At 41.9% G+C, this 1,038,154-nt stretch overlaps 7 protein-coding genes across 23 annotated transcripts; all 7 read right to left on the reverse strand.

Moving 5' to 3' along the window:
- Positions 1-45,972: 45,972 nt before the first annotated feature.
- On the reverse strand, positions 45,973-92,820 carry C3H6orf118 (chromosome 3 C6orf118 homolog). Its single transcript, XM_048844051.2, has 10 exons — positions 92,539-92,820; positions 87,356-88,064; positions 83,354-83,476; positions 77,809-77,868; positions 75,206-75,330; positions 73,333-73,391; positions 70,261-70,457; positions 67,129-67,182; positions 65,461-65,522; positions 45,973-50,063 (listed from the first exon to the last, which is right to left on the reverse strand). Exons 2-10 carry the CDS (start codon positions 88,055-88,057, stop codon positions 49,979-49,981), a joined length of 1,467 nt encoding a protein of 488 aa, XP_048700008.1. The 5' UTR covers positions 88,058-88,064; positions 92,539-92,820; the 3' UTR covers positions 45,973-49,978.
- A 9,246-nt stretch (positions 92,821-102,066) lies between these two features.
- Positions 102,067-670,664, reverse strand: PDE10A (phosphodiesterase 10A). 3 transcript variants are annotated; one of them, XM_048844032.2, is made up of 22 exons: positions 670,419-670,664; positions 268,101-268,229; positions 221,663-221,691; positions 193,856-193,976; positions 191,535-191,584; positions 176,550-176,690; positions 174,105-174,260; positions 168,613-168,663; positions 167,096-167,154; positions 152,015-152,066; positions 147,248-147,390; positions 143,756-143,848; positions 142,987-143,173; positions 141,096-141,238; positions 139,425-139,508; positions 136,028-136,178; positions 128,824-128,979; positions 123,447-123,619; positions 120,433-120,544; positions 116,288-116,368; positions 113,562-113,650; positions 102,067-107,932 (listed from the first exon to the last, which is right to left on the reverse strand). In XM_048844032.2, exons 1-22 carry the CDS (start codon positions 670,507-670,509, stop codon positions 107,815-107,817), a joined length of 2,409 nt encoding a protein of 802 aa, XP_048699989.1. In that variant the 5' UTR covers positions 670,510-670,664; the 3' UTR covers positions 102,067-107,814. The 3 variants fall into 3 exon arrangements, with proteins under 3 accessions (XP_048699989.1, XP_048699988.2, XP_074982952.1); XM_048844031.2 differs by lacking the exon at positions 670,419-670,664 and adding an exon at positions 390,163-391,025; XM_075126851.1 differs by lacking the exons at positions 102,067-107,932; positions 113,562-113,650; positions 116,288-116,368; positions 670,419-670,664 and adding exons at positions 118,342-119,396; positions 390,163-391,027.
- An 89,587-nt stretch (positions 670,665-760,251) lies between these two features.
- On the reverse strand, positions 760,252-769,803 carry TBXT (T-box transcription factor T). The gene is made up of 8 exons (XM_075126200.1): positions 769,510-769,803; positions 768,461-768,725; positions 767,279-767,413; positions 766,399-766,460; positions 766,222-766,283; positions 764,616-764,792; positions 762,753-762,885; positions 760,252-760,936 (listed from the first exon to the last, which is right to left on the reverse strand). The coding sequence occupies exons 1-8, from the start codon at positions 769,713-769,715 to the stop codon at positions 760,669-760,671; spliced, it is 1,308 nt and encodes a 435-aa protein (XP_074982301.1). The 5' UTR covers positions 769,716-769,803; the 3' UTR covers positions 760,252-760,668.
- Positions 769,804-801,045: 31,242 nt separating this feature from the next.
- LOC125633970 (uncharacterized) lies at positions 801,046-928,501 on the reverse strand. 13 transcript variants are annotated; one of them, XR_007355741.2, is made up of 14 exons: positions 902,149-902,534; positions 899,127-899,235; positions 886,358-886,474; positions 880,740-880,898; positions 855,679-855,765; positions 852,798-852,936; positions 848,599-848,699; positions 827,326-827,427; positions 814,339-814,404; positions 811,429-811,535; positions 809,089-809,149; positions 805,030-805,235; positions 804,017-804,322; positions 801,046-801,773 (listed from the first exon to the last, which is right to left on the reverse strand). XR_007355741.2 is itself a non-coding variant. In XM_048844037.2 (14 exons), the coding sequence occupies exons 2-14, from the start codon at positions 899,208-899,210 to the stop codon at positions 801,766-801,768; spliced, it is 1,377 nt and encodes a 458-aa protein (XP_048699994.1). In that variant the 5' UTR covers positions 899,211-899,235; positions 902,149-902,532; the 3' UTR covers positions 801,046-801,765. The 13 variants fall into 13 exon arrangements, 11 of the variants coding, with proteins under 11 accessions (XP_048699994.1, XP_074982953.1, XP_074982954.1 ...); XM_048844037.2 differs by having other exon boundaries at positions 804,183-804,322; positions 902,149-902,532; XM_075126852.1 differs by having other exon boundaries at positions 804,219-804,322; positions 902,149-902,531.
- Positions 923,256-926,683, reverse strand: PRR18 (proline rich 18). Its single transcript, XM_048844050.2, has one exon. The coding sequence runs from the start codon at positions 926,279-926,281 to the stop codon at positions 925,580-925,582; it is 702 nt and encodes a 233-aa protein (XP_048700007.2). The 5' UTR covers positions 926,282-926,683; the 3' UTR covers positions 923,256-925,579.
- Positions 928,502-932,299: 3,798 nt separating the features above from the next.
- Positions 932,300-975,708, reverse strand: SFT2D1 (SFT2 domain containing 1). Of its 2 annotated transcripts, none has more exons than XM_048844029.2 (8): positions 975,601-975,708; positions 959,737-959,823; positions 953,913-953,995; positions 945,610-945,691; positions 938,723-938,758; positions 937,724-937,782; positions 935,419-935,448; positions 932,300-933,008 (listed from the first exon to the last, which is right to left on the reverse strand). In XM_048844029.2, exons 1-8 carry the CDS (start codon positions 975,661-975,663, stop codon positions 932,969-932,971), a joined length of 480 nt encoding a protein of 159 aa, XP_048699986.1. In that variant the 5' UTR covers positions 975,664-975,708; the 3' UTR covers positions 932,300-932,968. The 2 variants fall into 2 exon arrangements, with proteins under 2 accessions (XP_048699986.1, XP_074982955.1); XM_075126854.1 differs by lacking the exon at positions 975,601-975,708 and adding an exon at positions 965,087-965,199.
- Positions 975,709-1,005,990: 30,282 nt separating this feature from the next.
- Positions 1,005,991-1,024,851, reverse strand: MPC1 (mitochondrial pyruvate carrier 1). Of its 2 annotated transcripts, XM_075126856.1 has the most exons (5): positions 1,024,592-1,024,851; positions 1,020,815-1,020,818; positions 1,013,648-1,013,744; positions 1,007,814-1,007,946; positions 1,005,991-1,007,305 (listed from the first exon to the last, which is right to left on the reverse strand). In XM_075126856.1, the coding sequence occupies exons 1-5, from the start codon at positions 1,024,660-1,024,662 to the stop codon at positions 1,007,287-1,007,289; spliced, it is 324 nt and encodes a 107-aa protein (XP_074982957.1). In that variant the 5' UTR covers positions 1,024,663-1,024,851; the 3' UTR covers positions 1,005,991-1,007,286. The 2 variants fall into 2 exon arrangements, with proteins under 2 accessions (XP_074982957.1, XP_048699987.2); XM_048844030.2 differs by lacking the exons at positions 1,020,815-1,020,818; positions 1,024,592-1,024,851 and adding an exon at positions 1,017,372-1,019,177.
- Positions 1,024,852-1,038,154: the final 13,303 nt, after the last annotated feature.

The raw sequence follows: 1,038,154 nt of genomic DNA on the forward strand, positions 1-1,038,154 counted from the left end.
CTCATAAGCTGCACACTGGCAGGAGAAAGACTGTTCATCGTCATCTGGTGGATTACTGGAATGCGACAAAGCTTTTTTGTTCTTGTTCAGAAGCCAGGAGGATTGGCTGATGTCTCAGGAGCTGGCTTTGGTTGGTGCTATAAAGTACTGGAAATAGCTTAGTTGTATATGCATCCATGTCCTCTACGGGATGGAATGTCAGCCCTGATCATGTGTTTATTATGCTACCCATCACTGGCTGGCCTACGAAAAGGTTAGTAAGCTGATTGACACAACATGGACTGAGTGCGTCTCAAATGCCAGAGACCTGTATCCTTGGAGCTTACTATCCTGAGCCATATTTTGGCCCCCGTTCATCTTGGTTGCACTGCCCTGGCAACACATACCAACTGGAAAGCCACCAGATCCAAACCCCAACGGATATCTGCAGTGGGGCAGAGGTGGGAGAAGGGAGGGAGAATCCTCAAATGACATAGCATGGGGTGAGGTTGGGGCATTTCCTTATCTTGACTACCAGAATAGCCATTTGGACCCATGGTCAGCAGGGTGTAAATTACAACAGCCCAGAGACTACTCCAACTTATACTGGGAATGACCACGTCCTTGGCTGGCCGCATGGGCATTGGGATGAGGGGCGTAAAAGTAGCTTAATGTACCACCACACACCCCTCCAGAGCTGCACCGAGATGAGAGCCCCTGAGTGCAAGGTGATGGAGAATCAGGCCCCTAGAGCCCCCTGCTTAATTGCTGTTGCTATGCTGGCTGCCCCAGCCCACCTGATCCCTACAGTGGCTGTCACCTTTGTGTTTGCTCATCACAGACACCATTTTGATAGGGGTCTCACTAGGTAGGCTTATTATTGTTTAATTTTGGTAAGCTAGGCATACAAGGCCTGTAAAGATTTCTGCATGCAACAGAAAAAGACTCTTGGGTAAAAGACTGAGTTTGCTTGTAAAAGCTGCTTTCTGTCTGTTGTCAGATGTTGGCTCCTTGTGTGTGTTTTTGTAATACCAGCCCTGTTCTTGTCCATTTCTGTGAGCCTGCCCACGGGCAGAACCTGACTTCTGCTCAGAGCCAGTCTCTTGCTATCTTGACATTATATTAGCAAGGCTTGACCACTCCTTTAGTTCAGGCCTCAGGTCTCACACTGGGCCTCCGATACAAGGCCTTATGTCACAGGCTCCCTTTCTACTACACTGCCACATAAAGAAACAAGCATTTCCTGGCCATTTTTACATTTGTGTGGTAATGACTAAAAGACAATGCTCCAAATTGATAACATATATGTGGGGCTAACAGCTATCCAGCAGGGAGAAAATAATGTTCAAATTGTATAAGCTGTCTGCTTCCATGGGCTAAGAAGGGTGGGAAGGGGTAACTGAAAATTTGGTCTGGTGGCATTGGAATTAAAAACAATTAATTCTAGGGGATCCCTAATTGAATAAAAAAGTATGAAGGGGTTGTGCAAAATTACCAACGATAAGAGAAAATCCTTGCTAATGTCACCAGAATGCCGAGATATACAGGACAGTGTTATTACCATTGGGCTCTTACGACATTTTTTAATAATATAGTAGAGTAAGGCATATGGAAATTTGAAAAAAAAATCTGTATATTATAAAGTGGGAGAAAATAATTGATGAGTTCTTGCTGCTTTCCATCAGCCTTTTCTACCCACTCCTCCTTCCTTTATCCTCCCCACTTCCATAGGTGTAATTTTCTCTAAGACATCTTAATCAGGGGCTTAAAACACTCCATATATTTGATTTTTAAAGGGATTGAGTTTTGCCACTGAAGCCAAGGATATAAGCCCTGCTGGAACCTATGACCAGTCTACTGTTTTGATATTAAAACCATATTTTAAAGTCTTCTATGTGGCTACACCAAAGCCTTGTAATACATGGAGCTTGTGCCATGTTCAAGAAGGAAATGGAGTTTGAGTGACATGTCATTAGAGGCCATTTTTCAACTGAAAAATATGCTTGAAATAAGGCACCATACATACACCTGAAGGGCACCAGGAAGGTGACCCCCACCTCACCCCTCTATTGGCTCCACCACAGCTTCATCAACTCTCAGCTGGACCACAGCCATGTGCAACACCTGGGCATGAAGCCACGGGTGGGGGGTGAACCCCACTTTGGGGAGGCTAGCCAGCCTGCCCTGCTCCTTCCACCCAAGGCCCATCCCCGCCCCCGCATGCTGGAGTCCCAAACCCCCCTGCAGCTGGAGGAGCCCGAGGCTGCCCCCTCCCCATAACCAGAGAAGCCCCAGCCTGCCCACCCCGGCCACGCATACCCCCCAAGCGCCGGGGTGACCCCAGCACTGGGCTGAGCCACCAGCGCTCCCAAGCACCAGGCCAGGTCACTGGCCCGATGCCCCTCCGTCTCAGGCCAGCCCAAGTGCCAACCCTGGCAGTCCTGAGGTCCAGGCCTCCAGCTGTAGCTGAGCCCTCACAGGCTTCATGTTAGCCAGGGAGGGAAGGCGGGGCCTCCCAGGGGAACATGGGCAGGACCATGGTGTGGGTCAGGGGAGGTTTAGCCCATGCGTGAAGCCTTCAGCCCTTAGGAAACTCCAACTAGTACAGAATGCTGCGGTGCATCTCCTCCACAACATGGGCTACTGCGATCACATCAGATATGTCCTCCACTCTCTAACACTGGCTTCCCATAGACTGTCTAATCAAATTCAAAGACTCAGTCCTTATCTTCCAGGCACTCAGTGACCTGTGCCCAGGATATCTAAAAGATCATCTAGAGTTCCGAGATGGAGACCCTGATTGACAACTTCCCTCCTCAGCACAGTGACACTTTCTATTGTAAGGATAAAGTTCATCTGTGTAGGAGACCATGCTTTCTCAGGAGCTGTCTGAGACTGGAAGGAACTCTCCCAGGAACTAAGACCATCACAAACCTCAACATTTTCCATCCCAAGTGCAAAGTGCACTTCTTTGACCTTGCCCTTTCTAATATAAACACATCGCATCATATACGTTTAAAAGAAAATCCTAGAACAAGACACTCCACACACGATCCTCCCGCTTGGAAGTGGATGAGAGGAAAAAGCAAACCTCAAGTGTCAGATGTTAATCATGTTGATTAATGCACTCAGATAATACAGTGATGGGAGTGGCATAAGAACCTATATAGAATGGAATATAAATACAGGGACAGAGCCTCTCCTGAATATCTATCCCAAAGCATGGATATCTCTGAACTTTGAACTACTTGTGTCCTCAGAACTCACAAGGAATTTGACCATATCAACTTCTCATTTAATCATTAATCTGCTATTGTATTAATTGTACCATTGATTGGGACCACACACAAAGCACTAGTCACTATGAATAAGATTAAGGGCCAGATCCTGCCAATCATTGGACATTTAACTAGAGCTGAACAAAATTCAGATTTTTTGCCCCATAGGAAATGCTGACATTTCAAATTTGTTTTTCTCAGATATCAGGACAAAATGATGGAATTTCAGAGTTTCCTACAGTATGGAAATTCTGAAGAGTTTTGCTTTGGAAATGTTGACGTGTTTTGTTTCAACATTTTCAGTCCAAACAAAATGTTCTAACATTTACAAAATTGAAATGTTGTTTGGTTTGTTGAAATGACCCGAAACACTTGGTTTCAATATTATGCTGCATTTTCCCATTGTGGCGCTTTGCATTATGGGAGTTGTAATTCAGGATTCTCATGCTCCACATTCTCCCCTTTGTGCCAGGCTCTCTGGCTGGACTACAACTTCTATATTGTAACCAGAATCAGGTAATTCCACTGATGCATCACACAGCTGGGTCAGAAGGAAATCAGTACCTTATAAGAGATGTAATCCTTCAGGGGATATATATGAGTGAATGGGGGCCAGAACTACAACTCCGGTAAGGCAATGTGCTGAGAGGAAAATGCTGTTTAATGTTTTGTTGAACTGATTCAAAACTAAATGTTTCAGTTAAGTTCAAAAACGTAAATATTCTGATTTGGTTCAAACTGACACAAAAATGAAATATTTAATTTTGATGTTCCTAAGAAAAAATTTAAATGTTCATTAAAATTATTTTTTTCCATGGAAAATTTCAATTTTGTGAAAACTACATTTCCTTTTGGAAAATCAATCCCAGACAGTGTTTAAATAAACTATAGTAACTTCAAGAAGCTTCTTGTAAATATAATCTTAATACACATTTCTGCCTCTGGCCTCAGATTTTGATCTCAAAATAAGGGAAGTACTTGTAAACAGAAAGCACATTCAAATGATCATATTCTAAGTCTTCTCATTTTCATTATAGTGTAATATTGCAGAAAGTCCAAAACCAAGAAGTACAAAGCAAACAAGTTGGGAGGGAAGAAGCCAACTTCTGGCACGGAGGTGTTGCAGAGCCTGGGGGGTAGGTTGTGTATTTTGTATTTTATAACCTAATCTGGAAACTAGTAGATGCCTACCTTTTGACCATTATTCCCCACCACCACCCCCGAGTATCATTGCCATTGGTGATTGTACTAAATTCACAGCAGTGACACACTATTATGTCAGACAACGCTCACTGACTGACAATGGTGATGTCACCTTTGAAGGTGGTGCCTCTGGAGATTATGCGCAAAAATATTATTCACCATAAGTTTTGACCAGTCTCCAAACTGGGCCTAATTAGTGCCCTTTTCCCCCATCATTCCAAACTTCTAGTCAAAATATATGTTCAAGAAATTGCATGAAACTGTTCTGTCCTTGTGGAAGCTGCTACAGATGCTCTGCAGCTGATTTAACTGCTATTTTTATCTAGATGCTATAACAAAGCTCCTTCCCCCAAAAGACAGACAGTAACTTTTTCAAGGTAGCTAATGAGATTAAGGAGTGGTAAAGCTGAAAAGGTTACTGTTCCTGACCTTTCATACAGGCCTAACTGTCTTAATGAATTCACAGGCTAAGACAAGTCGGCTTCAGACATTGGATTCCAGATTCACTTCCTCTCACATGGGAAAAAAAATCTCAAATTTATTGAAGAACTGAGGAGTGGTGCATTAAAGAAAAAAAGAAAAGGCAAATCACTCAATACAGAAGTAACCCAACTAACTAAAAGATAGGCAGAGGTCTGTGTGACTGCATGGTAAGCAGCTATAAAAGAATGTGCGCAGAATATCAGTGGTCTTCAGAGAGGTCTTCATTTGTGCCAGATAAAAAATAAATTGAGACAAACTGAAAAAGTTTGTTTTCCAAAAACACCTGGGAACACAACCTATTGAATCTCCATATGGACTCACTGGGCCTAGTTCTATGCTCAGTAACGTGTACAATCTCACTGGCTGCACTGGAGAGCATGTGTATAAGTAAGGGCAGAATTTGCCCCACCATTTTTAAAAACATAAATAAATGGAGATTAACCTTAACACTCTCAGGGCTTGTCTACATGGTGCCTTAATCCACACCAGCAGGGGTGTAAATTCTAACATGCACCAGCGTGTCATGCACTAACTGGCCCCTGCAGACACTTCTGGTGCACGCTAAAAGTTCCCTCATGTGTTAACATAGCACTTTTTGAAATGTACTACATTTACCGTTTGAAACCATTTCAAAAAGTACTATGTTAAGGCACCCTAAGGAACTTTTAGTGTGCATCAGCAGTATCGGTGCAGGCCAGTTAGTGTGTGACACACTGGTGCGTATTAGAATTTACACCCCTGCTAGTGTGGATTAAGGCACTGTGTGGACAAGCTCTTATATATGAATTGGAGTTCTGGCTCCTTTCCCCTACCTCCATAACAGACACACCAAAAGAAAAAAGGTCTTCCTGGCCAACAACAATCTCCCCCTCTCCTCACCACCCCTTCTGGACACATGGTCTTTGTGATGCTCTGTACCTCAAAGTAGCACCCTGGAACCCCCACATTCACCACTGTCACATGATTATGATATGTTTTGTACAAAATATGCTTTGTGGGGTATCAATTAAGAAGTTTTGATTTGCTGAACATTAATATCCTGTTGGATTGTATGTACTATCATTGTATGTGAAGTTATGCAGTGCTGCTACCTGTATTAGTGAAGTATGTTGTGAGGTTGGGAGACTCCTACAGCTGGCCTTTCAGTTGCAACAAAGGAGCAGCTATCACTGACCAGACAGGTGTTAATGGCCCATCAAGAAGAATCCACCCTCCCAGAGGCTCCTGAGAAAGGGCACACATGCTATGGGGACTGCCTAAGCAATAGGAACTGCCTGACTCCCCACGTCAGGGCAAGGCTCTTTCTAGCGGATGCAAGAAAGTATAAAAGAGGGACAGTAACATCATCACTTGGCCTCTCCTGACCTCCCCCTTCCCCCATCTCAATACCTGGAAGATCATCTTGAAGACAAAACACTTGGAAATAGGGAGATTGGGCCCAGGCTGGAAGGGAGTTCAGTCTGAGTATTGAGAACTCCCAGCTGCCTGTAACATCTATTAGGGTGAGAGACTGTTTGGTTCAGATCTTGCTTAGTCTATTAAAGTTAGAATTTAGACTGCATTTAAATTTTTATTTCTTTGGTAACCAACTTTGATCTCTATGCCTGCTACTTATAGTCACTTAAAATCTATCTTTCGGTCATTGTTAAATCCAATTGTGTGCTGACCATTGCAATAAAGGGTGCACTGTACACCATTTCCAAACACCTACAATATAGCTTTGCTAAGAAAGGCAGAATTTGACGCTAAGATTCATCATACCATGATTGCATTTAAGTGAAAAGCAATATCTAGCTACCAGTCAGTTAAATAGTTCAGATGAGATTTGTAGCCCACAGAGCTCTTATACTTGTGTGTTACAAACTAAGATGCTGACTCAGGAAAGCACTGAAGTGCATGCTTAACTTAAAGCATGTCCTTAAATCACAATAATTTCAATTAAACCTAAGCAGATGCTTAAATACCCCTCCTGAATAGGGGTGTTTTCATCAATCAGTGCCTACGTATTTAGGCACTAGCTGCCGTGCACTTGAGTACAAGGTGTAAGGCCATTCTTTGTAGTATCTTGTGGAAGTAAATGCAGGCACGTACACAGGTAAAAAGCTAACGCTCTTTTTAGCAGAACTCTATATTCGTCTCCCCACTCCAAAGGCTTGTTTACTATGTAACCCGGGCAGCACTGGGTTTCGTTGATTACAGTATGGAGGCCTTAAAGGGACATGTAATTACAGGGTGGAGATGGTGCAAACATGAGTACTTTCCTCCCCAATGGCAGTAAAAGCAGCTCTGCTCTTTCGGTACCTTGTGCTCCTGATGATTGGCACCCTTAGTTAACTGTACAATAAATGTCATAACTAGCCTGTAAACATACTACTTTGCTCTAAGTACATTTTTTCTTATTCAGATATAATGTTAGGGGTTGAAACTTTTTTAAAAAGGGCAACAGGTTGAAAAGACCACAAAAAGCAGCATTTTTTTAAACCAATCAAATAGAGCCATCCAAAATGGTACGTTGGGGCAGAAAAAAAGGGCATCTCCTGTCCTTACAATAGCGAAGGCCAGGCAGTATCTTTTCCGCTTGTTCACTATAAGCAGAAATACAAAATACAATCAAAATACTTTGTCCCTCTGCAGTTGTTGGGAGGTATCAGGAAAGAATCTTCAATTACAGTGATTTGGACAGGAGATATTATAACACTGATAAAAGCAAAGAAGTTTGAATGCCAGAATGTTACTCTCAAAAATAGGAAAGAGAAAATGCTGCATATACAAAGCATTCAACAACCAATCATTAAACCAGGAAGTGGTGTTTTGAGCAAATGATGCCTGCAGATTATTTGATTGTGTAGTGCTATTCAGTAAAGAGTCCTAATGTAACAAACCTGGAAGAATGAAATGTGATTTCTGCTGAATACCCCCTTTCTCCTCCTCTTAATGGGAGTGTCAGTATCTCTTCCTCTCACCACCCTGTGGTTTCTCTCAACATTTAAACAGATGTAGTACTCTCTACCTCCATACAGAGCATCCAATTTTATTCTAAGTGCTGGAATTTTAAAGAGTCTGTGAGCTTGATGGGATTTTGAAAGAACAGACAAGTGTCTTTATCTTATGCTGCCAGGTTATGCTATCAAATCAGTAATGACATATCAAAATGGCTTGTTCCAGCTGTAGAACTATCAAAGCAGCACATGAACAAACGACAAAGCTCTCCTCACAGGTGAGTTACAAATGAATTTAGGACTAGTCCCCCGCTTTAGCAACGGGGGCCTGAGTGCCTCTGAGTACATTGTACACACAACCAAAAAGCTCACGCTTTGCATTTTTTCTTGCAATGGCTCATGATGTCCCCCCCGCCATAACAAATGGTCCCGTTTTTCTGCAACATACTTGCTCACAGCATCTGTTGATACTCTGACTTCCCCAGCATGTCACTCCCACACAAAGCTCGCCTGTTTGGAGTGAATGGGGAAGTAAATCAGTGTTTTTATTACATTGTACATTTCTTTTCAGTTTCTATTATTGTTGTATACACTTCCCAAGATAGACACAAAGGAACAAACAAGCAGGAGGCAGCAGAAACACATTTAGTAAATGAGGTTAGAAGCTAAGGGCTCAATTGTGCCTTGGAGGCACAGTCTTTCGTCAACACCTCATTCGGGAGCTGCCCCACCTCAGGGGGAGGCAGAATGGCTTCCGGTGCTCCTGGGGGTACTGCACAGTACTGAACCCCTCTATGGAGTGTGCCTGGGTCAGAGGTGTGGTCTTGCTCCCTTCCCACCCGTTTTGGCCACCTTGCTCCTACAGGGGAGTAGAGAAAGGAGAATTCCCCATACTTTCCAATTCTACCTGACCCTTATGTGTACTCTGAGAACGCAGAATCTGGCCCTTAATTCTTTATGATTATTGACTGCTTGCTAAGTTAATTAATAAACCTTGAATGTCATTGTGCAGAAAAAACTCCGTTCCCACTACTTCAAAGCACCTTAGAGAATTCCAAATTATAAGCCAGGTCCTGAGGCTATGTCCTATCATATGGATCATGGAAGCCCCTTATCACCAACATCTATACCAGGTGTGCAACAGGCATAAAAAGCCTGAAGGCCATCTGACACAGTGCTCAAAAAGGGTAGAGGGAACCTGCTTCTGCTTTGGAGTAGGTGGTACAAAGCTAGACACGCTACTTCAATTTATGGCCAGAAGAGTTTCTACTATGAGGCTACAGCAATTCCCATGGAACTTCTGCAGGTGTGTGGATAAGGTCTGGGTTGGATAGGGCGAGGAGGACACTCTCACAAGCTCCACCCATAAACCAGGCCCCACCTACTTAAGAAGCCAAAATGAGAGGCCAGTTGAACGAATTTCAAATGGGAGTAGTGTAGCTAAACCCTCTAGTTGGCTTGGTAACCTCAACCTTTTGTCTCTACCTTGCACAGACTAGCGTCTGGAGCCATTGAACTCAATGCTGGAAACAAGTTAAAAAGTTGTTGTTCATCTAAGTTTGCACAGAAACATAACAATGGTCTGAATCTGAGTCTGGAGTGAATTCATAGCAAGCAATCTTTCTCTTTGAAGTCGATTCAAGACAATGTTGATTATTATACCAACGTTTTAGTGTGCTATACTGGATATTCCTCTTCATTGGGATACTTTTAATTGGTGAGCTGCTACGAAGCTCTGCCTTTTAATACAGAATTCAGGTTTAAAGATAAAATACAGGTAATGCCACCTTTATTCAGTATTGTCATTCAAAACCTTTCAAACTGATTTTTGTTTAAATAATCTCTTGTCTTAGTCAGAACAGCCATTGGCTTGGGATGGTTGCTATCCACTTAACTGGAACATTAGTCTACTTTATCCAATTACAAGATTCTATTGTATTTTCGTAGAAGAAAAACAACTGAGGACAGAAGAAGGGAGACATGAATGGACTTAAACAGTTAGTTCTTTTGAAGGGAGAACCTCAAAAAGTTCAAGGGGATAAATTGTCACAATTTAAGTCAGTGTAAATCTGGAGTAACTCCAGTGAGGTCTGCATTCACATCAATGTGACTGAGAGCAGAGTATGGTTCTACAGGTCCAACAAAACTACTTGTGTCTGCAGGACTGGACTAGAAATTTCATGAAAACATCCTGACCTAGATCAAGGCCCTCACTATGGACACTTCATGCCAGAAATGCTGCCTTCACCTTGGGGGCGGTTTCCTGCTAGCACAAGTTAAAGCCATCCTTGACAGCTGGTTTCACAATTGGCCCCAGTATCAGGAGGCATATATGTGCTGCAAAGTCACCTTTGAGTCTCGCTGCTATGTCCTGTGCCAAGTGATGCTTAGCCAAACCAGAAGTTATGGGTCCTTTCTGCTTTCACTTATGATCAGAACCAGAAAGTGCAGAGGTAGGTGAAAGTGACCAAAAAAGGTCTTAACCCACTTTTCCCCCAGATTCAGCTTAGGTTAGTTCACAGGACTGGAGAAGTTTTCAAGTCCATTTTACTTTATCTGCACCAGCTCAGTTTCCCAAGGGCCAAATTATTTTATCCACTGCAAAGGTGTAAATCCAGAGGGACTCCTAACATGTGAACAGCTGGGCAACAGGGTGTGATTCCCTGGAGAATTTGGCATGGTAGCCTAACAGCAAGGAATGTTCAAAGCAGGAACGTGCAGACAAGTGTGCTGTTAATTACTGGAAGCCTTGGTAGCTGAGAAATATCACAAGCAGCAGAGAATGCATCAGTTTGTCTCCAAAAGACACAGAGGGGGCAACATTGACAGAAATCACAACTTGGGAGCTTCTAAGAAGGGATGGATTTAGATCCTGCCTGGTTTAATGAAAAGTATCCTGAGTGCAGCATGGGCTGCCAGGAGAGAGTGCCCATTACCAATTTATTGTCCATGCTTTTAGTAAATGAAAGAATAATTTTATAATAATTTCATATCTGAATATCCATTTTCATGAGAGCACTGCGCTCTACTCATAGAACGACACCGAACCGAGCCGCAGAACTATTAATGTCATAAACTGCTCCAAACAGATTAACACAGTATAGTGAAATAGCTTCTATGGATCCACTCTGAAGCATCCCCTCAAAAGCTCTATTTATGCAAATCTGCAAATGGTGGATTGACAAGATACTTTGTCTGCAAGATCCGCTTATTACTGTCTCCATACAACTGACTGACATTGCACGTTGTAAGAAATCCATCGTCAGGTCTCAGGCTTCTCTATATAAGACATTTTGCAGCTTTATGAAGCTCCATGTGTTGGTAAGTAATGAATGATGTGAAGCAAGCTCAGGGGAGCCAGGAACACACTGACACAGATCTATGAGCCAGCTGCAAAATGGTGGATTACATGTCATTACATGTCTGCTAGCCCTGCCATTTCCAGGACTTTCAAATTGAATGTCATTGAGACACATGCAGTGCAGAGTGTGCTGAAATAACACCAACAATCTTGGAGCAACCCCAGCACCACTATGACATCAACATGTGCTGTAAGGATTGTGACCTGCTTCATTGTGTGGTTTACACTCATTTCCCAGCCCAGGATCTGTCATCTCAGAGAATGGCACCAAGAGGAATGACTGTTTTAAAAAACTAGAACACTTATAAATCTGATTCGTGTTTGCTTCTGAATACAAGTTAGTGATCTTTTTCTCTCTCTCTACCTCTCTAATAGAGCATTCATCTAAGGTATTCCTATGGTATCTATCCCCTTTTAAGCGTGCATCCACGTGTGGACTCTGAATCAAATGTTGGGAGAACCCCTAACGCCTCCATGTGCTCCAGATAACAAAAAAGCTTTAGTGCGCCAAGTTTCCATAACATTTGTGTTATGATACAACTCATCACTCATGTTCACAAAGGTTTGGGTTCATTTGGACAGGGTAGAACACAACTTGTTCAAATTTCCACCTGAACTACTTGCCCAGCCCTAACTCACATATAATGCAAAAAATAAGAAATACTTGCTGTTGTGTTATACTTGACGTGAGATGGGTGTGACTGTGACAATTGAGTCCCATTTTGTGGGTGGGACCCACAGAAGGTGATAAGAAAATGAAAATAAGATGTTAGATACTGAGGAGATGGATAGTACGAAAGGGAGATACACACAGTGGTCAATTTCTCCATCTACAGGATATGAGCCATTCGCCTTGACTCCAACGGGAGTTATTCATATCTTAATGTGTTGGTTTGGGGTTGCAGAATCAAGCCCCAAAAGAGAAGCTGGTGTAAATCAGCAGAGCTCCACATCAGTCAATAGAGATATGCTGCTTTACACCAGTTGAAGATCAAGCCTTTGATTCTCCCTACATTCAGCATTTAGAAGCAATATTTATGTTTATTCATATATAGACTGAAATAGAGGAAGAAAGCAGGCAGATAATTTGCTAGATCTCCTAGCACTGAGCTATTAGGTACATTTTTCATTGCTTCTTGTGCCAGGGCAGAGGCAGAAGCACACAATATGTACACACAAAGTACACTTTTTAATTTCCTGGGGGGCAACATTTCTTATGTCAACTCGTAATGTTGTGCTTCACTGCTAGACAGGTCTAAATCTCCATCACCTGCACCTACTATGACAGTGACCATATTATGTACAATGGTAGGTCTTCCTTGACAGATTAGGGGGATACTGAGAACTACACTGTGGGGGGTAGTAGAGAGGGAATGGATCAGTCAATTTGTATGCAGATTTCAACTTCCTAACTATATCTCCTGTAGCCAGGAGGGCCCCTCAAACTGTTCTTTTAATCTGAGTCAATCTAAAATTTTCAGGTGCTTCCAAATCTAAAGGATATTGAAATGTATTCTGGATTTCAACTTCCATGAATAATTATTCAACCACTGATCAAAGTAGATGCTAAATTTAATACTTTTAGATTTAAATAAATAACAGTTAAAATGCCCATATGAAAAAGATCTCGGCACCCTAACAATTAGACTTTCAACCACAAATGATGACCACCCAAGCAGCAAAATAAATCATATTCAAACAACAAATTAACTCAGCCTGCCACTAAATCAAAGCAGCAAATTAACCCCTTTAACTGTTCCTCAAGAGCCCTCAAGCTTTCACCAAAACTCGGTCAAATACAGTAATGGTTTTTGCAGCACACAGAGATGGTCCTCCAGTTTGGGCTATTTAGGACCAAGCTGTTGGATATAAATTGCTATATCATCCTCTTTGGTAATATAATTACTGGATTTTTTTTTCTACTCAGCTTTTGCAAAGATTCCTCTCTCTGTCTTTTTTTCTTTTTCATCTCAGTGCCTCCATTCCTTTCAGTTCTCTATCTTCTTCATGTGGGCAGGGGAAGAGGTCTAAAAGCTCTGTAAAACTGTCATACATCCAAAACAAACCAAGGGCTGCTGGAAAGAAAAGCGAAGACTTAGGAAGAGAAAGAACACAAGAGAGAAAAATAATGTTGGTTATTCAGACAAGATTATAAACCAAGGCTCTGACCGCTGAGCTATTGAAAGAAAAAACTGTCTTCATTCTGCTCTGCCATCGGAAAGTTCACAAGAGAACAACCACCTCCCAACATCCATAAACTGAGACAAGTATTTTAAAAAAAAATTAAGGATCAGGCCCTGCAAGATACAAGATGTCTCCGGTAAGGTGCCAAGAGCCTTTTGCTACCCCAGTGTTCAATGGGAACAGAGCGTGCTCAGCATTTTGTCGCAGTAAGCCTCGTACTTTTAATCTCAATTGACATGTCTGAGTTTTTGGCTGGAAGCAGCCATCTTCCAAGGTGTGACATTTATGTTAACAGGAGTATGGAAATCTAATGCTGGAGAATGTAAATCCATTTTCCCTCTTGCTTTAATACTGGGCTTAACCCTCATAAGTAGAACTTTAATCTTTAAAATTAAACATTTGATTTAAATGTTAAATATTAAGGTCCATCCATTCGCTAAAACATAGAAGTAGATTTTGAAAGCCAGTCTGTGCTGGAGCAAATGCGGAGTTCCTCTAATTTACATCACTAATGTAGCATCCTTATTGCAGTGATGGAACTTAATGGACCCTATATCTGTGGAGGATAGATGTTGCAGGGCACAGCTCCACATGCCCCCTCTCCATCTCTGCTCTCCCTTACACATCCCCTACACTGCGGGTGGAGCTGGGGCAGAGGGAGGAGCTGGAGCTGCCTCTGACATCTTTACACCAGAGGGGAGTTCTTCAGCACCAGAGAAATTCCCTGCTGGCCATGAGTAGCCAGAATCCAGTCATTTTGCGCTACCTGAGTAGAGGAAAGGATGAGGATCTTAGCTCAGAGTCTGGCCTTTTATCTTCACAAGGTTTCATAATGTATTCAGCGCATGAATGCCAGTCATCCTGGTGAACTTTTAGACTGCTAAGTTGAGCAAATGAGGTTGCCTTTTCTTAAAGGTCTCTTGATAATTTTCACAAGGGTAAGAATTTTAGCCCCAGCCTCCTGGCAAATTCCGTTTTAAGAAATTATATTCTGCAGACCTAAATTTCGTTTTTAGTTTCAAATAGTTAAATCCTTCTTCACATCTGTTCCTAAAGCCACTGTTGCACAGTTTTGCTGGGGCAGAATGGCCACCATGTTTCCACCTGCAAGGTGGCTCTGTAGCACTTTGGGAGTTTTTGTCATAGAAAAATGCAAAGTATTTTTAATTGCCCTTTAGCTCTCTGTTTACATTAACTGTGACAAGCATTCTTCCAAAGCAGACTATTCTTTTTGGCCTCTGTTTCAGAGTACAGCTCTCTTGAAATAACCAAATGATGAAGTTTTCAGCTCAGCTCAGTTCATGCCATTCTGAAAACTTAACTCATACAGACACCTCGTTTGTCAGGACTGGACACTATGCAGGGAGAAATCAAGACCGATCACAGCAAACAGAAGCTAGTTATCCTGATGAAAGATCTCAGGGAATCACAGCTGTAGTAAACTGCGACCCTTAACATCTCCTTTGCACTGTTCAGAAAATAAAGGACACATTGTACACAGATTCTTCTTTGATCTGAAAGCTGCGCACCCTGCTGATATTTTTATTATTTTAAAAACATTTCCTAGTAATGGCCTCTTTGATTTGTGGAGACAATATTGTGACTAATTGTAAGCAGAACTCTGCATTCAAGTGAAGGTCACAATTTGATTTTGGAAATCAGAATCCAGCAGTTCTCTGCGCATTTGCATCTGACCCTATAATCTTTGCCATACCACATTACTTGTATAAGAATTCATCCAGGTTTGTGATTTCAAGGAGAATAGAATCAGTACACTGTGAGGAGAGTGAGAATGGGGCTATCATGAGGAATTAAATACATCTTGAAGGCTTGTCAAGAAACAAAAGCGGAGTTAGCTGGGCTGTTTTTCAGATGGTGAGCAAACAGAACAGTGTTAAAAGGTGATGTGGCTACCCACAGGTCATTCTGCTGACAAAAGAGCAAAGTTCAAGGGGGACTGCATGGCTCAGGGGATCTGTAGCAGGTTACAGAGCCTTTCACCTTTGGATCAGTTCTTGGAATCTGGCTAGGGCATTTCTCATAGGAAGTTACAATCAGCTGGCTGTCCTTTGTGAAATGGAGGGGTGGCCTTAGGCAAATATCTGTAGTGGACAGGAGCCTGTCGCAGAAACAACCATTACAAGTGGCATTAATTGGCATGTTGGAGTGGAAAGGAGTCCCTGTACTATACACAAAGCTATGGAGCAGCCCGTAGGAAGCGGCTATAAATTAAAACAAATGGACGCTGGGTGCTGCACTGGCCCCAGGAACACCCCAGAATCCCTGGAGAGCAAAGGTGCTTTAGTTTCTTTCACTCACACCCTGCCCTTGCTCCTAGGGGCTGTATTTCTGTGCTGCACCTCCTAGAGATGCAGCAAGAATTCTAGCCCAGTTATTATGATAACAACTAGAAAAAGAGAGCCAGTTTCAAGACAGGCATTAGGATCTTCATCTTCAGTCAAAAGAGACAGGAAGAACAACAGGAGAGATGTGATTCTCTTTGTGAAAATGAGGTGTCACATAGGAGGGCTAGTAAAAGACTGGACTTCATTTCCTAGCCCCAGGGGGCAGGGATACAAGACCTTAAAGCCATGTCAGCCAGCAGGTGTCAGAATCCACGGATTCTAATTGACTTGATTCTAAGTTCCCGTGCCCCAGTTATACAAAGATATAACTCCACTGTCTTCAGAGAAGGTCCTTTACACCAGCGCGGCAGCAGAATTAGATCCTCAGTCCACAGGGAGAATGGTATCAACAGCACCTCCTCGTTGTTCTAGATACAGTCAGCAAACACAAATCTCCTAGTCGCAAGCGAAGAGCGAAACTCCAGGAATAAAATGGCAGCACAAATTAGATGCATGGTTGAAAGTCCTACAGCTCCACTCAGGTCAGCTTAATAGTCAGATAATCAGGGAGGAGAGAAGAACCCTCAACAGACACACATGGTCGAGGACTGGATAATTAGCTAGGCTTGCCTTGCGATTCCTGGGGCCCTTTGCTGTACAAAGAATATATCAAGTTTATTGATTCTATCTGTAAATACTTGGGAGGCATTCAGACTGCAGTGATAGAATGATATTGATAGACAGGCTGAAAGAGAAGATGGATGGACAGAGCCCAGTTGTGATCTCATTTACAATGGTTTTACTCTGGTGTAATTCAACTGACTACAGTGGAATAACTCCTGATCTATAACAATGAGAGATGAGAATCAGGTGTAGAGATGCCAAATCATTTCTTGAAATACAATACTGAACCCGTTTCCAGTATTTGTTATTTGGTTAAGTTCAAGCACAATAGCTTTTAGCTACAGTTGTATACATCTGAATAGTGTTACCAAAAAGTGGATAATATCCTCTCTCCCAGCCAATATTTGACGTAACTGCATACAACTTACCTTTGAAGTTCTCTCTTTCGCAAAAGCCAAACTTGTCTTTTTAGGATTGCTCTTAGAGGGCAGGTATCTTTATTGAAATGTAAAGTGCCCTGAAATGCCCATCATCAGGTAAGAGTGAGTAGTGGAAGGGAACTATGTTGGGTTCCAACACTTTAGTTATCAGAAGCATAAAACAAGCAAGATTCAGATCAGGTCAGGTCGCATTTGAGGCATTAAAAGGCTCATTAGTTCAGTATGTTTATCAGGATTCACATTATTGGAAAATATCTGTTTCTATATATAGAGAATTTTTAAGATGTTCATCAAATGCACAATCAGTATCAAGTTCAGTGTCCCAGGGCGTTAATTATTCATCAGCGGAGAAGGGTTTTCCAATCAAGTCCCATTGTCCAGCTCTTCTCAATAATGAGCAGAATGGGCTGCTTTTCCTTCCAGCCCATCCCCACTTCCTCCAAACCTCTGTCTGTATCTATACTGTGGAGAGTGCTTTGTCACCCTGGAGAAGTAGACATCTGGGAAAACCTGAAAAGGGATGGGGAGGGGAATATTTAACTACAACAGCTGCATCCCATTCAGCTGGCTTGTCAAAGTACATCCTGATTGGAATAAATTACATTGAAGCCTTCTGAATACTGGAAGGGAAACAAGGTGTTTACAGTATACCACCTTGTTGGATCAGATCCAAACCATGACTCATGTCACACAAAGTTGCCCTGGTAGAATTAAACACGGATTCCTATCCAAAAATTGAATGCAGTGCATTAGCATTAAAATTTGGATCATCATATTGTATGACAGCATCATCACAGGAAGGTCACAATTCTCCAATCCGTTACACTGGCAGAAAATTGGTGTAACTCCAGATTTATAGAGTTACACCTGGTAAAGCTGATGTAACAAAGTGGAGGATTGTCCCCTAAAACTAAATAACTATATTACTGGAAACCAAATTTTTAAATGTACAATGCAGTTCTACTCTGAAAAGAGATTTTTTTCCCCAATATGGCATTGTATGGCTGCTGTTTATAGCCACTCAAAAAGAAAAGGAGTACTTGTGGCACCTTAGAGACTAACCAATTTATTTGAGCATGAGCTTTTGTGAGCTACAGCTCACTTCATCGGATGCATACCGTGGAAACTGCAGCAGACTTTATATACACACAGAGAATATGAAACAATACCTCCTCCCACCCCACTGTCCTGCTGGTAATAGCTTATCTAAAGTGATCATCAGGTGGGCCATTTCCAGCACAAATCCAGGTTTTCTCACCCTCCACCCCCCCACACAAATTCACTCTCCTACTGGTGATAGCCCATCCAAAGTGACAACTCTTTACATAATCAAGTCGGGCTATTTCCTGCACAAATCCAGGTTTTCTCACATCCCCCCCACCCCCATACACACACAAACTCACTCTCCTGCTGGTAATAGCTCATCCAAACCACTCTCCAAGTTTAAATCCAAGTTAAACCAGAACATCTGGGGGGGGGGGTAGGAAAAAACAAGAGGAAACAGGCTACCTTGCATAATGACTTAGCCACTCCCAGTCTCTATTTAAGCCTAAGTTAATAGTATCCAATTTGCAAATGAATTCCAATTCAGCAGTTTCTCGCTGGAGTCTGGATTTGAAGTTTTTTTTGTTTTAAGATAGCGACCTTCATGTCTGTGATTGCGTGACCAGAGAGATTGAAGTGTTCTCCGACTGGTTTATGAATGTTATAATTCTTGACCCATGGAAAAGAAGCCCTTGAGGAATTCCACCATGATTTCAACAATTTCCATCCCACCACCAACCTCAGCCTGGTCCAGTCCACACAAGAGATCCACTTCCTGGACACTACAGTGCTAATAAACAATGGTCACATAAACACCACCCTATACCGGAAACCTACTGACCGCTATTCCTACCTGCATGCCTCCAGCTTTCACCCTGACCACACCACACGATCCATCGTCTACAGCCAAGCTCTGCGATACAACCGCATTTGCTCCAACCCCTCAGACAGAGACAAACACCTACAAGATCTCTGTCAAGCTTTCTTACAACTACAATACCCACCTGCAGAAGTAAAGAAACAGATTGATAGAGCCAGAAGAGTTCCCAGAAGTTACCTAGTACAGGACAGGCCTAACAAAGAAAATAACAGAACACCACTAGCGGTCACCTTCAGCCCCCAACTAAAACCCCTCCAACGCATTATTAAGGATCTACAACCTATCCTAAAGGATGACCCAACACTCTCACAAGTCTTGGGAGACAGGCCAGTCCTTGCCTACAGACAGCCCCGCAACCTGAAGCAAATACTCACCAACAACCACATACCACACAACAGAACCACTAACCCAGGAACTTATCCTTGCAACAAAGCCCATTGCCAATTGTGCCCACATATCTATTCAGGGGACACCATCACAGGGCCTAATAACATCAGCCACACTATCAGAGGCTCGTTCACCTGCACATCCACCAATGTGATATATGCCATCATGTGCCAGCAATGCCCCTCTGCCATGTACATTGGTCAAACTGGACAGTCTCTACGTAAAAGAATAAATGGACACAAATCAGATGTCAAGAATTATAACATTCATAAACCAGTCGGAGAACACTTCAATCTCTCTGGTCACGCAATCACAGACATGAAGGTCGCTATCTTAAAACAAAAAAAACTTCAAATCCAGACTCCAGCGAGAAACTGCTGAATTGGAATTCATTTGCAAATTGGATACTATTAATTTAGGCTTAAATAGAGACTGGGAGTGGCTAAGTCATTATGCAAGGTAGCCTGTTTCCTCTTGTTTTTTCCTACCCCCCCCCCCCCAGATGTTCTGGTTTAACTTGGATTTAAACTTGGAGAGTGGTTTGGATGAGCTATTACCAGCAGGAGAGTGAGTTTGTGTGTGTATGGGGGTGGGGAGGATGTGAGAAAACCTGGATTTGTGCAGGAAATAGCCCGACTTGATTATGTAAAGAGTTGTCACTTTGGATGGGCTATCACCAGTAGGAGAGTGAATTTGTGGGGGGCGGGTGGAGGGTGAGAAAACCTGGATTTGTGCTGGAAATGGCCCACCTGATGATCACTTTAGATAAGCTATTACCAGCAGGACAGTGGGGTGGGAGGAGGTATTGTTTCATATTCTCTGTGTGTATATAAAGTCTGCTGCAGTTTCATAGAATCATAGAATCATAGAATATAAGGGTTGGAAGGGACCCCAGAAGGTCATCTAGTCCAACCCCCTGCTCGAAGTAGGACCAAATCCCAGTTAAATCATCCCAGCCAGGGCTTTGTCAAGCCTGACCTTAAAAACCTCTAAGGAAGGAGATTCTACCACCTCCCTAGGTAACGCATTCCAGTGTTTCACCACCTTCTTAGTGAAAAAGTTTTTCCTAATATCCAATCTAAACCTCCCCCACTGCAACTTGAGACCATTACTCCTCGTTCTGTCATCTGCTACCATTGAGAACAGTCTAGAGCCATCCTCTTTGGAACCCCCTTTCAGGTAGTTGAAAGCAGCTATCAAATCCCCCCTCATTCTTCTCTTCTGCAGGCTATACAATCCCAGCTCCCTCAGCCTCTCCTCATAACTCATGTGTTCCAGACCCCTAATCATTTTTGTTGCCCTTCGCTGGACTCTCTCCAATTTATCCACATCCTTCTTGAAGTGTGGGGCCCAAAACTGGACACAGTACTCCAGATGAGGCCTCACCAATGTCGAATAGAGGGGAACGATCACGTCCCTCGATCTGCTCGCTATGCCCCTACTTATACATCCCAAAATGCCATTGGCCTTCTTGGCAACAAGGGCACACTGCTGACTCATATCCAGCTTCTCGTCCACTGTCACCCCTAGGTCCTTTTCCGCAGAACTGCTGCCTAGCCATTCGGTCCCTAGTCTGTAGCGGTGCATGGGATTCTTCCGTCCTAAGTGCAGGACCCTGCACTTATCCTTATTGAACCTCATCAGATTTCTTTTGGCCCAATCCTCCAATTTGTCTAGGTCCTTCTGTATCCTATCCCTCCCCTCCAGCGTATCTACCACTCCTCCCAGTTTAGTATCATCCGCAAATTTGCTGAGAGTGCAATCCACACCATCCTCCAGATCATTTATGAAGATATTGAACAAAACCGGCCCCAGGACCGACCCTTAGGGCACTCCACTTGATACCGGCTGCCAACTAGACATGGAACCATTGATAACTACCCGTTGAGCCCGACAATCTAGCCAGCTTTCTACCCACCTTATAGTGCATTCTTCCAGCCCATACTTCCTTAACTTGCTGACAAGAAGTCAGCACGTATCACTTCCACGGTATGCATCCGATGAAGTGAGCTGTAGCTCACGAAAGCTCATGCTCAAATAAATTGGTTAGTCTCTAAGGTGCCACAAGTACTCCTTTACTTTTTGCGAATACAGACTAACACGGCTGTTACTCTGAAACCTGTCATATAGCCACTCAGTGATGCCAGATCAAATTTGCTCAGTTTACAAGTAAAAGATGACATTAAAAGAAAACTAATCACTAGCTCTATAATGTCAGGGCAGAAAGTGAATTTCAAACTTTGTTGGAGTTATTTTGCACTTATCACTACTATTAAAAATTCTGCAAATTGAACTTGGTTATCAATTATGATGATGTGTGAGCCAGCACAGAACCCAATTCTCTCTGCCAAGAGTAAAAATTTAATCATCAGAATCAAAAAATATAAACATACCTCTACAGGGAGCTGATCCATTGCTTAATCGGGTGTCATTTCCATGTGGTCCCTTTTCTGACTACGTAAGCACATTTCTACTCAGCACGTGTTTCACTTAATGAAATTTGACTGAAAAAGTCAGAAACTGAATGTCCGCAATTTTTCTTGGCCCTTGTGAGGGAATTAAGAAGAGATCAACAAACTTGTGACTGTAGCCAGGATTTGAACTTGTGTATGCAGTGAGCACACAAAGTTGGTGATTCAAGTAGCCCTACAGCACCAAGAGTTTTAAAGGAAGGGGTCTTTAATCTTTGCTGATGCATGGTATTACCTATGTAATGAAATAGTCTCTCCTCCGATTGCTCTCCATCTCAGGAGGAGATTTCATCCTCCATTCAGAGCCTATCCTCTTACTACCAGGAACATCACAAAACAGACATGACAGATGTTAATCGCGTCAATTACTGCACTGGAAGGCACTCAGCTATTACTGCGATGAGGGTAGTATAAGCACCTGTACAGACTAGATTAGAAAAACGATACTTCACAGTGCCATCAAGTAGTCAAGTCTACTCAATACACCTAACGTGTTTTGTAATTTCTTATTCCTATCCCCTCTGATACACAGCCATCATACCATGGACGTTTCTGTGTTTGCCCTTTAAATCCATAAGCCATTTACTTTGTATACTTGAATCCAAACCAGTATAAATGATTTGTGAAGATTAAAACAATGATGGGTATTTTTGTGCTTACTCAAAAGTCCAGAAAGCTGCTAACTAGGCAACAGTTTGTCACCAGTCCTTTCAGCCTGAAGCTCAATTACTGTAGAAAAGCGAGCATTCTCAGCGTTTCACCATGTCAAATAGAAGATTAATGGCAATTATCCGGCTGTCTCTTCCCTGCTCACTCAGACCAGTGTAATATTCAGGCTCGCCCACTACCCTTTTCTACACCCAGGATGTCGTCAAAAGTTCAAATGCCCCCCGTCTTCCCACCCCCTCAACCAAACTCTTTTGCTTCAGCTCCATCAAAGGGTTGCTTGCTTCATTTACAGATAGGCAGCTGAACAACTGTACTGAGCTGTTTGCATTTAAGCAGAAAATGACACTGATTGTCACTAAATATAATGAGTGCCGTATGTACGTTTCATTGGAAATGCAAGCTCAAATTAGCCTGTCAGAATTTCACTGTACCCTGATGCCAGCTTGTCAAATGACACAATTAGCTCAAAAGAATAAAGAAAAGGCTTGTCAAAGGCATCAAGGCTTTCCTCTTGCTCAAGTCCCATCCCTTTGCTCACTACCTTTATTAAATCCAAATGCATTTCATACTTGCAGTTAGGTAACTGCTGTCTATGTCTCCCCTGCATCCCCCCCACTCACCTCCCTCCCCGCACCCATCAGCCCCCCGTCATACTTTAAAAAACCATCAACTCTGTGAAGAGGGAAGGGAAATAACTTCCTTACAGGCCTCAAAGTTTGGTTTTCTAAAGGTGAAGGGGATTTTTAACAGTAGATGAAAACTTATCAAAGGCTGAACCCTAGTGCCGTGCAAGGAAAACAAACAACAACAAAAATACCAGATTTAGAGCCGAACTGGAGAGCACAGAGTTGAAGTACAATAAATGATGATAATCGTTTTATTTAGGAGTATCTTCTCCCCCACCAAAGCACACAGAACACAATATTTCTTTTGTCATAGCTGCAGAATTCTCAGACAATAAGGAATCGAGCTCAGAATTGGTATCTGCTGCCTCAAAGGGATAGCAGGGTCCAGCACAAAAAGCAAACTCGCTAAACCCAGTCGCATCGGAAACTAGCTGGGAGGTTGGTGATCCTGGAGTAAGTCTAAATGCCTTCCCAGCATCAGCACCTTCTTCCTCTCCCAAGGAATCTTTTCAACTCCTCCCCAGTGCTCTTCACACTCAGAAGTCCCCTCACAATCACCACATTCTCTTTGGGTCCCTGAACACTGACCCTGGGTTAATGTACTTCCCGATATTGTTGCTTGCTCAACTGCAAATGTGGGCAATATTTCAATTTTGGGAATTATTTATTCCTGTGGTCAATATTTTTGTGTTTTTCCCCTCTGAGCCAGCATAGAGTTGTAGTGAATAATCAGTTCTATGTCTCCTTTTCCTAAGCCTAAACTACAAAGACTCATTACAGTACTAGTGTTTAAACCCAGATCTGGACTCTGTTCTGATAAACAATGTTCATGGAGCCCATGCCTTAGGTGAGACTCTCGTCTCAGGCAGAGTCAGTGGAAAGACACACTCAAGGAAGCACAGGGAGTGCTGAGCAAATGGACTGGAGCCTCTGGGATCCCTTCCTGTCCCTCTAAACAGTCAAGAGAGGTGGAGCAGAGAAGAAAAGTGTCTTACCTTCTCTCCCATTTGCCACTGGCAAAGAGAGGGGAAATATTGTGTCAAAGTTGCAGAAAGGCACAAAAACAGTGGCTTCAATGTCTTGATGCTGAATTGTGATGTTCACATTATAGTGTTGCATCAACACAGAAGATCACTGTTTAGCGATGGCAAAATGTCATGGAACAAGCACTGGAATGTCAGCATGCCATCCCAGGTCTGTCTGACTCCTGGAGATAGCTGTTGAAGTGGCTCTCCAGCTCTCTCAGCAGACACTATTTCACGCAAACCTCCACCCAATTCAAACATTAAAGGTTTACACTCTAAAAACCTGCTCAGCCAAGGTGTACAGTAAGGGCTTGTCTTGACTAGCATCTAAAGCTATGACATTGCATTGTGTTATCTGGCTAATCTAACCAGAGCCTTTGTACTTTAGCACATGCTACACTGAGCAGATTAAAGTCTAGGAACCCCCTTAGGCTTTAACTTGACCAGTTTATCAGGAACTCAAGTACAATTTGCCTTGTCTTGATTAGAGTGTAGGAAGGCGTTAATTAGATAAAGCTAGATAACGTGAGCTAACACACTTTTAAATCCTAGTCCTGGTGAAGCCTAACAGTCTACACTGCATCTGTAGTTGTGCTTGAAAACTGAGATTGGGGGTTATAATTTGCCTTAGTCCAGTTACCATCCACCCCCTCAAGCACTTTTTCTGGAGACACCCATGTACATAGGGCTAGCATCTAATGAAAGACAGTCACACACCTTGTATCTGCTATTGGTGTATGCACTACTGTACAGCAGTATCCTGTTACAAGAGTATCATCCAAGGGTGGCTAAACAAAAACTTCAGCAGCACAGAGTAAGAAACAGAAGAACATAACTAATGCTCTAACACTTAAATATTAATTAGACGGAATGGAACATGGAAATGTTTAAAATAAATGCTCTTGGTGGTATTATTAAATGTTAACTTTTATGCATACTAAATCATTTTGTAGCCTGTTAAAATAGCTTTGCTGTGGTCTAGGAAATGCATAATTAATATTATTTTTTTCTAGCCATTGATGTTTAATAATTAAATAGATTGACTAACATTTAGATGCTAAAAGAATAAAAAGTCATTTGAAAAAGCCTAACATTTCATAAAGAACATTACCGAGATAAGTCATTTTTTTAAATAATTTATTTTAAAATAGCAAGCACCAGTCTCTTTAGGCCTTTCTGAAGTCCAGTGGGGATGGGAAAGAGGGTTTTTCCGGTCAACTCCTGAATTCCAAAATAATTCCTTTTTGAATGGACAAGCTAACTACATGGAATAGGTGAATCAATATAGAAAAACTCCCTTACAGAGTAACTAGATAAATCTGATTGGAGATTTTTTGCCATTACACTTATATTTAGCATCGAGCAAGAATAAGACTTTTCTTAATAATAATACTTATTTAGAACTTTTCACCATAGATCTCAGAACAGTTTGAAAAGTGAGTATGCATAATTATTTCTGTTTTATAAAGAGAAACTGACACTTGGATAGGTCAAGTGACTTGCTCAAGGGCACACAGCTTGTCAGTGGCAGAGATGGGAAGAGAACCGAAGTTCTCTGCTTGTTATTTTTATGGAAGGTATGAGAGGATTCTGGAACCTTTGGAGATGAAGGATGAAGAAATCTATTCTTCCTTTCAAAGGTAAATACCGAAAGTGTAGCTGACTACTGCTACTCTTTGAATCACACAGCCAAATACTCCCATCTCTCCAATTGATCAACACCTTCCCCTCCCTCCCTTCACCTCACAATCATCTGTTTTGTGGCATGCAGGAGGCTCTGGGGGTGGGGTGGGGGGGAACAAGGGCATGGTAGGCTCAAGGGAAGGGGTGGGGAAGGGGGCAGGGCCTGTGGCAGAGCCAGGCGTTGAGCAGTGAGCACCCCCCGGCACATTGGAAAGTTGGCTCCTGTAGCTCCAGCCCCGGAGTCTGTGCCTATACAAGGAGCCTCATATTAATTTCTGAAGAGCCGCATGTGGCTCCGGAACCACAGGTTGGCCACCCCTTATTGGAAAGAATTTAAAACAGGAAAGGAAGAGCACTTGAGGAAGAAAACCGAGTAGCTCTTTCTTGCACAAGGCATGATATGAAAGAAGATACCTGTCAAGGTTCCTTCCGCACTCTGAACTCTAGGATACAGATGTGGGGACCTGCATGAAAGACCTCCTAAGCTTCTTCTTACCAGCTTAGGTTAAAAACTTCCTCAAGGTACAAACTTTGCCTTGTCCTTGAACCCCATGCTACCACCACCAAGCGTGTTAAACAAAGAACAGGGAAAGAGCCCACTTGGAGATGTCTTTCCCCCCCCCAAAAAAATATCGCACCAAGCCCTACACCCCCTTTCCTGAGGAAGGCTTGATAAAAATCCTCACCAATTTGCATAGGTGAACACAGACCCAAACCCTTGGATCTTAAGAACAATGAAAAATCAATCAGGTTCTTAAAAGAAGAATTTTAATTAAAGAAAAAGTAAAAGAATCACCTCTGTAAAATCAGGATAGTAAATACCTTACAGGGTAATCAGATTCAAAACATAGAGAATCCCTCTAGGCAAAACCTTAAGTTACAAAAAGACACAAAAACAGGAATATACATTCCATTAAGCAAAGCTATTTTACCAGCTATTAAACAAAAGAAAATCTAATGCATTTTCTAGCTAGATTACTTACTAACTTAACAGGAGTTGGAAGGCTGCACTCCTGATCTGTTCCCGGCAAAAGCATCACACAGACAGACAGACAGACCCTTTGTCCTGTCCCCCCCCCCCCCACCCCTCCAGCTTTGAAAGTATCTTGTCTCCTCATTGGTCATTTTGGTCAGGTGCCAGCGAGGTTATCCTAGCTTCTTAACCCTTTACAGGTAAAAGGGTTTTGCCTCTGGCCAGGAGGGATTTTATAGTTCTGTATACAGAAAGGTGGTTACCCTTCCCTTTATATTTATGACAGTACCAAAGAGACGACTCAGAACCCGTTGAAGTCAAGCTCCTATTGACTTCAATGGTGCAAGTTTAGGTAGAGAGGGAATGGAAAGCAGAGACAAAGGAATGACATGCGGATCTTAGTTCAAGAAGATATTTTTCCATTTGCTTATTTTACGAAGTATGAGAGCATCACCAATTCATGGAAACCCAGAAAGAAACAATCTGAACTCCAACAAGTGTAGTGATGTGGTTATTTATGCAGGTACGCGGCTGCTTTATAATAAGCCTTTTTCATCAGAAGCAGCAGCTAAGCTGATAACTGACTAATGCAATTAATGGTGAGTCATTTCCTCAAAGTTTGGTAAATAAGCATAAAGTATATGTTACTGGGCAACATTCCTTCTGAGTAACGATGTTCTCTGTACAGAAGAAGCCTGGAAGTGTGTGTCAATGAAAATTTCATCTAGACTACATTGTTCTCAAAAGCTTACAGAAAACATTCTGCAGACACAGGGGGTTTAAAACAACAACAATTTTTGCCTATTGCAAGGTTCAAACAAACAGTATTTTGTAACCCATGTACAGAATAAATATGAAGTTGCTAACAAAAAACTTCAGCTCTAGTTCAGCAAAGCCACTTAAGCGTGTGAGTAGTCCCACTGAAATCAGTGCACGTGCTTAGTGGATTGGGGCATTAGAGAATGAAGTGTCTTTCCTCGTAATAGATAACTGTGGTTAAAAAGAATTGACAAACAATTTTACTTCAGTCCCTAAACTATCCCCCTGTGATCCTGATATATTCTACTCCTGTCCACTGCTTGACAATAATCTCTCTGGAGAGGACATTTCTGACACACTGCTGTTCAACTTTCTTCAGAAATTTCAACTGTCACGTTTCAATCAACCAAAACTGCAGCTTGTTTGAACTGCCGTCTGGAACCTAGCATTTTCTCCACGGCTAAGATTTGGGCTGTACTGCCATCTAATGGACGTTTTGAAATAAACTTTTGGAAAGTGAGGCTTGCAGGAGGTGTTGTACCATTCAAAGAGGGTGAAATGGATTTGATCTGCATTGTTATATATGCTGCATCACAGACTGGCCTCTGAAATAGGTGTTGCTGTACCATAATAATTAGTGAAGTAAAAAGTGCAACATACTTAGATAAAAATGAACAGGATGTTAACCAATTAATGTTTAACATCCATTTAGTATGAGTTAATAAAATCATTTTCCACAAAATTGTATTTGATACACTAATTTCTCAGAAATCTGTGAACATGTATCCAGTTTGCGAACACTATTTGACCACTGAAGATTGCATAATCTTCAAACTTCCCGACAGGTATTAAAGGCATATCCCACAACAGGTAGTCATTAAAACAATTCATTCATTCTTCTATAGTATATTCAAATATTGCAAAGTGTAGCAGAGTCAAAATAAATAGACAAAAATCCAAGGTTTCATTATGTAGCACTTTTCACAAATGAAACTTCCCAAAAATGCTGCATAGAAGATAAAGTTTAAAAAACTGGAAAGGATTTCAAGAAAATTGTCTGGGCAATTGCAATCTGGGATATGCAATTTTGGGGCAAAATTCTTCTGACATCAGAGGAAATTCTGCATATGGATCAAATACTGAAAACCCAGGAGATATTTTTAGTGCAGATGGAAGAAGAGAATTTTCCCCTCAATCTCCGTGTAGACTCCTAACAGAAGGTAGGGAGATGGTGACTAAGCCCAGAGGTAAGTGGGGAAGTGGGATACCTGGAGAAAACACAAGGAGGAGGATGCAACAGGGGAGGCCTCCTGATTCATACTGAGAAAGTTGGCAATCAGCTAGTTAACGCAAGAAGCCTGGGAAAGAAGCAGGAAGAATTGGAAGTCCTGGCACAGTCAAGGAACTATGATGTGATGGAATAACAGAGACTTGGTGGGGTAACTCACATGACTGGAGCACTGTCATGAATGGGTATAAACTGTTCAGGAAGGACAGGCTGGGGAGCACTGTATGTAAGAGAGCAGTATGATTGCTCAGAGCTCCAGTATGAAACTGGAGAAAAGCCTGTTGAGAGTCTTTGGGTTAAGTTTAGAGGCGAGAGCAACAAGGGCGATGTCGTGGTGGGCATCTGCTATAGACCTCCAGACCGGGAGGATGAGGTAGACAGGGCTTTCTTCGGACAACTAACAGAAGTTGCCAGATCGCAGGCCCTGGTTCTCCTGGGGGGACTTCAATCACCCTGACATCTGCTGGGAGAGCAATACAACAGTGCACAAAAAATCCAGGAAGTTTTTGAAGAGTGTTGGGGACAACTTCCTAGTACAAGTGCTGGAGGAACCAACTAGGGACCATGCTGCTCACAAACAGAGAATAACAGGTAGGAGAAGAAGAAGTGGGTGGCAACCTGGGCAGTAGTGACCATGAGATGGTTGAGTTCAGGATCCTGACACAAGGAAGAAAGGAAAGCAGCAGAAAACGGACCCTGGACTTCAGAAAAGCAGACTTTGACTCCCTCAGGGAATTGATGGGCAGGATCCCCTTGGAGGCTAATATGTCGGGATAGAAGTCCAGGAGAGCTGGCTGTATTTTATAGAAGCCTTATTGAGGGTGCAGGAACAAACCATCCTAATATGCAGAAAGAATAGCAAATATGGCAGGCGACCAGCTTGGCTTAACAGAGAAATTTTTGGTGAGCTTAAAGACAAAAAAGCTAACAAGAAGTGGAAACTTGGACAGATGACTAGAGAGGAGTATAAAGATATTGCTCGAGCATGCAGGGGTGTAATCAGGAAGGCCAAAGCAAACTTGGAGTTGCAGCTAGTAAGGGATGTGAAGGGTAACAAGAAGGGTTTCTACAGGTATGTTAGCAACAAGAAGTAGTTCAGAGAAAGTGTGGGACCCTTACTGAATGGGGGAGGCAACCTAGTGACAGATGATATGGATAAAGCTGAAGTACTCAATGGTTTTTTTGCCTATGTCTTCACAAACAAGGTCAGCTCCCAGACTACTGCACTGGGCAGCACAGTATGGGGTGGAGGTGAGCAGCCCTCAGTGGTGAAAGAACAGGTTAAGGACTATTTAGAAAAGCTGGACATGCACAAGTCCATGGGTCTGGATCTAATGCATCCGAGGGTGCTGAGGGAGTTGGCTGATGTGATTGCAGAGCCATTGGCCATTATCTTTGAAAACTCATGGCGATCAGCAGAGGTTGCGGACAATTGGAAAAAGGAAAATATAGTGCCCATCTTTAAAAAAGGGAAGAAGGAGAATCTGGGGAACTACAGACTGGTCAGCCTCACTTCAGTCCCTGGAAAAATCATGGAGCAGGACCACAAGGAATCCATTTTGAAGCACTTGGAGGAGAGAAAGGTGATCAGGAACAGTCAACATGGATTCACCAAGGCAAAGTCATGCCTCACCAACCTGATTGCCTTCTATGATGAGATAACTGGCTCTGTGAATATGAGGAAAGCGGTGAATGCGATATATCTGTATCAAAAGCTTTGCTAAAGTCAAATCTCCCACAGTATTCTTGACAGCAAGTTAAAAAAATACGGAGAGGATGAATGGACTATAAGGTGGTAGAAAGCTGGCTAGATCATCAGGTTCAACGGGTAGTGATAAATGGCTCGATGTCTAGTTGGCAGCCGGTATCAAGCAGAGTGCCCCAGGGGTTGGTCCTGGGCTGGTTTTGTTCAACATCTTCATTAATGATCTGGATGATGGGATGGATTGCACCCTCAGCAAGTTTGTGGATGACACTAAGCTGGGGGGAGAGGTAGATAAGCTGGAGGGTAGGGATAGGGTCCAGAGTGACCTAGACAAATTGGAGGATTGGGCCAAAAGAAATCTGATGAGGTTCAACAAGGAAAAGCGCAGAGTCCTGCATTTAGGACAGAAGAATCGCATGCACAGCTACAGGCTGGGGACCGATTGGCTAAGCGACAGTTTTGCAGAAAAGGACTTGGGGATTACAGTGGATGAGAAGCTGAATATGAGTCAACAGTGTGCCCTTTTTGCCAAGAAAGCTATGGCATATTGGGCTGCATTAGTAGGAGCATTGCCAGCAGATCGATGGAAGTGATTATTCCCCTCTATTCGGCACTGGTGAGGCTACATCTGGAGTATTGCGTCCAGTTTTGGGCCCCCCGCTACAGAAAGGATGTGGACAAATTGGAGAGAGTCCAGTGGAGGGCAACGAAAATGATTAGGGGGCTGGGGCACATGATTTATGAGGAGAGGCTGAGGGAACTGGGCTTGTTTAGTCTGCAGAAGAGAAGAGTGAGTGGGGAATTTGATAGCAGCCTTCAACTATCTGAAGGGGGGATCCTAGGAGGATGGTGAAGCACTGGAATCTAGGGAGGTGATGGAATCTCTATCCTTGGAGGTTTTTAAGGTCCAGCTTGACAAAGCCCTTGCTGGGATGATTTAGTTGGGGTTGGTCCTGCTTTGAGCAGGGGGTTGGATTAGATGACCTCCTGAGATCTCTTCCAACCCTAATCTTCTATGATTCTGTGGTGTAAAAAAAAAGAGAGAGAGAAAAAAGTGGAAAAAAATATTTTAGGTAACATGAGAAACAACTGAAAATGAAAATGTTCACACAGAGGAATATACCATAAACCAGACTCTGACAGACACCTTTATTCATCTTGGATAAATTGTTATTCTCCAGGTAGCCACAATGAAATCAATGAGAGAAGTAAAAGAAAGAAAATAAATTCACAAGTAAAACTCTAGGCTTTGTTTGTTTGGTTTTTTACTTTATTTTATTTTTCAAAACACCCATCAGTCAGTACGACAGCTAGTGAACTGCCCTTACAAAGGGACATCTGTAACTATAGTTTTAAAATTGAAGTTTGATTCTCAGAAATCCAGAGCTCAGCTCTGAGAAACTGAAGTATTTCACACTTTCCGAGGGTCGCACCATGCGATAACTGTACCTGTAAGCATAGGTACAATCAAATTATTAGTATGAGAGATTCTACAAATGAGATCATGGGATTGATTTTGTTGATGCTCGAGGTAAGCTTTAGAACATGCCCAGTGTGAAATAGAGGTTTTCAGTAGTCTGAGCAGTCTCAGACTGCTCTGAGTGCCGATGCCATTAATACAAACACTGAATCTTCTCTCCAGACAAACCTGATTCCTGAGTTCCTTAGTAAACATTCCAATCTGAGGTTTCTCTTCCTGAGCCTGGCCTCAGCACAGAACTGCCATTGACTTCAAAACACAAAGCAGTTGCTGGACCTTATTCAGCCTCAGAACACCCATTCTTTTTCTACAGAGTCAAAGGAAAGAAAGAAAACTGATTATAGCAAAGGGGAAAGTCATTATTATAACTACTGCCTAGAGGGAACAAGGATTACAGGGGATTTTCTTTTCTCCAAAGGTTATAATGAGGGCTGTATGAAATTCAGATGCTTTGGGAATTCAAACCACAGTATTCTTCACAGGCCCTCCAACTGCTGGACTTCTGCTTTGAGCTTCAGATTTGAATGAACACCTAATACTCCATTCAGCGACTTTGATGAGAGACAGTGCGAGCAGCCCTTACCTTATTGAGAGAGGTGTTTCAAGATCCAGATCTGAACTCTGCACACCAAGCACAGATCTAGTTCAGATTCCAAAACCATAAATTGGTGCAGCATCACTCTAAACCAGGCCCAGGTTCACTCAAAAGGCTTGTGAACTTTAACAGGGACGTTTCTAGGAACCTGAACTGAGTTTTCGGTTTGCAATAAAACCCTAGAAGAGGCAAGTCTCACATGGATTCAGGTTGCACTGTGAACAGCTTGCACAGCTCTCTTATATATGATACATGATTTCTACAAACCTTGAGGGCAAGTCTAGGTCAAGACAAAGCATGAAAACTTCACACACCCTTCCCCCCAGAATCAATCTGTCTTGCTCCTTGGGCCTCTCTTTTTCCCCGTATTATCCCTTCCTTCCCATAGAACTCCTTGACCTCTCCCAGTTGTCTCAAAGATTCTTCAGCCCAAATTCTCCAAGGTATTTAGACGTCTTATTCCCACTGTTTTCCATGGAAGTTAGAACCTAAATACCTTTGAGGATCTGGGCTTTAATTTCTTAATGATTCCTTGCTGTGACTGGGCCCCTCAAAGCCAGCTCTCTGTAGCCCGACTTAACCCTAAAGCAGAGGTACATTGTCTCTTTAACTGAACAAGGACTAATTAACGTATAAAAGTAAAACATAGTAACCTGTAAATGGCCTAAGACATTGCAACCAAACTTGCTGGGAGATGGATAGCCTCCTTAACACAACACATGGCAAGATCTAAGGTGAGGGGTACTACTCTGAATCCTTCCATCCAAAACTCCAAGTATCAAACACATTTTCTTTCTATTCTAACGTATTAGTTGACAATTTCCTTCAAACCAATAAAAAGGAGGCTATTGCACACCAAGATATAGAGGAAGAAACCAAAAATCAAACTTTTTTCCCAAAGCCCAAAAGGTGGTAAACTACAACAGAAAAGAAAGCATGATTTGATGAAGAGTTCAACCCTCAAAGAGTCTTCATTTGAGACATGAAAAGCAGAATTAAAAGGTTATAGTATTCTTTGTATAAAAGAAAACTCTCTAACCCAGCACAGCAAACTGGCTGATTATATTCAGATCAGGTGCTTTAACCAGATGTTACATATAAGCTCATCAGCATAATGCATGGTTATTGTGATAATCATGTAGACATCAGATTCTGGAAGAACCAATATCTGTGAGTAAAATAGGTGCAGTGGGTGTCATTACAATTCTGACATTTACTATTTGCAGTAAGCATACTTATGTTATTTGTGGAATTTCATTCTAAGTACATGGGGATTCTGCAGACCGTGTGGTATTGGTAAGTACTGAAATACTGTGGTACAGTCAGCTCCAATGGCTTGAATTTTTTACCTGAGGGTACACTTTTACCACTCTGGCAGCGTAAAGGGATCTTAAAGTGACTCTAAACCACATCTCAAGTGAGCGTAAGGATCCTCTACACTGCCAGAGTGGTGTCAAGAGCCCTTCGTTTAAACGCAAATCAGGCCTTGAGTTTTTAAAGACATCCTCTGCAACAATATAACAAAGTATAGACTCACCCCAGCAGTCAATAGTCTGCTTGATAAACATCTGAGGACAACTCAGTGAAGGAAAAGGGTGACCAGTCCGCACAAGCTACTGTGGCATACGCAATAATGGCTGCAGTTGGAAAGGGTCAAGTAGAATTAGTTTCTAGTTAAATTTCTCCTCTGACATAGGAATAGTTTTGCATGGTTTCATTTTCTGTATTTTCCTCATACTAGATTAAAATCAAAGCAACAGTAACATACATTTGTACAGTCTCTATTTTAATCTAATTCCACAGGAAAGCTGCTGCTTGACACGAGGCCCCAACTCTATTAAAGTGCTACTTAAAAACCAAGAACAAAATATTAGTAATTGTGTAAAGATAACCAAATTTCATAGATGGTGCGAACATGTCCAGACTCCAGGGCTTCTAAACATTTACTGTGGCAAACAAAGAAGGGGTTGAAACCCCATGATTTCTTTAGGTACTATGGAGTCATCCGTAAATATTTAAAGCATGTTGGAAAAAAGCAGAGGCGTCTCTGTGCGCTATGAAGCAACAGATCTTATGTGCTATGCTGGTCGTGGTGCTGGAACTAGGAGTGCTGCAGCAACACCCCTTGGCTTGAAGTGGTTTCCATCATATACAGGGTTTACAGTTTTGTTCAATGGCTTTCAGCACCCCCCACTATAAAACCTGTTCCAACACCACTGATGCTGGTTCATTTCTTTTGGCAGATCTGCATGGGCATATGTTTCTGAGTGGAGCTTCCACTTCTAGCCTTTTCATAAGGACAAAGCCTAATCCTGTGAATCTCACTCATGAATAATTCTTATAAACTCAGTGGCACTCCTTGCGTGTGGAAAGACTATTGTGTGAATTAGGTTTACAGTATCAGCCCTGGCACAGTGTTTATATTTTTGATTAGACATAGGTTGTTCATATTCATTTATGTAAATGGCATTGCCCCTGGTTGTCCAATCCAAAATGTGCTTCCATAGTCATATGTTTATTAATAGACATAACAGAGCAGAGTAATAACTTTGCATGTGAAACAACATACTGATTATTCCCCTTTGTGACATTGGATCTGAGAGAACTGAACTTCTTTTGATGGTTAAACTAAATGTTACCATCCTGGAACAGCCTGTGCTTTCTGTTTAATTCAAGTTTTCTGATGCTACAAAAAATGTTGATAGAACTGAAAAAGGATCCTACTGTAATTTCTGTCAAATACTTTAAAGTCTTCAAGAATCATAGAATATCAGGGTTGGAAGGGACCTCAGGAGGTCATCTAGTCCAACCCCCTGCTCAAAGCAGGACCAATCCCCAACTAAATCATCCCAGCCAGGGCTTTGTCAAGCCTAATCTTAAAAACCTCTAAGGAAGGAGATTCCACCACCTCCCTAGGTAACCCATTTCAGTGCTTCACCACCCTCCTAGTGAAAAAGTTTTTTTGAATATCCAACCTAGACCTCCCCCACTGCAACTTGAGAATATTACTCCTCATTCTGTCATCTGGTACCACTGAGAACAGTCTAGCTCCATCCTCTTTGGAACCGCCCTTCAGGGGGTTGAAAGCAGCTATCAAATCCTCCGTCATTCTTCTCTTCTTGCCCAATCTGGATTTATTTCATGCTCCTAAAATACGTTGGGCCAGACTCACCACTGGCTTAAGTGGACTTGCATCCTTTTCCATCACTGGTGAATTTGGTTCACTCAAGAAGCAGATACATTTCCTGTCTCTTCTCTTCACTTTGGGCCTTCTGAACAAACTGGAATATGTTGCTTTGAAGTTTTTGTGCTCTGCTTTCCAAGTAATCATATTTTTTGCCCCCTTTATTGACCTCAGCTTCTCTCTCTCTTGATCATAACCATATGGACATGATTTATAGTGCATATGAACACTGGATTTTCGGACCCCTGGAATAAAGCAAACTATTATCAGGCTATGCTGCCTGAAATTGAGTCAATTTTAAATCATTACTGCTACTTAAATTAGTCTTTCTTTTCATTCTGGGCTTAATTTTCAGCCAACATAATCATCCTCCCCAGGCTTTCGAACATTAACTTTTCTGACTTGTCTTTTCTATGTAAAAAACCTTCATCAAGGTTAAAGATGAGCATGAAGAAGAACTGAAAATGTTTTAATCGTATTCTGCTCCTAGGTTAATATCAAGGACCGCTAAGGGCAGGTGTACTAGGAGAGAAGAAATACAGTGGTCAGGGACTTTTTGCATGACCCCTTAGACAAGCAATCCATTATACAGTAAGTGAAATACTATGCAGTAATTGCTCTGCCTGTGGTGCTGCTTTTTTTTTTTTTTCAGTACCATAATACCATTAAAATAGCAACTCAGTGAACATTATACAGAATTGCTACTCAGGGCACTAGACAATTCCACTATATGCTACTGAGCTGAATGACACAGAAAGACTTATGCTGTTCCCCCACAGGGCACCGAAGGATATATGTATACATAAAGAGGCCACCCCTACAATTCGGACACTTTTGGCTTGTGGTAAATTTGGTGGGAACACTGTGATATTAATTTAAATGGAAACCACTCTGTGTGTGTGCACACACTCTAGAGCTGGTCAGGAAATGGCCTTTTTCCATAGAAAATTTTGACTTTTTGATAAAAATTTAAAACCAAAATATTTCAATTCAGAAATGCAGCTACAGGGCCTCATGCGGGGTGGAGGTGGCGGGGGAGAGGGGTTGAAATTCTAGTGCCTCATGTTCCCAGTCTCCTCTATAGGTTGGGCTCCCTGGTCAGACTACACCTGCTATGATGAGAGGTTTTATCATGGGAGACCCTTGCCATGGTGTACAGCAATCAAGGTAAAATTTAACAAAAAACTTATTTGAAGTTTTACATTGCACAAGTATAGGGATGGCTTTAAAAAAGCCAGAAAGGTGCTTGTGACAGGAGATGAAGGCAACAAGTTTTACATTGAAACAGTATGTATGAAAAGATACAGGTCTCTTCAAAATACTATATGCTTTTCAGTGCAAGAAGGAACACTTAAAGCTTAAAAAAACAACAAATAAAACATGGTAACTGGGCGTCTGCAGAATTCTGTCCAGTCATGACATAACAATCCTATGTACTATTAGTATTATGCTTTATACATAAGCTTAAATTTACTTTAAAAGCTTGTTTAAAAGACTGGATTGCATAGAAAGAAAGGCATTGTTTTGCCACTCATGCTAAGCATTTATTACAGTTTAGTTTAACAACTGGTCTACCAATGACCTCTCAGAAATTGCAAGCTGCACAGCAGGCTGAAGTAGGGATATAGGAGTGACCTCACAGCGGCTTATGTCTTGTAGCAGCCCAGACATGCTAGAGAGGCCATTGGCACTATCTCACCATGGCCTATGGCTGGTCAGCAGCCTAGTAGACCAGAATGGAATGTGCAGAGGCTTTGAGGCAATGCAGCAGCCCAGAAAGCTAAAGGTAAGAAACCCTGAAGTCTAAATTGAGTGAAGCAAGCACCTCACAGAAACCTTTATAAAGGGTGCTTACCCTCCCCCCCCACCCCTCTTGAAATTCAACGAGTCCAAAAAGCAAGGTGTTCTCTGTCCAGTCAGGGAGTTTTTCCTCTGAGAAAAAGAAGCTACAGGACAAATAAGTTTTTAAAAAATGGCAGTAGGAGATGTGGGAACAAAGCCAGGAGACACCTTAATTACAAAATCCCAAACCAAAGCTGAAACTCAACCCAGTTTAGTCAAGAGTTTTGTGGACACTTGTGAGCAAACCAGGATCCAGCTTCAAGCAAAACTGGGCCAATTTATGGTGGTGTAAAAGTACACAAATCATAACCAAAAGGAAAAAGGTTCATATGAACCCTGCCATCCAAAAGGATAAAGTTAGAAAAAAGATTTCCTGTGGGCAGTCTACTACCTCTCCAGGAGGAGGAAAGGTTTTTGGTTTTGTTCTACAACTGCTCTGCCGATCAAGAGAGCTGCTGCTGCCCTCCATTCTGTTATCCAGCACATAGACACTTGGCTTTAACTGTGTGATGTATCTTTGACATGTTTTCTCCCCCAGTTGCCTTTATGACATCTTTGACCAAATGCTGGGCAATTCCTTAGCACATGTGCTCGGCCACCTCTGGCTCCCAAGGATTTTTGCCAGTCAAGAACATTTTTGGTTCCTATTTTCAATGTTAATTTGCCTTTCCCGCCCCATTTTTAGCTAAGAGAATAGGAAGGAAAATACAAGCATATGCACATATATGCATGTATTTTTTTTTAAAACAGAACCACATACAAGTATACATCTTCTAAATAAAAGCCTGTTTTTTCTTAAAAGAAGTTACTTAAATCCCCAAATTCACATGACTGAACTCTAAGCCTGCCACATAAATACCAGCTAGAACATTTTGCCCTTCATTACAGACACACATTTCTCTAATATGTAACACTTCTCCTGGGCTTACTGCACCTCTTATAGTTATCCACAAGCTGGGCCAAATCCCCTTTAATTTCTTCCTTCCTCATAAAAAAACATTGTATCTGCCACTCCACTGGGCTTGTCCCAAGTAGAAATGTTGACTGAACTTCACATGCACTGAAGAGTTAGTGATGGCTTGCCTCAGCCCCTCATTAAAGTTACCAGATTTCTCTTGGTTTGACACACCTGCCCCTGCTCTCAGGAGAACTCTCTTATTGCAGCCCCTCCCAGTGTGTCTTCAGTCTCTGCAACTAACCTGCCAGTTGCACTGCTCCAACAATAAGGAGAGGCAGAGCCACGTTGCTGCTACAATGAGCATTGATTGAGACTGTTAAAGCCTACTCACCTAAGCCATGTTGGAACTGGGAGCACCCCCACCACTCAGCTGTAGGTCAGACTCCACCAGGCCTCAAAGGACCTGACCCCTCCTCTCAGCCAACTCACCTTCCCCTTATCCTCAGGCCACGGGGGAGCCCATACTCTCAGGCTAAAGAGGAAGACTCCTCACACTTGAGAGATTCATCTCTTCCCCACCCATTATGGCTCCCCTTCACAAAAATCTTAAGGGAGTGTGAACAGTCTCTCCCCAAGGCACCAAGGGACAAAAGTCATAGGGGACTCACTTCCCACAAAGTTTCAGGAAATGAAACCTTATCTCTCCCAGAGATATCAGACACACTTTCTTCAAAACTTCTTCCTCTTTGAAGTCTCAGGGGACAAAACCTTCCCTACCCCAGGGGTCAAAGAACATCTTCCTCAACCGATCCCCTCACCCCAAGCCACAGGGGACCCAACTTACTCCATCCCTTTAGCAGCAGAGGAAACACTCCCCACATGAACTTTCCTCCCCAGTTCATCAGAAGATATGTGCCCAACATGATCCCCCATACAAGGCTTCCTGAACCCACCTCCCCAGAGACATGAAATGTGCTCTAATCTCAACCCTTTCCTCCTCTTCTACAAGTGAATCTCAAAGGACCTGACATCTTTACCCCAAGCCACCTGCTCCCTCCACTCTGTTCACAGGAAATCCACTATCATCTGACACCCCCCATCCTCCATGCACAACAGAACCCATCCCCTCCCCCACAAGCCACAGGGGATTGGTCTCACTCAAACTTCCCATCCCAGATCAGAGGGAACTAAATCTGTACCTGACCCCAGATCTACCCCTGTCATACCCCCACCTTCTTCAGTTGAGAAAGACCTTTTCCCTCTTCCCCACAAGCTAGTCAACTGGAGTACAAACCCACCTAAACCCCATGGATATGTATTTGGGGCTGCTTGCCTCTGCTGCCACAGCCCATGCTATCACGGCTACTGTACTATTTGACGTGCTAGCTCAGATGAGAGCTAAGGCAAGTATGTCTACTCAAGCTGAGAATCATACCCCTATAGACTTAGCCACAGACTCTGGCCTAAAGAGCTTCCAGTCTAAAAACAAGCAAAAAACAAAGGGGTGGAGACAGTGGGAGGGGGATAGAGTCAATAACCTACATTTTTATATCCAGTATCATTCTATTTAAATAAAAATATTGCAACCATTCCTTCAGCCTTTACCTTATAAGCTGGTTGATATGTTGTAGACATCAGAGAAGAAATAGTTCTTGAGGAGGGAATTGAAATGGGAAATAGAAGTGGCCTTACAGATCACTTGGGGAAGGGGATCCCAGGAATAGGGGGTGGGGTGGAAAAAGGCATGAAGATAGTTGTGGGAGAAAAGTAGACAAAAAGTCATCCAAGGTTATATGGCTGGCAAAGTAGAGGGGACAGGAAGCACTGCTGCAAGAAACAAGTGGATATGTTGGGAGAGCCAGACCTGTGAAGGGCCTTTATGCCCATGTTTAGTTAGCTCATAGGAAGCAGGTTCACTGGAGGGAAGGCACAGGATTTAACAGCACAAGCAGCCCAGTCAGCCTGAAGTTCACAAGTAGAGTTACATTTTCAGAAGTGCCTACATGACTCAGGACCAGATTTTTTTAAATTAATCGAAGTTAGGTGCCTAAATACCTTCTTAAAATATCTGGCCCTTAAACCCCCCTGAAAGTCTATGAGACTTACGAACTTCTGAAAATTTACCCATAATGCACATGATCAAAGGCTTAAAAGAGATATTAACAGAATTACACCCATATTACCATATACATAAGCTCATCTGTATCGTCACGCCCATGATGATAATTCAATATCTAGTCTTTCTCTGCATGCACAGAGTGGTTTTATATGTTGTTTTTAATTTACTTTGTTAACAGTGTCCCTTCATCATATGTTTATCTTTTCCCTAAGGAGACTGGTTGTTAATTACAGTATCTTACTATTATCCACTTCATGCTCTCAGTTTATTGGAAAAAAATAAAAAAGATTGAATACACCAAATGTTCTAGGTTAAATAATTTAATCACTTTGGATAATGGCTTAATTAACTAGAAAAACAACACTGGAGAAATGTGTGCCACATTTTGATTCTCTGTCATGTGTCCAGATTTGTAATGACTTGAGATAAGTGTCCTGCTTCCCGAGAGCTAATAATGGAGAATTACTTGTCTTCTAATTCAACTTCTCTGAAGAGGATAGTCATGCCAGATTCTCACACTTCTGTCTCAGCCCCCTGGCATGAGAAAGACTGAGCTCCCCTAAATCTAGAGGACTTTTTGTTCCTAATGGTAGTGGATAGGAATGTGAGCCTCTCTGTCCACCACTGATGGTCACATTCCGTCCTGGAACCGTAACCCTTGGAAGCTTCCATACAATTCCAGATATGAATGGGAAACCAAAGTTTCCCAAGGAAAAATAAGCCAAGGACAAAAAATAAATGAACTGACAATTGTAAAACATGAACAACAAAGTGCACAACCCCACCTCCAAAGGCTCCCTCCACATTGTGTGGGTCAGTAAGTGAGAATCCTGCAGAATGAATCTTCAGGGAGGAGGATCACCAGGGAAGTAATGTCCCCTTTCTGAAGACACATCCAGGATTAAATTTGGACTGAGCAAGCCCTGCATGGTGGGTAAGTCAGGCTGTATCCATTCCTTAGTGGATTCCCTGTGGGGTTGGCCAGAGACAATGTACACCATCTCAGCCACACACCAAACATTTCCATCCACACCTCTGAATTTCAAGTTCCTCTAGTGGGCTCTCATTTCAGGGGGTGGGAGGAGATCTGTGCACAGAGGGCCTTTCCATGATTGAGACCCTGTGGGATGACTTGGCCTTAAATTAGAAATTCAGGGTCTGATCCTGTAGGATTAGAAGCTCTTCACTTTCCTGTGAGCAGTTTGCTGATATAATGCATGATCAGATAACCAAAAGTTTCCCCATATCATCTCCAGTGCTGCAAGTATGAAATATACAGGATACTAACCCTCAGGAGTGAAATCCTGGCCCTCAGTGAAGTCAATAGGAATTCTGCCATTGACTCCAACAGGTCAGAATTTCACTGCAGAGGTGTTTGCCAGAGATGTTTAAACTGAAGAAATGGGGTGTCCAAGTCTGCAAGCTCATCATCATTCACCCTCGTTTACAAAACTGCCATAACTCTTGAAAATATATATTTCACGTCTGCCTTGCTTACAAAAAATCCTTCATAGACTGCTAGGACACTGAAACATGACCAAAAGTAAGAGGCAGTGCAGCTGTTGAAGGTGAAGAATATGTTGTCAGCAAAAGAACTGCATCAGAATCTGCTTCTGAAAATAAGGCTTTGTTCTGTGATCACTGGTCTTCCAATCTGAATGGTTCCATTACGCAAGCTGCAGTGGATGACATCCTGAGGCTCTTCTCTCTCTGATCCTTCAGCCAGATGGGGACATCAAAGCTAGTCAGCAAGTTTCCTCAGTCCCACCAGTCCTGCTGACAAACTGGGCTGGCCTATGATTTGCCAGATGAGCATGGGGCTATAGGACTGCCAATATAACGGTCACCAAAGCTCTCACTTGTGTTGCTTGTATTTAAGGCTAGCTCACTGTGTCTTTGTGTATAACACTGAGCATCCAAGAGGCTTGGGGTAGGAAGAGAATGACTATATACAAAAGTTGAATCAGAAAAATAACTAATGTTATAGTTATATGTTATAATGTGAATGGCATTTATGCAGTGTGGAGGCACAGACCCTGTGGAGAGTTTGATGTGGTCAGAGTGTGGCAGATGGGAGGGAAGGGAAGGCGTGCATAGATATGACATAGTGTTGCCAAGATGGCACTGTGAAAACCACGTTAGTAGTACCAAAGGTTGTTTTCTCGCTCTTTTTAGTTTTTCAATTAATTTTTATGAGTAAACGGATCAGGAATAAAATAATATTTAAACTTTGTTTATAATTGAAAATCAGTGTGCTGGAAAGCAACACATCTAAGAAGGAAATGGCAATTTTACTGTTAAACAGAATTCTATCAGTTTAACAAAAACAAAAACAGTACCTCTTCCAAATCTAATTAAGAGGCCTGCTCTCCTTGAACATAATGAGTAACATTCTATTTTAAGGACTCAGTGGAAAGTTCTAAAGAGACCTTGAGAGTTTGCTAGTAGAAAACATTAATCATACAGTTGAAGGAAGACCTAATAAAAGGCATGCTGTATGGGAGTTACAAACACATGTGAAATCAAATCTCAAGCCTTCATTTTGCGATAAGACAATTTGTATTCTAAAAATAACATGTACTTCACTAGCTAGTATCATTTACGCCATAGGCATGTTAGGAAAGGAGGATCTCATATCCAAGACCACTGAAATTAATACATGGACTCAGAATTAAGGTAAAGAATAAGTTGTGGCTGTCTATATAGAACTTACTAAACACTTCTAAAATGTCCTGTTCTAGCATATTCAGGGGTTTGTTTATGACCTGCAAGGGACTCTTCGGAGATGGTATCTACTCTGATTGTCTGAAAGTTTGGGTCTGGGACACAGATGGGAACTTTTATCTAACTCCTCTATCATCCTTTACTCTTGGTTTCATGCCTATGCTGCCCTTTATGCCTGGAGCATACATATTGTCCCCATCCACCAAACTCCCCAGTCTTTCTTACTCTTCTAAATCTTCCTTAAAATCCACCTTTTCACATCATTGTTCTTCCATTCTACTCATTATCATACTCTCACTCTCCTTCTGCTGAGCTGTTGTCCTGGGTCTTACATTTTCTTTGTCCTATTTAGACTGTTTTTTTTTCAGGAGATGGAATGCAATTTATCTAGATTTGCAAAATACCCTGTAAATTAAATGTTACACAAATGTTTTTAATAATAATAATGTGGATTTTACACAGAGAACGATCACAGTCTAGTCTGTTGCTTATCCATCTTCGTGCCAGAGTGAGGGAACTAGGGGTTGTTTTAAGCCTTTTGGGGTTTCTTCTGAAGGAAATAAAGTCCACTAGAACTTTAAATCACCAGTGTATTTCCACCTTCCAAACCTCCTATCATAAATATAAAGGGAAGGGTAACAACCTTCCCATATACAGTACTATAAAATCCCTCCTGGCCAGAGGCACAAAATCCTTTTACCTGTAAAGGGTTAAAAAGTTCAGGTAACCTGGCTGGCACCTGACCAAAAGGACCAATAAGGGGACGAGATACTTTCAAATCTGGGGGGTGGGGGTGGGGATAGGTTTTTGTCTGTTCAGTGTGCTTGCCAGACACAGATCAAGAAAGCAAGCAGTCCAACTCCATTAGAATTAGTAAGTACTAGCAAGGGAATGTGTTAGCTTATTTTTGTTTTGGCTTGTGATTTTCTCTGTGCTGAGAGGAAGGTGTATTCCTGGTTTTCTTTTTGTAACTTTAAAGTTTGGCCCAGAGGTAAATCCTCTGTGTTTTTGAATCTGATTGCCCTGTAGATTATCTTCCATTCTAATTTTACAGAGGTGCTTCTTTTACCTTTTTTCTTCCTAATAAAGTTCTGTTTCTTTTAGAATCTGATTGGGTTTTTTTTTTTTTAGTGTCCAAAAAAAACCCCAAGGTTGTTCTGTGCTCATCTTGTTTATTCTTAAGCCTCCCCAGGAAAGAGGTTTTGGGGAGTTGGGGGGATATTAAGGGGGGAGTAGGAACTCCAAGTGGTCCTTTCCCTGATTCTTTGTTAAATCACTTGGTGGTGGCAGCATACCCTCCAAGGGCAAAGAATTTGTGCCTTGGGGAAGTTTTAACTTAAGCTGGTAGAAATAAGCTTAGGGGGGTCTTTCATGCCAGTCCCCACATCTGTACCCTAAAGTTCAGAGTGGGGAGGGAACCCTGACACCTCCTTTGTCTGCTCACTGCCAAAAACAGACCCCCTCCTTTTTGAAAGGAAAAATATTTTCTAGTGTCAAACTCTATCTTCTCGAATAGTGGTGTGCCTTCTAGCTTGACATGCAGCATCAGATGAGGGAGGAGTTAGATTCCCCTAGAACAGCCATAACTGCCAAATAAAATACAATTTCCTAGGCCTACTGCATCTGAGAAATGGAAGGAGAGTATTATATGAGCCACAAGCCTTCCTCTTCCTTCTACAAGCAGATTTACCACTGCCTGGGCAGAAGGATGGTAACAATATATAAAAAGGTTATACAAAATATTTCTGAAATTAGTTGGTTACCAGTCCAGTTCTTAGTGAATACATATCCACAACAGAAAAACCACCACAACCACCACATTTGACACTCCTTGTTGGCGATCTTAGCAGAAAGGCACTGCACTACCATACGTATGTTGGAAAAACTAGGCAGTGGTCCCTAACCTTTCTGTGGGAACAGCATATTCCTATTCCCAGAAGACTGTGGCGGGTGCCAGACACCCCGCCGCCGAAATACCGCCAAGAAGTGGCAGCGGCAAGAAGCGTTGCCGCTGAAATGCCGGCGAGAAACGGCAACGCTTCTTGGCAGCATTTCAGCAGGCGGTGTCCTGCGGGCACACACAACTGCCCCAGCAGGCACCATTGCGCCCGCAGGCACTGCATTGGGGACCCCTGAACTAGAGGATATATTCTAAGAAGAAAAATAAAATGACTGAGGGACTGGGAGGATTGATTCATAAGAAGAGATTAAAGGCCTCATCCAGAGTCCATGGACATCAATGGAAGCATCCCCAATAAGGACCACGAAAGAATGAGGACATTCCTTGGTAGCATCTTGTGCTGACTATGTATACAAATGTTAACAAAAAGTGAAGGTAAAGATTAAATGTGTCCATAAATACCAGGTTAAGTGACAGCTTCTCTTATAAATGAGATGCTGTCTAGCATTTTGATTATTAAAAACAAAAGAAAAGAAAACAACTACTTTGTTCACTAGACTAGAATTCCATGCCCATTTTGCCCCTGACTTGCTAGGTAACCTTGGAAAAGTCATTATTTAGTTTCCGTTTGTCCCAGTTTATCCATCTATAACATGGAAGTGTTGTGAAACTTAATTAATGTTTGTAAACTGCTTGGAGAGTCTCCGTTGAAAGGTGAGCACAAAACATTATTATACTTTCAACACCTTAGGAGCACCCATATTTTTTCATAAATGCATAAAAAGTAAATAGGGAATTACAAGAAGAAAATTATTAATCTGCTGTAAGAGTTAGCAAGTTCAAAACGCATATTCTAGTTCATAGAATACCTAGGTACACAGATACAAGAATGCACATCAGAGTTTATGTACTGATTGTTTTACTTTACTAACAAAAATGAGATGAAGAACATTTTCCCTACATTCAGCTTTAAATTTCTGCAGGAGGAGAGCTCCTATTACCTTTTTTCAAGTTATTTTATAGTGATAGATGCATGCAAAAATACAGAAAGAATGAAGTATGGAAGAAAGGTGGTCTTGTAGTCAAGGCACTAGACTGGGCCTCAGAAGATCTGTGTTTAATTCCTTGCTCTGCCAGCACACACACTTCCTGTGTGACCTTGGGCAAATCAACTAATCTCTCCCAGTTCCCCATCTGTAAAATGGAACATAGGAATTGCCACATTGGATCAGCCTCATGATTCAGCTGGTCCAGTATCCTGTCTCCAACTGCAGCTGGTACCAGACGTTTCAGAGAAAGGTGAAATTAACCCCACAGTAAGCAGCTGTGAGATAGTTTACCCAATATTTAGTTCCGATTCTAATCCCTAAGAGTTAAAAACTGGTTTAAACCCTGAAGCGTGAGGTTTTGTATCCCTTCCAAAACTGATTTTTTTTTTTTAGCATTCACAGTTATAAAAACTGGATATTCTTGTAATCCATATAAACATTCAATATCTCTGAATCTTGCTCACTTCTTGGCCTCAGTGACATCCGGTGACAATGAGTTCCAGGGTCTAAATGTTGAATGGAAAAATATTAAATGGGGATAACAATACTTCTTTTTTCCCTCCTTTGCTCTTCTTGTCTATGTTAATTGCAAACTTTTCAAGGTAGGAAATATCTTTTACCATGTGTATATACAGTGTACAGCACAAAGTCTTGATCAAGGTGATACAAATATATAAAAGTTTTGATACTTCTAATTGTAAGGACAAAGACCCAAGATCCCCCTCAGACTTTGAAGAAAATAACTGTAATGCTCTAGTCTCCGTTACATCAGTGACTCAACAAAATAATTATTAATATACTGGAACGATATGCTACAACTGAACAGGCGAAGCCGAAGAACAGAAAATGCTTGTTTCATATGTAGTCATATTGTTGCAGCACTAACTATTTCAACAAGAAGATTAGTCATCAGAAAATATCAGCCAGCCAGGCAGGCAGCAATTCAGAGCCTGCCACATTTTTCTAAAAATGGAAAACAATTAAAATCATAACAATTTTGCTTTACTAGAAATATTGGGGCCTTCCTAAACTTGGCACTACACTAGGGTATAATGTCCCTTTGACCGTTTCTCCTCAAACCTATCAACACTGGTGGTTTTCAACCTGTGGTCCGCAAACCAACTGGGGTCTGCAAAAGGTTGTCATTACATAGAGCAGTGGTTTTCAACCTGTGGTCTGCGGACCCCTGAAGGGCTATGTCTAAGATTTCCAAAGGGGTCTGCACCTTCATTCAAAAATTTTTAGGGGTCTGTAAATGATTTTTTTTAAAAAAAACATTGCTCTACACAGTTAAGTGTACATGTGTAGTCACTAAAGCTGCCAAGTGAGCTCCATGGAAAATGTTACATTAAATGTGAAATATTGCAGTGCCATGCCTGGCCCACCTTTATCACATTTTACTAATGCAGTGATTTAGTGAAATAAAGTTTAAAAACAAATCACTGATGAAAAATAATTTAAATCGCCTTTCATTCCTGCCAAGTTAGAGATAGGCTTGAACTAAACCCCATGATCCAAATATCCTTGAATTATGGTAGAGTGCAGTTATCTATCTAAACTTTGTTCTTGGGCCTGAGTCAAAGATTGACCTGTAAAAAAAGAAGGTAGATGTGCTCTTCCAAGCTCTACTCATTGCAGATGCCGAAAGGAGAGGCTGCACTCAGCAGATTGTGCATATTGTGTCAGGGTCAGGCCAGATGGCTACAAGAGAGTGGTTGAAGGTAGATACATTAGTTCCAGGTTAAGCAGGTCCCTTTTCCCTGGGTAAGGTAACAGGGACTGTTCCAGAACACTCAGGAACTTTCTAGAACTAATTAAGGCAGGCAGGCCAATTAGGACACCTGTAGCCAATTGGGAAGCTGCTAGAATTAATTAAGGATACTCAGGACACCTGGTTTAAAAAGGCTCTCACTCCAGTTAGTGAGGGGTGCGTAAGGAGCTGGGAGTGAGAGGATGTGCTGCTGGAGGACTGAGGAGTACAGGCGTTAACAGACATCAGGAGGAAGGTCCTGTGGTGAGGACAAAGAAGGTGTTGGGAGGAGGCCATGGGGAAGTAGCCCAGGGAGTTGTAGCTGTTGCACAGCTGTTCCAGAAGGCACTCTGCACAGCTGCAGTCCACAGGGCCCTGGGCTGGAACCCAGGATAGAGGGTGGGCCCGGGTTGCCCCCAAATCTCCCAACTCCTGATCCAACACAGAAGGTTCCACTGGAGGGGAAGTTCTCTAGGCTGTTCCCCGACCCACACGGTGGATCAGCAGAGACTGTGGGGATTGTTCTTACTCTTTTTTCCCCATTCTGGCCAGTGATGAGGTTATCTGAGTGAACGGCAGATTTGAGCCATGAAAGTGGCCAAACTGAAGGCTACTGTGAATCTCTGAGGTGAGCAAAATCCACCAATAAGCGCAGGACCCACCAAGTTAGAGGAGGAACTTTATCACAATATGTTCCAAGTTTGATTGTACATGGTCTCTGAGCCTCTTGAGTTTAGCTTCACCTTACTGGGGGATTCAAATACACCCAGAGAATCTGCTAGCCTCCCTGGCTTGGTTTTCTCTCAGGGTACTTCTGCACTGCACAAAGGTTTTAGCCTGAACCTACCATCCATATTAAAAAAAAAACCTGTGACCTAGCTTTAATTTCAGGTTATCTTACCCAGCTGGGTGTGCAGGTTAGACGTCAGTGGCTAAAATCACTCAAGTTCTGACAGTCCTCCAGTATATTTCCCAGACTGGACAATTGACAACTAACTGGGAAAGAATTTTAGAGCACCTCAGCAGAAAGAACTATGGGATATGCCCATAGACACACATTGGCAGACACAGTGGGGACACTCATGTCCAGGCTAAGCTTACCTGGCTGCTCAGACCCAGGGGCCAGTCAGGGGTTATTTAGCTGTGCAATGTAGACATAGCCTGGGTGGAGTATGAATGTCCCCCTACTCTCCCTGGATTTTGGCTCCTTTTTGATTGGGGAAAATAATTAGTAGGGGTATTCTCCCCCTTGTTGCATGGCAAAAAAGGAGCTGCTACTTGCAGTAGTCTGTGCAAATCTTCATAATATCAGTCTTCCTTCCTTCCTCTATTTTTTCTTACATACTCTGATGAGCCATGAAATAATAAACAATGTTGACATTTAAAATATCATTACTGGCATCTGAATTAACACCTCTTTGAGATGAATGGGGCAATACACACTTTGGAGCTAGCTTTACAGGCACTCTGCAAATTCAGGCAGACACTGCTGCTTCACATATACTTGGTTTGTGTTTTCAAGGGTTTTATTGCAATTGTAACAGCTAGACATTTACTTTTCTAAGATGGAAGCTGAGATTCTGAAGAACAAGAAGGCTTCCGGGAGAGGTGCCAGTATGCCATACCACTGTATACCAGTCCAAATCAAGTCCTGTATGCAGTACTTGCAAGAAAGTGTTTGCACACAGTGATATAAATAGATCTTATTTGGAAGCTGCAGCTTCCATTTACTTGAATAGCTGTTAGTTGTGAGTTCCATCCTGGGATTTTAATTAATAACCTCTGCCACTTGCATAATAAAGGTTCCATCACGAAGCGAGGGCGGCTTCTATTGAAAGCTGCATGGAAAAGGCATAGTTACTTAAACAATTGCTATTACTAATTCAGGGCATTTTCTAGATAGTATATAGTAATCTCTTTCTATATATACAGAATACCAAACCATGATAATTTGTGTAAAAAATGGCATGCATTTCTCTTTCTGAAGTTGCATTATTATACTTAATTCTGAGACTCAGCATCAGTTTTTCATATTTGGATTTCATTTGCATGGTTTCAAGGTGTCAAGTATACCATCAAGGCATCTACAATTTATCTTCCTACATGTTCTTCTGAATTGTCTGACGATTCATTATCTTCAAGTGACAAGAATTTCTTCAGCAACTCCCACAACTTTCTAAAAACAAAAAGCACACAATCAATACACTAACTGCATAGAAAGCACAGGGTAAAAGTGTCACAGCAAACATCTGGGACAGAATAGCAACCCCTCCATGAACTCTTCCACTGTCAGCAATATAAAAGGAAAGAAAGGTTACTTACCTGTGCAGTAACTGGAGTTCTTTGAGATGTGTGGTCCTATCTGTATTCCACTTAAGGTGTGCATGTGCTCCATGCGCTGAGATGGAAGATTTTTGCTAGCAGTGTCCGTTGGTCTGTGCTTGCACCCCTCTACTCCTCATGCTTTGAACTGAGCGAATAAGTGGCAGTGTGACCTCTCCAGTTACTTTTCTACTGTGAATGGCTGTAGGATAAGGCTCCACAGGAGAGGAGCAGGAGGCTGGGTAGTGGAATACAAATAGGGACCACACATGTTGAAGAACTCCAATTACTGTAGAGATAAGGAGAGGTCACTTACTTTGTGCAGTAACTGGAGTTCTTCGAGATGTGTGGTCCCTATGGGTGCTCCACTTCAGGACATGCATGCGCCCATGCACTCTTGATCAGAGATTTTTATCAGTGGTGTCTGTGAATCTGCGCCTATGCCCTGTATATCCTTGTGCTGCTCTGCAAGGATTTTCATGGGGAAGTGGTCCTGCTGCCACTCCAGTTCCTTCTCAACCACAAAGTCCAGAGAGAAAGAGATTCTGAGGCAGAAGTGAAAGAAGGTGGGGAGTGGAGCACTCATAGGGACAAAACTTCTTCAAGAACTCCAATTACTGTACAAGATATGTAACCTCTCCTCCTTCTTTGAGTTATTGTCCCTCTGGGTGCTCCATTTGATTCCCATGAAGTACCTCAATACTGAGGAGGCAGATTCCCTACAGACTGTAGAACAGCATCACCGAAAGTTGTGTTGGCTCTGAAAGCAAGTGTGAGAGAGTAGTGCTGGAAAAAGGTGCGCACTGAAGATCAGATAGCAAATAACTGAGATGGCTGTTTTTAGTAGGGTCAGAGAGGTTGACTGGATCCTAGCAGAATAAGAAATCATCCTGGGAGGGGGATGCACCCCCAAGACATTGTAACAGGTTAAGATGAACCCCAAAACCCATTTAGACAGTCTTTGAGTGGAGATCAGATCAGATTTGTTCTGTGATCGAGATGAAAAGTCTAGGGCAAGCCCTAAAGTGCTTAGTCCTGTCAAGGTAAAAAGCAAGAGCTCTTCTTACACCTAGTGTACGAAGGGTTGCTGCTTCTCTCACAGAGTGAGTCTTGGGATAACACATGATGTATGTCCTGATGAATGGGGAATTCTGAAGAAATTTTAGGTATGAAATGAAGACAGGGATGTAATGTCACATTGTCACAATAGAATGCCATGCATGGTGGGTCATCCATAAGAGCTCCCAGCTCCCCAACCCTCCTGGCTGAGGTGATGGCTGTGAGGAATGAGGTCCTGAGGGACAGACAAAGGTGGGAACAACTGCCCAGATGCTCAAACAGTGGTTTACTCAGCTTATTAAGAATGAAATTGAGGTTCCATGGTGGAGTAGGTTCTTTGACAGGAGAAAAAAGGTTGAACAGGCCATTAGCAAACCTCATGGTGGTCAGGTGAGCAAAGACTGAAAAACCTTCAATAAGGAGGTGAAAGGCTGTAAAAGCAGCCAGATGAACTTGGATTCAGCTCAGTGACAATCCTGTGGTTTTTAAATTCAGTAGGTAATTGAGAATATGTGATGCACAAGACTCAAGAGGAGGTGCAGACTGATGGCTGCACCAAACTTGAAAATGTTTCCACTTCTGTAGGAAGGTTTTCCTCATAGTGGATTTCCTGCTCTAGAGCAGTACTCTTTATACTTCTGCTGAGCAAGCCAGTTCTATGCCAGTGAACCACCTTTGAGGTAAAGCACTGAGAAGCTGGGCTGGGTGGTGAATCTCAACTGCTGGGTAAGGAGATCCAATGTTAGAGGAAGGTGGAGAGGTGGCTGCAGAGCCATGCAAATCAGCTCTGGGAACCATGACTGTCTTGGCACAACAGCGCTATGAGGCTGGTTACTAATTTCTCCTGTTTCAGCTTGTTCAGAATCTTGCGTAGTGATGGCGTTGGAAATAAGCATATAGCAATATATGATGCCTAGGAGTGGCTAGGATATCTCCCATTGAGTTGCAGCCATGCTCCCCCCAGACAGAAATGCCTGCTCAGGGAATCGACTACTGTGTTCTGCAACCTTGGTAGACAAACCACGAGATCAGGATGCAGTGAGATACGCACCAGTTCCATAGTCTTATGGACTCTGTGCATAGGACTGGGGTCTTGCTCCTCCTCATTGGTTGATATAATATATTGCTGCTCTGTTGTCCACCATTATTCTGATTGGGTGTCTCTTGATATGGGAAGTGATGGCAGTGAAACTGACTACTCTGAGCTCTAATATGTTGATGTAGGGGTTGCCTCCTGGAGGGCCTATTTGCCGTGAAGTCCTGAAAGCGTGCACCCCAGCCTGAGTCCAGTGCTGATGCCGATGCTGTTTCAGGCGGACTGCTCTGCTGAAGGATGTCTACTACAGAAGTTTGTATCATGACATAATGTTTTACAAAACTGTGCATGGAGCCTCATGCTGCAGCCCCCTGCGGATCCCCAGAAGAGGGGCGTCTCAAATTACGCTACAGATGCAGCCTAGCTTCTAGTCAAGTGGGGCCTCAAACCTTGTAGGGGAAGAGTCACTATTAGCTCATAACAAAGCAAAATGTAGCCCAAACGCCATTTGAAAAGTCTTTGTGTGGAGATTATTTCCCCTGTCATACACTCAGCAAAGGAGGCAAAACGTTCAAGAGATTTCCTGAAGGGTTTTGTCCTTTGCAGGTATAATGTCAGGGCTCAACAGTGTAGTTTCCTGCCCTCTCTGGTAACATGTGGCTTTGAATAGAAAATTGGTGAGTGTATGACCTCGTTTTAAAGAAATTCTGAGATTATTTTTGAATGAATTTGGGGTGTAATCTCATGGAAACTTTCTCCTTGTGGAATTCCATATTTAGGTCCACTATAAGGGCCCCCAGCTTACTTACTATTCTGGCTGAGGTGACTGCAACCAGAAAGGCAAACTTTATAGATAGATGAGCAAAGGCACATGATGCTAACGGTTTGAATGGAGAGTTCATTAAACCCAATAGGACAAGATTGAGGTCCCATATTGTGCTAAACATCAGCAGTGGAGGAAAGATTCTGACAAGTCCCTTCAGAAACTAGTAGTAGGATGGGCAAAGACCACATGGCTATCCACTGGAGAGTGAAAGGCACTAACAGCTGCCAAGTGCACCCGCAAGGAACTGAGAGACAATCCCAACATTTTTAGAAGGAGGAGGTAGTCTATAATAGTAGGGATCTCAGCATCCTCTGGGGGTATCCCACAATGCTGGCACCAGGTAGAAAATCTTTTCCATGCTGTGTAAGTATATTTGAATGAATTGAGCAGAGGGTTGAATCTGTTTATGTGAATTTGCAGTTATAGTTTCTTAAGCAGTTGCTTATGTTGAATCTGTTGTTATATAGCGGTTACTATGTTTTTCTTCTCTCTCTGCAGTACAAGATGTAGTCAGCCATCATGGTTCAAACCATGTGTACATGAATGTGTTTCTAAATCAGGGACTCATGCTATATCTGCCACACAGAGCAACTGGCAATGAGGATTTCAAGAACATTCTATGCATCAAAGGAGCAAAACAATGTCTGACATTGCTTGCAGCCCTGCGTGGGGAGAGGAGTCTCCTATAACTGTGACTACTCCGAAGTACTAAACTAACAGCAGTGAGGTCAAATAGAAGGCTGTACTGGAAATATGAAGGCCTTCAACACTGCCATTGAGGACTGGCTCACATATAGAGAGAGGCTGGAGCTGTAGTCTGAAGTAAATGCACTTCCACCAGAAAAACATGTAGCAGCATTATTGTGTGTGATAAGAGGAAAAACGTAACAGTTTAATAGGCAGTCTGATTGCCCCAGAGAAACCAGCAAGCAAAACCTTTAAAGAGATAATGCAAACCGTTCAAGAGCACTTGGCACCCAAGCCCCTGATTATAGCACAAAGATTCAGGTTTCATAAGAGAAATCAACTTGAAAGTGAATCTATTTCTGCCATTGTGACAGAGTTTAAAAGGTTATCACAACATAGTGCTTTTAAGGATGGGCTTAACAAAGCCCTAAGTGGCAGATTTGTGTGCGGACTGCTTAATGAAAGCATACAGAAGAGGCTCTTGAGGAAAATCTTATCTTTAAACATGCAGTAGAAATTGGAGTAAGGCTGAAAACTGCAGCAAGGGATGCAACAGAATTGCATACCGCAGCTAAAACGGAAGTGGGAATGAATAAACTATCTGCAACCCAAGGCAAGATCTGGTCCACTCAGCAGACAGACACGTTATTAGTGCAGAAAAGGGTTTCACACTCCTGATTGCTGATTCAAAGATGCATATTGCAGAAGCTGTAATAAAAAAGATCCTATCCAAGCTGTTTGTCACACTAAGATTAATATGGAGGAGACCAAAGATGCGAATTGAAATGGACTATTAGTGTATAGTCTGTAGACAGAGGAAATAGTGACACAGAGCATGAGAGTGGAGTAGCCAGCCTGGATATATATAGTCTGATTAAAAATGACAAGTCAGCAATCTAGTTGACATCCTGGGTGGTGGGAAAAGTGCTCAAACAGGTGCCGCAGTGTCTGTTATCTCACGTCTGGAATATGGAAACTTTTAAAAATACCAAACTGAAGGGGACATTAATGTTGCTGAAAAAAGAGTGCCAATTGGAGTGATGCAAGTGAGTGTGGAGTACAACAATAAGCACTGTTTATCAGACTTATGTCATTGAGAAGTGGGGACTGGCTCTGTGAGGCCATGAATGGTTATACAATCATTACTCTGGATGGGAAATCTATAAAGATGCTGCAGTCACTTTCAGAAGACCTCATGAAAACAGTTGAACAACAGCTGGAAGGGATACTATGTCAGGCACTGGGAACCTGCAAGAAGGACATAGGAACTCTAAAACACATAAAGGCTAAAATAATCCTAGCTGAGAAGTGCAGCCCAAATTTCACAGAGGTTGACCTGTCCCTTTCAGCAATGGAACACCTTTTTTCATTTGTGGACCCCTAAAAAGTTTCAGATGGAGGTCAGAACCCCTTTGGAAATCTTAGACATAGTCTGCGGACCCCCAGGGGTCCATGGACCACAGATTGAAAACCACTGTTCTATGGTAACGGCAACTTTTCACAGAACCCTGAGACAGTCTGCAGACCCCCAGGGGGTCACGGACCACCGGTTGAAAACCACTGCCTTACAGTATTCTACTCCTATCATCCCAAATGTTAAACTTGATGCAGTAAGGATATGTGGAGATTTTAAGGTCACCGTAAACCCTGTACTGACTTGAAAAATGCCCCCTTCCTTGAATTGAGGACATTTTTGCTACACTGGGAGGGGCAATGATTCAGCAAAATGGGTTTGTCACAGGCCTACCTACGAATGGAATTGAAGGAGAGTCTAAGGCAAACCTCACAATCAAAAGGGTATGTATCAGTACCACAGACTAGTGTTTGGTATTGCTTCAGCTCCTGCTATGTGGCAATGGACCAGGTTTTGCAAGGTATTCTCAGAACAGAGTGTTATTTGGATGACATTATTGTGACTGGTGGAAGTGAAGAACATCATCTGGAAACCCTGAAAAGCATATTAAAACATCTTGAAGAATATGGCTTATGAGCCAATCACATAAAATGTGAATATTTCAAGGACTCTATAGCTTACTGTGAGCACATTATTGATGCATAAGGCCTACATAAATCTCAGGAGACGATTAAAGCAGTTCTGAAAGCTCCACTGCCAAAGGATGTGTCACAACTTAGATCATTTCTCGGATTTATCAATGACTATAGCCAATCTGTACCAAGTACAGTACTGTATTGCATCCGCTTAATTGTTTACTGCGGACTGGTCAAAAGTGGGTATGGTCATGTGAGTGTCAAAAAGCTTTCCCGGAAGCAAAGCAGTAGGTCCTTGAGAAAGTGTGCTTACACACCTTAACCCATCCTTGCCTATCAAGTTACCATGTGAAGCTTCATCCCATGGAATTGGGGTGGTTATATTGCACTCCATGCCAGGTGGCAGTGAGAGAGCCATAGCATTTGCCTTAAATCTCTCACAGCAGCAGAACATAACTATGCACAAATAGACAAGGAGGATTTAAATTTGGAATGGGGTGTGAAGAAATTCAACCAGTATCTATATGGGAGGAAATTCACCCTTGTCACCAACCACTGACCATTAATAGCCATGCTTCATCCAAGGAATGGAGTTTCTGTAATAACAGCAGCATGAATGCAATGCTGGGCTCTCTTCTGGTTACATCTATGACATCAAATTCAAAAGAAAAGACGTGCACACAAATACAGATGGGCTCCCCCGCCTGCCTGTGCTAGTTGAAGGGCGGCCTGTAATAGAGACAGGATCTATCAAATCTGTCAATGTGTTTCAGATCAAGTGCTCCTGAGTGAATCGTAGTTTGATTGAGCAAGAAACCAAGAGGGATCCCACACTAGCTCAGGTTTATGAAGCCAGCTTTGAAGAGCTGGAAATATACTGACTGCCCTAAGCTGGCACCTTTTTACACATGCAAAGGTGAGCTTACCATACATCAAGGGTATGTCACGTGGGGAATTTGTGTTATTTTACCTAGTAAACTGGGCACAAGAGTATTAGATGAGATTCATTTAGGTCTCTTAGGGGTAGCAAAAATGATGGCACTTGCCAGTTTTGTATGGTGGCCAGGCATTGACCAAGAAATAGAGCAGCTTGCTAAAGAATGTTTAGGATGCCAACAGGTACAGCGCATGCCTAAACCAGCACCATTACACTCTTGGGAATGGCCATCAACTTCCTGGTAATGTCTGCATTTTGATTTTGCCAGACCATTTTTGGGTATGATGTATCTAGTAGTTGTAGCTGCCCATTCCAAATGGCTGGAAGTTTTTTGCATGAAAACCACCACAGCTGCACAGACAGTATAGAACGTCAACGTTTGTTTGCCAGAACTGGACCACCAGAATAAGTTGAGAGTGAAAGGGGTCCTCTGTTTCGTTCAGAAGATTTTCAGCAGTTCATAAAGAAAAATGTTATTAGATATATTACCTCTGCACCTTACCATCCAGCCATAAATGGCTTTGTTTAAAGGTTTATATAATTCTTTTAAGCAAGCCCTGCAATTCTTGGCAGATGAGAAGGGGTCACTACAGCAAAAGCTGGTACATTTTTTGCTAGCATATCAAAATGCAACACATGCCAATGCTGTTTGTGAGCCAAAATCTCAGGTCACACTTGGGCTTATTAAAGTCAGATATAAGCCAGAAATAATAAGTCAAGTGAAGGTGAGAGGGACCAGGGCACCTCATCAGCTACAAGTGGGTCAAACAGTACTGGTGCATGATTACTGGGGACCCAGTACACGGCTTTCATCAATTGTTAGTGCACAAATGAGTCCTTTGTCCTATACAGTACAAGTGGCACCAAATATGTTTTGCAAACGGCACACTGACCAATTGCGAGATTTGTTGGTGACTCCATGTCTGACAAAAAAAGCAACAGTTAGGGAGACGCTATTTGTGCCCCAGCTTGATGCAACAACCAATAACATTATACAGAAAGCAGCTGTGCTGAACAACTGGCATCATCTGAGGGAACACATGAGTCAGACATTGCTGCAGACACCCCACTTCCTCAGGGGAGTGTTCAAAATGTTGGCAGACACTATCCAGAAAGAAAACACTAGCCACCTGAAAGATCTGATTTGTAATTGGACCTTGGATTGTTCTGCCACAAGTATGTCTGACAGCGTTGTGCCCATTATATTTCTGGGGAGAAGACAGATGTGATATATTTGAATGTATCAAGCAGATTTTGAATCTGTTTATGTGAATTTTGCAGTTATAGTTTCTTAAGCAGTTGCTTATGTTGACTCTGTTGTTAGATAGTGGTTACGATGTTTTTCTTCTCTCTCTGCAATACAAAAGTCAGCCAGCCATCATGGCTTCAGCCATGTGTACATTTCTGTGTTTCTAATCAGGGATTTGTGCTACATCCACCATACCCAACACTGTTAGATGGAGGGATGCAGGGTTGGGGTATTTGCTTCTGTCTGAATCAACAGGTCTGGGAAAAGCCAAATATGGATGCACAAGGACATCTTGAGAATGCTTGGACACCAGAACTATCGGGGCCATTGGGGAGCAATCACGATTGCTGACATTTCATCTTCTTTGATCTTCTTCAGAACTTGAGGTAAGAGAAGGATCAGAGGAAACATGTACATCCTCTGTCCTGACCATCAAACTAGATGTGTGTGCCCTCTGGAGTTGTGGCCTGCAGCACGAGGTCAGGCATTTCTTGTTCTGTTGAGATGCAAACAGATCCCAAGATGGGAATGCCCACCGCATTCTCCTCACCACTAAGTCAGATAGTTCCCACTTCTGGTCCTTAGAGAAACATCTGCTAAGGATCTCTGCTATAATGTGTTGTGCACCCGTGGAAGGTGCACTGCTGAACAAGTGATTGGGTAGCAAATGCACCAGTTTGAGATTGCACAGAAGCAGTAAAAGAGGGATGGACCTTGTTCCCCCTTGTTTCTTGCCGTGGTCTTCATTATTGATGACTTCTTCTCACTCTGTGTTGCTACTGACAGCGTAGAAGATGTCTTCTGCCTTTTTCCCTTTGCCAGTGTTGTGGATGGTCCTACTTTTTCAGTTAGAAAGCTGTTTTCAGGGTGCTGTTGCCCTTTGGTGCCAGGAAACCAGTACCATGTTCCTTGCGAGGTCCTGAAGCTCTCATACTGGGGTGCAGTGTCTCACCTGACTTAGCGGATGTCAGAGATGAGGATCTCTTCTTGGATGTGGACATCCACAGGCTGCAGGAGGAGCTGAAAAGGGGAGCAGAGAGTAGCTCGCCTGCAGCAGCCAGTGAAGGTGAGCAGACCTGCACTCTGAAGCTCTGCAAAAGGAGAATTTTGGGAGACCCAGCTGCCAGGGCCCCTGACACATCTTTCCCTGCTAAGAGAAAAGGACTCTGGACATTTGCAAGGTCAGAGACATCTTCTTTGGCTTATTTTCTTTACCGGTTTTCTCTTGGAGACTGTTAGGAAGTGATCCAGGGAGACAGTTGCATAGCACTCCAGAGTGCAGGACTCAGCTGCCTGCCTCTGGGCCCTGAATTAGAACCTCATACAGAGGGTGGGACCAAGTTCCCGTACCCATACACCCTGCTCCTGATAGGGCTGGAGGAAAAAAGCCTATGTCTGACACCAGAGACTTATTAGGAAGACCTCCATATCCCAGAGAGTCCTGACTCAGGGACTTTGGCCAGGTGAAGCCTGATGCCCCCAGCTGGGCTGCATAACTATACTTTGTGGCACTCTTCACATACCCCGGAAGGGGTGGATGCAACTTGTGGCCCACTCAGAGGGCCAGTCACAGAACAGTGCCTGTCATCCTCCTCTGAGCACTAGGTGGTGCCCTGTGGGGCGCAGACCGCTTCACAAGGGGGTTCTAATGAATCAGGCAATAGAGGCATGAGTTGTGATCGTCGCTGATTGGAAAAGCCCAGGGGAGCAAGCCATGCACTTTTTAAATCCAGGGATCCTGGACATACTAGACAGCCCATACAAGGGGCTGTTCAGGTTGGGAGGGATCCCAAGCTCCCATGACTCCTAAACTGCACTATCTAAAAACAGGTTTACAACTATTGGCAACTAACTACAGTTTAAAAGAAGCAGCTACCTAACGGTGCAGGTACCAAAGAGGTTCTGTCTCAGACCACTGTGGTGGAAAGGAACTGGAGAGGCAGTCAGTCCGCACTGCCACTTACACCCTCGGTTTGGAGCACGAGGAAGAGAAAGCACAGGCGCAAAACCAATGTGCATTGCTAGCAAAAATCTACCAGTCTCAGGTGAATGGAGCACATGCGCTTCTGAAGTGGAATAGACATAGGGACCATCACTCGAAGAACTAAGGCCTGGTCTACGCTGGGGGTGTGGTGGGGAGATCGATCTAAGTTACGCAACTTCAGCTACATGAATAACATAACTGAAGTTGACGTACTTAGATCTACTTACTGCGGTGTCTTCACTGCGGTAGGTTGACTGCTGGCACTCCCCCATTGACTTCGCCCGCACTTCTCACTCCCACGGAGTAACTGGAGTCGACGGGAGAGCGCTCAGTGGTTGATTTATCGCATCTTCACTAGACACGATAAATCGACCCCCGCTGGATCAATCACTCCGGAGGTAAGTGTAGACATGCCCTAAGAGTTGGAGTCACCATTAGTTGTTATTGTTCGATTGCATAGTACTCCACCTCTCTCTCTCTCTCCCCCAACCCCCGCCACCCCGCTGGAGGCAACCGATTTGGAAAGTTAAGCTTGGGCTGTTCCCTGTAAGTCTCGTACTGGGAGCACAGACCAAAGAGTGTAATTTATACAGCATGTATCTTTGGAGAATAATAAATCTGTGACAACAGATAATGGTTTACATTAATTGTCACAGATCTGTACATCCTTTATAATGTTAAATGCAGGCATCTTCACATCCTGCGTTTAGTTCTCTCACTGCAGCTACATGCTGCTTTCCTATGGAAAGAGGAGTAAACCATGGATCAGGTGTTAATGATGCAAGGAGCAGCATTAATTTATACCATTAACTGCCCTATGTCGTACCAGGGATGACTTTGCGGGCAGAACAATGAATGCAATTTTTTTTGTAAATATTCATATGTTTAAACACATTCACTTCAACCATCTTTGTGACACATTTGTGGTCATTTTCTGCAAATATTTGAGGGATCTAGAACTGTAAGAATAACTGGTTTTTCAGGTTGGTGTCCCAACTGAAAAAGTGTTTAAGAAAGAAAGTCAGATAGATTGTTTCAGGTCAAGTGACACAAGGGGGAGGTGGGAGGGCATTGAATTTTTAAGGGGGTTCTTTACCATTTTTAAATAAAAGTGAAGTACAATTAAAAACAAAATGTCATTTTGAATTGAAAAATAAAAAGGTTTTGATTTTTTTGCTAGTTTGTTGGGGGGGGGGGGTTAATTGCCCCCAAACAATTCAGTGAATTTGACACAAATTTGCAAAATGTTTCAATCTTCCTGAATCTGCATTTTTTTGGCAAAAGAAAGTTTCATCTGAAAAACTTCATCTAACTTCAGAGAAATCCAGTTTACTAGCATAAATAATTTCAGAAAGCTAATTCTGAAGGGAATTTTTACTCCTTGTGCTGCAAATCCATGCTGCAAATCCACACTCATCCAGCCAGGGAAACAAACAATACAATGTGACTTAATCTGTCCAATTACAACTAAACAACAGAATTTGAGTTTAGAATATTTGCAACTAATCAACCGAGGAAAGATACTGTAAAGCCATTTGTCAAATGGAAAATAAATCTGAGGAAATCACAGCTATCTTCCAGAAAGCTGAATAAATGTCTGCAAAAGATTTTCTCAGCTCTCATCACAGGCTGCATGTTTCACCCCTAATTCACTGAACAATCCCACAGCACCTTGGGGAAGCTGCTGCTGTAGAGATTAAATAATTAAATTGTTAATCTATGCCTTGCCTGTAATTAAATTCCATATTAATAAAGTTATGTGCTTTAAGGGCAAAGGATGATAAAGTTCTGACATCAGACAATTAGGTGTTCTCCTTCAATTGTGCCTCCAGACAGGCTTTGATTCAGAAATCTCATGCTATTGCTAATGTTTTAGTTTTCCTGATCTATCCTGGATAGGAGGAGTAATGTCAGCTCCAGAATTGAGAATTATAATACTAGGAGGGCAGAATTTGGAGGTATCTCATTTATAATATGCCTTATTATGCAAATATCCTGAGGCACTGTACATTTTTAAAGGGTTTATACTTGAGCTCTGCTGGAAGCAAAACTTAAGTCTTTATGTTACATTAAAAAACATTTAGTGAGGGCCCTTTCTTAAGTACCTCAGGGCTAATTACTTTTAATAATTAACACCATAGAAATGAAACTAATTAACTTTGTATTCAAGTATATCTACTACTAATTTCCTTGATATTTTATTTCTAATAACCTCTTGGCTAAGCAAGCGCTGCATTTGAATGATTTTAAAACAATGCTACCGAATTTTTATTTTTTACAAAATAGTTCTCATTATTCTTTCAGATGCAGTGACATTCCATTTTCTTCCAAGTTTTCTTTGTCATATGCCATTGACTTTGGGTTGGGAGGTTCCACTCCTGCTCTCTGGGACATGCAGTTCTAATCTAAAATGTTGTTTTACCTCACAGAACCAAAGGAATATCAGAAACTAAAATCACATGCAGCACTGTAATTCTGACCCTCCCTCTAACCAGATCTGAGTTGTCACAGTGCCTAGGCTAACCCACACCTCTGACTTCTCCAGATGTTCCCACTTTGTATCAATCAGTGGGTCAGAGATTGACTCTATAGCCTGTTAGTCAGAGCACTCACCTGGCATATGGGAGACCCAATTCTGAGCTCCAGATCAGGCACAGCAGGGATTTGAAAACAGGTCTCCTATTCCCCCCCCCCCCCCCCCCCGATGAGTGCCCTAACAACCAGGCTCTTGGCTGTAATGACATGGGAGCTCTTTTTCTCCCATAACCCCCACACACACACACACACACACACACACTTTTTCCCATGAGAAAGTACTGAGCTGGTTTAGGTGCCTAATTCCAGGAGAGGGTGCACAGGTGTGAATCCCAAGCAGAAATAGGCACCTCCTCCTAGCCCAGCATTAGGGCAAGAGCCGAGTTCAGGCCCCACCTCTCTCCTTTGCATTTTCTATTGGCCACCTCACTTAGCTTCCCCACTCACATGCTCTCTTCTATGAATCCCATTCTTAGGCACCGACTTTCTCCCCATGTATTGTATAGGGAGTCTGAAAGCCTAAATTGTGTTTGTTAATTCCACTGGGCAACAACTAATTCCCTTTGTGGATTTAGGCCTTTGTAACTTCTTATAGCCTTTTGATCTGTTAGTTCCCAGCTCTGGCAAAGCAGTCTTGCAGATCTGGGCTTGAAAGTAGGTCGTTGTCTGAGGTAATTATTTGTTGGGAGATTGCTTATCCAGATCCATTGTGTTGCTTTTCTGCCTGTTTTTCCAACAGTCTCCTATCAAGCTAGTTTAATACATTCAGACAGGAAAGTCTAATAACCCAAAACACAGCAACTTCATTTTGCTGACCTGGTCACATAAGTATTTATAGCATTACTACAGATCAGTATTCTTAGATAATTACATAGCAGCTCTGTGTCTCCCCTATGAATTGTGAGCCATTTTGCAATGTGGCACTGGACCTCCAAAAATAAAAACCACTGTGATACCACGGACTGACAATCCACAACTAAGTAAAAGAGCATGAAGCAGATTCTGAAATCTTCTCTTAAGTTTAACACTGAACTGAAAAGCTTTTTACATGTCAAGATTTGAGATCACAGTTCTCTATTTGCCACAAGACTCCATTAAAATACCTAAAAGAGTGATGTGACTTTTCTACATTCCAATTGTTGATTTAAAAGTTAGTGATTCTGTCAATGGCAGCAAATAAAGCACAGACCCCATTTAAACTCAGCCCTTGGCAGGTAAGAAGAGAAGGAAATAGTGTTCCACTAATTGCATTATTATGCCATTTTAATCCTAGTCTACACATATAGATTCAGATTTGTACCATTAGTCACGTAACTGCATGTGTACATTTGGGAATTTTGCAGACCATGGCCCTGTATCTACAGACACCATTGTTGTCTGTGGGTACTGAATGTGAGACTTTCACCACCAAAAACATACACACCTCCCATCTGGGCTCAGGGAATAACGTCTGTAGCTATGGTTAAATAGCATAGCGTTAAAATACTATGGGGACAGATACTATAAGGAGATAGGCACTTAATGTCTCAGATCATTAAGTCAATGAGAAGCTTTTCTTTCAGTGTGCACTGGATCAGACCCCATACCAGTATATCACATGTGTCTAACTGGTATGTGAAAAAAAAAATCTGGCCCCAAAATTATCACTGAAATGGACTCTTAAAACTTTTTATGTAACTTTCAGTCTACTGTTAACCTCTTTCTGCTACAGAAGTTTGCAAGTTAGGTTTTCATAAAACTATATTGCAGACCTATAATACATACCCAAACCTGATGTTATACTACACTAATTTGAATATAGACAATTAACAGAGAGAGCAGTATGAGGTTAGCTGAAAACATCATCTGTAGACCTAATAAATGAAGTCTTGGGCTAAATCTTTGCACCTAATTGAAACCATAATAATAAATACTTTCCTTACTTACCTCTGAAATAAGCATAGATGTCAAAAGTGTAGTCTTTATAATGCAGACTTAGCTGCGTGCTGTCTCTTTTTTCTTTCAGCCCATCTTGATACTAACAAGATGTAATGTAGGAAGGTGGGGAGGATGCCTGAGGGGAGTGGTAATGGAATGTACAGTCTTCTGCCCCTGGCAACCAATTCAGTTCCAGCCCCGCTCTGCAGTGACCACTGTTCCCTCTAAGCTGAGCACGCGTGCACAGATCCTAAACCCCGCACACACGGCAAAACACCACACGCACAAAAATTTGCACAGAAGCACAATAATTTGCACAGAAGAAATTTTTTGCGCACACGGCCTGTCAAAAATTAGAGTGAACATTGGTAGTGACTAAAACTTTCTAACTCATTCCTTTGCAAAGCACTCTGAAATACCTTGAATGCAAACAGCACTACTTAACCCAGAGAGCCACAGACAATAAAGAAGCTGTGTGTGAAATAAGATCTCAGTTCAGTTCCTATGGACATGAGTCCACATAATAAAAAACACTACCACACCTAGCACTGGACCGCAGCCTCAGAACAGAGGCCAAGGACTGGATGGGCATGGAGACTGTACTACTATCTCATGCCCAGAGGTCACTTCTCTGGGGCAAGTCAGAAGCATATCAGCAGGGCCGTGTGGGGAAGCTTAAACAGCCTCTAAAATATATCTGCTCGATAGTTGAATAGACAAGTGCAGCAAGTGGGGGTGTCAATCAAACATCATGCAGAAGCACTCAGATTCACATTATTTTTTTCTTACCTTATTCTAGACTACAGGGCCTTATTTAAACTGAGTCCCTATCTTAATCCCTAAAGTGCTACTGTGTATGTTGTACTAAGTAATACTTAAACCTAGCAGCTATAAATAACTGATCTTTCTTACTCTATTCTGGGACATTTTTATGACGGGGTTTCAATCATCATTCTGTAACATGTAACATTTATAATATAGACCTAAAACAATATAGTACATCTCAAATACGTACTAACATTCAAAACTCACCGCTGAATTTCCTGGGTGACCTTCTGTCTATTTAAGATGCCTGTGATGTTGTATTGAACTTCCTAAAAAAACACCAACAACAAAAAACTCATCTATGTATAAATGCAGAGAAATATTTTTCAGTGGTTAAGAAAAAAATGGTTTGTGATGCAGTATCTGTGATAAGTAATTGGTGGTGCTGAAGTCTTTTTTAACTTCTTAACCTTAATTTATGGGAAAGGGATACGATGGTTCCTGTGCTATAAAAGGTTAAACTTCAGCAGGAAGTTTAAAGTTGCCAGGCATCTTTGGACATTATGTAATGCTACACTTCCTGTTGATTCTCACAGGCTCTCACAAAGACTGACAGGAAACAATTGCAGAGATTAAGACAACTAGGCTAGATTACAGCACCGCTGACCGGGCCGTTAAAAGCTGCAGGGCTAAGGCAGGCTAGTCCCTACCTGTCCTGGCCCCGCGTTACCCCCCAGAAGCAGCCAGCAGGTCCGGCTCCTAGGTGTGGGGGCCACAGGGCTCCCTGCACTGCCCCCGCCTCGAGCACTGGCTCTGCACTCCCATTGGCCAGGAACCGGGACCAAAGGGAGCTAGGGGGGGCAGTGCCTGTGGGCGAGAGCAGCACACGGAGCCTCCTGGCCCCCCTGCCTAGGAACCAGATCTGCTGGCTGCTTCCTGGGCACAGCATGGAGCCAGGACAGGCAGGGACGCTGCCTTAGACCCGCTGCGCCACTAACTGGGAGCCGCCCGAGGTAAGCCTGCGCCCCCTCCAGCACCTGAAACCCGTCATCCCGGCCTCACCCTAGAGCCTGCACCCCGAACTCAGAGTCCATAACCCCTCCTGCACCCCAACCCCCTGCCTCAACCCGCAGCCCCCTCCCACATTCCAAATCCCTCACCCCCACCAAACCCAGAGCCCCCTCCTGCACCCTAACCCCCTCATCCCCAGCCCCATCCCAGAGCCTGCACCCCCATCCAGAGTCCTCACCCCCTCCTGAACCCCAACTCCCTGCCCCATCCCGGAGCCCTCTCCTGCACCTTGAACCCCTCATTTCTGGCCCTACTCCAGAGTTTGCACCCCCAGTTAGAGCCCTCCCTCTTTCCCACGCCCCAGCCCAGTGAAAGTGAGTGAGGGTAGGGAAGAGCGAGCCACTGAGGGAAGGGGAATGTAGTGAGCGGGAGGGGTGGGGCCTTGGGGAAGGGGCAGGGCTAGGGTGTTTGGTTTTGTGCGATTAGAAAGTTGGCAACCATACTCTTTTGTGAGTTATGCATTTTGTGGGTATGTTAAACCCACCTAGCATAGGAACCCGTCCTTCATGCTAGTTCCCTAATTATACTAGCCGCTTTAGCATCATTGATTGAGTTATGAATTATGAAGCTTTGACAAGTTCTTGTAAAAAATAATGCAAATGGTGATCAGGAGAAATTTGCTTCTGATCAAAGTACCCTAATAGCTCTCCTAAACGGTGAAAAATAGAGTAAAGGGACAACCAACACCTTTCTACTCTCTAGCAGGTGGTTCACCTTGTGCCTCACGCAGAGCCCACAATAGTAAATGGGAGTCTTTCCAATGACTTCAGTGCGCTCTGGATTAGACCTAGTGAAGGCAACTGGAGCAAAGAGGTTTAATAATGGGGCTTTGGACCATATCACAGTTCTAAAGAAGAAACTTACTTTGATTTGTTTCTGAAGGAAGCTGTTGTCTGAGCTGAGTTTGACAGCTTCGGCCTGTAAAAGCAATAACACAGCTTTGCTAAACTGGAGCGCAACATTTCCAAAAACGCAAGTCATTGAACTTAAAAGTTCATACATGTGCACAGTACAGGTTCCTGCCATCTTGGCATTATGACATCATAGTGTTAGGAGAACTACAAAGATGGGCTGGTTCAATTAGCTTGCTCTTCTTAAATGATAGCATACTTGCCCTTTGTCTAAATATCCAGTGGGTGCAAGGTTTAGATTATAGCTTTATTATTATGAATAATAATTTGAAATCATATACACCTTATACATTCAGACCCAGATTAACTAACCACCCATTTGTTTGGGGAACTAATGTCTCAGACTTTGTAGAGCAGTGGTTCTCAACCAGGGGTACATGTACTCCTGGGAATATGCAGAGGTCTTCCAGGGGGGACATCAGCTCATCTCGACATTTGCCTAGTTTTACAACAGGCTACATAAAAAGCACTAACAAAGTCAGTACAAACTAAAATAGGGTAAAGACAATCACTGGTTTAGACTGCTCTATACTCTGTACACTGAAATGTAAGTACAATATTTTTATTCCAAAGTATTTATTTTATAATTATATGGTAAAAATTAGAAAGTCAGCAATTTTTTAGTCATAATGTGCTGTGACACTTTTGTATTTTCATGTCTGATTTTGTAAGCAAATCGTTTTTAAGTCAGGGTACGCAACTTGGGGGTATGCCAGACAGATGAGACTCCTGAAAGAGGTACAGTAGCCTGGAAAGGTTGAGAGCCACTGGTGTAGAGGGTCCATTCACTCCCAGGGTTCATATACTTGCTGAGAGTGCCTGGAGTGGCTACACATGAAGCATCCAGCCGGTCTGCCTCAGGCAGCAGCTGCGTCTCTCAGGCTGAGAACGCTGTGCAACAGTGCCCTCTGCTGGCTGCTCTTCCTCATTCCAGCTCAGGTAAAGTTAGTAAAAAAATTCATAGATTCATAGATATTTAGGTCAGAAGGGACCATTATAATCATCTAGTCTGACCTCCTGCACAACGCCGGCCACAGAATTTCACCCACCACTCCTACAAAAAAAAACCTCACACCTATATCTGTTTTATTGAAGTCCTCAAATTGTAGTTTAAATTAAACAAATAAAAATAACATGAACAGAAAGTTAAACCCATATAAGGAACTTCTGGTTACTCGTGTCCCCTTAATCGGTATCTCTGGAGCAGAGAAAGGATTTATTCCCTTAAGGTGCTTCACATTTCGCCCAGAAATTAATTGTTTATTTAGCTGTGAGGGGCATAACTCACACATTGTTGATCAGTTTGCAAAAGAACATTTTCAGAAAATATCTTGGGCTTATACCCTTTCTTTGCCAGTACAAACATGGAAAACTGTGGTGGCTTATTGTTGTTATTCTCTGATCTAATACATTAACACTATATAAATTCATCTGAGTCCAGACTTTCTCTCCAAATGAATGTTTGTCATTTGTGGGTGACAGGTTTTTTTTTTTTTAAGTGAACTAGTTTTCTGTCTTGTACGGTTTGATAAGAAGACAAGATTGAAAAAATTGGCAGACAAGACAAAGAATTGGAATGTATTCTGTCAGTTTAAAGGCACCCAAGTGAAACCCAGCAAACACCATGATGGTCTGTGCACTTGATCTGGAAAAGACAAGAAGTGTGGAGTGTGCATGAATTTTGGTCTGTGTGTTTGTTTTCATATTTTTTCCTGGATGCTACACAATTGCATGACTGCTCTGTTTTACTACCAGTACAACTAACTGAATGGATCTGGTGTCCTGAAGGAAGGCTAAATTCAGCCTCAGAGGACAAAAGGCTTGGGGAAACATTTGAATGTTAGATGTGTATTTAAATCATGTCTACCCATCAATAACTGTGCCACATTTCACTTTCTGCATGAGCAGGGAATATTCAGCTTTTATTTAATTTCAGGAAATTATTTCACTGAACACTGATTCCTATCCACCTGATCAGGGACAGGGAAAGCATGGCTCTGTTGAGAGCTTGTGGTATTTCTAGTGGCATAATTTCCAAAGGAAGGAGAATGCTGTTTTTAATGTGTTTGGCACCAATCCTGCAGGCATTTACACACATTTGACTTGTCATACTGTCAGTGATCCCAAGACTTCAATGGGACCACTCACAGAGCTAAAGTTAGGCCCTTAAAGTCTCTGCGAGATCAGAGCCTTAGACTGTACACTCCAGAGCAGGGACTGTCTCTTATCCTCAGCACAGTGAGGCTCCAATCCTGACTGGGACCGCTGAATGCTACTGGAATACAAACAGATGATAATTTTTGTAACAAATATTATTAACATATATTTGTAGTTTTATTCCTCTGCTTGGTTTTATTAAATAATGATTTTATTATATATTGACAGTATATTATAGGCCTTATATTTTCAGTCTGGAATCATCCAGGCCTTCCTTTCTGTGCCTGAAATGTGGTGCTCACAGCTAAGTTCATTTAGACATCCAAGAAATTGATTTGTAGGCACATTCATATATTTAGATGTCTACGGGTAGGATTTTTTAAAAGTGCTCAGTGCTGGTCCAGCCTTGCTCCCTTTAAGCCAATGGGAGTTTACCATTGTCTTCAATAGGAGAAGAGTTAGGCCAACCGAGTGCTTTTGAAAATCCCACCTGTTATGACCTTACCAGTGCACACAGTTATTACCACACACCAAGTGCAGGAGCAAAAGGAGAGAACATCAGTTTAAAAAAAAAAATCAGACCCTCCACCTGTATCACTTATATATTTTAACGTATGTACTTTACAATACATATGGCTCTAAAGCCTCAATCCTGCAATGTGGTGCATGCAGACAGACCCCTGTGTCTCCAGAGCTCCATTTACTTTAACGCGGGGGTCCACCCATATGCATCACATTGCAGGATCAAAGCCTAAACACCATGGTGGGTTGCGGCCATATAAGTACAAGGAGTAGAGATGTATGTTCTCAGAGGAGAAAATACAGGCAACTGAGTCACTGTCTGTCTCGTTCTAAAGAGCCCATCACCAAAGTAGCTAGCTAGGCACCAATAAACTTGATAGGAACTGTTTAGAAATAATTGTCATGCCTCTATGTCTTTAACCATCTTCTCTATAGTATTTGCCATCCCAGCATAAGTCATGGTTTCTCGAATCTCTTTCTCTAGCGCTTGCATTTCCTCCCACTTAGCGAGAACTTGGCACCTCATAGATTCAATCTGTTCAGCAAGGGTGAGAGGTTTCTCTTCAGGCAGTTTCATAGTATGATCCCTGGAGGTCTCTGGAACTATAAAAAGGCAGGCATGGTTAATAGGATAGTGTTGCCAGAGAATTATTTGGCTATTCTGTGCTAAACTGTTGCAATCTCAGTTTGAGGACCCAGTGAAAATGGCAAAATGTCTACAGAGAGACCAGTGAGACATTAGATTGCATGCTCTTTTCTCAGAAATTGCCAGATGATGAATCAGCTTGCAGGCACGCATGGTACCTGGGAATTACATCTTGTCCGGCAGCACAGTGAGTATGATAGTGTCTGGTTCATTCCTAGTAGATAATAAAGTTGATTGAGTGTTTTAAAAAAAGAATGAAAAATCTGCCCAGTTAGTGAGTAAAGTATCTCTGCTAAATATCTGCTAAAATATTTAGAAATAACCGTTCATAAATTATACAGTGTTTTGTTATGGTGATGCTCTAATGTTTTTTTCAAACCAAAGATCCTTCTCTATTCAGATGACCCTCCCCAACTGCACACTTGTTTGCCATCCCTTGCAGCTACCTATGTTTCTAACTTAGGCTATGTCTACACCCCGCACCTTTTCGCGACAGAGCCGTGCCGCAACAGGTGCGCAGCGTAGCCGCTCTTTGTCGCAGGAGAGCTCACCCGCCGACAAAGCGCTGTTCACACCGGCGCTTTTCATCAGTAAAACTTTTGTCATTCGGGGGGAGATGTGTGTGTTTTTTTCACACCCCTGAACGATAAACCTTTACTGACAACAGTCCAGTGTACACAAAGCCTTCATTTCCTGTTCCATGCAGTGAGCATCATCTTCTTCCACACATCCCCCACCAGGAAACAGGCAGCATCACATTTCTGCCTTTGTCCTTCCAGTGATCATACTTGGTATAATAAACAGCAGTCACTGCATACCCCCGTCTATTGTAGGTAGGCCTCACAGCAGAGGTGAATTTTAAGGAGGGATTTGCTAAAAACAATGCGGTAATTTGTAATGTTTGTAAAGGTTTTGAAGGCACAAACTGCTAAAGATTATCATTGTGGTTAAGGTTCTATGCTCAGGAGACCTGAATTCAGTTCTTGCTTATGCCACAGACTTCGTGTATGACCTTTGCCAAATATCTTAATCTCTCTGTGCTTCAGTTCTCCATCTATAAAATGGGAATAATAGTAGTATTTCCTTTTCTGTCTTGTCTCGACTATAAGTGTACAGAACAAGGACTGTCTCTTACTATGTGTTTGTATAGTGACTAGCACATTTGGGCCTCAATCTCATATTGGGTTTTTAAGCATAGTATTCAGCCCCTTCTAATTTTGTTCTTTGTAATTCCTTTTTATCTGAAGCTTTCCCCATACAGTTGTCTAATATATTGAAAATGTTAGGGAGGGGAGCTTGGAATGAATTGGACCAGCACTTCTGAGATGCAAGACTTTAAAAAAGGAAGCGTTTTCACATAGTTCTTAAGTCTTCTAACTTGTTTCATGCACAGCCATCTCTAAGAAATGTCTTGGCCTAGAAACTTCAAATTCATTAGTTCTGTCAGAGATCTAGAGCCAATTATCATTTCTGAGAGGGACAGCTGTAAACCTTTGGAATTCAAAGCCTGTGCCAAGTTGTAGAATCAGACATAGCAAAGCAAATGCAACCCCAGCTAAGTCCACTAAAGTGCATGGAGTTACATCAGGGAGGAATTTGGGCCAGCACATTTCCTGAGTGATGGAAGAGCAGAAGTTGGTTTGATTATACGGCACTTTTCATATGCAACATGCGTTCATAATAATAAGTAAGATACTGATAGTAGCACCTAAAATAAGGCACTAATAACAGATCACATGCAGCCTTGGGTATGATGCTGTATTTAATTGACAAGGAGAGTATGGGCCAAAACAGAGTTACGTCCTCCATTTCAGAAGCTGCCATTTTGTATTTAACATATGTGTGGAGCAGCTATCAGAGACAGCCAGAAAGCATCTCACCTTAACAACTCATGTGGCCATTTATTTATTCTCTCTATTTACAGTGTAGAAGCTTACCATTTTATATGGTCACATGCTATGTAAAGAAGCCATGTTTTGCATCTGCCATAACTACAGAAGTTTAACAAATGCATGAAATATAGATGTACTATGCAGTCTGACTTGGCATACTGTATTCTACCCTGATGACATTTTACAGAACTTCAGAAATGGCCCAGTTCATCAGAAAATGAAGTCTCTTTCCTTTTTGCCCTTTCATGAGCTTCCAGATTCACATACTCTTTTCTTTATTGAATCAGCTGAAAGACCCTGATCCAATGCTCATTGATGGCAAATTCAAAACTGATCAAAGGAGAGAATTATTCATGCAGCACAGAATTAGACTGTGGAACTCATTGCCACAGGATGTTGTTGAGGCTGAGAATTTAGCAAGTGTCGAAGAGGGATCAAACATTTATATAAATAACAAGATTATCCAGAGTTATAGTCGCTGATGCTTAAAAGAGTTTATGAAAGGACTACGAAAGCTCATGCTGCACAACTTAACCTGCCCTCTGACTATTAGAGATCAGGACAAGACCTTTATGAAGTATCAGATTATCTCACGTCTGAGGCATCTCCTGCTGGCTATAAGATACTTAACTAGATGGACCACGGGTCTTATTTGGTGTGACACATGCCCCGTGTTCTTTAATAAATGCAAATTCTCCTGTTGATTTCAGTGGGATTTAGATCAGGCCAAGAATGAAAGGCAAGGAAAATGTTATGTTGCATTATCCCACAAGATGCTCAGCACCACTGAGATCTATTTCTTTGCTTTTCGTGAGAAGCTGTTTAGCTTTAGTGTGTTTTGATACCCTGAGTCACAATATATGCGCGTGCATGCGCGTGTGTGTGTATTTGTTTCTTGCAAAACATCAATTCTGTAAATCCACACTGTGTTGTTACTTACCAATTTTACTCTCAGGAGACTGGCTCACCCACAATTGAATTTCTAATTCATTTCTGAGTCTAGCGTGGAACAAAAGAGAACACTGTGTTAATGTGATCACTGCCATGTTTTGAGTATCACGCTGCAGATTAGACATGAGCCAAGGCAATTCAGGTAATCCTGCAGCTCTTATACATGTGAGGATTCCCACTGACATCCATAGGCCAAATTCTGAGCTCAGGTATACTTGTGTAAATGCAGAGTAATGGTTAATTCAGTGAACTGACTGGAGTTACTCTGGATTCGAGTGATGTAAATCAGAGAAGAATTTGGTCCATGATCCCTGCTCTGAGAAACTTGCAGACTCGAGGCATCATCATACTAAGCCCTTGTTTCCTGAAGGAAGTAATATTAAAATGGCAACAGAGAGAAAACAGCTTGTTTGCTAAATGTAACTACTGAAACAACTACACATTATTTAAACACATGGTAGGATACACACATAACCCAGAAACACATGTGGAGTGCTGTCCATGTAATCCACTGCAGACCCATGTAATGATCAGCTGATCACATACTTGGCCCCCCTCACCTGCTCTCTGCTGATTAATCCATCTCCCCTGGACTTGTTTTAAAATTGCAAGCAGCTTCAAACAAATGCCATTTTAAAAAGATATCAACCAAGAAACATTTCCTTCTTCTGCCCCTCCTCCACCAACAATTACATGAGCCCAAGCAAAATTCAGACCTACACCAGTAACACCTTTGGTCTACTTAAAAATGTTACAGCTTTAAATTCAGATTACTAGTGGCAGAAATGAAGATACCATTGGGACAGGGAAATCCCATTTCTCTTGTAACACAGACTCCCCTCTAGACCTGGAAGATCTTGTGATAATGGACTTCTACCCTCTGAGCCCAACACAGTTGGATCATGGTAAGAAAGGCAGCTGGGTTTGCTATTAGAAGAATACAGAAAATAGTAAAAATGCATTTTTCTTAAAATCTAAACATTTGTATGATATGGTGCATATACAGAATGCATGAAGTTGTGAGATGTTATAAAGGTTTTACAACACACTCCAAACACAACACACAAAACCATTCTCTGAAGTGTCCCTAGCCACTGTTTGCCAGAAGCTGGGAATGGGGGACAGGGGACAGATCACTTGATGATTACCTCTTCTGTTCATTCCCTCTGGAGCACCTGGAATTGGCCACTGTCAGGAGACAGGATACTAGGCTAGACGGACCATTGGTCTGAACCAGTATGACTGTTCTTATGAGCCATCCCAAACTGATATCAATAAAACCCTTCTCCCATACCAATCTGTCGCACAATCTGTCTCTGTAGACACCTACATGTTTAATTGTTTGGGCACTGTTTATTAGCAACATGTTTTTGCTACAGTTTCGTTTGGTGTAAACAAGGCTCTGTCACACTTCAATATCTTAATGATCATAGAATTATGGAAAATAAATTTGGAAAGCACAGTGTTAATGCTGTTATGTACACAATTTTGATCAAATAAAAATAACTACAAAATAAATTAAACAGACCTATTCAGTCATCTAATCTAGGTAGCTCATGCAAATGAGAATAAGGAAAAAAGATGAAAGGGAGCAAAAGTCAACTAGGTTAGATTGTGACTCGTTAGTTCTTGACTTTGATGGAAGGAGTGTTGGAGGCAGGAGCATGTGATTGAATTGTCTCCAATTCATGTAAATGGGTCACCAGCAAGATTTCAACAGTCCAGTATGGACTCAACAACTTGAGCGAGGAATAACTCCATTTCTTTTGCAGTAGTAATAGACTCTCATCCTCTATGAGTACTAGGCACTAGAATGGGATAACACATACGGTTTGCACGTCCCTTACACTTACGGCACTTACTCTTCATTTCTCTCCCAGACACTTTTGGCTTTTTTCACAAGGGTCTGTACTTCTCGCCTGAGCTCTTCTATTTCTCGCGTCTTCAGAGTTCTTTTCTCCATACCTTTTACCTGAGCCATCAGGGTCTGTGAGATTAAATAAACAGGAGTGAAATATGAGAACGTGCACAACTATGTTTAGTGGGCTAGCTCAAGTGGAGCTAGTATGGGTCTGTCTACCCACTCTGGGAAGCATGTTCCCAGCTACTATGGGCATATGGAAGAAATATGCAAGAACTTGTACAATTTTTCTCCATTGGGCCGATCACAATTTTTTTTTTTTTGAGGTGAAAAATCAATTCTGAGGGAAACTTCTGAATGAGGATAAGTGCTAATGCTAACACTTCCACTGATGAACCAGAAAAACTACCGCATGTTTTACAACCATCTCTATAAATGGACAATTCATTCTAATTCCACCGAGATATTGGAAAGCTAGAGTAAAGGTGGTTACCAACAGAAAGAGGACTGACAATGCTGTGTGTCTTCCCCAGCCAATTATCTCTCCATTCCTATCCATCTGAAGGCTTTGCTGCTTGTGGGATAATCACTTTCGTTGCTTCTCTCCTGTGTAATGGGCTAGTTATGCTAGAGAAAGCATACTTCCACTAAATGTCAGCGGTTTCAGGTTCATCATTTCTGTGATTTCAACAGATCATCATAGTAACACAGCAGCACCAGGGCCCCAGCACAGAGTGCCATTAAGAAAGGGAGGTGGTACCGAGGGTGAAATCCTCACCCCATTGAAGTAAATGGTAAACTCCCATAGGGCCAGGATTTTCACCTTGAGCCTACAACAAAAGCCTGTACTTGTGGTTGGCAGGAGACCATTGACTGAAACAATTACTTTTATATTTCACAGTAAAAGCAAAACAAAAGTATAAAATGTCACACAGTATCCTTGTGTTACAAGCTTCCTGACAGCAATATATAACAACAGCAGAAAACACTATCAATCAGAGAGAATAAAACAATTACAAAAGAGAATAAGGTGTGTCAACACAGCGACTGGGAGCGTGCTTCCCAGTGCGGGTTGACAGATGTGCCCTAGTTCTCCTTGAGTGAGAGTCCTAAAAATAGCAGTGTGGCCACCACAGCATGTGTGGCGGTTCGGGCTAGCCCTCCTGAGAACAAACGCACCAGATTACCTGACTCCCTGGGTCTGCAGGGTCAGCAAGGCCACACTGCCTCTATGGCCACACAACTATGTTTAGTGGGCTAGCTCAAGTGGAGCTAGTATGGGTCTGTCTACCCACTCTGGGAAGCATGTTCCCAGCTACTATGGATCCCTACCCTTAGAGAGCCAGTTTCTGCTACCTGATTCAAAGCTACCCAGTCCCTGGCCCAAATGACTACATGCTGGTGGAGAATCAGGTGAATCACGGCACCCCCCCTCCCTGTCCTGCCTGTATTGCACCCCAGAACACTCCCAACGTTCCTTTTTCTTCCCGTTATGCTAAGGGGGAGCGGGGGAAGGCAGCTGATGTAGAAGGCACAGGAAGCTAACTTTACCAGCTTCATTCCAGTGGTGAGTTCCTCTGCACAGGAGGAATTCTCCTCCTGCTTTAAGGGAACAATACACCACAAAATTGCCTTAGGCAGGAGTTTCTGGCTTGAAATGTTTACACAGCTCTGTGTAATTTTCAGTACAAATACCAAAGTTTAAATTCAGATTTTGTGCTCCGCACAAAATCACTGTGCAGAACATTTCTCGGAGGAACCCTCCCCACTCTCTTAGCTTTAAACATCTGGCTGTGTGAACATATATGTATGTAACATGTCGACACATAGCTGGACATTGCAGCTTGGCACTTATTCAGAATGCTTTCTTTTCCATTGGTGAGGGTGGTATTTTGTGACGCAGATATAAGCCCACTAGGAATTGGAGTGAAACCACTAGCTCACTCGACGGAGACCAACAAAACAGATGTCAGTGGTAGGGACTAAAAGTCACTATCATTCTGCGCTTGCTTCAGCCAGCGACCCAGAGATAAATAATACTGAATTTAAATTACGAATCCCCGAGCCATTCCTTCTACTTAAATTCCCCCTTCTGACCACAGAAGAAAATGGAACATATCTTAATACAGAGTGAACAGTGTGCAGATGCAGTATTCATCAATGAAGTCAAAGCCCCCAACAATACATATACACAGACGTCATGGTTGGGTGCTTCAGCATATTCAATTCATGCTGTTTCTGCCAACTCTGTTTTTATGCCTGAAATCTGCAGCCTCCTTAGCCTTTTGCTGTTGGTGCTCCTGCAGAAGTCCTCATAAGCAATGAAATAACAGGCAGGCTTTAGATCTTTGTATCAAAGATAAGTGTACATCACTTTCAGCGGTCCCAAAAGTGTCTAAATCACAGGACAAAACAATCAAGGGCTGTTCAGTTTCATGTAACTTGTGTCTGTGTGCGCTCATGTGTGCATGTATCCGTTTGCATGTGTCCAAAGGAAGTTTTAACTCATCCATGTGGCTCCACCCGCTGTTTTCTAAGCTCTGAATGCAAGTAACATTGACCTTGTGACCTCATTCTGAGCTGCCATTGGCAAATGACTATTACCTTGTATTGTGTTGTAGGCAGAGAATCCAGAAGTATCACCATGTAGAGCTCATATTCATTCTAAACAAACAAAGAGGAACAAGGAACATTACAGAACAATTATCAACAATGTTCAGAGATTATACAAACTGGATTCACTTCAACACCAGCAACCACGTACTGTACGTGCTCTACAAGAACCTTTTCTGATAGGGCTAGGAATGAGTGTGGTCTTGATCTCACTGAAGTCATTTGAAAGAGTTGGATCATGTCATTTGTTAGTAAATATACCGATTCGTAGTGCATTCTTGCCACCCCCTCAAGCTTCCTTTAACATAGACTGTCTTTTTTCTCCTGGAGGCATGTAGGTAGGAATAGCAGTCAGTAGGTTTCCGGTATAGGGTGGTGTTTATGTGACCATCATTTATTAGCACTGTAGTGTCACAAATCAGATGTCAAGAATTATAACATTCATAAACCAGTCGGAGAACACTTCAATCTCTCTGGTCACGCGATTACAGACATGAAAGTTGCTATATTACAACAAAAAAACTTCAAATCCAGACTCCAGCGAGAAACTGTTGAATTGGAATTCATTTGCAAATTGGATACAATTAACTTAGGCTTGAATAGAGACTGGGAGTGGCTAAGTCATTATGCAAGGTAACCTATTTCCCCTTGTTTTTTTCCTACCCCCCTCCCCCCCAGACGTTCTTGTTAAACCCTGGATTTGTGCTGGAAATGGCCCACCTTGATTATCATACACATTGTAAGGAGAGTGGTCACTTTAGATAAGCTATTACCAGCAGGAGAGTGGGTTTGTGTGTGGGGAGGGGGGGTGAGAAAACCTGGATTTGTGCTGGAAATGGCCCAACTTGATTATCATACACATTGTAAGGAGAGTGATCACTTTAGATAAGCTATTAGCAGCAGGAGAGTGGGGTGGGAGGAGGTATTTTTTCACGCTTTGTGTGTATATAAAAAGATCTTCTACACTTTCCACAGTATGCATCCGATGAAGTGAGCTGTAGCTCACGAAAGCTTATGCTCAAATAAATTGGTTAGTCTCTAAGGTGCCACAAGTACTCCTTTTCTTTTAACAAAGCTACTGCCGCTTATTGGGGGTGGAAGTGTTTTGTCGGCAAAGAGGGGCTACACTGTGCACCTTTTAGTGGCATGGCTGTAGCTGAACAGCCATGTCACTATAAGGTGTATAGTGTAGACAAAGAACTGAAGACTTAGAAAGAAGACTTAGTGTAGACTTAGAAGACTTAGTGTAGACTTAGAAACTGGAGAACAGCAGCCGAAATGAAGATGAAAGGCAAGTATTGAAAATATAAGAAAACATAGAGTCTGTGGCATTAATAAAGTCACAGTTAAAGACCTTGTGAAACTCCGGATTCAGTACCTTTTAATGGCATGTGCTCTATGCCTATTACGGTTGAAGATTTTGCCAAGTTATGTTAAGAGACCTAGTTAATTGCTATAAACCTTCAAGTGTAACCTTTGATTTATATATTTCCAATTCGCAGTTTAAAAATGAGGGATAAAAACCAAACTGAATTTTTTAAGGCTTGAGCCTGCAGGGTAGTTATAGATAATTGAATTTAGTGGAGATTTGTGAATAGCACATTAAGTGATAAAATTAAAAACTTTATTTAATATAAAATACTTAAGAAAACAGGCATTACAATATAACCATACACTGCATTTATACTTACATTTTAAGGTGGAATGAGGCATTTTTAAAGGTGATTAGTCCCTAAATGAAGAAAGTGTGTATAATCCTTTTTCTATCAGTTCCTTGATGATGGATGGGCATACCTAAGCTAAAAGTAGCAGGCTACCCTTTCTATAATCAATTATAACACCCCTTAAATAATTAAAATTAAATTTACCTTTTACCATTCCTATATTTCCGCTACCATGATTAAATATATTTTTACTTTTTCATTGGCTATTTAACATTAATTATTATTTTAATTAGCATTTGTGTAAATACCATACCACTAACTATTAATATAGAGAACATTTTCCAAAACATTAACCATTTATTTAAAACACTTGTAAAAACCGGTTAAGATCAAACCATGTTTACAATGACCGACCTGCAGCTTAAGTGGGGAGGTAAGGTGACCATTTTAGCTGGGACAGTACCTTTTTTAAGCCCTGTCCTCACTGTCCTGACTTTTTTTTGGCAAAAGTGGGCTTTTGTCCCATTTGCTCTTGCAGACTTGATCAGTTGGCAAGAGCAAACGGGACTGTCAAGGTTCCTCCCCCACTCTGAACTCTAGGGTACAGATGTGGGGACCTGCATGAAAAACCTCCTAAGCTTATCTTTACCAGCTTAGGTCAAAACTTCCCCAAGGTACAAAATATTCCACCCGTTGTCCTTGGATTGGCCGCTACCACCACCAAACTAATACTGGTTACTGGGGAAGAGCTGTTTGGACGCGTCTTTCCCCCCAAAATACTTCCCAAAACCTTGCACCCCACTTCCTGGACAAGGTTTGGTAAAAAGCCTCACCAATTTGCCTAGGTGACTACAGACCCAGACCCTTGGATCTTAAGAACAATGAACAATCCTCCCAACACTTGCACCCCCCCTTTCCTGGGAAATGTTGGATAAAAAGCCTCACCAATTTGCATAGGTGACCACAGACCCAAACCCTTGGATCTGAGAACAATGAAGTAAATTGTTTAATAAAAATAGAAGTAAATAGAAATAAAGAAATCCCCCCTGTAAAATCAGGATGGTAGATATCTTACAGGGTAATTAGATTCAAAAACATAGAGAACCCCTCTAGGCAAAACCTTAAGTTACAAAAAAGATACACGGACAGAAATAGTTATTCTATTCAGCACAGTTCTTTTCTCAGCCATTTAAAGAAATCATAATCTAACACGTACCTAGCTAGATTACTTACTAAAAGTTCTAAGACTCCATTCCTGGTCTATCCCCTGCAGAAACCAGCATATAGACAGACACACAGACCCTTTGTTTCTCTCCCTCCTCCCAGCTTTTGAAAGTATCTTGTCTCCTCATTGGTCATTTTGGTCAGGTGCCAGCGAGGTTACCTTTAGCTTCTTAACCCTTTACAGGTGAGAGGAGCTTTCCCCTGGCCAGGAGGGATTTCAAAGGGGTTTAGCCTTCCCTTTATATTTATGACAGGGACTAATGCCCACTTTTGTCAAAAAAGCGGTGTGCGGAGGAATGTGCGGGGTGGGGGAGCAGCAGTGGTAGCCCATGCAGGGGGGAGGCAGGGCTCGGGTGAGAGACTCAGGCCAGCCCTGCGGGGGAGGGGGTGGCTCAGACTAGCCCCACACGATGTCCCGTTTTCCCTTTGGGAAATATGGTCACCCTTGCGGGGGAGGGTATTGTCTGGCTTGCCGGGGGAGGGGGAATAGAGTTTTACAGGCAGGAAATGAGAGAGGGGCTCAGAAGCTGCCGCAAAAGTGGGCGTGGGAAGGGTTTTGGGACTGTGTGATGTATACTGGCAGGGGCAAGAAGCGATGATACATTTCTGAAGGTCAATGACTTATCGGGGAGGCTGGGGTGAATCTGTTATTCAGGTGGTGAGCCTGAGGTCTGCCCCATGGAGGCTTTGAGGGCATACGACTGGAGAGGGATGGGCCTCTCTTTATGCATGGTGACGGGAGTCCCCTCACAACGTACCAGTTCGTTACAGTGTTGAGACAGGGACTGACAAGGCTGGCGCTGCCAGCCCAGGAATTTGATTCCCACTCGTTCAGGATTGAGGTGGCACCAGCAGCAGCACAGCTAGGTATGGGGGCAGAGGCAATCGAGGCAATCGGACATTGGCATTCAGAAGCCTACAGGATGTATGTGAGACCCCAGGGGGTGAGTCAGTGTTAATTTATTGTATTTTCATTCCAGAGGAATGGATGACCAGCCATGCAGATGGTGGTGTGGCTCTAAGGGCACAGTATTGAGGTTTTTTTGAGCGCATAGGTGGGCGGCCAAGTTGCCTGAGAATTCGCAGCTGTGAGGGCTTGTCAGCGGTCACCAGATATAATTGTGGTGCACCAGGGGGGAAAACAATTTGGGAATGTGTGAAGGGAACTTTTTCCAGGAGTAAAAATTGGGTGGTTAGACTTGCTTCAATGCAGAATCTGGCAGGGAGCTGTGAAGCCCCCCAAGGTGGACAAGGTAAGGAGGTATGGGAACAGGGAGTTGGCCAAATTCCTTGGAGCCATAGAAGGGTCGGTAATTTTGCATTCTGGCCTAGCATATGGGGAACCAGAGTTATTTCAGGAGGATGAGGTTTACCTGTCAGACTTGGGCACAGACACATTTTTGGCTGATATAACAGGGGCATTAAGGGATGTCTGGGAACCTGACTGGATGGTAATTACTGGCACCTCCTTGTGGCGGATGTCCAGTGCAGGGGAGGGATACAGTGATCAGATAAATGGCTTGGTAAAGGTCTTAAAAAGGAGGTGGTTGTTAAAGCAGCAGAAGTGGGGGAGGGGATTCTGGGCTCCTATGACTGGCATGGCAGGAAGCCGACCCCTCTTTCTTATCGTCCACCTTCACCCTTGTTCAAGGGGTGGGGGAATGGTAAGGTCCCAGCAATGAGTTGGCTGGGGGATCTGGATGGAAAAAAGGGTGGGAGGGGCGCTGGCAGAAGCTCCTGGGTAGATACTGAATGATCATGGAGGTTCCTGCACTGTACACTTTTATCTGCCAGGTAGTCCCAGACATCCAATAATAAAGTTTCAGCCTGATTAAAACCATATCAAGTGTCTCCTGTCCTTCTTTCGGTATAGCCAGATAACATGACCTGGGGTTATGCCCTAACTTGTTTCCAGCTTGCTTCTGAATTGTTGTACTTAACTTTCCTTATATTTCACCAGGCCTCACTTGGCTATTGTCAAACCTTGTTGAGCATACTTACATTTCAACATATTTTTATATCAATATAAGCAAACATTATCTTTATAGGCTACGCAAGCCCCCACACCTCCCACTGTGTGCATGTTCACAGCCCAGGAACTGCTGCCATCTCCTTCATGGATCTGTGGAAGACCCTCTCGCTATTAGCACAGCGATACCTGGAGATGGTAGGGAAGCAGAGAAAGCTTTTTGTCACCTCAGATTGCTGGGCAGGCAGACTGACTTTTTCTCCAGTTGCTCTCTCTCTCAGCACTTCTCTGCTCTTGTATGTTTAGCAAAATAGAGCAAAGGAGCCAGGAGAGAGCACAAACTAAGAAAGAATCATCCAACCTTCGTGGGGGCATAACAATTACATACAAATTAGGAGATTCTTTGAGCATATCAGGAGCACAGGAAGGCTTCACAGGTGTGTCTGATTTTAATGTGTGGCCAAGAGATCAGGGAGGAATAAAAGGAAAGTAAAAATGTCACTTCATTTACAGTAGCTAGGAAGGGATGGACATCTTGGTTCCATAGAGTAGTGTTAGCTGATTCCATGACATTTTGTGAACAGTCCCTAGAGTTCATAGGGCACAACACTGGTAATACAAAACAGGAGATAGAGAACCTTTAGATCACAATGTGCTAAGCCTGACTGGTATCTCTTACCTTAACTTCCTTCAGAATATCACCAAATATTAAAGAGCTGTTGCAAATATCTTCAAACACATCCCCAAAGACCTGCAGCCGTTTGAAATGGGGACGGTTACAATCACAGATCCTCTGGAGCTCCTGGAGTAAAAATCAGAATTAACAGCTGCATGCAGGTGTGTGTCGGATGCATCATCCCCACTCGGCTCTAGAGGGTACAGACAGCACAGACTCAGGGATATGCTTTAAACCAGTGATTCTCAAACAGCAGTCCTTCAACCGTCTGTGGATCTGTGGAGCCCTTCCTGATGGTGTACAAAATTAAATATTATGACAACCAAGCAATGGAAGATTAAAGAATTAGGAGGAGATCACTCAAGGAAAGATTTTCTCTCACTCATAACACAGTTCACAGGATGAAAAATACATTTGGAGAACCCTGCTCAGCAGTAAGAAGAAAGGCTCAGATTGGAAATGAAAAGTAAGTGTTGTTTATAATAGCCAAGAGAAAAGAAAGAGAAGCCCTAGGAAGAGTGTTATAGGCAGCAATTAGTATATTAGACCTGAATATATTGTTAAGTATCATTGCTTAGACGTTTAAGGCCAATTCCTCAGCCGTTATTAATCAGTATAATGCCACAGGCTTCCACGGATCTATGCCTGTTTACAACAGATGAGAATGTTGCCCTTAGAATCCATCATCTCATTCCTTAAAGAAAACTGTTATGAAATCTTGGACAAGGTATGCAACATTTATAACCTCATGGTTAGGGCTCTACCAAATTCACGGCCATGAAAAATGCATCACGGACCATGAAATCTGGTCTCCCCACCCATGAAATCTGGTCTTGTGTGCGCTTTTACCCTATACTATACAGATTTCACGAGAAAGATTTCAAATTGGGGGTCCTGACCCAAAAGGGATTTGCAGGGGGGTCACAAGGTTATTTTAGGGGGGTTGCCATAAGGCCACCCTTACTTCTGCGCTGCCTTCAGAGCTGGCTGGGTTGGAGAGCGGCAGCTGCTGGCCGGGAGCCCAGCTCTGAAGGCAGAGTCACCTCCAGCAGCAGCACAGAAGTAAGGCTGGCCTGGTATGGTGTTGCCACCCTAACTTCTGCACTGCTGCCTGCAGAGCTGGGCGGCCGGAGAGTGGCAGCTGCTGACTGAGGGCCCAGCTCTGCAGGCAGCAGTGCAGAAGTTAGGGTGGCAACACCATACCAGGCCAGCCTTACTTCTGCGCTGCTGCCGGTGGCGGCTCTGCATTTAAGGCTGGGATTTAAGGCCAGCAGCTGCTGCTCTCCAGGCACCCAGCTCTGACGGCAGTGCGGCCACAGCAGTAGCGCAGTAGCGAGGGTAGCAGTACCCCATCCCCTCTACAATAACTTTGCACCCCCCTGACACACACACACGCACACACACAAACACACACACACACACACACCTCCTTTTTTGCTCAGGACCCCCTACAATTACAATACTGTGAAATTTCAGATTTAAATAGCTGAAATCATGAAATTTACAATTTTTAAAATCCTATGACCATTAAATTGACCGAAATGGACTGTGAATTTGGTAGGGCCCTACTCATGGTGTTGTGACTGTTCATATAGACATCTCTTCTGACTACAAAATCTTAGGCATTAGAGACAGAAGAGATATGTTAAGTCATCGGCTCCATCCCCATCCACTGCAACATTTGCTCTATAGTGCTTCTAGTCTAGTCTTCTAGTGCTCTGTTCATCTCCAATATCATACTTGTTTCAGGGAGATGTCCTTATTCAGGTGATGAGCCATGGCACAGTTTCACTTTGTGAACATTCCTATCTCCCAACAGAGGCAGAAAGGGAAATGTGCAGATCCAATCAAAGGCCAAAGTTTGCCATTGCTGCTGGCTAACAGCTTTCACTGTAGTAGACTTTCACAAAGTCACAAAAAAACGTGATGGACTCAAACTTGTCTTGGGGAAAATGTTCTCTGTATTTTTGTAGAGAAATGTCAATGTTTTTGCAGCAAATCAGTTGTGGGTTTTTTTTTTATTAAGGCTAAACTGCTCTTTTATTCGAATAGCAAGATGCCATTTTCCTGCTTCTGATAATGAACAGCACACAATCCCTTCATTTCAAATTGTGGCAAACCTCGCTCCTCTGATTCTAATTCACATCGATGTACCTTCTCTAGCTCATTCTACTGACAGCGTGATCATCTTTTCTTCCCAGTGAAGAAAAGTCTCTCTTGATTCATTATTGCCTTATAACTGTGTCCCTCGGATGAAGAATTAGTAAGTGCAAGGTTGGCCTATAAATTCTTGGTTTTCCTGGGAATTTTTAATGCAATGGCAACTCTACAAAGAGGCAGTTCCTGGGAGGTCTCTCTCAGGCATGTGTTTATTCCTTTGCCTACTCTTCTCCTGTTCTCTTTGATGCACCCTGGGACCAAGTGGAGAGATATTCCTCTAGGGATACCTATTGCAGGTGGAAGTTACCAACTTCTTATCCAGTTCTCTCAGCATGGCAGCTTGTATCTAAGAGGAGCCAAAGGTCTGGTGGTGGTTATCCTTCCTCAAGCATTCAGGCCTCTTACCAGAGATGTACACTTTGTCCTAGTGCAGCTGCTGCAGTAGGTTGGAGGCATCCAGGAAGTGGGAGCACACCTTTCCTTAGCTGTTCGTCACCCATTTCATTGCCAACATCTGGTTTGTCCAGTGCTCTCACTGAGGGGGGCTGCTGCCTCTTTCAAGCCTGGACTATCAGTCTCCCTCTCTGGCGAGCAGCCATCACTACTCACTGGCCTGTTAAGCTCAACTCCCTGTCTGCAAATACCACTGATCACCAACCCGCTGCACTCTTATAAAATAGCTAGTGTGTAAATTGGGTGGGGGGAGCTTTGCCTCTTGCACAGCCACAGGATAACATTTCAAAAATCTTGTATGCTGCAGTCAGACAGATTTCTATTTCTGCCATCAGTACTCTTAGCTCTCTAGTTATCTCCCTGCCTACTGCATCATTCCCAAGGCTTCTGAATACCACGGTGACATAGGCAGACAAAGCTGACAGAGAGGACAATGAGGAGCCAATGTATCAATGGCCAGGGACAACTAAGCTATCTAAAGTCACCCTGGCCCACCAGTAGAGTGGTCCATCAGCAAAATGGCATCCTTCCTTCGAGACCTCTGAAACCTGGTGGGTTCCAAAAATACAGAACAATTAGTGTTGGTGACTTGAATGCTGCAGTGCAAGCAGGGATTCTATGGTGCACCAGAGAACGTCTGCTAGTACCTTCTTCATCTCATTCTGACATTCACATCCAAGCAGTACACCCTTAATCAAGGCCAGTTTTAGAGTGGGAAACCACTTACACTGAAGGGTGGTTGCGAAAAGCTTGGCTATATCACCTCCTAAACTCTCTCTTGATTCAAGCTGAATAGAGTGCCCAGCTGCAGTCATCCAGTATGCAAAGCCCAAAGCCTCATCCCAAATCAAACCATGGTTAGTGATCACAGGTAGCCTGTATTCTTAAACTTAACAGCAGGAACTGAAGAGCAAGATCAGGATCAGCCAATACCCTGTGCTTCTGAGAAAGACCCCATGCTGTGCATGTCGGTGGGACCAATACTGACAAACTGTCAGCCTGTGCTATGACTCTTCCTTGGCCTAGAACAAATTTGTACCCACCCTCACACCCCTGCCCACCATGGAAAGGGTCAAGGGACACAAGGCCTTGTAAAAATGATTCTCTCACATGCCCAGACTGAAATACATTTCCCTGCTCACAGCAATGTTAATCAGCTGTTCGGTGACCCAGCAACTGCAGTTGGGTGCCCAAATGAGAACCTAACAAATCTTTTCTGTCTCTAACTACTACTAAATGAATCTCTTACTGTAACTCCTTGGCTACGAGTGGGGCTCTCTCATAGCAATGATCAGATTTATCATTTCTTACCCTGTCCAGTTTAGAAGGTTTGTAGGATCTGGGGGGAGGATGTGTTGTGTTTGTAAAAATTATTGATGTGCTTTTCCTTACCTGAGCCAACTTCCTTTCATGCCGCTCTGATGCTTTGCTCCCAGTGGTGTCATTCTCTAGCAGATCACGCTTGACAATAAAATCCCTCTGAAAATGTAAAAACTTGTTAAACTGATCAGTTTTAGTCACTCCAGCCAAATATGAAGGCATAAACTGGTACTCATCCTTAGCAACTTCAGCAGCAGCACGTCGGCTGTTCTTAGCTGGCTTGTACTTCAACACCTTCATCTCTGGCACATCTAATTCTTCTCTTTTAAGTGGCTTATTGAGTCTGTCAGTTTCTTCCTCTATTTTTTTTTTAAGCTCTTTCAACTGCCTTTCCAAAGGAGTAGAAGTTAATGGGCCATTCACTGGGCGATCAACACTGGCCATGAGTGCCTGAGAGTGTTTGTAGATAGGAGATGCAGATTTGGCACGTACTGGAACCAGTGTGGTGCTGGGGGTGAAATCAGCCAAAGTATTTTTCATCTTCTTGGCTGTCTCATCGCATATATTTTGAGCTGGGAATTGCTTTCTTTCTGTCATGAAACGTGTTGGTTTCTTGGCGCTGTCCCAGTATCCCGGTTTTATAGTCTCTTGCGGCTTATAAAGCTTGTTATGGTTTAAGTGTCCTGAGGTGTAAAGTTGAACATCAGCTCTGTGGGCCTTTTCCAAGCCATCTAAAAGATGAGTCAAGCTCCTCTCTTGCTTGCTTTCTGCCATGGTAAAACTGATGATTATATCACAGAAAACAACAACAAAAAGTAGGAAAGTTTTAGTTGAAAAAAACATTGAACATATGCCTCACCTCTTCTAGCTTCATAATAGAATATTTTAAGTGAAATTAGTGGTTGGATTCTCAGCCCTGGATAGCCAAGCCCATGAAGTATCAAACCAAACAGCATAGGAAGCAGTCATGTCAAATTCAACATGCCTTCCCCAAAATGTGCCCCATTCAGCATGGCCCAACCTTGAGCTGGGAGTACCACCTGTAGGGCTAAAAGTCTGCATCCATCCTCCAGGCCCAGTATATTGCTGATCTCATCTCTACAACCATACCCGTAGGTGCCAGTTGTGAAGGGAATTTTTGTAGGACCCATGAATGACATTAGACTCTACAATGAGATAGACTGCAAACAGGGTGATCTGTGGAAAATTATAAGAAAGAATTCCAAGAGTTGCCAAAAATATTAGTGACATGGAAAATTATGAGGGGAATTTCCTGATTTTTTGCAGGGAGGAATTGAGGTTTTTTAAAAAATAAGTTTGTAACACATCTGATTGTCACTCACATTCTGTTTCAAAGTTATGTCTTAAATCAGATCACTGTGGTGTTGTGGTCTCTTTGAAATCACTCAGGAAAATGCCATTTCTGCAAAGCATCTGACAGAGGATGTCTGTGTAGTTTCATCAGGACGCAATGTGGGAGAGCTGTGCATAAAGCCGTCATCCTACACCTATTTATGCCTTTGCTTAACTTTAAACACAAGAGTAGTCCCACTGATTTCAATGAGATTACTCATGTGCTTAAAGTTAACCATGTGTATGTATAAAAGCTTGCAGGATCAGGACCTTAGTACTAGACCTAGTGTGTGATTCAATTTACAGTAGCTCAACAACCAAGTATAACTAAGGTGCTTAAGTTTAAACTCAGTTGTGGCAAAAAGAAGTTTGTCTAATACAGTTTGGGCAGCCAACTTAGACGTGTTAGAAGGGAAGTATTTTGCACATACAACATGGTTTTTGAGTATAGCTCTAACCTAGTTTGACTCCATGCACACCCGCCAGTTATCACAGCTTTTGCGTCACTACATGTAGGTTGGTATTTACCCAACAAATCTGTTGGACAAACTAGGCTTTGCAGAAGTATGTGCTGAGCCTCCAAGAGTCAGGGGTTCTGTTGCAGCTCCTCAGCAACTCACTCCCACTGGCACATGTGCAGTGGCTTGTAGTGAGGAGCTAAAAAATAATTTAAAAAAAATCTACATGCAGGTCCTTCCCCGCCCTTGCTATGTAAGAACGGTGGCTGAGAAACTGCAAAAAACAAACCCTAATCAACCAGCTTAGTTTGATAGAAAATCACACTTTGGCCCCCATCTTTACTGGCCGTAGGACAAAATCATATTTAAACATGGTTCAATCACTGCTCCATCTAACATAATGCAACATGACAGATCGGTATTGTCTGTGGCCACCCCATGTTTGGGGCTGTGTCAAACCAAAGGTCCATCTAGCCCAGGATCCTGTCGTCTGACAGTGGCCAGTGCCAGGTGTCCCAGAGGGAATGAACAGAAGAGGTGATCATCAAGTGATCCATCCCGTCGCTCATTCCCAGCTTCAGGCAAACAGAGGAGCCTGGTCTGACTCTCTCTCTTGGCCACCCAGAAGCTGGGGCTATGTGCTGGCCTGGGGGTGTAAGGAAAGAAAAGGGGTTGTTACGGCAGCCCAGGGGCCTCTCTCCATTCCCCTACCCGCAGTGCGGCTACCGCTCTGGCAACTCCCAGGTATTCCTAGTGCAGGGAAGGCTGCCGTTGTGGGAGTGACAAGGCTGGGCTCTTCAGAATATTTAGTGGTTTGAGCCAAAACGTTCCCAAGGAGAGACATGAGAGAACTGGTGATTTTTAACACTCGGAGCTTGTCTACAAGAACAATTATTGCAGTTGTTCATGGCAAGCAGGGGCGTGAGTGTGCGCTACACTAGCCTGCTGGGGTCTGACTGTCCCTCAGCATCCTGCTGCTGGGTGTTAGCAGCTTGGCAGAGCGCTCTGAGATCGTCCTTTTTGAAATGGGTCTAGCTCAAAGCGCATCATCAAAAAATGGTGGCTGCCCATCAGCAGAGTGCTGAGGGACAGTCAGACCCCAGCAGGCTAGTGCAGAGTAGATTGACACCCCAGCTTGCCACAAACTCATTGTTCCTGTGGACAAGCCCTTAGCTAAATCTCAATAGACGAGCACCAGACACAGAAAAGGCACTTTTGTAGCATGAGGGGATCTCCCTGTCCTGAATGTCAAACAATGGAGGTGCTAATGCTTCTTAGAGAAAAGGTCCCAAAAATCCATTATAATGGAAAGTGTTAGGAAACATAAATGTACGGGCTTGCAACGACCTCACCCTATCATTAAAGAAGAACAAGCAAGAGTGTAAATGAATGTGTTTTATAATATTCTGCAGTATTTGTTCAACGTATTACATTTTACAACAGTACATTCTAATACAATACTACATTATAGCTATAGACGGCAGAGCTTGGGGGCTTTCCTGTGTAAAACTCGAAGTGAGCTGTAGCTCACGAAAGCTTATGCTCAAATAAATTGGTTAGTCTCTAAGGTGCCACAAGTACTCCTTTTCTTTTTGCGAATACATACTAACACGGCTGTTACTCTGAAACCTTCCTTGACAAGGTTACTTATGCCTGTTCCCAGCCTGCTCTTGAGAGCTGCTGAGTGCTCTCAACCCCCACGTGCTGCTCAGAGCCTTGTTGGATCATGCTCTGATACGGTAAGCTAGAGAACTTGAGTTCAATTCTGGCCCTATTTATGCCGGTGTAAACAGAATTATTGGAGTCTTTGGAGTTATTCCGTATTTATCTCAGTGTAGCTAGGAGCAGATTGGGACCCTGCATCTGCCGTTATGCTTTACGTAGCACTGACCACACGCTTGGTACTGAATAATGAATGGTAGTAGTCCTGCTCTGCTTCTTGGGCTTGAGTCAACTGAAAGCACAGTTCATTTTCAGACACGCCAAACCCGCAAAGAAAACGCAGACATTGGGCTTGTTTTTGGCTTAATTGGCTTGTGAGTTGCTTGTTGGCTAGTTTTTGGCCTGTAGCTTGTTGCTTGTGTTTTTTTATCGGCCTCCCGCAAGCAGGGGCAAGAGGGTGCACAGCAGGGGCAAGAGTCAGGGGTGCACAGCAGGCCCACCACAGTCCCAGACTGCATGCCGGGGGCAGGGCCGGATTAATGCAGGGGCTTTAGGGGTTGCAGCCCAGGGTCTTGGGCCAAGGGGAGGCCTGCGGGATGGATGGGGCCTGTTGCTTCTTTTCATCCAGCCCGTGGCAAGTTTCCACGCTGAGGGCCGGTCACGGGTCCCCGAGCCTCGCACACTCAGCCCCGGCCCCACCCCCACCCCCACGGGGCTGGAGCCGCGAGTGCTGGCATGCCCCTCTTGCCTAGAGGCCGCAGGAGTTCAGGGGCAAGGGCAGGGGAGGGGACGCACACACACACTCAGCACTGCTGCCACGCACAGTGACGCACACACATGCTATAGCTGGACTGGAGCCAAAATCACCCAATTCAAGCTTTCATTCTGATTGGCCGGGAGCCAATCAAAAAACAAGAAACTACAAGCTACTGTAAAAGCCCTGAAAGCCAAAGAGCTAGCCAACACGCAACGCACGAGCCAATTCAGCCTAAAACAAGCCCAATTTCTGCTTAGTTTCCATGGATTTGACAACTCTTGGGGATCCTGCCTTAGCCCCGCTGTGCCACTGACCAGGAGCTGCCCAAGATAAGCGCCTTCTGGCTGGAGCCTGCACCCCCTCCTGCACCCCAACCCCCTGCCCCAGCCCAGAGCCCCATCCTACACCCAAACTCCCTCCCAGACCCCGCACCTCCACCCGCACCCCAACCCCCGTCCCAACCCTGAGCCCCTTCCTGCACCCAAACTCCCACCCAGAGCCCACACCCCGAACCTCCTGCTGCAACCCAACCCCATCCCATCCCTGGCCCCACCCCAGAGCCCACCACCCAGCTGGAACTGCACCCCCTCCCAGACCCCTGCCCCAGCCCTGAGCCCACTCCCACACTTCAAACCCTCAGGGGCCCCATAAAATCGGATAGCCCTGGGCCCACAGGAGAGTTAATCTGGCTCTGGCCAGTGTGATCTAGTCACATAGAGTATTGGGGTTCTCAGGGGTTGGCTTGTTTTGAAATGGGATTAGCTTGATTTTTGGCTTATTGTGAAAGTCGGGGTGCTTATTGACCACGTGAAAGTTGGCAACTGTGTTCATTTTCTGTAGCGCCCTTTCACTGCACCTTCTAGTAGTAACTCGCTCGCTCCGCACAGCCCGGCCCACAGCCTCCAGGGCCCACCCATGCAGTGCGTTGCTTTCTAAAAACGACAGACTCTAAACCACTGTCCCACAGAACCCAGCCCCGGGGGAAGCATTGCAGCAGAGGCCCGAATGGCGGAACGGTAACTTACGTCAAGGCTCCGCTTTCTGCTCTCACCGGCTCCACTGTGTCTCCAGCATAACGGCTCCCCTTCGGCCGGGGTGCTGTTACCGGGAAACCAGAGAAACATTCTGCATTCTCGCTCCTGCTGCTGCTGAGCGACCGTGCACGCTGCTGCGAAGGGAACCTCAGAAGGCCAGGGTATTTCCCAGTGGAGTCGAGCAAGCTTGTGGGATCAAAACCGCCTCCCTGGTGGGAATTCTTTTTCTCCTCAAGGTTGACGACTGGTATTTTAAATTCCAACCTGATTGTTTTGTTTTTGTTTGGAATACTGATCTGTTAAAACACACTGGACAGTTGGACACACTCCCAGGAGCTATTCTGCATCCCAAGGAGCGACAGCCTGTCCTTCTTTGTATATTGAATGCACATAACACCTTGTGCAAAGTTGACAGCCTATTTCTCCCTGCTGTCAGAGTTCAATATTTGCAAACAGATAACACCCCGGAAAATTACACTCTCAATAATTTAAACTCTTCGGATCAAAGACTGTCTTTGTTTTTGAACCTGATACGGCACCTAGCAGATCATAAATAATCATTAAATAATAACTTAGTGCTCATGTAATTGTGGGCTATTAGGCCTGGCTTGAGCCAGGCACTGTGTGGGCAGATGCATTGCAAGCTCTTATGTAATATGACTCAATGACAGCACAGTGCAAGTTAATTTTTAGCACAGTGATACACTGTGTCAGAGATACACTGGTAATATAACAGGGGGTTATATTTACAGAGGCGTGAAGCAGAGCAAGGGCCCTGGTCCCATGGTATACTTCCTTGATAGATATAATGGCATCACAATGGTTAAACTTAACACCCACCTTCAGCATACTCTATGCGCATGATACCACATAACAGAGGCTAATATCTGCTGATTTGTGAAGGCGTGCTTCCATGGTGGGATCATTCCAAGCACATTTCTAAACACTTTATTAATATATAATTATTAAGCTTTCCATCTAAGACACTCCAATACTATAGTGCTGGAGGCCATGAATTCTAAATAGATCAATAAATAACTAGACTAGTAGTATTTAACTGCTATAAAAGTATCACTTATTACTAAACAATAAGGAGTACGGTGGCACCTTAAAGACTAACAGTTTTATTTGAGCATAAGCTTTCGTGGGTAAAAACCTCACTTCTTCAGTGGGGTTTTTACCCACGAAAGCTTATGCTCAAATAAATCTGTTAGTCTTTAAGGTGCCACCAGTCTCCTTGTTGTTTTTGTGGATACAGACTAACACGGCTACCCCCGATACTTGTCACTTATTACTGATCATCTTACTACTACAATACAAAAGGCATCATGATTATAAAGTATTTATTTTACAGAATACTTCTGGAAGGCACAACAATGAATTATGAACACAGGGAGCACCACCACACAGAATTTAAAGAGATACAGGCCGCCAACAAATATTACAATATAAGAATATGAACAGGGAAGAACTGAGAATGGGCCCAGTGCTGTGAAGATGAATGCGCAGAACCCTTGCAGAATCAGGCATAGTTTTTGGGGAAGGAGCTGAGGCGAAGGGTGAAATCTTAGTCCCATTGATTTCAATGGCAAAACTCTGCTTGACCTCAATTGGCCAGGATTTCACCCTAAACGTTTTAGAAGTCATTTGAAAGTACATGTACAGAAATAATATATTACACACCAGAAAAGAATCTATAGAGAGAGTTTGTTACACCAAAAAAGAGGCAAAAAATAGAAAATGGATGGAATCAGGAAGAGGCAACACACAAAAAGAACTGAATGGAAAAGAAGTGTGCAGTGGCTAGCAAACAAAATGTTTGGATTTAGGTATGAAGTTTGGAAAACATGGAAACAAGACGGGCCAAGCAAAATTGTGGAATCAAAATTGTGAACTCCATGTAAATTTGACTCAGTAGTCAGGTAAGCTGATGCAGCAGTGAGAGAACAGGTGAAACAGGATGGGCTGTGGAATCCATTCCACGTAAGGTAAGAGTGACCACCTCTAGGACACCCATCTGTTTAACCTCAGGTTTCCCATATCAGTTATAGTTGCTTGAACATCTGTGTGTGCTCCTGGCAAGGGTGATGTCGAAATAATGTTAATACCTGTGTATTAATCCTCAGAGGGTGCTCAGAAGCCTGAGCAAAGTCCCAGTCTGATCCAAGCGCTCATGCTGTTAACATAAGCATTGTGCTGCCTTCTCCTGACAAACCAGGTGACTGAAAGCTCACTGAACACTGCACCCAGCACTGATTTTTTCTCTCTACCTCAGAGAACAGGCATATGGTGGTTCTCATGGCCAATACCGTTTCTACAATTTGGCACACAGCAGTCCAGATGCCCTTCCAAGGCATTGTAGTATTTACACACATGGGATCCGTGAGGCAATTGGATCTGCTAATAGTTTGGAATAAACCTGAAACTGTCCGTCTGTGCCCAGAATTGATGTCTCCCAGCTGGCAATGCTGTACATGGCCACAGAGCCAGCTAAAGCAACATCATTTTTTAAATCATGCTCAACTTAGGCACCGACCAACTTCAAAACCTCCAATATCCTTCGGCTGATTCCCTATTCCTCAAACTATGTTTGTTTAAAGAGTAAAGCAGCTGAAGCAGTCTTTTCAGAATGACTGTTAGTGCCACAAGGCTTTTGTTTGCGGCAAACACCACATTGGGCTGCCAGGAAACCAGACCCACTGTTACATATTTTATAGATATTATCATTCCAAAACATGTTCACGATGCACGTTTCTAATGTTGAACGTCTTATTTAAAACAGAGACATTCACATTGCTAGTCCCACTTGCTTTAGTTTCACACTGTTGTTGAATAATATGTATTCATAATAAGGTAAATTCACAGAGGGCCCATACTAGGCTACACACACACCGCACAAGCCCTGAAGGCATAATTCAGGGATTCAGAGCTCAATCCAAGTATCAACGTAGATGGAAGGAGCGAATCTTCCCTCTAGACTATAGAGCTGTTCCATGGAGGCTGCTTTAGCCCAATGGCACAAGACTCCATGGCCCCAGTGTCTCCACATCCTGGACTGGAGGATGTGCATGCAAGTGGAGCCTCTGGCCCCTCCCCTTTCCACAGCCCCACTGCTCCCCTGCCCAGCCAAATTCAGCCCCAAGAGGCTGCTAAGGCAATGTTCCATGGCTGAAATGTGAGGACTGCTGTCTGACTGTCTTACCCAGATTATTATTAGCCATCACTGTGGTATCTGACCACCATGGATGTATGCTTTCCTTTGGGGCTGAAGTAGGACTTCAGCAGAAGCTATGCCTTTTTAAAATCAGGTGCAATTTGGCCCTGATTGCCTTTTATTGAGTCGGACAAAATGGAATGAGATTCCATATTTACACAGTTCTGCCTGTAAGTCTATGAAAAGAAATAAGAATACAATTCTTAGGTCATTAATATACTTCTGATCGTCTAAAACTGCCAGAGGACCCTCTCAGGGATCTTTTCTAGTACAGCAACTAAGAACCTCCTTCAGCAGGGGCTTACTGTCAGGGGTAGCTATGTTATCTATGTTATGTTGTGCAAAGACATGGGGGAGAGCTGAAACCCCCTCCTTGTGTGGCCCACAGAAAAGTCAGGCACAAACGCAGTCCTTAGGCTCAGGGAAGGATGGAGCACTTTGCAGGGCTAGGCTCTAGGATCAGACCTGTGAAGGAAAGCTCAACCTGGCTGTTTATAGTGCAAGTATCTGCAGTTCTCCTCATTGTTTTAATGGACCTTAAGCTATGGAAGCCTCAGCCAGGGCAGGAGTGGAGGAGGGGCTGTATTAGGTGCAAAGTGCCTACTTGTTGCAACAGCAGTGGGGCGGAGCTACTTGCCTGAGACCTGGGAAAATCTTGCTGATTGCAGAAGTCCTCCTGGGACAATTTCATGACTTTGGACAACATTTCTACATGGAGTGGGATCAGAAGGGGCTGCAGGAGTATGCGGCATTCTGTAAAGGTGAAGTATCAAGTGGTAACATAAGTTCTCCGTTGGTTCTGAGTTTTAGCGTGCAAACTATGCTTGTAAATTTGTGTATGAAAATTGCAAAAAAGTCACGGTCTTTGGATTATATAGAGTAGATGGGGCTCAAATATGTTCCATATTTTCTTAGAAATTGTAAAGTCACCATTTAAATTGTAAGAAGCACTCTGGTTTTTTTCATGGTTTGTTACACACTACACTGGCAAGTTTACCTTGACTGTGGCCCTGAAGGGTGGGATTTTAGTAATATCACTAGCAGTAGAGTTAGGCCAATGGTGAGTGCCTTCAAAAATTCTATCCTAAATTCTTTTTTGTGTGTGTTAATAACTAGGGTAGTTGGGTCTGTTGCCTGTTATTCTGGTGATTGGGGTTATTTGCTGTTTTTTTAAGAGGACTGTTTGAGATATGAAATGGCTTATGAACATCATCCTGCCAAGTGCTGAGCACCTCTTGCAAATAATACTGAGTGCTTCCTTCTGGTTCCACTGAAGTCAGTGAGACTGATGTGCTGATCACGTTGCAAGACTGAGCCATATACATTCATAGCCTTTAAGGCCAGAAAGGACCACTGTGATCATTGCATCCGAGCACTACATCCGAGGGTGCTAAAGGAGTTGGCGGATGTGATTGCAGAGTCATTGGCCATTATCTTTGAAAACTCATGGCGATAGGGCAAGGTCCTGGATGACTGGAAAAAGGCTAAGGTAGTGTCCATCTTTAAAAAAGGGAAGGAGGAGGATCCGGGGAACTATAGGCCAGTCAGCCTCACCTCAGTCCCTCGAAAAATCATGGAGCAGGTCCTCAAGGAATCAATTCTCAAGCACTTAGAGGAGAGGAAAGTGATCAGGAACAGTCAGCATGGATTCACCAAGGGCAAGTCATGCCTGACTAACCTAATTGCCTTCTATGATGAGATAACGGGCTCTGTCGATGAGGGGAAAGCGGTGGACGTGTTATTCCTTGACTTTAGCAAAGCTTTTGACACGGTCTCCCACAGTATTCTTGCCAGCAAGTTAAAGAAGTATGGGCTGGATGAATGCACTATAAGGTGGACAGAAAGCTGGCTAGATCGTTAGGCTTAACAGGTAGTGATCAATGGCTCCATGTCTAATTGGCAGCCGGTATCAAGCGGAGTGCCCCAAGGGTCGGTCCTGGGGCCAGTTTTGTTCAGTATCTTCATTAATCGTCTGGAGGATGGCATGGATTGCACCCTCAGCAAGTTTGCAGATGACATTAAACTAGGAGGAGAGGTAGATACATTGGATGGTAGGGATAGAATACAGAGGGACCTAAACAAATTAGAGGATTGGGCCAAAAGAAATCTGATGAGGTTCAAAAAGGACAAGTGCAGAGTCCTGCACTTAGGAAGGAAGAATCCCATGTACTGCTACAGACTAGGGACCGAGTGGATAGGCAGCAGTTCTGCAGAAAAGGACCTAGGGTTCCGGTGGATGAGAAGCTGGATATGAGTCAGCAGTGTGCCCTTGTTGCCAAGAAGGCTAACGGCATTTTGGGCTGTATAAGTAGGAGCATTGCCAGCAGATTGAGGGATGTGATCATTCCCCTCTATTCGGCATTGGTGATGGTGAGGCCTCATCTGGAGTACTGTGTCCATCCACACTACAAGAAGGATGTGGAAAAATTGGAAAGAGTCCAGAGGAGGGCAACAAAAATGATTAGGGGGCTGAAGCACATGACTTATGAGGAGAGGCTGAGGGAACTGGGATTGTCTAGTCTGTGGAAGAGAAGAATGAGGGGGGGATTTGATAGCTGCTTTAACTACCTGAAGGGGGGGTTCCAAAGAGGATGGATCTAGACTGTTCTCAGTGGTACCAGATGACAGAACAAGGAGTAATAGTCACAAGTTGCAATGGGGGAGGTTTAGGTTGGATGCTAGGAAAAACTTTTTCACTAGGAGGGTGGGGAAGCACTGGAATGGGTTACCTAGGGAGGTGGTGGAATCTCCTTTCTTAGAGGTTTTTAAGGTCAGGCTTGACAAAGCCCTGGCTGGGATGATTTAGTTGGGGATTAGGTCCTGCTTTGAGCAGGGGTTTGGACTAGATGACTTCCTGAGGTCCCTTCCAACCCTGATATTCTACGATTCTATGATCACCTAGTATGACCTGTTGTATAACATAGACCATAGAACTACCCCCAAAATAATTCCTAGACTGTATCTGTTAGAAAAAACATGTAATCTTGATTTAAAAATTATCAGTCTTGAAGACTCCACCATGAACCTTGGTACATTGTGCCAATGATTAATTACTCTCACCATTAAAAAACTATACCTTATTTCCAGTCAGGGGTAGCCTTGTTATCTAAGTGTTACAGGGGTAAACTGTTTTGAAGTTCTGTAGTGTTCAAACTTACATGTCATCTCTTTCTGATATTTCAGTTGGTGATCCTTCACTTCCTATCCTACACTATTGTGCAATATATCTAGTCCTGTTAAAAAACTACCATGGTCAACCCCACAGACAGCTTTATGTCATCACGGGTCAAGTGATCCCTGTATATAATCTCTAAAAACGTCACATGGTCTCTCTGTATGAGCAAAGACACTGTATATAAAAAAGCGGGAATTCTCCGGGTGAGATTCCGTGCTGTACCTCTAAGGGGTGCAACACAGAATTCACAGCTCAGCACTGAAGCACTTTTGAAAATCCCACAAGCTGCTTAAGCACCTAACTCCCATTAATTTCAATGAGAGTTAGGGACCCTGCCACTTTTGAAAATCCCACTACGCACCTATCTGCATCTTTAGGTGCCTGAATATCTTTAAAAATCTGACCCTCGGTGACTTGTCCAAGGTCACACAGGAACTCTGTATGGAACAGAGACTTAAACCCAGATCTCCCAAGCACTTAACTCAAATCGAAATGGAGACATCAAGCAGGATTCTTCACAAAATCCCATACATTTTATGTCAACTATCTTGTGCCCACAATTTGTCACCTATTCCTTTCCCAAGCCAATCCATACTGCTAACAATAATTGTCAAGTGAGGTGATTATTTACTGTTTAGTCACTTTTACAACAGGCACCAATACAGGACTTTACCTGCCCTTAAAAGTGGGCATTGAGGGAAGGGTGGAATCTCCTTGGAAACTAGGCAAATCACGTTCAAGTTCCACTTTACTTTCATTAAGATTGATCTGATGATCTGTGGTATTCCTGGTCTGCCTATTCCCCACAGTATTTGGACTCTGATGGTAATATTTTCAAAAGTGCCTAGCAGATGCTTGAAGTCCCTCTGGTACGAGTGAAAATTTTACCCCGAGACTTGGAAACTAGGGCTCTTTTCTGGACCCATAGTTTTGATTTATTGGTGCAAGATGCTGTTAGTGTAAAAACAGTGTAATTAGAGGTAGTTCTCTGTGAATAATGTACTGAATCAACAGCCATTTTCGCTGTATTCTCTCACGGGTGTTTAGGTGCTGTGACTGCAAAGATTACCTAGACCTTCCAGTAATCTTAGAACATAAAGGAAAATTACTTACCTGCTGTAATTCAGCTTTTCCAAAGGTGTCATTTGACTGGATTCCTATTGTTGGGTTTCAAGTTTCCAGTGTGAGACAAGAGGGCACTCTTGTTGTTCTCAACAGACTTTTGACTTTCAAGCACCAAGTGGTGTTCTGTGTACATACCAGACACCAGGACCTTCTAACATGTATCCCTTGGGTTTCTTCATGAGCAGAAAGCCAAGAGCTCCCTCATCTCCAAACAGTATTTATGCCTGATATAAACTTTCCTAAGACAAAATGAGCAGAAAGTTACTGAAATTCAGCTTCCCAACTCTGAGGGGAATGAAGGTGTGGGTGAGCAGTCAAGTAATATTTTCAGAGAAGCTCTCTGAAGATACCTGGGGAACTCCTGGCTCTGTTGAAGACACTGGTAGTTTTGTCAGACTTAAATGGCACCAAGATTTCATCCCCCATATTGACTTGGGATCAGGTTCCAATATAGGTATCCAAGTTCATGAAATGATCCCCCCCAGTAGCTTCAATGGGTTTTGCATCAGGGCCTTGGAAACTAAAATGTTCAAAGGAAGTATCCACAAAGCAGTACATTCTCTAACTTATAAGGGGGTAAGAAAAATTCAGAGGCATTTTTGTAAGTCTCAAGAAACCCCTTTCATCAAACAGGAGGTAAAAGAGTTGGAGAAAATATTACTGGGTGGGTAGCAAACAGTCACTGGCATGCAATGTTCTCTGCAATGTAAGAGCAACTACATTGCCTGTACTTCAAGAAGGAAAACATGAAAAGAGCAAAGGACGTGCTCTATTGCCACCAATTTGAGAAGCTGGATCAAATAGTAACCAATTGGTCCAGAATACTAGTTCTTACCAACAATAAAAAAATTGGTGGAAAGGACCAGGTTAATAAAGAATTTGCAGAAACATTGTCCTTGTGCAAACGTGTTGGGATAGGGGAAAATGTCAAACTAGGATGAGAAAACCTTTGTCCTACACAGGTCAAATCTCAGCACAGTTAATGTATTAGAACATTGGTCTTGAGGTTGAAACAATCCACAGTTAGATAAAAGGAGCTGAGTCTAGAAGGAAAAGGGAAGGGGTTTGTTTCCCTAAGGAATTCGGAAACAAACTTCAAAACACCCTAAGTGAAGGTGGAAAAAGACAAGCTACAATATGTCCAAAATAGCCTCTGAAATATCTCTGAAGGAGGCACTCAACTCCAGCACAGCATCAAAACTAACTGCATGAGTGAGAAAGACAATGCTCCTCCCCTCAGAAGAGCTGAGGCTGTTGATGTGCTCAGGACTGAGGAGTCCCACATGCCATATCAACACACCATAGCTGACAGAGAACTGAAATTCCCTTATCAACCCCGATTTCAAAGTCCTAGCTGGTTATGAAGTTGAAGGGCTAAGAAAGAAATCGGTTCTCCAAGCAATCTACTGGGAACAGGGCACTGAAAAAAGGATACAGAGCACTGTCCAAGTGGAACTGAGGTCTGCAGAACTGGACCTGGCCTCTATGGCAGCAGTTCCAGCAAGGAGCTCCTTTGACAAACTCAATAAAAAAAAAAAGGAACTGGAGGGGAACATTACACAGTTGGGATTTTCATGCTTTTTAAGTGTGTGGACCCAAATCATAATAGACATTGTTTCATGGATCATCTCCCTTTGATTCAGGACATCATGGATCTCCCTTCCCCCTCCACATACTATCAATCACATAAAATTCTTGTACCAACTATAGCAATTGCTTACATGGAAAAATAACATAAAGAGATAATGTATGTATTTGTATTAGTCATCTAATGCAAGGCAAGAGCTGAAAACAGAGGGAGCCAACAGCATCTGACCAGCCAGTTCTCCACTGATCACTAGTGAGTGCCCTGTGTTCAGTGGGTGGTCTTTTGAAAACTGTTTAGGAGGGCACTGAGGCACCTACTCTAATGTCTTGAAGGGTCAAAAACCATTGAGAGAGATGAGAGTTCCTGCCACTCATGCTGGAACTTTGCTACTTAAAAGTAAGAGTCCAGTCACCATGGTATCTTTAGATGTATTTTTATTATAGTGATCACCATTAAAAAGTCAATGTTTCCCCATAGCTACCCACCATTCTATACCCGAAATAACACATTTCCCTGCACATACAACAAGAAATATCAGTTACTATGGGCGAATGTTGATTTTTAATGGCAGCTACAGATGAATCTCATTTTGACAGAAGCCTATATAAAATCACCTGTTGTATTGAAATTAACTCATCCATGTTATTTTCTACAATTGTCAATACTACCTCACATGATCACATGCTAACCCAATAGAAGGCTCTTTGGAGCAAGGATTTGTTTGTATAGCATCAAGCAGAATCTCCGTCTGGAACGTCTGAGTACTACTGTTATATAAATAGTAATAAAAGGAGGAGTGGCAGAATTATAGGTACTGTAATAAGGTGCATTCATATTGTCTTTTTTTAAATCTGTAATTTTGTCTAGCCATTTCTACCGTGAGGTTTGTCTTAGCACACCTAGCTCTTCCTGGGAACAAACCTTTTCTCTCAAAGTTAGATGTACCTGTGTGGCTCATGAAAAACAGGGTTTGGAGCATAAGAGTTCTGAAGGAAACCCATGTAAAGAAACTATTCTAACAATACTAATTTTTGCCCCCTTTCCTCCTCATCACTGTGCCTAGACAAAAAGGGCCACAAATCTTTTCAAGCAACATATATGTAGTTCCAAGGTGCTGGAAATAGATGGATTGTAAATGTACTCAATTAAATTTAATTGTGAACTAAAAAGGATAGCCCAGATCCTCAGCATGGAAATCAATGTAGCTCTGGCAATTTACACCAGCTGAGGATCTGATTGTAATTTTAATATTTAACATACAGCAAGACATATTTTGTTATAGAAAATAGCTGCAACAGCAGACGTTTGGAAAAATGCACCTTAACTGATAAGTTGTCACATGTACAGAAAATCAAATGTTGATCTTTTTCATGGATTCCATTGCCTTTTGTTCTTATTTCTCCTTGTATTTTACTTGTAGTGGATCAACAAACATACACACAGATCCACAAGAAGTCCCTCTCCCTCTCCCCCACTCACAACAACACCAAAAAATGAACATAGAAAATATTAAAAAACTCTGTATTCAGTAATATTCACACCAAAGTGTATGGATATGTATATATCCATTAAAATTATGAACATTTCTAAATATATTTTATGTATCATACATATATTTATATGTATAATTACATATCCACAGAAGTTATCTTGCTGTGCTAAAGCCAGCAATTAAAGCAGAAACAGGTTTCACAACAGGACACCCATATATGCATATGTACTGGCTGTTTGGTTTGTTAATTTATTTACAGCTTAACTATATCATAATAAATGATTACTGCTCTATTGTACAAACATAATAGTAAAGGCTGTTTGTTTTTTAAATACAAAGACTGCAAATGAATACATGAAAAAATACACACCATGTACAGTATTTATAATTTATAAATGCAAAGGTAAGACCTCTTTAAATTATTGCACTTGCATTTTTTTTACAAAGAAGATAGTTTATATGTGTCATATATATAAAATCAATTTTTCAGCTCACTAGATGTCATAAAGTTGAATGTTGTTATCTTGAAGTTTTTTCTTCTTCACAGAACTGCCCCCCCACCCCTCGAATTTTGAATATACATGGATCTACTCTACAAACCAGTTTGATCTACCCTGCAAACCGGTTGATTACTAACTTTTTCAGTTTTTGACAGAGCATACACCCAAATTACAATCGAGCACAGTTTTTGGTCAGCAAGCAGACAAAAAATAGTTGTGATGTGCCTTTGCTAGATTGGGATACATAACCTAAAATTTGAATATGAGTATCCTTATAGGAGACTATAGAAAGTCACTTACTCTCCTTAGAATGAACAATTTACTGCACCATTTCACAGAATGGCAACTATATCACAGTGTTTTAGGCAAATGCATTTCTTCAAGAAGGTTGCAACTGTCTGAACAGGTAAGGGACTTGAGTATTTCTTTTAGATAAATAACGCTCTATGTTGCCCTTACAATTTTAACACTAAGTGGCCTGAACACAGTAACAGCAAGAGACTGATTAGCTAGTACAAATATTTCTACTTCGAAATTTGCAATCCATACAGATTATTTAAAACACACCTAAGTACTGTGTACTGCGTGCCATATGAAAATGTAAGTGCCACACTGCATGCCTCCGAGAATCTAATTAACATATTTGAGAATGTGCTCCCATTTAAAAAAAAAGCAGTACATTATTCTAATGTAATGCTTCTACCATGCTACAATGTATAACAGTGTAGCTGCAATGTGCTGACCCATTACAGTAGAATATTGCACTATCTGACAAAAATTCTTAATGTGATTACTGCAGTAATGGAGTTTCCAGCAAAGCTTTTATAGAATATACAGTATATTAAGTGAAAGCTAAAATGGCTAATACCATCCTGTGCCAACCACTTTTCACAGGTTGGCTATGTTTTCCGTATTCATTATGTTCCAGGTATTGTTTCAAGATGCACCAGCAGGAGCTATGGCTGAATACGCATCCTTCTCAAATTCAGCTTCTTACACCTACTCAAAAGAATGCTCAAATATGGCTTGAAATAGTCCCTTTTTTCTATTGTTTTGTTTAGAAGGGAAAAGATCATTAAAACTTTAATAAAAACAGTGCTCTTTTGGGAATAAAAACTATACATTTTACAAGACTTCTAGGAAAAATGTCTGTGCCAATTTTTTAAAAGTTCTTATTCATTTTGTGTGACTACATTTTTAAAGAGACAAAACTCAGCTGACATTTGACCACAAAAATGGTTGTGTCAGATGTTTAGTTGTTCTATTTGCCAGCGCAAGTATAAATTTTTGGACAACCAAATATTCAACATGGACCTGAGTCATGACATTCAAATGCAGACTCAAACTTCTTCTTAGATTAGGGTTTTCAGTTCTGGGATACTGATTTGGGTTTACTTCTGTCAAACACCTGGATGCCTAAAATTGCCCTCACTAAATTAGTCTACAGGACAAATAGATGCAACTTAGAAAATTTTGCCCATTAAGACTATTATTTTTGTTGTTGCCTAAAATATAGGTAGGCTTTGTCCGTATGGTTTTACTCTTTTCCCCTGTTTTACTCCGTAGGAGAAGAAAGGGGGTGGGGGGACTGTATTAACTCTAATGGAACTTTAACAAACTATTTTAAGGGGTTCAGGTTACTCAAAATGTCAAGTACCAATATGGTTGTCTCATCACATTAATAGAACTATTTATTGCAACTTTGCTTAATTCGTTAGGGAAATATTTAAAGCACCTATATGATACTGCCAAGCATTTTCAGTGACGACTCATGATTTAGTTAATTTAGATTTTACAGTCACTGACTGGAAATCAGACAAACTTTCTGTGAAATGAATATAGCATGTGACAAGGAATATTTTGCAACACTGACAAGACCAGCAAATAGAGGGAGAAGGGGACAGTAATAACAGACATGCTTGAGCCATGAAAGAGATTTTCAATATGAGTTGTTTTGGGTATCTCACAGATATACAGACAGACTGTATTTGAGGCCACCACTGTGAAGTTTCTACATAAATCAGTAACTCTGTGTCCCAAGTTCTTTGCTTGCAGTCACGCAGGCTGCGTATGAATTGCGTTATTTAAACCAGAACTGATAAGGAATAAAGTAGAGGACATACTTATGTCGATCTTGTTTGTTTAGTTTGATAAAATTGCATCCTTATAATTTTTTTTCATTCCCAAAAAATTCACTGGTGACTATGCAGAGAATAACAGCATTTAGTATTGGCAAAGCAAATTGAGCGTTGCATGGATGCTGCTAGACATCCTTGGTCCCCTGTATGATTCAGATCTGAACTTCAAATAAAAAGATTTGATCAAGATACCCCAAATCTAACCCTACATGGTATTTTATGTACTGCAAAGGCTTATGTATACGTTATGTGATTACAGATCACAAACATATACTGGTTTGTGCTCAACCAGAACAGAAGGCAAAGCTCTTCAGGGACCCAGACATTTTAATAAAAACAAATAAGAAGATGCATGCTTATTAGATCAATACAGTTCAGTAAACAAGAGATACTACCTATTGCCTTTAACTGCTGACCGTACTACTTCTTTGTATTTATACTACACGGTAGTGCTGTCACTGAACCACTTCAAGACTTGCCTATCTGCAAGCAGGTAAGAAGAGTTGATTAATAGAACGTAGGCGCGGTGGCGCAGATTACACAAATGCAGGGTTGCTACCGACCGGGGTATAGACAAAATGTACTATATACTGAAAGTTTATTTTATTTTTAAAAAGAAAGATTCAGGGTCAAATTCTGTATATTGAAAGTACACCCTTTGCAACCACATTAAAATCAAAAGGGTTGCATAGAGCATAAGGCCCAAAACTGCAAACTGTTATACATGTGCTTAATGTTAAGCACATGCATAATTGTTTGCAGGATCAGAGCCCTATATCAGCACAGAATTTCTTCCACAGAGTTTCAGTTTTCTGAATCAGTTATTTTCCTGCTTATTTAGGTAGCTCTAAACTTGGAAATGTTTGCTGAACTAGAAAAAAAAAGCAAACATAAAAAAGGTAAATGGCTTCCCTTTTTTTTTTTTTTTTTTGGTAGTAGAAAACATACAGTACTGGTGAGCAACATAAAAGCTAGTCAAAGAAAAATACTTTCCTTTTATTGTGATGGTACCGCAGTAATGCCTAGTATACCTGACTTTTCTGACAAGGCTCCTACTTCCAGCAGAAAGTATTGTATGTTAAACATGTCTCTCTAATATTTTCTAAAATATGACTCACCACGAAAAATATTAGCATGACCACTTGACATATAGCTAGCTAGGCAGGCAGATCTCTGCTATTACATTCAAACTTTAGCCCGTCATTTTAGTCAATGTTGATAAAAAGGTCCAGCCTGAAATTATATAAGCCTGCATCTTTCCTTACTGGAGATAAATATCCAGTACTTCCAGTGTATGAATGGATGAGCTCTCTAGCTTTTCACATAATTACAAAAAACCGAAACACAGCCAGTGCTTTCAACATTTAACTTGAGAAATAAAACAGTTGCTCTGTGATACCTAATAGAATTTTTGGAGCCTTGAACCTAGAAGTTGATTTTCCTTCTGTCTGCAGCAAGATAATTCAAGTACTGTAACTTCAGTAAAAGTTACAGCTCCAGAGGTTTTCTGCTAAATTTCAAACTGATTACCAGTAGATCACACATAAACATTCACAATAGCAATGTGTAAAATGTTCTATTTATAGCCAAGAACTCCCAAGTGACACTGGTGTTAAATCCAGCCACAGTACAATATAATAAAAGTACCATTGAAACCCTTACTAGAAAGATACAATTTTAAAAGTACCCCCTAATATTTTTCCCTTCAGTTTTGAATTAAGGCCTCAGCAATGTAGCCCATGAGAAAAGGCCAGTCTTTTATATTCACATGTCATAAGTTTGCTTTGACAGCTGATTCTGAAGCAACTGAGTTGTCAGTCTCTCTCTGGTTATGTTGTGTCACTGATGTTAGACAGGAGACTGGTGGACAGTCAACTAGCTGAGGTAACTCTGTAGGTATTACCTCCACAGGCAGATCTGCTTCTCAGCATCTGTAGCTTTTTTTTTCCTTTCCAAAAAAGAAAAAAAAACCAAACCAAACAAAAAATGAACAAAGGAGAGATGCCTTAGAGTTAAAGCAATTTGTCACGGCTGTTTAGTCATCAATCTTCACAGGAAGTGAATCTGAGGTCTGGGGATCATGTGATTGGGACGGAATCCATAATGAAGTTTCCTCTCCTTGTGTCAATTTCTCCCATTGTTTGAGATTTTCCCTGGAGATGCAAAAAGAGCAAAGCCTGTATATAAATTTAACAGTTCTTTCCTAATAAGTTCTGCTACATTATACCAACAGAAGTAGCTTTATGGAGTACATAACACTGGTCTATAATAAAGTTTTTCTTACTACTGTATTTATTTCATCTTATTTCTTTCTGTCAACACCACATTTTTAATCTTGATGCCTATTTTAGGGAAGTATATGCTGGCTATTGCCAGGATCCTGTGTGTTCTGCAATTCAACAGCTGCCAATTTGCCACAGAATTCACCCCTTGCTAAAGAATTGTGCTAAGGAACCTGCTTCCATTTCTTATAAAAATTGAATTTCTAATCCTCATCATTGCAGAGATGTCTTTGAAAGCATGACGTAATGCCGTGATGCCTGCTCAAGGCTGCAGAGAAACTGAAACAATAGCTTTTGAGAGATGTGACCTGTCCCATACCTCACTCAGGGAATCATGGACTTTGTGGCAGCCTAATTTGTTGTTTTTCCAGGATGCCACAGAGTTCAGCATTCTTGCCATGCCATTTGCCTCTATGGAAGCCATGGAAGCCCACAATTCTTCATGAAGTCCTCTCTCCATTTAGAGCAGTAAGACAATACAATTCTGCTGGCCAAAGTAGCTAATGATATTTTAGATATTAGGATTATTGTATTAGTCAGTCTTCTCCAAAGCAAAGGGCCTTCGAATAAGGGGGGGGTGTTCTTGTCTGATATTCTCCTTCCTAGAGGAAGAGAGTGCTCATTACCTTAGAGCCTGGCCTACCCTATCTTTCAAGTCTCCAAACTTTGGTTTTACAAATCATAAAAGTGTCAAATAACAAAGTTGTACAGGGAGATTTTGGAAAATCAGTAAAGTACCTGAAACCACTATTGCTTATTGCTAAAAGCAGCCAAGTTAGCAGGCCGTAAATTGGCCGTGCAGCAACCTCAGCTTAACCAAGGCAGGAGGGGAGGGGGTTTTGGGTGCCACAGAAAGGGCAGCTTGACCCCACGTCCTTCCTGATAAAAACTGTGTTGAAGTTGCGGATACATGCATTTTAGAAGAGCAGGATGTGCCACAGGAATGTCCATTAGGGCTTCAAGGCTGCAAACTCTGGGAAAATACCCACACCTGGTTAATCAATAATCAGAAAGAAACCTCTTGCTTGACCGTTGAAACTACTTGGTTAACAAGTTTTCTTTAAGTGACATGTCATTGTATTATTAATGTATAAATAAGGGGGAAAAGTTTGAGGTAATGGGACTGCATTCCTCCTCTGAATGCGTCTTGTGTTCCCCACTGGCAGACAGGCTGCTGCTGTGCCACTCGAGAGTCACACTCAGCTTTGGTAATTATCGAGGGTTGGGGGTGTTTTACTAACCTGTGGCGGACGTGTGTAAGTGCTTGAGACTAAGTAAAGTTTAGCTTTAAGTGAAAGCACTCCTGTGTTGTCCTGTTTGTGCCAGCCATCTATCGGTCGGACAGCCGTGACTCCCCTGATTTATTTCCTGACACCACCCCGCACAGAGCAAAAGTTACCAAGAGCTTTGGGTTGAAAGAACCCCAGGTAACACAGCTGCTTACAGCTTAAGTATCTGAATGGAATATGGAGCCAGAGTTTCACGTGGTGTAAACTTGTATCACTCCAAGGACTTAAATTGGATTATGTCAATTTATATCGCTGTGGATCTAGTGAGTCCATGATATTTACATATGGTCAAAATCGACCATTCAGTTTTCAAATGCAGAGTAAAGGACAGCCATACTATCTGAGCTTTAACAAATTCACTCCATTCTGTCCTACCAAGTGTCTAGTTATGTAGACAGACTCTCAGACAGATGTCTGCAGTGAAGGAATAGGAATACAGTAACTCCTCACTTAAAGTCTTCCCAGTTAACAGTGTTTTACTGTTAGGTTGCTGATCAATTAGGGAACACGCTTGTTTAAAGTTGCGCAATGCTCCCTTATAACGTTGTTTGGCAGCTGCCTGCTTTGTTCACTGCTTGCAGAAAGAGCAGCGTTGGAGCTCGTGGTGGGGGGCTTGGAACCAGGGTGGACCGGCAGCCCCCCATCAGCTCCCCACTCCCCTAAGTTCTCTGTGTCTGGACAGTTCAGCTGTCCCTCCCTCACTGCCTTGTGCTGCTCCTGCCCTCTTCCTTGGACCTGCCCCTGGGAGCCTCCTGCTTGCTGTGCAAGGGCAGGGCGGGGGGGGGGGGGCAAAGAGGGGTGTTAATATCAGGGTGTCCCTCTTGCCCCCCCCCCACTTTATCCATCTTTATAGAGCAGGGCGGTGACACGACAGGACTTAGGAGGGAGGGAGCTTGATGGCAGCAGCTGCTGTCTCAACTTGCTGATCTACTTAAAAGGGCAATGTACTTAGAGTGGGGTCAGCCTACTTAAAGGGGCAATGCGCATCTCTCTCTCACGCGCACGTGTGTGTCTCTCTCTCTCTGCCATGATGTTTTTGATAAGCCTAAAATTTTGAAAAGTTTTGGGACAACCCAAAAAAGTTTTTTTTTTGGAACTTCTGACAATTATATGCTGTGCAACCTTATGCATCTTATTTACCCTCCCTAATCCTTAATTTCCATATCTCTAAAATGATGATAATAATGCTCAACTACTTCACACAAGTATTGTGAGGCTATGTACATATTTGTAAAATAAGTGCAAAACATAATTAAGGCCAGTCACGTGACTGAGGAGTTCCTGGCTTCCAGTCCTGAGGTTAATCCATCAATCATGTGGCCTCTAAGAAGACTTCTTTCCCACCTACTTCATAATGAAAATATTTAAGAACATATTTTTGAGCAAAAGTGGATTTCTGATTTCAAAGACATCCAGCTAATGGGAAATATTTCATGAAGAAATTCATCTGGAGTTTTCATAAATGTAAAACATTTTGAGGAAGTTGAATACGTTTTTTTTTTAATTAAAAAAACAAACAAACAAAAAAAAAACCAAGACAGCATAATTGAGAAAAATTGTGATGGGAACCAGCTCTGCTACAGAATATGCAATTTGTCTTTAGGCCACAGTGGACCAGCCAGCCAACATCTAGCTTTCAGCCGTTGATATTACTGGATGACTATTTAGTAATCTACCCCACGCAGGAAGTACAAATCTAGCAATTAGCAAGGTTGCAAGATCGCACAAGCTACCTCTACAAGACAGCTGACTGATTCACAGTCAATTAAGACTGTTTACAAGTAGTTTTATAGGGAACTTTAAGTGAACTATTTTTTTTTTTTTAAATTCTCAGGATTTAGCTTTGGTCTTTTGTTTCTAGCATTAGGAAGGGAGTCTGGAGCCTCCAACACCGAAGGGAATGAGACATAAGGTTCCACTGAGGGAAACTCAGTGTAATAACAAAAACTATGTTAAAGCAGATAGGAACATCTGGAATAGGCAGAAGTAGGTCTTGCTGCCACAGTTACATTTAGGCAATTGGTGGGCTTACATCTGATATGTAGAAAAGGAGAGAATGCAGATGACATGGCAGGTCGAAGCTGGGTGGGTGAGCAGGAGGGTCTGTGATGAGGAACTGATTGGTGGTTGGTGTTAAGCACCAGTCTTCCTGCCACAGGGATTCTGCTGTCATGTCCTGGCGTAGCAGCCTCGACCATGGTGAGTGTCATAATGAAAGACATGTAGCTAGTGGGCTAAAAAGGGCGTTGAACAAGGGCAAGTTTGGATTGGCACGTCCCTTCTCAAGCAGTTTGCCAGCTGCAATCTCCCTCCTGACGTAAGGGGGATCAATGTGGCTCAGAATTGGAAGCTATGGAAGATGAGTCAGTCAGACGGTTCCTGTGATAATGTGTATTGTTGAGCTGATTTGCATGTCAACAAGTTTGGTGTTCCCTGACCGACTCCATACTGGCACACAGTATTCTGCTATTGAGTATGAGATGGCAAGGGCTGAGGTCCTTAGGGTTTGAGCATCTGCTCCGCATGAAGAACCTGCCAATTTGCTGAGAAGGTTGTTGTGTGTCTTGACCTTGTTGTATCTTGCTCAGGTGGCTTTTGTAGGTCAGTGTTCGGTCAAGGGTCATGCCTAAATAAATTGGGTAAGCTTCATGCTTCAGCCTCTGGACATTTATTATGATGTTTAGTTCCCTCTTAGTGTTTGCATGGTGGAAGTGGTATGTGCTAGAGACTGTCCTGCTGGTGCCATGTCTTGAAGTAGTTAGCCAGCTTTGCAATGTTATCACTTCTTCAACTCAGAGAAAGTCGGAGCCTACAGCCCACAGCAAATGCTGTCTACAAAGATGAACTTCTGTGACTGGATTGGTGGCAAGTCACTGATGTATAGGTTGAACAAGGTTAGGCTAGAACAGACCCCTGGGGTAACCTGGCTAAAACAGACCCCTGGGTGGCAATGGATCAGCATTCTCATTGCACCACCTGTCAGTACCCAGTACAGTCCAGGGAAGCTAATGATCCTCCTAGCAAACCAAATTCCGCAAGTTCATACTTGAAGAATCCCAGTATCGCCACTTCCCGTAACCCTAAGAAATGGTAGTGTCACAATGTAAACAGTGTGTGTTTGTACCCACACCACGTCTCACACACACACACACACGCATGTAGCTAAAAGCCTGTGCTTCACCTACGTGTGGCAGTTGGGCCAAGTAAGCCACCATCTGAGTATTCTTGTCATATAACCAATGGAACTGTTGTATGCAAATGCTGTAGAGCAAGGGTGGTGATTTGTTGACTTACCTCTGAAATCACGTTAGTTCTAGGTCTGTTGGCATGGCATAGATACTTACCTTGCTGTCACACGGATATAATCTGCAAAGTCAAAGTGGCTGAGAACTTAAAAACTGGATGATAACAGACTGTGTATCCCAGTGATGACTGAACCTGGTGATATTCTGAATTTAAAGAGCTTTCAGGCAAGCTTGTAGCTGTTTCCATCACTTCACGCTGACTCAGACATTGTAGGCTTCAGAGTGACAGTTCTGGAATCTTATTTTATTTATACTACGTATACACAAACACACACACTTCTGGACCTCAAATGTATATTTTAGATGGAGGAGTGGATGGACAGAGAGAGAGAGAGAGGATTTCCTTCTATTTACTTTACACTGCCACTGTACCCAGAAAAGAAAATGCTAGTGGTTTAAAGATCTGAAGAACGAAGAGAGTACTCTGATCTGCCACATAGGAGAGAGAGACATGTCTGTTAAACTAGAATACAGGAACACAACCAGAAGAAAAGGAATAGGAGAGAGATGAGGAGACAGTAAAAGCACAGAAGAAAAAGGCATTTTAATTCCCAGTAGTTATGCAAGTAAAATGGAGGCATGAAGCAGACAGTGGGAAGTTGAGTTGTACTAGGCTAGATGGAGGCAGTTAACTGGGGACACATTACGGATGGACCTGTTTGTCTACAGGTAGTTTTGACATTAAATAGATTTTAATAGCTGCATCGATGGACCTGTGTTGGCTGAACCTACCCAATAATCCCTGCCTCCAGGTGTTGGATGCACTTGCTAGAGAAGAACATTTATGTTTGTCTACATGCAATATTTGGAATTTAGAGGCATATATTTCTAGACAGATATATGTAGTGGGACACACTCTCACTCAGCCAAGATATATGCTGTGCAAAAACTTGCACTGCTACTCACCTGCATGCCCGGAGTAGTGGCCCAGCAGGAGGGAAGATCTGTGTGAGTGTGGTGTAACATGGGATGGCTACAGCATTGTAGAATCCAATCTGTGAAAAACAGTGGAAAAAATATTGACGGGAGCCAAATTATGACACAGTTAACTGCAAAAGAGCCCCAAACTAATCTATTTACTTACTTATTTTACAATTTACTGACTTACAACCTATCTTACTGTTCTGTACTGCTGCCCATCTCCACAGCATCTGAGCACTATCAAAGTGAACTCAGTAGCAGTCAGCTCTCCCTTTTGGGGGTAAAACATACTGCTTGAGGTAGGTTTTCTCTTTGAACTTTGTTGGCTGGTTGATTTGTTCATTTTGGGGGTTGGAGGCATGTGGGAGGATGGGACTGTCCATGTTCGGAGTGTCATTCTTATGGTGGAAAGGCTTTTCAAAGCGGAAAATATTGCAGTGTTCCACAAAGATGGGTCAGATTCTGGATATGACTTATGTCCTCTGGAATTTTAATTCACACTTGGATTCTCTGGATGTTCTAAGGATATGGTATACTGGGGAAATTTTCTAAAAATGTCTCTTGTTTCTAAATACTGGTTTAGCTCTACCTGTGGGGCCCCTCAGTAGATGGCTCAACTGACATTTTTAATGCTGTGTCTCATAACGCTGCTTAGAGCAGGTCTAGTCAACACAGTGTTAAAGGTGCCACTAGCCCATCTAGGGTAGGGCTCCTAACGTTGCTACCTTTGGTGTACCTGAATTGGTGTTAATGGCAGGACATTTTCTGAAAACGGCCCTTGTACAGGCAGGGCTAAGGGGCCAAATTCAGCCCTGCTGTAACTTCACTGATTTAAATGTAGTGTTTGCTTACACTATACATTTAAATTTGTCCCCCTCCTATTGCCTCTCACTTTAAAAAAAAAAAAAAATCCCCACAGCTTTAGTAGAGGACCACACGCTAGCCAGTCTAGTGCAAGAATATCCACAGTGTGGGCTACCAGTCTTTTTTTCTGATATATAGTTTTAAATGTATTTTAGTGAAATAGCATACTGTACCATGTAAACCCCTTTTTATCTACTGACATATTAGACCTTATCCACATCTTAAAAAGCAAATCCTACCTCTGCCTCCACAGATGCAGAGGTTCCCTCTGCAATGGAAGTGGAGTGTAAATAGGTGTGTTTGGTGCTCTACAACAGATAGGAGATACAGTCCCTGTCCTCAGATTCTTACAGTCTAGGCTACAGAACATATGACATGACTGACAGAGAGGCTGCAGTTGGTAAGGGGGCAGGGCTGCAGCAAGAGGAGGGAGGGTTAAACATCACAAGGGAGCTCACTATTTTAAACTGTATGTTTTATATGCACTCCATGGGTTTTTTTAAAGATGTTTGTAATTAATTTTTATTTTATTTTAATAACTGACAGACTGCTACAGACCTGTCACAAATTCTAAAGGAGATATCTGCTTACCCTATCAGTATTAATACCATGGCAAAAAAGTGAGAGGTTTTGCCAAAATTAAACACATCTGGGATTTACATCATAGAATCCTATCACTGAAACCACAGTACTTAAAAATAAAATATTATGGTTTGAGCCGTATTAATTAGACCATTTTCATTTAAAAAATACACAACAAACTGGACAAACTCTGAGAGGGTCAAAAAGAGGTAGGGTGGAAAAATGAATAAAACCAGTTAATCCATGACAATTCCTTGAGATAGTTTCCACTTCTGACCAGGAGCTTTAAATTTTAGATTTTTTTATTTTAAAAAGGGCATGGATTCCCCAAACTAACATTCCAGTTCTCATCCTTCTCAACCATACGTCTGCATTTTAAGGGCAGATTGTGGCTAGATTAAAGAATTTCATATAGAATTTCCTCTTTAATTCTGTTTTATAAGTACATGAATATGTAAAAGATTGCAGAAAAACTTTCAAAAGCACCAAGGTGACTTGGGCGCTTAAGTCTCATTGACCTTCAGTGACACACAGGCTCCTCAGTGCCTAAGTCCCTTTTTAAAATGAAATTTAGGCATTTTTGAAAAAGTTACCCAATGTTTTTCCATTTATTAATAACCAACATGTTAAAACCATCACTCGCTTTCATAAACAAGGCTTTTAACTTTCAGAGAATAAAATTTAAAACAACTCTATTTCAGTTTTGCTGCATAAGAAAAAATTTATTTTATTTTCCTACCTGAAAATCCTATTTCTGAGAAAAGCTGTCTTTAATCTGAAGTGTGCGTGCAGCTCTTTCTTCCCTCCCTTCATTACTACGGCTGCATTAGTCTGCTTATCAACAGGGCTTGCTGCTCAATGCATAATTGTGGCAATCACGCATCTGTTCAATGGACCTCAAAAATCTTACTCTTCCAGGTGGGAGTGGAATTCTTCTGAGTGAGAGCTTTGAATCTGCCCTCTCCATGCAGCTGATTAAAAAGAGCTAAGGTCTAAAGGAAGTAGAGCTGCAACACACTATATTTCAGGACAGCATGAAATAGCATGCTCTTGTTCCAACAATGTCTCTGAGGAGGATGTTTTCAGTTGCCATTTTTAAAATCAGCTATGGGTTTGTATGTAAAGTGTGGAATTTGGCATGACAACTCACAGGTCAAAAAATTATCACATGCCTTGCTAGAGGCTAATATCATATCCCCTTATCAGGTTTTACTTGTGTGTATCTTACAGCAACTATAAAACATTTAATTTTAGATAGCCCATACTTGGCCTTGAGGGACCTCATCCTTCTTGTCTCTGTCCATCATAGGTATAGGTTGAATACCTATCTTCCTCATTTCATCACCCTGAAAAGAGAAAGAAAAAAGGGTAATGTACTCCCCAAATAACTAAGGACATTCAGAAGGAAAATCAAGATTTCTTAAATCAAAAAGTGTTTCAAAAGGTGTTTCTGGTTTATATTATTTTTAATCTGAGTATTTAGAATTCAACATACCATACGGGAACAACTGAAGATACAATCTCAGAAAACTGTACAAGGACTCCTTTCATAGCATGATACACTCAAATGGTAATGCAAGCAATAACTCCTAGAAACTAAACACAACTGTGATATATTTTTGTGTATTTAATTTTGTTTTAGATGGGCCTATCCAAGGTTGAAGCACTTGTACAGAGTAAAAATAACAGATCAATATAAAGATTTACCTGTCCTCCCCACAATCAACCTCATTTCTCTCAAAATGTGTCACCAATGCCTTCTAAAATAATGATCTGCTTTGACAAGTTATCCCACATCCCTCAACTCACTCATTCAGGAAAAGCCCAAGAGATGAATCTTGCAGCATGCCCTGAAGGTCAGCTGATCTAGGCAATTTTGGACCAAAGGTAAGGAGTACGTTTCTCAGTATAGGGCACCTCGCAGAAAGTATCTTGCCAATCAGACACCTCTTTTAAAAACAGATGGTGCTAGCCACGTGCTTGTGCTCATCACAAGTGCTGCAGTATTACATGGTGAAAGAGGCAGACTTTCAGGTATATGGGAGCCACACCTTTTATAGGGCAAAACCATCACCTTAAATTCTACCTGGGAACTAAAGAGAACCCAGTGCACCCTGCTGATCACCAGAATAATGTAGTAAAGTTGCCCAATGGTCTTAAAACATAACAGCATGTTTAGAACACTGCAAAAGTGTGATCTAAGAAACATATAGATGCAATAAGATTAGTTTTGGCCACAGCTATTACTTGAACATCCAGGAATAGTAGAGAACCTAATGTGACCTTCATACTGAAAAACTGAGTCATAAAGGTTCTAGAAACTACCTCATTAAGTTGCTGATATAATCTGTGCTTGTTTCAGACCTCTACTGTATTAATAAAAGGCAAATAATTTGAAAAGCAGGTACTGTTCTGCACACTGTAAGAGAAACACACCTTACAGTACATACTGCTCTCTAATGGCAGATGTAAGCGCAAATCTGGTTACGAGTGAGGTTTCCATATGTACACTTCTGGCAACTATGGTCAGTGTTTAACTCAGATATACAAATATATGGATCTTTGTTTACACGTTTTTGTCTGTTTGTATATCTTGTTCGGGCAGTCCAGTCCAGTCTTCCTAGCCATTTCTACAAACCAGAACAGTAATTGAAATTAGCATGAGGTGAGATGAACAAGTTGAACCAGCAGAGTCCAAATAACTTTAGATAATATATGCAGGTATGAAGGAGGTGGAGAGAATTATTGATCTGCAGGGTTCCTAGAAATCTGTTTGCCATGGAAAAATGCAGAATTTGTGTTTTTACAGAGAATCTTTAGTTTTTACATTTTGTGGGGGAAAAAACCAAAAAACAAATAACTAAATTTTACTGAAAGTATCAGTGTCACTTATTCAACGAGTACAACCTCCCGCTCTTGTGGCTGATTTTTTAATTTGCTGACCACCCCAGCCGCTATCAGCCCTGGGCAGCTGGTGGTTTGATTAATATAGAAAGCCAGATAATGGAGGCTTGGATAAACAGGGTTCTATTGTACATTGCTAAACATACTCCAATAAACTACTTCTGGAGTATAGAGGCTACTCAACGGCATATCAGGATTCATGTTTTAATGCATCTCAAATTTCACTTTAGTCTCCAGGACTAATTCAGAAAGTGAGTAATGTTAATATAAAAGCAATTTTTATTTTATTTTTTGTGCTTTTCAAAAAAAAATCTGAAAATATAGAATACAGACATAGAAGTATTTGGTATATGTAAGAAATACAAATTGCAATTCTATTATTTTTATATTATAATGATTGATGGCACTGGTAGGCTTTGAACTTGCTTAAAAATTGTAAATATATCAATAAAACATTATGTTCAACTGATACCTATATATAGATGTATGTTCCTATTTAACACTTACACAAAGTGAATAACATTTTAAACATACTAGTATTATTAATACTTGTATTCAATATATTGAAAGTAGCTATTAATCTCATATGCAGTTTGTAAGCAAATGGCTTTTCCACTCATCTCTGAGAACTGTACAGACAACAGCTAGATCTTGTCCAAACTTACCCTATTACCCCAGTTTAGCATTATTGCTAACTTAAGTAACAACAAAACATATGGTGGAATGCAGTCTACATTTTCTACTGAGTTTGGCTGTTCTTATGTCCTTTTCTTTTTGCTGTTCTTATGGTTTCCCCTGCAGGATACATCTGTACCTGCCCCTAGTTTCCTCTGCTTCAGAGGAACCTTCAGACCCTTTTATGTTCCTGAGGTAGCACTTGCCTGTACTGCCTGCTAGGACAGGGTGAGGCACCAGAATAAATGCATCTCCTACCACCTGCCACCCCCTCAGATGATCCTTTTCTGAAAAGTGATCCAGTAAAATATTATTGCAGGGCTCTGTGTTTATTGTCAATAGTTTCCAAAGAAAATTTCCTTCATTTACAAGTAAAGAGATGTTTCTCTCAGACACATCCTGGTATTAGGGAGTCGAGTTAAAGTTTTTCCTTCTGGCACATCCTCACCAGTCAAACACTCTGCAGGGCAAATTTTGTCCTTAATCCCACCTTTATTACTGATTAGAAAAAAAACCCCCAACTTGACTCTCCCCTTCCATGTTGGGTTTACAGCTCTGGCAGTTACAATTGAGGTCTTTATACTTGTAAGCAAAGCAAATTTGCTACAGAATCACTGAGATACAATAAAACAATAACCAAATCATTCACATTTTGAATTCCAGAAGAAACATGCAGTAGACAAGAAACAAACAAAATCCATGAAAAATCCATGCAACATCAACTCTGTGAGCCTGATTCTCGCCTCACACCATTGTAGATCACGAGTAACTCCACTGAAGTTAACAGACACACACCTAGTATATAAGAGAAAGGAATCAGGCCCTACAACTTACACATGCAACATCAGTTCAAAATATACAACAGATCTTCTGAAACTGAAACTGGAGAATTGTAGGATAGTTCTTGTTTTAGTTTTTTAGCCCATATTCTCATCTTTGTTCATCTAAACCATTGTCCATTAAATGGAAAATTATCAATCTGTTTAGGCTCTAAAAATATTTTCTTCAAAAGGTTTCAGAGTAGCAGCAGTGTTAGTCTGTATTCGCAAAAAGAAAAGGAGTACTAGTGGCACCTTAGAGACGAACCAATTTATTTGAGTATAAGCTTTCGTGAGCTACAGCTCACTTCATTGGATCCGATGAAGTGAGCTGTAGCTCACGAAAGCTTATGCTGAAATAAATTGGTTCGTCTCTAAGGTGCCACTAGTACTCCTTTTCTTTCTTCAAAAGGAAGCTAAATCCAGTGCAACATTCTTTGAATAATACCTTACATTCACTTTATCAGTCATCCTCCCCCCTCTTGTTTTTTTGAACTATTGTAACAGTATTTGGGTTCTCATTTATCTAAGCACAGGACATAATTGTACAAGTACAGCTATGTTCCATGTATAGATTCTCATTACATCGTCTTTGTAAAGGGAGCTTTGTGGCTTATTACAAGGCTACCATCACAAACAGCTAGGTCTACTTTAGAGAATTCCCACTAGTGACCTGAAAATCATACAGATTTTCTTCTCTTTCGTCTTGTTAGCCATTAAATCACTTTCTATTTTGATGAGATAGATGCCTTCTAAATATAAATCTTTTATTTTGGGAAAACAATATACTTCTTGCTTGCAAGTTGATGTCAAATCCCCATACTAATTTAGATGCTCAAATGCTTTCCAGGGAGCTTACAATACCTCTGCATGCATACATGAATATATTTCAAGACATATGTGGTAAGTAATCTATTGAAAACTGTTCTAGATCAACCTACTGTTGTGTTCCTTTCTCCCATTTATCTGAATATTTTCCATATGTAGAACAAATGTAAGAGACATATACATACCTCAGCCCAGAACTCTGCATATATATCATTAGCTGTCAATCTGGTAACTGGCCACAACTTTGTTACAGAACATAGATCACAAGCTGTCATCATCAGACCAATCATACGATCCCTAGAATACAAGAATATGAAATTTGTTATTTAGATAAAGCTTTATGTTATTGTGTTTTGAAGCTTTTTGTGTGTCCTGTCATATATATGTCCAACAACAAACAAAAAGTACAGATTCTACAAAATACCTCCCACATAACTCCACCATCCCCCTTTGATATTAGCTCATTGATATTTCATCACATGAATCATATTAGTAACATATCACTCTTATTCAGTTCAGTAGCTTATACTATTGAAAAATGGTTCAATTCAAGAGCAGCCAAGTGAAAACTTTGATGGCTGACCCAAGCAAGTGTAAATAAATGTAGTGTTTCAAGGAAGATCATGCCATAATTGATTTATAGCATACATTATCCACTTTTGAGAAAAATTATGTCCCGTGATTTATACCTGTTGTATTTGTGAAGTTTTTAAGCAATTATTATATCTGACTTGGTACTATACTAAAACGTCCCTTTGTATTTTAATTATTATATGATCCTAGTCTGTTTTGAACATGTGTTAGTAGTAAATTAGAATTTTGTTTGTGTTAATAGCCTGTCTTTTTATTATAAGGTAGATTAATTTAGGGCCATACATATAACGTGTAGGAAATATGAGCAAAATGAAGATCTTTCATAATTATGCAGAGATATAAAAATTAAGTAGTCCAAGGATATCAGTGGTCAGATATTTTCATTTTTAAACAGTAATATATGTGCCCACTCTCGTATGAGTAAGTTTAGCCCAGAGCTCATTTTCTATTGTTAATTTACATAATGGCATGTCTACTCTTGGAAATTTATCAAAATATCTGTTTTGTAATAATTATTTCAGAATTGCTATTTTGGTAAATTTCCAAGCCCTAAGAAGGACTTTTCAGTTCTTGGGACATTCTCAGGGTTGCCATCAGGAGGGTAAATCCACTTTTGTTGCTTTCAAAGTGGGCTTGGGAAGCAATGGGGATAGAGGAACTTGTTGCTTTCCCTGAGTTTCAAGATACTACAATGATGGGTGCTATAAGAAACAGCCAAGGTGGAAATATTTTTATTCTTTACATGGTCAGGACGCTTGTTCCAGAGTGTTTTCCATTCAAGTACCAGTTTTGCCCCAGTGTAAGACATACAGAGGGACTGAAAACTGGTCAAACTGGGATTTTCAACAGGAAACTCACTCTCTCGCTCAATCATTTTGAAAAGTTTTGTCATACTGTGCTACTTTGGTTTGGAGGGGTGGAATGTGTCTGTGTGGTGCTTTGGGTTTGTTTGTTTTTAATAGGTATTTGGGCCTTTGTAATTTACAGGTATTTGTAATTAAGGACATATGTTGGAATTGCACATCTGAATTGAGAATTTATGGCAAATATATATCATAAATGTTTAATGTAATTATTGCTAATGACAATTAAAAAGTTATAAAGCACAAAAACATGAATAATTTGAAACACCCTGTATTACCCAAAACCAATTCAGAGAGTTAACTGATTAGAATCTGAGATACTAGGAGAAAGTAGGGGCTAAAATATTTAAATACCTTTTTACATGTCACAAAAATGCTGCACACTCATATTGTGATAAGTAATGTTCATTCTGTTGTATCCTCTCATACATGATTAAAAATACTTAATTAAAAAACTGCATCTATCCTATTTTGTTTTATCCATAAATTTTAAATTTCAAACGTTAATGCAAAAATGCTTTGAGTATATATTTCTGAGTTTAGTTATGTTGAAAGGTACTTGTGATCTTTTGTGCTTTCAGCTGACCAAATTCTGAAGTACTTGGCTCAAGAGTCCATTCTCCCCATACCAAATATTTTAATATGGTGTAGCGGTAGTGCTCCGATTTTTATTTTGGCAGGGATGAAAAAACATCCCATACAATCTCTGTGTTTTGCATGCCCAAAAGTAATACATACATAGATTTAATCCAACTCACTCTGTCAAGCAAAACCTTAATGGTGACCTCAGCAATCTTAAAGCAGAGTAAATGGACTGTGTGGCAGTCAGATGTGTCAATCTGTTGATTCAAGAGAGTATGAGATCACTATCAAGATTTGGCATGACAGACCAAGCTGGGTGAAGCTGGGGTATGTACTGCTTTTCAGTATGTGCTGGAGGTAGAATAAATGCCTTATAGAATGTGATGCAAATTATGTGAAAGTGGCAAAAGACATTGGAGACTTTTCCCTTAATTCTTATTTTCATGCTTTCAAGGATTTAGGTAGGTGAGGTGAATCCTGGTGCAACTTAGGTTTTGTTTAGGCATCCAAGTGTGAATGTATATTCTAAAACCAGATGTTTCTGTGGTCTAAATCTCAAGGATAAGGGGGCTGATTCTCCTCTCACTAACCCCGGGTTTCCAACCAGTATAACTCTACTGATGTCAGTGCAGCTATTCATTATTTACACTGGCATGGGCGGAGAATCAGGCCTTAGGGCTAAAAGTATTTTTATATTAACTGTGTGAATAGGTAATCCCCGTTAAAAGGATTAATTGATTTTAACTAGAGTCGGCTCAGGCACTTAGGCCCTGATCCTGCAAACACTTATGTATGTGCATAATTTCACAAATATGCATAATCTCCTTGAAGTCAATGAGACAGGTGTAAAGTTAAGCATGTGTGTAAGAATTTGCAGAACTGGGGCCTGAGTTACTAATGAACTCCTCAATAGGAACAGTTTGAAAGCAATGAAATGTCAGTGTGATAGATTTAAACATAAAGTATCTGAACACTGTAAATTGTCCTTTTATAGCTGGAATACTATATTTGTGCATCTATATTTGCTCGTAGAGCTTACTCTGTGTAAAGAACAAGATATTGTGTGCATGGTAAAAGTTCTCATCTTAATTCTTCTTTGTTGTCATTTGCAGAAACAAGGTTCTTTCTTCAAGTTATGAATGTTTGCTTGTTTGCTTTACCTATGTGCTTGGTTTTTAAGGTTTAAGGCTCCTGTCTGATGCAGTTCTTCCAGCTGTTTTCTGTTTCCAAAGTACAGGGCAAGATCTGTGGCAATGATGGCTTTGCGGATGATCTCCAGGACCTGCTCGTACTCGCTGGAGCTCAGTTTGGAGAAGATATTGTGACCTTCCAGCTACAAAAAAATAAAAAATAAAACCAATAAAAAGCACAAGCTCTAATTTTGAGATGATTCATGGAGGACAGGTCCATCAAGGCTATTAGCCAGGATGGGCAGGAATGGTGTCCCAACCTCTGTTTGCCAGAAGCTGGGAATGAACGACAGAGGATGGATCACTTGATGATTACCTGTTCTGTTCATTCCCTCTGGGGCACCTGTCACTGGCCTCTGTTGGACGACAGGATACTGGGCTAGATGGACCCTTGGTCTGACCCAGTAGGGCCATTCTTATGTTCTTCTTATTCCTATATTTATCAGTTTATAACAGTTTTACAGCCCACTAAGGATTTTTGTATTTTGTAAATGAAACCATGAACAGTATGAAACATGCTTTGATATTTTCTTTTTAAAAGGTTAACATGGAGCTGTTGCTATGATTGAAATGCTGCTCTGTGTTTAGGACTCAAAGACATGCCGTCTCTCACAATACTCAGATCATAGATCCCTATTTTTTGCCGTAGTACAGCCTACCGTGATTAGCCCAATCCATTGTCATAAACAAACATATTATCTCTATTATGAATCTTAAATTTGCACTCCATTTATTTCTGAACTCTTCATTTCCCCTAAGTTTGCAAATGAATTTACATTGTGGGCCAAAATTTAAAAATTAGGAAAAAATATCTGCATGTGTCTAACATGTACACAAATAACAAATGTGCAAGTTCAAACCAGAGGTTTGGTCTCTTACATTGTCAGATGTGTGAATAACTGGGCATTTGCCCACTTTAGTACCTGAATTGCACACAAATTAGGCACTTGAAATATTTACATGCATCTAACTTTGAAGATCTAGCCCTGTGACCTTCCCTAAAGATATGTCCTGATGCTGGAAGGTGCTGGGTACCTACTGCAAAGTACTGAGTGCCCCACCAGCCCAGGAGCTGATGGTTCTCAGCACTTCTCAAGCCCAATGTTTGCTTTTTTTTTTTTTTTTAAACACTCCTCTCTCCTTCTAAATGGAGAAAGCTCTCTAAAAGTAGAAGAAATTACTAGGCAGAAATACATTTTAACAAAACGTTTCCCAGCAGTTCTACAAAGCACTCCCACTTACAGCTGGCTTGGGAGCCTGGGATTCCCAACCTGATCCAGAGTGCTGAGCTGCCACTAGCCTGGCAAACTGGCTTGGGATTTCTTCCTGAAGATAACAGGAGTGTTTTAATAGTGCTCAGTGTATGCACAATATTTAATATGGATAAAGAAATATCTAGTTACTGTAATAAGGTTATTGCAATTTGATTAAAGTGCCCTAAATGAAATGTAATTAATATTCATTAGAGATGCAATTTCCTCTTTCAAAACCAAGTCAGGTACAGTATTTTCATGTGTGTATATTTAGGAAAAGGCAGCTTTGTTTAAGAATGAGCTGACTTATGAACTTAGAAGAGAGAATAATGTCTTACACCAGGGAGACTGTGGAAACATGCCATGCTTCATGCCCTTTCCATTTTTGCTATTAATAAACCATATGTAATGAACAATATCGATATATGGTAATCGCTGGTGAAAGCTACACCATATAGTTAGAAAACTCTGCACTATCCAATGTTTTTCTCCTTTTGGAAACAATTAATTAAAGGTCTTGCTAAAGCCCAGAGGGGGCAAGAAGAAAAAAGGATGAACCAGCTAAATCAAGGTGCACACATTCACAAACAGAAAACATAAAAAATATATTAAACTTGGATGTGCTTCAACATTTCACTGCCACTTGTACAGAACATAACCAAAAGCCTCCCTGCCTTTTGTCAAGATTTTCCATAAGGATAAGTTGTTCGAAAACAATTTCTTATTGGTGCAAATAAAATAGGATTGTTTTTGCCCATCACCGGGAATGTGAGCTTTATTTTCTAACATTTTGCTTGGACAAATAGATTTATTGTGAATAATGAAGAGAAAATACAATCCATTTGTGTCTCAATGTTCCCTTGACAATGTCCCAAGTCATGGTACAGGATGTTTCAAGAAACTTATTTTAATCCATCGTCAGCACTCTGGTGCCAGACAATGTTTAGCAGTAGTTCTCCTAGTCTGGATTTTTGGCATTGATTTTTTTCCTACTCTTGCTGCATGATCACTATTAATATACTCCAAGTTCTATTACTAAGGTTATACCGTGGCACAACACCACAGGGTATACAGTAGACACCTCTTAGGACCTCAGAAGTTACAGTATCAGGAACATTAACATGACCAGATGGTTATGACTGTTTCTACACAGAGTATTTACCTACAAAAACTGGTTGGTTTCTTATCTACTAATGGAAGTTGCCATTTTGGATATGCCATTTATGTTTCTGAACACTATGTGAATGCATGCCTGCTGATAAGGTTTGTTTCTTTCCAGGATCAGCTAAAACTGGTAACTGGAATACTCTATATTTATACAAAATAAGTAGGGCTGTCAATTAATCATAGTTAACTCAAGCAATTAATGCAAAACAAATTACCTAGATTTAAAAAAAGTCACAATTAACTGTATTTTTAATCACACTGTTAAACAATAATAGAATACCAATTTAAATTTATTATAAATATTTTGGATGCTTTTCTGTAATTTCTGTAATTTTCTGTAATTTCAAATATATTGATTTCAATTACAATACAGGATACCAAGTGTACAGTACTCACTTATATTATTTTATTACAAATATTTGCACTGTTAAAAGATAAACAAAAGATATAATATTTTTCAATTCATCTCATACAAGAACTGTAGTGTAATCCCTTTATCGGGAAAGTGCAACTTACAAATGTAGAATTATTTTTTTACATAACTGCACTCAAAAATAAAACAATGTAAAACGTTAGAGCCTTCAAGTCCACTCAGTCCTACTTCTTGTTCAGCCAATTGCTGAGACAAACAAGTTTGTTTACATTTATGGAAGACAATGCTGCCCGTTTCTAATTTGTAATAAATAATAATATATGTGAGCACTCTACACTTGGTATTCTGTGTTGTAATTGAAATCAACATATCTGAAAATGTAGAAAAACATCTAAAAATATTTATAATAAATTTAAATTGGTATTCTATTATTGTTTAACAGTGCAATTAAAACTGTGATTAATCACAACTTTTTTAAAATCGCATGACTGTGATTATTTTTTTAATCATTTGACAGCCCTAAAAATAAGTATGGCATAAACCTATGTTTATGATGGTTGAAACAAATAACTATAAAGTTCTAATTAATGTAATGTTTTTACTATTTATTCTGCTGACACACAAGGCCAGATCCCCTAGCTCTGGTTGGTGCTAGTCTAAGAAGGTTCCCCGATCCTGGGGCCATCCAGTCCCTAGTGCAAAACGGAGCAACCTAAAGGCTGCTTTATATGACACTCGCCACCAGTGACCCCAAGTGACCATTCTGGCTGCCAGTATTTTAGCCTACACAGTAGCATCCTTGCCATGTCCCATTTCCCAAAACACCACCCCATGCCCAACTGCCAGGGCTAGGATGTGGCATAGGAGCAGCTATGGTGGATCTATGCAACTCAGGGATTCCACAACACAGGGGAAACCCCAAATAGGCCATTAAAGTACTGATTTAAGTTTGCTTTGCACTGCCAGAGTGGTACAAAGAAGTCTTAATAGGCCTGAGTTTTTTGCTCACTGTATATAAACTCATTTGAAAAACAAATACTAAAAATCTAATGCCATACTAACACTGATGGACTCATTTACACCCTCCTAAATGAAGGAACATTAAGAGTTAAGGCTTACATTCTGTGAAGGCCTCCATGTATATGATTCCTAAAAATATGAATCACATGATGTGCTTATGAATGTGATACAGAACATGTGTTTTTATGAATAGCTGATAAGATATTTAAGAAAATAAATATGTCCCCCTTGAAAGACCAGGAAGAGAAAAAAGTTAGCAAGGGATGAAAGACACAGTACCATGTAGAGGGTGTGTATAGGGAATGTGTACACCAAAACGAAAAACAGTGAGCACAGAAATCATAATGGACTAGGAGCTATTTTTGTAGCTATGAGGTCTCTCTCTCTTTCCAATTCAACATCAGTTTATTTTTAATGAATAACAAAATATCTGTGTGTTATCACTAAGTTTAACTTTCATGAAATTGGTTAGCACGCTCTGTGGTAACTTTGTATTAACTCAACAGACAAAGGCACTACTTCATATTATGGACCCACCGGCATGCAAAATTTAATATTTAAAACAGTTATTTTTAAATCAAGAAGAACAAGAAAGCATATGAAAACAATCAAACTATTATGTACATTTTTCCATGCATGCCAAATATTATGTTTGCTCCTAGGTAAAAGATGCATACGCATTTAAAGCCATGCATTTAATTCTCTCAGGAATTTATCACAGCAGATTGCTATAACTCTGCAATAGACTGAAATAAAAGACTAATAAGCACTGTTGCCAATTCTTGTGGCTTTATTGTAAGTCTCAAATGTGGTCATTTTAGGTATGTCTACACTGTAATCCAACATGTGTTTACCTATGCCAGAATGGCTGAAAACAGCAGTGCAGGTGCAGTGATGCAGACTTTAGTGCAGGCTGGACAAGCACCCCATGGACCCTGGGTACCTACTAGCATTGCTAGCCCATGCTGAAGCCCGTGCTGTGGCATCCACCTGCCATTTTAGCCATGCTAGTGTGGGTAAAGTCAGCGTAAGTCTACCTGAGTTGCAACCACATCTCAGGCTGCAGTGTAGACCTACTCTTTCTTGAAGCATCAGCTGCTAGAATCATCTAACAATATGGGAATCTCAGGGAATTTTTCATTTAAAAAACAAGTACGTTTCTAGGTCTTCACTGCTAGAGAAAAAAGCATCAAAACATGACCCAGGTGCGTTCTAAAGCCTCAGAAACCAGACAGCAAATAAAAAGAACTCAATTCTTTATATTTTTAAAAATCTATGGGGTTTTATGGAAATCTCAAGATTTTGGGGGATGGAGGGGTTGACTCCTGATTTTTAACGCTTAGGGTTTGGTAATAGTGCAATACAGGCTTACTGTAATAAACTGTGGCAACATCCCTTGCAAATATTTTTATTTTCTAGACTAGCACTACAAATCTAGTAATAAAATTAAACATGCTTAAAAATAGCTATTAAGAAATGCTGAGTCTACTACATTCACTGCTATGATTCTAAGATGAGCATTCAGTAATCCTACCTGCAGAATGGCCACTGTCTGGGAGAAGTGGTGTTGCTCCATAGTCGAGGTGGAATAAAGAGCTGCCAGAGGGTGATCAAATTTCTGAAGGTAGCTGTTGCTGTAACCCCTGTGATCCAGGTCATGACACAAGCATGCAACTAGGAGACCTTTTCGCTAAAGAAATGTGTGAGGCAAACAAAAGGAAAATATAAGAAGTGAAGAGATGCATTTCCCTGTCTCTAGGTTTCACTTCAATCTCTTTAAATATTGTACAGTCACACTACAATATATAAATTAAAAAGAAACCAAATGGCAGTTTTTCACTCTATGCAATGAATTTTTGATGCTCTCAATTTTCCATTTTATTAGTACGACTGTTTCAGGTTTCCTGTTTAAAGTATGTTTTCTTGGTATTCTAAACTCTTTGTAGTTGTCCACCAGATGCACAGACTATAGCATGTTTCTGAGAAGATCTGTTTTATCACAGAAGTTACACAGGGTGTAAACATATTTGGCCAAATTGTTCTCATTAGATCCATGAACTGAGCTTGACCTTCTCACTTGTGTGTGTATATCAACTACCTGCCCCCAGATCCACTGAGGAGTCTCCAGGGGTCCAGGAGTCTGTGTGGGAGGAGGATGAAGGAGTCAGGGAACATACATCATTCCACCCAGTACCCATCTATCAATTTACTAAACAATTAAATACTGGCTGTGGCTGTATTAATCGGATAGTGGAAAACCTTCTGTGCTGGAGAAGAACTACGTGGGAAAAGTTCCCACAAGCTGGGGAAGTTCAGGAGAGAAGCAGGAGGCCCAAAAGCCAGTGCAGATAGTTACTGAGAGTCAACCTACTGTTTCTTCAGTAGTAGGCAAACCCTGTTCCAAATGGAAAAATATGGAAGAAACTCCAGGAGGGGGACTTTGCAGAATTACAGAATACACTTACATACTCCAGAGGAGGGGCAACTGGGCCCATTTTTGTTAGGTGTTTATGTGTGTGTATGTATATGTATGTATGTCTGTGTGTGATGGTCCAAAGAGAGGGTGGAGAAAAGCAACACATTTATACTTCATCTGAAGACAAAGTGCTACATTCTACACCCAGCCTGAGCTCTGCTCAGACACAGAAAAGGGGGAGGCATGAGGAGCTGGTTATTTCTAGGAGCGGCTCTAATTTACACCAGTAGTGTAAGGTCCACCTTATTCCAGTAGAGAACTGGGAGTAGAGAGGAGCAAAGTGGATTTAGCAGACCAGAGAGAATCCAGCCCAAAGATTCTATGGCTTGGAAGGGATCATTGTTTATTTAACGGGATTTAACAGCAAACTAACAATTTAATAACAAGCTAACCTTGTTTTGTTTTTTTATCATCACATTTAAAAAAAAAATTGGTCTGTCTGTTCTTAAATTACAGGAAGGCAAAACAAGGAAGCTAATTAGTTTCAGATTATTTTTCTCATACAAGTTGGGCAATGATAGTACATAGAATTACATTTTTATATTGCAGGCTCTCTCTCTACCATATAGACAAATTGCATTTGATGGGTTTTATTTAAAAATTCTTATTTGAACTAGAATACTAGTGTCACCTTCTGAGGTGCAATCCAGACTGGTGAAGAGTTGTGTCACCTTCTACCCTGTGACCCTGAGTACCTCAGAATGCCTTGCTGCTGTAGCTCTCTGCCTAGGACACCCACAATTAGCAACAACCATGAGCGCTATGTCTATGCATTGGGCAGCCCTGATCCAAAGCTTTGGATCCTGGAGCTTGCCTGCAATACTACAGACTTCCACGGCTCTCCACCAGCCTTGGTTAACAACTGGTAAGGTGATGCCATGCTCCAACCCCAGCCCTAAATTTTCCCAAAACATGTGATCTGAACTGTCCTGGAACAATCAGAGGAATCAGAGTAGCAGCCGTGTTCATCTGTATCCGCAAAAAGAAAAGGAGTACTTGTGGCACCTTAGAGACCAACAAATTTATCTGAGCATAAGCTTTCGTGAGCGACAGCTCACTTCATCGGATGCATGCAGTGGAAAATACAGTGGGGAGATTTTATATACACAGAGAATATGAAACCATGGGTGTTGCCATACATACTACTCTACTTGTGCTACATTGATGAAATCTTCATCATCTGGACCTATGGAAAAGAAGCCCTTGAGGAATTCCACCATGATTTCAACAATTTCCATCCCACCATCAACCTCAGCCTGGACCAATCCACACAAGAGATCCACTTCCTGGACACTACGGTGCTAATAACCGTTGGTCACATAATCAGTATCCTATACCGGAAACCTACTGACTGCTATGCTTACCTACATGCCTCCAGCTTTCATCCAGACCACATCACATGATCCATTGTCTATAGCCAAGCTCTACGATACAACCAAATTTGCTCCAACCCCTCAGACAAACACCTACAAGATCTCTATCAAGTGTTATTACAACTACAATACCCACCTGCTGAAGTGAAGAAACAGATTGACAGAGCCAGAAGAGTACCCAGAAGTTACCTACTACAGGACAGGCCCAACAAAGAAAATAACAGAACACCACAAGCCATTACCTTCAGCCCCCAACTAAAACTTCTCCAACGCATCATCAAGGATCTACAACCTATCCTGAAGGACGACCCATCACTCTCACAGATCTTGGGAGACAGGCCAGTCCTTGCTTACAGACAGCCCCCCAACCTGAAGCAAATATTCACCAGCAACCACACACCACACAACAAAAACATTAACCCAGGAACCTATCCTTGCAACAAAGCCCGTTGCCAACTGTGTCCACATACCTATTCAGGAGACACCATCATAGGGCCTAATCACATCAATCTCACTATTAGAGGCTCATTCACCTGCACATCTACCAACGTGATATATGCCATCAAGTGCCAGCAATGTCCCTCTGCCATGTACATTGGTCAAACTGGACAGTCTCTATGTAAAAGAATAAATGGACACAAATCAGACATCAAGAATTATAACATTCAAAAACCAGTCGGAGAACACTTCGATCTGTTTGGTCACTCGATTACAGACCTAAAAATGGCAATTCTTCAACAAAGAAAACTTCAAAAACAGACTCCAACGAGAGACTGCTGGATTGGAATTAATTTGCAAACAGGATACAATTAACTTAGGCTTGAGTAAAGACTGGGAGTGGATGTGTCATTACACAAAGTAAAACTATTTCCCCATGTTTATTTCCTCTCCCCACCCCCACTGTTCCTCACACATTCTTGTCAACTGCTGGAAATGGCCCACCTTGATTATCACTACGAAAGGTTCCGCCCCCTCCCCCGCTCTCCTGCTGGTAATAGCTCACCTTACCTGATCACTCTTGTTACAGTGTGTATGGTAACCCATTGTTTCATGTTCTCTGTGTATATAAAATCTCCCCACTGTATTTTCCACTGCATGCAGCCGATGAAGCGAGCTGTAGCTCACGAAAGCTTATGCTCAAATAAATTTGTGTCTCTAAGGTGCCACAAGTACTCCTTTAATCAGAGGAATGTTAAGGTTCATTGCTCCTTTAAAGGGTCACTATCCAACAGCTGTTACTTTAACTGGAGCTACCAAACAGTTCAGTTCAAACGCAGCATTGGATTGGTTCACATGGAAAATAAAGCAAGCTTACTTCATTCCAAAGAGATAGATTTTAAGTGTGTACAAGTATAGGGATTAAAGCCAGAAATGGTAACAAGAGAAATAAAGATCAAAACGATTTCTAGTAATTAAAACTTAACAAGTTAGACTTGGTTCAAGGTAAAATCCTCACCACACCTTTCCATCAAGATGGCTGACCAAACCCCAAGGTCAGGACCTATCCCCCAAAGCCAAATGGCTGGTACCTTTGTCTTCTGAGTAACTACCTTCTATCAAAAACTGCAACATGAAAGGAGACAAGGGCAGATGTAGACGGGGAGGGGCAGAGTTGAGAAGGGTCTTGAAGGATAACAATTTTTATTATTACATGTGCTAGGTTCTTTCCAAACACAGAGGATGAGAGAATCTGTGCACTGAATAGAATATACTCTCACTACTGAGGCTATTCTGAACCCTTTGTTTCCTATGCTACCAGGAAATTAAAACAAATATTAAAAGACGCTTTTGCTATATAAATAAAAAGAGAACAAGAAAATAACTGGAGCCACTTTGCAGCGAGGAAGGGTAGAGACTAAGGATTATTTAGTTATGACCCAAAAGCTAGAGGAATACTTTGCCTCCATTTTCAGTAAGGACGCTAATGTGGAATATGGGGGCAAAGGCCGGTTGGCAAATGGGTGTGAGTAAACAGAAATGCAAATGGTCTTATTTAAACTCAAACAACTTCATATGTTCATGTTGTGGTGACTGGCTAAACTCCATCCCAGAATACTGAAAGAATTGGCACATAACATTTTAAGTCTGGTAGCAAGGATTTTTAATAAATCTGTCAAGTTGGGGGTGGTACCATATGACTGGAGAACAGTGAAAGTAGTACCTATATTTAAGAAAGGGAAAAAAGGTGATCTGGACAACTACAAATATGTTAGTCTGAAAGCACTAGTATGCAAGCCTTGAGAACAAATTTTGAGGGGGAAAATCATTAAAGATGTGGAGGTAAATGAAAAATGGGATACAATGCAATGTGGGTTTACCAAAGGTAGGTTGTGCCAAACTAACCTGATATCTTTCTTTAACTGATATCTTGCAATTCAATAAAGCATTTGACATGGTATCACATGGGAAATTATTAGTTAAACTGAAGAAAATGGGGATTATTACAAGAACTGTAAGGTGGGTAAGGAACTGGCTAATGGGGAGATAACAGATTCACCTAAAGGGGAACTATGAGCTGGACAGAGGTTACTGGTGGAGTTTCTCAAGGATTGGTGTTGGGACAAAACTTATTTAACATTTTCATTAATGACCTTGGCACAAAAAGGAGGAAGTACTAATAAAATTTGCTGATGACACAAAGTTGGGAGGCATTGTAAATCCAGAGGAGGATCAGAATGCGATACCAGAAGAATTGGATGACTTTGAAGACTGCAGTAACAGAAATCGGATAAAAATTAATAGTACAAAGTTCAAAGTCATGCAATTAGGAGCTAACAGCAAGAATTTATGTTCTAAACTGGGGAATCATCAGTTGAAAACAACAGATGAGGAGAAAGACCTGTGTGGATTAGTCAACTCCTTGATGACTATGAGCCATCAATGTGATCAGGCAATGAAAAAGGTAAAGGCAATCCTAGAATGTAAGAGGCAAGGTATTTCTAGTAGAGAGAATTAAAATATGTTTCTTCATGTCTAAATATTAGTGACATTGTAGCAGAATTTTTGGAAGCCTTCTTGATCCATTGCTAGCTTCAAGCACTCAGCCACTGACCTCCCAGGGATCTGCTGCACACCATCTACCCACCTCCTTGCTGGTTGTCCCCTACTGCAATGACCTGCCACCATTCCTTCCATAATAATGTTCTCAAGTTTATTTCCATCTCTACGCCTGATGTGATCAAAATACATAGGTTTGTACCTGCTGATATCTGACAGCAGTGTCCGCTTCTCTCCAATAAAGAAATGTAATAAAAAGGTGGAAGAGTTGAATCATGCAGGGAAGGAAACTGGAATCCACTCTCTGTACTTTCTCCCACAAGAAGTATCCAGCAGAGATAGGGAAGTATTAATGCCATTTTACAAGACACTGGTAAGACCTCATCTGGAATACTGTGTACAATTCTGATTGCCCATGGTGAAGAAAGATTAACTTAAACTGGAACAGGTGCAGAGAAGGACCAATAGGAGGATTAGGGGAACTGTGAATCCATCTTACGAGAGCAGACTGAAAGAGTTTGGCTTGTTTAGTTTAGCAAAATGAAGGCTGAGAGCGGATATGACAACTCTCTGTAAATACATCTGGGGGTAGGCACTAGGGAAGGAGAAGAGCTATTTAAACTAAAGGACAATGTTGGCCCAAGAACAAATGGTTATACATTGGCCATGAATAAATTTAAGCTGGAAATTAGAAGACTGTGTCTAACCATCAGAGGAGTGAGATTCCGAAACAGCCTCCCAAGAGCAGAAGTGGGAACAAGTTGCCTACGATAGCAAGGGACTGCACCCAATTACCCAGGGGGTCCCTTCCAGGCTTATGATCCTCTGAAGCAGGGGAAGACACAATTCTCTGTGAAAAACCACTGCATTTTATAGTGAAATTTGTGCAACAAAAGTATTATGCTTTGCACTGACTTCAAATGGGAATTTTGCATGCATAGAGAACAACAGGCCCATAATTTGGATGTCGTTTTTCTTTTTTAAGTTGTTAACTGAAATACCACCCAAATGAAATGCTGTATTTTGGGCAAAGAATCTCTCTCTGAGTAAGACCAAATTATTTTTGTCAAAGTTCTGAGAGGTTGAAAATATATAAATAAACCCAACCGTCCCCCTCCCCCAAGAAATCCCCACATCAACCAATACACACTTGTAAATCTGAACCCTAGAACTGTTGTCTTGAGGATGGAAGAACTCCCAATCTAAGAACTACATTTTGTAATTTTATATGGCATGGATTCCATCTAAATCAACTGCTGAAGTAAAAAACATTTTGTTCTTTCAGATCTAGAAATTATTTCTTGCACAGTATTAAAATTCTGAACAACCATCATCATGCTGTGTAAGAATTCTAATTTTAGTTGGCTTAAAGATCATTCTTCATGACTTTAAGCATTATTATGGTAATTTTATCCATCCTGATCTGCATCTGAATTATACAGAAAGCAAGCTTTAACTTAGAGAAAGAACACCTTTGCTTTAAAAGAATATATAGGGGCTTTTTTCTTTTACAGAGTTTGCCATTAGAAAGTCAACATTTACACACAATTACCAAACAGTGATACCAGATATCACATTATTTCCTGTATTTAGAACAGCTGCAGCGTTGCTCATAACACTGTGTGGTAAATATGGATAAATGCTGACTTTTTAATGGTAATCACTGTATGGGAGAGTGCCATCTTGAGGACACCGCTGTGAGTATATAAAGGCCAAATTTTATGGAAAAGCCCACAGAGAATAAGTTTACAGAAAAACTCAAAGCAAAACAATAACAGACGAAAGATACTGTACATATTTCCAGGACATTTGACACCTTCCTTCCTAGCTCAGAATGACATTGCTGTCTGAGTTATGAGATTTTATGAGAGTACTATAGTCCCCGTGCTTACCTCCAGGTCTGTGAAAAGCCCTTGGTTGTTCTGAAGTATGGCATACATGCAATGTGCAACTGTAATTGCATGCTTCCAGTTGTGATAGGGCACACGGCGATAGTTCTTCTTTACAGACATAGTAAAACGACATAGCTTTTCAAGTTCAAAGCTTCAAAGAAAAAATTGGTGAGAGAGAAGAAACAAAATGGAAAAAATGAGAATAATTCTATTTCATCCCAAAATAACCAACTCTTTATAACAAAAAATATATGATTTGGTTTCCTTTCTAAGATCTGTTAGAATTATGAAACTTTTAGATTCCAATAGTCATTGAGTACAAATCCAGGATGGTGGTCTGATTTTGGTCTGCCATCTTCTGATGCAGACCATCTTCCCAAGTAACTCTCAGGGTTCATTTGAACAAAACCCTCAGAATCCCTGACTGTTGCTTTCTTAAACAGGTATCTACTGCTAATAATCTCAAGAGAAATAATGAGTTTAAAGTGGACTATGTTTGTCAAGAAAACGTAACAATTTTTCCTTTTTTCTTCTTCTTTGATACATTTTTGTCTAGAACTCCATTCAAATTGTTGGAGCATGTAGTGGCTCCAGAAATAGTCTCATTGGCTTTTTTACTGAGTTATTGTCACTCAAACATAATTGACGTCCTCTGACCATAATCCATGTCTCAATCTATATAGTTTGAGGGGCTATTTTATTTAAGGAAACTTATCTCTAAGCCTGCTTACCTACTATGAATACTTAAAATAGACTGGTGGTCAAAAGAAATTGGGGAGTAATAGTAAAAAGGACTGCTAAATCAGCATTATGTGATTAAGCATAAGCACGCAGCATTAAGAATATCTACCAGCATCGCTGTTTCTGACTGTCAGCATATTTATATGGCCCTTGTCACAAAAGTGTATGAGTGTCTCACAATCGTTAATGGATTTTGTCCACATAACACTCCTGCAAGCTGGCAGGAAGCAGTATCCCTATTGTTACACAATGGAAATTTAGGCCTAGAATAGTTTAAAGGTAAAATTTTCAAAAGCCCCTGCATGACCTGTCAAAGGTCACAGAGGAAATCTGTTGAACCCAAGTTTTTGAATTAAACCCAAGTCTCCTGATTTCCAGTTCTGTGCTCTTTCAAACTGCCCACTCTTCCAACCTATTTTAGCAGTTTCTTTGAAACTGAGGTGTTGTTCTATAGCAGAATTTCTTGTACATTACATTAGCTAGTTACTATACTGATAGTGTGTCTAAAAATGGAGGTTACTTCCTTCCTTCAAGATAGGTGGTCCCTATCTGTATTCCACATGGGCATGCGTACCTACGAAAGGAATACACATGGAAACCAGCACTCAAAGAAGAAATGGCAGTTACTGTAACTAGAGGTTCTTCGAGATGTGTGGTCCCTATCTGTATTCCACTCGGAGGTATGCATGTGCGTGTGGAATACACAAAGGGTCCAGCACTCAAAGAAGTAAAACTTTGATTATATATAATTATTATTAATAATAATATTAATATACATTTCATACACCATCCTTCACTCAAGTTTAAATGCCTGGGTATTGCAATGTATGTTATATGCATGATTACCAACCACATGGTGAGTCCTTCAATATTATGGTTGAACATGCAAAGTTAAGGATGAAGTGGACACATTAATCATAAACCCCTTCCTTTTGGTTAGTGTGGATTGACTGTCTGACCTCATCTGGGAGAGTTCTCTTTGGTTTTGTTACTCTTTTATATAGTGGCAGTATTAATGTCCTGCTTTTACAGTATACATGGGCTGAAAAAACAGCTAAATGGTTCTGACCTATCATGTAAAAATGTAAACACATTTACTATAGGAAGCTATTTAGACAGAAAAATATAGTACTTCATGCTTATTGTTTAGTATTATAACATTTACAGAGCTTTAGCCTTGCATCAGAAAAAAAACTGGAGGCATATTGTCTTTCACAAAATCTTTAGTATTTTTTCTTCTCTTTTTTAAATTCTAGAGGTTTCAGTCAAACATTTTCAAACATTTGTTAAAAATATTCTTTGAAATAGGATATTCCTCAGAATATATATATTACAATGATCACTTCCTTCTGTACAAATACCTGTCCATGCCTATTTACTTTCAGAAACTACTAAAGGACAGGACAATCACCACCAAAAGCAAAATCACCACAGAGAGAATACCTCAGCCTAGAATAGAACTATTCCCTCTACTGCTGTGCTCTCATTAGAGGGCAGCACTACATCACTTCTTATTGGGAGCAAGCAAGGAATTGTCACTGGGAGTTGCAGCTCTTTCTCTACACTCCCTCTCTGTGGACAGCTTAACAGCTACACTCTACCCTTTACACAGGACTGTGCTCAATGGTGTAATTCTAGTCCTCAATAAGCTCAGCATCTAAATGCAATGTTAAGACAGTTGCAGACTTTGTTTTGGAGAGATAAGAAGCTTTTTTTCTCTCTATATATATATTTTTAAAAATATAAGAAACTTCAAAATAATAAATATGTTTGGATGGCTTGAAGGATTCCAGGCCTTCCAATCTTGACAGTATTCCTTTGAAAATATTTTTTTCTCACATTTATTTATTTTTTAAAAATATCTGTGGGCTAAGACTCACTAAGCAAAGTTTCAACTTGGTGCAATTTTTTCCACACCAAACTGAAACCCCCTGGAAAACAAAGTTTAGAATAGAAGCAATTTAGGAGTAAATTTAGCTCCCATCTCTGGAACCAAAGACTTCTGACACTGGAAACAAGGTGATTTTTCTGTGAAGCAGGGTGCTGTATTTAAGAGGGGCTACTGCTCATCCACGTTGCAGCATGGAGGCAGAAGGGAGCAGAATGCGTCAGGAATGGGGCCAGAAGGGCCATTCATGTCTTCTATTCCTGTCCACAGTTGTTGAATGCTAGATAAGGTTCTAATCAATAACATCTTTTTAGACACTATTTAAATAATATTTTAAACTAATTCAGCAGCTATATTTTGAAATCCTGTGTAGATGAGCCTTAGGTCTCCTTTACTATTGAGAGGTCCTGTTATGTTGCCATCATCCTTCTCACTGAGGAGCAGCTGATGCATCTCCACTCAGAACCAAGCAATGCTGCTGTTTACTCAAAGGGCCATTGTCCAATGGAAAGAGTTCCCTCACTCGGAACTGAGCTCACTGACCCCACAACATCCCCAGCCCTACCAGCTGAGGAACAAAAACTGGGCCTGGAAATCCAATTTGCTTAATAGATTCCTGTGTAGACAAGGTATATACTATGTTGCTAAAAAAAAAATATCCAAGCATGAGGAGTCTGATTACAACATTCAGTAAAAGAAAAATAAAATAATAATAATAATAATCACAGAACCAAAATAATAGTGATGAAAAATACTTGTAATTCATACCAGGTTGCACCACAGGACTGGTGGACCATGTAGACAAAAATGGCCGGCCAGACATCCTCGTAGGGACCGATATCAAAGTGGTATCTGACATAAAGAATATTTAAGTTCAGCAGCAGGAAATATCCTTTAATTCTTATTATACTTAGGCTAAAAACTGCTAGATGACATGCTCACCTGACAGCAGAGTCTTGTTTCTGACCATACATACTATATTGACTTTGTCAACCAGATCCTCAGCTGGTGCAAGTTGGTGTAGTTCCACTGACTTCAATGGAGCTAGGAAGATTTACATCAGCTCAGGACCTGGCCCTATTGCTTAATAGAAACATCCTCCCCTTTCCCTTTTTAAGGGAACTATATCGTTTAAAGAACGAGTCAGAGAGCTCATCAGAATCTTCTTTGTTGAATTAGGATAATGAGGGGAGTTATAATGTCATTCAAAAGTATTCAAACTCAAATTAACCCTTCGCCACACAAAGCTGTAAGGGTGGCTCATATTTAATGAGAAATTCACTGGTGTTTTCAGGGCTGGTTGAAATCAATTACTTATTTCAAGAACTGGATGCAACTTCCACCAGGTTTCATTTTTGTAGGGAAAAACATTAGCTTTTACTATTTAATAGAAACTAAATAAAAATGTCAAAATTTAAGGATTTAATACTGTACTTTTATGCTTCATTAGTTGATGTTCTCCCCTGCCCACCCATATCAACATTCACAGCCTCATGTTGGGGGCTAGCATAGCAGAGCTGCTTGTCCTTCCAATATTAATTACCCTCTTTCATTGCACCTGATGTGCTGAAATGTTCTATTTATGTCCCACTGAATCTAACCAAATGTTAGAGTGTCTGTGATACACTGAACAGCACAGCAGGTGTCAGATCTGAAAGTAGCTGAATTGTTTGGAAAACGATTACTTGTGTTCAGATTCTAAAACAATGGGGGTTTGTATTTCCAAAAAGAAAGCCTGCCATATTTAAAAGTAAAAATCATTTTGTTGAGGAGGTGCGTTATATAATATCATTCAACAAAACATTAAAAATTATACTGCAAAGAACTATCCTACATTATGCTTAATCCTGAAAACTGCTGAGCACTCCAACAATCAAAGCACTTAAGCACATATTTAACTTTAATCATGAGTAGTCCCAGTTAAACTTAAGCACATGCATGCATGCCTTGCTGGATTGGAGCCAGAGTGCTCAATGCTTTGAATCACTGAGCTTTTGTATTTTCATTTTTTTGTGGTTTATTTTTTATATGATCAGAAAGTCGGGTCTCCCTTACTTGGTTTCTCCTGGAAGCCTCATTCACTACAGGAGAACTGGTAGGATTAGGATAGCAGAGATCCCATGCAAACAAAGCCTAATTAATAGAACTTTTTTCTCTACATTCCTTTGGCTTGATTTACTGTTGCTGTGCAAAATATATAATTATTTACACATGTGCAAAGTGGATGCAAAATGCTTCTACTCTGATTAGGTAACATTTTACATCTGTGTTACACTTTGTACAGATATAATGAGGTGCAAGGTAATTCAAAATGAATCCCAATAGCTTTAGGATGTTTCTTTAATAACAACTTCCACAAACCCTCTGCTGTACATGGAAAATTTAACTTCATGAGCAAAATACAGGTTATAGCTGCTGTTGAAATGACAAAAGACTCACAGTTCAATTTCTTTGCAGATGTGGGTAGGGAGTGTGCAGTTCATGAGATTTTGCCATTCTTCTGCTGTACAAATACTGTGATAGGACAGCTTCTCCATCGTTACACGATAAATACACTCTGAATGGCGAATTCTGTGGTACATCTGAAAGAACAATCGTTATTCATTAACACTGGACTTCGGTTACAAAGATAATGCCTGTTTCCTTCAAGATCAAACATTTATTCTTAAGAATAAAGGCTTACATTTTCAAAACTGACTAGTTATTTTGGATGCCTGACCTGACACATTTTATAAGAGCCAGATGTTACGAAGGTGAAAACTTAGCACTTCTGAAAATCAGGTCCTTTCCCTTTAAGGCAAGGGTGGGCAAACTTTTTGGCCGAAGGGCCACACTGGCGTTGCAAAACTTTATGGAGTGCTGGGTAGGGAAGGCTGTGCCTACCCAAACAGCCTGGCCTCCGCCCCCTATCCGCCCCCTCCCACTTCCTGCCCCCTGTCTGCCCCCGTCAGAACCCCCAACCCATCCAACGCTCCTTGTCCCCTGACCGCCCCCTCCCGGAACCCACAGGCTATCCAACCCCCCCTGCTCCTTGTCCCCTGACTGCCCTGCCCTGAGGGACACTCAAAAAAGGAAGCACCTCTGCGAAGCCTATTTCAATGCCCTTGCTACTACCTGTGATGTGGGTAGAAGGTGCAGAACTGAGAAACGAGCACATTGCATCCTTTTGACCACTGCGCTAGCCAAGCCACAATTTGGCCCAAAAGAGCTAATTTAGATAACATATTTTCTATACATTTTCAATCTCCCACTGAGTTTTTCAAGTAATGTATTGTCACTGTTGCTTCAGGGACAGCGTTTTTCACAACAGAGAGTGGAGAAATTACCACTCAGCGCCAGGGAAAAACAAGTTCAATGATATAGTAAAAGATTGAAATTCAACTATATTAGGCCTGGTGTGGATTGTAAATGAGTAAAGAGAATTATGCTTCATTTGTAGAAAGTCCCCAGGAGCAACATGCTTTGAGGGTTCATCCTCTAACATGGTAGATCCATGTCCAATAGATGGACTTGACTGGACCTGATCCTGATTTACACTAAGGCCACTTTATACCACTCTAAAGAGGCCTTAAAGTGGGCGTAAATATAATTTACTTCCCCTTTTACAGCCAGAGTGCTGTAAAAGGGATCTTATGAGACTCTGGCCTGACTATGTCATTGTACAATATCTCTCTTCAATAAAATGTGCTGAGTTCCTCTTTGTAATGGTCAATATTGCATTTTTATACCTATATGGTAATGATTATAAATATTTTTATACTTTCTAAATGAACAGTTATCTTTCTTTAAAAGAAAAAGAAGGCTGACTTTCACAGTTAATAGCATCAACACTCATCTAGACGCATGGGTAGTTATGTGAGAAAAGTCCAGGATGTTAAAATAAATATTCAAATGTATTTGATATACTCTTTCCACACTACGTATTTGAGTACACTCCCTCCACCATGCAGTAAACTGTGTAAAATACATACTCTGAACCTGAATAAATGACTCAGGCCCATTCACCTTATCTGAACAAAGTTAAGTGGTGCTCTACATACTTTGACTGGAGTACATTGTTTTACGTTAGCTGTACATAACAGATATATCAATTGCACAATTATTTCAGAAGAAATCAACCGAATCCTTATTGTGAAAGAATCAACATATTACTGATGCCCCATTAGCTCAACAAAACAGAATTATTAATCAATTTTAATGATTTGGAAGATGAAGCAGAATTGATAAAATCCCAAACTGATCCTAACTCAATATGTTACAAGCAATAGCTGACAGAACTGAAACTATTTTCTTCACAATTCATATTAGGCTTTTGGGGGGTAAAACTTACATTAGCACAGTGTAAGGCTAAAGCACAAAAGACTGCAAACATTTTAAAGTTGTTCTCATCGGTTTTAGAGAAGGCACTTCCACTTATTTTGTTCACCATCTGCACAACGCCTATTACACTCCCTCGACTCACAATCGGCATGCACAGAATGTTCCTGGTTGTGTAGCCTGTGTAGAGGTCAACTTCTCTGGAGAGTTGGGGAAGAGAAAGAGAAGGACAACAGTTAATGGTCATCCCTTCTTCCCTAGAAATGTCATTTAAATATACACAGGGTTCACTAATCTAACACTTAAATGCATGCATCAATTATTATAATACCCATTTAAAAGTTAAAGAAATAAACTTCAGCCAATTAAGTCAGCTCATTCATAAAAATACTGAAAATGTTTTAAAAACTCTATTTTTATGACTTAGCTGGTCATCAGGTGACTGAAACACACCTATTTTCTAAACCAATCAGACTTAATTAAGGTTATTAATGTACAGCAATAGTCCATCCAGCTGTGCAAACTTCTATATAGAACAAAATAACTAATGCTTCCTCAATTATTTGGTAAAACAGAATCAAAATCATTTTAATAGACTACCGTCACAAGATCAGGGTGCATGCTATGAAAATAAATATTTCAAGTTTGTCTCTTCATCATACCCCTTAATTCCATGAAAACGTACTAATCAATTGATAATGTCTTTAAAATTTGAGTAGAACATTAAGTAAAAAGCAAGCTTTTTTTTTTCCTGTCTTAGTTGTAATTAAAGAATGTCTTACCTGTTAAAGCGTGGATCTGCATAGGCATCAGGAATGTTAAGGACTTCACCTGTTCTTGCTACCTGACCCGCTATTCCTTTCTCAATAGAAAATCTGCACATATTAAAGAAACATGTTGATCAGCATACGAACAGTTTGAATAAACATTTTTTCATTGTAGACTACCCTGAACATACAAATGTACATTCAATCCAAACCAGCTTAATTTTGTTGTTTGTAAGGATAAAATTCTTGAAAGACAAGAAGGAATTGTAATGAATAATACAGATCTACTGAAAATATTTATATGGATATAGAGCAGGGGTGTGCAAACTTTTTGGCCTGAGGGCCACATCTGGGAATAGAAATTGTATGGTGGGCCATGAATACTCACAAAATTGGGGTTGAGGTGCAGGAGGGGGTGAGGGCTCTGAGGTGGGGCCAGAAATAAGGCATTCAGGGTGCAGGAGGGGGCTCCAGGCTGGGGTGGAGTGCAGGGGGAGGGGGAGAGGTGAGGGTTCTGATTGGGGGTGCAGGCTCTGGAGTGGGGATGGGGATGATGGGTTTGGGGTGCAGGAGGATGCTCTGGACTAGGATCGAGGGGTTTGGAGGGCGGGAGGGGGATCAGGGCTGGGGTAGGGGCGCGAGGGGAGGCTCAGGGATGCAGGCTCTGGGCAGCGCTTACCTCAAGCATCTCCGGAAAGCAACGGCATGTCCCTTCTCTGGCTCCTACATGGAGGCACAGCCAGGCAGCTCTGCTCACTGCCCCATCCACAGGCACTGTCCCTGCTGCTCCCACTGGCCATGGTTCCTGACCAATGGGAGCTGAGGGGGCGGCGCCTGTGACGGGGGCAGTGTGCAGAGAGGAGCCCCTGGCTGCCCCTAAGTGTAGGAGCCGGAGGGGGGCCATGCTGCTGCTTCTGGGAGCCACACGGAGTGGCCCCAAACCTTGCTCCCTGGCTGGAGCAGGGCAAGCCTCAGACCCTACTTCCCAGCGGGAGCTCGAGGGCTGGATTAAAATGGATGGTGGGCTGGATCCGACCCACGGGCCGTAGTTTGCCCACTCCGATATAGAGCTAAAAAAGGTCCCATACTATAATCATTTTGGTTCAGTATGGATTGCTGCCCATAATAAGATTAGAGGTTATTTTTAATTCATGTTCATTACATTCAATTACATTTGCGCAGTCTGATGACTTGTGTTTAAGTCATCAGTTTATTTTACAATTTATCAACTGAATCTCTTACATTCATGCTATTTTATGAATGAATCTCATGTAATATGCTTCTTTGGTGCAAAAAAAAAAAGTTTGGAATAAGTCAATGGAAAATGTCAAGTATGCAGTTCATGTGCACTTGGGTCACACAGACCTTAAAATGGATGGATAAATTTCATTTTACAGCAAGCTAAAATGCACTAGTACTGACAGAATCTTGTAGACCTTCCACAATGAAATCAAATACATGAAGCATACTATAGTTGAATCATACAAATCCTGCAGTCAATATTATTACAAGAAAATAATTTGGATCATTCTTCAACATAAAACACTTCTGGCTTTTATAATTCAAAGGAGGCATGGGTGAAATAAGCAGAGATGCTCAAAGGTGGGCCACACACAGATGTTAGTCTAAGTGGGTAAATCCTGGCTCCACTGAAATCAGTTGCAAAACTCCCTTTGACTTCATTAGGGCCAGGATTTTACGCAGTACAGCAGGAAAGCAGAGTTGCGAACTGAACGGTCAACCACACACCTCATTTGAAAGCAAATACAGTACAGTACTGTGTTAAATGTAAACTACTAAAAATATAAAGTGAAAGTTTATAAAAAGATTTGACCAAGTAAGGAAACTGTGCTTGTTTCATTTTTCTTCTGTATAGCAAAGTTTCAAAACTGTATTAAGTCAACGTTCCGTTGTAAAGTTTTGAAAGAACCACCGTAACATTTTGTTCAGTTATGAACATTTCAGAGTTACAAACAACCTCCATTCCCCAGGTGTTCGTAACTCTTACGTTCTACTGTATGTCTAGAAGAAGTTTAAGTTGGTGTATTCTATACCTTCTTCTGCCTATCCCCACAACATGTACACCAATTACAACATTATACCAATTCAGACTACTTCAGACAGACTCTTACCCTCTTGCAAATGTATATGTTACAGTCCTTTCCCCTTATCCATCACACCTGAATTTGCCTCATAGATTCCCTTACATTCAAAGTCAAAATTTGTGTAATTCTCACACTGAGGGGACAGACGAGAGGACTGTAAACAAGAAAATCAATTATCAGGAGGGTATAAGAAAGTGTAAGTAGGCCACCTCCTTCTTTAATTTACACCATCTTCTTGCTCCTTAATATGTAAACTGCACCAGTGTAGACTCTCTTATGCTCATGTACACAATGTAGTAAGAAAGAATAAACATCAGCCTACGTGAGTCCCATTGAGAGTATGGGAATCTGACTTACATTCTTGTATGAACCATATCTGATACTATAACTTTAAAGATACAAAGAAACAATTGAATAAACCATTTTAGAATGTCACTGCTGAGTGAAGAGCGGAATGTATTTTATGTTTGAAAGATTTGAAGTAATGCATGGGATTTAGTCACACATTTTTCACTAAACTATAAAACAATGTGGACCCAAATCCCCTACCCTGCTTTGAAAAATCTCAACCTATATCCATTAGGGATTTTCCTGAACGAAAGGCACTATATAAATTATCATTTGCTCCTAAAACTGAAATATTTAAAAGTTACCTTGTTATTCTGGCTGTTTTTTCCACTAAGGAGGTGTGTATGTGTAAAATGTACACATTAATGAGGCAATTTGTACCATGTAGATGATGCACAAGTTTTAAAAATACTCCTAGAATCTTGTGTAACCTTCCATGCCTGTGCAAAGCTTAAAATTGACCAGTTCCTGTGCACTTTAAAATCACAATTATTTAAATCAGAACAAAGTCCAGACTCATCATATCAGATGAGGCAAGGAGACACTAAACTAAGAGTAAATGGATTGCCCACCTTAAAAGAACTGATTAGATCTGACCAGTTACCGGCAATGCCTGATTCGCCAACCAGAATTACCCACAATAATTTCCCTACTTTGGGTGTGTGTGAGAGAACATGTCACATTTAGATTGATCTTGGGAAAGCCAATAAAAGTCTTGTACTTTCAGAACTGTAGATAAGGGGGTTTAATTTAACACCTGCTCCTTTACCTACCTTGGAGCACCTGTGTTTTTTTCCAACATGATTTCCAAAAGGACCGCCTCCGGAAGACGGCATTTCCAGGAGTGACGTTATAGCTTCAGAGACGTTGTTTCGATGGCACTGCAATGTCATTCCCAGAAGTACTACCTTCTGGAGGCGGGTCCTGGTGGGAATGATATCACAGTATGACAAGTATTGTCAGGGTAGGCACCTGCAAGTAGGCACAGACACTGGGTAACAAAATACCTGCCATCGCTAGTTAGAATTAAATTGCATTCTTCTGCTGTTCCTACCTTATTTCTTTGGTCTTCTTGAAGACAGGTTTCCCCTCCTTCTCCTCTCCAATATCAAAAAGGTCTGAATACAGCTCCTTGTTTTTGTGATCAACCTGGAAGAGTGCACAGCGGTCTGCATTCACCAGGTTTTTTGCATATATCTATAGACAAAGAACAAAACTAAGATTAACCATCATGAGATTCAGGTGAACTTTAGTCCCTAATCTGTTCATGAAGGTAGACCCTTCGAATATGAAAGTTCTGACAGCTTTTCTAATAGAGAAAGCATTTTCCAGAAGTTTCCTCAACTATAACAATTTAGGCCATAACTTCACACAAAAATATTTTTTTTGTTTTATACAATAATTTCTTTAAATCAAGCTGTCATTTACAGTTTTAACATTTAAATTTAAAAAGTCAGGGATTTTTTTTAGATGCTTCAGTGGGTGATGTACAAGGAGAAAAATGGGTCTCCCATTGAAGAGGGGTATTTTGTGGGTAGAAAGTCCTTGCTTTTGGACTGACAACCTTTTCCCTACTTTTTAAAATGATTTACTTTCCAGTACTTTAATAGATTTGAAGACACAACAATATCAAAGAACATTTTATGGGCATTATGATTTCTAAAACTCTGAATAAATAGTGTTCCTAATGGAAACGCAGACTGACCAGTCACTATATCATTACAGCTAGATGCACCTATCAAAATGTGCTTTGAGGCCAAAGAGAGAAGCATCACTGCATCCTACTTTAAAATTGGAGCTTGATGAGATTTTTCTGACATTTCTTTTCCCATTTTTTTTAATAAAATAAGCAAGAAAAGTCTTTGCTTTCTTACATCCTTTAGTTTATTTATCATTTATCATTAATAGCATTTATTGTACTGTGGTAGCATTTAGATGCCGCAGCCAGGTTGGGACCCCTCTGTGTTAGGCATTGCACAGACATATAATAAATGACAGTCCTTGGCCCCAAAGACATAGAGACTTCAAACCCCTTGGGGTTCAGAGTGTTTTCTCAAGATTAAAATACTCCACATTTTAAATGATAAGCCAGATAAATATTTATTGTTTGAAAATTATAATACGCTTAACTCCTAAAGTGCTTACCTGGGTTACTTCTGAACTATACAAGAGCAAGAAAATTCTGGGATTAAGAGCTAACCCCTGAGTACACGAAACGCAATCCCTCTTGCGTATATGATATTGCAGCTCATAAGGGCACAGTTTAGCTCAAAATACACCAAACTTTCCATCTGCAGAAGCCTTGAAAAATAACTTTTTGCATAAAGTCCAAAAGTACTTTTGGTTGACTCAAGTACACAATGCATATCCTTTCCTAAGAGTTCTGAAATATCCAGGCCCAACAGTGTGACCTAAGGACACAGCAAAAATCTCATCTCTGAATTCCTCCTCTCACTTCAAATTAGAACAGGTTAACACTTCCCACACACTACTCTGTGGGATCACTTTTCAGAAAATTAGTTTGCAGCAACTAAAAAAAGAAGAGAGAGAGAGCAATGGACAGAGACTATCCAAATGTATGAGTTCAGCTGAAGTAAAAGAAGATTTTATATAATATTTTTCAAATGTATTGTGTAGCATAGTAGCCATTTTATTATCACGTCACAGGATTTAATGCTACTGTATATATTACATAAATTATATTCTGACATCTAAAAATATAGATCACAAAAGCATGTGTATAGCGGGTGTGCTCTCTCCTTATACTACTAATATAGGGGTTTGCATACACACAGTTTCAAGCTTTTCCAGGACACACATAGACATGTGAAATCCATCAGTAACAATCCCAACCAGATTTTTAAAAGGATGCAAAAGGTAAAATCAAAACTGGACTTTAGAGCATTCAATTTTGGGAATGTCCCCTAATCATGATGATTTCAGCTGGACAAAACACAAACGCACGCACACCTGATTCTTTTTTTTCTCATTTGCTTTGCCATTGTGAAGAATACCCCGAGATATGTTCATTTACAGCAGACAAAAGGGCCAGACCTTAATCTCAGATTTTAAGAACTCTACATTTGTGTGCATGAATTTTGTTAAAATATCCTTTGTGCGTGTGTGTTAAACATACACTCAAGAATGCTAGGATTCTGAAGTTAGCATACATTTCTAAAGAAGTAAAAGTGCCAGTTTTGTCATGGATAGTAGTGAGATATAAAAATATTGTGCCAGATTCTCATCTGTACCAATGTGCGCTGGACTCAGCCTGAGTTGCAAAAAATCTGTGTGTGGCTCCCTGATTCTGGGGCGAATGCTATGCCAACTACCTTTGGCACACAAGGTACCGACTGCCAGCCAGGGACTGCTGGACCACAGCAGTCCTGTCGTACTTTCTATATCCTATCCCTTATGCTGCGACCTGTGTAGAACCCAGCTACACCAGCTGAAGGCTCCCCTCATGCTGGAAAAATCCCCATCTGGAGAGATCCAGAAGTGTTCTGGCTCCTTGGTGCCACCAGGCTAGTACAAGAGGGGAAGATGGCAGGCTGAGTGTCAGGCCCAAGGTATCTTTTCTCCATGTGGGAGTTCATTAAAAAGTCTAGCCATTCCCATTATTCCTTTATTCAGTCAAACCAGAGGAACTAATTTAAACCACTTTGGCAATCCCTGGGATTACAGTAAGGGAGGTTTCCCTATGTACCTTCTGAAACCATGTCAGGTGCTTCGTAAAGCAGCAGTACTTTAAAACAGACCACAAGGCATTGTATTTTAATACATTCAACTCCTGAAGGATGATGTCATTTATCTTATGTCACAACCTATTTTTGTCAGACTTGCCTGCTTAAAATACTACTGTTTGTGGAGCAGATGCCTAACGGGTTTGGCAAAGCCTTTCTCCATGGGTCATTGGCTCAAATCCAACCCACCTAGACAGTGACTGGCAGGTGATATAATCACAAAAGGTACCCTTGTAACTAGAGTAATAAGGAGGCCAAGGACGGAAGGGGACCAACCTATCATCTCTCCCCTCAGGGCAGAGCCTTCAGAATAGTTCTGAAACACATTAGTGAGGCAGTGTGTGGGGAAACTTACACTCCTGTTCCCTACACTGCACCACTTCTGTGGATGAAGAAAGACCTTTATTTTCAGGTGCTCCCAATCAGGCACCTTTGACTGCACTAAATTCACTAAGGAGTTTGAATAAGAAAGAAACAAAGATATAAAGACAAACTTAAAGCAGAGAAATGCTACTATTATTAGTGTAAGAACCATCAAAAGCTTGCACTGTAATCTCCAGGAGGTGGACTGGGGAGAGGAGATTGATTCTTGCTGTTCTCTCACTCTAGGAGATAGGGTGAGTCACAGAAATGATCCAACTGGTCTCCAGTAGAATTGCAGTGGATGCACAAACTAGCAGATCCATCCTTCTCTTTCTGCTAGACCCAGAAGAAGCCAATTGGCACAAACTTCAAAGGAAGTTGAATGTGAAGCATCAAAGCAGGTTGTACAGCAGAATGCTGAGAGAGCAGGTGTTTGGAAGAAAGATGAAAGAATAAGCATATTGCATTGCCATGCGTGTGTTCTACTTGGTGACTGTTCACAGAGAAGAATATCATTATCTGTCATTAAGTTCTGTGTATTATGTTACCACAGTGCTTTTAAATGTTAAACAATGTTGTGAAGCAATTTGTGTAAATAAGAATAGACAAAGCTGCTGAAACTGAGGAATGTTTCTTGTGCATTGAAGAGAGCAATTCTTGTCTGTGTAGTAACTAGATTCAGCTAAGACTGCAAAATATCTCTCCTGAATATTGATTTGAATTTACGAACAAATTTGCTTTGACATGGTTTGCACTGTTGGTGTGCTTACTTTCTGTGAAGATTCTAGCTAAAAAGTTCACTGATAAGGTTAGGGCAAACACTGGAGAGTATTGTTGGATAGCGATTTTTAAATTGGTAAAAATGCAAGCACTCATCAGAAAACTGACTCTTATTTACACTCATTCAATCAGGGAAGAGAACCATATTATTCAACATGTTTGTCCAAAACTAAACACATTCAAACACTCCGCAAACAATCTACAGGCAAACTGATTTGCAGATAATGTTCAATGAACAATTCTGAATAATGAATAAATTCAAGAAAATTGTGATCGGTTTATGAACTCAAAAAAGTGAAATCCATTGACTAAATAATCTGTTAGTTATTACTATGCAACCAGCTTTAATTGCTGCCATAATGTTCTGTGACTGACTGTGCCACTCTGTAACTGCGGAATCTAAATCGGTTTATGTCCTAATTGGTAGGAAACAACTCTCTTTTGTACCTATCACATGTCATTGGATAAACTATCTATGGGTAATACTGGCCATTTTCACATGGCTTCACACAGACAATGCTCTTCAATCAGAAGGGCTATTTTTGTGGGGTTTTTTGAGGAGTGTATTGTAATGTGCAGTGATTTGAAAGTAGAAAGAACCAGTCAGAGGAACAAGTTGAAATGCTAAGAAAAAGTGGTACCTTTCCATATACAAATATTCCATTTATCTAGCAAATCTGAGATCAACATTTAGTTCACAGAGACCCAATAACTCAGTACTTATGAAACTGTGAAATGAAGTTTTTGCAATAAATAAAACCAAGAGGACCCTTATCACTATTTCCTTATAGACCATCCTCAGAATTACCGATCATATGAACTCATTATAAACAGCTTCTATGGTTCAACAATGCCACACTTTACTTCAATGAAAGAGAGACTGGAAGACTAACAGATGTGATGTATGAATTTAAAGATGAAAAAAGATAGCTTACCATTATATGTTCAAGTAGAGAATCTATTGCGACTATATTATCAAAATAGGTTCTGTAAAGAAGAAGAGATACAAAATTAGTAAGTAATGTTATTTAGATTGGTGCAGAACAAGGATTTGAGCAGGTTCCAAGTTGTAGTCCCTTTTAGATAAGCACGCAACTCTGTTAAAAATAAATCAACAAAATAAATGAATGAATAAATAGAGAGCATACCATATGCTGCTTCAGGCCCCTATTTAGCAAAACTGTTCAGCATACGTTTCAGTGCTTTGCTGCCCTTCAGGGCAAGTGTTCCTTACTCTCTCTCTCTCTCTCTCTCATTAAATGCTTTAACATATGCATTATTTAATTCCTTCCAAATATACTTCATTAGGTTTATGTATTAGGTTATTTGTCAAAATTAATGTCATACCAAACCACTTTTCCTAATGGAGGCAAACACCTAGAAAACATTTAAATGAACGTTCTTTATTAACCCAGGTAAAGTCTGCTTGGGTGGGTGGAGGCACAACAGTGCAAGACACCTGCACCAATGGGAGCATTAGGGAATGCCAGTGCAGAAAAGCGTGGTGCTGGTGAGGGTGGGGCTTGGGTGACAGGAAATGCACTTTGAGTCCTGGCAGAAATTAAATTCTGGGGAAAGCAGCAGTGTAAACACCACCTGCCCTCCCCATTTATGGCAAAGTTCCCCATCAAGCACAGAAGCCCCCAACACTAGAGAAGCTGACCCACACCGCTGTATTCTCATAGTAAGTCAAAAGGCCAGACATTTTTTTTAAACCGTAAGTATAACAAGGCATCTGGGAAAATAAAACAGTCTTGGATGCTCTCTGTCATCATCACAAAGACAATGGAAAGACTTCATCCACACAGCCCTTGAATTTACTATGTTATTCTAGACAAGGCCTCAACCCATTGTGCTGCATATGGGGTTTCTTCAGATTAAGGAGATGTTACTTATCTGCACAATAACTGGAGTTTTTTGAGATGTGTGGTCCCTAGCTGTATTCCACTTGAGTTGTGCATGTGCTACATGTACTTGATATAAGAAAATTTTTGCTAGCTGTATTCATTGGTCCATGCCTGTGCCCTTCTCCTCCTCATACTCCACATCAAGGCCACATGGGGCAGTGAGGACTGCCTGCCTCTCTAGTAACCTTTCTACTGCCAATAGGCCTGGGATAAGGCTCTGCAGCAGAGGGGAAAGACGGCAGGTAGTGGAATACAGACCACAGATCTCAAAGAACTCCAATTAATGTACAGGTAAGTAATCTTTTCTTCTTCTTCGTCAAGTGGTTGTCACTATGTGTATTCTACCTGAGGTGACTTATAAGCAGTATTCATTGAGGAGGATAGTGCAAGAAATGCTGCTGTACCACATATTGAAGGACTGCTAAACCAAGAGGCTTCTGCTATAGAAGCCTGTACCAGGGCAAAATGTCTAACAAAGGTACAGATGGAGCCCCACATTGCCACTTGGCAGATATCTAGAAGGATGTCTCAAAGTGAGGCTACTGAGGTAACCTGGGTTCTTGTTGAATGGCTCTCACCACCTGAGGGGGAGTAGTCACTGATAGTTTGTAATGTATCAGGATTCAGACCAAAATCTCTATAAAGGAGACAGCTTCTCTTCTCATGTATTTGGCAAAGGACACAAACAGTTTGGGAAATTTTCTAAGGGGCTTTGTCCCTGTACGTAAAAAAGACCAGTGCTTGGCAAACATCCAGAGAGTGGAGTATTCTGACCTTTCTAGTGACATGGACATTCAGATAGAAGACAGGTAGGTATACGACTTGGTTCAGATGGAATTCCAAGATTACTTTGGGAGACTACATCCTAAATTCAGGAAATCTTTATCCTCATGGAAGACCATACATGGATGGTCAGCCATAAGAGCATCCAGCTTACTGACTCTTCTGCCCGAGGTGATTGCCATGAGAAAGGCCACCTTCACTGAGAGATGTGTGAATGAGGCTGAAACTAATGGTTCAAATGGGGTCTTCATCAGTGCTGATAAGACAAGATTGGAGGTCCCATGTCGGTGTGGGTCTCAGCACTGGAGGAAAGGTTCTGATGAGCCCTTTTAAATCCTTCCTGTGGTAGAATGGGTGAAGACTGGAGGGCTTCCCACTAGAGGCTGAAAACTGCTAATAGCCACCACATGAACATGCAAGGAGCTAAGAGATAGTCCTCATGTCTTTTGAGAGAGGAGCTAGTCTAAAATAGTAGGGATCTCAAAAGTTTCTGAAGGTATTCACCAATGCTGGCCTCAGGTAGAGAATTATTTTCCATTTTGTGGCATAGTGTTTTCTTGTGGAATCTTTCCTACTATTGTTAAGGATTGTACTGCCACTGAATGTGCCTTTTCTATGTCCGTCATCCAGACAAATAACATGTTGTTAGATGGAGGACTACTCGATTGGAGTATTTGATTCTGCCCTCATTTTAACTCAGTAGGTCTGGGAAGAGGTGAATATGGACACATGGGCCTGAGGCCACCTGGAGAATGCTCATAAACCAGAACTGTCTAGGCCACCAGGGAGTAATCAGGATAATCAGCTCTCTCTCTTGTTTGATCTTCCTCAGAACTTCAGGTTCCCCTGAGATGCAAAGAGCTCCCACAATGGTAATGTCCATTGCTGAAAGACACTCCATACCACTGAGTCGTGCAGTTATCACTCGTGGTCCTTGGAGAAATGTCTGCTGAGGTTGTCTCGCGTGACCAAAAGGTGCACTGCTCTAAGAGGGTGAGCTGATGGAGAATACACTATTTCCACTATTCACTGCTTCTATGCAAAGAGGGGTGGACCTTGTTTCCCCTTCTCACTTGATATAGTAACTATTTGAGAGACAAGGTGGATGAGGTAATATCTTTTATTGGACCAACATCCATTGATGAAAGAGACAACCTTTTGAACTTACACAGAGCTCTTCTTCATGTCTGGGAAAGGTACTCAGACTGTCAGAGTTAAAGACAAGGTGGAACAGTCTGTTAAGCAAGGGGAGTTAACACATATTGCAAGGGACGTCATCCACTTTCTCTCTCAAATGCCCTGGGACTAACACGGCTACAACAACACTGCAAATATAAACTATTCTTATGTTGTCTGACATGACCTGGATGTGCAAGGTCTAAATAAAGAGTAGGATTTGTTCGTAGGCATCATGTACAGCAAGCAACTTCAGAAGGTTTATATACAACTGGGATTCTTGGTTTGTCCAGGTACCCTGCATTACATGTTCATATAGGTGAGCTCCCCTCTCTAGGAGGAAGGCATTTGTGATCAGTATTTTTGTCGATGGGGTACAGATTTCAATTCCAAGCAATTATATGCAAGGGTTATATTCAATTCTTTGAGGGAACGTAATGATTCATCTGTCTTTCCTCTCAATAGATCATTTCCCTCAAAAGGCAGATCTTCCATGGTGGATTGGACTTCTTTGGGAAATATGGAGGACTGGAGCCACAAATATCATCTCAGGACTATGGAAGTTGCCATCAAGTGGGAGATTGTATCTCCTGCATTCACTGAGGCCAGGAGAGCCAATCTACCCAGCAAGTTACCTTTGTTGATAATTGCTTGAATTTGAAGTCTATCTTCTTGAGGGAGTTTGTTAGTGAAGTCTGATAACTTATTATAATTAATAAAATCATATTTTCACATTAAAGCTTGGTGGTTCACTATGAAGAACTGTAAACTCACCGAAGTGAAGTTCTTTCTCCTGGAAGGGTCTAGATGTTTGGACTCCTTATCAAAGGGCGTAGATCTGGAGCAATGTTGCCTGTTCATTTTGTGGAAGCTTGTGTTGATTCCTGGTGTGATCTTATGGATTTGGGATGTTGCACATAGAATCCCAGAGACCCCAATAAAGCCAGTGTGAAGGGGCTGTAAGGAAAAGGGGGTGGTCCCTGTGACTGTATCTAACCCCTGGCCCAAGACAATGGACTAGGCTTCTTTCTTTTGGTCACGCCAGAGTTAGAATCATAGAATATCAGGGTTGGAAGGGACCCCTGAAGGTCATCTAGTCCAATCCCCTGCTCGAAGCAGGACCAATTCCCAGTTAAATCATCCTAGCCAGGGCTTTGTCAAGCCTGACCTTAAAAACCTCTAAGGAAGGAGATTCTACCACCTCCCTAGGTAACGCATTCCAGTGTTTCACCACCCTCTTAGTGAAAAAGTTTTTCCTAATATCCAATCTAAACCTCCCCCACTGCAACTTGAGACCATTACTCCTCGTTCTGTCATCTGCTACCATTGAGAACAGTCTAGAGCCATCCTCTTTGGAACCCCCTTTCAGGTAGTTGAAAGCAGCTATCAAATCCCCCCTCATTCTTCTCTTCTGCAGGCTAAACAATCCCAGCTCCCTCAGCCTCTCCTCATAAGTCATGTGTTCCAGACCCCTAATCATTTTTGTTGCCCTTCGCTGGACTCTCTCCAATTTATCCACATCTTCTTGTAGTGTGGGGCCCAGAACTGGACACAGTACTCCAGATGAGGCCTCACCAATGTCGAATAGAGGGGAACAATCACATCCCTCGATCTGCTCGCTATGCCCCTACTTATACATCCCAAAATGCCACTGGCCTTCTTGGCAACAAGGGCACACTGCTGACTCATATCCAGCTTCTCGTCCACTGTCACCCCTAGGTCCTTTTCCGCAGAACTGCTGCCTAGCCATTCGGTCCCTAGTCTGTAGTGGTGCATTGGGTTCTTCCGTCCTAAGTGCAGGACCCTGCACTTATCCTTATTGAACCTCATCAGATTTCTTTTGGCCCAATCCTCCAATTTGTCTAGGTCCCTCTGTATCCTATCCCTCCCCTCCAGCGTATCTACCACTCCTCCCAGTTTAGTATCATCCGCAAATTTGCTGAGAGTGCAATCCACACCATCCTCCAGATCATTTATGAAGATATTGAACAAAACCGGCCCCAGGACCGACCCTTGGGGCACTCCACTTGACACCGGCTGCCAACTAGACGTGGAGCCATTGATCACTACCCGTTGAGCCCGACAATCTAGCCAGCTTTCTACCCACCTTATAGTGCATTCATCCAGCCCATACTTCCTTAACTTGCTGACAAGAATACTGTGGGAGACTGTGTCAAAAGCTTTGCTAAAGTCAAGAAACAATACATCCACTGCTTTCCCTTCATCCACAGAACCAGTAATCTCATCATAAAAAGTGATTAGATTGTTGTTGGTCTTGTCATGGTCTACAGTACTGACTCCTTCGTAGGCCGTGTTGGTATCATTGGGGTAGGAGGCATCTGCTGCCTTCTTTCCCTCTCTGGTACTGAGGATGCTCCCACTATCATTGAGCAGGTCTGGTTTTGGGGCACACTTGCCCTTTGGTGCCACAAAACTGGTACCATGCTCCTTGTGAGTGCCTGACAATTCTATAGCGAGGTGCAGAGTCTGACCTGGCTTATAGGATATCAGAAAGGAAGTCCACTTGGATTAGGACTTGGAGGGGGTTTCTCACTTTTTTTGTGAGACTGTTTGGTTTTTTCCTCCTACTTGGAGGAGTCGTTTGCCCTACTCCAGAACTAGAGACCAACGTGCTCAGAAGGGCACTTCTTGATGCCTCTGCCCAATGTACACAGGGATCTCATGGGCCAGGATCAGACTGGGGCCTCATAGCGCTATCCACTAAGGATTCTCTGAAGCCTATACTCAGAGGCTTGACAGGTTCTACTTGAAAAGGACCAGCAGATACTGCACTTAGAGTAGAAAGGAACTGTAGAGGTGGTCAGTCTGCACTGCTGCTCCTTATGCCCTTATTTCAGAGCATGAGGAGGAGAAGGGCATAGGTGTGGACCAACAGCCATTGCTAGCAAAACTCTTCCAGTCTCAGGCATATGGAGTACATATACACCTTAAGTGGAATGCACATAGGTACTATTACTTGAAGAAGAAGTAACAGTTTGATATAACAGTGTCCAGCAGTGCAGTGTGGATTGCAATCATCATCGGTGGCAGCAGCAGTTTCATATGGCTATGATGTAGTTGTGGGGGCACACAGAATGGACTTCCATCTTGAATGGGGTCCTTTGCAACTCTTCGTCCTTTAGGAAGATTCAGTATGGGAGGATTCAGGCTTATTAAATCCTTCAAAATTGCATCTTTCAATCTCATTCATGGTCAGCCTTCTGCTCTCCTTCCTTCGACCTCAGCTCCATAAACATACTTTCTTTTGTGCGGTGGACATAACCCCACCACTGCAGTCAATCTTGTTCTCAACTGGTGCAAGAATGCAACTTGCTGCAATCATCTAAGTATCTCCTCCATTGTGACAAAAATCAAACCAATGGATGTTAAGAATATAACTTTTGACGCTGAAAACTGTTTCGACTACTTCCTCTCCTCAGCTCTTTTTAATGGCCATGTTTCATCTCCATATAACAGAGTTGTCATCACCAAACACATTGAACACTTGTATCTTAGTTGTCACACAAACATCTCACTGCCCAAACAGAGGTCTTTGATATTGCTGAAATGCCAGTGATGTAAGACCAACCCAATGAGTGATGTCTTTGGATATAGAATCTCTTGCTGTCAACTGACTACCCATTCAATGTCTGTCAAGGTTCCTCCCCCACTCTGAACTCTAGGGTACAGATGTGGGGACCTGCATGAAAAACCTCCTAAGCTTATCTTTACCAGCTTAGGTCAAAACTTCCCCAAGGTACAAAATATTCCACCCGTTGTCCTTGGATTGGCCGCTACCACCACCAAACTAATACTGGTTACTGGGGAAGAGTTGTTTGGAAACGTCTTTCCCCCCAAAATACTTCCCAAAACCTTGCACCCCACTTCCTGGACAAGGTTTGGTAAAAAGCCTCACCAATTTGCCTAGGTGACTACAGACCCAGACCCTTGGATCTTAAGAACAATGAACAATCCTCCCAACACTTGCACCCCCCCCCCTTTCCTGGGAAATGCTGGATAAAAAGCCTCACCAATTTGCATAGGTGACCACAGACCCAAACTCTTGGATCTGAGAACAATGAAAAAGCATTCAGTTTTCTTACAAGAAGACTTTTAATAGAAGTAAATAGAAGTAAAGAAATCCCCTCTGTAAAATCAGGATAGTAGATACCTTACAGGGTACCTTATTAGATTCAAAACATAGAGAATTCCTCTAGGCAAAAACTTAAGTTGCAAAAAAGATACACAGACAGAAATAGTTATTCTATTCAGCACAATTCTTTTCTCAGCCATTTAAAGAAATCATAATCTAACACATACCTAGCTAGATTACTTACTAAAAGTTCTAAGACTCCATTCCTGGTCTATCCCTGGCAGAAACAGCATATAGACAGACACACAGACCCTTTGTTTCTCTCCCTCCTCCCAGCTTTTGAAAGTATCTTGTCTCCTCATTGGTCATTTTGGTCAGGTGCCAGCGAGGTTACCTTTAGCTTCTTAACCCTTTACAGGTGAGAGGAGTTTTCCCCTGGCCAAGAGGGATTTCAAAGGGGTTTACCCTTCCCTTTATATTTATGACAATGTCATTGCCAACTACATGCAGTATTAGCAGGTCATTCATTTCCATTTTATAGGAGGCATGCATAAATTTGGTTTTATATCACCATTGATCTTAAATCCTATAGGTTCTGCAGTTTTTCACAGCTCTTCCAGCATTAGCTGTAGTTGGTCAGTAGTCTGTCCAAATAAGGCAATATCATCAGCCTACCCAAGATTTCACACCTTCTCTTTTAACCTCTATCAGCTTTGTCATCAGATAGTCTATTAGAACATTATTTAATGTAGGTAAGAAGGATCCCTGGTGTATCCTTGATTCTACAGAAAACCAGTCTGTAATACAACCACTGACCCTCACACAGTTAAATGTACCATAATACAGTTCCTCCACGAGGCACACTAAGTCCTCAGGCACCCCATAGCCACAGTGTTGATCCGTGCACTGAATCAAAAGATGAATTAAAAGAATTAAAAGAATATTTAAAAAGACACCACACACTTGTATAACACTTTGAAAATGTAAATGGGATCCTCCAGCAAAGGCAGTAAAGACTAGTCTTACATTCCTGACGTATTAAGGTTAACAAAAACCCAAAGCACAGATTAAAAAAAAAAGTTTTAAACAATCTTTTTCAACCCTTCTAATACTCATCATAAGCTAAAAGAGATACAAATACCATTTTCTATTTTTCTGTAGCAAGACATCTTTAACACTGGAGACAGGAGAAAAACATGGAGACAAGGAAAAACAAAGAGAAAAAAAACCTCAAATAGAGAGCAGCAGCAAATACAACACCTTACTCTTGTTTTAATGAGATGCGAATTTCAGAGCCTGACACCATTTAAAAGCTATTATTAAGTAGAGTTATTTTCTCCTCCTTTCCTCATTTAAACAAGGTAACTAAATGGAAAAATATTGACCTGATGTTAATCCAATGATCCCTTTACAGCCCCTTGATAAAGGGTTGGGGCTAAGTCAGAAAGAAGGTTTAAAAGCCAGCTCCTAAGCAACCAGAGGAGCTAGTGAACTGGTGCAGCAAACAGGGCAGTTTGGTGAGGGAGTTCTCCATGAGAAGGAGGAGAGACTACATGACCCTTGCACTTGGGGTGAATTTGTCTGTTACCTTGTTGTCTGCTCGTTTGTTTATCTGCTTGCTTGCTGTGTGTTTGCTTGATTAAAGAGTGTAGCACGGTCTGCTGTAGGGCTGTGTGCTGAGCCAAGCGACCTGCTAGGCTAGGCTGAGAACTTCCTAACAAGGCTCTAGCCTGCCATCTTTTGGTCCCTTACCCCTTTACAATCCCTTGATGGGGAGAAAGGGAGGTGGGTTAGCTCAGGGAGAACAGGAGTTTTAAAAGTCATTTCCTAAGCCACCAGAGGAGCTAGCAGACAGGGGAGTTTTGCAAGGGAGGGTGAGAGGCAGACACACCTAACAAACATACTCTAAACTTAGGCCAATAACCCCCCAAAAAACAACCAACCAAAACAAAAATCCCTGCTAGAGTAGAAATAGTGCAGGTAGAAGTCTAGCAGCAGAGTAGGGGCGATCCACTTTATTGCACTGAATGCAGCATGTACGATATTTGCCTTGTATGCAGGTGCCGTATCAAGCAGTCAGCAAAAGCAACTCATGGCCCTCAGAGACCAAAGCCGCTGAACTTGACGAGCTAAGGGAAACAGAGAGGTACACAGAGAAGACTTTCAGAAACACAGTAGAGCAGTCCCACACCTAGTGTGACAGCCTCTGTGCTACTAAGGAGGATAAAAGTCTCAGGGAAGGAGCGGAGGGAAACAATCCCATATTTGGGACCCTCCTTCGAGATGATGTCATATCTTCCTGCACTCAGGATATCTCTTCAGGGATAGGATCCTAGTTATGAGGAAGAAACAGGTAATAATAATGGGGGGATTTGATATCAGAAATACAGATAGCTGGGTTTGTGGTGACCAGGAGAACCACATGGTGAACTGCCTGCCAGGTGTGAAGGTTGCAGACTTGGAGACATCTAGATAGATGTATGTGCAGTGCTGGGGAGCAGCTGGTGGTCATGGTACCTGTAGATACCAATGACATAGGGAAAGGTAGGAGAGAAATCCTGGAGGCCAAATTTTGGTTGCTAGGTAAGAGAGTGAAGTCCAGGACGTCTACAGTAGTATTCTGTGAAATGCTTCCTGTTCCATGTTCAGGGCCAGCTAGACAGACAGAACTGTAGGGTTTCAATACATGGATGAGATGATGGTGGTGGGAGAAAGCGTTTTGGTTTATTGATAACTTGGAATCTTTGATGAAAGGAGCATTTTATACAGGAAGGATGGGTTCCACCTAAACCAAAATGGAACCACACAGCTGGCATGTAAATTTTAAAAGGCCGCAGAGGACTTTTTAAACTAAGGGCTAAGGGAAAGTTGACAGGTGCAGAGGAGCATATGATTTGGAGAGAGACATCCCTTAGGGGAGGGTTTATTTAAAAAGATAATCTATATACTAGTAAACATGAGAGGATAAAAGTTGATAAAGTACAATTAGGAGCCAAAGAGAAACAGTCAAATGAAAAAGAGTCCCATTCAGTTACAACACATGAAGGCAGACAACTAAATATTGACAAATTTTATAAGTGCTTGTATATGAATTCAAGAAATATAAATACTAAGATGGGTGAACTTGAGTGCCTGGTATGAAATGAGGATATCAATATAATAGGCATCACAGAAACTTGGTGGAATGATGATAATCAATGGGACGTGGTAATATCAGGGTACAAAATATATAGGAATAACAGAGTAGATCACGCTGGTGGAAGAGGGACACTATATGTAAAAGAAAGCATAGAGTCAAATATAGTAATAATCTTAAATGAATCAAACTGTATCACAGAATCTCTATGGACAGAAATTCCATACTTGAAAAATAAGTGTACAGAAGTAGGAATACACTACTGACTACCTGACCAGGATGATGACAGTAAGTGTGAAATGCTCAGGGAGATCAGACATGCTACAAAAACAGAAAACCCAATAAAATAGGGGATTTCAACTAACCCCAAATTTGCTAGACACATGTCATCCCAGAATGGAATGCAGAGATAAAATTTATAGACAACATATGACTGTTGCTTGGAGCAGCTAGCCCTGGAACTGACCAGGGGAGATCAGTTCTTCATTTAGTGCTAAGTGGAGCACAAGATCTGGGCCAAGAGGTGAACATAGATGAACTACACGGTAACAGCAACCATAATGTAATTAAATTTAACATTCTGGGGGGGGGGGGGGAAATATCAAAGAAACCCAGCACAGTAGTTTTTAACTTCAAAAGGGGGAACTACACAAAAATGAGGAAGCTAGTTAAATGGAAATTAAAAGGAACAGTCAAAGGAGTGAAATGCCTGGAAGCTGCATGGAAACTATTTAAATACACCATAATAGAGGATCAAATTAAAAGGATACTCCAAATAAAAAGAACTGTAACAGGACCAAAAAAAAGCCACCAAGGCTAAAAAGCAGAGTAAAAGAGATGGTTAGAGGCAAAAAGGCATCCTTTAAAAACTGGAAGTCAAATCCTACTGAGGAAAATAGAAAGAAGCATAAACTCTGTCAAGTGAAATATAAAAGTATAATTAAACAGTCCAAAAAAGAATCTGAAGAGCAACTAGCAAAAGACACAAAAACTAAGAGCAATTTTTTTAAAATACATCAGAAGAAAGAAACCTGCCAAACAATCAGCGGGATCTCTGGATGATCGAGGTGCTAACGGAGCACTCAAAGAAGACAAGGCTGTTGTGGAGAAGCTAAATGAATTCTTTGCATCCGTCTTCACTGCAGAGGATGTGAAGGAGATTTGTCACCTAAAAAGAATGGCTCAGGAGTGCCAATCTGAGGAACTGTCTCAGATTAAGGTGTCAGTAGAGGAGGTTTTAGAACAAACTGATACATTTAACATTATAAAGTCACCGGGAACAGGTTGTATTCACCAAGAGTTCTGAAGGAACTCAAATATGACATTGCAGAACTCTCTCCCTCATTCAGTAAGGGTGTGGGACCCTTTCTAAATGGGGGAGGCAACCTAGTGACAGATGATGTGGAAAAAGTTGAAGTACTCAATGCTTTTTTTGCCTTGGTTTTCACAGACAAGGTCAGCTCCCAGACTGCTGCACTGGGCAACACAGCATGGGGAGGAGGTAAGCAGCCATCAGTGGTGAAAGAACAGGTTAAGGACTATTTAGCAAAGCTAGACATGCACAAGACCATGGGTCCAGATCTAATGCATCCAAGGGTGCTGAGGGAGTTGGCTGATGGCCATTGGCTATTATTTTTGAAAATTCGTGGTGATCAGGGGGAGATCCCGGACGATTGGAAAAAGGCAAATATATTGCCCATATTTTAAAAAGGGAAGAAAGAGAACCTGGGGAACTACAGACTGGTCAGCCTGACTTCAGTCCCTGGCAAAATCATGGAGCAGGTCCTCATGGAATCCAATTTGGAGCACGTGGAGGAGAGTAAGGTGATCAGGAACAGTCAACATGGATTCATCAAGGGCAAGTCATGCCTGACCAACCTGACTGACTTCTATGATGAGATAACTGTCTCTGTGGATATGGGAAAAAGTGGTGGATGAGATATATCTTGACATTAGCAAAGCTTTTGACACGGTCTCCCACAGTATTCTTGCCAGCAAGTTAAAGAAGTATGGATTGGATGAATGGACTCGAAGGTGGACAGAAAACTGGCTAGATCGCTGGGCTCAACAGGTAGTGATCAATGGCTCGATGTCTAGTTAGCAGCCGGTATCAAGCGGAGTGCCCCAGGGGTCAGTCCTGGGGCTGGTTCTGTTCAACATCTTCATTAATGATCTGGATGATGGGATGAATTGCATCCTCAGCAAGTTTGCAGATGACACTAAGCTGTGGGGAAGATGTAGATACACTGGAGGATAGGAAGGACAGGGGCCGGAGGGACCTAGACAAATTTGGAGATTGGGCCAAAAGGAATCTGATGCCGTTCAAGAAGGACAAGTGCAGAGTCCTGCACTTAGGACAGAAGAATCCCATGCACCGCTACAGGCTGGGGACCAACTGGCTAAGCAGCAGTTCTGCAGAAAAGGACCTTAGGATTAAAGTGGACGAGAAGCTGGATATGAGTCAGCAGTGTGCCCTTGTGGCCAAGAAGACCAACGGCATATTGGGCTGTATTAGTAGGAGCATTGCCAGCAGACTGAGGGAAGTGATTATTCCCCTCAATTTGGCACTGGTGAAGTCACACCTGGAGTAGTGTGTCCAGTTTTGGTCCCCCCACTACAGAAGGGATGTGGACAAACTGGAGAGAGTCCAGCAGAGGGCAACAAAAATTATTAGGGGTGCTGGGGAACATGACTTACAAGGAGAGGCTGAGGGAACTGGGGTTATTTAGTCTGCAGAAGAGAAGAGTGAGGGGGGATTTGATAGCAGCCTTCAACTACCTGAAGGGGGGCTCCAAAGAGGATGGAGCTAGGCTGTTCTAAGTGGTGGCAGATGACAGAACAAGAAGCAGTGGTCTCAAGTTGCAGTGGGGAAGGTCTAAGTTAGATATTAGGAAACCCAATTTCACTAGGAGGGTGGTGAAGCACTGGAAGGGGTTACCTAAGGAGGTGGTAGAATCTCCTTCTTTAGAGGTTTTTAAGGCCCTGACAAAGCCCTGGCTGGGATGACTGAGTTGGTATTGGTCCTGCTTTGAGCAGGGGATTGGACTAGATGACCTCCTGAGGTCTCTTCCAACACTAATATTCTATGATCCTTAACTATGGTATGTAACCTATCACTTAAATCAGCCTCTGTACCAGATGACTGGCAGATAGCCAATGTAACACCAATTTTTAAAAAAAGGCACCAGAGGTGATCTGGCAATAAAAGGCTGGTAAGCCTGACTTCAGTACCAGGCAAATTGGTTGAAACTATAGTAAAGAACAGAATTATCAGACACATTGATAAACACGATATGTTGGGGAAGAGTCAAGATGACTTTTGTAAAGGAAAATCATGCCTCATGAATCTATTAGAATTCTTTGAATGTGTCAAACATGTGGACAAGGGTGATCCAGCTGATAGAGTGGACTTTCAGAAAACATCTGACAAAATCCCACATCAAAGGCTCTGAAGCATGGGATAAGAGAGACTGTCCTCTCATGGATCAGTAATTGGTTAAAAGATAGACAACAAATGGTAGGAATAAATGGTCAGTTTTCACAATGTAAAGTGGTAAATAGCAGTGTCCCCCAAGGATCTGCACTGGGATTTGTGCTGTTCAACATATTCATAAATGATCTGTAAAAAGGGGTAAACAGTGAGATACAAAGCTGGCAGATGAAACAAAACTACTCAAGATAGTTAAGTCCAAAGCTGACTATGAAGAGTTACAAAGGGATCTCACAAAACTGGATGACTGGGCAACAAAATGGCAGATGAAATTCAATGTTGATAAATGCAAAGTAATGCACATTGGAAAACATAATCCCAACTATATATACTAAATGATGGGGTCTAAATTAGCTGTTACTGCTCAATAAAAAGATCTTTGAGTCATCATGGATCATCCGCTCAATGTGCAGTGGCAATCAAAAAAGCTAACAGAATGTTACAAACCATTAGGAAAGTGATAGATAGTAAGACAGAAAATATCATAATGCCACTGTATAAATTGATGGTACACCAACACCTTGAATACTGCATGCAGTTCTGGTTACCCCATCTCAAAAAAAGATATATTAGAACTGGAAAAGGTACAGAAAGACAACAAAAAATAATTAGGGGTATGGAACAGATTCCGTATGAAGAGAGATTAAAAAGTCTGAGACTGTTCATCTTAGAGAAGAGACAACTTAAGGGGGGAATATGACAGAGGTCTGTAGAATCATGAATGGTGTGGAGAAAGTGAATAAGGAAGCATTATTTACACCTTCATAAGAACCATGGATCACCAAATGAAATTACTAGACAGCAGATTTAAAACAAATATAAGGAAGTACTTCTTCACACCCCACCCAGCCAGCCTGTGGAACACAGTAAATGCCAACTATGATTTTAACAGCCACATTAACATGTTACTTGTGTTTATTATTTCTTTTCCTATTTTCCCAATTAAATGCATAGCTGAATTATAGGGAAGCAATGGACTCCAAATGCAAAAATTCTATTAATGATGTAAAAGAATGCCTATGGGCATTTGCCAACTCCAGTTACATCCTAAACATTAGCAACTTCACGTATTTCTACAAAACAGTAGAAATGTGGTAAAATGTCTTATATTTGAAGTGTAATGATCAGAAGTCACACTAAAACACAGTAAGTGACCTTGAAGCAAAAATACAAATATTTATCACATGAATAATGAATAAAATTGGGACTTTACAAGACTTGTATTGTACAAGAGAAAGCCTTAAGCAGCATTGAAAAAAGGGCAAATGCAGAGAGAGGAAACCCATAAACAAACAGGGAAAATGGAAGGGAAGCACAAACATACAAATTGCCAAGGAAAAATATGAATTAGTAACTTTCACTTATCAAAAAAGGAGCCTGTCACAGAAGCAATCATTCAGCTGAAACTGGCTTGTTGCAAATCACACTTACTTTGATACGTCAAGCAGGAAGTCATTCAGTTCAGTCTGTTTGGCAAGACCCCTGCACACCTGAGGGAAACACATTATACATTGTTGCTTATTCCAGGAGAACACTGGACTCATAATGAAACTGTAGGACAAACATTTTATTGGTCTAATCTGTATATAAACAAACAGGTATATATAACAACACGTGTAAAATGTACCAAAAAGCTAATACAGGTTTGTATGTCGGGCTTCAAGTTTAAATATCTTTTTGCAGAGCTGTGGATATGTTAACATGGATGAGCAATACATTTCTCCATCTCTGCTAAAAAAAATACTGCCTACTGTTCAGTACTGTAAAATTTGAGGTGCCATTAACTGGCATCTTTGGGTCCTGCTATGAAATCAACTTAACTACTGCACTTCCATAACAAATGCTACACCCTTGCTGGGAATGCTAATAGCATTTGTTTCCTTTATCCCTTATCCTGTTCCTTCATCACTTCTCTCAGCTTGCCAAAAGTAGCCCATAAAGGCACCTAATGAGTGAAGTGAAGCAGAATTGCTAGATTCCCCTTCCCCATGCTCTTTCTTTGGGGAAGTCAACAGGATTACAGAGACCGAATACAATTAACAGCGCAGGGAAAGGAAAATATTGCTGGATGAAGTGAGGACTTTGAACCCCATTGCTACTTCACCAGATTTCATATTCATTTCATATTAGTTGACAAAAGAATTTTACTCCTATAATGTGCATGGAGCTTTGCAGAAAGAATAAAGAAAACGGGCCTTTACCGCTCTGCACCTTTTATATCATAAAATACCATTCAAATCTGATAATGCTTTATACATGTGCAAAGTGGATGTAAATAACTACATAAAATGTGAAGAATCAGACCCACAGTTTCAACTTAGATTTACTCTATGGTTCCTTAAAAGTGCCATGAAACAATTAACAATTAGGCTAAGGGATGACTTGATCACAATCTCTGGAGAACAAAATTTGATAATCGGTTTTTGAGTATAGCAGACAAAGGTATAACATGATCCAATGGATGAAGTTGAAAAAAAAAATTCAGACTGGAATAAGGCACACATTTTTAACAGTGAGGACAATTAGCCATTGGAACAATTTACCAGTGGTACCGGTGGAATCTCCATCACTGCCAACTTTTAAAACAAGATTAGATATTTTTCCAAGTTATGGGCTCAAACTTTTAAAGGAATTTAGGCGTTGCTGCACTTGCAATGCCTAACTGACTTAAGAGCCTACGTCTCATTTTCAAAATGGATTTAGGCACTTAATCCAGGGGACAATGTGATTTAAGCTCCTAAATGCCTTAATCCCTTTTGAATATAAGTTTTAGGCTCCTAAATCAGGTGTTGCAAAGCTCAGCGCAGCAACACCTAAATACCTTTAAAATCTGGCTCTGCTCTAGTTCAAACAGGAATTAATTCAGGGCTATCCTATGGCCTGAATTATGCACGAGATCAGATTAGATGATCACAATGGTCCCTATGAGTCAATGAATTCAGACCCACCTGTACTTGATGTATTGCTACCGAGGCCCATGCAAGATTTGCTGTTGCAACCTGAAACAAAATATAAGAAACCAACTTTGAGGAAGTCCAGTAAATTTCAAACCAGCTCTATAATACTTTGTTTTTTGATCCAGCTGCTAAATGTCTTTGAATATCCTAATACTTCACCTGCTGAGATGTTTTAGATCATAGACAGGGAACTATATTTTGCAGGGGAGAGAGGACAGACAATGAATTTATGAAAGGTGTAACAGGACTACCAGTGGTTCATTGTTCTAAAAGAGTATTCAGGTCACACACAGCAAGTGTTTAATACTTCTCATTTGTTTTGTGCCATTGGGAGGCTCACAGAGCTGTGCTCTCCAGAGGCAGCATGACAGATTCACCCCAGCAAACACAAGACAGAAGCAGCCCTTCCAAGAACTCAAGAGGGGCTTTAAAAACTACATTTCATACATTGTTAAAATGTGTCTGCCACACAATGAAAGATCCTTGTGAGAACAAAATATTCTTTATGAGGACCAATCCATTAAACCACCAATATTTCTAAGGGAAAATCTCTGTTTGTGGACAGGCACTGCTTTCTTCATTGCCATTTGTGTTTCAGAAGAATCAGATATGATCACTAAAACAAGACTTCTGTTTAAAATATGTCAGTTTCTGTACAACATTTCAAACAAATGTCATGTAATCTGTAGTTAGCTAAATTTAAATAAGATGTGCTACCAGGCATAATCTCCTGTCCTTAAAGCACACAGGTTTTGTTGGGAACAAACAGAACTGTAAAAAGTCTACTGTTATATACTCTATTACAGCGTTTCTCAAACTGGGGTGTGCAGACCACTGGGGTTCCCCCAAGCGTACCCCAGGGGGTTCGCGGGCCCTGCTGATCAACTCCTCTCCAGCCCTCCCAGCGCCTCCTGCACCCAAACTCTCCCCCAGAGCTCACACCCTGCATCAATTCCTGCACCCCAAACCCCTGCCCCGGCCTAGTGAAAGTGAGCGAAAGTGGGGAAGAGCGAGCGACAGAGGGAGGGGGGATGGAGTGAGCAGGGGGCAGGGCTTCAGGGAAGTGGCGGAGCAGGGGCGTGGCCTCAACAGAGTGGGAGGGGTAAGGGCTGAGCTGGGGGTTCCTGAAAAATTTTACATCAAAATGGGGGTCCTTGGGTTCCTAAAATTTGAGAACCGCTGTTCTATTAATATACATATTTCCTATAGAAGATACTGTAGCTTTTTTTAACTGCATAACTGTGGCATAAGATGTTTTGTGAGATAAAATTAAAAAGATTAAAAGGATACAAGTTACCTTAAAAATTCTCAGATTAGAACGAAAACATTTTATGCAGCATTATTTATTTTTTAAACAAAAAGCTACTGAATTATTGGAAATGTAGCAATTAGTTTAAAGTAGGTCCCAAATGTAAACAAATTGTCCAATACATACACAGCTTTGTACAGAACAAAATATGTGTAAGACCTACAAGAAGTGTGGTTTTATTAACTGCTGAAGTTATTCTAGGGAAGGTGAGGTTACTCACCCTATGTAGTAACTGTAGTTCCATAGCATTTTTGCTTCAGCACAAAGAGAAGGGGATCTTGCCAACCATTGTTGGTTGATGTAAAACATGCAAGCTATGCTGTCTGTCATGTTTTAACAGATTTGTCTCTGATTCCTGACTGCCCTCAGCTCCAGAAGGTAGAGATGTAAACGACCTTCTTGGGCAGACCATCGGCCCTGAATAGCATTGTCAAGGTTCCTCCCCCACTCTGAACTCTAGGGTACAGATGTGGGGACCTGCATGAAAAACCTCCTAAACTTACCTTTACCAGCTTAGGTCAAAACTTCCCCAAGGTACAAAATATTCCACCCGTTGTCCTTGGATTGGCCGCTACCACCACCAAACTAATACTGGTTACTGGGGAAGAGTTGTTTGGAAACGTCTTTCCCCCCAAAATACTTCCCAAAACCTTGCACCCCACTTCCTGGACAAGGTTTGGTAAAAAGCCTCACCAATTTGCCTAGGTGACTACAGACCCAGACCCTTGGATCTTAAGAACAATGAACAATCCTCCCAACACTTGCACCCCCCCCCTTTCCTGGGAAATGCTGGATAAAAAGCCTCACCAATTTGCATAGGTGACCACAGACCCAAACTCTTGGATCTGAGAACAATGAAAAAGCATTCAGTTTTCTTACAAGAAGACTTTTAATAAAAATAGAAGTAAATAGAAATAAAGAAATTCCCCCTGTAAAATCAGGATGGTATATATCTTACAGGGTAATTAGATTCAAAAACATAGAGAACCCCTCTAGGCAAAACCTTAAGTTACAAAAAAGATACACAGACAGAAATAGTTATTCTATTCAGCACAATTCTTTTCTCAGCCATTTAAAGAAATCATAATCTAACACATGCCTAGCTAGATTACTTACTAAAAGTTCTAAGACTCCATTCCTGGTCTATCCCCGGCAAAAAACAGTATATAGACAGACACACAGACCCTTTTGTTTCTCTCCCTCCTCCCAGCTTTTGAAAGTATCTTGTCTCCTCATTGGTCATTTTGGTCAGGTGCCAGCGAGGTTACCTTTAGCTTCTTAACCCTTTACAGGTGAGAGGAGCTTTCCCCTGGCCAGGAGGGATTTCAAAGGGGTTTACCCTTCCCTTTATATTTATGACAAGCATATGTCCCTAGATGAGCCTCCAATCCAACAACAAAGTTAAATTTGTCTTTATGGTGATGGTTGTAGCTGGCTGGATAAAGGGTACTCTGGCACAGTCATTGTGAAGTTTCTTCAGACTGTTTGGTCAGCATATAAACTGGAAGCAGAAAAGGCATCACCTTGTATGACATGTTATGGCAGCTTGTACTTTTGTATGTCCCAGAAGCTGAAGACAATTTCTTGTCAAAGTCTGGGGGCTTATTTGAATCTTTGCAATGTGGTTTGAATGAGTCGAAATGGGTCCATGAGGAGGGAAGCTCTGGCTGCTACTGTGTCTAAGGAGTCGCCTATGAATTCTACCCTTTGTATAGAGGTCTAAGTGGACTTTTCTACATTGACCCGGAGATCTTGTCTGAGGAACAGGGACAAAGCTATCTTCATGGTGGAAAGAACCTCACAGAAAGACCAACCAGTTGTTGAGGTATGCAAAAACTATCATCACCTTCCGACACAGACAGGTGGCAACCATTGCCTATACCTTTGAGAATACTCTTGGAGCAGAGAAAAGGCCAAATGGAAGTACCCAACATTGGAAGTGGTCTCAGCTGACCAGAACCCGAAGGAATCTCTTTGTGAGATGGGTGAATCATGATATGAAAATATCCATCCCGAAGGTTGAGGACCAAAAACCTAGATCCAACGATGGACTTTTTAGCTGCAAGGGTCCCCATCCTGAATTTCTGTACTTTCACTAAGATGCTATTAAGTCTTAGATCTAGAATAGGTCTCCACTCTTCTATGGGACCAGAGAATACTTGGAGTAAAATCCCTTCTCCCTGTGCTGAGCAGGAACTGGTTCTATGGCTCCGAAGCATAGAAGGAAAGTGATTTCCTGTCTCAAGTATTTGTGAGAGGGATCCTTTAAAATGGAGAGGGAAAAGGGGTGGGGTTGGAGATGCAGGTCAAATGAATGCAGTAACCTGATCTTATAAGCTCCAAGTTCAAGTGGAGAGTCACGTGGTCCCATGGAGACATGTAATTCCAGTGACTGTGTCAAACCTGGTACCAATAAATGTTCAGTACTCATCAGGGGAGGGGAGACTCTGGATCATCTGAAACTAACAGGTAGCTAGAATACCTAAACTCCTGCAAGACTGTGTGGGTTAATGGTACCGAGAGAGGAGTCTACCCAGAAGAGTCTGTTGGAGTGGAAGTCATCAGTACCAACAATGTTCATTGCCTCAAAGAGCGTGTGGTCTGAGGTGGCTTCTTAGACTGAAGGAGTCATGGTGCTAGGTACCAGAGGTTGTGGAGGAAGGTCCATCGGTACCATCTTGCTAGAAACAAGCTGCTTCTCTCTGCTGCCCTGCTTGCATTTTGATGGTACCCAAAATAGTTTAAGTACCAATGCACATTTAGAATCATGGCTCTTAGAGGAACTCAAGAGTCTTTAAAGCACTATTGGTTGGTACAGGAGGAGCATGGAACCTCAGATGGTATCCAGCCCAGAACCTGAGGGCTTGGACATGGTCAACTTGTGAGAAAACCAAAATCTTTTTGAAACAGGCTCTTTGTGAGGAAAGGTAGAACTCCTTTTCTGAAAGTCACTCCCAGAATGCGGTGTCAAGGTAGAAAGGGCACTCTGCTCACTTGGAGACTGATGAACGGGCAGAGGGTCTCTCATAACTCTCTGGTGAGGGTGAAGAGAGCTCTCTCTGATGAAGAATTGAAGTCTAATCTCTGTTTTCTTAGCCCTGCTCTTAAGTCAAAGTTCCCCTGAGCCAATGGCTCACTGGACTGATGTGGTTAAGGCATGTCAATTTTATAGCCAACAGTACACAAAGGAGTAACATGGCCAGCACCACATCCAACTGCCTTTGGCTGCCCTAACCCGATGGATCAAATACTCATTTTCCCCCTGGGTGTACTGGAGGTGGCTTTTCAGTGTGAGACTAAGCAAGATTCAAACCTCTGACCTTCAGGATTGTAGTCAAGCACCTTAATCACTCAGCCACCACACTTCTAACGGCACTGCACCTCAGCTCTTAAGGGCTGAGCAGAAATTGCATTTGTGAGGGATGTGCATGCCCCCAGATAAGGAATGCACCAGGAATGCCTGCTGATGACTGGGATAGACTATTGGTAGGTGAGGCAACACATGAATCTTGGTGATCCTGGTATACTGCCTTCACCTGGAGTGAAAGCCTCCCAAAAGGAGGGTGGGGGAACACCCTGAACAGGCACTGCTACCAAACATCTCTGATCAAAGGTGCATGAAACACATGCACACTTGAAGGGGAGCACCGTACTCGAAGAATAAATGCTTTGAAAAAGTTGACCAGTGTAGAAACACTACCTACCCATATTGCAAAATATAGCTTTACCGAAAGGTTTAAATTGAGCTCTGTGTAACTTGGTAATGTCCTTTTAAACAGTAGCAATTTCATTCTGTAACACTAGTTCATGTACTTGTAATTGCCTGAGCTTTCATTGACCCACCCTTCCATTAAGGTGCTGACATCTATTATTTTAAAATTCATAATCAATAAACAATTGATAACAACATGCTTTCAATTATTCCCACAAGATGGAACAAAACAATTAGAAAATGCTGTGTGTATGAAATGAATCTTTACCACTTCCCACTCAGAATACCAATGAGAATCAACCGGCCTTATAAGGCCCACTCTCCAAGTACATAACTCAATTACAAAAAATATCAAAACAAAATGAGGAAAAAAAAGGAGGAAGTCTGGGGTCAAAAGTAGCTGGCACCATCTTGAAGGGGGAAACTTAAAAAGAAAACCAGCTGCAAAATTTTAGGCCTTACCTCCTGGTGACTGAGATGGAAGGCTTCTTTGCCCCAATGCCGATAAAGCTCCAGGATACCAATCAAATCACCAATTGCAGTGACAATCGGTAAACAAAGAACAGATTGGATACGAGTCCCTGATTCCAGTCCAGTACCTTTGGGAAATCGTTCATCCTAAAAAGTGCAAACAATGTTTCATCAAATGTAAATATTATAACATTAATATAAAAAATAAATCAACATTTCTCTCTCGGCTGGCTGAACCACTTAGCACAAACAGCTACACCCTTCACGTTCAAGAACTCAATCAAAAATGTCTCTCCATGGTTATTCTACAAATATAAATGACCTTATCCAAAGTTAGAGTCAGTTATGGTATCAGATGCAAGCTTTGTATTTATTTTTAAAGTACATCTCTTTTAACCTCACGCTCAGCAGAAATAGTACCTTATTGCTGAGGCTAGTCTGTACAATGGCAGAAAGAAAACTAAATACACTGGCAACTGTGCTGTGTCTACACTACTGTGGTAAGTCAACCTAAGTTACTCTACTTCAGCTATGTGAATAATGTAGCTGGAGTTGACGTAGCTTAGGTAGACTTACTGCAGTGTCTACGCCGTACTGGGTCAACAGGCGAGCACTCTTCACTAGACCCGCTAAATGGACCCCATGTGCATCGACTGCAGCAGTGTCGATCCCGCAGTAGTGTAGACGTTGCCTCTGAATTGAATTGCAGCAACTCAAACCACAGGGTTACCAAGCAGGCAATAGCCTCTGCGGGAGTAAGTAATCAAAGCCTGAGGCACTCACCGGTGCCAAAGGCCCCATGGAGACACAAATCTGCACTAATAATTCCCAAACTATCCCAATACTGAGGACAAAAGTTACATCTATACAAGACAGAAAGGCTCTTCCCCATATCCTATTGTGCTTTACCACCCATCCTTAGTATACCTGTTCTCAAACTTGGGCAAAAATTACAGGAAAGAATGTCATGACGATGAAATGCTACCACAAAGAGGTCCAGTCTATCAAGTTGTGCCATTAATAAGATATGCCCCAGGCTTTACAGATCAAATGCCCCAGGAAAGGGAACTTATCATGAATAGGAAAATTGCCCATATGCTATTTTTTACTGGGGTTGTAACTAATCTCGAGGTGTAACTGTGGGCCCACACTCTTGAGCACTAACTCTTTAATCCTCTACTCTCAACAGATGATCCCTGCAGTGTGCTCCAGGGAAAGGAGAACACCCCTCCTAGCTTGGCCAATCTGCTGTAGTGGAAAAAAATGCCTTCCTCACCCCAAATAAGGTGATCATTTTCCCTTTTAGCATGACAGTGAGGGTCAATCTGAATGTAACCCATAGCCTGAAAGCAATCGTCGCTCAAACCAATGGTAAATAGTCCCTCCCTCAGGCAACCCCAAAGGAAGGAGAATGTGAAGAACTTCAGACTGTCAGGAAGCAACATAACAGGAGGATCCTACTTCCACTAGCAGACTCTTTTAGTGCCTGCTTGCATGGAGAGGGATCTAGCAAGTCAGTGTACAAGGGCCTGCTGCTTCCCCTTGTTGAAACACTCCAAAGCCTCTGGAACCCATTCATCCTGGTCAATAACCTCCTTGTAGAAAAGCAAACAAGAATAAGGGGTCTGGGAGGAAAGGAAAACAGGCCAGGTGGAAGCAGCCCTTGCATTTTTCCCAAATCCAACCCACAGGCCATTGTAACACTGCTCACTCTCTGCTGAGATGGAGAGCCTGAATTCTAGAAGAACATAGACTACGCAGAAAAGATTTCTTCTGAGACGAAGGTGAATGACTCGGCACATATGGATATGCACAATCTTTGCAAATAAAGATCTATTTGAGAAGAGAAAAGCTGCCATGCTATACTGGTGCTCTGGTGAGAGTGTAAACCGGAAGACATTATTCATATATTTTCCCCCACAAAAACTCTAGAATTTGATTATGAATATGAAAGATACATATATAAAACATTAAGGTATTCACTGAAAACTACTGAGAAAATTTTCAAGTAATGCAGTCAAGTAGTGTCATGTATTAAATCAAAATTTGGTTGACTGTGCAAGTTAATAGAGTGTCAGTCACTTTAGCATTTGGGCTTGGCATACTGCCTGTTGTGAGGGCTAGGAAGGGAATTTTGGCTGATCATGCTTTTTTCTCCCAGGGATTTTTAGTGCACAGTAGTGTTATTTCCCTTTTCTGGCAGAAAAAAAGTTAGTTTTAAAAAAATGTATAAGATTTGTAAAAGTTAAAAAAATTATACAGGGATGAGTTTTTATTAAACCAATCCAGACACAGAGAATTCATGCTTCTGGTCAGACACTACAAGTAGCAATGTAAATTATTTACTCTATGAATAATCCAGTTTACATTTCAACAATAATACATTTTTGGGGAAAAAAAATCCATGTATCTCTTTAAAAAGAGAAAGTAATTTACCCCCAGAATATCTTCTACTAACAAAGTTTTTCTATATTTGGCTACATATGCAGATATTGTGGTGCCAAGTGCAATGGGCCCTGCAGGAATGAGCTGTGGTTGTCCTTCCTTAGCTCCCGGAGGTGTGAACACACAGAGGCTCTAATCAGAAGAAGAAAGAAAATGCCATTAGAAAGTTGGACTGTATTTGCACTGTAATTTGTGTTATTATGTACTGTACAATAAATAATAAGAAGAATTAAAGGATAAATTAAAATAATTTAGGTAGATCCATTTTGAGCTGATGCAATGAAACTGAGGTGGACTGATGGACTCAGCTTCATTCTGTCAACAACTGCATCAAGAGATTATAGCAAATTCATCCTTGGCTTAAGTGGATACACCTATTGTAGTCAATATCCACTGTGCTCACTTACATCAGAGATAGATTCTGCCCTTTTGAATACATTATGTATCGTATATAGAACTCCAGAGCAGTAAGTGACAAGATAACAGAAAACTACTCTTTTGTCAAGGATACATTTACTTCCAACTTTTCAAAGAAAAGTTTTAACAAACATGGATAACTCCAAGTTCTTGTTTCTCTTTTCTGTTACTTCACCACCTCTATCTCCATGGTCAGGTGGCTTTGGCCCTGAACCTGCAATTGTATCCAGGCAGATAGACATTTGAACCCATGTGAAGCACAACTGACGACAGAGGGCCTCTGAGCAAGTGTGAAAGTGTCCCGCTGCGTGCATTCTGTTTTGCTGCCTTTGCACCCAAGATCAATCCGAGCTGATTATGTTGCTGAAGACTCAGAAGTAGTTATGACAACTTTCACTTTATGAAAGCCTTCCTCAAAACAATGACTTTTTTTTTAATAAAGCTGAAGTATAAACCAAGGTAGCATTAGTAAAGTAAATAAGGCCAGCACAGAAAAAAGCTGCTGGCTAAATGGATCCAACTGCAGCATCAAGGCCTAAGAGAGACTAAACTAGAGCATCTATTTTTTCCTCTTATTAAAATCAAACATTAAATTACAAATAATAAATAGATTGAACACAACCACTAGCATACATAGGGGCTAACCTGCCAGCCCTCCGGGTGCCCATCTCCCACTGGGAGTCTAGGAGAGTTGTGTTCACAAGGATTTTAGGATCAACTATATACTGCAAGGAACAATCCCATGCTGGAAGGAAAATGGAATAGACGATCACCATCTTCCATTTCATGAGTCTATAGAAGTAGTTATGGCTTTCTGTAAGGTATTTATTGCTAGATGAATGGAACAAGTAACCCAGCCTGCCATGAATCAAAGTAGCGCCATTAACTTCAATGAGGAACTAGTCCATAGTTTCAGTACTATTTCCCTGTTTGTTACTGCAATGACAGTGCTGTTTGAGTTACTGTTTTTTGCTGGGTTTCAGAGTAGCAGCCGTGTTAGTCTGTATTCGCAAAAAGAAAAGGAGTATTTGTGGCACCTTAGAGACTAACCAATTTATTTGAGCATGAGCTTTCGTGAGCTACAGCTCACTTCATCGGATGCATGGTAACACCCACTGTTTCATGTTCTCTATGTATATAAATCTCCCCACTGTATTTTCTACTGAATGCATCCGATGAAGTGAGCTGTAGCTCACGAAAGCTTATGCTCAAATAAATTTGTTAGTCTCTAAGGTGCCACAAGTACTCCTTTTCTTTTTGTTTTTTGCTGGTTACTGCTTCAGATCTATTTGGCTTTCTTCTCTAGCCAGCTGACACTGTACTAGTTGTAAGATTTGAAGGATCACTCAGTCACTCAAAAGCATCTGACAGGCTGCCACTGGTGGCTGAAATACTGTGAGACATCATGCATATCAGCAAGAAAATTAGCTAAAATGTTGATTAATGGGTTAAATAATTATTTAAGTTGTATTTCTAGAAAGCAGGACTGTTCTACTTAATTTACTCTTTGCTTGTTAGTAAAAATAAATCCACTAAGATACTGTTCTCTACTGTCAGAATGTTCTCTTCTCTTCCCTGCTCCTAACCAGTTCCCCTTTAAAATGATTTCGTTTTACTTCTCAAATAATCAGACATCCAAAGTTGAATGGCAAAACAATAAAGCAACATGTTAGTGACTGTCAGTATAACAGTCACATAAGATTATTAAATGCACAGGAAGCAGAATGATATTTCAAACCTTAATTGGAATCCTGGCTCTATTGAAATTAATAGCAAAACATCCATTGACTTCAAGGGGCCAGGAATTCCTGCCCTTATTTTTATCTACTTTCGGTAATTATGTGGCCCCAGGTACCATAGTATCTGAGTGCCTCACAATTTTTATCTTCACAACCACCCCCAGTGAGGTAGGGCAGTACTATCATACTCATTCTACAAATGGGGAACAGAGATACAGAGTGGCTCAGTGACTTGCCCAGTCACACAAAAAGACTGTGGCAGAGCACGGAATCAAATTCTGGGTTCCCAAGTCTGAAGCCTAGTGCTCTAGCCACTGCATCATCCTTTTTTAAAAAAATTCTTTACATTAATAAAACCCAAAGCACTTTTTGAAGAGACTCTTTTTAAATAGGCAAGGGGTGGCTTGTTACTAGTTTGGTGCTGAAATCTTTAGCCCAAATGGTTTGATTTGTTTCAATAGCAAAATTAAATAAAACTGAACCAATAATAATATGCAGAATTTCCATACAGTAAGTAACAATAATGATAAATAGTATTATGACTTTTGGTACGAAATAAACAGGAGATACACTAAGGATGAAAGCTCTTTATTCATGCAAATGTCCCTACTAATAAAAATTATGGAAACAGAAATCAGAAAATATATAATATTTAGGGAACAATTTCTCCAAACCGAATGTACTGCAAGCTTTTTCATTAGGTATCAGAAAGTCTTAATTGTCCAGACACATATCCAGTCATATGATTGCACTGATTAATTTTACCATCAGATGCTGTGTTCATTAAGTCTATTATAGGGATTAAATTCCCCAAGCTTCAAATACTATCACAGACATTATTTTTAAGGATAATTAATATTAATGAATTTTGTTTGTATCTTAGGTATATCAAACCTAAAGCTTCCTTTGCCAACAGTGGAAAGCGATACTGCATGTACTCTTCTGCTATGAGAGAATCAAACTGTTCAGAACAGAGCACCACCTTGAAAGCCAGAACAAAAACACCACCTTCTTTCTGAGGCCCTTTTATTTCCTAAAATGGTTTCAGTTTGGGTATAAGGTTGAATCAGGGGACTGGCAGTAATTTTGTTATTTGAATATTACAGTGCCCTAAATATGAATGACCCTTTGTAGACAAAGCAGCAGCAAATCCCAGTAGATTTTATAATCTCAGGGCCTGATCCTGGAAACACTACCAGACACAGGGCTTACCACCATGAGTAGTCCCATCCAACTGATTCCTCATTTGGTAGCTTCTTGTGTTATATCTGATTGTTGTTTGTTTCACAGCACCCAAACTGTGCTAAGTGTGTTATTAAAACACCAAAAAGACAGCTCCCTATCCTGAAGAGTTCAGAATCTAAGTAGGGTACAAAACACAGAGACAAGGAGCAGCAAGGGCCAGGAGGATAACGGGTACAAATACAGAATCATGAGCTGACTTTGGTGGTCTTAATGCATCTTGTGGATTTTTTCATGTATTAAATGTTTTGTCAGGTGAGGGTTTCGACTATGCAAAGGGGGACAAAGAAATGGTTGGGAAGGTGAGAAGAATGGTCAAGCCAGAGGAGCAGAAAGACATGCAGAACTCATCTAGAGGAGGAGGAAGGAATGAAAACTGAGAAGGGGATTGGATCAGAGGATACAGAAACTTTCACCTGTCTCTGGGTGGGCGTGATAAAAGTAAATGCCATCTGCTTGCAGTGGCCTACACTGAATTAGATGGTAGTCCTGTGTCCAGATCACATAAATACCACTAGAACAATTGTTGACCGTGTCAGAAGAGAGGTTAAGGGCTTGTCACTGCAGAGACTTTGTACAGGGCAAGCCAGGCTATGAATCTACATTGCACTAGCCTGCCATGCACTAAAAGTTCCATAGTGCGCTTTGACCTACTGTTTCTAACTTTTAGCTCTCATGACAGTTACAGTATCAGAGTGACATCAAAAGTTACTGAAATCCTGCATCCTGTTATGAATAGTGGTATGTCCAATCACATTATGGAACTTTTAATTCACGGTAGCAGGGTCCTCATGGCCACATAGTACATGGCAGCCTTGTAGGCTGTAGATACATATCCCAACTTGCCGTTCACTAGATCTCTGAATAGATATGCCCTTAGTACAGAATGGGCCTGGATGCTGTGCTCCCTCTAGATCAAGATTGAGGTATCTTGATGGAGGTAGTGAGGAGAAACTGTATCTCTTTTGTAGATACAGATCTTCAGTAACTTGTGATATCAATCTGATATTGTCACACCGATGGGAACCAAATTATCTTAAATTTTTTTTTTTAAAAAAAGAATAAATAAATAAATAAATAAATAGTCCTTTAGCTCTGATAGATTCCACCATGGTGTATTCCATACTACTTACGTGATCTGAAGAAACAACACTTCTTTGGACAGGAAAGTGCTAGTGACCATGCACAAGACAACCATTTTCTTCTGCTGCACCTAGTAGAGGCAGGTGCAATACTGAGGTTTGGTGCTCATTCACTTAAGTCTAATCTGAGACATTATGCTCTGAATCCATACAAATTCACAACTTCTTTTTAAGTTTGGCCTTTTGAAGGGACAAGGGAACTGTTCAAGTCAGATTCTTTGCTATACAAGTGTAGTTTCTTATATGTAGTGAGAAAGAAAATTTAAGAATCCAGCAGAAATCTACCTTTCAATATAATGGATAAACCCATAAAAGTCTGCAAAAGACGGCCAGAATAGAAAAGCATTTTTATTCTGCTTTCAATTACATTTTATAATCTAATGGAATGCATATACATTATTATATTCAACTGGGAATTTTACGTTTACATGGCTACTTGCCTTTCATGAGACTTAAAACTTAATCCGAGTTTGACGTTATTAAGCTTATTTCAATAAAAGCAAGAAGAATATATTATGCAACAGACACAAAGTAGGGGTCTTGGGATCTGAATAGAAATGAACCATCTTAATAAAACTCAAGAAACCACCACGCACAGAAAATGCAGTTACCCCCTCCCCCGATTTGTTTTTAAAAAATCAAATAAGCTAATAAACCTACATGCACATTTCTTTCTTTCTAAATTTTGTTTTTGTTAATTTGTACACTTCTAGGGGAAAGAAGGGCTGAAGATTTAGAAAAACATAAGACTATGATTTTGGTATGTGTATTAATAGTATTATTTGTTTAGCACTGAGAGTGTGCTTGACAGTGTACAGTATCCAAAAATGCAGATGTTCCATGAAACACACAAAGATGGGAGTAAGAATGATATAATATGACATGTGGGAATATGAATGAAAATTACATTAAATTAACAGGACACTGACAAGCCAAGATGACCTCTTGCAGACTTAAAAGCTAACAGTTCGTTTCAAAACAATCTCCTGAACCCCACCCTTAAAAATGTATCTGGTCCCCCAAGATGACAGCAGAACATATGTGAAACTCAATTCAGCAAAGCAATGGTATCGCTATTTTTTTAAGTTATTAGTTAGATGTATTAAAGGGGCTCTTCCACATAAGTCCAGGAGCATGTCCAACTCCGAATATAAAAACCATACACACAAATCTGTCTCTTCTCAGAGGCAACCCCACCCTCCTTTCCTCCCCCCGAAAACCCAACAAAGCAAAGCAAAACAAACAAAAATCTCATAACAAAGGATGTTCCATCCCATTCATGGGCCTTCCACTGTGTCCTCAAGGCCAGTAAACTGAGATATCTCTATTTATGGGTAAACATCAAAAGGATGGGAGAATCAGTTTGATTTTGAAACGCTGGAAACTTGCTTGAAATTCCAATCCTGTAGAAGCTAGCACTGTCCTAGAGAGCAAGAGCTCCCTCCATCCCACTCAACAGGCCTCTGCTCTTCCCTATCTTGATCTGTTATTCTCTCTTCCAGAGGCAGCAACAAAATCTCTTCACTCAGGTAGGAACAGTGGCAAAGACTGACAGACCATTATCCCCCCTTCTTTCAGCAAGGTCTGTTTGGTGACAGACTTCTTCCTCCATTAACTGTGGCTAGTTAGTGGGACCCAAGACTCTCACTGTTGACCCTAGTGCAGAGGCCCCCAGAATGTACTGGAAACTCCCTTCCTCCCTTCTCTGTCAGAACTAAAAAATTAGGAGATTTGCAACCAAAGAGGCGCAGTATTTTTCTACAAAGTTCCCTCTTGTGTCAGTTTTTTAGACTTACGTTAGAGTTTACTGTCCATTAACAAAAACAAAAAAATCTCATGAATCTTGGTTGAAAGGTGTTATTGTGCATAAATAGTGATCACTTTTCAAACTCAAATAGCTCAGTCATTCTCATTTATGAATTCTGAAGTATTTCAGTGTACCAGGATTCATATTAAGCATTAAAGGCCTGTACAAATTTAGTTGATAAAGAAATACATTTTTAGTTACAGGACTGTAAAAAAGAATCTACAGCCACACTACCCCCTACCTTTGCTGCTGCTGTTATTGTTTGGTTTGGTTGGTTGTATTTTTTGCTGTGCGGTGATGGTTTTTTTATTTTGTTTTGCTGCCTATAAATTAACATTGACCAAACCAATTTAAACCAAGTTTATCACTATAATAATTTTTTAAAACAGTATGCTAAATTTTGACCTCAAATCTCCACTGGTCAAATTCTGAGTCTCACAAAATAAGAGTTGCTAAAAAGAAACCCTAACAACTTTCACTGGAGGTTAAAAAAAATAACACAACTGCCACTCAACTTCCTATGTACTCTACATATACACAACCTCTACTATATCATCATCACCATGACACTAATATATTAACAAATTTTATGGTTTACCATAATGAGGAGTGATGCATGTTATAATGAATTTTGGAAGAATTTCATCAACTATACAATATTCTCAGGTACTTGTTACTTTAGCAAAGCTGAACATTTGTTGGATATTTTAAGTGTGATTTTAGTGTTTGATCAAAGTGCTAGATTGGGAACCCCTGAGACCAAAGCCCTCTGTTTATCAACAGAAATGATACAGCATGAGCAGCAGTAGTCTAAGTTTCCCCACACCGTGCTACCAATGTTCCTCAACCATCTTCTGCAAGATCCACTTCTAAGGCTAAGGGATTCGCCGGGCTCAGTCAGTCATTGGCCTTTCAGATGAGGCTGATAACAAAGGAGCCAATTCATGCCAGCTCTTATTGTGGCTGCTGTGCTGTAGCCATTGGGAACCTGGTAAATCACCAAATACATTTTACATAAGCAGTCATCAGATGACAAAAAGTTTCCTTGGGCTGCATTTGAACTGGAGACCTGTTTCATTAACAACTAGTGAGCCATTCAGTTGCTCTTTTTCTTTTTTAAAAAATACTCCTGCTCAGTTAAGCAATACCAGTAACAATCAGATTTTTAAAACACTTCAGATTTTTATTTCACAAAGACAGAAGACAGATTTTGCAGTTAGAATGAGTTTAGGGTTAAAGTAAGTACACACGTTATAAAGCATTCCACCATTAACAATTTGTTTGGTTTTTTTTATTACAGGGGATGTGATCTTGCCCCTACTTCATTCAGAGAGAGTTTTGCAGCTCATTTCACTGGAAGAAAGAATGGGCCCAGAAAATGCTGAATGGAAAATTATTTAACATTCAATTAACATTAAATGGACATATCAGTGCTAAATTATTGTTGTATACTTTGGTGCCTAGAAAAGACATTTCCATTCAAGAGAATTCTATATTAAGCAAGTTGATATTAAGTGAGCTTAAGTATATCTGCATCTCACATTCTCTTCCATTTGGTAGCAGAGGCAGGGTGGTTTGTTTTGTTTGTTTTTTGTTAAAGGACATGGCAGCCCAACATATAAGAGCATATCCAAACTCTTGTACAATAAAAATTCTTGGCAAATATATATCAAGGACTGTGCCTTAAAATCATATTCTTAAATGAACAAAACTAAGCCCAGTAGAAATGACGACCAATACAACAAACCAAATCAATAGAAAAGTATCCCCAGCAGAAAAGGTTGGAACTGTAAAATGCCCAAGTTGAAGAACCAGCCAGATGCTATAGCTCTAAAATCTTCCACAGTTAAAGCCAACTGTATCCTGTGTTTGAACACAATTGCCAGCAATCCCACTGCTACGAGAAGTTGGCCAGGGGGAAAAGAACAAACAATAACTTCTTGCATTTTTACAGAAACATTGATAACTCATGATTTATCTGAAGAGCTCTGCATTTTTCTATTATACAGTATTAAGTATGCTGGGAAAACAGATATAAATGTTAGAAAACTAAAGCAAAGACAACATATTTGTACACTGTAAAACAATTTGTAACGTAGCTGATAATTTTGGGGGCCTGTGATAAACTAATCACTTAAGGATTGTGAAGCTGCATGATGGGATTGCTAAATTATCATAATTAAAAGTCGTGCTAAAATTCCAAACTAGTTGGTATATTTTCTGAGTGAATTTGTTTGTTTTTAAGATGGGGGCTGCCATTTCTAAATGCATTTAATTGCTGAAGACTTTGCTATTGGGCAGTGCATTCTACACTGACAAATATGAAAGAAGCAAAGATTTTTCTCTATATATATACACAAAGGATGCATAATGGCAGAAGTAATTTTAGTAATTTTGGGAGCTATCAACTTGAGACACCTTAAAGTGATTGATTTTCAGAGAATGGGTGCTCTGTTCTTTCACAAAAATCAGTGGCCTTTAAGCTGTCTCCATTTGGCCATCCAAAAACAGAGACAACTATAATCACTAGTCATTACTCCAGGGTTCTTAATATCTACAATCTTCCCTTCTACATAAAATCACTAGATGGCGCTGCATATCTAGCTAGAACAATAATTTCTACATACTGTAGGAATTCTAGAATAATAGCTCTATTACATTCACCCTGAAGCACAGAGTATGTGCACATATTTGTGGCCTCTGACAAGTCTCTTTACAATAAAGCTGTTGTGAATCACCATCTGAAGGGAGGATGATTGATTTGGCATAGCAATTTACAGCATCAGGAAATAGACAATGCTCACAATATAAGATAGAAACTAATGTAAGCGTCTTGCTATTACATTTCAAAAACTAAATGGGTCCAAACCTGCATATCCTTACTCACATGAGTATAGTATTATAACTAACCAATGAGGAATTACTCACAGGAATAAAAACTACATGAGTGAGAAAGCATTTGCAGGAACTGCTCGTATATTAATACATAAATATTGTAGTTGTGACACAAAACAAAAAGTTTTGGGAACATTCACATACATAGGCCACAAACTAGAAGCATGTACTTAAGTCCATCCCTATTTAACATAGTACTTAGGAACATGTGTAAATCCCACTGCAGTCAACAGGACTTAATTAAGTCATTCAAGTTAAGCACATGATTAAATGCTATGCTCAATTAAGAGCATAACTGCTAAAGTTTTGAACTGTATGTAATTCCCTGTTTTGGGTAATAAAACGGAGGGAACAAAATAGGATAAACGTCTTTTCTCTGAGAGTTGACAAACATTACTGTTTGCTTACAAGGCTGTTCCAGTCTCCAAGGTAAACACAATTAGTCGGTATTTTCAAATATGTGTTAGTGCCCTTAAGACCAAAGTGTCTTATTTGTAATTGTACCAGCCTATCAGACAAACTTTTAAGTAGACCATTGCACAGGCTAGATAGGACAGGGGCCCAGGGTATGTGTGCGCAGGAGGGGGGTAAACAGGACACAAGAAGCCCTTTACACTCTTTCAGGCAACAGTGTAGGAGGCAGCAGAATCTTGGTGCTTGCACTTCCTGAGCACATCGTGAAGGGAGCATTAGCACTGCCAGCAGTTCTAGACAATCCAATGCCCATGTCCCCTTTGGCATCTGCTAGGGGCTGCTGGTTTGTGTGAAAAAGCACAGTGGACACTTTAAACAGATGTAGCAGCTGCCACCTCAGAGATCCTACTCCAGGGATATTGGGGGCAATCTTTGCCTCTTTTCTCAGCAGGAAACTGCTGCAGGTACATTGCATTACCACACAACTCCTACATACCTTTATAGAAAAGTCCTGTAGAATTTAATAGGGATAAAACCAACAAGGTTATAGAGAAATTACTCTGAAAACCTATGGAATTTTATTAGGAGTGAAAACTACTTAACATATATTTTAACAATCTTATGAAATTCAAGAGCAAGGATATAATTTCCTATTCAACTCCGTCAGATGGTTAAAACACTTACAGAAAGATATCTTGTTCTGTTAAATTATATAGGACTTTTCTCCATTAGTGAGATACCTCTTTAGAAGCCAGTGTAACACCTGTATTATGCACAAAGCAGAATACAGCAGACAGACTAATTCAGAGCTTTCTTTTGAATTAATCAAATGTGCATTAATTTTTTTTTAAAAAAGCACATTCATTTCACCATATTCAAATCCAATTTTCAAATACAGAAAGGGCTATCCATACTAAAACCAAGAGAGTGGAAAGCATTTATGACTAATTCATTAAAGCCAATTTTAAAACTGCAATGACAAGGCTGTTTCCCTGTTCCTTCAATGAAATTTTAAAAAAAGCACAAACATCTTCCATGATATGAAGTAATCACTTGTTGGGTCTCACTTTGTAAACCTAGATTCTGAAGTATCTGAAATGAGGAAACTTTCTTCTGTGTTATGTATAAATTAATGCATTAGAGAAATGGTCGGAAGTAAATAGGATGAAATTCAATGAGGACAAATTAAAAGTACTCCATTTAGGAAGGAACAATCAGTTGCACACATACAAAATGGAAAATGACTGCCTAGGAAGGAGTACTGCATAAAGGGATTTGGGGGTCACAGTGGACCACAAGCTCAGTATGATTCAACAGTGTAAAGCCATTGCAAAAAAAAGTGAACATCCTTCTGAGATGTGTTAGCAGGAGTGTTGTAAGCAAGACATGAGAAGTAATTCTTCTGCTCTACTCTACTCTGATTAGGCCTCAACTGGAGTATTGTGTCCAGTTCTGGGTGCCACATTTCAGGATGGATATGGACAAACTGGAGAGAATCCAGAGAAGAGCAACAAAAATGATTAAAGGTCTAGAAAACATGACCTGTGTGGGAAGACTGAAAAAATTGGGTTTGCTTAATCTGGAAAAGAGAAGACAGAGGGAACATGATAAAAGTTTTCAAGTGTGTAAAAGGTTGTTACAAGGGGGAGGAAAAAAAATTGTTTTTCTTAACCTCTGAGGCTAGGACAAGAAGCAATGGGTTTAAATTTCAGCAAGAGAGGTTTAGGTTGGACATTAGGAAAAACTTGCTAACTGACAGAGTGGTTAAGCTCTGGAATAAATTGCCTAGGGAGGTTGTGGAATCTCCATCATTGGAGATTTTTAAGAGCAGGTTAGACAATCATCTGTCAGGAATGGTCTAGATAACATAGTTCTGCCTTGAGTGCAAGGGACTGGACTAGATGACCTCTTGAGGTCCCTTCCAGTTCTATGATTCTGTGATTACACAACTAGTTGCGAGACAACAGTGGAACACTGGGCATCAAGATTCCTACTTTCTTATACAATATCATCCCTCCTTTCCCCATGTACATACATATATACAGGCCCACACACAATGATGTCACTAGTCTCAGGCACCAAAACTTCTCAAATATTCCTTCAAAAAGCATGATGTTATGAGGCTCAAACAAAGATTGGCTTAACACTGAAGTAGTCATCCTGACTGTTGAGATTACTTACTGGATGGAATCAAGAAGCTTTTCAAATATTTCCAAAGTTAGCTAAAAAAGCCTAAGACCAATATTTCAAAATTGTCCACTATTTTTGGTTGCCAAATTTGATACAGTATAGGTATCCATACCTCAAACTGGATACCCGAAACACTGAGCCACCAAAAATTAGAGGCCACTTTTGAAAATATGGGTGTAAATATTTAACTGTTTCATTCATCTAAATTTAGGAACTTGTATCATTTTGCATTTATATATGCTACACAGAACAGCAGAGCAAAACACGGGAAGTTTTATCTGTGCAACAGAAGTAACTGTAACTAAACCACCAAGAGGGATACTTTCAAACACACAACTGGCAATGAGAGATACCTACCTCGCACTGAAAGTCAATGGTAGTTAGATACCTCACTGTCATTTGTGCCTTTGAAAATGTAACCTCCTTAAAACTACAAAACTTAGGGTAGGACAAAAATGTTATAAGTCCAGTACACAGGAACAAGGATCCCCAAATTAACTGTTAGTTACAATTTTTTAAAAAAGAAGTCTACTGCATTACTATTAAGTGACAGGAGTACAATATGGGCCTAACCTCAAGCCACTGAAGTGGCAATGGGCTTAAATTGGAGCAAGGGAGGTATAGGTTGGACATTAGGAAAAACTTGCTAACTGACAGAGTGGTTAAGCTCTGGAATAAATTGCCTAGGGAGGTTGTGGAATCTCCATCATTGGAGATTTTTAAGAGCGGGTTAGACAAACACCTGTCAGGAACGGTCTAGACAATATAGTCCTGCCATGAGTGCAGGAGTATGGACTAGATGACCTATTGAGATCCCTTCCAGTCCTATGATTCTACGGTAAGTGAACAGAAAATCTCACATGGGTTTTGATGGGCTTTGGATCAGGCCCTATATGACCAGATGAACACCATGCCATTGTGGGGCAACTGTAATCACATTTCAGTGACAAATATAATCAATGTGTATTTTTTATGCAGCTGGTATTTATTTTTTTCAGTGGTAGAGTTCATTATAATGGAGCACATTATCTTGCTTGTCTAAAAAGCTATAAAGACAGCAAACATACAGCCCCCATGTCAGGTGCTCAAGAGGTCAGGAAGCTGTAAGGTACCCCTCCTCATCTTGTTCCCCCCATGCAGAAGATGAGCATAATGTGAAATCTTGAGCTGCAAGGTTAATGCTACTAGTAGTTTCTGCAAAGAGGAAGTGGAGGAGGTAGGGCTGTTGTTCAGTTCTCTCAGAGTACAGCCACCAGCAGAGCTAGCCATCCATCCACATGCTACACCCTCATAAGTGAAGGCTAAACTTCCTGCGAGCTCAGTGGAGGTTTGCATCACCCCCAAAGTGGAACAATGATTAAATGCCAGAATTGGGCAGAAAAAACTGAAGATGGTATTGACAGTAGGTGGGCAATGTGTGGAAAAGCATACGCCCACGGAAGAAAAGTGATGTCTTTTGCAAGAAATACCTATGTTACAAAACTCTCTCAGAACAGGACTGATTTCTGAATCATAAAATGGGTTATCTTTATTATACCAAATATTTATTGAAGGAGTGAACTAGAACCCGAAAGTTAGATTCATTTCTTACTTTGAAAGAGCTATTGTACGACATTTAATTCATACCTTTGAATGGGACACTGTCGACTAGTCTGTTTTTAAAAAATGAGTTAAAAGTATTTCCAGGTAGTACTCCGGCCCCCTGTCAGTTAGTGCACCTTTACAATCATGCTTTCCTGTTGTTTTGTAAGTAGTTTTCTCTTCTCTTTTGCTGCATGAAAGACCCACACAAACAGCAGCAGGGAAAACTGAATAATGGACTATGCAGGAATAAACCATGAAAGCTGACTAAAGTGAAAGATTAAACTAAAACAATGGAGAAAAATGTTTTGCCTCTCTAAACAGTTGCATTTTTAAGAGTCGGAGGTGTTTCTTGTACCAACAGTAGGCACACATTTTTCAGACAAAAATGTGATTTTTAACTCAATGGTGTCCCTTTAAAGTGTAACTACATTTTCCTGCCTGCAATTTTGTCACGTAACTAAATCTTATATGAGGGCATCTGGATAAACTGCCAAGATAAACATTTCTGCTTAACTTAATGCATTCTAAAAACCACAGCAAAATAGTGATTATACAACAAACAACACTGGACTAAACTCATTCCTGTTATAATTGTTGTAGCCAATTAATTTATACCACAAATTAATTTGGCTCCTCATTTTAAATGTATGTGATCTATTTCTTCATGTTAATCAATGCAGGAGTTTGAAATTTAGGTCACTTCATTTTCAGCCTACAATTGACAACAAAGAAACTGATGAAGTTTAGAAACCAGAAACTTAACAGGATAAAAAGAGTAAGTCCCATTTAGAGGAAATCAAAGTTACATTTTCTCTCTTTAAAGAGAACATCTTTGGATAAACTGTACAAGAATGCAGTCTTGCAGCTTCATAGTAACATAAGAATGGCAATACTGGGTCAGACCAACATCCACCTAGCCCGGTACCCTGTCTTACGACAGTGGCCAATGCCGGATGCTTCAGAGGGTAATGAACAGAACAGGGCAATTATTGAGAGACCCATCTCCTGTCGTCCACTCCCAGTTTCTGGCAGTCAGAGGTTTAGGGACAACAAGAGCATGGAGTAGTGTCCCTGACCATCTTGACTAATAGCCATTGATGGGCCTATCCTCCATCAACTCATCTAATTCTTTTTTTGGACCCAGTTACACTTTTGGACTTCACAACATCCCCAAGCATCGAGTTCTACACATTGACTGTGCATTGTGTGAAATGTACCGTCATTTGTTTGTTTTCAACCTGCTGCCTTTTATTAATGAAGTTGCTAGACTTTAGAGAAAGAATAGCATTATATCTGTAAAGCTAAAAAAATACTGATTAAAAAGCAAGGCCCTTGGAAGCTCAGTGCAAAAAATACTTTTGCTCATCACTAAATTCAGCAATATTGCATCTACAGAAACAAAAATAATGTAAAATTAATATTCAGAACTTAACTAGCATTTCCTGCTAAATGATGTACAAATAAGATTACAGTATATTTGGGGAAGTGAAAAATGCACTTTTAGTTAACTGTACAGAAAAGCAGCATCTAAATCCAGAATACTTACATTATTGCATTCTCCCAGGAAATATAGTGCAAATCCATCAGCTTTTGTAGCTGCCAAAGCAATAATAAAAGAAGTAATTGTACTCAGAGGGAGAATCAAACTTTTGCATGTTCTCCAAGGTGAAACCATAGACTCATTCCACTTAGGACAATCAGCTAAACTTCTGAACGTGAAACACCATTGATGTATCTCCTAAAACTGCAAAGTTAGTGGCATATGATAATACTTTGCAGAAACCCTGCAAAGTTAGTGGCATATGATAATACTATCTGTTTCCCCACCAAATTTAATATATTTGAGACATAATTGGAAGCTGCAACCTGATAAACTTACCTAGTCTTTACTTCATGTCTAGTGAATGTTACATTGCATGAATACATATTACAGCATAAGAATTAAGTAAAAATACACATCCACAATGTAATCATACAGAACATAGATAGCACATTTTCCATCAACAGAAGAAAAGTTGTTTCCCATGTATAGAGCGTAAATATCTCTGTCCTTGCCTTAAGATACATAAGCATGGCAAAACAACAAATAAGCCTCAAATGCTGCCACTAAGTGTGTATGACAGGATTGTTTCTAGTTTCTATGACATGTGGAGGCCTATGTTTTCCATAGCTGTTCTGTATTAAATTCATTAAGACACTCCAGGGAGTAAATATTTGCTGGCAATTACTGCAAGACTCAGGTGGTGTTGTGAGGCATAAGGCCAAAGGCTAAGTGTTTAAACATGAAAAAGTGCAATAATCCCTTAGAAATAAACCATCAGAGGTATCTTATTGCTAAAACAAAAAAGAACTCTCGGAAACAGAAGAACACATCAAGCCTGTGCTTTTACACTCAGCATTACAAAATAGGCTTAACACTTTGGGCACAAATAGACCTCTCTGCCTGTCAGTAATGCTATCTCCTGTAAATGCACAGGTCTGAATGATTTCCTCATTTTTATGAACAAATAAAACACTCCAGTCAGTGCAGTTCAGGGAAATGATTATATTTTGAGGGCGGTTAAAGTCAGTTGGCCTTCTACACTTGTTTGACAGAACCAAAACTCCACTGTCTGATTGCTTAATTATTGACATGGATATGAATCACATCATTGCCAGTCAGTGAGAAGCTCATTTGTATTTGAGTTCAAAAGTCATTTCTAGAGAAAATATTATATGTCTATTGGACATTACAGGAAAGAAGAGCATTGTAAGTTAAGGAAAGAAAACCTACTCTCTAGTCTACTAGGAGTATGGAAGGATGTGCTGCCTTTGTCTCTCCTCCAGCCCTCATTTGCTCTCTAACATAAACCACTACTGACCAGCTAGGATGAAGTTGAATCAGAACCCTCAGGGGTTCTCAAACTTCATTGCACCACGACCCCCTTCTGGCAACCAAAATTACTACATGACCCCTGGAGAGGGGGCCAAAGCCTAAGCCTGCCCATGCCCCTCTGCCAGGAAGTGGTGCTCAGGATTAGGCTTTGGCTCCAGACCCCAGGAAGTCTAACGCCAGCCCTGGCAACCCCATTAAAATGGGGTCCTGACCCACTTTGGGGTCCTCACCCACAGTTTGAGAACCACTGCATTAAAGTGACGGTAAACAAATACAGTCTATTTGAAATACAATACACATAAAAGAGAAGAACCAGCTTCATGTTACAAAGTGTCAAGAGTGGTAGGGGTATGGGGGAAAGGTTGTAAAACAACTATTTGCAAAGTATGTGAGGCAAACAAGCCTGAAGAGATGCTTTCAATGCAAATCTGTCTGTTCTCACGTTGGTTAAAATTTGGGGCAAGGGGAGGTGATGGAAGCTTTACATTTTTACCGGAAACGTGTTTCACTTTTATTCTTGGACAATATTCTGTTTCACAAAGAGGCACCTGTATCACATCAAAAAGTGCTATAACTCTATAGAGTTTTAATTTATCTTCTAGGAAAACACACATCCAAATCACCTCACTTTTGTTAAAGGAGCAGTCAAGATTTGCAATAATATTGCTGATAGCTAATTCCACAACTTTCCAAAGCAATCTGTCAGGCAGCACCAAAACCAGAATAATCTACCAAGTGGTTTGCTTTGCAGCGGGCCCTGATCCTGCAACTGGACTCACAGCTGGGTGGACCCTTGCCCCAAGCTGTAGTTCCACTGACATCAGTGGGGCTCCATACCAAGGCAAGGGCTACTTGGCGTGGATGTAGTTGCAGGATGGTGTACCAAGCACGTACAGTTATTCTGTAATAACAATATTTATTTAATAGCTTAAGTAATGCACAGAGTACCAAGACAAGGCTTCAAATAAAGGGCATCAAATCCTCTTCCTTACCTATTTTAATGATGCTGCTCAGTTCATATAAGAGAAGTTGGTTGTCTCCGCCTGTATCCAACCGTTGTTCTATGTAGCTGTTCAGTTCGTACACCACTCCTTGCATATTTGTATCCTGGTACTATTGACCCAAAGAGGAAAAACCCAGTTTAGAACAAACATATTCTACAACTTGAAAAAAGCGTTCTCAACATACGTATAGAAAAATACACAGTGGAGGTAATGTATCTAATCAATCCTCAATTGTCCCCCTAACCCAATTGCCTGAATATTCACGCCATGGCCATGTGATATGAATTAGCATTCCATGCTGTAGCCAGCTAGTCAATTGTTCAAAACTCAACTATCTTTAGTAATTTTGTATCATCTGGCTTCAGAGGGGTAGCCGTGTTAGTCTGGATCTGTAAAAGCGGCAAAGAGTCCTGTGGCACCTTATAGACCAACAGATGTATCGGAGCATGAGCTTTCGTGGGTGAATACATCTGACGAAGTGGGTGTTCACCCACGAAAGCTCATGCTCCAATACGTCTGTTAGTCTACAAGGTGCCACAGGACTCTTTGCCGCTTGCATCATCTGCAAATTTTGCCACCTCACTGTTTACCCCTTTTTCCAGATCATTTATGAATAAGTTGAATAGGACTGGTCCCAGAATAGATCCCTGGGGGATACCACTATTTACCTCTCTCCATTCTGAAAACTGACCATTTATTTGTTTTCTATCTTTTACCCAGTTACCAATCCATGAGAGCACCTTCCCTCTTATCCCGTGGCAGCTTACTTTGCATAAGAGCCTTTGGTGAGGGACCTTGTCAAAGGCTTTCTGAAAATCTAAGTACACTATACCCACTGGATCCCCTTGGTGTACATGCTTGTTGACCCCTCAGAGAATTCTAATAGATTGGTGAGACATAATTTCCCTTTACTAAAACCATGTTGACTCTTCCTCAACAAATTATGTTCATCTGGTTCTTTTGGGTGTGTAGGCACATTTGACCAACCATACTTATTGATGGATTCAACACACAGCTTACCCCAGGCATCCCAGACTATGGTGTGCTGTTGTTTCTGCTATTGCTTTCTTGCATAGATTTCTATTTGTATAATTCCCTCCACACTTTCTGCCACAAATACAGAACATATGACCCTATACATCTGAGAGTCATTTGGTTTCCTCATTTCAAAACAAGTAAATGCTTGCTGAGTGAATAGCATTAATTCCCAACAGCCTTATTTAAACTGAACTTTTGTCATCAACGGAACTGAATACTGACCAAAAATGCTGATGGGAGAACAACTCATTGTTTGACCCATAACCTCTTCTTAACGACCTTAATACTGTGTCCACCTATTGTTCCAATAGACATGTACAACTGCATGATACCTGGCAGCTCAGATATCCTCCTTGAGGTTAAGGTTGTTTTTAAATTACATAATTTTTTAAATTATTTTTATTACAAACATTCCTGAAACAATATTAGGTGACAGTGGATGTGTGTGTTTACATTTTGGAAGAGAGCGTGGTGCTTACCAAAAAGAACATCTACTAACATTTTTTTAGAGGAGCACACAGTGCAAGTAAGGTGCTTGGCAAGCTGCGTCCACATACTGAACCTGGTTCTCCACTGCCTTGCCCCTTGTGTAGTCATTTACAAGGGAGTACAATCAGAATGGTGGTATTCTACATATAACTTAGCACTCACTTTGCACAGGCACAAGTAACTACACAAAGAGCAAGGCAATGAAGAATGAGGTCTGGTGTTGCCAGCATACATGAGCCCAGATCTGCAAACTCATGTTGCCACAGTCTGGGTTTCTCTAAAACCAGGACTGTAAATCATGAAAAATTGCACATTGGATTTGTTATGTAGAAAAATGTCCTCAAAGGACTTGGGGGTGACCAAACTCATTTTCACCTGTGACCTACAGTAATCAGGATTTGAAGCTAAATCTTCAAAGGTTAAGGCTTATATTTTAACCCGCTCCATCATCTACATCAATCTATCAGCATAGGATCATAACCCTTTACTCAACTTTCACATAACTCAGAACTATGTATACATTCTAATTATGCAATTAACTATGTGAATAAACGATGTCACCTTTGTAACGTGTTAGCAAACATTTAATAAATCTAAGGAGACTGAAGTTCCTGCACACATTTGTGCAACTGTGAAAATGCTAGCTGCATAACAAGAGTATTAATTTGTAACATGGCAGATTTCCATCCTGAGATTATCTGGATTTGACAACCGGCAAGATGAGCAGAATTTGTTTAGAATCATAATCAAGTCATTTTATAAGAGGCTGATGAGGTCTAAGACAAGTGGAAAATAAAAAGCTAAATCAATCACTATGACTTTGGACCTGTACTGGTTTCATTTTATAACACAGACTAGCACATATTTTGTACAGGTTTGGCAAAATAAAATCTAAACTGATCCCAGCTGATGAAAGAAATTCCTCAAACAATTCAACCTTCAGCAGGAAAAAAAAAGGCATGCAAATATGGTTATTTGCCATCACATAACTATGAAAATATTTAAACTGTAACAGGAGTCCTGAAGGTTAAAAATTACCAACAATACTCAAAACTAACTAACCCCTTCCTCTGCCTACTCAACACTTTGTGTATCAAACTGATGACCCTACCAATATTTTGGGGCTTTTAATTGGGAAATCTAAATTTCAATGTCACTAAACTAAGGCAGCATTAATCTATTTTAATTAACTCTATCAGTGCCAGTGATAAAACTGCATCCTACTGACATGTTAATTGTACTGATCACCTAAATCATAGTACCATAAAATGGGATAATAATTTGAAGGACAAATCACTTTGTAAACATCCATGATTAAAGAACTTTTTGCAGAGCTTTTTCAGAAATACTTCTAGCACCTGTTTATCTTTAGAACATACCAGTAAAGCGCAACAGCTGACAAGAAATCAACAATGAAAAATAATTGGAAGAATACTGCTAGATTTTCTATCTAAACAAAAGGACGCACACTTTTTTTAGAAAGCTGCACAAAAATTACAATGATCGCTGAGTCCATGCAGAGATATTGTGACTTCAGAAAGAGTCAGATGGATGTGAGTCATTCAATATGAAGAATTAAGTAATCAAAAGGTAAAGTGTATGTAACATTAAATGAAACATGAATAAGTATGAAGAACTAAAGTGACAGATTAATCTGCATGCCTTGCTGCTTATAAGGTAACTGTGCCAGGAACATTATTCCTCTTGCTATTGGGGGCGGGGGGGGGAGGGGAGAGGGAACTCAACAAAAAAACGACTGATATAATCTGCTGTAACAGAAAGGCTATGGTAATAGGAATCAATGTCAGTAAATACAAAGTTAAAAATCAGGTTTCAGAGTAAGAGAGTAATGCATCCCATGAAGTGAGCTGTAGCTCACGAAAGCTTATGCTCAAATAAATTGGTTAGTCTCTAAGGTGCCACAAGTACTCCGAAAGTTAAAAATCAGTAGCAGACATGTGCCTATCTTAGTGTTTTCTATAGTTTCTTACAGTGTTTGCAGAGTTCCTGTGGCAAAATATTAACAACAAAATTGATATTATAGTAATTATTATTATTATTTTCTCCCCCCAAATCAGTGATTCCCAGCCTGTGAGGTACAGCCCTGTCCTTTTATGTGATCTCAGTTATTCAGCAGAATTCACTTTGCAGTGCATGAAATTACTTACAGGATTTTAAAAACTAGGACTGTAGCTTCCCTTTGATGTGCGAGAAGGGAGTGCCAGACGCATTTTGGGACTATAGAAGGATTGGAACTCAGAAACCTCTCTGGATAAGGTGAAGAGAGGTGAGGAAGCCACAAAACATGATGGAGGAAGGAGAGGCAGTAAGAAAGATCACAAGCTTTAAAACAACATTGCTTGAGACATTTAAGAAATGAACTGGCCAGAGCACTAGAAAATATTTATGATGGATTTGGAGCTACTCTGTAATAACCTTAGGGTGACCAGACAGCAAGTATGAAAATCGGGAAGGAGTGGAGGATAATAGGCATTTATATAAGACACAGCCCCGAATAATAGGACTCTCCCTATAAGAGTGGGACATCGGGCCATCCTAAATAATGTACGAATATCATATATTCTAACCATTTGACTGTTGTAAGGGGGGAGGCTGTTTACTGTATGAATACAAAGGGTTAATTCAGGTAGGGGCCAGCTGCAAATATGCAGAATAAAGGACAACAGATTCAAATAGCAACCCATTTACTCACAATTCAGGGAGAATATTTGACCTATTCACTTTAATGTCCTATATCCAACCCGCTATGGAGATCAAGGGACCAGTTTGTCATGGGGTGATCTCAGTTTGTAAACATAAGAAAACCAAAAAGCCTGGGAGTCTAAGACAAAGGGCTCCTGGGGGGATAAAAGTGCCATTCTTGAGGGAGCGGGGAGTGGGTGTTGGGAGTTGCTGATGAGAAGCAGGTTCTCATTGGGTACGTCTACACTGGAAAACAAACAAACCTGCAGCACCATGCCCCACAGCCTGGGTCTGCAGACTCAGGCTTGCACTACACCACTAAAAATAGTGGTTTAGTTGTTCCCACCGGGCTGGAGCTTCGGTTCTGAGACACGACCCCCATCACCAGGTTTCAGAGCCGGAGCAGGAACCTCCACATTACTGTTTTTAGCACTGTAGCATGAGCTGGTCTATGGACCCAGGCTCTCTGGCTCACTGCTGTGGGTTTTTTGTTTGGTACTATTTTTTTTTACAGTATAGACTGTGAAGGGGCAAGGCCAGATGGCTATAGAAAAGTAGTGGGAGATAGATATATTACCTCCAGGCTAAACAAATGCCTGGTACCAGGATAAGTGAAATGGCAGCTGCTCCAGGTTAATTAAGACACCTGGGGCCAATTAAGAACTTTCCAGAAGGCAGGGAGAATGCTAGGTTGATTGGGACACCTGAAGCCAATCAGGGCTGGCTGAAACTAGTTAAAAGCCTCTCAGCCAGTCAGGTGGGTAGGCATGTCAGGAGCTGTGGGAGGAAGTTGCGCTGTTGGAGAGACTGAGTAGTACACACCATATCAGGCACAAGGAAGGAGGCCGTGAGGTAAGGTGAAGTGGAGCTTGAGGAAGTGAGGGCTGCTGTGTGAGAAGTAGCCCAGGGAATTGTACATGTCATGTTTCTAAAAGGTCAGCTACCATAGTCAGCGGGGGAGCCGCCCACCCGAACCCCAGGGCTCCATGTGGGCTGGCAGCCTGAGCCCCAGGGAGAACGGCGCTGGGCAGTTGGGGCTGGCAGCCTGAGCCCCAGCAGTCAGCGGGACCTGCAGCCCAAGCTCAGTGGAGCTCAGTTGACCAGGGCAGTGAATGGGGTCCAGCAACAGGAGCCTCACAGAGTGCGGAGGAAATTTAAACTTAAAACCCTGGAAATATTCATTTTTAGGAGGGGGTTCACGAGATTTCACAATTTAGCGAAGGGTTCACAGGCTGTTAAAGTTTGGGAACCACTGCTCTAGGTCCTCATATCCAGGCTATTTCCAAGTCTTGTAAATTCTTTTTGCATAACATTGACACATTCTACATAACATCCATTCTTTCTGCCTTTCCTATCCATCCACGAGAACTGTAGTCCAAACTGTCATAAATATCATGCCTCAATTATTGTAATATCCCTTTTGCTGGCCTGAAGATATGCAGTCTTGCCCTATTGATATCCATTTGGTATACTGATGCAAAGATCATTTTCCAAGTGTGTTGCTTTGCCTTACCATACTGACTATATTGTTTCCTTATAGTACCAAGTCAGTCTGTCTGTATACATCTGTTGTCTCTTGGCTTAACCTTAGAGAATAAGCTCTTTGGGATCAAGGCTGTCTTTTTGTTCTGTTTTTGTACAGCACCTAGCACAATGGTGTCCTGATCCATGACCAGAGCTTCTAGGTAATACAATAATACAAATAATTAATATAATAATAATAATAGATGGATGTGTTGTGGAGAAGAGGTAGTCTCAGCCTCTTAAGCCCTGTAAAGGTTTTCCATGGCTAACTTGTTGGCTGAGGAATAATAATGATAAAAATCAGTTTGAAGACAAAGCAAATTACCACCTCAAATGCACTTTCCATAGGTGACAGAGGATGAAGCAACATAGATCACTTGTGGGAAAGAGGAAAGACATTTCCATGCAACCAGTCCAGTCAGCATTATGTGAAGAGAGAAAAAGAAGCAGAGAGGAGTAGAAAATACCCATTTATAGAAATTTATACACTTATTTGAGTGAGAAGGATTTAGTTCTCATTTGACACACAAAGTGATTACCTATATATGAAAAAATAATGTACTTTATTCCATAAATGATAAAAGATGGCACTAGGTTCCTTACAGATAGAATTTATACATTTAGATTACACAAACCAAAGTAAAATATGCTGACGGCATCTAAGAGCCAATTTTCCCATCAATTTCTTTTCCCAATCATCCCTGTGATGGGGTGGGGATCCCCATCCAGTGCGGGGTGAGTACACCACACCACTCGAGCGCCTGTTTCTTCAGAGTAGGACGCCTGATGGACCTACACTGATAAGATCAGCAATAAGGCCTAATATTCAGAGTCAGTGGAGAATCTCTGGTTCGCAGGGTCAAGGCTTAGCGGTCTGAGTTTATAGGGGGTCTCTGATTCACAGGGTCTCGAGGCCTAGTGGCTGGAGTCAATAGTGGTTCCCTGGTTCACAGGGTAGGCAGACCTAGTGGCCAGAGTTCATCAGGAGTCCCTGGGCTGCTGGGTTGGTAGGCCTAGCGGCCAGAGTCCATGAGGAGTCCCTGGATGGCAGAGTAGGCAGGCCTAATGGCCAGAGCCAATGAGGGGTCCCTGATTCACAGGGTAGTGGGCCACTCCCAGGGGGAGGGTGGCAGCCTAGGGTAGGCGGACCTGGGTCCTCCCTACTCCACCGGGTCCCAGCCCAGCGCCCTCGTAGTGGCAGAGGGTTCCACCAAGGAGGTCAGCAGGGATCCAACTGCAACACGCTGCTTATGTCTAGGACTATGGCTAGTCCCCCCCAGGCTACTTCCTACTGTGGTTCTGGTGGCAGTAGTTGGGGCATCTTCAGGTTGCTCGGCAGGGGCTGTTCCTGGCGTCTCCAACCCCTCTTGAGTATCAGTGGGTGCCTGGGCGTCAGCCAGGGCCTCAGCGTTTTGGGCTTCTGCGGGGTGGATTGGTAGCTGCTCCCCAGCGAGGCCCTGTATGCTATATCCTTCCCCTCTGGTGGTCAGCCCCAACTGAACTGGGCTGTCTGCCTTTATACTGCCACTGCACCTGGAGCATGCCCAGTAGGACCATGGGGGCATGGCTTCCTCAGCCACCAAGGAAGAGTTAACCCCTGTCCAGTGTCGGGTGAGTACACCCTGTCACAATCCCACAGAAAATGATGACCAAAGTTCCTTTAAAGACTATGCATAGTGTAATTATGTGATGTTTGTTCATATACAAATGCATTACAAAATGTCATGTCAATGTTTTTCCTACTAGCAGCAGCCAGCACAAGCTTTCATTACTTTAACAACAAGATCCTTAGCACTGAAACAGAGAACCATCAATGGAAAAACTAAGCCATCATTTTAAAGGTGAACTGAAAAATAAATCAATACAGGTTATTTGTTACAGTCTGGAGAGCTAGAATAATATTTTGTCTGGATGCAAATAAAAACAATATGATCCTCAGTGTAGTCAGGATTGAGGAATGCTGATGGTGTTACATAGGGAAGTTTGCAATGCCACTGCTGTGCTATATCTGTTTTGTAGATAATTATAAGATTTCAGCTCCCACAGCTACAATCCTGCACCTTTCACTATTGCTATATTATTCAATAATTTTTAAAAAATTAAAGATAATAAAATGATTTGATGTATTGTGTTAAAATACATTAGCTGCCTTTCTTTTGAAGTAGCATTTGGTCTTATGAAAAAAGAAAGACAATTAGGAGGTGAAGGTGTACTGCATGAATTTATTGGGCTCTCTCTACATAAGATTCACTGTCTACACCATCATCTTTCTTCATGGCAGAATATTACAGGCTGTTGATCTATTGTATCATAAAAAAATCAAGATATATAGTTTAAAGAATCATATGACCATTGGCTTATTTGTCCACATAACTACCTTTCTCCTAATTTGCTTCTAATACAAAAATGCATTCTCTTCTCCAATCTTCCTTTGTGGCCTACTTTTAAAAAATACTAGAAAAGAAACACTGGTGTAAAATAATTTTCTCAACCTCAGCCTAACGGGTACTTTCAAAGAGCTGCCAGGTTTTGCAGTGCTTGGCTGCACTAATAGCTAGATCCTTCATATATGCAAATTGATATTCCCATTTCCAATCATGAGTTACAGTGACATATCTTAGCTATCGTGCAATGATACTGCGAAAACAGTTAAACCACACCTGTGAAGAACTGAAATATGGGACACAGTTTCATGCCCCCCAAAATTATGGAAGGTCATGAAATTCCATTAAGACAAAAGTTTGATTTTTGAGGGCAGAAGCACTGAGCGGTGGGATATCATATACTTGGCTTCAAAAATAAAAGTATAGAGAAACACAACAATAGGCTTAAAGTATCCACCTGGCTTTCAAAGCAGTAGAGATGTTGAAGACAGGAAACAAAGAAATCTCCTTGATCCAAAAATCAAGGGTTGGCTTGTGTGAGCAGTTTTGTTTAAGCGTGGACACTGGAAAGCATGATGCTATAAAAAGCTGGCTCTGCTGTGATTAATTGTAATGCTTGTATATAGCCTGAGAGCAAACTGCTGCTACATGTATTTGTCTGACGTCTATTCTTCTTGTTTTGACTGAAGAGGACATGGGTTATAACTTGTTCAGTAAATAAAGCTTAACTTTGCAGCACCATGCTATGCACAGGTATTTATGAATTGTTTGTTCACACATCAAATGCTGCTCATGACAAAATCAAAGGAGGGAAAAATGTGAAATAACAGCTGGCAGGACATGCCCTATTATTAAGTTGAAGGACGCAAAACAGCTCTAGTACTACACAGAGAGCGCTCACAGTTTTTGAAGGCATACATTTTCCAGCTTGTTTATACAGTTGATTTTCAGGCCTGATCTTAGAGAGAGAGAGAGAACACTGCCTTCTGAACATCAACTTCTTGCCGCATAGTCACTGATCGCTGGCATCCAATCCCAGAGACTTTCCTCCAACTTTTCATCCACTGGTACATGTCAATATTGAGACAGATTCCCTCAATGCAAACATTAAATTAAACATAATTTATAATGGAGTGAAGGAGGCATTGACTGGACTATAAAGACAGAACACTTTGATTATGCAGAACAGAAAAGACAGACCCATTTTATAAAATCTGATATTCACTGCAAGTGTTACGAAGACCATACTACCTTAGTTATACCACTTATCCAGACAACAGCATTGTGAAAAACATTTAATGAAGTCCATTAACCTTTATATTTTAATTTGGCAGGTCTGGATATTGCAATTTATTTAAATTTGCCTTGATAAATTGCACATTCCCTGTTAATATAGCTATGCTGATGCCTCACCTGTAAAACACTCCAAAAGACATTCCAAAAGAAATCATGAAAAAATTAAAAATATGGTCCAACCTTTTTCCATCTCCATTCTGCTTATCTGCCCCTTTCCCTAGTCTCTTACTACTACCAACAGTATCCATAAGCCTCTTTCTCCATTCCAACGTCATAAAATGCAACCATCTTCCTCTGATAACACTGAATGTTGTACTATCTTCTGAAGGATATATATACTGCTCCTGGGGGAATTCTATGCCACTGCGCATGCGCAGAGTTCATGTCCCTTACAGATTTCTTTGTTTCCCTGCAGAAAAATGACTTTCTGACAGGGAAGCAAAGGAAGCCACAAGAGCGGTCATGTGACTCTCCCCAGGAGTATATTTTGGGTGCCAAGGGCAGCCGGCAGAGAGATAAATCACTGTGGGGAAGGGGGCAGGACTGTGGAAGACCCAGCTGGTGGCTTCTACCCTGCGCTGGGCTAAGTTCCTAGTCCCAGCTGGGCTGGGGAGGACAGGACTTCCTCTTTCCCTGCACAGCATCTAGGGCCAAGTCAGACATCCCCAGATTTCTCCCCATGCTGCAGGAAGCTTTGCAAGCTCACTACTCCCTGGCTTCTTGCCTCCATCACTCCTCAGCTGCAGGGGGAGGGATCACTGTACGGGAAGCTGCTCCCTCTTTCGACCAACCCTCATACTCAGATCCTCATGCCCCCACACCTAGAATCCCTCCCCCACACACGGACCATGCTGACAAGTCATATGCACCCGGATCCCCATCCCACTGAGCCCCAACCAGGTGCACCTGGATCCCCACCCCACTGAGCCCCCACTCCCCCCAGCATTTGGATCCACCACACCCAGACCCCCCTGCCAAGCTCTATCCCCACCCCCGCCAAACCTACCCCCGCTGAGTTCCAACCACTTTAACCTGGGCCCCCCTACAGCATCCCATTACTGATGCACCCAGAACCCCACAACAAACCCTTGTGCATCCAGATCCCCCCTGCCCCCAGGTCCCCCACTTAGCTGCCTGCACCCAGATTGCCCCCCCACATAACCCTCTCAACCCACACCAGGATCCCCCCACACGAAGTTCCTCCACACTTAGATCCTGCTGGGCTGAGCCTGCCTGGCCATACCTGGTGCACCTGGCACAGAGGGGGCAGGGCCCTGGGGTATTTCTGGGGCAAGCCCGGTCCCTGCCCTATGTCAGGGTTGAGTCCAGCCTTACTGCTGAGTCCATTTCCCAGGGGGAGCTGCAGAGTGATCTCCCACCTCTGTGCAGCCAGTGGCCTGTGCTCCCCAATGCCATGCTGGAGCCTCCACATTTAGTACACAAATAAAATTTGCAGAATTTTAAAATATTGTGCACAGAATTTTTTTTTTTGGTGGTAGAATGCCCTCAAGAGTAATACATATATATCTGATGTCCTAACCCTTTTCTTTTAACTTTTCATTACACCATTCATTTTTGGTTGTGAAAAAGTTTAAATCCTATGATCAATAAAAAAACGGTGTGAAGAATGAATAATCAACTTGCTGTGGCAGGGAAATATGGAAGGGATTTAAATGGGACAGAGAAGTCATGCAATTATTACAATTATTTACTGAAAAGATACTGATTCTGTAACTTTCAGTGGCATATTATGCGAGGGTGTTACCTGGTGCCAAGGCAGCTGCCAAAAGCTCTAAGTCCAAAAACGGGAAAGGAGAGGATTAAGTGTTATTGCCATTTCCAAGAATAAAGTACTGTAAATCAGTTAGTCATTTGCTAGGTAATAATTTCATGGTGTTTATACTGTAAACTACAGCAAAGTGAATTGCTGCTGGGATCACTACAGTTTACAAAGCAAACAGGCTTGCCAAAATGCAGCTTCACCATGGGTACTGTACAAGCCAAAGTGGAATGCAAAAGAAGCCATTATTTGAAATGAACAAGGGCTAATTTCACTGTGATTATATCAGGCACACTGAGCATTTTTGTTTAAGTTTAAGGTTCTGAGGTACAACATGGCACACAGCCACCATGGGAGAAGGAAGCAGCATACAGGACAAAATCCTCGCCATGACTTAAGCAGCAGTATTGGATATGTTAACCCCTAGCCTGCACACACATGCCAGTTCTGCACCAGACCCATCCACAACATACGTGATATCCTGTACCCTCCCCTCCCTGCACAGCTGTCTGTGATCCCAGTCTTTTTCTACCCATGGACTGGGAAAGCAGACACACAGAACCTTTCACGTAGTTGCCATAGGGGAAAGAAAGTGGTGGGAACCAGATGCATTCAGGGTGGTCAGACTGTCTGGGGTTGCTTGGAAGGCCATGTCCTTCACTTTCCAAATCACCAGAAGTTTCTCCATCCCAAGAAGTTCTGCACCCCTATGGAAGATCTCTTAACTGGTCTGTGTGTTCTATATAGTCTCACCAGTCAGTCCATTCCCCCGCGGTCTTGGATGGACACTGTACATGCTTAATGTCTCTCTAATGTTATTTCTAATGTCTAGATGAGGCAGAATTATGGACTTTACCCGTTTTGGCAGCCATAGAAGACTGACCCCTCTCCAATTCACAAATAGTGTTTTACTAATATTGTGAATGGAATGAGTCCTTACCTCAGTCTAGCACAGAACACACATATGCAAGACTAGTGCCCAAACTCACCCTTCTTCCTGTAGTAGTTCCTTTCTTAGGAGGTAAAAGAGCGATAGCACAATATGAAGCTTAACCTAAGCTATTTCCACTAGGCTGATTCTAGGTTTTCCATCCAGAACCTCTGTCCCAAGACCCTCTACCCTGATAGCCACACCCACCTCTAGTATACCTAGGAAAAGAAAAAATAAGAATAAAAGAAAAAATGACATGAAACAGAACTCCTGGACATCATTTTATAATGTGTTCAGTGACAAAAAGGTTAAAAAAGAGTGGCGTGGGGGGAACAGAAACTCAAAAACTTGAAATTTTCAGAAAAATAAATCATTGTTTCACTTTGAACCCTGCAAAATAGAAACAACTAAGCAAAACTGTCTTTCCATTTTTCAACCATTTCTGCTCAGACCTAGGGTGCAGGTAACAAGATGACATCTGCACCATAAATGAACAGGAATCAATCAGCATTTCCATACAGGTTCCCCAACATTTGTTCACAGGATGGGTCAAAAGAAGGTGCCTGCCACCCATTACAGGTACTGAAAGATATTTCACAAATGTTACAAAGTTAAAGTGATAACATGTAGAAAAAAAGTTCCTAGGTTCAAAGTTTCGTCACAGATGTTTATGAAATATTCTGGTTCTTGCATTTTTGATGGTGATAACAACTCTCTGTGATCAGAAAATCCTTGGTAGAATGATTTCCATTTTTGTGGGGGACAATATTTATATCAAGACAATCTAACATCTTTACTTGAGATTTCTGAACCCAAGTTGGTTGAAAAATTGAAAGAATTTTACTTTATTGTTTCTATTTTGCCAGGTTCTAAGTGAAACATTTTTTTTTTAATTTTAAGTTTTTGAGATTCAGTTCCCTTCACTTCCATCCTTTTAAAAACCTTTTTGCCAATGAATACAATAGAAAATAATGATGTCCAGGAGTTTTGTTTCACGTTTCATTTTTTCTTTTGCTATTTTGTGACTTTTCAAACCTTCTCCAACTTTTCAAAGATGAAAAAAGGAAAAATGAAACTAACTCTGGGACTCTAATTTTTCAATACTTTGCCACTCTGTAACTTTTGAAAAGTTGGAAGAGTTACAAAGCTTCATTTTTCCATTTTCCATTCTCACTTTTTCAAAAGTTGAGCAAATGCTGAAAAGTTACAGAATGGAAAAAAGAAAAAAAAAAGGAAAAAATGCTACACAGCACTCCATCTATTGAATTTAGTGATAGAAAGGAATTTAAAAAAAAAAAGAAAGAAAAAACTGGAAGGGGGGAACAAAAGAACACAATTCACATTTTTCAATTGCAAAAACCCCTCTCCCCAAAAATAAAAAACTATTCCTATATGAAAGTTTTTCATAACATTTTTTACTTTTGAAAGGCCATTTTTAATTGTGCAAGAGAGTACTGAAGCAAGTTCACAGCAGAACATAGGAGTCTGATGTTTCATTTTAAAGTTAGTTTTTCATGACACGTGGTGTAAAGAAAAATGATTTAGCTAGGAAAAAACAAGTAAATTTCAATTTTAGAACTTTGAATAATTTAAGGTTTTTCCATCTATGCACTCATTTTACTCTGCAATAAAATAGCTTTCATTGAGCTCTTTGCTTATATTGTAAATTGTCTGTGATCCAGACAAAAGTACTTTTTACAACATTTCCAGAAATGAAAATGTACCATTTATTGCCTTTAAAACTCCCACACAGACTTAAAACTACTTCAAAAATTGTATTTTTGCTGGGTATGGAGAACTCTACAATTATTCAAGTTTATTATTTTCAGAATTCAGTTCTTGAGCAGAGAGATATTTACAATCCAATTACATTTGAACCTGTTTTGGGTTGTTACTGAAGGTAAGCAGTGCACTACCACAGTCTAGATTATTATATACTGTTTCTTAGAGAATACAATATATGCTAACAAAGATGTCTACAACTTTATATACACACACATCCATTTGTAGTGCTGTGTATTAACCTCTGCGTGCCAGACGGAGTCCATTAAAATTATGCAGTGAACCATACTTATTTAATATACAACATATTACATACAAAGTGACTAATATTAAACGTTTGAGGAATAGGGATACCCACATTTACACCCCAAAATTCTGCACTGCACATTTGTATGCAGATAAGTTAGCTTTGTACTCAATTGGCTCCAAGATCTATACTGAAGCCTCACTGGTCTCTGACTGGAGTTTAAGGTGTTTCTTATGATTTGTACACCTATAAAAGAGTTGGGACTGGCCTATCTGAGGGATTGCCTCTCTCCCACTTCCAGCTGCAGTCATGGGAGATACCCAAGCTGGATCCCCTCACAATAAAAGAGAGGGAGAGCTGGCACAGCATTCTCTGTCAGAAATTCATGACTCTGGAAACTGTTCCCCTGCTTAGTCCTAAATAACCTGAATCTGGAGGCTTTTTGAGCATGCTGCAAAAGAAATGTGTTTGATAGGATTTTTGGAGAGGAATGAGGAAATGATTCCCAGAACAATTAAGGGGTGGAAAGGAGTTTCAGTATGTGGCTGGCTGGCTGGCTGAGTTCCTGTTGAAATGATTAATGCTGCTGGGGTTTTACTGCATTGTTAATGATGTGTTAGGGCATCTAGAGCTTTGGCATCATTTTAATTATTTTAAATCTGAACAAAATAAAGTAAATTATTAAATATCCCCTCAATTATACAATTAACAGTAGGATGAGTACACAGATAAATTAGTTTTATAGATAACCACACTATCCCCCTAATTTCAAAAGCCCTCCAGATATCTCTACCATGTAAAAGGATATGGAGGACTGACCGCAGCATAAATTTACTCAGAAATCTTTCAGTTTCTCATAAATAGCCTGCATTAGGGATTAAGGCTCAGTTACCTAACACGTCAGTCCTTTGCCTTCAGGGTTACTAATCCAAGAAACTTGGTATCAGGCTTCTCCTATACCTTCACAATTCCTTTCTTCATAGCTGTTGTGCAAAAAAGATTCACAGTGCAACCATGACACTTCAGCCTGGGTCTGTGGTCCCTTGGACAATCTTGTTTTTAATCCTCTAGTGGAGACCTCACTATATTGGTTTCAGTCTCCTTTCTTTAGCAATTACTTCTGTTAGAGTAAGTGATTTGAGATGTCTGTTGTTTGGAGAACTCTATCTTTAATTTTTTCTTCTGACTTTGCACACAAACAGAAACCAGAGTTCTATTTTTCTCTTTAATGTTTATACTCTGGACGTGAAATCAGCTTTAAAATGTCCATCTACATTGGATTAAAACAGAGAACATCAGAGACCTTATTCTTCAGGGAAAGCAAAAAAAAGCTCAAAGGCCTCCAGTACTCAGTTGCTTGATGGATCATATAAAACATATGTGTAACTTGCAAAGCATTCCATAAGAGACCTCCTAAGGGTAGCAAAATACATTCTACAAATTGTTTCCCAAAGCTTTAACCTGATATGCAATATCACCCTTTCAGGTTTAAAATTCTTTCACTGAGCACTACAAGGCTGATATTCCATCCTTGACTGATGCAGCCTATGATTCTTCCAGCTTCCCTTCATTCAAACTAAGTGAGCAAATAAAATGAAAAATTACAAAAAGTAAACAAAGAAATGTTTTAGTTCTATTTCTTTGTTCAATAATAATGCAGAAAAGGCAGAGGTAGTCAATAAATATTTCTGTTCTGTATTTGGGGAAAAAGCAGATTATATAGTCTCATCACATGCGGATAACAATACTGTTTCCATTCCACTAGTATCTCAGGAGGACGTTAAACAGAAACTACTAAAATGAGACATTTTAAAATTAGCAGGTCCATATACTTTGCATTGAATAGTTTTAAAAGAGTTTGTTGAGGAGCTTGCTGGACCATTAATATGGATTTTCAATAAGTTTTAGAGCACTGGGGAAGATCCAGAAGACTGGAATAAAGTGAACATTGTCCCAGTGTTTAAAAGTTTAAATGGGATGAACCGGGTAATTATAGGCTTGTCAGTCTGAGACTGATCTCAGACAAGATAATGGAGCAGCTTAGCTGATAATAAGGACTCTATTACTAAAGAATTAAAGAAGGGCAAAGTAATCAATGCCAATCGACATGGATTTATGAAAAGCAGATCCTTTCAAACTAACTTGATATCTTTTTTTTGGATGAGATTACAGGTTTGGTTGGTAAAGATAATAGTGCTGATGTAATATATTTAGACTTCTGTAAGGTGTTTGACTTGATACTGCACAACATTTTGATAAAAAACTAGAATATAAAATTAACATTGCACACATTAAATGAAATTAAAAAACCGGCTAAATGATAGGTCTCAAAATGTGATTGTAAATGAGCAATCATCATTGAGCAGGTGTGTTTCTAGAGGGGTCCCATGGGGATCTGTTCTTAGCCCTTCACTCTAACATTTTTATCAATGACCTGGAAGAAAACAAATTTATCACTGACAAAGATTGCAGATCACAAGCAAATAGGCTGACCAGATAACGAGTGTCAAAAATCGGGACAGGAGTTGGGGGATAATTGGTGCCTATGTGAGAAAAAGAAATCGGGACTGTCCCTATAAAATTTGGATATCTGGTCACCCTACAAGCAAACAACGTGCATTTTAATACAGCTAAATGTAGATGTACACATCTAGAAAGAGAGAAGGTAGGCCATACTTACAGGATGGCAGACTCTATCCTGGGAAGCAGTGATTCTAAAAAAGATTTGGGGGTCATGGTGGATAATCAGCTGAACATGAGCCCCAATACAACACTATGGCCAAAAGGGCTAATGTGATCCTTGGAGGTATAATGGGTTTCTTGAGTAGGAGTAGAGAGGCTACCTTTATATTTGGCACTGGTGTGACTGATGCTGGAATACTGTGTCCAGCTCTGATGTAAAAAATTCAAGAAGAAAGCTGATAAATTGAAGAGGCTTCAGAGAAGAGCCATGAGAATGTATAAAGGATTAGAAAATATGCCTTATAGTGATAGACTCGAAGAGCTCCACCTTATTTATCTTATCAAAGAGAAAGCTAAGCTGTGACTTGATTACAGTCTGTAAGTATCTACATAGGAAACAAAGATTTAATAATAGGCTCTTCAATCTATCTGAGAGAGGTATAACATGATCCAATGGCTGGAAATTGAATTTAGGACAAATTAACACTGGAATTAAGGCACAATTTTTTAGCAGTGAGAATAATAAACTATTGGAACACTTTATCAAGTGTCATGATGGATTCTCCCTCATTGCTAATTTTTAAATCAACACTGGATGTTTTTCTAAAACATATGCTCTAGGAATTATTTTGGGGAAGTTCTACTGTCTATGTTATACAGGACGTCAGACTAGATTATCACAATGGTCCCTTCTGGCCTTGGATCTTTTCCCCACCTTTTTGAAATTATATTTTTGGACTTCAGGCTGAAAAGCTTGGACACCACTGTTTTAGAGGGGAAAATATTGCCCTATATTGATGTTTCTTCCTTTCCCAGAAGGAGCAGTTAGCCACGAGTAGCTAATGGGGCTAACTTGCACCAGTAATGTCACAGCTGTGTAGTGTTACTGATGTATTGCAGGGTGCAGTAGCACCTGATGCTACTGGCAGGACTCTTGGCATACATGCTGAAACTACAGGTACTGGGGGTGCTGCCGCACCTCCTGGGTGGAAGTGACTTCCATTATATACAGGGTTTACAGTTTGGTTCAATGGCTCTCAGAACCCCAACTATAAAAACTGTTCCAGACCCCCTGCCTCTTGGGGGAGCAGAAGCTGTTCCAGCCCCTAGAAGCTACAATATATATGACTGCCACCAGGGGACTTTTGGCCCTCAGCACACAGACTGCAAGCCTCAGAGGAAGGCAGTATAAAATAGGGAATACAGGCTTCGCTGACTCTAACCCCACAGGTGCAGAATCTAGCACTCTTTGTACATTCTCTCTCAAACTCCTGAAGTTCATGCACCATATGGAGAAGACATAGAACAGGCTATTCCAGATCCCACGCTCCCTACAGCCTCCTCTACTGCTTTTCCAGACCCAGCAACAAGTCATGGGGAATTTCTGAGCAGGGCGGACTGGAGCTTCTGATCCCGTGCTGGTGATGAGTGTCAGGTTGTAGGGAGAAGAATTCTGACACTGAGTTTCTGTAACAGGATCCACGACCCGCCCCTCTTCCTGGGGCCCGCCTGATGCCCCAGTAAGGCTCAGAGAGGCTTCAGGTTGTGCAAAACCTGTGTCTTTGTTCACTTAAGGTTTGCTCAAGACCGGGCTATGTTGCGGGAACTGGTAAACCAGGTAAAGGCCCTTACAGAGCTGAACTGCAGCCATGATGGGACGCAGATCATGCTGGCCAGCAATTGGCTGCAGAAAATGATGCGGGAGGATGATGTAGAGGCATACCTCCTGGCCTTTGAGAGGACAGCCTTGTGGGAGGTTTGGCCCCGAGAACAATGGTCTGGCATCCTCGCTCCATTCCTGTGTGGGGAGGCCCAGAAGGCCTATTATGATTTGCCTGAAGAGGCTGCGGCAGACTACCCCCAGCTGAAAGCAGAGATCCTGGCCAGATCTGGGGTAATGACTGCAGTGCGGGCCCAGTGATATCATGAGTGGAGGTACCAGGAAAACAAAACCTCACGGTCCCAATTATATGACCTCATCCATCTCGCACAAAAGTGGTTACGAACTGAGTCCCGGTGTCCGGAGGAGATACTAGAGGTTCTGGTCATCGACCGGTACATGAGAGGACTACCACCACACCTTCGCCGCCTGGGTAAGCCAAAACGAACCCTCCACCTACGACGAGGTTGTCGCGCTGGTAGAAAGGCAAAGGACGGCAAGGGAGCTGACCCAACCAGTTAAGGAAGAATCACCCCAGGTAAAACTAGCAGCACCAAGCCCTAGAGCTCGGGGGACTGGGCCACCAGGAGAACCCAGGTGGAAAAAGAGAGGGGCTGAAGGCCCACCAGAAGCCACAAAGAGTCAGAGCACTGAGGGGGAAGAGGATCGTGATGTTAGACTACCCAAACCAAGAGACAGGGGAATGTCGAGGGCTCCATACAGATGTTACGCCTGCGGGGAGTGGGGACACATAGCTGCACAGTGTCCCAATGCCGAGAAGCCTATGCAGTGTAACCTGGGGAACTGGGCAGACCCATGCTCCCTAATCCACCTTGTGGGGGTCTCACTAATCCCACATATGTACACTAGACCAGTGAAGCTAAATGGGGTAGAGACCACAGCACTGGTTGATTCGGGGAGTGCTAACACACTTGTCTCGGGGAAGCTTGTGAAACGTAGTCAGCTGCTGTGGGCTAAGCATATGGGGATAACATGTGTCCATGGGTCAGTTGGTTATTACCCCACCATCCCAGTAAAAATCGAGATTCAGGGGAACATTACTGAGGTAGCAGCAGATGTAGTCCCTAAACTCCCCTACCCAGTGCTCATAGGGAGGGACTTCCCAGGGTTTGAAGACTTACTCCCGGTAGGAGAATTGGAGAAAGGGGGAAGCCCTGAAAGTAGTGAGGCATACACAGTAGACTATCAACCCCCAACCTTCTCTGAAATATCCCCAGATTTGTTCTCCACTCCCAGACAGCATAGAAAGATGAAAAGGGAAAGAAGGGCAGCTAAGGCCTTGGGAACCCGAATACTGGCCCAAAGCCAGAGGGTCGCTCTCATAGGTATGTGGACCCGAGCAGCTGAAAAGGAGGTCACCCAGGAGGGAGAAGCACCCGAGTCTGTCCCACACCCTAACGCCTCTGAACCAGTAGAGGCAACAGAGACTGGCCTCCTAGATCTCGGGCAGATTAGCCCCGGGAGAGGAAATTTTGGACGGGACCAGGCTGAAGACCCAAGGTACGACAACATTAGGAAGGAGGTGACCGAAATAGATGGGGTCCCCATGGAAGGGAAAACCCAGGAATCAGGACCCTACTTCATAATGAAGAAGAATCTCTTATACTGGGTTGCACCACTACAGGGGCAAAAGGTACAGCAGATCCTAGTACCTCAAAGACACCAGAATGCTGTATTAATTCTGGCCCATAGTCATCTTTTGGGGGGACAACTGGGGGTAGAGAAGACCCTGGCATGGGTCCTGAGACGATTCTTCTGGCCCGGAGTACATGAAGAAGTGTGGAGGTACTGTGCGTCCTGCCCGGATTGTCAGCTGCACAGTCCCCGTCCCCACTTGAGGGCACCTTTAGTACCCCTTCCCATCATAGAGGTCCCCTTGGAGCGAATAGCCATGGATCTAGTGGGACCCCTGGAGAAGACAGCCCGGGGCCACCAATATATACTTGTCGTTCCAGATTATGCTACTCGCTACCCAGAAACCGTCCCCTTGCGGAACACGGCCTCTAAAACGATAGCTAAAGAGTTGGTGGGAATCTTTGCCTGAGTGGGGCTACCAAAGGAGATATTAACAGACCAAGGTACCCCATTTATGTCGAAGCTAATGAAGGACCTCTGTACGCTGCTCCATATACATACCCTGAGAACTTCAGTTTATTATCCGCAGACCAATGGGCTGTGTGACAAAGCTCTGTCCTTGCCTCCGTGGGTCCCACGTTTCCTGACGGATTTCACTAGCCTCAGAGGCTCACTGTGACCCTCCATGTAACCCTTCTCTCTCTAGAGACAAGGGTCACAGTCTACTGAGCCATTTTCATCATAAGCCAGCAAGGGAGGTGAGAAGTTATCCTTCCTTGCACAGTCTCTGTTGTCTCCCAGTCTCAGTGATTAATCAGGGGGCAAAGGTGGGGGGGAGCCCGGGCCCACCCTCTACTCCGGACTCCAGCCCAGGGACCCTAATAGTATCAGCTATGGTAGCTGACCTTTTAAACATGACGTACAATTCCCTGGGCTACTTCCCGCACAGCAGCCCTCAGTTCCTCAACCTCCAGTTCACCCTTACCTCAGGGCCTCCTTCCTTGTGCCTGATATGGTGTGTACTACTCAGTCTCTCCAACAGCGCAACTTCCTCCCACAGTTCCTGACATGCAACCCCACCTGACTAACTGGGAGGCTTTTAACAAGTTTAGTTAACTAACTAGGGATTTGTTTAGCCTGGAGCTAATATATCTATCTCCCACTACTTTTCCATAGCCATCTGGCCTTGCCCCATCACAGCTAGTAGAAAGGTTTAACCGAACCCTCAAGGCAATGATAAGGAAAGTGGTAAGTCGAGACGGGAAGGATTGGGACACCCTACTACCCTACCTTATGTTTGCAATCCGGGAGGTACCTCAGGCCTCAACTGGGTTTTCCCCCTTTGAATTATTGTATGGACGCCACTCCCGTGGCATACTAGATATTGCAAAAGAAATCTGGGAAGAGGAACCCAATAAGGGAAGAAATATAATTGTCCATATGTTGCAGATGCGAGAATGGATAGCCCAGGTCACCCCTATTGTACGGGAACATTTGGAAAAGGCGCAGGAGGCCCAGCAAACCCATTACAATCGCCAGGCAAAAGTCCAACAGTTCCAACCAGGGGATCGGGTGATGGTGTTGGTACCCACGGCAGAAAGCAAGCTTTTGGCCCAATGGCAGGGGCCCTATGAGGTGGTTGAACCCGCGGGGGAACTAACCTACACCGTGTGGCAACCAGGACGCCGGAAACAAGAACAAATTTAATCACATTAACCTCTTAAAGCTTTGGCACCAACGAGAGGTGTGTGTAGTGGCCCAAGAGACCCCCATCCAGGGAAATAATATGGCAGGAGCAGATCAGGATATCCACTGATCTGACACCAAACCAGAAGGAGGTAACTGAGATGATCAACCGATACCAGGACGTGTTTTCAACCAAACCCGGTCGGACCACCAAAGCATATCACCACATTATCACAGACCCTGGGGCAAAGGTAACTTTAAGGCCCTATCGGGTCCCAGCAGCAAAAAGGGAGGAGATCAAGGCAGAGGTAAAAAGGATGTTGGAGCTGGGAGTCATCGAAGAGTCCCACAGTCAGTGGTCAAGCCCGACTGTGTTGGTGCCCAAACCTGATGGCACCTCTAGGTTTTGTAATGACTTTCACCAGCTGAATGAGATACCCAAATTCGATGCATACCCCATACCCCGTATCGATTTGTTAGCTGACCACCTGGGCAATGCCCGATTTTTGACCACCCTTGATTTAACAAAGGGATACTGGCAGATTCCCTTTGCCAAAGATGAGAAAAAAAAGACGGCATTCTCTACACCAGAGGGTCTGTTTCAATATACTGTTCTTCCTTTTGGACTGCATGGGGCACCTGCCACCTTCCAACGTCTTATGGACAAGCTCCTACGGCCCCATACCAGTTATGCAGCGGCATACCTGGATGATGTGGTTATTCACACCCCCGACTGGGAAACCCACTTAGGAAAGGTGGAAGCAGTTCTGGACACGCTAAGACGGGCTGGCCTCACAGCCAACCCAGCCAAGTGTGCTATAGGGCTAGCCGAGGCTAAATACCTTGGCTACATTGTAGGAAGGGGCATGGTCAAGCCCCAACTAAACAAACTAGAGGCTATCCAAAATTGGCCCTGGCTGAATCGGAAAAAGCAAGACTGGGCATTCCTGGGTGTGGTGGGGTACTACCGATGATTTATTCCCCATTTTGCTACCAGAGCGAGTCCCCTGACAGACCTGATAAAAGCCCAGGGTCCAGACATGGTGAAGTGGACAGATGCTGCAGAGAAAACATTCATGGATCTACAGACAGTCCTCTGCAGTAACCCCATGCTTATAGCCCCAGACTTCAACAAAGAATTCATTTTACAAACAGATGCATCTGAAGTAGGATTGGGAGCTGTCCTATCGCAGATGGTCGGAAATGAAGAACACCCAATCCTCTACCTCAGCAGGAAACTCCTCTCGAGAGAGCAGAAGTATGCCGTGGTTGAAAGAGAGTGCCTAGCTGTGAAATGGGCCATGGAAACCCTATGTTATTACCTTCTGGGATGACGGTTTACCCTTGTGACCGACCATGCATCCTTCCAGTGGATGCAGCAAAATAAAGAGAAGAACGCAAGGGTGAACAGATGGTTCCTGTCCCTACAACCTTTCCAATTCACCAGATAACACTGGGCTGGAAGCCACCATGGCAATGCAGATGGCTTGTCACAAGTACACTGCCTGACGTCCCAAGTTGCCCAACCCCATAGTGTTGAGCGGGGGCGGGGGGGGTGTATATGTGACAGGGTCGGGCCAGATGGCTATAGGAGAGTAATAGAAGGCAGGTATATTAGCCCCAGATTAAGTAGGTCCCTTTTCCCTGGGTAAGATAACAGGGAAGATTCCAGAACAAACAGGAATCTTCTGGAGACAATTAAGACAGGCTGATTAGAACACCTGCAGCCAATCAAGAAGCTGCTAGAATCAATTAAGGCAGGCTAATCAGGGCACCTGGGTTTTAAAAAGGAGCTCACTTCAGTTTGTGGTGTGCGTGTGAGGAGCTGGGAGCAAGAGGCACTAGGAGCTGAGAGTGAGAATGCGGACTGTTGGAGGACTGAGGTGTACAAGCATTTTCAGACACCAGGAGGAAGGCCCTATGGTGAGGCTAAAGAAGGTGTTGGGAGGAGGCCATGGGGAAGTAGCCCAGGGAGTTGTAGCTGTCGCACAGCTGTTCCAGGAGGCACTCGACAGCTGCATTCCACAGGGCCCTGGGCTGGAACCCGGAGTAGAGGGCAGTCCCGGGTTCCCCCCAAATCCCCCAACTCCTGGTCAGACACAGGAGGAGTTGACCTGGACTGTGAATTCAGAAAAACGGCCAAGCTGAGGGCTGCCGTGAAGCTCCAAGGGGAGCAAATCCGCCAATAAGTGCAAGACCCATCAGGGTGGAGCAGGAACTTTGTCACACTATAGAAATGTTAAGTAGGAAGAGGAGAGTGAGTATGTGGAGGGCTATTTCTTGAGCTGGTGAGGATTTGGGAGGTTGTGAGCTGGAAAAGTATGTGTCAGGTTGGCAGGGGAGTCAACTGATGAATGAGATTGTGTGTGAATTGAGCAGGAGATGGTAGGATCAGACCTAGATTGGAGGAGCAGAAATTGCTTTACGAGAGAATACTTAAGGAGTAACAGGGTAAAACTATTGTTTTCTCCCACACTTCCCTTTTCTGTAAAGTGCCCCAGTTTTTCACTTCAAAAATACAATCAACCTCGGGGGAGCGGGAACTGGTGGGAGGTGCAGATTGCTATTTGCAGCCCTTCCACTTATTTTGGGAACCAGCTGTCACTCTAAGAATCAGCCTACTTCTTATTACTTCCCGTAAGCAATGTCCAGATACATGACTATCCACGACTGAGAAAGAGACAATTAGTTTCCTTACTTGTAAATTTTATTTCCCATAACAGAAAGCATCTGGCTTGGATAAACTCTTCCTATATATCAAAATGTTTTTGATAAAACAGACTGTAGATGTTATAGTCTTTATTCTATTAAATTTACAATTTACAGTGGTATTACCTCTCTCTTCTAACTAGTTTACATAGTTTCAGCTTCAGAAGATTTCACCTGTAATAAGAGTATGGTCCTGCAGCAGACTCACAAAAGGAGTCTGAACTCAAAGCCGGGAGGAAGGAAAGCGTGGTCGGGGGGAAGTGCTTAAGATGCCTGTATTGCTGTGAAATTAGTAAGGCTTACCTAATGAGTAATGATAATACCAGTTGATTCCCTCCATTGTGAGAAATAAAACTACAGGTAAGGAAACTAAACATCTCCATTCTCAGGAACTTTTATTTATTCAGAAATAGATTTTGATTTTACAGAAACTAGAAAAACTAAAAAGGCACAAATTTCTCCCACCGTACAGGATGTTTTGGAGGAAACTAAGGGGAAAATTCAATACTCAGAATTACATACACACACGCACATGATACCTTTGGCTTCGCCGCTCAAGTTTATGCTTTTATATGGTAAATATGACAAATTACAATTAGGTTCAGACTGTTCTGAGATGAGTGAGGTAGCGTTTCTTCTTTTCTATGATTTTGGTTAAGAAAACAGCAGTTACACACTAGTTACCGTCTCATTAGTTACCCCTCCCACACCATGATCATTTTAATGAATCTAGGTTTGATGCATGCACAGCTCAACCAAGTGACTGTTTGCAGAACTCTCCATATTGGCAGCTAGTTAGGGAGGTGGTAGGGGTAGAAGGTTCTAGACTCCATGCCCAGGTAGCTCTAACAAGCCTTAAACTGATGACTTGGGCAAATGTGTGCATTGTGCTGGGAGATATGTGTTGATTTGTGTGGGTGGCAAATGAGAGGTGCATGTTACAGTGAGGGGCTGTGTGTGTCTGGGGTCAGTGTGTGTGCTGATTGTATTGCTTTGTGGGTGGTTTGACTGATTTTTGTCTGGGGACTGTGCTGGGGGTTTGTGTGTTGATTTGCGTGTGGTTTATGCTGGAAAATTTTGTGTTCCTTTGTGTGGATTGTGATAGGTTGTTAGTGCTGAGTTGTATGAGTGGCAAATCAACCCCTAAAGAACTGTGGCAATTGGGCCAAGCAACCCACTATCCGTTCAGTCTAGGACTCTTGCCATAGAAACATCTTTCTGATAGCAACTAACAGTTTTGTAAGTGCATGCCTGGAAAAGATGAATTGTACAATGCTTATTTCTTTCGTAAAACAAGATACGGTTTTCAAGATTACAGTACACAATTAGCACTCAGTAGTTGGGTTCAAAAAACCATGCATGTAATCCCCGGAATTTCAACAGATTTCACATATCTTGGATAAACAGTCTCTACTAGACTTATCCCCTTAATAACTCAGACCACAGTGAAGATGAAAACTGCAGATGTACAATACAATTCTGGGTGTGAAACTGAAACCTGAAAGGCTAGTCCTGATTCAGATACTGATGCTACTGTATTTGTTTGAGAGTAATTATTTTACACATGTATAATTATTTATATTAATAACTTAAATACCAGGATAGTGTCAGAAAAGTAACTAATGCTACACAATGCTTTTTTATTTCCTCTTCCTTGTCTAACTTTTATTTTATGCTGTGTCATTGTTATAAGGATTATAATCATGTCAAGACGTGATCTTAGTAATGTTTAAAAAATTTGGAAAGATTGACTTTATAGTAGGTCCTTAATCTTTAAATTTCCACCCATTTAAAAGATTCTAACCTATTTCTGGGCAGAAGGTTTTCTTAAAAGGTTATTTTATTATCACTTCTCCCTCACAGACAGATATACTAAAAGGTTTGGATGACAAATGTGTTGAAAATATGCTTAAATAATAAACTGATTACTGTTGGTTTTACCTTAGTGCAGTATATACTTAAATTCCTTTAAAAGTAATAGTATTGTTACTCTAGATTTGTTTTTCTATGTTGTAGTCTTCTGTGGTGACTTTTGATACTGTTAAAAATTAAAGTTGCTACATGAAAAATGTATCAACAAAATCAAATAACATTTGTAAATCTTGAGGAAAAAATGTAAACAAATATTCTGATTGAAAGAGATACTGAACTTGATTGTCTATAAAACTTTCTACCTTTAGCTTATTCAAAGTTATCATAAGATTGATGGTTATTGGGCTAATGTTCCTTTTTTTTTTTCCCCGCTGTGAGGGCAGCATTAATAGGTGTGAAAGAAAAAAGGCACTGAAAAAGACCATCGTTTGGCTAGGGCTGATGCATCAAGCAAATCCACCATTCATAAGCGAAGTGTAGAAAAGGCTGTTGATGTCCCTTAATTACATGATTATATCTATGACTGGCTCATGAGATGACAGACATGGTAATGTCACTGGTGGAAGAGAGTCCACAGTGAAAAAGGGAAAAGCAGAGAAGTGTGTTTAGAAGGAATAAAAAAGGTGGCAACCATTTGTTTGTGTGGCAGATGGAAGGTTAAGAATGCAAATAGAGCAGAATTATTTACCAAAATATCAAGGTACAACATGGGAGCAGAAAGACATCACCACCTAGTTACCACAAGATACTACATGGTAGACTATGGTAACTCTTTCAACATGAAGTATTTGTTCATTGTATATATCACCCAGATAAATAGGGCACTGAGACAGAAAGAAATACATAATTCTCAAACACTGAAGTTGTGTCATATTAGTTTTCATTCAATAGATTGCAAAATATTTTACATCAATGAATTTAGTTCTTCGGTACCCTACCATATCTCAAAGGGCAGAATTATATAGGACATAATCCTTGCCTTGTTTCCTCTTCAATAGTATCATGCATGCCATCTCTCATGGTAGTAATACTGATTAAATAGTGGGTAGTCATATTAACAACTAGTCAGAACATTCAAAGTTGCTATGAATTTCCTGTTTTTGTTTAAGCAGCCTTGTTCACATGGGATCATACCAGTAGCTCCTGTATAAGCTCCCTTATTTTGCTAATGAAAAGACGTGACCTTCACTCATTTACAACTAATCAAATGTTTTGAATAATAGGATTTTGTATTTTAATTGCTCTGCAAGTTGTCAGCTAGATATACTTCTCTGGAGATCTGATTCATTCAGGGAATAGAGCATAGCCTTGATCAGAGACTGAAAGAAAGTTACCTCAGGTGACCAGTGGGCCAGAGAGACCTCTTTTTTTTTTTCCTAGTGTGGGATGGAGAGATATCTGTAAAGCAGTACTTACCCTGCTGACTTCCTTAGGAGGTGACTCATCTGTGAGGAAACAAAGCAAACAATTAGGTTCTAGAATGAATGTAGAACAAGATATTGCCCTTCAAGAAACTTTGTACTGTTGTACAAGACTTTCTCTGACTTAAGTTCATTATTTTGGTTGAAATGTCTGTTTTTACTGATATATATTCAACTGGCTTGCCAATAGTCAAGGAGTATAAAATTCCACACCTAGAACCACAGCAACAGTCTGATTAAACAGGTGAGCTTTGCTGTTACTCTTAAATTAGGACACTATTAGACAAGCTGGGGAAGTGAGTTGCCACCAGATCCCACATGTGCAAGGCTAGAAACTGAGGGCTCAATTCTGCTCTATTTGACGCCAATGACAATACCCACATTTACTTCTTTGGGTGCAGGCGCAAGCCTTAATGACCAAGAGCACATTGATGATGTTGCCTGGCGTAACATCAAAAAAAGAAGCATAAATTATAGAAATATATCTCATCATGTCTTCCATTTTTAGAATACATACAGGCTATACTGTGCATTTTTTGAAGTTTACATTTCAAGTTATAAAGACAGATATAGCAACGTGGCATATCTTTAAAGGATTATGCAACACTTCAGCAAGTGAACAAAGGGAAAGTGATCATACAATAAGAGACCCTCTATGACATGAAGGTTATTATGAACTTACAGTCTCATGTGTCTTCTGCTGCATAATTATTTCTAATAAGAAAACAGGGAACAATCTGTATCTTTCTATTTTTGATCCCACAAGCTAAATTATTACGTTTTGGACATGTTGCACACCCACTATCAAAGAAACATTTTTTTAAAAAAAAAAGCATTGGTGACAAAGTTCTGGACAAAATTTACAAGGAAAGTCTGATATCACTAATCGTGTTCATCTCCTCAAATTTGTTTGAAGGATGCTAAGTAAAATAACAGATTTCATGGTGATGAACCATTATGCCTGACCTTAGTTCCGAAAAATAAATCTTACATTGAAAATTCTATGCACAAAGAGTACAGAGATATGCCCAGCTGAGCCATTCTAATTAGTCCTGTTAAAAACTTATCAATGGACCTCTTGCACTTTGCAGTATGACATACTTATTGTATACGGAAGTGTACATCAAAGACAATAGATCACCATCCCTGGCTGGATCAGTCCAATGTGATTGTCCTTGCAATCATACGGCTTTCATAGCATTTCAAGATGTGATTCTCACTACAACTCCAACGCCAGAATATGAATAAACCAAATGCCACAAACCTAAAATCAGCAAAGAGTCTATCATGTTATATGCAGCCTGATTAGATCTTCATTTAAGATAAAAAGAAAAGGAGTACTTGTGGCACCTTAGAGACTAATAAATTTATCTGAGCATAAGCTTTCGTGAGCTACAGCTCACTTCATCGGATGCATTCAGTGGTTGAAGTGAGCTGTAGCTCACGAAAGCTTATGCTCAAATAAATTGGTTAGTCTCTAAGGTGCCACAAGTACTCCTTTTCTTTTTGCGAATACAGACCAACACAGCTGCTACTCTGAAACCTGTCATTTAAGATAGTAATTCCAACATCATAAACACCAATCCATGGCTATATATTGTTCCGCACCTTCACCATGACATTGTGATTTCAGACTCCTCTCTGAGCTAAATAATTTTAGCTGTATAATCTGCTTAATGTGAAACAGCATTTCATTCTTCCTGTAAATATTTTATGCAAGGCTTTGGTATATAGGTTACCAGACATTTAGAGGTCTTGCAGTTCACAATTAATGCCTTTATTATTATTTATATTTTCTAGTAAGGAAGCATCTAGAGGCCCTAATCAAGGTTTGGATCTTATTAGTGCTAGGCATAGGACATGCCACATGAAAAGACAGTCTCTTGTACCAAAGAATTTACAATCTAGGAGTATCAATAAGTGAATATAACAAACAAATGGGGAGGAGGGGATGACACACACAAGGTATCAATGAGACAATTATGATTAGAATAATAAACAGCAGTCACAACACACTAGCCTCCTAGCCACTGTCTTTTTCTTTGGGGGTGGAGGGGACACACATCACACTGGTGGGTTTTAAGGAGGAATTTCAAGGACAATATAATGGTGTTGCAGATTTTTCCACTATGCTTCTCCCAGTGGCAGCATTGGGAAAAGCACAATGGTATCTGAGGGAAAGCAGAGGTCAAAGGCTAGATGCTAACCAAGAGGTGACAGGACAGGGCTTCAGCATCAAGGGTCTTAAAAGCAAAGACAAGTTATTCATTCAATATTCATAAATGGCCTGTTCCAAAGTCCACTGAAGTCAATATAGTCTTTCCACAGTCTCCAATGGACTTTGGAGCAGGCCCAAAGTCAACAAGCTTTCATGACAGACATGTCCCAAATGGAACTTGAACCACAGTGTTTAATATGTTGAGTTTCAATTCTTCCAAACTGAACTACATGAGAACTGAACATACTGGTCCATTAAAATTCCAACTCTCAGTCTCCATAGGGAAAGCATGTTACTCAAGATAGAGTAACAGTAATTGAGGCAAAACAGTCCCCAACCCACATAACAACGAGTTCTGTAATAAACTGGGGCTCAATTCTCCTCCCCTAAATTCCTACAGCTCCCATTGGCGAGGAATGGCGAACCACGGCTACTGGGAGCTGCGGGGGACTGTGCCTGCAGATGGTGAACGTAAACAAAATGTTTCACAGCCCACCAGTGGATTACCCTGATGGGCTGCATGCCGAAGGTTGTAACCCTGAGTTACAGCATCCTTGGGGTTGGTTCTTCTAATGAGCACTTGAACGTATCCAGTTTACACCAAAAACAGGAACAATTACTTTCCATAGGATGAGTTGGTGAAGCCCTTCCAGCTTTAAAAAAACCCTGCGGGCTCTTTTTACAGCAGTAAAACAAGCACTGTGACCTGGAGGACCTGATGTATACTGAATTTATTCTTTTGGAATACAGGGAAATGTAATGCCCAGGGACATTCAGTGTTGAAGGAAGCACGTGGAATATCTGTCAATCTCAGTTTGATGTTTGTACTTGCACTATTCTACAAATCTACACTATAATGTGAAGCAGCCCTTCTTTGTGGATCATTTCCATGCAATGAATACAACAGACATCACTGGTGGAATGGCCTCTTTTCATTAATGATTTTATTCAACAGCAGATTGCTAACAGAATCAGTTAATACATCAAAAGAATGGAGAAAGTGGATATAAAAGGGAATGCCCTGGATCTGTACACCTGTGTTTATTTAAAAGACAGCACATAAACACACCGAGTCCTTTTTTGTAACTCAAGCTCTGCAACTTTAAGAGTTATGAGACATTCAAATAAATTGATTAGTAATTAAACTATACAAAGGTGCATTTATCTTAACACGTAGTATGTGAATCCTGCCTAGCAAGTTAAAAGCTTAGGGCAAAATTCAGTCCCATTCTATGTAGATGGTTCTCATTTAGTCAATGGGGATAGGCGGAATTGACAGAATTTGGCCCTTAGTGGAAAGTGGAATACCAAACACATGTAGTACACAATTTTCAATACAATTTTTTCATTAAGTTTTGTCCAAACAATCCATGGTATCCATCTTTATTGACAAGCAAGTCCACGGCAAGTTTAAATTTTGGGAGTCATGAGAATGCAAAAAAGAGTGTGCTGGGAAAGTCTTCTATTACCATGATCTGTTAATTCAAAATTACTGAACAAAATGTTAAATTTAAAAAAAAAAATCATCTTTGGACTGACGGGGAAAAAATATCAGCCATTCCCCCACTTTCCCAGAAAGTTATAAACATTTTTAAAAACAGGGTTTAAAATGAAATTTCTTCCCTCGTAATGACAGCTGTATCTTGTCAGTAATATGACACTTAAAAAATAAAACAATGGTCCATAAAATCAGTCCTTCCTTCACTAACCGGAGTGCAGGGTTTCAAGCAAGGACACACTAGAATGGCTCACACTGGCTTAGCAAGACTGCACTTTTATTTTATTTTTTGAAGAGGCTATCATAGAATCATAGAACTGGAAGGGACCTCGAGAGGTCATCTAGTCCAGTCCCCGGCACTCAAGGCAGGACTAAGTATTATCTAGACCATCCCTGACAGGTGCTTGTCCAACCTGCTCTTAAAAATCCCCAATGATGGAGATTCCACAACCTCCCTAAGCAATTTATTCCAGTGCTTAACCACTCCGACAGTTAGGAAGTTTTCCCTAATGTACAACCTAAACCTCCCTTGCTACAATTTAAGCCTATTGCTTCTTGTCTTATCCTCAGAGGTTAAGAATGATAATTTTCTCCCTCCTCCTTGTAACAACCTTTTATGTACTTGAAAACTGTTACCAGGTCCCCTCTCAGTCTTCTCTTCTCCAGACTAAACAAACCCAATTTTTTCAATCTTCCCTCATATGTCATGTTTTCTAAACCTTTAATCATTTTTGTTGCTCTTCTCTGGACTTTCTCCAATTTGTCGACATCTTTCCTGAAATGTGGCACCCAGAACTGGACATGATACTCCAGTTGAGGCCTAATCAGTGCAGAGGAGAGCGGAAGAATTACTTCTCGTGCCTTGCTTACAATACTCCTGCTAATACATCCCAGAATGATGTTTGCTTTTTTTGCAACAGCATTACACTTTTAACTCATATTTAGCTTGTGATCCACTATGACCCCCAGATCCATTTCTGCAGTACCCTTTCCTAAGCAGTCATTTCCCATTTTGTATGTGTTCAACTGATTGGTCCTTCCTAAATGGAGTACTTTGCATTTGTCCTTATTGAATTTCATCCTATTTACTTCAGACCATTTCTCCAGTTTGTCCAGATCATTTTGAATTTTAATCCTATCCTCCAAAGCACTTGCAACCCCTCCCAGCTTGGTACCGTCCACAAACTTTATAAGTGTACTCTCTATGCCATTATCTAAATCACTGATGAAGATATTGAACAGAACTGGACCCAGAACTGATCCCTGCGGGAACCCACTCATTATGCCCTTCCAGCATGACTGTGAACCACTGATAACTACTCTCTGGGAACGGTTTTCCAACCAGTTATGCACCCACCTTTTTGTAACTCCATCTAGGTTGTATTTCCCTAGTTTGTTTATGAGAAGGTCACAAGAGACAGTATCAAAAGCCTTACTAAAGTAAAGATAGACCACATCTACCACTTGTTACCCTGTCAAAGAAAGCTATCAGGTTGGTTTGACAAGATTTGTTCTTGACAAATTCATGCTGACTGTTATTTATCACCTTATTATCTTCTAGGTGTTTGCAAATTGATAGCTTAATTATTTGCTCCATTATCTTTCCAGGTACAGAAGTTAAGATGACTGGTCTGTAATTCCCCGGGTTGTCCTTATTTCCCTTTTTATAGATGGGCATTATATTTGCCCTTTTCCAGTCTTCTAGAATGTCTCCTGTCTTCCATGACTTTTCACAGATAAGTGCTAATGGCTCAGATATCTCCTCAGTCAGCTTCTTGAGTATTCTAGGATGCATTTCATGAGGCCATGGTGATTTGAAGACATCTATCTTGTCTAAGTAATTATTTACTTATTCTTTCCCTATTTTAGACTCTGATCCTACCTCACCTTGTGCTCCAAACCCTAAACTTTCAATTAACATCAATTCTCTAGCTCTTATGGTTGAAAAATTTTCAAATGTGAACCAAGTCTAACACAGTGGAGTGATATCTCCCTGATTCCACAGACATCCTGAAACAATGATTCAGAGAAACATGAATTGCCCCATTTGTTTCAGTGGCTGTTAACTTTGAAGCATAACAATGACCATAATTTAATTGACAAAATTGTTAACTGTTGTTAAAATGGCAGATCATGCAGGAAAACCTGCACATTCTACAGTAAGTGGTTTCTTATTTTGGCATACCAAGCAGATTGATCTTTCTTTGTGAGCAGAGCCTGGGAGAGTGCATCTACTTTATTTCCAGCTCAGTCTCTACCATCAGGGTGTAACTTAAGATATTCTGTAATAATCTCTGGAATCATTAGCACTGTGTAAAGAAATGATCTAGGGAATTTAGTTCCTGCATTGTATGAGTTGGTAATGTCATCAACTGTTGCAAGAGCAATATATGTATGTCCTGTTTTTTCAGATATTAGAATCCTTTGGGATATTACTACAGTCTGGTTGGCTGTGGACAGAAACTATGCTGATAATCATTCCTGCTACAGTTCAATACGTGTACAGATTGTAATTCCCAAAATATGCCATGTTCCTGGAAACTCTTATAATTAACTAGGCCACATTGCTCATAGTTGTGTACTTTAATACACTGTCTGTTACAATTGTGGTTTGTGAGGCACCTTCAATTAGTTAGCAAAGCTGCTTCCATCACACCTCTGAAGAATGTGCAATTGAAACAAGAAGTGAGTTTGCCATTCTAAAAAAATGCAATTGGGCATGTGTCAGTTTTCGAGCAGAGTTCCTTCATTTAGGTTGTGCTTAGGATCTAAAGACTGATAAGTTTCTTTGTTGTTAATCCAAGTACAATCAATTCTTGATTAGACCAGAGAAGAACAAACTGTCAGGTGACCTGGAGAGAATGCGGGAGCTGCAAGCACTATGAGACGACTCGGTACAACTACTTCTACATACTATTAATAATAATTCCTGTCTCTACTATATCACTTCCCAGCAGTAGATCTCAAAAATTTTAATGTATTTACCCTCATAATACCTCTGTGAGGTGGGGAAGTGCTATTACCCCCGTTTTACAGATGGGGAACTGAAACACAGAGAGTTTAAGTGACTTGCCCAAGGTCACATAGGAAGTCTGTGGTGGAGCAGGGAATTAAGGTTGACATCCTGCAAGGAGGGAAAGGAAATAGTTCAACTACAAAATGGGGGGAATATAACCAAGTAGCTATCCAGCTCATTAAAGCAGTTATTTTTAAAATCTTTTCTCCTTAATACTTTGCAAATGTTCTTTAAAAAAGCCACAACACCATCATACCCAGGCATTAATGACGCCACAAAGAATGTGTGGGGTAGTGAGGGGAAGTGCCACAAGAGAATCTCAGTTTTAAGTGGTTCACAATCTGACAACTTTGAATGATTCAGCCTTAGCATGTGTAATTATGACTAACCTCTCTACATATAGCACCACAGGTGTGCATAGCACTTAACATGGTAACAAAAGACAACCCCTGACCAAAAGAACTTCCAGTCTAAACTAAAGGTGGGAAGACAGAAGAGGAACAGAGAAAAAGATTAGAAGGATGAAGGGAAAGAGTACATAGAAGGTGGTTATGGGGATACAGTAGAACTTCAGAGTGACTAACACCAGACTTACGAACTGACTGCACCTCATTTGAAACTGGAAGTATGCAATCAGACAGCAGCAGAGACATATACACAAAAAAGCAAATACAGTACAGTACTTGTTAAATGTAAACTACTAAAAAATAAAGGGAAAGCAGAATTTCTTATGCATAGTAAAGTTTCAAAACTGTATTAAGCCAATGTTCAGTTGTAAACTTTTGAAAGAACAACCTTGACGTTTTGTTCAGAGTTATGAACATTTCAGAGTTATGAACAACTTCTATTCCCGGGGTGTTTGTAAATCTGAGGTTCTGCTGTCTTCTCCTTCTTTCATGCAGGGCCAGCTTTTGGTTTTTTGCCCCCCCTCCCCCCCCCAAAAAGATGGCCAGAATGCCGTCCCTGCAATTGTGCCGTCCCAAGCATGTGCTTGCTTTGCTGGTGCCTAAAGCCGGTCCTGCTTTCATGTAGCTTGGGTAGGTAGCAACAACTACAAATTTATATCTAAGTTTGACAGCCAGCACATTACCACAGAAGTGAGCTGCTGAATATCCTTCAGGGCCCCAGAAAAAGAACAAACGGAACACTCAGATACGATGCACTCTCTTGTTTGTGCCTGGTGATCACAGTTACATACAGGTATTTGCCTCATTTTCCATTTAAAGGGGGTTTGTCCACATCTCCCATGAGCTGTCCAGATGCTATTCAATCTGCACCAGCCTTTCCTACACAAATCAAAACCCGGTGGTTCCTCAACAGGATCAATGACAAGCAGTTTGTTTTGAGTAAAATGTTTCATACAAGTCTCCATTGAGCCTCAGCACCGAAATTCGGTGTAAGGGTCTTAATACAGTTGCACAGAGGGTTGAAGGATTTTAATCTCATCTTTGGTGGATTCTGCAGGTCATGGTGTAGTGGGATCCTTGCATTTGCATTAACATGGTTAAGAAAATGAGAAGTCTGAGCAGCTCTTCTAATCTGTGGAGGCTGGATGTGCGATAGGACCGGAAGGCAGTCAACTATAATTGGGAGGTAAAGTACAATTCAAGCTACTTGCTAAGTTTGTTTTGGTTTTATAATATTTTGTGTTAAATGGGAACCTTAATTTTGGAATTTTGTGCTTTCAAAGTTTCATCCTTCAGATATGCATATTTTATAATAGAAGATGTAAACTTCTATTTTACAGAGGGGGATGATTCTCTCACAGCTGCACACTGATAGACTAGAGTTGTACTGAAAAAACCATGATGCCAAGCAGTCTTTCAGCATCTCAACCACAATTTATCTGATGGGTGTATTGAGGAGACACCTAGTAATATGACCAGTCATTTGTAGTCAAAAACTTATTAGTAACAACAGTACTGTAGTTTCCCTTTGGTGTTGAACTGCTTTCTGTTCTGTGCAGAAAAATAATGTGGTACTGTATGTGAATATGTTTCAGATGCACAGATTAAGGGCTGATGTTTATGGTCAACAGGAGCGTTAGTGGGGGGAAACTGCAATATGAAGTCAGGTCAAATATCACCCAGATTTACACCTCATAGAACTCCATGGAAATCAAAGGGACTTCTGGGATATCAGTCAGGAGAGATTTTTTTTTCCAGACATGGGGAGAGAGGGGGATAGAAAGTAGTAGTAGTCTAAGCTTCACCCACAAACTCCACACACTTGAGATGCCAAAATGACACTGCTCAAGGTAGATTGGTCATCAATTAAAAATATGATCATGCATTCTCTCTGTGCTCTCCTGGGCCCCTTGAGTTTAGTTTGCTCATGTTTAGCCATGGATGATACAATAGTCTTATGACTTATGAGCAGGCCTCTAGAAGTTGTGACTGGACAGAGTCAAGTGAGGCCATAACATGATTCTTCACTGGGTCTGAGCACATGGGAACCACAGTGGTTGTGGCTTCCTGATCCCAAGCAACTAGTTCTGACACCAGTTAGAACCTCAAAGGAGGACTGGACATATTATTTGTATCACAGTAGTGCTTAGAAGCTCCAACTAAGATTGGAGACCAGTTGTGCTTGGTGCTGTACAAACATTAGGTGGGGGGAGGAGGTGCTAGCACCACCTGTCATTAAGGTTGCTTGACACATCCATTTATAGGGCCCTGTTTTATGTTGCTTATAACTTTGTCAAACTAGCTGTTTGGACTGAAATTTTCCAGGCCAGATGCCTGACTCAGGCTGATTTCTTTCTTTCTTTCCTTTTTTTTTTTTTTTTTTAAACTTTCAGCCAAAACAGTTGAGCTGGTTCAGAGAACAAAGCTAGTGGAAAATTCACTGTTTTGCTCATGTTAAAAAAAAAATCTGGTGATCTTTTATTTGAACAGCTCTAGCTCCCCCATGCTAGGAAGTTACATACAAACTATGTATGGTAAAAGTTTATTAATGTTATAAAGTCCAGCACTCAAAAGTTAAGAAATATCAGAATTAAAGTTTGCCTATGCACCCTTAATTTGGCCCTCTTGTGCTTACGCATGTTGATCAACCTGCTTTGCAAATACATCAGGGTTGCATAGTGAAGGAGACTGTTGCCTGTAGGACACTAGCCTCAGTAGTTGTGGCAGCTGGCAAGTGTGTAGAGAAGGAGGCAGGGGATTGCAGAAAGAGAAAAGGGAGTCTCGTGGTTAAGGCAGTTGAATGCTGCCCTGGAGAGCTGTATTCTGTCCCTGACTCAGCCACAGAGTTGCTGGGTGATGTTAGGCAAGTTACTTAAACCAATTTTTCACAGGTGGCCACTAATTGTGAGTTCTTGGTTTTCCGGGTGTTAAAAACCCAAGACCCTAGAGTCTGCATTGCAGAAGTGCTGAGCACTCAGAGATGCAACTGAAGTCAATGGGAGCTATGTTCTGAGCACATAAATTACTGTATAAAGCTAAATACTCTGAAAAATCAGGTCCTAGGAATCTCAAATTGGGCATGCCAAATTAGTGGATACTTTAAACATAACTCTCTGTGCCTCAGTTCCCCATTGTAAACGGGGAATAATACCCAGTCATCTCATAGGGGTGTGGTGAAAAACACATTCATTAATATTTGTAAAGCACTCAGATATTATAGTGATGGGCACTATAGAAAATCTCACGAGAAAATCAATGGTCTTCAGAGCAGGATTTGAGAAATGTGTACTAAATGAGGTTTTGAACTATGAGGATAAAACAAAACATTCAGGAACTTCTCATTAAATGTGCATCATATATCCTATACACTGAAAAAGGCAGGGGTCCTGTGGAAAAAATAGTCCGGGATCATACAATTAAGGTCTATATCATAATACATACATACACACATACAGGGGTATTGAATTAAGTTTGCACAGGCAACCTTAATTCTGGCATTTCTGCAACCTTAATAATGTGTATTTAATGTAGCATGGGCATTTGTAATATGGCAAGAGATAGATTATAAGCTGCTTCAGGCAGACACTAACAGACAAGACAGACAAATGGTACAGAAATAACATACAAGCAGATTTATCATTATGAGCTTGTCTTCATATTGCATTAGTCCGCATGAGAGGGGTCTAAGCTCTAGTTGTGCATGGAAGCAATGTTTCAAGTAACAACATCCTTGATGCCCTTAGCCTATCTATCCAATTTTGGCAACTACTCCCAGCTCCTAAGAGCCTGAACCCAAGGAGAGAAGTACAAACACAGGGATGGAAAAAAGAGTAATAGTAAGTGGGTCTGTGTATCAGAGAACTTCAAATGTCTTTATGTCTGTATTGTGTCAGAAACCAGGACTAGCTAAAATTACAATAACTAGTCCCGACTGCTTCCCCACTGTGTTCCTGAACAAATGGTGAAGTACATATTGGTTGATACTGGCTGATTATATAACACACACTGTCAAATAAAAGGTGTGTGCACACCGAGACTTTGCACTGTTGGATTAGGATTCTTTTTTCAAGGGATATATGTTAGCACATGCTGGGAGACATATTCAGAAGATATTTATAGGTCGGCCATGCAATTTAGTGTTCAAAAATGTAGAAGTGAAATTGTTTGTCTAATTTTTGCACTCAGTTATCATGACCACATGCACAAATTGGGTATTTATGTGCATGAATGACCTGATAATTCTCTTACTCAGAGAGTCCAGATCCTCACATAGGAATGGAAAGGACAGGCACTGCTTTCTCCTCCATCAAGCTCTGAGTGACCCCCCTCAGCCATATATGGCGGGGGTAGAATCCAGACTACGTATAGAGGAGAGGGCAGGCCAGGGTGGCTGGGACAATGCCATGGGAAGTTCTCACCTCTGGCCAGAAGCACTGTTTCAGGGACTCAGAACCCAGCTGGGCCATGCGCATTGGCTGAACTCTGTGCTTCTGATGCAGCAAAAAAAGGATCTGGCACTGTAATAGGAATATGATGTGATGGTCCTTGTTTCACTGTATTGTAGAAGCCCTGGAAACATTTCAAGTTGTATGCAAATATCTTTACTTCAGTTCTGCATTTTTCCCTTTGTTGCCTGTTATATTGCTCTCATTACTACCCATTTTATTTATTTGCCATATTTTCACCTGTAACTTTTTTTTTTTAAGGAAATGAACAAAAAATATTCCTGTGGCAAAAGAGAAGTAATGAAGTTATTATACCCCTGTGAAGTTGCTCCAAACTCCCAGCTTCCACTTCTCATCAGCCACAGAATCTGAAATAGACTGAGGAGCTTTGCTTACTGGCTTACTTTCTGCTGCCTATGTCTCTGAATACATTGAAAACAAACAGATTTGTGCTGAACTTTGCAGTGGAACTCTCAACATCTGCAGAGAAGTCAAGACTGAGCAGTTCTCTCTTCTCTTAGACCAGCTGACAAGGGAAACAAAAGGAAATGTCCTGGGGGAATAGTCTGCTAACGTCAACAAGGGTAAGAAGATCATTAGCAGCTGAGATGATAGGTTACCACATGGGAGTACCATAGTGAGCCATTGTGGAGCATACTTACGTCAAGGGAATCATTTCATTCCCTCTGAAGGAACCCTGCTGTAACTACAACATACGTACATCTGTATTAGAGACGTATGCTATTTATTTTGCCCAAGGGATTGAAAACAAGAAACTAAAATGTGTTCTGTGTCATTTAAATAAACACTGTAATAGAATAAAAATGACAGAATAAATGCTTGTATGCAGTCATTTTAGGATATTTCCACTGACCTGTTTGTAATCCCAGTCCAGTGTTGACTGGATGTGTGTTGTATATTACAGAATAATGATATGCAGACAGTTCAAGATTTTAGAGTCTTTGGAAAATGGCAAATTAAACTAACATGATAAAGTAATAGCAGCTCACAATAAATCTAAATGATTTAGCACTCATCACCCTTCTTAGCAATATCACTACTGGGAGTGAAGCATTTTTCTCTGCTATAAAGAAATTACTTATCTGGAACTGCTGTTGTCTGAAGCTGTATGTTGTAACAGATTCCCACCCTCACATCCATTCTCCGAGTAAGTGACTGGTGGGAACTACCAAAGCTTCACAATTTGGGAGGCAGACTCCTCACCTCCACACTAGAACAGTGTAGGAGTCCCTAGAGTTAGTTCCCTTTTTAAAGACACTAGAAAACATTAAAAAATATCCAAATGTACCACCAAGTCTGGGGGGAGAGTCAATCCATGAATACCGACAGGGAGAACCCAATCCTCAGTGCATTGGTGACTTCTCCATCCCTGGGCACATCAGTGTTTAAGGCAATGGTTTTCAAACATTTTGTATTGGTGACCTCTTTCACATAGCAAGCCTCAGAGTGCAACCCCCCCTTATAAATTAAAAATGGAGTTTTTAAATTTTAATTTAACAGCCGTTTGGGGATGACAGCCCCCACACATGGCTGGGCTTGTGACCCCCCACATAACCACTTTGTGACCCCCTGAAGGGTCATCACCCCCAGTTTGAGAACCCCTGGCTTAAGGGAATCCCCTTTTCATCTCTCTGGCACCATGACTCTCCATTAGCACTTAAGCACTGGAGGGAGACAATGATGGGTACCATTGATGTTTGGAGAATCTGTGGTACCTTGGTGCACCAGTGCTTATCTAGCTATTAACACTCACTGAAACTCCAAATATGGCTGCAAATTGATCACCTGTGGTTGATGAATCCTATGTTTGTCAATTACAATTTCATTTTTACAAACTTACCATTCTGGCTGTTCGTCTCTACCAACAACCTTTCTAATGTAACCAAGTGCCACATTTATAGCTTGAATAGGAATTTTGAAAAATAAGTTTGAGTATGTGACTGATTCTATAGAAATCTTCTGCATATACTGCATCTGCCTGTAATGAGGAACTCAAAGAGTTTATTATATTGTTTGCAACCACAGTTCAGTTTGTTTCTAACTTTCCATAGCCAAGCAGAGTAGCATGAAATCTCTCGTATGCCTCAGCTTAAATTTTAGAGTATTGTGAGAGTGAATTAATATTTTAACAGAGAATAACTTAATTTTTTTGCAAAAAGAAAAGGAGTACTTGTGGCACCTTAGAGACTAACAAATTTATTTGAGCATAAGCTTTCGTGAGCTACACCTCACTTCATCGGATGCATTTTTTTGTAGCAGGGTGAGGGAGGAGTGACCTGCCCAACCCCATTACCTCCCCTCCCGGAATGATGTGGGGAGGCAGTTTTCTTTAACAGGAGTCCAAGAAACTTTAACAAAAGTTTGTCTCATCAACACATAGCTTGTTCAGGCTCCTTTCTGGGGGTAGGTGGTCCCCAAAGAAACTTAAAAGGGAAACAGAGTCCCAAAAATATGTCCCAGGGCATGGCTCTTACCTCAGAGCCTGAGTGCATGAAAAGGATTCCTTCACAGAGTCTCTCTTCTGGGCTTGCAGATGCCCTGCCCAAGCTGACTCCCTTGTGGCTTCTCAGTCAGCCCTGCCCCCCAAAACTGCTTCAACTTTCTAACAAAGGAATCGGCTGTTTAAGGTTCCTTTCCTGAGCCAGGTGTCTCCGATTGGCTTATTTAGTAACCCTGCTCCAGGCTTCAAGTCTCCTGCAGAGCAGCTTCCTCACTCCCTCTCATATCCTTACATATCCTTTATCTACACACACGTCAACAGTTCAACATAAAAGATGGACTTTTTTTGAACACACAAAACTAATAAGAAAGACACGAGAACTGTCAATTGTTTAAAAGTGCTAAATGGAGAGTACGAAAAAGGTTATACTACCCTTTTACTGAGGTTGGCTGTATACATGCAATGTCTAATATCTGATTTAGGATTGTGACATAATATTTCATGTCAACTTTTGATAAAAAATGAAACCATATTTACATACAAAATGGAAAAATAATAAAAACTAAATATTCAAACTTTACCTTCCTGCTAATTTACCACAGAAGAGAATAAAATCCCTCCCAGTCTTCCACACACACAAATAGAGGTGTATACCACTGATAATCCTTGCAGCAGTTACTTAGTCCTTACTCTTTCCTAACAGGTCTTTTTCAAAGTCTCCTCCTTAGAGCTCTTAGAGATACCCAAACAGTCTCTTCTCTGTCTAAAGATTTCCTCCTCAGAGCTGAAAGTCCATATCCAATTTATCAGAAAGCAAATCCAACCTTCCCCCGTTGCAGTCTGACATACAATCCCCTCACAAACATGTTATTTCAGTACCTTCCAAATCCTCTTTCTAGAACTCTGGGCAAAAGATTAAGGAATTTACATTGTGAAGTTACTATGGTAACTGCTGTGTGTCACATTTAGAATGTCTTGAGGCTCTGTAGATTCCAGCTTTACAGTTCACATTTCCATCCCATGTAGCTAAGATGATTTTTTGGGGGTCCAATTTAAGAGGAATCTGCAGTCAGAAGTGATGAGAAAAGAGTGCTCAACATCCATGAGCACTGAATCTTCTGGGAGCTCTTGGGCACTTTACCACTTTTGAAAATTAGGCCACTTATACAGAGGCCTAAATATGGGAGTGGGGTCAAGTAGAGAAATGAAACTTCAGAACAGAGCAGAACCACCAATGCATAACAAAAAGGCAAACACTTGAAAAAATAAGTAACAACTAAGAAAAGGAAATGGAAAGTCAAAGAAGAGGGCTTCAGACAGAGTTGCTACTTGCTGAACCACTCTGCACAGGGGGAGGAAGAATAGAGATTCTGGGAATATTAAGAATCTTAGAGAAAATTCTCTATTGCAATTGGCTGTGACCTGCTTCACTGACTTGTGTAGGAATTACCTCACCTGCTTCCCTGGTAGAAAGAGGAGCACATTCTGCCATGCTTACCCAGAGGCAATAGAACAGTGTCCTACTCCACAAGTAATCCGAGTGAAATCAATGGGTCTATTTAAGGAGTAAAACAGTACTCACCATAACTATAGGAGGCAGAATCTGAGCCAAAATGAAAACAGAATTGTGAAAAGAAGTAAACTGTGAACAAAAAAGCAAAAACTGGGAACTTAACCCTCAACGTTTTAAAACAGTCAAGTCAGGCATTGCAGTGTACTAGATTGATTTCCATAAAGTGAACAGATGGCATAATTAAAATGTTAGAAGAATCAAGTACGTGTAAGTTCCTTAGAAAACTTTCATTATATGAAAAAACTGAGATAGATAAAATTAAGCTACAGGATTCTAAATGACATGAAAACACAAGCAACTCTTCAACATTTATAAGACCCAAATTTTTGAATTCGTTTTAAAAATATTAACTACTGCATTATGGAACAAGAACTACTCAGGAAATACATTGAAGGGACTATAAACCCATGATTCAGTTTCAAAGACCATTTCCAAGTTATATAATATTTTCTGAACCCGAATTGCTGTTAATTTCATTTGAAGGACGGAAGATGGAAACTAAGCAGTCTATAAAAGAACAGAGGGAGGAAAATAGTTCTGCACCTTTGTTGGTCTCTTTGCATCTTTCTCTCTCAAAGCCACTTCATTAATTTCAGGGATACAATACACTTAGTGTGAAAAACCGCCTTTACATGTATATTCTCAGACTCATAGATATTAAGGTCACAAGGGACCATTATGATCATCTAGTCTGACCTCCTGCACAATGCAGGCCACAGAATCTCACCCACCCACTCCTGCTATAAACCTCTCACCTATGTCTGAGCTATTGAAGTCCTCAAATCATGGTTTAAAGACTTCAAGGTGCAGAGAATCGTTCAGCAAGTGACCCGTGCCCCATACTACAGAGGAAGGCGAAAAAAACCAGGGTCTCTTCTAATCCTCCCTGGAGGAAAATTCCTTCCTGACCCCATATATCGCGATCAACTGAACCCTGAGCGTGCGGGCAAGATTCACCAGCCAGATACCCAGGAAAGAATTCTCTGTAGTAACTCAGATCCCACCCCCCTAACATCCCATCACAGGCCATTGGGCCTATTTACCATGAATAGTTAAAGATCAATTAATTGCCAAAAACATGTCATCCCATCATACCATCTCCTCCATAAACTTATCGAGTTTAATCTTGAAGCCAAATAGGTCTTTTGCCCCCACTGCTTTCCTTGGAAGGCTATTCCAGAACTTCACTCCTCTGATGGTTAGAAAACTTCATCTAATCTCAAGTCTAAACTTCCCGATGGCCAGTTTATATCCATTTGTTCTTGTATCCACATTGGTACTGAGCTTAAATAATTCCTCTCCCTTTCTGGTATTTATCCCTCTGATATATTTATAGAGAGCAATCATATCTCCCCTCAACCTTCTTTTGGTTAGGCTAAACAAGCCAAGCTCCTTGAGTCTCCTTTCATAAGACAGGTTTTCCATTCCTCAGATCATCCTAGTAGCCCTTCTCCGTACCTGTTCCAGTTTGAATTCATCCTTCTTAAACATGGGAGACCAGAACTGCACACAGTATTCCAGATGAGGTCTCACCACTGCCTTGTATAACGGTACTAACACCTCCTTATTTCTACTGGAAATACCTCGCCTGATGCATCCCAAGACCGCATTAGCTTTTTTCATGGCCATATCACATTGGCGGCTCATAGTCATCCTGTGGTCAACCAATACTCCAAGGTCCTTCTCCTCCTCCGTTACTTCTAATTGATGCGTCCCCAGCTTATAACTAAAATTCTTGTTATTAATCCCTAAATGCATGACCATACACTTCTCACTATTAAATTTCATCCTATTACTATTACTCCAGTTTACAAGGTCATCCAGATCCTCCTGTATGATATCCCGGTCCTTCTCTAAATTGGCAATACCTCCCAGCTTTGTATCATCTGCAAACTTTATTATTATTACACTCCCACTTTTTGTGCCAAGGTCAGTAATAAAAAGATTAAATAAGATTGGTCCCAAAACTGATCCCTGAGGAACTCCACTGGCAACCTCCCTCCGGTCTGATAGTTCACCTTTCAATATGACCCGCTATAGTCTCCCTTTTAACCAATTCCTTATCCACCTTTCAATTTTCATATTGATCCCCATCTTTTCCAATTTAACTAATAATTTCCCACGTGGCACTATATCAAACGCCTTACTGAAATCTAGGTAAATTAGATCCACTGTGTTTCCTTTGTCTAAAAAAATCTGTTACTTTCTCAAAGAAGGAGATCAGGTTGGTTTGGCATGATCTACCTTTTGTAAAACCATGTTGTATTTTGTCCCATTTACCATTGACCTCAATGTCCTTAACTACTTTCTCCTTCAAAATTTTTTCCAAGACCTTGCATACTACAGATGTCAAATTAACAGGCCTGTAGTTACCCGGATCACTTATTTTTCCTTTTTTAAAAATAGGAACTATTTTAGCAATTCTCCAGTCATAACAGTACAACCCCTGAGTTTACAGATTCATTAAAAATTCTTGGTAATGGGCTTGCAATTTCATGTGCCAATTCCTTTAATATTCTTGGATGAAGATTATCTGGGCCCCCCGATTTAGTCCCATTAAGCTGTTCGAGTTTCGCTTCCACCTCAGTTATGGTAATATCTACCTCCATATCCTCATTCCCATTTGTCATGCTAAATAAACAGAAACAAAATTACACTTTAAGCATAATCTATGCAGAAATACAAACCTTATTATCTAGGCTGAAGGTTCTCATAAGGTAAACAAAAGGTCATTCAAATGTCTAAAATACATGCGTCAATGCTTTTTAATGTAATGTTAGATCTGCTTATTTGACACCCAAACTGTTGTACTTTGCTGTCCATTTCACCAACTTGAATTATTATACTGGATGGGATTCAACTAGGCACCGTATGATTTCAAACCGCTTGTCTTACTTCCTATTGTCTTGATTCTAGCATCTGCAATGGCTTGATTCAGTAAGATGATGTCTGCTGATATTTTAATTTACATAAAGAGATGAAGACTCCTTGTCACCTCCAAAATGTGAGAAACTCAGTATATTATGAACAGGTGACAGACTAAAAACACTGCGAAAATTCAACTTTCCCCCACAAGCTAATATGCAAAGTTTGCATGTAGGTTGTCTTACTAAGATAGACATTTCTTTCACCTCAGGTTTCATTAGCATAATCTGGAGTGTAGTGAAATTTGCCTCTTTTAAGCCCTTCACCCCCTCATTCTAGAAAAACAGTCAACAAAATAAAACAATTACATGATAACTGAATTATATTCTCAAATTCTCATTTTTCAGAGGACAGTGTCAATTATGGGTGTTCAACAGAAATGTGTACATTAAAAAAAACAACAGTAAGCACTTTCCCAACAGTCAAGGTCAATGCAGGGACTAAGCCAATTAAAGATGCTAAAGGGCGAAACTAAGACAGCATTGCCCAGCCAAAAAAGTGTCCTTTTGAAGCTTCCTCAGGTCCAAATTTGTAACTAGAACTCTGAGGAAGAGGAAAACGTGCATGTAGAGTTACACTGTGGAGAGGTTGTCTCAAATAATTTTGGTTACAGGTAAGTAACCTTCACTTCAAGTAGCCTCTGCACAACCCCACACTTAGAAGTTTGAAGCACTGCTCCTCTCTCCAGATGCAGAGTCCTAGTTTAATAGGGATTGCAATATTGCTTTTGTGATCTAAGAAATAATGTTCTGAGAAGTATGAATCAAGATCCAACTGGCAGTTCTAGAGAGTTCTAATATTGGAATATGTCTAAAGGAGGACATAAAAGTGGCCTGTGCTCTAGCTGACTGAGATCTAAGCCCTTCTAGAAGGGAAACAAAAATGTATTTCTAACACTCTTCAGTATAGACTCTAACCTCTTAGAAAGGTATTGGGATGTTACTGCTTGACCCCTCTACTTTTATGAGAAGAGACAGTCTAAGTCATTTTCTGTATCCCTTAGATCTATTCAAACAGTAGGCAAAATCCACACACTTTGCTGGGTCAATAGGTTTAGATTTGCAGGATACAGTCACAATAGATCCTAGAACCATTTTTGTGTCACTCAGGCTGTTGCTATCAGAATAACCTTCAGTCTCATTTGATTTTGTTAAGAACTCCCTCAGTTAGATGAGGGAAGGCATGAAGGAGACCTAATCCCACAAATCACCCCAAATTTAGAGGAAATGCATTTGAGATGGACTGGTTGTCTTCTCCTGGTTTGGAGCAAAATTTTGACATTTGGAGTTGTGTGTAAGTGCCTTACACTTCTTTCCTGTATGTTTCACTATTGAAGATAATGTATACAGTGTTGCATGGGGGGTCCCGATCCAAAGGGTCCAAATGAGCGTGTTCTAGAGGCACATGATTAACCAGAGCCACCGTGGTAACTGTGGATCCAGCAGGAATAGATGGATTCAAAAAATCATCAGGTGCCTTTTAAGGCTTACACTGAGGTTTCAGTCATGGAACTGATGGCCTCGGATGGGGGCGGGTTGTGGAGTAAGGTGTTCCTCTATTTTGCAAGATGCATGAAGAAGGAATGAGAAAAACTGCTCCCGTACCACAACCAGTAAGATGCATTTGTCTGAGATTTTTGTTTTTAATTGGTGGGGGAAGAATGAAGAAAAACAAAGTCAGATGTCCCCTAACTACAGACTTTTTATCTGGGAGACAAAAATGATTGTCAAGCATTTGATCTGGCATTTGTTCCTGAGGAATCTGTGGAATCCTGCTTGGTTTGCCTCTTTCATTGCTCCTATTTCAAAATTTGGCTCTGCTATAATTGGAATCTTTCTTGATTAATTTGTTTGTTATACAGGCCAAATGAATGCTTCTTCCTCACAATAATTTCATCCCATCTTTAAAGTTCTGAGGAAGGTTTTTAATGTTTAGCTTTTTCAGATGACCCCAGGACCGGTTTTTTTAGAATCTTGCCAAATAGTCCACCCTTTCTTAATTTAGCAAATGAAAAGGTTTAGCAAATAAAAATTATTATAAACTTGCCAACCATTTAAACAGAGGAGTCTTTTCCACTATGTCCACTAGAGACAACTTCAAAGTAATCTATAGCAACATCTGCTATGAAAAATGTGACTAAGGTGAACTTCTTCAAAGTAGGTTTGAAATTATTTTCTTTAGCATCTAACCAGTATCACTGCACCAGGAGAAACAGCACTTAAACTGAGCTGTCTGTGAGGAAACATACAACTTCCACATTTATCTTTATAGTTCTTGAGTGTTTTGACCTAATAGATTTCTCTTCAAGGAGTATTCCGATGGAATGACCATATCTGTGACAAACAATATTACTGCAGTATTATGTCTGGGATAGACACAATGTGGGATTTGGAATGTTGCAATTTATAGCGTGGTTGACAGATTTACCTTCAGGATTCTCACTCTGAATGGCAGTCTCCCCAAAAGAAAAATAGCTAAATAATACCTTATTTTTATTTGTGGTACATTGAATTGTCATTCTAGATCAGGCCAACAGTCCATTTAACAGTTCAGCCTCTGAAAGTGGCCAGTAAAAGAAACTTCAAAGAAAAGTGTAAAAAAGGTTGACAGTAACAGTATTTCTGAGAAGATCTATTATACTTTTATTAACTCTCCATTATCCCTTTGTGTTGACTACTTTGAATCAAGGTTTCAAACATTTTGCAGGGAATAATTTAGCCTACTGGTCCTGGTCAAACTGTATTGATTGATAACTTGACAAATCCCATTCCACAGTTGAACTAAGAACTTTTGATAGAAAAAAACAGAACTTGATACCAGATTTCTTAGTTTTTTCTATATTTCATTTTTAAAGACCTTTTCCTGTCAATTTCCATGCTGCCATCTTCACTGTATTTTACAATATGTATAATGACTGCTAATATAACCACCTTGGACATTAAAATGTCCCAGAAATTTATTCACAATGGACACTGATACAGCTGTCATGGGTGAATGCTCACAAGCTAAGCTTTCTGAGGAAATGTGGTAACAAGGACATTGCTGGAAAACACTTAAGTCATTGTAGTATAAATCTTTTATCTGACTGGAGGACACATAAGAGTTTCCTACAAAGACATGCCTATGACAACTTACTAATGTTTGTCCAGCTATAAGTTTAACAAGAGGAATAGGCAACAGGGAAAAAACACAGACGGTTCCTAATGTGTATGTATTTAACACATACATGATGACCAAAAAGGAAGTGAAACCACAACATCACTTCCTAGCTTATTTAAAGAAAAAGAATAGGGAGAAAATTAGATATTAATTACAAATGTTAAATGAAGTAATCCTCTTCTTCCCGAAATAGGAATTTATTTTAGTGGTCATAATTACTCTGACTCAATATATAAGGGACATTTTATAGTTATTAGGAGTTATATAAACTGTGTTTTAATAAATGTCTACAAATGTTCCATAATGTGCTTAAAGATGGATGTGCCTAAAAGTCCCTTGGAATAAACTTATCTCGTAGACTAGTCAAGGAATACATATGACTGTGTGCACTCAAGTGTAGATATGTTAAAATGTTCATAATGAACGTTGAATCCACTTGAACTGAGTGTGTGTACGAGGATTACTATAACAGTATATTGTGAACCTCCTCACCTCAACCAATAAAACCCAAGGCCCCCTGCTGCTAATTACTACTGGTGTCTTTAAGAGTAAAAAATCCCCGACTTTAATAGAACCATCAAGGTGTGCACATACACTGACAGAGTAACAATCGGATCTCATTAATGTAACCCTTGTCCTTCCTCATCCCTTCTCCCATCATTTCTTCCTCTCTCGCTGTCAATTCAAATTAGACTGTAAACAGATCAGGAAAGGACCATGTCTTTGTTCTATAAAACACTTAGCACACTTCTGGCAGCTGAGCAAACAAATAATTAAAATCTAGCTTCATATTAAAGATCCAAAAGTTATTTTATTGCTCAACATTGTTCAGGAATTTCAAATGGCAATAGATAACATGCACTCTCCTTGAAAAATGGTACCCTACAGATTCAATGCACGGATGCTCTTACAAGTCACAGTGGGATCACACACAAGATGTCACTTAGATATGGTTCCAAGATCATTACCCAACACAGTTGGGAAGGTGAGAATGAAATGACTCCACTCAGCATTGGAGCCATCAACATGAAGTACGTAAAAAGTGTTATTACTACAGAGCTTGTGAGATGCCCTAGTGTTACAACTCGGCCCCAAGTACACCTTCAGCATAACTGACAAGGTCCATGAACAAAATTCCATAATAGACAAAGTTTTCATAGAAAGTAAATTTCAATGCATTATCAGATTCAGTTTGATCTACAATTATGGTGGCATTGGCTGCTGCTAGGGATCCCATCTCTAGGCCAGTAATTCTCAACCTCAGGTATACGTACCCCTGGGGGTATGCAGAGGTCTTCCATCAACTTATTTAGATATTTGCCTAGTTTTACAACAGATTACATAAAAAGCATGAGCAAAGTCAGTACAGACTAAAATTTCATATTGACTTGTTTATACCACTCTATATGTCATACACTGAAATGTAAGTACAATATTTATATTCCAATGGATTTATTTTATAATTATGTGGCAAAAATGAGAAAGTAAGCAATTTTTCAGTAATAGTGTGCTGTGACACTTTCTATTTTTATGTTTGATTTTGTAAGCAAGTAGACTCCTGAAAGGGGTACAGTGGTCTGGAAAGGTTGACAGCCACTGGCCTAGGCAACAAAAGCTTGCACACTGCACTCATAAAGATACTGCTCTGCTGTGAAATTGCAAAGTCTATGCCCAAATAATGGCATCTGGCCTTACAGCTGGCATTAGCGCCAACCATACATCTACACTGGATAGCAGTGGAATTCACCAACAACAAATATATAAGCAACAGTAAATGGAGCTCACAACAAATGTGCATTTAGGAGCTAAACAGACTAACAGAAGCACCTGTTCATGATTATTGATTATTTGATTGTTGATTATTTGAAGCAATGAGTTGGGTGGTGGATGGAATGAAAGAGCTGGGAATGAGATGGCATATTCATGTCTTTTACTAGAGAGCTGCAAATTAAGATGCATTCATAAAACATGCTACTGTAGGTAACAAAGTAGTTTAATGCAGTCTAATTTGCATTTAATTGTCAGCATTTATTTCAATTTTTACAGTATAAAGAAGCGCACAGGATAATTTGACGTTTATGTAATTTTACCTCTTCAAAGCATTAGAACTACTTATGGTCAGTAGAATCATAGAATATCAGGGTTGGAAGGGACCTCAGGAGGTCATCTAGTCCAACCCCCTGCTCAAAGCAGGACCAATCCCCAACTAAATCATCCCAGTAGGATAATAAGGTGAATTTCAATTACTCACAAGATACAAAGGCTCTGAAATATTTTTTCAACAGCAGATGAACAGAGACTGGGCAGACAGACTAAATCTAGCCAAGCACACAGTATAGAATAATTAAATTCTTATAATCATCTATCTGACAACACTGCTAGAAATGATAGCTATAAAACTGATAGCCCTGATTCATCTAATACTAATTCCTCTGTTACAAACTATTTTAAAATTGATACACTTTGTATGTGCTTCATAATCCTCTGTCTTAGACAACCTGAATGTTTATGAAAAGCCTGAGTATAAAAGATAATTTACCTTAGTTGGCACTCTTTATTAAACGTCAGTCAGAGATGGAGAGAGATGTGGATACTTGCCTCTTCCCATAGAGAGACAAACACATCAATTTGTGGAGCATAATATATATATTACCATTAGCATATCTCCATGGAAAGAAACGAGTTTACGTTCAACTTCAGGTGTTCTATGTTTCCGGGGAGATAAGTAAATGGCAATATTTACTGCATGACTCACCAACATATTTTTAATACCATATATGCAATATATAGAACACATGATCTGGATCTTTGTGCATTTATTTTTCAATATTTGTAGCCAATATGTAAATGACAAAATAAATGCAGTGTTAATTCATAGAGTAATGAAGTATAAGGCCAGAATAGACCACTGTGATCCTCTAGTTCAATATTCAACTTTTTTCCATTTGTGGATCCCAAAAATTTTTTGAATGGAGGTTGGGACGCTTTTGGAAATCTTAGACACAGTCTGCGGACCCCGAGGAGTCACAGAAAACAGGTTGAAAGCCACTGTTCTATGGTAACAACAACATTTCACAAACCTCTTAGACCAGAGGTTTTCAAACTGCGGGGCAAGTCCCTCTGGGGGGGCATGGAGGAATTTTCAGGGAGGGGGTCTGGAGATGCCAGGCAGTTTGGGCCAGCAATGCCGGGGGGGGGGAGGCGCGCTCAGGGAGGAAGCCCCACCTCCAACCCGATTCACCTCAGCAGGACACCCCATGTGTGGATTAGTGTCAACATTGCTACACTGATTTCTGCTGCCAGCAGCCTCTGCCCCAAGAAACTGTCGCACACGCCTTCCCCCATCCTGAAAACCTGAGCGGGGAGGGGCAGGTATTGTGTCTATTTTTGTCTAGGCAGGGAGGCACAAGCAAAAATTGTAACTCAAAGAGGGGGCTCAGCTCAAAAAGTTTGAAAACTGCTGCCATAGACATAGCCTGCAGACCCCGAGGGGACTGAGGACCACAGGTTGAAAACCACTGATCCAGACTGACATCTTGCATAAAACAGGTCACAGGACTTCCCTGAACTAAGTTCCTGTTAGATTTAAAGCATATCTTTTTTAAAAAAATCTGATCTTGATTTTAAAATTGCCAGTGATGAAAATCCACCACAATCCTTGATATGTTGTTTTAATGGTTAACTACCCTCACTGCTAAAAATTTCCAACTTATTTCCAGTCTGAATTTCTCTAGCTTCAACTTCCAGGCTTTGGATCCTGTTACATCTTTGTCTGTTAGATTGAAACCCTTCTATTATCAAATTTCCATTCCCTGTGTAAGTATTCATCAGGGGGGATAAAAATCAATGATTTAAAAAAAAATCTGATTTTGTTTAATTTAAATTGGATTTTTTTGATAAAATGCTTTTTGAGGAAAAAACCTATCTAAAGTTAGTTTTAATTAAGATACATTATAGCTCAAAGATATCTCATCATGGAATAGGGATTATAAATCCTAATTCTATAGTATGAGACAATACACCAGATCGTCTACATAACGTGAATTCGGATATAACGCAGTCACGGCCATGGATCTCAAACTTAAGTACTGTACAGTACAATTTTTTTTGAGTATAGACGTGATAAATCGACCGCTGAGTGCTCTCCTGTCACCTCTAGCATTCCACCAGAACGAGGAGCACAAGCGCAGTCGACGGAAGAATGTCAGCTATTCATGTAGCTGAAGTTGCGTATCTTAGATCAACCCAGCGTGGTAGTGTAGACAAGCCCTAAGACGATTTCTGTAGGTCTAGAACGCCATACAAATGTAATGTAATAAAAATGTACAAGTACAGTATTTATCTTTAGAAAGATGTCAAAAATGTCAGGCAAAAGGAAGGCTTAATCGGTGCAGGAGAAATTGGATGCTATCGAACGACTTAGGAATGGCGAAACCCAGACAATGATTAGCTGCAATATTGGCATTAACGAGTCCACCATTCGTGGATGGCTAAAGAATGCTGACAAGCTCAGAACTTACATTCATAACCTGGATGAAGAGCATGGCCTTCAAAGAAAATGAGTCTGTTTAGCGAATGATGCCGATCTTGATTTTGCGGTTTACACATGGTTTGTGCAAGAACAGCTGAAAGGCATTCCGATTTCTGGTCCACTTGTAGCCATGCAAGCGGAAAAATTCGACTGGGAACTTAATGGCGAATTCAGCAATTTCAAGGCGAGTTCGGGTTGGCTATAGCGATTTCAGAAAAGACACAGAATCTCTCAGATTGCAGTTTCGGGAGAAAAACGCTCTGCTGATGCCGACGCCACGCAATCATACCCTGCGAAGCTGAGGGAAATTTTACAGGCAAAGGGTTACTTAGAGGAACAGGTTTACAATGCAGACGAAACAGGAATTTATTATAAAATGTTGCCTGATAAAACCCTGGCTGTCAGAACAGATGAACATAAGAAAGAAGGACATAAACAGGCAAAAGATCGCCTTACTTTATCGTTTTGTGTGCGTGCAACAGGCAAGAATAAATTAAAACCATTGTGCATTGGAAAGTCTCGCATGCCTCGGTGCTTTCATCACGTAAATGTGAATTGCCGGCTGTTTTCATATTCCAAACTCCAAAAATTCCTGGATGATAAGAGAGATTTTTGAACAATGATTCTTCACTGAATTTGTCCCTTCTGTGCGAAAGCATTTGAGGGCAAAACACTTAGAAGAAAAGGCCGCTCTTTTGCGAGACAACTGTCCAGCGCATCCTCCGGCCGAAAGACTCAGAACCCATGATGGCATAATACGGGTTGAATAATTACCTAAAAACACGACTTCCAAAATCCAGCCACTTGATCAAGGTGTTATCACCATTTTTAAGCAGCACTATCAACAGAACTTGGTATGACAAATGATAGAAAGCGAATTGTCTGTCACCGATTTCTAAATAAGTTGATTATAAAAGACTTCTTTTACATTGGCGGCGATTCCTGGAATTCATTACACGCTGAAACGATAAACCGCTGTTGGATGGTGGGACTGAGAGAGTCGTTTGGCCACCCGCTCCTGAAAGAAAATGAAGAAAGTAGATCACAATCTGACGAGGAATTTGACTTCGAGGGATTTACAGAGGAGGAAGTTGGAAGTGGATGCAGGAGCTGTGCCAGCAACTGTCCAGGCTCGGGGTAACTGTTCTGCCACAAAATATCGAGTCCTGGATAAGAGGTAATGATGAAGCAGAAGAATTTTGTCCCGTTGCTGAAAGTCTAATGGATGACCAAATTCTTCAGGCAGTACGACCAAACAACATTCCAGAAGCTGAAGAATTGGCCTTCACCGTGGAAGAAGAGGAGGAAGATGAAGTGGACGTCGTTCCAACATCAACTGCGACCGTAGCTGGCTTAGAGACTGCTTTGAGATGGTTTGAGTCGCAAGACGTTGAGCCTATAAAAATTATGCAGCTACGTAGTCTTTTGCAGTTTGCTAAGCGGAAGCAGACAGCAGCAAGAAACAAAAGCAACTCACCGACTTTTTAAAGAAAAACTAGACTAGTTTATTGTAATGTCTACTTTAAATCTCTAATAAAGCAACACTTTTTCTCGTTTATTGTTTCCTTCAAGTAGGAGTTTATTTTCTAGGGTTTTCTATACTTTATGGATGTGACATTTACTGTACACAGTAATTTCATTTTAACGTGGTCCCCGCTATAACACGGTACTTGGCATGGATCCCAAATCTCACGTTCTAGCGAGGGTCCAGTGTATATTCATGTAATGTTTAAGAAAAGTTTTGTAAATGATTTCCAATAGTTCATGGATTAGGGACCTTATCTTATGGGGTTCCAAGGGCTTCTGAATAGATTATTTAGGTTAATCTTTCTATCTACCCAATAGGACTCAGTGCTCGGTCTAGAAGATACCATCAGAGATGCTTAGTTTTGCAATTCTCAAATTGTGGATTTGTATCTCCAGAGATAACATGCTTATGAACAGCAAAAATGTTTAAAATAAATAATATATTGAGGTGAAAAATAACTGACCTCAACCCTATTGACACTCTGCAAATCTGTGTACACAGAGTCAATCCCTTATCTCTCTCTAAAAGTGCAAAGTTTCAAAAAGTTCAATGAATAGAAGATTGCTGGGGACAGAATAGATCCAGACAAGGAGAAGAACTCTGGAGATAAATGTGAGAAGGCAGGGACAGGCAGTAGAAACAAAAGTGAAACTGTTTTAGCAGCATATTCCCGAAGTCTTGAAGTCTTTCTGAGTGTAGCCTTCATTGATTTGAGATCTACCATACTATTCTCTCACTAGAAAAGGAAAACCTATAATGGCAGCAGGCCGTAAAAGAGACCCACTTTGGGAATAAGAACCATTCAAGAAATATATGTTTGCTGCTGCTGTTTTAAAGAAAGTCACACCAGCGAACTGGTGGAAGCCACTTAAGCACTTGGATTCAGAGACTGTTGAAGTGATAATCTCACTTTTAACAGCAGTAGCTTCTTCTCCCGGTGTAGAAAGAATATTTTCTTCCTTTGGACTAATTCATTCCAAATTGAGAAATCGTTTGGGACCTGAAAAAGCAGGAAAGCTTGTTTTTCTTTACCAGATTATGAACAAATTGGAAAATGAAGGTGAAGATGACTGAGTTAGCTGCAGAAGCCAATGTTCTAAGTATTTCATGTTGACCTGGCTGACATAGTCGTTTTAATTTTTGTGGGTTTTTTTAATTTCATTTAACTATTTTAGTTAAAAACTATTATAACAAAAACAAACCTGATTTTAAAAAACTTGAATGTTTAACTAAATTCAAAAATTCATATCCTTGTTTTGTTAAAATATTATGTGTTTGCTGTTGAAGAAAAAAAATCCAGAATACCTAACGTTGTTGTTTTAGTTTAATAAAATAGTTTAAATGTCTGTCTGGAGATGTTCTCCTCCTAATACAGCATGGCAAGAAAATCCTCCAAATAATAATTAACCTGTTGAATTGGAGATAGTTCACCTCCCAATGACTTCATAAATATCTGCTTCAATTACCTTTGGTAAATGAAATAATCAAACAATCATGCATTTTCTGATATAGCTGTGATACTAGTCTGAAAAGTTTTCAAAATAAATCACTTTAAAAATGTATAGTGAGTACCTTCTAAAAATGAAACCTCCATCTATCTCTGAGTTGTGAAGAATATGTATTAAAGTTATAACAACCAACAAGAATGCACTTTTATGTAGAAATCCATGATTAAATCAAGTCTTCCTGACTAGTGATTTAAATCAATTTGATTTAAACGAAATCCACCCTGGTTTCACGGACTGTGACCACGTCATCTCTTAACCTTCTTTTTGATAAACTAAACAGATTGAGTTCCTTTCATTACAAGGCATGTTTTCAAATCCTTTAAACATTCTTGAGGTCTCTTCCAGTTTATAAACATCCTTCCTCAATTGGGGGCACTAGAAATGGACACAGTATTCCAATAGTGGCTGCTGTAGTGTGAATAGAAAGTACAGTACAAAGGTACAGTACAAAGGTAATATAACCAATTGTACTCCTGCTCCATATTCCCTTGTTTATACATCACAGGACCACCTTGCCCTTTTGGCCACAGCATTTCACTGGGAGCTCATGTTCAGCTGATTATCTACCATAAGCCTAAGTCTTTTTCAGAGTCATTTCTCCCTAGAAAAGAGTCCTCCATCCTTTACGTATGGCCTACATTCTTTGTTCCTAGATCTATAACTACACTGGTCATACCGAAACACATACTGTTTGCTGGCATCCAGTTCATCAAGCAGTCGAGACTGTTCTGTCCTTTTCATTTTTTACCACTCCCACAATCTTTGTGTCATTTGCAAACTTTATCATTAATGATTTTATGTTTTCTTCCAGGTCACTAATTAAAACATCAAATAGTATAGAGCCAGGAACCAATGCCTGTGGGACTCCATTAGAAGCACACTTGCTTGATGATGATTCTCCATTTACAATTACAATTTAAGACCTGTGTTGTTTGCACTGATGTTGTAGCTATGTTGGTCCCAGGATATGAGAGACACAAGGTGGGTGAGAGAACCTTTTATTGGACCAACTTCTGTTGGTGAGAGAGAGAAGCTTTCGAGTTTCACAGCTCTTTTTCAGGTCAAGAAGAGCTCTGTGAAGGTCAAAAGCTTGTCTCTTTCACCAACAGAATTTGGTCTATTAAACTATTTTACCTCATCAATCTTGCCTCTCTCAGTTTAAGACCTATCAGTTAGCCAGTTTTTAATGAATTTACTGGGTGCCATGTTGAATGTGCCATATCTTTCCAGTTTCTTAGTCAAAATATTATTCAGGACCAAGTCAAATGCCTTACAGAAGTTTATTATGTGAACACTTTTACCTTTATCAAGCAAACTTGTAATCTCATCAAAAAAGATATCATGTTAGTCTGACAGAATCTATTTTTCATAAACCCATGTTGGTTGGCATTAATTATATCACCCTCCATTAATTCTTTATTAATCAAGTCCTATATCAGCTGTCACATTATTTTGCCCAGAATCGATGCCAGGTTGACAGGCCTATAATTACCACCACCCTAGGCTTGTGATTATGCATTATCATACAGTCTTCAGTTACATGATCACATACTATTTTTTCTCATGACATCTGCCTCATTCAGTGCATTGGACGCACAGTGATCATTGTATGGGTAAAAAGAAAAGGAGTACTTGTGGCACCTTAGAGACTAACCAATTTATTTGAGCATGAGCTTTCGTGAGCTACAGCTCACTTCATCGGATGCATACCATGGAAACTGCAGCAGACTTTCCACGGTATGCATCCGATGAAGTGAGCTGTAGCTCACGAAAGCTCATGCTCAAATAAATTGGTTAGTCTCTAAGGTGCCACAAGTACTCCTTTTCTTTTTGCGAATACAGACTAACACGGCCGTTACTCTGAAACCTGTCATTGTATGGGTAGCTATTCAATATATTGTTTTACCCTCATCATTTAATATGTGGTCCTAGGCTTTATTTACTGGACACCATCCAAATCCTGCATTGCATACAGAATTATTAATTTCTTTGTGGACTCTTCTGCAGTGTTCCTCACCACAGCATCCAAGATCGTCAAAAATATTAACAAATTTATCTTCAAAACATACCTCCAAAGTGTGGAAATGATATTATTATCCCATTTTACACATGGGGAGCTAAGGCATAGAGGAATGAAAGCTAAATTTGTCAAGTATCCAGTAGTCTGGAGTGCCCAGTGTGCAATCCCTATGGCCTGATCTTTCAGAGTATTTAGTATTGTATAGCACCTTTATATGTTCAGAGCAGTGGTCCCAAGTTGCAGCTGAGTGAGTCCTCAGCACTTCTGCAACTCGGACTCCAAAAGTTTCAAATTGCACAACCAGAAAATGAGAAACACAATTAGTGGCCACTTGTGAAAAGTTTGGCTTGGGAAATGCAGGGACAGAATCCAACTCCCCAGGGCAACATTCAACTCCCATGAGACCATCTTTTCTCTTCCTGCAGTCCCCTGCCTTAGTCACTACACAATTTCCAACTGCTGCAACAAATGAAGCAGTGGTGCTATAGATCAGTGGTTCTCAAAGCCGGTCCGCCGCTTGTTCAGGGAAAGCCTCTGGCGGGCCGGACTAGTTTGTTTACCTGCCGCATCTGCAGGTTCAGCCAATCACGGCTCCCACTGGCTGCGGGAAGTGGTGTAGGACAAGGGACATGATGGCCACCCTTTATAGTTAACAGTTCCTCCACTATGCAACCCTGATTCATCCCCTGATAGAAGCATACAAAGGCATAAGAGGATTCAGTGATTGATAGCTGAAGTTAGATAAAGTCAGACTAATTTTTAACAGCAATAGTCATTTACCATAGGAATAATTTACCGAGTGATATTGTGAAGTCTCCATCATTAAAAGTCTCTAAATAAAGAGCAAGCGTCTTCATATAAGATATGTTCTAGCTCAGGGGTTCCCAAACTGTGGTACATGTACTACTGGTGAGATCTGAACTTCATGTTCCATCCATTTACTTCATAACATTTTTTTAAGGTGATACATGAACCAGTGAAGTTTGGAAGCCTCTCCTCTAGCTCAACCAGAAGTTAAGGGCTTGATGCAGGAAACACTTTGTACGGTTTTATGGCGTCAGTTATGCAAGAGGTCAAACTAGATGGTCTTAAAAGGAACCATCTTCCTCACCTTAATACTTATAATGGGGAAGGGAAGGAATGGAGATACATAAGGAAATAAGGAAGAGGATTAAGGGAAGGAGAGGAATGAAGGAGGAATTATGAATTATTATTATTATGAAAAATGAATTATTTCTCTCTCATAATGTCACGTTGGCATGTGTGACACTGCTTGGGGGCATCTGAAATGCTATTGAGTCAGTTACATAGTTACATAGTTACATAGTTCAGTATCCTCACCAGCCAACTTTATTATTTCCAACTAGAAGGAAGCCATTTTATAAAGCAGGGGTATGCTCACAACTTTCTTTCTAATCCTACCAATCTTCATGGTACCTTACATTTAAGAGAAGACTCCCCAGATACTTCTGAAAATTATAAATGGTAGTAGGCTTGAGTGATAAACTGTAAAGCTCACAGTTACTATCCCAGTGCCAGTATTGTAAGTGGAACACTGCCCAAACAATTCACATATTCACTGTTCATTTTTGGCAAGTATTCCTGCTTGTTGGTATATCCTGGGAACGTAAGCACAGCAAGGCTGCATCAGGATGAAACGGCATGCTTACAGCATCAGTGAAGCATGAATACAGCCTAAATATAAAACATGGAGGTTATTAACATGCTGCCATGTCATTTCCTTTTGCACAGTCTGATGAGGTATCAGAATTGCAGTGAGTTATGAAATGTTGCTACTAGAGTAATACTCCCACTTTTTGAATATATTTACTGCTCTTTCATATACACGGTTTGGAAGTACTTCATTAACCTGCTGAACAAACTAGTATTAGCAACTGGATGGTTTGAAGCTGTAGAGCTCCCAAAATAGGCAAAACCTCCATAGGCTCCTTCCTCCTATTTTTACAGGCTGATAGCAAACTGCCAGATTTTTAGCACCACACATACACTGATACAAGAACATTCCTGCTAAGCAGAAACATTTGGCAGTTAGCTACCTTTCACACGTTAAAAGTCTGTGGACAAATTGCAAATGACACATCTCTATATTGCACCATTTAGTAAAAAGTTCTTCCAAATAAAACCTTTAAAAACATAGGCTGTACAAAAACCCAGAAAGTAAATGAAGGGAAAACAAAATCATACCTTACTTACTCTAAAACCATACACGTTTGTTGTACCCTTTTTATTAACATGCCCACAACACAGCAGAAAAACAATTCCCTTTTCATACCATACCCACAAATACTGAGAAATTACCTACTTCCTATTGGTAACAACCCATCAATTACTCTCAAAGACTCGCTTGCGTAGGAAGGGAGATTGGGGTGAAAGGAAGAGATTAATGTAATAGAAGTCAGTGTAGTGTACTCTAAAGTTGAACATTATAATGTGAGGTATTGCAAAAGAAACAATTCCCATTCTATTTTGGACCATGGAAGAATTGTTTTTCATGATTCAGCACTGGACAGATTTGCTTTTAATATAAGCCTAAAGGACTAGTGGACAAATTGTCTCTTTTGTGCAGAAGACAACCTCAGGGTTTGGGAACGATTGAGTCTTTTGGTGCAGGTTCCAAAGTTTTATAACAATTAAAACACAAAAACTGTCAACATCACATGTCAAAATATTCAAAGTAAATATCCTTCAATAGACCTATGAGTCTATGACTCTAAATCAAACTCCAAGTTCTCAAGCAACATTCTTCTTTCTTTGCCTATCTGTAAATTTCTATTATCACTGAAGGAAATATTTTTCTGTCAGTTTGTATGTGTATGGACAAATTGATGTTTACTGACATTTACCATTAAAAATCTAATCCTTTCAAGTCTAGGTGTAATGTAGCTGAGTCTGGATGGCATAGTTGCCCCTCCTTCTGGGAGATTACCTCTGGAAGAAGAGGTACATATATATTGGCAGATGAATGGACAGATTCACTGGGGCTGAATATCAGAACTGATTATCATGGCTGAATACTGTCTGAGCTTCCAGATGTCCCTTGGTATCAGCGGGATAGGTAGGTTGATGAATATTATTCCTGGAGCCCAGGGGATCAGAAAGGCATTTGACAGAGATCTTGGGATCTGGCACCCTCTGGAGCGGAACATGTGGCATTTTGTGTTCTCATTCTTTGCAAATAGGTTTATAATTAGGTGATCTCACTTGTCATATGTCCTGCATGACGGTGTCTTTGACCATTCATGGTCATTTGCAAAATGTTTGCTGCGGTGGTCTTCCAGGATATTCTGCAGCCTGGCTGCAGAAACAGAATTAAAGGCACAACTGTAAAATATGCGAAGAAAAGATAGTACAAATAGTAAGAGGCCATTATGGCTCTTTCAGGAGCTCCTTAATTACCTCAAAATCAAAAAGGAATCCTACAGAAAGTGGAAATATGGACAAATTGATAAGGAAGACTACAAAAGAACAGCACAAGCACATAGGGACAAAATCAGAAAGGCGAAGGCACAAAATGAGTTACACCTAGCAAGGAACATAAAAGGCAATAATAGATTATTTAAACGCAGAAGGAGCAAGAGAAAGATGAAGGAAAGCATAGGTCCTCTATTTAGCAGTGAAGGAGAGCTAGTACCTGATGATATCAAGAAGGCGGAGGTGTTTAATGCCTATGTTGCTTCAGTCTTCATTAAAAAGCTTATTGGTGACCAGATACTCAACACAATTAATATTTACCAAAATGGGGAAGGAACACAAGCCAGAATAGGGAAAGAGTAGGTTAAAGAATATTTAGATAAGTTAGATGTATTAAAGTAGGCAGGACCTGATGAAAGTCATCCTAGGGCAGCATTTCTCAAATGCGGCCACCATGGCCGCATGCAGCCAGCCAACAGGGGCTTTTCTTGCAGCAACAGGCTTCTGGGTGGTGACTGGGGCGGGGGAAAGAAGTGGCTCCTCCCCTGGGGCTGCCAGGAGAGGTTGGGCCCTGCCCACCTCTGGAGCCACAAATGCCAGAGGAGCAGGAAGCCGGTATGAATTCCCCACCTTCCTGGGGGCAGTAGCGGGCGGACTTCCGGCTTCAGCCCTGGGGTGGCAGGCTCTGGGCATGTGGTAGTGGGTTCAGGTGCCGACCCCAGGCTCACAACCCCAAACATTGCCCCGGCCCGTGCTGCCTTCCCCAGTCCCCCGTCAATTCCCCCATTGCCCCTGCTGCCTCCCTATCCATCTCCCCATTTGGACTTAATTGTACTCTGGTTTGCTGGGGATGAGTAAGTCTGCTGTGAAAAGTGATATTCGTATATTTGTTAATATCACTTTTCAGTACCTCTCAGCTAGCTAGCAGACTTCTAGCTAGCAAGTCTAAAAAATAAAGAAACCAAAAAAGCAAAAGAAACAACAACAAAGACAAGAACATGCAAAGCACCTTATATGTGTTTCTATTCCGTTTAGGTTCAGTAACGAATAGAGACAACCATACATTATTTTTATTATTGAGTCTGCAAACAAAACCCTACATAAATAAATTACAATGATTTGGACATGTACATGTGCATATTTATTTTTTTCCCTAAAATTAATTAAGTATTTTAGGAAATATTGTCAGAGTTGGTGGCTGCACTCTGAGGCCCCAAAGAATTTGTTGTGAGAATCCCTATCCTAGGGTTCTTAAGGTAATAGCTGAAGCAATCTTAGAACCATTAACAATTATCTTCAAGAACTAATGGGGTATAAACTCATGGGTATAAGTAAAGAGCCAGAGGACTGGAGAAGGGCAAACAAAGTTCCTATCTTTAAAAAGGGAAACTAAGAGGACCTGGAGAATTACAGGCCAGTCAGCCTAACTTTGATGCCCAGAAAGGTACTGGAACAAATTATTAAACAATTATTTTGTAAGCCCCAGAGGATAATACAATTATAAGAAATAGCCAATGATGAATTTTTCAAGAATAAATCATGCCAAACCAACCTAATTTCATGCTTTGACAGGGTTACTGGCTTAGTGGATAGGTGGGAAGAAGTAGATGTGAGACATCTTGATTTTTGTATCTTTGACACAGCCCCATACGATATTCTCATAAGCAAACTAGGGAAATGGGGTCAAGGTGAAATTACTAGAAGATGAGTATGCAACTGGTTGAAAGGCCATACTCAAAAGAATAGTTATCAGTGGTTTGCTGTCAAACTGGCAGTGGATATCTAGTGGGATCCCATAGAGATCAGTCCTGGGGCTGATACTATTCAATGTTTTCATTAATGACTTCGAAAATGGAGTGAAGAGTTTGCTTATGAAATCTGAAGATAACACCAAGATGGGAGGGGTTGCAAACACTTTAGAGCACAGGATTAGAATTCAAAATGACTTTGAAAAATTAGAAAATTGGTCTGTTAATAATAGGGCTGTGGCTTTCTCCTCTAAGCAGGTGCTTAGACATCTAAAGATCTCAATGTTGCTCAAGAATATTTAAATGAGCACAGAGCCTCATCGATCTTAATATTAAATAAAGTGACAGCCTTCAAATAGAACACCTTCTATTGTTGTCTGTACCTCCGTAAGCATGCCAGAAAACTGTAACCTTCAGGATCTCCTGTTAAGAGATGGCCATGGAAACTCAGAGACAAGAGACTTAAATTCTTCCCTGCTGTGATGATATTTGTCTATGAATTTAGAAGCATTGTCCCAATTCAAATAATCCTATTTTGAAGTCGCTTCTAACCCTATCTGTGACACTCTGTACCTCAAAGCAGCACCCTGGAACCCTCATATTCCCCACTGTGATATGATTATGACAGGTTTTGTACAAAGTGTGCCTTGTGAGGGATCATTTGAGACATCATGATCTGCTGAACATTACCATCCAGTTGAATTATGTGTGTTAGCATTGTATCTGAAGTTATGAAGTTTTGCTATGTGTGTGTTACTGAAATATGTTGAAACGAGGAGAAGTGGGTTTTAGCCCACAAAAGCTTATCCCCAAATGAATTTGTTAGTCTCTAAGGTGCCACAAGGACTCCTCGTTGTTTTTGCTGATACAGACTAATACAGCCACCACCCTGAAACCTGAAATATGTTGAGAGTCTGAGAGATAGCCACAGCTGGCCTTTCAGTGGCACAAAGGAGAAACTAACACCCTCAAGAAAGATTTACATTCGGCAATGTGTTGCTGGCCCATTAAGGAGAATCCGCTCACTCAGTAAGCCGCTCCTAAAGCACTTAGACAATGGGAATTGCTTAACTCAGAAGGAGACATAGAACATGTGATCCCTAACTCCATGTTTAAGACAGTATCTTTCCATGCTCATGGATTGGGGAGCGGAGGGTAATAAATTGGAGTCTGTGATATCAGCCCAGGGCCTCTCTCCTCCCCCTCCTGCTCTGAAAGCAACAAGAACATTCAGTAGAAAAGACTTTGCACTGAAGAGACAAGTCCCAGCTGAGCACAGAATTAAGCCTGTGTATTAAGAACTGTGAATTGCTTACAACACCTAGTAGGGTGAGAAACTGCTTGATTCAAATCTTGCTTAATCTGAAAAAATGTAGAATTTAGACTGCAATTTTATTTTTATTTCGTATGTAACCAACTTTGGCCTCTATGCCTACAACTTATAACTAAGGCTAAGATTTTGTCACAGTTATTTTTACTAAAAGTCATGGACAAGTCATGGGCAATAACTAAATATTCACGGAAGCCCGTGACCTGTCCCTGACTTTTATTTAAAAAACTATGACAAAATGGGGAGGGAGGAGGTTCCAGCACCCACTGCTTCTGGGCTCTAGAGTTCCCCCCACCCACGGTGGCTGAGAGTGCAGGGTTTCCCCTGCTGCTGGCAGCAGCTTAGAGTTGTGGGGTCTGCCCGTGGGAGCTGGGAGCTGCAGGGACCGCCCCCCAACCCGTGCTGGCTGGGGGCTGCAAGGTTAATTATGGACACCTGAGTGCAAATAAGCAAAATCTATGACTTTTAAAAACCTCTTCAGAGGAGGGCTGAGAAGCAGGCAGCAGAAGGGTTGTGTGCAGAAAAGGGGAAAGGTTCTCCTAGATAAACAGGTGTTTTTTTCTATAAGGGAAACCTTGTGTTTATTTCTGTTTGGGGATGAGGCCTTGGTTCCCAGAATGGGTTAGTAAGGGTGGCTGACAATTGGTAGCCAGCATAAGAAGAGGCAGTACTCCAGTGGGAGTTAGGACGGGGGGAGGAGGAGTGGTTACAAAACAAAACAAAAAACCTCTTGGGCTAACCCTAGGGCCTACCCTGTAAATGCTGAAAATAAACCAATGCTAAGAATTAAACCTCCAGAGTCAGACTGATTTACTCCAGACAGACCAGCCACCCACCAATGCCAGAAGGAGAAATGCTGAGCCCTGATGTGTTGAAAGAGGTGCACTGTCACAGCACCCAATAGGACTAAGGCTGGGGGGAGCTGTCAGGGGTAGGGAACCAAGGCGAATGCTCATGTTTGGAACCACTAGGTCTAGGGAAATAATACTTTGTCCTAGATTCCCCATCACAGCTATAGGGATCAAATAACTGGGACCTTTGAGAGCAGATTGGTGATGTTTCCCTGATGTGCTCAAAGGCTGAAGAGGAGAATGAGTATTCTTTTTCGAGATGTGAAGCTACCTTCACTGGGTCCCAGGCAAAATTATAGTGTCAGATCTGGCCTGCTCCAAGGAAGCACTCAATCCCATAATGGTAGAGGTGCCCAGTCCCAGGAGTGATACTCTCACAACACAGGAGAGTAGTGGTGATTTAAGTAGAGATGACACACTAAGGCGAACCAGCACCATAAAGGCTTTCAGAACTAGGAATAGCAGTACCGAGGGCAGGTGAAGAGAGGCTGTCGGTACTGGAGCAGTGGGCACTGAGAGTTTCTGTGCTGACAAATCAACATTGGATAAGACATGAAACTCATTCTGAGGCATTAACAAGCCGTGGTGCCTGACGGGGTACAAGAGGAACCCATCTTGGGTCTTGAGCTACCCTTTAAAGAGGCAACATGAGGAGATTTCTGCCTTTTCTTGCCAGGATCTGGTGATGGTCACCTAGATCTATGCCCCTTGCAGGAGTAGTGCTTCTTCTTTCCTCTGACCTCAGCTGTTTTACCAGTAATGGAAGACATCTTCCTAGAGACATAAGCCCTAGAACTATGAACCAAGCCTGACCTCTCCGAAGCACTTCATGAAGAGGGTTGGCCAGGTGTGAAGAAGAATGTAGAGGAAGAATGTATAGCCCTCTCTAACAAAAAGAGATTCTTGTGAGCCTCTCTTGCCTTCTGCCTTCTCTTAGAGAACAATCTACAGAAGGCACATTTATCAGGAGTGTGTCCCTCTCCAAGGCACAATGGGGCACCCTGTATGCCCATAATTCAGCAGCAGCATCACATCAGAAGATGGGTAGCTTTTAAATCCAGGAGACTTCTGCTCAACAAGAAGAGCAGGAGCTGGTACTGGGAAAGTCTCATAAGAAGAAGTATGAAAGAGCAAGAGCGAGAGATTTTGTGCATGTGTGTGTTTTGTTTTTTTACCAGAGAAGACTGCAAACTACTACTTACATAATTAACCCTAACAGCTATTTAAAAACTATTTACAAGACAAAAGTTAGCCACACAGTGAGTGAGAGAGATGGACACCGCTAGGATTCTGACTCACAGCCACTGGTGGTAAAAAGGAAATAAGGGGCAGATGAGGTAGCCCCATACTTTATATCCTCACTTTAGGGTCATTAGGACTCCTAAGGTGCAAGATGCCACTGCTGGTCAAATGAATCTGAACTCAAGTGCATGGGATGTACATGCACGCAGAATGGAAAGCACATCTCAAAGAAGAGAAAGAATTAAAAGATGAAAAATTAAAGCTCCTATTTTGCAGAGCACAGACCAAACTGTGGAGACTCTCTGAAATAACAGTATCCATAATTATGTTTCTAATTTATTATTAGTCTGATTATTGAAATTCTCTGGTGTGTGTTTCAATGAAACTGATATTGTCCTTAATGTAAACACACACAACAGTAGCTTCTGTACCTGCAAGGTCCCTGACGAAGCCAGGTTTGGAGAACATGCATTCTGCTGTGTCAAAGGGAAGTGTGTTTTAGTATGCTCTGTTAAAGTTCTTAGCAGATGCTCACGGAGCATAGTTATAGATTATTTTTAAAAAATCAATTACTTTATTCACAGTCTTTGAAGCTTCAAGAAGACGAGTAACATCTTAGATAATTTCTGAGCTACTAGTCTGGGGCAAAAGAAAAGCACGGCAATAATTTTCTTTAAAAATAATCCCCCTGCCCCCTTTTATCTTGCCATTGTAACTCAAACAACTATAAGGATGTTGCTTACCCTTCACCCTGCCCCTCCCAAAAAAACAACTTTGGCCAGAGACCATGCATGGAGTGTGTCTGCCCAAAAGTTCAATTTTTTCAGAAAATTAAGAGCATGTAAACCAAAGAGTTATTCACTCAAATTATTTGCAAGCTTAACGATAGCACTTACTGTCAAGTGAATGCTATAATATACAAAAATTTAATTGCAAGCTGAATTTGTGTGGAATGGATCTGTTATTTTAATTGCCTTCTTATGTAGATTATTATTGAATACACCAGTTACATCACGGAATGCCACCATCTGTCCACACACTGACTTTACAGCTCTTCATGCTTACTTTGAGAGAGACTAGTTAACTTTTCTGCCTAATTTTCTTGGAATTATATATATAAGCACATACCAGAATGTTGCAAAATTTCAATTTTAGAGACAATTCCAGGTTTAGGAAAGAAGAGATAAAACTCAGCCATGTCTAGAAGGCACCACTGGATGTCCTTCACATGCACTTAAAAATGAAATGGAACTGCAGATTATGTTACAAATCATATTTATAAGTATGTGACTCACAGATGTGAAAGATCCTAATGTAACCAAAGCAGGAAGAGTCAATGCTTCAATTTTTCTACTTTGTGATATATTACAGTGGTTCTTAACCTTTCTGTACAGCTAGCCTGCACATTCCTAAAATTGTTCCTCAACAATAAATGTTAGCGTGTCTTCTTTCTGTTTGTCTTAGTTCTAGGATAATTTGTTCTCTTCATATTACTCTTATTTTGTGTTCCTCTCATTTGTTTGCATGCCTCAGAATTGTCTGTCATTTTGTTGTGTCTCTGTTCAATATTTTGTTCTGAGTCGTTACTAGATAGATCATTTGCTATGATAAGTGAAATTCTAAGGTCTTTCTTCTCTTTTCCTGAATCATTGTATTCAGTCTTTTGTGTATGTGTTTTTCATATGCATTTTTCCATTCTCTTTTGGTGTCTTCTGTTTTCTTCTTTTTAGTGCCAAGGGTAGAAAGGGAAATGTTAGAATGTTGTGAAGGCCTAAACCATAATGGGGTTCAAGAAAGAATTAGGTAAGTTCATGGGGAATAGGTCCATCAATGGCTATTAGACAAGATGGTCAGGGATACAACCCAATGCTCTGGGTGTCCCCAGCCTCTGACTGCCAGAAGCTAGGTGTGGGTGACAAAGGCTGGATCACTCAATGATTGCCTGTTCTGTTCTTTGTTCTGAAGCATCTGACACTGTCAGAAGATAGGATACTGGTCTAGATGGATCATTGGTCTGACCCAGTATGGCCATTCTTATGAGAAGGAAAAACAGCTGGCATGCATTACAATGGTGCAAGTCATATTTTGCACATGTGACTACAGGCTTCCAAGAACAACCTTAATTTCAAAGAACTGAGCTATTTGGAGTAGTTTTAAAATATGAATATCTGCCTGTACAACTCTGCAGAGCCAAGAATATGTACAACCATACCTCCCCAGCATAGAAAAGAGAATTTTCAAAGCCCAATAGTGAGCATTCTTTCAACTCTGAGCTTCATATTACTTACATATGGAAGGCAATCACTTATTTCTGAACTCCTTTTCCATTGTGCTCAACAGCATTTGCTTACTATAGGTATTTGGTAAACTTACATAATAGTAAATATGAAACAATCAACACATGTTTGAAAAGGCAATCTAGATGTTCAAGTAATCCTCTAAATTTGCATAATTATATTTTTATATAGCTATTGGGCAGAGATGTAAGTATATACAAAATCTGACATGTCCAATTATATCTTCATTTTATTGTTGTCAAGATACACTAAGATTTCACTCATTCCAAAATTTCATACTTATCAAGCTCTATGCAACTCATTCAGAGTTTACATTTGCAGCTGAACATCAGAAGAAAAACATACAGTAGTGACTACTTCTCATTATAATAGCATCCATAGGATGTATTCAATATGTTAGTTTCTTAAAAGATTATGACTTTTTGCCATTACAGCTAATATATAGCATATGTGGCTTTCTTTCAGAAATAAAGATTTCTTTTGGCTTATGTTTATCTAAAACATTTTCCTTTGCAAAGTCCAAAATGGAATAGCTGAAATATTTTTGTACGTACAATGGTCCATTTACGGCAATTGCTTCCAAAGCTTTGTCAGGATCCTACTCATAATAAAATATCCTGAAGATTAAATTAACAAATATGTATAATTAATAACATTTCTCCCATTATTTATTAATTGTGGTTTCCTCATCTGTAGACTGGGGAGTGCAATACTTTCCTATCTTCCAAGAAGGTTGTGATCATTAATGAATGTTTGTATAAAGTTTTGAAAATATAAAAAGTGTTATATAAATGCAAATTAATAATAATTTGAAGGAAATGATTTCTCTTCTCCTTGGTTACAGTTGTTCAGATGTCACCTGACCAGAACGAAGGTTGCTGAGAGGCACATTTATTTGCCTGATTTTGTAAATAGCTTCAGCATTTTTCCATCTAATTTTTGCGAAGTCCTGAAATGGCAATATAATGCCACCCAAGCAAATCTGCACCCCTCCCCACAAACAGTTTGAAAATACACTCATGAATATACCTAAAATCTGGATTTGGACATTCAATAAATATGCAAAAACATGCTTCCTTATTGGGTCAATGGAAATCACAATTATTGTTTCTGAAACTTTTAACTTTATCTCCTTCAAAATGTTACTTATAAAATTTTTTGTTAGATTCAAGAAAAACTTGGCTCAAAATCAGAGACTTCTAGCTATCGCTCACAAAAATATAAAGAAAATCTGTAACAATCTATACACTGACTTCACGTTTCAAGGAAAACCAAGGTTTATTGACCCTAGAGTTGTCAACTGTCTAATCACACAAAACCAAACAGCCTTGCCCCGCCTCGCCCCTTCCCCAAGGCCTTGGCCCTGCCCTGCCCCTTCTCACTCCATCCTCCTTCCCTCCGTTGTTGCTTGCTCTTCCCTGCCCCGGCAGGGCATTGGGTTTTGGGAGGGGGTGGGGCTGGGGGTGGGCCCAGGGTTTCAGAGTGTGGGAGGGGACTTGGGCTGAGCCTGGGACAAGAGGTTAGGGTGCAAGAGGGGGTGCGGGCTCTGGGAGGGAGTTTGGGTACATAAAGGGGCTCAGGGCTGGGACAAGGGCTTGGAGTGCAGGAGGAGATGAGGGGTAAGGGCTGTGGGAGGGAGTTTGGGTGTAGGTGGGGGCTCAGGGCTGAGGCCGGAAGTTGGGGTGCAGGAGGTGATGCAGGGTGTGGGCTCCAGCTGGGAGGTGCTTACCTCAGGCAACTCCCGGAAGCTACCGGCATGTCCCTGCAGCTCCTAGGCCAGGCGGCTCCGCGCACTACCAATGCCTGCAGACACTGCCCATGTAGCTCCCACTGGCCATGGTTCCCGGCCACTGGGAGTTGTGGAGCCAGTGCTCAGGGCGGGGCAGTGTGTGGAGCCTCCCTGATTGCCTCTGTGCCTCGGGGCCGCAAGGACATGCCAGCCGCTTCCGGGAACCGCACGGAGGCAGCCCTCCCTGCTGTGCCACCGACCGGATTTTTGGCCTATTAAAATCTCCCAGATTGCTTTCAATAGCAACTGGGAGACTGAGGCTGATTCCAGGAGACTCCTGGCCAATCTGGGAGGGTTGGCAACCCTAATTGACCCTCAAGGTCAATATTTACCTTGTCTTTGTTAACTGGTTGGCTCAATACAACTTGAAGCTTACTTCCACAGAAGTCACCATTATTAGAACGTTTTAATGTCACACCCAAGTGTGTGAACAAGCACCATAAGATAATGGCAGCAGAGAAATTCTAAGCAAACCAAAATAACTTCTACTTAAAACTGTCATGTTCTCTGAACTGAAACACTATCTGAAACTTTCTGCCACATTTAAGCACTCATATTCTTAACTCACACCATAACCTACATTTCACACGGAATATCACTCCCTGTACATATCCTGGCCTGTTGTAGAAAATCACCCTTTGCACAGGGTGGAAAGACACTATTGTAATCTAAAATAAGGATTTTCCTAGTAGCACCAAAGTATTTACTAATTTGTAAGAAGTCTGACTCAAATGAGTCCATTAGTGGTTACTAGGCTATTCTGCACCCCACCCCACAAAGCTCTCCGTACAGACATAGTATACACTTATGGTTCTATTGGGTATCACAGTTCCCATGAGTAACAGTCAAAATAAAAAAAACCCAAACTTTTAGCTCCATACTTGACACACAAACTTGATACAGAAAAATGCTGTTGTGTATGTGTAGATAAATTATAAATATAAACACTCTGTTGTGTATCCATTAAAGCTGCACTATACCTATACCTAAAACAAAACCACAAAAGTAAATGAAAGAACAACTAAGGAACCTAATAGTACGTACCCACCACTCCTTTTCCTAAACACAGGCATCTCACCATTAGAACAATCATCATACACCAAAGAAAATACACTGCATCTTAACTCTGCACACATAATAAGGCCATCCATGCAGTACTACCTTTCACAAACTCCTTAGCACCATTACCACAAACAAACCAGATTCATCCACCACTATCCTTTCTGCATTGTTATAGAAAATCATATTCACTCGTATTTGGGAAAGTGGCAATATTCCATATATTTAAAATGGGGAATATCATTCAAACTAGTATTTTAAAAAAACAAAAACACAACAAAAACTATTTATTGCTGCATATACGGAGCAAAATCAGGCTTTTTTCCCCAACCTACTATACTGCAACCTCATGTACAATTTGCTACTGTGATCCAGAACTTTACTAGAATTCATTCTTTCCAAGTGTCTCCTTTGCATTGACTCTCTGACGTCTGGATGATGTTTTTCCCCCGATGAATTTATTCACATTTTTCCAGAAAAAATATAATTGTTATTGCCTGTCAATATTTTTTCCTGGTAATTTTTATTTCTCTTCATTCCTCAGTGTTTGCAATAATTTTATTTAATTTCCTCTGCAGACCTAGGTTCCAGTGTTGCAAACTACTGAACAAGCAAGGACCTTTCATCTCACAGCTCCACTAAATTCAAAAGGGTTCCAAGTATCCATTCAGGTACAACAGCTTGTAGGACTGAGGCATTAGTTAACAAGTTGGTTATCAACAAGTCCAGATCATTAAAAGGAGAAGAGCTCTATGTAGCTGTAAGTCTGTCTCTTTCACAATAGAAATTGATCCAAGAAAAGATATTACCTCACTCACCTTGTCTCTCTGTTAAGTATAAATTAAGCCTAATACTGATCCTGCAGCAGCGCAAGAACCTCCCCATAATTCAATACATTGCTTTTTATAATTACCCTTTGCTTACAATCCATGTGTCACTGCTCATATCCAAACCCATTTTAATTCATGTTGCATGTAGGAATTTGCGAGGTAACGTACCAACTATTTTACTGAAGGCTACATATTATGTGTTGCAGAACCTCCTTTCAGTATTTTAGCAATTTTAGAGGTAAGAAACAAAATTATGTTTTCAATAAACTTGCACCGATGTAATGTTTGTAATGATTAATGGTTGGCCCAAATGTTCATATTTATTCATTTTCAGTTACAATTATTGGACTAAACTTCTACAAAGAAATACCAGTACATTCAACCAGAAATAGCTAACAGCTAGAAACATAAGGAATTCCTAGCCTTTTTTTTTTTACTTTATTAAAAATTTTGCAACCTTGACATGTAAGCTACAAAATACAAGTTTTAAAAAATGAAGCCGGTTTATAAAACCAATCTCCAACCTGTTTAACATTAATGTTTAATCACAATTAATAAGATTTTACCTTCCTGTCTGTTGTTTTTTCTCTTCAGCCATTTTTCCACTGTCTCAGCACTTACACTTTCTGACACAAATTCATCCAGTACCTGGGGGTGAAGAGAAAGATAGGCCTTCACTTTTTCATCTGTCAAACCTGCAAAAGAGAATATTAACTGATTACATTTTTATCACATTATTCCTTATAGAAATGCTTAGAGACCCCAATCTGGATCAGGGCTCCCAATTGTGCTAAGGGCTGTAAAAATACACATGTACACATGGTTCCTGACCTGAAGCTAAGGTTGCCAACTTTCTACTCACACAAAACCGAACACCTTTGCCCTGCCCCTCCTCCGAGGCCCCACCCATATCCTGCCCCTTCTCTGAGGCCACACCCCCTGCTCACTCCATCCCCCTTCCCTCTGTCGCTCGCTCTCTCCACCCTCACTGACTCGCTCATTTTCACTTGGAGGGTATCAGGAGCGCAGGCTCTGGGTAGCACTTACCTCAAGCAGCTCTGGAAGCAGCCAGCACGTCCCCCTCCAGCTCCTATGCAGAGCAGTGGAGGTGCAGCCAGGCAGCTCTGTGCGCTGCCCCATCAGCAGGCACCGTCCCCACAGTTCCTGGCCAATGGGAGCTGTGGGGGCGGTGCTTGGGGCGGGGGCAGCATGCGGAGCCCCCTTACTATTCCTACACACAGGAGCCAGAGGGGGGACATGCCAGTTGCTTCCCCAGAGCCACATGGCATGGAGGCTAGCAGGGAGCCTGCCAGCCCCGCTGCACAGAGTCACCTACCGGACAGTCAACAGCCCGGTCAGCGGTACTGACCAGAGTCTCCAGGATCCTTTTTTGACCGAGTATTCCAGGCGAAAACCAGACATTTGGTCACCCTACCTGAAGCGTTTACAATCTAAGACAGGAAATGACATGCAAAGAGTGGGAAAAGGGGATATGGATCCATTCATGGAATATATTTCCACTATAAGGAGATGCACGGAAGAACACACAAAGGCTGTTACGGGGTTGTGGGAGAAAAGTATAGGCAGGAAATCAAGGCTGGAATCGCCGGTGCAGTGATAGGAGACATGTAGGCAGGTTTGAATGAAAATGGGGAGACAGTGGAGCAATTTCAGGGGCAGCACGATCTAAGAATGAGGATTTTAGCAGATGCATTTTGTTAGATTGGAGAGAGGGGATGTGAGAGGAGGAAACTGCAGTAGGTGGGGTGTAAAGGCCTAAATGGGGATTTTTTGAAGCAAGGACAGAGATTTTAGAGACGTTACAGAGGAACAACCAGCAACCTTTGGACACAGCCAGAGGGGGTAGGGTGAAGAAGAGTGAGGAGTCAAAGATCACCATTGGGTTACAAGCCTGAATGACACGATGGCTGGTGACAGTGTCATCAGTAACACAGAAAGCGAAAATAGGGGTGGTTTTGAATGACAAATCAAGAGTTCAGTTTTGGCCAGGCTGAACGTAAGCTAACAGTGAGACATTCAGGACGATATAATTGGAGAGACAGGCTGAGATGTGGGGTTGGATGCAGGAAGGTGGTCGGGGTAAACATGTCTCATATACAGTGCTGTCATAAATATAAAGGGAAAGGTAAACCCCTTTGAAATCCCTCCTGGCCAGGGGAAAGCTCCTCTCACCTGTAAAGGGTTAAGAAGCTAAAGGTAACCTCGCTGGCACCTGACCAAAATGACCAATGAGGAGACAAGATACTTTCAAAAGCTGGGAGGAGGGAGAGAAACAAAGGGTCTGTGTCTGTCTGTATGCTGCTTCTTGCCAGGGACAGAACAGGAATGGAGTCTTAGAACTTTTAGTAAGTAATCTAGCTAGGTATGTGTTAGATTATGATTTCTTTAAATGGCTGAGAAAAGAATTGTGCTGCATAGAATAACTATTTCTGTCTGTGTATCTTTTTTGTAACTTAAGGTTTTGCCTAGAGGGGTTCTCTATGTTTTTTAATCTAATTACCCTGTAAGATATCTACCATCCTGATTTTACAGGGGGGATTTCTTTATTTCTATTTACTTCTATTTTTTATTAAAAGTCTTCTTGTAAAAAACTGAATGCTTTTTCATTGTTCTCAGATCCAAGGGCTTGGGTCTGTGGTCACCTATGCAAATTGGTGAGGCTTTTTATCCAACGTTTCCCAGGAAAGGGGGGGTGCAAGTGTTGGGAGGATTGTTCATTGTTCTTAAGATCCAAGGGTCTGGGTCTGTAGTCATCTAGGCAAATTGGTGAGGCTTTTTACCAAACCTTGTCCAGGAAGTGGGGTGCAGGGTTTTGGGAAGTATTTTGGGGGGAAAGACGCGTCCAAACAGCTCTTCCCCAGTAACCAGTATTAGTTTGGTGGTGGTAGCGGCCAGTCCAAGGACAACGGGGGGAATATTTTGTACCTTGGGGAAGTTTTGACCTAAGCTGGTAAAGATAAGCTTAGGAGGTTTTTTCATGCAGGTCCCCACATCTGTACCCTAGAGTTCAGAGTGGGGGAGGAACCTTGACAAGTGCCAAACTCAGTTTCATCACTTAAACAGCAACAAGAGCAATAACTACAATAACATGTAACATCAAAATTAGGTGGGAACTTAAAAAGGAAAAAAGTTGCAGATATAGCTTCAGAAGCAGAAGCAATATTCAAATCAACAAGCAACCATTATTTTAGAAATTCCGTTATCATGCTAAGATTACACTTAAGGGTATATTTCTTTACAATATCTAACAACAGGAAACCAGTGATACGTATTTTAGAAAATGCAGGACAACCAAAAGGCCAAATCAGAAATTCTATGATATGGGAAATTCCTGATATCACAAACCTACTGTACCATTCAAAAGTCCACTTAATGTAACTACTCACTTCAGGGGTGTGCAAGTGAAATGAAGCTAAAATTTTTCAAGGGAGAATAGGAAACAACTCTAACTGCCTTGAGAGAGATACATGTTTTCGCAAACAGAAGGTATACTGAATGCAGAAGTGTTAATTAGTTCTGCTGGGGACTGAAGTAACAATTGCGGTAACTCCTTAACTACCTCTTCTCCTCCAGAGTTGTGTGTACATAAACATATTGTCAGTGAAGCTGTGAATTAACGACAGAGTTAGCACAAGTAATGAAAAAGCAGATCAGCATCAGACAAACCTGAAACTCTCCCCAAACCGTGTTAAGTTTGTTTTGAGAATTCCGACACAATACCGAAACATTGATGCTTCTTTTCATATTTCTTGCTTAGTACAGTGTTAGAATACACTGAAAAACCCCTTCAGCCACTGAGATTATAAATTGTAATAATATTCTATAGTAATTTTAAAAATATTATAGCTAGTGTCTTTCAGAATGAAAATATTTGACAAGTAATATCAAAATACAAAAACAAACACAGCACTGACATAATTTTGTACTATCCAGATTCATTAACACTGAATGTTGGAGCTGCAACACTAGATCAGCCACACCAGACCACTAGTACCAAACTGACCACAGATCATACCATTAGTATCAAATTAGTGAAGAATCTCAGTCCACCTAATCCGGGTACACTGCCTCCAGCAGCAATCAGTACTTGATGCAGCAGATAATAGTTTCAAAATACCAACTGACCATGCTTGCACAATTTGAGTTAGACCACATAGCAGGGTGCTTGATTTTCGTTTGGGGGAGCAGTTGGAACTCTCATTTAAGTCAATGAGAGCAGCAGCTGCACAGCTACTCTGAAATTCAGGTTACTTCTTTGGATGCCTAACCTCAGGCAACCATATTTTAAATGTGTACCATAATGCATCTACCACAATCCAGACGTGCATGCTCTGTATGGATTAAAAACTCTCAGCCGATGTAGATCATCATCTACATCCTGAAGAATTAGATTTGGTTACCTATATATAATTTTTGTAACCGGCTGCACAAAGAAATACACAATAATATTTTGGTATCTAAAATACTGGTATTCTTATGGGACAATATGTTTTAATAGGATAATATGTTTACAGTAATGATGTATAACAAACATTTTGGAGATTCAGTTCAGTTAAGCATCAGAAAGTTGTTTAACTTAGCCAAAGCTCTCCGGTCTAAAAATATGGCTGATAACTCATTAGTACAGAAATGCCTGCTATGTTCCAGGTTCTATGCAGATTGCAAGGACAGAAAAAATAGCATTTTGTAGCACTCCTGCTTCTGGCCAAAACTAGGAATCGGGAGGCATGTAAAACATAAAAAAAAATTAACTCCTATAAGGTTTGGTTTGAATTTTAAATGAAAGTTCATGTCTCCTCTCATTTATCTGAACTAGTCAGCTAATTCTTAAATTTACATTGAAACATAATGTTAAAAAATTATGAACTATGGCCCAATCTTGTAAATCATTACTTAACTTGAGATACTGCGGAAATTGCAGATTCCCCAATATTCAGTTTCCACCACAGGTCTGATAGTGGGAGCCTCCGCTCTCAGCCCCACGCGGCTGACAGCAGAAAATCGCAGAAAAGGAATAATGGACTTTAGTACCGCAAATAATAAGGACCATTATTACTGGTCTGCAATTTTCCATGGCTTGCCCGCAACCCAGCCACACTTTTTTTTGACAATCACCCTGCAATTCAAGTAGGACCTTACTTGTGAGCATAGTCCTTATTCCTTGCCTTCCAAGGAAAGGAACGTGTGCTTTAAACTTTTATAGGATCAAGTCCCATATTAACACTTGCCATCATTCAGTAAAATGTCCACAGGAACTAAGAGCTTACATCTACACTCCATACATTTAACTATAACTTCAAAAATAATTTTGTCCCAAATGTCTTGCAACTTCAGCTACCCTGCGCAGAGGCTTCTGTTTTAACCTCATGGGGACATGTGAGTCTTTCGGTCAATAGGAGAATTCCAGCAGTAATCCAAGAGGAGCACACTTGCATTTGGCTAAGATGTATGTGTCCACACTTGGCTTTGTGTGTGTGTGTCAGACAATTAGAATAGAATAAATAGGTTCTAAATTCTATTCTATAATTGCAGAGGTGAAAAGAAATGGCAAGATTAATTACAAAATAATAATTTGAACTAATTTTCTTTGCAACATAAAGCAGGTATTTTACCTAGGTTCTAATCTTTAGCCTTCTCTATAGAAAAAGAAATGTTATAGCCACATTAAGAAACCATGTTTTAACCTTACAGATTTTAAACACTGTTCACTTAATGTGGCTATAAAATTTATTTTTCTTCTGTACACGAAGACAATAAAAGTGTTATAATACAGTTTGGTCACAAAAAAGTTTACTGCATTTAAACAGAGCTATTCTGTGGTATATATGGGGCTTTCCATGTCACAGGAATTTATAGGTATTAAATTAGCTACACCACTCTCTTGTTGATCCCTCAGTGCAAGGGAATCATATTGCAGAATTAAAAAGACAATAGTCAATTAATAAAAATTTAACATAAAGGACTATAAAGTTCATACTAAGATGCATGTGCCAGAAATTTTTCATACAAATCTGACATTTTTTACAGAGCATTTAATTTATTCAATAAAAAAACAGAATGAGAAGGAAGAAAAGGATAAGACAATGTTTGCAATAAACCTCTCTTTAAATGTGTCAAAGCCTTAATTATCAGTGCTCTTAAAATATCCTTTTCTGTAAAATTAAAAATATGTATTTTTACATTAAAAATATTTTTTTCTATTTCTCTCCACCTCCACCCAAACCTACAGCATATGTAAATTAAATGAACTTAATTCACCTATATGAATTAGAATTTACACTTGCAGATCTTTTGGAAGATACCATGAATGAAATCTTAGATCTCACTGACTTCAGTGGAGCCAGGATTTCACCCATGTTGTTAGCAATTCTGGCGCCGAACATTTTAAAACTATGTAAACAGCATTTTACAGAAGTCATATCTCCAGAACTTTATTTCTATTTGATGAGCTCACAAAGTTTCACAGACCAGTTTCCTCCAAGGACCTACATTGGTTCTTCTGGCAGAAAATAATGAGCATTCTCATTTCCTGAAAACAATTCTATCCTCCGACAGTGCAGGGATAGTATCAAGAGGGACTATCACTCAGGAGACCTGAACTTGGGCCACTAGCTTACTATACACAAAGCCAGAGCACACAGAAAGGTTTGGAACAATTGATTCTTCTGAGAATTAAAAGGAAAACTTGCATCTCAGTTGACCAGTCAATGGTTCCCTTTATGCATTAGACTTTGCCTTGCTGATTCATACATATCCTGTTCAATGAATTAAAAAAAAAAAAACCACCACAATGCATCTTCCAACTCTCATTTTTCCTCTTTTTTAGGTGATAACCCTATATTTTGGTGTTGACATCCCTTGCTGCAACCTGCTAATCCCCTGTTACGTACATGTTAACTATTTGTTCTGGTTTTGTGATTAAACAACGATTATAATGAAACTAAAACACAAAAAGGACCCGCGTATCAGATAAGCACTTCCCTTCTTCATTTCCCTCAGAACAAACTGTAAGCAGAGAAAGTGTGCAGGGTCTACCCTCTGCTTCTGCTAGGTCAGCAGCTACTAACTTCCTGACCAGCACATTTGTTTAGGTTCTCTTTGTGGAGCTCACTTAGAAATGTTCCCTTAGGCCAAGCATCCAGTTCATAAAGTTAATTCATATGCGGGACTAACCAGAAGGACTTTTTTTTTCCCCTGGCTATTGCTGTCCTGATAGTCACTGAACACACATCGCTACATCACTGTTGTATAAATGACAACTTTCGCGTGAGTTTTACACACTGTTGTGCTCTTTGTGTCATTCAGGCTAGCTTGCTTATTCTATGGTCAGGAAGAGACTAACATTTTTGGAACCCTGTAAAACGAAGAAGGGAGAGAGGAAACAGCATAGTTTTTACAAAGACAATGCCCTGATCCACAACACTGGTATTTATCACTGACGAGGGATAACCTATGTTGGAACTGGTTTATCCAGTAGCATTCAGGCAATATCCATCAGGCAAGAGGGAAAGAAAAGGGATACAAAGATGATTTTTCCTAATATTTTTCCATTTTGATTTGACTTGGTTAGGGTGTTAGCTGTGGCCTATTCATACAGTGACTATAAACATTTGGATACTGTGTCCAGTGCATTCAAGTGTACAGTCGAGGTATGATCTGTTCCCTAATCTGGCACCAACGCCTACGCAGTCTATAAGGACTGATTTTTTTTGAATGGAGCAGGCAAAGGGGCAACATTTTTATTCTTGGCATAAGGCAACATAAACCACTAAATTTAACATTACATTTGTCTTTATACCAAGGCAGAATTAGGGATGGAGTCTTTCCTCTTCTTCTTCCTGTCTACTTTTTTAACTAATTATAGAAAATCTGAACGTACATGTTTTTCTAATATTACTATGTAATGACATAGTTTAGTTTTCTAAGCACTAAAGTTGGAGCCAAGAATCTGAGTGCTAAGTCTGGCTCTGCAATTTTTTTTTCTTTGGCCTTAGGTCTGTCACTTAAAGTGCAGAACTTCAGTTTCCTCATCTGAGAAACAGAGAGAAATCTTAAAAAGTTATTGTGGTGATTAATTCACTAACTTTTCTAAAGCACTTTAAAGATGAATAGCACTGAAAGTACATACTATAACAGCTAAGCATTAATATTATCCATTATTTCTGATTCCATCATTCTAGTGGAACTAGAACACTGGGGCCAACGGCATAACTAGAACTTGGATTCTGTTGCTAGTAGATGTACTACTCTCTCCTTTTTTAAAAAAAGAAAGCATGGTATGAATTGTAGTATTGGTGAAAGGTTTGGTTTGCAAAAGACTGACAGTTCTAGAGTCTGACAACCTTCACTTGTCCACATGAAATCTCGAACATTTTATTTGCTCCCACTTTTCATTTGCAGTGACTACAAAGCGAACACCAAAATGGATTTTTGAACTCACCGCTCAAAACCGGATTCTGCTTCTTCTAGTATCCAGTGTTAGTAAATAATCAAGAGCTTCACTAAATCAAACAGCAAATCCATAACAGAGTACATGCTATTGGCTTTGATGAGAAAGATAATAAAGCCTGTACAAGAAAAACAAAGTGGACTTCTTGTAGCAACTGGGAGTACTACACAAGTGGAATATATACACAGAATCAGTTTCACTGCAACTCAAATAAGTCTCCTGTTCACTATAACCCTTTTCAAAACGGCAGTCCCTCACAGAGTTTAAATAATTAATAAAATTTGATACGACTGTGAGCAAATGCTTCAGTCACAGTGAGCTCAGCAATAGTTCACTCACAAGCTAGGAAACTCTTACTGAGAGAGGAATGTTGGCCATAACACTGGAGCTATCTTTATACTTTTTTTAAAAAATGCAACATGAACTTCTAAGTTCCACCTCAAAAATCACACAGTCACAGAAAGGATCTTGAGTTAACATTTCATATGCAATAATGAACCTGTAAATACAACCAAGACCAATATTTCACTGTTAGAAGTAGACGGTATCAGTGCAAAGAGTTTTTGAGATGCCTGAAGTCAGAACAAAATGTTTCAAATGAAATGCACATATTTCCACTTCAATCCAGTGACCAGAAAATAAAAAATAAAGCAAAGCCAGAACACAAAGCTTACAGAATAGGAAGACTAATGCAACAAATATATGGGCACTCTCCCAGTTGATAAACACAATACTCGTAATTTCTATGGTAGGATTTAGGAGAGACAGGATCTCTAAATACTGTCATAGTCTTATATACAGCAGTCCCTTCAAGATGCCTGCAAAATAGTCCTTGGAAAATTAGTCTGTATGAACATTTTAGTTTGTCCAGTGCAAAATACTATCACTAACTTAAAAGACCGTTATGTATTCAGCAAGTATGATAAGGTATATCCTTTAGAAAGTCGATGCCTTAAAAACTTGAAAAACGCAGTGGCAACTGAGTATGAAAAGAGATTTCGTTCAAATAGGAGTGGAGGGGAGTTCGGATTTACAAAGAGAATGAAATCTTTCATTCCTGCACCCCCCCAAAAATAAAAATCCCTCCTTCATTTGGAATTTACAATGAAACAAAAAATACCAAAATTATGTTTCTCATATTAAAGGTATATGTTTTGTAAGCCATATAAAAAAATATAAGTTCTTTAGACATTTTGTTTTCATTAACAGCCCAATTCTGGGACTCTTACACATGCTGTGTATCACTTTGTTCTGGGAGTAGCCTCATTGAACTCAGTGTAAAGCAGTGCTACTTGAAGTGGTGGTCCGCGGACCGGTGCCAGTCCGCAAGCCATCGGCTGCCAGTCTGCGCGCACATTGGAAAAAAAAATTTCCGGTCCCCCACATCAGATAGCTTGCGAAGTACTGGTGTAAAGTACTACTCACTTCCACGATGAATAGGTGGAAGAATTGGGCCCTGTAGCTACACTTTAAAAATCCGTTGTGTTTGGCACCAAGAGTAAGTCACAACCTTGCCGGCTCTTACAGTTTTATCACAAATCTTGCTTACTTGGTGTTGTACAAAAGGTGCCAACTAACGCAGCCATTCATGTGACTATGTGAGAATCTCATTTTTCATTTAAAAAAAAGTTTCTAGCCCCCTGGCTGTTGAGAAAAATTTGAAAACATGAAACCTAAAGGTTCAAACACCAGCAAATCAATAAAAACAACCCAAATTCTATTTTTAAAATCTTGTGATTTTTAAGACAGTCTTGTCATGGGGTGGGGCGGGGGCTGGACCTGTCTCACAATTTTTCTACAAACCTGTTTGGACATACTCCAGTCACTGCTATCCCTCAAAGTTCTTCTGCAACGCCCTCAGTGGAATATCTTGTTGGTCTAGACATGGCCAATCACTTTAATAACCATTGCAAGAAAGACCACTAAGAAATTAAGACAGGTTTCAGAGTAGCAGCCACGTTAGTCTGTATTCGCAAAAAGAAAAGGAGTACTTGTGGCACCTTTTCTTTTTAAGAAATTAAGCAGATTTTAAAGTATAGACCAACAATGATGGGGAAAAAGAGCTTCAAATATTACAACTTCTTTGGTAACGGAAGTTTAAAAAAAAAGCTGGTTTTGCTCTAACTCTGATGGACCACTGCAAAATATTTGACAAGGGCAAATTCATCACTTCTCCACACAATTAAGACAGATATTTTGTACCAAGCATAAGCTTTAGCAAAAACACATTATGATAGACTACAGATTAGAAAACAACCTTACCTCCAATAAAGGTAAAAATTTTGTAATGTTAAAATAAATCCTTTCATTTGGACCCGAAAAATGATGAACAGAGATGTGTAACAGCACTTCCTATAAATAAGCATTTGAACTGGAGTGTCATAGTCGGCACAGTGAGATCTTTGACATGAAAAATTCTCAAATTAATCCAGCAAGGAAATGTCAATGCATTTTTGCACCTATCTTCCTTCCTGAATAATTTAAATAGTCCTGTCCCATGCCCACCCAACACAAAAATCACCTCAGAGTGTCTCACTACAGAACCTTATAACTGTTATTTGTACTCATTCTTGAAGGCATTTGGGGCATGTGTGTACACTGCTTCACTTGGATTAAACACTAATCCCATTAAATCAATCCCTTCTTTGTTCAAAACATCAGGATTCAAAACCACAGACATAGTCAGTTTTGGAATATTCTTTTAAAGTCAGACTTTTTATCTTAATCCATTTAAGTATACAGGAATGTAATGCAACCAAGTGCCCAAACTGCACAATACCTAAGATTACACTGGTTTGGCAAAAAGTGTAGTTGTCAATTGCTAGCAATCAGAATGGTTGGATCTCTTCTTTAGTTTAACTAGCATTCAGGCTACCTCTTTTCCTTCTTCCTATCCAACCCTCCACTATTACCCCAAGCCTTAATTGATAGGAAAAGAGAAATCATAAATTATTCCTTTGTACACTGACCAGCAAACCAAGTCATTTCTGTATTAAAAACAATTACAAGTATTATAGTAGCTTTAGATAAAGATATTATAGTGCACATAAAAAATACAACAGTGAAAAAGTATCTAAAGATAAAAAGGTAAAATCTAAAATTGTCTTTAGAGTTCAAAAAAAGTAGGTGTTTTACACACCTGATATGGTTTACAAATATATTTGTATATCTGTTGCACATTTTAAAATATTTAATCTAGTTGCGGAGACGGGACTATGTTAAATTGAAATTGTATGATAAATGTTAAGTGAAGTTTTGTGAAGGGAAATATTGTTGGACAGAAATCAACAAAACATATGCTGCTGGGAGATACAGAGGCTTAGACACCTGGACAGAAGCTCCGCCCATCCTGCTTGTTCGGAAGTTTCGGGGGGTTGAACTGGAAGAGTTGCTGGTTGTCTCCAGAGGGAGGGAGCGAGTGAGCAGGATCAGGGAAAGGGGAGAGCTAGACTATGGTCAGGAAAGGAAGCACTGCTGGATTAGGCTTTCCCTTTGGGAATAAGAAATAGAAGGGATATTGAATGCTATTGTTATGTTTATTCTGGTTAACCAAAAGTTTAGTGGTTTTTGAAACCCAAAAGTTGGAGGCATCATTAATCAGTAGTTTTTGAAGAGATCTTCAGGGCCTTCAAAATAGACTTAGAAACAGCAGCCAGAATGGCCCATTATTCACAGGCAAGTGTCGTCAGGGGAAGCTTTGGAGGGGTGAAAGGGTTGTACTAGGTGACCCAGAGACACACCATTGTTGAACAGGGTCAGGTCAATATGGTATTGTAAACTGTGTACATATAGGGAATGCTTCATTTCGTCCACCACCAAAATGCCATCTCAGAAGTGGAATATGGTAATTAATATAAGGATTCCAGCAGCACTACACAACAGTTTGAGAGAGAGAAAATGAAGAATACCTCATCCAATTAAAACAACAAAGAAATTTAGGCAGGTAGAGCACTCGTAATCATACTGGAATTTAGCCAAGATACAGAGGTGAAAGTAAGCCAGTACGCCCCGGTACGGCGTACCGGCAAGAGCCAGTGCGCTGTACCGGGGTGGACTGGCTTCCTCAGGTGCAATTTAAAGGGCCTGCGGCTCCCAGCAGTGGCTGGTGCCTCTGGCCCTTTAAATTGCTGCCAGAGCCCTGGGGGAGCGGCAGCGGGGTGGCGATTTAAAGGGCTCAGGGTGTTAGTGGTGGCTGGAGCCCCATCCCCGGAGCCCTGCTCCCAGAGCCCTGGAGAACTGGTGGCGGGGTTCCGGGGATGATTTAAAGGACCCAGGGCTCTGGCTGCCGCTACCGCCCGGGGCCCTTTAAACCGCTGCCAGAGGCCCCGGCTGCTGCTGTTACCCCAGGGAGGGGGAAGGAAGCACTTGCCGGTACAGGGTGGGCCGGGGCTGGCTCGGCCCTTCCCCAGCCCCGCCCCTTCCCCCCGAGGCCCCGCCCCTTCCGGGGGCCAGAGCTGGCCCCAGCCTAGCCCCAGTAAGTCCCTAGATTTACTTTCACCCCTGCCAGGATACCATGGTTCAAGCCCCTTACTCTTGTGAAAAGTGCCTCAAGAAACTTTAATGACTACGGGGGGCCTTGATCCCACAGTCTGAGCAACAACGTGAGGTGCTGAGCACCCTCAACTCCTATTGACTTCAACAAAAATAAAGTGCACTGAACACCTCCAGTAACTGCTCAGTTTCTTACAGAATCTAATCCTAGAATTGGTTATGCCCTCTGTCTGATATGTCATCCAAAATATTATACTCTAATGCTCCAATAACTCCAGGGCAGAGCCCTGATTCAGTACTACCTAGTATATGGAAGAACACCATCTACTGAATCCTTATCAAATTTAGTTTTTATTAACTAGGGTAACAAAGATCTGTTCTCTTAGCTTAAGACTTGCACACTTGTTGAATGGGTGAATAACCCCCCATGATTTTAGCATTCAGTTTTCAATAAAAACATAAATATTAATACTGAATTGAAAATCTATATATTATGCAACACTGCAGTACATGTATACTGTTATTATACAACATTATCCATCAGTTAATGTACAGGTATTTGACAAAATTGTGACCATTACTGTTATGCCCTGAGAACAGGTCCACTACATTTCTAACTAGAACTCTGGAATAACTTTAAAGAATGCATAATAAGTTTTAGTCTCCACCCAAGTGCATGCTGGGACAGAAGACTGGGTATTTAGTATGCAAGAAGCTCATGGAATGAATGCAGACACACTAACAGCTTCAGATTTTAATCAAAGTAATCTCAAAAATTTGCCTGAAGAATAAACTAAATATTCACTCAGAATTCATGCTAAAGGTGATTACCAACATTTGTAATGAAGTTTCAACATTTCTACAAGTAGCAGAATTAATAACAAATATATAATGAATATTTCACTACAGTTTAAAATCATTTGCCCTTTTTTCCTTCTCTTGTGTAGATTCATGAAAATATTTCCTATTGCCCAGGTTTTCACCCAACGTGCTCTGTGCTAACAGTCTAAATTAATATCAACAGGTGCTGAAGCCGTATCTGATTATACATTATGTAACTCATCCAAAATCCAAAACTAAGTAAATTTCATAAAATAAACAAACACATAAATCAGGTTGCAAAATTAATTACTCAAATGTCAAGAAATGCCAAAGATAAGGATGCAACCTTAACCCTGCCTTTGGGTGTCTACAGTAATACAATTTAGTATACAAACAACATTTTCTACAATACAGGACCTGATCCTATAACATTTATATATTTGAATAATCTCACTGGTCTCAATATTAGTCTCATTATCTATAATCAAGTACTACACTAATTTTTATATTCATGATTAGAATTCTAGTTACATTAGCCAGAAGCTAAAAGTTTGCCTGATGAACAAGCTGGATACAGAGGTATTTACTTATGAAAGGAGCAAACAAATCAGCCAAACAGTTGCATGCTCAGACAGTTTACCTGGAGCACACAGAAAATCATAATCATGATAGAATCCTCTGATGTAATGATTAACACAGAACATTGATGCAAAATAATCTATTGCATAGCAATGAGACTGTGCACCTGTGTTTTCTCCACTTTGGTGGTATCGGGTGCCCATTTACAGCAGCATACCATAACTCTACATTTCATTGTAATTGTTTCCAACTTTCAGTGTACATTTTCAGAGAAAAATAAAGGAAAAGTGCACTAAGAAAAGAGAAGATATAAAAACACGGAAACCTGTCATTAGGAAGTTCCATTAGTAAGAAACCTAACATGACTTCCTCATGTTTGATCTGGTACGTGAAAACGTAGCTCTTCTAATACAAACTATACTGCTCTAATTACATGTCATTTTTTTTGTAATTGAGGCTAAACTAAAAATCATAGCTTTTCGTTAGCTCTTTATGAGATATAAAGTAATATATTCCTAAATATCTTGAGCTGTGACTTTCTCAGATCTTTTAAGATTGGCAGGAACAATCCTGTTTAGTACTTGAATGGGAGATCTCAAAGGAAAACCCCAGGTCCCAACAGGAACGTGTACTGATGCTTTCGGAGGTGGCACTCTTCCATCTGAGTTTGACCTGAACGAACACCCAGGCCTGGTATTGATAAATTCATAGCTTTTAAAGCCAAAAGGTAGGCATAATTGTGATTATTTTGTCTGATAAAAACATAAGAACAGCCATACGGGTCAGACCTAAGGTCCATCTAGCCCTATACTGTGTCTTCTGACAGTGGCCAATACCAGGAGCTTCTGAGGGAATTAACAGAACAGGTAATCATCAAGCAATCCATCCCCCGTTGCCCATCCCAGCTTCTGGCAAACAGAGGCTAGAGACACCATCCCTGCCCCTCTTGGCTAATAGCCATTGATGGACACTGTCCTCCATGAATTTATCTAATTCTTTTTTGAACCCTGTTATAGTCTTGGCCTTCACAACATCGTCTGGCAAAGAGTTCTAAAGGTAGTCTCTGCGTTGACTGACCTGCCTAACACAGGCCACAGAACTTTATCCGGTAATTTGTGCATTGAGCCCAGTAAATTGTGTTTGACCCAGCGTATATCTTTTGAAAGACATCCAATCTTGAATTCAAGACTTATAAAGGTACCTATAGCCTGTACACAAATAACCTCTTGACATGCTCTTCAAGAGACTAAATAGATTGAATTCCTTAAACTGAATTTACTTAATTTAAAGGGGTGCTTTATTACTTGTGATGGCATAATTCAGATGAGATTTATAAAACACAAGGCCTGATCACTCACATTTATTATCACATAGTAGATTCTGACGAGTTTGGTCTTGCAGTTCAGACTAAGGGGGTGTGAACAGCAGTGCGGACCAGAGTACTGACTGCACTGTAACTTCTCCATGTGCACATTGAAGGCTTAAACTTAAAGGTCCCAATTTTGCACTCCTGTAGTTCTCTTCAAAGCTGTTCAAGAGGACTACACTAGCTGAAACTTGGGATCTTTAAGTTTATGCCTGCAGTGTCCACACAGAGGTGTTACAGCATAGCACTTTGGGGCGGTCACACCCTCGTAGTCCCACACAATATAAGTTCTCAAAAATTGACTTGTATATCATGGACCCTAGATGTACTGCATTTTTTGCTACATCTGACTCCTAAACATTAAAGTTGCTCATGTCAGAGAAGTTAATAGCACATTCACTGCTATGAAAACTACTCTCGCTATCTTGTCTCAATACTGCTGTAAAATATAGATACTGTATGTCACTCTCTTCAGATCTAATGCAGTTCTTGACTGACATTAAAAATAAAATTTACCAGTCAAATTCTTGGGGGGAGGGGCGAAATTCCCACTTTCACACTAATTAAGTGTTGAAAGTTAAGTGCTGACTCCATCAAAGTGTCAGAAAAAAGTTAGAAATTCCAATTTATTTAAAACAAGATAAATGAAAAGCAGTGTTTTTTTTCTCAACATCTCAGTCTTCAGATGTGCAAGTGAATAGAGTGAGAGAGGACACTTTAAAGATACTAATACTGCTCAATTCTGTGGTGATGGATGTAATGATATCTCCATCTAAAATATGGCCTAAAAAGAGCAGCATAATTTAAGAGATTTCAATAAACACTCTGCTAAAGTGAATGGTGATTTAAAGTGACAATTAAATACTGTGTTAAGCTTACTTTTACATTACAAATAAGACTAAGTTGCACAACCCGTGCTGCGAGCACTTACTCAACTCGAGTATTCCCATTGACGTCAGTATATTTGTGTGGGTAAACAGTCACCAACATGATCAAGGGTTGTGCAACAAAGCCCCAACCATGTTTCATTCCACACATTGGTTCAGACTTTATTTCTTTGCCAAAAGTTGCTGCTTACTAGTATGTACAATATTACTTCATTAAATCATGACAATACAAAAAACTCTTTGCATGCACAAAATATGGTTACAGAATTGTTCAACAGCAAGTTACAAATTATGGACCCAATCTGGCTCCAACTGAAATCAATGAAAAATCTTCCACTGATTTGGATGGGAGCAAAATGGGATCATAAACATAAATGCATTTCAAAAGATACATGGTAATTTGGGAGGATTTGCTATTTGCTCTTAAGATAAAATAGTGGAAGATAAAAGGAAATGTAGAACAAGCAAACTATGGATATATGCTGAACTATCAGTGTGCAAATTCAAAAGATACCCATGGGCTGCAGCTATTAGAATATGAATATCGTGTTTAAGTTTGAAATATGAAAATTGTTGATAATCTTAATACTTAATAGCTCGTTAGTGCCCTTCATCACAAAGGATCCTAAGGCACCATATGAACTATGGAAATCATCCTGCCATCTTTAATCTTCATAAAATTCCCATAGATTCAATGTGCTATTATTTTCACAGGCCCTGAAATATTAATACAGAATTTTGCAGCACTATTACTCCTATATTTGATGCTATGCAATATTAATAAATTCAGATCAAATTACAAGATATACAATTCAAAAAGTTTTCATTAAGAATGTATACAGTTTCCTTTTCAATATTAAATACATTATATGCAGTGAATGCAATTAACCAATGTTGCCATGAGCATATTAACAAATTACACATTCCAGCATTTGTAATTCTTTTTTGACAAAAAACAGAATGAAAGGTTCTAAGTTATGGTAACATCAAATCAAGAACTGGATGGTTTGCATGTTACACGAATGAAAACTTGAGAACGTCTGGACTAGGTTTTACAAACTAAATGTTTACACCACTACAAAGCACTACAAGCTGACAATACCTAGACGTATAATGTCCCAAGACCTTTGCTTATTGCACAGTAATTTGCTCACTTACTCTTCCCTCATCACCCTCATTTATGCCTTGGTCACCTCCTGCCAGGACTACAGCAATGCAGCATAGCTAGGCATGATGCCTTCACCACTTACAAAAAAACAAATAATACAGAACGCTGCAGCACCTCTCAGCAACATGGGTTACGATGACCACATCAGACATGTCCTCCACTCTCTGCACTGGCTTTGTCCTATGACTGCAGAGATTTTAATTATCCACTTCATTGTGAATGGCTTCTTGTATTATGCATTAACTCCTTATACTTAACAATCTGTTCCGCCTTGATACTCTGATTACCTTCCCCAAACCTGAAGAAGAGCTCTGTGGTGCTTGAAAGCTTGTCTCTGTCACTAACAGAAGTTGCTTAACAAAAGGTTAAAAAGTTGTATTTTACAGAATAGTGCAGATAAGTGAAAAGGTTTTGAATTTGTGTGACGCAGTTTATGGGAGATGGTGGGTTTTCCATTAAGTTGCATAGATGTTTGAAAGCCAGTATGTCTCTTCTGCCATCCTTTTCAGTGAGTGGTACTATGGCGTGACAGATTTTTTAATTACTTTGTTCACCTACACAACCGTGGGCAGGAAAAAGAATGGAAGGCAAGACAAGACTGGTGGACCAATCGTGGATTCAGAGACTAGCAACAGTAGTATGAGTGGAAGGGACAAAGTTCTGGATGTAACAGAAACACAGTGTCCCAGTAAGGTAGGGCAGCCACTGAGAAGAAGTGCTATTTACTTTTTTCCCCCAAAGAAGAATAATTTTAAAATTCAGAATATGATTTCTCTTCATCTGCAGCTCCAATTTTATTTATCAAAAAAATTCTAAATTCTAACATACATTTTAAGAATCAAAATTGACAAAACCACCTAAGATTTTAGCTTTAATAATAAATACTATAATAACAACTATTGATAATAACATTATGACACCATACATTGCCATGTATATGAGAACCTCAAAGCACTTTCTAAAGGTGGATAAATACCAACGCCCCCATTCCGTAGATAGGGAAAACAAGCATTGGAAGGTAAAGTGACTTGCCAAAGGTAACACAATGAATCAGCGGCAATGTCAGGAATAGAACCCTGGTCTCCTGCCTCCCAGGTATCTGTTCTAACCATAAAAAAAAAATCAGAATGCTGCCTATAATATCTAATATTGGAAGTGGTTTGCAGAAAGAGCAAGGTAAGTACAAAGGTGACTGGCACTCTGGAAAGGAACAAATTTTGAATGGCTGCTTTTCCAAAACTTTCTATTGGTGTGACAATCTTCCACTAATAGCAGATTACTTGGCAAGTGATGTTCTAATCTTTAGACATGTAGTCTAGTGCTAGTTTCAGTTCTAGAGGTTTCCCCTCCCTGCACGCAATCTAAAAAAAGAGTCACAGGATTTCAGTCAGGCCTCCTAGTTTACCACAATGCTTAAGCAAATGCCACAGAATTCAAGGCTGGCCTCAGAAATTAAAAGTGAGCAGCTGTTTCTCTTCTCTCTCCTCCTCCCCCTCATCACTTCCCCACCCTTTTTCGTTTGTTTTGGAGACAGTGCAGCTCACCACCATGTGTTAATGTCTGAAAAGCATCTTCAAAGGAAAAAAGAGTTGGAAGAGAAATGGAAAAGTAGTGGTAGATGGAAAAGGAGAGATTTCCCCCGGGTTTGTTCGGGACTCAGAAAACACCTAAAAGAATTAAATTGCAGCCCCCACCTTTGCACTCACAATGTGTCTTTGTTGTAATGACATATACAGCATTAGTCAGTCAGTAAGCATTGTGCATGCTCTGATTCTAGACTGTTAAGCACCTAAAGCCCAGGACTCTGTTTTGCATCTGGTGCACTGACCAAATGCAAAGATGCACACATTACAGTGCAATATAAATGTCAAAATAATAATAGCGAAAAGAAACGTGGAAATCATGAAGCGGGCACTTATAAACAGACTGACCAGTTCTCAAAATGAATTAGTTAGAAATTGCAACATTAGAAAACCTCCTGTAGCAGAGGTACACTGTGAAATGATCACTTAATGCTTAACTATTAAAATCAGTGAAAAAACACAGAGGCTTAATAAAATGTAGCTTTTCAAAACCTCAAAATTAAAACCTTTTTTGTTGACTTCAGAGAGGGCCTCCACATTAGCTGTAAAATTGCTGCACTTGTAGGCAAGACCGCGTTAATTTAAAGGCAGCTCAAATTAATTGACAGTGACAAGAAAAGTCTGGAGAAAGAATCATTAGGCAGAATAATTGAGATACTAAAAGTATTGCATCTGTAGGATGCAGCACAGGAAAAATGGACTCCAGAGGTCTCTCCGGCGTATGGTACAACACATTACTGCGTCTCCTCTTGCTCTTTAGATTTCCCCAGTTTCGAACCTTCAGTGACAATTTTTGGGACTTCATCCTGCTGACATGCTATTCATGTTATTCCATGTGTTAACACTTAGGAAGGCATATCTTACACTTAACTTTTAGTTAATCCTCTTGGAAGGAACAACTTTTTCCATTGAACAATGAGTCCCAAAAAGATACAATATGCTCAAACTACCGTGACTCAAAGATAAGATCTCAAGTGTGAGACACACTTTATGCAATTATTTAACTCAGTAAATATTATACTATTCAAGATATACGAAACGTTTTCTTCTAAAGTGCGTTTTTGGTTTATTTTTGTTTTGCTTTCCTGGTTTTCCTGTAAAAATGACAAAAGCAAGGTTCCATACTTATACTCTCTTAATTGCTCCATATCAAGTGACTTGACAAAGTGCACCCAACATAAGAGCAAGTTGCAGACTTCTTAATCTGTCTGTATTTTTAACTTTGAGGGGGCAAGCAGAGAGGAGGAGTGCACAGAATGAAAGGGGAAAGAGGGCAGACAAAAGGGGATAATGAGAGCCACGCTGACTCACAATTCTGATGAATAGCTGCCTCCCACTGTAATTGGCAGGTCACACAAAGCCTGCTGGGTGCATCGGCAGCAGGGAACCATCACGGGAGCTCTGGGGACATCAGCTATTATAGAGGGAGAGGAAGACAGAGCACAGCTGGAAGACAGCACAGATGGGAGAAAGATATGAGCTCCAGAATGTGTGCAGATAAACAGGGAGCCAGAAAGAATGAGGAGGGGATTTAGGAAACAAGTGAATGAAATTTCAGTGTAGGTGGTGGTATCATGATCAGCGGAAATGGAGTCACAGGGCCCATATTCCCTAGAGGGATTGTTGTTGGTGGGACATCAGTAGAACAGGAGAAGCAGGGAGTTAGGTGAGAAACAGCTTGGTCACATGGACAGAGCAGTGCACAAACTTAATAAAGTTTCATTTGTTCAGCCTAATTTGCATTCGGTTTAACATTTTGCAAATGAAACAGGTGGGTGAGGCAATTCTATGGAAGGGTGGAAACAAGAGAAAAACAAAAGAGAAAGGACAATTCAATTGACTGTGGACATGACTTCTTGGAAAGCAGGGAAAATGTTTTGCAAGAATGATAGGATGTATACTATCTTATCATGAAAAATAAGGTCTTAAGGGAAGCACAGATAAATCCTATGACTGCAGCATGGCTCTTTCCTCTCTTCCCTCCCTCCCCCCCAAACCTGAAGAAGGAAAAAGTGAGGCATAAAACCACACCAAGATAAAACACCTCGTGGAAAGCAATCTCAAAGACAAAGGGGAGTGGACATGACATTGGAGGTGGGAGGGATCAGGGGAGGATGAAGCGGTGAAGGTATCGGAGGCAATACTTTCAATGTAATCTCAGGATTTTATTTTTATTTGTTTCATTTTCTGCCCCCTTTTGGGGCCAATAGTACTGTATAGTAATATCGGGTCTGCTGTGCTAAAAGTAATTCACATCAGTAAAGTAGAAACATACATAACTAATAAACATAGGGAGCAACATGTTGCTACATGTTATAAAGCCACATTTTAACCTGCAAGTATATAATGTATAGAAAAGTTCAGTTACACACGTTAATCGTACATGTACACACAACCATTTAATAGTTCAACAGGATTTTTTCACTTGTGAGATAAAACACATATGCCCCACTGTGATAGGATCCCTGGGGTACAACCTGGAACTGTGGGACCACTGCACCTCCTTAACTCTCCAGCCTGGGCTGTCTCCCACAATGCTTTGCTCGTGACAAGCAGCAAACCCCACCAGGTCCTGTTATCATTCAGACACCAGCATACAGAGACACACCCAGCTAAACTGCATGAATGCTCTCTAACCACTCATGAACTATACACAGGGAGACATCAGCAAATCCCCCCAGCCTTACACCCTAGTGTGTCTTACGCTGCTCAAGACCTTCTCTTCAGCAATGCAAGCTCATTGATTAATTCACCACTTTGTCAAAGGATAGTGAAATGCACCAGCCTGTGTAATCTGATCAGATTCCCCTAGCACTTAGGACAAACTCACTGGTAAGGATAAAACATTAAAGTAAGTTTATTGACTACAGAAGGATGGATTTTAAGTGATTATAAGATGTAGGCATAAAAGTTGGCGACAATTACCTACGAAAATAAAAATTAAACACCCATTCTAAAGTCTGAACTTTCAGACTAAGGAAAATTTGAATCAATCAGCTTTTCTCACCCCGTTGGATGTTGCAGGTAGGTTACAGTTCTTAATACACAGGCTGAATTTCCTTCTCAGTCGGGGACCAATCTCCTCAATTTAAAGTCGGTCTTTCCAGAGTTCTTGTTGTCTTCCGCACAGGTAGGAGAGGAGAGAGGTATTCTCCTGGTGCCACTATCCCTTATTTTATACTCTTAATTCATGGCCCAGGCATGTCCTGGTGGGCCTTGCTGAGCCACAGAGTTGAGCAATTCTCATTGTGTGCGGCTTGTACAACTGTCTTACAGAATTGTAAATCCCTTATTTACAATTCCTCTGCTGATCTATAGCTCATGATGGTCAGTTAACGCCCATTTGGGTGTGGGTCACCACCTTTGTCACCACTGAAGAGCTAGCAGTGTGTGACTCCCAAATTCACAACATATTTCAATAAAAACCATATAGCAAAATCTCATAACTTCATACACACTAACGATATACCTATTTTGCCAGAACAATGAGTTTCAGCAGATCATCACTTTTCATATGATATCTTACATGGCATGCTTTGTATGAAATATCAGAACCACAGATAAATGACAAATATGGGATGCTACTTTGAGGCCCAACGCATCACACCCATCAAAACTGTTCTCAGTGAATATGCATTCACTTTATGGGAGCATAAAGAACATGTCAGAATTTTTAGGGGAAAATATCTTCTGCACAAAACCTTGAGCTGCTTAGCCTTCTTGGAATACAATAATGCACCTATTGTACAGTATTGTATTTCTTATGGCAAACTCTTTCAATGTCTTCAACTATGTCATCAAGCCATTTTATTCCAAAGATGTAAAACTTCTTTAAGCTCTGTTTCTTGTGACAGAGATGTTTGCTCACATTAAGAGGCTTATCTAAAGGGATCATATATGAATAACTTGCCTTTTTAATATTTAAAGCCAGTGTAACAGCCTTGGAGATTAAGTACCACTAGACAGCTACAGAACAGATGATGCAAGCTTCCTCACAACTCCCTGCTCCAAAAGGGCCACCTCTAGCAATGAGAGCAAGATTTGCCAGTGGAGAATGGGAAGACTGTGAGGTGAGCATGGGAATCTAAGTCATCAGTTTTGGCATAATTTAAGCTTTCATTTTAAAAAAAAAAAGTTTTTAGCCCTTATGGTGGCATGCGAAGTTTTCATTCTGTTCACTTTTTGAAGGTTAACTGATGAAACCACCAGAGTCTGCAGAGATAACTGCAGTGGCTCTGTTGTTCATAGCTTTATCAAGCAGCCTCAGAGTGAAATAACAGGTCTCTGTTCAATTTCACTGTTATTATTCAGAACCCTGAGGGTTATCAGGAAACTTTTAAGAATGATGTCAGTTTCATGTTGCTACTTCTTGGGGAAAGCTATCAGCAGAGGCAGGGAGTAAAGTTATTCACAGGAAAGGAAAACCCCTTCAACCCTCCCCCCTCCCCCCCGCAAAAAAACAACAACCCATTGTCACACACCAAAGGCTGTTTGAAGAGTAGAGCCATGGAGAGGAGCAGTGGAGATACCTTTCCATTTTCATTGCAGTGGGCAAGATACTCTTTGGGAATGCAAGGGGGAGGGGGGAGAAGAGACAAAGTTCTTTCTCCCTTCCAGCAGCTAGTCAAAGAGAATGGGGATAGATTTCAAATTTACAAGACTCCTACTAGATAGCAACTGATAAGAAAGATGGAGTCCCCCACCAAAAGGGTTCAGGATATCATCCTAGTAGACATCACTCTTTTCCACCAACTTGAGGCAGGAAGGAAGCTTGGCTTCTCAATATGCATTTACTTCTGAACCTCATTAGTGGCGCTCCCTACCCTCATTTATTTTATCTATTTCTGACTATAATCCTCTAGCTATTAGATGTCTAGTAAATTTTTGATTCCTCTAGGGAAGCGTCTAGCTTATCCAAACCTTGTCCTCTATGCTAAGAAAGTTACCAGTTGGTGCCAATATGATATATGAGTGAGTCCAGTCTGCAAATACCAAGGAGGATAAAAATCAACAATTTTTGTTAAATAAAAAAAATCTGATATTTTTATTTAAATTCAATTTTTTTATTTAAAATTGGATTTTAAAATTAAATTTGAAATTAACAACCTACATTAAGGCTTATACTTTTTATAATCGATTTAAATAATTTAAATTAAATACCAAAAATAATATTAGGCACTATGTGTTTGCTGTCAAGTTTTAAAGAAAGCCAGACCACTGAACTGGTGGAAGTCACTGGCTAAGCACCTGGAACCAGAGTTTGTGGAAGAGCTGAACCAGCTTCTGACAACAGTAGCCTCTTCTGTAGGCGCAGAGAGAATATTTTCATTTCAGTTTATTCAACTAGTTCAGTACAATGACTGGTTCAGTCAAAATTAAGAAACTAACAGGGAGTTGAAAAAGGAGAAAAAGAGAAGATTACTCAGTAACTGAGATTCTTTGAGATGTGTCCCGCTGTGGGTGCTCCACTGAAGATGCAGCAGCCTGCACCTGGGATCAGAGATCTTTGGGAGTAGTGCCTGTCACACCACACATGCGCTGCTTCCCATCTCGTACCATGAACAGCATCTATATATAGCACTGCACAGTCCAACTGCCCCCCAGCTCCTCCTTTTCCACAGAGCTTATATGTCAGCTCAGAAGCAACGGGGAGGAGGGCGGGTAGTAGAGCACCCACAGGGGGACACATCTCGAAGAACCTCGGTTACTGCACAGAGTGAGTAACCTTCTCTTCTTCTTCAAGTGATGTCCCTATGGGTACTCCACTGAAGTTGACTATAAAATAGTGCCCCTAGTTGGAAGGCTGGGGCTTCAGAGTGGTGTTTAATGCCGAGGATAGAACAGTGCATCCTAGTAGGGCATCTGAAGCTCCCTCATAAGTAATTGCGTAGTGATGGCTAAAAGTGTCCGCAGATGCCCATGTGGCTGCTTTGCAAATGTCAGCAATTGGGACACTGTTGAGAAAGGTTTCAGAGTGGTAGCCGTGTTAGTCCGTATCAGCAAAAACAATGAGGAGTCCTTGTGGCACCTTAGAGTCTCTAAAGTGCCACAAGGACTCCTCGTTGTTTTTACTGTTGAGAAAGGCAATCAAGGTGGAGAGAGAACAGATGGAATGTGCTCGAGTTCCAGGAGGAGGCTGTTGAATGTTTAGTTTGGTAGGATAGGTGTATACACTGCAGGATCCACTTGGAAAGGCGCTGCTTAGAAATGGCCGTGCCTTTCGATCTTTCACCAGTGGGTTGGAATAAGCTTGGTGATTGTCTGAAAGGTTTAGTTCTGTCCAGGTAAAAGGCTAATGCTCGTCTGATGTCTAAGATGTATAATGCCGCCTTCTGCTGGTTGTTGTGTGGTTTTGGAAAGAAGCAGGGGAGATTAATAGGTTGCTTTAGATGAAAGGAGGATGGTACTTTGGGTAAGAATTTCAAATGTGGATGTAACATAATTTTATCTTTATGAAAAATCGTGTACAGGGGTATGCCATGAGCCCACCAATTTCACCTATTCCTCGGGCAGAGGTGATAGTAACAAGAAATGCTGTTTTCATGGATAAATGAATATAAGAACACATTGCCATAGGTTCAAATGCTGGTCTAGTAAGAGAGTGTAGAATCAGGCCAGGGTCCCAAACTGGAGTGAGATCCTGTATGTGAGGGTAAAGGTTTTGGAAGCTTTTCAGGAATCTTTTCATGAATGAGCGAGTGAAAACGGAGTGGCCGTCTATATCGTGGTGAAAGGTCATGATGGCAGCTAAATGTACATGAATGGAGCTTGTGGATAACCCTGATCTTTTAAGAAGTAAAATATAGTCTAGGATGAGCAGTAATGGAGTGCTCTTTGCCTCGACATGATTGGTGGTGCACCAGGATCGGAATCTTGTCCATTGTTGCAGTTCAGTGTGTCAAGTTGCGTCACATATGCTATTGAAGAGTACTTCTTTTACTGCCTCTGAACAGGTCATCTCTGAATCCCAAAACCATGGAGAAACCACACCTTCAGAGGGGGTAGCTATGGACTGGCATGGAGGATTCGACCCGAATCCTGTGAGAGGAGTTGTGGACTCGATCACAGAGTGATAGGAGGACATACCACCATGCAAATAAGGTAAGTTTACCAGATCTGTCATGGCTATGTTGGAGCTATAAGGGCTCAGTCCCCTAGGATCTTGTGGAGTATTCTGAACAAAAGGGAAAGAGAGGAAAGGCAAAGAGTAGCTAGGCATTTTAAGTGAGGAGGAACACGTCTCCCAAGGGATCCGTGGCCTAGGCCTGCCCTCAAGCAGAATGGAGAACATTGGGCATTCTCGAGTGTGGTGAAGAGATCTATGGTGGGGAATCCCCAGTGGCTGAATACGTGGTGTAGGGCTTTGTAACCAGCTCCCACTCATGGTCTTGGGAGAATCTCTTGCTCAATGAGTCCTCTGTGGTGTTCTGGTGTCAAGGGAGATATGTGGCTGTTGTGTTGGATACACCAGTTCCATAATTTCAGTGCTTACAAGCACAGAGAGTGGGACCTCATTCCACCGTGCCAGTTAATGCAGAACATGCAGGAAATATTGTCCGTCATAACTCATACTGCACTGTCTGATCAATGGCAGAAAAGGTCAGCAGGCATTGTGGACCGCTCATAGCTCTAGGGGGTTGATATGCACGGTGGGACCATCCGCCCTGCACTGTATGGGTCTGAAGGCAGGTAAGGAGGCATGAGTTGCTAGCATCATGGACGGTGCTTGCTGAAGGAAAGGGACCCTGTGCAGACGTTTTTGGGTTGGGTCCACCAGAGTAGCGAGTTCTTGACCTTGATAAGCATGGATAGGATTTTGTGAAGGCTGTGTCTGTGAAGTACATTAACTGTATGTAGCCATGCACGGAGACAGTGCTTGTGCAACCCTGCATACTCTCCCACAAAGTGGTTGCTGCCAAGGGGCTGAATAGTTGAAGTGATTTCCTGGCTGATATCTGGGGACAGTTTCTCACCATGGATACGAGATCGACTATTGCTGAAAATCTTTGAGGTGGGAGGAAAGCTCTGGCTTGTATGGCATCCAGTTGTGCCCCTATGAACTCCAGGTGTTGCACTGGTGAAAGTGTAGATTTTTCTAGGTTTATGCAAAGGCTGAGGCTTGAAAAAAGGTCCATTGTCAGTCATATGGCGTGAAGGGCGTTGGCCTTGAATGGGGCTTGAGGAGACAGTCGTCTAAGTATGGAAATATGACTATGCCATGTTTGCATAAGTAGGCAGCACTACCATGAGGACTTTGAAGAATACTCAGGGGGCTGTAGAAAGTCCAAAAGGTAGTACTCTGTATTGATAGTTATTGGTCCCCATGATGAATTGGAGGAACTGTCTGCAGGCAGGGTGTATTGTGTTGAGGGCCAAGAACCAGTCCAGCAGGGAGAGAACTTGACCAGGGCTGTGACAGATGTGCAAACAGAGTATCTAACTCAACAAGAAGAATTAAAGTACTCCTTTTGAAGGTGGGCAACATTTGCTTTTATCAATTCAGAGAGATTGGAGAGATCCTTGGGAAAGCAGCCAAACAATTTTGTTCCTGAAATTTTTTAGAAGTCAGCAATAGTTTTCAGTGGTTGTCAGCCTTCCATAGTACTATATTAATATTTTTTGCTTACAAGCCGACAGTGGCTCTTTCCCAACACAGTACTTTCTCAACATAGTCCCAGTCATAAATAACTAACAATATAAGGGCCTGATCATTCAGAGCACTGCACCTCAATAAAGCTGAGCACTGCTACCTAACTCAGAGACACAGAACAGTTCAGACACAAACACAATGGATGACCAGGGGATGGTCAGATCTCAAAGCACTGTACATTGGGAGAGTGACTTCAGCCAATAGTGGCAGAAAAATGTTAACTCCCCTTCACTGATTCAAGCAATAAAAGGAAAGAAGGAACAGAAGATAGAAAATCTTTTCTTGGCTAGATGCCAAATTGCTAGTGGAGAAGTCAACCCTGGATTTTATTTAAAGGGGTGAAAGCATTTGTGCAAACTTGTCATATTTAATATATGTCTACAGTCCTCTGTTGCATAAGCTGAGCTGAAGGTCCTCAGCTCACTCAGACATCATGAAGCAATGCACTTTTTTGCAAAACACACAAATTACAATTTCATGGTTTTAAAATCTAGACTTAACCCCTTCACTCCTGGAGAAGCAGTATAGCATTGTGCACTAGAAAACATATATGCACTAGAAAGCACCAATATTCTTGAGATTTCAGAACAAGATATTTAAATATTATTGTTGCATACAGCCTAGGGTAAAGCTTCCAGAAAATGTTAAACATTACGCAAATGCTAAAGATTATTAATAAAACAGAATCAATCTGTATTTTGTACCATGTACATTGCTGGTATCTTGAAATTCTACCTGTCCTGAAGGAAGGAAAGCTTTTGTTTTGTTCTTAAACAGGAACCCATTAACATTTAATGGTCTTTGCCCTACAGGAAAAGAAATCTCCTGCAGGATAGGTTGAATTTTATCCTTCAGAAGATTTCTTTTTATATATATATATATATATATATATATACACACATAGAGAGAGAGAGAGAGAAAGAGAAATAAAAATCCTTAAGAGTTAGTACACAGAAATGTACATCAGAATAAACCACTATTAAATACTATTAAGTATCTTTGTTCTTTTGACTAATTAGAGAAAAATACAGTAACAGAACAGTGATCCATCTGTGACACACATTTGACACAGTGCTAAAAATTGAGTTTTTATTCAATATTTGGGATAATTGAGTATTTCAATTCTACAGTCTGGGATATCCACAGGCAGGTCTCCTGACAGCCTATGGAATCTCTGCATATCAGCAGAGCAGCACAAAGCATTCTAAATACTTCCCAGTAGACCTAGCTATTGAAGAGTAGTTAACACATACAGTTTTTAAGCACATAGGCAAGCTACTGTTTGAACTCTACCCACCAAGTTTAGTTATTAAAGAAACAAGGTGTGTGAAGTACTATCTTTTATTGGACCAACTTCTGTTGGTCAGAGACATATACTTTCGAGCTGACACAGAGCTCTTCTTCAGGTCTGGGAAAGGTACTCAGAGTGTACTGCTAAATACAAGGTGGAACAGACAGTTTGGCATAAGTAATTAACACCTGATAATATCTCTCCAATCACAGGAGGGAAAGGAAAGCAGCGGGAGGGGGGGGGAGGAGGAGGAGAATGCCACAGGGGAAAAGGGTGTTGTTAGTGGGTTATAGATTGTTGTGATAAGGCATAAATCCAATTTCTCTAGTCCATGATTTTTAGTGTCTAACAAAGTTATGAATTTAAGCTCCCAGGTTCATCTTTTGAAAGCATTGTGGAGGTTTCCTTTGAGGATGAGGAGGCCTGAGAGATCAAATACAGCGTGATTACTTTATGAAAACTGTTCACCCACAGGTGATATGGTGTTTTTGTCTATCAGTTTCCTGTGTGCATTCATTCAAGAGCGTAGTGATTGTCTGGTTTCACCCACATAGTTGTTATTGTGACATTTAGTGCACTGAACAAGGTACGCCACATGCTGTCATACACATGTGTAGGCCACATGGATCTTGAAAGGTGTGTTGTGGGCAGTGTTGATCATTGCAGCAGTGGAGATATGTTTGCAGGTTTTGCATCTGTTGTTCTGGCAGGATCTGCTGCCGCTTTGATTGGTGTGTCTGTGGGGAGCTTCCTTCTGATAATGACCTTGGAAAGGTTGGGAGGGTGTTTGAAGACCAGAAGAGGGGATTCAGGAAAGATTTCTTTCAGGATAGGGTCCCCATCAACTATGGGTTGTAGTTATTTGATAATATGGGTTCCAGTGTGGGGTGGCAAGTGTTAATTAGGGTTGTGTGGTCAAAGGGGAGCTAATTTCTGTACTGAAGCAGGTTTTCTCAGGGTATTTGGTGGGCCCCTTTCCATGATGCAATCTATTTCTCTGGTGGAGTGTCTTTGGAAGACAGTTTGGAGTATGTTAAGATGTAGATCTTGGGCTTTCTTCCCGGAGCATATTCTGTGGTTTCTGAGTGCTTGGCTCTAGATAACATTTATTGATGTGTTTGAGGTAGTTACCTGATCTATGAAGATAGGTGTGGGGCCTGGTAGGTTTCTTGTACATAGTTGTCTGTAGTGCTCCACTGTTGCAGCTGATCAAGGTGTCCAGGAAGTCATGCTAGTTAGTGTCCAGCAAGGTGTCCAGGAAGTCACAGCTAGCCAAAAACTCAAAAGGTAATAACAAAATGTTTTTTAAGTACATCAGAAGCACGAAGCCTGCTAAACAACTGTGGTTTGAAACCTGTCCTTTAAATCAGCTTCTGTACCCAATGACTGGAAGACAGCTAACGTAATGGCAATTTTTAAGAAGGGCTCTAGAGGTGATCCTGGCAATTACAGACTGGTAAGTCTAACATCAGTACCAGGCAAATTAGTTGAAACAACAGTAAAGAATAGAATTGTCAGACACATAGAAGAACATAAATTGTTGCGCAAAAGTCAACATGGTTTCTGTAAAGGGAGATCATGCCTTACTAATCTATTAGAGTTCTTTGAGGGGGTCAACAAACATGTGGGCAAGGGGGATCCAGTGGACATAGTGTACTTAGATTTCCAGAAAGCCTTTGACAAGGTCCCTCACCAAAGGCCCTTATGTAAATTAAGTTGTCATGGGATAAGAGGGAAGATCCTTTCATGGATTGAGAACTGGTTAAAAGACAGGGAGCAAAAGGTAGGAATAAATGGTACATTTTCAGAATGGAAAGGGGTAACTTGTGGTGTTCCCCAAGGGTCAGTCCTAGGACCAATCCTATTCAACCTATTCATAAATGATCTGAAGAAAGGGATAAAGAGCAAGGTGGCAAAGTCTTCAGATGATACTAAATGGCTCAAGATAGTTAAGATCAAAGCAGATTGTGAAGAACTTCAAAAAGATCTCACAAAACTAAGTGATTGGACAACAAAATGGCAAATGAAATTTAATCTGGATAAATGTAAAGTAATGCACACTGGAAAAAATAACCCCAACTATACATACAATATGATAGGGGCTAATTTAGCTACAACTAATCCGGAGAAAGATCTTGGAATCGTCATGGATAGTTCTCTGAAGACATCCACGCACCATGAACGTGCAGCATGTGCAGCAGCAGTCAAAGAAGCAAACGGGATGTTAGGAATCATTTAAAAAGGGATAGAGAATAAGACGAAGAATATCTTATTGCCCTTCTATAAATCCATGGTACGCCCACATCTTGAATACTGCGTACAGATGTGGTCCCTCATCTCAAAAAAGATATCCTGGTATTAGAAAAGCTTCAGAAAAGGGCAACTAAAATGATTAGGGGTTTGGTCTGTCCCATATGAGGAGAGATTAAAAAGGCTTGGACTTTTCAACTTGGAAAACAGGAGGCTCAGGGGGGATGTGATAGAGGTATATAAAATCATGAGTGGTGTGGAGAAAGTGAATAAAAGTTATTTACTTGTTCCCATAATATAAGAACCAGGGGCCACCAAATGAAATTAATGGGCAGCTGGTTTAAAACAAATAAAAGGAAGTTCTTCTTCACATAGCGCACAGTCAACCTGTGGAACTCCTTGCCTGAGGAGGTTGTGAAGGCTAGGGCTATAACAGGGTTTAAAAGAAAACTGGATAAATTCATGGAGGTTAAGTCCATTAATGGCTATTAGCCAGGATGGGTAAGGAATGGTGTCCCTAGCCTCTATTTGTCAGAGGGTGGAGATGGATGGCAGGAGAGAGATCACTAGATCATTACCTGTTAGGTTCACTCCCTCTGGGGCACCTGGCATTGGCCACTGTCAGTAGACAGGATGCTGGGCTAGATGTACCTTTGGTCTGACCCAGTATTGCTATTCTTATGTTCTTATGGGAGTGTTCCAGAGAGAGTTTAATGGATGGGGTGGTGGCTGTTGAAGTTGTGGTGGAAATCCGTGAGGGATTTTAAATCATCTGTCCAGACAATGAAAAGATCATTGATATATCTCAGGTTTATCATTGGTTTCATGGTGCATTTGTCCAGAAATTCTTCTTTAAGGTTGCCAACCTCTTCATGGGCCACCTTGATGATCTTGATTAGGAAAGGTGTACATTGGATGTAGGGCAGTGGTTAGCATCTAGGGTTGGCTTCTTCAGAAACAGTTTGATTATTGCCTTCTTCATGGTAATTGGCAGACTTTGATGACATTGGATACTAGTGGGTACAGATGTTCTTAACTGCTTTTCATCAGCCAGAAGGGGCAGATGTCTATTTCACATATGGTGATCTGGACCTACTTCATAGCCTAGAGAGCTTCCTATTTTTTATGGTCAGAATGAATTCCCTGAAGTACGGATTCTCTGATTTAAAGAGGGTTGTTGGTTCAATGTATCTTGTTCTAGTTGTCAAACAGAAGCAGACTAACTTTTTTCAAATCTGAGTATCATTCTAGTTGCAGAATACAATTGTATGAAACATTATATTTGTGTTTCTTCTGAAAGACCAGGATCATATTGGACAAACATACATAAAGTTCTAAACCAGATAACCTCAATAACTGTTTTCTAAAATTGATGGATACCAAAAAGTCAAAGGTTGCATAACTCTTGTGTTGGACGCTCAATCAAAGCATGTTTGTGGTCATCAAAAGATTAGGCTCCAAAAGAAAGCACTTAGGGTCACAGCATTTGTTGGCATATTGCATGCATGTCACAGCTAAAAATCAGATGTGTGATACTCTTCACTTTACTGATATGCAGACCATAAAACCCCTTCACACATTGGATAAACAACTTCTATTGCTGCAGTCTCATAAATGTTCAAACACAAAAGTACACTTTTTGTTCAGTCAATAAGTGTGAAGTTTCATCTGTTGCCAAGTTAATATTTATACTATAAATATTTCTGAGTTTGTTTGGGCTGTATAGCAATGGCTATTCTTGTTCAAAAATGTACATGCAACCTGAGTTAGCTCCTGCACATGTGCTCAGTTCTCTAAAGTGGTTGCCATGAATTCAATCCAATTTTCCTGCTTTTCCTTGGAGACTTATCCTGGAATGTGCTCATGGGCACTACACAAAGCTGGGCACTCTGACACAGCTGCCCAAGAATATGTGAAAACCCTTCTATTACCAGAACATTAATACTGGTGGACAGCATACAGAGTTAAAAGAAAGATACATTTAGTTTAGGTTGCCCCAAGATGCCAAAAGGAAAGTTTTGGAAGTATAATCGTCCCAGAACATCTCAAATCCACAAAAGGGTCATGAGTGCAAAAGTCGGAGTTGGACTCTTTACATTAATATATAAGAACAAAGGGTTAAACTGAAATATAAATTAAAAACAGAAATTAAAAAGGTACAGTGCCAAAAGTGAAATCCCTGCAAGCAGCATGGAAACCTTTTAAAGACACCATAATAGAGGTTGAACTTAAAGGTATACCCAAATTAAAAAACATAGTAAGAGAACCAAAAAAAGTGCCACCGTGCCTAAACAACAAAGTAAAGAAGCAGTGAGAGACAAAAAGGCATCCTTTAAAAAGTGGAAGTTAAATCCTAGCGAGGAAAATAGAAAGGAGCATAAACTCTGGCAAACAAAGTATAAACATATCATTGGGAAGGCCAAAAAAGAATTTGAAGAACAGCTAGCCAAAGATTCAAAAAGTAATAGCAAATGTACTTTTTTTAAGTCTATCAGAAGCAGGAAACCTGCTAAACAACCAGTGGGGCCACTGGACAATCGAGATGCTAAAGGAGCACTCAAGGATTGTAAGGCCATTGCGGAGAAACTAAATGAATTATTTGCATCCATCTTCACAACTGAGGATGTAAGGAAAATTCCCAAACCTGAGCCCTTCTTTTTAGGTGACAAACTATGTAGACTCCCTCCTCAGGCCCTACACTACCAGCACTCCCAGCTACCTTTGAGACACCACTGACTTCCTGAGGAAACTACAATCCATCGGTGATCTTCCTGAAAACACCATCCTGGCCACTATGGATGTAGAAGCCCTCTACACCAACATTCCACACAAAGATGGACTACAAGCCATCAAGAACACTATCCCCGATAATGTCACTGCTAACCTGGTGGCTGAACTTTGTGACTTTGTCCTCACCCATAACTATTTTACATTTGGAGACAAAGTATACCTTCAGATCAGCGGCACTGCTATGGGTACCCGCATGGCCCCACAGTATGCCAACATTTTTATGGCTGACTTAGAACAACGCCTCCTCAGCTCTCGTCCCCTAATGCCCCTACTCTACTTGCGCTATATTGATGACATCTTCATCATCTGGACCCATGGAAAAGAAGCCCTTGAGGAATTCCACCATGATTTCAACGATTTCCATCCCACCATCAACCTCAGCCTGGACCAGTCCACACAAGAGATTCACTTCCTGGACACTACGGTGCTAATAAGCGATGGTCACATAAACACCACCCTATACTGGAAACCTACCGACCGTTATTCCTACCTACATGCCTACAGCTTTCACCCAGACCACACCACACGATCCATCGTCTACAGCCAAGCTCTGCGATACAACCGCATTTGCTCCAACCCCTCAGACAGAGACAAACACCTACAAGAGCTCTATCAAGCATTCTTACAACTACAATACCCACCTGCTGAAGTGAAGAAACAGACTGACAGAGCCAGAAGAGTACCCAGAAATCACCTACTACAGGACAGGCCCAACAAAGAAAATAACAGAACGCCACTAGCCGTCACCTTCAGCCCCCAACTAAAACCTCTCCAACGCATTATCAAGGATCTACAACCTATCCTGAACGATGACCCAATATTCTCACAAATCTTGGGAGACAGGCCACTCCTTGCCTACAGACAGCCCCCCAACCTGAAGCAAATACTCACCAGCAACCACACACCACACAACAGAACCACTAACCCAGGAACCTATCCTTGCAACAAAGCCTGTTGCCAACTGTGTCCACATATCTATTCAGGGGACACCATCATAGGGCCTAATCACCTGCACATCTACCAATGTGATATATGCCATCATGTGCCAGCAATGCCCCTCTGCCATGTACATTGGTCAAACTGGACAGTCTCTACGTAAAAGAATAAATGGACACAAATCAGATATCAAGAATTATAACATTCATAAACCAGTCGGAGAACACTTCAATCTCTCTGGTCACTCGATTTCTGACCTAAAAGTGACTATTCTTCAACAAAAAAACTTCAAAATCAGACTCCAATGAGAGACTGCTGAATTGGAATTAATTTACAAATTGGATACAATTAACTTAGGCTTGAATAGAGACTGGGAGTGGTTGAGTCATTATACAAAGTAAAACTATTTCCCCTTGTTTATTCCTCCCTGCCCACTGTTCCTCAGACGTTCTTGTTAACTCCTGGAAATGTGCTGGAAATGGCCCACCTTGATTATCACTTCAAAAGGTTTTCTTTCCCCCCACCCCACTCTCCTGCTGGTAATAGCTCATCTTAAGTGATCACTCTCCTTACAATGTGTATGATAAACACCCATTTTTTCATGGTCTGTGTGTATATAAATCTCCTCACTGTATTTTCCACTTTATGCATCCGACGAAGTGAGCTGTAGCTCACAAAAGCTTATGCTCAAATAAATTGGTTAGTCTCTAAGGTGCCACAAATACTCCTTTTCTTTAAACTGAGGAACTGTGGCAGATTGAGGTGTCATTAGAGGAGGTTTTGGAACAACTTGATAAACTAAACAGTAATAAGTCACCATGTCCAGATAGTATTCACCCAAGAGTTCTGAAGGAACTCAAATGTGAAATTGCAGAACTACTAACTGGTAGTTTGTAACCTATCATTTAAATCAGCATCTGTACCAAATGACTGGAGGATAGCTAATGTGACACCAATTTTTAAAAAGGGGCTCCAGGGTGATCCAGGCAATTACAGGCCGGTAAGCCTGACTTCAGTACCAGACAAACTGGTTGAAACTATATGGTAAAGAACAAAATTGTCAGACAAATAGATGAACAAAATGTGTTGGGGAAGAGTCAACATGGTGTTTGTAGAAATCGATGCAAGAAAGCAAAGCAGAAACAACAGCACACCGTATTCTGGGATGTCCAGGGTAAGCTGAATCCATCAATAAGTGTGGTTAGTCAAATGTGCCTACACACCCAAAAGAAGCAGATGAACATAATTTGTTAAGGAAGATTCAACATGGTTTTAGTAAAGGGAAATCATGCCTCACCAATCTACTAGAATTCTTTAAGGGGGTCAACAAGCATGTGGAAAAGGAGGATCCAGGGCATATAATGTACTTAGATTTTCAGAAAACCTTTGACAAGGTCCCTCACCAAAGACTCTTAAGCAAAGTAAGCTGTCATGGTATAAGAGGAAAGGTCCTCTCAAGGACTGGTAATTGGTTAAAAGATAGGAATAAATGGTCAGTTTTCAGAATGGAGAGAGGTAAATAGCTGTGTTCCCCAAGGGTCTGTACTGGGACCAGTTCTATTCAACATATTCATAAATGATCTGGAAAAAGGGATAAACAGTGAGGCGGCAAAATTTGCAGATGATACAAAACTACTCAAGATAGTTAAGTCCCAGGCAAACTGCGAAGAACTACAAAAGGATCTCACAAAACTGTGTGACTGGGAAACAACATGGCCGATGAAATTCAGTGTTGATAAATGCAAAGTAATGCACATTAGAAAACATAATCCCAACTATACGTATAAAATGATGGGGTCTAAATTAGCTGTTACCACTCAAGAAAGAGATTTTGGAGTCATTGTGGATAGTTCTCTGAAAACATCCACTCAATGTGCAGCGGCAGTCAAAAAAGCAAACAGAATGTTGGGAATCATTCAGAAAGGGATGGATAATAAGACAGAAAATATCATATTGTCTCTATATAAATCCATGATACACCCACATCTTGAATACTGCAAGCAGATGTGGTCGCCCTATTTCAAAAAAGATATATTGGAATTGAAAAAGGTTCAGAAAAGGGCAACAAAAGTGATTAGGGGTATGGAACAGTTTTCATATCAGGAGAGATTAATAAGACTGGGACTTTTTAGCTTGGAAAAGAGATGACTAAGGGAGGATATGATAGAGGTTTATACAATCATGACTGGTGTGGAGAAAGTAAATAAGGAAGTGTTATTTACTCCTTCTCATAACACAAGAACTAGGGATCACCAAATGAAATTAATAGGCAACAGGTTTAAAATAAATAAAAAGAAGTATTTTTTCACACAACGCACAGTGAACCTGTGGAACTCCTTGTCAGAGTATGTTGTGAAGCCCAAGACTATGACCGGGTTCAAGAAAGAACTAGATAAGTCCATGGAGGATAGGTCCATCAATGGCTATTAGCCAGGATAGGCAGGGATGGTGTCCCTAACCTCTGTTTGCCTGAAGCTGGGAATGAGAGACAGGGGGTGGATCACTTGATGATTACCTCTTCTGTTCATTCCCTCTTGGGCACCTGGCATTGGCCACTGTTGGAAGACAGAATACTGGGCTAGATGGACCTTTAGTGTGACCCAGCATGGCCGTTCTTATGTTCTTAAGCTAAGATTTCTACCAGAAATGTTCTATATACTCTGCAAAGAAAAGAAAACCCTTAGAGACAGTGATGCCAGCCTGAGCTAAAGAGCTGCACAGTTTTAATTAAAATAGGCACCATAACTCCATAGTTAAGAATACTCTTATAATAACTCTCTTCTCTGGTCCTAATTCACAAAAGGAAATAAAAGAATATGGAAGTTCAACCCAGTACATTTCTCTATGTGAAGCCACATTGCTAACTAATTGCTGTAAATATGCCCACTGTGCAAACGGTGTACATACAAGGCCAAATTTATCCCTGGTGCAGCTCTACTGAAATCAACAGAACTACAAGGATGAACTTGCCCCACTTCTTGTCAATACGACTAGTTCCAAGCATATTCATTTATGCTCTCAGGGTTAATGAAGTAAATATGTTTTTAATATCTTTATAGATGTATAGATATATAGATATCTTATTTTTCATTATAACGATGCACAGAACTATTACTCAATAACAGTATAATGGAAGTGTTTATCAAACATTATTAATTATCAAATATAACACAACAGACGTGCATGGCACTAGACAGCCATGTCCTTGTCCATAAGGATTTACAATTTAAAATACAATGTATAACCAGGACAGACAAAGGAGTGGAAGAGTGATGAGTAAACAGTGAATAGAAAGGATATAATGAGAATTATATTACTGTAGCATTTAGGGATATGTCTACACTGCAAATGGGAGCATGCTTCCCAACCCCAGTGGAAAGACATGTGCGAGCTTTGTTAGAGCTGCTGTGCTAAAAATAACAGTGTGGACATTGTAGCACAGGACACAGCTCAGGCTAGTCACACAACTATGTCCTCCACACAAAGTTACAGCCTTTCTAAAATGCTACCAGTAGCTATGCTGCTTTGAACATTGGCTCACTGTAATGTTATGAATAAGGCCCTACCAAATTCACGCCATGAAAAACGTGTTACGGACTATGAAATCTGGTCTCCCGCCATGAAATCTGGTCTTTTGTGTGCTTTTACCCTATACTATACAGATTTCATGGGGGAGACCAGCGTTTCTCAAATTGGGGGTCCTGACCCAAAAGAGAGTTGCAAGGGGGTCACAAGATTATTTTAGGGGACTCACGGTATTGATACCCTTACTTCTGCGCTGCTTTCAGAGCTCGGCAGCTAGAGAGCGGCAGCTGTTGGCTGGGCACCCCAGCTCTGAAGGCAGCGCCCCGCCAGCAGCAGTGCAGAAGTAAGGGTGGCAATACCATACCATGTCACCCTTGCTTCTGTGTTCCTGCCTTCAGAGCTGGGTGGCTGGAGAGTCGCAGCTGCTGACTGAGGCCCCCGCTCTGCAGGCAGCAGCGTAGAAGTAAGGGTGGCAATACCATGCCATGCCATCCTTATTTCTACATTGCTGCTGGGATCCAGCCAGCAGGTGCCACTCTCCAACTACCCAGCTTTGAAGGCAGCGCCACCACCATCAGCAGGGCAGAAGTAAGGGTAGCAGTACCGCAACCCACCCCCGCCCATTGCCTGGCAACCTTCACATAACTCCTTTTTGGGTCAGGACCCTACAATTACAACACTGTGAAATTTCAGATTTAAATAGCTGAAATCATGAAAGGATTTTTTAAATGCTCTGGCCATGAAATTGACCAAAATGAACAGTGAATTTGGTAGGGCCCTAGTTATGAACTGGGTAAAATCTTGTTATGGGTTAAAACCTCATTGAGATTAATAGGTGTGAACCTTCAATTAACATAATGTGACAAAGCTCTGTCCTTGCCTCCATGGGTCCAGTGTTTCCTGGCGGATTTCGCTAGCCTCAGAGGCTCACTGTGACCCTCCATGTAACCCTTCTCTCTCTAGAGACAAGGATCACAGTCTACTGAGCCACTTTCATCATAAGCCAGCGAGGGAGGTGAGGAGAAGTTATCCTTCCTTGCACAGTCTCTGTTGCCTTCCAGTCTCAGTGATTAATCAGGGGGCTAAGGGGAAGGGGGGGGAGGAGCCAGGTCCACCCTCTACTCCGGGCTCCAGCCCAGGGACCCTAATAGTATCAGCTATGGTAGCTGACCTTTTAGAAACAGGACATGTACAATTCCCTGGGCTACTTCCCACACAGCAGCCCCCACTTCCTCAAGCTCCACTTCACCCTTACCCAGGGCCTCCTTCCTTGTGCCTGATATGGTGTGTACTGCTCAGTCTCTCCAACAGCACAACTTCCTCCCACAGCTCCTGGCATCCGCACCCACCTGACTAACTGGGAGGCTTTTAACTAGTTTCAGCCAGCCCCTGATTGGCTTCAGGTGTCCTAATCAACCTAGCATTCTCCCTGCCTTCTGGAAAGTTCTTAATTGGCCCTAGGTGTCTTAATTGACCTGGAGCAGCTGCCATTTCACTTATCCTGGTACCAGGGATTTGTTTAGCCTGGAGCTAATATATCTATCTCCCACTACTTTTCCATAACCATCTGGCCTTGCCCCATCACAATAACTAAGGATACATTAATTACAACCCTCCCACCTCCCACTTAGAACAAATAGGGTTATGTGAACCTAGCCAGGAGTTTTCGGATTGTGTAGACAGAGGAGCTTTTGCTGAGTAAGCACAGTGTGGCTTTGGAAAAAGCTAGAGAGAGTGCACTTTTGGGTCTGGGTGGCTGGCTGAAGAGTAAATTAAACTGCTCATTTTCTCTTTGGTTCCTCCTGCATTAGCAGAAGCAGGATGTTGTTTGCCTTACAAATAAACAAGATTGCACCAAAGAAAATACCAGACTCCATCATCAATTTCTACTCCCAGTGGAACATCTCCAGCGCCTCAAACTTAGACTAGCTGCTTGGTTCAGAAAAGGTGCAACAATCACTTCAGAAGCAGTAGAATCTTCAAAATGTGCTTAATGTACCCCAATAATAAGAAAATAAATCTGAATCTCCTCTTTAAAAAGAAAAAAAGAAAAAAAAAGTTAGTGCATGAAATTTGGAAAGCCCTGACATTGATGTCACAATAGTCTATATTTATACTTCTGTTGTGTCATTATTTTTAAACAATAATATAAATTGTTTGTTCTCAGCAATTACCTTTTCTAAGACTTTCTGTGTATTCTGTTCCTAAACCAAACAACACACATGAAAATCATGTTAGTGTCCACTGCCTTTATATTGTAATTTCAATATCAAAACATGGACTTCCCATATTTTATCAGAGACACTCCACAATACTCTATCGTTTTTTGGCTAGCAAATACTACTTTGCACTTAAACAGAACTTTGAAGCATTTAAAACACATTAAATTAATTAAGCCCATGAGGTAGGCAAGAATTATGAACTCATTATAGATATGTTATAGATGTAAAAACTGATATGGAAAGGCTAATTGATTTCTCCAAATTTATATTGCAAGAGCTGAGAGCAGAATCCAGGAGTCCTGATTTCCACTTCTTTGATTTAACTACTGAACAACTCTCTATCATCTTGAGGGAGCTAACAATGCTCCCAAACTACTGACAATTGTTTATGTTAAGACCCCTGCCAAAGCATCTTAAAACAAAAACAAAAAGGCTTTTAGTTTAAAAGGTTTTGACATCACTGACACAGAGGGACAAAACTTTCATGAGAATTTTAGCTTTAAATGCTAAAGCTGTATTCTCATACAAGTCCAAAACTATTACATCATTAGCATCTAACTCTCTGGAAGGCGTATACAATATTTACAACTTCTAAGAATATGCCTGTATGTAAATGTATGTATTGAAGCCCATGTAGCAGCCTTATATATCTCAGACATTGGTACAGTCTTCAGTAATGCTGTAGACGTTGCCTAAGATCTTCTAACATCCAGGGTATGGAAATAGGATTCCTGCTGAAAACTATCAGATTTCAGAAAAAAATACTAGTGGATGGATTGATTGAGGTGGAAATCCGATAGAACTTTTGGTAAGAACTTAGGATGTGGGTGCAAGAACACTGTAAAGGAGGGATCGCCATTAAGGCCCTGATTTCCCCAACCCCACAGGCCATGTGATGGCAACTAATAAGGTAGTCTTCATAGATAAATGGAGCTGGGAGCAATTTGCCATTGGTTTGAATGGAGGTCTCACAAAGTGATTGAGAACCAGGTTGAGGTCCCAGGTAAGGGCAAGCTATGTAAACGTTGGGGTAGAGATTTCCTAACTCATTAATGAATCTAGATGATGCTGGATAAGTAAACACAGAGAATCTTACTTCACTGGGGGATGAAAGGCTGATATAGTGGCCAAATGTACTTTAATCAGGATAATCCCAATTTCTTCAGATCCAACAGATAATCCAGGATGAGTGGAAGTGTAACTGAATCAGTCCAGAAGGAGCAACGATCGCATCAATGAGAGAATCTCTTCCACTTTTGTAGGTAAGCAGTATGAGTTGAGGTCTTTCTAATATTTAATAGTACTTGTAGTACTTCCACAGAACAGGAAGCCTCTAACCCCAAGAACTATCAAGGAATTACACCTGAGCATAGAACCACTAGACTGCGTTGAAGCACATGACCCACATCCTGAGATTGAAGGTGAGGAATGGTTGGAAGTTTGAACAGCAGTTGAACAGATAGGTGAAGCAGGTACAGGAAACCAAGGTTGTCTTGGACAGTTTCGCACTATAAAGATACTTCTGGCTCTGTCCTATCTGATCTTGATCATGACCCGGACAATTAAGGGTGTAGGGGGAACCACATAAAGAAGGCCCTTCTTCCAAGATAGAAGGAAGGCATCTCCCAAGGAGTGGTGACCCAGACCCCCTCTTCAGCAGAAAAGAGGGCACTTCTTGTTTTTGGAGGTGGCAAAAAGGTCGACCTGGGACAGTTCCCATTTTTGCAATATGCTGAGGAGAATCTGAGCATCCTGTGAGAAGCATCTGCTGAGGGCATCGGCTGTGGTGTTCTGAATGCCTAGGAGATAGACCACTGAAATATGGAACTGATGGGTTATGCAATTCCATAGCTTCAGTGCACAAGGAAAGAGCCCTTGCTCCCGCTGCTTGTTGATGCAGAACATGCCGGGCATGTTGTCCGTCATGACCCTGACTTCTTTGCCCTTTATGAGGGGCAGAAAAGGACAGCAAACATTCCTGACAGCTCTGAGCTGCAACGGACTGATGTGTAGACTGCTTTCCTGGGCTGTCCATCTGCCGTGAATCATGAGGGTATTGAGATGTGCTCCCCATCCTAACATGCATCAGTTGTTAAAGCCACTGATAGGGCTGGGCAACAGAAAAGGACACCAGCACAGACGTTGATTTGCTCCTTCCAACAGTTTAGGGAGTTTTTTTACTTGCAGAGGAACCATCATCTGTCCATCTAGGGTGTCCCTGACTGGGGAGTAGGTTGATCTGAGCCAACCTTGGAAGCTTCAAAGACACAGCCTTGCATGATCGATCACAAATGTGCAAGCAACCATGTGTCTCAAGAGCCGAAGAAAGTTCCTTATTGTGGTTTAAGGGCTTCCCTGAATTGCCCCTACCAGACTTGACAAAGTTAGCAATCCATCCAAAGGAAGGTAGGCTCTGGCTATCAATGAGTCCAAATACACCCTTCTCCTGGCTGCTTTTCCCAGGCACAAAGCCCCTTTCTGCCACTCATTTGAATGCCTTGCCACTCTCTTTCTCTTTATGACCCAGCGTGCTCCACCTTCTTGGCTTGGCCCTCCAGCCAGATCACTGTGTGCTTTCCCCTCCCCTTTCAGGGGATCAAAATCCCACTGCACACCTGTCCTAGGGAGTCTTCTGCTCCACTGCTTGGCCTGTACCACTTCCTCGGTGTCTGGTAGGGGAATCCAGGCCTGCCCACTACTCCAGGTTCCAGCCCAGGGACCCTACAACCAGCAGCCAAGGTCTGCACAGTCCTGAACCTTGCTATTGTTTCCCTGGGGTGATCCTATTTTGCCTTTTTCTCCACCCTCGTCTGGGTACATCCTTCCCTCAAGGCCGGGATCCCAGGACTTCTATTCTCCCCCTTTTTTTTCCCTTTCCTTCTCTACGTCTAGAGTGACTGCAGGCCTCCACACTGCAGCCCCTTTCTGCTGCCAATTTCCTGGCTTTATCATAGCTTCCCCTGTTCCTTCTCAGATCAGCTCTATGCCCAATCACGGGCTGCTTATCCCACCTAATTCCCCTCAGATGTGGCCTATCCAGTTATTTGTTAGCCTCATTAACCCTTTCAAGGCTGGTGTAGGGGTGAACACCCAATCACACCCCCTATAAACTGTACCCTTTGTACGAGCGTCAATATGGATTTCTTTTCATTCAGCTGCCAGCCCAACTCCTGGAACAGGGTGAGGGGAATGTGAGTTGATGATAACACTGATTCATAGGAGCAACCCTGGAGCAGCCAGTCATTGAGGTATGGAAAGTCTAGGATCACTTCCTGCTGAAGGTTAGCCACCCTTGCTGCTAAAACCTTTTTGAGAATACATTTGGAGCTGATGAGAGACCGAAGGAAAGCACCCAGTATTGGAAGTTATTCTGGCCTATGGTGAAGCATAGGTATTTCCTCTGCAATGGGTGTATTGCTATATGAAAATAAGCATCTTGTAGGTCAAGGGCTGAAAACCAATCCTCTCCCTCCAGTAAGGGAATTATAATTGCCAGAGTTACCATCCTGAACTTCTGAGGCTTCATGTGCTTGTTTCATGTATATCTATACATACAACACTGCTGTGGTGCAGTTGTACTGATACAGAGATGCACTTAGAGTGGCCATCGCTTACAGGAATAGCCTCTCAGGAGGAGAGGCAGTGTTTAAAGCCTGACAAGCCAAGCATGCCCTGTGAGGTAAACAAGTCTCCCGGAGGAAAAAGGGAGAGGAGAACAAAACAATCCCCTCACTACCTAAACAAACTATCTATACCTATACTAACAACTGCAAACTAAGTATATTAACACTAAGGAGAAAGAAAACAGAAAGCCCATGGCACGCTCAAAGCAGACACGCTAAAGCTCCATCTCAGGCCAAGGTGGTTGAGAAGGAACTGAGAGCACTTTGCCCGTGCACCCCAAGTAGCCTCAGTTTCTGGCACAAGGAAGCTTAGGGTGCATGCTTGGAAGTATTATGGATACTGCTAGCTGGTTGTGGGTCCCCTTATCAAATAAGTTGCCTGTCTTTTTATTGGCAGAAACCAAGAAGCATCTAATTCAGCATTTTCAAAAAGAATTCCCATCACCTTACCATGAAAAAAGGTGATAAGAATGAAGCATGTTTCTCTAAAGGGGACTCCAACACTTGCTTAACAGAGTAGTTGGTACCCACAGATGTCTTCAGGCAAACACAGCTTACTACCACATTAACACACTTAGGTTGGGGCTTGAAGATAAAATTTTTGAAGACTATGGGCCAGATTTACAAAGGTATTTATTTAGGCATGTAAAGAAATGGGTAGGTGCTCAAATGTGTCACTTTGAAACCTAAGACCCACCTATTTCAATGGGAGTTAGGCACCTAATCTATTTAGGTGCTTTTGAAAATCCCATTAGGCAACTATCTGCATCTTTGGGCACCCAAATCCTTTGTAAAGCTGGCACTCTGACTCTCTCTACTCTGTTGTTTGAAACAATTCATTTATGTTTGGATAATTAATATCAAGTGATGGTAATGTATTGTAATAACATTGTGCCTTTCATAAAAGGACGACTGTCAGTTTAAATTAGTTTACAAACAAGGGTGCCAAAACATTTTTGCTGCCTGGCCAGATCACCACCACCACAAAGAGGCTCTGAGCAATAACTGTCTCATGGCTGCTTCTTTCCAGCCCACCCACTGTACTCCTTCAGGTCACTGACTGGGCTTGCCTGCCTGTTGTAACTATAACCCCCCCCCCCTTTTTTTCTGAAGTCAAACCTTCCATCATTTCTTATTTGTCCTAGTCCTGTCTCCTCCTCTATCACTATATTAAGTTTTGCCAACTACTGAAAGAAATAACAGCAGCCAGCTGTACAATCAGCTGCTGCACTTTGGTCTAGATATTGTGTAGATGACTGAACATGTACAAATTTCAACTGCCATGCTGACTACGATGGGCTGCATTACAAGTGCTGAAGGCTTATCCAATGTGTCAGTTCAGTTTGACACAAGAAAATCTTTGTTTTCTCTTAAATTGGTTATTTCACTCTTAAAGTTCATAATACGTATCAGTAAGGTTACCTGCTTTACATACACCATTGTGTATGGCATAGTATTTACAGAAGCAAAAAAATGCTACTGACATACGCTATTCTCTAGACTTAGCCTCACTGATATCTCTATTCATGCCTAAATCACTTCCTTCTGGACTTCTGCAACTCCCTCTCAGAAGAGCTTAAATCCACACACCAAATTTCAGGAAGTCAAGAATACTGTGGCTGCATTCTGAAGTCATGCCAGGAAGTGAGTTTATCTCATCTCTGCCCTCCATTGCCTTTACTTGCTTCCTAGAGCCACCTCCATCTCCAATTCTAAACTGACCTCTTGGTTTTCAAAACTTTCCCTGGACTCACTCTCCACTCTCTCTCTCTGATCCATTCTTCACCTAATCTCTTGCCTATTCATCCTGCTCCTCCAATCTTGGCTTTCTCTCTGCCCTCACCTGGCAATTTTTCATAGTTCGGAGTGGGGTGCGGGTGTCACTCTTTTGTCTTGAGCCATAATTCTGGAATTCTCTCCCCCTTCTCTGAACAACTGAGTCACTGCCTCTTTAAATCTTGCCTAAAAAAACCTTTCATTTTCTCCTTAGATTATGATTGTGTAACTTCTTTGTGCAGCATTTTCTGATACTTGCTATGAAAGAAGCCGTATAAAAAATACAGTGTAAAAGTGAATGAAGTTGCTCAATCACATTCATTTAACTATAGTTTAATGATGACATGCAAACTACTGTACATCTGTTTTGCTGTTCTGGAGGGAGTAGGAAAGCTGTGAAAGGAGGTCAGTCTGTTGTTTTTTTGGAGGAGAACAGGAGGGATTTTCCGAAATGCATAACACAGAAATTATGAATTTTAAGAAGTATGCTGCCAAAAGATTCAGGCCAGAGGCCAACATGTAGGTTGGTCTCTAATTTTCTCACATGAATTACTGGGGAAAAGGCAGAGCTGAACATACTTTTGTATCATTAAAAAAATGTTTTAAACTTATAGCGTTAATTCTTTATTTTTATGGAACCAACAAGATTACCCTATTAAAGTTATCAAACAAAGCAACTGTAAATATAGAATTAGCTGACCTTTCTGTACTAACCTTTCTGTAACTATTGTTCTTCAAGATGTGTTGTTCATGTCCATTCCATGTTAGGTGTGTGCACACTGCATTAACCATCACCAGAGATTTTTTCCTCAGTTGTATCCGTTGGGCTGTCACTAGCACCCGCTGGTGCAACATGCCTATGTGCTGGTATAAGGGGCACTGCTGACCCCGCATCCTCTCAGTTCCTTCTTGCCAGAGAACTCCGACAGACGGGCAGGAGCATGGGTCGTGGAATGGGCATGAGGAACACATCTCAAAGAACAACAGTTACAGAAAGATTAGTAACTGGGGTTTTTTCGTTGAGTGCTTGCTCATGTCCATTACATCTTAGGTGACTCACAAGTGGAGGTGGGTTCAAAGTCCTGGGAGGTGGGTTCAAAGTTCATGGACGTGCGGATTGCAACACTGCTCTCCTGAACCTGGTGTCATCTCAAGCCTGCTGGGTGATGGCATAGTGGGAGGAGAAGGTATGCACTGACAACCAGGTTGTAGCCCTGCAGATGCCTTGGACTGGGACCTGGGCCAGGAACACCACTGATGAGGCCTGAGCTCTCGTCAAATGAGCGGTGAAGGTAGCAGGAGGTGGGATGCCTGCCTACCCATAGCATGCCTGAATACAGGAAGTTATTCAGAATGAGATTCTCTGGGCTGAGACTGGCAGGCCTTTCATCCTCTCTGCTATTGCTACAAGATGGCAGAGTGAGCAAAACTGCTGACATTTTCTGTTCTGCCTGGTTGTGAAGAGGTCTACCTGGGGAGACCTCCACATCTGGATGATGTATCTGGTCACTTCTGGGTGAACGGACCACTCGTGGTAAGAAAAGAAAGGTCTGCTAAGGTGATCTGTGAAGGCATTCTGGGCTCCCGGAATATGGGAGGCCTCAAGGTGAATGGAGTACTTTACACAAAAGTACCACAGACAGAAGGCCTCCTGGCACAGGGTAGAGGAGCACACTCCTCCCTGTCTGTTGATGTAAAACATGGCTGCCATGTTGTCCATAAGCACTCAAACTACTTTTCCTGTGATCTGGGGAACAAACACTTGGCAAGCTAAGCGGACCATTATGAGCTCCCTGACATTTATGTATGTAAAGGGATAGCTCTTCCTGGGACCACAGGTCCTGCATCCTGAGGTGTTCAAGGTGGGCTCCCCAACCTGCATTGGATGTGCCCAAAATTAGGGATCCTGAAGGGTGATGGGTGGCAAAGGGAACGCCTGCAGCTACCGACTGGGGGCCCTCCACCAGTCAAGGGAGGCAAGTCCCTGGGCAGGAACCATAAGCACTGAGTCCAAGTGGTGTCTGTTTGGTGAGTACAATGAGGCCAGCTACATCTGCAAGGGTCTGAAGCACAGCCTTGCATGTCATACCATGTAAGCAGACACAGGCATGTTCCCCAAAAGTATGAGCTGTTGCGACAGGGTGGGCCTTGACCCTGGATATCAGATCCAATATCGTCTGGAAACAGGCCTATGGAAGGAAGACTCTGGCCTGGGTCGAGTCTAGCACTGCCCTGATAAACCTCTGTTCTCTCTACTGGAACGAGAGTCTACTTTTATTAGTTTATCAACAGGCCCAGTATTTGGAAGGTGGCTTGGACCAGGCTGATGCTGTTCCTTACTTAAGTCTCTGAGCGACCTTTGATCAGCCAGTTGTCGAGGTATGTGTAGACTTGATTGCCTTGCCAAGGGGCCGCCGACAGGCCAAAGGGGACGATGATGAATTGGTAACGGGCTTGGGTTACAATAAACCTGAGGAACCTTCTATGGCCTCAGAATATGGAAACAGGCATCTTCAAGTCAAGGGCGGTGTACCAGTCCCCCAGATCCAGGGAGTGAATGATGGAGGCCAGGGAGACCATACCGAACCTCAGTTTCTTGAGATATCTGTTGAGGCAGTGCAAGTCCAGGATTGGTCGAAGACCTGGTGCTGGTGGGGGGAACTGCACCGGGGTTCAGTGGGATGTAAGAACGGCAGTGGTGGCAGCTCTTAGACTGGGCGTATGGTTCAGACTCCGAAGAAAAGTCCTCCTGAAGAGACCATGGGGGAGCGGTAACCCTTACTTCCATCGGTCGGTGCCGAAGGTCTGGTGACTGGTGGCAGATCAGGGAAGATCTCAAAGATAATAGCAGGGCCGGTTTGCCTTTGGTCAGTACCAACAGCCAAGGTGCCAGGTAAGAGCTCGGAGCCCCATGCTCCCTTCTGCTTGTCGAGCTCATTGAAGTTGGTGGTTGTCCCATCGGGTTCAATGATACCACGAGTGATAGTAAGTCCTTGCCCACTGCAAAGGTCTCTGAGGTAGAAGGCACCGCGATCCCGCTGTTACTGCAATGACTTCCTGGCATTGGTGGGAGGTCCTGCACCAGACTCAATGGCACCTGTGAGCGGGGTGCAGTCGACAGTGCTGCTAGGGGACCAGGAGCGGAAGAGTAGCCTGACATGGGTCGCACTCCACTGCTTTCCTCATTTGTTCTTTCTTGGTCCCGGAAGGTGTCCCATCTCAGACCACTGCTTATGTTCTTCCTTGGCACCAGAGATGGAGAATGGTGCCAAGAAATGTGCAGTGCTGGAGAGTCACTTTGCACTGAAGCAGAGGTGCTTTGTGCCAAATCTGATCAGTGTGGCTCCAGTGCCGATCTAAGTGTGGCTTCCATCAGGATAGCTCTCAGTCTAGCCTCCCTGTCTTTCTTTGTACAAGGCTTGAAGTCCTGACAAATTTGACAGCACTCTCATACGTAGCCTTTCCCAGACGCTTCAGACAACTGGAGCGTAGGTCGCTCACTGGCACAGGCTTGCAGCAGGAGGCACAAGGTTTGAAGCCCGGGACTAGTGCATGCCATCCCCAATGACAAAGGGAGCCCCTCTATGCTATGAGAGGGGGACTAACTATCTACACTATACTATTTACACTACTACTAACTAAGACTAATAAAACTAAGTTGAAGAGAAAACCACTGAATAATGCCTTGCCGAAGAAATAGGTGTTGTTCCAGCTCACGAGCAGTAAGAAGGAACTGAGAGAGCACAGAACTGGCAGTGCCCCTTTTACCGACGCACAGGCATATGGCACCAGAGGGCGCTAGAGCTAGTCCGACAGATACTACTGCGGGGAAAATCTCTGGCAATGATGCACCTGGCACGGGCACACCTAATGTGGAATGGACACGAGCAAGCACTCGAAGAAGAATGACAAGCTGTCCTTAATTAATGCCAACTTGTACAGAAATATATTAACACTCAAAACACTTAAAATATGGTGCACAAATGACAAAAGAGTTAATTAATATTTAAGGCCTATCTGCTATCTTTAACTGTAAAGTGGCTTTGACAGATGTATTTCAACTGTTATTCAAAAATCAATGTAAGTGATTATAAACATACTGTAGTTTTTGGTGTTTTAAAGGAAAAGAGTACGGTAATATAAAGAACATCAGAATCATTAGATCTAGTTACAAAGAAGGGGGCATGATGATGCTTCCCTCACAGAAGTCAACAGACCATCTCCACTGACTTCAGTGAAAGCAGATTAAATCCCTTGTTACAAAATGTAAACAATAGAACTATTTACATTCAAATAGGAAGCTGTCCTCTTGTCAGTCTGATATTATAAAGAAGAATACTGCATGTCTGAGATAGAAGGTGATTTTCAAAGTTATATGGTAATTATATTTATTTTCTAAACTTTTTTTAATCAAACATTTTTGATGGATAAACAGAACTTACAGTTTTAAAAGTCATCAATTCAAATGGGAACTGAATGACCTGTTCTCCCACATCAAATTTCAGAAACTCCTATTGATTTCAATTGGGAATATTCATACCCTACTGCAAGAGAATAGGGACTCAAGTCCTAAGGTGAAATCCTGACCCCACTCAATTTATTAGGAATTTTGCCACTGTCTTCAATGAGGCCAGGATCTTACCCCTAATTTACAACATCAGGTTCTATCTCCTGTTGGGGAGTAAAATTAAATAGCAGATCCCACAAAGAGACATGATTTACAGTTATGGAGATGACGAAACAGAGGTTGGTATTTCTAAGCTCTTATGACAATTCATTTTTTATTATGTATTATTTTTGTACTAAATATTTAAACTGATCATTGATCAGTTTTTCTTTGAAATAAAAGTTCATGCAAAAGTTCTAAAATATTTGGTTATCTATCAGACCAAACTGCTCCAAAAGCGTCAGGTAAATTATATTTGAATAATTTATTCTTTTAAATGTACGCTGCATATTCTGTTCTTTATATAAGTAAATACGCACATAGTCAAATAGGTTTGACCAAAAGTCATCCCCTCCCACCCCCGAAAATACCAATACGGATAACGTGATTAGCTTTTACACAATGAGTTACCTCATGCCAAATTTCATTTCAATATTATTCAAATGAGCTATCCAGATGAGCTCCTTACTTCAACAGTCCCTTATCTGACTGTTCAGTTGGGAATTAACACAATATTTTTCACAAAGAGATAAAAACAGTGTTCTGTCCAATATTCCCACTCTGAATAAAATCTGAATGTATGAGACAGTGTATAAACTGCTATCAGTACAGTCATTCCTACATTACCTCTTACTCGATCATTGTGAGCCCAATCCTGCAAGCTCTCCGTGGCTGGAACTTTGACTTTAATAGGAGTTCCCCATGCAGAGAGAGCCATTGTAGGATCAGGTTTCAGAGGAACAGCCGTGTTAGTCTGTATTCGCAAAAAGAAAAGGAGTACTTGTGGCACCTTAGAGACTAACCAATTTATTTGAGCATGAGCTTTCGTGAGAGCTGTAGCTCACGAAAGCTCATGCTCAAATAAATTGGTTAGTCTCTAAGGTGCCACAAGTACTCCTTTTCTTATTGTAGGATCAGGCTCTTGATTGCCATATAGTAAAGCTGCATTTTGAGTTACCCAGAATATGAAATAAGCAATATAGAACTAAATTCTATTATACTGGTTTTGAGAAATATGCATAAGGGGTTTTTCCAAACTATTATGTGTTTACAGGCAGTTGTGGATTGCATAGGTAAGGTTGAACTGAGTTTTGTACTTAGAGGAGCAATTCAACCATGTTGTTAAGCATGAAAAACACATCATATACCTGTCCAAGTTACAGTACTTATTCTTTGAGTACAGAATGAGTTTTCTGAGAACTTACAAGTAAACTGATTTGCATTAAAATTAATTTAACAGTGGTGCTTAAAAAATACAGCATATTATGTTAAACTTTTTTGTCCCAAATTAGCTTAATAACAGAATACTGCAGACTTTTCAAACTTCCCATCCATCAATTAAAACTCACTAAAATCTCAATACACTCCGTTATATTTAAAACAAATGTTTTTTTAGGATTAATGGTCATTTTTCCCATTATTCTTCATAATTGAAAGTTTCCTCTTCAGCAGGATCTGACAAACACTGCTGTGCTGCAGAGAATTCCATGACAAAACGGCTGACATACTCTATTGTTTTCAATGGGAATGAGGCTAGAAGTTCCTTTATCAAAGACGCCCCAATGGGCACTGCCACCCATTGTTTCCATTCAGAGTAAAGAAAAGCTGCCCTTGGAAAAGAAAGTAATCCACTATACCGTCCTTAACTATGGAGTTAACTACCAGGGTCTCCATTATATGTACACAGACCATGTCACATATGTGAAACTGATATCTATCTCCACTAGAACATATACTTAAATATATAACTCTTCTTCATCTAAGGGTATAGCTACACTTCAAGCTGGGGTGTGATTCCCAGCACAAGGAGACATACACCCATGCTAGCTCGAACAGACTGTACCTGTCCAAGATGCCAGATATATACTCAGGCAGCTAGCCTCTCCTGCTGCTCACACTGCTGTGGCTACACTTCTTATTTTTAGCTCAATAGCTTGATCTTTGAGCTGGGAATCACTCTCCGCTCAAAATGTAGACATATCCTAGATGTGGTGCCCACTAAAAAAATGTTTCCTTCTTTCTCCTAAATGGAGAATTCCACTGTCCTCTGTCCCCCAAAAATTTACACTGGCACAAAACAGGCTGTATTTGGTCTTGGATTAGTTACTCATTTAAAAGACCAGTAAGACCAAACCTGCAATGTTAGAATTGGGAGCCAGGATTAACTTCTAGCCTCAAAAGTCCCAAGATATCAGATTCCAAAGCTGTGATATTTTACTAGATATAAAAGTAATTTAGGGGATTTTTAGAGGTTTTTAAGATTTACAGTGAGGCCTGTACAGATGGACTCAAGACAACCAAATTATTTGGCTTTATAGGCAAAAGGATGCAGAAAGTAGCCCCAATAAAATTTTTACAAACTCTCTGAAATATTTCAAAAGTAGTTTTTTTTCTGAAATGTGTGTGACACATACACAGAATACTATGATGGTATAATATAAAGCTTTTACCACCACTCAGACTGACCTCCACAACTCACTCATGGCTTCACAATTTATCATTAATATGGCCATCCCAGACACATTCTTAAAACCTTTTTACACTACATCACCACGTATTCCCTACAGATTACGCCAACTGGCTCAAAAATGGTCAAACAAAATTAAAATACACACACAACTAAAATAAAAATATATATGCCAAGTTATAGGTGGGGTGAACTTTTATAGGCAATCTGCATACCCATGAAAATAGGACCTTTAAACAAAAGGCTTACACAACAATTACTTATATAAATCCATCATATGAAGGGACCAAACACAGCTCATAAGCTCCAGCATTAATTCAAAAGAGTTTCAATGATTCATAGACGACTGCCTGAAAATGGCAGCTAACTGTCCCCATTTTTTCCTGTATACATCTTAACATTGAGCAATATTTGACAAAGAGGACACTACAGGTTTTTGTTGATATACAAGACATTACCAAGAGAGAGAACACCAAGGAGTACATTATCAAAGTATGTTTGCACTTCTTTAATGATCGCTTAGGCTACGTATACATGAGAGACCTTACAGTGGCATAGCTCTACCAATGCAGCTGCACCGCTGTAAGATCTCCCGTGTAGCTGCTCTATGCCGACAGGAGAGAGTTCTGCTATTGACATAATTAAACCATCACAAACAAGCAGCGGTAGCTATGTCAGTGGGGGAGCGTCTCCCGCCAACATAGCACTGTCCATGCCAATGCTTCTGTCATTGTAACTTATGCCACTCAGGGGGGTGGGGGTTTCACACCCCTTAGCAACATAAATTATACCAACAAAAATGCTAGTGCAGACATAACCTTAGAAGTATCACAACTGGAAATGCATTACAAAATGTTACAGAGTAAGAAGAACCATAAAGAGAGAAGATAAGGAACAACAGTAAACAAGTAAGAATACTGTGTCAGTTCTCATACTCCATACAGAGTACTATCAAATTCTATTAATACTATTACATTTCAATATATTACTTAAATAGTGTATTATTTTGAGACAACACATGCTTTATCTAAAATTATTCTTGATTTCATGACATTTCTTTCTGGCCCTCAGCAAGAAATTGGGTTCTTGCAAAGCGTACTTCACATAGCTTTTAAACAGCACTCTGTAATACACAAAAAAGTGGGTTCAGACATCCCATTTTAAAAACAATACATGCTGTATTCTGCATCTGATGTGACAAGCATAATGAAGTACACATTATGCATGATGAATTAAACACTTTTTTCTAGTGAACATTTATTCTTGCCAAACAATTTAGAAATAATACTAAATAGTTTAAACAGACAGGACTCTGGCTTTAATTCAAGAAAAGCAATAAGATGTTAAAAAAATACCTCAACAAAGCTGCCTTTTTCAGACAAAGAGCCTATTTTCCCCCTCTGGCACAGAAGTTTGGGAACAGAGCCAAGATGCTACTTATCAGCTGTTTGACATCAGGGGAGAACTGCTTGCGTCAGTAGGCCCAGTAGAGACCCCTAGCTTATGGCAATGGACCATGTGGTTCTTATCTTATCAGTTTGCGGGGTCTGGCACTTCAACCCATTGCAGTGTGAATAGAAAAAAAAATAAAAGCAGGAAGGTGTGTATAACTGGGAGGGAGGAGGTGAAAGATGACTAGCGAACCAGGTTATGGTGTGTTACAGCTGGCAGCCCGATTCTGTTTGAGTCTTAGTTTGTCGTACAGTGTTGGGGGGAGGGCATAAGTAGCTTTCCCCACAGTACCCCCCATTTAAGGTTCAGGCAGAACTGCAACCCGTGTTCTGTATGCCACAGGGATTGCTCCTTCTCTGTTTGCCTGGGAGCAGACACAGCAATGTCTGTGTCCCCTCATATACACCAAATCAGTAGAACTGGCTACTCGGGTAAGGGGGAAATAAGCTGCACCCCACAAAGGGGTATTATAACAAACACACTGCCTCCTGGTGTCCAAAAACTTTCTGCGGCAGTACAGCACCACATGACCCTTTACTATGGACTGCGTCTAAATTGCACAGCATAGTCCTTAGCACAGCTTCAGTAGGACTTGTTACTAAAGAATACTACTTTTGGAGCGATACTGTACCACGAGGTACATAACTCACCATGCCTAAGACCCAATTGCACACAATGACCATTTATTTTTAATAATTAGAAAAACATTCACCTAGAAAGGCAACCATAAAGTAAAACATTTCCTTTTCAACAGTGCTATGCCAACTGAAAAATTAGTAACTTACATACACCACTCAGAAAAATATAAATCTCCCCACTTGTCTCTCCCTCTTTCTCTCTCTCTCTCACACACAATGTATGTGCGAGTTGGTGAAACAGAAAGCTGTCTCCTTTGGATAATTTTTTTTTTTTTAAGTAATACACAGCTCTGCTGAGAATGAGAGGGCAGTTACCCCATATGTTCTAAAGCTGCATCATAAGGCACATATTATACAAGGTTCATTGAGAAGCTGGTTAAAATATCTGTGGAAACTAGCTGTTTTATGTCCTTGACTAACTATAATTCTGTTCAGATTTTTTCCTTCCAAAGATGTGTTACTTTATACTGCAGTAAACCAGAATAACAGCAGTACACAATATGGTGGGACTGCATAACAATTTAGCAGCCACACAGAAACCTTATTTGTTAAAGATTCGAGGCAGTTTTCTAGAACTTTTATCCCTTCTTGCCAAAGTCAGAATTAGCATGGGCAGCTTATGGTGGACCTCCGATGACTTTAATGAAGGTTACTTGCTTTGTTATTCCAAATACATTTTATATAAATAATGTAACTAGGAATAAATCTTTTGCTGCATATAACCACCATTTACTCAAAATATTTCTTAAGTTTTCTCCATCATGTTACGGCAGCTCTGTCAACCATAATAACCTCAGGCAGTTTGTGGCCCAGTGTTGAGCTTTAAGTATTATTAATCTGAAGAAGTAATATACTTTGTTATGGTATAAATATACTACAGTAAATGATCAATTAAACAAAACCATACTTTAAGCCTTGACACTAGAAAAATTAAAGCAATACTATGAGCTAAGTGTATTTTGCTGAATTTTCCAGTACACGTAATACACTTTCCTCACCCCAGCTTTATAAGAAAGCTCTCTGTATTTATTAGGTAAGACTAACAATGTGCTTGGAGAGATACAGGCACAAAATAAAGGCAGTCCCTTCCTCAAAAAGGCACATGAGGTTCTACATGAGGTAGACATGGGCACTGCATGCCCATACGGCTACAAAGAGTACAGTTTCCTTATAAATGCCCTCTAATATTCATTCTTCCATACTGGTAACAGCAAACCTTTCAGGCAACCATTGCAGAACCCAAGCTTTTTTTCATTGTACTTTCAACATGTCTGCAGGGGAGATAAAGCAAAATCTAAGTCTGAGAAATTGCTCAATTTTTTTTTTTTTGGAGATTGAGGAATAACTGCACAGTCATCTCCCCAGCTATAGCTCGCAGTTCCCTTCCACTCAATGCAATACTTCGGGGGGGGGGGAACCATATCGGGGAATAACTTCACAGTGTGCCTTTCTTTGTCTTTTTGAAGAAGGCTATTCTGTGCCTTCTAGCTACCCACTTCAGTGTAATGTCATCCAGAGTCAAGACACCCTAACGGGAGTTTAGGGAGAATTACTATCAAGCTCTTCCCCCAGATGCCCTCCGCTAACCCCTCCAACACCATACAGACACTTCCTGGCACAGCAAAACTACAAAGCCAGACCAGGAACCTAATTCCCAACCCCATCTCGTGACCAGGAACATGATTCCCAATCCCACTCCACCCCCAGCCTCCAAGGCACAATGTCAAAGCCACACCACATACACTGCACAGCCAAAAATCCCAATTCACACACTACTGACTACCTCCCAGGTTCCCTCATGACAGGGAAGAATCCCAGGGAGATAAAACCAGACATACATGTTTAAAAAAATGCTATCACAGCCTCCCTAGAATATGAACAATAAGTGTTTATCTTTTCTTTAAAAATATCTCCACAACTATGGTAACAACACCGGCCTGACCTTCAAGGACAAGGGCCTTATCAATGCCTGAACAGCTGGAAAACCTAAGGGGGAGAAAACAGAAAACTCACGTAGAAGTGTTTGTGGACATCATTACAGAGCCTCTCAGAAAACCAGCAAAATGCAGAGAGGTAGAGGCAATGTGTGAGGGAAGAGAAGAATATGATAAGGAGCTTTCCAGGGAGATCATTGTGGTGACCAGTGACAGCACAGCAATTTCCAGGGAAAGCCTTGCCCTGGCCACTATGGAAAAAGACAGGAAGATGCAGAGACAATTCCTGGAGGCAATACAAAGAGCAAATGCCCTGTTGCAGCACATGTTACTATTAGGGCAGCAGGCAATACAATTCTGTAAACCAGCACCCAGCCATGTTATACAGCCATTAGTCAATACAGGCTACCGGGAAGAATAGAAACTCCACCCTTCTGTACCTCTACAGCACTGCTCCCAGAGGCCATTCCCCTCCTAGACCCCAGCTTAGGGCACCAAGAACAGTGGTACCTGGGACCCCCAGCTCTTTTGAGCCCTCTATCACCGATGGTACTTTTGAGCCTCAGAACTCCAGGCCAGAAGAGGCAGAGCCAATACATATACTCGCCTGTGACTTTAAGCCCCTGCACTGTGCCCTACACTGCACTGTTGCACTTTATTGTTTTGTTTAGCTGCCGGTTTAATAAAAGGGTTCTTTGAGTTAGATCATAGATTGGTTTTTAATATATTGTTTCATAATTATAAGTTGGTTTTTCATTTAAGCTGAAGGTTCATTTCTGTTTGTTCCATGATATATTGTTTAATAATAAACAAACTTTAAAATTTCATTCATACTGAGTCTACAGTTCACTCTGCATAGAAAATAATTAAGTGTGCACTAATACATAAGGTTTTTGCAAACACAGATAGGCAAAAATACAAGATACAATAAAGAATTGCCACAAAGTTGCACTTCTACTGCCAAAAAGCAACACTGAACTGCACAAAAATCTTCCACTCCACACGTAAACCGCTGGAGGTACAGCTGCACCGTTTCAGGCCTGAGATTCAAAATAGGAGCAACAGGCACCCCTGACAACTTTCCTCTGCCTATTTCCATTTTGTATTGGACACCTTGCTGCTTGCTGAAACCACTGAGAAAGTCTCTTCACTTCAGCCTCCCACTTATCGCTAAGTCTTTCTCCCTTCCTCTCACAAATATTGTGCAAAATACAACATGACGTGATAAATTTGAGGATTTTTTTTCGCTGCTTGAAACCTATTCCACTAAAAGTGCCACCTTCCTTTCAAACAGCCCAATGCACACTCCAATACCAAACTGCAACTACTGAGGCAATAGTTAAACAGTCCCTTCCTTCTGTCCAAGCAGCTTGTGAATGGTTCATTAACCAGAAAAGCAGACAGTAAGCCGAGGTATCCAGGATAACCAGAGCAACGTCCATACAATTAATATCCATAGTGCTCCCAGGTGCAAACATGCCTTTCTCCATTAATCTAAACAGAGCTGAATTCTGCAAGATCCTAGTATCATGGACCCTTCCAGATCGCCTAGCATCTACGTCTGTAAACATGCCACAGAGGTCAACCAGCCCTTGGATAACCGTGAACAAATATACTTCCTGTTAACGAATTCTGAGCCCAGGCGGCAGAAGGGACAACAAATGATAGGTACACGGGTTCCATCAACTGCCCTAATATGGTTTGGAAATCCCATGGCTGCAAAGACATCAATAAAATCCTGAGTATTGCCAAGCTTTATAACCTAGTGCAACAGTACGTATTCCATGGCATCACACACCTGCATGACAAGGGCCCCCAACATCTCTCCCCAACCTAAGCTGGTTTGCTACAGACCCATTACATTCAGGGGGTGACCAGCTTCCAGATGGCAATGGCAACATACTTGTGCATGGATATGGGGCACCAGGTGTTGGCAGGCTGCCACTTTGGGGTTAGTTCAGCACATATCTCCAGAAAGGTTGCCTTCCCCACCCTAAAATTCTCTTGTCACTGCTGGTGATCTCAGGACGGTAAAAAAGTCCTTTCCCACCAGCACGAGCCCAGAAACAGCGCTGCACCCTGTGAAGCTGCTCCAGGAACCAATCACTATCAGCTCAGTGTCTTCCTCTTCCTCCTCAAACAAGTCAGAGTTCCACTGCTATTGAAGACCCTCCTGCTGATAGACAAGCTACTGTCACTGCCAATTCATCTGTTCTGTGGTGTGGCAAGCAAAGTCCCAAACCAAATTCATCCAGTTTTGAGTGCTAAAATACAGCCCAAGCAGCCTCCCATCGCTGAGGGTGCCAGCATAGTAGTACAGAGCCTTGTTGGGTCCATGCTGGCCAAAAGCAATTAGAAAATAGCACTAGGCCGCCATAAAGGAAATACAGGGCAGAGACAGATGAATCATGGATTTTTTTAAAATATGAACTAGCCTGGCTTCCGTTACGCATCCCACAATGCAAAGCAAGAAAAAAACATCAGAGGCACACTGCTCAGCAACCAAGAAAAGGACCATCCAAGAAAACCATGCCCCCAAACCACGAGGCAAACTGCCATCACACACTGACAGAGGGAATGCCAAACTGTGTACACGTTATTACTGCAGCTTGGGTAATGCAAGATTGCAGGTTAACCCCCGCCATTACTCTGATCCAAACTGTTAGTCTGATCTAGTTTACAGCTCTAAAGTAACACTGGGGTGAAGAGCGCCTTTGATGTGTGATAGCATTTGTAGGCTTACAGAAAAGGGGAGTCTTTTAGACCATTTGGTTTTCCTTGCTGTCAGTAACAATGTTTTTATACTTCACTGGAAAATACCTGAGTAGCAAAATGACAAAACTGATTAGAAAAACAAACTATAGATTTATGATAGCCAGATATGTAAAGATTAGATGTGATGACTTCAATAGCCAAGAAAAAAAGACACACATGAATTCCAAATGTACACTGTCCCCTTTGAAGACTAAGGATCTGCCATACTAACCGACTGCATCATCTAAGAATAAACAAATATATACATAAATAGTAAAAAAAAAAATCTTGTACACTATGTGTTTCACTTTACTTTAATCGGAGACTGATAACAGAAAAGATTCCTATGCAAGCGTACGATGCCAATGCACTATTTTTTAAATCTGTTTTCCTCTATAAAAGTATACTAAATTAAAAAAGAGTCAGATACACAATTATGCAGTCATATATCTTTCTACTATTTATGTAAAACACAACAATTATTCTTTTATCAGAACATTTAAGAATGTCAGAGATTCCACACCATGAAGTAAATGATATGCATTATTAAAGTGTGGTTTTATTCTGAAATGCAACAGTAAAAAAAGCACAAAATGGGAGCCCAAAACAAGTTTTGGTACTTTTTGCTCTTGTGACACAGCAGAGCCAACAGAGTTCTGTTCCTTTTTGAGCAGTAGCCACAGTATTGTTACTAAATCCCAATTAGTTATATTTTGACATATCTACTGAAGACAATGGGTTTTGCAGTGGTGTTGCTGTAGACTTACTTTTACCAACAGAATATTTATTACAGATGATGACATAGAAGAAAGAAGGAATCCAACTCGATTTTCAGGTCTTGGGTTGAAAATGTATATTCTTACCTGACAACTGAGCACACCAGACATGAAAAAAAAATCAGAAAATTAAACAAAGAATCCCACAATGCTATTATTAGAGTCATCTTTCAAAGCAGAACTGTGCTTTAAGGGAAGTCAGTTTTGTAGTAAAACTGAAACACCGAAAAAAGTTTAGGGGCATCAGTGTGTGTCCATTATTGTAATGCTAATTTTAAAAGTGAGGATAGTAGTACTAGTTAGTTTTACTCATAGTATACTGGTAACACACTTCAGTCTTGACTTGTACTATATTTGCTAGTCTAAAAGCTACATCTACACTACAGACACCACAGTGTCATAGCTAAGGCTCTGCAGCTGTAGCGCCATAGTGTAGACACTTGCTACAGTGACAGAAGGGGTTTTTCCATTGCTGTAGTTAATCCACGCCTCCAAGAGGCAGTAGCTAAATCGGCTGAAGAATTCTTCTAATGAACTAGCAGTATCTATATTGGGGCTTAGGCCAGCTTAACTACGTCTCTCAAGGGCGTGAATTTTCTCACCCTGACCAACATAGCTAGGTTGACCTAAGTTTTAGGTGTAGACAATGCCTACAATTTGTCCTTTACAGAGCACAGAATACCAGTCATATTGAATACGATGTCTAATTGTGTGATGTTCTTGTGGTGTGAGTAAACATCCACTAGGGAGTAGACTCAAATAACCTGATTGTCACTTGTAACACTTTCATTTAAATGAACAAAGTTCCTTCCTACACAACTGAAGTAATATCTGTATGGTATACTGCACTTATTAGGAGAATTTGACTTGGGATTGGAACTCTGGATCAGATATCAGAATCTACCTTTGAGACAAAACATTCCTTTAGAAGAAGGAAGGGTCAGATGTTTCTTACTGTAGCTAGATTTCTTGTCAACAGAAGAAACACACTGCTGCCAGCTATAATCCTACCCTAGAGGAAGAAATCCTGATGACACATTGGCCAAAACACCGGAAAGAATAAAAAAAAGAGAGAGAGAGAGAGAGTCTGGCCCTCTGGTATAGTATATGATCTGCCAGAACCACACTTTATGAGATTAGTGAAGATATAGCTACAATGTAACTAACAAGTCTGTTCAAACTTGGTCTGGCATTCAGAAAAACCAGTAGTAGCTGCTGTCCTGAAGTAGGATAACCCAACACAACAGAGATGAATTAAAACCAGTGATTTTAAAATTCAACTCACTTTCAGTATTAATACTTATCGGACAGTAAACTATTAAGAGATGTTTTGCTAGTGGTTTTTTTTTTTGGTTTTGGTTTGCTTGTTCATTTTTTGACGGGAGTAAAAATAAATGTTTGAATAATCACCTCAGTTCCTCATCACTTCCATTTTTAATACAGTATGGTACAAGATGTTAAATATTAATTTGCCTGAGGTTAAAAGAATATTGAAAATGAACAATAATCTTCATTTACTATTTCATCTTTTTGATTTCCCCCCGTCAGTAAATGGTAGCAAATGAAAACTGACAATGAGAAGTCTATTTTTCTTAAAAATCAAGAGTAACAAGGAGCTCCATGAAACAAGTGCTAGACATCACAGATAAAACAGTATCTTGTCGAACCACCTCATCAGATAAATGATTGGCTTGCTGTGCTATCCAATGTTCTAGGCAAAAAGTTCAACAAAACTACACAGAACAAGTTTTGATTGCTTAAAAGGAAGACTTGTCTTGTGAACTGAGAGTCACGAAGATCTGAGTTAAATTTTCAGCTCTGTCTCAGACTTAGTTGTGTGACCTTGCAAATCACTTAATTTCTCTGTGACTAATTTCCATATCTGTATAATGGGGAAAAGACTTCTTTTCTCCCACACTTTTCCTCTTCTACTTGGGCTAACACTCAGACACTTAACTTGACTCTTGTAAGTAGTCTAATTGAACTCCATGGAACTACTCATGTGCTTAAAGGTAACAACCTAAGGAGCCCTGAATTGTAAACTCTTCAATGCAGGAACTATATCTCACAAGGTATGTGTACAGCACTTTGAACAATAGGACCTCAATCTTGATTGTGGCCTCTAGGCACAACTGTAATGCAATAAATAATCTTGTTATTAAATAGCTTCTTAGAAATAATCAAAGCAATAATATTTTACACATTCACAGCAGGCTTCTCCTGAGGATTCCAAACTGCTATACAAACTAACTAATTTAAGAGACAACACCCTTGTGAGACAGATAAGGGATATATACAGATCACTTCACTCACCAGTGAAATGGCACATCATCTGGGGTGGAACCCTGCTCTTTTTAATACCATACCACAACACTAATAAACAGAGATAAGCAAAGAAGAGCACAGTATCTTACTGAAACTGAAAGAGGAATTTAAGTAGGAAAAATAAAATTACACGAGTTAAAATTTAATCAGGTCAATTGGGTTAACATCCCCATCCAAAGAGTGCCACAAGAAAGTCAAATGACCTCAGGTGGTGGGGACTATTGTTTTACCCAGAAGTTCACACCTCCGATAACAAACTTCCCCTAAACACTATGCTGGAACAATGATTCAGTAGTGACTCAAAGGGAGAAATGTACTTACTGAGTCACCAACATGATTTACATCACCACCCTCATGTTTCTTGGAGATCCCCCACTCAGGTACTAACCCTGCATAGCCCTGCTTGGTTTGTGACATCTAAAAAGATCACAGCTCAGTTTTTACAGTTGCAGGCAAACGGTCTCAAATACAAACTAAAACATGCACATCGCATATTCTAAAAACACAACAGAAAAGTTATAGACAACTGTGCTCTTTACAACCCTAAAATGTTTATTTTTCATAAGTGTATATTTTAGCCACAATGTTACATGACCTACATCAACTTTGACAAGGGAAAGAGTTGAGGAGAGATGAATCATAGACCACAGAACATTTGCTACAGAAAGGTGTTCTGAGCCCATTATAATGGGGCTTATGTTTTTTTAATATGAGTTATGCAAAATCACCTAAAATGTGACTTTATCAGATATTCTGCTATGTCTTACTTTCCCCTTATGGAGAATACTATAGAATTTAATAGACAATAACCACCTTTTTATTGACTTTTTAAACCACTCTACTTAATAATGACATATCTGCTACAGAATTCTATAGAATGGATACAAATATACATAAGAGATATAGATTTTTGAGTAATTTCTATAGAATCCTATTATTTTTAATGAACCTGGTAATGTTTTTCTATAAGGGTATTAGTACAAGAAATTAATATTCTATTACATAAAGCATGCAGAATTGGATACTTTTACTGTGTGCCATTTATGAGAATTGTGTACTTATTTCCTCCCTAAAAACAATGAAAATGCATATCCCAAAGCTTTTACAGAAATAGGCAATCTGGACATGTAACTTTCAAAAATAAATGAAATCCATTATTTATATGTTGGCAGTTACAACCATCCTTTTAATCTTCAATAGTACAAGGTGGTGTGTTGCCTTTTTTAACTCGTTTTTATTTTCTCATATGGAATATGTTTGTAAATTTTAAAATCACAAAACAAGAGGTTGTATGTCAAGGTGATTTTGAAAGGACTGCAACCAATGGCGAAGGAACCAGGGAAGGGTCAGGGGGCCACTTTTAAAAGTGGGAGAGTTCGGGGGGGGGGGGAGGGCAGGGGATGACATTGTCCCCCTGAACTACAAGCCGCGGGCATGCATGGAGCAGCGCTGCCAGGGACTGCAGTGGGGGAAGCTGATAATTGTGATCAGCTCCCACACCATGAAGCGCAGCCCCTGCCAGCACCGCTATACACCTGCCCAAGGCTTGCAGTGCCATCCCTTACCCCCAAACTACACCCATGTTAAAAAGTGGGGGCATGGCTTCCTCCCACCCTCTCCAGTTCCATAACCGGTGCCCTCCCCACCCCTTCTACAAATGTTTCAGCACACCTGACTGCAATAGCATTCATATCAAGAAAGTTTGCAGTAAATGATACAGGAAATTATTATTTTCCCCACAATAACAATACCTTTGCTAATACAAACAATTCTGTCTTTACCACTAATGTTGCCATGTAGCAGATGTGGTTTCTGGCCTACACATTGCATTACCTGACCTTTCTGCAAATTTATGTTGTGTCCCCAATACATACCTTTTTTGCAAATTTAAGCCTCAGAAAGTTTTACCAGCATAAGTTCTGCCAATGCTCTAGTTATTTCAGCAGACTGCATTCATATTTGTCTGTCTTTGCCAGTGCAGTATATATCTTCAGCACATCAGGCGGTACAGACAAAAGATGTGTGGCACTGTCAGTAGGCATCCCAGTGTCCTCTGCTCCACCGTCTGGTGCACTACCTTGTGGGAAATGTTTGCAGTTTATTGTGGGCTGCTGACATGCATTGTGGGATATCATCCCTCCTCCCAGGGAGCTTTTCATTCTATCATCCAGTCTTTTTCGTGCCATTTTTCCATTTTGCACCCAAAATACATGGATGTGATACAGATCAACAGAGCTCTCTTAACCATTTTAAAGACAAGACAAATGACTGTTGTGTATTTGTGGAACCACAGCTAGCACACAACACATTAAAACAGAATTTCTTTGTCCCGTACGTGACCAGCTACCATTTTGAGAGAAATGTTTCGGGGGCCTCAGAGAAAATAAACAAAATGGCCTGTATTAGAGGAGCAGTCTTACTAAATTGCATGTACCCGAGCCCCCTTCCTCAGTGACTGACTGAGTCTTTGGGGCTGTCTGGTTCTCTAAGAGTTTCTGGCTGTTAGACTGGCCCAAACATAGTCCATGTCCCTGTTTTCAGTGCTCTCTTCTTTGGTCACCAGTTGTGGGGTGCCCTACACTGCAGCTCACGAGGTGTCCACTGTTTCTCTCAAGGGAGAATCCCAACTCAGCAGGACTATTATAGGGCCAGGTCTTGGGGAGAACACCAGACTTGAGGTTGTGCTCCTTTGTCTTCTGGTAAGCCTCCACAGCTCCCCGCAACTTTGCCAGCATTGGCCCTTGTCCATCCTGCACCCCAGGTTCTTCATGGCTCTTACAATGTCTGCATACCTTTATTCCTGTGGGAATGCTGCAGCTGTGTCTGCAAAATGTTCCTCCCCACAATCTGTGGCCTCACTCCTGGACTAGAAAGCAGCATGAGGGCAAGCTGTAGCCATGCTTGTACAGGTGTACTTATAGAGGGGCAGGGAAAGAGGTATCTCCAAAACACAGTGGGAATTTTAACTGGGAGGTGGGCTTCTGGTCATTGTGAACCCTGGGAAGTAGCATTCAAAAATTTGACCAGAGTGGTCACCGCCGCAGGGACAGCTGCACTGAAAGCTTGCTGCTGCAGGACTGCTTTAGTCTCTAAGGTGCCACAAGTACTCCTTTTCTTTTTGCGAATACAGACTAACACGGCTGTTCCTCTGAAACCTGTATAGCGTTACTTCTGTGTCCGCATGGGCATGGTGCCAGTCAAAGGGCTTGTTTCATTCAGGGATTTTGTGAAATTTTGCTGGCAAAAGTTGAGGGTGTTGACAGCAAACTCAAACAGAACATGAATGCAGGCAAGCTGTGCTGACATAAGGAAAGTTTGGCCGGTAAAACTTATGCACCAAACCTGCAAATATGTATGCATGAAAGATCCCACTGAATTCAAAGACACTGACGATGTGCTTAAAGTTACTCACATGCAAAGGTAATTTGCTGGATTGAAGTCTGATGCTGTATGTGCAACGGTGCTAAATTTGTTAAAAAGATACTTTTTCATTAGGGCTGTCAAAATCTTTCAAGACTCCTCATTTACAGTACACTTTGCACAGTAATTTTTTCTTCAGGTAAAACTGATAAAAATAGGGAAATTTATATGTGCTTACCTGAAAATGTCCTTTCTTCAACTAGTGAAATCCAGAGATCCTAACAGGCTTTCAACCTGCTTGCAGCACTGTGCCTAAAATGGAGGGGGTTTGGGGTTTGTTTTTTGTATTTTTAAGATGTACATCTTCATGGAGACACACCCAGGGTCAGAACCAGGCTTGGTTTTGATCCTACAGTTTTTGCACTTCCTTATGAATCAGATACAGTAGGTATATCTGAGGAACGGCCAAAGAATTTCCGTAGAACGCCAAAATCTCCCCAGATGATTGTAGCTTTAGTTTGCCCTACGGGGCTAATCAAATCTTTGTTCTCCTTATCTAGGCAATAAGGCTTCATCTAGATTTGAATTTGGAAGGGGTTTGTTATTACCTGTTATTCTAAGCAAGGCCTTAAGACTTTCTTAATCATTATTTTAATTGACCGACAATTAACTCAGGTTGTTTGCACTGTTGTAGCAATGTTGGTCCCAGGATATTAGAGTGACCGGAGGAAGAGCTCTGTGTGGCTGAAAAGCTTGTCTCTCTCACCAACAGAAGCTGGTCCAACAAAAGATATTATCTCACCCACCTTATCTGGCTAATTAACTCAGGGTAACTGACGTATTTGTAAAGACTAAATCTGGACATTCCCCAAACATTTATTCCAGGCTACAAATATTTGAGGAGTGTCCAGACAAGCCTTTATAAAGTGTTGACAACCTTGAGATAACTGGCAGTCAATTAACTCAAGATAAATGTATAGTCTAGTCAAAGCCTTAGAGGTAAGTTCTGGAAAGGGGACACTGATATGTGTTTGGGCTTCTCTATGGGAATTTTTGCTCAGGATAGAAAGTCCTAGGGAACCCTCAAGGTTCATTTAAACCAAGGGCTTGTCTTCAAGTACAGTACTGTCAAGTACAGTCTTCAAGTACAAGAAGGATGTGGATAAATTGGAGAGAGTCCAGCGAAGAGCAACAAAAATGATTAGGGGTCTGGAACACATGACTTATGAGGAGAGGCTGAGGGAACTGGGATTGTTTAGTCTACGGAAGAGAAGAATGAGGGGGGATTTGATAGCTGCTTTCAACTACCTGAAAGGGGGTTCCAAATAGGATGGCTCTAGACTGTTCTCAGTGGTAGGAGATGACAGGACAAGGAGTAATGGTCTCAAGTTGCAGTGGGGGAGATTTAGGTTGGATAGTAGGAAAAACTTTTTCACTAGGAGGGTGGTGAAGCACTGGAATGGGTTACCTAGGGAGGTGGTAGAATCTCCTTCCTTAGAAGTTTTTAAGGTCAGGCTTGACAAAGCCCTGGCTGGGATGATTTAGTTGGGGATTGGTCCTGCTTTGAGCAGGGGGTTGGACTAGATGACCTCCTGAGGTCCCTTCCAACCCTATGATTCTATGATACTGCAGTGGCACAGATACACTAGTACAGCTGTAGCGCTTTAGAGAAGATGCTACTGCACCAACCGGAGAACTTCTCCCATCGACAGAGTTAATTCACCTCCCCGAGAGGCAGTAATATCTTGGCGGCAGAAGCCCTCCCATTGACATCATGCTATATACATGCAGGGTTAGGATGGCATAACTAGGTGGATTTTTCACACTCCTGAGTGACACCATTATAGTAATATAGATCTGTACTGTAGACCTGGCCTAAGACTTTTGCATGTGTGCTTCTGATCATAGCAACACCTACTGATTCCACTAGCTAAACAGTTACATCACAAACTGCTGCCACAAAAAGGACAATGAGATTTTAAATAGAACACATTATGGGCTAAGAAAATTGCAGATTCAAGTACATGAAAAAGGGAGAAACTGTTTTATGAGTCATGGGAAACAAGAAAAAATAGTCTTATTCTTATTAATTATGTAGCAAAGGCAAGTACTGAACTTCAGAAGATGGACAGTTAAGTCAAACATTGTTGACAAATGTGATTGAAAGCAGTCTGTCTGCACCATTATTCAGCTACAGGAACAAAGCTTTTTACTGAACTGAAGATTATAACATACCATTAAAAGTCATGACTTTGAGCTATTAAAATTGTCACAAAATGTCATCACAACAAAAATGTAATTCTAGAATTTAACATAACAGTTCTTTACATTTTAGCTACTAGTACTTCCATCTGAATGGCAAGAGAAGTGGGGGGAAAGAAAGGAAAATCGGGTGGATTAAGCCAAGGCCTTCCATCAATTTGCACCCAGAAATCCCACTCAAGTCAATTGTTATCTTTCTTTACACACACACACAACCTATCTACAACCTCAAGTGCCAGGGATTACACATGGAGGCAAGCTATAAATCTCTAGGGCACCTCCTTTTTAATATTTAGTTAAGAATATCATGCTGAGAATTTAACACAAAGAATAAAAAGGGTGCTCCTGGAATAAAGCTATTTTGGGTTTACATTTGATCCAAAACAGGATTGTGCTTGGCAATGTCTTTGCCCAAGGAAACTGAATAAAGCTGCAATAATAAATACTATAATGGCTAGTGGCCTTGAAAAAAATAATTAAAAAGCCTATTAAATATCTGACAAATCTTTGTATGGTTGGTTGGAACTTTAATCTTCAAAGGACTGCAGTCATAACGTATGCCATACTTTTCTTAGGAGTTTATGCCCGATTGCTTACTTCCTACCCTTAATTCCTACTTTTTTCTCCCTGCTCCATTTCTTTTTCCCCAGTCTAGCTGCATTTTTTAAAACACAAATCCACTATTTTTAATCTCTATGATTTGTAATAAAATGTATTTTCTATACCATTTTAAAACAGTCTCATCATGAGGGCTTGAGAATACTGCAAGGTTAAAGAGCACTGTGGCCCTGATCCTGCAAAGCACTGAAACGTGTTTAACTATAAGCACGTGAATAGTTCCACTGAAGCTCTGCTGGAACGGGGTAGAGTACAAAGCACGTTGCATGATCAAGCTCTGAATTTATAATGGAGCAGAAGCCAACATGGGCCTACTGTTTACTTTTACTACTTCTTTTTTTTATTTATCATCCTTATCACACACGGATGCCAATTCTCACTCTGGGCTTGGCCGCTATACACCACTGGAGCAGTATACAGGACCAACCCAGGAATTGTACATGGTGGCCCAGAAGAATTCCCCCGATGCAGGAGCAAATAGAGGACCAAGAATTTTGGGGAGCAAAGGTGATGTAAAGCCACCTTTCTTCCCCAAGCTTCACACTGAATGCTTCCCTCAGGAAGAAAAGCACAGGATCTAGTCCAATACATAACCATAGATGAGATGCTGTACACCACTCAAAATGATTCATTTCAACCCTAAGTAATAAAAATATAGCAAATTGGTAATATTCAGTTTCAAGACCAGGCTGGCCCCAGCCTGGGGCAAGGAAGGAAAAGCACATGTTAAATTAGTGGCTTAATACCTCATTGCTACATATATGTTCTGAGGCAAATGCATAGTTAATTACACTCAGACATTTCTTGAGTTCCCTTTAATCAACCTTCATCTTCATGGCTCTTCCCCAAATGTCTGCACTCATTTACAAAAAATGCAAACTGCAGCCATTAATAGGCAAATTTCTACTAAACAAAAATGTGTGTTGACTTCTCTTCATCTCTACAAGCAACATCAGTGATGTTTAACAGGACTGATAAGTACACAGACTTGAAAATGCTAATGTATTACCACATGGCAGGGGTGTAAACAACTGTTTTATTTGGGGGTCGGGAGCAGCTAGATTTAAAAAAATAATAATAAAATAAGAGTTGCTGAACATCGCTTCAGTGAGCAGTTCTGTACCATGAATAAATCCATCCAGTTTTAATAAAGTGAGATAAATGATCTAATACAGTGTTTTCTTTACTAATGCAAACCCTAAATTTCTAAAGCCTCACTAAGTCCTCAATTGCTTATCCACATACAGAGGAGAACTGAATAAGTGTCAACTGTAGTAGACGTCAAATCCCTTCCACTTCCACCAACAGAGTGGACTCAAATAGGGTGGATGGCATATAGAAAATGGGGGAAATGCTATTTCAATGTTGTGCTTTCCCCAATCCCTAAAATACCCTTCTACAGGTGTAATATGGTGTCTTCATGACTCCAGAGATGTGCCAGTGACAGGAGGAGAAAAGATGATGGTCACTATGTGGCATCACCCTTCCTTATACTCCTCAGGGATTCCAAACGTAAAATAATGATAACTATCAGAATTATCTTAAGTGAAGGGCTGTTCCACGCACTGAAGGGAGTTACAGGTATAGCAAAAGCAAGGAGGCACTGGCAACATGGTTCCTGAGTAAACTGGGAGGCCATCAGTGACGGGGAATGATGAAGAGGTGAGGGTCTCTGAAGTATGGGGCATCCATGGTTTCAGTGGTAGCAAAACCCCTGTCCCAGCTCCCTCTTCTTCATGACAGCAAAAGAAACAGTTTGAAAGAAAGTCTATGAGTTAAAATTTGAAGTTTCCTTCCCTTTATATAGCTTTATTTTCTCATGTAGGATTTGGCCTTTACCCATTGAAAACGAATCTTCTTAATCTGTTTAGAACTAAAATGTTACCTACTTTTTACATTTTCTGGTGAAATGGTCTTCCAGGCCCTAAACATTAAAATCCACAAAGCTATTTCTTGGCAAATTAAAGTCATGTTAAATTTTCAAACAAGCACCTTCATGCTTCAAGCACCTCACAAACATCCACAAAGCTACCTCATTATCCTCAAAACTCTGCTTTGCCATGACGCCTACAAAAATAAATTGACACTGGTTAGGCTGCTGGTGTACAGAGATCACTGCTTATCATGCTGACCAATGTTGTCTAATTGTTTCCTTGAACTTCCCCTTCTGTCTGTATCCATCTGTTGTCTGCCTTATACTTGGATTATAAGATCCTTGGGACAGCGTTCCTACAGCATCTAGCACAATGGGATCCTGGTCCATGACTAGGGCTCTTAGGTGCTACAACAATACAAATTATTATTTTGACTTGAAACACTAAAAAGCAACATGCTCCCGGCACGCAAATACAATTTTGTGAACCTGTATTTTGGGAGATCCTGGACAAGATATATGGTGTGGTACCAATGCTGCAGACGCCACAATTTTAATATGCTCATGTTTTTTTGTACTCCTGTCATTTCTTTATCTGGAATAATTACTGTGGTTCTTAACTTTCTTCAAGCTTAAAAATCAAGGTAGATGCAAAATTAAACCACCAAAATCCAGCAAACTCAGCCTATTCAAGATTAAAGGCTGAATAATGTGACCCCAGAGAAATAAACAAAATGAACATCTGTGAGATTTCCCACAAAAAATGATTTATAGCAAAATTCCTTTCTTTTTGATGAATTATAGTGTCATCTATCTTTATTTTTCTTTGAAAACTGCACACTGTAATATGAAAATTTAAGATTTATAGTAGAACTGATGCAATCATTTCTAAATAACCGACTTTAACCAGGACAATGTGTGGTATGTATTGTATTTCACCATGGAGTAAGAAAATAGTGAGTGCTAAAAACATTTCTTGTATAAAACATGGACATGCAATTTGGCTGCCTGCAACAGAGACTATATTAATAACTTTTACACAGATTTATAGGCTCTTACACATATTTAAAAACTAATGATTGTAGACAGAATTTTGAAAACTGAGGAGATCATATCTCAAATATATTTGCTGCATTGACACACTGGTATAACGTACAGTAGTAGTTGCAGTTAGACACAAATCCTCCCATGCATCACACAGACTGATACTTTGCTGAGGAGGAAGGCCAACTGGGAAGGAATCCTCCCCGGAGGCCATGGGCTACTCTGCAGCCACTACTGCAGCTCAAGATGCCAGTAGCCTCACAATCCTGCAAGCAGGTTGCCACCTTAGAGCTGAATTCTGTATAATACCAGCGCCCAATTTAGCCCCCTAGACAGAACTGCACCATTTCTACTGATAAGAGACTCTCTTCATTCAGAGGAGAAGGAAGCAGATTTTACTTACTAAACAAGAACTAACTTCATCTTCACAGAATGTAAAGGAAACCTCACTAAAGCTGTATGAAGTTTAAATTGATTAGCAAGTTATGATCTTTAATACAGTCTAAGACAGGGTTTTCAAACTTCCTCCACATTTTAACACAGAGATGTCTTGGACTACCCCCTTTCAATGGACCGACTACTCCCCCTCCCATTCACATGACCCAGCACAGCACCTCTGTGGCATCTACAGAAACTGCCAACATAGAAAAGTCATAACAGGAAATTATTTAATATATTTTATGTCCATCACCTTGTGACCAGCCAGCTGCCTCCACAGACCACAATTTTGTCACTCTAAAATTCAGCCCCTGATCCCAATACACACACACACTTCATGGCAAAATGGCAGAACTAGCATAAGGAGGTAGAGTAATCTGGATAGTCCCCAAATTATTAGTTTTTATTTAAAATGGGTCTGAATCAAAACCAAAGATTTAATCTTCATCTCTGTATAATGGGCCACATCACAAATGACTACATCTAAATATGGAGGTTCAAAATCTGTATCCAAACTTAAATGCCACTTAACAAAATATATTGGCGCATAGATTCCATAATCATACATGGCCCAATAGAGGCACAAGTCTGAGCTACAAATTCAGACCTGGACCGAGATCTATGGCTTAGACTAAGCACTAATCTTAATATAAAACCAAATCTAGGGTCCAAAGATATTGGCAATCCCTTTGGTACAACAGTACATCTCTTTCTCTTTGCCTCTGTTTTGTTTTCATAGTTATTTGTTTTGTTTTCTTTCCATCCATTCTCAATTATTTAGAGGACTCACCCTGTCCTCTTTCCTCTGCAATACCTTTATCTATTCTTGACCACATACCACATTTTCCCTTTGCGCTATAATAGATGGGTCCAAATCTTCATGTCAGAATGAAAAGATGAACAGAAGTGCTTTCTAAATAAATAATTTATAGCTTAAAAGCTCAAATTATGACTATAAATGTGTAAACTTAATTATTACAAACAAGTCCATTTAAAAACAAGATGAAAATAATTTCTGCTGTCAAGTAACTGACAATATTTTTATTCAGACCTTTTGGGTTCTGTGTTCCCTCTGTTTGATTGGTAGCTCTACTAATGTTTAAAGCAGTGAAAGAAATGCAACTCCCCCAGTTTAGGTGTAAGTGATGTCTCCAACTGTTATGAGAGAAATACATAACTCTCAGGGACTGAACTCTGTTCCTGGCAGGAAAATCCCTTTCAATTGACCTTTACATTTAAACTGCAGCATTACTTACTTTAAATCATAAGGTGAAAAGTAAAATTACTTTTTAGCTACACAATATGCCATAGCATTTAACTGGTTTGCATTAAGTTTCTGTTGTTAAAACTAGTAAAGCAGGGATGGGTTAATATACAGCATGGGTGCATCTTATCATCCCCACCTGTTTTCAGGAAAGTTTTTTACTTCTAGGAAGAGAGTAAATCAATGTGTGAAAGATATGGCAATTACCTATAATATCCTTGAATACCTTATGGTTTTAAGTTTATGTATTATTGTGGGCCAGGACTGAATGTAACTTCTCAAGGAGAGAGATGAGACACATATTGCAATGCAGTATCTTTGGGGTCCATTGTGTTAAATGAAAGTTTTATAACTGTGTTATACTCAATGGGGAGGGATATCACAGCTCCCCTCTGGGAACTAAGCATTGTATGTGGTGATAATGGCAAATCAACCAGGTTGTAACCCCCCACAAAAGGTATCACATATACTAGTTCAAACTGAATTCTCCAGAGGCCAACAGACAAAGAAAGGACTTTGAGATAAATAGCCTGCATTTGAACTGACTTGGTACCTTCTTTCGGATCCAGCCAACGGACAGAACCTCCAGCTCAAAGGGGGTCCCAGCGCTTGTGGAAGGGTCGGAAAGACTTTGGCCTCCTAAGCCCTCATAAGGTTAATGGGTGACCTCTGGTAAGCTGTTAGCATGGGTTTAGGAATGCTTATGTTTTTTATATCTTATCTGTAATGCTTTTTACCTGAAGAATAAATGCACTTGCTTAAAAGGAGCTGTGTTGTAACTTTTCACTGTGGTCAATACACAGGTTTTAGCAAAGCACAGATGCTGGCCTGTTTAGGCAGTCTGGCTTGTTGGGGATATCACAGTGTAAACCCAGGGAACTGTGCAGCCTTAAACCTCTCTGTCAGCAGAGACTGAGATGCAGGTCTCTGCCCAAGAGAGGTAATGGCTGGGAGCTAGAAACCTTTAAGAGGGTGCCCTTTCTGGACCACAGAGGGGGAAATCAGGTGCAGTTGGATTAAAATTGTGACATAATATACCAGATTTTCTATCCATCTTATATCTCCAACTACAGAAAGACAAGAATGTCCCTTTGAATTTACTTTTATTATAGCTGGAGCACGTACCTACAACTCTAGTTAAAGGGACACTGTCAATTTAAAACTTACTTCTGACTGATTTTATTTTTAACTACTATTGTTTCAAACAACACCTAAAGTTTCTGTACACTAAGAAAAGGAGTACTTGTGGCACCTTAGAGATTAACCAATTTATTTGAGCATGAGCTTTCGTGAGCTACAGCTCACTTCATCGGATGCACACTAAGAGTATGTCTACACTGCAGCTGGGAGCATGGCTCCCTACACCAGTAGACAGTGCATTAAAAATAGCACTGTGGACTTCGTGGCACAGGCAGTAACAAAGGCCAGCCACCCAAGTACGAGCGTGCCACCATGTTCACGGTGCTATTTTTAGCATGCTAGCTCAAGTAGAGGTAGCGCATGTCTGTCTACCCTGGCTCACAGACACACTCTCAGCTACAGTGTACACATTAGACAAACAAATATTTTCTCTATTTTTCAGTTTATTTCCTTTGTCAATCTGACAGCATTCTTTGTATAACCAGTTTAACATTTTTCCCTGTTCAGTCACTATCCCATTTATATACATCTTTCCCACAGCAATAAGAGAGAGAAAAACACTTTAAAATACAACTTGATAGCAAAAAATACAAAAATTCATTTTTCACTGCCTAGATACAAGTATTTTAATTGTTAAAACACAAGTTTAGCATTTAGTCCAGAAAAAAAATCACAATTATCTGATATTTAACCCAGTTTTTGTAAATAAGAGTGTTGTCTCTTCCTGTTAACTAAATGCAGTAACTAATGCATTCAATAGGATATTACTAGGATTTTATAGAGGTTTTTATTTATTGTTACTGTCTAGTTGATAATTTTCCCTCTTAAACTCTATCAGATGCTTTTCTTTGGTCTGGTTGTTTTTCTGTCCACTGGCTGACGGAGACCGGATTTGTCTAATGTGACATTGCCTGTTATAAACTTTTGAGAATTCCATATACAACTCTGAGCTTCACATCAGCTGGTTTTGTATTCAGTTTAAGTTCCTTTGGCTTAAACAAGTTCCTACAACAACATCAATTCTTCCATATTGCAAATGTGTAGGATTTTCTATTTCTACTTTATTGATTAATGTAAATCTCAACAGACTACATTACAGTTTGTGTTGTTAAATGAATACCATAAAATATACAAAGTATTCAACATGTCCAAGTTAATGTTGCAAACTTTAACAACCTTTAACAGTGGAGAAACATTTTTCCTCCCCTCATGTAACATTTATATTAGAGGGAAATCTGAAAAGGTGGAGAACATTGTCATGCTATAGTCTGAGGTCCCAATCTTACAATGCAATCTATGTAGGCAGACCTAGGAGCTCATGCAGTTCTGAAGTCCATGGGAATGAACAATATCTTACGAAAAATAAAAAACATAATACACAACAAATCACATAAGCACTACTACGCAACTGTCAATCACTATTCAAAAACATCATACAATCAGAGCAGCCTAGGTGTTTTAAGACATTTTTGAAGTACAGTGACAGAGCTGTGTTGGGAAGCTTGCACGAGACCTGTTTGCTAGCCAAAGCATGCGGCTCTAGCTAGTCGTCTAGTCCCTCACTTTTGTGAGTACTAAATACACTCAAATTTGAAAACAAAAGCACAATATACAATAACACCAATTAAGCCCTATAAAAGAAATTCTCTGAAGTGATTCGAGTAAAATTCTCGCCAAAAAGATCATGGGGAAAAAATTAGTAACTCAGAAAAAATTAACCTAAAAGAAAGAACAACGAAGTTGAGGGCAAGTTTCTGTGTGCATGTATAACAAATACAGCATCTTTGGAATAGACATCTTTGGAACAGGCTAACTATTAATGTTTGCTGCTGATAGTCACTTGCTGCAGTAGTGGATCCCACAGCACTAAATCTGTTCCATGTAAAACTTCAGCTTCAGAAAAATCACATATTAGTATTGTTATAATTGAAATTTAGGAAAACATGTTGTTTGGGTGGGCAAAAAATGTTTTCCTCCCTGTTCCATACATATCATATTTTAGGGATAATAATTAAGAGGTTACATTCATCAGGCATGTTGTTCAAGCATCATACTACATATCTGGCGGTGTGGGGGGAGAGAGCCTCCAACCAGTACCTGCAATTCAGGTTGACTGAAGATTGACAGTCAAACTAGTGGCATGCTAGGGTGTGCATGAGTTGATGTACAGTCTGCGCAGTATTTATGTCTTTGTCATAATACTGCCAGAGAAACTGGCCGGAGAATAGTGAAGGACAACTCTTGTTATAATTCAAAAGATGTAGACCATGCTCCTCCTAGTGTTGCTTGACTGATGCATGATGGGCAGAGCAACAGCTCTATATGCACACACTATTACCTTGCCCAGATACACCCTTTTTGGTGCCAATGACAGCCAACAGTAGTACAACCCTTACACTCCCCACAGCCATCAGCCAACTTCTGGCTTCCCCTGCTCAGATGTGTAAGGAGCAGGAGAGAGAGGGCTTCTCATGCCTTCTTTCCTTTCTAGGGCACCATGCTAGAGCAGCTGTACTCTGAGACAAAGCCTAAGAGTTAATATGAGAAATAGCAGACCAAAATCCAAATATCCTGAGAAGAACTGATGGTAATACATGTGACTGAGTTACCTGATAATTTTTAATAAATCCAGCAAAGTAGTGGTAGTCTAATTAACTGAACCTGGTAAGGAATACAAGCCATCTGAAGACTGTGACACAACTTCAACTAATTAATGCTACAATTTAAATTTAAAGGTGAATTGAACAGCTTTAACCTTGCCAAGACCAGAATTCAGGACTTAGAAGGTTGAGGGGAGATATGATTGCTCTCTATAAATATATCAGAGGGATAAATACCAGAGAGGGAGAGGAATTATTTAAGCTCAGTACCAATGTGGACACAAGAACAAATGGATATAAACTGGTCATTGCGAAGTTTAGACTTGAAATTAGACGAAGGTTTCTAACCATCAGAGGAGTGAAGTTCTGGAATAGCCTTCCAAGGGAAGCAGTGGGGGGCAAAAGATCTATCTGGCTTTAAGATTAAACTCAATAAGTTTATGGAGGAGATGGTATGATGGGATAACATGATTTTAGTAATTAATTGATCTTTAAATATTCATGGTAAATAGGCCTAATGGCCTGTGATGGGATGTTAGATGGGGTGGGATCTGAGTTACTATAGAAAATTCTTTCCTGGGTATCTGGCTGGTGAATCTTGCCCATATGCTCAGGGTTTAGCTGATCGCCATATTTGGGGTCAGGAAGGAATTTTCCTGCAGGGCAGATTGGAAGAGGCCCTGGAGGTTTTTCGCCTTCCTCTGTAGCATGGGGCACGGGTCACTTGCTAGAGGATTCTCTGCTCCTTGAAGTCTTTAAACCACAATTTGAGGACTTCAATAGCTCAGACATAGGTGAGAGGTTTTTTGCAGAAGTGGGTGGGTGAGATTCTGTGGCCTGCGTTGTGTAGGAGGTTGGACTAGATGATCATAATGGTCCCTTCTGACCTTAGTATCTATGAATCTATGAATTATTTTCCTGCAATAGTCAATGACATCACTAATGCCAACAATTATACCACTTTAGGTGTTAGTGATGCTGCCAAGTGCAGCAGTGGAGACATGGAATCAGAAAAGACAAATAATACGAACACACATGTCAAGGTTCCTCCCCCACTCTGAACTCTAGGGTACAGATGTGGGGACCTGCACGAAAACCTCCTAAGCTTACTTTTACCAGCTTAAGTTAAAACTTCCCCAAGGTACAAATTAATTTTATCCTTTGTCCTTGGAATAACCACTGCCACCACCAAACGCTAACTGGGTTTACTGGGAAACGTAGTTTGGACACGTCTTTCCCCCCAAAATCCTCCCAACCCTTGCACCCCACTTTCTGGGAAAGGTTTGGTAAAAATCCTCACCAATTTGCATAGGTGACCACAGACCCAAACCCTTGGATCTGAGAACAATGAAAAAGCATTCAGTTTTCTTACAAGAAGACTTTTAATAGAAGTAAATAGGAGTAAAGGAATCACCCCTGTAAAATCAGGATGGTAGGTACCTTACAGGGTAATTAGATTCAAAACACAGAGAATCCCTCTAGGCAAAACCTTAAGTTACAAAAAAGACACACAGACAGAAATAGTCATTCTATTCAGCACAATTCTTTTCTCAGCCATTTAAAGAAATCATAATCTAACGTATACCTAGCTAGATTACTTACTAAAAGTTCTAAGACTCCATTCCTGTTCTATCCCCGGCAAAGCAGCATACCAACAGACACAGACCCTTTGTTTCTCTCCCTCCTCCCAGCTTTTGAAAATATCTTGTCTCTTCATTGGTCATTTTGGTCAGGTGCCAGCGAGGTTACCTTTAGCTTCCTAACCCTTTACAGGTGAGAGGATTTTTCCTCTGGCCAGGAGGGATTTTAAAGAGGTTTACCCTTCCCTTTACATTTATGACAACACACTATAAATGAGACACTGTCAAGGACAAAAGGCTTAAAATGTGATGTGTATGTCACACCATCCTTCTGCGTTGCTCTTCGGCTCCATTCTTAGGAGCAGGGGAAGTGTGGATATATACAAGTGTCCTGCTTTCCAAGGGGAGCTATGTACAAGCCGCCTCCCAGTAACAAGCTGGAATTTTATCTGCATTATTGACAGGAGGGACTGATAATATTTTCTCAATCAAGGGCCATGAGTGTATTTCAAAATTTTGGATTGTGATGACCTGAACAAATTCATTTTAAGGCTTTTTTTTAAACAAGCTCTCTATTCTACCCTTGAGTGTGTGTACTTCAGCAACTGAAAATATTCGGAAACCTCAGATATAACATCCTGGTGAAAGCGTTAACATTTACTTTTCATTTGGCCTGGCAAAGTACACCTTTTTTATACAATCTCCTCCAATTTTGTCATTTGGCTGTTTTATATTTCACACTGTTGGTGGAAATGTATTAAAATACAGCACCTCAAGGTAAAACAGGGTGGGGTTTTGTTTGTTTGAAGTCTAGACATTTATATCAATAAATAAAATCTCAGCGAAAGGGAAAAATTTTGTTACAAGATCCCCTCAATTTTCAGATGTATTGAATCAAGACAATTAAAATAATGATCCAGAGTTTCACAGGTTTCATTTGATTGTGTTTGTCTTTTATTAGTCATTTGCCTTCAAAGTGCAGCCCAGCAATGGAAGAGGTATTTTTATGAAGCAGGAAGTGCACGTTTGGGAGGGAGGCGATTTAAAAGGAACTATGCACAATACTCTTGGATAAGACAGTTGTGTCAAAAAGGGAATTATGCTGCTACCTTCCTGTACAGCCAACACAAAGGTGCTTTTCTTTTACAGCCCACAAAGAAGGGTGAACATGTTTAGAGAATTTTATTACTGCCAAGTTTTTCCAGTCTTTTTCTCTTTTTTTGGTGGAAGCAGAAGGAGAAAGGAGTAACGTCTAACACAGTGGCTCTCAACCTTTCCAGACTACTGTACCCCATTCAGGAGTCTGATTGATCTTGCATATCCCCAAGTTTCACCTCACTTAAAAACTATTTGCTTACAAAATCTGACATTAAAATACAAAAGTGCCATAGCACATTATTACTGAAAAATAATTTACTTCCTCATTTTTAACATATTACAAAATAATCAATTGGAATATAAATATTGTACATTTACATTTCAGTGTATAATATATAGAGTAGTAGAAGTCATTGTCTGTATAAAATGTTAGTTTGCACTGACTTCACTAGTGCTTTACATGTAGCCTGTTGTAAAACTAGGCAAATATCTAGAGGAGTTGATGTACTCCCTGGAAGACTTCTGCATATCCTCAGCGGTATGTATACCCCTGATTGAGAACCACTGGCGCAAAAAACTTTGTAGTAGATGCTAAAGCTGTTCCCACTGTATTGATGGTAGTATGTTGTTTTATTGTAACTGATCTGCCAAATTCCAGCCGTTTCCTATTTATTGCAAAATGTGGGTTTTAAATGAGAGGCAACACAGCTGCTTAAAATGGTTCACCAGAGATTTGAACCACCACAAACATTACTCATCTGGTCCTGCCCTGATCAGTTTTTTTGTCCAAAAGTCAGGGTCAGGCATGCCTGAGACTTGGGACATACAAACTAAAACTTTAAAATAGTACTTTTCTGAATATGAAAACTATTCTCATGTATCCTCTGAAAAGTTACATATAGTTCTGACCTAGGTTACAAATATAATCCACCTACGGTCGTTTTTTATGGTCCTCTACACTAAATAGTTATGGGGTAAAGGACTATAACTTATAACATGAAACATATCCACAAAACTACATCCATCCACCCAAGATGGTTATCAAAGGGGACAACACTAACCGTTTTATTTATTCCTAAGTAGTTCACTTTAAACAAAAACAATCTGTAAATGTTTCTCTATACACGCTTGCCAACTTCATCTAACAGGTGCACACAATTGTAAAAAGCCATTAAAAAGCTTTGCATTCTGATTGACTAACAGACAAGGCATTGTGTGGTATAAACACAATAGCACAGGTTCAAAATTAGTTTTGTTTGCTGAACTGCATCACAAATACTATCAACAGAGCCATAGAAGTTATGGGTACTGACATTTAATGTTGCATTTTCTAGTGGCATTGCTCATATTTTAATTGTATTTTTATCAATAAAAGCTTTGCACATGACAAAACCAAAACCTTCCTTTCTTCTATCCATTTATTCCTTGTTTTTGGTTTACTAGCCTATATTTAAAAATTCATGTCTTAAATTTTCCCCTAATCTTTCATCACGTTTCTCTGGAAGACCATGACTCACTCTCCTGCTGGCTTCTTCTGCTTCCTGGTCTCTGATTCTCTACATCTCTTTGCCTCTCTTACCGTCTCTCTTCCACATTTTGTACTCTCCTGTTTCCTGGATAGATTATTGTAGCTTTATATTTGAGAATATTTACCCCTCCCCCCCCCCCACACACACACACATTTGAATAGCACTTTTTCATTTTGAAGGATTCTAAAATGCTCTAAAGACTAACGTGATTTTTTCTGTTATTGGGCAACCTCCTTGCTTTAGAGGCAAATAGTCTCCCTAAACTTACTGAATACAAGATTGTTCCACCTACCCAGCCAGCAGTTTCTGTCAAATACATAATTTTTCCAGTCCCTGGCAGATGTTTGTGTACTGTATATATTGTGGACTGAATTAGAGAAGATAAATCACTCCCTCACTACTGAAATGCAGCTTTTCTGAGTACAACATGGCGGACATTCTGCACCAGTACCATGCACACCAGCCTTTATGAGAGAAGTGGACAATATCTTCTCCCATAAAAAGAATTTTAGGTAAGCAGCATGGGTAATCAAGTAATCAAACAGGTATTTAGTGAAGTGACAATAGCTAACACCACTACACCTAAACAAAGTAGCACGGGACATTTAACAACAAATGGACAGGATCTTGGCTTTTAAAGCTCATCCAAAGCCACAGTCAACAGCATTGTGTCCTCTAGCATTACATGCTGGAATTACTTCATTATTGACACAGAAGAAAGAATGCCACGCACCGAATCACCAAACTATTTCCAACACCCTGGGTTTGGAGGCCTCTTCTCCTAAATGCTGACCAAGCTTATTCACCCTGCTCTGGAGATGATATACGACTGCAGGCGTTGATACAGTATTCTTCACCAAAATAACTTCTCAGCTCTCCTGCAAGGTTTTCTAAACTTTTGCATTTAAAAGTAAAATAGCTAAATCATTAATGACTCCAGAATAAAATCTAAAAACCTCTCAGGCAAGAGCAGATGCTATGTTAGTGGATGAAGCAATGAGACAGGAAAGAAGACTGTACAGGACGCCAGTTTCTTCCAGAGACAAAAGAAACAGAAAAACCAAGAGGAGCAAGTTTTTAGATTTTAAAGGTCTTTTCTTTTAAAAATGTATTTATATATTCCATCTTTCAGTGGAGAAGGTTGAATCAGTAATTTGCGGCAAGCGTTAAACAGCAAATTGAAGATTTTTCCTTTTTTGAAGCTTTTACAAGCTCAACTGGCAAATTTATAAAGGCAAGAATAGTTGAACTAACTTCTGCAAACAATAGGAACTGACCCACTTGCAGTAGCGACAGGGACGTTTCAGTCAGAGTGACGCATGCATAATATTATTTTGCCTAAAGCTTTCTGGGACTGAAGCCAGAACACCTACCCCTTAGAAAAGCAGCTAGTTTCATTTGACCCAGCTGACCCTCTCTGCCTAGCTCTTCCTTCTCCCTCTGGAAGGAGCCAGCCAGCCCACTCCATTCACTCTCCTGGTCGGGTTAGCCAACTTCTGTCCCATTGAGAAATTGACATCCCATCCTTCCAATGGGGGCTAGCCAGCTGCATCACTCTCCTCCCTAATGAGGCTTGCCTCCTCACCCTCTAGCAGCGTCCAGGTGGCTCTGCTCCCCTCCTTTCACTTAATGTGTCTAACCTTTCATTGCTTGTTTCTGATAAGGCTGGCAGGCACCAACCTGCTCTGCCTTGCTTCTCCCAGACTCCTCCTCCCAGGTCCCGCTTTCCCTCTCCAATAACTCTCTTGCACACCTTCTAAGCTCCTGCAAAACCTTCTTGATAGCGTCCCTTGTCACCCTCCCATTTTCTGTCGGTCAGCGTTCTTCAGCAGTAATTACAGGGTGGGATGCATCTGCAAACCCTGCTAGCAAGGGCCTAGTTACCAATAAAAGGAAATTAGACTTTGGCTCTGTCAACACTACAAAATAAAGTCTCTTAGGAAACCATTTTTCAAAAAAGTGACTTAAAACATCTGAAAACTATCAACAGGGGCATCTGAGGAGATAAATAAGGACACAGAAATACACTGTATTTGGGGAGCTTTTGAGAGACAGAACATGGAAAAATGGTATGTATCTGGCTTGAACAACAGGTCTGTCCCTCCAACCTAGCAGTTTAGCCAACATGGGTTTTGCCACTTACATGAACAGAATACAAATGTGTTAATTAAAAAACAAAAAACACCACACACACACGTGCGAAACTAGTTTCAATTATGCCCTGCTCCTACGGGCAACAAAACCATGTGAGGCTGAAATGTTAAAATTTGATTTGTGAAGCTCTGTTTCTTTGTTGTACCATGTATTATTTTCCACCATTTCAATAAATGTGCCCCCTCACCACCACCATGTGCTATCACCTATCTGCGCCCACTCAAAAGTTTGGGACACAAATGCTTCTCCTCACCGAAGTTTTTTCCTGCCATCCAATACATGCTCTGGTTTTTGGTTTTCTGGTCCCTCTTACAGGCTGCAGGTGGTTCTGGTGTTTTGAGCACGCCAAGTTTGGCTGTCTTGCCCCTCTTCTCACTGGTGTCGTCCATGCACTCGTGCTGAGCGCCTGGCACAGCGCTGCTTCTGACGCGGCCTGGGAAGCGCAGGGTAGCATCAGATAATGGGCCCACTCAACAGAGCACCGCAAGACAGGTTGGGACAGCAGACGCCCCGGCCCTCGCTGAGTGACGGACACACAGACAGGGCTCCGCCCAACAGACGGTCTGCCTCTAACTGACCAACTGACTCTTCCTAGAACTTTCTTTCCGGGCTACTGTGACATCAGCATCTCCTCCCTTTCTCACCCACTGGATTCTAAGCGGCTCTCAGCACCAGGTGACTGTCAAAATGTTAAAAAGGGGCACTGCAAGGCTAAACGTCAGATACTTACAAAAACTTTTATTGTGCTAATAGCACCGTCTGAGATGACTAAATCTGAAAGTATCTTAAAAATCTAATTCAATTTACTTTTCACTAGTCATGCCATTGGTTTATGCGTCACACTTCCCTCAGCTTGGGCAATGTACGTCACATTAGTCTCTGTTATGTGATTATGTATTGAAAGACCTTCCTGTATGTGTATATACAAGGGGGAAGAGGTCAGACTGTTGTAGGAAACAACATGTAATGAGACTGAAATCACAACTTTAAAGATGCATCAACTTTTTTGTGCATGTTATTATATTTAATAGCACCAACCACATGTCAGTTCAGTGGTTTTCAAATTTTTTCCTAGTGGGACTCCCTTTTCCATATCAGAACTTCTTTTCCTATGCCTCCTCAATCTAGCTGGACCTAGCCGACAGCACTCACCCATATAATCGTTTGGAAAGGGCAGGGTTAGCAGGACCCCTAGACAACAGTGTGCAACATGCCTTCACAGTGTGACCTCCATTCTGAGAACTCCTACATGAGGCACTTCACAGAGGTGGCAGGAGTGAAAACAAAACCGCAGAAAAATCCTGCAGGAGACAAAACTGCAGCAGAAGTCTAATGTAGAAAAGATACACATTTCACAAAGTTCTTCCTTTTTTATAAATTGGCATTCTCCTATCCATGAACTAGCCGCACTTAACTTTGCCTAGCTGAGACCTGACATAGCTGACCTGACTAGTACCAGCTAGTTCAATAATAAAACAGAACAATCATTAAATCCTGGGGAGTAGATAAGAACAGCAAGCATCAAACCCAAATATTACAAATAACTACTGCTAGGCCACAAGGCAAAAGCTCAAATATATAAAATCTCTCCAATTAATACCTCAGAAAAATTACAGACAATGCCTACAGTTAAGGTTGCCTAACACTTTCCATTATAATCCCTCTTTACAGCTGTTCATAACTACAACAAATTTTAACTATTTAGGAGGAAATTTTCCATGCATGGTCTCTACTTCAGGTTACATTTTTTTTAAAAAATAAAGTTGAGCAAAAATGGCTTGACTGTTTCAGAGAATAAGGTGGTGAAAAATATATAGGCTTACCAATACTAAAAAAAAATCAGTTCATTTATATATTTATTTTCTTAGCTCTAATGTCTCAGGAATTTAGGAGTAGGAATTTGACATTTGGCAGTGGGTACATCTGAGGTCAGAAACGAGCCTTTCACTGTCTATGTGAAGATTTGACCAAATATGGCGAAGTTATAACCAACCGAAAATCATCCACTGAACATGGACAGAACTTGTTCTACACTTGTCCTTTAACTTTCTAAATGTTCTGACTGAACTTCACATGCTCCCAGAATCTGCTGAGCCTCCTGCAATACACACAGCTTCAGACAGGTCACAGAAAAAACTTATGCTTCTGCTCTTCATCAAAATACCCGTGAGCCTTGTGGAAGATGCACTGTGTTGGGAGCCAGGAAACCACATATTCTACTCTTCACTCTTCCACTGACTTCTGATAATATTACTTGCACTTCACAATCCTCCTTATTAAGCAAGGCCTCATACCGCTAACTCAGGAGGCTGGCAAGTAGTCTGCCATTTCTCCTCATTTACAAACTAAGTAACATGATCTCTTACAGTTGCGCAGAATGGAATTTCTTTGATTTTTCAGGTTTCTGTTTTAAGAAACCTAGGTAATGTCTTTTTTTTTTTTTAAATCTACATTGTGCGACCTGATTTGTGCTCTGTGTTTTGTAAATCAAGCTATTTGATAGTGAATACTGTACCTCTGTTCTTTTACTGAGAAAAAAAAACTGGGAAGGCTGAACTATACTTAAGTAAATAAAGAGCACCTGTGTACTGTGGGTAACATTAGCTAGAAGAATGAGAATGATCAAAGCATGTCAGGTGCTGTTAGCATAGACAGCTTTTCTACAGAGCAGTTGGCCTCTACATGAACTATAATGGTAATATTATCACTCAACAAAGTTTAGCAAGTTAATCTTTGACCTCAACAAGCTAAACTGTCTGTGACCACTACAGATTTGCCTGCATGACAATATAAACTTAGCCTGTACCACAAAACTCTGGAGCAGAGTTTTATTCATCTCCCATAAGGACTACTGGATTCACAAAATCCTGACCCCAAGTCCAAAACTAAGGAACTATTATTGTCGCCGCAGAGGTATTACCAATCTTTAACAAATTTTACTGATCTCTGATAACACCACTATAGATAACCTGACTTTAATAAAATTATTCATTGTTACATAAAATTGCTGAATGCCGAATTACTACTGAATTACAAGTACATCTTTCCCTCTGGAAAAATGCTACTACACTGAAACGTAATACAGCCTCTCAACAAATATCACTTGTGCCAGGGATGATTATACTGCTCATAGTGAAACACCCAACATTGAGAGACTGGAATAACCATTTTTGATCAGAGCTGACATGCCCCTGCAAATCACAGCAGCTAGGGTTACCTGTTACTTCACAAATAGGAGAATGGCTTGTATCTCCTGAAGCTAACTCCATTAATGAACAAAGAAGGGGGAAAGTGCAACTGCATTATTTAGGAGTAGAATTAAATTAATTACAAAACATGCCCAGGGTTACTGATATGCCTTCTAAGGCATTCCTTTTCATCAAAACTGCTAAGAAAGCTTCTATTTATACATTAAAAAATAAATCCCAACAGGATAGACCAGGTTCCACCCATTTCTCATTTACTAGGTAATTTAAAGAGGTAGCCTTCATGGGCCTCCTCCTGTCCCCTTACAGTCAAGGTAAGTTTCATTGCTGACTTCCGTGGAAGCAAGATCAGGCCTGTGTTTGTTACCGTATTTTGCATGATGTTTTTAAAATATATATTTTCTGGAAAGCAAAGTAAGTAAAATTAGAACTCAAATTAAACTGAGTCATGACACCACATATCAGACTGCAGCAATTTTTAAAATCAACTCTGCTTGCTTTGTACAACAGCTAGCATGCTTGGTTATACATACTAACCTGCCAACCTGAAATCATTATTTAAGATGGGTCTTTCAGTTCTATGCACTAAGCCTATTATGCAATTTTACCAAATAGCTTATAAATATTATAGTAGTATAGTCATTACTTTTTAAACATAAAAATTAGAATTGTGTTCCAAATGCTATCTCGATTATCTTTCCAAACACAAAGATGCTGCTGACTCATTTGCTGAATCTGAATCCAACTTTGCACTCTGTCCAAACTCATTCACATTCCCTACAAGGACAGCTTACTGTAGAACAGGCATTCACAAAACCCACAAGTGCATAGAACAATATCAACATTTTACTATGTACTGTAAATACAAAGGCAGACTAAACATAATCAGCATATTTTGTGAATACAATCACAACTACAGAATGAAAAGGAACACACCACTTATTGAATAAATTAAAAGAACTGCATAATTAAACATGAGAACCTTTTAAAAAACACACATGGATAAGATTTTAAATAAATTATTAGACTTAATACTTATCTAACATTAGACATTTTTCATTTTAAGTGTGAATTTCCTAAGCAGGTTCTGTACAACCCACGTCACTAAAACTGTTTATTTTAATATTGTTGGGATGACAGACAGTTGTGATTTCATTCATGAGTGACACACAAAGGAAGATTATGAGTCTGTAATGAAAGCAAGTGGATATTATCATTGGGTAAAAGAGACAAGAAGATAAAATTTGAACACCAATAACGGTAGTGATGTCACTCAATAAGTTACAATATTAGGCCTGGATTCCACAAAGAGATCCACCAGTGTGCACCCTAATCTCTATACTCACCTGGAATACTTTAGTAGGACTCCATGAGGGTGTCCAGTAGTGGTTCCTTTTGCAGGATCAGAAATTGCTACAGAAAGTTGAGGGGGAAATGTCTACACATTTTGAAGATAACAGCAAAATAGTCAAAACAACATTGACATAAAACACTTTTAAAAAAGCTTATCACTCTAGGCAACCAAAACTGACACAAATTAATTTAGCTTTTAAAAATTCCCTCATTTATGTTGTTTATTCTTTGCATTTCATTTATCCCAGACAATGACACTAGCTTGGTCCCTTCCACTTTCTGGTTCTCAGGCATTAATCGTGAAAGCCTACAAGGAATGGTTACATTAAAAACAAAAGAAAAGATTAAATTCACTGAAATTTTATTTTAAAAAATTAGAAATTAGGTTTCGTGAGCACACTGCTTTTTATTTTTATCGGAACCTATATTTTGGGCCTAAATTAAGCACCATATGACAGTGTCCTTGTAATTCATGGTTGATGATGAGAAAGAATAATAGAATCATAGAATATCAGGGTTGGAAGGGACCTCAGGAGGTCATCTAGTCCAACCCCCTGCTCAAAGCAGGACCAATCCCCAATTAAATCATCCCAGCCAGGGCTTTGTCAAGCCTGACCTTAAAAACTTCTAAGGAAGGAGATTCTACCACCTCCCTAGGTAACGCATTCCAGTGTTTCACCACCCTCTAGTGAAAAAGTTTTTCCTAATATCCAACCTAAACCTCCCCCACTGCAACTTGAGACCATTACTCCTTGTCCTGTCCTCTTCTACCACTGAGAATAGTCTAGAACCATCCTCTCTGGAACCACCTCTCAGGTAGTTGAAAGCAGCTATCAAATCCCCCCTCATTCTTCTCTTCTGCAGGCTAAACAATCCCAGCTCCCTCAGCCTCTCCTCATAAATCATGTGTTCCAGACCCCTAATCATTTTTGTTGCCCTTCGCTGGACTCTCTCCAATTTATCCACATCCTTCTTGTAGTGTGGGGCCCAAAACTGGACACAGTACTCCAGATGAGGCCTCACCAATGTCGAATAGAGGGGGACTATCACATCCCTCGATCTGCTCGCTATGCCCCTACTTATACATCCCAAAATGCCATTGGCCTTCTTGGCAACAAGGGCACACTGTTGACTCATATCCAGCTTCTCGTCCACTGTCACCCCTACGTCCTTTTCCGCAGAACTGCTGCCTAGCCATTCGGTCCCTAGTCTGCAGCTGTGCATTGGGTTCTTCCGTCTTAAGTGCAGGACCCTGCACTTATCCTTATTGAACCTCATCAGATTTCTTTTGGCCCAATCCTCCAATTTGTCTAGGTCCCTCTGTAGCCTATCCCTGCCCTCCTCCCAGTTTAGTATCTACCACTCCTCCCAGTTTAGTATCATCCGCAAATTTGCTGAGAGTGCAATCCACACCATCCTCCAGATCATTTATGAAGATATTGAACAAAACCGGCCCCAGGACCAACCACTGGGGCACTCCACTTGACACCGGCTGCCAACTAGACATGGAGCCATTGATCACTACCCGTTGAGCCCGACAATCTAGCCAACTTTCTACCCACCTTATAGTGCATTCATCCAGCCCATACTTCTTTAACTTGCTGACAAGAATACTGTGGGAGACCATGTCAAAAGCTTTGCTAAAGTCAAGAAACAATACATCCACTGCTTTCCCTTCATCCACACAACCAGTAATCTCATCATAGAAGGCAATTAGATTAGTCAGGCATGACCTTCCCTTGGTGAATCCATGCTGACTGTTCCTGACCATTTTCCTCTCATGTAAGTGCTTCAGGATTGATTCTTTGAGGACCTGCTCCATGATTTTTCCAGGGACTGAGGTGAGGCTGACTGGCCTGTAGTTCCCAGGATCCTCCTTCTTCCCTTTTTTAAAGATTGGCACTACATTTGCCTTTTTCCAGTCATCCGGGACTTCCCCCGTTCGCCACGAGTTTTCAAAGATAATGGCCAATGGCTCTGCAATCACAGCCGCCAATTCCTTTAGCACTCTTGGATGCAACTCGTCCGGCCCCATGGACTTGTGCACGTCCAGCTTTTCTAAATAGTCCCTAACCACCTCTTTCTCCACAGAGGGCTGGCCATCTATTCCCCATGTTGTGATGCCCAGCGCAGCAGTCTGGGAGCTGACCTTTTTCATGAAGACAGAGGCAAAAAAAGCATTGAGTACATTAGCTTTTTCCACATCCTCTGTCACAAGGTTGCCTCCCTCATTCATTAAGGGGCCCACACTTTCCTTGGCTTTCTTCTTGTTGCCAACATACCTGAAGAAACCCTTCTTGTTACTCTTGACATCTCTCGCTAGCTGCAGCTCCAGGTGCGATTTGGCCCTCCTGATTTCATTCCTACATGCCCGAGCAATATTTTTATACTCTTCCCTGGTCATATGTCCAACCTTCCACTTCTTGTAAGCTTCTTTTTTATGTTTAAGATCCGCTAGGATTTCACTGTTAAGCCAAGCCAAGGCAAGTTTTCAAACTCCTGAAGTTATTTCAACTTAAGTTTTCTTTCTGCATTGCTTTCCATTTCCTCTCTACATTACTTACCAAGTGCACAGAAGTCTAACAGTTCAGTACTTTGACTATTTGTTATTTTAGAACAGATGCACTAACTACTTATCATTGAGTTTACACAAAGAAATAAAAACAGCTCTTCCAGAATTGCTTGTTTTACTGGACCTGGTTATAAATACAGAAAAACCTGCCTTACAGATCGCCTCTGAAGACAGGAAAATCAACCCTGGAACATCACTATTCTCTGGTGTGCAAACCTTTGAAGAGAGAGCACTTTTGCTAAATCCCAGATCTGGTCGCTCTTGGCAGGTTTTACTGTAAGTATATAATCATACAGGAAAAATCAATTTCCACCTGACATCCAGTGCAACACTGACTACCAGGAAGTTACAAGGAATCTTGCTTGAGCAAACAGAGCACCAGACTGGGAGTCAGGAGCCCGGAGCTCTATTCCCAGTTTGGCCACAGATGCGATGTTCAGCTGGGGCAAGTCACTTCACCTCTCTGTTCCTCTCCCTCCTTTTGGGTGTCTCTCATGTTTTTATCATGTAAGCTCTTCCTCAGGGCAAAGATCATCTCTTATTATATGTGTTTGTACAGTGCCCAAATACATTATTTGTAATCCAAACTAATAATAGTAACATCAAGAAATTATGGGCCAGACTGTGCATGCTCGATTCACTTACAAATCTCACCCCTCCCAGGCAGAAAGGGAATAGGACACAAATAATCACCTCTGCAGTTCCCTTCCTAAAACCATGAGAAAGACACTGCATAGGTGGTATTCACAAGGGGAAGGAGACTGGGATCCAGCAGCCTTATATTGGGCAAGGACATGGTCAGGCCAGGGTGGGGCAGAATGTACATTATCCCTCTGATCTTTAACTAATCACATTCTAATACCAGAGGAGATTCTCAAGTGATGGTGTCCATGCTTAATGGGAGAAAGATTCATTTTACTAATGTCTTTAGCTGCTATTCAGATTAAACTAGAATAACCCCTAGCAGAAATATGTGCTGTTAAATTTAAAAAAAAAATACAGATGTTCCAATGCCCTGATGGTGGCACTATGCACTGCCAAGTGAGAAACCAAAGTTTGGATCTCTGAAATAGCCTTTTGCTTCTTAGACCAGTAGCTTTAAATTGATGCAAGAAACTCCTTAGGGCAAGGGAGCCTCATGTTGCTTTAACAGCAGTTTACTCCCTTAAATGGCTACTCGATGAGCAGCTCATGCTTGGAACGGTGATCCCGGTCTAGTTACATGGCCAGAAAAAAGATTATGGGAAAACAAAGCAAATCTATTCGTACAGGAGGATAGTTTTGAAGGTTCGGAGAGAAGGACAAATTCAGATCTCTGTTTCTCCAGTTTAAATCTCTAGTAACTTCGCTGCAATTACTCTGGATATATATCAGTATAACCGAGATCAGACTCTAGATCAGAATGCTCAAAAAAGAGGATGTGTGCTCTTCAGACCTTCCAACCTAGGCCCTAGGCTCTGACCCTGTTTCTGATTAGTCTAAGTATCCCAAAAAGAGGGGAGAAAGGTGGTGTGTTCGTCAGCCACTCTGAGCTTGAGGAGACACCTGTTAGATGCAGCCTAGGTGTTTAATAAAGGAAATTAAAAGATTCAAAGAACGTTGTCATTAAGACTAACCACATCTAGCATTATGGTTTAAAGGGTCCTCTTCATTGTTCAGGAAACTCCATGGGGCTATAAAGCAATTATAGTAGTTCAGTCCACAAAACAAGTTATAAACCAGCCGGGACATCACAACTGTCACATCAATCTTTATGTAGGTGGAGAAGATGATAATCTTCTCTTGTCATTTGTAGTTTCAAAGTAAATTGAATTTTTATTTCCAATTTCAGAGTCAGACAATTTCATAAACATATTTTTCTAACTTTTGACAACCCCCTCAGACAAAGAGCGCAATCTCGTACCCAGTTATGTAAATGGAAGTTTTGTGAATGGATTTGATGGCAGCAGGATCAAACCCAAGTGAACAAATCACCTAAAAATCAAGATAGCATCTCAAAACAATTTAATACGTAAAACTTAGCTCTACTTTATAAACACACAAAACACTAACAGATTAAACTGGCCCATGGCAAGATACTCTCTCATCTGAACTAAATCCCTGCAGTTTGATTCCTTCTCAATGGTTGCTACATATTTTTAATGCAGTATTTCACCATTTTCTTTCCTGAGAGTGGAGAAAACACAAGCTGATAAGAATTAGCTACCTCTCACATAACCTATAAGAATTGGTGTAGCACAGAATCAAGCCAAGGTTTCTACAGCACTGCTGACTTAACCACATTGTCCATATAGAGTATTTTCTATTCCTGTTTCTGGGGCAAATGTGTAATTTATATTCAAAATATACAAATGTAAAGATTCCAACAAGACTTTGAAGTTTACATCTCATTAAGATGAACAGGTTAATGGACAGCAGTGTTTCCATCTTTGATGATGATTCTGTTTGCCAGGAGACAATTTTCTGCAAAACTGAGTTAAATATGGCCACATCATATAGGTTTATATCAAAAGAAAAATAGAAACTTCTGTTCAAAATAAGAGTCTAAAAATTGCAGAACATCACAGAAAGCAGCAGAAACTTCAGGAGCACCTTAAATTGCCGGATCTCTGCCTTTTTTTTATATTTTTTGAGACCATGGTTTCTTCCTCTCTTTGATGTTGAGGCAGGTTTGGTTGGATTTGTTTTTTTGAGGATTTAATTGTGGGTCTTTCAGCAAGATATTTACATCAGCCTTGCATAAACTGTCTCAGCAGCAGTTATGGACAATGAGAATGTGGCTGGGCAAAGAGAATGTGGCATTCAGAGACAAATTACGTGATGTCTCAAAGGAGATGGGTTTCAGCAGGCTTTGACAAAAATCTGAGATAATCTCCAAGCATGTTCTGCAATGACGTTTCCATCACTTAGATGTTACCCAAGTGTCATGCTACATGTGTGATGCACCTGCAGGCCACCTACCACCATCATCACCCCACACTTCTGCAGGATTCTCTTACACATGGGCTGCAGGGTGGCAGTAGTGATTCCCCTGTAATTTATTCTACAGATTGCCAGGGCTGCTGTGGAGCTGAGATCAAGGGTAGCAAGGTTTCCTCTTTCTCACTCCTCATAATGCTACTCCTGGAGGCCATCCAGCATGGAACAGCCAGAAATAAGGAGGAGTCAGCAATGGCAGGCCTAGTGCAAGTGGGAGAACTGAACACTGGGGTCAAATGGGGGAAGCTGCCTCTGGTTCTCCATGAACCTGGTCAACAACCCCCTTAGGCTGCCCCAGATCCCCTGCCACTTCCACACACACAACCCCCTAGTCAGTTCCACAGCCAAACTACACCTCTTGGTGGCCTAAGGCTCTCCACCTTCCTCTCCCAATAACTGCCCTGCCCCAAAATATGCCCCGCTGATTTTGCTCCAACACCTCCCTCTTGTCAGGCTTTTTACCTGAAATTCAGGCTTTTATAGGATTTCTCAGGCCTGCCTCCAAAATCTCATAACATGTGGTGCTGCAAGTAGGTCAATGACACTGAATACCACAGATGAGGAAGAGGGCAGGGAGTTCTCTCCTGGTAGTCTGCAAAGAAGGTAGTTCTCAAGCAATTTGGGCAACAGAGGATCTTGAGTCACAAAGTCAAGGAACATATTATTGTTTGATCAATGAGAAACTTTGGAGGGAGAGAATACAGGGAGTGGTTGCCAAGACGAAATAGGGAACCAGACAGCTGTGGAGAGCAAAGAGGCACAGAGACGGAACAAAACTTGAAAGAGGCTCAGAGAGCTGAGGGGACAAGAAACAGAGCAGAAATAAGTTACAGACTTATATGAGACATGTCCAGAGAAAGCAGGGAGGAGCTCAGCCCTTCAGGGAATGAGGAGAGCATCTTCTCAGGTTGCCGCAGGGTGGCAGACCATCTGCCCTTGAAGATGTGGAAATTAGCGGACGGAAATGCTTGGTTTCATTTTCTCAAAGAGAATGACTATTAAAATATACACAAATTAGCAATTACCTCAAGACACATATAAAGGGTTTATCTAGATTAGAAAAAAAGTCTTCAAGCTTAGGTCAGACTTAGCTAGCTTGTATTAGCTGAGCCTCACCTAAACTCCAACTTTCTCCTAGTGAAGACAAGGCCAAATATTGGCTCTCAGCCTAAGACCAGGCAGGGAAAGAGTCAGTCTCAAAAGGATTTTCTTTTTAAAAGCATGTGTATAAGACCTGAGAAGGTGGAGGCAAAAACCAAACTAACAAAAAAATCCTCCACTCTAAAAAGGCCTCCTAACCAAGCCCACTGGTCAACTTTCTAGATCTTTTACGGTTCTAGGTGTCAGGCAGGCTTTCTTCTTTCCCTTAGACATCAGGTTGGGGGAAGAGCAAATTAACAAAGTTCATAACCCCCTTACCTCAGAGCCTTGAGTCAGTGCAACCAAATTTACAGTCAGCAAAACAAGAGTCTCTAGGGTGTCCTTGTGTCTAAGGGGACCTAAAATCCATGGCAGCCAGCAGGACTTCTGCCTCCCCAGATCAGCATCCTTTTCCTGTTTAAACAGCCCAGCCTCGAGCCTCGGGCAGGCTGCTCCTTGATTGCACCCAGGCTGTCTCAGCTATAAGCACCAGACTGTCCCTTAAAGGGGCAGTACACCTCACTTAAGAACTTCTGAAAACAGGAGGTTGTAACGGAAACCATTTTGCTGCCCTAACTGTATCTTTTGCTTCTAGCAAAAGTTAGAATAGCAAAAAGGAAACCACCAATGATTTTAAGTTAGCTTAATATAGAGAGGAAGATAAAACAAAGCAGTGATCATTTTCACAGTTCAAGGTCTACCAATTAATCTAATGGGATACGTGTAAATTAAAACATTGATGACCAGGGAATACAAACATGCTCATTCCAGATAACAAAAATGCTCACTGACAGCTTTAAGGGAAAAAAGGAAATAGGATATAAGCAAAAATTAAACACAACCCTTATTTTTTTATTATTATTACTACAAAAGCTCACAACCATAAGACAGAAGGTCTGTTGCTTAGAATCTACTCATGAAATAGACGGACAGAAACAAAAATGTTTTCCCCATGGGGAAAAAAAAATCTAGGGTAAAATATGTAGGCCAAAGTTCAGAAGTTCAAACCACATCTATCTAATGTTGACTGAAGAATCTGAAGTTTATAGAACCCCACACATTTATAGACAGACTACTGGAAACTGCATTATTTGATCTTCTTCCCAGTGAATGCAGTCAATCTAGGCACTGGTCCTTTACAACATTTGACCACACCGATCTCAAAGCCAGAAAAAGATCTCCCCCACCTCTTCAAATTTAATTCTGTTTGGTACCAAAAAGCATCTGAGGCTACCCAGTCAATCTTTTTTTAATTTAACATTTAAAAACAAATCACTTTAAAGGGATTATATCAATTTAGGCAAAACCCCTGCAATTATCAAAAAAAGAGGCCATTACATTTCAAACTATTGCCATGCCTCCCCAATCTGCAGTACAATATTTTATTATTTTGTAAGGAATATATTCTGGGATTGTCAATGGTGCCTAAAAGAGCATAGCTGCTCAAATCCCATCGGCTTCCCCACTGCCTTTAAAAAATCCCACCCATCATCTTAATATTCCTTTTTCCTTAAAAGCACAATATTTAGAAAAAAATAAACCTTGGGTGATTTCATAAAATATCATATGCTTAAAGAGTGCCAAATTGGGTTAGTTCTAGGGAAACCTTCAGAGAAAATCCAATTGCTGTAGGAAGTGGTTTGGTGAGTCGGTAGATTGCACATTTTCCTTTGACCATGCTTAAACAATGCCCTACAACAGTACTTGTGGGCACTATGCTAAAGGTGCAAATCTTTTGGATAAGACCTACAAATGAGGTCCTGGCCATCTGCAGCCATTAAACATCCCAAAGCATTTAAAACAAAAAAAAATGGGAGCAGAGATGTTAAACATAGCACACAGGCCAAATTCTACTTTGGCTGATTATATTCTGTCTACTATAAACATACCAATTTAGTTTCAATTGGCTACAGTATTCTTCACTTCCTGTCCTAACTGTAACATGATGTTTCTGTGTTCTTAGACACAGCAGCTGTGTCTTGCTCTAGAGATAGCTGCATTTCATCAGTGGCTAAAAGAATTCCTAAACATACCTTATAAATCAGCTTGTAGCATTTTGGGATCTTTCTGAATGAAAACTATGCATCTCCTAGCAGCTTCACACTCCCTTTGTACATACAGGGGAAAACTGGGGTAAAACTCTACAGAACCCCACATGACAGCCTTCTGGGTGACTGAAAAATAACACCACACTCTGGGATCAATCTTAAACAGTGCCTACATGAGGATCAAGATTTCCCAGGTGGCTCCTGAATCTCCCATATGGTAATGCTTAATATTGTCATCCAGGCCATCAACTCACACCAATGGAGGCCTTTCTGAAAGAGATAACTGCAGTAAAGAGCTGGACATAACCTAAGACAGACATACTGAAGTAGATATGATTTTAGTTTTGTACTTTCAACTTCACGGTAAAGCAGCCTAATAAAGATTTGTTGGAAATACACAGGTCCCATCTGCACCAGCGGCAATGTTGATTTTCCTCAAAATAAAAACCTGCCAAATAAGTAGGGTGAGAGTAAACATATTTATGCTAGCCATTTACAGCAGTGATTCTTCTCCAAAACAGTCTCATGCTACAAACTTCAGTCCACACTGTTTTGACATCTAGTAGCCCATTATTTTAAGTTGGACCTCGGCTTACACTTTTTAAAATCCTGTAACATTCTATGCTCTTCTGAAAGATTACTGCTTCTACTCAGCTAGGCAGAAGATTTGTCCATATATGGACAACTGAGAAGACAACAAATGGCTCTTTTCCCAGTCTATCAAGCCAGGAAATTAGAGGGCTTGAGGTAGTCTGGCTGACTTATTTTGTTCAGAGCCTTGACGGAAACCTTTATGAATTAGTTAGTTCCATGAAGAGATAGATACTCTATGATGTTGGCTGCAGTCAGCACTGTCAATTTCATAAAAGAGCAGAAGACGTGGCACTCATATAGATACAGAGAAGAACTGATGGTGATTGCTGCCATACTCCCAAAAGGAGTATCTCCTGATAAAATGCACATCAATAAATCCAACAACACTTACAGGAAAAATTGGCACCAAGGAGAAAGTCAATCCGTTATTTGCTGCTTAAAGCCCCTCAGAACTTTCCTCTTGATTCCTAAAATTTTGCTTAGTTCTTTATAAACGTAAAATTTGCAGACTTTGATCAGTATGCAACATTTTGTCCTCTGACACTGGATTATCTGTAAAACAGTTTAACTTTCTTCAGTGAATTCTAGTTGAAATTGTTTTCTTCTGATATCAAAAAATGCAATGGATGAATCAAACAAATTATGGGACTTTGAACCATTCTCAAAACATAGATTTAAGATCTAAAACAGAACAAAATTTCACAGGTAAGCTTTCTCACACTGGGACCCTGGAAAGAAATTCCCTTCCAAACAGTCAGCTCAGCTACCTGGAAACTTAACAGTATGCCATGCCTTGCGTTTTTAAGCTGCAACAGAGGAAATGATTAAGGAAGCATTAAAATCTAAATGCACCATAAAAGGCATCTGCCGGAAAACTAGCTGCTATTTGCAGTAAGGAAAGTATGTTATTCACACAACATAAAGAAACAGCAACATTGTCCTCTAAACGTTTCTAACCAAACACATGAACCATGAACCAAGGTTGGCATTTCAGAGTCTCTAACTGGCAGAGTTTATTTCAGGAACTTGAATAAGTGGGACAGTATCTCTCCAGTGACAAAAAAACATGAATCAAAGTTCTAAGAAGCTTCATGCCCCAATTTTATTTTGTTCAGGTTTTTTTACCCTTTACCTTATGCCAGAAAATCCTTATCACCCCTTCAGTTTCCTGATGCCTGAATTGATTTTTTGGTAGTACTTATTTTCTTACTGGCAAGAAAGCACTGAAATTCTCTGCTGTGTTTCTTTTTGTGTTTTCTGTCTTCCCTTCTGTTTTCCTACTAATACCCCATCCTGCCAGTCACCCTACCCTTAACCTTTCAGGACAGATCTAATGGTACAAGTTAGCAGCCATTCTAGTATCTTAGCCAGCCAGCATTTAACACTGCCAGTAATAGGCATAACATACTGATACAATTGCTATCTATTATTGGCATAGAATTCATTACTCAAGAAAAATTCTTGCAAACTTTTCTTAAAGCTCTCCTGTTGTAAGAAAAAATTAAAATGGGCCAGGGAAATAGCAGTCAACCAAAAGCATTTGAGTATTCCAGTGTAAATTGGATTTGATTTGATCAAATTGATGACATTTGCACTCTGCATAAGTGCAGTATATTTTGCATGGGATTTTCTTGTTCAGCTCATAAAAGTGAGAAAGGAAGGCCAATATGCACACAATGTGTGTGCTGAAAAACACAGTGCAACTGAATAGTTAATGAAGGAGGGCTGTGCAAAACTGATGTGTAGTAATCTTTGCTTCAAGAGTTGACAGCCTCACCAAGTGAGGTCAGATAAGGCGAGCCCAGGAGCTGCTAGAAAGAAGTCTCTGTTCTGCACAGTACTGGTTTAATAATAAAAGCGTTTACAGATTAATATATTCATATTAAAATCGTGCTACTATTAACAAGAGAGACTGAAAAATCCACTTACAAAATACAAGACCAAGTATGGGGATCTAAGCCATTAATGATGGCAGCATCGAAGCTTTCATCTTTTTTAAAAAAAATATGCATTAGCCTTTATGCACCCTCCACATGGGAGCTTACTGTAAACAAGTTTAGTGCCATCTTCCTGAGTCTGCAGACAGAGAGCTAGCTAGATCCAGGCCCTCTACTACTGCTCATCACAGAGTGAAACTAACAAGATTTTGGGAAGTTTCAGTGCTACTATTCAAAAGATTGTGGGTAACCATCAAACTGCCAGTTTTTAATCAATTGTATGCTGCTTCTGCTTGGGAAAGCTGTGATAGAAAGCTTGGGAGAGCAGGAGAGGCAGAAAGTAGAGCTGCTGAAGGGTAAGGCCTCCCACACCCAAAAAATGGAAGTTGGGGCGGAAAAGAAAAATGAAAACTTCCCCCTTCTTCCCCAAACACTGCTCACAGCAGCCAGGAGGCTGTGGGAAGATTAAATTAACACTAATATACACAGCTGGCAGGAGTTCTGGAAGGAAGAGAAGAGACAAAAAGTTCTCTTTCCTTTCCAGCAGCTAGAAGGCAACTTAATAATTCACCTATCTGCCTCAAGAGGATATGAAAGGTGGAGCCATGAAGCAGGGTTCAGGAACAACATATATTGGTAGAAATCCCAGCACCCCATTTTCCCAGCAGCTAAAGGTGACATGAATAGGACTAGGCTGCATGCAAGGGCTACTCCTCTTTCTCATCTTCTGACAGTTGTCGAGCTAGTGTGTCAAAAATGAAAGATTTGGGTAACAGTACACAAACTACTAGTTAAAAAAACAAAACACAGCAGGTACTAAACATATACCACAATCCCATGCCAATGCTATGTATATTTCTCATTTAGTAAATAAATATTCGAGAGGGGAGGGTGAATAAAGAGAATTGCAATGCAACAACTCTAGTGGTTAATAATTTAACAAAATATTTATTTTTTAAAACAAACTTTTTCTTTCGATTGTTGAACCAGTATAAATCTCTTGAAGGCTGTGTCACACACCTGCTGTGGTACTTAAATTGGAAATGCCAACACATCAAAAGGAAGCAGCTGCAGTCCACATGCAGCCACAGTAGTAACAAATGATAGAAAGTAAAGCTAGTTTGCAGGCTTACACGCCACTCCCACATTCCAACTGTAACCAGCAGCATTGCTTTTTCAGCACGATGGCAACCTTTTGACATAGGCTCAGAATTAAATGCCAACTACAATTTTGTTTAAAAAAAAAAAGGAATTACTTATTTCAGTTCTATTCATGGGGAGAATAGAATATATTACTTTTAATATATTCAGACTGTGATGCTTAAGTAAAATGAATTCAATTTTCCTGTAAGCAGGACTGTAATTGACTACCTAACATTAGATTGTAAAATCATCAGGGCAGGGATTGTGTCTGCCTCTGCTTGTACAACAGCTAGCAGAAAAGGCTCATTGTTGGAGAAGGGACACTGCATCCTATTGTAAAATAGATATTAAATATTTAATAATCTACACAATATTAATAAGGATTTTTACCATGGCAGTTGTGAAGTCCATGACTGATTGCTTGATACTGAAGTTAGGCTGACTGTCTTATAATTGCCAGGATTGTCTCTGCAGCCTTTTTTAAAAATTGGCGTCACTTATCTCCAGGCTTCTGGTACAGAGGCTGATCTAAGCAATAGGTTATATTCCACAGTTAGTAGTTCTGCAATTTCATATTTGACTTCCTTCAGAACATTTGGGTGAATACTATCTGATCCTGGTGACTTATTACTGTTTAATTTATCAATTTGTTCCAAAACCTCCTCTACTGACACCTCAATCTGGGACAGTTCCTCAGATCGGTCAGCTAAAAAGAATGGTTCAGCTGTGGGATTCTCCCTCACATCCTCTGCAGTGAAGACTGATGCAAAAAATCCATTTAGCTTCTCCACTATGAAAAAGGTATGCACAAATTGCTATGAACTGAAATCAGTATGTTTTGCCTAGCTGCATGTGTCACACATGCTCTAATGGACAATGATACATACACAAAGAGCACATCCATGTGAAAGTCAGTAAGAAAAATCCCTACTTTTCTAGGTGAAAGGTCTGTCAGAGTTAAAGAAACACCTTTGGAGGAGTATCAGAAGTGAGAGACAATATTTTGATATGCAATTTATGCAGAAATAGTGGCCAAGAAAATGCCAGAACCTTTTCCTCCCAGCAGGAGTTCATATTATCAAGAGACATGCTCAGCTCCTATTAAGTGGTTTTAAATACTATTCAGTGGAATCTTTTTACAGGGAAGAAATATTTTTTACCACAACAAATACAGATTTACTTATCATAACAGCAATTTGAACATTGCCACGAACTGAAACAGTCCAAAGTTTTCAACCTGCTGCACTCAAGATGAAGTTTTACCATATTAGGCTTAAGTGGGCTCCAACAGTACTTAAAAATAATTGATAACTAATGTTCCTTAGTAAGTTTTATGCAGTGACTTCTTGGAGAGGAAGAGCAAGTTTAATAATTCTGAAATGATCGAACAGCTAGGCAAATACAATTGTTCCACAGTGGAAAATCAAGGTGTGACCTAGAGCAAGACTCCTGCACAGGCCAATCCAAGGTCTATGCACCACTCAAGTCCTTCTTAAACCATATATTTAATGTTGAGTGGTGCACAGACCTTGGGCTGGGCTCTGCAGAGGGGTGCATTGTCATCCTACAGGGTGAATAGCTTTCTGAAAAATATACTTACTTTGTTTAAAAAGCATCTTGGGCCATTTTGACAAGGTATCTTAGAAAAGCTTTGTGCAAAGATGACCATTTGGGAAACCTCACATTCAAGAAGTGTGTCAATCTAGCCCTTCTACCTTAAGGCGTTAGCTGAAGCCACAGAAAGAGCAGTCTCTCCCTTTTCTTCTTTCCACTGTAAACTGGGAACAACACTTACCTTCCTCCCTCACATGGTTGTGGTGAGACTCAATCAGTGTTTGCAAACCTCTCTGAGATCCATGGATGGAAGATACTATACAACAGTGGAACAAATTCTCTTTATTTGCAATTTGTGTCCACTTCAAGTTTTTTTTCCGTTCTGTTGATATGTGAAGTCATTTTTGCTATTAAAACAGCATCTCTAATTGTTCAGATAAACTTTAGAGAAATGTCTAAAGTGAGTATGTTCATAACTAAAGCCACTAAATGGATTTTGCTGAATCCTGCAAGCATCCAAAAAGTGCTTAATGCAAATAGGCTGATTCCGAGTTTAAAATTATTTCTTCAAGGATAATCTAACCTCTTTCATAATATACATACATTATTTTATACACACACTTTAGAATTTTCACATACATTCCCTCTTCCCCTATCCCCCTCTCTTATCACACGCAAAAATGTATTTACAAAATTACCACGGGCCAAACTGTGCCCTCAGTTATACCCATGAAAATCCCACTGAAGTTAACATGTATAGCTGAAGGCAGAATTTTGCCTTACGAGTACTGTTAAAACCCTTCTGGGTATGCCTTCTTTACACAATTATTCACCACATAAATTAGGGAAGTTTGTGGTATAGAAAAACACATTTGGACTTCCCAGCAATTCAGAGTGACTGCTGGTACATCAAGTAGTTCATGTGTGCAGACTGTCAGCTTTCCTTATTCTGTCTGAAGTGACTAAAGAAGAGGCCATGCCAGACAGTTCGTAAGAAAGTCACTAGCTTTGGGATGTCAAAACCCAAATTCAAAACAAGTTATTTCATTTTAAATCTTTAAAAATATATAGTAATTCCTTGAGTGATGGAGTGCAGTGTGTTCATACTTCAAATTAAATGAATTATTGTAATATATTTGGACTAAATAGCTAAAATAATACATAATATAGCAAACTGATTTGGTTTAAACACACATTCATGCAGTGGATAAGATCCAGGTGATACTGTCTCTACCTAATGCACTTTTATCTTCCAAGAATGCAGAGTTTAGATCAAGAAAGGCCAGGAGGGATCAATATGTCTTCATCAAAAAGCATTTAGTCATTAAGGTCAGTCATTTTCCATGAAAGTACTGTGCATTAGACAGCTGTATTCTTTCAACACATTAAATGTTTATTCTATTTATCAGATTCATGAGGTTTTATGCATTTAGCAATTCTTATTGTGGAATCAATTACCAAGGATTCCCTGGTTCAGCATAATGCAAAACTAAACAGAGGTTTCATTAAACTCAGAAAATTTCCTTGCACTAAGTTTAAAAATAAAGCTTTTTCACTAGTTCTGTAGACAGCTGTAAGTGAACAAAACAAAAAACCTGCCATTTTGCAATGATTTGCAATGAGGGATCAACCTCAAGAAACTTGTTTCCTAGACCAGTGGACAAACAACAAGGTCAAACACTTGGGGTGAAATTCTGGCCCCACTGAAGTTGATAGCAAATCTCCACTCACTTCAATGGAGTCAAGATTTTGCCCTTACTTCGAAAGGGCTATGAATGAATTAATCAATAGAGAGGCATTAATGGTATAATTGTAACTGCAGAGACAAATCCCATAATGACAGCTATTTAGGTGAAGATACACTGGTAAAGAACATTGGGAAGGTATGGAGCCCCTCAATGGTCATGGGAACTTTGACCACATTCTGAAGCCTCGTATGCAAGAACAGAGAACTCTTCGATCCTAAAAGGCAAGAGAGTCATCATCAGAGAATCATGGCTGCATTAGAAATGAGTATGGGCATACCTTTAAACAAATCCTTTCTGGAAATTCATTTGGACATTTTTCTAAAGGATTTATTTTTTTTATTTGCTTAAATGCTTTGTCGTGATTGCACATTTGCAATTCACCAAGATCTCGGCAGAAAAAACATGCAAGTCAAGAGCCTGGAAAAACATAGACTGATCCTGTGAAAGGAGACAGTGATTTGGGAATACTCAAACAAGTTATCACACTTCTACTAAAAAGGGGAGTAGGTGCCAGTAAAACTAAATATAAGTCAACATTTTGTGCTTTACCCACAGATACTCACATTACCTATGTAACAGAATATATGAATAGTGTAGCTTTTTCAGAGAAGTACTGTTACCAAACAAGTGTGGGATAAGAAATCATTAAAAATATCTAAAAGTGAATCTAAAAAAGGCAAATTAACACAAGCCTTTATTTGACAGAAGGTGGTACTAATTACCAAACAATTAATCCCCTGCTCAGATACAACACTGCACAGCCAATCAATAAAAACCAAACACCAATAAGCAGAGGTCTGTAGACAAGTATTACTTCTGCATTTTATCATATATAAATGCCAGCAAATCATCTGGAAAGCAGTCTAGGAAAGAATTGGCAACCAGCACTGTGGAGCCTGAGAGCACATTCCAGCTTCTCTGTGATTGCACTGCACGATGTTAAACATGAATGTCCAGCCCTCTTTCCTTTCTCCTCCCTGTCCTCTGGTATTTATGAATGCATGATGGTTTCAGTGCAAGAAGATCTCTTACACTTTCTAAAACATCTTCACAAAAGTTTCTGAACACAAGCAAAGGAATATGGACAGAATCTTGAGAATGACCATAATAAGAGTCATCTCACATAATCTCTAGTTTTGCCACCCTTAGACTAAGCAGTAGTTTACTCTGCAAGTTATGCCACTGAAATCAATAGAACTACTTGTGGACAAAGGTTCTAGTCAACATAAAGAAGGAAGAATTGGGCCCTTAGTCTGAAAGCATAAGGCAAGTACCAGTGCTGCAGTTGGAGACTGATGGGGGAAAAGAAGAACCACGGGGAAGAAGCAAAATTTGCTATAAATTATGAGGCCCGAATAGAAGTATGGCAGAAGAGACCAACTGTCCAGAAATCTTCTGAGCCACACACAGAGTCTGGCAGCATTTTAATATTATCCTTCCCTGTTTTCACCTCTTTTGTCTTATTTATTTTCTTATTCCCTTTTTTTTTTTTTAATTACTATTGCCCAGGTAAGATGGGCTCCATTATTATTTCTGTCATTTCTCAACAAATGTATCATTAGTTCCTGAAATGGTGATTGCTCCCTGTGAATGAGGACTTGTCTAACTTAGAAAAGTTGCACCACTGTAATTAAATTGATCTAATTACACCATTTCAGCACTCTTAAACCGGTTTAAATATGCCTGTATGAATCAGTGTTTCCAAAACGGTGAGTCTCGACCCACAAGTGGGTCATAGGAAGGGTCTAGCAAGGTTGCTCGCCATTGCCGTCCTCCCTCCACATCATTCCGCACCCTGTGTATACCCCAGAAGCAGTCCCCCACAGCAGGGCCAGCCAGGGCAGCGGGAAAAGGGGCAGTTTACCTCAAAGCCCAATTTGACAGAGTTCCCAAATTAAGTGATGTTGCAATCTGGTGCACAGGGTCACAGTGCTACTCAGTTTTGGCCTGACCACCCTTCTGTCATGATGGAGGGGGAGACCATGCCAAACCTGAGTGGCACTGAGACCCCATGCCCGAAGTGGGGAGCCGGGCCCAGCTGGGTTGGGGCAGGCTCACTCTTCAAACCACCACCAGGAATTCTCCAGCCAGGCTGAGGAAGGGAGGAGAAGGGGGGCAGGAGGCTGGGCAGTGGTACTAGCAGTGTAGAAAGCACATAATTGTGTGTTTTTCTTTCATGTTTGAATTTTAAAAAGTTAAAATATAGTAAATAGTCGTTACCACACTTACTTACATACTCTCTCTCTCTCCCCGTGTATAATATATGCAATTGTCAGTCACCTTAATAAACAGTCTGGGAACCACTGGTTTAAATAGCTCTTGAGCCATTTTGTGTTCCTCATTTTCTGGCTGCTCAACCTGAGACATCTGAAGCCTGATATGCAGAAGTTCTGAGCCCCCACAACTGTAACTGAAGTCACTAGAAGCTGTAGATACTCAGCACCTGTGCCAAGGCAAAGTGATTCAGAGAACTGAGCACCAGGTAGGGAGCAAGGAGAGCCTGAGTTCTAATTCTGGCTCTCCACTTATTCACTGTGTAGCCTTAAGCAAGTCACACTGTCATTGTGTGTGCTTTCTGGTCTGTAAAACAGGGATGACGATGATGCCTACCAACTTACCTTCCAGGTGTGCTCTGATTAGCCAATGCCTGTACAGTGCTTTGCACAAATAAAATACTCAGAAATACCAGTCCCTAAGTATCTCAAATTGGGGAGCAATCACTGAGGTGCCCAAAGTTAATAAAGACTTTTGCATAGTGGCCTCAATCTCCCTGTTTCGCAGCTCCTCATCTGTACAATGGAAATTACATTACTACCTCATAAAGTGGTTGAGTAGATAAATTCATCAATGCTTGTGAACAGGGCTTAGTACCATAGAAAAGCACATGGGAAACTCATCACTCCATGCAGGGTTTGGATGGTGTGCACAAAACATTGCATAATGAGGAAAAAATAAATATTACATAATAATAATACCTCTCTCTTATATAGCGCTTTTCATCGGTAGATCTCAAAGCGCTTCACAATCTGCTTTATTCCCAAAGCACTATCTACCCTGTGCACTGAATGAGGCAGGGGTCCTGTGGAAGAAACAGTATGCAATCATGTAATTAAAGAGTGTTTCATAATGCACATGCACAAGGTGGCAAAGGCAGTACAGGCACCCTCAAATCAGGCATTTCTTAACTTTCAAATGAGGTAGATTTTGCAACCTCAATAACTTTTTTTAATTAGGGTTTTTTAAATTGAGAGAGTAGGGGAAAGAGAGAAAGAATGATTTTTTTGTGTGTGTGAAAAACTGATCTTTATTTTCCAGAAATATACAAACTTATTCTCTCATTTCTCCATCTTCATCTTCTACTCCTCTGATGTACAGAACTTATCAAAACTTCACCAAGGTGTCCTGACAATGCACCATCTATGTATTCTTCTGTGTTTGCAAGCTGCATGTTCATGTAGCTATCGCCAGACACCAGGTAGCCCTTGTACTCCATGATTGCAGGCAGAAAGAGCATGCTGGTAGAACTTAAAAACTTTTCTAAAGCTAATTAACATTAGGTAAAGGTGCAGAATATATTTTCTTGTTAATTTAAAGTAAATGCTACGACTTTGGCTCTGTATGTAGCAACAGTAATCTTCCCCCAGACTGAACCTCCTCTTTTTTTCCTATCCTTTAAAAGGCATCTATGATCAGCCTTTTTTCCCTCCCGGGGTACTCAGCACCTTGCAGGATTAGGCATTTAGTGCCCCTTCTGTTCCATTGAAATCAATGGGGAAAAACAGTCAATAGAGCTCTTCGGAATCCATCTGGATGAGACACTCTACAGAAATGCAAGATCCTTATCAGAAAGACAAGTAACCAGCACTTTGAACTTTGGCAATTTAAACAAATGCACACTGATTACAAGACACTTGAGCACACAATTTACTGTAAGAAGTATGTAGAAAAGAATAGCTCCTCACAGTTTATATATCTAGCTTCAAGCATAAAGGAGAAAATAAGTTCCCAAGAGTAATTTTTTTTAATAAATAGATTACAATGGATATAAGCAAGACTCTAAAACCCTTGGCCAAATACAAACTTGCACCAGTTCAGTTAAAGTGATTCAAAGCCAATGCAAAATTCTATGTAGAGACTCATTTCAGTTTGAAAATGGCTAATTTCAGTTTAGTTTAAATCTGTTTCTAATCAATGTAAACCAACCAAAATAATCATGGTTTAAATTAATATACGAGTCCCATCCACACAGACTTCTGTACCAGTTTAATAAAATCAGTTTAAAATCACACCTTGAGTTAAACTAGTATAACTCTGTATGTAAAGAAGCCTCCCCATGACTTTATGCCTTTGATCTTAACAACATGCGGATTTCTTCCCAGTACTGACCATTTTAAGTGGGTGACCAGCTTTGTTATAATCTTTTTTCTTATGCATAATTTATGGAGAAGAATTCAGCTTTCCTAAAGCCCCTTTATACTACATAAGCATCAAACAGAAAAAATGTTTTCAAATAGAAAAAAACCCTCCTTTTGTAGGTGATTGGAAAAAAATTGCTTCTTGGCTCTCCAGAATGGCCAGTTGCTTTGATTCAGGCTCAGTCAGCCTCAAAGACGTTAAAAAAAGATGTTGCAGAGAGTCAGCAAAGTGGTTCATCACCTTAAGGTACACATAGCTGAATGCACCAAAACAAATAAAAGTTCAGTTCTTACAGCCATGTTGGAAGTGAACACAAATGTAACATCATATTCGTGATCTTGACAGTAAATATTGACACTTGTCTTGGAGCCAGAGTACTTTACATACTGCCCACGCAATTGTCATCAATACTAGTCTCTATTTTGGTGGTCTATGATGATATCACAGCCACACACAGGTCCTTTAGAGCAGTGGTTCTCAACCAGGGGGTACATCAACTCACCTAGATACTTGCTTAGTTTTACAACAGGCTACATAAAAAGCACTAGCGAAGTCAGTACAAACTAAAATTTCATATGACTTGTTTATACTGCTCTGTATACTACATACTGAAATGCAAGGACAATATTTATATTCCAAAGAATTTATTTTATAATTATATGGTAAAAATGAGAAAGTCAGAAATTTTTCATTAATAGTGTGCTGTGAGACTTTGTATTTCTGTGTCTGATTTCTGTAAGTAAGTGATTTTAAGTGAGGTGTAATTTGGGGGTACGCAAGACAAATCAGACTCCTGAAAGGAATACAGTTGTCTGGAAAGGTTGAGACACACCCTTTTAGAGACTAATCAGATTAACAAATCAAAAATGGGCAAGCAGTATGTATGTAACCATATTTGTATTATTCATGCAGGGAGGGAGAGGAACAATGTGCACAAATCATTGTGTTACAAATAAAGGATACAACGAAATGTACTGAAGAAAGTACATAAAAGTCCTAGAGTGACTTAGCAGAAAAATGGTAAAAGACTGGGCCAGTTTACATATACAAAGGTTTGTTACAAAGAAATGAATCAGATAAGAATAATAATGTTCAAACTGCAAAAAGTGCAGAATACACATTTTAGGCACTCACTGCAAATGTATAAATAAATTCAGAAACAATATACCAGTATGGATGCTTGGTGACTTTTATCGATATTAAATAAAGGAAAGAAAAACATTTTTGTTGAAAGGAGGAGATGATGATAGTTAAAGAAAGGGCTGGAGCCACATACAGGAAAAAACCTCATCTTACTTCAATGAAAGAATATCTACAAAATCATATCAACAACTTGCTGACAGACATCATTTACAAAGTAATGGAAAAATTGTTTCATCTACCCGAAAGACATAAGATTAGAGTTTAAATATAGCCTTCTCTAAAGGGATGCACCTTTTCTTCCAATGTAATCACATTCTTTTGAGCACTGAAAATGTTGCATTCTCCTTCTTTCCTATAATGTTTTTCACTTTGATTTCTTTGTAATGCCACCACTTTAACTAGATATGTTGCTGTCATTTTCCCCTAATATCTGCAGTCAAAATTATTAGCATATTCTAGCCTCTTGTCATCAATAGATAAACTTTTCCCCCACCTTATAAATATACTTAGCACTTATATAGCAGTTTTCATCCAAAGCTTTCAGAGGGTTTTACAAGGTATTGTCAGACAGGGCAACAGGCACAGATGGGTCAAATGATTTGCTCACGGTCACACAACAAATCAAAGTCCACCACTCTGGTGCCATATCCAATGGACCCCTCTGTTTCACTTACCAGTTTGTATGACATATGGTTCTGCTTTAAAGGTGAAATACTGGCCTATGATTTTGTGGAAGTAAGGGCTGCATTAGCCCATTCAACAGCATATGCTAGCTCTGCACTGGCTCAAACAATCCAAGGAAATTGAGGTCAGGTATAAGAGGCGCAGACAAACTCCACAATCAGAATTTGTGCAACTGCTCAGCTGGCAGGAGGCCTCTGTGGATCACAGACCATTTTCTTCCCACACAGTCTATGCAGGTTTCTCTCACTACACAGAGTAGATACATGAGGAGAAACAAAGGCTGAAGCAAGGTCCCATTCCCCCTAGTGATTATCCTTGACCGATACAGTTTTCACTGAAGAGAGTTTTGCAGGGATGGCTGGGGAACCAGTAATCTCCATTCCTTCCCCAACCAAGACAGATGTTTCTGCAGGCCTGTACACATTCCCAGGCTACCTAACTCTTCCCAGACTCTGCATTACATCTGGAATTTGGCCTTCAATTCTTAGAATAGGACATAACTTTATTTAGTCATGACCCTGAGTCACCTAGAGTTTCTTGCCTCCTAGATGCAGTGGCTGGAAAGAAGCCAGTAGTCCTGAAAGCCATGCTGAAGCTGATTATACTCATAATCATAGACTGACGGATCTGAAAACTAAATTCCACAAATTAGGATCTATGCTAAAGATCAGCTTCTCAAGGGAAGCTGACTCAAAAACATTATTTGTGAAAAGTAAAGACTGAACCTCCTTCCCCATAAAAGTAGTTTCCCTACAGGTTTGTAGTCAGGCACATCAGAAGGCTGGTGTGAAGAAACTTGCGCATGCTGGCTAAGGCAGCGCCAGTTATGAGACTAGATTACTTCAGTTTTCTGTTACATCAAACTGCACCTTTTAAGAGAGCTAGAGTACTGTGGCACCTTAGAGACTAACAAATTTATTTGAGCATAAGCTTTCGTGAGCTACAGCTCACTAGAGCTGTTTGCTTTAAGAAAAAAATACTAGTGATATCACACTTAGGGCAAGGCAGACAGTGCCAGATTAGGAAATTCAGTGAATCACAGGAAACATGCAACACATAGGAAGGTTTCTGAGATTGCTGTGTGTGATTTGGAATTCTTGGTGGGGGTGGGTGAAGAACAGGACATATAGGTAAAATGAACTTGAACTGAAGTAAGACCAGTGCACTGGCTCAGAGGAAAACAGCTGTTGGGGGTATGCTGTGGGGAACTAAAACCTGTAGATAGGACAGGGTAAAGAGTCAGGCATATGGGGGGAGGGGAAGGAATCTCTACAGAATCCAGCAATCAGGAAGGAAACAGCAGCTAAAATAAGCTGATGGGTGGATGAGGAGGAAATAATATTAAGCAGAGAAACAGATAAGGCCTAAACAGCGGGAGAGGGGAATGATCGTGAAGACAAAAATACCGGAAACAGGGCGAAACTCCAAGAAAACAATAAAGAGTTCACTCAGAGGAAGTTTCCAAGACATCTGTATATAAATGAAAGAAGCATATCAAAAATAAATAAAATAGACACTATAGGCAAACAGGTGATATATCACAAGCTTGACATGAGAAAAGTCAGTGAAGGATAAATATTGAGGTGTATAACTTTGCTTTTAGGAAATCTCAGAGTAGAAGAGAGACTAGTAGCTTTAGACATACAGGAAAGTTTGGAAGTAAATGCAATAAGACATCATGGAAGGAACTACTATTGAGGTACAAAGATTAGATAGTGAAGGGAACTATAGAGAAATAAGGAGGACAGATACCTAGTTATCACACTAAAGATAGGAGAGCCCAAGTTTAGCCTCTTGTTCTCTGAATCAACAGAATTTTTGAGAGTTGCAGAAATGTTGCTGAAATACTCAGGACAAGGAAAAGGTTGTATTTTCTGCCAATATGATGTTACCCTACAGGCTGAAGCAAATTAAAGCTGCACTCCTAAGGGGTACATATACTAGTTTATGGCTTTAGCTGGAAAGCATTAATTCCTAAAAGATCAGGTGGTCCCAAGCAGGAAGAGGAATTAGATGATCTAGATCCTGACCATCTACAACTTCTGAAGTTCCCTCCATCATGCAAGATCAGGATTATTCTTCTTCTTGTTATAGGATTTTTTAAGAGATATTTTATTTTTGAAAAGCCACTTTAAAACAAAACAAACCACTAAAGTAGTTTGGGCTGCAATTAACATCCCAAAGTCATTTATTTTGTGACTTTTTAGGGCTAGGTTAGCATGCTAAACCCCACCGGGAATCAGGGATTCTCCCTCCCAGTGGCATAGAGCTCCCATTTCTAGCCTTTTGGGACTGTGACATATCACTTTTGAAGATGTGACCATTTAATGAACTGAAAAGCTGTTACTTGCCCAGGATTAAATCTTACCTATCCTGGGATACAGACAGGTGTACTACGGGGGAGGTCAACATTTTAGAGAACAAAACATTTCTATGTCAGCTTTTTTTTTTTTTTTTTTTAAATTGTACCTGTTTGAAGCATGAGTTCTGGGCACTGGGGTTGAGGGGTATATAAATGACTTCATCCTCCATCTACATAGTACATTGATTTACAATGATCCAAGCTTTTCCCAATAAATCAATTAGCAAAATCCATCTCTGATTAACAATTACCCTAAAATGAATGATATTGCTCATTAGCATTAAAAGAATGATTCATTCTTTTTCTTCAGGATAAAATACAGCATGTTGATCTCTAATTTAAATTGGGGTGTTTTTTTTAAATAGTGTATTTGATATGCATAAGGTAGGAGAGAAAACAATGAGTCTCACTTGCAGCCTTTGTTAATTCTTGGCAAGAATATACTGTAATACGTACACGAATGAATGTTCGGAAATAGCCATCATCTAAGTACATACATATACACAATACTGTTTTCCTCCACACCATTCCCACAACAGGAGCTGCCATGTTTCATTGATGTTCTTCAGTACTGCCAACACCAAAAATTCAAAAAATCATGAATCAGACCCTTTAAAAAATCATGAGATTTGAAAAGATTAAATCGTGGGATTTGGTCTGTCTGTGATTTGAACCCCCAACTACTCCCAATATGTCTGCGATAATGAACAGTTAAAACTAATTCTGTCGTGCACATTGATTCCAGCTCACTCTGCTTCTCCAAAATCCATAACTGCCGACATCTTCTGTCAAAATAAGCAGCAGATCTTTAATTTGCATAAAATTAGAGAAAAGTGTATAAAGTGCTTCTGATAGTGTTGAAGCTTTCCAACTTCTCCCAAAACTCAAAAATGTCATCTAAATAATTCTGTATCCCTTCTAACCCCTCCCCACTACTAGGCCAGCCTTTTGTCTGGTTTTAAGCTTGACAGTCCTGTTTTATCAAGGTTTGTCTGCTGTCTGGTACCAGTATAAAACTGGACATGGTTTTGCCCGGCATTGGGCATGGAGGACGCCATTTTGAAGAGCAAGCCATGCTGCTTCCGCTGGCATCCTCCAGGGGCAGAGTAACGCAGGCAGCGTGGGCCCATGACATTCCTGGATGTACCAGAATGTCCAGTATTTTGGGGGTCATGAGTGGCCACCTTACTATCCATTAATTATCCATTCCTACAGCAATCGATTCTGCACCTCCAGCCCTGTAATGCATGTCTGCCCTCAGCTCCAAATCAATCATTTTTTGCCCCCCAAGCCCACATCAATTCTGCCCACCCGGTCACACAACTGTCCCTGGCCTCCTGCCACTGCAGATGTTGTACACCCAGTGGTTATTAACCTGTGGTCTGTGGACCCCTGGGGGTCCACAGACTAAGATTTCCAAAGGGGTCCGCACCTCTATTAGAAATTTTGTTTAGGGGTCCACACATTAAAAAAGGGTTGAGAACCACTGTTCTCTACCCCCTACCAGGACGGAGAGCATCCAGGGATTTTTCCACTCCCCTCCCAGTCCTGGGACCGTTCCAACAGCAGTCATCTTCTGCCCCTTCCCAGCATGAGGCTGAAGGAGAAAGAGGAGGAAAGGAGCATAGATGAGCTGACAAACTTATTACAAGAGAAGAGGGAACAGAGTCATCCTGAGCTGCTAGTCTCTGATTTCTCCCCCCCTCCCCCCCAGCACCTTATGAAAGTGATATCAGCTGCTTTTTGCTCCCAGAACAATTCTGCCAGCCCTTGACAGGACAGAGAGCACTGCCTGCAGCAGCTGTGATTGCCTGTCCATCCCCAGGCGGCAGGTAGTGGGGAAGGCAGACAATCAGAGGAAGTTTTCCCTGGGCAGGCCTGAAAATCACATGAAGACTTGAGTTTCTTCACATCATGGTGTGACTGCTCATAGCATATGCCAAAATCACCTGTGAGAGTGAGCAACGCCAATTCATTCTGAATGTTATTCTTTGAGTAACAGATCACTACAGATCAAGGGACCAGCCTAAATAACTCCTGCTGTTCTACACCTTAGGACAAAAAAGTAATGAAGAAATAAACAAAATAAACCACGGAATTACACCATTTTATTACATTTAAATGACTACTGTAACAATGAATAGCTACATTAAAAAGAAATCTTCCAGAATCAAAACTTTGTTTCCTTGCTTTGTCTGAATTAGATAGTAAAAACCTGCCACTGGATAGAATAGGCCAGCAGAGCTGAGGCTTGATTCTGCTTAAATGCCACATGCAACCACACAAATCTGTGCGGAGTGCCAGTCAGATCTCACAAGTTAAGCAGAGTCAGGCTATGTGAGCATCTGAATGGAAGAAGAAACACCAAGGTGCTGCAGGAAGGGATGTTTGTGATTCAGTCTGTGTCAGAATTAAACCAGAACACCAGCACAGATGAGGTATAAAACAGTGGCCTTAACCATTTGGTAGTAACTAAAGATCTTGGAGGCATGGTCCAAATTCCATGCCTACCTAAATTCCCCTTGCAGTTTCAGCTAAATAGTGGCATTTACTTCCAGCTCTGAAATGTTGCTATACACTCTTAAAATTGCCTTATTCCCCTCCAGAAGTTGCTGCATTTCAGTGGTACATGAAGCAATCCCTGGCTTAGTCTGTAAAATGCTCAAGGATGGAAGGTGCTATATAAGTGTAATACAATTATTGTACACTGGTGCACAAATCAAGTTTCCTATAAAACTAGCTATTGCATTTATACAAGAAACACATGAACACATGCCTATACAACTAAATATAAGATTGAGCACTGGTTGTGGTGATCTTACAAAATAAAAAAAAGTTCATGGCCCTTTCTCCAGTTTTTAAATCCCATACTATGACAGAATATTGTTTGGTGTATAATACACCCATCTGAGACTTTCCAGTGTAGTGTGATGTTTATTTACCTTGGTGTTTATTTACTGATAAAGGAGATCCTCACAGGAGTCAAAGGATATCAACTTTTCTAAAGTTAAAATCAATGCAAAGTAAAACAAAAATGAGAAGACCCTTCTTAGAAATTTGCACATATTTTCTTTTTCCACCAATTTTTTTTCATTTACCAACTGTAAGTTCTTCTGAATTTCTTCTGATGATTGAAATGAACACAGATTTCTGCAATTCTGAATACCAATGTTTCTGAAAGCATTGGTAATATCAGCACAGATTTAATACCAGGGTTTGAAATAGTTATTTACAATTCAAACAGCCAGCAGAGGGAGTAGAAAAGCCCAAAATATACTGAGTCAAAGAAAATAAAGGCAGTTAAGTTTAAACAACAATAAAAAAAAAAAAACATTGTGTGCAGTGTTGTTGTAGCTGTGTTGGTCCCAGGATATCAGATAGACAAGGAGAGTGAGGTAGTATCTTTTACTGGACCAACTTCTGTTGGTGAGAGAGACAAGCTTTTTGAGCTTACACAGAGCTCTTCTTCAGCTCTGGGAAAGGTACTCAGAGTATCACTGCTAAATACAAGGTGGAACAGATTGTTTAGCATAAGTAGCTAACACATATTTCAGGTTTCAGAGTAGCAGCCGTGTTAGTCTGTATCTGCAAAAAGAAAAGGAGTACTTGTGGTACTAATAAATTTGTTAGTCTCTAAGGTGCCACAAGTACTCCTTTTCTTTTTACATATTTCAGGGACCATTTAAAGTGAAGTGGCAACTCCTCTCAAGTCATATGGGGGAAAGGGGTGGGGGAAATGCTGGGGGAGGGGTAAGTGGGTTATAGATTGTTGTAATAAGACATAAATCCAGCGTCTCCATTCAGTCCACGAGTTTTAGTATCAAAGTTATGAATTTAAGCTCCCAGGTTCGTCATTTGATGGTGTTGTGCAGCTCTCCTTTGAGGATAAGGACTCAGAGGTCGAATATAGAGGGATAGTTTTATTAAAAGCATTCACCTACAGGTGATAATGGGTTGGTTTTTGGTTTTGTTTTATTGTCCTTTAACATTTTCCTGTGTGAGCTGGAGAACGTAGTGATAAAAAAACATTAACATCCTAAAAGTATAAAAGGTATAAATTCTGTGCTAAGGAAAACATGCCATTTTGTATTTTTAGAAAATAATAAATAGCAAAGGAACAGAGACTATTCTTTAAACGGTGTTATTCATTTAAATCTCATTGACCAAACTACTATTAAACTGAAACCCTGTATAATTTTGGATATATTCAAGCCTGACACTAAACTGTGCTCTGTTTTTAAACTATGAACATACATTCAGAGAATATCTGATGGGCGTGTTTTATAAAGCAAAAAGTAAATTAAAACAATTTCAAAAATTTACTGGAAGCTGCTACGTACACTCTATTGGTATTAGAATAATGAAGGAGAACAATTTTAAAGCTGAATAAAGGGAGGTTTTGGTCTGTACAACAGATTAAAAAGTTGGTAAGAACAAGTATTTACTGAGTTTTAGCAGAGATAAGTGACTCAGTGGCTTGGGTGTGAAAGTTATATAAACACATACATATGTACCCATCCTAACACTCTAATTTCCACCAGATCAGATTAAATGACAGGAGGGAGGTCAGTGTGGGTGTCAGGACACTCCATTACAGTTATAAAGCTTTAATCCAACAAAACACAAAAAACCTGTCCTTTTCTGAAAAGTGGCATCTCACTCAAGTGGTGTGGTCCCAGTGTCCATTTGTTTGCTTCTCCCACAAAGATTCTTCTGCTTTCTTTCACACTGCCCCTTCCACAAGGAATGCACTCCCTAACTGATATGTGAGATCACTACCTCTGCAACTTAAGACCTAATTCTGCCATGATGCCTACAAGAAATCAAAAAGAAAAGGAGTACTCGTGGCACCTTAGAGACTAACCAATTTATTTGAGCATGAGCTTTCGTGAGCTACAGCTCACTTCATCAGATGTAGCTCACGAAAGCTCATGCTCAAATAAATTGGTTAGTCTCTAAGGTGCCACGAGTACTCCTTTTCTTTTTGCGAATACAGACTAACACGGCTGTTACTCTGAAACCTACAAGAAATCAGTCAGTCAATGACGCTGGGGAACATCTGATTTATTTATAAAATAAATCACAAGATTTAGAGCCATGAAGTTGTTCAATAGCTAACCTATGTAACTGCATGAGACTTTTATCATTACCCTGCTCGTCACTGCTCCCATTCCCTCCTACTCCCTGATATATACAATTTTTTTCAAAAGAAACAAGTGAATGCTCTTCATAGCAAGGCCCCTGGTGTTCCTACATGTTTGCACAGAGCAACAGAACAATCCTGATATGGCCTTTCAGTGACACCCCAAATCACATAAATAATTGTTTATATTACTTCAGTGACATTTCTACTCCCATAAACAATGCAGAACCAGCACATTTATAAGAGTGAGAGCCAAAGCCTATGCTGGCTACTGCATCATCAACTAAGTTCTAAAGTAAGATTCAATTGCAAAACCTACTTCTGCTCAGTCACACATCTGAATCACTGCTGAAGACAAACATTTGTCCTACAAAATCTTGATGACAAGTGATGATACATAAGCCAGAGATAAAATAGCTTGATCCCAGGTAGAATTTCCTATTAGCCAGGCTAACAGGGGCATTCAAGATACTACTTTAGCTAAAATCTCATCCTTCCCCACACTTCCACGTCTCACTACATCCACCCTTTTTGGATGATTACTTCATACTGATGCTTTAAGTTTGCACATTTAAATGCAGACAAACTCGTGGCATCACAACAAAGCATTATTGAGACATGAGATTGCAAACATGAGGCCCAAAGTATTAGTGTCACAATAGTGTTTCTACCAGCAAGGTCTCCAATCTGCAAACACTTATGCATACGAGTAATTTTCTGTATGCGAGTAGTCCCCTGGGACACGCACATGGAAAGTTATATGTGTGTTTGCAGAAGTGGCCTCTTGGAAATTAAGACCATTCCACAAAAAACCGGAATGGGTGGCAACTTACAATATCACAGCTACTGTGGAATTCCACTGGAGGATGGACCCAAAATCAAGTCTTATGGATTAGATTATATTATATGTTTCCCAAAGTTTATTTTATATCCCAAATTATCTTAAATATATAGTTTTTAAAACTTTGAAAAACACAATATAATAATAAAGGACATTTACCTGACCCACTGCAGGCCAGTGCAATGCTCTAGTTGTGACAAAACCAGTATGTGGCATGTTTGGGCATCACAGCAGAGCAAGAACCAGCCAGATGTGGCATGAACTGATACTGCAGGACCTGAAATAAAAAATATAATCAGCTTTTAGCTAATATTTTGAATGCCACTATTAGCCTGGTTTGCGTGGACGTGTCGAAGAGCAGTGAGGAAATAAATTCCTAGCAACTTCATCTGAATCACAATGCTGAGAACTTCAATTAGGTCACCTCAACGTCTCTTTTCAAGAAACCCATCCCAATTTCCATAACCTTTCCTTATGTAAATTTCATTTAGTCATTATATTGTGCAGTTTTTCAAAGATTTTATTTACACACGCACAGTGTTTGGGATAGAAAACAAACTTTGAGATATGCATAGTATAATCCATCAGACTCATTATCTTCATTACCCTGAACTACCTCACCTTCTTCATAACAGTAATATCGTTCTTACGATACTGTAAGCAGTAATGCAAGCAGTATTCCAAATGTGGACTGACAAGTGCATTTTCCAAAAGATATTCTGCCTTTTGCAATAGCCCCGCTAAAGCTGTCTAGACTCTAGTATTCTGTTTGACTTTCTTCCCTTATTTATTTATTTAAGAGCTTCTCTGTGAACTGGACTCATGTTTTCAAAATATTTTACATAATAATCCTTCAAATCCTTTTCCTGATGAAGTGTGCCAGAGAACTGCCCAACTGGCAGAAATTCACTGGTTTAGTCTCTTGTTCTCAGACTATTTATTTTAAAATATCTGACTTGTGCCATAAGTATGAGTAGCGTTCTACCATCTCTCTCAAAGTGGGAACAGGAATAAAGACAGCAAGAAACCCCATGGCTTAAGCTTTTTCTTTTAATTTCTATTTCTACAAACACTTCTGGAATTAGCTATACATGTTTGTAGTGTGATAACACTGTGTATGTGAACATGCATAAACAGCTATATAAAAATTTGATTGTATGGCAGGGTGACATGCTGATCAACATGGAAAGAAGTGCCAAAGCATGTGTGAGGGAGTCCTTTCCCATGCCAATCAGATCACAAAGCAACAAATATTCACTATGCTAATTACACTAAAATCACTGATGAGTTATCAAGCAATGTGGTGCGATTTTAGGTAGCATCCCTGCAATTTTTACTTTACTTCCAAAATGCCTATATTTGTGTATGTAAAATAGCTTTTACATGCACCCAAAAAAGTCAGCTAATCAAACTGAACCTGTGACATTAAAAATAATTACGATTCAACAGCCTTCTAGTTAACAGACCCCTATGGCAATAACCAACTCCAAAAACTACCTGTGATTTTTTTTTAAATGAAGTAACTGGATGTCAAAATTGGCCCCAAAACATTTTCACACTAATACAGTTACAATACCCTAGGGAGGAAAAACGCAACTCAGGTTCCAAGTAAAGCAGAGAAAGCTTAATTCAGTTCCATAAATATTTGCACTTGGGTGAAATGAATTTCTCCTAAAACAGAACCAGGGGTGCTGGAACAATTTGTATAGCAGCGGCACCGAGAGCCACTGAACCAATCTGTAAACCCTGTATATGATGGAAACCACTTCAAGTCAGGGGGTGCTGCAGCACCCCCAGGTCCAGCGCCCAGCACAGAAAGGACCAATCCAGGCGCGTGGTCATAGATTGGCTAGTTCATGCGGCTCATTAAGCAGAACAGCGAGAATTCCCAGAAAAAAAAGCCCGTTTGTCCTTCCTTCTCCATTGTGCAAACCTCTCCCCCAGCCTCCTTTCACAGCCAGAGCCTGGCAACTGCCCCCCGGGTCCAGAGCTTCCAGAGCGCGACTCCCATCGCCAGTCCCAGCAGCGAAGGGCGGTGGAGAGACGCGAATGCGAAGCGCAGCACGGCCCTGGGGGCGGGGCTGACACTCAGGCGCGGAGGGAGAGCCCGGCGCTGGGTTATGAATGGAGCGGTCCTGCAATGCGAAGCCTCGCTCCCCTTTCACCACCTCGTGGATTTGGCAGCTCTTCGCTGGCTCCCCGCTCCCCCGCGCCATGTGCTCCGCTCCCGGGCACCCGCCCTCCTCTCAAAGCTGCCCCCCGTCCACGCTACCCCCTCCTTCTCCGCCGACAACCTTCCTCCCCCCGGCCGCCTGCCCTCCAAGCCACCCCGCCACGTGTCCCCCCCAACTGCTGCCGCCACCTCGTCCCTCCCATGGAGCACCAAGGAAACCCCCCCACACAGCCCGCTGTTGCGACCGGACAACTGCGAGCCTGCCCCCAGACCCCGACTGAGCAGTGCAGGGAGGAGGGACGTTGGGTATATTGGTCTCATTGCCACCTCTTGGTACTTTTGTAACTGGGCCCACCGACACCTGCTTATGTGTAGACCGGGGGGGGGGGGGCGGTCTGACCGCTTCTTGTGGGGGTGGTAGCTATTAGTCGTACGGAAGTCCCTTGTAACTGTCCAGACCCATTGATTTCCGCCTCCTGCCACTCGGGCACCAGCCACCCCAGCGGTATCCCGCAGCTGCACAGAGCACGTGTTTCTGCCGTGGCTGTTGTTATCCCGGCGGCACGAAAAGCCACAGCCAGGAGGAGAGGGCATTGGCTGCTGAAGAGCGACCAACCACACACCCATCTCCTTGTGTCGGATCTGACCGGAGCGTGGGGTTTTGGTTGGTCTTCTTCAAAGCATCCCACCCTTTCTCGTCCCGATTCCATATTCTCTGCTGCTGCTTTCCCGCCCCCACCTGGAGATAGCAGGAGCTTGCTGATTTTACGACTTTAGGCAAGTCCTGAGCCTGGAAAGGGGGAAAGTCTCCGATCCTCCCCCGTGGTACCCACGGCATGAATGGCCACACAAGCATGCACCAACTCAAACACTGATTCCCCCCGCGCTGCAACTGATTCTAAAACAACGCTCGAGAGATAAATTCCGAACACATCATAGCCTCCCCCAAAATAAAACTCAGTCCACCCACCACCCCCTTCCGCCATGCACCCCATCCTCCATGCATCTCCACGCACCCCGCTCTGTGCATCCTGAGCCACCCCATCCTCCCCACGCGGAGAATAAAAGGCCTTCCCCTTCGTGTAGCTCCCCCAAAACACCCCCGTCCTTGCACCCAGCCCTCCCTCCATCCTCTCCCCCCCCCCCCGCAGGCAAGCAGCCAGTCCCTGCCCTGAGTGTTCGGTCACCTACTTGTGCCCAGGAAACAGTCTGTAAACCTCCTAAAGCAGCTTGTAGAAGAAGATCCATCTTCCATGTCTGGCCTTAGCAGCAGGGGAGACGAGAAGGAGAGGAAGGAGCCTCTATGCCGCTGCCTAGGGGTCCTGCTCCTGCCGGGGCCGTCTCCTCTGATCCCGTCGCCGCGGGCGGCTGCTCCTGCAGCACCCAGGAAATTGTAGGACCACAGACGAGAGGCAGCTGGGGCCAGGAGGAGCCGCGGCTGGTGCTGCCGGGGTCCGGCGGCTGGAGAGGGGAGCAGCAAGCCCTGGATGGAGGAAGAGAAGAACAGCCTGCTCCTGCTGCTGCTCCTGCTGCTGGGATGGACGATCAAGGGAGCTGCTGCTTCGGCTCCTCCAACATCTCCTCCTCCTGCCGCCTCTCCTCCTCCCCCCTTTCCTTGGAGACTTGCGAGCGCAGAGGCAGGGGAGGGGGGGAGGAGAGGAGGAGGCGGCGGCAAGAAGCGAAGGGAAGAGGGAGCAGGGGCGGGGAAGAAGGGGGCTGGAGGAGCCCGGCGAGGAGCGGCGGCGACTCTGGGGACGATGCTGGAGGAGGCGGCGGCGGCTGCGGCCGTCCCCGCGGCGCGGCGGCTGTTTGGGAGCAGGGCAGAGGAGGAGCTGCAGGCAGCCGAGCCGCTTCTCGGAGGAGGAGGAGCCCGGGCGCTGCCTCCGCTGCTCTGCCCACAGGAGGGGACCGTGCCGGAGCCGGGCTTTTCCCCGGCGGCAGCCAGGGGGGCCTGGGGGCGGGCTGAGAGCAGCCTCTCGGGGTTGGACATCTGCCCGCCCGGAGGCAGGACGTTGGCCGGCGACACGCGAGCGGAGGGGAGAGGCGCGGCGGGCGAGGCGCTCTCCCTGCCCCCCAGCAGATTCCCCCCGGGAAACAGCTTCACCCCCCCTCCCCCCGCTTTAGGGCGGAGGGACCACGGCGCTGCTGCGGCTGGTCGCGAAGCGGCTCCGCCCCGGGTCTCCCCCCCTCCCCCGGGGGCCCCCGCGCCGGCACGCGCTCGCCTCGCGATTTCAAGACAGCTGGAGCGTCTTCCCCGCCATGCAAATATTTCCGTGCGTGTGTCTGCGAGGGAGGCGGAGAACCTGGCCGCCGCCGCGCGCCCTGCAGCTCCGGCCCCCGCCGCCAGAAACCGCCCACTGGCGGAGCTCTCGCTGCCCCGGCTGCCTCCGCGCCTCTCACGGCCCGCCCGGCCGCCGGAGCCACAGCACGCGCGCTACCCCCGGGAAACGCTCGGGCTTTGGGCTTTTCTCTCTTACGAAGAGCGGGAGGGGGAAAAAATCCTTCCTAGGGGGTCCCGTGACCGAGACAGCTCCAGCTGCGGAGCTCAAAGAGGCTGGGTGTGAGCAGATGCGATGCAGCAGCGGCGATGGGAGCGTGAGGTAGAGGACTGCTGGGAGCATAGTCCACTCTCCGCTAAACACCACCGCCCCCTTCTCTCGCTTTATATAGAGAGACATAATGATGTGCATAACCACACTCCCCCCCCCCCCTTCATTTATTATTTTATCTGAGTCTCCAAGTTTCTATTACGCTCATGAAGCCAGAAAAATAGTTCACACGTTTGAACCCCCCCCCCATAAACCTCATTCTGCCCCGCCCCACCCAGAGCTATACCCTGATCTCCCACGCCGGGTGGTGCAAATCTGATGTAAATGCATTAAATTCGCTAGAATTACTCCAGATTTACACGGAGCGTAACTGGCAACGGGATGGGGGTGGGGGAAGAGGAGGCGTGCATGCAAGAGTGGCACATTAAAGTTTGTGGTTGAATTTAGGGCATATACACTCAGTGGTCAAATGAAGTAAAAGATAGCTTTAAGAAGGCTACGCAAACAAAACAACACAGCCACCACAAACAAAGAAACCCAACCTTGGCTCTGCTTGAGCTGATGCCTCACTAATGGGAGACCCCTGGACAAACCCCATGGTGGCTTTCCAGGCTCTCTCATTTAGCAGCACATGGACCTATCGACACCGCACAGTTTAGGACCCACAAAGAAATGACAAATAGCAAAGCGGGGTGTTTGGAAAATAAACCTCAGTTGATCAGAGTGTCAGACAAAACAATACCTAATAATGGGGAGGTCTGTGCCGGGCAGCAGTGACCCAAGCACATCCTCTGGAGAGGTTTGACACGGGGCGGGTTGAGGAGCTCCACAAGAAGGCTACACAATCCAGATTTCGTTCTCACTTCAAATCTTTTTAAGCACCACATAGAAAAGGAAAAGATAGGGGAGTTTTAAATATGCCCTTCCTGCCCTTCACCCTCAAAAGGGAGGGGGGGGGGCTTACTGCAGTTACAATACGATATGGATAAGTATAAACAGCCAAACAAAACAGTACCACGCGCAGAGTTACAACAGGATGTAAGGAGAACTGCTCCCTGTAGTAATAATGTCCTTCGCACATTTTAATACCCTAATGCTGTCCCCCCTCCCCCACCGTAGAAAAGTTTTACTCTCTCTAAGGTGCATGGTTAAAAACAAACTGTTACAAAGTTCAGGGGTTTGATATTGTCTTCAGTAGAAATCAACTGCCTGCCTGCCTTTAGTTAAGCTAGCCATTCGTGAAATATTCCCCCATTATTTTATCATTTTTGTTTCTAAATCGTAGTGAAAATTCGTTAGCTAACGGAAATTAGTCTCATCAGGAATTATATCAACATTAGAAATTCCCAGGGAAAAGAAAATACAGCCACCGACTTGCTTATTAAAGAGAGCTGCGTTTACATTGGGATGGCCGTTCTTTCATGGAGAAAAAAACTTGTTCTCGCAAGGAAACTATTTTCCCCAGACATCCAGCAGTGTAAAATCCACAAACAAGCTCGTCTACTGTTCCTTTCTTATTCTGACAGTTGAGTCCCCGGTGCTGGGGGCATTTCCTTGCATTTGCTGTTGTTGGGGGGGGGGGGGGAGGAGTGGAGGATTTGCAGCAATATCCTGAAAAGAGGTCCGATCCTATATTAGGTTCAAAAGGTATTAGCTAAGAAATTTAGTATTAATAGTAGTCGCATCCAAAGAGCCGTTTTCCAAACCCTTAGCTCTTCCTCCAAAAAAGAAAAAAGTCCTATTACAACTCTATCAAATTCAGACCATAACAAATATATTTTTCCTTGGGGAGCACACACATTTTTGCTATACTATCCCAAATTTAAATGAGGTCTTCATTAGTCTAATATAAGCATTTAATATAAACTTCCCTCCTTTACTAGATTCAGTCTCATCTTCAGTTATTATTTACTCCCCCTCCCTATTTGCCAGTTTTAGTATATAGAGCAAGCTACCTACAGTTCTCTACGCTTTTGCAAAACTGATAAGAAAGGTCTCTTTTTTAAAAAATCCTCATTATAGCAATGCCTTGTTAAATGCTTTTAGAGCTATTACTGGGAGAACAAACCAAACTCTTTAATTAAAGATGATTCAAATTTACATTCCTGCATATAATAAGCCACCATAAACTGAGTTAACATAAAAAGTCAAGGTCTAATTTGAACTCACAAAAGCAAAGAAATTATTCTTTACTTACCCTTTTGTGCTCACACATTGGAACGGGGATAGTATTTCTGTGGACTAATTTCCTTTGTTTTGATTTTTCTATAATAATGTAAAATAAGGGGAATTTGTTTAATTATATGTATATGGACCTATTGAGGCTCTTTCAGAGACCTGTTGAGTTTTGCGCATTATTCTTATACTTAAACACAGTATACTGTAAAATCAGATCAGCATTAGTATGTGCATAATGGATCAGAATTACAGAACATTTCTGCATTTTGCATGCTCTTTTTGAATTGGTATCATAACACTAGCTCACATTTGCATATTATGGATTTAGAATATTAATCCATAGAAAAAGCATGAATTTCAGAAGTATTTGTATGAGTATTAGCACTTATCTGTATTACATGTATATAGTATTATACATATATAATCTATTGCATATCTATCATACGTTCATATTGATAAGTTGTGTTACATGCATACTTTATATATGTGACTGCACGTATTAAAAGGGTCTTGGTCTACATGATACAATAACTAATTTTAAAATATATTTTTGTCAGACACAAAAAAAACCAGCTGTAACTAGTAATAGTCTGTTTTCCTCTAGGTCCACCTTTACCTCTCCATGGACCTAAATATTTAATTGCCAGGTTTCATTCCTGAGTTAATTGTTATGGCTAATTTATTTATAAACCCCCTGAACACAGGGGTTTATATTAAGAATCCTGAAAAAGTTGACAATTGCAATTGAGAAAGAGAACTACTTATAATCTTTCCATTTTAACCCTTCTCCCCGAAGTAGCTACTTATTTTCCACTCAAAAATACTAACACAAAAGTAAGATTTTGTCCTTTATTGTAATAATACAATTATTTTTACTTATTACTTCAGGTACAGTTTTTAAAAGGCTAGGAGGACTACTATTTCAGTTTAAGGATCAAAGCCCTGATGTATCATCACCATTAACCCTGAAAATTATCAAATGAGATGGTATTTCTCTCAAGATCATACAACCCTCCGAGTGAAATACTTTTGTCAGTTATTTGAATGCTTGTAACTGTGGAAAACAATCCACACAGTTTGCAAAATTTTTGTTCAAGAGATCAAAACAGATTAGAGAACTCATTTTAAAAAAACAGAAACAGAGGCTGGCAGGTTTTGGTGAAGTTGCTATCCTACATATATAACCTATTTTTGCCTAAAAATGCTGAATTGAAATACAGAAAAACAAAAACAGTGATTTGCTTTCATGACTCACACTTTCCATTTCATACTGTTTGACTTTTTGTCAAAACAGCTTAATAACTGTAATTTCACATATATATTGAAGTTGGACAGAAAGTAAATACTTTTGTTTGCTTGAATGTGAATATGTTATTTCTTGTGAATCAATCAGAATTCCTAGAGATTTATAGAATAATACAATTCCTTTACAAAAGATTTAGTTAGTTTACAGAAAGAAGAGATTAGTGAATGGTGTTTTATTGTTGCAACCTATTTTTAAACGCATATATTTTGCTGACATAAATTTGTAACCTCTTCAGGGCAAGGACCTTGTCTTTATTTCTGTCTGTAAACCACCTAGTAGAACCAAATACATTAATGAGCTGTCAATTGCTAAGCAAATATCTGTAGTTACTGTTACAAAATATTTAATAATAAAATATCTTACAAAGAAGAAGAGACTGTCAAATTAGAGTAAAACTCTCAACAAGGAAAATCATCACCAAAAATTAAAGATACCAAGCCATCCAAAATCCACCTTTATTGTGTTTAGGTATTGCAGTCAGTATGGGATTCAATTAATTAAATTAGTTACTGAATCTCTACATTTTCAGTGCATGTTTTCAGAAACCCTACTAGACTCTGAAAATCTGTGTTAAGTCCCTGTATTGTTGCTTATCCAAAAGTATAGCTGATTGAACAGTATTAATCAAACCAAACATTGCCATAGTTTGGCTTTTTATATTATGTTATACACAAACACTCTTCCCCCCCCCACACACACACACAAATCATTCATACTCCATTGAGGATGTATTCTATATTTGTAAGAAATCACCAGATTCTCCAGACAAATAGTTTTCAGGCCAAGAGTTGTTTGCAAACTGTTCACTTCATTTATGTATTATTCATTAATTATTTGTTATTCATGGATGATTGGTCCCATAATATTGTTTCTGCTTTCTGACTAAATGACTGCAGCATTATTAGAACAACAAATAGTGAATAATGAAAATAAAATTTTATAAGATCTACATTTGAGAACTTTTCTTGATTTGAGAACATTTTCATGAATGCCTGGTGATTATCTGAATAATCAGGAATAAATCAACAGAAAATTCACAAACAGATTTGTGAATAAACAAATTTTTCATTATTTGACCAGCTCTATTCAAAACCCAGTATAACACAACTGCCAGTGCCACTGTGGAATGATGGGGCTGTTACAACAATAGTGTACAATCCTACATGCTTTGTATCTCATAGAAACTCCCATGGACTTCAACACCACTTTTGGGTGTGTAAAGAACGCAGAATCAGCCCTGAATCTAAGAAATCAAACAAACTTTTCTTGTACAAAAATAAATAAAAAAGTTAAAATGATCCTCCCTACCCACCTGATTCAGATGTGTGCATCCCTCCGAGAACAAATGATACCAATACAATATGGTCAAAATGTATTCTAGATGGCATTTGCAGTTACAAATGTTGATTCTGATCCTGTAAGAGCTCCCCATACAGAACTCCCATTGAAGTCATCATGAATTCTGTATTCAGTGCACTTACATCATTAGAAATATTATGAAAAGCAGTTTGTGTGCCTATCCAGGAGCTACTTTACAACAACAACAGTTTGGGGGTTTTTTTTGTTTGATTGTTTTTAAACATAGTTAACCAACAAACACCCCAAATTTGCCTAATTCCACTTGTAAACTGTGACTTTTCAGGAAAGACAGCAAAGTAGGCTGTCTGATGTCTGGCCCCCATTGTCTGTTCCTCTGCCTGGTAAATACTCCTGTCTCTGAGCTGCCTCCATCCTGGAGCCCACTCTGTGCAAACCTGGTCTACTCCCTTGAAAGAATAAAGAAAAACAGCCAGAGAAAGGGAAAGGCAAATTTAGCAAAATCTAAGACTGAAGTCATCCAGAATTCAAGATTCAGCAGATGAGAGAGATGGTTTCTGCGTGGGTTAGAGAGGGGCCGCAGCTGTGAAATGTAACCTGCTGGAAAAGTGGAGCTGTAACCAGAAAGTGGAGGGGTGGGGGGTGCAGGGAGGAGGAAGAGGCAGAAAGATAAAGACAGATAAGACTCTCTCCTAGCACTGAGTAAATACCACCTTTAAAGAAATCCCTTATGTAAAAATCCTTTGTAATTCAATAACAGTGACAGCCTTTTTATAGTTTTTTTCTGCTAAATTATCTTACAAAATGTAATGATTATATCTCAGCTACCAAATTCCATAGAGTGATAAAAAAGCCCCACTATATAAAGGACATTCTTCTTTATTAAATTCTATAATATTTTTGAATAATCTATACAGAATACTTTTGGTTTAATCCCTATTACATTCTGTAGCACACTCTCATGTGGGATTACTCAAAGATTTATAAATCAAAAGCATGAATTCAATACAAGGGTATACACCAGCCATTTTATTTAATTTCCACATTCAAACGAGCTAATTCTTGTTCCAAGGTCATTGACTAAAAGAGAAAGTGTTTAGAATACTCACACAAGTATGTATTTACAGAACTATTCATGCTGCTTGCCATTTTGAAGGCTCTTTATGAGTTTGGGAGGCATCTAATCCAAGAGAAGAAACAATACAGTTTGATTTATGGTGACCAGAATCACTCACAAGGTGCAAATAAGGAAGTACAAATACCCAAAGCAATACTTGCAGCAAATAATTTGTAAGCATCTCATAGGCTGCAATATGTTCAAATAAAACTGTTAATTGAATAATTCAAAATAATGAACACATTCTTAAAAATCACAGATCACTGGCAAATAGGAAAAAAGGGGGGGGGGGGCTAAAGTATGAATATATTGCTCATTCTGGGTAGTTCCCCCAGCTCTGCTCATCTCACTCTGCAATATGGCAGCTGACAGAATATGTATTCATAGGTACCAATAGATACAAAATATTTAAAACTTTCACAGGAGTCTGTTCAGTAACAGTTATTCTTTAATGTTAATGATATATTCATTTTCATAGATTTTTTTATAGTTGGTTGGAAAATATATTACCCCCCCCCTTACAGAAAATTTTAATTTGGGGGTGAGGGGGAACTGAAAAAAATAAAAAGCGTTCAATTTTTAACTTTTTTTTTAAACAAAAATTCATAATTCCCCATGGAAAGCAGGTAACTTGTGGGAAAAAAAATCCCCACCCACCATTTGGTCAAAAAACCCAATCTTCCATCAAAAAACATTTTGACAGAAAAGTTTTGATTTAATATTGCAGACTCTGTTTAAAAAAAAAACCAAACCAAACCAAATGTTATCGTTAAAAACAGGAAAAGGTTGGTACCAATGCACAAATTGAATTCTGAGTCTGACTTTCTTTTTAGTCATGTGCTTGGATTTGTTCACTCTAAAAAGATCATGTAAACCTAAGCAGCCAAAGAAAATATAAATTTTGTGGCTTCTTCCACCTTGTCTGTCACCATGAAATACACAGGTCAGATATTGCATAGTTTTTAGGTGGTTTGTTTGTTTGTTTCGGGGCCGGGGGGGAGACTGGGCAGGGGAGAAGAGAGAAAATTTTTTTTTTTTAATTTCAATGGTCAAAATAAAGGACATAAAAATCACTAGCAAAGGACTGACACCTTCTGTCTAACAAATGGAACCGTAATAAATAATAATAATAATATCTAGCTCACACAGAGTTTTCTGGCAGCAAAAGGTTTTACAAGGAAGGTCAGTACTATTTCCCCCACCACCACTTTACAGATGGGGAAACTGAGGCACAGATTTCAGGGTAACAGCCATGTTAGTCTGTATTCGCAAAAAGAAAAGGAGTACTTGTGGCACCTTAGAGACTAACCAATTTATTTGAGCATAAGCTTTCATGAGCTACAGCTCACTTCATTGGATGCAGCTTATGCTCAAATTAACCATTTATTTGAGCATAAGCTGCATCCAATGAAGTGAGCTGTAGCTCATGAAAGCTTAAGCTCAAATAAATTGGTTAGTCTCTAAGGTGCCACAAGTCCTCCTTTTCTTTTTGAGGCACAGAGGTGAATTGTTACACCTTACACAAGTTCCCCCAGCAGGCCAGTGGCAGATCTCCTCAGTCCTAGTCTAGTGCTCTGTTCACTAGGCCAGCCATCAGCTTTAACAGTAACATTTAGAACATACCTTGTTATTTGTATAACAAAAGTTCCACAAACAAAGTAAGCTCTTTGAGGCAGGGCCATCTTTTTTGTTTGTTTGTAGAACCTATAGCACAATAGGACCCTTGATGAGAACTCATAGGTGCTCTTGCAATACAAATTATAAACAGCAGCAGCAGGCAGCAATGTGGAAAGCAGAATCAGGAAACTGATGCTATTAAAACAGCCATTTTTGTTATGCAAATAAAAATAAAACCAGGCTACCAGTATTTTTGTAATCCTATTTTTCAACTGTAATATGCAAATAATTTATAAAAATCCAATGATTACAATTATGTATCTGCTAAGTGACAAGTAATATTGATGTGTTATTTCAATTCAGTAATTAATCAGCACACCTACACTAGGTTGAGAGAGAGTTAGGATCCCTCTATACAGAACATACCTAAGAAAACCAAAAAAGCAAGGAAATGAAAAGGTAAGGCATCTAACATGACGTATCTTTTACTCCTCCACCCAGTGACACACATCTGACTACTACACAACTACTGTATCCCACAGACAACCCACCACAACCTCAACCCTGCTCCAATTGGCATACCAACCTTCCAGTGCCCTTTCCTAAACTCACCACCCACTATGAACATCCAGACTTTCCCTGTTCTGCACAGTTTTGGAAAATTGCACTTGTGGTTAGGTTTCAGAGTAACAGCCGTGATAGTCTGTAACCGCAAAAAGAACAGGAGTACTTGTAGCACCTTAGAAACTAAGAAATTTATTTGAGCATAAGCTTTTGTGGGCTACAGCCCACTTAATCAGATGCATAGAATGGAGCATATAGTAGTAGGATATATATACATACAGAGAATATGAAAAGGTGGAAGTTGCCAGACCAACTCTAAGAGGCAAATTAATTAAGATGAGCTATTATCAGCAGGAGAAAAAAATTAATTAAGATGGCCATCAGATGACACCACTGTTGTCTAGAATACATATTAAATGTTATTAAATATATATAAACAGGCACACAGGATTGACACCTTATGGTCCCCTAGGCACAGCATCTTCAGTGCCCCTTCCCCACCCACAGAACCTCCCCCTGCCCCCACTCCACTGCCCAGCACCTCCCACAAACTCTTAATATACTGTAAAAAATGGCAGGAAAGTTTGGAGAGATTAGATGGAAATATTGAGATCCTGCAGTTGTTTGTAGTATACCACTAGGTTAATAAATAAAATAATAAAATAATAATAATAATAAAGTACTTATTTTGAAGCAATTTCTCTTGAGCCTTCACAGTAAGATACAGAAAAGAAAGACTGCACAGTTCAGCATAGTCCACTAGACTCAATCTCTAAAGTGTCCTCAGTGAAAACTGATTTTGCTAGAGAGACTATGCAGGAATGAAATCCTGCAACTAAACAACTGTGGGTTTCATATGTATATGATCAGATGAGTGCCATTGTCATAAATATAAAGGGAAGGGTAACCATCTTTCTGTATACAGAACTATAAAATCCCTCCTGGCCAGAGGCAAAACCCTTTCACCTGTAAAGGGTTAAGAAGCTAAGATAACCTCGCTGGCACCTGACCAAAATGACCAATGAGGAGACAAGTTACTTTCAAAGCTGGGAGTGGGGGGAACAAAGGGTCTGTCTGTCTGTGTGATGCTTTTGCTGGGACCAGGTCAGGAATACTCTTCAGAACTTCTGTTAGTAAGTAATCTAGCTAGAAATGCATTAGATTCCTTTTGTTTAAATGGCTGGTAAATAAGCTGTGCTGAATGGAATGTATATTCCTGTTTTTGTGTCTTTTTGTAACTTAAGGTTTTGCCTAGAGGGATTCTCTATGTTTTGAATCTGATTACCCTGTAAGGTATTTAGCATCCTGATTTTACAGAGGTGATTCTTTTACTTTTTCTTTAATTAAAATTCTTCTTTTAAGAACCTGATTGATTTTTCATTGTTCTTAAGATCCAAGGGTTTGGGTCTGTGTTCACCTATGCAAATTGGTGAGGATTTTTATTAAGCCTTCCCCACGAAAGGGGGTGTAGGGCTTGGGGCGATATTTTTTTTTTGGGGGGCGGGGGGGGAGACATCTCCAGGTGGGCTTTTTCCCTGTTCTTTGTTTAACATGCTTGGTGATGGCAGCATGAGGTTCAAGGACAAGGCAAAGTTTGTACCTTGGGGAAGTTTTTAACCTAAGCTGGTAAGAAGAAGCTTAGGGGGTCTTTCATGCAGGTCCCCACATCTGTACTCTAGGGTTCAGAGTGGGGAAGGAACCTTGACATCCATACTGCTTCTAGCCATAGAAAATAGTCAAATCCACAAACTGACATATGGTGCTTGACAACCCCTTGAATTTCTGATTTCCAGGGAGCAGTAAAACTATAGCAACGCAACAGTTCCAATACCCCGGTCACATCAGATGATCCCTATATCTGATCTGACTAGTGCACACAAAAGTGTCATTGTCTATCATTACCTTTTTTTTTGTAAGGACAGATTGACATTCAGACTAAACAGATTAGGGCAGGAGCAGCTTTGGGTTTTTATTTGTGGAAAAAGGATTAGTTTGTGAGACCACAAAACCTTATAGTGAACCGAAAGCTGTTTGTGGGAGTTTTTCACAAGTTATTCTAACCTAACTCATGGCTTAACTGGATGTGACTTCACTACAGAAAATCTAGGGGTGTTTATTAGAAAAGCCAGATACCTGCTGCCAGTAGCTTTTGCAACCTGTCGGTCTCCTGTCCTTCAGCATCATGGCCTAACGCAATATGGATGCAGTGTTCGAAGACCATCTCTCACCTACAAAAATGACAAAGAGTTGATTCTCTACCTTCAGAGGGGGTTTACATCTGTTGCTGTTTAGATTCTCTAGAACTCCAGAGAAAGAGTGACAGATTACCACTTTAATCCATCTCTCAGACAAGACTTTAAAAAAAGGGGAGCCATGAAAACATTTAAATGGGACAAAAATAAGCACATATTTGAAAATGAAGCAGATTAGGTAGATGGAAAGTTGAGGTGAGTAAAACCTTTAGGAACAGACCATTTGTCGTACCACGTAAGACCACTGGTACATTATATCTGCAGTCCCGTCTCTGGCAGCTTTTAATGGCAGATAAAAGCCATAATGCAGTTTCAGTTTCTTGCACTTTTATTTATTTATAGGTATTTCTAAGACACTCATGATTGTAGTACCTCAGTGCTTCACAAATATTCATGAATTTGACCTCTTAACACCCCTGCAAAGTACATATTAATTACATGTAAAGAAAAACAGGGAGGTTAAAATGACTTTCCCAAGGTCGTGCAGGAAGTCTGTGGCAGAGTCAGGGGAAAAAACTGGCACCCTGGTTCCCAGCTCAGTATTTTACTTACAAAGCCACCTTAATACCCTTCTTCTCTCTCCTTCAGTGGAGAAGAATTAGTAATTCCTTCCTGATTCCTGTGGTGATCAGCTTACAGCCAAAAGCATAGTGTGTGTTATCCTTATGTTAACATGCTTAACTGCAGATAGCGTTATTCGTCATAGAACTATCCAGTTCTTTTAAAAATTCAGCTACAGTGTCTGATTATGGCCTCCCACAGGAGCAAACTGTAGAGACTTTCATGGCACAGTGTACACAGGGATAGAAAACTGAAGCACATGGAGCCCAACACCCTTTCAGTTTTAGGGAACCTTGAGTAATCCCATTAAGGAACACTTTTAAGAAAGGGAATTTAATACTAAAGTGTTGACCTCTGTTTGACCTTTCCATACAGACTTTCTTGCTACTTATTAGGGCTGACATGTAATCACAGTAAACTCATGTGATTAACTCAAAAAAAATAATCACTGTTAATCATAGTTTTAATCACACTGTTAAACAATAGAAATGTATTCTATATTTTGGATGTTTTTTTACATTTTCATATATTGTATTTTGTGTTGTAATTGAAATCAAAGTATATATTTTTATTACAAATATTTGCACTGTAAAACTGATAAACAAAAGAAACAGTATTTTTCAATTCACCTCATACAAGTACTGTAGTGCAATCTCTTTGTTGTGAAAGCGCAGTTTAGAAATAGATTTCTTGTGTTACATATCTGCACTCAAAAACAAAACAATGTAAAACTTCAGAGCCTACAGTCCTCTCAGTCCTACTTCTTGTTCAGCCAATCGCTAAGACAAACAAGTTTGTTTACGTATCAGAGGGGTAGCCATGTTAGTCTGGATCTGTAAAAGCGGCAAAGAGTCCTGTGGCACCTTCTAGGCTAACAGACGTATTGGAGCATAAGCTTTCATCGGTGAATACCCACTTCGTCAGATGCATGTAGTGGAAATTTCCACTACATGTAGTTTGTTTACATTTACTGAGATAATGCTGCCCTCTTTATTTACAGTGTCACCAGAAAGGGAGAACAGGCATTTGCATGGCACTTCTGTAGCCGGCATTGCCAGATATGCTAAATATTCATATGCCCCTTTATGCTTCTGCCACCATTCCAGAGGATGTGCTTCCATGCTGATGACGCTCGTTAAAAAAAACTAATGCATTAATTAAATGTGACTGAACTCCTTGAGGGAGAATTGGATGTCCCATGCTCTGTTTTACCTGCATTCTGCCATATATCTCACATTATAGCAGTCTCAGATAATGATCCAGCACATGTTCATTTTAAGAACACTTTCACTGCAGATTTGACAAAACGCAAAGAAGGTACCAATGTGAGATTTCTAAAGACGGCTACAGTATTCAACCCAAGGTTTAAGAATCTGAAGTGCCTTCCAAAAATCTGAGAGGGATGAGGTGTGGAGCATGCTTTCAGAAGTCTTAAAAAAGCAACACTCCGATGCGGAAACGACAGGACCCAAACCAACAAAAAGAAAATCAACCTTCTGCTGGTGGCATCTGAATATGCGTCAGTCCGCACTGCTTTGGATTGTTATCCAGCAGAACCAGTCATCAGCATGGACGCATGTCCCCTGGAATGGTGGTTGAAGCATGAAGGGACATATGAATATTTATCATATCTGGCACGTAAATAGAATGCCTATTCTCACTTTCAGGTGACATTGTAAACAAGAAACAGGCAGCATTATCTCCTGAAAATGTAAACAAACTTGTTTGTCTAAGTGATTGGCTGAACAAGAAGCAAGACTGAGTCAACTCGCAGGCTCTAAAATTTTACATTGTTTTGTTTAATATAATTCTACAGTTGCAAGTTCAACTTTCATGATAAAGAGATTGCACTACAGTACTAGTATCAGGTGAATTGTCAAATACTATCTTTTTACAGTACAAATATTTCTAATAAAAATAAATATAAAAGTGAGCACTGTACACCTTGTATTCTGTGTTGTAATGGAAATAAATATATTTGAAAATGTAGAAAACATCCAAAAATATTTAAATACATGGTATTCTATTATTGTTTCACAGTGTGATTAATCGCTTGACAGCCCTACTAGTTATACATCACACCTGGTAGCCTTTTAACCAAACATCTGATCCAACAGAAGTGTGATTTTTCAAAACCACCCTTAATGCTGGGACTCAACTCAGCTTCCTCCACTGTGGACTACCAGCACATCTTCCCAAGACCCCTCTACAGAATGTTAAATACATCATGTGTGTTAGTTTCTTAATTTCATTTTACATGAAATTTTAAAACTCCTAGCAACAGTAACTTCACTATAATCTCAGAAGGAGCTCTTGTTTTATTTGTACGATCATTGTGTGATTTAAAGCAGTCAGGGTTCAGCAGATACATTTGCTTAAATGACAGCTTGTTCTTTGGGTTTTCTGGCATGTCACACACAAAATGTGAAGAGGAAAAATAATTTACTGCCAGATTGTCACCCAAGAATTAGTAATATTTATTAACAATAACTAATTGATTTCATAAGATAACATAGTAATCTTATACTTTCCTCACAGATAGAAGAATTAGCCTTATACATTTAAATATAACAAAATATTTAAAGCATGTGGTAAGGGCAGAGTCTTGAAACACTGCATTGCTTTTAGTGCAATTTCATACACTTCTGACATGTTTCTTGGACCTTGTATATTCTTTCAGCCACTGGTGTAGCTGCATTGGTAGAAAACGCCGTTGTGGACATGAGTCTCACAGGAGGGACATAATTTGCATTAGTGCAAATTGTATTCACTTCAGGGGGTTGCCCCAGTGCAGTTACTCCACTGGTTGAAATCCTAGTGCAGGCAAGGCCTTGTTAGTATGCAGAATAAGTTTCAATAAAGATCAAGACAGAGGGGATGGTGAATTCTGTAACACTGCAACTTGCTCCAAGACACCTGTTTCAAAAGACATGTTGAAATGGTTACTGTTCTGGGCCACAGTGCAGCCACCTCTGGGGTGCCCCCCATGGCCTCACAGGGGCCCTGAAAGAAGCCCCTTGCCCCTGTTGCTGGGGAGCATTCTCCTCCCTGTTTCTCTCCCAGGTATGGTTTATGCACTTGCCTGGAGACATCAGCAGGCTTATCTCTCCATCACAGTGCATACTTCATCTTCAGCTCTCTTCATCTTCCTCTGCTGCTCTCAGCCTTCAGCTTCCTCCAGCACTCTTGGGTCTGGAAAAAATGTAGGGGACCCTGAACTGCCTTCTTTCCTTCTGTTTTCACCAGCCTGCTCTGTCTCTACTGCTCTCTCGGGAACTCTCAATCCATGCTCCTTCAAGCACATTCGCTCCCTGAAGCTCTCAACCCCTGCTCTTCTTCTGAAATCTGGCTTCTGAACCCTCCCTTGCTTTTGGGGCTCTCACTTATAGCTCCCAGGGGCAGCCCTGCCTCTTCAGTACACCAAACTAGGGGGCACCAGGACAGGAACAGGAGAGCTGGGTCCAATTTCACTTAAGGGGCCAGCTACCCTGTTACATTGTGATTAGCAGAAATATTAATTTGCACTGTTACTCCTTGGTGAGAATAAGCTTCCGTGAAACCTATACAAAATATTTCTCCTGTATATGGATTGTGTGTTTCTGCTGAAACCTAGCCCCACAACTAGTCAGTGAATGTGACTTGAATGAGAAAAACCCAGCAAATGGTCTCAACATTTGCAAACATTAAAACATACGACAGAGAAAAAAATTGAGCTTTATTATCTGACAGCAACTTCAAATAGGAAAGAGAAAGGAATGTGGGGGAAGGTAATGAACCATAAGCCACATATTAGGGCTTTGGGAGAACCCCCTGGTTTAGGATAAGTGGTCTTTGAACACTCCATCTCCCTTTCTTTCTTTTTCTCTCTTTAAAAAGCCAAATACATTAGTTAATGGTTTAGCCAAGGTTTGTTTCTTTTTTAATTAATACAAAAAGTGAAGGCCTCTGATATCTAAAGCCAAGCAATCAGATATAGGGTGATGAGCTCGTCCTTCAGCCAGCATTATTGTGCTACCCAATCGGACAATCTTCCTGAATGAGGAGGAATCAGAGGTGACCAAATATGATTCACAAATTCAGCTGGAAGGAAGACTACCATAGGAGGTGCACACAGTCCAGATCACCCAGGCTGACCTTGAACGAGGCCATAAAATGCAGGAAATCTTTAGATAAGGATAAATTACTCAGGAGCAATTTAATCACTGTGTAATAGACACAAAGCCTCTCTCTGCTACAACTGAAAGATTAGGCTTGCTTCTCCTCTCATTTATGCCAGTGTAACTCTACTGACTTCAATGGCATCACTTATTTACATATGTGGAAAAGAAAGGAGAATCAAGCCACATACCTTAGCCACTTTCTTCCAGTCAGTCACTGTCCTGCATTTCTGTCTCATTCTCCCTAATGAATTCAAGCATCACTTGTTGCCTTCGCTATAGATCAGCAGCAGGTCTCAGATTATAGCCTGTGGAAAGCCGGCTGATCACAAGGTGCTGGTTTCCCCTCCTTGGTTCCACCAGCTAAAGAGCATTAAAAAGATACATAAAAAATGCATTGCTTTCCTACTATTACTTTTCCAGATAACCACTTACTGTAGTTGCCCCATGGACATTACGCGATCAAGAATGGAAGAGGAAGCATCTATAAAACAATTTCTTGATAAGCTGTAGTCCACACTATAAAAAAAGGGTTTGAGAACCCCTGTTATGCATATGTGGGTTACACATAAGAACGATATGAGGCTAACAGTAATGCCCAGTATAAGTGGCATTGCTCCAGCAGGATGAACCCACCAGTCAAAAAACTTGCTTCATGCTAGAGATCTTGCCACATTCAGCATGTGGCTTCCAAGGAAGTTTGAGTTAAAAAACAAACACAAATCTTTAGAAAACTAGGAAATGCAGAGCTAAGACTGCACTTCTCACACAAAACACCCAAACAAAACTGCCCTGGTTAGTAACCTCAGTCCTCTCAGGCTACCTAGATATCGGGGACATTTTTCATGCACTGAGTAATTCTTAGATTAATGGGATTTCCTAGAACTGACTACAATAAAGCATCTTTTAAAAAGAAATACAGATGGGACAAAACACGCATGATAAAAAAGCCCATTTGTGCTTAATACACAGAAGAAATTGTTTAAAAAACTTTCATTTCTATAACATTGCCATGGTCGGTGTCCGATTAGGTAACTGGTCAAAGCCAGTCACCCCAGAGGCAATTTTGACTTGCACAATAAAGATTTTCAAAGGCATTCTATGTTCTGCTTTTAGGAATAGGCTGCCTTGTTTGGAAGAAAGGAAGCCTCTCTTTTTCTCTGCCTCCACCTCAGCTTATACATCCCCCTACTGTTCACTGGGCTGAATAAATATTTAAGATCATTTTGGACTTTATGCAAATATCCACATGGGATAGTGCTGGTTTTAGAGTTTTGCATGTTCCATACACAAGACACTGGCCTTCTATGGGTTGCAAGTGATTAGAGAAGAGAGTTCTCAGTGTTTAACCCCTTGAACACTTTACCCCTGTGCACTCAAGGTCTGTAGGGATACCATGGAAATAAAATTATGAGTATAGGAATCACTGTGCAAATAAAACTGGTTCTATCTCAGTATGGGGATGACTGTGCTAATACCTGTGGGCATACCCAATGTGAGCTGGATGTTTTCAGAAATCTGAGCAGACTCAGACTGAGCTAAACATTTGTAAAGTGTTGTGCGTTCTTCTGAAAGATGACACATGCCCAGCTGAGAACAGAGAGACAAGGTGGGTGAGGTAATATCTTTTTTTGGACCAACTTCAGTTTGGTGAGAGAGACAAGCTTTTAAACTTACACACAGCTCCTCTTCAGGTCACTAATATCAGCTCTCGTTCTTCAGCTCTCTACTATCCTGGGACTGACACGGCTACACCACCACTGCATACAACCAATAAGAAATGTTTAAAATACACAATGCATAATTAACTCATTGTCACTCAATTTCATTGATCTCCAAAGCATAGGAAGATTTAAAAAATGATTAGACATTTATAGGGATAATAAAAACATTCACATTTATATTAGGATAAAAATTAGCAGAGATGCAAACCTTCATGCTATAAGCCAACCATTAACTGAAATGAGAAAAATCATCTTGCACCTTCTTCTGAAGCCTCTCGTTCTGGCCTCTTTCAGAGACAAGGCACACTGCACTAGACATTGTCACCTGGCGTGGATGTCCTTATGTTCCTGACAAACCAGACTCCTGCATGCTTTCTAAATGTTACTGGGGGATAGGGAGACCCATGACTTAATCAGAGCAGCGAAACAAAGTCAACGGGAGTTTTGCCAGTGTAAAAAGTGAATAAGAACTTTAGGATACAGCCCTTGAAACAGATTGTACTGCAAATGGTACCTGCAAGAACAGTTGTTTTAATGTATTTTGTGTGACATAATGGTACCTCAGAATAGAAGTGATTGTCTAAACAGACTAGTGTTCATATAACATTAGTAATAATATTTCCACAGCCCAGTAAAAGATTGTCAGAAAGAAGATAAGACGACATGCAGGATACCCTTCATGATTGCAGCCTCACATTTTTAGACCTCCAAAAGGTGCATCTTTCGTTAGCAAAGATCTTCTGGATAGCAATTCCCCCCTTCCCCCCAATCAATTTTCTCCTCCAGTTCTGGGAATCACTAAAAAACTCCCCATTATAATCTAAAAGGCAATTACTGACCTTATTGAAGCCCATGTACAAACAAAGCCCTGCACTCAAGTTGTGACTGCAGATGGCACATGCATGGTTCTGGCACATAAGGAGTTAGAAGTAATAGTCGTGCATCTTTATCCATATATGCCAGTTGTTCTCACTCAGGGACAATATGCCACATTTTAGGAAATTTATCTATTTCCCCCCCTCAATGTCTACCCAAAAGTGAATGGATTTACCAAAAAGAACCACCCCCCCACCCACACCCCTCTTTTAGCCATATTGGCTAAAGGATCATGCTTACTATGACAAACTGAAATATCCTGGACAAACATTTGGAATTAAGTTAAATCTTATTGAATTAGGATTAAAACCTTTGGGGGCCATTGAATTAAAAATGCTATTTGGTATGTGTTATTGTGGAGCTGTAACTCCTGTAGGAGAAGGGGGATGGTAATATAATTCCTCCAGTTATCAGTCTTTTGAAGCCACTCCCTGGAGAAGTTCACATATACTAATTTAAATGGGATTCTCCAGGGACCACCAGACAAAGAAAGAACTTAGGTATAAATAGCCTGATTTTAAATAGGCTTGTGGCCTTCTTCCTGATTCAGCAAATGGACAGGACCTCTGGTCCACAGAGGGCCTCAATCCTTCAGGAAGGATTGGGCCTACTGAGGCCCCTTAAGACTGGGTGCTTGTTCTGAGCTGAAGCTGTGATGAACTTGAAAGCACAAGGAAACCCTTGGATGGGGTGCTGAAGAACTGCTCCTGCCAGACTCCAGGTTAGGGCTGGGGTGATCTCTGGTAAGTTTATTCACAAGTATGTAGGCTCTTTTATTGTTTTTAATAGGTTTCTCTGTAATGCTTTTACCTTAAAAATAAAATAGGCTTCCACAGGAAGTATTGTGTGGTACCTTATAGTTATGGGCAATTACTCCGTTTTTCATCTCTGAAGAGAAAGTAAGCAGCCCTGCTTAGGTAGAATCACTTGCAGGGGTATCACAGTGTAGTCAAGGGAGTATGCAGACTGGAAATATCCCAGCTCAGAAGGGAGCGAGGTGTGCTTCCCCCCTGATGGCCAGGGGAGCCCGAAGCTCTTGCTGGACCATAGAGGGGGAATACGGGTGCAGATACCCTGAACTGTGAAACTTACTCTTTTCTCTCCACACCCACACAGAGACCCTGTTAGTATCTTCCAAATTGTGGCAAATTTTGTTTTCATGACTGTACCAAAGTATCTTAACCCTGTTAACACGGCAGACTGGCTTGAGCCTCATCTGTCAGGCCTCTGTGTTAGGGCACCATTCTTCTTTTACATGTCCCACGACTGCCTCTAAAGTCAGCAGGCTATTATAAACTGTCTGCTGTACGCAGCCCTAGATAATGGAAATTATTCTTCCTTGACAGATACTCATTTAAGTTCCTCTCTCCATATTTATCAAAAATTAAAAACCTTTGAAGTATGTTTGCTTTTATTTATGAATACCATTGACCTCATATCTATTATCTTTCTCCTCACCCCCCCAACCCTACTTCTACATACATCTTTTCCTCCAGGGGATCCGCTTGGACTACTATTGTTTATTTGGATTTCTAGAGGCTGGCATTTCATTTTAACATTTTTATGTATGTGTTTGAGTTATGGCTCCTATGTGGTAAGCACAATAAGAGCCTCCAGAGGGAATGTTGTAAATCCTGCGGGTTTCATCTCAAATCCAGCCACTCCTCTCAATCCGCACTGCTAATACCCTTGATTCTCTTGTGCATTGACTGCTGCAGTTTCCTCCTCTCTGGTCTCCCTGACACTCACCTTACTCCCTCTCCAAACCCATCCAAAGCTAGGCAGGAAGGATCATCTATCTTAACCTATAACACATTCAGCGCCTCTTAAATTCCCTTCACTTGTCTTCCCATTGCCCACACCCCAAATCAAATACAAACTCTGTGTTTTCACCTCCAGGGCCCTCTACAGTCTAATTCCTCCCATCCTCTCAGTCTCCTCTTACTACTCTCCTCTGCTCAGCACAAGCCACTCACCTGGGTGCCCCCTACCCCCCCATCCTCTTTGCATTCTTTTTACATGCCTGCTTCTAAGTCATCTTTCATGCTGCCACTACGCCTGGATTTCCCTTCCTAAGCCCCATCTGCCATTTATTCTCTCCCTCTCCTACCTTAAATCCCTGCTCAAAACCCACTTCAAGATGACTTACAACAATGGCATCTTATACATTTCAAAATGAATTGACTTTTTTTAGGACACCTCATTACTTCCAGCCCATGATGTGCATTAGTTTCACAAGCAGCCACATAATTATACTGGTCTTTTCTTCATCCTCTCCTCCCCCCGTCCCCCATGTTACTGCCCTCTGCTGTTTGCTCTCGACTTAAATCAAGTTGTGAGCTCTTTGGGCATTTTTGTCTTGACTGCAAGTGCCACGCATATCTGTGGCACTATGGAATAGATAAGTAACTGAACCGATTGGAGTCAAGATGACTCAAATCTTGCTGAAGATGCTGCGTCAAAGCCTTCTCAGTTGCCTTCTCCAAAAGGAGCAGATTTGAGACACGTGATCAAGAGTTTGTCTGTGTTAAGAGATGATTGCTTGAGCTCATATCTAACAACCACTTCTTTCACAGAAGATGGCATCTTGCCCACCATACGGAAGGCAGTAAATCCACTCCAGAATTTCCTTGCCGTGTTTCACCAGCCAGGAATGGCATAAATACAACTCACAGGACTTACATAAAGCTCCCCCAGCTTCTCTAGAACTTCAGTGAATGACACTGGCTGGCTCTCAGGATGATAGGACTCTATGTTCCCCTCCTAACACCATCCCAGACATGGCTCTGCTACTGTAGAGACTGACAGTTGGGTTTGTCATATCACAATAAAAGTTCCATTGCAACAATCTTAGTTTTGCCACTGGTTGCCTGTGTGAAGTCACTTCATCTCTCGGCCTCAGTTTTCCAGTCTGTAAACTGGGAATAATACCTATCTACCCAATATGAATGTTGTGAGAACTAATTCATTCTTGCCCTAGGCACCTGAGCAAGGAAGTAAGGAGCCAGAAGGTACATCCTTATTTATTAGTATTGCAGTAGCACTTCGGAGCACCAATCATGGACCAGGACCCCACCGTGATAGGCACTGTATAACACAGAACAAAAAGATGGCCCATGCCCTAAATAACATATAATCTTAATCCCCTGTGCAAACTACCTGCATCATAGGTCACAACAGTGGGGAGAGCAGCCTCTGTGGGGGTTACCATTCCCCCTCCCATGCAGGTGGGCAGGCAATGAGAGGAGCATTGGCTTGATCAGCCCCCACCTAAAGACAGCTGAGTCACCACAAAGAGAGATGTCATCTGCTATAGTACTCCTAGCCTGGATCAAGGGAGGAGGTAGGGAGAGGACTGTCCATGTAGCATTTGTCATAGGCTATAAATCCTATTATCAATCTCAAATTCCGAGAGAAACCATATTTTTCAATGTATCAAATACATTTCTTCTTGATCTTCCACCTCTCCCTCTACTGCCTGAACACAGCTCAGAATTTAACAATAAAACCTAGTCTCTTCACCACAGCCAGTGAAATACTAAGGGCCAAATTTTTTCAAAAAAGAGTGCAAGGCCAGATTTTAAAGTGTTCATCCTCTAAAACTGGTGTCCAATTTTTGGAAAAATTCAGTTCCCTTTTAGGTATATAAATCAGGGCTAGATTTTCAAAATTGCTTAGCACCCAAAGTACTGAGCTTTTATGAAAACGTAAAGACTTGTTACACAGCCTAAATGAAAGTGAAGCTCTTTTGAAGATCAGTTCCTACCTGCTTGTTTCTAATATCAGAAACAGATATTCAGCATTTCCCCAAATAAGGAAATACAGTGGCTGATTGTTCCAGAATTCATATAAGTATACACAGTTGCACACACTAATGCAACACTGGAATTCGTTAGCAATATTCTTATTGATTATCATTGATACATTCAAGAGCAGCAACCAAGGAGATTTAATTAGCCTGATTATGATCTCAATCTGTGGCCTGATTTACACCAGACTGAGACCAATATCAGGCCCAGTAGCCCTGATATGCCACAGAGAAAGTGAAAGGACAGAAAAGGATACAGAATCTCTTGGAATCTACATTTTAAAGTGATACTTAGACACACAAAATTAATTTATGTCATGCTATCCTTAAACAATGTAAAGAAAACAACCAGTCCAACAAGGAGAAGAATGATGAAGGAAATAAAGAGAGAATAAGGAAAAAAACAGATATCTGAGCTCTTCCCTATTTGTAGTTAGGAACACAAACCATCTCCTACATTTGAATTTGTTTACAGTGTCCAGGCAGTATTCCCATATATCCTGAAAGTTTGAAAAATTATCGTTACATCAAAACGTTAGAAATTAGTCCATGATTATGTAGATTCAGTTGTGGATTTCTCTTCTTTTTGCTAAACCAAATCACTAAATCACTGATCCTACAATGCACTCTGGGCATATGTAGGGGGTCCACACATACAGAGCTCCTTGTGGGATTGGAGCCTTACTGGTTAGCTGTAACACACTGCTCAGATCTTTAACACAATATAACATTAATAAAATGCCAAGACTAACTATTGTTCTTGCCATCACTTGGTCAATTTTGTCTGACTACACTCATTTACTGAACCCATGCTTTTAAGATTATATTTATCTGTGTCCTAATATTTATCAGTGCCAAATAACCAAACCAAAAGTGGACTTTATACTGTCAGGCAAATATAGAACAAGAAACAAACTGAATTAAATGAAACTTATTTCATTCAAATAAAATTTAGAAAATAACCTGTCTCCCCTACTACATTTGCACTTTATCATGCTGATAGTTCATGTATATTTTATTTCTGTTGCATCATTTATTCCTGTGGGGCTGGACTGTAACCTTACAATTAGAGCCGGCCAAAACTCCGGGTTTCTGGTTTGCAAGAAATTTCATCATTTCAAAATTTGGTTTTGTTCTGAATTGGATCAAAACCAATATTTTTAAAATTTCTCACAAACTGGAAATCCCCCAAAAATTAATTTTGGAAACATATGGTGTTTCTGAAACAAAATATGCTCCTCAGGACTACCTGCTGCTGACTGAAACTAACAGGAATGTGAATTTCAGTCAGCAGCTTCTGGGGCTCCAATGGCCTGTGGCTCTAAGGCAGCCCCACAGCTTCCAGACTTCTGGAAAAGCTGGCTCCATAGGCTGCCGGCCAGCACAAGGAGCCAGCTGGCCCGGAAGTCACAAAGTCCTGAAGCTCCCAACACAGGCCAGTCCTCATGACAGGACTGCCCCAGAGCTGCAGACTTTAGAAACCCAACTCAGGAGGACTTCTAGGTTCCCAACTCTATGGCTGGAACCCTGGAAGCCCTGGTATGGCCAGGCTGCCCCAGAGGCAGGGATCCTGGAAGCATGGGGTCCCAGGGCTTGGGGCAGACAGCATGGTGCCAGGGACCCTGGAAGCCTGGGCTCTCCAGCATCCTGACAGGCAAGCTGGCAGGGAACCAGGCAGGTTTCCAACACAACACTGCTTGTGATTAGGTGAAAGTTTGTTGAACCCAGCACACTTTTATGACATTTCAGGTTCAACAATCAGCATTTTCGAGCTAATTTTCTACTTACAATCCCACCCACGTAAGGAGCAGTGCTGCCTCAGAAGCACAGCAGGAACCAGGCCGCAGTGTTACCCACTGTCCAGATATTTGGTGATGTTCTTAAAATCCAAGATAACAGCTGGACTGCAGTGAGGTCAAGACTCACCAGTGCAGTGCCTCCTGCTCTCCGCCCTGGGAATTAGCTCTACTCCAGCTGCAGAGCGCTCTCAGCTGGTCCCGTGTCTTGGCTGCCTCAGGCCCTGTGTCCCTCCTGGACCTGCTACCCCTTTACCTCGGGGTTCTGCCCCAGCAGTATCCCCATACGCTGGGTCTCCCCTCCCAGGGGAACTCCTAATCCTCTACACACACCTTGCCTCAGTGGCTACTGCCAGTCATCAGCTAGTCCTGGCTCCCAGGCAGCCAGGTCCTTCTCTCTCCACAGCTAGAGAGAGGCTGACCCAATTCCTCCCTAAGCCCTTATAACAGGGCCAGGGGTGACCTGATTGGGGCGTGGCCCCAGCTGTGGCTGCCTCCCCAGTCAGCCGAGCCTTCCTCCACCAGAGCAGGGTAACTGCCCCACTACATGGACAACCCACATCAGTGACTGGATCCCCAGAGATCACAAGCAACCTCTGGGCAGACTGAAAATGCATTGGGCCAATCTCATGACAAAACTCTTTGGCCAGATATAGAAAGAATGTGTTCACAACAAAACGGAATGGTGTGGCATCAACTTGCGTTCGTGGGAGGAAGGACGAGGACAAGCCAGACAAAGGTAATAAAATTTCAGCTCCTGGAGTCAAAAGAGTATGAGGAATATCTCATCTTTCAGTTAAAGGAAATAAAAATAAAAAGATTTTAGCCCTCACGGTGGTGGCGAAAAGCTTGAAAATGTGACCCAAGTGCGCCCATAGTGGTTTACAAACTAGGAAGTAAATATGAAACCCCACAAAATATGGGGGTTTTTTTAAATCTTTTTTTTTTAAAGCCAATCTCATGATTTTGGGGCCTGACCCATGATTTTTGAATGCTTGGAGTTGTCAGTACTGAGACAGCGATTTCAGTCACAATCTTATCCCTACTTTCTTCTCGCTCTAACAGAGAAGTCATCTGTTCTAGCCCTTTTGCTGCTACAGTTTATTTCCCCTTCTGAAACTAGCTCAATATTGCTGACCAGTAAGCCGGAATGGCAGAGCCAAGAATCTACCCAGTCTCCACTCCTGACGAACCACAAGTAGAAACTTGGCAGCAGCAGCTCTTCCAACAAGCAGGCTGGGGTGTTTGTGGGTTGCCCACAAAAACAGAGTTGCAGGGCTCCTTACACACACTTCCTTCTGCACAGATGGGCTCACAACTGATCCCACGTTAAACTTCTCTATTAAAATGTATTTTATTTTTAAATGTGTAAAATAAACCTAATGTTACACACCCAGAAAGAACATAACACATACATACCTACTACAAACTAAAACAAAAGTCAGATAGGCACTTATTTTTGAAAATTTTTGCCTAACATGCCCAAGTGTATATTTAGGTGCCTAAGTATGGGCATTTCAAAAGCACTTAAGTGACTTGTGAGCCCAAGGGCTGAGATTTTCAACAAAGATAGGTCCTCAAATCCTGTTGATTTTCAATGGGAGCTGGGCACATGATAACTTCCGTTCTTCCCTTTGAAGGTCCCAGCCTGAGTCCCATTTTCAAAGGCAATTTACGGTTTTAGGAGCCTAAGTTTCACTGAAAGTCCTTGAGATAGTAACTAAGATCCCTTTTTTCAAAAGTTAGACTTAAAAACAAAACAATCAAACAAAACCAACCACCACTAATTTTTAACACAAACTGGAATTTTTCAAGGCAGAGGACAAATGACAAGGATCTAATTAATCCAATAACATACCTGACTTCAGAAACGGGTCACACAGCCTGAATGTCAATTTTCAGGGACTTGTAAAGCCTACTATATCTTTATAAAAGTATTACAGAATTCTACAGTAATGCCCCAAAACAATGGAGGTAAATTTGAATCTCGGTTACACCACTGCAATCCCAGTGTATTCTGTGGAGTTTTACCAGTGTTAGCAAGAGTAGAATTTTACCCAGCAGTAGTGCTGAACGTTAGTATTTTCCTTTTTTTTTAAAAAAAAAAATGTTATTGAATGCTACTGTATTCTTGTTTAAGGAGATGCTTGAATAGCGGAGACAGTTTTGCTGAGTTCAGCCCTATGTTTTCTTTATATTTTACACAGAAATTATTTATTGTGTAGCTTGTAAGCTCTTTGGAGCAGGGACTCTACTACATTGAGTTTGTACAGTGCCTAGCATAATGAACCTCTGATCTTGGTTGGTTTCACAGCAATACCATAATAAATAATAATAATGATTTAATGCTGGTAATGGTGTATAAGCAACATCACTTTTGTCTAGTCTTTTTTTAAAAAACAAACACCTTTTTACATTCTTGGCTGGAGCTCAGGAGAAATCTGCATAATTGGAGTTAATAAAATGGCAATGTGGCCTACTCATTGTGCTCAGACTGCCATATTTATGGGGCCACATACAGGCCTCTCCTGTTTTGGGCTGTAGGAGAAAGCATTCAGCCTACATGTGAGCATGGGGCGTGTGAATGTTTGGGGGCAGAAGAGATTACTGAAAAACTGATTTAAAATACCGCTGAATTCCATAATAGCAGTTCAAAACATTGTAGCCATAACACAAGTTTAACTATGCGTTTTTAGCCATTGCTGTAAAATATTGTAAGTTTATTTCGGTGCTTTTTAATAAGAGGTAAGGAAATGCCTTGCATTGCTCAGGGATCTGAAAGGAACATGAAAGATACCCAGAGGGAGTAAAGGCCAGGAATCAAGTTAAATCAGGGGAAGTAGCAATAGCTGTAAAAAGCTCTTGCTATTTTTTGTGTTCAGGTTTATAAAGCCTCCTGCAAATGAGTAAGTCGTATGAAAACGTTAAAAGGTTACAGTTAGACATGGAGTAAACTCAGCTGTGTGTGTGTCACAAACAGCAATATGCTGCATTCCTAACTTGGAGATTCCAGATACATTTTGGAAGAGACCCAAGCTGTCAGGCTCTGAGCCAGCAGAATCTGTGGGTAGGTGCCAGTTGCACTCCTAGAACAACACCCATTGTCAGCTAACCTGTGGCGCAATAATGGCATCAGTTTTGGAGGGAGATATTGATCTGCCTTCCAAGCAGGAGATGAAGAGTTAGCATGGTGGCAGAGGACAGCACGGTGGAAGGAATTCTAAAAAATGGCTTCGCCTCAATTTTAGGTAAACCCCACTCCCAAAATTATTTTCTGATGTCATGATGAATATTGTTAAACAGCACACTAAGGAGAGACTTGATGAGAGATCTTTGAGAGGATCAAAGACAAGGTAAAATCATATATTAAACATTTCTTAATCAGTATTTCTAACAATACTCAAATGTATAGGAAGGAACAGAAAGAATGCAAAGAGGCTATTCAAAGAGCAAAAAAGAGGAAGTGAAATATATTAGATAAACATAATGGGAGGCTGAAAAATAAGAGAGCAAATGGGGCCATTAATAGGGCAACAAAATAGAGAATTTTAGGTTACTGAATAAGAAAATGAAGAAATAAGTAGTTTGATCAAATCTGTGTTTGTTAAAAAGAGAGATCCCTGGAGAACGTTTTTCTGAGAACAGATACTGACAAATCAGAGAATACCAGTTACTAAAAGAGTGATAAGCAAGTATTTGGATTGGATATAGGTTGCTAAAGGATCACATCGGAATAAGTTACATCTTTGGATTACTGAATAATATACTCCACTCATTTGGAAATACATTATTAAGAAAGGAGCCCTGATTCTGTGGTCTGGATGCTGACAGAACTCCTCCTGATAATTCCCAATGGTAGTTCTGTCTAGCTAAAGAATGTAAACTAGTAGGTGGAAAAGAGAAGGCTGGAATTAGTCATGTATTCTTCCTGGAAGTTCGTGAGAAGTGGAATTTTTCAGGGCTCTATTCTAGGACCAATGCTTTTATACTGTTTTGATACAATAAATAAAGTAATAATAATGTGTACTTCTGTAGTGCTTTTTATGCAAGGCTTTCAAAGCATTTACAAAGGTCTGCACTACTATCCCCATTTTACAGATGGAAAAACAGGGGCAAAGAAAAATCATAGGACTTGTGTAAAGGTACAAAGCAAGGGCTCTGCACCACTGAAATCAATGGTTGTTTTGCCACCGAGTTCAATGGCAGCAGCATCGGGGTCCAAATCAGTCCAGAATCAGGAGTAGAGCACTTCATCTTTCCTGTTTCAAGTCTGTCCAAAATGCTGAAGCTATTAATGTCATCATCACCTCCTCTTTGAACCCGTTAGCTTCCTCTCTCTCTTGCTGAGTAAAATGCACATGCCTTGTGCTCACCTAAAACAGCTATTCTATCTACATGTTCTCCTGTACTCCCTACTGCTCTCTAGACTTCCCCGTTCTCTCAGCTTACTCTGCTTTTCATTTCCTCATTCTATTCTCAGATTTACATTTTATATTATCTCACCCCCTCCGGTAGGAGCACACTACCTGCCAAGTGCCTTCTTGCTTTTCCTTTAAATCACTTCTTAAAACCCATCTCTTCCAGAAATCCCCCCTTTCCTAGGTCTTGTTGCGCATTTGTCTTGACTCTTAACTCTCTACAGAGAAGGCAACGTGTCTGTCTATGTTATGTAAAGTAGTTATGTTAAACTAATTATGTTAAACTACCTAAAGTAGTTATCTTATGTAAAATAGATCTCCTAACTCCCAATTCCCTAATCCAACCACTAGACCACGTTATAACATTGTGTTTTGGGTGGCAATTGTTGAATTCCCTGTTAAGTAGACATGGAAGTAGTTAAGATTTAGAGACACACAGCTGTTTTAGTGATAATTGTAATAGATTAGGTGAATGGACTCAGAAATACACTATGAAATAAAATGTTTAATTGCAAAGTAATGCACTTGAGTAGAATACTTATGCTAAATAAAGTTTAAATGGCACTGGATTCATTATTACAGTAGAGAAAAAGATCTGGGTATTTTGGGATATCCAACATTCATATACTAAGTTCAGAGAGGAGCACCAATAAAGATGAAGAACAAGATGTTTGTTTGCACCCAGGGAAGCAATCCAGTGACTAATTAGATTAAATCTGAACTGTAGTGTCCAGTGTGCGTCATCTTATTTAAATAATATACTTAAGAGAACACAACATAAGGCAATTAACATGCTGAAAGACTGACAAGCTTGATATTTAGTTTTGAAAAAAGACTGTTAAAGGGGAGGTATTTGAAGTATGTAAACTAGCTAGGGACTAGTTTAAGTTATTAATGTAACATAAAGAGGCCACAATCACATTTCTGTTGGAAATTTTTGTACCTAATATAATCACAGCTAATATCTAATGATGTCTAAAACTGAAACAAGTTGGAAAAAAATTCTCTAGATGTTCAATTTGTACATTTGATGGCACTTTGTATATAGTAACTTCCAATGTCTGCAAAGACCTTATTCACCATAAAAAGTGAGCAGAAAAACCCTTCTAAATATCTTTAAAGGATTTTTTAAAAATTAGGTTATACTATTTAAGAAGCACTCTCACAAAATAGCTACTTGTAATTAGTCAGTTTTTAAAAAATTCAAGCTGACAGTCTCTCTTTAAACTTGATCTAAATGAGGTTGTCAGAGCAGAACTAAGGAACATAGGTATATGAATTAAATGGAAAGACATGTCAGAACAATTGAAAAGGTATTATATGTTAGAGTGGTGAGTAGTTAAAATAAACTTCTGGAGCCAAATGGTTTAACGTTTTTATGCAAAAACTGGATGACTATATGGAATGGAATGAGACAAAGTATTTGTTTTCTCCTTGGATGCAGTCACTCTCCCTGCTGGGGTTTATCATACTTTCCCTTTGTCTCCCCCACCCCCCACCCCCAACTGGCTTTGTGGTATTTTGAATGGCAGTGTTTCTGGGAGCCCTCTGCCAAAAATGTTATAATGGAGAATGATACTAGAGTTGTAAATTTCACTTTCTGTTTAGGGTTCATTTCACTCCCCAGCTCTGATGCACTAGCACAAAATTCTTTTGTTTGGATTCGCATTACAGGGGATCTCAAATATATTTTTTAAAAACCCTCCCCCCCCCCAAAAAAAAATAATTATGAAAACAACTGTTTTCATACCAATTTTGTAAACCAAGCCTTTCAGCTAAGCCCACAAACTAAATTTTAGGCCTCAACTAAATTGATACTGTCTTTTTAATCCTCTATAATAACCACTCTCAAAAGGATGGGAAAGTTACAACTAACTTTCTCAGATTAGTGCGTAGGCGCTTAACTAGGTTCCACTCCCCCACAACACTATTCAATCAGCTCTCCACATAGAATCTCCAAGGAATTTGCATGTGAAAACATCACAAGATACTGAAAATCTTTGAAAACTGGAATGTCTTAAGTAATTGGTTTTAATATATAATTTAGAATACTGGTTTTAATAAAGAGCTGTTTGGAGGTTGTCTCCTGTGCCCTTGAGTTTCTGCTTATGAATATTTATGTTGCGCTGGGAAACAAGGAAAAAGGCTTCTGTGCAAGTTCAGCCTGTGACAAACAGATGAGTCCCTTGGCTCTATCTCAGATAAGACAGCCATAAAACAGGTAGCTGATACACAGTCACCATGTTCTGCGTTCCTGGGCCACAACGTAATTACAGTCTCCTAAATTTAGCCCACTTGCCCCTCCCCCCCATAGTAACCAGGTCCAATCACATGCCTGGAGGCTCTTATCCTCCTGGAGGTTCAGACATGGCATAGGCTTGTTAGGAGCAGTACACACAGTGTTTGCTTCACCTGACTGCCAGCTCCAGACTCAGCCTGCCTAACCTCTGGCTTGCAGCTTCTCTTTCCAGTCACCACAAACCTTACAAGGTATTTCATAGGTTCAGATAAGAATTTCACAGGTAAAATGACCTTCTCTAGCTGCCTTAGGGCCCCATAGGCAGGCACTCCACAGCGGGAGGACGGCACAAGGCTCCGAAGGGTGACAGGAGAAAGAGCCCCTCCAACAAGTTATTGGTTCAGAATAGGGGTAACTGGGTGAAATTTATGGCCTGTGTTATACAGGCAGTCAGACTAGATGAGCACTGTGATCCCTCCTGGCCTTAAAACCTATGAACACACTTTACAGATTGCACAGCACAGAGTGTTCCAGTGGTGTCTTGTCAAATAGTTCAGGACTGGCTATAATCGGATTATTTTAAAACAAAACAACTTCTGAGAAACGTCATGCAAAAAATGAATGAAAAGAATGTTAAGACTACACAGTCAAACTTTCAAAAAACAGGAACGGACTAAGTTAAGATTGTACATGCAACCTAAACTCTACCCCTTTGTGCATATGCATTATAATAGTCTGCTAATTACACAGGATACATATAATTGCTCAAATAATGCAATGTACATTTTTTCTACTAACTTAGATACACATGTGAAGCATCTTGTATTACTGCATACAATTCTGTGTATGCCAGAAAGAGTCCATAACAGTCCGTTATTTTAAAAGTATATATTAAATCATTTACTCAGCATATACAATAGTAATAACATATATAGGATACCTAATTTTTCATATAAATTAGCTTTGATCTTAACTGCCTCATCCCATAAATTGCATCTAAAAAAGCTATTAAGTTCTGGTATCTCCTGACGGGCTGGAGTATGAAAAACACTGTATTACTGTGGAAAAAGAAGGGTTTCAGGATCCACAGTGGGGTGGACAAAAATATCATTTTGAGTCTTAAAGATGCTTGGGACCCTGGATTTTAAACCCCTCCCTAACAGAGAAGTGAATGTTGCTCACCCTGTAATTCTGGGGGAAACTCCACATTAAGTGAGGAAAAACATTTGGGGAAGAGGGGGCTTGTCTTTTCTTGTTTGTTTTCATAGATTCTTAGTGTTTAAGGCCAAAAGGGACAATGAGATCATGTAGTCTTATCTATTGTATATCACAGGCCATTACATTTCATACACTTGAAACGTGGGTTTGACAAAGCATAAAACTTTGTTTGATCTAAGTATACCTTCCAGAAAGGTGTTCAGTCTTGATTTGAAGACGTCAAAAGATAAAAAATCCACCTCTCCCTTTGGTAGTTTCAATGATTAATTACCCTTGCTGTTAAACAAACAAATGAACAAAAAAAACCCACCTTCCCTATTTCCAGTTGGAACTTGTCCGGCTTCAGCTTCCAGTCATTGGTTCTTGTTATGTCATTCTCGGCTAGATTAAAGAGCCCTTTAGTACATGCTATTTTCTCCCCATGAAGGAACTTCTGCCTGGTGATCATGTCACCTCTTAGTCTTCTTTTCAATAACTTTAACAGATCCGGCTCTTTACATCTCTCACTGAAAGGCATTTTTGTCTAGTCTTGAAATAATTTTTGTGGCTCTTTTCCACACCCTCTCCATTTTTTCAGCATCCTTGTTAAAATGTGGATGCTAGAACTGGACCCCGTATTTCAGTGTTCGTTTCACCAGTGCTGTATACAAAAGGTATCACCTCCCTACTCCTACTCACCACTCCCCTGTTTACACATCGAAAGATCATGCATTAGCCCTTTTTGGCACAGTATCACACTGGGAGATCTTTCTGTTGCTTGTCCACTGTGATCCCTAAATCCTTTGAGTCACTGCTTTCCAGGATTCAGTCCCTCATTCTGTAGGTAGGGCCTGCATTCCTTGTCCCTAGACGTACAACTTTGCATTTGGCTGGATTAAGACATTTGTTTGAATGTGCCCAGCTTACTGAACAATACAGCTCACTCAATACGACTGCCCTGTCCTCCTCACTATTTACCATCCCATCAAACAGAGTCATCCATAAATTTTATCAGCAGTTATTTTAAATTACTTCCAGATCAATGATAAAAGTGTTGAATAGCTTGAAACTTAGAAGCAATCCCTGTGGAACTCAACTAGAAACATCCCCATTTGATGTCAGTTAGCCAATGAAATCAATTGAATGTGATTCTCCATTGATACTGGATAGTACTGCACAACATTCGGATGAATAAGTACTAAGTCAAACGCTTACAAAAGTTTATGTTACATCTATGCTTTATCAACCAAATTAGCAGTCGCCTTAAAGAATGAAATCAGATTTGTTTGACGAGATCTCGTTCCATAAAACCATGTTCATTGGCATTAATTATATTTTATCTTTTCGTTATCAGTTGAATTCTGTATCAGCTTTTCCATTATTTTACACAGTATTTATGCCAGGCTAACCCGTCTATTGTGACTTAGGTCACCCTTCCTGCCCTCTTCGAATACTTGCACAACAATAGCACTCTTCTAGTCTTCTGGAACTCTCCCCCCCCCCCCCCCCCGTACGCCAAGGCTTACTAAAAATTAATATCAGCAGCCCAGAGGTCTCCTTAGTCTGCTCTTTTAGAACTGCTGAGTACAAGTTATCCAGATGATTTATCCTGATGATTTAAAATGTTTATCCCTGGTAGATGTTGTTTAACATCCTCCTGAGTTATTAATGGACTAGAAAGTACATCAACCTCATATGATACAAACATATCAGCTTGCCTCTTTTCCAATAGAAATATGTGTTAAACATTTCTGCCTTTTCTGAATCATCAGCAATTTTTCCATCTCCATCTAGTAATATGCCTATATCATGTAAGTGCTGTTTGAAGCTTCTCAGAAGTTTGGAATGTAAAAAGTAGTCCAGGTGGAGATGTTTTAGTGGGAGAATGCTGGTGAAGTTGGGGATGAAAGATGGTCTTGTGCTTAAGGCACTGGGAGAACTGGATTCAATTCCTGGCTCTGCCACAGACTTCCTTGTAACCATGGACAAGTTACTTCATCTTTCTGTGTCATAGCTTACCCATGTATCAAATGAGCTTCCTTCCCTCAACAAGGGTTCTATAAAGTTAAACTCATCAGGTTTGAGTAGAACAGGTACTATGGTGATGGGGATTATATAAATACTTAGATAGCAAGCTAAAGGTGCATTTATCGCAAATGAGGTATTAAAAAAAGAACTGATTCCTATGTCTTCAAGTCTACATCAATGGCGACTTAGTCCACACTATCATCCATCCAATATACAAAGGATAAGTTGGTTTCACTCAGTTTAATGGTAATAAAAATATTATCTTTAGACACCAGAAGTATATACAGCATCAGGAACAGAAAAGCAACAAAAACAAAAAACAAACAACAATCCAAACACCCCAGAACTTTGAGAAAGCTTGAATCTTTAAGGCTAGTCCCTATTTGTATAATGGATTAAGCCAAAACACATGATCCAACACTGAAGTGCACTGAAACAGTTTAAAAAATTATCATTCCACTTCACCTTAAGATCCTGAGTTACCTCAAGCCACAACTGTTACTGCATGTCCCTCTACAGCAGTGGTTCCCAAACTGGGGTTCATGAAAAGTTACAGGGGGTTCTCGGGAAAAAATTCTCTAATGGCAGACAGAGCTGTCCCTAGGAACCCCGGGCAGCACGGGGCCAGCAGCCAGGAGCTCCTGGACTTCCAAGCGCTAAGCAGATCAAAGCAAGCATATCTATCCCACTGAGGAGATTTACATGTTAAGACTCCTTATAAGAAATGGAAAAGGAGGGGGATAATTTTTGCTGTTTTTAAAATTAAATAGACAGCTAGTGTTGTTTTTAAAATTATTATGAAGAACAAGTTTAAGCTTTGTTGTAACGTGCGTCGTTTGCCTGGACTGCTGAAGACCTGAATGCTTGTGTAGGAGGAACTCTGAGTTGGCTTCTTACATCCCTTCATGCTGTTTCACATCTGATACTCCTTGATGAAACACAGGAGCCTTGTCTTATAACAGGCTTATTCAAAGTGATACAAGCTATGAAAGTGAGATCTTGGAAGAGCGTTGCCGTTTTCATAATGCATTAAAATACTGTCATAAATAATAATTAAAAATAAATAGTGTGTAATAAGCATGTCATAAAACAAATTTTATATTTCCAAGACCACTGCTTTTCTAATTTATACTCAAGTAAAGGAGAAAATCCCTGGAAATATTCATTTTTAGGAGGGGGTTCGCGAGGCTTGACATTTTATTGAAAGGGGTTCACAGGTTGTTAAAGTTTGGGAACCACTACCCTAAAGCAACTGAGAATAGTTACATTGCCTGTGTTCTCTGTCCCATGGTGCCATCTTGACAAGGCTAAGAACAGAGGTTTCCCAGTTCAAAGCCCTTGCTCATGGAACTCCATCTCCAAGGATATCCACCAGAATCATTCTGTAGCTCTTGTCAAAGGCAGGTTGAATGCCCTTTCTATCATTTTTACTATGTTAGCCTCCTCTTGTGGGTTATTTTTCCCATGTGCTGATCATCTGGTTTGTTAAGAGTGGCCAGCTTTACTGGGACATAAATATTTCAGGTAATATATTGGAAACTTTTTCCAGATAAAAAATAGGAATATCTATTTAGGCGAGTCATGATCTGCTATTTTGTACCATTTTGCACAGAAAAAAAAATGTTTTTAGCAAAGATGACATCATTGAACTTTAAAAGGGTTTCATCGGACAGACTTCCTGTAAAAAGAATGAATAAAGTTAATTAATGGCTGATTCAAAGCTCTTATTTAACTTTTAGAGATTGAATATGCACATTCTAAGCCTTCTATCTAAGCAGAAGCATTAACGACTCTCTTGGTCATTTACTTCAATTCTGTTTCCAAACTAAAAAAAACCAAAAACCTGGTTGTAGTGGCATTCGTGGAAAAATATATAAAATTACTAAGTTTGTGCCTTTCGGATCCAAACACATGGTTACAAAACGGACAACTCAGTTCATAAAGCAAGAACTTCTGGACCATAAAACTTCACGTTTGTAATACACAAGCAAAAAATAAAGCAGGTTTCAGGAAGTGATAGGATCAGGGTTTTTGCTACTCCCTCTGTTTGAAAAAAATCCAAAGGAGTCTTATCCTCATGAGATTTGGGTACTGTGTTAGTATTTTTACATCTGAACATCATGAGAAAGGAAATAAACTCCATACTGGTGAGTTTTCCACAGCTTGACACAATCAATAAGGTATCTTCAAGGTGTCTCGATCAAAGGACAAGAGGGATACTGTGAGGCTATTTTCAGAGGAAACGGTAAAAGTGATCCCAAATTTCTCTCTCTCTCTTTTAAAATAAACACAAATACTCACACTTTATTCTATGATGCAGAAGCAATTCAAGTTTATGGGGGTCAACAGGGGCAGGGTTATTGGATTTATTGTTTGAGGTGGAGAAAGGGGCTGGTTAACTCAATTCTCTCTCTACTTTTGGCTGTTCAGGCTAACTTGCATGCCAGCCACTAGCAATCAGGAGGGAGCACATGACACTGGCTTCTAATAGATGTGGTGTATGGACTAAGGAAAGGGTCTGCCAGGAAAAAGAATTCCCATTCTGCTAACGTCATGTCTACCACAGAGTTTATAAGGACACTATTACTAAGCATTTATATAACACTCTGTCTTATATTTAAAGTGCTAAACAAATATTAACTAATAGTCATAAATATTCCTCGAAGGTGAGCTGAGAAGCATTATCCTTGTTTTCAGGTGGGTAGGCAAATATATTCTCCGATAACGTTGCTACGCCCACTCTGCCTATCATTTCTTGTTCACTACTGAGATGTTGACTCCCACCTCTGATCAGCCCATGATCCCACCCTCCATTGCCCACTGGTTTAAATTTTCAAATGAACATCTTCTTGTTTTCTCCTATGTTGCCCCTCACACTGGGGAGGTGCTCCCCATAAACATCCATAAAGCTACCTCATTATCCTCCTTCAAAACATTCCTCTGCCATGAAGACTACCAAAAACCTGACAACAGTTGGACCACTGGTGCACTAAAACCATTGCCTCATCATGCTGACCAATACGGTCTCCTTGTTTCCTTGTACTCCCCATCTGACTTTATCCATCTCTTGTCTTTTACTTAGATTGTAAGCTACTGGGGGCAGGGACTGCCTATTTGTTCTGTGTTTGTACAGCACCTAGCACAGTGGGGTTTTGGTCCTTGATTAGGGCTTGGAGATAGGGTTGGGTGGACGAGTCTAGAAGATTCTCTCCACCACTTGCAGTTCAGTTAATTTATTGAACGCACTGTTTCATTCGCAAAGTGGGAGGCCGAATGCAGGTTAACAAGGTTGAATGCAGGTTGAACAAGTAAAACCTCATTAAACCCTGTGCACTCTCTATATGGCTGAGTTGCTTCCAGCCTTACTCTCCACATTCCCTGTTCCACTCATGTGCTCTCAATAACAGTTCCTCCAGGAAACATGGGCCCTCTGACTCCAGTTCCACTGATCACAGTACAGTCACTTGTTATTCTTCTAATCTGCCTTCAGACTTCTAATTACTGTTGCTCCAAAAGACACTGCCACAGCTTTGATGGAATGAGATCAAACCATTATAGGTACAGGAACTTCTGCTAATATGTCACATTGAACAATTCATTGTTTAATCCATCTAGAAACAGTGTGGGAAGACACAGTATAACCCGTGTGATTCTTAGCATAAGACACAAATAATCCTAGATGATTTTCAAAACTTTTTTTCTTCTGTTGAAACAATACATAAGAGCTCTTCTTGCATCCAAAGTATATAAAAGAGTTTCCCCCTTATTAATATGGAGCTCTGGAAAAAATACCAGCAAATTCATTGTCTGATTGATGTGAAATTCAGAAACCACTCCAAAAACCTGGGATCACTTGAAGAAAAAAGGTTACTTTAATATAGCAAGAGGACAAAATGTCACTCACAAAAAATTAAGTCATTAAAACAAAATTTAAAGGGATTCTGAAGCATGGAATGAAATTCAGCCATCTTGAGTCTTCACTCACTGGCATAAATCAAAACTACTTATTTGCTACATACTGTGAGGCTTATTATCCATTGGTAGGCTAGACAATAAAGGAGTTAGAGTACAACAATAATGGTAACGTGCTAATCAGTTTTATTTCTCATAAGCCAGAGTGCTTTTCTTGTGAAACTGATTAGTAAAATGAAACAAAGAAACACACACCACTTTTTACACTAAATAAACAACCTCCAATCCTATTAAAATTCAGACCAGAAACTTATAAAAAAAACATTTTGCAGGAAATGGATATGTGATTTATAAAGACAGTTAAACATACTATTCCTTTTTCAGTGAAAGGGCAAAATAAATATCAGTCTTGCAATCACTGGACTGTCACACGAGTCAACAGCATTTGCTAACAGAGACTGCATTAGTATCATACAGGAGGAGAGGACTCAGTCTTTTAAATTCACTAGAAACAAGGTGCATTCTAACCTGCAAGAGAGATTTATGCTTAGTGCCTTAACCTGTGGTCCAGACAGGGTAAGGCCTGGGGCAACAGTAAACAAACCTCAATATCTAACAGTCAAAAGAGTGAGAAAAGGAACTAATAGATTTCTTATCCATGACATTTTTCACTTTTTAATTTTACTCACAGTCATGTGTTTTGTTATGGCCCACTGGTTGCTCTCTGATCATTTGTCCAATGCATTTTTGCAGATACTTGAAGTTGTGCCTGTTTGCTGAATTCAGTTCCAGTAGCCTAGGCAAGATACAGAGGTATGGGGAGAAAGAGAGAGTTTTACTTCCTGCCCTTCAGAGGAGCAGGCTGGGAGGCAGTGTTTTGTTTTGTTTTTTTGTTTTTGTTTTATCCCAAGGCAACAGAAAGGGTTAATCCATCACTGCCCAGGAACTGCAGTCTTTTATCATAAGGAAACATACAGATATCCTGACTCAAGTATCTGCAATTGTCTCCAGGCTTATGTACACCACAAACAGTGCCATGTTGTTTGGTCCTGCCTCTGTAGACAGGACTGAAATGTTTTAACTATGTTGCAGATTTTTGCTGGAGCCTTGGACTTTACAAGGCTCTATTGTGATTTAGTAATGTGGTGCAATATCATCTTTAGGTGGTCAGACCAGCCAATCACAGAGGTCCCTGCTGGCCTTAAAAGATCTATGATTCTTCTATATAGGCAAGACCAAACCATGTTCTGGCCATTTTGTGGCACTACTTTCATGTACTCCAATACTGTACTTTGTGCAGTAAATGGGACCCGATGCTCCATTTCAGAAAAGTACTTAAGCATGTGAGTAGACCTAAAACAGGAATACGAATGTCCTGGGACTACTCATGTGCTTGAAGTTGGGCATGTTCTTAAGTACCATGCTTAACTGGGACCTGAACCTATAACACTGTAACAAGCTTTTAAAATGTTCAGTTTCCGCCCCTTACAAAATTGTAAAGATGACATCTCTTTCAACACATCCCCACAGCACACACATTAAATTTAGACAGCATGTCAGACTGCTGAATTTTGTTTATTAATATTTAGAAGGTTCCTCTCCAACACGTGTTTATGACAGCCTCCTTTTAACCTGATCACCATTTAAGGCATTGAAAGATCCCAAAGGGAGGGCTCCAGGCAACTGTGCACTCCAAGGTAGTACTTATATTATGGAGAAGGCTGGTAGTGACTCCATAGTTCTAAAACTATGTTGTGTGTTCTAAAATGGATTTAAAATAGGGTATAAAATCCTGTCTCTCTAAAAGTAGTTGGCTTATTCAGTGTGAAGTGTCACGCAGGGATAGTTTTTATACCCTTTCAATTTTCTGTATAGTTTGTTTGGTTTCTATTCATTTTTTTAAAGTAGTCTTTGAACTTGGACTCTATCTTAATTTTTCCCTTGACAATCCTACTGTTGACCAAGCTCTCTTCAAAAATCTTTGTCTATACAGAAATTGACAGAAAGGTGGACTCTGGTGCAAAAGGTAGTTTTTTTTAAAAAAAGTTACGTTTAGATTAATTTTTAGTCATGATTCATGCTGTAGGTGTAGGCGCTGTGCATGCAAGCCCGATTGGCTGATGGGGGCTGGCCAGATGCATGCCTTATTTGTTGATATAGGCACTTTTCTGCCTGACTGTCCTACAGCAGAGGAGGATTCATGTGCAGCTGCATTCCCTATCAGCAGCTGTACTTCTACCCACACTCCTAACTCACTCTCACAGCCAGTAAACCATTAACAAAATAGAAAAGTAATGTGTGTTGTGAAGCAGTTAGGGTTGCTTACATATAGAATTCCTGACAAAAAAAGGAAATGAAAAGATAAGCCACCTAAAAGCACATCCCATTTACTCCTCCACCTACAATTACACACTTTGCTATTAACACAACCATCATGCCTCATGCAGACCATGCAATGTACCCTTAACTCTGCATCCCTAAGGAAGTCAGCCTTCCATCACCCCCTTTCGCTGCCCACCTGCACATAACTCGTTAGTGAAGTATCCTCTCCCAATGCAACCTACTACCGCACCCAACAGCCACAGCTAATAATAGCATGGGGGTGGGGGATTATCTAATAAAGGAGTACATGTGGAGAAAGGCAACATTAAGGTTGAGTTGCATACCCTATAGAAGGTACAATAGTCATGGTAATGGTAAGATGCGAGCTTGCAGAGGGAGGAAGAAGCAGCAGATACGTACTATTAGGAGGCTTAACGGTTCATTCCTTGATTTTGTGGCTTTGTACCACACAAGCTTGCTATGCACACAGTGTAACTGCTTCACAATAAAGATTTCTGTGTATTAATACCGCTAGCACTCTGACAGCAGGGGTTGTACGTACAGGCAAACAAACACCATTTCCAACAGCAAACAGATATGAGGAAACCTTACCCAGCAGAATCTTAAGCCATAAAAGGATAGGAACATGAGGAGAAAGTGAATATTGGATACCATATCTTACCAAGAGAGTTATTAGACAGATCAATAGGCTGATTACATACACTAGACAAAATTCATCCCTGATGAAACTCCATAACCTTCAGTGGTGTGACAGGGATGAATGCGGCCTGTTTTGATGAAAATCGCTGTGCATTTACAGCTCACTTCATCCGATGAAGTGAGCTGTAGCTCATGAAAGCTTATGCTCAAATAAATTGGTTAGTCTCTAAGGTGCCACAAGTCCTCCTTTTCTTTTTGCGGATACAGACCAACACGGCTGCTTCTCTGAAACCTGTGCATTTACAGTGTATTCTCACACATGTGGGTGTTATTTTAAAACTATAATGAAAATGAAGCCAAAAATTAGACGATTTTAGCACTTTCGTGGACTCCAGCAACTGCAGATCATATGCTCTATATTGCTGTTTATTTCCTCAAAACGAGGTCATTAGAACTTGGAAAATTCAGTTTCAATAACGCAGAAGTTTTGGGTAAGCTTTTGAAAACATGAACTTTTATCCAAATAATCCAGATTTCTTTAGTTTGGCAAATTTGAATGAGAAATTACAATGAATGAACTTTCCTGGAATGTCAGCTCTTCAGCTTATGGTCCTTGAGAAATCTGGGACAATCAGAGCAATGTGAATAAAAAAAATTAGTGAGTGCGCTTGCACGGGGGAGGGTCATGTACTTAAACATACGTCCGACCCCCAAACACCTTTATGCAAAAAGGGTTCACAATCTGGATTCAAGGTCATACTTGTTTTAGCCAAATTTGGTGACCTCTTCCTAGTCCTAACAAATCAGTTTGCAGACTACTTACTTCATGGGATATTAACATGGACGAAGAGGCAATTTAAGGTACATCACCACAAATATTTGGATGTTGTAATATGGCTCACTTAACAATAGAAAGACCATAACATCCTTAAGAGCTCAGGTTAGCCAGTCCAAGGTTTGACTCTCTATTGCATATGGATGGCACTGCAAGGCCGTGTCATGGTAAGTAGTTCCAGATTCCATCAAGCAGTCCACAATCAATTAAAAAGCAATGCAATCCAGATGCTTTCTCTAGTAAACACTTCCTTTCTCAGCAAGGTGAACTAAATGCAAAGGATATTGCAATATAGTTTTTTTTCCTAGAACATTTATTTTACAGAAGCTAAAGTCAAGTGTAAATACCATAAATGTCTTTTCTTTCAACACAGTAGAGCCTTCTGACTTACTTCTTTGTGCTATCCATGTTGTAAGCCAAATTCTTGAGGACATAAATCATTCATGCAAGCAAGATATATTTGCCTATAGATATTTGTAAGCCTACTCTTACTAGGACTGACATGTCAAATTTGGCCCCCAAAACCTTGCAACACAAATATTGGTGTTTTACTTTTGTACCTAGAAATAGGAACTGAAATTGACTATAAATAAAAATGAAACTGACTAGCATAATTATTGTCCAAGCTGAGAGAGATACAAAAAGTATCAAATACAATTCATTAATTAAAAGCATAAAAACTACAAAGTAAATAAATTATTTTAAAATCTTTTCATTTTTGATCATCCTTGTACCAGAGATAAGGATTTTTTAAATATAATTTTTAATCTGATAGAGTCACTTTCAATGGAGGCAAATTTTCTCAAAGTATGAAACTTTAATTGAAATGTGTTTCTGAATTTAGGTTTGGGGTTTTTGTTTGTATTTGCTTCATAAAATTTTTGGCTGCTGAAATTAACAAAACAAAACTTTTCAAGGGAGACAGAATGTGTTTGTTAAAGCTGGGTCTGTCTGAACAAACGTGCAAATAATTTAGAGCTCCATACTCAAAATCTCAAAGGAAATGACTAAAACCTCTCAAGATCAAGCCCTTAGGATATCATTTAGGTACATTCTTCCTTTTAGAATCCAAGGACCAGATTCCTCAGCTGGTGCACCTGGGAGCTTGTGCGGAGCCCCATTGACCTCAGTGGGGATTTGTGTGGTTGAAGGGTGGGTCTAGCAACAAGTCTAGGACCTAGTGGAGGCTTCTGTAATCCTGTCCGGAGAAAACTGAAGGCCAAATCCTGCCCTGGGGATGACACTATAAGGGGGTTGGGGAGCAGGATAGCTGTCATATGGTGGGGAGAATTTGCTGTGGTTCTGAAAAGGAGTATATCGTATCCCCTAGGGCCACAGCATATCAGCCACCATGTTCAGTGTCTCTGCCTTTCTAGGGTTCTCATGACCAGTAAAGATCTTAAGCATCCGTTTCTACATACACCCTCTTCCCAACCCAGTGCATCAGATGGAAAGATCTAGCCCTGAGCATCAACAACAGATTTCATTCACTCAATAAAAAGGGTGTCAGCTTACTTCATGTAATTCCTCTTCTATGTATGGTCTGCCACAGATCCCTCTACCTGAGCAGGCAGCTCCTATGGTGCGGCTCTGTGGAGGGAAATATCCTGAAGGAGAACACATTTTAAAATACAAATCTTGATGCAGCAGCCTCCCTAGTGCTGTACAGGGGATCGACTGCTTCAGCCAATGCCTTGATAAATTAAACTATGCTACATCTGCTCATCCTCCAAACACAGCACGTGGTTTTGTAGCTTGAATGAAAGCTACAGACCATCATAGTTCTTGATTTAGGATTTTAGCTAAAATAAATAATAATTTCTCTTGTAATAGGTTTTTAAACCTAACCTTGTCATCTTGAAAAATGATGCAAGATTCAAGTATAAAGAAACTGACAAGCTCAAGGGTCATTTTTATATGCATACATCCCATACAATACCTACTGTATCTGCAACCATCTAGAAGATTCAAAATCCCATCACAGCTTTTACTTTGGAGCAATTACATTAAAAAGCAATAAATGAACATTAAAAACCATCTTATCCAATATAGAAAAACATCAAAAAATAAGTGAAAATGAGGTATTCCTTGGTGAAAACTAGCTTATATAAATGAAACAGTGATCATAACCATTGCTCCATACATCACAGCATTAAAGGAGATCTGAAAATCTTTTTGCCTGCCAGAATCTGACTTCATTGCTTTGAGTTTCTTTTGCTCAGGCTGATATTGCTAGCACCAAGAGCAGACATTTTCCTATATTTCTGCAGTTTTTAGTTGCATGAAGGCAGATTCTGTTCTTACTGACCACAACATGAATCCAGAGTTCCTCCACTGAAATCAACGAAGATAGTCTAGATGTGTACCACGGAAATTATTGTGTGCAGTGTTGATGTAGCTGTGTTAGTCCCAGGATATGAGACACACAAAGTGGGTGAGGTAATACCTTTTATTGGACCAACTTCTGGTGGTGAAAAACAAGCAAGCTTTTGAGCTCAAGAGAGCTCTTCTTCATGTCCTGAAGAAATCAAACTCCAATTGTGACATTTATAGTAAATAAGTGAAGAAATGATTTTTAATTTTTTTATTTTAAATGTTGGATATTTGTAGGTTTGAAAGTATATTTTCAGAACTCTGATACAGTTTTGAAAACCGGTCCCGTTAAGTTAACACACACACTATATATATTCTGTCAGAGTAATCTGGGAAGCTTTTAAAAAAAGAATTATTGAAAAGAAAAGGGAACAAAAAACCTTTAAAAGTGGTTTGGGTAGAAGGAATGCAAATTTCTCTAAACAAGACCACACCACAAAGGTTTATTTGATGAGAAGAAGTGTCTTGATTTAGTCCTTTCCTTTCCCCGGCAGTCTGGTCTGTGAAGTGTAGGCAAATGATGCAATCCCTCTGGGGGATGGGGAGAGGACAGCAAGCAAGCAAGCGCCTATTTCACAGCGCAGTGTATTGCTGGCATGTCTGAAGTTATGTAAGCTGTTCCTGAAGCTAATGCAGGAACTCTCAAGTTCACTGCACTGCAGGGAAAGCTGATAAACAGGGTGCTCAAATCCCCATTCTGGCTGTAGATGTGCCAGTCACCCATCTCAATTAAGTACCTGAGATTTGGGCTGAATTAGGAAAAGCATCAGAAGTAGCCAGATCATCTAAATTAAAAAAATTGTAATTTTAACGTTTTTGTTTCTAAAAAACAGCCAATCCAGAATCAGAACACTGATGATGTTTCTGAACTGAAGATTAGCTTTTGTTCTGGTGTTTGAACTTGCCAAATGTGTTTACCCTTAAAAAAAGCAGGCAGGAATTATAAGGCTCTTCTAAATTTCTATACGATCCCTTACAATTCTTATATAACATGTTTGCAAGAGTAAATCACAAGTCACATGCATCCTCTCTATTTACAAGTGAGTGACTAGTTAAATGGAGTTTATTTACACTACAAATTACACAGAATGAAACTCAGGTTAAGCATTAGATGATTCTCCAAGGTAACAGGGTAACTTTTCAGCATCAGGAACGTTTTGAAGCTTATTTGTATGTCTACCTATGGTCCTGAATCAATTCCCATCAAAGTCAATGGGAGTCTTTAATGGATTTCAGTGGGGTTTTGGATCAGGCCATATCTGCCTATCTCCAGTGTTGCTAAGTTTCATGATTTTATCACGACTAATTTTTTTTCCTAAAATCCCAGGTGCTAAATTCAAGAGATGGCACGATAGTTTCAGCATTCATTTCTATCTATGACATAGCCCTCCTGGTGGTGGAAAAAGCTTGAAAGTGTAAAGTGAATGAACACTAAAGAACATTCCCCCACAGACCACCAACACTGCTTTAACCTCAGGATTTCTGAGGGCTTGATTCATGATATTTGAAAACGCACCAGGAAATATGGTACCTATGTGTGTTGAGGGGTGGGGATAAATGGCACAACAGTCAAAGGACTTTAAATGGAATTCACTATTTGGTGCTAAATGAATCCGGTTTCAGTCCATTCAAATCTTTTCTACTCCAAGGAGTTTCATTCATTTTAAAACTCGTCTCCCTCTAGATTTAGCTCACACTACTTGTCACTGCCTAGCAGTCAAAAGGGATCATCCACAAGGATGGCTGTCATAGTGTTGCTGAATTGCAAAAGGGAAGCAGTATGGTCTAACAGAGCACAGGACTGGGATTCAGGAGACCTGGCTTCTATTCCTGGCTCTGCCGCTAACCTGCCATATGACCTTGGGCAACTCACTTCAACTCTGTGCCTCAATTTTCCCCATCTATAAAATGAGGAGAATGATACTGACCACCTTTGTAAAGCACTTTGAGATCTACTGGTGAAAAAAAAGTGCTGTCCTGGAGCTAGATATTAATAATAATACAATTTAGTCTAAAATGAAGTGCCAGCTACAAAGTATATTAATAAAATAATATGTTACATATAGCGTGGGATTCCTCCCAGAAAGACCCCAACATACTTTATAATTGTACTTTATGGAAACACTACTGGGTGGAAAGGTGGGAATTATTTAACAGTGGATTTAAACACTACAACAATAATTTAGAACAGAGAGTGAGGAACACCTTATCCAACAGAAACTGCAGAGGTAAATGAGGTAGAGAGAAAGTAATTACTCGGCAACATTCTTGTCAATGGAACCATATGCCAAAAAAAAACCCCCAAACAAAAACCACAATCAAGCCCTTAAGTGTATCGTAGAGCATCTGAAAACAGAATGTAACATCAGACAAGGAAAAATGCATTTATGAACGTATATTTTCAGACAAAAGTGTCAGCCTAGCTCTTTTAAAAGTCAAAGCAATCAAGATGACGATAACACAGCAGTGTTGCAGACGTCTAACCATTCGCATGCCAGTTCCTGCTTGTGTCTCCTCTTATATTTTCCAACTTTGACTGCTTCATTTAAATGACTTCTAAAACAAGACAAGGTGCTTGCATGGATGATTGGAGGCATTTGAAGGCATAACATCTAATCTTGCTGAACAGATAGCATTGCTGGACTTTAGCACTACTTTTTACACCAAACTTGTGGCTAATGTACGTGCATTCTGATTTGCAGCTAGGATGACTCAAGTAAATCCTGCTGGATCATCATCATGTTGTAGCCCTTTCAATCGGAAACCAGTCAGATGACAAAAATAAATAAAGATTTGTAGACAGCAAGATTTGGCTGGGGGGTGGGGTGGTGAATGCTTTTACCCATCCTTGTATTCTGCTCTATTCATCATAATTATTGATCACCAGACACTGGTAAACCCTTCTGGAAATACTAATGCCAAAGCAATCAGCCAGGACTGAATGATGAGACCTATGACTCTAAGCATATACTTTTGAAATACTTCACAGATCTGGAAAGACCAGGCCTGCTGACTCCGTCATCAGACACTGCATAAACACTATAAATCCCCCTCCACCAACTGCTGAAAGAACATCAATCATATTGTCATTGACGCAATTCCAGAAATCTTGGACTATGAAGGAAACTGCAGTCACATCATGAACTGACCCTGCTCTGACCTCCATTAGACAATGAAGACAAAATGAATAGTGGTTGGTAGAATATCTTACTTTAAAAGAAGATGAGGATTTTGTTCCTCCCTGAAACAGAAGAGAACATACCACACATAAGGATTCTACTCTTTAAAAGAAAAGGAATCTGGCAGTACCTGCAACTCCCAGGAAGATGATCACTGAAGTTGTGTATTTTTAGCCTATGCGACACACACATTGGAGGATGATTTAGACCCCTCCACTGCATTTAAACTACTCAAATCACAGAAAAAATTATTTTGCTGAAGATAGCAAAACATCTCTGGGACTAGCCATACCAGGTGACTCAAGATAAAATATTGCTATAAGGCTGATAATTTCACATTCTCCCAATGACACTGTGCGATGCTATTTGAGAGTTTTGCATAATAATATTCTACATTATAGCTGACAAACTGAAAAGGCTAGTGTAACAGCCATATAGTTTCCCCAGATAAGAAGAGCAGTCGTTAATCAATCCCCACCTTGTGCAGGTATTTTGTTTTCCTGCTACATGAAATAAAAGAAAAAGTACTTGCAGCACCTTAGAGACTAATAAATTTATTAGAGCATAAGCTTTCATGCACTACAGCTCACTTTAGCTCACGAAAGCTCATGCTCAAATAAATTTGTTAGTCTCTAAGGTGCCACAAGTACTCCTTTTCTTTTTGCGGATACAGACTAACATGGCTGCTACTCTGAAACATGAAATAAAAGATGACTCTTGTATAATTGTCCCAGAATATCGGCTTGAGCCCAAATAATCTCCAGATGGTAACTTCAGACTAACATGCTTCATTCTTGGGGCCAGATTTGGATGCCTTTACTCAAACCAAGTAATATTTTATCTGTTAATAGGCTCCTCAAGGAGTAAAGGTATACTCAACATGACTAAAGGTATTAGAATTGGGCTCTGTTAGGTGGACTGCTTTTAGTAAATTTAACGAACAAATCAACATGGTACACACAAAGACAAAAACTGCCAAGAAACTGAAATACATATGGAGCGCCTGTTATTTGGCAGCGTTTTGTACCCAGTTCACACTAGTGTAAATAATTACACAAAGTGCAGAGACAGAGAATCTGGCCCAAATTTTAACTCTCCTGCCCCATTTCTCCCATTCCGATACATCTGTCTAACCCAGTGATATGCAGACTGAAGCTCATGAGCCACAAATGCTGTTATTGCTGTTAATATATTTATTTCCAAGGTACTCAAACCTGAACATTTCTGCACAGCTAAGAAAACCCAACAACTAAACTCAAGAATTCCAAAAACACAATAGATTTGAATAGCAAAACCAATACTTGAGACAGTATAAATACCCACCCCCTCTCCCCCGCACACACACACACAAACTATCACCTACCCTAGACAATAAAAACAAAGGAAATAAAGAAAAAAACCAACTAAATTCAACATGCAAACTGCAATCTTAAATGGAGATGTCAACTGGCTTTCGGTCATTGCCAAGTGCTGTACTACTATGTTTACCTCTGCACAATGTAAGCACTATAGCTGCAGATCTGGTTATGATCACTAATGTAGAATTAAACTTGTTGAATAGGCCACACAATGTCTAACAACAATAAATCAGTTTGCACGTGATTTGAACAGCAGCAAACAATGTCTGCTTCAAAAGTTCAAGGGTGAAATCTCAGCCACACTGAAGTTAATGGCAAAACTCCCATTTCAGTGAGATTGGGATTTCAGTGAGATTGGGATTTCACGTCAAGGATATGCAAGTTTATGCCTCCTGTAAAGTTGAAACAATTGATTTCAGATAAGCCAGGCAAAACCTTGGAAGGCCAGGCAAAACACAAATAAACTCACTAAAAACACAATACACTCTTTTCCACTTGGAAAGGCTTGTCCTTCTGAAAACATTTCATTTTAAAATGTCTCTCATAAGTCCAAAACAATAATGCGCTCCAGTCCAAAAACTACCATTGATTCTGAGCAAGTCACTTTGATCTTCTGCACCTCATATCCCACATCTGTGAAATGGGGATGATAATCAAATTTATAAAGCACTTTGAGTTCTATGAATGAAAAATGGCAGACAATTGCTACAGTATTACCATTAATAAAGTTTACAATGATCAGCCAATCCCTTCCCATCTCAGTATAGTTGCCTTTTCTTTTCTGTCGTTTCACACAGTCTGCCTCAATAGTGGCATGGTAGTCCAGGTCTGGTTAGTATCTCGCACCACACACAATAGACAACAAATAGAGGAGCCAGCATTTGGGATTAAACATGCCAAAATTAAACATGCCAAAATTCATTTTTACAAAGTTGATGAGTCACTTAATTCTCTTCCCTGCAGCAGGAGCAAGCAAGCCTAAAATATTCAGGACTCCATCTTATGCTATATTCTGTCCTCCACCCAAAATTTACCTTGATGTTTGTCTTTTGAATAAATTTTCCTGGACTAACACAGTGGGCTTAAAAAAATGAAGCTGAAGATATTTTAAGAGAGTCCAATATAAAAACATGCACAGCACATTGTATATATAGAGAAAATATGGGATCCAGTTCTTCCTTATAACAGAAAATCATGCTATTATTGTATATGATGGTCCAATAGGACCATTCAACACTACTGTCCAGTTACATGGTAGCAAAACTGGAGTAGAAATATCCAGTAATGGACACAAGTAGACAATGAGGACAGCCAATACATAGGCATCGGATTATAAACAGACACTTGACAAGAAAGATGGACTGACATCCATAGACAGAACTTGTCAAATGCTTATAGTAACAAGACTATCATGAAACCTATGGATAGTCACTGAGGAAGGTAATATAAAGGGATACCTATAACATATATTTCAGGTTCTTGCAACACGGGCAATATTGTCTACTGAAGCCTGGTGTGTTCCAGTCTATTTATTACAGATCAGTAATTATTTAATATTTATTAAATACAGACAAGATGCTCAATGCTGTATAAGATGCAAACAACCCAGAATCCACAGGTGAGGTTTCTGTTTCTGCAGCAGTATACTTACAATGCTATGCAGGAATTACATTTTAATGTCAGGCAAAACATCAGGGTAGTTTAAGCCCAAAATTCAAGTTTCATGTACAAAAAAAACAAAAAAACCCCAAACGACTGATATGATTAGAAATGCATTCATGAATGGCTTTAACATGTCTACTTGAGCCTCATATTTTCCTCTCTAGGCTACCACAGAAGGTGTTTGAGAACAACCACTTAGTCTTAAAACGGGACACCCCAGATCCTTTCTACAGCTTTACAATGAACAACACAGTGCTGAAGCTATATTCACAATTGTCCAGTGTACCCACTGAATGAGGATCAAAGACTTAATATCACCTCTCTCACTAACAGGACATAACACAGAAACTAAAAGGAGTTGTAAGTCAAAACACATATTAAGAACAAAAAAATCTAATATTTAAAGGAATATTTAATATTCTTTCCCATGTGGACAAAAATCAGATTGGCTTTTGGACTGATTCTCCTATAAAAGGTAGCTGTCCAAATTGTGCATCAAATAAAAGGTTGAAGAAAGAATTCAGCAAATCAAAAGAGAAGGCAAAATCTAAACGTTCTACCCTCTATTATAAAATGGGGCCAACAACAATCAAAGAAGAGATTGATAGTGCCAGAATAAACGCAGTGTAATTTTCTCCTGCATCATTATTCATCATGACATTTCAGAAATAGACGCCCAGATACATTTTAACTATACAGTTATCAAACTTAGGTGTTTCTATTATGCCCATGAGTATCTAGACTACTAACAAAAGGAAATGGCACACATAGAGGGAGTAAGATAAAATCAGGGCTGGCCTTACCATGAGGTGAACTGAGGCGGCCGCCCCAGGTGCCAGACTGTGCAGGGGTGCCACTAGGATCCAGCATTTCAAAGTTCTGGCCCAAGCAAGGGGGCATGGGGCATCATTTGAGCTCCCCGCCTCAGGTGCCAAAATGTTGTGGGCCGGCCCTGGGTAAAATGGGGGAGTAGAGTAAAAAGAAAGAGTTCTAAAGACACAGGTACCCAAAACATCCTTACAGGATAGTCACAAGGAAATAGGGATGGCCCTAGAGGTGAAAGTAAGCTGGTACACCGTGCCAGACTGGCTTCCCCGGGCAGGCGATTTAAAGGGCCCAGGGCTCCCTGCAACAGCCGGAGCTCCAGGCCCTTTAAAGTGCAGCCTGAGCACCACTGCCTGAGCCCCAGGGTAGCGGCGGCAGGGCTCTGGCGGTGATTTAAAGGCCCAGGGCTCCGGCTGCTGCTGGGAGCCCCGGGCCCTTTAAATCACCGCCGTAGCCCTGCCGCCGCTACCCTGAGGCTCAGGTAGCGGGACTCAGGCAGAGATTTAAAGGGCCCGGAGCTCCGCTGTGGTAGCGGTGGCTGGAGCCCGGGGCCCTTTAAATTGCCCCTGAGCCCCGGGGCTCCAAACCACCTCTGCAGCTGGGAGCTTCGGGGGTGATTTAAATGCTGCAGCTGGGAGCCCCAGGGTCTTTAAATCTTCTGGTTGAGGCCACGCCCCCACTCAGGACTCCAGCATACCAGTAAGTCCTTTAAGTTACTTTCATCCCGGGAAACCCAGAGGCAAAACTAGCATCTGTCCATGCTTTCTTTGGTCTCCTCCCTGTCAACAGTACAGAGAACCTGATTCACCTCTTATTTCCATCAGTGTAAACCTGAGGTAAGTGAAAGGAGAACCAGGATTCTATATGGCTCTCAATTATACAGCTCTCAATTATATGGATCTAGCTTACATCAAGAGGAGGAGAGGATCTTATCTGAACTGAGATTTGTGGGGTGAAATCCTGGCTCCATTTAACCAATGGCAAAACTCCCAGGGAGGCAGGATTTCACCCCAGAGCTGCACAGCTGTGTACCAAGTGAGGCAGAAAGAGAGCTGAAGTGCTGCGCCAGAGATGCTGACCCAATGAATACATTGAAATGACCACGTAATATGCTTTTCTCCTTCCAAGAGCTTCCGAAATCAACTGTAAAGCATTTCTCTCTATTTTCCTCTTACCTGTAAAACTATTTGCCATAGATAGTTTAAAGGTAAAGACATTTCATTTCACTGTACTCTTCCACAGGAGCTCCCTCATTGCTTATGAGCACTAGAGAGCCAGCCATTTATGTAAAGGGAGTGCTTTGCTCTGAACCACACCCTCCCTTCTTTATACCACCATCCTGATGAAGGGAGGAAAGTTCAGCTGTATTACACTGAGCTAGATAAAACCCCAGTGCCTCCCATTAAGGGCCCCACATATTTTAGCTAACTAAGGATGTGACTTTTACCTCGCAATACTATGAGGTTGTTTTTACACAAGGGAGAATACAGGTAGCAACTGAAATTTCAGTAGCCTTCTAACTGCCTATAACTTACTTTATGCCAAGTAAAAGCCCTCATAGGGAAAAAAAAGTCACCCATGTTTTGGTTCCAAAGTATCAGTTTAGTACTTTCCCCACATTCCTGCTGTTCCATCCTGTGTGAACGTCTTCCCTTCTTGAAGGGGAAGCAGGTGGCAAAGAGAGAAAGTGATGGGGAAGGCTAGGAGATGGAGAAGAGCAGGTAGGCGTTTCCTGAAAGGAAGTTACAAAAAATTTGTCTGTATTTTGTGGTGACTCCTGTCATTTTTGCCACTGCTGCTGGTGATTCCGACCCTCAAAGCAGCTGTGGTCAGCAAAATGAAAAGAATCCTGTCAGAACTTCGTCTCAAGCAGAAAATTAATAGCAGCCTGATGTTTAAAAATATCTATCCTTGCACTAGAGAGCATGAAATTTGTTCCCTTCTCTGATATAAGTGACTGAATAAGGTTACAGAATAGCAGCCATGTTAGTCTGTATTCACAAAAAGAAAAGGAGTACTTGTGGCACCTTGGAGACTAACAAATTTATTTGAGCATAATCTGTAGCTCACGAAAGCTTATGCTCAAATAAATTTGTTAGTCTCTAAGGTGCCACAAGTACTCCTTTTCTTTTTGTGAATAAGGTTAGTGATTATAATGAATTCTGATTATTTAAGGGCCAACATTGGAATACAATAATAATACAATGGAATAATAATGCACCTCAGATATTAATGAATTCAAACTGACAACACCTTACTGAAGGAGCCCATTTTGCATATATGGAATTGAAGCACAGGAGGGATTAAATGACTTGCCCAAAGGTCATCAAAAAAAAATCCATAGTTGAGCTGGGAAAAGAACTTAGATTTTCTGACTCCTAGTTTTGTGCTCTAGCCACAAAACCGTCCTTCCCGACAATAACCTTTTACCAAAGTGTGTGTTATCAGAGAGCTTTATACTAAGGGCTCGTCTACATGGGAAAGTGATACTATTATAAGCTAGGGTATGAATTTAAAATTAAACGCATGTATAACTCCCCACATGGATACCCCTATCCTGGAATGATTTTTTTTTTTTTTGGCTTACCCCTGTGTCACTTTGGAAGGGATGAAGCTAAATCAAAGTCACTCTTATTCTAGAATGAGAATGGCCACATGAGGCGTTATAGATGCATAACTGGTAAAAGTTTCCTGTGTAGACAAGCCCTTAGACTCTTGGGTGATAATCAACAATCTATACTTGGTTTAAACGTGGTTTCAACAGAACTGATTTCTAGCAGTGTAGCCTTCTTTACACCGAGCTGTTTTTGTTTTTTAAGTTTCCCATCAATGCAGAGCCATCCAATGGGAGCTCATGTACAAAAGGTTCTGGTTGCCACTAGCGATCTGAGCACCATGTCATCTAGACTAGCTCTGAGCAGGGTTAGGAAACACATTGGTTAAAATGCCGGTTGTCACTGATATCTTCTTTACACTAGAGCTCCCACTGCTGCTGTCTCCAGTGAAGCTGACTCGTCACTAATGTCATCATGAGAAAGGACCAGGACAAAACAGAACTTAAAAAAAAATCATATTATGGCTTAGATACCCAGGTTTTTTAAATAGTTAGGTCACATCCACAAGGCCTAACTATGCCAGAAATCAGTTTTCCCTGAAGATGTGTAACACCACATTTATATAACTCAACCCACTTGGAAGCCTGTTACAGATGGGACCTATTGGTAAAGAGAGGGTGATCAAGCATTCGGATTGTCTATGACTAATGTCACCAAATTAATTACCATGACAAGTCAGATTAAAAGAAAGAAAGAAAAATGTTCTGATGTATTTTGAATTTCCCACTGAAATTAAAGTCTTATGCATCAACAGCAGGATAAGCCAAACATAGGTTGAGTGCAATTGTCTGGGCTAATCCCTAAACCACCATGAATGTAGAGTTTGAATACGTGGTTTCAATATATTTTTCTCTCTAGACCAAAACCAACACAAACCCTCCCTCTGTGTGAAAACATTCTGGAAGAGACAAAAAGCAGTTTAAATATCCACTCTCCTTTGCCGATAACTGGAGAGCAGCACCATTTTAATCACACCAAATGGTGAGAAAAGATTTTTAAGAAATCTGAAGCCTTGTTTAACCGTGCCACTTAAAACATCCTTAGTTGGGTGTGACATCAGACAATGCTGCATATCCCATTAAGTCCATAACTTTTTTGGTATACTGCAGTTTATAGTGAACAAATTCCTTTTTAACCAGCGGTAAAAGCTGACTGACATAGATGGGTAGAATAAAAGTTGTGGTGGTGTATTGTTGTGGGTTTGGTTTTGTAATGTAGTAGTTTAGAGTCTGTAGTTAGTTGTTTTATCTACATTATATGCAACTGCTGCAGAATAGTACTGACGAGTTCTGTGAACCCAGCCATAAGGTTCACCTGCAACTTAGACTGTAGGCTCGATTCTCCTCTCATCGTTTATAATGATTTTAAGCTTGAACTACTCCTATTAATTTGGAGGTGCTCCTGATTTAAGCAATGACAGATGAAACTAGAAATCAGGCCCCATGATTTTATACAGAAAAAAATGAACTGGAGGCATTGAAATGGTAACCAAGGTGGCTAAGTTAGCTCATTAGCTTTCAAACTTGGACATATGGGTTCAAAACGTGCTTTCAGTCACAGATGAAAATAAGGTTAGTGTCCCATCCTAAACTGCAGGACAACACTGGTTCACAAACCACAATTCAATAATGATACTTCACACTTAAAAAGCACTTTTCAATGTCAAAGTCTTTTGCAAACTTTAACTAATTTGCCAACGTGGGGCAGCGTGGATGGAACAAAGGCACCACAAGTCTCCCTTAAATTTTTCCGCTTACTTGGTTAGATCAAGAGTGGACATGATTGGTTTTATTGGCGTTTGAGTGGGAGTTCTGTTGGAGGAGAAGAGGCTTGTAGGGGCAGTGTGCTGCGAGAGAAGCTGAGCTCTGATTAGGGGGCGGGGCTTCTCTGACTCGGGGTCCTATAAAGGTAGCCAGCCAGTCAGGCAGCAGCACAGACAACTGCAGCGGCACAGGAGCCAGCAAATAGAGGAGCTTGAAAGAGGAGTTTGGGAGGAAGACTAAGAGAGCCAGGCAGAGGAACAGACAGGCCAGTGAAGTGAGTGTGTGGTGTTGTGGAAGTGTTTTCATGCTCGTTGGGGGTTTGTTTTGCTCTGGGTGGGTGTTTTGGTTCGGTTTCTGTTTCCCAGACTAACAGGACTTAGGTGGGAAGGCTATGACAGACACAGAGGCAGCAGCGTTAGTGACCCACATAGTGGAAGACACTATGAAGATGACTGGATGGAGAAGCTGTGGCATGTACATGACCCTGGAGGGGGTACCTTTAAAGAATTTCGTCTGCATGAAGTGCCGCCTGATAGAGCTGATGGAAGAGAAGATCCTAGGATTGGAGATGCAGGTGGAGACTCTGGTTGAGTTTAGAAGGGCGTTCGAGCGGATGATGGAGCAAAGACATGAGGAGGTTGAAAGGAAAAGCTCAGACTTGCAGATAGAAGCAGGACCGAAGAACTCTGAGGGAATACTACTGGGTGAGGAAAGTGGACAGTGGAAGCATGTGACTAGGAGAACGAGGCAGAGGAAAAGATGGGGCAGTGAAGGAGAAATAGAGCTCAGAAACAGGTTTGCAGAGCTGGAAAATGAAGAAGGGGCACAGCAGGTGGTCACTGAAGGTGAGAGGACAAGGAAAAAGAGAAGAGCAGATAGTCCTATTGGAAGAGGGCAAGAGTCAATGGAGATAACACACTAACCCAGGAACCTATCCTTGCAACAAAGCCCGTTGCCAACTGTGTCCACATATCTATTCAGGGGACACCGTCGTAGGGCCTAATCACATCAGCCACACTATCAGAGGCTCGTTCACCTGCATATCTACCAATGTGATATATGCCATCATGTGCCAGCAATGCCCCTCTGCCGTGTACCTTGGCCAAACTGGACAGTCTCTACGTAAAAGAATAAATGGACACAAATCAGACGTCAAGAATTATAACATTCAAAAACCAGTCGGAGAACACTTCAATCTCTTTGGTCACTCGATTACAGGCCTAAAAGTGGCAATTCTTCAACAAAAAAACCTTCAGAAACAGACTCCAACGAGAGACTGCTGAATTGGAATTAATTTGCAAACTGGATACAATTAACTTAGGCTTGAATAGAGACTGGGAGAGGATGTGTCATTACACAAAGTAAAACTATTTCCCCATGTTTATTTCCCCCCCTACTGTTCCTCACACGTTCTTGTCAACTGCTGGAAATGGCCCACTTTGATTATCACTACAAAAGGTTTTTTCCCCCCCTGCTCTCCTGCTGGTAATAGCTCATCTTACCTGAGTACTCTTGTTACAGTGTGAATGGGTGTTACCATAGTTTCATGTTCTCTGTGTATATAAATCTCCCCACTGTATTTTCCACTGCATGCATCTGATGAAGTGAACTGTAGTTCATGAAAGCTTATGCTCAAATAAATTTGTTAGTCTCTAAGGTGCCACAAGTCCTCCTATTCTAATCTCTGTACTAGTAACTCCAGTGCTTTCGATTTTATACCTGTGTAACTAGAATCAGAATCTGAGCTCAAAGGACCCATTTCTGGCACCTTATACTGTGGGTACATTCAGACCTTCAGCGTAGCTGCTGCGGTGCAAGCAGCAGGGCGGGCTAGCCACCTGAGGTACAGGCCTTGGGTCTCGGAAGGGTATGTGCTTGGGGTGGGTGCATTTCCTTGAGCTGGGAATTGTGTAGACAAAGTGTAGTGTAGACATACCTGCAGAAAAGTACTTCAATCTGAGAACACACCTAGTGGTTTCAATAAGATTATCCACAGAGCAAGGTATTTCTTGCTGTTTGTAGCAGTGAAATAATCAGGCTCAGAAAGAGCAGGGAATAGTACTGAGAATTTCCTAGCCTCCAGTCTTAGTTTAGACTCCGAGACCAGGCTTCTATCACAGCAGGCTTTTTTTGCTCAAGAAAAGCCTGGAATTAGAGGAGTGTTGCATGTCAGGACCGAGACCATGTCTACACTAGCGAGCTTACAGCACTACAGCTGTACCAATACAGCTGTGCCGCCAAAAGCTCGCTCATGTAGCTGCTCTATGCTGATGGGAGAGAGCTCTCTTGTTGGCATAAAACCACCTCAACAAGCGGTGGTACCTATGACAGCGCTGTGCACTCTAGGGCTTATGCCAGTGAAATTTATGTTACTCAGGGATGTGTTTTTTCACACCCCTAAGCGACATTAGTTTTACCAACATAAGTGGTAGTGCAGACATGGCCTGAGGTGCATTGACAAACCAGAAAAGAGCCCCAGGACTGTTGACCCCTGCCCTCTACCAACACAAACAACCCCATCATACAATCACACTCTAATTTGTCCATCTCTTTCAAAACTAATTAAGTTGTTTGCCCCACAACTCCTATTGGGAGGCTGTTCCAGAACCTCACTCCTTTGAGGGTCATAAATCTTCTAATTTCCAACCTGAATCTTTTCATGGCCAGTTTATACCCTTTCATTCTTGTGCTAACATTGGCCTTTAGCTTAAATAGCTCTTTACCCTTCTGGGTGTTTACCCCTGTGACGGGGTTCACTCCCCCACACTATTGCCTCCTGCTGGCTGTCCCAGGGGTTAGTTCCTCTCACCAGTGTGCCTTCTTCTGGTGTGTCTCACGCTCACCACTTCTGCTCCTGGACCTGTGTTGTTCCAAGAATAATTTTCAGGACACAGCCCTCCGCTGTGCCACACCCTGTGTTCCCCAGTTCCAGGGGACCTGCAGTCCACTGTCCAGCAACTCTCTCAGTGGCAACTGCAGCCCATTGTCTGACCACTTTCTCGGTGGCAAAGGTGGGAGTGGGAGGGACCCGGGCTCACTCACTACTCTGGATCCCAGCCAGGGACCTTGTAGAAGGCCGCTGCTTGTGGCACCCTCTCTGACTCCTCAGTAGATTTCCCTAAGCTACAGCCCCAGCACCCTCCTTTCTCTTGCCTGAGAGCCTCAGCCTGCAGATCCCTGCAGTGCACCAGGAGCTGCTGTTAGCTCCCCAGGTCTCTGCCTGCACCACTGCTCTGTCCAGGGTACTTGCTGCCATCAGCCTGCAAGGCAGCCAGTCCTCAAGCTCCAGGGAGTGATGAACCTGCTCTGCCCTGCAGCTTTTCTTATGTAGGCCTACCTAGCCCTTCTCTGATTGGCTGCCTCCTGCGCAGCCTCCCAAGGGCTCTATGAACTGCTTAGAGCCCAGTGTGGGGCAGGCACCCCATCACAACTCCCTAATATATTTAGAGAGAGCAATCATATCCCCTCTCATCCTTCTTTTTCGAGAGACTAAACAAGCCTGGCTCTTCCAGTCTCTTCTCATAAGATAGGATGATCAGGGAATGGAGGGCCTAATAGCCCTTCTCTGCATCTGTTTCAGTTTAAAATTCATTGGCGACCAGAATTATACACAGTATTCCACAGGGGGTCTAAACAGTGCGTTGTACAATGGCATTAATACTTCTCTCTCTCTCTACCAGAAATGTCTTGCCTGATACATCCTCAGATTGCCTTTACCCCTTTCACAGCTGCATCACACTGGGGCCTCAGTCATCCTGTGACTGACCCCACCCCCGTCACACACATACAGGTCTCTCTCCTCGTCAGTCACTTCCAATTGATAAACTCCCACATTGTAGCAAGATTTCTCATTAAACTAAGTGTATGACTTTGTACTTCTTACTATTGAATTTCATCCTATTTCTCTCTCTCCAGGCTTCAAGGTGATCCAGATCTTCCTGTATAGTATCCTGATCCTGCTCTCTGTTCACCATGCTGCCCAGCTTTGTATCAGCAGCAAATTTCATTAGCATGTTCCTAATTTGGGTGCCAAGATCAATAAAATTATTCAACAAAATTGGTCCCAAGACTGATCCTTGAGGAACCTCAGAAGTAACCTCTCTCCAGCACAATAGTTCCCCTTTTGGCACAATCTATTGCCTTCTCCTGATTTATCCAGTTCCTTATTCTAGTCACCTTACAATTCTTGTACTAATCCTCATCTTTTCTAATGTAACTAATGATTTCCCATGTGGTATGGTTTCAAATGCTTTACTGGAGTCCAAGTGTATGAGATCTACTGCATTCCCCTTATCTAAAAAAAATAGTCATTTTCTCAAAGAAGGACATCAGGTTAGTTTGGCAATATCTATCTTTGGTAAATCCTTGTTGCATTACATCCCCTTTACCTCCATGAATTTAATTGTTCTTTTCTTCACAACTTATTCTACAGCCTTGAATAGTACTAAGTTCAGACTAACAGATTTGTAATTGCCTTTCTTAAATATAGATATGACATTAGCTATTTTCCAGTCATATGATGCCACCCTCAAACAGATAGTTGCTACTAGATTAGCAATCTCATATGCCATTCTTTTAGTAGTAGTATGTGTGGCATGCGCAAAAGAGTCAGAATTTACAGAAGGAAAGCTAAGTCAAAGAAACAATTTTTTGATTTAGTTCTGTATATGGTAAAGTCAGCAGCCATTGTTCTCTCTTCCGGAACAGAGGTCTGTAAGCCATATCTATTTCCTGTGACAGTCCTGTCCCATGAGCTGACAATCCTCAACAGTTTCCTTGGGCCAGTCAAACCTGTTGGGGGGGGGGGGGGATATAATTTTAAGGTTGCCGAGAAAGAAGCCAGGGCCAATCCCATTGATGAGGTTGAATATCAGGACAAGTTCTTGAACTGGATTCTGTATGCAATGGGGGTATCAGTGAAGAGTCAGAGCACTAAGCTGATGTGTTCATAGTGAACTGCATTGTTTAGAAAACAGGCACCTGCATTTTGTATCAACTAGACTCTTTCTGGTTGCGTGGCTTCATTTCTAGAGATGAACTGCAGTGATCAGTTCTGGAGGTCACATATCATGGTGTCTGGGCCTGTATCTGACAGACTGGGAAACAATCTTGGGGCCTTTTGCAGATGGAAGTGGATATTTGTGACCCAGGAATCTCTTAATGGCAGTTAGCAACAGGGTGCAGAGGGGTTACAGAAATCTCCTGAGTCTGGTATGTACATTCTAGTTAATCAAAACAAGTCATGTGAGGTCTCAAATAAAAGCCGGGGTCACAGTGAGAAGAAAAGGAGGACTTGTGGCACCTTAGAGACTAACCAATTTATTTGAGCATAAGCTTTCGTGAGCTACAACTCACTTCATTGGATGCATACTGTGGAAACTGCAGAAGACATTATATACACAGACACCATGAAACAATACCTCCTCCCACCCCACTCTCCTGCTGGTAATAGCTTATCTAAAGTGATCACTCTCCTTACAATGTGTATGATAATCAAGTTGGGCCATTTCCAGCACAAATCCAGGTTTTCTCACCCTCTGCCCCACCCCCACACACAAACTCACTCTCCTGCTGGTAATAGCTTATCTAAAGTGATCACTCTCCTTACAATGTGCACGATAATCAAGGTGGGCCATTTCCAGCACAAATCCAGGTCTTCTCACCCACCCCCCCCACACACACAAACTCACTCTACTGCTGGTAATAGCTCATCCAAAGTGACCACTCTCCTTACAATGTGTATGATAATCAAGGTGGGCCATTTCCAGCATAAATCCAAGTTTAACCAGAACGTCTGGGGGGGGGGGAGGTAGGAAAAAACAAGGGGAAATAGGCTACCTTGCATAATGACTTAGCCACTCCCAGTCTCTATTTAAGCCTAAATTAATAGTATCCAATTTGCAAATGAATTCCAATTCAGCAGTTTCTCGCTGGAGTCTGGATTTGAAGTTTTTTTGTTGTAAGATAGTGACCTTCATGTCTGTAATTGCGTGACCAGAGAGATTGAAGTGTTCTCTGACTGGTTTATGAATGTTCTAATTCTTGACGTCTGATTTGTGTCCATTTATTCTTTTACGTAGAGACTGTCCAGTTTGACCAATGTACATGGCAGAGGGGCATTGCTGGCACATGATGGCATATATCACATTGGTGGATGTGCAGGTGAACGAGCCTCTGATAGTGTGGCTGATGTCATTAGGCCCTGTGATGGTGTCCCCTGAATAGATATGTGGGCACAGTTGGCAACGGGCTCTGTTGCAAGGATAGGTTCCTGGTTAGTGGTTCTGTTGTGTGGTATGTGGTCGTTGGTGAGTATTTGCTTCAGGTTGGGGGGCTGTCTGTAGGCAAGGAGTGGCCTGTCTCCCAAGATTTGTGAGAGTGTTGGGTCATCCTTCAGGATAGGTTGTAGATCCTTAATAATGCGTTGGAGGGGTTTTAGTTGGGGGCTGAAGGTGACGGCAAGTGGAGTTCTGTTATTTTCTTTGTTAGGCCTGTCCTGTAGTAGGTGACTTCTGGGAACTCTTCTGGCTCTATCAATCTGTTTCTTCTCTTCCACAGGTGGGTATTGTAGTTGTAAGAACGCTTGATAGAGATCTTGTAGGTGTTTGTCTCTGTCTGAGGGGTTGGAGCAAATGCGGTTGTATCGCAGAGCTTGGCTGTAGACGATGGATCATGTGGTGTGGTCAGGGTGAAAGCTGTAGGCATGTAGGTAGGAATAGCAGTCAGTAGGTTTCCGGTATAGGGTGGTGTTTATATGACCATTGTTTATTAGCACTGTAGTGTCCAGGAAGTGGATCTCTTGTGTGGACTGGTCCAGGCTAAGGTTGATGGTAGGATGGAAATTGTTGAAATCATGGTGGAATTCCTCAAGGGCTTCTTTTCCATGGGTCCAGATGATGAAGATGTCATCAATATAGCGCAAGTAGAGTAGGGGCATTAGGGGACGAGAGCTGAGGAAGCGTTGTTCTAAATCAGCCATAAAAATGTTGGCATACTGTGGGGCCATGCGGGTACCCATAGCAGTGCCGCTGATCTGAAGGTATACTTTGTCTCCAAATGTAAAATAGTTATGGGTGAGGACAAAGTCACAAAGTTCAGCCACCAGGTTAGCAGTGACATTATCGGGGATAGTGTTCTTGACGGCTTGTAGTCCATCTTTGTGTGGAATGTTGGTGTAGAGGGCTTCTACATCCATAGTGGCCAGGATGGTGTTATCAGGAAGATCACCGATGGATTGTAGTTTCCTCAGGAAGTCAGTGGTGTCTCGAAGGTAGCTGGGAGTGCTGGTAGCGTAGGGCCTGAGGAGGGAGTCTACATAGCCAGACAATCCTGCTGTCAGGGTGCCAATGCCTGAGATGATGGGGCGCCCAGGATTTCCAGGTTTATGGATCTTGGGTAGTAGATAGAATATCCCAGGTCGGGGTTCCAGGGGTGTGTCTGTGCGGATTTGATCTTGTGCTTTTTCAGGAAGTTTCTTGAGCAAATGCTGTAGTTGCTTTTGGTAACTCTCAGTGGGATCATAGGGTAATGGCTTGTAGAAAGTGGTGTTGGAGAGCTGCCGAGCAGCCTCTTGTTCATATTCCGACCTATTCATGATGATAACAGCACCTCCTTTGTCAGCCTTTTTGATTATGATGTCAGAGTTGTTCCTGAGGCTGTGCATGGCATTGTGTTCTGCATGGCTGAGGTTAGGGGGCAAGTTAGGCTGCTTTTCCACAATTTCAGCCTGTGCACGTAGGCAGAAGCACTCTATGTAGAAGTCCAGTCTGCTGTGGGGAGAGTGGTCGCTTTGGATGGGCTGTTACCAGCAGGAGAGTGAGTTTGTGTGTGTGTGTTTTGGGGAGGGGGGTGAGAAAACCTGGATTTGTGCTGGAAATGGCCCACCTTGATTATCATGCACATTGTAGGGAGAGTGGTCACTTTAGATAAGCTATTACCAGCAGGAGAGTGGGGTGGGAGGAGGTATTGTTTCATGGTCTCTGTGTATATAATGTCTTCTGCAGTTTCCACAGTATGCATCCAATGAAGTGAGCTGTAGCTCACGAAACCTTATGCTCAAATAAATTGGTTAGTCTCTAAGGTGCCACAAGTCCTCCTTTTCTTTTTGCGGATACAGACTAACACAGCTGCTACTCTGAAACCAGCTATTTAACAGTGGCTCTTGGACCATAGGACAGAAGTATCTTCTTATTTCCAGATCTGAGACTATGTATACACAAGGAACAGGGTTGTCTTAGAAGCAGGCCTCCTAATAGGAATCAGAGACATTGTTGCTATATTCTGGTTAAAATGCAGATCCATCTCATAATGGAAAACTATACTTATTTTGGCAAAGCAACCCCAGTCAGCTAGTGATCCCAAACTGGAATGAATGCAAGTACAGATTTCAGGCCCTGCAAGCTAAACCCATTACTCTAACAAAGTTATTAGACTCTTCTGAAATTTATGAATCTGTGTATGGTTATTCATATTTATGAATATATTAATTAACAAAATTGGGATGTTTAATGTGAGTTGGTTTATTCCTCTGCGTGGGAATTATAAAACAATTAGAAGAGAAACAAGAGCTGCATATTAGGGGACAGTATTTTCACCCAAAAGTTCAAACTTGTCCTAACAAATGCTAAATCCATGATGAAAATCCCAGCCATCTGGAAAATTGTAACTGTATCAGTGAACTTCTAAAACTGTGTTTGTTCAAATCTGAGCCGGTCGCTGGGAACAGGCCAAAGATGTAAAAGCTATAATGTGTCAAATTCTGGGGCCACACAGGATGCAAATGAGAAATGAACTTGTTCCAAAGTGCTTTCTTACTATAACCCCTCTGAATAAGCAGCAACAGCGAGGCCATGATGTCCGATCACAATCCTAATATTGCATGGATATCCTGAAATCTTACATCAAAGATTGTTTATTAAGTGGATTATTTTTATTACCCCATTGTACTCCTGCTCTTCCCAATTTCCTTCCTGTATTGTCCACTGTAATCCTCAATTGTTGGCTTTGTCATATTATGAAACACACACAAAATCAAAAATCACTTGATACGTCAGTACTCAAGGAAGAACGAGTGTGTGATCTCACTGCTTGTTCAAGACGTCCTCTTTTTTTTTTCCCGTCCAGATTTGAGGCATACGTTCCTCTGATTCCAACAATGTGATCTTATCACAGGTATTTGGCTTGCGTTCTACACTTTCATTTTTATTGTGTGGGGTCTGAGCCTCTGATGCAAACAGTCTGCCAAACATCCTCCCTCAACTGCACATGATTTCCCTCCCCCTCTTCAAACTGCTCCATGCAGTGCACTCTAGAGTCACCCTGGCTCCAGCCAGCTCCCATTGTTTTCATGTCAAGGGCGTGAGAAGGATCTTTTTGCCAGAGCAGCAGTTTAAAGAGTAGGCCTTGAAAACATACTCGCTGTTTGCAGAACAGCAGCTATCCGGCTCTTCCCAAGGCCAGAGATGAGGAACAGTTCTTTGTGGTTTAAAAAAAGAGATGGGCAAATGGAATTAAATGATAGGGCCAATGTTATAAACACACACACACACACCAATTACAGAACTACGTGGAGACACCAAAACCAAAGTCTTTTCTGGAATGGCACAAAAAGAGGTATTGCCATAGCAGATTAGACTACAGCTCCAAGTTGGCTGGTGTGCTGACTCCAGTAGAGGTCAATACGTGATGCTTCAGAGAAATTGAGTGTTTGGGGGTGACAGAGGTAGATAATAAATTTAACCAATTGTGCAGTGTCGAACACAGAGTATGAGAAGTTTCTCCCTGACCCATGCAGGTGAGCTTTAGTATTAATCTCTTAGCTTGCTTAGGCAGAAATGTTACTTCAGGTCCTAACATTGTCCAATCCTTTAAAAATAAATCCATCCACAGGATTTCTCATTTGTCTAAATCTTCTGAGACAGCAAATTCCAGAATTTGATTGTGTGTTCGGAAAGGAAGTATATCCTTTGATTTGCTCTAAATTTACTACACTAGCTTCATTGAACACATCCTTGTTTTTTGCATTATACTACAGAAAAAAACACCAGGAAATGATAATTTTTCACTCTCTCCATATTTTTTTTTTGTTACTACTCTCCTTCATAGTTTTAAATGCCCCAATCCCATCTCCTTTAGCTCTTCTCCTTTTCTTTCTCTCATTATGTGTAAATCCTACCATCCTTCTATAACAAGTCCTATCAGCTCTTTAACTTTTCCAATCACTACTAATTTTTTCTTAAGAGGTGACCAAAACAGGACACAATATTCCAGGCTATCATGAGTCTATACAATGTCACTTTATATTTTCTAGCTTAATTTTTATCCCCCTTTTAATGCAAGCATCTCAGTAGCATTGTTAACGGCTGCTATGCCCCTCACAAACATCTTCCTTGAGATATCCACGGTGATCCCAAGATCTTTTCCTTCATGCAGTCTTGGAGCCTGTCAAGTGTCCATGGGAAGTCCAGACTATTTTGCCAATATGAATTATCTTGCCCTGTTCTAAGTTAAGTTGAATCTCCATTGTGTTACTCACTCCAAAAAGACGTCTACATCCGAGTTCTCACAATTCTGCACACATATTACTGACCAAAACACTTTTGTGTTACTAACTCACTTCACTAAGGGCTCCATCCAAAGCTCACTGAGATCAATGGGATTCTTTCCACTGACTTCATGGGTTTTGGATCAGATCTCAACCCACATTCTGCTCCCTCCTCTAAACCAGCAGCTCTCAACCTTTCCAGACTACTGTACCCACAAGTTACACCTCATTTAAAACTACTTGCTTACAAAATCAGACATAAAAATACAAAAAAGTTCACAGCACACTATGACTGAAAACTGCTTGCTTTCTCATTTTTACCATATAATTATAAAATAAATCAATTGGAATATAAATATTGTACTTGCATTTCAGTAGATAGTATATAGAATAGTATAAACAAGTCATTGTATGACATTTTAGTTTTCACTGACAGCATAAGTGCTTTTTATGTAGCCTGTTGTAAAACTAGGCAAATATCTAGATGAGTTGAGGTACCCCTGGAAGACCTCTACGTACCCCTGGTTGAAAACCATTGCTCCAAATCATTAGCAAACGTATTACACACTTATTCTGTCACCAATGACTCACTGCCAATCCACTGTTACAACTACCAACACACTACAAACTTCACTCTACTTTGAGGAGCTGCCATTAATGATTTATTGTATTGTTTTGTAGAATACCCAGTGGCATAGGAAATACCTATGGTTCTGAATCTACCTCTTAGCCAAGATGTAATCCATGCCAAGACTTGACCCCTTACCCTGTGATTATTTATTTTCCTTGAAGTTTCTTATAAGGGACGTCACCAAAGTTTCTGAAAGTCTAAATATATCATGTCTGCCAAGACATCACTATCTATTGCACTGACTTTTTCAAAGCATTCTAACAGGGTAGAAAGACACAGTGGATCTTCCCTTACAAAAGCCACACTAACTTGGCCTTATTTGGGTATACATGGCCAAATGTTGCACTTTCCTCTCCTTAATTACAAGCACAATAGTCTCAAAGAGAAGCATAAAGCAGTAGTGGGCAACCTGTGGCCCGCAGGCTGCACACAACCCATCAGAGTAATCTGCCGGCGGGCCACAAGACAGTTTGTTTACATTGACCATCTGCAGGCACAGCTGCCCGCAGCTCCCAGTAGCCGTGGTTCACCGTTCCCGGCCAATGGAAGCTGCAGGAAGCAGTGGCAGACAGTCCATATAAACAAACTGTCTTGCGGCCCACCAGCAGATTACTCTGATGGGCTGCGTGCGGCCCGTGGGCCGCAGATTGCCCACCACTGGTATAGAGTCACCAATCTGAAATAGGCTCCCTCTGATTAGTTTTTGGCAGTTTGGAAAGTCACTAATGTGGTGCCTATTTTCAGAAACTCTTGCTGTTTTTACAGCTATTTCATATATATTACACTTGGGGCCTGATCCAGAACCCAGTGTAAAAAACAAATCAATGGGCATCTTTCAGCCAACTTCACTAGGCTTTGGATTGGCCCATTTGGAGTATATTAGTATTTTTTCTGTTGCACAATTTATTTCAGAATTCTTAAATGAATACTGGTACCTGAAAGACCTGGCAATTTACTGAGCTTCAGTTTCTCAAGTGGCTCTATAGCTTCCCCCTCAGACACATCCATCTCTGTTAAAGAGACAGACTGGTTAAAAATTGTATTTTTAAATGTCAACATGTCCTTTAGAGAGACAAAGTGAGTGAGGGAATACCTGGTTTTGGACCCACTGCTCTTGGTGAGAGAGACAAGTGAGCACTCTACATCTGACCTATCAGTCCTCATCCTCCAATGAAACCCGAGCAACACTTTTGTCATAAATATAAAGGGAAGGGTAAACCCCTTTGAAATCCCTCCTGGCCAGGGGAAAGCTCCTCTCACCTGTAAGGGGTTAAGAAGCTAAAGGTAACCTCGCTGGCACCTGACCAAAATGACCAATGAGGAGACAAGATACTTTCAAAAGCTGGGAGGAGGGAGAGAAACAAAGGGTCTGTGTGTCTGTCTATATGCTGGTTTCTGCAGGGGATAGACCAGGAATGGAGTCTTAGAACTTTTAGTAAGTAATCTAGCTAGGTATGTGTTAGATTATGATTTCTTTAAATGGCTGAGAAAAGAATTGTGCTGAATAGAATAACTATTTCTGTCTGTGTATCTTTTTTGTAACTTAAGGTTTTGCCTAGAGGGGTTCTCTATGTTTTTGAATCTAATTACCCTGTAAGATATCTACCATCCTGATTTTACAGGGGGGATTTCTTTATTTCTATTTACTTCTATTTTTATTAAAAGTCTTCTTGTAAGAAAACTGAATGCTTTTTCATTGTTCTCAGATCCAAGGGTTTGGGTCTGTAGTCACCTAGGCAAATTGGTGAGGCTTTTTACCAAACCTTGTCCAGGAAGTGGGGTGCAAGGTTTTGGGAAGTATTTTGGGGGGAAAGACGCGTCCAAACAGCTCTTCCCCAGTAACCAGTATTAGTTTGGTGGTGGTAGCGGCCAATCCAAGGACAACGGGTCGAATATTTTGTACCTTGGGGAAGTTTTGACCTAAGCTGGTAAAGATAAGCTTAGGAGGTTTTTCATGCAGGTCCCCACATCTGTACCCTAGAGTTCAGAGTGGGGGAGGAACCTTGACAACTTTCAAAAGACAACCTTGGAAGCTTAAATTCATGACTTGGCTGGGTGCTAACCCACCCACCCCCCGGACTCAACAGAGGCACTGGTTTTATGGCTTAGTCCAACAATCTGTAACCTGAGCTCTTAAAAAAGCAGGCCAGGACTGGACACGGGCAAGTAGGAGGGAAAGATGGCTGCAGAATTTGCTCTCAGTGCCACAGCAGCATAGCGCCACCTGATCTGCTCTTCCCACAGCACTTCTGGCGTGGCTCGTGGGAAAGGGCATGGAGTTAGCATCCCCTGTGCACTGGCGGCAGCAGCTGCCGCACTCAGGGCAGAGAGAGCATGCCTGTTGCCTCAGTCCCAGCCCTAGAGAGGGCTAAACATGTTAATAAGAAGAGCCATTTGTGGATGGGCAGGCAAACAATTTTATGTCACCTCACCCCAAGCATACCTGATTCATAGTTACCAGCCTTCCAGCACCTGTGCATGGGACATTTCTCAAATGGAAGGTGGTCATGGATTCCTCTTCCCTACAGTACCCCGAGCAACAGGAACAGGGTGAGATTTAGGAGCCTATTCACCCTGTCCACCATTCACAAGATCACATAAGGATTTGGGGGAGCATCAGTGATAGGAATACACATTTATTTTTTAAATAAAATCCCCAATAGAATGTTTTTTTAAATCATGCACATATTTCTGTACAGTTTTACAGAAATTATGAAGAAACTTACATTGGGGATTAAAATTTAACTTGACTATGTTCCAATGGCTGCTAATTTTCTGGAAAAGTCCTCTTAGAAGAGGATTTTCTTCATAGTCCTCCCCAATAAAATCCAATATGCATAGTAACTATAGAGCTTGATCATGTGAGAGCCCTATGCTCAGAGTGGCTACGTGATCCAATCACAATTAACTCTTTTCCTATCTCACATAATTCCAAGTTATACTTCCTCTCTGTAAAGAGGAACAGGATGGCGGAAGGTGGGTTTGCACTTCTTTGTATTCTAAACCCACTTCCTGGCATGGGTTAGAGCAGCCTCAAGGCTGTTCTAACTTATGCTCAGCAGGAACACAAATTTCACAGCTGAGAGTAACTGGAGCACAGCAATGCTCTAGCCATGACTCTCGCATGTGTCCTAAGCCAAAGGCTGTGATTGGGCAGCACAGAAATAGTTTGCCAGCTGTACCTGAGCCAGACAACCCCATTTCACACAGTTTGTTGCCCAGGGGCTTGTTCTGCCAGATTTACAGTCTCTTTCGGCCACTGGAATTGCATGAAAGGGCTAGTATACAAGATAGAGGGTAAAGCCTGTGCGCCTGATTGGCTCTCTCTCCTGATATAGAAAACATACCTAGCTGCCGTGCTTTAGCTGCATCTTACCCAATACTGTTGCCATGCTACTTTCATTGCTCAGAGAGGATTTAGCCTCTGAAAGAGATGCTTTTTAGCCCTAATAAGCTTGTGTACTTCTCTGCTTAATCATGCTCATTTTACTTTTTCTTCTTTGGCTCAGAGGCACACCAGCTTCCTGGGCCTCTAGTACAGTGTTCTGAAAAGCCTGCATGTTGGTTAGGTTCTTATGGCCTTTACTTCACCCTACTGCTAACCATTTGCCTCAGTTTTAAAATCTGCCCCTTGAAAAATCTATTGATGTTGTTTCAGAGTAACAGCCATGTTAAGTCTGTATTCGCAAAAAGAAAAGGAGTACTTGTGGCACCTTAGAGACTAATTTAGATTGGTTCGTCTCTAAGGTGCCACAAGTACTCCTTTTCTTATTGATGTTGTGTTACTCCCCTTAGAAAAGTCAGCCTATCACGATACTCATCTCTATCATCATTATTATTTAGTGACACGTTTCAGAGTAGCAGCCATGTTAGTTTGTATTTGCAAAAAGAAAAGGAGTACTTGTGGCACCTTAGAGGCTAACCAATTTATTTGAGCATAAGTTTTCGTGAGCTACAGCTCACTCCATCAGATGCATTCAGTGGAAAATACAGTGGGGAGATTTATATACACGCAGAACATGAAAAAATGGGTGTTATCATACACACTGTAAGAAGAGTGATCACTTAAGATGAGCTATTACCAGCAGGAGAGCTGGGGGTGGGGGGGAGGAAAAAAACCTTTTGTAGTGATAATCAAGGTGGGCCATTTCCAGCAGTTAACAAGAACATCTGAGGAACAGTGTGTGTGTGGGGGGGAATAAACATGGGGAAATAGTTTTACTTTGTGTAATGACCCATTCACTCCCAGTCTCTATTCAAGCCTAAGTTAATTGTATCCAGTTTGCAAATTAATTCCAATTCAGCAGTCTCTCATTGGAGTCTGTTTCTGAAGTCTTTTTGTTGTAATATTTCGAATTTTAGGTCTGTAATCGAGTGACTAGAGAGATTGAAGTGTTCTCCCACTGGTTTATGAATGTTCTAATTCTTGACGTCTGATTTGTGTCCATTTATTCTTTTACGTAGAGACTGTCCAGTTTGACCAATGTACATGACAGAGGGGCATTGCTGGCACATGATGGCATATATCACATGGGTAGATATGCAGGTGAATGAGCCTCTGATAGTGTGGCTGATGTGATTAGGCCCTATGATGGTATCCCCTGAATAGATATGTGGACACAGTTGGCATCGGGCTTTGTTGCAAGGATAGGTTCCTGGGTTAGTGGTTCTGTTGTGAAGTGTGTGGTTGCTGGTGAGTATTTGCTTCAGGTTGAGGGGCTGTCTGTAGGCAAGGAGTGGCCTGTCTCCCAAGATCTGTGAGAGTGTTGGGTCGTCCTTCAGGATAGGTTGTAGATCCTTGATGATGCGTTGGAGAGGTTTTAGTTGGGGGCTGAAGGTGATGGCTAGTGGCGTTCTATTATTTTCTTTGGGCCTGTCCTGTCGTAGGTAACTTCTGGGTACTCTTCTGGCTCTTTCAATCTGTTTCTTCACTTCAGCAGGTGGGTATTGTAGTTGTAAGAATGCTTGATAGAGATCTTGTAGGTGTTTGTCTCTGTCTGAGGGGTTGGAGCAAATGCGGTTGTATCGTAGAGCTTGGCTGTAGACAATGGATCGTTTGGTGTGGTCTGGGTGAAAGCTGTAGGCATGTAGGTAGGAATAGCAGTCAGTAGGTTTCCGGTATAGGAGGGTGTTTATGTGACCATCGCTTATTAGCACCGTAGTGTCCAGGAAGTGGATCTCTTGTGTGGACTGGTCCAGGCTAAGGTTGATGGTGGGATGGAAATTGTTGAAATCATGGTGGAATTCCTCAAGGGCTTCTTTTCCATAGGTCCAGATGATGAAGATGTCATCAATATAGCGCAAGTAGAGTAGGGGCATTAGGGGACGAGAGCTGAGGAAGCGTTGTTCTAAATCAGCCATAAAAATGTTGGCATACTGTGGGGCCATGCGGGTACCCATAGCAGTGCCGCTGATTTGGAGGTATACATTGTCCCCAAATGTGAAATAGTTATGGGTGAGGACAAAGTCACAAAGTTCAGCCACCAGGTTTGCCGTGACATTATCCGGTATACTGTTCCTGACGGCTTGTAGTCCATCCTTGTGTGGAATGTTGGTGTAGAGGGCTTCTACATCCATAGTGGCCAGGATGGTGTTATCAGGAAGATCACCGATGGATTGTAGTTTCCTCAGGAAGTCAGTGGTGTCTCGAAGGTAGCTGGGAGTGCTGGTAGCGTAGGGCCTGAGGAGGGAGTCTACATAGCCAGACAATCCTGCTGTCAGGGTTCCAATGCCTGAGATGATGGGGAGTCCAGGATTTCCAGGTTTATGGATCTTGGGTAGCAGATAGAATATCCCAGGGTCGGGGTTTCAGGGGTGTGGCTGTGCGATCACAGGCGTTCCATGGAGTTCCTATGTTTACCTCTTGTATGTACTCTGACAACAGCGAGTGAGGCTACTCCCTCAATAAAGTTAAAGCTAGCTCCCCCCATTATATACCTAGTATCAACTCTTCCCAAACTTGTATTGATCTTGGCGCAGTCTCATGCTCTCTCTTTCTATCCCCTGGATATCACATTCATCACATCATACTAAGTGAGGTTTGGGTCATTCCTCCCCATCTTTTTCACTTTCCTCCTATGTGCACAGGAAGGAGCAGTTGGTGCAGAGTTTGACTTTTGTTGTTTGCCTCTGGATCTTGTCAATTACAAGTTATCTAGCCTTCGGCACAGAGGACTGCTTCAGAGATGGTCCCAACTCTGAATGATTACATTCAGATGCAGCAGATACTCGGACAGCCTTCTCTAACAAGAGAAGGCTAAGCTTCAATTCTCAATGGCCATAGGTGCAGGAAACAAAGAACATTCAGGTCAAGTACAGACTTGAGCAATCCCCTTTCTTCCAGGCACTACAGGCAACAAGAATGGTGGTCAGTGATGGACATCTCGTCTTGGCAACATGCAGACCATTTGAACCGAGACTTCTCGCAGAGACTGGTTTTGTTGATAGCACCAAAGAATAGAGCTGGTCAGCCCATGCCACATGCGGTACAGAATAGAAATTGATCCCAAAAAATCCATTTACCTACACTAATTACAGAACTAATAATATACTGATTACCACTGTCTTCACAAGTGTTGGTTTGCTGAAATGTTAATGGTGAACACCTGTTAAAGTGAAAGAAGAGAAAAACTAGGGGATCCACCTGTAGCTGATGCACTAGGAGCGGCTGAAGTTACACTCCTATATATACCCTCAAGTCTGAATATATAGTGCTGTCAGCAAGCAAAAGTGCAGCTTCAGCCATCATTCCCTTCTAAAGAGTGTTCTTACCTGATGCTCTTGGGCACATGCACATTATAAGAGTGGAGATCCCCACTGCCAATACTCAAAGGGCAATATAGTATACAATGCTTAGGAACCCATTGTGATAGGTTCGGTCACAGAGACCCCCTTGGGACTGTCACCCGGTGTGCCGAGACAACCTCTGAGCCCATTTTCTCTGCCAGTTTGGGCCTCCAGAACCCTGCCTTGTTGAGCCAGACATGCCAGTCTGCTCCAACGCAGACCCAGGGTCTGAACCACGTGCTCCAAAGCTGCAGACTTAACTGAAAACAGCTTAAGAGGTGCTCCTGTCTCCAGCACCCAGACACTCAGCTCCCCATGGGATCCAAAACCCAAATGAATCTGTTTTACTCTGTATAAAGCTTATACAGGGTAAACTCAAATTGTACACCCTCTATAACACTGAGAAAGAGAGATGCACAGCTGTTTGCTCCTCCGGGTATTACTTACTTACTCTGGGTTAATTAATAAGCAAAAGTGATTTTATTAAGTATAAAAAGTACGATTTAAGTGGTTCCAAGTAATAACAGACAGAACAAAGTAAGTTACCAAGCAAATAAAACAAAACACGCAATTCTAAGCCTAATACATTAAGAAATTGATTACAGATAAAATCTCACCCTCAGAGATGTTCCAGTAAGCTTCTTTCACAGACTGGACTCCTTCCTAGTCTGGGGCCAATTCTTTCTCCTGGTACAGTTCTTGTTAGCTCCAGCTCAGGTGGTAACTAGGGGATTTCTCATGACTGGAACCCCCTTTGTTCTGTTCCACCCCCTCTAATACCTTTGGCACAAGGTGGGAATCTTTTGTTTCTCTCTGGGTCCCCACCCATCCTTCCAAATGGAAAAGCACCAGGTTTAAGATGGATTCCAGTACCAGGTGACATGGTTACATGTTCTGTGAGACACCAAACCTTCATTCTTCCTGGCCTGACTCACAGGAAGTCTTGCAAGTAAACAGAGCCATTTACAACCAATTATCCCAGTTGATGGGAGCCATCAAGATTCCAAACCACCATTAATGGCCCACACTTTGCAATAGAACCTTAGAGTTATATTTCATATTTCTAGTTTCAGATACAAGAATTATACATTTATACAAATAGGATGACCCCACTCAGTAGATTATAAGCTTTGTAAGGATACCTTACAAGAGACCTTTTTCATGAAGCATATTCCAGTTACATTATATTCACACTCATTAGCATATTTTCATAAAATCATATGGAGTGCAACATCACACCCACACATTAAAACCAAAGAGTTCTGCCTTTAAAAGACAGGATTTTGCATGACATGAAATAAATTGTTGCAAAAAAGATCTTTTTTCCAAAACGCTAAGCTTTGCTGTTCCTATTTTAGAGCAGTGTACAAACACCATCCAAAACCATTAACTTCTTTTTTCCTAAACAACCTTTTTTCCTAAACTTCCTCTTGTGCAGAGACCTTGCATGCCAAGTTTCATTTATTCCCAAAACAAGCAGTTTGCTCGCTCACAGCCTCCTGAAATCAGCCAATATCTGGGCTGCTCCAGAATCATTCCTTTTGCTGTTTTGTAATGTTACTGACAGCAGTGAGAAAAAATGGCTTGAGTGGGCACATGCAGCAAAAAAAAAAAAAAAATCTTTGGGCTAAACGTGCAACTTAATAGTAACATTTGTCATTTATTTGTATTATTGTAGCATCTCTGAGCCCCAATCTTGACCAGGACCCCATTGTGCTGGGCACTGTATAACCAGAACAAAACAGACAGCCAGGCTACAAAACGGGCTCCATTGGGAAACAGACAGCCATGTCTACATTGGGATGTTAGCCGCTGGTGCAGCTATGCACACACAAACCCCTTGGTGAAGACAGCGTTTACTGCAGTGTGGCATTAGTTTGTATTGAGGTCAGATACACAGGTTTAAATAGCGTCTCCTCGGTTTTGCACCCCAAAAGCTGCGCCAGTGACTAAAATCCCAGTCCAGACATCTTAAGAAGAAACCAATATTGGTCTAATTTTTGTGAGCACATTTTTAATAGGCCCCACTAATACCCTAGGTTCTGGCTTAGTGATTAACCATAGCTGACCATATTATGAAATTCTTTCAAAACAAAAAGTGAAAGTTTTTCATTAAATCTTTTCCATTTTCTATGAGTAACACTAACTGCACTGGCCAAATTACTCAAAAGATTCCATAATAGAAACAAGACCTTGTTCAGTATATCATTTTATAACCCGGTATACAACTGTTCTGCACAGCTATTCCATGGAAATTTATACTGCAAAATTAAATCACACACACACAGATGTGGATCAGACTAGTTTAATTAGGATCTGGAATGATACTGAGTATCTCCTACTGCTAAATCACACTCCGTTACTGTTAAAAAAGAGATCATGCAGCAAGGCTATTAATTTTAACTACACTGACACCATAACCCTTAAAACATATCATTGACTGCATGAGACTGTAGAGAGAAAGGCCAGCAGCAGAGGGAAAACACTGGAGGGTGGGGCAGAGTCGTCAGAAGAGGGCTGGGGTCTTGTTGGTCAGAGGAAGGGACCTGGAGAAGGGAAGGAGATGGGGATACCTTTGGGGTGTGGGGAACACATCCAATATCTACATAACATTTGGGATTCACCTACTAAGCAATAACACCATGGTCCTCTCTCTTTTACAAATACAATAATCCAATTCCTGAAGGGATAAGATACAAGAATGAAGGCCAAGTAGTGTAGTCACAACACGGGAATCCAATTATTCTTGAGGAAACAAGAGGGGCAAGGATATCATTGCTATCATCATACAAATTAATGCAACAGTGAGGCTAAGAAATTAAGGACATAAAGTCAGGGTTCCATTTAAGAAACATATCAGGGGTGAAAGTAACTTAAAAGGACTTACCAGTACTCTGGAGTCCTGAGCAGGGGGCATGACCTCGACCAGAAGAGGCATGGCCTCAACCGGAAGAGGCGGGGCGGGGCGGGCCCTTTAAATCAAGATTTAAAGGCCACAGGGCTCCGGCTGTAGCTGGGAGCCCCAGGGCCTTTAAATCTCCCCCAGAGCTACCAGCTGCTGAGGCAGCTGGGAGCCCTGGGGCTCAGGGGCGATTTAAAGAGCCCCGGGCTCTGGGCACCGCTACCGCAGTGGAGCTCTGGGCCCTTTAAATCACCGCCGGAGTCCTGCTGCCGCTACCCCAGGGGCTCTGACAGCGGGGCTCGGGGGGGTGCTTTAATCCTTCTACGTATTATTTACTAGCTACTTTTGCTATGTTTGATCACCTGAACATTTTCTAAATTTCCCTATTTTATTTGGATGGTGGGGTTTGTTTGTGGTTTTACAGGTCCCATCCCCAAGCATTATCACTTATGAAAACATGGAGTGCATAAAAGCTGAAATCAATTAAACAAAACCCTCCTGATCTTCAATGGTCCAGTTAAAAATGGAATCCATTCTGATCCAACCCCAATCTTGGCTTTGCAAAATAACCCAAGCAGGAAGGTTTTACAAAACAAAAGCCATCACTTCTGTTTTGCCCATCTACAAGGTTACACAAAAATCTTTATATTGTACAAGATAGATTTGCTTTTTCCAAATATAAATATACACTAATTATGTAGCCCTGAGCTATATTTGTTACAAGCATTGATAGACTGTCCATCATTGTAGTGTCTGGGCACACTTGTGTCTGTGTCTTATACCAATTTTACTGCAAGGCAATCTGAAGATGAGTGACTTGTCCCAGGTCACACGAAAAATTCATGTGGAATGGAACCCAAATGTCCTGATTTGTCAGTCCCCTTTTTTAGGGCCTAATACTGTAGACACCTTATTCATGGGAATAGAAACAAGAAAATCATTGAGACTACTTAGGTGTGTGGCTGTACTACAGGGCCTACAGACAGTAGACCACATCTACTGACATCTGACATTTTGCCATTCTGAGATGTTTTTAATGAAAACAATGTACCAAAAGTTACATATTTCCTGAAATTGTAGACTTTTTCAGACTTATTTATACAAGCTTTTAGGGGTGGGGGGTTTTGGTAGTTTTTTTTTTTTTTTTTTTTTGAGGGGGGTGCATGTGTGGAGGGAAACTAACTATTTTGTCTTGTCCTTTCTTGTGCTGAATTCTTTTTACCAGTTCAATTATATAGGTCACTTTCACGAGACAGGAAAGAGGCATAAATGACAGGTTGCTTCAGCTGATCCTTGTGTCTGCTCTCTAATGCGTCTACTCATCCAGTCACATTTACTATGTATATATGTGACTGGATAAGTAGAAGAGTTAGAGGGCAGACACAAGGATCTGCTGAAATGACGGGTTGCTTATGCCACTTTCTGGTCTACCAAAAGTGAGCTAAATAAGAGAACACCGACCCAATTAATTTAATCTGCATTAAGCGTCTCTTGCACCACCGAAGTCCAGGGAGATTTGTTCTTGCTCGCCATAAGAGCAGGAGCAGGCCCTAATTTATCTGTGCATTTGGTTTCTTGAAAGGACAGGCATGGTGTTCAGCCTCACAGCATGAAGGAGAACTGCATTATACACATTCACCAATAATTTAATAAACTGAAATGATTTTTAATCCAGACAGAATTAGCATGGACAAAAATAGAATCAGATTAATTAGGTCTGACTGGTTTATAATAGTTTCCCCAGTAGTAGCCCAAGACAGAATCAGAAAGGGACCTGTCTGCATTCACGCAGTGCCATCCGATGGCCACGTCTCCTACCCAAGCTTCAAGGAAACACTGCAGTGATTAATCATAATTTGAGAGTTAAAATAAATATTCAGAGCCAGATTGTGTCTAACCCATATACAGAGATCAAGCATGTCAGGAGGGGAAGGACTGCTTAAGAGGCATTACCTCCTTTGTCTTCCCAAGGCACTGACTCAGATGTAGTACCTATATACTGCTCCCTGCAGCTGCCCCTTGGTGTGCCAGCCACTCTAAATAGGGCTTTTAAAATAGCAGAACCTGAATTTAAAAAAAAATTGAGAAGCATCTGAGACCAATTCAGTGTCTGCAGAGCTCTGAACAGTTTATGTGGTAGATGTAGAGATTCAAATATTTTATATATTACTTGGCAGTTTTCCGACAAGCAATCTCTCTGACGGAAATATCACTGTGGTATATAGCTGCCAGAATACGCTGACCTCACCCTGCAAGACTCTCTCATGTGATTAATCCTTCTAACTTCACTGGATGAGTAAAGGCTGCGGAGTTGGGGCTGGAGTTTGAAGAACATACTTTATACATTCACTCATCACAATAAACTTTCTGCTTCTCCCCACCCGCATCCTTAAATTTTAGTTAGAGCCTTTCAAGTTCCAGCACTATTACCTGGGATTTCTTATGTATTTCTAGGAATAGCTAGTGAACTACTTGCAGGAAAGTCATTGACTAAGCAGGCTGACATCACCACACCAACAGTTTCCAAGAACAGCTGTCAGAACACCACCACCCACCCACCCACACAGAGGTATAGAAGTATTTGTTGATTTATTTCAAATCCATTGGAGCAAACCCTGGCCCTTGCTGCAGCAACTCTGAGCCAGTCTGCGAGTACAAAACAACCACAAAGCCACTTTATCTGGCTGTACAAGGATTCTCCCAGCATAAAGGGGAATCCCTAGCTGATGTAGGGCTGATATAGCTGGCTCTCCATCACTCTCTCATGGCTTCTCCACCATAGAGACTATAGTGGGGAGTAAGGGGACAAGGCTAAAAAAACCCTTGTATTCCAGCATTCTGCCAATGACCAGAACAACCCACTGGGGGATACTCCAGCTGGGCACAAATTAGAGAAGCCCAAAAGCTGCTCTAACTTTAACTGAGGGCTAAATCAGCTTCCAGTCAGGATCAGGAAGACATATGCTCAGGTCCTGAGCCAAGTGATGCTCAGATAGGCCTGAGGATCTAGCCCCTTGTTTCCAGGTTCATAGATTCATGTTCGTATGATCACTATTTTGCACATAGCCTCTAACAGCAAGGTTCAGACACTTAAAGCGGAACAAACGGAGCTAAATATATTATTTAATGGGGTTATTACCACCATCTGCCAGTAATCAATCTTCCCTCCATTACATTCCCCCGCCCTCTACCCACACGCAGCATTTATTTATTTATTTAGGTCTTGCTGTTTTACTGGAATTAGTGTGCACACTAATTTTCCATTCATTGCTTTACAGTCATCCTTTCCAACTGCTTATGATTATCACCTTTTTACTCTAATCTTCCTTCCCAAGGACACTCTTATAAAGAAGATGCAATTTACAGCTGCAGGTTTTTTTCTGAAATTTTAAACCTAGCTGTCTTTTTTTTTTTTATTTTAATTGAAAAAGGTAAAAAATTAGGCACAGGGAGCAGAAAGAACAAAAGCTCAGAGGGCTCTAGTGCATTAAAAAAATCAATAGCAGCAGTCGAACAGCGCTAAAGGTTGATTCATGTAAAAGATGATGGATCAAATACATATAATTTCTGCAGTTACCTCAAGGGCTCAATCTACACGTGTGCTCCCTTGCACAGTCAAAGCCTGGAATGCAACGCAAGGTTGAGTCAGACCATTAAAGGGCTGTTCCGTTCTCTATATGTAAAACAAAATAAATCCAAGTTAAGAACATGCCCTTTTAAAACTTTGGCAAAAAACTGGGTACAATAAGGTCTTGTCTACACTACAGAATTTTGTCAACAAAAGTCAGCTTTCATTGGAGGTGTACATGCTACAATGCTCCTCCTGCCGACAAAACTCTCCTGCTTTGCTGAAAAAATAAAATCACCTCAGTGAGAGGAGTGGAGGTTTTTGCAGTAAAGTTATAATCGACAAAGTGTCAGGGTAGACACTGCGTTTGGTTATGTTACTGTAAATGGCCTCCAGGAGATGTCCCATAATTCCCATCCTGACCGCTCTGGTCAGCGGTTTGAACTTGCTGCCCTCCACCCAGGTACACAAACATCCACCCCTTCCGCTTTAAAGGCCCAGGGATTTTTGGAATTCTACTTCCTATTTGCTCAGCATAGAGAGCTCATATTGCATCTTCTGAGCTGACCATCGTTTGCTGCATGGAGCCACCCTCTCCCGCTTGGAGCACACCTGAGTTATTGGCTCTGTGGGGAAAGCAGGCTGTGCAGTCTTCGCTCCGCTCCAGCCATAGGAACTTTGACATGCAAGGTCAGATTTCTCGTGGCATGCTGGAGACGGGTTATGAATGGGACATGCATCAGTGCCCTGCAAAGACCAAATAGCTGAGGCAGGAGAACCAGAAGGCAATGAATTCAAACCGTCACTCTGGTGCTGCACCGAAGACCTGCCACTTCTAGAAAGAGCTGGATGCCATCCTTGGCAGCAATCCCACTTCCACTGCCGAGAGCCTTGCGGATACTGCAGCAGAGCTGGAGCCAGTGGAATCACCCCAGAGGATGAAGTTGTGGATGAGGAGTTCGAGTTGGAGGACAAGCAATAGGATCATCCGGTACCATGCGGAGCCAGGACCACTTCTCAACTCCGGAGGGTTCTAGCCAGTACTGTCGCTGGCATGCATGACGCAAGAGAGGGGAGCTCTGGTAAGTCATCTTTTTGAGTTGATGCTGCTCAGTTATGAGGTAGAGCTGTCCTTTGCTTTGTTATATTCTAGAAGTGGGTGAAGAGATAGAAATGTATATTATTAGCTGTTGTGTGCTTCACATTCCCTTGTGAAGCTAAGCAGTGTGGCAGAGATTTTGCAGGAATCCTCCATAGAAATCTCTAGGAAACTTTCCTGGAGGTACTCGCCAATCCTCGGCTGAAGGTTCCTTAGCAGAGCAGCTTTGATCTTTCCCCCATTGTAGGAAACTTTCCCACATCAATCAGAAATCGCTTGTGCAGCGATCAAAGCGGCACATAAGCGAGCAGCACAGTGACCCGATCTGAAGCTGCACACATGCAGGAGATGCGCCTATGCATCCTTGTTTGCCCTCAGGAGGAAGATATCAACTACAATGACTCCTGCCTGTGGAAAATGGTGGCTGAATTTACAAGTTTGTCCTAGTCACCTGCAGTGATCTCCTTAAAAAGCCATGTAGATCCTTTGCCCCATCTTGAGCCCCCTCTGCCTTCCATGGGCCGAACGCACAATATTTAGGGCATTTGCCAAGCTGTGCGCTTGCTCAGGGACAGTGAGAAACTGATTCGTATTTAAAAAGAGGTGTATTTTACTATAATGATTCAATGCTGTAAGTGCACTAACAATCATGCTTCTATTTATTGTTTGCTTCTGCAGATGTGGCTTTCAGGAGAGCCCCCTACACACAGAGGTGAAAGTAAGCCGGTACGCCCAGGTATGGCGTACCGGTAAGAGCCAGTGCACGTACCAGGACCGGCTTTCCCAGAGGGCAATTTAAAGCCCTGGGGTAGCGGCGGGGGGCTGCGGCAGGGATTTAAAGGGCCCCGGAGCTCCAGCCGCTGCTACCTCCACCCCGGACCCTTTAAATCCCGGCCTGAGCCCTGCTGCCCGAGCCCTAGGGTAGCGGCGGCGGGGCTCTGGTGGAGATTTAAAGGGCACCTGAGCTCCAGCCGCTCCTACTGCCCCAGGGCCCTTTAAATCCCAGCCTGAGCCCTGCTGCCTGAGCCCCAGGGTAGCAGAGGCGGGGCTCTGGCGGGGATTTAAAGGGTCTCGGAGCTCCAGCCATCGCTACTGCCCCGGGGCCCTTTAAATCCCAGCCTGAGCCCTGCTGCCCGAGCCCCGGGGTAGCGGAGGCGGGACTCTGGTGGGGATTTAAAGGGCACCGGAGCTCCAGCCGCTCCTACTGCCCCAGGGCCCTTTAAATCCCGGCCTGAGCCCTGCTGTCTGAGCCCTGGGGTAGCGGCAGGGGTGGGGCTCTGGTGGGGATTTAAAGGACCCCAGAGCTCCAGCCCCCACTACCCTCCTGGGGCCCTTTAAATCCCTGCCTGAGCCCTGCTGCCAAAGCCCTGAGGTAGCGGCGGTGGGGCTCTGAGGGGATGTAAAGGACCGGGGCAGTAGCGGCGGCTGGAGCCCCAAGCCCTTGAAATCCCCGCCTGAGCCCTGCTGCCTGAGCCCTGGGGTAGCGGCAGTGCCACAAAACCATCCACTATTTCGTGCACGTTGCCAAGAGTCACAGTCCTTCATAGCAGAATGCAATTAATGGCCCTACACTCTTCTGTTACTGCAGCCCCCAACAGTGGACTTCTTGACTTCAAACTGATCTGCAACTGACTGGTAGCAGTCTGGAATTTACACAGCAATCGCCATGCATGTCTCCACCAGCTCTCATTTTGGTGTTTTTCCACCGCAATGCTGGTGTGAGCTCTGCACACGTTTCCAGGAAGGTGGAATCCTGCAGCCCCTGTTCATCATCCAGGCCTGCATAATGACACGATATCACCATTCAGCACTTGTTTCCCAAGACCTTAAAGCAACAGTCCACCATGTGCAGCTGCTCTGTGAATGCCAAAAGCAACCTGGTGTTGTTTCTTTCCAGGGCACACAGCACATCAGGCATGACCATCCACAAAGCGGTAGACGTGCTATATCTTGACTTTAGTAAAGCTTTTGATACTGTCTCACATACCCTTCTCATCAGCAAACTAGGGAAACACAACGTAGATGGAGCTACTATAAGGTGGATGCAAAACTGGTTGGAAAACTATTCCCATACAGTAGTGATCAGTGATTCACAGTCATGCTGGCAGAACATGACAGGTGGGGTCCCGCAGGGATCGGTTCTGGATCCGGTTCTGTTCAATATCTTCATCAATGATTTAGATAATGGCATAGAGAGTACACTTATAAAGTTTGTGGATGACACCAAGCTGGTAGGGGTTGCAAGTGCTTTGGAGGATAGGATTAAAATTCAAAATGATCTGGACAAACTGGAGAAATGGTCTGAAGTAAATAGGATGAAATTCAATAAGGACAAATGCAAAGTACTCCATTTAGGAAGGAACAATCAGTTGCACACATACAAAATGGGAAATGACTGCCTAGGAAGGAGTGCTGCAGAAACGGATCTGGGGGTCATGGTGGACCACAAGCTAAATATGAGTCAACAGTGTAACACTGTTGCAAAAAAAATGCCAACATCATTCTGGAATGTATTAGCAGGAGTGTTGTAAGCAAGACATGAGAAGTAATTCTTCCACTCTACTCTGCGCTGATTAGGCCTCAGCTGGAGTATTGTGTCCAGTTCAGGAAAGATGTGGACAAATTGGAGAGAATCCAGAGAAGAGTGACAAAAATGATTAAAGGTCTAGAAAACATAGGATGACCAGATGTTCCAATTTTATAGGGACAGTCCCGATATTTGGGGCTTTGTCTTATGTAGGCACCTATTAGTCCCCCACACCCATCCTGATTTTTCACACTTGCTGTCTGATCACCCTAAGAAAACATGACCTATGAGGGAAGACTGAAAAAATTAGGTTTGTTTAGTCTGGAAAATAGAAGACAGAGCGGGGAAATGATAACAGTTTTCAAGTATGTAAAAAGTTGTTACAAGGAGGAGGGAGAAAAATTGTTCTTCTTAACCTCTGAGGATAAGACAAGAAGCAACGGGCTTAAATTGTAGCAAGGGAGGTTTAGGTTGGACATTAGGGAAAACTTCCTAACTGTCAGGATGGTTAAGCGCTGGAATAAATTGCCTAGGGAGGTTGTGAAATCTCCATCATGGGAGATTTTTAAGAGTAGGTTAGACAAACACCTGTCAGGAATAGTCTAGAAAATACTTAGTCTTGCCATGAGTGCAGGGGACTGGACTAGATGACCTCTCAAGGTCCCTTCCAGTCCTACGAGTCTATAATAGCAACCTCAACAGTGGAGAGCAGTGCAGGATCCATGCTTTTGGGCAGAGATGGTGGGTGCACAGTAAACATGGACCATTGAAAATGCCACAAAATGCAGTTGGAAGCCCACTGAATGATGGGGTCAGAAAAAAATGCATCATGGGACGTTGAGCCAGCACCCATGATGCACTGCAATCCACTCTGCCTTCCCACAACTCCTAGCTGTAGAAGGTGGTGAGTTGCACAGTGGGAGAGCTACCCACAGTGCACTGCTCTTACAGATGATGCTAGAGCACCAACTGTGGACACTCTCCACCAACAGAAGGAGCATTGTGTGAACATGCACAAGCGAGATAATTATAACACTTTTGATAGTCAGTGTAACTCACTTCAACAAAACTCTGTAGTGTAGACAAGGCCTAATGTTCTCAACAGGAATTTTGATGACATGAGTTCCTCAGAGGCAGTGTTTCCGCTCATAACTTTCTTGTACATGATGTAAATGGTTGCTTCTCAAACAGAGACGCATTGGGTGCATTTATGTTATAAGGCCAAGGTTTTCAAAAGTGACTAGTAATTTTGAGTTCCTCACTTGAGAAACCTTTGAGATGCCTGATTTTCAGAGTGGCACTTTCCAAACATCAGGCCTCAGTAAGGTGTCAAGTTGGGCACTCAAAGTCACTTGTGAAAATCATGGCCTCGTTTTCCAATTCAGATGCGGGAAGTTAGACACCTAAATCCAGAATTTAGTACATAAATACCTGCTTTTAAGTACTTACTGTAAGTCCTGATAGGTCAAAATTTTCAAAGTCAGGTCCATAAAGTTAATTCCATAGTTTGGCACCTAAAACAAAAGTAGTCCAGTCTTCAAAGACATACTTGCAGCTTCCATTATACTTGTATATGCTCAGCACCTCTGGGGTGGGGGTAAACCACCTATTTCAGGTGACCAAATGCAAAATTACGTACCTAACTTTCATGACCACATTTGAAACATTTCATACTAGCACTTCATCAGAGCTCAAAGTGCTTTCCAAATGTGATAAATATAATTATCCCATTTTACATACAGAAAAACTTAAGTGTGAAAGGCAGATTACTCCAATAGAGTCAAACTAGTACTGACTCCTGCCCTATACTTAAGCCCCTTTGTTTTCCATTTAAACCAATTTTTATTGAAGAATTCCTAGGTTTTACAAAAAGTATTATTCATTTTTTTCTGATTTTCACCCTACTTTTGTATCATTCAAATATATAAAAAAATTGTATTTTCCTAAAAAACCAGCACATTGCATGAAATATGTGTACAGTATTACAACAATACATTAGTCTGTGCGTATATGCAAAACTGCCTGTTGAAGTAAGGCTATGCATTAGTCCAGAAGATACATCAAACAGACACATATGCAGGCTCTGAAGTGCATGCACATCTGAACGTACTGATGAATCTCACGCCCACCTCATACACATTTCAAGCTGTTAGCAGATAACGGTTTAAAGATTTGACACACTAAATGGGAAGAAAATGAAAATCTGTATCAGAATACATTTCAGAACACAAGGAAGTATTCAAAAGTTTAAAAAAAAAAAAACAGGAGAAAAGTATGAAGTTGAGTTTATGCACTGCAAATGGTGTGGCCCAATTATTAAATGTAAATATTTAGAGACTAATAGTTCTAAGTCTGCAACAGCAAACTCTTCAGTCAAATGAAAAGTTATTTGGGGATCAGAGATATATTGTTTTCTTAAACTCAGAGGTGGCACTGTGTTCTGAGTTCTGTTTTAGTTCTGCAGCAAACCACACTGAATTCCATTTCTCTAAGCATTAATCTACTGAATACTTCCCCCCATCTTTCCATCCACCAAAATAAACCCTGATATTTACCCAGAAAATTAATAGTTTTTTGCACTGATTTTCGTCTTTTTTGTTCTTGTGGTAATAAAAACAGATAAATTCCCAAGAAAAATTAAATAAAATAAAAACTGAAAGTGAAGGGCCCTACCTATACTGGATACAACAAACACTTCAGCATTACTAAATTTTGTCAACCTATGGAAAAGGATTACCTGCTGGAGATCTGCTACCTGTCAATGGCATGTGTTGGGGAAATATGCAACTGAAGCTAGGTAAAGCAGTAGTCAGATACTTCACACATGCAAAGCATCCTTTTGACACATGATTTTGGCTGGCAGGCAAAGGATTAAAGTTACTATTGTATGTACGCACTAGAGATTCAATCCCTAGAGTTTAAAAGGTGAACAACAAAGGTTAAATAGTGTGACCAAACAAACATACGTGGCAGGGATTTTGACACAATAAAACTTTGTTAACCACTGGCGTGCGGCTTTAGGGACTGGCTTGGGGAATCTTAATCTTCTCATGTTTAATGCCCAATCTTGTAAGGTGCTGAATCCCAGCAGCTCCTATTGACTTCAGGGGGAATTGAAATCACTCAGTGACCCTTCAGCATCAGGCTTCAAAAGCATGTAGATATTCAAGCATGGTTCTGGTCCACTAGAGGTGGATAATCTGCTTCATCCAACAGGCACACACAATAAAGTCATGGCTTTATAAAGTAATTTTCCATTATTGCATTTAAAATTAGTAGCTAATACAATATTCATTTTTGCTTTTGGATATATCCACACAGAGCCAGCTAAATACCGATTTGTTTATAGTGTTACTGGTTTGTTTTCTGCTTTTACAGTTAAGTTACATGGAGCAGGGGATTGTCACACAGTAACTTGGCAGATGTACTTTACTAGTGTCTATTGCATTCCATTTTCTGCATAAATCTGATGCTGGCATCCAATCATAACAGTTGCCTCTTCCCTTATCCTCAAATTTCAGATCATTGCTGTGCTTATGAATGTTAATGAAAGAAGTTTTTAATAAATTTAAAATTGCAATTTATTTTTCTTAACAGGAATCTGGCACCCTGACACTTTAAAAATATTTTTGACCCAGAAGTAGTTTGGGGTGCATTAGCCAAGACTGCAAGAGATTTTCCAACAGTGTTGTGACATTCTGCAGTTTTTGGTTGGTTTCAAAACAATGTGTTAGTTCATTTGAAAGTAGTCAATTTCACCTTGTTGTCTGAAATTTTCTGCTTCTCCTCATCCTTCTTTTTGTGGTTATGAAAATAATCAGTTGGGAAAGTGCTGTATTTACAGGGTGAAGGAGGAAATCATAGGGCAAGTGACAGCACGCAAGATGGGGAACATTTTGCCAGGATCCTGTTTTGAATGTGATAGCTTTATACAGTGGAATATTAAGTGTTCTTCTGACTCCTACTCATATAAATCTTGCTCCTGAAATTGACTCACTGTTGCGGGACCCTACTGACTTCAGTGGCATTCTACACAGTGCAGGAGTGTGTTCACACGGAGGAAACTGTAGGATGGGGCCATGTTACTATGTCCATATACACACACACAGAGCCAAATTAAGTTCTTCATTACACTGGCTTGATCTAAAACAAATCTGAAGTTACTCCAGCTTTACACCATTGTTTGTGAAAGTATTGGGTCTTTGGCCCCCGTTTCCTTTAGATTGATGTATAATTTATTAGAGAACAAACCAGTCATGATGCCTTGTAGCACACTGGATGCTTCAGAGTTTATAAACCCCAATGTGTTATTTATTGGGACCCCCCTCCACCACTTCACTAGTACAGCTTTGGGCAGGAAGACATAATCTTAAGTAAAGTCCCTCTTTAGCCCACTCTGTATCCTGATCCTGTATCCCCTGGTCCATGTCAGCCTCCCAACTTACACTTCCTTCCTCTCCTTTAACTGTTCCTAGATGACAGGTTGATTGCTCTCATTAGCTTGCCAGCCTCTGGCCTAATCAAGTCATTGTGCACCCATCCCCTAAATTAAATCCACTCTTGGAGGGAGAGGGAAGAAACAGCTAGTAACTTAGTTACCAGAGGGCTGGGTCAGTGCTAGGTTCTTAGTACTTGTCACCTGCCTCAATAAGTATTTTCCCCCCCATACAGGCTGCCTCTGTATTAATAAAGCTCAGCTCAAAGGTCCAGCTGAATGTTTCTGCACAGGAAACCAGGTAGGCAAGTTGGCTGGGAATCCAACTGTGGCATTTAACGGGCTTTATAAATTAACGTCAATGCTTCATGCAATTGTTTTTTCAACCTGGTCAGGTTTCTCTGAACTCTGTAATTGTTCTATAGCAATGTGGTAAACACTTCCTGCAGACAATTTGTTAGGAAGTTTGGATTTTATATAACCCAGGAAATGAAGTCATCAGACCTGTAGGCTGACTGTAATGATTCAGTCCCTGGTTCCTGAAAGAAGCAGACCTTTTGGATCCATAAAAAAACAATCCACAGGCAGTGAAAGTAATTGAAGAAAAATTGTGGATAACAGTTTCTTAACTAACTCCATTTGAAGAGTTGTAGGGAACTCCTAGATGCTTCTGAGCTTTTTATTTCACTCTAGGGCTGCAAGCTTTATATACACTATGTGTCATTTCAGCTCAAATCAATACTGAATGTTTTTTTCCATGATACAGAAAGGGTGGAAAGAAAAGCAGAGTTTCTGTCCCTCTCCTTTTTCATTTGGCAAATGTGGATTTTCTACTCTCTATTTCTGCTTGATCTGAAAGGAAGATGGCATTTTTTATGTATTTTCCTGCTTGTGCATCACCACCACCACTGACCATTTAATCACAGCTCCGGGAAAAATGTTCTCGAAACTACTACCTGGTACAGAACAGCAGGGGGAGTGTCACCAAATTATTTTTGAGTGTTCCACCAAACTTCTTCTAAGGGTGCTTTCTTGGCAATGGAGGTAGAGTTTTATTAAGATTTAAAAAAATAAAGATATTTAGAATTTGGAGGACTTTCCAACTAGTATGTAACGCCGTACTACCTCTCGCTCCTGGACACAATGCCACAGCTTTGAAAAGTCCATGTACGCTAGATCCCTCTCGGTGTAACAGAAGGGGCTGCTGCCCAGTGTTCTCTGGAATAGCTCACTGGTTCAAAATAGCTCCAGCTCTGGTTCAAAATAGCCTGGATTGTCAATAATGGAGCATGCTGCAGCTCTCATTTGTTTCACCAGGCCTCAGAGGAGAATCAGGGGAGGCTTAGATGCTGTCTGATGTACGGGGTTATTAGTATTTTATATTAAGAAATGTGTCTTTGTAGGACTGAGGCCAGTTCAAAATGCACAACTCATTTTGGAGGTTTAAATAACTCTGAGGGTGTACAGAGCCTGTGTGGGGGTGCTTTTTAGTGCTGCAAATCAAAATAAATTCAACGTAATTGCCAAAATACAGTCACATATTGGATACATATTTTGACAGTGTACCTATCAAGGTGATCTGAATCAAATAAATACCAGTTCTACCCTACACTGCTCATATATGATAAGGCACTCAGTTTCTTTATTTCCTACTAAAAAGTAAAGTTTCTGCTTGTTTTGTACATTAGGAACATGAGGTCCTGAGTGCTCTTTTTTCCCGGAAGACAATTGCAAACTCCGATGCACCTGTTTTCCTGGAAACTAAAATTTCCCCCCTCTTATTTTAGACCCATTGAACCATGCAATGCCCCCCTTTTGAAGTTCTAATGCATATTGTTCCTTCCATCCAGCCCTGGATCTGCACATAAATGTGGAACATGACCTCAATCTGGCCATTCCCCAAGGTACTGTAAGTGTGTTATACTGGAAGCAAAACACTTATAAGCAGAGCAACATTCCTCCCAGTAGCCTCGAGGAAAAAAAAACCACAATAGGTATAAAAAGATGGAAGGAATTTCATGTTACAAACAAAGGACAGTCCTCTCTTGCCTAATATCCTGGAAAAACAGTGCACAAGCAATTCATCTATGGGAAAATTATACAGTACTCCACATTTTTAATCAGGAAAACTGCTTAATTGCACATCTCCCAGTAGACAGACCAAAGCTGACTGCTACTTAGTGTGTCTGCCACTGAAGCAGAAAGCTTTTGGTGTACTTACTGGCATTCAGACATTTTACTGTGTCTCAGCTTAATACTGTTTTTGCCAGTCTGCTTTTCAAACAACAGTTTTTAGTTCCTGTTTAGCCATTTTATGTACTGGAGGTGATTTAAGTGCTTCACCACTGCATCCTCCTGACTGGCACCTTGCTCCTTCCACATCACTGGTAGCTGTACAAGACATTTTGAAGCAGCTCAAATGCCAAAGTTGGGCAGAAAGCTCAATCTTCACCCAACTGCATATCTAGGGCCTCCGATATCCAAGCAATATGCACTCATGTGACTGGATCACTGCAGCTTAAAGGAAGCCATGTTACTGTTGAAATGCCACCTCAGACTGGAATTCCACACACACTAGAATTACTGATCTTCCCCTGAATTGTCTTGCTTAAGAGGATTCTACTCTACCCGTGTACTACTGCACACCTCAAGTTCTAGTGTTATGCTGTGTTAGCACCGGTCTCACAAGCTAACACTGCCTGAGGGCACTCTTCACTTAGGGCCTGTCAAGGTTCCTTTCCCACTCTGAACTCTAGGGTATAGATGTGGGGACCTGCATGAAAACCTCCTAAGCTTACTTTTACCAGCTTAGGTTAAAACTTCCCCAAGGAACAAACTATTTTACCCTTTGCCCTTGGACTTCCACTGCCACCACCAAACGTTTATCTGGGTTTATTTTTATTAGGAAAGCGTTGTTTGGAAACATCTTTCCCCCCAAAATCCTCCCAACCCTTGCACCCCACTTCCTGCTGAAGGTTTGGTAAAAATCCTCACCAATTTGCATAGGTGACAACAGACCCAAACCCTTGGATCTTAAGAACAATGAAAAAAAGCATTCAGTTCTTGAAAAGAAGAATTTTAATAGAAATAACAGTAAAAAAGAAGTAACAATAAAAAGAATCACCTCTGTAAAATCAGGATGGTAAATACCTTACAGGGTAATTGGATTCAAAACATAGAGAATCCCTCTAGGCAAAACCTTAAGTTACAAAAAGACACACAGACAGGAATATCCATTCTATTCAGCACAGCTTAATTTCTCAGCCATTTAAAGAAATCATAATCCAACGCATATCTAGCTAGATTACTTACTAAATTCTAAGACTCCATTCCTGTTCTGTCCCCAGCAAAAGCATCACACAGACAGACACTTTGTTTTTCCCTCCCCCAGCTTTTGAAAGTATCTTGTCTCCTCATTGGTCATTTTGGTCAGGTGTCAGTGAGGTTATCCTAGCTTCTTAACCCTTTTACAGGTGAGAGGATTTTTCCTCTGGCCAGGAGGGATTTTAAAGGGGTTTACCCTTCCCTTTATATTTATGACAGGGCCCAACCCAACCGCCACTGAATTTAATGAAAAAAATCCCATGCCAGGTATATGACAGGACAGTGAAAGGTAAGTTTCCTTTCTGAGATGTGGCATAATTTGAATGGGAAAATACCATGGCTTCAACCTTGTAATTCAATTTAGGCAAACAAACAATCAGAGTTGCAGAAGGCACATATAGACAACCACAGATGAGCTCCCGTGTGGTAATTCATTCCACTGAGCACACACGTATCAAGGATCTGTGAATCTGTCCCTTTTAAATGTGATTATCCAGGCGTAAGCAGGCACCATCCCCATTCCAACACATGTATTTGCACAAGGAGAGGTTGCTTACCTTTCACTTGCATTCTTCAAAATGTTTTGTCCCTACAGGTGCCCACTGTAGGAAGTGTGTGCACCCCTGTTCTCTCGGAGATTTGTATTAGCAGCATCCATGGGGCTATGCCTGCACACCATGAAGCCTCATGCTCCAAAACAAGGGCATCTAGGGAGAAGCAGACCCGCTACCACTCCAGTTCCTTCTCAACTACAGAGCAAGAGACTCCGCAGCAGAGGATGACAGGAGGTGGAGCACCCATAGGGACAAAACATCTTGAAAAATTGAAGTTCTCGCTCCTCCTCCAACTGTATGTCCCTATGGATGCTCCTCTACAGGAGACTCCCAAGCAGTAACTCAACATGGAGGTGGATCCAAGAAGGTGCGGAGGACAGCATCAAAGGTCATGTATGTCCTGGGTGCCAACAGAATAGCATAATCTTTAGAAAATGTCTGAACAGAGGACCAAGTTGTGGCTCTGCAAATTTCCACAATGGGTATGTCCTTGAGGAGGGCAACAGAAATGGACTGAGCTATCACCCAAGGATGAGGCTGTACACCTTGGACCTGATAGCAGGCTATGAATGAAACCTGAACCCCACTTTGGTTTGTTTGTTCATATCCTTTTCTGAAAGAAAAAGAAAGAAGGAAAGAAAGAACTATCTAGGAGAAATCCTAAAGGTTCTAGTCCTGTCCAGAAAAAAGGAAAACACTCTCCAAATGTCTAAAGTATGAGGATAGCCTCATCTCTCGAACAGTGAGGTTTGGGAAATAATGCTGGCTGACCAATATCCTGACTGATACAAAAGTCTGAGGAGACCTTCAGGAGGAACAGAGGATGGGGGTGTAGCATGACCTTGTGATGGTAGAAGGTAGCGTAAGGAAGGTCACTCATGAGGGCCTCAAGTTCTTCCCCCCTACTAGCTGAAGTGATGACCAGTGGGGATGAGACTTTAAAGGAAAGATGGCAGAATGAACAGGTAGCCATAAGTTTGAAAAGGTGGCTCCTTAAGGCACTGAGGACCAAATGTCTGATGGAGGTGAGGGATTCCAGATATAAGGAAACGATCAGATGGCTGTGGTCGGGTAGGCAAAAAATGAGAGAACTTCGACAGGCAAATGAAAGGCCATAATAACCTCCCGGTATACTTTAACCAAACTCATAGATAATCCCCTTGTTTTTATTCCAGCAGGTAAAAGGATTCTTGAGAGTTGCTTCTGAAGTGGATAAACAGTTACGTGAACATCAGGAAAGAAAGCATTTCCACTCCTGCAGTTTTATGTGTGGAGGGCTTTCTACTATTGAGAAGTACAGACTGGACCTCTGCCAAGCAGTCCAGCTCTAAAAAGTGAAGCGCCATTGAGGAGCCAGGCCTTGAGGTTCAGGGATGGAAGATTGGGGTGGTTCATGGTCCCTGAGTTCTGTATAACAAGCTCTCTCTAGTGAAAGGTAACAACCCCAAATACCACATTTGTCTGGGCTTCGACAACACTATCAGGATGACCCTCACCTGCTCCTGCTGTAATTTGATCAGTGTCTTGAGAATTAACGGTGCTAGAGGGAGGCATAAAGATGAATACAAGACCAGGAGACATGGAAGATATCCCCTAAGGAGTTGTGGCAAGTCCCCCCTCTGAGCAGAAGATTTGGCATTTTCTTTGTCCAAAGTTGCAAATAAATCCACTGTGGGGATGCCCCATTCATTGCAAATGTAGCAAGAGATCAGATTGTTAAGCTCCCACTCATAGTCCTAATGAAGTGTCTACTTAGGCCATCTGCTACCACATTCTGGAGGCCTGGTAGGTAAACTACAGAAAGCTCTATGTGACGGGCAATGCACTAGTTTCAGGGATTCTGTGCATAAGGACTAGGATCTTGCTTCCCTTAGTCAATATATATAGTATATTGCCACCTTGTTGTCTATCATTACTCTGATATGATGCCCTTGAATATTGTGGAAAGAGTGTTGGCATGCATAATGAATTCTCCATAGCTCTAGAATGTTGATGCCTAAAGAAATGTTGCTTTACAACCATTCGACCTTCACTATGGAATTCTAAGTTGGCTCCCCAGCCTAGGATGAAGGTGTTCATTGTGATGATTCATGCTGGTGAATCACCCAAGATAACCCAGCACCTATGAGGGGATGGAAAGTCATTTGGTAAGGCTGTGCTTGTTTGGTGTGTATATCGATTTGAGACAGGCCTGAAGATGTGCATGGAAGATGTAAGTCCTGCATATGGGGTTATAAACATTAAAGCAGACATGTGGCCTGAAGCCAGGTCCTTGCTGTTGTCTGGGGACTCAGCTGTAGGGTAATAACTAGATTAGATATGGCGGAGAATCTGTCCTCTGGTAAATTGGATCCGGCTGTTCGGGCATCCAGGGTAGCCCCAATGAAATCTATCTTCTGGCAACATGTTGTCATAAATATAAAGGGAAGGGTAAACCCCTTTGAAATCCCTCCTGGCCAGGGGAAAGCTCCTCTCACCTGTAAAGGGTTAAGAAGCTAAAGGTAACCTCGCTGGCACCTGACCAAAATGACCAATGAGGAGACAAGATACTTTCAAAAGCTGGGAGGAGGGAGAGAAACAAAGGGTCTGTGTGTCTGTCTTATACTGGTTTCTGCCGGGGATAGACCAGGAATGGAGTCTTAGAACTTTTAGTAAGTAATCTAGCTAGGTATGTGTTAGATTATGATTTCTTTAAATGGCTGAGAAAAGAATTGTGCTGCATAGAATAACTATTTCTGTCTGTGTATCTTTTTTGTAACTTAAGGTTTTGCCTAGAGGGGTTCTCTATGTTTTTGAATCTAATTACCCTGTAAGATATCTACCATCCTGATTTTACAGGGGGGATTTCTTTATTTCTATTTACTTCTATTTTTATTAAAAGTCTTCTTGAAAGAAAACGGAATGCTTTTTCATTGTTCTCAGATCCAAGGGTTTGGGTCTGTGGTCACCTATGCAAATTGGTGAGGCTTTTTATCCAACATTTCCCAGGAAAGGGGGGGTGCAAGTGTTGGGAGGATTGTTCAGGTTCTTAAGATCCAAGGGTCTGGGTCTGTAGTCACCTAGGCAAATTGGTGAGGCTTTTTACCAAACCTTGTCCAGGAAGTGGGGTGCAAGGTTTTGGGAAGTATTTTGGGGGGAAAGACGCGTCCAAACAGCTCTTCCCCAGTAACCAGTATTAGTTTGGTGGTGGTAGCGGCCAATCCAAGGACAACGGGTGGAATATTTTGTACCTTGGGGAAGTTTTGACCTAAGCTGGTAAAGATAAGCTTAGGAGGTTTTTCATGCAGGTCCCCACATCTGTACCCTAGAGTTCAGAGTGGGGGAGGAACCTTGACACATGTCAATGTGGATTTTTTTAAGTTGGTAAGACGACCCAGAGACCAAAACAAGGTGAAGGCCTTATTGGTTGCTGATTGGACCTCTGAAGCAGAGTTCACCTTGAGGAGCCACAACATTGCCATCTTGATTTAAGTGAACAGTGACTATTGAGAGGACCATCATAAAATGTGTTGGGCTGGGGAAAGTTCGAAGGGGAGGAGATGGTATTGATAATGTTCTGAGCCAACAATGAAGTACAGAAAATGTTTCTGGGAGGGGTTTTTTCATGTTGCTATGCACCCATTTTGAAGCTCAAGGGCGGCAAACCAATCCCCCTCGTTCAGGAATAGGATTATAATAAGGAGAGTCACCATGCTGAAATGCTGTGAAAGGATATATGTGGTCAGGCTCCTGAGGTCTAGAATTAGCCTGCAACTGCCCTTTCTTTTCGGAACCAGGAAATATTTGGAGTAAAATCCTCTCACAACAAATTTTAAAGGAATTGGCTCTATTACCCTCAGATTGAGGAGGAACTGAACCTCCTGTTTCAAGAAATTGTTGTAAGAGGGGTCCCTGAACAGGGAAGGGAAGGGAAGGGAGGGTGGGCCATAGATTGGAAATGGACAGAGTAACCCATAGCTATTACTTCTCAAATCAACTTGTCCATGGTGATAAGTTCCCACATGTGCACGAAATGCGAGAGACTGTTCCCAGAGCAATGACAGAAGGCAGGGGAGTGAAGCATACCCAGAGAAGGGGAATGATTGTGACCCTCAACAAGACTGTCAAGATGGTTTTTTGGAGGGAGACCCACAAAGGGAGGTGGTTGTCAGGATTGTCCCTTTCTCCTGTGAGGCCTGGGTCTTCTTCGGGGAGGTTCTGTAGGTCTGGAATAGGCCTGGGATGCTTGATACGGAATGGCTGGGATTGTTGTACTATCTGAAATTTACTCGAACATCTTTGTACCAGGTACAAAGATTCTGAGTGACCTCATGGTTGCCCTTGAATCTTCGAGTGAATATAGTGAGGTGTCATTATTGTCATGGAACAGCTTCAGTCCTATGAAGGGGAGATCTCCCATTGTGTTTTGTACGTCTCTGAGGAGGACAGACAATTGAAGCCAGGATGCTTACCTCATCACAATAGAAGTGGCTAGAGAACATGAAGCTGTATCAGCAGTGTTAGGGCACTCTGTAAAGAAGTCTTGGCTTGGAGCTGACCCTCAGAAATGAAGGCTTGGAACTGCTACCTCTTGTCCTGTGACAAATAATTAATATGAATAACTTTGCATAGTTACTAAAGTCATATTTTGTCATCAGACTTGGTAGTTTGCTACCCAAAACTGAAGGGCAGAGGAGAAATAACTTCCTGCAAGGAGGTCTAGGCATTTGGTCCATGGCCCAAGCCAGAGATTTGGCAGAGGGATAGCTTAGTGGTTTGAGCATTGGCCTGCTAACCCCAGGGTTGTGAGTTCAATCCTTGAGGGGGCCATTTATGGATCTGGGGCAAAAATTGGGGATTGGTCCTGCTTTGAGCAGGGGGTTGGACTAGAACTCCTGAGGTCCCTTCCAACCCTCATATTCTATGATTCTATGAAGGACAAGGTATCCAGGAGGATGCTGAGGTGACAGACTGGTATTTCTCTGGTTCGAGTGCATATGGCCGGAGGATGGTACTGGAGAGTCAACTAATACCAGAGCTTCGGGTTTCCTCAGGTCCTTTGGTTCAGACAAACCTTGATGCCTAGACAGTGCCAGAGAAGATGGCTTTCTACTGTGCTTGCTAGCAGGCTTGTCTCAAGTTGCCTGCTTGAGCTGTACCAGGGCCCCGGGGCAGTGTCAATGGGGGCCTTGGAGGTACTCATTTTGGGACACGAGCTGACTTACCTCTTTTTCTGGAGGCTTTGTCCAGAAGGAGAGCTCTCTCTTTTTAGAGTGCTTCACCTCTGAAGGAGTCTCAGTAGCCACTGAGGTACTGGGAGGAGTGGGAAGATCAGACCCCACAGCTCTTAGGGAGAGCTCCATGAGGAAAGGTTTCAACTTCACCTCCCTTTCCCTGCAAGTCCTGCTCTTAAACATTGTGCAAAATTTGTATTTCACCATGTTTAAGAATCTCCAACACACCAGAGACAGCTGGAGTGCCCATTGCTCTGAGGGGGGGAAATGTATTGCATAACTGGCAGGCTTTGATGCCTGGAGCTTTTGGCATGCCCCATCGTACGGCCAGTGGGAAGATCAAAGAATTTGTCCCCCAAAAGCAGGAAAGACTGGGGCAGAGGAGGGTCTCTAAACACACAATCTGTGCAGGGGTGGGGGGTGAGGGTGGATAAAAGCTAAATACAAGGAAAAATACAAAAGAATAAAATAAAAGTGAAGGAAATAAGTAAGAAATTAGTATAGCTACTGGAAGCAGAGGCCATGCAGTTGCTCCATCTCAAACAGCAGATGGCTGAGAAAGAAGTAGAGTGGCAGTGGGTCCTATAGGCCCTCATTCTGGAGCGTGACACTGCTAATTCAAATCTCCAACCAAGAGCGTGCAGGCCTATGCACATCTTATGGTGGAGCACCCATAGGGACATACACTGGAAGAAGAAATCAGAGTCCTTCATATTCTGCTTCAGCATTTCTTAAGAAAACAGGATCAGCCCTACAGACAATACCAGCTTGAAGGGTTTTACTGCATTATATCAAAGTAAAAATGCATGCTGTTCCCAGTCTGCAGTCACTCATACCACCAGTGATCACTGAAAGGTAGGGAATTAACTGAAGATCTGAAAAAACTGACTAGAATAGCATCCTGGGGGCTAGACAGTGTATTATGAGAGCCTGGACTGAAGATGTTGAATCAATGGTATCAGCAGGGATACTGAGGGAAAATTCTCACCCTTCATTAGAGGCATGGTCATGTAAATCAGTGTAGGGTAACCACATCTAAGTGTGTATAGAATATTTACAGTTAGTACATTTAGTATTTATATTTGCTACCTATACTTCAAGATTTACTTACTTCCTGCACTTATCAAGTTTTGTTTTCATTGGAGTTTGGGTTTGTCATTTTTGTAGGCCACCTGATCTTGGAGCCAATGAAGTTAATGGCAAAACTCATCTTCAAAGGGAGCACAACTTGGGCAAAAGATAGGTTTCATTTAAAAAACTGGGGAAATGGGGGGGAGAAGCAAACAAAAAAACATTCTGGGGAAAAATCTTACTGTCTGTACCCACATAAATAGCCCCATTGACTTTGACGGGACAACTCCTGGAAATAAAGCTCCTTTATTATCTTGCATGATGAAATGTGTTAGTTTCGAAGCACAGCATCAATTTTGTTGTATGTTTTTAGCTATTATAAACACAAACACACACACTCTCCCCACTCCTAAGTTCTTCCCACCTGGAAAACAGATTCAGAGCTTCAGATGAGTAAAAGAGGCAACAGTCATAAGTAAATCCCAAGAGAGAAATAAAAGGACTTAATAGCAGGCTATTATTAAACTCTATTTGACATATTAAAAAAATCACAAGCATGCCTGTCAAAAAAAATTACCATGCTCAAATAAATTGCAAGGCAAAGCTGTCAGTCACATCATGTGAACAGGTGAGGCAGAGACATGATGGAAAATAAAGAGTCGCAATGCCAGTGAAAAGTCAGCATTGTAACACTGAACAAGTTGATGTCCTGGTGCAGCTTCTTTGTCCCCAACTAATCCTAGTCACCTGCCACCTTCATAGGTTGGCCTTCTCTAGTTGTTGGCCTGGTGAAACTTAAAAGCAGTACATAACCCGTGTTCTGGTGCAGAACCCCCTCTAAATAAAACCCATTCTTCTGCTCTATGCTAGTTACTGTCTACACAGTCATTGTACTAACTTATAAGTAACTGCTTTGCAAACTGCTTTTGGGATTATTTTGGTGGTTTATAAAACCGACTGTTCCACATCATTGAAGCACCTATCTTACAGATAGTGCCAGACACTGGCAGAGACTTTCGTTTAAAAGTGAAGCTTTTTAAAATAAAAAGAAGCCTTTTGATGTTTGTCCCCAACACACTCCATGCAAAGGTGCAGCACAATGTATCTAATGCAAAACAAACAACAAAAACAAAATCCACACCCCACAACATACACAACATCATGGTTGCAAAGTTAAGCACTCAAAAGTCCAGAAATGGGAAAGTCAAGGGTGAACATATAATGAAGGCACACAAAGAACAGAGATGAGGTTACAATACTGTCTAGGATCACATACTATTGCCCAAATTATACAACACAAGGCAACTTCTTCTACATCCTCCAATACACATTCATATCACAGAGAGTGGCATAGATTTAAAGACCATATCATAAGGTACATGTGGAAGAGGGCAGAGTTAATGTTAAATGTTCAGCTTCACTTTTTAAACTTAATATTTCCCCCCATTTCATTTGCTGGACATATTTTTAAAGAAAGGTGGGAGAATTCCCAGTTTTATAACAAGGACATTCAGCCAACTTGTGCCTATCAACATAGTTGGCAAACAGAGCACTTGAAGATTTAACAGGCATGAATCAATAGAAGATTGACTAGTGTCTGTTAGCACAGCAGGCTAGGTGTGCATTTCCACACATATTTGTGTCTATATCTTTATAAGTATTCAATTTAAGAAATAATTAAAGGTACATAATACTCCTCCTGTATCCTGTCCAGTCTTCTAGGACATTGGTACTCTCCCCGCACCCCCAAGCAACATTGTGAGTGGGAAATTTTTCCAGTTTAAAATTTTCCCAAGTCTTAATAGGTGGGTTAAAGCTGCTTATTTGTCTTAACCCACCTACCATGGGGGCTGGCCCTCTGAAGGGTCAAGCACCCAGCCTCCCTATGCAGGATCGGCTCTAGGCCCCAGCAAAGCAAGCACATGCTTGGGGCGGCACATGTCCAGGGGCGGCATTCCGGCCATCCCAAGCATGTGCTTGCTTTGCTAGTGCCTAGAGCCCGTCCCATCTCCTCCCCCGCGAGCATGCCCAGGGGCTTGGCCCTGCCCTCCGGAGCTGGGCGTTGCAGCCCAGTGCCAGCAGGAGCAAGCAGCGGGCATTGGGGGGGGTAGGGGGCCTGCTCGGTCCCTCCAGCCAGGGCACAATCACCTCCGCTCCCCTGATGCCAATCCAGAAGTGAGTAGCTCACTCCCCAGGAGCTTCAAGAGAGCTGGATTACTCCCAGTGGTGTCTCCTTGGAGAGCAGAGGCTCCCAGAGAGAGGAACAGCCCCCAGAATACAAACAGAGAATGCTTTAGAGGAGACTATGAAGCTGTCCAGGAAAAGAGGGCCCGAGAGAGTACCCCTGCTAACTCTGGGTGACTGCAGAACTCCAGGCTATGGAGAAGCCTGGAGACATGCAGCAAAAGGTGGTTTATATACGTACCACGTCTGGCAGTTGATTAAATAAATCAGACCCCTGAAGTGATGCTGTTCACTGTACACAGTCACTGAATTTACTGAAAGCTCAATAGGGGAAACTGAGGCAGAGATATAACTGCCATTCCCGGGGGGCACTCTAGGGGTGAGTGCCTGCCACTACACCATCTGAAAGCCAAAGCTAGCTTGCTTAAGACAGAAGACATAATGAAAGCAGCAAAAGTATGGACATAAAGAGAACAAGCATGACTTGGCCAAAGGTGGGTTTAAACCCCATACTTCACTTTAAGGCTTTAGAGTAATAGTTGAAACTGCAGAAAGTAAATAACAGATCACCATAGAGAGGGAAGACAACAGGACTGCTGCAACTTAACCAGTCTTAGAAAGTGAGCACTTCCTCAGCTACACACCTGCATTAGGTGCATCTACCAAGGAAAACGCCACCATTCTATTTAACATGTTCAGTAGTTTTCAAACACTCCTAAACATTTTCTTTCAAACCAAGCGAAAGCACTAGTCTAGAAAGCAGAGCAGCTAGTGCATACTCAGATATCCCAGCTGCATGCATGCTCCTATAGGAAACCCCGTGGCAGACAGAAGTTGTAGGTACAGCATTGCAAGGGAAAGGCTGGGAAGGCTCCCACTGCCAGCGACCCTGTAGTTACATCCCCCCCATTTAAAAAGGACATGACAACTAACCTTTAGAATCCAGTCAAGCTGGAGCCCTCCATAGCCGTGCAAGAGGTAGCCCAAAAGACATGGCATGTACTTCTACCAGCATATCCCTGATCTTTGGCAGAGAAAGAACATGCCGGATATTTGAATCTAGGGCCAGGTCTACCACATGCTGTACCTAGGTCATAATCCAGCAAAGCACTTAAGCACGTACTTAACTTTAAGCATGTGAATAGTTGAAATCTGTGTCTAAATGCTTTGCTGAAGCAGAGCCAAACTGTTACAAAGGTTTAGCTCTTAACCCATACCACATATAAGTAGATGAGGTGGCTTTTGTGCCTCATGCTTTAACAAAACAGGGATTGAAGAGCAATTCTTTGCAGAGCGGGCTTTCTGCTCTACAGCATACCTGTGTGCAGGCTGCAGACCCATCTGGTAAAAAACTCCTGGGTTTCCTTTTTACATTTGCAGTGACAAATTCATTCTCATACTGTCATTTATCCTTGTTTGTAGTATATAAGCCTCAATATAGCTACTGTGACTTCTCAGAGAACTAGCTCGCTGCATTCTGCTGATGGGCTTGACGTGGTGTTGCTAGGATAGTCTGGTGTGGGTTACTTTTTCCTCTGGTCCCTACTAGGGCAGCCTCTCCTGAGACCCAAGTAAAATGCCCTGTGTTACACAGGAGGTCAGAATGGATTATAATGGTACCTTCTGGCCTTAAAAATAAAATCTATCAATCCACGTAAGTGCGCTACTCCAGGTCAAGGGTTACAATATTTCATTGGCTGTACTTGTACTCACTGCTGCACTATCCTTGAACCAACTACTGAACATGGGGTAGCAGCTGGAGAGACTGTCTGGTCTCCCTACATTCTCCGTTTGCCCTCCCCACTTTGCTTCCCGGCTATGCTCTGTCATGCTTAGGGCAGTATGAGAGGATGTGCAACCTAGTTAATTATTCCAAAAGAAAAAAAAAACATTAGAATGGATTAGGTTAAAGTTAATTCAAAATCTAATTAAAATTAGGTTACTGACACATACTCCCAACTGTAAGGGTAAAAAAACATTACAGGGTGGTTGTAAGTATCCCAAAACCAACCCTAATACACCCAAGAAACCCAGACATAAGGTTAAAAGAAATCCAAACATGTTAAGGCCAGAAATGCACAGTTAGAGCACCCAAACAACTTTAAATCTGTCCTATAGTGACACCAGGCAATAATCATATGATTAAGACTTTAGTTTTTGTGGTCCCAGAATAAATTAAACTAATTTTCACAGACCCCTTCATTTCTCCCCCTTCACAGCATCACTACAGGGTAGAGTTAATGTAGAATTTCCCTGGTCTTTCAAAATTAATAATTTAATACACAAGAAACACAAAGAGAATGCTATGATGCCTTCAAATCATTAGAAATATCTAGTATCAACCTTAAATCACTTTTAAAATATTTTAACTTTTGAGAGCAGAGTCACAGATACACCAGATGGCTACAGTGCACTGGACAGGTAAGCTGTGGTTAGAACTGCTTTCATAGATGTTAAAGCCAGAAGGGACTACTGTGATAATCTAGTCTAACTTAGTGCATAACACCGGCCATAGGATTTCCTTGAATTAATTCCTACTTCAAGTCCAATACCTGTGGTTTAGCTAGATCATACCTTTTAGAAAATCATCCACTCTTGGTTTTAAACTTTCCAGTGATGGAGAATCCACCATTACCCTGTCAAAAATTTGCAGATGCCACTCAATATAAAGTCCCTCGTGATAACATAGTTTTCATTCATTCACGTTATAGATATGTGCTTCAGGAGCCAGTCATCCTGTTCCCTAGTGTGACTTTGTGGTCTGTAGCACACCAACTAGTGCCCCATCTTGTGCACTTCATCTGTTAGATTACTGATCCATAAGCATTCAAGAATATTCTCTTCTGAGTTATCAGTGACTTGGAAACAGGTAATGCATTTTCTGACTGAGTGTCACTCCCCTTTTGCCCAGTCAATCCTTTCTAAATAGGTTATAACCATTTATTTTAATGTTCCAATCATGCGACTCCTCTCACTAGAGTTCAGTAATACCAGACAGGTTGAATTTATGCTCTTAAATGAATAATTTCAATTCCTCTTGTTTACCACGCAGAACTCTTAGCATTGGTGTATTCTTCTCTTCATAGCCCTTGGTGTCTTGATTAATTTGGTTCTCTACATCTTGATTTTGTGCTAAATGAACACTCACTCATTTGTTTCCCCCGTTCACCCTCCCTTTTTGTTGTTCATTTAACACCCTCCTGACTAGTCTAGGCATATTGTCTCTTAGAAGACTGGTTCTCCTTCTACTGAGATGGCCCATCTCCCCACAGAAGGTGGGCCAACGTTCCACAAAACTAGAACCCTTCCACCCTACACCACAGACCTTGGCAGTGATTCACCTCTAGAATCTTCAGCGTGCCATCTTCCTTCATTCATGGGACAGGACGGATCTCAGAGAAGATCATTTGACCATTCCTCTTCTTCAGCACACTCCTGAGTTCCCTGAAGTCATCATATCTGTGAGGTATCCTGAGCAGCAGAGCCTCTGATGGTGCATATCTGCACTATCACCAGTGAATCCTTGCCTGCCTCAGAAGCCTATCAAATCTTGGTCACATCTCATGTTTTGGCTTCAGGAAGAGAGCATGTTACTCTGTTGTCCACCTGTCCCTTTCAGAATGTTCTTTCCAGTACAGAATCCCCACCAAGGATTACCTGTCTTTGCTGGATGGCTGGAGATATCTTTGTGGGCACAACTGATTGTCTTGTGGATTGGGCTGAGAAGCTATGGGGGCATACCACTATGAATTGGGCATTCTCAGCTATGTCCCATACAGCTCTCCATTCTGTTCAACCAGCTGGTTCTTCAGACATTTTTTCTGGAGGTTTCCACACTGAGCACGACAGTGATTGAATACTTCTAGCTCTGTTGAATTCCTCCTGGTCCACTTCTCTCCAGTAGTCTCAGCCTGCCCATTCTTGTTTGCCTCCAGCTGTGCAGAATGTGGTCTAGTCCTTTTGCCTCTGATTACAAATTTCCAAGACTCTTCTCTGGTATCCACTCTCTCGCTGGTTCCTCCTGACCAATTCCTTTTTTCCTTGAATCTGGGGTAATGACATTTGCTGAACCTGGCTGTCCAAGAGCTCCTCTCAAACTCTTTAATAAGCGGTCATGTCTGTACTTGCCCTTTCACATCATGAATCTTTTCTTCCAGCAGAGCCACCAGCTTATACTTAATGCACAGGAAGTCCCTGCTGGCTTCAGGCAGCACACAAAATACATTGCAGGTTGTGACTACTGTTCTATTGCTGGTTGTCACCGGATTGAGCGTAGAACTCTGCTTTCAACGAAAACCTCACATACTCCCTCCTGTAAACTCCTTCAGAAACTCCACTGATTGCCATTCCTGTTCACCTGCTCAGGAATTTGAGATGAAGAGGGATGAAGTGGGGAAGGGAAGAGGGGAACAGGGAAGGGAGGAGAGGAGAAGATGATGATGACGAGCAGAAACTACCTCTGAAATCACAATCTTAGCAACTCAGTGTTTCATGGGTACCAGATAGTTCTTACTGACTGACTGTTCTCTTCACCTTTTTGAGAACCAGAGATGGATGAAAGTTTTGTATTGAAGGCCAATGATTACCTTTCAACTTTATTTCTTAAATTTAATCTCTGAACGGGCCTGAATTCATGCTGACTATGCTCTATTCCATAGAGTCTCCTAAAAAGTCACTGTGCTTTTATTTATTCTTTCAAATATCTGAAAGCTATTTTTCAACAGTGGCTATTCAGTTTCTGCTTGAGGGGATCTCGGTTTATCACAAGCTACAAGGTCAGCATGAGATAGAACAATGACTTGTTGCAGATCATCCTGTGATGCAAGAAATAGACTAAAGGCTAGATTATAGCAAACACTAATGCAGCCATGCAGGGAAATGAGCCCCACACCTCTTTGAATAGATGAAAAAGGCCTACTCAGATCTTGGGACCAGGCCATGGGTATAGCACACGCACTACAAGGCCAATGCTCCCAACTATGAGCAAGTAAGCGGGAAGAGGATGGGGAGAGAAAAAGTGGGAGGAGCGTTTATTCTACTCCTCTCTCCCCACAACGCCAACCAGCACATCTGGCTGGGCACACATAGTGGAGGGAACAGGGGAATATAATGCACTCTTTCAAGGGCTAGAGTAAATTATTCACCCCTCCTCTGAGTCATAATTCCTTCTAGGCAATGCAGCTTGTGAACCACCCCTTTTGGGGCTGTGCATATAGGCAAAATCTAACCGGTAGCAAGTTGGTGTAAGATCCTGTAAGATAGTCCATCTGCAGGCAACGTATTGACAAAAAAAATCCCAAAGGAAAGTTTAAAAATCTCAGATGTAGAACAACAACAAATCTGCAAAAATTTACAAAGCCATAACTCCCACAAGGGGCAGAGGGCGGTGATGAGAGACAAAGAAAGCAAAGCTTGAGTGGTTGGCAATATCAAAAATACCATGCTGGAAATGGAATTAAAGTTTGCAGTTTTTCATTTATATTGCTCCAAAACCTTCCAGAATATCTTCCACAAACCTGAAAAACAGTTTCTGTTCTCTCTCCTCCTTTACATCCTCCGCTTCAAAACCCACTCTTTTCCACAACCTCACCAGCAATGACTCACATCAGCCTAATAAGACAATTTTGAAATTCCTGAAGTAAAAAACTAGCAACACAGGCCTGGCTTATGCAAGCAACCTTATGACCCTACTTTGTGCAAAGCTCCCCTCTTTAGGTCTCCTCCCCATGAGCCATATTATATTACATCTAACCTAGACTGAATGCTTCTCAGGGCTGGCACTAAGTGCCACAAATACCTTTGGTACTATACATAACTAATATCAAAACTTCGTTTGTTCTCAAGGTTGGCAGATTGCCAGTTCACGAGTCTGAAGCTCTCTGCAAAGTAAAGGTACAATACAGGCAATGGCAATACAGGCTGCCCTGCCAGCGAGCCTCAACCCTGACTCAGAAGGACCAATTCAGTGGGGTGAATCACTTCGCTTATCCAATCCTTGGCTCCTTTAATGAGACTGCCAGTGGAAGCCTGCTGTGTTCATGCTTTTGTGATATTGACCATAGTGCACTGGGAACTGGACTAAAGTCACCAAAATGATTTCAGAGCAACTTGATATCAATGGTTTTCATTAGATGCTAACCTAGGATGGAGCTGGTCTATAGGGGAAAGAATTCTGACTCCTTACCTTATTATGAAACCTTGGTGCCAGCCAGTGCCCCATAGTACTTGAAGAGCAGATATGGAAATATTTAAATTATGATGTAACTGTTCATTTTGATTGTAAAATAACCTTAGACACTGACAAGCTGTACTATAATTGATTTGTGAAACACTAATGTAATCTACTGTAATGGCTCAACACACTATGGCCCTATTCCCCAGCTGCAGCCAAGGAGCACACAGCACAACTCAGGAGGGGCACGTGTACCCAAAGATGGTTCAGGCATCTCTAGGTTACAACAGTGTACTGCTTCTCTTAATCCTGATTCAGGCAGTGCACCGGCATAAGCTAGAGATGTCTGAAGGCTGCTGTAAATTAGATCAACTGCTACAGCTTCACTGGGCTTAAAGGGCATAGTAGCCATTATACTAACTCTACAACACTGGAGTACCCCCATATGTTGAGTGAATCTCTGAAGCAGTCCCAATGCAGCCGAGGATCCATAGATGACAGCTCTTCTGTTGCAAGAGGTGTTATCTTATGTGATTACCATAAAATACAGCCTTTAAAAAAAAACATAATTCAGTGTTCATACAAATATTGTGATAATTCTATGTCCTCTGCCATGCTGCACATTTATAGTTGAATTTGTCTTTATATATTTCTAGCATACAGAGTGAAGCAATTTTCCCACAAATATTTAATCACATTAATCAAAAACAAGGTCAATGGAGGAAACGAGATTAGACATTTCAGAGACCTGATCTGTTGCCGTAACAAAAAAGCACTAGATAAAAATCAACATTGTTAAGCCAAATCGTGGTTAGGCTGAAGCAACCTCTCCAAAGTAATTGTCCCCAAAAATTCTCCTTTCTACTCTAGTATTGGCCATTGCAATCAGAATTACATAACAGTAGTAACCAAGGCTTCCTTAGCAACCAGCTTAGCGATATGCCCTCATCGTCCATTATTATGGCAACAGGCTGATTTTTTTTTCTATTTATCAACTTTTTATAAAGTCATCAGAAGAAAAACAAAAAATTAAATGTTTTTCTTGGACTTTTTCCCAGGCACACAACACCCAGTAAGCTACCAGAAACACAATGTGTGCTGCTAGACGAATAAAAACAAAGTTTCCATTTAAAAAACTGCCTTTACTATACAGAACAGTTGAGGAGAAGGATAGAGTTATTACCGCTCTTTCTTTGTTATGGATAGAAAGGGTTCAATTCTTGCAGACATCTATATGCATCAGGCAGACGTCCCTTAAAATGACGGGCGTTCGCATCAGGTGAAAGAGGATGGCAGATTGAGGGTTGGTCTATACCCAAAACTTAGGGCTGTGAAAAATTTTACACCCTGTGCAATATACTTCAGTTGACCTAACCCTGGGGTGGACACTGCTAGGTTGATAGAAGAATTTTTCTGTCAGCATAGCTATAGGATCACCAATTTTCAAATTTCTCCAAACTGGACACTACACACAGCTATGGTCAACATTTTTGATGTTGAAGGGGACTGTGTCTCTCCTGCTCCATCCAGCAGCAGCTCTGAGACAAAGAGTTTGCAGGGAGCGATGAGGGCAGGAAGTGGGGCGGGGGAGCTTCCTGAAGCTGAGGGAGGTTCCCAGAGGTGCTATCCCTCCCCTGCCTGTCTGGGACAAGCAACTGGGGCACCACCAGCTCTGACCCTCCCCATCTCTGGGGCCAGCGCTCAGCGGTTAAAAGGGACCTGGGACTGGCATGACAATGGGGTCACAATAACTGGACTTTTGGTGTCTGGTCAATACTTCTGACCGGAGACTGCACTGGTCTCCTTAAAACTGGACTTTCCAGTCAAAAACCAGACACCTGGCAACCCTACATAGCTACCACCTCTCAAAGGGATGGATTTACTCCAGTGACTGCCACCACGGTAGCAAATCTCTACACTACAGCAGTGCAGCTGCAATGCTTGGAATGTAGACTACCTTCAGGAAATCTGGGGTCTGCCACAGCGTGACTCTGGGAGCTGGGACAAGTCCCATGGGGGAGTTAGATGCCTCACTATCACTTGTGCCTGTGCAATCTCCCCCTTGTGTCTCTCTGTACCTCAGTTCCCCCATGTGGAAAAGGAGGATGATTATACTTCCCTTCTTCCACATGACCTTGTCTACTGAAGTTGTAAGCTCATTAGGGCAGACTGTGTGTCTCTATGTGTACAATGCCTAGCACAACAGGACCCCAGTCTCAACCTGGATGATTCGGTGCTACTAGAATACAAAGTTAATTAACACCGTTGGTTGAGAAATCAGTTAAAATGTTGTATGAAGTATTTGCAAATTTTACTGATTTTTCAAAATTAGAAGAAAAAAATGCATCAAGCTCTGTAGTTGGTTGAGAAATGAACATTCTTTTTTTTTGGTAAAAAAAAAAAAGATTTCATACACACACCCCAAATTGAATTTAACAAACTTTTGAAACACTCAGAATTCAGAAAATTTTGACCAGCTTCATAAACTTGTTTTCTGGTAAAATATTAATCATCAAACTTATTTCCAGAACCTCTCTTTTATGTTCTTTAAAAATAGTCTATTTACTCTTGGCATACTCAGAGAAATAAAAAAGGGCACTAAAGGACTCATCCTGAAGCATGCTAAGCATTTCTCCAAGGCACGGAGGACCCACTTATGCCAGTGAGGAGTTGTGGGTGCTCAGCAGCACATAGAAATACTCAGGGCCCTGCAGGATTAAGCCCTAAATGTGCTACCTTCTCAAAAGGAATTGTTTCACATTGCTGTGGTATTCCATTTCACAGCAGAGAATTTCATCAGTTGTTGGATTTATACTGTATGGTGCATTTGTAAAATACCAGAGGAGGGTAGCAAATAAAACTTTGGGCATTTATTTACCTGAGCACATGATCATGGAGGGTTCTTCTGTTTAACTTCTCCCCACAAATTGAATGTAGTGCATGGGAAAGTTGCCCGATATGGAGGCTGTTAACCCAGGATTCCACTATGGTCTATATGTTAGAGATAGATATTCAGTTTTTAGTTTGGGTCTGAGTTTAACTACCCCAAAGTAACCCCGCCCAGCCTTCCATTTAGGGCCCATGTTAGAGAGCTGGCCTGAAACAAAGACATTTGGATCCAAAGTTCTAGGGCAGGGATAGGCAACCTCTGGCACATGGCCCGTCAGGGAAATCCGCTGGCTGGGCGGAATGCTTTGTTTACCTGCAGCGTCTGCAGGTTCGGCCGATTGCAGCTCCCACTGGCCGCAGTTCACCGTTTCAGGCCAATGGGGGCTGTGGGAAGCGGCGTGGGCCACGGGATGTGCTGGCTGTCGCTTCCCGCAGCACCCATTGGTATGGAACGGTGAACCACGGCCAGTGGGAGCTGCGATCGGCTGAACCTGCGGATGCTGCAAGTAAACAAACCGTCTCATCCCGCCAGCGGATTTCCCTGATGGGCCATATGCCAAAGGTTGCCGATCCCTGTTCTAGGGGGTTGCATCTGGTATCCCAGTTTGGGACCATCTCTACTTAATATCCCAGAGGAGAGCGAGAATACTACTCAGCTAACTAAGCTCTGAAGTCACACCCACAGTGATTAGTAACATCGCAGGAAACACGACTGCAAAGTTTGAGTGGTTTACAATGTCAGAGAATGGTGGACATCATGATGGCTGATTTCTGTTCACAGCTTTGTCTTCACAATTGGTTAGCATATCCTCAGATAGTTACCAGGCTCATTGCACAGCTAAAAAGAAACAGTGTGATATTTTAAACCCAGGACATTAGATGAGGCATAGTGTAACTAAAATATTTTAAGATAAAAGGTGCAGAGTATTTCATTTGCTCTATATGAGCTACCCCTGGATAGTTCATGTAATACGTTGCTGCATCTTGAACAGTCAGAAGAGAGTTGGAAATTATTTAAAATATCTGCTAGTTTTATACTATTAGATATGGGTAAGCCAACTAATACATTTCCCAACCAGCATAAGTATTAGCCTTATTCAACAAACCATCTATTCCCAAATATGGATTGGAAAATATTCAACTGCCAGATATTTGAAAGTACAAGCACCAAAACAGAATCAGATGTTTGAAACAGATTTCTAAATCTCAGGAAAGCACTTCCTCCAATTAGTGACTGGATTGAGTTTCAGTCTTCTATTTTGCAGTGTCCTTCACTTGTTTGGGTGTGGACTGGAAGCACAGTTGCTCTCAGTTCCTGAAAACTCAGTGTTGTGAAATCTCCACACCTACAAGGAATGTAAAATTAGGAAAAGGAAAACAAAGAATTTTATCCTATCTGCCTGCCATTGTGCTGCTGCCATTCCCCATATCTTTGCTGCTACTGGTGGTGGTGATAAACTTTTGCTGCCAAATCCAGTGTTGCTCATCTTCTAAACTTTTCCACTTCCTACTTGTGCACCCTGCTTTGAAGGAGCTGTTTATTTCAGGGTTCTGTGCTGATGTTGTAAGCCATTTGGGGGCAAGGACCATCTTTGTGTTAGGTGTGTGCACAGTGAGGCCCCAATTGGGGTCTTTAGGTGCTTCTCCAATAGAATCAGCAGCAGCATCATGCTGGACCAAATTCATACCTGGTGTAAGAGGATGAAATTTCCATTGAAGTCCATAGGAATTGCCCATTACTATGAAGCTTATTAGAAAGACCACCAAGAACAACAAGCCCTCTTCTAAAAAGGTGAACATTTTCTCCAAATGACTGGGATTACCATATAGATGCTTCCAAAAAGCATATCCAGCAAACTATTAGTACTTCACCATTTATTAATGAATTAGTTCAAGTTCTCCTTTTAAAAATAATTTTAGAGTGGAGATGTCTTCACCTTTGGGTTGCAGAAAACTCAAATTGACAGTATTGTTTAACACAAAAACTCTCATCTGTTCATTCTAACAAGATCTTCTTTTAATCTCTTATTGCTTCAGATAAGCTTAAAGGAGGGATGTGAACAATAAGCGATTAAAGTTGCACTACTTAGAATCATAGAATATCAGGGTTGGAAGGGACCTCAGGAGGTCATCTAGTCCAACCCCCTACTCAAAGCAGGACCAATCCCCAATTTTTGCCCTAGATCCCAAATGGCCCCCTCAAGGATTGAACTCACAACCCTGGGTTTAGCAGGCCAATGCTCAAACCACTGAGCTATCCCTCCCCCCCCATTGTATTATATTGTAAACAAGTGAGATTATGTATAATGGTTTCGATCACTTTGCAGTAACATATTGCATATTAGCAAGATTATACGACTTGGTTAAAAACAGATAATGTTTCAATGGACAACTCAGCACAAAATCCTCTCTTAAATTCACTTGACAATATTTCCATACTCTGAACTGTACAGTTATACATATTAAACAAGATTATGTATACTAAAAACAGTCAAGGTTAAGATTTTATCAGGGTAGTCTTAGTAAAAGTCATGGACAAGTTGCAGGCAATAAACAAAAATTCATGAAGCCCACGACCTGTCCTTGACTTTTACTAAAAATAACTGGGGGGTGGGACTGACTGCCGGGGGACTGAAGCCTGAGCCCTGCGAGGTAAGGATGGGAGAAAGGCCTTACAGCTCCCGCCACAGCCACTGGGGCTGAAGCAGTCATGGACGTTCATTAAAAAGTCACAGAATCAATGACCTCCTCATATCATATCCTTAAATGTAATGTGTGTGATTTGTAAAAGTTAGACCATGCTTCACAATTCATCTTTCCCCATCAACCTCCCATTGTCCGTCATCTCCTCCTACTCAGCTTATACTGACAACAAACTCTTCACAGTAGGAACTTTGTCTTTACGTGTTTTGAACTGTTTTACTTATAAGGCACTATGCACATCTATGTCTCTGTATAAACAATACACAGTGCTGATCCTAGGCTTGTTTACCAGACATGCATTCGATGTCTGTTAACCACAACTCCTTAATGGACATCCGAATTTACATCATAGTCATGCATCAGACCATGACCTTAAGTTGTGGTTCATGCAGCTGATCTGGGCGGGGTACAAACAGAAATGGGAGGCTGGTGAAAAGGAGTCTATCATAGGAGAAGGCTGCGTTCTCTCCCCATATAGCTAGCTGGTGCTGGAAAGGTGCCAGTGTTATTACCCAATAGTTTAAGTTGATTTGTTTGTCTAAGAGAGTTTGTGTTTTTGGAGATAATGCAAGCCCTGAGGAAAGAGCTATGAAGAGTCCTGTAGTTGGGATTTTTTCCCCCATCCTTGGCAGCTGGGTATGCACCCTGGCTCACACGGTATTACTGGGTGCGCTAGTCTGAAATATACTAGAAAATACAAACTCAATCATATATAGACTATTTTACTGCTGTTATACTGAAAGAGTGTTCATGCAACATTAGAGCTCTGAGAACACTGGAAATTTCAAAATTAAGGTTGACCCAGCAATGGTGACTTGGTCATGCAGTATATCCTATGTATTTCAAGCACTAAAATGGGAAACATGGTTTTATTTTACAGCAAACTCTGTCTATATGTTAGTTAAGTAAACCAAAAAACTAACACTTGGGACTTCAGATATTATTGTAATACTTTACAGCAGTTTGTTTTTAAATGCACTTTTCCAGTACTAGTAAATAATACACATTTAAAAATATATTTTATGTTTTCATCCTTTCCAAATACTAAGTAGCTAAAGGATTTTGCTCAAAATTTTCTAAGAGAAAACAAATCTTCCTAGGAAGAGATCAGCTTTCAAGGTTTTCATGCCAAGCAGTGAAAGTTTCAGAAGGTGAAGACAAGAGGATGTAATTTAAACTGTTTTGCAACCTTAGCTATGGTATCATGGATGCTACCAGCTGACTGCCACAATGCAGTACAACTGCAAAGTTACATGTCAATTAAGAGTCCTTCAGACATTAAGGGCCTGATCCAAAGGTTGCTGAAGTCAATAGATAGATTCCAATCAACTTCAATAGCTTTTGAAATCAGGTCCTAACAGTACTGGTCATCTAAAGTTTTGCATATCTACTTTGAAAAAGAAACAAAAGAATTTTTAAGTGTAGAAATTTTATGACAGTAAATTTCATTAGTGAAGTTACTGTAAAACACAAAAAGGATTAAATCATTAGATGAATCACTGACATGTTAATCAGCCTCTGGGAGTCTGTCATTCTCATCAGGAGTCAAATGCTTTCACGAAGTTGCTTTACTCAGTTTATGAGTACACTTTACAGAACATGCACCTACTGATTCGGTCACAGTCACAGTCTCACACTTAAGCCTACCATATATGTAGCTCAGAATCTCTGGGCTAAATTCACCCCAGTGTAGATGCAGGTCCTGGAAGAGGGGCTGTGTAACAGTGTAGCCTTCCCCTTTATGGGCTGGTGACCAGGAGCTAGCCTGTCCTGCCTGCCACACCTGGGATGAGGTATGGGGTTTAATTAGAACCAGCTAGGTATGGACTAGATTTCCCCTATAAAGCAGGAAGCTGCAAAGCCGGTGGGGGGTGGGGAAGGAGCTCAGGATGCTGCAGAGATACTGCAGAGAGTGGGAGACAGGAGACCTGCTCCAGCTATGAAGGTCTGGGACAGGCCTACTAAAGCAGGAAGGACCCTGCCCAGACCAGACCCTGCCCAGTTGAAGGCTGCAGGGAAGTCTTTCCTGTTTATTTTTGAATTTTAAGTTAATGAACCAGACCCAAAGGAGAGCTGGTGTGATTGGACTTGTAAATACTTTTAATTCACTGAGGAACCAAGAGGGTAAACTGAGATGATGGGGCACTCACAGGGCCCAAGGCCATGAAATGGTGCGTGTGATCAAGCCACTTGTTGACAGGCTGCAACCTGTCAACAATTGAGACAAGCCCACCGACGGGGGGGCCAGGGGCAAAGGGGGGCAATTGCCCAGGGCCCTGGGTGATTTAAAAGGGGCCAGGGGCCCCTGGCCACTGCCAGGGGCACAGCAGGGCTAAGGCAGTCTTCCTGCCCACCCTCACTCTGCACCACTCTCGAAAGCAGCTGGCGTGTCCCTGCGGCCCCTAGGGAGGGGGTCTCCGCAAGCTGCCCCCACCCTGAATGCCAACACCGCAACTCTCTTTGGCCAGGAACTGCGGCCAATGGAAGCTGCAGGGGTGGTGCCTGCAGGCAGCAGCACACAGAGACGCCCTGGGCTCCCCGCTTAGGAGCCGCTGCCAGAGGGGAGTGCCGGTCGCTTTCAGGAGCCATCCGTGGTAAGCACTGATCCCCTCCTGCACCCCAACCCCCTGCCCCAGCCTAGAGCCCACATCCAAACTCTCTCCCAGAGTCTGACCCCGCATCCCCTCCCACACCCAAACTCCCTCCCAGAGCCTGCATCCCACACCAACCCCTGCCCCAGCAGGGTGAAAGTGAGCGATGGAGGGAGGGGGATAGAGTGAGCAGGGGGCAGGGCCTTGGAGAAGGGGTGGGAGAGGGGCATGGTCTCAGGGAAGGGGCAGGGCAAGGGTCTTTGGGTTTGCGCAATTAGACAGTTGGCTACCCTATCAGGCGGGTATGTGGAAGCCCTGGCCATGCCGGCAGCTCACTGGCCACCAGCCAGTGCACCGCCCAAATGTCAGGCGGACAATGGCCATGGCTTGTGTGTGCGTGGGGGCCTACTGTTCTGCCCTGGGATCCAGAATTGCTGTCAGTGGGCCTGAACTGAGAGGACTCAGGGGTTCGGTCACTATCACCCAAAAAATAGAGTGACTCTCTCTGGAAAACGTGTGTGGCCAGCATGTGCACTCATTTGGCACATCCCTTCAGCAGAGTCTGGTGATGGGTTTCCTATAAACCCAACAGCAAATTAAACTGCCTTTCCCCATGGAAAGCCCCCAAAAAAACCCCCGCACGCCCCCATGCTGAGGGGGGGGGAGGGAGTGAGTGTGAGTGAGTGTTTAAAGAACCTTGCTGATGCAAGGATACACAATTTGCTTCTCCTGTGCTAGATTTAATCTAGTCCTATATAACTATGATTTTTTTGGACAGAAATTTGAGACAGTTACCACACTTAAGACCTCGTCTTCACTAGGAAAAGTTTCTTTTAAAAATAATCCAGTTAGCTAACTGGATTTGAAATTCCACTTGGCACCTAGAAGGGACACAGTTTAACACTTAAAGTTAGTGAGTGATGGGGTGTCCTGCCAGATAACCTGGGGTACCCCATGATCTACCACCATGAATTTAAGTTCTCAGATCCTGAGACCTCTGAGCAACAGGCTTCCTTGTGTCCCTGACAGTCTGAGCGACATCACAACTGCTATAAATATAGATTCTCCTCTTCAAAACTTCTAATTTTAATTTATTTATATTATGTGCTGTGCCACTCAGTCAAGTAACCCATTGCTTAAATTTCTAGGTGTCTTTGGGCAAGAATTTTGCTAAAATACACTTCATTGCTACACTAAACAGCCAGTCCTGGTATTTCTTTTAATATCTTTCAAACAAGTTTTCCAATTCACCTTTTAAATAAAAAAATGTAAACTTTTGAGAGGAAGTTGGATTTTTTTTGCAATCCACCATTGGCCGCATTCTGAAAAATCCTCCACATTTATTCTATTTTAAAATAAAGTTTGACTCACATAGAGATGGCTTGAGCCGTGTTCGCTACCCCATACTTTGAGTAGTTGGTACAATACTTTGACAGGCTGTGGTTAGTTTGTAATTGACATTTCTACATAAATAAGATTAATAGACTTGCCATGCAGCACCTTGTTTTCTGTCCCTTGACTTTTACTGACATCCAGTGGAGATATAGTAGGACCTCTTTAACGCACTAATATCAGCAGTGCATTTTAAAGATGCTGTAATTAATTTGCTAATGAGCTGGACAAGTCTGTCCTTGTAAAAGCTAGGACTTTTCTCACATTTTATCTATATTTAGCGTGTTTAGGAAACCAACTCACAGAGAATCAAACCTTAAAATCATTTCATTAATTTAAATAATTACATTTCACAGTTCAGTCACAACCATCCTCTTGGGTTAGATTTCAACACACTGGAATTCACATTCTCCTTCCCCCTCCCCAACCTCTGATCACAGAAAGATTAAAAACAACACGTGATGTGTTATTCTTGCACATGTAAACTCAGTCTGTTAACTGGAAGAGGATTGCAATCGTAAATGAAAGCACATCGGCATACACACCGGACTTGGAATCCAAAGAGAGAGCATCTGGAATATTACAACTAGAATATTCTATTTATGAATGAAATTAAATGATCTGATCTAAACCCTCCTCGGTTCTCGTTAACCATAGCTGGGTTATGGCCCCCAGCATCCATTATTTACGTTGCAGTTTCCCACCTTTTTGTACAAATACAACCCCCCACATATCTAAATAAACTCAGTGTTCTCCCACAGTATTTGGATAAACTGAGCCCCCTTATAATAAAAACTTAAAACACAAAACTTGCTCTTCAAGATCCCATATGCTACAGTATATTCCAGTCACAAAGCAAGATGAATCTGGTATAAGGATCTTTCAGTTTTTTTCTGGTTTTGTACAGCGTATTATAAAACTTTTAAGAGAAAGGGACATTTACATAAATTTCCCTATATATTGGAATCTCTGAACAGTGCACTCCAGCACAATGAAACTGTCTAGTGATGAGAAACAATTTAGAATTTGTTTCAAGGAACAGCAATGGGCAAACTAATTCCGGTTACAGTGAAATTGCTCTTCCCCCTCCCCCTCCACAAAAAAAAAAAAAAAAAAAAAGAAATGTAAAGGGTTCATCGGCATTTCACTTTTTATTGTCTTTGACCTGAACTGGATCCCCAACCCAATTGCCTTGAATTCACACAAGATTAATTTACAGATCTGTCTCTGAGCTTTAGCCATCTGTCTCAAAAATAGTTCTATTACACTCTTATAGGTCCAGCGCTTATTGTGGGCAAAAGCTTGTGTGAAAAGAACAAGTGTATTGTAGAAATTTGGGGACTCATTTACCACTCCATTACTCCTGTTTTGTTGCTGAAGTCATAGCAGCATAAAAATGATTTAATGGAGCGGAAAACGAAGCCCTTTGTTCCACAACCCTTCATTTACCAACTTCAACTTTTCATATTCTGAGGACAAATTTGGAAAAACAGATACCTTCTGGATCTGCCACAAAAACACAGTTGTAAAACCAGCAAATGTTCTGAGATATATTTCGTCCCTGCCATATAACCACTAAGACAATCTTCTCTCTTCCCACTGACCTCAATATTAATGTCCTAATTTCTAAACTGTGGTATAATAAATTATGCTATAATCACCAAACCACAGGGCCTCTTTCAAAAAGAGGTACTACTTTCTCCACAAAACACAACTTCTTACTTGTTTATACATATGTCCTCATACAGGTAAGCTTCTTCTGGTGACTTGCCCAGCTCAAATCCTGGTCCAACTGAAATAAATGAAAATTTTGCTATTGACTTCAAGTAGATTAGGATGTAGCCTCAAGTCCTGTTTCAGAGCTTTCTCAGAAGCAATATTTAACACATACAGCTTCTCACCCTTTTTCCAAAGTGTTGCACAAACAAACTCAGTAATGCTCACCTCGCCCCTTCAAACTTCCATCAGTTAAGACATGCCAGTGTTTCCATTCTTAGTTCCAGGTGTTCATTTCATTTCTACTTCCACTCAGCCTTTGCCCAGGGAAAAAAAATCTCAGTTACCCCCACTTCATCACCATCAACTCCTCTCTCCTCTCCTCCCCTTATTCAGTCAAATATTTTACCTCCAAAGTTTTAGTTCTTAAACAAAAACAGTTGATATATGTTCTTATATGATTTGGGTTTCAAGTATATAAGAATGTTTGTTCTAAAATAGACCTAAAAGTTAAAACTATGGCCCAGATCATCCCATATCTAGGAGTAAAATCCATGGAAACGGGCTCTGGTGGAAGTTTCCCCGATGATCTGCTCACAACATTCCTATCTTATCATTCCATCTGTGGAGCAGAGGTTGCCTTCTATTCCTGGGAAAAGGAAACTGGGTCCACCACCAAACCTGGTAAAATCTCCATACTCAGGTACAAGGACAAGCACTTCCCTGGCACAGTCCTGAGTACCCTCAATTTCTGTTAGAGCATCTGGCAGGGACTGGCCTCTAATTCATACAGCTTTGAAAGAAGCAATATACCTCAAAATGCTATATGTTATTGCAATATGGCGGAAAAAAAACTCACCCACACACCTTGGTCTTACTCTTCTAACATTATGGCAAGAAAATATGTGGTAATGGTTAACAGGCAACTTTCAGAATCTGCTAGATTAATGTCCTCAGTGAATGAAAATATCTTCTGGTAATGGAAATTTTGACTTTGGGTTTCTTCAGACATGTTCTTACTTGATGTCCTGCTGAGATGCGTTCAGGGGTGGAGTTCCGTGGAATAGCCAAAGAGGCTTCTCCCATCCACACACAGCTCCGAAAGAAGTTAGTTTTCTAATCCACCTCAACACTGTTAGGATCAAATCCTGTAAAGTGCAAGTATGAGAGACTTCCTTTGATTTCAGAGACAAAGAGCAGTGGCTCAACTCTTCTCAGGATTTGGCCCTGTATTGCTAATGCTCAAACAACAACAAAAACCCACACAAAAAACCCCACCCTCCTTTCTGCTATTTTATTTTAAACTTTTAGATCTATCCAAAAGGTGCCTACTTGCTATTTCAGATATTCATTTCATCTGGCTGTAGCAGGTGTTATTCAGTTTAGTATGATTGTTCATGTAAGCAAGCATGCATGCTATCCAAAATATGGAATCACTGTGTCCTGACATGTCTAGTATTATCTGGATGATCCCCTGTCCTGTACCTTGGATAGGAACATTTTTTGTTGTTGATTTTCTCTGGCAGGAATTTCTCTCGCTTACTTCAGCTCCACATCAAGTTTCCTGGTTTTAGAGACCTTTTCCTCAACTAACAGAGTGCTGTCTGGCAAGCTCAGATGTGAGAGCAAGATTTCTCCACAGGGATCTAGTAGTATTTTGTGTAGTATCAGGTACATTACATCTGTGCCAGGGTCTTTCCTGGTCAGGGAGAGCTCTTCTCGAGAATACCTTTATCATATACAAGTGTAACACTGACAGACCCCAGTGGTTGGTAGGCGGAACCGAACCTGGGACCTCAGTGCATGAGCTAAAGGCCAGCTAGCTCTTAGAGAGACACCCACCCACCCGCTCCCTGACTATACATTGAACTGTGTTAATGACCAGTTAATAATTGACCTCTAAAGGACAAACACCAAAACAAAGAAGCAACTTTTATTGAAAATAATTAGGGATGGACGGACACTACAAAATTCTGATTCAGATTTCAAACAACAAAGTTCAGGGCTGTTCGGATCTGGAGCACTTGTTCAGGGCTCCTCATTATACAAAACAAATGTGAAGCATCAACTCATTTAGACCCTCATTATAGATATCTCATTGAGACCCTTAAAACTGCTAAAGCAGATATAGAAAGGATATTCATATTTTTCTTTTTGAAAGTAAAGTAGTTTCATTTTAGAGGCAAATAGCACATTTTACAGGCAGAGAAAAGGTGTGTCACTCTGGTATGTTCCCATGGGTACAAACTACACTGTGCTGAAAAAGAAGGGCATTTAGTCATTTCTTGCTTATATCTCGCAATAAGGGGAAAAGGGCAGGGAGGAGAGAACATGGTTCCAAAAAAATATATATATATTAATACGCCTACAAAAGATATATTACAGGTTATATAAATATAAATCTATTTCATTATAATCATTTATTTAGAAATACATACTGCATTCATGTAAATACTCTGGCCAGACTGGCCTGGTTTGCACCATAGTTTATACCACTTTAACTGACCCGAAATGCCCCCTCTAAGCATTATGTTAAATGGGCTGTCAAGCTGTCTAGTTTCATTTTACATGCAGTTCTTTATCTTCTGCTAAATACCCTTTTTAAGAACAATTTTTACAAGGTCCTCAGTGAATTACTTCAGATATGCCCACGCCTGCTGCAGCAGCTTTTATGTAACGCAGCCTATATCTGTGGTGCTATACAAGTGACTGATTGGTAACAGTCTGCAGTGCTAAGGGCAACAGCTTAATGAGTGTCCACTAGTAAGTTGTTTGAGGCAGGGACTGTCCTTTATTCTATGTTTGTATCGCACTTAACACAATGAGCCTCAACCTGCTTGTGGCCTTTATATAGGACCATGAGGTAAACGATACATTTTAATCACTCTTTTGAATGCCTCAGGATTGGGGCATTCTAAGAGACACCAATGGCCTAGTTATTAGAAGCATTAAATTTTGAAAATGCAGGTTCTCAGCAACTCTGACAATTAGGCCCCATGCATCTTAACTTGAGTAGGGATGCCACCTGGCCAATATTTGACCGACCTGACCAGGATTTTTATGGATTTGCCAGTTGCTAGAAAAAAAAATGAAATCTGCTGGCTTGTTTTTTTTTTTTTAAGTGATCTAAAGATTTGTATTATCACCACAATACAGTGAGATATCGAATGTTAAAAGTTTCTGTGTCCAGCTAAAGATGCTGTAGTGTTCCCACTGCTGCCATTTAAGAAAGAAAATGATGTTCTCTCTTTTGATACTATAAGTGGCTGCTGAAGTGGGGGAGGTGTGGAACTGCCGTGTGGTTGGGGTTGCGGTGGGCACCCTCTTTTTGCATTTCAAAGGTGGTAACCCTACACCTGAGGCATCCCAAGTAAGTGGACGCACTTTGAAGTTTGGGCTGAAGCAATTTGGACAAGGTCACACACTGAGTTAGTGGCCACCTGGACACTAGACCTGAGGAGTTTTAATTCCCAGTTCCCTGCTTTAACCAACAAACCACATTCCCCTCCCCCCGCAACCAAAGTCATGATGCTGTATTAGTGATCCCTGATGGGACAACATACCGCGTTTCCATGTTAGAAGAGGGGGGTTGTTTATGTTGGACATGGTCTCACAGCTGATGTGAATTATGAATGCACAGACAGCATCAGAAGACTTAAGAGGTATTTGATAAGATAAATCAGGAAACCTATGAACCAGGTTAAATTCCATTTTCTATATATTATTCATAATCTGCATTATTATTGTACCAAGATAATTATGGCCTCAATTCTCCAGTAAGTCCAAGCTACACTTGGACATGGTTCCTTGTGGCTCCACCCTGCACTAATTGTGGTACCCTAACCTTGGTAGTTTGACCCTACTGGGAGGGTCTCCTGCCATTCTAACTTCTGCCACTCTTGGAAACTGAGTTTATATTAGCTAGGGATCAAGCATTGTGGAGCACAGCTCTACTATGTACCCCCCCCCCAGTCCTGTTTACACCATAGGTGGGGAGACTGCAGAGGAAAAGTTGGCACAGGAGGCAGCTACACTGCTTCTGTCGGTTTTGCACCTGCAGAGATTCCTCCTACTGAATTTCTTCTGTGGAGGGGAAATCTCTGGCCAGTTTAGTACGCTTTGTGCTGCATAAGCCTAAGAGGCACAAAGTGAAATTTGCCGACTGAGAATCCAGCCTTGTGCTGTTTAAACTATTCTCTTTTAAAAAGAGCAATTACTTACATGATACATATTTTCCAGATGTAACTTTTAAAGACTATATGGTGATTCATAAGACTTTAAAAACTTTTGACGTGGGTACAGAACAACGTTAAACAGTGTACCTAATTGTCAGTTTTTCTTAAATCGACAAGAGTTATCACATCTATAGTAACAGAAGTATAATAATATCTTAAATATAAAAGTGAACTGTCATGATGATTTAATTCAAGCTTATATTTTAATTTGTACAGTATATTATGAACTGTAGAGTACCATTATATATTAGCAGAAAAGATATAAACTTAATTTTATAGATGACAGTAGATTAATATACTGAGAAGTCAGATAAGAAAATTCACATAAGTTCAGTTTTTAATGAATCTATGATATGGCAATTTGCAAGTCTTGAAAAAACTCGTGAGAAAGGCAGGCAAACAAATCAAATTTTAATTAAAAAACACAATCTGATGGGAAGAAACAAAGTGGTACAGAAAATTCTTTCCCAATGCCTAAAATTAGAAAATACTCCTAGGAGTTCAAAGAAACTGCACAGTACAAATATATAGTTTTCAATCTTTGCAATATATAAATGAAAACAAATAAAGAATGAGCACTCATGATTCAGCATGTCCATCAATCACAGAATGTTAGTGTATAATTATGGCCTAGTTAAGTACATGCTGTATTTATTTTCTAACAGACACATGGAATATTATTCACACATATTTGGGTCAAATTTATACTAAGTATATATAAAAAAAATTAAGTGAAATTCTCATGCACACTAAAACTGGAAAAACTATTTCCTTTAGTAGTCGTAATAGAAGTAATGCAAATGTTTCTTTTAATTATCTCAAATTAGACAGAAGTCTATTGAAGTATTTTTCCTGTAATAAAACCCTTTAAAAGCTAGGTTTTGGCTGGCCCCTGCACAGGCATGAAGGAGACAGGTGATGGAGAAACAGTACAAGAAGCTTTTCCACTATCCTATTGCAAGGACCAAACAACTGCAGGCCACGGAATCAGGGGACAGCAGGAATTTCCCTCTCCTAGAGCACCCATAGAAAGAAACCATCCCAAAGGGAACTGAGTGGAGGTAGGGCTACAGCCTTGTCTTCCTGTCTCCACCACCATGCACGCACAGAAAGCTGGCTTACACCAGACGGGTAGTGCAGCTGGCTCCCATCTAAGGAACTGAAAACGCCAAGAGATTGAGCTTCAGGAGGTACAATCTCATCAACAGCTCCCTCTCAGGAGGAGCATTCTGTACTGTCCTAAATAGGAGTCTGTGACTGTAAGCCACATCTGGTCCTAAACTGGGGTGGCCAGGTGCCTGGTTTTTGACTGGAAAGTCCGGTCGAAACAGTGTCTGGCCAGATCTACTGACTGGAGACACAAAGTTCAGTAACTACAGGAGGGGGAGGTGCCAGGTCATCACCCGCACCAGCCCATCCTCAGCCAAGGCCGCCGCCTACATGCATTGGGCATCTGCAGCTCACAGCCCCGGAGGGAAGGAAGGAGGGAGAGGAAAAGCAGTGAGCGATGCCGGAAGGGAGGGAAGAGGAGTGGACAGGGATGAGGCCTTGGGAAAGAGGCGGGGCAGGGGAGGTTCCGGCACTCCTGCTGGAGTGTTCAGTTTTTAAATATTACCAAATTGGCAACCTAGTAACAGTGTATAACAGTAACAAGCTGTATAAATAAGTGAAATCAGAAAATGGCACATGACACTGAATGCGTGGTATTTGTATAGGGTAGTCAGTCCATTCCCATGAGAGCCATTGTCAAAGTGCCTTTGTGGTTTTTACATGATGAAAGATTAGATCAAAAATAATTTGTGGAGGTGGAGGGCAAGGAAGAATAGGCGTTAACTCTGCAAACACATGGAAAACAAAAATATGCCTGCCGTCTTTGCCACTGGTGGAACCGCATTTCCAACTTGTACACTTTTAGTGAGAGTCTCGCAATATCTGGTGCACTTCTTGAGGTCTCAACGTCTGGAGTCATGTAATTATATGAGCAGAGCAGCTTTTGTTTAAAAACAACAGTTTCTAATCCTGCTGGTTGCAGAATAAAACCTGGAAACATGACCAGAGTGTACCCTAAAGGCTCAGAGAGCCAAAGGCAAATAAGAATCATCTCAAAGTAACTAATTTTGTTTAAAGCTCATGATTCTTGGGGCCTGTCTTGTGATTTTGAATGCTTGGGTTTGACAGTTCTGGTACATGCCCTTCATTTAGGGCTGATGTGATAATCTTGCAAAGATTTCCACATGTGTTTAACTAAATTCCACGCTAGTCCCACTGAAATTAATTGGATTACCTATGTATTTAAGATTAAGCACATGAGTAGGTCTTTGCAGAATCACTGTCTTGGACTGTAAGCTATTTGCAGATAGGGAATTAACTTCACAGCTGTCTGTAAAGCACTATGTGAATAAATATATAAATAATGAAGTAAACATCAATGACGCATGTGAAATAATATTACAAGTCTATTAATATTATTTTTCTGGTCTACTTTTAAGATACATATATAAAACTAAAACTTAGCGCTTGGCAAGTTAGTGTGCTGTATATTCACACCCTCCCTTGCTTCACACTATGTCCCTGTGTGAACCAGCAAAGCCAAACACCAGAAAGAGGATAGGGTTGACCTTAAGCAAGGTATGTAGACTTCACTTGGCATTCCTATCCTGCCCCACCTGCTCAATACAATATTTTCAATCTGCAGTTACATACCAATATTCCGTTGGCTAGCGATTCCAAGGGAATATAAAGGTAAGATTGTTTACTTCAGCATTCTGCAAATACTATAACAGGATTTGATCCTACACCACTGCAGTCAACAGATATGCTGTCATTTCTTTCAAGGGAAGCCAGGACCAGGCTCCCAAAGCACAATAATTTATAACCTACTCTATCTTAATGAAGCCTTCTGTCTGAATTTCTCCCCCTTCTTTTCCTATCAGACATTTTAAACAACAAAATGAAATGAACGATAGCCTTCTTGACCGTATGGCAACAAATTATAAAGAACAGAACATATTCTACATAGTCTATATCAAAAAGTAGACCAGTTAGGAAAAGATCTGTCTCTGCAGATGTGAGTTAAAACAGAAAATGTTGATGATCCACAACAGCTGTGTAACATATTACAAATATTTCATGTAAATTGTTCAATATCTGTATCACATCCACAAAAATAGTTCACACTTTTGTTTAAGGACTTTCAAAACCATGTATTAAAAACAGTTCAAAATAATTTTAGTGGTCAAATGCAAACCGGAAACCAGCAGATGGTAAATCTTGTAATATTTGTACATTACAAATATACTGGTGTGTTTTATCTTGATTATAGAACAATGTAGTGTCAATTGCAAATGTGAATGGAAATCAAACATTTCATGCCTCCAGAGAAAACTGACTGCCATTCAAAAGCCCACATACATCCCCTTGTAGGCTTGGGTTCATTTTCTATTACCTAATTAATGAAATATACTAACTGTATAGACCTATATTTTCAGCTGGTGTGACCTGGCATAGTTCTTTTGACTTTGGTACAAGTACGTCAGTTTATACCAGTTTATAATCTGGGCCTCAGTGTTTAAATTAACGAGCCATTCTAAATGGATGATCATTTTACAAAAGCTAAAAAAAAAAACCAACCACCCCACTCTTACTTAGATTTTTTTCAGAATACACCCTAACTGTAGCACAGAAAATAAGTTCTCAGTACTTGGAATTTTTATTTGAAAGTATACAGAAATGTTTTCCTGCTTCAGTCAATCAGACATAGTCTATGGATGTAAATAAGAATTGCAAAATGATTTACTTGGTGGCCACAGACATTTTTATTTTAGAGATTTTGTATTCCCAGCCAGCCATTGTGTGATGGAAGTCCAGAATCCCAAAAATGTGAACAATTCAGATAAGCAGGATTCATATGCTATACACTTTGAATTGTATTATGATCCAAAAGTGTAGGCAAAGGGAATATAAAACCAATATAAATATGACCATACATTGTATCAGAAGATGAAATATTGAAGGCATTGTAAAATAGTTTCATCTTTCAAATTATATATTGATATTGTTAATATGGGGCAGTTTAAACCAATTTCAAAAACAGCAGTAAACTGAAGGAATGCTGGAAACCTATGGAATGGAACCTAGGCATCTCTTAGACAAAGTAGAATGGACATTACCAAAAGACAAGGTCCCAGAGGTACCATCCAATGGAGAAGAAAGTAAGCTGCAAAGATTGACTGCTTGCCTACGTCAAAGAGAAAGAGATTACATGAAAGGATTTACAAAAGATGTGGCCACTCAAACACCACTAAAGCCCTTGAACAAATTTGGGTACTTAAATGCCAAGTGTTATGGAAACTGGCCATTACCAGGATACATGGGTGTATACCATACAAAGCATAACTTCTATGTTCCTTTTTCAATTACCTATTCTTGGACAAGATGAAACAAGTAGGGAATACTCTCACAATTCTGAATATAAAACCAATCCAGCGCCAATACCTTCAACACTTTGTTAACCCAAAGGAGTGCTATTACACCTTCAGAAGCCTTTCTGATGGCTGGTAATCAGACCCCTAAGTCCACACCCCTGTTCTGCCTCTTTCCTCCCCCCTACCCCCCACGCCAAGTCTCTGCCTCTCCCCTATGTCCAGATTTTTTAAAAAGGGCTTGTCAAATGGCACCTGGATACACAAGCCAAAACCCGGACTGTCTGGGTGGAAAAATGGACAGGTGGCAACCCTACTTCTAATACTTTGGTTATCTGGCTTCTTACTGTAGGGGATAAGTGTGACAACTGCAGTTTTAATTTAATCTTAATTTTTCCCCTCATCCGCCTGCTGCCCATTCTTCCAAGAACTCTATAATAATTATGTCATTCAACAGTTACTATAAACAGACATTTTACTTGGCTTGTCATTAGACTGGTATACAACACTGCTGCCTAGATTTTCTTAGGCAAGATTTTTTCCAAGTCTGGTTTTTTTCCCATGGTGTCCCTTAACATTATAGGATTTTTCATGCCAATTCAGTGTCACTTTGTTGATCTGCTGTTTCACATGTATCACATTCGCTGTTTGACAGTCTTAATTCCCATGCCCAGTTAATAAGCTCCCACGTCTCTCAGAAAGTAGTTTCTTTGTATTGACTAGATGTGTCATTTCCGACATCATAAAACTCACTGTCTGCTATAAAAAGCTGAGTGGGTCAATTTTAATAGCAGGGGTGTAATCCATAGAGGGTACATGTCCCAACATGCTCGGCTCTATCTTGATCAGAGCAGACCTGGCTGCTAGCAAATTAGCTGCAATAGCTTTTACATGTCTCTTATGTTTATGACTTGCAAACAGGGAAATTCTTCTATTCTATCTGAAAAACAAAGTTTCACTATAACCACCAGTGCCCACCATTTTAGAGACTCAGCTCTTTGATCACTTTACAGCTATGAGTAGGAAAGGACTCTCCTCTCCTGCCCATCCTTCTCCAAATCTTCAAGAGGCAGCGTGGGTTAGTGGGACAGGACATTTGATTGGGAGTCAGGAGCCCCAGGTTCTATTTCTGGCTAAGTCACTGATCAGCTGTACGACTCTGAGCAAATCACTTCACCTCTCTGCACTTTTGTTTTCCCTCCCACCCTGTCTGCCTGCCTTGCCTATTAAGTTCTTGAGGACAGGGGCCATGCATCAGTATGAATTTGTACAATGCTAAGCACCCTTGAGTTTGGGTCTCAGTTAGGTCTTTTCAGCACTATCATGCTTCAAACACACACAACAACAAATATAGCTAGGTTTATTATACAGGCCCCCTAATGAAGGGACTGGTTCCATCTGCACCATGCAATTGCAGAAACTTTCTAAGTGGCAGGGGAAAAGTCACGCGACTTAGAAAGCTCAACGGTCAAAAATAATGAAGTTAGTAAGCCTATTGGGGCAGAGAGCAACTTAACATTAGGCATATGTACAACATCCAACACAACAGAGCGTAAGTCAGGGATCTGGGGCCTAAGTGCCACCACTGTACAAATCAACAAAACAAGTGTGATCAGAGCAGCTGCTGACATCACTGCAATTCAATCACTTCACAGTGCGAAGGGTGTCTGAGCCAATCAGACCACATTGTCTAAAATTTTAAATGCAGCCAGGAGTGGCTCTCTCCCAGGGCTGGGTGCCGGCACAGCACAAGCAGCACCATTTCTCTCTCTCAAACCCAGCTGTCAGGCTATGGGGAACCCACCACACTATTAAGCTCTGGAGAGAAACTAAAACTTTTACAACTTGACTTGGAGATGGCAACACACTTGTTCCAAAATCCTTCCCCCAAACAACAGGAGACCCTTTCTGATGCATTGATAACCTCTTTTTAGGAAAAAGTTATTTTTCATTCTTCAAGCTGTATATACAAACAAAATAACCCAATAAAAAGTACATCCATTTGTAGCAAAGCCAGAAGGAGCAGAAAGTGATCTTCTCCTTGCAGCAGCAAACTTCCCAGGAGATTTCCCATTCATAATGCTTTGAAAATTAGGGTCATCTGTTCTGGTTGTTACTTGAACTCAAGAGAGCTAGTCTGGGTCTTAGCCTCCCACTCACTGAGCCAATGTGTTTCCCTTCATTTAGGCTTTAAAGACCATCAAGATTGGTATTAATTCAATGTAATCACCACATTTAAAGAGTTATTTAACTGAACACATCACCCTCGGAGAAAAAAAGAAAGTGTTTCTTCCACCAAACGTTCTATAAAAAAGGGTTGGGTTACAATCTATTTTGAGTTTTAATGAGACTGTATCTGCACATTTTGGAAAAGCTTCCTATGGAATCTGAAACAAAGGAAAAACTAATTTAAAAGGAACTCTTTATATTCAAATAGCTGACTAAATAGAACCTAGTAAGAGCTCTTATTAGATAGGACAGTGATGAGCACCACATAAATGCCTCTGAATAAATAGATTGCAGGACTACCAATAGCGCATGGAAGACAAAAGGTCATTAAGGGGGTAGCAACTCAAATTACTTTCTACATACATTTGCACTGTGTGTGTGTGTGGGGGGGGGGAGTTAACCTGTAATATGAAACTATGCCTGAAAGAGGACTGTGCAAGTTTTCCCATAATTTGATTATATCATCACAAGAAAAGCACATAAAAAAAGAAATGTGCTTATTCCCCAAAATAAACATATTTAAGTAGCAATCCATCCATTATATGAGAACTACATACGCTCATCATCACAGATGGGCTAACAGCTTTAGGCAAAGTAAAAATTATGCAACAAGACTCAAAGTTTTGCAGAGCACAGAAATGGCTCTAGCTATTATAGAAAGTCATATCTAGGAGTGAGAAAACACACTCTGAGAAAGCTCCAACTGGTGCAAGAGGTGACAAGCCCGCCTGCTTAGCAAGCCAGGTAACCGTGAAAACATCCCCTTGATGCTCTGCTCTCTGTGCTGGATCCCCATTCAGCACAGTGTCCACTTCAATGTTGATAGCTAAAGCCCCTTGGAAACTTTCATAGGAACTGGGCCTAGATTACCCAACTCACTCCCAGAAGATGGACAAACCACCACAGATTTAGTCATATCCCAATTAAATACAAGACTCTCCTCCCTCATCTTCTCCTCAGTAAGGTGTACACTCACAAATGAATCAAGTCATTCCCTTTTATTGGTTAGGAAGGAGAATATGGGGGATTGCCTCTCAAATATTTAAAGTTAGAAATGAGAAGAACACAGATACAATGGTGACTGGGGCCAGGCATCGACAGCAATTGATTAACTAGTTAGACAAGAACGGAAGAGAGGGCTAGAACAGTCCCAGCAAGAATGATCAACTGCACATGCTTGCACTAGAAAGTGTCCATCGCTCAGTCTCTTTGCACGATCAATCCCCACACACAACATTTGAGTATAAGAGAGTACATTCTCCGAGAACAGTGACAACAACAGGTCAAACATGAGGAGCTTTGCACTAGAAAACTCTGATGAACAGGCCCCCATACATATGTGCGCACACACACACTTCCGTTCTATTTTAAACATGGACAAAGGAGGCCAACCCTATTTACCAAACAAATGAGATGATGCAAGTGCAGTTCTAACTTGACACACCACTATATAAAAGTAGCACGTTATTACAGTACTCAACTTCTGTTTGCATACTGAGACTTGAGAGAAATAGTTTTTGTTGCTCTATTATTCCTGTTAGTCCTGCAAAAACAACACAGCTAAGGAAGAACAAGGAAGATTTCATTCCCTGTGGTACCTGAACAGATTGTTCCAGTTGGTGGGATCTGGGTATATCCATTCCCTTCAATGGGTTTGCACAGGTGTTGCTAAGAGTTTAAATGGGCCTGCAGAACCTTAATAACTGATGATGATGACGACAAGTGAATTGGTCTCAGGCTGAATTTGCAGGGCTAGGAGTTGTGGGGAGGGGGACTTAATTGTAAACTAAACTTAAATAGTCTTGATCTGGAAATCAGTGAAATGCAATAAACATGAAAACTCACAATTCCATTTTTATAATTATTTTTCAGAACAGAATTCCAATTTAGAGACCCAAATTCTGCTAGCGTTTGTTCTTCAGAAAGAAGTCAGATATAATACAGGTATTGCAGTTTCTAGCATTGTTTTGTCTTTCAAAGGCCAAAATCACCACGTCCATCCCTAATAAAAAAAAAAAAAAAAACCTTTAATAGATACACACACCACACACTGAATGATGGCAAGGACAGTTATAGCCAGTCACATAGTAACAGACATATTGCTATAGTTTAGACGGGGTCTCATGACAGAGACAAAAATTGAAGTAGTAGACTATTGCTTAGTTACCTAACAAAATTGCTCATGAAGTCATTGATTTGGGGATAGATCTTTATCCCCATTGCAGAGATAGGGAGAACTGAAATGCAAGGAGTTTATGTAACTTGCCTACGGTCATACAGCAAGGCTTTGTCTACACCAGCTTTTCCTTGCCATTCCACTAACATTGCTGCAGCTGTAGCAATGATGGAAAGCCTCACGCAGACTTGGCACAGATCTTTCCAATTACTGTGAACTAGATTTTTAAAAAGGTATTTAGGTGCCTAGTGGGATTTTCAAAAGCATCGACATGCTTAACATCCAGTAAAAATCAATTAATGATGCTCAAGGCAGTGGTAAGCACACATGCAACTGATCCATGCTAGCTGCTAGCACAGAGAGAGTCACACTAATGCCAAGCCAATAGCGAGTAAAGGGCTGAAAATCCCCAGCAGAGACATGCCCCAGGAGTGGCAGAGTAGACTCAGACCAGTGCTCTAAGCCCTAGTACTTATTGATGGGCAAAGGGGCAGATCTTCTGAGAGTTTAAATGTTCATTATTTTAAATTTGCTCTAGGTGAGGACCTGACCCCAAGCAGTCTTTAAAGAAAATATTCACTGAGTTCTGGATCACAGTAATGAAGTGTCCTCAAAAGGTGCTTTGTTAAATTAACTAGTGCCATTAGATTGAAAACAGGGATAACAAAATATTTTAAAATTTACCTCAAATCAATTGGGGAGTAGTCAAACATCACACAGAGTGTGTGATTGTGAATTCTGTAGACATTAGGCATAATGGAAACAATAAAATTTTAGTTTCAAGTATTTTGAACAAGGAGGATATGGAAAAAGTGAAGAGACACATTTAAGGATAGTTTGAGGAATAGTGATCTCATTTTAATAAGGTTCCAAATACATTGGAAAGAGCTCAGTTTCCAATATGATCAACCTTGTAAAAGGAGAAATAAAGTGAAATAGATGGGCATAGTTCATAGAAGTGCCATAGATAAAAACTAGCTACAGTTTAAAGAAGTGATGGAGTTAGCTCAAAGGGAGTGTATACTATTATGCAAAATTAAGCACAGAATTTCAAAACCAAGGAGTCTGAGTGACAACTTGCTTAAGTTAATTGCAAGTAAAAATGGAGCTCTAAAAAAATTACAGGGAGCATAAGACTACAGCATTGTTAGTTTTAAAAGGAAAATCAAAAGGAATGGAAAGATGGTATTTCAAGCGCACAAAGGAATAATGAAGCACAAATAGCTAGGAGTATTAAGACTAACAATAAGATTCTTTAAATATATTAGAGAACTGAAAAATGAGAAAGAACAAGTGGTTCCATAAATAAAGTGACAAAGTAAGGAAATATTTGTTGTTGAAAAAAGAATTAGTAGAAGAACTAAATACTTTTCCGCATTTGTATTTGAAGACATTATTAACTACAAATTCACTGTGAATGTATTTGTGGTTACAAAGGAGGACAGAAACTGAGAAGACTAAGATTAATATTAAACAAGTATATTTGGTTAGTGAACTGCTGAGACCCCATTTGCAGTAAAATGTTTAATTGTGTTCACATTTAGGTAACCTAATGCTTTTCCATTATACAAAAAAGTTGGCTTTAAAAAAAAAATTAAAATACTAACATGGCTTGCAGCAGGAACTTGAATTTTGGCAGGGAAATAGTCTCACTGCACAAACTGTTACTCTCCTAAGGAAAATTCACTCAAACTGGACCATGTTATACGATGTTAAAAAAAAAAATCACCCTTTGCAGTCCTCATTTTGTTCAACAGAACTTGCTAGAGTTAGCTACTCAATTCTATAAGTTTGCAGATGACACTAAACGGGGAGGAGAGGTAGATATGCTGGGCGGGTAGGAATAGGATACAGAAGGACCAAGACAAATTAGAGGATTGGGCCAAAAGAAATCTGATGAGATTCAGCAAGGACAAGTGCAGAGTCCTGCACTTAGGAAGGAAGAATCCCATGCACTGCTACAGACTAGGGACCGAATGGCTAGGCAGCAGTTCTGCAGAAGAGGACCTAGGGATTACAGTGGACGAGAAGCTGGATATGAGTCAACAGTGTGCCCTTGTTGCCAAGAAGGCTAATGGCATTTTGGGCTAGATAAGTAGGGCACTGCCAGCAGATCGAGGGACGTGATCTTTCCCCTCTAATCAATATTGGTGAGGCCTCATTTGGAGTACTGTGTCCATCCACACTACAAGAAGGATGTGGAAAAATTGGAAAGAGTCCAGTGGAGGGCAACAAAAATGATTAGGGGACTGGAACACATGACTTATGAGGAGAGGCTGAGGGAACTGGGGATGTTTAGTCTTCAGAAGAGAAGAATGAGGGGGGATTTGATAGCTGCTTTCAACTACCTGAAAGGGGGTTCCAAAGAGGATGGATCTAGACTGTTCTCAGTGGTACCAGGTGACAGAACAAGGAGTAATAGTCTCAAGTTGCAGTGGGGGAGGTTTAGGTTGGATGTTAGGAAAAACTTATTCACTAGAACAGTGGTGAAGAACTGGAATGGGTTATGTAAGGTGGTGGTGGAATCTCCTTCCTTAAAGGTTTTCAAAGTCAGGCTTGACAAAGCCCTGGCTGGGATGATTTAGTTGGGGAATGGTCCTGCTTTGAGCAGGGGATTGGACTAGATGACCTCCTGAGGTCCCTTCCAACCTTGATATTCTATGATTCTATACAAACATCCCCTCTGGACTCAGCATGTACCATCCCTACTGAGCCTCCTCACAGACCCCTTCATGCTAAGCATGCTCACCAACATCAAACCTGAAGCAGCCACAAGGAACCATAAGGGCAATGGGAGAAAAGAATGTGTCCTCCTATAACAGAGTCCACTGCCCAGTATACCTCCCTCATGACCCGGTGTGACATAGCAACCCCCAGGTAAGCTAGCATCCCCTATTGACAGTCACTCTGGCACCATGGTGGTTTCTCTGTCAGATAACTCAGCCCTCTAGGCAGCGTGCAGTCTTTTATTCACCCTTCCAGGTCACAGTCAGCCAAGCTAAACTTCAAAATTATTTTTAACAGAAACAAAAAGTTTCCACCCTTGTCTAGGGCTCTTCTTCAGTCAGTATCTTCCCTGGTTATTCAAGGTCTACTCCCAGACCTCCCTGCTCGAAAAGCTTGCCTCCCCACTCATTCACTCACAGTCCTGAAGGAGCTTCTTGCAATCTCTTCCAAGCAGCCTTTTCCCAGGTGGACCCTCTCAGGGCTTAAACCTGGCCCCTTTTAATACAGGAATCATCTGATTCCTTTCAGGTGGGGTCCATTCTGTAATCAGGACTGGCTTAGCCTCAGGCTCTCCAGTCCACAGGGCAAGCCACCCTGTTATGCCTCCACATAGTGATTTCCATTCCAACTTTGCTTTGCCAAACTGTAAAAAGAAAAGGCTCCTTCTTCCCCTTTCTCTCACATGCCCGCCTGTTGTTGCTAGTCTCCCTTTAACACCTCCTGGACCAAGCCATTAGCTTACCTCCTGTTGGTGCCACCTAGCTTCTGGATTGTTGGAGCCAGCAGATCCTGAAGGGAGAGAAAGAAGCTCCTCCTCCTCCTAAGGGGATGCAGGGAAAAGCGTGTGCTGTGGGGACAGGGAATGTGCTGGGGAAAGGGAGGTGGGGTCAGAACATGTTGGGGGAGGGACACAGAGGGGAAAAGAGCATTTGATTACTATATGAAGATCATCATAATACATACAGATGGGGGCAGAACTGAAGTTGCATGGGAAGCCTTAAATCCAATATTTCTTAGCTTCCTCATGCTTGATTTTGTAACCCATGTAACTTGGCACTTTAACCCACTAACCCCCTTTTGGGGGGGGGGGGGGCGCTAAGATTGCAACAGTATTAACAAGCCACTCTACCATGAATGGTCCCTTAGAATATGTGCTAACTACTTATGCTAAACAATCTTCCAATGTGCATTTAGCTGTGATGCTAACAGTACCTTTCCCAGGCTTGTACACACTGCCACTTGTGTCACTCAGGGCCATGAATAGCCACCCCTCTGAGCGACGTAAGTTAGACCGACTTAAGCACGAGTATTCACAGTGCTAGGCCAGCGGGAGACCTTTTCCCGCCGACATAGTTACCAGTGCTCATGAAGGTGGTTTTATTATGCCGATGGGAGAGCTCCCATGCAGCTAGTGCTTCTAGTGTAGACGACCCTGCAGACTTGAAGAAGAGCTCTGTGTGGCTCGAAAGCTTGTCTCTCTCACCAATAGAAGCTGGTCCAATAAAAGATAGTACCTCACATACCTTGTCTCTCTAATATTCTGGGACTGAGACAGCTACAACAGAACTGCTTTTTAAAATGTAATTTATAAGAAATGCATAACTAAAAGGGAGATAGTATAGCATAGGGAAATATTGATTATAGGAGGGACAGAGGGGATTACACAGCAATATGGGGGGAGACTGACAAAAGAAATTGCTTACTCTCAAGAAAAGACAAATGAAAGGTGACTTGATTAAGTATGGAAACTAGGCTAAGCATTGTTCTAAAAATTAAGCTTCATGATTTACTCAAGGTCACTGGACAAACCAGGACTAGAGGTGTCAGAAAAACTCAAGGAGATATTATTTTAGAGAGCGAGTGTACTGGGTAACTGGAGGGGACTTCCAGTTGAGTACAGGGTGTCAAGTAGTATAAATGTGTTTCAGTCAGAACTGGTTGATTATATGGAATGTAGTACATCTAGAGAAAGGTGTATTAGCTTGGTACCTGGGAGTTGCTAACTAGAGCTGATTGAGAAGTTTTCAAGTAAATATTTTTTCATTGGGAAATGCCTATTTGTCAAAACCAAACTTTTCACAGAAACGTATCTGTTTAGACAAAACTTTAGCTGGGAAGATTTCTCACGTCCAAGAAGAGATTGTGTGCAAGCGTGCACCTACAATAGCTAATAACCCAGTGCATAGGGCACTCACCTACAATGTAGAAGACCCACACTCAAGTCTGTACACTGAATCCAGCTGAGCAGGGATTTGAACCTAGGTCTCCCTCATCCCAGGTAAGTGCACTAACCACTGGCCTATTGATGACTCTGTAATGGGTGGGTGTGCGTCTCATGTTTTTTTTGTGAAAAAACTGAGCAGTCTCATTTTTGGACTGATGCAGAAAACAAAACAAAAAATTGTGGACAGGAATTCTGGTCAGCTCTCTTGCTAACCCATCTTTTGAGGGTAGGTCACAAGAAAATTTCCCCCACTGATTTTGTTATTCCCCTCCTCCCTGAGGCTGGCTATTGTGTTTTCTTTATTCGGAATGTTTTACTTTTGCTCTGGTACAAAAAGATTTTTTAAAAAAAATTTTAAATGTAAGAATGTAAAAAATTGAAAAACAGAGGAGGAAAAAGAAGCAGACTGTTATCAGTTGTTCATGAGATGAAAGCCTCTTGGCTTGCTTCTCTTTCCAGCTACGCAACTATAGATCGGATGTGGTAGCATAGCATGCTGCTGTCCGAGTCACTGGGTCAGCCAAAACAAACTCAGAGGCAGCAAAAATTGAGGAAAAGGGGACACCGAGCCATAAACATTCTGATCTTTAGACAGCAAATCAATCAAGGAGTTCCATGCTGTTAATCAGAGGACTGATTCTCTCCACTTTCTAAGATATTGAAAAGAAAGTGACAGTTCAGAAATCCATACAATATGGTCTATATTCCTCTCCTACAGATTACAATAACCTTTTATTTGGGAGTATATCATCAGAGCCTGTACCTAAAAGAAATCAGTTCAATGACTAAACCACTTACTCCTTTTTTGCTTTCTTTTAGCTCAGCTAGAATTAACACTGCTTCAGAAAAACACAATGTACTGCCTAGTCCTTCAGCTTTTACAGCCTGGTTATCTGTCCTGCAGCAGAATGGATAAACAGTTTTCTTGCCAAGTAGAAGTGGATTAGCTAGAGCAGTGGTGACGATAGCACAGCGTGTGGATGGACAAGAGTTATAATAGATATTCCCAGAGATGTAACATGAGATGGGATAGGAGGAGATGAAATGGCATCATTCAGGCAAACATCTACATGCTGTGGAAAGGACGACCGGGATTTGGATAGAACAGAAGGGCGAGTTTGACGTCACATATCTCATCAAAGTGCACTGGATAAAAGTCATCGGTGCTGAACTTTAACTCCAGGCAGTCCCACTTCAGCTTTAGTTCTGAAGATATAAATGCAGGTTACGCTGCTATGATAAATTCCGTGCAGCAGGTCACCATTAAAGTATTCAGGATTCCAACAGTGTTAACAGATCAAGACTTTGACATTTTCTGTTGTCAGCACTTTGATGGCTGAGGAGTGGAGAATTCTGTCTCTATATTTCTTTACTCAGGGCATGGCTATACTTGCAGATGCAGAGCGCTTTGAGTTAAACCAGCTTTCATAGAGCGCAGTAGGGAAAGCGCTGCAGTCTGTCCACACTGACAGCTTCAAGTGCACTGGCGTGGCCACATTTACGGTACTTGCAGCAGCATTGGGCACGGTGCATTATGGGCAGCTATCCCAGCGTGCAAGTGACTGCAACGTGCTTTTCAAATGGGGGATGGGGTGGAGTGTGACAGGGAGTGTGTTGTGTGTATATGGGGGGAGAGAGAGTGGGTTTTGGGGGCTCTGAAAGCATGTCAGCTCAGTCTTGTAAGTTCAGACAGCAGCAGACCCCCCTCACCCCCGGCCTCTCCCTCTCATACACACAGCATTCCACACTAATGGTTGCTTTGTCTCAGAGCAGATAAGCATGCCAGCTGGCAGAAACTGAGCTTTCAAAGGGCATATCCGCATTCCTACAGTGATTCAAAAACAATGACAAGAGTGGCCACTTGACTTAAGGGGATTATGGGATGTTTCCGGAGGCTAATTAGAGCGCAGTAATGCAACACCTTGTCCACACTGGCGCTGTGTCGCTCCAGAGGGGGCGCAGCAAATGTTATTCCACTCGCCGAGGTGGAGTACCAGCAGCCCTGTAGCCGTGGAGTCAGAGCGCTCTATGTGCCTTGCCAGTGTGGACGGGTAGTGAGCTAGTGCTCCTGGGGCTCCTTTATTGCACTGTAACTCGCAAAGGTAGCCAAGCCCTCAGGGTCTGATCCTGAGAGATGCTAAGCAATCTCAATTCCCAATCATTTCAAAGAGCTGCCAGTCCTCAGAACCTACCAGGATCAGGCTTGTAAATTGATTCTAACCGGCCAAGAACAAGTTGTCCAAGATTACAAGGGGTCTGGAAAAATTGGAGGGAAAAACCCCATGCAAACATTGAGTTACTTACTATATGAGTATTAACTATCAGAGGGGTAGCCGTGTTAGTCTGGATCTGTAAAAGCAGCAAAGAGTCCTATGGCACCTTCTAGACTAACAGACGTATTGGAGCATAAGCTTTTGTGGGTGAATACCCACTTCGTCGGATGCATGTAGTGGAAATTTCCAGAGGCAGGTATAAACATACAAGCAAGAATCAGGCTAGGGATAATGAGGTTAGTTCAATCAGGGAGGATGAGGCCCTCTTCTAGCAGTTGAGGTGTGAACACCTAGGGAGGAGAAACTGCTTTTGTAGTTGGCTAGCCATTCATAGTCTTTGTTTAATCCTGAGCTGATGGTGTCAAATTTGTAAATGAACTGAAGCTCAGCAGTTTCTCTTTTATGTCTGGTCCTGAAGTTTTTTTGCTGCAGGGTGGCTACCTTTAAATCTGCTATTGTGTATCCAGGGAGACTGAAGTGTTCTCCTACAGGTTTTTGTACATTGCCATTCCTAATATCTGATTTGTGTCCATTTATCCTTTTATGTAGGGACTGTCCAGTTTGGCAGATGTACATAGCAGAGGGGCACTGCTGGCACATGATGGCATATATTACATTGGTGGACGTGCAGGTGAATGAACCGGTGATGGTGTGGCTGATCTGGTTAGGTCCTGTGATGGTGTCACTGATGTAGATATGTGGGCAGAGTTGGCATCAAGGTTTGTTGCATGGATTGGTTCCTGAGTTAGAGTAACTATGGAGTGGTGTGTAGTTGCTGGTGAAAGTTACATGAGTATTGTACCACAGCAGTGTTTTTCCAGTTATATATTGGTGTTCCTAGACTTGCCCAATTTAATGCAGTACTTGACATACCAAACATCACAAACAAAACATTTTATGGATTGGTATGTGGTACTTCCTTCAGTGTCTTCTGAATGAAGTAAAGCTCATGTACCCCTGAGAGGTACAGAGGCATTAGCACCATTTTACATATAGGAAGAATGAAGCACAGAGCTGTTAAGAGGAAGGTTGGTCCAGTGGTTAGGGCACTAGCCTGGACACAGTTGCAATTCCCTGCCCTGCCAGAATCTACCTGTGTGACTTTAGAGAAGTCACTTAGCTTCTTGATGCCTCACTTCCTCCATCTTTAAAATGACGATAACAGCACTTCCTTTGCACCCCCCACATAGGTTTTGTGAGAATAAATATATTTAAAGACTGTGAGGAGCTCAGATACTATGGTAATGGGGTCGTATAAGTGCCACAGGCCTTTTCCAAGGTCACAGAGACACTCTGTGGAAGATGTGAGAACAGACCCCAAACCTACAAGCTCCCACTCTTATACTTTGCCTACAAGACCATCCATCTCCTTCCTCAAAGTATCTGATTTATGTTATGACTGGTGATGCCATATCCTGCCAATTTCCTATTGCTTCACTTTCCACATTGGTTCTCTCCTTTTTAGTGTGGGTTCTGAACCTAGCTCAGGTTCTTTCACTGTTTTGCTCTCATTAACAAAAGCATTCAGCCAGCATTTTTCTCTGCTCATGTTGGAGAATTTGTTCCAGGTCATTGCTGAGCTGAAGATAATGTCCTTGAACGCGTAACCTGTAAAGAAATGAATGATTCCCTTATCAGTTGCCAACTGTTCATCCAGGACATTTCTTTTTCCAGACATTTCATCTGATTGTTGGACTGGCTCCCCATTCCACTCACTGAATGTGTCATGGCAGGGTAAAAGAAAAAAAAGGGGGAAGATGGAAAAATTAGAGCTATTTCTCCTTCCCCAGTTCACATCCTATGGGATCCTATGGAAGGGATCCTATGGATGACCTGGGTAACAGTCATGGTTTGGGCTTTGCAAACTGTTGTGTAAGTCACTATTTACCCATATTTGGGCAGAATTTGAAGTTTTCATGCAGTGCCTACAGACCACTCATATTAACATGCTTAAAGAACTTAGATTTATATATAGCAGTCAATTATACATAAGTAGCATCCCAAGCAGCATCTACCACATAGCAGAAGTGGAGACTATGATTACGGAAGTTGCACCCTAATCCCTTTGAGTTAGTTGACCCAGGCAACATCCCAGTGACCAGCTATTGGTCATCCCCTCCAAAAGCAAAGCTGCCCATCCCCTTCCCCATCCCAAATCAACTCACCGTCATGGCCACAGAAGGACATAATTTATTTACAAGTGCTAATTTGTGTGTTTTTACAACAACGTTTCAACATGAAATGTAAAAAAGTTTGCTCCTTTTTTGCTGGGCAATGCTGCTTGTGCCATTCACAGCCAGTCTTCAATGTGCTGCCTACAGAAACCCAGCAGAAGCTGCTAGAGCCTGAAGGACTCAGGCAATAAGCATCTATTCCTTTTGTTTGAGAGACTTTCATTGGGAGGGGAGAGGATAAGGAGCACCCCCAACTCTTTCTGCCTTTTCTGGCTATATTGTCTTAGCCATTAGACTAATCGGTTCCCCCTTTCCCCCTCACTCCACCCCAGAGCCTTTAAATGTATGTAAGGGACATATGAAACAGATATGCCATGAATGATTAATACCTACGGATTCCTTCTGGCCCTCATAACATTAGAAAAGCTGTCCACCTGTGCTTATCCAAAATAGATTTCACCTAAGTTGTAGAGACAATAAGGTGGTTCACATCATGAGAGACGCTTTGTCAAAGAACCCACAGATCAGCCCAAGATCGGGAGTTTCTGTCCCCAAACACAGAATCTGAACATGGCTAAATGAAAGTATTGTTAATCACCTAGGCAAGAATCCCTCATAATCTACATATGAAAAAAACACTCTCCCTCCCACAACCTAGCAGAAAAAAATCAGTTACCAAGCAAGGGTCATACCCTGCTTTCCTATGCAAAGTGTTTGCACCCCAAAGTAGTAAACTATACAGCGTGTTCTTTGTAAAATCAAACTTACCGTGGAAATCTCTCACCCCAAATTAGATGACCCAGGCGTACATCCTTCTATATGTGAAAAAATGTCTCATTGTTATAAGTCCTAAATAAGGTGAAGTGCTTATGTACAATCAAAGAATGTATGGAGTATATGTCCTTCAAATTTAGAAGATTATAATAAGTATTTTGTTGTTTTTCATTGTAAATAACTGTTGCACTCTAGAAATAATAGGAATTGTGTGGCACAAGAAAGGGAAAAAAATATTAAAAGATATAAATCAGGATATAACTTTGGGATATTAAGACCAATTGCTTAAGAGGAGGGATCCCAGTTGATAGTAGGGGCAAATAATGAAATACAATCCTTAAAATGAATCAAACTTAAAGCCTCCATTAACAAAAGGACTAAAGAAATTGGTTATACACCAAAGCCATCTACTGGATACCAATGGAAGCAGCAAAGAAACCTAAGCACTCACTTGGAAGGTATCGAAAGGGATTAAGAGGGTGGGCCCCCTCCTACGAGCTCTGAAATGAGGGTATATAAAGTGACATCACCATGCGCTGAAGAGAATTGACCAGGGATGCTGGAACAATTTTACAGTGGGGGTGCTGAGAGCCATTGAACCAAACTATAAATACTGTATGTAATGGAAACCACTTCAAACCAGGGAGGTGCAGCAGGACCCCTAGTTCCAGCACCTATGGAGTTCACTGAACCCAACAAAAAGGTGAAGAATCCTAAGTGCAACCAATACTTGGACTAGTTGTGTGGAAAGGATTCTCACCCATCCTACCGTTAAGAGGATAAGAAATGGTGAACATGGGACATCACCATCTTCATTGGGGGCTGGAGGACCTGGGGCTCCATGCAAGACCCTACCTCAGCCACCTTCAGCAAGAGGCAGAGTTCAGCATTCCAGCAAACTGCTGCTCAGTCCCTGGGTCCCAAACCCAGGTGACCATGCTGGCTGCTGCTTCTCTTCAGATGTCCCAGGTTGTAGCTCCCCAGGTGCCCCAGGCTCATTAAAATAGCACGCTAATGCCTCTGGACACAGTACAAATGGAGTATCCTACTGGATTCCAATATATATACACAAATCTAGTTCATTAGATTTCAGTTTTAAAATCTAACTGGCACCCTGGCAAATTGATAAATTGACCCCATTTCATGCTTATATGTGATGTTATGAACACAAGAAAGAGGATCAAATCAAGACTGCAGTAATTACATCCTATTTAAACTTGACCATTAGGATGGTTAAACTTTTTTTTAACATGTCTGTTTTTATAGCAATAACATCTTTATATGGCTGAACAACTTTAATTTGGCTTTCCTTTTTTTAAGGACATGCATGTGAAAAATGTTGACACCAACAATATGATAGATGGATTTACAAGAGAGGCCTTTTCATGGACTGACCATGAACAAATAGCCCAGACAAGAAAGATGGGTTTCACTAATTAATTTGCTCATTTCTGGCTTTTTAATACAACTACATTTTGATGGTTCAAAGTCTACCAGCTACATGGGTCTCCCAAAAGAAAGAGGGAGGTGGAGAAACAGCAGTGAACGTACTGCAGCTCTTTCTTTGCAGAATTTTCTCCCCCTCCAAAAGCATTTAAGTTAATTTTGACTAGGTTTGACAAGAGTAGGCTTCAGCCTCTGTGCTGAAAACATTTTCAATGTGACAGCTCTGTCGGGGGGGGGGGGGGAAGAGATCTGTGATATCTTAAAGTTACACAATAAAAGTTACTTTTAAAATGTCTTCTTTGTTTGCATGCAGCTTTTCACCAATGTCCTGAATAAGCCCATTCTGTCAAGGAAGGACAGAAACAAGGTGGTTAACATAAGCCAGCTGAAGACGCCTGCTGCTTTTCCTGTAAATAAAGCTGACCTTTTGGAGCACTGACAGAAACTGCTGTAAAGCAACAAAATAAATTCTTTGTTTCTTTGCAAAGATACATTCATGAGTGCATGTATTTAGGTACACCTCATGTTGTTAGCCAAACAACCAGCTTTCATGCACAGAGTTGCAGTACAGTGCTCAGTTCAGCAGTCAGTTTGCTGTGGAGACAAAGCTCTGTGGCAAAAAGTGTGACTGTTTACAGCATACTGCAATGAGCCCAGAAACTGCAGGCACTCAGAAACCCAATGACAATTCAACTACACAATCACTACTGTAGCAGAGGAGTATTTTTGCCCACTGCCCTTTTTTCATGCAGTGCACTGCTATTTATTCAGAGCTGGAGGGAGAGAGAAAGAGTGTGGGCAGATAATAGTTTCAAGAACTGTCTACTAAGAAGACTGAAAAGATCACAGAGCTACACCAGCACTTTCCAACTTTCTCCAGTTAAAGTAAGTAAATTCCTTGGAGACTATCATCAGTTTTTCTCTTTCTCTCAGGTTTGAGAAATAACTGAGCACTTTGAAAGATAATAGGAATATCTGTCCCTGTACTGATATGGGCCTCATCACTGCGTTAACTGAGTACCTCACATTTATTAGTAGATTTTATCCACACAACATCCCTGTGAGGTAGAAAGCATTATCCACCTTTTACAGATGGGGAACTGAGACCGAGAAGATTAAGTGATTTGCCCATGGTCATACAGGAAGCCTGTAGCAGAGGTGGGTACTGAACCCAGGTATTGAGTCACACTTCAGTGTCCTCTCCAATAGGCCATTTCTTCTCCCCTAGGAATGTCTACCTAGTACATCTGAAATATTTACAAGGTGACACTCTCCCCCAAGAGCCATACCAATCTTCTGTATAGAGCCCCTCTCCTACTTCCTCCCGCACACTCCAGCCTGAGAGAGGTGAACTGGACTAGTTTCCCCCTAGTGATAGAAACATCAAACTAGCAATAATAGTTTCTCCTGATCAGCAGGAACGCCACAGATCCACACAGGGATTGCTGCTGACTAGCAACTAAACCAGAAATTAGTGTGTGTATATAAACTCCTCCGACCCCAAATCCCATCCCCACAACTTTTGCACATTTCCTCTTCCATTCTAAGATTCTGCTCTGTCCCAGAGACTTGATGCCATGTACTCTGACAGTTTCAGGTTTGGCTTTCTATGCTCTCTGGGATAGAGAAATTAGGAGATCAGAGGAATGCAGGCAAAAAAAGGAAGATTTAATGGCACTCTGGGAAGTAGAAAAAGAGCTCAGCTGGCTACACTGCTTGCTAGTGCTATCTGCTGGCAAAAGCATGGGAACCACAATGGTGTTACCCACAGACTGTGTTGCATTTGAAGCCATCAAGAGAAGGAGCAGAAGGCTAAAGTTTATGGGGGAAATGGAGGGTCCCCAGGAATGAATCAGAGGCAGCTTGCTCTTTGGGATCCTGCTTGGACCAACTTTTGGAATGGAGGCAGGCCTAACAAGGAGGATTCTTGTGTGGGGCTTTAAATAAAGCAGAAATGTCACTTGGAGGAAGACAGTTTGTACAACAGGAGGTCTGTCCTTCCAACTAGGAATTAGTTTTACCAGCCCCTTTTCCTTTAATTTTTGAGAGAAAAAGGAATAGACCTAAAACCTTATATCTGAAGACCCCAACGATGAGTGTAGTACAAGCCTCCCTCTGTATTGTGGTAGCACATAGGAGCTCCAATCAGGGTTTGGGGCACCCTTGTGGTAGGCTCTGTGTAAACACATAGCACAAAGATTGTCCATAATAGACAATTTAGGTAAGGCTCCACCATCACTAGAGGAAACATCCAAACGCATGATTGCACTCATACACATGAGCATTGACCAGCCAGATGAGTAGTCCTGTTCATGGACCATTGAAATCAATTATCCTTATGTGAATGAACCCTTAATATATTCACTAGTTTGCAGACACCACTGCAATGCAATATAGTGGTTATATATTTTTAATTAGAAAAGTAAATATTCTAGAAATTGGAGTCCCCCTCCAAATGAACTTCCATTCATTTGTTCCTCTCTATGATACTTGAACAATCCTCAAAGGTAGAGTTGGTTACAGCATGCCTCCGCCAGGTTTAGTTCTGTTCCACCAACATTACCTTGCTCTCAAGAGAATTTATTGTTATGTGCACTGAAGAATTTCAGAAGAATGTCAGGATGGAGGGGCCATTAGATTAGATGAAGAAAACATCCAGATAATTAGATTGGCAAAATGATCCAATTGTTTACACACATTAGCAAGTTACCCCTTCATACAGTATCCCTTCTTGGAAGTCTCAATTAACCTCTTTCAACAAATATGTGCTTCAGAAAGAGACATGAGCACCTAATATGGACGGTGTCATCAAATTAAAAAGAGAGCTTATCATCCAGTTTCACATTATGCCACTGGGCAGCCACTCTGAAAGTAGTATGTTTGCACTCAGCTCCATGCCATTGGGCAGATCTGGACAGTAGTTTTTTAAGGAGACACTGAAGAGGTTTAAACCAAAAATGAGATTTTTGACAGAAAGCAAAAGAAAAGGGGTTTTACAGGAAAGTATTAATAAAAACCATCAGTGAAACCAATGAATTAAACAATCCCCTGTAATCAGACATCCAAAACACATGTGCTAATGCATGAGAAGAAATTGAAATGGACTGTTGGATTCTCAGAGTCAAAGCTGAGAGAAAAACAAAGTAAACAGTATAAATAGGGAAAAGTACACTTGATTTTTCAAGGGTTTTTTCATTTTAATCATGAGGTATTATTAGAAAAAGACAGGGATTTATGATTTTTTAGATTAAATTTACAGGTAAAACTGTTCAAGTGTCATCAGTGCAATTATTAGTTACAGAAATATTAGCATCCAAACCACAAGCTCATCTGCTTCCTGTGGGGGTCTACAGCTGAGGACAAGTAATTCTGGGCTTCATTCACAGCACTTGTGCATATTTGAATAAACTCCCTGTACAAAAATATTCACACTCGGGGTAACTCATGAGCCATCTTCTCCTCAGTTTCCAGCTCATCCATTTCACCTCCTGCAACTCATGATTAAAATCACATAGCATCCTTCAAGCTCCAGAGACTACCAAAATACAAGTCAAAGTCCAGAGGCCCCTCCAATAGCTACCAATGAAAAGACTGACATCCTGTTTGGAAGAGGAGACCAAAGAGGCCATGGTACCAGTGAGGAGACTACTAAAAATCAACAGCACTCATGAAATGGTTAGGCTGGGATTAAATACATTCGAGCCCACTCTGATGTGGATATGGAATAGTCAGCACTGGTACTGGTTGGGTGATGGTCAAATTCTGCAACAGGAGTTTCTGCATTTATAAAAGAAGATAGTCTATTGCCACATGATCCATTTAATTTTTTTTAAAATGGCAATAATTCCTAAACGATGCTTAACATACGGCAGTGTAAGAACAGACTGAAGCAGAGCCTCCCTAGAGGGTCAAAGCACTCCATTCCAAAACAGTAAAATAGAGGCACTAAGCAACAGCACACTTTAAAATAAAATGTACACTTTCCTCAACGACCAATGAAATGTCTATGTATTCCTAAATCTAGCATCCTTAGAGAAACAATTTCAAAGGAAGAGCCTAGCTACCTCAGGTCCTATCAGTGAGATCTCAGAAAAGCTATATTATTAACAGAAGACTGAAAACAACCACCAATATCATGCATTAGGCTGCACGAGAGAAGCTGCAATAAGGCCATGAAGAGCTTTGAATGTAAGCAACATAATCAACTACTTTTACTGGAAGACCGTAGTGGTGATAAAACATGTCCACTAGAAGGACACTTGGATCTTTTCTTTTGGAATTACAGTTTAATATTAATAATGCCAGTATGGTTACTGCTAGGTGAAAAAGAAAAGATGATGAAACCGTTTGGGAGATAGCTGAAGTTGGAATGACTAATTCAGATGTAAGAATTAGAAACTGGAGAAGAGAGGATTTTGATTCTCTAGATCCCAAAAGCTGGCATGAGGTGGAAATGGAGAAATCAAACTAGTAAGTATATCTGGCTTTTTCCTGCAGAAAGTCCTTGGGATTGAAAGGATGTGTTAGGGGGCTTATTCCTTCACCCACTTAGCCCTGGTCTACACTAGGAGTTGAGGTCGAATTTAGCAGCATTAAATCGATTTAACCCTGCACCCTGCTCCATTGTGACTGCTCTGGACAACACTCTCAACTCAGATGCACTGGCCAGGTAGACAGGAAAAGGCCCACGAACTTTTGAATTTCAATTTCCTGTTTGGCCAGCATGGCAAGCTGCAGGTGAGTGCAGAGTTCATCAGCAGAGGTGACCATGATGGAGTCCCAGAATTGCAAAAGAGCTCCAGCATGGACCGAACGGGAGGTACGGGATCTGATCGCTGTATGTGGAGAGGAATCCGTGCTATCAGAACTCCGTTCCAGTTTTTGAAATGCCAAAACATTTGTCAAAACCTCCCAGGGCATGAAGGACAGAGGCCATAACAGGGACCCGAAGCAGTGCCGCGTGAAACTTAAGATGCTGAGGCAAGCCTACAAGAAAACCAGAGAGGCGAACGGCTGCTCCGGGTCAGAGCCCAAAACATGCCACTTCTATGATGAGCTGCATGCCATTTTAAGGGGTTCAGCCACCACTACCCCAGCTGTGTTGTTTGACTCCTTCAGTGGAGATGGAGGCAACACGGAAGCAGGTTTTGGGGATGAGGAAGACGATGATGATGAGATTGTAGATAGCTCACGGCACGCAAGCAGAGAAACCGGTTTTCCCAACAGCCAGGAACTGTTTCTCACCCTGGACCTGGAGCCAGTACCCCCCGAACCCACCCAAGGCTGTCTCCTGGACCCGCCTGGCGGAGAAGGGACCTCTGGTGAGTGTACCTTTTAAAATACTATACATACAAAAGCAAGCATGTTTAATGATTAATTTGCCCTGGCATTCGCGGCTCTCCTGGAGCAAACCTTGCAAAAGGTTTCTGAGGAGGGCAGCCTTATTCTGTCCACCATGGGAGAACACTTTACCACTCCAGGCCAGTAGCACGTACTCCGGAATCATTGTAGAACAAAGCATTGCAGTGTATGTTTGCTGGTGTTCAAACAACGTCTGTTCTTTATCTCTCTGTGTTATCCTCAGGAGAGTGCTATCATTCATGGTTACCTGGTTGAAATAGGGGGCTTTTCTTAAGGGGACATTCAGAGGTGGTTGTTCCTGCTGGGCTGTTTGCCTGTGGCTGAACAGAAATGTTCCCCGATGTTAGCCACGAGGAGGGGGGAGGGGCTAGCCACGTGGTGGGGGGAGGCAAAATACAACCTTGGAATGAAAGCACATGTGCTATGTATGTAATGTTAACAGCAAGGTTTACCGTGAAAGAGTGTACCCATTGTTTTATAAAATGTGTCTTTTTAAATACCACTGTCCCTTTTTTTTCCCTCCACCAGCTTCATGTGTTTCAAGGATCACAGGATCTTCTCCTTCCCAGAGGCTAACGAAGATAAGAAGGCGAAAAAAACGCACTCTCGATTAAATGTTCTCTGAGCTCATGCTGTCCTCCCACACTGACAGAGCACAGACGAATGCATGGAGGTAGACAATGTCAGAGTGCAGGAAAGCACAAAATGACGAGGAGGAGAGGTGGCAGGCTGAAGAGAGGGCTGAAGCTGAAAGGTGGCGGCAGCATGATGAGAGGAGGCAGGATTCAATGCTGAGGCTGCTGGAGGATCAAACTAACATGCTCCAGCGTATGGTTGAGCTGCAGGAAAGGCAGCAGGAGCACAGACCGCCGCTACAGCGCCTGTGTAACCAACCGCCCTCCTCCCCAGGTTCCATAGCCTCCTCACTCAGACGCCCAAGAACGCAGTGGGGGGCCTCTGGCCACTCAGCCACTCCACCCAAGGACTGCCCAAGCAACAGAAGGCTGGCATTCAATAAGTTTTAAAGTTTTAAACTTTTAAAGTGCTGTGTGGCCTTGTCCTTCCCTCCTCCACCACCCCTCCTGGTGCTTCTCTCCTCCACCACCCCTCCTGAGCTACCTTGGTAGTTATCCCCCTATTTGTGTGATGAATTAATAAAGAATGCATGAATGTGAAGCAACAATGACTTTATTGCCTCTGCAAGCGGTGATTGAAGGGAGGAGGGGCGGGTGGTTAGCTTACAAGGAAGTAGAATGAACCAAGGGACGGGAAGTTTCATCAAGGAGAAACAACCAGAACTTTCACACCATAGCCTGGCCAGTCATGAAACTGGTTTTCAAAGCTTCTCTGATGCGCATCGCGCCCTCCTGTGCTCTTCTAACCGCTCTGGTTTCTGGCTGTGCGTAACCAGCAGCCAGGCAATCTGCCTCAACCTCCCACCCCGCCATAAATGTCTCCCCCTTACTCTCACAGATATTATGGAGTGCACAGTAAGCCGTAATAACAGTGGGAATATTGGTTTTGCTGAGGTCTAACCAAGTCAGTAAACTGCACCAGCGCGCTTTTAAACATCCAAATGCACATTCTACCACCATTCTGCACTTGCTCAGCCTGTAGCTGAACAGCTCCTGACTACTGTCCAGACTGCCTGTGTATGGCTTCATGAGCCATGGCATTAAGGTGTAGGCTGGGTCCCCAAGGATACATATAGGCATTTCAACATCCCCAACAGTTATTTTCTGGTCTGGGAATAAAGTCCCTTCCTGCAGCTTTTGAAACAGACCAGAGTTCCTGAAGATGCGAGCGTCATGTACCTTTCCCGGCCATCCCACGTTGATGTTGGTGAAACGCCCCTTGTGATCCACCAGTGCTTGCAGCACTATTGAAAAGTACCCCTTGCGGTTTATGTACTTGCCGGCTTGGTGCTCCGGTGCCAAGATAGGGATATGGGTTCCGTCTATGGCCCCACCACAGTTAGGGAATCCCATTGCAACAAAGCCATCCACTATGACCTGCACATTTCCCAGGGTCACTACCCTTGATATCAGCAGATCTTTGATTGCATTGGCTACTTGCATCACAGCAGCCCCCACAGTAGATTTGCCCACTCCAAATTGATTCCTGACTGACCGGTAGCTGTCTGGCGTTGCAAGGTTCCACAGAGCTATTGCCACTCGCTTCTCAACTGTGAGGGCTGCTCTCATCTTGGTATTATTGCACCTCAGGGCAGGGGAAAGCAAGTCACAAAGTTCCATGAAAGTGCCCTTACGCATGCGAAAGTTTCGCAGCCACTGGGAATCGTCCCAGACCTGCAACACTATGCGGTCCCACCAGTCTGTGCTTGTTTCCCAAGCCCAGAATCGGCGTTCCACCACATGAATCTGCCCCATTAGCATCATGATGCCCATATTGCCAGGGCCCATGCTTTGAGAGAAGTCTGTGTCCATGTCCTCATCACTCTCATCACCGCGCTGACGTTGCCTACTTGCCAAGTTTCGCTTTGCCAGGTTCTGGTGCTGCATATACTGCTCGATAATGCATGTGGTAACGCATACCCTTACTTCCCTGGTGTTTAATGTGCTCCTAATTGCCAAAGTGATCTGAGCGAGCTCCATGCTTGCCGTGGTGTGGTGTCTGCACAGAAAAAAGGCATGGAACGATTGTCTGCCATTGCCCTGACGGAGGGAGGGGCGACTGATGACATGGCTTACAGGGTTGGCTTACAGGGAATTAAAATCAACAAAGGGGGTGGTTTTGCGAGAAACTGAATGGCCCCCTCAAGGATAGAACTCAAAACCTCAAGGATAGAACTCAAAACTGGGTTTAGCAGGCCGCTGAGTTCACGGAGGGAGGGAGGGAGGAGAAAATGAATACAAAACAAATCTGGTCTATTTCTTGTTTTGAGCCACTTCATCTATCTTTATACATCTTGCTGGCAGCAGACTGTGCAGTACGACCGCTAGCCATCGTCATCTCCTGGGTGCTCGGCAGAAGACGGTGCAGTATGACTGCTGGCCATCATCTTCTCCTGGCTGCTGATTAAAAGACAGTGCACTGCCGGTAGAACTCAATCGCCATGAGACGAAACTTAAAAGGGAAATGACCTGGCTGAGTCACTCCCATGTTTGCCCAGGCGCCCCGACCTCATCGAGATCGGTTAAAAGAGCACCCAGGGCCATGCCAATGACGGCTACCAGTCATACTGCACTGTCTGCTGCCAAAAGGCAATAAACTGCTGCTGTGTAGCAATGCATTACCACGTCTGCCAGCACCCAGGAGACATACAGTGACAGTTAGCTGAGCGGGCTCCATGCTTGTCATGGTGTGGCGTCTGCACAGGTAACTCAAGAAAAAAGGCGCAAAATGATTATCTACCCTTGCTTTCACGGAAGGAGGGAGGGAAGGGGGGTCTGACGATATGTACCCAGAACCACCCGCGACTATGTTTTAGCCCCATCAGGCACTGGGATTTCTACCCAGAATTCAAATGGGCGGCAGAGACTGCGGGAACTGTGGGACAGCTACCCACAGTGCAATGCTCCGGAAGTCGATGGTTGCCTCAGTACTGTGAGTACACTCCACCGACTACATGCACTTAGAGCATTTGTGTGGGGACACAATCAACTGTATAAAACTGCTTTCTAGAAAACAGACTTCTATAAATTCGACCTAATTTCATAGTGTAGACATACCCTTACTTCCCTGGTCCTACTCGCATGAATAGAGAGCAACAATACCCGAAGTCCAAAGGTGCAAACAATTCAATGTTTATTGGGGTGAACTTCCAGCAAGTATGATTCCAGTTTCCTTCCTTAGTGTCCCCTTTCCCAGCTCTGACACCACAGAGCCTTACCTGTGTCCCTGTTCCCATTTCCCCCCTTAGCAAAACATGATTCCAATTTCCCCACCCCCATTCCCTGTTCCCATTTCCCCCACCCACACACTTCCTGATTGGTTAAGGTATAGCTAAGCAGAACTCAAGTTTTACTATGTAGTCTGCAGTCAATCATTTTACTGAAATGTAACTAACCAATCCTAACATATTGTAACATGATTATTTAACTAACTATATCCCACCATCTTAACTAGTTTACACCCAGCAAAATTAATTATACAGCGTACAGAAACAATCACAGAACCAGACAGAGATTATACAGACGAACAATAGGGAAATGGGGGCTACAGTGATGGAACAACAAAGAAATGAGGATTTCACATCCTAGCTATTGATAAGTGAGCTCTTGACAGACAGGATGCTATCAAACTAAGTTTCCTTTTACATCTTCTAGGCACTTCCCTTTCTCTGGAGGCAATAGGCATTATCAGGACAGGACTGTATTCCTAACAGCCCAATAGCACCTTATTTCAATGTGACTAATTTGGAATGTGAGGATCTGACCATTCACTTCCCAGCTTATGGCTGCCTCTGCTGCTTAGCCAAAGGCCTTAGCCTAAGCACAGGGCCTCAGACTGTCACAGTAAGAGAAGGACCTTACACCGGCAGACAGTGATATTGATTCTTTCTTTTATACCTCTATAACTAGCTAAGTGGTAAGAATACACCTAAATTCTTAGAGTATAGGCCTTTACAGACAGGCCTGAATACCTATATCCTAACAGGATGTATGAATCACGATCACACATTTAAAGTGGATTCTCATGCAGTATGTGGTCTTGAACAGGAAGAAAGTGTTCACATCTATTACACTTAGCTTACATTTGTTGAAAATTCAGAAAACCTAATTTAAGGCATTTACACTTCGCCACTGAAAGCAGCATTTTTGAAGCTCCATGCATCAGACTACTTCAAATGGCATACATTACCTTTACTAACTTCTGTCAACCCAACCACTTGATCACACAGATTCAAACTAGTTCTTTGTAGCTTTTACAGTTAAGTTACGGTCCAAAAGGTGGCTATGTAAAAATATTAAATGTACCATACTAGCTCCCTGTGTATATTCATATTCAAAGTCATACCTCATTGTTGTGTTGACAAGCAAGTTTTACTATTGTTAGCAAATTTATTCTTCAGGCAGCAACAAAATTGTCAGATAATTACAAAATCTCATTATAGGCAAATATGTAAGATGCAGAAACTACACAAGCCTGGTTTTCAGATGCAGGGGGATGGGGAATGAAGCATCTTTTGCTAATACTAAGCCTCTGACTGAGTTCAAATATATTCAAGTCTGTGAGAATTCACAAATGTGCAAAGCTTTAGAGGTGTTCTAGATTAACTTGCTTGAATACATGTATTTGATGTCTCGTACATAGATTTGCCCCACCTCTTGTCTTTATATATACTTGCTGTGTGTCACATACCAGTGTGGGAGTAGAGGAGCTAGAGAGGGAGCCTGTGACTCTTGAATGTTACTGTATTGAGTGTTCACTGTTCTCTCTCTCAGAGGGAGAGCGTGAGTGTCGCTCTTAGCAACAGTGCAGGAAAGTAAGGGGGTAAGGGGATAGAAAAATTACAGGGACCAATACAAAATATCAACACGGTCTATTTCACTCATGATCTCAAGGCTACTCTTCTTTTATTTATTTATTTATTTGCTTGCAACAGTCATCAAGTATTTTGAAAGCCAAGTATATCTGCAGATACCAGAAGTAGTTCACAAATTATTTGTAAAGACATCAATCCAAAATTGGCCCAATTTTGTATTGAGTGAGTACTATTCAAACAGATCCCATTGGAAAGCATGTTTTCAGAATATAATTACATTTAAAAATGATTAGCAAGCTTTCATGGAGGAACACGGTTTACAAATGCTCGGAGACTGCATTCTGACAGTTTAGTATGAAGGTGGCTACCTACCATGGTTTAGAATTGAAATTCAAAAGTATTTTGGCATGTTATTACATATTAACGGTTTACACATTAATGAACTTTGGGTATTAAATGGTTATATACTGTACCAGTTAATTGCAGCACATTATGTTGCATCGGGCATTTCTGTACCACAAATGTACTTTTTGTTTTTGTTCCTATAAAGATAACAAACAAACAGTTACCTAATTAGGGGTTACATTGTCACCAGCCAGTTTTCCCCAGATGGGGTCAGGAAACTCTCCTTTTGACTTACAGCATTTTCTCCTACTTATTCCATTGGGGAGGATGGAGAAGTTTGTTGTTCACCTCCAAATCATGGACATCCGAAGATCCACAAAGACCACAGGACAACTGTAGAGATCCTGTCCCTCTGCACTGCTTCCTGTATAGGATTCCAATCACTTTCTGCTGGTTGCTGCTCGTAATCCCCAAGAGGTTTATTCAATGGATGGGGAATGGATAAAAGATAAGGCTGTCCAGGTCCACGTTAGCTTACACAGGGAGTAAACTGTCTTGAATAGTGGTCAGGGCCAGATTAAGACCTTTAGAGGTCTTAAGCACTGAAAAGATTATGGTCTCCCCCGATATGTAATTCAAAATAAAAACAATACTATACCGTAAAATAAAATTTTATTTTTCGAAATGACACAAAAAACTTACTTGTATGCTGAAATTAAAATAGCTTCTTTCTAGATTTTCTGATTGCAAAATTCTGGATAAGTTCATCGAAGCTGACTAGACAAAGTATGTCCGCTTCCATACACAATAGGGAAAGTGAATCAAGTCTGTCCTGACACACTGTTGTTCTCGGAGGGTTTTTTATTCTTTTCAGCGGAGAAACAGCGCATTCTGAAGAGCAGTTAGTAATCATCAATGTTAGAAAAATACATAGTGCAATCTCTACATTTGGAAATGCACATTGTATTCCATCTTTCAATATTGTGTCATGAAGATCAATGTGACTGAATTTCATTTTTCCTGTTCCATTAAACTTTGCACGCATATAACAGTGGAACTGCCGTACTTCTCCACAGAGATTCGTGTTCAAGTCAACAGGGTATGAGTCAACTTGCTTTTGGGAACCTTGTGAATATTGTTCGTCAGATAAGTCCATATCATTTAGAAAAGAAAATCTACTTGATACTTCTTTGTACACTTCACCTCTCCTCTTCATATGAGCTTCAAGTGTATCAATTATAGCGTAGTAAGTAGATATGCAAAATTTATCTCTAGGATTTAATACTGTTTCTGTTGCACTGCTATCATTTGCTTGTTTTTTCCTGATTTGCTTGCGGGACTGGGCTTCTTTGTAGTTAGTATCAGGCACGATATCTTTTGATACGTCTTCAAATCTTTCAAAATCATTCCTCAAAGTGTGTAAGTGATCTGCTAATGATTGACAGAGGTCTGCACATGTTTTCAAATCCAATTCTTTTTCTTGGAGAGCTTGACTTGTGCGGTAAAAGTGTTGTAAAATTTCAATCCACATGGTCAACATGAACACAAACCCTAGCTCTTGCATCTTGTTTGCAATGTTTTCTGCCTCTTGTATAGTTTCTCCCTTTTGTGATTGGTCTTCAGCTGTACTTTCTAATGCATCCACAATCTTTGAGTAGGACTCCAGAATTGCACTTGTTGCTAGTGATGTGCGAGTATTAGAAAGAGATTTCAACACACGATCATTGCCCAAATATGTTTTAAGAACTGCCCATCGGTGTGTTGAGGCAGAGAAAAATGTATGAAGTAACTGGACTGTTGAGAAAAAACTCACTGCCACTGGACAACAATCAACAGCTCTGCGGCCAAGACGACTGGGAGAGTGCGCAGCACATGGTATGAATATGGCTTATTTGTTCTGTTCTAAAAGCTTCTTCTGCACGGTCCTTGATAACGCCCTGACATGCTGGCAGCATTGTCATAAGATTGACCCCTGCACTTTGAGAAATCTATTTTGCAAACTTGGCACAGATAATGCAGTACTTGATTTGCCATTTCTTCACCAGTGTGGCTTTTCAGATTGAGGAATGTTATAAATCGTTCATCTGGTTTTCCGTCACTGGGAGACACACATCTTAGTACAATACTCAACTGATCAATATGTGAAAGATCAGGTGTAGAGTCGACAGATAAACTGAAGTAGCCAGCAGTACTTATTTCATCCATAATAGCTGAACGAACTTTGTCACTCAGACCAATGAATTCATCACATATTGTATTGGATAAGTATGATGGGTTACCTTTGCCAGCATTCCCATATTTTGAGATATGGCCTGCTAAAAATGGGTCAAACTGAGCCACAAGCTCCAACAGTCCCAAGAAATTTCCATTGTGCAATGATCCAAATGTGTCATTTGAAAGGCAGACCACGTTCAGGTAATGTTTGAACAACAGCTATAACACGCTGCAAGACATGTTGCCAGTATTCATGCTCCCCTTTAATTTGTTCTTCCGATTTTTGTGTCAATCCAAAGCCCTGTCTTCGATTTAAATAGGTCAACATTGAATCTCTGTGAGTAGTGCTATTTTCATGTTGTTCAGTTAAAACAGTACTCCGCCAGTCACTAAATCCATCTGCAGCAAACTGGGACGTTGAAGGTTTATATGCAAAAAGTGTGCAAACAAAACAGTACCCAGAACCTGTTGATGGTGAATACAGTAGCCATTCTCAAGTGTATTTCTCACCATTTGTTTTCGTGCCTGTTTTACCACCAGGAGTAGGATGATCAGTTACAGTCTCTGACACATCCACATGTTCTTCTATTGATGAAACAAACACCATTCCAGAAAGGTCAGTCTCTGAAACACCTACAGGTTTTGGAACGATGTCTGTGCCACTGAGAGAAGACGTTGCTTCTGATGGATTTGCTTTGAAAAATGTCAGCTTTGGAAGATTTTGCAAAATTTCACTAGTTTTCTTTTCTTCCACCAGTTTACGTTTCTGTGCTCCACTCAGTTGGTTATGTTTCATCCTGCCCCTTATCTCAGTTATCTGACCTTAAAAAAAACAACAAATTACACAGTGTACACTATTTTGTGTGTGTGTGTGTGTGTGTGTGTGTGTATTTTATATATATATATATATGTATAAAAAAAATCAAGCACGTATAACTCAGAAGAATATATCAATAATAAAACAAATTTATTGCAATACATGACAGGATCTGATTTCCTCAAATTATTTTGATCTATGTTAGTAGGACACCCCCCTGGTTTAGGTGGGGATAAGTAATAAAAAGAGAACAGAAAAATGGGTGTGTAGTGGAGTGTAAGGAAGTCTAACAAAGTTCTGATTTTTCCCATGACGACTACTTTGATGCTTTTTTAAAAATATCAAATATCAAATTTTTTCCAAAAAAAAATCTCATTTTTTTTGTGCCCCCTGCTTTGCTAGTGCCCTAAGTATGTGCTTAGTCTGCCTTTTGGGTAATCCAGCCCTGACAGTGGTCATAACCTCAACCCAGCCCTCCTACCCCTGGGCCCAGCCTCCTCCCAGCCCACAGAGCTATATGTGAGGAACCTATGGAAGGACTTGTGGACTGGTGGGTAAAAGTGGGGATAAAGTCAATATTCTGTATTGGAGTGCCCTTCACCCTAGCACAGATAACTCCAGTCTTAGACAAATGTTAAAGACTAAGCAAGTGGATGGGAGAATTAGGGCAAAAAAAGCATTAGTGTAGCCGGTGACACAGATTTACATTGGGGTTTCTCTTTCAGAAGCACTTATGCAAGAGATAAAAAGATCCAGATACTATATCAAAAAGTTTATTTCCAAGAAAAATCTGAATTTTTAGCATATTTACCAGATATAAGAAAGGAAACGCACACAAAGACAGAGAACAACACACACAAACACTCCTATAACTAGTAATGAAGCATTAAAATACATTTTCAGAAAAAAGGTGCAAGTCATTTTCCAAAGCACATAAATCACATAGGAGGCTAGGTCACAACTTTCTATGGGACTTAGGCTCCTAAGTCACTTAGATGTATTTGAAAATTTTACCCAGGGTGACGATCTAATGGATTTTCAAAGGAGTGTAATGTACCAGACTTGGATTATGGGCTGGCAGCTCGGAAAGATATGTGCTTTTCACTGCAAAATCCACACCATGCAGCTAGGGAAAGGGTATCTCAGGATGTCTTTTTAAAACTTTTTTTGTTTGTTTGTTTTTTAGTACCGGTAGAAGGTGATGAGTGACAGCTCTGAAGACTGAAGTTCTCTATTGTACCATAGACCGGGTAACAGAACTGTAGCTCTACATTTTAAAAAAAAACACTTAGTCTGGTATCAAGTGCCTCAATCCTGATCCTCCAGGGACCACTTATAATGATGATGATGACAGTAGTTCAGGCTCAATGCCCATCAAGTCTCTTGCCTCTCTGCTGCAATTGCCAGTAAGGATGCCAGCTGGGGGAGATGGTTTTGTGGATGGGAAAACCTCTCAAGGAGCTGCACCAATGTATACTTATTTCACAGAAGGCATCAAAACAGGCACCAGATGCCTATAACTTCTGCTCCTTGCTAGACCTGGATCTGAACCAAACCCACCAGGGCTGAATATTTCTGAACTTTGTGGAAAGAAAGACCTTTGTGAAATCTGAACCTTGATCCAAACTTTGCAGCTAGTACCTGTCCCTACAATGGGTTGTGCCATAATCCTGGATTCAAGCAACTTTCAGCTTTTGAAATTTGGATCCAGACCAGAATTGCATCGTGCAGAGCCAATGTTTAGTGACTGACAACTTAGTGTGAATTTGAACCTATGAACTAAGCCAAAACTGTTTCACTTTTAACAGCCAAAGAGCCATTTTGTTATCAAAGTATATGCCGCAAAAGAACAAAACCCAATCGAAAGTATAACACAAGCTTATTATTGGACAAATGCAATTGTCTCGGTCAACAAGACTGCAGGGAGGCAGTAGAGTTACTGATGCACAACTTCTCAGGTTTTCTCCAGATATGCAATACCCTTCCTTACAATTGGTTGTGGGTGTTCGATTTGCATAATCGCTCATGATATTCCTCAATAACCACATAGCATGCAAATCCCTATACTTTGCCTGACAGCCACTATTAAGCAATCAGAGAACAGGAATTTTCAGGCTTTTTACTAGCAACAAAGAAGCCATCTCTTGTTCTTGCTTCCTTCAGCTGAAGCACAAAAAATTGCAAGTAGTATCTGAAAGGAAATTATGTACAGCAAAAAGCAAAGAAAACAGGGCTGTGAAATCAGATAAATGGATTTTACTTAAGTTTAAAAAAGAAATGAAATCTTTTGACACCTCAGTCCTTTCTCTTATTCCTACATCTAACTTCTATTACCTCCTCCCTCCTATATAGTCCACCAGAGAGCTAGCCACTTTTTTTTTTTTGATGGAATAGTTTTCTGCTTCTGAAACATGTCAATTCAACAAACTTTTGATCGGAAAAACTGAAATGTTCCAATAAGGTCCAGACATTTCAGTTTGGACTTTATCATTTTGATTCATTTTGTTTCAACTTGAAGAATATATAGATGTAGACGTAGATATAGATATATACTATAGTGTTTCCACATTATCAGAAAGAAAAGATTCAATGATTCCTATACAACATTTTTCAGAGTTCTTGACATACAATTGGTTACTCAAACAAGAAAAAAAATTATTTTGCCGCCTGGTGTCTGAGCCTTTAAGATGCCCTTGCTTCACATTTTCTAGCTTTTCTCGGCAATCATGAGGACGAGAAATGTAATTTCAAAAAAAATGAAAGACATTGTCATGCAAGCTCTTGTTTCCAGTGGGGCTTTAAGAAAAATAATGCAAGTCTCACAATAAAAATCACAAGAGGTGGCAACATCGGTTGGGGAAATGTCCCCCCATACTGATTAAAACCTGTTCATTATCAGGGCTGGTTGACAATCTTTAAAGGAAAACTGGGGTTTTGACAAAACAAAACATTTCTATGAAAAACGTTTGTTGCTTTCCTCAAAAACAATTTTCTTTTTTTTTTTTGTTTTAAACAAGAAGTTGGATTTTCCTCCACTGAAAATTTCAGCATTTTTTGACCAGCTCTACTTGTTACCCAGGAGCAAACTGGAATAAAAATCTTTTGTATGTTATTCTCTGACAATTTTCCCTTACCTCCATTTTTTTGAACTGTAGGAGTGAGTTTTAGATAGAACGGAATTTGATACAGTTCTTATTGATGATGAGAAAACATCCAAGAGGAAAGACAGAAGACCAGCATCACAGCAAAGGAAACAATCATCAGAATCCCTCATATTTTAATAGGCTCACCATGCAGTTGAAGAATATTCAAGTAGTGTTCTGTTTGCTCATCAAGTAGCAAATGAATCATTTCTGTCCTGATCGATCTGTCAACTATTGTAGAGGCCCAGATTTTAGCACACAACTATACTGCTGTGTTTGTATGCTTGCTCACATTGCCATCCTATGTCATTTGGAGGGATTTGCCTCCCGTTTCCATTTTATGATGTTCTACTAGTGATATCATTGTCTATACTTCTCAAATCCGCCCATATTTGTTTTTGATAATTGGCTACAGAAGCTTTACCTGTGCTCCTCTTGTATGGTACCCCAGTGATCTAATTTCATTATAAATTACTCTATAGGCCTACTTTTCTTACTTATTTCTGGCTGTACCTACTATATTACTAACATATCTGCTTATTTGGACTGCTGTTTGGTCAATGGCTTGCTGAACTCATGCCCTGCTGCACAGCTCCAATGGTTAATACTCTGCCTGAAATTACCCATTTCTTGCATTGCTGCCCAAATTAAATTTTTTCTGCAGTGTCAATTGGACATTGCTCTTTATCTTTGCATAGTCCTATTTACTGCTGTATTGTTTGCCTTCATGATATACAGTGGAAAGGCCGCCTTTCTTGCTGCGTTGCTGAATCATGCTCTGTATCACCGTTGCAGTATTCTTGCCCTGCTTCTTTTTGGATCGCTCTGTGATATTATTTCTCTCAATGTACTGTTAAAACAGGTTACCCTTTACTGCCTGGCCCATTTCTCATCTAGTTCCTGCACAGACCCGGGTCTTGTACAAACATATATTCCCTGCAAGCCTTTTCCTACTCCTAGGAAGAAATGTTGGATTGTCAGTCATGGGCAGTGAAGACTTCACTTTATTCACAAACCAGGTACAAGTTTCCCCTGTCACTATTCCTCTAAAATACTCACTGCTGGCCTGGAAGGAGCATATTTAAGAGACCAGAAAGTGGTCCCAGTGTCCACTGTCTACATTTCATACAGGCCACCAAACAGCTTTCGAATGACACTGACTTTCAGCCAATGCTGATTTAGGCCATATTAAAAATAATAATAATAATTTGCTACCCAGGGGCAACTGAATCCTTATTCCATCACCAATTCCGAGGGCTATCCAGCTGTTCCCACTCCAGCTCCCCTTCCTCCTCCACCCCTTTTTTAAAAAACTTTCTGAATGACCAACCATTACTTTTTTCCTTCCCAGCTCTAGAAGCCGGCATCAGCAAACTTTAGAGACTTGACATAGGATTTAAACACTATCTAAAATTCTCTCTTCCACTAGAAGATTTAAACCTTTGTTGTGCTCCATTCTACTTTCCTTTTCTCTACAAACAAAATGCTTGTTCCCCTTGAAGCTCGTGCTGTGACACTGAAAGTATGAAACGGTGTCTTTAGCGGATAAGTGCTACTAATCACTGCCCTCATTCTTTAGCTGCTCTCGATATCATTTCAACGTGTATTAAAAAACAGTCCTTCCCAGACCACCATATTTCCATTTCCCCTTGAAAATGAACTGTTACCGTATCACAGAATCATAGAAAATTAGGATTGGAAGAGACCTCAGGAGGTCATCTAGTCCAATCCCCTGCTCAAAGCAGGACCAACACCGACTAAATCATCCCAGCCAGGGCTTCGTCAAGCGGGGCCTTAAAAACCTCCAAGGATGGACAGTGGGTATGGTTTAAAAGGTTTTCTAAAAAACCCTACAAAATGGATATTATTACTGACCCTATTGGTATTCCCTATAAGTTCAAACCAGTCATAGCTTCTCCTGTTGGTTAAAATAAAAAAGGTAAAAGAAAAACATTGAGCCCACTGTATATAGTGTATGATGCTTTCTCCCAATAAAGAGCTTCTGTACTATATGGTCAAAAGAGGAATAAATGCCTCTTCAGCTGAGAAGAGCACAGTTCCATACGTTCTCGCCCCATCCCCGAGGCAAATTATATTTTTTTGTTTGGTTTGGGGCAAGTGGGGGCAGAATCTGCAGAAAATTGAGGGCAGGGTCATAATGAAATATTTATTTAAACTTTATTTTTGTAAGATTAAAAATATTTTCATCTTTCCTTTTTCAGATAAACATGCATTGTAATTTCAAGACATTTGCCACAGTCTCTCAATGAACTGTGTGACATGCCTGGGTAAGCAGCTTTTTATTATTATGGTCACCACTTTTACAAGACTTATTTTTGTAAATAAATTTTGTACAACGTATACCTTGTGAGTTATCATTTGAAATATCATAATCTGCTGAATATTATTGTCCTGGTAAAACATGTGTATCAGTATTGTATGTAAAGTTACAAGATTCTACTGTATAACATTGTTATAACATGCCCCAAGGTTAAGAAAAGGAGGCCCAAACCAGTTTTTCAGAGATAAAGACTCACTGGCACCACAACCAGGTGTTAAAGAGCTAACACTGGCTTAAGCAGCCATTCTCCAGCAATGGGAAGGCGTAAACAAGGAATTTACATTTCATCCCAGGGACAGTTCAACCCTCACGTCCACAAGAGACTACTTGTCACCTGCACCCCAGCTGGGGGTAACCCTCAAAGAGGGGAGAGTGGTAGAAATATGAGAGACAGTGGTCTCCACTTCACCTCTCTCTTCCTTGATGTCATGAGCAGAGATGTACAGTAAAAGAGCTGAAGCAAGTGGAAGGAGTCCCAAGCTGAAAGGAGACCTAGCCTGTGAAATTTACTGCAGCATATGGGGAGACAAAACTTTTTGCTTTTAAGTTCACTTAGCTTCTTAAGTTAGGTATTAGCTTGAGTTTTACCCTTTTATTTTCTTTTGTAACCAATCCAGACTTGTATGCTTCATCACTTGTAATCACTTCAAATCTATCTTTCTGTAGTTAATAAACTTATCTTATTGTTTTATCTTAACTAGTGTGTTAGAATCATAGAATATCAGGGTTGGAAGGGACCTCAGGAGATCATCTAGTCCAACCCCCTGCTCAAAGCAGGACCGATCCCCGACTAAATCATCCCAGCCAGGGCTCTGTTAAGCCTGACCTTAAAAACTTCCAGGGAAGGAGATTCCACCACCTCCCTAGGTAACGCATTCCAGTGTTTTACCACCTTCCTAGTGAAAAAGTTTTTCCTAATATCCAACCTAGACCTCCCGCACTGCCACTTCAGACCATTGCTGCTTGCTCTGTCATCTGCCACCACCAAGAACAGCCAAGCTCCATCCTCTTTGGAACCCCCCCTTCAAGTAGTTGAAGGCTGCTATCGAATCCCCCCTCACTCTTCTCTTCTGCAGACTAAATAACCCCAGTTCCCTCAGCCTCTCCTCTTAAGTCATGTGCCCCAGACCCCTGATCATTTTCATTGCCCTCTGCTGGACTCTCTCCAATTTGTCCACACCCTTTCTGTAGTGGGGGGGCCCAAAACAGGATGCAATATTCCAGATGTGGCCTCACCAGTGCCAAATAGAGGGGAATAATCACTTCCCTCCATCTGCTGGCAATGCTCCTACTCATGCAACTACTAATCGTAGTACTAAGGTAAGAGTCACGACGTTAGCAACAGCACCTCTCATGGTAGAGGAGGTTTCAGTTTACGTCTAAGCCAGCACTTATTTGGGATTTAATCAGAAGTGTGCAGTGACTCTGAACTGCATCTGTGGAAACCAGCCCACATTTACAGTAACAGCGGCAGGGGCAGGGGCACGGGCACAACCGTGTATCTCTTAAATGACGCTTGCTACTCAAATAACTGCAAGGTATTGAATGTGCAGTGGGGGACAACACACACATGCAAGATACGTGCTGACGTTAACCTCAGCTAATGAGACCTTTATCAAGCCCGTCCTCTGAGTCACCCAGCTCAGCAGCAAGATAAGAATAAGCTCATGAATCAAACTACATCATTGTAATGAAATGAAGCAGGAGGGGGAAAGCAAGACACGGCTTCTGTCAGAACAGTATCCAAGGCTGTTTTGTTGCGTCTCTCTTTTCCGTCCCTCACACCACTCCTTTTCTTAGGCTCTCATACCTGAATATGAAATACTGTATGTGCCACTCCTTAGCTCAGAGGCCTTGTGGAAAAAGCATGTCAGAGCAGTGGAATGGATTCATGAGGGCCTTACCTCTGCAGAGCCCAGTTGTCACTGTAGTATGTAACAACTGATGTTTACATTTGCACAATGACTTGCCAGGCTTGTCATTCAGCATTCAAAGACTGCTTGTACTAACTATCTGAACATGGCTTTGATGGGCAGGGGGAATTGGGAAGGTGGGCTTTCACTGGTTCCTTGAGAGAGTTAAGAGGATCGATGCCAAGTCTCTCTTTTCATGTGTACAAATCAGAGCAAAAAGTGACTAGCAATGGAAACTGAGCCCCGAAAGGCAATTTTGCAACCTTTCACCATGCAAAATGCTGAATGGCATAATAAAAAGAGTTGGCTACGCTGGAAAACAAAGCCAAAAACATCACGAATGATTTACTATGACACCTGCACAGAAGTCTGTGAAAATCCCACCAGGGCAACTGAAAGCCCAAACTTACAGGGCGGGAGATTCAGTATTTTTTCGTTTGAAAAAGGATTTAAACAGCTCAGAATCTAGGTGTAAAAATATTCTAAGTCTCATTAAAAAAAACAAAACAACAACAACAACACTACTTTCCTCTATAATGCATGCCTGGAAGAGTTATTTGATGTGTGCATATGACTAAAAACAAACAAGGTTTTTACACTTACAACCCCGAGTTATTTTTGGCCAGTCTCTTAGATCGTGGCGTACTCCAAGGGCTAGGCGGTGAGTTAAATGATGTACAACTCCACGCACTAAAGCCATTATGCAATTCTTCACATTCGAGAGATTCCTTGGTTATTCCACGAGGGCTAGGATCAAACCAAATGTCTGCAAAAGATTGGTTCTCCATGCTCCCAGTACAGGATTTCTATCCCAGCATCCAACTACTGTAGCTACTTCTGGAGGGGAGACGATGAAACTGGCAGGAGAAGTATTAAAAGCCTCTGTGCCCTGCAGAACTGACACACATGATGCAGAGCAAACAGGCTTGGAGTGAATCTTGTAATTAGTATTTTTTCAAGGGGCGGAGGGTTGGGGGGGGGGGCGGGGGAAGGGTTGGTACCAACAGAAATGGTCACCTTGCTGACCAATGCAGCAGGGCTAATTACACAAACAATGGCAAAAGGCAGGATGAAATTTAAAATGAATTAATAGTAATTAGGGCTGTCAATTAATCGCAGTTAACTCATGTGATTAACACAAAAAAAATTACCACAATTAAAAAAGTTAATAGCGATTAATCACAGTTTTAAGTGCGCTGTTAAACAATAGAATACCAATTGAAATTTATTAAATATTTTGGATGTTTTTCTACATTTTCATATATATTGTAATCGGTGTTGTAATTGAAATCAAAGTGTATATTATTTTTTATTACAAATATTTGCACTGTAAAAGAAATAGTATTTTTCAATTCACCTCATACAAGTACTGTAGTGCAATTTCTTTGTCATGAAAGTGCAACTTACAAATGTAGATTTTTATTTGTTACATAACTACACTCAAAAACAAAACAATGTAAAACTTCAGAGCCTACAAGTCCACTCAGTCCTACTTCTTGGTCAGCCAATCAGTAAGACAAACAAGTTTGTTTACATTTACAGGAGATAATGCTGCCCTTTTCTTATTTACAGTGCCACCAGAAAGTGAGAACACGCATTTGCAGGGCACTTTTGTAGCCGGCATTGCAAGGTATTTACATGCCAGATATGCTAAATATTCGTATGTCCTTTCATGCTTCCGCCACCATTATAGAGGACATGCTTCCATGCTGATGATTCTCGTTAAAAAAATAATGTATTAATTAAATTTGTGACTGAACTTCTTGGAGGAAAATTGTATGTCCCCTGCTCTGTTTTACCCCCAATCTGCCATATATTTCATGTTATAGCAGTCTCGGATGATGACCCAGCACATGTTGTTCATTTTAAGAATATTTTCACTACAAATTTGACAAAATGCAAAGAAGGTACCAATGTGAGATTTCTAAAGATAGCTACATCCCTTGACCCAAGGTGTAAGAATCTGAAGTGCCTTCCAAAATCTGAGAGGGACAAGGTATGGAGCATACTTTCAGAAATCTTAAAAGAGAAACACTCTGATGCGGAAACTACAAAACCAGGAACCACCAAAAAAGAGAATCAACCTTCTGCTGGTGGCATCTGACTCAGATAATGAAAATGAACATGCATCGGACTGCACTGCTTTGGATTGTTATCGAGCAGAATGCATCATCAGAATGGATACATGTCCCCTGGAATGGTGGTTGAAGCATGAAGGGGCATATGAAACTTTATTGCATCTGGCACATAAATATCTTGTGACGCCAGCTACAAGAGTGCCATGAGAATGCCGGTTCTCACTTTCAATGATATTGTAAACAAGAAGTGGGCAGCATTATCTCCTGCAAATGCAAACAAATTTGTTTATCTGAGTGATTGGCTGAACAAGAAGTAGGACTGAATGGACTTGCGGGTACTAAAATTTTACATTGTTTTATTTTTGAATGCAGTTTTTTTTGTACATAATACTACATTTGTAAGTTTGACTTTCATGATAAAGAGATTGCACTACAGTACTTGTATTAGGTGAACTGAAAAATACTATTTCTTTTGGTTTTTTACAGTGCAAATACTTGTAATAAAAATAAATGTAAAGTGAGTACTGTACATTTTGTATTCTGTGTTGTAATTGAAACCAACATATTTGAAAATATAGAAAACATCAAAAAATATCTAAATAAATAGTATTTTATTATTGTTTAACAGTGCAATTCATCGCACAATTTATTTTTTTAATCGTGGGATTAATCACGATTATTTTTAATCGCTTGATAGCCCTAATAGCAATATTAATATTAAAGTATCTAGCACTTAACTAGGGCCTTTCATCCAAGGATCTCAAAGCATTCCACAAAGTCAGTAAATATTATCCTGATTTTGAGGAAGGAAAACACAAGACACATAAGTTAAGTGACTTGTGTGATGGATTTGGAACTGCTTTGTACTAGTTTAGGAATACTTCACGCTGACCTGGTTTCAGGGATGTTCAGTTTCGTTAAAAAGGGGCTGGAAGTAAACAAGCATGAAGGAAGGAGAATGGCTCAAGATAATCCACCTCTCCACAAACACACAAGATTGTTAAGAGACATTGCCAGGGCAGGCAAAAGCCCACAGACACCAGAGATCAAAAGGACTAGAGCAGTTTGAAAAGGGACACTCTCTCTCTCTCTCTCTCAAGAGAAAGGTGGGTTGTTCAGGGGAACAAGCCAGAGACACAGAGACTCTGCTCAGAGTCATGCCCCCCGGCACACTCCTGCCTCTTACCCTCAGTGGTTCCTCCCTGCAGCTCCCGGCTGTTTGCTGCTGCCTCTCCCCACAGCTGCAGCTTGCCAGATCCAGGAGTTGCTGCACAGGGAGGGGGCTCGGCCAGCAAACCCTGGCAGAAATTGGGGGGTGGGGTGGAGTACATGACCCCCACGTACCACACCCCCACATTTTCGCTGGGAGCTTTGATGGGAGGATCACCCAGCTTCACCAATTGGTCCAACTATGCTATTTAAGCCATGAGGAGAAACAGGAAATTTGCCTGAGCAACAAGGTGGCTTCCTGTTGTGGCTATATTGGACCCTGCTTGTGCACTGTTCCTGCCTCTTGCCTTACCCCTGCCTTCACTCCTGTTCCCACCGTGCACCTGCACCATGCTTGATCCTTGCCTCTCCTTCTGCCCTTATGCTTCACCTCCAATCCTCAGTGACCAGTGACCTTGATCCTCGGCTCTGACCCTCAGCTTCGATTCCTGGTTCTGACTCTGGCTTGACCCCTGGCTCTGGTAACTGGCAGTTGACTCTGGTGCTGATACTTGACTTCGTTCCTCAACCTGGATGCCTCCTTCACCCACTAGACCTGACTCCTGCTCTGATTACTAGGCCAGACCATCTACATCAGAGGTGGACGAACTTTTTGGCCCGAGGGCCACATCTGGGAACAGAAATTGTATGGCGGGCCATGAATACATGGGAGGGGGTGAGGGCTCTGGTTGGGGGTGTGGGCCCCAGGGTGGGGCCAGAAATGAGGAGTTCAGGGTGCGGGAGGGGGCTCCAGGATGAGGCGGGGTGGGGTGCAGGGGGAAGGGTGAGGGGTCCGGCTGAGGGTGCAGGCTCTGGGGTGGGGCTGGGGATGAGGAGTTTGGGGTGCAGGAGGGTGCTCCAGGCTGGGTCCGAGGGATTCGGAGAGGAGGAGGGGGATCAGGGCTGGGGCAGGGGGTGTGGGCTCTAGGCTGGGGCTGAGGATGAGAGGTTTGGGGTGCACAAAGGGGATCAGGACGAGGACAGACGGTTGGGGCATGGGGGGAGGCTCAGGGATGCAGGCTCCAGGCAGCGCTTACTTCAAGCAGCTACTGGAAGTAGCAGCAAATCTCTTCTCCAGTTCCTATGCGGAGGCACAGCCAGGCGGCTCTGCATGTTGCCCCATCCGCAGACGCCGCCCCTGTAGCTCCCATTGGCCGCAGTTATCAGCCAATGGGAGCTGTGGGAGCAGCACTGGGGGTGGGGTCAGTGTACAGAGCAGAGCCCCCTGGCTGCCCCTTCATGTAGGAGCTGGAGGGGGTCCATGGCTGCTGCTTCTGGGAGCCGCATGGAGCAGCCCCATACCCTGCGCCCCAGCAGAAGCTTGAGGACCAGATTAAAATGGCTAGTGTGCCGGATCTGGCCCGCAGGCCATAGTTTGCCCACCCCTTGTTTACATCTCCACCCATAACAGCTATCCTCACAGGATGGTAGGGCTTTAGATAAAATAGATGTGCGTAGTCTGTTTTAAAATCCTTTTTCTCTAATGCTTTGTTCCTATTGCAAAATAAATAATAAATACTTTGGTTTAAAAAGGCTGTCTGATCACTGTACACCACTGGTCATAGACTCCCGTAGGGAAGAACGGCAGGTACGCATACTCCGTCAGTCCTGCTGGGTAAGCACAGTTGATACATAGGGCTCTCGAGGGCCCAGTCTATTAGTGGCAGATCTGCAGAAGTCTACCGCAGGGGAGGAAGGAGCATGAGGCCCAACACCTGAGGGGATGCACTCAGAGACTAGAAAGGGGACAGAGATGCAGCTGTCCCTCAACATGCTAAAGGTCTGATGTGATACAGAGACAATAAATCAACTAGTCTCTGCTCATTAAAAAAGTAGATAAAATGCCCTGGATACAGATCACTGGGCAACACTTTCACACCTGAGGGTGAAATCTTGGCCCCACTGAAGTCAATGAGAATTTTGCCACTGCATTTGGGGGTCAGGATTTCACCTGAGTGCCTAAAGTTAGGCTCCAAATGAATATTTAGGAAATTAAATAAACAAAAATGGCCTGGTTGCCAGAGGTGCTGAGTATCCCTGCTTCAGGTGCCGGGTTGCCAGGTGTCCAGTTTTCGAAAGGAATGCCCAGTCAAAAAAGGACCTGGCAGCTCCGGTCAGCACTGCTGACCAGGCTGTTAAAAGTCCAGTCGGCAATGCAATGGGGCTAAGGCAGGCTCCCAGAAGCTGCAACATATCCCCTGCTCCGCACGCTGTCCCTGCCCCAAGCACCAGTTCTGCAGCTCCCACTGGCCAGGAACTGCAGCCAATGGGGGCTGCAGAGGTAGCACCTGTAGATGGGATAGCGTGCAGAGCCACCCGGCTGCACCTTGCATAGGAGCTGGAGGGGGACATCCACTGCTTCCAGGAGCTGCTTGAGATAAGCACCACCCAGAGCATGCACCCCTGACTCTGTCCCACACCCCAACCCCCTGCCCCAGCCCTGATCCCCCTCCCACCCTTCAAACCCCTTGGTCCCAGCCTGGAGCACCCTCCTGCACCCCAAGCTCATCATCCTCATCCCCACCCCAGAGTCCAAACCCCCAGCTGGAGCCCCATCCCCTCTCCCCCACATCCCAACCCCCTGCCCCAGCCCAGAACCCTCTCTGCCCTCCAAACCCTTCGGTCCCAGCCTAGAGTACTCTCCTGCACCCCAACTCCTCATCCCCAGCCCCACCCCATACCCCCAGCCGGAGCCCTCACCCCACCCCCACACCCCAACCCCCTGCCACAGCCCTGATCCCACTCCTGCACTCCAAATCCCTCAGCCCCAGCCTAGAGCCCACTCCTGCACCTCAAATCCCTCATCCCTGGCCCCACACCAAAGCCCACCCCACCCCCAGCCAGAGCAGTCCTCAAATCATGAAGTCCTCAAATCATGGTTGAAAACTCCCCAGGGCCTCCACCAATCTGATTTAGGAGAGAAATTTCTTCCCAACCCCAAATATGGCGACCAGTTAGACCCTTAGCATGCGGGCAAGACCCAGCAGGCCAATATCTGGGAAAGAATTCTCTGTAGTAACTCAGAGCCATCCCCATCTAGTGTCCTGCCTCCAGCTGTTGGGTATTTTAAAAGAGCTATAAAAGTGACTTTTATTCTGGAATAGTGTGTGTCCACACCGGGAGCTATTCTGGAATAACTATAGAGGAACAGCTACTGAAGCTATGTTAGTCAATTTCCTCATATAGGCAAAGTCTGTATTTCCTCTTTCTCCACCAATGGAAGGAGGTAGGCATACCTGTGCTAGCTTTGTCTAGCTAGTAACAATAGGGAGTAACAATAGTAGTGAAGAAGTTATGGCAGCATGGACTTCAGTGCAAGTTAGCAAACCAAGTACATCCCCAGGGTCCCCAGGGGGCTTGTACTGGGGTGCCTAGCCTGTGATGATCTCCGTGCCACCATGTCTTCGCTATTACTGTTACCTGAGCTATCTAGATTAGAGCCACTGCAAGTATGCCTGCGCTCGCTGCAATGACTCTGTCAGCTGTGGAATAGACATACCCTGAATGTGGATCTAGGTGTCTAGTTTTAAGCACCCAAGTTTGAAAATATTGGCCTAAGTGAACAGCCGAATGTCACACAGTAAATCATGCAGAGCCAAGATTAAAACAAAAGAATTCCTGGTTCTTCATCATTTATTCAGTTCGCTAGTCCATCCTGCTGCTTAATTGGATGAACCCAATCGGGAACCTCACCTATGTTAATTTACCTATATAAAGTTCTGTTAATTATGTTACTTGAATTATATGAATAGCATCAGCAGCCAGGGGAGAAAAACCAACCTGCACAGAGATGGATTACAATCGGATCCATGGATCCGCATCCTGGAATAAAAGGAAGCCCGTGGACCCACAATGTATGGTTCCAAAGATTCATGGTGAGTCCCATAGCCAGAAAGAGTGGACCTCTGCCGTGGGGACTAGGAAACATTAGAAGGGCAGGCAGCCAGGAGTGCCATTGCACTGTTGTTCCCAGGCTCTTCCCCATTCTCCCCGCGTCTGCTAACTCTAGCCCTGCCAGCTGTCAGCTGGCCAGCAGCACTGCACTATGAGGCTTAGGAACAGTCTGCAGTTTGCTGAACTAACTGCATGCAGAATGGGGAGCAGCGACACTCCTTTACTCCCTCCATCTCCGTGTCCATCCCAGTGGCAGCTCTCACCTCACATCCACCCGCCATGTCAACAGAGACAGATCCAGCCAAGATTTATGCTCTATTTCAGTTTTCCTCTCAGAGTTTTATTTTTGTTGGAACTTTAATGACCTAAAGGAGGAGGGGACCCCTTAACCAGCAGGAGACTGATCAGGGTCCATCTCCTGCCCCTTGCTCTGTATAGCCATAAGGGCCTGAGCCAATCACCTAGCCACTACACACAGGCCCACTACCAGACTTCAGCAACAACTCAAAAATTATTTAAGTAGGGCCCCTCAGGGAGTCATCTGAGAGGGTGGAGGGAGGGGGAGCATAGCAGAAAGAGAACATGAACCTTCGAAGCTTAAAAAAAAGAAAATAGGGTTAATGTATCATAAAACACACAAGCACATTTGCTGGGTGAGCGGGCTGTTGGACAGGGTCCAGCACTTCACCTGCAGTCCCCTAGCCAGCACCCATTTGGAGACACCAGGTCCCGCTCCTCCCCACCTACATGGGAAAGCCACAACCTCACTCACATCCAGGTCAACGTCTTAAAGGTCCTTGCTCTGTAAAAGCCCCTCTAGCCAGCCGCAAACAGCAGGAGCCTGTGAGAAGGGAGATATCAGAGATGTCAGCTGTTTGCTAGAACTGTGAAGGCAATGTAACCAGTGGTGATCTTCTCTTACCTCAGACTTTGTTACATTTGTTTGCATCCCCTGTTTTACAGTACTGGATCACAAATCCTGCTGTCATGCTTAACTGGCCTCTGGGAGCCTCAGTCACGGACCAGGACCCCACAGTGATAAGCACTGTACAAATACAGAACAAAAAAGACGGACCCTGCCCAGGGACCTTAAAGCTCTGTGCACATCCATAGTACTATAAAAAAAATGAAACATTCCCGATCTTTACCGCTCACTATTAGTGCAACGTTTGATTTGCATTTAGAGATGGTGGAAGGATGAGATGAATTTTACACAAAAGTTCACATGAAAAAAGAACCAATTTTTAAGTCAAAACATTTTTTAATTTAAAAATTTCCTGACCGTCTCTAGTCATATTATGATTTCAGGTCATCCTGAAAAGCATTTTACAGACAGAAAGCTCACTCATTCACTACTGTGGTGAAACGTCAACCATTTCACAATGAACAGCACCACCACACAGGTGGTTTACACTTTCTTTTCTTCCTTTAAACTAGCATCACCATTCCACCTACTTCTTGTCCCTAGAGCCCAACAGATCTGAAGGGTGGGAGGCTGCCTTAAAAAGTCCTAAAAAGGGCCATCTTCAGTTAATACTGAAGATAAAGCTTATAAAAGCAAGTGGACACTGCAACAACATTGGTATGGGGGTCTGCAAAATCTGCAGCCAAGAGAGGTCTTTGATGTGTTCCCCACCCATTTATGGTAGTTCTGAATTTACGGTAGGAATGGAGGTGTCTATTGCTAGCTGCATCCTTCAGTGCTCTGTTAATTCTGCTTCATCTTAGGCAAAGCTAGCAGAGCAAAGATCAGTGGGCACTCTGCTGACTAGTCCTGGGCTAAGACCCAGTAGCCAGTTTCACTCCATCTTAATGGTTGTACCTGCCAACTAAGTGCCCTCTGAATCTGAGCACAAACTGTTTTAGAACATTACTTAGCCAGTGCATTTCTAGAGAACCGGTCCCTGGAAGTTCCTCTGGGTTTTTTATCACAGGAAGCACAAGGACAGCTTTTAAAAACACTTCACTACTATGGCTGGGTAAAAAGACTTCTCACCAGTTGGGATCCAGTGAAAACTACAGATTTCAATTTTCTGCTGAAGGAAGAGGGGATTTTTGAGCTAGAATACCTTTTTCTCCCCTCTAAAATTACCCAGAAAACTCTATTCAAATCAGTGGATGGATCAAATTAAATGAAACTGGGAATAGCTCTGATACTTTTCAGCACTTAAGTTCCACTATTTTGAAATCTGGATTGGCACTCCTGCCCTCCCATTAACAAGCGGAAAACATAAAGCACGACGGGCTTTATCTCCTCTCAGCATTCACGTAGCTCCCATTAACCACCTCAATGAGAAATAAGAGATATAAGAACAGGAGGACTTGTGGCACCTTAGAGACTAACAAATTTATCTGAGCATAAGCTTTCGTGAGCTACAGCTCACTTCATCGGATGCATTCGGTGTAAAATACAGTGGGGAGATTTATATACATAGAGAACATAAAACAATGGGTGTTACCATACACACTGTAACGAGAGTGATCACTTAAGTTGAGCTATTACCATCAGGAGAGCTGGGGGGGGGGAACCTTTTATAGTGATAATCAAGGTGGGCCATTTCTAGCAGTTGACAAGAAAGTCTGAGGAACAGTGGGGAGTGGGGAGACAAACATGGGGAAATAGTTTTACTTTGTGTAATGACCCATCCACTCCCAGTCTCTATTCGAGCCTAAGTTAATTTATCCAGTTTGCAAATTAATTCCAATTCAGCAGTCTCTCGTTGGAGTCTGTTTTTGAAATTTTTTTGTTGAAGTATTGCCACTTTTAGGTCTGTAATCGAGTGACCAGAGAGATTGAAGTCTCTCGTCCCCTAATGCCCCTTACTCTACTTGCGCTACATTGATGACATCATCATCTGGACCCATGGAAAAGAAGCCCTTGAGGAATTCCACCATGATTTCAACAATTTCCATTCCACCATCAACCTCAGCCTGGACCAGTCCACACAAGAGATCCAATTCCTGGACACTAAGGTGCTAATAAGCGATGGTCACATAAACACCACCCTATAGCGGAAACCTACTGACCACTATTCCTACCTACATGCCTACAGCTTTCATCCAGACCACACCACACGATCCATTGTCTCCAGCCAAGCTCTACGATACAACCGCATTTGCTCCAACCCCTCAGACAGAGACAAACACCTACAAGAGCTCTATCAAGCATTCTTACAACTACAATACCCACCTGCTGAAGTGAAGAAACAAAAATGACAGAGCCAGAAGAGTACCCAGAAGTCATCTACTACAGGACAGGCCCAACAAAGAAAATAACAGAACGCCACAAGCCATCTCCTTCAGCCCCCAACTAAAATCTCTCCAACGCATTATCAAGGATCTACAACCTATCCTGAAGGATGACCTATCTCTCTCACAGATCTTGGGAGACAGGCCACTCCTTGCTTACAGACAGCCCCCCAACCTGAAGCAAATACTCACCAGCAACCACACACCACACAACAGAACCACTAACCCAGGAACCTATCCTTGCAATAAAGCCTGTTGCCAACTGTGCCCACATATCTATTCAGGGGACACCATCATAGGGCCTAATCAGCCACAATATCAGAGGTTCGTTCACCTGCACATCCACCAATGTGATATATGCCATCATGAGCCAGCAATGCCCCTCTGCCATGTACATTGGTCAAACTGGACAGTCTCTACGTAAAAGAATAAATGGACACAAATCAGACGTCAAGAATTTTAACATTCAAAAACCAGTTGGAGAACACTTCAGTCTCTCGGGTCACTCGATTACAGACCTAAAAGTGGCACTACTTCAACAAAAAGACTTCAGAAACAGACTCCAATGAGAGACTGCTGAATTGGAATTAATTTGCAAACGGGATACAATTAACTTAGGCTTGAATAGAGACTGGGAGTGGATTGGTCACTACACAAAGTAAAACTATTTCCCCATGTTTATTCCCTCCCCCCACCGTTCCTCAGACGTTCTTGTCAACTGTGGGAAATGGCCCACCTTGATTATCACTACAAAAGGTTCCTTCCCCCCGCCCTCCCCGCTCTCCTGCTGGTCATAGCTCACCTTACCTGATCACTCTCGTTACAGTGTGTATGGTAACACCCATTGTTTCATGTTCTCTATGTAAATAAATCTCCCCACTGTATTTTCCACTGAATGCATCCAATGAAGTGAGCTGTAGCTCACAAAAGCTTATGCTCAAATAAATTTGTTAGTCTCTAAGGTGCCACAAGTACTCCTTTTCTTTTTGCGAATACAGACTAACACGGCTGCTACTCTGAAAAGAGCTATAAGGTACAGCATGTTGCATTGCAGAACAGGTCAGAAATCTGGCGGTGATTATGTTTGGTAACAGCAGCTTGCATGATTTTACTCAAAGCAATTTGAGATCTGTAGTGGGGCAGCTGCCCCACTGCCACAGAAAGTGGGTTAAAAGCAGCCCTGGAGAGGGCTGCGGCTGGGAAATGGAGTGAGAACAGCTGGGGGAAGCTGTGAGGAAGCAGCCACAGCTGTGGCCAGCTCAATTAGGGCCTAGCTGGCCCTTATAAGAGGGCTGTTGGCCAGAAGCTGAAGAGCTCACTCTAGCCCTGAGAAGGGCTAGCTGCCTGAGAGAAGGTACCTGAAGTGGAAAAGTGCTGGGGAAGGGCAAAGGGAGCTGGGGAGCTCCAGCCTGGTAAACCCCCAGGCTGCAGGCCTTGATAAAGGTCCAGAAAGGTACTGGGGCTGTAGAAGGGCAGCCTGAGGATAGGCAAAGGCAGCAGGTCCTACGCCCTTGCCAATGATGAGTGGCCATTACACTGTAGTCTGTCCCAGTGAATGGGGGCTAGCTGATGACTGACAGTAGCCCCAGAGGCAAGGTGGTCTGGAGGGTTTGGGGTTTCCTGGGAAGGAAGACCCAGAATGGGGGTCCTGCTGGGGCAGAACCTCAGGGAAAAAGGCACCGGGGTCCAGGAGGGACATGGGGCCAGCGGCAGGCAAGACACAGGCCCACAGAGGGTGCCAATGCTGGTGAAGAGCTAATTCCCTGGACAACCAGCAGGAGGCACCACACTGGTGTACATCATCCCACTACAAGACCCCTGCACATACTGTGAATGGTCTTACCAAGGTAAGTAGTGCAAGCCCCATTCCTCAAGATATTTCAGACTATACCGATGGACCATTAGAAAACACAGCAAAAGAAACCACCCCAAGGGGGATGAAGCTACTTCGCCAAGACATCCCACCTCCCTGATAGCAGCCTCCTGGGCCTAAAGACAAAACTACCTACTACTTCTGTGCAGGAATATGAGCTACTGTGGGAGGTAGCGAAGTCACCAGCTTTATCACACCAATAGCAGACACTCCAAGACTACAGATTCCACCATCAACCTACTGACCATTGCCTCTTCTTCAATTCACTGAGCTTTTATCATTAACAATTGATTTTCCTTGCCTATCCCTAGCAAGAGCATTTGTCCTCCTGATTCTTGCTTCTTCCTGTGCCTGACACCACCCCACTACTTCTCCACATTAGAGAAAAAAAATGTTCTGAAATTTAAGACAATTAAAAGGTGCTGCATGCATCCAGTAACATTTTCTAGCCCAAACAACACAGTAACTAGGGTTTTTTTTTTAAAGAGTTCTATTCGCAAAATACGAAGAGATTTTAGAATATGGCTTGCACATTCCTATGTAGCTTTCATAGTTATCAGACCACAGAAAAATAAAAGCATTGAGTCCCTCTTTTTCCGACTCTATTTCCACTTTAATAACTTTAAGGACAAACCATTTTTCAAAACACTTTTGGAAAAAAAAAATTAAGTCTTGGGCAGACAAGTTTAAACACACAGGGATGGCAGAATTGTCCATCCTTGAAAGCAAGGGTCTATAATGCAAGTGACACAACGCAACTGTGGCAGTACAAATGGTGCTGCTAGGAGAGGCTTTTAACTTATTTATAATAGGAAATACTGCTAGATTTAATCAATCCTGCCAGGGTTTTATTACTGTACTTAAAACATGAAATTTGGGCAGACCTGGTAAGCCTGACTATGCTTGTTTAAAGTTCAAGGCTGTTTATTAAATGTTATTTATATGCTGCTAAACCTCAGCGAGAGAAATATTAAACATGTCTGGGGTTCAATGAGCACACAAGACAGGCACTAAATTGTACCCTATGTTATATAACTTCCTACGGAGAATAAATCCGCCAACAACTGCTAAATATGTAAAGGATTTATGGCATTTTCATAAGGTTTGCTTACTATGAAGACATCATGATTTAACAAACAGAAACAACTGAATATGAAGAAAACTGGTATTTTCAAGCTTTTTTAATACCGACTGCACAAGATACAAAAATATTTCCTCATCGCTGTTGCCTGATGGAAGAAAAAGCCCCCAAGCTGTAGAACTAGCTGAGAGAAAGAGAGAAATTGCATCTCAGGTCTTGTTTATAGGACAGAGTCCTTGTGCTTCTCTTGGCAGTTACCAGAGCAAGGTACAGTGCTGCATATTATCACTCTCCAAAATCCTGCTGCTGGACTCAGAGTCAACAAAGATTATAGCACAGTGCAAAGACCCTCCGTGCCCCTGAGGGAGAACGTGTCAGGCTCTCCTCCCGAAGGATAATGAAATCAGACATTTATTTTGGCATTCAGAGAGCTCTCTCTTAAAACCTAATAAGTTCGCATATGCTGGAAACCTTTGATTAAATGCTATAACGTTATCGTATCACTAGGCAATAATCATGTACACTGACAATAAAATGGAAAATCTGGGTATGGTGAAATCCTGTTTGCACCAGGTCAGGGAAATCCCATTATCCCTCCCACCCCCAATGTATTGCTGTTCATTTACATGAATAGTCAAGCTTCAGCGTCATGGTAAAATTGATTTCTACTGTTTTAGGGGAGAAAAAGAGACAGGCAGACAGAGGCTTAATTACGATGCCATGGAAAGCAGAGATTTAGCCTTTTCAATGGGGGAATAAAGGGGAGTATCTGCAATTACCGGAAGCATCTGCAATTACCAAATGAGAAAATAAGTGAAACCACCAGGGATAAGAAACTACATGTCTGAGGCCAAACTGTGTGCCGCCCCCACTGACTTCAATGGAAATTGTGTCTGTGTGTGAATCAAAGAGCAACATTTGGCCCATGAACTCTCAGACATGGATGAATTATTCTAAAACAAATTATATTTTGCTTCCTGGTCTCCTGCCTTTATTCCCTGAGCACTATTGGCTAAAATCAAGTGTAGGCTTAATTAGGATGCCAAGTGTAGTATCACTTCAATATCTGATGCAGCCCACTTCATGGAATAATATGTCCCATCCTTGCAATGGGATGGAGTTTATATAATCTAACTCAAGTTTTTCCATTTCTGTCCTCCTTTATTCCTCCAGTCCCTGCAACAGTTCAGGTCAAACTTTAAGGGAAAATTTCATCCTGAGATATTTGCACACAACTTCCTGTGAAGCAGAATTCAACAAGCATTTCACATGCATCTTCGGGAAGACTCTGGCCCTGAGGGAAAGCAGAAGTGTTAGGCCTGTCCTAGCTATTCTCAGTCGTTTAAAAGCCAACTGCCAATGCAGGAGCTGTGAACACAGCTCAATTTTTAATATCTGTACATGACTTTGGGACAGAAAGGCAAGAGGGCATTTCCAAGTTACAGACATCACAGTGCCAGTAATGACAATTTGCCAGCACACCACCATTCCCACTGATGCATCTTTTTACAGGACAGTTGTCCTACCACAATATATCAAAATACAGCTGTTGCACCCACAGGGATAGACTGAGGTGTTTATACACATTTATTTCTAATCAACATCCACATAAAAGCCTGAATCATAATTTGAGGTCATACCTTACAATCAAAATTCTCCAGGGCAGGGATGCTCATAGTTTTATGAAGTGCCAGGCCCATCTAAGGCATTGTACAATGAATAATAATAATAATTCAGTGCTAGTCAGTCTACAGATAGAATCATGCAGTCTACTCTCAGACACCTAGGGATAAATACACAGACACCAATAATAGAAGAAGTCTGCCTTTACCAAAGTTAACTTCCTAACACTCTGTTGAAAAATATGTCTTTCAATGATTGAAGCACCGATTTTATTACTATTATTTAACATATGTAGGTTAGAACCGCATGTGTGAATTGACAAGGCAAAAGATATTGAGGAGAAACTTTGTTACTCCTTGTAGAAGCACATCCCTGAGGCTGTGTCTACATTAGCACTTACTGTGGCAGACGTTATGTTGCTCAGGGGTGTGAAAAAACCACCCCCCTCAGCAAAGGAAGTTACACTGACCTAAGTGCCGGCATAGACAGCTCTAGGTCAGCAGGAGAGTTGGACTAGGAGGATTTGTAATTTAAGGATTTTGATCTCAGATTTTCAGGGGGGTACATACTAATCAGAATACAACTGATGTTGATAGGTACGGAGAAACAACCTGAAGTTATGTTGGAGATTGTATTAACCTCCATGACTGAAGATGTGCACCTGCCATTCAGAGTCTGAGGTCCGGTAAGAAGCAACTATTGGTTTAGAGGACCAGCAGCTATGGTCAGAACAGCTTTCTTTGCAATCTTCATCCATTCCTTTGTCGTTCAATTATTGCAATGCCTTCTACATGAAGCTACACCTTAAATCATTTGGGAAGCTGAAACTGGGGCAGAATGTAGCTGCCCACTTCCAGAGTGGAGTGCCTTGCCAGGAGTAGGTGACATCAGCCTCCCATGAGCTGTACTGCTTGTTAGCTAGCTTCTGGGGAAAGTTCAATGTGGTGGTTCTGACCTATAAAGTCCTAAATAGCCACCCACGACTCTGCCTGCCAGAAAAGACTACATTTTTCCTCCCGCCATCCCATTACAGTTGAGATCAGTAAAGACGATTGTGCTGGAGCTCCCTTGGTACATACAGGAGAAAACTGCCAGCAAAGCTCTTTCACTAAGTGGCTCTACCGTGGAATCCATAAGCTCTTTGGTCCAAAATAGCTTGAATTATTAATATTACAATAGCACCTAAAGGGCCTAATCAAGGTCATAAATATTGTGCTAGACACCGTACAAACACCTAGTTTAAGACTGTTCTTGCCCTAAAGAGCTTACAATCTATAGGCCCTGAAGGTCAATCTCTTGCACATTTGGGAACAATGAGACTATAGATGGTGTCTATCACTTAGATACATATATAGCCCTCATTATCATGGTATCTGAGCACCTCAGCTCAGTGAGATAGTGCTTTCCTGATTATTCCCATTCCAAGATTCACAGCCCTGCACAGTCTGAACTAGAGCTTTATGCCATCAGAGAGGAGAGGTTTCTAGCTCTGCAGAGGAGCACACATCAATTGCTTCTAAATCTGGAGGGTCCCCAAGATACTGACTTTAAGTACCTAGCTTGGCAAAGCATTTCTGCTCATGCTTAATTTTAAGAATGTGTTTAAGACCCGCTGAAGTCAATGGGACTTGAGCACAGACTCGTGGTAGCAAAGCCATCTAGTTCCACACGTGAAGAGATACAAGAAATAGTCCAAATAAACGTATTTAAAACTCTCCAATGTATTTCTAAATCACTTTCTGAAACACGTGTTATATACAAAAAACAGGATGTTGTGGTATAAAGCTTTGATTGGCACTCACTTAGAATGACCTGAATAATTCACTTGTGGCTTCATCACTCATGAGTAATGCAGTCATGAAATTCCCACTAAGACATTTACACCACATCATCATGTATGTATGTATAAAACAAAATGTACATACAATATACACATACATAAAATTTTGTGTCTATGCATGTAATATCTATAATATAAAAGTGTGTGTATAGATATGAAACATCACCATCCTCAATTTCCCCTTACTTTTCCATTTAAGCTTTATTTTTCACTCTTCAAAGCTTGATTCATTTAGATTTGTCTAAACGTTTTTAGCACATTCCTACTGACAAAGACTAGGGACAAGGCCAACTTCTAGAGAATTTGTGCCCTCTGCTGTTCATTGGAAGGCACTGAATTCATAAACCATAGCAGTTTATCTGCGCTACTACAGCATTTGCTTATTGCCAAGCCTTGGTTTGCTGTAATATGTATAATTTTAACAGAATAAATTATTTAACCAATGTCCACTTAATAGTAAGAGGATGAACAACAAAATATTGGGCAAGTTTTCTCATTTTTAATATATTTACACTTTATATATAAGAGCCCATTAATAAAACAGTGGACAGGCTATAAAGTATTCATTTGAACAGATGATACTCTGGTTTCAAAGAAAAAGTGAAAACATTTCACAGACCCTAGGAAAGGTGCTCCTTTTATATTTTTTGTAAAAATTCAAACAAACAAAAACAACCCTGGTTAACCCTAGAGTCTAATGAGGTTGTCAGTTGATTTAATGTATTGTAAACTTCCAGGTTCTTTACATAACATACATGGTATCATTTAGAGATGCTTCCTTCAGCAGGGCTGTTCCTGTGTGTTGTTTTCAATAAGTTAAGGCAAGTTCTAACTTCACATTGGCACATCTGTACTATGAGGTCTACATCTAAGTATGCAACTTGGTGTGAGCCTATTCAGGTGTTGATAATCTTTGTTCCATTGATGATCTGGAAATCCAGCTACATGCTTTCAGTTAGTTAGTCCAGTGGCTCTGAACCTTTCCAGACTACTGTACTCCTTTCAGGAGTCCGATTTGTCTTGTGTACCCCCAAGTTTCACCTCACTTAAAAACTACTTGCTTACAAAATCAGACATAAAAATATAAAAACGTGTCACTGCACAGTAACTGAAAAATTGCTTATTTTCTCATTTTTACCACATAATTATAAAATAAATCAATTGGAATATAAATATTGTACTTACGTTTCAGGATATTATACATAGAGCAGTATAAACAAGTCATTGTCTGTATGAAATTTTAGTTTGTACTGACTTCGCCTCTGCTTTTTATGTAGCCTGTTGTAAAACTAGGCAAATATTTAGATGAGTTGATGTAGCCCCTGGAAGACCTCTGTGTACCCCCAGACGTATGTGTACCCCTGGTTGAGAACCACTGAGTTAATCTAAGGAGGCCAGTAGAGACATTTTGCTCCCAGTCAGATTTAAGGTAGTTTGTGGTCAGATTTTGGTGACTGTATTGTTGTGTTTTGCCATCTTCATTGCTCTACCACCTTCGCTGCATTCTTGATCTGCTCCCAATAACAGCTGCAAAATTTGAAATCAAAATTGGAAAGAACTGTCCTCCTTAAAGCTTTACAAAGGATTACACAGAAGTTTAGCAGGCTATTTCTGTGGTTAATCAGCTGAGGCAACCAAAAAGGAAGGTTTTAGAAGGATTCCAATGGGAGTTCGCAAATATCCTGCTCATTGGCAGTACTGCATCACATGATCTCTCAGTTTGCCTCTGTCTTCAGCAGAGCCAATGGCCATGAACACACCACACTGGTGTTCCACACTTCGCATTAGCTGTCAGTTGTATTCTGGGGCCAACTCAACCTCATCTTGCACATCTAGAATGGGCAGGGGCCCATTTGCTGTACCTCAGGAACCATCTCCCTATGCTCCTTGCCACCCTTGCTTCATTCCAGTTGTTACTGCTGTGCTGAGAGACCTCACACTTCCTCCTGGGACAGTAGAGAGAAGGGTATTCTCAATAAAAGGCCCATTATTACAAAGGAGACTTATCCCCAGTCTCAATCACCCATAGGTGTGCTCCAAGACACCAAACTGAACAAGGACTTCCCCAAGCAGCTGTATCATAATGACACCCAACACAGAAGGCATCAGCCACCAGCCTCCAACACTGGATGGAACTGGTTTAAAAAGAGAGAGAGAGAGCGCGCCACAGAAATCCCTCGGAATAAAATTAAATAAAACACTAATAGCCCTTTGCCACAATTGCATTAATGTGACTGCTGGTGTCTGTGTCATTACAGGAGTCCACTCAGACAATGCACTGTGGTAATAAGTCATGCACCATGTACCTTTCAACAAAGCTTTCTTGTGTATTCTCCTAACCATAACACCACATTTAGACATTTTATAAACATAGCTGATTCATTTTAACATGAAATTTCACAGCAATGCACTCTGATTCCTTAATGTCTCAATGCCTAAACTTCATTATTATAGCATCCTGGGAATTAATCGAACATATACCACATACTGTTTGCGTGAATAAAAAAAGCTTTCATCCCAAGTAAGATAGTGGTTTAATGAAGTGCAATACTGGCCCATCCAGTAGACATATAATGGTCCATCCCAGACACTCACTGGAAGCTACAGACTGAAGCTTTCTGTGCAACTCATCATCAGCTTTCCAATTTGCTGGAAACTTAAGATTTATTTTAAAAAACTGCAGTGTCACAAGTGTGGTTGAAATCACTAGTCTGACAAGTATGAAAGCGGTTTGTTTTAGTGGCATGGAATTAGTTTCCATGCCCATCAGTTACGTGACAAATTTCACAATCCCATAATTAGTCTAACAAATGCAAGGAATCTTTCAGTCCCACACCCCACATCAAGCAAGAATGATTCGAATGGAGCTCAAAGTTTGGGAAGCTAAAAATTTCACCGGCATGCAATTCATAGCTCAAAGGAAGAGTTGGAAAGTGCACTCAGTCTGGCAACAATTTCTTCCAGCAGAGTGTGTTTGACATGGGCGGCAGGTATCATAGGCTGGGGGAGGCTGTGCTGCCCTAAACAGTCTGGCGTGGCCCCGCCCATGCTCCACCCCTAGGCCCCTTCCTGCAGTTCGTTCCCGGTTCCTACTCTTCCGTAACCCAGGCTGGTTAAGACTGGGGAACGCTGGCATTCCCATGCCACATGGACTCGGGGCTCTGGGGCCGGGCTGCGCCTCCCGCCTGTGGTGCTGGGACCACCTCGTCCAGCACTCCAGGGCTGGGGTTGGTGACCCACCCGGAGCTCCAGGGCTGGGAGTGCTTGGGGGGGGCAGCTGCGGGGGGGGTGCTCTGGGCTCCTGCTGGGGGAGGGGGAGCAGAAGGAGAGAGCAAGGGGTAGGGCCTCAGGCAGAAGGGGAGGGACTGGGGGCTAGTCTCCCCCAACAGCTGGTTCACTGGCCACCTATGGTGTTTGAGATTAAGGGTATGTCTATACATCCAACACTGCAGCGAAGCAGCTGTACTGAGAGCGAACCTCCCCCGTGAGCAGCAGAACCTATGTCGGCAAAAGAAGCTCTCCCATCAACATAACGCTGTGCACACAAATGCTTATGTTGGTGAAACCTATGTTGCTCTGTGGGTGGCTTATTCACACCCTGAGTGACATACATTTTGCCAACATAGGCTGTAGTGTAGCCATAGCCTAAGAAGGCAATGGAAGCACTGTGTAGTGACAAGACTCCTGGTTCTTATGAGAGTTTCAAGTGCTTGGCCGTATGTTTAACCTCAAAAACAGCTGGCAGGATGTGATGAACAAGCACCAATCACTGATTAGTCATTATTTCTTGGAAAACCTGTAAGAAAGCTTCTGGATCAATTACAAATTTCAGGGCTGTTATGACAACCATGAGATTTTCCTAAATGGTTTCTAGCTTAACAAATAAAATGGGCCACACTCTGGATATCCTAGATTAGGAGGTAGGATCAGAACGCTGGGTTGGAAGTGGAAGTGTCAACCTTGCAATGACCTATTCACTACCCTCTCTTGTTTAGAATTGGGGCCCACCTTTCCTGTGGGGACAAGATCTGTTTTCATGGTCCACCGTCTCAGGTTAATGGAACCAGTGCATCTACAGTGGTGTGTTTTAGTTGTCACTGTCATCACAGTTTAAGAAAAAACAGCACCAAAAATCCCGATCCAGACAACTGATTCTTTCCTACTAGATCGTAGCTGGGGTGCCTTATAATTAACAGTTGATGAAGCAGCCTCCAAATATCCTCTTTCTCAGATTCAATCTAACAGGTCATCATGATTCATGGACAATCAGCAATAGCAAAAACAAGAGGGGAGACATGAGCACCAAGGGCAGGAATCTTGTATCCAGTCTGACCATGACAACACAGAATAGTGCTTGAAGTCTTCTACCATGCCTGTGTAGAAGGTGAAGAAAGATGTCTTGGCCTCCACTACAGCAACTGTGAAGTCTTTAGCAGCAGAAATATTCCTGATAATATTTCTAGCTAATCTAGCCTAGCTAATCTACCTTGCCCCCACCATCAGTCTTCTATGTGCTGTTCACAAACACGTACAGGTTTTCATATAATAGCTGTCAGAGGCTTGTATTTGCATAAATAGGCTTGTTTGTGCAAGAACATGAATTGTCACTGGAAATTACAATACAATGGAACTTCACTGACCAGTCATACAAGTCAAAAAAACAAATACTGAATAGAAAATAAATAATCACACCAAAAAAATCTGTGAGTAATCCATAGTCTGAAATTCATTTACATATCATAACACCTGCAACTTCCCCCATGATTACCTGCTCTCCATTGCTGTTTGTTTACAGGAGGTGAACAACACTATAGAAATTACCACTAAGTTATGCAGTAGATTTGCCCAGAACATTTCCGTTACTCTTGGCCTTCTGATTGCAGATGAGGTTTGTTTGATCTTTAATGGAAAATTTCAGCATAACCCAGTGAGAACTTGAGGCATTCCTTACAGTTCCTGTTTACAATTGCTAATGCTTACCAACCATAGAATCATAGAATATCAGGGTTGGAAGGGACCCCTGAAGGTCATCTAGTCAACCCCCTGCTTGAAGCAGGACCAATTCCCAGTTAAATCATCCCAGCCAGGGCTTTGTCAAGCCTGACCTTAAAAACCTCTAAGGAAGGAGATTCTACCACCTCCCTAGGTAACGCATTCCAGTGTTTCACCACCCTCTTAGTGAAAAAGTTTTTCCTAATATCCAATCTAAACCTCCCACACTGCAACTTGAGACCATTACTCCTCGTTCTGTCATCTGCTACCATTGAGAACAGTCTAGAGCCATCCTCTTTGGAACCCCCTTTCAGGTAGTTGAAAGCAGCTATCAAATCCCCCCTCATTCTTCTCTTCTGCAGGCTAAACAATCCCAGCTCCCTCAGCCTCTCCTCATAAGTCATGTGTTCTAGACCCCTAATCATTTTTGTTGCCCTTCGCTGGACTCTCTCCAATTTATCCACATCCTTCTTGCAGTGTGGGGCCCTAAACTGGACACAGTACTCCAGATGAGGCCTCACCAATGTCGAATAGAGGGGAACGATCACATCCCTCGATCTGCTCGCTATGCCCCTACTTATACATCCCAAAATGCCATTGGCCTTCTTGGCAACAAGGGCACACTGCTGACTCATATCCAGCTTCTCGTCCACTGTCACCCCTAGGTCCTTTTCTGCAGAACTGCTGCCTAGCCATTCGGTCCCTAGTCTGTAGCGGTGCATTGGGTTCTTCCGTCCTAAGTGCAGGACCCTGCACTTATCCTTATTGAACCTCATCAGATTTCTTTTGGCCCAATCCTCCAATTTGTCTAGGTCCTTCTGTATCCTATCCCTCCCCTCCAGCGTATCTACCACTCCTCCCAGTTTAGTATCATCCGCAAATTTGCTGAGAGTGCAATCCACACCATCCTCCAGATCATTTATGAAGATATTGAACAAAACCGGCCCCAGGACCGACCCTTGGGGCACTCCACTTGATACCGGCTGCCAACTAGACATGGAGCCATTGATCACTACCCGTTGAGCCCGACAATCTAGCCAGCTTTCTACCCACCTTATAGTGCATTCATCCAGCCCCTACTTCCTTAACTTGCTGACAAGAATACTGTGGGAGACCGTGTCAAAAGCTTTGCTAAAGTCAAGAAACAACACGTCCACTGCTTTCCCTTCATCCACAGAACCAGTAGTCTCATCATAAAAGGCGATTAGATTAGTCAGGCATGACCTTCCCTTGGTGAATCCATGCTGGCTGTTCCTGATCACCTTCCTCTCATGCAAGTGCTTCAGGATTGATTCCTTGAGGACCTGCTCCATGTTTTTTCCAGGGACTGAGGTGAGGCTGACTGGCCTGTAGTTCCCAGGATCCTCCTTCTTCCCTTTTTTAAAGATTGGCACTACATTAGCCTTTTTCCAGTCATCTGGGACTTCCCCCGTTCGCCACGAGTTTTCAAAGATAATGGCCAATGGCTCTGCAATCACAGCCGCCAATTCCTTCAGCACTCTCGGATGCAACTCGTCCGGCCCCATGGACTTGTGCACGTCCAGCTTTTCTAAATAGTCCCTAACCACCTCTATCTCCACAGAGGGCTGGCCATCTCTTCCCCATTTTGTGATGCCCAGCGCAGCAGTCTGGGAGCTGACCTTGTTAGTGAAGACAGAGGCAAAAAAAGCATTGAGTACATTAGCTTTTTCCACATCCTCTGTCACTAGGTTGTCTCCCTCATTCAGTAAGGGGCCCACACTTTCCTTGGCTTTCTTCTTGTTGCCAACATACCTGAAGAAACTCTTCTTGTTACTCTTGACATCTCTCACTAGCTGCAGCTCCAGGTGAGATTTGGCCCTCCTGATTTCATTCCTACATGCCCGAGCAATATTTTTATACTCTTCCCTGGTCATATGTCCAACCTTACACTTCTTGTAAGCTTCTTTTTTATGTTTAAGATCCGCTAGGATTTCACTATTAAGCCAAGCTGGTCGCCTGCCATATTTACTATTCTTTCGACTCATCGGGATGGTTTGTCCCTGTAACCTCAACAGGGATTCCTTGAAATACAGCCAGCTCTTCTGGACTCCTTTCCCCTTCAAGTTAGTCCCCCAGGGGATCCTGGCCATCCGTTCCCTGAGGGAGTCGAAGTCTGCTTTCCTGAAGTCCAGGGTCCGTATCCTGCTGCTTACCTTTCTTCCCTGCGTCAGGATCCTGAACTCAACCAACTCATGGTCACTGCCTCCCAGATTCCCATCCACTTTTGCTTCCCCCACTAATTCTACCCGGTTTGTGAGCAGCAGGTCAAGAAAAGCACCCCCCTAGTTGGCTCCTCTAGCACTTGCGCCAGAAACTTGTCCCCTACGCTTTCCAAAAACTTCCTGGATTGTCTATGCACCACTGTATTGCTCTCCCAGCAGATATCAGGAAAATTAAAGTCACCCATGAGAATCAGGGCATGCGATCTAGTAGCTTCCGTGAGTTGCCGGAAGAAAGCCTCATCTACCTCATCCCCCTGGTCCGGTGGTCTATAGCAGACTCCCACCATTACATCACTCTTGTTGCACACACTTCTAAACTTAATCCAGAGACACTCAGGTTTTTCTACAGTTTCGTACCGGAGCTCTGAGCAGTCATACTGCTCCCTTACATACAGTGCTACTCCCCCACCTTTTCTGCCCTGCCTGTCCTTCCTGAACAGTTTATATCCATCCATGACAGTACTCCAGTCATGTGAGTTATCCATTTAATAAAGGTTTCCCTGATGAAGAGCAAACGGCTCTCAACAATATCAATGGGCCAACTGTCTCTCTTTGGTATGCAACAAATTGAAGGCAAAATAATTCACTTTACAGATGTGACTAAGGGTTGGTCTACACTTGAAAGTTACTCTGGAACTCTGGGAATTTAAAGTGTGATCGCTGTTTCTGAATAACTCCATGTGTCTGCATAATTCACTTATGCAAAAGCAAGAGAGTGTCTTGCCTCTGTGTAACTTAACCCACTTTGAAACTGCTTTTGGGACCCAGGATTATGCTTGTGGAACACCAGAAAAATAAGAATGATGCCGCAAATAGCAGGACTGATGACAAGCCTTCATTGACCAAGCTGAGCCACCTGTACAGTTGAAATAGAGGAAGAGTAATTTAAATGGGGAAGAGTAATTAGACAAAGTTTTCAGCTTTAGTAACAGAGTGATATTTAGGGACAATGCTAAAGATTTTGTTAATTCATGCATTTTATGTTGGCCATGCCCTTTTAAGGGAATTCTGTTTCCTTAGGTTAGAAAACTAAAAAATCCTTCATATATTAGGCATTTCTTAACTGCTTGAAATAGGATTTCGACATAATGTCAGATTCAAACACCATACTAGACTTTCCAAAACAAATAAAAGAGCTACAATCTGAACAAAAAGAATAATCTTACAATTCATGGAAGCAACTGGCTGCAGCATCACCTGCTTGCCATAATTCAAGAGATTTTCCATGTCTGTATTCACTCTGGGTGGGTTTGGGAAGAAAATGTTCATGTAACACTTTGAACAAAACCTACTCCAGGAAAATTTTGAAAAAGACAACTGGGCAGAGGAGAAGAAAAAAGGCAGAAAGAAGTAATTTAAAATATGATTCCATATTAAAGTATTTATTATACAAATAGGAACATTGAATAAGGTAAGAAAACAAGGCATTCTGTCGTTGATTTGACTGAAACACAAGGAAACCGTACCATAGGTTTTGGATGGAACTGTAGAATTACACAATCCATTCTCTACTCCCAAACAAGAAATTAAGAGTGTTTTCATCAGACTTCATATACTGACTCACAGACTTTGAGACTGGAAGGGATCATCTAGTCTGACCTGCGCATTGCAGGCCAAGGCCACAGAATCTCGCCCACCCACTTCTGTAACAGACCCATATCCTCTGGCTGAATTACTGAAATCCTCAAATCATGATTTAAAGACCTCATGTTACAGAGAATCAATCCACCATTTAGACTAGTTTAAATCTGCAAGTGACCCATGCCTCATGCTGCAGATGAAGGTGAAAAACCCACAGGGTCTCTGTCAATCTGACCCAGGGGGAAATTTCCTCCCAACCCCAAATAGGGCAAACTCTCAGAGCCAAGAATCATGCCATTTCATGCATCAACGTTAGCAATACAATGAAAGATAGAATATAACCAAAGAAGCATTCTATGCAGGCAAAATGAGGCAAACTACATTATTTATGGGGATAACATCCATTTGCTAATGCACACATTTGCTGTCTGTTATAGCTAACTAAAAATGAATAAAGTTTGATCCTTTTATATTTGGCTTGTGTTACAGCTACTTCAACCCAGCACGCAGAGTTCTTACTCACACACAACTTCAATGGGACAACTCGTGTGAGTAACTTTGCACCAGCATGAATCGGGGCTCCACAATCTGGCCCTTAGCGTGGGAACACATTTCCTAGATATAACACCCCATGGTGCAGGCAAATTGAGTTCAAATTCTTTCGTGTAATAAAAGATGAAGAGTTTGCAGCAAGTATCTTGGCAAGTTTTGCTTTCTCACCTGAGGCCCCCCCGGGGAGAGAGAGAGAACAAGTGCTACTGAGCACACACATACATACACAATATTGACAAAAGAGGGGAGACTTTCTCAAGTCGGCAACATTGTCTGTGTCCTGCCTATTGATTTGTACATTCAGAGTGCCTGTCATGCAAGTGAAATAGGATAAAACTAACTGCATGGTATTAGCAAAAGCCTCACTGAAAGAGCATCAGCTCACTCAATGAAGAAACAGTAAGCTAACTGTTAAGGAGACACTGAAAATAAGTTGCATTAGTAACCAAGATCAAGCAATGTTTGTTAAATGAGTGGTTTTATCAAGTATGCAAAGTTTTGTTGAAGATGTCACTTGGCTTGGACAGCAAAATAAAAGTGGAATTGATCAGTTTCTAGCTCCCAGAGCATACAGCTGCTTCATCTGAATTCGCAACATTTCAGGGGAATCCCTCAAAGATAATTTTCACTGAATTTTATTTTTAATTATGATAATATTTCTATTTGTATTATACTTTGTAAATCTCCTTGCATTGCACAGAAATCGGAGGTTAGCCACATTCCTTGCGTCGCAACATTCTATTCTTTCTGGCAGGCTAATTGTTGTTCTACAGCAGGGGTGGCCAAACTTACTCACCCTCCGAGTCGCATACGATAATCTTCAGAAGTTTGAGAGCCGGATGCCACTGCCGGGGCTTCCGCCCTGCAGGGCACGTCTGCCGGGGCTCGGGGCTTCTGCCCAAAGACCCCCCTCCCCGCAGGGCAGAAGCCCCTAGCCCCACCACCCTGCCACAGGGCAGAAGCCCTGAGCTTCCCCTCCCCCAGTCTGGTAGGTGAAGAATGGGGGAAGGGGGGGAGTCCGCCATGGGAGCTCCACGAGCTGCACTTTAGCTGTAAAAGAGCCATAGGAGCCAGAGCTGTGACCCATTATACTACTTACTCCACTCTTGTGTCAACATTATCATCTCCCCATGTTTCTCTCTCTCAAATCACAAACTAGAATTTTAGCATAAGACAATAGATAGTGTCCCTTTGAAAAGCTTTGCACTGAAAAATGTGCTTCAGGGGCATGTTATTTGGGCAATCCTCTCTCTTGGGCTCAGGATGGTGCTTGAGATCATTAACCCATCAAGTGGTGAAAGCCTAGAAAGATGAAGTTCCATTCTTGCAATTGCTGATACAAATGGACTTGCAAGCCCTGGCTCAAGAGGGCAGCAAGCATCTTTGCAACAACAAAGATCCAGTTTTTGTTACCAGCTGGTCAACAGGAGGTCATCGTATGTAAGTAACCACATACTTCAGTGTGATTTCCTAGAAACTTAAATTATATATTAAAAAACAAAGAGGACGTTTCAGGGTTGGAACTGTTTGGCTAGGCACTGCTGGAACATACTGCCTCTCATAAACTTGTCAGGTTCCAAGGCAGATCATCCTCCCCCCTATGAATCTTAGGAGCTGTCCAGCTTTTGCCTTAGAAGGTGTCCATGGGAATAAGAACCCTTGCTTCCTTTACTGTGCAGCTTATAAGATAGGATCCTAGAGGAGTCCTTGCCTTCATGGCCTATCTCATTTCACTGTATATATTTATTATGGGCTCAGACTAAAGGCCATTGAAGTTAATAGAAAGATTCCCATTGACTTCAATAAGGCTTGCATCAGGACCCATATTATTCAATATGTAGATAAGTTAGGCTTTACTGTGTACGCATGTAAGACTCTCTTTATTCCAAAGAGCTCTAAAAAGAGAAAAGATGTATCATTTGTACTACTCATATATGAAACCTTGTTCGTAACCCAATGGTCACCAGAACACTCAAGCGCATTTCGCCATGAGGACTGTTTCCACCACAAATTTCAGCTTGCTACCCTCATTCCTTTCCACAGCTGCTCAGAAAAGCAGATATATAAATAAAGGGTTTCCCCACCACAATGCACAAACGTCTGAACCATTTTAGTTCAAATCTTCCAAATAAAATTTGCCCTCAGGCAGGGTCCAAGCCTAGGAAATTTCAGCCTGAAATGTGAAGAAAGAAAGAAAAAAAACTTTGTAAGTTTATAAGCATCTGAAAACAGGGGGTTAAAACGGAAACCCTTACACAGCCTTCCATTCCCACGGGATTTGCCACAGACTCCACCCTTTGCTTTCAAATTGTGCTCAGGAATGTGAACTTTAATATTTTATATGTGACAAGAGCCTCAGTTGGTGTAAGCCTGCATAGTTCCACCCTGTGTTTCTAGTCCGCATGCTTTCAGAGGGCAACTTCCAAACCCAAACTGACTGTACACGGATGCAATGTTGCCTGCCTGAGCATGAACACAGCCTGGAACAACTTAAGAGATGTGATTGGCTTCAGTCATCTCAGTGAGGTGTCATTTCTGAAATGTAATGAACTGCCTTTCATATCTTCCCCAGGTACCAACATCCTTAACTGTCCCCTATTCAATAACCAAACCTCCATCTTCCCCCAACCAACAGGTTTCTCCATCATGCGGCCAGGCGACCCTAATCCACTCAATGGGAAGGAGTTTCCCATGGGTTGGAAGTGCTGGATCTGGCAAAGCTCAGTCAGGCTATAGCGATGGTCATGTGCCTTCCCCTGAATATTCTAGTGCTCTCAGTGGGTGGAAGGGCTGTGGCCTCCTGATTAGCAGCCCTCTGAAGATGGGGAACTAGCCACAGACTGGAGGGGAGGTCATCAGTGCTCCCCCTCCTCATGAGGACTTCTAAGGTAAGAGGGGCAGCCAGAAACTGGAGGCTAGATGTCAGGAAATGGAGGGATGAGAGGTGTGGAATGGGGGGTCCTCTGGGCAGCAGTCACCTCTGAAGGAGGGCACGTGGTTCTGGAATCCTCACCTCCCACATGGGCCTCACTAGCACACTGTTGGTCTCTCCTGTTGAAAGCAACAGGGAACTGGGTAGCAACTGCTCCCCAGCCAGCTCTCAGACCGAATGGCTAGACTGAGTCACATAGAGCTCCAGCCATTTGCATACAAGGCTGGTAGGTAGCAGATAGAGCTCTGCCTGTTACACCTGGCCAGGGACTGGGTCGTCTATCACAAAATGTAGCAATTGCGATTGGCTATCTTTTCCCAGGAGGTGGGTGAATGTGAAAGAACAGACAAATCAGATAGGATTTCCCTTGTAGACCAGGGGTTTTCCCGACTGATCACTAAAAGGGTCTGAAAATTCTTAGTCTGTGCCCTAGTCTACACTTGGGATATATGTCAGTATATAACTATGTTGCTCAGGCATATAGAAAATCCCTACCCCTGAGCGATGCAGTTATACCAGCCAAACTCAGGGTATAGACAGCGCTGTTGACGGGAGGGCTTCTTCCTTCGATGTAGCTACCACCTCTCAGGGAGGTGGAGTTCCTATGCCAATGGGTGAAACTCTCCCATCAGCGTAGGTAGTGTCTTCACTGCCAAGTTTTTTCCCCAAAAGTTACACCACTTTTAATGAAGAGCTTTAAACAAACTGCTGTTGCACATTCACACTGTGCTCCCTTGTGTCGGCAGAGTGCATCCACACGAGCAGCTCTTGCATCAGCATAGAGAGCAGTGCACTGTGGGTAGCTATCCCATTGTGCGATTGGCCGCAGGGTGTTTTGGGAAGGGTTTGCAGTGCCTCGTGGGGCAGGTACAGCAATACATGATGCAGGTTTCTCAATCCCACCATTCCATGGGCATCCTACTAGATTGCCAGCCACTTTTCAACTGAAGTGGGTGGGGGAGCATGTGAGACTGGGAGCATGTGTGTATGGGGTGTGGGGGAGACAGACAGTGTGTGTTGGGGGAGCATGAGTGGGTCGGCATGCTGTCTCTTTGTCCAGACAGCCACTGAAAGCAACCTGTCCTGAGGAAGAGGGAGGGGGAAACCCCAACATCAGCCCTCATCTCCCTCCCTGGCTCTGCACAACCATCGAGCTCTCTCTCTCTCTCTCTCACACACACACACACACACACACAGAGGGGCTGTCAGAACGGAGCTTTGAAAGGGGAGGGGTGCATGTCTGCAGAGTTCAAAACAATGAGCAGAGCTGTCACCGCAGGCATTGTGGGACACCTCCGGAGGCCATTTACAGCGATAAAAGCAAGTGAGGTGTTTACACTGGCACTCTGCTGATAAAACCTTTGCGCAAAAAGCCTTATCATTCTCCTGGAGGTGGTTTTATCACAGCACTGCAACTGAGGAGTTTCCTCCAAAAAGTGGCTTTGCAGTGCGTACACCTCTGCAGTTTCATCACCAAAAGCTGCCTTTTGGCAAATAAACTTGGCCGTGTAGCTGAGGCCCAAGTGTTACAGCAGTGCCGCTGTGGTGCTGTACATTTAGACAAGCCCTTGGACAAAAAGCTGTAGCATTGGGAGGCTTATTTAAATGCTGGGAAAGATCAAAGAGGTAACAAACTCTTCTGGAACAGTAATAGGGGGAGAACTTTAACAACTTCAAAATAAACTGGTTTACCAGCACATCCAGTTCTGGTTTGGCAGTAAAAATTCCTTTATACCATAAATGATTGTTTCTTGGAAAAAATCAGTCCTTGATGTTATAAAAAGGAGAAACTACTCTTGACTCATTCCTGAGTAACTCACAGGGGATGGGTCTATGAGGTAAGTACAATGAGCCACTCAGCAACAGTGACCACAGCATAATTAAGTGTGACATCCTCTATGGAGAAATTCATAGCATTTGTTAATACTGAGATACTATGCCAAGAAGGCTGGAAGGGATTTTCTGAAAATAAGAAAGTTAGCTAAAAACTGCATGAAGTTAGGAAATTAACATGTTTAGGATCCACATGAAATACTCTTTGTGCCAATTTAACTTCTGATATAAGGGCACGCAGCAAAGGGCATCCCTCTGACTTCAGTTGAAGCTGTACCCTTTAACCCAGGGCTGATGTAATCCTACCAGATTCGCAGAAGGTTGCAATACTTAAACAAAAAATTGAATTCAAAATGGGAGGGAAAAAGCTGTGATTAAAATTGCTAGTTATAAGAGTTACTGTATCTTTTTAACTTTACTACTTAAATAACTGACCCTTTTCTAACAGGGCTGCTTTTATAGGCAACACATGTCAGATACTGTACATCTGCATTAGTCCCTCTCTACACTGACTTAAAAACAAAAAAGACAGTTGAAATATTTTGATGAGTTCCCCCCTCCCATTCTAAAAAAGAACTAACCTTCAGTTGGGAGGAATGAAGAAAGGAGAAAGTGCCACATCCAAAAATTGTTAGAAAACTATTGAGTTCTTTATACAGCTAGATAACCCAATCTTCCTTTGATCTTTCTACAATAGTTTGGCTATGGGGAAGCATATTATTTGATACACTGATTGTAATCTATCTAGATTGACATAGCCTGGCCACTTCCAGCTATACCCTTTGAATGGAAGGTGCCCATAAGAAGCTGGATTTTTAATATTTTACACACACACACACACACACTTCAGCTCTATGACAGTACATCAGAACAAAAATATAATAAAAAAAGAATGGGGGAAGGCAAGGAAGAACATTACCATCTCTCCTTTGGAAAAGAAAATATTTTGTAAGTGTTTTCAATATTCTTAAATTCTTTAGCTTGATGTTTTCTAATTCAAAAAATCCATTTCATTTTCATAGCAGGGATTGGTTTATATGTTTATACAGCACAAAGGTCCTCTGATTCTGAGTGGGACCTTTATGCATTACCTCAATAAAAAAAACCAAAAACACACAGTACATTTGAAACCCTTTCCAGTGGTTTTCTCATATAATCAGATCTGTATAAACCTTACTAAAATATATATCTCATAAATAGTGTCCTTGTGTCAGAAGACAGCTCACTAAGTCCCTATATCTTTTGAAACAGAATGTTCTAAAATGCAATGTTGCAAAAATATCTACAGTACTGCTCAGGGTCAACCTCAGAGTCCAGTGGATATAGTGTACTTGGATTTTCAAAAAGCCTTTGACAAGGTCTCTCACCAAAGGCTCTGAAGCAAAGTAAGCTGTCATGGGATAAGAGGGAAGGTCCTGGCATGGATCTGTAACTGGTTAAAAGATAAGGAGTACATGTGGCACCTTAGAGACTAACAAATTTACTTGAGCATAAGCTTTCGTGAGCTACAGCTCACTCGATGAAGTGAGCTGTAGCTCATGAAAGCTTATGCTCAATTAAATTTGTTAGTCTCTAAGGTGCTACACATACTCCTTTTCTTTTTGTGGATACAGACGAACACGGCTGCTACTCTGAAACCTGGTTAAAAGATAGGAAACCAAAGGTAGGAATAAATGGTCAGTTTTCAGAATGGAGAAAGGTAAATGGTGGTGTCCCCCGGGGTTCATACTGGGACCAGTACTGTTCAATATATTCATAAATGATCTGGAAAACAGGTAAACAGCGAGGTGGCAAAATCTGCAGATGATACAAAACTACTTAAGATAGTGAAGTCCAAAGCAGACTCTGAAGAGTTACAAAGGGATCTCACAAAACTGGGTGATTGGACAACAAAATGGCAGATGAAATTCAATGTTGATAAATGCAAAGTTTTTCAGTGTGTATTACAATCCCAACTATACACATAAAATGATGGGGTCTAAATTAGCTGTTACCACTCAAGCAAGATCTTGGCGTCATCCATAGATTCATAGGTAGATTCACAGATATTTAGGTCAGAAGGGACCATTATGATCATCTAGTCTGACCTCCTGCACAATGCAGGCCACGGAATTTCACCCACCACTCCTGCGAAAAACCTCTCACCTATGTCTGAGCTATTGAAGTCCTCAAATTGTGGTTTAAAGACTTCAAGGAGCAGAGAATCCTCCAGCAAGTGACCCATGCCCCATGCTACAGAGGAAGGCAAAAAACCTCCAGGGCCTCTTCCAATCTGCCCTGGAGGAAAATTCCTTCCCGACCCCAAATATGGTGATCAGCTAAACCTGAGCATATGGGCAAGATTCACCAGCCAGATACTACAGAAAATTCTTTCCTGGGTAACTCAGATCCCACCCCATCTAATATCCCATCACAGGCCATTGGGCCTATTTACCATGAATATTTAATTACCAAAACCATGTTATCCCATCATACCATCTCCTCCATAAACTTATCGAGTTTAATCTTAAAGCCAGATAGATCTTTTGCCCCCACTGCTTCCCTTGGAAGGCTATTCCAAAACTTCACTCCTCCGATGGTTAGGAACCTTCGTCTAATTTCAAGTCTAAACTTCCCAATGACCATTGTGGATAGTTCTCTGAAAACATCCACTCAATGTGCAGCAGCAGTCAAAAAAAGCTAACAATGTTGGGAATCATTAGGAAAGGGCTAGATAATAAGACAGAAAAATCACATTGCCTCTATATAAATCCATGGTACGCCCACATCTTAAATACTACATGCAGATATAGTCGTCCCATTTCAAAAAATATATATTGGAATTGGAAAAGGTACAGAAAAGGGCAAAAAAACAAGTAGGGTATGGAACAGCTTCCGTATGAGGAGAGAATAATAAGACTGGGACTTGGAAAAGAGACGACTAAGGGGGGATGTGATAGAGGTCTATCAAATCATGATTGGTGTGGAGAAAGTAAATAAGGAACTGTTATTTACTCCTTCTCATAACACAAGAACTAGGGTCACCCAATGAAATTAATAGGCAGCAGATTTAAACCAAAGAAAAAGAAGTACTTCTTCACACAATGCACAGTCAACCTGTAGAACTCTTTGCCTGAGGATCTTGTGAAGGCCAAGACTATAACAGGGTTCAAAAAAGAACTAGATAAATTAATGGAGGATAGGTCCATCAATGGCTATTAGCCAGGATGGGTAGGGATGGTGTCCCTAGCCTCTGTTTACCAGAAGCTGGGAATGGGTGACAGGGAATGGATTTGTCATACATATAAAGAGAAGGGTAACAACTTTTATATATACAGTAACATCAAATCCCTCCTGGCCAGAGGTACAGAATCACTTACCTGTAAGGGGTTAATCAGTTCCATTAATCTAGTTGGCACCTGACCAGAAGGACCAATGGGGAAAGAAGATACTTTCAAATGGGGGGGGGAGGAAGAGGGGAAGAGGTTTTGTTTGTGCTCTCTGTGTGTTCCCTCTCAAGACAAAGAGAGAGACCAAGCAAGTAATCCATCTTCTACTGAAATGACACATCTAAAATTACAGAAATTGTAATAGCAGGGAAATGCATTAGGTTATCTTTTGTTTTAGCTTGTGAATTTTCCCTATGCTAAGAGGGAGGTTTATTCCTGTGGTTTCTGTAACTTTGAAGTTTTGCCTAGTTTCTGTGTTTTAAATCTTATTACCCTGTAAAATTACCTTCCATTCTGATTTTAGAGGTGCTTTTTTTACTTTTTTCTTTATAATAAAGTACTGCTTTTAAGAACCTGATGGGTTTTTAGTATCCTAAAAACCCAAGTGTCTGGTCTCTGCTCACCTTGTTTACCTATTTGATTGGTATAGCATTCTCAAGCCTACCCAGGAAAGAGGGCTTGGGGCGATATTTTGGGGAAACAGGAACTCCAAGTGGTCCTTTTCCTGACTCTTTGTCTAACTCACGTGGTGGCAGCAATACTGTCCAAGGACAAGGAAGAATTTGTGCCTTGGGGAAGTTTTTAACCTAACTTGGTAGAATTAAGCTTAGGGGGTCTTTCATGCGGGTCCCCACATCTGTACCCCAGAGTTCAGAGTGGGGAAGGAATTCTGAGAGGATCACTTGATGATTACCTGTTCTGTTAATTTCCTCTGAAGCACCTGGCACTGGCCACTGTCAGAAGACAGGATACTGGGCTAGATGGACCTTTGCTCTGACCCAGTATGGACGTTCTTATGTTCAACCTGCTTCTCACAGCAGACATGTATCAACATGAGGAAGAAACAATTACTTACCTTACTGGAACTGTGGTTCTTCAAGATGCACGGTCCAGTCTCAGTGCCCATGTGACCCATGTGCTCAAGTATAGATTCTTTTGACCAATAGTGTCTATTGAGTGTCGTGCTTGAGCCATGAGTATCCTGATGCCTCCAGCTGAGCACCTGGGGGGGTACCTGCAACTGCCCCTCAGTCCCTTCATCAATACAGAATACTGTAAAGGTAAGTATGACCTAAAGAGCAACCCTATGCAAGAAGCCAAGGGGCTCTGTGCTATCTAGCAGTAAGCCTCAGCGGACCCAACCAGCTCAGTATACTCCAACTCATTGTTGCCAGAATCTGTGTCTAAAAGGTGTTATGCAAGGTATCAAATGTGAATTGGTAACACACTGGCTCATTAATATTATTGCCTGATGTATGTACAAAGAATGTACAGAAAATTACAAATATGTGCTGAAAATTATGTCAGTAAAATGTGTGGCAGGCAGAGCATAAATTACACCACTCTAGACAAAGGAATTTGCTTGTGCCTTCTTGAATGTGTCTCCTTTGTAAATCAAGCCAAGGATGGCCAGAAAGACAATGGGTGAAGGAGATTGCCAGGACATCATTTGCATTGTAAAAAGAAACAGCAGGGAACGAACCAGCATGGAGCCTACATCAGACAGCCTACAATCCTGGCAGTTACAGGCCGGTAAGTCTAACCTCAGTACCAGGCAAATTGGTTGAAACTATAGTAAAGGACAGAATTATCAGACACATAGATGAACATATGTTAGGGAAGATCAACACGGCTTTTGTAAAGGGAAATATGCTTTACCATTTTATTAGAATTCTTTGAAAGGGTTGACAAACGTGGACAAGGATGATTCAGTGAATATAGTTACTTGGATTTTCAGAAAGCCTTTGACAAGATCCCTCACCAAAAGCTCTTAAGCAAACTAGGCAGTAATGTGATAGGAGCATCCCATTGTTCTTACCGTGGAAAATTACAGCAACAGGATGGAGTTTGGAGTCACATGGGCAAGTCACATGGCCATGCATGCCCAACCCAAAACATAACCCCAAACTGGTAGCTATTCTTTTAGAAGATATACCAAGCCAGCCACAAAAGTAAACTCCTGTTTCGCCACACTGGCTAACAAGAAAACAAAGGCAGTTTCCTCAGGCATTCCAGTTCTTATATCACCACTGAATTCAGAGATGAGTGGTTCTTTACAACCCTTCTTATCCCAAAGGACCAGCCACACACCCAGGTCAATATATAACTTAGATCTTACCCAAAAATCACACTAGTGCCATTCTAAGAAAGAAATAATTGGCTAAAGGAATCAATTACACACAGTAATGGCAAAATTCTTGGTTCAGGCTTGTAGCAGTGCTGGAATAAACTGCCGGCTTAAGTCAAGTCTCTGGAGTACATCCACAGCTTGGATGGGTCATTCAGTCCTTTGTTCAGAGCTTCAGTTTGTAGCAAAGTTCCTCCAGAGGTAAGAAGCAGGACTGAAGACCAAATGGAGGTGTTTCCAGGGCATTTTATAGCTTTTGCCATGTGGAGGGCATCCCATTGTTCTTACTGTGGAAAATTACAGCAACAAGATGGAGTTTGGAGTCACATGGGCATCTCCCATGGTCCACTGTCAATTAAATGTTCTTTCAATGGGCCACTCAATTTGAGTAGTCCCTCCAAGATGTGCTGGCTAATTACTTTGTGGGCGTTACCCCAGGAGCAAACATTTGAAATTCAGATAGAGCACCAATACTCATAATTTTAAATACAAAAATGATACATGCATTCTTTGTACAAGATTTGCTGCAAATATATAATAGTGGTTGCAACAATTATCTATATGGTTAAATTGTAACCAGATAACGTCACACCTCTCTATAGACATTTCAACCTAGGATAGTTTCTCAGGTCTGCCACCTAAAAAGAATGGCTTACGTGTGGAAATCTCCCTTACCTCCTATGCAATGAAGACCAATGCAAAGAATTCATTTAGCTTCTCCACAACCACCTTGTCTTCCTTGAGTGCTCCTTTAGTACCTCAATCACTCAGTGGCCAGATTGTTTGGCAGGCTTCCTACTTTCGATGTACTTTTTAAAAAATTGCTGTTCGTTTTTGTGTCTTGCTAGTTGCTCTTCAAATTCTTTTTTTGGCTTGCCTAATTGTAGTTTTACACTTGACTTGCCAGATTTTATGTTCCTTTCCATTTTCCTCCATTTTTAAAATGCCTTTTTGTCTCGAACCACTCTTTTTACTTTTGTTTGGCTATCATGGTGTTTTTTGGTCCTCTTACTATTTCTTTTCATTTGGATTCTATAGTCTGAACATCTATTACGGTGTTCTTAAGAAGTTTCAATGCAGCTTGCAGACATTTCACTCTTGTGACTGTTCCTTTTAATTTCCATTGAACTAGCCTCAGCATTTTTATATAGTTCCCTTTTTTGAAGTTAAATGCTACTGTGGTGGGTTTCTTTGGCACTTCCGCCCCACCCCAAGGATGTTAAATTTAATTACATTATTGTGGCTATTACCAAGTGGTTCAGCTAGATCCACCTCTTGGACCAGACCCTGCACGCCATTTAGGACCAAATGAAGAATTGCCTAAGGGATGTGTCTATCCAAACAGTGTGCTCCTCAACACCTTTATGGTTTTCCCCAGCTCTTAGTTTAAAAATTCCTCTACAACCGTTTTAATTTTACACACCAACAATCTTGTTTCATTTTAGTGTAGGTGGAGCCCATCCTTGCAATTTAGGCTCCTCCTTTCCCCAAAGGTTCCCCAGTCTACAATAAACCTAATCCCTCCTCCCAACACCATCATTTTATCCATGCATTGAGATCCTGCAGTTCTGCCTGTCTAACTGGCCCTGCACATGAAACTGGAAGCATTTCAGATAATGTTGTCATGGAGGTCCTGTACTTCAATCTCTTACCTAGCAGCCTAAATTGAACCTCCAGGATCTCTCTCCTGCCTTTCCCTATATCACTGGTACCTATATGTACCACAACCACTAGCTTCTCCCCAGCACTGCACATAAGTCTGTCTACATGTCTCAAGAGGTCCACAACCTTTGCACCCAGTAGGCAATTCACCAGGAGGTTTTCCTGGTCATCAAAAAACCCAACTATCTATATTTCTAATAATTGAATCCCCCATTACTATTCCATCCCTCTTCCTAATAACAGGGGTCTTCTTTCTTGGAGAGGTATCCACAGTGCGAAAGGATACCATGACATCATCTGGAAGGAGTGTCCCAAATATGGGATTGTTTCCCTCCACTCCAGCCTGGGTGTTCTCCTTCCTTGAGACTTTCATCCTCCTCAACAGCACAGAGGCTGTCAGACTGGGGATAGGACCACTCTGCTGTGTATGGCAAAGTCTTGTGTATGTACCTCTCTGTTTCCATTAGCTTCTGTAGTTCAGACACTCTGGTCTCAAGAGCCTGTACTCGGTCTCTAGGGGCCATGAACTGCTTGCACTGAATGCACACATATGCCACCTGCCCACAAGGCAGCTAATCATACAGGCTGCATTCAGTACAATATAAAGTGGTTAGGCCCCACTTTGCCACTGAACTTCTGCCTGCATTACTTTCACTCTTGCAGGGATTATTTGTTTATTTGTTGTTTGCGTGTGTGTGTGTGGTTTTTCATTTGTTTGTTTTTGAGGGGGGGCAGTTATTGGCTTAAGTTTTTGGCTTAAGTTTATTAGGTATGTCTGGCTCTCATGCTCCCTCTCTCAACTCCCTTGTAATGCTCCCTGGAGTTCGTATTGACTTTGGTTTGTCTACTTTTAGACCTGGAGAGGTGAAAAGTTGCAGAGACTGCTAAACAGACTCAGTTACCTGTGGGGACAACTTTCCGCAAATGATCCAATGGTCTAAGTATGGATAAACCTAGAGCCGTTTTCTCCTCAGGAAAGCTGCCATTACCACTAGCTATTCTGTGGAATACTCAACTGGCAGTGGAAATTGCACACTTGAAATCTCAGACCCTTTCTGTGGGCAGGGTGAACTGCTATCTGGAAATGAGCATGCTAGAGGGCAAAAGCTGGCCATCAGCCAAGGTGATCTATGGTTGGAATCATCTGTGCCAGAGTTACCATCCAGAACTTGAACTTGCAAACTGAAGGGTTTATTAGTCTTAGGTCCAGAAGAGGGCACCAAACCCCTTTCTTTTGGGGAATTAGAAAGTAAGGAATTTAAAATCCCCTCCTGCTCCATGTTCTGCTACCTCTTCCACTGCTCTGAGAATTAGAAGTGACTGCACCTCCTGCTAGAGCACACTGTTGTCAGAGGGGTCCCTGAAAAGGAACCAGGAAGGTGGGTGGGGTTTGGGGAGGGACTGATATTGGGTGAAATAGCCCTCCTCTACAATTTCCAGGGCTCAGTAGTCCATCATGATGATGGTCCAAACCCCACAAAAATAAAATAAATGACTCCCAAATGGAGGGAATATAAAGAGGAAAATCCAACAGAATTTGTACCCAATTCACGAGGAAGGAGTCAAATCTGCTGCCTTGATGATGACGAGAGCTGAGGTGCAGACATGGCAATGGATGCAGAGGAGTTCCTTCTGTGGAATTTGTGGGGGTTTCTAGGTGGTTCAGGTTGCCAGTATGGCTTATTGACAGCCTCTGATGTGCTTATGGCTTCAAGTGCTTCTGCTTTGGTGTAGGAGCACAGACTCATAAAGACCTCCATTTGCTGAGTCCTTCAGAGGGTATAAAGCTTCACCTGTTTTCAAACTGAAAAGTTCACATCCCTTAAATAGAAGATCCTCAGTTGCAATTTGTACCTCCTTGGGGATCCCTGATGACTTGAGACAAGAGGACCTCTCCATTGCTATTAAAGTGGCCACAGATCTGGAAGATGTATGAGAAGCACCAAGGACTGGTTGGGGGGGGGGGGGAAGGGGAGGTTAACATTCCATAAATTGAACTTCAGCAAGCCAAGACTTAAAATACTCCCTTTTATCTTAGGAGTAAGATTTTGTCTGCAATTTTAGACATGAAATCCAAGTTCAAATAATCGTACTTTGCCAACGGGGCCTGGTTATTGGCAATTCTCATTTGGAGACTTGAGGTAAATATCTTTTCTAGCCAAACTTCTATTTTTTAGGTTCCTTGTCTTTTGGTATCACTTTTTGTTGACTTTTTCTGGACCTCTCATTCACCGCAGTGACAAATAATGACCCCCCAAAGCCCTCAAAGCACTTGGCTGCAATGGTCTGCTCTTAGTGTTGGTGCCAGAGATTTGTGCTTTATTTCTCGTTTGAATTTATCTGGCTTAAATTGCCAGCCATTGGTTCTCATTTTGCCTCTCTCCACTAGATTTTTCTCTCTTTGTAGGTATTTATATATTGTAATCAAGTCATTACTCAATCTTCTTGTTGATAAGCTAAACAAGCTGAGCTCCTTAAGTCTTTCACCGTAAGGCATTTTTTTCTAGTCTTCAAACAATTTTTATGACTCTTCTTTGCACCCTCTCTGATTTATGAGACTCCATCTCTCTACGCTGCATCTACAAGCTCTATGGAAATAATTGCACATCAGACATGGAAGGAACTGGGGCAAGACCGGATCATATTACCAGCTATCTTTTGCTCCTCCATCTCCACAATAACAATTCTATACCAATAAAAAGCACGGCTTCCAGTACCTCTGCATATATCTAGCTAAACTAAGTATTTATACTACCCATCATGGTGGTAACTGAGCAGGTCTTTTGAACTTTCTGATACTCTGTTTAACATGTAGACTGTAGTAGCACCTAGAGGCCCCATCCAGGCCAAGGCCCCATCCAGGCTAAGGCCCCATTGTACTAGGTACTGTACAAACATACAGTAAAATGATTAAGTTGCGGGATGAAAAAGAGGCCCAGATTATGATCTCAATGACTCTAGTATATATCCAAAACCACTATACCGAAGATAGCGGAGTTATTCTGGATTTACACGAGTGTAACAGAGCAGAATCTGACCCATAATCTCTGACATAGCTGGGAGGAAGCCCAACATGGCTGTGCCACTCCTGATTTTTGAAGCCTTTGCATGCAGCACATGGACTATATTTTGTGCTTTCCTGATCAGAAACATAGGACAGACTCACAAAAATCAAAACAAGAAAGGGCAAATATTTTTCAGTAAGCAAATGCTGTGAACTAAGGCCTACAAACCAGTGCAGACCAGGGAAATCAGAAGACAGAGGGAGCCTACATTACTAAAGTTCAGAAGATTTTTTTTCCTCAGCTCCCTAATTCAGATTTTAAAATTAGACTATTTATTGCATTAGCATCAGTTCTTTGTTCAAAGAGCTCTTACTGAGCTTTAAAAGTGTGAGAAAAACAGCAAGGCCACAAAATGTTCCCAAATTACATTCAAATATGTACACTATCATCATTTATTAGGCACATTAATCTTCTAAGGAACTTTTCTGGCATTTAATTAACATGTGACAAGATACCAAAGTTAAGGGGAAATGCCACTATTTAGTACACTATCCATACACATTATTACAGCATTTGCAAAATTAAAGTTTCAAATGGATTTGTCTTTCTTTTAATGTGGCACTTGGGTGTGTATCTTCCATCCTATTTTAAGGGTAAAACTGAGCCCACACTAGGTCATACGGTAACAAGGGGTAAAATTTTCTAATGCGCTTAAGTGACTTAGGAGCCCAACTTTCATTTTCGAATGAGACTTAGGCACTTTTTAAAGCTGTACCCAGGGGCTTTTTGCTGTTATACAGTGACCCATTGTTAGAATTCATTTTGGAATTCTCACTCTAGGAGTTTGAGCCCATTGAAGTCATCTATAAAGCAGTCTGGGCTGTGGAATTTCAGAAAGTCTGCACATTCTGCCTGCCCAGCATTTAAGCAGAAATAAGAGAAATAGTCTACAATTAATGTACAAATAATAAAGTCAAGAAGATTAAAAAATGCATCCAAGAATGAAGAGGTGGAGAAGAGCTATTATTTGAAGTAAACTGTCCCATCAAATCAGAGCTCCAGTTCCTTTACAGGCACAAATCCTGCTCCTTCCACAATAGATCTCAATCCTTACCTTTCCTGAAGTGTAAAAAACAAAAAAACCAAGTCACTGACTTCTCTTTCAGAGTATTTGCCACCTATCCTGCCCATTTATCTTTGGCTTCTGAAGCACGTCTTTCTAAACACTATCAGATGACAGAGTGTATGAGACAACCCTCAGTTTCTATCCAATCAGCTGGCGACATAATTTGATGGATTCTTTATAAGATAATACATTACGTTTTTGCTGCCAGATTGAATTCAGAACACACCACATGTTTTAAAATTCTCTGGTACTAAAGACAGTCTCCCTGGATTCCTCTTTGCATGTCGCATAATTTATGTCAAAGGCAATCACATTAGACTTTACTTCTCTTTTACTGCATCATGACTGGTATTTAAAATAAAGCACTGTCCACCAGGCATGTGAATACAAATAGTTAAAATATTTAATTTACTGAGTAACTATTACTAGGTGATAAACAAGAGTACAGAATAGAAAAAACACACCTTACACAGGTTTAATCAAAATCTGAACAGCAATAAAAATATTGGAAGAACCAAAACTGACATAAATATATTAAAACAGAAGAACAACGTAAGATTTAGGTTGAACTATTTTCCTTACTTATGATCTTAAAAAATGAGTTACTTTAGCCCCCCTCTTGGTCTAGAAGTTTGAAGAGGCCACCTTTTGCTGTCAGACACAGGTTGGCCTGCCTTTCATGCTCTGTCAGAGACAATGAAGCCATTTTACATTATTCACTCATCCCTTCAGTCCACTCACCAAAAGAGTCTGGGACTCTAACTCTGCTCTCAGCCAGAGATGTTCCATAACTAAGCCTTTTCATTCTCCCCAGGAGCTTCTAGAATCTGCTCTCTAAATTTCCACAGTAACAGCATACAACTAACAATGGCAACTGCCCATTCAACTTCACAGCATGCACCAGAAGACAGTCAGAAAATCAGTCAAAGGAGAAAAACTAGAACTGTGCTACTGCTGTAGAAATCTGATCTGAATCAACAACACAACAGAACATAGAAAAGTTGATTCTTAATATTGCAACTGCACAAATTTGGAAGGGTTTTGTTTGTGATTGTGTCCTTAACTAAACCCTGCACCTCTTTGGACAGGTCTTGAAACTATTCCTGCAAGTGGATTTGTAAGCTCAAGTTGAAATGCCAGTGATGACCTCTCACTCACCATATCCCCCCCACTCCAGTCCTCAACATGCCCCATGATATTCCTGTTTACCATCAGTCTCACCAGGAGGGATTATTATCCTTCTACCACTCCTGTGCCTGCTGGTTGGCTCGCTTCCCATCTGCTCTTTGGAAGGAGATGACTGGATGAAGCCACCAAGAATTGCCATTGCCCCACAAGGTCCTCTGAAGGGCTAGGAGGTGTCCCAGTTCTCCTCCCCATTCCTCACTAAGGACAATGGAAGAGAGAAACCCTCCCTCTCCTCCTGCTGCAGCAAACTCTGCACTAATCCCAGGGTCAAGGAGGGGCAAGCTGCATAAAGACCTAGTGTGGTACCTAGGGAACCTTAAGGTTCCTTTAACAACTACCTATGAGGTGTTACCTTCCTACTCCCCCTGCAGTCTTTTAGAGGTGAAGGGGAGTCAGACCACCTCCCGGCTTTGCCAGGAGACCTTTCCTGTCAGCCTCTCACGCTCTGGAAAGACAACTGGGAGGGAGCAGCCAGACAGATTCCCCTTCCCCAAGACTAGGATGAGGAAAAGGTAGCCTCAAAAATAGCAGTGGCAAGTATGGAAGCCATGGGGCATGGTAGAGAGAGTTGGAGGGCGATCAGACAGCAGTAGGCAGGAAGTTAGGCGATTTCCCAACTGCACAAACTTCCTCTGCCCCAGTTTGCAAAATGTAGCAAACTGCATATGTATCCAAGGACACTGAACAGCTTGCATTTAATAGCCACATGTTATATGCTCCTTAAAAAAGAAAAAAATCATCTGTAGTCCTCTCCTTAAAGGGGAATGAACAAAATACATGACAAAAGTTTGCTTTACAAAGTTTCAGTTTACATACCACCTGATGAAGTCCATGCTCTATCACTTGGCTTTTTAATGCCTCGCTTCCCATTAGTTGTCCAGGATTATAAGCTCTTTGGGGCAACTGGAGTGGATCCAGAATCAACACCAGACTCACCTACAACAAGCATCTTGATCAACAATGATAAGCAATACAAACACTTCAAGAAGACAGTAGTACAATAAGGAAACCATGGGGTAAACAGACACAGGGAGCTACTCTTGGTACTCTGGAGAGTAAACATGACCCGAGGACAATGAGAATACAGAATTTAAAGAATTAGGAATCTGAAAAAACAAACAGCTCAAACTGGAGCTAGCAGGGATTAAAAAGTATTAAATACGAACAGTTTGGCTAAATAACCACTAAGGGGAGGATATGATAACTATTTGAGTTTTTGAAGAACGTTTACATCAAAGAGGGAGAGAAGTCAGTTAAGATGATTCATGGGGATAGAACTAGGAGTAAGGGAGACCAGAAGAGACTGGAATGGTGGGCAGTATCAGTAGTAATTAACTTAAAGTCCTACTCCCAGGGAGAAAAGAAAACGAAAAAAAACATACAGCAGATAAAATGGCAGGAGCTTGTAACCAGACACCCCCATCCATATCATTAAAGGCCTGAGCCAAAGCCCACTAAAACCGATGGGAGTCTTTCTATAGATTTCAATGGCCTTTGAATCAGGCTCGAACATTTATTTTCATCTTGCCTTAATCTACTATGTAACCAAGTCCTACAGCTGCCTCAGGGAAGGTACAAGCTGTCCAGTCTCTCTCCTGAAGCAGGAGCATCCAGCATTGATGAGTTTTTCACATTCCCTGTCAAACTCTTATAATCCCTCCCACCTCACATTTCCAACAGACCTGTACCATTCTCTGTCATCACATTTTCTGTTATCACATCACATGACAATGGTTCCATGTCTAGTTGGCAGCGGGTATCAAGTGGAGAGCCCCAAGGGTTGGTCCTGGGGCCGGTTTTGTTCAATATCTTCATTAATCATCTGGAGGATGGCATGGATTGCATCCTCAGCAAGTTTGCAGATGACACTAAACTGGGAGGAGACGTAGATATGCTGGAGGGTAGGGATAGGATACAGAGGGACCTAGACAAATTAGAGGATTGGGCCAAAAGAAATCTGATGAGGTTCAACAAGGACAAGGGCAGAGTACTGCACTTAGGAAGGAAGAATCCCATGCACCACTACAGACTACGGCCCGAATGGCTAGGCAGCAGCTCTGCAGAAAAGGACCTAGCGGTTACAGTGGATGAGAAGCTGGATAAGTCAACAGTGTGCCCTTGTTGCCAAGAAGGCTAATGGCATTTTGGGCTGTATAAGTAGGGGCATTGCCAGCAGATCGAGGGATGTGATCATTCCCTTCTATTTGACATTGGTGAGGCCTCATCTCGAGTACTGTGTCCAGTTTTGGGCCCCACACTACAAGGAGGATGTGGAAAAATTGGAAAGCGTCCAGCGGAGGGCAACAAAAATTATTAGGGGACTGAAACACATGACTTATGAGGAGAGGCTGAGGGAACTGGGGATGTTTAGTCTTCAGAAGAGAAGAATGAGGGGGGATTTGATAGCTGCTTTCAACTACCGGAAAGGGGGTTCCAAAGAGGATGGATCTAGACTGTTCTCCGTGGTAGCAGAGGACAGAACAAGGACTAATGGTCTCAAGTTGCAGTGGGGGAGGTTTAGGTTGGATATTAGGAAAAACTTTTTCACTAGGAGGGTGGTGAAGCACTGGAATGGGTTACCTAGGGAGGTGGCGGAATCCCCTTCCTTTGAGGTTTTTAAGGTCAGGCCTGACAAAGCCCTGGCTGGGATGATTATTTGGGGATTGGTCCTGCTTTGAGCAGCGGGTTGGACTAGAGGATCTCCTGAGATCCCTTCCAACCCTGATATTCTATGATTTTAATCCATCTTTCACTTCTGACACACATGACCAGAGTGGGAAACTGAGTTTGGGTCAAGGTAGTGTTCCTTGTTCTCTAGTGTGCAATCCCTGCCCTGACTTGTATTTGGCTCCCTGAGCTGGCCTGTTGTCATAACAGACTGATAAATAGTTGTGTCACCCCTGCCCACCTTGCAATGCTTTGGCTGAAGCAGCTCCCACCTGGGCTGCTCACAGACAGCCTTCTAGCATGCAAGGCACACCCTGAGCATGTGTGGGTAACTGTGACCTGCCAGCCACACTTGGTTTATGCTCTGGCTCTCACCAGCCTTGGTTATACTGCAAGATGACCCCAACACACCCCCAGTCTTAGATTTCCTCCCAGAAATGTATCTCCTGTATTGCTCAGCAACACTCCTGGACAGTAGAAGTTTATATAAAGTGCATTATTTCTTTAATAGAAATAATATGCAGACCCCTGCACGGTTATAAAATTTGTATAACGTCAGGTTGCTGGTTGCAGGCGCCAGCACCCCATGCAGGCAGCTCCCCTAGCGTGGCTGTACCATCCCTAGCCCTGCCCTCACCAGCAGCTGTCCCTGGTCATGCTAGTGCATGCAAGCGGCTCACATGTTCCCAGACAGGAGAGACAGACTGCTGCATTGAAGAAACTCCTGTCCAGGGGCATGCAAGCTGCTTGCACACTGGCACAACCAGGGACAGCTACCAGTGAGCCTGGTGCCCACCCCAGTGGGCGGGGCTGGTGGTACAGCTACACCGGAGGAGCTGCCCATGTGGGGCTCTGGCTCCTGCGAGTGGCAGCCTGATATGCTGCTGCTTTCACCACAGCAGTTCCCAGTAGAGCCCTGCAGCTCCGTGGCTATCTGATTTATATCTGCATATCCGCATCCATGGACATACATTTTGTATCCGCACAGGGCTCTAAAAATACACACACAACTTGCTATCCTAAATGGAGTTTCCCCAAACACTTCAATTTGAACTCACTGGATAAGATAAAACAATAAAACAAGTTTATTAACTACAAAGAGATAAATGTTGAATACAAGTAATGAGGCATGAAAGTCAGAAATGGTTACAAGAAAAATAAAGATACAACAGGTGCCTAGCTTAACAAACTATGTTAAATTCAAAGCAAAGCTCTCTCAGCACATGCTTTCAGCAGTCTTACTGATCAAACTTCTTAGGTCAGGACCCCTTCTCCCAGAATCCAACTCATGCTTCCTTTGTTGCTTCAGGTGCTGCAAATGCAATGGTCAAGGGGAGAAAGATGGGTGCCTTGGGGTATTTACCCCTCCTTTGTATAGTTACAGTCCCACCTTGAAAAACATTTCCAGCGGTGTTCCAGGAGACAAAAAGTCTATGGGAAAGGATGTTCCCTGCTGCTTTTTCCTCATCAGTTTGAGCTTCAGAAGCTGGGAATGAGCGACAGGAGATAGATCACTTGATGATTACCTGTTCTGTTCATTCCCTCTGGGGCACCTGGCACTGGTCACTGTTGGCAGACAGGATACTGGGCTAGACGGACCTTTGGTCTGACCCAGTAGGGCCATTCTTATGTTCCTTTGTTTATTTCTTAAATCCACATTAAGCAGAGCACACTTTCCTTTGAGACAGACCTGTTTGCCAACCTCAGTTTGAAGCAGGTATTAACACCACCATACAGTAGAATCTTATAACTTCACATACAATGTTGCCACACACATTTTATCAAGACAATAATGACGAGTAATTTATGAGTTTTCAAATGATAGCTCACAGGCATACTTTGTACAAAGTATATTACAATAGTGCATAGACACGGGTACATTCTGTCACACAGGTTGAGTGAGACATTTGATGACTGGACTGTCTGAGGCATATGGCAAGTCCTGGCGTGAGGAACAAGGAGAGATGAGAAAGTTTTGAGAGAGCAAAAAAAGCAGTGGGAAAGAAAGTAAAGCAGGAGAAACAAAATCCAAGCTTCTTTTCTGTCCCCTCCTACATACTTCTACTTACCTCTTATATAGTACTTCTCATCTAGGATCTTAAAGTGCTTTACATGGGATGGCACATATCACCTTCCTCCCCCACTTTATAAATAAAGGGGGAAATAGAGAGAGATGAAGTGATTTGCACAAGGTCACACAGCAAGTCAATGACAAAACCTTGAACAGAACCTTGTTTTCCTGACCACTAGACTAGTACTTTTACCACTGTACCATGCTTCCTTCCTTGCAAACTCTTCTCATGCCTCAGGTTGATACATGGCAGCTCTCAGAAGAATGGGCTGACAGCAATGGAGTGTGCCTTGCACCTGGAAAAGAATGTGAACCAGTCACTCCTTGATCTGCACAAGCTGGCAACTGACAAGAATGACCCTCACTTGTGTGGCTTCATTGAAACCCTAAGACACCTATCACTGTGACATCTGAGCAATTAAGTGGATAGATATTCAGGTGATCTTGATTTTAAGAGGTGTTCCCCAATGTAAAAAAAATATGACAACCTCTTCTCTAGCAAGATGGCTTCAGGGAAGTTGCATATTTACTTGCTCCTTTCTTGACCTTTAAAACATGCACCATTTAACTACACTAGTAAAGCAGGACTGAGTATCTCTCTCTCTCTCTCTCTCTCTAAGCATAAGCTTTCATGAGCTGTAGCTCACGAAAGCTTATGCTCAAATAAATTTATTAGTCTCTAAGGTGCCACAAGTATTCCTTTTCTTTTTGCGGATACAGCCTAACACGGCTGCTACTCTGAAATCTCTCTCTCTCTCTGTTTACCACAGGGTGGCAGCAAGAGTTAGAGGATAAAAGGAAAAATAGCTAAAGGGGAGAAAGAAGAACACTACATTTGCCTTCTTAGATATCACAGTGACATTTTAAATGCTGTGGGATTCATTCCTATCGTGTAAATAACTCTATAATGTTCGTGATTCTTTGCTTTTGAGATCAATACATAATTTTCAACAAAAGTGAAGGAAAACTGAATTTTTGTGGGACAGATAACTTTGGGGTTGAAATGAGTGATATCCTTCAAATGAGTAACCTATAGAAAGAATGTACCAGCAAAACATCCTACAGAAAAAAATTAATGTTCAAAATTAATCTGGACAGAGAAGGAATTTTCCTTCTCCGGGTACATTTAAAAGTTAAAATGTATTCTAGATAAAGCCTTAAAACATATTCCAGATAAACTTTTAAATGTACCTGGAGAAGGAAAATTCAAGGACCTGAGTTTGCTCAATGGGGGACATCTGACAAACTATAAAGGACTTTGGCTTTTTAAAAATTAAACAAAGTATACATCTACTTAGTGTAGAACATTCATAGTTATCTAACAAAAATAATTTTATTTACAAAGCCACTCTGCTAATGTGCTTATAATGATGTAGAACAGAATAATAAGAAAAAACTCCCTTTTAAAACATGGAAATTATAGAAGAATCCAAAAGAATTAACAGAAAATTAAATCCTTCCAATAGATATTTTTAAGCCAGGCTATAAAATTCTCTAGCAGGGCTATCTTATTTTATTCAAGTAAGCTATAGAATGCAACAGAGAATGGCACCTGTGCTGTTGAACTCTACAGTGTTGGCTGAAACAAAAACTATTAAAAGGGTTTCATTCTTTATTAAATTCTATAGGTTTTAGAGTAATTTCCATAGAAACCTTCTTAATTTCTACAGACCCTTATTGATTTCATCCTTACTAAATTCCATAGGGTTTTTCTATAAGTGGTATGAGAACAAAAGCCTTAACAACGGGGGGGATGCAGGATGTCAGAGCTATTCATGAAAATGGTGCCTGGAATAGAAGTCTGGCTAATGTCACCAAGAGATTTTTAAATTTTAAAGTAAATTCTTGAATCAAAATATTCTCTTTTTTCCAAGCCAGATCTTGTTGGCTATTGGTGATGGCTGTTGATTGTTCACTGCCAAAGCAATCCAATAGGTCCTCCAGGATAGCTGGTAACCCATCATACTTCTAAGCAGTAGGATATTTCAGATATTTGGAAGACATCTGTCACTGAAGTACCAGTGGACCCCAATAGGCTTTGAATCAGACCTTACATAATTAGGCTCAGGTGTGGTCGCAGGACTCCAGTCTCTTGGGTTGTCAACAAACCTGTAACGTGCACACTTCAACAGGTTAGCTCTTTCCCCTACGGTTCTCACATACTCCTCTCTAATTGTTGTTTAAAAGCCCTGCAGCACTACAGGACTAGGTTTTTCCGGTCTTAAAATCAAGGTGGCCACTATCATGGCTACTGTGCTAGAAACGTACACTTTGTATACGAGAAAGTAAGACTATAAAGTTGGTAAGGGGAAAAAATGACAAAGTCCTTGCTTCTGTCTCAAGGACATAAGAGTCCATTCAGCTTACAGATGAACTGGCCAGAAAGAATCCATGCTCAGATACCTGGGGACGTTCAATGTTCTAAAATAAGACTGTTTCCCATATGCATCAAACACACCAAAATGATTTATTCTGGAGCAATCAGCAGCTGCATTCCTACATTTCTCCCATCCATGACACTGTCATTCCACAGCTATGAAGGAAGATTCTGAAAAAAGTGTTTTTATAGCCTTCTGAAACCTTCTTGGTGCAAAAATAGACTGTAACCATCCTTATGGTGTGTTGTTGCTCAGCAACCTTTTCTCTTTTCTTCTTATCTCCCTGATCTCTAATTTCTCATAGGTCTTTGTAGCTATCAATCAATCATTCACCAATCAGAAGCAGCACTGCCTACTAAGCTTGCAGGACATTCCACCCTCAAGTGATTACGCAGAGCTAGAGAGATGGGACCGTGGGCAAGCAACAGCAGATAGGACACAAACTTGAGGGAGAGCGGCTAATTTGAAAGAAATAATAATAATAGCGAACATTCTTGCCGCGTAGTCCCCTACTCTAAGGGAATATCTCCTTCAGCTTTTATCTGAAGTTAAAGAAATTTCTGTGGAGCCAGCTGGGTACTTTTTCCCCTTGGTCAAGTTCAGCACTAGAAAAGGAGCATGGAAGAGACAGAAGGGAGAACAAAAGAAGATAACCTCTTCTCTGGTGGCTGAACAGCAGTGGAGCAATAGGAGATGGGATGTTGGGACATTCAGTTTCACAGCTGATGGTGAGTTCACTTTACTAATGGGAAATGCTAGGAACAGGGCTAAGAAGCTCTTGTGCTGACCTCCATCACACACAGTCCTGTTTACAGCCTCTCCCAAGCTGACCCAATGGACTAGTATACCAGCGCACACCAAGAGAGACAACAGAGGAAGCATCCTGATCTTTTAAAATGTACCTCAATGCTCTCAACAAAATGCCCCAGGAGAAGGAATACAGCCAGTATATCCTCAAGTCTCATTTTCCTAGACCATTCCTCCTCGTTCCCAAGACTTCCTAACAGCACAGGACAAAGGAAGCTTTTCCTGCTTTAATGAAGCTTGCTGCCTCCCAGGAATGGTCAGAACCTTGTGAACGTCCTACTGCCAGCTTGGAGAATTGTGATACATAAACACAATGGAAGTCTGGGCAAGCATGTGATATCTGCAAGGTTTGATTGCCACCTGGTGAAACCCTTCCCTTCTTCTCAAGTGATAAGTTTGCCACTGTGATTTCTCTACAGACCACATAATATTTCAACTGCCTAACCTCACTGTGATGACTTTGGGAATCTGCGTAAAATTTATCAATGCTGGTTCATTTTCTGAAATTGCTGAATGCCTCAAGGTTTAGCGAGTCAGCCATAAGCCCTGATGCACATCACCTCCTCGCCTCTGGAAGAAGCTATAGAACATATAGATGTGTGCCTGAAAGGCCAAAAAGAGAGAGAGAGAGTTGATTGGATGGAGCCTACTGAGACTCAGGAAAGCTTTAAAGCACATGAGCCTAATGTGTGAGGCCAAACACAGCAGCCTGGTGAGTGTGTCCAGCACAGGGAGCATAACCAGGGCTGACACACATACTTATTCCCTGGGATCACCACTCAAGCATTTTATTAAGAAATCCCCAGGCAAGATTACATCTAAAAAAATCACAGGTAAAATCCGGACATCCATTTATGTCAATGGGAATTTTACTACTGACTTCAAGAGTCCTGCAGTTCACGCCAGGTGTTGAGCTACTCCAAGAATCCACATTCACTTCCAAGAATAGAGCTCTAAAATGACTCTGCAGATAGTCACAACTATGATCTGATTCAGGTTGGAAAAATGTTACAGACAAACTTCAATGCTTATTGCAAACATAGTGGAATTTCACCAGAAACTAAATTATTAAGTATTCTGATTGAGGTGTGTGTATGAAGGATGGGGAACAAAACATGAAATTTCAGCATTGTAAAAAATTTATTGTGGTAAAATTGTATTTGTGTGACTAGGCTGGCTCTGCCTGTGGCACCGCCTGAATCAGGCACAAAAGGCACGCCTGCCTCAGTTTCCTCTCAGACCTGCCATGAAAAGAGCACAGCTTACCTCTCCCTCCAATACAAAGCCCACCTCTGGGCATAATTTATGCACACACACATACAATAGTCTGTAGAATCCTAATGGTCCTCCCAATTCCCACAGTAACACATTAAAGATACCATGGTTTTTCCCCTCTCCAGAGACATCAATTCCTGGTCTCCCACCCATGACTTCACCAGCACTCAGTTCTCTGTTCTTTTTTGCTCTTATTCCAGGGCCCCACTCTCCAGCCCAGCCATCTGAAAGTGACCAGTCTCAGGATGCTTCTAAGCAAACACAGTCCAACAACTCAGCCCCGTTCAGTCTCCCACCACTAGACCTCTGGCTCAGGAAGATGAGCAATCTTGCCCCTCCGCTGGTCTCCAAAGAACTGAGGCTGCAGAACTTTCTGTTCTCTACAGCTTCCCTGTCTCTTCCAGGCAGCTCTCCCCTGCCCCTTTTCCTTGCTGACTCTCCAGGTCTCTAACTCACCCAGACTCGTCCCCTCTAGGGCCCAGGTGCCCTGTGTATCATGATCAGTGGAACCCATGTTCCCTGAAGAGACTGTTATTGACAGGACACCAGCGGAACAGGGAACACAGGGAGTTAGGCTGGAAGCTACTCAACCACATGGACAGAGCCCTGCACAGAGTGTAATAAAGCTCCAATTGTTCAACTTAACCTGCATTCAGCACCACTTTCTGAATGAAACACAGTGGCAGTATCTGAGCTGTCAGTTTTCTACAGTGCAGCAGCTGGTGCCCTGAGACATGGAACTTTGTCTGAAGCCCCCACCCCCGCAGCTCTGGATTTTGCAGATGCAAACCTAGCCCAGCGATGGACCTGGTGGAAGGAGCAGCTCAAGCTGTACACAGACCTGTCCATAGACGACGACGACGACAACAGGGAAGTAAAATTATTATTTTACCTTTTTGGGGAACAAGGCAGAGAGATCTGCAGCACGCTGAAGCTCACCACTGCCTCAAGCTTCACAGCAGTCCTAGCAGCCCTGAGAAACCATTGTTCTCAGAAACAAAATGAAACTGTGGAGTGACAAGTTTTTCACTAGAGACCAATACAAAGGGAAGGGGGGATAGACCCCTTTGTTACTGCCTTATGCACACTGGTTGCTACCTGCAATTTTGGGGACTTGATGAACTCCCTGATTCAGGACAAGAGACTGTGGCACTTGGGACCACCACTTGAGGGAGCGGCTGCTCTGGGAAGGCAATCTCACATTAGTTAAATGCTTGGACATGGAATGTGCAGCAGAAGCCTCAAGAGAAAGGTGAAAGCCCTAGGAGGCACAGCACCACCAGAAGAACAAGCAATGTGACAATAGCAAAGGAGAGCAGGTGGCCAGGGTTCCATACCCACAGCAAGATGCATTTACTCTGCGAGACATCATGAGCTGGTAAAGGAGAAGTGCCCTGCTCTAGGATTCAAGGAATGTGGCCCTTGAAACATTCTAACAGTGTGGACAAGAGCAGAGGAAGGTCCCAGAAAGGTTCAGCTAGATTTGTACAAGAGGCAGATGGCACATCAGACAGCGCTGATGACATCATGACTCTCTCCCCTTGAGACCAAGAGCAAATCAGATTCAGGCTGTCGGGACAGGAAAGCAACAAGGGACGGTGCACGCATGGGGGCTGATAATGTTAATAGGGAAATGCCCTGCGCGATTTCAGCTGCAAAAGTGGGCCTCCTGCAATGTGATTCCTCAGGATGAATTGGACTAGAACACATCCATTACAAACAGCAGTCGTAATCTAATCCCACACGATGACAGCATAATGCAACCCACAGGAAAATGTGACAGACAAAAACAACACATGGTAACAACTGAAATTTGTGGTGGTGGATGGTAAGTGCCACACACCGCTCTTGTGGAACACAGCCATACCAGCCATGTATCTGATCAAGCGATAGAACTTTATAGTTGCAGCGCAAGAAGCTAAAGGGAGAATCCCATGGACAATGGAGACAATTTTAAAAGCATATGGGGATGTTTTCAAAGATGATTGCTGCTTCGAAGGAAAGCGGAGACTGGAGGTAGACCTCACAGTGGAAACTGTGCCTAGAATGAAGAAAAATTCCAATGGCCCTGAATAATTCATTATGCAAGGAGCTTGAAAATCTGCAGAGCTGGACAGGCCAGTACAGCTAGGGTAAACAGCATGGTGGTGGTAAAGAAGTCATCAGGGAAATTACATCTGTAGATTTCAGAGTAACAGCCGTGTTAGTCTGTATTCGCTAGCACCTTAGAGACAGGTGCTACAAGTACTCCTTTTCTTTTTACATCTGTAGAGACCATAAGACTCTGAAAAGATACCATTATTCACTGCCCTCAACTGATGACACCGTGCCAGAACTTTCCACAGCCACAATCTTTACACTCCAATGTGAGGAATGGATTTTGGCACATAAGCCTAGACAAAAGGGTCCACCATAATAACAACCTTTGCAACACCATGTGGTCACTACAGATGACTGTGCCTAGCAATGGGCATAAGCCTTAGCCCAGCACCAGAAATGTTGCAGAGAAGAGACCCAAGAGCTGGAAGGACTGCCTGGGATGAAAATCATTGCAGATGATGTCCTCACTGTAGGTGAAAGGAGCAACAATACAGAAGCTGAACAAGACTAAGACAGAAAATTACAAGCTTTTCTACAGCAATGAAAAGACAAGAACATGAAACTGAACCCAGAAAAAATGCAGCTCAGACAGTGTGAGGTGACGTACACTGGGGCTGAGGGACTGAAAGCAGATCCCAGCAGCATGAAGGCAGTCAGAGACATGCCAGCTTCAGTGGATACAAAAAGTTCTGTCCACAATTGGCTGCAGTAGCGAAACACGTACATCAGCTCAGAAGACAGAGTGTTGAATGGGGCTGGGCTGGTCACCAACAGCAATCATTTGACTCACTGAAAAAAAATGAGAACAGATGCTGTGATGGGACACACCACCCTCCCACTGACAGCAAGCCTAACGAGAGTCCCTGCACTCAGACATTAATAATTAGGAGCAGCACCAGGGACTGGAGTTAATTAGACCCAGAGAGGATCCCACAAGTGAGCTCAACTCCCATGGGGATCAGTGATCTAGCCCAAGAGCACTGTTCCCTCTAAGCTGTGCGCATGTGCACACACACAGATCCTAAACCCCGCGCACATGGCAAAACACCGTACACACAAAAATTTGCACAGAAGAAATTTTTTGCGCACACGGCCTGTCAAAAATTAGAGGGAACATTGCCCAAGAGTGGAGGCTCTCATAGGGGACCCAGGGCATCAAACTGGAAGAGACTATGGCCAAGCCCAGGCTAAGAGTCAGCCAACTATTGGTGGGGAATGCCTGCAATGAAGCCCTATGGCCGAGACAAGGCCCTGAGACAAAAACAGGTTCTGCACTACTCCACTGAGAGGGAGGTTCTGCCAAGATGGACCCCGAGCACTGGCATAAGTGGATGGCAGAGTGGCAACAGCAGCAGGCCAACCAGCAACAGCAATTCTAGCAGCAAACGTTGCAGCAGTGAACGGCCCAGCAGCAGTAGCTGAAGGAGATTGTGTCCCAGCAGCAAGAACTCCAGAGAGACTTCCTGCAACAGTTAAGACCACCAGCACCTGCCCAGGTGCGCCCTGCAGGGCCCAATACACTGGGGAGCCCTGACACCCGTGCCAGTGAAGTTAACTAAGATGAGCCCAGACAACAATCCAGAGGCATTCCTCACTGCCTTTGAGAGGGAGGCACTGACCTCTCAATGGCCTCTGGAGCACTGGGCATTAGTTTTGGCTCCATACTTGATGGGACAGACATAGCTGGCCTACTGTAACTTGATTCAGAGCAGGCTCAAGACTATAGCTGGGTGAAGGCTGCTGTTTTAGATTATCAGGGTATATGCAAGGAGACACATTGGCAGTGCTTTACAGCAGGGCCATACCCCAAGGGGGCATGCCCCAGCGGTAGTGCATTAAAAGAGTATTGTTGGCAGTAGCTTCGCCTGGAGGAACACTCGAAGGCCCAAATTGCACAGTTGGTCCTAATGGAGCAGTTTGTATCTATACTTCCAATAAGGGGCCAGGCATGGGTGCTCTGTGAATGCCGGATGCGGTGCAGCTAATGGAAAATTTTCTCACAGCTGATGCGTCGCTACAGATGGAACATGCACGGCCTCCACCCACTTGCCAACCAGGGCCACTGATGGTGCTGGACTCCTGCCAGCAGATGCTGCATCCTGGGCATGACAGAAAACATGTAAAAACCCCACCCCAGTGACCTGAGCACAGAGAGGGGAAGGCTTTGGTAAGACATAGGTCGGAGTTATCTCCCAGATAACCACCTAGTGACACTAACAACCAGGCCGGAGCCCTTGAGCTCAGACACAGGTCAACCTCCTAGTTTAAACCTGCTTCCTGCCAGGAAGCAGCCCCTGGGGGTAAGCTCACCAACCAACTTCACCTGTGGCCAACAGGGGCACAGGAGGAAAGAGTTCCCATGGATGGAATGCCAATACACAGAGGGTTGGACAGCACTAGAGAGGGCCCATAGGAGGACTCCTCTTTCCCAAGTTGGAGGTCCCAAAATGAACCCAAGGGAAGGAGATATTGGTGCATGTAGACTCGGGGTGCAGCCAAACCATGATGCAAGCAGCCTTAGTGGGCAAGACGACCACCCCGGGGGGATGATTTGCTTGCAGCATGGAGATATAAAGCCATCAAATCATTTGCACCAATTGGATCTTCAGGTCTGGTGAAAGGGCCTCACTCAGTGGTATGGGTTCAGATTCTGGGCAAGCAACTACCTTGGGCCTAGTTCAGGGTTCTTCGGCCAAAGGTCAATCAGGAGAGCTTGATGCTGCAGCCCCCAGAGGGCTTGATGCCAGCTCTCCATCAGTGACCTGTAGCTGGACCAGAGGAGCAACGACAGGGACTGGAAATAATTAGACCTGGAAAGGACTCCAGGGAGTGAGTTCCACTCCCGCAGGGAACAGTAAACTTGACCAGGAGTAGGATGCTCCTGTAGGGGACCCAGAGGAAAGAAACAGGAAGAGACTATGGCTGAGCCCAGGCTGAGGTTCAGCCAACTACAGATGCCCCTATCCTGAAGCCAGAAGAGCCACTGACACTCCAGCATGAGGCATCGGAGAAAGGAGTTGGGGTAGCTCTTTTGCAGGAGCAGCTGGTCACTTATGAGGGCAGAGACCTGTCAGACTGAACAGGGGTATGCCCAAATTGAAAAAGAGCTTTGGACTATGGTATCTGGAGTGGAGTGATTCCATCAGTTCATCAACGGCCACCCAGTAATAGTGCAATTCAGACCACAAACCTCTAGAGATAATCATGGCAAAACCTCTTCTTAGTGCTCCAAAGAGATTGTAATGCATGTTGATACACCTCCAGCTTTACCAGACACAGATCAGATATTGTCCAGGACGATTACTCGTATTAGCTGACAGTGGAGTTGGGGTTAAAATATTATGTCACGGTGCCACTAGATCTGTGGGTAAAAAGGAAGGTAAGCATCACTAGACCCATTTCATATATTAGGAAATGGAGGCACAGAAGTGATTCACCTAAGGTCATGCAGCAGAGCACCGCAGAACCAAGAATAGGATTCTGGCTTCCTTTCTCCCAATCCAGTGCCCCGCCTATTAGGCAACATTGCCCTATCATTCATATCATCATTACATCTGTTTGAAATACCAAAAAAATCTTCTAACCTAAAACAGATTGCTCAGTTTAAATGGAATAGAAATTAAATAGCGTGATGATTTTTAGCTAGCATTATCAGGTAAAATCTAAAATTACTACTCCTATATACATATATGCCCTGGAGTACAGCTTGATTTTTGGAATCAAATTGTGCTGGAAAAGACTAAAGCTGGTAACTAATTTTATAATCAGTTGCTTTGAAATATATAATGCGTCAAAAGCGGCACCAAAAAAATTTTAGGGAGGCCCAAATGTTTGGTTTTCCCCTTAACACTAAACTTTTCTCTGTTAGTATCCAAGATTACTCAAGATACAACAATTTGATTTTAAATTCCAATTTAAAACAGATAATGATCAAAATCTGACATGGATATGGTCCTCAGGTCCTGTGTTCCTAACAATAATATTTCACCTGTTTAGATTTTGACAGCATTTGAGTCATCACAGTTCTGGATCAACAGATTGCAGATTAGGAATTGGCTGTAGTCTTTTCCAGCACAATCTGTAATGGTTATTTCTCTTGGGTTTTTTTTAAAAAAGCAGAATAATTATACATTCCAAAGTTAAGGTTCCCATAGCAATGTTAACTCGGACACATTGCACATATGTAGTATTTTCAATAACTGTTAATTTATGCTTTACTATGTCTCTTAAATGTGGCCGAGTAATCGTTGCTTTGGGAACCTTAACTTTTGATTGTCTTGGCTTCTTTGCGTAGTTAAATTCTCGATTATAACATTTTATTAGCATAGAGGATTTTTTAATTTTTTTTGAATTTCCTTGTTATTTTTCTGGAAATAGAATGAGAGGGAGGAAAAGAGACAAAGGACCAAATCAGAAGCTATGACTGTGTATGCAAATAAAAGCTCTTAACTTGTACCTTTTTCTTTCAACCAATTTCCTTATAATATATATTGTAATCACTACACCATCTAAGAAATGTGCCAATTCTTTCAGGAACTGCAACATGAAGTACCAGTACAAACACTCCTGTTTTCATACTCACTTTTTGATAGTGTGAACCACACCTTAATAGTAAGATTAGACCACTTCCCTAGTATTTGTGATCACCTGTGGCAACTACAGTAATTGCTGGTTACACTGAAAAGTAAAAGTACTGAATGCATCAGCTGTCTCTTTAATGAAATTTAACAAGCTGAGTCAGCTCTGTGACCTAAATTTTCAAAAGTGACTAGTGATTTTGGGTTTTGCCTCTACTTAAAGGTGTCTTGGGTTGGCACCCAAAAAAGGGGCCTTATTTTCAGGGAGAATTACTCAGCATACCTGAAAAATCAGGCCCCTACATAAAGATGCCTGATGATGGTCACCCAAAAGCACCAGTCACTATATAAAAACTGTAGGCCACATGACTGGCCATGTGATCAGCCACCTCTCTGCCTACCACAGTTTCTGAACCTTTACTATGAATTGACAGAGAGACAGGTATGAGGGAAAGGGAGAGAAAAATATGCCACACAAAACATTCTGAGTATTTTTGAATGCTTTTGGTGCACGTTAGGGTTGCCAGGTGCCCGGTTTTTGACCGGAAAGTCAGGTCAAAAAGGGGACCTGGCAATGTCCCGTCAGATGTACACCAAACGTCCAGTTACCGCGGGGTGGGGAGAGGTGGCAAGTCATTAACCCATGCTAGCACCTACTCAGCTAGGGCTGCCTCTTACCTGCAGGCAGGCTGCAGCAGCTCCCATCACAGCCCCGGAGCAGAGGGAGCTCAGCGGAGCGGGGGGCGGGGGGGTGTGGAGGAGAGAAGGGAGGTGGAGATGATTCAGTGAGTGATGGGGGAGAGGAGGGAGCGATGGGGATGAGGCCTTGGGGGGGGGAAGAGGAGGAGCAGGGCCTTGGGGGAAGAAGTGGGGAAGGGGGCGGGGCTTCAGCAGTGTTACCAGCAATTAGAAAGGTGGCCACCCTACTGTGTGTGCATTTTCAGAATGAAAGTACTATATACTGCAGCTAACTGCAGTGGTGCCCCAAGGACTGATTAATGCAAATATTACAGGTACAGAATCCCCCAAACCTGTTTGTGACATCCTCTAGTGACCTGGCCAAAGAGGACTTATGAGATCTATAAGCACTGCTACTAGTAGAATTAATGCGGAGTCTCCTTTAATTCAGATGGTAGGGGCCTGTGCTTTTGGAGGTGAAGATCTTTTGTTGAATCTCATTAATGACATTGAAGTCTAAATGGCCATGCTGTGCAGCTGACAACCTTTTCCAGTTGTAAGGAATCGACACACAGTAACTCCTCACTTAACATCCTCTCGCTTAACGTTGTTTCGATCTTACATCCCTGCTCAATTACAGAACATGCTCCATTTAAAGTTGTGCAATGCTTTACTATAACATCATTTGGCTGCTTGCTTTGTCCACAGCTGGCAGCCCCCCTATCAGCTCCCCTAAAACTCCCCCACACAGCACCTCCCACCCACCAGCAGACCCCGTCGATCAGTGCCTTCCCCCTCCTCACCCACCTTCTGCCTGCGGCAATCAGCTTGCTTGCAGCATTCAGGAGGCAGGAGGCAGGAGGGAGGACTCAGCGCGCAGGCTCCTCCTCCCTCCCCTGCCTCCTGAACACCGCAAACAGCCTGCGTGCTGTGTCCTTGCTCCTCCCACTCCTCCCCTCCCTCCTGCCTCCTGAATGCCGCAAGCCAGCTGATTGCTGCGGGAGGACACAGCGTGCTGAGTAAAGGCGGAGGAGGAGGGGGGAAAAGAAAAGGCAGGTTAAGGAGGGGGGCTTAGGGGAAGGGGTGAAGTGAGCAGGACGAGGGTTGAGCCCCCACCTCTGGTGCTTGCAGAGTAGGGGGAGCTGCCGCTGCTGCTGCACAACATGCTTCTCCTAGCCTACAGCACCTTCAGCCTCCTTGCCTGCCTCATTGTCTCCAGTGCCAGTGGGCAGTTCCTGTGTGGGGTAAGGCGGGGGCACCTCCCAACTATAGTACTGTACTGTACGGCCAAAAAAAAAAATTTCCCTGGAACCTAACCCCCCCCCATTTACATTCATTCCTATGGGGAAATTGGATTTGCTTAACATCGTTTCACTTAAAATCATATTTTTCAGGCATATAACTACAACGTTAAGTGAGGAGTTACTGTACTCCAAACAGGGCCAGATTAGGCATCCACCTGTCCCAAATTTGGCGGCACAGTCCCAAAATGCAGAGTTAAAGCCCCAGTCCTGGGCTGAATGACTCTGGGACAGCATTTGTCCCAGATTCCCTACGGCACCACTCCACAACTGCCCCAGGCTCAGAGGCAGTGCCAGCCTCTTCCTGGTGGGGGAGGGGGCTGAAGTGGATGGGGCCTCGGGGGAAGATGAGGAACAGGGCTCCTGCATGTGTCCTGCTTTTGCCTTTTGAAAAGGTGGGCACTCTAGGCTAGTTCTACTTAAAACACACATAAGAAGCTGTGGGCCCTTCAACTCCCTCCACCCACACACAGTATCTCTTGCCTATAAACCGTCTTGCTGTAATAAGAATTACTGGTATCTACAGGCACAGGCAAAGGTTGATTTGTTAGTACAGTTGATTCAAAAGTATTTGATGTAAGTAGTGAGCACAAGTAAGTTAGCACAAAGCTGTTCAGGATTCACTAACCCTGTGAGAAATCTTGAAGTTAAAAGCATAACAAGAACCCGTGGCTGGAAGTTAGTCAAATTCAAATGAGAAATAAGGCACACATTTTTAAGAGTGAGAGTGCTTAACCGCTGACACAAATTAAGAAGAGAAGTGGCACATTCTCCATCTCTTGTCTTCAAAGCAAGACTGGGTGTCTTTCAGGAAGATAAGCTATTGCCGAACACAAGTTATGGGGCTCAGTACAGGAGTTACTAGGTAAAATTCTATGGCTTGTGTTATGCAGGAGTTCAGACCAGATGATCATAATGGTCTTTTCTGGTCTTCAAATGTATGCATGTGGAAAGAGACACAGAAGTTTCAGGATGTCTACGTTTGAAGGAAACTTGACATATTTCCAGACTTAGTTTAGTTCACTGGTGACGACATACAGTCACTGTCACCTAGGAAATGAAATATGTTGCCATAGGAACCTCAAGACTGCATTATTACACAGCTTCAAAATATTGACAGTTGGAAGAAGGCCTCTTCTGATAGTAATATTTATTAAGAAAAAACTTTGGGTAACAAATAACAGATCAGGTTTTATGTGGAATGGCTCAGGAGAAAAGTGCATCTTAACATAAAATACCTCTGTGGTATTAACCCTTTGGGGAAAAGTGCATAGACAGTTTTAAAATAAAAGAAGCCACTGCCTCCTATAATAATTGTAGATCCTGTGAAGGTAATTTTATTGAAATGTAGGACGCTCTACTTGACTTGAATTTCAGGAGTTGCCCGATTCACATGCTGGATCCTCTTACATAGTTTGACACATCTCCTGCTATAAACCATAGGCCTGTTTTGTTAGTGTATGGAAATTGAAACCCCCAGTTTGATATTATATGCACAGAGCTACATTTACTATATGTTGTCTTTAGAATTTCTTCACTATTTCTTTATACGGCAACATTCTTGGAACTACCATGAAACAGCATAAAGGCTCAATCCAGCCTTCAATAGTTTTGCAGACATAAAACTTTATAGCAGCTGCATAATCAGCAATTGCTCATGAGCAGTGGTCAGTTGTAATATGCACATCATAAAGTTGGTTAGTTTTGGCAACAATCTGGAAATGCTCCCAGACAAATAATCTGCATCGGGGGGATAAAAAATGATGGTTTTTTTTAAAAAATGGATTTCTTTTGAATCGGATTTTTATTTAAATTAAATATAGGTTTATTTTTTTTAAAACTATTTAAAATTAAATTTTAAAATTGGCAACCTATGTTAAGGCCTAAACTTATTGTAATCTATGAAAATCATTTAATTACATAAAATAATATTAAACACTACTATGTTTGTTGGCAAGTTTGAAAGGCAGTCAAACCACTGAACTGGTGACGTCACAAGCTAAGCACCTGGAACCAGAATTTGTTGATGTGCTAAACCGGGTTTTGACAGCAGTAGACTTTTTCTGCAAGTGCAAAGAGAATGTCTTCATTTCAAATGATTCAACTAGTTTAGTTCAATCACTAGTTCAGTCAAAATTAAGAAACCTATCGGGAGCTGAAAAAGCAGGAATTATAGTTTTCCTCTTCCAATATACAAACAGAAATCAGAAGTGAGATGGTGAGATCTACCAGTTCTAAAATCTTGAAGGCCACAGTGACCAATAACAAATCGGTTCAATTCTTTAATAAGAGATATACTTCTGTAAGCACGTGGATTGCCAGTTGGCATGCCCCATGCTGGCTGAGTATGTAGGGTGGCCGGTTTTCGACTAGGAAGTCAGACACCCAAAATCTGGTTACTGCAGGCAGGGGAGGCCCAAGTCATCAATCATGCCAATCCCGACTCAGCCAGGGCCACCACCTACCAACATCGGGTGGCTGCAGCTCCCAGCCCTAGCTCTGCAAGTGAGTCCCTCCCAACCCATGGAAGGAGCGGGGAGAGGGGTAAAGCAGTGAGCGACAAAGGAAAAGAGAAGAAAATGGTGACAGGGCTTCAGGGAAGGGGCATCATTCCTAAGGAAGTTTTATTTAATAAAACAGTTTAAAATGCTGTATTTTGTGCATTTGAATTTCCACCCAAATACAGCTTGACACAAGACAATTAAAAAATGAATCAAATATTAAATGAGAAATCCATCATTCACCATTGTCTAACAGAATCAAAAAATGTAAAAATTAAGAATCTGAATAAATGTGAATTAATCTACATAATTGCTTAAATAAATGTGTATAGATATAGTGTAGCCTCCTGGCTAGCAAAAATAAGCACTAAATTTAGTGTAAAGGCTCTACTTATTTGCAAATCAACATATTTTAATGGCTACCAACTAATGAGAATCAACCTTTCTTTAGGAAAATAAGTAAGGAATACAAATGCAAAACATGATTAAAATTGATTGTTTAAGTAAAGGTTTCCTGCTTGCTGATTTAAATCATGATTAAAATCGGTTATTTAAATCATTTGATTTAAATCAATCCACTCTGCCAGCAGCATTAAAATAATTATTCAGAGAGGAACTTTTCCAACCTGCCATCTCCCAAAACTAAAACTAAACTAAAAGCAACTCTCCCACCCTTTCATTGTGCTAGGAGCATATCCTCAGCCCTCTCCAAAATCCTTATCAAACACAGATTTCTTTAGCAATGTATGTCACCAAATCCATGGTGTTTTGGATCAAGCAGGGGAGCTAGTTCCAGAGTCCTGGAGCCATATGGAAGAGTAGTAATATTATGAAAGCACTATGAAATGAAAGTGTAAAATCCTCCAATCCAATAAGTATGGCAAGTCTCCACTGTGATATTCCACTCTCCTTATATGCTTGGAATTGTACTGACATCAGTGGAATTTCCACGTTTGTATGGAAAGCAGAATATCAGCATTGAAACAACCCTCCTGGTTCCAAGGAATCCCCATCTGGGTTACTCAATGTGATCCGGATTTCTTGACAGTTATAAGGCAGCACCACTGGCACAGGTTTTTGTGAGTCATAAGATTATATAGAGATTGTAACCTGAAGGTATCAGAGTGGGTATGGTTTAAAAGGTTTTCTAAAAAAACCCCTACAAAATGGATATTATTACTGACCCTATTGGTATTCCCTATAAGTTCAAACCAGTCATAGCTTCTCCTGTTGGTTAAAATAAAAAAGGTAAAAGAAAAACATTGAGCCCACTGTATATAGTGTATGATGCTTTCTCCCAATAAAGAGCTTCTGTACTATATGGTCAAAAGAGAAATAAATGCCTCTTCAGCTGAGAAGAGCACAGTTCCATACGTTCTCGCCCCATCCCCGAGGCAAATTATATTTTTTTGTTTGGTTTGGGGCAAGTGGGGGCAGAATCTGCAGAAAATTGAGGGCAGGGTCATAATGAAATATTTATTTAAACTTTATTTTTGTAAGATTAAAAATATTTTCATCTTTCCTTTTTCAGATAAACATGCATTGTAATTTCAAGACATTTGCCACAGTCTCTCAATGAACTGTGTGACATGCCTGGGTAAGCAGCTTTTTATTATTATGGTCACCTCTTTTACAAGACTTATTTTTGTAAATAAATTTTGTACAACGTATACCTTGTGAGTTATCATTTGAAATATCATAATCTGCTGAATATTATTGTCCTGGTAAAACATGTGTATCAGTATTGTATGTAAAGTTACAAGATTCTACTGTATAACATTGTTATAACATGCCCCAAGGTTAAGAAAAGGAGGCCCAAACCAGTTTTTCAGAGATAAAGACTCACTGGCACCACAACCAGGTGTTAAAGAGCTAACACTGGCTTAAGGAGCCATTCTCCAGCAATGGGAAGGCGTAAACAAGGAATTTACATTTCATCCCAGGGACAGTTCAACCATCACGTCCACAAGAGACTACTTGTCACCTGCACCCCAGCTGGGGGTAACCCTCAAAGAGGGGAGAGTGGTAGAAATATGAGAGACAGTGGTCTCCACTTCACCTCTCTCTTCCTTGATGTCATGAGCAGAGATGTACAGTAAAAGAGCTGAAGCAAGTGGAAGGAGTCCCAAGCTGAAAGGAGACCCAGCCTGTGAAATTTACTGCAGCATATGGGGAGACAAAATTTTTTGCTTTTAAGTTCACTTAGCTTCTTAAGTTAGGTATTAGCTTGAGTTTTACCCTTTTATTTTCTTTTGTAACCAATCCAGACTTTTATGCTTCATCACTTGTAATCACTTCAAATCTATCTTTCTGTAGTTAATAAACTTATCTTATTGTTTTATCTTAACTAGTGAGTTAGAATCATAGAATAACAGGGTTGGAAGGGACCTCAGGAGGTCATCTAGTCCAACCCCCTGCTCAAAGCAGGACCGATCCCCGACTAAATCATCCCAGCCAGGGCTTTGTTAAGCCTGACCTTAAAAACTTCCAGGGAAGGAGATTCCACCACCTCCTTAGGTAACGCATTCCAGTGTTTCATCACCCTCCTAGTGAAAAAGTTTTTCCTAATATCCAACCTAAATTTCCCCCACTGCAACTTGAGACCATTACTCCTTGTTCTGTCATCTGCTACCACTGAGAACAGTCTAGAGCCATCCTCTTTGGAACCCCCTTTCAGGTAGTTGAAAGCAGCTATCAAATCCCCCCTCATTCTTCTCTTCTGAAGACTAAACATCCCCAGTTCCCTCAGCCTCTCCTCTTAAGTCATGTGTTGAAGTCCCCTAATCATTTTTGTTGCCCTCCGCTGGATGCTTTCCAATTTTTCCACATCCTCCTTGTAGTGTGGGGCCCAAAACTGGACACAGTACTCCAGATGAGGCCTCACCAATGTCGAATAGAGGGGAACGATCACGTCCCTCGATCTGCTCGCTATGCCCCTACTTATACATCCCAAAATGCCATTGGCCTTCTTGGCAATAAGGGCACACGGTTGACTCATATCCAACTTCTCGTCCACTGTAACCCCTAGGTCCTTTTCTGCAGAACTGCTGCCGAGCCATTCGGTCCCTAGTCTGTAGTGGTGCATTGGATTCTTCCGTCCTAAGTGCAGGACTCTGCACTTGTCCTTGTTGAACCTCAACAGATTCCTTTTGGCCCAATCCTCCAATTTGTCTAGGGCCCTCTGTATCCTATATCTACCACTCCTCCCAGTTTAGTGTCATCTGCAAACTTGCTAAGGGTGCAATCCACACCATCCTCCAGATCATTTATGAAGATATTGAACAAAACCGGCCCCAGACCAACCCCTGGGGCACTCCGCTAGATACCGGCTGCCAACTAGACATGGAGCCATTGATCACTACCCGTTGAGCCCGACAATCTAGCCAGCTTTCTATCCACTTTATAGTCCATTCATCCAGCCCATATTTCTTTAACTTGCTGGCAAGAATACTGTGGGAGACCGTGTCAAAAGCTTTGCTAAAGTCAAGGAACAACACGTCCACTGCTTTCCCTTCATCCACAGAGCCAGTTATCTCGTCATAGAAGGCAGTTAGATTAGTCAGGCATGACTTGGTGAATCCATGCTGAGTGTTCCTGATCACTTTCCTCTCGTGTAAGTGCTTGAGAATTGATTCCTTGAGGACCTGCTCCATGATTTTTCCAGGGACTGAGGTGAGGCTGACTGGCTTGTATTTCCCAGGATCCTCCTCCTTCCCTTTTTTAAAGATGGGCACTACATTAGCCTTTTTCCAGTCATCTGGGACTTCCCCCGATCGCCATGAGTTTTCAAAGATAATGGCCAATGGCTCTGCAATCACATCCGCCAACTCCTTTAGCACTCTCGGATGCAACACATCCAGCCCCATGGACTTGTGCTCATCCAGCTTTTCTAAAATAGTCCCGAACCACTTCTTTCTCCACAGAGGGCTGGTCACCTCCTCCCCATGCTGTGCTGCCCAGTGCAGTACTCTGGGAGCTGACCTTGTTCGTGAAGACAGAGGCAAAAAAAGCATTGAGTACATTAGCTTTTTCCACATCCTCTGTCACGAGGTTGCCTCCCTCATTCAGTAAGGTGCCCACACTTTCCTTGACTTTCTTCTTGTTGCTAACATACCTGAAGAAACCCTTCTTGTTACTCTTAACATCTCTCGCTAGCTGCAACTCCAGGTGTGATTTGGCCTTCCTGATTTCATTCCTGCAAGCCCGAGCAATATTTTTATACTCATCCCTGGTCATTTGTCCAATCTTACACTTCTTGTAAGCTTCTTTTTTGTATCTAAGAGCAGCAAGGGTTTCACTGTTAAGCCAAGCTGGCCGCCTGCCATATTTACTATTCTTTCTACACATCGGGATGGTTTGTCCCTGTAACCTCAATAAGGATTCTTTAAAATACAACCAGCTCTCCTGGACTCCTTTCCCCCTCATGTTATTCTCCCAGGGGATCTCCATCAGTTCCCTGAGGGAGTCAAAGTCTGCTTTTCTGAAGCCCAGGGTCTGTATTCTGCTGCTCTCCTTTCTTCCTTGTGTTAGGATCCTGAACTTGACCATTTCATGGTCACTGCCTCCCAGGTTCCCTTCCACTTTTGCTTCCCCTACTAATTCTTCCCGGTTTGTGAGCAGCAGGTCAAGAAGAGCTCCGCCCCTAGTTGGTTCCTCCAGCACTTGCACCAGGAAATTGTCCCCTACATTTTCCAAAAACTTCCTGGATTGCCTGTGCACCGCTGTATTGCTCTCCCAGCGGATATCAGGGTGATTGAAGTCTCCCATGAGAACCAGGGCCTGCGATCCAGTAACTTCTGCGAGTTGCCGGAAGAAAGCCTCGTCCACCTCATCCCCCTGGTCTGGTGGTCTATAGTAGACTCCCACCACAACATCACCCTTGTTGGTCACACTTCTGAACTTAATCCAGAGACTCTCAGGTTTTTCTGCAGTTTCATAGGGTTAAAATGTGTGGGAAACTCCACTTGGGATAACAAGGCTAGTACATATATCATTTTCCTTTGATGAAATGATAGGCTTTCTGTGAGCTTGCGTTGTTCAGTAATGTGCTAGACATTACAAGATGCATGTTTCTTGGGAGACAAGATTGTGACAGAATTTGTGGGTGTTACCCTGTATGTAATTCATGAGTGACTGGTTAGAGTGCTCATGTATTTAGCTGGGAGTGAATTTGCATGCTGAAGGCTGTGTGAACAGGCCAGAAGTGGATGTTCTGGCAGGAAAGCGGTGTAAAAGGCACCCCAGGCTAGAGATTTAAGGGGACCCAGCTGTTCAATGGTCCAGATTGTACCCTGGGCAATGTCACACTTTCTCATCTCTCTAGTTGCCCCTCACAAACAAACAAACAATCTTGTTGGCATAATTCAATCTGTTTCACTCTGGCCATCATGTGAAAGCCACCCTTTTCATTACAGGCAACATCCTCCTCCTTTCTGCTGAATGCTCCATTTCCTCGTCATGTCTTGACATCAGTACAGCCTTTTATACTGCAGAGCATTCCATTTTCTTTGACAGCCTCCATAGCTATATATGCACCCCTACTTCCCGACAGATGGTTCTGCTCCCCCATGCTCTTTCCCCACCTAGGTGGAGGCTCTTCCTGTATGGTATGAAGTCCCAAAATTGAATTTTCATGCCTCTGTTCCTTTTCCTCTACTTTCTCCTCAGTGGTTATCTTAGCCCTACCTTTAAACTAGTTAACCACTTTCATACCGATACCACACAACAACTTCAATGCCTTTTCTATCATTTACCTTCTGGGGATGTAACACACAAAAGGGACAGAGCACTGTTAACCAGTCAGAGTATATATGCAAAAAAGAGTGCATCCTGGCTGGGTGTGGATGAGTTCGCTACGTTCACTTCTGATAAGCAATCAGATACCATCTGCAAATCTCTACTTCCCAAATAGCTCATTCGAGATGAAATAGTCTCTCCTATAGTATATTAGCTTAAAAGGGGGGGGGGAGGCTTCTTTTGCAATGTGGCTAAAATGGAAATATTCCCAGACATTTTTGTCAAGAATGCAACAACATATATTTTGATGTATAAGTGTTCAGAGTACAGTAGAACCTGGAAATGTCTCCATGGCATGTCCAAGGTAACCAGGATATACACATTCCAGGAACCTTTTTCTTGGACTTCTCCTCTAAGTATTCTCAAAAACACCTACCACAGTAGTTCCTAGGCATTGTATAATATATGGGACACAGCAAAGAAGCCATTGAGGACTATCCAGAGTGCAGTCAAGTTTTACACCTTGCGCTTGGTTTAATTACAAGTTTCTGCCATTCAGACAGACACCTAACTTCCTACTTTTCACATTGTTTGGGGAAGAGGTGGGACCAACATCAGGTCCTGACGATAGCAAATGAGGGACTTAGATTTCTCTGAGAAGGTGATACAGAGCTTAGGGTGAGATGTAATAATCAGCAGACACAATGACCTTCTCATCCTCAAGTTTATACCTGGCTATAATATGTTCCAAAATTCAGTCTGGAAATGGAAGCAATACCAGAAGGATCAGCAAATCTGAGCAACCAAAGAAGGTAGCAGCGATAGAGAGAAGCACTGGGGCCTCTTGTACTCCCTAATTAAAGTCTGGAGTCTGAGTCTCTTCTTCCTGAGGCGAGAAACAGGAGCATTAAAAATTCTCTAAAGGGCTGAAAAGTTATCCGGAGGCTGCCGGCTGAGTGATCTGAGACTTTGCGAAAAGCCTGTGCAGTAGGTATCAATAAGAACTGATGACAAATTATGACTAACGGTTAATGTATTTTTGTATCATTGTTTATTTCTCCTCCTTCCTCCTCCCACCCCCCGTATTTCTTATACATACTAAAACCCATATTCTCCCAACAATTGTGGCTGCTGCTCTAAGGAATAGTAAGCAAGTAGGGAAAAGCTGTCTAAACTAAGCAACCAACCTCATAAACTATATCATCATCATACACAGATCAGCCCCGAAACCGGATATAAACAAAACAGGGGCTATTTGGTAGCAGTGTAATTCATTTTAAAAATTTCCCCCCTCTAAAATTAAGAGCACCAAATTGCATGTGGCAGTCACCTATGTCAGGCAGGTCAAGCTATATTAAATTCCCATTCAGTCAACATGTATTGTCCCTTGAGCTAAAAAAGTCAAGATTTACGTCTCAGATGATACATTTTATCACCTCAAGAGAACTCAAGTCAATGGCCAGATTCAGCTGCAGGTTACGCCGGCACCTACAGGGCTTCTGCAGTGGGAAGTTTACTCATAAGAGGTATTGCAGTGAATTATTATCCAGCAGGGGCCTCACAGTTGGCCAGCACATTTTCAAGGGTGGCTGGTAGGTGACTTGGCCAGAGCAACATGAAGATGGTCTGAATCAGTAACCGCAAGTGACCTCAGCATCTCCTGTGAAGCCCATTCACAAATTAAAGCTGCCTTCCCCTGGCAAAATTTGAAGGGGAGAGTGGTGTTACAAACATTGCTTTCCCTCGCTCCAGAAGTGAAGGCCCTATAGAGTGCTGCAGCCCCTGTTGTCATAAGAGATGCAATCTGTGCCCATACATCTGCACCAGCAGATCAAGCCCAGTAACTGCTCAGTATTGAACTATGTAAAGCATTGGGGAATGTTTCTTTTAAAGATGCTATATAAAACAAAGGCCTGACCTGCCCCTATTGAAGTAGTTTGCCATTGGCTTCAATGGGAATATGATCAGGACCTAAATCTGGCTGATACCACAAACCATTACAATCAGCCTGACATTTGCCTTTAATTCAATTCATTTGCACGTTCTAATCCTAATAATTATTACTAGTAGAAAATTGTTGTCAGCTTTCCATAATCCTTAAAAGGACTTTTATGGCACTGACCTCACAGTCATGAATTACTACTGCTCAACTTTCTTCTAAACTGCCCATCACTGAAGTGTCAGCATTACTGGTGTCATTTTTATAGCCCCTCTCAGGCTGTGGAGTCACTGGTTTCTCTCCCTAGCAGTGGGAGGCTTTGCTACATCCTGTTATGTATAAATAATTGCTCATCAGAAGATAAGCAGTTTTACCCAACACACCTTCCATGCCCTTCCAACCACTGAGAAATATGGGTATCCAGCAGAGCAGCAGGCCTTCGAAGCATTAATTTTAAAAATGTTTTTTGTTAAACCTTAAAAACAGATTCTGTTCTATGGTCAAATACAGAGTACACAGACAAGCCTGTGCACCTTTAAACCTAATATATGGAAACTTCTTAAATACTTGCAATGTCAAAAATACAGTGAGCTGAAATAAGAAGTTCCAGAATCTCTGCAAGTAGAGAGAATTGCACATGCTTAGTTCTTAATCTGTCCAGAAGAGGGCAATGGTACACATACAGAGAAACAAGTTTTATTTTAAAAAAAGATATTTATAAAAAATGTAGCATAAGAATGCTTAGAAAAATGATTTAGTGCCTTGTATATTGTCTATAAATTTTAATTCAAAATGTTTGCTCCTCCAGAGTTTATAGGTTTTCCCCTCTTCCAACAAGATAAGACGCTGATCTTAAAAAAACAAACACACATACCCAAAGATGTAAAGCTATTTAACACCCATTTTTGGGAATCAGACCTCCAACCACTGATGCAAGTACAGAACTGTAACTTTTAGCCTTCAATACAATTAGGGTGCCTAGAGATTTCAGGTAAGGCTGCAAAGTGAGTGCAAGAAGCACTTCCCCTACCCCCACCCCACCCCAAAAAAACAACAACAAAAGCACAGATTTTAGTTGCTAAAAAAAAATAGCACCTAGTTTTTTGTTTGTTTCTTTAAAATTGGAGCAGTCACTCTGGTCCAGAAGAATGAGGCATATTGGCATCTTAAACAAGGAAAATGTTTTGTCTTTAAAGGAAACTAATAGTTATTTAATAAGTTTTGAAAATCTTGTTATTTAGATGCACATATTTGCAGGGAGACTTATTGCAGCAATCAAACTTATTTTCTTGCCATTCTTAAAAATTATCAAAATCCCTCTAAGTGAACCAAACCGGTCTTTTTTGTAATACATTTACTGTTATTTCTTCCTTGCATTATCATAGCACCTAGGGAGCCCATTTGTGGTCCACGACCACATTGTATTAGGTGCTGTACAAACAGAGCAACGAGACTGTCCCTATCCCACAGAGCTTCCCACTTAAAGTACAAGACAGGAGACAACAGGCAGATGTAGACAGATGGGGAACACAAGGAAACATGAACACAGCACTGATAAGTTGGTTGGAACAATTTTATCAAAACAGTTTTTTGTTGGAAAAAGCTGTTTCAATGAAAAGGAAATTTTTCTGTGAAACTATTTCATTAAAACACAACCAGAAGAGAGTTGAATGTAGAAAGATAAGAAGTTTCATTCAGTACTAAGTAGCAGATGACCGTAGTGGTTTAATAATAAAAATATAGAATATTCTATGATCATATTTTTGAAATCGTTGTACAGTAGAACCTCAGGGTTACAAACATCAGAGCTATGAACTGACTGGTCAACCACACACCTCATTTGGAACCGGAAGTACACAATCAGGCAGCAGCAGGGACAAAAAAAAAAAAGCAAATGCAGTACAGTACTGTGCTAAATGTAAACTACTGAAAAAAGGGGGAAAAATTTAAAAAAGATTTGACAAGGTAAGAAAACTGATTCTGTGCTTGTTTCATTTAAAATTAAGATGGTTAAAAACAGCATTCTTCTTCTTCATAGTAAAGTTTCAAAGCTGTATTAAGTCAATGTTCAGCTGTAAACTTTTGAAAGAACTACTATGAAGTTTTGTTCAGAGTTAGGAACATTTCAGAGTTATGAACAACCTCCATTCCCGAGGTGTTCGTAACTGAGGCTCTACTGCAATAGCACTGACATGCCATGAAATAACATACAAATATAAAAAATGAAAAAAGCCAAATAAAATTCAGAAAAAAGTTTTGAAATCCAAAATGAAATTTTGATTTTTTTCCATGGGAAATTTCAAAATTCCTGTGAAACAAAAATTCTGAGTTCCAACCAGCTCTAATAAGTAGTATTCGCAGCACACCAGCTGCCTTCCCTTGTCAACTTTTTGTAGCCACCATGGCAAAGGACAGTTTCAAGGAAATTGGTTAGTCTCTAAGGTGCCACAAGTACTCCTTTTCTTAAAGCAAAGACTGGAGTCCACACTTGGACAATGGGAAAGAGATTCTAGGTAGGGAAGGGGGTAGGCCATGAAGGGCCTTAAAAACTAAGACAAGTAGTTTGTGTTTGGTGTAGCAGAAAACAGGAATCCAGTGGAGAGGCGGTGTGGTCAAAACAACAAAATCTTCACAGCAGCAAAGTTTTGAATACTACAACTTACTATTCTGTGATGACCAAAAGCTAATAGCTTCTGAATTCCTATGGATTAATCTGCCCTCATGGAATATTGCCCTGAAGTCTAGTGAGGATTCTCTCTTCTTATTCAAAACCCTAACAGATCCCTTAGCTGAAGGAGTGTTTAAAGTGTTTTAATTACAGCAGGAGTGTCTGTCTAAGCAACTAAGTTTTCATTCAGCTAAAGCTGCCCAGTTGGAAAAGAAACAGCTCCCACCGTTGCCCTCTGAAGGTTAGTTGTATGACAATGTTTGTAGCTCTCTTCATTCTCGAGCACAACAAACATACCTTTGCCAGGGCCTGATCCTGAAGATTTTATTCACATGAATAGCCCTCACTCATGCAAGTGATTGTACTGAACTGTATATGCACAGATCATGAGTAACCGTTGGCAGGATCAGGCCTCATCTGCACCCAGTTTCATAGTGCTTGATTAAAGCAAAGACATGTGTCTAGGGCCAAGCAACTCAGCTTTCATTAAAAAATGTGTGTGTGTGTGTCCAAGCCCTCTCTTGGTTGCCAAGAACAACCTTGAAAATTTGAAGCGAGTACTGTATAACTGATGCAGTGCTGACTGACTGTCTGCAGAGAGACTGAGAGGAGGAACTGCCCCATTTATTTCAATGGGTTGTTAATGCAAATCCACAGCTCTAGGGTGGCTCACAGGCACAACTCTAGCAGAGGAGTCCCTGGGAAGTGCAGACCTTCATGGTCATCGTCCCATCATAGCTGCACAGGGGTGGTTCAGCAAATCCTCATCACCAACAACTCCTGACCTCAGTTCACTTGAGTTATCTCCTCTGAGACAGACCCAGCTCATCTTAAGAGAGGACCAGGGAGTGGGGGGAGAGCAAGCTTGCTTAAAGAACAGAGCCAGACATCCCTCTTCCCCAAGATGACTTGATTAAAGACCCTGGTACCTGAAGGAGGGTTGGGACCACGGCATGGGGTACAAGGCCAAGAGACGGCTCTTACTGGAGTTTGCCTAAGGCCCTGAAATGCCTTAATCTGGCCCTGCAGTTCAAAAATGTTGCACTTGTCCAATTCCATACGTGCCAACTTCCACAAAAGTTTTTAATTTTTACTTCTCCAAATAGCATGCACTATTTTGCAAATCTAGTCTTGAAAGTCTATATATAGAGCCAAATTCTACCACTCCTCTCTTCCTCTGCTACTGAAATCAAGACAATGGGATTGCATAGGTATGACTGACAACAGAGTAATTCAGGGATGAATTTGGAACTCTTATATTTTTATCTTGGGAAAAATACTATATGGAAAACCATTGTGCTCTTTTTCGTCGTAAGTGTTGTTGCTGGACGGAAGATAAATTAGTTAATTAAGTGACACAGCTGCATTCCTATCAGGTGCATTGAGAGAAGGAATCTTAAGCAGACCTTCTGAAGGTATTTTAATAAATGGTCATTTTCTGAACAGATGTAAAAAATCCTGCTGCCATCTACTAAAATCAAAAGTGGAAACCAAAACATATTCCACAGCATACTCATATTCCACATACTCACAGTTGTGAGTCCAGATGCTATATTTTTCTCTACAGCACAGATTTTACATAGCTTTCACAGTATTTTAACAAAAATAGGATAACTGCCCTCCTCCCGCCCCCTCACCCCAAAAATCCTCAAACAACAAAAAAAACCTGATAGATTACATGTAAAGTTCCCAAATGCAATTCAAGCAGAGCAATATTATTGAAAATATCCATAAAAAACCCAAACTTCAAACACCTGTTAAAAAGCCGGTATTCCAAAATTACAGGCATCACAATCTAAAGTTACAAAAACAATTCTTATGCCATTCCAACCTGACCAGTTAATTCATGCACAAGGATCAGTGCTAAATACCCAAAATGACCTTAACTGTGACCCTGGTTTTTAATCTTACTATTTTAGGGCTTGATCAATCTTCCTCCGAAGTACCCGGCAGTCTATCTTTTAATTTTAATGGGAATTAGATGAGGCCCTTGTATGCTTTTTTAAAATTATAAATGAAGATAAACTTAATAATACAGAACAAATACTAAGTTAATGGTTTGTTGCAACATGAACAGTTCCTGTTTTAATGTAATGGCTCTAGTTTTATGGTCTGGTGTTAGTTATACTAGTCTATTTTTAAACAGTAGTTTTATTAGTTAATTAGAGGTAGACTGAATTATTTTCTTCAGTAGGAAAACACTTCTTTTTGGACATGCTTATGCACTAAGATCGTGGATGCTGTAGAGAAACATTAGATATTCAAGTAGTCTTGAATTCTTTACGTTTTTATTTTAAGGATTGTGTACGGTTGTATTAAATGCAAGACTTTAAAAAAGAATTTTGGGTAGAATTGATTGAAATTTTTCTCATCAAAATGTGATTTTCATAACAAGGTTTGCAGGAATTTGTTTTTTCAACAACAACAACAAAAATCAGTTTGGAGTTTTTTCTTCATTCCTTTCTTTCCATTTTCCCTCAGAGGAGGGAGAAAAGTGCAATTTTTTTTTTTAATCTTTCAGAAACAAAAGAAAATCAGTTTTCTTTTTTCAATTGTCCTATCTCATGGAATTTTTCATTGTTTCAACTAAAAATGAAGAAATAAAAAATATTTAATGTCATTCAAAGTTTTCACAGAGAATATATATCATTTTTGACCCCCTCCATGTGAGTTTAAATAAAGGATCTAGTCCTTTATAAGTAAAATCATGGATTGAAGAGTTTATGTTCACTTCTGAAAGAAAGTGAGAGATGAACAGCCAGACAATGTTGTAGTTATTGTGAATGTTTTGTTACAACTGACAACGAGTACTACTCAGAGTTTTTCCAGTTTCATGGAATTAATTGGGTATTAAGATTGGTATTCGAATTGTTTATTAACTTTGGCTGATAATTTCCAGTTTTTTCGTGTTCAGATTTTTTTAATTGATATGTTTAATGGTATTTTTCTCTTGGAATGTACTTTGCAACCTACCTCAAATTTAATAAAGAACCTTGTACTGGAATCTCATCTGATCCCACAAACTATGTGAAATACGGCTCAGTCAGTCTTCGGTTATCAAGATGCTAGCTACTGTAGGAAATAACTGATGTTGGAAATCAGTGGGCTGTACTCTTTTACTTTGAATAGATACCAAACCTCACCCCCAAACATGGTGTCCGGAAGCTGAGCATTTTTGCAGATGCTGGCCAAAATTTCTAAAAGGTAGGCTCCTTAGTTCATAATTAGACATCTGACAATGGGCTATGCATAAGCCCTTAAGACATTTAGAAGCACAAGTCCCATTGACTTCAAGGCATTTTTGAAAAAAAAAAAAAATCTCACTTTTAGAATCCTAAAGTTTGGCTATCGTAGAAAACTTTGGCCATTGTCCTTTGGTTGAAATGTAAAATAAAGGTGCTGGTCACTTCTGTTTATTCCAGCAACTCAGCAAAGCTCCCAAGGGAGAGAGACATCCATATCACTAAAACCACACTCAAAATTGGCATTAACTAGTATCCCTGTTGGTAGGCCCAAGACAAGATAGCCACAGGCTGAACTTCCCTATCACCCCAGAGGTGGTTCTAGGCCAGCACCGAGGCATGTGGTCAGGAGAGCATAGGGAAAGTAGGACAAACATCACGCTGCCAATGAACAATTTCAAAATGCCTTGTATCTTTGGACAGCTTGTGGAATGCTTCCTATATGAAAGCTGCATGGTCTTCCAAGCCCGCAGGCACCAGACCTGGACTGGCTGCTGCCAAAAAACTTCCTTGATGTAAACTCCTCAGTAGGCTGGACTTTGTTGTTAGATGCCCAGTGTGTGGTGCTCTACTCCGTTCACTGTTGATAACGGTCGGCTGCGTGTGTGTGTTCTCTCCGTGTGCTGCCCTGGCTCTGCAGATCGCTAGCACAGCAGACCCAGAAAGAACCCCCAATGACCACAGACTCCGATAAGGTATGAAGGCACCCAGCCAGGTTTATTGTCAAACGAAGCACAGTAATAGTTTCCAGCAGACTCTACAGGACAACTACAAATATGTTCCCCCTGACAACGGACACAGCTCAGTCAGTGGTGGGACACTCCACTGCCCCCTAGGCCGGACAAAGACACCACTCCAGGGATGCATTTTTATAAACAGGTACAAACAAGTTACACATCACTTCCTGACATATAGAGGTGCAACACCTCTACGTAGCTAGGTACAAACCCTCTACGCAATAAGGTGCCCCCTCTGACCTTATACATGCTGGTTTGAACAAAACAACTCTATCCATTATATTACTCTTTTGCCCCTGTCTTTAGGACGGGTCCGCCTGGTCTTTGTTATTTGTGTGTAATGTGCAAGTATCGGAGTGTTCTGGTATCATCCTGGCATATGTTTGTATCTTTAGTGTCCAGTACCTTTTAGGTATGTGTATTTTTGCAACATCAGCCCTTTCTTTCCCAGCTTCTGTGAGCAGGGCCTGCCTCTGGCTCACAGCTTAACTTTATGTTAGCGAAGTCTTGACCATTACTTTAGCTTAGGCCTTAAGCCTCATACTGGGCCTCTGATACAAGGATTTATGTTTCAGGGACTCATCTTACTACAGACTTCAGATCATAATTGAAAAGCCAAAGTTACTTTGACTTTTTAAAATCCAAGTTACACTTAATTTCAGAAACAGTGTCAGTCAAATTAGTTTCAGAGTAGCAGCCGTGTTAGTCTGTATTCGCAAAAAGAAAAGGAGTACATATACATATAAATCTCCCCACTGTATTTTCCACTGAATGCATCCGATGAAGTGAGCTGTAGCTCATGAAAACTTATGCTCAAATAAATTTGTTAGTCTCTAAGGTGCCACAAGTACTCCTTTTCTTTTAGTCAAATTAGTCTCTGCTATAGTCAAGACTCTTTGGCATTTCCTATTGTCAAGGGCTTATAAATTCAGGATAAACATTTTCTCGGTGTTGAAAATTTGGCACAAACACACCACGTAACCAGCCCAAGTTTCTAACTAATTCCAGAATAAAAGAAGTGCTCTGTTCCATTCCACCTTGGAACTGCTCGAGAAATGGTGGGCAATTACAACTTCTAGTTTGGGTTGGCTCTCTTTGACAAAAGACACTGTGGGTTGAAAAGATCAGTGAACACAGTTAGAGGTGTAACAGGATTCATATACAGTGAGGGACGGTGGACATTAGGGGTAATTTTTTCAAAAGTGCCCATCTTTTGAAAAAATTACCTTAGGATTATTTAGCCTAGAAAGAACAGTTAAAGAGGACATGAATGAAGAACTCAAAATTAAAGTGAAGACCGATTAGCTTCAACTCCTTTATCCTGTCTCATAACACAAACACTTCATGAGCCTATACGCAAATTTAGAATAAATATAGGATATGCTAATATTCAATGTCAATGGGAAAAGGTTATTGATAGAAAGTGACTGTATTTTAAAATGAGCATTATATTGGTCATTTACGATCGTGGTGTTAGTCATGCTGCCTGGCATTTAAGAATGCAGTAACACCAGCTGAATGTTGTTATACTTGGGTGAATGTTGAACACGTTCTGTAGTTCTGTATTTAGTTATGACTTTAATTATGGATGCTTCAGACACACAGCACTTAAGCTAAAAGAAAAGGAGTACTTGTGGCACCTTAGAGACTAAGCTATTTCCTTACTTTTGCAACTTGGTTTTAAAAAAGGGGGATTTGCAATCAAAGAGCACAGATTCACCTTGCAGAAGCTGCATGCAAAAGAGAAAAGAAAAAAAATATAAATAAAAGACACCCATGTGCACTTGATAAAGAAACAGACAGGAAGGCACTAAAACAGTAAAAAGCATGATTGACACCCTAACATTTGTATCAGAAAGATCTTAATTACACTGTGGTTCCCTCCCATAAGAGGGAATACACATGCTCAAAACTTGGCATTGGCTTTTAGCTTTTACAACAAACTTGGAGAAACATTCCCTACCCCATGCTCCAACACACAACCTAAAGAACAAAAACATGAGTTGTCTTTAGGTAGAATAAATGACTCCATTGTGCCCTTCCTTCCTCCAAAATGTTCTGCAATAAGATAAAATGCTTTAAGAAGCACATTACGTTGTGGTTCATTAACAAACCCTTAGAGGGTTTTAGGGAAAGACACAAAAACAAAAAAGCACCAACATTTTTTTTTTCCTTTCAAGATGGATTTAACGACCACAATAAAAGTTAGGCTTCCTACTCAGCTGAAGTTATTTGTAAGTTGGTTGGGCTTTCCCCTGCCAGAGTGGGCAGCATGTGACTCCTGCATTTGGGGAGGCTAGGACTGAGTGCTGGAAGCTCTCCAGAAGTGGAAGGGGCCACTGGCATCCAGACCATGGCCCCACCCACTGCTCTGCCCCAAGGTCCTGCCCACACTCCACCCCCACTCTGCTCCAGTCCCCACTCCCGCTCTACCCCCTCCCCTAAGAGCCCACCACCACCCGCACCTCTTCACCCCCTCCTCTGCACCTCTCTATCCCCTCCCACAAGGGGGCCCCCCAGCCACACCTCTCTGCCTCTCAGGGGGCCAAGAGGCAAGGAGAGGCCATGTGGGAAGTGGCAGAGAAGCACGAGTGGCAGGAGGGGGGCCCATGGGAAAAAAGGCAAAGAGGTGCGAGAGGCGGGGGGAAGCAGTGAAGAGGTATGAGCAGCGGGTGGGGGCCCACAGGGAAAGAAGCAGCGTGGGGACAGGAAAAGGAACAGCGTGGGTGGGGCCATGGTGGAAGAGTGGGAGGTGGGAGCGGGTCCTCAAGGCAGAGTGTGGGCGGGGCCATGGCCTGGGTGCCCTTCCGGCGGCAGCTCTCCAAAGGCAGCAGGCAGGCGGTGCACTACCAAAAAGTGAGATACAGCACATCCTGTCTGGGGAGGCTTAGCCTCGCGTGGCCTATTATACCTGCTGCCCATGCCCATCAGATATTTGCAGTCAGGTTCTGAGAGACAGGTCTTTGTCCTGAGATCCCCTTTTCCGAACAACGATGATGCAAGACACAAAAGAACTTCATGAGCTTCCTATCTGGATTAGCTATTAAACCTTATTAGTATTTAGATGTGCCAGGACAAATCCAGAGGGAAAGCGAGGATATTTATTCTGGAAAGGCTGAGGGACATTTTGGAAGAACCATGGCAACCCTTATGGGAAAAGTCTTATGCACTGTAATACCTAGAGAATTATATCCCCACTATAGAATTCTATACGTTAGTTAAAAAGAGAAAACCTATAAAAAGGATAATGTTTTGTATTAAATAATGTAAATTGCTGAGAAATAAAAGTATATTGGTTACATCCCTAATAAAGGCTATTCAAATTTTTCCTAAGGGAAATGACATCTTTCCATGTATTACATTTTTGTAAACTTAAAGTTCCCATCCTCTTGCCCCAAAGGAGATGCCCCCATGCCAATTTCCCTTTCAAGAACTATTTATCCAGCACCTAAGAGTGTAGTGGGTTTCCCACAAAGAGAGAGACTTATGTTTCCTGCTCCTAAAGAATGATCTGAAACTCGAACACCACCAAAGAGCCACAGATGCTGGGGCTAGGAGGAGAATATGTGACTTATAACTTTGGCCATGTGGGCGCCATAAGGCTCCAGGGGCAGGGAAGGGCTTCACTGGGAGGAGATGGCACACTAGAGAGGGATGGATCGTGAAGGACAATTAAGGGCATTCTGAGCCTTTGAAAAGGATACCCTGCTTTCATTATGCAATTGATAAAGCAGGGAGTCACCTGTTCACAGGCCCTCTTCCCACCCCACATTATGTGAAGTTATTGTATTCTTTAGGTCTCCTCTACTTCACCTACTGCTTAGTTAGATAAGAACAGATGGGAATGAATCAATCAGTGGGCAGCTGCCGTTGCCAACACAGCAAGCTCCCACATATGACATACTACCAAGCCAACCGCTACTTGCTTAGCAAGATGACCTGCTTGATTGCTTAGAAACCTTCCCCTGTTGGTGAATATTTTCCTCCTGCCCAAAAAACGAAGTGCGTGAAACAAGGGCTTTCAAACCTTTTCATAACAGAGAGCACATCTTAACAGAGAGATTCTTCCCCAGACACCTCTCCTCGCAATTACACAAACCACCTCCCCTCCCCTTCATAAGTCCCTGTTGCAACAGCAATTTGAACCAAATTATACAATCATAGAATCATAGAATATCAGGGTTGGAAGGGACCCCTGAAGGTCATCTAGTCCAACCCCCTGCTCGAAGCAGGACCAATTCCCAGTTAAATCATCCCAGCCAGGGCTTTGTCAAGCCTGACCTTAAAAACCTCTAAGGAAAGAGATTCTACCACCTCCCTAGGTAACGTATTCCAGTGTTTCACCACCCTCTTAGTGAAAAAGTTTTTCCTAATATCCAATCTAAACCTCCCCCACTGCAACTTGAGACCATTACTCGTCGTTCTGTCATCTGCTACCATTGAGAACAGTCTAGAGCCATCCTCTTTGGAACCCCCTTTCAGGTAGTTGAAAGCAGCTATCAAATCCCCCCTCATTCTTCTCTTCTGCAGGCTAAACAATCCCAGCTCCCTCAGCCTCTCCTCATAAGTCATGTGTTCTAGACCCCTAATCATTTTTGTTGCCCTTCGCTGGACTCTCTCCAATTTATCCACATCCTTCTTGTAGTGTGGGGCCCAAAACTGGACACAGTACTCCAGATGAGGCCTCACCAATGTCGAATAGAGGGGAACGATCACGTCCCTCGATCTGCTCGCTATGCCCCTACTTATACATCCCAAAATGCCATTGGCCTTCTTGGCAACAAGGGCACACTGCTGACTCATATCCAGCTTCTCGTCCACTGTCACCCCTAGGTCCTTTTCCGCAGAACTGCTGCCTAGCCATTCGGTCCCTAGTCTGTAGCGGTGCATTGGGTTCTTCCGTCCTAAGTGCAGGACCCTGCACTTATCCTTATTGAACCTCATCAGATTTCTTTTGGCCCAATCCTCCAATTTGTCTAGGTCCTTCTGTATCCTATCCCTCCCCTCCAGCGTATCTACCACTCCTCCCAGTTTAGTATCATCCGCAAATTTGCTGAGAGTGCAATCCACACCATCCTCCAGATCATTTATGAAGATATTGAACAAAACCGGCCCCAGGACCGACCCCTGGGGCACTCCACTTGACACCGGCTGCCAACTAGACATGGAGCCATTGATCACTACCCGTTGAGCCCGACACTCTAGCCAGCTTTCTACCCACCTTATAGTGCATTCATCCAGCCAATACTTCCTTAACTTGCTGACAAGAATACTGTGGGAGACCGTGTCAAAAGCTTTGCTAAAGTCAAGAAACAATACATCCACTGCTTTCCCTTCATCCACAGAACCAGTAATCTCATCATAGAAGGCGATTAGATTAGTCAGGCATGACCTTCCCTTGGTGAATCCATGCTGGCTGTTCCTGATCACTTTCCTCTCATGCAAGTGCTTCAGGATTGATTCTTTGAGGACCTGCTCCATGATTTTTCCAGGGACTGAGGTGAGGCTGACTGGCCTGTAGTTCCCTGGATCCTCCTTCTTCCCTTTTTTAAAGATTGGCACTACATTAGCCTTTTTCCAGTCATCCGGGACTTCCCCCGTTCGCCATGAGTTTTCAAAGACAATGGCCAATGGCTCTGCAATCACAGCCGCCAATTCCTTCAGCACTCTCGGATGCAACTCGTCCGGCCCCATGGACTTGTGCACGTCCAGCTTTTCTAAATAGTCCCTAACCACCTCTATCTCCACAGAGGGCTGGCCATCTCTTCCCCATTTTGTGATGCCCAGTGCAGCAGTCTGGGAGCTGACCTTGTTAGTGAAAACAGAGGCAAAAAAAGCATTGAGTACATTAGCTTTTTCCACATCCTCTGTCACTAGGTTGCCTCCCTCATTCATTAAGGGGCCCACACTTTCCTTGGCTTTCTTCTTGTTGCCAGCATACCTGAAGAAACCCTTCTTGTTACTCTTGACATCTCTTGCTAGCTGCAGCTCCAATTATTAACTCATTACATTCAAAAATATTTGCACCGACTTACAGTGCAACCCTGGTCCCACTGAAATCAATGGCAAAACTCTCATTGACTTCAGCAGAGCCAGGACTTAATTCTTGGTAGTTTTTAGCAGGAAGGGTACGTGTAGGAAATCGAAGACTGAGCCATCAAGTGCTCATGTAAGTCTGGTTTCAGTGCATGTGTGCACAAGAGAGAAATATCACATACAGGAGTACATTTATAAATACATCCTTTTTCTCTACACAAAGCTATTGTCATTTCCTCATCCCTACAGCTTATTTTTTTCTGCACTATTATGGGTAAAAGTGTTTCTCTGTAATAATCTCTTCTGGCTGTGAATTTTAAAACATTGAGTGTTGGCCAATATTTAGCACTTTTGAAAATCCCACACTTTGGGCATGACAGGTTTTTTCCCCCTGCCCATTTCTTTCTGTATGGAAATTCCCACCACTAACCTTGTGATTTGGTTAAAAAGGTACAGTGGTCACCCTCCACAAATCAGAAGTTACCACACAGCCGTGTCTTTGATACAGGTGTTTTCCCCTATACGTAGAGAAGTTTATCTTAACTTTTGGCAAATGGCATTATTTCAATGGCAACTGCAGTGCAGAGGATCATGCTTAAAACAATTTTTTCCCCTACAAGCTTCTACAAGTTATACCAGTTTGAGAGCCATTCCCTATATTTAAAAAAAAAAAAAAAAAATGATGAATACTAGAGGAACTAGTAATATTGCTCAGAAAAGAAGAAATATTTTAACTATATCTATTGTAGATCAGAAGGTAACCCCTTATTAGGTTTCAGGTGATCTCTTACTCTGAGAGGCTATGGAGTAGTGGCAGCTGAGATTCTAGAAAAGGCTATCATTTGAAGGTGGATGCCCCTTCAGCCATACACTAATTTAACCCTTATTTCTTTCAAATTACAAAGGGCCCGATTCAGATACTCTCACTCACAACAAGCAATAGCACCTTTCCAATGGCTAACTGCAAAGAACTACTCCTGAAGTAAGGTGCTATTCAATGTGAGCAAAGGCATCAGAATCTGGCCTGTGTCAGATTCCTCTGTTGACACACACCCAAATACCGGCAGACTTTATTTTCTTCTGAACTCAGGACTAAAATATTGTTTTGGATGCAAGAATGTTCTTCACATTGCTGGATTTAATGGAAATTTGCTCATGTTTTTCGTACAACAGAGCCTGATCAAAGATTGCAAGGGCAAGCCCTTAGAATTTTGCATGAGTTATAGTCTTACGAATATCCTAGAGCATGCTCAGGCGATCAGCTTTTAATCTGCATTCTGGGAAAGAATACTTTTTTTCTGCATTATTTCAAGTATCTTATGCTGACAGCTCTGATGTTTTATTATATTCTCTGTCTTACTGTGAAATGCCATCCTATTTAGCATGACTGAAGTTTTGAAAGCTCTAATTGATTAATTGTAACTACATTTAAAACCATTTAAAAAAAAAAAAAAAAAAAACCCCACACCTGGCTAGCTAGCCCTAATTGTGAGAAAGAAAGGGGGTTTATGGTAGCGCCCAACTAAAACCTCTCCAATGCATCATCAAGGATCTACAACCTATCTTGAAGGATGACCCATCACCCTCACAGATCTTGGGAGACAGGCCAGTCCTTGCTTACAGACAGCCCCCCAACCTGAAGCAAATGCTCACCAGCAACCACACACCACAGAACAGAACCACTAACCCAGGAACCTATCCTTGCAACAAAGCCCGTTGCCAACTGTGCCCACATATCTATTCAGGGGACACCATCACAGGGCCTAATAACATCAGCCACACTATCAGAGGCTCGTTCACCTGCACATCTGCCAATGTGATATATGCCATCATGTGCCAGCAATGCCTCTCTGCCATGTACATTGGCCAAACTGGACAGTCTCTACGTAAAAGAATAAATGGACACAAATCAGACGTCAAGAATTAGAACATTCATAAACCAGTGGGAGAACACTTTAATCTCTCTAGTCACTCGATTACAGACCTAAAATTTGCAATATTACAACAAAAAGACTTCAAATCCAGACTCCAACGAGAGACTGCTGATTTGGAATTAATTTGCAAACTGGATACAATTAACTTAGGCTTGAATAGAGCCTGGGAGTGGATGGGTCACTACACAAAGTAAAACTATTTCCCCACGTTTATTCCTCCCTTCCCCCCCCCCCCCCCCCCCCACTGTTCCTCAGATGTGCTTGTCAACTGCTGGAAATGGCCCACCTTGATTATTACTACAAAAGGTTTTCTCCGCCCCCCCACTCCCCCCGGCCCACTCTCCTGCTGCTAATAGCTCACCTTACCTGATCACTCTCCTTACAGTCTATATGGTAACACCCACTGTTTCATGTTCTCTGTGTATATAAATCTCCCCACTGTATTTTCCACTGAATGCATCCAATGAAGTGAGCTGTAGCTCACGAAAGCTTATGCTCGAATAAATTGGTTAGTCTCTAAGGTGTCACAGTACTCCTTTTCTTTTTGCGGATACAGACTAACATGGCTGCTACTCTGAAACCTTGCTTAGGTCAGTGGTTCACATCCTTTTCCATACTGTGACCCCACATTACAACAGAAAAAAAAAATGTTCAGATCTTCCTTTCCCATCTAGCCATTAAGGACTGTGGTTATGTTCATAACTGGGCCTGTTCATAACTTCTCCAGGAGTCTCCACCCCAAGTTGAAAACCACAGTTTAGTTAGCTTACTGTGGAAACAATCATTGGTTTGTCTTTGGTCCTCTAGTAGATTGTTTTAGAGGAACAGCCGTGTTAGTCTGTATTCGCAAAAAGAAAGTAGATTGTGTTAGTCTTGATGGTCACAAAGAGGAGTGGTCAGATTAGAAATGGAAAACGACAGACACTTTTTTACCAGGATTTGGGATGTCTACGTGATGGAAAACCTCATGTATCAGAAGCAAGAGTCAGGCACCCAGTTAGCAACAGCTAAAATAAATACAAACTACCATTTATCAAATGCACAGAGCAGGAAACCCTGGCCCCGTTTCAGTCAAGTGCTCTAGCAAGTGCTTAAAGAGAGTGGGACTTGAAGCATGTGCGTAACTGTTTGATTAAATATGGACTTGGGGAGGGGAGTGTGGGAGGGGAGAGCTAGCAACTTTTCAAATGTGGGGCTAAAAAGACTGAGGAAATCCAGAATACACAGATTCCCTAAGGCAGGGGTGGGCAAACTTTTTGGCCTGAGGTCCACATCTGGTAATAGAAATTGTATGGCGGGCCATGAATGCTCACAAAATTGGGGTTGTGGTGTGGAAGGGAGTGAGGGCTCTGGTTGGGGTTGTAGGTTCTGGGGTGGGCTGGGAATGAGGAGTTTGGGACGTAGGAGGGTGCTCTGGGCTGGGACCAAGGGGTTTGGAAAGCGGGAGTGGGATCAGGGCTGGGACAGGGGGTTGAGGTGTGGGGAGAGGCTCAGGAGTGCAGGCTCTGAGCAGCACTTACCTCAAGCAGTTCCCGGAAGCAGTGGCAGGTCCCTTCTCCAGCTCCTACGAGGAGGTGTGGCCAGACAGCTCTGCGCACTGCCCCCTCTGCAGGCACCACCTCTGCAGCTCCCATCGGAGTGCCAGAGGGAGCCATTGGAGCATGTAGGAGATGTAGCGGGGCCACGCCGCAGCTTCTGGGAGCCACGCAGTGCAGACCCCAATCCGGCACCCCAGCTGGAACGCCAGAGCAGGGCCAAGCTACGCAGTGCAGCCCCTGACCCAGTGCCCCAGCTGGAGCACTGGAGCGGGGCCGAGCCCCAGACCCTGCTCCCCAGCTCTCGCGGGCCGGCTTAAAATCGCTCGCAGGCCAGATCCGGCCAGTTTGCCCAACCCTGTTCTATAGTTTTAAACCAACAGAGAATACTATAAAAAGAAGGATAGAATTATTTAATTCTATAGGATGGTTTAAAAGCTATAGAAAGAATATATAGAAAGAGTATAATTGAAAATGATAAGCTATGGGAAATTTTCCCTAAGGACCAATGACCCACAGTGAACTGAAAGGAAGGGAGAAACGGAGGACAGTTTGATCCTTCCTGTTTTTGATTCTCTTGTTGCATGGAGTAGTTGATACATAGAAGATACTCTTGCAGTTATGTGTCACAACAGCACTATATTTCAATAATAAAATGAAACTGGCCTCACTACAAACCTCCCAGTTTTTAGAAAAGAATCATGCAATATACAAACAGTGCTTCTCCTATGAAAACATTTCTTTGCTTTTGGTTCACACTAGTTTGCAACTCCCAAGTTTCACTTTAAATGTGGGATTTGAATGAACACTGAAGTTCAGTTAAAACTATGAATTTCATTTGGTTTGGATGGAAACTTAAAATATAGGCCCATGTTTGCTTCATCACAGGTTCAGGTTTATAAGAAAGCTTTGTGAACTTCATCTAAAACTTTCAAACAAACCAGGGTAGAGTTTAGAGTTTGTAACAAAATGAGGACTGAAGCTAGTTTAGTGTGGTTTTAGGTTTCATTGCAACTATCTTGCAAGGCAGTATTTAATGTGCATGAAATCAGAAACCCTAAGGTTATAATAGTATATACAAATATTTCTTATAGGACAAATCAAGATAGAATAATCCTGAACTATTTTATACCCAAACATAAGCAAAGCGGCATATATAGTCAAATTATTTCACAATTTGTTCCAGGGCTTTTTCAGGACAACTGGCAAAAACTGATGGGACAGTTTCTGAAAATCCCACCTTTTCCATATTTAGATCAGGATTTTTGCAAGATAAAACACTTCTCTCCAACAACTGAATTTTAAAATGTTCAGTATGGCCTGATCCACAGCCTGCTGATGTAGTCAATGAGAACCTTTCCATTGATTTCATTTGGGTCTGATCCAAAGCCCATGACCGTTCAGTGTCCATTTCAGATCTTTAGAAGACACACATTGTGGGCTCAGAGTGCACAAGGGTTTCCACTACAGAGATGGTTTCTTTTCTCTCCTTTTTTTTTTTTCGGGGGGGGGGGGGGGTGTCTGCACAGAGATGATTTTCAATACCCACCAAAGACAGTAAATATTTACTTCCTGTGTGCTAGAGAGCCCATGTCCTTTGAGCCGGGGTGGGGTGGGGTGGGGGGTGGAAACACACCCTGCCAGTACAAGAGAAGTTAATACTAAATTAATTGTGAGAACAATTAAAAAAAAATTCTCCCCCCCCTCCTTGGGTAAAGCTAGGGTGGTCATAAAAACGTTTGCAATGTGAATTATCCCTTAAACGATGAGTAACTAAAACAAGTAAACATAAGCTATTGCATAACTGCTTTTGACTGCATAGGTTTCCAACCAGTAATTAAAATTGGTGTAACCCTCTTCCTTTAATGATTGTACTTTTTGTGCAAGACCAAATTCTGTTCTAACTACCCCAAACTGCAGCCACTGACTACAGTAAGGCTGCCCTAGCGTAGCATGGTAGAATTTGGCTCATAACGGAGAAAGGAAACCAATAATTAAGCAAAGACTTTAAACAAAAACCTGTTCAATGGATAACTCTGATTACCCATACGTTCTATCCAGAAGCCAAATGCAATGCTCATTACTGGACTGGGATATGGAAATGACCTTAAAAAAAAAGAGTGGGACAAGGCTCAAATTAATGCCTCATGGGAGAAGAGGGTAGACAGCACATTTTTCCTCTTCTAAAATGGGGTTGTATAAATGGATTTACCAACTGAGCCAGCTGAAATTCTTGTAACAAAGAGATATTCAAAATAACGAATGCTACAACAAAGGTAAGATCAAACACTCCTATTTATTCTCTCATAATACAAGAGCAAGGGGACATGTGATGAAAGACAACAAAAAATTTTTAAAGTGCATTTCTTTTTATTGGAATGTATAACTAGCACAAGGAACTCATTGCCACAACATATAATTGAGGTCAAGCGTTTAGTAGCATTCAAAACAAAAAAAGCCAAAAAAAGATTTATATGGACAAGAACTTTTACATCAACTGTTTCAAGGCCTAAGTTAAGCATGAGCTGACGGGGGTTATTCCAAATGGATAAAATAATTATCCACTCCATAGTTTCTCACACCTTCTTCTGAAGCATTTGATACTGGCCACTACCAGGGATAACACTGGAAAACTAAGCTGATGACATAACTTATGTTCCCAGGAAGTCAGGACCTTAGTTTTATGTCTCATCTAAGAGCCAGCATTTCCAATAGCTCAGTGCTCCTAGCACCATGCTGGGACATTGGTTCAGTACTGACTCAGAGGGAAGAGTGCCAGTTATCGAATCATCAGTACCACTGCCTTCAGTGCCTTGACGTTCCTTGGCGGTCTCCCATCCATGTGTTTGTCTTGCTTAGTAAAACAGATCTGACAGGAGCACAACTCAAGGCTGTATGGCTGCAGTAGACTACATAAGCAGTAACATGTGTCAGACTACCTAATAAGTTAAATAAAGAAAAGCCTAGTTTCAAGCTCAACACCTCTCTCTTGCTCTCTCTCTCTGGCTGTTCTTGGCAGACATTTTTTATACATATTAGAATAAAAAAGTTTACAATGTGTTCAGTAGATCTGAGAGCCAAAGTGAGGCCATCCTTTAAAAATGTTCAGTTTCCTACTCCCAACCAACAGCTCTCAGACTAATCTCTGCAACTAGACTTTTGCTCACAGGATGGAGTTTTAATGTCTCTTAGATTTCTTTTTTGTTGCAATCGCACTAAAAAACGTCCAGGAGTCAATTCACAAAAGATACAGACAAAAAAAAATGAAAACCACATTTTTAAAGGTTGGCCAAACTACACCCAGAGAACGTGTTGAACTCTATTTAGGAATTGCATAGAAAAATATCTGGCAGAGTTCACAGTGTCTGTCAGGCTTTTGGGAAGGGAAAGAGAGGTTCTGAGGACAAGGAAGCTCAAAGAAATGGGAAAGCTTCACAGAACTGTATATCGCAGCTGGTGTTAATACAGTGTACTTACAGCTCGTGCAAGTCTTCTATTACCAGCTGTTGAGTAACTTTTGATCTTCCAACTGTATTTTGCTTAAAATTACACGAACCAGTGGATCACAACTGGGGACCAACAATAGGGTCTGATTTGGTTATGAACGTAGCATTGCCCAACTCTCTATTTCCCCTCCTCCCCCCTCCCCATACACTCATCTATTTCAGTGTAATCCTATTACACACGTAGCTGTACTTTATAATATTACTAGAGAATTCTGGATACATCTGAGACTTCCTGATTGACTGTCAATGATGTCAAATTCATATCTATAATGACCAACAAATGCACATGCTCAGCTGTTTTCCTTATTGTACATTTCAGTTCATAAAAAGCAATAAAGCACTTTAGGGAGTACATTTCAGTGTGGTTATCACATTACTTGGGGACACAGTCACACCCTTTGGCCATAATTCTACCCAAAGTATGTTATTATGGTCTACAAAATTAACTGCTTTCCATGTCTTATGACTTAGGTATGTACTGTAAAACTTGGCTTTAATATACTTTAAAATATCAAAACAGGAATATTTAATGGCTTATGACTACATTTCAAAATGCAGAATGCACTACAAAAATGTTAATTTTTAAACTTCCCTTATTTATTGGAGAAAGCATTTAAATGTGGAATAGGGCTCTGAAACATTTATTAAAAAATAAAGTTCTTAAGTTTTCTTGCATTCAAAAAATAAAATTTAAAAATAAAAGTGGTTACGTCAGCCTTGAAAAGTAAAGAAAACTATTTATCAGCCCACATAAAAGTCTTCTAACCCTCCCTTACTATAAACATGTGTATTCCCTTGCCCACATACACACGCACCCCTGAACCATCTCTCTCATACACACCTCTCACGTGTGTGCCTCCATCTGGTCTATATTAGAAAATTAGGTCAGTTTAACTACGGGGGTCAAGAGTGTGAAAAACCCACATCCCTGAGAGATGTAGCTATTCCAGCCTAACTCCCAGCGTAGACAAGCGCAGGTTATGTATTAAGATCATTGAAGGGGGTGGTCCAGAGTAAGTCACTGCACAATTTATGGAAATAATGTACATTTCAGTAGTTTTCATAAGTTTCTTCTTTCGTCCTTGCTACCAAGTCCACTCCCCGCTACTCCCCCAACCAGTGCATGTTCCAGTAAAGGGATAGAGAGCAAGTAATGATACTCCTATATTCAAACAATCCAGTAATCAGTAATATGAGATGCACTTTAAAATCTTGAGTAGATATTTTAGGTGTTTGAGTTGTATAGTATGGATAAAGAATGCCCCTTTATGCTGGTATGACAGTTGGAGCAGCCTAAAGGGGCTCTAAAATCCTTCGTTCCAGCTTGGGGAGGATTTCCCCAGCAAAAGCACTGGAGATTTCAGGCTGTGCTGTAGCCAACAGGGCAGCCCCAGGAAGCTACCATCCCTTAAGAGAGGCCCCCAGAGCCACCATAATTATGCGGTGGACCTCTCCAGTTTCAAGCCACCTTAACTCCTTGCTCCTCCCCTTAGAGGTGCAGCACAGAATCTCACCATAGATTTTATGGTCTATTCCTCATTCAACCTATAGCAATAACTGCAGCATATAAACACATATGCTACAACTGAATAGAAGAATTACATACACAGGGCAAATTACCCTTCTTGGTGGACAGAGTTGAGCCAGAACCCAACAGCTAGATCTAAACTCCTCTCCAAATGTTGTGGAAAGTTTGAATCCAGACAGGGTCTTTGCGGCAGACCCTTGTCTCTATAATGGGCCACACCTAAATACTAGATCTGAACCACCACAAACTGGGAAAGGCTCCTCTCCACTCTGTACTTTGAATTGCACTGCCATCATGACAATTAAGTCACCGGACCAAAATTTTAAGGAGCAAGCCCTGGACACACTCAGAACCTAATTCTCCTCAGTACTTACATTTTATCATCAGGTTTCTGGTTTGGTTTTTTGGCACTAAGATCTTAGGGGGGAAAACTGTCATTTATTCTACATTTGTGCAGCACTTTGCATAATGGGACCCCACCTGGTTGTGGCCTTTAGTCGTTACCACAATATTTTTAACATTGTATATACAAACAAATAGTTTATATATAGTAGAAGACAGTTTAAGCAACTCGGCCTCAATTGACGTGCCTTGATGCCAATTACCTGTGTTCAATACATAATGCATGTAGCACTGAAGAGAGACTGGGCATGCGGGTACATGCCCATGTCCAGGAAGAGCCAATCCCAAGGGGCATTAGACATAACTGATGCTCCAGGGTCTCTGTACATGATTTTAATGTTTGTGAAATTCTTCCTCAAACTGAAAAATGCTAGTGCAAACACACAATCCTGACTCACCATGTTAAACACCTTCTCTCCATGTCCACAGAAACTGAGATGATCTGGATTTGCCCACAGAGAGATAATAATTTAGACCAGTAAGTCTGAACACATGATGTTTTTCATAAAAGAATAAAACATAGAAGGAAGAAAGGAAGAGTGAAGAATCTATAGGAGACAGCTACACTGTGGAATGTTTTTCTCTGAAAACTCCAGATTTTGACATTACTAGACTTTATTGGCCATTGATATGGGGTGAAATCAATGGCAAAATTCCCATGGACTTCAGTGGAGACAGGTGATACAGACAATCTCCTGTAATACCCCAAACAAACCTTATGGAATTAAGATTAACTTTAGTGAATGAGGGTTAATATCTTTTGGGTCCATTGTGTTAAAAAAAGCAACTGTGTAGGTGTTACTATGGCATTTTATGTACCTTCTCTAGTAGTGAGGGGGATGTTAATATACCTCCTCTGTTATTAACCCCTTTAAGCCACCCCTCAGGAGAGGTGCGAACACACTAGTTCAAACTGTATTCTCCAGGGGCTGACAGACAAAGAAAGTGGTTTTTTTTGTTTTTGTTTTTTGGATAAATAACCTGGTTTTAAACTAACTCAGGGCCCTTTTCCTGATCCAGCAGACAGGACTGCTGGTCCATGAAGGACTCCAACCCCAAAGGGAGGATTGGAAGGGCTGGGCCTACTGAGGCCCCATAAGACTGCGCTTGTTCGGAGCTGAAGCTGTGATGAACCACAAGGACATCTCTTGTGTGGGGATTTGAACAACTGCTCCTGCCAGAATCCAGGTTAGGGTTGGGGTGATCTCTGGTAAATTATTAGCATGTGTGTAGTTTCTTCTATTGTTTTTAATAGGTCTTGCTGTCACCTTAAGAATAAAACAGGCTAGCACAGAAAGAGCTGCGTGGTCACTTATAACCATTGGCAATCGCTGTTATCAGTCTCGGAAGAGAAACCAAGCAGGCGTCCCTGGGCAGCCAGTCTGTGCAGGGACTAACACAGTGCAGGCAGGGAACTGTGCAGCCTGGAAATACTCTGGGAAGAAGGGAGAGAGACAGAGTCTCCACACAGGAAGGAAACTGCTGTTAAGCGGGAACCTGAAAGTGGGTGCCCTTGGTGGACCAGTGAGGGGAAAAAAAAGTGCAATTGCCCTGAACTGTGACACCAGGTTTCGCCCCTCCCAAACTTCTTGAAGATTTTACAGGCACCTCCCCAGCTGCCTAGCACACAAGTAGTTTCTCAGGTGAATTTTGACCAGTATCTAACACTGGCACAAAAGAACTTCATCGGATATTGGGTTGTGAGGTAGCAACATTGTTGATGCAGCAGGAAAAGGTTACTAAAATGACCAGTGAGGTAAAGTGCCTCAGAACTGTATGCAGTATATGAAAGAAGTGTTACTAAATAGGGACTGATGAATGAACATGGCCCATGTGCTGATCATGTAATATCTACCTCACAGAGGGATATATGGTGATCAATATGACATGTGGCAGGAATTGGTCCTCTGGTTATGGCCCATATATTATGATAGTTTAGAATGCTCACTCCGGACAGTGCATAATCCTAAAGGGAAAGAAAAGAGTCGTAAACAGATAGCCTGCCAGCAGGCCAGAAATGACCAGGATGTGTCACTTTACTGTAAGACCCTCCCAAGGTTGCCCATTTTATGGGAAGCAACCAGATGAGCCCAAGGCTTTTCAGAGAGGGGCTGTGTTTTGCTTATACAGTCTGCTTAAGTTATTACAGACAGTTAAGAAGCAGCAAGAGAAATGTGGACTCATGATGCAAACATCTAGCTAGGCTACTACCATATAAGAGAAATGATCCACAGCTGGTGGGACAGACGACTCAGACAAGAGAAGAAATTGCGAGGGGCGATTAAAGGCAGATATTGGCACACCAACCTACTCCAGAGTTAACTGAAGGGGGATCCTTCCCTCACCCCATCCCCAGTACAGAAAATGTGGTTACCTGCAATTCATGGTGATGAAAGGAGCGGAGTCACTGCAGAGGCAAGTTAAAAGGAGAGGTCAAGTAAGGTGGAAGTTTCATCTCAGACTACCTATAACGTGTTGGATATGTGAAATTTCTATAAAGAGACAGAGAGCAATAAAAATATGTGTACTATATTTGTTAATATTCAGGACCACCTGTTTGGGCCAGCTCTGGTAGGCTGGTAGAAATCTTCTTAGGCACAGAGAATCTCTGGGGATTCCCATGGTAAGGTGCATATACACTGCTAGGTGGAAAAGACTGCCTCAGCAGCTGATATTTCCGGTACTTCTGTGTAGCAGGAAAATGGCAAGAGCAGTTCCCATGAAGCTAGAAGCACCAGAAACAGCAAGAATAGTAAAAATCTCATCTTTCTCTTAGACCCAGAATCACTCTACTCTCTCTCTTTGAGCACATAACTCTCACTAAGAGAGGGCAGGTATCTGCTCCAACTAGACAATTCTTCCAGCTTTATTGGGATAGCAGATAGGTGACGAACAGCTATCTAAGGAAAAAGCATCCCAGTTTCAGTAGATCTAAAATGGAAACATCCAGGTACACTGAAGCAAGGTAGAGACAGTAGATGAAGTGTGCAGAATAGAGAAGCCTCTGATGATCAACCTGTAAACACACCATCTCCTTTTTCCTCTCCAGTGCTCCTGATCAACACTCACATCTCAAAAGATGGTCATTTCAGCCAATGAATCTTGAGCAGAGGAGAGTGGATGCAGAAACAAGAGCCCTGGAAGGGACAAGAGATGAGGGACAAGAGGTTTCCCCAGGATGAGGGGCTGGAGTAAAGAGAAAGAGGATAGTTTGTATGTAGTCTTGTTATCCTCTTATCCTATTATTTGTGGAGCATTGATAACACACTCAGCACTGCAGAGAACACAAAGTAGATAGGATATGGCAGGATATTTGTTGTTACAGATCTTGCCAAAGTAGCAAGGCAGCTGGGGAAGTTAAAAGCCTCTGATCTGTACAGAACTGGTGTCCATGACAATACAAGACCGGCAGTGTCTAGTCATCATTTCAAAAGAAATGGAGCAAAACTGATGTTTATTACAGTAGAACCTCAGGAATTACGAACACCAGAGTTATGAAATGACCAGTCAACCACACACCTCATTTGGAACCGGAGTGCACAATCAGGCAGCAGCAGAGACCAAAAGTTTAAAAAAAAAAAAAAAAAAGCAAATCCAATACAATACTGTGTTAAATGTAAAATACTAAAAAAAATAAAGGGAAAACAGCATTTTTCTTCTGCATAGTAAAGTTTCAAAGCTGTATTAAGTCAATGTTCAGTTGTAAACTTTTGAAAGAACCATAAGGTTTTGTTCAGAGTTATGAACAAGCCTCCATTCCAGAGATGTTCGTAACTCTGAGGTTCTACTGTATTTATATGTAAAGAAGAGAAACAAAAAGATTACTTAACAGAAAAAGAAAATAAAGTTATTATTACAGCATGTAGTTAAGATAGAATATAGCAAGTCATTAAAAATACTAAAGTTAAGAATTTATGTAGGGCTTCAGTAATAACTCTTAAAGTTTCCCAAATCTTTTCAATGCTCCAGACCAGGGGTTCTCAACCTTTTTCTTTCTGATGCCTCCCCAACATGCTATAAAAACTCCAAGGCCCACCTGTGCCACAATAGCTGGTTTTCTGCATATAAAAGCTGCAGCCAGTGTTAGGGGGTAGCAAGCCGGGCAATTGCCTTTGGCCGCATGCTACAGGCCCCCCCCCCCCATAAAGCTACATTGCTCAGGCTTAGGCTTCAGCCTCAGGTGGCAGGACTTAGGGCCCTGGGCTTCAGCTTTCTACCCTGGGCCACAGCACGTCTAATATTGGCCCTGGTTGGTGGCCCCCCTGAAACCTGTTTGCAGCCCCCCAGGGGACTCCAGACACCTGGTTGAAAACCACTGCTTTAGACCAAATCCACTGCTACTACCCATCACCACTATGGTTGTAGCTTTCAGAAGCACTTCAATAATAGCACCAGCATTTCACTCACTTTTTATTGAAGAAAAAAAATCCTGACCAGAAATTAACACTTTTTTAAATAAAGTCAAAAGTTAGGTGTCGGTAAAGGCAAACGTTGCTGAAAAGCAGAGCTGTGCCAGCAGTTTCCCATTATAATCTGGCATTATTTTTCTCTAACTGGCATCCAGGCAACCGTGGTTGTTAACGGCCCTTTGCATATATTCAAACCCGCACTCATTAAAAAAATATAAATCTGGGACACTATGCTTGGTACTTTTTTGAGAGAGGTGGGCAGGAAGAGACAAAGTTTAAGTGAAATAATTAAGTTACACATTGACACAGCACTAATGTAAGAACTTTAAAAAAAAAAAATCAGGTCTAAGTCATACGAGGAGAGTAAAGAACAACCAGTCTGTAGCAAGAGAGTCAGGAGATCATTCTGAAGATGTGTGTGATAAATGAAGTGGGGGGGAAGGGTAGCTCCCTTTTATGGGCACCCAGCCAGCCAGTTAGCTATAAAGTCCCTCTTGGTGGCTGTTTTCTGCTTTCTTTACTTGTAAAAAGTTAAAGTCCTGCAGGTAAAGGAAAGAGAGTGGGCACCTGACCAAAGGAGCCAATGGGAAGTCTAGAACTTTTTTTAAATGGGGGAAGGGGGAACTTCCCCTTTCTCTCTGTTGTTTTCTGGGAAAGCGGGAAACAGGGAGCAGTTATGCTATCAGAAACTTTAAGCCAGGTATGATCATAAATCAGGAGATCATACTTAGAATTAGTTATTTGGAATCCCCAAATGTGTAAGTTAATCAGGAATGTTTAGAAAGACATGATTAGGTTTATTTCTATGTATTTCTTATGGCTAGTGGACTCCTCTATGCTAACCCCAGATGCTTTTGTTTGCTTATAACCTTTAAGCTGGACCCCCCAAGAAAGCTATTTTGGGTGCTTAATTTTTTGGAATTGCTCTTTTAAAAATCTAGCAAAAGCCTAAGTTCGATGTATTTTCTTTATTTTTGTTTTTAAATAAAATTTACCTTTTTTAAGAACAGGATTGGATTTTTGGTATCCTAAGAGGTTTGTGCATATGTTGTTTAATTAGCTGGTGACAACAGCTAATTTCCTTTGTTTCCTTTCTCAGCTCTTCCCTGGAGGGGGGTGAAAGGACTTGAATTCCACAGGAAGGAATTCCCAAGAGTGCCTTCCTGGGTTCCAAAAAGTGGTTTTGCATTTGGGCGGTGACAGCATTTACCCAGCCAAGGTCAGAAAACAGCTGTAACCTTGGGAGTTTAAATACAAGCCTGGAGTGGCAAGTATTAAATTTTTTAAATGCTTGTGGGGCCCCCCCATCTCCTGCACTCGAAGTGCCAGAGTGGGGAATCAGCCTGGACAATGTGAAATAAATCAATTTTTTAAAATTTATAAAATCACTTTCATATTTTCAGATACATGTTGTGCTTAAGAAACTGTAGGAAGGGGCTATAAAAAAGGCATCATGAAGTTCCTTGTTTACAGTCTCACCAGGATTTCTATATTAAATTAGTTCAATTTAAATGTAAAATTCTAATTGTTGGCCCTACAAACTCAGCCTGAGCTCCAAGAACCAAGCTGGATTCTTTCCACCTCACACATCAGCACAACCAGTAATAAAGGTTCCATTAGCCAAACTATACCCTAAACTAACCTTGCTGCTGAAAGTGGTGCCATTGCACACTTGTTCAAACCCATTGCCTTCAGTGGGTTTCCACACTTATTGGCAAGTGGAACACAGTAAGCCATCTTACTGAAGATACACAAGATGGATTCTGTTCCCCCTCAGCTGTATTGACTTTGTAGGTGTAACCCTTTGGGGTTTAGAGAGCGTGGCCCCTTTAAATCGTTTTCCTAAGGGGAGGGAGGGGGGAGCAGTGAGCAGAAAGGAGGGAAACTCCAGGGTGTGGCTTGGGAGCTCCAGAGAGAAGGGCTGCAGCAAGCTGGCCCTCTCAAAGTGAAGGAGCAGAGAACCTGCCTGAAGCCTGAGAAGGACAGGGTGGCCGATCAGGGGCAACTCAGGACAGGAGCCAAGAGGAGCACTGTGCCAGGGAGGAATCGCCCAAGAAGGACAAGCCGGAGCTGGACCCAGGATCTCTGTCACTGCTGCCCAGAGCTGCATGGGGCTGTGAGTACTGGGGCTTGTGACTCTGCATTGGGAACAAGGAGCGAGGCTGCTAGCCAGTTAAATGGGGAGGTGGTCGCTCTGTGTGGCTTTGCAGAGACGGCTGAAGAGGGCACCGGAGGGGTTTGTTGGGGAAAGTTTACTGGTGCCGAAGATGTCTAGGAGCACCCAAGACTCACCACTGGACTGGAATTTTGCTCAGGACTCCTGAACTCGGTGTGCAGTCACATTGCTCAGTGTCTGCCCTTTCAGACTGTGCTACCACTGGGCCTGTGGGGCCTTGGTTTGGATGCAACCCTGGTTTACTGCTCCCCCTATATTTCCCCTTGTTTTTCTCCTCTCATCCCTCTGTAAATAAATATTTCCCTTTCTTATATCCATTGTATTTTTCCAATGGGTGGGTGTGTTCACTCTCGGGGATTTGGAACAGGTGCCCCTAGGGTGGAAGGGATTTTTCCTGCTGCATTCTTTCGTGCGCCTTCTCTTGGCCAGAGCTGCCTGCAGAGCAGACTCCATCTTGGCCATGAGGGTGCTAAAGTTACATAGGGTTAAAAGTAGTAAATATATATATATTTAAACTAACGTACTTTGTCACGAAAGACAGAAGATGCATCTCAGAATACCCACAGAGAGCAGATCTGATAAGTAAGGTAATGTATTTTTTTTAACAATTACTTTTCAGAGTAGAATGAAACTGTAAGAGCCTTAATTTTTTTTCAAAAAATTACTGAATTTTTAAAAAAAAATCAAAATGAAGCGATGGCAATTTAAAATTTGCTACTTTTAAAAATATTGATGGCTGTTTCATTTTAGTGGAAACATTATATTAGCCTCGGTATAAGGTAATCCGTCTTCGTAATGACAATTTCATTGATTAGGTGGTCAGTTACACAAAATGAGGATTTCATAATTTTGTTTCTATAAACATGCTTGTGTAAACTGAGCTACACAGGTTTGCGCCACAAAAGAATTGCAGGAAACCTACGCCATCTAAATCCTTGAGGAAAATCAGAATTACATACTGGCTACCTAACAAACTACCTCTTTGGGGTTTTTTTCTGTTTGGAGATTTCATCTTTGCTTCTCCTCCATGCCTTTTTTTTTTTTTTTTTTTTGGATGCATGGCTAGAAAGGGTTAAACATCCTGCAAAATAAATAATGCTCAAAAGGCACGTGGAGATAATGTTTGTCTTTTTGTGTATTTACATATGTGTGAGTAGGGTCAACAATGTAATCAACAGTCCCTGCCTATGCTGTATTCTGATAATTCAGAGGTCAAAAGAACATCCTATCATTTAAATGAATTGTAAACACGGGATCTCTCTGTATTCATCTCTCTTTGAAATGTACTGTGAATGGTGGAGGAACAAGCAAATGGCCTTATGTTAATTCATATAGCTAAGTACTGGTGATGGACCTCCTTCAAAGTCATCCTAATTACTTTTTGTTCCCTGAGGAACTCCAACTTGTCAAAAGACATGAAATTGTATAAAAGATCCTTGGGTCCTGATTCTGTCATCTCCAATCTGCTTAGGCTTTATCAGGGGAAGTTTGAGTCACAAGACTGAGGTCTCAGTTATGCTGGTACACCCTGAATATGATACTTGGACATTGGACTATAAACTATGAACTCTTTGCAACTATGAAGCTCATCATCTCTGCTATGAATCGAGCTCATGTCTGTATGTATATTGATCTTTTAACCATTCTCTCTCTCATTTTTTAATAAATTTTAGTTTAGTTAATAAGAATTCGCTGTAGTGTGTATTTGGGTAAGATCTGAAACATTCATTAACCTGGGAGGTAACGTGTCCGGTCCTTTGGGATTAGTAAAACCTTTTTTTTAATATATGATGAAATAAGATTTACAGAAATTTTCATCATATTTGATGTGGATACCTGGATGGAGGCCTGAGGCTGGAGCACTTTAAGGGAACTGTGTTGTTTGGACTTCTGAGTAACCAGGAAGATAATAAAGAGGCTGTTTTATGCTGGCTTGGTAAATCTAAATATTGGAATATCCACCAGCTTTATGGGGATTGTCTGCCCCATTCTTTGCAGTTCACCCTAATTGAATGACCACAGCTGACCCCCACTGGGATCCCAGTCACAGAACAGCAACATTACAAAAAGAGCAAAAAGTCTGTACAATCCCAAAGGACTACCATAAATAATGGTTGCTGAAGATGGGCCATTTTTAAAGAGCATGCAAAATTGTACTAGTAAATTGGAAACAAGGAAAGGAGTAGGAATGGATGCAGGACAGGCTCTAGGCACCAGCAAAGCAAGCACATGCTTGGGGCAGCACAACTCCAGGGCTTTTTTTTTTTTTTTGGCTTGGGCAGTTGCACTCTCGGAACGGCAAATTTTTTGCTTGGTGCGGCAAAAAAACCTAGAGCCGGCCCAGAATGGATGGATAGAGGCCCCCTGCCTTCTCCCTTTTCCGACTTGCTATCATGTGCTTTTGGCCAGTCTCTTGCTAACTTATTTCCCCTTCTTTGCCAGACTGACTCCAGTGTTAGAAGGTGGGCAGGGTAAAAGGAAGGCACTTTGGGCCAGCAATGGCAAAGCTAGTTGGCTAGGGAATCTGAACAGAGAGGAGGAACTGGGAGATAATTTGAGGACTTCTTTTTAAAAAATGGTACCACTGTACCTCTCAGTTTTGCTTTATGTTGTCTGTTTACATTGTAAACTCTTTTGAGCAAAGACTACGTCATACTATGACCCAAAACAGCAGGGCCCCCAGTCTGGATTGTGGCCTGTGGCTACAACCTCACTATAAAAATGTTAAATATTAGTGGTCCCTTAAAGCAAGGGATTGCCTATTGGGAGATGGATCCTTAGTGCAGCCTTCACTGTATTTGGTGAGTGTGTGTGTAAGTACAAAGAAAGATGTACCTAAAGCAGAAGGTAGGAGTTGGAGGAGAGGGGAAGAGCAGCTGCATCGTCATGGGTCTCCCACTAATAGAAGCTTCCCACTCATCTTCTGCGTCTACTTATTCATCTTTCACTGGAAAGAACTACTCTTAACTGTGTGGATTTTCCCCAGATGGGTATTGTAGTTTTAAGAATGCTTCCCCACCAGGGGGGGTGAGGAAACAGAGTGACAGAGCGAGACAGGTACCCAGAAGTCACCTAATACAGGACAGGCCCAACAAGGAAAACAACAGAACACCACTGGCCATCACATACAGCCCCCAGCTAAAAACTCTTCAGCGCATCAACGATCTACAACCTATCCTGGAAAATGATCCCCCACTCACTGGCCTTGGGAGGCAGGCCAATCCTCACTTACAAACAGCCTCCCAACCTGAAGCAAATACTCAACAGCAACTACACACTACACCACAGAAACACTAACCCAGGAACCAATCCCTGTAAGAAACCCCGTTGCCTTCTCTATCCCCATATCTACTCTAGCGACACCATCATAGGACCAAACCACACCAGCAGGGACTCATTCACCTGCACGTCTACTAATGTGATATGCCATCATGTGCCAGCAATGCCCCTCTGCCATGTACATTGGCCAGACTTGATAGTCTTTCTGTAAAAAGGATAAATGGACACAAATCAGATATCAGGAATGATAACACACAAAAGCCAGTAGGAGAACACTTCAATCTCCCTGGACATTCAATAACAGATTTAAATAAAACAAAAAACAAAATAAACACTTCAAAAACAGACTTCAAAGAGAAACTGCAGAGCTACAATTCATTTGCAAACTTAACACCATCAATTTGGGCTTGAATAGGGGCTGGGAGTGGCTGGCTCACTTCAAAAGCAATTTCCCCTCTGTTGGTATTGACACCTCCTCCTCAATTATTGGGAGTGGACCACATCCACCCTGACTGAACTGGCCTTCAACAGTGGTTCTCTACTTGTAAGGTAACTCCCTTCTCTTCATGTGCCAATATAGATTTATGCCAATATATATTAATTTTCACTCCATGCATCTGAAGTAGTGGGTTTTTACCCATGAAAGCTTATGCCCAAATAAATCGGTTAGTCTTCAAGGTGCCACCGGACTCCTCGTTGTGTCAGCTGAAATTAGACAGCCATGACCTCAGCACCTGGCTGGGCAAAGACATCTCAGCTATGTAGATGCCAGATGTGCAACCAGGAGGTTTTGCCAAAATATTTAGTGAATAAAATGAGATGTTCCCTCATTTAAAAGGTTTAGGATTCTCTGTTCCCATTCCCATTCTCCCTACAAATCCCATCCTAGTCCTGAATTAAAAATTTATAGCATTATGATTAGCAGAGTTGATCCAAAGAACTTCTAGTCAAAAACTGGTACACTCATTATTTATAGTCACGGAAAGAGAAAAACAGAAAGGTTAATGAATATATTCTTGCCATTAAAAATAAATAAATGAAATCACACGCTATCTGTTTTTGAAAAGTGACGCAGCGCTTTCTATTCCTATATACTTTCTGCTTGCCTTGTAATAGTGCAATAAAAAGAGATCGCTTATTCATTCTCAGGACACTGGAAAAACCTAATAGCAACACACAAGGTCTCCATGACTTTCAGTTATTGTTTCGGAGTGGATATAAACTGTTAAGAGCCACACACAAGAAGCCATTTGCAGCACTCAACAAGAAGATGTGTTGGTCCTACAAAACCCAAGAAAAATGTGCTACATTCTTAATGATCAGTCAGTTTACATAATATTCTAGTCCCTTACATTGTGTGATTCCCCAAAATTGGCCCCAGAACCCACCCCTAGCTGCAGAACTGTGTTACAGAATCTAAACTTTCACTGGAAAAAACATACATATCCCTTTATGGTTGAAAAGAAACCGTAGGCTCACATTTTCAAGGTTAAATCAAAGCTGTGGTATCTTCCTGAGACTGCAGACATCTGAAAGCATACCTCTAGGAAGTAGGAACTGCTCCGGTGGACTGCTAAATAATCAAGATTTTTTCTTCACTGTTTATGATTTTTAAATCAGACACATACAGCAAATGTGCTTAACCTCTCAATCCCAGGTAACTTCCTTCTCCTCCCACGGTATATGAAGCCCCAGTCGTCCCCTACCAAGTCGCCATAATTTCCACCATTGTCCCTGGCAACTTCTATAATATGGCTATGCTTATTACAACAATCTTTGGAATAATGAAAAATGTGAGAACCACAAAAGATAACTTTAATATTAAATAAATAACAGGGTGCCCCTAGGGGCTGATTATAGTCTTTATTTTCATATTTAATGTATTCAAAAACTCCATTGTTTAAATGTAAATGAAGCTGCTTCCATACGATCAGTCTCCCACAGAATCTAGGACTCTGGAATACATGGTGCCTCGATTACTTTATACATTCCATTACTATTAAAGGAATTAGATAAACTGTCCCCCTCCCAACCCACTTTCCACTTCTGCCTGATCCTGCAAAGAGGTTATAAGCCTGCTTTTAATGACATCACACCAAGCCACCATTGTCCGCTCAAAACCATCAATGTGACGCACTGCAACATGAGGAAGGAGGCAAGAAGCTGTATGAGACAGCAGTTGTTTAAATGGAAATATACTTGACAACAAGTAAAATGGCAAGGAAGAAAAAGGTAAAATGAATTGTGTTCAAGTCAGAAATTTTTAAGAGGCTTCCTAGGAGTAACAACTACACCTTAAAGGGACACTCCACTACTTTTTCCATTATTTTGTAATGGGCTCCTACAGGATCTATGTATTTTGCCTTGTTTTTATTCTTTACCCTCCATGATCTGAATTCTTCACTTTATCACTTACTGACATTTTTAGGAAGCATCTGAAGTCAAACACACAGAAATCTGTGAATCATCTTTAAGAAGGCATGGGGCCAGATTCTCAACTGGCATAAAGTCAGCATAGCACTACTGACGTCAATGGAGCTACATGGATTCACACTAGCTGAAAACCTGGCTCCTGACTGCCAACTTCAGGGCCAGCCCTCATTTTGCTAATAATTGCTACCTCTGGGTCAATAAATACTTGTATACTCGTGCACCTCTATCCAGAGAGAGACAGAATGAAGAATTTTGTCTTACACCCACCAGCGTATGAAAGTAGGACCAGGACAATGTAATACTAACACCTTCATTACTAACTCCACTTAATGCAAAACAAAAAATCAAACATGGGTACTACTGGACTCCAAGGGGAATATTTTCAAAGGTGCCTAATAACTTTGAAAGCCAATGGGACTTTAAAGCACTAGTGATTTTGAAAATTTTATCTTAAGTACTTACATGGCCTATCACTGAAGGATCCAAGTGCCCCCAAAACAATAAAATTTCTTCTCACCACACCCCTCTAGTTAAGAAGTCATCCCCATTTTTATTTACAGAGAAAATAAGTGACTTGTCCCAGGTTACATTCTTCAGCCAAGGAAAAAGTGCCTATGTCAAATATTCAAAATGTCAGCACTTCCAGTAGCTCTACCTCATAGCATCAGGTGGCAAAATTACTTCCCCCTAACATGTAGGCTACAATCTTACCCCTGAAGATCTAAATTTCTCCCTCACAGTTCTTCAAAACCAAACTGTCTTCTTCAGGTCTAGATATAGTTAACCTAGTCCAATATATTTTAGAAACATAACCTTAGTGATCACGCTCTTAAAAGAGGCCATTATGACAACAGGAGTGAGCATGACTCTCCCACGCTTGAGGCCTTGATTCAGAAAGTTACTAATTTAGTACCTGCCTAACTCTAAGCTCTCCAATGCATGCTTAAAGTTAGGCATGTGCAAAGTCCCTTTTTAAACTGGGATCTAAACGAATAGAAATGGGAGGTTTCAAAAGTTGTTGTTGTTGTTTCTGTTGATTCTCCATAACAACAACAACAACTTGGAGTTATTTTTCTCCTGGTAGTTTGTACAAAGCATTATTGCATCATCCATAAATCTTACCTACCAAGACATATCATCTCTCTTCCCCGGCATCCATACCTCTACTTACGTTTTCTCCCATCCTCTCTTCCTTAAACTTTAATGTACCCACTACCAGTAAGTCACCATAGCAAACGTCAAAGGCCAAGGTCAGCCCTGGTGAACATCGAGATAACTCCACTGAAGTCAGTGAGGTTGCCCTCATTTTCATCAGGCTGAATTTAGTCCATAGAGCCAACAGTAGACTAAGACGCACACCTTACCGAGTGTGTTAGTTGCATTTATACTTTGCTTACATACATGACACCCTTTATTTTTCCAGAGCCCTCAGAATGAATTTGTTTGCAGTTAACTGTAGTTACTCCAACTGGTCTCAAAGCTTTTTTTGCTTGCTTCCTAAGAAGGCCCTTACATCACAGTGATAATCGACAAAGCACCAAGGGTTGGATGTTACTCTTTCAGTTGACCGGAAATGCGTATGTAGGGAGAAGGCTAGTATGTTTCTGAGAAGCAAACACAGGTAACTGAGTACTTGTCTGCTAGAGGAGTGACAACTCAAGATCAAGAATCATAGAATATAAGGGTTGGAAGGTACCCCAGAAGGTCATCTAGTCCAACCCCCTGCTCGAAGCAGGACCAATTCCCAGTTAAATCATCCCAGCCAGGGCTTTGTCAAGCCTGACCTTAAAAACCCTCAAAGGAAGGAGATTCCACCACCTCCCTAGGTAACGCATTCCAGTGCTTCACCACCCTCCTAGTGAAAAAGTTTTTCCTAATATCCAATCTAAACCTCCCCCACTGCAACTTGAGACCATTACTCCTCGTTCTGTCATCTGATACCATTGAGAACAGTCTAGAGCCATCCTCTTTGGAACCCCCTTTCAGGTAGTTGAAAGCAGCTATCAAATCCCCCCTCATTCTTCTCTTCTGCAGGCTAAACAATCCCAGCTCCCTCAGCCTCTCCTCATAACTCATGTGTTCCAGACCCCTAATCATTTTTGTTGCCCTTCGCTGGACTCTCTCCAATTTATCCACATCCTTCTTGAAGTGTGGGGCCCAAAACTGGACACAGCACTCCAGATGAGGCCTCACCAATGTCGAATAGAGGGGAACGATCACGTCCCTCGATCTGCTCGCTATGCCCCTACTTATACATCCCAAAATGCCATTGGCCTTCTTGGCAACAAGGGCACACTGCTGACTCATATCCAGCTTCTCGTCCACTGTCACCCCTAGGTCCTTTTCCGCAGAACTGCTGCCTAGCCATTCGGTCCCTAGTCTGTAGCGGTGCATTGGATTCTTCCGTCCTAAGTGCAGGACCCTGCACTTATCCTTATTGAACCTCATCAGATTTCTTTTGGCCCAATCCTCCAATTTGTCTAGGTCCTTCTGTATCCTATCCCTCCCCTCCAGCGTATCTACCACTCCTCCCAGTTTAGTATCATCCGCAAATTTGATGAGAGTGCAATCCACACCATCCTCCAGATCATTTATGAAGATATTGAACAAAACCGGCCCCAGGACCGACCCTTGGGGCACTCCACTTGATACCGGCTGCCAACTAGACATGGAGCCATTGATAACTACCCGTTGAGCCCGACAATCTAGCCAGCTTTCTACCCACCTTGTAGTGCATTCATCCAGCCCATACTTCCTTAACTTGCTGACAAGAATACTGTGGGAGACCGTGTCAAAAGCTTTGCTAAAGTCAAGAAACAATACATCCACTGCTTTCCCTTCATCCACAGAACCAGTAATCTCATCATAAAAGGCGATTAGATTAGTCAGGCATGACCTTCCCTTGGTGAATCCATGCTGGCTGTTCCTGATCACTTTCCTCTCATGCAAGTGCTTCAGGATTGATTCTTTGAGGACCTGCTCCATGATTTTTCCAGGGACTGAAGTGAGGCTGACTGGCCTGTAGTTCCCAGGATCCTCCTTCTTCCCTTTTTTAAAGATTGGCACTACATTAGCCTTTTTCCAGTCATCCGGGACTTCCCCGGTTCGCCACGAGTTTTCAAAGATAATGGCCAATGGCTCTGCAATCACAGCCGCCAATTCCTTCAGCACTCTCGGATGCAACTCGTCCGGCCCCATGGACTTGTGCACGTCCAGCTTTTCTAAATAGTCCCTAACCACCTCTATCTCCACAGAGGGCTGTCCATCTCTTCCCCATTTTGTGATGCCCAGCGTAGCAGTCTGGGAGCTGACCTTGTTAGTGAAAACAGAGGCAAAAAAAGCATTGAGTACATTAGCTTTTTCCACATCTTCTGTCACTAGTTTGCCTCCCTCATTCAGTAAGGGGCCCACACATTCCTTGGCTTTCTTCTTGTTGCCAACATACCTGAAGAAACCCTTCTTGTTACTCTTGACATCTCTGGCTAGCTGCAGCTCCAGGTGCGATTTGGCCCTCCTGATAACATTCCTACATGCCCGAGCAATATTTTTATACTCTTCCCTGGTCATATGTCCAACCTTCCACTTCTTGTAAGCTTCTTTTTTATGTTTAAGATCCGCTAAGATTTCACCATTAAGCCAAGCTGGTCGCCTGCCATATTTACTATTCTTTCGACTCATTGGGATGGTTTGTCCCTGTAACCTCAACAGGGATTCCTTGAAATACAGCCAGCTCTCCTGGACTCCTTTCCCCTTCAAGTTAGTCCCCCAGGGGATCCTGGCCATCCGTTCCCTGAGGGAGTCGAAGTCTGCTTTCCTGAAGTCCAGGGTCCGTATCGTGCTGCTTACCTTTCTTCCCTGTGTCAGGATCCTGAACTCAACCAACTCATGGTCACTGCCTCCCAGATTCCCATCCACTTTTGCTTCCCCCACTAATTCTACCCGGTTTGTGAGCAGCAGGTCAAGAAAAGCGCCCCCCCTAGTTGGCTCCTCTAGCACTTGCGCCAGGAAATTGTCCCCTACGCTTTCCAAAAACTTCCTGGATTGTCTATGCACCGCTGTATTGCTCTCCCAGCAGATATCAGGAAAATTAAAGTCACCCATGAGAATCAGGGCATGCGATCCAGTAGCTTCCGCGAGCTGCCGGAAGAAAGCCTCATCTATCTCATCCCCCTGGTCCGGTGGTCTATAGCAGACTCCCACCACTACATCACTCTTGTTGCACACACTTCTAAACTTAATCCAGAGACACTCAGGTTTTTCTGCAGTTTCGTACCGGAGCTCTGAGCAGTCATACTGCTCCCTTACATACAGTGCTACTCCCCCACCTTTTCTGCCCTGCCTGTCCTTCCTGAACAGTTTATAACCATCCATGACAGTACTCCAGTCATGTGAGTTATCCCACCAAGTCTCTGTTATTCCGATCACGTCATAGTTCTTTGACATCACCAGGACCTCCAGTTCTCCCTGCTTGTTTCCAAGGCTTTGTGCATTTGTATATAAGCACTTGAGATAACCTGCTGATCGCCCCTCATTCCCAGTATGAGGCAGGAGCCCTCCCCTCACAGACATTCCTGCCTGTGCTTCCTCCCGGTATCCTGCTTTCCCACTTACCTCAGGGCTTTGGTCTCCCAACTCACTAGCCCATGAAGCCAGCCAACTTTTTAAAAGCATTGTTTACTCTCCAGTTTTTTGCCACATCCCCTAGAAATTTCCTACTGGATTACTTTTCATTTGGTACACATATACACAGGCTTCTGCAGCAAAAGCCAACAGGGGCTGCCCTTTCTTCATTGCAGTACATGTGTAGTACCAGGCTATACTCAATGCTTTATATCAAACACACCCACCGCCCCCCAAAAAAGTTTGTTCCAAAATATCTACACTCCGAGAATAAATACAGATCACACAATAGAGTGGCTACTGACATTATGAGCTGTACACTTCATGGATCAGGCATTTGAGGAGGAGAAGAAGGAATGTGGCTGGCTTATGTTTCAAACAGCTGATTAACGTAAGACTTGAAATCACAAGTGGAAGGAGAAGACAAATGGAACATAAGAACGGCCATAATGGGTCAGACCAATAGTCCATCTAGCCCAGTATCCTGTCTTCCGACAACGGCTGGTGCCAGTTGCTTCAGAGGGAATGAACAGAACAGGGCAATTATTGAGTGATCCATCCTCTGTCATCAAGTCCCAGCTTCTGGCAGAGGGACCCACAGAGCATATGGTGGCATCCCTGACCGTCTTGGCTAATAGCCTCTGATGGACCTATCCTCCATGAACTTATCCAATTCTTTTTTTAAAAACTCTATTTTTACTTTTGGCCTTCACAGCATCCCTTGGCAATGAATTCAACAGACTTCCTTAAAGCGGTTTTAAACCTGCTGCCTATCAATTTTGTTGGGTGACCCCTTGCTCTTGTGTTGTGCGAAGGGGTAAATAACATTTCTTTATTCACTTTCTCCACACCAGTCATGATTTTATAGACCTCTATCAGATCCTTACTTACATCTCTTTTCTACGATGAACAGTCCCAGTCTTTTTAATCCCACCTTGAATGGAAGCTGCTCCATACCCCTCACCATTTTTGTTGCCCTTCTTTGTATTGTTTCCAGTGGGAAGGAGAAAATGTTGGGCTGAGCACAGAGAGGGGAAGGAGGAAACTAGTGCAGAGATGGGAGTGCTCTGTAAGGGAGAAGCACCGGAATTATAGGTTAGTCCTGCCTTGAGTGCAGGGGACTGGACCAGATGACCTCTCGAGGTCCCTTCCAGTCCTACGATTCTACAATTTACCCAGAAGGTGACAAGTAGCCAGGTTACTTCTGTATGTACACAACAGAATCATGACACCAGCAGGAATGCACACAGACAATGAATGTAGTGAACAGTATTTGAATGTAACTGCTTCTACCAAGTGAAAGGAAGAGAGTGAAGCAGCAATGTAAAGCAAACATTGGGTCAAACTCCTAATTCAGTTACATCACTGTAAATCTGCAGGAAGAGCTAAATTTGGCCTCCTATATTTTGATGTGCCCACATCAAGATTACAGAAGTTTATTTTTCTAAACTGTCTACAAGATTTAATCAATAATACTTTATACCAATCAAAAATACAAGGCATAAAGATAATTTTTCAGTAGATATTTAAGATCTCACATAACTAGACATTTTTAGTCAGAGAAAAAGGTGTATCCCAACTGTGCCTTTTAACTTGGAGTCTTTGTGCGGGAACGAAACTCAAGAGGACTTGGTTATTATTAACCAAGACCCCTTATCCAGCAAGCATACACATGATAATTTTATGCACAGGACTGGTCATACTGAGCTCAATGGAACTACTCATATATGTAAAGTTACACATGTGCATAAGTGTCTGCAGGATTGGGGCTCAAGTTTGCCTCTAGAAAAAAAAAAAACAGTTTTTAAACAATTTTTAAAAAGCTAGCTGTCAGGAGCCCAGTTCGGCAGAATGCTGAGAGCCTCAACAGTCACGGATCTCTGTGAAAGCTGAGGGTATTTAACACAGTACAGGATTGGACCTGAAGAAAAACAAAACATCTACTTTCATAGACTGTTAAAATAGAGACAGTGAAAAGGAAAATACAGCAGGTTAAATTTTATTCTCAGTTACATGTGTACAGGAAAGCAGCATTTGGTCAAGCAAGGACTCATCAGAGAGTTATTCTGTCCATCAGCTCCCACACCAACAAAACGCCTCACAAAAAGTTGTCTGAAATATTGTCTGACACTAAAGCAGTGATTGCTGGATAATGACAAAAGTAAGAGCTGTGAATAGGATTACTGAATAATTTTAAGTTTATCATATCATTTTGTGTTCCATGATTACGAGAGCACAAAATCCATTTTAACTTGCTCTTTTGTAGCTAAAGCCCTCCATCTTTGCACATTCTCCACCAGCTTTCAAAGGAACATACTAAAGAGGGACATACAAGGTCTTCTGGATCATTAAGTATGCCCTAATACAATATACAGTCACCACCACAGGCTTTCAATTTGTGACCCAAGATCCTCAGCCATTTAAATGACACCAAAACCAGCAAGATGCAGCCAAAGGTGCTGCTAGTAATGTGACATGGAGATGTACACTGACTGACCAGTTGCACATACCCATAGGGCTCAATTCTGAGGTTATTTACTCTGGTGGAACTCCATTGACCTCACTGGAGATACTCCTGATTCAAACTGATGTAAGCAAGGTCAAAATTAGGCCTGTTTGGTCTCCACACTTCATTACTAAGGATCTGATGCTGGAAACTCCCGCTCAATGCAATGTGCTGAATGTCCGAAACTTGCAATGTCAGGCCCTATTTTAGCAGGAGCAGGTAGAGAGAGTTCTAGCAAGGCCTTCATAAAATGCTTTGTGAAAGACTAAAAAAAAAGTCACCCCAAAGGAGGTTAGAAATTGTATGCCACAGCCTAAATGGTGTCCACCAGCCTGCCCCATGTATACTGAGCACATGTGGGAGAAGAATAAAGCTCCACAAGCATGAATTTCATTTGGCCAAAGCACTGACACACAGTGCAGCAGTTTGGAATTAGTCTACGTTAGCTAGATGTTTTTAAACCATCATAGGCCCTCAAAGTAAGGATACTTGTTATTTAGCATAGCACATCCCTGATTTACCAAATAGAGCACAGAATTAAGATGGCCAAACTAGAACGAGTCTCTCTATGGTCCATGTCTGTGCCACTGGAAGAAGGCCCCACAGTTGAGCTGCATTTGCATTCTGCACAGATACTGGATTTGGTAGTGTCCAAAAATCTGAGCTTTTATTATTATTTTTTGGTTTATTAGTAAACTAGAATCTATGATTTAAACAAGCACCCTACATGTACACTGTAGAACTAAATCTCAGGAGTTACATGGCCTTTTCATACTTCTGGGAAAATATTACACCCCCTCGCCAATCTAATAAGCATGTTCTCTCTACAGAGGTAGAAAACCTACCATAAGCACACACAGCATGTAAATCATCATTTCAGATTAAACCAAAAATAACCGTACATCTGATGTAAAAAAAAAAAAAGAAGAAGAAGATCACATCCACCATTTTGCACAAAATATGCTCACTACAGTATTGTGGAACATTGAACACTCTTAATGGTTTCTACAGTTACATATTCATACAGACAATATAATTAGCAAGCAGCATTCTTTTCTGTGAAATATAAAGGAGAAAATAAAATAAAAATCACTACATGTTCATAAAAATACACTTGATCTCATTAACAAAAACTAGATTTTAAACTAAAATTCCATAATTTACAATGCCATAGTCTGCATAAACCTGGATCATATAGGCACAGCAAGGTTCACATCCAGTTTGATTTGCAAAATACCTTGTGTGTTTTCCTACAAGATATTTATTATTTGCTCTCTTAATACAAGCAGATCAGTGCTTTGATAAATAATTTTCCACTTTCATTTTTATTTCTTATTCAGTGTACTTCCAAAACAAGAAAAATATCTGTATAAAGTTAAATGCCGTTTTCTGTTCCTCATTACATAACCAGAGATCTTGTAGGAAGTACTATTGTGGAGTTTTTAAAAAAAAAAAAAAAAAACTACCATATACACACCACTGCATTACAATAATGTTCACCGTGTTTCCATACACACCATTGGTACCCCAATTAAATGAAAATGATATGTAACCTATAAATCAACTTTCATGTCAATGCTGAATATCTTTTCTGTGTCTGACATCATCTATACCTGGCAAAGAGGTAAGCTTTTCTCCATTAGTGACAGCAAAACCTCAATTTTTCCCTATTGATTGCAAAAAACACTGTATGCTGTTATGCAAATAAAGTCATTCAGAGAGATAAAAATGTTCCTCAGGTGACTGTATTTGTTTTAATGGACAAATGGTTTTAGGAAATGATGGACATGGATTTTATTTTACTGTGGGAGAGACAAGCAGTTTAAAATAACAGCCCCGTAAACCCTAAACAATCTCTTTCGAGATAAATGGTGCATCACTATGACTTTTTCTTTCTAACGAAGCTAAAAGAGCACGCCAGGAACCGGATTTGAGATATTTCACTTCACCAGAGAGATTTTTGCATTGGGTTGTGTTTTTTTGGAGACTGAATTTCATGATTTTTGATTACTTTTGTGACATTGTGATCCTTATCATTCTTTATAAAAAGGACCATTGACTCCATATTGGAGAACACACTCATTCCATCCCTATCAGCTCTATACTCGGGTTTGCACCTGCTAAGAAAAAAGCACCATATTTCTGAATTCTAACATAGTAAGAAATAAATTTACATTTTCACCTTACTCCACCATACACACCATCATCTCCCACCTTAGTCTTCAAAGCCATTATAAACAGCTTTAAACATTGCTTTTAATCGGGCTGGTATTTTTCCTCTCTTGTGCATTATAGCCACAACCCCTAAAACACTGTAGCTTGGCTTGGCTCATCTGGGCCCACTTAGTCAAAATAAACACAAAGGAAAGAAACTATTGGGCTAACTGAAACAAAAAATCGGCTGCAGAACTCCCTAATACTTGTGTGCATAGCTGATTTTACACCAGCTCAGCTTCTACATTGATATTATCTTGTCAAAATGTGACGAACAGCTTTCATCACAAATACTTAGAGCTTGAAAATTACAGCAAAGCAGCAAAGCTGTTGAAAAACCAACTTTAGCTGGATGCGAAGTGTGCTGTGCAAGTGCAGCATTTGAAGCCTCAACATGACGCAACTGAAATCATATCAGGGATGGGGACTTATGAACTAAAATGGAACACCACACACACCCCAAAAAAACCCACATACACATCCCACCTCAGAAATATACCACTCATTGCTCAAGCTGAGAGCACCTTGTAAACACAAATTTACACAAGCTGCTAATCGATGATACAGTGTGAATATACCAATGCAATTGACAAACAGCAAGTGGTGAAGGGAATCTGGATTGATCAGCAAACCTGCAATTCCCCCTCAGCAATCGATCAATATAGCCCCTTCTCTCTCCTTCCTGCTCCCCTTAACCCCTTCACCATCCAAAGTTCAGTGTTGATGCAATCACAGCAGACCTGCTCTTTTAATGCCCTTATTGGAAACAATCTGGCCTAATTATTAAAGTCACCTCTATAGCTCTCTTTACTCAGAGAGATAAGCCAGGCTGATGCATTCCTGTGCTGGGATCCCCCTACACTCCCAATTGCCTCCCCTCCATTTGCAGGCTCCCTTCTCCCTACCTTGCTCCTCGCTGCCCCCAAAGCAGGCTCTGGGTTCCTCCTGGGGGAGCCCGGATCCTCTACCCTCCAGGGTTTTGCGTTTCTTCGACATCTGGCCGGTTTTTGGGAGTTGGGTTTCTCCTCTCTCTCTCTCTCTCTCTCTCTCTCCGGGGAGATGAGTGTATGTGAAGGGAGAGAGAGACACACACACAGAGGGGGAGAGAGAGATTGAAAGAAATCGCTGCTTAAAGAGAGGGGAAGAGACTTTGGAGTGGCTGGAGAGCAAGTAGGAGGCAGGGACTAAGTGGAGAAATCCTACAAATCACAATCCCATCAATTCAGCCCCACGTCTAAGGGGGTTGCTCCCCCCACCCTTTCCAATCCACCTGGGGGAGAGAGGCAGCATTCAAGAGGGAGGCAATAGGCACCTCTGCAGGTTTTACACTTGTTGGTGGCCAGCTGGGGGGAGGGGGTGATTTATATTTATTTGTACTGGGCTCCCTATGGGTTAAAAAAATGGTTCGAACAGACTGAAGGAAAGAAAGGGGCGGGGGCAGAGACAGATGAGGACAAACGACAGGCGCTTCCAGGTGTAGGGGTCATGTGTGCTGTAGCTGGGGATCCTGACGTCCCGGCGGGGAGGGCTGTTCTCCCCTAGGTGGCTGGAGGCCCCCCGCAGCCCAAACTCGGAGTGCAGGAGAGCACGGGCTGTGGCCACTGGCCGCCCAGGCAGGCACCTGCGGGAGCGGGGCATTGCTGCTGAGCTTCGCAGCTGGCTAGGAATATTCACGAGGAACTCGCACCTTGCAAACTCCGCTGTGAAGTCAGCGCCCGGCCCCCGCACTTCCCCCCACCCCCCGGTAACCCGTTCAGCCCTGGATGTAAAAAGCGCCGCTCTCCCCCTGCCTTCACAAACATCGCCCCCCCCCACACACACACACACCTGTCCCACTTTCCAACCCAATGCCGAGGCTCGGGGCTGATGCTACGTGGAGGGAGAGAGCAACTTACCCTCAGAACTATGCACCAGCTCATCTCTGCCTTCCCCTTCGGATCCACTTTAAAGAGCAGATCCTCGCTCCCACTTCAGTCCGGGAGACAGAGACAAGGGGGGCGGGGGGGGCCTCAATTAGTAACAGCAGCTGCAAAGTGGGTGAAATTCGGGGAGCTCTTAGGGCACGATCCCAGCTCTTCTGTGCTCCCAGCAGCAGGGCTTCTTCCTGGGCGCTGGAGAACAAGGTGCTCAACAAGTCTTCCTCGCTACCAAAAATGAAGAGCACAGGCTGAGTGATGATCCCTTCCCGTCAGGTGGCATTTAACAAAACGATGCAGCGAGCTACTCAGCTGATCAGGAAATTTTAGTGGAGCTTGCAGTGGCAGCAGGTTTTCCTAGTTCTCTCTCTCCATATATATACACACATATATACAGTGTGTGTGTGTTTGTATTATACCTATATATGTGTGTGTATATATATATAATGTAAATGTTTGGTTCTTAGGATCTCATAAAACCCTGTCTGCCGGCTGCCTGGAAGTTAAAGAGTTGTTCTTAAGCAAAAGGGGCTGATGCTTGGACACATCTCACGTCCAACAGGAGGCAATGACGTCTGTAGCTTCATTGCTATAACAGCACCAAGGCTGCAATTGCCATTCATTGAAATGATAAGGGGCGCTCAGACGTAAGCAGCCTGGACCTTTTGCAAGAGACTGAAGCTGATTCCCGCCCCCGCCGCCCGAAAAACCCCCAACACAAATAAATAATAACAATAAGCAGCAAGAGAAGGGGCTGGGGGGGGGGGGAATCTCAGCGCGGCGATCAGAAGCTAGTTTCTCAGCTCCAGAAACATTTTGTAACTGACTAGACTTTGGGAGATTTCTACATATGGGTGGGGGGGAGAAGGGGGAAATGTTAATTGTTCGTCTCTCCCCAGGCAGAGGTTGATGGAGGCTGGGGAAGTGCTCTCCCTCCCATCTCTCCCCAGCGCATTTTAGATCGGGTTCATGCTAAAGTGTTTGGGGTGCACAGCTTAATCTTAAGGAGCAATTTTATTTTATTGCTGTACACACAGCAGCGATCTTGTTCTGCAGCCGTGGAAAGGAAGGTGCTTTTAAAAAAAGGGGATGCGAAGCAAGCGGTTCATTGCCGTGTGGGCTCACTGAATTGTCATCGTTCTGGCCGCATATAGAGTCTGTTTCCTTACTGTGTGCCAAGCTTTGCTACACTGAGGTGTGTGGGGACGGAGGGGGGGCACATTATATAAATACCCAATACTCCCAATTCCCATAGTCACTGTTTGGAGCTACAAAATTATCAGGAGGGGGAAATAAGCAGGATCCTCCCTCCGTGATCTAGTGTCCTAGAAATGACAGCTCGGGTGTTAAATAACCAAAGAAACTGCCTGCCAACAACACGCTGCTCCAGGATAGGACCAAGTATATTAGCATCAGCATTGCGCCGCACTCTCATTGCATGCAGCAAAATGAAAACACACGCATAGGCAGAGTTGCAAAGTAAGGTAGTGGGTGAGGGGAGCAGCCTTGCATCTCTGGACACCGCAACCTGCACTCCTTTCCCCATATGAAAACGTGCGTGGGAGATCACCGTTTAGGGCTTGATCCAGCCCCACTGAAGCCAGTGGGAGTTTTGCCATTAATGTCAATGAGAGCGGGATCACAGAATCTTAGAGCCATAGGATTAGAAGGGACCACAAGGGTCATCTAGTCTAACCCCCTGCGAAAATGCAGGATGTGTTGTGTCTAATCCATCCTCAACAGGCCCCTGTTCCCTACTGGACAGTCCACACTTCAGTGGCACTCTGTTCACTAGAGGCCCAGGAGGGACCCGGCAGGGCTGATGCCAGACAGGATGGGCAGTAAAGCGCTCAGTGAAGAAACTTGCACAGCTTCCCCTCACATTTGCCTTTCATTTCAAAGACACAAGGGAAGGGAATGAAAGGGAGAAGACACAGACATGGGCTAGTGACCTGAGTGTGGGCTGGGATCTAGGTGACCTGATCTCTATTCCTAGCTATGCCGGTGTCTTGTTGCACGTCCTTAAGTCAGTTGCTCATTGCTCTGTGTCTCTTTCTCCATCTGTAAAAGGATACTTTATTACCCCACCTCTGACAAGTGCATTCAGCCCCGCCGCTGAAAGGTCCTAGGTATGTGCTACATATTCTTACACCAAATGAAGCTCTTAGGGCATTGGGCCCTGCTTCCAGCTATCCCTATCACTATCCCTGTTTTCACAATATGAACAGTCACTAAACTATATGAAAAGGAAGTCATGTCGCTGAATAAAATGTCACCTATCGCTGTTGTGGTCTTTCCTTATGAATAATAGATCCCTCCACCCAACCTAAATAAAGAAATTGGCTTGGACTGGTCTTGCAGACAGCTCATCAATACCACACATACACACCAATAACTGGCCCAGAGGTGCTTTGTTTTTACAAGCCAGCCTGGGGTAGTCAGAATTCCTGAGGTTGTGATTGGAACCCTGGGAGAGAAAGCTGTCCATTTCCCCAGGCAATAATTATAACCTTTTAGAACAGGCCCAGTTTTTGAGGTAAGTCACAGCTATTGCTTTCTCCCATATATCTCTTCATTCTCACCTCTAAGCTACTATCAAATGCTTCTACACATCTCCACCTCTTGAACATGGTTTGTCTAAACTAGCATTTAGATGGGCAAAAGTACCCAAACAGGGCCTAATTCTCTAATCCATTACACCCATTTTATGTTGGTGTAATTTTACACTAGTAGCTTCAATGGAATTACACCACAGTAAAAGTGATGTAAGAGTGGTGAATTTGGCCCCCAACTACCTGCAAGATGTTGAGTTCTTATTAACTTCTTGCTCTTTTCAAAGTCAATTGATGGGGAAAAGAGAAGGCAATAATCAGGAATGATGGGGATGTAGATGGTGATTGAACAAACACATGCCAGAACTAATTTTATGGCTGGCTAGCATGGCCCACTATTTTATGACACTGGCTACAAATGGCCTCTAATGTCTCTGTCAAGATAAAGTGGATAGTCTTCCATGTGAATCTTTTGAGGGATCTGGCCATCAAGTGAATGTGGAGGCTTTTCAAATTAACAGCCAGTAACTGTCTTCTTTATTATACATTCCTATGTAACCCTTCTGCCAGGTGGAACTGGTAGCAACCAGGGCCAGGTTCAATATCTAGGGGTTCCTTTTCAACAATATAACACAGAACCAGCTTGAGCCCCCACCCAGTAACCTGGGAAAATTACACACGGCTCCGGGTGACTCTGAGAGGCAATATGTCCCCTCTCGCAAGAACAGAGTCTGAGTGTAGAAAAGAAACTTTTAATGAAAGGAGGGAAGTCACCCGACATTAATTAGGGAAAATGCTACAATCAGGATTCATAATCATAAAAGTGGGAGCAAGACACCCACCCCACAGTGTGTGGGGCAGTGGCTTCTGCCTCATGTTCTTGAGTTCTACAACCAAAAGTTCCTTTACTGTGCCCCTCTCTGCTCCCTCAGCACACCTCACTCTCAGTGGTTGTCCTTGGCCAGTGAGGATCCAGGGTTCAGAGATGCATCTGTGTGAGTTCACCTCCCACCCGGAGAAGAAGGCACCTTACTTGCTCTGGCATCTCAGAACTTGTTCTGGCTGGATGCCCCGCCAACCGCAGTTTCTCACTGCTGTCTGTCCCACCAGCCGCTCCTGGTGGCCAACTGCTCCCTGCTCCCGCCGGCTGACTACCAGTCACCTTCTGCTGCCACCTGCCTCTGTGTTGTGACCTCTGCAAGTGAGTCTCTTAGTGATGGTCAGTGACTTTCAGCTTTTAGCAGGCTAGGCAGAAACACTGTCCCACCACAAGTGATTTCAGTTCTCATTTAAGTACTTAAAATAACAAAGGCTCCTAATGGAGCCTATTTAGCTCTATCTTTGAACAGTGAGGAACAGGTTAAACCGGACCAGGGACACTTAGGGACAGTCCACGCCTCCTTGCTGGGACACCTGTCCCCACCCCATTATTTTCACAGTGTCTGGCATTCGAGCCCCTGGCTTAACGAGGTCCTTTCAGCTGCGGGTGACCCCCTCATTTGGGACAGGTTAAGGACAGTTCTGCTCCCTTTATTCATACAATAAAGACAAACAACATTTCACTATCCCTGCATTCAGTACGAAAATGGCTGGTGTTGGGTTACAAATCAAAGTTGTTCACTTTGAGCAACACAGCTCTATCTGCTGGATATCTTGGCAGAGTAAGTGTGTGCATGTAAATACAGTTTGCTCCTGAAGTCTCTCCTCCTCCCCAACTAGCTGTCAGGGGAGAGTTCATTCAGACCCTGCTTACACTAATTTTACCAGGTGTCTAAATTTTGGGGGGCGGGGGTTCCCAGACAGTCCCCTTTTTGGGCACCCAGCAACACCATCCTCTTTTTTATATAAATGTTCTAGAGAATTTAATAGGGATAAAACTGGAGTAAGAGATCCTGCCTGGAGGATTTTTTGTAATCACCCTACAATATTCTATAGCAGGGATATAATTTTCCTTTAAATTTTATATCCTAATCCTTCCCCTCCAAATATATGTTTGTTTTTTTCTGTAACATGTTGTAGGACTTTTGTCCATGTTTTAGGAAGTTACAGCCTGGCTCTGGCTTTTCAAAAGTGCTGCTACTAATACTATAATCATGCCGCCAGATCTTGTTCTTTATTATTGAATCATAGAAATTAGAGATGGAAATATGAATTAGGTCGTGTATTGTGATACTGGCAAGGGATGACTAGGATTGTTCCATAAAATAAATTCTCTGAGGCTTTGTCCAGTCAAACATTAATTAATTCCACCTCTCTCAGAACTTTATTCCACTCTCTATTATATCGCACCAGTGGGAAGTTTTTCTTACTGTTTATTCTAAATATTTCTCTGCTTAATTTCTTCCCACCACTTCCTACACACTTTGGACCATTTTAAGCAACTTCTCTTGATATTTCTTTAAGATATTTGATTTGTGCAATAGACGAGGAAGAGAAAGAAAATGGGACAGACATCCCCATGCCATTAGTGGTAGAGTTCCAGATCAAGACTGGTTTTCTAAGATAATAGTGCTGACCTAATGCTTGTTCTTTAAGAGGTGCTCTCAGAGGAGCTGAGGAACGGGGAATTGGGTCAGATCGCATGTCACACGAAGGTTGGAGGTAATTTTCCAGTGAAGAAAAGTGGGGTGAGGTTTCTTTGGGGATGGGAATGCAGCCAGCTTGGAGTAATTTATCAATGGCAGTATTTGCCTTTTCTTGCAAATAAAAAACATAGTACTCACTACTTCCCCTTTAAAATAAAACTTGCCTTTTTTCTGTACATGGCAGCATGGTGAGCTGTAACTCAGCATGCCTTTAGGAGTAAAAAATGCAGCGTACCAAGATCTTAAACTAAGTTAGTTTGCTTTTTCCTGATCTATATTAACCAACTCTTTTATAAAGTTATTTATTGAATGTTGTTCATTTTTCAAAGGTTTTGATCAACTATTTTACCGAGAATTCCAAGTGTTGTTTTCATATCTTTTGACAGAGGTCAAGGATATCAGTGGGAATTATTCTGTTAACATCTCTTCAAACCAGTAAGGAATTCAAACTCTGTGGGCCTAAATCTGAAGTCTTTCCATTAGCTTCAATGATTTGCCTGAATAAAGACTGAGAGACTGGGCCAAAGCCCATTACAGTCAATGAGAGTCTTTATATTGACTTCAGGGATCTTTGAAGCAGGCTCCAAAAGTAAGGATTTCAGGATTAGGCCCTCCATCATGGAAGTAAAGGCTCTGCTAAATTGATTCCCCATACGAGGTTGACTTATACTGCTTTCAGCCTGATGCATTTAGACTGAATATTTGCCTCATCTGAGACAGTACTGAAATCACCAGATGAAAGACCGTCAATAAAAATAGCTCAGTTTGCAAACACTTTACTTTTTACTTTATTTTTAATCAAAGGAGGTGTTACCAGCTGAATCCATCAATCGTGCTTACAGAGGGGCATTCATGTTTTTTACTGACTAGGTGGAATGACTGCAGCTTATTTTAAAGGGTATAAAATTAAAAATCCAGAGGAGAGAGAAACAGCAGTGGTAGGCAAGCCCTGTTCTCCACTTTATACAGTACACAGATATACAAAATTCAGTTCAACTCCAGTGCAGACAGAGCAAACAACCATATTCTAGAGTCAAAAAACCAAAAAAAGAAAAATATTTTGTTAAACTTCTTTTCTTCTTTACCTTTCCCTCAGAAGGCTTACCTTACTCAGTCGAATCACTAGAGCTCTACACTCCCTTCCCTTTGAAAAAAAAAATCTGCAGCATCTTATGTGCACAGTACTTTTCAGATCTAAATTATGATTTTAACCCTGGGGAAAAAAAACAAGACACCCTTCCTGGAACATTCCAAGCGCTTCCTTGAAGAGCGCTGTGTCCGACTCCCATTGAAGTTAATGGGATCAGGCTTTGGTATGTGACAATACAGATAGCCCGCCTGATTCTCAGATACACTTTAAAGTGGGTGCAAGTGTAATTATTTACACATATACACCCACTTTAAGGCCACTTTACATTGTCAAAGAGGTGTATAGCAGTCCTGGTGCAAATGACAATCAGGTCTGGGGGTCCAGCTACTGCTTTTGTTAAAGACTATAGGAATTCTGCCATTAACTTTAATAGAAACAGGATTGAATCTATGTGAAGGTAAGGAATAGATACGAGAAGCTTCTAAAATACATGAAGCTATATATTAAGGGATCCTGCATAAGCCTGTGTGCTATGGTTGTTTTGGGGGCGGGGACGGCTGACAGCACTAAAGCCAGGAGCTGTCCCAGAGATACTGAAGTATGACAGTGGCCATTGCAGTTGGAAAACAGAGAGGTTTTCTCATGCAGAATGACTTCAGAGATAAGGAAGTGCTATATGTTAAGGTAAACTCTTTCAGTCGCCAAGATTAGCCAAACTGTCCCCTCAAGGTAGTAAAATCCCTCTAAATAGCCAACGATTAGCCAAACTTGTAAAGCTATATTTCCCATACATTTCTGATATATGACCTAACACCATGTAACAGTCTTCATGGCATGAGAGTCAATTCTGTTTCAGCAAAAAGAACATGAGTACTTGTGGCACCTTAGAGATTAACAAACTTATTAGAACATAAGCTTTCGTGAGCTACAGCCCACTTCATCAGATGCATGCAGTAGAAAATACACTAGAGTGTGTACGGTAACACCCACTGTTTCATGTTTTCTGTGTATATAAAATTGTCCTACTGTATTTTCCACTGCTTGCATCCGATGAAGTGGGCTGTAGCCCATGAAAGCTTACACTCAAATAAATTTGTTAGTCTCTAAGGTGCCACTAGTACTCCTGTTCTTTTTGCGGATACAGACTGACACGGATGCTACTCTGAAAGCTGTTCCAGGCATCCAGTGACATATTAGTTTTCTCAAGCAGATGAACGTTATTTCTTAATAAGTCTTCATGAGGTCACTTGTAATATATTGCTCTGGATATTGTATCAGTATGGACTAATCTTTGCAAAACCCTTCTCCAAAACTCATAGCAAAACTTTCACCCTTAGTGGTGAATATACTCTTTCATATTTTGACAGAATAATCCTTAGCATTTATATCACATTTTTTTAATAGTTTGCAAAAGCTAACTATTTATCCTTCCAACACCCAGGGAAGTAGCTAAATTTTATTATCCTTATTTTATAGAATAGGGAACAGAAGAATAGAAAGGCCCATTCTGCCACCCTTATTCATACTGAGTAGTGCTTTAATCCATAAGTAGTTCCATCATGGAGTAAGATCCATTAGCACTTCCATTCATGGAGTGAGATACTATTCAACATGAGCAATGGTGCCAGAATCTGACCCTCTGTGATTTGACCGAGGCCATGGAGGGAAATTAGAGGCAGACTCAGACTTAAGTGTAGAGCTGAACAAATAATTGATTTTTCAGTTCAGTGGCTGATCTGGAAAATCTGGGGAAAAAATGGTTTGTTTCTAATCAGGCTGAATTTTTTTGTTTTTTCTCACTGCCATTAAAAACTGCAAAATGTATTGACATTTCTACATTTTTTTCCTCTCAGAGAAAGCTTCTCACCAAATTTGACCAATAGTTTTGGTGACCCCAAAAATGCATTTTTCAGTGAATTTACTATTCACCAAAGCAAAATTGCCCAACTCTACTTATGAGTCTCTGGCTCCATGGACGGCCAGTGACCCAGCCATTGGGGGAGGCTAGCCCTCCCTTGTGCCCAAGGCCCCACCCCTCTCTCTCCCTTCCTGCCTCCCCTCCCCCACAGGAGCCCAGAGCACCCCCACCACAGCCGCGGCCCCAGGACCAGGCGGCCAGGCTGCGCAGCCACAGCACCTCCAGCCCTGGTGCACCAGGTGGCCAGGTGAGACAGCCTCAGTGCCAGCCGTCCCGAGTCCCTGCGGCAGGCAGGTTGGCCAGCCCCAGCCCCAGCCAGCCTGGGCCGGGGCAGAGCGCAGGAGGGGGGATTGGGGTAGATCATGGGCGGGGCCATGCCAGGCTGTTTGGGGAGGCACAAGCTCCCCCAGCCTACGATACCCATTGCCCATGTCTGGCTCCCAGGCCTTTGATCAGACCACCTCTCCCATTGAAAAATAAAAGCTGGAACCTATTGACATCTGTACCATTTTTCTGCCCCATGAGCTAATTTACAGTAGCAATAATGATCAAGTATCCCTATGTGGCTGACATTGCACATAGTACAAACTAAAACATATTACAAAGAAAACCCAAAGGACTGATTCAGATCCCATTTTCTTATGCTAGGAAATGACCACCTTTATAGATTTTTTTTTGATCTCCTAGCTTAACAATTTGTAGGGGATGAAATGTGTATTTATAAATGTCACCTGAGACTCTATGCCCCTAGTGAGCCAATATCGTGTCTGTTTGCAGAAACAAACTGTGCTGCTGTAAATAAAGAAAATAAAATAATGCTATTTCAGCATAGAACAAGTACTGCAAATTCATTACACTAATTTCCATTTCCTCATAACAGAACAGGAGAAGAATCAGGGCAGTAATCTAGAGAGTTGTGATTTAAATTTGCTCCTTTATACTTACAATATCTGCTTCCTGTATTCCAATGTTTTCTCCTCCATGAATGAAGTTCTTTTCTTCCATTTTTTCTGGCAAGTCCTTCAGATGTGCCCAACATATATTGCCGCTCCAACCTGCCCTATCTCTGTTCACAAATGTTAGCCATAATTATGCAACAAGCGTGGTCTTAGCTGTAAAAACATGTTCATTCTTTTTGTGTATGGCTGATCTCAAATTAACAAGGATACCCATTTTTAGGTATTCTGTCAAATTGTAGACTAGATTTCCACACTACACTCAGAATAATTTTGAATGAATTTTGAATAATTTTGAATTGTGGTGGGGTGGGAGGAGAGGGGAGAGAAGATGCTGTCACAGTTTAGCCAGATGGAGTGGAAATCCATCAACTTCATGAAAAATGTCATTAGGCAGACTCATTTGTAATTCTGATCACTTCAGAAAGGGACTTGTATAAAGCCAGGTAGCTGAGGGCAGAAAGGGGCTGAGGGAGGAGGTCTGCAGTCACTCTCTTTGAGGCTAGTGAGAGTGAGGAGTTTGGCCCAGTGGGAAGGGAATACACGAAGAAGGGTAGAGAAGGAACCTGAAAGAAGCAACATAGGAAGCAGTCCAGAGAAGCAGAAGCAAGGTGTGGGATAGTGCGGACCTTAGCTGCTGGTTGTAAGATCCCTGGGCTGGAAACTGGATAAGAGGGTGGGCCTGGATTCCCTTGCCAGCCACTGGGGAAGTGGCAGCATTGACAGGCAGTGAATTGGAAGACTGCCTGGAACAGCTAGCACAGCGAGACTTTGGTACTCAAACCACCCCAGAAGGGGACAATTACAATGACCTGGCTGCAGGACCAAGTCATGAAGAGTGAGCCGTCAGGCCCTGAGAGAGAAAGATGGAATGAGTGCCTACAGGAAGAGGTGTCAGACTGGCAGAGCTAATCCCCCACCTTGGCCACAAGGAGACATTCCACTGGTGAGTAGAGCACCCTGTGACCATCACAAGTGTTTCAATTATTTCTTTCCAGTATCTCTGGCAATTATAAAAAATCAGAATGAGTATCCTGTGTGTTGAAAGAGACATAACGTCCATCTATCTATTCTTAAGGTATCGGAAAGCTGTTTGCACACAGGGCAATATACTGATATACACAAGCAAACTTTTCACCGTTAAAAAAAGTCACTACTTACTAACAGTTACCATACCTTGGCATCTGAGATACCTTACACTTAAAAAAGGATAACAACTTGCAGCACCTCAGATAATAAAGAAAGGTTTGAAAGAGGAAGAAGGATCCCCACAGGCCTCTAAGCCTTGAGCTCTGCACTCTGGACTTAGTATGTGCTCTTCCATCTTCCCCAAGAATTCTTCTCCTGAAGAACCAGGATATGGAAACCCCAATCCCTGGCAAAATCATGGAGCAGGTCCCCAAGGAATCCATTTTGAAGCACTTGTAGGAGAGGAGGGTGATCAGGAACAGTCAACATGGATTCACCAAGGACAAGTCATGCCTGACCAACCTGATTACCTTCTATGATGAGAGAACTGGCTCTGTGGATATGGGGGAAGCGATGGATGTGATATACGTTGACTTTAGCAAAGCTTTTGATACGGTCTCCCACAGTATTCTTGCCAGCAAGTTAAAGAAGTATGGGCTGGATGAATGGACTATAAGGTGGACAGAAAACTGGCTAGCTCGTCGGGCTCAACGGGTAGTGATCAACGGCTTGATGTCTAGTTGGCAGCCAGTATCAAGCGGAGTGCCTCAGGGGTCTGTCCTGGGGCTGGTTTTGTTCAACATCTTCATTAATGATCTGGATGATGGGATGGATTGCACCCTCAGCAAATTTGCTGGGGGAGAGGTAGATATGCTGGAGGGTAGGGATAGGGTCCAGAGTGACCTAGACAAATTGGAGGACTGGGCCAAAAGAAATCTGCCAACCCTACTGTCATTGGGCCTGAATCTCCTGTTATTTTTACTGGTGAGACAAGGTGGGCAAGGTAATGTCTCTTTCACTAGATCAGCTTCTGTTGATGAGAGAGACAAGCTTTCAAGCTTACACGGAGCTCTTCTTCAGGTCTGACTATTGCAAGACATGGCATCTTCAGCCTAGCACCAGCAGGACAGTTTCTAGCACATTCCATCCCCACCAAGCCAATGCTAAGAGGGAACTAAATATCATAAAGAATGGCCAGAGGCTGAAGCATGATGAAGCACACCCAGCATGCTGAGAGTGTGACCCTTGACTGAACACTGACATACAAAAGCCACCTGAGCAAGATAGCAGCGAAGGTCAAGATATGTAACAACTTTCTCAGCAAACTGGCAGCTTTTTCATGGGGCACGGATGCTCCAAACCCAGGACCTCAGCCCTTGCCATCTCATACTCAGTAGCAAAGTACTGTGTGCCAGTATGGAGTCGGTCGGCACACACTAAACTTGCTGATGTGCAAATCAACTCAACAATATGCATCATCACAGGAACTCTCTGACTGACTCATCTTCTCTGTCTTCCAGTTCTGAGCCACATTGCTCCCCCTTACATCAGGAGGGATATTACAGCTGGCAAGCTGCTGGAGAAGGTACATGCCAACCCAAGCTTGCCCTTGTTCAACGAACTTTTTAACCCACCAGCTACACATCTTTCATCAAAGATCCCAGTGGTGCTGGTTGGCTGCACAGAGAGAGGCCTTGCCCAGTCCAGGATCAATTAAGATTACCATGGTCGAGGCTGCCACGCCAGGACATGACAGCAGAGTCCCTGGGGCGGGAAGACTGGTGCTTAACACCAACCACCAATCAGTTCCTCATCACAGACCCTCCTGCTCACCCACCCAGCTTCGACCTGCCATGTCATTAGTGGGTCCTTCTTAATTGATCCTGGACTGGGCAAGGCCTCTCTCTGTGCAGCCAACCAGCACCACTGGGATCTTTGAGACAATCCAAGCTGCAGCTGCGGCGCAGATGAAACAAGGATACATATTGTTGAGGAGTGCCCACTAACTAAATTCAGAGGTGAGCTCTGAGAGCTCCACGTGGGCACTGAGAACGCTATTCTCAGTGAATATAAAAATGCTAAATAAATACATTTTATAAGCCAGGGCTGTGAGGATTCCAGTGGCCAAAACTGAATTATCTACTGGATAGAAGGTGTGTTTGAGAAAGAGAAATTAATTTGGATAATGAAATTCCTTGGGGATTCAGTACCTCCTGGCAGATATTTATATAGTGTAGGCCAAATTCTGCTTTCCGATACATCACTGTACATCTAAAATAACTCCAGTGAAGTCAGTGGAGTTACTCCAGATTTACACTGGTGATAATAAAGAGTATAATCTTGCATTGTATGTTTAATGAAATCACATCAGAGACTGTCATTCTCATTATGTTAATAGTGCTATTTCATACTGTTGGCCTGATTCTTGTTTCACAATGTTGGGCCCCAGCCCTGCAACTACTTCAATGCGGGCAGAGCTCCATTAACTCCAGTGGAGCTCTGGGTGGGCAGGGTGATCCATTCATCCATCCAGCTAGAGACAGTTTCAGGATCTGGGCCAAAGTTAAGAGTAACTATTGAAATCAGTGGAGTTACACTCGTATAAAATCAGTGTAAATGAACCCAGCTACAATCAGCTTCCTGTGTTCCTCCACTATAAAAATAGTCCCTCCAAAAATAAATGAAAGAAAAGTAGCAGTAATTTCTAGTGTTGTTCAAACTCTGAAGCACAAGGTACTGTATTAATTGTACCAAACAGTATTTTGGGGGTTATTTCCATTAAATTCAGAGCTTGGCTCACTGTATTAAAGGCCAATCTTGTATATCAAGACTGCTCAGGAGGGATCAGTTGGCTTATCAGGAAGCGGGATTCTCTCCAGAGAAAGAATGGGTCAATAGCAGTCTTCACACAACATGATTCAAAGTTGTTGTCACCAGAAGCAAGTACATAAGAACATAAGAGTGGCCGTATTGGGTCAGACCAAAGGTCCATCTAGCCCAGTATCCAGTCTTCTGACAGTGGCCAATGCCAGGTGCCCCGGGGGAATGAACAGAACAGGTGATCATCAACTGATCCATCCCTTGTCGCCCATTCCCAGCTTCTGGCAAAAAGAAGCTAGGGACACCATCCCTGTCCATCTTGGCTAATAGCCATTGATTGACCTATCCTCCATGAATTTATTCTAGCTCTTTTTTGAACCCTGTTATAGTCTTAGCCTTCACAACATCCTGTGGTGAAGGGTTCCACAGGTTGACTGTGCGTTGTGTGATGAAATAATCCCTTTTGTTTGGTTTAAACCTGCTGCCTATTAATTTCATTTGGTGGCCCTAGTTCTTGTGTTATGAGAAAGAGTAAATAACACTTCCTTATTTACTTTCTCCACACCGGTTATGATTTTATAGACCTCTATCCATCCCCCCTTAGTCACCTCTTTTCCAAGCTGAAAAGGCCCCGTCTTATTAATTTCTCCTCATACAGAAGCTGTTCTGTACCCATAATCATTTAACCATTAAACTCTTCCCACAGTCTTGCTGGAGGAGTTGGTGGCTTTTTGATTTGTTCGGTTGGGGTGGGGGGGAATTGGGTTGTTGGTTTTTTAAGAGGAGGAGCAGACTTCAGCCCCCCAGACGAATCCTGCATTTTGCAGGTGGCCGTAGCTTTTTCTGGTGGGGGGGGGGGGTTATGGAGAAAGGATCAGAAGAGATACTGGAATTAATAGAGAATGCAGCCCCAGTTCTAGTCAGCAGTCTGGAGCGATTGTCTGCACTGCAATAAGGCATGGCTGTGGCTGGTCCGTGTCAGCTGACTTGGGCTTGCAGGGCTCAGGCTGTGGGCTATTAAACTGCAGTGTAGATGTTCCAGCTCGGGCTATGAGACCCTGCAAGGGGAGGGTCTCAGGCTCCCACCCAAGCCTGAAAGTCTGCTCTGCTATTTTTAGCCCTGCAGCCCCGTGAGCCTGAGTCATCTGACCTAGACGCTGAGATTCAGTGCCACAAGTTTTTTATTGCAGTGCAGACATATTGTCTTCCCACTTACACCAGTATCATTCCATTGACTTTAATGGAGATACTTCCACAAGTGTAATTCAAGGGTTAGAGGAGAATCAGGCCTAAGAGTAAATATTCACGGTACATATTCCTAAATAGCAATCAGTATGCTTTTTTTTTTTTAAATCACTGCCTGTTTTTAAGCACCACATAGGACAACAACCATGAGTGGCCTACTTTGAAGTCAGCTATTGCAACAGATTTGGCCACCTCTTATTTATTTTTAAGCAGGGCTTTTCATTACTCTTCTCAAGAGTTCTCCGTGTAGGAAGAGAAGACTGTCCATTCCCGTGCTAACACTTTTTTCCCCCACCTATGGTGAATGGTGTTGGTGGAAGGTATGGGACTGACAGCTCTGGAAAGCGAAGTCCTTTCTAATCACGTATGGGGTACAGCACAAACAATGTCCTCAGCAGCATGCCTCAGTCTGAAGGCAGAATGGTATTTTCAAGATTGCTTGGCATGCTAACTTGAACACTGAAAGTCAGAAGGCACATCGGTGTTGCCAACTCATGCAATTTTATCATGAGTCTCATAATATTTGGTGGTTTATTTCAAGTCCCAGCTCCTGGAGACAAGTGAATACATGATGGTTGCCGAGAAAAACTTGAAAATGTGACCACAAACATCCTGAGATCTCACTAGCCAGAGGCAAATAAAAGGGACCCAGAATGTCTTGGTGGGGTTTTCTTAATCTCACTTTTGAACATTTGAGGTTGGCAATACAATACTGGAAAAGCCTTATGACATTTAACAAAAGTAGGAATTACCCCCTCCCCCATGTCATTTCTGTAAAGCTTTCCATAATCCATTTGAAAAAGGCTAAAGGATGACTGGGGTGTTTTAGTGTTATACAATTTAATTCTGAACTCCAACCCGTGAAAAGACGTTTACCACACAAACAAAAATGAGTTCTATGAAAGTGTTTGTTTATTATTAGTAGCCAGTCATCAGAGCTCTGGTTTATTAGTCCTGTTGCTCTGGCAGTTTAACAGCTACTCCAGGCAACTGTGCTTTTTCACCTCGGAGGTGGAAGAACAGAGCATGCTAGCAACTACAGGCTCTAAGGGACATTGCACCCACAGATGTGTGGGTGGGGGTGGGAGGGACACACAACTGCACCCACTGACCCGCTGGCAATTAACAGGGTTGGATTGTGTGGTGACACTGCACCAACACCTGCTAGCCGGGGACACACTGCACCCACAGACCTGGGGCGGCGGGGTGGTTTGGGATGGACACATCATTGCACTGGCATATCTGCTGGCAGCTGTGGGCTGCAGGGGACATTGCACCCACTGACCTGCAGGTGGGTGGGGAGGGAGACGTTATTGTGCGCACACCCCGAGCTGCCGGCAGCTAGCGGGGTGGGCTCGGGGGGGTGACACTGCAGGAAGCTGTTGCAGAAGGATGGTGAGCACACACACTGCCCTCGCAAAGCTGCATGCAGAGGGGGCCGCACTTCGAGCCAGCCCCCTTTGCAGCTCTGTCTGTGCAGGGACATGGCACCCAGAGACCTGCCTGAACTTATAGACCGCTTTGCAGCTGCACTACACTTGGTCGATTCCTTCCCCCCTTGACACCACATGCTGGCACCAGAGCCGCAGACACACCCTCCCCCATCCTGCGCCTGGCTCTTTGCCTTCTCCAGCAGGAGCTGTGCACGCATTCCCCCCGCCCCCTCCATCCCATCCCCCCGGCCGGGCCAAGCGCTAAGCAGCTGGACCAGCACACACTGCTCCGTGCCTGGCACACTGATGAGGGCTGCAGCACTCATCGGGGCGGGGGGGGAGGGGGGGGAGACTGGCGGCTGAGCCGTGCCGAGCGCAGGAGTGAATGAAGCGCAGGCTGCTCGCTTCGCCCTCTGCTTCCCCCCCCCCCCCCCCCCCCAAGTTCCATTCAGCCAGCCCCGGCCCTGCTGCTGAGGCTGCTGGCGTCAGAGCTGCCTGCGTCAATGCTGCCTCAGTGACACACACAGGGGCTTTCTCCCCCCTCCTCCTCCTCCACTTTTTTTTCCTCAATGAGCAGCCTAATGGGATTTTTATGATCCTGCTTATAAATCAAGCCATTAGGGCGACTCTCTGCGGCTGGCACGTTTACAGTTAATGATCCCTTTGTCCTTTTTTCATCATTTTTTAACCCTGGGTTTCCACGCAGAGCCTGAGCGGAGTGTGCCTTCCGCCTCCGGGCGTTTGCACGGCTACCTGCCGACCGCAGCCCCCTGCATCGGGGTTGATGCAGAATAAAAACACAGCCACGGTGCAGAAGGCAAGAGTCCACACGCCACCCTGCCGCTCAAACACGCACGCTACCAACGGTAGTTTAGGTGATTTCCCTCTTAGCCCGTCCCCCCCCCCAAAAAAGGCACAGCTTTGTGGTCGAGCTGGTTGGCAATTTTCATTGTTTATTTAAAGCAGCTGACATTGTCTCCCCTCTCCATTTTAACATGCTTGGCTCTGAATGCATATACAACGGTTGCTTTGTGCGTGTCTATGTAGTATGGATTAAACAGGAACCTGCAGGCTGCCACTCACCAAGGTCCATGGGGGGTTGGCGTGTGCCCTTGAGCCCATAATTGGTGCATGGGTGGGTTTATCAAAATTGGGGGTATGATCCTCCCCCCCAACACACACACACACCCATCAAAGTTGATGGCAAAGTGCCCATTGATTTCAGTGGTGCAGGATCAGGCCTTGCCTTTAAAAGTATCTAGGTTTAGCTATGCACACAGGACTATATGTTGGTCCCACTGTAGACAGTGAGAATCACTGAACACAACAGGCCCCAGATTTGGCTCACGGAGGACATGTACCCCACACATTGGCCCACATCCTGCCCCGTGTTAGTTCAAGTTCACCAGAACAATATCAAACTGCTCTAAAACTGGCTTACCCCCTGCCACCACAGCATTGCCTCTCCATAGAGTAATCCTTAGAGACATGGAGCAGGTCCTATCCTACGCTTCCCTCAGTGCAGAGGACATGGACATGGCTCTCTCAGGCCGGCTCTACACCTGAAACTTAAAATTCACACCTCCGAGACACAGTTATGCCAACCTAAGTTCTGCAGTAGACACTGCTAAGGCGGCAGCAGAATTTTCTGTTAACCTAGCTACTGGCTCTCAAGGGGGTGGATTTACTACAGTGACAGAAAAACCTCTTCTGTCACTGTAGTAAGCGTCTGTGCTACAGTGGCATAGCTACAGCACTGCAAACTATAGTGCTTATAGTTTAGACATATTCTTATACTCTCTCTGTCACCAGCTGTTGAAGGGCCTCCTGAGGCCACAGGTAGCTAGTGTAAATTAGAGCAACCCTCAGGCTCTGGACCATTATCTACTATATTATACTTTTCCTATGAATACAAAAAACAACAGCTTTATAAAACACCTGTCCCATAGTACCGACTGTTTTCAGTGTTAAACTGCAACAGCAGCTTTGAGTTGAAATACCAAAAAAAAATTTTTTTTTTAAATCGCAAGCAATTAGACCACAAAATAGAATTTTGGAGAGAAAGAATTCCAACAACTGAATGACTCATACACAGCAAGGGTTTTTACAGTTTAAAACTATATTGTTATTTGCATTTTTAACACAAAAAAGGAAACAAACCCAATATCTTAACAACAATGTGCTGTAGGGCAATAAGAACCATTAATGAATATGTATTCTAACACCAAGATACATACATTAAACTTGCATTTACAGTACCTATGTGTTAATCTGCATTTTATTAAAGTATATTAACATGAATTCAAATTTATAAACACCTGTTCAGCAGATAGACCAAAAAGCCACAGACTTTCACCAGGTAGAGGACCAGACAAACAAAGCGTATTGGGGGCTCATTATGGACTTGGATATCGGCACACCAGTGCAAAGGCAATCGTACCTACCCTACCCATGAAATGTGTGGGGAAAGGAAGGCAGAACACCTGGGAAATCTCTGAGTACCACAGTGGACCAATTTAACATTACTTGAAAGGCAAATTCTGATTCCAGAAGTGCAGATTAATGGACCATGTTCAAAGATGCCATGAAAATCATTTAGATCAGGGCTCATCATCCTTACTCAAGGGGGCAGGGAGAGGTGGAGTAAAGGGAATCGACCTTGTGATTTGTTCTTTCATGACCTTCACAATATGAAGGACATATATGTGTATGCATTAGTATGTCACATGGTAATTTGAGCATATATATTGCATATTGAGCATATATATTGCATATTGAAATAGTGATCTGGCACTCTACCACTACTTCTGCAAACTAAGATCAGCCTGTTTATTTCAAGCAGCCGTCCCTCCTACAACATCTGGGGCAGTAACCTAGGCACAGTGAATCATGTGCATGGCTGCCAGTCATACACACGGCTTCCTCATGGCTCCCTCCTGGCTCACGATCCATACAAGGAGCTGGGCCTGGATACTCCAGGACAGTGCTCGGCCGCTATAGAAGACCCTAAGATTAGACAGGCAGACATAAGGGCCAGATCATGCAATGCCAGTAGGTATGGCATGGTACTGAATGGAGAGTAATGGATATGGAGCTGGAACAGGCCTACTATCCACCCGAACAGCTCCTCTTCCCCGACAGAGCAATAAAGAGAAACAATAGCTGCACAATTGATGCAGAGGTGGCTCCACATTCCTGTCCTGTATGCAGAGCACTCTCTAGGGAAGCATGCTTGGAAGGAGTGAATCTTTTCCCTGCCTCAGGAGATACTCAGGGTCTTTGACTGTACCTGTGACTACTAAATTGAGCCCATTATCATGTATTGTACTTATTTTCCTCCCAGGGTGCTCTACACGCTTAACAGCCTATGTGATATACCTACAGGAATCACTTCATCCACTAAGGAAATGCAGCCACCTCTTCAGGAGAGCCATTTTGCCTGGTCCCTGGAGGTGGTAACTTCCAGAAAAGATTTTGGTTTATCCAGATGAATAGGTTCAGCATTTTTAGTTACTTGAACCCCTCCAACTGTTTAAAAGGGAAACTAGCAGGGGCTGTATGTACAGATTAGAGGTGAGTGCATTGAGCTATGTTCAGATCTGGATTTTAAAACCTCCAACGTTAGAGGTGATCCATTTTGGAGCTTTTGTTTGGGTCTCTCATATCAGCTAAGAAGTTTTTTTAAAAAAAACCTCTACAGATGGTGAACTTAATTGCTCAGGGAGCTTATAATGGGATACAGAGCCTTTCACCTATAGGACACTAGTTCAAATTCAGCCTAGGTGGATGGGAACTAAGAGTTATGATGATCTGTTGGCTACTTGATGGCCTGTATGTGAAATGAGTTAGTGGTTTCAGTGTAGTTTCTTGTAGGCAGGTGTCTACATCATTCAGACACCACCACACCAGGCATTAAGTGGCACTGGATGGTTTCAAAGGGGTCTCAGGCTAGAACAGGCATGGAAGCTGAACTATCTCATGCCTTCAGAGGTAGCCCCTCTGGTTCATGGCTGACACTAACTGGTCACAGCAGGGTAGCTTGCACTGCCCTTGCTTGTGCTGTGCCCTTGCTGTGGATAGTGGACTTCAGTCTCAACAACTGTTGAGTCTTCCACTAAATTCATTTTAAAATGTATAAGTGAAATATGAAGCATATAGCAAGAGGTCATATTATATATATATACACACATACACACACACACACTACTGTACATACACCTTTGTGTATAGACTATGCATATTGCATTTAATATCCATGCCTCTCTGTCTCTGGTTAGTAAGAAGAGGAAACTGGGTGGTGGAAAACGTAATTTGTACATTAGGAAGTCTCTGCTGCCAGATCAGCAGCAGCATCGGTGACGTCTGTACTCTCTCACTTTGTTCCTGTTGCTATAAATCAAAATGACTACAGTCCAAATGCCTTGCTTGTTTAACTACAAATGCACTGCTAGTCAAGAAAAATCAACACTGGGAGGGTCCTACATAATCTGGATATATTTCAAATTGATTAACCGGAGAAGGTTAAAGGTTAAAACAGGGTGAAAGAAAGATTTTTCAATTCATGATAAAAAAATAGCTTTTAAATGATGGGATCCAGCAGAGCTGTAGAGATTGTGTATCTACAGGCACTGATGTCTTTGCTAAATGAACTATCAAATTTGCTTTTCTTAATATGCACTGGGATTTCTTTCTGATTAACACAACCTCTTCAGAAACCCTTTTTCCCTGTGTCATGTATTTTCTTCATCATCATGTAAACTAATAAAAAAAATAGCAAATTAAAATAGGAGAGAGGCAATAGATCAGGTTTTGCTTTCCCTGCATTTATATTTTTGTTGAGGATTTGCTATGTTTATTTGGAATTTTACAAGGGATTGTTTCTCTTTATAGTCAGACAGCTTGACATCTTCTCTTTAGAGGTGAAAGTAACCCCTGTGTGCAGCACAAGGCCTAATACACCACTTAAATCCAAATGAAGTTCTCAAAATAAGACTTTAGTGTGATATAAAAATGGTACCTAGACCTTGTGCTCACCCTCTACACAGAAGTCAGTGTCACCTTGAGTAATTAGGCAAATGATCAATTTAAAGCAAAGGGAGAGTCAAAGATCAGGAATTCTGTGGGGCTGAGACATTGTCCAGTAGTCCCTTATGTGCATGTGCACACACACTGAATTCAGGTAGGGACAGGTTTTAAAACTATCTCTACCAAACAAAAACTCATGCGAAAGCTGGTAGAATTTTAGTGGAATGGAGCCATCTAGCTGCCTGCAATCTACTAACAAGGGTTTATGGAGCAAGAGGATTTCTATAGAGGAACGCAAACAAGCCACTCCTTGCCCAAGCAGGAATATTAATCAGAGCAGGGATGAAGAGGAGATTTTATATTTATATTTCCTCTTGCTTTCTCTAGGGCCTCCCTGAACAAAGTCTGTTTCCTTTTATTTATTTGGTTTCTTAGGAAAGCCTTTTTATTTTGGTGGTGTGGACTAAGAGGTTTAAGACACGCAGTGCATTTTTATTTTCTTATTCACTCCTTGTACTGTAAGCAGGACCATTTCCAACCTGCTACAAAATCTGCTGTAGCAGGAGCCTCAAGTAGAGAACAGCCTCCATAGGGAGACTGGATTATGCACAAATTTGCTCCTCATTCCTCCAGCCCATACAAGGAGGGACTGAGCAAGCTGCACTGCACATGGCCTAGTGGAGATACTCTTGATGCCTGAGAGTTTCCTAGTCCACAAGCCAAGACTTCCTGAACTACTATTTTGCCAGATATTTTAGAGTGCCTCTTTATTAGAGTGTGCTGGCCTGCATTTAAATTCACCACAAGAGGAGAGACTGAGAGCAAAGGAGTGGACACGTGATGGGGGGGGAGAGGGGTGTCTTATCCCTCTTGCCTTCCTACATGCTCCCCCACAGCTTAGACTCTCCTCCAGGGACCCCCAGCTGCTGCTGCCTGCTCTAAACTCCCTGCCTGTGGCTACAATTCCAGGATGTCGATAATGCCTCTGCCTACTCTCCCAGCCTACCTGTGCATCTCCTTCCCTCTTTAGCCTGCACTGTGGTGGTCCAATATAAGTAGCCCCCAGGTAGTCCAGAGCATTCTTGAACACCATCCCTGACTAGACTGTCCTATCACTGCAGATTCCTTTAGTCTTAATGCCACCACTCATCACTCAGGCCTTCCTCAGGATACCAAGAGCCTGTCATTTTTGCAGATGTAATATTATTGCACAGAGGACAGTGTGTGGATTAGTGGATGCTGGGTTGGTGTGGGCAGGGATTTATAGTGATAGGACCAGGTTCCAGATTTAAGCTAAAAATAAGCTCAAACATGGATTTGTAAAGATGTTGCAGGTCTTTGCATTGTCTGTTTTTCAAAGCCATACTTACCTTGTAGACTGTCCCTAACATCCCTGTCCATTTTGGACTTCAGTTCAGATTTGATTTAATCCAAAACCTTGAACCCAGATCTTGCCCTGATGTTTCAGAGGTGAACACTCTCATGGTTAGTAGCTGAAGCTAGACAAATTCAGATTAGATAGAAGTGCAATTTTTAAAAATGAGGGCCGTTAACCATTTGAATAAGGCACCTGGTGGATTTTCATAATCTTTCAATGAAGACTATATGCTGTAAAATGATAGGCTTGATACAGAAATTATTGGGTCAGGATCTTTGGCCTGTGCTGTGCTGGAAGTCAAACTAGATGTTCATAGTGGTCCCCTCTAGACTTTAAAAAAAATAAATCTATAAATGAGGTGTTCCTATCCAGAGTTCCAGCTGCACCCCCCCCCCACCCCCCATCTCTAATATGGTCTTTTCTGTACTATTATCAGTTTGCAAGAGGACCATGTACACACCAATCACATAGTTGTGAGAATGCAATCCTGCTGGGGAGAAAAGAACTGGAGAACTTTTAGCAAGTGTTATACTTGGAGTCATAGGGAGTGTATTAGTTATTCTCAACTCCAGCAAAACGATGGCCATAGTTGTGGGAGTTGGGCCAAGGTTCAGATAGCTACTCATAGCTAGAATTGGGGGGGGGGGCGGGAAGTAAGAATACTGGTTCTCGCTCAAATACTAAATGCATACCAAACAAACATCGGACACTCTATAGGAATGTGTTGGCTTTTCGGGGGGTGGAGAGGGCAGGCATCAGCGGAGGGAAGTCCACAGAAAATTTATATCAGAGAAAGATTTAACCTGCAGTTCCTTTGACTTGATCCTCTTCCAGGCAGGATTGAAGCTTCCATTAATATCAGTGGAAGAAGAATCAGGTCCCTAGTGGTTAGGAGTCCACATCTCTTAAGCCATCACATTTGGCAGCCTTATTGGTAGATTCAGCAGAGATGCCAAGCATTTAGTAGGCACAGGGACTCAGCTGTGAAGCGGTTCTCTTCAGGCTAGGATTCAGGACACCTTTGCAGGGTTACGTGTGGGACACTTGCACTGTTATGGCCAATACCATTCTGCAGATAAAGAGGACTCAGATCTCCAGAGCTATTAATCCAGCACCTGCCACCAGCACCACATGCACCAAAACAAATAATGAAGGCTATATTCTAATGGCTCCTATGAACATCTTTATTTTTCAGAGGCTGGTGGTGGAGAAGCTAGATTTTAGCTTGGAGATTTGAGCTGAACACCTCTTCCAAGTTTCAAAACTGTGCTGAGACCAAGGAGACTTTTTCAGAAAGAAATCGAGTGAAAGGAGAGGCTATGCTGACCTGATAAAAGACTCTCGGCCCTGTATTACAGGGTCACAATGCTAAATTTAAACCTTGCTCATAATAAGCCCTCATATTTGCCACAACTTATTCTGGAAGTCTCCAAGAAACTCAATGGACCAAAATAATCCTTGATAAACTTTGTGAAGTTACACCTGGGATGAGCTTGCCCATTCATTCATTGAAATAAAAGAAGAACAGAGAGTAGAACTGTCAAGCTATCCTGCACTGGCTCAAGAGCATGAGTACCGTCCTCAGGGCAGACTGCTAAGAGCCAGAGCACAAACCACCAATGGGTTAAGTTTTATATTTAGATTTCACCAACAAATTATTGCGTGTAAACACCTCAGCCACTATAGCAATCTAAGTATGGAGTTGCAGACAGGTCCCTTGGGTACTCCCATCTGTCTCACCATCCACATGAGCCTACTTTTGTGATAGATGGCCCCCTTACACCAAGAATCACAGCAATATTCAGGTTACTCCCAGTCCCAAAGGGCCAGCCACTTACCCCAGGTCAGTTGCACCTTAGATCTCACACCAAAGACAATAGTTTTAGCAAATCCTAAATAAATTATGTACAGCTATACAGGAAAAGGAAACTAGTTATTTACAAGGTTAAAACAAATAAACATACATACACAAATGAGTTATAATCTTAAATTTCAAAAGGTAAGCTCCTGTAATAAGCAAGTTCTATATGTCCTTTAAGGCTAACCCAGATTAAGCACTTGGGGTTCTCTTGTTTATGCCTAGGAAACCCCACCCCCGCGAGTCCAAGCAGCATAAAGATACAGTTCCTTCTTGTCAGGGGGCTTTTATTCCCCTCCTCCTACGTGCTATGGGCTGTGAACTCAGCTGATGGGAGAAATCCATCTTCATGACTCAGCTTCACCTTGGGGGCGGGGGTGAAGGTCATTGAGAAGGGCCAAGACTTTTGTCCTCTTTAATGTTCCACAATAGTAAGTCTGGTGTAAATGGGCGTTCCTTGTTCGCCAAGACATTACCTTCTGTTGGAGATCAGCACTTTATACTGGTTAATGGCTCTCTCCTGTCTGTTGATTTACGCAGTCACAGAGGCTTATAGTACAAATGCTTAAGTATTACCTTACAACATGGGATACAGATGTTATTAGTGAGATTAATGCAGGCAGCAACTCACAAGCATTCAATAAAGTCTAAACACTAAACATATTCTTATAATCCTAATACCTATTTTAACAGTACTAACACACAGGTGAGCCGGGCTGGTTCCAGCTATGTGTTTGTCAGTGTTCAGTTGAGACATGGGGACCTTGGCATGATCTGGCATCTGATCTGCCAGCACCACAGGAACCGCTGCTCCGATTGTTTCTTCTGTCAAGGGGCAGGGCATGTCAAGAGCAACAATTAATGACTTAGAAGCTTGGCCTTTTGGTTTTATATTTTGGAAAAAAAAAAAAAAAGTTTCCCTTCAACCATTCAGGACTTTAAGAGGAGGAAAAAATGGCAATTGCCTCTTAAATTCTCAAGAATGTAGACTATCAAATGTAAAAAACTACTGATGTCATCATACACATCCCAATGCTTGAATACTAAAACCTATTGTATATTGTACTGCAAGTGAAACCATGCAACCAATCAGAATTTACAGCAGCTGTCTTCTCGTTACACAGTAGACGCAACTAAAGGTGCTTAATTTTAGACTAATAACATGACATACTGTAACAGCGATAGCCACTGTAGCAATGGGTGTACTCAGGAATAATTGTTCCTCCAGTACCTTGACTTTGTCTCATAATTTGCTGCTGCAGGATAGATTCCTTATGGCCTTGAACATTCCATCATCATTGTGGTAGGGGGTGTTAATTTCACACAAAAGTCTTTTGAGATTAAAATAAAGGATGTTTTCCCATGCTGTATATAAAAATAGCAGTCAGTCCAGTGTATTAAATTTCTATCAGTGTCCTGTGTTTCTGGAGAACATCTTAATGGCAGTAAACCCCAAAAGTGGAATTTAATCCATTTTGTTGATTTAATTTGGCCATATAGATGTGGTGCTTATATTCTTGTGCATCTGGAGCAAAATAATTCACATGGAGAAGGTGAGTTATTTAACCTTAGTCACAAATTGCCACGTGTGCCAGTTCTGAACTATTTCCAATTCCTGGAAATCTACATCCAGTGCTAGGTTCCAAGGGGTATATTTAAAATGGGTTCTGACTGGTGGGAGAAAAGGATTACAGAGAAAAATAGAAGGAATTTACTCCAGTAACTAAATCCCTCCTCTCTTCTTCTTTGAAGTAGTAAGTTATAGTAATCAAGTCACCAGGCTTAGTCAATTACCAAAACCAGACTGAAGTCTAAAACTGCTTCTCCCCTTTTTCCACCAAACTAACATTGGACCAGGATTCTGGAACAATAAAAGCAGAGAAAATGCTTGACAAATCCACCACAGGTTTTTGGTAAGACCTTAGCTCATGCTTGGATGGGCAATATATACTTCCAGACAGCTGGCCAGGATGTATATATTGAATAAAAGCTGCAAGTTATTTGCTGTTGTGAAGTGATTTAGCTAGTTCTTTACCTAATGCCATAAGTTCAAAGCACCCAGTCATCTGGATCACAACACAAAGCATTCTACTTTCAGAGACCAGACACTTGGGATAGGTGAACCCTTGAATATATACATTTCCCACTTTTACAAATATTTATTAATCTCCTAATTCACTTAAAAAATTAGCAGAGCTTTGGATTTAGTTTTGTTTGCAGTTGCAGAATAGACATCTAAAACCCTAATATATCTATCACAGAGGAGATAAGTCATGTATAGTTCTCCAGAAATAACTTAATACTTAGAAATACTGAGAACTGTTCTAATAGGATTTGAGTATTAGAAGCTATTTGTTTGGGCAGGGGGGAAAAAAGGTTATTTTCAAGGGTTTATAGCCACCTTGAAAATATTTAAATGGAACAAAAGATTTTTCAGAAGAAAAAAATCAATTTTTCAAATCAGATATGTTTTCTACTGTTTGCTTTCTAAAGGAGGAAAATACCAAAGTTAAACTCAAATGGCGGTTCTGTAACATCCTCAAAAGCAATGTAGGATCACAGCATGAGGCTGAATTTTATCAGATCTTACAACTTAAGCAGAACTGGGCTGGATCAGTGCTAGAATAGGATACTTCCAAGGAAACTGCATGTACTAGCAGAAGTAGTGTTGGAGGATTACCACGTACTGAATCACCCTCTCTATCGGAATTAAGATGGTGCCTCATTGGGATGTTTGGAACACAGTACTGCTCTTTAACCTTGTGTTGAGGCATAACATACAGGTTGCACCACCCATTCTCTGTGTGGATGCACTTATGCTGACAGTTTTCAGGGAATCTCCCTGCAGAGTTGACACCATGGTACTTAAGCCAGAGAGGAGACAATAATGCATCATGGGAGATGTAGTCTGGACAGGGAGCCCAGCCTACAGATGAGATTTGGTACTTAAAGCCCAAACTATTGTACCCATAAGGCACCATGGCAACTCAGAGGGACACAGTGTTGAATTTACAATATTTTGATTGTTAGCCAACTTAAAAATATTTGTATTCAGCATGACCCAGCCCCCAAATAAAATATTTAATTTCTCCCAATCAAGAAATTCATGGAAAACATTTCAACAGAAAATTCCAGCCAGCACTAGTTTTTACTATGATGTTGTCTAGACCTGTTCTAAACCAGATTAGATGACACATTGACAAAAATGTCTGCGTGTAGCCTCACTTACTGCTTCCACCATTGAGAGGACTAGTGCTAAAGAAATTATAGAAGAATGGCTAAAAATGCTCATTAGAAATGCAGCCATAAGCCCTGATCCCACAATAAGCTCCATGCAAGTGAATTCTTGTGCTTGTGTGGAGGCCCTTTAAAATCAGTGGGGCTCCTTCATGGTACATAAGTCCCACCATGTGGAATTCACTGGAGGATTTGGGCTTAAGAGGTTAACTATAAGACTAGAAGCCTACAATAGTTACTAAATGAGAGCCTGTCTGCACTACCACTAGACCCACACACAGTTGTCTGTAGTGATGGTGTCTGTAACTGTTTTACTCCTAGTGTGGATGGAAAGATGCAGTGTTATAACCATGTTAGTGATAGAGCCTAGGTTGGAGGCCTTAAAATGTAGGAAAGTGGCTCTTAAGATCTATTTGTGTCTCAGATTAGAGCATTTTATGGTTTATACTTGAGAGGAGGAGTGGGGGTTTGGAGCTAACAAAAATGTTCCATTGTGCAGGCACTGACAGCTTTAGCCAGCCTTCCTGCATTTTAAAACTTCTGAAGCAGTATGTGAAAACATGCTGACCCTTGGGAAATAAGTTGAGCTGTTAAAAATAAATAGGTTCCAGCTTTTTCAGGAAGAGCAGATTGACAACAGTGACGTATAGACACCCAGCAGCTTGTTGTCCGTTTCCCACGAGACTCTGGTGATTTAGTAAGAAACTGCAGCTCATGCAGATGGTTGCCTGGAAATGTAAATACCAGCATGTTCCTTAGTTCTTCAATCTCTATTTTTCACAGGTCACCTTTGACATAGTCACACCTGCTAAACTGCCTTAGAAAAGGAGACCATTGAAGGTTTTTGAAAAGGTTATTAACTTAGTGGAGATGTTATAAGTTTCTCTTCCCACATACCTGCCTGCCCCACAATAGACACAAGATGGTACTAGTGCCAGGTGTAGGTAGCCTTAGTACCAACAGAAGCCCATGAATACTGGAGCAGGGTTTCAGAGGTAATGAAATTCAGGGGTCAGCCTTTAATTTCTGTTGGGAGTGAAATCAAACAGTCCTGAGTATATTGTGGATGCCATGTTATTGGGATACAGTGACCCAGAGACCCCTTGTTGCCAACTGGTAGAGGGCACAAGAGGTGCCTGTGGTTTACATAGTTCCCATGGGTCTGTCATCAATATACCAGGGATTGCAGGTGAGGTCTGTACGAACAGTCAGTAATGGACTGGTTGTCCTAATCCTTGCAAGGTGGATACAGATGATATTTAAGGAATTAGATATCTATACCAGAAATCATGGTCTTAAAGTTAAAAGCAGATCACCAGGAGGTGATAGGACTTGGATGACTTCTGCTCAGGTAGGAGGCAGCAGACTATTTGAGACATTATGGCTGGAAGCAATAAATAAGAGGGACAGTTACCTGGCTTTAAATTTAGGATTTAATTCTGAGTCATTTAGTTGGGGGCCAAGTGAGTAATCAGGTCATTTTATTAATTTGGAGTATAGTTTCCCATTAAGTTTTTCTTGGTGCAAGAGAGATAATTAATCAGTGAGCTGGTTGTTTTACCCTTTCTTTCTTAGATTTAGACCACTGCTTTTCCCTCAAAATCTTGTTAATTCCTAGTTAACATTTTCCATAAAGACAATACAGATGACTCAGTGGCTATTTATCAAAAGGTATGGAGGAATTACCATGCTGGAACAGGCTCTTCGTATGTTAGGAAAGACACATGCAAAGCTATCCATTATAAAAATGCTTATAGTCTAACAAAGGGCAAATTGCTAGATTGGTTAGTTCTACTTGTGCCCAGAGGGAAAAAATAGACAATTTACCAAAAGAGATTGTGGGTGAAAAAAACTGAAGTAATCCCAAGGAGCACTTCTCCCTGACCCAATAGAAAGCCAGTTAAACAAAAGCCAGAATAAAACAGAAGTCTTCAACTAGCCCTCAAGTTCACACCACCTTTGTTTTGGGGAAATGAATGTCAGACATGGAGATCACCCTGCTCCTAGCCCTCCAAGTTCAGTTTGGGGAATTATTTTAGCAAGGGCTCCCCAGCTTATTTCTCTTTAGGCAAAACCTTAGCAGTTGAAAAGGAGAGTCTCTATGGCAGCTATGTCCGCAACTATGTGGAGATTTATGGATTAAAGTCGCAATAGAATAGACACCCAGTAGCTTGTGCATTCTACAGAGCAAAGGTGTAACATGCGCCACAGTAAAAGTATCACCTCATGTATACAACTAACAGGAGAGGGTGACTGAATACAATCCTTGGAGCCCCAGGCAGAAGTACAGCAACCTGATACCACCCTCTGGGATTTCTCAGAGAAGCAGCAAGAAAGCCACTGATGTGCAAAGCCATCCATCCATGCTGGAGTCAATAGATAGATCGATCAATATTGTCAATGGTATCGAAGGCTGATAATAGATTTAAGGGAATCAGCACGAACAACTTGGGTGAAATCCTGACCCTATTGAAGTCATTGAGAACTTTGGCATCAACTTCAATGGGACCAAGATTTTACCACTTATCTTTTTCCAAACACCAGAAGAGCTACTGACCAATGAGAGCAGTGCAGTCCATAACCACGCCTAAAGCCAAACCAAAAGAGAGGGGAAGGAGGTCAAAAAGTTAGAGAGCAGACTATGACAGCCTTCAAAAACCTCTCTCATAAGAAAGGACGGTTAGAGATATGGTAGGTAACCGGTTAGATCAGAGTGATAAGATGTTTGACCCTGCTGTCAAACATCAAAATCTACAAGAAAGAACTCTCCAGGGGAAATAAAAAACACAAAAAAACCACACAACCAGCAGCGGGGAGACATCCTGTCAAACAGGCCCTATGCCACAGGGCTCACTCACCATTGGGGTACCTCCACCCGGCTGCTCTGGAAACTAGCTCTTTTCAGATCCAGCACCCCCTTTTATCACTCATCCACATGCCCTGCCACCTCTCTCTCTGTGACTTCGCCCTCCAGTCAGACCCCTATAGTCCTCCCCTTCCAGGGTCCTCTTGGGCAACCTTCCTAGGCAATCTTCTGCTCCACTGCCTAGTTTCTGCCACTTCCCCCAGTGGCTGGTAGGGGAACCCAGGCCCACCCTCTATTCCAGGTTCCAACCCAGAGACCCTACAACCAGCAGTCAAGGTTTGCATAGTCCCAAACCTTGCTGCTGTTTTCCTGGGCTGCTCCAACTTTGCATCTGTCAGGCTCCTTCTCCAGCCTTCTCTGGGTATGCCCTTCCCTCAGGACCAAGACCCAAGGGCTTCCATTCTACTCATGTTTTCCTTCTCTCCCACCCTGCTGTTATAGAGCAACTGTAGGCCTCCACACTGCAGCCCCCTTCTGCTAACATCTTCTTGGCTTTATCATAGCTCCACCTGTCCCTTCTTAGCTGGGCTCTACTCCCAATCAACAATTGCTTATCTACCTTAATTCCTCTCAGGTGTAGCCTATCTCATTAATTGGCCCCTTTCTCAGCCTTATTAACCCTTTCAAGGCTTATTTGGGGTGAACACCCTGGCATATCCTGGCTCAAGAAACCAAATGTTTAATTTGAAGGAAGTTTACCAGACAAGAAGGAAATAGCCTATGATTCCAAGTGCTGTCTCACTTTTACTAGCAGTATGGAGTCCATATTACAGGTTGTAGATTACTGTTCACCAAATACCTTCATGAACTCCATGAAAGCAACCAGATGAATTCAACAGGAAATGTTGCATTTGCTTTCTCCTGTTTTGACTTTTTACCATGGAGATGGAGAATCTAGTTCTGAATCTGAGCAATCTTGCCAATAAAGAAGGAAAATTCCCCATTATTAAAAAGTATATTTTTTCCCCAAAGGGGAGGCATTCCAAATTCACCAGACTGACCAATAATTGGAGTAGCTCTGCTGAAAAGGACTGCCTAGGCCTTAGAGACTAAGAACAAGAAAGCCTCCAAGATCTTCACAACCACAAAGGGAAAGAGTTTTTAAAACTCTTTGCCACAACCAATTTCTTTGTGCTCCTTGCTCAGCTCCCTCTTAGCTGGCAATCCTACATCTAGTCTTACAGCTCCTCCTTGGAGAGGCTCACAGGCAGCTCCCTGGCTCCCCTTGAGTCTCACAGTATTTGGCTTTTTGACTGTACACTCCCTCTTCTCAGAGTCCTTTCCTCAGCCCTACACATCACCCTAGGCCCCTGTCTAGTTGTGTCCACACAAACCCTCTCCCATGCCACAGCTCTTCTGCTTGGCTCAGGTAGTGGAGTACCATACCCCAGGTCTTACCTCATCTCCAACCTCTCGCCTACTAGGAACAGGCTGCTTTCATTATAGTCCTGATAGTCCCTTGTTTCCAGTCTGCAGTCACATGATCCAAGGGGATGACAGTCCCCAAATGCTCATCCTTTAGGCCACTACTTGGAGTATGGAGGTGTTGGACTGGGCCCACCCTTAAAAAGGGGCAGCACGTTGCATCCCTATGCTAGAAAGTTCTACCAGAGGAATATTGTTAAGTTCTACAGGATGGAAACAATAAGAAAAAAACCCAACAACTCTATAGAATGGTTAGCAATTTTCTATTAAATTATATTGAATTTTTCATAAGGAAAGGACCAGTGAAATAGGTCTACCACCCTGATAGGAGCAAGCATCAACACCAACCTCAATCTAGAGAAGGTAATTATCTCACCATGACAAAGGTGTTGATCCTCATACCTCCATTCTACAATTTCAGTCCAAAACATGCTCACTTACGAATGAGCCTGAAACCATCTGGACTATGGCTTTCATAGCAGCTGTAAGATCACAAGTCAAACTACAAAAGTCATCATTCAAGTGGATTTTGAAGTCATCCAGGACATCAGAGAACACAAGATCCACAAAAGCAACTCGCAATCCTGTACTATGTCATTACCACTTAAGGGTATCCCTTTACTCCTACAAGGAAAAAGGTCAAAAACTGATGTAAAATCAAAGACAAATAACTTGGATAACAGCGAACAAAGCTTCCACATTTATATAGTGCCATGTCCTCCAGGACCAATGATTGAGTGGAGGTATTTGCAAATATGTTCTTTACAAAGCAGATGTCTCCAGGGAATATCAAGTTTATAATGGAGTGATCAAAATGAATCCAAGTCTTCAAAATTATATAGGGAGGGAAGGTAGTCTATGATATCTGTGTGACTACCCTGTAAATTAAGGTTCTTTGCAAAAAGGACCATTTAGAGTCCAATATACTTCAAGAGTCAGACCAAATCAATTGTCTCCAGCTCACTTGGAACCAGTCATTTTTTAAATTCTGATTAGCTACTCTCCTAGAGATGAGTTGTCCCTGTTTAAAGACAGGTTTCAGAGTAGCAGCCATGTTAGTCTGAATCCACAAAAAAACAGGAGTACTTGTGTCACCTTAGAGACTAACAAATGTATTAGAGCATAAGCTTTGTGGGCTACAGCCCACTTCATTGGATGCATAGAATGGAACATATAGAAAGAAGATAGATAGATATATACACATACAGAGAAGGTGGAAGTTGCCATACAAACTGTAAGAGGCTAATTAGCAACACCTAGAGCCCTTTTCCTTTCAGATAAGCATGTTGAGACAGCTTCCAGTTGATCGGTTATCATGCCTGACAAACTCAAGTGTGAGGATCACTGAATTGCTAACAAGAATGTTGAAAATTGGCTTCCCTAACATGGTAAGATTACTGTTCAGAGAATGGGCATATTAAAAATAGCCACGTTGTCACAACATTGAGGTCATGGGTCAAAAACATTGCAAATCTAGGGAATATTAACTTTCCAGTAGCAATGGGCATGACCTTCATCTCCTACAAGTCCTCCATGAGGAGCTGAAGTTGAACCATTTTAAGTCTAGAAAAATCAAATCCAAGATTTTATTGCAAAGCCATAGCTTTCACCTCTGAGTAGTCTAGGAGTCTGCATCCAATCTTTTATTCAAGCACGCAAAATTAAACATTGCATAAGATGAAGATCTGACAGACTGAGAACTTCGCCTTGCCTTAGCTCTTCCCTCCTTCCCATTCCCAAACCTGGATTGCAGTTATATATGGAGCAAGAAACTTATCATATTACATGTCTTGATTGTGTTGTTTAGAAGAGGTCAAGCTTGTGACAAGGAATCTTATTCTATTTCTTTCTTTAGAGTCACTAACTATTATTAACTGAACAAGGTGTTCAATACTTACTGGTCTTGCAAGTAAGTAATGCTTCATAGCTTGTGTGTTTCAAAGATCAGCTGCTGTCCCTCCCAGCCCACCCAACTGCCCTGGCTTGGATGGCTCAGACCATGGCTGTCAGAATATTTATCTGTACATGTTCTTAAATTAAACACTCCCACTTTGCAGTCATGTCATTAGCTAGTTACTGTGTGGACTTGCACCTTCCTGCACAAGTAATTTGCTTTCTTGGGTACACTCAATTGCTCTTGTGGAACAGGGAAGGGAAGACTTATGACCATTTGTAAGTCAGTCTTAAGAATTCCTGGGTTCAACTCCAGACTTGTTGCAAGAAAGAATGAATCTGTGTTTCAGCCTAGTCCTTGTTGATCTGCCAGACTAGAATTCCAAGGGCAAACTCTTTTCACCAGCTGTTTTTTGTTTGTTTGTTTGTTTGTTTGTTTGTTTTTGGGGGAGGGTTGTTTGTTTGTTTTTAGGTAATTAGAAAAAACAAGAAGATCCTATGAATCTAGTAGGGTCTGATTTTCTGATGAGCTGAGCACCAGTTGACTTTTACTGGAATTGTTGATGTTAAGAACATCTCGAAGTCAGGCACTTAGTCTTTAGTTGTTTTGTTCCAGGAACAGACCAAATTTCACCCTCAGATATGCAAGTACAACCCCAATGAATTAAATGGGGTTGCAGAGGTATAAGAGAGTAGAAATTGGTCCAGGTTGTCTAATGGCTAGAGACTGGGATTTTGAGTCTAAACTGGATTCCATTCCTGGCTTTGCCAGCCTGGGACCTTGAGCAAGTCACTTAATCTTCATGCCTCAGTTTCACCTACATAAAGCATCTCAAGATCCTTCAGCACTCTATGAAATCAAAGTAATGTTATTGCACCATCTTTGAAACTTGCCAATACAAGGGAGACAGCACTCAGTTTTCAGAGTAACAGCCGTGTTAGTCTGTATTCGCAAAAAGGAAAGGAGTACTTGTGGCACCTTAGAGACTAACCAATTTATTTGAGCATGAGCTTTCGTGAGCTACAGCTCACTTCATCGGATGCATACTGTGGAAACTGCAGAAGACATTATATACACAAAGACCATGAAACAATACCTCCTCCCACCCCACTCTCCTGCTGGTAATAGCTTATCTAAAGTGATCATCAAGTTGGCCATTTCCAGCACAAATCCAGGTTTTCTCATCCTCTGCCCCCCCCCCCCCACACACACACACAAACTCACTCTCCTGCTGGTAATAGCCCATCCAAAGTGACCACTCTCTTTAAAATGAAAAGGAGTACTTGTGGCACCTTAGAGACTAACCAATTTATTTGAGCATGAGCTTTCGTGAGCTACAGCTCACTTCATCGGGTGCATGCTGTAGCTCACGAAAGCTCATGCTCAAATAAATTGGTTAGTCTCTAAGGTGCCACGAGTACTCCTTTTCTTTTTGCGAATACAGACTAACACGGCTGTTACTCTGAAACCTCTCTTTAAAATGTGTATGATAATCAAGGTGGGCCATTTCCAGCACAAATCCAGGTTTTCTCACCCCCCCATCCCCCTCCAAAAACCACACACACAAACTCACTCTCCTGCTGGTAATAGCTTGTCATTTTCAATAAAGATACATTTAACAGCAAATGGTATTTTGAGCATTTTGCATCAATTAGTACTTCATTAAAAAATTGTTCTGTGAACGATCTTCCCATTGCAGTGTGAATTTGAACTTCAAAGTGCCCTGGGATATTCTGCACAAAAGGCACTCAGGAAATGCAAGATCTGCTCTATTGTGTTACAACTGCAGTGTTATCTAGCTCCGTTTTCCTTCCATGTTATATTGTCAATGAATCTGCCTCAGGAAAAGACCACCTGCTGTTTTCACACTGAATTTTAGGATTTACAAACAGAAATTGATGCCAAGCACTGATGCTTCAAACCTCATCTCTCTCATAGGAACTCAGAACTCACTAGGGTGAAGGTCATTGTATGAATACCTAGATTCTGGAGATAAAAACTTATAGGAGTCTTTTATGCCTGTGTAATATGAACAAACATACATTGCAGTAGAATAAATATTATGTGCAAATCCACCTTTGTTTGTCCAGCACAACTGGTGAGATTTCATTTGGACTCTGTCTTTAGAATAAGTATTAAAATGGACAGTGTTTAACATAGGTTAAGCACAAAATAAAAAAAAGGGTATTTGTAGTTACAAGAAAGTTTTGGGAGTATACAAGTTGCTCTCCCAGATCAGATTAATGGTCAGGACTAGATGTTTCAGAGGACGGTGTGAGAAACTCTGAAATGACTGTGGAATAACTTTTCATAGGGAAAGTTTCTTCTTAACCCCCTATTACTTAGTGTTTGACTTGTGCCATGAAGCATGAGGGTTTATATCCTTTCCAAATCACTATCTTAAAATTCTTACTCTTGTAAAGCCCAATAGGAAGAACAGAAATTTTCAAGATTAAAACACCACCATTTAAAAATGTAACTCACTGGGTGTTGGTCACCCTCAGTGCCCAATCCCCAGAGAATGAGTCTGTTACAGCCTAGCTCATACTGTAGCCACTCATGGAGATCAATGGTTCAAGCCCTGATAATGATCAAGAGGGTGACCATCATATAAACCACCCACAATGCGGTGAACTCTAACATGGGAACCAGGAAAGAACTGACTGGGCTGGGTGGCGCGAAGAGGAAGGAACTGCATATGAGGGGGAAGTTGAAAACAATCTAAGTCTTTCATTTTCATAATCTAGGATCAGATTTTCAGATCTAAGTTGTATAAAACTGGCATAGCTCCACCAAAGTCAGTGGAACTCCTCTGATTTACATGAGCTGAGGATCTGACCCCTAATGTGTTATTAGGCAGGTTAGGGTAGCATGTATTTAGATATATGATCTTATGTTGGCAGTGTCCCTTTAAAATTTTGCCACTTCATGTCTTCATAAGAAGTACTTCTTCTTGCACACTTACCTGAAATCCAAGTGCAAATCTAGTAATTAAATGTACAATTACTTCAATTTTGCACCTGCAACTTAAAGCTTAGATACTACCATGATGGGCGCTAACGAGCATCTTGTGATAGCAGGTAACTTTTGTGGGTGCAGTAGAGGCGGTGCAAGTTGCACCTGTCCAAAGGCAGCTAGATTTCCCTCTTTTTAAAATGTTACCCCAAATGTACCTGTAAATGTGTTTATTGTGTTAGAAGAATCTTCCTCTACTGTTCCTTGATGATCATAAAGGTTTGGGCTGGGATGGGGTTTAAACGGATAATGAAGTCAGATGTGACAGACATGGAGGTACTTAAATACTGTACATTACTGATAAAGTCAATCTATTTTAGGGTATGTCACTAAATCATACTATACACCTAATTATTAGCTACAGCATCAAAGCAGGGAATAACTAGTTTCCACGGTATACATCTGATGAAGTGAGCTGTAGCTCACGAAAGCTCATGCTCAAATAAATTGGTTAGTCTCTAAGGTGCCACTAGTACTCCTTTTCTTTTTGCGAATTTCTTTTATAAGTAAGCCCACGCCAAAGCTATGAAAATCCTAGGTATCCTAGATCTCACTCCTTCAGACATGGAGACTGAGCTCTGGAAGTGGTCCTTTCAGAATGGGGATAAGGCACATTGACAGGCCACTAGCCTGAAGAAATTTGTATTCCCACTGCCTGGCCTGTATCCAGGATCCTGGATGTAATTCTGTTATACACTTTTGAAAAGTGTGCAAAAAATTGTTTATTTTATAATTTGTATTGCAGTCGTGCCAAGAAGCACTAGTCATGGATGCGGGCCCCACTGTGCTAGATGCTGAACAAATAGAAGACTGTGTCCCAAAAAGCTTACAATCTAAATTGTAGACTTGTACTCCAGAATCTACACTTTGATTTTAAAAATTATGCCTACAAGTTCTTATGGCTCTAAAGATAGCCCTCAGAATGTGAGCAGATCATGATAGCCACAGCCTGAAAATAAAGCTGGAGGTGTAAACTGCCCCCAGTCCTCTTAACTGGCTATTAATTCAGACATCTGCAGACACTTTTAGCGTCGACACACTAACCTTATGCTTACACCTCCAAAAAAGCTCCTATATACTAATGGAACTTCCACCAGATGTCTCTTTGCATTTGACTTACAGATCCTGAAGTATATACACAAACATCATAATTTGACCAGCATTGTACATTTGCTTGGTAACAGCTGTGCATACTTGCTTCATATTTTTCACTAATACATAAGCATGTCACCCTCTAAAACTTTTCCAGCAGTGGTGAAAATGCTGTTTCTCCCTCTGCTAGGCTATACACACCAACTCCAACCTTCCTCTATCTTACACCATCCAAGATACAGAGTTTAAAAACAAGCAGTTTGTTAGAGTTTAGTGAGTAGAATCTAGGTCATGGGCTCTCACAACAAAGGTTTTGGTGGCCGTACTCTGAGGCCACCAACTCTTGCTAGTGGCCGTTCTGACAATTTTCCTAAAATACTTTAGGAAAAACAAATAAATATGCACACATACAGGTCCAAATATTGTAATTTATTTATGTAGGGTTTTTTGCAGGCTCAATAATAAAATTAATGTACAGTTGTCTCTAATCTTTACTGGACCTAAACAGAATAGAAATACAAATAAGGTGCTTTGCGTGTTTTGCTTTTTTTGGTTGATTTTTTTGTTTTAATTTGCTAGCTAGTAAGTCTGCCACTGTGAAATGTGATATTTGTATATTTGTTAATATCACTTTTCACAGCAGATTTATTCATCCCCAGCAAGCTGGGAAACAAATTAAACCCTGGATGGGGACGTGGGTAAGGAGGGCCAGGGGTGATGGCGAACTCGATGGGGGGCTGGAAGAGGTAGCAGGAGTCAGGGCGATAGGAGATGGGGTGAGTCCAAGGCTAGATCCTGGGGTCCTGCTGCATGGATGGCAGGGATTTCTCTATACCCCCCCATGGGGGTGTTTACCACCCCTGAATTTCCCCAATCCCCCCCCACCAGTTTTGTGAACTAGTTACATGCAGTGTTGCCAATTTAGTGATTATTTGGAAATTTGAATTGAAATTGAAACATTAATACACACTTTAAAAGCATATACAGTGTATGATAAAATACATGTATCTGAAAAAGTATAATAGATTTGAAAAGTATGAACATAGACTAGCTTCCTTACACAGCTGTTGTTTTTATGACCATGTCAGTGCATTCATTTCGGTAATGTTGGCCAACCTAATAATTTCAAATTATGATTTGTAAGCGAAGTCTAAATGAGCTCTCCCTGACAGCTAGTGATGAGCTGAGGGCTGGCGGGAAAGGCTTCAGGGCCAGATTGTATTTACATTCACACCTCATCTACCTAGGTATGCAGCAAACAGAGCTGTGTTGCCCAAGTGATAGATTTTGGCTGGGGTTGGGTCACAAATCACTTGAATGTGGGGGGTAAAGAAATGTTGTTATTCTTATTGTATGAGTAAAAGGCAGTAGAACTGTACTTAGCCTCTGCTGATTGAGGGCATCGAGAGAGGGTGGGGACATGTGTTTTGCTTGATGGTCTGCCTGAGTCACAAGTACTATTTGACCTGCCCCTCTCCACTGTTTAAAGACAGAGCTGATTAGGCTCCATAGATAGTCTTTTGTTCTGTAAAGCGATCATTACAGCTGAAATCACTGATAATCAGGTCTAAGTGCTTAGACCTGCTGGGGGACAGTGTTTCTGTGGAAGAGATGGCCCAGTCTGCTCTAGCAGCGAGGTTCCCCCACGGAGAGCTCAGCTGAAATCACTGAGAGCTGGGTGGAACCTCAAGAGACCAACTCGCAGAGGTCACAGCGGCAGGTGGCAGCAGAAGGTGGCAGCGCAGGGCCATTGGCAACAGAGCGATGGAGTGAACGGTGGCATAACGAACAACAGTGGCCAGAGCGAACAGTGAGCAGCTGGAGAAATGAGCAAGGTGCCTTCTTGCCCCCCACCTGGGAGGTGAACTCATGCGAAAGCAGCTCTGAGCTCTGAGCCTCCACTGACCAAGGACAACACCGGTGAGTGTTAACGAGGCTGTTGAGAATGCTGGAGACACAACGCAGTTCATGCGAACACACATGGCCGCGGCCTCCCACTTTCTATTTCAGCTGAAGAAGAGATACCGCACACTGCAAACTGGAGGCCAATGTTAAGTGCATTGTCCCTTGTTCATCCTGAAGTTGAACACTGGTTCCAAACAAGACCAGCAAACGCTCACTATCTTTCTGCCAGAAACTCAACTGACTGGCTAGACGCATGTGATGCAAGAGCAAAAGACTCAACAGTTGAAAAAAGTGAAGAACTCTCTCACCCCATTCAAAAAAATTGCATACAGGGCTGATGAATGCACCAGTGCAAATGGTCATCAAGTATTAAGTCATTGTGTATGTTATCTTGATGTCAGTGGTAGGCCAGTAGATGCATTTCCAGATGTTCAAGTTATAGAAGACACATCGGCTGCATCTGTGACAACCCACATCTTAGAAGAGTTAAATGCTTGTCAGTGGAACCCCAAACAGATGGCTGCTTGTGCATTTGATGAAGCTGCAAACTTATCTGGAAGACATGGTGGAGCACAAGCTTTGCTCAGAGAAAAGTGTAACCCTAATCTCTTCTATACACACTGCAGAGGGCATCTATTCCAACTAGCGTTAGTACGAGCTTCAAAAGACATTTTAAAAGCTATAAATTTAATGTCTTCATTGTATTATTTTTTCAGCAAAAGTCCAAATATCTTGGAAAATATAGAAGATACACTGGGACACTGGGACTCAAGTTCAAATTAGTCCAACCTGGGAAAACCCTCTGGCTTTCTCATGAGCAATCCTTGGCTGTTGTCTCAAAATTACTCCAGCCATTATTACTGGCTTTGGAAAGTATCTACCAAGATGGGATGGATCTAAGTAGTGAGGCTGGTGGATTACTTTTGCTACTACGTTCAGAGAAGACTATTGCCATTCTCTCTCGTAAGTCTACTGTTGAAACCACTTGGGTCGTTAAACAATGCCATCCAGGCATCTGCTACAACAGTAGTAGATCTTTATCCAGCAATAGAAGCTACATTTGGATCAATCAGACAGCTATCCATTGAAAAAGTACTGGAAGAAGCAAAGACTTCAGTCCAGAAGTTGACTAGTGAAGGCATTTATATTGAATCCTTAAGTGAAGAGGACAAGAAGTGTTTGTTAAGACAACTGAACAAGTACACAGACTTGATTCTTAAAAATCTACAACAGCGACTTCTAGATTCTACTCAACCTCTAGGTAGCTTTTACAGATCCCTGCCTGTTATAACACCGACAGTTGAGTGGAGTGAGGCACTACCAGCAATGGGGCTGCCATGTGCTCAGGACAGAATAGAGAATCTGAACACAGAGTGGAATAGCATACAACGAATGAATGAAGATTTGACTTCAACTTCTTTTTTTATCACCACTAGTGGCTCGACCCGATCTTTATGCTATGTTTCCTGGGCTGAAAGTAGTAGGAATTCATCTCTTGCTATTCCCAGTCACAACAGCTACAGCTGAGCATTCCTTTTCCATCATTTAATAGAATCTTGTGTTTTGAAAGAAGTCGCCTTCTGCCTGATCATATGAATGAACTAATGAGCATACCAATTGCAGGAATGGAAGTACCGGACACATGAGAAGCCACCAGAGATGAACACATTGCGTTCAAGAAGTTCATTAACAGAGTTGTGCAAAATTATAACAAGAAACCAAGAAGGATGTAGATTTAGTGCTTCATAGAAGGCTTGAGTAGCCAACTTTAATTTGTGTGATGATTTTAAAATCTAATAAAATGGTCATGAAACATTTTTCAGTTTTTACTATGATGCCATACTGCCCACCTTCACCCTCACGGTCTCACCCCTCATCGGCCCTGACCCCCCCCCTGTAAATTTGAACACCCCCCCATTTCAATTCCTGGGGAAAACACTGATGGCGAGGGACTGGAGGAGGCAGCAGGGGCAGGGATGACATGAGCCCATGGCCAGAGCCCAAAGCCCTGTGGCTGGGGGATGAAGCCCACCACCTCATGGCCAAAGCCTGCCACCCACCACCCCAGGGCTGAAGCCCAAGGCTCAAGCTCCATCACCCCTGGGAAGGTGGGGGACTCACACAAGTCACCTGCTCCTACAGTGTTTGTGGCTCCAGAAGGGGGTGGCCTCGAGGGAGGAGCCTCTGCTTCCCCCCACACACACCCCAAATCACCACCCTGGAGGCTGTGGCCACAGGAGGAGCCCCTGGTAGCTGCATTTGAGAAACACAGAGAAGGAAAGCCTTAGTCTGTGCCATGACAGATGCAAGTTCAATTCCTGCTATCCATAAACCTCTCATGAGAGTTTGGGAAAGACACTTAGTCTGTGTGCTTCGGTTGTCCATCCTACCTCACAGTGGTGTTGTGGAGGTAAGGACATTAAAAATTGTGAGGCACTTAGATACATGATCCCCATAGCTGTAGTAAGTACCCTAGATAGTTTCCTTACCCTATGATGATCTTAGCACTTCAGTTGGGAACTCTTGACTTTTTTCTATAGAGCACAGACTTGAAATGGCTTCTGCCATTTTATTTTATTTTTTTATGCTAAAAAGCTCCAGTGGGCTATTCATACTACTTGAAGGAAAAATAGTACCAAGCACAACAGTCACATTACGCGGGTGCAGACTTAGGTTTGCAAGTGTCTCATTTCTACACAGGTATTCCTTGAGATGAGAGTAAGATTGCAAGCAATTTTGAGATAACATGGAAGAGTCTGCATATTGTATTATTGTATACAAGTTCTCCAAATCACACCACAGTTTATTAACTAAAGAAGAACAGTAGTGAAGGAATTATTAATGTGACCCAAATACCTTACACTTCTTAAAACCACTTTTTCCCTTTAATAGATGATCTGAAAGCAGTATCTTGGCATATTTTAAACAAATTTGAAGTAATGCAAACTAATCTGCCAAGGTCTGTTATGTCTGTGAAAAATTATTTATTTTCTTAAGCCCAGATTCAGTAAGTCTGCTATTATGAAATAAGCAAGCAGCAATGTCTCAGGCTGTAAACGCAACTGTTTTCCCCTCAGAGTCTGAAACAAGATTCCTACTATTAAGACAGCTCTTGTTTCTCTCTGCAAGTTTCAGAGATACAGGCTAATGAATGAGTGGTTATTAATATATTTTGTTACTACAGTAGTGGGCAAACCTCAGAATGTCTGGGTCAAGGGTTTCAGATACAGGTGCCTGGAGTTAGACACAATACAGATTTAGGTGCTTAATTTAGGCCCCTATTTTAAAAAAAAAAAAAAACTTCACCTTGGCGTTTGGATTTGGGGTAGGTAAGTACACAGATTTCTGGATGCTTATCTGAAACATCATACCCTCTGAGGACTCAAGAGATCCCATATTCTCCTCCCCTTTACCTTCACACAATCATCCTTACCTACAACAGGCTCTAATTCCTCTCTAGCTGCTGTATTTTGTTCTTGAGGAATGGGTTAGAATCAGCAGCTTTATATGCCTATAGGTGGTCTCCTTCACCTTCAAGAAGAGGCTCATGGGCCGGTTATCTCTCTACAGCACTGAGTTACCTTCTTTGGATGGTGACTGGGAAGTTCCACAGGCATTCTGACATTGTCGCTTTAGGATGTAGCCTGGTGTCCTATTCCATCTCCATTTACTGAAGCATAACTACATGGCTGGAATCCTCCTACTCTACTGCTTTAAGAGGCATTATGTACTTTAGGCCTCAAAGTGCATCACAGTACTGTAAAATTCTTGAGTCCATCCCTGTGGCATTAAAGAAGGGTAGATCATTACCCAAGCCTCAAAAATTATATATATGTGCCTTGCTTTTGGTTCAAGGGACAATCCAAGTTTTGTAGGTGAGGGAGAGGAGATGGGGGTCTTCTCCAAAACTGCTTGTCCCTCCCTACTTGTAACATTTCCGATTATAAAAGAGTTTTAAAGAGATTACGTCCAGTCTCTATATAAAAAAAGAAAAAGGATTTTCAGGCCCGATTCAGGCCCACAGCATTGAAGCTGGACTTTATATTAAAAAATAAATAAATAAAAGTCTAGACCCATTGCAGCTCAGGTCCCAATACCTCACTACCCAGTCTTTAGCATGCAAAGTTCCTCATTGATTTAGTTGAGAGTTACCCACACAAAGGCTGAAGAATCAATCCCTTGGGAAATAGTGAAGAAGGAACTGGAAACAGCTTTCAAATCGCTGATGTTGTGGAATCTTTGAAGCAGTGTAATTCTCTCTGCTCTGAAGTTTTCCTTTACCCCTCTGCTCCAGTTGCCAGGGCCTCCATCCTACTATTCAGCAAGACATACTGCCATTAGAGCAGTTTCTTTGCTGTCCCATTCCTTAACATCCTGCTGAGATTATAGCAAGAATTATAGCCAATTCACTTGCCTGCCAATTAGAAATACTATATCAAAGTCAAGGGAGTAAACACCAATAAACAATGTCAGCTGTCTAGCCCTTTTGATCCTGAGACCATTTTCAGTGCTTTCCATTTTATTAAAATGAGATATTAATAGAGCAGATACATTTCAGGATACATGGCCCTATCCTCAGTACTTTGAATTATAATTGATTTTCATGAGCAGAAGATTGGTTCCTTACTATGCTGCTGGGGTCCTGGTATTCTTGGAGTTACAGATCACAAGGTTATTATATTTATTTTGTTGTTTCAGCTAAAAAGTTACCCTGGAATATGATTAAACAGGCACCACTAATCTCTTCTCTTTCGCTATTATTATAGACTGAGCTGGTAGGCTGAGCATATTCACGTTCCCTGAAACTTCCCGTTTTAAGACCCTGTTTCAGTTGCTTATAACTTTGCTCAACTTTAACCCAATGGGCTGATATTTTCCTTACTGGGTGTCTGCCTCAGGATGATTTTTGGGAAGAATTTCAGCCAAAATGGTTATGAGAATGAAGCTAGGGGGAAGATACAGTAAAAACTTCAGAAATGAATTAATGTAACAGAACTTAACAAGGGGAAAGCATATTCATCTCCATTTCAATCCACAGCTACACCTACAGCAATTGTGTGGCTCTGACAGGTCAATGTATGAAGCTGGCGTTCTCCTTACTGTCCCCAGGGTAGAGTGATAGGGATGCAGCCCCTGATGCCAAATGGAATGTTGGGCGGGAGGGGGAAGAGCTGTTCTCCTTTGATTGCAAAAGGGAGCCAGGTCATGCTTGTTGAACTTGTAGGTCCACAAGAGTCTGCCTCATCTGTGTTTGCTTCCAGAGAAGCCCCATTATGTGCTGGTGCATCTCCCTCACCTTTTCCTGCTTGGCCTGCCTCCTGCCCATGCTTTCCTTCTCACTACAGTCTGAAATATACACCCTCCCGGACCTCTGTTCATGACCTGATACCGCACTGGTGTGCAGGATCTCACTGGACATGTCATCTCAAGTCCTCTTTTGCCTCCTTATCTGGCTCAGGTGTTCCGCAGGTGTTCCGGGGGGGACAACACCCCCTCCCCTAAGGCTGCAACCACAGCAGCTACAGATAAAACTACAGACAGGCATCACTGTCAGGGTAGTCACAACAGAAAGTGAAAGTTAATTTCAGAATTCCCTTCCCTTGCTCATGCTTATTGACACCAGCTGCAGAGCGCTTGTGCACAGTATCGCTCTCTAATCCCAGTAACTCTGACTGGGGCCCACCAGGGGACAGTCGGGGGGCAGAGGAGAATGAGGAGGGAACTGTTCAATTGTATGAAACAAAACAAGTATAAGGCAAGGACACTGAATACTGATACCATTTTCCACAGGTGGTGGTGGTGGTGATTTTAGCTGATCTCACTCCTGCAGGTAACACAGGCCCAGAGCACACCTGCTGTTGGCATCTCAAGTACCACCTGGGCCATATGCAGCTTGCTTGTTCACTGCACTGCAATAACTTTGGCAGGTGCCAGAGTGGCATGGAAAACTTCCTAGTGCTGTAGAAATAAGGCTGCCATCCCTAGAAACCTTTGGGAGAGGATTCAGAGTACCTCCATGAAAGTTTCATTGGTATCTCTCAGGAGGATTCAAGGGACATGGACCCGTGCATACGTAAACAAACAGTTCTGCATGGCCTCCCTGCCCTCACCTAAACTAAGGTTGCCAACTCAATTGGGACCTAGTCTGAGAAGTTTTACCACATGATGTAATGGCATTAGTGACTGACCTACTGTACTCTAGAACTCATTCACTACAGAGCCATCATTTTACCTCAGTGGAAGTAAGGAGCATCTGACTCATAATTTCATGTTTAGCATATTGCATAAACATTGCAAAATCTCCAGTTGTAATGCAAATCTTATTTTTAAATAGCAAAATCGGGTTTAGGTTACTTTGCTTGTTAATGCACGTTTAAATGTTTGTGTGTGTGTGTGTGTGTGCCCATTAGTTAATTACATTATTTAAATACAGAAAATAAAATAGCATGCCATTAGAAAATGATATATAAAGGAAAAATTAACTGATGAGACTTAAAATCAAATGTTAATGTATTTTCCTTATAGACGTTGGGTCTCCTGTAGCAGAGTGCCTTTGCTCAGTTTCTTTCTTCTTAAATCTATACTTCAGTCGTCTTCTTGCTGCTTCAGCAACTCCGGGGACTTAGAGGTATTCATAAAAGTCAGTGCACGACATACTGTTGTTCAGTTGCGTCTGTAATTCTGCATTCACCACACTTTCAATCTGTTTCTTTCTTTGCTTCAGGGCTGAGTCCTTAAGCAGAAAACCCTTTCACAGTAGGACTGGAATTGAAAGTGTGAAAGACAGGACTTAAATACCAGAAAGTGGAAACAGCCAAACGTTTAGTTTGAAAACATAAGAATGGCCATATTGGGTCAAATCAGTGGTCCATCGAGCCCAGTATCCTGTCTTCTGACAGTGGCCAATGCCAGGTGCTTCAGAGGGAATGAACAGAACAGGTAATTAAGTGATTCATCCCCCTGTCACCCATGACCAGCTTCTGGTAAACAGGCTAGTTGGGGTTGGTCCTGCTTTGTGTACAGAGTTGGACTAGATGACCTCCTGAAGTCTCTTCCAACCCTAATCTTCTATGATTCCATGACACCATCCCTGCCCATCCTGGCTAATAACCATTGATGGATCTATCCTTCATAAATTTATGTAGTTCTTTTTTGAACCCTGTTATGGTCTTGGCCTTCACAACATCCTCAAACAAAGAGTGCCACATGTTGACTGTGTGTTCTGTGAAGAGATACTTCCTTTTCTTAGTTTTAAACCTGCTGCCTATTAATGTCATTTGGTTAGCCCTGGCTCGTGTTATGAGAAAGTAAATAAGGAAGTGTTATTTATTCTTTGTCCACACCAGTCATGATTTTATAGACCTCTATCATATTCCCCCTCTTAATTGTCTCTTTTCCAAGCTGAAAAGTCACAGTCTTATTAATTTCTCCTCATATGGAAGCTGTTCCATACCCTTAATCATTTTTGTTGCTCTTTTCTGTACCTTTTCCAATTCTAATACATCTTTTTTGAGATGGGGTGACCAGATCTGCATGCAATATTCAAGGTGTAGGCATACCATGGATTTATATAGAGACAATATGATATTTTCTGTCTTATTATCTATCCCTTTCTTAATGATTCCCAACATTCTAATCAATCTTTGATCTATGTTTTGATCCTTTGAAATGAATTTCTCCTCTTACTTGCTCTAAAATGCAGTAATCATCATACAGCTTGTCAAAATAAATCTCCATGTGAAGAACTTCAGCCAACTTCAAGATCAGACCATTTTACTTCATGGTCCAGTGAGAGGACTGACATTCATTTGAAAACAGCTGTCTTGAAATCATACAATTTCTGAAGACATGCTATGCATATTGACAGTGCCTTATCTGCTTCCTCCTTAAAATTTCCTCTTATTAGATGGAGGCATTACACAAAATAGCCTGAGCTGATCTTCTGCGGAACTTGTTCTCTTTAGTTTGTGTCATGGAAGGTCTTCATTCTAATCTAATTCTCTACAGCTGGCATTGTTGCATTCTAGCTTTTGCAGTGTTTCATAAAAATACTCCCATCATGTTATGCAGAAAGTAGACAAAGAGGGCAGAGACTCCTGCTCATCCTCACTGAATGCTTCCAATATCATCTTGACACCTCCACCCCAATACGAAATATGCCTTTAACGCAGGCCGGCATTGTAGGACTCTTTGTCACAGGCAGAAGGGACAGCCACCTAGTTGGAACATGACACAGAAGTTCTTTCTTCGATGAGTTAATTTCCTGGCTTCCTGTTTGACCTTAGGCAATTTCTTTAACCTCTTTGTGCCACAGCTCCCCACCTATAAAATAGAGATAATACTCCTTCTCCCACCCTGTGTCTACCTTGTTTACTTAGATTTTAAGGTCTTGAGATGACACTATGTAGCACAATGAGACCCAGAACTTGACTGAAGTCTCCAAATGCTAGCATAATAGTCTTACATTATGTAACACCAGATACATTAAGAATACATACAAAACTTTAAATCCAATACAGAGAAAATTGTATATCATATGTACTTGAAGCAATAAAAACCCAGCAACCCATGAATATAAGTAGCTTAATTTGCAACACTAAGTTGTTCACAAGCCTTATATCCATGGAAGCTGGTTGCAGTTTGATAGCGGACAGCTAACAGATCAAGTTTATAAGACTTTTCTGTCACAAATAAATCTCTTCCCCCAGCCCCATGTGTTCCCTCCTTCCTTTTTTGTGGCACTTTCCCCACCAGCCAATAAAGCTGATACAAGGTCTATCCCCAGGAAGTTGGTAGTGCTGCTCCAGTGATAAGCTACCAGGGAGAACAGAACAGTGCCACTGGGACTATCCAAGGCTAAATTGAAGTGTAGCTTTAACCCTGGATGTCACAATGATGTTCAGAAGTCTTATTCAAATAGAATATCTAAAAGAGGAAAATAATCCACGGGCATGAGCACAGGACCAGGAGCCACAAATGCCTCAATTCTAGTCACAGCTCTGACAGTCTCCCTCCGATGCCGTCAATAAGTCACACTCTCTCCCTCAGATCCCACCCATGCCCTGTTTGTAAGATGGGTGTTGTGACAATTAGTTAATATTTGTAGAGTTCTATCAATGCTTAGTATGCTTACCCCTTTTGACCAGAGCAGCTAGTCAAAACTTTGGGATCTTGCAGGTTGTTCCAGCTGAGAAGAGAACCTGATGGAGTCAGGTATTTCTGATACAATTTTGTTTATATACAAAGAATGTACAAAGTCTCGTTTCCCTAAACACAGGAAAAAAAAAATCAGAGAATTTCTTTAAGCACAGCTTCAAGCTGCTTTCAACTAGCATCCAAGCTGAAAAAAGTCCTCCCAGAGCCACACACCATGCTTGTTCAGGCTGTTTCTGTAGCTTCTTGCTCTATTTCTGTGTGCTTCTCTGCCCCGCTCCCAGCCCACTCAAACAATGCCCAGCAAAACCCTTTCCTCCCATAGTTCAATTTCCTGAGTGGCCTTAGATGCGCCTGTGTTTTGAGCAGATACTGCTCTTAATTCATAAGGGAGCTTAACCATTTCTACTATCTTAAGTGAAGTGTAGTGGTGGATGCGCCCATCAGCTTCGCTTCAACAAGTGTTAACCCAACCGATAGTGGTAGTATTTTCCCATTAACATGTAAATGCATTCCTCTCCTCTCACGTTATATATAACTATCTGCATACTTAGGGTTATTTTTAAACTCTTCCTTCTCCTTCACTCCACACTTTCAGGTCATTTCATGCTCACATATAGAAATGGTTGCCAGTGTGCCACAAAAATCATTTATCAACTTCACTGCTTCAGAAAACTACTGATGTTCAATTTGGCTGAGCAACCTAAGATATTTCTGAACTGACTTCAATGATCTTTCTGTAAGCTGACAGTTGGCTGGCAGGAGACTGTGCGGGGGTATGGTTGATCATAGTTGAAATCAGAACCATTGACTCCAACCACACCTTGAGCTTATGTTTGGAGTTGTTCTAAGAATCTTGAGGTTTTGAATAAAAAATTTTCAGAGTTCTCTGTCCAAGTCTTGATTTTGATAATGTCCTGTATTTAATCACATCAGAGATGTACTTATAAAATTCCTTTGCTGAATTTTGGTAGCTTGGTTCACTTTTCCCTATTTGCATTTTCTTGAGAATTTGTCACTTCCTGGGAAGCTCAGGCATTCCAACTCTCTCCAACTTTAAAATTTTCCTGGTGGACTTGCTCCCAGAATATGTTGTTGCTTTCATCTGATCAGATGAAATGAAGTAAATTAAGTGTCACTTTCATAAGAGATTGGCCTTCTGTTGCTGAAAATGTCTGACCCTTGCAGAGTTTTGGACAGGTTGTCTACTATTAGAACTGTTTTGACCTAGTTCAGTACCAAAGAGGACATTCAGCTTTACCATTGGAGCTCCTGTGCCACCATTTCAACCTCTTATTTCAGGATCTTTTGCTGCATCCATTGCAACCTCTGAAGTTGCACACGGTGTAAGGTAGTTCTCAGGAACTGAACCCAATGCTTCTGCATGACAAGTCCATCATATTAGATAAAGGGTACTGAGGTCTGGTGATGCACTTCATACTTTAAATGTCCTGAAATATAGCATTGCATTTGGGTCGTTAGTTAATTTTGTGAACAAAGTTTCAGGAATATCTTAAGACAGTATTTTTAATAGTATTGTGGCATGTCCAATTCAAGGCCCACTGCAATGAGTATACGTGGCTCATGATTCCTCCTGTGGCAATATGGTTGGTACAACTGATTCTAAGCCTGCCATATTAGCAGCACCATCACAGCATTGGCCATGACCATTGCTGATCCAATAGATGCAATAATATATGGTATTGTTTTTTACATTATTGGTTATTAGCTCTGCTGACGTACAACTAACACTGGACTGTACACTGAAGCATTCATGAATATTCATGTCATCCTCCACATATTGCATCCATAAAGTCACATGCTTTTTTTTTGAAGCAGTCCACTTCAACTACCATAATTCTATAGCATTCTCCAGAAGTTCAGAAAATCCCACATGATTTTAAGAGACATGATTTCCAATATCTTATTTTGAATAACTGGTCTTGTGAAGTTGTCTTGGCTCTGTATCAGCCACTTTGAAATATCAGGATCATATTTTGCCTACAAAACAAAGCAGTTGAACAAAGCTTCAGCCAACCTCTCCGCTTAAAGGCATATTTTCAGAGTGTTCCATGTAATAGCCTAGCATTATGGCCTTGCAGTGCAAGTCACTGTCTGGCAAAGTATTGTATGCTACTTTGTATTTCCATTATCATCTTCCTGTTTTCTTCTCAGAATATTGATAACTTGGCATATCATCAACATTCTTTGGTGATCTTTTGAAGACTATCAACAGCTTTGTGGTGACATGAAGAAGCTTGGTGCCTCTCAAATTTGTCTCAAGACTTTTTCCAGTTAGAGAATCCAGATTACATGAAAGCTTTATCTGTACTTGATCAAAAAGTAGTTTGCACCTAAAAGCTGTACAATAGTAGAAACAAAGCACACCATCACTAGCTTCAGAATAATGGGGCCATTGGGGCGGGTGGGGGGGGGGTGGGGAAGGAAGGGAGAACCCAAACCAGGATGAGCAGAAGAGTAAGAATAGCACAGGATTGCAGAATTAAAAAAAACAAAAAAAACCCACACATGCATACCACACATGGTACTCTCTGGTGTTCTTAAACATTTAGCTGGCCTCTTGGTTTTTATACAGTCACTGTGGTTGTAGAAGTCTAGATGTGGCAGAATGAAGAAAAAGCAGCCTAGACCTGTTCTGTTGCTTACAGTGGGAAAGTTTTCAGCTCCCTGCAGTGTTGCTTGACTGTACATGGTAAAAACCCAGTAGCACTCGTTTGAGAGCGAGAGCTGCCGTAGCAAGGGGTGTTGAGAGATCAGCCCTTGTGTCACAGATCCACAGGAATGGGATTTATTCCCCTGAATACAATGAGATCTTCACATTGGCACTATGTGTTTCCTATCTGAGAATGAGGCAATCAGCCAAACATGTAATAGGTTGCTATAACCTGTAATAGCTCTCCAGGCAGGCTTAACCGTAACGGCATCTCAGCCCTAGTCTACACTAGGAGTTGAGGTCGAATTTAGCAGCATTTAATTGAGTTAACCCTGCACCCATCCACATGACGAAGCCCCCCCCCCCCTTTTTTTTTTTTTTTTACTTAAAGGGCTCTTAAAATCGATTTCCTTACTCCACCCCCGACAAAGAGGATTAGCGCTGAAATCGGCCTTGCCGGGTTGAATTTGGGGTACTGTGGACGCAATTAGACGGCATTGGCCTCCGGGAGCTATCCCGGAGTGCTCCATTGTGACCGCTCTGGACAGTACTCTCAACTCAGATGCACTGGCCAGGTAGACAGGAAAAGGCCCGCAAACTTTTGAATTTCATTTCCTGTTTGGCCAGCGTGGCAAGCTGCAGGTGAGTGCAGAGCTCATCAGCAGAGGTGACCATGATGGAATCCCAGAATCGCAAAAGAGCTCCAGCATGGACCGAACGAGAGGTACAGGATCTGATCGCTGTATGGGGAGAGGAATCCGTGCTATCTGAACTCCGTTCCAGTTTTCGAAATGCCAAAACATTTGTCAAAATCCCCAGGGCATGAAGGACAGAGGCCATAACAGGGACCTGAAGCAGTGCCGTGTGAAACTTAAGGAGCTGAGGCAAGCCTACCAGAAAACCAGAGAGGCAAATGGCCGCTCTGGGTCAGAGCCCAAAACATGCTGCTTCTATGATGAGCTGCATGCCATTTTAGGGGGTTCAGCCACCACTACCCCAACCGTGTTGTTTGACTCCTTCAATGGAGATGGAGGCAACACGGAAGCAATTTTTGGGGATGAGGAAAAGGTTGTAGATAGCTCACAGCAAGCAAGCGGAGAAACTGGTTTTCCCAACAGCCAGGAACTGTTTCTCACCCTGGACCTGGAGCCAGTACCCCCCCGAACCCACCCAAGGCTGCCTCCTGGACCTGCCAGGCGCAGAAGGGGCCTCTGGTGAGTGTACCTTTTTAAACAGTATACATGGTTTAAAAGCAAGTGTGTTTAATGATTAATTTGCCCTGGCATTCATGGCCAGTACAGCTACTGGAAAAGTCTGTAAACATGTCTGGGGATGGAGCATAAATCCTCCAGGGACATCTCCATGAAGCCTTCCTGGATGTACTCCCAAAGCCTTTGCAAAAGGTTTCTGGGGAGGGCAGCCTTATTCCGTCCACCATGGTAGGACACTTTACCACGCTAGGCCAGTAGAACTTCGTCGGGAATCATTGCAGAACAAAGCATTGCAGTGTATGTTTGCTGGCATTCAAACAACCTCCATTCTTTATCTCTCTGTGTTATCCTCAGGAGAGTGATATCATTCATGGTCACCTGGTTGAAATAGGGTGCTTTTCTTAAGGGGACATTCAGAGGTGGCCGTTCCTGCTGGGCTGTTTGCCTGTGGCTGAACAGAAATGTTCCCCACTGTTAGCCATGTGGAGGGGGTAGGGATGAGGGGCTAGCCACGTGATGGGGGGAGGCAAAATGCGACCTTGTAACGAAAGCACATGTGCTATGTATGTAATGTTAACAGCAAGGTTTACCGTGAAAGAGTGTACCCATTGTTCTATAAAATGTGTCTTTTTAAATACCACTGTCCATTTTTTTTTCCCTCCACCAGCTGCATGTGTTTCAAGGATCAAAGGATCTTCTCCTTCCCAGATGCTAGAGAAGATTAGAAGGTGGGAAAAAAAAGTACTCGCGATGAAATGTTCTCTGAGCTCATGCTGTCCTCCCACACTGATAGAGCACAGACAAATGCATGGAGGCAATGTCAGAGTGCAGGAAAGCATAAAATGACCGGGAGGAGAGGTGGCGGGCTGAAGAGAGGGCGGACACTGAAAGGTGGCGGCAGCATGATGAGAGGAGGCAGGATTCAATGCTGAGGCTGCTGGAGGATCAAACTAATATGCTCCAGCATATGGTTGAGCTGCAGGAAAGGCAGCAGGAGCACAGACTGCCGCTACAGCCCCTTTGCAATCAACTTCCCTCCTCCCCAAGTTCCATAGCCTCCTCACCCAGATGCCCAAGAACGCAGTGGGGGCGCCTCCGGCCACCCAGCAACTCCACCCAGAGGATTGCCCAAGCAACAGAAGGCTGGCATTCAATAAGTTTTAAAGTGCTGTGTGGCCTCGTCCTTCCCTCCTCCACCACCCCTCCCAGGCTACCTTGGCAGTTATTCCCCTATTTGTGTGATGAATTAATAAAAAATGCATGAATGTGAAGCAACAATGACTTTATTGCCTCTGCAAGCGGTGATCGAAAGGAGGAGGGGAGGGTGGTTAGCTTACAGGGAAGTAGAGTGAACCAAGGGGGTGGGAGGGTTCATCAAGGAGCAAACAAACAGAACTTTCACACCGTAGCCTGGCCAGTCATGAAACTCGTTTTCAAAGCTTCTCTGATGCGCACCGCACCCTCCTGTGCTCTTCTAACCGCCCTGGCAGCCAGGCGATTTGCCTCAACCTCCCACCCCACCATAAACGTCTCCCCCTTACTCTCACAGATATTGTGGAGCGCACAGCAAGCAGTAATAACAGTGGGAATATTGGTTTCGCTGAGGTCTAACTGAGTCAGTAAACTGCACCAGCGTGCTTTTAAACATCTAAAGGCACATTCTACCACCATTCTGCACTTGCTCAGCCTGTAGTTGAACAGCTCCTGACTACTGTCCAGGCTGCCTGTGTACGGCTTCATGAGCCATGGCATTAAGGGGTAGGCTGGGTCCCCAAGGATAACTATAGGCATTTCAACACCCCCAACAGTTATTTTCTGGTCTGGGAATAAAGTCCCTTCCTGCAGCTTTTGAAACAGACCAGAGTTCCTGAAGATGCGAGCGTCATGTACCTTTCCCGGCCATCCCACATTGCTGTTGGTGAAATGTCCCCTGTGATCCACCAGTGCTTGCAGTTCTATTGAAAAGTACCCCTTGTGGTTTATGTATTCGCCAGCTTGGGGCTCCGGTGCCAAGATAGGGATATGGGTTCCGTCTATGGCCCCACCACAGTTAGGGAATCCCATTGCAGCAAAGCCATCCTCTATGACCTGCACGTTTCCCAGGGTCACTACCCTTGATATCAGCAAATCTTTGATTGCGTTGGCTACTTGTATCACAGCAGCCCCCACAGTAGATTTGCCCACTCCAAATTGATTCCCGACTGACCGGTAGCTGTCCGGCATTGCAAGCTTCCATGGAGCTATTGCCACTTGCTTCTCAACTGTGAGGGCTGCTCTCATCTTGGTATTCTTACACCTAGGGCAGGGGAAAGCAAGTCACAAAGTTCCATGAAAGTGCCCTTATGCATGCAAAAGTTTCGCAGCCACTGGGAATCGTCCCAGACCTGCAACCCACCAGTCTGTGCTTGTTTCCCGGGCCCAGAATCGGCATTCCACTGCATGAACCTGCCCCATTAGCACCATGATGCCCACATTGCCAGGGCCCGTGCTTTGAGAGAAGTCTGAGTCCATGTCCTCATCACTCTTGTCACTGCGCTAACGTCGCCTACTCGCCCGGTTTCGCTTTGCCAGGTTCTGGTGCTGCATATACTGCTGGATAATGCATGTGGTGTTTAATGTGCTCCTAATTGCCAAAGTGATCTGAGTGGACTCCATGGCATCTGCACAGAAAAAAAAGGCGCGGAACGATTGTCTGCCATTGCTCTGACGGAGGGAGGGGCAACTGACGACATAGCTTACAGGGTTGGCTTACAGGGAATTAAAAATCAACAAAAAGGGGTAGCTTTACATCAAGGAGAAACAAAAACAACTGTCACACAGAGTGGCCCCCTCAAGGATTGAACTCAAAACCCTGGGTTTAGCAGGCCAATGCTCAACCCACTAAGCTATCCCTCCCTCTCGTATTTCAGGCTGGACTTCATGGAGGGGAGGGAGGGAGGGCGGAGCAAATGAGTACAAAACAGATCTGGTCTATTTCTTGTTTTGATCCACTCCATCTATCTTTTACATGTTTGGCTGGCAGCAGATGGTGCAGAAGGACTGCAAGCCATCCACATCTCCTGCCTGCTCACCATAAGATGGTACAATAGGACTGCCTGCAGGACTAAAGAGAGTGACCTAGTCGAGTCACTCCTAATGTAGTTCCTGCACCTATGTCCGCCCAGGTGCTCCTGACCGACGCAGCCAGGAGCACCTCGGACATGACGATGACGGCTACCAGTCCTATTGTACCGTCTGCTGCCACAAGGCAATGGGTTGCTGCTGCTGTGTAGCAATGCACTACCGCGTCTGCCAGCACCCGGGAGACATACGGTGACAGTGAGCTGAGCGGGCTCCATGCTTGCTGTGGTGTGGCGTCTGCATAGGTAACCCAGGAAAAAAGGCGTGAAACGATTGTCTGCCGTTGCTTTCACAGAGGGAGGGCGGGAACGAGGGCCTGCTGACATGTACCCAGAACCACCCGCGACAATGTTTTTTGCCCCATCAGGCATTGGGATCTCAACCCAGAATTCCAATGGGCAGCGGAGACTGCAGGAACTGTGGGATAGCTACCCACAGTGCAACACTCCAGAAGTCGATGCTAGCCTCGGTACTGTGGAAGCAGTCCGCCGAGTTAATGCACTTAGAGCATTTTGTGTGGGGACACACACAATGGACTATTTAAAAACTATTTCTAAAAAACTGACTTCTATAAATTCGACCTAATTTCATAGTGTAGACATACCCCTAGTCTCGGTCCAGCAATCACTCACACACCCATAGTTAGTTCTTTGTCCCAGTTTCTTTCAGGCATCTCTTTGAGGTGGAGAGGCCATCTCTTGAGCGAGCTGAAGACCAAATGGAGGGGCTTCCAGGGCCTTTTATATTCTCTCTTGTGGGTGGAAACCCCTTTGTTCTTCTGTGCAAAATCACAGCAACAAGATGGAGTTTGTAGCCATCTTGCCAAGTCACAATGTCCATGAATGATTCAGCTTTTTGCAGGCCAACACCATTGTGTACATGTTAGTTTGAATGTACAGCTCAGATGTAGATTGGCGTCTCCCAAAGTCCACTATCAGTTAAGTGTTTCTTGATTGGGCACTTACTGAGAATAATTCTTTCTTCAGAAGCTGACCAAATGCTTCACTGAGGCTACTTAGAATCAAACACATTGAGATACAAGTACATAGCCAATATTCATAACTTCAAATACAAAAATGATACACACATACAGACAGCATAATCATAACCAGCAAATTACAACCTTCCTATAGACACCTTGCTTGACCTCTTGTACAAGATTTGGTGCAACTCTAGGACCTTGGTTGCAACAATCTATATGGTCAGAGTTCATGTCAATAACATTACAACTACACTCTTAGTTTCCTATGTGAGTTCATTCAAAAGAAAACTAGAAAAAAAAACATACACACTCTATCAGGAGATTCTGTTAGTGATGAGGGCAAAGGGATGAGAACAAAAAAGTTACAATGAACTAAGAACAACCACACTGGGTCACACCAAAGGTCTATCTAGCCCAGTATCCTGTCTTCCGACAATGGCCAATGTACAGGTCTTTGTGGAGTGGAGGAGGAGTCCAGGAGGCTTCCCACTAGAGTCACCCATTCTTTGGCTGCTGCCCTCCCTCACTCCCAGTTCTGTGGGGAATTTTAACACTCTCACCACCTTTGGCACAGTGTATGCTGTAGGGAAGTGGATGTGGAAGGAGTGGATGCAGGCAGGGCCACAAGGAGATGGAGAGCACTAGTTTACCTAGTGCTTTGGGACCGGGAATGACTTCATCCAGTTTTGCACACAGGGCAGTTTGGGGGCCAAGGTTGAAGCAATCCTGATGCTGTCCCAGCTCTGTAGGAGAAGAGGACTTTGTCTTAAGTCTTCCTGGAAGATGCTATATTGTCAGGCCAGAAACCATTCTCTAAAAACATAAGCTTCATTTGAAATTGATAGAGAGAGAGCATATTTTTAATAAAGGAAAAAATAGTCTTATCACTATTTCACGTAAGGTGACCACCTTTTCAAGATGCAAAAATGGGACACACGCAAGAGCCCTGCCCCCTCTGGGGCACTGCTCCCTTCCCCTCCTCCTGAAGTCCTGCCCCCTGGCCAAGCTAGGCAGCGATAAGAGCCACTCAGGGAGCCTGGGCCACTGGGTGAGCCCCGGACCCTACACCTGTCCTGGGTAGGATGCCAGGATGCCCAAGAACAGCCCTCTGCCCACCCCTCAGGGAGTGCTGCCCAGGGGAGGTAGAGGGTCTGGGGCTCCCCACAGCCACATGGGTGGCTCTTAATAGTGCCCAGCTCCAGCTTCTGGCCAGGGTGGGGCCTCTGGGAGGAAGAGGAGGAGCAGCAGGCAGAGCCTCATGGCAAGACGGGGCTAAGGCCTGCCTCAGCCCTCCCACACCAGGAAGAAGCTGGCTCAGGCGCAGAGCGGTGCCGCAGAGATTTTGGGACAAATGCTGTCCCAGAGTCATTCAGCCTGTGAACTGGACTTGAAATGCACACTGCGTGACTGTCCTGCCCTTAAGGGCGGGTCATGACTCTAATTTCAGAAAAACAGGAGTGTACAGTAGGGAACAACCCTACACTGGTAGGGAGAGAACAAGTTACTCAGAAGACCTTTTCTGATTCTAGATCCCACTGTTCTTAATTACTCTAGGCTCATATAGGACAATAAAGGCAATATTCTGCACCTTTCCTGATACAACCTAATAGCCTACTGTACAACCTCTTAGAGAAAGAAACTCAAGGACACCATATAATTAATGCCTGTGTGCACATACATGCAACCATCCCCTCACCTACAAGAGAAGTCGCTGGAGTTAAAAAAAACCAAACAAACAAAACACACAAACACACACTAGTGATAGTGAGATCAGAAGCAGGTCCCAAGATTTGCTGTTTGTTTTTACAGAAGGAAGGTCCAGTGGCAGCTGCATTCTAACTCTGGTTCAGATCCCTTTACCTACCCACTTGCCTTAGAACATGGCTTTTCTGTGTGTGCTTTAAAAATAAAAAATGGCTTGGCGTTAGCCTTGCCTTTTTTCTTCATTTTGCCTTAAACTGCTCTTTGTTTGCTGATGTTCAATGAGGCGTTTGTGTTGGATGGGGAATATTAGTTATAGCTTCCATGAAATGATCTGACCAAGAGTTACAGCACAATCTTGCTAGCAATGGAATCAAACTCTGGAGAAAGCATTTTGTGCAGTAACCCAAAACACCCTCTAGTGGCCAGTTCATGAACATTGAAATCCTATACAAAGGAAAATTCTGAGCAGTGTTCTAATCTAGCAGGAGGGACAGGAAGTGAGGTAGGGGTGTAATCAAAGGCACAGCCCTGTGGCCACAATTCCCCTGAAACTGCACAAAATGAACAAACCTCATCAACTGCAGGATTTTATTGTTATCTAAATTCCTTAACCTGAGTGGTTTCAGAGGGGTAGCCGTGTTTATACCAGCCTACTGTATTTTCCACTCCATGCATCTGATGAAGTGGGTTATAGCCCACGAAAGCTTATGCCCAAATAAATTTGTTAGTCTCTAAGGTGCCACATGGTCTCCTCGTTGTTTTAACCTGAGTGATATGTATTCATGCAAGCTCACAAATAAGAGTCTTAAAGACCATGCAACGAATGACCCTGTCCTGTGTTGTGCACTAAGGGGGTGGAAGAGGGTTGAGAGAGTTAACTGCCCCTTGCACACAGATGGGACAGATCATGGTCCTAGAGCTCTCTTGGTCGCTAGAAAATGGTGCACTGACTAATGTTTACCTGTCCTGCACAGTATTGCTATCTGTTGTATCAAAGGATGACATGGCATCACATTTGTTCTCATATGGCTATATATTCAAAGCTGTGAGGAGCTCAATTGCTAAGATGTCACATAGGAATGTGCAGGCTTGCACTGGTGACATGATAGGATGTTGTTCCCCACACACCCCTAAATCAGTTTTTTGCATCTTTCTCAAAGTGTTGATAACTTTGAAGAAACAGCCCACGATGGATCTGAATGGAGAGCACCTTTCAATAAAAGTTCTCATTATTTAGCCCCAGAATCAGATTCTACTTAGAGGTGTCTTTGAAACATTTTTGTTGGCCACCACTCCTGTGCTTTCTGAGTTTTAGCTTGCTCCAGAAAGTTCTTTTTTGGGACTGTCACCACCCCCCACTCTGATAACATGTCCTGTCCATCAAAGTTCAGCTTTGATGATCATTGCCAAGATGCTGGCTGTTAATTTTTTCTCCCAAGGATGGTAGCATTTGGCACTTTGTCATGCCAGTGGACCTTCAGAGTAGAAGACAGACAACGTATATGTCTGTACTAAACTGCCCATGTTTCACACCCATCTAGAAGGGAGGCTGTCACTGTTTCCTTGTAGCTTGTCAGTTTTGTTTGGTGTTTTGGTTGAATAATCTATGACAAAGGATTCCCAAGGCCTGGCTTGCTTTTTGCATTCTATTTTGTAGTTCTCTGGATCAAGAACAGTCACTTGAGATACTACTGCCAAGGTACAATGATTGACACACTTCAGTTCTGTACCATCAATGGTGATATTCCACTCAATGGTAATGCATCATTCTTTTCCTTAAGGATCTTTGTGCTTTCATCATTTTCAAACCAATCCTGCTGCCATCTTGGATGTTGTCTAGAGTTTCTTCTGAGGTCTGACGAATGGCTAATTTGAACATATGCCACTCAGAGCGAAAAAAAAATTGATAGAATTATATTATTCCTTAACATGCTCAAAGTTTTCCCCTTAGTTTTTCCTGCAATGTGATCAGCTAGTTTGGGGGGCACGATGAACTCATCCATAGGTGCACAAAGTTTCTTGCATCTGGTTACAAAGTCATATTTTAGTGTGCACTATACCATTTTTCTAGAAATGGTGACTTTGAAACGTTAGCGCACACAAATGTTTTTTATATGGTATGAGAAGTGAACATAATTGCATATGGTAAGGGAAGTGGGAGAAAACATGCTGAGGAGCCAACTGTGGATCGTATGTAGATATGGGAGACCAATAGTCCCAGGTCTGAGAATAATCAGCTATGTTTTTATATTCCTACGTGTGCCCATATCCCGGCGCAAGATTATTATAAACCTGTGGTTTTGGTGTGCATCTGTATATTAACAGGATAGAATTTGCCACTGGGACATTATTCTTGTGCAGAGTTTCAGATAAATGGCAAGTAGTTGCTTATTTTCTTTTGAAAAAAAAAGTGTGTTGAAGTTCTTGCAAAATTCTAAAATGCAAGAAATGGAAGCTTTAATCTACATAAGTTTAAGACAACTTCAGTGGGTATATTTAAGAGGCCTACCATAGCTTAAATATTCAATCGAGCTTTCTGAAAAAGAGTCTGCACACAAATTTGCTGCTAAGTTTCAGCTTGGATGGAGTTTTCATAGTACACTTACGAATTCTGCAAGAGTAAGTATAACATCTAAACACAAGTTACATCCTGGGGAACACCCTAATACAAGATAAACTCCAGTCTACACAATTTGCATGGAAGTCTCACAAGAGCAACCTCAGTTATGGCACTTTGGTAGCTCTGTCTCCGGTTACAGCTGGAATAGAGGTGTACAGGAGCATGTTAAATGCACATGCACACGTCCTCCCCCTGAAGGTCTCTAAAGCCCTGATCCTGCCATCACTTACAAATGTGCTTATGGCAGAGACAACTGGTACCTGCACATAGTGAGGTGGGTGCAATTTAAAGGTTCAAACTGCCCCCCAAACAGCTTGAGTCATGCCCCTCCCAGGCATGTGCCCCCCATCTTACCATCTTACTTATCAGCAGCCCCACCCCCGCAGCTCTCGACTGTTTGCTGCTGCCTCTCCCCACAGCCGCAGTTTGCAGCCCGCCAGCTCCAGGAACTGCTGCACAGTGAGAAGTCCTGGGTGGCAAATCCTAGCAGAAATCTTGGGGTGGGGGGGGCACACATGCGACCCCACATACCCACCCCATGTGTTGCTTCTGGATTACATGTTTGCAGGAATCATAGGTCTGGAAGGGACCTCAAGAGGCCATCTAGTCCAGTCCCCTGCACTCATGGCAGGACTAAGTATTATCTAGCCCATCCCTGACAGGTGTTTGAAGATTTTTAAGAGCAGGTTAGACAATGATGGAGATTCCACAATCTCCCTAGGCAATTTATTCCAGTGCTTAACCACCCTGACAGTTAGGAAGTTTTTCCAAATGGCCAACCTATCCTATCCTCGAAAGCACCTGCAACCCCTCACAGCTTGGTATCATCCACAAACTTTATAAGTGTACTCTCTATGCCATTATCTAAATCACTGATGAAGATATTGAACAGAACCAGACCCAGAACTGATCCCTGTGGGACCCCACTTGTTATGCCCTTCCAGCATAACTGTGAACCACTGATAACTACTCTCTGGGAACGGTTTTCCAACCAGTTATGCACCCACCTTATAGTAGCTCCATCTAAGTTGCATTTCCCTAGTTTATGAGAAGGTCATGCAAGACAGTATCAAAAGCTTTAGTAAAGTCAAGATATACCACGTCTACTGCTTCTCCCCCCATCCACAAGGTTTGTTACCCTGTCAAAGAAAGCTATCTGGTTGGTTTGACATGATTTGTTCTTGACAAATCCATGCTGTTACTTATCACCTTATCTTCTAGATGTTTGCAAATTGATTGTTTTATTATTTGCTCCATTGTCTTTCTGGGTACAGAAGTTAAGCTGACTGGTCTGTAATTCCCCGGGTTGTCCTTATTTCCCTTTTTATAGATGGGTGCTATATTTGTCCTCTTCCATCCTCTGCAATCTCTCCCATCTTCCATGACTTTTCAAAGTCAATCGCTAATGGCTCAGATATCTCTTCAGGCAGCTCCTTGAGTACTCTAGGATGCATTTCATCAGGCCCTGGTGACTCAGACATGGAACTTGTCTAAGTAATTTTTAACTTGTTCTTTCCCTATTTTAGGATTCAGAGCAGCAGCCATGTTAGTCTGTATTCGCAAAAAGAAAAGGAGTACTTGTGGCACCTTAGAGACTATCAGATTTATTTGAGCATAAGCTTTTGTGAGCTACAGCTCACTTTATCGGATGCATTCAGTGGAAAATACAGTGGGGAGATTTATATACACAGAGAACAGGGTATTAGCTCATCTTAAGTGATCACTCTCCTTACAGTGTAACACCCATTGTTTCATGTTCTCTGGGTATATAAATCTCCCCACTGTATTTTCCACTGAATGCATCCGATGAAGTGAGCTGTAGCTCACGAAAGCTTATGCTCAAATAAATTTGTTAGTCTCTAAGGTGCCACAAGTACTCCTTTTCTTTTTCTCTATTTTAGCCTCTGATCCTACCTCATTTTTACTGGCATTCACTACGTTAGATGTCCAATCACTACCAACCTTCTTAGTGAAAACTGAAACAAAGAAGTCATTAAGCACCTCTGCCATTTCCACATTTTCTATTATTGTTATTGCTGAATGGAGCCTTGAATTGTGAGCTCTTCAGCCCAGGGACCAGCTCTGTGGTATTTTCTCAAGTGCATAGCAAAATGGAGCTTGGGCCTCCAGCCGCCTCCACCACAATACAATACAATAATGAAAACTGGTTTCTAAACTTCCAACCTCAAGAGTTTTGGGTGAAGGATCAGAGCATTTTTTGTGTTATTAAAAATCAGCTCACCCATCGCTGACAACACAGAAGAAGAGTTTTCTTAGGTCCCTTTGAAAGCCCCAGCCTTAGTCACTAGAAGCTGTTTTGTTTTTGTTTTGTTTTTTTAAAAAAAGAGAAATGTCAATAAAAACCAAAAAAGGAGTGTTACAAAAGCAAACAGCTGATTAATTACACTGTGGCCTGGTCAACACTTTAAAAGGTTGGCAGTATAGCTGTGTCAGTTTGGATGGGAAAGGAAGATACAAAGTAGATACACCCCAAACCAACAAAGCTATGCTGGAAAAAGTCTTAGTGGAGATGCACTTATAGCAGCTAGAATGTCCTTTTGCAGGTATAGGTTATGTCATTCAGGGAAGTGGTATAAGCTGCATCTCCACAAGATTTTAAAGACCAGAAAGGATCATTATGATCATCTAGTCTCACGTCATGCCTTACACGGGCCATAGAATTCCAGTCAAGTAAACTCCTGAAGAGAAGCAAGTCCTTTCTTCTGAGTTGTAAATGCCAAAGATTAGGAACAAAAAGAATTTTTGGATTCTAGGCTTCCTGGAAGATCTGCCAGTCTGCCACATGAGATGATCCTGCTAGCATTGCAATTATTTTGAGAGCTGGCTCCAGAAGCCAGTTTCAGAAGAACTAGCTGTAAATTCAGCTGTTTGTTTACCATAAAGTTGAACAGTGTCTTGTTTCTGACACTAGAGAAATGCAGAAAATTACAAGACAAGCTTTTTAGTTTCCTGACATTTGAGTGTCATTTTTTCACCTTACCAGCAAAAGATGTCCTTTTTCTAAGGTTTGAAACCTTAGTCCTAGCCTTAGAAGAACCTGTTTTCAGCAATGTAAAAACTAAGAGGAAACTACTTGTTTCCTTCTCCGTCCCACCTCCACACTCCAGAAAAAGAATGGAGATCAAGTTGCATAAATATGCCAGTTCAATGGATAAATGAAAACATTCATTAATGCTTGTAGTGGCCAAAATAATGGGTGAATAGAACATTTGCTAGCAGGGAATGTCAAGTCTCCTATTCCTGAATTGCTGGCAAGTGTCAGAAATAACAGTGATGGGTAGCAGAAAGTCTAATGTGAGTCAATGACATATATGACTTGTTAGCGGTCACTAAAGCCAAGAAGATAAAGCAATGGCATAACTGGAACTGCTGTTCAACTTAGCTTCAATGTGCTATCACTCGGCAGCACAGGGATGTCTCATTTTCCTTTTCAAATGAAAGAATTCCTATCTACCTTCAGAAAACAAACAGCAACTATGAGCAATGGAAAGCTTTGTTGGCTGGCTGAGGAGAGTGAGCCACCAAGGTGGTTGTTTCCCCTTTGTATCTGCCTAACTACTATGCTTCCTGTCAAACCATCTGCGCTTTTTTAATGAAGCGGTTAACTCCATCACCCAGTTTACCTGGAAAGTTAGGACATCTTGGTTAAGTTATTTTTTTATTGCAGTAGCCCCTAGAAGCCTCAGACAGGGAACCTTTGTGCTATGCATTGTGCAAAAAGCAGCTGCTTCCCAAAAGAGCAAATGGTCTCCTCTTTGTGAGCTTAGAGCGATGGGAGGATTTGGACACCATAAATTTTAAGTTTTTACTACTATAATTCATACAGCTCCAACATCCCCAACTGGAACTACATCTTTTAAAGGCACCCACATTCGGTAGTCTAATACAGATAAGCAAACATTTGTTTCCAGACCTTGCTGTTAGATTTGAGAGAGGGGAAAAATGGTAAGAAAAAGAGCAAATACTTAACAGGGGCTGTAAAATTGTCTTTACGGTATATGTTAAATCCTACTTGCTCTAATGCTGCAAAGTCTGCCCCTCTTTACGGTAGAAATGATTTATAAGAAAATAATTGGGTGAAGAGAAACACAGCCAACTCTGTTAAAGCAAGTTTAAGAGGATGAGAATTTCGCTCAGGCCTTGTCTACACTAACACTAAGTCAATCTAAGTTAAGCTAGTTGAGTTTCATCAATTTAAGTCAACGTAACTTACATCAACTTAAAGCAGTGCCTACGTTGTGCTGTGCCGACGGGTGAGTGCTCTCCCCTCGACATAGCATGTCTTCACCAGACCTGCTAAATCAACTCCACTGCATGGATGGCAGTGACACTGATTTAGCACGGTAGTGAAGACTGGCGCTCAGTAAATCCAGAAAGTTATGGTCTTACAACCAAAGCAATTGTAGCTCAGTCCCCTTATGTGTAGTATTTTGGATACCATATTTGCTGTCAAATTTGTACTATATATGCACACAATGTGGCAGTGATGATTGCTAGGGCAATTTAAAGCTCGGTTTCACAAGTTTAATATTCAAATTCTGAGCTAGATTTCACGCATTCCTCCCCCTGACACCCTGCATTATATATATTGTAAACTTTAAAAAAAAAAAAAAAACCTGTGAATATTGCTTGGTCATTTCAGTTGTTAATGGGAAATATCTATTAACAGTAAAATGGAAGGGCAAGTGACAGACCTAACGTGAAATACTGATTTTAAAATTTTGGGGACTTCTTGCTGATGCCAGGACTGAGTTTAGCACAAGTATAATTGAGGTCTTGTGCAGTTACTCATTCACAGCTGCACCTTCAGTTCAGTAAACACTGAATTACAGCAGGGATGAGGGAAACCCATTACGTTTAACATTCAAACATAAAATATGTATGCCTAGTAGAAATTCATTTGTCATTAGCTTTTTTGACCTATACATGATACAGTAGAACCATAGAGTTATGAACACCTCAGGAACGGTTTCAGAGTAGCAGCCGTGTTAGTCTGTATCCGCAAAAAGAACAGGAGGACTTGTGGCACCTTAGAGACTAACCAATTTATTTGAGCATAAGCTTTCGTGAGCTACAGCTCACTTCATCAGATGCGTTCAGTGGAAAATACAGTGGGGAGATTTACATACACAGAGAACATGGAACAATGGGTGTTACCATACACACTGTAACGAGAGTGATCAGGTAAGGTGAGCTATTACCAGCAGGAGAGCGGGGGGGAACGGAGGTTGTGTGTAACAAACTTACCCTGAACAAAACTACTAACTCTGAACGAAATGTTGTAGTAGTTCTTTCGAAAGAACAACTGAACATTGACTTAATACAGCTTTGAAACTTTACTGTGCAGAAGAAAAATGCTGCTTTTCCTTCTTTTTTTTTTTAGTAGTTTACATTTAACACAGTACTGTACTTTTTTTTTGTCTCTGCTGCTGCCTAATTGCATACTTCCAGTTCCAAATGAGGTGTGTGATTGACCAGTCAGTTCATAACTCTAGTGTTCTAACTGAGGTTCTCCTGGACCACAAATATTTTCCCTGCATGATTATGTAAAACAAGTTACATCCACAAGAGGGAGCACAGAGATCAGGAATAGGAGCAACAATTTTTTTCCAAAAGCTGTTCCTCCAATATATTGATCTAAAGTCAGTCAGAACCTGCGTTTGTGTTCCAAGACCCGAGTAAAGAGGTATGGGGTTTTTCCACTGAACAGCCTGCATGGGGAAAATGAGAGTTGAGACTTCAGTTGGGTTTTCAACAATATAAGTGTACAGAGCCATAGAAAAATCTATTTATTCTGAGATCCTGAATGTGCCAAGACAGTTAGACAAATGGGCCGCGGGGGGGGACCTCAGGCTAATACAGACTCAGATAAAGTAGACACTGAACTTGCTGGATGCTTATCTGGAAAGAACTTTGAAGTGTTGACATTGAGATTCTAGTGGCAGTATGAAAGCTTATGTTTCGCATACTATGGGTAGTGTGATCCAGTTATTATAGCACTAGAACAGGGAGGCTTGACTACAGAGTTCTATTGCCCACTCAGCCACTAATGAATTGAGGGCACTGGGCAAGTCAGTTAAACTCATCCCTCAGTTTGGCTGTCTATAAAGTGGGCACAATACTTACTTACCTCAGGTATGATTTCTATGCATCTTCTAAAGCAGTGGCTCCAAAACTTCTGACTAAGGCAACCTACCCACTGCATTTTATCTTTGTTTATGACCAACCATTTTACATACACCAACCTTAATCCTCGCCTGATGCAGAGGAGCGCAAGCCTGCTCCATGCTCGTCCCACAACAGCAACTCCTGCCCAGAGGACTGGACACAGCTCCCCACTTCACATTATGACCTGGTATAAGGGGTTGCAGCCCCACTCAGGTTTGCCCTGCCCAAGGGGCAGCCTCATCGAACCTGGTCATAATGCCTTGTGTGAGGAATTGGACCCAGCCTTGCTGGAAAGGAGCTGCAGTTGCAGGGTGAGCTTGCTCTCCAACACACAGCCACCCCCTCCCCACACATGGGCCTTCCCTCCACACCAAACCTGGGGGGGAGGGCGGAAGGGAGGGGTGGAAGTGTATGTTTGCCTAGGCCAGGGCCCATTGATGGTTAATCTGGCCGTGGATATGGTAACCTTCCCATGACCCACTGATGGGTCAGGACCCACTCTTTTGGAAATGCAATACTAAACCTCATTAGCTCACTCCAGCGCTATTTTTTTTCCCTTTTATACCTTACTCATATTTTGACAGTAAATAGCCCACAAACATCTGAAGAGCAGAGACTCAACAAGATGTCATTTTGCTGTATATTTTTCTTCTTGCAAAGTTGTTTTTCCTGATTCTCAGTCATTGGTAATGGTGCTTCTGGGGCATATATTTCAAAAGTCTAAAGAAATCAACAATAATTTCCCTTACTGTATGTGTCGTGGACATTCACTAAAGGAATGGGGATTCTCCAATCAGAGGAGCAGAGTAAGTGCAAAGCAGCATGAATAGATGTGTCAAAGTATTGGCAATCCCTTTAATTCAAAAATCATGAATCAGCTCCAAGAGAAATTTTTAAAGATGGAAAATAAAAAGAGCCCAAATCTGTCTGTCCTTTCAACCTTAGCTCCACAGCCACAAGAACTAGAAACTTATGTGGCTCTTCCTCTTAGGACAAGGACAGTTTGGATTGGTCTCATCCAGTGTGGCCGTGTTCAGGTGAATCAGACAAAAGTGATTATTAAACTAAATGTTTTGCAGAAGTCTGCTGCATTCATTAACACCAGAGGCTAGATCCATGCAGGGGACTTCAACTCAGTGTTACAACATCTAACATTTAGGTGCTCTGCTGCCTAGTGGAATCCACAGCCCTGAGTTAGGTTCTTAGGCTCCCTACCCACTGCATAGGGAGAGTTGGGTCTTTAAGCATAGGATTCATAGAAGCCAGCCAACTAAGCAGGAAGCCATTTAAGCTAACTATTAGGAAATGCTGAGGAGAGGCCTATGACCCACGCCCCCTCAAAAGGGAGTAAAGTACCTAACTCCAGGCATAGGCTCAGATTCCATGGGTGCTCTGTAGCTGGAGCACCCATGGGGGAAAAAAATAGTGGGTGCTCTGCACCCACCAGCCACCTGCTGATTGGGGGAGGGGGCAGGAAGAGGTGGAGCAAGAATGGGGTGTTAGGGAAGGGGTGGTGGAGTGAGGGGCAGAGCACCCGCCCAGAAAAATGAAAGCCGGCACCTCCCTCGACCAGGAATTCACAGCTGTGAACCCTCTCCTTGAGTTGGGCAGCTAAGCCCTTTCCTCACAAAGAAGGGTGGAGGCAGCAGCACCCTTGTAACTTTTAGCCCCTCTGCCTGATCGGGAGCAGGGATTTGAACATGGGTCTCCCAAATCCCAGTTGGGTGACTATGCCCTAATCACTGGGCTATTCTCACTTTACCTGGTCCAGTTATTCTTTATGTACAGTAGAACAGCTTCAACAGGAGAGAGAGAGAGCGCGCGCCCTGCCTCACAGCGCTGTGTATCCGAGTGGTTAAAGCACTTGCCTGCAAGATAGGAGATGTGGAGCAGGGATTTGAACCTACATCAGCCAGAGAGGGGAATTGAAATGGGTCTTCTACACCCTGGGCGAGTGCTCGAACCCAAGCTAAAGATTATAAGAAAGGCTTGTAGCTCTTTCTCCAGTGTTGTGTCATGTAGGGCCCCAACCTGTTAGGTGTGCTTAGAGGCTGCCTGCCAGATTGGGTCCTGGAGGAGAACTAGGCAGGGCAACTCCTGGTTTGAGGGTACCACTGCAGTTTAGGCATAAGCTAGGTGGCCAGGTGCCTATCTGCATGCCTCGCAGCAGGCTTTTAGGATCCTAATGGACTTTAATGGCAGAAAAACTTAGCCACCTAGGGAATTTAGGCACCTACAGGGTTAGGCAGAAGCTGAACAGGAGTTTTAAAGGATCTAAGTATTGGACTTAGGTGACTAATGTGGTAGTTAGCTATTAAATCCTTTTGTGATTTTTAGCCTCAGAATTCTTATTGCCCTTGGAATATACATTGCTGATAGACTGCCTTCTATAAAGCTCTCTTTTCCCTAAGAAGGGGACTCAAACGAGGCCAGGTGTGTTGGGTTGCTGTGGCCATCACAAATCAGGGGCTGTCCTTCAAATCAGTGTAAAGAAAGTTTGTGTTTTACAACTAGGTTTAATTTGTGCTGCTTCTTGCAATTAAGTTAAGCCCTCGTATTACTGTGTGTTAGAGTGGTAGTGGGTGGGAGGAGGCTTTTATAAAGCCAAAACTAGGAACTTGAGCAATATTCAAGTTTTAAAAAGGAAAGTACGGAGGAAAAGAATGTAGGTGAGGAGTAGGGTGACCAGATAGAAAGTGTGAAAAAAACAGGGCAGGAGGTAGTGGGGGTAATAGGCACCTATATAAGAAAAAGCCCCAAATATCAGGACTGTCTATAAAAATTGGGACATCTGGTCACCCTAGTGATGAGTACGAGGTGGAAGTTCCTGCCCCAGTAACTCATAGGCCAAAGCTTGGTTCTTGGGGCAGAACTACTTCTTGCTTGCTGTGGGTTGGCAGCCTGAATGTCAGGGAACTGGAAGAAGGTAAGTTAAGGAAAGTTGAGAGCCACTATAACTTAAAACTTTGTGCAGCTTCTAGGCACATATCTTTACCAACTTTGGTATTCTAACAGATGTCAGTACGCTGAACAGAGTCAGAGTGAGAGTCTACATTAGTGTGTGGGGAGGTCTAACATCACTATCACTTCTATATTTGGTTTTTGGCTTGCAGTTTAAAATAAGACTTAAACAGAAGCACTGAGTTTGGGTAAGTCTACACTGCCAAAATTCCCTCAGCAGCAAGTCTTGGAGGCCGGATCTACTGACCATGCTCATGTTATGGGGCTTTTAAACAAGAAAGAGCTGTGTAAAGACATTCCCACTCACCAAGTTTCAGAGCCTAGGCTCCAGCCCAAGCAGGAACGTCTAAACTGCTATTTTTTAGTCCTGTAGCATAAGCCCCAGCCTGTAGACTGCTTCTGAGACTTGCTGCCATGGGGTTTTGGTTTTTGTTTTGAGAAGTGTTGCCATACTGTAAGGAGTCTCATTGAAAAGTCTGGGGGACTTCAGCTTCTGAGTCACATTGGAAAGTTTTAACCCAGAGCTAGCTCATAGATGTTGAATCACATTCTTATGCAAGATCCCCAGGAACAGCTGCATTGGAGTATTTTGACTTAATTGCACACAGTGTTAGAGTTCCATTTTAGAATTGTCTGGATATGTGAAACTGAAGTCTTTTTGGTTTTTTTAAAGTGAGGCAAGTACGCCTCTGATGCGCTGAATCAATCACTGAAATCACACCATTGAGGAGAGAAATTCACCTAACAGATTAAAGCTATCCTATTCTTAGTGGGGGAAGCAGGGGAAAGTAGGAGAAGCCCTTTTGAAATTGACAGATCTATTATCAAAAAGCTATTTTGGATTTTTCCTGTGAACTTGACATCTTCAAGGTAATGAGAGCACACTGAATTGCTTTCCTTGGACTCAGCCATTGCAACCTTAGTTATTTTTGTCCAGAGTGAGTCACAAAAGTGAACCCCAAAACAGCATTCACTTCCCAGCAGTAACCATTCCTACCTTCAAACATGTTTCCAGGGAGTTTACTGCAGGCTTCCAGGTCTTAATTTGGCAAAGTTACAAGGGTAGAGCTGTCCCTTGTGTTCTTGAGAAACTGCAGTGTGGGGCTAAGATAGGAGGTGATGCACAGAGTAGCACAAGTCATCACAGTAAGGCCCAGAGCCTGCACACTCCTCACAATGGATCCCTGCTACAGGATCAGGGTCCAAACACCTTTGTCAGTGTAATGTACATCCCAAGTCAGAGGTTGGAGTTTGCAGAAAACAGCTGCTGAGGGGCTAAGATCTCATCCTTTCTTATACCTGTTTGTATAAACAAACTGACATCATTTGTCTCAAGTGTATTTGGCCCACATCCTGTAAATGCCTTCAAAGCATTGGCCGCAATTACATTTTGGTTGGACTGTTTCAGTTTAAGGAGCACAGGTTTCAAAATGCAATACCGGAACTTTTTGAATGCAGACTGGTAATGATGGAATCCTACAGGAGAGGCTAAGGTTTGTTATCTCAGCATCAAAGTTAATTAACACAGTATTAAAAAGCCACAGCTTGGAACCTTTGTAAATGAAGGTGTTTTCCTTTTGATAGGGATGCATGTTACGTTATACTATTTAACAAATAAGAGACTTGTGTAAGAATTTGGAAACTGCTGTGCCAGAACAGATCAATGAACCAACTAATCTGGTACTCAAAAACATTTTTATTGGGAGTTTCAGAGGCATGTACAGTCTACCATTACAATATATCTAAGCCTCTTCAGTTTTAAACTGATTTTTACTGAAAAATTCCCAGGTTTTACAAAAAGTATTTAGTTCCCCCCCTCCCCCCTGATTTTCACCCTACTTTTGTATCATCCAAATATATAAAAATAACTTGTTTTATTAGGAAATTACAACACATTGCATAAGATATGCATTATCATAATAATTAGTTTGTGTGTATATGCAAAGCTGTCGAAGTAAAGCTATGTATTAGTCTCAAAGATACACAACAGGCACGCACGCAAGCTCTGAAGTGTGGGCACACCTGAATGTACTGATGAATCTCATGCCCACCACATACACGTTTCAAGCTGTTAGCAGATAACGGTTTAGAGATCAGACACTAAAATGGGAAGAAAATGAAAATCTGTATCAGAATGTGTTTCAGAACACAAGTTTAAAAAAAAGACAGGAGAAAAGGCTGAAGTTGAATGCATGTGCTTCAAATGGTGTGGCCCAATTATTAAATGTAATTGTTTTTAGGCTAATAGTTCTAAGTCTACAACAAATTTTATTCAAATTAAAAGTTTTATTGGGCAGGGGATTAGATATGTTTTCTTAAACTCCGAGGTTGCACTGTGTTTTGAGTTCTGTTAGGTCTGTAGCAAACCACATTGTATTCCATTCATCAAAGCATTAATCTACTGAATACTTTTCCCGTCCTTCCGTCTACCCAAATAAACCCTGATATTTACCCAGAAAAATAGCTTTTTCCCCCACTTGTTTTTGTTGTAGTAACAGAAATTCCCCATGAAATATTAAACAATAAAAACCAAACACAGAGGGCCCTAAGTGTGTAAAATTATGCTATGTGCATTGGGGTAGGGCAGAAAAGTGCTTCATGATCCCAAGTGGTGAGTGACCAATAAGGTGTGTAGTATTTTGTCTATCCAGAACACAGTACAGATACTACCTCATCCCCACAACACTTTTTTAAAAACATCACTGAAGTGCTCCCAACACCACATTCCCTAGGCCTGGTCCATGGAATTGTGTCCTGGAAGAAAGACTGCATTTGTCTGCTTCTCTGCCTACCCCCAGCTACACCAGAATGGGCAAGATTTAGACAGAGTTTTGAAATCCTGCGATCAGTTTTGATAGAGGCATACCAGATATGAAGGATATCTAAAAGATAGGAGTCCTCAATAAGAGAAAGCCCATACAATTTAATAGTTTATCAAATTTACTTTACATACTTAGATAATTTACTATACAATTATGTTTTGTGAACCACAACAGAATTTGATAGCAGAGAAAGATTTTTTTTGAAAGAAAGCAGAATAGTTTTCTTTCATCTGTTTTTCCTCCATACGAGGTAACTGTTACGGATGTGTGATTATGCATTACACCGCAGATCCCTGTAAGCTCCCTCTGGTTATGGGGAAAACCCAGATTCCCAGTATACTGTTTATACAGGATTTATCTTGGAGTCACTACTCTGACTTAAATTAGAACTACATGAATAGCGGGGGCGGGGGGTGTTGCATTATTTGTTCAGATCTGACAAAAATTTAGATCTGCACTGTTCACAGCCTGTGTGTTCACTTTCAGCAAATATTTGTGGTGGAGTTTACTAACACAATTACATGCGAAAGGAAGGAAGGAAGGAATTTAAGCTTGAATAGTGCTGAAAGAAAATTAAGTTTTATCATGAATAGAAAACAAAATTTGCACTTTTTTGGTTAGTTACAAGAGAAGTCTGCCAATAGAGGAACAAAAATAATTTTATATAATTTGTGAAATGCTACAAACTTTGAAGAACAGAAGTTCATGGATCAGAATTTCAGAGTTTTGAATAATGAATAGACTTAAGGATGTTGCAGTCTGCTTGTTAACAGAAAGAGAAACAATTAAAGAAATAAACCACTTTTGCTTGAGTTATTCACTCAGCTTTCATAGCATATTACAGTAGTTTGTTATGAGTGCTCAGTTAAGAGTAACAAGGAGGTACATCTTATTTCTTTGTTAAAGGTTTGGCCTAACTCAGCTAGGCACCAGTTTCATTTTCCTGACAGGGATTTTTTCAAATACTGTTTAATTGCTACTGTTTTCTGGCAGCCAAAGCATTTGTGGGTCAGGTTCCTTCTGGCAGTCTCTGATGGCTGCTGTGTTTTTAGAGGCAGACAGTTAAAAGATGAATGCCATTCCTCACCTATATAGAAGAATTTGCTCATAAGGAAAAATACATAAAAGACAGATTACTGAAGCCAGACCTTCAGATTGTCCAGTTTCTAAAGTCCATCTCTTTTCTTATTCTTGAAAATGTTCAATTTTAAACACATTGAAGCATACAACTAGTGTATTTTCAGATTATCGCTTGCAGCTGGCTTAAAACTAATAGGAGGAGACTTAACTAGTATTAAACACTTTGCAACTAGCAGGCACCAGTGTTTGCTCCAGCGTTCTCTCCAACTGAGTCAAAGATTGCCAGAAATATTAGAGGAATTATGCAGCTTTTAGAGAGTCTCTCAGTGAACTAAAGTACACCACTAGGAAATCTGTTCCTGAGGGATCTCTGCAGTTGGATCCATCTAAACTACTTAATCAGCTCTATTGTATCATTTGGAACTCCTGTCGTCTATAGTATTCTGAATTTTAAACCAGGTCATCTGGCTACAAGATTAATCAAACCAAAACACCTTTCTTTCCCTTCCCATTGTATGAAGATATCTTAATACCCCATAGAAGTATTCCAGTAAGTGCAGATGCTATAAACTTCCTTTTGAATACAATGCTGAAAGTGCAGAGATCTCATTTTCTGAAGTTTGTTAGCCACTCCCCTCCCACGTAGCTCTCTCAAGTCAGGAGACAACCTCAACCTCACCTTCATTTTTAGGAATTGCATCAAACTTTCTCTGAGTCAGATAGCGTAATCTCGTGTGTGAAACTTTGAGCACTCAAACAATACAAAGCCAGCAGCTTCGTCAGCAGAGCCCACCTACCTCTCTCCCCATAGCCTGAATGGCATTTACTATTGCCTTGCAAATTTTTGTAGTCAAAGTGGGTTTTTAAAAAAAAAAAAAAAACACACACACAAAAAAAGCCACCAAAGCCCCAAACACAGGAATTTACACTCACACCTGTGGTAGGATTTTGCCTAGGCATCAATGGAGAATCAGGCTCAGTCTACATACATATCCTGTGTTGCAGTTATAGAAAAACTGCCTCTCCCCTGGGCCATACTCTTCAAGTACGAATTTAGGCAGAGAACTTTGAGAGAGGGAAGGACTATACTAACATGAAATGGGCTCTGCTGTATTAGAACTGAAATTTGCATATGGGACAACTGACAACAATTACTGATGCTGCATTTTGACAGAACATAGCAAGATACACCTGAAATACAATTGCATGCAATATCTCAACAGTGCATCATATAAGAGATTGTGACACATATGAAGTTGGACAGATTGAGTCTTAGAGGCACAATTGGCTCAAGATGCACTCTGTATGCAAATATGCCATTTAAAATAAATTTTAAAAAACACAAGTCTATTGAAAGCCAGTAAATAGCCTCACAAACTTGGAAGAGGGCATAGTAAATATTCCTCTTCACCCAGTCCATCAATCAAAAGCTTCATAAGGCAAGAAGCACTTCTCTTCATACAGGAGATACAAAAATTCTTTGCAAACATGTTTGCAATTTGAGTAATCGCTGGTGGCAGCCATCTTGGTGCTACAAATATTGCTATTTTAACAGTGATATGGGAATTCAGTGGAAGAGTCTACAAACAAGTTACCATCCTGCTTTAGCACCCTTTTAAAGAAACTCCACTTTAGATACAACTCCCATGTGTTTAGGTGGTGACCGGTTTGATTCTTTCAATTAGAGAAAAAACCTTCACCTCCAATTGCCCTGCAGTTGCCCCCACACACTCTGTGCCTTCTCCACCCAAGGTGAAAACCATCTCTCTGGCTGCTTGACTAGTAGCCAGTTTGACCCTTGAAATCTGGTAAGCCTCCGTGCCCCTGCGCTGTGGAATCTGCATGTGCAGAAGAAGGCTGTAACTCTACTTCTGCTAAGTTTGGCGTCACCTGTTTGAGTCACTGATCATTTTCTTCCAAGTTATCTTAAGTACTTATGGATCAACATCTTAAAAGATTAAGCACAAGATAGACACCAACCGATATGCTACAGACCACCAGATCACATTAGGGAACAGAACGACTGACTCCTTATGCGCCTATTTACAATGTCAGGTTTCAGAGTAACAGCCGTGTTAGTCTGTATTCGCAAAAAGAAAAAGGAGTACTTGTGGCACCTTAGAGACTAACCAAAATTTATTTGAGCATGAGCTTTCGTGAGCTACAGCTCACTTCTGTATTTTCCACAGTATGCATCCAATGAAGTGAGCTGTAGCTCACGAAAGCTCATGCTCAAATAAATTTTGGTTAGTCTAAGGTGCCACAAGTACTCCTTTTCTATTTACAATGTGTAGGGGGGAAAGAGCCCCCATGATCACAAGGAACTTTAATTAGAGTGAAAATGCTAGAAATCTCATGCTACCAGTACTAAAACATCCTTGGAATTCCTAAACATTATGGATGACAATTTCCTAACTTAGTAAGTGTTGCAGCCAACGTGGGCGAATTCTATATTAGACCTTGTCCAAACAGATAAGGAAGGAACTGATCACAGAACTAAAAGTTAATAGTAGCTTAAGTACAAGTGATCATGACTTGATTATATTTGTTACGTGCAAACAGAATAGAGTCCATACCAGTTTGTTCGTGTGCACACACACCCCCTTTAAAAGGGCCAGTTTCACAAAGCTAAGAACAATTAGGAGCCAAATCAGCTGGGAGGAAGCATTTAATTAGAAAGACAATTCCTAATTACCATTCACATTTAAGAACACTTTACTAGATGCCCAAGAAGCCACAAACAAGAAAGAAGGCCATACAGGTTTAAAAAGCTGGCCTGGCTTAGAACAGAAGTGAAGGCAGCTAAAAAAAAATAAATAAAAGGTATATAGCAAATGGAAGAGATGGGAAGCTAATAGTAATGAATACAAGTCAGAAGCTCGGAATTGTAGAAAATTTATAAGGGAAGCAAAGGGACACAAGAAGTCGAGTCTATGGTCAGAGTTAAGGACAATGAGAAGGTATTGGTTTGTTACTAGATGGAAAAGGTAGAATTAATCAATGATAATGCAAAATGTTCAATAAATATTTCTGTTCTATATTTGAGGCAAAAATTATATTGTCATATCATCCAATAACACTTTCCATTCCAATAGGAGCCCATGAGGATGTTAAACAGCAGCTAGTGCAGTTAGACTTAAGTCAGCAGGTGATGGTAACTTGCATCCAAGAGCTTTAAAGAAGCTGGGTGAGGAGCTTGCTGGACTAGTAATTTTGATTTTTAAATAAACCTTGGAACACTGAGGAAGTTGTAAGAGAAAGCTAATGTTGTGCCAATTATAAAAAGGCTAAATGGGGTGACCCAGGTAATTTATAGGCCTCTCAGCCGGACATTGATCTCAGGCAAGATAATACAGAGTCTGATACAGGACTCAGAGGATATGAAACAACATGGATTTATGGAAATAGACCCTGTCAGACTATCTTGATTGGGGGTGGAGGGGCAGGGGGAAGAATTACAGGTTTGGTTGATAAAGATAACCGTGTTGAGATAAACTTCTGTTTTACCTGGTGCTGCACAACAACTAGAATGATATAGAATAATGTGGCACAATAAAAGGATTCAAAGCTGTATAACTGAGGAGCGGGGGTCTCAAAATGTAATTCTAAATAGGGAATCATCATTGAATGTGTGTGTTTATAGTGAGTCCTGCAGGGATCAGTTCTTGGCCCTATGCTATTTAACATTTTATCAGTGACCCATAAGAACACAACACCACCACACGTAATTAAGAGCATTTCATAAGGCCCGTGGCCTGCTTCAATACAATATACTAATGGCAAATTCATTAGCATTTTGTCTTCATATTTACATCATTTTAGTTTACACAAGTGTACAAATAGAAACAACCTCTGTACAGTATTGTCTATCTAGATGACTTTAAAGCTTATTAAAATACATAAAATCTGTCTGGCTCACACAAGGTTGCACTTAAGTTTATGTAGCCCTCTTGTCTGACAGTGGGCCCCACTTTTAGTCAGTGGTAGAGACTGCAAGGCCTTCTTTACATGACTGAAATATCAGTGTATACTAGTACTCAAGAGAACTATAAGTACTCACATTTATTGCTATAAAGTAAGTATCAAATGATAAAACCACAGCTCAAGAGACAGATGAATCACAGTCTAATATCAGCATGAGCTACATACAGAGCAAAACCATTCCTATCAGTATGCAAATAATCTTTTAAAAGAAAAATGTCCGCTGTCCCCTCCCCTTTTTTGTTTTCCCACAAGGATTGTGCAGTCAACATTTATCAGCACAAATACTTGTGGAACATGAATTTTATGCTGCCAAGCTTGAGTATTAATGGAAAGTGACTTTTGTACTTGGTTTCTGTTGCCGTTTGGACAAGACACCTGTTATAAGGTAACAGAACATGGCAGCAGACTGGGAAAGGGGACGATTCAACCCTCTACTGAAAATGCACAACCAAAAGAATTCAAATTAAAGCGGAGTTAAAGCATGAGCCTTACAACATTAAGAGAAAGCACTGAAAGGAAGAGCAAAAGAGAACAGTCTGACAAAACACCTCATCGTGCCAGGCAACCACACCACGCTCTTTGTCAGCACAGAGCGAAGCACCTGACACTGAGGCCATCCCTCTAAAAACTAGTATTGTACATTTAGATAAAATAGTTATGTGTAGGAATGTCCTAATTTGTACAGAAACAAGCTGACAAACATGTCAGCTCAGACAAGCCCTCTGAACAAACAAATACAAAGGGAGAATACTACAAATGAAGAATCACCAGCCAGCCCATGAGGTGATTCACAGAATAACAGTGTGAAGGAGTTCATTTACCTCACGCACATCCATGTGATTGGGCATCCACCTAGCAAGCTCTGGTCTGGTGCCCCCTACAAAACAGCTGTTCCAGCCCTACAGTGGCCTGGCTCCTTTTACACCTCAGTCAGGTCACATTTTATATCCACCCCTTTTGGGATAATGATATCTTTTCAATCTTCTCCTCAGACATAGGCCTCAGCCAGAATGTCTCTAGAGTTCTCCCATTTCAGGGAGTAAGGGGGTGATAATATCCTAAAAGTCCTCTCCAGATGTCTGGTGCTTCTAATCACTTTTTTCCTCTCCACAGTCTTCATCTTGAGCCTGACCCTTCCCTCAGCGTTGAATTCCATTTAGCCCAGGGCCTCTTTCACAGCCCAGCTTTCTAAATCTCCCCTTCCTTCTAGGGGTTAACTTCCTTTTCAAAGTTCTCATCTGTGCTCGCCCTTCTTTCAGGGCCCACTGTCCAGGGGTATTCCTTTTTCTACAACACCACTTTCCTAACCATGTTCTAGAGCATACTATCAGACACAACCTCTAACACCTACTTCTCTTCCTCCCTGACACCCTGCTCATATAGCAGCCACCCACCCCAGCTGGATCTCATTCCAAATTGAGCCTGGCTCTTCATCCAGGTGCAACTGAATGCACTAACTGAGCTTGCCAACTCCTCTTAACCCCTTCAATGCTAGTGTGGGGTTTATATCCCATCACAGATGGTTTTGGAAAAATAAGTAAAGAACCTGGAGTATCTAGTTGGAGCCCAAAATATCTAGATCCAGTGCTTCCCTGACAACTGGGAGAACCTGGATCTAACTGAGTTTATTCTTATTATCTGAAAGCTCTTTCATATAGACACAAATGAAGACACCCATCAAAGAGATGGTATAAGATCCTAACCAGAAATACAACATACAACTCTTCTCTAGAGTCTGGGACTCATCTTCTCTGCCTTAACTGTCAGGGACACAACTAAAATCAAGACTCTTCCCTAATCCTACAGAATACTGCCTCTTCAGGGACCAATTTGATGAGGTGGAAGCTCAGAGATCCAAGGAGCTTCTCTGAGCTGGCAGCTGCTCCTTATACAGAAAAATACAATAGTAATGGCCCAGTACAGAATATTATATGTTATAAAAAGGACCAAGACCATTTTCTGCTGGATTAAGCCCTGAGCAATTGGGTACCCTGGGGTAGTACCCAGCAGTCTGTAACCTAACATCTTTCTGGCCTGTGTCATAGTGACACTAAATACAAAAAGTATTGAGTCAATTGTCACAGAACCACACAGCACCTGTAGGCAGACTCAGCTGGATCTCACTAGATGGGCTTTCTTTAGAATTTGGAAATGTTCAGCACACTTGTAACTTCATGTCCCCTCCCTGAAAACAAGTGAACCCAAAGCCTCATGGTGGGAAGCAGGGGAGGGGAGTATGTGGCAGAAGAGGGTGCAGATGATATATTGCTCTCTTATTACAGGCCTAACTGTGAGAACATTCTCTCCAGATGAGTCAAACAGATTCCGTGTGTTTTTCATGCCTGCTCAGCTATTTGTAGAGTTAGCCAGGTCTGACCTCACAGCTCCTTCAGCAAATATGACAGTCAGTAGCTTTGGAAGGTAAATGAACAAATAACAGTGACACTCTGTTCCAGTGGGTCTTCTTTGACAAATTATCTGCAGTATTACCAAAGTATGGGGGAAACAGTACAATCCAAAGATTGGGCAGTTGTTGGGTGGGTGTAGAAGAATAAATGCAAAATGTTCAGACAACCCTCAGTGCCTGGTTTTGAATTTTGTGCAATTCATATTTAGTGGCATGGAAAGTGTTTGTTATTGGGAAATATGGAAGAAAAGCCTATAAAATGGAATATGGTATACATCCCATTCCCAGAACAAAACACATAATCTTGTACAGACTGACCAATGCTCCTCTACCAACTGCAGCCTGAAGCTGTAAAACATTTCATTTCTTAATAACTCTAGGGCAAAAGGGCCAGAAAATGGCCAGTTCATCAAGGGCAGAAAAAGCATACTAGAGCCACCACTGTACATAGCTGCTTTGTAGTCACAGGAAACCAGTTATTCTATTATCTGATGGTGAAACCATAGCCCACATTGCTAGACCTGTCTTAAATAATAAATTGTTCAAAATGTTTGACTAGCAGAAGAAATCATCTAAGGGAATCTAGTCTTGTCAACTGGCCCAGAGTGTACATTATTCCCATCCAGGAGAAGGAGCCATGACATGCCCCTATCATTAAGCAGAACACCCTCCTGAGCTCAAGGGGGAGTTCTGCCTTAAAATTGGGCCATAATATGACCCAAAGAGAATTACCCATATATGGCAAGAGTTGAATGCCTCCTGAGTGCTTTAGGGTTAGGAATCTAGCTTTATCTTCGAATTATTTATTGAGGAAAAGCTTAAGGGCACAACATTTAATCTAGGAAGGTCCCAAATTACAGAATTCCCAAAATGTTCATATCCTTATGTTTGTGTCAGGTATCTTCTTTGTGTAGCAACTTTCATTATTTCAGAGTGACATATTCGTTTCTTAAGTGTTTTTAAATCTTATTTTTAATGTTTTAGTATTAGATCTCACCCCCACATAGAAATTCAAACAATCACTGCTTCTTTCTTAACGCCTGGGCTTCCCCAGCCTTGGAATGGCAGCTGGGGCATGATTTCTCAGCCAATGAACTTCTCATAGTGTGTCACTTAAGAGCTTCCCATGAGGTGACCCATGGTGAAATTTGTTAGACCCTGAGACTGGTTCATCAACTAGAATGGAAAGGTTTGATGTTAGAGTATGATATCTAATTTGATCTAACACCTTCTAAAACTCTAGTCCAGTGGCTCACAACCTTTCCAGACTACTGTACCCCTTTCAGGAGTCTGATTTGTCTTGCGTACCCCCAAGTTACACCTCACTTAACGACAACTTGTTTACAATATCAGACATAAAAATACAAAAGTGTCACAGCACACTATTACTGAAAAATTGCTTACATTTTCATTTTTACCAAAATTATAAAAAAAATCAATTGGCATATAAATACTGTACTTACATTTCAGTGTATAGTATATACCGCAGTATAAGGAAGTCATTGTCTGTATGACATTTTAGTTTGTACTGAATTCACTAGTGTTTTTTATGTAGTCTGTTGTAAAATCAGGCAAATATCTAGATGAGCTGATGTACCCCCTGGAAGATCTCTGTGTCCCCAGAGATACATGTACTCCTGGTGGACAACCACTGCTCTAATCAGTGCAAAGCAATTGTATTTTTTAGGTTTCAGAGTAACAGCTGTGTTAGTCTGTATTCGCAAAAAGAAAAGGAGTACTTGTGGCACCTTAGAGACTAACCAATTTATTTGAGCATGAGCTTTCGTGAGCTACAGCTCACTTCATCGGATGCATACCGTGGAAACTGCAGAAGACATTATATGCACACAGAGACCATGAAACAATACCTCCTCCCACCCCACTGTCCTGCTGGTAATAGCTTATCTAAAGTGATCATCAAGTTGGGCCATTGTTTCATGGTCTCTGTGTGTATATAATGTCTTCTGCAGTTTCCATGGTATGCATCCGATGAAGTGAGCTGTAGCTCACGAAAGCTCATGTTCAAATAAATTGGTTAGTCTCTAAGGTGCCACAAGTACTCCTTTTCTTTTTGTATTTTTTAGCACATGCTAAACTGGTCAAGTTAAAGCATAAGAGAGAGCCTAGATTTTAACTCAGCTTGCATAGCATGTGCTAAAGAACAATTGCATGGGTCACTAGAGTTATGAAGGTCTTGTCTGCACGCACAAGTTGTACTGCTTTAACCTTACCCGTATAGTTAAAGTGGTACAATGCTGCCCCCCTCCTCCTGCCCCAATGTCAACACAGCTCTCCCGGTATAAAGGTTTATACCTCTATAGCTATTCCCCTACAGGAAGGGCACACAACAGCGAGACACCCACTCGACTGAGCCTTGGGGGTGAAGCAGCTGCCATTCTATACTGCTCAGTCCTCCTCCCTTTCCCCATCACTATCCTGCCTCCAGCTAATCCTCCTCTCCCTCTCCACCCAGCTTCTGTCCCATTCACATTTGCCCTCCATAGTCCCCCATAGCCTCTTGTCTGCCATGTGCCCCTTCCCCTCTCACAGTGTCCTACCCCTCAAATTCTTCCTGCTCCCTTTTGTATTTCCTGACTCCCTCCTCCTACATTTCCCTGGGCCCATACAACCCAGTTTTCCCCTTGCACTTCCTAGCTCCCATATTCACTTGCTCCTCTAGTGACTCCTGTCTGCCTCCTGACCGAGATCTTCCCTTTGTTCACTCCCATTGGGAACAATGAGGGAGATGGGGTGGCCATCTTTGCTAAGGGCAGTCTAAACTGCAAAGGCTATAGGGAAATGGCAACCTCTTAAGTGAGGACAGCCTGTGGCCTCAGTCTTACTGAGATCATAGCCATTTTGAAAGAGGGCAGTTTTTGACAAATTCCTCCAAAGGAGATTTTATTTGTCAGCCGCTGCTGACTGATTAACTTTTCCTTTTCCTTTCCCTTTTTTATTGATTTTCATGAAGAAACAGACAATAAAAAGTGTAAAATGACTTGCAGCTTGTATATGTTTTTAAATACTGCATGTTTCATGGGCTCTGCAATAAAATTGTGCAATTACATAATTTTAAAACTGGTCGAAGTTGCAAGACCAGACAACACAAAACCGGACAATACTACATAGACATAGCATATTAGAGTGGGGATAAGAGTAATAAAACAGGAAAAGACATACATGAATAGGAAGATGAAAGAAGGAAGGGACCAGGGGGGCTAAGTGGAATGGCACATTCATTGAGCCATCTCAACATTTCTAGCCAAATGTATCTAGAGATGGGGTCCAAATTCCTTTGAGTTCATACAATTTATCGCTATGATGATAAGCTATTACTTCTTTGGCTACTAACCCAGACTTGTCCGAATAACATTGCTCTAGTCTGGGCATAAGCCTATTCTTCCCTTCTTGTAAAATCATGAGGTTGGTGATCATTGCAGCCCTCAAGAACTAAAGTCTTTGTGGTGGAGTTAACCAGCTGTTTAGCAGGTAAATAACCTAAGATATACTTTTTGGCTGCTGAGGTTTGGCTGCTGAAGCCAAGCACTATTCTAACTCTGGTATCCACCTCTTCCCACAGCTGCCTGACTGATGGCCAGTCCCATAGCATAGGATTCCTTTTTCTTCATTACAGTGCCAACAAAGTCAGAGAACAAGGCCTTTGTTTTGTGCAAGCCCTGTGGCATCCAATACATTTTGAATAATATCTTTTGTGGTATCAAGAGTAGCCTGAGATCCACAGAGGCATTTTTACAGTTCCATAATAAGCTCTGCCATAAAAAGGGCTGTGATAAATCCCCTTCCCACACTTCAACAAAGAACTCCAGACTATTGCAGTTCCTCTTCATTAACTGAGTATATGTTGGAAACAAGCCTGGGGAGTTTATGAAGCATTTCCAAGGTTCTTGGTAGCTCTGAGGCCTCTGGCAGTCCTATGGCATCCAGACCAAATTAATATGTTAGCAAGTGTCTTAGGCCAGGTCTATACTACACACTTACTTTGGTATAACTACATCACTGAGATGTAAATCCACACCCCTGAGCGACATAGTTCTACTGACCCTAATCCCCCATGCAGACAACACTATGTCAGTGGGAGAGGTTCTCCCACCGACGTAGCTACTGCCTCTCGTGGATGTGGAGTAACTAGGCTAATAGGAGAGCTCCTTCTTGTTGGCTTAGAGCATCTTCATCAAAGTGCTACAGCTACATCCACTGTGGCGTTTGTAGTGTAGACGTAGACCTGCCCTCAGTTGTAAGTACTGCCACTCCTTTGAGGATGGCAGGTCATAAAGTTGCTTTAGCATTAGAAAAGAGGCAAAGCCCTCATCAGTGACTAATTGGGGAAATCCGTACAATGCCCTTGCTCAGCTAGTTCTTCCAAATTAGAGGTTTGTTCCCAGTTGGCAAGCTTGGGTTGACCCCAATAGGTGCTTTTGCATGGTGGTGTGGATGAAATTGGTACCTCTTTAACTAGGATAGTCCAGACCTTTTTGCACTGCCACCACTGTAGGCATCTTATTTCTCTACATTGGACAGCAAGAGGAACTGAGGAGAACCCCCGGGGAATTGGATGCATTAATGCATGTTCAGTTTCCACCCATGTTGCCATAAGGGTGTTACCGTGCTTGAACCAGTTTGACATCTGTAACATGATAAAAATGTAATAGTTATTTTGTAGGTCTGAGAGCCCAACTCCCACCCTACCTCATTATAGGGAGTTACAGTTTTTGAAATTATACCTGTGGGCATGGACCAGGATCCCACAGGAAGGCTCTGCTAATGCTATTAAATTTTCTAAAATAAGATTGAGGGATGTATACAGGTCAGGGCCGGCTCCAGGCACCAGCTTTCCAAGCAGGTGCTTGGGACAGCAGTTAGAATGGGGCGGCAGTCCGTGTCCCATGGCGGCTCTGCTGCTCTTCCCTCCACTGCGGCAATTCGGCGGCAGCTCTGCCGCTATTGCAGTGACGGCAATTTGGCGACGACTGCTTGGGGCGGCAAAATTGGTAGAGCTGCCCCTGATACAGGTAGGCCATAGGTAGCATATTGAGGAGCCTAGGCAGAATATTCATTTTTATTGTGTTAACCCTTCTGCACAGGCTCAGGGAGAGAGGATGTTACCTATTTGTATCACTAACTAGTTGGGAGAGTACCAGATGTATGGATCAACTTTTAATTACGAAGAATAATGGCACAAATTTATCTTCAGTCCTACATATTTCTTTTCAAAAACAACCTGATGCACCATATCTACTTAAGATTCACATGTCAAGTTTTGTGTAGATAGACAAGGTTTTGTAGCAAATTCTCTACTAAACCTGTGAACTAGTCCTGGTTTGAAAACAGAAATTCTATTCCAGGCAAATTTTTGACATTTGGATATTTGCTTTTGTTCCAAATCAAAATTTCTCAAAATTCCAAAATATCTTGATTCAAAAACTTTGTAATGTTTTGACCTTATTTGAAAGAAACATTTGTGTTTCAATAAGGTTGGAACATTATAATGTAATATTATATATATGTAAATAAACAGGCCTGATCTCTCATCCTAGCCCAAGGTTTTCTTGTGCAGATAAGGGTAGATTTGCTTGGGTACATTGAGTGGGTATGGGAAACGTCAACCATCAGTTTTATATCACATGATCTCCCAGGTAACCAGAGGTTCCCGCTGCTCCAGTGCATTGATTTCAGCTCTGTCAGAGACTTCTATGGCCAAGAATACTGTTCACCTAGGAAATGGTTAAGGGGACTTTCCACTCTGCTGCAGGGTGAGTCCTTAATTGTACCCAGGGCAGGTCACTTTGGCAAGAGCAGTTCTAAAACAACAGATGCTCCTGCTCTCTGAGGAAGCATTCTTGCCTGCAGACCTAGCCCAATTTATTTTTGCAGTATGAGCACTCAAAGAATCTGATGTGATTTCACAGATCTACACTCCAAACATTGGCTGTGCTGCCTCACACCTCAGTCGCTTGAGAGAGGTCCAGAAAGAGCAAAAACATGACTGGACTTCAGTTCCAGAGTGAAAGACAGCCCTGTGTCTCACTCACTGCATCCCTTCCTCCCTACAATATCCCTTCCTTTCCTGGCCCTACTTGACAGAACTACTCCCGTTCCCTTTGAAATGTCTTTTCCACAGTGATGGGTCTGAGACTTAAATAATGGGGCCTATTGCCAGACTGTGAGCCATCCAAAGAGTAGCGAAAGGTAGATCTCTATTTCATGCCACCACATGGACTAGGCCTAAATACTGACTATATTAGACTTTCAGGGTCATATTTGTAGTACCTACTTACACTCACAGTGACTGTACTTCAGTGTGCACATACCCAGACATTTGGGCACCCAAAACCAGAACATGTCAGTGGGCAGTTAGGCATGAATTACCCAGTTTGTGCAAGTACTAATACAGGCTTTTGCATGCATGGATACATTTATTATCATGGGTATATATTTAAAGGCAGGGTTGAAAAGTTTGGTTATCAAGGCTGAACAAAAGGCATCTGCCAGAATTTAAATTCAGGTCCACCTTTACTCAATGGATGAGATTTTCATTAAGAAAAACCTTGCTCCCTAGCCAGTAATATACTACAGTTCTTCCGATTTCGATTACTATGCCTTCCTGGCCATTAATTGTACACATTTCTTTACAATCCTCATAACTAAGAGTTTAAGATGATCATCAGTTAGGAAACAGTCAAAAAATCTCCCCTTCCCATGGTACAATAGTAACACTGCATAACAAGATGCAAAGTGGGGTTATTTATAAAGCACCTAGCATAGACTTTCTATCTTTGATAGGGGCGAAAGTAGACTATTGATTTTTCCTGATATGGCAGTTCTATGTTCCCATCCCATAAAGGGCCAACCTACTTACTAGTTTAGCACAAATGAAATATGACCACTGCCTGTCACCAATATTGTCTCATTATTTCATTATACTCCCCGATCTGTCTGCATCCATCTGTGCACACTTTTGGGGCAGGGAGCTTTTGTTCTGTGTCTGTACAGCATCTAACACAGTGGGGTCCTAGTCAATGACTAGGGCTCCTAAGTGCTATGGTAATACAAATAATAAATGATAATAAGTGAAATTCATTAGATTAAACTTATTTCCACAAATTGAAAACTAAGCATTTAGTTTATTAAAGAAACTTTACTAACTGTTTTTCAATTTAACTTAATACTTTTGAAATATAAGTACAAAACACAATGAAACAAACTTCGCTAACTTCTACAAAAGAGTATAACAATGCACTTACATCATTTACATGATTCACTTTCACAATAAAATAGGAGAGCTTAGATCAATATTTACAATATTGAGAGGACACAGTTTACAGCCATCTGACTCTGGTGCTGCCCTTTGTTGTGATTGGCTCGTCTGGAATAACATCTAACTTCCAGATCCTGCTGTTGGCCCTGCCTGGGCAGATCTTTGTGCCTGGCACAGATCCCCACTGAACTCAATGGGGCACTGCATGAATGCAAGGGTCCACCCATGTGGATCCAGTTGCAGGAACAGGACCTAAGAAACCAAAAGTGCAGCATGCATTTGCTTTTTCATCTTTAAACTGCCATTATAGCACATGAAATATTGAATAAATCCTCTAACTTAGAAGTCTACTTTCCAACCTTATGCACTTCATCAAAAAGGGGTTTGTTATGGTTTATGCATAAAGGTCAGATTCCACCCTCACACGTGTGTTCATTGAAGTCAGTGGGACCAGAATGCACATCCAAAGGCACATTTTGACCCAACATTTGGAGTTTGTCTTCAGCAGATGATTAGGTCAACTCATTGTAGTTAATAAGAGCCCTCAAAGACATGAGGCATGGATAGCAAGGACATTACCATGACCTAATCTTCTAGTGAAGACAAGCAGTTGGTGTACATTAATCTTATATCTATACTCCCATCCCAAATTACTGACATTTGGGATTTGTTCATGTATAATAACTTAACTACTTGGATCCACACTATTTCCATATGTCTTGGGGTGACATGTCCTATGTATGATTGTCTTAAGGTACATAGCATATTGACGGATTATATACACATCTTAAAATGTACAAAACAAAGTCACATCCTAACAAATAATAAATATTGATCAGAGTACAATATTGAACTAAAATAAATTAGAAAGAACCGTTAGGTATTGACTTTCTTCTCTCATTTAGGGCCTGGGCCATAGACCATTAATGTCAATTAAAATCTTTCCATTGGTTTCCAAGGACTTTGGATGGAGGCCTCCATTAGATAACAGCTGTTTGAAAGGCAGGAGTTTAGTTAGCCTGAAAGTTGCTCATTGGCTATACGATCAAACAATGAAACTCACCTTAAAAAGGGGGTATTTTCGGTAAAGATGACTAGAGCAAAATTTTATATTGCATTTATTATGCAGAAAAAAGTTCTTGCTGATTGTCTTCATCATTTAATTCAGTAGCAAGGAAATAAGCATACAGTTGTGCATAAAACTGTTAACTACCAGAATACCACATATTCTCATGACAAATATACATTAGTGCACACAGTTTTCCAAATTTCACTCATTAGCTAAATTTGTGTAGATTTGAGATTGATTCAAACTATGCACTTAATAAAGCTTCTCTCACAACTACAACTAAGCAAAACATTAACTGGCAATTGACAGGAAGTAGCTTATTTAAAAAAAAAAAAAAAGACTGACAAAACTGTCAAGATGGGCATGAAACAAAACCCCAGATCCAGGTACTCAAAGAACATTGAGAAGTGTGGAATATGGGTCAAACTTTGGTGTCTCAGGCCCATCTCTGCCAAATTGAAAAGGATTAAAAATATTTATTTTAAAAAGGTAGAGCAGTGGATCTGCTATACGAGAATTGCACTCATAAGGTCTATATGCTGCTAATGATACACTGTTATACTGTAAGAAGTATAATTCAATTACTTTATACAAAAGCAGTGCAGTTTTTTTGTTTGTAATTTACTTCATGTCTCTTTTTCCCCTCCTCAAGACTTCATTGCGGATTCAGTATGAAGAGTAACTAAATAGCTAGAAAGTCTTTATCTTAAAGAAAGGGCTTGGTTTACATAGAAGGTGGTGTGACAGGAGTCCATGTGGATGCCAGCCTATTATGTGCAGAGGTATCATACTGACTGTCAGAAATGTCTGTTGGTGTGCCAGCATCATACAGCGGAGATCCCGAGGAGGAGGCAGTGACAGAGTGAGGAAGGGGTGGGTAGTGTGCTGTAGAGCCTCGCAAAAACTGGGAGCTCAGTCCATTGGACATCCCACCTGACTGAGACACGGGTGTGATGGTGCTGTTATTCACAGACCACAAGTTGGGATACTGACTGTAAGAGAGAAGGATAGATAATATGGATTATTAATTAACCCAGTTTTCCCTGTCAGCTATGCAGTTTTACACCTCACAAAGCATATTCCAAGTGTGTTTTTATTCAGCTACTTTATACATAGAGAAGAACTTTGGGAAGGTTCTTGCTACTTCAGTACACGAGAAAAGTCTCAAGCACTTAAACTGTGGATCACACTGATTTGCTGCAGCCAGCATGCTGTGAGGATAAGAATCTACCCAAATCTTCCCATGAAGATGAGCTCCCACCTCATCCCTCTACTCCCCCCACCACACACCTATAAAAAAGTTCTTTACCTGGGACCAGAAATAAAAAAGTTGATCTGTGAGAAAAATTTAAAGAGGATAAATTTAGCTTTTCCATTTATTATTTAGCTCTTACACAGCACTTTTCACCCATAGATCCCAAAGCACTTTACATTATCTCTGTTATCCCCATTTTACAGATAGGGCACCAGGGCCCAGAGGGGTGAAGTGACTTGCCCAAGGTCACACAGCAATTCAATGGCAGAACCAAGAAGACAACCCAGGTTCTTGACTCTCAATCCAGTGCCCTGGACTTTGCTGCCTTCCAAATGTAAAGACATTTTTGGGAGGGAGAAGAAGTGCTTGGGAGTACTTGTTATTTCAATAAATTTATGTTTAGTAAAAAAAGTATCTAGTAGTTTGTATTAGTAATAAATATGGTATATTTTAACAGATAAATGCTAACTTGCACATTTCATAAATAAGTGCCTTTTCCACAATTCATGTATATTAGCAGAATAGTTAGACTACAGATTTGAACTGCAAGATGTTTAAAAAAAAAAAGATAGAGGGCCAACCCCTGATCCTATTGAAGTCAATAGCAAAATCCCATCAGGCTCCCCAATAACTTCTAGTTGAGATTCCTAGGGATTGGGTACAAATTCAACATCAGATAACTTCCTTCAACAGGTGAGCCAATATTTTATCAAGATAATCATAAGTCTAAAAAAGAGACATGATATATGTCCATGACAGGGGGATGGTTTTCACTGAGCTCTCTTAAAAGCAATAAACAAGGGCTATTATTTAAAGGGATACTGTTTGCTTGATCTCTCACACTTGTCCAAGTGTTATTTTTACTTACTGTTGTTATAAATAACACTTAAGATTCCAAGAACTGAAAGTCGAGAAAATAATTGTTCCTTATTTCTCCAATGAGTTTGCTTTGTGCATTTGGCAGCACTGTGTGTACAGTCCTTTTCACTGTTTCTCCTGTACTGCCAGTTATTTTCACATATTTATAAGGGGCTTTTTATATATCAACAGGGAAGAGAAAAAAAGCATTAAAAAAGGAAAATGTGACAATAAAGCCATAAATAGGGAGAGAGACTAGACCTGATCTACACCTAAAACTTAGGTCAATTTAGCTATGTCGCTCAGGGGTGTGAAAAATTCACACCCCTGACAGATATAGTTAAGCAGACCAACGCTCCAATATAGACACCACTAGGTCAACGGAAGAATTCTTCTGTCGACCCAGCTACCGCGTCTCAAGGGGATGGATTTATTAAAGCAATGGAAAAACCCCTTCCATCGGTGTAGCGAGAGACTACACTAAAGCAGCCTAGCTGCCGGACTGCCACTATAGCCCTTGTAGTACAGACATACCCTGAGAGACAGGGTATGTCTACTTGTAACTCTTTGCTTTAAAACTGACTAGATTTCAAGATGACGGTGACCTGTTCACTCCTTTTTTCAATTAAAAAATCCCAACATACTCTAATTTCTGAAGATTTGGGGGGCTGCATTGAAAAGGGACTGAATCCTACCTGGAGCTGGTAGATGTGCCAGTGCTGTGACTCATGGGCAGCATACTAGTGTGTGTGGGAACTCCTAGGCTGGACCAGTTGTCATGGGATTGGAGCATGGAAAGACAGGCCGAGGAATTATCAGCATAGGCTGCTGTGAAAAACAAGCAAGCACTTAACAAGCAGATTAGCAGTTAAAGTGAGGCACAATTCTCATTTTCAATGCAGAGTATGGCTTTTTTATTACTGCTTTGTATATCTATACACACACACACACATATATATATATATATATACACACACACACACACATATCTACCAGTTGTATCAAACTATCAATTTTATTGGGGCTGTCAAGTGGGTGGTGTGCCAGTCTGCTATATGAGGTGCCCAAGTTCAGTTGCCAGAGCATATTTCACTTCCTACCTCCAGTAGTTCCTTATGCCAAAATGCTCAGCCTCTGATGAGGGGAGTGCATTATGTAGCTCTGTCGTAACTATGGGGCTAAATTAGCAATGGCCTCAATGCCATTCCACCCTCCACAGCCAGAAAAGGTTGCTGTGGCATATGAACTTAAGGGGAGGAAAAAAATCCTTTATGGAGGATGGGGGAAGAAGCAGGGCACACAGAGTAGTCAATTATTCTCATGGAATTTTATTTGAATTTGCAAAATCCATGCAAAGGATCAAGATGCAACAAAAATCAACTACATGCAAATTTTCAACTTTAACACTCTTTACAGAATTATGTATTGTAAGAACAGTCAGGCTATGGGCTGTGTCTGGAACAATTTGATGATGACTATGCCACCTAGCCTACATAATATTTTATAAAATTTAAAATATTAAGCTGTTTTTTAAAAACAAACAAACAAACAAAAAGCCCTTTCAGTAGTCTTTATTGGCTGGGAGAGAAAAACCCATAGGAAGTCCTGGATGGGCAGTTAGTTAAACATTCCCTCCTTTCTTCTCATGGAAGTGCAATTGGATAGACATATTGTCATTATTCACCCAATTCCATCATCCTGAATTATTTTGAGGAGTACCTTACTACACATGTAGTCTTGTTGATTAAGATGTTCCTCAATGTGAGTAATGCTGGTAAAACTAGGCCCTCCATTATTTACTTAGGTTAATGCCACTTGACTCCACTACCATAACTAGAAGTCTATTCAATTCACTGTCATTTCTTTAAGATGGTGCTTCCTCAAATTCTTCAGATACGTATATTCTATCTTCACTTAAACCAAGTCCCCAAACTTCTCCTCTTGCACGCCTCCTTACCAGTAATAGAAGGTGTCCGCACCCCTTTGGCCCAGAAGCGGATCCACAGCTGGGAGCTGAGAACAGGGTACGGCAGCTGAGGGCAGAGGCCGAGGGTGGGGCCGGAGCAGACTGGGTGGCACTCCCTTCCCACCCCCTTGTGAGGGCTGGCCCAGGCCCTGACGTGCATGCTGAGACGTTCCTCTGTGCCCCCTTAAGGGGCCGCGCCCCACAGTTTGGGAACCACTGACTTAAACTGACGAATATTGCCAGAATAAACTAAGCTTTCCTAGGCTAAAAATCATTGAAGTATTCCTTCATTTCAAGATTCTTGTTCTACAGTAGGACACAGGGACAATGCTAGCACAGAATTGTCTAATAACCTAACATTAGATAGAGCATTACACAATCTTACTTTTCCATTGTTAAGAGGCTAGAGAAAGATATTTACTTTTTGTTATTGTCTTTCAATTGTTGTCACAAGCCCTCAGCACAAATGGAGCTAGATACTGATCTCAGTTCCAGTGACATTACTCCAGATTTACAATGATGTAATTTATCAGAATTTGAACCACTAGGTTAATTTCCCTCTTTAAATAGCCACAGAATAATAAAGACTTACTTGGAGAGTTGTTTCTGTGGGCATATGGATTGGGGTAAGGGGCAGAACGGTGATTCCTCAGCGATGAGAATCTTTCACAGCTGTGAGCAGAGGACAGTGATAGAGGTGCTCCAAATTGAGCATGAGGATTGGAGGGGGGGCACAGACTCCCAGTTCCAGGAATAAGCCAGCCACCTACTGTGAGAAAGAGAGGACATTTTGTAGCACTGATACTTGGGTGACCAGATGTCCTGATTTTATAGGGACAGTCCTGATATTTGGGCTTTGTCTTATCTAGGTGCTTATTACCTGCCACCCCTGTCCTGATTTTGCACCCTTGCTATCTGGTCTCCTTAACTGATACATAATGCCACAGGGCAAGCTATGAATGTTATGAGCCCTTTGAACACTATTACTCTGAAGTTAAATATTAGAGCTGGTCAGAAATTTTCCAACACAATGTTTTTCCATCAGAAAATGCCAATTGTCAAAAGTGAAATGTGGATACATGTCTCCTCGCATAAAAAATCATTTTGAAAGAAAAATTGAGAAAAAGGGCAATTTTAATAAGGGCAAAAAACAGGTTCCCTCCCAGCACTATTGAATAACATTATTCAGATTGGCTTCTCCCTGCCCTTTACAATAGATGCTGTCAAAATAAAATTTATATTTTTAAGAATTCTTAACCTGTGTTACTAATTACACCTTAGATTATTAAAATTGAAATATGTTTAAAACTTTGCATTTTTTATGTTATGTGTGTATATTTTGCACGTCATTAACTCTGGACAGTAAAACCACACTGGTTAATTTAATCTTTTGTTTGTAGCTTCTCTTTTTGGTTCTCCTCCATTAGCACAATATTGCTGTGCTTGGGGTTTCCAATACTGATGTGGGATGATGTTTAAATGCAAAAGAAAATGTTTTCATAGAGTTTTTTAAAAATTCTATTCCCATTATATCTTGTAAAAGCCCATTTATTCAAGTTGTGGACCTAAGTTTTTTGACGATGTTCCTTTAAAACAAAATTCAATTTAAAATTCTAAACCAGTGACATTTTAGCCATCTGAAAACAAAAGAATTTTAAACCTGCTGCCTCCAATTTCCTTTGTGTACTTTAAAAATAAATTAATTAATTAAACTGGTGAGTTTATTCTCACTAATTTTTGTTACCATTTGAAATAAAACACTCTTTCCATTAATCTCCCCACAGATATTGCATTCTTTACATCCAAGACCCATTGTCTTGCAGAAAACTAATGTGATTATGAATTTTTGAAGGCAGTATTAATGTTTTTAATAAAATATATTACACACAATGAAAAAGATGAAAAACTACAAAATAGTATTCATAAGATTCAGACACTCATCATAGAACTGAAAGGGACCTCGAAAGGTTGTTTAGTCCAGTCCCCTGCACTCAAGGCAGGACTAAGTATTATCAAGAATGTCATACTTAATCTATAGTGAGAGTTAACATGTGCCTGCAAACAAACACTGGTGTCTAAATTTTACTCAGCTATAACATACTACTAAATTGTAATAGAAAGGAAATATAAGAGAAGCTGAGATGAAAGATGAGGTATTTTTTAAAGTTATATACTTAATAGTGTGAAATTAAACATACACTGTGAATACCCAGACTGTTGATTGTCTCCGACTTCATCCATCATATCTTTGTGATCACTTCTGTGAAAGAAGCCACATTTCATTAGTCAAAGAAAAGGATTTGAAATAAATGTGTTTTCACAAATATGTAATTTTTCTGTAAATTCTGTAACTGGGTTTAGTCAAGAATTCTCACCTTTCTTTTGCATCAAGGAAAGCCTTTGCAAATGGATTGTATTTAATTTTTAAAGCTGTGATCTAAAAACAACAACAAAAATCTTATTTTGCAAGTGTTACTATTCATTATCATACAGTATTTAGGACCTGATCCTGCTTCTCTAAAATTAGTGGGATTTTATCATTGATTTCAGTGGCAGTAGGATTAAGGCCATAGTATGGACTTATGTAAAGTAACTAAACAGCATCCAAACATCTCAAATGTTAACAGCAGACTTTAAATTATTCTCTCGACAAAATGTAAAGACATCCACTGTCACTGCCTGACTAAGTTGCCTGGTTTTATTATCCTATTAAGGAAACACATATGAAAGGGGATACACTAATGACAATTATAAAGAGTTTTCGGTTTCTGGATAGACCAGAATGAACAACAAATCTCAGCTAGGATAGTAAGCTTAGTAACTTACAGTTTAATTGAAGTTTAAAGTGTACATTTTAGTTATTTGAAAACAAGAGTCAGTTCTGAAAATGATATTTCCAATTAGTTCATGTATTATTATTATTTCATATACTTTAAAATGGTGAGTTTATTCTTATTGATTTTCTAACATTAGTAGTTAACTTTGATGAATTCCAAAGAATCTTTATAATTATACTTTAACAAATAAAGTTACAAAATATAGGAAACAGGGAATTAGTGTTACTAAATGGCCATTTATTTATTTATTTATTGGGCTTTATTATTTAATTTAAAACAAACACTTTATATACAATTTAAAATGAAACACAGAGAATTGAAAAAATGTTACATGACAAATATTTTGCTCCAGCGTCTTTCACTTTGCTAATTCAGGGGATATAAGTGCATGTAGGTTTCTTTCCCATTTTGTGCATACCTCCTCATTCTGATAAGCTGTCACAGCTATAAACTGGGTCTCTGGGAAGGAATGGCTGGTTATCATACGCTGAGGGCCACCAACTCTCACTATATGAATCCTAGGCTCATACTTGTGCAAGGAGTTCAACATGATCTGTAAACATATAATAGCACAGATAAGCATTGTCACAGTGGGATGCAAATTCCTACAGTTACAGAGCACTTTCTGATTTTAAAAAGCTAACGCTGGATATTTCGGGGGGGGGGGGGGGGGGTTGGAAAGTCAACAGACAGTAGTAAATTCTAAAAGTGAAGCCTGACAAAAGAAGGTAAACCTCAGGCAACTAAAGTATCTGCCTAAATATTATCCACCATTATATTTGGCAGGGCAGCCTATTTATACAAAGATTAGATTGGATATAGATAGATAGATTTTGGATTATCAAATAGTTCAACCCTGAAATGACTATTTTTAAAAAATCCCCCAAAGAATCCATGATCTGCTGGGAAAGTTTCACCAGGACAAAAACAGCCCAGTTAGTTTGTCAAAAATTATAGATGATATTGATTACAAAACCCAGTGTCAACAAAACTGAAGAACAACTTCATAGCTAATGTAGGGATCAAATGAAATCTAGTTCCCCTTTCTTGGTGAAATCTACTAGACAGACTCCTTGTCCTGGTTTTCAGGCATATAGGTCTGCGTTTTTATTTTCGCTCTTAAAAAGCGACCAGTTTTTTAGACCACTCCAGCACACTAGTTACATACAATAAACTCGTCTAGTTAGAAGCCCTGGCTGATTTCCGTGTTCTGCAGGGGCAGCCTTTGAAACGGGTCACAAGTTTACAGACAATCCTGGATAGGTGTTCTCGGAGGAAAGCCGTCACACCATTGAGGCTGGGCTGCTTGTTACAGCGAGAGGCTCTGGAAAAGTTTTCTCCCCGCCCTGAATTTTAGCTACACCCTGACTGACTTTGCTGACAGGATAAGCTGGGGCGGGGGGTCTCGTCCCACTGTCCCCACCGAGTTCCGACACCCCGCAGACGCGGGCTCTGGGAGAAGGTCTCTGCCGCCGCAGCGCAGCCCGGAGCGCCGAGAAGGGGCAGCTTTGCGGGCGCTATTTCTCGGCGCCCCTCCCCTGGGCTCCTGGCCGGCCACGCTTGGCCAGGCCCCTGGGCGGCTCCGGCCCGCGCCACTCACCTGCCCCCCTCCGTTGAGCTTGTTGGTGAGTTTGACTTTGCTGAAGGAAACCGGCGCCTTCATCCAGTGCGCTCCGAAGTTGGGCGAGTCCGGGTGGATGTAGACGCAGCTCGGGGCCTGCGGCTCGGGCTTGCCCCCGGGGACCCACTCCCCGTTCACGTACTTCCAGCGGTGATTGTCGGCGGCCACGAAGTCCAGCAGGAAGGAGTACATGGCGTTGGGGTCCAGGCCGGACACGCTCACCTTCAGCACGGGGAACATCCGCCTGGGGGAGAGAGCAGGGCCAGGGAGAGGCGCATTGTGCGGGGGAGCCAGCGGGGACCTCCGGGGGGAGCCGGCAGCCGGGCCAGGGCTCCTGCTCGCCCCAGCGCGGGCCTCAGAGCAAGGCCGATCCCGGCTCCGGTGTGCCCTGAGCCCCGCTCCGCTATTTCACGGGACTCCAGGAAGCCGCGTTAGCTTCTCACCTGCCTGGCCCTTGACCTTTCTCTGGGTGTCCCCGGAGCAAAGGATCAGCCGGCTCTAAACCACCCCCGGCCCTTTGTGCGGCTCCGGGCCAAAACTAATCGGCCCCCACCTTCGGCTCCCGCTCCGGGCTGCAGCCTCCCCCGCTCCGCGCTGGGCAGAGGGGAGGGGGCTCCCAGCAGCCCTGGGGGGAGGGCACCCCGGCAGCGTCAGGGGCCCCCAGCAGAGGATCTGGGTTCTCCAGCCACGTTACGGGGAGATCCTCCCCAGCAGGACTGGATTGGAGGGAGGGAAGTCTCCAGTAAAAAGGGGGGAGAAATAAGTACCGCCGGGGCGGGGGGCAGAGTCTCCCGCAGCATTAGATAACGGTGCCTCCAGCAGCGTGAGGGCAGCAGACTCGGCCCCACATAATGTTGCAGGGAGGGATCCTTTAACTGGGGGGGGGGGAGAGAACCCCAGCGGGACTCGGGGCCAGGGGCCTCCTCAGCCCCAGTGGCTGTGCAAGCATTTGGGGCTGCGGCTGTCTCCAGCAGCAGTGGAAGCTGGGCAGGGCCCCCCCGGGGTTGCCAGCGGTGTCCCGACCCTACCTGCCGTTCTTGGTCACGATCATCTCGTTGGTGAGCTCCTTGAAGCGCAGCCACAGCTCATTCTCCTCCAGAGTGACTCGTAGCTCCCGCTCCGTGGGGTCTCCCTTCTCGCTGCCAGCCTGCAGCTCGTTTTCCACCGCGCTTAGGAGATGGTCCACCCGGTACTGCAAGCTCTTGCCGGAGCTCTCCGTGCCGGGAGAACTCATCCTCTCTCCTCCCCCTCCCCCAAAACCACTTACTGCCCAGGAGCCACCTCCAGCCTCAGGTCTGGCTCCAACTCCTGGTAGAACTTATCAGAGGCGATTGCACACTGAACAGCCACGCGGGAGAGGAGGCCCCCGAGGCTCCTGGGAGGGGGTCCTGGCTGCTTACAGTGGGAAGGATCCAGGCTGGTTGCAATGTAGTGGCAGAAGGGTTAATCCACTTGACCTCTCTGGTCAGCGCGACTGGAACTGGCCAAGGGGGTAGCAATTATACCCCCCCAATAAATATCGCCTGGTGACATCACAATGCCTGTGGGGGGGCTCCCCTGATTGGAGGAGAACCCCTTTGATGTGTCCGGCCGACCCAGCTGATTGGCTCCCTGCGGCCATATCAGAACGGTGCCCGGGGAAGCCTGTGATGTTAATTGCGGCCAGTGGGATTAAACACGGCTATTTTATGTAAATCTGCCCCCAAATGTTTGCACCTCTATCAAAGCCGCCGGGGTTGGAGCTTCAGCAGCCTCGGAGGAAATGGCCCATCTCAGCAACAGCCCCATAACCTGTGTGCAGCATCCTCCTGCCTTCTCAACAGCAGTCATTATAGGTACATTGACATGCCGCTCGCAACATAGGGCTGCAAACCCTAGAGGTTTTATTTTAGACACCATTCTAGACCAGCCAATCCTAGAAAGGAGACACCCCTAGCGCAAGTTATTATTTAATTAATATTAAAAGTCCTTCCCCCACCCCCTCTGCTGTTGAACGTACGTGCAATGTATTTCTATAGCAAATTGAAAAAGTATCACCTCTTAAAACAGAAACCTCACATTCACATTGTCAAAGATTGTGGCATTCCTGTCTATGTGAACATTAAAATTAGCATAAGGCCAATTTTAAGTTGACAAGAAATGTTTAAAATAATTAAAAAGCAACTGACCAGAAAGCACTTCTCTGAAATAAACCCTCAACCTTAGTCTGATGATCTCATTGAACTATTGCTTTCACACAACCTAAGGAATGTACTGACCACCTCAGATCATTTTTTAGAAGGACTGTAGCTCTGTCTCTTACCACTAATCTCTGTGGTACATGTGCATATGAAAATGACTGATGCTTACAACCATCTAATTATACCAACATTTAAATTGGAAATATTTATAAACATTATATCGATAAATTGAGGCTTAAATCCCCCACCCCCCTTTATAACAAGGATAAATGTGTATAGTTGGATTGGGGGGGAAAAAGGGCTTTGTGTGTTTTAAATGAAAAAACGGTAACTCTAAGTGAGGATCGCATCCGATGAAGTGAGCTGTAGTTCAGGAAAGCTTATGCTCAAATAAATTGGTTAGTCTCTAAGGTGCCACAAGTACTCCCTTTCTTTTTGCGAATACAGACTAACAGGGCTGCTACTCTGAAACGAGTTATCAAAGTCTCGTGAGTGGTGTTTTAAATGAAAAACTTTCCAATCCTCAGAGTTTCCGTCAGTCTCACGGGCCAAGACGTAAATACAGAGTGAGAGAATGAAAATTTTGAAACATACTAATGCTTTGGAATGGTTTGAATTCTCAGGAGGTGCTGCGATCTGTGGTGTGAGGGAACAGTTTATTACCTTTCTGTGAGAATCTCTGGATAGAGGGAGAGGGGGAGAGAGAGGTGACAATGAGCAGGAAATAGTTCAATGGGGTCTCTTTAAACAATAACAATCGCTTTAAACAGGAGCAAAAGAAGGGGAGGGGAGGCAGTGCAGTGTAAAAATAAGGATTTCTCAAAAAAAAAAGATATAATGCAAACATACATTCAAAATACTGGATATTAGTTTTATTTGAACTGATTTAATGAGATTTTTTTTTTTAAAGTTTGCTTTTCAAGAAAAGTTTCTCTGCCAATGGCAATGTCTATGGAAGAACAAGTTGAAACCAGTGTTTAGTATGGAGAGTTTTATTCAAAAATAGTTAATCTTCAGAATAGATAGGTAGATAGATAGACACTTTTCTCATCTATACACGCATCTTGATTTCAGGAATAAAACTGCTACATTAGTCAAATTTCAAATACATCATATATTTCTGCACCCATTTTCTTTTCCTCTTAAGTTTAGAAATCAAAGTTGTATTTTTAAAAAGCTACCTGAGGCGATCAAGTTAATGTTATTTTGCTCGATCGTGTTGCTTAAAAAAAAATTATCGCGAATGCAAACATTCTCTGCTCCTTTATGGAAATAGAGTAAAGACATTTCCCTACTTTGGGTGAGTCTTTGCACAAGTTTTTTTAAAAAACCCTTTGTAACCGACACGCTTTGCTTACTGAGCGCATCTAGTCCACTTCTGATGGGGAACGAGCTTTCTCTACAAGCAGGTTTTCAAAGAGCGGGCAAGAAGAGACGCCCAAACAGTCACCGCTCTGAATATTTCCACTAGATCCTTGCCACCAGCCGAACATCACACCCTGATTTGACTTAGGGTGTTCCATACAAACAACAACACTTTACTTTTAAAAGGCATGAGCGCACTCAAGCTCAGAAACTCTGTGACAATCTGCGTTATTTTTTTTAAGGATGGGATTTCTAACATCTTATTATAACACTGCAAAATCCTGCACCTCAAGATACTCTTAAAATTAATCCAAAATGAGGGAGTCTCCTTCACAGCCCGTACTGCTTCGCAGCTCAGTTTAGATCTTTACAAAAAAACCTCTCTCTGCTTTCGACACATTCTGATTTTGCGAAGTTTTCTGAAGTGATCTTTATTCTAGTGGATCCAGGGTAGGACACATTTCGTTCTAAATTCTTCGGCAGATCTAATATGCCTACAGATGAACCATCTGAAGAGCTGGCACACAGTAATAGAGTCAAGCGGAATCGAAGGCGACCCGCCTCTTTCAGTGGATTTAGGTATGAAAGGGAAACTGGATTTGATTTGGTTATATATTAAGATGGGTTGAAATTTAATAAAAAAACATTGTTATTGACGATTCAGAATTAAAATATTTCTAATTTCTTCTATTTTAAAGAAGAACAATACATATAAGGAAAGCTCAAATACCACTGGCAATATACATGCTTTGAACATTATTATTAAATTTTGCACGTAGTATCACGAGATGTTTTCATTTTCTCTAATTTACCGTTCAAAAGGAAGATGGAATTTATTTCACTTTGCATATTTCACTTTTATAATATATGTTTTAGTAAGTGGCTTCCCCATTTAGTCCCAAAGAACTAAGGAATATCCCAAGATTTAGCTGACAGTTTTTAAACAGTCTTCCCGGATTTAAGTTACAAATGATCAAAAGAATGCCTGCAGTTTTGGGTTCTTTTTAAACAACATAAAGATGAGTGCTGTGGGAGATCTGTGTATATTTTGGGAGAGATAGGGAAAATACGAAGATTTTTCCTGGGCAGCTATTTGTGCCCTCTTCTTTATTATTATTATTATTTTCCCCCTCTGCCCTGCTTCTCCTTTCTGATCTTAATTGCACTTTGGTTCTCAGGAGAGAAAACTCCCCACTTTCACAGCCTTTTCACCGAGAGCTGCAGTGCATGACAGTTTACAGCCAAAAACTTCCTCCAGCCGAACAGCTATAAAGACTCCCAATTTATAGTAATACCTTCCTTCTTACACTGGGCGAGTACGAGCCTCCAGCTGTTCCCCCTAGGTTCATGGGATCTGTCTGTCTGCATCTGCATTATCATCACCTTAGGTATAGGGTTCTGTGAAGAAGACTGCCATGGAAATAATAGCGATCATGATAAACCGAGCATGCCATTATTATCCCCCCTTGATAGTAACCAATAAATATATAATATAGCCCAACTGGAAATGCTAAGAATCAGTGAGTAAATAAATATCTGGAGTATTTGTTTTGCTATTTTTCAGCTTGCGATGCAGGATTATGTAGAATGTACATCGTTCTTTCCCCCAGATCAGTCTTCCTACTCCCAAATAGTTTTTTCCCCCCGGATCCAGGATTGATTTAATGCAGACTTAAAAACAATCAAAAAGACCAACAACAAAAAACGGGCTATTAATTAAATCGTCCAATTAAAGTGCAAATTAGAAGTGTCAAGATGTTCTAGATCTTAAAAATAAACGTCCGTTTTCTCCTGACTAGCCTTAGACGTTTAAAAGTAATTTCAGTTTATATTTTTATACTAGTTGTGTCTCTAGACATGTCCCTTGCCTTCCCTTTGAAACTGAAGGCAAACATTGTTGATATCAACCAGTTCAGAATTACCAATGTAGAATATATGTGCTCGATAAATGTGCCCACATCTTTTTAATTAGAAACCTCAGTTCCTTTATTGTTGTAGTCTTAGTGTGCCTTTTACTGAACATTTTCTTCAAACCAATAAATATTTGATTTTAATTCTCAGTGTAAATCAAGCAAAATTATTCACATGATTCAGAAATTCCCCAAATTTACTAACATGTGTCCTAATCAAACTCAGGAACATATGTCCTAACTGGGACACGTTCCCCTATAAACATATGTCCAAACTATCAAAATTACAATGTACAAAACCCTCCAATGTCTTGATGTATTTATTTTCGGTTAATAAAGATGAGTAATTATGTTTCATGCTCTTGTTTTTTAATTTTAGAGGCATATGACTGCTGCCCTTTAAAAGTCTTTTTTTACAGTTCAGAAAACAGTTGCATGTCAAGTAGCCAAACAGAGTAAATAAAATGCTTTCTACTTTCACACGAGGCGTTTTGGATGGTAGGACTTATGTAGGTGCCTGGCTTGCATTTTTGATCGCGGGCAAAACTCTCATTGATTCAATCAGAGCTTTACTTATTGGTTAGTCTCTAAGGTGCCACAAGTACTCCTTTTCTTTTTGCGAATACAGACTAACTCGGCTGTTACTCTGAAGCTTTACTTGAGGTCTGCAAAGTCCTCTACTTGTTTTTTTAAGTCACTGTAAATACTTGAGGCCTCATTCTTCTCTCACTGAAGTCAATGACAAAACTTCCACTGACTTCAGAAGGAGCTGGAGTAGGTAACACCAGTGGGGAGGGACCTAAAAATATTTTACACTCCCCACACAAGCTCTAAAGAAAGGCTGCCTGAAAGATAGATTAACAGGGCTGTCAAGACAAATATATTTTGTTTTAAAAGTCAATCCCAGGATTTCTGTCCTATTTTTTTCAAGGCCACAGTAAGCTTGCCGAGAAGTATCCTGCTAGTTAAACGGAGTATCTTTGCATAGGCCAGCTGGTGCAACTGGGATGACAGAATAAGAACCAAAAAGAAAAGGAGTACTTGTGGCACCTTAGAGACTAACCAGTTTATTTGAGCATAAGCTTTCCTGAGCTACAGCTCAAGTCATCGGATGCATCCACCACTGTAGCAACCTATTTCTTTTAAAAGTGCAAAAAGGAGGAGGCATAATGGGTTGTGAAGGGTGGGGGAAGGGAAGAAGGATTGTTTACTCTTTAAATCTGCCCAGGATTATCATCTGTTGGGGGGGGGGGGGGGAGTGAGTCTATTCTACGCCCAGTGGAGACAATGGGAGTTTGGGGTACACAGAGTGCAAGGTCACCCCTATAAGTTTAAGGCTTTAACATACCTTCTACCTATTTTCTTATACCTCCATTGGTCCTGATCTCTAACTCCAGCTGCAGTCAATGGGACTTTTGCCTGCAAGAGGATGTTAGGCTTCATTGAAAAGCTAGTGGTTCAGAGATCAAAAATATCTAATAAAACAAAATTAGCGGTCATCTCTTCCTCCATAATAGTTCGCACAGTAAAAAAGTAATTTCCCAAAATATTTGGAAATTACAACTAAAACCCAAAATTGCCATAATAACACTAATCTGCATTTATATGGCACCAATTCACCATTGCCCTGAATCTTGTACAGCTATTTACACTAGCCTAGTATAAAGTGAATGTAAAAGGCTACCAAATCAAAATGGTAATAATTTACACCCACTTTACACTAGTGTAAATGACTATACAAGATGTAAGGCTATAGTGAATCAGACAGAGTTCAGAGTAGCAGCCATGTTAGTCTATATCTGCAAAAAGAAAAGGAGTACTTGTGGCACCTTAGAGACTACCAAATTTATTTGAGCATAAGCTTTTGTGAGCTACAGCTCACTTCTTGGGATGCAGAGTGCCTCCCTTCCCAGAAAGGGCATTTCAGAACTAGTGAATTTGAGCAATTATTGTCTTAAAATCAACATCATATTGGCATTTAGATGTCACATAACATTAAGACTTCTAGAAAGGCATTTGAAGCCTGAGAGCAGGTTTTGTAAAACCAAATTAATTTTTCTCTCCCTGTTTTGTTTCTTCATTCTACTCTATCAATACTTTTTCCCTTTGACTACCAACTCCACCACCAAGGTAAATATAAAATAGGAATATTTTAGTTCTTTATTGTACAAAAGGCAGTAAGAATTACAGTATTTGATAGCCAGCTAAGTCCTGAGCATCTCATGCCTGGACTAGTGTCAGGGCCGGCTCTACAGTTTTTGCCGCCCCAAGCAGGCGGTCTGAAGACAGAAGCTGCCGCCGAATTTCCACCGTGGCACAGCCTACAGAGTAAAGCTGCTGCTGGATTGCCGCTACCGCGGAAAGATGTATGCCGCCCTGATGGCACACGGACTGCCGCCCCTTTCACAGTGCCGCCCCCAGCACCTGCTTGGAACGCTGGTGCCTGGAGCCGGCCCTGACTAGTGTAATGGCCTCCATGGCCTTAATGCTTGCAAACTTGCCCTTTTCAAGTCCCTTCAAAACGTTGCTGCTAAGATAATTTTCCTGGCTTGTTGCTTTGACTATGTCAGAGTCACACTGTTTTGATGAGGTATAAAGGCACTTCCTAAGTTCCAACATGTAAGAGGTTACAAGAACTTTCAGGTTCCCTGCCCATCACATGGGTGATCTGGGTTGGCATTATAAAAGGAAAGTGGAAGCTGTTGCAGAGTGTGTTTTCTTCCCTTCTGAGTTTGCTGAAAGCTGGAAAGGCTGTGGTGGCTGTTACCAAGTGTTCTGCATTATTTTGATCCTGTTTTGGAATATTAACTGTTAATAAAGCCTACCCTGAGGAAAGGGTCTTAAACTGAACTACAATTTGGATTTTTTTTTAACTCCCAGCAGGTGTGTTTCTGCTTTTCCCCATCTTTAAGTCTCTCTGCTGGTTACCTCTTTTCTACCACATCAAACACAAATGTCCTGATCTTTCTTTCAAACCCCTTATGACTTACCTCTGTCTTACCTGTCCAGCATTTTACCTTATCGGTGATGCTAGCCTTGATCATCTGATTCTCCATGTCTCTTATGTTGCTCCTTAGGTGTGGGAAAAGCCTGCAGTCAAAATCCATCATCCCGCCACTTTATCCTCATTCAAGTTCTTCTTCAAAACTCACCTCTTCCTAATGTATTCATTATGTTACAACTTGATAATAGCTAGGTAGCGAGGTGGCAATTTATGATTACTGCTCAGCTGCACACATCATATTACTTTTGGTACCTTGTTTACTCCTGCCCCTACCCTGAGCTGCTTGTTTGTCTCATCCATCTGTTATTTCTTATTTTTTAAATTGCAAGCTTTTTGGGACAGTGATTGTCACTTTCTTTATGTCTGTATGGCATCTAATACAATGAAACCCTTATCTGGTTGATTTCTAGGCACTATGACAGTATAAATGTTAAATAAATAAATATAATGATATCAACGACAACTAGGGCCCAACCTGCAAACCTTTAATCAGGTGGCTTACTGAGGGATTGGAGGCTATGGTGATTGGTGCTGTAAAAATAGATAGACATGGTGGAAGGACCAGAAGTTCACCAAGGGATGGGGTTGCAGTGGCTGAAACTTCACTATAGGGTCAAGAGATCATAGGGGCCAATGCAGTGACATGAATGGGCAGCGCTTTTTGAAAAGTGGGCACTTAGGGGAAACAGCGAGTCTGTAACAGCTCACTGAAGAAGCTCCCAGTAGATTTATCAGGGAGCCAGAGTACAAATTAAGGCTGGTCCCTCCTCCTCACATACAGAACTCTGATGGAGGAGGAAATGGAAATACTACCTGCCCTTAAAGAGGATGAATATCCATTTTGAGCTCAATAAACTTAACTTGCTCTTGTTTTTTGCCCTACCTTGCACTACTCTACTGAAGTTAGTCCTATAGGAAGCAATGAGGTCTGTTGGCAAGGGCAAGAGAATAGGAGTCAGGAGACCTGGGCTCTAGTCCCACCTCCTCCAGAGACTTGTTTTGCAACCTCGGGCAAGTCTGTAATATCTTTGTACTTCAGTAGGTCTTGTGATGATGTTTTCAAATCTTTGTAAAGTGCTTTGAGATCAACAGAGGAAAGTTGCAGTAGAAATACTAATTAGGATTATACTACAATGTTATAATAATATACTATAATAATTAATATTAATATCTATCCCATTCTTCTGTTCTCTCAAACCAATTAACACAGAAACAAATATCAAGTAAGTTGGTTCTTAATGGTCTAAAACTTCCTTTTCTGTATTTTTTTTGGGGGGAGGAGGTGTTTGCTTTTCTTTTCTGGATTGATGCAAGTCTGTTTCCCCCAATGTGCTCTGCCCACTGGATGCCCTTAGAACACTTGCCCTTCTTTTTTTTTATTCCACCCCCTTTTATACAGATGCCATTTTGGTTCATGGTTCCTTTACAAAAATCTGTATATCATATAAAGGCCTCTTTAAATCTTGTCTCATCATCTAGCAGTTCATACATGTTCTCAGTACCAGACAATATATTTTGTTCCTGTTAAGGAAATAACAGATGAAACATAGGAACAAATGTCCATTTAGTCTATCTTGTCTTGTAATGACCAGTCAGTCATTGCATAGGAAAGTGTAACCCTCTGCCCTCAACAAAGGACTTAAGCCCGCAGTGCTATTACCATCAGGGTCATTTTCTTCCTGACCCCAGATAGTGACCTGTTTATGCTCTGATGCACGAAGATTGATAACCCTTGTATTTTTGTCCAAGCTGATTTAACTATAAATTAACTATTATTCATGTAAGTAGCCAATCTTTTTAAAAATTCTTGCTTAACTATGAGCCTGCTATTATCATCTAGCTCAATCCACTGGGTGTTTACCACATTCCTTGCTTAATCTAAATACTTCTAGAGGTTGTTAGAAAAACATATTCCACCCTCTGATTGGCAGACAAGAATCTAGACATTCCAAAAACTGTGCTAACTGTACATATTTAATTCATTTAGTTTAAATTAGTTGAGTTAATCAGTTCAAAGTGCTTTACAAAGATAATCACTAAATACTTAAGTATTATTATCTTACATAATCACCCCACAAGATCATTTCACTTTTGATCTATGGGTTCCAGAGGTGAAATTTCTAATTTTTAGATAAGAACAATTAAACAGCGTAAATTTGACAGCTACTAGTATTTATTTTCATTCCTCCAGTCTGATTTCTTCTTAGGCAGGTTTCCTCCCATTCTCTCTTGAGCGTTCTTATATTTCCAGTAGATATATGGTTTTTGTAGAGAGTGAATTATTAATTAAAAATAACAATAAGAATGTTAATACAACACATTGTCTAAAGACAAGAAAATACCCTCATGAGTGCCCATCTCTACTACTTTTAAACTGAATTATGAGCAAAGTATTTCACTAACCATTCCTTCTCCCTTTCCCCACCACAGGCGCAGGTTTCTGATGATTGGGTAGTAAATGTTTGGTTGTGCATCTCTCATATCATGAGGGGTCTGATTCAAAGCCAACTGAGGTCAGTGAGAATTGTTCTATTGACTTCAGTGAACTTTGGCTCACTCCCTAGTTGAAACAATACTGGTATGTCCAAAGCTTAAAGAAAACAATGTGCCTTGTTCCGACCTTTTCTTTGCAGTTGTGCATGTGAATTATGCACAGAAAGAGAAGAAACTTTGACCCCCAATCACCTCTACATTGTCCAATATTCCTAACAAGTCCAATTACAAGAGATATTTGTCATTTGCAATGCTATTGCTAAGTGCATTGGTATCCCATGCCCCACACACCTTTCCCAAATGAGCTCTGGAACTCTTTGTACCAGCTGCAGCAGTGCTCCAAAGAGTATCAGGGTGGTGAGCACAAAAGATTGAAGGATTCTGAGGCACTTAGTTCAAAGTAGGAATCTCACCACAAAGCACCTATAAATACTTTAGTTTGATTTAAAATTAAATTCTTCCCCATGTACTGTGGTAACTTAAAGTGAGATCTGCTAAAGCACTTTAACTAAAAGCCTCCTGGTTTAAACAGGAGGGAGCTGTTGGTAAGGTGTTTTCAGTGAGAGGCCTTCAACTATGGAACTTGCTTCCCCCTTCTTGTAACAGAGTTACATGCTGCAAGTCCCATCTGTTCTCCCAGTTTTATGAGGAAGGACTGGGTTAAGCGGCGTGGTATTTGTTAATCTGGGGCTGAATGAGATGGGTGAGGAAGAATTTTTGAGCTGATATTTGTTTATTTTGTAGTGCATGTGCACCTACAGTAAAAAGATATTCACATTAAATGAAATTGAAACAGATATGTAAAATAAAATATTTTGATCACAGGAAGAAACTATACTGGCATCTATTTAGACATTCTACTCCAGAGGCAGTTGTCTATATCATCTGTGTCTAAGGCTAGCTCTGATCTCTTGAACTGGGAGAACCATATTTCTTTTTTAAAAGAATCTAGGGGGAGATTTTCAACAGTGCCTAAAACTAGAATTTAGGGTGCTCTGATTACTCTTAGAATTCCTTGAAAGAAGATGATGTACATATAAGAAGTCACATTTTATTTTATCTTGTTGCGTTTTAAGGAGATCTCTCCAATTTTTGTAAACCTAAGCAGCTTTCCAAAAAAAGGTGTAGCTTTCACTTCATCAAGGTGTACAATCCTTCTTTTTGGAAAGGACTCTACTTAAATAAGTTCCTACCTGTGCATGGCTTTGTCAAAATTGATTCATTATCAGACTTTAATTCAAGACTTCCATTCAAGATAGAGGTCTCCCCACCTATCAGCAGTAAAAAATTAACATATACATACAGTAAACAGATTTGTTAATTCCATTCAAATATAAACTGCAGTGATTTAGGTCTCATTCACTGAGCAGGGAAGCCTCAAGATTAGCTAAGGTTTGCCCATTGTTTTAAAATCTCCAATAAGTTTTCTACCTCTTTGACATCTAAAATACAATACAGTGTGAAAATAATTCCAGATGTCACAAACTAAAATATCACAAGATTATAAGGTCATGGTGTATATTTTAGATCATGATACTGGGTCTGCAACACATCATCTTGTTAATGAAGTTTGTGCCAGATCAATGCCTGCCTATCAGCTGAATCCTACAGTTTTACTCTGGAAAAATTCCCTTTTTTCTCAATGGCAATTTTACCTTAGTAAGATCTGCATGGCTGAAACTGTATCTAAGACAAACCTCGATCCATACAAATCTTATGATTTTGTTCTCAGGACATCAATGGAAGACTTTAGCTTGTATGAAAATCTTCATATTTGCAAGGATGTTGCCTTTTTGTACAGGAGATTACATTTGTAGTTATTGATTACCATCATAGAACCTGGATCATGGTTTATTTGCTCCTTGATATGTTATCTAAGGGTGACAATCTTTTCTTTTTTGTTTAAATTCCTTGTGCAAATGATATACTGCTCTGATTTTCAGCAAGATTCTTAGTATAAAGATACCAAGATGGCTGTGATTTAGATATATGAAGCTTTCAAAATTGAGCCCTCCTGAAAAGGAATTTATCAAATCTCCAGAGCTTCTTGGTTTTGTCCTTCTGCCTTTTCTGTAAAACACTTTGTATTGCCACAGGGAGGGTGGTTTTTGTTTTTTTTTTTTGTTTTGTTTTTTTGAGGAACCCCGAAATCTCCACCTTTTGGCTGTCTAAAGTACATGTCTGCCCTGAAGCTCAATATGATGCAATTAATGAACAGCCATCCTCCTCCCTCAGCTCTTCCTTTCCTTTCCCGAGACAGATGTGCTGACAGTATGGCACCTTCTTTAAAGGAATTCAGTTTTATGGAAGGTGATCTTTGGCAGGAAAGTATAAGTGGCTAAAAGCTTTTGGCTGCCCTCTGTATTCCAACTGTTGTTTGCAGTGTTGTTGTAGCTATGTTGGTCCCAGGATATTAGAAAGACAAGGTGGGTGAAGTAGTATCTTTTACTGGACAACTTCTATTGGTGAAAGAGACAGACTTTCGAGCTTTCACAGAGCTCTTCTTTAGGTCCTGAAGAAGAGTTCTGTCTGAGATTAAAAGTCTGTCTCTTTCACCAACAGAAGCTGTCCAACAAAAGATATTACCTCACTCACCTCGCTTCTCTCTATTCGAAAGCAGACTCACCACCTCTCATTCCAAATACCTATGAAGAACCATAGAAACTAGATATGGAAAACACTTATCTTGTCAATCTTCTAGGGGCCAGTGCAACTGTGTTTCTTATAATATATTCTTTGTCCAGATGACTTTTAAATGTCTTGCATGCTGGAGCTCCCATTAATACCCTTAAGAAAATATTCTCATAGACTAATACATATTAGGACATTCTTTCTGATAATCAGACTACATTTTTCTTTGCTTAACTTCATCCCATTGCTCCTAATTATATCACAATGGACCACCCTAAATCAGCCATTTCCCTCCTTTGTATTTACATCCTTCAGAATAATACAATGCTACTCTCTCCTCATTCAAATTGATCCTTAAAAACCACTTTTCTTTAAAGGCCTATCAACTTTATCTCCTCAACTGAAACTGAATTGTAAACGAGTTAGGTAACAGACAAAATACTTGAGTAACTATAAGTTACAAATGAACATTCAGTAAAACATGTAACATTTTAAAAAAATGTAAGGCCAAAATTTTTTTCAACCTGGGGGCCTAAAGGTAAATGAGATATCTATTTTCTTGGGGAGTCAAGTGGAGCTGAGAGTACAGTACTTTTGAAAATCAGGCCACTTAGGCTATGTCTACACAGGGATTAAAAAAAACCATGGCTGGCCTGGGTCAGCTGACTCGGGCTTGCAGGGCTCAGGCTCCGGAGCTAAAAAATCACTGAGTTCTGTGAGGGTGAAGGGTCCCAGAACTTGGGCTCCAGCCTGAGTCCGAACATCTACACAGAAATTTTTAGCCCTGCAACCCAAACCCGCGCCAACTGACCCAGGCCAGCTGCAGGTCTTTTATCCCTGTGTAGATGTACCCTTAGGCCCGCCCCCACCCCTCCTGCAGCACACATGCATATGCTTAATTTTGCTCATCTGAGTAATCCCACTAAACAAAATGGGACTACTCACCTACATACAGTTAAGTATATGGGTAAGTGTCTGCAGCATCAGTGCCTTATTTAGGCTTCTAAATATAGATTTAGGTGCCTTAACTTTAGACACCCAGGTTTGGGTATTTTGGTTTGAGCATGAAAAAAGAATAGGAAAGGAAAAATTAAGGAAGGATACATAAATATTCTAATATGATTGCATGTTACACCATATCTTTAATCAGTGGACATATGTTAAAAAAAACATACATAACATATTCCCAAACCAGCCTTAATTCTGCTCATGTGACCTGAAAAATGAGGACTCCAAGAAGTCCATTAAGAACTTTGCTATTCTTAAACTATTTTAGACAGAAAGTGTTCAGCTACTACAGTGATGGATAGGAATAGAAAACCCAATCATAGACGGATAGATAGACTAGAATCCTAGTCCTTCTAATTGTGTGCAACCTACAACTTCACACCAAGAAAGTGATATTATTAACATTTCCTCCTATCATCAACTGACAGTTGTGAGAAGTGGAGATTTAGCATAATAACATTCCCTCATCTTGAGTACAGTATTATCCTTCACAAACCACTTCACACACTTGGGTGTATCAATGCATACACGCAGAAGAGGAAAAATCATGCATAATTACTAACTAGAATAAAGCAAAACAACTGAAATTTAATCCAAACTAGGAATTAGTAGAAAATTTGGGATGAAAACACTTCAGGTGAATGTTACGCCTTTGAAGAATTTCCACTGACAGTTTTAAAAATCATGGAAATCTTTCCTTTAATGTAAGGCTTCATAAAAGCTTGAGAAATATAAGGAAATAATCTATACTGATATAAGCACTTTTATACCAATATAACTGTGTCTTCACTAAGGAATGGAAGGGTTTTACCTACCCAGTTTCTGAACTGATATAGTTAAAGCAGTACAAAAACTGTTATGTAGACAAGTCATGGTGTGTTTTTGCTTCTTAGGTTGTGTATGTAACTTGAGTTAGCTAACACATGGCAACTAACTCTAAGTAAAGCAATTGAAGAGAAAACAATCTGTAGTTTTCACACAAGTAAATCTTTAACTCAATTTACTAACTTGTGTATAAACTACAAACTGCCTTGTCTTCAGAAGGATTTTACTTCAAGTTAGTTAACTCAAGTTGGATAACTTGAGTTAAGAACATACCTATTTTTCCTAGTGAAGACAAGGCCTAACTCATGCACAATGGGCAGATGAAAAACTGAATGTTAGCCATCAACAAGCGCCTCTCGACAAAGCTGGCAAACAATTAATTTTACTGAGTATGGAGGTATTAAAAGCTCCCCAACTAACTTCTTCTCGATTACACAGTTATAATTCCAATTCAAGTCAGTGAAGCTGAACTTATATAATTCAACAGGATTTATTCCCCCAGCTCTAGTGACAATTTAATATCAGGATAGTTCAGATATTTTTTCAACTACAACAGTGAGAACATAGGGTTAGATGCACAAAGGAGACTTAGCACTGCAAGCTTAACATTTATGTGCCTTGCCACCTTGTGGAATCCTCAGCCCCGAATTACGCACCGAGGCACACTACACAACGCATGGGAAGAATTAGGCACCTAAGAATCGTGTTCACAAAAGCTAGCACACTGAGCGGAGAACTGCTTAAGCTAGCCAATAGAAAATGCCAATGAGTGGGGTGTGGCGTATACCATGCTCCTCAAAGGGAGTTAGATGTCTATCTCTGGAGAAGAGGTGCTTCACTCCACTCGGGATTCACAGCTACAGACTATCTCCTGGACTAAGGTGGGTAAACAAGGTTAGCCTTTTCTCACAAAAAATGGTGGTAGTAGCTCTATAGCCCAATGGTTAAAACACTCATCCAGGATGTGGGTGAGCCAGGTTCAAATCCCCACTTTGCCTGGTTTGGAGTAGGGATTTGAACTAAGGTCTCCCATCTCTTTGGTGGGTGCTCTAACCACTAGCATAGAGGATGGGTCTTTCAGTCTCTCCAAATATGTAAATATTCATTGGGCTAGACGGAGAGTGAGCATGATTGTAGCAGAATGATTAGGCCTCTCATCTAGAAAGTGGAAGACCTGGTTTCAAGTCCCTGCTCCAAATCGTGCAAATTGGGGACTTGAATCCAGGGCCCCCAAAAGCTCATCAGTTGTCTAACCACTGAGACAGTGCATCGGACGGGAGGGAGACACCACCCCTTCCTCAACTGGGGTTTGTATGGGGCCTGATATTGTAGGTTGCCCACCAGATTGGGCCCTGCAGGCAAGGTAAGAAGCAGAGTCCTTATTTTGAAGATACCACCAGGGCTTAGATGCCAGACTGCACAACAGTGTCAGGACTTAGGTGCAGAAATCTAGGCACCATGGGGACTTTACCAGCATAACTTAGGCCCCTAGGGAATTTAGGTGCCTACAAGGTTAGGCAGTAGCTGGATGTGTGGGTGGGTTGAGGATCTAAATTTTGGACTTAGGAACCTAAATCTCTTTGTTGATCTAGCTTATAGCTGACAAATGGATCACTGATATATGCCTAAATTGTGAAGTGAGGCACAAATTGGAAAGCCAAGGGAGTTCAATCATTCCACAAATATGCATACCAGTTGCCCACTATTATCCACAATGCAGCATGCTACTGCTATTATAGATCTTTTCAATTGTAACTATTAAAAGACATTTAAAATGTTTGTTTTGCTGAAAATGTATTTCTGTTAAATAATTCACAGCAGCTACCTGGACAAGTAATAGAAAAAAGTAGACAAGAGGAATCCTTTCCCCCCGATAGTTTAATGTTTTACTTTTCATAATCATTATTTTAAATTAATCTGGTGACTTTCTTTTTATACATTTTAGTTTTTCTTCCTCAGGTTCCAGACCCTAATAGTGTCAGATTTAGTATGAGCTTTAGCTAAACGTTCAGCCCTCCTGATCCTGAACAGTTACACCATTTTCTTTCTTTTAGTTCCATCTCTGCTTCCTTCGAGCAAATAACAAAACCTACTTTGGCAACCAAAGTAAATAAGCAATGTAGGAGAAAAGATAATCTAATCAGTATAGCTGATTACAAAGAATAAATCACTATAAGCTCTTCAAAGCATTTAATAATAAAATAATAATAAAGGATAACTGACAGACAGCTAGAAGACTGAGCAAGAATTCTGAGAAGAGGTGACAAACAAATCTTGAGCACATTCTCAGTAACTTTATTTGAGACAACAAGGATTGAGGAATTTAGGCAATATAGCTTCAATATCTTTGTTTATTTCTAGGGTGACCATATTTCCTTATGCTGAATATGGGACACCTAGTAAAATTACTCATATTCAAGCAACTTCAACAGCAATCAATCCAAACTATGCAGTACAAATGTTCAAATTAACATCAAGTTGACTGAGCCTGTTAAAAAGAAATACTGTGGAGTTGGATTCTTTTTTATTTACCTTCTTAATCTTTAAGGCTTTAGGGTTCACATGGTGAGGGGTGACACACACACACTTACTCCCCCCACATACACACACAGGGAGAGGTGACACACACACACACACCTCTCTCTCACACAGGGAGGGTGACCGACCCTCCCTGCCCAGCGCTCTCTGCCCTCCATGACTGCCTGGGCCCCCGGGACGGACCCGTCTCTCCTGGTACCTGGCGCCACGTCTTCCCAAGGCAACACATGGGGGCACGGAGAGTCACATGTCCCCCCCTCCTCAGATTTCTGCCAGGGTTCACACCAGAATGTGGACAGCAGCAGCCATACATCACTGTGTGGGAGGGAAGGGATGGGAACTGCTTCCAGCCACAGGGAAGTGGGGGTGGGGGGAGAGATGACCTGGCCACTGACATAGCCCAGCCGCCTTTGGCTACAGCATGGGCAGGAAGGGGTTAAGTCCTCAGGATGCATTGTGCACCAGGGCCCAAGGAACCTGACTGCAGGGGCTTCAGTGAAGCTGGCCAGAGAGGTGGCTCAGTAGGGGAATGTGCCTAGGAGAAAGGAGCAGCCCCGTGCTCCCTGGGGGCAGGACCCGGGGTGGTGTGAAGAGGGTGCTAAGCCCCTGCCCTGCGGGCTGCTGTGGAGCCTGCAGGTTCAGGGCATGAACAGGATGGAAATTGCTTCTCCTCCCCTAGAATGGAGTTCTTGGTCTGGATGAACAGGTACCATCTTCCTTTCTCTGGCTATCTGGGGAGCCCTATAGAGAGTATTCAAAGCATTCTCTACTTTGCTGAAACAGGATCCTTGGAAGGCATCTCATTCAAGTGGAAATAATGGGGCATGAAGGCCTCAGTTAGAGGAAAACAATACTACAGTCCTTGTCATGAAAATATTTTTCTCTTTCTGGGAAAAGCATCATCCAGGGCTCTAAAAGGCTAGCAGCGTTTTGTAGGAGAATTTTTACAGCTTATCTTGAAGAAACAAGTGTGTAGTCTTTCATTTGCAGCCTCAACACCCACCAAGCTTTCCCTTAGAAGCAGGGCTGTCTGAAGAGCATGCATATAAAGGCAGTCACAGCAGGAGCATGATCGCTTTGGAAAGGAAGCGCTGACTTAGCTATACATTTTTAAAGTACATGATTCACCTTTAATTTTTTCCTCTATCCCTTCCCACCAAGCCAGGAAGAAAAAGAAAACTAGAGAAAGAAATGGAGTCCTTTTTCAAAATGCTTGCCTGTACCGCAAAGAATTGTGGGAGCTGAAGGGTTGAAAGCCCTGTCCCAAAAGCAGTTGAACAACTAGCAAAAGACACAAAAATTAACAAGGACAAAAACTGTAAGTACATTCGAAGCAGGAAGCCTGCCAAATAATCAGTGGGGCTACTGTATGATCGAGGTGCTAAAGGCACACTCAAGGAAGACAAGGCTGTTGCAGAGAAGAAAATGAATTCTTTGCATCCATCTTCACTGCAGAGGATATGGGGCAGATCCCACACCTGAGACATTCTTTTCAAGTGACAAATCTGAGTAACTGTCCTAGATTGAGATGTCACTAGAGGAGGTTTTGCAACAAACATAAACAAAACAGTAATAAGTCACCAGGACCAGATGGTATTCACCCAAGAGTTCAGAGGGAACTCAAATATGAAATTGTAGAACTGGTACCTGTGGTATGGAACATATTGCTTAAATCAGCCTCTGTACCAGATGACTGGAAGATAGCTAACGTAATGCTGATTTTTAAAAAAGGATCCAGAGGCAATCCTGGCAATTACAGGCAAGTGTAACTTCAGTACCAGGAAAATTGGTTGAAACGATAGTAAAGAACAGAATCATCAGACACACAGATAAACACGATATGTTGGGAAAGAGTCAACATGGTTTTTGTACCAGGAAATCATGTCTCACCAATCTATTAGAATTCTTTGAGGGTATCAACAAGCATGTAGGGAAGGGTGATCCAGTTTATATATTGTACTTGGACTTTCAGAAAACCTTTGACAAGGTCATTCACTGTTAAGCAAAGTAACCAGTCCTGGGATAAGAGGGAAGATCGTCTCATTGACCAGTAACTAGTTAAAAGATAGGAAACAAAGGGTAGGAATAAATGGTCAGTTTTCACAATGAAGAGACGTAAATAACTGTGTCCCCCAAGGATCTGCACTGTCACCTGTGCTGTTCAACCTATTCAGAGATGGTCTGGGAAGTGGGATAAACAGTGAGGTGAGTAAAGTTTGCAAACAATACTAAATTACTCAGGATAGCTAAGACCAGAGCTGACTGTGAAGAGTTACAAAGGGATCTCACAAAACTAGGTGACTGGGCAACAAAATGGCAGATGAAATTCGATGTTGATGAATGCAAAGTAATGCACATTGGAACATATATTTCCAGTTATACATACAAAATGATTGGCTCTAAATTAGCTGTTACCACTAGATTAAAAGATACCCTACCCAACTACACTATAGTCTGGTGGTTAAAGTTCTCCCCTGAAAGGTGGGAGACCTAGCTTCAAATCCCTCCTTCCTGTCCCTGGAGAAGGGGAATTTGAACATGCATCTTTCATACACTGGGCTAAAAGTTAATAAGAGCACCACTGCCACCTTTTTGTATGTGTGCATGTGCAAAAGAGGGCTTAGGCACATAACTCCTGGAGAATTCACAGCCATGTATCCTGAGCAGAGAGAGGTGCCTCCCTACAGCCCAGATTTAGAGGTGCAGTGTTTAACATACATCTCCTCTCCTCTGCATTTTGTGTTGGCTAGCTTAGTTTGCTCCCCTCTCAGTTTTCTTGCTTTTGTGAATCCCATTATTAGGTGGGTAAGTAGGGGTGCCTAACTTGGGGCTGTGGATTCCAAAAGGAAGCAAGGTGCCTAAACATTAGGCATTGCATTATTGTGCCTCAGTCCCCTTTGTGGATCTAGCCCTATCTAAAAAACTTTTCCACAAACTCTCTTACTGATTAGTCTTTTACCTTCTATCACTTCTTGCTTCTAAATCTGTTTTGGGACATGTACCTTATTTCTAGCCACCAGAATTTTATACATCCGTTATGTTGCTTCATAAACTCTTTTCTGATTAGTTATAATTAAACCGAACTGTCCTAACTTATCCTCATAGTTATAAACCCAGAGAACCTTTATCATCCCTGTTGTCCTTTACTATCTCTTTTCTAGTTCTTCAATAATCTGTCTGAAATATGATGCCCCAAATTGTTCCCAGTATATCACTTGGGGTCTGCTCTTTCCACACCTAGTTCAATGCCCTAATTAGGTCTTTTGATTTTTCCTCTGTTCATCTATTTATACATCCATTTGCTTTCCTGAAACTAGACACAGACGAGATACTTTTAATATTCTCACCTCTTTCTAATCTAATGTCTACCAATATGCCTGGTATTTCTAAGGTGTTTATCACTTTACTATCTAGGCACTGCATAACAATTAAGAAGCATTGAACATACCTGCACAAAGTTATGATTGCATTGTCTTCCCTTTTGCCCAGTGGACAGTTTTTGGAATTGTTTTGGTTTTCTCCCCATCTCTCTTCTTCTTCCAGATCCTTTTCTTGATCAATGTCTTGCTATGATTATGGCCATAATGATCCGGTTGACATTTCAATCCTATTCTCATTTCTTTAGCTTGTATCCCTTTAAACCCATCAAGTAACCTTGTATTCACTGTCCCTTTTCTTAGGTGTTGGCCTTCCCAGTTTCAGGTCATATGAAAATGTGCAAGTCTTGCTGAACATTCCCTTCACAGGTCATTTATGCATAATGTGAACAAGGTTGGGTCTAACATTGATCCTTGTTGCATTCTACTTGTCGCCTCCCTACTATCTGATCAGTAACCATTTATACCTCTCTGTGGTCTCAGTTAATAAGTCAAGGTTTCAGAGTAACAGCCATGTTAGTCCGTATTCGCAAAAAGAAAAGGAGTACTTGTGGCACCTTAGAGACTAACCAATTTATTTGAGCATAAGCTTTTGTGAGCTACAGCTCACTTCATCGGATGCATACTGTGGTTTGGGGTTTTTTATCTCACTATTTTACCATCAATACCATACTTGTCCACTTTATCTGTTGTGGTGTAAGCCTTCCTGAAATCCAAGGAAATTAGGTCCACTGCTTCACTTTTTATTCTCAGTCTCTTTCTTAAATAAATTAATAATTTCTTAAAGAGACAATGCGGGTGAAGTAATATTTTTTTATTGAACCAACTTCTGTTGGTGAAAGAGAAAAGCTTTTGAGGTTAACACAGAGCTTATTCTTTAATTTCTTTAAGTGCAGTCTGCTCCAAAAAGACACTAGGTAAAAAGAAGACACCTTTTCATTCAACATTTCTTTCATTTGTGTATTCAGAGTTGTATCTACTTACATTAGTGACAAAAATAAGTTTTTGGTATGTTTTACTCTTGTCTTGTTAGCCATACAGACCCAATGCAGTTAGGAGGGCGAGAAGAAGATTCTATTCCTTCTTGCGCACCACTAATAGAATTGTTCACTTAGTTCCTGATAGTTACAGCTATGCAACCCACTGAAAGCAATAAGTTTGTATAGATGTCACTGAAGGCAGAATTTAAGATGAAAAGGTAACACAAGTATAATGGAAGGTCTAATTGAGCCTACAGAACTTGTATTCATCTGTATATGTAAAAGGCATATCCACACATTACATTTTATTGTGCCAGTTCATGTTATTTTATAAGCTATTCAAGTTTTGTTAATGTGTAAAAAGAAGGGAAATCTTGGATATCTGTCAGAGGTAGATATACTCAAGCATTTTGATCTACCCATGATAGGGTTTCATAATGTCTTTGAATTTCTATCCTTAGTCCATTTGTCATTGTTGTCAACTTATGACTCAATGACAGATTGGTACCTGGTATGATGTCTCTCTGCCATATTTCTGCCAATATTCCATTATTGTTGTTCAATGGTGAAGTAGTTTGTAAGTTGTTTTTTAGCAGTCTAACTTTTGCTGTTTTTCATCTGTTATTTCCAGGGACTTATATATTGTTGTTTGTAGGTTTTGGTCTAAAGTCTTGAGCATAATTCAGTTTGGGGTGAGGTTGTTTGTTCTCTTGGTTTGGAGGTTAATTTGTTGAGGCATGGGAGCGATGTTACACAGGAATTGAATATAATTTTGTTTGGATTTAGATTTTGATTCCCAAATGCTTTGCAGGTGAAGTAGTGTATGTTTTTGGTTTACACGGCATCAGAAACTGAATGTAAGGATGTAGAGGATTCTACTCAGAGGCCAGCAGACCTAGTGGGCAGGCTGTGGCTCAACAGTCTTTCCACTCCCAAAATTCCAGGACAGACTTGCCTGATGGTCAGCAGGCCCAGCAATCAAATTGTGGTCCATCAGGGACCAGGGGGAAGGGGGAAAAGCAAGGGGACCAGGGGGAAGGGGGAAAAGCAAGGGGACCAGGGTTCTCCCTCTCCACTGGGTCATGGCCCAAGGCATGAAATGTCTCAATCACTTCTTCCTAGTGCACCAGGCAAGCCTTCCTTGGGCCACTTCCTACCTCCCTGCTCTCTCTTTGGTTTGGGGCATGATCACAGACCCCATCCCCTTCCAACAGGAAGTTCCCAATCAATGTCAGTGTTAGTTGGTCAAATAAGTATTCCCCCAGCTCCATGGGTGGCAGGCGAACCCTCCCTTAAGGGAGGCTACCCCCCACCCCTGCCTCTTCTGCCTGAGGCCCTGCCCACTGGTATTCTGAGCGCGCCCCCCTCCTCACTCCCACTGGAGCATGTTCCACAGCTGCTGAGGGGCAAGTCCCTTAGGCCTGGTCTACATTACACAGGTTGATGTAAGGCATCTTATGTCGACCTAATTATGTCAGTGTACACACTACAGCCTTGTCCCGCTGATGGAAGTGCCCCACTACAGCTACCTAATAACTCCACCTCCAGGAGAGGCGTAAGGTTTATGTCGGTGTAGTTAGGCCACATTCTTTACATGGGCTGTCTTGTCAATTTCAAGGCTCTGTCTGTAATCCCCATCACAAAAGATCAGTGCTTTAATGTGGTTCAGTAATGTGGTGTGTGATAATGCATTTAGTCCCATATACATAAGTGAGATCACGCTGCGTCTATGCCTTGTGGCTAGGGGAATATAACGGGACCCCTGACATGGAGAAAATTCATTGTGTAGATGGGTGCTTAGCACCTGCCTGTTGGAGTGAAACCTAGGAGCAGTCCTGATGGGAGACATGTTCCCTTGGGGCCGGAGCACCTCTAACTAACCGAGGTTCAACAGGGCTCTGCTGGCTGGAGCCCAGGGGGGAGTAAAGGCTAGTTCAGCGATGCTCTCATCATGCTGCTTTGCTCATGAGAGGCAAGACGGCTCTGCACGCGTGCTACGGTGCCCACCCCTCCCCCGGCACCAGCGTCTCGCGCCGGCAGCCTGCCCGGAGGACAACCGCCACCGCCTCTCCCTCCCACGTGACACCACGCGGTAGTTCCCCGCCCCGCGCGCCGCATTCAAACGCCGGCCTGTTCCGGGGGGCGCGCGCTCGGTAGACTCCTCCCCTCCCTCTCTGGGGGGGCTTCTCACCATGTCAGGCAAGGAGCAGCAGCACCAGACCCCCGGCGCGAGAGCGGGGCCGGCGCGAGACCAGGAGGCCGCGCGGCTGCAGGTTGGAGTAGAGCCCCGCCCCTTCTCGTCCCCACGCGCGCTGCTGTCCTCGCGGAATCACCAGCGCCTGCTTCTTTGGGCCGTGGTGGCGGCCGGCGGAGCGGTGCATGCTGGGATGAGGGGGGGGTCACATTCTCTCCGGCCAGGGCGCCAGCCCAGGAGGGGGGGGGGCTATGGGCTGCCCTGGGCCCTCGGCGCTGTCACGGGAGCGGAGACGACCCGCCTCGTCGCCGGTTCCCGGAGTGTGTCGTGGCTGTGGCGATACGCGGTGTGTACCGGCTGGCCCAGCTCTGCGCGGCCGTGCGAGTCTCCCCCTCCCCGCCCGCTGTCAGAAACCAGGGCGAGCCCCTCCCCCCGGCCCCGCAGACTCGTCCCCAGCGCGACGAGCTGAAATCTCGCGATGTTTAAGCCAAGCCCGGCGGGCGGGGGCTTGGGCTTGGCTCCGGGGCCGGCGGCCTTGACCCGCCCGCGCCGCGTCTCGCCCCCTCCCCCCCCCCCCCCCGCTGTCCCCGTCTCGGGCCGAGCCTGCCGGGGTAAGGGCCCGCCTCAGGCTGGGGGAGGAGCGTCAACGTGATGCCTGTGAACGGGCCGTGGAGCCCCGCGAGCCGAGACGGTGCCGCGTGTTCCGGGGCGGCGATTGGCAGGTGCCACCGGCAGGCTCTGCTCCGTCCTCGCCTGAGCGCTGCCCTCTGCTCCCCTGGCGCCGGGAGGGGAAACTTGAACCCAGGGAATGTGAACGTGCGATGTGGCTCTGGGTCAGCGCCGGGGCTAGGCGGTGGGAGCCCCGTGCGCTCTCCCCTGCCAGCACCGCGTGAACGGAGAGTGCCCGGTGTGACTGGACCTTAAACGGAGAGGATGTCAAAATAAGTGTTTACAAAACCTAGCCCATAGAAAACGGTTCTAGGGTTTTTATCTAAAATGGAAAGAGTTAACCAGGCTGTTGCCTGGCCGCCTTTGCAACACAAACATCTCAGTATCACCTGCACATTTCCCTAAAACATTACAAGGATGTAGTTTGCAGTTATTGTGAAGCAAGTAACTTGCGTCACGCACCCAGATTTCAGCGCAGGAAGGGGCTGCTTTTTAGATTAGTAGTGAAAAGCCTGTTTGTGCGGGTCAGTGCCAGAAAAAGTAATGCAGTCTGCCTTGTGGACTTAGCTCCTTTTATTTAAAATGCCTCGTATGTGCAGACTCATCCTACGGTAGTGATCTTGTTATGAAAACTTAGCTAGAGACTTGCAAAATTACAGAAAAATCACTGAGGCCAACTATTCTATTGAGTATTTTGTACAACTTTGCTACTGAAATAAGTGTGGCTTGCTGAATATTAAAAGGAGTTTCTGCTAACATAATGCTTTCTTTGTGACTTTGTGCAAATCTCATAGCCATTCTGTGCCTCAGATTTCCATCTGCATAATAGGTATATATCAGGGGCGGGCAAACTTTTTGGCCTGAGGGCCGCATCGGGTTTCCAAAATTGTATGGAGGGCCGGATAGGGGAGGTTGTGTCTCCCCAAACAGCCAGGCGTGGCCCAGCCCCTGCCTCCTATCCAACCCCCTCCCACCCCTGGCTTCTCACCTTCTGATGGCTCCCCTAGGACTCCTGTCCCCTAACGGCCCCCCGCCCCGGGACTCCTACCCCATCCACCACCCCCAGCTGACTGCCCCCTGCTGCCCCATCCAACACTCCCTCTCATTCCTGATTTGCTCGCTGGGACTCCTGCCCCATCCAACCCCCCTGTTCCCTGCCCTCTGCCCTCCCCGCCCCCTAGCCACACCCCTGCCCCCTGACCACCACCCCCAACTCCCCTGCCTTCTATCCAACACCCCCTCCCCCCTTACCATGCTGCCTGGAGCACCAGTGGCTGGTGATTCTACAGCCGTGCCACCCAAAGCACCGGGTCAGGCTGTGGATCTGCAACTGCACTTCCCGGCTGCCCAGAGTGTTGTGCTGGCAGCGCAGTGCACTGAGGCTGCGAGGAGGGGGGACAGCGAGGGAGGGGCCAGGGGTGAGCCTCCTGGGCCAGGAGATCAGGAGCCAGGCAGGAGGGTTCCGCAGGCCATAGTTTGCTCACCTCTGGTATATATGATACAACCTACCCTTAACAGATATGTTGTGAAGCTTAATATATTACTGTTTGTAAAACATTTGAGATGCTTGGTGCTATAGAAAATGTTATTAAAGCCAGAATCGTAACATTTTAAAAATGTACAATTAAAATGGAAGTGGACTGGGTTTAGGTATATTTTGGGAAGAAATGTGAAACCAAAGCATAGAGTTGAGTCCTCCAACAAAGTGGTAGTACGTGTGTGTAAAATTATTTATGATGATGTTTGTCTTTCCTTTTTTTAAAAAAATTCCTTTTAAAAACTCAAATAGGAGGAGCTAAAGTCTCTTGAGCAGATGCATTCATCCCTGAGAGCCCTCCATCAAATGGTTGCCTCCTGTAATGAGGTAAACTGCATGCACATTTACAAAGTACTATGAACATAAATTCTCTTTGCCAGTTGGGTGTATCTAGGCACTGCATAACAATTAAACATGATGCGGAATGGGAAACTTTTTGAAATCTTGACAGTTTTTTACAGGACAGGAAGAGTGTTTCCCACCCAGCAGTAGTCCTGGTATCCTCACAGAACACCCCCTGGCAGTCTCTCCTCACTTATAACCAGGGGTAAAAAGCTTGTGTATGTGTGCTGACCACAAATGTGGCAGCATGGCACAAGGAGGGAGGCCTATTTAGGGTTTTATAAGTCATAACCAATGACAAACTGCATCTGGGGACTAATGGACCACCAGTGCAGATTCCAGAGTACTGGTGTCATTCATCCCAGTGAAACTGTGCTCAGTAAGCAATTGTATTCTGCACTAGCTTCCATCTCCAAAAAGTTTTTTAAGTTACTAGTGAATTGCAGGTAAGGATGAAAGTACTTTGTTAGAACTCAACTAAGCTAAGAGTTGTTATATGGGCTTACTGGCTTACTCTCGAACAAGTTGCCGTTCTTATGAAAATAATTTTTATTAATGTCTGCTGGTGTTCAGAGTTCACTAGAGATTCTCTGGAACATATAAAGGTCATAATGCAAGAATTCTCATACAACACCAGACTATTCTGACCTCTGTGACATAGGGATGATGCCTTCTGGGGCATCTCTAGTTTCCACTGCACTCTCTGGAGCATGGAACCAATTGATCTTCTATGGGATAGTACACTACTAGGCTTTATCTTTGCTAATTTAGTTTTGTTATATAAAAATTAGCAAGTATTATAGATTTCTAACTCATATTTTGGACTGAATTTTAGATCTGCTTGAAGACATCCTTCCTTTTCTAGTAGGTTCCTTTCTCAAAAACAAAATGCCTTTCTTAGGGAAAGGTTTGATCATGCATTAAAGCCAAGACTCTGTCCTATCTTACCTTAACTAATTGATCTGTTTTTGAAGAGAGACTCCTCCAACCTATTAAGGGGTGGGTAGGCACAATTTCCTAGTGGTGTCATGAAAATTTGTTGGGATATTTAGCTTAACTTTCCAAAACTTGGGAACTGATGGCATGATTGTTACTTGTGCTTTCTTTTTTAAATAGACCATAAATTCTCTTGTCCAGAATAACAACACATTAACAGGTTAGTATTATGCTACTGAGGTTTTTTTAAATCCGCATAGGGGGGACTACTTTTCTAAAGACTAGGAATTTCTTTAAAAGCTTTGGGTATGTCTATGCTGTAATTTAAAAACCTCTGGCACCAAGACTCAGAGCTCCAGTCACTTGACTTAAGCTCAGGCTGTGGGGTGTCAGGCTGTGGGGCTAAAAGGAGCAGTGTAGACATTCAGGGTCAGGCTGGCATCTGGGTTCTGAGACCCAGGAAGGGCTCAGGCTCAGGATCCAGCCCAAATGTCTACATGCTACTTTCAGCCCTGCAGCCTGAGTCTTTTGAGCCTGAGTCAACTGACCTAGGCTTTGAGACTTTGTGCTGCTGGGCTTTTATTGCAGTGTAGATGTACCCTTAGTGAAACAATTTGAAATCATGCTCTGTCTCTAGTTGCAGGTGTAAACACCTTTAAAAAGAGCTGCTAGGGAATTCATACTCCCCGCTATCTTTTTACTTTTAAAAAAAGAGCGTTTACAAAACCTAATTTTAATAGAAATGTGCTTGTGACATCTAATGTCAGTAAACAGTTTTTGTTTGATATGAATGTTTAAATGCATGCATACATCCTAAACACTGCAGCATTGTGCCAGTGCTTTCCTTGTGGTTTGAGCTTTGTGACCCTGGAGTGTTTCTTGTCGTCCATGTATCTCCTTCTGGCAATGTTGCTGTGTTCCACAATAGTGCTTTCCGGCAGCATTTGGCAATTCATTCCTTTCACTGTCCACTGCCAATGGGAATTCCACTGCTCCTGGCTCCATGGAGTCAGCAGAAAGCAAAGGTGTGCTTGGCTCCTGACTGCACAGCTAAGTAGTGCTATGGGAACGAAGAACCAAAACTATTGGCTAGGAGGAATGGAATAGGGTCAGTGAGAATGGGCAATAGAAGAGCATGGGAGAGGGAAATGGGGGGTGTTTTAGAAATTGTGAAAAGAACTAGAGAATAAATAAGGGAGATAGAGGGGGGAATAGAGAAGATGAGTTTTAGGACTGGATGTAAATAGATGGAGAGGAAAACTCTGATGCAAAAGACTCAGTGGAAGAGAGAACAAAGAAGGAAGAATAGAAGGCAGGAGTGAATGGAAGAGAGCAAGTACAAGCATAACTTTAAGGCTAAAGTGAACTATTATTCAGTTAATTAACACTCCCTCAAGGGGGAGAATGCAACTGGACTTATAGTTAATGTAATATTTTCTTTGTATATGCAGAAAAGATATGGCTCTTGGCTGCATATCACAAAACGGACTAACTTTTTGCACTTAATTCATCTTGGACAAGAATAAAAATTAATTTGAAAATTTTCATTTTTAATAATCTAAGATATTAGTGCTACAGTTAAGGACCTTTGTTCAATAAAAATTATAACCTTACCATATGAATTTAATTATGCATACTTTTAGCTGCACTCAACTATTGCTGTTTTTCTGTCTCTCTGCAAATGCTAGGACTCTAAATGCTCTCAAAAAAAGTAAATTGACCCAAAAATTAGAAGTTCTAGTTTTGTGGGAAATTCAGCTTGCAATGTCATTTACAGGTTGTTGATCTATTACTTTAGTTCTTGGGTGACACTAGAGGTTTAGTGCAGAAGGATTAATATTATTTAAGTGCCAAAGTCTACGTTATATTTTAATATGTAATTATGTGGACTTGAATAAAAACTCTCCTATGGGAACCTGATTCTGTTGTGGAAAATGGAAAAGAAGTTTCAAGTGTAGGTGACAACTTAAACCCCCCTTTTTAAGAGAAGTGTATACAATTACAAAAGTAATAGTAATCCTTACTGATACTCTTATAGTCATCTAATATTAATTCTTTCTACTAGGTTGCTTGCACTATACTGCAGCAAAGTATTAAGCATTTCTGCATAATCTGCACTCCAATGCCCTGTGTCAGTGGTTCCCAAACTGGGGTTCGTGAAATGTTACAGGGGGTTCTTGGGGAGGGCGGGGGGGAATCCCTAATGGTGGACAGAGCTGTCCCTAGGGACCCTGGGCAGCCCGGCACCCCTGAACTTCCAAGAGCTAAGCAGATCAAAGCAAGCACATCTATCACACTGAGGAGATTTAAACTTCAAGACTCCTTATAAGAAATGAAAAGAGGTGAATATTTTTTGCTGTTTTTAAAATTAAATAGACAGCTAGTACTGTTTTTAAAATTATTATGAAGAACAAGTTTAAGCTTTGTTGTATAGTGCGTCATTTGCCTGGACTGCTGAAGACCTGAATGCTTGTGTAGGAGGAACTCTGAGTTGGCTTCTTACATCCCTTCATGCTGTTTCACATCTGATACTCCTTGATGAAACATAGGAGCCTTGTCTTATAACAGGCTTATTCAAAGCGATAAAAGCTACAAAAGTGAGATTTTGGAAGAGTGTTGCCGTTTTCATAATGTAATAAAAATACTGTAATGATAAACAATAAATAGTATGCAATAAGCATGTCATAAAAACAAATTTTATATTTCCAAGATCACTGCTTTTCTAATTTATACTTGGGTAAAGGAGAAAATCCCTGGAAATACTCATTTTTAGGAGGGGGTTCGCAAGACTTGACATTTTAGTGAAAGTGGTTCACAGGTTGTTAAAGTTTGGGAACCACTCCCCTATCTTAATGCAGACTGATATATCAAAACAGGGCAACACATGAATAATCCTTGTGGTATAACTCTTGGGCCTAACAATTAATGGTTCACTTATTAGTAGCTAAGCGTAGCCATAGAGCATTGTTTTTTTAAAAAAAGTCTAATCTTTGTTTTACATTTTAGCACTGTGACTGCTCTTAAGAACTAGTTTCTTTACTAATCTGTTTTGAAAACTTGCATGTATTGTAGGTGTATTAAAAGTGTTCTAAATGCTGACTCTTCAGTTGTAGTGATTTGAAATATAGGGCTAAGAAAATATATATACTTTGTTTCCATTTAAAAAAAACTTCTCTCTTTTAGACATGAATAAAGGCTGGCAGATTTTCTTCACTGGACAGAGAGGAGATTTAAAGTAACTTGTTTCATACTCCTTATGCTATATTTTGAATGCTTTTTAAAAAAGCACAAGTTGGAAATCAAATTAATTATCTTGAAGTGGAATCTTGCTAAACCCTCACGGAATTGTTTGTCATTGATTCAACTGGATTGAACATATTTGCAACTACAGGCTTGGTCATCAGCCATAGACAACAACTTGGAGCTGAAAACATCCCATCAACTGTAAAGAAGATAGATGTTTTTTAATATTGGACTTGAAGTGGCTTAACAACGAACACACCTTAAAGTAGTGGACTCACTGCAACCTCATTTTTGTTATTTCTGAAGTGTCTTATTACATTCTTCATTTTCTAATTCCTGTCTTGAGGTCTACTGCTTACATTTTTGTTTACATAAATGACCTGTTTTATTAAAATACTCTGGCTGTCAAGGTACTCACTTCTTCAAATTGAAACTTGCAATGGAGGAATTTTACAAGCAGTGGGAATGCTTCATAGCTATGGAGATTACTGACCCTAGCAGTTGACTTCAGCATGTTGTCTTCTGTCCACAGGATATTAATACTAAAGGTAATGCACTATGAAGGAATATTTACTTATCAGGTGTGCAGTGGTGATTGTATCTATATACAATAACATGCAGCACCAGCCCCATTCTTCCAACATTTTAAAGCCATGATCAGTAATTTGTATTCATCCATGCATAAATTGCATGAAAGTTGGCCAGTTTGGTCGAGGGATGGAGATATTAGCTAAACTTGTTCTAAGCATCACAGCTGTAAAATGGGTCAGAAAACCAAAGATGATAGCCTGTCAATTTCACTGATATTACATTTCCTAAAGAATCAGATAAAACATATAAAGATGGTTCAAGTATGTAAAACTTTGATCAATTTAAAACATTGCCTTTAATATCTCACTCATGATGGATGATTTTCTATGGATGTTTCCCTCCTGTTCTCTGATAACCTTCACAGGTGGGTAGGTCTTTACTGCAGGGATTGGAAGCAGCAGAACTGTCAGTCAAGGAAGCAGTGCCTGAGGGGACCTACTCATCAACTGATAGTCTCAAATTATTTTGCTTCCAAGTAATCTGATTTATGACACCTATGAGTTGTTTGCATTCTTTCAGTAGAGAACCATTATTTCACCGTCTTTTGGTGTTTTTTCAAGTCTGCTCTCTTCTGCTGAGTTGGTCTCTCCCCTCACAGTGCTAAGTGTCCTCCTCTGCCACAACAGCCAGTGATGTGTTTGATTTGCAGAATGGCTGATGAGCCCACTTGTGTGTGAAGTGCAACGTCTCCCACAGCATGACACGCAATAAGCTTGTTGCATCCATTAAAAAACAAACATCTGAAACTGAGCACATTTAATTTTATAGTGAATGTTTAGAAGCTTACACTATAGATTTACATGTAGATTTTAGATTAAAGAATTATGAGTTAAGTGTATTTCTGACCAAATGCCCATAAGTAGCCTGTCTGCCTTCTTTGATTAAGTGAAAGCTTGTCTTGCATCTAAGTCATTGTTTCTTAAACTAGACTTCTCTACTTTTTAAAAAATCTTCCTCCTTTGAGTTCATCACTCAGCTTGCAAGAACTCAATGAGAAATTATTGTTGATTTTATCACGTCAGGATAAACTGCAACAACAAAAGCATCAACTGGTTCACTGGGGTATGTTCCAACAATTAATACTGTAGATCAGTTAAAGATTAGGAACCCAGCCAAATTGTACAGTAAATTATCTATTTTCACAAGACACATTTATCATCTGTTTTGAACCACTCCATAGTAGCACTGCTTTAGAGCCAAATCCTGCTGTAATTAAAGTGAATGACAACATTCACTTTGTCTTCAATGAGATCAAGATTTTGGCCTGTAGGAAGTTCAATTACATTTAGTACAGTGATTTCATAATCTAGGTACATCACAATGTGTGTGGGTTACAGCGTAAAGATCTACATAAACCTGCAATTCCATTGCTGTTGTGAGTTTCTGTATTTTAGTCATCCTTTTCTACTTTAGAAAATGGATTCTTTGTCCACATAATTAGTCCAGTAGGTAACTGTTGACTTAGCTTCCTAAAATTAAAAAAAAAAAAAAAAATTAAGATCAGAGATGTATACATTTATAACTGTATTGAGGCATTAACCTACATATGTATTAGGCTGCATATTCAACATTTTTGGTTGAAACAGCTTGTGATAGCATGTCGTAATACTTTGTTATAAAATTTCTATTTCTCTATTGTGCCACCTTGCTTCATGGGAGTAGTAGTTTGGGTTCCCATTCCCACCCCCGCCCCATAGGCTGAGCTTCCTTCCCAGAGTACATCTCCCAGCATACAACGTGGTCACCCCTCTGCCCAAGTTGTGTGGTGTGCCTTGAGTCTCACATCACTTCAATTGCATCATTGGTGATCTAGTCTGGCCAGGTGGCCTGGGCTATAACGGAGAATGGGGAGATCAGACAACTCCCATAAAGCCATGCAACACACTAAGGAAATGGAAATCATTGTTGAACTGACTCTAAATGAATTTTTTTTGGAGGTTCAGTTCAGCTAACCAAAATGAAACATTTTTGATTTGGGAATGTTGAAACGTTTCATTTTGATAAAAAATGAGAAACTCTTTTGCTATTTCCAAACTGATTTTTTTTGGAATTTCCATTTTGCAAAAGAACTGATATTTCAATTTTTTTGTCCCAGTTTGGGATAAAAATGGTAAAGTATTGGAATTTCTCAAAGGACAAAAATTCTGAATTTTTGCTCCACTTCTGATGCCCCCAAATAAAACTATACTAGTGGCCTATATATGAGCAAAGGGATTTTTTAAAATGGGAGATTGTCAAAGCTAAAGCTGTAGGCTTTACTTTAAAGTAGAAGATGGCTGTAGAAGCCCATCCTCTCATTCTAATGTTTGGCAGAGATGTTGGTAACATTTAAGGTCAGGGTCCTGCAGTCTTTACTCATACAACTCCTACTGAAGGCAGTTGCAGGGGAGGAGCGATTCCCTTTGTAAAAACTGGGCACAATGGGACTAGAGTAGTAGGGGATTGCTTTGAGATTTGCACATAAAACAAGATGAAAAATCCCTCTTTCCCAGTAAATATTGGTTTTAGTCTCCAAATTTGCTATGATAGTTTTTCACAGGAGAATTTAGTTTTCTATTTATTTTTTTGGGACAAGATTTAATAACTTTTAGATGGAACTTATTAAAATATTCCCTCTTCAAACTCTTTCACTGTTTTCCTCGTATTTCTGTGGTTCTCTAAAATTAACAAAAAAATTCAGGTTTTTCATTTCACACATCAACTCCTCTTTAAGCTGATATAGGTGTACAGGAATGGGAAATATTAAAGTTATTGCAGTAATTTGTCACAGCCAAATGGTTTTGCCAAAGAAAACTACTGGACACACTGACTATATGTCATCCTCCACACACTGTTACAGAGCTAGAGAAGTATGAAAAAAGTGTTTTGTACGGTGGGACAGAAAGGAAGAAACGGAAGTGTGGAGAAGACATGGGGAAACATGAATGTTGGGGAGATAAATAGCCACAATAAGGGAAGGCGGAAATACAGAAGTATAAGGTGGGTGAGCACTAGCACTTTTCTGTCCTCTTCCCTTGATAGACAGCCCAACATGGGGCACCAGTACGTGGGTGCTGCAGCCTGGTGCCTTGGCCAGCTGTAACCAATAACCTTAGGCTTTCCACCAGGAGAACATCTATAGCTCTTCTCTGGCTCAAAGTGGTTTAATTCTCCAGCAATCTGCAATCGGTCCATCCAGTGGAGAGGGTAGTAGTACTCCCCTGCTGCCTTCTAGCTGTAATCTCCCCATGTTCCCTAATATCTTTTCTCCCTCTTCCCCAGCAGGCCCACTCCCTGCCTCATGCTCCATATGTCCTGCCATGCCTTGCTCACCCCTATAACTTCCTTGTGATGCTCTGATAAACCCACCCCTCATTGCCCCAATATAGTCCCACTCACCCTGAAGGCTACTGGCCAGCAAAAGGATTGGAAGCAAGGGTCTTGCTCTGATGAACCTCTTAAAGGTGGAGAAGCTTTCTTGGTGGTGAACCCTAAGACATTTGCCAAACCCAGACTGTGTCTTTGTTGTGGCAGGGTATGCTGGGCTTGTTAGCATAAGTAACTGCAAATTCAGTCCTCCCCTCTGCCTGACTTCCCACCATTTCAAAGGGATAAAGCAGTGGATGAATGATGCTCCTATAGAGCAGTTTAAGTGAAAAGAAGGATCTCCCCCCACCCCGCCAATGTCTGAGTTTCTGCATGTATTTGTTGGTCACTTGGCCAAATTTCTGACCTTTGTTCTGTGTTTACAGCTTCCACTGATCTCAAGGGGAGCCCTCTGTGTGCATTGGAAGGTAGAATTTGATGCTATAATAGCTCTGTTCTCAGAGTATTACAAGGAACTTTTAATCTATGGGGTAAAAGTGTATGACAGCTCCTCCAGGCTATACAGCACTGACCTGATGGGGGACAAAAGAGTAAATAAAAATACATGCCACATCTGGCTTTTTCAGAACCACATCTTCCATGGTAAGAGAGAGGCACAGTGATCATTTCTTGTGGGGCAAAGGCATTGTTGTTGTATTTCTGATCCTCCAAACTGTAAGACACATCCAAAACATCTTTAGAAAAGCTTAGTAGAAATAACCAATCTAAATAATTTCTCAGTGTATTTATCTGTATTACAGTGCTATGGTAGCAACCTCATAACTATGGTTGAGATAGATTTTCTGTTCTAAACTTATGATTTTTGCTTTTCATTTTCTTCTTTTGGATACAGAATATCCAATCTTTTTCTCATACTCTCTTAACTTTTGGGTGCATTTTAACTCCAGAATAGATAACATGGATTTTATTTGCACATGAGAACAGTTGACTGGTAAGAAATATATTAACAAGCATTCCTACAGTCAGATAAACTCGATATCAGCTTGATTTTAAAATTTCCAACTTGGTATGCATGGCACATAGTCCTGGATGAGGAGTATGTGCTTTGCTTGAAGAGATCTAGTTTCAAAATAACAAAATTATGGACATTTTAAAATGTATCCTGAGTTTGCACAGCAGGTTTAATCTTAACTTCAGAAGCAAGCACCAGGGTGTGATGCTCTGAATATTCACCAGCGAGGGTATTTGAAAGCTCACACCTACATGTATTTTAATGTGTGATCACTCTTAAGAACTGCAATGTTTCAAGTAAAATTTACAAAAGGAATAAGGGGATGGAACCCTTATTATATATCATATAACAAATTTCTATTTCCAGTCTAAATTAAAGAGCATAGGCAAAGCATGTAGCATACTCACATTTCAACAGCTCCTTTATTTTCATGTTGTTTCTCCTTTGAATTGTTTTTCATTTCTTTAAAAACTAGGTGTGTTTTGGAGAAGCCCCTGTGACATTGCTCATGCGGTTTCCTATCTAGCAAAATGGGAAATGTGCTTCCCTCTATTCCTCTTTCAGTGGAGCTGTTTCCAGGTTGTTTATGATGACCTGGAAACAAGTATTCCATCTTGGGATAACAGAAGCACAAGAGGAGGTTACACAAAGCAGCCCTGCATTTTCAAAGCAGAATACTGCAAATTGTTCTTGTAAAAAAAAAACAAAAAACAAAAAAAAACCCCAAATGATATTGGAAACAAGGCACCTGGCAACATAATATGTTCAATTCAACCTCATATTCATATTGTGATTCATATTTGTTAGTTACTAGAACTAGATGATCCTCTTCAGACAGATAGCAGTTTTAGACTCTAAAGGAGACGCTCTCCCTGCTGTTCTGTGACCACTACTTCAGCTGGAATCATGCCAGTAGGGTCATACTCAGACCTGATATCCAGTTGAAGTGCCTATAAAATCCAGACCATGATATAGCTCAGTGAACCATGCAGGAGACACTTTGAAAGAAAAGTTAATGAAATTTCCTTTTCAATCCAGCATCATAAATACCTGAAACCAGTGTAGTAATAAAGACCATTATCCAGTGTAAGATACACCCTTCGTGGACTGTGATGCTTTTTGGTATTTTTCAATAAACAGGCATCTCCAGTCATTTGGAACAGAAGAGAAATTATTTCCTTTTAATTTGAAATAACGTTTCTTATTTATGCTAATAATCTGTCATACATCAAATGGGAATGCAAGAGATGATTTTTACCAGAATTAGATTGGCTTATTCCCTCAAAGTCTCCCTTCAGCTTTCATATATTTCTATAGCTTTTATTATTAGAAAATGAATCTAGTGCCACCTTTTTATGGCATTTTATAAACATAGGGCCTACTGCCGATTCCATTGAGTCAATGGGAATTTTACTTTTGACTTCAGTGGAACCAGGATTGGACCCGGAGGGGGGGAGGGGGAATGTTTCTCTGCCTTGAAGAGTTTTTGCATTATTTTAGCCATAACACATAACTACAATGTTACAATAAGAACTGTTAGAATTATTCATAACAATAAGACCACCAAACCAGTTTCCTGGGTCGGAGAGTTTTGATTAGCTCCTTGTGGAACCAGACATCTTTAGAATATAGACCCCTCTGGTTGCTCCGTTGCCCACTGGCCAGCTAGAAGGAGACAGGAGCCAATTATCTTCTTGCTCCCCACAATCTCTAATTTAAACCTGTGTCCAACATTTCTTGAGCCTGGTTCCCCATTTTAGCTGAACTCACCCTCCCTCTCCACAGTTGTATAGGACCTGTGTTTTTAGGATGTTGTGGATCTGACCAATCACCTGGGTCAGGAAGGAATTTTTCTTATCAGGGCCAAATTGTAGGTGATTGAGTTTTTTTCGTCTTCCTCATAGCCTCACGGAGACACAGTTAGGTTAAATAGGAATAGGACTTAACATTAGGAATTGTATGACTACTTAGTCCATTGCAACTTGTAGCTGGTGTCCAGTGCAGATAAAAGGCTGAAAGGGCCAGCACCCAGAAATAAGAAACCTGGAATTTCACTGATGGACCTCAGGCCTATGGGGAAAAGGGAGACCTGAAGTCTGCACAGAGCCAGGTCCTTCTTTGATACGTCTATCCTCTTCACAAGGAGGAGAGTGAGAGGATTCAGCAGAGCAATCTGAATCCTAGGGGTAGGCAGTGCAGAGTCTTGCCTGTGGTATGGGCCACATGATAGGAGCACTGTAAACCCCACATTGGATCCTCTTCTAGGCCTGGAACAGGGAAACAGGGCAGTAACACTGGGGAGGGGTGCTAGGTTTAGTAAAGTTTTGGCCTGCTGTTTAAAATCCATCCCAATGTCTGTCCTCAGCCACCTGAATGTCCTGATCGAGTCATCCAATGAATTCTAACATATGTATTAAAATAGATTATTCACTTATACATTTTGTCATTATTTGACCAGCTCTATAGATAATGGAATAATAATTTGTATATGATTTATTCTATACATTTTCCCCATTAATTGCTAAATTATTTATTAGCAAATAACTTTTTGACCAGTTGTAATTTCAGACAGACAGAGGAAACTGCTTATGGTGAAGTAAGATACAGACAAACTCCATTTATAGTGAAGTAGAATGAAAGTTCCTAACAGTTTCTGTGCCATGCAATGTGCAAACTGCAATTCCCATTACACTGAGCCTCTGCTAAGAGTAAAGGTTTTCTATTAAAAAAAATCAAAAACAAAAAACCAATTTCATTGTAAGTGGGCTTCACTGATGACTCAAGATCTTAATAAAAACTGGCAAGTGTACAAAGGAGATGTAAAGAGAACTTTCATGCACAAAAAAGGTGGCATACTCGAGCCCAACATTTTAAGATTGCAGTGTTTAGAGTTAGAACCTAAAACCCATATTTAGGCAATTAAACAAGTGACTTGATTTTCACAAGTGCTCAGCACCCACATCTCTACTGAAAAACGGGTTACTTATTTAGTGATTTAAGACCCTGATCCTGCAAACACTGATGCATATTTGCAGTATCAAGGCTTAAATATGGATTTAGGAACCTAATTCTAAAACATCCAGGTCTAGAAAGATTGGTCCTACTTCTCTTCTGAAACACTTAATGCTGTTAACAGTAGTAGTAATCTATGCAAGTAATGTCCAAAAGACTCAGAAAATGTTTTAGTGAAAACCATCTCTTACACACAATTGTATACAACAACATGTTTTTTAATCTGTTCTGTGTGGAAAGTATGCTTCTAACAGAATATATGCCTAGGGGAAGTCGCACAATCTTTATTTTACAATACATTTATATTATTCTACATCACTGCTCACATTCTCTTGTGTGGTGGGGACTTACGTGGTGGGGACACAGGTCATGTTCGCACTATACCTTTTTAAAGTTGTATAACTAGACTTGGAAGGATAAAATTTTTATCAGTAAACGTCAGTAATCATCAATTTTATCATCCACAGTCCCAAACACAAGAAAAAATATTTCCATCAATAATAATCAAAATGGGCAAAGTAAGAAAAATTCTGCTTGAGAACTTATACGTTTGCTTTAAGAATATTTACTCTGTGTATTTTGACATGTGATGTTGACAATTTGTGTTTTACTGGTTATAAAAGCTTTAACTTTTTGAATCTCAATGTCTATTGTCATTAAATAACCACTGTCTGACCACTCTCATTGTCTGGCCCCTGTGTAATTTCCTGCAACTGTGAAACCTTAAAAACAATAATGATCTTAAAAAAAAAAAGCTTTCAAATAAATATTGATATTATTTGTCAAAATTATAAACAAAAATCAAATTCTGCCAAGCCTAGGTATAACCAAGTCCCCTAATAATGCCTTACTCCATTCCCCTGCTTTTAGCTAACATGTAATACTGCAAAGGAGATTGAAAATGAGGGAGGAGAAAAACTGTGCCCCCACTAAAGTTGATGGGAATTTTGCCTTTGACTTTAATGGAGTCAAGATTTCACCTGGGTTTAGTTTATTTAGTTTGAAGTTTATTTTAGCTGTTAGGTAAGTAGGAAGCTAATAGTGCGGACTGATTCAGGCATAATACATATAGGAATTGTGAAAACTTCCGCACATAGTTCTACTAATGACCCTCTGGCCTGAACCCTAATATTTCAATCCTGGGCCTCTACAGAGACTATCAATTGTAACAAATTGTGTGGTGGTTTTGTAAGGTGAAAGGCCAGTGCACAAATCCACATACCTACCACTGATCTGTCTGATACGCAGTCTGGACTTTGAAGCATACTGTAAAGCTTTAAAATAAAATCATATTCTAGGCATGTAGCATTTGTAGTGACAGTCAAGAAAAGCGCTTTAGTTATTACTTTGCGTTGGTGAACTATTCATTAAAACACTTAAGAAAAACAGCATTAACAGTAGTAGTAATCTATGCAGAAGGTATAGATGATAGCAATGACCATTTGACTACTAACCAGATCACGGACACTGTGCTCTTTTTCAGCAACTGCAAACTGGCCATTTTTCTCCAGCAGCCTGTTCCAGGTAGCACCAAACAGAGAAAAGCAAATTTAGAAGAAAGCAGTGAGGATCATCACTCTTTAAATACACAGCAGATGTTATCATAACTAGAGCTGAGCAAATATTTAATTTTTCAAACTGGTGGCCATGCTAAGGGGGGGAAAAATCCCGCTTTGGTTAATTTCAAATCAAAACTGAATTGTTTTTTCTCACCAAAATGAAAAACTGGAAAAAATAGTTTCAGACAGATTTAACTTGAAATGAAACATCATTGTGAAATGAAACATTTTGACGTTATTAAAAAAATTTCCCTCTTTTTTTATTCAGCTCTAACTCCTTACTGAATATGACCTGAATTAGAGGATAGATTTGGTCGCTCCGAAACTACATTTTTGGGCATATTTACCATTCTCTAAAAAAAAATTTGCCCAGCTCAAATGATAACTCTTAAATAGTGTTCTTTGAGAGTCACCTCTGTCCATTCCCACTTACAGATATGGCATCTGACATTGAGATACGGAAGCACCTTGAAAACTTGTGTCTGCTGGGAGGACACATGAAAGATCTTGTGAGAGGATGACATCATTGCCCTACTTTGAATGAAGGACTGCAACTACCTCAGTTCCTTCTCCCTAACTACCGACTGAGTCCTCATGTTATATAGAGCTCTGGGGCAGAGGAGAAGGCAGATGGGTAGTGTGACTGCACAGAGATGACTCTTGAAGAATGACAGTTCACTTTTCTTTCTTGTTTGAGGCCCTCTGTGCATTCCCACTTACGGGAGATTAGCAAGTAGTGTCCCACCAGATGGAGGGTGGATGAGGAGTTCTTAGATAAATATGAACTGTAGCATTGCTCTCCCAAACTGGTCATTGACACGTGATGTTAAATCCAGGGAGTAGTGTTGTAATAACTGGGGGCCTGCACAATTACAGTAAACGTGTTCTTAACTGTAAATACTGTAAGAAAGTTTATTAGCGGTCACAAGAACCTATAGCAACAAATGTTGATAGGAAAATGTGCAAAAGCAAGAGACTGAAATAGTCCAAACACAAAGGACTACTGATATAAAACTCAAGGCCTGTATTATAATTATGCCTGGTAAGTGTAAGACCAGAAATTAATGAACCAAAATTGGTGCGTTGGAAAGTACGCCTAGTGAGTGAACAAAACAATGAAGGAATGGACTATTCTGCCCACTGCTACTTTTTGGGGGTCCTAAAAAAGAGATGGTGGGCTGAAAATTAGCAGAGGCTACTGGAATGCTGGCTGGCTGAAAAAAAAGGGAAGAAACAAGCTCCATCATTTTCACCCTTGCCATGTCCTGGTAGCCTGGACCTTCTTCATCCTGATCCTGAGATGTCCTGACCAGACCAGGCCAAGAAAGAGGGACCCAGATGGCATCTCCAGTTGTACTGGCTACGTCTGAATCCCGAATACCACCTGGGATGGGAGACTTTATTCTCCCATCCCACCCATCCCTCGTGTGTCCTTTTCCTTCCCCCACCTTACTTCTTTTCTTTCCTATCCCTCTCCTTTCGTCTAATAAAAGTCTGGCTTAGCGGGCCAAGACTTCATATTTTGCAATGCTGCTATAAGCCTGTGACTAGAAAGAGGCCATTAAATACAGTGCCCTAAAAAGTCATACTGTGGTACAAGTCTGTCAGGTCTCAGAGGGTATGTCTCCTCTGCAATTAAAAACCTGCAGCTGCTCTCGAGGGGCTCGGACTAAGGGACAGTTTAATGACTGTGTAGACATTTGGGGTCAGGCTGGGTTTTAGGACCCTGCAAGGTGGGATGGTCCTAGAGCTCAGGCCCAAATGTCTACACTGCAATTAAACAGACCCTTAGCTCAAACCCCGCAAGCCTGAATCAGTGGACATGGGCCAGCCACCAGTGTCTAACAGCAGCGTAAACATACCCAGAATGACTACTAAGACTATGTGCTGTGCCTGTGTTTTTCCACCAGTGAGGTTACAAATGAGAGTCGACACCAGAGACAAAAGCTGCATGGCGGCTGAAATGGCAGTTGGGCACTTAAGTCCCCCTTGGAATCCCATCTTTAGTTTATCTGCCTTGGAAAGATGAAGGGCTCAGCCAGCCCTCCTAGGATTTGTACCAAGGACTCCAAGGAGACTTGGTATTCCAACCTCACGTGTAGACCATTAAGTGACTTATGAACTATATCAGCTAACACAGCTGTGTGTTAAAAACAGAAAAATACAGCACATGAAAATGTCCCGACTTAACTTACACAAACATCTTCATACAGTTTGTTCATAACATTAACTGACCTCTTGGAAGACGTCATATTAAGAAGGGCGAGATGATACATATGATGCAAGTAAATCAGATGTCGTTCATGGTGGAAATGCTTCCCAGTCCTTTTGAAAGGTTTGCGCTGCAAATAAAAAATAGCATGTAACAACTTATACAAAGTACGAGTTTATTGAGCAGAAGGTTGAAAATTCAAAGCAACTTTTATATTCAGGAAGAATGAAAGACGATGATTACTTTTAGGTTTCTGTACTAACTCTTACCTCCTGAAATATCTATGCACTTGATTCATTTGAAAAAGTTTTGAGCTTTGCACTCAATAGGTCCTACTACCAATACTGAAACAGTCTAATTTATTACAGTGACATAAACCCATAGTAACAATACAGAAGTCAATTTACACCTCGTATGTCAGATCAGCATGAGCCCAGTAAATTTTTAATTTAGTTTAATTTTCATCAAAGGAAACGTAAGTTTTCATATAACATACATTTTAAAAACACTGATACTTTTAATATTCACAGTCACCTGCAGCACACTTCCAGCTGCATTTAGCTTTCCCTAAAGTTCTAGCTGTCTGGTGCACTGAAACAGCTTATCCTAAGAGGTAGTGCCTTCCTCTTATTTTGATAAAGTTCATTCCTATCACTTTGTGGCTGGTCTGGTTACCCACAAGTCCACCCACTAGTACACTTCTCCCAGTTTGCATAGCATACAAATGCTTCCTACATTAATAACTACACCTGAATAATAATTTTTAGCTGTAATCATATTTTATCATTACATGGATCTCCTTTGGCTCAATCTTCTTCTAATTTATTCATAAGTTTGGCCTTCTTTGTAACCTGAACAATTCTCAACACCCAGGGATTGAGTTAGCCAATAACACTTCCATAAATAAAACAAAATAGAAAAGTTGTTTTATTTTTAATACAAATGGTTTGGTTTCTGGAGTTTTGAGCTACTTAAGGGCCCAGTCCAAAGCCCATTAAGTGAATTGGGGTCTTTCTACTCTCTTCAATGGGCTTTCCATCAGACCCTAGAAGCAGGATCAGTTTTTAATCAATGACTGAAGTAAATGGCCTGCTATACAGTGCCTTCCACATTCGACCCTCTCTGCAACCCCAATAAAAATCAATAGGCTTATATGAGTGAAATGAAGAGCAGAACTTGTCCCAGTCTATATGCTCAATGGACTGCTCAAGTACATTTAAAAAAAACTGTTCTCGTTACTTGTACTGTACCCCCATCATTGCATAGCCCTTGTATGTAAAAGACCAGACAAAAAGTCATTTCGAATACATGCTCAAAACAGCTAATGAAGTTATACACAACTTATATACAGGGATAAGTTGTAAATACCAAATGGCTAGTGTATGTGTTTTAAATTTTATTTAAGAAAAATTGACTTAATATACTATGTTCTCAATCCTCTAATGACCTCTGCATGGACAGATGCCTGTGCTTCAATAATCTGCCTATGTGGAGCTCATTGCAGGGTCAGAGCCTTTTATTATTCATATATATATGTATATGCTATGAAGCATTATGTACATTTATGGTGCAATTTAAATAACCATTTATAAAGGTCCATATACTGCAAAGACTGAAATGTGTGTAACTTTACATTGATTTCAGTGAGACTACTCATGTGCATAAAAGTTATACAATAGAGAGCAAATACATCAATACTCATCTACTGAAATAATTAAAAAAATAGTAATTTCTCCACCCTGAAGGAAAATTATTACGGTAAAAAAAGTCACCCAAAAATCCTTCCACATTTTGCTGACTAAGTTATTTTAACTGGTCTGGTTATGAAAAGGGTGTTTCTTTGTTGCGGACATTTCCTTTCCTTGTCTTATAGTTTTGCCTTTAAAGCCATGTAGACAGATACAGATGGACAGATAGGTGTTTTGTTTTGTTTTGAAAAAGCTTTTGTGGTGAGAGAATCACTGTAACCAAGGTTTCATTGACATGAATGGCAAATAGGCAAGTTTACAGCAGGATTAAGCTAATTGATTAGAAAGCCTGATTGTGTCCCTGAAGGGCTGGATCCCTGAAGTGAACTGCATGGACAGAGGCACTGGATTTAAAAGAAAGCTTAGAAGAAGGTACAGAGTTGGCCTTGTCATTTTGGGGGTAGGGTAGTGGGGGAGGAGCCTGGCTTGTGAAATAATTTTTCACTGACCCCCTCCCAAGTGTGACAGAATCCCATCCACCTTTGGCACCCCACTATGCACAGGGCCAGCCAGCCTACAGACTTTGGAGAGGGGCAGCAAGATAAATCTTTGGGATACACCCCACATTTAACTGACACCGAAGGACTAGTATGAACAGCCTCAACTCCCATCAGAGTCAATCAGAATGTTAAGGGTGCTCAACACCTTGCAGTGTCAGGCCCAAAATGTTATCATTCATAATTTGTAATCAATAAACCCACAGAGCAGCTCCTTTGTTTTGAGTCCACATTTCATTTTTCAGGAGCAAAAAAACTGTGTCTACAGGGCAGCCCTGAATATCAGAAATGTTAAGTATTGGCGAGCTTCTGACAGAAAGTCAAAACCAGCTCGCCTGGCTTTGTAGTTCTCTAATCAGCCAAGTAAAGGTGACTTGTGAATTTCAGTGGCAGGAAGCAGTTTATAGTACAGTAACCTAGCCCATTGTCTGGGCTTTTTCTGCTCAGCTTCATTACTATTACCATGATAAAGACAAGTGTTTTTTCTACTTCCCTTTCTTCCCCTTCAAGTCTCTGCTTGCTCTTGACTCTTCTGAATTTCACTTTGATACTTCGACACCTTGGCTCCTCTCCCAGACAGAATAATTACAAGGGCTCAAATAAACTTTTTTCTTTCTTTCTTTCTTTTTTCTGGTGGGGAGGGTGGGTGATGCAGAGATGTTGTGAAGATTTGTTGAAGGAAACTCACCACCTCCTGAGTTCTGGATTGCTCTTCAGGTCTTTTCTGCAATTCAGAAAGCCAAGAAAGCAGCAGCTGTGGGAAATAATTCAACTCTCAGATTTAGCATGAAAGAGATAACCAAAGTGGAGCTCACCAAATATGGCCCATAGCTTCACTCATCTTACACCAACAAGACCTCAAGCCTCTGCCTCGAGAAGTTCAGAAGCTGACAGTAATTTAAAGTAGCAGCAGAAAAGCCACAGTCATGTGATCCAAAAGTTGGATAGAATATCTAACTCAGCTGCCTTGTTCAGGTCTCATTCAGCTAAAGAAAACAGAGAGCTAAGATTTTAAATAAGCATGGTCTACTGCTGCAACTGCATTCCTGAAAACAACTGTTAGCTTGCTCAAGTGGTGTGATCCAACATATCTGAGCAAAGCAGTTAAGAGACAGGCTGGGGATTTGAAATATCCAGCTTCAGGGCAAATATCCTGATTCCGCCCATGTACATAGGCAGAGTAACTCCATTGACTTCACTGGTGAAACAGATCAGAATCTGACCTCATGTACAGAAGCCCCTAACCAGTCACATTTTAATTGAAATTATATAGAATGAAATAATTAGGCCAACTTGTGCCTTCGTGAATAGCCATGCAGCCCCAAGCACATAAATAAGGTGAATGGGTGTAAGTAACAGAAGAATTTGGCTCACTGGCTGCAGATAGGACATTATTAACATAAGGAAAAAAAACCAAAAGCATTGGTATTAATTTTTCAGTCGAACAGAATCTGTAACCTTGACAGTGGTTAAACCATATGACTTGATGGAAGGAAAGTGGGATTCTATTCCTGGCTCTGCCACTGATTCAGTGTCTGGCCCTGGGCAAGTCCCTTGACCTCTCTAAGCTTCAATTTCCCCTCCTGTAAAAGGAGAAAAATAACACGCATATATCTCCTAAGTATTAGAAGCTACATTTATTAGTGTGTTTATTAGATTTCCTGATAAAGTACATTTATTTTTATCCACTGACAAACATGGTACTACTATAATTTAGCACTTTGTTTCCAAAGCAATGCAGAAATATTAATGTCTTACTATTCAGTTGCCAATTTAAAAAGCAAATCCATTAAGAAATATTAATAAAGGGAAAAAACCCTCTGTGTTATGGCTCTTTGAAAGGGCCGCATTCCTAAACAAGACAGCAGCCCCTACCAGCCAGCTAGGACATGGTTCAGTAATGATGCAAAGGCAAAATGCCACCTATGTCATCAACATAATTTCCTAGGATGCCTGGACATTCTCTGGAAGTCTCCTATGCAAATACAACCGTGCTTAGCTTATGAGATCTTGAGATCCAGAGATCCCACGCTGCTAGGGCTGCAGACATAAATACACCAGAGAATAATCAATGTATTCTAGCTCACATTACACAAAGGCATATCCCAGATTCAAACATCACTGCTCTCTTCCTGACATCAGAACAATGAATTGCAACTTCATCAGCAACGTCCACTGCAGCTATTACAACAGTGGCAGAGAGAGAGAGACAGACAGACCCACATACTCCTTTACTTCAATACAAAGCAAAGGTAGCCAGCTGGTGGAGAAAACTGAAAGGGCAACATAGCAGTCATTAAATCTCCAATCCATATTGCAATAGAAAACAATACACTGTGGAAATCCTGTATTCTGGTGACCTCATAAATCACCTTGATCCAAAATACATACGGACTCTAGAAACCAGCCTCAAGAGAAGTATTTCCCTCTCAACATCTATTTTATTTACTAGGGATACTGCCACTTATTAGGGAATGAGATTACAGAAAATAGATCATCGGATGCTGTAGCTCACGAAAGCTTATGCTCAAATAAATTGGTTAGTCTCTAAGGTGCCACAAGTACTCCTTTTCTTTTTGCAAATACAGACTAACACGGCTGTTACTCTGAAACCAGAAAATAGATCTTGTTGCTTTTTCTTTTTAACCTGTTTTCCCCCCTTACGCTGAATCTTTTCTAGAGTCTTGGGGCCTGATTCTCGTCTTACATTACTGTAGCTCTGCAGACTTCAACAGTTACTCCTGACTTACAGTGCTGTGAGACTGCAATCAGGCCCTTACGTCTTGACATGTCATCAGGCTAAGACATCATGTTATTTTATTTGTAATGCACCTAAAACCATTATGACAGAGAAAAATATAGTTTCTTAGTAAAATATGTTACCTTATATTTCTCACTACCTGATCTAAGAAATGTAATACATTGTTCTAACAACACAAGCAGCCCAGGAATTTTAAAGTTAATGTTATTTGTTCAGGGCCTCCCCCTATCCACAACATTTGCAGGCATTGCCAATGTTTTTCATTTGAGGTGCTCCCAGAAGTATTTGTGCCAAGCTGTCAACCCACCGATATTCTGTCAGCTTCCTCATCAGTTATGCCAGGTTTCCAGAAAGAGAGAGAGAGGTAGCCCTAAATGAAAGGTTTTAGCACTACACACAATTTCATATTATTTTATCATAGTCCTATCAGGATCCATAGTCTTATCCACAGATCCTGAAGATCATGAATCTAGGAATGTTGGGGGAGTTTTTCCCCACCAAGTATCTGGTAAAAATTGGTTCCTGATAGGACTATGATGATAAAGTATTATGAATTTATACTTGACCTTTAAGGAAAAAAAAATCAACACTCCTTTATCTTTTCTCAGGGAGCTGTTTGGCCACATGTGTGTTTTGTACACCTTTCAGTTAAATCAGAGGTCCAAAGCAGGGGAAAAATACAAAAGAAAGAAGCATCAAATGGACTTACGGTACTCCCTTGGAGGAGTCCGAGTTAGTAAACCATTGAATGGCTGACAGACAAAGAAAAATATGTATATGAATTAGTGTAATAGACAATATAGATAATGTCCTTCATTTGATAAATAAATGAAGTTTAACTGGAGATTATAAATATGAGTTAAAATACTCCTTTTTTCTGTTTCTGAACATCACATGTGAAATTAAAAATGATGCTTTATATACTAATTAGGTAAATTATTGTTGAGCTATATATATATATATTTTCTTTTCCTTTCAAGCTGTCCTTTCACCTTTTTTAAAAGTTTGTCTCCTGCACTTATCTTTCATACAGGAACCCACTGAGCCAAATTCTGCTCCAGTTTATACTGGTATTTCTGAAATATTAGAGCATGATATTTTCTGTATTTATTTATTTTTTAAAAAATCACTAGATAGGGCAATAGATGCTTTCTTGGGCAGTTCTCACAACTCAAATCAGTTTCTGTAACGTAAATCCTCCAGTTTGGAATACACCATGAAGATGAATGCCTTTGCCAGATTTATCAAAACAAAGTCATCTGAAAATATATTGTGCATGTTCCTTATCTTTTTAGATGTGCCATGATGTGGCACCCTTGTTGCATATACAGAATGAATAAGCAGATATTTCGAGTTCCCTACCCTGAAAATAAATGGATGATTATTTTAACAAAGTACATATTCAAATAAGCACATGGATCATTTCAAATCAATGTTTGATAGACTTAAATACAGTTAAAATAAACACACTCAATATGTTTGAGAATCTCCTCAATCGGAGAACTCACATTTGAAACATTTGAAACCCTCCTACACATAAAGGATCAGATTTTACGACAGACCATTAACGTCAATGTCGTTATTCCAATTTACAGTGTTGTAATCAAAATTAGACTCTAGCTTCTAAATATACAACCAGTCGAACACAGGTTTTAAAATTTTCTCTTTATCCCTCTCTTAATCACAATTAAATAAAAACTAGACAAAACAAAACCACACACACTCCAAAGGCTCCGATTCAAATACATTCAAAATGTAGTTGCTACAGCAACTGTAATTTTTCCATGGCATCATCAAAGTATGCTCTCAGGTACGCTAGTGCCAATCTGTCATAACCACTGGGGCTACCCGGGAAATTCACTTGTGTAACGAACATCAGAATTTGCTGTAAGTTAACACCATAAAGTAATCCAGAATTCTGCATATGCACAAGGGGGCTGAGTTATTGTTGCTGTGGGAACCGTAACTATGAATTTCCTGGCTTGCATGTGATTCAAATTTCAGCTTTAACGCTGCATTAATGTAGCTTTTCACACTCGACAGGCATACACTATTTTTAGCTCAGAGATTCCCCAAATGGAATACATGGTTTCCTTTAATACTGAAACTTAAAAAAATTTAAAAAGCTTTAAAAAGAAACACACACACACACACACCAGACTTCACATTTTAACTACAGTACATTGACTAGTTCCAAGCAATTCCCCATCCACCCTTTTTTTGTTTTTCTTTTTACATTCAAGCTGGTGGCCAATATCTCAATGTACCTGAGACAGCTAATTTGAAAAGGAAGTGGTCAAAGTCATGCTTTTTTTGTAAACTTCAAAGGTGATCCCTCTCCTTCCTCCTCTTTACATTTTACTGTCTGGCTTTCTGCCCATCCTGCAGCTGTTAGCTAAGCCTGTGTTTCATGGCGTCAAACCTGCCTCCTCACGGTCCATAAAGTTACAGCAGGGATCGTGATATGCAGGTGTGGAAAAGGGAGAAGTGCAGGATGAGCCTGTTAATGATTTTTCTGGCACCCCATGCTGAGTTGCTGAAGAAAGAGAGCAGCTTGCAGAAGAGTGACTCTTTGTTTGCGAAGGTGTTCTGGGCCATATTACTTCTCCCACAGCAAAGGTGTTGGGTTTTTTGCTTTAGGGGCTGTTTACAGAAATGATTCACCTTTTATACAGCTTTTAAAAAAATGCTTTGAGGCTTTAATTAGACACAGGAATTCCATCACACCACTATGAAGACTTTTACTTTCCATTTAACCTCCCATTAGATGATTCAATGATCTTATTCAACGATATGTCCACACAATTGAGGCTGGTTGTTTAACAGAAGAAGGAAGACACCATCAAAATCAACTGGTGCTAGCTTATGTCACAAGCTTTAGTTGGAGTCCTAACACACATTTATAATTTGTTAATGTAGGTAGAGAATCCCAACTTTAAAAATGTTCATTTGCTGCTTTAAGATACAGCTAATAAGTAAGACTCTCATTCAGGAATTCACCTAACTTTAAGCATATGCTTAAGTGCTTTCCTGAATAGCGTCTAATAGATCTGCAGATTTACAGCGAAATAATTTAAATACATTTAAGTCAAGATTTTCAGAAATGGGTGCCTAAAATTAGTCTGCTACAGGCAAAAATCTCAGAAGGGCCTCAGGGTATGTCTACACACCTATCCGAGCTGTGATTGCAGCTCAGGTAAACATGCCTGAGCTAGCACAGCTAAAAATAGAAACATAGAGGCAACAGCATGGACTTCAACACAGGCTCGCAACACATGTATGTATCCAGAGTCCCCGGCATGCTGGTCACCAGCTTGTGTTGAAGCCCATGCCGCTGCATCTCCTGTGCTACTTAGGTATGCCTACCTGTGCTGCAGTGACTCCTCAGACTGCAGAGTAGACATGCCCAAGTGACGAAGGAGCCTCGGTGCCATAGAAAGCCAATGGGATGTAAGCTCACGTCATTTGAGTGTTTTTGAAAATTCTACCCCAAAGGCTATATTTAGGTGCCTAAATAAATGGGAGCTTTGGATACACAGCACTTTTGAAACCTTTCAGTCCAGTTTAGGTGCCCTAGTAGCTCATATTAATAAATACAAAATAATTTAGTAAATAACTGTAGGCAAAGTGTGAGGACTCATTGGAAGTTTAATAGGGGCTATTGGGATAAGTAGACACGGAGCACCACTTCTCTCCTACACAGTTGTCTGTATGTTGTCCGCTTAGACTGTAATTGCAAAAAGAAAAGGAGTACTTGTGGCACTTAGAGACTAACAAATTTATTTGAGCAAAAGCTTTCATGAGCTACAGCTGGTCTGAATGTATCCGATGAAGTGAGCTGTAGCTCATGAAAGCTTATGCTCAAACAAATTTGTTAGTCTCTAAGGTGCTACAAGTCCTCCTTTTCTTTTTGCGAATACAGACTAACACGGCTGCTAGTCTGAAACCTTAGACTGTAATGTTATCCAGGCACGGATCTGTCTATTTATAGATCTAAAAAGTAACTTTTTTTTATTGATATAGCTCCCAAAATTGTATGAAATGAGAACAGCCTACTTGGCACTGCACAGGGCACTAATAAAGACACAGGTCCTGATTCTGATCTCACTTAGGACTGATGTGCTTTATAAATCTAAAAATAAATAAATAATTTTCAAGTTCCAAAATGTAGCACACATACAACTGGTAATAGAGACATCTTTCCAACACTGGGGCGTCCCCAAACAAACACATCATCAGATACCCAATACAATTCTTCTGGAAATCAACTCAGTCAAAACTGACCTGCTCTCTCCAAGAAAAATTTGATTAAAAGAATGAGGGAGGGGAGGTCTGCCTTGTTAGGCTGCAACTCAGAAAAGCACTTACATGTATGATGAAGTCAATCCTTATTCAGGACAGCATTTAAGCATGTGCTTAAATTTAGCCATTGAGGTGAACAGGATTTAAGCACACTTCAAAGTAAATGGCAGGTTCAAGTGAAGTCCTGAATAGGGATGTTTTCCTCAATCAGGGCCTAAATGCGGTGATGGGAAATACATACATACGTTATTTGTTTGTATTACCATCTCACCTACGGGCCCTACTCATGAACCAGGACCCATTGTGCTAGAAGCTGTTTAAACACAGAACAAAAAGACAGTCCCTGGCCCCCAGAGCTGCATATTTTTGCCATCACCATATGGTCTTTAGTCAGAGATAGGAACACTGTCAAGCCACCAGTAAAGATATGTTTTATTGTTATGAAGGCAGAATAGATGATAGATTTGAACATATATTAATATATAACTCTGTGGAACAGAATTATTGATTGATCCCACTACAATCAATAAAAGCTTTCCATTGACTTCAGTGGGACTAGGATTTGGCCTTCATTTGAGCAACAGCAAAGGGACATTTTCTTCCTGATCAAAGGATTTCAGCTTATCCCTTTACATTAGAAATAAAATAAAAACGAGTGCTCGCACACAGACTCTACAATTAAAAAAAGACCACAGCTAAACTTCTTGGTATTCAAGATTCCGCTGACCTTCCAGTCACATTGCAAGGCTTATTTGTTCTCTGAGGGGATTGGGAAGTTAAATAAACAAAACAAAAAACATTTGCCCAAGCAGTTGTAGATTTTATAATATTTGTACGTGACCCAAAGCACTTGATAGGTTTTTTTTAAATGGAAATAAATATATATAAATAAATAAGATGATTCATTGAAGATCTGGGGGAACGGCTCTTGGACTTGGCAGTGATGTGCGGCTTAATCTTTTTCAATTCTTCCAAATCTGCTGCTACAACCTAGCTCACTTTTTATTTTTTCTTTGTAGGATGATAGGTACACCCCTAAAAATAAAACTGGCTTAAAAGCTACTATTACCTGTAACCCACATCATGTCAAAACAGCCACCCTGAATCACCTGACTACTACACTGCCAACCCAAATGCTTTTATTAATTTGTCAGTCATATTTAAAGTAGGGGTAACAATCAGCCAAAGCATAGCTGTGTCTCCTACCACTAACAAGTAGGGCCCTGATCCTGCAGAGACCCCTGGGACTGCTCACAGTGAGTAAAGTTGAGTGCATGCATAAATCTTTTGTGCTTGGCTGAGTGTCAGGAAGCACAGTGCCTACACTGCCTTGCTAATAGCAATGCTATGTTATGCTATTATTTGTTTTACAATAGTTCTAGAGGCTACAATTAGGATCAGCCCCATTGTGTAAGGTGCTGCACAAATGCATAATAAAAGAGTTCCTCGACTTCAAATCACCAGTGCCCTGTCTATGCCAGCATTCCCACCACTCCTTGTACTACTGGAGCAGCGCTGCTAACAGTGAAATGGTAGGAGACTTCTTAAAAAAGGATAGTGTAGACACTTCAGGATCAACCCTTGAAGATCCACCATGTTTTCTGAAATGGTACTAAACACAGTTTGGTCCTGTCTACACTTGCATTAAAACCATTTACAGCACCAGTTCAGCTGCACCTATTGCTGAAAGCAGGCGTTAACACCAGTTATATTTCCTAGCTGGCATGAGGCTTACAATAACTAAGCATTTCAAACTGGCCATATTTAACTTCTCACAACAGAAATGTAAAGGAGAAAAAGAAAACTAAGCTATTCATCTTTGTTCATATAAGGACACATCCCTCTGTTCTGCCAGCTATGTGTGGACCGTCATTCAGTCCTCCTGCCTGGTTCTATAGTAAATCTTGTTCTTCCCAAGACTCCACAGAGATGGGCTTGTGTGTAAACTAACAAGCAAAAACTGCCTAGGTCAGGAATAAAGAAAAGGAGTACTTGTGGCACCTTAGAGACTAACCAATTTATTTGAGCATAAGCTTTCGTGAGCTGTAGCTCACGAAAGCTTATGCTCAAATAAATTGGTTAGTCTCTAAGGTGCCACAAGTACTCCTTTTCTTTTTGCGAATACAGACTAACACGGCTGTTCCTCTGAAATAGGTCAGGAATGGAATTTATTTTGGGCGTTGCAGTATGGGGTGGAAGAACAGGGAGAAGAGAGAACACAGTGAAGAAAATGTTGGCTTTATATATTCTTGCTGAGAAATATCCCAAACTGGTTTCTCAGCTACCAGAAGAGTAAAATGTGCTCACATGAGTAATTGCCTTTGCCAGTCCCCTTGACCACCAGACTCAGCTTTATTTACCCATTCTGCAGCAGTCTATAATGATCCCCCTTTTCTGTCTGAGTGGCTAAATTTTAACAGCAAAGTGTGAGAAACAAAATCTACTTTTAAACCCAGCAAGTGGCAGTAAACTTTGTTCCATACACACCAGCCACCTGGTTACAACAACTGGCTTCTTTTGGTCATGTCAAAAATGTTTTCCCAAACACTTGTTTTAAAAGTGCTACAGCGTAAGCTCTTTGGGGCAGGGACTTTGTTCTTCTGAGTTTGGATAGCAACTAGTGAAGCCTGGATGCTACCACAGTAAAAATAATAACTGAAGGGGAGACAAAGGATAGTCCAATGGTTAGGGCATTAGTATAGGCCACAGGAGCGCTGAGTTCAGTTCCCTGCTCCACCACAGACTTCCTGTGTGACCTTGGGCAGGTCACTTAGTCTTTCTGTGCTTCAGTGTCTCATCTGTAAAATGGGCGTAACAGAACTTCCCAATCCAATGGGTGTTGTAAGGACAGAGGCATTAAAGATTTTGAGGTGCTCACATAGTATGTGAATGGGGGGACACATAAGTGTCGTAACAGAGACAAACAGAAAATGAAAACTGTTCTACAGAATTCTTAAACAAGCCTGTAGAATTCTATAGGGGCATATAATTCTCTATTCAATTCTATAAGCTGATTTTATGGAAAGGATCTCATTTCTCAAATTCTGTGGTTTTTCAGAGTACTTTCTAAAGAATCGTATTGATTTCATCACTATTAAACTCTGTAGGACTCTTTCATAGGGAGTATATTCAGATTTAATAAAAGTATCTTTGTAACTGAATATCAGATTTGATTTCTGTCAATTCCTTGGCATTTTTCCAACACTTAAGGCATTTATTCTCATTCTATTATAAAATAGGTTGGCTAACAAAAGTTCCAACCCTGCGCTCACGTAGCACAGACACAAAGGGCAGAACTGGTTTGCCACATCAGGTTCTCCAGAGCCCCAAACTCCTGAGGTCTCAGTGAGTTTAAGCTCATTTAAGCATGGGAGCATCTCAGGAGTTTACCATGCATCACCACAGTATCTGAATGCCTTCAATATAAAATCAATAGCAATATTAAATAGCATATATTTATTATATATATATTTAAACATTTCATGATTTTGTAATGCTTGGGGTTGGCAATAGTGTGGGACACATCATGACAGAGGGAAGAATCTCTGCAAAATAGTAGAAAAAATAATCTTATCTGATTCCTCATAAGATTTCTTGTCTCCAAACACCATCAGACTACAAAGAAAAACACTTTAGATGCTTTCTGTTCCAAGGAATCTGATGCGAGGCTGGGAGTGGCTCTGCATGTAGAATTGCAAGAGTAAAAGTGAAACTTCACAACACTTCAACCTCCCCCCACTCCCAAATAAAAAAAAAACCCCACAAATCCTGTCCATAAAAATGAACTCATTCCACAGACTAGAGGGGAAAAAATCAATTGTGGAGAAAAATCTGGTTTTCAGAGCAAGAGCCTTCAGACTGAAAGTCTCCGTGGTCATCTTTGCTCAGTCAGAACGAAGGTGTCAATCAGTCAACACAGCTGCTCAACGTTTTTTCTTCAAACACTTGTTTTTAAGGGGGAAAAAGAAAAGAGTCAGTTGACAAGTCTCAAAAACAGAAACCTTGCAAAAAAGATTTTCTCAAAATGTTCTGTTTTCAAAATTTTCAAACAGAAAAGTTTTTTTTCCTTTCTTCTTTTCTTTTTCTCTCTTTTTTCATTGCCAGCTTTGACTGATCGAAGTAGTTACTCAGTGAGATAAAAAAAAATCAACACTTTTTGTTTTGGAAATATTTTTATTTTGAAATTTTAAAAATTGCTTTAGAACATTCCAATTTCAAATCTAAAAAAAACTATTCAATTCTATGGATTTTTTTTTAAATCAGTCCATTTTGAAAACCAATGGAATGAAAACACTTTAGAAGTGTTCATGATTTCCCATTCTTCCTCCATTTTTAAGTCAGCTCTGGCCAAGGGAATGGGCTAAGAATAATAAGGAAGCTCCAGACATAAAACTGGTAATATGACAGCCGCTGTAAAATCAATGGACACTAAATTGGAAATCCTAGTTGCACTGATTGGCAGAATTAAACAAATGTGTGGAAGAATTTAAAGGGAAAATATAGGAGGTGGAAATTAAATCGCAAGTCCACAAAACAGTGGGCAAAGGGTACACCTATGTGTCAAAAAACCCAACTCATATCCTGCAGCAGCGAAGCTCAGAGCCCATGTCAACTGAATCAGGCTCATGAGTCTCACTATTGGGCTAAAAACAGCAGTGTAGATGTTTGGGTTCAAGCTGGAGCGCGGGCTCTGAAATCTGGCGCGTGGGGAGGGCCTCAGAGCCCCAGTTTTGGCCCGAGCAGGAACATTTACACAGCTGTTTTTAGTCTGTAGTGTAAGCATGAGTCAGTTGTTATGGGCTCTGAGACTCACTTCTGCAGGTTTTTTGTTTTGCTTTTGCAGTACAGATAGACCCAAAAAGCAAGGACTTTTCAGACACACTGAGAAAATTAGATCTTACTCCATGCTCATGATTCTCCACCCTGTTTTCTCACTGTCAGCCTGAATGATGCTGATCCTCTACATAAGAGTGTAGTTAAATACGTGAAAAATAAAAGCGACAAGATAGATTTCCTCTTTGGAGCTTCAGCTCCCATTCTGCTGTCATCACTTGTGAAATGTGGCTTGATTTTGCCTTTTCATAAAGGCAAAGTCCAAACTGTAATGTTGTTTGCATTTTGTACACATCACATACTATTTTTTAAAAACGGATCTATTGGACAGCCACTGATTATTATGAGTAGTATTTATTCACTGTTTATGGTAATGCTAATCATTTTCCAGACGTTCAAGAAGGGAATGTCACTGTTCCAAGATCACAATCTAAGGATGGACAGACAGGGTGACAAAGGGAATGGGCCCAAACAGGGATTTTCACACAAGTCAACGTGATTCACTGTAACCCACTGCAGCAGGAGTGGAATTTTAAATCTCTCCAAAACTGTGGACAGGGCTCTGTGGATGAATTCAGGGAAGTTGTACAATGCCACATGGACAAAGGCAAAAAGGCATTTGTGGGAGAAGCTAACAAATGGGTGAGAACACTGGCAGAGCAAGGTAATCCAAAGTCCAACAATGAAGGATACATAAAGAGGAGAAAAGTTATGTAGAGCTTTGAAGATGGTGACAAAAATCACTTAAATCTGATGTGACAGCAGATGAGGAACCAGTGGAGGAATTTTTCCCAAGATGGTAGTGACATGATCAAATCAACACACAAGGGAGATTTTAGCAGCTGTATTTTGTATGGACTGAAGAAAGAAAATGCGTGTTATCTGGGGGACCAGAGAGGACGGTGTTGCAGAACTCAAGGTGAGACATAACGAGAAATTTGGCTGAGAGGATGGAAAGAAAAGATGAATTTCAGACACAGTCTCATCCAAACATCTGTTTACTGGAAAATAATGTATAATGCAGGACTGAACAAACTAAGCACTACTTCTCTCCATAGGCAGAAATAATTGGTACACCTGCCTTTTTGGATCTAATTTATGTGTCTCTCCTTTTAGAGCACCTAACATGCGACATACCATATATTTAATCAGATGTCATTAGAACTGGAAAATGTAACTTGAGGGTTTGGAGGAACAGGGAAGCACCATCCTTGAATGAAGCCCATCCCTATGCTAGAGCTTGCACAAAGGCTATGCACCAATGAGGTTAAGTGATAAATAGGCCTTAGGCTTTCCCTCTGGACAGGGCTGGACTTCCTCCTTTGCATTTTATGTACATACAAATAATGTGCAGGTGAAGTCATAAAACTTGACTTAAATGGTTTGGAGACATCTGAATTGAAAAAACGAACAAACACCTAAAATGGTGAATTTCTGGTGATGATTCAGTAAGAATAAAAAGCATAAGAAAAACAATTGCCAGTTCTGGGGCAGGAGGGAGAGAGGCTGGAGATATACTGAACTGCAGTGTATGTTCCTTTTTACAGCAAAAGTCACAGCTCCAGAGAAAACAAAGCAACCTGCTGACCTATGAGCACAAAGGGCCACAATTTATCCCTCGTGTGACTCCACTGAAGCTAATGAACTCCTGTCGGGGAGGAATTGGCCTTTATCCCCAACGCTTTATCCCCAACACTCCACCTTGGCTTGACGAACTAACTAGCAAGCTGAGAAATTCAACTGAAAGGATGCAACAACGGCCAGGGTTTTCTCACCTACCTTAGGAAATATTTGCTCACTTTCTTCTTGGGCCTTCATGTGTTTACTTGGATGATGAGCTGGAAGTTGGCAGGACACTGATCCTGGTGGAGAAGCTGAGCTCTGTAAGATAGCAAAAGCAAAGTCAAGAACAGTAGGTCTTCATAGCTAGGCACTTACTTTTCATGCCCAGTTGGTTACTTCATTGTGGATTTGTGTATTCATCATTTCTGTGCCATTTTGAAATGTGCCTTAAAAAGAGCAGTGCTGATTTAGAGGTCTTTATTTGCTCCTTATTCAGGCAAAACCCTATCTGGCTTGAAAGAGTCAAGAGTACTGAAAAGGACTACTCAATAGCCCTACCATGATATTTTATATTTTGGGAATCGCTTCGGATTTGAGATATACCAGCATACAACACAGAGTAATGGCACTGATTTCAGTGGACTTGTTCTGGATTAACTCTGGTATAATGGACAGCACAATCTGTCCTAAATTAACACAATTAGGCTACGTCGATGCTACGAGCTTGGGGTGTATTTCCCCTTCTCGTGAACACAGTGTCGCTGCAGTAGCATGCGTAGTAGCAGCAGAAGAATGGCTGAACTGTGCCAAGTAAATACCCACCTGAAACCAGTGAGTATTTACTTGGCACAACTCACTGTACCTTTGCTGCCACTATCTGTGCTTCCGCAGGTATGCTGCTATTTATACTCGCACTAGCTCGATGAGAGCTGGATGAGTATGCGCACACGAGCAAGGGAATCACACCCCTAGCTCATAGTGTATATAGCCTTACTTAAATATACAAAAAACTACCCACTATTTGGGAAATGACACGGATTCTTTATCAATACTTTCATTTTTGTCATAAAGGTGGACAAGTAATACATGATAATAATCAATGAAATCTGGTTCTGGAGCTAAGAGCCAGAATGAAACACCAAGATTCCTTGGACCCACATGTTCAAAGCGGAGTCTGGTCAACTCAGTCTTTCATACTTCCCAAGTGGATACATTAAGTACCATGCAATTAATGCGCAGAGAACTTAAAAACTAAAATTCTATTTGTTCTAGGTGAACATTAAAGATACAAAAAAATGTCATGGTAAGAGTAGGTGTTTTTCCCCAGTGTCATTAGCTACAATTTCCTTCACCTGTTCCGCTCATGGTTGTGCAGTTGGTTGCCACCTTCAACTCCCAAAAATAAATGAATTTTATCAGTGCTGTCTCAGATTTCCAGAACTTCTTGTTTTGGCTGAGCTCAGCCGAAACAAGAACATTCCGGAAATCTCAGACAGCATTGTTATAATTCAGCTACTTTTGAGGTACAAAAGTGCATAAAAATGAGAAAGATAGCAAGAGTGAACCTCAAGCACAAAAAAGGTTTAGTTTGGATCAGAGAATATTGAGTTTTGTGCAAACCAGTTTGCCAACCCCTCCCTTATCTGAAATACCTTAATGTAAAGAATTAAAGGATAGGAATACAATTAATGTCAGTCAACATGGAAAATTAGGTCTTAGCAAACAAAATTGAATTCATTCTTTGAGGAGATTACAAGCTTAGTTGATAAAAGTATCTGAGTAGATATACTTAGACTTCTGTAAGGCATTTCATTTAGCATCACACACCATTCAGATTAAAAAACAGCACTATACAGTATCCATACAGCACATCTTAAATGGATCAAGAACAGTCTAACTGACAGATCTCAAACAGTAGTCATCAATGGGGAAGCATAATCAAATAGAGGTGTTTCTCGCGGGGTTCTACAAGGACTGGTTCTAGGTCTAATGCTATTCAACATTTTCATTGGTGATCTAGAAGTAAATATAAAAACTACTGCTGATAACACTGCAGATAACACAAAGATTGGCAAAGTGGCGAGTAATGAGGATGACGGGGAGGTCATACACAGCAAATACAGCCAAATGCAAAGTTATACATCTAGGAGCAAGGAATGAAGTCCGGACCTATAGAATGAGGGACTGTATCCTGGAATGCAGTGGCTCTGAAAAGAATTTAGGGGTCACAGTAAAAAAACAACTCAACATGAGCTCCCAGGACAACACTGTGTCAACAAGGGCCAGTGCAATCCTTGGATGTATAAACAGGGGTGCAGTGAGTACGGAGGTTATTTTACCTCTGTATATGGCATTGCAGAGACAGATGCTGGAATGCTGTGTACAGTTCTGGTGTCCACATTTCAAAAAGGATGTTGAAAAATTGGAGAGGGTGCAGAAAAGAGCCACAAAAATTATTTCAGGATGGAAGAAAATGAAAAGTATCTTAGTGAGATACTTACAGAGCTCAATTTGTTTAGTTTATCAAAAGAAGAGCAAGAAGTCACTTGATTACAGTGTATAAGGACTCTCATAGGGAGAAAATACTAGGTACTAAAAAGAAAAGGAGTACTTGTGGCACCGTAGAGACTAACAATTTTATCTGAGCATAAGCTTTTGTGAGCTACAGCTCACTTCATCGAATGCATAAATTTGTTAGTCTCTAAGGTGCCACAAGGACTCCTTTTCTTTTTGCGAATACAGACTAACACGGCTGCTACTCTGGAACTAGGTACTAAAAGACTCTTTAATCTAGTGGAGAAAGTCATTACAAAGAACCAATGGCTGGAAGCTGAAGCCAGACAAATTCCAGCTGGAAATAAGGCACACATTATTGGCTATGAGGGTGATTAACCATTGGAACAAACTAGCAAGGGAAGCGGTGGATTCTCCCTTCCTTGATGTCCTTAGATCAAGACCGGGTGCCTTTCTGAAGATTGGCTAACCCCTAACAAAAGTTATTGGGCTCAATACAGGGGTAACAAAGTGAAATGTAATGGCCTGTGATATACAGGAGATCAGACTAGATGATCTACTGGTCCCTTCAGGCCTTAAAACATGAAGCTATGACTAAAGAATGAGGTACTAGAGAGAGAACACTTTATGAACTTTTAAGAGAGTCTTCTATGACAAGCAGGGTTAGGAATTATATTGTTACTAATTTTGTAAAGTAAATTCACAGTTCTAGGTTCTCTCTTCGAATTCTTCAAGTCACAAGATTACTGTCCTGACTTCTATCTACAGATAAAACAACTACAAACATCCTTACTACAGCAGGCAGTTTAAGCACAAGGCCAGCTGAACAAAGAGAGAGTGCAGTGTATTAGTCTCCCTGACTTAGTACCAGATGTTAGCCATCTATTTTACTCTGCAAACAATAAACTGCTTTCTGTCCTCAGAAGCCCACCACCTCATGCAAACAGAGCTGAAACAAAAGTGGGGATGTATTTACATTGGCTCCAAAAGTATGTACACCCAGTAGTTCTGTGTCAAATTAATGTTTTATATTCATGGTCAACTGTGAGATTTACATTACATTAAATGTGTATGTTTAGCTTGCCTATATAAAGTTCAAGAATAGGACAATCTCTGAGTAATGATCATTTCTATAGCCATAGTTTATTATATATAATGGTTTTGCTTTAACTTCATTCTAGTGAGAAAACATTCCTGTCAATATGTAAAATGTGGATAATTTGAGTCAAGAGCATTGATGCCATTTTAAGAGGTACAACACTGGCTAATGGGGATTATGATGCCACAAACACCTTGCCTAGGAGGCTGGAGAGCTAAGTATCTCATTTTGTTTTACATACAAATATATTTCCATAAATTTGTTCACAATAGAGAGAGAGACTCTTCGTGGATGACAGGAAACCTGACAGATCACTCAACTAGCCAAAGAGGAAAGTCAAAACAGGCTCATTTTTTCCCTGAAATCACTATTAAAGACTCATACTTTTTAGAGTAATACAGGAAAACAATTAGCAGGATATGTTTCATTGAGAGAGAAGCTGCTCTAAAACCAAACTATTTTAAGGGCCACATCAAAGTAACTATTACATTTGACAGGGGTCAATCCTACAACCAACAAGTCAGGCCAGTGCTGGCCAGTTCTTTGTTGCTCTTCACCTTATACAGTAATTCACAACAGTGCAAAGTTAGTGCAAAGCAAGTATGCTTCACACTGGTGTAAATAACTGCACAAGATGCAGGGAATCATAGATTCTATGCCTCCGATCTTCCAATTATTAAAATCATCATCAGACAAGAAGAGAATGCTGCTTGCTTGTGCAAGTGGGTAGTGAGATTCCTCCACCTTGCAGGGAAGATGCCTACAGAAGTGTGAAAACTTTAAAAAGAAAGAAAGCTGAAAACAAACTAAAAGAAAGTTGAATTTATAAGAGAAGAGAAAAGAGGTGGCCAATAATAAACAGGAAAACAGGTTGAACAATGCAGCAATCATACTGTTTAGTCTTCTGGAAAAGAGCAGCCTGGATGAGGTTGGATTTTTATGTTACCTGCTGCACAGTCCTGTGAGTAAACGCAGCTCCTTGCTTTTTGCTTAGGGTCTCTTTCAGGGGAGATTTTTGCACTCAGCAGCCAAAGTGTGTCAGCACTGGAGTGAGCAGTGTTATCGGGTGTTAGCTGCAGCACTCTGATACGTCCTTGAGAACTAGCACATCATTAGTGATACCTTCACAACTGAATGTGTGGGTCTTAGGTCATATGCCAGACAAAGCCAAGGATACCTTTTAGAAAAAGCAATTTCTTATTATAGTCCTTTACATGCCCCTTTGGCATTTAATGTCAGCTTTATTGCTGAGATAATCAATGAATGTCTGATCAAGATACTCTGTTACAATGCTGTTTGGCAAAGGAGTACAGTAGAAGTCCCCAATGTTGATCAAATGATATGGGTCAATACACTGAAAGTAAATTGGAAAGGGGAATCCATTTTGCAGTGTATCTATAATGTCCTCAGTTACAAGGCCTGAGTCTCTGTTAGGGCTTGTCTGCACTTCACAGTGCAGACTGTGGGAATGTGACTATAGTCCTGTTTCAGAGAGGACTATGTTAATGTGAACTAGATACCTTTTAGTTCATGCCAGCAGTGTCCACACAGAGCAGTGAGAGCCCAACTGTTTGGTGCTCTTTGCAGTTAACATCCTGTAGTCCTCACCATGGGACAGTGTAGACAGGCTTAGCCTGCTCTTTCTGCAGTTATTTCCATCGTTCTGATTTAGTACCAGCTTACACCCACTTTGCATTCACTTTGCACCAGTGCAAATGACAACACAAGGTTCAGGGAGACAAAGAAACAGCCCTAACACACACACGCACACACATACACTTACTTCCCTTGCAGAACAAAAAGGCATGTAAATTATAGGTGACTGCAGTATATGTAGCACTTGTTTTAAATATTAGACTTATGTGAGATTATATATTGACTCATATATGCACTAATATTAAAAAGTGACCTCTTTTGTATGTTATACTCCACCCACATATGTAACATTTATAAAAATAAATCATATGGTCTATGTTTACAAAACACGTGTCTTTTCCATATAGTCTGTATTATAGGTAACACATTTTTATAATGGTTCTTACATTCCCAAAATTCACTTCTCAGATCCGCTCTCAGAGTTTCCTGCAGAGCTGAGAAATGCTCTTTGACACGTATGAGGCAGAATGTTATCACCAGGCAGCCAGTTTCAGATGGAACAGTGAGAGTTCACACTAATAAAAGACTTGTCAACACAAATCATTGCAATTCTTCTAGATCCCTTCCTAGTTTCTGCTGGTTGAGTACCTGTCCCAGTTAAACAGCCTTGAACATGCTGCAGACTGCTACTAAACTGAGGCCTCGTCTACACTACGGGATTAGGTCGAATTTAGTCGGGTTAGGTCGATTTTAAAATGAATGCGTCCACACAACCAACCCCGTTCCATCGACTTAAAGGGCTCTTAAAATCGACTACTGTACTCCTCCCTGGCGAGGGGAGTAGCACTAAAATCGACCTTGCTGGGTCGAATTTGGGGTAGTGCGGACGCAAATCAACTGTATTGGCCTCCGGGAGCTATCCCAGAGTGCTCCATTGTGACCACTCTGTACAGCGCTTTGAACTCCGATGATCTAGCCAGGTACGCAGGAAAAGCCCCGGGAACTTTTGAACTTCATTTCCTGTTTGGTCCGTGTGGCAAACTCAGCAGCTCAGGTGACCATGCAGTTACCCCAGAATCGCAAACGAGCTCCAGCATGGACCAAAAGGGAGACACTAGTTCTGATTGCTGTATGGGGAGAAGCATCTGTGCAGGCAGAACTCCGATCAAAAAGAAGAAATGCAAATATGTTTGCCAAAATCTCACAGGGCATATTGGAGAGAGGCTACAATAGGGACACACAGCAGTGCCACGTGAAAATTAAGGAGCTGAGGCAAGCCTACCAAAAGACAAAGGAGGCAAACGGTCACTCTGGGTCAGAGCCCCATACATGCCGCTTCTACGATCAGCGACATGGCATTCTAGGAGGGGACCCTACCACTACCCCACTACTGTCTGTGGACACCTGCAAGGGGGGTGTCTCACGCAACAGGGAGGAGGATTTTGTGGATGAGAAAGAGGAGGAGGAGGAGAATGCGCAGCAGGCAAGCAGTGAATCCGTTCTCCCTGGCAGCCAGGACCTTTTCATCACCTTGGAGCCAATACCCTCCCAAGGCAGGATCCCCAACCCTGAAGCTGGAGAAGGCACTTCTGGTGAGTGCACATTTGTAACTACAGTACAGGGTTTAAAAGCAATAGTGTTTAATGTTTGATTTGCCCTGAAGAATTGGGATGCATTCGCGGCCAGTACAGCTACTGGAAGAAGGTCTGTTCACATGTCTGGGGATGGAGCGGGAATCCTCCAGGGACATCTCCATGAAGCTCTCCTGGAGGTACTCTGAAAGTATTCTGGAATCATTGCAGCACAAAGCATGGCAGCGAATGGTCCTGGGTTTTGGTCGCATTCAAGCAACATTCGGTCTATATCTTTCTGTGTTAGCCTCAGGAGAGTGATATCATTCATGGTCACTTGGTTGAAATAGGGGAATTTTTGTAAGGGAACAGTAAAAGGATCCCATTCATGCTGGGCTGTTTGTGCTTGGATAAAAAGGATCATCCCAGAGAATAGCCATGCGGTGGGGTGGGAGGTGGTTTGTGCTGCACATCCACCCAAAAACTGCAGCCCCTCCTTTTAAATGTGAAACCCAACCCATTGCTTGCTATGGGAAAGGATGGTGCTGCAGTCTGAAACCATTCTCACATGTTATGCGTAAGAAGCCAGCCCCACTTACCCTTTGCCTTACCATGGCTCCATGGAAATCGAATTCCAGCCGTGTGTGATGTGTCACCATACTGGCAGGCACTCAATATAAAAGGCAAAATGCGACCTTGTACCTAAAGCACATGTGCCGTCTGCTGTGAATTGCTTGATTCATTATGAAAGGGGCAAGGCTCTGGGCACCCAGCCACTCCAGAGGATGGCCCAAGCAACAGGAAGGCTGTCATTCAAACAGTTTGATTTGTAGTGTGACTACAATAAGCAAAGTGGCCTTGTCCTTCCCTTCTCCCCACCCCACCTGGGCTACCTTGTCAGTTATCTCCCTTTTTTTTAAAAAAAATTAATAAAGAAAGAATGCATGGTTTCAAAACTATAGTTACTTTATTTTGAAGGTGGGAGGATGGTTGGCTTACAGGGCATTAAAATCAACAAAGGGGGTGGGTTTGCATAAAGGAGAAATACACACAACTGGCACACCAAAGCCTGGCCAGTCATGAAACTGGTTTTCAAAGCCTCTCTGATGCACAGCATGCCTTGCTGTCCTCTCTAATTGCCATGGTGTCTGGCTGCTCAAAATCGGATGCCAGGCGATTTGCCTCAACCTCCCACTCCGCCATAAATGTCTCCCCCTTACTCTCACAGATATTATGGAGCACACAGCAAGCAGCAATAACAATGGGAATGTTGGTTGTGCTGAGGTCTGACCTAGTCAGCAAACAGCGCCAGCGAGCTTTTAAACGTCCAAAGGCACATTCTACCACCATTCTGCACTTGCTCAGCCTATAGTTGAATTGTTCCTTACTACTGTCCAGGCTGCCTGTGTATGGCTTCATGAGCCATGGGAGCAAGGGGTAGGCTGGGTCCCCAAGGATAACTATTGGCATTTCAACATCCCCAGTGGTAATTTTCTGGTCTGAGAAGTAAGTCTCTTCTTGCAGCTGCTCGAACAGCCTGGAGTTCCTAAAGATGCGAGCGTCATGTACCTTTCCCGGCCATCCCACGTTGATGTTGGTGAAACGTCCCTTGTGATCCATGAGTGCTTGCAGCACCATTGCGGTTTACATACTGGCTGCCAAGGTGGTTCAGTGCCAAGATGGGGATATGCGTTCCGTCTATTGCCCCACCACAGTTAGGGAAACCCATTGCAGGAAAGCCATCCACTACGACCTGCACATTTCCCAGAGTCACTACCCTTGATAACAGAACATCAATGATTGCACTAGCTACTTGGATCACAGCAGCCCCCACAGTAGATTTGCCCATTCCAAATTGATTCCTGACTGACCGGTAGCAGTCAGGCGTAGCAAGCTTCCACAGGACTGTCGCCACTCGCTTCTCAACTGTCAGGGCATCTCTCATCTTGGTATTCCTGCACTTCAGGACAGGGGAAAGCAACTCACAGAGTTCCAGGAAAGTGGCCTTACACATGCAAAAGTTTCGCAGCCACTGTGAATCATCCCATACCTGCAACACTATGTGGTCCCACCAGTCTGTGCTTGTTTGCCAGGCCCAGAATCAGTGTTCCACTGTATCAACCAGCCCCACTGCCACCATGATGTCCCAATTGCCAGAGCCCATGCTTTCAGGAATGTCTGTGTCCATGTTCTCATCAAAATCGTCCTCATGCTGGCGTCTCTTAGCTGGTTCTGCATATGCTCCAGGATAATGCGCGAGGTGTTTACAATGCTCACAACAGTAGCGGTGAGCTGAGCGGGCTCCATGCTTGCCCTGGTATGGCATCTGCAGGAGAGCAGAGTTGCAGCAGAAGTGGTGGATGATGACGGATGTCATGAGAATAGATATTTATACAGAATGACGAGAGGACCTGTGAGATGGATTCATAGCACCAGGAGAGCAGAGCTGCAGTGGAAATAGTGGATGATGACAGTTAGCAGTCGTATTGCACTGTCTGCTGACAGCAGCATCCAGGACACAACAGCAGTGGTGACAGTTAGCTGAGCTGAGCGGGCTCCATGCTTGCCGTGGTATGGCGTCTGCATGGAAAAAAGGCGCGAAACGATTGTCTGCTGTTGCTTTCACAGAGGACGGGGTGACTGATGACATATACCCAAAACCATCTGCGGCAATGTTTTTGCCCCATCAGGTATTGGGAGCTTAACCCAGAATTCCAATGGGTGGCAGAGACTGCGGGAACTGTGGGATAGCTACCCACAGTGCACCGCTCCGTAAGTCAATGCTAGCCACGGTAGTGAGGATGCACTCCGCCGACTTAATGCGCTTAGTGTGGACATAGGCAATCGACTGTATAAATTCGATTTCTAAAAATTGACTTCTATAAAATCGACCTAATTTCGTAGTGTAGACATACCCTAAGTTAGAAACTCACTGACAACTGTGTCAACTGCCTTTGTCAGCTACTGTTAGTGCATAAATAATCCCATGTTTTCACAAGTATGAATGAATATTCTAACCTTCCTTTTCAATACTAGGTTGTCTTAAGTACCACAGTAAATCTCCCCCACCCCTGGGTCACCTATCTACGCTCCTAGGCTATGTCTATGCTACAAAATTATGTCAACCTACTTATGTCAGCATACAGCCATTATATCACTTGTGTGTGTGTATGCTTTGCTCCTTGTGTTGGCAGTGTGCATCCTCACTAGAAGCACTTGTATCAATTGTATTGTCACTGTGGAGCATTAACAGTCAACATAAGCAACACAGTGTCTACACTGACACTGTGTCAACCTAATTACATTGGCTGTGACTCTTACCACACTATGTCTACACTACAGACTTTACAGCGGCACAGTGTTATCACTACCGCTGTGCCGCTGTAAGGTCTCCCGTGTAGCCGCTCTTTGCTGGCGGGACAGAGCTCTCCTGCCAGCATAATTAAACCACCCCCAATAAGCGGCATTAGCTATGTCAGCAGGAGAGCCTCTCCTGCTGACATAGAGCTGTCCATATCAGCCCTTTTGCCGGAGAAACTTATGTCGGTCAGGCAGGTGTTATTTTCACATCCCTGACTCACAAAAGTTTTACCGACAAAAGTGGTAGTGTAGACAAAGCCTAAATCGATGTAGAGAGCCACTTACATCAGCAAGAGCCAAATTTAAGGGAAGACAACTTCACAGCTAGGTCGACGCAAGGCAGCTTATGTTGATCTAACTGTGTAGTGTAGACCATGCTTCAGAAATATGCTAACAGGGGTCTCACCTTCCCCAAGCTTGCATTTAAGATATCAGGCATCTCTGCATGGAATCCATGACATTGGCAACATCAGGTCTTGTCTACACATGGAGTTATCCCTGATTAACTATTTCTAGTTAACTTCATATGTGGACATTCTTATTTCAGAATAAGACCGTCCACACATGGAATTAACCAGGAATAGTTACTCAGGGATAACTCCATGTGTAGGTGCATTAGCGTGCACCAGCAGGGTGTAAATTCTAGCCTGCAACAGCACGTTGTGTTAATTAATCTGTGTGGACACCAGCTGGTGCACACTAAAAGTTCCCTAGTGTGCATTAATGTAGTATTGTTTGAAGTGGGACTACGTTAATGCACACAAAGGAACTTTTAGAGCATGCTAGTATGTCCACATGGGCCAGTTAGTGCATAGCATACTGGTGCAGGCTAGAAATTGCACCCCACTGGTGCACGCTAATGCATCGTGTAGCTATGCCTCAAGATACTCTCTCACACACTGTATCTGAGTCTCCCCTGGAGAAACACTTTATGCTGAAGCTAAGTCATGGGACTGCCTATTCAATGAGGTTCTGACAAAAACCTGATCACAAAAGTATCCAATATACAGTCGTTTTTTTAAAAGTTCTTTCAAAATTGGCACATCTGTCCTCCTGCTGCTGGTGCTGCTCCACCCACCACACATTCACATTTACTTTCAAATCTCAGTATATAATATTTCATTTGTCTGCCAACAGTATCATTTGAGAAAGGTCAAAATAAGCTTCTCTTGACTTTCAGCCACTTTAAAACAAATAAAATGGCCTCTCCAAAGAGAACAGATACATTAGTACACTGGGAAACAGAAGAATGCAATTTTACTAATAACTATGTAATAGCAAAGCATATGAACAGTCCTTGCAGGCCAGGTGCTAGTGAGTCTCTCTTTAGTCAAAGCAACACAACCACATACCCTCTCTCACAAGCCCCATACAAGTGCCAGATCATTGTCCCCTAGGGGCTCCAAGGGCACGCACTCTGGCACATATGCCTGCTCCATGCAAGCAATTCAGCTGTACCTGTTGCCCTTTATAAACCATGGTTCATCCCCGACCCAATTATAATGTCAATGATGTCCCAACTCCAAAAAATGGCTCCTTCAAATTTTTATTTCACTATTTCTGGATACGTCCAAATGCATGTGTAATATGTAACATAGCATCAACCCCTTCACTTCCTGGGAGTGATATATGAGGTCTGGCAGATGTATTTTTGTTGATCAGACTTTTTATTAGTGTGCTCTTGTACACCTAGCTATATTTGCAATGTTACTGAGCATATCTGATCACATTAACTCCTAGTGTAATGCCAATTAAGTCAATGGAGTTAAACCAGGGATGAATTAGGTCTAATGGCCTGTGTATTTGGGGAGATTATGGACACGGGGACACTGAATGAACCACTGTCTGTACTAGTTACAACTTGCTAGCTTAGCCTTGTGCTCTGACCCACTCCTTTTCGGAACGGTCTAGAATACAAACGCATGATTATTAGGGGGCTCTCTCACAGAGTTCCATAAAAATCATTTCTGGAAAAGAGGGTGTGTCCTTTTCTCCTGTTCCAAAGTGCCCCATCCCTGCAGTGCTGCACATCAATTGGCTGCTGCAACCATCTCTGTAGCGAGGGGCATTTCAGTGGTGCTCTCAGGTGAGTCTCAGAGTATGTCACTTCAGGATGAAAGGCATTATATTTATACACACACACACACACACACACACACACACACGTAAGACAATACAATTTGGGGAAAGGAACTTAATGCAGCCTAACACATTAGAAGGAGAGAGCTTTATTTTTTTCAATTACAGTGATTACAGAACACCCACGCTCATATGTACTCGTGTAGCACACAAGCACACTAGTATCTGCCAACCTCAAAAAATTGAAATTGGTTGTCTCTCCAACTGTCTCTCCATCCTTCTAATTCCCTCCATCCTTAATATCCTTGAATGAGTTGTTTACAATCACTGCCTTAACTTCCTGTCCTCTAACTCACACCTTGCTCCCCTCCAACTTGGCTTCCTTCCTCTCACCTCACTGAACCAGCTCTCACCAGCATCTCGCTTCTTTTCCTGCCCACAACTCATCAGGATCTCTTTTGCTTTGTCCTCCTTCTTGACCATTCTGCACTCTGAAACACAGCTGTCACTTTCTCCTCCATGACATCCATCCTACCATGACTTTCATAGGACTTTCACTGTCCTTCTTTGGCTCTCCTCCTATTTCTCTGACTCTTTCAGTGTTTCCTCTGGTGGTTTCTCCTCCTCCTTCCCTCTCTCCTGTCAATGGGGGATCCAGAATTCTATTTTATACTTGGAGGACCTCTTCTGCTCACACTGATTCAATTACTATCTTTTGGGCAATGACTCACAAATCTACATCTCCATACTTGACCTATCTTTCTTAGTTTCATCCTGTACATCTGACTAAGTCTCCAACATGTTACCTTGGATAGCTTGCCATCAGTTTAAATTTAACATGGCCAAAATTGAACTCCATATATTATTTTTCCTTTCTTTGCTACTTTCTCCATTGCTGGTAACATCAACATCCTTCCCTGTGCTCAAACTTGCATCCTTAGAGTCATCTTTGACTTCTCCATATTCTTTGACTTCTCCATATTCTTCTGTTCAAACATCTGGGTTGTTCCAGTCTTGCTGAATCTTCCTCCACAATTTAACAAAAATCCCAGCCTTCCCATCTGTCCAGGTAGCTAAAATACTTATCTCTGCATTATTGACCATCTGCTTGACAGCTGTAGTCACCTCCTCCCCGACCTCTCCGATACCCATATTGCTCTGGTCTGTTCAAAATGGATCTGTGATGATCTGAACCTAAATTATGTGATAAGGTTCTTGGATTCTCTGACACCCTACCACAGCAGACTGGAATTATCCCAGTAGCTTCATTTACATGGGTTTCAGTGAAACAAATATGAAAATGAGTAATATAAACACAGGGGCTTCTGTACTAACTATTTATCTTTACATTAAATTAAATTTATGTTTCCCCTACATTTTCAGTTTTTAATGAGACACAATTTTTTGTCTTGACAACACAATTTTATCATGGAAGTTATCTGGGTCATACTGGAAGTTTTGTATGATCAGGAGGGGCTATTTGCTATTCAGCAGAACAGAATTCACCAAATAACCTACTATGAGTGGGGGAGTGTGCAAGACCGATTAGCGTTGTGTGACAAACACATTAGCCAGATGCTTCTACTCAGTGGTCCCTAGTGAAAAAATTAACAATTTTGACATTTAAACTGTCATCTTTATGTTTCAGAGTTAACAGTCTTAGGAAACGAATGAGATGGTTCACACCTATGAGAGCTATTATTTCAGGATGTCTGCAGATTCAGAAAAAACACTTCATCAGTTTCTATGCTAGGACTTCAGCGTTTTCTTCAAAACCAGTAGAGCACCAAACAATTTTGTTAAGGGGAAGTGTAACTTCTGGAGCACACTTCTATGCAAGAGATAGATACCACTGTAAATTCCACCGGTGTGGAATTGCAAAATATACACGGCCCTGAATATATAGCACGGAGAACATTGCTGACACCTAAATCACCACCACCACCATCACCGCCACCTATATTTTTTGGTTAATCAGTAGCTTAGAATTTACTTTCAGCATCTGCTGTTAGTGGGTGGCATCATCGCTAGAATAGAATTATCTGCTTATCCATGTTTTGCCTTTTTTATTTAATGGACATTATTCTGAGAGCATTTATCAAACGAACAGTTTAATTGCAAAGTCTTTAGACACTTTGATTTCTGTTCTGGTTTAACATATGTTAACAGTGTGTGGCAAAAGTAATTTCTGAACATCAACTATATGGGGCAGTAATAGTATATATTTGGGGCTGGGCTCTCATTTATTCCAAGGTCTGTTTCTAGCACTCTGGCAGTACAAAGGCCCCTCTGCCAGAGTGGTGTGAATGAGAACCAGACAAAGGGAAGAATTATTTTAAAGAATTATTAAATTTATCTAGCTAAAGCTCTTTACTTAATCTACAAATGGAACAACTGAAAAGGCTTCCACACAATGTATCTGAACCAAATTAGGATATAAAAAAAGCAGTCTTCTCCCCCCTCCCCCGAGTGCGTGTGTGTGTGTATATATATATTAGTGCATTAAACAAAGCAGAACTTAAGAAATATTTCCATTTTTAAACATATCCACTCAAAAATATAAGCAAATCTTAATTAATAGGCATATGGTGTATATCGTGGGGTGGGTGAGGGTGGAATACAAGATTAAGGGCAGGTCTACATTACTGCTTATGTCGATATAACTTATGTCGCTCAGGGGTGTGAAGAAGCCACCCCCCCCCCCGAGCGATGCAAATTACACTGACCTAAGCACTGTCTACACCAGCACTATGTCAGCAGAAGACACTCTCCTCCAACAGAGGTTCTGTCTCTCATGGAGGTGGAGCAATTATGCCAATGGGAGAGCTCTCTCCCATTGGCATTGAGCCTCTTCACCAGATGCACAACAGCGACGCAGCTGCATCAGTGAAGATGCGCCAATGTAGCGCTTCTAGAGTAGACTAGCTCTGAGAGAAAATGAATTAGGCCCTATCTACACAAAGTTGCAGACATTTAACTAACTGAGTTGAAAAAAAAAAACAAAAAAAACCCCATACCCTTAGCTAAACTGATGCCAGCTTGTGTGAGGACCAGGCCTTAGCCTGGGAGCCACTTCCCCTCATGGAAAATCTGAAAACATTCTGGGCCTCATTCTCCACTGCCTTGTACCCTGCACAGTTATTTACACTAGTGCAAAATGAGTGTGTAATGTTACCATTCTGAATGTCTATCAGCTTAAAACTGCTTTGCACAGGTGGAAATGATGACACGGGACAAAATACTGAAGAATAAGGTTCTGTGTAAAGAAAGAATTCTGCCTATGTGTTATTTCCCCACCTCCCCACCCCCTTTGCTTTTCTTCTCTCCTCCGAAACCCAGGCCTCTTTGGCATCCCCCGCAAAATGAGCAACCTTGTATCACCAATCACTTGAAAATCTTAGTTTTGATTTTTCCTTAATTATTTTTCCATAAAATTGTAATTCTTCTAAAAAAAAAAATGTTGATTGCACTTAACTTTGTCTCTGTTGATGCTCTGTCAGTTTAATTGCATGGAATTGGTTTTGAATTCATTTTCAAGTGGCACTTTCCCCTTTTCATGTTTAAAAGGTCACTTCTTCATTTCGGTTTTATTTTTCTCTCACATCTCTGTGAACAATCTCTTCTGCTTCAGTCAGGCTCGTAGTAACAAGGAATGAGCCAAGATATATTTGTCTTAGGCCAGGCAAACAGGGACCCATGTGGCCTACCTTTAGACTGGGGCAGGATAAAAGGCCAACACGGCCTCCTCACGGTTTGGTGACATCTCCACTAATCCTCCCTTCGTTTGGAAATGATTACAAAAGTCACCTGAAAGTGTCTACTGAGGAAGTTTTCTAGAAGAGTTAGGTGGTCCAACATGCTGCTCTCACACTGGTTGAAATTGATAGTAGCTCCACTGGTTTCCATGGAGTTACTCAACATTTACAATTGTGTAGGTAAGTGCAGAGTTTGGCCTTTTGTGTTCAGAATCCAGAGAGACAATAGTTTGTGCATGGCACAGAGCAAAGCAAGTGTTTTTATGCGAGTAGATGTTTAAAAGTTATTTTGTTAATGAAGTGCAATGCACAGGTGTATTTGTGCGACTTAACACATTCATTTATATACTGTGCTCGAAGGGTTATATATTCATTTCTGCATAGATAGACAACACGAGGTCTATACACTGCTTATATTACACCTAAGCCCTCTTTTAAAATCTTTACTGGTGCATAGATCTTGTCGTAGTGCTCTGCACAGGGGTAAATTTCACCTTCTATGAATAAAGTGCTGGTGAGAAAATTGGCAAGTGCAGATTATAGTGGACAACATTCAGTTGTGGAGCAGAGCAAGAGGGAAAAATGAATATTGCCTATAAATTAGATTCTTGGCAATGGCATAAACTGGCTTTGGTCAGGTGACCCTGTTTAAGAAAAACCTGAGTACATACTGCAATATAAGGGCATGATACACTGTTCCACATGTATGTAGGACTCCCAGGGAAGCTCCTGACTGGAAACTGATGGCAGGCTGAGGCTCTTGAGGGTTTAAAGATTTTATAGATTAACACATATATGCAAGAATAACTGTACAGGAAACTTTCCCCTCTAACCTGAATCAAAATGTCATTATTCCATTTCTTTATGTATTATTAACCATATATAAAGAACAACTCTAGGCGAGGTTGTGAAAAGCCTTTGTCTGCAATGCTACTAGTATACTAAACATACCAAGCTAAACCTCTCTTTTTTAGCAGACACAATCAATACTTTCACCTAGATGTGACCATGTCAGAGAAACATATATGAATTAAAAACAGCTGACTGACTCAATCCAGATAAGAGATAATACACAACGAGAGAGAGGAGACCTCTGAGGAGCTGGGTGGGACAATGTCCTCATCCTCCACTTTCCAGTCACCAAGGTAACGTGGAAGTCCTGAGGTTCTCTTGGACTCAACATTGCTCCTGGATACTCATATAGCAACAATGAAGAGAAATGCCTTCTTTCAAATTCAGCTACTCAGAAGTGTGTGCTCATTCCTCTCAGACAGAGACCCAGCCATTGATCCGGGCTTTTGTCACTTCCAGGTTCGATGCAGCACATCCTATCCTTGGCTAACTATTGAGGTTCACGTGGGAAACCTCCACTGGGGCAACACATAGGAGCCCACCTTTTAATAATAATTTTTAAAAAAGCACATCACACCGTGCTCCAATAACTTCCCCATTACATTTCAGATCCACTTCAAGGTCCTGCCCCTACAGTTGCCTTAGACCCTTACCTAAGACTCAGCTCATGATCTCCATCCCGGACACAGCTCTACTTTATGATGACAAAAGCTGAAAGATCCTATGGTGAACTTTTGCAAGCAAGGGGCAGTGCAACTCTTTACCGTTAGAGAGGATGACTAGCTCAAACCTGGCCAATTTTAGAGCACAATGTAAGAACCATCATTTTGTCCTCTCAGAAACAATGGTGGAAGAATGACTAGTCAACATCTTTCATTGGGGAAGATGAAAAATATTAACTAACAACGGTGGACACTTTATGGACACAACTACTGCAACTGTAAATTTTGTAACTCGCATCTAGATACCATGATGATGAGTTCATTAGAAATGCAAAGATAAGGAAAATAAGATATTCTGATAACTACAGGTATCAAAATCTGACCACACTTTGACAATATAACAACTCTGAATAGAGAGAATAAAAGCTATAATCAAATCCTTCAGCCACAGTTTTCACAGCAAAAAGATTTTTAAGGTAAAATGAATTTTAAAAACCCAACATGTTAACTAGAGTTAATTGAAAATTTTCATCTATTTTCATTTTCATTTGATGAACAAGTGTTTTTTTAACTATACCAAAGTTTTTGTGAGAACATTCATTTCCCCCCTTTTCCTTCTTGCCACTAGAAGCAGAAAAACGGGTGGGGAGAGGAAAGAGTGGAAAAAAGGGGGGAGGTGTGGGGGGGGAGATGAAGAGGAAAAAAGAAAAACCTTGACATTTTTGTTGCAAAGTGGCCTTAGCAGACCAGAGATCATAGCCACAAGTGCTTAAGTAAACTCTTCAGAGGGATTCCTTGTTTTTTTGTCTTTTGTTTATAGGATAACATGCTACTCCAGGGGTGCCGGATTTCTTGCTAGCAACTGGCCACCCTGTCATTCACTAGTCTGGTAATACCCATATCAAATTCACTGTCATTGGTGCTGGACCAAGGAATCTGTGTGGGACACAAAAAATACTCTCTCAGTACTGACTGGGGTGTGTGTGTGTGTTGCTGCCTTTTAGTAGCTGGCCCAAGGACAGGATTTCGACACTCCTAGTTTTTGAAGTAGAAGGACGAGGCTCTAGCCTGAGCTCCCCAGATGTGTATGTATTTAGTAACTCTGTCTTCAGCACAGGGATTCATTACAACTGGTTTGATTCTAGAGGGTTCAAATTTTGTATCATATCAGGAGCTCATTGCAGGACTGGGGCCTAATGTATAAAGGAAAATGAATCTGATGACTACAGTCTAGCCCAGTGGTAGGCAACATGCGGCCCGTCAGGGTAATCCACTGGCAGGCCGTGAGACAGTTTGTTTACATTGACTGTCGGTAGGCACGGCCGCCCACAACTCCCATTGGCCTTGGTTCTCTGTTCCCAGCCACTGGGAGCTGAGGGAGGCCATGCCTGCAGACAGTCAATGTAAACCACTGGGCTAGCCCCGCTAGACATCTAGACTTACAGTAAAACAACTCTATTCAGTTTGGCATAATTGGTGAGCCCTACTCATGAGAGGTTCCAGACTGGAATAGCAGCAATGTGGCAGGTCAGGACTGAGGGGCCTCAGAGGAATGCTGCAGAAAAGCTTGCACAGCAGCTGTTTGTGGTCCAGAAGTTCGAGTACAGGAGTGAGTGCCAGGAACCCCCAAGTTCTAATCTCAGCTCTGACAGTAATTCCCTTTGACTCTGTTATTTAACTTTATCTGTAAAACTACGAATACACCTCTTTCCCCAGAATATTGTCAGGATTCATTCATGGCTGTAAAGTGGTGTGAAGATTAAAAGCACCATGTAAAACACATTGTGTTCTTATAACTAGAACTTTCAAACTAAATATAAAAATAAGTAGGAACAACCTTGACTTTGGTATTCTATAATTCCCCAACCAAAAACATATAACTATTCTTGTCCTGGAAGTTGTTAGGTTTGGTTATAGTTTGGTAAAATTATCAGATACTTTAGGCAGAAAGATTCATATGCAACTGTGCCCCTAGTTCATACATGCAATTACAGTCAGATGCACAAATGAGGTAACTCCATTAACAAAAAGAAAAGAAGGACTTGTGGCACCTTAGAGACTAACCGATTTATTTGAGCATAAGCTTTCGTGAGCTACAGCTCACTTAACAAAGGATCAATTGTGCACAGTTGTGTGCAATCTAAGTAATGGCATGTGCACACATCCGAACATCTAAATTGTCTGAAGACCTGCTCCTAGACGGCAACATTTAATTTGGCATGAAAAGATGGAGACTGAGAACATATTTAGATTGTGTAGTAATAGAGCGTAATTTTTTTCATCACAGTGTAAACAAGCTTAAGATGTCCAATATATGAAATGTCTTTTGGATATAACTGACTTCATTACATTAAAAAACAGACAGTTGTAACCAGTGAATTCATAATCATAAGACTGTTTTTGACTTCTCTCCAGAGCATGTAGTACCCTGGAAAAGAATGCAAACTGCAAATTAAGCCTTCAGTTACGTTCAGCAACCTGACAGACTGGCCCAAGAAATACTGCTATGTCTAGCAGATTGGAAGAGTGATGTGTTCATTGCACAGAGGTGTGAAGGATCCAGCCCACCCCAGCTCATCTCACAGAGCACAGCTGGTGAACTGTACACAAAGGGGGAAGCAAGTGGGAGGGGGAAGAAGGGGCCTGAGGTAAACTAGGAGACATCTTTGCCTTCCATCATCCCCTCCCACCCCTTCCTTCCAAGCAGTTTTCATTGCCACATCACCAGAAAAGGATTTTCAACCCATGGAGCATTCTGGGAAGTGTTGGATCAATTTGCGAAAAAATATATAAAGGGATCCAGGAGCACAAGTGAGCTTTCTCAGTGAGGTTGGGCGTCCATCACTCACCCTTGAACACAGTCATTGCAACACAAGACCATTGGAAAGCTTTCATTTGTGCTGAAGATATTAGTCATAATGATGATATTAAACAATTAGACACGTACATCATAAGCAAAATGCGGTGTCCTCTGGGGCTGCAGCCAACTGGCATATAGGACACACTGCGCAACAGCGGGTGGGAAGAGAAAATGTTGTACTGACACACTAGGGAAAATTCTGTTGACAGTCTCTTTTTTTTAAATCAGCTTCTCCCCTCAGAAAATGCTTCTTCCAACCACCTGCCCTCCTCCTCCATGTGTAGACCCTCAGACTTCCCCATCTGTTCCATTCTCCACAGAAGCTGTGTGTGAAAGGCAGAAGACAAAGGATAGAGTCAGGGAGGTGATCCTCCCAGCTGTAGGGGCACCTCATTCTTACACAGTGCTTTTTGTTGTTGTTGTTTAAAAGCAACTTTAGGAACTTTAATTAAGTATGGTTAATTAAATCTTACAACACCCTATAAGATACATTATCATTCCCATTTTACAGGCATGGTCAGTGAGACAGTAGTAACTTCACTCTCACACGGCCATGAAATGAAACAACAATCCCAAGCCAGTTTCCTGCTGACAGGGAAGGAAGAGTGAGATATATTCATTCCTATTCTTTGCTTTTGGGAGGTGCTCTGGGATGGACACTATGTCCTTCCAGTTTCTTATATTTGTGCCCACTGCCAGAGAGTGGGTCAGATTCTCAAATACAGTCTGGCCCCTTTGTGCTACTTGGTGTCTTGGTGGGAGGGGGACGCTCAACGGATGTAAAGCCAGTGAACCCAATGTTTCAGCCAGCCTCATTCCCCCCCAACCCAGGCGCAGGATGCATACTGCAGAAAGAGTTAAGAAGGGGCAGAGGAGAAAGCTCCGAATGAAACATAGGCCATGTGGCCTAAGTAGAACAGCCCCCTAGAGCAGCTCCCACCTGGACCATTGCTGGCGCAGACTGGGCCACGGAATCTGGGAATCAGTTATGGCTGCCTCCCAGCAGCTCCCCCCACCACTCTCTTACACCAAATGGAGTTTGTACACAGGGGAGCATCAGTCCTAGACAGAGCAAGAACTATGTCATTAAAGTAGCATTATTTGAAAGCACAAGTTTCTTAAATATGAAAGTGTTACGTACCATTTTCAGCTGCCCACATCGGTTGCTCAGAAGGACATTGGCTGACTGTGCTACACTGGTTCTCACAACAGGATGCGAAGGAAAAGACTTAGCTGCAACCACTGTAAAGTAACATCAAAACCTCAGTAATAATGCTCTGGGTTGAGTTAAAACCCCATTGAAATAGCTAGGTGTAAACTCATGCTTCAATTAACATGACTAAGGAAAAGCCCTCACCTAAGACAAAAAGAGCACCAGAGAGCTTTTGCTGAGTATTGTTTTGGTTAGGGGTATAGAGATATTATATATCTATATCTATATCTATCTGTGTGGAAAGCCAGAACAGACAAAAACAAAAACTGGGAATGACAGAGGGAGGGGGCGAGCAGCTGAAAGCATGCTGTCTGACTTTGGAAAAAAACATAGGGAAAGGTTTTGGGGTTAGGTGTGCAGGCTGAAATGAGTGGGTTCTTGGTGCTATGAGTAAAGGAAACTATTTCCTGCTATTTAAGTCGTTCAGAGAGACACTGAACTTTGTACATTCTTTGTAGATAAACAAAACTGCATCAAAGAAATACACAAATATCACCAATTTCTCCCCTTAACTGGAACAGCCTGCTAGTCCTAGAATTTTTAACTAGCCACTCTGGTCAACAGGGATAACAGTAATAAGAATTTCTCTCTGTGTTATAAATAATGTTGCCTCTCTCAACTGGAATGTGATTTTTTATTGTATCGACTCAATATAATCCTCCTATTTGCTCGAGTCTTTAGGATTCACTCTTTCCACTGTGACTTCAAGAGCTTGCAACTCCAATTCTAGCCTTAAAGCATGTTTATGGCAAACATAATTTCCCCAATCTTACCAGAGTAAAGGGCCAAATCACCCCCTTCTGTGGAAAAACTCACCAAAGGGAACAAAACCCTCATAAAATAGCAAAAATGCTATTTTGACACATTGAAAACCAAGCTGGGTGAACTCAGTGAAAGATGAGTGGGAGAAAAGAGAAACCAGCAGCCACGTGGAAAAGGCAAGGCCCGGGGTTTGACCTTGGAAGCATGCACCACCCAAAATTCCACGGGGAATCCTGCCTCCAATTTCATGCAGCACATGGCCTGCTGCATGTTCTCCTGGGGACACCTTAAAAATGGCAGCATGGTTAGTTCAGTGGCTGTATTATCTGATCTCCTGGTCTGTGGCTGCATAGTATTACCCATCCCTCCCACTAGAGGGTCCTAACAATGCTGCAAGATCAGTTCTACTGGGTTGTCCATTTACAAGTGAGGGTTTCACAGGGGAGCAGCCATGTAGAACATGGTCTCACAAAGGTAAGCGAAAACTAATGCATCTTCCCTGTCTATGGATTAATACCAAGCAAACCCATGACATTTTACACATTTTCCAGAACCATAAATGAATCCCTAGCTCTTGATACAATGGTCACGTACCAAAATCAGAGTCCAAGTTCACGAAAAGATTAATGAACTTCAGCCAACACACAGGGGTGATAGCTCAGTGGTTTGAGCATTGTCCTGCTAAACCCAGGGTTGCGAGTTCAATCCTTGAGGGGATTCAGATCCATTTAGGGATCTGGGGCAAAAATTGGGGATTGGTCCTCCTTCGAGCAGGGGGTTGGACTAGATGACCTCCTGAGGTCCCTTCCAACCCTGATATTCTCTGATTCTCTAGGGCAAGCTTGCCTTGCATTTTGAGTTTGTAATTAAACCTGACCTCAAGTACATTTCACCTATGCTTGGTCTTCATTTATGAATATTTCTACTCGCTTCTAGCTAATGTCATTCTAACACATTGGGATGTGGCATTTATTCTCTTCAAATTGAAAAATATTCCATTTATTTTAAAGAAAAATGTGCTATAGTCTTAGTCTCTAACACTCAAACAAACTGCAACAGTGAGACAAGTGACCCAGGGAAACCCTGCTCCAATTTAAATAGCCACATATTAGTGACAGATTAAAACTTTTGTTAGAAAATATATAAGATTATAAAACACAAACACAACCATGTCTGTTCATGTGTGTGTAAAAATGGTATTATAACCATGAATAGCAAAAGAAAAAAATGTATGAACTGACAATTGCCCATGGTAAAAAAATACAGTCGGGGTCTCATGGTCAAGTAAATAACTTTTCAATATTCACTTTTTCTTTTCACTCTCCTTGGGCAATAGAATTAAACCTCAGATTCAATTTTAATTCTAATCAATTTCTCTTTCTTTCAGTTTAAAGAGGTTTTAATATGTAAAATAAAAACCAAACGTATGTCTGAGTATTGTAGATGTACGCACACAAACATAAAACATATCGGTATATGTAAAATGTTATATAATATAGATGCTTTCTTGTTCTCACAAACAACACAAATCTGTTGCATCCTGGTTCATGGCAACTGCAGGAGAATATTTAAATAAAACTTTATAAATGAAATTTAAGACATATTCAAGAGAGTATTTTTATTTATTGGTCTCATTTTCAATGTCCGTTGCACATCTGCACCCCAAGTTTGCATGCACAATCATAAAGATTGATAGTCATTTGCCTAGGTTATGTTCATATTTGTGTGGGCTCAATTGCTATAGATTTTATATACATAAGCAGAATACAAAAATGTACCTGAACATACAAAACTTAAAAATCTAAACTGAGTAACATTAGTGCATTCCCTCAATTGTGTTTAGATGCTAAAAAATTAAGGTGGAAGAAACAGTTGGTTCTCAAGCATAAATTACCCTGTTGGGGGTTCACTGCTGTAGTTTTGTTTTCTGTAAAAATGGGATTAAATAAAGGGAAAACCTATTTATATTGTGCTTGATTCAATGCCCACAGCAGTCTATAGGAGTCTTTCCACTAACTTCAGTGGGGCTTTGGATCAGATATATGATTGTGCTCATGAGTCAGATTCTCAAAGGTTCAGTAAGAAAATGGTTGTGACAGGGATAAAAGTGATTCAAGTATAGAGTTTTCATACTCTTTGGTACCACACTTTTAGACTAGACAGAGATAGTTATTTATTACATTTACTATTTGTTATTTTTATTATAGTAGCACTCAGAGGTCCCAATAAATCAGATCCCTATTGTGCCACAAAGTAAGATTCATTCCAGATCCTCTGCTGGTATAGACTGATGAAGCTCCCTTGAAATCAGTGCATCTACACTGATTTACATCAGCTGATGATCTCTCTCTCTCTCTGACTCTCTGAGGCCAAATCCTACAAACACTTAGGTATGTGTGTAACTTTATTCATGGGAGCAGACTCATTTAGTTCAGTGGTATTACTGACATGAGTAAATTTATCCATGTGCATGTTTGCAGGATCGAGGCCTGAATCAAGACATGATGTGACAAATGGATGCAAAACAAATGGAGGGAGTGGAGGAGGACGGGCAAGGGTAACAATGAGAGAAACACATGGTCATATAGACTACCTATGAGCACAACTTGTTTGCAGTGTTGTTATAGCCGTGTTGGTCCCAGGATATTAGAGAGACAAGGTTGGTGAATGTCTTTTATTGGACCAACTTCTGTTAGTGAAAGAGATGAGTTTCTGAGCTACACTGCGCTCTTCTTCAGGTGTGGGAAAAGTCACAGCTAGCAGCAGGTTTCAATTTTTTTTAAAGAAAGGCTATAATTGTACGAATTATATTAATGATCACAATAATCTTATGTTGACTAATTATTTCCTCATTTTCCTCCCTCAAACACAAATGATTATGAATGCAATACAATATTAAAATTAGTGTTAATCCTAAAACCATCTTTTTCAAAATATGTTTTAGGCTGTTTAGGGATTCCATTTACAAAATAACATTAAGACTTCCATCTGCACACACTAGCGTTAGTGTTTCTTGTTCCTTACAATTACTAAAAACATGTTTCTTTATGAATTTTTTTGATTTTATTTTAAATTTAAATTTCTTTTTCCTTTTCTTCTTTCTAAATCCAAGATTTTTGTTATGTTACAAACATGAGAAAAGTGATATATAGTATTGATTTGAAGGGGTGAAATTTTACAACTTAGCCAGATTCTTCGCTGGAATAAATCAGCATTGTTCCATTGACTTCAATGGAGCTCTACTGGCTTACACCAATTGTGAATCGGGTCTCTTGTTTTGATGTCTTGTTAAAATCAGATTAAAAAAATAAAAAAGTAAGCTCTTAAAAGTATTCAGAAGAGACAAAGTGTGTAAGAAACCCAACTTTTTGATTTTATAGCCTGAAGTTTTTCTTTGAGCCGTGAACCGTGAGTGCCCTCTAGGATCAGTGTCCAAAAGTCTTCATAATCTTGCTGGTTCTTTAAGATTCCATGTCTAGTTAACTCATTCTGCAATCCTATAATCTTTAAAAAAGAGGAAAAAAGTGAATACAGAACTTACTATTCTGAATTCTTATGTGCAACAAAGCCAAATATAAAATTATCAAATAATGGGCCAACTCCTGTACTGGTTAATGCAGTGCATATGAGCAGAGAAGCCTTCTGATGTGCCCTTTACATTGGAGAAGCTGCTAGTGTGGACAGAATTCCTCAGTGATCCACTGGGATATAAAACTACAGTGGGACAGATCTTACTGCTCCACTAAGAAAGGCCAAAGCCCGCTTCCTCCCCCTGCATCATAGCGTATGTGCTAGCTCAGTGGTTTTCAACCTGTGGGGTCCGCAGACTATGTGTAAGATTTCTAAAGGGGTCCGACCTCCATTTGAAAGTTTTTAGAGGTTCACAACTGAAAAATGGTTGAAAACCTCTGTGCTAGCTAATGGTGATGAGGTCTAGACACAGTCCATTTTATTTTTTCAGATTATGTCCCCTTGGAGTTGTGCTGAATGGGCTGTTGCATTAGGTAAGAGTACATTCCATCAGAGAAGCGTACACTGTACAGGTATCCTGCCTAGCTGCTTGTACAGGGGAAGTGGTTCTTTGTATCTTCTATCCCCACCCATACCCCATCACTGTAGAACAAGGGGTTAAACCCTGGAACTTTAAATCTAAATCCTGTTCCTTTAATACTGGAGAAACTTCCTGGAAATCACACCAATTTAAAGATTCAGTGTCCAATAAAGATTCTCTCCAAATGGCACAGTTAGCATGTGATGATGCCATGAAGATCCTTCAACTGTAAAGTGTAGGCACATTTGTATTTTATGTCATTATAATCAGTATGCAAGTGGCAAATGTATGAAATGGAGTTGAAATAGACTTAAGTGGAGATCCTGGAATTTAATTTATTTTCTCTCTCTGGGATTTATAAAAAAAAACACCTCAGGAGCCCACCAGCTATGCCATTGTTCACACCCTAATTCAGCTCTTCTCAAACCAGTTCAAACAATCACTTTCTGTTTAAAAAGAAATACTTGTGGCACCTTAGAGACTAACCAATTTATTTGAGCATGAGCTTTCGTGAGCTACAGCTCACTTCATCGGATGCATGCTGTGGAAACTGCAGCAGACTTTATATACACAGAGAATATGAAACAATACCTCCTCCCACCCCGCAGGACAGTGGGGTGGGAGGAGGTATTGTTTCATATTCTCTGTGTGTATATAAAGTCTGCTGCAGTTTCCACGGTATGCATCCGATGAAGTGAGCTGTAGCTCACGAAAGCTCATGCTCAAATAAATTGGTTAGTCTCTAAGGTGCCACAAGTACTCCTTTTCTTTTTGCGAATACAGACTAACACGGCTGTTACTCTGAAACCTGTTTAAAAATAGATGTCAGTATTAAGCACTGGGAGGTGTGGACGGATGACTTCAGTTGCTTCCCCCCACCCCCACCCCCAAGCAGAGGGCATAAGACTAAAATTTGCATATATCTAAAATAAATGAATAAAATGACGAAAAATAAAATCACAGGACTTCAATTCCTTTTTCAATCATTCAATCTCAACAGAAAATACTCTTTGCATTTTCACATGTAGCTTCATGTTATTTTCCTCAGTCAGTCAGTCAGTCAGCAAAAGAGCTACACTAAACCAATTTGCCATCCATTCTGGCTGTCACATGGGAAAGCACTGGCCACAAATAAATCAAGGATCACAAGGACAAAATGCATAACATTACATGGAAATCTAACCCCCTTCCAATCAATTTGCTCCATATCACAGAACATTGACACCTTGACTGAAATAAACAAAACGTTAAGAAATCTAACATATCACCACTGCATAGATGGCTTCCAAACTTAATTTTATCACTAAGAAATTGATCCAATCCCCTGTGGCTATACACTGTTTCCCCATATAAAAATATATATACATATACTAAAGTGAAAAATCTGCATTTGAGAAAGAACTTCTAGATATGCAGATTAAGGGTTGGTTCCTAAAGAGAGGCATAGATAAGATGCATTTTCTCAAGGGTCTGTGAGTTGCTGTTTAGGGTCCATTTGTAATTCAAAAAAAAAAAAAAATCATTGTAGGAAGAGCAGATGACTCAGGAGAATGAGACTGGGATCTTTTCACTAGTTCTAATTCTACCCCAAGTCAATTGTGACTAAAATCAGTTACTCTTCATCAGCTGTTCTGTGGCCTCTTTTAAATTAGTAACAAGAAAAGGAGTACTTGTGGCACCTTAGAGACTAACCAACTTATTTGTTAGTAGTTTCAATCCTTTTCCTAGTGTGTAAGGGTCCATGTTACAGCTGGCACTATCCAGCACTCTTATGGGTGGTCTCAACGGGGAGGCCAAGGACTGAATGGGAATGGGGTTTGAAATATTTTGTCTTCTGCTGATCAAGTCTCCTTGGGTCAAGAGTGAAGGTATATTTGTGCGCAGTGTGGGAAAGCCCAAATTTCTGCAATCTGTACCTGCTCAGTTGATAATCAGAGGTTTTTAGTGTGCAAGGTTTTCAGCCTGGCACCTTTCAGAAGCATTAAACAGAGATTTGTGGGTGATGGTGGAAATTGTAGGCAAATGGCATTCTTAGAAAAAAAAATAGAGAAAATATTATGCATTCATTTAATATATCTAAACAGAGGTTTAGATTAGAAACAATTGCTCCAAATCCTTAAAAAAACAATATTCATAACGTTTGCTAAAACAATTCAGAAGCAATACTGAGAGCAAATCGAACTCTTGCAGCATACCAGGTAATTACTGGACTGTGGAATAGACTTGAGGTACTTAGCATCGTGAGACAATTTGCAGTAGGGCACTTGATGTCCAGGGATACACTTAAAAGAAAGATAAAGTTTTGGTCAGTATTTTTTTTCCAGTAGCTGGGAAACAAAGCACAAAACAAATGACAAGTAAACACTCAGCCACAGGAAGCCATTAACAACAGTGGGCACCAATTAGGACCCAGCAGGTATTCCTAACACCGCCTGGTGCTCTAGCTCCGCCTCAAATGCTTTGACATAACACTCACAAACTTAGGCTTAGGAAACAACAGGCTGTTTCATTTACTCAGCAATTTGTAGCCACATATTCCTGCTGATAGGCCCATAAACCTGTTTGTAGTCTTCTTCTGTTTCCCTTCAAGTTTGTGTCATTAGAAACTGCAATTACTGTCTGCCCAAAGGAGCATACTTTTGAGGACATAAAATAAAATGAAGATACTGTGATCCCCTCTTTCTTTCTCTTGTCTCCTATTTCCATCCTCTCTTCTGCTGAGAAATGTAAAATCCAATGGCTGATTTAAGGAAAATCTATTAATGAAGAATATTTTTGCTAGTTTCCTCTTCTCTCCACATGGACTTTGTTTTAAAAGCAAAAAACAAAACAGAATTTTCAAAAAGCACAACTTTTTTTTAAAAAGGGGAAGTAAATGATTATTCTCAAAATTAAGCCATGGCCTTAATTACAAAGCATTTGCACAACAAAACAAAATACACCTTTTCCCCCCGCAATCACAACCAAAAAAACAATCAGTAAAGTAGATGTAATTATAAAATGTTTGCATTAATTATAAAGATATTTTGCATTTCTATAGCATCTTCCATCCAAGAAACTCCAAAGAATCATCCAATCCCTTGAAAAACATTTATGAATTAAGCCTCACACAATGCCCCTGTGATAGAGGTAAATAAGATTACCGAAAATATAAGATGTAATCAATTTTTACTCTTGGGTCACAAGTCTTCAAAATAAGACCTCATCTTCACTGCTTTTAAAAAAAATGTATTTTTTTTTTTTACCTTGGAACAGCTAATGTGTGTGAATTATCCTGAGGCAAAAACACTGTGAAGACCAGGAACTTTAGTTTTACCATAAGGTAATCTCATGGAGGTAACCCCTGGAGGGGGTATAGCACTGTGTACTTTGCCTCATTTGCCTGATGGTAAAACTCAAGTGCCTGGTCTTCAGTGTGTTTTCACCTCAGGATAGCTTGTGCATGCTAGTTACCCCAAGGTTAAAAACAAAACAAAAAACACCCCTTTCACACACACACCCCAGACTATTTTTTTTTAAGCAGGAAAGACAAGGCTTAAGAGAGACTGGGAACTGCCAAAGCTATTGTGTCTGATTCTGTCCTAAATTGTGCCAAGAATCAAGAGGGATTCTCTGGGAATTACACTATTGCAAAACCAGTGAGAGATCAGAATCCGGCTGAGTTTTGAGGACTCTTCCTAGCATGCATCATGGTATATTCTGACCCCGTGAAGTAGGTGAAACAACCTACTGATGCCACTTTGTTGTCCTTTTTTTTTTTCACCACTCGCTGACAGTAAGTTAATAAACACATCATCATCAATTAAAGTCACATAATTTCTTGATGCTTTCTTCATAACTTAGTTAATTCATCTAGACTTCATTAACAGGCCAAAAAAACAAAAAATTAAGAGGAACATAAGTGGAATAAAGAGGTGACTATAGTCTGAAATAATTTTGAACTCCCCAAGTCATTCAGATCCTATGATGCCTTAGGATAGGATTCTGTCTTTGTCTTTAGTTTCCTGCATTTTTTTCCTCTCTTTTTCAGGAAATCGAATCTGCAATAATCAACAGATTAGCAAGTCAGCTTCCAACACTGCCTCACATTAAACCACCTGTCCAAGTTCCTTGTGGCATTTCTAGCCAGCTACTCACTTCAGGGAGCCCATTGCCAGTTTTTATGAAAGTTTGCAACTCTAGCCTCTCAGAGCTCTATAGGTACAGTCCCCCTACCTGATGGCTGCAGGAGGCTTGGAACCAAAAAGCCCCAGTAAAATGTGACTAGCAGCAACAGTGGGGACAAGTCTGCAACAGAGCTTCAAGGTTTCATGTAAAATGGATTTGGAAAGAACATCTAGATGCCTTGGGTCTTACAGTGCAACCAGCGTAAATGGATACATAGTATACAGATGCTCTTCAAGCTTCCCACCACTTGGCCACCCGAGAAGGATAAATCACTCAATACCTCAGAATCCCAGTTCGTGCTGATGGCTCACTGTGTCCGATGACTACTTGATGGAATGTAGCCGGCAGGCTTCCAAGCACTGATGTAATGTAAGAGGGCCCATGCATCGTTGAGGTGCTACTTCTCTGCATGCTGGGCATTAGTGAGGTGTTGACACCACTGCACTGCAGGTCAGCACCTTAGGAAGGCCTTGCTGCCACAGGTGCAAAGAGAGACAACAGAAGGAACATGGGCACTAAATTGTCAGAGCCTCAGTGGTGTACCAAGAAGGCCTCGCTCCTTTGCCTCCCTGTGCACCTAAGCACAGAGCCAGGAGAGTCTTTGCAGCTGCCAAGGCTCCTAGTGAATAAAAGAGTTCCTTCCAGCACATCAGGGAGCTGCACTGAGGAGCCTTTGTGGTGCCCAGACTGACACATGGAAGCAGAGGAATTCAGTAGCTGGAATTTGAGTTACTGACCCCCTCCAGGCATTGAAATGGTACTGTCACTTGGAAACACAGGCAGATGCTTTGCAGGTGGGGAAATTGAGGATGGAGAAATTGAAGTAATTTGTCCACAGTCAGAGAGAACTTCTATAGCAGGGCAAGAAATAGAACCCAGAGCTCTTGATACCTGGCTCTGTACCTAACCACAAGCACCATCATCCTCCCTTACTTTATACCCACCGTGGGCAAAGCTATAGTATAGGGTGACCAGATAGCAAATATGAAAAATCAGGATGGGGGTGGGGTAATAGGTGCCTATGTAAGACAAAGCTCCGAATATCGGGACTGTCCCTATAAAAATTGGGACATCTGGTCACCATACTATAGTATGACTTTATGCAAGCGTGTTTTCCTTCTTAGGACTACTTACTCCTCTTCCAGTTGTCTTAAATAAGCCCTGTGTAAAACCCTCTGATGTCCGTTTTACAAACTGCAGTGAAATCTAGCAGCAAGAAAAAAAGCCTCATTGCATGCATGCTTCCTTGTTGTGCACAAATATTTCAGCTCTGTCTTGATATTCTCAAAAAGGATTTTTGGGTTGCACCATATAACCGACAGCTGGGGATGCAGTCTTACTTCACCGCACAGGGATTTATGTACACAACTCCTGTTAACACAGTGTCTGCGCGTGCACATGTGCACACACAGAACTCATAGAACTGTGGGACTGGAAGGGACCTCTAGACATCATCTAGTATAGCCCCCTGCACTGAAGCAGGATTAAATACACTATAATTATTATAGCTGTTTGGTGCAGGATACATCAAACCTCTAAGGTGCCCGCAGCGTTCCAGGTGTACCGCGAATTGGAGGGAAGAACTGTTGTAGGCACTTCAGCAACTAGATCTTGTAGGCACTACAGTAACCACTCGCACACCTGGTTCAGTGAAATGATATTTTATTAGGGCTGGGAGGAAAGAGAAAGACTGCAGATACCCTCGGTACAGAGTCTTAAACAATTAAAGTTCAAGTGAGCCATAGGGGTTCTTGTTTGGGTCCCTGGGGCAGCCCAGTCAAGAATCAGGGCTCTTCAGGTCTAGTGCCAGGTGTGCCCTCTCTTATCCAGTCACTATCCCACCAAATAGGACCTTGTAGGTTTCCAGGCCAGGCTTCAAGTATCTCATTGGGACCCCAGTGCACCATCATTCACAACACTACCTAGACCTTCACTGATGGGGATTCCTTAGGTAACATATCCCAGCACCCAACTATCCCTATAGTTAGAAAGTATTTCCGAATATTTAATCTAAACCTCCTTTGCTTCAAATTAAGACAATTACTTCTTGTCCTGCAGGTTAGATCTTTTATGCAGTGAAAGACACTTCTGAAAATCCCAGCCTATATAATGTTATATAAAGTAGAAGACTATAAGGAATTAAATGCACACACAATACAAATGCACAGAGATACACACACATACTTATGAGATATTTTCTTTATATTCATGAAGGAATTCAAAATTTAAATTCCTCACCGAAGAGAGATGTACAGTCTCAACTATACCATCCGTTATACCTTTGTTTGACTCCTCTTAACTGCTATAATTTTTTCTTCTAACCCCTCTTTTGTTTGCTACCTCATTTCATCTGACATTATACTATCAATTTACTATATTACACGGATGGTTTTTCTCTTTAGTTCTCTTTATTTTCAGTGCTGCAAGCTTTTTGGTTAGATTTAGTTTACAACAATATATTTATTATACAATATGTCCCTAGCGAAAAAATAAATTAACAATTGCCTCATTGTTTGGAATAACGAATTCAACAATACTTCACCTTTGTTATTAAAGCAGCAAGAGTTATTTCTCCCTCTCCATGTCTATGAAGCAAATGTAAGAAAATCCTCCCACAAAAACATAATCCAGAACAAACAAAAAAACACCCAAACCATTGGGAAACTAAAAATCTTCTACCTCTTTAAATGCAGAAACTGTTTTATACCACTATTACTTACATTAGTGTGTGATGTTTAAAATTAATACTCATTTTGGGTCCAATCCTGCCATTCTTACTCAGACAAAACTCCCACTGCAGTCAGCAGGAGGGTTAAGGATTCCAGGGCTGTGCCATTGATACACACAATCTATATAATAATATTGAACATTCAGAACTTCAATAAAAAGCAAGCAGAGCGCTCAATCCTTCATAAACCAAACGTATGACATCACCTGTTGAATACGTGACTATGACCCAAAATGAAGTACACACACCCAAAACCAGATTGAGAAAGGGACGATAATGAGGGTTTTGTTTTTTTTTCTTCTATAGACTTCCATTATCTTTTGATTCAGGACTTTCACTTCTGATGTTAATTATTTGCAAGCAGGAAAAAATACAGAGGTGACACCAGGTTAGCATCAGATGAAATTAGATGTGGATCTGAAATCAGATGTGCCTTGTAAATATTTACCTTTGAGAGGAATGGAAGAAAGAAAGATGTAAACTTAAGACCCAGCCTTCAGTCATGTTTCTGTGCCTAAGTGAGGCAGTTTATGTTATACAGACGCTCCCGGGGTTACTCAAGACCCGACTTAAGCAAATCTGCACTTACAGAAAAAGTTCCGTAAAGCTAGAAATAGGAGGTTTGGGTTTTGGGGTTTTTTTTTTGGCATAACGGTTGGGTACACGTTTCCAACTTACACAGAATTGAGTTACGCAAGGCGTTCTAGAACGGAACGATTGTGTAAGTCGGGGAGAGTCTGTACCTGCAATCACAGTGTTTTCATCCAAGGCAGAGTGGCTTAAATTATTAAAGGTATAAAGCCTCATTATCACACAGTACCCTACATATATGTGTCATTGGCACTTTAACCACATTTGTAGCCCCTGTCATGCCAATAGTTATTGAAATTCAAATTGTTAAGGACAGGAGCAAAAAGTCATAATTTACTCATCAATTCATCACAGCCTAACCCAGCCTTATCTTAGCTTTATGCTCCCCTCCAGTAATGTGAGCAGAGAGAAAGACTGGGCAGACAAGGCTGTAAAAGAGAGAAAGCGAGCGTGAGCACATGTGCAACAGTTCTGCAGCATGATTCCTAATGAACCTCGCTCATAGAAACTCACAGGATTGGGGATCTGAAGGCAAAGAGTGGCATACAAAGAGTAGAACCAAGCAGCAGCTGCATTCTGTGCATGGTCACCTCCAGATCCCATGTATAACTTATGTAAAGTCACAAAAAGCCTTAAGGTCTTGGTTCACAAAAGCATTGAACCCATCAGTACAAAAGCACATGTTTAAATGATTTGCTGAATCAGGGCTTATCTTTGAAGGGTTCTCACTCTCTCGCTTGTACAGTACCAGCAGCACCAGGAGGTAGCCAATGGCCAAAACTGCTCCCTAAAAGCTATCTTGTGGGGGAGGGGCCACTTTGCAGATCATCATCAGGCTCGCCCTGAAAAGACTCTAGGATCTGTGAGGCTGAGAGCAAGCCCCCCCCTGCAGCCTCTCAAATTTGTGTCCACCAAGGGGAGCATTAGAAGGAAACTCCATGAGGATCTCTGCCCCCCTCCTACAGGTTTCTCCACAAGAGGGTAAGACATGGCCAAAGACGTGGCCCAAAGTTTGTGTATTAATTAATTTGTTTAAAATAAAAAGATACAGAGATTGCAGATGGACATTTTGAGCTGATCCTATGTTAATGCATTATATAAACTAATCATTGGATTGAAGGTCAAATACTGTTTCAATAGGCTGCTAACTATTTTTTCCATCAATATTATGGATTCAATAGATCATGCACTTAATATTGCCTCATGCACACAGTAGATGCTTTCAAAAGCATTGAAATTAGCACAGAGTGGGATGCACCTTATTCCACAGAACTATTGCCATCTATTGTGTCAACAAGTATTTAGGGAGTCCTTAATCTGCAAAGCACTGACAAAATAATCTAACAAATGTGTTTCAAAGCATGTTTATGAAGCCTCTAATCCATTAATCAGTGGATGTGTGGATTAATTCCGCATACTAAGAATTCTTATGAAATTTCTGATGAAAAATAAAGTTCATTTGTAAGTGCAGAAAACCTGGACATTTAACAATTTTCTTAACTCTTCAAAAGGCACTAACTGCCTGAAAAAAATTCTTTAATACGAGAATTTTTTTTACATCCGATTAAAACTGTGGGGGTAGGGGGAGCTTAATTTTGGTTTTAAAATTCTTTGTTTGACTACAGCCACTATCTAAAATTTGTTTATTCTCCCTCCCAATAAAAACAACCAACAAACCACACACACACACGGGCAAAAATTGGGGATTGGCCCTGCTTTGAGCAGAGGGTTGGACTAGATGACCTCCTGAGGTCCCTTCCAACCCTGATATTCTATGATTCACAGGCTATCCTTATGTGTGCTAAAGTTCAACTCAGAGAGCATTTCTAACACAACAGTATAACAGTGAACACAGGAGTTCATAACAGAAATGTTGAAATAATTTACACTAAAACATCTATGCAGATGTGGTCTCCTATAATTATTAGTATATTCTTATGCAGACGATCTGTGTTTTCCATGAATTTTCATTCTCTGTTTGTTTTCATATTAACCTTATACATTTTGCAGTGCAGAAATATACCCATTTTAATAAATATTTAAGAAGCTATTCATTTTAAGAATGGAAAAATTAACATAATGCCTATTTTTACAATTTGGGACCCCAACGCGACAACATCTGAGAACATAAGACTTGCACTGATCTCTCTAGGAGTGGCATAGGGTGGGGTAAAGTGGGGGTCTATATTTTCCACTCAGTGTATGTAGAAATGTATGGCTTTCATTCACATTAACACTGAGTGGGAAATAGTCACACGAAGCCCCAATCACTGATGTGTGAATAGAACCCATAATATAAAGCATTAGCATAGTTTTACAAATCTGAATGACAATTTAGTAATTGGATGCAGTGACTTTCCATGGGTTTTTAGGCACATTGGCATGGCAGCATGGGGGAGATAGAACAGAAACAGTCTTGACTGCCTCAGTACAGTGGATAAACAAAGGACATCAGTCTGCAGAGCCATTCATCCAACACTTTCACCAGCAGTTAATTCACTAAAATTAGAAAAAAGGTAAGAAGCCACCACAAGATTCCAGAAACTTTGGACAACATTTATGGCTTAAAAAAAGCTAGAAATTGTTTTTTAAAAAGAAAAATAGATTTATTTAAATGCACAGATTGTTTATTTTTATTTAATAAATATTAAAACCTTAGTTCCCTTAACTAAGTGAAATTCTCATATACCATTATGCTGCAAAATTATTCCCTCAATTATTTTCCGACTCCTTAAGAATACAGGGATGGACCTACACTTTGCTGGGCAATATGCAAAATGACATATACCTATGCTCACATCATCTTGCATGCAAACCCCATTGAGGCAACAGTGAATCTCTGCTCCCAACACCCCTCTCCACATAGTTCCATAGCTTGCAGTGATTCATATATGGGGGCCAAGTAGCCATGATTGGATTCAGAGAGCAACTTTTCAAATGAGTTTTGAGAGAGAGGGGAATTCATTCTCTTCTGCAGCCAGCCAGCAGAGTCAAATTGCATCATAGAACAAGAAATCTGATAGCGAGCGGACTGGCAGATCAGAGAAGTATATGCGTAGTGAGTGTAGGGCCCCAAGAAGGGAAGAGGCCCTATGTGGCCTGACAAGGCTAAGGCTGGCCTTAAGAAAATACATATATGACTAATTCTACAGACCTGCAGAGTCCTCACTCAGGAAAAATACCATTTGAGTGGGAACTTTCCTGTTAAGGAATGAAGGCATGGGATTATTAGTGAATTAGAACAGCATTTCCATCAGTTCCAGTTGCTAAATGCTTCAGATATTTCAGGTAATATCTTTACACTAATATTTTAATTGATTTGCACAGGCATAAACATGACCGTGCGCGTCAATAAATGCAATCTAAAATTGTTGTGCTCTTCGAGTACAGCCAGCTCTGAATATCACAACTGCAAAACAGAATCATCCATGAACAACTGTACAAAGGAAAGCAGGATGAATACAAAAACACTTCCAGAAACAACCTCCATGGAAGAAGGTACTTTAGATATACAGGGAATGAGTGCAGCATAAATACAGGCAGGTTACGCAGATAGAAAACAATATAAAACTGACAGAACACTATTTGCAATTTTTTAAAATGTATTCGCAAAAAGAAAAGGAGGACTTGTGGCACCTTAGAGGCTAACAAATTTATTAGAGTATAAGCTTTCATCAGCTACAGCTCACTTCATCGGATGCATTTTCCACTGAATGCATCCGATGAAGTGAGCTGTAGCTCACGAAAGCTTATGCTCAAATAAATGTGTTAGTCTCTAAGGTGCCACATGTCCTCCTTTTCTTTTTGCGAATAGAGACTAACACGGCTGCTACTCTGAAACCTGTTAAAATGTATTGTTAATTTTAAAAAGGGCTGTTAATCACGTTCCAAATTGGTTCTCTTCTCATTGAAAAAAATTAATTATGCAGTCATCAGATGGTCACTGTATGTGACTTTACAACTATTACAGGCCTTGCCTAGACACAAACTTGCACTGGTTTAACTACAAGTGTATTTTAAAATTGATTCAGGCTTCTCTGCACTAGAGACCTTACAGCAGCACAGCTGTACCAATGCAGCTGCGCCGCTGTAAGATCTCTCATGTAGCTCCCTCCCCTAACATAGTGCTGTTCACACTACCATTTATGTCAGCGAATCCCATATAGCTTGGTGGGGTGTTGTTTTTCACACCCCTGAGCGCTGTGCACACTACCACTTATGCAAGCAAAACTTATGTCGCTCAGGGGTAGTGTAGACATGACCCCAGTTAAAGTGAGGCAGACCACTGTGTAGATGCTCTTATTTTAGTTTAAGAGTGGCTTTTATGGATTTAGCTTAAATTAATTGGTTACTAACTTAGGCTAGAAAGAAATAAGCCGTTCCTAAATTGAAGTGTCTACATACGGTTTTTCACTGCAGTACCTAAATAAGTTTTAAATTAAATTGTTGTAATTTTCCTATGTAAATAAGCCATTAGACTCTCCGAAACAAAACTTGCTACTGCAGTCGGGCATATAAACAAAACAAGTTATCCAACTGAAATTTCTTTAAAATTCCTTTCTTATTCATACTTATGGGTGTTGGGTGTATGCATACTTTGTCACAGCAACAATTCATTATTTCTTTTTCATTTGAAAAAAGATCTGAAGTGTTGCACTTTAAGATAAATGGTTTTGTTATACAAGTCAAAGTTAAGATTCAGAACATTATGATTAAAGTAGTTTCTTTCCTCTCAGTGGCTATGTGGCTGAAAACATAGTTCCCTGCAGTATTCTCCTGTTAAATGTGGAGAAGTGTTTCCTTTAGAAGAGGAAATTCTCTTAAGGAAGTTGTTTTAAGATAAATAAAAGTTCAGGATGAAGCCAGCAAAAGGTGTGAAGGATTTCTCTTTGATTTCCCAATTTGTGTATTTGGGCTCAGACACAGACTACATTTTATGCACATATTAATAGGATGCTAATAAGGCTACAACTCTACTTTAACATGGACCTGTAGAGACAGCCTGATATGTGGCACCAAAATATATTAACCTTCTTAAGAAGAAACATTTTGTTCCTTTCTTGCAAAAGAGGGAATCAGATCACGCCTTTTTAATTTTGAGTTGAGGAAGTCTTGCAAACGCAGCCTATGAAGTTATTTTGATGTTAAGACTGTTTAGCAATGTCACTGACCAGTTAAAATGGTGTTTGAACATCAAGAGAAAGGAACCAGGTCTGTCTAGAATAAACTTTAGTAGTATATTCTCTTTATCAGTATCATTGTGGACAAGGAAAAGTGCCTAAATTAGGAAACAGGTTTCAGAGTGGTAGCCCTGTTAGTCTGTATCAGCAAAAATAAAATAAAATAAAAAAAGAATGGAGGAATACTTGTGGTACCTTGGAGACTAACAAATTTATTTGGGCATAAGCTTTCATGAGCTTATGCCCAAATAAATTTGTTAAATTAGGAAAACCACTTATATCAAAGAGGTCATAAAAACAACACATCAAAATAATGCAGCACTGAAGCTCACAGAACTGTATTTAAATGTTTGCTGAGATCTCAGGGAAAACTTTGGAAAACATTTGATTTAAAGACAATTCTGCTTATGTTTTCTAGATTTCTCTTCCCTTTGGTTGTTTTCTTATAATTCCCTGGGAAATTCACATGAAACCAGGCCTTTGTTCCTCAACAGTTCATTTTATCCTGGCTGGTTACTTCTCAGCTAATAATGCCAATATCTTCTCTTTGGTGACATTATAATCATTTCTACAAAGCCAAAGGTCATGTCACAAAGACAGGATTTTAACATTAAGTAAGGGAATAAACAGAGGGAGTAGATGAAATCTTCAGAAACAAAGATCTTGTTTTCATGCATTTTTCCCTAGCAATACAAACAAAGGAAAGAAAGTCCCAGAGAATATACATCCAGTTTTGCAGTCGTCCAAGAACAGAACTCAGAAACTATATTTAGAGGTACACTGATAATTTAAAAATCATACACTGTTAACAATGTTTTTACCTGTGATATGAACACCCACTTAGATTAGTAAAACTGAAAGATTTTTACAAATCAAAATAGCTTTTTACCATTTACCATTTTACCATTACTGTTTATCTTTTTCATAATTCAACCACCAAAAAATGGAAATCAATTAAGCCAGTTTCACTTTGGCTTATACTCAGTCTCATTTCTCAGATTCTCAGACACTGCAAGGAAAGCATTTATTGCTTTAAAACAAAACAACCTCCCCCCCCCCCCCCCCACAAAATCATGATTCCATTGGAGTTTAAAAGAAAAAACATGGAAAAACATTATTCGTGGGGTTAGACTATTCATACAAAACCTAACTACTGGATCACATTTACTTCATTAAAACACGAGTAACATTTTCAAATGAACCTAAGTGATTTAGGCACTTTTGAAAATTTTACCTAGTACCAACTGAGCTGATTTCTAACATGGTCTAACCTGGCTAGACATCATGGATGAGGCCAAATGGTGTTAGAACTGTGTTTAAAATGCTGCCCCAGGCCCCCCCCCCCCCCCCGTGCTACTAGGGACCTAAATTAGAAGACCTCTGCCCCTCCCCCCCCAAATAAAAGGGTTCTTACATTTTTTCCTATTCACGTTGGCTGGCAAAATCTCGTTAAAGTACAGCAAAAATAGAACAGTATTTAAAATTAGACCTTAATTCATGTGTTAGCTCCATCTATAAAGGATTTAAAAGAAAATTATTGTTCACTGTTTTTCTACTGTGGTAGCCCTAAGAGCCCTAGACACATACACAGCCCCACTGTGCACTATACAACACAGAACAATGTTTTCCAAAGTTCTCCAGAAAACATCAGTAATTCTAAGATTGTGTCCAAGTCTCCATCTACACTATTAAAATAACCACATAACTGAACCATTAGACAAACCATTGCATTAAACAACTATTAAAAATTAAATGTAATAGTTAAACTGTGGGTTAAACTGGGTTAAAATAGACAGAGGAAAACCATGTTATAAACATGTTTTTGTTTAAGCATCTCTCAAAATGAGAACAGTTCTCTAACATGGTTAAAATATGGCTAGAGTACAGTCATGTTATGTTTACTTTTAAGCATTGTTATTTCTGAAGTGCAGATGACAGCTAAGCTTCCTTAATAAAAACTTATTTTCCATGGAAAAAGGAGTTCACTTCAGCCATTAGTTACCTCTAAAGCCAAAACCTGCCATGTTGCGTTTTGGTATTTTTGTTTTTTAAACAATTTTAAAAAAATTAAAATAGTTCTTAAATTTATGGAGTTGCTAAATGGTTTAATACTTCAAGATTGAATGGCAAATTAGTCAAAACGTACTGAGCCTCTGCATGCTCATCTAATCCCCCTCAAACAAGCAAAGAGGATTGGATTGAAATGCCCCATCTAGTATTATAGTGAAGATGGATATACACAATACTGTTAATCACTTCCTACACCAAGCTGCTTTTAAACCTCATTGGTTAGTCCCACCTGTTGCTAGCAAGGGAACTTCTATAAATGACTCCTGCTTTGAAAACTCCTGTATGCGGTTCTTGTGTAGCAGCCACCAGTTTCTCTTGCTGAGAGAAAAGGGAAGGTGCTATACTGCACATTCAGGGAATCCCAAAGCACTTCACAAAGTAAAGTTTTATGATTTATGCGTCAGTGCTATGACTGGGCCAGTCATGGCAGTGGTCAGACTACAGAACAGGGAAGAGTCAACCAAATCTGAGGCATCCTGCAAATCTATTCTAGGTTCCCCAGCTGGACAGCCCAAGATTCAGTGTCGGCCTTCTTCTCCCCAACTGCAATGCATGGCATCAGAGTGAGTCTGGGGGATTAGGTCATAGGCACACTAGAGTGTGCCTTTGTGAAAGAATTTAAGGGACAGCAGGAGAAGGGGAACCTGTGAAATACTTCAGCCAGGGCCACGCTAAAAGGGGAGACATCTCAACTCCCCTGGAACAATCAAGTTACACTCTAGAGCTCAGTCAATAAAAAGCAGCCCCATCGCTGGCACTATACACCAGCGGCAGTGAAGCACAAACAAGTCACATCACACCAGCATCTCAGCCTGTCCTTGGTGGAGTGGAGATCCCCCAGGATGCAGGACCTCCATCATCGAAACTATCTTTCAAGAGAATACTAAACTGCATCTCTCTAGCCCTTCAGACAATAACCCCAGTGTCCTGGCCAATATCCCTAAAGAAGGTCCTAAACCAAATGTAACCTACTATGAATGTAAAATTATGAAAAGACAGTTACCTTTTCTGCAACTGGTGTTCTTCGAGATGTGTTGCTCATGTCTATTCCACAATAGGTGTGTGTGCTCGCCACGTGCACCGGTGCTGGAAGTTTTTTCCTTAGCAGTACCTGTGGAGGGGGGCAGCACTCCCTGCGACCCCTGGAGTGGCACCGGCATGGTGTGGTATAAGGGGAGCTCCGCACTCCCCCCACCCTCAATTCCTTCTTGCCAGACAACTCCGACAGAGGGAAGGAGGGTGGGATGTGGAATAGACATGAGCAACACATCTCAAAGAACACCAGTCACGGAAAAGGTAACTGTCTTTTCTTCTTTGAGTGATTGCTCATGTGTATTCCACAATAGGTGATTCCAAGCTATATCTGTTGGAGGTGGGTAGGAGGTCATAAATTCCCGGGACGGAGTACGGCCCTGCCAAACCTGGCGTCATCCCTGGTTTGGGAGACGATCGCATAGTATGAGGTGAACGTGTGAACCTAAGACCACGTAGCGGCCCTACAAATGTCCTGGATGGGGACATGGGCCACGTATAAGGTTGAGGGCAGCGTACCAGTCCCCGGGGTCCGGGGAGGGGATGATAGAGGCCAGTGAGACCATGCAGAACTTGAGCCTCACCATGAACTGGTTTAGATCCCGCAGGTCCAGGATGGGCCTGAGTCTTCCTTTGGCCTTTAGTCGTGACCACGCTGGGAGGAAAGCACACAACCAATTGTAGAAGGGAAGCTTCATTAAGGAGGGGGGGATTCCAGAGGAAAACTGGCAGGGCGCCTCCGTCAAAACCTCCTTTTTCCCGACTGTTTGCCCTTGGAGGACCCAGGTTGCGGGGCAGGCCGCAACTGCCTCTAAGGGCGCCTTTTATAGACCCTCAACATGCGATAGGCTGCCTCATACTTCGGCTGGGGGGCCTGAGCGGGAGACTGCTGCGGCCTAAACTTAGATTTGGCCAGAGCCGGGACATAGAGACCCAGAGTCTGGAGGGTCGCATGGGGGTCCTTCATGTCATGTAGCTTTGTATCCATTTGCTCCGCAAACAGAGCTTTGCCGTCAAACTGAGATCCTGCATGGCAGCCTGTGCTCCACTGGGCAGCCCGGACAGCAGTAGCCACAACGCCCTTCTCATGGACAGCGCCAAGGCCATGGACCGTGCTGCCGTGTCTGCCGCATACGAAGCTGCTTGCAGGGATGCTCTGACAGACGCTGTACCCTCCTCCACCAGCGCCTTGAATGCTTTCTTATCACGCTCCTGGATGGAATGCTCGAACTAGGGCAGGGAACCCCACAAATTGAATTCGTACCTGCCCAGGAGTGCCTGTGGTTTGCCACCCGCAATTAAAAACTCGAGGGAGACTAAAGCCTTCTCCCGAAAGAGTCGAGCTTTTGCGATTCTTTATTTTTCGGGGTAGGGGCTGGTTGGCCCTGCCGCTCCCTGTGGTTGATGACTCAACCACCAGGGAGTTGGGTGCCAGGTGGGCGTAGAGGTACTCGTGCCCTTTAGTGGGTACAAAGTACGTGCGTTCTGCCTTCTTAGAGATGGGGGCCAGCAAGCCGGTGTTTGCCACAAGACATTTGAAATTTTTGCCACTCCTTTGTGGAGGGGCAAAGCTACCCTGCCCGGTGCCGAAGAGGAGAGCACGTTGAACAGGGAGTCTGAGGGTTCCTTCAACTCCTCTACCTGGAGGTGGAGGTTTGATCCCTTTCACAGATTCATAGATATTTAGGTCAGAAGGGACCAAGATGATCATCTAGTCTGACCTCCTGCACAATGCAGGCCACAGAATTTCACCCACCATTCCTGCAAAAAACCTCACACCTATATCTGTGCTATTGAAGTCCTCAAATCGCAGTTTAAAGACTTCAAGGAGCAGAGAATCCTCCAGCAAGTGACCCATGCCCCATGCTACAGAGGAAGGCAAAAAACCTCCAGGGCCTCTTCCAATCTGCCCTGGAGGAAAATTCCTTCCCGACCCCAAATATGGCGATCAGCTAAACCCTGAGCATATGGGCAAGATTCACCAGCCAGATACTACAGAAAATTCTTTCCTGGGTAACTCAGATCCCACCCCATCTAATATCCCATCACAGGCCATTGGGCCTATTTACCATGAATATTTAATTACCAAAACCATGTTATCCCATCATACCATCTCCTCCATAAACTTATCGAGTTTAATCTTAAAGCCAGACAGATCTTTTGCCCCCACTGCTTCCCTTGGAAGGCTATTCCAAAACTTCGCTCCTCTGATGGTTAGAAACCTTCGTCTAATTTCTAGTCTAAATTTCCTGGTGGCCAGTTTATATCCATTTGTTCTTGTGTCCACATTGCTACTGAGCTTAAATAATTCCTCTCCCTCTTCCTCTCTGGTATTTATCCCTCTGATATATTTATAGAGAGCAATCATATCTCCCCTCAACCTTCTTTTAGTTAGGCTAAACAAGTTTTTGATGGGCCCTAAAGTCCTCCTGCGGGACACATCCGGGGAGGGCAAGGAGGCCGGCACGGTGCTCTTGGTGTCCGCCGGCACCGGAGGATGCACCACTTGGTCAGACTCCGGGCAAGGTGCCGAGGACGTATGTCCCACCTACCCCCTTCTCGGAGGTCTGGAGAGGGAGGCCGACGGTGCCTCTGGGGCGAGTGGGCTCCCACCGGGGGCTGTGTCGGGGCCACGGTGCCCACTGGTACCATTGGGCCGGCCACGGGGTCCGGGGCCACTGCAGCCTGGCTGGCCTGTCCCATAGAAGGGCGACTATAAGCGGAGGCCGGGCTGACGAACAACCTGCCGCTGTATGGGGTCTGGGAGGAACAGTGGGGCCGGGAGTGACGTCGCCCATGGGACTGCGATCTTGATGCGGAGGACCAGTACCGTCTGTAGCTGCTGCTCCGCGATCGGCTCCGAGGGGCAGACCTGTGACTGCGAGGTGCCGGTGATCGATGCCCTGGGCTGCGGAGGCAATGCCTTGGAGGACTCTTGGAGTGGGATTCTGAGTGGGAACAGCATCGATGTCCGTGCCATGACTGGCCATGGTAATCCCTATGAGATGAGGACCTCTGGCAACATCTGCTTCGGTCTCGTTGGTACTCACTCCGTGACACGGAGTGGTGCCGAGAGTTTCGGTCGGACGGCACCCATCCAGACAGTCTAGTGGGAGTTGAGGGCGATTCACGCGGACTACGCCCTGAACTGTCGCTGGGCAACGAACGGCGTTGGGAACGTTCCCTGGAATGAGACCGGTGCTGAGCTGGGGGTGACTGCGGAGAACCCAGCGGTGGCTTGCTCCTGCAGCATGGTGCTGACGCTGGTGGCGCTCCTGGTACCAGCATGGACATGACGTCCCAGGCCACCTACAGGGCCTCCCGTGTTTCCGAAGCAGCCGGGCTACTCCACTCTAGTGAGTTGGAGGCCTAGAGGCCGGAGGGAATCGAGGACTGCCCGACATGGGTCTAGTCTCTGCCCCTGGTTTCCCTCGGTGCCGCTGCAAAGAAGGCGTTTCCTTTGCCTTCTTGTGCCCCGTGTATGGGGAGCGGTGCCGACTGGTCGAAGGCACCGGAAGGTCGCCGCCCACCGATGCTGTGGTGCCCGGTGCCGACTCAGAACGGTGCACCGGAGTAGGGGTCAGCACCAACTCCATCAGAATAGCTTGGAGCCTAATCTCTCAGTCCGAGGTGTAAATGACTTGCAAATCTTGCAAGGATCGCTGATATGGGTTTCTCCCAAACAGCGTAAACTGTCTGCGGGTGGGTCACTCCTTGGCATAGATCGCCTACAAGTGTCACATGACTTAAAACCCGGGGTGCAGGGCATGCCCCGGTCCGGGCACTCTAACTAACTGAACAGCTAACTAACTACAGATACTAGCACTGAACGAACAAAAAGTTCTGGGGACGAGCTACAGCAAAGCTGGAGCAGAGCAGTTCCGATGCACCTTCACGGGTGGCAAGAAGGAACTGAGGGTGGGGGGAGTGCGCAGCTCCCCTTATACCACACCATGGAGGAGCCACTCCAGGGGTTGCTGGGGTGTTCCCCCTATGGGTACTGCTAGGGGGAAAACTTCTGGCACCGGTGCACTAGCGAGTATGCACACCTATTGTGGAATACACATGAGCAATCACTCGAAGAAGAATGCCCAGTTTCCCCCAAAGGTTTGCCAGCTATTCAAGTGAACCTAAGCAGAGTTTCAAGTGAGCGTCTCCCCCCCCCCCCACACACACACACAAATTGTGTGTGTGAACCATGCAAAACTCATTGGTTTCAGTCAAGTTTGTTTTGAATTTGGGGTCATTAGAGCGCCAAGTGAAACTTCAGGGATGTGAAGTTCAAACCGTGTGAACCAGAACTAGCAAGTCTGGCATAGCTCTACTTCTAGAGCGCAAGGCTCTCTCCTAGTTGCTGTTAGTGAGTGCATAGTGTGTGCCATACCTGCTCACCTAATCCCATCTGACTGCTTTGTGGGATACTTTTAAAACCATTAGATGCCTAAAGGAAGAACATACTTGTCTTTAGAATAAAAGTTCTTCTCCTGTTTCTCTCATCCCTTCCTTCCCCACACCAGTCCCACTTTACACTTCACTTCCCTCTCTCACTTCCCTCAGCTCCCTAACTTCTCTTGCCCCAACTCTCATTCCAACAGCGCCAGAACAGGTTCCTCTGAGCCTCACATTCCCTACCTGCCAAGCTCTTCAGCGGCTCCCATAAACTCCGGGGAAACGGACCAGTCTGATGCAGAAGAACAGTTTTGCACTGACTGGTGTCCTAATGGTAAAATGGTCCACATGGCTCCTTCTAATCCCATTGGAGTAGGGATTGCTCCTGCAGTCAGGACTCTTCTCACTAGGCCTAGCGCCTGACTCAGCAGCTATAAACATGCTTCACCAGCAGACTTGGTAGTGTGAGAAATACCATAGGAAGCTTGGAAGCAGTCTTGCCAATAATCATGTCCTTTTCAGGATAATTGTGTCAATCATAAATTATATGAAAGACACTCAGATCTGTATGGCTGGCAAGTAATGGCAGGGTTGCTACTCTTTAGTTTATTCACGCTGGGCAGAGGCACATGTTTAGTGATAACTTTGTTTTTATTCCCACCATCAAAATACTTGTTTTAGATAGGGTGACCAGATGTCCTGTTTTTATAGGGATAGTCCCATTTTTGGGGACTTTTTTTTTTTAATGTAGGGGCCTATTACCCACTACCCCTGTCCTGTTTTCTCACAGTTGCTATCTGGTCACCCTAGTTTTAGAGCAAGATCTGGGACCAGAGGAAGAGTACCTAAATCATCTCCCTTATGGAAACAGCCTGTATATTTCAAACAAGATGACATCAGTATGATTTATAAAAAAACAAACAAAACAAAACAAAAAAACCCCAACCAAAAACAAAAAAACCCAAACACCTGTGAATTTAAAGAGAAAATTAAGTCCTTTCTATTACCTATGGCTAGAAAACTGCTACCAAAACTATTTCTGAGAGAATATTTTTAATGAAAAATCATAAGGAAAATTGGTCCAATTTTTCATTCAACACTACTTTCCATAGATGTTTTAAACCAACATAGAGGACTGACTAGAAAGCTACATTCCTACTATACAACTCTACAGACTGATTTAAAATGGCTACAGAAAAGTTATCATTCTTTATGGATTGCAATAGACTTTCCATATGGGCAGACTCTCCCATAGTTTTTGTTTTTAACTTGGTTGTATTATCTCTTTTTGGAAGGTAAAAATTCAACAGCACTGTCAGAACTAAGCTAATGATCGATGCTTCCTGAAATGGTAGCCATCTTGTAAATTGGGAAGGAACCATTTCATTCAACCTGCCAAAGCCCAAACATGAGAGAGACCAAGTTGGGCTTAATAGACTCAAAATAAGGGACATATGATTATTAGGGCTGTCAATGATGAAAAAAATTAATTGAGCTGTTAAAAAATAATATCCAAAAATATTTAAACAAATAGTATTCTGTTTTCTATATTTTCAAATATATTGATTTCAATTACAATACAGAATACGAAGTGTACAGTGCTCACTTTATATTTATTTTTATTACAAATATTTGCATTGTAAACAACAAAAGAAATAGTATTTTTATTTCACCTAGTACAAGTACTGTAGTACAATTTCTTTATCATGAAAGTTGAACTTACAAATGTAGGATTATGTACATAAAAATAACTGCATTCAAAAATAAAACAATGTAAAAACTTTAGAGCCTACAAGTGCAGTCAATCCTACTTTTTGTTCATCCAATTGCTCAAACAAGTTTGTTTACATTTGTGGAGATAATGCTGCCCGCTTCTTGTTTCAATGTCACCTGAAGGTGAGAACAGGCGTTTGCATGGCATTGTTGTAGCCAGTGTCACAAGATATTTACGTGTCAGATGCGATAAAGATTCTTATGTCCCTTCATGCTTCAACCACCATTCCAGAGGACATGCGTCCATGCTGATGACGGGTTCTGCTCGATAACGATCCAAAGCAGTACAGACCGACGCATGTTCATTTTCATCATTTGAGTCAGATGCCACCAGCAGAAGATTGATTTTCTTTTTTGGTGGTTCTGGGTTCTGTAGTTTCCGCATCAGAGTGTTGCTCTTTTAAGACTTCTGAAAGCATGCTCCACACCTTGCCCCCTCCGATTTTGGAAGGCACTTCAGATTCTTAAATTTTGGGTTGAGGACTGTAGTTATCTTTAGAAATCTCACACTGGTACCTGCTTTGCATTTTGTCAAATCTGCAGTGAAAGTGTTCTTAAAATGAACATGTGCTGGGTCATCATAAAAGACCGCTATAACATGAAATATATGGCAGAATGCATGTGAAACAGAACAGAAGACATACAATTCTCCCCCCGCAAAAGAGTTCAGTCACAAATTTAATTAACACATTATTTATTTAATGAGCATCATCAGCATGGAAGCATGTCCTCTGGAATGGTGGCCGAAGAATGAAGGGGCATACGAATGTTTAGCATATCTGGCGCATAAATACTGTACCTTGCAATGCTGGCTAAAAAAGTGCCACGCGAACGCCTGTTCTCACTTTCAGATGACATTGTAAATAAAAAGCAGAAGGTATTATCTCCCATAAATGTAAACAAACATGTTTCTCTTAGCGATTGGCTAAACAAGAAATAGGGCTGAGTGGATTTGTAGGCTCTAAAGTTTTACATTGTTTTGTTTTTGAGTGCAGTTATGTAACAAAAATATTTCTACATTTGTAAGTTGCACTTTCATGATAAAGAATTGCACTGCAGTACTTGTATGCTGTGAATGGAAAAATATTTCTTTTATCATTTTTACAGTAAAAAGAAAAGGAGTACTTGTGGCACCTTAGAGACTAACCAATTTATTTGAGCATAAGCTTTCGTGAGCTACAGCTCACTTCATCGGATGCAATTTTTTATTAATAAAAATAATAAAGTGAACACTGTACACTTTGTATTCTGTGTTGTAATTGAAATCAATATTTTGAAAATGTAAAACACATCCAAAATATTTAATAAATTTCAATTGGTATTCTATTAATAGTTTAATAGTGCAATTAAAACTGTAATTAGTCCAGATTAATTTTTTTTTAGTTAATGGCGTGAGTTAACTGCGATTAATCGAAAGCCCTAAAGATTATCTATTCAGGAAGCTGGAAGGATGGTGGGGAAGGATAGCTCAGTGGTTTGAGCATTGGCCTGCTAAACTCAGGGTTGTGAGTTCAATCCTTGAGGGGGCCTTTGGGATCTGGGGCAAAAATCGGGGATTGGTCCTGCTTTAAGCAGGGGGTTGGACTAGATGACCTCCTGAGGTCCCTTCCAACCCTGATGTTCTATGATTCTATGAAAGGACGCAGGATTCACTGCTTTAGTATAAATCACTTCAGTTTCATGATTTTTCATTGCTGATAAATGAGCGCTGGGGTCAAAGGAAGGAAATAACAAAAATAATAAGACCAAAGTCTCTGGCCTATTGTGGAAAAACTCCACTGAAGTCACTGGCACTGTGCCCATTGACACTAGCAGAGAATTTGGACCTCAATATGACAACCTGTTACAGGAAAATCTAAGCCTCTGATTAAATAGTTTAAATTGCTCAGAATATTTCTGTAACAGTGTCATGTGCTCCTGTAAGAATGGTTGCAATTTCATAAACATGTCTGTTTTATTGTCTCCAGATAGTCTTGAAAGAACAGTAGCGTAAATTCCCACACACAGTTTTAACCTGTTAACACCAAACGGACCTAATACAAGCACCATCTAATGAAGCTTGTGATCATGCAGTTACGGAGGGTGGCGGGGGGGACCTCACTGCTGCCTGCTTGTTTTGACTTCAACTTGGTAGGGACCCTATGCATAAATAATGCTACAAGTTCACATGCAACAATAAAACATTGTATTTCCTAGCATAGCATTGTCACTTGGTTTCAGTTTTTTGGGATCCCAGTTTCACCAGTACACTCCCACATCCTGCTAGTAGGATAATTCAGCTATCCTGAAAATTATTATTAAATTATATTTTATTGCAATGGTGCCTCAGGACCCCAATCATAAACCAGGATCCCACTGTGCTAGGATCTTGCAAGCACACAAGCACACAAGAGACAGTCCCTGCCCAGTGCACTGTCATCACAGCACAACACAATTTGCACATCATCATGTGTTACAACACGTGAAATAACAGGCTAGACTGTGGACCCCTTACTGATAAAAGAAGCAGGTATGTCTACACTGTGTTTTAAAACCCTCAGTAGTGAGTCTCAGAGCTCGCACTACAGCAGTAAACCGCTGTGGAGACATTTGGGCTCTGGCTAGAGTTTGGGCTCTAAAGCCCAGGGAGGAAGGTGGGTTTCAGAGCCTGATTCATCAGTGCAGGATAAACAGCTGCTCAAAAATGCTCTTTCTACAATTCTTCTTCCCCATCTAGCTTCTGAGGGATTACCAAGATCCAGAACTCACTTGCCACCCCAGTTTCACTTTCTCAGCTTGACATGCAACCTTGAGAAATAAACTGGTCTTCTGTTTAAGGCAGCAGTGTTCTCTAGTGCTTAAGGTGAAAATGACATGCTCAGCAGTGAAGATTCAGGGGGATAGCTACTATTTATTTATTTTTAAAATCAGAAGAGGAATGTAAGTCCTCCCAACAACCTCTCACAGATCCACAAGCACTGCTGATGGGGACTCCAGGAAAGAAGCCCCATTAGCAATGAGTGGGTAGCAAATTCCCAGTATCCACATCTGGGGAGCTGCAACCTATGGAAACTGGTTTTTGTGGACCAGCTGTGATTTCTAGGCATTGCAACAGAATTCTGCCTAGTTTCAAAGTCTAGTTAAATTTGCTAATTGACAAAAATGTCTTTAGCTCTCACATGTACAAACCCAAGTGTTTAAATGCAAAGACATGAATACTTAACGATATTGTAAATCTTACATTAACAAAACACACAGCACAATCTCTGCTGGCATAACTGATTTGAATTTAATAGAAGCTGTTGGGTCCTCAACACTTTTGAAAGACAGGCCATTTATGTAGGTGCCTAAGCAAGTGTTGAGGACCCAACATACATAGCCTTTAAAGTCATCTGCAAAGGAAAGACCACTGGGTTTGTACTGCATAAGCAGGTGTTTACTTTAACACACAGTCCACAAATAAGGCAAAGTCCAAAATGACCACTCTTTCTGGGGTTTGGATTTGTTGGATTATTGTTGATTTTTTATTATCCCTCAGTATTACATCATAGGGATTTTTTTTTAAAGTCTTTGCAACATACAAGATCTTTAAGCATAAGAAAACTGCTGTCTAAAATGTATCCCCTTGAGTTACCAATAAATCTTGAGCACAAACAGACGCTATAGGTTTGGGTTGTCAGATGTTGTGTTAAACCATCTGCAGAACTGAATTTTAGGTGCTCAAATGTTATAAAGAAGCAAAAAAAAAAAAAAAGTTGCACATAACCTACAAAGGATAAGAAATGTGCGTACCTTTAATGACTACGTGAGGGCCTGAAAAGTGATTTTATTGGTTCACATGCATTGTCCTCTTTTCTTTTGAATGACTTTGGAAATGAGAGAGAGTACTTAACAGTAACTGTTGCTCTTCAAAAGTCACCTCCATGCATTCATAGTACACGCCCGCCTTCCCCTCTGTTTTGGAATCCTATATAATGTCAGGACTCCACAGGTAGGGAGGCGCATTCCCTTTGCAGAATAGGGCAAGAAGTTCAACTTCACGCAAGATCTCTTTTGCGCAATCCTCCCCCCATCAACACACACAGCTTTTCAAGGCAGTTCCACAGCTCAACACCAAGAACACAATATCCCACAAGTGCGAATGCACAGAGGCAATTCTCAAAGAAGAGTAAGTCACACACAGATATTACATTTCCCAGTGATCCCAAAAATTTACGCATCTCTCTCAAGTCTTCCAGCATCATAAGGGACCATCCTCCTCATTTCAGTTTACATCTGTTTTATTTCAGGTGTCATAGGAGAGCAAGGAGATCATTTGTTTTTTCCACAAATCAGAATTTTGTGATTGCTACATTAGAAAAATAAATTTGTTTTAAACATTTTGATATTTCTTAAAATATTTTAGTCCTAATTTCCTCTGAAAGTGGCTGTCCTATACTTGGATTTTATAGTACTAGCCTATTCAAATACACACTTTTTAGCCTTATCTACACGGACCTCTCTCTTAGAATGTCCCATTCTTGCATCATCACCAGTTCAGCTCCACTGGTGGTACCAACAGGGAGAGCTCCAGAGTAATTAACGTGTAAGCTCAGAATAGACACAGCCTTACTTTTGTGGCTTGTGTTCCACATTAAAGAATAAGAAGATTAAAAGCACAGTAGGTGATTGTGCTAGGGATTCAGCATCCATTAAACTACCTGGCAGTGTTGCTTTAAAGTAAAGTCCAAATTTTAGTTTTTACATAAAACAGGGGGGAGGCGAGGAGGGTGCTTTATAAAAGCTAACATTTAATGGATTTAATTAAATATCAATACATTCTAGCAAGTGACTTACTGAAAGAAAAAGTGAAATGCACTAATTTGTTTTCATACACCAAAAATGGTGAAAACTAAGCCAGCTTTCTAAGAATCTTTTGTCTTTACTCATCAATAATTATTAGTGACTCAGGCAAGGACTTTTTTTAAAAGAGGATTATTTTTAATCTCACTGTGTTCTTAAGAACATTTTCCAGTTTAATCAGTCATTTTTCTTCTTGCAACAAGCTCACTTTCCAGGAGAAAATCCTGAGTTTGAAACTTTCAATAATTCCCCACCAACAGACCAACTTGCCCACCCTCCCATGAAAGGAGGGGATTTATAGTTAAATTGTATTAATGCTAATGGGTGTTATTCACATAAACCCTGCATATTAATATTAGAAAAGACAACTCCTACAATTTCAAAACGGTATGGGGAAAAAAATCTCTTAAATTTTCCAGTCAAGCCTTATATTTCTTTCTAAACATTTGCCTATATTTTCAGTAGACAAATCCCCCTTCTTTTCCCTCAAAATAAAAATTCATACCTTTTTTCTTCCTTGCTGTTCAAGAGTTTGCTTGAAGTTGAGATCAGACATTTGGATCTGAATTCGTTGCTTTTGAACTTTCTTGTTCAACAAATCCCTGTAACGCACATACATGGCATTTCTCAGCCTGTATAGATTTTTGTAGTTTTCAAGATGGCGCTGGAAGAAAATATCCACATGAATTTGGGGTTTGGGTTTGTTTATTTTTTGTTAAATGTGTATTTTCTTTCCACCTTTACACTAACCACTTCCATTTCCAAAATAACTGGACATGGACTTTCCTGATCAGAATATAGGCTCACTTGTAGAGTTGTGCAGGAACCAGATTTTTTGCTTCGGAGAAAGAGTTTTGCAATTTTGAATTTTTTTCCGTTCTGGAACAGAATGAAGCTTTTTTTTTTTTTTTGAGATTTCCCATTAATCAAATTTTCAAAAAACCCCTGCAATGTGAAACAATGTTTTGATCATCCCAGTGTGGACTTGTCTCATTTTATAAAAAAAAATCAGTCATTTTGAAACAGAAAAATCAAAAATGCCCCATTCCAAAAAGGTTAAAATGCAGCGTTTCAGAATGACATTCAAATTCACTTTCAACAAATCTGCATTTTCCAACCAGCTCTACTCATTTCTGTTCTAAGTACAGACATCAGAAACACTACAAACAGGGAATGGAGTCAGAATCCATGTGCTGAGTGGGATCCCTAACTCCTAGATGAGGAGGGACTGGGAGTGAAGGAGAGAACATCTTGCATTGCTCGCAAAGAAGTCATTATGGGCATCCATCTGCTGTGAGGGAGGGATGATACTTGAGGTTGTGTTTAGGTGGATATCAACAGGAAAGAAGAAGTTGGGAGGGGGGTGACGAGAACATGTCCTTCTCATCTAATGGCTGTATCGATAGTATTTCTCTCTGCAATCCCCTCTAGCAGAGGCATTGGCTCTTCCAATTCTGCACTGAAATCCTGTGCAATCCCACTGATTTCAACAGGATGTAAATCAGCACAGAATTTGGTCCCTGAAGTAAGCTGGTAGGCACCACTAGAAGTTATATTCAGTCCTCATTTGAAAGCAAGGAGGAAAAGAAGGCTCCTGGGCCCTAGAACTCCTGGAAAGATGGAAGAAAAAGACAAGGAAGTTATGAAGTGACTGCAGCAGCACCACCATTGTAGTTTAAACAATTACAATAAACGCTTTTTTATCCTGCATGTTGGAGGAATGGGGGATGTTGGTAAGTGAAAAATTCCAGTCAACTAAGAGGAAAGGAGTTTGGGTGCAGGGTTGGGAGTTTGGGTATGGGAGGGGGCTTGGGGCAGGGGGTTGAGGTGCCGGATCCGGGGGGTGCTCCCCTTGGGCGGCTCCCCGCAAGTGGCGACCTGTCCCTGCTGCTCTTAGGCAGCTCTGCATGCTGCCCCCACCCAGACTGCTGGCTCTGCAGCTCCCATTGGCTGGGAACTGCAGCCAATAGGAGATGCGAGGGCAGCGCTTGCAGCGGACGCAGCGCACAGAGCTGCCTAGCTGCACTTCCACCTAGGAACAGTAGAGATACGTTGCCGCTTCTGGGGAGCCAAGAGGAGCCAGGCTGGGAACCTGCCAGCCCCATGCCAACTAGACTATAAACCGAACTTTCTATGAAGATTAAAAATGCCAGTTTATAGAGCCTTCCAGTTGGTACAGGGTCTGATAACACAACTTTTACTGTATTTAAAACCTGTCAAAGCTTTTGATGAAACATTCCTAGAAGGCTGAGAAATAGTTCAGCAGAAAGAGGGGCGATTGCTGCTGTGAAAACAGAGAAGCATATTCTGCAGTGCTGACTGGAAGGGGCTGACTTCACATTTCGCCTCCACAACCCTCCAGCAGTGGATGAATTCTAATCCACATATCTAAGCATCTTTTTTTATGCAGTACCTGGATTAAGGCGCAGGCACCAACATTCAGCAATGATTCCTGTCATAAGACATCTTCAGAGTGACTAGCTTCACAAAGCATCAGAGAGAAAGAGACACCTGTAATCATGCTCTTTTAAAGAAGCTTTTGATGTGACAAATAAAACCAAGAGAATGGAGAAGAAAAAGAGAACAAGTCACAAGTTTGGGGGGGGGGGGGTTGTTTGTTTTTTATAAGCAGTTTCAGTTTAGGCTCATTCTGGAGACTATCTGGAAAAATCTTACTAAAAACAATAAAAAGCCCTTTGCTATTTTAATAGTTGTTTTGTGTATCCTTACTTGCTTTATAGAGTCTTTAAATTAAAGGTGGGTGGGGAGAGACAGAATGAAAGACAAAGATCTTTGAAATATTTAGGAATTTCTTATGATGATAAAATACAGCTAAGGAAATGGACATAAGACAGGGCATGCGAGTTAACACTTTTTAAAATACTTCCTTACTCCAGGATCTTTTGGGCTTCTTGGGAAAAGTTTTAGTAGAACTTTCATTCAAATCAATTGACTGCCGGGACTTACAGGGCTGCGCTTGAAACACTCATTATTTGGATGCTCTAGGTATGAGTCAGATTTTTTTTTTTCAAATGAAAATCAAAGTGCCAGCAAGTCACTATACGGAATACCTCATAAAAAGAGAGCATACTGTGTATGGAAAAAAGTGACTTGCCATCAACTGTTGCCATCAACTGTTGAGTTTGTCAGCTAAGTCACATTGCACATACAGGTCCTATATGGCTAGCACTTATCAGACAATTAGAAGGTCTCCTTGAATGATATCGTGAAATTAAATAATGGATAATTCAGGTACCAGAATTCTCTCTCAGCCAAGCTTGCATCTACAACATTGTATTAAAGAATACAGTAAGTATTCTGGTACCTAGAATACTATCCAGTAGTATACTTAGGGCCCAGTTCTGTGCCAGTGAAGTCAATGAGTCTTGCCATCAACTTCAGTAGCTCAAGAACAGGCCCTTCGGGGTCAGGTTTATAATGAAAGATGGCTGAAAAATCCATGAGCAAAACTGCACACCTACGTTTATACATGCAATTACTATGACTGTATGTTCAATACTAATTACAGTAGAACCTCAGAGTTATAAACACCTTGGGAACGGAGGTTGTTCATAACTCTGAAATGTTCGTAACTCTGAACAAAACGTCATGGTCGTTCTTTCAAAAGTTTGCAACTGAACATTGACTTAATACAGCTTTGAAACTTTACTATGAAGAAGAAGAAAAATACCATTTTTAACCATCTTAATTTTAAATGAAACCAGCACAGAAACAGGCTTTTTTTAGTAGTTTACGTTTAACACAGTACTGTACTGTATTTGTTTTTCTGGTGTCCAGTATCAGGGGGTAGCTGTGTTAGTCTGTATCCACAAAAACAACAGGAAGTCCGGTGGCACCTTAAAGACTAACCGATTTATTTGGGCATAAGCTTTCGTGATGCATCTGAAAGAGTGGGTTTTTTACCCACGAAAGCTTATGCCCAAATAAATCAGTTAGTCTTTAAGGTGCCACCGGACTCCCTGTTGTTTTTACTTTTTGTGCGTCTCTCTCTCTGCTGCTGCCTGTTTGCGTACTTCCAAATGAGGTGTGTGGTTGACCAGTCAGTTCATAACTCTGGTGTTACGTAACTCTGAGGTTCTACTGTACATACAAATCCCAACAATTGTGCATGCAAATGTAAGAGCACAATTGTACACATACTTTATACACAAATCTCAAAACGCCTTTAAAAATTTGGGTCCACTGTGTATTACATAGTAAGTCATTTGAACACTAGTAATAAACTTATATCCAATGTACCGTTCAATACTTAAAGCTGGAAGTGCATAAGTATCATACAATACAATAGCCAGTGCTTTCTTGTGTCTTTGAGCTAAATGCATGTGCAATATCAGTTTTATGTCTGACATATCTGGGAACGATATGCTGCATTTGTTTGGTGACAGGTGAATCTACCAGGTCTTTTCTTTCTCTATCTTCTATGACCCGGTGTTCTTAATTCTAAATTAGAAGGAACTTAAGTCTGAATTATTTTGTTCACTTCTCTGTGTATTCAAAGTGCCAATATACCACCCACTATTATACTGATAACACTCTGCATATTTACAGATAGAATATAAATATTCTTAGGTTAATATATTGAAGAATAACTGAAATAATCTCAAAGTATTATAGTGAGTTCCCAGCAGATGGTGCTGTTGACTATGGTCTGGTTCAATACTACCAGGTTCCCACTGGCCCAAGAGGAGCATATTGTCATCCATTTCACCCCTGCCCCAGCAGAAGAATTTCTGTGATCAGTGCCTCAGTAAGCTGCCAGGCCCCAAATCCATTTTCAGTAGATATCCGTGCTTTACTCAATGGCAGCTAAGAAAGTAAGGGTGCCTGCTTTTCTAAATAAACTGTTTTGGACCCTGACAACAGAGTTATGTTTGGATTGCCAAGTTCCCAAAGAACTTTATATAGCATCATAGTTGTATGGTGATATGATGTAACAACCCACAACGTCGGGGTCAATGCTGACTCCATCAGGACGGCCCAGAGCCTAATGTTTCTCTCTCTCTCGGTCCAAGGCTTAAACGACTTGCAAATCTTGCAGTGATAGCTGAGATGGGTTTCACCCAGTGTAAACAGTCTGTGTACGGATCACTCACTGGCATCGGTCGCCTACAAGTGTTCCACAACTTAAAACCCAGGCGTGGGGCATGCCCCGGCCCAAGCGCACTAACTAACAACTACTAACTACAGGTACCATACACTGACCTAACAAGAGTTCTGGGGACGAGCTGCAGCAAAGCTGGAGCAGAGCAGTTCCGAAGCACCTTCACTGGCCGCAAGAAGGAACTGAGGGTGGGGGGGGGGAGCGTGCAGCGCCCCTTATACTGCGCCATGGAGGTGCCACTCCACGGGTGGCTAGGGGCACTCCCCCTACAGGTACTTCTAGGGGGAAAACTTCCGACACCAGTGCACATGGTAGTACATCTTATTAGCACCTACTGTGCAATAGATATGAGCAACCACTCCAAGAAGAAAAATTGCCTTACATTACACGACATAAGGTGGTACCTGGCAACTGCCACATTATGAAATGAACATTCACAAATATTGTCTATATAATGTTTACTTTAGCTAAACTTTCAGTTTGATGTTTCTAATTCTAATCTAATTTAATTCTAAAGATGAGAATTCTAATCTGCTTACAAATAGCTAATAAGATGTACTACCCATTTATCTGCAAGCTGCTATAAAAAAAAAAATTCTGTTGTAAGAGCAACCTGACTCTCCCATTAAGTGTACTGGTAATTACAGCTACCTCAATTCCCATGTGTCTTCCTGTTTGCCTTCGCCTTAGTAATATAGGTACCAGAAGTGCCTTTTTGAGGAAAGTTTTTATACAAGAACTGGATCATTGGGTCCAATTTTTAAGAGCAATGTCACTGAAATTAATGGAATACCACGTAAGGGTAAAATGGGCATTAACATCAGCATCAACTCCTTTATCAGCCAAAGGAATGAATAAGCCCTGCAACCAGAGAAGCCGCCATCAGGCCATGTGGATAACAATGGAGAGCTCTTTGGGTTCTGGCAATCCAAATGTTCTAACTCTATGGAATTATTACACAGAGTAGTTTAAGTTATCTGCAAACATCATACTGGAATTACCTGTTCTAGCAGGGCCTGTTTCATTGCATCTTCCTTGTCTTCATCACTAAATGATGATTTGTTGTTCCTCTTCTTCCCGGTGTCATCTTTCATCATCTTTTTGGGAGTTTTGTCATTCTGGGCAGAAATATATGGATGTCAAAACAGGGGGCCGATCAATCATGGCTAGGATAAGTGCCACACTTTAAAATGTGCATACCTTCTTCAGTGCATAACAGAACCCTTGCTTTGTCTCTTTCACTGAAATCAAAGAGTAGCCAAATAATACAAAAATTAAATTTTCAGAATTGTGGAGCTGATGCTTGGCTCAGTTTGAGAATTTGTTTATAAGTTTTAATCCATAAATATTTTCCACTCAGTTATTGTTCAGTATTAATATGAGCTAGTAAAGTATTCCAGAGAATATATACAAACTAGTATAAGACCTTTGTTTCTATGGCTTTCAGTAACGGACTTCACTGTATGTGCTTGAACCAAATCACTGGCAGATCTCCCATAGCCCACCTCCACGTGCAAAGGCCTCATGAACGGCTATATCTACTTATTTGAATTTTCACCTTTTTTTAAAAAGCAATTTTGAATGGTGTACACCCACCCACCCACTTCCAGAGTCTAATCCGAATTACCAAACATACACCTTCATGAAAATGGAGGTAGAGATGTAAACTCGTATCAACAATTTAATATAGATTTCTGCTCCTCTTGAAAGTAATATACACAAAGCACCTGGGTTAATGCAGTGCTAAATCATTGGCCCTAGGGACAGGATTTTGCAAGCTGTACCAGCAAACTATAGAAGTTTCCCTAGACATACTTTACAATCTCTGCCAGAACCCAAAGCCTGCTAGATGCAGATGTACGCACATACAAAACTCAAAAGTTCCAAATCAAGAGACCAGTAATGTGCATTGATGGGTCCAACACACTTAGTAAATGCTTCTAAACTCAGAAATGTTGGAATATCAAGGTGTCACAGATTATTTCTTGTAATTTCTATAAGAATTTAAGAATCACAGACCCTCCCTAAAAAGAAAAGTTAATCTAGAGATAAAGCAGTGAGATTGTATCAATGCCTTACTCAAACTAAACCGGATTAGAACTTTGTGGCTTTACAAACAACAAATGTTAGAGGACCAGGAAACTCTACATCAAGATAAATAAAATGAAGCATGGAAAGGCAGAACTGAGGTACCCAATCACCCTTAACTCTGACCTTAAAATACTCTGTACACTGTTTGTGCTGCCCTGTCCGGTTTATTAAGAATCTTTCAGGCTGTATCCAGAATTTGGAACAATTTACCAAGCACCGTTGTGGATTTTCCATCAGACAATTTTTAAATCAATCTTGATTTAAAATCTAGGCATTATTTTTGGGGAAGTTCTGTGGCCTGTGTTATACAGTAGGTCAAACTGGATGATCACAATCGTCCCTTCTAGTCTGAGAATCTATAAATCTAGAAAATGACCAGGATCCCAGTATTTAGAGAGCAGATATGTTCAAAGTAAGGATCTGGTAGCCTTTGATCTTGAGATGTTTGTTAGAATTGCAGTTAGCGAAGGCTGTTGGTTGCAGAGTGAATGTACTATGAGTGAGTATTTGTGTCTCTCTGAGCCTGTTCTGGACTACTCTAGGAGCTCAGTTTCTTATCTTGAAGCCCTGGCTGCAAGAAAACATTTAATTTAATATAACAAATTCTGACTGTGGAATTTTGCTTCATTTATTTTTAAATCACAGACTTATGGCTTGTTTGTTCATCAACCAGCCTTGCCTTACTTGGCCCATCTCATGGGCCTACCATGTTCCTAAATTACTGCCATAAAATGAGCCCCCGGGAGGGTGATATTCCTGGGAATTTGGTCCCAACAGAAACCAATCATTGTATGAGGTATGTGGGGGGTTTTGTACCTTGTCAACCCCTTTGATTCCAGGGGGGGCGAGGTTAACCCCGCCTCCCGGCTTCTACGCCAGTTCTACAACCTCCCCGGTAGTCAGGGCTATATGGCCCAGTGGCCAGAGTCCCTCTAAATCTTCTTCCCCTGGTGGGATAGCGCGGCATAGCAGCCGGAGTCCCCATAGTGCGCTCCTAAAGCAACACGGCCCAATGGCCAGAGTCTCCCGAAACTCTCTTCCTCTGGTGGGATAGCGTGGCCTAGCGGCCGGAGTCTCTATAGGGAGCTCCTAAAGTGGTGTGGCCTGAGGGCCAGAATCCCTCTAAGTCCTCTTCCCCTTGTAGGATAGTTCAGCCCAGCAGCCGGAGTTCATCTATCTCCTTTGAGGTAAGAGAGGGGTTGGTGAACTATGTTGTCACAAAAAAAGGGGGGGGGTTAGAGACCCCCAGTAGGGGAGCCTGGGCCCACCCGCCTTCACCGGGCTCCAACTCAGGGCCCTGTCATTGACAGCGTGATCTGCCCCGGGTCAGCGGGGAATCCTACTGCAACACGCTGCCCTCAGAGTGGTGGGAGATACCACTCCCTTCCCTTCCTTGGGTCACTTTCTACCAGTTCTCCAAATGTAGCAGTCCCTGTGGCATCAGTGTCTTCAGGTTCCTCAGCCTCTGGGGCTCCCTAGGGTTCCCACAGCTGCCAGTCTCTGGTCCCACTTCCTGGCCCCTTGGCTCTCTCCTGTACAAGTCGCCACTGCTCCTGGGCTGGAGTGTTGGATCATATTAAAGAAGTTCTGTATTAAAATCACAAATGAGTTTGATTCCCCAGAGTTTAAATTCCAGCGTATTACTAATTAAGAGGTCTCTTGGTTTCTGGTACTGTTTCTCTCCCTCTATGTGTGAAACTTGCAAGCTGCTAATTGTGTTAGTACATTCTAAGACAGAGTCTGTTCTCAAAGCAATTCACACAGAGAGAGACTCAAAGCAATACTCTAACAACAGAAACAGCACCCAGAGACTCCCCGCCCTTTTGTTGTATTAACAATTGTGATTAAAATAGAGATAGAGGATGTATGTGGATGGATGCTTGGTGTGGATAATAACTGAATGATCAGGGAGGTGCCAGCCTAAGAATCCAGTATCCATCGGCTGAAGAAGGCATCAAGTGGAAATAACCAGAGGACCCCCCGCCCCCCGGAGGGCAGACTGGAATCCACCCAACAGCCTCAAGAATGGGAGAACCAAAGAACAAGATAACATCTTGGAGCCGTCAGGAATGTGCTATCTGTTGATTGATTCAGCAACAGCATGATGAAGCAATTCCCATAGACTGGCATAGGAAGAAATTCCTATAAAAATAGACTCTAAAAAGTGAGAGCTTTGGGGTCTGATTCTGCAAACCAACTTCCAGGAGCATCAGATGAGTATCTGACAAGGCCCTGCTCTCTCCTCATGTCCAGGCCACCTGGCCAGTGGTTTGGCATGAGCAACTCTAAGGCTGGTAACTATGATAACAACCTTGTAGAACCTGTGTGTGTGTGTGTGTGTGTGTATGAATGAATGTGTGAATAAATATGAGATTGAATGGAATGTTACAGCTGTAACTAACTGCTTACTATGATTCTTTCTATATTCACAATAAATGTGGTATTTTGCCTTTTTCCCTTTAAGAAGATCCTGCTGGTTTTTATTTTATTGGTGCAACAGGAGCCTCTGCTGGGTGTCCTCCTTCCACAGCCGCCAGCCCTGACTGAGCAGCTCTGCAGGCTTTTATACTTGACTCTCTGTTGGAGCATGCCCAGCAGAGCCTCAGGGGCGTGGCTTCCTCTGCCAGCAGGGAAGGGTTGACCTTCTCATTCCCAGTCCGCCCCATCACAAGGCAACTCTTAAAAAGTCCAAATTTGCATGGTAATTGTTTTGGGAGTGACAGAAGCACTCACACCAATAATTAAGTGGTTGGGAGCTAAAATAAATCAAATTTAAAAAAAAAAAGTTAATCTGCTTCTCAGATTAAAGTAAATTGTTTGAGATTGTTGTTTGAGATTCAGTGTGAACACATCCCTTTTGCTGACAGGAGACCAAAGTCGATATCGGAAACTGCTACCTCAGAAATAAATTTGGTACTATTTAAAAAAAAGAAATGTTTATGCAACTCCGTATATTCTTCCACCGTGATACAATTGGTTGTAATAACATGTCCAGGATAGCATTGAATTTATATTGGTAGTTTGTGTTTTATACAATACTTTTCATTCAGTAAAGCACACAGGACAAAAGTTTGCTAAAAATATAGAAAAATAAGAATGATTTACATATAAAAAGAATCTGTGTTAAAAACAAAAAACCCAAACTATTGATTTGCCTCCTATTTACAAAAATCTGTCTCTTTGGATGGGGACCAAGGTACAGCTCAATAGGCACATTGCTCACAGTTGAAAGAATCCCCCTTGCATTGTAAGTAATTCCTTGCTACCAAGGACACACTGCAAACATGCATAATCCTGGCCATTCCTGTCCTGCAGAAAGGTCTGTGTGTGAATACTGAGTTTAGAAAAATGGCAGACTGCCATGGCACAGCAGTTGCAACAAAAGCGAGAAGGAGAGAGCCTGGACTGAGCTCAACTCTGCTTCAAGCAAAATGCATCAACTGTAACTATAGCAAAAAATGTGACGGAGATATAAAACACTGCCATTGCTGTGAAGCCAGTTCTGTTTGAGGGGAAGAAGAAAATCTGACAGAAGAGCTAAACTCAAAACTGTCACAGGAGACGCCTCCCAATGCCTTTGATGGGCTAACAACCCCGGTGCCTGAATCAAGAACTGAGACAATCATTAGCACACTGTCTCAAAGGCTCAGAGGTCCCTATCAAAAGTAAATCAGTGGAATAAATATCCTTTATATTTCAGATGCAGAAATACCTATTCCCATGCTGGGGTAGCCTTCAGTGATACATGGCTCGTGTCCGAAGAGAGATTTACTGACAATCCAAACACACGCTCTTTACTCCTCTCCAAGCATGTATGATTATTTTGCTTAGGGCTGGTCTATACTACTGGGGGAGGGGGGGGAAATCGATCTAAGTTACGTAGCTGAAGTCAACGTACTGTGACAAAGCTCTGTCCTTGCCTCCGTGGGTCCCGTGTTTCCTAGCGGATTTCGCTAGCCTCAGAGGCTCACTGTGACCCTCCACTTAACCCTTCTCTCTCTAGAGACAAGGGTCACAGTCTACTGAGCCATTTTCATCATAAGCCAGCGAGGGAGGTGAGGAGAAGTTATCCTTCCTTGCACAGTCTCTGTTGTCTCCCAGTCTCAGTGATTAATCAGGGGGCAAAGGGGGGTGGAGGGCGAAGCCTGGGCCCATCCTCTACTCCGGGCTCCAGCCCAGGGACCCTAATAGTATCAGCTATGGTAGCTGACCTTTTAGAAACATGATATGTACAATTCCCTGGGCTACTTCCCCCACCAGCAGTCCTCACTTCCTCAAGCTCCACTTCACCCTTACCTCAGGGCCTCTTTCCTTGTGCCTGATATGGTGTGTACTGCTCAGTCTCTCCAACAGCGCAACTTCCTCCCACAGCTCCTGACATGCACCCCCACCTGACTGACTGGGAGGCTTTTAACTGGGAGGCTTTTTTCAGCCAGCCCCTGATTGGCTTCAGGTGTCCCAATCAACCTAGCATTCTCCCTGCCTTCTGGAAAGTTCTTAATTGGCCGCAGGTGTCTTAACTGACCTGGAGCAGCTGACATTTCACTTACCCTGGTACCAGGGATTTGTTTAGCTTGGAGTTAATATATCTATCTCCCACTACTTTTCTATAGCCATCTGGCCTTGCCCCGTCACAGTACTTAGATCTACTTACCGTGGTGTCTTCACTGCAGTGTGTCAACAGGAGATGCTCTCCCATCGATTCCCCTTGTGCTTCTTATTGAGGTGGAGTACCGGAGTCAACACTAGAGTGATCGGCGGTCGATTTACTGCGTCTATACTAGACACAATAAATCGACCCCCGCTGGATCGATTGCTGCCCGTCCATCTGGCCGGTAGTGTAGACAAGCCCTGGGAATTGTAAGCTTTACTTTTGATTTCCCATACCTTCTCAATGCAACTACAGGCACTTTGCTCCACCAAGGAAGTCAGCCTAGGCACCCTGTTTGGCCACTTATCTCATAACTGTCCCTGTGCTTTTTACCACCTTCTCCGCAGAATAGAATGCCCTTCCCGAGCTGGTCCCCAAAGCCATATCATCTCCTTTCTCTTCCACCATACCTACATGAAACTGGCCAATTAGGTGCCCAACTTCCTGTTTTTATTATATTTTAGAACAAAGTCTTTGCTCCGTCATGGCATGCACTTGTCTTCACTGAGCATTTGTATAATCTTTTTAAGTTAGCCCTATTTTTCCCTCTCTCCTGCTTGGCTGTTAACCCCTCACATCCCCAGTTGCGTCATGTCTGAAATTAATTTATAAGCTTCATGTAAGCTCCTGTCTTTTGTGTGTATTGGGTCATGGCAGGACCCAAGAGCCTCCTTCACTACAAAACCCTGATTCATCCCCAGTGCTGGTCAATCTGTGTACTGAATGAGGAAGGCGTCCAGAAAGAAAATTAGTGTCTCATCTTGTATTTAAATTTTAACACTAAGCCTATGTGCAAGGAGGCCAATTAAGGTTGTACAAGAAACCTTAATACTGGCATTTCCTAACTTTTGAGTGCTTGACTTTGCAAACTTTGTGTGTTACTTTCCTAGGTTTTATAAATAAAGCAAACTGAATAAACAAATTATATCATGTGACATCATATTGACACCCACATGGGTCATCAGCAGGGTTCAAACCTTTAGATCCACTACAAAGACCTCTTCCATTGTAGATACCAGCATAATTGGTAGCAGTACTAGACAGTTATCCTCTAAGGACCAAGCCACTAGAGGGGGATGGCACACACTTTGCCAGTGGGGTTCACCAATATTGCTGACAGGGGAATGGTGGATTCAGGAATGCTGAGGTCTATTCCAAGTTCTGAGGGGTGGATACTCGAATGGTTAGGAACCCATCTACCCCTGATCCCCCACAAGCCTGACTCCCTTCTCCCCTTCAGCTTGTTCTTTTCCCCATCCTAGCTCTTCCTCACTCCCCTGTTGGGCTCCTCACTCCAGTCTCCTGCCTTCCTCGACTCCTCATCCCAGTCACCTCCACCCACTCCCTCCAGACTTCTTGTCCCTATTTACTCCCTCCATTGCCCACCTCCCCAAGTCTGACTCTTGTCCCTTCTGTATTCTAGTCCAGTCAGCCAGCCTCCTCCTTCTTCTCACTGCCTGGTTACCGGCTGGGGGAGCGCAGAGAGAACAGGAGTGACAATCTCTCTGCAAGGAAAGTCATACTCATTCCCTGCAGCCCCAGGCTGGAGCCTGTTCCATGCAGATGGAATCCTCAGGAAATTTAGCTGCCAAATCTAACAAGACTTTATTCAGCATATGTGAAATGAGGTCTAAGGTTTATAATTTGATCAAATACAGGTAGTTTTTCCACAAGAACAGCAAAGCCAAACCCCTGACACAAAGTCAACCCTCCCACCAAATGTCAAGTTCCTGCTCTAAAGTATGGAGGTGCTAAAGCTTCTCAACAAAATGGGTGTGATTTTTTTTTTAAAAGAACATGGGCAAAACATATTTTTCTCTAATCTCATTCTTGAAATGGCTGAACCATTTTTGCTGAAACTTTCCAAAAATATTTAGCTTGCGACTGACACCTCACATGGAAAACTTCAGCCAAAATGGTTAAAATTTGGCAATGTTTTAAGCAATTGAAAATAGAGTATTATAATGGAAAACATTGGGCAACCTTAATTAATTGGCAGCACTACAAGCTCCATCTATAATGCACATACACTTTATACAATGGATCCTGATTGGGACCTCTGGGCATTACTATAGTACAAGCATTTACACAACAGACAATGACCTTACTGAAACAAAATCAGCAGAATGTGTTGAAGGGAGACACTTGATATACTCATATAAATTAAACGTCAGAATACGTTATCTGTGACTGCACTTTGCAGCTCAGCATGGCTTTCATGTGGAAGATATAATGCTGTAATTGATAGCTCTACAAATGTTTGCTGAATGCCCTAATTACCCTCACATCATGTACAGAGACACTTAATTCCTGACTTACAGAATGGACCATATAAGGGAGACCTTTTATTCCTTAGCTCAGTGTTTCCCAAACTTGGGACTCCGCTTGCTCAGGGAAAGCCCATGGCGGGCAGGGCTAGTTTATTTACCTGCCACGTCTGCAGGTTCGGCGGACTGCGGCTCCCACTGGCCACGGTTTGCCACTCCAGGCCAATGAGGGCTGCAGGAAGTGGCAGCTGGTACGTCCCTCGGCCCACACCGCTTCCCGCAGCCCCCATTGGCCTGCGGCAGTGAACCGTGGCCAGAGGGAGCCGCGATTGGCCGAACCTGCAGACGCGGCAGGTGAACAAACCGGTCCGGCCTGCCCGGGGCTTTCCCTGAACAAGAGGTGTCCCAAGTTTGGGAAACACGGCCTTAGTTCATCATGGAGACCTTAACAGTCTACATTTTACTTTTATTACAGTAAATAACCATAGTGTCTGTTTTAGCTCAGCATTCTGTGATGAATGGCTATATTCACCATTTTGTTACTATGGCAATATTACATGTGAAGTACACCAACAAGCTGATGCTGTCAACTCTCTTTGTACTTACAGTATACTCCTTTTTCTTATTTTGAGGGTGACCAACTATAAAGGGGACTGTGAATTTTTCTGAGACTCAAGAAAAGGGGTTATTTTCTAATTTTTTTTATTAACTGTAGCAGGTAAACTGAATGGTTGTGTGTGACAAATAACTGCCAGCAACCGTAAAACAGGAACTGGCAAACCATACTCTCTTGCCCGTCAGAAGAGATTCAGCTTATCTATACTTCAAAAAAAAAAAAAAGAAAGAAAGAGCAAAACTGAAGCCCCCTGCAAGGGTGGGAGCAAAGAAACATTCACACACCTGCATACCCATAGCTTCCTTCGCAACAACCTAAACATTAGTTTTTGGAACATTTTTGATGGATAGGCACCAAAAATTGGCATTCAGTCCCACACATTTAAATGATGGTGAAAGTAGGCAGGCGCACTATTAGTAACAATAGCCTTTCTGTTCCCATTAAACACAAACTCAAAATAATTCAGGGCAAAAAAGCTGAATGTAGGTCAAACTCTTAGGGAATCCCAGGACAAGTATATTCAACTCAACTGGATGTAAGACAGCAGAAAGATTTATAGCAAAACCTTGCAGACTGTTCTGTTTAATTGCTATATTAATTAGTTACTGGTAGAGTTACTAGGTCTGTCGTACTTCTACCTGTAATATTTCTCTTTCTGATTGGTGATTCCTAGGTGGGGAAACGTAGATTCATTTAGGGTCAGAGCAGGGGACAGGGAGTCAAGAGAATTGGATTCGCTTTTTGTCTCTGCCACTGACATACCGTGTGACCTTGGATGAGTCACTTATACTATTTTTCTTAGCGCTAAAATGAGGATAATACTTCCCTCACTTGCAGGGAAGTTTGTGAGGCTTAATTCTGTAAAAGATGTAAAATGTTTTCATATCCCCATATGAAAAGCTCTATAGAAGTGCTAAGTAATATTACAAGGTAAACATTTAACTCTTGGCAATACTGCAGGTTAATTGCTTTATTATCAGTTATTTATTTAGGAAAATGGAACTGGTTTGGGGCATTACATGCTACAACTTGATGAAGCAATAAATACTTTATAAAGCATTCTTCATCCTCAGTGTGACTTCCAAAGCACTGAGCAATCATGTCTTCGTTTCTCTCTTTAGCAGATTCCTCGTACAGTTTCTATTCGGATTTTTTAGGGCACTGAATTTCACTCTATTATTTGTGTTTTGGTAACTGCTATATTATTATTGTTATATCGTTTCTGGGTGGATTTTCACACAATAGTGTCTAGTAGTGCATTTCTGATTTTTGGACAGTTATTCAAATGAAATGGTTTTTTGGTTGTGTTCTGGGAAAGACTTTCTTTCTTTCAAGGGCCAGGCCGTGTGCAGTCTTGCCTAACGGTCAGGGCGGGAGACTGACCTAATGTTGGAGCAGGTGACCAGGCCTAGTGGCCAGAGTCCCAGTCAGGAGCTGAGTTACCAAGTCCAGCAAGCAAGCCGGAGCCAAGAGCCATGGTCAGACGCCAAATACCATCCAGTCTTTGTTCTTGGGGGTCGGGGCTGGTTGCCCCTGCCGCTCCCTGTGGTTGACCGACTCGACCACCAACGAGTTGGGTGCCGGGTGGGTATACTGATACTCATGTCCCTTTGTGGGTACAAAGTACTTGCGCTCCGCCTTTTTAGAGATGGGAACCAAGGAGGCTGGTGTTCACCACAGGGCATTTGAAATTCTTGCCACCCCTTCATGGAGCGGCAAGGCCACCCTGCCCTGTGCTGAAGGGGACAGCACATTGAACAGGGAGTCTGAGGGCTCTTCCATCTCCTCAGCCTGGAGGTGGGGGCTCGCTGCCACCTTTTTTTTAGGAGGTCTTGGTGGGCCCGGTAGTCCTCCTGCAGGATGGAGGGGGGTGGGGCTGCAATCAACTCCTCTGGACTGGGCAAGACCGGTGCAGTTCTTTGGGTTTTGTCTGGCACCTGAGGATCCATCACCTGGTAGGACTCCAGGCACGGTACCGAGGACACAGGTCCCACCGACCTTTTTTCTGGCGGTCTAAAGATGGACGCCGACGGTGCTTCCAAGGCCCTGGCCACCAAGCGAGCCCCCACCAGCGCTGCGCCGGAGGCCTCGGTGCCCACTGGCACCACTGGGCCAGCCACGACACTTGGTGCCATTGTGCTTGCTGAGGCACCATTGGAGCCGGCTGTTTGGGCTGCCTAGCTTGGCCTGTAGACAGGCGGCTGTGAGCGGAGGCCAGGCTGGCGTATGATCTGCTGCTGCCTCTGGACTGGGAGTATCGGCGGTGCCGGGATCTATGTTGGCCACGGGATCACAATCTCGACGTGGAGGAGCGGCACCGATGGTAGTAGCTGCTCCACAAATGGCCTTGACGGGCAGACCCGCATCGGCGAGACACCAGCGGTCGACGCCCAGGGCTACGGCGCCTTTGCAGAGACTTGGAACAGGAGTCCAAGCGGGAATGGTGTCAACGACTGTGCCGCGACTGACTGTGGTATCTCCTGCGAGACGAGGACAGTTGGCGACGTCCGCCACGGACCCATTGATATTTTCTTCGCGAAGACGAGCGGTGCCGGGAGTTCTGGTCGGACAGCACCCATCCAGACAGTCTGGCCGGCGTCGAGGGCAATCCACATGGACTGAGCCCTGAATGGTCGCTGGGTAGTGAACGGTGTTGGGAACGTTCCCTCAATCGGTACCGGGCCAGGGGCGACTGCAGTGATCCCAGCAGCAGCTTGCCTCTGGAACATGAGGCCGACATCAGCGGAGCTTCAGGCATTGGCATGGATATAATGTCCCTGGCTGCCTGGAGGGCTTCGGGTGTAGATGGCATCTGGACAGGCCTGCTCCGAAGGGGCTGGGCTACTCTGCTCAACGTGAGTTGGAGGCCTAGGGCCCAATGGGAATCAAGGACTACCTGACATGGGCCTAGCCTCTGTCCCAGACTTCCCTCGGTGCCATTGCGAAGAGAAAGTCTTTCCGGTCCTCTTGGCGTGCCCCGTGGATGGAGAGCGGTGCCGACTGGACAATTGTACCAGCGGGTCTCCGCGTACCGATGCCAGATACCGGTTTGGAGCAGCCAACTCCATCAGGACGGCCCGGAGCCTAATGTCCCTTTCTTTTTCAGTCCGGGGCTCGAAAGACTTGCAGATCTTGCACCTGTCACTGATATGGGTTCCTCCCATGCAGCGCAGACAATCCACGTGCGGGTCACTCCTTGGCATACAGTGCCTACAAGAGCCGCATGACTTAAAGCCTGAGGTGCAGGGCATGCCCCGGCCCAGGCTCAATGACTAACTAAACTAACTGAATTAGCTAACTGACTACAGGTACTACTGGGGTCGAGCTGCCTCAAAGTTGGAGCTGAGCAGTTCGGACGTATCTTCACTGGCGGCAAGAAGGAACTGAGGATGGGGGGAGCACAGCCCCCCTTATACCGCGCCAGGCAGGTGCCGCTCCAGGGGTCGCAGTGGAGGGGGGCGCTCCCCCCTACAAGTACTACTAGGGGAAAAACTTCCGGCACCGGTGCACGTGCCAAGCACGCACACCTATTGTGGAATACACATGAGCAATGACTCGAAGAAGAATGTCCAGTAAAGGCCTGCCTGAGACAACTAAACTAGCTTTCTTTTGAGGTCTTCAGAATTTGAACTTACTAGAAAGGCTCTGTCCTGAAAATTAACTCCCTCTGCCACACAGACCCAAACAATAGTCTGTATTTAATGGCAAGCACATATTTATATTAGTTGCCTTTACATTTATAGTAGAATTCCTTCTTGTTGAGAAAGGAAAGGGAAATCTGGTTAATAGGCACTCTTCCATATAATACACAAAATTAATTTAACAGCAGATAGCAATTAGTCAATAGCTTACTCCTTCCCTGTTTGTTTGTTTGGTAACTTTCATTTGAACTGAACTTTGGGGAGGTGGGGAAGAAGGGGAGAAATGTGGTCCTTAACAGGAAACACACAAGAAATGGCAATACCACGTCACAATAGAAAAGAGGATTTCGTCAGCGGAGCTTCTGCTAAAACACTTAGGTCTCCGTTACTGCACGCCTTCTGCATGTTTTGAGTAAATAAAGATAATTCTCCCAGAATGCAAATAATTCTCACATTTTAAAGAAGTATTTCACTCACAACTTCGACATCATTTAAAATGATTACCTGATTCCTGCCATGTGACGGCTGATAAATATTCAGAAGAGGAGGAAACGTACTTTTCTTATAAAGCTGTAAGCTGGTTGCCATGTCCTATTTCAGTTTCACTACCAGTCTGTTATGAAACAGAAGGTAAACAAAACAGTATAAATAAAGGACAATATTACTACATCTAATTACCTTAGCCAAATTTCAAAGCCAACATTAAACATATTTATGAAGTTTTATATTACAAACTGACATCTTATTACTTAAATCATACATAAAATCTTTTTATTGGGAAATTACTTAGCAAGTAGAATACAAGTCAACTGCCATAGTAAATTATGTTGTCTTTAAAGTAACTACTAGGTAAATGAACACTCTCTAAAGCATTACTTTTCCAGACAAGGATTTTTTTTGGGGGGGGGGGAACAAGACATTTCCAATTCTGAAAAACTGATTCCTGGACTTACTACTATCTTTATGGGAGATATACAGACCTTGTGCCATTGCTCCTGTACCTTGGCTCCCATGAAAAGCCATTAATATTACCCACCCTCCACCAGCTAGCATAGATTTACATAGAGTTATGAAATCTTTAGACCACTTCCAATTTTCTCTTTACTGAAATAATAGCCAATTTTCTCCATGATTTTAAAAGGAGAAGCTGCATAGCCTTCCTTTTCAATATAGGGCCATGATGGACAGTAGAAAATATAGCTCATTAGGGATCAAACTCTGGAGAGTGGTGGGGAGTAGCAGTCCTGCTGCTTTTGATCCTTTCCTCTCAGATACCTCACAAACCCCTCCATCTGGTAGGAACTTTACTGCTCAAAGCAGAAGGAAGAAGGGAAGCAGCCACATTCCACAGTGTGCCTTCCTTCTCCTCAAGTCCATGAAAATTGCTGAATAGCTATCCATCTGGAACTTAATTTGGGTCTTACTCCTCCTCCAATGGTGCGTGCATGCTCTACGGGTAGGATTTACAAAGGTACTTAGGTGTATACGTCCCATTTTTTGGCACCAGTGTGATTCACAAACTTCCTGCTCGGCTACCGCCTAACACTGTAAGCACATAAACTCTCTCAGCACCTAAGTTTTTCCTTTAGGCATGTGCACTGCAGCAGCTAGATGCCCACCTCCTGCCTGAGTGCACACACAATGCTGCCTCATAATTGGCATCTGGACATCGATCTCCTGCCTGTGCCCCCGGGCGATTCACAATCCCTTGGACAAATTCACACAAAATCACTGGGGCAGGGAAGGGATGGTGGGGGGGAAGGGATTAGGAAGACAACCTCCTTTATAATCTTTAACCTAGTGCATAAGGTAGTCATCCAAGATGTAGGAAACCCCCATTCAAGTCCCCACCTCAGCCTGATGGGGAGAAAGGATTTGAGCAGGATCTGCCTTTGCTCAGGGATGCATCCTACTCACCAGGCTATAGAGTGGTTCTAACTCCCTCTCTCTGGCCCAATTAATATTTACATATTCCATTGTTTAATTCAAGTGAAGCCACGTCAACAGCAGAGATTAAGAGACCCCTCCTCCCATCAGAATAGCCCATAACCTTGTGGTTAGAGTCCTGACCTGAGAGTTGGCTGATCCCCTTTGCCTCATGAGGAGGATGTGGGACTTGAAGCAGGGGTCCCCCTGCCTGATGAGTACCCTATTCACTAGGCAAAAGGTTATAATGGAGGTGGTCCTCCTGTGATTTCTTTCATGCAGTTTAGGCAGCCAAGTGCCCATCTTCCCCAATTTGTGGATCACTAGTCAAGGTACAAGGTGCCTCCATGGAGCCTGGACTTTGGCACCTATCTCTGCCCAAGAATTGGCACTTAACACATACCCCTTTTACCAGTGTCTCCCTTTGGTTAGATTAGGCGGCTAGCATGCTGGCTTCGCAGATCACCATTCTGTGGTGCCTATTTCTCCACTTTCATTGCATAGGAAGCCTAAGGGTGGCTAATTCAGTCTTTGTGGATTGCAGCATTGTTCCTGTGATTTTCTAGCCACCAAGGTGCTCAGTGTTGCCCTTCATGGATCTCACCCTAAACTTCTGCTTGGATACTCCTGCCCCATCTGTAAGTTTGGATGAAACCTACTCCTAATTGTGTGGGAGAGAGGGAGGAAACCCCACCCATTCCACTTCAAAAGTACAATTTGCAGGAAACCTCATCAATGGTAACTCAAGGCTCTCACAGGGAGGCAGCGCGAGCTTCCCTTCACTCTCCCAACTGAGTCCAGATTGTAGAAATGTATTTATTTAGAACAAAGAAAAGCTCTATGGGTGATTCAAGTTTAAAGGAAAATTGTAAGGGAGGGGAGGAGGAGAGGGATGTGAGTGTAGTTTTCAGTTAAGCTGGAACATGGTGAAGACTAGTTTATAAAAACGCTAACAGCTGCTGTGCTGTACCCCGGAGCTTGCTGCATTTCAGTGGTGCAAGAAGTAATCCCACCCTATGGGTTGTGCGGTTAGATGCTTTGGGAATCTTTGAGATGAATGGCGGCACAGAAATGCAGAATCCTGGTTTCTGAAAGGCAGAATAAGTCAAACGTTGTTTGACTAGCTTTTAAAATGAAGTGCAGCCTCATTCGTGTGTAACACATGAAATTCCGCCCGAGTGACCGTTTCGGGAACACCTGGGTGCTGTCTTTAAGGAAAGGCCGTGAATCAAGTGGGAACAGGTCAGACACCCCCAGGGCGATCTCCTGCTTCTTTCAAACCCGCCCGCTTAGCGCCACTATGTCGCCTGCGCGGCAAGAAGCCTATTCCTGGGGGTTGGAGGCAGGGGCGCGGTGTCAGACCCCCGAAGAGCAGAAACAGCTTCCCTGAGAAATATTCGTGCCCTGGCCGCGCCCCAGCTTGGGAGACTTGGCCACAGAGGCGCCTTGCCCTCCCCCCCCTTCTCCGGGGCTGGTCACAGGAGCCCGCGCACGTGTGGCAGGGAGCCCCACTCCCGCGGGGCTCGGCCTCCCCAGCGCGGTTCTTCCGCGGCGGGGCTCGCGCTAGCCCCCTCCCCGCCCCGCCGGGGGCGGCACTTACCGCTTGCGAGGTGGCCGCGGGCGCAGTGAGAGGAGCCGCTGCCGAGTCCGGCCAGCCACCGCAGCGTCCTCGCAGCGCCCCTGGCTCTGCCCAGCCCCCGCGCCCCGGGAGGAGCGGTAGCCGCCGGGCACCCTCCGGAGCGCGGCCCTGCGGCAGGCCAGGGGAAGAAACCCGGGGCAGTCCCGGGCAATGGGCGGCAGCAGCCACGCGAGCGGTGCCGCCGGGTTCCGCCCTGCACCGTGCAGCCGTCAGCAAGAAGCAACATAGGGCACAGCACGAGGGGTGTGGGCTGCGCGCTTTTTCTGCTTTGGGGACGCGGGTTGTTGCTGCTGCTGCTCGTGAGCTGGGCACCCCGTTGGAAAAGCAAACATGCAGACTGGCGGTAATGAGTGAAATGAAGAAATCAGGGTGGGGAGGGGGGTCACATTTCCTGCAAACAGCCCATGCCGTGACATCGTTAAATCAACAAAATATGAGGCATTGGACGAATGACCATTGATCTTTCACGGGTCTGGACTACCGCTTAAGGACCTACTGGGTCAGGTCAGAGCAAGGGTCCATCCAGCCAGGGGTGTGTACAAGGGGGGACAGGCAGGGGCACAGAGCTCCTCTGGCCCCAGGGGAGGGAGAGAGCGAGCTCTTCCGGCCCTCTCTCTCTCCAGCAGCAAGGGGAGCTGAGCTCCCCTTGTGGCCAAGGGAGCTGTTCCCCCCCCCCCTCTTTTGCTATAATGAACCCGTGGCTATAATGGCCAAATGCCTTGGATCCCCAGGGCTTTGTTATAGTGAGGATGTACTGTACTGCCTCATAACATCATGTATTTAACGTGCCTCTCCAAAAGCAGTCAAATGTAAATGCCTGCGCAGGCCCCTGTGCATCCAGCCCAGTATCTTGTCTTCTGACAGTGGCAGGTGCCAGATAACTCAGAGGGCGTGAACAGAACAGGATCCATCCCGTTTTCCAGTCTCCAGCTTCTGGCAGTCAGAGGTTAGGGACACCTGGAGCCTGTGGTTGCATCCCTGACCATCTTAGCTAATACTTACAGTATTCACATTGCCGTTGTTGACATGGAGCAGCGATGTGACTCATTTTGTTGACAGTGTTCTTGTTGCTATCTTTCTCAATCAACTGGTTTATGATCTTTGAATAGGTATGTGCTATTTTGCAACTTACCATTCTTTTACTTAGGAAACTCAATAGTGCAAACATTTACTCACTTGCATATGATATATTTTTGCAAGATTGTGGTTAAAGGCCCAAATCCTGCAAGCCCTTGTGCACTTATCAGTGGAACTACACAACAGGAGTAAAATTAGTTACCTGCAGGTTTGCAGGACAAGGGCTGGGGATTGCAAAAAACAAAACAAAACCCCGAAAACAATAAAACAATTACATGTTCTGTTGATACTATTAATTAAAAGTGGGGTGGGTAGTTTCTTGTATTAATTATTATTAAGGAATTCAGTTACAGTGCTCCGTTGCCTTGAAAGTTGGTTATTTTATGAAAATCATTACTCATATTCAACTTATATGTAATATTTACAGTTAAATTTAAAAAATTGAAGGCAATTTGGTCCAAATTTCTTCCAAATTACACTTTTCAATTCAGAAAATGCTCTTTCATTCAACACAGGAAAAGCCATATGCTGAAAAACTGTGTTGGACCCATCTGAAGGTGTATTACTTAACTTCTCAGTAACAAATTTGGGGGTATAATTCAGCTGAAGTTGAAAATATTTAAAAGTTGAAATGTCATAAGTGTTTAACATATTCTTTTCTGTACCTATTTAAAAAAATACTGTAAAATGTCTTTGGGGGTAGCTGTCGCTTCTGAAGTTCATTTAGCACATAGACTCACATTTAGCACAAAAGTCTCACTATCGTTGCATGGCTATAAAGGCTACCCCTGTATGATGAAGCAAACCTTGGTTCATCATGGTGGCCAGTTCCAAGAAGTTTACATAGGGTTGGTGCGGCAATCTGCACAACAGGATGCTGATGGCAAGACTGACTGTACCATTGCAACTGTTATGCCAGTGCTTGCTATCTGTTCTGGTGCAGCATTGACTGGAGGCTGACATGATGGGTAGACTTGCATACAGCAAATGCAATCCTAATCGATGCACGCTTTATGCTAATTGTGTGCATAGATGTTATAGGGATGCTGCTAAGGAGTTCATATAAGGGTTAGCACTCCTTATGGAGATACGATCTTTGACATCTGCAACAAATTGTGGAGTCCAGCATTTTCTGCAGATCTGTCTTCTCTATTGGCTTTGCAGCACAATTAAAGAATCCTGACAAGATATAATAAGAAACACTGAGCAGTGTTAAGGACAATCACTGACACTCCAAAAGTGGCTAAGTTGGGTCTAATTAACAATATTTCACTATCCATAAGTAACCAGCAAAAAAAATAAAACTTTGTTTGTCCCCTTTCCTCTGTTTATTTAAAGAGTGCCTAAAATATTTTTGATTTTCTGCATTAGAAATTCAGTTCTTATCAGCCCTGGAAGATACTGTCATTACTGGAAAACTCATGCAATTATGACATCACAAAAGCCAACAGACTGAAAATAGATCAGTCAACTCTGTGACTTTACTTTGATTCTGCTGATCCTTTGTGTAATTCCAATAACTAATGAACATTTAGGAGAAAGGAAGTTTTTGTATATAAACAGATCTTCCTTCTCTCCTTCCCCCCTTCAACCAGGTGCAATAACTCACAATACACATGCTCTAAGATCACTGCCCCCAGAGGTCCTCCTGCAAAACACAAACTTGATGTTTCTGGTATTTCCAGAGTTTAAAAAAAAACACCACCAACTTTTAAAAGCTCACACAACCTTTCAGGCCTTCATTATACATCATAAAGAAGCAATAAATAAATAAATTAAATAAAAGCCCAACTTTTTATAAACATTTTGCAAGAAACCTTTAACAGCCCTATTAGTTAAAAAGTGATTCTTAGTACACAAATGAAGTTCTAGAAAGCCTGCTTTTATATCATTGCTTGACTCCCCTCTACCTCCAATCTTACATGGTGTTAAAGAGACAATTATTTCCAAGGTTCTGATCACATTAGGATTTATAATCACGTTCAGAATGTGTTTGTTTTTTGAATATGTCTCTTGGCTTGGGTAGTTTCATAAGTATTGTTTTATGATGTTTATTTTGTATGCTGCAAAAGCAACAACATTAGACTTACAAAAAGGCATTATGGCATGGATTTGTAATAGCCACATTACTCACAAGTGGTGAGCTGTCAAGGCTAGAAACAAGCATCATATACCACTAGGAAAGGGAGAGTCACAGCTCTCCAATGAGATAAGTCATTTTTACCTTCATGGCTCGTGAAATTAGATTCATTCAGTTCACATATTCAACTACGACTAGTGCTCGGCCTGTATACTTTTTTATGGGCTGGGTGTAATATGGAGAGGGGGGAAAAATCTACATTTGTGGAAAAATTCTCCCCCGCTGTGGGTTGCTTGAAAGCTATTTACTGGTTTGGAATGTTAAACATAGGCCTGGTGGAGATGGATTAGTGAGCAGAGTGCAGATAAGGCTTAAATAGGTTCTGCATGTAACATATGTTATTGATTACAAATCTTAAAAGGTTAACACAAAAATTACATAGTCTTTCCTGCTCAGGTGAAATCCTGGTTCCATTGAAGTCGATGATAAAACTCCCATTGACCACATTGGAGCCAGGATTTCACCCATTATATATATATATATATATAATTTTACTATATACTATAGAAAACAACACTAAGACAACATTAAGGTTGCAAACTCAAGCATTCAAAGAGTAGAATATGCCAGAATTAAGGTTGCCTGTGCAATCTTGGCCCTTTTGTGCATATGTGTTATGATACAGTCTTTAATTACATGACCACATACTGGTGTTTTTTTCCCCACAGGGCATTCCTGTTCCATTTAGTGCAGAGGATAGACAGTGTTCACTTAATGAGCAGCTAGCTATTCAGTATTTGTTTTATACTCCTTGTTCAGTGTGTGGCCCTAGGCCTTATTTACTGCACATTATTCAAACTCCGCTCTGAAGACAGAATTATCAAATTTCATAATGTACTTTTCTCTGGTGCTCATCACTGTAGTAGCCAAGTGCTTCACAAATATTAATTCAATTTAATCCCTCATCGCAACACTACTGTGAGAAGATATTATCCCCATTTTATAGATGGGGAGCTGAGGCACAGAGATTACAGTCAAAAGTTTCTACTAATTTTGAGCGTCCAATTAGAGATGCCTAGAACCTGATTTTTCAGAGTATCTAGCATTTTATAGCACTTAATATGCAGAGCTCCCACTGACTTCACTTGCAGGTGAGTGCTGAGCACGTCTACAAATCAGACTCCAGGGTATCAAGCTGAACACCCCAGAAAGTTATGAATAAACAATTAGTGACCATCTCTGGAAAGTTTAGCTTAAGTGACTTGTCCAGCATCACAGAGGAATTCTGTGGCATAGGCAGGGATAGATTCCAGTTCTCCAGGGCAGCATTCTACTGCTTTAGCCAGGACACCATCCTTTTTCTTCCTGACATCTCCTGCTTCATTCACCACTCACCTTCCCACTTCTGCAACAAATGAGGCAAGGATCCTACAGATAAGAGTTTTTTACATTACACACCCCTGATTCATCCCCAGAGGAGGTCCATTCTGTGCACTGAATGAGTCAGGGGTCTTGTGGAAGAAAAAAATGGTATGTAATCATGTAATTAAACTATCATAGTGCAGACAACAGTGGAAAAAAATTAAGGTTGTGGGGGAAACCATAATTCTGGCATTTCCCAACTTTTTAGTGCTTCACTTCGCAATTTTAATAATTTTAATGTAGTTTGTAGGTGTAATTTCCTAGGTTTTTTAAGAAACAAACTGAGTAAACAGAAATCCCATGTTGTGGCATCATATTGACACCCACATGGATCATCAGCAAAAGTTGGAACCTTTAGATCCACCACACAGACCTCTACCACTTGAACTAACAAAGTAACTGATAGCAGTAGTAGGTTGTCATCTTCTGAGCAGAACAGCTCTAGGGGGACGAGACACATTTTGTCATTGAGTTTCACGTGTATTTGCTGACAACAGCAGAATGGGTAGATTCGGGAATTTGGAGTTCTATACTAGGCTCTGGTGGGGACAATGCTCCAATGGGCAAAGATTCTTATTCATTCTCCCCTGCCCCAGCTTGATTTCTTTCTTTCCCTGTCCCCTCCAGCCCTGTCTCTTCCCCACCTCTTGCTCTTTGTTCCAGGCAAGACCAGTCACAGTCTCCATTCCTCAGGCTTCTGATCACAGTCTCTTTGCCCAGAAAATCCAAGCTTCCCTTTCTGGGCTTACTGTTCAAATCCCAATTTCTCTACCGCTCCAAACCCAGTCAGTCCCAGTTCCCCCCTCTCAATATCCTTTTCTGATTGGTCTCTCTCCTCCACCCTCTCCTACTGGCTCCCAATCCCAGTCTCCTCATCCAGCCAATCCCAGTCTTCCCCGAGTCCTCATCTGATATCAGTTTCCTACCACAGCCAATCCTTCCTCCCTCCACCCAAACTCATTTCTCTCACTGGCACCATCCCAATCTCTCTCCCAACTCCTAGTCCCAGCATTTCCTCTTCCAGCTCCCAGTTCCAGCCTCCCCTCCTCCCAGTTCACAGTCTCCTTGCCCAGCCTGTGCCTGTTTCTCCCCCACACACATTCTCCAGTCCGAGTCTCACCAGACTCCTTGTTCTAATCTATTCCCTTCCATCTCCATTAGTCTGCCAGCAGAGAGGTAATTAAGAGAACAGAATAGACAGCCTCCCTGCTCTCTCAGGTGAGCGGCAGACACCACCGATTTAATTGACTTAATATACCGTCTCTCCACACACAATACATCTTTTGAAAGCTTATTATGTCTACTTTAAGATGAGGTATGATGCAGAGCTGTCAAGTTGTGGTGTTACTGTAGAAACAATGATAAACAATGACACCAACAACACGTTAAAGTGCCAATTTTAAAACATTTGCATTTGTTTGTTCGTTTAATGGCTCGTTGTATCATTTTAAGACATAACATTGTATTTCTTTGTTGTTCTGATGCTTTGAGGTCACAGTCTAATAATAAATGTGTACAGATGTCATTGAAATTAATAGCACTGTGACATTTGTGGTCAACATCATCATCATCTTGCTCACCATTATGATCACTCTCAAGAATGCGTAGATTATCACAATCTTCATTGCCTTGGAATGTACACAGTTCTGTGCAGGGACGATTGTTCTGAATCCAGACACAGTGGATTGTGCAATGACCCCCTACTGGTACAGATCCAAATAAGGTCTTGTAAGAAGTTCAGATGCCATTGGGTCCCTGAAGAATAAGAGTAGTTCATCATCTACCTTTTTCCATCCATGTTGCAATGGTGATCCAATATCTGGATTACATATGTGCAAAAACATCCAGGTCTTTGTTTGCCAAGATGCTCTTTTGACATGCTCTTCAAAACTGTCCTCACTTGGGAAGTTTGGCCAGTGACTTGTCCTTTTTCATGGCCAGATTGCACGTTAGGTCTCTGTGGCTCTCCAGGAATTGTGGCTTGTCCATCTCTCTCCCCAAGTGTGGCAAGATCTCTGAAGCAATAATCTACTTTTGTTTTGACAACATTAAACATGCCCCCTGCCCCCACCATACCAAATAGGGATGGCACAGAATCACATCCGGTTAATGCGTATACAGCAGGAGTGAGTGCATCACAAATTGCATGCACAGGTATGAAACAGTGGTTGTCAGTTGTTCTGGCAATGGTGCCTGTCTCAATCCACATGTTATCTGTGTATTCCCATTTCTGGAAAGTAATGAATAGCAAGGACCAAAACATCTGTATCAGGTGACCTAATTCCTATGGTTCCTTTGACACCAAGAAACCCAAAAGCCATATTGGCACATACAGCATGCAGAAACATTCTTGTGTCTGCTTCCTCTTGAATACCATACAAGTCTCAGGCTTCTTCAACACCTGTTCTAGTGTTGGACTTTGCTACTTTACCATCATAAAAGCCCCCAGCAAGAAGGAGTGTTTGTGTTGGGTAAGCTCCTACACTGAGGTGCATTTTGAACCATATATTCACAGAGGAACCATATATTCACAAGTGATTGCTTGTTGGATGCCATGGTTAGAAACTTTTTCCATGGAGGCACAGGACATCCACCAATCACCTGGTATTTCTTACACCCATCCTTAGTTCCTGTCCAGCACCAGCTTTCTGCAGTTTTCACAGAGTTATTGTTATATCTGCAAAAGACTGATTACAGAGTTAGCCTTGTCAAGTCCTTTTAGGATCTGCTTCGAGGATTCAACAGCCAATTCACTGAATGTGTGGAATTTGTCTGCAGCCTTCATTTGTATGACAGCCAGGGCCTCTCTGTTGTACACTGTTTTCTTTGTTGCATACTCTTTGCTCAGGGATTCTTTCAGCTTGAGCTTCCAGCTGATGCCCTAATTCACCTTTGTCTGTTCTGCTCATTGTTCCATCAGCATGGAAGGAGGACATAGGCAGAGGTCCTGTTGGATTGGATGACTAAGGACAGTTGCTATTGAAACATCATCTCTGCATATTGCTAAGGACAGGGCTCTGTGGAAAACACTCTCTGGACTGATAGATGCTGTGATTGTCCCTCACTTGCTAGATTTAAGTGTAGTGGTCTTGGCCATGTGAGCAAATGTTCTGATGTCAGATTTCTTGACTGGGCTGAAGAAGCTGTGTGTCCTGTCAGAGTCAAGTGCACCTCTCATAAATCTCTCCATTTGCTCTTCACCAACATCTGCAACATCCCTCGTACATCTGGTGTTACATGAAGGCCAGTAGATATGTTGATAAGCACGTCTGGATGTGATTTGGTGTCAAATGGGTTTGTCATATTGCTGATGACATGGGTGATAAGAGCTATAACATGCCCTTCATCCCTCTTCAGTATAGAGGCAAGGACTTGTTTGTGGACTTTGTCTTCACTATTTCTTGTTAGGCCACTTTCTTTCTCTCATAGCTTCATATTATGAATATGCAAAAACTATGTATTATCTCTAACACTAATACTGACGTGCATAAGTGTCACTGTATTAAAAATCTAGTTTCTAGGATACTTCAAAGGCTAGTACAGCATGCATAGGCAATTACAAATTAAACCTTCAATCAGGCAAACTAGATGCTATTGTATGTACCAAAGATTACAAATGGAGAAGTATTATATAGTGAGGAGGGCTTTAAACTAGGTTCACCGGGGGAAGGAGACCAAAGCCCTGGGGGAAGTGGGATATCGGGAGGAAGCATGAGCAGGAGAGTGCAAGAGGGGAGGGCTCCTGCCTCATACTGAGAAAGCCAGAGGATCAGCGATTATCTTAAGTGCCTATATACAAATGCAAGAAGCCTGAGAAACAAGCAGGGAGAACTGGAAGTCCTGGCATAGTCAAGGAATTATGATGTGATTGGAATAACAGAGACTTGGTGGAATAACTCACACAACTGGAGTACTGTCATGAATGGATAAAAACTGTTCAGGAAGGACAGACAGAGCAGAAAAGATGAGGGAGTTGCATTGTATGTAAGAGAGCAGTATGACTGCTCAGAGCTCCGGTATGAAACTGCAGAAAAACCTGAGAGTCTCTGGATTAAGTTTAGAAGTGTGAGCAACAAGGGTGATGTCATGGTGGGAGTCTGCTATAGACCACTGGACCGGGGGATGAGGTGGACGGAGCTTTCTTCCGGCAACTAACAGAAGTTACTAGATTGCAGGCCCTAATTCTCATGGGAGACTTCAATCACCCTGATATCTGCTGGGAGAGCAATACAGCGGCACATAGACAATCCAAGAAGATTTTGGAAAGTGTAGGGGACAATTTCCTGGTGCAAATGCTGGAGGAGCCAACTAGGGGCAGAGTTCTTCTTGACCTGCTGCTCACAAACGGGGAAGAATTAGTAGGGGAAGCAAAAGTGGATGGGAACCTGGGAGGCAGCGACCATGAGATGGTCGACTTCAGGATCCTGACACAAGGAAGAAAAGAGAGCAGCAGAATATGGACCCTGGACTTCAGAAAAGCAGACTTTGACTCCCTTAGGGAACTGATGGGCAGGATCATCTGGGAGAATAACATGACGGGGAAAGGAGTCCAAGAGAGCTGGCTGTATTTTAAAGAATCCTTATTGAGGTTACAGGAACAAACCATCCTGATGTGTAGAAAGAATAGTAAATATGGCAAGAAACCAGCTTGACTTAACAGTGAAATCCTTGCTGATCTTAAACACAAAAAAGAAGCTTTCAAGAAGTGGAAAGTGGACAAATGACAAGGGAGGAGTATCAAAATATTGCTCAGGCATGCAGGAATGAAATCAGGAATGTCAAATCACACTTGGAGTTGCAGCCAGCAAGAGATGTTAAGAGTAACTAGAAGTGTTTCTTCAGGTATGTTAGCAACAAGAAGAAAGTCAAGGAAAGTGTGCGCCCCTTACTGAATGAGGGAGGCAATCTAGTGACAAAGGGTGTGGAAAAAACTAATGTACTCATTGCTTTTTTTGCCTCTGTCTTCACGAACAAGGTCAGCTCCCAGACTACTGCACTGGGCAGCACAGCATGGGGAGGAGGTGACCAGTCCTCTGTGGAGAAAGAAGTGGTTCGGGACTATTTAGAAAAGCTGGATGAGCACAAGTTCATGGGGCTGGATGCGTTGCATGCAAGAGTACTAAAGGAGTTGATGGATGTGATTGCAGAGCCATTGGCCATTATCTTTGAAAACTCATGGCGATCGGGGGAGGTCTTGGACAACTGAAAAAAGGCTAATGTAGTGCCCATCTTTAAAAAGGGAAGGAGGAGAATCCAGGGAACTACAGGCCAGTCAGCCTCACCTCAGTCCCTGGAAAAATCATGGAGCAGGTCCTCAAGGAATCAATTCTGAAGCACTTAGAGGAGTGGAAAGTGATCAGGAACAGCCAGCATGGATTCACCAAGGGCAAGTCATGTCTGACTAATCTAATTGCCTTCTATGACGAGATAACTGGCTCTGTGGATGAGGGGAAAGTGGTGGATGTGTTGTTCCTTGACTTTAGCAAAGCTTTTGACACGGTCTCCGACAGTATTCTTGCCAGCAAGTTAAAGACGTATGGGCTGGATGAATGGACTATAAGGTGCATAGAAAGCTGGCTAGATTGCCGGGCTCAACAGGTAGTGATCAATGGCTCCATGTCTAGTTGGTAGCCGGTATCAAGCGGAGTGCCCCAAGGGTCGGTCCTGGGGCCGGTTTTATTCAATATCTTCATTAATGATCCGGTGGATGGCGTGGACTGCACCCTCAGCAAGTTTGCAGATGACACTAAACTGGGAGGAGAGGTAGATACGCTGGAGGGTGGGGATAGGATAGGATACAGAGGGACCTAGACAAATTAGACGATTAGGCCAAAAGAAATCTGATGAGGTTTAACAAGGACAAGTGCAGAGTCCTGCACTTAGGACGGAAGAATCCCGTGCACCGCTACAGACTAGGGACCAAATGGCTAGGCAGCAGTTCTGCAGAAAAGGACCTAGGAGTTACAGTGGATGAGAAGCTGGATATGAGTCAACAGTGTGTCCTTGTTGCCAAGAAGGCCAATGGCATTTTGGGATGTATAAGTAGGGGCATAGCGAGCAGATCAAGGGACGTGATCGTTCCCCTCTATTCGACATTGGTGAGGCCTCATCTGGAGTACTGGGCCCCACACTAAAGAAGGATGTGAAAAAATTAGAAAGAGTCCAGCGGAGGGCAACAAAAATGATTTGGGGACAGGAACACATGACTGATGAGGAGAGGCTGAGGGAACTGGGATTGTCTAGTCTGCGGAAGAGAAGAATGAGGGGGGATTTGATAGCTGCTTTCAACTACCTGAAAGGGGGTTCCAAAGAGGATGGATCTAGACTGTTCTCAGTGGTAGCAGATGACACAACAAGGAGTAATGGTCTCAAGTTGCAGTGGGGGAGGTTTAGGTTGGATATTAGGAAAAACTTTTTCACTAGGAGGGTGGTGAAGCACTGGAATGCGTTACCTAGGGAGGTGGTGGAATCTCCTTCCTTTGAGGGTTTTTAAGGTCAGGCTTGACAAAGCCCTGGCTGGGATGATTTAGTTGGGGACTGGTCCTGCTTTGAGCAGGGGGTTGGACTAGATGACCTCCTGAGGTCCCTTCCAACCCTGATAATCTATTATTAGGAATTCATGTACATTTATATCTACCCACGAGGCAGGGCAAACTGTGGGCATGCAATGTACTGCTACTGGTGCACAACCTTCAGTGTGAGACAGATCAGTCTGTCAGCAAATTTCAATTAAAAATATAAAAAACTATAATCACTTGTGAGATACTTTGACAATTAAAAATATGCAAGTATTCGTATATTGCAAAATGTTGATATTTGCCATTTTTGTCACATGCAAAACAGCTCCATCATTTCTGGAGAGGAAAAAAGCCCTGGCAAAACCAATAAAAATCTTTTTAATACATTGTCATTTGGTAGCTTTGACCAATAAACACCACATTACAGCGTTAATTTTAACTTAACCAGTAAAAACTGTAGTCATAGCCATGTTGCAGTGTTTCTGAAACTGTGCAAAAATGTGACACATTCTCATTTTGGGTATCATTGTTTCCCCTCACCTACAGGCTTACAGCACCACGTGATACCTTCACATCATACCTCATCTAAACCTACATTAAAATAAGCTTTCAAATGTGTATGATGTGGGTGTGTATATTAAACTCCAAAATTATAGCCCTTTCTGGAGAATTGCTGCATGCCTATCTGTTCCAGTGCCCAGTTGCACCACAGTCCAGAACAGCCATTACAGGCAATGTCCTTCTGAGCCTCCCATATCAAGGGCTGGAACGTGCTCAGTCACGCTATGGGGATGGCACAGACGCAGTATGGTCACTCTTAGAAGCTGTGACAAGATGGAGCATGCTGAGTTGCTTTGTGGGGTTGGTGCATATGGAGTCTGGTCAGTACTAGGAGCTCTGAGAGGCTAAGCCTGCTTACTGAGGCCTCTTTAGTCCCCCTGCATCTGGCAAATGCCCCATGCTCAGTGAGAATGGTATCTTCAGAGAATTTCGGTACTAAAATCAAAGAAGTGTCTACTGAGCCTGCTCAAAGTTTGGGTGGAGGCACTGGGACAGCAGAGGGCACATCGCTGACATAAAGGCTACCCCTTGCCAAATTTCAAGTCCCTGCTCCAAAGCATAGGGATGCTGGAGCCGTTCAAAGAAAAGGTCAGCAGAATTTTGACACAGACAAAACATTTTTCTCTAGTGTCATTCTCTAAACACTTAAACCATTTTGGCTGAAATTGTCGTGAAAGAAGAAGAAAAATCAGCCTGAGACAGACACCCAGCATGGAAAATTTCAGCCAAAACAGTTAAAGTTTGGTAAAGTTATAACCAACTGAAAACAGGATCTTATACTGGGAAGTGTCTGGCAATCACAATAATAGGCAGTGCTACCAGCCTCACCTATAATTTGAGAGAGATCTGTGCAGACACTGTAGATATTGATCAGTTCCTACAGTACGACAGCGATGCCCCCGTAGTGCCAAAAGCACAGGTAACAAGAAGCCTGGGGTCCAGAATAATAAGACTGTATCCCCTTTGTTGAAATCTCTCATTGGGTCAATTAGCCAAACTAAGCGGCTATCTGAAATGACACCTTGAAAAAGGAAGAACATTGAAACCATAACTACAGCAATCTCAGAACAGAGAAGCAAAAACCATAGTACATATCGAACATATTTCTGCTTCCAACAGTTGTTGCTGTGGTTTCTCTTTTCTGGGAAGGTAACAGAAACTCTTCAAATGGGTCTGGCACAGTCTGAGTAATGAGCACTTAAAAACTGTTTAGATCTTTGTTAGATTTTGTGGGCCAAATCGTGAGCAGTACTAACTAACTTCAACTCTCACTGAAGCCAATAGGTATTTCAAGCTACTCAGCACCTCTCAAGATTTGGTCTCATTAAACAGATGAGAGCTGCATGCAGTGTTGTCATAGCTGCATTGGTCTTAGGATATTAGAGAAGCAAGGTGGGTTTCTTGTCTCTTTCTATTGGACCGCGAGAGACAACCTTTCAAGTTTACACAGAGCTCTTCCTAAGGTCTGGGAAAAGTACTCAGGACATGTCTGCACTACAGAATTAAGTCAATTTAAGTTAAGTTGACATACAGCCACTTTAGTAATTAATTCAATTTTTAACATCCACACAATGCTCCTGTTGGCGGCGCGCACGCTCACCAGCAGTGTTTGTCAGTTAAATCAGTGCAATGTGGGGCACTGACAGCTGCAGCCCCACCACTCAGGCTCAGGCTCTCCTTCCCCCCACCATTCAATCCCTCCCGGAAGGCAGCTGAGCTCAAGCTCTCCTTTCCCCCACCCAATCCCTCATCAGGAGGTGGTGGTGGGACTCTGGCTGTCAGCCCCAGGTGGCAATTTAAGCAACACAGTGTCTACACGGATACTGCGTCGACCTAACTTAAGTGCTACAGCTCTCGCGGAGGTGGAGTTATTAAAGCAGTGTAGTGGATGACTTACATTGGCGGGAGTGACATTTTAGTATAGACGCTTACAGAGTTAGGTTGATGTAAGCTACCTTTAGCTCCACAAGTGAGGGATACAGCAGCAGAAGTGCAGTTTGCCCGTCACAGCTCTTTGGATGCATGCCTCCAGGAGGGACACAAACCATGTTGGTGCATTACCCTGGATCTCTGCCATCTCTCAGGTAACACAACCGTGTCTCCTGGTTGACAGTGTCAAATGCTGCAGATAGATCCAGGAGAATGGGAATGGATGTTTGCCTTCTATCCATTCACAAGAGGAGATCATCCATCAGTGCCACTAAAGCAATTTCCATCCCATATCCTGGACTGAATCCAGATTATGCTGGGTCTAGGATATTCACTTGAATTAGATGATTGTGTAGTTGACCTTTGTCCACCTGCTTTATGAGCTTGCTTAGGAAGGGATGGTTTGATAATGGGTAGTAATTGACTAGAACCTATGTATCAAGGGTAGACTTTTTTCTGTTGGTCAGACTACTGTGTTCGAAAGAGAAAGGAGAGATTCCTTCCCTAAGTTAGGTATTGGCTGTTGAGGTCATGAGTGGCACCAGTTGCTCTGGAATCTCATCATACAGGGAAATCCTGAGTTGGATTCACAGATCTTGGTTGTGATTCTTTGGGGTGTCCAGTACTTCTTGAGGAGCGAATGTGTGTAGGCAGGCTGTTTGTCAGGCAGAACAGAGTTATGCTGTTTGAGACACCTTCCTGAATGTACTAGATCTTTTCAGCAAAGTAGGATAATAGTCTTCTCAGGGGTTGGTGCTGAGTTCTGTTGTGGGTTGTAGGCACTCAGGATCAATTAATCCCTTGCACAGCTCCTTAGGGCAGGATTTGACAGCTACACTAGAGGCTAATAGGAAGGTTCTCTGAGCCTGTAGCAGCTTCAGTAGAGGCTCAGAAGTTCTTTGTTATGTGTCCGTTTCAGCCTTTTGTTTTACATCATCCTGCTCAGTTTTCTGACACATTGTGTCAATGAAGAGAGAGGGTTGAAACTCAAGATTTGTGTGTGTGATGGGGAGAGGCTGTCTAGGTGCCAGCACATTCATGGTTGAAGCAAGGGTACAATAATAAGGGTTCACCAGATACTTGACTCCGTTCTGTGCACGAAGCATTGCTGTCCTTTGGCATGCTTTGGAATTTGATGGAGTGTATGAGCCTTTGTGGTTAAATAAGGGTTGTGGGTTTTGTAGCCTCTCAGAGCTCTGCCCACCGCCTTAATTTGGTGATGGCCTGTCCAGGACAGTGGCTGGGTCATGAGGTCCTCTAGCCTAAGCCAAATATCAGGTCCAGGGCATGACCAGATGAGTGGGTTAAACCAGAGGTGACCTGTAACACTCCTAGGGAGGCAAGCAAGGAGATTAGTTTGGGGACTTATATATCTGTGTGGCCTTTTCATCCTGGGAGATTTTAACACAAGAAGTCTGGGGTATTCCACCGATACTGCCAACAGGATATCAGTGTTGTATAGATGTACATGGAATATGTGGGCTAAAGGTGTTCACATAACTCAGTTACCATCTAACATTAAACATTGTTAAACAAGGTCACGGTTTGGTATACATGCATGTAAGGCTGCTTCGTACTATGGCAAACAGACTATTAAATATCTTTTAAAATATTTTATTAAAGATACAGAAAAGAAGGAAAACCAGTTAAAGCATTTGAAATGTAAAGTATTAAGTAAGGCTTTCGTTTTAATAACATCCATTGTTGCCTTTCCTTTTAGCTGGAGAGAGTTTTAAAAGGAAAATGCCCCTTTCTCAGGTCAAGGCTTCTTAACCTTTTTCTTTCTGAGGCCCCCCCCAACATACTATAAGAATTCCAGAGGGGCAGGGGATAGGGATCTTGGCTTCAGCCACCGGGTGTGAGGGGCGGGGGAAGAGCTCAGGGCTTAAGCTCCGGTGTGGGGCACTGGGGCTTGAGGCTTTAGCTTTGGGGGGAGCACCGGAGCTCAGGGCTCTCTGTGGTTCTGCTCCCAGAGCCTGGTGGGGGCCCCAGTGCTCCACTCCCAGTTTTCTGTACTGAAACCAGCTTGGAGCCACAAACCCCTGGTTGAGAACCACTGTCTTTGATGGTATTCACGATGGTAATACCAGTCCTTTTGCAGAAAAGAGAAGCTAGTTAGATGAGCTGAAGCTGTTGCTGCTGTTAAAGTCTGGTTTTATTTTATCCCAGGTGGTGGTCGGGATTTAGCTGGAGCAAGTAAAGCATGGTGTTAGCTGGTTCCCTCTCTTTGGCTGGTCTGGTAAGGACATGTCTCAGGTCAGGGTGACAAAGGTCTGGGGTCCCAGGAAATGGCCAGGTGAACAGCCATGATGTTGAAGCTCACTTCAGCAGCTTTCATCTGTTTTTCCCTATTTTTTCCTCTAAGTCTTCTTTAATTAGCCACAATGGGAGTGATGGATGGAATTCTCCATCCCCTCATTATTTTGTTTACTAATTAGGCTTAACATTTAACACACTAATTTATTAATTTTTTGTTTTATATATTCTGTTTTTAGTATTATATATAGTTCTGGAATTATATTAACATGGACTTTTTATTTGTTTGGACAAATGTAGTGTCTCTGGTTTTTTCACTTGTTTGTAACATTCATTATAAAAAACAGCTTGACCTATTCTCCATTAACATTGGTTATTATAGATTACTGTATTATTTTATAAACTTTTACATACTTGTTACAACTGATTTTACGATTTGGTAAATTTGTCAGTGCAACTGTTACTTTATGAACCCTATTGCAGCCTGTAAATGAGCATAAAACATGTTATCCTTGACATAAACTAAATAAATATGTAAAGTTTTATTGTTTTACTGCAATCTAGATTATTGGTTAATGAGCTGGGATTCACTAAATTAAAAGGAAAGGACTAGGGCTGTCAATTAATCACAGTTAACTCACGCAATTAACTCAAAAAATTAATCATGATTAAAAAAATTAATCGCGATTAATTGCACTTATAACAATACCAATTGCAATTTATTAAATATTTTTGGATGTTTTTCAATATTTTCAATATTGATTTCAATTACAACACAGAATTCAAAGTGCACAGTGCTCACTTTATATTATTATTTTTGATTACAAATATATGTACTGTAAAAATGATAAGCAAAAGAAATAGTATTTTTCAATCACCTCCTTCAAGTACTGAAGTGCAATCTCTTTATTGTGAAAGTGTAACTTACAAATGCAGATTTTTTTGGTTACATAACTGCACTCAAAAACAAAACAATGTAAAACTTTAGAGCCTACAAGTCCACTCCGTCCTACTTCTTATTCTGCCAATTGCTAAGACAAACAACTTTGTTTACATTGACAGGAGATACTGCTGCCTGCTTCTTTACAATGTCACCAGAAAGTGAGAACAGGCTTTCGCATGGCACTTTTGTAGCCAGCATTTCAAGGAATTTACATGCCAGATATGCTAACCATTCGTATGCCACTTCATGCTTCAGCCACCATTCCAGAGGACATGCTTCCATGCTGATGATGCTCATTAAAAAAAAATAATGCATCAATTAAATTTGTGACTGTACTCCTTGGGGGGAGAACTCTTTGTCTCCTGCTCTGTTGTACCCACATTCTGCAATATATTTCATGTTATAGCAGTCTCGGGTGTTGACCCAGCATATGTTTGTTTTAAGAACGCTTTCACGGCAGATTTGACAAAACGCAGAGAAGGTACCGATGTGAGATTTCTAAAAATAGCTACAGCGCTCGATCGGAGGTTTAAGGATCTGAAGTGCCGTCCAAAATCTGAGAGGGATGAGGTGTGGAGCACGCTTTTAGAAGTCTTAAAAGAGCAACACTCTGATGCAGAAACTTTAGAACCCAACCACTAAAAAAGAAAATCAACCTTCTGCTGGTGTCATCTAACTCAGATGATGAAAACAAACATGCGTCAGTCCACACTGCTTTGGATCGTTATCAAGTAGAACCCGTCATCAGCATGGACGCATGTCCTCTGGAATGGTGGTTGAAGCATGAAGGGACATATGAATCTTTAGTGCATCTGGCACGTAAATATCTTGCAACACCAGCTACAATAGTGCCATGCGAATGCCTGTTCTCACTTTCAGGTGACATTATAAACAGTGCTGCCTATTTCTTATCTCCTGCAAATTGTAACCAACCTTGTTTGTCTGACTGATTGGCTGACCAAGAAGTAGGACTGAATGGACTTGTAGGCTCTAAAGTTTTAACATTGTTTTATTTTTATGTACGTAATTCTACATTTGTAAGTTCAACTTCCATGATAAAGAGATTGCACTACAGTACTTATATTAGATGAATTGAAAATTATATTTTTTTGATTTTTACAGTGCAAATATTTGTAATAAAAATAAATATAAAGTAAGCTCTGTACACTGTGTATTGTGTTGTAACTGAAATTAATATATTTGAAAATGTAGTAAACATCCAAAAATATTTAAAATAAATGGTATTCTATTAACAGCGCGATTAATCGCGCAATTAATTTTTTTAATCGCTTGACAACCCTAGAAAGGACATATTTTATCTGTGAAAAAATATCTAGAGGTTCATGATATGCACACTTCTTGAAGGATAAAATCATCTCCAATGTCTTAAAAAGGAGTCCATCTTTCTCAATCACACATGGCACCGTTTCAAACAAAATCAAGCCAACTCACAAAAAACAGAAAAATATTCACTAACCACAAATTGATGGATTTTGTTGTGAAAGAGAAATCTATGCATAGGAAAGTAGTTTGCAAAAGATGTAGATGGAGTGCGGTGTCATTTTCAGGCACATCCTACCTACACCAACAATTTAAACAAGTTTAAAGAGCTTGTTAACTTTTAGCAGGTCCGGTGGTGGATCAGGGATGCACAAGGAAATAGTATCACACTGTATTAACAGGAAATAAAATACCTAGCATTTTTCTTCTTCAAGGCACTTTACAAACATTAATGAATACTCACAACATCCCTGAGAGAGTAGTTCTCCTTTTCACAGATGGAAAACACATAAAGTAACGGACCCAAAGCAAGACAGGGAGTCTCAGCATCCAGACCACTAGAAATGCTATTGGTATGTTCAACGGAAAAGTTGAATGAATTAAAACATTTTTGTGATGTCATTTTCTATAGTTTATCTCACAAATGAGTACTGAGTTCTGAAGCTATATTAGCCAATCAGATGGCATACGCAAACATATGTATTAGCACTGGCTTCAGCAGATTTCACTGAAAGCTACTGTACTTCTTTGAAGAGCCAATAAGGTGATTGTAGCATATGAATATTTGTACTTCCTAATTGACTCAGAGGTGAATAACTGTTGCTGAACCTTTGTCTCCATCTCACCTTTAGAATACTACTGTACAAAGGAAAACATGTTACATTTCTGAAACCACTGGCTATAAGGGAGAGGTTTATGGACACATTTAGATGAACATCAATGTTTGTTATCCTTCCAGTCAATAACAGTTAATATTCATTTCAAGTGAAGTTGGTTTCTGCTTCCTGTGCACTTAAAATGGAGAGGCACACAAACCAAATTCCTGGGTTCAAACATCTGAGAAATTGGTAACCCTTAATATCTGTACCCAAATCTTAAGCCAGTGGTTCAGGCCCATTTCTAATTCAAAGGCACAGTGGTGCACCAGCCCAAAATGCAGGAAAAGCTGGGCACCTTTGCACAAAATTAATTCTTCAGAAAAATGCTACCTCATTATCTTCAAACTGGATATTTTCAATCAGATTATCAATTAGAGATAATCAATTCCTTGATGCTTTGAGTCTTTTTTGGAATTTTGCTTCCCCCCCCCACCACCAACAGCAAGTACTAGCCTTGAGGTGTTCCATATTTTCTCATGATGTAATATTCCCTTTAAATTCATTTCACTTGATTTCATATGGAATGAAATCATCTACCAACAGTTTATGCTGCTGTCAGGCATTCATATGAGCTGAATTCTCACCTCACACTGAATTTAGCAAGTTCCAAATGTATAATTTTTTTTTTATACTTGATACTTTAAAAGTGATTGACTGTTCTTTGCAACTAGATGTACTGATTAAATATATTTGTATATAAAAGTACATTGCATTTGTCTTTAACCATAAATAGCACCTTCCCAAACAGACTAACGTGGTACCTTACAATTAATGATGCCAAAAAGAACAAAGAAGAAAGTCCAACTACAGCTTCAACTACTGATGCCTCTGGTTTCACTGTAGCCATAAAAGGATGTCCAAGACTGATCCAGTAAAAATCAGATTTGTGTAGTGAATTTCTATTTGCTAGAGCTGAATGGATTCAAGGTGCTAATATTCGTGCTGTACTGAAAATTAAATCAAACAGCTACGGCAGAGGCTATGTGCAATGCATTGTTTTAAAAGATTGCAAGGAAATTTTAAGTGACAGTTACATTTCATACACAGTATTACAAAGCAGCCTCTAAATTGATTTTTAATAACACTCAATTATTTGACTTATTTTCTCATGCATCACATTTTTCTCTGGGCTTCTGAGCACCACTATTTCACATTTGTGACAGATTAGGGAATTATTTTTTACAGTGGCCACCAGCACTCTGGTATCTAATTAGTAGACATCCAGATGTGTAGGTTTTGTGGCTTATATTAGGAAAGTATGAAAAGGCCCAACTTTCTGGAACAAAATCAAAGAGCTATTTCAATCATGAAATGTCATTTAAAATGAAGCTAAAATACACGACCACTTTGAGCAATTTATCTGTAAAAACAAAATCTCCTGGAAGTTCACGGCATTGCCAACACAGACAATTTTTTTCTGCTCTGCTGCATTAATGGCAGAGTAATCCACTGCATAAAAAGCTAAAACCAATATGCATAAAAAGTGAATCCTTCCTAAAGTACCATGAAACATTTGACATCAAAGCCACATTTATAGTTTTTAATTTCTAACACGTAGTAGTACTTTACAGCATACTTGATAAATTCAAGTTAACATGTTCATACACGTTTAAACAAATTTATTTCTTATAAAAGGTTTGCCACAGCATCTTAAGTATTTACTTATGAATTTTCTAAGTTAGTGAATTACAGTATTGTTGTGGCAACAAGTACCTGAGGAGACTCTTGAGTTATCAGCCGGTTTTCACACCCTTAACTTTATTTTAAGACTTACCCTTTCAGAGGCATTGCTAGCCCATTGGGGAACCTAAACAGGAATATTTTGGGGTGCCCCCCAACACTTACTAAAAAAGCAAATGGGGAGCTCTTTGAGCTGCTCAGGTCTCTAAACAATTGCTTAGTCTGCTTATGCCTATTGCCGGCACTGCCCTTTCAACTGACGTTTTTTACATTTGTTCTTAGTCTCAATGATGGGGGGAAATTTTGGTTAAATACTATTTGCTGTGCATTTTTAAGTTTTTTGAATAGCATGGAGCAGAGAGAAAGGGTTTCCACCTCCACTAAAATATGTTTAGCATGTAGCAACTTTAAAATGTCATATTTTTCAATCAAGACAAGTGCCCTTAAACATGTCAGAAAGAGTTTAATTTAGACATAATGTGATTATAAGTGTCAGAACATTCATACACTGTTCATGCACAATGCCATTTTTTTCAAACTGTACACCCAGGTAAATGCTCCATATATATCACACACATATGTAGAGCTACAGCTCTGTATGTTGAGTGCAAACCAGTTGAAGGTCTCATCTTAACCTGCTCTGTTCTGCACACTCCCTAAGCCATGGCCAGCTATCCATCTCATTGAATCCCCGCTATTAGGCTTATTTGAACACAATCATTAGATTTAATTAATCTTCCTATAAGTAGAGCCCTACCAAATTAATGGTCCATTTTGGTCACAATCATAGGATTTTAAAAAATAGTAAATTTCATGATTTCAGCTATTTAAATCTGAAACATCATGGTGTAATTGTAGGGGTCCTGACCCAAAAAGTAGTTGGGGGTGGGAGTGTCACAAGGTTATTGTAGGTTTCAGAGTAGCAGCTGCATTAGTCTGTATCCACAAAAAGAACAGGAGTACTTGTGACACCTTAGAGACTAACAAATTTATTTGAGCATAAGCTTTCGTGGGCTAAAACGCACTTCATCGGATGAATGACCAGGTTATTGTAGGGGAGACTGCTGTACTGCTACCCTTTACTTCTGTGCTGCTGCGGGCGGCAGTTTTGCCTTCAGAGCTGGGCAGCTGCAGAGTGGTGGCTGCTGACCAGGCGCCCAGCTCTGAAGGCAGCGCCCCTGCCCGCAGCAGCACAGAAGTAAGGGTGGCAATACCATACCACGCCACCCTTACTTCTGTGCTGCTGCTGGTGGCAGCTCTGCATTCAGAGCTGGGCTCCCAGCCAGCAGTCACCACTCTCCGGTTGCCCAGCTCTGAAAGCAGCACAGAAATAAGGGTGGCAAAACTGTGACCCCCTCTAAAATAATCTTGAGACCCCCACCCCCCGCAACTCCCTTTTGGGTCAGGACCCCCAATTTGAGAAACGCTGGTCTCTCCTGTGAAATCTGTATAATATAGGATAAAAGCACACAAAAGACCAGATTTCACAGTCCGTGACGTGTTTTTCATAGCTGTGAATTTGGTAGGGCCCTACCTGTAAGGGTTTTGGTTCCAATTCTTAGGTTTTAAATCTTCTGGGCATTTTAGTCTAGGAAGGAAATTAAAATTATCCTAAATAAGCTGCACATTCTCTGCGTATTATCAGCCCATCTTTATCATTGTGTAATCACTGTTTGTCTTTTTCTCAATCCCACAGCTAAATGCAATCAGATACCTGCAACAGGTTAAGAAAGAGCCCCATTCACAGTTACAAAGGTGCTGCTGTTGCAACACAAAAGGCTTTAATCGTTTATTCAAATAAATAAAAATGTTCCTTTATGTACAAACAGACAAAATCAACGTACCCTTCCTCTATTTACAAAGTAGTTTCTTTTCAAAAGGAAATCAGTACATTTATCCTTCAGTAACTGAACACTTTGTCTTGAGGCCCTGTATTGCACAGCGGTTTTGTTTTCCTTTTTTGCTTGACTGCCTTTTGTTGTTTAACACAAAGACACTTTTGTGACAGTTTCTGATAAAGGCTCCACAGTTTAAACAAGTTTCTCCCACCTTCCTCTCCCTACCCAGACCCAGAGATCATAAACAATTCCTGCAAATGTCAGGAGTCAGCTTTTGCTACAACACACACTGAAGTAAATACAGCAGATGAAGCACCTGTTGCCTTACAGTAAGTTAACTAGCTGAGAACGTTTGTCTTGGTTTCTGCTCACATTTGATCACATTCAAACACCCCGTCCTGTCCATCATCCATTAAAAACTCTGTCTCCTGATTTCAGATAAAAAGCATCCAGCAGCCCAGCCGGATCAGAAGCATCTATACAACACTGATTAGTCAGCCCCCTTTTTTCTCTCCCCACAAGATGTGAATGAAAATGCACAGGATACAGCAGCTATAAATACATTTCCACCCCCTTTATGTAGCGCCTGGAACGGCCGCCCGCCTCCAGCGGGTCAAAGCGCAAGTCAGTTTCCTCAGGCGCGGATAGCAGCAGGGCGGGCGGTTAAACCTGGCACTAAAACTCCGCTTTCCGTGACTCTGAGTCTGAGGAGACGAAGACGTCAGGTGGCTTCGGAGCAGGACACGGTGCTGTCCAGCTTCCCGGGGGGGCTCATGATGAGAGAAGAACCCCGCTCCCCGGCACATCCCACGGGGAGCCCCCCGGCTACTGCTGCGAGGAGGGGCGGGGGCTGAGCGCTCCCCGGCTGCGTGCGGCAGGGCAGGGAGAGGGGGTGTTTGGCGGGGCGGGCAGGGCACTCCCCCCAAGCCTCAGAGCGCCCCCAGGTGGGGCAGGGTCTCCAGCTTGTCGGCCCGCTCCCGGCCGGCCGCGCTCTCCACCCCGCGCAGCCACTCGGTGCACTTGCGCACCAGCCCCTCGTCCGCCGCGGCCCCCGGCGCCGCCTCCTCCTCGTACTCCACGTCGTCGTAGCGGTGCCGCTCGTTCAGCAGCGAGATCTTCAGCAGGGCGCGCAAGTCCCCCGGCCCGGAGCCCGGCCCGGCCCGGGCCCCCCTCCGCGCCGAGCCCCCCCCCGCCGCCGCCGCCGCCTTGCTCCGGGAGCCCGGCAGGAGGCGCTCGGGGCCGGCGGAGGGGCTCGGCCGCCCCCGCTGCTTCTCCAGGCTGCGGCGCTGCAGCACCAGGGCCGCTTCGGGCGGGAGGCTGAGCGAGAAGCGCAGCGCGGCCTCTCCAGCCCCCGCCTCCGCGCACAGGCTCTCGCAGGAGCGGCCGCGGGGCTGGGGCGGGGCCGGGGCCGGCCTCCGCGGTTGCTGCCTCTGCAGGGAGGCGCAAGGCCAGGAGCTGGGGAAGGGACCGGCCCGCTCCGGGGGCGCCCCCCGCGGCTTCCTCAGCGGCTTCTCCTCGGCGGCCGGCGGCGGCGCTGCCTTCCTGGGGGCCGCCGGCTTCCGGGGCTGCGCTCGGGGGGCGGCGGGGAGAGCGGCCGGGGCTGGGGGAGGCAGGATGGGCGGCAGGGACATGGTGGTGCCCGGTGACCCCCTCTGCTCTTCACAGCGGCTCAGGGCTGATGGCTCCCCGGGCAGGGCCGAGCATCCCCCGCGGACGGGTCGGTCCCGGCTGCGTGCCCAGGCTGCAGCTCCATGGGAGAGCGCGACCGTGCTGAGACCGCCGCGCTCCGTCGCTGGCTCCCGCTGAATGAGACACACACGCAGCGGCGGGGCTGAGCAGGAGGCGGGACTGAGGGGCGGGGGAAGCACTCACGGCGGGGGGCTGCGGATCACTCCCTCCGCGTGTTTGAGCCATGATGGAAAGGAGGGGCGTGATTTTTTAAAGTATTAATAGAAGAGGCAAGACTGGCTCTGAGGAGGAAGAGGTAGAGCAAAACGTTCGCGAGAGCTGTAAGCAGAGTTTGAGCGAGACTGTGCCATTTACATCTGTAAAATATTAGGACAGAGGATTTCAGGATGTGTTTTAAAAGCTAGTGCGATGGCATACTGTACCCCTTGCAGAAGGGGGGTTACTGCTTTTTACATTTTTTTAAAAAGTCACTTAAAATATGTATTTATTGTAATAATTTGTTCCTAATACACTAAAAAAAGAACATTAAATATATTCAAATGTAGAAAATATAAATGCTTCCCTTATCTATTCAGATGGTCACTTTCCCTTTTTGCTGTGCACTACATACTCTCCTCCCCCTTGAAACAGCTATTTATGATGTACCGGTTCACCTTCTCTACTAAAATATAGTGAAATAGTCAACAGATACCAATTCCTTTTTACATTCACAGGTGAATTTAAAGAGACCTACACAGGCCATAAATTTATTCTGAAATAAGGTGGCATAGTGGAAGTTTCGTTACTGTTTCAGCCCCTCACCCTTCATTCACACTCTCCTCGCCATAGGCACTAGTCTCTTAAGCTCCCCTCTCCTTCCTAATCTCTTAGCTTTGTCTTGTTCCTAGACTTAACCTCTACCAGTTGAGGATGGTAGAAGGAGGGAGCTGCTGTTCCTCAGTTGGATGGTCGCTGGTAGGAGCTGCTGGATCGCTGTAACATCAAAAGGCTCACCCAGGCAATCAAAAGGAGGTTTTGGAGACAGTCTCCCACCCAAAAAAGTGATAACTCACCACACTGCTTTCACAACAAAGTATTACTCATTTTTGAGTTAGCTTTCCCACAATAATTCCAATATTAAAGTCTACCCAACTGAATGGATGGGTAAGAATGGAAACCAATATATCCTTCCCCTTACTCTGACCATGGGCCCAGTTTTAAAAGGTACATAAAACAGCTTGCAAACATGAATGATAGGGAGGACAGTGAAATTGTCAGCAGTGATAAGGGAAGAGAGAACCTAGGAGGAAAAATGAGAAGTTAGATTAGTGAGAGGATTTAGTAGAACAGCTAGGAGAAGATATCAGTAAGACAGGCTGAGATGTAAGACTGGTTGGGATGGAGGACTACATTAGTTTGCAGCAGAGAGCAATGGTTAGGTAACATTCACCAAGAGCATGGATGAGATCACCCAGAGTGTAGAAAGAAAAGTAGTCAGAGCAACAGTGGAAGATAATTGAAGTTATTCTTTCAAGCAGGCCAACAAAGTAGCTATATCATATTGTTCTAAGAAGACAGTCCACAACAGCTAGTGATTGAATGTGGGCAACCACTCCAGAGAAATATTTTGCAGGACGGTTTGCAAAGGGCGATCACATGGCTCAAAAACAAAGATAATGTTTCAGAACATGATATTCTAATTGAGGAAAATGTGGAAACAAGGACACAATTGTTAAAGCCAAATCAGATAAGATGTTAAAAGCAGGAGAGTAAGGATGACCCAGTTGTTAGGCTGAGATTTGGGAGACCTGGGATTCCCTGCTTCACCACAGATTTCCTGTGGGGCTATGGACAAGTCACGTGCTCAATATGTGCCTCTGTTCCCCATACCATGAGGACAGTAGTACTTCCCTACCTCACAGGAGTGCTGGGAGGATAAATACAATGTGGCCATGTAACTACTAAAATGAACGATTAAATATATGTTGATTTAATCAGCTGGAGATTAATTACTACCATTCACAAGTGATTGGAGCAAAAATTGTAGCAGCTGGTTCTTAGAGATTCCTTATTACAACATTCTTGGAATAATTTTTTAATATTCATTAGTGTACCTGAAACTGTAGTACTCCAAGTTTCTTATTGTGTGGAGTTGATTCCAGTTGTATATGCAAACAACTTGCCCAGTTATTGCATAGTGTCTGGAAATAAGGAAAGTAGTTGACACAGCGAGACCATGATAAACAGCTATCCTACAAAAAGAAAAGGAGTACTTGTGGCACCTTAGAGACTAACCAATTTATTTGAGCATAAGCTTTCATGAGCTACAGCTCACTTCATCGGATGCATACTGTGGAAAGTGTAGAAGATCTTTTTATACACACAAAGCATGAAAAAATACCTCCCCCCACCCCACTCTCCTGCTGGTAATAGCTTATCTAAAGTGATCACTCTCCTTACAATGTGTATGATAATCAAGTTGGGCCATTTCCAGCACAAATCCAGGTTTTCTTACCACCCCCACCACACACACACACACACACACAAACCCACTCTCCTGCTGGTAACCTATTTCCCCTTGTTTTTTCCTACCCCCCCTCCTCAGACGTTCTTGTTAAACCCTGGATTTGTGCTGGAAATGGCCCAACTTGATCATCATACACATTGTAAGGAGAGTGATCACTTTAGATAAGCTATTACCAGCAGGAGAGTGGGGTGGGGGGAGGTATTTTTTCATGCTTTGTGTGTATAAAAAGATCTTCTACACTTTCCACAGTATGCATCCGATGAAGTGAGCTGTAGCTCATGAAAGCTTATGCTCAAATAAATTGGTTAGTCTCTAAGGTGCCATAAGTACTCCTTTTCTTTTTGCAAATACAGACTAACACGGCTGTTACTCTGAAAGCTATCCTACAGCTGCAGTTCCTGCCTACATCAGTTCACTAATGATAAAGTTTTCAGTTACATCTGATTTTATGAAAATATTTTTAAAACAATTTTTTTGAGGGGGAAATGCTTGCACTTCACTTATAGAAAGGATAAATGCTGCCGTAACTGACAAAACATTTCTGGTAACAGAATGTGCATGGAATGTAACTTGTTCTCCAGAAGTGAGCTTTCTAGATAGTGATCTAATTAATAAGATACTCCAGACCAAGCAGTAATACTGATTAATGAAGACAATTAAAATATGTAATGAGACAAGGCGAGTGGATCAGCAGCATCTGACTTCAGACTATGTGGTAATGACAACTGAAGTGTTTAACTGGAACTAGCGTCTGTGAACAACACCTGTAGCATATTTTTAGCCCAAAGCTAGTTTCTTTTAACTTGTCAGTCAAATGGGAGGTCTCATCTACCTTTTCCATATTTTATCATGGACCAAGCATGCTTTCTGCATAGATGGGATTATAAAATAGGCACTTAAAGTATCACTGATAATTGAAGAGGCTAATGAGGACAAATACAAATATCTGAAATTTTTGGCCAAGTGTTCACAACCTTATTAATTCCCTAACAGGATAACATTTTGAGGCAACCTGATTTGGCAGCAATTTGGAAGAGAAAAGGCCATCAATGCTCCCCATCACCTGCCTTACCCCTTTTTGATGCTCAAATTCCAAGCACAACAATCCCAGGTTAAAAAAACAAGGCCTTCTCAGAGCCTGATTTACTCTTGATGCCTATCATGGCCTACCGCCAGAACAGCCTACTGCCTGAGAAAGCCCTGGCTTTGTAGGATGGCTCAGGCTCACCCATAAGTTAACTTCTTCCCTTGAGAAAGACATCAACATGCCTGTCACAGAGAAAAGGAAGGTGTCTCCAAAAATCAAACAACTTCTGTTGTTTTGGGAGAATCAAACCAATGGCTATCCCATTGGAAAAAGAGGGTTTTGACTCCCCTGCTGCCAGAAACAACTGCTCAAAGTTGCAATCCTATGAAGCATATAAACATAACCCCAGTGCTCATTTGTCCTTTAATTTCCATTCCAACTGACAGCAGGAGTCCACAAGCTGTTCCATGTCCATCACTATGTGTACAATTGCTGCAGTCCAGGTGACCTGTGGAAGTCACCAGCTGGAACTGCAATGAACACAAAATTTATTGATACCCTCCACCACTAACAATGAAGTTGGGAAGGCCAGAGCAGTGAAAGGCCCTCTTGTTTGCTAATGTCAACTGCCCTGTGTCCCAGCTAATCAACCCAACAACCTACTGAAGGGACCAGGACTACCTAATGAGAGCCCTCCTCTTAGAGATTCTACCCCATTGGCTAACTACTTCAACAGGACTACCCAGAAGGTATGCACCCCCTGCAATCTCACACTGACTGGTAAAGCCAGAATGCCTTATAATGCTGATCCAACCATACCCATATTGCAGGATCTCTCCACCACATTTGATAAATTTCAGTGGAATGCTGCTGTTGTCTTACATACAGGGGTTTAGCATTAATCAATACAATGGCTTCCTTGTCCTTCTGCCTGAAGGCAGAGGACTGCCCCCAGAGTCCTCACCTCTGAATCCTCTCCCCCAGCCCTTTTCTATTTAACACCTATATGAAGCTGTGAGACAACAGGAATGCATATGCTAGTAAAATGTAGCCACCACGCTGTTTCCTTCAAAGAAAATGCAAACACTATCTCCCAGCCATCCCAGGGTCTAGGAGTCAACATTCACATGAAGACAAGCTTGTTAAAGCTAAACCTGGAAGAGAAGGAGGTACTGCGGTGGAGAGAGGGAAACTTAAAGAACTTTCTACCATCATAACATCAGCCATTTAAGAGCTAGGTTGTCTGTAGCTTCAGGATCCTCAGACTTATCTTTGCTCTTCAATGCCTGAAGAGCTACAGCTGGAAAAATATTCAACCAAGGCTTGCCCCCAAAACACTGCTTTCACAGAAGCTAAGCAAAGTATATTCATAAAATCATAGAACTGGAAGGGACCTCTAGAGGTCATCTAGTCCAGTCCCCTGCACTTAAGGCAGGACTAAGTATTATCTAGCTAGACCATCCCTGACAGGCGTTTATCGAACCTGCTCTTAAAAATCCCCAATAATGGAAATTCCACAACCTCCCTAGGCAATTTATTCCAGTGCTTACTGGAATAACTGACAGCTAGGAAGTTTTTCCTAATGTCCAACCTAAACTGCCCTTGCTGCAATTTAAGCCCATTGCTTCTTGTCCTATCCTCAGAGGTTAAGAACAATAATTTTTCTCCCTCCTCCTTTTAAGTACTTAAAAACTTATGTCCCCTCTCCTCCAGACTAAACAAACCCAATGTTTTCAATCTTCCATCATAGGTCATGTTTTCTAGACTTTGAATCATTTTTGTTGCTCTTCTCTGGCCTCTCCAATTTGTCCACATCTTTCCTGAAATGTGGTGCCCAGAACTGGACACAATACTCCAGTTGAGGCCTAATCAGCATGGAGTAGAGCGGAAGAATTACTTCTTGTGTCTTGCTTACAATACTCCTGCTAATACATCTCAGAATTATGTTTGCTTTTTTTGCAACAGCGTTACACTGACTCATATTTAGCTTGTGATCCACTATGACCCCTAGATCCCTTTCCACAGTACTCCTAGGCAGTCATTTCACATTTTGTATGTGTGCAACTGATTGTTCCTTCCTAAGTGGAGTACTTTGTATTTGTCCTTATTGAATGTCCTATTCGACTATTCCACATAGTTATATATTCACTTCATGTACATTAAACCACCAGGAGCATTTTTTCAAAAAAGCTAATAAAAATTAAAGGTTTTAAAGTCACTTTTGTATTCTGAGACAGTTTGAGTTAAGTACCTGTACCAACACAATTATTTTTAGTCTGACAGATAGGAAAGGGGATAGCAAAAGAGATTTGAAGTAATAACTGAAAGTGTGTTGACTAATTTCAAAGTGAAATATATATTGCAAGCATAATGTTTTAATTTTCCTGCCTATATGGCTCAAGTCTAAAAATTAGATAGTCTAGACACTTAAAATAATTCATTTATTTTGTAATCATTGATTTATATATTATCCATAAGCCATTTTAATCAAATATATTTTAAGTTTCAAAGTGAAAAGATTGGTGCTTAAAAAGTAAGTATAACAAAACTGAGCAAGCTTTTACCAGACCTCTCATGTTCAGACCACGCTTTCTCCATACTGCACATGTACAAACATTTCAAAGCAGCCCTATCACCTATAATTAACTAAAAATATTTCTCTATAATAATTACAAAATTCTGATCTTTGGGAAACGCATAGAGTAAACAAATAGTAATTGCACATAAGAAATATGAGACAAAACTTTATATGAAACTTTTACATATGTTACCCAGAATCCTGAATTGTCTACATTGGGGATTAAACTGTGTTAACAGAAACTAACTCAAACAGTTTTAAGATTACATTGCATAAAGTGTTAAACCTATGCTAGTTTCCAAATGGTTCAGACAGGGATAAAACACTGCTTACCTGGCTCATATTTAAACTTGGTTCTGCTAAAATGATTTAATCCCCAGCATGCAAAAGGCAAGGAAAATACTAAAACGGTCAGCAAGTGTTGTTTCGGGAGTGGAAGTTCATAATTTTTCTGAGTAAACTTCACAAAAATATAAAGTTGGCTTTTAAAAGCTGTTGAATAGTTTGTTTTGTTTAGTCTAACTCAGGCAGGACGTGAAGCATTTAATCACAGCATCCCTTAAAAAAAAAACACAACATTTATTTTTTTACAGGCCACATTCAGGTCACTAATATTTTTCAGACTACATAATATTGTGTTCTATTTCCCAAAATTAGTTATAAAACATACAAATTCAATTATGCACTATTTTGGATGACAAAATGAAAATTTTAATTACTTGTCAGATGCAGAATTCTGATAATTTATTAATCTCGGTGGAGAGTTTGAAATATCTGAAGGGGCTTTGCTTCCCTAATGAGCATTTTGTAAATTGATTTTGTATACTGTTCCGTTTGGATTAGTCTGAATTTGTTCAGCCTCATTTATTTTTATCTTCCCAAAACTTAATTTACTATTCAGCAGAATTTTTGTACTTGGTTGTTAGCCACTTTGAAAATTCAGGGACACATCCCATATTCTTGAGTTTAGGTGAAACAAGCTATTTTCGTATGCCCCAACACAGCTGTCCCAGAATTAAGATTTATATAATAAAACAAGTGCTAAAAAATAAGGTAGATCACATTCTACTGGAAGTGAATAAGCCGCATTAGGGGTATTTTTGTTGCTACAATTTTTTTTTTTAGTGTAAATTAAAAACACATGAGTACTTTAGAGAAGTTACGCAATACCATTTCCTGGCACCAGCTCAGCCAACTATTTGCATAAGCCAGACAACGTATGAAGCTCAACTTGTGATGGCATTTTATACTAGCAAATACTTCAGTTACCTGAAAAAGTATTAGGCTAGTACAGTATTTAAACAACCTGTCAAAATAATCATAGGGTTCTTTGTTTTTATTACATAGACACTTTTATATTATCTAAACAATTGAACTGAAGCAAATAAACTCTGTTTTATCAGACCAGCATTCAAACAAAAGAAAGAGAAGGCCAGGGACCAATAGTTAATATCTTTGAGCATACTAAAACACAGTAGTATGAATTAAACTGATTTGAACAAAAATAAGCCTACAGAAAGTGAGACATGATTGCTGGAAATGTAGAAATTTAGAATGCTAGTAATCTGATTGGGGAAGTTGGAGGTGTCCAAATTAAGGTGACATGTTATAGTATTTAAATAGGATTTATTTCACTGTTTGCAACTATCTTGAAGACACAGTCTTGTTAGAATTAATGAGATCACCTGTTGCTATAACTAATTTATATTATTGTTTAATTCTGCCACACTTAAGAGTCTTAGCATAGATTTTTGTTGCTTATGTCAGGTTTTGTTGGATTATTATAGAAAAGCAGTGAGAAAATACAAGATGAAAGGAGAGGTACTATGAAAAACTTAGCAAGGCAGGATATATTTAAAGGAGCAGACAGTCAATGTAAAAAAAAAAAAAATCAGAATTAAGTGCTTTAACATACTATTGTCAAAAGACCAAATTGCACTATAGTTTCTCTAATCTTTCAATTCAACTAAAAAAAAAAAATTTACTTTATGCATTTGATGGCACTGTGTGTAGTGCCAGTTTCCCCTAAGTACGTGGGTCTTTCACACAGGAATAATGGTGGGGCAGATTTTAAAAAACAGGAAAATGGCAAAACCACAAACTCTGGCAGGTGGTTCAAAAACAGATTTAGTAACAAACTATTTAATTTTTTAAAACTGACTAGATTTCACATTCATTGTGTCCATTTAAGCTACTAAATATTGTCAAATGTATAAGCAAATTTATGTAGGAAATATCCTTAAACTAAGCAGTGTTGTATCATATTATAACAAACAATTATTTGGGGGATTAAATCTAGAAAAAAAATGCTACAATGCTTTAACAAGCAAATTGCTGAGTATCTTTATCCGCACCCAACTTAAACTTCAGAACAGGCATTCGTTATGGTAGACTTGGCAGAATTCAATTTTTATTTTTTATAATTTTGACCCATAAACTAAATGTTTATTTAAGCTTTTTTTTATTTTTATTGATTTAAATGTTCACAGTTGCAAGAAATTATTGGAGTTCAGACAATTTTTTAATGACAGATGCGGACATTCAAAAAGTTCAAACTTTATAACTGTTAATACACAAACTGTCAACATCACATGTCAAAACACACAATAAATATCCTTAAAAAAATTACATTCTAGTAAGTTCTCAAGCAGCATTTTTCTTACTCTGCCTATTTGTACATTTTGATGGAAATATTTTCTTATCTGTGCATATACGATGAAGTTGATGTTTACAGACATACCAATAAAAACCTAAACCTTCCAAGCCTACTGATGGTACAACTTTTAATTCAAAAACAATTATCCTCCAAATGCTAAAAAATTAAGATTGAGGATATTATATTTGACTTTTCAAAATTAGTAAGTTAAAAGATGTGATTTTCAAGAAAATTACACTTTTGAAAAAAAATTTAGAACTAAATAGGCTAACTTTTATTTTTATAAAATGAGGGCAATTAAAAGAGACTCACCTTGCAAAAGGAATATATGAGAGACTATACCTGAAAAAGGAGAGGAACAATATAGTTAAAATTTGAGAGGTTTCATTTGTTTTCTACATATCAATTCAGTATTTTAGTCCAGAATTAACAAAAGCACACTGGTATATTGAACCCTGTAACAGGATTACGTATTCAAATTACATCCACTTGAAAATAAAAGGATTCTGCAAGAACTAAGTGTACTGCCAAGAGATTCTGGTCTCCTTTTTTCTTTGAATGTTGCTATGTAGTATATAACTTCCATTGAATACGAATTCCACTACAAAATGTAATATGGAGATTTACTATCACTTTAGGATTCTTAACTTTGGTTCCTGAAGACTGATTACTGAACTATATAAAACCTACAATCCTCCCAGAAATCAAGACAGCAAAGACATCATTGTCTGGTTTGAATAGAACAAAAGTAGTTTATGCAAATACGTACCTGGTGGTGTGTATAGTGCACACATAGCTGTAGAGTAAGACTACTTTATGGAATTTTGCTCTTATAGCAACATGTTCTGGCTTCCCTGAAGTGGTAGTTAGACCTGGCCCCAGGTTAGGGTCAGACCCTAACCACCACTTCCGGGAAGCCAGGACTGACACTAGGATGGTGAGAATGGAATCCAGCCTGTTCCTGCTCGGAGAGTACACTAATGTTAGCCACATCTGAAGCTGTCTGAGGTGCAGGCGTGCGTGCCACACCACATATGTACACGCTGCCATGTGACCTAGTAGACATAGATGCATCCGGGCTGTCATCAATGGGTGCGCCGACACTTGGGCGATTAAGTCTGTCAGGGCTTTGAACCAGACATGAAATGGACATGAACAAGTACTTGAAGAAATTGTGTTTCATTCTCCTACTTGTCCTAATCAGACACTGGGATGGATTTGATATCAAAAGACCACAACTTTATTAACTTTTAGTTTTAGTTATAAGGCCCTAATCTCCACCAGTCCCCAATTACCTATTATTTACTTGGATCCAGTGCAACATTAAATGGTCTCCATAAAAACAACAAACTCTCAGGGTTCGCCCGCTTCAGCCTAACTCCTAAGCATTTAGCCTACTTCTGAATCCTCCTTCCCTCCCGAGAGGGGACAAAAGGGTACATTTGAAAGCCATCTCTCCGCAGGAACTTACTGTCTCCCCTTTTTCCTCCAGACTAAGAGGGTTTACCAGTTAGCTCAGAGTTTTCTTCTGTTTATCTCTGGGAAATAGCCATTTTGAGCCTCACCCTTGCACTGGACACCAAGCTTAGCCATACAGCCAAACCCAGTGCCCAATATCTGCCTCCCTTTGGTTAGGAGAACTTAAAGGTTGGACCACACATTGTCCAGTGTCTGATAAATGTTCCTGTATTTGAAATAGGGAAGATGCGCACACCATACCTGATTTTCATATAGGAAAATCACCACAGCCCAGATCCACAAAGGAACCTGCATATCTAAGTCCCAATTTTAGGCACTAATGTGATTCACAACCCCCACCCCATCCCTGCACTGCACCTAAGCTTCATCTGTAAAAGTTCCCTAGGTGCTTAAGTTTCTGCCCCTGGGCACATGCACTGCTGCCTTGCTCTAACCATCCAGATGCCTATCCCCAGTGTGATCCACAAAGCCAGGGGAAAACAGGCATTTATCGACCTCTCTCATCCGTGGGACCCAATCCGGTATGTGTGTTCAGAGCATGCCTATCACATTGGTCCCCAGTCAAAATCCTGCCAAACGAAGAGGAGTAGGTGGTACCTTCCTTAACTTTTAGGCCAGTGCTTAGAAGGCTCATTTGGGATGTGGGAGAGCTGGGTTCAATTCCCTCATCTGATGGGAAGAAGAGACTTGAACGGATTTTCCCCACCTCTCAGGAGAGTACACTAACCACTGGGCTATAGGATATTCTGATGTGGCTCTCCATCAGCCTCTCTTAATTGAAGCTTGTGCACTTTAGATACATAAATATTTAAAACAGTCATTAGAGCAAGGGGACTGGACCCTAGGTGTTCCACCTCTCAGGTGGGCATCCTACTCATCAGGATATAGAGTCACTCACTCTCAGACCCAGTGAATTAAGGATCACATTTTCTAGCATATATCTAAAGCTATCAGACATTTGTCTGCAAGATAATTTGAGCTAAATCCTGCCAAACTGCACATACACAACATAATTTAGAGCAATATGTGACTTGGAAAGAATTTGGCCCTATCTTTTTTCATATGTACCTCTTAATTACATGTCAAGGTTATATGGCAAGTGATAAACAATTCAAGATAAATTTTAAAAAAGGCTTACCAGGTCATTGCTAGGAACTGGAGTATGCAGAATAGCAGGGCCAAACCTTTCTTACCCCACTAAAACAAAAGAAAAATTGCAGATTAAAATTGAGCCTACTCAATCCAGTTCACTCCAAAACCTTAGCTGATCCATGATGGTCAATCTCCTTATTTATGAAGGTTTAGGAGCTTAAACAGATCTCCTTCTCCTTTGCAATAACTATAATCAATTGTTAGACTATCATTCCAACTGAAGAGAGCTAATTAGCATCTTTGCAACTTAAGTCTTCCCTAGTTATGAAACTCTTCAGAACAAAGAATTCCAACTACCAAACTACTATCTCCTTCATATTCACTATCCATATTTGATCTGTGCAACATTACAGTGTACGTTCTTTTCAGATACATGTTTACCTTTACCCTTGTATTGACACTTGAATTACAAAAGCATAGATCTGAGGTGGCTGAAGATACTTTTATACAAAAGTTTATCATTTCTATTTTCCTTTACTCATTTTAAGATCTTATGTTCTGCAACTCCTTTCCCACAATATGCAGTTGTAAGAGTGCTCTTGCTCTGTAGCAGAGATGCTCAATGCCATCCACCAACTAAATGCAATTCAAACACCAATGTTGCACACTTCCATTAAAAGTGGAATTTGTTTAAATGATTCATAAGAACATAAGAATGGCCCTACTGGGTCAGACCAAAGGTCCATCTAGCCCAGTATCCCGTCTTCCAACAGTGGCCAGTGCCAGGTGCCCGAGAGGCAATGAACAGAACAGGTGATCATCAAGTGATCCATCCCATCGCTCATTCCCAGCTTCTGGCAAACAGAGGCTAGGTACACCATTCCTGCCCAAGGTCATCTATCCCTCTGACTTCATTGAGCTTTACTGATACAATCCCAGAACCACTCTTAAACATTAGATGAACCACAGTGTTACCACAGCCAAAAATCTAGGCAAACCAGCTTGCTCTTAAAAGGGACAGAGGATTTGAGTTAATATCACTTACCCAGAATACAGCACACAGAGTCAATATCAAACACAACTGAGGAAAAAGAAAAACCAATGGGTATAGTGTGCAAATATCCAATCAAGCAAATAGTTGACATGTTCTCAATAAATCATCAGCATTTTCATATGCACCATTGGTAATAAGGAAATCCATAGGCTTTTCTATAGTATCAGTCTGAACTTAATCCTGAGAATTAATGCCAAAAACAGTGTCACTGTGAATCTAGAATTCACAATACCCATCTTCTGACAAGACAGGCACTAGCATTATGATGGACAATCCACTGTTAAAAACATCCATTCACAATTACTGTATTTGGCAAATACAGACTTGGTTTCTGCCAATGTTTTTGTCTCCCAGTAATAGTGAGACGAGGCCCACTAGGGAGCAGCTGTTTTGTATTCAATAAAAAAAGTTTAGATGAAACTTTATTCAAGCTACTCATGTGGCTCTTTGTTATTTCCTATCAGTTGTCAGTTTGCATTTTAATAGGACAAAGGAGGATGCCAAGTATATTTAGCTTCAGTATCTTGTAATATGATTCCAAATAGCGTAAGGGCCAAATTTATGAACAGAGTAATTTGTTTTTCTAATTAAAATCAAAAGATTTGCAATTGTAAGTACAGTGTCGTTAATTGAAAAGTAGGATTTCCCTTGAGGGCAGAGTATGGGCCATGAAGAGCCTAAAGTATCTTGCTAGAAATACTGTCAATCTCTGTAATGTATAGTTTTTCCTGCATGTTTTACACATTTATGCTTTCCAACTACCCTTTCTTCATGATACAGCTTTCCTTGGTGTAACATTGCAACTAAGTGATTAAAAATGAAATGGTTTATAATCCCAGATTAGTCACAGAATTTATCTAGTATAAAATGCAGAAATATACAGTTAACCATTGCCTTGGGTTCCTTATCCAACTACATTTCCCCTAATCTGATTTCTGTCCTCTTTACTCCACTGAAACTGTGCTCAAAGTTTCTAAGAGCTTGTCTACATGAATACTTGGCTCCTGGCAAACTGGAATGTAAACTGACCCCAGAGCTGACCCTTGGGTATGGCAAATCATGGCAACTGCTCGGGGCCCCATGCTTTGAGGAGGCCCCGCGCTTCAGTGTGCATCTGTAGTGCGGGACCAGGCGCCACAGCTTTTCAAACTGCCGAGGGGTACTCGACCCTAGGCTCTTCCCCAGGCCCTGCCCCCACTTCACCTCTTCCCCCAAGGCCCCATCCCACCCAGTTCTGCCCCCTTTCCTGAGCCCGCCACATCCCCCCTCCTTCTCAGCCTCTCTGAACACCATGAAACAGCTGTTTGTCATGGATGGGAGGCACAGGGAGGGAAGGGGAGGTGCTAATCCATGGGGCCGCTAGCGGGTGCTCAGCACCCACCATTTTTTCCCCCACGGGTGCTCCAGCCCTGGAGCACCCACAGAGTCAGAGCCTATAGGCTGACCCGGGGGGTGGGGTTAGAGTGCGGGAGGGCACTAGGCTGGTGTAGGCATCAGCAGATGTTACTATGCCTGCTCAGTTTGGGTGAGCACGCTCAGTACAACCTAGATAGGAAATTCTGCCAGGGAGCTGTTTGTGTCACTACACTGGCCCAGGCAGGGGGAGAGAGTGTCCAGGCGGATTTGTCCCGGACCCCACTACCCCTGTAGGGACGGCCCTGGCTGACCCCATACTAGCCTGCTGCATATTAAGTATCCATAAAAAGAAAAGGAGTACTTGTGGCACCTTAGAGACTAACCAATTTGAGCATGAGCTTTCGTGAGCTACAGCTCACTTCATCGGATGCATACTGGCCGCCAGCGGAGATCAGAAGGCCATGCCTGCAATAACAGATCCGGTGGTCGTCGACCACAAGCTGCCAGAACACGTCCTCGAGTTACTGAACGAATGGGAGAGGCCAGCTCCCAAAGCGGTCTACCCAAACCCTTGCAATTGGAGAGATGCGGAATTCTCCAAGTGGGAAAACCTACCATGCCAAGGCAGTGGGGTCTCTCATTTCGGAAACGACCCAATCAGCAATGACTGGCTGAAACACCATCCTGGGTTCTCCGAACGTCAATTCCTTACGGCCCTAAAACTGAGAGCGAACGTGTATCCCACCAGGAAATACCTAGGGCGTGGCAAAAACAACCATAACGTACAATGCAGGCATTGTAATGCCTCATATGAATCGCTTTCTCATGTTCTGGGACAATGTCCGGCAGTGCAAAGTGCACGTATCCTCAGGCACAACAAGTTATGCGGAATACTCGCGAGAGAAGCCCGCAAACTTAAGTGGATTACGTATCAAGAACCACACCTGCACACTGCCAAGAATGAACTACGAAAACCAGATCTTGTTTTTGTCAAAGATGGAACAGCCCTGGTTGTCAATGTCACAGTTCGCTTCGAATACAAAGACAAAACTTTCTCTGATGCGGCGGCCGAGAAAGTCCGACACTATGCGTCTCTGACTACCGAAGTCAGAAAACTCACGGGAGCCACTAAGGTCAAGTTTTTTGGCTTCCCCTGGGTGCGAGAGGAAAGTGGCCCAAAATCAACAAGCAAGTCCTCTCGGCCCTCGGTCTCTCAGAGTCCGCGCAAGGAAGAGCTGCAAAACTCTTCAGCCGTAGGGCTCTCCTGTACTCCACGGACATTCTCAACACCTTTGCAGGTATAGGTAAGGAACCTCAAACCTGCTGAAGCCAAGCCCGAAGGGACCCCCCAGGCGACATGTGGGAATCTCGTAATGATTACATCAAATAATAATTCATGACCGCGATCACTGGACAGGACAAACTGGGTTGGATGGGCCACCCGGGGTTAGGAACACCCCAAATAACCCGAAAAAGAAACCCGCGTGGGTTTGTAAAATAGCCAAATGCCTCGTCATCTAATTAGTGACACGCATGAATGGATGAAAGAGATTCCCACTGTCCCTACCTACTATCTAGCGAAACCACAGCCAAGGGAATGGGCTTGGCAGAATCAGCGGGGAAAGAAGACCCTGTTGAGCTTTATGCATCCGATGAAGTGAGCTGTAGCTCACGAAAGCTCATGCGCAAATAAATTGGTTAGTCTCTAAGGTGCCACAAGTACTCCTTTTCTTTTTGCGAATACAGACTAACACGGCTGTTACTCTGAAACTAAGTATCCATGTCAGCCATGCTGCCATGCACTAACAGTTCCCTAAAGCATTTTAATCTACTCCCGTTTAAAAACTGGATAGATTAAAGTTCACGGGGGAAATTCTAGTGCACGGCAACAGGGTCCACATGGACACTTAGTGTGTGGCAGAATAGTGTGGGGTAGATTTGTATCCCATCTTGCAGCAAATTAAGTGTTCATGTAGACAAGCCCTATGTGGCCTCTATGGAACAAATTACGTGTACGTAGTCAAGGTGATGATTGCAATGCTTCCAATTTCCTCACTTTTTTTGTCCCATTTTAAATTCTTTGGGACAAAAAGACTATCTTCCTGTGCAAATGTACAATGCAGAGCACATTGAGAGCTACTGCAACATAAAGAACATTAAAAAAATATTAAAATAACTAAGGTTGCGAAGTCTAGCATTCAAAAGTTAGGAAATTCCAGAATTAAGGTGGTCTGTGCAGCCTTAATTTGGCCCGTGTGCATATGCATTACGACAGTCTTTAATTACATGATCACATGCTTTTCCCCCCTACAGGAAATCTGCCTCATTCAGTGTACAGAATGCATTTTGCTCACTTAAAAGAGCAGGTATGCAATATTTTGTTTTAACCTCATAGTTCAGTATGTGGCCCCAGGCCTTATTTACTGTACTTTTCTAACTCTGCTCTGATGACAGAATTATTAATCTCCTGATGGGCCTTTCTATGGCATTCATCATTGTACAGAGTGCTTCACAAATATTAATGAATTGATTTTCACAAAACCTTGTGAGATGATTGGGTATTATCCCCATATTACAGCTGTGGAACTGAGGCACAGATAAATTAAGGTCCAAAGTATCCACTAATTTTGGGTGCCCAATTTGAGACACCTAGGACCTGTTTTTTCAGAGTCTTAGCATTAGATAGCACTTTATGTTCAAAACATAGTTGCCACTGACTTCAGCTGAAGTGCTCAGTACTTCTGAAACTCAGACCCTAGGGCTTTAAGTCAGGCCCCCAGAACACTCAATTAGTGCCCATGTGTGAAAGGGTTATTTTTTAAGCAATCAGCCCAGCATCACAGAGGAACTCTGTGGCAGGGTCAGAATCTAGAGGTGACCAGACACTGGAATTCCCATTCCATTGGGAGTGGGGAGCCTCCCCCATCCCAAACATTTAAAAATGTAACAACTGAAATTTCCTGCAGACTGGGAACTCTGATATTTTGCTTCAACTTTTTTGAAACTATATTTCATTTTGACCTTTTTGAAAGGTCTGAGGCTCCCCAAGCTGCCCAGGCCCTAGCAGCTCACCAGGCAGGGAACCAGACAGCACGTGGAGACAGGTGTCCCAGGCTGCCAAGCAGCTGGGAACTATTTTCCCCTGGAAAAATTTGATATAGCAGAAAAAGTGAATTTTCCATCAGAATATCATTGACAAAGTTCTCAATCAGTTCTAATAGAATCCAATTATCTAGGGCTGCATTCAACTGCCTTAACCATGAAGCCATCTTTTTCCTTCTTTCAATCTCCTGACTCATTCACTACACACTTTCCAACTGCTGCAACAAAGAAAGTATGGGTCCTATAGACAGCAGCATCTTTTTCTACACAACATTGCTTCAGCCCCAGAGCAGGTCCACCTGGTGCAATGAATGAGACAGAGATCAAGAGGGAAAAAAATAGTATGATCATGTACTTCAAGACTGCATAATGCATGTGCGCTAGGGCAGTGGTTCTCAAACTTTAGCAAACTGAGGACCCGCATTTTGATTTAAAATTTTTTTGAGAACCCCCCGCCCCCAAGTCCCTCTGCTCAGCCACTGCCCCGCCCCCTTTCCGGGGCCTGCCCCTGTCCTACCCCTTCTCCAAGGCCCCGCCCCTGCTCACTCCACCCTCCCTCCATTACTCCCTCTTTCCCACCCTCACTCACTTTCATCAGGCTGGGGCGGGGGGTGTGGCTTCTGGGAGGGAGTTTGGGTGCAGGAGGGGTGCGACACTTACCTTGGTACGCTCCCAAAAGTGACTGGCACATCCCTCTGGCTGCGGCTCTTAGGTGGGTGGAGGGGCACGGGGTCTCTGCACGCTGCCCCTGCACACAGGCGCTGCCCCTGCAGCTCCCATTGGCCGAAGTTCCGGGCCAATGGGAGCTGCAGGGGCAGCGCCTGTGTGCAGGAGCAGTGTGCGGAGACCCCCTGGCCCCACCCCACCCCAGGGACATGCCCGCCGTTTCTGGGAGTGGCAGAGAGCCAGGAGAGGTAAGCCTGCTCCCCAGCATGCTGGAGTCGTGCCTGGGAGATAGGGGGAGGAGTTTCTGAGTGGGGCCTGTGGACCCCCTGGAGTCCCCTGGGGTCTGTGGACCACAGTTTGAGAAACACTGTGCTAGGAACCTGATCTAAGGTTACATGGACAACTTTAATCCTGGCATTTCCTAACTTTTGAGTGCTTGACTTTGCAACTGTTTTGGGGGTATACTTTCTTGGTTTTTTTAAAAAAGCCAACAGAAAAAAATTCTATCATGTGACATCATATTTACACCCATATGGGTCATGAGCAGAACTGGAACCTTTAGTTCTACTACACAGACGTTTGCCACTTGTGCTGGTGGGTTGTTATCCACTATGTGGACCAGCAGACTGAAAGGGGGGCGGGGGAGAAGAGATGAGACTGCCAGTGAGTTTCACAGATATTTGCTGACAGTAGAGGAATGGTGAAACTCAAGACTCGAGTTCCATTCCGGGTGCTGGAAGGGAGTGTGCTCTAGTTGGGCCCTGGAGGCTTAGCCCTTTCTGCCCAGTCCCCTCCATCCTGTCCCAGTCCTGTCTCTTCCCCACCCTGGCTTTTCAATCCCAGTTCCAGTCTCCCTGCCCAGCCATTGCCAAGTCCATCCCCCACTCTGACCCACCACAGCTTCTTGTCCCAGTCTTTCTGCCCAGCCAGACCCAGTTCTCCTATATCCTGACTCATCAGATACGTTTCCCATCACCTTGCAGTGTGGCTCTCATCCCCTTTGCATTATATTGGGGAGCTCCCTCCTCTATGCCTCCTGAGCCTAGCAGAGGGCACTGAGAGCACAGGAGCAGCTCTCTTCTCTTAGTTCCAGTGCCCTGCACAGCCTGGGCTGCTGTAGCTCAGAGCTACAAATGAGAGAAATTTCTGCTCAGCCCCAGGCTGAATTTAGCAATGATGCTCTAGCAAGTCTCCACTGATCACAAGCCATGTGAGATTTCTCAAAGGTTTATAACCAGGCCAAATTGGGGGCAGGTGTATTTTCACACAGATGGCAAAAAGCATACCTTAACACAAAGGAAACCTGCCAAAATTTCAGGTACCTACTCCAGCGCATGCAGGCACTAAAGCCTTTCAAAGGAAAGAAAAAAAATTCTGTATTTTTAAAAAACAGGAGACCCCAAAAAAACAAAAACAAAAAACCCCACACCATATTTTTCCTAGCCTCAGTCTCAAACAGCTGAACTGTTTTAGGTGAAGTTTTCAGCCTGAGGTTCACACCTGGCATGGAAAATTTCAGCCATAATGATTTAAGTTTGGCAAAATTTATGAGCAACTGAAAATAGACTCTTATAATGAGAAATGTCAGGCAATGTTAAAAGATGGTGTTACCAGTCCAGCACATAATAATCCAATAAAAACTTAATGTGCATCCAGGCAATACCTTTTTCTGGCCAAAGCCTCAGATTTGCTTCCTTCCCCACCCGCCATGCAGTCAGATTTTAAAGTTAAAAATATTAGTAAATGTAGTTTACCAGCATAACAATTGTAGCAATTAATCTTGTTGGCTCAAACATTTTTTTCAGCTGCTTCACAGGCCCCATCAAGAAACACGTACTAACGAAATAAGGAAGAAACAGTAAGGCACATTCAAATAATCTTTGCAAGAAATCAATATAGGTAACTTATAGAGCCATCCAATATTTAAACTAGAGAAAGGCATCACCCTTCAACAACAGCAACTGATCAGGTCAAAGATTAATACTCTTTATACATTTGTCCTGGGAATCAGCCTACATGTGTATCTGCTATGTGCTCCGCATTTCCTTCCAAAATATTCCTAGATTTATCATAGGGACACCAGTTTAAGTCTAGTCAATCTAGGACTGTCTCAAAATGAAATTCACCAGAATTGAGGAAACTTTGAAGGATTCTAAGTAGGAAGATTTGTCAGGTTGAGTATGACCAATGCCAAACCTGTACAGAACTTAGATTTTCATTTAAAAATAAAAAAAAGTTTCTGGCCCTACCAGTTGCAAAAAACCCCTCAAGCCTCAACTGAGCTGCCAGGCAGTGAAAGTATCTGCTGCTATTACACAGTCAAACCTGCAGGGGAACTCCATTCTTAATCTGGTGCTGAGATCAAGCATAAAGTAGAGGAACACCTGCAGCAGCCCTTGCTGAATCCTCCAGCCTTACACTACCCTGTGCCTAACTGAAAGGGAATGAAGGTCAGCAGCTCTTCTGTTCTCCTCCTCCTTAGGCCAGGTCTGCTCCTTCCTCTGTTGTCTGGCAAAGAACAGGCTCAGAATAATCCTGTTCTGCCACACTGCAGCTGGACTCAGCCTTCTCCTCCTAGATATAGGCAGGAAACAAGATATCCAAGATCCTTATCCTACTCCAGAGAGGGGCCAAAGATTTCATCTGCTCCAATAGCCCCTCCCTAAACGAGAGTGGTGTTAGAAAAGAATGCCCTACCCCTCCCTGGAAAAATGAGGTCATGGGACTTGTATGTTGAGTTGCCAGGACAAGTAGTGAGGTATCTTCTATCTACAGAAGACATGAGATCTGAAATAGAGGTACTGAAGACTGCATGAATGTACTGAGATTTCACTGGAGCAAAGAGAAGAGCAGATAAAAGAAGGAAAAAAACCCTGAAGAACTGGTGGGAAGAGAACTGATGTGGTGGGGGTGAATGGCAAATTGAGTGGTGTCAGAACTGAGAGTGACTCTGGATGTCTAAGACAGTCCAGGTTATTTAGCAAGCAAACAGCATGGGGTATTTGTGAGGAACAGGCATGGTGACTCATGTGAGCATATATCCAGAGATATGAGAATGAATCCAGGGACCGTGATGGAAGAAAGGGCCCTTCTCATCTGCAAGAGAATCAAGTCCTAGGTAAGTGTGTTTCCAATATGGGGTTTTGGGGGAAAAGAGGTAGATTGAACGTGTTGATTATTGGAATGACAGGCAAGAAGATTTTAGCACAAGATGGTAACTAAAAAATATAACCCCAAACAGCCTTGTAAAATTGTCTAAAGCAACTTGAGACTACATGTGCCCTTGCGTCCCCCTTGCCAATTTACAGTTTGCATTACATCTTCCCCATGTTTTAAATGTTTCTCACCCTTTCTGCTCTGTGAAAGTGCCATACAAAGAGAAAGTAAAAATACAGAGTAAACTGAGAAAAAGACAAGCAAATTTCCTCTTAATCTAAGGTACCGCTTTAAGAGAGCAGTAAGAGCACAGATAAGATTTTTAATTTGTCAGTGTTCTTTAAAAGAAATGAAGGAATCCTGGAATTCATTCATCTTGGTTCACAGGGAATTAGTATTACTCATGAGGGTTAGCAGCAGACAAATGGCTAATTTAATTTGGAGCACTGAAAATATATTCTGAGGCAATGAGACAAACCATATTTCCTCTTCTGTAGGAAGAGACACAAGAAATTAAGTACACGAGGTGGGGGGGAGAGGGGGAGAATCAGTTTTACCTACATCCAATGTGAAAGAAACATCAGCATTTTTAATATACAGAATCGATAGCATAACTCAGGGGTCGGCAACCGTTCAGAAGTGGTGTGCTAACTCTTCATTTATTCACTTTAATTTAAAGTTTCGCGTGCCAGTAATACATTTTAATGTTTTTTAGAAGGTCTCTCTATAAGTCTATATATTATATAACTAAACTATTGTCGTATGTAACGTAAACAAGGTTTTCAAAATGTTTAAGAAGCTTCATTTAAAATTAAATTAAAATGCTGATCTTACGCCGCTGGCCTGCTCAGCCCGCTGACCGCCTGGGATTCCGTTCACCTAGGCCGGCAGCAGGCTGAGCGGGGCCAGCGGCCAGGACCCCAGGCCGGCAGCGGGCTGAGCGGGGCCAGCCCGCTGCTGGTCTGGGGTTCCATCCATTGGCTCCTGCCAGCCAGGGTGCCGGCTGCTGGCCCTGCTCAGCCTGTTGCCGGTCTGCGGTCCTGGCCCTGTGCACATAGAGTGGGTACCTACCTTCTTCTTGGTTCTAGCCCATTCTCTTCCTCTCTCTCTGCCCTGAGCTGAGGGTGGGAGTGCACTGAGCACAGGGCTGGGGGTGAAGGAGCAGGCTGGGGGTTGGGGTGTAGGGTCTGGCCAGGAGCTAGAATGAGGGAGGGGGCTCAGGGTTGGAGCAGGAGGTTTGGGTGTGGAGTGCTTACCTGGGCAGCTCCCATTTGGTGCAAGGGGTGCAGGTAGGAATGTGGGGGGGGTGCAGGAGCTCCTGTTTGGTGCTCAGGGTGGGAATGAGAATGTGGGGGGTGCAAGAGTCAGGGCAGGGTGCGGGGTGTGTGTGAGGAGGGTGTGGGCAGGCTGGGTATACGTGGGAGGTGCTGGAGTAAAGGCTGGGGTCGTGGGGGGTGCAGGGGTCAGGACAGGAGGCTGGGGTGTGAGGGGGGTGCAGGAGTCAGGGCAGGGTGTGTGTGTGTGAGGAGGGTGCAGGAGTCAGGGCAGGGGGCTGAGGGTGTGGGCTAGGGTCGTGGGGGTGTTCCCAGCCCCCTGCCCAGAGTGGCTCACGGCAGTGGGCTGGAGGGAATATGCCCTGAGTCCACCCCCTTCCCCAAGGCCCCGTCCCCACCTCTTCTCTGCCTCCTCCCCGGAGCAGCGAGTGCACTGCGGCTCCACTTCTCCCCCTCCATCAGCTGATCTCAGCAGGGAGAGAGAAGAGGAGGGGCAGGAACCCAGCACACTGGGGGAAGAGGCAGGGGAGGGGGGACCTTGCCTGCCCTGCAGCAGCAGCCAGCAGGACCAAGCTTCTTCACCCTGCCCCCACGAGGGGGGGGGGGGGGGGGGAGGAAGGGGCATGGAGAAGAGCGGGCCGGGGCAGACAGGATTTTTAATGGCCCACTGCTGCCTGCCGGGGTCCCGGCAGGTAGCAGCGAGCCATAGGTTGCTGACCCCTAGTATAACTTATACAAAAGGAGAGAACTGATCTCTTTTATTAAGAGTTGCAGTTAATTTGTCTAGCTCATCTCTTTCAGTATCAACTGATGGATGAAAACATTTTTTGTTTAAAAAAAATCACTGTTTGTATTTCTATAGCACCTTAGAGTACCTCAAATTATTTAACATTAATCTCACAATGTAATGTGAGATACAGTGGATGACTACTGCCTTCCACTGCATTGCCAGATGGGGAAGAAAATTGTCTTAGAGGAGGAGTTAAGTGACTTGAGCAAGGTTGCATGAAGTCAGTGAGAGCCAGGACCAGAACTACAATGTCTCCTGAATCCCACTTCTGTGCTTTAAGCACTCCAAGTTTATTTATAATTTACTTACTAAATAGTTTTATTTCATGATACTTCTGAATGTTTGGAAGAAATAGCACACAGTGGTTTAAAAGCATTTAAAATGGGGATCAAAATCTCAGGGGAGCAGTATTACATTCGTGATTTGGTAATAATGAAAAACCGTTTCAATGAGATTTTTCTCCCTTCTGCATATTAATTTTGTTTATGTAGTTTAAAAGTGAAGCATTACAGCTGTAGCTAGAAGTAATACAACCGGAACAATACAGTAAATGCCTGAACTCTACTGAAAGATTTGGGTATACTGAGAAGTCTCAGAACACTGGGTGATAAGATGCGTCATCTGTGCTGCAATATCTAGATTTAAGAGCATAATAATGAGCTTGATGTCGCTACAAGACAGCTTGTGCATTAGCTAATTAGGGCTATAGTTAATACTAGAGTAACTATTCTGCATTTTTTTATGTTTATCATTACACAGTTACAGTACAAGACCAATCTTATATTGACCTCCCTACACCTCATGTGTACATATCATTGCCATTAGTTCTGTTGCAGACAGATGCCTTGATCTGTTGCTGAGGACAAGAAGTCATAATTAATGCTAAGTTTTAGTCACGAGTCTTTTTAGTAAAAAAAAAAGTCATGGACAGGTCACGGACAGTAAACAAAAATTCATAGGTCCGTGACCTGTCCATGACTTTTTTTTTTTTTTTACTAAAAAGACCCGTGACTAAAACTAGGGGGGAGGAGGGGAGAGAGGAAGATGCTCAAGGGGCACTGCAGGTGCTGGGAAGGGGTATGTGGCCAGGGGGGCCACGGGTGCTGGGGCAGGGTTGGTGGGGCTTGGGCAGCTCCTGGGAAGCTGCGGCCCTAGTTCCAGCTGCTCCACACGCTGCCTCTGCTCCTCCCTAAGCCCCGGTTCTGCAGCTCCCATTGGCTGGGAACCATGGCCAATGGGAGCTTCAGGGGCAGTGCCTGGCCGCCAGCAGAGGCAGCATGTGGAGCTAGGGGAGCTGAGGGAGAGGAGCCCCAACGCCGGTAAGCAGCGGACCCAAGCCCTGAGTCCCCCCACACCCAAACTCCTGCTGCTGGGGGTAGGGGCATCCCAAGTAGGCGTAGTGCAGTGTACTCAGCACAGGATTATTAACTTTAACTGCTCTTCAGGGGAGGTCTGAAGGAGTAGGCACATTCAGAACACAAGGGTTCCCACTCAGATCCAGTGTCCTTCACACAACCCCTGCCTTTTGCGTGCTGTCAATCACTGCCTCCTGGAGCAGGAGATAAGGAAGGACATGACAACCCCTTCTGCCTATGTAAGAGTCCTGGGAAATATAGGTAACACATTAGGTATTAGCCTAAACCGGGGTGGGCAAACTTTTTGGCCTGAGGGCCATATCGGGGTACAAAACTGTATGGAGGGCCGGGTAGGGAAGGCTGTGCCTCCCCAAACAGCCTGGCCCCCGCCCCCCATCTGCTCCCTCCCACTTCCTGCCCCCTGACTGCCCCCCTCAGAACCTCTGACCCATCCAACCCCCTCCACTCCTTGTCCCCTGACCACCCCTTCCCAGGACCCCTGTGCCTAACTGGCCCCCCGGGAGCTCACCCCCATTTAGCACCCCTCCACTCCCCCAGAACCTCCGCCCTATTCAACCACGCCCTGCTCCCTGTCCCGTGACAGCCCCCCGGGACCCCCGCCCCTTATCCAGCCCCCTGACCTCCTTACCATGCTGCTCAGAACAGCATATCTGGGAGCCGCACCACCTGGCCAGAGCTACACACGCTGCCATTCTGCCCTGCAGGAGCATGCAGCCCTGCCGCCCAGAGCACTGCCTACACAGCAGCATGGCTGCGGGGGAGGAGGGACAGCGGGGGAGAGGCAGGAAGCTAGCCTTCCCGGCCAAGAGCTCAGGGGCCGGGCAGGACGGTCCCGCGGGCTGGATGTGGCCCGTGGGCTGTAGTTTGCCCACCTCTGATCTAAAAAAGGTATGAAGAGAGGACACTTACTCTTAATCACCCTGACCCCTACCATATGGTGTCCCACAAGACTTAGTTCTTCCTCACACCCCTCTATAAAAGGCCACAGAGAGGCTGTAAGATGCTGCAGACTTGTGCGTCACCAATATGCAGATGAAACAAATATACACCTCCTTTGTCATCAATGCAGCCTCTGCCGTTACCAGCATATCTTAATGCTTGGAAGAAGTCAGTCGAAGCTCAACTCAGAAAAGACTGAAGTGATCTTAGCAGAAGGAGAAGGGAGTGGAAAAACAGTAACATTTTCCAACACTGTCATCAACCTCAGATAAAGGCATTAGATTGCACGAAGGGGATAACATGCTTCAGAGTCATGTACTCATCCCTATGTCTGGACACAGATTGCCATAATAGGGAGTAATGCATTCTTTCATCTTCCACAACCATTTGGACCCTTTCCTATCAGATAGCACTGCAACATGCTTTTGCCTCTTTCAGGTTAAACTACTACAGCTCTACCCGAAGAGGACAACTGACACAAGAGGGATGAAGATGGTGGCAGCACACAGTAGTGAGCCTAGAAGTCAAAGGCAAACGCAACATCATGCTTCACAAACTCTGGCTCCCCATTTGCTTTAGGTGCAAATTCAAAATCCTACTCTGCAAAACCCACAGGCTTGCAACCTGGCTACTACTTCAAATGGCATAACCTTTCAAGGCAGCTACACTTTAAGGGATGACGCTGCTGATGACACTGAAGTTCAGACAATTGACACAGGAGGCAAAGGGGCAGTGTTCTCAACAAGCAGCCCCAACTATGATCCTTTCTGGGAAAGAGCTCCAAACAGGACCCAAGATTTTACGTAGATCAAAATATAAGAAAATGTTGACAGGGTTTTTTGGCGCTATGCACAGGGTTTGTAAAAGCAAAAAAGTTCAAAAGCCCTAAGCTAATCCTTTACACAAACACTCAGGTGAAAGTGGGGATGGAGGACCAGGACTGAGAAAGAACTTTATGGACTCACAATTCATGTTCATAGAGTTTGGCACTTCACCCTGGTGAAACATATAGAACAGGGGCGGGCAAACTACTATTTTGAGGTTCCTGTGTCCGTTATACCCACCTGTTTGATATGAAGGACAAATTAGATTGGGGTGGACAAACTACGGCCCACAGGCTGCAACTGGCCCCTCAGGGCTTTGGATCCAGCCCACGGGATTGCCACTCCCATGGCCCCACGCCACTGTTGGAAGTGGCTGGCACCACGTCCCTGCAGCCCTTGGGGGGCCGGGGGGGGAGGGGAGGGGGTCACAGGGCTCCGTGCGCTGCCATCGCCTGCAGGCACTGCCCCCCGCAGCTCCCATTGGCCAGGAACGGGGAACCATGGCCAATGGGAGCTTCGGGGGAGGTACCCACAGGCGAGGGCAGTGCGCAGAGCCCTCTCCCCAGGGACCACAGGGACGTGGTGCCGTCTGCTTCCGAGAGTGGCGTGGGGCCAGAGCACGCAGGGAGCCTGTCCTAGCCCTGCTGCACACTGCTGCCACCCCAGTAGCTGCTCCAGGTAAGCAGCGCTGGGCCGGAGCCCACACCCTGAACCCCTCCTGCACCCCAAACCCCTTCCCTGAGCCCCTTGCAATACCCCGCACCCCAACCCCCTGTCCTGAGTCCCCTGCCACACCCCAGCCCCCCGCTGCACCCCTCCTGCACCCCAACCCCTTGCCCTGAACCCCTTCCTGCACACTGCATCCCCTTCCACACCCTGCATTCCCTCCCTCCTGCATCCCAACCTCCTGCCCCAGCCCAAAATTCATGACCCTGCATGCAATTTCCATACCCAGATGTGGCCTTCAGGCCAAAAAGTATGCCCACCCCGATATAGGAGAATGAATTCAGCACAACTTTACAAGGCCTCTTTTGTAGTTTAGCAGCAGCAACAGAAAGTTAAGTTTGCTGTTTTTTTTCCTGAGAGCACAGCCTCAAAAGCCAGAGTATCAGCAGCATGGCAAGGCATCTGCCTGCCGGAAGGAGTAGTGGAAACAGATAAAATACAGCAGAGTTTTAAATTTTAAAGTTAAACAATTTTTAAAAGACCATACCATACTAAGCCAAGATTTTTCATGGACTCATTTTTAGGGTCTCCCAGACTCGTTTTCCGTTAAAAAATAAGATTAAAGGAGCTCTGGTTGAAAGCAAGATGTTTCCTATCATAAGATGCCCATATTGAGACGCCTACATTAGTGATTAATTACTGAAATTGGGTGTGAGGAGATGGCATACAGAAGCATACAGAAGTCTAAAACCTATAGTCTACAACCTGCCAGCCAAAGTAAGTAGAAATCAAGATGTATTTATGAAGTGATCATAAAAACCACAATATAGTTGTGTAGAAGAATGAGGGAAATAAGTAACTGCCATTGTAATTAGTGTATTAGTAACATGAAAATGTAAAGTGCAAGATACATATGACCTGAAATTATAAACAGCATTGTTCTTCACATTTTAATATTAATGTTACACACAAGTTTGCAGGTAGAAATTCAGATTCCAAAATGGTAGAACTTATTAGGAAAATAATGCATACCTGGCTAATGCAGCAATATTTCCTATGGTGTAGAACACTGCAAAAAGTTTCAGCCCCGAGGGAAGCCATAGAAATGCTGTCCCCTGCACAAGAAAAAGATATTTTCATACTTTCAATTGATAGTCCATACAGTTTAGTGTCTGAAAATAAATGTAAACCATAAAATTTAAATCACAAGAAAGTCACCATGACCTACACTAGTCCTACACTGTATTCAGAGACTGCACTAACCATCCAGCAGATTAATACCTCCCTCTACTGGCAAGTGAGATGCAATGATTTAATGTATTTAACAGAGTCTCCCTAATGTTATTGCAGAGGTGTGAAAATAAATCCTATCAATATTACTATAGTCAACATTTGTATAAGAGGCCTGTTTCACAGGTACTTTTAGTAGTAATTGTATAGATGTTTACTTTTTAGGTTATTATACAGACAGACTTTCAGTTTCTTTAAAACCCATAATTCCAAGTTAGAAGCTCCTGTACATTATATGAAAGGAAGACATCCATGAAGTTATAGCGAACTAATATCCACAGTCCCTCCAAACCACTACAAAGGAAGTCCATCACTTCTCCCACTCACACTCCAATCATAACAAAAAAAAGTCTGAGTTGTCAAACTTCAGCTGGCAGACCAAGCATGTGCATGGACAGGGGAGGAGACGTCTGAATCAAGCACCTTGCTATCAGCCTTGTTGTTTAAACCAGGGGGTTGATAATTCAAACCTCTCTGCAGATCAGAACTGCCATAACTAACATGGAAGAGAGGCAGATTCTAAAGGTAACGAGACGCCAACCCACTTAGCATTTTTTTCAGAGAAAACCAATACCTTAAATCAAACCAAAAGTAGGACAATGTAGACTAGAGCACAAGCATAGTGTTCCATGTAAAAAGTACCATTTAAGCAAGCAGCGACATTTTGCATCAAATACGGTTTGAGTGAAGACCCAAGTGCAGCTCTCTAAATGACAAAGGAGTGGATGACTGTGGCTAGGTCCAGATAAAACTGTGCCACGCCCAGATAAAAAAAGCAACACAGGGCCTCTGCTACTTGATCATCCAGAAGTGGCCAGGAATACTTTAAGACTACCAGGATGTGAATATGACAAAGCAGAAGGCATTCTCTTAATGGAGCAGACTACCAGTTATCCCAGCAGCTGAGACTTTCTCCAGGCTCATCTCACTCTTATCTGGGTTAAACCTCAGCCAGCTAGCTCTTAGCCAAGCCCTAATAAAGGTTAGATCCTGGATAAGTCATTTGTCTGCACCAACCAGACCTGCAAAAAGAGCAATGTAAAGCTAGGCATCATTCATATATAGAGACACTGCAGTCCACCTACTTCATTCACGATGTTCCCAAACAGCCTCACAAACTTTAAGGCCAGAAGGCACCATCACGATAATCTCATCTGACCTCCAGCACATTGCAGGCCACAGAACCTCACCCACCCACTTCTGCAGTAGGCCCATAACCTCTGGCTGACTTACTGAAGTTCTCAAACCTTGAGTTAAAGACTACGTTACAGAGTATCCACCATATACTCTAACTCAAACCAGCAAGTGACCTGTGCCCTACACTGCAGAGAAAGGTGAAAAACTTGCAGGGTCTGCCAATCTGACATGGGAAAAAATTCCCTCCTTACCCTAAATATGGCAATCAAGCAGATCCACCAGCCAGACACCTAGGAAAGAATTCTCTGTAGTAACTCAGAGCCCAGCTCATCTAGCGTCCAATCTCCAGCTCTTGGAGGAATCTGCTAATAGCAGTCGGGGACGGAAATACAGAACAGAGGAAAGGGGACAATGGAATTGTGGGGAACGTACATGACTCTTCAAAGCACATCAAATTGCTTTGTACAACCAGCTTCACACCTGGAGAGGCAAAACCAACCAATGGACTCAAAATTTTTATTAGGGCTATCAATCACAGCAAACACTGCGACTAACTGAAAGCAAAATTAACATGTATTAAAAAATTAATGTGTTGTTCGCATACCTGAGGGTGGGGCAGGAGACATCAATAGTGGGGGGCTGAAACACTAACCCATGGCTTCCCAGGCAGCTGGGGCTGAAGCAGCCCATGCCAACCTGAAGCCCTGTGCCCCAAGGGGGCTGAAGCCCCAAGAGGGATGAATCCCAGAGCCCCCAGCCATGACCCTACATTCGAAAATATAGAAAACCCCCCAAATATTTAAATAAATGGTATTCTAATATTGTTTAACAATGTGATTAAAAAAATTATGCAACTGATTGCAATTTAATCACGCGATCACTATTAATTTTAAATCGCTCGACAGCCCTACTTTTTAGCAGTAATCCAAGTGAATTTGAGCCTAGCATCAGCGTCCCAGATAATTCTCAGATTGAATGATTTTGTACACTGACAGCAGTACTGATCACTACAGTAGCATATTGCCACCTCTCTGAATATTTGGTTCCCTTTGCATTCCTCTACCAGTTCTCTCAGTGTCCCGTTCTTGCTTGCCTTCCATGAAAGACAGGGCAGGAACTATTATTACTAGCAAGTAACATTTTAAAAAAATGTTAATGACTTCACTACTACTTAGGGCATGGCTACACCGGAAACTTCCAAGCGCTGTCATGGAAATGCTCCCGCGGCAGTGCTTTGAAGTCCGAGTGGGGTCGCAGGAAAACCCTGGGAGAGCGCTCTCCCAGCACTCCTGGTAATCCATCTCTACAAGGGGATTGGCTCCCAGCGCTTGCAGCCTGTCTACACTAGCGCTTTAAAGCGCTCTGACTTGCTGTGCTCAGGGGGGTGATTTTTCACCCCCCTGAGCTAAGAAGTTACAGCGCTATAAAATGTAAGTGTAGACAAGCCCTTTGTCTTGTATCACATCTGCTTCAAGTACTCTACAAGATGCCCTCCCCACAGGGTCTGAATTGAAATAGGAGATGCCCCTCCACTACCCCTCCCGCACCAAACAGCTCAGTCACAGACACATGTAGAATTAGTGGCTATGTTCAGCTAACTGTTCTAAGTGTTATTTCCTGGACAGAAGTTTGACATATTTCAGCTTACAGCTATTTCTACTTCCTAAAGACCACAGGTTGTGCCGCATCATTCAAAATCATATAGAAATCGCGTAAGTCATCAAACCAGCATCACTTGCATTTTCCCAGGACAGAGAGGTGTCTCCATGTCTCTACTTAACACCAAAGAAAATATGTATTCTAAAGTGACAGTGAAAGCTGCTCTGCCATGTGCTTGAATGTGCCTTTAATGTGAAAAAGGGTCAAATTAAATAAGATAAATAAGTTACCATTTTATGTTATGGCCAATAAAATAGAGCCCACACTATAGGCATTCACTCTTGGGAGATAGAGATCACATGGCAAGTCTAAAGCATCTGACAAGGAAGGTTTTATTCCCATTGTCACATACTGTAGAGGGGAATAAACTATGCCTGCTTCATTTCTTAATATGAAAGGTCACTTCTGCTAAGTTATCTTTGTGTTTCATACTTTATTAAGACTCTGATAGAGAGAATAAGACTTATTTACTTGATTTTCATTGTAGAGAAGAAATTTAATAAGTCCTTTGCCTGAAAAGTGTTTCTATCCTTTGTGGTTGGAAGTCATGTTATATCAATATTGGATCTATACTCCATCAAAAAGTAGTAACTTAAACCACACTGCTTTGCAAACAGTTCTTCCAACCTACATTTCAACTGATCAGTTGTGCTTTTTGGGTGATGTCACAACTATGCACCAACACTCACAAGAACTTTACTACTCTACACATAATGGGTGGAGAGATTTACACATTAAATGGATGGTTTAAACAAAGGTTTAAATACTCCCAAAAATTACTGTTCTAAATGTGGTTGTTTGGTATACAGTTTGGAACTGTGCAGCCGATTTTTCAAAAATGACCACTGATTTTGGGTGCCCAACTTGAGACATCTTTGGCTTAAATTCAGAAATGCTGAGCAACAATGCTAGGTGAAGTCAACAGGAGTCAGATGCTCTGCACCACTGGAAGTCAAGACAAAGGTGTCTTAAGTTGGGCAAGCAGAACTAGCCATCTCTTCTGAAAATGGTTTCAGAGCGTTAGCCGTGTTAGTCTGTATCAGCAAAAAAAAAAAAAAAAACACGAGCAGTCCTTGTGACACCTTAGAGCAGGGGTGGGCAAACTACGGCCCGTGGGCCAGATGAGGCCAGTCAGGCTTTGGATCCGGTTTGCAGGACTGCCACCCCTGGGGCCCCATGGTGCTCCCAGAAACGGCCAGCACCATGTCCCTGTCGCCCCCGGGGATGTGGACGGCAGAGGGCTCCGTGCGCTGCCCTCGCCTGCAGGCACTGTCCCCTGAAGCTCTCATTGGCCGGGAACAGGGAACTGCGGCCAATGGGAGCATCAGGGAGGTACCTGCAGGCAAGAGCACCGCGCAGAGCCCTCTGCCCTCCCCCGAGGACGTGATGCCGGCTGCTTCCAGGAGCAGCACGGGGCCAGGGCAAGCAGGGAGCTGGCTTTAGCCCTGCTGCGCACCGCTGCCACCCTGGAACCTGCCCTCTGAATCCCTCCTGCACCCCAACCCCTGTCCTGAGCCCCCTCCTGCACCCCTCAAAGGTACATTGTCCCCAAATCTGAAACAGTTGTGGGTGAGGACAAAGTCCAGCCACCAGGTTTGCCATGACATTATCGGGGATACTGTTCCTGACTGCTTGTAGTCCATCTTTGTGTGGAATGTGGCAATTAAAAGTGGCAATTCTTCAACAAAAAAAATTTCAAAAACAGACTTCCAACGAGAAACTGCAGAACTGGAATTAATTTTGCAAACTGGACACCTTCAAATTAGGCCTGAATAAAGACTGGGAGTGGATGAGTCACTACAAAAAGTAATTTTCCCTCTGCTGATACTCACACTTGTCAACTGTTGGGAATGGGCAATGTCCAGCTTGATTGCATTGGCCTCGTTAGCACTACAAAAGTAATTTTCCCTCTGATATTCACCCCTTCTTGTCAACTGTTGAGAATAGGCCACTTCCACCTTAACTGAATTGGTCTCGTTAACACTGACCCCAGACTTGGTAAGGCAACTTCCATCTTTTCATGTGCTGTGTGTATACACACACCCCTTACTGTATTTTTCACTCCATGCATCTGATGAAGTGGGTTTGAGCCCACAAAAGCTTGTGCACAGATAAATTTATTAGTCTCTAAGGTGCCACAAGGACTCCTCGTTGTTTCTTCTGAAAATGTTATGTTTGATGAACAAAAAATTGTGAGGTATATCACAGGTTTTTGCTTCAAAAGTTATTGCCCCAGTTTGCCTGTCTCTCAAAGCATCCCCTCCCACTACCTCCTCCCACCACCACCTGTCCTCCCTAGGTCATGGAATATAGCTTAATTCAAATTTAGTGGTATAAACTATTTTCAGTCATTTCAACAATACACATTATCTAGCAAAATTTCATTAATTACACCAACAACTGGGAGATCAATTGCAAGTTACTGAACTTTGTGAATTAGCAAGTGGACAAAAAAAAAGTTTTGCTCAACTATTTTGGTTACTCTAAGTTCGTTTTAATTTAAAATACTACATCATGTACTAGGAAATTTTGTCAATATTTAATCCTTTTAATAAGAGATGTCACTAGACCATTTACTGTAAATAGGGGAAGACTACCAATAGTGTGGATTATAAAGTATCAGATCCAGCAAGGAATTGAATCCCCTTTATTCCAATTGAAACAATAGGAAGAGGATGCTCAGCACCCCACAAGATCAGGCCCAGAGAATGAAGATTAGCAAGATTCTACCATAGCAACTTCATAAAAGGTAGAAAAAAAATTCACTTACAAGAACGGAACAGAAAATGCCAGTTGCAAAACATATGGCAAACCATTTCACTCGAGTACCGAAACTAAGCGTTGAGGCATCAAGGACCTTGGGGGAAAAGAAAGTCGAAGATTAGAACAGTATATTTTGGACAGCACCTAAAACTCAAATACTTCTTTTGCATTTAATGAGCTTTAATAATAAGTATCTTCATCTTGATTTCTCAACCTGCAACAAGTACTTACTTTTTACCTTGCTTGCCTAAGAAATCTCACATGTTTAATTTGTTCCAATTTAAAGATGTCATTAGCAATTTGATTAGACAGGTTATTTTACTCCACTTTAAAATTATATGCATACCATGACATTCAAAAATAAATGTTGCCCACACAGATAAACAGATCTACCCATCACCAAACTGTTACAACTAAATCATGTCATGCCAAACTATTGAGACCATTTTCTGCACAAGTTCACTCTAGTGAGCAACATGTGTTTAGCAGCTGTCAACTAATTTCCTCCTTTATACTATATGGAAGAGAAAGAATGAATGATCTTATACAAGTTTTCTAGTGGACATTCTAAAACATACAGCTTTGTACATCCCTTTAACAAAGCTACCATTTTTGTTATCAAACAAACAAGGCAGTCACATTTTGCTGCTACAGAAACAGAACAGCAAAATGGAATGTGTGCCAAACTGAAAATTAAGATATTTAAGTAATTGAAGTAGTATAACAAAATTTGACACAGTCCAGTTCGTTTGCTGAGAAACCACTCCCAAAATTAAAACAAATGAAATTATTAACCTGCATAACTTCAGGTATTTTCTGCATACCTTCCTATAACCATCCCTTTAAAACAAGGGAATTGTTTTTAAACACACTACTGTATGCAATAAGTAGTTTAGGTGGTCTTGGTTACAGACTTTGCAAATAAAATGTATCAAGAGACCAGTTAGGGATGAACCTCAAATTCACTCTAGTGATGGGAAGAATGACTTCAAAGCACCACATGTTGCGGAATAGCAAGTCCAGCTCTTCTTGATTTTGTTCATTATAGCTGGAGGGTCTAAAAACGCACCTGAGAGTTCTATACATTGACTAATCAGGGAGTGCCACATCGCAAGCAGTAATCTCCATTTCCATTAGTGCTTCAAGTTTGGCAACCAAGAAGCACAACATAGGATAATTTGCCTTGAGCACAGTCAGTGAGTTTAAATTTATACTCAACTGCACCATGGTCAAATAGTCTACAAACTCAGTCCTAGCTCCAATTTACCTAAGTTGCCTATAAAGGAGTTGATTTAGCATATGCTAAATCATACCTTCAAACTTTGCCTCTCATTTTATGTCCTCACTTTCAGTTTTGTACATACTTTCAAACAGACATTATGATACTTAGTGATTTGACTTGACCGATTTCACATTCTGTATTACATGGATGACCCATTTCCTGCCTAGATTCTTCAAGAACAATGTTCAGCAGATTGTAAATCTGTAAATTTAATTGCACATCTTTTTGAATCTTTATTACCTTAAAATACAGCATGTTTACTTTACACAGGTTTAGATTCAAGGATGGGGAAGTCAGAATATTATCTCTTCATGCCACTATTGATTGAACTTATTTTCTTTAAGAATCTCTTTTAAAACCTACCTGTTAATTTTTGCATAGTCAGGTTAGTGTGAATGCTTGACTTCTTTTTTTAGGCAAAAAGCTAAACCAAATTCTAACAATAATTAAGTCTCTTTGGCAAAAAAAAAAAAAAAAAAAGACAAACAATTGTAGAAAGTGCTCAAACCATTAAAACTGTTATTGAGATAGTTTTCTTCAGTGACTTTATTTTTTGGTAAGCATAACACAGATTTAAACCACATTTGTAGTGTTAATCTATCATTTGATCACAGCTAGGATTTCAAATGATTTAACATGAGGTGGATTTACCTATATACTACTGCAGTTAAAAAGCAGACCATTTAAAAAAGATAAACATTCAGAAGTACTTTATGTGCCTAAGTCCCAATGACTTTCAATGAAATTTAAGCTCCTCGGCACTTTTGAAAATTTTACCCACCATCAGGTCCACTTATCTATTCAGTTAAACAGTTCTGGACTGTTTAAAGTAACAGGTCTTGTCTGCAAAGTGACTTTATTGTGTAAAACTGACAGTGTGAATGAACAAGATAATTTGATTTAACCTGGTATGACCACCTAGAAAGAGTTTCAGCAAAGCAGACACTACTGAAAAAAGTTAAGACATTTCCATCACTTAAGTCAGAGAAGACACATAAAAGTGGTATTTCACCTCAGACCTGAAAAAATATATAAATTTTAAAAATTATGTCTTTTTTTAACTGAAGTTTTTTTCCATGGTAAACATCTAGACCACCGCAGAGCCACTATTTGTCATTAAGTCAATTTATGTGAAGAGGGGAACTTAAGGCAATTTTGATATCTTAGGGTTTGTCTACAAAGATAGTAGTACATGGTAAGCTATAGTATGAATCTAAAGTGCACTAGCTTGCTACACACTACCTGGACATTTGGACATTGCAGGATGCTTTGACATATTATTAAGAGTACTACAGAACTTTCAGTGCACAATAGCAGGGTCCACTCATCTAGCTAGTGCACTGTAGAATCATACTGTGGCATGCCATGTGCTAACCCGCCAAGTAGACAAGCCTTTAGTAGGTATAGATTCTGACAAATATTTATGCAAAATATAAGTATCACCATGAACAATCCCATTGAAATGAAGGTCTAATAGTACTACTCATGGTAATAATGTAAAACACATGCATAAGTGTTTGTAGGACTGGGGCCTAAGTGCTTGATCCAATTCCTACTAACTCAATGGAGAGACTCCAATTGATTTTAACAGGAGTTGGATTGGGCCTCTAAGGTTCTGAATCCAGCAAAGTACTGAGCACATAAGAAATGCCAATTAAATCAATTGGGTCATACCCAATGTTAATCACAAGTTTAAGTACTTTGCTGGATTACAACCTGAATGTGGAGCATAAAATAGATCTTCCCACTAAAAATGAACAGTGGTGCATACACCACTCAGACTTTTCAAAGACACTGGGAATTTGATAAACACAAAAGATACCAAGTCTTTTTAATTTAATTAAAATGTCAAAATATGCAATTTAAAAATAAAACAGATGAATACAGGTACTTAATGTTTTACATTTGCTTACAGATTCAATGCAGTGATGAAGTATCAAAGTTCTCTTCTCCTGTTTTCAACAATTAAGATCCGCCCTTGCAAATAACAGAATATGTTGCTTACCTTATTAGATACAACTGTTTATCCTTACGTAGGCAAAAAGGAATTAGATAAAAAATGAAAGAATATGTAGAGATTATATTCCTGAACAAAATCATATGAGAAGCATTTTCTGCGCATTCATTCAAATAGCTGAAGATATATATTTGAATCACATGTTCAGGTACATTAATTCATGCAAATAACCACAAGTGCACATAAACATGTTAAATCCTTTCCATTGCAGCTCAGAAATGAAGTGCTGGTATGGCAAGTGCTATTACCACATTAAAGATACCAGACAGCTTCTTTTGGAAAGCCATTTTCAGTCTGCCACAAGAAAGGTGTGGGAGAGGGCAGTTTCTTCAAGCCTATCAGGCACAGTGTTGCCAACTCTTGCAATTTTATTTCAAGTCTCACAATATTTGGTGTTTTTTTTAAAGCCTAATCTCCTTGGAGCAACTGATTACATGAGAATTTCAGTACTAATTTTTAAATCAAAAAAGTTCTTAGCCCTCCCTTCAGAGAATAGCCTGAAAACATGAACAAAGTACCCTAAAGGCTTGAAAACCAGAAGGTAAATAAAGACCTTCTCCACCACTCCCAATATAAAGCCTCATGATTTAAGACAATTTAGTGATTTTTAAGGACTTGACTCATGATTTTTGGATATTTAGGGTTGACAATAAGTAGCGGTATACAGAGGGCAGCTTGGGCAAAAACCAGTGACCCAGCATAAGCAGCCATGTTCAGATCAGAGCAGAATAATAGGAGTCAAAAGTTAGAAAAGAGTTTGATTTATGGGCCACTTTTTATACCTCCTACCCTGCATGAAATAAATCTGGACCAAATTACCAGTACTTCAACGTTTGCAACAGCATGCAATCCAGATTTCTTATTAGCTTTTTCCTTTATTCTCCTTTCCCACCTAGCATATCCACATAAGAATCCTCCGAACTACCACTTTATACACTTAGAGCACTATTTGAATCTTCTCAATGGAGAAGAATGAATAATGCAGCTGAGCAAATGGCTGCACAATTTACCCTTCTGGCAAGTCTAAGTGTGCAAACTGCAGACTTCTCTAGCCACCAGGAGACAAGCAGCTCTAGGAGGTTTACGAACTGCACTGGCAGTCACCTTCTGTGTCCCTGCGAAGCCATCAATGCCAACTGGCAGTGGGCCCACCAGATTGTAACTCATATTAGGCCCGACACTCACTACCCCCAAAACACTGTTGTCATAATATGTATCTAAAAGATGTCATGTAAGGTATCCTATGTAAACTGGTGACACATTAATCCAGAAAATCACTGTGATATATAACTTGTGCAAAACCCATACATACATGTGTACTGGAAATATGTTCTTAAAATATGTCTGGGAGGCAGTACACAAACCCAACCTTCGGCAGACAAAGGAATGTGGATTAACCTGTCCAACTGGCTTGATTACAGGCAGAGGACAATGAAAGGTAAACCAAGCAATCAAGCTAACTGACAGACAAAAGCAAAAAAGATTTTAGTAATCCATCAGTTCATGGACAGCACACTTTGAGCCTGTGAAAATAAGATTCCCCCAGTCTGGAGGGCTAAAGATGCTGGTAACCTGATGTGAGTAAGAAAACTGCAAAGGCAAAGATTGTAACTGGCTAAAATTAAATTTTAGTCAGTAGAAAGCATGACTTGTTTTGTTTGTAATCACATTTATTTCTTTTTCTCTTGCTTAGTACCACTTAAACCTCTGTTCTTTGTTAATAAACTTATTCTTGTTTTTTAACAAAACCATCTCAGTGCTGTGTATTAAAGTGAAGTGTCTTCAACTAACTTAACACACTGGTATATACACTGTCTCACTGGAGGCAGCAAACTTAATTTTTTGAGTGTCTCTCAGTGAGAGGGACTAGATACTGCAGAGACATCTCTGGGGAACTCCGTAACTGGCGTTCACTGGGTTTCATTGTTACTACTGTTTAGTTTGGCAGACTCTTGAAGAGCTTGCTGGCATGGCAGACAGTTTTGGGTCAACTCTCTGACACAACTTAACAGCAGCAAAGCTCCCACTTGCTGAGGCAGGGGGCTAACAGTGACTTACAGTTCTGGGTGTTGTAAACAGAACTTCACACCTTCTCCAGCAGCACAGCTCAGAAGTTGTGCAGAGGTTAGGCTCCCTGCTTGCTGGCGTTAGGATCTTCCTCATGCTAGGTACTGAACACAAAAGAGGAGTAGTCCCTGTCAAAATATTTACAATCTAATTTGTCCTTCATGTCAAACAGGTGGATATGACAGACACAGGAACATCAAAATAAGACACTATTATGGGTACAATTTGTGACTATAATGATTGCGATTTAACACAAAAGCAAAATTGAGGATTTCATCCTGGACTCCTGATTATAGCATCATGCCAGACACTACAATATTTGCATTATTAATAGCCTTTGCTTAGTAGAGGACCAGGTAAGGTTAGCAGTGCATATTCCATGTCTGGAAAGAGATTATCAGAACTGTAGCACAAGAAGGAAAGAAGTTTGTTCAGCATACATCCTCCTAATCATCTTTATCTATACTGCCCTTTACCACTTCGCTTCCCAGGGGCCCAAAATGTTACGATGAAAAAGGAACAAGCAAATCACGGTTCTTTCATAAGTGAGTCATTCACTGAGAAGAGTTGGGGAAGCTTCTCTTATGGGCAACTTATTCCAAAATTGTCTACTATAGGATTTCTTGCACTTTCTTCTTCATGTCAAACCAACCTGATAGCTTTCTTTGAGGGGTAACAAGGCTTTGGATGGGGGGGAAGTGGTAGACCTGGTATATCTTGACTTTAGTAAAGCTTTTGATACCATCTTGCGTGACCTTCTCATAAACTAGGGAAATGCAACCTAGATGGAGCTACTATAAGAGGAGTCCAAAACTGGTTGGAAAACCGTTCCCAGAGAGTAGTTATCAGTGGCTCACAGTCATGCTGGAAGGACATGAGTGGGGTCCTGCAGGGATCAGTTCTGGGTCCAGTTCTGTTCAATATCTTCATCAACAATTTAAATAATGACAGTACACTTACGAAGTTTGTGGACAATACCAAGCTGGGAGGGGTTGCAAGTGCTTTAGAGAACAGGATTAAAATTCAAAATGATCTAGACAAACTGGAGAAATGGTCTGAAGTAAATAGGATAAAATTCAATAAGGACAAATGCAAAGTACTCCACTTAGGAAGAAACAATCAGTTGCAAACATACAAAATGGGAAATGACTGCTTAGGAAGGAGTACTGCAGAAAGGGATCTGGGGGTCATAGTGGACCACAAGCTAAATATGAGTCAGTGTAACGCTGTTGCAAAAAAAAAGCAAACATCCTTCGGGGATGTACTAGCAGGACTGTTGTAAGCAAGACGAGAGAAGTAATTCTTCCGCTTTACTCCGTGCTGATTAGACCTCAACTGGAGTCCTGTGTCCAGTTCTGGGCACCACATTTCAGGAAGTACGTGAACAAATCGGAGAGAATCCAGAGAAGAGCGGCAAAAATTAAAGGTTTAGAAAACATAACCTATGAGGAAAGATTGAAACAATTGGGTTTGTTTAGTCTGGAAAAAGAAGACTGAGGGGAGGCATAACAGTTTTCAAGTACGTAAAAGGTTGTTACAAGGAGGAGGGAGAAAAATTGTTCTCGTCAACCTCTGAGGATAGGACAAGAAGCAATGGGCTTAAATTGCAGCAAGGGAGGTTTAGGTTGGACATTAGGAAAAACTTCCTAACTGTCAGGGTGGTTAAACACTGGAATAAATTGCCTAGGGAGGCTGGTGAATCTCCATCATTGGACAGTTTTAAGAGCAAATGAGAAACACCTGTCAGGGATGGGCTAGATAATACTTAGCCCTGCCATGAGTGCAGGGGACTGGAGTAGATGACCTCTCAAGGTCCCTTTCAGTCCTATGGTTCTACGATTTGATGAGCCACTGACCTAGTACATCAGTTCTTATGTTACTAAATTGAACTGTCTGATTCCATTTGCCTTGTCTTGCTGCTTCCATATAGCTTTCAGTAAATTATACCTTTTGACTAAATCATTGCAATTTATACAAAGCTGTGCATTTCACACTTTAACAAAGCTTTCACTAATAGCGAGAATTTTCAGAAGCGTAGGAAGAACGCTACAGCGGAGATTTGTTGAATTAAAACTTAATTCAACATCTCAAATTAAGTAATTGAGATCTTAGAACTATGTATTTTTGTGTGGAAAGACTCTCACGATTTAGGGCTTGATACTTATGATTCATGCATATACATTCTCCTCAAAGCATGTTGGCAGCATGGTACCCTATACTAACACATTTCTCTCTACAACCCTATGCTCCAGGGCAGCGTTAAACATCTAGCAGTCAGCCCCATACCACCTGTGGTGCAGCATGCTCCTTTCAGTCACTTCTATAAAACTTCCTTATTTCTAAAAGTGATTTCTTCCAGTGAATGAAAGGCTTCAGCTGTCAATCAGAATTCAGCCCCTGATTTGAAGTTTAAAAAAAAAAAAAAGACTTTTTAGATTAACTCTATACAAATGCAAAGAAAACTCTTGTAAACATCTGATTAGTGGTATATGGGTTAGTGTTAAACAGATTCCTTCAAAGCTTTAAAAAAAAATATAAGTGTTCAGAGCAAGCATGAAAAATGTCAGCCCAAAGAATATTTTTCAAAAACTCAGTGAAAAAAAAATAAGGGCTTTTAATTAAACTGCTTTCACAGCCATAAGACAGACAAGGTGGGGAGGTAATAGCTTTTATTGGACCAACTTCTGCTGGACAGAGAGACAAGCTTTGTGGGTCAAAAGATTGTCCCTCTCACCAACAGAAGTTGGTCCAATAAAAGCTATTACCTTACTCACCTTGTCTCCCGAACATTCTGGGACCAACAGGACTATAACTACACTGTTCACAGCCATAAGTCACCCTGAAGAATGAAAAGGGAAGGAAAAAATAAAAGCATATGGATCCAAAAGAGGGAATGTTTCTGAAGAGCCTTAATATTTAAATGCCATTTAGCATTTAACAACATCCGTAATAAAAGCCTTCCTAGACTGTGGTGACCAGAACCACACAGAAGTACTATTCTCCTCCTATTTGCAATCCTCACAATTTATTGTGCAGGAGACTTAGCAGCCCTACAGTTAGAACAGTTTCTTTTGCACTTCAGCATTATGTAGATGCCTTAAAAAATTTAAAAGATTCTACACTAAGTATAAATGTATGTAATCGGTTTTTAAAAGAGTCATCAAGGCAAAACACATAGGGTAATGTGAGCAAATTCGGGGTTGTAATATTTAAATAGTGGGTTTTTAAAAAAAAAAAAAAAACTCTTCCACTTAATCACTTTTAATGATAATTTAGTTAAGTCTTTGATGGAACATGCTGTCCCAACCAAATGCATGTACTTTCTTCATTACATGTTACATTTAGTACACAACACTGCTCTGATCAAGAACTGCCCAAATAAAGTGGCCTCTGGGAACATCCCAATCCCCACTAGGTAATGTACTTTTTACAGCTTCAGGTAATCAAAACATTCAGGCAACATGATTAATATTACAGGATACGGATCATCAGCCTACCTGTTGCCAGGAAGCCACATCCTGATCTGAGAAGTTCATTAGAACAAACTAACTTTAATAAACGTCTACGTATGTCAGTAATAAATATCCCAGATGGTATGTACATTGGGAGGTGCTGGGAAAGGTAAAGTACCACATCTACCTTTACTAAATTGAGTCAGCCAGGAAGTGAGCAGATTATTCCTTTTTGAACCATTTTCCCTCTTTAGAGTAGGGATTATTCAGCAAAGCGAGTTGTTTGGCAGTTATTTAAACCTGACCTGTTTAATTCCAGTACAAAAAGCAAAAACCTTATTTAAGACATTATACCTATTTGTGACAGTGAGATATCTTATGCATTTCACACTAGATGAAATTGAATATTTATACTTAGCAATAAAATTAGTTATTTAAAATTAGTTACATTGTTCCCCTAACTCAATTCTTCAAAGATTGGATTAATTTCATGACTTCTTTTGTCACCTTAGTTTTAACTACATAGTTCCCATTTTCTTCAGGAAGTTTAAGTTTAGTTGAAGAGGAAGTTTTAATTTAAAATTTTACTGACTGTGCTGTGTCTTTCATGAAAAGAGAAGTTAGTATCCTCTAAACCTGTATTTATTTATTTCCTTGACAAAACTGGTCTGATGTTTTAGGGCTGGGAATCTCAGCAGTGGAGGGACTTTTTTTTTTTTTTTAAAAAAGACTAGGAAGGGATTCTCAATGTTTCAGCCTTCAGAATATGGAGTTTATATTTGAGAAAAATCTTCCAGTTCTAAATGGATAGTTACAATTTAAGAGTTCATACGAAAATAGGCATTGTTTGAGGATTTGTTTAATTGTGCAGAACCAGTAAGTGTTGCATACCCCGCTACCAGGTCAGCAGAAGCAGCTGAACTATTCCTAGAGCTCTGCTAACATCCTTGTTAATATCAACAACCAAAACAAGTCATTACAGAAGTCACTATGTAAATTAAAAACAAGAATAACCATGCTAGTTTCTGCACTAATTAAAAACATTAGGACAAGATCAGGCTATTGTAAACATGGCAAAAAAATTTAAGTTATTTTTTTAAAGGGTGTGTCCTCTCAGTGCCCTGAACCACGTCTCCAGACATTTTTGTGGCAATGTCCCATCTGCTTATTTTTCACCCCACCTCTCAGAAGGGCGAAGTAAATTTAAGTCCAAATTAAATGTATTTCAAACAGGTTCCAAAATTAATGGATACGCAGAGGTTAGTAACAGAGTAAAGGAACTACATGAGATATCTGAATGGGTATATACATTTTCTGGTGGCTCTAGAAAGAACATTTAAAGGAAAATACTGGTAGTTAGCTAAAAATCACTAAATATTTTCTGGTTTCAGAGTAGCAGCCCTGTTAGTCTGTATTCGCAAAAAGAAAAGGAGTACCTGTGGCACCTTAGAGACCAATAAATTTATTTGAGCATAAGCTTTCGTGAGCTACAGCTCACTTCATTTCTGAATAGCAAAGATAAAAATATACACACAAAAGTCCCGATTCCTGCAAAACATTGAGCAACCTCAGCTCCCAGAAAGTGCTCAGCACTCTGCAAGATCTAGCTTTAAAAGGATTTTTCATAAGATTTGGTAGAAACATCTGCCATTATTTCAGTATTTCCATTCAGTAAATCATGTTTTCGGTGAAAGCTGACAGTTTGCAGCTATGTTTGGGAAGCTTTAGCCCAAATTGTAAGTTTCAGCACACAGCTGATTGATTTAATTTTGGAAACCTGAAGAAAGGCATTCCAGCTGTTTTTGAAAACACAGTAAACACACTGTCAGAAAAGGAGCCAGAATCCAGTAGCCCCAAAACTTCTCTACCTTAAAGAGAGAATGCAACTTTAATATCAAATGTACACATTAGAGAGTCATGAAATTCAAAGTGTAAGGTCTCTGCTGCAACATTAACTCAGCCATGTAGCATACACAGAGCATTTTATATTCCTTTCTCACTCTTAAAATGGATTTTTTACACCACTGTTACAGTCACAGGTAACATTGTTGTAAGTCTGATAAAGAAGCATGCTAATCTTTCTTCAATAAGTTTCCTCACCTGTGGTTTTAACACCATATTAGAGTAAGAATGAAAATTTTTAGAAGTCTCATTTACTTTTCACCATTAAAAAAAGTATTAAAATGCAGAATAAAGGACGCCAAATACTATATTCAATAAGGAAAAAGCAAAGGGTACTGGAAACTCATGGAGTTTTTGTTACTGGTAGTTAATGGTAGCTTGATCATAAAACTGGATAAACCATAAAATATTGCTTAAAGATCATACGAATAAACTTTTAAATACACTCCAGAATTTTTTAAAAGCCTCCCTATATATTCCGTTTCCTCTCTTGATAAAGACAAATATAAAGAACTATTTCAACTTATTCTCTCTTCCCCCTCTACCCTCCCCCAATACTTTGTGTTAGTTTTACTTTCGTTTTGATACAAGTATTCTGAATGGTGTACTGACATACTGCTGCATTTAGGATAGCACTGACTTGCAATTTATTTTTCTACACATTCTTCATTTTATTTTAAAAATCAAGCAGTTAGTACTAAATAAATGCATCCCAGGTACCTCTAAAATATTGCAGCAGGACAGTGTAATTTAGTATTTCAAGAGTTTAGAAAGCCTAGGTTGATTTTTTGTTTGATAAAGAGAATTCTCTCAATTTCATCTGCTTAGTTTTTGCAGACAGTTACCATAAAACATCAGATTTATTATTCAATTGGAAATAACTCTCAATTTGGCAAGTAGGGCTAATAGGACAAATGAGACATACATAAAATTAACACGCCATATGATATCTATTGCATAAATACCAGCTATCCTTAAGAGAGACCAGATGTTTTCAGCTAAATATTTGTCAGTCGTATGCTACCTCAAAAAGCTTATCTAGTACAATACATTTCATTTACATTAATGCATGTCTCTTACTGTTTGAAATATAGGGATATGGGAGAAAAATATTAGGCATGCTATCATTTAATGCCTTTTTGTAGCGAGATATAAAAGAGGGAAACTTTTTAAGCATAGTCAATGTCAGGTGTTGTGATGCTTAACACTTTGGTAAATAGAAAAGGAGTACTTGTGGCACCTTAGAGACTAACCAATTTATTTGAGCAGCTCATGCTCAAATAAATTGGTTAGTCTCTAAGGTGCCACAAGTCCTCCTTTTCTTTTTGCGAATACAGACTAACACGGCTGTTCCTCTGAAACCTGTCACTTTGGTAAATGGAACCCAAAAATCTGAATGTTTAGTGTTTTTGCTTTACTGGTTAGATTTTTACTTCCACATTGGCCTCCAATGTTCTGAGAGAAGGCATAGCCTAGAACATGAGAATAGATTTGAATCTACTACACAGACTGTATCGCCTAGAAAAAACATCTTATTTTATTGTTTTTAAAGAAAGGCTTTCTAAATATGCCTGTGAGTCTAAGGCCCTTTCTATATTATCAAGGGATGCAACAACTTATGGTTTTTTAACATCATGTGAATCCATACTACAATTTTAAAAGCTATTCAATACCTGATATAGGAGTCACCAAAGTCATGTCTGAACAGAATTTAGCTTCAGCTGGTTAAAGTGTAGCATGGACAAAGTATACAAGTATACAGCATGATGCCAAGATGAGAATAACTTTGCAGATGTCTGCTATCTGAAGCAAAAAGTGAACAGTATCTACACTAGCAATAGTTCATTGCGGGCCTGCTTAAAAGAATCCCAGTTCTCAAAGGAGGCCATATTGGTGCAAACCGCTGGTGGTGGTAACAGATCACCACTGTTTACACCAGCTCACCTAACCTGCTCAATTGGCCTAGAAAATAGGGTGATAAAAGTGTCTGCAACCTATCTATGCTAATGCTCCCACCAGTAGAGCTGAACCAGTGGTAGTGTAACAGAAATTAAGAAAAAAGCCAGTGCAAACAAGACCTAAGGTTTGGTATGGCAACACATTCAAATGCACATACACTACAGGGTGCAATATTCCAAGTACGAGCACCATATAACCATTCATGGCCAAAACATCCATGCTCCTGTCTTGATATAATTGGCAGGAATGCAATTTCAAAGTGTAGACATAAACAGCATCTTTTCAGATAAGATTATTCCAATATATACTCGCTGATGGCTGTACCAGCCAGATGCAGGTGTGTGGGAGGGGTGGCACTAGGGGATTGAGGGCTCGTCTACACTGGCAACATTAAACCACCTCCATGAGGGGTGGAGCTACCAGCACTGGGGGCGGATCTACCAGCACTAGTGCACTGTCTATACTGGTGCTTTACAGCACTGAAACTTGCTGCTCTCGGGGGGTGGGAGGGGTGTTTTTTTCACACCTCGAAGCAGAAAGTTGCAGCGCTGTAAAGTGCTCGTGTAGACAAGCCCTAAGAGAATCAAGAAATCCTACTAGTCCAGGTACAGAACCTCCTTACCTACTTCTACCATGTTACATTTAAATCTCCCCTCCCCCCCAAAATATTATTTATCTCAGGAAACTGGGCAAGTAGAATTTTGCAAGGCAGGTTTAAAGCTTTATTACAAATGTAAGAAAGTGATATTATAAACTACACTAATAAAATACAGTCAAGTCACTTATACTGTAGTTTAGTGTCAGATATTTAGAAGTGATGCATTTCTAGCTCCCGGATTGACTCTGTGGAGAGATACATCATCAATTATGATGTAATTAATTAAATGCTCAGACACTCATCTTATGATCACCCCCCATAATGAATGCTACATTGTCCAGTAGGGCAGAATTATGCAAGTATCTATTCAAATATTTCCAACCCACATAAAAGTTGCCACAGGCTTGCAGATTTAGGAAGTCTCCTATACTTACAGTCTCAGGTGGATATGCTTTCTCCCCCCCTGAATTTAAGGTTTTTGTTATTAAAAAGCAAACAAAAACACCATATCACACCAATGGTTCATGCAGTCCAGTATCCCACCTCAGACAGTGGCAAATACCAAATGCTTCCCAGGAAGGCACAACCCTATAGTGGACAATTACAGAATAATCTCTCCCCACGACAAGTTTCTGACTAGCCCCCAGAAATTTGTGCTTGGTTTCAACACAGAATCATAAGGGATATAATTTTTTTTTAACCCTATGTGAGAAACTTCAGAGTGATCTAACAAAGATAGGTGAATGGGCAATAGAATAACAGATTGCATTACATTGTGTTAGACAGAACTGAATGTTGATTGATAGGAATAATCTCAACTACTCATACACATTGCTGAGTTCTAAATTAGCTGACTACTAGATTAACAGGAAAGAAACCAGGGCATCATTGTGACCAGTACCATGAAAACCTCTGCTCAGTATGCTGGGACAACTGACAAAATAAACAGCACACAAAATACTGAAGTTAGAATTACAAAAATATAAATTTGTGGAATGCCTTCAACTCAAATAACATGCTGTAGCTCAGGTAACACACCCAGCAGAGAAACAGCAAAAACAAAAGGGATTCAGATTGACGATGACAAATATTTAAAGGGAGACTGTTGTACAAAGAGAATTAAAAGAATGAGACTAGTTTAGAAAGAAAATGAGTAAGAGAAAAAATAAGAGACATGCATAATGTAACGAATGTTACAGAGAACATAAATTGGGTGCTCCTCTTTACCCTCACTTTGCTGTACAATGAAAGAAACACACACACACACACACGCACACACGCAGCTTGAAAGACAGCAAGTTTAAAATGAATAAACATATCTTGATTTACCTAACATATTGTTAAAGTTTCACAGCTTTGCAGAAGTCAAAAAGAATTAGACATTTATATGGGTAACCAAAAAATCCAAAAGTTTTTTCAGTAGGATTAAAAACCCAAGGACTTGTCCACATAAGGAAATCGCCTGGAACAGCTATTGTGGGGCATACACTAATTAGTTCAGAATAAAATGATTTTTACTCCAGAGAAGGATACACCCAGGAACCTATTCCAAAACAGCAAGCCCGGTCTGTTTCCCTTTCCAGACTAGCCCTTAGAGGATGCTAAACCCTCATGCTTCAGGATACAAACTAATAAAAGTGACAGGTTTCAGAGTAGCAGCCGTGTTAGTCTGTATCCACAAAAAGAAAAAGGAGGACTTGTTGCACCTTAAAGACTAACACATTTATTTGAGCATAAGCTTTCGTCAGCGACAGCTCACTTCATCGGATGCATTCAGTGGAAAATACAGTGGGGAGATTTTATATACACAGAGAACATGAAACAATGGGTGTTACCATACACACCATAACAAGAGTGATCAGGTAAGGTGAGCTATTAGCAGGAGAGAAAAAAACTCCCAAAACCTTTTGTAGTCATAATCAAGGTGGGCCATTTCCAGCAGTTGACAAGAGCCTGTGACTGGGAGGAGGAAGGAGACTAAACATGGGGAAATAGTTTTACTTTGTATAATGACACATCCATTCCCAGTCTTTATTCAAGCCTAATGTAATGGTGCCCAGTATGCAAATTAATTCCAATTCAGCAGTCTCTCATTGGAGTCTGTTTTTGAAGTTTTTTTGTTGAAGAATCACAACTTTTAGGTCTGTAATCAAGTGACCAGAGAGACTGAAGTGTTCTCCCACTGGTTTTTTAATCCCATTGGGCAGGCTCCCATATTGGCTGTGGGGTTTCTTGCTCCGGTTCTGAGCCATGGGATACCGGCCGGGATGAGCCCTGTCCGATGGTCAGGTCAGGTCAGCTCCCGTGTCACAGGAGCTGGTGACCCATTAGCCAGCCAGCCAGCCAGCCAGCCCGCCCGCCCGGCTTCTGGGCGCTGTCCTGGGGCAGTGAGTTCCACAGGCCGCTCACCAGAGAAGGCACCGGGAGGGGGCTGATTCCTAACCGCCGCCGCCCGCCCCCCAGTCGAAACAAGGGGCATCAATACCAACAGGTGTCACCGCTACATCGGAGAAACCAATGATCGCCCGGGGCCACAAGCCCCTTCCGGCCCCGGGGCAGCGCTCAGGCACCCGGCGGGAAGCCCTGCGAGGTACCTGCGCCGTCAGCCCCTGCTCCTCGTCCTCGTGCCCGCTCAGCACCCGGCGCAGCTTCTCCATCTCGCCGCCGCCGCTCCAGGCCCCTCGCCCCGCCCACCCCGCGCTGTCCCCTCCCCCCTCGAGCCCCGCGCACCACTGACCCGCCCTGCTGGAGCCCCACCGGAAGTCACGAGACCACAAACGGAAACAGACGCGCCGCAGCCGGGACTTTAATCCGACCGTTAGAGTCCGGCCGGGAACCGAGCCGAGCCGAGCACCGCCCCCTTCAGGCGAAAGGCCCCCACCCCCGTTCCTGACTTCGCCCTTTAGTCCCGCCCTCGTCCCCAACTGCGCCCCGCCCTGAGCCTAGCCCCGCCCTCTCCCCGCGCAAAGCCCCTTCCCTCCTCGCCACGCCCCCTTCGCCTACGCAACCCGCTCTCCTGGTGCCTCTCCCTCCGCCTGCTTAGTGCCCACGCCCCCTGCTGGCCTCGGCTCCGCCCCTTTTCTCATCCCTGCCCCCGCCGCGGTCGCTCGGCTCGACTCTCCTCCCGCCCTCGTGGTCCTACGCCCGGCCAGCCCACGGTCCTCAGCAGCGCCGGGGCGGGGGCGGCCGTGGGCAGAGCCCGCAGCAGCCGGTGCTCCGTGGGCATCCCCAGCTCTTGGGCAGCCTTGCAATGCCAGGCGCTCTGCCAGCGTGTTAGTTTGTGTCATTTCTTACTAACAGGTTTCAGAGTAGCAGCCGTGTTAGTCTGTATTCGCAAAAAGAACAGGAGGACTTGTGGCACCTTAGAGACTAACCAATTTATTTGAGCATAAGCTTTCGTCAGCGACAGCTCACTTCATCGGATGCTTTCAGTGGGAAATACAGGAGCGGGATTTTATATATACAGAGAACATGAAACAATGGGTGTTACCATACAAACTGAAAAGGAGGACTTGTGGCACCTTAGGGTATGTCTACACTACGAAATTAGGTCGAATTTATAGAAGTCGGTTTTTTAGAAATCGGTTTTATATATTCGAGTGTGTGTGTCCCCACAGAAAATGCTCTAAGTGCATTAACTCGGCGGAGCGCTTCCACAGTACCAAGGCAAGCGTCGACTTCTGGAGCGTTGCATTGTGGGTAGCTATCCCACAGTTCCCGCAGTCTCCGCTGCCCATTGGAATTCTGGGTTGAGATCCCAATGCCTGATGGGGCTAAAACATTGTCGCGGGTGGTTCTGGGTACATATTGTCAGCCCCCCGTTCCCTCCCTCCCCCCGTGAAAGCAAGGGCAGACAATCATTTCGCGCCTTTTTTCCTGAGTTACCTGTGCAGACGCCATACCACTGCAAGCATGGAGCCTGCTCAGGTAACCGTCACCCTATGTCTCCTGGGTGCTGGCAGACGTGGTACGGCATTGCTACACAGTAGCAGCAACCCCTTGCCTTGTGGCAGCAGACGGTACAGTACGACTGGTAGCCGTCATCGTCATGTCTGAGGTGCTCCTGGTCGCCTCTGTGAGGTTGATCAGGAGCGCCTGGGCAGACATGGGCACAGGGACTAAATTTGGAGTGACTTGACCAGGTCATTCTCTTTAGTCCTGTAGTCAGTCCTATTGAACCGTCTTATGGTGAGCGGGCAGGCGATACGGACGGCTAGCAGTCGTACTGTACCATCTTCTGCCGAGCAGCCATGAGATGTGGATGGCATGCAGTCCTTCTGCACCGTCTGCTGCCAGCCAAAGATGTAAAAGATAGATGGAGTGGATCAAAACAAGAAATAGACCAGATTTGTTTTGTACTCATTTGCTTCCCCCCCTCCCCTGTCTAGGGGACTCATTCTTCTAGATCACACTGCAGTCACTTACAGAGAAGGTGCAGCGAGGTAAATCTAGCCATGTATCAATCAGAGGCCAGGCTAACCTTCTTGTTCCAATAAGGACAATAACTTAGGTGCACCATTTCTTATTGGAACCCTCCGTGAAGTCCTGCCTGAAATACTCCTTGATGTAAAGCCACCCCCTTTGTTGATTTTAGCTCCCTGAAGCCAACCCTGTAAGCGCCCCTCCCAGCGTCAGAGCAATGGCAAACAATCGGGCATCTGAGAGTGCTGTCCAGAGCAGTCACAATGGAGCACTCTGATGGGGCTAAAACATTGTAGCGGGTGGTTCTGGGTACGTGTCGTCAGGCCCCCGTTCCCTCCCTCCCTCCGTGAAAGCAAGGGCAGACAATCATTTCGCGCCTTTTTTCCTGAGTTACCTGTGCAGACGCCATACCACAGCAAGCATGGAGCCCGCTCAGGTAACCGTCACCCTATGTCTCCTGGGTGCTGGCAGACGCGGTACGGCTTTGCTGCACAGTAGCAGCAACCCATTGCCTTCTGGCAGCAGACGGTGCAATACGATTGGTAGTCGTCCTCGTCGTGTCCGAGGTGCTCCTGGCCACGTCGGCTGGGAGCGCCTGGGCAGACATGGGCGCAGGGACTAAATTTGGAGTGACTTGACCAGGTCATTCTCTTTAGTCCTGCAGTCAGTCCTATTGAACCGTCTTATGGTGAGCGGGCAGGCGACACGGACTGCTAGCAGTCGTACTGTACCATCTTCTGCCAGGCAGGCAAGAGATGAGGATTGCTAGCAGTCGTATTGCACCATCTTCTGCCATGCAGGCAAGAGATGGGGATGGCTAGCAGTCGTACTGTACCATCTTCTGCCGAGCAGCCATGAGATGTGGATGGCATGCAGTCCTTCTGCACCGTCTGCTGCCAGCCAAAGATGTAAAAGATAGATGGAGTGGGTCAAAACAAGAAATAGACCAGATTTGTTTTGTACTCATTTGCCTCCTCCCCTGTCTAGGGGACTCATTCCTCTAGGTCACACTGCAGTCACTCACAGAGAAGGTGCAGCGAGGTAAATCTAGCCATGTATCAATCAGAGGCCAGGCTAACCTCCTTGTTCCAATAACAACGATAACTTAGGTGCACCATTTCTTATTGGAACCCTCCGTGCAGTCCTGCCTGAAATACTCCTTGATGTATAGGCACACCCTTTGTTGATTTTAGCTCCCTGAAGCCAACCCTGTAAGCCGTGTCGTCAGTCGCCCCTCCCTCCGTCAGAGCAACGGCAGACAATCGTTCCGCGCCTTTTTTCTGTGCGGACGCCATACCAAGGCAAGCATGGAGGCCGCTCAGCTCACTTTGGCAATTAGGAGCACATTAACCACCACACGCATTATCCAGCAGTATATGCAGCACCAGAACATGGCAACGCGATACCGGGCGAGGAGGCGACGTCAGCGCGGTCCCGTGAGTGATCAGGACATGGACACAGATTTCTCTGAAAGCATGGGCCCTGACAATGCATGCATCATGGTGCTAATGGGGCAGGTTCATGCTGTGGAACGCCAATTCTGGGCTCGGGAAACAAGCACAGACTGGTGGGACCGCATAGTGTTGCAGGTCTGGGACGATTCCCAGTGGCTGCGAAACTTTCGCATGCGTAGGGGCACTTTCATGGAACTTTGTAACTTGCTTTCCCCTGCCCTGAAGCGCATGAATACCAAGATGAGAGCAGCCCTCACAGTTGAGAAGCGAGTGGCGATAGCCCTGTGGAAGCTTGCAACGCCAGACAGCTACCGGTCAGTTGGGAATCAATTTGGAGTGGGCAAATCTACTGTGGGGGCTGCTGTGATGCAAGTAGCCCACGCAATCAAAGATCTGCTGATATCAAGGGTAGTGACCCTGGGAAATGTGCAGGTCATAGTGGATGGCTTTGCTGCAATGGGATTCCCTAACTGTGGTGGGGCTATAGACGGAACCCATATCCCTATCTTGGCACCGGAGCACCAAGCCGCCGAGTACATAAACCGCAAGGGGTACTTTTCGATAGTGCTGCAAGCTCTGGTGGATCACAAGGGACGTTTCACCAACATCAACGTGGGATGGCCGGGAAAGGTGCATGATGCTCGCATCTTCAGGAACTCTGGTCTGTTTCAAAAGCTGCAGGAAGGGACTTTATTCCCAGACCAGAAAATAACTGTTGGGGATGTTGAAATGCCTATATGTATCCTTGGGGACCCAGCCTACCCCTTAATGCCATGGCTCATGAAGCCGTACACAGGCAGCCTGGACAGTAGTCAGGAGCTGTAACTACAGGCTGAGCAAGTGCAGAATGGTGGTAGAATGTGCATTTGGACGTTTAAAGGCGCGCTGGCGCAGTTTACTGACTCGCTTAGACCTCAGCGAAACCAATATTCCCACTGTTATTACTGCTTGCTGTGTGCTCCACAATATCTGTGAGAGTAAGGGGGAGACGTTTATGGCGGGGTGGGAGGTTGAGGCAAATCGCCTAGCTGCTGGTTACGCGCAGCCAGACACCAGGGCTGTTAGAAGAGCACAGGAGGGCGCGGTACGCATCAGAGAAGCTTTGAAAACCAGTTTCATGACTGGCCAGGCTACGGTGTGAAAGTTCTGTTTGTTTCTCCTTGATGAAACCCCCCGCCCCTTGGTTCACTCTACTTCCCTGTAAGCTAACCACCCTCCCCTCCTCCCTTTAATCATTGCTTGCAGAGGCAATAAAGTCATTTCTGCTTCACAGTCATGCATTCGTTATTCATTCATCACACAAATAGGGGGATGACTACCAAGGTATCCCAGGAGGGGTGGTGGAGGAGGGAAGGAAAATGCCACACAGCACTTTAAGCACAGCACTTTAAAAGTTTACAACTTTAAAATTTATTGAATGACAGCCTTCTTTTTTTTGGGCAATCCTCTGTGGTGGAGTGGCTGGTTGGCCGGAGGCCCCCCCACCGCGTTCTTGGGCGTCTGGGTGTGGAGACTATGGAACTTGGGGAGGAGGGCGGTTGGTTACAGAGGGGCAGCAGTGGCAGTCTGTGCTCCAGCTGCCTTTGCTGCAGCTCAACCATACACTGGAGCATACTGGTTTGGTCCTGCAGCAGCCTCAGCATTGAATCCTGCCTCCTCTCATCACGCTGCCGCCACATTTGAGCTTCAGCCCTGTCTTCAGCCCGCCACTTACTCTCTTCAGCCCGCCACTTACTCTCTTCAGCCCTCCACCTCTCCTCCCGGTCATTTTGTGCTTTCCTGCACTCTGACATTATTTGCCTCCACGCATTCGTCTGTGCTCTGTCAGTGTGGGAGGACAGCATGAGCTCGGAGAACATTTCATCGCGAGTGCGTTTTTTTTTCTTTCTAAGCTTCACTAGCCTCTGGGAAGGAGAAGATCCTGTGATCATTGAAACACATGCAGCTGGTGGAGAAAAAAAAAGGGACAGCGGTATTTAAAAAGACACATTTTATAAAACAGTCGCTACACTCTTTCAGGGTAAACTTTGCTGTTAACATTACATACATAGCACATGTGCTTTCGTTACAAGGTCGCATTTTGCCTCCTCCCACCGCGTGACTACCCCCTCAACCTTCTCCCCTCCCTGTGGCTAACAGCGGGGAACATTTCTGTTTAGCCACAGGCAAACAGCCCAGCAGGAATGGGCTCCTCTGAGTGTCCCCTGAAGAAAAGCACTCTATTTCAACCAGGTGACCATGAATTATATCTCACTCTCCTGAGGATAACACAGAGAGATAAAGAACGGATTTTGGTTGAATGCCAGCAAACATACACTGCAATGCTTTGTTCTACAGTGATTCCCGAGTACGTGTTACTGGCCTGGAGTGGTAAAGTGTCCTACCATGAAGGATGAAATAAGGCTGCCCTCCCCAGAAACCTTTTTCAAAGGCTTTAGGACTACATCTAGGAGAACCGCAAATGCCAGGGCAAAGTAATCCTTTCACATGCTTGCTTTTAAACCATGTATAGCATTTTAAAAGGTACACTCACCAGAGGTCCCTTCTCCGCCTGCTGGGTCCAGGAGGCAGCCTTGGGTGGGTTCGGGGGGTACTGGCTCCAGGTCTAGGGTGAGAAACAGTTCCTGGCTGTCGGGAAAACCGGTTTCTCCACTTGCTTGCTGTGAGCTATCTACAACCTCCTCCTCATCATCATCTTCTTCGTCCCCAAAACCTACTTCCGTATTGCCTCCATCTCCATTGAAGGAGTCAAACAACACGGCTGGGGTAGTGGTGGCTGAACCCCCTAAAATGGCATGCAGCTCATCATAGAAGCGGCATGTTTGGGGCTCTGACCCAGAGCGGCTGTTCGCCTCTCTGGTTTTCTGGTAGGCTTGCCTCAGCTCCTTCAGTTTCACGCGGCACTGCTTCGGGTCCCTGTTATGGCCTCTGTCCTTCATGCCCTGGGAGATTTTCAGAAAGGTTTTGGCATTTCGAAAACTGGAACGGAGTTCTGATAGCACAGATTCCTCTCCCCAAACAGCGATCAGATCCCGTACCTCCCGTTCGGTCCATGCTGGAGCTCTTTTGCGATTCTGGGACTCCATCATGGTCACCTGTGCTGATGAGCTCTGCATGGTCACCTGCAGCTTGCCACGCTGGCCAAACAGGAAATGAGATTCAAAAGTTCGCGGTTCTTTTCCTGTCTACCTGGCCAGTGCATCTGAGTTGAGAGCGCTGTCCAGAGCGGTCAGAATGGAGCACTCTGGGATAGCTCCCGGAGGCCAATACCATTGAATTGTGTCCACAGTACCCCAAATTCGAGCCGGCAACGTCGATTTAAGCGCTAATCCACTTGTCAGGGGTGGAGTAAGGAAATCGATTTTAAGAGCCCTTTAAGTCGAAATAAAGGGCTTCATTGTGTGGACGGGTGCAGGTTTAAATCGATTTAACGCTGCTAAATTCGACCTAAAGTCCTAGTGTAGACCAGGGCTTAGAGACTAACCAATTTATTTGAGCATAAGCTTTCGTGAGCTACAGCTCACTTCATCGGATGCATACCGTGGAAACTGCAGCAGACTTTATATATACACAGAGAATATGAAACAATACCTCCTCCCACCCCACTGTCCTGCTGGTAATAGCTTATCTAAAGTGAGCATCAGGTTGGGCCATTTCCAGCACAAATCCAGGTTTTCTCACCCTCCACCCCCCCACACAAATTCACTCTCCTGCTGGTGATAGCCCATCCAAAGTGACAACTCTTTACACAATGTGCATGATAATCAAGTTGGGCCATTTCCTGTACAAATCCAGGTTCTCTCACCCCCTCACCCCCCTCCCAAAAACCACACACACAAACTCACTATCCTGCTGGTAATAGCTCATCCAAAGTGACCACTCTCCCTACAATGTGCATGATAATCAAGGTGGGCCATTTCCAGCACAAATCCAGGTTTTCTCACACACACCCCCACCCCCATACACACACAAACTCACTCTCCTGCTGGTAATAGCTCATCCAAACTGACCACTCTCCAAGTTTAAATCCAAGTTAAACCAGAACATCGGGGGGGGGGGGGGTAGGAAAAAACAAGAGGAAACAGGCTACCTTGCATAATGACTTAGCCACTCCCAGTCTCTATTTAAGCCTAAATTAAAGTCTTGGGAGACAGGCCAGTCCTTGCCTACAGACAGCCCCGCAACCTGAAGCAAATACTCACCAACAACCACATACCACACAACAGAACCACTAACCCAGGAACTTATCCTTACAACAAAGCCCGTTGCCAATTGTGCCCACATATCTATTCAGGGGACACCATCACAAGGCCTAATAACATCAGCCACACTATCAGAGGCTCGTTCACCTGCACATCCACCAATGTGATATATGCCATCATGTGCCAGCAATGCCCCTCTGCCATGTACATTGGTCAAACTGGACAGTCTCTACGTAAAAGAATAAATGGACACAAATCAGATGTCAAGAATTATAACATTCATAAACCAGTCGGAGAACACTTCAATCTCTCTGGTCACGCAATCACAGACATGAAGGTCACTATCTTAAAACAAAAAAACTTCAAATCCAAACTCCAGCGAGAAACTGCTGAATTGGAATTCATTTGCAAATTGGATACTATTAATTTAGGCTTAAATAGAGACTGGGAGTGGCTAAGTCATTATGCAAGGTAGCCTATTTCCCCTTGTTTTTTCCTACCCCCCCCCCCAGATGTTCTGGTTTAACTTGGATTTAAACTTGGAGAGTGGTCAGTTTGGATGAGCTATTACCAGCAGGAGAGTGAGTTTGTGTGTGTATGGGGGTGGGGGTGTGTGTGAGAAAACCTGGATTTGTGCTGGAAATGGCCCACCTTGATTATCATGCACATTGTAGGGAGAGTGGTCACTTTGGATGAGCTATTACCAGCAGGATAGTGAGTTTGTGTGTGTGGTTTTTGGGAGGGGGGTGAGGGGGTGAGAGAACCTGGATTTGTACAGGAAATGGCCCAACTTGATTATCATGCACATTGTGTAAAGAGTTGTCACTTTGGATGGGCTATCACCAGCAGGAGAGTGAATTTGTGTGTGGGGGGGTGGAGGGTGAGAAAACCTGGATTTGTGCTGGAAATGGCCCAACCTGATGCTCACTTTAGATAAGCTATTACCAGCAGGACAGTGGGGTGGGAGGAGGTATTGTTTCATATTCTCTGTGTGTATATAAAGTCTGCTGCAGTTTCCACGGTATGCATCCGATGAAGTGAGCTGTAGCTCACGAAAGCTCATGCTCAAATAAATTGGTTAGTCTCTAAGGTGCCACAAGTACTCCTTTTCTTTTTGCGAATACAGACTAACACGGCTGTTACTCTGAAACCATACAAACTGAGTGATCAGTAAGGTGAGCTATTACCAGCAGGAGAGAAAAAAACCTTTTGTAGTGATCATAGACTATCAGGGTTGGAAGGGACCTCAGGAGGTCATTTAGTCCAACTGCCTGCTCAAAGCAGGACCAATCCCCAATTTTTGCCCCAGATCCCAAATGGCCCTCTCAGGGATTTAGCTCACAACCCTGGGTTTAGCAGGCCAATGCTCAAACCACTGAGCTATCCCTCCCCCCCATAATCAAGGTGGGTCATTTTCAGCAGTTGACAAGAACGTGTGAGGAACAGTAGGGGGGAAAATAAACGTGGGGAAATAGTTTTACTTTGTGTAATGACCCATTCACTCCCACTCTTTATTCAAGCCTAATTTAATGGTGTCCAGTATGCAAATTAATTCCAATTCAGCAGTCTCTCAGAGTCTGTTTTTGAAGTTTTTTTGTTGTAATATTGCGACTTTTAGGTCTGTAATCTAGTGACCAGAGAGATTGAAGTGTTCTCCGACTGGTTTTCGAATGTTATAATTCTTGACCTCTGATTTGTGTCCATCTATTCTTTTACGTAGAGTCTGTCCGGTTTGACCAATGTACATGGCAGAGGGGCATTGCTGGCACATGACGGCATATATCACATTGGTAGATGTGCAGGTGAACGAGCCTCTGATTGTGTGGCTGATGTGATTAGGCCCTATGATGGTGTCCCCTGAATAGATACGTGGACACAGTTGGCAACGGGCTTTGTTGCAAGGATAGGTTCCTGGGTTAGTGTTTTTGTTGTGTGCAGATTGCTCTGTCCCCACTGCCAATCAGTCCTATAGAGCTTTGGTCTCCAAAGTGGGGTGCATGCACCCCAGGGGGTGCGCAAGACCATCCGTGAGGGTGCGCGGCAGGAGGAGCGCCGCCAAAGGAGCACCACCGGCATGGTGGCAGCCGCGCTCCTGGACTTTTGATTTTTGGCGACAGCTCGGCTCTCCCCGCTCCGTCTTCGGTAGCACGCCGGCGGCAGCTCAGCTCTCCCCGCTCCGTCTTCGGCGACAGCTCTTCTTCTTTTTTTTTTTTTTGCTTCCCCAGAGCTGGCCCTGGGGGTGTGCGACTCAAAAAGTTTGGAGACCCCTGCTAAAGAGAGGGATTTCTGTAAAAATGTAGGCATGCCCCAGAATGTCATAAATGGAATAACAGCTCATGTCACCTCCTGTGGTTATTCTCTTAAGTGCAACCTCTCAGTTAAATTGTAAATAAATAATAAGTGTGAATAAATAATTCCCTATAAAATACTACTATATTGATATTAAAGTATCTGCAGAGAAATACTCTGAATTAATCTAAACTTCCTACAGTAATATTTAAACATTAAGTAAATTAATTAAGTAAATCTACATACATACATCTTGTCATTGCTTACAATTCAATGCAACAATCAATTTCCTATCAAATTAAGGCAAAAGCACATCACATTATACAGGATTGCATTCATGAGCTAAATCCATCTTCAATGAAAATGATCTACAAGAACAGAAGAAGGGCCATGCTGGGTCACACCAATGGTCCATCTAGCCCAGTATTTGGTCAATGAACACTGGCTTGTGCCAGATACTTCAGAGCAAATGAACAGAACAGGGCACTTACTCAAATGATCCTTCCCATCATCCAGTCCCAGCTTCTGACAGTCAGAAATTTAGGGACACCCAGAGCAAGGGGTTGCATCCCTGACCATCTTGGCTAATAGCCGTTGATGGACCTATTCTCCAGGAATTTATCTAATTCTGTTTTGAACCCAGTTATATTTTTGGCCTTCACAACTTCCCTGGTAATGAGTTCCACCAGTTGACTGTGTGTTGTGTGAAAAAGTACTTCCTTATGTTTGTTTTAAACCTGCTCTCTATTCATTTTCTTGGGGGACCCCTCGGGGTGCTAGAACAATTTTTATAGTGGGGGTGCTGAGAGCCATTGAACCAAACTGTAAACCCTGTATATGATGGTGGTGACCCCTGATTCTTGTGTTATGTGAAGGAGTAAATAACACTTCCTTCGTCACTTTCTCCACACCATTCATGATTTATAGACTTCTTATCATATCCCCTTTTAGCTTTTTTCTAAGATGAATAGTCCGCCTTTTTAACCTCCCCTCAAATGGAAACTGTGTCATAGTCCTACTCATTGTTGCCCTTCTCTGTACTTTTTCCAATTCTAATATATCTTTTTTGAGATGGGGTGACCAGAACTGCATGTAGTATTCAGGGTGTTGGCATACCATGGATTTATACAGTGGCATTATTCTCTTTTCTGTCTTATTCTCTATCCTTTCTTAATGGTTCCTAACATTCTGTGAGCTTTTATGACTGCTGCTGCACATTGAGCAGATATTTTCTGAGAACTATCCACGATGACCCCAAGATCTCTTTATTGAGTGTTTACAGCTAATTTAGATCCCATACTTTTGTATGCATAGTTGGGATTATATTGTCTAATGTGCATGATGTCTAATGTGCATGATGTACAGCTACAGCAAGGCATGTATCTATCTATGCCATTTCAAGAGTCCTAAACCATTGTGATATCATAGGTAAATCAACTAAGCACCATCCTTACTCTGAGGCTAATTTGCATGCATCAGTTTCATTGGTTGTATGAGGAAGACTGTATTGATGGTGAATTATTTGGCCTAACTGCCACTGGTATAAATCAATACAAATCTTCCAGCACAGCCCATCCCTAGACACAAATCAACACAACCGCCCACACAACACAACCAGCTCACAAGATAACCCCAAACACACATAGCCCTCACATAGCACAGACCCATCATTCATCCCCTGCAAAAAAAGAAAAAAGAAAAAAACCCAGTCAGCACAACACAGCCCCCCCACAAATCATAACTTTTCCAGCACAACACACAGGTTTGCCAACCCTCACTCATACTTCCCATAAAACCATAAATGAGAGCAGAGAAGCTGCTGGACCATTGCTACTCATTATATAGTTATAGCTATAATAGACAGCTAGCTTCTATAGCCACTCACATGATAAGACCGATCTGGGTACAGACAATATTTGCAGGAGAACTCACAAATCATCTAACTGCATAGTTCCTTATTGTTGCCTTTCAAATGGTCAGTTTTCTCTTCTGAGACTGGGTTTAAATATTTGCGTCTCAAATCCTGCAAACCTTTATTCACACGAGTATATCCAGTAATGCCCAATGGTGATTAAAGACTACATATATGAATAAGCATTTACAGGATAATTCCCCTGGTGATAAGGCCTGTCATAAGATAATGGCCAAATTCTGGTCTTAGTGACAAGCACACAACTGCATTAAAATTCCACGCGTGTTACACAGCATAATCTGGTCCAATATGGGGGTATCATTGGCAGCCTGTTAAAAACTTTGGACCACCTTTGGCCCCAAGGTAACTTGATGTAATTCAGTGACGTTGCATCAGAAATGAATTTGGCCCCTTTAGTTGAAAAGGGAAAAAAACATGGAAAACCCCAGCCTGTACTTCATTGTTTTCCTGCTTGCCCAGTGGTTCAGTATTAGACTTTGAGTTGGAGTCACAGTAGTAGCTTTATGTGGAGAAAGATAAAACAGTCTCATTATCCACTTTCGTCGTGCTTAGATTTGGTACCAAAAAGCCAGACTTATTACAGACACCTCAGATAGATATTAGATATACAAAAGTTAGAATCTATTAATTCAGTTTTGGGCCAACATTTGCCTCTGCCATTCATTTCTTTCTGACTGGAAATTTCTGCATATGCCCCTGAGGTGAAATTTCCCCAATTTCTGCAGCAAAAACCAAAAACAGTTTTTTATAACAAAATTTAGATGCCAGATTGTTCACATGTAAGATGTACCTTTAGTTTGTTTGCATGGCAAACAGCAAAGATTCGAGGTGAAACTACAATAGTTTCGATTTTCATAAAACTAATGAATGTGATTCTTCTTCTTAATGATGGCTGGTTAATCTATTTTAAGAATTATTAATATTACAGTCAAGCCTAAAGGTCTTACCAAAGATCAGGCCCCCATTCTGCTAGTCCTGTATATATACATAGCAAGAGACAGTGTCTGCCCCAAACAGCTTACAATCTAAATAGACAAGACAGACAAAAGGTGGGAGAAAGGCAGAATTATTATCTCCAGTTTATAGATGGGGAACTGAGTCTGGATCTGCCCTCTCTGAGCCATATGCCAAGCTAAGCCAGGCCTGCCCCGCACCTTGTGCCCCACCCCCCACCATCTTTTTTGCCCCGGGGACAGCTGCCCTGCTAGAGAGGGGTCTTCTCTCTGGGCCCCTTCCCTAGGAAAATTCTGGTTGTGCCCCTGCCTTATGCAACTTAAGAGTACTGGCCAATGTACAACAAAGCCTTAAACAGCTCCCCTAAACCTGGAACAATTGGTAACATTAAAATATTGCTCATATAGGTTTTGACCAATTAAACTTATTTTCAAAGGGTGTTCTGAAAGCAAAATATAAAAATAGGACCAAAGCCCAAACACAAACCCAGCTTCCATTCAAAAGGCAAAACCAAATTCAATGTTGTGTAACTCTTATTGACATCAGTCTAATTACACTAGGGATAAATTTGACTCCCAAATGGAGTCCCAAATAAGATTCCCAAATGGCTTTCCAACTGTGATCATGTAAGCACAGAGGTAGACAGCATGCTGAGATTATATACCTGTTATTATGGAGTTGGACACATGATACTCTTGCTCTAAACAAGAAAATAGAATAATAAAAATGTAGGCCTATTTGAATAGGGAGGAGTGTGGGAGGTACTGTTTTACATATGGACTGTTGCCCTCTAATGGCTGGCCTAAAAAGAGGTTATAAGATCTAGCTATTGCTAAGAACTTATGGTCATCTAATTACCACTGCATGATAGTAAGGAAATATTTTTGGATAATTATCCACAATTTAGTTTCACCAGTTTTCCTGACACTGACATTATACATTTTCACATTTTGTAAAAATATTAATTTAGCTGCGTAAACATGAAAAATCATGAGATTTTCCTTGTCTTTGCAGTGAAAACAATTTCACTCAAAAATGGTTCTATATTAGTGTAGAAACTTTAGAAAACCTGGACTAATACTAAGTTTGCAACAAAAGGGGGCATATGCTCAAATTTCAAGCATTTTGAATTTTGCTGTTAGTATTTCCCTCATCTCTAATTCAGCTCAGATAAACAACAAAAAACACTTTGTTCATGGCGTTCAGTTATGCAGTAGATTGGCTGTATTGTAGATCTTTGTCAGTTCTGGAGCAAGTGTAAAGACGGTAGTGATATTTTTCTAACATGCTTAAGTGATTTAGGAGGCTAAGCCCTGGTCTACACTACAGAGTTAGGTCAACACAAGGCAGTTTACATTGACCTAACTGTGTAAATGTCTACACTAAAATGTTGCTCCCATTGATGTAACTCACCAGTTACACCGACTTAATAACTCCACCTCTGCGAGAGGCATAGTGCTTAAGTCGATGTAGTTAGGTCAATACAGTGCAAGTGTAGATACTATGTTGCTTACATCACCTCTTACTGGCTTTCTGAAGCTGTCCCACAATGCTCCACACTGACAGTTCAATTGGTGCAAGCCCTCCTGACACATCAGACACAAGGAGTGCAGTGTGGATATTCAAAAGCAATTTAATTACTCCGGTGGCTGTATGTGGCCATAACTTAGGCCAACATAATTTTGTAGTGTAGACATACCCTAAGTCTTCTTTTTTTTTAAAATGACTTTGGCATTTAGAAACCTAAATCCCAAGGACTTTCAATGAGACACAGGCTCTTAAATGCCCGAGTCACATTCTAAAAAGAAGACATAAGAGCCTACGTCACCTGGGTACTTTTGAAAATTTTACCCTCTGTAATGAGGTTTCTACCCTCTTTTGTGTCCCTAAGACAGGCCGAACAGAAGGGAAGAATAAAAGCTTCTCTCTACCATGGCTGACTGGTTGGACCAAAAGGCCAGGAAGGAACAAAAACCTGTTCTGCTACTTTCTCTGGGTTAACTCAGGCATACAAGGTGTGTTTTGTTTAGTCTCTATAAATTCTTCTTAACCCCTGGCACAAAAAAAACACGGGAAAAAAGTCATTCTTCTTTTGTTTAAGAGGTATATTATTAATACCCCAGTCAGGATTGCTTTCCAATTTTACGGTGAAGGGTTTGTAGGATTACAAACCAAGGTTTTCCTTCATCCCATCTATCTCTGTACTAAGGCTTCTGCTAAAGAGCTCATCCCATATGCAGGGAAATAACCCAGGATATTAATCAGGAGAGGCAAACTGATGCAGAAAAGGCAAGACCAACCTAGATCTTCACCCAAAATTCAAGTGAACTTTATGTGAACCTTTGAAATTCAAATACATGTAGTTAGCTTTCCCCCCTCCCACTTGCATTATCAGCTAGAGCTGGATGTGAATCAACTGAAATGTTAAAAATATTTAACATAAATATTTATGTTAAAATATGGGGGAAATAGCTGCTTACAATGTATTTTTGGTCCCAGTGAAAGCACTAAAAGTACTAAAAATCTTGTGAGACAGTGTGTTCATGTATCAGAGTAACAGCCGTGTTAGTCTGTATTCGCAAAAAGAAAAGGAGTACTTGTGGCACCTTAGAGACTAACAAATTTATTTGAGCATAAGCTTTCGTGAGCTACAGCTCACTTCATCGGATGCATATCAGACTCAGGTTTAGTATCACAGAGGTTTGCATAAGTCTCTGAGCTTTTGGGTACTTAACCAAACTCTGAGATTTGCCTACTACTAGATAATAAGTGGGCTGAGAGGTGGTCCTCATTCTCCTCCTTCTGCCAGTGGTTCCTTGCCTGTGATCCATGAAGCACTAGCTCGTAGTCCAGAGATGTGGCTGATCACTTGGTACTGGCTCTGCTCTTTGTTTCCTGCCGTCACATCACACTGATGGTAGAGTCTCCTGTCAGTGTCGATGTATGAGGATTCAGCAAACATTTTTTTCTTTGAAGTGCTGGGTTGCTGAATCACCTGCATTGTGATTGGATTAGAGTAGGAAAGGTGTGTACAGTTCCAATCCAGCTCTCTCATCAATGCAAGCCATGTGCCATACTGGTGCAAAAACTGCAACAAGTAGGGGGATAAACATGGATGCAGATTTAAGTTCAGAGTTACTTTTCCTTGTGAATGCCGCTAATCCCTCATGGTTCCTCCACCTTTCCAGAATTACTTCTAGAAGGCCAATTGTGTGCCCCCACAGGTTTTAACTGGTTGAAGATTTATTTGATGGTACCCTACATTCACTGTGTCCAGAGGCTTCTATTCTCACTCATACCACTCAGATAAGGCCCCTTTCTCAGCTGATGCTTCCCCGTGGCAGTAATTTTTACAAAATGGTCAGACTGTTCCTAAGCAGACCCAGGGTCAATTAACCTTTTGTGGGCCTGGCACCAAACATATCTGTGGGCCCCCATTGGAGCAATGGAGCATGGTGCGGGGGGGCCGACCACCAGAGCGAGGGGCCAGCCAGTGGTATGGCATGGCAGGGGCGGCCCCGCTCTGCCCAGCCCAGTGTGAGGGCACTATTTACAAACTGGCAGTTGCCAGACACACAGTGGTCCGCCCGGCCCTGTGCTGCCAGCATACCCCTTCCCTTTGCGGGGCGGGCTGTGCCACGCCAGACGTCACCCCCGCCCAACACCAGAACATCCGCCCCTCCAATTCCCTATGGCCAGAGCCCCCTCAGTCCTGCTATGCCCAGACTCCCAGACCCTGCCCAAATGCACAGCGCCCTGCACACCACCACATCTGCCCAGTGCCCCCCTGCCCACAGCCCCACCACAACTGCCCTCCACACAACCCCCACACCTATGTGCCCCAACACACACATCTTCCTCACCCCCTTGCAGGCGAGCACCACCCCAGGTCACCCAGAGACCCTCTCTTCCACGCCCTGCCTCCTGGCCGCACTCATCGGTCCAGCTGGGAGGCGATTGTGTCTGCTGGGCTGAGCTGCCAGTGCAGCCAGGGTTGGTCCCAGGATGGAGAATCACTGTAGCCCCCAGGGAGTGGCACGATCAGCCAGACCAGGGTGTGCCCCAGCCAGCTTCCCTCGGGACCTACTTGGCTGGAGGGGCCCAGCCAAGCACCCCACACTGTCCCACATCAACTGGCTGAGACTGGCCAGGATTCTGCACCAGTCCCAGGTGGCTCAGCACCAGGGAGACAGGTGAGGCTGCACAGGTGGTGGGAAGCAGAGACTTCCTGGAACCAGGGGGCAGAGAGAATCATAGAAAAGAGTTGGAAGAGACCTCAGGAGGTCACCTAGTCTAACCCCCTGCTCAAAGCAGGACCAACCCCAACCAAATCATCCCAGCCAAGGCTTTGTCAAGACAGGCCTTAAAAACCTCTAAGGATGGAGATTCCACCACCTCCCTAGATAACCCATTCCAGTGCTTCAACACCCTCCTAGTGAAACAGCATTTCCTAATATCCAACCTAGACCTCCCCACTGCAACTTCAGACCATTGCTCCTTGTTCGGTCATCTGCCACCACTGAGAACAGCCTAACTCCATCCTCTTTGGAACCCCCTTTCAAGTGGTTGAAGGCTGCTATCAAATCCCCCCTCACTCTTCTCTTCTGCAGACTAAATAACCCCAGTTCCCTCAGCCTCTCCTCGTAAGTCATGTGCCCCAGCCCCCTGATCATTTTCGTTGCACTCCTCTGGACTCTCTCCAATTTGTCCACATCCTTTCTGTAGTGAGGAGACCAAAACTGGACACAATACTCCAGATGTGGCCTCACCAGTGTCGAACAGACGGGAATAATCACTTCCCTCGATCTGCTGGCAATGCTTCTACTAATGTCCGGTGGACAAATGTCCAGTGGACAAATCTTCTGTCTGCTGGTGGGGACTGCAAGATGTATCCAGAGGGAGAGTCCAAAAAGAGTCCAACTACCTCAAACTTTCCCCCCTTATTTATACATTAGTAATAGAATGACATGTCCCTTAAAGAAAACTGGATAAGCAAGCAGTTCCAATGGTCATGCAAGAGGCTCCTTCTGATTATTGATTAACTAGGTGTGGGTTTTTGCAGAGTTTGCAGCCTTGAGTCCCCAATAGACATTCCTGGGACACATCCTGCTCTTCTAAAATGCATGTATCAGCAACTTCAACACAATTCTTATCAGGAAGGACAGGGGGTCAAGCTGCCCTTTCTGTGGCACCCAAAGACCCCCTCCCCTCCTGCCTTGGTTAAGCTAAGCCTGCTGACTTGGCCAATTTACAGCCTGCTGACTTGGCTGCTTTTAGCAATAAGCCATAGTGGTTTCAGGCACTTTACTGGTTTGCCAAAGTCTCCCCGCACACAGTTACTGGATTTTGCAGGGGCTTACTTACTTCTTGTTCAATCAAAATAAACCTCTTTGAGTCCCTGTTCACAATGGAAGCAGAACTGTACTGGCTCCAGTAGTGTTTAAACAAGGTAATAATTACCACCACGGTTCTCCAAATGCAAGACAGGATTTTAGATGCACCACTTTCCTTCAGAATATCTCAAGAAGTATAGTTTGGGGCCCCAAAGATAGTTGGTTATTGTCTGTCATATTCATTATAATACTGCAATTGATCATGTCTGAAATCTACCACAATAACAGGAAAAATGAGTTGTAAACCAAAGCCCATGAAGTCAGTGGAAAATTCTCATTGACTTTAATGGGTTTTGGATCAGACCAAATGTGCACTGAATTGGGTACCTGGGCTGGAAGGCTAACCTCAAGACTCTTGAAAAAATTGCACAAAGAGGTGTCAGAGGCTAGAAATGTAATGGAATGAGGCTTCTATCCCATAACAGATGGTGTGAGTATATGCTGAATTTGCAGAGTGGACAGCTCAGGAGATTAGTAACAGGACATGGAACATTTAATCTATAGGTTACGAGATTGTATCCAGCCCAGCCTGCTTGTGACTAGAGATGCATCTGAGCCACAAAATACAAGAACTTGATTGTAAACCCTACAGCAGAGTTTGGATCTGAGGCTTTGGTTCATCCAATATACATTTTTTGAGGAAAAACAAAAGGATCAGGATGGATTTTGGAAGGATCATTCTGTTATTAATTTGCTCAGGGGTGACAGTGCGCACAGCACTATACAATACACTAAGGTGAGGAGAGTCCCTGCCCGGAGGCCCTTACATTCTAAAAGGCAGACAAAGAAAACAGTGCATTCTGGGGACTCAGAGGAGACTGTGTTGGGAGGAGCGAGTGGGAGGGTTCCATCTCTTAATATCAGTGGCTTCTTCTTTTGTATAACTACTGTATAACTACTGTAGTGGAGAAGGATTAGTGGCTTAGTGATAGTGGTCTATTCGTAATTGCCTTAAATTCTCCTCAGGGCAGGATTCTGTCAGAAAATACACCCCCTCTCCCAAACGAAAACAAAACCACCAAAACAAGAAAATCCCAGGGCTGAATTTATATTAGTCTCCTAGTATGGGATTGGGTATGGGATTACCAGACAACAGAATGTCATTGGTTCATAATAAAACTGTCTCAGATGACTTGTCCAAGAACAAATGTGCCTAAACCAGCTACTGACCATTTCAGCCCCTCCCCAGACATTTGTTGCTTGGTGGAAAGTTGGGGGTCTGTAACCCCACACTACCCAATCCACTTTTGTATGGAATGCCCTGCTTTGCTCCACATAATAATGTAATTTGTAATCCACTTCCCCTTCCCCTACCATCTTGCAACCTTGCCCTCTGTGCAGGGTAAACCTCAGGCTTATTGATGCCCTAGGGCCGAGGCAAAGAGGGGATCTGGCAGAACAGTTTGCTTTCCCTGTTGCTGATATCAACTGTTGCAATTTATTCTGCGGTTTGCTGCTGCATACTGAACAGTGAAGTGTGGGTCCAGTTCTTTACATTTTGAATGCCTCTATTGTTCCTACTGACAGTCTCACTGGAGTCTGGTACAGGGACACCAAAAGCACCTTTTTATTAAGGCCGTTACTGAAGATGTCACCAACAAACAATAAAAGATATTACCTCATCTACCCTGTCTCACCACCAACAAACAGTTGCAGTCAGCTGCCGGTAAAATCCCAAACTCCTCAGCTCAGCTGCTAACTTGTCAAATGTAACTCCAAGTCCTTAGATGGTGTTTTTTGTTTGCTGGTCTACAGTTCCAATTAGAAAAGGAGTATCTGTGGCACCTTAGAGACTAACCAATTTATTTGAGCATAAGCTTTTGTGAGCTACAGCTCACTTCATCGGATGCAACAGTAGCTATCTGAGTACACAACTGCAATTTGCTGTATATACATTAACCTTTTATTTAGGGTCATAAAGGAAAGACATCTCCACCCATATTTTTAGTGATTTCCTGCCTATTCTTTAGGCACTGTTCTATTAGAGATGATGGAATGACATTTAAAAAACATTTGTCTACTGAAAGCAGCAGCTTCAACCTAAAGACCTTATGGATTCTCCATCTCCCAGAGTCTTTAAATCAAGACGGGGTGTCTTTCTAAAAGATATGCTATAGCTCAACCAGAAGCTATGGTGTTGATGCAGAAATTTTGGTGAGGTTCTGTGACCTGTGTTATGCTGGAGGTTAAACTGCATGATCATAATGGTCTCTTTGTGCCCTAAATGCTAATGAACCACTCAAAGTAATGTATGCTACCCAGGGTATAAAATGGCACAAATAACAACTTTACCGAGTGTGACAGGACATCATTCCACTCCCGTCTCTTTTCTAGCCACAAACAATTTGGAGACCCTCTTCATGTCAAACCCCTTGGGCAATTTATTTACAGTGTTCTCCCCACCACGCTTACAAATTTGTGCAACTTTCTGTTTACAATAGCATTCACTCCTTAACTCACCCAGCCAAGGAGTGGGGAGACAGAAGGTATTCTCCAGAGAAGAGTTTCAGAGGAACAGCCGTGTTAGTCTGTATTCGCAAAAAGAAAAGGAGTACTTGTGGCACCTTAGAGACTAACCAATTTATTTGAGCATGAGCTTTCGTGAGCTACAGCTCACTTCATCAGATGTTTCATCAGATGTTCATCAGATGTGTTTCCACGGTAAACATCTGATGAAGTGAGCTGTAGCTCACGAAAGCTCATGCTCAAATAAATTGGTTAGTCTCTAAGGTGCCACAAGTACTCCTTTTCTTTTTTCCAGAGAAGAGAACTCTCAGATGGACCCTATATGGCTCTTCAGCTCACTCACTAGGCATCCGATGAAGTGAGCTGTAGCTCACGAAAGCTTATGTTCAAATAAACTGGTTAGTCTCTAAGGTGCCACAAGTACTCCTTTTCTTTTTGCGAATACAGACTAACACGGCTGCTACTCTGAAACCTGTCACTAGGCAATATTTCAACTTACTGGGGGAGATGGGGGGAAGGCAAGTGGGCTTTTCATTCCTTGTTTTTACTAGTGATGGTATGCAAAAAGGAAACAAGCCAGCCTGGCTCCCAGAGCCCAGACTGAGGTTGCAGGTCTAGCAGTTAGTAAAAAGGTGTTTTTTCCCCTTAGTGCCTTTGATATGGAAATCAGACACAATGGTGGGATCCCACCCTGCCATTTGTAAAGTTACTTTTCAGGGCAGAAAAGCTTTCTCTCCTTACCCTCATGCGGGTTTTGTTCTCATGTTTTTTATCTTCTTTTCTGCACCTGTATTTTTTTCTTTTTTGGTCACTTTTCTTCCTTGTTCCTTTGGACTTTTCTCTTTTCACTTTCTTCTGCATTTTGTTTATATTCTACTTTTCACCACCCACCCTTTTTACTCCTTTTCCTTTCTCCGTACTAGCACACAACACTGGCATTTTCCTGACTGCAGCCACATAGATGTTTAAGAGGACATACATTTTAGATACGTTCATTGAAAGAAACACGCAGGAATTGATTCAAATAGTATCTATAGTCAAGCCATTAAGTAATGAAGATCATAATAAAATTAATTTCAGCATCCCTAGGGGAGGAATTATACAGGATACTGGACTAGCTGCATCACTACTCTGACCTGGCTCAGCAGTTTCTATTATCTATTTTATATATAATCTCAGCTGCCTCCAAAGTGTGGTTAATTTTCCTTTTCTGGTGCCTGTCTCTCATTCTGGAACGTCTCTTAGGTCTCTTTTCTGTCAATTTCTATCTCTCCTCCACATTCCCACCCTGCCTGCCCCAGATATCACCATTGTGCTTTGTATGGAGAACAAAGCACTCTTCACTGTGCCATCAACAAATGTAATTTACTAATAGTGTGTTCTCCACAAGAGCTGGAAGGCTGCATTTTCAGTGATCAGGCTGAGGGGAATTTTCACCGGTTGGCCTCATAGTGGGAAGAACCTCATTATTTATAATGGTAGCAAAAGAAGCAGAATGAAAAGAATATACAGTACTTGTCATATGGGACAGGTTATAACAAAAGTCCTCTAGATAGCTGCTTTATTATTTTCATTAAAGGAATCTTTCCCTTTAAGTGCATCCCTTTCCCTCCAATTATCCTATTGTGAGATTGTTTCTGTGATTTGTTCTTTTGCTGGCTGAATGTTCACTACATGTAAACCGTAAATGGCAAGCTTCCAAAATCAGGTGTACACAGAACCAATGTTTTAATCTTGCAAGGACATAGCAAGTTCTATGAGCTATTTTAGCATCATCACAGACAAATGAATTCTCAATCATCTCGACTAAATGATCCAATAGGTCTTTTCCAACTCAAATGGCTATGGTTTTGTAAATGGAGTTAATATTCCCTCCTACTGGAATTCTCAAGAGGCGCAACATTCCTTAGCAGCAGTCAAGTGACACTCACTGAAAAAGGTGGGACATTCTTTCCTGTCTGAAAACATGAAAGAGGAGAGCAACTGAAGTTGCCAACACGCACTACAGAGGACAGGAGAGGCCATGGAGGCCTCTGCCCTATTCTAGAAAGGAGAAGCAGGGAATACAATGAGGTGTATGTGGTTATAACAGTGATAAGTGCTTTATTACGCACAGTGCTTGTCTACACTTGAAAGTTAAATTGGATGCAGTTATGGTGTGACTTTAAAGTGCAACAGCTATTCTGGAATAACACCATTATATAAACCCTATATAGCCTAGAAAAGACACAGATAGCTAATACACAAAAAGAAAAGGAGTACTTGTGGCACCTTAGAGACTAACCAATTTATTTGAGCATGAGCTTCCGTGAGCTACAGCTCACTTCATCGGATGCATACCGTGGAAACTGCAGAAGACATTATATACACACAGAGACAGGTATTGTTTCATGGTCTCTGTGTGTATATAATGTCTTCTGCAGTTTCCACGGTATGCATCCGATGAAGTGAGCTGTAGCTCACGAAAGCTTATGCTCAAATAAATTGGTTAGTCTCTTAGGTGCCACAAGTACTCCTTTTCTTTTTGTGAATACAGACTAACACGGCTGTTACTCTGAAACCAGCTAATACACAATAATTCCCGGTGTAGTGAAACCAACAGTATTAACTCTTTAAGACAGCACAACTCTACTCTTGTAGCTTTATAAATCCTTAATGATTTTGAAAAGCCCAATGAAATTTATGTATTGAATGCAAAGCCATTAATGCCAACATTTTTTACCGAAAATACTTTTATCTGGTCTTCAGGTTGCCATAGACTACAGCCCCCCAAATGCCAATACATTTATGAATCTCTGTGCGCTATGTGCAGGGGGACAGAGGGAAGGATAGCTATGCAATTATTTATTACTAACAAGATTGGGAAACATTACAAATAGCTCCTCTTTCAAGCACTTTTGTTTAGGCAAATGAGAGAGAATGATAAGTGGCTAAATGGTTGGTCACTCTGGCTAGTAAAGACGTCAAAGAAGCCATCAGACCACATGATGGCGCTCCTTCCCTAAAAGCTATATGTCAAAAGGAAAAAGACTTACAGGTCATGCAACAGGCAAAAGATCACATTCCTTCATCCTGTTAAGTGCTCAGCGTCCTCAAATACCATTACAAGTGTTCAGCACCTTACAGGGCAGGTCTCTTAACTAAGACTAGTTGGTAGTATATTCATAACACTCCCATCAAATGAGCACTGAAGGGCATTATTGCTTCAGGCAATTACATATGGCAGACAGTAGCCTGGAGCACTATTTATTCCAGACTGTATAAATATTAGAAGTAAAATGAAAACTAGAATCTTCCCTCAGAATCCTGTTGGGTCCAAGCGGAACCTCATCAAAACCCCACTCAAACATTCTTTGCCCTCTAAAACAACAACCTACTATACAATACCTGGTGTCACCCAATGTCAGCAGTTCAATTGTTACATTCACCCTGTCTCATTACTGACTGTACTATGAAACAAGCTGCAGCATGTTCCTGGAGGATCGTTCCAAATGAACTCACTCCAGAATGTTTGCACACCTGGTTCCCTTTTTCATTTGATCTTGCCTGTGTAGATGGGACCCAGCCATGTTTTAACCTGTCACAACAATATAAAAAAGAAAAAAAAAAGTAGAAGTCTCTGTAGGCCACTAAGCAGCCTGGTACCTGAGGGTGTTAGTTGCTATGTCTGTAAGTGACCAATGCTGCACCTCCCCCCACCCCAAGTCACCTAAGCAGGGGCTTCTTCACTCAGTGAAGACCACCATGGGACTCCACACTGCATTGCGGAGAGGATGCTTGCACTGAGAACAGCCAGTCTCTTGATCTCACCCCCTCCCAAGCCAGTCTCATCTCTGGTGTGCCTGTGGGAGGGCCATTGAGCCAGCACTCCCCACCTGCCACATCCCAAACCCAGATCTGTCCAGTCTGGATTACCTTCACGTGCAGAAGTGGAGGGGCCAGCTGGATTGGCCCATAAATATTTGAGTCATATTTGTAAATCCAAATGTGTGCTCTCCATTAACTTATTCATTTCATCACTCAGTTGAGAACAACCACGCTTTGAAGAAAAGGAGTACTGGTGGTGCCACTAGTCCTCCTTTTCCTTTTGCGAATACAGACTAACACGGCTGCTACTCTGAAACCACGCTTTCGTGATGCCAGTGAAGTTATCTCCTTGTGAACAGCAAGTGTAAATACTACACTCCTCCTCCACTAACATCGTTGAAACAGTCAGTTTGGGGCTAAGTCAAAGGCAAGGAGCTGCACTCTCCCCTCTTTCCACCACCTTTTGTAATGGGGCCGACCAAAGAATAAAAAAGACACCAGCACACATACCTCCTTTACTCAAATGGTGCAGAGTAGCCTTATGAGGGCAATGAGTGTGATATAAAAGTGCGTCCTCCTTGTCTCTGCAAGACTGTCATGTACTTGCAGATGCTGGGGGTGCCAGGAAGGGTTACAATTTATAAACAAGCTGCAATGACTGGTACTCAGCAGGAATCATACTATGTACACAGTGGAGTAAGTGAAGCAATAAGCACTTTATGAGCTAGACCACAACAGTTGTGCTTCTCTGGCACTTCTAGAACAGGACTCCTTGTGCCTATAGCTTGAGCCATCTTCTGGTGGATGCCAACTAGTAATTGGTCAGATATATTTAATTTTAAAGCGACGGGCTACCATAGCACCTTAAGGATTTATTATGCTGTGATGCTGTATGGAATCTGGGGGACGTTAGGATATTATGACTACCAATATTGTAAAATTGCAATGAGTTGTGCCAGATATGCCATGTAAGATATCTGCAAAAATATTATAATCTGCCATATATGATAATCTCATTTATATGTTTGTATCACCTTTGTATTATGAGTTATAGGTATGTTTGTATTACAAAACTTGTGCTATGCTTCTGGGTGACACCCCCAGACAGTTTGGCATCAGCACTGCTTAGCGGCCCATTAAGGACCATCAGCTATACAACTGACCCATTGAGAGAAGGCAGAGGATACACCTTATGACTCAACAAAGCATGCTGGGGCCTGCCTATGGACAGAAAAGGCCTCCAAGCCCTGTGCCGGGCAGCTTGTCTTGAAAACAAAGGGAACACAGGCCACAGGGCAAAAGACTATAGAAGGCAGCTGCATCTTCTCCACTTTGTCTTCAATCCTGCTTCTTACCTCTGGAGGAACTTTGCTACAAACTGAAGCTCTGAACAAAGGACTGAATGACCCATCCAAGCGGTGGATGTATTCCAGAGGGACTTTCAAGCCAGCAAACTCACCAATACTGCTAGGAAGGTGATATATGGATTTTGAAATATTTGTATGTATGTGATTGCTTTACCATTTAACATCTCTCTTCTTGTTCTTTCTTTTTTCTTTATAATAAACCTTTAGTTTTAAACACTAAAGGACTGGCTGGCAGCATGGTATTTTGGGTAAGATCCAAACCTATTCTGACCTGGTAACATGGTTGACCCTTTGGGGCCAGAAGACCATTTTATATATAAGAGTAGAGTTTTAAAATAACTTTTCACTGTACTGGACCTAGTTGTTGACTAGGAGCCAGAAAACTGGAGGGGGCTGTGTGATTTCTTTTTTGCTTCTTGATAACCAGTGTGGGGGATCAGAAACAGTTTGTGACTGGTTGGGGAGTTAACTTCAGTGTTACACCCAAGACTGGTGGGTATCTGCTCTCCCTTCTGCAGCCTGCCCTGACCTTGGCATTTCTAATGAGGACTGCCCCAGGCACCCCAGGTCACATATGCACAAGAAGTTTATAAAGGCACCTGGTCTTTCCACACCTGTAATATACAGATCAGAGTGTGATTTAGACCTGTCCACATATGTAAAACCAGGCCATACACCTGTGTGTTATAATATGGTGCAATGACATGAAAAGTCTACAGAATAATCAGGGCTAGATCCTACCATCTGTGATACTGGTGAGCTAAGGGATGACAAACTGGAGAACAGTAGTTTTTCTCTTCCCAGCTACATCACAAAAGTAAAAGAGCAGGGCAAGATCTCGCTCCAGTCTCACGAGAGCATTAAGAACAATGTACAACTCCCACTCTGGTTCCATTCTTCAGTCCTAATGAGTTGGCAGGCACAGTCAACCACCCATAAACTAGCATACATGCTCTGTTTTGCAGCTCAAGCTGTCATACATGCTCCTTTTTGAGAGGAACAGCAATATGTACTTTAGCCTTCCCCATAAACATTCAAGGAGCAAAGGAGGAATCTGCCAACAGCCCTATGCCCTGTAAAAGCTGTAGCTAGGACTGCATTTGATGCAAACTTTTATTTTGGAGAAGCTGCAAACTGTTGATGATTGGGATGTGGGCAGTCATGTCTAGTGGTTAGAGCAGGAGTCAGTCATCTGGAATTGGAGCCCAGGGTCAGAGCCGGAGCCAAGGGTCAGACTCAAAGTCAGAAATCAGAATTGGGGATCAGGACTGGGTTACCTGGAGTGAGGAAAGCAAAGGGCAAGTCTTGGACCAAGGCAGGTATGGAGGTGAGCAAAGCAGAAATAAGGGCAGACACTGATTTAAGAGCCTACAAAAAATTTTTGATTGCCATTGAATTTGCCAGGTACAGGGAGCTTGGGCTCACAGACAGCAGGGGCTGGAGCCGAAGGCGATGCTGCTTGATCTTGCAGGCTTGCATTCTGCACCTGGGCTTGCAAGGTGTGCAGAGCTCCTGCTACCACCATCAGAGAGACATCGGCTTTTATAGACTTCATGCTCACTGTATCATCTTTAGTTCCCTTACCATTTGTGTTGGGGTGTCCAAACTGCCAGTGTCCAGGACATAGATGGTTGTGCTTTGAGGTCAGAGCAGGAGTCAGGAATTGGAGCCCAGGGTCTGAACTAGAGTCAGAGGGCACGTACCAGAGCCAAAGTCAGATATCAAAGCCAAAGGTCGGGACCCACTTACCTGGATTGAGGCAAGTTAGGAGCCTGGCTGGGAATAAGGCAGGAGCGATCAGAGGCCTAGGTAAATGCTGAGAGTTGCCACTGAACTGCTGCTGCTGGGCTTAACAGGATCCCAACAGGACTCTTCCAATCAATCAGGTGGAATAGCCAAACAGGCTGCCTACTACAGGCCAGCTGGCCTCATTAGGTTGCCTGGAGACTGACTCCATTGGAGGTCCTGCTTCTTGACACAAGCAGTATATAGCCCATCCACTACTACCTACTGATGGCAGATATTGTGCAACGCGAAGGATGGGAAGCAGATATGCTGAAAACTGTTTAGTAATGTAATGCAACAGTCTCTGTGTTTTTCATTTTGTGGGGCCACCCAGAATACCCACTGCTTTGAGTAGCAATCCCGACGTCTGCCTTATTTCTGAAAGCTTACATGATGTGCTAGACACCTTATGAATATAGTGGGCACAGTTGCTGCCTCTTTGAACTTCTAAGCTAACTATTGCTGCAGACCACATAATTTGTAAGTAGTGAAAAACCCCACATTGGGTGTATATTTCCTGCTTTCCCAAACATTATTTTGCAAAAAAATCTGTTATATGGCAACTCCTTGCCTAAAACAGAGCTTTTGATGCAGAAAAATCTATGGCAAGGTTACCCAACCTGGTATCAGCCTACAGGAGGAGGAAATGACAGTAAGTAATCGGGGAGCAGGGAAGGGGAATGTGGTTAAACACCACATTTTAGCAAAACTTTCCAAATGTAGGTGCCTAAATACAGATTTAGATTCTTTAATTTAGATAGCTAAGTGGCCTCATTTTTTGAGATGGTGACACCTCCCACTCATGTTAATGGCCACCTTTCTCCTCATTCTGATGTTAAATACTACATTTAAGGCGGCCCAGTTTGGATAAGCATGCAAGCTTTGGGATGATTATCGACACCTCTTTAATCAGGTTTCAGAGTAGCAGTCGTGTTAGTTTGTATTCGCAAAAAGAAAAGGAATACTTGTGGCACCTTAGAGACTAACCAATTTATTTGAGCATAAGCTTTCATGAAACGCTGTGAATACATTCTCTTGAGGCTTTTCCACTTCTGCTTCTATTTCTATGGCATTATAGAAATAAAACACTTTAGAAACTCAGCAATTGAGGTAAATTCTAATATGAACTATTCCACCACTTTTGTTAAAGTAAGTATACACTCAGGAAGTGAACAGCTGACCACACACTGGTTTTGAGGGGGTTAACATGTTAGCCAAGTCATGCAGTTATCTGAAGTTATAAAATATTTAGACTTCTGCCTCATTTTGAGCAAAGACTTCAAAGTCCCAAATTGTTTCCGAGTCCCTTAGAAACCTGAAATTCTGACCAATTTAACTCTAATTTTCATTAAGGTTTCGAATGAATCTAAGGCTGCTTGGGGCTATGTGTGTTAAAACTATCTAAAGTTTGCATTTTTGGTGGTTCCCCCCCCCCTTCCCATAAAAATGAAACTGCTCATTTTAACAGTTTGGAGTTCAAGTAAGCCAAAAATATAAATCTAAACACACACAAAGATTAGGAACCTAAACAGATTCAACATGAAGAAAGTGCTTGGACAAAGCCTTATGAAATAAGGCCAATGTGGCCTGGTTTCTGAATTCACCATTGCATTACTGCAGTTTCACACCACTGCAACTTCATTTAAATCAGAAGTTACTGTAACAAAGTGGAGTAATGCAGGGTTGAATCAGGCAACTGAAGTTTACTAGACAATTTTTGTATGACACCAAGGAGAGACATGAACTATTTTTAACCCTATAGGGAGAAAGGAAAGCCCTTTAAGAAAGGATACTTAATAGCAGTTAAAGCATAAGAGTCGGAGTTGGGAGACCTAAGCTCTATTTTCCATCTCCGCCCCATAGTTCCTTTTTGACCTTCTACATATAAAAATGTGGGTGCTTAACATTTGGTTCCTAAATTCAAATTTAGGCACTTAATTCCAGCCATTGACAAAAATGCTGAGCACCCAACAGTTCCGATTGAAATAACTGAAAATCTTGGTTTAAATGACAGGTTTCAGAGTAGCAGCCATGTTAGTCTGTATCCGCAAAAAGAAAAGGAGGACTTGTGGCACCTTAGAGACTAACCAATTTATTTGAGCATAAGCTTTCGTGAGCTACAGCTCACTTCATCGGATGCATTCAGTGGAAAATACAGTGGGGAGATTTTCCACTGAATGCATCTGATGAAGTGAGCTGTAGCTCACGAAAGCTTATGCTCAAATAAATTTGTTAGTCTCTAAGGTGCCACAAGTCCTCCTTTTCTTCTTGGCTTAAATGTGTGTCATCTTATCCTTACTTGTAATATGGTCAGACTAATGATTCCCTTCCTCAAAGGGATCATTGTTTTCCCCCTCATCCATTTGCAATATTGCATTAGCAGCTTTGTGCATTATAATTTCACTCCTTCCTCTGAAGTATCTGGTAATGGCCACTGTTGGAAAGATCATCCTTTGCCTTGAAGAGATTACAGACATGAAGTAAATAGGAACAAAGGCATACAGGCAGAGAAGAAAATGTTTAACTATTGCATAACTAGCCAGCAGCACATGATCCGCTTGAGACATGTTGAACAATTGGTACTTTCAACTGAAAAATTCCCCCAATGGAAAGACACATCCATGTACCCCTTTATTAGTGGCCATTTGTGTGTTTTCTGATCAATGGGATATAAACAACCATTAAGATCAACGTTATTTTCCTCAAGTGAAAACTAATCAGATTTATTTGATTTGTCATTGGTACAATTAACCCTGTGTCACAGTAAGAATTCCAGAGAGATGTTTCCTCATCTCTTTCCTGATCCAACAAATCCCATTTATGTAAAGGATAACAAAGTTTCTCTCTATATAAAGAAATCTGTCAACTGTATGCCAATAATTCCACAACAGTCAGTAAAAACAGTAACCGTATTTTTGTACACAAGTTTGTTTAATTTTAACTTCAGCTCATTGCAACAGAAAATGGCCCCTATATCATCAGACTTCCCATATGTAGGATATTTCCTTTAAGATCTGATACTGGAGTATAAGAAGAATATTCAATTTTATTGTGAAGAGAGACTACTTACAGAGTTTTATCGAAATTATTTATTGCCATTATTTTGATTAAAACTTTTTGACGGTACATACTTAGGTTGGGACACATTTTACTGTCCAAAAGTTATTTCACTGATAAAATTATGTCTGTCGCATACATTCTTTATGTTGTATGCATTATTTGCAGTTGTTGATGCCACTTTCAAGCAAGTAGAAAAAAAAAACTTGACTGCCACAATGTGGAGGCAACCAGACAATGGAGTTTTATCCTTCAGATCTTACCCTAACAAGGCTCCCACTGAAGTAAAGGGAAGGTTTTTTTGCCTGAATAAGGACTGGAGCAACCTTCAGAGGTCCAAGTGCACAAAACAAATATGTTTAACAAAATATAAAAATCCACAACATGTCAAGCTTCTTAAATACGCATGTTCATAACCACTGTTACTCTCCTTTGGTTTACAAGAAATTCTTGCTTCTCTCAAGGTGACTAGAGAGCAGGAATTATGTAAACAAATAAGTAACCTACTCTTTCAGGTAAAAATCCATTCGTCACTTTACTGAAAACAGACATGCAGTGAGTGACCTGGCAACTTAGAACTGGCAAGTCTGCAAATACATATTTTTAGATCAGCAAGACATTGCTGAAGTCTGATATAAATTTTAATGATGAAACAGTCAGGAATGGATGCTCCCCAAGTACTATGTTAAATGGTTTCTAAAATGTTTAAATATGCAGAACAATTACACCACCCACAATTGTGTCTTACTGACCTCTACGTTCATACTGATTTAGCAGGCTTAAGATACATGAAATGATCCTGTGCCATTCAGTTATGTAGCTGGTTAAATAAAAAAAGTTCTCATCTTTTAAAAAAAATTATTGAACACATGATTTGGAAAGTAATTTCATTAACAGAAAAGTCAATACTTGTAAGGCAGCAAAGAGTTAGATGTAATTGTTTACATTCAAAAGAGTACTTTACAAAAAAGGCAGTCCACAAAATTTAGTGGAAGGATGATGTGTTTTATGTTGGCAAGATTTTGTATTCATGATAATTTTTATGATGAAGAAGAAAATGCAAAAGTCTGCATCACAGCAGCTGTAGAGTTTTTCCTTTGTTGTAATTCACGATGAGGAGCACATTCCCTGTTTTTCCAAGATAAAGATATTTAGTTCTTCTTTTCCATCCTACGAAGAAAAACAGGAGAATTCAGTGAAGGTCTTAGTATTTAATTACAATTATTGACTAATGCTTGAACATACTGTAAAAATCAAAGGTTGGGTATGAAAAAGACTTACTAAATTATCTGGTTTATCACCTTACCACAACAAAACTGGTCCCTAAACTTTCCTGTTTTGTGCAGTTTAGTTTTAAGTGTCCCAAAAGATGGGAGTTCCTAAACTATCGTGTCAGCGTGTGGGGAGGCAATGAAATGTTCAGCATTTGCTTTGCTTTTCTGCAATTTGTTTCCTGGGAAGCCTTCTTCTCAGCAGCTGCTCTCTGTGACCGAGATTAACAACTAGCAATGGGATGTTACCGCAGAAGGCACCAACAATAACTAGCAGCTAATAGTCATTGCTGATTATAGAAGATGAAAAACTGCAATGCTTCTAATCTGAATTCACGTACAGAGAACATCCCTAGCATCTGTCAGTTTGTTATCCCTTCCCCACATGGATTTTAAAATTCACTCACTTGAATTTCATCAGTCGTCCTCCTTGGATTAGCTGTGCGATTTCATTAGTGAAGTGACATGCAAACAGAAGCCAGTTTCTTGGCTGTACCTTGTAGGCAAATCTCATAAAAGTCAAAGAGTAACAACACAGTGCTGTAAAACATAGTCAACATAGTGTCAGTGGTAGAGTCCAAGTTTAAGGCCAGAAGGAACCACCATATAATATAGTCTGGATATTGCAGGCCACAACCATCACCCACACAATAAACCCAACAATTAAATGTAGACCAAAGTATTACAGCCCACTGGAAACTAGACTATTATAAGCCACAGGAAGAGAATAGGAAGGACCAAAGTGCACCAATGCCCAAGGCCTCTGCAGTGGCAGGAAAACAATTAAGTGAGATAACCCAGATAATCCTGGCAAGTGACCTGCACCCACATGCTGTAGAGGAAGGCAAAACCAAAGAACCAACCAAACTAAAAAAACCCACAAAAAACCCATCACTGGCTTATGTTTAAAATATTACGTGGTAAGTTTCTCAAACTTCTATTTGTTAAGACACCATTTCATGCAATCAATACTAATTTTATGGCAAACCACTATTTAGCAACTACTGAATGCATTTCTCCTTTACTATGGCAGCACCTCAACAGAGGCAAACAATTCTATAAGTTGTCTGTTTTGCTTGGATCCAAACACAGAGTTGCAATAGCTGTGGCTCTCTGAATCCCTCAGTGGCTTCCTATAACCACACACAAGTTACCAAAGCATCTTCAGTTCAGTGTCCAAATCCATCTCCCATTGCCGCCAATATTGATTCCAATGGGAGCTGGATCATGCCCTAAATAAATAAGGCCCTCTCACAAAGTTGAATCTATTGGCACATTCCTAGCAAGAACCTTCTTTAAAATATAATTCTTACCATATTTAAGTATAGTTCTTGCTAGGAAAGGACTAACAGTATTTTTAAAAGCAACTAACGCTCCCCTTGTTAAAAAAAACAAAACAAAAACCCCATTTTCCAAAATAGACAACTTACAAGAGAAAGTCTAACTTAAGGTAGGCACACAAATGATTAACAATTTTAATCTGCAGTTAAGTGCTCTTAGTGTAAGGGAGTAGAAAATTTAAATCCAAGGAAAATACATTTTTGCTGTAGTGTAAGCTTTCAGTTTTTGATGGAAATTCAGATGCAAGAAAATCTTTTGTGAGCCCTAGTGAAACAGCTCTGTGGCAATAGGACAACAGACCTTGTCTCAGAAGAGAAAGCCTTATATTTTATGAGAATCGTTTGCATTTCTGGCAGAAAGAATTTTCATTTTGTACAAAATGAAAGCAACTCATTCAAACTTATAGCAAAAATTATGCTTTGTGGAGAGAAACACTCACCTACTAACCTTTGTAATAGTGCTGAAGGATGACTGCAGCATCAAACATTATAAATAAAACTATTTCTTAACAGTCATATAACCTTCTGCTTGTAAACAGGTACTAAGTTGAAACTGAACTAGCTAACTAAACATTGTGTTGTAGTATACATATATTTGATGGAGCAAAGTTCTTTCGCAAAAATCTTTGAAGTGTTGTGCAATTTCACTATCTAAAAATCCTCCCAAAACCAAAATGGATGTTTAAGCTTTCATCCCATTTGGAATGTACTATTTCACTATATGGAGAAGATGGTTAGTTTCAACATTGGCCTGAAACATCTATTTTACCTGTGCAACACTTACCAAAAAGAAGACCTTGCAAAACAGGTACAGTAAATGCAACAAAATTTTAAGCACCCAGCATCAGCTACATCAGGGGCGGGCAAATTTTTTGGCCTGAGAGCTGCATCAGGTTTCGGAAATTGTATGAAGGGGCGGTTAGGGGAGACTGTGCCTCCCGGCCCGGCCCCCACTTCTCGCCCCTTGACGCCCCCCCCCATCCAACCCCCCTGCTCCCTGTCCCCTTACCGCCCCCGAAACCCCCACCCAACTGCCCCCCGCCGTCCCATCCAACCCCTCCTCTCATTCCTAACTGCCCCCTGGGGACCCCTGCCGCATCCAACCACCCCTTCTCCCTGTCCCCGGAACTCCTGCCCCTGACTGCCTGCCGCTGCCCCATCCAACCCCCCTCTCCTTCCTGTCTCCCCCTCCCCCCCGGACCCCTGCCCCCATTCAACCCCCATTCCCTGCCCTGGACCACCCTAAACCCCTCAGCCCCCTGACCACGCTTCCTGGCAGCGCTACAACCGCGCTGGCCAGCTAGAGCCAGCCATGCACCGCGCACCAAAGAGCGCTGGGTCAGGCCGGGCTTTGCAGCTGTGCTGCCTCAGGAGCCAGCCCCACCGCCCAGAGCATTGCGCCCTCGGTGCAGTGAACTGAGGCTGTGGGGGAGGGAGAATAGCGGGGGAGGGGCCGGGGGCTAACCTCCCAGGCCAGGAGCTCAGGGGCTGGGCAGGAGGGTCCAGCGGGCCATAGTTTGCCCACCTCTGAGCTATATAGTAAGGGGACTCTAAAGGCTGAACAAAGTTAGTTCAAAATATCCCTTTTCATTAGTTGCATAGGACAAAGCAGTTCCACTGTGAAGATGGAAAGGAAGTGATGTGTTTTATTTATCAATTTCTGCAGCATAGGCTAGATTAAAAGTGGCAATTTCCTTTTGAGAGACATCTAAAAACACAGAATCAGGCCCCACTGGGATTCACAAAACCCCCACTCAGCTGCCCCTGGTTGCTGTAGGCACCTAAACTTGCTCAGCACCTAAGTTTTTGCAGTAAAAATTTCCTAGGCACCTATGTTTTTGCCACTGAGCATGAGCACAGCAGACCCATGCCAGGCATCTGGCTGCCTAAGCCCCAGAGCAATTCACCAACCGCAGGAAGATAGGCATTCCTCTGCCTAACTTGCCTGCAGGGCCCAATCTGATGCATTCACAGCTTGCACGCTGGCTTAAACCCCTATAGGTGATCTTACATAAATCCCTGCTCCACCTGAGGGGGAGAAATGATTTGAGCAGGGATTTGCAAACTCTCAGGTGAGTGCCCTAAGCACTGGGCTATGGGATATTCTGATATGGGACTCCCTGAGGCTACGTCTATGCTTTGAGCTAGAGGTGAAAGTCCCAGCTCCAGTGAAAATACTTGTGTCAGCTCTCATCAAGCTAGTGTGCTAAAGATAGTGTAGCCATGGTAGCATGGAAAGCAGCAACATGGGCTAGCAGCCCTGAATACAAAACTGTCAGACCCTGTGGATAAGTACTTGGGGCACCTAGCCCATGCCAACACTCGCTGCTGTCCATGGTACCATGGCTACACTATCTTTAGCACACAAGTACGTCCACTGGAGCTGGGACTCACACCCCTAGCTCAAAGCATAGACCAAGCCTTAGGGAGTCCCATATCAGAATATCCCATAGCCCAGTGGTTAGGGCACTCACATGAAAGGTGTCAGAGTCCAGTTCAAGTCCCTTCTCCCCCTCACTTGCAAGGGGGATTTGAAGCAGGGGGTCTCCCACATCACAGGTGAGTACCTGAACCACTGGACTAAAAGAAGGGACATAATTTGCGATGGAGCAAGGGGAGCAGTTCTCTCCCAACCCTGAGATCTCGCAGAATGCAATATAATCACACAACCTTCTATATGTTAAACAGTCTCCCCCTCCCCAAATTTTTTCTGAAATGACACCACAGGCTAAAAGTTATAAGAGAGGTCCTTCTCCTCTGCCTTTCTCCCCCATCTTCTTGCTAAACAGGCACCTAGCACCAAGAGAGGGTTTGCAGTGGAGAATCCCAATCAGAGGGAAGCACCTATCCCAGACTTCAAGCACCTGTCTCAGAGTACACACCTCTCAGTTTGGCATCTCCCATTGGCTAGCTTAGGCAACGACTCACCTAGCATGCTGGTTTTTGTGAATCCCTTTTTAAGGCATCTCTCTTTCCCTATTCATTGTATAGGGAGCCAAGGTGCTGAACTCAGGCTTTGTGAATCTTAGTGATTTTGTAAGTGCCTAAACATTAATCAGGGCAATGCTCAGCATCACCACGCCCAAGTTCTTTTGTGCATGTAGCTCCACGTTTTGTAATTTTAAAAGAGGCTTGCTAGTCAAGCCCCTATTGGGATTTATACTACATTATTTCCTTTATCAAGGGCAAGTTCTGCTCATCTTACTCAAGTACTCAGACTTCAGTTGGAACACTTATGTATAAGGAGACTGAGTTCTCTGCAATGTTTAGAGGGCTAATAAAAAATGTTGGTTTTAGTTTTCAACAGGAGTCTTATGGCCTAGTCAGCTGACAGATATACATAAATTCTGTATATCAGGGAGCAAATCCAGTCACTTAGAAAAAGAGGAACTCGAGAGGTTAAAAAAATTCTCACTGCCAGTGCAGTTTTTTTTTAAAAGCAAGTCACATTTTTCATCCTGTGTATGTAATTTTCTCTGTTTATATTTTAATACCTCAATTATCCACAAGCAGAAGAGAAAATTAACTGCCAAAAAATACAAATGATGATTTATGCTCTTGACACAGTGTGAATTTTTGCTGTGCAAGAAATAGGCTTGCTAGAGAAGATCTTAAAGTTTTGTTCTGGATGAAATTTGAAAAAGGTTTCAGAAAATTTCACTATATTGCATGTGAATGCCATATAAGAAAAAAATGGTATACTGTATTTTCCTGTCTGGATGTGCCTCACTTTGGCTGAGCTGAGCAGTTGATCACTGAAGCGTATTTCATAGCTTGCACAGAACAAAGCAGTGTTTATGTTAGTAACAATGCCAAAGGGGTCTTCCATCTCAGTAAGCAATATTGGCCATCTTGAGCGCAATATTCAATAGACAGTGACTCAATTATCCAATAATACTTGTTTGAAGCAACCAGATTAAATGAGTAGAAGTCAGATGTTTTGTTATAATAAGCACACGTTTTTGCTTTGTGGGAATTTGCTCAAAAGACTATTGAACAAATTAAGTGGCTATACGTTGGCTAATGTAAATGTCATTATGTAAGTAAGAGCTGTATATTAAACTTAAAGGATTTTTGTTTGGTTTTATTTTTATCATGCAACAAGAAAGGAAATCCAATATATCAGAAGGAAAGCAGACACTAGGTCAAAGTGTCCAGGAAAAGTACATTCCAGGAAAAACAAGCGTTTAAATGAAACCACTCTTGCATTTCCAAGCAGCAAAACTTCTGAACAGAATGCAGAGCGAATGAACGGTAAGGAGTAGTTTTAAAGAGTGATTGTAACTCCCTTGCATTTGTAGAAAACCTTCTAATAGACAGTTGTTACTCTCTAAAGACAATTTAATTCTGTTACTAAGGGTGCAGGCAGCTTCAGAAGACATTCCCTTTCAAAGTTCTCCAGTTGGCAAGTATTATAAACTTAAATCCCATACCACACAGAAGCAGCATCAGTGAGAGCTCTGGTACAAGAGGGAGACAGTAACAAGTTAACACTGGAAATAAGTTAGGAAAACGTTCAGGAACTAACATTATACAGTAGTAGACAAAGAGGATTAAATTTTCTAAAGCAACTACTGATTTTGAATGCCCACACTTGAGACACTTTTCAGAGCTCCCCCCCAAATCTACACTAATTACAGAGTATCCACCCTCTGGAAAAAAAATCTGCCCTCTTTAAGATGTTTCAAGTTGGGCACCTCAAAAGAAAAAGAAAAAAAAGTACCCAGAAGTTACTAGTTACTTTTTAAAACTTACATCCACAGTATTTTAAATGCAACAAGAGAGTTTACAGATGTGTTAAACTAAAATAAGTGGTTGAAGTGTAGCGTTTGGAAAGTTTTTTATGGACTTTAAGTAGTTTGACATTTTAAGTCTGTCCCAATTTCAACCCTGTTTCTTACCAAATGTCATTCGGCCACTAATGATCTCTGGAGATTTCTTCATGTCATTAATAGCAGCAATAGGGAGTCCCCAGTTGGCTACCGGTCCCCAAAAGTGCTGTAAATAAAGTGGAAGGAAGCAAAGAGTTTATCCTCTAATTTTGAAAGATTTCATATTTTTCTACTAACATCTACATGTTATTCTTAGATTTTTTTAAGAGAGGAAGTTCTAGAAGAGTAGTAGTGTGTTATAGCTTCCTTTCAAGTTGGAATAGAGACAGCTTTCAAGCACACTTAAGTGGAGGGAAAAAAAAACCACTTGTCAAATAAGGGTCTCATCCTTTCCACTGCAGGGAAAAATCCTCCCGACTTTCCCAAACCCATGTAGATGGGTTTGGCATAGTTTGTCCTATGGGGGACAAGGACAGAACACACCATTCTTCCCAGGCTGTCAAGTGGCAACAGAACCCACTCTGTGGTCACTACTGTAACCTGAGTTTATGCTAGAGTCTACAGACAACTTATGCAAACAAACAGTGCATCTTGTTCATACAAGAAATTCTCCAAACCACTATTCAATATGAAGGCAGGAAAAAAAACCTCAGTGCAAAATACCTCAGTGAATAACTTAAGGGGGCATTCCAGGATTATGCTGCAGGCTAGATTGCTCCCAACAAGCATACCTGAGCTCTTGGCAATCATGCCACATTGTGGAAGCTGTTGGGCAATAACCACCTTTTGTTTAGGTAAATGAGAACAGTTAAATGCTCTTTGTTTAGGGATAGCTGAAGCAATGGAAAACCACTGCACAAAGACTAGACAACACACAAGTCTCGGCTGTGTCTGAGCCATTTGGTTCAAGGAGTTTCCTGGGGGTCTGATAAGTCAAACCCTCATCCCTGCTTTTAGTTCCAACTGTGTATCCGTGCGTGTGCATGAGAAAAGAAAGAAGAAACACCACAGAAACAGAGAAATGGAAGCAAAAAACCCAGATAAGAACTTAGAGCATGATCTTAATAAGAGAGAGAAAGCTTTGGGGCAGAGTGCTGGCTGAAAGAGGCTTGGAACTGTGAGCACAGAAACGGTGACCTGTGTTCAGGGAAACAGGATTTTATGTACGTTCTATGTAAATAGAAATGATTGCATCAAATAAATACCTATCAGAAATTTCTCCTCCCAACAAAAACTATGCACAAGACCAGCAAATTGGCTAACTTCTAAGGCCATTAGGATACCTATTTGCAAGTGAAAGCTGGAATTCTTTGCAGCCAGTTAACACCACTTTTGCATCTATTTTAATATTAACGTTACACATATTCCAGTGATTCAGAACAAGGGAACATATTGGGGGAGAGAAGCAGGGGGAAAATGGGTTCTTCACCTGTAATTTTAGTTCTTCTGCGGAAGGCCATCCAATGGTCCGGACAGGAGCTTGTGGATTTTACGTGTGCACTCCACTAGAATAGAGACAGCTTTGCTTCCACCCCCAACTCAAAGGAAGGAAGATAGAATCTAAACTGCCTCTACTGTGGCGGAATAAGCAGATCTAACTCATTAGTAGTGTTCAGACTAGTGGATGCCCACATATGAGAAAAGAGGTAGAAAGCTTATAAAAAACAGCTAAAATAACCCCCATGATCAGTTTTGCTGAGTTAAGTGCTGTTTTGCAGCAAGGTTGGCAATTTTATCTCACCTAACAGTGAGAAGTGACCTCATGTGTTTAAGGTCACAAGGCTAAACACCACAAAGTAACACTGTCAAAAATGACCTAAGTGCCTGACAATGGGACTTGGAGGCTTCTGAAAATTTTATCTGAACAGTTTAGTTTAAGAAGTTTAAATAGTGTGACACAATTTACTTGTGAAGGACAGTACAAGACTAGAGAAGTTATAAAAACTTTCATTTCTACTACTGAAAATGTGGAAGAACGTGAAAGTTGATAGGGAAAGAAAATGCATGAGGAATCACTAATTAAAATCTAACCAATCCATTACTACTCACAATCCCATAAAACAAGAACATTCTGAGTTATGGTATTTCATTTGTACATTAATGACAATGTCTAGGTGAAGGCATATGTGGTTTAGGGACACCTACTACTCAGACACCAATGTAAGTTAACATATGCTATAATAGCTAGAATCACAGCAGCAGAAATTCAGTAACAGTGATCTGTTATGGGGGGGGGGACGGGACTTGTATATAACCAAGTTATTTTAATAGTTTCAATGTTCAGTTTAAAACTACAGTTTTATTGTGCGACTGCAGGTACGTTCTAGCCCACATCCTAACTAAGGGTACATCTTCATTACCCGCCGGATCGGCGGGTAGCGATCTATCAGGGATTGATTTATCGCGTCTCGTCTAGACACGATAAATCGATCCCCGAATCGATTCCTGTACTTCACCTCAGCAGGAAGCGTAAGCGGAGTCGACGGGGGAGCTGCTGCGGTCGACTCACCGCCATGAGGACAGCCAGGTAAGTCCTGGTAAGAACCCCCCACCGCAGCGTAACCCAGGCCTAACTTCCTGTTGCTAATGCATCACTTTAAGCAAATTCTGAGTGTAACCGCAATTACACATACATTGTCAAAAATACCATTTTAAGTACCTCTATAGTTTTCTCTGGATTCATTTAAAATAGTGGAATTTAGTGCTTGAGAACTGACACAATGACAGCACTGGAAAGTGGCTGTCCATCTACCCTCAAAACAGTTTTAGCTTTAGGAGACTTAATGCTAGCTTCTTGTTCTGGGGGGTAGTTTATGTTCATTCAGCATCTGACAAAGCCCTGGCTGGGATGATTTAATTGGGGATTGGTCCTGCTTTGAGCAGGGGGTTGGACTAGATGACCTCCTGAGGTCCCTTCCAACCCTGATATTCTATGATTCCTTATTAGACTGCCTACAAAGATATTAAGTCCGATGATTATTGTGACATGGGGGTGTTCATTAGAAATGAAAGTCAGAGTTCACTCAACTTGTTTCATATAAATCACTAATCTGCCATTAAATAGTAACTTTTAATCACTACTGATCTGGACCACATTTGAAATGGAGACCAAGAGGTAAAAGGCTCCACAATCCCCTTTCCAATCCCGTCAGCCATTCAGTCCGACTCCCTCAGAAGTTTTATGTTTTTCCATCTAGAAAGTAAGAGGATTCAATAGAAATGTAATAAAGTGCAACTTCACATGTACAGGCTGTTTTCAGTCTACATGGGAAATAGACTAGGATAGCCTTCTATGTCAGCCATAGTACAGAACTAACCAAGTACACTGAATCCCACAATATAGTGACCCATGATTTCCAGATTCAGTAATGGAGATAACTGGACCATTAGAGACAGTCTAAAGTGAAAGCTGTAGGACTGTGCTGTTTACTGTCTGAAGTAAACACAGTTAAAAATAAAACATTCAATTAATCTAGCAACAACACATGACTGTGTAGTAGTCAGAGATGGAACTCTAAATCAATCCCATGCCCCTAGCAAACAGTGACTGAGGAGCTGTGAAGGAAACCCATATCTTTCTGAAGTGATTCCTTAGCTGCTTTAGTCCTCCTTCGATGAGGGGATTGTTAGCCTGATACCTCTCTACTCCCATGTGTGAGCACAATTTTTATTAACTCACCAGTCCTGAAGGTTAGTAATGCACTTCCTTAGACAGAGTCAGGTCAGTTCATAACAATGTTAGTACAGCAAGATTACAAATGGCTGAAATGAAGTAGAAAAAGCTTTTTCTTACCGTACTATGTTGTCAGCGTTCATTATGGTTCACCATTCAGATGATGCATGAAAGAGGAGCAGAAAAGAGTTAGTTTCCTTCAAATTACTGATCTTGAGTGGAAGACATAAGTTATGGTGCAGCAATTTCTCTCAATTAAGTATCAGAGGGGTAGCCGTGTTTGCCGCTTTTACAGATCCAGACTAAGTCTTTAAGGTGCCACAGGACTCTTTGCCGCTTTCTCAATTAAGTTATTATACTAAAACCAAAAATATTTAACACTTGTCTTGATATAATACAAAATTTTACCCTCTAAATAGTCTTTTCTCTCATCTAATGTACTAAGGTGAGATCCTGGTCTCACTGTAGCAAGTGGGAGTTTTGCCATGGACTTCAATGGGGCCAGGATTCCACCTCTAGTTGTTTTTTTTTTTTTTTTTTTTTAAGATCAAGAGGGTGTCAAAAGCCTAACTGAGCTCTAAAAGTAATGTGGCTGGCTGCCTCTTCCATCTAACTACAAACTAAGAAAAAAATAATATGATGTGTAGGGTTTTATTCCTGGTGAATTCATACAAGCAGTAATTAATGTAAATCACAAAAGAAGTTGCATTTGCTTTTGATAAAGAAACCAAGAATCAAATTTACCCTCTAGTTCATGGAAAGTTGCCAATGTGGATTTCACTGTTACAATGCTTAGGAGACCCAACCTTAAAAACACCGTTATATTGTACATTATCTCCATGTTGACAAACTTCAGTGGCTTGACACACAAAACACTTAATTGAAGTCTATTATACTCATATACTACAGTATGATATGGTTGGGTCAATGCTAGCTGCTGGCACATATTTGGGACTGTCTGCTGCTACAAGATACAGGGTGAACATAAAAGGGCAAAACCAAATATGCATTAGAAATTGCCATGCATTATCTTGAGATGCACAAATTTTACCCTAATCAATCCCACAATTCTGTACTCTTACATTAGAGTCTGTATGGTAAGAAGTTTCTGAAGACATTACTCTTATTAGTTTGAGACACTGTCTAGATGCAATAGTTTACCATAGGTATGTGCATGACCAACATGTACCCCTGCATATCTAAGTTATCAGCCTCTACTTTTAAACGCATATTCAGTAGAACCACCAAAGGCATGTTTTCACTATTATTTCTAGTGTTCTTCCATTTTGTAACCATGCTCACTGGGGGATTCAAGATGCTGCAGGTGGACTTCTTTGGGTATGCCCCACAAGTAACTTATTATTGGGCTGCTGAGTATACAAGGTTTTTTAAAATATGACATGAGAGAATGCTTCATTAACACCTTAGACTTTTTTTAGTAAGCTCCATTTTAGTACATGTGACAAGTTTGTTAGCTTCATGACTGTGTAACTTACGTGTTTTCCCCACTGGTCTGCATAATCTATAGTCATTGAGCCAATCTCCACTTGACTCCACCGAAGAGCAGTTACATCAGGATGAATCTAGTCCATTTTTTGATGGTTGCAGTGATGGCAGGAAGTGCCATTTTCATGAAAACAGTTACAATGTATGTTTAGCTATGTTTGTGGAAACACTGCTAGTCAAGCCAGTTAAAAGAACTGTCAGACTTAAGTCCATATTCTAATGGAAGTTTAATGCCAATTAAATTCAGTCTGAAACAGGGTCTAAAATACTGTTGTTATTTTAACAGTAGAACTCACAACCTGTCCAGATGGGGGAGATTCTTCTCCCCCAACCAAATCCTTTTTGCTCATCTGCCCTTGGGACAGCTACCACTGTGGGAGGAATATGAAAAACCAAGGTTACACAAACTCCTCCTTCAAAAGCAAACGCATATTTAGCCCAGTGCTTTGCAGCCAAGAACAGATCAGTTTCACCAACAGATGTTGTAATCTCTCCATTCTTAGATGTATTAGACTGCAATATATGTTTGTTCCTGAAGTATAATGGCTCTATCCTCAGTTAGCCATCTCCACAAAGGTAAGTGCAACCCTTCAAAAGCAGAGCCCCTCTCCTCCTGAGAGAGAACGATATGGTTAGTCACAATATGTCAGGCTTAGGGCTTGTCTACACTGGCAATGTACAGCGCTGCAACTTTCTTGCTCAGGGGTGTGAAAAAAACACCCCGCTGAGCGCAGCGAGTTTCAGTGCTGTAAAGCACCAGTGTAGACTGTGCACCAATGCTGGGAGCCATGCTCCTAGCACTGGTAGCTATGCCCCTCGTGGAGGTGGTTTTTTTGTTTTTGTTTTTTTAAGAGCACTGGGAGAGCTCTTAGAAATCCCTAAAAGGAGCAGCTAGGAATCTAAGGGCTAGTCTACCTGAACAATTAGAGCATGGCAAGCTGGGGTGGGAATCTACCTTGCACCAGTGGTTGGTGAATTAACTGTCCTGCTGATGTGCATTAACAGTTTGTTAAGATGCTCCCAACTAGTCCCATTTCAAAGGGGACTATCTCAAAGCGCTCGATTAACACATATCAGCAGGACAATTAAATCACGAGCCACTGGTGCAAGGTAGAGTAATACTCCATCTTGCCATGCTCTAATTGTTCAGGTAGACAAGCCCTACATTAAAATCAACACGGTAGCCAGAGCAATTTAGAGCACTAACAACGGGTGCATTTTGTAAGGTTTCAGAGGAACAGCCGTGTTAGTCTGTATTCGCAAAAAGAAAAGGAGTACTTGTGGCACCTTAGAGAAATTGGTTAGTCTCTAAGGTGCCACAAGTACTCCTTTTCTTTTTGCATTTTGTAAGACTGGCAAGCAGCCAGGCACATTCTGTACTAGCTTAAGCTTCCTCAAGGTTTCAGGTATATTACAGTGAACTAGTCAAGGTGACAGAGGCATGAAATGACTATAGCAAGCATCCACATTCACCAGCAACTGTCACAATTGCCTTGGTCAAGCATAGATGGAAAATGTGTCATTTCCTCCTCCTCCCCCCCCGGTGGGTCATTTGTGAGCCATGGTAACCCATGAGACCAAAGTCAGGAAAGAGGGTATTTTAGTGGCCACTTTATCAATCATGAATAATAGTGTATTACAACCAATGGTGCTCTGCGGGCCTTTAATGGTGCCTCACATTGAGCTGTCCTGAGTTGTAGATGAGGCCCAGGTACACTTCAGAAAGTGGCTCTCAACTGGCACCCCTCAGAGGGTCAACAGGAATTATGATGATTGGTGTCCATTGTGGGTTTTTAGACTCTGGGATTTGATTTACATGCATGAAATTCCCTTCATTAGTACCTTACTATTTACACAAAAGGTTCTTGTTATAACCAGATCTCGTCTGGTCTAACGGTGAGTCTGTCCTCTTTCAGCTCTGGCATGAAAGATGGTCAAGATAAAGGCTTCAGTGGTAGTATTTGATGGGTGAAACCCACTCAAGACTTATGCTTCATGTAAGTCACAATTCAGTGGAATAATAAGGCTTGAGTGGAACTTAACTGATGCATGAGCACTGTGCTGGTCTTTGACGAAGGAGGGACGTTAACCACGACATTGAAAAAATGTAGGGTAAAAAACTGATGGTCAATTGTTTACATATAGTTGGACATACGGGCATTTAGATCTCTATTTAATAATCATTTCAGAGAAACCAGAACTTAAGGGTTGTTACAGCATCTGTTGAATCAACTGATTACATACTTAGAACACAGTTTAATAGAATGATTTGTTATATTACAGTATTTAGAATCAACATCTATCTTGAGACATAGGAGGCACTAAGTTTGTCTATCAAAAGTGAATTGTGGGTATAAGATTCGAAAAAACCCACTATGAATTTAAACATGTTACCCATTAAAAGAGCCTGACTTAAAATGCATTTACGGATGCACTTTGAAGACTTGCAAAGTTGTTGTCTCAGTCATAATTCATCTAAATACCCCGTGATATGTTGCTATCCCTGTAAGAGGAGGGTAGATAGGTAACCTTCTCCAGGAAAGCCAATCTGGGAAAGGACAAGCCTACAATAAGGAGCCTAGGAAGACAACACAATTTGAAGGTATGATTTTCCCTGTGTCATGGCTAAAATGGAGATTTTTGGCTGGTATCCTTTGAGTCTTCGCAATTCTTCAACTTCAATCTTTGGAATCAAGATCACAGTTACAGGCTCCCAGTAAGACAAGAAACTGTGTTCATACAAAGTGGAGCTTATAAATACACACTGGACAAAATAATCAACTTAAAAAAAGATTTCTAGTACACTAAAACTGTAAAAATCTAACAGATGATAATTCAGTAAGAGATAGGATCGAATAAGTACGTACGTAGAAAGCAACGCCATGAAATCAGAGCCCTTTGAAACATTAAAGAAATTAAGATTTGGAACAATATGGTATCCTGTTTAGCAAGTTCCTTCCAGACTGGTAAGCCTTTAAAATAACTGAAGGAGAAAAAAAGCCAAACAAAAAAAACCCCAGCCGTCTTTTCTGCAAAAAAATGTTCCCACATCATGGAATGTGGTATGGGTAATGTTCTTAAGGTGGGATGACTGATCACAATATCTGCCTGTTTTGTCCATTAAAAAAGAAATTAGATCAGTGTTTTATTAGATATGTACATGACAGACATTTACATTATATATATGCTCCAGCTCCAAGTTCAGTTATGTTATAACTAGAACAACTGGACACTTCCAACTTCACAGGATAGTGTTAAATGAAATATATTGTCCTGAAAACGTTTAGAGTCCTTGAGTTATTTCTAGCCATACCTACATGTCTGCTCCGATTTTTCCTACTCTCCCTCATTTTGCTTCGACTCAAATCTTCTCCTTATTGTTGTCTTGGAATCCTTCATGTCTTCACACTTTTCATCGATCCTTTCTGTCTGAACTTGCTTCAGCAGGTGCCAAATCTCCTTTTCTGACAGACTTCTCCCACAAAGCCTAAATTTTGATTACTACAAGATTTCTCCACCAAAGCTTGCACTATCTCCTGAATACTATGCTTGCTTGTGTCTATACTAGACAGAAAGTTCCTCTGAGCAACAATTATGTTGTCTTTTGTGTTTGCTCAACACCAAGCACCATTAGTGTTGAGAAAATACTATAAGCAGAGCTGGTTCCTGAGTTAAGATTGCCTGACACTTACCATTATACAACTCTGTTTTCACTTACTTATAACTTTGCCAAACAAATAATTTGGGCTGAAATTTCCTCTGGTCTTTGTGTGCCTCAAGTGGACAAAAGATTATTATTTTTTAAATATTTTAAGTCAAAATAGTTCAGTATTTCTGAAAATAAGATTAATAGGGAAAATATTCCACTGTTTTGCCAACGTTAAAAAAATTCTTACAACCATTTTGTTGATAAGCTCTAGCACCTCCATGCTTTCTTACAAGAATCTGAAATTTGGCAGGGAATGGCAGGGTTGCCTTGATGTAAGGGATCTATGCCCTATGCTGTCCCCATGAAAATTCGCTCAAATTTGGCCAAGTTATGAGCCTCTGAAAAAAACAAAACAAAAAAAAAAAACACAGTTCACATATGCTCAGTAGAGACTTGTTAGATTCTGGGAGTTAAATGCTCTGAAGACTCCATTTTTACTAGCCAGGCTCCACCCCAGAACTGCAGGGGCTGAGCAGGACCTCCCGGAAATTGCTCCTCACAGCTGCTGTAGGCCCCTGTGGCACTAGACACAAGAATTGGAGTTCAAGACGACTCCTTCCTGTAAATTCAGCTGGCAACAGGCAAAGAGAACGAAGCCACTCTATTTGGGTATTGAGCAGCTACAAGAGGAACAGGCTGGGCACACAAGAGTCTAACCATAACATTCCCCTCCAGAACCTGAAACTGAACCTATGAAAGCGAAGTGTCTACATTCCTCGGCTGTCACCAAATAGCTGAGCAATGACGTGAGCTGTAGCTCACGAAAGCTTATGCTCAAATAAATGTTAGTCTCTAAGGTGCCACAAGTACTCCTTTTCTTTTTGCGAATACAGACTAACACAGCTGCTACTCTGAAACCAGGCAAAGTGTGTAATTCACCACTTCTAGTGGTTGGTCCATATAGGTGTAGTAGGCTGTTTAGCATCTAACAGTTACTTCTACTACTTGAGCTGGTAAGAGTATGCAATCAGGGGTGCTGGAACAATTTTTATAATGGGGGTGCTGTAGGTCACTGAACCACACTGTAAATCCTGTAAATAATGGAATCCACTTCAAGTCAGGGAGTCCTGCAGCACCCCCTACACCTCTTGTTCCAGCCCCTATGTATGTAATGTGGCTCTAAAGATCCAAACCCTATTGACAACCCAAGCTGGGGATGAATATGGTTCCAGCTGTTGGAAGGTTTTTTCTTTAAAGATAGGAAATTATACACAAAAACCAATATTATAAAAACATTAATTTTGCAAAGTCAATCACTCAAAATTCAAGAAATGCCTTAAGATTGCCAGTAAAAGTTATTTGGCCCCTTTATGCTTATATAATTAGAGCCTGCATCATAAAGTACAAGCATATACCATTTTTGCCTTGTAAACCTGACATGACAGTTTACCTGCCCTGGCACAAATGCTACAAACCCCGTCCTATCCACGATGAGGACAGTAATAATTAAATTGCCCATCCATTAAAAAAGGTAAGCAGAACGTCGCAAGGTTTCTGTGGCCTGTTTTCAGAGTATACTTGGTGCTCCTCTGAGCGCTGCACGGCTCAAATTACAACAGATTTACACACGCGAAAACGGAGCAGGCGCTGCGGTTGCCTCCTGTGAGCGACACGACGCGCCCTGTGCTTCGCAAACTTATGTAAACGAGGAGACCAGTCGCGAACTGCGATTGACCCGTGGACAGCAGCGAATCAGGGCCACAGGCCGACGGTATGGCAGCGACACCCGCCCGGCTACGCTGGGGGCGCGACGCTGGCACGGCGGGAAGGGGTTTCTCGGCGGCTGTGGGAACACCGCCTCCTTGACCCAACCTGGCGGCGCCAACGGCAGTTACTGCGCGCGCGCGCCGCCAGCCCTCCCCTCTCTTGCCCCGCCCAGCCGGCTCGTCCCGGGACCGCTCCCTCGCTTCGGCGGCCACCACCGCGCGGCCGAACAGCCCCCCCCTCGCACGGCGGCGCTGCGGCACGAGCCGCTCGTGAGAGCCAGAGAGCGAGCGCGCAGGGCCCCAGACGGGCCAGTCGAAGGGCCGGTTAAACGGCCCACAACAGCCCCCGCGCGCGGCAGGGGGGCGGGGCGGACAGTCGCCGGGCAGAGCCGCGCCCAGCCGGCCCCCGCCGCTCTCACCTCATCAGATAGTCCCTGAAGTCCTTGCTGCGCACATAGTCCGCGGCCTTGCGGGCCAGCACCCCCGCCATGGCGGCAGGGGGTATCGGGCACCGGGCGGGGAAGGAGGCAGGGAGCGCGGCGACTACCCCACTCGCTCCGCGTCCCCAACTCCAATGACACCTGCCCCCAGCACCTGGGTCAAACCGGCTCCGCGCGACGCCTCTCGGCTGTCGCTTTACGGCAGCGCCACCGCCTCCGTCGCCATGGCGCTCTGGCCGCTCATTGGCCCCGACCGCCCCGCCCCCTACCCTGCCTCAGAGGAGGGGGAGGCGAGCGGCCGCGTAAAGTAGCGCGGCGGGAGGAGGGAACGTTACGTCGTAAACGCTCACAGACAAATGCTGAGGAGCTGGTGTCGCCCGCGGAGACGAAAGCGGCGGGTTTGCGAGTCGCTATTGGCTGCTGGCTTCTCCGGTCTTCTGCCCGCCTCTTGACTTGCTGTGTCAAGGGCACTTGCAGCGGCTGCTGCTGTAAGCGGGGCTGTGGCTGCGCGGGGAGCGCGCTCCCGCCTACAGACGCCCCCCCCCCCAGATAACGGTGCCCGTCCAGCCTGGGGGAGGCAGAGGGGCGATTGACCCCCACAAGGCCTGCCTGCCTGCCAGCGTGTTACCTCTTCATCCCTGATCCTGCCTGAAAAGTCATAATCCGTTGCATAGATAACGTAGCCTTTGCTCAGGAATTATCTAGATGGTGGAAAATTGTGAAGTCTGGTTGCCTTTAGACACACAGCCTGCTAGCCGCGGTTTACAACACAGCAGAGGAAAAGCAGTATTGTGAGCTCTCTTGATTTTGTCCTAAATTTTGGGATAGTTCGATTTAAAAAACAAAAACGCCCAGCTCCTGCAGAGATGAGAATCTCAGCTTTCACTAAACCGTGTAACTTTCTAGCCCTCCTGGTTGTGGAGAGGAGTCAGAAAATGTGAAGCGAGTGCATCCTAATGGTTAAACAACGGGTGCCTCCCCATACTGGGGCTGGGGGTGCACAATCTAAAAGGAAGGACATATACTTGCCCCGTGTGTCCTCTGCCCAGTGACACCCTCTATCCTGCCTGGGGCCCCCAGGCTGTCCCCATGCCATGTTACCTGCAGGGGGAGGGCGGTGGCTCTGTCCTTCTTTCCCTCTGCCTCCCCAAGGGCACATTCAGCAGCTGTTCCTGGCATCAGGACAGGGAGAGGGAATGAACAGAACAGGACAGTTTATCAAGTGATCCATCCCCAGTCATCCTGTCCCAGCTTCTGACAGTCAGGGGTTTAGGGACACCCAGGGCATGGGATTTATATCCCTGACCATCTTGGCTAATAGCTATTGATAGACCACTCTTGCATGAATTTATCAAATTCTTTTTTGAACTCAGTTATACTTTTGGCCTTCACCACATACTCTGGCAACAAGGTTCACAGGTAGAAAAGAGAACAAAGAAATCAGCTGTTAGTGTTGGGGATTAAAACACAGAGCTTTATGGTATGTCTATATGGCAAATAAAACCCATGGCAGCAAGTCTCAGAGCTCAGGTCAACTGACTAGGGCTTGCGCTACAGGGCTAAAATTAGCACTATAACATTCCCACTTAGGCTGAAGCCTGGGCTGTGAAACCAGTCAGGGGAATGGGTCTCAGAGCCTGAGTTCCAGCTCCCAGGTTTCCAATATAGGAACATCTATACTTCTATTTTTAGCCTTGTAGTTAGAGCCCAAGTCAGTTGACCTAGGCAATGGGATATTCACCACACAAGCCTTGAGCTGGTTAATGTGGGCCAGAAGGGGTCTGTTAACCTCATGTAATGCACCTGGGAGCCAGGACCTGATAAAGCCTAACTGTAGATGAAGCCCAGCTGGGGGGAGAAAATGGATTAGGATTATAAAACTAGCCAGTGCAAGTAGGGAGAAGTAGCAGAGAAAGGGAACTGGCCAAAAAGAAGGCAGAAGTATGGGGGAGAGTAAAGCCCTAGGACCTACTCTGGAATAGGAAAGCTGGCAAGAGGCTCAGAGTAGTGAAGTAGTTGTAGGGACTAGAAAATGCTCTAATGGTAAAGCCAGAGATAGGGATGTTAAGGTAGCAAGGAGCCCAGGGGAACAGCAACAGAGACTGAGTAGACCAGGATGCCTAGTCATAAAGTTCCTGGTCTAGAACCTGGAATTAAAGGTAGGTTTGGGCTTGGGTTCCCCTATTAGCTACTGGGAAGTGGTATGAGACCTAGAGATAGAATGGAAGGTGACAGCTTGTCTGTGGGACTCTGATGCCCTGGAAGGTGGGGGAGGGGACTGTATAGTGACCTGGTTGTGGGACTGAGTTAAAGGGGGAGTACTTCTAGCTGTGAAGACAGAAGATCTGCACTATGAGCAACCAACAATGGGGTGCTGTATTGGGCAAATGCTTGTTCCCAGATCTAAGTACAAGGAGGCTCCTCTATGGTGAGTGGAGCTCTTTGCATCTGGGGTTTGAGGGTATTCCTATACAGTTTTTTAAAAAACCTGCAGTTGGCCTATGCCAGCCAACTTGGGTTCATGGGGCTTGGGCCATGGGGATGTCACTGCTCTGTAGACTTCTGGGCTTTGGCTGTGCCTGAGCTGTGGGACCCTCCCATCCTGTGGGATCCTAGAGCCTGGTCCCCAGTTCAAGGCTGGAAGCAATGAAATACCCCTGCAGCCTGAGTCTAAGTTGGTTAGCTATGGGTTTTTCCTTGTCTTTGTAGACCTACCCGGAGACACACTGCCACAGTGTGTGTGGCTCTCCCCTGGTGTATACTTACTTTTAGAGACTTGGTGAGGGCTGGTGAGAAGGGACTTAGAGACACAAGACACTCGTGTGCAGGGGAGTGGAATAGAGAGGCATGCTTTTGTATCAGAGGAGTCCTATTTAACTGCTGACCAGGCAGTCCCGGGAAGAAGGAAACTAGCTTCAAGAGAGGAAAAAGAGGCACTATGATTCCAAGAGGAAGCATATGCAGGAGGGGTGATCCTGGACTCTGTAGAGGACTCTGACCTAAGCTCAAAGAATACCTTAAGGTGAGGGAATTGAGGCAGGCATAACTATGCTAGCCTCAGTTAGGGTTACCGTATTTTCCTGGACATGTCTGGCTTTTTGGTTCTTAAATTGCTGTTCAGGAGGAATTTTAAATATCTAAAAATGGCAAACTCCCAGACATTATTTTTTTCCCAAACAAGAGTTCCTCATTCAAGAAAGAGAGTGCCTGCTTTTTCCTCCCAGTGCTTGTGCTGTGAAACAGCTGTTTTGTGGTGCTGGGAGGAGGGGGAACACAGTGTGCTCAGGGGAGGAGGCAGGGCTGGGGTGGAGATTTGGGGAAGGGGTCCAATGGGGCAGGGAGGGGGTGGAGTTGGGGTGGGGACTATGGGGATGGGGGGTGTGTGTGAGTAAATCTCCTCCCCCTTCCCCCCCCCCCACATGGAGTGTCTTTTTTTTTTTTTTTTTAATGTTCAAATAAGGTAACCCTAGCCTTAGTGGAGTTAAATTTGGTTATATTGGGGCTGATATTTGGCTTAATGATCTGAAGACTTGTGCCAACAAAGCAGTGGGAGTCCCTGTTGACTTTTTAGAGGAAGCCAGAGGTTCCCTTTGATATCAGTTGATGCATATCCAGATAGGTTAACTCTATTACCTTTGGCCTAATTTTTATTAAATCACTTTTGGCCTAATTTTCTAACGAGGGCAAAAAGATAACAAACCAAATATAGTGGATAAACAAAGTCTAAGATCACTAGATGATTAACTTGTAGTGACTGTGCCAAAGTCCTCTCTATAGTTACTGGGATCAAAGTGGAAGTGCCAGGTACCTGAATTACAGGCAGGGCTAGTAGATTTTTCTGCAAGGTCATTTGGGAATAAACATAGTGTTCCTATTTTAGACTTATAGGAAGCATAACCAAAAAAGTGCCCACCCAAGACTCTGGGTGCCCTTGATGACTTTTACAAAAATAGTCACACATTTATGTATTAGAGGTTGGAGTTTGACCAGTGATCCAAATTAGGGCAAGCTGTGAATTTCAATCTCTCCGATGGTTCAAATCAAAACCTTGCAGCTGAATACCCCCAGCTGTGTGGGTGTAATTTAGCTCCATGCTCTACAGCATCACTCTTCTTTCTTCCCCTGCCCTGAATTTGAAACCTAGCAGTCTAAGGAAGTATGACTGTCTTATGCTTAGTAACTAGTTATTTCAAACCCTGATGTCAGGTGGCAGTGCCACTGTCTCCTTTTTCAAGGATTGACAAGAAATACTTTGGTTTAATTTCTCCAGAAATGTTGAAAATGAGATTGGGACTTAATTATACAAGTGTGTTATACCAATAAGACACAACAGCTGTGCTGACATGATCTAATATCACAGCCATACCCCACTCTTCTTTTGGCCTCACATTTCCATCCTAAGACTGTATGTGTGTTTAAGGCTTATGGGCCAATTTTCAAAGGTGCAGAGAACCCACAAATCTCCTCCAGGTCAATGAGAGCTTCAGATCTTCAGCATCTCTAGAAGTTCAGACATTACTCAATTTTGTAATTACACAAGTGTAACTCAATTGACTTCAGTGGAATTACTCCTGATTTTCACTGGCTCAAGTGAGAAGAGAATGGTGTACCTAATTAGAATAATTTTTTTACATTATACTATCCTAATCCCATCAAAATCTTTGGGACCTTTACCCCTAAATTTAAATTGGACTGTGTATTTGGCTCTTGACTTCTAAATAAAACACAAAAAGCTTAATCTTTAGCCTGTTTCCCAACCCATCAGATCACTTAGGAAAAAGTCCTGCTGCCTCTTGTTTCTCAAATCCTTTACTCAAGAAAGGTACAAGAAGGATTTGGCATGGAAAAAGGCCAGCGGCTAATTAAAACATCATTTTGCCCCCCCCCCCCCACCCCCATTCATGAAGTCAGTGGAGCTGCCTGGGGGACAAACTTGGTTCACTCTGGTTTTTAAACAGTTTAATTAGACATCTTGTTCAAGAGGTGGGCCTTCCTCATCTGTTTATACGAGAAACTTTTTAAATTCATGTTTGACTATCAGGTTTAGGCCTTCTAATGCTTCACTAATTATTTTGGCTTTAGTCCCCATTTTTGTTATGGGAACAGCATTAATACAATCTCGCTAGAATGTCAGCATAGCGCAAACAATGTAAAAGAGAGTGCTAAAAACTGAAACTGTAGACCACTCTGAACAGCAGTTCAGTTTCACCTCTTTCACTGACCAGGCTTCTGGGGAGAGCAAAGGGTCAGTAAGACCAGAGAGTGCAGGTACCTCTTTATAATGGTTCAGTCTGGTTTTTCCCATTTTGAGGCTGCATGGGATCTTTCATCTGATACTTTATAGAGATGGGCCATAAAATTTGTCTCTTGCACGTCCAGTGCATTCACCTTCTGCTAACTGGTTTTGGGTAATGGCAATTATTTCATTGTTTTAAGAAAAGATCAGGGATAAATGCCACCTGAGCACCACAGCACAATCTGGAAAAACAAAGGCAAATCCTCACTGCACAGCTGCACCCCTCCAATGTTAATCAAGTGACACTATTTAAATGTGAAAAGGAAAAGGAGTACTTGTGGCACCTTAGAGACTAACCAATTTATTTGAGCATGAGCTTTCGTGAGCTACAGCTCAAATAAATTGGTTAGTCTCTAAGGTGCCACAAGTACTCCTTTTCTTTTTGCGAATACAGACTAACACAGCTGTTACTCTGAAACCTATTTAAATGTGTTAATTCAGTGTCACCATCAAATGTTAATCAAGGGCCTGGATGTCTGTTTCTGGATGACATTTGGTTACATAAATGTACATTACTTTCTTTCAGATTTTGCTAGTAGTGACAAAACTCCTGTTTTGTTTTTTTTTGTGTGAGCCAAGATTTCACCCTATGGTTAGTTTTTAAGGGAATTAAGTACTAGTGAAAAGTCCCAAATTGAGAGCCCTATGAAGACAAGTCTTTTATTTAAATACCACCATGTGCCCAGAGGCAGGGCAATCTTTTCCATGTGGTCCTACCAACATGCCTTAACCCTATCTACAGGTAGATTTCTGTATCGAGGCTCTGGGGGGTGGGTGGGTGCAAGCCTGCCTACATCTAAAGGCCCCTCCCCCAGCCTAAGGGGAGGAGCCACTGGACTCAGGCATCAGGAAATTCCAGGGGACAACAAATGAAAAAACAGGGATGGGAGTGAGGGTTACAGTGTCAAAAGCAGTACGTAAGGAAGCATCTCTCTCTTCAAATTCTGTTATTAGATACTGATTGCATTTCAGTGGAGTTAAGCACAGTAGCTGAGATTATTCTCTTGTCCTCTTAAATTCTGCATGATTATCACATTCATAAATTATATATAATGCTAAGATTTTGGTCACGGATATTTTTAGTAAAAATCACAGACAGGTCACGGGCAATAAAGAAAAATTCACAGAAGCCATGACCTGTCCTGGCTTTCTAGTAAAAATATCTGACAAAATGTGGATCAGCAAATCGCCACATCACCTGCAGCAGGGCAGCTGTGCAGCAGCCAGGGGCTGCAGGGGTTTTCCCCGCCACCCACGTGGGCCAGGGTACCCTACAGCTCCCAGCCACTACAGGCTGAAGTCATGGAGGTCACTGGAAGTCATGGATTCTGTGACTAAATCATAGCCTTAATTATATACAGTGTATGTCAGTGTAAATTAACTTTTTTTTTTTTTTTTAAGAATTGGATGGAATGTCAGGACTACTTTTCTATATCCTGTCCCTTTAAGGTTTGGAACGGGATTGAAGAGGTGAAAAGGATAGGCTATGATGAGCAGAATGTGGTCAAAAGAGTTTGTGGCTCTTGGAAGAGTCTCCACCTGTGGAGCTTGTGAAAGGGGTGGGTGTGTGAGATCTTGACAAAAGATCTAATAAAATGCTCTAGTTTAAAGTAGCTGCTTGGTGGTCTGTGCATGTAACATTAGCAACAAAACAATCTGGATCTCTATCTCAAAAGAAATGTTCTGTACCCTTGCTCACGTACAGTGGGTGTGGTGTGGTTTTTTGTTTCTTTCCTCTTCTCTCCCCCCCACCCCAGCTGGGTCAAAAGGACCTATTTCAGCTTCGTATTCTGCTTTTATTCCTACTCAGGTACAAATACAAGTGAAGCCCATTGTTAGTTTCCTGACAGATTCTTCCTCCTCTTCTTCTCCCCCCCCCCCCCCCCCCCCGGTGGTGTATAGTATATGAACTCCAATACAAAGCACAGTGCTGCCTCATACACTAGCTCTGTTCAGATTTCAATGGGTGGTACTGTTAAACTTGTCCAGACAGATGACTGAATGAGAGAATAGATTAATCAACCAATTATCAATTTTTAAAAACTTATCTGCCACTATCATCACACTAGTGGAGTGGAGGCTGTTGAATTACAGCATATTTCTAGTTGATCAAGATTTCAGTGTAATAACATTTGAAAGTTCAATGCTGCTTTAGCTATGAAAAGCTAAATTCAGGTACTGTTTATAGGAGCCGGATGACTTGAGGGAGAGCTATATTGATATTCCTGCCTGTAAGATGTGCAGCCGGATACTCAACAGGTTTCAATTGCTGTAGGTCCGCTGACTATCCATGGAGATATGCTAATTTACACCAGCTGATGACCTGCCCCACTGTCTGTCCAGCTCAGGTTATTGCAGCTTTTAAATTCATGCTGGCATGCAGCCATCCATCCATCCTTTACACAAGACCTTTTATCTTCCCACAGATTCTCCAATTTGAGAATCTAACGTATGGACTGGATGAATGAAGTGAATAACCACTCAGTATAGAGCTCATTAAGGTGGAAAATGGAGGATTGGAAGACCTGATGTTAAAAAAAACAAAACAAACATGCAACTACTTCCAGTGCATTTAACACTCTAAACAATAAGATTCTCAATAAAATAAAAGGACATTTCCTACAGTGAGTAAAGAGTCAAGATTTATGACCTTAGCTGCTTTTATCAATAGTTGTAGGACCTTAAGCACAGGATGAATGAATTGGGCTGAATTGTTCTTGTCAGAATAATGTGGAGCATTGCCACAGACTCTGATTCACCAGCCTGTTTCTAACTCTTTCCTAAATGGAAGTGAGCTCTGTCCAACTGGCGTAGAGGACTCTATGTGCTTAAACAGAACAACATGAAATCTGAGTATCTTCCAACTTGTATCCAGCAAATAGGAGTGTAGCAATCAGTGGTACAAAATAATCTGTTGCTAACCTGAACCCCTTGAGACAGACATAGAAGTCTTGCCTCTTTAATTCTTCCCCACAGCTTTTAAAGGCAGGTCCTTTGTTTTCCAAGATCCTAAGAGAGAGTGGCTGTTACTGATTGGTAGTGCCTAGGAACTATCAAGGCACTATACAGATATATAATAAAGATGAGTCTGTGCCCAGGACACACCACAGTCTACTTGACAGATGAGATCTGCCAAGTGGACAAAAGAGGAATACTGGGTAGGGCTGGATGAAGTAACAAAGAGATGAAGTGTGTAGTGGAAAGCAGGATTACAGGGTCCCATTTTGAAAGAAACGCTCTACTCCGCTTGAAAGAAAGGGAGAGTGGTTACTTTATGTAAGGGGACTGTTGCCCCCTTACTAACATTCAGTGGGGGTGTTTTAGTTGCTAGCTCCCAGTACTAAAAGGGGAAGGATCGATGGGGAATCAGGACCCTGAGACTGCCAGTCCCCAGGAACAATGGGGAGAGGCCAATGCTCCAGGTCAGCCTGAATGACAGGGCAGGCTAATCAGGGAGTCAGGAGCCTGGGGAGGTCCTGTCCTCTGTGTGAACTGGAATTGCCTGGGCCAGACAGAGTGGGGCCAAGCTAAGAGAAAGCAGGGGTGCAAGCTGAGCTGGGGAGCAGAGCTGTGCCAGATCTAGAGAGAGCAGACCCTGTCCTGGGAGCAGAGCTACAGCCCCAAAGCCAGAGGCACAGTCCAGAGAGGGCAGACCCTGTCCTGGGAGGAGAGTTGTAGCAACCAGAGCCAGAGAAGCAGCCTAGGGAGCTGGAGGCAGAGCAACAACTATGCTGAGGCAGAGTGGGGCTGGAGCTAAGACAGAGTGGAGCTGGGTCTGGGTCTGGGTCTGGAGCAGTCCAGAGCTGGGTGTCATGAGCAGCTGGGGAGGAGGGGGGGGGGGGGATGGACCCTGGGCAGTGGGCCCAGCACAGGGAGACGCCTCAGCCAGGAGGCTCTGCAGGCCAGACTCAAAGGGGGGTTGGTAACCCTCCCAGGGTGCGGGCAACGCTGGGAAGAAGGGCCCTGCCACCTAGAGCGTGTGGCCACCACCAGAGCGAGTGTCCAACCCACAGCATCCCTGCAGCACAGCCAGGGCCTGAGCAGGAGGCCTGGAACTTACAAGGAACAGACTGTGAACTGTCCTGACGTTCCAGAGACACTGTTTGTGATGTTCCCTGCCACAGAGCGGGTTGATGTGTTTCCTTTAACCTTTCCCATTTTCTCTTATTCTTTTTAAAATTAATTGTTGATTAAATAACTTGCATTTTCTTCAAATTGTATGTAATAATTAGTGGGTCAGAGAAGTGCCCAGTGCAGAGAGTACCCCGGAGTGGGGACACCCTAGCCCCTGTCCTAGGTGACCACAGAAGGGTTGGGAGTCAGGCCCACCAGGAATCCTGGGCCCAGCCTTGTTGGGGTTACAAGGACTCTGCCAGACAGAGTGGAAGGGGAGCCCTCAAGAGCAGGGAGGCCACTGGGTAAAGGAAGTGGGAGTGAGGACTCGGATCCTTTCGCTGGCCCACTTCACTGGGGTAGTGCAGAAGCCAGGAAAGTTCCCCACAATAGCAGGACTATTCCCCTGCTTGCCTTTATCAGTAACTGTAGTTCTTTAAGCCTGTTGCTCCTGCAGATTTCCTCTTTTGGAAATAGGCAGCCCCTTGTGCCACAAGCTTCCAGAATATTCCTGAAAGCCATGCTGCTATTTGAGAGTGTGCAACCATCCTCCTCATGGCACTGAATGTTTGGTGCCCAAGCTTATAGAAGAGGCATAGCCCCCAACTCTCTTAGTTGTGCCTTCTCTGTAGTTGTGAGAGGAGCCACCCCATCTGGCTGGAACCTGGCTTGCGAGGTTTCCATCTAGCTTTCCCCTTTGCAAACAGTTGGGTACTTCAAATGCTGGCTGAGCCATAAAAAGGGCCTAAGAGGTACACTTTTTTCTCTTGTCTTCCCAGCTGGATGCTTGTGTAGTTGTCACCTTCCGGGGCAGAATCCAGGACCAGTGAGGGGGTTGTCACCACCTGCCCTACAATCTTAGGTGCCTCACAATGCTCTGCTGTTGTGGCTCCCAACCCAGGTCACTCACAAACAGTATGCAGGTCACATCAAGTGTATAGCTTTTTGTCTTGGTCCAGTAACTCTGACCCCAGCAGCATGTCAGCAATGCACCAGCCACACTCTGGCTACCAGCAGCTGTGGTTATTACCTGCAGGGTGACCCCAACACCCTTCCAATCCTGAATTCCCCCCCAAAATTTGTGAGCTGCACTGTCCAGTGCATATAATGTTGCTACACATACTTCAGAATGACATTGACCAGTGAGCTTTCAAATGATACCTCACAAGGCATATTTTGTACAAAGATGATTACGGTAGGATGTGAATACAGGGCTGTAGTTGGTCACAGTGGTATTTGGGCTCTCTGGGGGAGTCCCATTCTCTGAACCCCCAGATCTTTAAAGATAGGCCAGGCATCCCTTATGCCTAGTTGCTAGGCAAGGCTAGGAAAGTCAGGTCCTTTGAGTCATCTGGGGAATTAGACCCTGTGCTCAGCTCTGCCACCATGCCTTGTCCAGTGGCTCTCAAACTCCTGCTAAAAGAATAAGTAGAATTGCTGAGTCTGAGCTCTGGAGCTTTCTGTAGCCTCCCTTCTCTCTCCCCCCCCCATCATATTGGTCTTTCTGTAGGATGGAGGTGGTGTGTATCTGAGATCATTAGACTCCAGTCCCACTCCCTAATAGGAGTATGTATTGTGACATATCTGTGTGCTGTCAGCTGGCCACCTCCTCCCTCACTCACATTCAGATAGCACATTCAGGCTGGCCAGTAAATATTCTGTCATTTAATTTTTTGTGGGTTATTAAAATGCACAAATGTGCTGATAGTGATCATTTTTACAATAATGGTGTATAATACCGGGAGAGGGGGGGAGACTGCAGGTTTTTTCCTTTGCAACCTGTCGCTGCATGGGTGACTTTCTTACACTCCACTTCCCAGATCAGATTTCATCCGCCTGGATCTTCTCCCATGCAGAGTATTAAGATGTGACTCCTCTTCAGTCTGTGGGGTACATATAACTCAAAGTGGTCAGCTGAATGAAACAGATATAGTTCTGTTGCCCCAAAACTCCCAACGCTTTGTGGCTTACATTTTTTGTACAGAAAATTTATGTTGCTTTCTATTTATTTTGGTCCACTACCACTTTTAGCAAAGTAAGTGCCTGATTGATTGAGTTGCCCATATGACCAGGAGGGGGCTCACTATCCAGTCTCTGCCCTTCTATATCTTGCACTGTAAAATGTTGTTTCATTACGTAATCTCACACAAAGCATGGAGTAGGTTCTGCCTTTCCTTCCTCCAGCCTGCATTCCCAGCATGACTTGTTCCATTGTTGCTTGTTTTATTCATCTACCCTCAGGCCTGGAGCTATGAAGAGGGCTGTGGGTTGCATTGGTAGTTCAGCCTAAGTCAGGGAGAAAGCCATCTTCTCTTCCCACTGCCCTCTCCATGCTGCTGGGGGGGGGAGGGGGCGCTGATCTGGTGCATGAGCCCAGTGTGAGGGAAGTAGAATTATTCTGGGGACAGATGGGAAGCTAAGGAGGTTGAAGGGAATCTGTTTCTTTGGGGAGGGGGTGAGGGAGAGAAAGGATGCAGATGGAGAAGAAGCCAGCAAAGCAGTTGGTGGAGAGGGTGGGGGAAGAAGGGGCATGAAAATAAGTATATTCAGTGCATAATACTAAGGATGAGTGTATTTGAAATCAAAGGATTAAGCTCCCCCTGGACCAGAATTCTATTTACTTAGCGTTGGAGACCCCAATCTGCTCCTGCATAGACAGTGAGCCTGATTCTCTACTCTGTTACACCAGTGCAATTCCTTCAAAACCAATGGAAGTACTGGTCTAAGACTGGTGTAATTGAGGAGAGAGTCAGGTTCACTAATTCCAGAAAAGCAGAACTGAATCTGGGGTACAGGCCTGGGAGAGATTGATTTTTGTTTTGTGGTCACTAATAAGGCTAATGAGCTAAGAACTGATGTTAAGCAGGCTGCATGCCAGTTACCAAGGAAACTCGCAGCATCCATACACAGAAGATTTGAGGGGACGCTCATTTAAAGGTACAACTCTGTGGAAGCTTTGCTTTTAACAGACGGAAAGTCCCAGGCTTGTCTGGTGTGAGGATGACAGGCTGAGTGATTAAAGGCTCAGTTGTCCCCTCCCAAGTAGCGAACAGCAGGTCAAATTGCAGGTTTGAGGACTGAGGCTACAAATTTCAGAGTAACAGCCGTGTTAGTCTGTATTCGCAAAAAGAAAAGGAGGACTTGTGGCACCTTAGAGACTAACCAATTTATTTGAGCATAAGCTTTCATGAGCTACAACTCACTTCATCGGATGAGTGAGCTGTAGCTCACGAAAGCTTATGCTCAAATAAATTGGTTAGTCTCTAAGGTGCCACAAGTCCTCCTTTTCTTTTTGAGGCTACAAAGTGATACAATCTCCAGCTATTGTTTGAGAAGAGTATTGTATGGTTTATCAGGACCCAATGTACGCATCCAAACATGACTAAGTGCTTAGTTACTGACATGGAATCAGATATGCAAAACCAAAATAGGGTCTCTCTTTAAATTTCTTTCTTTATAAAGAAAGAATGGGCATGACCAGCCAAAATTGCAGCGTACAGATGAAGGTCAGTACTGAGGTTTCTCCTCAGGAGCCTGTCACAGTAAACCCTTGCCCTGTCACAATACAGCTGAACATTTTCTCCTGCCAGTGTCCCCTGGCATGCAGCCAGCCCTTCAGCACAATCACAGCTGCTTTGAAGTGTAGTTCAGACAGTTTCACAATATTATCAACTCAGGAGGGTTGGCAGCCCGAGGCCAGCAGTGGTGGCAGCAGCACTCACAGCAACGCTGGTACAGTGCACAGAAAGAAGGGAGCAGGAAGCTTATCTGCAAACAGTTGTATGTAACACTGCAGGAAATTCAAAGATTATCATAGTGCTATAAAAATACTACACTTCATAAAACCGTGTATATAAAAATATTCAGAGACTCTAGTAAGCATAATAAATCTGCACTGGTTGCTCATTTCAAACAGGAAACACAAAAAGCATTTGGAAACATGGGTATGGGGCCTTCAAATAAAGTGCTAGACTAATTTATCAAAAGTAACAAAGAGAAGCCTTCACCCAGGCTATTTCCTAAGGGCCAGATTCTGTCATTGTGATGCAGAGTGAGTTGTCCTATTGATTTCATAAGAGCTGCTTGCAGAGTAAGGTACTGTGGGTACTACGGGTGGCAGGATTTGGCCCTGA

The sequence above is a fragment of the Caretta caretta genome, chromosome 3 (assembly GCF_965140235.1).
Source record: "Caretta caretta isolate rCarCar2 chromosome 3, rCarCar1.hap1, whole genome shotgun sequence".
Classification (NCBI taxonomy): domain Eukaryota; kingdom Metazoa; phylum Chordata; order Testudines; family Cheloniidae; genus Caretta; species Caretta caretta.

What these genes read in the sequence shown, in the direction of transcription:
- PDE10A (XM_048844031.2), bottom strand. Translation starts at nt 390,961, where the DNA reads ATGTCCAACCCCGAGAGGCTGCTCTCAGCCCGCCCCCAGGCCCCCCTG. An exon ending in GAGCAGCATCATTAAAATAG is followed by an intron (nt 191,585 to 193,855) that starts GTAAGGAAGAGG and finishes TTGCTTTGGCAG; the next exon opens with CTACAAAAGCTGATGGATTT. An exon ending in TCCTGGGAGAATGCAATAAT is followed by an intron (nt 176,691 to 191,534) that starts GTAAGTATTCTG and finishes TCTTCTGATTAG; the next exon opens with AGCCTCTGTGTGTTCACACC.
- SFT2D1 (XM_075126854.1), bottom strand. Translation starts at nt 965,191, where the DNA reads ATGAGGAAGATCCTAACGCCAGCAAGCAGGGAGCCTAACCTCTGCACA. An exon ending in CAGTTCCTAGCAATGACCTG is followed by an intron (nt 935,449 to 937,723) that starts GTAAGCCTTTTT and finishes CTCCTTTTTCAG; the next exon opens with GTATAGTCTCTCATATATTC. An exon ending in TCATATATTCCTTTTGCAAG is followed by an intron (nt 933,009 to 935,418) that starts GTGAGTCTCTTT and finishes TTTTTTTTTAAG; the next exon opens with GGATGCTGTGATTAAATGCT.
- PRR18 (XM_048844050.2), bottom strand. Translation starts at nt 926,281, where the DNA reads ATGTCCCTGCCGCCCATCCTGCCTCCCCCAGCCCCGGCCGCTCTCCCC.
- LOC125633970 (XM_048844033.2), bottom strand. Translation starts at nt 899,210, where the DNA reads ATGGCAACCAGCTTACAGCTTTATAAGAAAAGTACGTTTCCTCCTCTT. An exon ending in AACAGCAAGGAAGAAAAAAG is followed by an intron (nt 855,766 to 880,739) that starts GTATGAATTTTT and finishes CTTTCTTTTAAG; the next exon opens with TGTATCCCTGGACATCAAGT. An exon ending in AATATGACGTCTTCCAAGAG is followed by an intron (nt 809,150 to 811,428) that starts GTCAGTTAATGT and finishes TACCTGGAACAG; the next exon opens with GCTGCTGGAGAAAAATGGCC.
- MPC1 (XM_075126856.1), bottom strand. Translation starts at nt 1,024,662, where the DNA reads ATGGCGGGGGTGCTGGCCCGCAAGGCCGCGGACTATGTGCGCAGCAAG. An exon ending in TAGTGGCCGAATGACATTTG is followed by an intron (nt 1,007,947 to 1,013,647) that starts GTAAGAAACAGG and finishes TATGTTTTACAG; the next exon opens with CACTGTGTTGTTACTCTTTG.
- C3H6orf118 (XM_048844051.2), bottom strand. Translation starts at nt 88,057, where the DNA reads ATGGCAGAAAGCAAGCAAGAGAGGAGCTTGACTCATCTTTTAGATGGC. An exon ending in GTCTCCTGAGAGTAAAATTG is followed by an intron (nt 70,458 to 73,332) that starts GTAAGTAACAAC and finishes GCCTTTTTATAG; the next exon opens with TTCCAGAGACCTCCAGGGAT. An exon ending in AGATGGTTAAAGACATAGAG is followed by an intron (nt 67,183 to 70,260) that starts GCATGACAATTA and finishes TTGCTTTTACAG; the next exon opens with GCCGAAGCTGTCAAACTCAG.
- TBXT (XM_075126200.1), bottom strand. Translation starts at nt 769,715, where the DNA reads ATGAGTTCTCCCGGCACGGAGAGCTCCGGCAAGAGCTTGCAGTACCGG. An exon ending in TTCCTTGATGCAAAAGAAAG is followed by an intron (nt 766,284 to 766,398) that starts GTGAGAATTCTT and finishes CTTCTTTCACAG; the next exon opens with AAGTGATCACAAAGATATGA. An exon ending in GGCACATCTACCAGCTCCAG is followed by an intron (nt 760,937 to 762,752) that starts GTAGGATTCAGT and finishes TCTCTCTTACAG; the next exon opens with TCAGTATCCCAACTTGTGGT.